At 48.8% G+C, this 1,093,051-nt stretch overlaps 17 protein-coding genes, 7 long non-coding RNA genes and 2 pseudogenes across 84 annotated transcripts; 11 read left to right on the top strand and 15 right to left on the bottom strand.

The window, feature by feature from the left end:
- Window positions 1-34,120: 34,120 nt before the first annotated feature.
- Window positions 34,121-36,936, top strand: LOC309655677 (ras-related protein Rap-2a pseudogene; annotated as a pseudogene). The gene has a single exon. The product of its transcript is annotated as a ras-related protein Rap-2a pseudogene (transcript).
- A 720-nt stretch (window positions 36,937-37,656) lies between these two features.
- Window positions 37,657-102,488, top strand: LOC309655689. 2 transcript variants are annotated; one of them, XR_014260939.1, is made up of 3 exons: window positions 37,657-39,319; window positions 74,240-74,566; window positions 102,241-102,488. It is a non-coding gene; the product is annotated as an uncharacterized lncRNA (long non-coding RNA). The 2 variants fall into 2 exon arrangements; XR_014260940.1 differs by lacking the exon at window positions 37,657-39,319 and adding an exon at window positions 62,245-62,305.
- Window positions 42,332-54,052, bottom strand: LOC309655692. The gene is made up of 2 exons (XR_014260943.1): window positions 47,473-54,052; window positions 42,332-43,427 (listed from the first exon to the last, which is right to left on the bottom strand). It is a non-coding gene; the product is annotated as an uncharacterized lncRNA (long non-coding RNA).
- A 2,727-nt stretch (window positions 102,489-105,215) lies between the features above and the next one.
- Window positions 105,216-118,750, bottom strand: TNFAIP2 (TNF alpha induced protein 2). The gene is made up of 12 exons (XM_082449148.1): window positions 118,665-118,750; window positions 115,501-115,864; window positions 114,550-115,192; window positions 112,249-112,363; window positions 111,966-112,088; window positions 111,687-111,787; window positions 110,977-111,075; window positions 110,260-110,383; window positions 109,167-109,289; window positions 108,815-108,970; window positions 108,505-108,626; window positions 105,216-107,029 (listed from the first exon to the last, which is right to left on the bottom strand). The coding sequence occupies exons 2-12, from the start codon at window positions 115,847-115,849 to the stop codon at window positions 106,888-106,890; spliced, it is 2,097 nt and encodes a 698-aa protein (XP_082305274.1). The 5' UTR covers window positions 115,850-115,864; window positions 118,665-118,750; the 3' UTR covers window positions 105,216-106,887.
- Window positions 118,751-128,370: 9,620 nt separating this feature from the next.
- On the bottom strand, window positions 128,371-142,832 carry EXOC3L4 (exocyst complex component 3 like 4). 5 transcript variants are annotated; one of them, XM_082451008.1, is made up of 13 exons: window positions 142,806-142,832; window positions 142,357-142,429; window positions 136,741-137,162; window positions 135,197-135,848; window positions 134,114-134,225; window positions 133,781-133,903; window positions 133,334-133,434; window positions 133,051-133,131; window positions 131,809-131,923; window positions 131,120-131,239; window positions 130,884-131,036; window positions 130,087-130,208; window positions 128,371-128,869 (listed from the first exon to the last, which is right to left on the bottom strand). In XM_082451008.1, the coding sequence occupies exons 3-13, from the start codon at window positions 137,144-137,146 to the stop codon at window positions 128,677-128,679; spliced, it is 2,178 nt and encodes a 725-aa protein (XP_082307134.1). In that variant the 5' UTR covers window positions 137,147-137,162; window positions 142,357-142,429; window positions 142,806-142,832; the 3' UTR covers window positions 128,371-128,676. The 5 variants fall into 5 exon arrangements, with proteins under 5 accessions (XP_082307134.1, XP_082307132.1, XP_082307131.1 ...); XM_082451006.1 differs by lacking the exons at window positions 142,357-142,429; window positions 142,806-142,832 and adding exons at window positions 141,348-141,537; window positions 142,071-142,118; XM_082451005.1 differs by lacking the exons at window positions 142,357-142,429; window positions 142,806-142,832 and adding an exon at window positions 141,348-142,062.
- Window positions 142,833-146,542: 3,710 nt separating this feature from the next.
- Window positions 146,543-163,606, bottom strand: LBHD2 (LBH domain containing 2). Of its 5 annotated transcripts, XM_082451120.1 has the most exons (6): window positions 156,900-157,002; window positions 156,282-156,361; window positions 155,014-155,161; window positions 149,687-149,773; window positions 147,945-148,101; window positions 146,543-146,904 (listed from the first exon to the last, which is right to left on the bottom strand). In XM_082451120.1, the coding sequence occupies exons 3-6, from the start codon at window positions 155,104-155,106 to the stop codon at window positions 146,807-146,809; spliced, it is 435 nt and encodes a 144-aa protein (XP_082307246.1). In that variant the 5' UTR covers window positions 155,107-155,161; window positions 156,282-156,361; window positions 156,900-157,002; the 3' UTR covers window positions 146,543-146,806. The 5 variants fall into 5 exon arrangements, with proteins under 5 accessions (XP_082307246.1, XP_082307242.1, XP_082307243.1 ...); XM_082451116.1 differs by having other exon boundaries at window positions 156,282-159,321; XM_082451117.1 differs by having other exon boundaries at window positions 151,255-155,161; window positions 156,282-159,321.
- A 9,246-nt stretch (window positions 163,607-172,852) lies between these two features.
- CDC42BPB (CDC42 binding protein kinase beta) lies at window positions 172,853-285,267 on the top strand. Of its 4 annotated transcripts, XM_082450970.1 has the most exons (38): window positions 172,854-173,410; window positions 214,991-215,082; window positions 221,067-221,150; window positions 224,969-225,064; window positions 232,303-232,451; window positions 240,703-240,796; window positions 242,637-242,837; window positions 244,572-244,820; window positions 245,850-245,912; window positions 246,225-246,304; window positions 248,250-248,416; window positions 248,496-248,615; window positions 249,495-249,628; window positions 250,827-251,069; window positions 252,947-253,057; window positions 254,297-254,541; window positions 254,646-254,751; window positions 255,122-255,246; window positions 255,700-255,805; window positions 258,349-258,497; window positions 258,821-258,915; window positions 260,777-260,856; window positions 264,412-264,501; window positions 264,800-264,877; window positions 267,030-267,135; window positions 267,792-267,928; window positions 268,485-268,624; window positions 269,841-269,922; window positions 271,128-271,344; window positions 271,472-271,534; window positions 272,518-273,114; window positions 275,929-276,026; window positions 276,114-276,198; window positions 276,321-276,438; window positions 276,519-276,636; window positions 277,062-277,167; window positions 277,274-277,344; window positions 283,872-285,267. In XM_082450970.1, the coding sequence occupies exons 1-38, from the start codon at window positions 173,236-173,238 to the stop codon at window positions 284,001-284,003; spliced, it is 5,202 nt and encodes a 1,733-aa protein (XP_082307096.1). In that variant the 5' UTR covers window positions 172,854-173,235; the 3' UTR covers window positions 284,004-285,267. The 4 variants fall into 4 exon arrangements, 3 of the variants coding, with proteins under 3 accessions (XP_082307096.1, XP_082307097.1, XP_082307098.1); XM_082450971.1 differs by lacking the exon at window positions 245,850-245,912; XR_014260910.1 differs by lacking the exons at window positions 276,519-276,636; window positions 277,062-277,167; window positions 277,274-277,344; window positions 283,872-285,267 and having other exon boundaries at window positions 172,853-173,410; window positions 272,518-272,930.
- Window positions 187,361-194,127, top strand: LOC309655690. The gene is made up of 2 exons (XR_014260941.1): window positions 187,361-192,726; window positions 193,726-194,127. It is a non-coding gene; the product is annotated as an uncharacterized lncRNA (long non-coding RNA).
- On the bottom strand, window positions 284,117-286,852 carry LOC309655670 (uncharacterized protein). The gene is made up of 2 exons (XM_082451108.1): window positions 285,930-286,852; window positions 284,117-285,489 (listed from the first exon to the last, which is right to left on the bottom strand). Exons 1-2 carry the CDS (start codon window positions 286,715-286,717, stop codon window positions 285,198-285,200), a joined length of 1,080 nt encoding a protein of 359 aa, XP_082307234.1. The 5' UTR covers window positions 286,718-286,852; the 3' UTR covers window positions 284,117-285,197.
- Window positions 286,853-287,368: 516 nt separating this feature from the next.
- AMN (amnion associated transmembrane protein) lies at window positions 287,369-297,111 on the bottom strand. 2 transcript variants are annotated; one of them, XM_082449912.1, is made up of 12 exons: window positions 297,024-297,111; window positions 296,096-296,214; window positions 295,948-295,992; window positions 289,642-289,729; window positions 289,283-289,500; window positions 288,982-289,119; window positions 288,681-288,789; window positions 288,476-288,558; window positions 288,095-288,272; window positions 287,817-288,006; window positions 287,649-287,742; window positions 287,369-287,578 (listed from the first exon to the last, which is right to left on the bottom strand). In XM_082449912.1, exons 1-12 carry the CDS (start codon window positions 297,064-297,066, stop codon window positions 287,492-287,494), a joined length of 1,392 nt encoding a protein of 463 aa, XP_082306038.1. In that variant the 5' UTR covers window positions 297,067-297,111; the 3' UTR covers window positions 287,369-287,491. The 2 variants fall into 2 exon arrangements, with proteins under 2 accessions (XP_082306038.1, XP_082306039.1); XM_082449913.1 differs by lacking the exon at window positions 287,817-288,006.
- Window positions 297,112-304,015: 6,904 nt separating this feature from the next.
- On the bottom strand, window positions 304,016-420,583 carry TRAF3 (TNF receptor associated factor 3). 3 transcript variants are annotated; one of them, XM_082451081.1, is made up of 12 exons: window positions 420,286-420,583; window positions 376,804-376,858; window positions 336,719-336,964; window positions 335,002-335,053; window positions 332,403-332,507; window positions 331,616-331,783; window positions 325,058-325,138; window positions 322,322-322,396; window positions 320,554-320,646; window positions 316,188-316,328; window positions 310,338-310,521; window positions 304,016-309,525 (listed from the first exon to the last, which is right to left on the bottom strand). In XM_082451081.1, exons 3-12 carry the CDS (start codon window positions 336,961-336,963, stop codon window positions 308,954-308,956), a joined length of 1,716 nt encoding a protein of 571 aa, XP_082307207.1. In that variant the 5' UTR covers window position 336,964; window positions 376,804-376,858; window positions 420,286-420,583; the 3' UTR covers window positions 304,016-308,953. The 3 variants fall into 3 exon arrangements, with proteins under 3 accessions (XP_082307207.1, XP_082307206.1, XP_082307208.1); XM_082451080.1 differs by lacking the exon at window positions 376,804-376,858 and adding an exon at window positions 358,552-358,675 and having other exon boundaries at window positions 310,338-310,512; window positions 420,286-420,577; XM_082451082.1 differs by lacking the exons at window positions 322,322-322,396; window positions 376,804-376,858 and adding an exon at window positions 358,552-358,675 and having other exon boundaries at window positions 310,338-310,512; window positions 420,286-420,578.
- Window positions 420,584-445,660: 25,077 nt separating this feature from the next.
- On the top strand, window positions 445,661-696,272 carry LOC309655694. Its single transcript, XR_014260945.1, has 2 exons — window positions 445,661-455,579; window positions 695,446-696,272. It is a non-coding gene; the product is annotated as an uncharacterized lncRNA (long non-coding RNA).
- On the bottom strand, window positions 464,785-582,239 carry RCOR1 (REST corepressor 1). 4 transcript variants are annotated; one of them, XR_014260919.1, is made up of 13 exons: window positions 581,679-582,238; window positions 581,536-581,595; window positions 507,123-507,206; window positions 488,880-488,932; window positions 487,244-487,405; window positions 486,104-486,222; window positions 483,706-483,784; window positions 479,995-480,189; window positions 473,833-473,910; window positions 473,551-473,608; window positions 472,692-472,921; window positions 468,594-468,974; window positions 464,785-468,287 (listed from the first exon to the last, which is right to left on the bottom strand). XR_014260919.1 is itself a non-coding variant. In XM_082451083.1 (12 exons), exons 1-12 carry the CDS (start codon window positions 581,974-581,976, stop codon window positions 468,933-468,935), a joined length of 1,458 nt encoding a protein of 485 aa, XP_082307209.1. In that variant the 5' UTR covers window positions 581,977-582,238; the 3' UTR covers window positions 464,785-468,932. The 4 variants fall into 4 exon arrangements, 3 of the variants coding, with proteins under 3 accessions (XP_082307209.1, XP_082307210.1, XP_082307211.1); XM_082451083.1 differs by having other exon boundaries at window positions 464,785-468,974; XM_082451084.1 differs by lacking the exon at window positions 507,123-507,206 and having other exon boundaries at window positions 464,785-468,974.
- Window positions 610,901-620,339, bottom strand: LOC309655685. Its single transcript, XR_014260933.1, has 4 exons — window positions 620,181-620,339; window positions 619,175-619,306; window positions 616,248-618,431; window positions 610,901-611,245 (listed from the first exon to the last, which is right to left on the bottom strand). It is a non-coding gene; the product is annotated as an uncharacterized lncRNA (long non-coding RNA).
- ANKRD9 (ankyrin repeat domain 9) lies at window positions 635,311-647,581 on the top strand. 4 transcript variants are annotated; one of them, XM_082451090.1, is made up of 3 exons: window positions 644,738-644,876; window positions 645,848-645,922; window positions 646,493-647,581. In XM_082451090.1, exon 3 carries the CDS (start codon window positions 646,540-646,542, stop codon window positions 647,482-647,484), a length of 945 nt encoding a protein of 314 aa, XP_082307216.1. In that variant the 5' UTR covers window positions 644,738-644,876; window positions 645,848-645,922; window positions 646,493-646,539; the 3' UTR covers window positions 647,485-647,581. The 4 variants fall into 4 exon arrangements, with proteins under 4 accessions (XP_082307217.1, XP_082307215.1, XP_082307216.1 ...); XM_082451092.1 differs by having other exon boundaries at window positions 645,848-645,900; XM_082451091.1 differs by lacking the exons at window positions 644,738-644,876; window positions 645,848-645,922 and adding an exon at window positions 635,311-635,434.
- Window positions 651,249-759,724, bottom strand: TECPR2 (tectonin beta-propeller repeat containing 2). 5 transcript variants are annotated; one of them, XM_082450973.1, is made up of 20 exons: window positions 759,583-759,723; window positions 736,914-737,203; window positions 727,369-727,497; window positions 726,856-726,987; window positions 722,618-722,775; window positions 713,970-714,282; window positions 711,360-711,492; window positions 708,155-708,472; window positions 705,939-706,912; window positions 703,734-703,917; window positions 701,388-701,561; window positions 697,866-698,046; window positions 696,519-696,660; window positions 693,008-693,272; window positions 692,240-692,329; window positions 690,440-690,673; window positions 679,555-679,703; window positions 655,802-655,943; window positions 655,291-655,440; window positions 651,249-654,970 (listed from the first exon to the last, which is right to left on the bottom strand). In XM_082450973.1, exons 2-20 carry the CDS (start codon window positions 737,130-737,132, stop codon window positions 654,819-654,821), a joined length of 4,239 nt encoding a protein of 1,412 aa, XP_082307099.1. In that variant the 5' UTR covers window positions 737,133-737,203; window positions 759,583-759,723; the 3' UTR covers window positions 651,249-654,818. The 5 variants fall into 5 exon arrangements, 4 of the variants coding, with proteins under 4 accessions (XP_082307099.1, XP_082307100.1, XP_082307101.1 ...); XM_082450974.1 differs by having other exon boundaries at window positions 693,008-693,248; window positions 759,583-759,722; XM_082450975.1 differs by lacking the exon at window positions 736,914-737,203 and having other exon boundaries at window positions 759,583-759,672.
- Window positions 714,302-716,366, bottom strand: LOC309655602 (mitochondrial import inner membrane translocase subunit TIM14 pseudogene; annotated as a pseudogene). The gene is made up of 2 exons: window positions 716,310-716,366; window positions 714,302-715,569 (listed from the first exon to the last, which is right to left on the bottom strand). The product of its transcript is annotated as a mitochondrial import inner membrane translocase subunit TIM14 pseudogene (transcript).
- A 31-nt stretch (window positions 759,725-759,755) lies between the features above and the next one.
- CINP (cyclin dependent kinase 2 interacting protein) lies at window positions 759,756-773,863 on the top strand. Of its 2 annotated transcripts, none has more exons than XM_082451122.1 (5): window positions 759,756-759,845; window positions 763,163-763,331; window positions 765,669-765,798; window positions 772,043-772,172; window positions 773,105-773,863. In XM_082451122.1, the coding sequence occupies exons 1-5, from the start codon at window positions 759,839-759,841 to the stop codon at window positions 773,305-773,307; spliced, it is 639 nt and encodes a 212-aa protein (XP_082307248.1). In that variant the 5' UTR covers window positions 759,756-759,838; the 3' UTR covers window positions 773,308-773,863. The 2 variants fall into 2 exon arrangements, with proteins under 2 accessions (XP_082307248.1, XP_082307247.1); XM_082451121.1 differs by lacking the exon at window positions 759,756-759,845 and adding an exon at window positions 760,552-760,685.
- Window positions 773,864-777,925: 4,062 nt separating this feature from the next.
- On the bottom strand, window positions 777,926-794,735 carry ZNF839 (zinc finger protein 839). 3 transcript variants are annotated; one of them, XM_082450982.1, is made up of 8 exons: window positions 793,618-794,735; window positions 788,251-789,135; window positions 785,216-785,449; window positions 782,966-783,058; window positions 782,128-782,268; window positions 780,021-780,161; window positions 779,734-779,863; window positions 777,926-778,915 (listed from the first exon to the last, which is right to left on the bottom strand). In XM_082450982.1, exons 1-8 carry the CDS (start codon window positions 793,906-793,908, stop codon window positions 778,059-778,061), a joined length of 2,772 nt encoding a protein of 923 aa, XP_082307108.1. In that variant the 5' UTR covers window positions 793,909-794,735; the 3' UTR covers window positions 777,926-778,058. The 3 variants fall into 3 exon arrangements, with proteins under 3 accessions (XP_082307108.1, XP_082307109.1, XP_082307110.1); XM_082450983.1 differs by having other exon boundaries at window positions 785,276-785,449; window positions 793,618-794,733; XM_082450984.1 differs by lacking the exon at window positions 785,216-785,449 and having other exon boundaries at window positions 793,618-794,733.
- A 7,660-nt stretch (window positions 794,736-802,395) lies between these two features.
- On the top strand, window positions 802,396-871,514 carry MOK (MOK protein kinase). 5 transcript variants are annotated; one of them, XM_082451095.1, is made up of 15 exons: window positions 802,396-809,136; window positions 834,831-834,945; window positions 845,375-845,464; window positions 846,873-846,943; window positions 850,809-850,887; window positions 851,017-851,065; window positions 853,030-853,208; window positions 854,699-854,800; window positions 855,589-855,762; window positions 856,335-856,458; window positions 857,950-858,150; window positions 858,232-859,004; window positions 860,413-860,553; window positions 860,702-862,345; window positions 863,554-871,514. In XM_082451095.1, the coding sequence occupies exons 1-12, from the start codon at window positions 809,127-809,129 to the stop codon at window positions 858,310-858,312; spliced, it is 1,275 nt and encodes a 424-aa protein (XP_082307221.1). In that variant the 5' UTR covers window positions 802,396-809,126; the 3' UTR covers window positions 858,313-859,004; window positions 860,413-860,553; window positions 860,702-862,345; window positions 863,554-871,514. The 5 variants fall into 5 exon arrangements, with proteins under 5 accessions (XP_082307221.1, XP_082307223.1, XP_082307225.1 ...); XM_082451099.1 differs by lacking the exons at window positions 834,831-834,945; window positions 863,554-871,514 and having other exon boundaries at window positions 808,964-809,136; window positions 860,702-861,232; XM_082451097.1 differs by lacking the exons at window positions 834,831-834,945; window positions 845,375-845,464; window positions 846,873-846,943; window positions 863,554-871,514 and having other exon boundaries at window positions 802,397-809,136; window positions 860,702-861,232.
- Window positions 862,292-925,194, bottom strand: WDR20 (WD repeat domain 20). 19 transcript variants are annotated; one of them, XM_082451046.1, is made up of 5 exons: window positions 924,885-925,190; window positions 885,669-885,851; window positions 882,935-883,027; window positions 872,369-873,628; window positions 862,339-862,428 (listed from the first exon to the last, which is right to left on the bottom strand). In XM_082451046.1, exons 1-5 carry the CDS (start codon window positions 925,131-925,133, stop codon window positions 862,375-862,377), a joined length of 1,839 nt encoding a protein of 612 aa, XP_082307172.1. In that variant the 5' UTR covers window positions 925,134-925,190; the 3' UTR covers window positions 862,339-862,374. The 19 variants fall into 19 exon arrangements, 18 of the variants coding, with proteins under 18 accessions (XP_082307168.1, XP_082307172.1, XP_082307173.1 ...); XM_082451047.1 differs by lacking the exon at window positions 882,935-883,027 and having other exon boundaries at window positions 924,885-925,189; XM_082451039.1 differs by lacking the exon at window positions 862,339-862,428 and having other exon boundaries at window positions 871,708-873,628; window positions 924,885-925,189.
- A 21,835-nt stretch (window positions 925,195-947,029) lies between these two features.
- On the top strand, window positions 947,030-956,866 carry LOC309655687. The gene is made up of 2 exons (XR_014260937.1): window positions 947,030-952,189; window positions 954,310-956,866. It is a non-coding gene; the product is annotated as an uncharacterized lncRNA (long non-coding RNA).
- Window positions 956,867-969,430: 12,564 nt separating this feature from the next.
- On the top strand, window positions 969,431-975,015 carry HSP90AA1 (heat shock protein 90 alpha family class A member 1). Its single transcript, XM_082451009.1, has 11 exons — window positions 969,431-969,595; window positions 970,054-970,215; window positions 970,308-970,674; window positions 970,998-971,131; window positions 971,429-971,749; window positions 971,970-972,135; window positions 972,310-972,500; window positions 972,610-972,757; window positions 972,982-973,250; window positions 973,568-973,901; window positions 974,209-975,015. Exons 2-11 carry the CDS (start codon window positions 970,054-970,056, stop codon window positions 974,316-974,318), a joined length of 2,202 nt encoding a protein of 733 aa, XP_082307135.1. The 5' UTR covers window positions 969,431-969,595; the 3' UTR covers window positions 974,319-975,015.
- A 9,510-nt stretch (window positions 975,016-984,525) lies between these two features.
- On the top strand, window positions 984,526-1,000,934 carry LOC309655680 (uncharacterized protein). 9 transcript variants are annotated; one of them, XM_082451137.1, is made up of 8 exons: window positions 984,526-984,655; window positions 985,774-985,840; window positions 987,680-987,786; window positions 994,761-994,821; window positions 994,965-995,605; window positions 996,416-996,465; window positions 996,815-997,952; window positions 998,793-1,000,934. In XM_082451137.1, exons 7-8 carry the CDS (start codon window positions 997,853-997,855, stop codon window positions 999,248-999,250), a joined length of 558 nt encoding a protein of 185 aa, XP_082307263.1. In that variant the 5' UTR covers window positions 984,526-984,655; window positions 985,774-985,840; window positions 987,680-987,786; window positions 994,761-994,821; window positions 994,965-995,605; window positions 996,416-996,465; window positions 996,815-997,852; the 3' UTR covers window positions 999,251-1,000,934. The 9 variants fall into 9 exon arrangements, 6 of the variants coding, with proteins under 6 accessions (XP_082307263.1, XP_082307261.1, XP_082307260.1 ...); XM_082451135.1 differs by lacking the exon at window positions 984,526-984,655 and having other exon boundaries at window positions 985,519-985,840; window positions 996,815-996,907; window positions 997,225-997,952; XM_082451138.1 differs by lacking the exon at window positions 984,526-984,655 and adding an exon at window positions 985,524-985,622.
- Window positions 1,000,935-1,001,272: 338 nt separating this feature from the next.
- Window positions 1,001,273-1,067,410, bottom strand: DYNC1H1 (dynein cytoplasmic 1 heavy chain 1). Its single transcript, XM_082450969.1, has 78 exons — window positions 1,067,019-1,067,410; window positions 1,059,419-1,059,506; window positions 1,057,266-1,057,439; window positions 1,056,773-1,057,028; window positions 1,056,105-1,056,291; window positions 1,054,347-1,054,618; window positions 1,054,028-1,054,255; window positions 1,049,603-1,050,679; window positions 1,048,705-1,048,884; window positions 1,047,161-1,047,310; window positions 1,045,346-1,045,492; window positions 1,042,672-1,042,812; window positions 1,042,145-1,042,321; window positions 1,041,901-1,042,011; window positions 1,041,698-1,041,817; window positions 1,041,046-1,041,285; window positions 1,039,250-1,039,405; window positions 1,039,004-1,039,117; window positions 1,038,416-1,038,526; window positions 1,038,128-1,038,337; window positions 1,037,813-1,037,959; window positions 1,037,294-1,037,460; window positions 1,037,018-1,037,191; window positions 1,036,153-1,036,318; window positions 1,035,882-1,036,070; window positions 1,035,594-1,035,788; window positions 1,034,639-1,034,921; window positions 1,034,022-1,034,122; window positions 1,033,269-1,033,428; window positions 1,031,989-1,032,232; window positions 1,031,631-1,031,814; window positions 1,031,138-1,031,350; window positions 1,030,143-1,030,381; window positions 1,029,801-1,029,957; window positions 1,027,935-1,028,162; window positions 1,027,210-1,027,440; window positions 1,026,920-1,027,060; window positions 1,026,503-1,026,736; window positions 1,026,210-1,026,416; window positions 1,025,999-1,026,120; window positions 1,025,366-1,025,531; window positions 1,024,095-1,024,258; window positions 1,021,536-1,021,665; window positions 1,019,978-1,020,111; window positions 1,019,417-1,019,531; window positions 1,019,160-1,019,321; window positions 1,018,865-1,019,079; window positions 1,018,576-1,018,780; window positions 1,017,108-1,017,281; window positions 1,016,877-1,016,996; window positions 1,016,462-1,016,582; window positions 1,015,083-1,015,278; window positions 1,014,486-1,014,603; window positions 1,014,188-1,014,403; window positions 1,013,238-1,013,450; window positions 1,012,982-1,013,109; window positions 1,010,704-1,010,857; window positions 1,009,908-1,010,054; window positions 1,009,666-1,009,816; window positions 1,009,258-1,009,511; window positions 1,009,047-1,009,181; window positions 1,008,832-1,008,926; window positions 1,008,481-1,008,655; window positions 1,008,220-1,008,295; window positions 1,007,358-1,007,518; window positions 1,007,117-1,007,228; window positions 1,006,954-1,007,014; window positions 1,006,735-1,006,858; window positions 1,006,494-1,006,607; window positions 1,005,889-1,006,059; window positions 1,005,558-1,005,775; window positions 1,005,366-1,005,469; window positions 1,003,652-1,003,863; window positions 1,003,111-1,003,264; window positions 1,002,427-1,002,569; window positions 1,002,136-1,002,304; window positions 1,001,800-1,001,927; window positions 1,001,273-1,001,631 (listed from the first exon to the last, which is right to left on the bottom strand). The coding sequence occupies exons 1-78, from the start codon at window positions 1,067,269-1,067,271 to the stop codon at window positions 1,001,503-1,001,505; spliced, it is 13,938 nt and encodes a 4,645-aa protein (XP_082307095.1). The 5' UTR covers window positions 1,067,272-1,067,410; the 3' UTR covers window positions 1,001,273-1,001,502.
- Window positions 1,067,411-1,081,453: 14,043 nt separating this feature from the next.
- LOC309650555 lies at window positions 1,081,454-1,087,427 on the bottom strand. Its single transcript, XR_014257615.1, has 2 exons — window positions 1,083,112-1,087,427; window positions 1,081,454-1,082,793 (listed from the first exon to the last, which is right to left on the bottom strand). It is a non-coding gene; the product is annotated as an uncharacterized lncRNA (long non-coding RNA).
- Between the last annotated feature and the right edge of the window lie 5,624 nt (window positions 1,087,428-1,093,051).

Genomic DNA, 1,093,051 nt, shown 5'->3' on the forward strand with positions numbered 1-1,093,051 from the left:
ATAGTAAAGTGAAAGCAGGTTTATTCAAGGAGATACACACTCCATAGACAGAGTGTGGGCCATCTCAGAAGGTGAGAGGCCCCAGGGTATGAGGTGGTCAGTTTTTATAAGAGTGGGTAATTTCATAGGCTAATGAGTGGGAGGATTTTTCCAACTATTTTGGGGAAGGGGACGGGGATTTCCAGGAATTGGGCAGTGGTCAGTTTTTATAAGAGTGGGTAATTTCATAGGCTAATGAGTGGGAGGATTTTTCCAACTATTTTGGGGAAGGGGACGGGGATTTCCAGGAATTGGGCACTGCCCACTTTTTGGCCTTTTATGGTCATCATTGGAACTGTTATGGCACCTGTGGGTGTGTCATTTAGCGTGCTGATGTGTTACAATGAGCGTATACTGAGGCTCAAGGTCTAGTGGAAGTCAGTCGTCCACTATCTTGGACCTAGTTAATTCTAACCAGTTTATGTCGTGTCCTCAACAACTATGTCATTCTTTTAAAGGTTGTGCCCTGCTCCCTTCCTGTCTTAGTGCCATCCAGCAAATCACTTCTTTCCTCCTCTTAGATAGTGCCCTGTGCCCCTTTCCTACTATAAATCCTAAGTATTTTACCTGCTGGAGGGAGATCCGGGCTTTTTCCTTTGAAACTTTATATCCTCTCTCAGCCAGATGATTTAAGGCGTTAACGGTATTATGGTCAGAAAGCTCTTTGGTGGGGCTGGTCATCAGAATGTCATCCACATATTGAAGTGTGGTTCCCTGTTCTAGCTCAAGGTCACCAAGATCCTCAGCTAAAACCTTTCCAAAAAGGGTGGGGGAATTTTTAAATCCCTGTGGCAGAACCTCCAGTACAATTATTTTCTTATGCTGTTGGGATCCTGCCATTCAAATGCAAAAATGTATAGAGATTCTGAGGCTAGGGGCACCCAAAACAAGGCTAAATCTAACACTAAGTACCAGATCCTCTCAGTTTACGGTGGAAAGCCAGGTGTAAGGGTCAGGCACCATTGGGTGAATCTCCTCAATTGCTTCATTTACAGCCCGAGGTCCTGAACTAGCAGGTGTGTCCCATTTGGTTTTTGTACCAGCAGAATAAGGGTGTTGCAAGGGGCCTGGGGGGTCTAAGGAGCCCTTGCTTGAGTAGGTTTTCTATTATAGGCTTAACGCCTGCCAGGGCTTCCTTGCTTGAGGGGCATTGCTTTTTATATGGGGGATTGTAGCCAGGTTGCAGCTTGACTATGACCAGTGGTGCCCTCCTGGCTCTGCCCGTACTAAGGGATTAACCCCCTCAGGGTTAATTAGGACATTATTCTCTGGAGACGGCAGTAGCGCTAGGACTACAGAATGGAAGGGAGTCTTAGGTATCTCAGTGGTAAGGTTTTTGTCTCTGAGATAAATTGTATCTCCCAATTCCTACTAGGGGACATGGGCATTCCGAGAAAGAGTGGGATAAGAAAGAGTGAGATAACATTCTCCCTTCCAAATTGCACCCAGGGGGCTCTATATAAAGTCATGCTCCTGGGGCTTCGCTTCCACTCCCATTATCCTAAATTTATCTTCAGTCATTCTGTCTTGTTGGGTGTTCAAGACCGAGTAGGTGGCCCCTGTGTTGACTAGAAAGTCAACCTTTTTCTCCGCTATGGTCAAGGTCAGCTGAGGCTCCTCCAAGGAGCCCCTGGGCTCTTCCGGTCCTCCTCTTCTTTCATGTGTATGACCAGCAAGCATGGGCCGAGAGACGGCAGTCCACTTAGCTTCCTTCCTAGATGTTCGGGGCGTTCCGCCTTCCAGGGGCCCTGCTCCAGGCAATGTGCACACTGATTGGCTTTGAGCCCTTCTCTCCACCGTGGGTGTGGTCTTCGAAGTCCAGGATGACTCACCGATGTTACAGGGTCCCTCGTGGGGGGAGCGGGGGGTGGCTTTCAACCCTGGGAGGCAGATTGACCCTGAATCGCTCAAGCTAGAATACTGGCAGCCCGTTCAGTTCACCTATCTTCCTTTGCATCCACCTCCAGATCCTGGGTTTGAACACCCCAAATGCTGATGAAAGCAGATGGGGCAAGGGGTCCCTGGACAAAGAGAACCAGACATGGCTTTCTTGACGTAAGAGAAGCCATTTTTGACATAAGCCATTTTGGGATCGAAGCCTGACCACAGTGCTTGCCCTTGAGCAGGTCTCAGTAATCAGTGATCTTAAGGGAAGTGAGGGAATGCAGGAACAAAGGAAAAGCAGTCAAGAAACAATAGTTCAATGTTAAAGCAGAGTCCTGGTTCTTCCTCAACGGATTTACATAACAATCTGATAAAGTCTTTTTAAAAAAAAATATTTTATTTATTTATTTGTTTGTTTATTTAGCTGCTGCGGGTCTTGGTTGCAACACTTGGGATATTCGTTATGGCATGTGGGATCTTTTAGTTGTGGCATGCGGGATCTAGCTCCCCGACCATGGATCGAACCCGGGCCCCCTGCATTGCGAGTCCGGAGTCTTTGCCACTGGACCACCAGGGAAGTCCCCGATACAGCCTTTGAGTTCTTCAGGGACTGAGGCCCCCACCCAGGTGGAGGATGGAATGGTGACGTTGACCCTCGTGAGTTCAATCAACTAAACCTTGGACTCTGTCGACCTTTGCCCCAATTCTTTTTTTGTTTTTTTGGCCATGCCACGTGGCTTGCAGGATCTTAGTTCCCCGACCAGAGATTGAACCCGTGCCCATGGAAATGAAAGCACTGAGTCCTAACCACTGGGCCACCAGGGAATTCCTGAACTTTGCCCCAATTCTATGTTGAATTCTCCGCTCCAATTTTGCTCTTCGGGAAGACACTGCTTTGGGAGAGATCCCTGGTGCTCTCCTTACTTGCTGCAAGTGATAAATCCTCCCTTCTCCCAATCTTTGCCTTGGCTGTGTCTTTTGGCTCGACACCCCCAAGAGGCGAATCCAGCTCTCGGGTAACACTGACTCCACTAGCCGGGAACTGGGTGTGATGGGCCCTGTCTCCAACTTCTGTAATTTTCTCCTAATGTCTGGGGTGCTCTGGGAAATGAAATGGGACTTCAGAACGGCCTGCCCTTCACTGACTTCAGTTCACATTTGTACACACCCAGAGGCATTCATTTAGGCACCCAAGAAAGGCCGAGGGATTTTCCTTCAGTGCCTGGCTGACTTCCTTCACCCTACTCCAATTTATGGGTTTCTTCCCTGCCGATTCAGTGTCCTTAAGAATCAAATCCCTGGGCTTCCCTGGTGGTGCAGTGGTTAAGAATCCACCTGCCAGTGCAGGGGACACGGGTCTGGGCCCTGGTCCGGGAAGATCCCACATGCCGTGGAGCAACTAAGCCCGTGCGCCACAACTACTGAGCCCTCGTGCCATAAACACTGAAGCCCACGCGCCTAGAGCCCGTGCACCGCGACAAAGACCCAACGCAGCCAGCCAAAAATAAATAATAATAAAAAAAGAATCAAATCCCTGAAATGTGTGAGGTGCTGCCAACTGTTTTCCTGTTGATGGTCCAACCCAGGGTCCTGTTGGGAATAGCTTGGATTCCAGGCTGGTAAACAGTGTGCCCTGCATTATTTTGATTAATTAACTTCCTCCCTCACATTAGGTATAATCATTGGCTTTTCTTCCCCAGAGAATAAAATGTTTCAGAGGGTTTGGACATCCGCCCAAGTGGGGAAATGGGTGTGGAAAATTCCCCGGACTAAATTAAGAACTCCCCTGGGGTCTTCCCTCAAACCCTTGAATTGATCCTTCCAGCTATATAGATCTGAGGAAGAGGAGGGTACGTACATGGTGGTCAGTCCACTTGCTCCACTGGGGACCTCCTGAAGGAGGAATAGCTTATTGATTCCAGAGGGCTTGTACTGAACCACACTGTGAGTGTGTGTTGGACTAGTCTCCAAGGGAGGACCGAGAGATGGAGGTGGGAGAATCGGGGGGGGGTGGCGGTGCCCACCAATTTTTCAGTTGAACCTCTAGAGCTGGTGGGGTTTTTTGTTTTGTTTTGTTTTTGGCCACACTGCATGGCTTGCGGGATCTTAGTTACCCTGACCAGGGATTGAACCTGAACCCTTGGCAGCAAAAGTGCAGAGTCCTAATCGCTGGACCACCAGGGAATTCCCCCAAAATGGTATTATAATTTAGAGAGCCATTAGTTGGACAACTTTCTCCATACACCAGTTTATATTGGGCTCACGTGGTATTGCAAAAGAAAATAAGCTGTTTCTTTGTTAGCAGGTGGTACTTGAAGAATTTCCAGTTATGAAGGATGTACTGTAGCGGTGATTTTGCTTGGATAGAGACTTGGTTACCCATACTGGGGAGTCCTTATTTCTAATCTGTTTTCAACTCTCCAATAGCCTCCTCTTGGCTTGGTAGCAGAGCGGATCCCATAAGATCTGGCCCACACCAACTGGTCTAGACGCTCTGACTGAAATCTTTCAGTGAGCAGTTCCTGGATAGGGTGAGGGGGGAGTGGGAAATAAGTGCTTTCTAATCAAATAAATTGCCCAGAGACCCTCTCCGGCAGTCAAGGAGGCTTGTTCAAAAAGGGCTTATCCTTGCTTGGTTAGAGGTAACTGGGAAGGGAGGCCGAATGCCCACTTGGTATACATCCAATTTTTTATATGTTCAGCTACTAGGACCCAAGGACTTTGAATGACTTTGGGGGTCCTCTTCTTCTTTCTCCAGCCAGGCAAACTGATTGCTCTGAAATCTGGCAAAAAGAAGATTTTTTAAAGGTCCGTGTTTCAGAGGAGGGAACCCTAGGGATTTGTGATGGAGAGTAGTGGGGAGATATCTACCCGACAGAGACATGTACCCTGCCCCAGGATGGCAAATTGGGGCAAGACCAAAAAACACAAAAGATGTGCACTTGGATTTTTGACTGTACCTTAGAGGTGGGAACGCTGCGAGGGTTGGGGCTGTGAGTGTTTTACAGTGTGCCTACTTACATGGGCATTTGCTTTCGGTCGGCAGCATGCCTAGTGTTCTTCTACCCTGGTCTGTGACCAACTTATCCTCTCATGGGAGTCTTCCAGTGGCAAGCACCCTAGTGGCCTTTAAGTGCCTGACCCGTGCCCACAGTTGTGGCGAGGATTTCCAAGAGCATTAGGACAGACAAGACCACATAGAACAGAGATTGGAGCTTCACTCGTATCAAGAACAGAGACTAGGGCTTATGTCATACCCACAGAACAAAGAGATGTTCTTACCTTGCAGTGGCCTCCAGAGGGCTTCCCATTCTGTCCAGTCCTCTTGCTGGGAACCAGTGCAACTAGATAGCCAACTGTTCAATCTCACCCCACCTATCAGAGGATTGGCTTAGTTCAGACAACCAACTGCCTAGTCCAGTCCTCTAGACAGAGGTCTGGTTCCAACCAGACAGCCAGGATCCTTTCCCTTAACCAGCAACCCTTACAACCAACCTCAACTTTATTGGCCGAAGAGAGGTCAGCGCCCCCTGTATTGGGCGTCCCCTGGACATTACCCCAATCTATAGCAAGCGTCCTTGTTGTAGATATGCTGGGCGGGTGAGGGGGAGCTCTTTACCTGGGGATCGCTCCACTTGACCCTTGGCTGCTTTTCGATCTCAGGCTGAATTCCAGTAGCTCTCACTGGCCCAGAGGTCAAGAATTGGGTCAGGGACTTCCCTGGTGGCGCAGTGGTTAAAAATCTGCCCGCCAATGCAGGGGACACAGGTTCGAGCCCTCGCCCGGGAAGATCCCACATGCCCCGGAGCAACTAAGCCCGTGAGCCACAACTACTGAGCCCATGTGCCACAACTACTGAAGCCCACGTGCCTAGAGCCCGTGCTCCGCAACAAGAGAAGCCACCGCAATGAAGAACCCATGCACCGCAATGAAGAGTAGCCCCTGCTCGCTGCAACTAGAGAAAGCCCGCGTGCAGCAACAGACCCGATGCAACCAAAAATAAATAATAAATAAATAATTTATATTAAAAAAAAAGAATTGGGTCAAAGCGCCCAGTTATTTAGCTAACTTTGTTAACCCTAAGTCAGCAAACAAGCCCTGAGTCACCAGACAGAATGGCGGGCCCAAGGCCACCACCATCCTGCTGCAGTTGCCAAAATTTGTTACAGAAATTAAGTCATATGGACCCTGCTTGGCTCTAGCCCAGCTGAGACCCTCTGTCTTGGTGGGAAAAGGTTCTTTTTCTGTTCCCATCTTTTTGGGTTCATGTAGCCAAATAATGAAACTGAAGCTGAGATCGACACAGCACAAACTTTATTCAGTGGCCAAAGAATGGAGAAGCAGGAGCTTAGTTCACAGATCAACTTCTCACCCATGTAGTGAGAGGGATTTGACTTTAAAGAGTAAGGACAAAGGGAGGAGTAGTGAGGCTAATGGTGGGGAGGCATATGCATTAGTCTACAGGGAAAGGGCAGCGCTATCTGGGGGAGTGGGGGACCACTGTCTTTTTATCCTTTTTTGGTCTTTAACTTCCAGTCATGGCTGCATAGATGTGTCATTTAATACGCTAATGTAGTAAAATCAGCATATAATGAGACTGAGGGTCAGTTGGAGGTCAGATTCATCGCCATCTAGGTTCCAGCTGGTTCCATCTGGTTTTTTTTTTTGTCTCTCCCTGTAGCTTCCTTTCTTATCTCGGGACAGTGTGACTTGAAGACTTATGTTAACTCCTGCTAATGGTGGGTGCTGGTGGGTTTTGAGCAAGGGCCTGGCACAGCTCTGGCAATAAAATGGTCCATCTTTTTAATTCCAGCCATTCTAATAAGTGTCTGGTAGTACCTCATTGTGGCCTTAATTTGCATTTCCTTAGTGACTAATGATGTTGTGCATCTTTTTATATGCTTATTTGCCGTTTGTGTGTCTTCTTTGGTGAAGTGTCAGTTCAAATCTGTTGGCCATTTTAAAAATTGTGATGTTAAATAAAATAAAAATCGTCGTGTTTGTTTTCTGAATTTCAAGAGTTCTTTATATATTTTGGATACAATTCATTTTATTTTATTTTATCTTACTTTTGTTTTGTGCCTTTCAGGACTTGGCTTATTCTTTCACCGTGAGAACTTGAGTCTCTTTTCTGCTCTGGAAACTTTTATTATTTCTTTCTTTCCCCTTTATTTTCTTCTTTTGAAAAATCCTAGGAGATGACAGTTTAAAGTCTATTAGCTTTTCTTTCCTCTGCTACATCGTCCCCGTGTTGAATGCAGGTACACTTCCTGGTTCCTGGGGCTTCGTTAGTGAGCAAAACGGATTACCAGCCCGCCCTTGTTCTCACCGCGAGGCAGAGTGAGTGATGCAGTAAATTGTTTCTTCTGTAACAAGGTGATCCTTCCCAAGGAGGAAACTGGAGCAGAGCGAGGGGGAGGGGAGCCTGAGCCAGGAGCAGCGTGGTCAGGGCCCATCTAACCCAAAGGAGGGGAGGCGTCTAGGAAGAGCTGCCGGTGGAGGGACCAGCAGTGCAAAGTAATGCGGGGCCAGTCTGGCCGGAGCAGAGGGAGAGACGGGGGCGTAGAGGATGTCAGGTCAGAGAGAAGGACCAGGCCACGGGATGGGGTCAGTCGGGTCGCTACGTGGAGGACAGACCGTGGGGTTGGGGGCTTGGCTAAGGAGGCGGTGGGGTGTGACAGCTGATCTCTGTGTTAATCTGGGTCTTCTGAGAAGCAACGGGACTAAACGTGTTAATGTGGGAAATGTCTGTGGGAGGGAAAGTCAGGAGAGGGGGCAGCTATACAGGTCTGACCCAGAGGGAGGGAGGGAGGGCCGGCGGCAACCTGAAGGACCTGTAGCCTAGGAAGGGTCCAGCCTGGCCATCAGAGGAGCCCTAGCTCCTAGACATGGGCCTGCCTTTGTAGCCTTGCTGCGCTAGATTCCTGGCTGGGAGCGGCCCTGGGAAGCACGAATTTCAGAGCTCAGCAGCTGGGACCCTGGGCTGGTTTCTGGTTTTGGATCTGGTGGGTCTTCAGGTCCACACGCCCTTGCCCATGACTGGCCTGGACCGGGCCCCTCACCCCCACCTCTGTGATCCCAGATGCGAAGGTCAAGGAGGACAGTGGCCCTAACCAACGCGTTTATCACCGGTTCCCGCCAGCTGCCTGATGTCTGCGTCCTTTGGTTCCCGCCAGCTGCCTGATGTCTGCGTCCTTTGGTTCCCGCCAGCTGCCTGATGTCTGCGTCCTTTGCTTAGGGGGTCAAGTCCCTATCTGATGGGTATTGGGGTTAAAATGGAATGTGATTCTATCGCTACCATGGAGGCCCCAGCGGAGAGAGAATGGAAAATCAGGTCACGAGATCTAGGAAAGAATGTAGGTTAATTAAAGTTTAAAACACAGATCTCTCCGCAGTGGTTCTGTGATTCAGCATGGAGCTTGGGGAAAGAGGCCCAAACCACATGAACCATGAGAGGGTCCTGCCTGGGGGCCTCGGCCTCTGTATGGTGCCAGCACCATTGTCCCCACTGGAGAGAGCGGCCCGAGTTTGCTTTTAAGCAACATTTAAATTCATCCCTGTATATCCTGGACTGCCTGGGAAACGTCCTAATTCAAGCTGAGAATCTGGGTCAGCTGCTTATAAGAACAGTATTTGCTGAATGAAGCTGGCAGCCCAGACAGCGGGTGACTTCTTGGGGGGCAAGAGGAGGTGGAAGGGGGAGGGATGTAGCCATGAGCTCACTCGCTCGTTTGACATCTGCCCTGTGCTGTGCTGCTATTTTTACTCTCCAGGTGTTGATCTGAGTGTTGAGGCTGCCAGGTAGCACCTGGAAAGATGGTGCAGCAGGGCTCCCGGAAAGGCTTCCCTGCAGACAGAGGCACGGTGGGAGCCGCAGGTACCTGTAGCACAGGTGACTTAGCGTCTGTGGCCTGGCCAACACACACACACACACACACACACACACACACACACACACACACACAGACAGACAGAGAGAGAGAGAGAGAGAGAGAGAGAGAGAGAGAGAGAGAGACTTGCACACAGGGTTTGCTTGGGCCAGGCTGGGGTTTCTTTGCAGCGGTTTTGGGTGAGGCGAGCCCCTGTGCCTCCTTCCTCTGGGCTCCTGCCTTCATGGTCCCGCCTGGGTTTGAGCTCTGCTCTGGGCTGGGCTGTAGTCATGTCTACCAGACTCTGAGGGGTCCCCGGACCGTGTCTCCGTCTTTTTTAAGCTCCAACATCCATGTTATGGGCTGAACTGTGTCCACCCAAAATTGGTAGGTTGAAGTCCTAACCCCAGTATCTCAGAATGTGACTGTATTTGGAGATGGGTCTTGACAGATGTAGTCAAGTTAAGAAGAGGTCACTGACCCATCAGGGTGGGTCCTGATCCAGTATGACTGGTGTCCTTATAAGGAGAGGAGATGAGGGAATTCCCTGGCGGTCCAGTGGTTAGGACTCGGAGATTTCACTGCCCGGGCCCAGGTTCGATCCCTGGTCAGGGAACTAAGGTCCTGCAAGCCATGGGTGCAGCCAAAAAAAAAAAAAAAGAAGAAGAGGAGATGAGGGCCCAGACACACAGAGGGATGACCACGTGAGGACACAGGGAGAAGACGGCCGTCTATAAGGCGAGGAGGGAGGCCTCAGGAGAAGCCAGCCTTGCCAACACCTCGATCTGGCACCTTCCAACCTCCAAGACTGTGAGAAACTAAGACCCCCAGTCTGTGGTATTTTATGGTGGTCCCAGGAAACAGTGTCTGGTGTATTTGGGTAACTTAACGTTTGTGGGATAAGTGAAGGTGGGAACAATCTTTTTTTTAAATGAAATATAGTTAAGGTAAAATGTGATGTTAGTGTCAGGTGTACTAATGATTTGACATTTGCACACATTATGAAATGATCACCAGGATAAGTCTAGTAACCATCTGTCCCCATACAGAGTTATGAGAATATTATTGACCATATTCCTTATGCTGTATACTACATCCCCATGACTGGAGGTTTGTACCTCTTAATCCCCTTCTCCCTCCACCTCCCCAGCAACCATCCATTTGTTCTCAGTATCTGTGAGTCTGTTTTAGTAAGGTGGGAGCTATCTTTAGAAAAATCCTTCTGTTATTCTGTAGAGGAGGCAGGTGAGGCCCTGGGGAAAACTGCTCACCCACGGCTGAACTTGACGTTCTGGCTGGAGCTCAAGTCCCAGGCCTTGTGTCCCAGGCTCCTCCCACCCGAGATTTCCTTCTTCCTGGGCAAGGAAAAGAGGGGCCCTGGTCCTTGCTTCCCACATTTCCTACCGACTTCAGGGCAGGGGGCCTGCTCAGCCTCCAGAAGGGGAGGCTGCACCAGGCCTTCCTCCCAGATAGGCTGCAGGGTGGGGGATGGGGGTGCCACACCTGGGCCTGGTCCTTTGAGCTCAGAGCCGTCTCTCTTGGTGTCGGCTCCAAAGGCCCAGTGTTGACACCTGCATGCGCTGGGTAATAATGGAAGTGTGTTTCTTTCCATGGGTCACAGTAAAAAGTGACAAGCTTGCAGAGGGGCTCTGCCTTGGACTCCATCTGTGTGTGTGTGGTCCCCCGCCTCCTTAAGGCGGAGAACCTTCCAGCAGTTCTCTAGGATGAGCAAAGTCAGGAGAATATTTGGGAAGACTCACATGTCTGTAAGGTCTCTGAGTCTCGAGCTGTCACCACCCCTCTCTTAGTTTAATGCTGTTGACATTTAAGAAGTTGTCCTGAAGTGTGTCCCACACTTTGAACCTGACGCCTCACTTGCTCGGGGGCGCCACGGACTTGCCCCAATTTTCCTGGCGACCGGCTTAGACCTAGGCTCAGACTCTGCCTTTGGCGGTGCTGGTGCTTAGATGGCAGCACGGTGGCCGGAGGCCCAGGGGAGGCCTCAGTCCACTGGGCCTTGATGGATTTGAGCACGGGTTTTTCTCTGGCTGGTGACTGGAGTTCTGTGGGATCAGCTCTGTGATCGGGGGTCAGGAGCTCTGCACCCCGGTCCTAGCGTGACTCCTTACTGGTTTGTGTTGGCCCTACTGGCCTTATGTATAGCCTGGGAATGATGTAATGAGTTCTTGTAGGGATGCAATGAGAACATGGACCTGAAAGGGCTTTGGAAGCTATAAGGTGGCATTTAGGGTGACGATGATTCTCCCCCTGCTGCCTGTGGTCAGGTCCCCCGCCGCTCCATCCCCCTCCCTGGGTGGCTCACCCCTGCATCTTGCCCTGCTGCCCTCTCCCCCCTGCAACAGCCCGACCTGCCCCTCTGGGCACTCTGTGCCTGGGCTCCGTCCTGGGCGGAACTCAGCCTTGCCCCCCACCCGCATGCTGTCCAGGGCCCACTGGAGGGTCCGGGGCCTGGGATGATGCCCGGCGGGAGAGCGGCTGGTTGACCCGAATACCAGAGCGACGAGTAAACGTCGGGGCACTTGCTGCTGGCATAAATTCATGCTTTGGGGTAAAACTCTTGGAAACCTATCGTATAAAAGGCTGCAGAGCAGTGAACTTTTGGCTTGGGTGTGGTATCCGGAAGAAGAGCCGCTCAACTGACTTTCAGAGCAACCTTTGGAGCTTGTTATTGAAGTATGATCTACATGCAGAGAAGCACACAGGTGTGAGAACGTGGCCCAGTGAACGTTCACAAACTGACCGCGTGCAGGAACGAGCACCCAGGTCGGGAGGCAGAACCTACACGCGCACTTGGAAGCCTCCCTCGTGCCCGGCTCCGTCACCCCAAAGGTGACATCCCGAGGTGCTTGAAAGGCTGCTTTTCTCTAACCGTAAAGATGGCGGAACTGTGCTCAAAGCAGACCAGTCCCGCCCGCACCTGCAGCTGAGAACGTGCCACCCTCTCCTTCCCGCTCAGCCCCACTGCCCCCCAAAGTGCTCAGCTTCCTCCGAAGGGAGCCGGGGATGCTTTATCCGGGAAGAGTTATTTTCTACTGAGAATCAAGAGGGGGACAAGTGGTCACTGATAAGAGGTCATTATGGCTGTGTTTCTGAAGAGGGTAGCGCTTGTCCCCCCTCTAGAACGTGGTTTGCTTCACGTGTGTGTGTGTGTGTGTGTGTGTGTGTGTGTGTGTGTGTCTGTCTGTCTGTCTGTCTCTTTCTCTCTCCACTACATGCATCTTCATAGCCAGTGGCTGTAAAGAAAGGACTCCTTCTGTGCCAGGACTGAAGACTCACCACATCACCAGGAAATGTTTTGTTAATTACTGAATTGAAGCATTTGAAGTAATTAAATACGTAGTTTTAAAGGTTTAACAGTTTTTACTTAAACTGGTTTGTCAGTGAGACTGAACATCAATCAGAGAAGGCCCCTTGTAAATGATTGTTAAAATTGACTGGGTTTATAAACAGCGTAAGATTTTTAAGTTGAACATCAACGCTTAAGGAAAAACTAGGGTTTTAAATGTAGTATTTTAAGAAATTGAATATCTATTTAAAAAACAAAGTGACTGCCACCAGTTGTTTATGTGCACAAAATTCATCTTAAAAAAAGACCGCAATCCTTTTACTGCGGGGTGTGCAGGCCTTTGTGAGGGTGGAGTATGGGGGCGTTGGGAGGGGAGGCGGGTTCTTCTGCAGCTGGAAGGAAGGGGGGGGTCTCAGCAGCAAGAGGTGGTGACTGCTGGTTTCAAATCTAATTCCCGCGCTTATTTTGGTTTCCCCTGTGGAAAGAAATGCTGTGGTCCTGTCACCTAAAGCAGTGTCTTCAAACTGGGGCCTGCAACTCATAGTAAGATCGGGTTAGGGGATTACAACCAGTCTTTTTAAAGGGTTGCCAGGTAAAATACAGGACATCCAGTTAAATTTGAATTTCAGATAATGAAAACTTTTTTTCAGTATAAATATATCCCCAATATTATATGGGGCTTACACATACTAAAAAATGTCTTTGCTGTTTACCTGCAAGTCAGATTTAACTGGGAGTCCTGTGTTCTTATCGCTAAATCTGGCAGCGCTGATTAGGGTAGAACAGAAAATATCAGGAGGGGCCTCACAGCACAGGAATAAATGTGGCTTCAGGTGTCTGTGTGGGCGTGCACGGGGTCACACCGGGGTCGCATCTCTTACTGAGGATCGGAGTGTGAAAGCCACTGTCACAGGTGGTTGGGTTAAGTGTCAGACAACCACAGAGGCGCTAACAGCGCCTGATGTGTAATAAGGGGCAACCCTGGTGCTACGACAATCATTGTTGCCCCATTCTCTGCCTTATTCCCTATTTTTATTTTGGAGAGAATTTTTCTTGAAAGAACTCCGAGCCTTCAAATGTTTACAGAAATATTACTCAGAAGATTTCCCCTGTTGATCAGACTCTCACCTTTCTTCTAAGGGAAAGAAGCCAGTTCCACTCTCTGGTCTCACCTGGGGGAGGGCAATGTGCCCTTCGCCATCGGACATTTCCATCCATGGCCACTAGGTGGCGGCACGCGGCTGCGGTCTCTGTGAAGCGGCACTGTCTGTGAGAGCTGATCAGGCGGTCCATACCGAGGGCAGATAACACGCTTCCGGTCGATCATCTCCTTTTTCCTCGCAGCAACCCCAGGCCGTGTCCTCTTCTAATCCAGATGCCACCCATATTGTGTTTTATTTATTTGTTTGTTTGTTTGTTTATTTATTTATTTAACTCTATTGAAATAACTAGTGGCCCCCACTACTCGACACTGCTGGAAGGGGATCCTTCTTGAGAAATTCATGTGCTTTGCCCTGGAAGGAGGCCACCTCCCCTTCCTCATCCGGGTCTGGGGTCCCAGGCTCCACACCCCATCCCTTCTCCCCCATCCTCTCCCCTGCCGGGCTGCTGGGAGTCAAGTCTGGGGGATGGAGGAGGGGAGGCAGTGGTTTTCCCAGGGGTGGGGGTGAGTCGGGGTGCCTTCAGACGCTGATGGGAGGTTGGGAGTAGATGCTGGAGGGACTGGCCACCCAGCGCTGCCACCCTGGGGGCCACAGCCTGTGCCCACGCTGGCCCTCACGTGGGCCCCGAGGACGTGGACAGCAAGCTCCTCTGCGGACACGAGGGTGGACGAAGGTTGGCGTGTCTGTCCCGATTCTCTGCGCCCTCCACCATGTTCTTTAGGGTCCGAGGAGGGAGAGAGGGTCCTTCCTGTAGCCTCTGGCCATGGGAGCTGAGCTGGATTCATCAGAGTCCTTTCTTGCCCAGGTTGGACAGACTGACCCTGGGCTCCCGAGGTCTGGGCTTATCTCGTGCTTTCCCACCTGTGCCCGACCTCCACTTCCCATGGCCTTGCTTGGTAGGCCCTGTGGGCCCGGTCCGGTGCCCTCCTGCTCGCAAGGCTCCCACCGACCACGACCAGCAGACCCAGGCTGGGGGTGGGGACAGATAGAGTCAGGTTTCAAAAAGGAAAGTGGGGGCTTCCCTGGTGGCGCAGTGGTTGAGAGTCTGCCTGCCAATGCGGGGGACACGGGTTCGAGCCCTGGTCTGGGAGGATCCCACATGCCGCGGAGCAACTGGGCCCGTGAGCCACAACTACTGAGCCTGCGCGTCTGGAGCCTGTGCTCCGCAACGGGAGAGGCCGCGACAGAGAGGCCCGCGCACCGCGATGAAGAGTGGCCCCCGCTTGCCGCAACTGGAGAAAGCCCTCGCACAGAAACGAAGACCCAACACAGCCAAAAATAAATAAATAAATAAATTTATAAAAAAAAAAAAAAAAAAGGAAAGTGGGTGTCAAGATGAACTTTGAGATTTGACAGTTTTGTGGCAGTCATGTTGTGCAATTTTACCTGTTTCACAGGAATTTAGGATGTGGGAGAGATTATCCCATCATGGTTCCATTTTGCCATTCCTAGAAAAGCCCATCTCTGTGTCCTGCTGGCTATTGTAACGGAGCAGGACCCTATGGGGCCTTCCCGGGACAGACCCTCCCCCATGTCCTCTGCTCTAGCTCCTCTCGGAAGTACCGAGATAACAGTATCTGATGCACATTTCCTGAGTTCTTTTACAGATGCCTAAACCCACCAAATGAAAGAACTTAACCACTTGATGATCATGAGCATGAAGCCCCCAGACCTCCTGGAGCCTGAGGATTGATAATGTAACCATAGTGACAGTGACACCGGCCTGTTACCGCCATCAACCAGTCAGAGAATTGTGCACAAGCTGATTACATACCCTGCGACGCCCCTCCCTCACCTGGCCTTTAAAAAGGCTTCCCTAAAACCCATCAGGGAGTTCGGGCTTTTTGAACACTAGCTCTCCTGGATTGCATGTCTAGCACCCTGCAGTAAACACTGTGCTTTCCTTCACCACAACTTGGGGTCAGTAGATTGGCTTTACTGCACATGGGCGAGGGGACCCAAGTTTGGTTCGGTAACAGTGGAACAAAGGGGGTCTGTGCAGCTGGGTTGAGAGCCAAGCCATTCTCCGACCTGCATGGGGTGCGGGTCTCCCTGACCAGCCTCTTCGAAGGGCAGGCGGAGCTCCAAGGGGCACCTGAGGGCGGGAAGACCCTTCTCTCCCAGCTCTAGCCCCACTCACCTCAAAGCCTCAGGCCTGTTTCTTCAGGGAAATACGATTGTCTGAGGGGGGCGGAGGGGACAGGCCCAGTCAGGGCCCCCTGCTCCTGAAATGACGGTGGAGTCTGAGGGAGTTGCTGAGTTTCATAATCAGAGGCCTTGGAGGCCACCTGGCCCAGCCCAGCCCCCAACCCAGCTGAAGGAGTTCACCGCAAACAGGGGCCCAGGGGTTTCTCAACCGCATGTTCATTCTATTCATTCATTCATTCATTCATTCATTCATTCCTTCAGCACATCTCCCGTGAACCCAGATCACACAAGGTGCTGCCAGGTCCTGGGATGCAGTGGTGAACCAGGGCCTGAGTTCACGCAGCTGATGGGCCTTTGGGAAGAGGGGTGCTAGGCAGTGATGAGGGAGAGAAGGTTGGTGCGTGGGGTGCACATCGGGCAGCTTTGTCCTTGGGGGTCCGGGGACAGCCTCGTGGAGAAAGTGACCTTCAGCTGAGGATGTAGAGGACTGGGAGCCTGAGGGAAGAGGGTGGACGGAGGCAGCTGTGCGTCCGCAGCACGGGGCGGGGGGGGGGGTCCAGCAGGGAGGGGCACGGGATGGGCCAGGAAGGTGTCAGGACTTCAAGCTCCCCTATTAACTGTAGCAGGAAGCCTCTGAGTGGGGGACACAGGATCAGGTTTGCATTCGAACACAATAATCTACTCCTTGGGAGAGCAGGAGTGAGCTTGGCCACTCCCTTCTCAGGATTCAGGGGGTAACAGTGCTTGGACGGGGCTGGCAGGGGGAACGGAGAAAAGTGGGCAGATCTGATCCACATTTCAGAGGAAGCTCCCTGGACCCTAAGCCGGCGGTCCTCAAATGTTTTGGCCGCGGGACCACTTTACTCTGAATAGTTATTGAACTAAAGAACTGTTGCTTATGTGGTTGTATCTACTGATAGTTACTATATTAGAAAATTAAACCCGAGAAATATTCATTAATTTGTTTACAATATATTTGTTAAAAATAATAGAAATTCATTAAAATAGAAAATTAGTATTCATGAAATAATTATAAAGTAAGTAATAATATACATGAATAATTTAGAAATAAACTAGTATTTGTATAAAATGATATTCATTTAGAAATATTAAATTATATTAAAATAATGATAATAAACCCATAACTTGTTAACATTAATAATGATTTTTAAATGAAAAAATAAGTATTCTCTGAAACAATAACAAATTTAATGATATGGGTGTCATTGTTTTACACTTTTGCAAGTATCTTTGGCTTGCTAGGAGACAGGTAGATTCTCATATCTGCTTCTTAGTTCAATCTGTTGTGATATGTTGTTTTGGCTGAAGTATGTAAGGGATATCCAGCCTCTCACAGATACACTTTTAGGAAAAAGAGAGGTTATTTTAATGCCTTTTTTAAAGTAATTATGGATAATCTTCTTTGATACCACACCAAAACTGAACAGGAAGTAGTTTATTAAAGATTATTTACAAAGTGGATTCTGAAATCATCTTGATGAATTTTACAAAATTTGCATACTCTGTTACAGTAAGCCATTGGTTTATCTTGTACTTTGAATGGCTCTTTTACCCACATGTGATTTTGTAACATCAGATGTTTGTCATCTGGCAAATACTGGTTCACAGACAGTGATGCAGATCTTCTAGATGTTGACCCATTTTGTTATACGTTATCCAAAAAGCACCTTTGTTAACATCACCACAACCTCATGAGGAAAATCTTTAGCTATTGGGAATCTCTGGTCACAGTGGTAGAAGTGAGTTTTCCAAAAACCTAATTTTTGCTTGAGAGCTCAAATTTTATCATCGGCAGCAGACACTGTCAGTTGTTTACCTGTAACTGGCCAGCTCCCATCATTCATTTTCAAGAAAATGCCTGCCAATAATTCAAGCCTGAACAGGCATAGTTTACTCATTAGTTCTTCTTTCAGGTGAAAGTGCTGTAAAACAAGTGACTAGTTCAGCTGGTAACTCACACAGTCAATTGCACAGGTGCTTTTCCTCAGGGCCGTGCCTGTCCTTCCCTTTGCATTTTATCATACAGACCATTAAAAAGAGGTATACCCAAGGGTTGAGATTTAATAAAAATAGCCATTTTTACTGCTTCAGCAGTACATTTTAAAGTGAAACTAGGTTTTTTTCTGTGAGTGCACCATGGTGCTGGATCCAGTGACTACTGGTAGAGTTTGGTGCTGCTGCCTTGATCTGTGCTGAGGTTCCAGCAGCTCTACCCACCACAGCTCTTGCACCATCAGGGTAAATGTCAGCCCAGTGTAAAGGATGAATAATGCTTTAGTGTTATGGAAAGAGTTTTGACCTCATGGGTCCCCGGAAAGATCTCAGGACCCTAGGATTCCATGGAACACACTTTAAAAACCACTGGCCTACCTGCACTGGGCTCCTCTCCCCATGTGCCTGCTTTAGATGGACTTCTATGAAATTGCTGTTATTGATCATTTTTTTTTGCCAGTAAACATGACAAACTCACTTGGTTCAGATTGTCTCCACGTCTTTGCATGTTCTGTTCCACCTACCTGGAATGCCCTTCCAGCTGCTGAAATTCTCCTCCTTCTAGGTCTGGCTCCTAGACACCCCAGTCTGGGTTGCTCGCTCCCTTTCCCAAGATGCACGTCACCATCTTCTTTGGCCAAGAGCTGTCCTGTCTGTTCCTTGGCAAATGCCATGATGGCGGAGGACCAGCCATGTTTGTCTTCATCGACACAGTCCCTGGTGGCACGCTGGCTGCCCCAGATGGAGGTGGACGTGAGCTCTAGTTTCAGGGAGACTCTGCCGCTGAGGGCTGTGGAAGTCATGTGGCTCCGGCGCCCGACTAAGGCAGAGGATCTGAGTGGCCCTGACCACTTCACAAATGGCAGCCTGAAATCCAGAAGGAAGCCAGTCCTTCTCGAATCTGGACTCTTCTACCAGAAGGAATCCTGATATCAGACAACAGGCAATGAAAGGCTGGCATACTCCGTGACCCACCCAAAAGAACAGGAAGGCAAAGGGATGGCCAGGGACAGAGCAAGGCACAGGTGCTTCCCACCATCCTGGTTGCGTCGTTGCTTTCTTGTGTGTACAACAGCTTTACTGAGGTACAATTCACATACCATGCAATTCACCCACTTAAGTTTAATGTACCATTCAGTGGTTTTTAGTATATTCACAAAGTTGTGCAACCATCACCACAGTCAATGTTAGAACATTTTCATCACCCTATAAAGAGACCCTGTACCCTTCAGATATTACCCCAAACCCCTCTTCCCTCCCTGCCCCCAGCCCTAGGCAATCACTGCTCTGCTTTCTAGCTGTATGGAGTGTCTGTTCTGGACATGTCACATAAAATGAATTATATAATATGTTGCCTTTTGTGATTGGCTCCTTTCACTTCGCACCATGTATTAAGGCTCATTGGTGTTGTGACTTGCCTCCATATTCCATTCATTTTTATAGCTGAATAATATTCTGTTTTACAGATATTCCACATTTTGTTTATTCATACATCTGTTGATGGGCATTTGAGTTGTTTCTACTTTGGGGCTCTTATGAATAATGCTGCTATGAACATCTGTGTGCAAGTTTTTGTGTGGACATGTTTTTAGTCCCCCTTTGTTCTACTTAGGAGTGGAATTCCTGGGTCAAATGGTAACTCCATGTATAACTTTTTGAGAAACTGTAGAGTATTTTTCCAAAGTGGCTGCACCAGTTTACATTCCCGCCAGTGATGTATGAGGGGTCCAGTTTCTCCACATCCTCATCAACATTTTTTATTTCTGACTTTCTAATGATAACCATCCTAGTGGGTGTGAAGTGGTATCTCGCAGTGTTTTTTTTTTTTAATAAATCTATTTATTTTATGTATTCATTTTTGGCTGTGTTGGGTCTTCATTGCTGCGTGCAGGCTTCCTCTAGTTGCGGCGAGCGGGGGCTACTCTTTGTTGTGGTGCGTGGGCTTCTCATTGCAGTGGCTTCTCTTGTTGCGGAGCGTGGGTTCTAGGCTCGTGTGCTTCAGTAGTTGTGGCATGCGGGCTCAGTAGTTGTGGCTGGCGGGCTCTAGAGCGCAGGCTCAGTAGTTGTGGCACTTGGGCTTAGTTGCTCTGTGGCATGTGGGATCTTCCTGGACCAGGGCTCAAACCTGTGTCCCCTGCAATGGCAGGCGGATTCTTAACCACTGCGCCACCAGGGAAGCCCTGTCCTTTTTCAAGACTGTTTTTGGCTATTCTGGGTCCCTTGAGTTTCCATATGAGTTTAGGATCAGCCTGTCAATTTCTACGAAGAAGCCAGCTGCAGTTCTGAAAGCAATTGTATTGAATCAGTGTCCTTTTTGCTGCAAGTTAGAGTGTAAACAAAACAATACAAGGAAGGTTTCTGTGAGCTGCAGCCTCAGGGAAAAAGGGCCCCTTCAAAGTGGATTCTGGAACGAACAGCCTTGGCTGGCTTTGGACAAAATGTTCTGGCCCAGCTGGAGCTGGGTGGGCACCGGGGCCTGCGGAAGCGGTGGGTGCAGGCGGCTGGTACTCTCCTGCCAGCTCTGCGAAGCGTATGGGGCAAGCGTATGGGGCACCCGTGGCTCACCTAGACCTGGCCCGCCCACGCCCGCGGCTTCAAAGGCTTGGACACCGCCCACGCCCACGCAGGCGTCCTCTTGGCGGCGGCTCCGCGGGGGGCGCCGAAGGGACTGCCCGCAAGTGACCCTGGGCTCCCCCTGCTCTCCGCCTGCTCACGGGCTGCCTCAGTTGGACGAAGGTTTCAACACCTGTGTACAGTCTCCCATTGTACGCCAGACCTCGCCTCGGCCCTGGCAAAAACCAAGACCTGGAGGATCTTGATCGGGGAGCCTGATTTTGGGGAAGACACACAAAGAAATGCAGCGTGGGGCGTGAGACAGTACAGGACCTTGTACATCAAGGAAGAAGGGACGAGCCCAGCAGGAGGGGACTGTGTTTGCGGCAGGGCTGTGGGCTGGGCTGGGCTGGAAGATGAGGTCCAGGAGGGCCTCTCAGAGGAGGGTCAAGATGCCCCACCCCCATCAGGGCTAGAAGGAGGGTAGGAGTTTGCCGGAGGACAAGGGGAGGGTGGGGAGGGAGCGAAGAGATGGGCTGGAGCTGGATGGGTTGGCACAGCCAAGGCAAGTAAAGGGGCAGCGGGAAACGGTGGCGGGGGCAGGGAGGGCAGGCAGATTAACCAGGGGCCCTTGTGCCAGGCCACAGCGCTCAGGCCCTGGGCCTGTGGGCAGCGGTAGCCGAAGGGCTTCCATCAGGGGGTGACCCCGTGGTGGGCCTGTTGCCCCCGCAGCTGCTGGCAGCGGATGGAGGGGCCTGGGCAGGGTGGCGTGACCCTCTGCCTGTGGGACTCAGCGCCTCGGCATGTCCCCCTGGCAGGTGAGGCGGGAGTGAGTGTTGCCGCGTCACTTGAACTCTTATCAGCACTGCCTCACCCCCGACAACATTTTGGAATAGATCTAACTGCCGCCACTCTACAGGTGAGAAGACCGAGGCTCAGAGGGGAGAGTGACATCTTCAGGGTCAGCCACCCCTCAGTGTGGGTGTGGGTACAAACCCAGGACTGCCAGCCCCTCATCTCCAAGGGTCCCGTGCCTTGAGAGTGGCCTGTAGCCCATCCCAACTCCCACCAGAGGGCGCCAAAGCCAGGCCTTTGTGAGGAACCCCCCCCTCCATTGACCGAGGGTCGCAGAGGCAGAACCCACGCCCAGGCCCTCCCAAAGGTTGGCCCCATTCCAGGCTTAGGTCCCAGGGGGCTGGGGGGCACCCTGTCAGCCCAAGACAACAGAGCGGACTGGAGTTAGGCCAGAGGAGGGGGCAGCGTGAGAACCTGAGGCAGCCACCAAGTAGCCCTGGGGCTCCTTCACTGTCCCTAAACATTTGGCAAACGCTTCAGGATCCTGGAGGGCCCTGCATCTTTGGTGAACCCCTGCAGGGGGCCGCTGTGGTCTAGCCCAGGGTTTCCCCCAGCAGTGGCTGGTCAGGAGGATTTCCACCTCTTCCCACACCCAGCCCCCAGGATGACCTGTGACGAGAGCGCTCAGGGCCACAGGCCTGGGACTAGCCTGCTGGTTCCTCCCTCCCTCCAGCCGGGGAGATGGTGCAGAGCTGGCCGCGGCCTGCTGCCTGCACCGGGACCTCGTGGCGTGCCAGGCTTGCGGGGAGAACAAGGCGACTGGAGGGCAGGATGGGAGGGCCAGGCTGAGCAGCCTCCCCCCGACCCCTTGGGGCCTCTCCCAGGCCGAGATGGGCGGCCAGGATGTGATAGGACATAGGCCAGAGAAAGAGACAGGAGGATGTCAAGGAAGGGGAGGTGGGGACATTTGGGGGCTACTTGACAGGGTGCCCAGAAGGGACGTGTGCTTTCCTGCCTCTGGATGCAGTTGCAGGATCATGGAGGGGTTGGTCAGCAGCCTTTCACTGTGAGGGCAAAGCTGAGAGAATCATGGAGGAGAGACCTGGAGCCTGGGCTCCACTGGTCCCCAAATTAACCAATCCCAGGACCAGTGGGTTAGTCAGCTGGAGCCCAAAGCATCCAGTAGAGGCATGTCATCACCCAGAGACAGTGCCCCTGCCCCACTGCTGACTCACCGTCCTTGTGGGGGAGGCTCGCCCCTCTGAAGGGATCTGGGTGACGGGAGTGCCACCTGCCCTTGGATGGTTTGATGATATCATGACAATATCACCCACGTAAGCTACAAGTCCAAAGTCATCCCAACCGAAACGCCACTTAGATCCTTGGAGGAGCTCAGTAAACATACTCTAAAAGTGAAGGAATACGTCACCAAATGGCCAAGTCACTGTAAAAATGGAGAATATCTGATGGGAAGGCACGGCAAGGTCAAGGTCAGAGAAGTTTCTTCTAGCCAGAGGGGAGGGTGGGGAGCTGGAGGTGGGGCCGGGTGAGAGGAGACCCTCACCACATACCCCTGGGGCCCCACCGTCAGCAGAAAGTAAAAACGGTCCTTACTTAACCCCACCTACAAAGATGGATCCTAGAGAGAATAAAGACCCAAATGTAAAAGATAAAAACATGAAGTTAGAAGAAAAATGCAGAAGACTCTTTCTAACATCTGGACAGGGAAGGACTTCTTACACAAAGATCCAAAAGCATAATCCATACGGCAAAAAACAATGATAAATTTGATTACGTCAAAACTCAGACTTTTTCTCAGTGGACACGCCAGACAAGTTAGAAAGAGATCAGAGAATGGGTAAAGATATTCACAATGTCTAAAATTAAGAGATGGAAATCTCTAGAATGGACAGGAATGCCTGTGAATCAACAAGGCTGATGGATGGGGCAGCAATGGAGGCAGGGGCTTCCTTGGGGTCTCAGGGTGTGTGTTGAGGGGTGAGGGGGCAGGAGGTGTTCCTGGGAACAGGAAGAGTATGTGTTCGTTATTAGTTTCCTGCAGCTGCTGTAACAAATTACCACAAAGCTGGTGTCTGCATAAAATTGGAGAATTGCTTGGTATAGAAAACCTACACATTTGGTGTCAGAAGTGTTGGGAGTAGAGGGATAGTTTTCCTTTCGCCACGTTTTCTTTTTTCTTTTTTTTAGTAAATTTATTTATTTATTTTTGGCTGCGTTGGGTCTTTGTTGCTGTGCACGGGCTTTCTCTAGTTGCGGCAAGTGGGGGCTACTCTTCGTTGCTATGTGTGGGCTTTACATTGCAGTGGCTTCTCTTGCTGTGGAGCATGGGTTCTAGGTGCACGGGCTTCAGTAGTTGTGGCACTTGGGCTCAGTGGTTGTGGCGTACAGGCTTAGTTGCTCTGTGGCATGTGGGATCTTCCCGGACCAGGGCTCGAACCCATGTCCCCTGCATTGGCAGGCGGATTTTTTTTTTTTTGTAAATTTATTTATTTTTTAAATTTTTGGCTGCACTGGGTCTTTGTTGCTGCCTGCGGGCTTTTCTCTAGTTGCAGCGAGCGGGAGCTGCTCTTCATTGCAGTGCGCGAGCTTCTTATTGGGTGGCTTCTCTTGTTGCAGAGCACGGGCTCTAGGCACGTGGGCTTCAGTAGTTGTGGTGTGCCGGCTCAGTAGTTGTGGTTTGCAGGCTCTAGAGCGCAGGCTCAGTAGTTGTGGCCCACAGGTTTACTTGCTCCATGGCATGTGGGATCTTCCCAGACCAGGGCTCGAACACGTGTCCCCTGCATTGGCAGGTGGATTCTTAACCACTGCACCACCAGGGAAGTCCCTATATAGTACTTTTATATATTTTGAAAGAAATTCTGGAGACTTGCCTGGTGGTCCAGTGGCTAAGACTCCATACTCCCAATGCAGGGGGCCCAGGTTTGATCCCTGGTCAGGGAACTAGATCTCTCATGCTGCAACTAAGAGTTTGCATGCTGCAACTAAGATCCCGCACAGCCAAATAAAATAAAGAAAGAAAAGAAATACTGCAGTTTGGGGCTATATTTCCGTTTGACCCTAGAGATGTCAAAGGGTTTTTAAATATAAATTTCCAGGTGGGAGGGTCTTTTTGTTTTCTGATTTGTTTTTATCTTCTGGTTTTATTGTGTGATATCATAGAATATTGTCTACATGATTTCTATTTCTTGGAACTTATTGTCATTTAGGGGAGAGGGCAGTACGTGAAGATGTTCATGGAGGTTCCCTGGGAAGGGCTGTGAGAAGCTTGGGCCAGAGCCACTGTGCTGGCCCAGCTTCTCCTCTGTCTTGGGTAGAAGGACAAGCCTGGCCTTCACATCATCCCCCTGTCCCCAAGGAACTGTCTTAGGCCTGGGGCCCCCAGCTTTACTGATACTGAAGATCCCTGGGAGCCCGGAGGCTGATGGGATGTGCCAGATCACCACCCCCACTCAAGTCTGGTCACTCAGCCACCCTCCCCTCCCTCCCCCATCAGCCTGTAACCCTGATTACCCCCTTCCCAGCAGGCTTTGTCTATAGACCACAACCTGGTCCCTCCCTGGGACCCTGCTCAGGGTCAGTCTGTGTCTTTCCCCCAGAAGGACCCTTAGCTGGGTGGGGAGGGCATTACTTTGGGGGCCCAAATACACAGGATCCCCCCTCCCACCACCCACCTTTTTTCCAACCTTGGCCCTACGTCCAGCAGAGGGCAGCCTGGCCCACCCCTGAGAGTCCCAGGAGTTCTCGACCCCCAGCGTCCAGACAGCTGGTCTAGCCTTGGGAGTCCTGCTCAGAGGCTGGGGAGGTGCTGCCGCTCAGGTGGGGAGGGCCAGGCGAGTCTGGGGCCTGTGTGAGGGGTGATTCTCCTCACAGGGTGAGATGGAAGTCCCTCTTCCTTTCTTTCGCTTCCTGATCCCTGCACTAGGAGGACGGCGTGTGGCTATGGGAGGCGGTGGGGCAGACACCTGGGGTCCAAAAGGAGGGCTTAATGTTCCTCTTGTTCATGAAAGAAGCGGTCTGTTCATTTCCCTCCTCCCCCCTCCCCTCCCCTCCCCTCCCTCCTCCCCCCTCCCCTCCCTTCCCCTCCCTCCACCCGCTGGGGAGAATGGGCAGGCGGGTCTCCTAGGAGTTCTGGTTGGTGTCTCAGCGCCCCCGCTTCCTCTCTACACCACTCTTTGCAGGGACCCAGGGCTCTGACCCCAGCCCAGGAAATCCCGCACTCCCCACCCCAAGCTCCTGTGTCCCTGGGGTCATTGCCTCCCGGCGGTGCAGGACCAAGACGGGCAGAGACCTGGAGACTCTGGTGAGCTTGGCCGAGTCCCAGGCGCGGCGGAGCCTGGGGCACAGCCAAGGGACCCGCGACATCGTCAGCCCCTTTGGAACCGGGCCTGGCGGGGAGAGGGCCCCGGGGCGGGGGCCGGGGCGGAGAGGGGTCATTTTGCGCGCCCTGGACACTGTCCTGCCCTCGGGCAGATAAGAAAATCGTGTAAACTCTGCTGGGCGCGCCCGTTCTCCGTCTAAGGATCTTGGAGCCAAGGCCTCAGCCCGGCCGGTCCACTACCCCGAGGGCATCGAGGGCCCGTCCCGGGAACGCTCCAGCGGTGACACAGGACCTCACCGCAGGTCTCACCCGGTGCTCAGAAGCCCGGGCCGCCTCCAGCTCCCTCCCACCTGGTCCGCGGGCCTGGCTCTCGGCCCTGACCTCCCGGGCCGGTCCCCGCCGCGCGACCCAGCCGAAGCCTCCCCGCCACATGATGCGCTCGCCATGGCCCGGGTGGCCTCGAACGAGACACCGGTGCCTGGGCCGGAACAGCCGAGGCCGTGGGCGGGCGCAGGGACCGCGCGCTGGGACCCGCCGGCCCTGCCACCTCCTGCCACGCGGCGCCGGCGCCTCGACGAGGGCTGGACCGCGGGGGGACAAGACCGCACCAAGTGGCGCCCACGTCGTCCTGCCGTCCACTGCCCGCGAGGGCTCCCCACCAGTGCCCCCTCCGGGCCCTCCCATCGGAGCCCCGCCGGGGGCACGCGGGTCACATGGGAGACTGGAGGCGGGGCACGCGGGGACGTGGCGGGGCGCCTCCCTTCCGGGGGCGAGGCGGAAGCGCGCACTGCGGGCTTTAGTCTTCGGTCCTGCAGGAAATGAAGGGGCCGGGGTTGGGGGGCCTGGGGACCTCAGAGGCTCCGCGGCCCCGCCCCCAACGCGGACTCAGCTCCGCCCCCGACAGCGCGCTCCCGGGCCGGGGTCCCTGGGCCTCGAAATGCCGAATCCTGTCTTCCCGGAGCTCCTACTGCGTCGCAGGCCCTGGACCACCTGGCGGGCACCGGGGGCGGGGGAAGGGTGTCGGGGAGGGCGACCCCGGCGGCAGGGTGAAGAAAGGAGACGCGCCGCTCTGGGCCCGGGGGGAGGGAGTGGCGAAAGAGTGTCTGCCCGAGGGGAGGGCAGGGGTCCCAGGCCTCTCCCGCACCCCCGCAGACGCCGCTCCTGTGGGACTCCTGAGGGGGGCGCAGGAGGAGCTGGAGGCGGGGTCGCGACTCCCCGCCCGTCCCCGCTCCAGCCTGGCTGTCCCGGAACGAGTCAGGATGGGCGGAAGGCTCCCGTGGGCATCCTGGCCTCTGGGTTTGGAACAGCGTCTGCGCCGCGGGAGGCGCTGAATTATTGTTAACGGATGGATTGAATTCAGGAAGCATTAGGAATCACTTCAGTCTCCCCGACTGGGGAACTGGATTTCAGCTCACGTATGTCTGTCTTCCCCCCTCCACACACACTTGCACACGTCTTCTCTAGCCGTCTTCACGCTGAGGTGTACCAGAACTTTCCAAGGACCGGCAGGTACATGCAGCTCTAAGGGAATCAGTTTCCCGTTTCTGGACTCCCACATGAACTCTTTCCTAAAACCTACCTCCCCGAGAAAGTCCTGGGGACACGGGGTCCTTCTGGCCCTCCTGTCCTCTCGCCATGCACGCTCTCCATTCAGAGAAGGGCTCACCTGGCACCATGGCTGAGGTCCAGTGCTCCTTGGTGAAAAACTGGTGAAGAAACTTCCAGGGAGACAGACAAAAGACAATTCACATTTGCTTTAGAATAGGTAAAGCTTCCTTTAAGCAAATCACCGCAAACCCAGGTAGCGCTTCTGTTCTCTCTTACGCATATTTATTTAAGAGCAAACTTAGTTAGAAACTGGATATTTTGGCTCTAGTTGACATGTTCTGAATACATATATACTGTAAAATGGGAGCGATGACAAATTTAACTGACTCTGTCAAGAAATGCCAGACTGCGGGGGCAGTGACGAAGGACAGAGCATCAGGAAAAGATGTTGCACCTTATTCCAGCTAGGGCCCCTCAAGGTCAGGCAGCTGCTTCGTCCAGGTCTTGTCTGAGAAGCAGAACTCCAGCGAGATGGCTCTAATAGGGGCACGTGTGGGGAGTCTCCAGGACTGATGCTGGCGTTTAATGTCCAAAGGGCAGGTTGGCAGGAAGGGAAATTCAGGAGCAGCCCGCAGCCTCCTGAATGGGAGCTGGCGCCCCATGAACACAGGCTGAAATCCAGATACAGGCTGAGATACCAAGGTCAGTTCTTGTTGCCTCTGACCTTGGCAACTCCGGTATTCTGCGAAAGCCAGTATTTTTACTTAGCATCACAATTTTCCTCATGTCTCTAATCTATCAATATTTTTTGTTTTTAAAACATATTTATCTTATGTCTTTGATCTGGTAATCCTACTGCCTGAAAATTAGACTGTTTGTGCTGGCTCTTGCTTGTGGTGACTTGTTCCCTTACCTGTTCTGTAACTTTGGACCATGAGCTTTATCTGAGAGATCCCCACTGAAGGTGCATTCCTCCAGACAAGTTGGCTTATATTGCTTCTGGGGTCTTGAAGGAACTACCAACCTGGGCTCCTTAATGTTAATTTCTCAGCTTGCTGTTTCCAGGACCTCAAAAGTGTGTTCAATTTAACCCCCCCCGTACCCCCCCCCAGGACTGAGCCCTCGTTACAAATTTTAGGGAAGATCTTTTATTTTTTGTCTTAGGAAGGGCCCTGGATAGGACATTTTCTTTCTCATGTCCTTTTGCTGATAGTTTGAAAATTTTTGAATTCATTCATACACTGAGGATATGGCCCTTCTAGGATGCAGACTTTTTGTGGGAGTCTCGGTTCTAACTGGGAACTTTATAAAGGCTCAAGATCTTGTCTCTCTTCTCCATCACACCCAAAGCTCTTGGTTACCAAGATTGCAAATACCACCCCCCACCCATCCCCATTTTCAGCAGCTTCTTTGTTTGGGACATTTCCTCTTCCCCACCGCTGCAGCTGTGCAAGGAAGGATTCTTTAACAGTTCATTCAGAATTTGTAGTCTCAGCAGATTTTTTCCAGTCACCTAAACTACTTAATTGCCAAAAAAGGGAGTAACCACTTCTGCTTTGCAATAGCTGCGTCCACGTTTGTCTTCACTAGTGGACCTGGTAACAGAGACGGCCCAGCGTGTTTGTGATAGTTCTAGCGGTCATCAGAGGGCTCCTTTGTTTGCTGCTCCCAGGAGGGTCATACAGTTGCTCCCCGCAGAGGCCAGCGGCAGCTGCTTCTTTCCCAGGAATGCTGTCCTTCTCTGTGCCGAGAGGTACTGAGACCACAGTTCCTCCCAACTGGGTGGAGACTTGGAGGTCAGAGTGATTCTCTCTGGCCTAGGGCCAAAGGCTCAGAGACAGTTTCCGGGCTCCCAGGCACAACAAGGCCTAGATGATAAGACCAGGTCAGAAGTTTGGGGAGTGGGCACCTGGAATATGGTGTGAAGTTTGCTACCTGTGATTCCCTGCCATGAATTTCAAGGGGCCACTCCCACCGGGGTGGCCTGTAGGTTTGCAGGGCTGCTCACCACTGGGCAGGTGAGTCCAAACGTGGGATTTAGGATTAGGAAGGCCACTGTGCAGTCTGCCAAAGCCAGATATGTGCTCCGACCCAGACATCATCTGTGACAAGGTATAATTTTATATATTATATAAAATGTATAAAATACTGAGTCTTCTTTATCCTATCTCTGGAGTGTTTGGGCCTTGAGCAAGAATAATGAGGTGGGGCTTCCCTGGTGGTGCAGTGGTTGAGAATCTGCCTGCCAATGCAGGGGACACGGGTTCGAGCCCTGGTCTGGGAAGATCCCACATGCCGCGGAGCGGCTGGGCCCGTGAGCCACAACTACTGAGCCTGCGCATCTGGAGCCTGTGCTCCGCAACAAGAGAGGCCGCGATAGTGAGAGGCCCGCGCACCGCGATGAAGGGTGGACCCCGCTTGCCACAACTAGAGAAAGCCCTCGCACAGAAACGAAGACCTAACACAGCCATAAATAAATAAATAAAGAAAGAAAGAAAGAAAAAAAGAATAATGAGGTGTCACTTACCGGGTTCTCTCACAGCCCTGCATTAACCACTAACTTATCCTATATGACTCTATGCAGCCTTTCGGATGCAAACAGCCTCAACAAGCGGTTAGCAAATTTATTTCATTAGTATACTGAAAATATATCAGGATAAATTGGGGTTTAATTCAGAAAGGCAAGCATTTATTCAATCACTCAACAAATAGCGTCGGTTTTGCTATGACGTATCGTAAGCATTCCTAAAATTCAGGGTGCCACGCAAAATTGCACAATGAAAAATATAGGGCTTATGGGGAAAATGGGGCTGAAGCAGAACACTCAAAATACTTCCTCAGTGACACAGTTTTTTAAAAGATGGGAACCTAATACAGAAGGTTAGCACAGTTGTACAAGTTAACTCGTTTTTAAAAATACATAAATACTACCAAAAAAATATGATTCTTTATCAGAAAAGGCCTGAACTTTGCTTGTGGAAGTAGGCATCGGAAGGGCTGCAGCTCAGGAGGTATTGTGAGGTGAATAGAACGTTGTAACCCCGGTGTGGACGGGGGTGGCTTATAACACAGAGGTTAGGAGGTAGCTGGGAGACATTTGAGGTGTGTGAGAGTGTGCGCTTCCTACGCACCTGAGCTCAGCTGGTGGAGTTTTCTGCGTCCACCCAGTATTTCTCGTAAACAAAATCACACGGAATGCAAAATTCACATTATGCTCCAACTGTCCCCTAACGGTTCAGTGGTGTTGGAACAAATTCACATTTTCAAAGCAAGCGTCATAGCAGAACTGTAGTTATGGAGTACCTACTCTGTGGGAGGTACTGCCTGACACACAGTAGGTTCAGCAATCTACTGTCTCTGCCCTCGTGGGAGGTACATTGTAATGAGGGAAACAATAAACAAATAAATAATCAATTTCATATAATACCATTTGCATATCACCCTCCCCCCAAATTCATATGTTGAAACCTAACCCCCAAGGTGATGGCTTTTGGAGGTGGGACCTTTGGGAGGTGATTAGGTCCTGAGAGTGGAGCTCTCATGGATGGGATTAGTGTTCTTATAAAAGAGACCCCACAGAGCTCCCTGCCCCTTCCACCATATGAGGACACAGCAAGAAGATGGCTACGTATGAAGCAGGAAGTTTCTCTCACCAGATACCAAGTCTGCTGGCGCTTTGACTTTAGACTTCCCAGACTCCAGAAATGTGAGCGATAAATACCCAGTCTATAGTATTCTGTTACAGCAGCCCAAATGAAGTAAGACAGTAGGACAGTAAGTTCTGGGTTTGTGGTAGGTGGAACTGTATCCCCCAAATTCCTATGTTGAAGTCCTAGCCCTCTTATAGGTTGATGTGTTAGTTCCTGGGGCTGCTGTTAACAAAGCCCCACGGACTGGTGACTTACACAGAAATTTAGTATCTCACAGTCTGGAGGCCAGAAGCCTGAGTGAGATCAAGGTGTGGGCAGGGTTCCTTCCTTCTGAGGGCTGTGAGGAAGAATTCATTCCATGCCTCTCCCTTAATTTCTAGTGATTTGCCAACAATCTTTGGCATTCCTTGGCTTGTAGAAACACCCCCCCAATCTCTGTCTTCCCCTTCGTGCGGCGCTGTCCCTGTGTGTGTGTGTGTGTGTGTGTGTGTGTGTGTGTGTGTGTCCAAATTTCCCCTTTTATAAGGGCATGAGTTATACTAGATTAGTGGCTCACCCTACTCCAGTGGAACCTTGTCTTAGCTGATTACATCTGAAACGACCCTATAGGGTCACATTCTGAGGTACTGAAGGCTAAAACTTCAACATATGATTTGGGGGGGGGAATACAACTCTACCCGTCACTTACTTCTTGCCCCCTTAAAGGGGCAAGGGAAGACCCCTTTAAGTAAGTGACATTTGACCAAGAGACTTGAAAAAAATGAGGGAGTGAGCCCTGAAGACATCTGAGAGAACAATTCCAGGAGGAGGGAACAGCAAATGTGAAGGTTCTGAGACAGGAAAACCGATTGGCCTGCCAAAGGAACAGGTCACTGTGTCTAGAAGGTAGCAAGGAGAAGAGTGGTATAAGAGATGAGGTGAGAAGCAGAATGATTCACCAATAGGAAATCCATCAACAAATTAACAAAATTAAAGGAGAAAAACCTTATGTATTTATCAGGGACCAAAACAAAACAAAACAAAACAAACAAAAAACAGCTGACGTTCCCAGTAAAAACTCTAAGGTATAAATAGACAAAAACTTCCTCTTGTGATAAAGAATATCGGTTAGAGAACAAAAGCATACATCATATTAATTGTGTGATATAAAGACATTTCTGTTATTCAGAAATGAGGAGGGGGACTTCCCTGGTGGCTCAGTGGTTAAGAATCCACCTGCCAATGCAGGGGACACGGGTTTGAGCACTGTTCTGGGAAGATCCCACATGCCGCGGAGCAACTAAGCCAGTGCGCCACAACTACTGAGCCCACGCTCTAGAGCCCGCGAGCCACAACTACTGAAGCCTGCGTGCCTAGAGCCCGTGCTCCGCAACAAGAGAAGCCACCGCAATGAGAAGCTCTTGTGCCACAATGAAGAGTAGCCCCTGCTCACTGCAACTAGAGAAAGCCCGCGTGCAGCAACGAAGACCCAACACAGCCAATAAATAAATAAAATTAATTAATTAATTAATTTTAAAAAAAAGAAATGAGGAGGGATGCCAGCAATTATGTTTTTGGTTCAGTACTGTTATTTTTGGAGAGTCTAGCTAAAGCAATAAGATAAGAAAAGGAAATAAGCAATATTCTCACCATTGTTTGCAGATAATATGCTCCTAAACACGCCCCCCTGCCCCAAATGAGGTATTTTCAAACTATTAGAACTGAGTCACACAGACATAAAGATCAGAATTGTCGTTGCCAAGGGGGAGGGGGGAGGGAGAGGGATGGACTGGGAGTTTGGGGTTGGTAGGTGCAAACTATTATGCATAGAATGGATAAACAACGAGGTCCTACTGTATTGCACAAGGAACTATATCCAATCTCCTGGGATAAACCATAATGGAGATGAATAAAAAAAGAAGAAGAATATATATATGTGTATAACTGAGTCACTCTGTTGTAGAGCAGAGATTGACACAACATTGTAAATCAACTACACTTCAATTAAAAAAAAAATAGAACTGAGTCAGTCATCTCTTATGCCCTAAACTCATGTACTCTGGGCCCACTTTCTTGCTCTAGTCATGGCTACAGCAACCAGCTGGTTGTGCAGATAGAGCCTGGCTGCTGCTTGCCTCAACTGCACTGCACAGCCCTTGCTCTCTACTGCTGCTGCTTGGAATGCTTCTGGAGCTCACTCAGCCTACCTGGCACGTGCGCACACATGGAAGAGGGAGTTTGCAGGGCAACCCTGGAGCAATGAGGAATGGGTGCCAGTGGACACATGCTCCCCTCGCTTCTGTGCATGAGTGGACAATTCTGATGTTCGTTCTATACTGCTCCTCAAGTATTCCCACAGCAGTGATAACTCAACAATGCACCTGGCATAAGATTCCCCCGTCCCTGTTTCTCTTTTCCAGGGCCCCCATTCCTGATCCCTGTGATCACTTCCAAAAATAAACTATTTGCCCACAAGACCATGTCCCATGTCATAGATTCTGCTTTTGGAGGGAACCTGAATTAAGAGAGTTAGTACCAGAAGAGGCTGTAGAAAGCAGAACATTGGGAAAGAATTCTAAGATACGTCACACACCTTTCAGACCCCGTTGTAGGAACCTTACTGCTGGTGGTAAGCGAGCTGGTGATGAGCTTTGGCCTGTGGCACAGTTACCGTGACTCACTAGGGGTGGATTAGGATGTCATGCTATGGAAGGTAAAGCATGGGCCTACACGTAGCAGCGGTCCTTTAATCGAACTGAGGCAAGGGTAAGAAGGACTGTGGGTCAGGCTGACTTTTGCTAAGGGCTTTAAAAGCCTCAAATAATAATGACAGGTTCAGACCAGCCAATTATCAATTTAAGGTGCTCTGTGACTGTCCAGCAGCCTCATGGCAACCTGAAGAAACCCTTATCTCCTGCAGGCACACGTCACTGTATGATGAAAATTGGTCCAGGATTATTCACATCTCTGAATACTGTTGGTTTTGTTTTCTCTTGAGCCATGTTTAATCTCCTGTTTAACCTATCAGTGGGTGTTTTGTGTTAATTAAAATAATAAATGATTATATTTTCCATTTCTAGGAGGTTTTTTTTTTTCTTTTTCGGGGAGGAGAATCTCTTTCAAACTACTTGGCCATAGTCTCTTGTTCCTTGCTCATATTTTTAATATTTTATTTCTTTAAACACATACATAATTATTTTGTGTGTCTGATAACACTAATATCTGCTGTTTTCTGGATGTGATTTTGTTGTCTGGTGTTTCCAATGGCTCTCACTCAGACTGACTTCTTTTTTCCTTGTGCATTTTGTGACTTTTTTTTGACAGTGAGTCCCCTATGTTCTCTCAAAAGTTATCCATGGGGAGTTGTTGAAACCTATATGGAACTTGCATTTCTCCAGAGAATGTTTGCAGTTTATCCTTTTCTAAAAATCGATTCTTAGTTTTGTTACTTTGCAGTCAGAGAATAAGTCTTGTAAGATTTCTCAATTTAGAAATCAACTTGTCTGTTGTAATAAGTATATAATTAACATTATACATTAAGGATGTTCCATGCACTGTTTATAGAAAAGCATGTTCTGTAGCTGACCGCAGACACCGAGGTGCAGGATGTCCTATTGTCACTTAACCTTTATCTCTGAGTCTGTGCTGCCAGGGAGCCAGGAAATTCCAGCTCGGTCAGTTTTGCGGCCCTGCTCCCTCAGGGCTGCACCGGAATGAGGGAGATTCAGTGGTACCCCAAGTCTAGAGACAGGGACAGTGCGGATATCTCATCTCCACTTCCAACCCTGGCCTGCAGGCCCCCTGAAGTCCTAAGGCACCTGTTAGTGCCTGAAACAGACAGTGGGCGGAGTTTACTCAGGTGGACAATCCCAGAATTTCTGTCCAGCCCCCTCTGTCCCTACACAGCCTTTCTGCTCCCACATCAAGGAATAGCAAGAAGGTTGTGTAGCTGGAGAATAGAAGCTGGAGAGAGACTGGGGCACGGGAGTCAGACCTGGCGGAGCCCCTTTATAAGTAGGGTGATAAGCCCTGTTTCCCGGGGTTTTTCGGTTTTTGCCTGCTGCTGGGTGAATGGGTTCATGCTTTCATTGTCAGGGTTGGGTTGGAGTTATGCGGTCACTCTACTCTTAGATCAGGAGGGCCCAATAGAAAGCCAGGGAGGGTTTAAGTGGGGGAGTGAAATGTGATGTACATTTTATCAAGTTCCCCTGTGCTCTGCTCAGTGACAAGAGGGCGCTGGCGGGGGGCCAGAGTGAAGGCAGGGGCACGAGGGGCACAGAATGGGTGCCAGGAGCGAGCAACTTGGGGCCCTCGGTTGAAGCTCCCTCACCGGTTCCCCCTTCCGTGGGGTCCTCCCGGCCAGGAGAGGGGCCCCGGCGGCGCAGCCCCACCAGGCCTGACCTTGAGCGAGGTCAGTCTGGCTTCCGGCCACGAGCCTGGATCTGAAATGGTGGAGAAATGCTGGTATTTCCCGGCTGACGTGGAAGGGATCAGGTTACCTTCTGGTCCCGCGGGCGGAGCGGGCTCTCCTAGGAACGGGTGGCAGGGAGTAGGGAGTGAGGGAGGGGCCCCAGCCGGCCGGCCGACGGGGTACTGGGGAAAGGCGGAGCGCGGCCCGGCAGCTCGGGACCGACGGGAGAGGGAGGCCGGGACGTGGAGCTGGTGGGTGGGAGGCCGGCGCCAGACCGCCCGGGCCGGGGGCGGGGCAGACGCTGCGCCAGGCGCTGGAACCAGGGGCCGGAGAGGGGGGCGCGGGGCCCCGTCCCGGAGGCGGGGCGGGTGACCTCTGAGCCGCAGGGAGCAGATCGGGGCCGGGCTGGGGCAGGTCTGGGCGCGACGGAGGACGCCCACCCCGGCCCCGACGCCGGAGCCAGCGCGCCAGGCCCCCCGGGGTCCCCACCCCTCCGCTCTCGTCCCCGCCCCTCTCCCCCCTGCTTCTCCCTCCCCGCCCCTGCCCCCACGCCCCCCGCGGCCCCGGCGGCCGGGCCCCCGCCTCCGCGCGCCATTCCTCCGGCTGCGCGTCCCGCCGGCCGCGCCTGGGCCATGGCGGGCCTGGGGCCGCGACCCGCCAAGGGCTACCGGGTGGTGCTGCTCGGCAGCGTGGCCGTGGGCAAGACGGCGCTCGCCACGCAGTTCGCCTGCGGCAGCTTCCCCGAGCAGTGTGAGCCGTCGGTGGAGGAGCTCTTCAGCAAGGTGATCGAGGTGAACGCGGCGCCCGCCCTGCTGGAGATCGTGGACACGGTGGGCGCCGAGCACCTGGTCACCCTCAAGGACCTGTACATCAAGAACAGCGACGGCTTCGTGGTGCTCTACAGCGTGTGCAGCGAGGCCTCGTTCGAGGCGGTGCGGCCGCTGCGGGAGCGCATGGGCCGGCTGCGGGGGCCCAAGGCCGTGCCGCTGGTGCTCGTGGGCACCAAGGCCGACCTGGACGCCCAGCGCCAGGTGCTGACGGCGCGGGGCCGCGCGCTGGCCCGCGAGTGGCGGTGCCCGTTCCTGGAGGTCACGGCTAAGAGCAAACTCATGGTGGACCAGGTGTTCACGCAGGTGGTGCGCGAGATGGAGGCCCTGGCCCCACCCGAGGAAGAGGTTCCGGCCATCCCCACCAACGCGCAGGAGACGTGGCCATCGGAAAGGTTCATCGGCTGATGTGCAAACGGTTCATGATTCCTGTATTCATCGCTTTTCTTGATTTCTGAAGCTCACTTTACTCCTCTGCCTTTTTGAAGAAAGTTATCCAGCTGTAAACAAGTGGTTGCTTCTATATATTGACTCAGATCGGTGCTTCAGACTGTCCAGAGCTTCTTAAATATTTTGTCGAAAACTTTGTTTACCTCTGACAGTACTGGAAGAAGAAATTAAAAATCGATTTTTTTTTTCCTGTATGGAGAGAGTATTACCCTTTTCTTCGAGTGGGATTTGTTGCAGGATTCTTTTTTTTTTTTTTTTTTTTGGTCATAATTAACACCTTCAAATGTCATCTGACATTTGACATTGATTGAGGAACATGACCTAAATCGAAGCTTTCCAATCCATGAGGCTTTCATGTGTTCCCCTCTCAATACAGCCTTGAATTGCAGTAGTAATATTTTCCTCTCTGCGTATTTCTAAATATAGTTATGACATACATAGCATTGGTTTGAAAGGGATATTGTATACCCTGGGAGGGGAAAAATCAACTGTGTACTCAGGCAGAGATAGTTCAGCTCTGCCTTCAGTTTTGTAATTGACATCTAGTCGATTTCTGCATCTGTAAATTAAGTGAAAATAAAATGACTCTAGAAGTTGATAGTTTTTAATATTTGTCTTTCTAGAACCTAAAGCTACAATTCCTAAAGTTTCCATACACCGTATCTTTGCTTTTCAGTTATTTTCCCAGACAAGTTAGTTGCTAGGGTGAAAATGGCACCACATCTGTTTGTGTTTTGGCAGAGGTGCTTTCTGCAGCTAGTGTTTTTTTCCTTGTCACTTGCCAGAGTTGGATATGTTGTCTGAATACCTGCCTAGTTTAACAGTGACAGGGGTACTGAAGTAGAAGCAAAACGTGAAGAATCTTTTTGCATAGTTTTCACGTAACGATAGAAGAGACTTTTCTTGTACTGGTTTAAAAATATTATTGTTTTATAATATTAAAAACTGGTCTTTGATATGAGTTACTTGTGTTTATTTGCACAAGTTAACAATTTTACCTCAGCTGTTGCAACAAAATTTTCAGATTTAGGAACCTAACTTAGCCATTTGAGCAAACTTCTAAAAATAATAAACAAGAAAGCTCCGTGCCTGTGATCTGAAATAATTTTGTTAAAGGAAAGTTATCTATAAAGTGATGGTTGTACAGGCTCTGGGAGTTTTATTTATATTGTATATGATGTTTGACTAGAAGAACGGATTTTAACACAAAAAATATATTTTAGAACCTAACAGTGCCTGAGAGCCAGTCCGCCCCACAGGAGAGGGCTAGGCTGGGACCTCCCCTGTCTTTTATCCCTTTCTCTTTCCCCTGGATGTTGGGGGCCGGGGCAGTTGGGGTGCTTACTTTTGAAGCCTTGAAACCCAGCTAAGTCACTACTCTCTGACCCTCTGTCTCCTGGGGTCACTCCTCCTGGCAGTATTACCTCACACCCTTTTCCGGAACCATCATTTCTCCAAGGGGACAGTTCAAACACAGGGAGGAGGGGAGGGGGCGGTGGGGTGGTGGGCAGGCAGGAAGCATCTCCTGGCCTCAGCTTTGTCCAAAGCTGCCCCCTCCTGCAGAAGCAGAGGTTATAGAGCCAAGACTGTTCCCTGACTGGGTGTGGGCGGTGTAGAGAAAGCAGGGGCTGGGGCTGGGGTGGGCGGGTGAACAGCAGCCCCTTCCCAGCCCTGAGAGCTGGGCCCCCAGGACTGCCAGCTGGCGACTCCCCTCGCCCTGCCTGCCCTGCCTTTCTGACTCTACCTGCCTATGCTGAGGCCTCCGGGAAGGTTTTGTGTCCCTGGATCCCAGGCCCTCTGGATGTCAGGCCTGATCCAGGAAAAAATACACAAATAGCCATTTCTTCCTTTAAATTACTAGAACCATCTTAGACTACCACTCAGATCCAAGTGTCGGCTTAGAGCCCAGGGGTGTTCCTGACTGACTGGTCAACTTAGGAATGATCAGCCTCACGTGATCAGCTCCTGTGACCTCAAGAATATGTATGAAGCAGCTTTCTGGGTGTAATATGCTCACACACACACACACACACACACACACACACACACACAAAATTAAAGACCCAGACACTAATTTTCTTTCTCTTCCTGCATTTCTAATTTCTAACTTACGCATGTTATTTACAAGTTTCCTGCAGTCCCTCTGGCCTCAACTGAGGCCTAAATAACTCTACGGTGAATTTGCAAGTGGCCAATATGAACAGTTGTCAGGGTACCATGTTACCCGGAAGCAGTGTGCCCAGGTGGAGGGACCCATGAAACTGTGGCAGCCAACCTGATAGCTTGAAAGTGGTGTTCAAATCACAAGCCCTTTGTTTAGCACTGGGGAATGTGAAACTGGTTTCCAAAGAGTGTGGAACATTCACTTACCCACAAGCAGGGTGAGTGCTTCTGATTCTCCAAATGCCCTGCAACTCAGGGCACGGACAGATCTTTTTCTTGCCAGTGTGTTATGGTTCAGTTTGTATTATTCAGATTGCTGGTGATGCTGAGAAATTTTTTTTTTGGCCTTGCCACGTGCCTTGCGGGATCTCAGTTCCCTGACCAGGGAACGAACCCAGGCCATGGCAGTGAAAGCGCCGAGTCCTAACCACTGGACCACCAGAGAACTGGTGACACTGAGAGTTCTTTTGGAGGTTTTTAAATGACATTTGAGTTCCTCTTCTGTAAAATGCCCGCTCTTTTTGCCCGCTTTTAAAATTGTGTGATCCGTCCTTTTCTTCTTGGTTCTTGGCCTCTGAGATGCCCCCAGTGATCCCCACCTCCTGGTACCCATGCCTTTGTGTGGTTCCCTCCCCTCAAGTCTGGGCAGGACCTAGTGACTCTCTTCTAAGGAATATAACATAACAAGAGTGATGGGGTGTCACTTCCAAGATTATGTTCCACCCCTGTGCAAGGATGACACACAAATTTGTGAAGCGTTCTATATGTTTTAGTCTTGGAAATATTAAATATGATAGGTAAAGTAAAACTTTTAAAAAACTCTAAAAAAAAAAAAGATTATGTTCCAGAAACACTGATTTCTATCTTGCTCACCCACTCTGTCTCTTTCTCAGAGCCCTCGTTCCGGGAAAAGCAAGCTGGCTCGTTGTGACTAGCTCAGTGGAGAGTGCCTTGTAGCAAGGAACTGACGTCTCCAGCCCGCAGCCAGAGAGGATGTGACACCCACCGACAGCCTCACGAGGGAGCTCGGGAGGGGGATGTTTTCCCAGTTGAGCCTTGAGATGACGGCCACCCAGCTGACCCTTTGCTGCGGCCTGCGGGAGACCTTGAGCCGAGGGCGCAGCTGAGCCACAGAAACTGAGATGATGAATGTTCATTGTTGTACACCACTGCGTTTTAAGGTAATTTGTTATGCAGCAATAGAGAACTAATATAGCTTTTTGGTACCTGGAAATGGGGTGCTGACACACAAATACCTAAAAGTGCAGGACTGGCTTTGGAACCAGGCGGGCAGAGGCCAGAAGGATTCTGAGGAGCATTAGATAAATGCTAAATAACCATGGACAGACCATCAGTGGAAAGCTGGACTTTGAGGAGGCTGTCAGCGAGTGTTCCAAAGGAGGCGAAGAACAGGGGTTCCTGTTATGTAATGGCACAAAGCTTAGCAGCTGTGTGTCAAATCTGTAGTTAAATGGAGAGCCCAAAAGGTGCCCATTGTTTTTTGTTTTTGCTTTTTTTTAATAGGGCTTTATTTATTATTTATTTATTTATTTTTAATCTTTGGCTGCGTTGGGTCTTTGTTGCTGCACGCGGGCTTTCTCTAGTTGCGGCGAGCGGGCTTCTCATTGTGGTGGCTTCTCTTGTTGTGGAGCATGGGCTCTAGGGACACAGGCTTCAGTAGCTGTGGCACATGGGTTCAGTAGTTGTGGCTCAGTAGCTGTGGCACATGGCTCAGTAGTTGTGGGCTCTAGAGCGCAGGCTCAGTAGTTGTGGCGCATGGGCTTTAGTTGCTCCACGGCATGTGGGATCTTCCCGGACCGGGGCTCGAACCCACGTCCCCTGCATTGGCAGGTGGATTCTTAACCACTGCGCCACCAGGGAAGTCCCTTGTTTGTTTGTTTGTTTGTTTTCTGGCTGCGCCACGTGGCTTGCAGGATCTTAGTTCCCTGACCGGGCTCTAGCAGTGAAAGTGCTGAGTCCTAACCACTCAACCACCATGGAATTTCCCAAAAGGTGCCCATTGAAATTCATGATCTAGATGGTAGATTTCCAAGCAAAGTGCAGAAGTTGCTGTCTGGTTTCTTCTTGCTGCTTATTGTAAAATGTGAGAAGAAAGAAATAAGAAAGAAAGAAATTGAGAGAACTGGTAAACAAAAAGGAACAAGTACTTGATGGTTTTGAGAATTACCAGTTTCTCCAAATGGCAAAAGGGGCTAAAATTAAGAAATGACTTCCAAGTGGATTTCAAATCCAGAAGAATTGGTCTAAAAATGAAGCCAACGGTGTGACTGTAAAAGCTTTTACTAAGACCTCAGAAAGATCAAAGTTGATACCTCAGAGTACTGTTCAGTCACACAATGGGTCTCTTAAGAAGACTGAGGTGAGCCCACAAATCCTCCCAGTCAAACAACAGGGCCTAGGTATTGTTCCTCAGACAAGTCAGTAGGAGCCCAAGTGGAGCAGGGCTTATCTCAAAGACTTTGGTGGGTTTATCTTTTCTCTAATGGAGTTAGCCTCAAATCATAGGTGATCCACAACATTTTTGAAAGAATTGTATCAGCAAAAGCACTACCAGCTTGGACTAAAAGACACTGAGCCAGTTCAAAATGAACGGAGATTTTGGAATCACCCCTCCCCATCCCTGGTCACCCAAAATTTTACTGGAAGGAAGCAGGCTGAGACAACTACTTGGTTTCAAACATGTGCTATCTTTCATTTAAAAAAAAATAGTAATGTTTTAAAAAAATAAAAGGATGACTCAGAGGGTAGAATAAAGAGCTCAGAGGACAAAGCCCGAAGCAATGGAGGATTATTTCCAGGATTAAGACCAAACCAAAGAATTTCTTGGCTGGGTTTCAGAATTGCTATGGACTGGTGACTCTTTTGTGTTTCCCATCTGCCCCCCTATTTGAACAGGAATGTCGACAGCAGCTCTCCTATGCCAGTTGCACCATTGTATATGTGGGGTATGTGTGGCAGGGGAGAGGCGGATAACCTTTCTCTTAGTTGCATGGATCTACAGGCCAAGAGAAATTATATTTGAGCAGCTGTTTACTTAAGGAACTACACCAGAGGGGCCTCATCCTGGCTAGACTTCGTTTAGATGACAAGGTTGTAAACTTTAAGCTTATCAAGCATGGATGATTACTAATCCGTTTTATAATGTTAAACCAACATTGCATTCCTGAGATAAACTCCAACTGGCTGTTATTTGGTATAAATTTGATACATTTGATAAATCGGTTTTCCTAAGATTTTGCTTCATATTTTTGCCTCTGTGTTTACGAATAGACTTGCCTACAGTTTTATTATACTGCCCTTGTTTGCATTTGGTATCAGTATTATGTTAACCTACACAAAAACGTAGTGGGGGACTATCCCCTCTTTTTCTAGTCTCTGTAGATTCTGTGTGAGACTGAAATGATCTGTTCTTTCAATATTTGGCAGGTATTGCTTGTAAATCCATTATTTTGAAAAGATTTCTAATGTCTTTCATTGTTACAGGCTTTACATTTTCTTCCTAATTTAGTTTCCTAGTTTGTATTTTTCCAGGAATCTATACATCTTATGTCTTTTCAAATGTGTTGGCATAAAATTGTTCATAACAACCTCTTACAAGATTTTGAGTAACCGTAGCATCTCTGGTTACATTCTCTGCTTTGTTCCTAATATTATTTATTTATGCCCTCTCTCTAGCTCCAGTTCTTTCTCTAGTTCCTTCTCTATCTATCTTTGGTTTACTCCAAAATTCACAAAAGAAAAAGTCGATACATTCTCAGAAGAGATTCTAAGATGAGTTTAGCATGCAGGACGCTCATTAAGAGATGCTTTTGGGAAGGACACCTATGGAAGGAAGGGAAGGGAAGTAGGAGGGCAGAGGGAGGAGTTGAGCAATGCAACCATGATAATGGCCCCAGCCAACCATGATAATGGCCCCAGCCAACTAGAATGGCTCTTCAGGTGTTCTGAGTTGGGTGAGAATGGCCAGGTCTTTATACTGCCCCGTCAGGTCAGTCACTGGATGTGTGATATTGAGCAAGCCTGCTCTATACGCTGAAGTAGTCCCTGATTGACAGCTGAAGTCTGTCAATCAACAGCCCTCCCAGCAGCTGAGGCAACAAGCCTGTTGAAGGAGAATCCGGGCAGCGCCTCTGCAGTCCTTCATGACAATGGTGGCGTAAATAAGTCAGATCTTTATTCTCCTTGGTTTGCTTCCAGTCTAGCTAACTCATGCCTCAAGTTTTTCTTTCTTATAACTTTGCTAGAGTTAGCCTGAAGCAGCCAACACATGCCACTTACTCGTTTTTTTCTAACTGCTTCCTTTACTACATGTACCAGTCAATTCAGAAGAAGGAAACTAGACTAATTATTTCAACAGAGAGAATTCAACATAAAGAATTATTCACCAGGTATCAGAAAACTGAAAAAGCAAAAAGGCGGCAATAATTTATCTCAGAGCTGGTATTTCAGGAAGCAGCGACCATGCCTAGTGCTGGGGGAACAAAGGTAAGAGGCTGAGATTATTAAAATTTAGAAGCTTAGAGAAGGGATCCTGTAGGAACTGAGAGCCAGACCTCTGAGGAAGGGTCATGCCTGATTTGTGCTGATGCCTCAGTAGCTGGATGGAGGGACCTCAGAGAGCTGAGATCCAACATCTCTGAGAAGAGGGCACCAGGGGACTGGTGCTGGTATTCCAGAGGAGGAATGCAGTGAGGCTGGTTCTAGAAATGTAGGAAAACTGCAGACCGGAATCCACTGCTGCTGTTGAAATCACCTGCTACACTCACAGTGAAGCACCATTTCTCTGGCAAACAGAGAAGAATGAGTGCTTTTTCCCTCTTCCAGCTTTCCGATCGACATCCATTACCTACTTTGGTGAGATGCTAACAGGCAGCTAGTTGGCAAAGGAGAAATGTGTTTGCAGAGACCCTGCCTTAGCATCAGAAAGCAGAGTGTAGAAGCGTGGGTTTGAAGGAGAGAGAATAGCAGTCGCCCTCTTTGACTGCTAAGCACCCACACATACACTTCTACACACACAACAACAGAAGCAACTTTATGCTTCTACTGAACAAGATGTAACTATTTATTCTAAATTGAAAATGCTCTCCCCCTCATCCCAAACCACGGGGGACAAAAAGTCCCAAGAGTCATTGCATCCATCACTGGGATACAGTTACAATATCCATCTCTGGACTGCGTTAATGACTCCATAAATTCAGGCCCAGTCCCATGTGAATATGCTGTTACCGAAAGACTAAATTTTAAGGTTCACCACCACTTGCAATCCTTCTATAAAATAATGGGAAGAAGGAGAGAAAGAAGCTATCAGTCATATGCATACACAGCCACATAACACGGAAAGAAGAAAATTTTCATGGCTACCATAGGCGTTGTTTCTGTAACCCATCATAAGGCCATAGTTGATTTTTAAATTGTGATAAAGTACACATAACACCAATTTTGCCATTTTAACCATTTTTAAGTGTACCGTTTTGTAGTGTTAAGTATATTCACGTTGTTGTGCAACCAATCCCCAGAATTTTTTCATTTGTAAACTGGAACTCTGGATCCATTAAACAACAATTGCTCTTTGCCATTTCCCCCTCCTCCCTGTGCCTAGCACCCACCATCCCACTTCCTGTCTCTGTGAATTTGACTACTCTAGTACCCCAAAGAAGTGGAGTCAAACAGTATTTGTCTTTCTGTGACTGTCTTATTTCACTTGGAGTGATGTCCTCAAGGTTCATAATGTTGTAGCCTATGTCAGAATTTTCTTTCTCTTTAAGGCTGAGTAACATTCCATTGTATTATGTACACATACACATGTGTATGTATAGACCACATTTTGTTTATTCATTCATCCATCAGTGGACACTCGGGTTGCTTCCACCTTTTGGCTATTGTGAACAGTGCTGCTAAGAACATGGGTGTGCAAATCTTCTCTTCTGCTTTCAGTTCTTTTGGAAATATACTCAGAAGTGGACTTGCCGGACCGTATGGTAATTCTAGGCTTAAGTTTTTAGGGATCACAATCCTCTTTTCCATAGCAGTACATCCTCACCAATGCCAGCAGCGCACACGTGCTCCAATTACTCCATATCCTCATGACCACTTGTAATTTGTCTTTTCTTTTTCCCCATAGAAGTCATTCTAATGGGTGTGAGGTGATATCTCATTGTAGTTTTGATTTGCATTTCCCTAAAGAGTAGTGATGTTGAGCATCTTCTCATGTGCTCACTATTTGTATTTCTTCTTTGGAGAAATGTCTGTTCAAATTCTTTGGCCATTTTTTTAATCAGGTTGTATTTTTGTTGTTAAATTGTAGGAATTCTCTTTAAATTCTGGATGTTAATCTCTTATGAGGTATGTGATTTGCAAATATTATTTCCCATTCTGTGGGTTGCCTTTTTACTCTCTTGATAATGTCTTTTTTTTTTTTTTTAATACATTTATTTATTTATTTTGGCTGCGTTGGGTCTTCGTTGCTGTGCGCGGGCTTTCTCTAGTTGCGGCGAGCCGGGGCTACTCTTCGTTGCGGTGCGCAGGCTTCTCATTGTGGTGGCTTCTCTTGTTGCAGAGCACAGGCCCTAGGCGTGCGGGCTTCAGTAGTTGTGGCTCGCGGGCTCTAGAGCGCAGGCTCAGTAGTTGTGGCGCACGGGCTTAGTTGCTCCGCGGCATGTGGGATCTTCCCGGACCAGGGCGCGAACCCGTGTCCCCTGCATTGGCAGGTGGATTCTTAACCACTGCACTACCAGGGAAGTCCCTTGATAATGTGTTTTGATGCACAAAATTTAAAATTTTTCACGAAATCCATTGTTCAGTTTTTCTTTTGTTGCCTGTGCCAAGAAATCACTGCCGAATCCAAGGCTGTGAAGACTCTGACCTACGGAAACACGGGGTGGGTCTATTCTGCTTGCTGGTCTGTGTTTGTCTTCATGCCAGCATTACACTGTTCTGGGCACCAAAGCACTGCAGCAGTTTTGAAATCAGGAAATGTGCCTTCCAGCTTTGTTTTTTTTCAAGGTTGCTTTGGCTGTTTGGGATCTCTTGACATTCCATATGAATTTTAGGATGTTTTTTGCTATTTCTGAAAAAATGCCATTGAAATTTTCATAGGGATTGCATTGAATCTATAGATTGTTTTGTGTAGTATTGACATGTTAACAGTATGAGGTCTTCCAATCCATGAACATGGAATGTGTTCCCATTTATTTGTGTCTTTAATTTTTTCAGCAATTTATTGTTGTCTTCATTGTACAAGTCTTTTTTTTTTCTCTAAAGGTCATTTTATTGTAAAACCATAAATACAACACTGACATGAAATCATTTAAGCAACTGATCCTCTCTAATCATTAAAAGGATGTCTTTTTGCCTTGGCATCAACCAACCGGGAAATAATGTTGCAAGAATTCGGTGGGTAGGGGGTGCTGAATTCTGGGCTGAGGCTTTTGGCGATTTAAGGAAACAAGTGCAACCTTCCTCTTCTCCTTGGGAATGTCCCACTTTGGGACAAGAACAGCCAGGTAAAAACAGCAACATTTAAACAGCTCAGTTTTAAATTTTATTATTATTTTGTAAAAATCTTTTCTTTCTGTTCCTTTCCTCCATTTGACACAAGTGGAGGAATTCCATGGGCATAGCCTATTATTTCATTTTTTTTGCTGTAAAATTAATCCCTTGATCAAAGAAATGTTCTGTGGGATAGCATGAAGGTCCATAAGGTGTACTGTAAATCTGTGGATGGGGGTGCTGGCAGAAGCATTACAGGCAGTGAAGGCAAATCCATATCCAGAATAAATGTCTACCCAGTGAGGGCCAATTGCTGCTCCTTCCACAGGGGAAGAGATCTAATGTAATTGACTTTTCACCAAGTGACTAGTTGGTCCCTTGGGAAATGACACCATATTAGGGGCTCAGTATTAGTCTCTGCTGTTACTCAACAGTGATGACAGCCAAATCAGACTTGGTGAGGCCAAGTCCGTGATGTTGAGCCCTTTCATAGCCTCTGTCCCTGCCTCCTTGGCTGTTCTGCACATGGGCCCATTGAACGAGCACTTGGATGGACGGCTAAAGAGGCTGAACCGCTATGCACAGGATGAACTGTCTTGCTCAAGTGATTTATTTAATTTTTTAATTTTTTGGCCATGCTGTGCGGCCTGTGGGATCTTAGGTCCCCGCCAGGGATCGAACCTGCACCCCCTGCAGTGGAAGCACAGAGTCTTAACCACTGGACCACCAGGGAAGTCCCTTGCCCAACTGATGCTTGAGAGCCTCCTCTGCAGTAGATGCCTTTGGGTGGGTATTCACATGTGGTCAATTTTCTTCACAGTCTATGCCTGTCCGGAGAGGTCCATCCTCATGTCTCCTCCCCAGATCACCTCTTCACCGATTTTTTTTTTTTTTAACATCTTTATCGGAGTATAATTGCTTTACAATGGTGTGTTAGTTTCTGCTTTATAACAAAGTGAATCAGCTATACATATACATATATCCCCATATCCCCTCCCTCTTGCCTCTCCCTCTCACCCTCCCCCGATCTTCCAGTCTTGTTTTTTCCAAGTCTCTGATGATCCAGCCAAGCTATTAGCAACTGTCCATGAGCAAATGTAGAGCCGCACTTCTAGCCATCTTTCAGTCCAAAGGAATGCTTGAAATAGAGACCACTGGGAGGATTTTCCTTCATCACTCTCCTTTTTTATTTTATTTTATTTTATTTATTTATTTTTGGCTGTGTTGGGTCTTCGTTGCTGGGTGCGGGCTTTCTCTAGTTGCGGCGAGCGGGGGCTACTCTCCGTTGCGGTGCGCGGGCTTCTCGTTGTGGTGTCTTCTCTTGTTGTGGAGCACGGGCTCTAGGCACGCGGGCTTCAGTAGTTGTGGCACGTGGGCTCAGTAGTTGTGGCTCACGGGCTCTAGAGCACAGGCTCAGTAGTTGTGGTGCACGGGCTTAGTTGCTCCACGGCACGTGGGATCTTCCCGGACCAGGGCTCGAACCCGTGTCCCCTGCATTGGCAGGCGGATTCTTAACCACTGCGCCACCAAGGAAGCCCTTTAGGGCCACCTCTGAGTGGGACTGTAGGGCTGCAGCCATCCACTCCTGGACCATCTGTAAACCAGGATCAAGGTTTTTCCTCCTCAATCTGCTAGTCATAAGGACCTCCCTGTGAGGCCATAGGTGTGGATTGTGGGTGAGGAGACACAGCCTATCAGCACATTTCCACAGACTCTTTAGGTACGTGGTCTACCTTCAAAGGCACTGGACAACAGTTTTACCAAATGTTTTGCCGTGGTAGCACAGGGCTCACCGGCTTCCCAGCCCACCTAGATGCATACTTACACCAAGGGCAAAGCAGCCCCTGCCATCTGGGAGCCGGCCTGGCGCTCACAGCTACACCACGGCATTCTCCTGTTGAACAAAAACAAGTTCACAGAACATGACCTAGACGGATCAAGACCAAAACAAGAGCGCCCTGTCATCAGGTCTAAACACAGACAAAAATGTGAATACTTTCAAACCACAAAAAATGACCAAACATTCCCCCTCTCTCAGCTACTGTGAGTGATGAATGCTTCTTTACCAAGTGCAGCCTTCCCTCCTTATAGATAAGAGTGATTATGATATTCAAGCATGTAATTTCCCCCACTACCTGACAGCATCTAATCCAGAGCAAAGCCCTGCTTCCTATTAAACTTTCACCAAAACCACCTCATACAAGCCCGTAACCAAGTGCCTTCTAACATCTTCTTACTGAGACACCCCATGGCTTCCAGGTGTGTGTTCCCCTCACTGCAGTGCGGAGTGAAGTCAACTTTTTCTTGGCCACAGTCCGCGGCTTGCGGGATCTTAGTTCCCCCACCAGGGATCAAATCCGTGCCCCCCGCAGGGGAAGCGTGGAGTCCTAACCACTGGACCGCCGGGGAAGCCCCCGGAGTAAAGTCAACTTGTTCAGTGACAGGTGTGCTCCTCTGGTCTTTACCTGGAGGGCAGCGACATGACCCACACCTCACCTGTTACCACAGGTGGTAAGGCCACATCATTTCTAGCAGCAAAACCTGGGGCAGTCAGGGTGCGGGGAGCAGAACCACGGGAGGTAATCTAAGCAAGGCTGACTTACTAGACAGGATCAGGAAGAGCTGGAGGAACAGGTTGTGGGCTTGGCCTCTGAGAACACTTCCAGAATAATAAAAGCTGCCTGGGGGTGGGGGTGGGGCTTCCGCCCTCCGGACCTGCCTCTAGAGTCAGGAGTTTGCAAAACATCCAGAGCTACCATCCCAGGTTCTGGCAGCCGAAATAGAGATGCTTCTGCTGCTACTCTCACTGCTGTCCCCGCCTGCCAGCACCCGGGCAGCTGGGAGGGGACACGGGAACCTGCTCAGAGAGTCCCCATCGCTTCACGACCTTGCTCGTCAGCAGAAAAGAGCAAAGAGCAGCGGGGGCATGGCCTCCACGCCCTTTCCCACTTCCAAAGCTCCTGGAAGATCATGCAGTTGGCGGACTCCAATTCCCATGCAGATCCGGGACGGAGGAAGTGCGGACACGCGGCTGTAGCAATTCCCCCAACGCGGCCTCGAGCAGCTGCACGACCCACTTCCAGATTTCTCTTTCTTTTTCTTTTTTTAACAAAACCAAACTTTTGGGTTTAACCCCACTGGGTTCGGACTTCTGACTGGCGCGGGGAAGAGCAGGGTCTCCCTGGGGGTCTGGGTCTGGGACTCTGGGCTCCGAAAGCAGGAGCCCAGGTATCGGCTGCGGCAGAAAGGGCTCCTGGGGCTCCCTCGGAAAGGCCTGCCCTGCCCTGCGCTGTCGGGGAGGGGGCTGCGTGGGCAGTGTGGGCGCAACTAGTCAACGGTGCTTTCAGGTGAAATGGGGACAGACGCTCAGTCCCAAAGGCATGAAGGCCCCGGAGCCGTCCGAAGGCATCTCGGGGAGGGCAGGCACTGGGGCGCTGAGGAAGTCCACAGGGGGATATCTCTCCAGATTCCATCTGTGCAGGCAGTGAACCCCCGGCCTCTCCCGGACGGGCCTCTAGCACTTTCCTTGAACCTCAACACAGGAGGTCAGGGCTTCCTGGGGTGCGGACACCAGAGCTCGAACTCTCAGACGTCCTGTTACACATGCGTGTTGTGAGGTCACACTCAGCTAGCGAGTGAGGCCCGCCCGCATTCCAGGGAGGACCGCAGGCCGCAGGGGAGACCTCGCACCCGGGTTGGCAGCCGTGGGCGGGGCAAGGAGGGGCTGCGCATTCCAGCGGGCAGAGGCGGGTCCCGTGGCCCGGCTGGCTGACCACGCCTCCCGCCGGCCTGGCCACGCCCCCCGCCCGGCCGCCAATGCGCCTGCGCCTGCGCCTGCGCGGGGCGGGGCTGCGGAGAATCCGCTTTTATGGAAAGTTGGTGCCTGTGTTGGCAACGCGGTCTGTTACGCAGGGAGGCCGGGACGCGGGAAGTCTGGGCTGCCGTGGGCCGGGAGGCAGGGGGCGGGCCGGGCCACGAAGGGCCCCCGACGCTGGCCCCCACGAGGTGTTTGTGCTGCGGCGGCGGCGGAGGGGCCATCTCTGGGACGAAGACGCACTCGGGTGGCGGGGAAGGAGCCTCTAAGGGCAGCGACTTCGGTGCCTCCTCGGTGACTTGGAGGGAGGGGCGTGTCCAGAGGAGGAAGTCCTTACTCAAGGTGTAAGGTGACACCGCCGGGGAGGGGATGGGAGGGGAGGCCCACCCAGCGCGGGAGCAGGGCGGTGAGCCTTTTGGTTTCCAAGGCTTCAAAACACAGTCCAACACCTCGGAGGGAGGGGACGCCGACCGAGCCCCAGAGCCCGCCCTGCCTCGGCTTGAGAATTGAGTTCTTTGGTTTTGTATTTGTTTTTGAGGTGGGTAGTAAGATAAAAGCCATCACCTTATTTAAATGTTATATGGAATATTAATAGAACTCCCCTTGACAAAGTTATTTAGTTGTTACAGATCAGAATACGGTTCTGAGGTTTGTTTGGGGTTTATTTTATTTGGAAGCGTGTGGCCGGCCGGTAGAGCTGATGAAGTAGAGAAGCCACAAATCAACACAAACTGCAGCTTTTCAAAACAAGCTAAAAAGATAATCCTTCCTAAAATTGCAAATGGTAAAACCTTTCAGAAAAGAGTTCCCCATACACCACTATCAAAAACCAGGATCTAAAAAAGGACTTAGGGGACTTCCCTGGTGGCGCAGTGATTAAGAATCTGCCTGCCAATGACACGGGTTCGAGCCCTGGTCTGGGAAGATCCCACATGCCGCGGAGCAACTAAGTCCGTGCGCCACAACTACTGAGCCTGCGCTCTACAGCCCGTGAGCCACAACTGCTGAGCCCATGTATCACAACTACTGAAGCCCACGCGCCTAGAGCCCGTGCTCCGCAGCAAGAGAAGCCACCGCAATGAGAAACTCACGCACCGCAACAGAGTAACCCCTGCTCACCGCAACTAGAGAAAGCCGTCACGCAGCAACAAAGACCCAATGCAGCCAAAAATAAATTAAAAGAAAAAAAAAACCTACTTTAAAAAAAAAGGACTTAGGCTTGATAGATTTTCTGTTTCAGTGCTGATGCTACCTTTAAAATATTCGAGAGGTCAGACTGAATAGCAGGATCTGCTAAACACCTTTTAAAATACATTTGCAAAACTCGGTGTTGTTTCTCATTATGCTGATTTTCCCTTCCTCTTAACAGAATTCTTGGGAGAGAAGTTAAAAAAGTAGATGTGCTATAGATGTGCTAACAGTTAACACAGCTTTAAAATAAAATTCATTCAGACAAATGTAAAATCACTTTATTTGTGCTCAATTTACTGATGCAAATGTCTACTAAAACTAAAATTTACAAAACTGGCAGAGCTGAGTTCTTGGGTCTGGATACACAATTAATACCCCAGCGATGCAGGCCTTCTCAAGGCATTCCTAGGGAGGTCACAACTATATTTAGAGCGATACAGAAAGGGCCACAGCTGCAGTTCAGGGCTGCAAGTAAGCTTTAAAATATGTGAAGCTTCATAGTATTCTGAGCTTACTCGTCAGCTAAATTGTCCAGTGAAAACATTAATTATAACTCTCAGAGCAGGTTCTGCATATTATCTCATCTATACAGCAGTGTCCTAGTGTGTCTCCCCTGCCAGGAAACAAAGTGTCAGAGCCTGAGTATGCCAGACAGGGAGAAAGTTTGCAACTAAGTAACCACTGGTTTGAGGCTCAATTCTTTTTTTCTTTCTTTAAAAGACACTGATTTGGTCATTCTGAGCTCAAATATTTACTCATTACAAGCACAGAATGTGATTAAGAAAATCAATTATATTTTTAAAAACCATCCCTTGCATTTCGGCCATTTTGAAGATCTTACAAAGCTAAAGGGCTGACTGATAAGGACCAGATTTCATACTGGTGGGAACATCTGAGCACTCCTGTTCTCCGCCCACGGATCTTGCCGGGCCAAGGCCGCGGCACAGGCGGGTCCTCTACCCAGCCAGCACCAAGGCCCCCATCTGGGGACACTGAAGTGGTGGCACAGGACCTCACTGTAGATTCCACCTCAGGCTAGTCTCCACCTCATGCTGGACCCGAGTGCACACCTGGTCCACCCGGGCCTCGCTCTCTGCTGGGACCTCCAGGCCCCAGCACCGCCCCTAGCAGGCCAGTGTGTGCCCTGTACTGTCAGCCCCTCAACTCACTTGCTGGAGCTTCCACCACCACCCGATGTGCTTGCCAAGGTCTGGGTGGCCCTCCAAGGCATGAAGAGCTTGTGGAATTTTATACCCCCCATTAAACTACCATTCAAGAGTGAGGATAAAGTGAAAATATTTTCAGAGAAACAAAAATGGAAAGTGTTAGTAACAGACTGTGATTAAAGTATGCACTTCAGGAAAAAGGAAATTGAACCCAGAACAAAGATTTGAGAAGAATGGTGAATGAAACAGATGAGGCAAGACCCAGAGAAGTCAGTGAACAAACTGAGTCTGGGTGATCCCATTATTTCGACCTATTAGACAACAAAAAAAGAACCTCCACATTCCAAGAAGTGACATGAGAACCCTTCTGCATACAACTCATTAAGAAGTGTCTGACTGATTCGGGGACCATATCACTCTCAACAGGCTACTGAAGAGGAAGTTTACGGTAATGGTGGCCTAGGTAGTCTAGAACTGCCTGCCAAAGACAAATGAACTGATGAACAAGATCTAGAAAACATATTCTTCAGGGCACCAGAGAGCTTACAAGATAACAACCCAGAGAAAACAACCCAGGCAGCATCACACAGTAGGAGTCCGGAGAAGTGAGTCTGGCGGTTGGGAAAGCTTTTTCCCTAGGGACAAATCCAGGAGAGATGGAAGGCTGTGCTGCATCTTTGAAAGCCTCAGTGGCTTCGAGGCGTGGAATTGAGGTTTGTCTGTAGAGATGACCACTGATGACTCCTGCACACACAGCTGCTCCTTCCGTAAGGAGGCGAGTCTGTTTCCTTTCCCTTAGAATCTGACTTCCTTTGACTAATAGAATGTGGCATTAGGTGATATTGTGTCAGGTCCAGGCCAAGGCCTTAAGAGGACCAGCAGCTCCTCTCTGGTCCTCTTGGGATGCAGTCACCAGATAAAGGAGTCAAGACTAGACTACTGGATGGTGGGAGATGATATGAAGAGAAAGAGAGAGCTGAAGCCATTGCAGCCTTCCCGGATGAGTGAATACATGCACCTTCCCTCCCCAGCTGAGCTGCACAAGTGACTTTAGCAGAAGAACTGTCCAGCTAAGCCCAGTCAATACTCAGAGTCATAAGAAATAATACATCTTTTAAATTTAAGCCACTGAGTCTCTGGGTTTTTGTTATGCAGCAACAAATAATCAACAGAGTCTGTGGCCCACCAAGATTGGGGCCCCAGGGAAAACACGTGCTACTTTGAGCTGGAATCTTAAAGGGTTGCACCCTAGAAGTGAGGGTTAACTGGAAGTAAATCAACCTTCAGAGAGACTGGAGCCCAGCTTTAGGAAAAACTTTCAGGGAAATCTCAAGCCCTGAAATTAGATTAAGCCTGAAAATTACATTAGATTAAGGCCTCTCTTATGGTTAGTGCTCCCAGGCACCTGGAAAAAAACAGTTAAAACTCTTCTGGAGAAAGAGAACAACCTAAGCTTCAAATTGTTTCAGTGATTTATCCAATATGTAAAAAAGATCATCAGGCCCACAATGAGAGATGAAGAAAAAAAAAAAGTAAAGATAAGAACAGACCGTAGAGACCCAAGATATTGGTTTAATCAGACACAAACTTTTACTCTGTTCAAAGAAAAAACAAAAAAGCTTGAAAAATTTAGCAGACAACTGGAAACTTGTAAAAATCACATAGCATATATGAAAAAGAATCAAATAGAAATTCTAGAACTAAAAAATTGAAAAACTTAAATCCCAGTTGACAAGTTAACTGCAGATTAGACACAGCTCAAGAGAAAAATCAGTGAACTCTGAGAGATTTCAAAATAAATTATTCAGAATAAATTTTTAAAAGGTAGTAAATAGAGAGGAGAGGTAAGAGAGTAGGTGAGGAAGTCCAACATAGGTGTAATTTGAGTCCCCAAAGAAGGCAGAGATTAGACCACAAAAAAGCATATTAAGAGCTAATGGCTGGGGACGCCCCTGGTGGCACAGTGGTTAAGAATCTGCCTGCCAAGGAAGGGGACATGGGTTTGAGCCCTGGTCCAGGAAGATCCCACATGCTGCGGAGCAACTAAGCCCATGCACCACAACTACTGAGCCTGCGCTCTGGAGCCTGTGAGCCACAACTACTGAGCCCGCGCGCCTAGACTCTGTGCTCTGCAACAAGAGAAGCCACCGCAATGAGAAGCCCACGCACCGCAACAAAGAGTAGCCCGTGCTCGCCGCAACTAGAGAAAGCCCATGCACAGCAATGAAGACCCAACGCAGCCAAAATTAAATAAATAAATATATTTTTTAAAAAAAGGAGCTAATGGCTGCAGACTTCCCTGGTGGTGCAGTGGTTAAGAATCCTGCTGCCAATGCAGGGGACACAGGTTTGAGCCCTGGTCCAGGAAGATCCCACATGCCAAGGAGCAACTAAGCCCGTGCGCCACAACTACTGAGCCTGTGCTCTAGAGCCTGTGAGCCACAACTACTGAGCCCGCACACCTAAAGCCCGTGCTCCGCAACAAGAGAAGCCACTGCAATGAGAAGCCCGCGCACCGCAATGAAGAGTAGCCCCTGCTCACTGCAACTAGAGAAAGCCCATGTGCAGCAACAAAGACCCAGTGCAGGCAAAAATAAAATAAATAAATTAAAAAAAAACAAAAAACATTCACTTAAAAAAAAAAAAAAGAAACACAGTTCAACTTAGGATTCATAAACACCCAATGTATTTCCAAGGAGAAGAGGCATCTTACCATCAAAAATGACAAAGCACACAGGAAGTGAAGCACCATGAGAGCACGCCAGCAGAATCATATAAACTGGATAGAATGGGATTATCAGACACAGAATTATACTTTATATTTTTAAAGAGATGAAATCAACTTCTAGTTACTATTGCACCACTATAATTTTCTATTCTTTGTTTCAAACCTTATGCATCTTTACATTTTAAATGTGTGTCTCATAACAACAGTAGTTTGATTTTTAAAATCTAATCTGATAATCTTTGTTTCATAAATTGAGAATTTATTCCATTTAGAGTTAATGTAATTAAATTATAATTGGGTTTAAATATAACATCTTTTTGTTGTTGTTGCTGTTTTTGTTTTTTTTTTTTGGCCACACGTCTTGCGGGATCTTAGTTCCCCCACCAGGGATTGAACCTGTGCCCCTGGAATTTACTTTATATTTTTCCTTAAAATGGTAAGGAAATGACCCTAAATAATGACCATGGAGATTTGTAAGAGATTCAAGTAGACCTTCTAGAAATGAAAGTTTTAAGAATTCAACTAAAATTAAACACTAACTAAATGGCTTAATAACCAGACACAGCAGCAGTATGAATAAAACTGGCATAACTCTGATATCCTTGTCCCTGGAGAAAATCTCAAAGGATCTACAGATAAGTGACAATTAATATGTGACTTTAGTAAAGTTGCTGGTTTATAAAAGTTTGCTTACAGAAAGGATTCTGGGAAGATGGCACAGTAGGAAGCCCCGAAATCTGTCTTACCACCTAGCCAACAATTGCCCTGGCAGAATCTGTCTGATGTTATTATCTGGGGACTCCAGAGTCTACTGAAGGCTTTCAGCATCCAGGCAAAGTCTAGGACAGTAAGTTGCATGTAACTTCAGTCATTTTCAGGTCTTAGCACAGCAGATGCCCGTCCTCCACCCTCAGCCCTGTGGCAGCCAGCTGTGCGCACCCTCCATACAGCCTGCAGGGTCCGGGTGGGCCCAAAGGACCCTGTCTTCCCAACAGTGGAGACGTGTGCTCCAGCTACTCTTGTGATCACAGGGGTCCAAAGAGGGAGGCAACCTTTGATGTTGCCCCTCCCCCATTGCAATCCGCTCCCCTCCAGCCGTAGTGACTTCCAGGGGATATAATAGGCCAATGCCCTTCCCACTTTCATTTTTCTTTTTCCTCTGTTGGGAGCCGGATATTGGAGACTAGGGCACTCAAAAACAATTACATATACAGTGACAGCCAGAAGATGACTGCACATGCCCAGGACAGATGCAGGCTCAGAAAAGAGCTGAGAAGACCTTAAGTTTACACTTTATGCTGATCCTTGGCATAAAGACAACCCTCAAGAGAACAAAAATAACCAAATCCCCCAGGAAACTCTGGGGAAGGGGGAGAATCTGATTTCCAGAGATAGCACAATAGATTCAAATGTCCAGTTTTCAACAACAGCAACACAAGGCAAAGAAAGAAAAGTATGGCCCGTTCAAAGGAAAAAGAAATCAACAAAACAGTTCCTGGAAAAGATCTGATGGCAGATCTCCGGACAAAGACTTTAACACAACTATCTTAAATATGCCCAAAGAAATAAGATGTGGAAAAAGTCAAGAAAATGATGTATAAACAAAATGGAAATGTCAAGAGGTAGAAAACCTGAAATGAAACCCAAAAACTTCTGGAGCTAAAAATGTATGATAACTGAAATGAAAAATTTGCCAGAGGGATTCAAAGGCAGATTTAAGTAGGCAAAAGAAAGTCAGTGAGCTGGAAGATAGGGCAATGGAAATTACCAAGTCTGAAGAACAGACAAAGATAGAGGAAAAGTGAACAGAATCCAAGGGATCAGTCAGAAACTATCAAGTGGACCAACACACACATTGTGAGAGTCACAAAATAAGAAAGGAAAAAGCATCAGAGAGAATATTTGAAGAAATAATGACTGAAATCTTCCCAAATATGATGAAACATGTGGATATAGATGTCCAAGAAGCTCAATGAACTCCAAATAAGATGAATGCAGAGAGCCACACCCACACCTGCTATAATTGCACGTTTGATAGAAAGACAAAGCATCTTGAAAGCAGCAAGAGAGAAGTGCCTCATCACATACAAGGGATCCTCAATAAGATCTAAAGCGGATTTCTTACCAGAAACTTTGGAGGCCAGAAGGCAGTGAGTTAATAGATTCAAAGTGCTAAAACAAAAACCTCTGTCAACCAAGAATCCTATATCCGGCAAAACTGTCCTTCAGATGTAAGGGAGAAAAAAGACGTTCCAGATAAACAAAAGCTGAGGGAGTTGGCTGCCACTAGACCAGCCCTGCAAGAAATGCTCAAGGAGTCCTGTGGGGTAAAGGGAAAGGACATTGGACACTAACTTTAAGCCAGGTGGAGAGACAAAGATCTCAGGATATACACGGGCTGTTATAAAAGATACTGATGTGACCTTGATTTGTAACTCCACGATTTGTTTTCTGTATAATTTAAGACTAGTGCATTTAGCTATTAGTTCATGTTTGGGGACACAAAGTGTCTAAAGATACAGTTTTGTGACAACAGCTAAAAGGAATGGAGCTGTAAAGGAGCAGAGTTTGATACTGAGGTTAAGCTGGTATAAATTGAAATTAGAGTGTTATAACTTTAAAATGTTAAATGTAATCCACATGGCAACCACAAAGAAAATAGCTATAAGTCTGCATGCCGCAACTAAGAAGTCCGCATGCCGCAACTAAGAGCCCACATGCCACAACGAAGATCCCATGTGCTGCAACTAAGACCCGGCACAACCAAAATAAATAAAATTTTAAAAAATTTAATTTTTTTAATTAAAAGGAAGTAAGGAATTTATGTTTCATGATAAAATTCAACTACACACACAAGATGACAGTAATGCAGGAAATGAGGACAAAATGTTATAAAGCATATAGAAAACAGCAAAATGACAAGAGTCCCTTTTATCAGTAATTACTTTAATCCATTTACTTTAATCCATTTACATTTAAACTGTCCAGTCAAGAGTATCCATTCTGTCAAACACACATGATCCAACTATATCTACAAGAGACTCACCTGAGATCTAAAGACACAAATAGATTGAAAGTAAAAAAGGTAGGAAAGATTCTGTGCCAAGAGTAGCCAGAAGAGAGCAGAGTTGGTTATACTAATGTTAGACAAATTAGATTTTAAGTAAAAAAATTGTTACAAGACAAAATAATAAACGGTTCAATACAGCAAGAAGATATAGTAATAGACATATATGTACCTAATGGCAGACCAGAGTATTCGAATAAAAAATAGAAAGGGTGAAACAGTTGGCTCCACAATAGTGGGAGACTTCACTACCCCCCTCCCAGTAATAGAACAACCAGACAGAAGACTGTAGCGGTCAATTCCTCTATAAATCAACTATACCTAACAGGCATGTACAGAACACTCTACCCAACAACAAGATACACATTCTTCAAGGGAACACGGGATGTTTTCTACCATAGACCATATGTTAGGCCACAAATTAAGTCTCCATAGATTTAGAGAGATGCATATCATATAGAATATCTTCTCTGACCACAAGGGGATAAGTTAGAGGTCAACAGAAGGAAACAAATTCAAAAACTGGAAGTTAAATATACTCTAAACAACCAATGGATCAAGAAGAAATCACAAGGGAAATAAGAAGTTACAGACAAGTGAAAACAAAAGACAACAAACCAAAATGTGTGGGATTCAGAGGAAGCAGCGCTAAGGGGAAATTTATAGCCACGAATGCTTACATTAAGCAAATAAAGATCTCAAATCAACCACCTAACTTCACAACTTAAGCAACTGGAAAAAAGAAAACTAAGCCCAAAGCTAGGAGAAGGAAGGAAATACAGGGCAGAGATAAATGAAACAGAGAATAGAAAAATGAGGGAAAAAACAGTCAGTGAAACCAAAAATTGGTTCTTTGAAAAGATCAAACAAGTTGACAAACATTCAGGTAGATGGACTAAGAGAGACTCAAATTACTGAAAGGAGAGATGGGAGGGCACGCTACTCCTGATCCAGCAGAAGTAAAGCCTGCGAGAGCTGTGAACAGCTATGCAGACAAGTTGTGCAACCTCGATGAAACGGACACAGGCAGCCAGTCGGACACAAAGCCGTTTGAAATGTTTTATTCCAGTTTCCAAGTGTCACCTGGTAAACCAAGGTTTAGCGGTTAACAGAAATGCTAGTCACAAACCCATAAAATAGAACACAGCTGAATCCATTTGGTCCACGTAGGCTTCGCTAGTTAACTGCTGTCTCATTGAGCAGTTTACTAACGTTTCTGGACTAAATCCCAGGATGTCATCCGTCAGTCGGCTTGTCTGTTTGTGGAAATTGTGGCAGGTGACCCTGGGAAGCCTGTGTCCCAAGTCCAGTCTCTACAGTGTCAGTGGGTCAGGGGACTGGTACGGTCACTGGAGGTGAAGTGTTTCCTTCCAGGGGATTCTGACTCTGATGTGTCGTTTGAAGCACAGGCCTTTCAGTAAGTGACAGAGAAGTGGAAACCACCTGTTGATGACAGTTGGCCAGAGTCACTAAGTTCTATCACAACCCACGTGTCAGACGGAAGAGATGAGTCTTCTCCTGAGAACAAGATCAGTTAAGCATCTAGCCAATGACTGTTGTGCAAATGGACATTGGAAGAACTTCCAGGTTGTTTTAGTTTATCCCACAAAACATGTTTGATTGTCACCATTGACAAGTATTTTAGACCTAGAAACTGCTTTTTTAAAAGTCCATTCAAGACTTCTTGTTTCCAAGGGAGAGGGATGGATGGCGTGTTTGGGATTAGCAGATGCAAACTATTATATACAGGATGGATAAATAACAAGGTCCTATGACAAGGTCCTACTGTATAGCACAGGGAACTATATCCAATATCCTGTGATAAACCATAATGGAAAAGACTATGAAAAAGAATGTATATATGTATAGCTGAATCACTTTGCTGTACAGTAGAAATGAACACATTGTAAATCAACTATACCTCTCTCTCTATATATACATATATATATATATTTTTTGACTTAACGGTGCTAGTATTTTTATTGGGATTAGGATGCACTGTTGAGTTTTTACGGCTTTGCATACGACATTCTGTACATTTTGAGTGGTCTGCCCCAATCTTGTTTTTCCATAAGTATGTTATTTTTACTGAGCAATTTTGCAGAAGGTAACTTTTTTAAGATGCATAAATGTTGTTAGAGTAGAAGTGCCTGCACACTATACAGTATACTAAAACTACACCTGGGAGCAGGATGTGTCAGGTGCCACAAAAGAGGGTCCTAGGGTACAGGGACATGGACAGTATTTTTTTTCCTGTACAATTACTTCTCCAGGATACACCACTAAGCTGCTTCACAGGAGGGTAAGTGCTCCCCCTTGAGGAACTTACAGTCTGGGGGCCAGCTCCTTCTCCACTCCAGGCAGCGTTTCTAGCACACAATACTCGTGCTGGTTGAGATTAAGCCCTGGCTACATATAAATAGAATGGTGTCTGCTTTCATTTCCGAGATTACATTTTACAGAAGAAAGCAAAGCATCACCTGGTCCTTTGCAGCTGTGATTGGTTTCGCCTGTGGAGCCATCCCCATTCCCAACCTCCCTCCTCTCAAGTTCAGTGGATACACAATAAAATATACTTTAAAAAAATAAGTTAAAAAAGTAAAAGTGAGAATTAAAAAATTATAAAAAATAAAATCAGCAACTTAAAAAAATAAATAAAAATAAAAAGTTCATTCAGTCCAGCCTTTGAACAGCAAGGTGAGGAAGCTTCTATTGGGAACGCACAATGGCTGAAATATTCTTATATGTTATTTGAATACACAGAACCAAGGGACGGTGAACACTTGATTTGCCAGATTCTCTTGTTGTTGTCATGATAAACAGGGCAGTTCTCAATAGTGCTGAACTAAATTAAAATCTGGACAATGCAAACCAAGTCAAGTTACTTATAAGATCTGTTTCCTGCAAGTGGAGGATAAACCTTTGATGTAGTCCAGCAGCCGTCTGGGGAAACTCAGGGGGAGACTGTTGTAGAGGGAGTTTGATGCCTTTTTGCTTTGAATTTGGGACAGGCAAGATCAGAGTCATGAGGGGAGGAGGTGCCAGCGCTGCTCTGACAGCCTGAGGCCAAGAAACGGTTCTTTTAATTCTAGACAGACTAAACACAGCAAATTAGCTACACAAGAGTTGTTTGGGTTTTGTTTTGTTTTGTTTTGTTTTTTGCCACACCCTGAGGCATGCAGGACCTTAGTTCCCCAAACAGGGATCAAACCCACGCCCCCTGCAGTGGAAGACAGAGTCTTAACCACTGGACCACCAGGGAAGTCCCAAGAGTTTTATCTTCGAAGAAGCTAAGACAAGAACATAGTATCTTCCCTCTTTTGTAAGGAGCAGACCATTTACTCAGGGATGAGTTTGGTGTGAGACCAGATACAGTAGGGGAGCTGAGGGTTTTCTGTCATCTAATGTTCTGTTTGGCCATAAAGCTTCATAAGCCTTTAACACCTTCCAAGTAACCCAACAACTTGGAGTCAACTCGATTTTAATCACTGTTTTGCTTTTTTCAAACTTCTTCCCAGGGTGTGAAGACCTTGGCCAACATGACCACTTCCCTTAGATCTTTTTCACTCGCCGAATCCCTCGGTGGGTCCCATCACCTCCCACGTTTGGGCCCAGGCTGGAAGCAGGTGGTCTCTCCCTTGATTTTTAAAGCACATATGTTATTTGTATTAACTTCTCCTAAAGGCACTTTTTTGTTTTTTCAAAAATGAATGAATATATTGACACAGAAGGTATGTGCACATCCTTTAGACTCCTGGGAAACCACAGCCACTCACAGTACATGAGGAGAGAGCAGGAGTGTCTTACCTCTTCTTGGTGCCTTGGTGTTTCCTGTTCTTACTAAAGTTGTCCAGGATCTGAAGAACTTGCTTAAATTGAGCTAGTTAAGCATCAGCCCAAAGCCCTAATGATACCAAGGCATGTGGACATTACTCTGGGGTCGACCTGCCCCCCATCATCTTCCTCCGTGTCACCCAGGGGAAGCTGGCTCTGTGCCCCCCACTCCTGGGTCTTGAACTGACCCGTGGGCCTGGGCTCTAGCGGGGCTGCTCTCCGCTTGGCCCCGGAGCCTCCCCTGTGAGGAAGGCTGGGCACCCCGCCTTGGGCTGTTGGGTCACAGGCTGGGTGGGGTCATTCGGCACAGCTGGGACCTGGTGGGACCCTGCAGGTGCTCCTACCTGACCGCGGAGCTCACAGCAGCCAGGGTGGCTCAGGAGGAGGCCTGTGTCAGGGGCAGTTCGGCCACACTGGAGAGGGTCCCGGGGGGGGCCTCCCAGGGGCCTCTGGAAGCGGAGCTCCGAGGGCCTCGGGCTACAGCGAGGCTGCTCACCCCCTCCACTGCCGCTGCCCCAGCTCCGGCCCAGCCCACTGCTACTCTGCAGGCCGCCTGGCATCCCTGGACCCTGGCGAAGGTCGTGCTCCACGCAGGGGTGAGAAGGTGCTGGCAGCATGAGGGGGCCATGATTTGACTCCAGACTCCGGCCTCCTGACTCCAGCCCCACCCCCGCCCCCGGACTGGCCAGGGCATCGGGATGGGGAGTCTGATGCAGAGGACCAGCACTGCCGCCAGGGGGGGCCAGAGGCCACCGCCCACTCCCCGCGCCTGCGCAGGGGAGGCAGATAGCTGAATGCAGAGACTCAGGACAGGCCCAGCGGAGGAGGGAACGGGACAGAAAGCGTGAACACAAGCGGGTGAGATGGCAGCGCTAACTTCTCTGGAGAGACTGGCGCAGGTGGAGGGAAAGACAAAGCAGAGGGCTTCGGAGGCGGCGGCGCTCAGTCTGAGGGGTGGGGGGAGGTGAAGGCAGACAGGGCGTCAGAGCAGGGGAAGGGCTGAGGTCCCGGCACTGCCCCAGAACGAGGCTGTGAGCAGGACACCAGGTCTCTGGGCCTCAATGTCCCACTCTTGGGTCGGGATGGGCCACGAGGCCCTCAGGTCAAGCTTAACCCTGACCTGCCTGGCCCAGCTCCCCCACCGGCCCCGCTCTCCTCCTGAGGGGAAGAGGAGCCCCAGGTGGCCCAGCCTCCCCGACCAGCGCCTGCAGTGCCCAGGGGACCCCTTCCCTCACCTGCCCATGGTGGCCAAACCCAGGCTCTGGGGACACACCTGCCTACATGACAGCACCTCAGGTCCCCAGCAACATGTGGCCCGGCCTCTCCCCCCACCAAGCCGGGTCACAGGTGTTCAGGGGGGGCCCCCGGGTCTCTCCCTCGAGGACTTGGTGTGGAGACCCAAAGCCTCCAGGCCGGAGGAAGGGGCCATGGCGAGCTCCGCCCTCACCTCAGCGCCTGGCACGAGATGCTGAACAGGCCCCCGGGCAGCTCTCAGGACGTGGGATTAGGGGCTCCCCTGGGGCCTGAGCAGGTCACCCCTCCCTGCCCCTCACCACCACTTCCCCATCCAGAGCCTACAACCACCCCCCAGACTCACCTGAAGGGCCCAGAGCACTGGAGGGGGGCCCTGGGGGCCTCCAGGTGGTGGCAGGAGGGGCTCAGCTGAGGACCTTGGAGGAGCCATCGGAGGACAAGTGCCCAGAGTTTGTGAGAAGAAGGCACCGGCTGGGGCCCTGTGGGAAGGGGAGGGGAGGGAAGCTTCTACAGGGCACAGGGGACGTGGCGGGGGACAGGCCACCCCACGGGCAGGGACATGGGATACAGAAGTGCTGTTTTGTGCGAAGTACGGCCAGTGACCTGTCAGGTGTTTCTGTGCAGCAGGCAGGGTGGAGAGGGCTGGAGAACTTCAGTCAGGGAGGGCGGGGCCAGCGCCCCAAGGTCTCTTCACGCTCGACGTTTGTGCTGAAACTCTGACCCCGAGCCTGTGGCGAAGCATCGCGGACAGTCACGGAGCAGAAAGGGGCGACGCTGGGGACCCAGGCACAGGCAGGTCAGGAAGGAGAGGCAGCTCCAGGCCTGACCCATCTGAGCCGCTGCCAGGAGGGGAGAGCAAGGGGTCCCCTACCCAGTCCACCCTGGGATTCGAGGTGGGGAAGCTGAGGGTCACAGACATCAGGAGGGGCCGGAGCTACTGAGACAGCTCACCGCTCAGGGAGCCCCCGAGAGCCCCGCTGCCACCGCAGCTCCACACCTGCTCCCAGCCCCCACCTATCAGAGCAGCATGCTGGTGGACCAGTCCCCTGGGGGTCCACGTCCCCTTGGGTGGAGGCCCAGAAAGAGCGGCTAGATGGCCCCTCGGGCCCCCTCCCACCTCTGAGCTGGCGGGAATCACAGCCATTGGCTCACCAGGTGGGAGAAAGTTGCACCCCAGGCAGGAGGGGAGGCACCTGGGGGTGGGGATCAGGAGGCAGGTGCTGGGCTGGGGCTGGAGTCCAGCCAGGTGTCTGGGTTCATGGGACAGGTCTGACCCTCCTCAGGGTCCCTGCAGGGTGAGACCAACTCACAGGACTTGTCTCTGGGGAGGGGGCCCAGGAAGGGGGCAGCAGAGAGCCATCGGGGCATGGAGCACTTTCCAGCAAACGTCACGGGTGGGGACTAGTGAGGGTGTCCCCGGAGCAGGGCCCAGGGCTGGGGAGGGAGGGAACCGAGGAGGGGGCAGCACTCAAGCCAAGACCGCCAGCAGCCAGATGGAGGCTCCAGAGAGCCCCCAGGACCAGTGGACACCAGTGCCTGATGCCAGAGGAGGGGCTGGAGGAGGGCCTCCAGCCCAGCCAGCGCCCAGCCGACCTGGCCCAGATGACAGAGGCAGGGCCGGGAGCCCACGTCCGCAGACTCAGTTCCCTGCAGGGCCAACCCCCCAGCAGACAACACAGCCGAGTGCAGGAACCCCCATTGTCCTGGACATTGTAGCCGAACCCCGGAACACAGGAGTCAACCAGAAATCGACCAAGTCAGAATGCTGCGTGCTCAGGCTCCGGAAAGTTAGACAGAAGAGACCTTGTGTGGTCAATGCCATTGAACTTGAGGAAGGAGGAGCCCCCAGGAGCCCGTCCCAGCACACCCCTGTAGAGCAGGATGTCTCAGCCCTCACCCCGTATTGTAATCATCCAGCTTTGAGCCGTCAACTGCAGAGATCCTGACGTATTTTGGTCCAGGTGGGACAGACAGAGCATCTGGCGCCAGACAGAGCTGCCCAGGTGATTGTAATGTGTGGCCACAATGGAGGACCGCTGGGGTCCCAGGGAATGAAGGGCCGAGCACAGGGACCTCCCAGCCTTGCAGGGGTCAGGGTCATGGTCAGGAGAGCTCACCCCAGCAGGGCGCTTGTGCCATGATGGAGGGGATTGGCTTCGGGAGATCAGCTCAACTCACCTGTTCAGCAGGTGCAGAACGTGAAGACGTGAAATTCACAGTAGGCGCTGGTTATGACCCACAGCCCCTGGCTGCCCCACGGTGAGCTGAGGGATCTAAGAAGTCAGAGTTGACCCCCAACCCAGGGGGGCAGAGCCCCTCCAAGCAGAGGGAGCTTCCCGCCCTCAGGAGCTGCCGCCTTCCCCCTTCGCCTGCGGTGCAGGGCACCCAGTACCAGGCTCGGCTTCTGGGAAGAAGATGGCCCCCAGACTCGAATCCCCCCTCTGCCCCCCGCTGGGCCCAGCGCGCCACTGCTGGCCTCAGGGGTGGGAGAGAGCAGGGTGGGGACAGAGGAGATGTCCTCCTTGGCCACCCAGTGGCTTCTCTAAAGGACAAGGACAGAGACCTGCTGGGATGGCTGCGGGAGAGTCAGAAATGGGTCCGGGGAGACATAACAGGCTTGTCCTGGGCTCGCAGATTGCTAGTGAGGCCTCCCGTGGGTCTCTGGGTGGGAGGGGGCTCCAGCCCCCATGCTCTGGGATGTCGAGGCTCAGGCTTCTTCAAACTTGAGACGAGGATTCCCCAGGAGGAGACTCCCGGGGCGACCCCAGCACAAAACCGAGCTGGGCCCACCAAGGCGTAGCCAGGGAGCCCGGCCGTCACCTGGTGAGCCCTGCGGCCCCACCCCAGGCTCCTTACATCCCCGGCCACGGGCCAGGACTGGGACCAGGCAGGGGCGGGGCTCCCCTCCTGGCCTGAGGGAGCCCAGCAGTGAGGCCTGGGGGCAGCTGGCATGGGGGGAGCCGGGGCAGCGTCTGTGCCGGGCCCCGGGGAGGAGCAGGTGATCTGCGGCCCCCTCACAGGGGCCAGACTTGGTGGGATCCTGGGACGGGGGCACCCAGGCTTTTCCCTCCAGCCTCCTACCAGAGTCGCCAGGACCCCGTGGCTTCCTTCTAGGGGACCCTGTGCTGACCAGGTGTCTGCCTGCGGCCGCACCTGTCCCCTCCCCCAGATTCAGGCTCAGGGAGGGGCTCCCCTGCCCTGCCTCCTGCTCTGCCTCTTCCTGACCCTGGGGCCCCAAGGTCCTGCCAGGGGGGCTCCTTCCTCCCCTCTGAGTGCTCAGGGCTGTGGAGGGTCCGTGCTGCCTGGGGTCACAAGCCCCCAGTGAGCTGCTGCCCGGGGTTCTGCAGCACCCAGGCCGGGTCCTGTCAGCCATCTTCTAATCGTAGACTAGATTGGATGTCGCGGGTGAACCAAAGGAAGATGTGAAACACCAGAATCCCTTCTTCCCTCTGAGAAAACATAACATAAGGCTTCTCTTTCTTTCTTTCTTTTTAATTGATTAATAAATAAATAAATAAATAAATAAATTTATTTATTTATTTATTTTTGTCTGTGTTGGGTCTTCATTGTGGTGCCCAGGCTTCTCATTGTGGTGGCTTTTCTTGTTGTGGAGCACGGACTCCCGGTGTGTGGGCTTCAGAAGTTGTGGCCCACAGGCTCTAGAGCACAGGCTCAGTGGTTGCGGCGCACGGGCTTAGTTGCTCCGCGGCATGTGGGGTCTTCCTGGATCAGGGCTCGAACTTGTGTCCCCTTCATTGGCAGGCTGACTCTTAACCACTGCGCCACCAGGGAAGCCCTAAGGCTTCTCTTTCTGCTCTTCATCTCTGTACACTTTCAAATATGTTCACAAAAGAAAATGACATTAACTAATGTTATTTGTCATTTGGTGACAGATCGTTTCCCCTCGGGAATATTCTTCCAGCTTTGGGAGTGGTCTCAAAGGTCAGGTGCCTCTGAGTTGCCTGGAAATCTCGTCAAATGGAGCTGAGGCCCTGTGCTTTGTTCTGTCTCCAGGTTACCTGATCTACCCCAGAGTTGGAGAAGCATCTTCTATAAGATAGTTTTTTTGTTTTTGTTTTTAACGTCTTTATTGGAGTATAATCGCTTTACAATGGTGTGTTAGTTTCTGCTGTATAACAAAGTGAATCAGCTGTACATATGCATACATCCCCATATCCCCTCCCTCTTGCGTCTCCCTCCCACCCTCCCTATCCCACCCCTCTAGGTGGTCACAAAGCACCGAGCTGATCTCCCTGTGCTATGCGGCTGCTTCCCACTAGCTATCTGTTTTACATTTGGTAGTGTATGTATGTCCATGCCACTCTCTCACTTCGTCCCAGCTTACCCTTCCCCCTCCCCGTGTCCTCAAGTCCATTCTCTACGTCTGTGTCTTTATTCCTGTCCTGCCCCTAGGTTCTTCAGAACCATTTTCTTTTTTTTTTTTAGATTCCAAATATATGTGTATAACATAGTTTTAAACTTATTTCACTCTACTTGATAGTTTAATATTTCCTTAGTCACTTTATGAATTCCACATCTAAGTGGTTTCCAATTTTGGGTTGTTTTTTGTTTTAGCAGTTTAAAATGACCATTGTGTTTTTTAGCCAGAGTCTGCGAGCATTCCTGTTACTAATTACTTCCATAGCCAAATTCCTTTTTGGAATTGCTGTGCTTTCCATAAATTGTCAAATTGGCCCCAGAAACGTGGTTCCATTGTAACCTTTGCAGCTGAGGATTTCCAGGAATCTGATGAGCTATCATTGATCCTTGTCTCCTATTCTCTGAGATGAAATTAAACTCATTTTCTGTGTTTATTTTATTCCTTGTCAGTCAACAAAAGGGGACAAATTAATGTGCTGTCACTGTAAAGCAAATTGCTAAGAACTCACATATACGTGATATCACATGGTATTTGTCTTTGACTTACTTCACTTAGTATGATAATCTGTAGGTCCATCCACATCACTGCAAATGGCATTATTTCATTCTTTTTTACGGCTGAGTAATATTCCATTGAATATATATACCATCTCTTCTTTGGAATCTAAAAAAATGATACAAAAGAACTTATTTACAAAAGAGCAATACACCCACAGACATAGAAAACAAACTTACGGTTACCAAAGGGGAAACGGGGAGAGAGAGATAAATTAGGAGTTTGGGATTAACACATACACACTACTATATATAAAATAGATAAACAACAAGGACCTACTGTATAGCACAGGGAACTATGTTCAACATCTTGTAATAACCTATAATGAAAAAGGGTCTAAATAAAAAATATATATATATATGTCTGAATCACTTTGCTGTACACCTGAAACTAACACAACATTGTAAATCAGCTATACTTCAATTAAAAACATTTTTTTAAATTTAGAATAAAGAACTCACAGGGCAGACCAGGATTGACTGAAGGCTTGTTTTCCAGTGATCTGATCAAGAAATAGTGCTGAGTTGATTTTTAGGGGTTGATCTGGACCGGGTGTTCCCATGAGGGAAGGCAGGGGAGATGGGAGCTTTTAAAAGAGGAGATGCCCCAGGTGTTGGTGGTGGCTTGCGTTTATTTCCCTGTTGTCAGTCCCAAGCACTTAGCAATTCCTGCTGTCAGGGTCTCACCTGCTGGCAGCTGTGCCACAGAAAACAGGGTCTTCAGCTGGATGGCGTGGCCTGTGCCTCAGGCCTTAACAGCCTGAGGATGGGGCAGTTTCTAAGGAGAACCAGTCCCTAAAAATGTTTAAGGAAAATTTTAAGTTGAAGCATAACATACATGTAGAGATATATACAAATCATAAATGTCCAGCTGGAAAGATTTTCATAAAGTCAGCCCCCTCCTGTAATTAGTACCCCAGGAACCCACTTTGGTACCACTCAGACCTCTCCGTTGGATTCTCAGCTTGCAGTTTCCAAGACAAAGCACATGGCTTAAGCTTGAGCTGCAAGCCGACTTGAAGGCTGGCCCTGGTTCCGAGTTACAGAGGAGACTTTCTATCTATCCAGAGCTCGGGCCAAGACAAACATCTTCTGTGACACCCTTAGATGGAACTTTCCCCCTTGGCCCACCCTTTCACTGAGAGTCTAGTCCTTGCCGGTCTTGGGGTCTCAGTGCTAACCTTGCCCAGGTCAAGGCCTGCTCTCCCATCTCTAGGGGCCATTGAAGTGGAAAGGTCTTGGCCACCTGGACTAGCAAGCGTCCCCAGGGCCTGTGGCATTAGTGTCGCCCAGCACGCTGGTTGTCAGTGCCTTTTTCACTTTTCGCCAATGGGCTTTTCTGTTTACTAGGGTCCTGACTAAGAATTAAAGGACTTTTGTTATATTTCATCCAAAAGTTCTAAGTTCCCTTAGGAAACTTTTATTTTTTTTAATTAATTTATTTTTGGCTGTGTTGGGTCTTCGTTGCTGTGCACGGGCTTTCTCTAGTTGTGGCGAGCGGGGTCTACTCTTCATTGCGGTGCGCAGGCTTCTCATTGAAGTGGTTTCTCTTGTTGCGGAGCACGGGCTCTAGGCGCGCAGGCTTCAGTAGTTGTGGCACGCAGGCTCTAGAGCACAGGCTCAGTAGTTGTGGCACACGGGCTTAGTTGCTCCGCGGCATGTGGGATCTTCCCGGACCAGGGCTCGAACCCACGTCCCCTGCATTGGCAGGCGGATTCTTAACCGCTGCGCCACCAGGGAAGCCCCCCCTTAGGAAACTTCTTAGGGACTCCAGTCCACCTGGCTTCTGGGATGGCACGTGGCATGGGTTTTGCAGTGGCGCCTGCACGCTGCACTCAGGACGGAGGCCCTTCGGCTCCCTCGGAAAGGCCTGCCCTGCCCTGCCCTGCGCTGTCGGGGAGGGGGCTGCGTGGGCAGTGTGGGTGCAACTAGTCAACGGTGGTTTCAGGTGAAATGGGGACAGACACTCAGTCCCAAAGGCATGAAGGCCCCGGAGCCGTCTGAAGGCATCTTGGGGAGGGCAGGCACTGGGGCGCTGAGGAAGCCCACGGGGGATATCTCTCCAGATTCATCTGTGCAGGCAGTGAACCCCCGGCCTCTCCTGGCCTCTCTAGCACTTTCCTTGAACCTCAACACAGGAGGTCAGGGCTTCCTGGGTCATCTGATTTAGGGGAGGGGGAGGGGTCTGAGGTAAGGATATACTGATTCCCGGGCAGTGGCGAATGGTTGGCCGCTGGTTAGGGGTAAGAAAGGGGCGAGACTGGAAGACCAGTGATGAGGAGGTCTGGGAAAGAGGCTGCGAATGTGAGGGGGCTGGGCAGAAAGTAGGCAGATCACCAGAGCCCACCCGAGACCCCCTCCCCGCCTTAAGGAAGTACTTGACAACCTGGTAGACAAGATGGCTTATCCAGTAGAAGTCAGCTGGCCTCTGTCCTCAGCCACCCTAGTACTTGCACAGTGGGACCGTGCCCAGATGGCAGTTGTGGCAGAGCTGGAGGCTGTGTGGGGACATCCTCTCCCCGAGACTTATCTCACCAGTGACGCCGCGGAATGCCTGACCTGTCAGGGCAAGAGATGGTAGCCCTCAGGGTGACTGTCCCTTGAGAAGACCAACCACTCAACTTGGCCAGTTTATTACATCAGACCTCCTCCAACCAGGAGAGGAAGAAATTCTTCCTCAACAGAATCAATACCTACCCTGGATATAGATTTTGTTTTTTCTATGCCCAGAGCTCCTCTGCCAGCTCTGCCCTCCAGAGGCTTACCTGATGCCTGATAGATCTTGCGTACCATCACTTCAGAGTGAGGACCACATGTTACAGCAAAAGAGGTGTGGCAATGGGTTATGACTGCAGGATCTTCTGTTCCTAATAGAGATCATATCACCCTGAAGCAGCTGGACAGATAGAAGATTGGAATTACCTTCAGCTAAGACATCAGATTGGGGACCTCACCCTACAGGGTTGAGGGTCTGTCCACCAGGGTGTAGAGTAAGAACGGAACCAATGGCCCATATATGATACTACATCCAAGTAGCTAGAAGACGCCAGGGGAGGTGGGAATGACCACTCTTCTCATCACTCCCGGAAACCCACGTGAAGGATTTGTGTTTCCTGTCCCTGAAGCAGTAGCTTCCACTACATTATTATCCAGCGGATGAATTCTTCCTCCGGGTACAGTAAGGGTTCCACTGAACCTGAAGCTATGACTACCATCTGGTCACTCTGAGCTCTGTATTCTGATGGACCAGCAAAGAAAGGAGTTACTGTCTTGGTGGGGGTAATTGACCCTGGTTATCATGAGAAGCCACGGTGCTGCTGTACATTGAAGACAGAGAGGAACATGTCTGGAACTCAGGGGATTCTCTGGGGCACCTCTGGGTGCTTATATCCTAAGTGAAAATGGTGACTGGCCTATTGCAGCAACCGTATTTTGACAAAAGCAAGGCAATTAAAGTCTCAGACTCCTTAAGTCTGAAAGTCTTGGTCACCCTACCAAGCAAGCAACCTAAGCCAATTTAAATGATTGTTGAAGGCGAGGAAAATCTAGCATGAGTGGTGGAGAAAAGAAGATGAATATCAATTGCCATCTTCAGTCCAGGTGCATCAGCAACTCTAGCTTCTCCCCCTAATTTTTGTGCATTTAGCCTTTTGTGGATATTGAAAGAAACTGAAAAATTGGACTTAAGTATGGCATGAGAGGGTCTGAGAGGTGCAAGAGGCTGACCGTGGCTGACGCCCCTGATGTCCCATGTTACCCGTCATCAGCCCACTCTGTCTTCAGCCACAACTGTAACGGGCAGTTCCATGTAAGCGCAGGCTGACAGCATCCCAAGTCAAGTGGGCACCATGCAACCTTTCTACTTCCTACAGCAAGGCTGCAGTCATTTTTTTTAAAGACCACAAGTTCTTTGATGCTCATCCCATCAAGAAGTGGAGTCTCTCTGCTTCTTGATTTCAGGCTTGGACATGTGACTTTCTTTGGCCAAGGTGACGTTAGCCAGCATATCATCAACAGAGACTTGCAAAGTGCTTGCTCTTTGTGACTTGACTTTTCAATACTTCTCTGACCTACGCAGTACAGGCCAACATGGTAGGAAGAGTCAAGTAAAAGCGCCGCCATCAAAGACTCAAAAGATGTAGGGATGGTGGTCCCTCCAAAGTATTCATTTGATTCATCTGTCCGGCATCTACATAACACATAACCTAGATGGATCATGGCAGATGGTGGTGGACTAATGTGAACTTAACCAGGTTAAACAGGTAGTAATTCTAATTATAGCTGATGTGCTGGATATGATATTTTTTTACTGGAGCAGATCAATCAACCCTCTGGAATATGATATACGGTTATTGATGTAGTGAGTGGTTTAGTCTCAACACCTATGAAGACAGAGGAGCAAAAGCCATTCAGCACTATGTGGTAAGGTAATCAGTACACCTCAGCTCCATGTTAACTCTGCTGCCCTCTGTTCCAGTACCGTCAGGAGAGACTTTGATCATCTTGATATTTTGCATGACGTCATGCTAGTTCACTATACTGATGACACCATGCTAATGGGATCTGTTAAGCAGGAAGAGGCAAGTACTTTGGATATACTAGTGGGTCTCATATATGCCAGATAATGGGAAATTAAAGACAATTCAGTGGACTGGCACAACTGTGAAATTTTTACAGGTCCAGTGGTCTGAGCCTGCTGAAACATCTTCTCTAAGAGAAGGGAAAGGAAGGGAAGATTGCTCCCTTTTGCATCTCCTACCACTAAAAAGGAGGTACAGCTATGTAAAGGGGCTCTTTGTATTTTAGAGGCAACAGATACTGCACCCACTTATCGAGTGATCCAGAGACTTCCAGCTTTGAATAGGACCCAGAGCAAAAGTGGGCTTTGCAGTGCGTTTGGGATGCTTTTTGAGCCACAAGATCCAGCACATCTAATGGAAATAAAAGTATCAGGATTGGATTTGAATGCTGTTTGGATTCTCTGGCGATCCCTGATAAAAGAGTTGCAGCAAAGCCCTCCAGAATATGGGGCAGGTCCACACTCTCCCCAGCACGTATAAAACAGCTCCTGGGAGCTATCAGCCCTGGTAGACATACAGCAGAGGGTCATGGCCACAAGTGACTATGCAGAAGAGCTTCCCGTCATGAGCTGTTATCTGACCCACTGAGTCATAAGAGAGTCAGTCACAGGGCAGGCATGCCCAGGAGCCATCTGTCATGTAATGGTAGTGGCACTTCTGAATCAGGCTCAAGCCAGTGCAGAAGACAGGAGTAAATTCCAACAGATCCACCACCTCTTCTCTCTCAAGCCTCACCCACGGCCCCTGGGGAGTTCCTGATGACCAACTGGTGGAAAAATGATGGGCTTGGGCCAGTGACCCACTTGTGGAATCTGTGCTTCTGGTCCCTAAAACTCTGTCAAGTTAGAGTTCCCAGGGATCTCTCCCAGGAGAGAACACTGAAACCTGGGACACAGCAGGTTTGGCTAATTACCACTTGGCTACTAATTATCACTGGTAAAGTTTCCACAAATTATCATTGACTCTGCATGCCAGTGGACCAAGGACAAAACGGTACCAGACCCTGATCACCACGAGAAGCTCCTGCACGACGGGGACAGGGAAGAGGTTGTGGGGACTTGGGGATTCCCTGGGACAGCTCACCTTAAGGCTTCCAAGAGACAGCTGCTGGCCGTCACCTTGAGAGGGAGTCTGTGATTGATTGGAATGACGCCATCTTGTTTTCATTGAAAAAGGGGAAAAAGTGAGCCCCCGCATTATAACATGCAAGGAAACTAATAGATCCAGGGCAGCAAGGGGAAGACAGTAATGGACACAAATGTTACGCATCCCCCTGGGTCCCCTCGGTGCTGCCCACCTCCTGAACCTCCCTGTGGCTTGTTCCTCCCCAGCTGTTTCTACTCCCAGTTGACTCAATTAGCGCCCAGATTGTTCTGGCACCTGGGACAGAATAGCCCTGTGCTCTGTGGATGCTGGACGCCTCTCCTTGGTTGCCACTACATCATCAGACCTACTTTACACACATCTGCAACGCCGGCCTTCTCCTCACTCCTCTGGATGAAGCGCCACATCCCAAGCTGCAGGATCTGCACCCTGACTGCCCACTGAAGGGCCAGATGACGTAACGTAGAAGGGTGAGAGAGTGACCTCCTTGGAGGGCAAACTTTGGCCAATGGAAAACTGAAGGCATCTAGGCAGACACATTTCCTCCCCTCTTCCCTCTCACGAAGTGCTGAGGAAATTCCCCCTCCCAGTCTATCCAAAGAAGTCCCACGGGCCAAGCGAACTCACCTGCCAAGCATCTGCTCGCCCCTCTGGGCTCGCTGGGAACTGGTGCCAGCGTGGCGACGCATCACTTCACACTGGGCCGCACTCTGCTTGCCTTTCTCTGTCTCGCCTCCTTGCTCCCTGGTTTGCATCTCCCCTGAAAAAGCATCGTGCCAACTTCACCTTTGCCTCAGGCTGTTTTCTAGAAAACCCAGGCTAAGCCGTACTTCACGTATTTACTTTCATTTTGAAATTTTTATTGGATAACATATTTAAAGCTGTGGTCTTTTCTTTCTGTAATTGTTTCCCCTCTCAGGGAGTCAGAACAAGGACTAACCCAGGCGGCCGGCAAAGGGCCTGAGAAGGGATGTGCTCGGGAGCGGTCCATCCCGCGTTGCCACCACGAGGGGGCGCAGCCAGCTCGGTGGAAGAGAAGCAGCGCGTCTGCCCGGAGCTTCCAGATCAGGGCATCAGGCCGGAGTCAGCAATCCCCAGAGAGCCTCCTGCAAAGCCGAGATGGGCTGGTGTCCTCTCCGCGAGGGAACCCTGCTCTCCAAAGGTTCCTCTGCACCAGGGGGTTCCCAACACCCCCCTCCCTTTCTCTCCAGTCCTGGTTCCCGTTGATTGACATACAGCGTCCAGGGTATGTGAAGCTGAGTGTCTGTGAAGCTGAGTGTCCCGCAGTCCTGAGCAGTCCCCGGGGCCACTGCCTGGCTGGGGCCCCCCCCCCCGGGCGCTGCCCTGCCCCAAGGCTGGCCCACCTTTTCAGGGATGTCACTGGGATCATTGGCCTTTGGAGGACCCAGGGCTGCCATCTGCCCCCGGGCAGCATATGGAACACAGGAAAGGCTGGGCAGCACGGACCTTGTGCGCTGATCCCCAGGGCCAGGGATCTGAAGGGTGAGTCATGGGAACAGAGTGGGCGTAGGGCTGACAGATGTCCTTGTGGTGACATCTGGAAGGGGGACTCAGAGTAACGACGGCCAGGGACTTATAGGCTGTTGCCACTGACCAGCGGGGAGCGTGCTGGGTCGTCAGTTCCCTCCCAAGCCTCATGGGGAAGGCACGTGGAGGAAACAACCAAAGGGAGGCCCAGCCGAGCTCCCCGCCCTGGTGTCCACTCTCCACGCTGTCCCCGTGGGTAACCCAGCCTGTTCTTTGTCCCCTGCCCACTGATTCCCCTCCTCACAGTGCAGAGGGGAGGGGCTGGCCCCCACCACGCAGCCCCCTCTCTCTGGGGACACCTCTGTCAGTCCACCTGGCTTCTCTCCTTCCAGCTCCGAGCGCCCTGTGTCCCTGGGAATCCCAGCACTGCTTCCTCTTTAAGTCTATCTGGAAGTTCACTAGCCAGCTCAGCCGCTGCTAAACAATTCTGGAACAGTCCTTGGATCGCCTTGGAAAAAATAAGAGTTCCCCTTCCTCTCCTGGCCTCCCAGATTCCACCTATTGATGACGTAGTACAGCCTGGGACGCTCGCTGCATTCAGGGGAAAGACTTGGCAGGCGGACGCCGCGGACAGAACTGCCCCCTTCCCCCCACAGGGCTGGGGCGAGCTGAGGCAGGGCCCCTCACAGCTAAAGTGGGACTCGTGTGCCCCTGGTCAGCCTGGGGAAGGGCCCAAGGGCTCCTGCACAGAGTGGGCCGGGGTCTCTAGCTCACAGGGAGCAGAGTGAAGGTCAGGGCAACTGGGGGGCATGGCGTGTTGACAGGGCTTATCCTGCGAGACAGTTCCTGACCTCCAAGTTCCGGACTTTGCCCACCCAGCCCTGAGAAACAGCCGCCCTCTGGGTCCAGGAGCGCCTCTGCTGACCAAGCTTGACCCAGCTCTCCTTTCACTCTGTGACCCCAATGACAGCTTCCTGGGCAAAGACCCCCTAGCCCCCCAGGTACTTGGCAGTGCTCAGCATGGGTTCCTCCCTCAGGGGGTGGCTCTGCCCCAAACCAAGACAAGCTGCTCTTAACCGCCCACCACAGGGCCCAGAGCAGGCAGTGAGGGTGACGAAATTTTACTGCCTGTCCCGGGGACCCCAACCTGGGTCCCCTCCACCACTCCTGGCTACACTTCAGGAAGCTGCAGCCCCGGGGTCTTGGCCAAGCTCTAGGTGGGCCCTGGCCCTCCAGGAGGGGACGATGTTGCCCTCCTTCCCCCCAGCCTAGGCCTAAGCCTCCCAGCCCCTCAGTCCTCCGCCTGGATCAACTCTTCACGGAATAACTGAGAGGAGGATTGGCCAGTCCCTTTGGGAGGAGCCCGGCCCCAGCTCAGGCCCCATCACATAATATACCAGTGTGACCAGTCTTGTTTTGAAGTAAAACCCTAGGCATCCTTCGCTCTATTATATAGACTTAAAAAAAGAAAAAACAAAACAAAATGATTTTCTAGTTTCAAAAGCACTTCACTGTAGAAAATGTCCAAATTAAATAAAATATCAAATAAGAAATTTAAAATTATTCATAATTCCAACAGACTCAAGCACTACAGACATGGGTACGTGTTAAAATCCTTTATCTACCATGTTTGTACAAAATACCATTTTGTTTTTAAAAATCTGAACAGGGAGTTCCCTGGTGGCACAAGACTCTGCGCTCCCAGTGCAGGGGGCCTGGGCTCAATCCTTGGTCAGAGAACTAGATCCCACCTGCGTGCCGCAACTAAGAGTTCGCCTGCCACAACTAAGGAGCCCGCCTGCCGCATCTAAGACCTGGCACAACCAAATAAATAAATACATAAACAATATTTTAAAAAATAATAATTATAAAAAATCTGAACAAAGAAAAGTCACCCACCATCCCACAGATTTTAAAGGATTATGTGAAGGACAGACTGGACGGGACCCCTCCGCCCTCAGCCTGTCTGTTCCTCTATCCCCTCCCCAGGCGGGCAAACACATCTATATTCACGCAGCGATCCTGCCATAGATACTCTACTGCAAGTTTGCATTTTTCACTTAATGTCATGTCACGGACATTTTCTCCAGTGAGTGAAAATGGACCTGGCTCATTTTGCGGCATGTGGGATCTTAGTTCCCTGACCAGGGATCAAATCCAGACCCTCAGCAGTTGAAGCTCAGAGTCCTAACCACTGGACTGCTCATTTTTTTTAAATGACCACATTGTCATGTAGTGTAATTATTTGCCTCTTTCCCTCTTGCTGGATATTTGGGGATTTTCCAGTTTCTCCTACAGCAAGAATCCTTGTATACATAACAACACGTGTCCATTTATTTCGGATACGTACATTCCCTAGAAGTATGATTGTTACCTCAAAGATCTTGTTTAAGGTGAGATAAGACTCTTTATCTCTTTTTTAAGTTAAGAAATCTAGCAGAGGACTTCCCTGGTGGCGCAGTGGTTAAGAATCCTCCTGCCAATGCAGGGGACACGGGTTCGAACCCTGGTCCAGGAAGATCCCACATGCCGCAGAGCAACTAAGCCTGTGTGCCCCAACTACTGAGCCTGCGCTCTAGAGCCCGCGAGCCACAACTACTGAGCCCATGTGCCACAACTACTGAAGCCTGCGCGCCTAGGGCCTGTGCTCTGCAACAAGAGAAGCCACCGCAATGAGAAACCCGTGCACCGCAACGAGGAGTAGCCCTTGCTCGCCACAACTAGAGAAAGCCCGCACGCAGCAACGAAGACCCAACGCAGCCAAAAATAAATAAATAAATAAATGTATAAAATAAAAAAGAGAAGTCTAGCAGAGAGGCAAACTGTCTACTGTTTGTCTGAGAAATCTCTTAGGTACTTACACTGTTTAGGAACCCAGAAATGTGATTACACATGGTTACCAGCAAGTAAGACCAGCAAGTAGAGTTCAGGTTTCTACTGGAAGTTGTTCTCATGAGTCATGGCAACAAATTCTAAAGTCTTAGAACCGTTGTAAGACCCTTCTGTTTAAATAACAGCTTCATTGTAACAGAAATGAGAAGTTGGTAACAGTATAAATGTTCAGACAAGTCCCAGTTTTGTACCAGAAAACAAGATTTGTACAGAGTAAGTGGTCTGAATTCAACACCTTATCAAATCAAATTCTTCCATCAAGTTTTATAATTCAGAATGATATCTTTCCCTCCATGATTTCAGGGGAAAGGAGACATCTTCAACTCTCGACTTCATTTTGTTAACTATGTAGTCTTTCGATTTTAAGGCCAGGTTCTGGAAATTCATTAGCTGGCCTTAGAAGCAAAAAACAGATGTGTGGAGCTCCATTTTACTGAGCCAAAAAGAGAAATAAATGAATAGGATCTTAATTAATAACAGCTGAATAAGGAGCACATATAATTTCTCTTCAGCAAAGAATAGAAACGCTTTTTAATGGATACTGCAGTAATTAATTCCCAAAAGACTTAGGCCAATTCATTCTTCTACCAATAGGGAGCCGGTTTCCTCACAATTTTGCCAGAACTGGCGGCAATTATCTTGTTTATTTTCGGACAGTCTGATAGGACACACACACACACAAAATTAGCATGTTTTCATGCTTTAAAAAAAGGGCTGGGGACTTCCCTGGTGGTCCAGTGGTTAAGACTGTACTTCAGTGCTTCCACTGCAGGGGGTGCAGTTGGGGAACTAAGGTCCCGTGTGCCACATGGCACGGCCAAAAAATTAAAAAAAAAATTTTTAAGGGCTTTATTGAAATGTAATTGACATGTAATAAACTGCACATATTTAAAGTATCCAGTTTAGTAAATTTTCATATGTATATATACTCATGAAACTATCACAGCGATGAAGATTAAAACATCCATCATCACCAAAAGTTTCTCATGCCCTTCGTAATCCCTCTCCTCGCCCTCCATGCTCACCACCCCCCAGGCAGGGACAGACCCGCTTTCTTAGTTAGATCAGCTACCATTTTCCATTGGCGAGGCTGACGGCCACCAGCCGCTCCTGCTCGCTGCTTTCGCAGTATAATTTTCACACCCCCTGTGGAGGGCCATTTGACAATATCGGTCAAGGTGACAAATGCACAAATGGAACCAGCCATCCTGCTTCTAGGAATGAATCTTATCAACCCTCTAACATCCATGCAAAATGACGCAAGGACCAGCTAGACACTTCGATTGTAGTAGCAAAATGTTGGAAACTCCCTAAATGTCCATCCGTAGACACCGGGGAAATAGCTGCGGTGCACCCAGACAATGGAGTACTATGCGGCCGTAAAGGAGAATGAGGAAGTTCTCTTGGTTCTGATACAGTAATTACCCCCAGATATGACGTTAAGGGGGAAGTGTGTGTGCAGAGCAGTGGGTGGTGTGCGTGCCTCTTCACTCTTCGGGGGCCATCAGGAGAGCCATGACCCTGACCTTGCCCCTCTTGCCCTTCCCCACCCCTCACCCCAGGAGAGAGAGGAAGCATTTACCTGGCTGGCAGTTGGGTGGTGTTATTAAGCCTTTCTCTGTCTTTTATTTGTTAACATTTGTTCCACTTGTCTCCTTCTGTCTCCAAGGGGGAGACGTGCCCGGGGGAAGCACTGCGGCTCACATCCAAGGGGGTCTGTGTGTCCAGCAGTGGTGCTCAGTGTTGGACAGCCCAGAGCCTGAAGTGAAAGCCACATTCTCCACGTAAGCTTTTTCAGTAATGACCAGGATATTTTGATCTTCACCTGCCTGCCAAACTCAGATTGTGCACTAGGTCATTTACTGGATCCCTAGCAATGAGATTGTATGCCAACAGTTTATACACATGCCATACATGCATTCTACAAGGTATCTGGGTACTTTGTGTGTGTGGTAAAATACACATAACATAAAACTTACCATCCTAACTATTTTAAAGTTGCAGTGATATTAAATACATATGTTCACATCATTGTGCAGACATCATCACCATCCATCCCCGTAATGCTTTTCATCTGTAAAACTGAAACTTCATAACTATCAAGTAATAACTGCCCATTCTCTCCCCCCGCCAGCCCCCTGCAACCACCATTACACTTTCTGTCTTTACGATTTTGAATACACTAAGTACTTCATCTAAGTGGAATCATACAATATGTGTCTTTTTGTGACTGGCTTATTTCATTTAGCGTGATGTCCTCAAGGTTCATCCATGTTGTAGTATGTGTCAGAATGTCCTTCCTTTTTAAGACTGAATAATTAATCCCATTTTAATTCAGTGGAACTCCATTTAATTCCATTTTAATTGCATCGTATGGATATACCACATTGTGCTTATCCATTCATCCATCCGTGGACACTTGGGTTGCTTCCGTGTTTTAGCTATTGTGCATAATGCTGCTATGAACATGGGTGTACAAATATCTCTTTGAGTTCCTCCTTTCACTTTTGAATATATACCCAGAAGTAGAATAAAGAATCATAGGGTATTCTTTTTAAAATTTTTTGAGGACCGCCGTATGTTTTCTCCAGCGGCTGTACTATTAGGTTGGTCAAAAAGTTCATTCTGGTTTTTCCATAAGATGGTACAGAAAACCCAAATGATCTTTTTGGCCAATCCAATATTTTTCACATTCCCACCAACAGTGCACAAGGGTTCCAATTTCTCTACATCCTCACCATCACTTGCTGTTTTCTGGTTTTTTGATAGTAGCCATCCTAATGGGTATGAGGTTGGTATCTCATCGTAGTTCTGATTTGCCTTATCACTAATGATTAGTGATATTGAGCATCTTTTCATGTGCTTGTTTATATATCTTCTTTGGAGAAATGTCTGTTCAAGCCTTGCCCATTTTTGAACCAGATAGTGTGGGGTTTTTTAAAATTACTATTATTGTTGAGGTTTAGAAGTTCCTTACATATTCTGGATATTAATCTCTTATCAGATATATGGTTTGCAAATATTTTCTCCCATTCTGTGGGTGGCATTTTTACTCTGTGGATAGTGTCTTTTGATGAACAAACTTTAAAATTGTAATGAAGTCTAACTTGTCTATTTTTAATTTTATTACCTATGCCTTTGGTGATATGCCAAGAAATCATTGCCAAATCCAATACTGTGAAGGTTTTGACCTGTGTTTTCTTTGAAGAGTTTTATAGTCTTAGGTCTACCATTTGGGTTCTTGATCCGTTTTTAGGTAATTTTTGTAAATGGTGTTAGGAAAGGGTACAATTTCATTCTTTTGCATGTGGATATCCAGTTTTCTGAGCACCGTTTGTTGAAAAGACTGTCCTTTCCCTATTGAATGGTCTTGGCACCCTTGTCCAAAATCATTTGACCATGTATGTGAGGGCTTATGTCTGGGCTCTCCATTTTACTCCATTGACCTATGTCAGTCTTTAGGCCAAAGCCACAACTGTTTATATTACTATTGCTTTGTAGGAAGCTTTGAAATCAGGACATGTGTGTTCTCAGCTTTGTTCTTTTTCAAGATTATTTTGGCTATTTGGGGTCCCTTGAGATTCCATGTGAATTTTAGAATGGGTTTTTCTACTTCTGCAAATAATGCCATTAGTTTGCAGAATTCGGGATTTTCTAGGGATTGCATTGAATCTGTAGATTGCTTTGGGTAGTATTGATATCTGACAATATTAAGTCTTCCAATCCCTGAGCATGGGATGTGTTTCCATTTATTTGTTTCTTCTTTAATTTCTTTCAGCAGTGTTTTATAGTTTACATTGTACAAGTCTTTCCACCTCCTAGGTTAGGTTAATCCTTAAGTATTTTATTCTTTTTGTTGCTATTGTGAATTTTTTAAAAATTCCTTTTCATATTGTTCATTGTTCACGTATAGAAATGCAAATGATTTTTGCATTTTACTTTGTATCCTGCTACTTTGCTGAATTCATTTATTAGTTCTAACAGCTTTGTGTGTGTGTGTGTGTGTGCGGTGTCTTTAGGATTTTCTACATATAAGATCATTTCATCTGCAAACAGAGATAATTTTACTTCTTCCTTTCCAATTTGGAAGGCTTTTATTTATTTTTCTTGCCTAATTGTTCTGGCTAGAACTTTCAGTTCTGTGTTGAATAGAAGTGGTGAAAGTAGGCATCCTTGCCTTATTCCTGATCTCAGAGGAAAAGCTTTCAGTCTTTCACCATCGAGTATGATGTTTGCTGTAGGTTTTTCATATATGACTTTTATTATGTTGAGGCAGTTTCCTTCTATTCCTATTTTTTGAGTGTTTTATCATGAAAGGGTGATGAATTTTGTCAAAATTTTTTTCTGTATAAAAGAAGTTGATAATGTGGATTTTTTACCTTCATTTTGTTGATGTGGTATATTACAATGATTGTTTTAATACGTTGAACCATCTTTGTATTCCAAGAATAAATCCCAATTGGTCATGATATATAATCCTTTTAATGCTGCTAAGTTTGGTTTGCTAGTATTTGTTGAGAATTTTTGCATCAATGTTCATAAAGGATATTGGCCTGCAGGTTTCTTTTCTTGTAGTACTTCTTTTTTTTTTAACATAACTTTTTTAAAAAAATAATTAATTTATTTTTGGCCGTTTTGGGTCTTCGTTGCTGCCCGCGGGCTTTCTCTAGTTGCGGCGAGCGGGGGCTACTCTTCGTTGCGGTGCGTGGGCTTCTCATTGCGGTGGCTTCTCTTGTTGCAGAGCACAGGCTCTAGGCATGCGGGCTCAGTAGTGTGGCTCACGGGCTCTAGAGTGCAGGCTCAGTAGTTGTGGCACATGGGCTTAGTTGCTCCGCGGCATGTGGGATCTTCCTGGACCAGGGATCGAACCTGTGTCCCCTGCACTGGCAGGCGGATTCTTAACCACTGCGCCACCAGGGAAGTCCCTCTTGTAGTGTCTTTATCTGGCTTTGGTATCAGGGTTATGCTGGCCTCATGAAGTGAGTTAGGTAGTGTTCCCTCCTCTTCAATTTTTTGGAAAAGTTTGAGAAGGATGTGTATTAATTCTTTAAATGTTTGGTAGAATTCACCATTGAAGCCATCAGGTCCAGGGCTTTTCTTTGTTGGGAGATTTTTGATTACTGATCCAATCTCCTTACTAGTTATAGGTCTTATTCAGATTTTCCGTTTCTTCGTCATTTAGTCTTGGTAGGTTTTGCATTTCATGTGGGTTATCTAATTATTTGGTGTACAGTTGTTCATACTACTCTCTTCTAATCCTTTTTATTTCTGTAGAATTGGTAGTAATATCCCCATTTCATTTCTGATTTTAGAAATTTGAGTCTTTTTTCTTTTTTTTCTTAGTTCAGCTAGCTAAAGATTTGTCAATTTTGTTGATCTTTTTGAAGAACAATCTTTTGGTTTCATTGATTTTCTCTACTGTTCTTCTATTCTCTATTTCATTTATCTCTGCTACAATCTTTAGTATTTCCTTCCATCTAGTAGCTTTGAGTTTAATTTGTTATTTTTCTAGTTCATTTAGTAAAGTTAGGTTGCTGATTTGAGATATTTCTTGGTTTTTAATGTAAGCATTTATAGCTATAAATTTCCCCTTAACACTCCTTTTCCTGTATCCCGTAAGTTTTGGTATGTTGTATTTTCAATTTCATTCATCTCTAAGTATTTTCTAATTTCTCATGTGATTTCTTCTTTGATTCATTTGTTGTTTAAAAGTGTATTGTTTAATTTCCACAATTTTGTCAATTTTCTAGTTTTACACTTGTTATTGATTTCTGTCACATTGTGCTCAGAGAAGAAACTTTGTATGATATTTGTCTTTTAAACTCAATTTTAACAAATCTAAATTTTTAGGTTTGTTAAATCTAAATCTAACTGAGATTTAATTTGTGACCTAACTTATGGTCCATCCTGGAAAATATCTTATGTGCACTTAAGAAGAATTTGTAGGCACTTCCCTGGGGGTCCAGTGGTTAAGACTCCGTGCTTCCAATGCAGGGGGCTCAGGTTCAATCCCTGGTTGGGGAACTAAGATCCCACATGCCATGCAGCAAAAAAAAAAAAAAAAGAAGAAGAAGAAGAATTTTCATGCTGTTGTTGTTGGGTAGAGTGTTCTGTATATGTCTGTTAGATCTAGTTGGTTTTCTGTGTTGTTTAAGGCCTCTGTTTCCTTACTTATCTTCTGTCTGGCAGTTTCATCCATTATTGTGAGTGGGGTATTGAAGTCTCCAACTATTATTGTAGAACTGTCTATGTCTCCCTTCGATGCTATCAATTGGTGCTTTGTATATTTTGATGGTCTGTCACTAGATGTGTAAATGTTTATAATTCTTATACCTTCTTGCTGTATTGAAACTTTATTAACATATACTGTCTTTCTTTGTCTCTAGTAAACTTTATTGATTTAAAATCTATTTTGTCTGACATTAGTATAGCCCCCCCCCACTCTCTTTTGGTTACTATTTGCATGGAATATCTCTTTCTATCCTTTCACTTTCAATCTGTTTGTGTCTTTGGATCTCAGGTGAGTCTCTTGTAGGTGATATATAGTTGGATCATGTGTTTTTATCCATTCTGATAGTCTCTGTCTTTTGATTGGACAGTTTAATCCATTTACATTTAAAGTAATTACTGATAAGGAGAGGCTTACATCTGTCAGTGTGCTGTTTATTTTCTATATGTCTCATAGCTTTTTTGTCCATCATTTCCTGCACTATTGTCTTCTTTTGTGATTAGTTGATTTTTTATAGTGAAATATTTACATTCTTTTCTCATTTCCTTTTGTGTATATTTTAAAGGTAGTTTCTTTGTGGTTACCATGGGGATTACATTTAACATCCTAAAGTTAAACAGCCAAATTTAATTAATTAATTTAATTAATTTTGATTTATTTTTGGCTGCATTGGGTCTTTGTTGCTGTGCGTGGGCTTTCTCTAGTTGCAGTGTGTGTGGGCTACTCTTTGTTGTGGTGCATGGGCTTCTCATTGTGGTGGCTTCTCTTGTTGCAGAGCAGGGGCTCTAGAAGCGCGGGCTTCAGTAGTTGTGGCACACAGACACAGTAGTTGTGGCTCGCGGGCTCTACAGCACAGGCTCAGTAGTTTGTGACCCACAGGCTTAGTTGCTCCGCAGCATGTGGGATCTTCCCAGACCAGGGATCAAACCCGTGTCCCCTGAACTGGCAGGCAGATTCTTTTTTTTTTTTTTTTTTAATTAATTAATTAATTTTATATTTATTTTTGGCTGCGTTGGGTCTTTGTTGCTTCGCACGGGCTTTCTCTAGTTGTGGCGAGAGAAGGCTACTCTTCGTTGCAGTGCGTGGGCTTCTCATTGTGGTGGCTTCTCTTGTCGCGGGGCACTGGCTCTAGGTGCGCGGGCTTCAGTAGTTGCAGCACGTGGGCTCAGTAGTTGTGGCTTGTGGGCTCTAGAGTGCAAGCTCAGTAGTTGTGGCGCACGGGCTTAGTTGCTCTGCGGCATGTGGGATCTTCCCGGACCAGGTCTCGAACCCGTGTCCCCTGCATTGGCAGGCGGATTCTTAACCACTGTGCCACCAGGGAAGTCCCTGGCAGGCGGATTCTTAACCACTGTGCCACCAGGGAAATCCCTATAACACCCAAATTTAAATTTCTTCCAGCTTAACTTCAATAACATATAAAACTCTGCTCCTTTACAGCTGTCCTCACCTCTTTCATGGTCAGTATCACAAAATTACATCTTTAAAGATCACTGTTGTGTCAGTCCCAGCCTATTGAGGGGAACGCTCTTGGCTAGGAATGTCTGAGGCACTGGCCTGGGCCTGTGTTACTCATAGTGAGCACCACAGGCATTTCTGCCATCAGGACCAATGTTGTGGCTGGGCTGATCTTGTGTTTCTTAGTATGATTGCAGGATGCATGCACTTCAGCAAAAACCCATCAGGGAAGTTTGAGGAACAAGCTTTATTACTCACAGGTCCTGGAGGGTGCACAGAACATCTGAGGGCCACACAGTGAGATTGTGGGAGAGAAAGAGAGACAGAGAAAGAGGACCTGCAGCTTTGCCCTTATTGGGGTCCAAAGATGGTGTCTGGGGTTTTGTGGGTCACTCATCATTGAAACATAAGAACAAGAGTTAGGGTGTAGTTTTCTACCAAGTTGTCAGTTTTCTAGGTTTCCCACAGTGTTCTGAAAGCGGAACTTCTTGAGTGCGGGTGGCCTAGTTCCTTAACTGTTTGTTTTGGTAGTAGCTTTTTCAAACAGATGGCAATATGTTTATTTGAAATGGATGTCTCAGCATTTACACTACAATCAAAAGCTTAATTTAGGTACTTACACTACACTTGTGTTTCCCAAAACATAAATCAATAATTCTTTTAAATTCATTATTCTCCTAAATTATGTACAAAACAAGATTTGGAGTTACAAACCAAAGTTACGGTGATACTAGCTTTATACTAGTAATTTTTTTTCTTTAAATGTGTTAATCTCTTAATCATGCAGAAAACAAGCAAAAGTACAGTTACAAACCATTGTTACAATAATACTAGCTTTTGTAATTGCCCATGTATTTACCTTTATCGAGATGTTTATTTCTCCATACGGCTTCAAGTTACTGTCCAATGCCTTTTCATTTCATCTTGGATAACTCTTTTGGTCATTTCTTGCAGGTCAGGTCTAGTGGTCATAGAGTCTCTCAATTTTTGTTTATCTGGGAACATGTTCATTTCTTTCTCACTTTTGAAGGACAGTTTTGCTGGATACAGGATTCTTGGTTCACAGGTTTTTTAATTTTAGTATTTGCATATATTGGCCCACTGTCTTCTGGCTTCCATAATTTCTGATGAGAAATCTGCTGACGATCTTACTGAAAATCCCTTGTATTCATTTCTCTCTTGCTACTTTCAGAATTCTTTCTTTGTCTTTGTCTTTTGAAAGTTTGATTATAATGTGCCATGGTGTGAGTCTCTGAGTTCATCTTACCTGGAGTTTGTTGAGCTTCTTGGATGTTTATAGTCATGACTTTCATCAAATTTGGGAAGTTCTCAGCCATCATTTCTTCAAGTATACTCTCTCTCTTCCCTCTGGGACTCTTATGATGTGTATGTTGGTCTATTCGATGGTGTCCCACAGGTCGCTTAGGCTCAGTTCACTTTGTTTTCAACCTGTTTTCTTTGTGGTCCTCAGCCTCAATAATCTCTATTGTCCTACCTTCAAGTTCACTGATTCTTTCTTCTGCCTGCTCAAATCTGACTTTGAATCCCTCTACTTTCTTTCTCATTTCATTTATTGTACTTTTCAGCTCCAGAATTTTGGGGGGAGATGATTCTTTTTAGGTTTTCTCTTTATTGATATTTTCAATTTGTTTACACATCATTTTCTTGACTTTCATTACATCTTCCTTTAGTTCTCTGTGCTTCTTTAAGACAATTATTTTAAAGTCTTTGTCTAGTTTATCTTCTATCAGGTATTTTTCAGGGACAGTTTCTGTTGGTTTATTTTTTCCTTTGAATGAGCCATACCTTCCTGTTTCTTTGTATGTCTTGTGATTATTTGGTTGAACACTGGACATTTCAATGTAGTAACTCTGGAAATCAGATTGTCCTACTTCCCCAGGGTTTGCTGTTTTTTGTTATTGTTTTTATTTTTTATTTTTATTGTTGTAGGCTGTCTCTGTGCTGAGGATTAGCTTGAGATGTAAACATAATGTCTTTCTGAGTCTTTCCTGGATATGCACTGTCACTTACTAATTTACCCCGTACGTGCAGTTGTTTTTGAATGCCCTACTCTGGTTCCCAAAAGGGGAAAAAGCAAAAATGAAGGGAGGGAAAGGGCAATGGCCCTTTAAGTCCCCTGCAAGTCACTTCAGCTAGTGGGAGAGGGTCTTCCAACAATGGGGAGGCGGGAGTGCAACAACAATAGCTGCCACCTCTTTGTCTGCACCTCTGTGATCAGACACAGCAGTCAGTGATGAGGGCACAAATTCCCAATATTTGGAGGGCAGAGTCCTTTTTTTCCACCCTAGCTCCCACATGCTATGTGCGGGCTGCTCCAAGAACATGTAAATAGCTGCCTGCCAGGCTTCCCAGCCTGGGGGTCTGGCAATGGGAGGAGGAGCCCCCAGAGAATATGGCTTTGAAGGCCAGCGTGGTTTGATCACAGGAATTACAGGACTGGGAGAAACAGAAACTCCACCCTTGGAGGGCACGCACAAGACCTGTGCACACCGGGCCCAGGGGAAAAAAGCAGTGCCCCATAAGAAAGTGGGCCAGACCACCTGCTGGTATTGGAGGGTCTCCTGTAGAGGTGGGGGGTGGCTATGGCTCACTGGAGGGGCAAAGACGCTGGCAGCAGCACTTCTGGGGAGTACCCACTGGCATGAGCCCTCCTGGAAGCTGCCATTAGCCCCACCCAACAGCCTGTAGGCTCCAGGGCTGGGAAGCCTCAGGCCAAACAATGAACAGGGTGGGAACACAGCCCCACCCATCAGCAGACAAGTGGCTTAAAGTCTTGCCCACCAGAGGGACAAGACCAAACTCCACTCACCACCAGTACCTCCCATCAGGAAGCCTGCACAAGCCTCTTAGACAGCCTCATCCACCAGAGGGCAGACAGCAGAAACAGGAAGAACTACAATCTTGCAGCCTGTGGAACAGAAACTGCAATCACAGAAAGTTAGACGAAATGAAACAGCAGAGGAATACATCCCAGATGAAGTAACAAGATAAAACCCCAGAAGAACAATTAAGTGGAGATAGGCAACCTTCCAGAAAAAGAATTCAGAATAATGACAGTGAAGATGATACAGGAACTTGGAAAAATAATGGGGGCAAGGATTAAGAAGATGCAAGAAATGTTTGACAAAGACCTGGAAGAACTAAAGAACAAACAAACAGAGATGAACAACACAATAACTGAAATGAAAAATACACTAGAAGGAATCAATAGCAGAATGAGTGGGGCAGAATGGAGAAGTGACCTGGAAGATGGAATGGTAGAAATCACTGCCACAGAATGGAATAAAGAAAAAAGAATGAAAAGAAATGAAGACAGTCTAAGAGACTTCTGGGACAACATTAAATGCATCAACATTCACATTATAGGGGTCCCAGAAGGAGAAGAGAGAGAGAAAGGACCTGAGAAAATATTTGAGGAGATAATAGCTGAAAAATTCCCTAATATGGGAAAGGAAACAATCACCGAAGTCCAGGAAGTGCAGGATAAACCCAAGGAGGAACATGCCAAGACACATAGTAATCAAATTGGCAAAAATTAAAAACAAAGAATATTAAAAGCAACAAGGGAAAAACAGCAAATAACATATCAGGGAACTCCCATAAGGTTATCAGCTGATTTCTCAGCAGAAACTCTTCTGGCCAGGAGGGAGTGACATGATATATTTAAAGTGATGAAAGGGAGGAAACTACAACCAAGAATACTCTACCCAGCAAGCTCTCATTCAGATTTGATGGAGAAATCAAAAGCTTTACAGGCAAGCAAAAGCTAAGGGAATTCAGCACCACCAGACCAGCTTTGCAACAAACGCTAAAGGAGCTTCTCTAAGTGGAAAAGAAAAGGCCACAACTAGAAACAAGAAAATTACAAATGGAAAATCTCAATGGTAAAGGCAAACACACAGTAAAGGTAGGAAATCATCCACACACAAATATAATATCAAAACCAGAAATTGTGCGAAGAGGAGAACACAAATGCGGGATACTGGAAATGCATTTGAAATTAAAAGACCGCAACTTAAAACAATCTTGTTTAAATATATTGCTATATTGAAACCTCATGGTATGTTCTTGGATTGGAAGAATCAACATTGTGAAAATGACTATACTACCCAAAGCAATCTACAGATTCAATGCAATCCCTATCAAACTACCAATGGCATTTTTCACAGAACTAGAACAAAAAATTTCACAATTTGTATGGAAACACAAAGACCACGAATAGCCAAAGCAATCTTGGGAAAGACAAACGGAGCTGGAGGAATCAGGCTCCCAGACTTCAGACTATATTACAAAACTACAGTAATCAAGACAATATGGTACTGGCACAAAAACAGAAATATAGATCAATGGAACAGGATAGAAAGCCCAGAGATAAACCCATGCACATATGGTCACCTTATTTTTGATAAAGAGGCAAGAATATACAATGGAGAAAAGACAGGCTCTTCAATAAGTGGTGCTGGGAAAACTGGACAGCTACATGTAAAAGAATGAAATTAGAAAACTCCCTAACACCATACAAAAAAATAAACTCAAAATGGATTAAAGACCTAAATGTAAGGCCAGACATTATAAAACTCTTAGAGGAAAACATAGGCAGAACACTCTATGACATAAATCACAGCAAGATCCTTTTTGACCCACTTCCTAGAGAAATGGAAATAAAAACAAAAAAAAATAATAAATGGGACCTAATGAAACTTAAAAGCTTTTGCACAGCAAAGGAAACCATAAACAAGATGAAAAGACAACCCTCAGAATGGGAGAAAATATTTGCAAACAAAGCAGCTGACAAAGGATTAATCTCCAAAATTTACAAGCAGGGAGGGTGGGAGGAAGATGTAAGAGGGAGGAGACATGGGGATATATGTATATGTATAGCTGACTCACTTTGTTATAAAGCAGAAACTAACACACCACTGTAAAGCAATTATACTCCAATAAAGATGTTAAAAAACAAAAACAAAAACCTCATGGTAACCACAAAACAAAAATCTACCATAGATACACACACAAAAGAGAAAAAGGAATCAAAACACAACACTAAAATTAGTCATCAGATCACAAGAGAAGAGAACAAAAGAGGAAGGGAAGAAAAAAGACCTACAAAAACAAATCCAAAACAACTAACAAAATGGCAATAAGAACATACATATCAATAATTACTTTAAATTTAAACGGATATGAACAGACCAATCACAAGTACTGAAATTGAAAGTGTGATTTAAAAACTCCCAACAAACAAAAGTCCAGGACCAGATGGCTTCACAGGAGAATTCTATCAAACATTTAGAGAAGAGTTAGCACCTATCCTTCTGAAAATATTCCAAAAAATTGCAGAGGAAGGAATACTCCCAAACTCATTCTATGAGTCCCCCATCACCCTCATATGAAAACCAGACAAAGATACCACACACAAAAAAAATCACAGACCAATATCACTGATGAACATAGACGCAAACATCCTCAACAAAATACTAGCAATCCGAAACCAACAATATATTAAAAGGATTATACACCATGATTAAGTGGGATTTATCTCAGGGATACAAGGATTTTTCGATATCTGCAAATCAATCAGCATGATACACCACATCAACAAATTGAAGAATAAAAACCATATGATCACTGACAAAGGATTAATCTCCAAAATATACAAGCAGCTCATGCAGCTCAATATCAAAAAAACAAACAACCCAATCCAAAAATGAGCACAAGACCTAAATAGACATTTCTCCCAAGAAGATATACAGATTGCCAACAAACACATGAAAGGATGCTCAACATCACTAATAATTAGAGAAATGCAAATCAAAACTACAATGAGGTATCACCTCACACTGGTCAGAATGGCCATCATCAAAAAATATAGAAACAATAAATGCTGGAGAGGGTGTGGAGAAAAGGGAACCCTCTTGCACTGTTGGTGGGAATGTAAGTTGATACAGCCACTATGGAGAACAGTATGGAGGTTCCTTAAAAAACTAAAAATAGAACTACCATATGACCCAGCAATCCCACTACTGGGCATATACCCTGAGAAAACCATAATTCAAAAAGAGTCGTGTACCACAATGTTCATTGCAGTTCTATTTACAATAGCCAGGACATGGAAGAAACCTAAGTGTCCATCGACAGATGAATGAATAAAGAAGATGTGGCCCATATATAATGGAATATTACTCAGCAATAAAAAGAAACGAAATTGAGTTATTTGTAGTGAGGTGGATGGACCTAGAGTCTGTCATACAGAGTGAAGTAAGTCAGAAAGAGAAAAACAAATACCGTATGCTAACACATATGTATGGAATCTTAAAAAAAAAAAAAGGTTATGAAGAACCTAGGGTCAGGACAGGAATAAAGACACAGACATAGAGAATGGACTTGAGGACATGGGGAGGGGGAAGGGTAAGCTGGGACAAAGTGAGAGAGTGGCATGGACATATATACACTACCAAATGTAAAATAGATAGCTAGTGGGAAGCAGCCACATAGCACAGGGAGATCAGCTCGGTGCTTTGCAACCACCTAGAGAGGTGGGGTAAGGAGGCTGGGAGGGAGACACAAGGGGGAGGGGATATGGGGATATACATATGCATCTAGCTGATTCAATTTGTTATGCAGCAGAGGCTAACACAACACTGTAAAGCAATTATACTCCAATAAAGATGTTGAAAAAAAAATATGATCATCTCAATAGATGCAGAAAAAGCTTTTGACAAAAATCAACACCCATTTATGATAAAAACTCTCCAGAAAGTGGGCATAGAAAGAACATACCTCAACATAATAAAGGCCATATATGACAAACCTACAGCTAACATCATACTGAAGGTGAAAAGCTGAAAGCATTTCCTCTAAGATCAGGAACAAGACAAGGATGTCCACTATGTTATTCGACATAGTTTTGGAAGTCCTAGCCACAGAAATCAGAGAAGAAAAAGAAATAAAAGGAATCCAAACTGGAAAAGAAGAAGTAAAACTGTCACTGTTTGCAGACCACTTTAGAAAATCCTGAAGATGCTACCAGAAAACTACCAGAGCTCATCAATGAATTCAGAAAAGTGGCAGGATACAAAATTAATACACAGAAATGTGTTGCATTTCTATACACTAACAACGAAAGATCAGAAAGAGGAATTAAAGAAACAATCCCATTTACCATTGCATCAAAAAGAATACAATACCTAGGAATAAGCCTACCTAAGGAGACAAAAGACCTGTACTCCAGAAACTATAAGACGCTGATGAAAGAAATCGAAGATGACACAAACAGATGGAAAGATATACCATGTTCTTGGATTAGAAGAATCAATATTGTCAAAATGACTATACTACCCAAGGCAATCTACAGATTCAATGCAACCCCTATCAAATTACCAATAGCATTTTTCACAGAACTAAAGCAAAAAAAAAAAACCTTAAAATTTGTATGAAGATACAAAAGACCCCGAATAGCCAAAGCAATCTTGAGAAAAAAAAACAGAGTTGGAGGAATCAAACGCCCTGACTTCAGACTATACTACAAAGCTGCAGTCATCAAAACAGTATGGTACTGGCACAAAAACAGAAATATAGATCAATGGAACAGGATAGAAAGCCCAGAAATGAAACGATACACCTATGTTCAATTAATCTATGACAAAGGAGGCATGACTGTAGAATAATGGAGACAGTCTCTTCAATAAATAGTGCTGGGTGGGGCTTCCCTCATGGCACAGTGGTTAAGAATCTGCCTGCCAATGCAGGGGACACGGGTTCGAGCCCCAGTCTGGGAAGATCCCACATGCCATGGAGCAACTAAGCCGTGCACCACAACTACTGAGCCCACACTCCTAGAGCCCATGCTCGGCAACAAGAGAAGCCACAACAGTGAGAAGCCCACACCACAATGAAGAGTAGCCCCCCTTGCTGCAACTAGAGAAAGCCTGTGTGCAATAGCAAAGACCCAACTCAGTCAATAAATAAATAAATAAATAAATTTTTAAAATAAATAAATAAATGGTGCTGGGAAAACTGGACAGCTACATGTAAAAAATTGAAATTAGAACACTCTTTAACACCACACATAAAAATAAACTCAAAATGGATTAAAGACGTATATTTGAGACCGGATACTGTAAAATCCCTAGAGGAAAACATAGGCAGAGCACTCTCTGACATAAATCGCAGCAAGATCTTTTTCAATCCATCTCCCAGAGCAATGGAAATAAAAACAAAAATAAAAAAACGGAACCTAATGAAACTCAAAAGCTTTTGCACAGCAAAGGAAACCATAAACAAAACAAAAAGAGAACCCACAGAATGGGAGAAACTATTTCCAAGTGACGCAACCAACAAAAGGTTAATCTCCAAAATTTACAAACAGCAGCAGCATAGCACACGGAGATCGGCTCGGTGCTTTGCAATGACCTAGAGGGGTGGGATAGGGAGGACGGGAGGGAGGCTCAAGAGGGAGGGGACATGGGGACATGTGTATGCATATGGCTGATTCGCTTTGTTGTGCAACAGAAACTAACACAGTATTGTGACGCAATTACACTCCAGTAAAGATCTATTTAAAAAAAAAATGGACAGAAGACCTAAATAGACATTTCTCCAAAGAGATAAACAGATGGCCAAGAGGCACATGAAAAAATGTTCAATATCGCTAATTATTAGAGAAATGCAAATCAAAGCTACAATGAGATATAACCTCACACCAGTCAGAATGGCCATCATCAAAAAATCTAAAAACAATAAATGCTGAAGAGGGTGTGGAGAAAAGGGAACTCTCCTACACTGTTGGTGGGAATGTAAATTGGTATGGGCACTGTGGAGAACAGTATGGAGGTTCCTTAAAAAATTAAAAATAGAGCTACCGTATGATCCAGCAATCCCACTCCTGGGCATATACCTGTAGAAAAACTTGGTTAGAAAGTATGCATGCTCCCCAATATTCACTGAAGCACTGTTTACAATAGCCAAGACATGGAAGCAACCTAAATGTCCGACAGATGAATGGATAAAGAAGATGTGGTACATATATATAATGGACTATTACTCAGCCATTAAAAGAATGAAATAATGCCATTTGCAGCAACATGGATGGACCTGGAGATTATCATACTAAGTGAAGTAAGACAGAGAAAGACAAATATCATATGATATCTCTTATATGCGGAATCTTAAAAAAAATGATGCAAATGAACTTCTTTACAAAACAAAGAAAAAAAAAAAACAAAGAGACTCACAGACTTAGAGAATGAACTTATGGTTACCAGTGGGTAAGTGGAGGGAGGGATAGATTGGGAGTTTGGGATTGACATGTGCACACTGCTATATTTAAAATAGATAACCAGGGCTTCCCTGGTGGTGCAGTGGTTAAGAATCCACCTGCCAAGGCAGGGGAAACGGGTTCGAACCCTGGTCCAGGAAGATCCCACATGCCACGGAGCAACTAAGCCCGTGTGTCATAACTGCTGAGCCTGCGCTCTGGAGCCCGCAAGCCACAACTACGGAGCCCGTGTGCCACAACTACTGAAACCTGCATGCCCTAGTGCCCGTGCTCTGCAACAAGAGAAGCCACCACAATGAGAAGCCCGCGCACCGCAACAAAGAGTAGCCCCCGCTCGCCAAAAGCCCACATGCAGCAACCAAGACCCAATGCAGCCAAAAATAAATAAAATAAAATAAAATAATTAAAAAAAAAGTAGATAACCAACAAGGACCTACTGTATAACACAGGGAACTTTGCTCAGTATTCTGTAATAACCTAAATGGGAAAAGAATTTGAAAAAGAATAAATACATGTGTATATATAACTGAATCACTTTGCTGTACATGTGAAACCAGCACAACATTGTTAATCAACTATACTCCAATATAAAAAAAAAAAAGCTGCCTGCCACATGGCTGGGGGTGGGGGATGGGTAGCTGCTACTGTGCTAGGAGCTGAAATTCACCAAAATTAATCAGCAATCAAAATTTATCATCCAAGTATTCCCCTACAATTAGCAAGCCTTCAACAGACTCCAGAGGCCCAAAATAGTTACATCAGACAGTCTCTGTCCATGTGATTGTTGTCTAGGTGGGGACATAGATCCCTGGTGCTTCCTCTTCTGCCATCCTCCCAGGATCCTCTCCAAGGTGTGTGTATTTTATACAGATATAAAACAATGCACATATACGTGTACAATGCCCCCAAATGATACTATTGTTCAGCCAGAAAATCAAAGAAACTAAAAGCCTTTTAGAACAAATAACACAATCTGGTAAGGTCACTGATTACAAGACAAATGTACAAAACTCAGTAGGTTAACACTTTATGCCCAGGACCTCATAAGATAATTTTTATGGGAAAAGGTCTGATTCACAATATTGGCTAAAACCATGAAAAGCCTAGTAATAAGTTTAAAAAGAATTGTTCAAGACCTATACGATAACAGCTCAATAGAGAACATTTAAAGCTAAAAATCAAGAAAGAGGACCAGGGAATTCCCTGGCAGTCAAGTGGTTAAGACTGCGCACTTCCACTGCAGGGGGCACGGGTTCCGGTGCGATCCCTGGTCAGAGAACTAAGATCCCTCATGCCATGCAGCGTGGCCACAAAAAAAAAAGTGTGTGGGGGGGCAGAATCCATGGGTAGAGTGCAAGGGGCTGCCTGGGGTGGTGCTGGTGGCAGGGGGCAGAGAATTGACTTTTTAATTATAAGCCTAGAACTGGTATTTGACTTTTTTGAACAATATTTACATTGTTAATCTGTAAATAAAAATATAAAATGAAATTTGAAAAAATTCACAAGACAGAACAAATTTATGAGAAGTTACAAGATAATTTTGAAACCTTGGAATTATATTTTTAAAAATAAATATTCAAATGCTCTCCAGAAATTTTGTACTAAGTTACAGTTCCACCAATGGTGAGTGCATGTATTAATTTCCAACACTTTGCTTGTATAACCCTGGGAGTGGGTGTTGCTTTAGGAGTGAGGCAACTAGGGCACAAGTTTTAAGTGAAGGCTTGGTATTTGCATGATCCTTAGAAGAGCACTTCCTTAAATTTTGTGCCCTGGTGCCTCACTGTTTCATCCTAGTCCTGGCCCCGATTGTGTCCCTGGGTAATTGCAGAGATTAATGCCACCACTGAAGACTTGAAAGAAGCAGGAATGGGAATGCCTAATACAGTCCGATACATCTAACTCGCCAGCTTAGCCGGTGCAGATGTTGCATGGATCTTGGAGAATGACTGTGAACTGCAATATGTGATTAGGTGGTGACTCCACTTGTATCTGCTGTCCCAGATGTAGTAAGTTTGCTGGGGCAAATCAAAATGGCTCTGGCACTAGGTATGTAGCTACTGGCCTAGCTAATAGCTTTTTCTCTGTACTAATTTTCAAGGACCACCAGAAACAGTTTGCTTTTACCTGGCAGGGTCAACAGTATACCTTAACAACGTTGCCTCATAACTATGTAAATTCTCCTGCTCTCTGCTATAATATATTCCACAGAGATACAATTGGTTTTCCACTATGTCTAGAGTGAGAGATGGCTAAAGGGCAGATCTACGCTCATTTAGACAGTTGCTAACAGTTTGACTGGATGGACCCCAAACAGAATTGGGAGTTTGGTGACAAGAAAATCTGGGGAAGAAATGTGTAGACAGACCATCTCTCAGAGTGGGTACAGACAGAGATTTGTGTGTGGTATGAATACCTATCAAAGGGCATTCACTTCGGAAGACACTTATTAATCAGGTGAAAGAATGAAGCACTGTAGTGGTGTCAGTCAGCGTCTGTAATAGTTTGTTAGGGTTTCCTTAACGAAGCACCACAAACTGGGTGGCTTGAACAACAGAAATGTATGTTTCACAGTTCTGGACGCTACAAGTCCAAGATCAAGTTGTTGGCTTCCTTCTGAGGGCTGTGAGAAGAAATCTGTTCCATGCTTCTCACCTAGCTTCTGGAGGTTCTCTGGGAATCTTTGGTGTTCCTTGGCTTGTAGAAGCATCACCCCAATCTCTGCTTTCATCTTCACATGGCATTTTGTGTGTGTGTGTGTGTGTGTGTGTCCAAATCTCCCCTTTCTATAAGGTCAGCAGTGATATTGCACTAGGATCCACCCTAATGATGTCATTTTAACTTGATTACTTCTGTAAAGATCCTGTCTTTAAATGAGGTCACTTTCTCAGGTATTGGGCACTAGGATTTCAATATGAAGGCAAGGGGGAAGAACACAATTCTACCCATAAGAGCCTCTTTCTCCAGCCACCCCAGTGCTTTCTCAATGGACCCACGAACAAAGCAGCTCTGGTAACAGGGATGGAGGCTATGCACGGGATCAACAACACAGACTTCCTCTTACCAGGCAGCTCTGGCTACTGCTGAGTGCCTTATCTGACAACGGCTGGAGGTCAGCACTTAGCTCTTGGTGGCACCATTCCCTGTGGACAGCGGCCAGCTGCCTGGTAGCAGGTTGATTACATTGGACCTCTTCCATCACGAAGGGGCCATGATTCAGCCTCCCTGGAATAGATGCATTCTGGACATGGATTTGGCTTTCTTGCCCACAGCGCTTCTGTCAGCACCATGACTGACAGACTCATGAAATGCCTTATTTACCATCATGGCTTCCACGCTGCATTGCTTCTGAAACCAAGGAACTCATTTCACAGCCGAGGAAATGCATCAGTGTGGGCTCCCGGCCATGGAATTCACTGGTCTTACTGCATACCTGATCACCTGGAAGTGGCTGGCCTGATTGAAAGGCTGAGCGACTTAGTAAAGTTTCAGTTATGGTGCCAGTTGGGAGACAACATCCAGGACGGATGAGGCTCTGTTTCACAGGCTTCTTTATATGTTTGGATCAGAGACAGTTACATGGGTCTGTTTCTGCCGTGGCCACAGTGCACTGGTCCAGGGACCAAGAAGTGTTGTGCCGAGCCCTCTCACTCTTATACCCAACATTGAGCTCTGCTGATTTGAGGGTCTCAGTCCCCAAGGTGGGGCATACTGCAGCCTGGGGACACACAGAGGCTTCATTAAATTGAAAGACAATACTACCACCTAGCCCTTTGGGGCTCGTTATGCATGGAAGCAAAAAGCCAGCAAGGGATTGCTCTGTGGCTGGAGTGACCAATTCTGATCACTGGGGGGAAACTGCATTGCTGCTTTGCAGTAAGCACAGGAGGGTGGGTCTGCAGAGCAGGGCATTCTCTGCAGCTCTTCTGACAATTTCCATGACCAACAGGAAGGGTTAACGGAAAACCACATCAACCATAGCAGGGCAGCATAGCTGGGGACTCAGACCCCTTGGGAATCTTCATTCAGGTCATTTCATCACGTAAACATCCCCGGCCAGCTGAGGTTCTGGCTGAGGGTGGGGAAAATCCGAGCTGGCTAAGGAAAGAAGGATGAGTAATGAGAGAAGGAAGCCACAGACACCGTAGGGCCTCTCCATAAGCTCTGCACAGCTCTTACAGAAACAAGGGCCGTGGTACCTTTGTCTGATTCTCTTTGCTTGTTTAATGCGTTTGTTTGCACATGCAAACCATTTCCCTCTTTTCTCCCCTTGACATTGTGATTGTACGTGCAATTTGTTGGAGGTTAACTTTACAATTCAGAGTTCAGGTAACAGACTATCCAGTGGGCCGTGACTAAATTTGAGGAACAATAAGCACAGCCAGCAAGGGATACGGTGACTCTTGGGACTGCATCTCCTCATTCTGGAGAAAGAGTGAGCACCTTCACTTGTAGGAAGGGTAGGTGTCTTGTGTTGAGTGGAAATGTTTATGGAAGGTTAAGTACGTGCAGAAGGTGTGTCTGGAAGCTGATTGACCATCAGCAATCTACTGCCCGCCCAGCCCCCAGCCCCAAACTCCTCTTTCATTGCCCTGCTTGGGGATTCTGGAATTTTCTCCCTTGCAGAGTGCTAAGCTTCGTCAGTAGAGGGCGCTGGAGGGACAGTGAAGTGCGAAGGGGTCTTCAGATTCAAACTGCTTGCTGGCTGCCACCTGGCACAGCTCTCCGTGGACTGCTTCCTCTGTCACCTCCTGAGGTGGCTTTGCAGCAAGCTCTGAGCACGGCACCTGCCGGTGCGTGGCTCACCTGGCATCTCAGGGAGTGACTTTCCAGCAAGTTCTGCAGGCAGAGCACCTCACCGGGGCTGCCTCCTCTCCACTGAGGCCTGAGTCCGGTCCCAGTGCCGGTGTGGAGGTGAGGGGACTCTTCCAGATTTGCTCCTTCCTCGGAACTGGGCCTCAGCCCTCAGCAGTGCCTGCTGCGCCTGCGCGGTGAGAGCTCTCCTTATCCTCAGTAGCCAATCTCTGTCACTCCAATGCTCTGCTGCCGTCCTGCTTTACATGTTCCCCGTCCCAATGACTGTGTGGTTTCCACCTCTTGATTGGACCCTGAATGATGCAATGACCAGAAAGGTGCTCAGCTACGAGCGTGGGCCGTTGTTATGGCCGAGGGGTGCTGAGAGGGCACAGCCACGAGCGGAGGAGAGGTGGTGGCGTCCAGAGCTGGGGGGAAGGATGGATGCTCAAGGGCACCCCAGGGAATAGCCACCCTCTCCCGGAAGAGGGGGTCGGGCAGCACACAGAGGCTGCCCTTCAGAGTTGCCTCCGGCCCCTCCTTTTGTGCATGGCGTTGCTAACTGACGTCATCCTCTCCTCTGTGTTGCGCGTAGGGCGTCTAACTAGTCTTTATAGTTCACAAGACTCTGGGTCAAGAGTTGCTCCACCCAAGGAGCTGTACTTGAGAAGCCCATCTGCGTTCACAGGATCACGGGATCTCAGACAGACAGCCTGATCCATGATAGTACGAGACTTCGGGAGATCTTGGGATGGGGGTGCGCATGTTTTTCATGAGGGAGGAATATAATAATTGTAGTCAGAGGGTAGATCGTAGGGGGAAATGGCCCCAACATTCAGCTTCTCCCATCAAAAGGGAGCCGGTTTCTCCAGCCCTTGAATCTGGACTTGATCATGTGACTGCCTTTGACCACTGGGACCTTAGCAAATGTGACACAAGCAGAAAAAGTGGGGCCTTCCCTGGCGGTCCAGTGGTTAAGACTCCGCGCTTCCACTGCAGGGGGCGCAGGTTCGATCCCTGGTTGGGGAGCTAAGATCCCGCATGCTGAGTGGTGCAGCCAAAAACATTTTTTAAAAAAGACAAAATAGAATTCATGGTTGAGAATTTCTATCTTTTGTATAACACAGGGAACTATACTCAATAACCTGCGGTAAACCATAATGGAAGAATATAAAAAAAGAATGTAAGTATATAGGTGTATAACTGAGTCACTCTGCTGTGCAGCAGACATCGGCCACACATTTTTCTTTTAATTAATTAATTTATTTTTTGGCTGCGTTGGGTCTTCGTTGCTGCGCGCGGGCTTTCTCTAGTTGTGGCGAGTGGGGTTGCTCTTCGTTGTGGTGCGCGGGCTTCTCATTGCGGTGGCTTCTCTTGTTGCGGAGCGCGGGCTCTAGGCTCGCGGGCTTCAGTAGTTGTGGCTCGCGGGCTCTAGAGCGCAGGCTCAGTAGTTGTGGCTCACAGGCTCAGTAGTTGTGGCTCGCGGGCTCTAGAGCGTAGGCTCAGTAGTTGTGGCGCATGGGCTTAGTGTCTCCGCGGCATGTGGGATCTTCCTGGACCAGGGCTCGAACCTGTGTCCCCTGAACTGGCAGGCGGACTCTTAACCACTGTGCCACCAGGGAAGTCCGGCACAACATTATAAATCAACTATATTTCAATTTTAAAAATAGTAATAAAAGAAAGAGGAAGTGCTTGTGCACCAGGCTGCCCTCTATTGCTGCAGGAGCCTTCCCACCATTGTGTAAACAAGCTCAGGACAGCCTCATGGGAGATGAGAGGCCCCAGCTGTCCCAGCCATCCTCCTCAACCCAGAAACTTCCACAGTTCAGGGCCCAGGGCCATCCGGACAAGAGAGGCTGTGGGTCCAGCCTCAGGGCCAGCCCTAAACCATCGGACCATCCCCCCATCCACCAGAAGCAGAGTCAGAGTAGTGGAGATCTTAGCTGACCATCCCTGCATCCTCCTGACCCTGTCACCCTGTCCCAGGCCCTCAGGGTGTCTCTGCAGGGAAATAACTGTCCGTACAGGAGCACAGGCCGCCTGATTCACCGCAGTCCTTAATGCAGGTTCGGCATCTGCGGCACCCACCTGGGAGGCTCAGAGGATTGGAGCACCACGGCTCCCTCCTTCCTGGGGTCACCCCCATGCAGCCCTCCCAGGGGAGGCTCCAGCACAAGCCTGATCCATCCACTAAATCCAAGGACTGTTTACCGCCCTACAATGATGGGCAGAAGCCAGGGGCTGAGGCTGGTCCGTGCCCACTCACGCGGCAGGCAAGCCGTCTCCACTTCCCTCGATGCTGCTGTGGTCTGTTCACCTCTGGGCCTCTCCCTGGCATTCTCAGGGGACGTCAGCCCCTCCCCGCTGCCCCTCCACCACGTGGTCAGCATCCACATCTGCCTCCCGGCTCCTGGAGCCCTCGGCTCCCCACAGCCTCAGCCACGCTATCTCAGAGCCTCACCCCCGCTGCGTCTTCACCGGTAACTGCAGCAGTAACACGACCTCAACTGTCCTCCTATCCCCACCCCACCCACTCACCCCTGCGACAGCACCCCAGCCCCCTGGGACCCCATCTTCTGACCCAGCACCATTTCACAGCCCCTCCCCATCTCACACGCCCACCAGCCTCCTGCCAGCTGAGACCCCAGGTCCACTGCTCTAACCTCTCCTGGGGGAACCCCTCACACCTCAGCTCTGCTCACCCCCTGGTGTGATCTCCTGACCCAAACCATGTTCTCGGTTAAACCCAACTCTGTGACTCCAGGCTGGCACCTGAGCACTGAACTTGGCTGGAGAAAATCTCAGGCTGCTGATGAGCCCACTTCAAGGGCACTCGGCTTCACTGGATGATCCCACACCAGAGAATCCCAAGTCTCCTCTCTCCTGGAACCTCCAGCATCTCAATGAAAGGTTAGATTATAACATGTATAACACGTTCACATGGCTCAATAATGAAAAAATTAAAACAGGACACACCGTGAAATATCTCCTCCCCAACTTCTGTCTCCCTCCCCTTCCCCTCCCCCTCCCCTCCTCTCCTTCCCCCCCACCAACCCGTGCACACGCACTTGTGTGCACGCGCTCACCAACAACCATTCTTAGTTCCTGGTGTGTTCTTCCAGGCTGCCTTAATGCACACACAGGCAGACACGAATGTCTATCTTTTCCTACTTTTGTTTTTTTCGATGGTGGAACACAACCAACTGTTCTGCATTGTGCTTTTTTTCCTCAACATTATATGTTGGGACAATTTTCATATCAGAACCAAGAGAACTTCCTCATTTTCTTTTCTGGCCGAATGGTACTCCATTGTCTGGGCGCGCTGCAGATATTTCCCCAGTGTCTATTGATGGACATGCAGGGAGTTTCCAACATTTTGCTGCTACAATGGAAGCAACTGTCCTGATCCCTGTGTCGTTTTGCATGGATGTTGGAGTGTTGATAAGATTCACTTCTAGAAGTGGGATGGCTGGTTCACAGGAATATTTGTGGGCTTCACTGATCTTGCTGAATGGCCCTCCACAGGGGCTGTGAAATCACACTCCCAGAGCAGTGAGGAGAACGCCTGGTGGCCATCAGCCTCGCCAGACACTGTTGTCACCCATACGCTTGAGGTTTGGACAGTCTAATAATGAGCCACCCTCGCTTTCTGCACATCTTTCAAACTTAACTCCCCAGATTTCTCCCCCAGGGAGCTCCTGTCTCCTCCCAGGCCTCCCCTGGCTGCGAAGAGGCCCCCAGGTCCCCGGCTGGGATGGGGATGGCTCTTCCCCCGCATCCTGCCCCTAGCCAGGCTCATCTCCCTCCAATCACAGCGCTCACAGACCAAGCTGTCTCTCCCCAGGCACCCCAGCACCCCTTAAGGGCTCTCCTGGCCTCTCCGCTGCCCCCCACTCTCCCTGCAGCAGCCAGCAAGGCCTTTCCAAGTCACACATCACAGCAAATTGCCTCTTCCAAGCCCTCCAGTACTTTCCCTTTACAGCTAGAGCAAACCCCAACTCCCAGCCCCAGTGAAGGCCCCCGGACCCCCTCCTGCTTCTCTGGGTGTGTCTCACTCCACTGCCAACTCTCGGCTACCCCAGCCCTTGAGCTCTTTCTTTCCCTAAAACCTGAGCCCCTCCCAGTTCCCACCTCCTGGCGTGGCCAGGCTGTCCCCGTCCCACACTGGCCCTTTCCCGTCTGTGCAAATGGGTCACCACGCGTGGTCCCCTCCTCAGTGAGCACTCCCCATGGCCGCAGCGAGAGCTGGCCCTCCGCCCTGTAACTGCGGCATCACTCCCTCCCCATCTCCCCCTGCACTTGGGCCTGGACTGTTTACTTACTTGCTCCCTGTTCTTTCCCGGCCTCGGCCAGCTCTCCCCCCAGCCCCCAGCAGGGGTGGGGCAAGGGCTGGAGGGTCCCACCCATGCTTGTCCCACCATCGACCGTGGCCTCCCTTCCAGTGCACAGGAGCCTGGATGGGGAGCCGGGTCTTCGGGCCCCCGTCCAGGCTCTGCCCTCTGCCCCCTCTGCCCAGTGACTCACTCCCCCACTCTGGGGCAAATCCTCCCCTGAAAGGAATTTTCCTGCGGCTACCGGGAAGTTACTGAAGTAGGCGGCCCGAGCTGGCGACCCTGGCGGGACCTCTTACATCTCTACGCCTCCTGCAGGAACAGCAATGTGTCCCTAACTGCGACTGCCACGTCCTCTTCTCGTTGCCCTTCGCCTGCCCCGCGGGGGGTGGCCCTTCCTGCGCTGGAGTTGACCTGGCCCCGCCCCCACCCACCCCAGGGTGCCTGCCTCGGGCTGCCTCTATTCTCCTCGGACCCCGGCCCACCCCGCTGCTGCGAGACTGGGGGGGTCTCAGCACCTCGGCACTTTTGGGCCCCAATCCATCCTCTTTGGTCCATTAATGTCTGCCCGGATTGATTTTAAACTTTCCATCTGGTCCTCAGATCCTTTCTCGTCTCCTTGTGCAACCCCCTTCCCTCCTGCTCCCTCACCCCGTACTCTTCGGGAGGAGCTGGGGGGACCCACGGCCACTCCCACCACGTGCTGCGAGGCTCAACACGCCCAGGACCCCGCAGGCACTCGGAGCCCAAACACAGGGCGTCCCCAGTCGCCACTGTCCCCTCCCCTCCCCTCCTTGCTCAACACCGCTTGGTGGGTCCACCCCACCCCCATCTCATCTGAAAGGACCTTCCCTCCCCATCCAGGCCTTTCCTGCCAGACTCCAGACTCCACCCACCCTTGGCTCCCTTGGGCCCCCCCCTCAGCTCTGTGGAATGTGTTCACCCAGCTTCCCCTTTCCCTCCCAGGGACTCTGCCCTTCCCCCAATCCTGGGCCAGGATGGGGATGCAGAGGACAGCTGGGGTCAGCTCTGTTCACAGCTGTAGCCTTCAAGGTCAATTCCAGAAATATGAGAGTCAGTTCCCACTGGGCCCTGTGCGTGGAGCTGAAATGATTGTCTGGAGGCTCCGCCTGCCCCCTCCTCAGTAAAGGACTGTGGGGAGGCTGGACAGGGTCTTGATCACCCTTTACAGGTGAGGGAACTGAAGGGTGAAGTGAGAGGCCTTGCCCCACAGCACACCCTCCCAAAGCTCACGCTCACAGGTAAGAAGGGGGCAGGAGGCACTGGAGGGGCCGGGCTCATTGGGGATTTGACACAGAACCTGGGGGCACAGGGTCTGCCAGACCCCAGGAGGCTGAGAAAGCCACTGATGGCCCGTCCTTGCTCCCCAAATAAATCACTCCACAGCCACTTTTGAAAGCAGCTTTATATCAAGCTATAAAAACCAAGATCATGTTATAAAAAAACACATACAAAAGCAGTACTATCAAAAATAATAATAATAACATCAAACATGCTAACTCCTACAAATGTACACAGGCCTTTGTGCACCATTTACACGGGCCAGTTTCTGGCCACAGTACCTGGAAAGAGGCAGCACAAACCCAAGAGAGCTGGTTGCAAACCCCGTCACGGCGTGCCCAGAGGTGCAGGCGAGGTGGAGTCGTGCCTAAGTCTGACTGCCGAGAGCCTCTGGGGTAAGCAGAGGCCAAGGAGGGTAACTGAACCCATGTTTGCCTGGGGTAGGACAAGGGGGATGGGTGGAGGCTGTGATAGGCAAAATAACGGCCCCCCCCGCAAAGATGCCCACGTCCTCATCCCTGGACCTGTGACTACGTCAGGTTCCAAGGCAAAGAGGAGTTAAGCGGTCAGGAGGAATTAAGGTTGCTAATCAGCTGAACTTAACATCAGAAGAGGATCCTGGATTGTCTGGGTAGGTCAAAGGTCATTGTCTGGGTGGGTCAAAGGTCATCACTGGGGTCCTTAAGGAAGGAAGATGGAGGCAGGAGAGGGGTACTGAGATGTGAAAAAGAGATCGACCGGCCATTGCTGGCTTTGGAGATGGAAGGGGGCCACTAGCCAAGAAATAGGGGAGGCCGGCCTCTAAAAACAGGAAAAGGCAAGGAAATGCCCCGCCAGAGCGTCCAGAAGGAACCAGCCCGGCTGACACCTTGGCTTAAGCCCACTAGACCCATGTCAGACTTCTGACCTCCACAACTGAAAAAGAGTTCTTGTTTTAAGCTACTAAGCTTGTGGAAGTTTGTTGAAGTGGCAATAGGAAACTAATCCAGAGGCCAAGGAGTCAGAGGTCAAGCTTGCCCTGCCCAGACCTCAGCCTGACTTCCAGGGGGGGACCCGTGGAGGCACCCCTGGGCCTGTCTCCGTGTGGGGGAAGGCGGAGGCCGAGAAAACCCAGGAGGTCCTTGCCCCTCCTGGACCCATCCTCAGGGGAAGCCCGTGGGGAAGCAGAGAAGGGTCAGGGGCTGAGCTGCAGGGGCTCTGATGCCAGCCCTGCCCCCAGCTTGCCATGTGACCCCACAGGCCCCTTTCCAGGTCCCAGATGAGAGCTCATCCTTCCCTTTTCTCGCCTCCAGTTCTGCCTTCCATTCCACGCCCTGGCTGAGCCCAGCTCAACACAGCCCTGGACCAGAGGAGGCAGGAGGGGTGAGGCTCAGGCCCCCACCCGGGAGCTGGGGAGGCGCCGAGACCCAGGCTGGAAGGACTCCACAGACAGGCGGTGACCCCGGAGCTCTGTCCCCTGGCCACTCCCCCTCCTGGCCCCCTCCTTCAGCGCGTGCAAGATCCACTGTCATCTACAGGGAGCTTCTCATGTGTGGCCTCCTTGGCTTCCCATAGCTGCCCCCCGCCACGGGAGGGGTAAACAAGCCAGGGCCTGTCCAGTTCCCGCGGCCCAGGGACCTGCGCCTAGGCCAGGGCTGGTCAGAAGCAGCAGCAGAAGGCAGGACGCCCGTGAGAGGCCGTGTGGGGCTGTGAAGCTGGTGCTGGTCTGAACGGCCCCCGAATGGGGCGGCATCCGATGCTCGCCAGGAGCTCACACGCAGGTCAGGCCGCAGAAACAGCTAACCAACCTTTATAAGTGAAAATAGGGACTTGGAGGGCTCGTGCGCCCCTGTGTTGATGTCCAGGATGCTCCGGATGCTCCTGACTTCACTGCTGGACAGAGTCCCCTTGACGGCCAGGATGGCACTCAGGTGGCCTTTGCTGGCAAAGAGAGTATCCTATCAGTCCAGCCCGCTCGCCAGCACCCCTGCTCACACCCCTGCCAGCTCCCCAGACTCTGGGCCGGAGCCACAGGGCACTGCAGCCAACCCCCTGCCCACGAGCAGCACCCCCCCCACACACTCTCCTTTGCCCACTGAGCTCCAGCGGCACTGGCCACCGTGCATCTCCAGAGAGTGCCAAGCTCCCGCCCAGCTGGGGCCTTTGCGCTGGCTGTCCCTTCTGGAATGCTCTTCCCCACGCTCTTGAGCTCACCAGCTTCTTCTCACCCTTTAGCTCTCAGCTAAAACGTCACCTCCCCTGAGAGGCTTTCCCATCTCTAAAGTCAGCACCTCCTGTCATTCACAACCCTGGTTAAACAATCTTTAAAACTTGCAATTGTACTCCTTTGCCTGATTACCTCATCATTGCTAACCTTAAACAGACTGTAAGTAACATGAGGGAGAACGAAGACCTGGTCTGTCTTGTACTTCATTGCATCCTGGTGCCTAAAACAGAGCCCAGTACCTAGTAGGAGACCACTCAATAACTGTTGGTGGGATGGGTGGATGGTTGGGTGGGTGGATAGATGGATGGATAGGTCAGTGGACGAATGGATAGATGGATGGATAGGTGGAAGGGTGGATGAATGGGGGGTGGATGGGTGGATGGATCAATGGATGGACAGATGAGTCGATGGGCAGGTGATCAGATGGACGGATAGAAGATGGGGTAGCAGATGGGTAACTAGGTGCTGGTATGAGTGGGGAGATGGATGGCTGAGTGTGTAAGTGAGGGGATGGGTAGGTGAGTAGGTGGAGTGGATCAGCCAGTGGCTGCACTAGGCTATGCTGGGACCGTCCAACTCGTATCTCATAACTGGAACAGTCTGACAGTATCAGGGGACTCAGCCCATAAAATCAACTTCCCTGACTCAGCAGATCCTCAGGCAGCCAGGGGCTAAGCCTCCGCTCCGGAACAGGGGTACTAGGACCCAGGGCACAGGTCACGTCCCTGAGGGCCTCTAGGCTGAGTGGTGGACCCCAGCTTCACTACTGACTCGCCATGGCCTCCAGCAGGTCCCTGGTCTCTCTGATCCCCCTCTGAGGGACAGTTTCATAAAGGCTAAGAATGTGGGCTGTGGAGCCAGAACCCCTGGCTTTGTCGTCTTAGCTCTACCACTGACTAGCTGTGTTACCCTGGACACATTCCTTAAGCTCCCCAGGTCTCATCTGTAAACGGGGATGAAGAGTGTCAGCCTCATAGGGTGGCAGTAAGGACTGAGTGAACAGCCACTGTAAAGATCTGGGCAGGGCGGCCGGCACACAGCACTCAGCAAAGGGACTGCATCACGGTGGCCGGTATCTGAGCTCTACCCACCCTGGAGGGACTCATTCCGGCTCCACCAGGCCCTGACCACAGTCGGGTACATCAGGGCCATGCTGCCTGCCCAGGTCCTCTGGTGCCCCTGTTCTCACCTGAAGTCAGGGTACCAGGTGGCATACGTGGCCACCTCGATCTTGATGGCACTGGGGTCTTGCAGACGAATAATCTCTGCGAGCGTGGGGAGGGCACGATGCAGCCAGGTTGCCGGGGAGCCCTGCAGGCACAGGCCTGGTTGGAGGGAGGCTGTCCGTGCCCCGGAGGCCACCCAGGGGCCCAGAGAGGCTCAGGTCCCACCTGATTGGGTTTGGAGGGGCCCAGAGGGGTGGTCCTGGCCCATGAGGAGCTTGGAGCAGGAGGGCAGCCTATGGAAGCGGGAGCTGGGAGGGGCGGGCGGGGGCTTACGTTCTGAGTGCAGAAGTGCTGGATGAGCTCGGCGTTGGCCCGGATGTGCCCCGCCAGCTGCTGCTGCTTCTCTGCCGTGTTGAGGACCAGGCGCCGCTTGCTGAGGCGGATGATGTACTCCTTCACCAGGTGCAGGTGTACAACCTCCATGAGCTCCTGGGTGGGCGAGTGGGCAGGGTCACGTGAGCCAACAGACAGGGAACTCACCACCTCCCTCGAAGCTTCGAAGCCAGGGTCCAGGGAGGGGCGGATGCCAGAGCAGAGGAGTGCATCCATGTGTGTGCGCGTGTCCAGACCACCCCCCCCCCCCCCCCCGCCACCGGCTCCCGCCACCAGCTCAGCAACCCCTTACCTCCCGGAAACAGTCCTGCAGTTCAGAGAACTCGGGCAGCCCCTCGCCCACCACGGAGATAATTTCCTCCAGGGTCTGCGCGGGGGCCGCCCAGCGGGTCTGCGTGAACCTCTTGAACAGCGGCTGCGAAAGGAGAGAAGCAGGATGTCTGGCCACGCCCTGCAGAGGAAGGGCCAGCCGCAGACACATGCACACACAGACACACACGGACACACGGGGCCCAGGACAGGGGCCGGGGATGCTAAGGACACCCGGGGAAGCCAGGGAGCGCTCGGGCCCTGCTCACAGGCAGGGACTGGAGGCGTGGTCTCCCTGCTCACAGGCAGGGACTGGAGGCGTGGTCTCCCTGCTCACAGGCAGGGACTGGAGGCGTGGTCTGCACACCCTTCTCAGAGGCCGACCAGCTGCCATCTGCCTGCCCTGAGGCCTTTTCCACTGGCCGCCCTCCTTAAATAAATAAATTCCTGCATAAACAAAGCCCTGTGCTTGGCTGGGCCTGTGAGGACCCGGCCAAGTCGTCCAGGGTCACCGCCTGGCCACCCACAGCTGCTGGGCATTGAGGCCAGGGCGGGTTCCCATGGAGGGCAGGCAGGGAGTCCCTCCTCTTCCTTTCCTGGGACCCCTGCCTCATCCTTTGCTAAAGGCGCTAAAGGGTTTCCGTGGATTTCTCGGCCCACAGCAGACGTGGTGATGGCTGCCAAAGGCTCTGAGCATCGCAGCTTGCAGTTAGGCACGGGGACAGGGTGTGGGCAGGAGGGTCTGGGGGAGTCGCAGGAAAAGTACATGCAAACTTGAGGACTGGATTGCGTCTAAGCCGGGGACGGGCACTGAAGCTTCCTGTCTGCACCCAAGGGCCCTGGGCGGCCCTCTGAGGCCAAGCCCCGGGCTGAAGCGCTGGGAGTGAGGCCAAGGGCCCGCCATGGCCCCATCACCTGGGCGCCACCAGCCTTGCTACAGCTGGCCTCACACCACGCCTTCCACATGCCAGCCCTTTGCTTCTGCCATCCTCCCTGCCCAGCTCCCTCCCAGGTCCTCCCTGCCCTCCCCCAGCACTAGACTCAGCATGTGACACGCGGCAGGAGGCTCCAGCTACCTTCAGGACCCCAAACAGGTTCTGGAGCAGGGTATCAACGCCATGACTCTTGAGCTCATTCAGGGGGCTCAGCAGGTGGCTCGGGAGGTCCTGTGGTATCTGCCACTTCTGGTCCACGAACATCCTGGAAGGACATGGGAGGCAGGGAGATCACACCAGTCCTGCTCAGAGAGCCCGTCAGCCTGAGGCAAATCTTCCTAAACCATTACTCTAGAACCCTCACTGGCTCCCCATTCCCCATGGGCGCAAGTCCAAGTCATCCCACCCATGCTGCCTAGGCAGGGCCCAGCCTTCCCACCCCCAGCACACACGTAACACCACATCCTCTTCTAACTGACGGTGTCTCCACAGCTCACTTTGCTCATCTGCTTAATGGACGTGATCACTGTACCTACCTAATAGTGTTGTCATAAGGATAAAATAAAATAAAGTAAATCAGTTGCGCGAGTGCTTGACCCACCAGCACTAGATAAACGTTCACTGCTGCTGCCGCCGCTGCCGCAGCCACAGGCCCCGGCATTTCCTTACGGACCTGCTCGTTTTAATTCAACATCTCTGCTGAAGCTGCTCCTCCCGCCCCCCTCCCCCATCCCAGGCACCTCCCGGCCGCCTTCCAGCTACCCTCTCTCTCTCTCACAGGCAGGCAGCCCCAGTGATTCTTGCTCCCACAAACCCCGCCCAGTGCCCTCACCCACAAACCCCACCCAGTGCCCTCACCGGAAGGAGAGGCAGTTGTTGATGTTGGCGATGACATTGGCCCTGTAATTTCTCAGCTGTTTGCACCTCTCCAGAAATTCATCAAAGGAACGCTGGTAGCTGGTGAAACCCGAAAGGAAACATGCGGGGCCAGCACGAACACCGGGAAAGGAGCAGCCCGCCTGGGTTTACATACCGGCTCCCCGCAGCACAGGGCGGGGCCCCTAGCCCCGAAGGAACCTGTAACTGGCTTCACGTGCTCGGGCCAGGGCCCCTGCACAGCTCCTGAAGAGGGTGTCCACCCCGCTCTGCTGCCTCTCTCCTTCCCCCAGGCCCCCTCTAGAGCTGGAAGACTGGAGGCGTGGGCCACGCAGGAGTCCTCAGAGGAGGAGGAGGGAGCCAGCCAAGAGAACCGTGAGGGTGCAGACTGGGGCGTCCCCTGATGGGGAGGCCAGTGTCTCAGTCCCTCACGGGGCATCTTCTTTGCAGCTGGGGGCTGCTCTGCTGGGAGCTTTGCTGAGAGCAGGTGGTCAGATTACCTGAGGCTCTGAGCACCCAGGGGGGTGGTACAGGGGGATGAGGACTCCTGCTCATAATGACAGACACCCTAGGGGCAGGGAGGGGGCACTGATCTAGCTTGGATCCCCACCTGGGGCACGAGGGAGGGGCGGGGGCACTGAGAGGGGTGGCCGCAGGGACCCCTTCCTGTGCGCGCACGGGCCGTCACCCACCTCTTGAGGAACGCAGCCAGCTCCACCAACAGCATGTGCTTTATCTGCGTGCCCAGGTCAAGCGTGATGCTCTCGGCCTTGGCCTGGCCCTGGGAGATGATCTGCAGGGGTGAGGTGAACTGAGCAGGAGCCCACCTGGTCTAGGGCTGGGGCGGGGCCGGGTGTGGGGGTCGGTGAGACATGGAAAAGGGGGGCTGTGCTCAGGGGCGAGCGTGTGTCTGCACGCGAGGATGTGGGCTCGGTACCCTGCACTAGCGCACGAGGGGCAGCCCGTGCTACCTGGATGATGTCAATGGCCAGCTCACTGTGGCAGTGGCCGTCCAGCCTCTGGGGAGCCACATCCTGGCTCCAGCGCTGCGACTCCAGCTCCAGGGCGCGGGCCATCAGCTCCTTCACGCTGTCCTTGGGGGAGGAGGGGCTGGTCAGGGGAGCGCGAAGCGAAGCCCACGTGGACGTGCCTGTCAGGCTCCCTGCCACGTCCTGTCTGCCCCGGCCCCCCCTCCGCTTCCTTCCCGCCCCTCCTTTGCCCCGGCCCTGGCTCTGGCGCTGGCGCTGGACTCACCACCTCATTGGAGAGGAACGTGGCCTCCAGCAGCCGGATCTGCTTGGGGGACAGGAGGCTCCCAAGCCTGACTCCTTGCAGCTCGCCGGCCAGCTTGGGGCTGTTGATGATGTCACTGTGGGCAGAGGGGGCTGGCATGAGGAAAACTCACGCCAGCCCTCAGGCAAGAGCGCTCCTCCTCGGCCTCAGCCTCCAGCAGGCCCAGAACTCAGCTGCCTTCCCTCCACCGGATCCCATCCCTGCTTCCCCACCTCATGTGATGGGTCTTGCATTTGCTCAGTTTCATTCAGGCCCCAAACCCTGGAATCATCGTGCCTCCTTTTACTCTCTCACCCCCATCTGCTCCTGCTCCAAAATACTGCCCCGAACCTGGTGAGCCTCAAGCTACCCCGCTAGAGGCACCCCACTGCCCAGCCACCACCCTCTCTCGCCTGGCTCGGCTCGCTGCAGGGCTCCCCTCCCTGGCTCCCCGCTTCTGCCCTCACCTCCAACAATCCCTCCTCCACCCAACAGGCAGTACCGCCTCTCAGGTCTGATCTCCCGGCTCTGAGGGCTCCCCGCTCTCACACAGATAGAATGCAACTCCCTACCCCCTGCCTCCTTCTCACCCGTCCCCCGCCACACTCCAGCCCTGCTGGCCTTGGGCACCCACTAGCCCTGTGGCCCCTTCCCCCCCCAGCCGGGTCTGCTGCCCCCAGAGGTGGGCCAGTCCAAGCAGGAAGGCTGTTCCCGCACCACCCTGAACTGCTCTGTGGAGGCAGATCCACCCATCCCCGTGGCACCTCTGTTGGGTCCCAGAGCCCCCTGGGGACTGCCCAGCCCTGGCACTTCCTCAGGGACCTTGGTCTGCCTGGAGGCTCAAGAATGGCCCTCTCTGCCCCTCCCCCAGCCTGGATGCGCTGTGTCCCTTTGCTCCCCGCACTTCTGGCCACACAGGCCTCCACGGAGCCACCCTGGACTCCCCGCCTCGGGGCTCCATGCCTGGCTGGCCTCAGTTTCCTGCTGCAGTGACCCCAGTGGGTCCCAGGCTAAAATCTCCTGGGGTCACTGGGACAGGAAGGCTGAGGGTGAGAGGTGCGAGTGCCTGGCATTTCCTGGTGAGTCAGGACAAGCAAGAAGGAACAGGTTCAGAGCCGCCCTGACCCTCCCGTAACCCCTGCCCTGTGCCAATTTCCCTATGCCCTGCCGACTCCTCACCCACCACTCCCCCCGGCCCTTCCTCCGGCCCCCGCGGGAGGCTGACCCACCAGCACCAACCGAGACCACTGGCCACCCAGATGTGTCCCCGAGATGCTCGGACATCGCTCACATGGGCTACACCTCCAGGCTTTCTGTGTGCTTTACACTAGGTGCCGGGGCCAGTCCCTATAGGAATCCCTGGCCTCTCGTGCCCTGGTCACTTCCACGCTGCAGTATAAGTTTCTCCCCACCCAGCTTGTGTGAACGACCAGCATGCCCAGAGATCCAGAGGTCTGGGGAAATGAGGGGATGCCTGAGGTGGTACCCAGCTGGTAACCAGGTATCCTCCACTGGCAGAGCGAGCCTCCCAAACTGAGGAGCTCCAGGCCTCGGTGGCCAGAACCCAGCTCTGCGTGGCCTCACTGAATGACCCTGCACAATGGGGATCTTTCCAGCAGGCCCAGCGGCCCCACCCTGCCCCTGCTCCCTGTCCTGCCTGGGGGTGCCCCCAAGGGCCTGCTGGATAATCCAAACACTGACGAGCTCCACACTGCTCCCAGAATGCTTCACAGCTCAGCCTCAGGCCCTGGAAGATGACTCCCTTTGCCGGGAACACCACCCTCCCTCTGCCTTCTTACTGGCCTGTCCTCCTCTTTCCTCCCCTGCCTGACTGCCTGACTTCTATTAGACTGTGAGCTGCCCCAGAGCAGCAAACTCCTGTGGCAGGCAGAAGTCTGCGCCGCCTCTTCCGAGCTGGCTGCCCGGGCTAACCCAGGCGAGGTCAGGGCCCCCTCCTCTGGCTCCCCTGCCACACCCCTTCCTGCTCTGGATGGGCGCTGCTTCATGCCCTCCCCAGACTGGGAACTCATGAATGAATGATGAAGTCCCTGCCATTCTCTGTGCCTCAGTTTCCCCAACTGTGGAATGGGGCCGAGGCCCAAGAGACTAAGGACTCCAAGGGCAAAGCAGACCCAGCCCAGGCCCTGCTCCCTTGAGTCCAAGCCCATCTGTGCCGTTCTCCCACCTGGGACTCCCTGCACGCGGTGACAGCCCCTGCAGAGCGGCCTCCCTGCCCCTGGGGCCCCGCCCAGCACCCGGGCGCCCGGCCGCCCAGCCGCTCACTTGGGGTAGAGGTTCTGCACCCAGAGCAGCAGCACGTAGGTGTCGCGTTCGCTCAGCTCGAACTGCGCCAAGTCCGCCAGGTGCGCCGCGAAGTGCTCGTGGTAGCTCTGGGCGTAGGCCGCCACCACGGCGAACTCGGCGGGGAACAGCGGCTTCAGCCGCTCCACCACGGCCTCTAGGTCCTCCTTCATGGTGCGGCCCATGTGCAGGAAGGCGCGCTCGGCCTCCGTGCGGCCCTCGGCAGCCGCGGCCGGCCGCTGGCCCAGGCGCTCCTCGGCCGCCTGCGCCACGCCGCGCCGCCACAGCTGCAGCCAGCGCCGGGGCCGCGTGGCCGCCAGCGCCGAGGGCGCGGGCCCCGCCGCCGCCGCCGCCGCCGCCGCGCGGTCCTCGCGCTCCTGCTCGGCCAGCACGGCCAGCGCCTGGCGCAGCCGCTCCGGCGCCGCCTCCAGCGGCCGGCGCAGCAGGCCGAGCACCTGGTCGCGCAGCAGCACGTACAGCGCCTCCACCTTGCTCTGGCGCCGCAGCAGCTCCTCGTCGCTCATGCCGCCCGCCGCCACCGCCGCCTGCAGCTCCCGCTCCAGCGCCAGCAGCGGCCCCGCCGCCTCCAGCCGCCCGTGCTCCAGGTCGGCCTTGAGCTCCTCCACTGCGGCCAGGACCCGACGTTAGCGCGGCCCGGGGCTCCGACACCCACCAGTCGCCTCCCGTGGGCCGAGACCTCAGAAGGTGAGGTGAGGCGCCCGAGGAGGCGAGTCGACGTCCCAGACAGGACCGAGGACCCCTCCGCCCACTCCCAGCCCCTGAGATCGGGGCGCGCAGGGGAAAGGCGGCAAGGGAGACACCTCCACGCCCACCTTCCCCGCCCTCTCTGTCCTGGCTGAGTGGGGCATCCACTACAGTGAGCCCCCATCCTGCCCAGACCCTGCCCGGCTGGGACCTGGGGCCCCTGCCTACCTGTGGGCGGCCGGCCAGCCGGCCGGGGCTGGGGCTCAGAGTCGCCCTCTGTCTCTGCTGAGCTGGGCTGACTCTTCTTCTTCCTCCCTTTGGTGAAGACGCTAAACATGTTGGCCAGGCCTTTCGACTTCTTCTTCTTCTTCTTCTTCTTCGCAGCCTCTTCTCCATCCCTGTCTGGGGCTTCCTCGGCCTCCAGGGGTGGCACCAGGTCCTCGGAGGAGGCCTCGGACATGGAGGCTTCTGACTCCGCCTCCGAGGCAAAGGGCAACTTCTGGGGGCTTCCGGGGAAGTCAAGGGCCCCTGGCGCAGGCTGCTGGCCCGGAAAGCCTTGGAAGGTCATCTTCAGCATCACGCCGGCTCAGGCCTGCAGGTTGGCAAGGGGAGGGAATGAAAGGGTCAGCGGTCACCAGGGGATGGGCCTGGCTCCCGGCTCCCCGGCCCAGGTACACAGCCAGGTTGATGTGTTTTCACCCGTATGACCACCAGGCTCTGGCCTTCTCCTGGCCCAGATGGGCACCAACAACTCAACTCTCTCCCTGGACACCAGTTCCTCAGTACCCACCGCCCCTCCGAGAACTGCCGAGGCAGGGAGGAAGCTGGGGTTGGGAGGCATTCCAGACGGAAGGGGGCTCTCACTTCATTTTGGCAAATCCTTCCTTGACAGCCCACCCTCTGGGCAGGGAGAAGGGACTGCGGGGCATGAGAAACACCCCGGATCCCACGAGACCCTGGGGGAGCAGGCAGAGCACGGGCCGCTGTCCCACGGCACAGAGCGAGAACCAAGGTCCAGAAAAGTCACAGAGCACGAGAAGCTGGGCCGAGGCGGGAATCCAGCCCCAGCCCCGTCCTCCATTTTGCCTGTTCTTCTCTTGACTCGTGCAGCTTTGGGGTCACGGAGGAACGCTCTGAGCGGAAACACGGCTGCTCCGGCTGGGACCACAAGGTAGGCAGGGCCTGACCCCTATCATGACCTTGGGGCTCAAGTCTACAGAAACCATAGTGCCCCTCAAACTTCAGGGGGTCTTTCCCATGTCAGTAGGGACAAGGGCCCCAATGAGGCACAGGGCTGTCTGAGGTCACACGGCAACTCAGACTGGAAACCCAAGCTTCCCGGCTCCATGCACCCTGCCTGCTCCCAAATGGGGTGACATCACCATCACAAAAGCGTCCACCTTCTGGGCGCTTCCTGAGTGCCCATCCCGTCACTTCCGCACTCCCTTCCAAGAGGCGTGTTATTTTCCTCATCTCACACAACTAGCTCAGAGAGGCTTAAAATGCCCCAATGGTCAACAGCTTGGGCTTGGAACTCAGATCCCCTGGCTCCGGGCACCCCTGCCTCGTGGCCCCCAACACCTCGTGAGCTGCATTCAGAGGGGCAACACCCTCCCCAGCGCCTTGACCATTGTGGGCCGGTGGAGGGGAACACGGCTGACCCCAAAGGAGGGAGCGGGGCAGGGCTGGGCCTCCCTGGTAACTGGGGTGACCCATAACCACAGTGCCTGCCCCACCACCCAACAGTAAACACACCAAGTCGTGACTCATACAAAACAATGACTTCAGTTCGCCCCTGCAACGGGCCTGCAAGGCAGATGGGGTGATCCAATCATCCAGGGAGAGAAATTGAGGCAGCAGGAGGCGGGGTGGGATTAGGCCTGTCAGACTTTCTACAACCCCTACTGCCTCCCCATCGGCCCAGCCTCCTCTCGCATCCGCCCAGGGACTCGTCCCACACCCCCGAGCCTGACCAGAGCCACTCAGTGGCCAGGAAGCCGGGCTTTCTCCCACTCCCACTGGTTTCACCAGGTGCCTGGGCAGAGTCCTACACTGCTGGATCTCCGCTACGTCCCCTGTGCCATTTGGCCTGAGAGTTCCACTCCAGAACCAAGCAGGGGGTACTCTGGGAAGCCCCAAAGCCAGGGTCCCCAGGTGCAAGGCCACTGGGCACTTCTGCCCTGCCGACACCTTGCCCCAGCTTCCCTCCCAATCCATCCCATTTTCATGCCAGGCACCCACAGGAGCTGGTCTGGCCGCCTGGCTGGGGCTGCTCAGCGCCACCCTGGGCCCCCAGGCCCCACCTCTGCCCCCCGCTGGGGTGAGGGAGAGGGCCATCTGACCCGTTGTGCTCCCGCCGGCCTCCCCTCTGCCCTCACTGCCCCCCACCTCCTCCGTCCCCACACGTGCTAGGCTCTACCCAACCTCCAGACCTGGCTCCTGCAGGTCCCCGCATGGCATCGCTGCCTCCTCGCCTCTGTGGCACAAACTCTCCTCACCCTTCAGGGTCCTGCAGCAACCCCCTTGGCCCACGTCCCAGGCCTTGACTCTGAGGCAGCTGGTGCAGTAGAAAGAGAACAACTGTGGGCTTAGCTGTACCACCCACTAGGGTGTGGACCAGACTCCACCCTTCCTTCATAGGCCTTAGTCTCCCCATCTGGGAAATGGGGATGAGGACCCCACCTCGTAGTGCTGCTGAAAGGATGTGAGGAAACCACTCAGACACATGCTGGCCCCTAGCCAGGCCTCAGTAAGGGTCTGCGTCATGTGTCCCAGTGTCTGTCAGGCTAACCCTGGCGCCCGGATACAGCAGAAGAGGGCAGGAGAGGGATCCTTTAAGGCCAGGCTCGCAGCTGGGCACACTGAGACAGGAAGGGGAGTGCTCCGAGTCATACCCTGTGGCCACAGCCTGTGGCCCAACAGTGGCACCCCTCAGGTCCTCCCAGCCCCCCCAGCTTCTCCTCAGGCACACACTCCTTCCCGGGTCCTCACTTCCTCACTCCTTCCCGGGTCAGGGCTGAGGTCCACCCAAGCCTCCCTGGCCCCTGTGCCTAGCTCCTCTGCGCCTATAGGTCCCGCTTCCTACCGCAAAAGGAAGGGACATCCGGCACCTTTCCCCAGAGCCCCTCCCTGATGCTTTTTGCAGGACGCAGTCCTCTGCTGGGAGCATCTAACCCGGACCCTCTGCACCCTGACGCAGCAGCTCAGGCCGGGGGCCTCAGTTTCCCTAGAAGAGGGGCTGCCAGAGACCTGCACTCCGTCCCGCCCCCTTGGTCCCCTCCGTCGCTCCGGCCGCTCCCTCGCGGGATCGGGCCGGAGACTCGGGGTCAGGGCGGGCGGGCAGCGGCGCGGAGAGGTTGGGGACGGACGCACCGCGGGCGGAGGTCACTTACTGTGTCCGGGCCGGGCCGCCGCTGTCTGGGCAGAGCCGGGCGCCGCCTGAAATAGACGCAGACTCCGCCCCCGCCCGCCCCGCCCGCCGCCTCCGCGGAAAACCCGCGGGCGAAGGCCAACGCAGAGCGTGGCGGGGGCTGCCTGTGTCCCCGTGTCCGGTGTCGCGCCCCCCCCCCCCAGGCGGTGCGGGGCCTGCCTAGCAGGGGAGCGGGGGAAGGGGTCACGACCTCCCACCAGCCCGGGCGGGGTGACTGGGCTGGCCAAGCGTCGCCAGGCTGTGTCGGGCGCGGGACCGGCACCCCGGGCGGACGGAGTGGGTCTGGCGCTGACCCGTTGTCCGACGACGGCTTCCGATTGGCTGGCTGGGAGGGGCCCCCGCGCTCAGGACCACTCTCGCGCGTCACAGAGCCAGCACCCACCCCAGCTGAGCCCAACTGTGGGGAGTCCCCTTCCCCCCGCGGCGTGCGGGGGACGGTCCCACCTGACTCCCTCGGAGGCTGGCCGCGCGGAGAATCACCCCCTCTGGAGAGAGTGTTCCCGCTCTGGGTATCACTGTGGCCGCAGAGAGCCATGGGAGGGGGCCTTCGTGGAGGAGCCTCCCTAAGGGATCGGGGGTTGGTCAGCCATGGACAAAGCACCTGTGCTGGTGCCTTGCATACGCTGTCACCATCGAGCCTTGCTTAAAGCGGGGGAAATGGCTCACAAAAGTGAGTGACTTGCCCGAGGGCACACAGGCGGTAAACGGTGGTCGGAACCCACACCCAGGCCTGTAGGACTCCCACTGAAGCACTTTCCCTTTCTGGGACCGGCGCTGGGCCAGGACAGGCTCCTAAAGGCACCAGATGGGGACCCCGACAGCTCAGGCTTGAGTCTCACTCAGCCCAGCTTTGTCCGCACTCAGCGTGGCCTTGAGCAGGTCACATCCCTTTCTGGGCCTCAGTTTCCCTATCTAAGCCCTGTTTCTCTGTCAAGGGGCCGGAGGGGTGCTGGTGAAGAGGACCCCTTCCCCGTTTCACATCTTAGGAATTCCTGCCCTCTGGAAAGGACCCTGTGGCTCAGGAATTTCCCGCCTGGGCACCAGCTTCCTTTTTGCTTCTTAATAGAGCCTCTGCTCCTCCCTCCCTTTTGTTTGCCACCCCTCCCCCTCCCCGCTGGTTCCCTGCTCCCCCTGGGAACTGGGCACAGACCTCTGCAGCCTGGGAGGCATGGCCAAGTGGGCAAGGCAGGGGGGAGATGGGGGTGCCCCTTGGAACTGAGAACTTCCTCTTCCTCCTTGGGAATGGTGGCCAAGGGCCAGTTTTGGGCTTGGACATCGATCCTGTCCCTGGGGGTGGGGGGGCGGCTGCAGTAAGAAGGGCTCCACCCCTTCTCTCCCTGTAGCCTCAGGGGTGACATTTTTCAGATCTGAACCAACGGTCACAGTGCCCCTTGACAGGGAGGGTCATCCCAGCGGCTCCCAGTGCATAGACGGGGAGACTAAAGGCCAGAACCCCCCTCTCCCCGAGTTCATCCAGCCAGACAGGGTGACAAGGACAAGAACCAAGGGGTCCTGGCCCAGTGCCTCCGTGGCTGCCTGCTGTGGCCTCATTGCGCAATCCCCACGCCTTCCCGCCAGGCTTCTTCTTCTAACCCCAAACAGATTGGGAAATCGCTGGAGAATCCAAAGTGCTCTGGGTAGTGGGGGGAGGGGACAGTGTCAGGCTCAAAGACCCCACCATCCCCTCAGAGCTCCAGACCCTGGTCTTCAGGAACAGGAAGGATGCTTCACCGGGCAGATGCTGGGCAGCCGCCCTCGTCCCCAGCTGCCATGACACCTGCGCTCCCTCTCCATGGCCTCACCGAGCTCCAGGCTGCGGCCAGGGGGTGGGAAAAGCTGCCCTCCCCTCCTGTGGCTGCGCCAGGCACTTCCCCTTTCCCTGAGTTCAAGCATGAGGGTCAAGCATCACATACACGAAACCCCCAACTCAAGGAGAATCCTCTGAAAATAGGGCTGCATAGAGGGCCAAGGGGTGTGACTGCCAGTGGGGCCCATAGGGCAGGAGCTATTCTAACCCCCTCTTGACAGATGAGGAAACTGTCCCCAGACCAGACACTTCCAGAAGGAGCCAAAGGCCAGCCAAGAATTCCACCCTCAGCAGGAAATGAGCATCAGATGCTGGTTGAGAGTGTCCCTGGCCAGCTGCTCTCCCATCCGCCACCTCCCCAGGGGATGGGGGGGGTGCTGCAGCCCAGTTCCACCTGGCAGAGAGGGCAGCACGCAGGAGCAGACTGGCAGTAGACCCTCCAGGCCAGCCCGGAAGTCAAGTGCACCAGCACCTGGCCAGGAGCTGTAGTCAGCTCCTTGCATGCAACCCAGGGCTTGGGAGGCCCAGGACACGTGCCTTCCCTCTGCTTGGAAATGACAGATGACTTTTTTTTTTAATTGTGGTAAAATACACATAACCAAATGTACCATTTTGACCATTTTAAATATATAGTTCAGTGGCATGATGTTATACATTGTTATGCAACCGTCACCACCATCCATCGCCAGAATTTTTTCACTTTGCAAAACTGAAGCTCCATACTCATTAAACACTAACTCCCCCTCCTCACCTTCCCACTAGCCTGGCACCCACCATTCTACTTTCCATCTCTATAAACTTGACGATTCTAAGTAGCTCATATAAGTGGAATCAAAAGGATGGTAATTGTCCTTTTGTAACTGGCTTATGTAACTTCGCATCATGTCATCAAGGTTCATCCATGTTGTGGCATGTGTCAGAATGTTCTTCCTTTTTAAGCTTGAATAATGTTTCATTGTTTATCTTTTCATCTGTCCATGGACCCTTGGGTTGCTGCCGCCTTTTGGCTGTTGTGAGTAATGCTGCTGTGAGCAGGGGAACTCAACTCTCTCTCCCAGACCCTGCTTCCAGTTCTTTTGGGTAGACAGCTGACATTTGTCGACAGGTGCCAAGCTCTGTCCTAAGTGCTTCGCATGCACTAACTGATTTCATCAGACAATCTTATGAAATGGGTACTCCTTAATTATCCCCTTTTCACAGATGAGGAAATTGAGGCACAGATAGTTCCAGTCGCGTGGTAGTCAGCGGTGGAGCTGGAAGCCACACACTAAGCCTTGTGCTATGTTACTTATCCCCTAATGTTGATCAACTGAAATACAGCTTGATGCATTTAAGTCTGACACAAGGAAGGACTGACTGCTGGGCTAGGAAGCTTCGATGCAGAAATGGGAGCTTTTACTGCCCTCCACTCCTTTTTCATCTTTGGAAAAAAAAAAAAAAAGATTTCCCAATCTCTTTCACGATCTTGTCCAGTCAATTAACTGAGTGTTCACCCTCACCCTGTGGGGCAGCAGGAGGGGCTGACCCAGTCCTGGCAGCCCAGCCAGAGGATAATGCAGGCGGTGTGTGTTTAACGTCCTCCCTCTATTCCCCCTCCCGAAGCTCCCCGGAAGAGAGGGAGTGGAAGGCAGAAGGGAGCCCATTCTGGCACAGGGCTCAGCAGGTGCAAAAGCCATCTGGGGGATGGGACTGGGATCAAGGGGCACCGGGAGGGCCTGGCTGGCAGGGCGGTGCTGACCGCGGGTGGGCTCCTCCTCACGGCCCTGCCAACTTCCCTCTGTGAGATGACTTGCACTTCCCACTGCCCCAACCCTGGCTCTCACGGCGCTGCTTCTCCCTTCACTTCTCAGGCGGTCACCTGACCTGGGACCCTTCCTGGAGCCTCTTGTTTCCTGGGGATGTCCCACTCACTAAGAGCACTAGGCAGAGCCATCGGATCCTCTGTTGACAGGTGAGGAAACTGAGTCTTGGAGGGGTAAGTGAATGCAAAAGCTGAGGCCTTCAGGCTGGGATCTCTGCTGCCACCCAGCCTTCCCCAAAGGGGAAGTCACTTGCTCAGGGTCATTGGCAGCTGCACCTGACCTCGGCCAGAGTCTCCTGACTCCCCTGAGGACCATGGAATGGCCAGGACAGCTGAGCAGGCACCACCCTCCCAGACCAGCCCCTCCCAGGAGGGCACGCATCAGAGCAGGCGTACCCCGACAGGCAGTGTCCCCCAGCCCACAGGCAGCCGTCTAGTTGTTAACAGCCCCTCCCTTCCTCCCAGGAGGAAGTCAGACCCCACACTCCCTTCTGTGTTTGGCAGATGGGGAAAATGAGGCCTGAGGAGAAATGGCTTCCACAGGTGCTCAATGAGCCTGGCCCACTTCCCGTGCTGGAGGTGGGACCGCTCGGGAGAAAGCAGGGCCCACTGGGCAGCAGGACCCTAATCCCAGTGTCCTTCTAAGGAGTGTAGTGCAGGAGGGCTCCCTGGAGGGATGCCCTTCCAGGGCATCAGGGAATCTCCGTGCCAGTCCCAGTGGCCTGGCCTCTTTCCTAAATGGGCCTGGCTTTTCACAGTGGCTTTCGGTGGTGATGCAAGATGTCCAACTTCAGCTCCTAGCCCTTCAGACCCGGGGCTGCCCTGGTCCAGCAACCTGCGGGCCCTTCTCCCAGACGGCATCATTTCCAGGAAAACAGCCTTACTCCACATAAAGTCCCACCCAGTGACAGAGGCAGGTCACGTGGCAGGAGCTCTGGTGGGAAGCCCAGTGCTGTGCAGAGCCGGCCAAGGCTGAAGGGGAGGGGGTGAGCCTGCCCCAAACCACCACAGGGCCTACCAGTTCCTCAAGTCCCGGTGTTGGAACGCCTCCTCATCCGACACTAGGGAGCTCTGCCCTTCTAGACTTTGGAGAAGGAAGGCACGATGGTGGGGCTCGGGCATGGGGCCACTTGGACCCTGGGGCACTCCACCACTTACATCTGTGTTTTTTGTTTTTGTTTTTTGGCCACGCCTCGGCTCGTGGGATCTTAGTTCCCCACCCAGGGATGGAACCCCGGCCCTTGGCAGTGAAACCACTGGACCACCAGGGAATTCCCACATCTGTGTTTTTAGGCGCGTTGCTTCACCCTTTGGGACCTCCCAATCCCTTCTGGAAATGGAGCAGACACTTGCTCAGGGGGTTGCCAGGGAAGGCTCCAAGGAGAGAGTGCATATAAATAACAATAACTGCTACTCGGAGGGAGTGCAAATGCCAGGCCAGGCCCTTATCCAGCACATCAGCATTTTCTTCTGTAATGCTCCCAATTTTACACCAGGAGCTAGAGCCCAGAGAGGTGGAGTAACTGCCCAAAGTCACACAGCTAGGAAGGTGCAGAGCTGGGATCCCAGCCCAGAGAGGTCTGAATCCAGAGGCTAATTCTTTTTCTTTTAATTGAAGTATAGTTGATTTACAGTATTATATTAGTTTTAGGTGTACAACATGGTGATTCGATATTTTTCTAGATTATACTCCATTTAAAGTTATTATAAAATAAGAGGTTAATTCTTAACCCCTGCACCGAATCCTTAGGAAGGAGGAAAGTCATAAATCACTGTGCAGAGCCAGCACAGAGTGTGCCCCAGAAACAGCGGGACTTTTCACAACATTCCTCTTTCCCACATACTAAGAGTCCAATACTTGGGGATCCTATCAATCTAAGAGCGTTAGGTTCTCTACCGTCTGCTTTCACAGGGCTCAGGAAAGACTGCCGCCCCCCCAACACAACTCCCTCCAACAAAAGCAGGTGCTTCACCAATGCCTGAAATGTCACTATCCCATGGATGTTCCGTGTATACAGCCCACTATCCGTGTATATATCCATGTGTATAGCCACATATATTGCTTCTTACAAGCTCAAGGGTCCTATAAGGAACCCTCATTGTTTCTGGGGAAGGACACAGGGAGATGGGAATAAGGAGACGTTCACTGTATATCCTTTTTGTACCTTTTTAATTTTGAACTATGTGAATGTATCACTAAAACATTAAGGTTAAAAATGAAAACATTTAACAAATGCATTTTATTATTTTTATTTTTTAAAACATTCATTTATTTATTAAACATTCGGTTGCGCCAGGTCGGGTCTTAGTTGTGGCACACGGGATCTTTAGTTGCGGCATGTGGACTCAGTTGCAGCATGCCTGTGGGATCTAGTTCCCTGACCAGGGATTGAACCCGGGCCCCCTGCATTGGGAGCGCAGAGTCTTAGCCACTGGACCATCAGGGAAGTCCCAACAAATGCATTTTAAAAGCCGCTAATGAGCGGGTGGGTGTATGTGCACCCAGAGGATGGGAATCCCTGGGAGGATGAAGGGTTTTGTAATGAGCCCATGGGTCCCAGGAGAGGAGTGGACCCAGAGGTGGGTGTGACCTGTCCAAGTATCAGTCCGCTCCAAGCATTTCACTAGAGCAGGGGCCCAGGGCGGCTGCCCCGAGTCCCTGGAGGCGCTTAGCCACGGGGGTGTGACGGCTCCCAGCAACTCCGCCAAAAAGGGCCCTGCGCTGTCACCCAGCGGGCCCTGATTCCCCCAGACCTGGAGCTCTGTGGCTCAGGCCTCGTCAGCAGCCCCCTCCGATCGTCTGATTGCAGTGCCTGGCAGAGGCCCACTGCCCAGTGCGCTGCACCAACTGGCTGGGGAAGGACCGTCCCATCTCCTCCCCCTGGGCCGAGGATGGACAGTGGCAGACACTGACCTTGGTGGGAGGGGCCTCTGACCTGCTGGAGTTGCCTGAGGGACTCGGAGGGAGCAAAGGAAGGGAGGGGACGGAGAGCGGCCCTGGGGACCCCGCAGCCTCCTCTCCCCGCCAGGGCAGTGCTGCGGGGCCCCGCCAGGACCACATCCTAGCCGCTGAGGGTGTTGCCCCTGCGTCTAGGGGCCCCATGAGGTCCAGGGCCTGGAAGGAAGGGGCCGGGCTCACCAGGCAAGGAAGGAAGAGGGAGAGGCCGTGCAGGCACGGAGGAGACGCGCTGACTGCCCCTCGCAGCAAGCCCCTGGTGCCGGGTCTCTGTGGCCGGTGCCATCTACCCCTGGGCTCCCTCATTTGCCAGGTGCTCCCTCCCGCGTCGCAGACAAGGAGACCGAGCCTCAGAGGGGAGGGGCCCAGGCCACCAGCTGTGGGAGGGCAGCGCTGAGACCTGAACACGCTCAAGCATGGGCGAAGGGCCACACAGGGCACAAGCCCAGGTGGAGCTAGGGTGGACACCCAGGTCCCTCCTGTCGCCGCAGGCTATCCCTGGGTAATCAGGCTAGGTTCATCCTGTCCTCGGACCCGAGCACCCTGCCTTGGGCAGGCGGCCCCCGCACCCTTTCACTGCCCTCCAGCCTCATCAAGGACCCACAGGCTCAGGGCCAGAGACCAGAGGTGACCCTCAGTCCACGAAGGAGCCCCAGGAAACATGGGCACTGGGGGAAGCCAAGCTGAGCCGAAGCGGGAAGAGTAGGGGGCCATGCGGGGGGAGGGAGTGGCCAGGCAGAGGTGCGACCAGGGGTCAGAGGTGGGGTCCAGGACCCGAGCTCTAGGGGCAGACAGGATGTCCTGCTGCACAGGGGAACACAGACACCGGGCAAGGCGCCCCCCATCCCCGGGCACTGACAGGGGCTGGCACATTCCAGGAATGCACACACATGTGAACACACACACACACATGCACACACGCACACACGTTTCCTTATCAGCCAGACAACATGGTTCACAAGTCTGGAAGCAGCTCTGAGAACCAGCCCCCTCCCCCCGTGCTTGGCCTGGACAACAGGATGGCCAAGGAAGCACTCTGGCTCTTCACAAGGCCTCATGGGACCTGGTGGGCAGGGGCTCCTGAGCACAGCCCCCAAGCCCGGGGCAGAACAGCCAAGGGCCAGAGCCCTGGACCTGAGCCAGCCCTGGGTCCCCTGGCCGCAGCCCTCCCTCCAGTCCGCAGCCTCCCTGGCTGCACCCTCATAGCAGCTGCCGTCTGGCTTCCTGCTCACCCCAACTTGGCCTTGGGAGGCTGACCCCAGCCCCCAGACTCTGCTGGGCTCACAGGACCATCCACAGGGCACACATAACCACCCGGGCACAGAGGTTCCTGCCAGGAAAACCCTGACTTTCTGTCTCTGGGCCTGGGTCTCAGCCTAAATCCTTCCCACTGCAACATGAAGAGGCTGCTGAGACCCACACCCCTCCGCAGCCTCCTCCTGGGGGCCTTCCCCACTCACTGACACCACCCACCTCAGGATTCACTGACAGAGTCCCCCACCCCTGCACCCAGGCTCTTCTCGGCTTTTTCTGGCAGATGGTGGCCTGGCCAGACACCTGCGAACATGGGGTCACAGGGGGGCCAGGGCCTGGCTTTACGGCAGGCTCTTAACTTCACTCTCCCCGGCCCGGGAGGCACAGACAGCACCCCTATTTCACAGCTGGAAAAACTGAGGCACAGAGAGGTGAAGAAACTTGCCTACAGTCTCCTGGCTGGAAAGTGGTAGAGCTGAATCCCCTCCCACCTCTGCAGCCTGGCTTAGAAACCCAGCCCCAGGACCCTCAGCCTGCAGCCAAGGGGCTCAGGCAAGGTCAGGCCTATCAGGGTCAGGGTGAGGACCGGGGGCTGCAGGAGGGGGCCTCCTTGAGGGCCCTGGGGCCTGGGACTCAAATGTGGGATGGGGTGGCAGGGGATCCCGGGGGAGAACCTGGCCAGGACCAAATCAGATCAAGGCTTCCTCTACTCCCACCCACCCGGCCTGAGACTCTCACCCAGACCACTGCCGGCCCCTGGGCTTACATGCGGGGTCAGGCTGATCTGGCAATCACCTGCCCCTCCCTAGGGAAAGAGGTGCCCCTCCGATACCTCCGCTCTCCCTGGCTGTGAGGACCCCAGGCCACCCGTGCTGGGGCCTGTTGTGAAGCAGTGCCAACCTCCATCCTCCGCTGGCCTCAGTTTCCCCACTGACACAAGGACCGCCTGTCAGCGTCAGCACTCACACACCCGGCCCCGCGCCTGTTCCCCCGGAGCCTGGGAACCCCATCCTCTCCTCTTCTTCCTTCCTGCCCTGCTCATCCCCACCCCCAGTGGAATCCCTACTTGAGAAGATCTGGACGCTCCCTCGGCCCCCTGCCTGCCCCACCCCTGGCCAGGTGCACCCATGGGACAGGCTGCCCTGACACCTGCTCCTGCTCCCCCCGGGACCCCGAAAGGGGACTGGGGGGAAAGGCACCTATCGCTGCCTCCTGCAGGATCCTGTCAGTCTCCCCGTCTCAGAGCTCAGCCTTCCTGGCAAGCCCGAGGCTATGGACGCAAATGGGTTCCACAGCAGCCTCAGCTGCAGGCTTGAGCCAAATTTCAGTGCCAACTTTTTGTGAGAGGAGAATGAGGAGGGGAGTGCGCAGGGGCACAGCGGGGTAATCTCCTTGCAGCGCCACGTCCGGAGCCGAGACCTGCAGGGTCAACCCCTCATACACACACTCCAGGTTGACACTTGCCCTGCAGCAGCCCCCAACTCTCACTGCTGGGAAGTCCCTCTCACAACTAACCCAAATACCTCAAGCTGCAGAACAAGGCTTGGCCTTTTCTTGTCTCCCAGGGCCCAGGCCTGCTTAGAGAGGGACAGAGCAGCGCCCACCCCGCTGGGCAAAGCTCACTAGGCACACGGCACCGGGGACCCGGGGTCAAAGCCTGTCTTGCTCTGCAGCCACAGGGGTGGGCCTTCCCAGTTCTAGACCTGCCTCAGTCTCCCCATTGGTACAGTGAGCAGGAAACAGCCATCACGAACGGAGTCACCACGGAACCTCTGGCTGGACCCTGGGTGTGCGGGAACCCAGACCTCCTGCCTGAAGTCAACTTGGCCTGCCCCTCCTTAGGGAGACACCATTTTAATTCATGTTTATTTTAAAAATAAATACTCTGTTCTTCACTTTCAGACTGGGGTGGTGCTGGACAGTTAGGCAGGGACGTCCTCCTGGGTGGGCAGTACTGATGGGAACTTCTGACACTCCCGAACCCTCCCCCGCAAATGCCTGAAATGCCTCTCTCATGGCTGTTCCTTCTGGTCACCAGACATGCATGGCTGAGGATGGAAATTCCATGGCCATGGGCTCCTGACTCGGGGCTCGGTGCCTGGGGGAAGGTGGCCAGCCCTCCACCTGGGGTCGGCCCCCTCTCAGGCCCAGGGGCGCTAGATGCAGGTGATTAGCACATCCATGGAGGGGGGCACCTCGATCTCCTCGAAGAGCACGTGGCCCCCAGCAGCGCCAGGGCCCCTTGCCTTGGCCGCGGCCCTCAGCAGGTCCTGGGCATGCGTCAGGAGGTGCTGGTTCCGATGGCGGCCCAGTCGGCGCAGCGCTAGAATGGCCAGCACGTGGTCCCGCCTGCAGAGACACGCGGACCCTCACTGCAGACCCAGCAGCTTCAATGACACCCCAGACCCCGAGGTGAGGAGAACCCCGGGGGCTTGGGCTGGAAGTACGAGTGCACCCAGCATTCCGGGAGCCTGGTCTCAGAGAGACTGAGAGTGGGCCAGGAGGAGCAGTGCTCCTGGAAGAGGTGGCTGGGCCTTGAAGGGTGTGAAGCCACGCGGAGCCGGGAGGGCAGGCCTCTGTGGCCTCCGCAGCGGTTCAAGAAACCGAGTGGATTGAAGGATGCAGCAATGCGGCCACACCGGGGCGGGGCCGGGGGGAGCTCAGGGCCTCCCGCTTCTAGCCCCGTGCAGGCAGGGAGCCAAGCCAGGCAGCAAGCAGAGAGGCAGCATGGGGGTGGGCGGCCTGCGCCCGGTGGCGTCAGGAGCTCCCCCTCCCCTCCCCAGCACCCCAAGAAGCTCGAAGCACCGCCCCACAAGCTAGGGAGGGCAGGCCAGCCCAGGGCAGGCAAACTGGGAGGGGCCAGAAGGGGAACCTCGGGCGCTTGGAGGGGAGGGGTGGCCACTGCGGGCTGGGGGCCGGGAATTCTCCCCGGGGGGGCGGGGCGCAGGGCAAGGCGGTGGGTCCAGGAAGGAGCTAGGCTGGGGGTTTTCTGCAGTCTCCCCACCCTGGAATCTCCAAGGCCATGGAGATATTCGGGCTGGGATTTCCATGGGTACCATGACTCACCACCCCCCCTCCCAACACACACCCGGGGATCAAAGCCTCCTTTCTACTGGCCAGGTCTGGGGCTTCCGGAAAGGTCCTTCTCCCAGGGGTAGGGGCCGCGGCCTCCCCTCAGCCTCCCGCGGGAGGGACGTGTCCCCACCGTCAGACGCGGGAGGGGCTCCCACTCCCTTCAGACTCCAGGGGTGGGGACGTGTCTCCCCATCTCACCACAGGACTGAATGAGGATGGCGAGAATAGACCACGAGGTAAGGGCAGCCCCGATCCCACGAGGCCTCCCCACAGCCTAAAGGCCGGGGTCCCGCAGCTCCTGCACCTGCACCTGCGCGCTCAGGCCGGCGCTAGTCCGAGCCCCGCCCGGGAGGCGCCCCTCCCCCGAACCAGCTCGCGCCGCCCTCAGGCTCCTCGCCCGCCCACCTGCAGCCGCAGGGACACTTCTGAAGGCACGAGTCCCCTGACCCCAGGGCCCCGCGGCGCCCGTCAGAATCTAGTGGGGAACGGACCTGATGTCGGGGTAGCTCCCGATGAGTGTCTCCAGGTGCCGCCGGATGTCGTCTTTGTAAGTCTCGCCCAGTATGTCCGCCACGCACGGGATAGCTCGGCCCAACCAAGTGGCCTCAGAGCCCTACGGACACAGGGAGACGCGTGCGGGGCGGGCCACTGCCCCCCCCGGAACCCCCTTGCCGCCCCTGCCTGCAGCCCCTCCATTAGAGCCCCGTAGAGCCCTCCTGAAGCCACCACCGCGGTCCCACTGGGTTGCCTCCTGCATCGCGGAAGGGGACGCGGGCCTCGGCACCGTGGACTCAGTCGCAGCTCAATAGTCATCTTCCCTCCCCCGCGATAGAGCCCGGAGGTGTCTTCCAGAATCTGCTCAGATGGGTAAACCGAGGCCCCGCGGGCAAGTCCTGCCTGGAGTCGTACAGCGGGTGGGGGACCCGCAGCCCAGAGAAGGGGTGTATGTGTAGGGAGGAGGTGCCTGAGCTCGAACTGCTCGGGGTCAGGGGCGCAGGAGAGGTCTTCCATAGTCCCCGCCCATCAGACGGGGCTGCGACCCTCATCCCTTCCCTACACACCCCACAAACTGCATGCAAATGAATGCAAACGTATGCAAAGTGTCGTCCCCACCGGGCCCCGCTCCAGCTGGGGGGCGAGTGCGCAGAATCACTTCCGCCAAAGCCGGCCCCGCGGGGGCTCTTACAGGGGCGGGCGGAAATGAGAATGGGGGGCGCTAGTGGAGGGTCCCCACGCTGGAGGCCCCCCGAGGAGGCCAACACTCCGGGCAGCCAGACAATGCTCCTACCAAGTCCTGGAAGGTGTTGCCAATGGCCTGGGCGTCCAGGCCCATCTTCTGGGAGCCACTCACGCGCTCCACACCCCGGAACCGCTCGCGTGGCCTCAGCGCCTGCGCCAGGTACTCGCGGACGACGTATCGGTGCACCTCCTGCAGAGTCTCCTGGGCGGCCCAAGCGGAGATCTGGGTCAGGGTCAACGGTAGGGGCCCTGGGCATGCCCCCACCACAGCTCGCCCCCCCATACCTGCGCCCGGGGCCGGACCACGTGCTCGAGGTGGCCGGCGAACGCCACCACCTTGTCCAGGAGGGGCTGCAGCACGTCCTGTGTCAGCCAGGCCTTGGTGCACAGGACCTTGAAGAGCGGCTGGGGGCAGAGGGGGTCAGGAGTCTTCTAGCCAGGTGTCCTCCCCATCCACTAGACCCTCCCCTGGGAGCCCCGTGCATGGCTCCTGACAGGGGTGTTTCAGGCCAAGGGACAATCTGTCAACAGGAGGAAATTCGGGGGAGCTATCTGACCCTCTTCTCTACGGTACCTTGGTGACATCCCCTCTCCTGCCACAAATTATGTCACTAGGCCTTTCCCAGGGGCTGCCTCCTCCAGGCCCGGAGCCCCAGTGGGCAGAGGTGGAGTTTGAGTTTGAGCCTCTAGCCAGGCCTTGCTTGGGGAGTCCTGGGGGGGCCTTGAGGGGCCGGATGAGGAGCAGCTCCTTGGACACACCCTGTCTGAGACGTGGCGACTGAAGAAGGTAGTTGTTTCCCAACTGTTCCTGCTCAGCTGGGAACTTGTCTGGGTCCCCTGCCCGCCCCCCGACACACCACCCCAGCACTGCCCCCACGGTACATGAATGCTGTGACTTGGGCTCCCAGGCTCCAGGACACAGGGGGCACCCGCTGGGCATGGAAAGTGGGGAGAGAAGGGCCCATCCCCCTCACCTGCACATCACCCTGCAAGCCCTGGAGCAGCCGCTTCTGAAAGGCGCAGGTGGCAGCCACCAGGGGCTTCTCCAGCTCTTCAAGGCTTCCTGGGAACCTGGCCAGAAGATGAGTTCTGGGGAGGGGCCAGGACAGGGGACAAAGTGAGCAAGGCGGAGCAAGCTGTGGTCAAGGCCTGGCATACAGCCATGAAGGCTGGTGCCACACCAACTTTGTTCACTTAGACTCTAATGTGAAGGGCAGCCCCCTTGGGGCTGCACAGTGTAGTAGCCCTGGGAGCAGAGTCAAGTGAGGGGACAGCACTATGCCCCAGACCATAGAGGGGCAGGGCAGTGGAGTGGTGGTGGTCCCACTGCATGGCAGAGCTCCCCTGTGGCAGCGCTGAGCCAAACCTCCATCCCTCTTGGTGACAGAACAGTGCAACGCAGCCATTCCTGACACAGGGGGCCCTCCTTTGAGCCTCATAACTGCCTCTCCAAATATTATAATGTCCCCATTTCACTGTTGAGTAAACCGAGGGCCAGGCTCTGCCCGGTCCCCAGCCCAGGGACACAGAAAGGCAGGCTAAATTTCCATCAGAGGCTTGGCCAGAGGCTGACTAGCAAGGAACAGAGAATGTTCCCTGGGACTGAACCCCAGGGTCCCCCGTGCCCAGGACCAGTATGGCACAGATTAGGGACAAGAGAGTGTTATAGAAGCAGTGCCTCCGCGTGGTCAGGCTTTGGGTTCACACAGACCTGGTTCACGTCCTAGATCCAGCACGTACTGTCTGTGTGACCGTGGACAAGTGGCATTTCCTTTCTGAGCCTCCACATTCCCATCTGTATATGGGGACCCCACCCTTGCGCTGCAGCAGCTGATGCATCTTAAGTGGGGGGACACTAACGCTTGGCACAGAAGGGGGACAGCCAGTGGCAGCTCACGGGGGGCCTCTGCCTTCTGGGGGTAGATAAACCCAGGCCCCAGCACGAGCAAGGCCCTGGGGGGAGTGTCAGGGAGGGCTTCCTGGCCTCTGCTCAGCCTTGGAACTCCCCGCATCCCTTCCAGGGCCTCAGCTCTGCGGGGCCGAGAGAGGACCCCACAGCGGGAACGGAGGCGGAGAGGGGGGCTATCCCTGGAGGCCTCCTGGGAAGGCCGCCTCAGGCGGCCGCGGTAGCCTTCAGGGTCCCGGTTCCCTGAGCTTGCGCGCCCCCTGCCGGCCGTGCTCGGCACCGCCCCTGCGGAGGGGCGAGAGAAACCCACCTGAACTCCTCGCAGGCATTGATGTTGGCGCACAGGTTAGGCTCGCTCACCGCCCCCGACTCCAGAAAAGCCTTTTCAAACCTGGGGGAGAGGTACGCAGAGGTCTTGGAGACTCTTTCTGGCTTCTATGACCTCGTGTCCGCCCTCCCATGGGCCTTATGATGAGGCTTGTCCAGGGGCATCTCGGACTCTGAGCAAACAGGATGGGCCCTCCCCAGGGACGACCACCGTCCACACCCTGGCCACTCCACCCACCACACCCCGGCCCAAGATGCGCCCCTACCTGGGCAGGAAGAGGCCAAGGGCCCGCGCACAGATCTGCAAGGTGGTGGCCTCCAGCTCCGCGGAGATGGCGCCGGCTGCCTTCACGTGCTCTGCCACGAGCTGAGAGCGACGCCACGCGTTGAAGGCGCTTCTGAGCCCTCAATCCCGATGCCCCCAGTCCCCCACCTCGTGGCCCAGGGATGTCTCCAGCCTGCCCTGCTCTTCCAGCAGCCCCAACCTCGAGGTCAGCCCTCCCAACTCCCCACACCCACGGGGCCACCTGCTAAGCTGGGAGCTATGGCCTGGTGCTCCCAGCTTGGCCAGGTGACCCGAGGGCCTCTGATCCGGCCCCACATGGGGCCTCAAGCTCCCGTCTAACGGAGAGAGGTGGTTATGACTGTATTTTACAGCTCTGGGTGTCTGTACCGCCTGAGGCCCAAACACATGTCCCTCCTTCTGGGCGCACCATGTGTACGTCGATGGACAGCGGCGTATGGTAGTGGCCCTGCAGCACGTCGGGGGCCTCGGCAGCCGCCCAGCGACTCTGTTCTAGCTGCAGGATGCCATCGAAGCAGCTCACGATCTTGGTCTGTGCGGGGTAAGGAAGGGGCCGCGGTGAGACCCTCCCAGGAAGGAGGTCCCCTACCTCCCGAGCCCCGTCGCGCGCCCTTGGAGACAAGGGCCACCCTGCTGGTGCACAGGCCCACGCCTGAGGGCACGGAGCCTCCCTGCAGCGGGGCGGGCGGCCACACTCAACCTGGACCCCGCCCCCTCCGGCCTGGCCCCTCGCCGCCCTTACCTCCAGGAAGCTGGTGTAGTCACTCTCGAGTCGGGCCCACACATCGGGTGCCAGGAGCGGGGGCAGTGGCTCCGAGGGCAGAGCCAGGTCCTGGGAGCCCAGGAAGTCAGGACTGGAAGGCAGGGTGGAGCCCGAAGGTCTGAGCGGAACTCTGATGGGGCAGCGGCTGCCCCTACTCCCCTCTGGACAGGCTCAAAGCCTAACGCCATCACCGTGAGGGCCCCGCATCTGGGCTGTTCACAGACTCAGCCCCGCACCACGCCCTCCATGTTTCCATGCCAGACATCCCTCCCCGCAGCTTCTGACTGCAGGATTTCCTGGCACCCTAAGCAATCAGCTGTGCGTGCACAGAATAGATAAAGATGGCCGTCCAGATGGACCTTGACCAGGTTGCCTCGGGTGTGACCTCTACCCTCACGGTCAGGGTACACCCAAGACTGAACTCTAAACGCCCCCAGGACCATGCAGCTCAGGGACCAGCCACTATCCTGTCCACACTAGGGAGGCCCAGACAGGGGCAGGTACTTGTCTGAGGCCACAGGGCATATTAAGGAGCCCAGAACTTTGGCGCCCTCCTCCAGCTTGCCTGTCTGCCCGTGGGGCTGGGGAGCGCTCAGCGGGAGAGGTGATCCACCCCATCACGTCCTGCAGAGCCCTGAACCCAGGTGTCCATCCAATGAGAGAGTGGGGCTGAGAGCCAACTCATGCCAAGCGCTGTGAGCCCACGGTTGTGTCCTGCCTGGAGGGGTGCCCTTTGCTAATTCACTCAGAGGCACCCTGTGCACTAGCTTGTGCCTAACTGGGCCCCCTGCCTCATAAGCAACCCCCGCCCCCCACCCGGATGCTTTCCAGCTTCAGGAACCGGCAGATGGATGGCCCCTCTCCCCTCTCGGGAGAGCACCATGGTCTAGAACGGGGAGAATGTCAAAGGCTCCCGGATCGGACGCCCAATCGCCAGCACTCTCCGGGGAGGAAAAGGAGAAGAAAGGTGCCCTGTGCTCTTTAGAGCAGGTTCCTGAAGGCCTCTCGTGTGGGCAGTTCCAGCCCTCCTTGCCCCTCACGGCGTCCTGGCTGGGGCCTCACCTGCCGTAGACATTGGAGGCCCAGTCCAGCAGGACGTAGAGCTGCTCGCAGCCACGGGCGTCGTGCGCCAGCTCCTGGAGGCGCTGGGCCACCGCGCCGTGGAAGGCGCGCAGGTAGGCCTCCCACGCGGGATAGCCGGCGGCCGCGTAAGCCGGGTGCACCTCCAGCTGCACCTTCTGCAGGTCGCGGCGAACCAAGCCTCCGAGCTCGGCCAGAAGCTGGGCCAAGCCGGCGGCACCCTCGACTGCCCCCGGGGCCTCGCCCGCGCTCGCCTGCTGCACGCGCTCCTGCGCGCTCCGCCGCACCGCGTCCTCCCAGCGCTGGCGCCAGTGGCGCGGCGTGCGCAGAAAGTCGCCGTCTGCAGGGGGCTCTGGGTGGGCCTCCTCTTCCGCGCGCACCACGCGGGCCAGCTCCGCGAGCACGGCCGCGTCCACGCCGTCAGGGCCCAGGGTCTCGAGCACGATGGCGCCGATCTCCGCAGCCAGCCCGTCGTAGTGCAGGCACACGTCCATGGCGCGCCGCGCAAAGCCCGTGGGGTCCTGCTCGAAGGTGCGCGAGGCTTTTTCGGCCACTAGCCGAGTCTCGAGGTCCCGCAGCTGCTCGAAGGCCGCCAGCAGTTTCCGCTCCGTGATGAGGTCGGCCACAGATTTGTCTTTTGCGAGGTCAGGTGAGAAGAGGGGCAATGAGGGGGACGCCCCAGCTAGGCCTGTCGGCCCCAATCCCACACATCCGGAGCCGGACTGCGGCGCCCCAGAGCTGCATCTGAAGGCCTGCTCCAGGAGCGACAGCCCCAGGTGCCCTATGTCCTTTGGAATCACCTTTGAAGAGGCAGAACCCCAGGTCCCAAGCTTGGCTCAAAACAGCAATTGGGATCAGTCCCTGCCTTCCCTGCTGTCAGCCCCTACCTTCCCCTTCGCCCCGCTCCCATTCCCACTCCCAGCTCTACAGAACTGGACCTGGTGGCTTCAAGTACAGTCCTGACTGCAGGTCCAGTGGGGTCAGAGCTCAGGCTGGGCATGCCCAGGCTCCTGCCCCAGGGTCCAGCTTCAGCACTTCTTGCTGTTCCCTGCTCTGGGCCAACCTCCAGCCCCTAGGAGCACTCTGCCTTCACCTGCATCCCCCCTTCAGGGCCCTACTCCAATGTGTCCTCTCCTGGGCAGCCCCCTGACCTCCCCTCTGCCCCACGGCTCACAGGCACCCTCTGTGACCCTGTGATCTGAGAGGGCCAGTGCCTTCTCCACCACTCTGGTTTGGCCAGGAGCCAGGCTGTGGAAGCCTGTGGAGTTCTGGGGTCCTGCAGATCTGGGTTCACATCCCATTTTTCCACTTCCCAGCTGTGAGACTTGGGGGAAGTCACTTAAGCTCTCTGAGCCTCACTTTTCTCAGCTGCCCTCGTTGGAATGTTGGAAGAATTTAACGTGAAATTGTGCAGGGGCAGGGGTTTGGGGTAGCTGGGGAGGAGAGCCTGTCAGGAAGCCTGGGCCCCACTACCCCCCTCTCTGGCCTCAGTTTCCTCCCCTGCTTAGTGCTGAGGAAGCCCTCACCTTCTAGTTCCGCAGGCCCCGCCCCAGTGGACGACTGCCGGCGGACACCGTCCATGGCCTTTGAGGGCACCTCCCGGCTGTGGGCCACCCCTGGCCCAGTGGTAGCCTGGGTCTGGTCAGCAGCCGGGCCATCGTCCAGAGCATGCCGTAAAGACCGGAAAAAGAAGCGGGAGCTGCGCCTGAGCAGGCCTGGGTCCTCCTGGGGGGCGCAGCCCAAGGCCCGCTGGCTTGCCTTTGAGAAGGCCCGCCGAAAGGTGCCCAGGCCAGGCCTCAAGCCCTCACGATGGGCGCTGGACGCATCCTCGCTGCTTGCCCTCCGAGTGCCCTGAGCTGGGATCTGGGGTGCCACAGGCTCCCTGGGGCTGTGCAGCTCCGGCCCGGAGGCCACTGTCTGAGGCGACGGCATCTTGGCAGCAGCAGAGCTGGGGGCGAAAAGGAGGCTCAGGAAGCCCTGCGGGGTGCCCAGCCCCCAGGAGCAGACACAGAAACCCATGAGAGCCCTGTGGGGTGTGCTGGGGCCCAGTGGCTTAGTCAGGGAAGCTTTCCCCAGGAGGTGACCCCAGGGCTGTCAAAAAGGAAATGTCACCAGGCAGCTCCCATGGCCAGAGCCGTCTTTGTGCCAGGCTGCAGCTACTTCTGCAGATACAGACAGCTGCCTCTATCAGGAAACCTTCCCTGACACCATTTTCCAGGAAGGTCTCCCCCAGGTACCCACCTCAGCGGCTTTGCCAGGCCAGACCCTCCCATCGGAGCTGGAGAGGGCACTGAACGCGCGGGTTCTGGGACACAGCCCGACCCACAGCCCACAGTCCCGGGGGCTGGGCCCAGAAACCACATCCAGGACTTCCTGGACCTTAGGTCCTGAGGCTAAAATGCCCACCCCCTCCACAAGGCACGCACCGCCCCCCCGACCCCGCCATCCTTAAGCTCACCCCCATTCAGCCATCAGGCCTAACTGCTTCTGCACAAAGCGGAGCTCAGGGACCCCCCTGGGAGGCCATGCCTTTTCCCTGGGTGTCTCAGAACTGGAGGGAGGTGGGGTCAGGCGGGAGGGGGCTGGCCCAGGCCACCAGGGGCTTATCGGGGCCTTGCAGCCTGCAGGGAAGGCTGTGGGAGGGGCCATGCTTCTATATTTAACCAGGGGCGGGAGGTTCCCAAGCTGTTTCTCACCCATTGCACCTCTTCCCCACCACCCAGACAGGTATGCTCTGGCCCCTCCCCGACAGAGGGTGGGGAGGGAGTCCCCAGGGCATGGGGGTGCAGAACAGGGGCTGCCCCTGACCCACGCCGAGCTCGGGGCCCTCACCACCCAGGCTCCCCTAGGCTCCGCCCACACCCCACCCCATTTCAGCCCAGCCTGGCTGTGTTTGACTTTCTGGCTTTAGGTTAAGCTAGGGGTGGGAGAAAGGAGAGAAACTTCTCGGCTCGCTGGAACCTCTCACCCACCCCATTGTGTTAAGAGGGGTTGGAGATGGGAGGGGGCCAGCAAGGTCTCACTTTAGCCTTGAAGAAACTGGGGCCCAAAGAAGGGCAGGACTGCTGAAGTCACTGACCAACCAGAGGCTGAGACCCCCCATTCCCAGATCACCCCCCACCATGGGGACAAAGGCCAGGCTGGAGTCAGCACCTGACTCTTGGGTGATAGTGGGCAGGAACGGCTTCTCCCCAGGCCTCAGTTTGACACCAGGATGGGCAGGACCCAGACCCCTACCCACCCCCTCATACCCTCCAGCGAGATGTCTGTGCAGGGGTCAGACATACAGGGGGTCCGCTGAGGCCTACCTTCCTCTCCCAGAGGCCGCTGAGCTGCTGGAAGGAGGCCCCACTGAGGGAGGGGCAGGCTCAGGTGATTGATGGGGGCCTTATCAGCCCCACCCTGGCCACAGGTCGTTGTCCTCCCCTGGTGCCAGGACTCGGGGACCCTGCCCACAGACCAGCCCAAACACGGCAGGGAGCATTGTCACAGGAGCCGGCCATCCCCTGCCCCCACTACCCCCGCACCCCACCCCTGGTGTCCCCCAGTGCCCAGCAGGGGCAGGTGTGGTGATGAAGAAAGCCATTCCAGCTGTGCCCAGCCTGCCGTGCTCCGGGCTCTGTCTCCAGGGAGTGTGGGGGAAGGACAAGCTGGCCTGCCTTGCTTGGGAAGAGCTCACACTTAGTAAGCACGCACTGCATGCTGAGCCCAATGCCCGGCACACGTCAGATCCCCATGACAACAAAGTGGCAGGGTGTCGTTCACCACATTTCATACATGAGGAAACAGGCTCAGAGAGGGACAGGGTCTTGTCTTAAGCCACACAGCTCCCGGGTGGGGAGCCTGGGCCAGCCCAGGTCTGTCTAGGACCCTGGGAGCAGAGGCTGGACTCCTGTGTCCCCCAGCATCAGCAAGCCCTGCTGCCTGAGGAACCCTTTCTCCTGGCAGAGGTTCCGAAGGGGGGGTCAGCTCCAGGTGCCCGGAGCGGGGTCGGGCTTGAAGTTCTCCCAGGAAGCCTAGAGGCAAATTCTGGGGGAGGAGGGGCAGCTGGCGGCTGGGTCTCATGGGAGGTGACAGAGGCAGAGACTTGGAGCCCACCTACCCTGCTCTACCACCCTCGTCCCAAATCGGAGCGGCACTGAAGGCCCATCGAGGCCCCCAGCTGGTCCCTCTGCCCCCTGCTCCCTGAATCCCACTTCTGCAGCTTCCCAAGTCATTCTTGACCTTCACAAGGCACAAGTCAACCCGGTCACTCTCCTGCTTTAAACCCTTCCGTGGCTCTCCGCAGCCCTCAGGCCAAGCCTGAGCCCCACAGCCTGGCATTCGAAGCCCCTCATCCTGGACCGAACTTTCTCCAGCCTGACTTCTGGGCCTTCTTGACCTGCACCCATCCAGCCTCACCAGCCGCCTCGTGCCTGTCCAGCCTCCCACCTTCTGCCCAGGCTGCTCCTTCTCCCAGCCTCCCCCTCTGCTCCCCAAATCCGACCTGCTCTTCAGAACCTTGGGTGCAGGTGCCTCCACCTCCGAGGAGTCCTCGGGCTGTGCTGTACCACCTGTCTGCTCATCAGGCCCTCGGACTGTCCCTGTGGTGATGGGGCCTCCTCACTGGCCTGGGGACCTCTGTTCACCTACCCCCTCCCCGTCACCCCAGAGCCAGCCTGGAGGAGGAGTGAACCATCAATGTAAGGGTCACCCCCTGCCTGGGCTGTCCTGGTCAGGCATCACGCTGGTGTCTTCTGGGCCGCAGACTCCTTGCTGACTCTACCTTGGCCCCTGCCCCGTGCCTGCCTCCCCACCCATGGGGCCTCTCTCTGGCTCTCTTTCTCTCTGTCCCATTGCCCTGAGTGTTCAGAGGCCCTGGCCCCTGTGCCTGGGACTTGGTGCTGGATGAGCTTCAAGGCCGAGGAGGCCCAGGCCCAGCCCGAGCCCCGGGCCCCATGTTCTCCAGGTCAGGCCAAGGCACCCACTGCAGGGCCAGTGGCAGGAGCAGGAATGCCACCCGGAAGACATGGTCACTGGAAGCTCCCATCTGGGGCCACCCTGTGACCAAGAAGTCAAGTCTGGGCTTCCCCCACCACTTGCTATCCCCAGCCCCAGCTTCCACCCCCTTTTCCTAGGCCTGCCCTCCTATAGCATCTCCTCCCAGGTATCCCTCAGCGCCCTTCCCACTCCCAACCTCTCCACCTCCCCTGGGCCTGGACCACCACCCCATCCTTCAAAGCTCCAAAGTAGCCACCTCGGGCAGAGGACTGTGTCTCCCTCATACCTCCCACCTGCCACCCCCCATCACCTGATCACAGGTCCTAACTGTACCCCTTCCTAGACCCCTTGGAACCCAACTCGTCAGAGCAATTGGGGGTCTTGCCAAAACATAAACCTCCCTTAAGGGCTTCCCTGGTGGCGCAGTGGTTGAGAGTCTGCCTGCCAATGCAGGGGACACGGGTTCGAGCCCTGGTCTGGGAAGATCCCACATGCCGCGGAGCGACTGGGCCCGTGAGCCACAATTACTGAGCCTGCGCGTCTGGAGCTTGTGCTCCGCAACAAGAGAGGCCGTGATAGTAAGAGGCCCGCGCACCGCGATGAAGAGTGGCCCCCACTTGCCACAATTAGAGAAAGCCCTCGCACAGAAACGAAGACCCAACAGAGCCATAAATAAATAAATAAAACTAAATTAAATTAAATTTAAAAAATTAAAAAAAAAAAAAACCTCCCTTAAAACCCTTCCTTGCAAGGTAAGATTCTTCTCCTGAAATAAGGAGGAAGACAAGCATGTGTTCTCACACTATTCAACATTTGCCTAGAAGAACTAGCGAAGGCAATAAGGCAAGAAAAATGAATAAGAAGTATAAATATTGGGAAGGACTTGATAAAAAATGGCATTATTTGTAGGTGATATGATCATCTGCTTAGAAATAGCTTTCCTATACTCCAGAAAAGCCTATTTTTAAAAGGCACTTAAAAGGCTTCCCTTTTTAATAGCAACAAAACATAACCCCTCTCCCCACCCTGGGCTGCCATCACCTTCGGGAGAAGCACAGACTCCTTAGCTGGGCATTCAAGACCCTTCCTAACTGGCCCCTCCAGTTTCACCTGCTCACTCACTCACCCACTCTGATCACGTGGGTGTACTCACCTCTCCTCCACACCTTTGTACAGACTGTTCCCTCTGCCAGCAGTGAGCTCACCCCCGCCTTCTCCAGCTGCTGACTCCTTCAAGGTTCAGCACGTGTGGCTCCTCCCCCAAGAAGCCTTCTCCGACCAGCTGAGCCCCACACCATGGTCAGCGCCTCCTGCTCTGGGCCTGGTTCCTGCCCTGGACACACCTTCTCCCATGACCGGGGGACAGTTACAGGGTTTGGGGCATCTGCCTCTCGACCAGGAGCCCCCCGGGGCAGAGAGTGGGCCTGACCCAGCCTCCAGCCAGGGCTGGTACATGGCAGGTGCCCAAGGGAAACAGATAAGCAATTTCATGGAGGTGCATCAGCCCATAGGTGTGCCACTACTTTGTGCATATGGGTTTTGCACAACTATGTGTTAACCTGAGTGTGTCTCCCGGTACCTGTGTGCCTCTGTTCCAGAATGTGTGTGCCTCAGAGTGTCTGTGAGTAGTTCTGTTCGGGAGTCCATGTAGGTCTGCATGTCTTCATGTTCATGTCTGTATGCTTTCTATCTCTGTGTGTTGTGTGTGCAAGTGTGTATCACTGTGATTTGAGCTGGCATTCTGGCCTGGGCTCCGAGCTGGGGCGCTCAGCCTGGAAGGCCACTAGCAGAACCAGAATTGTCCTCAGCCCCTTGAATCCCCGCCTACTCCCCACAGCACCCCGGTGGCCCTCCCGCTCCACCTGCACAGACATACCTGCGGGGTGAGTAGACACCGGGCCCCAAACAGAACGGGGCTGCCAGGAGAAGCCGGCCGAGCTGGGGCCTCAGAGCGGGGCCTAGGCGCTGGGGCCTCTGGAGCAGCCAGAGCGAGTGACCAACAGCTGGGACTCCCCAGCTACCGCCAAACTGGCCACGGCCCCCAGCCCCCCCCGAGCCCCACCCTCCACCACAGCCCCACCCCCAGCCCCACGCCCAGCCCCATGCTTTCACTTGTAGAAATGCTCCCACCCCCTTCCCACTCCAGAGGCAATCACTCCAACCTTTGACTCCTGGCAGCGCAGGGCTCAGGCTCAGGCCACGGGCCGTGGAGGGGAGGAACGAGGAAGCAGCACTCTGGCGGCGTGGAGGGGGTGGACGCTGCTGGGGACGGTGGGACGGCCTGTCCCTCCTGTGGTCAGCCTGAGGCCAGAGGGAGCAGGCGCCAGCTGGCTGGAAGGGGGGCACCCAGCCCACAGCGGCCAAGCCCAGAAGGACCCCCCCCTCCAGGGCAGAGTCGCCAGCGCCAGCCCTGTGCCCTGCCTGGCGCTGAGAGCCCCGAGGGCAGAAATGGGGGGGAGACAGCGACAGCAAAGGGAACATTGTAGGCCACCTGCCAGCAGCTGGAAGAAGGAGAGGGGCCCTCGAGGACAGATGGGATTACACTCAGGGACAGGAGCGATAGCAGGGGTCAGCCCATGAGGGAAGGTGAGGAGGTGGGCCCGAGCCTCACCGGCCAGGAGCACAGGTCCCACTCCTCCAAGGTGGCTCCAGCTGAAGACATTTTGTGGGGAGGGTCACTGAGGAGAGGCTGGCCCGACACCTTCCTGGGGGGATTCCGCTGCTGGCGTCCTAGGGAAAAAAACTTAGGGAAAATCCAAGGAGGACAGATCCAGGCCTGTTCACTCGGGCTGGAGCCACAGCGGCGTGGGGCAGAGCAGGGGAGGTGCTCTGGGCAGCATTCTGAAGAGAGCAGAAACAAGCCCCTGAGCTGTCCCAGGGCTGCCATAACGCAGTACCATGGGCTGGGGGGCTTAAACAGCAGACATTTATTTTCTCACAGTTCTGGAGGCTGCAAGGTCCCAGATCAAGGTGTTGACAGGGCCGATTTCTCCTGAGGCTTCTCTCCGTGGCTTGTGGATGGCCATCTTCTCCCTGTGTCTTCACATGGTCATCCCTCTGCGGGTCTGTGTCCTAATCTCCCCTTCTTATAAGGCCATGTTGGATTAGGACCCACCAAAATAGGCTCATTTTAACTTAGTCACTCTTTACAAAGACCCATCTCCAAATGCAGTCACATTCTGAGGTACTGGGAGTTAAGACTTCAACATAAGAATTTTTTGAGGACAAAATCCAGCCCATAACAGATTGCAAGGCACCTGAGATGCTGCAGTACCTTGCTGACATCTGCAGATGGACCAAGTTGTACCTGGGGATGCCAGCACCTCCTCCAGGAAGCCCTCTAGTTTTCTCTTGAGTCATTAGCTCCCAGAGCCCTGGGTTCCCCTCTGTGAAGTGGGGCCATAAGAGTCCCAGCTCAAGCCTATGAGGCACCCAGCTGGTTGGGTGGGCCTTTCCCCCCCACTCAGGCCGGCCTGCCCTCTGGCCTCCTGTCCCATGTGTCTCCAGCAGTCAGAGACTAAGAGATGAGAGGGGCAAGCACAACTCAAGAGAAAGAAGGGGGGGTCCTCGAGGTGATCACCCAGGGCTCTTCGGTGGAAGTCCTGGGACCCCATGGGGTAGCTGGTCTCCACCCATATTGCACTGGGACACCAACTCAGAAAGGCATAGGAACCTGCTCACGGCCACACAGCTGGCAAGAAAGAGGCTAGGCTTCCAGCCTAGATCTCTGCCTCTGAGGACTGGGTCTTCCCATGGGGCAGGGCCCTGGTAGACACTGGGGGCTCCTTGGTCTGCCCCTCCTGTTCTCCAGGTCACGGGGCACATCTGAGTGCTGGGACCTCCCAGTGTAGGTCACCTCCACTCAAAAGACAGGTCCCTAGAAAGTTGGTGGTGCCCAGGCCTAGGGGGTTGCCCCCAGACCTCTTCCCAACTCCTGGCTGCATCCCACCCCTGCCCAAACCTGTGCCCACTTTTCAGCATGAGGCTGTGATGTTTCTTTTATTCTACTTCCATGTTGTTTTCCCCCAACTTTCTCAGTAAAATCCCTTTGAAAAAGTCCCAGCCTTGTCTCAGAGGAGCCTTGGGCGCAGGGCCGGTCTGGTCTGGGTCAGGAGAAGGCCGAGCAGAGGGGGCAGTTGGGAAGGGGCGGCACAGCTGGGGGCCCCAAGAAGAGAACAATTCCTCTGCCCTATGTTGGGCTGCACAGCCCTGGGAGAGGCATTTCTGACTCAGCCTCAGGTTATTCCTCCATAAAATGGGGTTGTTGTTGGGATCCAGTGGGCTCACCTCGTCAGAGGACCTGGCACCCAGGGCAGGAAGGGAGGGAGAAGGACCACACCACCAGATGCTTGCCTGTCCTAGGGGTTCCTGGGGAGCCAGGCTACTACACGCTACAATTTCCCAAAGCGGCAAATTCCACTTACACTGCCGCCGGGTCCAGGGCAGAGACCAGCCTGGGTACAGGACACCAAGGCTCCAGCCTCTGCCCCTAACCGGCTGTGGGCCTGGGCAGGGGTCAGTGTCTGTCTCTGAGCCTCAATCTCTCCGAGAGGCCGAGGCCGATGTTGCAAAATTTAGGTTGGCCAGCTCCTGCGTGCTGGGGGCGGGGCCGCAGGAGGCGGGAGGGGGTTGTCGGTGGGCGGAGCATGTCTCTGGCACCGCCCCCTACAGTTACGCGCAAGCTCGCGGGTCAGTCGCTGTGTGCGTGGTCTCAGCCCGCTGGTCTTTAAGGGCCGGGGCCCTGCGGGCCGGGGGCCTGAGCTGTGCGGGACAGTAGACCCACAGGGTGAAGATCGCCCCCACTGGGCTGCCTCCCCGGGCCTGACACCCCCCTATTCCCCAGCTCACGGGGCACGTCGGGGACCCGGGACCTCCAGTTATGGGTCACCTCCACCCAAGACCTGCCCTGTTAGGGGGTGAGCTCCAGAGTGGCGTTGTGGGCACCGCTAGGGCTTAGGTCTCAGGCACACCTGGGATTCTGTCCCAGCCCGGCTCTTTGTCAGATGTGGGACCTTGAGAAAGTCGCGTTTAAATGGCTGCAACACTTTGCCTGGGAGAGGCGAGGATGAAATCTCAGTAAATGGCACCATCGTCCCGCCCCCCGCAGCATTCCACACCAGGAACCCGGAAATGACTCCTGCTTGCTCAGGCCCTCAACCCAATCCCATGTATCAGCAAGTCCTGGCAAGGCTTCCTGTGAAATGTCTGCCCCCTGCCCCCTTGTGGAGCCGACAGGAAGGGCCAGAGGAAGAGGGGCAGGACCTTGAAGGACAACCCAACCCCCTCCTAAGAGGAGCCATCCTGGGCCTGTGTACTGGCCACAGGTTTAAAATTAAAGCAGGCTGCCAGGCAAACTTCTGCACCTTGCCCCCCACCTCTCCTGCATTTGGGGGGTGGGCTATTTTTAGAAAGAAGGCGGGTAGGAGAAAGTGCCTTATTCATCCTGGAGGTTAGCAAGGCCTCCAGGAAAGAACAGAGGGGCCTGTGTCTCCCACCTCCTCCTCCAGGCTCACCAAGAACTCACGCTACCGCCCACCTGGGCCTGTGGATTTGTTGAGCTAACATTTATGCAGGGCTCCCCCTTGCCAGGCCCTGAGCTTCCTCAGGCCTGGGTCAGCCTGGCTGAGAGCAGGGGGCCATGTTGGGACGATGGGAGGGAGGGTGGCACAGCTGGGGAGTGGGTCCAGGCAGTGATCAGGTTTCTGCACCCCAGGCCCACCCCAACCGGTCAGCAGAGCCAAGAAACGATGTCGCTGGACCCCATGGAGGGATAGGGCCCTCGTGTGGCTCAGGAAGAGGTGCTACCCAATCTCCCACATGGGCACTCTGGCTGGATCAGTGGCTTCCCAACTTCAGGGATCCCGCCATAGCCGGGGCCAGCACTAGCTTTGGGCACCTCACTTCACGCCTCAGCTTCCTCATCTGTACAATGGGAATATGCAAGGATTTAATAAGATTCAAGCTGGAATAGTGCACCCCACCCGTGTACCATTCCTGTGCCCTACTGCACCCAGAGTGTGTAGGGGGTGACAGGAGAAGTCCTGCCTTGGGGTCCAGCCAGGGCTGGAGGCCCCAAGGAGCGGGGGAGGCCACAGAGAGGAAGCTGGTCTTGCCTTGGACAGCCTCAGCTGAGGCCGAGCAGAGCAGAGGGCCCTAGGCAGGGCGCCAGAGCAGCAAACACGACAGCCCTGCCAACCACCCTCACCCCCAGTGTGGAACACCCAGGGGTCACTCACTGGGCACTCTGGTCTGGTCAGCATGGGCTCTGGACAGAGGCCCTTGCCTGGAAGGCCACTGGCAGAACCAGAATTGTCCTTAGCTCCTCGAATCCCCACCAAGCACGCCCCCTGACCACCAGGAAGAGCCTTTATTTCTGCTTCCAACCAGAGAACAAGGAGGGGTGTGATCCGGACCCTGGGCTGTGGACGGGAGAGGGCAGGGGCTTGCAGTGCTGGCGGAGCTGGTGAGGCAGGAGGTGGTAGCTCGGCTCTGCCTACTGGGCGCCTGGGCAGGCCCAGGCCTCTCTCAGCATCAGCCCAGCCGCTCTGGGGCTGAGGCCCTCTCAGCTGTCAGAGCCCAGGGATAGCAGAATCTGGCCATGTCCTTGTCCCATCACTGGGTGCAGGGGCACTGGTCCTCAGAGCTGGCACACTTGTTGCCAGTGTCGTCTGGAACGTTCCCTGGTGCTCCCGGCAGACGCGGTGAGGAGGCTGCAGAAACACAAGGGCCTCCATGTTGGTGGGTGATGAATTTCTGACAGGTCTGCAAGGAAAGGTGCGAGGGCGGGGCAGGCACCCGCGGGTGAAGTGGGGGAGGAGGTGCTGGGTGCGCGGTTCTCCGCGAGAGAGGGAGGAGGAGGCCGGTCTCTGGGAGCGAGAGCACCCCAGCCCCTGGCGTGGCCACCAGAGATTGGGAGGAGGCCCGGGGACCTCCCCAGAGCCCGCGTGTCACCGCTTACCCAAGGGGTGGACCCTGGACAGACTCGACAGAGGTTGCGGGGAGTCTGGGGAGAGGTGGGCGTTATGGCATGGACAGGCTCCTTCTGGGCCCAAGCTGCAAGGGGCCTTCGGACCAGCGAGGGCCGCAGCGGGGGTTGGGGGGGGAGCTGACCTCTGGGGAGGAGGAACCGGCAGGCAGGGTGTCAAGCAGACCCGGCCGAGGCTGAATTCCCTGGGACAGACCCCCAGGGGTCTCCAGGGGACAAAGCTGCCCAGGGCACAACTCACCCCTCATGCACCCTCCACAGAGGCCCTCACTGCCCAGCCTGCAGACCTGGCTCCTGGCTGACCCCTCTCCTGCCCACATCCCCCTCCCAGAAGCTTCCCTGGCTCTGGCAGCCCCTCGGCCTTTAACCAGGGCACCCACGCCAAGACAGGCACCTCCCACCAGGCTGGCCCATCTCTCCCACCTCGCACCCATACCCTTACCCCGTCCAGGCCCTGGTGGGCAATGCACGCTTGTCCCAAAGGTAATGAATCGTGAGGGCGAGGGGAGAGGGGGCGGGACCGGGTGGTGAGGAGGGAGAACAGACGCGTACCTCTGTGCCAGGCCAGGGGCCACAACAGTGGATGAGGGGACCTCATGTGCCGATGGGAGGGGGATGGCGACAGGGAGAGGGGCAGGCCAGGCAGCGCCTGAGCGCCGAGCAGAAGCTCACAGGGCGGGCAGATGGACGGTGCGAGCAGGCTGGAGGGTGGAGGACCCGGCCCCTGACTCCTCTCGGGACCCCTACAGGCAGCGCCTCACTCACCGGCAGCAGCCTGGCTCTGGGCGGACCCCCTCTGGGCGCCCTCCGGAGGCCAACGCAGCTCCGCACTCTCCACGGCACCCGCCTCGCTGGGCTCCACCACGATTGAGGGCAGCCGCTGGCCCATCCGAGGGCCCTTCTCCCTGGCACCCACCATGGCCTGCAGGGAGGGTGGGCGGGGGTCAAGGCAACGCCAGGCCTGGGCTCCCCACTCCCTGCCACCCCTGTCCTGCACTGTCCACTGGGAGAGTCGGGGGCCCATCCCTCCCAGTCTTCAGGGCCAGGTGAGCACGTGCGCATACGTGCACATCCCCCAGAGGGTCCCGGCCCCTCCCCCATCCCACCGCTGGAGCTGGGGCACTCAGCACCTGGGATTGCGGGCTCTCCCTGGGGCAACACAGGACCCACCTGGGCTGAGCCCTTAGGCCCATTTCACAAACAGCAGCCTGGGACCAGAAGGCCAAGGTCACATGGTGAGTGAGCTCAGGGCTTTTGTGCATCCCCAGCTGTCTCGAGTATCCTGCAAAGCCCCTTCCTGGGGTCTTTCCTACTGGGCCCTTGGCCTCCTCGGAGGAGGAGCTGGGAAGCTGTTGCCATGGCAACCTGAGTGACTTGCTCCAGGCTCATTGTTCAGTGCCCACAGGAGCCATGCGGGGGCTGCCTCCCCAAGCTCTCCTGGTGCCCTCAGCATCTCCGCCTCCCATTCAAGGCCTTCCAAGGTAGAGGCCCCAGCCACCAGTGCCGCTGCACAGGCCTCCGGCCCGGCGCTGACGCCGTAGCAGCCCTGACTTCCCTGTACCAACCCACCTCCGTGCGTTTGCCTCGGCTGGTCCCCTTCCTGGAACTCCCCACCCGCCCCCCCCCACCTTTTACCCAGAAGGAGAGCTGCTTGGTGCGTGTCTGCCTTCCTCCAAAGGTGCATCGAGGAAGGGCAGGCACACAGCTGGCAGGACTTTGCTAAATGGCCCTGAGTCCCCCCAGCAGAACCATCTGAACATGTGTTTAAATGCACTAGCTGGGTGGGGGCCCAGGAAACAGCATTTTAACAAAGTACCACAGGTGACCCTTAAGTGTGAAAACAGGCGTCACTAGGCTGGGACATCTGCGGAATCGGAGTGACAACAGAGCAGGGACCCCAGCATGGCCCAACGACTGGACCTCCAGCTGGCCTTGCCAGCCCAGGGGCTCCTTCCCCCTCTGGCAATCCCTCTCTCCCCATCCCACCCCGCCATTCTCCTTCCTGCCCTCCTCCAGGAAACCCTGCTGGTCCCCGCCCAGGGGCGCTCCTCTGCCCAGGCAGTGGGGGAAGGCGATCCGGGCCCGGGGAGTTTGGTGTCCACCCTCCTCGTCCGCCCCACCAGGAGGGCAAGCCCAGGCTCCAGACTGGCCCTCGTGAAGCTCTGGCCTGGTCTGCCCACTCTGGTCCCACTGCCCCCAACAATGAGAGGAGCCCAACTCCAGCACTTAGGATATCAGGATGGCACCCCTTAGGCAGGGACCTCACTTTTCAGCTCCATCAATACCCCCCGGAAAAGTAGCGCTAAGGGCAGGGGACCCTGGCATGGCCTCACCTGGCGGAGAGCAGACTGTCTTGGGTGCAAGCCCTGGGGTCCCGAGGTCTGCTTTGTGGATCAGACCCCCGTAGAGGAGAACCGCTTCCCCCACCCAGATGGGTAAACTGAGGCATGCGCTGAGTCACAGGCCAGGGCTCCAGGGTGGCAGACCGCAGGGTCCCAACTGCATACCTTTCCTGCCAGGCCTCCAGCCTCCTCAGCTGGGCTCAGCTCTGGCACGGCGGGCTGGGGGGCACTCATGCTGCTGCCACTGTTGGGCTGCTCAGAGACAAGGAGCAGAAACGGGGTGTCTGCTGTGGGCCAGATGCTCGATCCCACCCTCCTCCCGGAAGCTTCAGACGACTCCAGCCCACACCCGCCCCACCCCAGGCCCAGCACCCACAGCCCAGGCTGGACCTCTCTCACTGCTGCTCCCTGCCTGAGCCCACCCTCAGAGGGGGCGCTGAGGGACAGGTCCCACACGGTGTGCCCAGGCTGCAGTGGGGCGGTGGCAGGAGTGCCCAGTTCCTCCCTGAGAACAGACACCCTACACACCCAAGGTGAAGGGAAACTGACCTCCTGCCTGCATGTGGCCACCCCACTTGGGCCAGGCACAAGGGCAAGGGAGCCCCGCCAGAGACCACACAGCAGGGGCTCTGGGAAGAGAGGTCCTGCCAGGACTCGTGGGCACCAGCCTCAGACTCTCCACCTGCACTAGGCCAGAGACAGAAATGGGGGCGGGCTCTGGCAGGCAGACACCTAGTTGGGCGCTGGCTGGGGGGACAGCAGGGGCCACGTGCAAGGGGCAGGAGTGCTGGGAGGGAGGGCACTGACCGGCAGGCTGGAATGCTTGTGATGCCCTGCTGGTTGTGGGGAGGGGATCCTGCGCCCACCCAGCAAAACGGGAAGGCTGCCTTTCTGGGAAACGAGGTTTCTTTCACCCAGCACCCAGCTTAGGTCAGCTGAAGTCCCACTGGGACCCAGGGAAGGCTGCGAGGGGACCACACACTGCAGTGGGCATTCCAGGGCATACCCACCTGAGCCTCCACCCAATCCCAGAGCTTGTGAAAGCCCCTCCCCCCGGGCTGATGCTCCCAGGTCAGTCCCTCCAGAGGAGCCCTTCACGGGGGATCCCATCCCAGGACCCCAGAACCTCAACTAGAGCCCGGGAGCCAGGTCAGAGACCAGGAAAGTGGACTCAGAGATTCAGACAGATGCGAGAAAGAGCCAGAGTGACAGGCAGGAAAAACCCACTGGCCACAGAGACAACACAGAGCTGATAGAACTGGAGAAAGAGAGATACAGAGAGAAGACAGACCCAGAGAGATTATGCGGATGGAGAAGGAGAGAGGAGGGGTGGTAGAGACAGGTGATAGAGCCAAGGGGGCAAGCAGGCAGCCAGCAAATGCCTGAGGGCTGCCACCCCGCGGCCCGGTGCCAGGGGCCAGTGCCAGTGGGGCATCCGCACATCTAAGGCTCCCGCCACCCACACCTCCCTCAGCTGCCAGGTGTGTAGGGCCAGGTATGGCCGCGCACAGCCCCCAGAGATACTGCTCTTGCCCAAAGCCCAGCGTCCAGCAGCCAAGGGCTGACTGTGGTCCCCACACCCTCCCCTTCTCCAGGGAGCTCCGACTCAAACCCCCCCACTCGCCCCTTCCTCCTCTCCCACCCACGCCGCGCCTGGCCGCCCGGGCTCCCCGCGGGGCCCGGCCCGGGACAAGGGTGAGGAGGGGCGCCCCTTGTGCCTCACTCACACTCACCCGCCCGCGCTGGATGCTCGCGCCGGGGCTGCCACGCCAGGCTTGGAGCTGCTCGCCCCGTTCGCCCTCCTTGGCTCGCTCCCTCCCTTCCTCCCCGGCGCTCTCCGCCCACAGGCTCTCCCTCGCCCGGCCCTTCATTCACACTCACGCCCCTCGGCTACCGGCTACCGCCCCTCCCAGCTCCAGCTCCCAGGTAGCACCCCGGCCTCATCCTCCCTTTGACGAGACCGCATCCCCCAGAACCCGATCCTGGTCACTTGAGGCTCCCAGCCTCAAGTTTGAGGTGCAGAAATTCAGGGGGCAGAATTCGGGGAGGCCAGATACACAGAGGACGCCGTCCAATTGGAAGGGGGAGTGAAGAGGACAAGGACTACACTCGAGTGTGAGGGCCAATGTGTGTGTGTGCGTGTGTGTGTGTGTGTGTGTGTGTGTGTGTGTCACTGCACCAGTCCCCTCTTCACCCCTGAGGCCATTCCCCGAAAGGAACAAAACAGCCTTGGGACAATCATCTCACTCAGCCTGGTGGATGGGCCTGACACCTGAGGCCAAGATGCCTAAGCTCTGATCCACATAATTCCCCACCCTTCCACCATCCGGCACCTAACGTCCACCATCATTTATCCAACATCCAACGTCCATCCAACATCCACAATCCACCACCATTCAGCATCCACTTATCCAACCACCATCATCTACCATGCACCATCTATTCACGTCTCTTCTACCACCCAATCACCATTCAACCACCACCCAACATCGACCATCTACCATCCATTACCCTCCATCAATAAACCAACATCTGTCCCATCCACAATCCACCACCTAACTTCCACCATCCAATTACCATCCATTCACTAGCCACCATTCAACCACCATCCAACCACCATGCATCCATCCATTCCCCACCACACCCACCATTTACCAAGCATCAGTGCACCATGAAAATACCTACCCTTCAGTTCAACATTAATTCACCATCCATCCATCCACCACCTACATATCCATCATTCACTATGCAACAGCTTTCCATCAATATTTAACAACTATCTATACATCTACTGATGATTTATCCATTCACCGCATATCTGGCTGTGAATCATCAATCTACCATCTACTGTCTATTTATCTGAATTTATTCACCACCCAACCATTAGCCTCCAGCCAGCCAGCCACAATTCACCCATTCACAATTCAGTCACCAGTCATGCCCCCTCCCTAATCCATTCATATTTCCATGAACCATAATCTACCATCCCCCACCCACTAGCCATCTACCATTCACCCACCTCTTATCCCTATTCACACATATCTATCCATTCATTGCCCATCTCACAATATCCTCTATCATCCATTCATCATCCATAATTCATTATTCATCCAAAACCCATTCAAGTATCATCTACCACCCATCCATATTCATCCATTCTAGAAAAACTTACTATGTGTCCTCTATGTACCAAGCATTATTTTAGGTGCTGGGGGTAGAGTAGAGAGACAGCAGTGAGCATTCATCCAGCGTAACTCCTCCACCATCACAATCCATTCACCAGCCAGCCAGTCATTATCAGGGCATCATCCCCCATCCATTATTCACTGTTCATTCAATATCCATATTCATTTATGATCCATTCACTATCCATTTGCCATCTTCCTCCGTCTATACATTAAACCCTCCATTTACAGTACACTGACCACCTACCATCCATCTACCATCTCTCTACCATCTTCCCATCCACCATTCACCTTTCATGCATCTATATTCCAAGATGTAGCCATTTATCATTTAACCATCATCCATTCATCACCTAATCATCATCTATCTATCCAGAATCCACCCATTCATTATCTGTCCACCATCCACCTTTCATCTACACTTCCACAGTACACAAACCATTATCTATTCACCTAGCAACCATCCATTTATTTGCCATTCATGCACCATCCAGCCACCATTTACTTGTTCACCACTGCTGATCCATCCATCAATCATATATCCATTCACATTCATCTACCATCTTGCCATCCATTCTCTACGGCTAGATCCTTCACAAGCGTCCACTTACTATTTATCCACCATCCATCCATACTCCCATGATTCATTCACCCAACAAGCATCCACCACCCACCACCTATCACCTGTAATGCATCCACTATCTATGGATATTTCAGTATCCATCAATGCATCAATTTAGTGTCCACATTCACCCACCCTCCATCGATCAATCTACAGTCTATTTATCTGTTCGTCGTCACTTAACTACCATTATGTAGGTGCGTCCGCCATCTTCCTACCGTATACCGTCTAGCGCCACTATCCACCATCCTTCCAGTACTTATCCAACCATTACCTATACACCATCCACCCAACCATACACATTCTGCCACTGCATCCATCACTCATCCATTAATTCACCTCCCATCCAGTCATTCATTCCCCACCAACCATCTATCCACTTAGTAACTTACCCATCCATCACTCTGAGATGCATTCATCTATTCCTTATATTCTTATGTTATCCATACACATAAACAGAAGTAAATCATTCTCACTTCTCTTTTTCCACCACCCATCTCCATCATTCACCCATCCACCCATCTTCTCACCATTCTTCTGCCCATTCATTCATAAACTAAGCATTTATTTTTTAATAAATCTTAATATTAAACATAAATAGTAAACACTTATTACTCAGTGCTAGCGCTGGGTTCTGGGATCATCAAAATGAATAAGATCTCATCTATATTCACAGTCTGATGAATTCAGTCTGATGGTTCAAAAAAGGGAAACATCACAATAGCCAAGACATGGAAACAGGGCTTCCCTGGTGGCATAGTGGTTAAGAATCCGCCTGCCAATGCAGGGGACATGGGTTCGTGCCCTGGTCCGGGAAGATCCCACATGCCACGGAGCAACTAAGCCCGTGTGCCACAACTACTGAGCTTGCGTTCTACAGCCCGTGAGCCACAGCTACTGAAGCCGGCATGCCTAGAGCCCGTGCTCCGCAACAAGATAAGCCACTGCAATGAGAAGCCCGCGAACTGCAACGAAGTGTAGCCCCCGCTCGCTGCAACTAGAGAAAGCCCGTGCACAGCAACAAAGACCCAACGCAGCCAAAACTAATAAATAAATAAATTTTAAAAATATATTTAAAAAAAAAAGACATGGAAACAACCTAAATGTCCATTGACAGATGTATGGATAAAGATATGGTACATAGTACTCAGCCATTAAAAAGAATGGAATAGTACTCAGCCATTAAAAAGAATGAAATAATGCCCTTTGTAGCAACATGGATGGACCTAGAGATTATCATACTAAGCGAAGTAAGTCAGACAGAGAAAGACAAATATCATATGATATCACTTATATTTGGAATCTACAATACAATACAAATCAACATATCTACAAAACAAAAATAGACTCACAGATATAGAGAACAGACTTGTGGCTGCCAAGAGGCGGGGAGGGAGGGAATGAGAGTTTGGGATTAGCAGAGGCAAGCTAGTATATATAGGATGGATAAACGACAAGGTCCTACTGTATAGCATAGGGAACTATTATATATTCAATATTCTGTGACAGACCATGATGGAAAAGAATATGAAAAAGAATTTATATATATGTATATATCTGGGTCACTTTGCTATACAGAAGAAATTAACACAACATTGTAAATCAACTATACTTCAGTAAAATTAAAATTTTAAAAAAAAGGGGAATCAGGCCAGACAGAGAAGTGTCAGTGTCAAAATGCATACTGCGTCCAAATCTTGGTGCCTCCATCTTCTGGCCATGGAATGGCTGTAGCTCTTTGCACAAGTTTCCAAGGAGGAGGACCAGGGAGGCGGCATCACATCAGGATCAGCAGAGGCCTGATCTGGGCAAGGTGGCTGCAGCGTGGGAGACCTGATGATGTGGGTGAGAAAAGAGGTGAGAATGGGAAAAGAGGTTGGCAGATATGAGGCAAGGCTGGGAGTACCCGGCTAAGGGACTGGTCCCTGATGATGGGTTCCTGGTGACAAGGGGGAGCTCTGGGGGGCAGCGTTTAGGCAGGCAAGTACCCCATTCAGCTAAGTTCTGAGAAGGGACCCCTCCCCCAATATACATACACTTCTTCATTGGACAGTACCCGGACCAGGACAGGGGCAATGCTGGGGCGGTCACTGTGGCTGCAACCGCACCCTCTCAACACCCAGGCACCCTTGTGTCAGGGAAGCGTGTGCGGGCACGCGCCCCTCCCACCACCCCATCCCCCCAAAGGCCATCCCACCTCCTTTCCACTTGGGCAGGATTTTCTCTCCCTACTTGTTAATGAGGGTGATAGCTGTCACGCAAGGTGCTGCCTTTCACCCAAGATGTTAGCTGACAAGGGCCTCACGGCTCCTGGGGTTCGCTCACTCCTAATAGGGCTCTCAGGAAGTGCTCAAGGCCCTTGAGGCTTAAAGCTCTGATGGTGGAGCTGCGGCTGGGGACGGGGCGTATCTTTAAGGACAGGCCTGGAGGCCTGTATCTGAGCCCACAGAGTCCAGTCTTGGGGCCCATCTTTGCCTTCAGCCTCCGATTCTGCTTTTCCTCCTCCCTTCTGCCCTCCACCATGCGCCCTTCTCCACAGGAGACGGACAGAACTGGAGGCAGGAGCTGTGTGTCCCGGCCGCTCCCAGCCTTTGCTGTGTGCCGTTGGGAAGCCCTGCCCCTCTCTGGGCTTTGGTGTTCCTGCCAATGCAGTAAGAGAATGGAGTACCAAATGAAGAGTAAGGACCAACCAACTCTGATGTTCCCTGGCCCCGGTGAGGCTGGAGTTATGCCCTTCCCAGCCCCCTCACCTACACGCACCCTCCAAAGCTTGAATGGAGGTGAGGGCAGCGCCCGGCTGGGGGTACTCAGAGCGGGTGGAATCCTGGCTCTGGGCCAGGAAGGTTTGCTCTTGGCGCCCTCTTGTGGCGATTCTAGAGTAAAACACCCCAGGCTCCCGCGAGGGCCACAGCAGAGCAAAGGGAAATTCAGGTGTTAATTTGAATGTGAGCACCTCGGTCCTATACTTTGTCCTCGCGTGCTGATCCTTTGTGAGAGGCAGGTCCAGAACGGAGTCCCTCTGCCCTTGGTGGGCTGCTGGGCGGAGGGTCCTAAGTAAATGACCCCAGGGGAGGAGTGGACGGGCCCGGGGGGTGGATTGACAGCGAGGGAAGAGGGAGGTCTGGCTGGAGAAAACATCCCACCCCTACCCCTCTAGAACGAAGGCCCTGAGGCAGGGATTTTCAACCTTTGCTCCAACACTAAATCCCCAGCCCCTAAAGATTGGTTGACTGCACAAAGTTTCTGGACATTTTTCTCTAATGTAAATAATCAGATTTCAGAGTTTTAAAAATGCCATAATAAGAGAATCACACCCAGAAAGCACGGGCGAGCAGGTGTGCAGAACACAGGTGCACGGCGCCCTTCCCAGCGTCTATAGGATCCCAAGAGCCGCCGGCGTTGCCATCAGCCCTTGAGACCTGTGATGTGCTCCGCCTACGCTGAGCGCCGCGCCGGGACAAGCGCGGGGACAAATCCCGGAGGTAGTGGGAATCTGTCCTCCCGGTGAGGCCGGAGTGGGGAGCGGAGAGGGACCCGGGCCTGCCCCCAGACCCGAACCGCCCTCCTTGACCCGCACTGCCGCTGCGCTGAGCCTGAAACGGGGACCGGGTGGACTGGGGTCCTGAGACAGGGCGTCAGCTGGGGTGGGCGGGCCGACGGCCGGGAGGCTCCAGGGGTCGGGACTGGGCGTTCACTGCTTCTCTCGAGCGCCCCCTCCTGGTCCGGGCGACGCCCGCCCGCTCGCCTTCCTCCAGCGCCCGCTGGCGACCAGGCGACCCTGCGCGGGCGGGAAGCTCGGGGGCGCCCAGGCCCTCCGCCCCACTCCTCGCTTCCCGCGAACCCCGACCCAGGAAAGGCAGATTGAGGGCGGCTGGCCTGGGAGCCTCGCCCCGCCTCCGACGGTGGGAGCGGGCGGTGGAGGAAGCGCCGCGCGCGGCCCGACACCCGCTCTCCCCTTGGACGTGGGCGGCCCGGAGTCCGTCTCTCGGTCTCCGTTTCTCCGGGTCTCCGGCCCTCCCTCGGGCGGGGATTCCGGTTGCAGGAGCCAGAGAAGGGGAATCCAGTTGACCTTCCTTCCTCGCTCAGCGCCGCCGCCTGCAGCCTCTACCCCAGGCACAGCCGGAGAAACTGGGGCCCGGAGAGAGCGGGCTCGCCCGAGAATGGGAGGCGGAGCCGGACGGGAACCGGCGCCAGGCGCCCCGCGCGGCGCAGACACCCTGCTCTCTGGGGGAGGAAGGGGCTTGCTCCCCATTTCAGAGGCCCGAGGCGCTCGCTCGCCACCCACCCCCACCCCCACCCCCACCCCACCCCCACTGCACCCCGCGCAGGGAGCTCAGCTCGGGCGGAGAGGGGAAGGGGCGGGGGGTCTGTTTCCGCCGGGCCCGGCCCTGGAGGACAGGTGGGGATGGAAGCGAGAGAGGCAGCCCAGGTGTAGGGAGAGCGCGGCGGGCAAGTGGGGCTGCTGCTGGGATCCAGCGCCGGTGCCACCGCAGAGCTAACCGAGGCAGCAGGGGGGGAAGGGAGCTGTCCAAGGCCACGGCCGCAGAGGCCACCCGGTCATTCCCGCCACAGCGCTCCGCCTACCATAGGGGACAGTGTTGTCGCTTGCCCTTCCCTGTGCCTCACCCCAGCCCTGCCCGATGTGCGCAGGGAGAGACTGGGGCTGGGCAGGGCTCATGGTCCTGAGTTTTTTTTTGTTGTTGTTGTTTTTCTATTTTTGATTGATTGGCTGCGTTGGGTCTTTGTTGCTCCTCGGTGGAGCTGCGGCTGGGGTACCGGGCGCGAAGGGGTAGGGAGGCAGACCTCTCACCGCACCTCCATTTAACACTGTCCTCGCGGGCTTTCTCTAGTTGTGGCGAGCAGGGGCTACTCTTCGTTGCGGTGCGCGGGCTTCTCACTGCGGTGGCTTCTCTTGTGGCGGAGCACCGGCTCTAGGTGCGCAGGCTTCAGTAGTTGTGGCACGTGGGCTCAGCAGTTGTGCCTGGCGGGTTCTAGAGCGCAGGCTCAGTAGTTGTGGCACAGGGGCTTAGTTGCTCCGCGGCACGTGGGATCTTCCCGGACCAGGGCTCGAACCCGTGTCCCCTGCATTGGCAGGCAGATTCTTAACCACTGCGCCACCAGCGACATCCCTCATGGTCCTGAGTTTTAATCTCTAAAGCCTCCTGAGGACGCGCCCACTGCCAGGAGCAGAGGGCAGAACCCAGCAGGCCAGCCTCGGAGACACCCCAGGTCTTGCCCCACGTGGCCGCCCCACTAAGCTGCAGTTCCTGTTCACAGAGGTGGGGACAGATTGTTCTCCAAGACGCGCTGGTAAATTAGCAATGCCTGTCCTGAGCCCCTTTGTGTAATAAACATAAAGTTTAAAATATGTGCCCTTTTATGCGTATATATGTTTGTATGGCATTGAAATGTTCTGGAAGTACACCAGTATTCTAGCTGAGCCTGCATTGCACTTCCTGTGTACAAGGCACTGTCCGGTGCTTTGCCAAGCTCACTTAATCTTGGAAACCTTGTGAGGATGGTATATTATTATCTCATTCTAAAGAGGAGGACACCAGCACAGAGAGGCTGAGGAACTTGCCCAGGGTCACAGAGCTGAGAGGCGGGGCTCGGGTTTGAGTGGGCACGTGAGACCTGCTGCAAACCACTGCGCTGGGCTGTCGTTTTCGGGGTACCGGGCGCGAAGGGGTAGGGAGGCAGACCTCTCACCGCACCTCCATTTAACACTGTCCAGCCACACCCCAGCTGGGGCCCGGCCAACCCCGCGGGTCCTCCATACCTCACAGCAGCCCTGGAATCAAGGGCGGTTAACTTCTGGTCCCGGATACGGGCTCAGACACTGAGACTCAGAGAGAGCTCCCAGCGCAGAAGTGAAGCTGGGACTCGAGTCTTCCCGGCCCCTCCTGCCTTCCAAGGGGCGCCCCGGAGTCCTCCCTCACCCCAGCCCCCCACCCCCGCCCCGGGGGCGTCGAGTCCCTGCCAGACGGACGGGGTGGATGTTAGGCCCTTGGACGGCGCAGAAACTGCCCGCTCCCCGGCGCCCTCGCGTTTAACCGATTCTCGGGAGCTGGGCTCTAAAAGCCCCCGCGTGACTCTCCTGCGCGCCTGGGGGCAAAGCCCTGACGGCCGGCGAGGCAAGGCCCGACCTGAGCAAACTCGAGGTGGGCGGCCGGTGGGGAGCAGGAGCGGGGTGTGGGCGGGACGCCCTTCCGGGCTGCAGCCCCGCCTGCGGGCGGGGCGGGGCGGGGTTCCCGGCCTGGAGGCCCGGCGGACGGTGACCCCGAGCGTCAGGGCTGAGCGGTGGGGCCTGGCATCCCAGCCCTGCACTGCTTCTGCGCCCGGGAGCCGCCGGGAGATCGCCAGCCCAGGGCTGGACAGCCCACGCCCGCCACACTCTGCCCCGGTCCCCGCAGCCCCGGTCTCCTGCGCTCCCACCCCACCCCTACCTCCGGCTGGTCCTTCAGCCGCGCGGCCACCATTTTCTCCCGCATCCGTTCACCAGGCCCCCAAGCGCGCAGTGCGACATCCGCCGTTCCAGGCGCACCTCGCCAGCGGGAGCAGAGGCCCCCAAACCCCGCGCCCCAGGGCCGGGCGCTCTGCGCCGCTCCCTAGTTGGGTGGGAGGGTGGGGAAAGGCCGGAAGAACTGCTGGAAGGGGCGACCCAGGCGGCAGGCCCTGCGGGCAGAGGCCAGGCCTCCAGACTACCTGACCCTGGAGAGTCAGTGGGGGGCCGGAGCCCTGGGTCTTGGAGGCCGATTTAGGGAGATTATCCTCTGAGCTCTGCGGGCGGCACCCGGGGGAGGTGTGGGGAGCGGGTACGGGGTGGTGGAATGGTGGGTTAGATCCATGGTAAGATTAGCAGTTCTAATGATGATGGAGACATGAGCTGTGAAGTGCCCTCGGTGCCCACCCTGCGCATTCTCTCACTTAATCCTCACAGCCTTGGGAGGTGGGGATCCTTATACCCTTGCAGCAGATGAGGGATAATTTGCTGACAGGTGTAATCATCCCTCGGGCTCAGTCAGGTGAAGCGGGGACTGGCCCGGCAGTCCGCCTCCCTCCCCTTCTCACTCAGCCCTGGGGGACTGAGGGGAGTAGGAGGGAGGTGAGTGCCCGCCACAGCCCAGAGCAGAGGCCCTGGAGGGAAAACAGCCACCAATGGTCCCCAGGCTTCAGTGTGCAGCAGAATGGCACGGAGGCCCCTGCCCCTGTGGGTCTGGGGTGCATTTGTAACAAGTCCCCAGGGGTTGTGCTGCTGGTCGGGTCCGGGGACCACACTTTGAGAACCACAAGGTGGAAGGGTGGCCACAGGGACAGGAGTGTCATCAGTCTGCCTCTTCCAGGCCTCCTCTGTCCACACACCAAACAGGACATGTCAGCCTTGCAGGCTGTGCTCAAGGTCAATGCTCAGACCTCGACTGGCCACACAAGCTTAGACGAAGCCCCAGCTCCTCCATCAGCTCCCTGTGTGCCCCTGGACAGTCTCTCACCCACTCTGAGCCTCAATTTCCTCATCTGCACAGGGGGTAGGAGGACAAGGCTGTGTGCAGACAAGCGAGGGGCCGTGTGGAAAGTGCTTGGCACGCAGAAGTCGCTGGGGTTGGTATTCCTTATGGAGTTACTCTTTCTTCCTGGGAAGAAGACACCAGCCTGGGTTAGAAGGAGGCCCCTGCTGCTTTGAGGGAAGGTGGCACAGTGGTGGGCCAGGGTGCCTAGGCTCGGAAGCAGGCCCTGCCTTTACCAGCAGTTACTTTGCTTCACCGAGCCTCAGTTTGCTCTTCTGAAAAAGGGGGCGATTCCTGTCCCTGCCTCGTTGGGTTCTCAGCAGATTAGTCTGTAAAGAGCACAGGGCGCTTAGAGTGTTTGCAGTCTTTGCTGCAAAGCCTTGATGTCCTCCCCGAAGCCCCCCATCCCCACCCTACGCCTCCTCCCTGACTTCCTGGTCCAGCCGCCACACCAGCAGCAAGTAATTCCCTCTGGCAGCAGCACTGTAGACTCTGGGAGGGGAAGTCCTAGGTCAAGGGCTCAAAAAGGGGACTTCCCTCGTGGTCCAGTGCCAAGACTCCTCGCTCCCAATGCAGGGGGCCGGGGTTCAATCCCTGGTCAGGGAACTAGGTCCCACATGCCACAACTAAAGATCCCGCAGGCTGCAACTAAGACCCGGCACGGCCAAATAAATTAATTAATTTTTTAAAAAAGGGCTCCAAAGGGTCCCCTTATCCCTGAGGCAGTGGGGAGCCAAGGAAGGCTTCCAAGCAAGAGAGAGATGTGATCAGAGCCAGGCTTTGGGAAGACGCGTCTGGCAGCCAGTGGAGGATGGGGGAGACTACCAGGTAGGGGAGGGCGGCCGGGTGGGGATGAGGCTGCATCGGCTGCATCGATCGCCGCCTCCAGTCTCTCATCTTCCATTTTAATCACTGTCAGCAGCTACTGTCTATTAGTGGGACTGGGACGACCTGCATTAATGTACCCAGTACGACTGCAGGTCACCCGTGACCTCGCTGAAGTCTCTCCGGGACCCTGCGATGGAGGGTCTCCATCTCTCTTTCAGAGGAGGAGCTGGGGGTCACAGAGATGGGCCTCGGTCTAGTCCTCTCATCCAGCCCTCAGAGCATCCCACGTGGGCAGCTGCTGGATACTGCTGGGTTCAGTGGTTTTGGATGCAGAGAACATTCCAGGCAGCCACGGGGCGTTTCGCACAGGGACATGAATGGGGCGGGGATCAGGAGTGCAGGGCTCACAAACTTGCAGCCAGGTCTATGCCAAGGTGCCAAGGTAACGAGAGGCCGCACACTCGAGACAGGACCGTCTGACCTCCCCTCGCCCGCTCCCCGCCGCTGCCCTCACTGTGGGCTCCCTGACTCCTTCCTTCCTGCGCACACGTCTGCGGGGGCACTTTCTTTGTGTCTGACCTTGGCAGAGTACCCGCTCGTGCCCCTGACCTTCAAAGTTCTCCACGTTGTCAGCTCGGAGGCTGAGAAAGCGGAAGAGAAACACCCCGCAGGAAGAACTGTGGCCTAGGGAGGCCGGCAGCAGGAAACCTCAGGAACCACTATCAGGGGCACAGCGGCCGCAGGACCCAGGCAGCGACTGTCAGGGAAGGTGGAGCCGCTTGGCCTATCAGCTGAGACCCGGCCACACACGTCTAGGCCTGCCCGCCTCTCCGCCATTCCACGCTGGCTGCCTTCTGTTCCCGCTCTGTGACGGGGTTTTCTCTACCTGGAAAGCCTCACAGAGCGCCTTCCTTTTTGTTCACTTCTCAGCTACAGTGTCCGCACTGTAGAGGCCTACCCGTGTCCCCCATCTGGAAGGCAGGCACCGCCCTATCTCATTATCGTGACCACTTTCTTCCAAGCCCTCATCACTCTCCAAAATTCTCTCTTTCTACTCCTCTGTAATCTGTTCCTGGACCAGAGTGGACGCTTGGGCAACCATCTTGGCCGCTGCTGTATCTTCGGCACCTAGAACAGTGCTGGACCTGTATCATTTTTTAATGGCTACATGGAACTCCATATTTTGAAGGTACCATCATGTATCTATCTGTCCATTGATGGACATTTAGGTTTTCATTATTTTAATTGGAGGTAACCGGTTCATGACTATTACTGTACACAGGACTGCATTGGGCAGGGTCCCAGCAGGGGCACACGAAAGCAGGGAGATCCAGGAGAGCATAAAATGGCTTATTTACTGACGTGTAAGCAGGATCCCGGGCACTTGGGGAGGGATGGGGGAGGGGGGTCCCAAGGCTGGCAGCGGCAGGGAGCTATTACCACCTATGGGGAGAGGGGCAGTGGGAGGGAGGGGTGGCCGGAACCTGGGGGCAGCTGTTTCAAGGAGAGGGGCCTGGAGCAGGCCGTGGCTGCAGTGATGGGAAGGGGGAGGTGGGGACAAGATACCCGTCTCGCTCTCCTGAGCTCCGCCTCCCATGGGTACAGCCCATCTGGGGCACAAAACAGGCAGAGAAGGACGGAGAGTGGACCGGGAGGGGCACCCACCCCTCGGCCTTCAGCATCCACCCCTGTTCAGTGGGGGACATGTGTCCTCAACACCCACGGCACACGATGCTGCATCAGCCTCTGATCGTCCTGGGTGATGGGCAACCGGGGAAGCAGCCGACCCGAAGCCGGAGGTGGGGGGCATCACAGCGCTCCCCACATAAGGTCGCGAGGGTGGAGCCGGGCAGGTGAGAAGGAAATAACCCCCAGGGGGCTTGCTGGGCCAGCGCCTGCTTGCAAAACGTCCTGCAACCACTGAACCCTGGGTCAGCCCAAGGGATGACCCCGGGCTCCACATGTAGTTCACCTGGGCCCAATGTGTAGACTCAATTCAACTTCCCTATGATGACTGAGATCAACATCCCCTTCTATGCCTGCTGGTTCAGTGGTATAAGGAACCAGAAATAGCCCGTCGGGGGAGGGGACAGCCTCGGCTTTAATTCATCGGAAGCATGACTGTGTTTCCTGATGGAGGCATTCCTTTCTTGGACACTAGCCCAAGGTCACAGGAAGGAAAGCAAAAATTCCTCCAGTGCATTCTTTCTTTGGTGTAATCGTGGGAGGGGCCACTCCCACCTCCATTGCTTGGTTCCTGGACCCATGCGTTTGGGCTGTGGGGGAATGACACCATATAATGCCTGCTGGGTCAAGGCATACACTACACCCTGGAGAATAGCACTTGAACCTTGCAGGGTGTTGGCTCTCAACCAGCACCATAACTAGTCTTCTACAGACCCTTCCACCATTCTCCCCAGCCAGCTGCTTCTGGGTGATGGGGCACATAGATGCTAAGTCCAGGGAATTTCATGGGCTTGAGCTCTCTGCCACACTTTCTTCATCAAAAAATGGGTCCCTTGGTGGTCCACTGGCAGCCCAGTGGTTAAGACTTCGCCTTCCAATGCAGGGAGTGCGGGTTCAATCCCTGGTCAGGGAGCTAAGATCCCACATGCCTCGTGGCCAAAAAACCAGAAAACATAAAACAGAAGCAATATTGTAACAAATTCAATAAAGACTTTAAAAATGGTCCACATCAAAAATCTTAAAAAAATAATAAAATATTAAAAAAAAAAAGTCCCTCAGTCCAAGGCAATGTTGCTTCAGTTGCCATGGTGATGGATAAATAAAGCATTCTCTGAGTCCACAAATGGCAGTGTCGGTAGAAGCAATGCGGCTGGAAAGGCAAGTCCTGACCTGAAATATACAAGGGCAAATCACTGTGCCTTCCATGATGAAAGAGGTCCTATATCTCCAGGCAACTACCTGGTCCCTCTGGGGAATGGCACCATATTAGGAGCTCAGCGTGGGTCCCTGCTGGTGACAAGGTGGGCTCTCAGCCATAATGGAAACCAAGTCAGCCAGGCTGAGGGAAGTTTGTGTGGCTGAGGCCCTGCGTAGCCTCCATTCCCACCTCCTCGGTCGCTTGTACATGGACCCGTTGAGCAAGCACTGGGGCAGGGGAGGAAAGAGGCTGACGTCCTCAGAATAGGTCATCTCGTCCACTTGACACGCAAGAGCTTCCTCCATGGTAGATGTCCTTTGGTGAGTATTTATTCTCACTCTGTGCCCATTCTGAGAGCTCCCTCTGCTTGCCTTTCCCCCAGATCTCCTAGTAAAAGTATTCTTTCCAAGTCTCTAATCAGCTGGCCAACCTGTTAGCCACTGCCCATGAGTCAACATAGAATCAACATTTTTGCCTTCTGGAAGAATTTCTCTTCACTATGGTCTTTCAGGGCTTCTTCTGAGTGTGTCTGTAAAGCCACAGCCATCCATCTCTGGCTGGAGTCACCACCCCAGGCAGACAAATCTTTAAATCAGGCACACACCTTTTCATCCTCTGTTGACTGATCACAACACTTCCCATGAGGGCATAGCTGTGGGTTTAAAAGAGTTGGTAATACAGTAGGAGCAGGTACCGTGGAGTCTAAGTCACCTACTCAGGAAGCTTCCTTGTTCCTTCCAGGTCTGTCAGGGACCAGTTTCACTTTACAATGGAATGCTGTGTGCATGTCCATGTTTAAGATTTAGTAGATAAGATAACATCTATTTTATGATGGACAGCTTGAGTCATAGTTTCTTGGTATCCATGGCCAGGCATTGTCTCCACTCAGATCCAGCAGCAAGCCAGGAGCTCCCTTTGAAATGGAGAAGAGTTGTTGGCAGAAGAAGACATGGCCTGACTCCAAAACTCTGGGTGCACACACAGTGATTTTCCTATTGGGACTTGCTCCACAGAGCACCTCTGTCTGCCACACACACTAAAAACAACAGGTTCTGCTGAATCATGGGGTTTAAGTGGCAAGGCAGCTTGCATCAAAGCCTAGACCTGGGGCTTCCCTGGTGGCGCAGTGGTTGGGAGTCTGCCTGCTAATGCGGGGGACACGGGTTCGAGCCCTGGTCTGGGAAGATCCCACATGCAGCGGAGCAACTAAGCCCGTGCGCCACAGCTGCTGAGCCTGCGCGTCTGGAGCCTGTGCTCCGCAGCAGGAGAGGCTGCGGTGGTGAGAGGCCTGCGCACCGCGATGAAGAGTGGCCCCCGCTTGCCGCAACTAGAGAAAGCCCTCGCACAGAAACGAAGACCCAACATAGCAATCAATCAATCAATCAATCAATAAATCTTAAAAAAAAAAACCCAATCAAAAAGTGGGCAGAAGACCTAAATAGACATTTAAAAAAAAAAAAAGCCTAGACCTGATGAAGAACCCATTTGTTCTCTGGGTTCCACTCAAAATTAGCAGTCTTAGTGGGTACCCAAGTAGTAAATGTGTCTATAAAATCCAAAGAAACCAATCAGGCAATGGACCTCTGTCTTCATGGTGGGCCTTTGTATGTCTGAAAATGTCTTTATTTCCACCTTCATTTTTTTTTTTTTTTTTTTTAAAGATTTATTTTTTTATTGATTGATTGATTGATGGATTGATTGCTATGTTGGGTCTTCGTTTCTGTGCTAGGGCCTTCTCCAGTTGCGGCAAGCGGGGGCCACTCTTCATCGCGGTGCGCAGGCCTCTCACCATCGCGGCCTCTCCCGCCGCGGAGCACAGGCTCCAGACGCGCAGGCTCAGCAACCGTGGCCCACGGGCCCAGCCGCTCCGCGGCATGTGGGATCCTCCCAGACCAGGGCGCGAACCCGCGTCCCCTGCATTAGCAGGCAGACCCCCAACCGCTGCGCCACCAGGGAAGCCCCTCCACCTTCATTTTTGAAAGATATTTTTGCTGGGTATAGAATTCTAGGCTGGCAGTTAATTTTTTTCTTTTGGTACTTTAAAGATGTTGCTCCAATGTCTTTTCATTCACATAATTTCCAATGAGAAATCTGTTGCTCTGCATGTAACGTGTCTTTTTTCACTCTCTGGCTATTTTTTTTCTCTTTATCACTGATTTTGATTATGATGTGCTTTAGTATAGTTGTTTGTTTTTTGGGTTTTTTGTTTGTTTGTTTTTTGATGTTTCTTGTGCTTGGGGTTTCATTGAACTTCTTGGATTTGTGATTTATGGCTTTCATTGAGTTTGGAAATTTTTCAGCCATTATTTCTTCAATTTTTTTTTTTTTTCTGTCCCTCCTCTTTCTTGCTCTTCTCCTTTGGGATTCCAATCCACATATTGGACCACTTGATATTGTCCTACAGTTCACTGATGTTCTGTTCATTTTTTAAATTCTTTTTTTCCTCACTGTTTTATTTTGGATAAGCTCTCTATTGCTATGCCTTCAAATTCAGTAACATTTTCTTGTGTAATGTCTAACCTGCCATTAATCCCATACAGTGTGTTTTTGATCTCAGAAAGTGTAGTTTTCATCTCTTAAAGTTCTCTTAGGTTTTTAAAAATGTCTTTTATGATTCTATTAACTTTTTTAAAAATTTATATACTTTATTATTTTCTTTTTTGGCTGCGTTGGGTCTTCGTTGCTGCGCGCAGGCTTCCTCTAGTTGCGGCAAGCAGAGGCTACTCTTCATTGCGGTGCATGGGCTTCTCATCGCAGTGGCTTCTCTTGTTAGGGAGCATGGGCTCTAGGCATGTGGGCTTCAGTAGTTGTGGTACTCAGGGTCAGTAGTTGTGGCTCACGGGCTTAGTTGCTCTGCGGCATGTGGGATCTTCCTGGACCAGGGCTCGAACCCACGTCCCCTGCATTGGCAGGCAGATTGTTAACCACTGCGTCAGCAGGGAAGTCCCTCTATTAACTTTTTGAACATGTGGAATACAGCTATAATAACTGCTTTCATGTCTTTCTCTGTTAATTCTAACATCTGTGTAAGTTCTGGGTTGATCTTGATTATTTGCTTATTCTCTTCATTATGGGTTGTGTTTTCTTGCCTGTTTGAATGTCTAGTAGTCTTTGATTAGATACCAGACATTGTGATTTTACCTTTTTGGGTGCTGGATATTTTTCTGTTCCTATAAATTTTCTGGAGCTTTGTTCTGGGATGCAGTTAAGTTAGTTGGAAACGGTTTGATACTTTTGGGTCTTGTTTTTATGATTTGTAAGTAGGCAGATCTGGAGCAATGCTCAGTCCAGGGCTAGTTCCCACTCCCAAGGTATAACCTTCTAGAGAATTCTGCCCAGTGCTGGTGAATTAACAAGTTTTTCTAGTCTGACTGCTGCAAAACAACACTATTTTCAATGTATGTGAGCACCAGGCACTATGCCTGGTTCTTTCCCCAGCCTTGGGTAGTTTCTTTCTACACAAGTGCTAGTCAGTATGCTGTTGGGTACTCGGCGGGACCCTCTGCTGATCTCCTGGGTTCTCTCTCTGTGCAGCTCACTCTTCTCTGGTACTTTGTCCTGAGCCTTCCAGCTGCCAGACTCTCAGCTCTGCTTCCTCATCTCAAGCAGCCCACGGGGCTCCACCCCAGTCCCCCCTCCCTGCATGGGCAGCCATAGGGATCACTTTTGTTATGGTGGCTGAGGGATCACAGTCCTTTGTCATCGGGCTTCTAGCATCATGAAAATCGTTGTTTCATGTATTTTGACTATTTTCTTCACTGTTTCAGGTAGGAGGGTAAATCTGATCCCCATTACTCCGTCTTGGTTGAAAGCAGAAGTTAATTTGCATTTTCCTGTCAATAAGATTGAGCATATTCTCATATATCTATTGATCCTTGGTGTTTCTTCTTCTGTACATACCCTTGTTCATATTACTTGCTTGTTTTTCTTTTGGATTACTTTCATTTGTTCTTAATGATTTGAAAGGGCACTTTTTAGTGTAAATGGCAGGACCCTTGCTCACACTGGTTTAAAGAAAAGAGGAAATTTTATTGTTTACGTAACAAAATACCCCCTGCTCCTTCTCTCTTTCTCTAACAGGAACTGTGGCTGTTGGGGTGACGTCCCACCATCACAACATGGGCTACGAAGCAAGGATCAGCCACCTGCAGCCTGTGGGCCAAGTTCCTTTTTTGTAAGTAAAGCTTTTCTGGGGCACATGCTCATTTGTTTACATATTGTCTATGGCTGTTTTCATGCCCTAACAGTAGAGGCGGAGACTAGGATATGAAAAACCTAAACTATTTACTATCTGGACCTTGGCTGAAAAAGCTCACCTGCCCCTGGTCAAAAGGAAAAGACGAGAAATTCTCTCTCCCAGTTTTTTTTTTATTTTTATTTTTTATTTGGCTGCACCGGGTCTTTGTTGCGGCACGTGGAATCTTAGTTGCCATGTGCGGGATATTTAGTTGCAGCATGAAGACTCTTAGTTGTGGCATGTGGGATCTGGTTCCCTGACCAGGAATCGAACCCGGGCCCCCTGCATTGGGCCTGTGGAGTCTTAACGGCTGGACCACCAGGGAAGTCCCTCTCCCAGTTTTAGTATACAACATCCTAAAGGAGTTCACCGATTGGCCTGGCGTGAATCATATGGTGCCCCTGATCTGGGGTCGCTGTGGGTTGGGGGGAGATGGAGAGCTGACCAGCCGCCTTGGGTGACATGTCCAACCCCTGTGGCGGCCCCTCTAGGATCTCATGAGCAGAGTGGAGCCAGAACAAAGACTTACGGGGAATGGGGTTCAGGGGACAGGGGGTGCCAGGCAGACAAACACCAGACTGTCCAGCAAAGGGACAATGACCTTTGTCTGGTGTCCATGTACAAGGGATTGCTCAGTGAGCTTCAAAAGCAGCCCTCCATTTGGGGGCACAGTGGACTGGGAATGGACTCCCAGCCCGGAGAGAAGGCTCACGAGTTGCTTTGGAGGCAGAGCCAGGAGTGTGCTGCTGCGCGGGGACCTGCCTGCTCTGGAACATGTCAGGGTGAGGGGTGCTTCCTGTGGACAGACGTGAGCTGTGTGGACAGATGTGAGTTGCATGGATGGGTCATCTTAGATCCTGTCCGGTGGTCTCCATGGAAGGGCAGAGGGTCCCCTGCAGGCACCAGATAAACACCCACCCAGAAAAGTGATACTGCTGCCCAGAAGAGAGAATATCAGGGAACTGTTGGGGAGCCTGTGAATGTTCCCAGGAGAGAGGGGTCAGCCTACACTTTGCCAGACCAGAGGTGAGGCCATAGCCCTCCCCAGTGCGTCTCCGTTCCTCCTCTCTGGCAGCCGCCCCGGGTGGGTGGAAGCAGGGCCAAGCTAGCTGAGTGGCTTGCGGAAGGAACGAGGGAGACTGCTGAGCACAGCCCCCTTTCCGCAGGGTTCATCCCAGGCCCTAAATGGCCCAAGGGTAAGATTTAAAGTTAAATCAGGTTCAAAGGTTTGACTCTGTAGACCTGGACACTCTAATTTCTGAACTGAGATATTGTTTGTGACTTGGTTACTGTATGTTGTACATGTTTCAGGGTCTGAGGCTAAAGCTAGGCTTAGTCTGGCTTGCAGTGTTGCAAAGACCAGAAACCCACCATACCAGCCTATGTAGGAGGAGTTTATTGTAAAGATACTGTTATGGACTGAATGTTTGTGTCCCCAAAATTCATATGCTGAAATCCTAACCCCCAATGTGATGTTTTTAGGAGGTGGAGCCTTTGGGAAGTGATTAGGTCATGAGGGTGGAGCCCTCATGAATGGATTAGTGCCTATTTATAAGAGGCCAGAGAGCTACCTCTTTCCTCATGTGAGAACACAGAAAGACAGACCTCTGTAACCAGGGATGGGGCAGTCACCCAGAACCAGACCATGCTGGCATCCTGACCTTGGACTTCCAGCCTCCAGAACTGTGAGAAGTAAGCTTCTGTTGTTTGTAAGGCACCCAGTCTATGGTACTTCGTTATAGCAGCCCAAAGTGATTAAGACAGACACAGAGGAACCTCATGCATGCCTGAGGACACTGGGATTCCCTGGTCTGGGGAACCCAAGACACTCTATCCATCAGCTGGCCACAGAGCCCCTAGTTTAGAAATAAAAACTCTAATGCACAATACCAGCTACCAATATGTGAGCATGTAAAGCAAGCCAGGCACTGTTCAAAGTACTCTCTGGGTATTAACCCATTTAATCCTTCCAGAAACTCACTGAAATACTGGGGTAGGTCCTATTATTATTCTCTTTTTACCTCCGAAGAAATTGAGGCACAGGAAGATTTCTAGTATTCAGACTAATGGGCAAGACTCACAGGTATCCACTTAGGCAAGTGCTAAGATAAACTACAGGGTGAGCTGGGGCCTGATCCAGCCCAGGCAGTTAGGCAAGGCTGCCCTGAAGGGACAATCCTGAAACAGATTGGGGCTGAGCACACAAAGTGAAGAAGGTGGTCAGGGAGGGGCATCCAACGTGAAGGGCTTGGCAAGTGCAAAGGCCCTGAGGCAGGAGGGAGCAGGAATAGTAGAGGAACAGCAAAGAGGCCAGTGAGACTGGAGTCAGAGACTGAGAAGAGAGTAGGGACAGGGCTAGAGGGCTGAACAGGGCCAGGCGACCCTGCTGGGTCTGAGCATGAGAGAATATACTGTGCAAATGCAGACACAGTGGGAATGAAGGACGTTGTTATACGTACACTGGGACAAGGGCAAAAAATGGGGACTGTCCCAGACAAATTCAGACGTTTGATCACCCTACTTAAAAGCTAACATTAAGAATTTGGTTTTAACTGTAAAACGGCCACGTGGGCTGCTCGGCCTTTTTTTTTTTAAATTGAGGTATCATACACATAAAGTGCATACATATTTAGAGTACGGTTTGATTAATTATGTACAGACCCATATACCAAGATGGGTCTGGTCAAGATAAAGAATGTTGCTAGCCCCTCAGTTCATAATCCCCCCAAAGTATCCTCTAGTCTGACCTCTAACACCAAAGACTGTTTTTGCCTGCTTTTAAAAAACTAAGGTATAATAGATATACAGTGATATGCACTACTCTTAAGTGTACAGCTTGAAGAATGTTCCTTTTATGTACTCCTGCATAACCATCACCAAAGTCAAATTACAGAACATTTCTAGAGGCCCAGAAGGCTCCCTCCTACCCTTTCCAGTCAATACCTCCCACAGAGGTAGACGCTATTGTGATTTTCTCTCCATGAGCCAGTTTTGCCACAGGTTCCTTTAGTGTTCCATCTTCGAACCTCTATCTGTCCCCTCATCTGCTCCACCTGGCTGCCCTGCTCCTACTGAAGCTCCCCCCGCCCCCGCCTCCCTTTCCCAGGTTGGGGATCCCGAACCCTGCATCCTGGCTCCCCAGCCCTCGCCCACCCCCATGGCCTCAGTGACCTCCCACGAGTTCTAGGCCGACCCTCCTCTCCCGACGCCAAGGGTTTATTTGGGTGGAAGACATTCTCCGTCACCCTCCTTCCCCCGGCACACGAATAAACCCGCAATCTTGGTATAAGCAGGGACTCGCTAGGCAAACCCAGCCTGGAGACAAACAGCAGGCCCCTTCCTACCAAACTGCCACCCCAAGGTATCTGTTTGCGGGGAGGGGAAGGTGGGCAGTAGAGTCCGAAGCGGCCACTGCGGGTGCATCACGAATTCACGGGGCGCTGGGTAGCCCGCGGGAGCGCCCCTCTCCAGCAGCCCCCGCCCTGTACGGGCCTCAGTCTCCCGCCCGTCAAGTTAGAAGAAGGCCGCCTTTTCCGTAAGGCCGCTCCCAGCCCAGATGAGACCCGGTTTTAAAAGAGACGGCCGAGGCTGCCAGCGCTGCGTCTGCGGGACGGCCCTCGACGCTCACGTCAGCCCACCGGCCACGAAGCCCCCAGGGACGCCAGGGCCCGCGGCTCTGCTCCGAGACCCCGGGTCCCCTTCGGGAGGCAAGACGTGCGCGCGCGGGAGCGCACGCCTCGCACACAGAGGCCCGGTCCCCGACGCGCTCGCGCACGCCGCCCGGCCGCCCTCTGCGCACGCGCCTGCGCCGCAATCTCGGCGGAGCACTGGCTGTTCGCTCGCCCCGCCCCCGCCGGGCGACGCTCCCCTTCGACCCCGCCCGCCCGACCTTCCCAGCATCCCGAACCCCCTACGGCAAGCGGCGAGGTCCGATCCCGCCGGGAGCCGGGAGCCGGGAGCGCAGGGGCGGGGCGGCGCGCTGAGGTCAGCGCGGCGGCGGCCGGCCACGCCGTGGTTGGCTGCGCCCGCGCTGGCCGCGCCCTGGTTGGCTGCGGGCCGCGGGGCTGGGCCGCCGGGTCGGGGCTGGGGTCGGGACTCGGGCGCCGGCCGGGCTTGCGCAGCGCTCGGCTCCGCGCCGCTGCAGGTCGACGGCGGGCGGCGAGGAGGGTGCGGCCGCGGGCGGGGCCGAGGAGCGCGAGGCGGGGGCGGGCGGCGGCGCCGAGGGGAGGAGACCAGCCCATGGACCCGCGGGGCCCGGCGCCCCAGACGCTGCGCCGCCGGGACCGAGCCCAAGATGTCGGCCTAGGCCGGGGCGCGACGACGCGGACGGGGCGGCGACGAGGGGCCGCGGCTGCCGAGGCTTGCGGCCGCCGGGACGCTGAGGGCTCGCCCTGACGGACTGGCCGAGCGGGCGGCGAGAGGCCGGCGCGTTGGGAGCGGGCCGCGCGGCACCATGTCGGCCAAGGTGCGGCTCAAGAAGCTGGAGCAGCTGCTCCTGGACGGGCCCTGGCGCAACGAGAGCGCCCTGAGCGTGGAGACGCTGCTCGACGTGCTCGTTTGCCTGTACACCGAGTGTAGCCACTCGGCCCTGCGCCGCGACAAGTATGTGGCCGAGTTCCTCGAGTGGGGTAAGTGTGCGCGGGCCTGACCCTCGGCTCTGCGACCCCCGCCCGGTCGCGCCCTCCCCCCACTCCGCCCGCCTCCTCCCTGTCCTCGGGCTTCCGCTCATCCCGCCTCGTCACCGCTCCCAGACCCGCCGCCCCATCCCTGTCCGGCCGCTCCTGGCGCCCTCACCGCTTCGCGGCTCTCCATCCCGCCCTGCCCTCCTCTTTGGCCTTCGCACATCCGCGTTCGGCCGACCCGCCCCCTCATCCTGCCCCTCGGAGCCACATCCTCCGTTCCCACCCCCACCCCCGCGCCCGGCCATCGCCCCGGCCGCTTCCTAGATCCACCCTCCGAGTCTGGATATCGTTTCCTGCAGCACTCCCTGGGATATCCGCCCCTCGCCCTTGGGGTCCGGAGTCCGCGTCGAGTTGCTCCCCCCTCCGCTCGCCCTGCTGGCTTGTAGGGGCAGCGGCGTGTGCTTTTTGCGTCTGCCCCCCCCGTATGTCTCCTGGGAGCCCCTCCTAGGTGACAGCCTGCCTGCATCCCTTGGTGTCCGGGGCCTGAACATCCCTTTGACTGTACCACTTCTAAGGGAATTTTAAGGTTAAAAGCCTTATTTTGAATACGCCATGCGAGAGCAAATTGATTTTTTTCATTGTAGTTTTGCCAGACCCTTGTAATATTTGGGGGCCAGCTGGAACTGTTAGTATATGGAAGTCACTTAAGAACTTTCTTCGTCTGATCTTTGCGTGCCTTAATCATTGGTCAACTAAGCTATTATGCTTTATTAGGACAAAAATTTGATTAAGCTACTTGATGGTTAGAATCTCAAGAACAGCTACACTTGTAAAGTGAAATCTTCTTACATTCTCTCTCTCTAACTTGGACATTTTGTCAAGATCCTCAGCCTCATAAAAAATACTGAGAAGGAAGACGCAATGTTTCTGTTCAGGGTTCAGGCCAGATCTATGAAAATCTTATTCTTGGGTCATGTGCGTCACTGGACTAGGGCTGTGCAGTTTGACCCAGTAATTTCTAACCTTTGGGGCTGATAAAGCTGATATTGACATGAAGAAACAAACAAATGTAGTCCATAGTGAGGCCACCTACTCTGCCAAAATGGTAATTAGGATTTGGAATTTTGTTTACAAAATAAAACTTAAGTTGCGATATTCTTTAGAGAGCTTCTGTTTTTCGCTCTTTAGTGGAATTTTGATGTCTTGTGAGAGCAGCAGTAGAAGGAGGCCCACAGCCCCAGGACAGCCTGTTGTGCTTTATTGTGGTGGGGTCCACCTTTCTTGATTATATACGATATCAGTAAAATAAGAGTACTATTCATTTCCTGGGGTCGTTTATCAGTGACATGATTTCCACCTGAATGATTAACTGGCTTCACGGTTGCTTTGAGAGTGAAGTCTTTGGCGCCTGTTACATCACAGCCTTCTGAGTATCCTCTTTGCTGTTCTTGCTGAGCGTTTGATCTTGAAATCCAGTTTCAAGATCAGGTTCAACTCAGTGCTTGGTATGTGAGTAAACGTGTGACTGAAAAGCGGAGGCAGAGGGAAGGTTGAGTTAGCAGGTAAGGTGTGGTCCAGCTAACCTCTGGCCTGGGGACCTGCAGTGCCTCGGAGGGGCTTATCCTGAAGGCTGGGTGCCCTGTGGAGCAGTGGTCCTTCCTTGTGTAGCCCCCTCACCACCAGACAGTACCAGCCACTCTGTGAACTGGTGGGCTTCACTGGAGGAAGCTCTTCTCTGCATGTGCGGAGGTCTTATGAGATTTGGGTTTTACAAGTCTAAGCTGTGTGTTGTAATACAGAAATATTTTGAAAATTGTGTGCTGGCTTTTTGGAAATTATGATTACAAATAAATTACATTATTCTAAAGAACTCAGTCTGCACAGAACTTTAAATTACAGAGAAGAATGTACTCTAAGGTGGCATTTTCATGGAATAGTAATATATTTTAGAAGCAGTATTTCATCTCATGTGTGTTAACATATGCACCGATGTAACTCCGCAGTGTGTATTACTAGTTAGGACGTGTGTGCAGTCATTATTTAGTGTTACTTGGAATGGCCAGTCATTGCGTTTGGAAAGCAAAGAATGGTCTTTCAAGTGGAATTGTTTGCGGAGCATTATTAGGTGCCCTGACTTCCAAGTGGAATCCCTTCTGCTCTGCTCAAGAAACACATACATAGGCTGTCAACCTGCGGATTGTTGAGTTTTTGGATTTACGCTCTGCCTGATGTGTGAGACCTCTGACGTGTTGAGTCCCTCTCATGCAGAGGGGCCAACCTTGCTAGGTGTCTGTTAACAGTTATGTAGAATTCTTGAAACTTAGTGAAGAAAAACAGCCGATTCAGCCCAGATTTGAGACTTACTGGGGAATCTTTGAGGAAATTTGGAAACTATAAGTAATAAAGATTTTACGTTTTAAAAGAAGATTTTCTTATTTCCACAGTGGTTGCTTGGGACAAGACTCATCCTAGGCTTCACTGTAGATTTTGCCTTTAATTTTCCCTTGATTGTGTTTATAGTTTGATTAGTTTTCTCTATGAAATACAGGACCTTAATTAAAAGTTGGAAATACCCTGCTTCGCATGTGTTATTTCTTTAAGCTATTTTTTAAATGCAAATTTGATACCGTTTGAAGCAGAGCATATGAAACACTTTGAAATTTCTACAAGTAAACAGCAACAAATATGGACAACTAAATGAGGTGAAATTGTTGTTTTTCATCTTCGTTATGTAAAAATACTTCTACATGTCTTAAAATTTTTTTTTCGTGACTTAAAAATGATGGCTCGTATTCTATTTGGACAGAGCTGATGTTTGAAATCCCAGCCCATTGGCATTGGGTGGACCACAGTGGCCCTCTGCTCTGACCCCCATGTGGCCTGCAGACCAGGTGTGGAAGGCCTGGAGCTCGCTGCTGGGGCAGACCTGAGCGTGGGTTTCCCGATTCCCACCCAGTCCAGGGCATCTTCTCTCGTCGTGCCACCATGCTTCCTCTATAAGGGCTAGAATTAATCTTTATAGCCCTCTGTTTAATTTCCTCATTGGTGATTTTTCTTATTATGAAGGAAGTGGTACCTTCTCAGAGTTCACCTTCATCTGTGTGAATTCCTGTAGCTCTTGGCCTGGGGATGCTCAGCCCTAGGTGTTAGTGGGATGACTACCAAATTTAATACGTTCAGGCTGAACTGATGGTGCTAAACATCTCAAGATACATTTTAATCTAATGGTTTCTCCAGATAGAATTTTTTTAAATTAATTAATTAATTAATTAATTAATTTATGGCTGTGTTGGGTCTTTGTTTCTGTGCGAGGGCTTTCTCTAGTTGCGGCAAGTGGGGACCACTCTTCATCGCGGTGCGCGGGCCTCTCACTATCGCGGCCTCTCTTGTTGCGGAGCACAGGATCCAGACGCGCAGGCTCAGTGATTGTGGCTCACGGGCCTAGTCGCTCCGCGGCATGTGGGATCCTCCCAGACCAGGGCTCGAACCCGTGTCCCCTGCATTGGCAGGCAGATTCTCAACCACTGCGCCACCAGGGAAGCCCCCAGATAGAATTTTTGCATAACATCGGAACACGTTTTTTAAGTAACAGATATAAGAAACAGATCTTTTGAATGATAAGATCCAATTTGTAGGGGAATACTGGGATTGTGTAATAAAATTTAGGTTAACATAATTTGGATTTGTAAATAGGTATTTGAAATGCGTGGTGATATTGACTACAAGGCAAGTGATGGAACAGCTGAAACCATTAAACATTAACCGGCCAGCCTTACTTTTTCTCTCTTAAAACCTCCTCCATTGACAGTTGGGCTTTTAAGTAAACACCAGTGTCTGTGTTAAATCTAGACTTGCAATAAGTAAAACTGGAGTTGGAGTGAGTTGTTCTCACTTCGAGATACCACTGTGTGAGCTACCTGAAAAAGCTTATGCTGTGTGGTGAATTGCTCTTCAATTGCAAATGCAGGTAAGGTAAAAACTCAGAAAGCGCCGCAGGCAGTGTTGACAGGAACGCCCCTTGCCTTTGCCCTGCCTCTTGTTGCAGCACCTGAAGCCCTTGGAAATCTTGTCCTGTCTGTGCTGACGTCTGTGATGCTGGATAAACATGCGAGCAAACAGGACTGTTAATTTCAAACTATATTAAGTACAGCAAAGCTATTGAATGCTTTTTTTGGTAAAGAGGCAAAATGTGTTTTTTGAGACTAGTAAAGTAAAAGGATCATGCTAGAAGAGACCACATATAGATTTTTTTACCCTTTTTTAAAAAATCGTAAGTGGTGAAATGGGGCTTCCCTGGTGACGCAGTGGTTAAGAATCTGCCTGCCAATACAAAGGACACGGGTTCGAGCCCTGGCTTGGGAAGATCCCACATGCCGCGGAGGAATATGGTAATTTTTGAAGGCTTTATTTAGACTTAAAATCTACCAAAGAACAATTAAACAATTAGTATCTATTTTATTTTATTTTTTTTAAATTTTATTTGTTTCAAATAAAACATACTATCTATGAGATGAAGGGCACACTTTATGGTATGATTTTAAATAATCTGTGTTTCATATTAGATTTTTGCCAGTAGGTAACTGGCAGCAAAATTGTTTTCAGATTAAAACTTTGCAAAAAGGATCAATTATATAATAGACTTGAAAAAAATTTTTTTTAAAATATTTAATTTATTTATTTTGGCTGTGCTGGGTCCTAGTCGCGGCACGCGGGATCTAGTTCCCAGACCAGGGATCGAACCTGGGCCCACTGCATTGGGAGTGCAGAGTCGTACCCACTGGACCACCAGGGAATTCCCCTATAATAGGAGGCTTTGGATTTTTGTTATCTTTAGGAAAGAATTAGAAATTTGAAGAGAAATTTGAATTGAATTATATAATTTCTGTTCTTATATTGGAGCTTCTTTGGAGACGTAAAGAATTTACTCTTCAGGCGGGAGTCCTAACATTTACTGGCATGATGATGATTCCTCTAGCCTCCAAAATCACAGAGTCATGGGTTTGAAAACGGTTAGGAGTTTGAGAGATCCCATGATCTGCCCTCCACCCCCATCTCCCCTCTCCTTTGGGTAAACCGGGCTCTGGACATTTTCCCTAATCATTTCTGAGCAAGTAGCCCTCTCACCAGGGTTCCTCTCCTTCACGGACCCATGGTCAGCCCTGGGCCTCCTTGCCGGCACCTGCTTTGAAGTATCTTAGTTTTATTGTAACCTTTCTTTTCCCCCCCATTCCCATTATCACTGGCCTAGCTGAAGCTCTCAAGCCCATAGACCTAAATTAAAGCCTTTTTCACTTGAAGATTTAAATATTTCTGCCAGATCAGTCTTCAACACTGCTTTTCATTTCATCACTCCCCCTTTTAAAACTTCTACAATGACTTTGTATTCTGTTGCCTTAAAAAAATCAGGTCTGAAATCCATGGTCCAACGCTGGAATTTAACATTGACCTAAGGGACTTCCCTGGTAGCACAGTGGTTAAGAATCCACCTGCCAATGCAGGGGATGAGGGTTCGAGCCCTGGTCTGGGAAGATCCCACATGCCATGGGGCAACTAAGCTAGGGTGCCGCAACTACTGAGCCTGTGCTCTAGAGCCCGCGAGCCACAACTACTGAGCCCATGTGCCACAACTGCTGAAGCCTGTGCGCCTAGAGCCCATGCTCTGCAACAAGAGAAGCCACCGCAATGAGAAGCCCACGCACCGCAACGAAGAGTAGCTCCTGCTCACTGCAACTAGAGAAAGCTCGCGGGCAGCAACGAAGACCCAACACAGCCAAAAATAAATAAATGAGTGAATGAATAAATAAATAAAACAAATAAACCTAAAAAGATACAACTAATCCTAGTTTTAGAGGTTGAGATTAACGGCACCTCTGACCATATCCTGTGGGGGTAATTTTCATTAAATACTTTTACTTTTATTAAAGTAATGCATTTACTCAGTTTTAAAAGTCCAGTAGTTCTACAGAGTTATTCAGTATAATGCAAAACAGTAGTCCCTCTACCAGCCAGCCCACTCTGGGTCTAACTTCTAAGCAACCACTTTTTTTTTGTTGTTGTGTTGGGTCTTTGTTGCTGCGCTTGGGCTTTTTCTAGTTGCGGCGAGCGGGGGCTACTGTTCGTTGCGGTGCGCGGGCTTCTCATTGCTGTGGCTTCTCTTGTTGTGGAGCACGGGCTCTAGGCGCACGGACTTAAGTAGCTGCAGCACGTGGGGCCAGTAGTTGTGGCTTGCGGGCCCTGGAGCACATGGGCTTCATAGTTGTGGCACGTGGGCTCAGTAGTTGTGGCACACAGGCTTAGTTGCTCCGCGGCACGTGGCATCTTCCCGGACCAGGGCTCGAACCCATGTCCCCTGCATTGGCAGGCGGATTCTTAACTACTGTGCCACCAGGGAAGTCCCTAAGCAACCTCTTTTAACCCTTCTGTTTCTCCTTATCATCAACTGTCTTATGATCCCATTGAACTGCCAGTAATAGAGAACCAAACAACAGTGACCTAAAATCAAGATTGAATTCTATTTCATGTGACACTGTTGGTAGTCAGTCCAAGGCTAGGAAGACAGTCTCATTCCAAGAAGTCTTCAGGGACCTGGGCCCTTTCCTGCTAAGTCCACTGTGTGGTCTGATGGGGGCCCTCCTGTCTACACTCCAGGCAGAGGGTGAAGGTGTTATGTGGATGGGGAGGATTCTTGGATGCTGATGGTCATCTGTTTAGCAGTTCCTGCCTCAAATTTCATGCATCTAAATAGCATGCTTGTACTGCTAATTTCTGATTTGCCATTTTATATATTATCTGTTAACTTCCTACTGTGGAAGAGAAGGCTGTGGAGCTTTACATGTCTTCTTTCCTGCACTGCCCGAAACACACACACCCTTTCTCTCCGCTTTTCCAAATCTGGCTATATAATAATTTTTGTTTAAATTGATACTCAGTGTTTGTTGTTATCATTGGGTAAACATTTTAACAGCTGAGCCACATAGGATACAGTTAATTCACAGTCTGCTAAGACAAGGAATTATTTTTGTGTTAATTGGAATGAATTATTTTTTCTCTCATTTAGCGTGGATGCCAGTGTATAGTCATGAATTTAGTCCAGGCTTCTAAATAGAACTCCCAGTGCAGTCAGACACCTCGAGTAATCTCTCACTTTTCATCCCTTGTAGAGCCCTTCATTTTCCTGTTCCATTCTAGGCTGTTTCTTCTCTAGGCCTGCTACTTAGCAGTCATCCTGGGATTTCTCTTCATTCCTTATGAGAATTCTTTTTGTGCCTCTCCTGTGTTGAATGGGAATTCCTGGATCCTGTGTCTTATATTCAAGTGGCTTCCTGAGGAAGAGTTCATCAGAGAGAAATTTTTTTGAGACCTAGCCTGTCTGAAAATGCCTTTTCTTCCCTCACAATTGAATGGCAGTTTACCTGGGTATTGAATTCTAGGTTACAGGTCATTTTTCCTCAGAAGTTTAGAAGCTTTACTCAGATGTCTACCTACTGTTGTTGCAAAGGGGAAGCCTGAGACCATTGTGATTCCCACGCCTTTGTGAGACTTGTTCCATCTCTGGGAGCTTTCAAGGTCTTTATTTATCCCTAGTGTTCCTTGGTGGGTCTTTTTGGTGGGGACACTTGGGTCCTTCAGCTCTCCAAAACTTTTCTGTATTATATCTTTATGATCTCTGCTTTCTTCATTTTTGCCTTTTTGGTTGCCTGTTATTCATATTTTGGACCTTCTGGAGTTTTCTGCTAGTTTCCTTTCTCCTACTTTTTTCCATTCGTTGATCTTTTGCCCTTATTTTTCTGGGAGAGAGCCTCAACTTTGTCTTCTAGTCTTTACATTGAGTTTTTATTTCTGCCATCATATCTTTCATTTCTAAGTGTTTTTGTCCTTAGTATTTCTTTTTTTTTTTTAATAACATCTTGTTTTTGTTTCATGAAGGCAATCATTTAAAACTTTTTCTCTTTATTTTTTTGTTGATTTATGTGCATACATTTATGTTATACAGACATTTTCTTTTGTTTCTTGTGCTGTCTCTGTTTCTTCCGAGTCCTTTTTATCCTGTTTCCTACTTTGGTCTTTGTCTTTGCTGTCAGAAGCTCTTCTTCAAATGTCTGGTGATTATTGGCTGTCTTCCATAATTATGCTGGACTGATTGGAACTCTCTGTGTGCACAAACTTCAAATGTTGAGTCTCAGCATTAGAAGTCAGATGGGGACGTGGCTCGTTTGAGGGGCGTTGCCGGAGTTGTTAAAGTAGTTCCTCCTCTGGGCTGTCAGTTTCCCCAGAGTGGGGTTTCTGGTCTCCTGCCTAGATGGTGGGGAGAGTGGTATATGCCCAGCTGCCAGCTTTCTGCGAAGGTGGGGTGAGGTGGAGGAGGGCCATTGGCGGGGATGGGGGTGGGAGGAGGTCTGGAGTATAACTTCTTCTTCTGCAGACTTAAAGCCAATTCTGTTTTCTGTCCATTATTGTTTAGCCTTCAAGATACTAGTGCTGCTTTATCCCTACTTCACTTTCACTTTTCTAGCTTTGCTAAATTAGATGCCACTTGTCCATTTGCTGTCCCCACTGTGCAAAATTGTGTTGACATTACTACAGTAGACAGTAGTCTACTGTCATCTACTGTCATTCATTCAACAAGCATTTTTTAAGGACTTAAGAAGTGCCAGGCACTGCAGTGATGACAAAACAAAATTACCGTTCTCTGGAGCTCATGTTATCCTTGAGGCTACATCCCACTGTAATCTATGCTATCATTTTATGAGATTTCCAGATGGTTCAGAGATAAGGGTGTCCATACACTGGAGGTAACTGAAAGGTACCCTAGTTTTCATCTCTAAATGAAGTCAGAGCGTACATTTGCTGTTTCATTTTTTTTTGGACGTATTCTGTTTGTTATATTTACTCACTTATTAGAAGGGTTCCTGCATAATTAGAAGGAAGAAATGGAGATACGGGAGGGCAAGTTTATTTCTAGTAATTGTACAACACTGGAAGAGAGGGAAAGGAGAAGGGGTAAAAGGATGTGAAGAAGGGGGACTTGGGTGTGTTGAAAGCAGAAGAGTGGGTGCCTGAAAAGTGGTTGGAAGGAGGGCTGGGGAGGCACCCTGGGTGAGCATAGGCGTGAAGCAGGAGTGTGCCTGTATGGATAGGTAACGTGGCGATGTTTGAATTGGGTGTTTGTGACTCAGGGACCCGGTGTATAAACTTTATCTTTTTTGAAGTGACACAGAGCTGATTCTGTTTAACTCTAAAGCTTTTGGTATGTAGGAAGAAATCACCAATTTAAAATAAAGAGCAGAATAAGAAATGTTCTTGCCAGTCATGATTTTATAAAAACATAAAAAACAGAAATGAAATCCAAAGGTAAATAGACCTCCCTCGTTCCTTAAAAAACTAAAAATAGAACCACCATATGACCCAGCAATCCCACTACGGGGCATATACCCTGAGAAAACCGTGATTCAGAAAGATACATGTACCACAGTGTTCGTTGCAGCACTGTTTACAATAGCCAGGGCATGGAAGCAACCTAAGTGTCCATTGACAGATGAATGGATAAAGAAGATGTGGCACATATATACAATGGAATATTACTCAGCCATAAAAAGGAATGAAATTGAGTTATTTGTAGTGAGGTGGATGGACCTAGAGACTGTCATACAGAGTGAAGTAAGTCAGAGAGAGAAAAACAAAATACCTTAGGCTAACGCATATATATGGAATTTTAAAAAGCGGTACTGATGAACCTAGTGGCAGGGCAGGAATAAAAACACAGACGTATAGAATGGACTTGAGGGCATGGGGGCGGGGGGGAAGGGGAAGCTGGGATGAAGTGAGAGAGTACCACTGACATATATACACTACCAAATGTAAAATAGCTAGCTAGTGGGAAGCTGCTGCAGAGCACTGGGAGATCAGCTCGGTGCTTTGTGACCACCTAGAGGGACAGGATAGGGAGGGTGGGAGGGAGGCTCAAGAGGGAGGGGATATGGGGATATATGTATACATATAGCTGATTCATTTTGCTGTACACTAGAAACTGACACAACATCGTAAAGCATTTATACTAAAAAAAAGTGAAGGAAACCTAAGCACTCAAAAAAAAAAACAAAAAAAACCCCAAAGGTAAATAGACCTCCCTTACCAGGACACCCAAACTACATTTTAAGGCTGTTGCTCTCTTGTACTTTACCCCTGTTCGTGTGAAAGAATTGAATTAGAAACATTGAGTTTCTCTGATTTTGTTTAAAAAATTTAAATCAGAGGGCTAAATTGATTTTTAACATATTATTTTAAACTTGAAATAGCATTTATATTGATTCTTCATTATTGAGAAAGATGTTGGTTTCATAATTAATGGGTTTGCAGCAATCCTTAAAAAATAATTTTGCAGCTCAGATTTCTTTCTTTTTTAACCCTAAGTATTTGGAGTCAGATTGTTGAAAACTCTTTAAGTATATTAACAAATTACCTTTTTGATGTACCTTTAAATGAATCTGAGAAAATGTGATGAAGCATTGCTTTCGAATATGTAGGATATATTGTCTAACTAGCAGCACTTTGGGAAGTTACTAAGAATGCTCTATTTCCAGTTTCACCAGTTAAGGTGTCAAGGGTAGCATTTATATTAGACTGTATTAGGACAAAAATGTTTCTCAAAACCTAAGGCATTATTATGGTTTTATGTAATCAAAGTGATAAGCCAGGATATATTTCTTGTACAAGTATATAATTATTTTTTAAAAAGCAAGATTTGTGTTTATGAAGTTTTGATAATCCTTGTGAAATATGTTAAGAGGGATATTGAACAGAAACTGGATGTCTATCAACAATGTGAGAGAAACTTAAATCGAATTACACAGCTAACTGATTAAGTTTAGTGAAAAAGAAAGGTTTCTCTGCCATTTACAATTACCAAATGATTTCTTTTCTTTTTTCTTTTCTTTCTTTTTTTTCTTTTTTTGTAACAGTTTTGAGATGTAATCCACATGCAATTTACCTATTTAAATTGTAGAGTTCAGTAGTTTTAGTATTTCATACAGTTGTGCAGCTATTTATTTCCACTTTCATCACCTTAAAAAGAAATCCTAAACCCTTTAGCTATCAGTCCCAACTCCTTCCTTCCCTCACCAGCCCCAAGCAGCCACTAATCTAGTTTCATTATATATTTGCATATTCTGGACATTTCCTATAAATGGAATTATGTAATATGTGGTCTTTTGTGATTGGGTTCTTTTCACTTAGCGTAATGTTTTCAAGGATATATCTGTATTTGATTCCTTTTTATTGCTGAATAATATTCTGTTACATGGATAGCCCATATTTTGTTTACCCGTTCATCAGTTGATGGACATTTGGGTTGTGTCTACCTTTGAGCTATTTTGAATAATGTTGCTATGAACGTTAATGTACAAGGTTTTATGTGGACATATGTTGTCATTTCTCTTGATTGTATACCTGGGAGTGGAATTGCCAGGTCATTTGGTAACTCTATGCTTAGCATTTTGAAGAACTGCCAGATTGTTTTCCATAACAACCATCCCAGTTCACATTCCCACCAGCAGCAGTAGGGTTCCAGTTTCTCCTCATCCTCACCAATGCTTGTTATTATTTGTCTTTTTTGTTCTAACCATCCTAGTGTGTGTGAAGTGGTATCTCATTGTGGTTTTGATTTGCTTTTGCCTAAAGGCTAATGATGAGCATCTTGTTTATTGTTTATTGGCCATTTTTATATGTTCTTTGGAGAAATGTCTATTCAAGTCCCTTGCTCGTTTTTTTTAATTGTGTTAAAAAATAAATAACAATTGTTTATTTTGTTGAGTTGTGAGAGTTCTTTATATATTCTGGATACAAATCCTTCATTAGACGTGTGATTTGCAGATATTTTCTCCTATACTGTAGGTTGTCATTTCGATTTCTTAATGGTTTCCTTTGAAGCACAAGTTACTAATTTTGATGAAATCCAATTGAACTTTTCTTTTGTTGCTTTTGGTGTCGTATGTAAGAATCCATTGCTAAATCCAGGGTCACAAAGATTTATATCTGTGTTTTCTTCTAAGAATTTTATAGTTTTAGCTTTTACATTTAGGTTGTTGATCCATTTTGAATCATTTTTTTATATAAGGTGTGAGATGGGCGTTCAAATTCATTCTTTTGCATGTGGCTATCCTGTTGTCCCAGCACCATTTGTTGAAGAGACTGTGTTTTTCCCATTGAATAGTTTTGGCACCCTTGTCAAAATCAACTTACCATAAACATATGGTCTTATTTCTGGGCTCTCAGTTCTCTTCTGTTGATGTATATGCCTATTTTTATGTCACTACCACACTCTCTTGATTACTGTTGCTTTGTAGTAAGTTTTGAAATCGGGAAGTTTGAGCCCTCCAACTTTGTTCTTTTTCAAGATTGTTTTGGCTATTCTGGGTTCCTTGAATTTCCATATGAATTTTAGGATCAATGTGTCAATTTCTATAAAGAAGCCCTCTGGGATTCTGATAGGGATTACGTTGAATCTGTAGATCAATTTGGGGAGTATTGCCATCTTAACAATATTAAGTCTGCCTATCTATAAACACAATATGTCTTTCCATTTATTTAGATCTCTGAATTTTGTTTTCAAAAATATTTTGTAGTTTTCAGAGTTTAACTTGTTTTTACTTTTTTACTGTGGTGAAGTACATATGACATAAAATGTGCCATTTTAACTTTTTGAGTGATCATTTAGTTGCATTAATTCCATTCACAATGCAAGGTGTAAGATTTTTACTTATTTTGTTAAATTATTTCCAAGTTTGTCTCTTTTTAAATGCTACTGCAAGTGGAATTGTTTTCTTAATCTCATTTTTGGATTGTTCATTGCAAATTTATACAAATACAATTTTTTTATAGTGATTCTGTATCCTGCAAAATTGTTTAATTTGTTTATTAGTTCTAATGGTTTTTTAGTGGATTTCTTAGGATTTTTGTGTACAAAATCATGTCACCCATGAATAGAGGTAGTTTTGTTTCTTCCTTTCCCATTTGGATGCCTTTTATTTATTTTTGTTGCCTAATTGTCCTGGCTAGAACCTCTAGTACAGTGTGGAATAGAAGTGGCAAGCGTGGGCATTTTGTCTTATTCCTGATCTTAGGGAGAAAGCGTCTAAATCTTTCACCATTAAGTATGCTGTTAGCTGTGAGTTTTCATAGATTCCCTTTATTAGGTTGAGGAAGTTCCCTTCTATTCCTAGTTTGTTGAGTATTTTTGTCATGAAAGTTTATTGGATTTTATCAGCTGCTTTTTTGCATCTGTGGAGATAATCTTGTGGCTTTTGTTTCTTATTCTGTTGCTATGGTGTATTACGTTTAATTGATTTTTGTATGTTGAATCAACCTTACATTCCTGGGATAAATCCCACTTGGTCACGGTGTACAATTCTTTTTCTGTGTTACTTCATTTGGTTTGCTAGTATTTTGTTGAAAATTTTTGCATCTGTATTCATAAGAGATAATTGGTCTGGAGTGTTTTTCTTTCCTCATATGTCTTTGTCAGGTTTTGGTGTCAGGATAATACTGGCCTTATAGAATGAGTTAGGAAGGGTTCTCTCTTACATTTTTTGAGAGTTTGTGAAAAATTAATATTTGATTCTTCCCATGTTTGATAAAAGTCACCTATGAAGCCATCTGGGCCTTTTAATTATTTTATTTTAGTTTTTGGCTTCTCTTTGTTGTGGAACATAGGCTCTAGGCATGCGGGCTCAGTCACTGTGGCTCGCGGGCCCTAGAGCGCAGGCTCAGTAGTTGTGGCGCATGGGCTTAGTTGCTCCATGGCATGTGGGATCTTCCCGGACCAGGGCTCAAATCCATGTCCCTGGCATTGGCAGGCGGATTCTTAATCACTGCGCCACCAGGGAAGTCCCTGGGCTTTCTTTGTGGTTAGTTTTTTTGTTGTTGTTGTTGTTCTTTTTATTTTTTAATTTTTATTTATTTATATTTTTTATTTTTGGCTCTGTTGGGTCTTCGTTTCTGTGCGAGGACTTTCTCTAGTCGCGGCAAGCGGGGGCCACTCTTCATCGCGGTGCGTGGGCCTCTCACTGTCGCGGCCTCTCTTGTTGCGGAGCAGAAGCCCCAGACGCGCAGGCTCAGTAGCTGTGGCTCGCGGGCTCTAGAGTGCAGGCTCAGTGGTTGTGGCTCACGGGCCCAGCTGCTCCGTGGCATGTGGGATCTTCCCAGACCAGGGCTCGAACCTGTGTCCCCTGCATTGGCAGGCAGATTCTCAACCGCTGCGCCACCAGGGAAGCCCTGTGGTTAGTTTTTTGATTACTAATTCAGTCTCTGTAGTTATTATAGATCTGTTCACATTTTCTGTTTCTTCTTGAGTTAATTTGGTAGTTTTTGTCTTTTTAGGAATTTGTCCATTTCATTGAGGTTAATTTGTTGGCATACAGTTGTTTGTAGTACTTCTTAATCCTTTTATTTCTGTAGGATCTGTAGTAGTGTCCCCTCTTTCATTTCAGTTCTAGCAATTTGAGTCTCTCTTTTTTTTTTTTTCTTGGCCAACTTTAAAATGGTTAAAATGGCAAATTTTATGTTATATATATTTTATCTCAACAAAAAAGTAATTGCAAGTAAAGGTAATTGAAATCCATCCATGTCGTTGAGTGTAAGTAACTATAGCTCATTCTTTCTGGTTGCTGTATAGTAGTCCACTGAATTCGTTTCCCACAGTTTATCCATTCATTCAGATGGACGTCTGGGTTGTCCAGTTTGGGGCTGTTAATGAAGAGTGATGCTGCCAGAAATTGTTTTGGTTTTTAAAATTCTCCAGAAAGAATGAATGATTTTTCTAAATCTAGTGCCTCTCTCCAAACGTTGAATTCTGTAATAGTTTGTGGAGGGTGGTCACAGATGGTCCAAGTCACAGTTCTTTGTAGCTTAGGATTGTCCCTCATACCAAGTATTAAAAATATCAGAACCTATATCACAGAAATTATATTTGGCTAGTGCTATTTTTATTTTAAATAATGTTAAAATTATAAGAATAATGTATGCTCGTGATTTAATGAATTCAGGCAGTATAGAAGGGTATGTCATAGAGGTTAAAAGCCTTCTTCCCCTTAGTTGTATTATAATTTTTTTACTTCTTTTTAAATTTTAGAGCATCTTCTAGAATTTCCATTAAAATTGAATATTGATTTGAAAGATTTTTTAACATCAAAATATATTTCTATTTATAGTCATTTAAAATTTTTCATAAGAAATTAATGTTAGAATATGGTTATTACATATATCAAGAGGATTGTGATTTTGTCTTTGATAGACTATTAATTTTTATTGTTTATATTAATATACATAATGCTGTTGAATCATTCATACATTGCCAGGATAAAGCACACTTAGCCATGGCATTTTATTCTCTAACTGCACAGTCAAACCTGTTGTATTCATGTTTTGTTTATTAATTGAAGGAAGAGTCTGTAGTTAGTGGTTTTAACTTTTATATGTTGTCTTTGGAATATTTTGGTATCAGAATTATGCTAAGAAATAAGATTTTTTATGAAAAATTATAAAGCTTTCAGTCTTGTGTTCAAGAATATTTTTACAGAGTGAAGAACTATCTGAATACAGTGGCTTTCAGTGGGGGATATTCTTAGACAACTTTCAAACTTAGTATTCTGTTGGGTTTTCTGTCTCTTTTGGTTGATTTTATAATTAATATTCCCTAAGAAACACCATTCATTTTATCATTAACCTTTGGTTTATTAACATGGAATTGTATATGAAATAATTTAACTACTTTTATTTCTTTTATGCCTGTGGCTACATCATTTTTAGTTTTCTCTCAGTAGTTAATTAGGGGGCATTACCAATGTTATGTTGTCAGAGTTTATAGCATTTATGTTATGTTGTGACTGACAGTGAAGTCTTTTTCATTCTGTCTAAGTTGGTTGTAAGAATTGGAAACTAATGAATAGAATGTGTAATAATTTTAGGTATGTGACTGTTACTCACTGTAAAACCCAGCGGTGTGACTGGACCCAGGGAGAAGGCGCCTGTCCCGCGCCTTGAGCAGGAGCGCCATCCAGACGTTAGCGTTGCAGAGCCCCTGGACTTTCTTCCTAACTTCCTGTGCTGCTTCTGGGCGTACTTAGCTGCCACCGTTTCTTATTGCTCACGTCACTGTTTCTTGGATTCTTTTATTTTGTCAACGAAATGGACAAATTCCTAAAAAGACAAAAACTACCAAATTGACTCAGTGATTTGCTAGAGTCTTTTCATGGTGGGGGGATATATATATATATATATTTTTTTTTTTTTTTTAATTTATTTTTTAAATTTATTATTTACTTTTGGCTGCGTTGGGTCTTCATTGCTGCGTGCAGGCTTTCTCTAGTTGCGGTAAGTGGGGGCTACTCTTCTTTGCGGTGCACGGGCTTCTCATTGAGGTGGCTTCTCTTGTTGCGGAGCACAGGCTCTAGGCATACGGGCCTCAGTAGTTGTGGCTCGCGGGCTCTAGAGCGCAGGCTCAGTAGTTGTGGCACACGGGCTTAGTTGCTTCGCGGCATGTGGGATCTTCCCGGACCAGGGATCGAACCCGTGTCCCCTGCATTGGCAGGCGGATTCTCAACCACTGTGCCACCCGGGAAACCCCGAAATGTCTCCCTCTTGAAAAAGATATTGCTTCATGATCATGGTGAGGTGCTGGGTAGAAGTTGGCTGTAATTTTCTCTTTCTGAGGATACTAATTAGAATTTTAAAAAGTGTTCTCCCTGATTTATGTTTCCTGTGGGGTCAGTTCTTTGTTCACCTTGGAACTTTTCCTCTTAATGATTTTCCTTCAAATACTGGTAATCTTGGTTGTTCTTTTTATCGTGGATTATTTAGAAAACTTCCCTAAAAATAATATAGAATTACTAGTTGTCCCTACTGAGTGGTGATGTTTTTGAGTACTGCTAGATCCTTCCTTAGTCCGTCAGATTTTATTATTTATTTATTTATTTTTATTTTTTAAATTGAGGTATAGGTGTTTTACAATGTTGTATTAGTTTCTACTGTACAGCGAAGTGGAGTTCCCTGTGCTATACAGCAGGTTCTTATTAGTTATTTTATACATATTAGTGTATATATGTCAATCCCAATCTCCCAATTCATCCTACCTCTCACCCCCTCCATCAGATGTTATAGTTTTTCCTCTCTGGTAGCATTTTCATAACGATTGGTTTGTAATATAAACAAAACTTCATTTTGTAAGGAAAAAAAAAAGCTTTAAAAATTCACACCATTCTTAATATCTATTTCACAGCACCACCCACATCCCTTTTCTTATGGCTTATTTCTTCCCTACTACAGTAATTATTGTGGATTGTATTGCAAGTTTAACAATGCTAAAAATATTACATTTATTATTTGCGAAAAATATTCTCCAGTAAAATGAACTTTAAATGTTTTTTTAAAATAAAGTTTGGTGTGGAGAAATTTAACTGTTGTTTTCCACTTTTCCCATGGTATTCTCTTTTCTTCAAAGTGAAAGAGAGTCCTCAGGTAAACATTTAGCAGTTAGAGCATCACCTAGACCTTCCGAAAGTAGAGTCCAGGGTACGCGCTGCTGCACCGGCATTAACCAGGACAGGGTCTGTAGAGATCTGTTACGCTGAATACTGAAGCCGTTAGTCATTGCAGCTTTGCAGAGTTTGTACGAAATGTTTACCAGCTCATAAAACTTTTATGACCCAGAAGGAATGCCAGCAATAAAACAAATGAATTCATAACAGATAAACTGGGCGTGTAGCTGATTTTCATGCCCAGATATGCTTCCAGTGAGGAAAACTGCCGTGTGGTTTGTGACAAGAGCTTGTGGAGATTGGATTCTTTCTGTTTGGATTTCAGTTGATTTGAGTATTTGTAAAAGGAAACTCATTTGTCAAAAACTTCTAGCCTAATATCCCTTGTCATGCCTTCACTGTCCATTTAGATATGAAATAGTCGAGGACCCCATGTTTGAAAATGTCATTGTTCCTTTTTTGGAATGGCTTGAATTTTTCACATGTTGATATTCTTTGTTTTCGTAATTAGTGTAATAAAAGTGATAGCAATTGGTATTATCTTCTAAGTCCATTAAAAAATTTATTATAGGAATCTCAATGAGAGAGTAGAATATTGAACCCCTCCTCCTTTCTGCGGAGCCCACGTGTCTGATTGAGCCCACCTGCCCGCTCCCGGCATTTTATGACAATTTGAAGAGTTGATTAATGTCTTGCTAGTATCCTTCCCTTTTCCCCACACTTCATATTGGTTTGTTCAGCTTTTTCTTATAAATTTCTTAGAACTTTGTATTTTAATATTCCCTACTATTTCCCTGTTATATTAGGGAAATTAGCATCTTTTCTATATTCTATGTTTGATAGTTTTTCTTAGTTTGTCTTTTGTCAGAACTCGCTGGTGTTTTGTTCTGAGTTTATTACTGCAAGTTGAAGTGGAGGGTGTCGGGGTCTGAGGTCTCCAGTGCCGTCCCCACTTCCGGTGCCAGGTGCCCCCCTTCCTGTGCCAGATTCCCCCCCTTCCTGTGCCGGATTCTGCCCCCTCTTCCTGTGCCGGGTGCCCCTCTTCCTGTGCGGGATGGCGGGTAGGCTAGGCTCTGTCACCAGCGCCCTTAGGCAGCCAGTGAGCACTGCCTGGCGTGGAGCTGGAGAAAATGCTGGGTGGCCAGAGTTCAGAGCGGCTTCCTCTGTCTGGAGAAATGAGAGGCCTCGGTGACGTGAGCCGGTCGGGCGCGTTTGATCTGGTCGCAGAGCGGGTGGAGGTTTGCTGGGTGGAGGGCGTGGCTGGACGGTGCTGAGGAGTTGCGTGGAGGGTGCGGGCTGGGAGTGGGGAGCCCGAGGCTGGGAAGGTGGGTCAGAGCCCGAAGAAGGGGCGAGGAGCATCCTCAGAGGGTAGAAGCCAGCCGGGGGGGAAGGAGGTGCAGACAGCTGTGCAGCCGTGTGACAGGCGGCCCACCCCCCGCCGGCCTTTCCTGAGTGACCGTTGGGGTTATGGAAGAGGCGGTGACACTGCACACCGTGGCACACAACTCCAGCCACCCCTTCGCCGGTCCTGTCTCCTAAAGACATGTTCTGGTAGCTGCTCTGGTGCCCACGCGGGCCTTCCCGGTCACCTTCTCGCACCTTCGCTTAACCCCCCACCCTTGGTCACGCCAGCCAGCGCAGGCCCCTCCGAGCGGCCCGCACCCGGGGGGCACCCGGGATTCCGGAGGGCTGTGTGGGGCAGGCCAGGGCCCGGCTGGAGATGATGGTGGGCGGGGCTCTGGGGTAGCCTGCTGTGCCCCCTGCCCGCCCTGCCGCTCAGCATCCTCCGTGCCGGTGAGGTGCTCCCCTTCCCCATCCCGCCGCAGAGTTCCAGGGCCTCTAGGTGTGAGAAGGCTGGTCCCATAGGGAAGCCACAGTGATTCTCAGCGTCTCCTCTTAAACTGGGGTTCGCACGGTCAGGGTCAGGGTGGGACGAGCCCTCGAGGCTGGTTGGGAGGTTGTGAGTGTCATCTGCACTGGAGGATGTGACGGCTCCCAGTGGGGGACGGGGACGGCATTCCGAGACCGAGCAGGGGGGCGAGGGAAGTGCGAGGTGCGGGGTTGCCTCTAGGGTCCTTCGAGTCAGAAACGGCCACGCTGCCCAGGACGTGGGGAAGGGGTCCTCGCTGACTTCAAGGCCAGAAGCTCACCTGGGTGCGCGTTCAGCTTGGATGACCAGCAGGGTGCTCCAGGAGACACGCTGGGCTCGTAGCGTCTATCGTAGATACTTTTTAAAGTATAAGGCAGGTCTTAAATATAACGTAACAGTTGTTTGCCGGAGACACTTTGGAATTGACATTGGTGAGGACTCACTTTTTAAAATATGATCTTAAGCTTTTGGTTTTTTAATCGGACTTCAGAAAAAGTAGTTTATGCTTGGCTGTGTCTGACAGTGAAGCCGTACCCTCTGGTGCATCCAGCTCTGAAAAGCCAACCTGCCGACAGGCCAAACAAAGGCTGTGCCCTTGAAATGTTAGGAGAGCCAAACAGCTTCCTGCTGAGAGCACTGGGGCGGGGGGGAGGGGTGTGTGTGTGCAGATTCAGTTCACTCAGAATCACCAGACATTCTGGAGAAGTGTGATTTTTTTTTTTTAATCAAATAACACTTGTAATATAAATCTTTCATTTCACTGAAGGATTGTTTAAGGAGAAAGCCATTTTGATTGGTTCTTACAGTGTGCAAAGGTAGACTTCACAAAGCTAGATGTCCTTTTTTGAAATGTTAACATTTGCCAACCTTTCAGTAAAATTGTATTGATTTACGGGAAGCTTTTGTCATTTGTTTGTTTTCAGCTTGTCTCATCTCTGGCCGTCTAGTGAGAAGAGGACCGGCTTACCAATGGCTAGATGAAACCGGAGTGACGCTTTAAAAAGTCTTATATACAAACGGCTTCCTTCCTACTTTTTAACTTATTTTGTGAACGGTGAGCCGAAGATAGAAGATACAGGAGGACATTTAACCTTCTCTAGTGTCTGGATTATTTTCCTTTGTGTTTCATTTCCTCTACGCTGACATTTTATTAGTGAAAAAATACAAAGCAGAGGGCTTGTTCGCTTACTTTTTAAAAAGTACCTCAGAAATGCATGGGTTCAGTTGGATAATGTGATGTACCACTTAATGTGGAGAGTGTGGCATCCAGCCTTGGACATATCTAATTGTTGATGTTCAAATAAACAGCATATACAATGAGTGAAGCCATTTTTGTCACATCTAAAGTGCTTCTCCAACAACTTTATAAGCTTCTTTAACAAAAAACAAAACCACACAACTCGGTTCTTCTATACACTTATGAGCGTTTTGAAAGGGCTTGGTTTCCACCTTAGTCTTGCAGGGCGAGGGCTTTGAAACTGCCCGAGCACCCAGAAGCGCAGGCCCATCTGGGGCTGAGGTGGGTGACAGCTGCTCAGAGGTCAAAGCCGCCCTCCTGTCAGGGCCGAGGCAGGCACAGAGGCCGGCTGCTCCTTATTTCCCCCTTTTGGAAGGGAAGTGAGTGCATCACTCTGAGGGCAGCTTGCTTGGTTCTTTTCTCTGGTTCAGAAGCAGTTGCCTTGAAAGTAGGTTAAATATTGGGGTTGCTCTGTGGCTTGCTGTTGCCGTTTTGAATATTCTTATTCTCCTTCACGTCTGGCCACGGGGGCTGCAGTCTAGCATTTCTTTGTAGCCTCAGAGGTCTGACATAGGAGTAGGTTCTAGAAGATTCATGTAATTTCGGTAGAAACACATCCTTCCAGAGACATTTATTCCTTGGGCAAAAATACAGAGCTAGTCACTGAATATGGTAAAGCCTGAGTGAATTTTGGATAAGAGAAGATCACCCATGAAAAGGGTTACTTTTAAACCCCCTCCCCCCCCCCTTTTTTAAACACCTTATATGTCAACCATCCAGTTCAGAGACATTGTCAGATCGGACTTGGGTCATTCAGTATTTGGCTCTGGGCAATCATTATGAGCACTGATGAAAATGGTTTACGTACAGAAGGTTTAGGAGCTTGAATAGGACTCTACTGGTCTCTGGACGTGTGCTAGAATTTTTTTTGCAGCCCTGACATAGGTTCGTTTTTCTCTTGTTTTCAGTTGAATGAGTTTAAAAGTAAATAACAATCCCATTAACCAAGAATTCCACGCACTTGTGTTCAGATAAAAGAGTCCGCTCCATATGTACGGGTCGTGAGCATGGAATATGATGAAGGTCATGAGATGATGCTGAAAAATGCTTCTTGGAAGCAATAGATTTTGTTTTATTCAAACCAGGTCAGTGTTGGAGTGCTCTCGGAGGGCGGGCCTGTGAGGTCAGCATCCTCAGGGCCTGGCAGGGAGTGGCCCTTCGCAAAGCGCTGTGGCGTGGCCGTGAGGAGCAGCCTGGGCGGTGCGGTAGGGGCCGGCCGGGGCCGGGCTCGAGGCAGCAAGGGAGGCAAGGCCTGTGTCCCCGGAGAGGGCCAGGTGCTGGCACCTGCCTGAGCACGGGCTGACCCTGGGAAAAGGAATCGAGGTGGGGGGAGCACAGTGAGTCTTCTGTGATGGGCATGTGATCACACACGATTATAATGGCTCCACGTCTGGATACAGGGAGCTCGTGGTTTACGTCCAGGTCTCATCTAATCTTCCCCATAACCCTCAGTGCTGGGATTATCCCTAATTTACCAGTGAGGAAACCAGGGCTCAGATCAGGGATCTTGCAACACCAGTGGGGCAGCTGGGTCTAACTCAAGTGCCTGCTCTCAGCCACTGTGTTTGCTGCATTTCAGTAACTTCTTTAAATATCCCTAATACCTGTTGAGTAAATGAATGAATGAGTCATGAACCCAAGCAGGCTCTGTTGTGACCCCCTTGTCCCCCCGTGTAGAACTCCTTCCCCACTAGTAAGCACTGCTGTGACCCCTATCACAGATTAGTTAATGCCTGTTTTTTTTAAGTTTGTTATTTTTTTAAGTGTATACAGTTCAGTGATTTTTAGTACATTCAGAGTTGTACAACCATCACCACTATCTAATTCTAGAGCATTTTCATCACCCCTAAAAAAAACCCTATCCCCGTTACTAGCCACTCCCCATTCCCCCCTGCCCCCAGCTCCCGGCAGCCACTAACCTACTTTCTGTCTCTATGGGTTTGCCTGTTCTGGGCATTTCATGTAAATGGAATCGTAAAATATGTGGTCTTTGTGACTGGCTTCTTTGACTTAGCATAATGTTTGTAAGATTCACCAGTGCCTTTTTATGGCTTAATAATAGTCCATTGTATGGATAGACCACATTTTGTTTATCCATTAATCCAGTTAAAGACATAGAAAAACAATTTTTTCCTTGTGATGAGATAAAGAGGTACATACTTTCAGTTACGAAATAAACGAGTCACAGCTTTGAAACGTGCAGTGTGGGGAATACAGTCAGTAATTATGTATCCTAAGAATTTTCATCACAAGGAAAAAGACATTTTTTAAAATTTCTTTAATGTTGTGTCTATAGGAGATGATGGAGGCTCACTAACCCTATTGTGGTCCTTGTTTCACAATATGTGTAAGTCAGGGCACTGTGCTGTGCACCTTAACACCTACATGGTGCTGTGTGTCAATTATAGCTCAGTAAACAGGAGAGATTTAGAAAAGGCTTTATTCTCCGAGCAACTTTCACTTCTACCATGCAGCAGTGTGCTGATATTATATGGGTCATGTTGTGCAGGACATCCCTGGTGCTTATTTGTCTCACAACTGGAAGCAAGCATTTTTAGTTTTGATGAAGTCTAACTTAATTAAAACGTTTTTTCTTGCTTATGCTTTTGGTTTCATATTTAAGAATTCATTGCCTAATCCAAGGTCATAAAGATTTATACCTGTGTTTTCTTCTACGAGGTTTATAGTTTTAGCGCTTACTTTTTGGTCTTTGATCCATTTTGAGTTCATCGTCGTCTGTGGTCTGAGGTTGGAGTCCAGTTGTTCTTTGGCTTGTGGTTGTCCCATTTGTCCCAGCACTGTTGGTTGAAGAGACTGTTCTTTCCCCTTTGAGTTTTCGTGGAGTTGTGTCTGGTTTTGAGTTTCATACAATGAAATCAAGAATATTTTGTGTCTGATTTCTTGAGCTCCCTGCTCTGTCCTTGAGGTGCATCACCGTTGTGTGTAGCACTGGGCCATTCTTTTTTTCTTGATGAGTAGAATCTCATTGCAGGAATACCACAGATTTTTCTCCATGCCCCTGTTAGTGAACATCTGGGTTGCTATCAGTTTTTGAGGGTTATAAGTAAAGCTGTTATGAACATTCTCCTGTCTTTTTGGTAGGTGTAACTGGGTTGTAGGGTATGTTAGCTTAAGAGATACAGATACAAATGGGGGCATGGAAGGGCGATAAATCAAATATTCTGTTTAGAGGATAGTGAAAGAATTGTTTGCTTGGATTACCAGTTTTCAAAGAATTTGAGTGATACAGTTCACCTTTAACTAAAATGATACTGGCTACCATTGACCGTTAGTTCCTCAGAAGGTGTACTAATCATGAAATTAAAAGCAGCTGTTATTTTCCTGTGCAGAAAGAAAACCAGGCTTTTCTGAATTCGCAGCAATGGCACACAAAATTTTGATAAAATATTGCCGACTTGATGATGAGTAAGAACAAGAAGAAGAATAAGTGGAGTTAATTTTTTCCCTTGTTTTTTAAAATTGAAATTTTTTAATTTTATGAGGAATGTGAAGTCACATATGTGGAAATAAAGATAAATAACAAGGGAATAAAAATACCAAGCAGTTATATGAACTTGGGCTTTGTGTTTTCTCAGTTTGCTTATGTATCAAAAGCAGAGAATATCTATCCTGTAGGTTTTAGAAACTTACATGACATTCCTGACACATATGTAGATGTTCAGCAAGTGGTGATAATTTTATCAAAGATTTGGGGTGGAAAAGAGAGTAAAAGACAAATTTAAAGTATTAAGTCAAGATCCTATCTTCTTAGGTTTCCTAAATTGAACCGTGGCACAAGTTTGATTTAATCATAACAGAATGTTGGTGAATATTTTCGCTTGCTAAAAATTCCTCCAAATTACTGACTACTGAAAATAAGTTGCCTTCCTTTGAATGTACTAATTTGCTGATGACTTGCAAACTTCTTACTTTCTTATTTTACTCTCCCCACTCCCTTCTCAGTTGCCATTTCCTTCCTAGATGCCGTTTTTATCAGTGTCCTTTGTTAAAAGCCTCGGGACCAGTGTCTTCTAGGAATGTGCCAGCAAGGTCAGACTTGCGAGTCAGGGGCCAGGAAGAGTAAATGAGGCCTCACTCTGTTACAGGATTCCAGGGGCGAAGCGTTGAGCTCCTTTTTGCCCCTCAGCCTCAGTCCAGCAGGCCTTGTGAATCTGAGGCATCCTCGGAGGAAGAGTTGTAGACATTCCCTTCCTTGCCGCTGCTCACGCCCTCCTTCTTGCCCCCGTGGGTCACAGCCCAGTTGTAAGTGTGTGGGAGGGGGTCCCCGGGTCTGGCTTTGTGCTGGGAAGGGGTGAGGAGCTCAGGGATTTCTCTTCCTGCTCTGCACCGCAGCTGAGCTCCTTTCCCGACCCCTCTGCCTGGTGACGGCCTCGTCCTCCAAGGGCGTCCCCGTCTCAGCGCTGGGTGTGTGCAGGGTCCTGCCCCGCTGACTTGCAGGGCGTCATCTGTAACCACGGAATGCGCTGTGTGCTGCTCTTTGTCTTTAAAGTAACTCAGAATGCTGAGGGTGAAACTGGTCATTTACTGAGTTTCCTAGATATCTATTTACTTAACAAGTAAGATTTGGAATTATAAAACCATCTCTAGATGGCTGTGTTACTGTATTGCTGAACTAGCAAAAAGCCATACTCTGAAATCGTAGATAGTTTTAAATACTTCAGTTTGGCATGTTGTAAAATCTGTGTATTATCAAAGTATATATGTGTATAATCCCAGTAGTTGACTTGATAAGGCAGTCTGTATGTTTATCAATATAGTCTATTTATCAGAGTTTTTACTCAAAATTCAGTAGAGAAAAATCTGGAAAAACTGAAGAAAAACCATTGAGTAAAATCACTAATTCCACCCCCCCCCAATAGTAATAAAGTGCTAGTGAGGGTGCATGGGGAGGGAGCCTGATGCAGGTGGGCAGGCCCTTCAGGGGAGTGACACCGCCAAGCAATGGGGCCTAGCCATAGAAGTGTCGAGTGCCATTACGTTCATTTTAATTTAGTTTATTTCATTTAATTTTTTGGCCTCGACACAGGGCACATGGGATCTTAGTTCTCCGACCAGGGATCGAACTGGCACCCGCTGCTTTGGAAGTGTGGAGTCTTAACCACTGGACCGCCAGGGAAGTGCGATGTTCATTTTAAAGAAAATAGCTGTATTCTGTGGATTGCTTATGGAAGCTTGAGACATTTATCTTTGTAACCCTAGAGTCATGATCTATTGTTAGCATCTAAGCCAGTGAAAGTGACCTTTTTATTTACAACCTCTGAGATGTCGGTAATACTCATCCCATCCCCATCCCCATCCCTATCCCCTATCCCCCCCTCCCGTCCCCCTCCCCCTCCCTGTGCTGTTGGGCTAGTTGATCAGTGTGATGTGAGCACCGGTTTGGAATAGATCGACTTCTCCTCCATTCCAAAATGAGTGGGGTTGCGGCTTGCGGGATCTCAGTTCCCCTCCCAAGGGACTGAACCCTCGCCCTTGGCAGTGGAAGCATGGAGTCCTAACCACTGGACCACCAGCGAAGTCCTGTTGTTTTTTTTTAACGAAACATTTGGTGAAAATGAATTCAAACATCTAATCCATGCTTTTTATTATTATATTTTAAAGCAGCAAAGCTCTTCAGAGTTGTCTGTTCTCACTGTCTTCACTCCCTCTCTCTCATTCTCAAACTCAGTCTAATCAGACTTTCGTCCCTCACCACTCCCTCAAAACTGCTTTTGTCAAGGCCACCTGTGGTCTCCACATGGCAGAAACTGCTTAATTCTCAGCGTCAGGACGGAAGTCCTGGCTTCCTGTGCACCGTGCTGGCTGTTCCCCCAGGCTCCCGGCTGCCTCCTTCTCTTCTCCCCATTCTCCTTGTACTGAAGCTCCCTAGGCTGTCCTCGGTCCCCTCCTCTACTCCGCTAACTCCCTGGGGGACCTCTTCCAGGCTCCTGACCCTAATGCAGTCGTGTACCGAAACCCCAGTTCACAGCCCCAGCCCGGGCTCCTCTCCAGAATCCAGACTCGTGCACTGGCTGCCGGCTGCCTCCTGGGCATCTGCTGGACGCCGGCAGCTCACCCCGCAGTCTGCCCGGTCCTGCTTTCCCCACCTCACTCATTGGCAGCTCCCTCCTCCCAAGTGCGTAGGCCAACGCCTTGGATAATTCTCACACTGCACATCCAGTCCAGCAGGAAATCCTGTTGGTTCCACCTTCAAAATATAGTCAGAATCTGACTGTTCAGACCACTGTCACCATATAAATTGTAATTCTCCTCCCTGCCCCACCACACTCCCAGTTTCCCTGCTTTTTTTCCCTTTTATCCAAAGGGCTTACTATTTTCTGTATAATCTACTTGTTCCTTATATGTATTGTTTCTTTTCTGTCTTATTCCACTAAAATGTAAGCTTGATGAAGTTGGGGATTTTTGTTTGTTCACAGATTTATTCCTACTGCCTAGAATAGTTCCTTGCAAACAGTGGGCGCGTAATAAGTATTTGTTTAATTGATTCTGATAATTTTGAAACGTGTATATAAAGCCCTTTGGGTCCTTATTGATTAGGTGGTAGTCATCGTATCATTGACAACAGCATTTATATACAGGATTGCAGTTTACAAAATGCTTTCTTTCACATATTCGTTTATTCAGCTAACACAAATGCCAGTCACTGTATCAGACCCCTGTACAAAATCCGTGGGTTCCTTGCTCTGGCCCCCAAAAGAGATAAAGATGCTATGTCTGTGTTCACGTTGGCTTGTCCCACTTTCACGGCCAGATCTTTCTCCACATCCCTACATGTAATTTATACTGGGTGTTCTTTCGGATGCTCTGTGGCTCCCTTCTCCCTGCCTCTGTTTGCTCAGGCTGCTCTTTCTAAATCACTCTGCTGATGGATGTGTGCATACACCTCTCTTCCTCCCTCCCTCTCTCCCTCTCCCTCTCCCTCTCCCTCTCCCTCCCTCTCCCTCTCCCTCTCTCCCTCTCTCCCTCTCTCTCTCTCTCTTTTTCCTGTCTAATACGGTAGCAGGACTTTAGGGTTGCTTTTAAAAGCTGTGTCCTCACAGAGCTTTTACTTGTTTTTCCCTCTACCTCTATCCTCACATCTCCCTTCAAAAAAAGCAAAAAAGATTGTAAGTTCCCTCCCTCATACCCTCACAGGTGGTTTCTTTTCTCTCTCTTTTAACAACTTTATTGGGATAAAATTCACAGACCATAAAATTCGCCCATACAGCTTTTTTCTTAAAATTCTTTATGGCTCTTACCTTGCTCACCCATGTGCTGTATTCAGTGTGTTTCTGTCCCTGCCCTCTGCCAAGCCAAGGGGACTCTGAACTGCAGGGAGTCGGCCTTGGTAGGGGTGCCCAGTTGGGCTTTCCTCGGTAAGTGAGGTTTGAATTGAACTTGGACTGGAGGCCTGCGTTCCTCAGATCTTGCAGGCCGTGTTAGAGATGGAGAAAAAGGCGGGGCCCTCCTGCAGGACAGACCAGAGGGTCGCGGTGAGATGAGACTGCTTACAGCAAGGGGAGCATGCCAGCCGGCAGGTGCTGCGCCCGGCAGCGGGCCAGGCGGATGTGGCGAGGACCAGCCAGCCTCACCTCTGCCTGCCCACGGAGATGGGCCTTTTCGGATTCACCCTTGTGGTGAATGATTCCAGATGTTAAAGTGAAATTTCTTCAGAACTGTTGCATTTGAAGACCAGTGTAGTAAAGAGGGTGTGGGAGACTTACGGTTTGAAGAAAAACTACAGAGATGGCTGAAAGGCCCTAGAAAATTGAACAGTGTTGAAAGGAACGAGAAGCTGTGATTGTTGCAGTCAGAAGGAGAAGCAATTTACCAGATCTTTTCACTCCATGATTGGGTTCTTCTTCGTTGGTAGAAAATTGAGTGAAAGACAAGCTGCCATATTAAATTATGAAAAAAATTTTTTTAAATTTATTTTTTATTGAAGTATAGTTGAATTACAGTGTTGTGTTAATTATTGCTGTACAGCAAAGTGACTCATTTATACATATATATACATTGTTTTTCATATTCTTTTCCATGATGGCTTATCACAGGATTTTGAATATAGTTCCCTGTGCTGTACAGTAGGACCTTGTTGTGTATCCATCCTATATGTACCGGTTTGCATCTGCGAATCCCACCTCCCAGTCCATCCCTCTCCCTCCCCCCTCCCCTTTCGTAACCACCAGTCTCTTCTCTATGTCCCTGATTCTGTTAAACGACGAAAATTTTTTGGGTTAAATTCTGGAATGGGGTACATTAGAGGGTAACAAAAACCTAAAACTTTTTCCCCCTTATATCTGTCTTGCTAGTGTAATGCCAAAGCAGCAAGGTAGCTTAGGTGACCTCTTACGGGAGGGTTACTAGAACTGGCCCTTCTGACAAGCCCTCAGCACTTTCTAAGTTGCTCGCCGGTGCCTCATTTTTCTCCCACTAGATTATCTAAGACGCGGAAAGGTGAGACAGCATTCCCCATCAGTCCCAGAAACCTGACCCAGTGCCCTGAGAAGACACAGGCCTGAGGCACCACGCCAGCTTTGGGTTCAAGAAGCTCTAAGGTCAGGGTGCAGCTCCAGTTTTCTCACTCTTGAGACGGGGGTGATGCCGCCGAGCTTGCAGGGCGGCTGGCGCTGGGGGTGGGTGGTGGCAGTAGTAGCTCACGTCTGGTGCAGACTCAGGGCCTGCTGTTGGTGGCCACTCCGATGCTGGGTTCAGCAGCAGACACACTAGGAAATGCTCTAAATCAGCGAGTTACTGTTCCACATTCACACTCTGCGTAGACTTTGCCCTCTACCTGTCATATTAAAATGAGGTCAAACAAAACAGAAAGAGAACTAAAACTCTTACATCAAAAATTCTACTTACTACAGAAAAAAGTATGAATCTCTTAAAAGGTTTTTGTCCCATTTTCTCCAGAAGCAATAGGGTGATATACCTGATGGTGGTCTTTCAGGCGTGTCTTCAGCTCATGTGTTTTGCCAGTCACTGTACTGTAATTAGTGACTTGCCTTTGGGCAAGTTGGGGAAGCAGAGGCAGCTTAAAGGCCTGACCCGAGGGGGCCTATCACAGTTTCTGCCTCAGACATAAATTTCACTTTAGTTGACCCTTTGTGTTTCACCTTTATAAAGAAGTTCTTAAGCGGGGCATCACTGAAGAAAAGTAGCCATGTGTGTGGAAACGTGACGGTCATCACAACAGTCAGAACGCCGTTCCACGCCTTCCACGAGTCACAGCTGCTCTCTGGTGCGTGAGGGGGAAGCAGTAGAAATGCTGGTTAAGGTGGAAGGTCAGTGATGGCTTATTCACCAGGGATGGGGCAGGCAGAATGGACACTGTGGGGTGGTCTGGACCTTGCAGGTAAAATTTCCCTCCCTCCGCTAATGTAGCAGGTCCAGGAGCAGCCCTGCTGTGGAAGGCGTGCTCGTGGGTTATGTTACACCCTCCTCAAAAGAGACCCTCCTCCCGGGCTGCACGGGGCCCTTTTTGGGGTACTTGGTTTACAGGGCTACTGAGTGGCAGTTACTAAGTGCTACCCAGGTGTCATCTATGTGTAACCTGCCTGGTAGAGCTTGGTTGTAACAAGTGTACCTTCTTGGTTGGTAATTTAGCTGGATGCTAGGATAATTTGGGGTGGTATAGTTTACGTATTAAATATGACTTAGAAATAGCTGATTAGAATACAGTGTCATCCAGTGATAATGACAGTAGCTGCCGTGTAATGAGAACTTACTGTATGCTGGGCACAGCGCTCAAAGCTTTGTGGGGATTATCTAATTTAATACTCGCGGTGACTTCTTGGAGGAGCGCTGTTACTCTCAGTCAGCGGGTGAGGAGACAGCCTTGGAGGTGCCAGGGAAATCTGCCAGGCTCGCGCAGTGGCCTGGTGGTGTTTGGGCTTAACACGGGGGACCCAGGGCGGTTGTGGTTGACCTGGCTGTGCGGGTGTGCTTTCTGCTGAGTAACGGGACGTGATCTTGGGGGAGCCTTACCCCTCCCCCGCCAGTTTGCTAACCAGTATTCATGCTGTACTTTTGATTTTTCTTTTTCTTAAATTTAGAATATACATATATAGGATGTCTCTATGATTCACAGAAGAAATGGCCTGGAGACTAGCTGTCTCATTGGTGTAAACATCAAAGCATAGTGCTGTCATCTGTTTGTACTTGTATTGCATTTTTGTGACTTGTATACAGGTATCCCCTACTCATCAAAAATTAGGTTTCTGCCACTTCGCTTTTATGAAAGACCTACCTGTTTTTGACAACCAAGAGAAATCCTAGGACGATTTCCACTTTTAGGAAAAAAGGCAAAGAGTGAAAATGCCGGTCAGTGTTTATTTTGCTGAGTGCCGTTACAGAGGCAGCACCCTCAGCAGTGACAGGGGCCCCCGCCAGGCTCCCTCCCCGGGAACCACACTCGGCATCTCCCCAGAGCTGTGCACTGTGTCTGAGAGCATCTCTGCTTTGTCTCTGTGCGTCAGTTAGCAAGATGTGTCTATCCTAAGGTGATTGCTTTGCTGCTTTACTCCAGTTTGGCTTAGGAAAGGTTTCCTTGGAGCACTCTACTTTGGGTAGCAGGAAATCGGGATGTGATGGTGTTGGCTCTTTCCTATTGTGCTGTTGTACACTGGGGTTTTTTTTTTTTTTTTAACGTATATTTGTATTCACATCAGCAAGGGAGTTGGCTTTCTTTTATTATTATTTATTATTATTATTATTTTGGCTGCATTGGGTCTTCGTTGCTGCGTGCGGGCTTTCTCTAGTTGTGGCGAGCGAGCTTCTCATTGCGGTGGCTTCTTTTGTTGTGGCTTGCGGGCTCTAGAGCTTAGGCTCAGTAGTTGTGGCGCACGGGCTTAGTTGCTCCGCGGCATGTGGGATCTTTCCGGACCAGGGATTGAACCCGTGTTCCCTGCACTGGCAGGCGGATTCGTAACCACTGCGCCACCAGGGAAGCCCCGGGAATTGGCTTTAGAAAATAGATGTGTGCTGTGAAGGTCACTCACTTTACACAGGTTCTTTGCTTTGACAAAGGAATCCCAAAGGGCAGCACCACGGCAGCTCGTGGGGGAGACCCGCTGTCTCTGGGTCACTACCTCCTTGATCGGAGGCTTCAAGTGGGATGTGCCGCTCTCAAGCAGGAAGGCAGACAGTTCTAACTGATACCCGGTAGTGAGGCAATAGGATTTTATTTCAGTAATGACAAAGCAAGATGGACCAAATGAAAAGGAATTGAGAAAAGCAATCGATCAACTATGGAGTGGAGGCAAAGATGCAGGAACACGTGACTGACTCCCGGGTCGGTCCCAAGCGGGGTCTAGGAAGGCTAACCGCCTTCACATGACGGCAGGCAGGCTGTTGGAATGAGATGTTTCCTGGTTTACTGTTGACTCGGTGCAGCTTCCTCACCCGTTCCCCACCCCAGCTTCTCAGATTTTCACTGACTCAACCTGAACCTCACTTGTCTTGTGAGTCACAGTATTAAAGGGCTTCCTTTCTTTTTTTTTTTAACATCTTTATTGGAGTATAATTGCTTTACAATGGTGTGTTAGTTTCTGCTTTATAACAAAGTGAATCAGCTATACAGATACATATAAGGGCTTCCTTTTCAATCCTCTAAAATCTTAAATTGCATTAAGTTAAAATCAGTGTTTGTTCACTTCACAGCATTGTAGTTCCTGATTATCAGCTTATGTGGAAGAGTTCGTACTTGGAGAACTTTATTTGGGAATTAATAGGGCTTCTTGGAAGATTCAGCTTTCTCAAACTGATTCATATAGTGAAGGATTTGTGACGGGCTCCCTATGAAGGCTCGTATTCTGTCATTTAACAAAAAATCTTAGTTATTAAAACAAGTAAAACCCATCTAATGTAATTTAAGCACATTTTTCAAAAACTTTATGGTGGGTGTTATTCTTCCATAGGTGTATCAGCGATCCGAACTGTGGGAACAGATTTTAAGCCGTTTTGGAACTATGAACGCCTTCAAAGCTGGGGCTGGAGGAAGAGTGTGTGCTTTTCCTGCCACGTGCTGGATCAAGACCTGGCTCTTACCCTGTATTCCTGGGCCGTGGGGAGTTCATGCCGTGCGTGCTCAGCAGGGGCTGAGTTCGTGTCTGTCTGCTTTATTGTCCTGCCTGTGGCCACACACCTGGGTCCTTGGGGTGCTGTGCCTGCCTCTCCTCCCCTGCACGAGACGCCTTGCAGAGCTGCCCGTCACTGTACCCAGCCAGCGGGGGGTGGGGGGTGGTTGCTACAGGCAGCAGAGGGTCTCCATCATGGGGGGGGGCGGGGGGAACCTCCCGGGATCGGAGCTGCTGTTCGCTCGGGAGGGAGGAGAGCGGCCCCTAGTGTCCTCTGCATGTCATTTGGCCTTTGGGCTCCCATTTCCTCATTAGTAAATGTACTGTTTGGACTGGATAATCTGAAAGACCGTTTCCAGTTCTCCATGTGTGATTGCCAAGGGGCTGAGGCCATGTCAGGAGAGAGGCTGGGTGATGCCCGGGTCCGGGGGGAGGGGGAGGCCACGCAGGGCACACGCGGAGGGGAGCGGGCTGAGCGGGCTTCCCGCTGCCCTCGGGCTGCTGCCCTGTGACACAGCCCTCTTTCCTGACACGGCCCCTCCCGGGCACTCCTTCCAGCCTGTCTGATCTTATTTCCTCTCTTGATAAACAAACCAAAGGTAGGGCGGGGGTGGGGGGGATGGGGGCAGTCAGTTTCTCATTTCACAACTGTTTTCAGTCAGTTTCAGCCGAAGATCCTCCCTCCACCCCCAGTGCTTCCTGGCAAAGCCTTTTCCTGTTTAAAGGGAACACCGGGCTCCCAGTTTTCCCTCGCAGTTGGGACCTCATATTTGCCGGTGGTTGCCCTTGATTGGTTGATTGATTCATTGCCTTTATGGAATCAAGAGAAGTTTTATAGGGGACAATCTTGGGTTGTAGAAGAATGAAGAGATTAGGAAAAATTTTCTAATTAAAGTTTAGCTATCTAAGGGCTAAAGCTTTATTCAGTCTTTTTTTGGTGGCAAATAACCCAAGTTTTTGAATATATTCTTACCTTAGAAAAAAGTAAAAGCCCTCCCAGTGGAGAGAGTAACCTTTCCTGATGACTGGTTGTTGAGTCAGCCGTGTTTACTGCGTTCCCTTTTGTGTTCCCTGTCTGTGTCGGGGCTTGCGAGGCAGCGGTTAACCAGGTGGAGGTAGACCGTGCCTTCCTGGGCCCTCCCGTCCAGCGGGGAAGATGGCAGTGAGCAGATACACGTGCGAGGCTCACTTATTAGAAGACTAGCAGGCTCCTGACCTAGTCACCTGGCTGGAGCCAGGGACCCCGAGGACAGTAGCAGCTGGTGGGGGAGATGGGGGCGGGGAGGGAGTATCCCACCCAGGGTTGAGCGAGGGCCTGAATAGCTGAAAGACGGGTGTGGTGGGATTGAGGGGAGCACAGGGGCGACGCGGGGCAGGGGGGAGGCAGGCAGGGCCCAGACCTGCAGCACGCTCTGTGAGCGTTTAGATGCTATTGAAGAGCCATGCAGAACTGTTGAGGAATCACCAGCAGGGGAGTGATGGGATTGCGTTGGTTTTGGAGGAGATGGTGCCGTGGGGCTAGAGGGCTGGAGAGGTGGCGAGTGGGTGCAGGAGACCAGCTGCAGGAGCAGGGGAGCGATGGTGGTCTGCATCCGAGGGACGGGGACGGGGATGGGGGCTCGGGGAATGGTCTGAGGCTGCGGCTGCAGGTCAGGGTGTGTGTGGTGCGGGACTCCGGGTGGGTGTCAGCCCCACAGTCGCTGGACTGCAGAGTCCCGCAGGGCCAGCCAGCGGGCCTGCGCCCGCTTCTCTGAGCCGGAGGGCGGCGGTGCCCGTCTGTCCGCAGCATGGTGTCCCGGTGCTGGCGCACTGTGGCGTCCCAGCCAGTGTCTGCTGACTCGGCAGCTTTTTGTTGAGGGCGTGGGAAGGAGAGGTCATTTTACTCTTTCTAAAATTTAGAATAGTGATGTTGTCTTACTTCAAACTCTACCAGTTCATTATCACCATGAAAAGCAGACATTATTTTAAGCATTACAGCCGATCTGTTTTCTTCAAGCTATCCATAATGTCTGTCTTCGAATCTTAATATAAATGATATTTAAAATGAATCCCTAATGGTGTTTTGGTTGTTGTGGTTTTGCTTTGCATCCTGAATGTTTTAAGAGTGTGTGACAAGCTGTGTCGCACCCCAGTGGATGTAATTCATAAAATTTTGCCGATAACATTTTGTATTCTGAGGAGCATTGCGAGCTCTAGGCTTACTGGAGGAGCATTTATGCTTTTCAAGTGCTGCTGCCCTGCTTCCTCCCAGTAAGCTCTAGCTCCAGTTTCCTAGCCATAGCCTGGTTCTCTCCTCCCACCCACCCCCAGGTCAGCTGGCTGTTCTGAAGGGATACTTTTTTGAAAACGTGAAAACAGCAGTAGAATCTTGTGAGAAAAATCAGTTTGGTCTGTTCACTGTCTCAGGCTCTGCAGCAGTAACTGTGAAGTGTCTCCATCACTGCTCCCTTCCCCACCCCACCCCATCATCCCTGGGTCTTTCCACATGAGTAAGTGGCACCCACTCATCAAGTTGCCCAGGCTCGAAACCCAGCAGTCACCCTGGAGTCTCCTCTTGCTTCACCCATGTCGCAGGTGACTGCGCCTCCAGAGGGAAACCGGATGCGGCCCCCTCGGGGCTCCAGGCCCGACACCACGAGCCCCGCTTACCTCCTGTGGGAAGCGGCGTCCCCCAGCTCTCCTTCCATGCTTGCCCTCATGGCCTGTTTTCCAAATGGCGACAGATGATCTTTAAAAAGAGGTTAAAAACTTTTTTGGCAACAGTTTCAAACTTACAGAAAAGTTGCAAATAACAGTATAAAGAAGTGCCTCAGGGAGTTGAGAGTAAGTTGCCTGCATGGTCCCCCTCCCCGCTGAAAGTTTGGCGTGTATTTCCTGCAGCCCCTGCAGCCCCGGCTGCTCTCTAGCCCCAGGTCGGGAGTATGACATTGACACAGAGCTAGCAAGGGATCACCCAGCCCCAGTCTGCTGTTCTCTTGTAGCAGAGGAGCCTGAGAACCAACGCTCACTTGACTTCCGTGCTGTCTTCCTCTCTCCCTTCTGTGGGGACTCTGGCCTCTCCTGACTTTCATGACTGAAACCGTTGCGGGCCAGTCATTTTGTAGAATATCTCTTCAATTTAGGTTTTCCTCTCGTTTCCTCATGATTAAATTCAGCTTTTATAACTTTGCCAGGAAAATCACAGAGGTGACACTGTGTTTTTCTCATTGCGTCCTTTGGGGTGGCACACACAGTCTCACCCTGATCGCATCACTCTGATCGCTTGGTTTAGGTAGTGTCTCCCAGACTGCACTGCGCAGGCACTGTTTCCTCTGTTTGATCAGCAAGTATTTCGTTTGGATGTACTTTGAAGCTATGTAAATATCCCATTTCTCATCAGATATTTTAACATTGATTTATTTAATATCAGTGTGTACTCCTGATTTTGTTTTATTTAGTGGGCTGGATAATCTGTGACTATCCGTATTTATTTTGATTCACTCCCATTCTTTGAGCGCTTTCTTATTTTCGGGCACGAGAAGATGTTCCAGGCTCACCTGCGCTTTCCTGACCCACCTCTGGACTTGATGGAGGTGTCCTGGTCCCTTAGCTGGAGAATGGTATTTAGAAACCAAGATCTGTCACTAGTGATGCCTCTTGCTGCTCGGGTGTTGCCGCCTCCTGGCCCTCTCCAGAGGCAGCGCTAGGGCTTCCGTATGTGTGTGCACACCCATTTATGTCTGCATCTTTTCTGCGTCCACATACTGAAAACCACGAGCTCACACCGATGCCTCCACTTCTAATCCAGTGCTGTAGGCTCTGTTCTCCCTTTTTCGTAACTCCCTCTTCTGACAGTGAGGAAGCTGGCCCCCGTTATCCTGAACCTGTTTACTGATGTGATCAATCCTTCTGTATGTACCAATCTCCTGTCCCCGCACGGACGTCCTCCTTACCCCAGCATCACCCAGTTTGGGCTCCGACCCCTGTTCCCGTTGGGCTCTGCCTAAAGGAGGTGCTAGAGGGAGACGGGGGTGGGGGTGGGCCTTGCAGCTTCCTGCCGGCTTCCCTCCTCTGTGGCACCTTAGCAGCCAGCCTCCTCCTGGCAGGAAGTGTCTTCTGGTAGTGGGCAGCTGGTCCCAGTTTGGGCATTTTCCCGCACTTGCAGAGACCCCAGCATCAGCTGGCGAGTGCCCCTCTCAGCTCCCTGGGTCCCAGCCCTTAGGGCCCGCCTTTGTGCTTAGAGACCCCAGTAAACGGCAGCAGCAGCCAAGCCTCAAGAGTTTCAGCTGGGCGGGGCCCTTGGCCCAGGTTTCACAAATCCCAGCTTCTGCCTTTGGTTCCCCAATCCTAAGCCTAGCATTTGCTTCCTGCACCTGCTGTCTCATGATAATCCAGTGCTCCCTTTTAACTTTTTTTTTTTTTAAGTCTTTATTGAATTTCTTACAGTATTGCTTCTGTTTTATGTTTTGGTCTTTTGGCCGCCGGGCATGTGGGATCCTAGCTCCCTGACCGGGGGTCGACCAGGGATCGAACCCTCACCCCCTGCATTGGAAGGCGAAGTCTTAATCACTGGACCACCAGGGAAATACCCCCCTTTCAACTTTTTTGGTTACCTAGTTAACAGTCCTTTCTGTTACATTTTCTTCAACTAACTGGTGTGGTTTTTGTCTGTTGACTCTACCCAGTCCGGATGGTGGGGTCACCTTGTATTTGTGTTGACACTGATTGACACCCCATTTGAAATGTCACTCTTTTTCCTTTTCACGGGTGTAAGTCCTTCCGTCTTTCTTTTTTTTTTTTTTTTAGAAATTCACGTTCTTTTTATTTTTTTATTTATTTATTTATGACTGTGTTGGGTCTTCGTTTCTGCGCGAGGGCTTTCTCTAGTTGCGGCAAGCGGGGGCCACTCTTCATCGCGGTGCGCCGGCCTCTCACCATCGCGGCCTCTCTTGTTGCGGAGCACAGGCTCCAGATGCGCAGGCTCAGTAATTGTGGCTCACGGGCCCAGTTGCTCCGCGGCATGTGGGATCTTCCCAGACCAGGGCTCGAACCCGTGTCCCCTGCATTGGCAGGCAGATTCTCAACCACTGTGCCACCAGGGAAGCCCCCGTCTTTCTTATTAGTCTTTCCTGTCAGAGTGATTTCATGGCCTCTCAGTACTTGTATGGTTCGTGGGGTGGTCTGCTGCTGTGATTTAATTTTCTATTCTGGTTCTAGCTAATGCAGTCTTAATGATTTTTATATAGCACTACAATATTTTTACTGTATCCTCAGAACTGTTTGAAAATATTTAATATTTTTCAAAAATAATGCTTTCCTTCTGGATCCTTTTTAGTGCTCTCTATTTTTAAACATTAGGTTTTGTTCACATAGTTGATTTCCTGTTGTTTGACTCTTAGTTTCTTTATCTTTCCAAGCTTTCATTTGGGGTGTTTCCATAGTTCTTCCCCCGTTTATCAGACTGGCCCAGATAAAGCCGTGTTCATGCATTTCAGGGAAATTGTACAGGGCTGTGTAAAATGCATAAGCAACAGAAACAGGTTCTATAAAAAGAATAAGAGAAAAACTTGTCGAGGAACATCAAGTAAGACAATTGATGTGGAAAGAAAAGATGAAGAGAAAGCTAGCCAGGTCTCATCCGCCACAAGGGACTTCACGCTTCTCTGCCTCAGCCCTCACTGAGGTGGGAGGAGGGACTTTTTGCCTATTTTAGGGATAAGAAAATTTAGTCACAGAGGAGCAGATGACTTTCCTAAGATGGCATGGCGACCAGGTGTCCCGCTTAGGACTTGACTCTCTTGAATGGAAGGAAGCCAGGGCTTTTCCCTGGGCCCCCTCCTGCCAAGTAGGGCAGGAGTAAACAGAACTGGATAGCGTATCGTTGGACCACTTACATACACACAGATCGCTACCACTAGAAATTAAGATAAACACTTCACACCGTGCTCCAACATACTCTAAACAGCAGATGAATAATGGGTTGACTATTTTAAAAAGCCATTTGGCCAGAAATAGGATTGACTGTCAGATTGTTAACGAGTCATAACTTTCTAAGCCTTAATAAGAAAATGACAAAGGAAAAATGAATTTGATTTTATTAAAAATGATACTTTTATTGGAAGTAATAATTGCTATAAAATAAAAATAGCATAGTTCAGATGAAAAGAGGCAACAGAATGGAGGAATAGTGTTTACAGCTGTTACGTGTGACAGAGCCAAAGTAAAGCGCTTACACAGTTGATTAAAAAACATCAAGATGTGATTAATGAGCAAGTGTCATGAATGGATAATTAACATCATGGGGCACAGCCGGATGTGGCAGAACACCGCCTCGCCAGGCATCAAAGAACTGCTGATTTCAAAGGAAGACGAGACGTCAGTGTGTGGCTGTGAGGGGGTTGTGACTCAGGAGATGCAGCTTGGAAGGCAGGTCAGGAACCAGATAGAATGTTAGCGCCCTTTGGAGAGTCCTGGAGTTTCATCCTCAAAATTAATTTAAAATAGTAAAAAATCTGTGTGCATGAAAAGTTCATTGCAGATTTATTCACCGTAAGAAAATAATATAAAAAAACATTTAACCTCTCCATTCAGTAGACACAATTATAAATTGTTGGTGTGTCAACTTAGTGAAATATTACACAACTGTTAAAATGTTAGTTGAGTGGTATAGAAACATGAAAAATGTAAGAAATGAGATAAAAGCAGAATACACAAAAATAGCTATATAAACATTGACCGTGTCTACGGTCAGGGGCTGGAATGGGAACATGTGAAGTTAAAGTGGTTCATGGCACAATTATGGGTGGAATTTTCTTTGATTTCCATGGAAATTGCTGTTTGATTTGCACGTTTAAAACAGTGGCCAGCAGGTTTTGTGAGTCTTTGGGATTTTTGTAGAAGAGTCCAGAACGCTGTGTTGAACCCCTGCCAGAGCGAGTGTTTCGGCAGTGTACACCAAGTGTCATCGTGACATGGGTCCTGCACAGGTGAGCGGAGCGGCATCATCTCCTTCCCAGACTCGCTGTCCTGGTGGTGGTTTGTTGGGATTGTTTTTCTTCACAGTAAAATGGAAGGTACCATTTTGCCTTCCATGGAAGGTTCCCCCAGAAGATGCCAAGAGAGGTTGTGATCTTCAGTGGCTGTTTAAAGTCTGTATTTCCATGAGGATTTTTGGGAATGGATATTTTAGGTGATATTTGAAAGAAAGATGAACCATAGGTGACCTTTAAGTTCTAGCTCAAGGGTTTTCTTTAGCCTGGCTTCCCAGCCCCCCGCCCTAAATAAGTCAGGGCCTGTGTGTTCTGTTCCCTAATCTCTGTGCCAATGGGTATTTACCGTTCTTGGTGCCTATTAATAGGCACCAAGAACCTTCTGGTGCTTTGGCTTTTGTTCCTTGGATCATTGAACCATGGTGGTCAAACCTTGGTGGTACTAAGCAACTATTTAAGGAGAAAAAAATTTGGAGTTAGATTCATAATATGGAGCTCAGTTAGAAGCCCAGAAAATACCGGATTGCAGGTTTGGGGGGAGATAATTGTAGATGCACGTGTAGTTACAAGAAACAACACAGAAAGAGCCCTGGTACATTTTGCCCATTCCCCCCACCATGGGAATGTTGCGAAGCTGTAATCGTGGAGGATTTGAAAAAGATCTGTAGAGAACAAATAAAAGTCTGCATAAATATAGGGATTTAGATCTGAAGGTGGAAAGAGGAGAAGGTGTAGCAGATGTCACGGAGCGGCTGCTAGACCGAGGGTGGGTGCTCAGCGCTTGGGTGCTGCTTCTGGAGTCTCACAGCGCGGGGCTTCTGGTCCTGGGGCTGCTGTGACTAATTACCACCAGCTGGGGGCGTAAGGTCGCAGAGATTTTTCTTCTCTCTCACAGTTCTGGAGGCCGGAAGTCCAGAGTCAAGGTGTCAGCAGAGCCATGCTCCTTCTGAAGGCTCTGGGGAGAGTCTGTCCCCGTCTCTTTCAGCCTTTGGTGGTGGCGGCAGTTTTTGGCATTCCTTGCTTGTAACTGAATCACTCGAATCTGTGCCTCCATCTTCACGTGACTTTTCCCCTCTCTGTGTCTCTGGTCCGGATCTCTTATTTTTATGCAGACGCCAGTCATGCTGGATTTAGAGCCCACCCCATTCCTGTTTGTGACTTCGTCCTAACTTGATTACATCTGCAGAGACCCCACTTCCAAATCAGGTCACGTTCACAGGTTTTGGGGAGACACTGTCCAACCCAGTCCCTTTCCACAGAAAGTTGGCTCGGTTTTCTTCTTCCTGAAATGTGGATGCTCATGGAATGAATCTCAAGAACGTGTGTGCGGACCTCGTGGGAGCGGTGTGGAGTGCTGCTCCCAGCCCTGCCCCCGTTACTGTCAGGGGCTCTGCGCGTCTCTCAAGGGTGGTTGCCCGTTGTCGTGGAAATGCCTTGTGTCCCCCCCCAGCTGCCCTGTGGCCCTGAGAGCTGGCAGGTGGTGCCCAGAGCTCACGGACCTGGTGAGCCGGTGCCTGTGCCGCCCTGCAGAGCAGACGGGTGCCCAGCGGGGAGAGCTCAGCTTTCATGATTTTTCCAGGGGATCTTTGTTGTGATGGTATTTGTTATAACAGATATTGAAGTACAGATGCCAGTATGAACATCCACGCTAATTTGGCATAAATACCGACTTCCCAAATGTTAATGACTTTACAGATATTAAGTGTCTTAAAAAGTATTCATTCATTTAAAAAGTAAAGTTTTTTCTAAAGAAAGTGTAACTTAATGGAATGCCCCAATCAATTAAATTTTTATCTGTTGTCAACTTATTAAAGTTGTTAATTTTACTTTTTTTAACTTGTAGCTAAACCATTTACACAACTGGTGAAGGAAATGCAACTTCATCGAGAAGACTTCGAAATAATTAAAGTAATCGGAAGAGGTGCTTTTGGTGAGGTAAGATAAACTTATTTTTGTTCATTTTGCCTAGCAGCTCCCATCAGCAGTTTTAGGGTCCTGTACATTGATTTTGGGACGAGGTAATTATTGGTATCATTTGGAGAGTTCTTGGTGGATAAAATCTGAAAGATAGAGTTAAGAAGAGAAAAAACAAAAGCTGGTGACTGGTGAATTGCCCTGAAAATTGTCTTGACCAAAATAGTTCTTTCTGACAGATAAGTTTTTAAAAACATCTGTTTGTCAATCAAAAAAAGTCTTGGCTGCGGTTTTCAAAAAAAATACAAGAAGCGTTGCATCGGAGTGCTGCTCACTGTTCGCAGCTTGCCCACCGTCCGTCAGTCCTCACGCGGTTGTGAGTCCCGCCCCCTGTGTCTGGAGGAGAACAGCTTGTGCACCGGGTCCTTGTGACCCGCCCTGCGCGGCCCCTGCTCTGCCTGGAGCTGCTGTCCCTCCTGCCGGCTCCGCGCCCAGCCCGCCCGGGTGTGTTTACAGTCAGGCGCTTGACTGAACTACAGTAACTCCTCTCCGTAGGTTTTGCCTGTGGCGCGCCCAGGCTGCGGAGCTGTGCGTGTGGGTTAATGAGAGGCTCTGTGTCACGTCCAGCAGCGCGTGTGCTCTGTCCAACACAGCCCTGCCGGACGTGACTCTAAAGTGCTGCAGAGTGGGAGACAGCATTTGTCGTGCACGGCGTACACTTCATATTGGGCAAAATATACGTGGAAGAAAACAAAGCAGGAATTTAACGAGATAGCTGCTTTGTTCTGAAGTAGCTCAGGAGTGGAAACCAGGCCTGTGATCTGTCTTAGAAAACATCTCAATATTTTTGGTGATTCTTCTGCTACCAGCACCTGATGACAGCCCTACTTTATTTGCAGGGCTTCAGTAGAATACACCAAAAGAAAACATTCCTACGAAAATGCTTTCAAAATACTCGAGTGAGAAAGCTCTGGCCTGGCTGAGTGAATGTGGGCAGTTGTGTGTTGTGCCCTCATTTCTTCCTTGGAAACTGCCCTGGCCTCAGATCAGACCCCAGCCCCACGCTCTGTGGCGAGCCCCGTCTCTCGTCCTCATACCCTCCTCTCCCTCACCCAGCCTGGTCTTCATACCCACCCCTTCCCCAGCCCACTGCTAAGAGCGAATCTCACCAAGGAGTGGGCAGAGGGGAAGTAGCGCCACCGGGGGGCTGCTTTGGTGGCAGCCTTGTCCTCTGGGACGGCATCTCCTCCCAGGCCGACCTCGGAACGACCCTGCATCCAGGACTCCCCGACGGAATTCAGCTCTGGGCTGGGACGGGACGGGAGGTTGTTGGGTTTTTGTTTTTAAATGTTAAGGTATACTTCCATGTAAAATGCACAGATCTAGGTGTATGGTTTGAGTTATGACAGATGTCTACACCTGTGTAAGCAGCACCCCAGTCTATACAGAGCATTTCTATTCCCTAGAAAGTTCCTTCCTGTTTCTTTCCAGGGCCTCCACCTCCTGTAAGCCCCACCCTTCCCCAGGTGGCCACTCTCCCGATGGCCACCAACAGGGAAAAATTGAATTCTGCATAGAAATAACAGATCTCTGAGCTCTAGGTAGGATGTGATGAGGTAAGGGAAGGTTTTTGTTGTTGCTCAGTGAGAAGAAAGAGAAAGCCTTTGAAAGCTAAACCCAATTCAATTCGCTGTATACTTTCACCGACCGGCTGCCTTGTACCAGGAGCTGTGCCGGGCTGCTGGACACAGCGCTGAGCAAGGCCCAGGCCCACGCGGAGCTCCGCAGTGACAGCGAGCCCGTTAGGGTGTTGGGGGCCAGGGGCAGGGAGAGACTCCAGGGCAGGAGCCGGGCGGCCTTTGGGAGGAAAAAAGGAAGCACAGGAGAGAGCACTGTTGTGTCAGAACAGCTGGCGGTTACTTTTAGTGCTCTTCTTTGCCAAAGGACTTGATGCGAAACTCAGTTCCTGAGTTTAAAGAAGATAACATTGATCACTTTTTAGCTCTTCCCAAATTAAGAGAACGTGTTCTCGGAGCCCCCCCTTTGCCTTTGCTCCCTCTCCAGGCTTTAGCAGCTACTTTGTGCATTCCCCACCCCCTCCCCCTCCATCGTCTCTCCCTGGGCCCTGTGGCCTGCGCTCAGCACGCCAGCCCTCCTTGCCCAACTGCTCCGGCCCCTTGGCCATTCTGGGTCCCCTGCACGCGAGCGCCAGCCTTCCTGCCACAACGAGAATTCCGGGCTCTGTGGCTTGTATTCCCGCCACCGCGCTGCCTCCCTGGGATAGTCTCGTAATCACGTACCTGAAATGCGGCCAACTGCAGCCTCTCTGTCTCTGACAGCACCACGTGGATCACAGGAGGGAGGATACCCTTAATCATTGTTGCATCCAGGGTGTTCTTCACGTACGGTTCTGATTGAATGACGGGCCAGGGAAGGGTGAGAGTCTGTGTGCGCACCTGCCTTGGTGCACAGGTGTGTGTACCTGTGCTGCTGAGACCACGGCACGGGCTGCTCAAGAGCCCTGCCCCTGAGAAAGAGCTCGCAGAGTCCAATTTGAGGGGAGCGTATGAAACGCTTACCTCAGCGGAGTTTAGCAAAACGTTTCTAGATGATTATTCAAACAAGGATTGGAGTCCTGGGGCATTGCCCTTTTTCTGGAGCACAGTGGTTTTGAGAACACCTTCATCCTCCCCTCAGCGTCTCGGGGACAGCGGCCCAGGAAGTTCCTGAGACGCCTGGTACTCTTCTGGAGGCTCGTTCCTCAGCTACCGGGGTGCGGTGCCCAGGACCGTGCTTTCGGCGTGACAGCAGCTCCCCGCAGATGACTGTGCGCCGGGCAGCCCAGGCCTCGCGTGCTCTCACGGACGTGAGCCCCTGGAAGCCTTGCGGCCGCTGGCTACGCCGCTGACCCACCGGCAAGACGAGAAGTCAAGGCCGGAGCGGGGGGCCTGGCCCCAGGGCGGGCTATGGGGGCGCCACTTCAACCCCACCTGCGTGACCCAAGGCCTGTGTGTCCAGACACTGTGCCCTGCCGTCTCTCTTGTTCCTAGAATGACTTAAAGAAACAAAGCTTTGAAAGCTTTGTTTAGAAACGGTTTCAAATTAACAGAACAGTTGTATGAATACAATGGTTCAAAAACAGTCTAACCCTTTACCCAAATTCTCTTTTGTTAGCATTTTATCTCATTTTCTTGATCGTATTATAGTGTGCTGCTCTCGCTTAAGCTTGCTCGCTCCCTTCCTCCCTGTGTGTGTGTGTGTGTGTGTAATTTTTACTCAACCACTGTGGATACGTTGCTTATGTCAAGCAAGGCCCTCTACCCCTAATACTTTAGTTCCTGATCTGATAGGGATGGTCTTTGACATAACCATAGTTCATAAACTTAAATTTAGAACTGATAGAACACTTTTTATCCAATCTGCTGTCTTATACCAGTTTGGCCCAGTGATGTTCTTTGTTTTACCTTTTCCCTCTTGTACTGGATCTGGGCTGGCATCAGGTATTATACTTAATGGTCGTGTTCCAGAATCACTTTTTAATGTTTTGTAAAATTATTTTGATTTGTATTTCTTTACTGAAGTGTCTAATTTTGGAGAGATTTGTAGGATTATCATCTCTCTTTGAAGGAATTCAGACTAAGTTTTTGGCTAGGAAGAAGCTTCTGGTAAACCAAACAAGGTTCTCTAAAAATTATTTCTTTTATAGGTCGTTGTACAATAAGAGAAGGTTTGTTGTTTTTGGTTTTTTTACATTAAATTTTACTTGTCTACTTATTCTTTTTTTTTTTTTGGCTGCGTTGGGTCTTGATTGTGGTACGTGGGCTTCTTGCGGTGGCTTCTCTTGTTGCGGAGCATGAGCTCTAGGCGCGTGGGCTTCAGTAGTTGTGGCGCACGGGCTTAGTTGCTCCGCGGCATGTGGGAACTTCCCGGACCAGGGATCGAAACCGTGTCCCCTGCATTGGCAGGCGGATTCTTAACCACTGCGCCACCAGAGAAGTCCTTGTCTACATATTCTTGGTTTGATACGTGTTTTCCATGGACAAATACGTTCTTTTTCCTTCTACGTATTTTATCAGAGCCATCTTGCATGTTTTCTGGAAATGGTCTGTGCCCTAATAGGCCTCTTGTAAAGAATCAAACTTCCTGTATTCTGCGTCTCATTTCCAGCAAGATCTGGATCATTCATGAGGCTCAACATTTTCAGAATTTCATTATTTTCCTCAAAGGTTAACAACTCTACCATTCTTGCCAAGTTAGACCTTTTGTGTAGTAACTACTATGTGATTTTTTTTTTTTTTTAACTCTAGTATCTCAGCTATCCAGATTAGAGCTAATTCCCAGGAAGAAACAGACACTTCTAACATGATGACAGAGTGTGTGCCCAGAATTCTTGTTCTTAGACATGTGGGAGAGCCCACAAAGCCTTTATTTACGCACCGTTTATTTTTAATTTATTCAGAGTCGTAGCGAGTTTGGTCAGTGGTTTCTAAGACCGTAGCGAATAGACAGCAGCTTAGGTGTGGTGTGACCGTAGCGAATAGACAGCAGCTTAGGTGTGGTGTATCATGGAGTGTCAGTGAGAGGGGTGACTGAGGGCGATGGCCGGAGGGCGATCTCGGTGCACTCGTGGGCAGGGGGCCCTGGCTGGGAGCCCTGCAGAGGAGGGCAGGTGCCTCTGGCCATCTGCAGGCTCTGGGGCCACATCAGGGCACGTTCGTGGTGGACCCCCAGCCCCGCCCGTTGTCATCAGGCTCCGGGAGGATTATATCTAATTATGACTGTCAGTATAATACAGTCCTAAAAGGCACACGCCTGAGGATGAGCCTCTGCCGCTTCTTAGGCGTGTTGTTTAACCCCTCTGGGCCTCTGATTTCACATCTGTAAAGTAAGGATATTAGAAATAGCCACCACCCAGGGCTCTGGAGACGATTAGCTGAGAGGGTGCAGGTCCGTTGCTCGGCACAGCTCCGGGCATGGGAAGTGTTCCGTGAGTGTCAGCTCTCACGGTCACTTCAACGATGTTGTTGTGTGGTGGTGTTGTTTAGAAAGCAAGGAAGTAGGTGATTCACTTTTGGAACTCTTTGTTCCAACCCTGCTGTGTGGCTGCCTGCCATTGGCAGCAGAAAGGCTCAGAAGTTATTATCACTGCTTATGGTTTTGTGAAGGGGACTGAGGTCAACGAATGACTGATTTATACAGGGTAGGATGTACCGTATGATGGTGCAGACATCACGTCTGGTGTTGGTAGTAATGGAAGAGCTCATTTGAAATTTGATGAAGACCAGGAGTCCCAAGAGGACTTCCTGGAAGAGGTGGCATTTGAGTTGTACCTTGAAGAATGTGGGTGACAGCCAGCACACTAAGGGCTAATAACTACGTGCCTAACCATTCTGAGCACATTAACTGTGTTGACTCATTTGATCTGCACAGCAATCTTAGGCCAGTCCTACTGTTATCCATTTCCTAGTTGTAGAAACTGAGGCACAAAGAAGTGAATTTGCCCAAGTTACACTCCAGAGCCCCCCCAGGTACTCACCAACCCAGTGAAGAAAAGATCCCGGAAGTAAGCCCAGGCACGTGCAAAGGCTGGCCATGGGCATGAGAGGTGGACATGGGCATCGGTGGAGGCAGGTAGGCGTGAGCGGGGATGGAGCCCTTGAATGCAGGAGGGGAGCTTGGGAGCCACTGACGAACTTCAAAAGCCATTACTGTGAAAATCCCCAGACACACCAGAGTAGAGGCCAGCAGACCGCCGTGTGCACCGGTGCTCAGCACTGAAGCGTTTTGGACTGAGCAGGTGAGATCATTCAAGCTGCAGTGTGGTTAAAATCAAGTTTTGATGCTTAAAAGGGCAAATCTTTATTCACATAGAAAACTTTACTTTCCTTAACAGGTCATTTTCCAGGGTTTCCAGGCAATTAAGATTTCCCTGTAGTTATATGAAATGTGCTGACCTTTTGTGTTCCGTTAACTAAATTTTTGTTAAACTCCCATTTGTGTGGCAGGTTGCTGTTGTCAAAATGAAGAACACTGAACGCATATATGCCATGAAAATCCTCAACAAGTGGGAGATGCTTAAAAGAGCAGAGGTAAGTGTGGAGCATTAAATAAATAAGTAAACAGGGGTTTATATGCAAGGAAAGGGGTGATGAAGCCCAGCTGGGTAAGACCACGTCTGGGCCTTCCTTCCTTGACAAGAGCAGGCCACCCTTTGTTAACAGGACCTCAGCCCCCTCCCAGCGCTGTCTGCCTTGGTGCTGACTCATTACCAGGTGCCCTGCTCGTGAGCTCCCCCTCAGGTGTGTCTGCAGCGGCAGTTTAAAACCTCCATGGAGGGACTTCCCTGGCGGTCCAGTGGTTAAGGCTCCACACTTCTACTGCAAGGGGCCCGGGTTCGATCCCTGGTTGGAGAACTAGAATCCTGCATGCCTGTGGCGTGGCCAAAAAACAAAACAAAACAAAACAAAACCCTTCAGGCATTTATCTCAATTCTACTCCCTCTGCAGAAGGAATTATTGAATTTGGAAATGTTTTGTATTCCCTCCTCGAGGGGAGTGAAGATTATAAATAAAAGTAGATGGCTGCTGCATGGCAGCCTCTGACCCGCTTTTTCTTCTTCGTCCATCCCTGTGGCGGCTGTTCCGTGCCCCCGACCCCGCTCTCCCCAGCCCCTCACCCAGCCCCCACTGAGACACAGGCTCTCCCTCTGGTCCTCGCCAGGCTCGCCTCCACTGCCTCCCAGTGTCTGTCTGTACCATCCGCCCTGTGTGTGCCTCCATTTAACATTCGCCTTGGGGCCAAGGGTCCTTCCTTTCCAAGGGCACGTTGCCATCAACCTCCTGGCTTTGTCCTTTCTGAGCCGCCCCATCACTGTCCTTTGTCCTCTGATTGGCTCAGTGCCCGCTCTGCACCCAGGCCGCTGTTCCCCTCCTCACGCCGCTGCTGCCCTTTGTTTGCCCGGGGCTCTCCCCTCCAGAGTCGGCCACCTCCTCCTTTGGACATTCCTTCTGTGGTTTCTGGCCTCTCCCATCCTGTCACTAAACCCTCCTTGTGATTCTGGGGGCCCTTTCCTCTTTTGTTCTGGATTTTTACCTGCCGATGATAGTCGCCACCTTGTGCGGACAGTACACACGCCTCTCACTGGGGCCGCGTGGCTCTCCTGAGCTCAGGTTTTCCCTCCCTCGCCGGGCACTTCCGCTTCAGCATCCCCCCCGGCGTCTCAGGTTCATCATGTTGAGCTGTGTGTGGCTTCTCCTCCTTCCCTGTCCACACCCGTTTCCTCTTTCCAGCTGTGGCACCCCGCACAAGGTCTTACACCTGTTCATCGCTCAGTAAATGCATGTTGGTTGACTGAGTCGTCACCAGTTTTGCAGCCACCAGGGCCCGAAATGTGGGTGGCCCATGACTCGGCCTCAGCCACCCCCTTCCGAGCCTCTGTCCCTTTTGGCTCCGCTGGTGTCCTCCCCACCATCCTCACCCATCGCCTTCCTCACCGCGTGCTGCAGCCTCGGCCCCGGCAGCCCTTCTTCGTGTCGTCGCTGGCATGTTGGCAAACACAGGAAAATCACTGAAGCAGTTCTCTTGTGGGGGAAAAAAGCAACTGTTGCATGCAAGTTTGGGAAAGGAATAAGTGTTTGGGGAAAGAAATACTAGTAGCAAATTCTATTGAAGTTTATATTTTTACAGGAGTGATTGATTTTTGAAAGGTGATAGCTGAGCCATATGTGATATGACTTGTTATGTTAACCTCTGGAGTGAAGTGTGTGTGAGGTCCTCAGGTTAAGGAGAGGTGATTCTCACCTTATCATACTAGTTAGTATTTACCCAGATGTCACCGTGAGTGAGTACATTTTTAAAAAGTAAATACTGCCTTTTAAATGTAAATCTGGTTACACAGAACCTATTTAATTGGCATACTCAGTACCAAGTCCAAGATTGTCTGCTAATCATGGTGATTATCCTAGAATGTGTACAATGGGCTGTAAGTATATGTGTGTGTGATACATACAAAAATGTAATATAGGTACAATGCGGGTTAAGGTAATTGATCTTTTTATTCACGTTTCATTTAGTAGGCTTATTGTATTGTTTTTTGTTTTTTGTTTATTTTTGGCTGCATTGGGTCTTCGTTGCTGCATGTGGGCTGGGTCTTCGTTGCTGCATGTGGGCTTTCTCTGGTTGCATCGAGTAGGGGCTACTCTTCGTTGTGGTGCGTGGACTTCTCATTGTGGTGGCTTCTCTTGTTGTGGAGCACGGGCTCTAGGCATGTGGGCTTCAGTAGTTGTGGCACATGGGCTCAGAACTTGTGTCTCACGGGCTCTAGAGCGCAGGCGCAGTAGTTGTGGCACACGGGCATAGTTGCTCCACGGCATGTGGGATCTTCCCGGACCAGGGCTCGAACCTGTGTTCCCTGCATTGGCAGGTGGATTCTTAACCACTATGCCACCAGGGAAGCCCTTAGTAGGCTTATTTTAAACATTTAATTTTATAATATTGACTTCAAAAACTCATCTTTAAAAGCATGAATTCAACAAGAGGTGGCAGTAGAAAAGTCACTAGGCAGTGGAAGTTCATAATTTGTAGACCAGGCTGGGCTTTTAGTTCTTTTTTTTTTTTGGTCATAAAAAAAAACATTAGAAAGTTTATCTGCTCTTAAAACTACTGAACAGTATGTATATTTCCTCTCTGTGGGTACCATACTGGCGATCGCGATTTAAGAACGGGCTTCATGCTGAATGTTGTTAGGTAGGCACTTGAGGGTGTGGATCAGAATCTGGCGGAAACAGTGTTGCGGACACTGGGGGTTCTGGGCTGGCCCCGGCCCCAGGACTCAGGTTTTTCTTTCTGCTGCCCCTTCCCCAGGCCTGTGGTCTGGGGGCCATGGTAGTTCCAGAACCACTTGTCTCTGCACATCTGGACGTTGTAAGCTGCTGATAGGCCCATGTAGTTCTCTCGTCTTCTTCAGTTAGGGGAACGGGACACATCTACCTCAGTCCCGTTTTAGAAAGAAAAAAACTCTTTTTAAAAGTTTAGAAAAGAAAAACTTGTAGAAAAACAAGTTCTAATGGTCACCAGGACTCCCTGAGAGAACCGGTGGAGCGCTTGCTGCGGTGCTGTGTGTGCAAACCCTCCCCTAGGGGTGCTGTTATTTTTCTTAAGCTTTGCAAGTTGGAAATACAAGGAGGAGTTAAAATCTTCTGTGGTCAAGAAAGAGGACATCTTATTATAATTATGCCAAAGACCTAGTTCCTTTTAAGTACAGATTCTACCTGTGTATTAAAGCTCTTAAAAAAAAAAAAACCCCACAGCAGCCTGAAAGACGGCCTTTTGCCCGTGTGCTACAGGCCATGGATCTTCATAGTAGAATCCTGTTAGGATCCTGTGCATCAGTATACTGTCAATAAATCACATTTCTTGAAAATAACTGACCCAGATCTGTAACTCAGATCAGTAAGCAGGTTTGTGTCCTGTCCCGCCAGCCGTGTGGCTCCTGAACTGTAGGCCTGCGATGGGGGTGGGGTGGAGGGGACGGGACATGAGAAGTCGGCGACGCTGGAATGGGGGGCAGCTCAGAAGCTGTAGCTGAAATGCACGCGTGAGCTGGGATGAACCTGGCGTGCTGGCCCTGGAAGGCGGCGTGTGTGGGAGGGTGGGTGCGAGCCCGAGGTGGGGAGGTGAGTTCTCAGCGGCCCTTGGTGCACTGGGGTGAGGGTCGGGCTGCAGGAGCAGGAGAGAGCAGGGGTTCAGCTGGTGCCAGGAGCCCCACTGGGAGGCGGCGGTGCGCCTGGGTCCCTGCATCCCAGAGGACAGGGGACACTGTCTCCGGAGCCTCTGTCTACTTGAGACTGTGCTCTGCAGGGCACTTTCTCGATGGACACAGACCGACTTTCTCCCCAATTCTTTACAGACGGCTTGTTTCCGGGAAGAGCGCGACGTGCTGGTGAATGGGGACTGCCAGTGGATCACCACGCTGCACTATGCCTTTCAGGATGAGAATTACCTGGTAGGTGTGGCTCGCCAAGAACTTAAGGGCTCTGGCAAACGGCATCTCACTGAAGTGTTTTGATTCCTTTGTGCTGCCATTAAAAAATGAGTGAGACACTTTGGAACTATCGTTGCTTAAATGTATATTTGACAGATAAAACTGAGGGTTTGTTTTCATGTAATCATCAGGTGGACTTTTTTCCTCTAATCACTAGATAAGGTGCTTATTTTATTCACTTGGTTTATTATAAACTGGGGGTTTAAAACATTTTCTATCTTGAATTACGTAAAAGAATAAGAAATTGCTGTGGGGATTTAAAATGTTTGACCCTTTAACTGAGTGGCTGTTTCTGCCACGTTTCCCTGACGGCCAGGTCGGGTGGCACGTGCTGGTTCGCAGCCCTCCCCACTGGAGCCGCTGACACAGGTTTTGGGGTGACTCTTGGTCCCCTTGTTCTTGTCACCTGTTTGTTCTGATTGGAGCTGGGGCTCACTTGCGGTGTAGGCTAATCAGCTTGTGATTCACGTGTGTGGGTAGAATTGAGCTCGAACGCCTAGTAGAACAGATGCAAGACAACCAGTTCGGAGTGAAAGGGAAACCAGACCTTTGGCTCAGGCCCTGAGTGACTCACGACTGCTTTGTTAGGACTTTCAACTCTGAGAATGACTTTCCAGGTTTGCCTAAACCTAAAAATGTCTGCACCGTGGAGCTCTGGGTAGACGGGGCCTGGGCAGACCTCAGGGAAGTCGGTCTCAGCCCAGCTCCTCCGGCTGGGGCACAGCTGGCACGTTTCCCCAGCAGTGGCCGCACGGGGCTTCGAAGGCAGGGGCCTCGGCTGTGTTCTCGAGAACAGCTGACTTGTAAGTTCACTCTCAGTAGTGGGCTCCATTTGCTTACAACAAGTGGAGTCATGGAGGATTTCTTTTATTGATCTTAAAATAATCCCTTGCAGACATCAGAGAAATCCCTTAGATTCAGTAGTCTAGGATTAGGTAAAATAGTTTGCTATACTCTTTATGTAGATTGAAAAGATACGTGTTTTGATGGAAGGGGCGGCTGGGGTCTGTTGAGCACAGCCTGTGGCTTGTCGCGGTCAGTCTTCCCGGTGGCCAAGTGAGTTAGGCATTCATGGTTTTTCACCATTTTATGAATGGGGTCTGGGGCAAGGAGGGAGGAAGTCATTTGTCCAAGCTTATCACACGGATACAGGGATTGTGCCAGGACCCAGCCCAGGCCCCTCTGGCAGGAGGTGGTGCCCGGCGCCCTCCCTCTGGCCGAGGGCAGAGTCTTCCTGCCCTGGGGCCATCTCTCCATAACCCATTGCTTCCGGGACCAGTGTCCCTGCGTTGAGTGGACTGTCTCCAGTTCACTTCCTATTTTGATAAGAACTGAATGAAGTCTCTAAGGAATGCTAGTCTGGGTCTGTACAGAAGGAAGACAACTTTTTTTGTTTCAAATATTTTTCCTGCAGTCAGCATAGCGTGTTGCCAGCTTATTCTGAGTTAGGACAGCCGGTAAGGAATTCCGGTGATGGAGCATCTTCTTGAGTTTGGGAGCTACCCAATCAGACGTATGGTGAAAACTGCAGAGAGGAGGGTGGCAGGGGCCCTGGCCCTTCCTAGTTCATGAACACAGGGCTGCAAGACCGGGTTTGGCTCCTGCCTCTGCCACCCACGAGTGGCGTTTTTAGGGGCAGTCACTGCCTTGCGGGGAGGAGGTGAGGAAGAACGAGGCGGGAAGTGGGCGGCCTGAGTGCCGCTGGGGCGCAAGGTGCAGTGGGGTGAGGGGTCTTTCGTGACACGGAGCCCACCCCACCGAGCCCGCTTGCGTTAGAGTTGCTACTGTGGGTATCTAGACTGGGCATTTCTTAAAAATTAAACTTGTTTCACCAGTAACTAAAAGGGTGTTGCCTTATTGACTTAAGTCAGGATTGTGTGTTATGTGACAGAGGACGTAATTGGTAGCGTTGTCTTATTCCAAAAATACGTTTCTACTTGCCTGCCTTATCAGCCTTTGCAGGTTACTCTTCTTGTAAACTTGTTTTCCAGGAGCCCATCAATCATATTTGGCACCGCTGTGATACACTTTTGTTTTTCTTTTCAGATTTCTAGGTGGTCAGGCAAACTGTTGAGGCTCAGCTAGATATGGCGCTTGCCTCACTCCCACTGTTTTCTTTAGCGGCTGAAGATCTTGGCCGCTCACCCACCTGCTCTCCCTCACCCGCGTGTCCGTCCGCAGGTGCTGTGGTCTCTTCCCCCAGATCACCTGCGCTCTGCGCAGCTGTCGTTCTCCCCACCGTCCCCAGCGCTGTCACCCTCACCTCCTGCCGGGCCCCTCTCTGGTCCTGCTCCCGTCCCTCCCCCTCGAGTCTGCCCTGCACAGGGCGGCCAGAGGGAGCTGTAAGCGTGGAGCAGGGTGCAGCTTCTCCTGGCTCTCAGAGGGGAGCCCGAAGTCCCCGCCGTGGCCCGCGGGGCCTGGCCTCACCCTGTCCGCACTCACCGTGCTCCGCCCCAGTCACTGGTTCCCGTGTCTCCAGGGCCCATGTTCCTGCTCCTCTCAGTCCCTTTGTCTGGAAGGCGACCCTTGGCCCAGCCGGCGCCCTCCTGCCCTTCAGACCCCCGGGCCTGGATCCTCGCGGTGGTCCGTGTGCGGGGGCCGCCAGTCGGGCCCTCCCACGCCTACAGTTGGGTTTTCTTCCTGGTCCCCGTCACTCTGAATTCCTGTGTTCACCTCCCCCCACGTGATGTCAGCCCCTCGGAGCAGGGACCCGTCGCCTGGCGGGGTGCCGACAAGTTTGTTATTGAGAGAGTGAGCGAGCAGACGTCCTTTGAGAGTCCTCTGCGTGACCGCAGTTGTGCCAGGTGCGGGAGAGACAGGACTCCCGCCCGTAGAAGCTGCTCTTGGATGGAAGGGATGGGCGACGGTGCCAGGAGGCCAGGGTGGGAGGCCCGGCCAAGGCTGCCGTCGGGCAGGAGGGGGCAGGGAGGTCAGGGAGGCTTCTCAGCGGAGGGGCCAAGTGAGGTGAGTCTTGAAAGCCGAGTTCCGAGGCAGGATGGGAGGGCTGTTGAGAACCGGGATCTGCAGGGAAGGCCTCCTCCTTAGACAGGCCCGGCCACAGGCTGACGGCTGCCCTCTCCCAGGAGACAGTGCGCCACGTTTAAGATCAAGGGCCTGCAGTCCAGTTGCCTGGGTTCACATCCTAGCTCTGCCACTCGCTAGCTGGGTGACTTAGGCCGCGTCATCAAGCCCCCTTTCCTTACCTGTAAACTGCGGTCATGACAGTAGCTGTGGCGAGGGCTGTTTTGAGGATTAACAGTGATGGTGGCCGTAAGTCGTAGAACCTGAAGGCACAGCACGTCATAGTTACACCACGAATGGTAGCTCTTAGTACTAGGGTCTCCATAATACTAAAGGATTGTCTCTCTGGCTGAGTCATCGGGGAGTGGGATTTCCTTTCTCTGTTCATTGGTTCAAAGTTAACTGCTCAGACCAGAGCATCCATCTCTTAAAAGCATCAAAGGGGGCGGTCCCTGTGAGGAACAGCTTCTCCAGCAGTAGGGGTGCTGGCTGCCGCCCTGACTCTGGCTATGCCAGTCTCTCTCTGACTGGTGGGATGACCCCATCGGGTCTCCACAGCCCCTGGGGCTCCTCCACCGTAGCCTTGGGTGCAGCCAGAGGGGCTGTCTTCCGGTGGAAGGCTGCCCAGCACTGCTGGCCCCGGGCCCGTGAGCGCTGAGTGAAGGGACGGCCCAGTGCTGTCGGTGGAGCGCACCCAGCGCCTCGGCCTTTGCCCTCTTGGGGCTCTGGTTTCCACTCCAGCAGTGCATTCTCTGACCCTTCCGTGGGGATGCACCCATAGGAACTTACCTTTCAGTTTGTTCATGAAACTGTTTTTCTAATAAGAGCCGCTGGTTTTGTGATTTTAGGTAATTCACCTCCCTTTTCTGGTCCTGTGTCCTCTTCGTGTGGCAGGAGAACCTGGAGAAATAGTTTTAAACCGCACAGAACTTGATGGAGTATTATTTGTGCTTCCATTTTGGGCCATTAGCTTTTAGAGCACCTCCTGCAGTATCGAACCCTTCAGTCATTTTTTCCACTGATTAAATATATGTACGTGTATATATGTATTTTCCCTATCTAGGCAGTTATTATCTTAGCATTTGCTCTGAAGAAGATGGTCTGTCATAATCAAGGATGTTTGTCATCTCCACATATTTTTTTTCCTAAAGGAGTTGGCGTCTTCTGCCTATGCTGGTTCGTGTGTGCCTCTTGACATGATTTATAAAGTCCTTCCAATTTTGGAGGGGGAGGATTTCTCTCAAAGGAAAAGAAAATGTTCCTGTCCAGGAAGTTTTCATTCTAGCATATCTTCAGAAGAAGATCATCTGTTTTTCATAATCAAGGATGTTTGTTATTTCCACATTTTTTTTTTAAGAAGTTGGCATCTTCTGCCTGTGCCAGTTTGTGGTCTAGACAAAGAGTATCCAAGTGTTGGGATGTCCTGCCCCCACGTCCCCCACACGCTTGATCCCTCCCTGGACCGATCGCAGACTCTTACCACCCATGGCCCTGGGGGAGTCGAGTCCCACACAGAGTCGGAATCAGGCAGGTCATCAGCTGCTGGAATCACTCAAATGAGGTGTGGCCATTCCCGAGGTTCCCGGGCAGAGAAAGCGGGTCAGGTGCAGGTGACACAGCTTTACTGACGACAGTGACAGCTCAGTTCACCAGGGAATGCAGCACGGACCCTGAGAACAGGTTATATAGTGTGTGCTGAGCCAGCAGAGATACCCGTCAGACCATAGCCCGAGATGCCCTTTCTCAAACATTAAATATCCTCCCTGCACTTGTAGAAACACCAGCCCTTCGGGGAGCAGACCCTTGGGGAGACTGAGGCTCAGCTGCCTATCCGTGGGCCGAGGTCTCCAGTGAGACACCGTGAATCTGCGTCTGCTCTTTCCTCTCCTGCCTTTACTGTAGATGAAATTTCCACATACATTTATTTTCCTTTTGAATTTTGTATTTCATTAGTCTCTCACTATATCCGTGAATCAACACAAAACTATTTTAATTTTCAATTCTTTATAATGTATGTTATGGGACTTCATTCTGTTTTTTTCTTCAGACATTTTGAAAATATTATTTGTTTATTCGTCTTTAACCTGATTAAAAAATGGGCGGAAGGGACTTCCCTGGTGGCGCAGTGGTTAGGAATCCACCTGCCAGTGCAGGGGACATGGGTTTGATCCCTGGTCCGGGAAGATCCCACATGCTGCGGAGCAACTAAGCCCGTGTGCCACAACTACTGAGCCTGCGCTCTAGAGCCCGCGCACCACAACTACTGAGCCCCTGTGCTGCAACTACTGAAGCCTGCACACCTAGAGCCCGTGCTGTGCAGCAAGAGAAGCCACCGCAATGAGAAGCCCACGCACCACAACTAAGAAAGCCCGCACGCAGCAATGAAGACCCAACACAGCCAAAATAAATAAATTAAAAAAATAAAAAAATGGACGGAAGAACTGATTAGACATTTTTCCAAAGAGGAAATGCAGATGGCCAACAGGCACATGAAAAGATGCACAACATCGCTAATCATCAGGGAAATGCAAATCAAAACCACAGTGAGATATCCTCTCACACCTGTTAGAATGGCTATCATCCAAAAGAACACAAATAACGAAACGTTGGCAAGGTTGTGGAGAAAAGGGAGCCCTCCTACACTGTTGGTGGGAATGTAAATTGGTGCAGCCAGTATGGAGAACAGTATGGCAGTTTCTCAAAAAGCTAAAAATAGAATTACTGTATGACCCAGCAATTCCACTCCTGGATATATATCCAAAAAAACTCCACCAAAAACACTAATTTGAAAAGATATATGCACCCCAATGTTCATAGCAGCATTTTTTTTTACAATTGCCAGCCTCGGCATCCATCAACAGATGAATGGATAAAGAAGATGTATATATGTATATAACATATATATAATGGAATACTACTCAGCCATAAAAAAGAATGAAATTTTGCCATTTGTAGTAACATGGTTGGATGGGAGGGTATTATGCCAAGTGAAATAAGTCAGAGAAAGACAAATATTGTATGATATCACTTATTTGTGGAATCTAAAAAATACAACAAACTAGTAAATATAACAAAAAAGAAGCAGACTCACAGATCTATAGAACAAACTAATGGTTACCATTGGGGAGAGGGAAGGGAGGGGGCAGTATAGGGGTAGGGAATTGAAAAGGGGGTTTCTGTGGGATTATGTGAGAACAAGTGTGTGAAACTTGAAAATTGTAAAGCACTATAGAGTTTAAAGAGTCTTTCATTCAGTAAAAATGAAGGGGATTGGGGTAAAATATTTCTGAAGAATGTGAAAAAATGATTTGTACAAATCAAAAATAATAGCACTGCTAGTTTACATAGGAAGATTTAACGATACCAAGAAATCAGCAGTCTTTTGGGGGGCTTCCCTGGTGGCCCAGTGGTTAAGACTCTGCGCCTCTATTGCAGAGGGTGCAGGTTCAATCCCTGGTCGAGGAGCTAAGATCCCATATGCCACCCGGTGTGGCAAAAAAACCCCACAACAATATCTTGTATATTATTCAGCCATAAAAAGGAACGAAATTTGGTCATTTGTAGAGACATGGATGGACCTAGAGACTGTCATACGAGTGAAGTAAGTCAGAAAGAGAAAAACAAGTATATTAACACATACATGTGGAATCTAGAAAAATGGTACAGATGAACCGGTTTGCAAGACAGAAATAGAGACACAGGTGTCCCCTTATATGGACACCAAGGGGAGAAAGTGGGGGTGGGTGGGTGGTGGGATGAACTGGGAGGTTGGGACTGACATACATACACTAATATGTATAAAGTACATAACTAATAAGAACCTGCTGTATAAAAATAAATAAAATAAAATCCAAAAAAAAAAGAGAAACCAGTGGTCCTTTCATCAGTTTATAAATAGAATGTGACTTCTGTATTGAGACCATCTGATTGTGTTGTACAGGTAGAAATTTTATTGACAAGAAGAATAAGTATTTACTGAAATCTGCTCTCAACTACAGCAGCATTATGGTCCATCAGGGTCCTGGTTCTGGGGGCAAGTCCTGGATGACAGGCACAACAGGAAGCCGTCCACCTGGACTTGAGGAGCCCAGAGCCCCTGCAGTGCGAGCTGACCTTTGGTGGTTAGGTTTCGTGGTGACTCAACGTTGTCTTCTCTGCCCTTCTCTTCCCAACTGTAGTACTTAGTCATGGATTATTACGTGGGTGGTGATTTACTGACCCTGCTCAGTAAATTTGAGGACAAGCTTCCAGAAGATATGGCAAGATTCTACATTGGTGAAATGGTGTTGGCTATTGATTCCATCCATCAGCTTCATTACGTGCACAGGTAATCACCTTGTTATATATTTCATGGAAATCACCTTTAATGTGTCAGGATATTCCCTTCAGAGTCCCCTGAGTTGTGGACCCCAGTCGCAGGCTATGCAGGGAAGGCGTGCGGTTAGTGGGTCCTCCCTTTGACTGCCATGGTGCAGGATGCCTTACCAGGTCGCTGCTTTGCACCCCAGCACCTGGCTCCCAGGAGACCCCAGCTTTATGTGGCTGTTGTGACGCTCTAATTGCTGTCAGCTGAAGTCACCTTGTCTTTTGATATTTACCTGCCATTGGCTCATGTTCTCCCCTGCCCACCCCCCAGAGCTCATGCCTCAGTCACCCATAAAACACTCAGGAAAGGGGGCTTGGGTTGAGGAGAGGGGCTCACATCACAGCATCGTAAAGGACTTGAATTGAGTGAGTGTAACTGCTCTTGCATGTCAGGCGGGGGTGGGGGGCCCCCCTCCTGCCCTTCCCCCCTCCCCCGCCAGGACAGCGGCCTTAGTGCCTCAGCCAGCCTGTGCCTCTGTGTCGGTCTCATTCTGCCATTTAAGACAGTGCGTTAGTCCTGTGGGGTTTGGGTGGGGTTTTGTTGGTTTTGTTCTGTTTTACTTATTTTATTTTTATCAAAAGTATTTCATGGCGGTAGCTTTAAAAAGTCAAATAGTTGTACAGGGCTTATAACAAAACGTGAGTCTCCAGCCATCCCCCACCCTGATGCCCCTTGCCATAGGTAATGATGGACAATTTTTACTTGTTTCTTCTGTTTACTTTCATATTTCTAAATAACGGGCTTCTGTTGCTCTTTCACCTTATGTGGGGGGTGGGGAGGTCTTAGACCACGTCTGTCGAAATGGAGATTTGACTCTTTGACACAGGTAAGTACATCTCTCTCTCATCCCTGTCTCCCACACAAACTCTCAAACTTCCTCCTCCCATCTGGCCCCAGTTAGTAAAATACAGTTGGCCCTTGAACAGCATGGGTTTGAACTACACGGGTCCGCTTATACTCAGATTTCTTTCACTAAATACATACTGCAGTCCTACACGGTCTGTGGGTGCAGACCCACGGGTATGGAGGGCTGACTGTGAAGTTTTACTCAGATTTTCGACTGCGCAGAGGTTGGCACCCCAGCCCCGGTGTTGTTCAGGGGTCAAATGTAATAACTTTTAGTTAGATCAGTGTTTGGTGTTTATAATATACTGTGTAAATATTACAGATGAACCTTGTGGTATAAATAGTTACACTTCCTATGTAAAGTTTTGTTTCCTCTGGAGTTAATAATTGCACTGTTTTTTCTTTGGCTACTTCTCTCTTCATGTAGCTGCCACTAACTATCCCCAAATATCATGACCAAAGTATAAAGCTCTGTACATTCAGACACACCAGCCGTCCTCGGTCTACCTTCCTGGATCCATCCCTTCTGTCTTTCCCACGCCTTCCTGCTCTGGTGGCTCTCATCCTGAGGTTTCTTTTTGAGTGGAGAGGTTCTCTTCCCATCTCCCTGGGATGGGCTCCCTTGTTTTCTGAGTCGTGCGTCTTTCTCTTTCTTGGTTTATTCTTTTGATTTGGTGGCACATATCCTCCAGCAGTTTCTGGAAAAGGAGGTGTGTGAAATAATTTTTTTGAGAGGAGCATCTTAATTCCATTCACATACATGACTGATAGATGATCCCGTGTGGAATTCAGTGTTGCCGTCGAGAGGTTTGCAGCTGTCATGAGTCCCCTGACCTTGCACTGTGGTCGGGCTGAGCCTCTGAGCCTGTCAGGGATTTTCCTAAGCAGACGCAGCTCCTGCTCTGAGGGTAGCAATGGCTCCCAGTGTCAAAGTAACAGCCCTTCAAGTCCTGCCAAGAGTGTGACCTCGTTGCCCTGGGAGGGGGGACAGCTTGCCTGGGGCCACACGCTCCTGCTCAGGGCGCTGTGCGTAGGTCTGCGTGTCATGGGCGAGCCCAGGGACCTGCCCCCCATAGCGGTTGCTGCTTTTAGGGCCATGAGGTTTGGGACAGGGCATTTCCTCTTTTTCCTGTTTTCTTTAATGTCGTTATGCCTGCTTTTATAACAGTTATTGTTGTTGTTTTCAACATTAGATTTTATACTCTTCTTGAGAGAACTTTGCCTAATTCACAACAGAGAGATGAATGTCTTTGTATTTGTCACAGAGCTCCAGGGAAATTAATTTGACTGCCTTTTGAATAGCTTATTCTTTCCTGTTTTTCCCTAATTAGAAAGCTTTCTCCTCATTTTCTTAATTGGTTGTGTAGAAGTTTTGCTCTATCTTTTAATCTCTGGGCGTGGTAGAAAACATTAAAATAATTCGAAAACTTTTTTTCCCTCAAAGTCAACTCCATATTCAGACTAAGTGCTTGAATGACCTAGTGAAAACAGTAAGCTTTGCGTTTTTTGCTAGGAAGTTCACAAAGTTTGGTAATACAGGAAGTCAGTCCTACCCAGTCTCGGGGATGTGTTGTAAGTTGAGGCTGCATTTGGCGGGGCCAGAAGTAAATGAGTTTCATCAGCACGGGAGTGTTATCACTGGTGGATTTGAGGAGCGTGGTTCAGACCGTAGCTTGGGGCCCTTTCCCGTGGGAGGATGTGGGCCTTGGCGACTTCAGGCTTCTGCATGCGGAACGGCTGCTCCCCGGCTTTGGACCCCTGCGAGGCTCACTGTGCAAGAAGCAATGGGGAGCTCGGACCTGGGAGCCCACCACCCTGGTGGGTGCTGCCGCTTCCTGAGAGGTCAGCCCCAGATACCAGCAAAGGCAGAGACCGAGAGCGACAGGCTCACAAAGGATTGCAGCTGGGAAGTCACATCCCCAGAGAGAACAGAATACGTACAGCTTACGATCGAAATAAGAACAGGTACACTTTTAAGAGAAGGAATATTCAGAAAACAAAAAGGCCTTAGAAAAGAAAAACTAGAAAGCCGAGTAGAAGAGGTGTAGAGTAGGAGTAGAGGAACTGGACGAAGACAGAGGTGGTCCGGGGCCTCCAGGAGCCGGGCTGGCACGGAAGCCCGTCCCTGGAGGCACGGGGACCAGCCCTGCGCCACCTCCACCGAGCCTGTGGGTTGGTTTTGCAGTAGGAAGCCTCACGGGCGCACTGTGTGTCGCTCAGAAATGGGGCAGCAGTGGGCGGGAGGGCCTCCCTTCTCAGCGCGTCACGGGCAGAACAGGAAAGGAAAATCAGACTGCAGTCTGTCCAGGGCTGTCATCCCTCCCAGCCACCTGGCCCCGCCCCAGCCAATTCCACCGTTTTAACCAGAGTCACAACAGCCAACAGAGAAAAGGCACTTGCGGGGGACTGGAGCTGCTTCTCAGCTGTGCGCCTGACTCTACTGGAAAAGCTGCCACCACCGGGTTTGGAGGGAGGATGGGCTGGGTTAGTCCCAAGCAGGGTGGTGGCCCATGGGGACGGTCAGCTCTTGGATTGGCTGCTCTCTCGGTTGGTGCTGTGGGGGCCAGCTGCCCAGCTCAGAAGCACTGCCCTCGGCCTCCCTGCGGGTTTGCTGAGAGGGCCTTTCCTGGTAACCTCCCTGCATGCAAATGGGCAATTCAGGGTTTTTTTAAATAATATTTATTGATGACATTATATTTTAAATAGAGAGTCATGCTGCCGAGATAATCCAACACCATTGAAAAAAAAGGTGCACGCAGATGGTTAGCATGTGAAGACCTCTGGAGGGTATAAAGGGAGAGGGGCAGCCTTTGTGAAGACCCTCCCCACCCGTCTTCTTAGACTCAAGTCGTGATTCACTGCTGCATAGTTAGGACTTTCCCCCCTTTGTATCTAAAAGCAATCTGTGGGGAGACACTTTAAGATCATGCATACATCCTCTTCAGAGTTCCCCCCTACATTTAGTATCTGTTGATGATTTTTGCCTGGGCCAGCCTTTACTGTGATGGTTGCAAAATGACGATTTCCGAACTCCAGGATCCCCTCCACGTTGAAGCACCTCCCTTCTCTCCCATTTGTCTGTTTATTATCAGTGTGGGTACATGGATCCTTTGTCGCCCCAACGGTTTATAATTTGTTATTGTCTGAATTCTTTTTATGCTTATATTGTCCCATATTTGGCCAGTGGAAGCCCCTTCTAGCTGACTCCCATGTTTCTGACATGCCCTCATCGTTTTTGAGAACTGCCTTAGTTTCTGGCTCATCTCGTACCTTCTCTGAGGAACCCTGGTTCCTTTAGTGGGGAATGGTTTTAAAGACCATATCTGGGTGCTGGGTGTGCTCAGAGTTACAGGGTGTCTGCTTTAGGCCCCTCAGTGGGCAGAGTAAAGTGCATGTCCGTACACGTCCGCATTTATACACACAGACCCATGTCTAATTTGGGAATCACGAGTTACCCTTCTGGCTTTCTCCCGTTCCATTTCCGTCTCCTCTGGCTCCCAGCAGCACCATCACGTCCAGTCATTTGCCCAGCCCTGCCATGTATCTGAAGTAGCTTCAGAATCGCTCTGCTTTATTACTATAATTTATAAATTTATTTATTTATTTACTTATTTTTGGCTGCGTTGGGTCTTCGTTGTGCGCAGGCTTTCTCTAGTTGCGCCGAGCGGGGGCTACTCTTCGTTGCGGTGTTTGGGCTTCTCATTGCGGTGGCTTCTCTTGTTGCGGAGCACGGGCTCTAGGCGCGCGGGCTTCAGTAGTTGTGGCTTGCAGGCTCTAGAGCGCAGGCTCAGTAGTTGTGGAGCACGGGCTTAGCTGTTCCGCGGCATGTGCGATCGTCCTGGACCAGGGATCGATCCCGCATCCCCTGCATTGGCAGGCGGATTCTTAACCACTGCACCACCAGGAAGTCTTGAGCTACCAGGGACCCTCGCTCTGCTTTTATCCTACTAAAAACAAACCTAACCCTAGCCCTAACCCCACCTCCGAACTGCAAGTGTCAGGTTCTCTGCCGTAAGTTACTTAGGTTTGGGGTTTTTTTCTACCCCATTTCCCTTCAGTGCTGTTGTGTTATTTGTTTGAAATACAGTTGGGTTCACTGGTTTCATCAGCTTTCCATTTCAGGCGCCCCTTCCCATCTTTGTTGATTTCATTTCATTTTTTAAGCATGTAGAACACAAGCATGCTTCGATAATACCAAAACTAAACAAGGTTATACTCAGAAATGTCACTCCCTTCCTTATCGCATCCACCTCATTCCCTGCCCCTTGTAAGTAACCAGTTCCTTGTTTTCTGTTTATCGAGTGTGTGTGTGTGTGTGTGTGTGTTTATATATGCAAGATGAGCAGATATGTTTCCTTATTTCTCCTTTTCTTAAACAAAAGGTAGCATGGTTAAATATGCACTTATGCATTTTGTTATTTTCACTTAACATATATCCTAGAAATCATTCTGTATCAGTTCATGGAGCTCTTCATTCTTTTTTACATTTGCATAGCACTCCACATATATTGGTACCATAGTTCATTCTCCTGTGGGTGGATATTTAGGTTGTTTCTAGTATTTTGCAATTATAAATAATGCAGTAATGAATAACCTTGTACATACATCTTTTTGTATTGTTGGTGTGTCTTTAGGGTGAATTCCTAGAAGTGAGATCACTGGATCGACAGAGAAATAAAATGCATATTAGATATATACTAACATTTTTTATTAGCTTTATCAGATGTTGCCAGTTTCCTTCCATAGAGATACACCTTTTTGTGTTCCTACCAGCAGTGTATGAAAGTGCCTGTTTGCTTGCAGCCTTGGCAACATAGTGTATTTTTATACTTTTGCCATCTGATGGATTAGAGATGGTATACAGTTCGGTTTTTTTTGGTTTTGTTTTTTTGTCTTTCTTGTGGAGTTGAATTTCATTTTTATATCTTTCTGTGTGTGTCTGTGTGAGTTGTTTATTTCATGTCATTTGCCCATTTTTCTGATTTCTAGCTTTTTCCCTTCAGTTGCTAAATATTTGCCCTTTATCTGTAATATATGTTGCAAATATTTTTTCCCAGTTTGCCATTTGCTTTTTGATTTTGCTTATTGTAGTCTTTTGCCATGCAGATTTTTTAATGTATTAAATTTATTGGTCTTTTATTACATTGGGATTTTGAGTCATAGTTAGAAGTACTTTTTTTTTTTAAACCCCAGAGAAAACGAGAACCCGTGTTTTCTCCTAATAGTTTTATTTTTTACGTATGGATCTCTGATCCATTTGGAGTTTATTCTTGTATAAAGAATGGATCTGATTTATCTTTAACTAAAAGGCTCTTCAGTTGTCCCAGCATGAAACTTATTTGTGTCTTTGCCCACTGATTTGAGATAACATCTTTATTATATACTCAGTTTCTTTATGAATTTGGTCTGTTTCTGGACATTCTATTCTGTTCCATTGTCGTCTTTCTCTCTGTGCTCTGGGACCACACTACTTTAATCATGGAGACTCGAAATCACGTAGGGCCAAGTCCCCGCCTCATACCTCTTTCTCTTCAGTGTTTTTCTAGCTATTCTTCCATGTTGGTTGTTCCATATCAACTTGTCTGGCTCCAAAAAACAGGACATTTTATTTATTTATTTTTAAATTTGATGGGCCCTTTAGTCTGTAGATTCAGGTCTTTTTTACTTCTGGAAAGTTCTCTTGGAGTATAGTTTCAAATGTTAGTTATGTTTTATTGTTTTGATTTCTTTAGGGACTCCTGTTATGTATATGTTGTGCCTTCTTTGCTTGTCTTCCATTTCAGTCTCCAGCTACTTTCTCTCTGACCCTTTTTAATTCTTTGTCTCATTTTTATTCTTCCAGACCTTTTCCTCCATTTCTTCAATGCCTTTCATTAGATTTTTATTTAAATTGATTCTCCTTTGGCATCTTATAATTTAGTCCTTATTTCTATTAAGATTTTGTCTTTTTCTTCTATTTCTTTCCTGGGTTAAATCAACTCTCTTTTCACTTCTCCCTATGTTTGTCTAGTTCCGTTTGTAGTTTTTTTTATTTGCTTTTTGTTTTGCCACCCTGCAGGGCATGTGGGATCTTAGTTCCCTGACCAGGGATTGAACCCACACCCCCTGCAGTGGAAGCGTGGAGTCTTAACCACTGGACCGCCAGGGAAGTCCCCTGTTCTTAGTTTTTATTTTTCTGACTCACTGAGAGATTATATTGTTTTGTTTTTCATATTCCTGAGTGTTTATTTAAGGAGATTTATTTCAGTTTGGAGTGCTAGAAGGGTTTTTTGCTTTGTTTATCTTTTTGGGTAAGAATTGTCATCATCTTTTGCTCACGTTTCTTTGTGAGACTCGTCGGTGGTGTTGGGAGTAGTTGGTGCTCCCGTGTGTTTTCACTGAGGTGCAGCATTCTGTCACGTGAGGACAGCCCACTGCTTTACCTGTCTCCTGCAGGCGGACGTTAGGTGGATCCCACTTTGTGGCTATGACGAGTCGTGCTGCTGGAAACCTCCTTGTACTCCTCTTGGTGAATGTCTTCCTCTGCTTTTAATGTTTATGTTCCTTTTCGTGCTTATGTGGCTTTTCCAGTCGCATAAGCTTATTCTGCCAGGAAGGAGGGCTAGTTCCTTAAAGTCCACCCCGCCGTCCCCGCATCCCTGCCCGGTGTTGGCAAGTGCACAGAACAGTCAGTAAGACCACGGGTTTAGTGGGACGGTTTACTTTCCTGCTGCTGTGTAACTGGGCAGACTACTCCGCTCTGGAGCTTCCCTGTCGTTGTCTATAAAATACAGTTTGGGGGTACGTGGTGCTTTGTTGGTCTGTAGGTGTTTTGCCCCAGTTGCTCAGGCGTCTCTTCTCAGTGGTAACCTTGACTCGCTTCACACTCTGTCCCTCGACCTCTTTTTATATCTCCTCCTGTTTCTTTGTAGCACTTGCCCCGTGGATTGTACTCAGGGGTGCCAAGACCGTGTGCATATCTGTGCATTTGCATGTTCATTTCCTGACACCCCAGCTGGTGTGAGGCTTCGTGAAGGCAGGGCAGCGCCATCTTGGTACTGTCTTAGGCCCGGGCTTGAGAGCAGCGCCTGGCACGAGGCAGGTGCTCTGGAAGCGTTGGTTCGCAGGCTGGGTGGGTGGGTGGGTGGGAACAGTAACGGTGTCTCAGCGTGTTAATGGGGGATTAACTGCTGTACAGGAATGAGCGCCGGTGGTGACTGCTGCTGCCATGCCCGACTGCATCATTGCGGGGACGTTTTCTTGGATTGTTACAGCTGTCATGACTGATGCTAGCATTTCCCCCGATGACCTGCTACCAGTTAAGGGCTTTGACCTACCTAATGTGTTGCATGGAAATGGTTAATTTATGTATTTATTTTACTAACAGAGACATTAAACCTGACAATGTCCTTTTGGATGTGAATGGTCATATCCGCCTGGCTGACTTTGGATCGTGTTTGAAGATGAATGATGATGGAACTGTAGGTATTTTTGTTGGAGATTTTCCATTTGGTTTTGGGGTTTGCTTGCAATTAGAAGGGGCTTATTTACATTTTCAATTTGAGATACAATTAAGAAACCAAGTTTATTAATGTAAATGAAGGCGAATGCACTTAGGAGGCAGTTGAAATTTTCTATTAAGTTTAAAACATCTTTATTGTTTTTTATGTTTACAAAAATAATACGTATGCCTTCTAAAAGGGGGGTTGTCAGGTTTCCTCAGATCCCTAGGCAGCTAAAAGCGTGCCAGCATGGCAGTGAAAGAGAGGCAGCCCTTGGGTCCTTGCTTAAGATGCCTGCCGGGTGGGCAGACCTTAACTGGTGACGGTGCATTCTCGCTTCTGTCTGGGGCGGGACTTCCTGTCAGCCAGGGGTGTTGCAGATGTAGAAATGGGGGCCTCGATGCCCCTGTTCCAAGGGCCAGCGGACACTCCCTGCACAGCAGGAGGACCTCCCCGGAGTGGCCGTTGCCGGGAGGCTGGGCTTGGGCCTCAGCTGGACCAGCACGCTGGCTGAGTGGCCTCAAGTGGGGCTGCCGCACCTCACTCAGCTGCTTCCAGCCAGCGGCTTCCACCGCGTTAGGGAATCGTCTGCGTTCTCCCTTGCGGCCCTTGTCGCAGTTTCAGTGTGAGGTGTTTGGGAGACTTTTCTTCTTTAGAACCTACACATATCATAAAGTCTGATGCATCTACTTCTCCAGAGGAGAGCAGACCCCCACCCCGCTTCTTACTGTGGGTTTTCAAGCAGCAGTAAAAGAACCTGTAAAACTGGCATCACTTGACAGTGTTTTCAAAAGAGTGAAGCGATTTACTCACTTTGTCTCTCCACAAAGCCAGTCTCTTATTTCTGGAAGTCTGACCACGCGTTGATTGATATATTGGTGCTGTCCCCGAAGCCAGTCTTGTAACGACGGGAGCAGTGGCCTTGGTCTGAGCCAGAGCGTTGGTCACCTTTCTTACCTGCATGGCACTCCCGTCCCGGTGGCACTCACCCTGCGATAGCTCCCGACAGCTGTCGCCCTGCTGCCCGGTCGGAGCTCCTGAGGACTCCCTGCTGAGTCATTCGGATGGCTCTGGGGCTGGCACCCAGGGAGAGCCTGGTCTGTGCAGACGGGCCTTCTTGCTTGTTGTCTCCATGTCCTGCCTGACCCTCAGGCCTGTGGACCCCACGTGCTCTGAGGCCGGTCTGTGACCTCTCAGCCTGCGCAGCCCCCTTGCCTCCTCCGGGATGGTTGCCACCTTGCCAGTTGTAGCTCGCCATAGAGGTGTCGCTACGTTCAGGTCCATTCCCAGTGCCCCATGTAAGGAGTGTCCAGGCACCCAGCTGGTCCCTGGACCTACTTCCAGACATTCCTGTTTGGGGGCCAGAGGGTAGGGTGTGGGTGAGCAGCCTGAACTTCCCCTGGGAGCATGTTAGAAATGCAGCATCTTAGAATCTCTGTCTCACAGGTGCATGGTGTCCCTGCATGAAAGTCTGAGAAGGGCTGGGCTGGATGCACGTGGTCCTTGGACCACACTTTGAGCCGCAGTGGAGAATGTGGGTCTGCAGTGCCATGTGGAGGCTTGGTGGGCATTTGGGCGTTGAAAGACCCAGTGTGCAAGAGTCTCGTGCATTCCGGACACTGCCTGATGTTTAGTGCTGTAGGAACACTTATTTGCATTGAATTTTGAATTCTTAGGTTTTTAAATCATGATCAGGTGCCAGTTTTATTCCATGATGATTTCATCATCTGCTGTCCCTGTTTTAGAGAAAGTAATTAGGAATTTGAAAGTAGAGATGCCCTAGGGTTTCCCTTCAACACCAACCGCCCTCTCCCCTAAGGTGCAGTCCTCTGTGGCCGTGGGCACCCCTGACTACATCTCCCCAGAGATCCTGCAGGCGATGGAGGACGGCATGGGCAAGTACGGCCCTGAGTGCGACTGGTGGTCTCTAGGCGTCTGCATGTACGAGATGCTTTATGGAGAAACACCGTTTTATGCAGAATCCCTTGTGGAGACCTATGGAAAGATCATGAACCATGAAGTAAGCTGTTGCATTTCCACACCCTGTTTGTTCTAGTCCCGAGGACTGGGGACTGGGGAAGAGGGGTGGGGTGGGGCAGGCTGGGCAGCCAGACGGGAGTCTGCACAGGCTGTTGGCACGGAACACGTGGGTGGGAGGGGAAGTTCCAGCGACGATCCTGTTTCCTGGCGGAGGGTGACGGGTTTATCCGGGCCAGGATCCCTGCAGGAGACGTGGGCTTCGGGAGGAGGACGCAGGTACCCGCGGTGCCGTGTGGGGTGGGAATTGCCAGAGAGGGTGGCCCACTGACCACTTTGACCTGTGCGTCTGGATCTGTCAGATGCCAGCTCAGACTCTCAAACCTGTTTGCCCAGAAGTCAGTTGTCATGAACAGATCACACATCTCAACATAGTAGCGTTCTTAGTCCTTTCTTGATCCTATTTCTTTTCCTCTTATTTTTCCCCTTTCCTTTTCCCAGCTGTTCATTTTTCACTTCAACATTGCTTCTGTTTCCTTCGTTTTTCTGTTTATTATTTCTTCTTCCATCTAATGTTTTTGTCATCTGTGTTTTTTCTTCATACTCCTTATCAAATGTCTTTCTAATGCCAGTTTCATCCTTTCTGCCTGTTGCTTACAGCATTCTTTTTTTCCCCACCTGCTCTGTCACTCACACACCCCAGCAAGGTTCCCACTTGTCTGCCATCTGTCCTGCAGCCCTGTCTCCCTTTATTTGCTCAAGTAGGGAGCAGATGAACACTAAAGTGGTAAAGGGTCTTCTGTTTAAATCAAAGCAAGTTATACTGTTTTTTTAAAAAAACACTTTTCCCAAAGTAGATATAATTTTTTATTTATAAATTAATATATACTTACTATAAAAACTTCAGATATGCAAAAGTGCATGCCGTAAATAGATGGTGAAAAACACCCCTTGCACTTCTCAGTGTTGAGCGTGGTGAAGGTAACAAGTAGGACTTGGTTAAATTCTAAGACCTGCTGTTTGCAAGCGCCTGCCGCCTGTGGGGCCTGGCCTAGTGGTCTCTTCGTTCTTTTATTCAGTCTCCACCGCAGCCCTGGACAGCAGGGGCGGCTCAGTGCTCAGGCCCACTGTGCCATGGTGGTGTGTGGCCTTGTGGACTTAAGCTGGCATGGGGGGGTGGCATTTAAATAAATGGCATCACATTGCATATGACCGGGGTTTTAGTCATCTTTCTGCTCAGCACGTGGAGGGGGACCTTACTCTCTGTGTATGCGTGCACCATCTCTTGTTTTAACAAGTCCCTTTTTGATGAGCATTTAGGTGATTTTCAGTTTTCTTGGTCAGAATAGAATGGCATCATGAACATGTTATGTTTTCTCTTTGGGACCGTTTCTCTAGGCTAAATTTTTAGAAGTGGAACTGCCACAGCTGTTGGTAAAATGCGTTCTGAAAGGCTGTGCCAGTTTCTCTCCCACCCACAGCCTGTTGTCAACATTCTTTGCCACCTCGATAGGTGAAAATTTATCACTATTTTAATTTATGTGCAATGTGGTAACAAGTCTGCCATGAATAAAACCAGCAGGACTTATGATTTTTATGTTTGCTTTTCTGGAATTCAGCTTCATTAGCTTTGGTTGCACTTAGTTACCACGAAATAAAAAGTAACTGTTGTTTTGGAGCTATTGTTTCTACTCTGTTCCCTGTGATGTCTGTGCACCTTAGATTTTTCTGAGTGCTTTCATCACATGTCCTCTGATTTGCCCCCCTCCCCCTCCAGGAGCGGTTTCAGTTCCCATCCCACGTCACGGACGTGTCCGAGGAGGCGAAAGACCTCATCCAGAGGCTGATCTGCAGCAGGGAGCGCCGGCTGGGGCAGAACGGGGTGGAGGACTTCAAGAAGCACGCATTTTTCCAAGGACTGAGCTGGGAAAATATACGAAACCTGGAAGCCCCTTACATCCCGGATGTGAGCAGTCCTTCCGACACGTCCAACTTCGACGTGGATGACGACATGCTGAGGAACGCTGTAAGTGCGGCGGCCCGCCCCGTGTCGCGCCCCAGGGGTCTGCGGCGCACAGGCTCGCTCGCCTTGCAGGTGGCGAATCTTAGAACTGTGCTGGGCTCCAGAAATTTTGGCAACTGTCGCAAGAAACGTACCTTTTATCCCAGCCTACGGCTTGGTCCTTAACATCCCTTTTTTAAAATGATGGGTTACTCAATTTGAGTAAAATGGAGTTATTAAATAGCTATTTTGTTTTAGAATTCATCAGAATTACTTTTATCTTCATGGCTTTGTACCTTTGCGAAACAGCGCCAGGTACGTTATCACATTAGAAGGTCACTTGCGTCGTCACCACTGCCAGGAGCCCGCCTGCGGCCCCACAGGTAGTACGTGGGCCTCGGGGTGTCCGGTCCTTCTCACTGCCCTGTGCGTGAGGATGTCCGGACTTGCTGCCGTCACGTGCGTTCAGCGTGCGCGTGAACGTCTCCTTACGCCTCAGGAGGTCGGGAGTGACAGTGGTGACGGGCCGATTTTGAGTTGCTGATGTTTCAGGTCGTGGGTTTTTCAAGGTGGGATGTGGCCCTGGGACCCGTCTGGTGTCTGACCTTTTCTGCCAGGGCCTCTGATGCACTTGTCAGTATACCTTTGGCCCCCAGAGAGTTTTGCTCATATGCTGTAAAACTATTTTGGCCTCATCAAACTCAGCTTTATCTTATTAGTCTATACGTGTGTCTTTGTTTGGGGATAGAGAAACTGAAGTTTCAACCAAATAAAAGAAAAATCTTGATTATTCCCTATAGACTTTTTCTTAGTAAAATAAGAGCTGACCTTTAGATGATGTGAGAAAGACTGAGAAAAGTATTGTCATTGTTGAAAGGATTTTTCCTGGACTTCAAAGAAACTGTTTCCACGCTGAAATTCTCCAGATCAATAACTTTGCTTTTATTTTTAATAGAGAAGGGCCCTCATATTGAAAAATAGAGTTGTAGTAAACCTATCTAAAATAGTCTACCTTTGGGTTCCAAACCCTGCTTCTGCCTTGGCCTGTTTCAGGCCAAGAACGCAGAGCCCAAGCCCCTGCCCCGTGTCCCCCACTCCTCCCTGCTCAGCGTCACGGTGAGTGGGGGTCTTGCCGCTTCAGGAGGTTCACAGTTGGCAGCCTGATCCAGGTTGGGCCCGTGCCATTATGATCATCAGAAGCAGTGGGTTTATCCCCTTAACTGCGTCACGCTTTGGCCCCTGCCAGGAGCGGGAAGTGGACCTGCCGGTACCCGGCCCCGTGCAGGTGGCACCATGGAGGCAACATTCCAGAAGCGCCCTCCGTTCTCCCCGCTGCACTCTTGAGTTCACCCTGGGGTAATATTTTCTCTCCCTGTTTGCCATTTGTTTGAACATAATTTCGTTTATGTTGTGTGTGTTCTTGCGCAGGAAATATTACCTCCTGGTTCTCATACGGGCTTTTCTGGATTACATTTGCCATTCATCGGTTTTACGTTCACCACGGAAAGGTATGTCAGCATTTATCGTTCAGCAGCAGAGCAGGAGCCTTCCCAGGCAGGGAGGTGGGGATGAGCAGTCCGAGGGTGAGCTTCTGTGTGAGGCCATGCCCGCGTCTGAGCGCTGAGAGGGCTGTGCTTACGGGAGCATAGGATGGGTTTGTCCTTTAAAAATGCACACCTGGTGCTGCACATGATGCCACATATAGCGGGGTCGGCAGACTTTCTCCATAAAGGGCCTGGTAGCACATACTTTAGGCTTTGTGATCTCTGTTATATACTTTTCTTTTTTAACAACCCATTAAAAACATAAAAACCATTTTCAGCTTATGGGAGGTACAAAAGCAGGCTCGAGAGGGTTTGGCCCTCGGGCCATAGTTTGCTGGCGCCTGATCTCTGTAGGCCATCGGCATGGGCAGGATTTGTGCTGATGGGACGTCAGTGGCCGCAGTTAGTGGCACGGTGTCCATTCACGCCCGGCTGAGCGCCGTCTTCATCAGGGCTCCCACTCACTTTTGCAGGGCTCTTTGGCGCGGCCCCGTCGCTCCCATGGGTGGGGCTGCAGCTCTGCAGTCCCCGCCAGAGCTGAGAGCATGAGCCCCACGTGTGGCTCCAGCTCCGGGAGCCCCTGGCTGGTGTTTGTCTGTGTCGGCCTCTGTCTCAGATGGGCCTCTGGCAGAGTTGTGTTGCCGGAGACGCTCTAATTTGCTTTTAAAAGGAAACTGGGCCAAGAAGAGAGGGGTTAGGAAGAAAGGCGAGTGAAATAAAACAAATGGAGCTGCCACAGTGCCTGAAGTGATACAGATTCCTTGCAGAAGAGGGTTACTTGTGCTCAAGCTTGTAGAAACTCTTTAGGTGTGGATGCCAGAGTTAAACAGCACGTAAGCCAAAGTTATGGCGCATACCTTCCAGCCAAGAAGAGGCGTTCCAGGGTGTGCTGGGCGTATTGATTTATTAGTCCCTCTGTAGAGGCTCTAGACCTTCCCACTGCATTCAGCTCACTGGCTGCTTCTCACACCTGTGGATCCCAGCCCCGCCCCCCAACCGAGGCTCAGGTGTGTCGGGTTGGGTCCAGGGACCTCCTCCGGGAACAGACCCCGGACCCCGGCAGTGCCAGCCGGCACAGCACCGTCGGGCCGCCTTTGAGAAGCACCAGCCGGCCTCTCCTGTGAGTGTGTGTGTGCGCGTGCGCGTGCTCGATGGGTGCCTCACTGCACGCACTGTAGGACTCAGAAGCGTCCCTGACATCGGTCACTGTCATGTTAAAAGCAGAGGAGCTAAGTAACCTGCCCCGAGTTAAGCTCTGATGGAGAGAACCCTCCTCGGCCTTCGTCTGTGTGTTGTGAGTCGGCTGGCCGTTGGTGAGGGGCTTAACTGTGCTGGTGAGAGTGCTGGAATTGAAGGAACCTTGCAGGGTGTTCAGTCTTCGGGGGAAGATGAGCCCCGGAGGGTTGAAGGAACCGTCTGCAGTCAGTGTGGAGCCAGCATGCCCTCACCAGCTCACTTCGCCGCAGGCCTCCGGGGTGAGCGTCCCGGGAAGCCTCTGCCTGAGCGCAGCCGGGCCCCGCCAGCCCAGCTCCTCATGCAGAAGGCCTTCTCTTTTCAGTGTCTAGTTGAGTGGACGCAATGATTTAGAAATTATGCTCTGTACTAACACAGCATTGTAAATCAACAGTACTTCAACAAGAAAGAAAGAAATTACTGTCCCCTCCCCTGCAGAGGCAATGTCTCTGACCAGCTCTGAGGGCGTCCCTCTTCGCTGCCCGTTGTCACCCAGTCATTTGCAGGAAGGAAGACTCTTGTCTAATTTTGGCTCCATAAACAGTAAAGTCTTTTCACAAGTGTTTTTGTTTGCCAATTTAAAAAGGCTTATCTTTTACCCCAGGAAGTTTTTAAATGCTAATGGAATCACTGTAAATTCTCAGTAGATCAGAAAACCCTGTTGCTTTATTTGCAGCTGTTTTTCTGACCGGGGCTCTCTGAAGAGCATAATGCAGTCCAGCACGTTAACCAAAGACGAGGGTGTGCAGCGGGATTTGGAGAACAGCTTGCAGGTTGAAGCCTATGAGAGGAGGATCCGGAGGCTGGAACAGGAGAGGCTGGAGCTGAGCCGGAAGCTGCAGGGTGAGTGGCAGCGGGGCCTGTGCCGCGGGGTCTGCTTGCCGCTGCCGCGGGCCGGCACTCACGCGTGTCTCCTCCCCAGAGTCCACCCAGACCGTCCAGTCCCTGCACGGCTCGGCCCGGGCGCTGGGCAGTTCGGCCCGGGATAAAGAGATCAAAAAACTGAACGAAGAAATCGAACGTTTGAAGAACAAAATAGCGGGTAAGTGTTCTAAAGTCAGACTGCTTAGTCTCTATTCTTGGGCATTCGTCTCTGCAAAGAAAATTTTCAGAGTCCTTTTCATTGGATGGAAAAGCAGGAAAAAAAGGTTAAACTTTAGCAAAGAGTTCTGGTGTATTGCCAGTTTATTTAAAATCATTTCTCCAACTTGCTTAACTCTAATACTATAATGTTATAGTGACAGCTAGAATCAGTTCTTAATATTTTATGCATAAACTCTCAGAATATTTTGCATTTCTCTATCTTAATTCTCCTCTTTGTCGCTCTAAGACAGAATTGCCATAACTTTCCTTTCTGAAGCTTCCCTCAGTGGCTGTACTTACTTTCCAGTGTTTGAGGTGCTGGTTCTATTGACACGACAGTGTGTGTTTTGTGGTTCCTAGGTTATCAGAGCTTCCTGAAGACTCAAATCACCTTTAAGTCCTAACCCTTTACCTGACACATGGGTTGGTGCTGCACTTGACTCATCTCAAATCAAACCTGAGTCAATTGCCTTCTCTCTGTTTCCTATCTGGGACCCACCATCCCGATCCAGAAAAGGGCTTCCATTGAGTCCATTGCTTACTAAGACCCTCCTGCACCACTCGGCTGCACTGTGCTGGCTCACACAGGGAGCAAGGGCGAGACAGAGAGGCGCATGCCGCCCTGGGGCTCACGGTCCCAGGGAAGGGTGCGTAGACAGAGGGGCAGAGCCAAGTCTGGTGGGTCTGCTCAGGTGTGCAGGTGGCCGTGTGCGTGCCTGAGAGAGAAGGTCAAAAAAGCCTCGAGGCCATTTGGGATTATTAAGTAATTCCCTGTCAGTAAGTCAGATCACAAAGTTTTGCATGTAAGGGAATACGCTTGCTTTTCTCTTTGGCTCAGATTCAAATAGGCTCGAGCGACAGCTTGAGGACACGGTGGCTCTTCGCCAGGAGCGCGAGGATTCCACGCATCGACTGAAAGGCCTGGAGAAGCAGTACCGCCTGGCGCGGCAGGAAAAGGAGGATTTCCACAAGGTAGTCAGAGGCCTCGTGTGTGAGAGAGGTTTACGTGATCTTGCAGGGTGTGAGGTTGAGTTCGTGCGTACGTTCGAAGATGTCCAGGCCCCTCGTCTGTGTGCGGGATCCTGGCCCCTGCTGCCCGAGGCTCACAAGCAGCGAAACTGGCGCCCGGTGACCGTGGGGCCGATCCCGGTCGTGGGTGCTCTTCAGCGCCTCGGCTGCACGGGCGCGCTTTCCGGTCGTCGTCTTTAACCTCGGGCACGAGCCTGCTGCGCGGGCGGTATCCCCGTGTGAGGACTCAGGGTTTTCCCCGCGCTGACCCAGCCGGCTTAGGGCGCTCGTCCTCGCCCGAGCCGGGGTCCCCGTCCTTCCTGCCCGGCCTGCGGCTGCCTGCAGTTCCGGCCAGGCTTTGCGAAAGAGGCCACGGCTCCTTTATAACATTGATTTTCGGTGAGACACGTCCGACTGTGTTCAGACAGCAGTGTGTCCACACCGGTGAGGACCGTGTTTCCTAAAGTACATTCGGTTGTTGACCCTGTGGTTGGGGTCTGTTTTCTGAATTCGAGCCGGATTTCCGTTCCCCGTGGTATCGTACCACCTGCAGGGCTTCGTCTCAGAGGCGCAGGTGGGCTGGAGAAACTTGCAGTGGGCGGGTCCACAGGGGCCTCTCCTCCCTGTGGCGGGAGCTGCCCTGCCGGCCTGCTCAGATCCTGCTGCTTCGAGCCGCAGGCCAGCAGGTGCCACGGTGACCGAGCAGCCCAGTTGTCGAGGGATCGGCTGCAGGGAGCAGATTGTTTTTATACACTTCTTTACTTTGATTGAAATCTTAAGCATTTTTGTATATAATATGTTCTTTTCTGATTCTGCTGGGTTTAAGTAACTAGATTGGTGACCAGATTCATGCTTCATCTGCTTTTGTGATTGTGTGGATGACACAGGGGAGAGGTCGAAATTCCCGAGCCAGACTTGCCTCTGCGAGCAAGCTGCTCACATCATAGGAGGGTCTCACTGGTCTCAGGTGGGCTTCTTCAGGCTGCGCTGGGACAAACAAAGGGCTCTTTCCAGGAAGGTCAGTTCTCGGGGCTGTGGCTACAACCTGTAACCAGATCTGCTGTCACTTTAACCCCTTCACACAGTGGAAGACAGCGCTTCTCGCCTTCCCGTCCTTGTCAGGCAAACGTAAACCATCTGCAATTTAACTCTTTGTGTTCAGCAATTGATTGAGGCTTCTGAGCGGTTGAAGTCCCAGGCCCGGGAACTGAAAGACGCCCACCAGCAGCGGAAGCTGGCCCTGCAGGAGTTCTCAGAGCTCAACGAGCGCATGGCCGAGCTCCGGTCCCAGAAGCAGAAGGTGTCCCGGCAGCTGCGGGACCGGGAGGAGGAGGTGGAGGCGGCCGTGCAGAAGATGGACGCGCTGAGGCAGGAGGCCCGCAGGGCCGACAAGAGCCGGAAGGAGGTAGCTTCTCGGGGCTTCGGGGGGTGCTGGTGGGGCGCCTGGGTGACCCCAGTAGAACAGCTTTGGGAGCTTAGGCTGCGTCACGTAAATCACTTGAACATACAATGGATCTTAAATTTCACGTGAAGCCAAGTAGCCGCTTTGCTAAGCGTTTATTTTGTAGCTTTCAGCCCTTGTTACCTATTTGTGAAGTTACTAAAAGAGGTTCCTGTAGTACTAAAATTTTAAAGCAGAATAGAGGGTATTCATGAACAAGAAATACCATAGAAACACGTCATGACGTGACGCAGCATGGCTTCAGGAGACACGAAGGCTTCTAGGTGCGCGACGCCGGCTGCCCCAGAGCAGCGGTCCTGAGACTGGCTTCGGGATCCTTGACACTCAAAAATCACTGAGGGCCCCAAAGGGCTTTTGTTTGTGTGGTTATAGGTCTTAATGTTTACCATGTTAGAAATTAAAACTGAAAAAATTTTCAGTGTAACAACAGACTCATTACATGTTAACATAAATAACATTTTTATGAAAAGTGACTAGTTTTTTAAAGTATAGTGAGAAGTGTGGCATTTTCAACGTGCTTATGCCTTTCTTTAATGTCTGACTTAATAGAGAACACCGGGTTCTCGTATCTGTTTCTGCATTGTCTGGAGTGACGCGCTTTTTTGTATAATGTACATGAAGAGAGCCCAGCTCCTAAGGTAGGGACTTAGAAGGGGAAGGGCCTTGCAGACCCTAAAAGGGCCTCAAGACCCCACTTTGAACTGCTGCCCGAGATGATTTCAAACATTCTACTACCAGCAGGCAACATATTTCCCACAACCCTTCCTTTAAAATTCTGTTAGGGTTTACTCGGTAAACTGAGTGGGAGGGCCCAGAAGTATATGCTCTTGTTCCTTTTGTGTTCAGGGCTCTTTGTCCTTTGGCCTCAAAATGCCTATTTGTTTTCTTCTTAGACAGTTGATTTTGCAACCCCAGTACATTTGTAGTTCTAGCCAACTGTAACTCTTTGTAGTGAACCCCTAATTAAGCATGACCGTTCCAGTTCTGGGTGAAATGATACTGTGTCTGGGGTTTGCTTTAAAATGACTGGGGAGTAGCCACGCAGCTGAAGCAGGCCCAGGGTGCTACCTCTTGACGCCGGGTCATGGCACATGGGCATCATTATACCACTCTATCTACTTTCATGTATGTTTCAAATCTTCCATGAAAAAAAAAATGAATCTGGGACTTCCGTGGTGGCGCAGTGGTTAAGAATCCGCCTGCCAATGCAGGGGACACGGGTTCAAGCCCTGGTCCGGGAAGATCCCACATGCCGCGGAGCAAATAAGCCCGTGCGCCACAACTACTGAGCCTGCGCTCTGGAGCCCGCGAGCCGCAACTACGGAGCCCGCATGCCACAACTACTGAAGCCCGCGCGCCTGGAGCCCGTGCTCCGCAACAAGAGAAGCCACCACAATGAGAAGCCCACGCACTGCAACAAAGAGTAGCCCCTGCTCACCACAACTAGAGAAAGCCCACACACAGCAACGAAGATCCAACACAGCCAAAAATAAATAAGTAAAATTAAAAAAAAAAAAAAAATCTGTATTCTACAGGTATCGGAGTATTTGTTTTCCCAAACTGGTATCTTTTCTTGAAATATAGTTTCAAAGTATCAATTTAAATTAGAATTTAAACTTGTTTTATTACTAACCAGCCATTCCAGTTAAGTCCTGAAGTGTTTTTCTCAGCCTTTACTTTGTGATCAAAATCTGATGAAGAGCAAAGAATTACAAAGGTCTGCCAGGGTTTCGTTCGCTTAGACTTCCTTCTGGGTAAAGGTCTAGCTGCCGCGGTGGAGCTGGTTTGTGCTGATAAAAAGCGCTGTTCTCCTTCCTTAGCTGGAAGCTCAGCTCGAGGACGCCGTGGCCGAGGCCTCCAAGGAGCGCAAGCTGCGTGAGCACAGCGAGAACTTCTCCAAGCAAATAGAAAGTGAGCTTGAGGCCCTCAAGGTAGTGCTCGGTTAGGTCTTTCTTCTTACTGAGAGAGCAGACTCTTATCCTTAGCGGCTGCTGGGCGGGAGCCACCTTCCGACAAGACCCGGCGTGGGGCGGGGGCGGGGCCGGCGGGGGCCGGAACGCGATGTGAAAGCTTATGGGAGCTTCTCACCTTTAAAAACCGGGTTCCTTCGTTTCTTGTGTAAATGTTTCCAGCAGTCTGGAGCCAGCCCTAGCAGACTGACGCCTCGTGCTTTCTCTGTGTCTGGGTTTCTAAACTCGGTGGAGCCCGCTTCTGGAGAAGCTTGCAGCCCATGTCCTGCTGCTGACACTGCAAGAGCCGGGCTGGTGGCCGGGGGCCTCGTCCAGGGCCAGAGGGCAGTGGGGTGGCTGGGGAGGGGCGGGGGAGCGGGGGAGGGCCCTAGTGGCTCCTCATGGGCTTGGCGAAACTTCAGCTCCGGGACTCCACTTTCTGAGCCTGGGTTTCCTCATCTGTGAAATGCAGACGATGGGTCTTCTCTCGCCCTCACACCTGGCCCGTCCCCCCAGCACACATCCCCGAGGTGTCAACTTCTCCCCGTCGTCTTTGCTTCCACGGGCAACACCTTTTGCCTGGACTCGGCGGCCTGTGACTGCGTCTCCCCGTCCCTTTCTGTGCCCCCTGCGGTCTGCTCTCCACACAGCAGCTCGTTACACCAGAGTCAGAGCTCGTCAGGTCATTAGTGCCCTCTGACGGCTTCCCGCAGCGCTCGAATAACCCTGACCTCCTCCCTTGTGCCCCCCGATTCCTCCTGTTCTTCAGACACTTGCAGCTTGTCCCCCCACCTCCCTCTCTCAGTGCCTCTGCCCTGGCTGAGCCCCCACCTCCCCCGTGATGAAGACCTTCCTAGCCTGATGGCTCACTTCCCACGTCACCACCCCGTGTGACCCTGTTAGCAGGAGGGTGCCTGGCACACGGTCAGCCCTCCAGAGAATACTGTTGCGTGAATGAACGGACAGCGTGAGGAGACCTTGAGGACCATTCGTGTCAGAGTGTGAGACGGGGCCTCTGGGTCCCAGGCAGATCCGGGCTCACCCCTCCCAGGACAGACGCCACTCCCCGCCCCAAAGCCTGCCCTGCAGCTGTTAGAAGGATCAGTGTCCTTTGGCAGGGCAGAGGAAGAAGTGCTTGCAAGTGTCTGCTGCGGTTGGGGTGATGCCTGAGCCTCGAGGAGGGCACAGAGATTTGTAATTTATTCCAACCTTTATCTTCAGATGAAGCAAGGAGGCCGTGGGCCAGGTGCCACCTTAGAACATCAGCAAGAGATTTCCAAGATAAAATCTGAGCTTGAGAAGAAGGTCCTGTTTTATGAAGAGGAATTGGTGAGACGCGAGGCCTCCCACGTGCTGGAGGTGAAGAATGTGAAGAAGGAGGTGCACGACTCTGAAAGCCAGCAGCTGGCCCTGCAGAAGGAGGTCCTGGTGCTGAAGGACAAGTTAGAGAAGTCCAAACGCGAGCGGTGAGTCCGCACAGCCCCGCGGCGTGGAGGCCTCGGGCTGAGCCGGGCCCGGGGAGGAGCGTTGGCAAAGTCAGGAACCCCTAAAACCTCTCCCGCCTTCTCAGGCACAGTGAGATGGAGGAGGCCGTGGGCACAGTCAAAGACAAGTATGAACGAGAAAGGGCGATGCTGCTTGAGGAAAACAAGAAATTAACTGCTGAAAACGAAAAGGTGATTTAAAGGATCTGAACTGTCACTTTGCGGATGCTGTAGTTTTTTCAATCTTGAGTCTTAGAAGTTTGGTATTTTAAGTATTTTAATTTTTAAATGAAATAATATGTTTGATCTTTTAAGTGGGATGTCTTCATTTGGTTACAAGCTGCTAATTACCTGAAACCAATAGCTCTAATCACTTTGATGTTAAGATTCATATTGAAACGTGACTTAAGTTAGATATGATCAGAAAGTCCACATTGGAAAATTCGTTTGGGAAACTCTCATAAGGATTAAAGAAAACTTTCAAAATTCAAAAGAACTTGTAGTTTTCATAACGCTAAGGATGCCCAGTAACGAGTTGTGTGTTACAATTGTTTAATTTCAGCTTTGTTCCTTTGTGGATAAACTCACAGCTCAGAACAGACAGCTGGAGGATGAACTGCAGGATCTGGCAGCCAAGAAGGAGTCGGTTGCCCACTGGGAAGCCCAGATCGCGGAAATCATCCAGTGGTACGTGCACGGCAAGCCCCGCGCTGCGGCCCAGCTGGCGCCCCCGTCGTGGCTTCCCCAGCTGCCACCTCCTCCTTCACACCTCACGCTGTGTCTCTGAGGTCTAACCCTACAGATCTCGCCTGTTTCCCCCAAATCGGTACCGTCTGGGGGCAGCATTTCTGTCCAGTGATCATGACATTGGACTGAAGGTGGAGAAACAGCACCACCAAGTCCCTGAGGGTGTGGGTCGCGCTGGGCCGCCCCGCGTGTCCTGGCTGAAACAGAGGCAGAGCTTCTGGGAAGCACGGCTGCACGAAGGCCCAGGAGCCCCAGAGAGCGAGCTGGGACTGGCCTCCCCTAACGGGGTGTGGGCTCGTCATGGGTGACGGGGGGTGACATGGCATTGGGCCGCCGTGTCCTGAGGAGGGGTGGTGGGCACCTCTCGCTCACGGGATGGCCGTCCCCCTCCAGGGTCAGCGACGAGAAGGATGCCCGGGGCTATCTTCAGGCCCTGGCTTCGAAGATGACTGAAGAGCTCGAGACGCTGAGGAGCTCCAGCCTGGGGTCAAGGACACTGGTAGGTCTGGGTCTGAAATGCGCACTTGTGTTGCTGGGGGGTCATCAGTGGCTCCAGATGTGAATGTGCAGGTAATTCAGTGACGTGGGAGGTTTCTGTGTGGCTAGCATCTTGTCAGGCATCAGGAGATCACAGATTACTTTGATACCATTCATTCATTTAGCAAATCACTGTTGAGTAGCAGGCTCTGTGCACAGTCTTAACTTATTAGCAGGACGGGATTCCGCCGTCAAGGAGGTTTGCTTTATTAGTGTGTAGATCTGTCCGTCTGTCCAGCAGTCTGTGTGACTCTTGAGCGCTGGGCTGGTGGTGCTGGTCCCCATGCAGCAGCTCGCACCCCCTTCTCTCCTCCACCATTTACCGTTGTTAAAATACGCATGTGTGAGTTACTTTGTGAATAATATACAGAGTAAGAGTAAAGGTGAAGAGGAACAACTTCATTAGGATTCTGGCTAGAATTAAACTTAGTGAACGCACAGTTTTATTCCATGTTTAACTGGTTTGAAGGTATATTTATCAAGGTGGGGGGGCCAGTACTTTCGGGTGGACTGAACTGCTGGCCCCTGTCCCACAGGGCCTGGAGCACGTGCGGCTTGTAGATGCCGAACCTCAGGAGTCCGTCTCTGATAGGTTCCAGCTCATCCTTGACCTCTCGCTCTTCTTGCGCTTCCATCACCAAAACACAATACATTTTTTGTTTTGTTTTTATATATTTATTTTTGGCTGTGTTGGGTCTTCGTTGCTGCGCACGGGCTTTCTCTAGTTGCGGCGAGCGGGGGCCACTCTTGGTTACAGTGCGCGGACTTTTCATTACGATGGCTTCTCTTGTGGAGCATGGGCTCTAGGCGCTCGGGCTTCAGTAGTTGTGGCTCTAGAGCGCAGGCTTAGTAGTTGTGGCACACGGGCTTAGTTGTTCTGCGACCTGTGGGATCTTCCCGGACCAGGGCTCGAACCAGTGTCCCCTGCATCAGCAGGTGGATTCTTAACCACTGCACCACCAGGGAAGTCCAGAACACAATACTTTTGAAAACATGGACAGCTCATAATTTTATTGAAGGAAAAAATACCGCTGTGTTCTTTGCTCCACAATTGGAAAACATTTTCATTTTTACATTTATAAACACCAAATAGAATGAGCAGTAAGTTTTTTTGTTTCTATTTTTTTCTTTTCTTCCAGTCATGTTTACAAGTACACTGGCATTTATAAACTGCATTAAATAAAGTTTGTGCACAAACCTCATAAAAGATGAAAGAATATGTCCTTTTAGCAAAATGGGATTGTTGAGATTCTTTTTTTTATTTTTTTTAAATTTATTTATTAATTTTTGTCTGCGTTGGGTCTTCGTTGCTGTGCGCGGGCTTTCTCTAGTTGGGGCGAGTGGGGGCTACTCTTCGTTGTGGTGTGGTGGCTTCTCGTGGCAGAGCATGGGCTCTAGGCGTGCAGGCTTCAGTAGTTGTGGCACGTGGGCTCCAGTAGTTGTGGCTCGCGGGCTCTAGAGCACAGGCTCAGTAATTGTGGCGCACGGGCTTAGTTGCTCCACGGCATGTGGGATCTTCCCGGACCAGGGATTGAACCCGTGTCCCCTGCATTGGCAGGCAGATTCTTAACCGCTGCACCACCAGGGAAGCCCCCGTTGAGATTCTTGTTGCAAAATACAGTGTGGATAGTTCTTCGTGTTGAAGGCCTAACTGGATGAGAATGTCCTTAGAAGTGTATTGTCCTTAGAAGTGTGTTGTCTGTTCACTTATCCATTCTTGAGAAAGTTCCTCTAGGATGTGGTCCCCTGAGCCTTCTCTCAGCTTATCGGTCCCGCTGTCACCGCTAGATGGAGCCCTGCTCTGCTCCTCCGTACCCTCTCTGATTGTCCACTAATTGTGAACCATCTCTCTCACTCCGTTTTCTCTCTTTCTTGTTATGGAGGAAAAATGAAAAATTCTTAACCGTATTCAGTGAAAGCCTAAAAAAAAGTCTACAAGATAATCTCTCCAGATTTCTCTTATGCTCTTGAAAGTTGGTGAGATACATCAGGTAGCTCAATAAGAAAATGGAAGAATGCTGTCCTCAAGCTGGTTTATTTCACTATGACTTCAACCTTCTAGGTCATTCCATCATTCCTCCTTTCTGTTATTATTTTAGTCTTTTATCATAGGTAGGAATAATTGATGAGTAAGGACATAGTTACTAAGATGATGAAATAGCAAAATGTTTCAAGACGTAGGAAAAATAAGATAACTGTGATCCTAGACTGTAACTTAAATTTGTAAAAGAATGTAGTGGAGCCATGTAGAAATTACACTATAGGATCAGTTTTATTCTTAAAAAAAAAAACCTGTAAATTTTATTCTTTAGAAGACCTCTAAGAAAGAAGTCACAAAACTAAAATTGGATCCCATGGACTTTAATAACATCTGAGAGTTGATACTTAAATATAATAAAAGCTTAAGATTCAAAGAAGATGAAGTACTTATTTGTTAGCATTAATTTTGTTAAACAAGTAAATACCTTAAGAATGTATTTTTAATATTTGAACCGATCTCTACAGGATCCCCTTTGGAAAGTTCGCCGTAGTCAGAAGCTGGACATGTCTGCACGCCTGGAACTGCAGTCAGCTCTAGAGGCGGAGATCCGGGCCAAACAGCTCGTCCAGGAGGAGCTGAGGAAGGTCAAGGACATGAATCTCTCCTTTGAAAGGTGCCTGCGGGGCCTTGGGCCACCGGGGGGGCTGGCGCTTATTCGGTGTTCAGTTAGACCTGGGTGCACGGGTATGCGTGAGCACTTCACCTCCTGGGGGCTGTGCTTATTAGTGTTTTCAGGAAAAAATGAGAGCATGAGAGTCTGCAGTTTTGAAGTGTATGAACAGGGGAACTTGTCGTGCCTGCCCTGCCGCTTTCCCAGGCACCTGGGTTAAACACCCTCCCTCCCCCCACCCCACCCCCAACATCTTGACACTCTCTGAGCCAGCACAGAGATGACTTGGGCTCTGGGCACTTAAAGCTGTTTATTTTTTATTTTAGCAAACTAAAGGATTCCGAAGCCAAGAATAGAGAATTATTAGAAGAAATGGAAATTTTGAAGAAGAAGATGGAAGAAAAGTTTAGAGCAGATACTGGTAAATTAGAATCAACGTGTCTGAATTTTCTTTTTTTTTAATTTATTTTTGGCTGCATTGGGTCTTCGTTGCTGTGCGCAGGCTTTTCTCTAGTTGCTGAGAGTGGGGGCTACTCTTCATTGCAGTGTGTGGGCTTCTCATCGCAGTGGCTTCTCACTGTTGCAGAGCATGGGTTCTAGGCACGCGGGCTTCAGTAGTTGTGGCTCGCGGGCTCTAGAGCGCAGGCTCAGTAGATGTGGCGCACGGGCTTAGTTGCTCCACGGCATGTGGAATCTTCCCAGACCAGGGCTCGAACCTGTGTTCCCTGCATTGGCAGGTGGATTCTTAACCACTGCGCCACCCAGAGAAGCCCCTGAATTATTTAAATATAAACCTTTTTTAATGAAATGGTTTTATTTTAGATTTCATTTCTTTTAGGTTTAATAGTTTTTAGTTACATAAAGAAAGCACTTAGCATAATTCCAAAGTCCAAATTCTGAAGTAGAGTTTGTTCAAGGATGCCTTCTCCAAAGGTAGCCACAGTTTTTGGTTTATTCTTCCTTTGTTTCACCTTGAAAATGTAAAGCAAATACCTGTACCTGTATAATTAGACAGTTGTGTCCCCCATGACTTCACAAAGGCCTGCCCTGCTCTGTTCTGTGCTCGGGCGAGGCCACAGCCCTCAGCTGGTCCCGGACCCTTCGCCCAGCACAGCACAGCACCCTGCTGGGTGTTGGGCTGTTCTGGTCTCTTGCTATCACAGAGTGCTGCAGTGAGTAGCTGTGTGCATATAGCGTTTCCTATTTCTGTCCGTGCATTTTGGGGATAGATTTCCAGAAGTGGGATTGCCAGTCAGAGGTCAAGCGTGCATACACTTAGCCTCGACAGTGCTGGATTCTGCTCCGATGCTTGTGCACTTGTGTCTCCACCGCAGTGCAGGCGAGAGTCCCTGCCCCAGAGCCTCGCCCACAAAGTGTGATCTTACTCTGAATGGGTGAGAAGTAGCACCACATTTGCATTTTTTCTTATTATGAGCAAGATTGTACATCTTTCCATATGTTGGAGGGCTATTTGTATTTCTTATTCTGGTGACTTATGTATCTGTGTTTTCTGCCCATTTTTTAAAATTCAAGTTGTGGCTTTTTCTTAATTTTTAGAAGCTTTTTATGTATTGAGGACTAGAACCTTTTGTTTGACAGAAGTTGCAAATATTTTTCCTAGTTTGTCTTTTGTCTTTGTTTATGATGGTTTTTTGCTGTTGTTGTGTTTTTTTGTTTTGCCAAGTGTAAGGTGTTTTTGTTGTTTTTTTAAATTTTTGTGTGTCAAATTTATCAGTTTTTTCCCTTTTTTGAGTCACAGGGCAATACCCCCACGTCCCCAGTTGCCCAAGTAACTCACCCATGTCTTCTTTTGACGCTTGCATAGTCTCACTTTTAACATTTAGATTACTGACCTATCTGGAATTTACTATGATGTACAGTTTGAGGGGCGGACCCCGTTTTATCTTTTTCCTGTGGCTAGTTAGTTGTGCAGTGCCAGTTATTAAAAAGTTCCCCTCGCTACTGATTTCAGATGTGAGTCTGATCATAGATGAGATTTAATTACCAAGGGCCCTGGGGGCTGTTCCTGGATTTTCTGCCCTGCTCATCGTCCATGGGCGAGACCCCCTGATTCTAATTAGAGAGGCTTTAATGAATCTGCTTTAGTATCTGGTAGGTCTCCTCCCCCCACCCACCCCCTCATTTTTAGAGATTTCCGGATAGTCTTCCTCGGTTACTCTCTCAGATTTATCATTTAACTGACAGAGAATTGATACCTCGATGATACTGAGTATTTGCGTCTTAAATTTTTTACCTTGACTAGTCTCGTTTTGTTCTTACAGGACTCAAACTTCCAGATTTTCAGGATTCTATTTTTGAGTACTTCAACACTGCACCTCTTGCGCACGATCTGACGTTTAGAGTAAGTAATTATTTTTTTAAAGTGACAGATGAATTGATGACAAGTTAGACATTGCTTACTGTGATTTGACTACCTACGGGGCCGCAAACCCACAGTACATTGGCCCCTGGCAGTTTAGCTCAGCTGTGCCGACCCTGCAGTTGACCAGGGGCTAAACATGTACGGTTGGAAGCAGTTAGGGTGTTTGAAACGTTCACAGAGAGGCCCCTCAAGTTAGGTGGAGGGTTAAGAGAGTGCTTGGCATCTTCCGGGAGGAAGTCCACACCGGCCTCTGCCTGTGTGCTGAATATTTCAGGCAGTTTTTAAACCACAAGTTCTCACGCTAAAGAATGAGCCGGTCGTGTTCCCGTTTCAGTACGGTGTAGCCTCGCCGGGGCGGAGGTGGGTGGCTTGGAAGAACAGTCCGGCCCGGGCCCCTGTTGCGGTCCTGGTGCTAGAGTTCATCGCCTCTGCTCAGGGAGACCCGACCCGCGCAGGAGGAACCCAGAGCAGCCCCTCCAGCTTGGGGAGCGGCTGCTGGTCTGAGTGGATCCCGCTTCCCTCCTCTTCCGTGGCGCATTCTTCACATCACTCCGTGGAGGCAGGACGGTCTCTGCAAAACTGCAGGGATGGGCCCTTCCCAGCAGCCCCTTGAAGCAAGCCGCAACGGGAAACTAGTGAAGGGAAATCTCATTAATGGGACTTCTGATGTGTTTGCTGTTGCTTTTGTTTTCTAACTTTTTATTAGAAAATTTTAAACCTGCAGGAAAGTTGAAAGAATAGTACAGTGAACATATGTATCTCTCACCTGGCCTGTTGCTGCACTTGCTTTCTCCCCCTCTCCCTCCACACGCACAGGGCCCTTTTTCCCCGGAGCTATTTGAGCGTGGGTTGCAGGCATCATGACCCCTAATACACTCAATACTCCAGCGTTACTTTCCTGAGTTGAAGACGTTCCCCTGCGTATCCACAGTGCCGTCACCGCGCGGGGACGGTTTGCACTGATGCCGCAGCGCACAGCTGCCTTCCCTCCTGCTCAGGAGCCAGAGCTCGTGTCTCTTTGGTCTCCTTTAATCTGGAGCCATGCCGCTGTCTCCCCCACCCCCACACTTTGTTTTTTATAGCATTGATATTTTTGTAGCGTCCAGACCAGTTGTCTTGTAGAAGGCCCTCCACTCTTCCTCTTGATTAGATGTGGGCTGAACGTCTTGATGTGAACTCTACGCGGGAGGTGGTGTGTTCTCCCCGTGAGCGGAGGCCCGTTTGCTCAGCGCTGGGGACGCTAAGCTTCTTGACCCTTCGGTGGAGGTGGTGTCTGCCAGGCCCCGCCCTGGGAAGGGCCCCGGGAGCAGTCAGCGGTCACCGTGGGTTAGCGGACGACCGTGATCCTTGCCTAGATCAGTTGTTAGAAAATCCAGGCGGATCTGTTGCCCCCACCATTCTGGGCACACACCTGTTTACATTCACCTGTCAAGAGGGTTTTTTTTTTTTTAAACCAGTGACATCTTATTGTTATTTATTTATTTATTTATTCATGGCTGTGTTGGGTCTTCGTTTCTGTCTGAGGGCTTTCTCCAGTTGCGGCGAGCGGGGGCCACTCTTCATCGCGGTGCGCGGGCCTCTCACTATCGCGGCCTCTCTTGTTGCGGAGCACAGGCTCCAGACGTGCAGGCTCAGTAGTTGTGGCTCACGGGCCCAGTTGCTCCGCGGCATGTGGGATCTTCCCAGACCAGGGCTCGAACCCGTGTGCCCTGCATTGGCAGGCAGATTCTCAACCACTGCGCCACCAGAGAAGCCCCCAAGAGTGTTTTTTGGGGCTTCCCTGGTGGCGCAGGGGTTGTGAATCTGCCTGCCAATGCAGGGAGGGGGGTGGCGGGCAGGACAGCAGTGGCTTTTCTGTAAAACTAGTGGACAGAGTAGCAATCCATGTGGTGGCAGGTGGTTTCTGGCTCGGGCCTTCCATCTCCGTGGGCGGCCGGCGGAGCGGTTTCAGTGGCGGCGGAGGTTATGATCTCTGAACCTTATCCTGTGTAGCCAGCACTCCTGCCATTTTCATGCTTTAGTCCCTCACTAGCCTGTGATTTAAGTAGGAAGGACATTTCCTGATGGAAAGAAGAAAATCCTTGGTCAGAGTCTGAGTGTGCTAGGAGGGTTTCCAGACATGAGAAATGTCTGATTGAAGCTTCTCTTCCGCTTTCCCCATATTAAGCTTGCTGTTTATACTAGAAATGTTTGCCGCAATGAGTGAATCAGTGTATTTTCACGCAAGTTTTTATTGGGTGGGAATGATGGTTTTGTTCCTCTCGTCTGTCGCAACCGAGGACTCTGTCTCCTCCTCCTCATCCTGTCTGCCAGCCTCTTGGGAAGAAGGAAGTCACTGCCGGCGCCGCTCCCCGCTCCCCGCACCCTCACTCACGTCAGCACAGCGGCACTGGATGTGCACCTCTCCTCCTCCTTCATTTGCATCCTTTTGATTAATTAACCAACTAAATGAAACTAGTGGGGCTGTTACACGGCTAAAATTAAATTACTTAATGTTCTTTTGCCCTTCATTTATCTAAAGATGGAACTGTAACTCATTTAACATATTTATGGGAGAAACTTGCTTATATTTGTAGCTAATTGATCTAGCCTTTCCCTTGTGAGTTTGCTTACAAATTCAAATATTGGAGTACACAGTTGTGCATGTGTTTTTTGTGTATGTGCTGCCTTCCCATCTGAATTTGGCTCCTTAGACAGCAGCCTAATTAATTCCAGCCATTGGAAAGTGTTTCTCTGATTTGGTTCAATGGGATTTCGATTCGGAACACAAGATAACAGCTGTATACTGCTCTTGTAGGCACCTACCCAGCTACTTCTGTGTCACATTTATGAAGCTTTGTAAACTGTGTATGTGCATCTGTGTGAATCGTAATTGCTGGTGATGAGGAAACGTTAGAATCAGGAACACTCATGAATGTGAAGTCATTTTTAGGTGGTTTTAGAATGCAGCTTGAGCTTCAAATTGTGGAAGTAAATTGGGAATCTTGAGTTATCAGAACAGAACATTGCTTCCCTGTGTCATAAAGCTTCCAGGGAAATTCCTACTTCTGGTCACAGGTCCATAGACCTTTTTTGACGTTAGTATTTTTTCTCAATCCCTGAGTTGAGGTTATGGAGCACGTGGCTACTTGATCTTAGGGCTCCTGGGTGCAGAGTAAAATCACTGCTGAGTGACCTCAGAGGGTTGGCAGCTCCCGTTCCTGCCCTTAAATGGCTGGGGCCGGAGGATGGGGGGGTCCGGGCTGCAGTTGGAGGGTGAGGCCTTTGGCGATCGTCGTGACTTGTCCGAGGCCACCCTCCCACGCGGTCGCCACCCCAGCCTTAGAACGCCGGGGGCAGAGGCCGCAGAGAAGGTAGGACAGCTGTGAGTGAGGTGGGGTCCGTGGCGGGACGTACCAGGACTAAGGACCGGTGCTGGGACCTTAGGTCCCCAATGAAATGCACTTTTTAAATAAAGAACATGTAGTTAGAGTCTGAATTCTGCAGAATAAGCTCTGTTATTCCCACACTATTTCTCTGCCTTTGTTTTCACAGACCAGCTCAACGAGTGAGCAAGAAACACAAGCTCCAAAGCCAGAGGCGTCCCCACCAGTCTCTGTGGCCGCAAGCACAGAACAGCAGGAGGTGAGAGTATTGCCCTGTTGACGCCCCGAGAGCCCTGGGGTCTGCCCCCTGCTCCCACATCCACGCGCCTCACGGGCCCTCGAACAGAAGCTGCCCTGGTGCCTCACAGCTTGTCACTCCAAGCCCGGCTTGTGTTTGAGAATTACTGTCAGTGCATCAGCCAGATGAGGGCTGCTTTGACAGGTGTCTCAACAATGTAGTAAATTAAAATGCAGGACTGTTCATTATTAATCAGTTCTGCTGTGTAAGAGGCGTGCTGAGCTATGACAGTGCTCACCTGTCTACTCTTGTCCCCCAGGACGTGGCTCGGGCCCCTCAGAGGCCACCCACCGTGCCGCTGCCCACCACACAGACCCTCGCTCTGACGGGACCAAAGGTAGGAGGGACCTTGCTCTTCCCCGGGGGACCTTCTCAGATTTAGACAACTTTTGTGTAAATAAGATGAACTTAGTATTTTCACATACACGGTAATGTTTTGTTCTGAGTAGTGTGTAATCCAGAAAGCATCAGGACCGTGTGTTTTCTATACTTCTTTTTTTCTTTTTAATATATTTAATTAATTAATTTGTTTATTTTTGGCTGCGTTGGGTCTTCGTTGCTGCGCGCGGGCTTCTCTCTAGTTGCAGCGAGCGGGGGCTGCTCTTCCTTGCAGTGCGCGGGCTTCGCATTGTGGTGGCTTCTCGTTGCAGAGCATGGGCTCTACGTTCACGGGCTTCAGTAGTCGTGACACGCGGGCTCAGTAGTTGTGGCTCGCGGGCTCTAGAGCGCAGGCTCAGTAGTTGTGGCGCATGGGCTTAGTTGCTCCGCAGCATGTGGGATCTTCCCGGACCAGGGCTCGAACCCATGTCCCCTACATTGGCAGGCAGATTCTTAACCACTGCGCCACCAGGGAAGCCCCCAGACTCATGGTTAATTTTTATGTTTAAATCTTTGATCCATCTGGAGCTTATTTGGGATTGAGGAAGGAATTAGGAATCCATATTTATTTTATTATAAATGACTAGTTGGTTGTTCCAGTACCTTTTATTAAATTAACCCTGCCAACTTTATTATATGTCTTTTTTTTTTTTTTTTTTTTTTGGCTGTGTTGGGTCTGCGTTGCTTCATGTGGGCTTTCTCTAGTTGCGGGAGCGGAGGCTACTCTTCGTTGTGGTGCGCGGGCTTCTTATTGCGGTGGCTTCTCTTGTTGCGGAGCACGGGCTCTAGGCACGTGGGCTTCAGTAGTTGTAGCATATGGGCTCAGTAGTTGTGGTTCTCGGGCACTAGAGCACAGGCGCAGTAGTTGTGGCGCACGGGCTTAGTTGCTCCGCGGCATGTGGGATCCTCCCGGACCAGGGCTTGAACCCGTGTCCCCTGCATTGGCAGGCGGATTCCTAACCACTGCGCCACCAGGGAAGCCTGGCAGGCGGACTCTTAACCGCGGCGCCACCAGCTGAAGCCCCCTGTGTTTTCTTGATTAAACCAATGAGACATGAATGCATTTTAATGGGCTGATTTCAGAGTCTAACCTCCCCGGCCCTCTGTCTTCACCCCCAGACCGCGTTTCCTCGTCCCCTGGTAACCACTCTGTGCTCAGTGTCCATTAAGTCCCTTCTCCACATTTGTTCCCATTCATCTGGCTGCACTTTGAGCCTCAGAGAACCACGTGGTCTATGGGAGGCACTTCTTCCTCAGCGTGAATGGAATTCTGCTCAGTGTGCAGCTTCGTAACTTGTCTTTTTCGTAAATGTATCTTGAAGAGCTGTGCCGTCAGTACGCACGGGTTCAGCGTAGGTCATGGCTTCGAGGTGTGACAAGGCCCTGGTTTCAAGCTTAGCAGGTGTCTGGCCTTACGTACTAGATGTTTTCTTTTCTTTAATGTAGACACGGTCTTTTTTAAGCCTTCAGTCACAGGCAGCCATGCCAGCTAGAGACAGGGGGCTTGATTTTGTTTGAGACCAGCTAACGGCTTAGCTTTTGGAGTACGATTCTCGTGGAGTCAGGGGTCAGACCGCTCTCTGGATTTTGTGTTGGTCACTCCCTTGCTTCCTGCACACGGTTCTGCGTCTTCACGGGCCCCTGAAAGGAATCCTTTCATTTGCCGTGTTAGGCTTCACAGACGCTGGCTGGGCTTCTCACTCCATTGTCCGTGGCGTCCTGTGTCTGTTCTCCCGACAAGGAGCACTGCGTCTTTCCAGACTCCTGCTGGGAGGAACAAGCTGCTGCGGGTGGCAGCCCACTCCAGAACATGGCCCAGGCCAGCCCCAGAGCCTCTGGCAGCCAAGGGGCTTGGGTCACCGTGGCGCCCCAGCCCGACCAGCCTCGCTGGTGTGGGCAGCGAGGGTCTTCACTGAAGGCCGCGCGTGTGGCCTCATTTTCTGGCTCAGGCCCCGTGCGTGGGGTCACGCCGGGAACCGCGCACGTCGTGGAGAAAGCGTGTGGCTCAGCTTTTCCAGGGCGCGCTCCAGTTGTTGGAACGCTTGGTTACAAGCAGGCATGTCCCCGGTCCCCACCGCCCGTGTCTCACCACCTTGACCTTCTTCCTGCAGCCGAAAGCGCACCAGTTCAGCATCAAGTCCTTCTCCAGCCCCACGCAGTGCAGCCACTGCACCTCCCTGATGGTGGGGCTGATCCGCCAGGGCTATGCCTGCGAGGGTGAGTGCGGCCTGCGAGCCGAGAGGGGCCGGGCGTGGGAGTCACGGCGAAGGCCGGCGAGGCCAAGGGCCGCCTAGCCGTGAGGGGCCCAGGGCACATGCTCCTTCTCTGGTTTTACAAGAGCTCGGTGCAGGTCTCTGAGTTGAGATCATGCTGCAGTGGACAGCGCGCTGCTCTGGGGCGACCAGGGTGTCTGTTGGTCCTTGTTTGTTACAAAACGTAGCATCCACGTCCCGTCCACGTCCATTCTCCAAGATGAGGAAGAGCAGAGAGTAAGAAGAACTCTACGATCTTCCACTGTCAGGTCATTTAGAGATGAGCACCACGGTCTGGTCTCTCTCCTGCTGGCGGGTCACTGTGAGCATCTTCGGCCTCTGCGTTGTGCTCTCGCCCTGGGCTGGGGCTGGGCGGTCATGCGTGGCCAGCCGAGGTCCCGCGGTGAGAAGCGGGACGAGCCTGGGGCCGGAGCCCCCGAGCACAGGCGCCAGCCCCCCAGCGAGTGCTAGCGAGCGTGTGGGAAAGTTGCTCGATGCCAGCCTAGCCTGAGCGTTGGTGGGAAGTGCTCTGAAGGCGGGTTCCTTCCTGGGGTGCCACGCACGTCCGAGGCGGCGGCGGCTCTGGGCGCAGGTCTGACAGGCTGCCCTGTGCTTTCGCAGGGTGCTCGCTCGCCTGCCACGCGTCTTGCAAGGACAGCGCGCCCCAGGTGTGCCCCATACCCCCCGAGCAGTCCAAGCGGCCTCTTGGTGTGGACGTGCAGAGAGGCATAGGAACGGCCTACAAGGGCTACGTGAAGGTAGGACGTCCCCCCCGCTGCCTGCCCAGGCAGGCAACCCAGCCTGGTGACCCACAGCCATGCCCAGCTGCCCTGGAAATCGGTCCCTTTGCTGCATGAAGCGACCCACGTGCCGGTCCTGGGAGCCCTCCCCTCCTGGGGTCCTGAGGACCCCCCCAGAAACACAGCATCAGCCGGGGCCTCTCGTCCCCACCTCCTGGGCTGATGCGCTTAAGGTTTCAAAGCCAAGTGCCATTTGAAGGCGCTGTGCCCGGCCCAGCATTCCACGATGCTCCACGTCTGCTGTGAACGCACCCATTCGTTGAGCTGTCTGCACTGTCCCCTGCGTCACCTTCTGTCGTGGGCAGAGCCCCTCCCCAGCACTGCCCGAGTCATCCTGGGCCCAGACACAGCTCTGCCGCCGGCCTGGACTGGCCGTGCAGCAGCTAGGAGGGCACCACCGCACAGCAGCCGCCTCCAGGAAGTCTCCCGGGCCTGCCACCGCCACTTCCCGCTGCCCGGACCTGTTGCGGCCGGCACCCCTGGCCCAGAGGAACATGGTTACTTTGATCCGCAGGTCCCCAAGCCGAGCGGGGTGAAGAAGGGGTGGCAGCGGGCCTACGCGGTCGTCTGTGACTGCAAGCTCTTTCTGTACGATCTGCCCGAGGGCAGGTCCACCCAGCCTGGCGTCGTGGCCAGCCAAGTCCTGGACCTCAGGTCGGTGTGGCGCAGTCTATCCTCGTTCTAGGAGGTTTACTTGACTTACATATCTGAGAATGAGAGTTTGTTGCTTGGTAGCCTTTAACCCCATTTCTACCTTCACGCCCTTAATTATTGGGCAGCTCCAAAAACAGGTGCCTGCTAGAAACTTTCCTGCTGTGAATGTTTTTGCCCTGAAAGATTTGCCAAATAGGCATCTAATAAGAAAAATACATACCCAAGAACAAGTAGAAAAGATCCCAGAGACACACTGCACAGCCTGAGGTAGTCTGTGCTCTTGTCTTCGTGAACCCTTGTCTTCATGTGGCCACAGCGTTTGCTGAGTGGCACCGTCTCTTAGGGCTTCCATCTCTAGTCAGATGCCTTCCTGCCATCAACATACAAAAAGGCACAGCACCCTTCCCTCCCCACCTTCTCTGTGGTTAACTCTCTGAAATGGACATAATAGCAACGTCATGAGGTACGAGGGTTGTTGGGAAGATGAAGCAAGTGAATAGACAGGGTGTGCTTAGCTCAGAGCCTGGCGGGCGGGGCTGTTGTTGCTGCTGCCACGTCCTCTCCTCACGAGGTGGAGCGCCCGTCCCTCTGTCACCACCCCCAGCGCCACACAGTATGGCACCTGTCCGGGGCTAGGGCCTGGCCTGGAGCTTCATTCTCCGGCATTGGTATTCGGGGGACCCGTGGGGCAGGGGTGAACAGCTGGGCACCTGTGATTTGGAAACGTCCCCGGGTGATCTTGCTCACCCCTCGCTGCACACAGGTGTGCCCCTGGCCCAGCAGTGACGAGACCACTGGCAGGTGTCCCGAGGCGTAGCGCTGCTCGTAGCCCAGGGTTTAGAGCGAACTGGAGGTGATTCCATGGTTATCTCGGCACATTTTATTCCCGTTTATAGCCAGGTACAGGCCAAAGCAAAGATGTGGTATGTTTGTACTTGTGGAACAGTCTGGCACAGTATAGAACAGTGTGACTCAGGAAGGTGGTTTTATTCTCAGTCATCCCTAATCATTGAAACGCATGCAAGATTCTCGTCTTTTGTTTGTTGGCTTTGTCATTATAAGCGTTTTCTTATCCTGGTGGAGGCAAGGAGCCTCCCTTGTATTCTAGAAAATAGTCCCCAAAGTATCCTTTCTCATAATGTTCCTAAAGGGTGGAGGACAGGGTCCTGTGTGTGTGTCTCTTTTCCGATATTCTGAGTGTGTTATTTCTTACCAGAGATGAAGAGTTCTCTGTGAGCTCAGTCCTGGCTTCAGACGTCATACACGCTTCACGCCGAGATATTCCGTGTATATTCAGGGTATGTTTTCTTTCCAGTTTTTTAGAGACGTTTCATTAACAATAAAACGTCCGTAGGGGGACTTCCCTGGCGGTCCAGTGGTTAAGACTCCGCAGTTCCCCTGCAGGGGGCACGGGTTCAATCCCTGGTTGGGGAACTAAGATCCCGAATGCCACGTGGTGCGGCCAAAAAAAAAAAGAAAAAATCCATGTGGTTAAAATAAAAGGACTGTTGTGAGCATTTCCTTGTCCTGTAGCAAGGGGCTCGCGCACATCCAGGGCGGACCTTCCATTTCTCCAGATTCCTTCACACCTGTCGATGTGTCCTGTGTCCCCCGTCCCCCTCCCCGTACTGGGTAACAGACCCTCTCTGCACACGGCAGAGCCCTGTCTCCCCAGCGTCAGGCCCTCCCACTCCGTCCTCCCTCCTCGGTCTGTGTCCCGGCTGCTCCAGTCCAGTGCACTAGGTGCTGGAGGCCGACTCGCGGTTGGCTATAGATGAAACGGACCCTTCAGCCTCCCTCCTGAGGACTTGTTGGCCATTAACTGGAGCAAAGCCGGGGAAAAATCAGTAGACATTGCTTATCAGCGGTCTTGTTGGCTGAGTCGGAGTGCCCCCTGCTGAGCTAGTGTTAGATGCTGTGGCGTCAGGAAGCTTCTGGAAGATTGTGGATCCCCCTCCACTGGGAATTTTTATAAGTACAGAGAAATTTGGTTGACCACAAAACCAAGTCTATGGATCACTTTCTGTTAAATCACATCTCTTCAGAAACTGTCTCTGTATACAATACAGAAAATTCCCATCATTGTGTGCCTAAAGGATGATTTGTAGCAACTAAGGCTGTCCCGTGCCCTGGTAAGTGTTTGGGGAGCGCCCACAGGGAAGTTGTTTGTTTGAGATCCTGTTGTCCCTTGACGTGTTCTGAGAGTGTGTTTCTCAGCTGTGATCAGAGCCTTCAAGAAGGCAGCTCTCGAGTGAACAGTGAACTGCAGTTCTGGCCAGAGCCGAGTCACCTGAGCTCTGGCGAGGCCGGGCTGCGGGCGCCGTGTGAGAGCCGGGCTGTCGCGGCCCGCGGGTGGCTGGACCAGGACCCCGGCGGCCCGCCCACGGAGGCGAGCTCTCCGGCAGCAGCCCCCGCCCTCACCCCTGCAGGCCGCGTGGCGTCGGTTCGGTGTGTCCGGTTGTCTTACGGCTCTTCTCTGTCTGTTTTGTTTTCCGTCGTGAAGGTGACGGCCTCTCTCTTAGGTACACCTTCTAAGACCAGCTCGCTGCTCATTCTGACGGAAAATGAGAACGAGAAGAGGAAGTGGGTGGGGATCCTGGAAGGCCTGCAGGCCATCCTGCACAAGAACCGCCTGAGGAACCTGGTGGTGCACGTCCCGCAGGAGGCCTACGACAGCTCGCTGCCCCTCATCAAGGCCGTCCTCACGGCCGCCATCCTGGGTGCGTTTCTCCACGTCCCGGCCGCGTGCGGGCTCAGCGGTGTGGCCCGTTTGAGCTGGTAGTTTCCCCGCCGCTTTGGAAGCAGACGGCCCGCGCGCCGGTACTGACCGCTTTACGTTGTTCGCAGACGGGGACAGGATCGCCGTCGGCCTCGAAGAAGGGCTCTACGTCATAGAGGTGACCCGGGACGGTGAGTGAGCCGGGCGCTCGGGCTGCCTGCTTAGCGCCACGCGCGCGGGGTCGGTGGTGGCAACGTGTCGGGTTAAGATGGATTCCCTGGGTGAGAGGAGTAAGTCACCGCGTCAGAGAGCTTTGTAAAGAAAGGGAAAGGCCAGCGGCTGAGGAGAAGGACGCACCACAGATAGGACAGATGGCCAGTAACTTTCTGCCTCGTGTCCCCCAGCCCCGAAGGCAGTGGGCGGGTCCAGTGAAACGCAGAGACCAGCCTCGAGGGCTGGTGGTGAGCTGACTGCCGTGTATATTAGGCCCTTCAGGGAGAGGACTGAGCAGGGAGTCGGGGCAGGGAGAGCTTCCCAGGAGGAGAAATGCTTCCTTAATTCCTGGGTGCACCGAGGCCTTACCAAAACTCTCCTTCCTTTGCTTCAAATTTTGACCTTTCATTCTTCCCAGAAGAAAAAGCAAAAGTACCCCCAAGTCTCCCCGCTTCACCGCCCTGGGCCCAGCTCTGGGTGCCTCCCCCAAGGAATAGGGAGTTGCCCCGAGGTGGCGGTGGCCCCTTCCTGACGAGCCTGGGGTCCCGACACAGTGGAAGAAGGGTGAACACACGTGGCCTTGGGATGGTGGCTGCTGCCGCGGGCTGTTTGTTCCTCGGGGTCCAGACCCCCGGCTCTCGCTCAGAGCCCGCGTGGAGGCCCTGCCCCAGTTAGGGTATTGAGGGTCCTGGGTTGGTCTGGGGGCCCAGTGAGCGGGTGGGAGCCTTCAGCGAGTTTCTCCAAGGATCCAGTGAGGTTTTTTTGTTTTCCAACCGTGGTTCCTGGGTTCGGGGATGAGCTGGCAGGGCGTCCAGACCTCCCCACGCAGGGCCTCACTGCCCTCGGCCCCTCCCAGCCAGGGCCCTGGCGCCAGGGGAGTGTGTGAGATGACGAGGAGGGGGCGCTCTGGGTGGGGCGCGAGTGGAGGCCCTGGCCTCACGCTGTCGCGCCCGTCCTGCAGTGATCGTCCGCGTGGCCGACTACAAGAAAGTGTACCAGATCGAGCTTGCCCCCAGAGAGAGAGTCGCCGTCCTCCTCTGCGGCCGGAACCACCACGTCCACCTGTGTCCATGGTCCTCCTTCGACGGCGTGGAGAGCAGCGTGGACATCAAGCTTCCGGAGACAAAAGGCTGCCAGCTCATGGCGACCGGGACGCTGAAGAAGAGCAGCCCCACCTGCCTGTTCGTGGCGGTGAAGCGGCTGGTCCTTTGCTATGAGATCCAGAGAACTAAGCCTTTCCACAGGAAGTTCAGCGAGCTTGTGGCCCCTGGCAATGTACAGTGGATGGCCGTGGTCAAGGACAGGCTCTGTGTTGGCTACCCTTCCGGGTTCTCTCTGTTGAGCACCCAGGGAGATGGGCAGGCTCTAAACCTGGTAAATCCCAATGACCCCTCGCTTACGTTCCTCTCACAACAGTCTTTTGATGCCCTTTGTGCTGTGGAGCTCAAAAGTGAGGAGTACCTGCTTTGCTTCAGCCACATGGGACTGTACGTGGACCCACAAGGTCGGAGGTCACGCACGCAGGAGCTCATGTGGCCTGCGGCGCCCGTTGCCTGTAGTATGTATATGTTTTCTGTTGCCATACCCCGTTGCCGCTGTCGCATCGCCGGTCAGCATGTGTCCTATTTGCCTTGGTTTGTCCTCTAGCTCCCTCAGCTGAGTAGTCGGGAGAGGCGGGCTCCGCAGCTTGCTGCGGGGGGCAGGGCGGTCCCACTGCCACACCCCGGGCCCGTTGGAGTGGGCTTGGCCTCCTCTCCCACGGGCCCTGCGGGGGCCCCTCAGCCCGGGAGCCCGACAGAGACGGCTGGCCTCCCTGGGGGAAGGCGAGGCCAAGGGAAGACAGGACCTGCACTGTTTTACGTTTTACAAGATGTTCTTCATGATGATGTATAAACTTACACGGTGATGAAAACAAGCTAAAGGTTTCCAGTGACCAGAAAATACCCAGTTCTGATGTCCAGGTCAGAGTTCCTCTTGGGACAGATATTGTTCCGAGGGGTAGGAGCTGTTCTGGAGAACAGTTGTTGCTTAACCGGCTCAGTTAGGTGTCCTTCTGCGTGGATGACAGCACTGGGCGCGAGGCCCTGGAGTCCGCACTCCACGGGGGGCACTTCCTGCTGGGCCTGCTGGCTGAGCACTTTCTAAAGACCCTAAACCTCAAATTCTGCCCACTCGATATAGGGAATAGCAGGTGGGCTGCGTCATGACGCCCGAAGGCCAGAGGGACGAGGAGTAAGTAGGCAGCCACAGGGCACACGTTGGTTTCAAGCTGGCGGGGATGGGGTCGTGGGGGCGGGAGGTGGGAGTTCGGTTTTTCCTTAATTACCTAAAGGTACAGTCTTGTGGCTGCCTCGTTGCTGGCTTCAGCAAGCTGGCAGAACAGCGAAGGCGCTGGGACCAGGAGCCCGGCCCGTGAGGGGAGCTGCCGGCCTTCAGCCGGCGGAGGCTCGCTGGACGTGTCCCGGCCTTGTTAGCCCCTGGTCAGGGCCTGGGGTGCGGTGCGGGCAGCCAGAGCCGGCAGGAAGGGCCGAGGCCTGGCCCTGGCGCTTCTCCTCCTGGTCTTTCCCTGCCGCACCCACTCGTCTTCATGGGCGGCCAGTGCAGGAATGGCCTCAAGACCACCCGGTGACGTCTGACAGGATGCAGGTCACTGAGTGCCGTGTTCTGTAATCTTGACCGTGAGTGACCTGGCAGGGACGCCCGCGCTTCCTGCGTTCTCCTCTGATTCCAGCTCTCTCTCCACCTTTGTGCTCTCTTGTTTCACCTCCATGCACAGTACAGATGCCAAGTCAGTTTTAGAGCTGGCAAAAAGTAATTCAGTAACTTTCAGGATGGAGAACTAAAAGTGTTGCCTGCTTGTCCCAAGCCCCATCCGAGCATGCATGTGTTCTCGCCCCCTCTCCTGTTACTCAGGGGGCAGGGGGGGGCGTTAATCGGTCCCATCCTACCGAGGAGGACCCTGAGGGCCACGAGGTGAGGGGACCTGCACAAACCACACAGCAGAGGCTGGCTTCAGACTCAGATCTGTCAGACTTCACGGCCTGTGTTCTTTCCACCGATTTAACTTTCTAGTTTAAATTTTTCTTTAGACTGGACATCTCCGTTTATCACTTTATCAGTAAGTCGTATGCACAGATCTCTCCTGGCTCCCTGCAGATGAAGCCCCACATGCTCACAAGTAAGAAGAGCTGCCCCAGAAGCCCCCATGTGGGGGAAGGTCCTCTGAGTTACTTCAGGGCCCTCTGATTTCTCTGACCATCTTTTTCGCATGTGGCACTCAAAAAGAAGGCCTCATGGTTTGTCTGAGATGTCACTTCTGGGACAGTTTGGTGACTGGTTCCAGCATCTTTTGTCTGTTTCCTAAACCCTGTTGTATTTTCTTTTTTGTATTCAAAAGAACAGGTGTGATCAGAGAGCCCATTTGGAATCTGTAATAACAGCATAGCAGAAGCTTTTTAGAAATTCATCTTCAGTTAAGCGTAACATGAGGAAGATTAACCCTGGAAGGGAGAAGGACCAGGAACCAGGGCTGAGCCAGAGCCACCTGCCAGCTCTGCGTGCCAGCCCGGGCGAGGCTGTGTGATGACAGCATGCTGGGACCCCAGCCTTGCGCCTCCCGTGGCAGGATGGCAGGATGCAGCCTCCACCGCTGCTTTCTCTCTCTCAGATAGTTCAGATATTTTTTACCGCTGTCCTAAACATGGGAAAGGCCCCTTGCACTTCGGGTGCCACAGGGCCACCAGTCCTCGGTCTCACACGCGTGGTTCGCTGGGAGGGTTTTCCGTCACGACCTGACGGTGTCCCATCCCTTAGCGGGGAAGGGGAAAGACAGCACCAACTCCCCAGCTCGTCGCAGGAGAGTGATTGTCGTTCTACTGCGTGTGTGTTCAGACCCGATTACAAGAGGGCTGCCTGAAAGCTCCAGAGTAAGCCAACGCCCTTGCCCAGAGCCCAGCAGGAGTCTCTGGGTGGAGATTTTAAATATTTACCCAGGAATCTGACCTTTTGGCATCTCTGAAAGAAGGGATTTGCCTTAAGAAACAGGACATTGGGCCCTTTCCTGGATTTCAGATGTGTTGAGCCTGAAGTGACAGGCTTCTGAGGTAGTTGTATAAGAAAGCTAAAGGGGAAGCCAGGTGTTTAAACAGGTCACCTTCGGCACCTATGCGATGGTATTGAAATGCTGTTTAGTTTCAGGAGTGGAGGTAAAGCGTTCAGACGTCAGTTGTGTTTGTCTGAACCTTGAAGTGAAGGTTCCCTCTAGAGTGAGGGGCAGGGCCCCTGCGGCCTGGGCCGTTGCACCCCACGCGGGGCAGGCGGCCCCCGGCACCGGGGGGGTCCCAGGCTCACCGCTCTGCTCCGTGTGCGCCAGGTTGCAGCCCCGCGCACGTCACGGTCTACAGCGAGTACGGCGTGGATGTCTTCGACGTACGCACCATGGAGTGGGTCCAGACGGTCGGCCTGCGCAGGGTAAGGCCTGGTGGTGCCCGGCCCCTCCCCCGGCCGCCGCCCCCCTCCTCCCCAGCAGCCAGCCTCCCTCTCTGGTTTCCAACGCAGATCCGGCCACTGAACTCGGAGGGCAGCCTCAACCTCCTCAACTGCGAGCCTCCCCGCCTGATCTACTTCAAGAGCAAGTTCTCAGGTGAGCCCTTCTCGGGGGGAGCAGAGGACGGGGGCTGGAGGGGGGGCCTGCCTGGGAGTCGGCGGCCGCGTGGCCCTCCCCCCGGCCCCACGGAGCCACAGCGGCCTTTCCTTGTCCTGCAGGAGCGGCTCTCAACGTGCCCGACACCTCTGACAACAGCAGGAAGCAGATGCTGCGGACCAGAAGCAAAAGGCGGTTTGTCTTCAAGGTGCCGGAGGAGGAGAGGCTGCAGCAGCGGCGGTAGGAACCTGGCTGGGGGCTGGGCTGGGCCCAGAGGACCCGGACGCCTTCCTGAACCTCACGGTGTTTCCTTCTCCTAGAGAGATGCTCAGAGACCCGGAGCTGAGATCCAAGATGATCTCCAACCCCACCAACTTCAACCACGTGGCCCACATGGGCCCGGGCGACGGGATGCAGGTGCTCATGGACCTGCCTCTGGTGAGCCCGCGGGTGCTGTCCCCTGCCCTCCCCACACCCAGCTCCCCTGTGGCTCCTGCCTGTATGCTCCTGAGGTGTCTGTCACCGTCTCAGTCCGTTAGGGGTTTGTGAGAAATAGCTGTCAACAGTGACTGCTGAAACATCTGAGTGTGGGCAGGTAGCATACTTGGTGGGGGTTTTTTTTTTTTACTTAAAAAATGTGTTTTCTGTAGAATTTGACTTGGCCTAAAGCCACTATTGCCAATTCTTAGCTCAAAACTGACCTGATGCCACTGTCCAGAGGTCCTTCCCAGCCCGTTTTGCTTGTCGAGGCCCAGGGCCCCGGCCTGCTCATGCTGCAGACTTTGCACTTGGCCTGCGCGCTCTGCCCAGGGCCCAGCTGTGCTCCCCCCGGGCGTGCTCACGTGCTGTTCTCCCTGCCCCAGAGCGCCGTGCCCCCCTCCCAGGAGGAGAGGCCCGGCCCTGCTCCCGCCAGCCTGTCCCGCCAGCCTCCGCCCAGGAACAAGCCCTACATCTCGTGGCCCTCATCAGGTACCAGGGGCGCCCGGGCCGGGGCCTGGAGGCTGGGGCTCCAGGCTTTCAGGTCGTCTCTGAACTGTTTGCCCCAAGATGATCGATGGCTGCCTGTGTTCCGTAGGTGGATCTGAGCCCGGCGTGGCTATGCCTCTAAGAAGTATGTCTGATCCTGACCAGGACTTTGACAAAGAGGTAAGACTTGCCCAATTACAAGGGACAAGGCCTGGGGTCTGCAGCTCCACACGTGCAGGAGACTCGAAGCAGCTGTTCTTTGGAGAAAGAGACTCCATCTCCCCTGGAGCGGCCACGTAGGGCCTCAGTGGTCACCAGTCCCCCGGAGCTCCCCACTCATGACTGCTCAGGCTGAGCCAAGGCCGGGAGGAGGGAGGACATGGACCCTGTGGCTGTGAGTGTGTTGGGAGAAAGATGTGGCTTCTCGCTTCCAGGTCATGGCCTCAGGGGGACCGAGGCCTCTGCAGCCTGGTGCCGGGCCTCCTTCCAGGCCCTGCTCCCGAGTCATCTGGTCCCTTGCCCCCAGCCGTGGCTGCCCGAGGCTGGGCCAGCCCTGGGAGGATGCTGCCGAGAGCTCAGGAGGCATCAGGAGGGGGGCCGAGGGAGCTGCTGGGGCCCGGCTCTGCTCCTGGGCACTGACCGCGGGTGCGCGTCACTGTGCACAACTGAGAGATGAAAGCCCTCCTGTGAAAAGTGCAGGAAGGCTTCTGTCTAGACTTTTCCGTGTAGTTTTATGCACGTGGCTGTAACACATCTGTAGGCACGTTCCTTTTAAAGCACAGGTGGCCTCATGTGTCTTGCCCTCTCTCTCCTCCTCTGACAGCCCCTTGGGATCGGAGTGGGGGGGGCCACGTGGGGGCGTCCCTGGCTCAAGTGTTCTTGGGCTTTCAGACCCCGCTCCTGGTTGCAGTGTCCTTGGTTCCCTGTGTGTGTGGTGGGGGAGGAGGATGGGAGGAATGGCAGCCTGAGGGCTGTGCCCCAGCAGCACTTTTGTGGGAAGGAGGAGAGGGGCTGGGTGCGCTGGCTGTTCTAACAGCCCCGGCACCCACAGCACGTACTCACGGGGGCTGCTGAGCTGACAGCGGAAACCAGAAGGGCTTTGCTTCACGTGGTCCTCACCTTCCTGGCTTGGCCGGCTTTTCAGGTGTGGATCGGCTGCTGCTTCCTCTGCGTCCACCTTTGCGCCCTTTACCCGTCTTCTCTTGAGTCACCATGCTTTCCTCTTACTCGTTTATAGAAACTCTTCATAGATTGTGGGTGTTAATCTGTTGCAGATACTTTTCCCCGTATCGCTGATTTTTAAATTTTGTCTTCAATTGTAAGAGCATTGTCATACAGAAATTTTTAATTCTCGTACAGTCCAGTCTTTATCTTTTTAATTAAGATAAACATTCTCTTGTAGTCTGAGAGCTTGGGGTTTTCTGTTAGTCATTACGTCGTGAAAGTGTCTGCGAGGGGGTGTGAGAGTGAGTGTGTAAGTGTGTCTTAGCGTGTGTGTGTGTGTGTGTGAGCAAGGACCTGAGCTGCTTTCTTTCTAAGGTACATGACACGCTGGCCCTGCACCACTTACTTCCAACTTGAAGTGTTACCCTTTATTATTTGTTAAATTCCTTTGTTTACGTGTCTGTATTCCTGGATCCTCTGCTGCACCACCTGTAACCTGAGAGCCGGTAGAGCACATCTCTTCATTCCCACTTTTCAAAACACTTTCTTAGCTTCTCCTTCAAATAAATTTTAAAATATTTTTAGGGGCTTCCCTGGTGGCACAGTGGTTAAGAATCCGCCTGCCAATGCAGGGGACACGGGTTTGAGCCCTGGTCCGGTAAGATCACATGTGCCATGGAGCAACTAAGCCTGTGCACCACAACTACTGAGCTTGTGCTCTAGAACCCGCGAGCCACAACTACCGAGCCCACACGCCACAACTACTGAAGCCTGTGCACCTAGAGCCCCTGCTCCGCAACAGAGAAGCCACCGACTGCAATGAGAAGCCCACACGCCGCAACTAGAGAAAGCCCACGTGCAGCAGCAGAGACCCAACGCAGCCAAAAATAAAATAAGTTAAAATTTTTGTTAGATTACGGAGCTTGTTGACTCCATCATAATCTAAAAAAAGTGAAAACTGTGTTGAGCTTTTCGCTGGGATTGTGTTGGATTTGTAGATTAATTTGGGGGCTGCTCACCGTCCTGACCTTCCCTGTGTAGGAACACTGCACGTCTCTCCCCTTGATGGGTTCCCTCTTGCAGGTTGCGCGTGTTGGTGGCTAAATAAGTTAATTCTTAAGCATTCCAAGGTTCTTGTTGCCATTGTGCATAAAATATAATCCTCTCAACGTGGGACAGTGAGAGATTCAGTTGGTGAACATTTTGATGCCAGTTTTTCCATCTGTGTTTATCAGTGAAGTTATCTGTGCCTTCTTTTCTGAGCTGCTCTCTTTCAGCTGTCTTTAGGGCTGCACCAGCCTCAACTCTGGCTTACGAAATCTGTATCTCTTAGTTGCCATCATATAGGGGTTTTCTTTCCTGGAAGGTTTCATAGGCCTCCCTTAAAAGGGCCTGAGGTTGATGGCTAGAGAGGTAGGTCTTCTGGGGGTTTTTTTCTTATTTTTTTCCCTGCAACTATCTGTTTTGAAAAATTTCAAACTTCCAGGAAAGTTGCAAGATTGGTAGAGCGAATAACCCACATAAGCTGTACCTAACCCATTTTCCCCATTTGGGTTTTTGGGGAGGAACCAGCAGAAAGTGAGTTGCAGTTTTACCCACCGCTAAGTACTTATCCCGCACCTCCCTCGGGAGGGCGTCTCCCCGCTGCCCGGCGACGTCCTGTTCCTAAACCTAGAATCCAGCCGGGGCCATGCGCTGCGTTTAGTAAGGCGCGTCTCTTTAGTCTTCAGTCTACTGTGCAGTTTGTTTACAAAAAGTGCAGTTTTTTTGCAAAACGTTCCTCAGTCAAGTCAAGGCTTGTCTGATTTTTTGAATTGGGTAAACCGTGAAAAGGCCCCGCACCTGTCTCCCAGCCGCCCGGTTCTCCCCAGGGACCAACAAACAAGTGTGTATGAGTGTGCGTGCACACATGCACACACTTTTTTCCTGACTGCACACATCGTGCCCTTTATCTGAGGGCGAGGCTGTTCCCTCACGTGACCACGGTACAGCTGCCACGCTGATGAAGCCACCTGCGTGTCCCCATAATGTCCTGAAGCACCTTTGCTGGCGCAGGACGCAGTCCCCAAGCACGCGTGGCCTTTAGCTGCCTCCTCTCTTTGGCCCCTTTACTCTGGGACGAGCCCTCAGCCTGTCTGGCAGAGGGCACATCTTTTATTCTCTAGAATGCTCCTCAGTTTGGGTGTTGGACGTTTCCTTGTCTTTTGAGATTTGGGTTGTGTGTCCCAGGGTGGAGTACGGCACACAGGACGTGGTGTCCTTGGGGTGTTGCGTCCTGAGGCACATGGCATCTGTTTGTCCTGTACTGACCTGTTTGTTCCTCTTTTTAAGTTTATTCAAGTGAAACTCACGTAACAGAAAATAACCATTTAAAAGTCAACAATTCGGACTTCCCTGGTGGTTCAGTGGTTAAGAATCCGCCTGCCAGTGCAGGGGACACGGGTTCAATCCCTGGTCCAGGAAGATCCCACATTCCGTGGGGCATCTAAGCCCGTGAGCCACAACTACTGAGCCTGTGCTCTGGTGCCCTGAGCCACAACTACTGAGCCTGTGCTCTGGAGCCCTGAGCCACAACTACTGAGCCTGTGCTCTGGAGCCCTGAGCCACAACTACTGAGCCCACGTGCCACAACTGCTGAAGCCCGTGTGCCTAGAGCCCATGCTCCGCAACAAGAGAAGCCACCGCAGTGAGAAGCCCGCGCACCGCAACGAAGAGTAGCCCCCGCTCGCTGCAACTAGAGAAAGCCTGCGCGCAGCAACAAAGACCCAAGGCAGCCGAAAATTAAAGAAGTCAACAATTCAGTGGCTGTTTAGTACATTCACAGTGTTGTACAACCACCAGCTCTGTCTACTCAGAACACTTCCATCACTGCAAGATAAAACCCCCACTCACTGAGCAGTTTCTCCTCAATTCCTGCCTTCCCCCAGCTCCTGGCTACCACCAGTCTTAACAATCTATGGATTTGCCTGTTCTGGGCATTTCATATAGTGGAATGAATTATACAGTACGTGGCCTTTTGTGTTTGGCTTCTTTCACTCAGCATCATGTTTTCAAGGTTCACCCATGTTGTAGCATGTATCAGAAAGTTGGTTCTTTCTATTGCTAAATAGTCCAGTGGATAGATGGACCACATCTTATGTACTCGTTGGTTGTTATGAATAGTGCACTAGGAACATCTGCATACGTGCATTTGTTTGAGTACATGTCATCACTTCTTTGGGGTGTGTACCTAGGAGTGGGATTGCTGGGTCATACGGTGGCTCTACTTTTAACTTTTTGAGGAACCACAGCAGCTGTACCATTTTACATTCCCACCAGCAATGTACAAGGGTTGAGTCCACATCTTTGCCAACACTTTTTTTTTTTTTTTAAAGATTTATTTATTTTATTGATTGCTATGTTGGGTCTTCGTTTCTATGCTAGGGCTTTCTCTAGTTGCGGCAAGCGGGGGCCACTCTTCGTCGCGGTGCGCGGGCCTCTCACTATCGCGGCCTCTCTTGTTGTGGAGCACAGGCTCCAGACGCACAGACTCAGTAGTTGTGGCTCATGGGCCTAGTTGCTCCGCGGCATGTGGGATCTTCCCAGACCAGGGCTCGAACCCGTGTCCCCTGCATTGGCAGGCAGATTCTCAACCACTGCGCCACCAGGGAAGCCCACTTATTTTTTTTCTTACAAGAAAATTTTTTTTCAATAGTCATCCTAGCAGGTGTGAAGTTGTATCTCATTGTGGTTTTGGTTTGCATTTCCCTAATGATTAGTGATGTTGAGCATCTTTTTCATGGGCTTATTGGCCATTTGTATACCTTCTTTGGAGAAATGTCTATTCAAGTCTTTTGCCCATTTTTTAATTGGATTATTTGTTGAGTTGTAAGAGATTTTTATATAATATGGATAGGGAATTCCCTGGCGGTCCAGTGGTTGGGACTTGGCATTTTCACTGCTGTGGCCCGGGTTCCATCCCTGGTCTGGGAACTAAGATCACATAAGTTGTGTGGTGTGGCACAGCCAAAAAAATAGGATACCAGACCCTTATCAGATATGTGATTTGCAAATATTTTTTTCGTTCTTTGGATTGTCCTTTCACAATTCTCTATGTCTTTCAGTGTACAAAAGTTTCTAATTTTGGTGAAGTCCAGTTTTTCTATTCTTTTCTTTTGTTGCTTGTGCTGCTTTTGATGTTATATCTAAGAATCCATTGCCAAATTCAAGGTTATGAAGATTTAGTCCTGTTTTCTTCTTAAGAGTTTTATGGTTTTAGCTTTCGTTTAGGTCTTTTTTACATTTTGAGCTAGTTTTTGTGTGGTGTGAGGTAGGGGTCTAGTTTAATTCTTTTGCAGGTGAATATCCAGCACCATTTGTTCCTTCCCCCATTGAATGGTCTTGGCACCCTTGTTAAAAATCCGTTGACCACAGGTTTATAGATGCATTTCTGGACTCTCAATTCTATTGCATTGGTCTTTATATTAATACTACCATGCTGTATTTGATTACTGTTGCTTTGTAGTACATTTTGAAGTAGTAAGTTTGGGAAGTGTGAGTCATCCCACTTTTTCTTAGTATTGTTTTCACTATTCTCAGTCCTTTGCAATTCTATATGAATTTGAGGATTGGCTTTTCCATTTCTGCCCCTCCCCCAAAAAATCCGTTGGAATTTCAGTAAAGATTGCATTGAACCTGTAGGTTGATCATTTTGGGGAATATTGCCATCTTTACAGTAGTCTTCCAATCCATGAACATAGGATGCTTTTCCATTTATTTAGGTGGTATTTCATTTCTTTCAGCAATGTTTTATAGTTTCAGTATACAAATCTTTCACCTTATTGGTTAAATTTATTCCTAGCTGTATTTTATCCTTTTGGATGCTATTGTAAATGGAATTGTTTTCTTAATTTCCTTTTCACATTGTTAATTGCTGGTGTATAGAAACACAACTGATTTTTGTGTGTTGATCTTGTACCCTGCAGCTTTACTGAATTTGTTCTTTGTGGAGTTCTTTAGGATTTTTCTATCTATACAGAGTCATGTCAGCTGTGAAGAGAGATGCTTTTACTTCTTCTTTTCCAACTTGGATGCCATCTTTTCTTGCCCTGGCTGGAACTTGTAGCACAGTATCAAATAGCGGCAGTGAAAGCAGCACCCTGGTCTTGTTCTTGCTCTGAGCGGGGAGCTTTGCCTTTCACCACTGAGTGTGAAGTTAACTGTGGGCTGCTCATGGACACCCTTTGTCATGTTGAGAAAGTTCCTCTCTGTTCCTCATGCTTTTATCATGAAAGAGCTTCACGTCTGTGACCTCTGACTGCTTGGTTGCCATGCTGTCTGGTTTCTTCACTGCAGAGTTACTCCTTTTTGTAATAGTTACTGAGTCATTTGTGGGGTTGGGCCTTGGTTTATGATCTCTCACCAGCAAGGACAACGTGACAAGCTTGCAGAGAGTGTGTTCTCATAACAAGAATGGAGCCAGCAGGGGCTAAACCTGCCCAGGCAGCATCGCCTCCACAGGCCCAGGGCGATGGTTCTCACGCTGTCCCTCTTTGTCTTCACAGCCTGATTCGGATTCCACCAAACACTCGACTCCATCGAACAGCTCCAACCCCAGCGGCCCACCAAGCCCCAACTCCCCCCACAGGAGCCAGCTCCCCCTTGAAGGCCTGGAGCAGCCGTCCTGCGATGCCTGAAGCTGCCGGCTCACCACAACAGGGCTGGGGGGCCCAGGTGGCCTCCAGTGTCAGTGCCAAGACTGAGCTGACCCTCCAGTGTTGTCCAAGGAAATGTAGAATCGATTTGTAGATACGGAGATGAAGAAAATACTTTATTATAATAATGATCGGTTTTATGCCGCACCGAGGCGGTAGGCCAGATCTGCTCATCTGCACAGCTGTTCCGTTTGCACACGAAGGACCGCCTGCGGCCCCTCCTGCCCAGAACCAGCTGAGGCAGCGCAGGGGGGCCTGTGACGCCAGCCTCCTGCAGACCCCAGTGGCGCCCGGGGGGCTCTGCAGGAAGCAGGCAGCTCGGGTTGGCCTCGGTGCCGCGTCTGTTCCCTGTTCCCTGAAACTGTTTCCTAGGACCTTAGGAGAATAGTAGGAATTTGTATATCATTCCCAGTGTCCCTAGAGTTTTGAAGACAGAGGAAAGTGGAGCTTAGTTTGTGGCCTTTTTATTCATTTAGCCATTACGTAGTCAGACGCAGAAGTCCTTCTGTCGACCTTGTAGCCATGGACAGAGGCCCATTTGAGTGAAGCCTGCCCTGTCCTGGTCCCTCGTGTGTGTCAGTCCGTTTCTGGTCACAACCACGAAGTGTCACCCGTATCTACTACTGTGAAGTCAGCTGTGCTCCGTTTCCCGCTCGCTTCCACAGCTCTGCCTCCTGCTGTAAAACCAGTGAGTGTCGTGCAGCCGGGCCCCGAGGCCTGCGGGCCGAGAGGAAGCCAGAGCCCCGGGTAGCCCTGCGGCAGGCGCCAGGACCCCTGCCCTGCATGGAGCCCCGTGACTAGTGCCCTTCTGGATCGTGTAGACTCACCGCCACACTCCGCCCGGTGGGCCGGCCCGCAGCGCCTGCGTGTATCTGCCTGCCTTCCCCGCGGCGTTTGTGAGTATCAGGCAGCTTCCTGTCTCTGTAAAGGCTTGCGATAAAGGCTCGCCCTGCTGGGCTTCTCCCTGTTCTCCCACCGGTCGATGTTCTCGGTGGCAACGCTGTTGAAGACGTGCACTTACCTTGAGTCGGCACTGAGTGACGTGGGCACTGTGGCCTGCCTGTGCGTGTCACACGCCCAGCACCCGCCTGCCCGCCCCCTGGGCCTTCTGCTGGGGCTGGCACCTGCTGGGGGTTCTGGTTTTTACTTTTTTAATGTAAGTCTGAGTCTTTGTAATTATTGAATCGTGAGAACATTTTTGAACAATTTACCTGTCAATAAAGCAGAAGACGGCAGTTTTAAAGTTCTCAGTGGTTTGTCTGAATGTGACCACGTGTCACCCGGTGTCTGGCCCCCCAGTAGCGCCCTGTGCTGGAAAGCACCGTCTTGCCTGTGGAAGCCATTCTTGGTCATTTGCTCAGGCGGGGTCCATGCTAAAAAGGTTCGTGTCCACGTGGCAGGAGCCAGCCGCCAGAGCTGGGACCTCTTGCCTGCCAATGTCACGATGGGGGGGCCTCCTGGGGACACCCTGCACCATGGTAGGCAGGGTCAGGGGTGGGCCACTGGCTGGAGAGGGGGGCCGTCTGGCCAAGTGTCCGTGCCAGGACAGGCAGATGGGCACTCAGCCTGAGAGCAGCAGGTGCCCTCCAGGGCCGGGGCAGGGTGGGGCCAGCTGCTGCACCGGGGACCCCAGTGCTGGGAAAGGGGGATGTGCCCATGAGCCCGCAAGGCAGAGCAGTGCCCCGGGAGGGAAGCTGCATGTGACAGACGCACGCTGGCCCTTCAGCAGCCCCGGGGGGTAGGGTGGGGCAGACCACCACCAGGAGGGGGGAGCTCACGGGGAGGCTGGGCTGGATGGGTGGCCACATTGGGGGCTCTGGCCCCCAGGGCGGGGGACAGCCTGTGGTGAGTTGGGTTTCATCATTTACTCCCAGTAAGCTCCTGGTAACGTGTGAGCAGTGACGGCACCTGCCGAAGAGGGTGATGTGAGGATACAGTAGAGCACAGAGAGCAGCCCCCGGGTGCCTGGCAGGTGATGCTTGGGGGGCGTCCTGGGCACCCTTGCAGCTCCGCCAGTTGGCACGGCCCGGGCTCCGCAGCCAAAACAGCCCCGCCAGGCGGCGGGGACCCAGGCCCGTCTCACTGTGGGCCTCCGTGGTCACAGCTGGGGAAGGAGCATGGCAAATTTTAGGAGCAGACACAATCCTCCCACCTGTACCTGAAAGGGGACCACCCAAAGCACAGGCAGAGACAATTGACTGAAATCGCAGCACCTGGAAAAGTGAAAAGCGAGCATAGGCCAGTGGTGAGCGGCCATGTGAGGTAGTGGGCAGCCGGGCCTCGGGGTCAGAGACGATGGCATTGGATACTGGCCCTCCCTCCGTTTGATGTCTGCCCCACGTGAGGTGAGCGCCTCTCACAGGTCTGAAACACGGGTGCTGAAGTGTCAGTCGTTCTTTAAATGCAATATTAGCTATTGCAACAGCTACACAACACCAAGAGGAACGACCACCCACAGCAACATGGGTGAGCTTCACAGGCAGGATAGTGGCCACAGAGCACAGCTTCCCAAGTGACGGAAACTTACCAGCAAATTCACTGTTAGAGGCTCGCAGGTGGTTACCCTTGGGGGGGGGGGGAGGGAGGGGGGATGTTTCCAGATGCTGCTTACACAGAAGTGTCCCTGACAGTTCAAGCTGGGCATTTGTCAGTACAACTTTACACACACACGATTCACCGTCCCACTGCTGCCCCATCAAGCACCTACCAAGTGAGTGTCCTACTCAGAGCGGCTCAGTCCCGACACCCACTCTCCAGGTCAGAGCTGCCCTCAGAAGGGGGAGGGCGAGGCCTGGCCCTGCAGCGATGGACACCAAACAGCCCGCACCCAGCAGGACACACCTGCCAGCTCTCTGACCTGCTCCACCACTGTGGCGGGCAGCTCTGCCCCTGCCCCCAGCAGAGGGGACAGATCTACTGTGTCCCTGGGACCGCTCCTCCGGGCAGCCCAGTCTGCCGCAAGTCCAGGTCCACCTGGCTGGCCCTGGGCCTGAGCAGCTTGGCATGAGGTAGGGGAGCACCTGGCAGCCCGCTTCTCCACGCTCCTTGGCGCCTCACTCAGATTTGCTGCTCCCCACCGTCCCCCCTGCTGCAGTCCCCTCCCTAGCCTTAGGGGCTTCTTGCACGGGCTCCTCCAGGACCGGGGCAGCCCCCTCCTAATTCTGGGTGGAACCTCGCAGACCAGAAGCCTCGGACCGCCCCAGCCTACAGGTAGTACCCAGGACTGCCCTGGGCGGGTGGCCAGGCGCCAGCCGGCACAGGCTCTGAGGACCACCCCTCACCATCCCACCAGGCAGGGGCAGAGGGGTGGCAACGCAGGAAGCAGTGTGTCCACGGCTGACCGCAGATGCAGGAAAGTCCTTTATTGAGCAAGGCCTCCCTGTCCTTGGCCAGCGGAGGGTGGGGTATCCCGCAGGGCCTACGACGCCGGCGGTGGGGGGGTGGGGGGGCCGGGCCGGTTCCGCGGCCGCTCAGGCCTCGGCCTCGGCTTCGCCAAAGAGCGGATTAACGAAGTAGCTGCGGCTGGAGCTCCCGACGTCCGGCTGCGGGGCGGGGAGCTGCGGGAGCGCGGAGTCAGGGATCCGGCCGCGGGAAGTCCCACACCCCCGCCCCCGGGCGCCCCCTCACCGCCTCCGCCGGGTCCGCCGCGTAGAACACAGGGTTGTGGAAGCCCAGGGGCGCCCCAGCCGGCGCGGGGTCCGCCTCGTCGCGCCTCCTCCACCTGGAGGTAGGGACGCGCGTGAGCCCCGCGTGCCTGAGCGCCGAGGCCCCGCCCCGAGGCCCCGCCCCGCGTACCTGAGCCTCCCCGCGCGGCGCAGCAGCAGCGCCCCCGCCAGCAGCGCCAGCAGTAAGAGGAGCAGCGCGGCCGCCAGGCCGCCCGCCAGCCCCGCGCGCGGCCCCGGCGCGTTCAGCCCCGCCGCCGAGCCGCCCCCAACGGGCGCGCCCGACTCTCGAGCGGTCGCCGATAGGACCCCGAGGGCTTCGCCTGCAATGGAGGGCGCCGGCTCAGTCGGCCCCGAGCAGGGCGGGGCGGGGCAGAGGTGCGGCGCTGGGAAGGGGGCGCCCGCGGTTACCGTGCTCCGCGATGTCCGCCAGGAGGGCCCGGGCTAGGCGCCCCGCGCCGCCGGTCTCGGGCCCGGTCTCCACCAGCACCACCTGGATCTCCGTGTCCGCCTTCGCGCCTGAGGCTTCGCGGAGCCGGGGCTGGCGCGGAACCTTGGACACGGCCATTTGCAGCCCCTGATACTGGGGCTGGAAAGGGGCACAGAGTTGGCCCGGGGACTCCGCCCCTCGGCCCTGCGGGAACGTTGGAGGCAGGGACAAACGGTGGACAGGCGGAGAGTGGACGCCTCAGGGAGGAGGCGGAGTGGGGCCCGGGGATCCCTGCGGAGAGGGTGGTCCCAGACCGCGGCTGCGGAAGGGCGGGGGCCCGGGTCGGGGTGCGGCCCCATTACCAGGGCCAGGAAGGCGTGCAGCAGCCGCGCCCGGTACCGCTGCAGGTCAAAGGCCGGGCCATGGGTCAGCGATACGATGGCTCCTGAAGAAGCAGGAAGGTGAGGGTCAGCACCGCGGGTCCGGGCCCGACAGGGAAACTGAGGCTGGGGGCGAGCCAGGGTGGCCAAGCCGTCCTAGCTAGCAGGGGCCGGGCGGGGCGCTCACCGCAGAGGTCGCAGCACTGCCCTTCGGGCCGGAGGGGGTCTCGGCAGGCAGCCTGGGGGCAGCGGCCACCCAGGGGCTGCAGCAGTGCTGCGCAGATCCACGGCTGCGCCTGGAAGCAGAGAAGCGGCGGTCAGCGCGGAGACGGCGAGGAGCAGACCGCAGTGAGAGGGCCACGCGCCCGGGGAGGCGAGCGGGCCAGAGACGGCGGGGCGCGGCGGCCCCTGGCACAGTCCCGACCTCCGGCGCAGAGCCGGGCCCAGCCGCGCGGTGCCCCAGCCACCCCGCTGCGGGCCGCCCTCACCTCGGCGTGGCCGCACACGCAGCCCGACTGGTCCGCGCAGGCCTCGGGGCCCACGCTCAGCGCGCCCGGCCCGTGGAAGCGCAGGCGGCCCGCGCGGGACGCCAGGAAAGCAGCCAGGTCCTCGTCGCGCGTGAACGTCTGCAGGTGGCCGGGTGACCACCGGAGCCAGCCCGAGGACGAGACAGCACCTGAATGCTCGGAAGCCACCGGGCTAGCAGGGTGGGAGGCGCTCCGGGGAGCGACACTGACGGGCAAAGGCGCGGAGCTGAGACCCCAGCCCCCGCCCGCGCGCCCGGCTCACCTGGCCCAGAGCCCGGACGCTGCGGACGCGCACGGTGCCGGCGCCCGGGCCGAGACCCACCCGGAAGGAGGCGTCGGACGGGAAGACGACGTCGTCGTGGCTGCAGGGCACGCGCTCGGCGTCCACGGAGAAGAGACCGTGCGCCGCGTCTCCGGAGCGCCACAGGCGCGGGTCGTGCCAGCAGAAGCGGTCGGGGTCGCGGAAGAGGGCGGGGCCGCCTGGGCGAGCGCTCGACCCTGAGCTCCGCCCAGAACGCGCCCTCCAACCCGGCCACGCTCCAACCTGGACCTCGCCGTCCCCTCCAGGCCCCACCCACGAACGCTCCCCTCGAAGCCCCGCCCCTGGCCCGGCCCCCTCACCTGTGCTACAGTCCAGGTGCGAGCCGGTGTCCAGGGCGCTGAATCCAGCTCCTGAGGCCAGGACCAATTCCCCGTCCAGCGGCAAGAGCTGTAGGAAGCGCAGGCCGAGGCGGCGCCGCGCGGTGGACTGGGGCATCAGAGGGTCCCACTCTGCACCCACCCCCGGTCCCCCTGTCCCTGGGGAGAAGAATCTAGACCACGGAGTGAGCAGGCGAGGTCAGCGCCTGGGGGCACCTCGCCCTGCCTGAAGGTCAGATAGGCCGCAAGGAGTAGGGCTGCAAGCCAAGGAGCGAGGAGCTAGCCTGAGACCTGGGAGTGTGGGGCGTTTGGGGCAGGGTGACTCTTGTCAGGGCCATTGCCCTCCCCTGTCACCCCTGAAAAACTACAATCCACGGGGCTCGTAAGTTCCAGGAAGCCAAGCTGCTGGGGACTCTGGAGTCAGCCCTGAGCCTGTGAGGGAGGGGAGGGGCTACAGTTGGGGAAGCGGGTGCCAGAGGCAGCAGGGAGGGTAGTGGGGCCTTGGAGCCACCCATCTCCCCCTCAGCCTGGGCAGCCCCTTCAGCACAGAAGCCCAGGCCTCAGGCATCAGAGGAAGTAGGGCAGCGGGGAAGGCCAGGAGAAGGAGGACTGACTGGCCCTCCCCCACCCGCCGCCACCGCTCCAAGCCCCAGGACCCTGTCCCTCCTCCTTGCCCCACCAGGGTTGGGGTTGAAGGTGAGGGTTGGACCAGGGGCGCTGCTCAGTGCAGGGGTCACGGGGGTTCAACATCTCAGGGGACAGCCACCCAGGGCCCAGCCTTGCGTCCCAGGTTGCTCGGTAGGGCCTGCTCTTCGGTCCCCCAAGCACTGGGGCTGACCAAGAGGCTGACACTGGGGAGATTCAAGGTCACAGGCCAACTACCTCCACAGCTGAGGGTGCAGCACTGTGACAGCAATAAGGCAAACCCACCTGCGGGCGCCGGGGACGAGCCACGGACAGACGGACGCGATACGCCTCAGGAGGCGGAGGTGGGTACCAGCAGTGTGAAGCATGAACAAGAACTCGGTTTTCAAAAGAACCAAAGCGGGAGATGTGTATACTATATGATAAATGTAATAGCTGAAAGACAGCAGGAAAGGGCTGCGCGGGAGAAACCAGGAGAGATGGGAGCCCGCCCAACACTGAAGCACCAACACTCAGATACAAGGGTGGGCGGGGGGAATATCTGAAAAACAATGAAGATGAATTTTCCATAGTTGAAGAAAGCTGGGAAACCTCGGATTGAAAGGTCTCATTGAATGCCAAATGAGGAAAATCACAGAACACTATGTTCATGAATATCAGAGACGAAGAGAACATTCTAAAAGCAGCAGAGGGAAAGAACAGATCACCCAGGAAGGAAAAAATTCAGGAATCGGGTTTCTCAGCAACAACAATGCATGCATATGACAGAACAGGCTGCCGGAAGACTTCTGGAGTCGCAGCCACCTCTAGACACACCCCTAGACACAGCCCTGCCCACCAGTGGGCAGGAACGGCCCTGCACTCCAGAATAGTATGTTACATATATTAAAAGATAATAAAAATACCTTTAAGCCTAAAAGACTTCAGAATGATTGCCACACAAAGACCTGCCCTGAAAACATGCTAGGAGAAAGTAAGAAAGAAAGAAATACAGAAGCTGAGAAGAGATATGGGGAGTAGGGTGATGAAATACTTTGATGAAGCTTATTGTTGTCTCTTGATAAATGTTTAAATCTAGGAATAAAATGTGATGGGGGACGGGGAGACCCCAAGGGCACGGACATACAGTAAAGAACTTACTTGTTCGAGGGAAGATACAGGTATTGAAAAGATTAAGAAATCAGGACTGCCAAACTTGAAAACCTGGATGAAATATACCAATTTCTAGAAAATTTTAAAATATTAAAATAGATGCAAGAAGCAATAGAGGGACTTCCCTGGTGGTCCAGTGGTAAAGAATCCGCCGTCCAATGCAGGGGATGTGGGTTCGATCCCTGGTCGGGGAACTAAGATCCCACATGCTGCAGAGCAGCTAAGCCCATGAGCCACAACTATTGAGTTCGCGTGCCTCAGCGAGAGAGAAAACCCTCACGCCACAACTAGAGAGAAGCCCACATGCTGCAACGAAGAGCCCACGTGCCACAACTAGGACCCAACGCAGCCAAAACAATAAAGAAAAATAAATATTTTTTAAAAAAAGAAGCAATAGAGAATTAGAATAGACAAGTAAGCATTAAAGGTTTGTTTGTTTGTTTGGCAACACTGTGTGGCATATGGGATCTTCGTTCCCTGACCAGGGATGAACCCGCGAACCTGAGAACCCGCGCCCCCTGCTGTGGAAGCACGGAGTCTTAACCCCACTGGACTGCCAGGGAAGTCCCTAAAGAGATTTTTTTGTTTTTGTTTTCAAATTTTATTTATTTATTTATTTATTTATGGCTGCACTGGGTCTTTGTTGCTGCGCGCAGGCTTTCTCTAGTTGCGAGCTGGGGCTACTCTTTGTTGCGGTGCACGGGCTTCTCATTGCGGTGGCTTCTCGTTGCAGAGCACGGGCTCTAGGCGCACGGGCTTCAGTAGTTGTGGCACGCAGGGTCAGTAGTTGTGGCTCGCGGGCTCTAGAGTGCAGGTTCAGTAGTTGTGGCGCACGGGCTTAGTTGCTCCGCGGCATGTGGGATCTTCCCAGACCAGGGCTCGAACCCGTGTCCCCTGCATTAAGCAGGTGGATTCTTAACCACTGCGCCACTAGGGAGGTCCAAAGAGTTTTAAATGTTAGTCAAAGACCTCCTGTTCCCTAAATTCCCAGTCCAAGTGTTTTTTATAGGTGAGGTATACTAAACCCTCAAGGAAAATTTAACTTCTTCTTACAGGAAGTTGTTCTGGAAAACAGAAAAAGAGTGAAAATTGCCAGCCCATTTTATGGGGCCAGTATAAGTGTGATTCCAAAGCCAAATGAAGGACAGTACAAAAGAAGAAAAATTATAGGCTCAGTTGAGTTATAAACGCAAATGCAAAGATCCTAAATAAAATATTAGCTGACTGGATCCAATAATGTGTTTTAAAAATACATGGCGATCATAGGGTTCATGTCCCAAGAATGAAGGAAGGATGGCATAGGGAACGCTCCCATCACGACGTCCCTGCAGTATGTATGATGGTGTCCCAGCAGACGGTAGTGGAGAGTCTTGTGCCAGCAAAATCAGTATGACAGAAGTCAAGTGTCTTGAAGAAGTAGCACACTTTGACCTGCACCTGAAGGAAGGTGCCAGGAGGACATCAGTCTTACCAGGATGGTTCAACCTCAGAAAACCTCACTAATAGGCTAAAGGAGGCAGGGGGAAACTACATCTCAATGGATGTAGGAAAAAAAACCTGAAAAGTTCAACAACATATTTATGATTTTTTTAAAGCTTCCAGCAAACTAGAAATAGATTAGAATTTCCACAATTAAATAAAGTTTATGTACAAAACCCTACAGCAAACATTACACTCAAGGGAGAAACCTGACATGACTTCTCTTCATGTTGGAACAGGACAAGGATGCCTAATTTTGTCACTTTTGTTTAACACAGGGGTAGAGGCCCTGGACATTGCTACAAGGAAAGAAAAAGAAATAAAGGAGTTAGGGGGGCTTCCCTGGTGGCACAGTGGTTAAGAATCTGCCTGCCAATGCAGGGGACACAGGTTTGAGCCCTGGTCCGGGAAGATCCCACATGCTGCAGAGCAACTAAGCCTGTGCACCACAACTACTGAAGCCCGCGCGCCTAGAGCCCATACTCCACAACAAGAGAAGCCACTGCGATGAGAAGCCCGCGCACCACCACGAAGAGTAGCCCCCACTCCCGCAACTAGAGAAAGCCCGCGCGCAGCAACGAACACCCAACGCAGCCAAAAATAAATAAATAAATAAATTTATATATATATTAAAAAAAAGGAGTTAGGACTGGAAGAGAGGAGGAACAACGGTCATTATTTACAAAGATAACCAAATAGAAAATATAATTCTTAAAAATAGGGCACCATTCGCAATAGAAACCAAACTATAAAGTATTTATAAATTAACCAATACTACACAAAACCTCATGTGGACCGTTTTAAGACTCTAGTAAAGTTTTATGACCAACGATCTGAAATATCTGGAGAGAAAATCCACGTTCTTGAATGGATGACTTGCTTGTATAAAGGTATCATTCATTCCCAATCAAATTCCAGGGTTTTGGTGCTGGTGCTGTTGTTACCTGATAAACCTACACTATAATCTCTCTGCAACAATCAGATCCACAAAGAACTAGTCAACCTTGTAACAGGGGGGTGAAGAAGGCAAGTTACCCAGTGGGATATTAAGACAACTGGCAGAGCCTCAGAGTGGGGACAGTGTGGTGCCGGCAGGAGAACGGGCAAAAAGATCAAAGGAACTGCACGAAAAGCTCAGAGAGAGCCCTCACTGGGTAGCTGATGAACAGTGACCGCAGTGCCACAAAGCCAGGGGGCAAGGCTGCTGGTTTGGAGGAGGACATTCATTGGAAACTGGGCTCATTCCAAGGAGGAAAAAATACGCCTGGTTCCCTAGTTAGTGCCCCACTCAGCTATGTGCCCCTGATGGCAAAGCCGTGACTTAATAGACAGAATATATAGTTGATTATGGTTGTGACTGAGAAGCAGGAAAAAGATGCTTAAACAAAACACGAAAAACACAGTTATAAGGCAACAGATTTTGCATTCGATAGATTAATAATGGGGGTTTCTGATCAGCAAAGGGAAACGCAGGCAAAGTCCACAGTGAGAAGATGCAGTATCTCAACAATCATTAACGGGTAGAAAACAGGAGATTCCCCCCAAACAAGAAACCTGGGCTAAGGGTAGAAATGGGAGGGGAGAAGGGTTCAGGAAGAGAAAAATCCCAGGGAGAGAAGTTCCAAACCAAGAGAAATGCAAATGAAATCACTGACAGTCGTGCCTGTTACTAGGGCGACATCTCAGCAGCCGACAACGCTGGGGACCCGCGTGCAGCGGGGGTGGGAGGGGCCTCAGGCAGCGCTGGGTCCGTTCGGCCCCCTGTCCCTGGGCCCCTGGTCATTTCCCACCCGGGTCCTCCGGGAGCTGACCCCACGGAGCGGAGGAGAGGCAGGGGAGGCGGGGGAGAGGCCCACGGGGCCGTGCGCAGGGGTACAGGCGCGCGGACGCCTCTGGCCGGGGGGAGGGCTCGCGTCTGGGCGGCGGGGCGTGGGAAGGAAGGGGCAGATGGAGGGACCCGATAAACGAGTGAACAATGAATGAACAAATGTTGTGTCTTTTAGGATCCCCAAGCTCTTCCAAAGGAGACCATCAAAGTAACGAAGTCAGCCAGGAGGAGCCCCCAGGTCCCGGCACCCTCCCCCGCAGCTGAGTCCTCTGCCCGCGGGTTCCTGCGAGTTCCAGGCACCCCTCCCTGCTCGCTCCTGGCCGCCGCCTGGTTGCCTTGGTTACCAGGACTGCGGAGGCGGGTCCCCTCGGTGAAGCTGCTGCACCCCTACCTCCCCGGCTCTGCTGTCACCTCCTCCTCCTCACTGCTCCCTCCGCGCCTTAGTCTTTGGGTTGGACAAATGTGGGAAAGACATCCCGACACCGGATCTGCGGGGACGGGGACATCCTGCCCCATGCCCCCTTCCCAGGCTGCAGGTGAGGGCGGGGCTCCACTGCGCCCACAGCCCTGCCCCACGTGGCGCCAGGCTCCCAGAATTAATGCCGCTTTTGAAAACAATCAATTAACCGAGCTGCCTCCAAGTGGAAATAAGGGGTCCCCAGATCCTGCATCTGGGCAAGAGATTGAGTCCCAGGCCTGGGCCCCCGGACTGCCCCTATTCACCCACAGAGTCCAGCGGCCTCCGGGTGAGGACCCCCACCCTGGAACTCACACTGTGAAGCAGTTTGAGAAAAAGGTCCCCTCGAATTCTGCTGGTGGAGTTTGAAGCACCAGGACAGGGAAAGGCTTTGGTGGGGCGGGAGCGGGGGCTTTCCCAGAGCAAACCTTGGAGAAGACAGACTACAGGGGGGCAGGGGCAGAGGGCAGTGGGGATAAGAGGCGCCCTCCACACCCCCCAACAAGGCTGGGGCATAGCCTGGGCTGGGATTGTAGGACCGGCGTCCCCCCCTCCCATGTGGGTCCCGGACCTTCCCGAAGCCCCTCCAGAGGCTGACGGCCAGTGGACTGCAGGGTCCCCCACGCGAGTGCAGGCCGTCAGGAGGCAAGAAAGGGGCATGGAATTGACCCCGGCGGGACCCACCAGCCCCCCACCGACCTGGGGCCCATTTGCCACCCGGCCTCACCATGTCCGAGACGCTGTGACCTTCTCGCACCAGGACTGACACCGTCTGCAGGCAGAAGCGGCATCAGCGAGCAGACCCCACCCTTGGGCTCCCAGTGGCCCGGACCACGCCGGTCCCCACCCCGGCCCCAGTAGTGGGGGCCAGGCACCTTGTCCGCGGGGAACTCGACGGCGGCGCCCGCGCACGGGGTCCGGTTCTGGCTCCAGTTGGCGGCGGCGTCGAAGTCGGTGTTGGGGACCCAGAATTTGTAGGCGGCCCGCGTCAGCGCTGGGGAGGGGGCGACTGAGTGCTTCCGGGCCCCCGGCATCCGGGGTTCCCGCCCGGACGCCCCAGTGGCCCAGGGAGGACGACCTCGCCCAGACAGGCCCTCACCACTCCCGCTCCCGGCGTCGGACCAGACCCTGCAGGAGCCTGGCCACGACGCTCCCTGACGAACTCCTACGGGATCTGCAGAGCCCGCTCAAACGTGCCCTCCTCCGGGACGCCCGCCAAGATCGCCTCCTAGCCCGCCTCCAGTTCGCCCCGCGCTGGAGCCGAGGACCGGGCCAGGCAAGGATGGCGACGACCAAGGGACGGAGGCGAATGGGGCAGCGGAGGCCTCTGCCAGGTAGAAGGGGCTGGGGGGGGGGGGGCCGCAGGACCCGTCCAGACGGGCTCTGAACTGGAGCTGCGTCCTGAGGGGGCCGCGAGGGGCTTAAGAGAGGGGAACAGGGACGGGGCTGCAGTTTTTAAAGTTCCCGGGGGTTGGGGGCCGGCCCCGAGGACGCGCGCCGGCCTGGGCGCGACGGGGAGGGTCCGCGGCGCCCTCGGGGCCAGGAGGACGGAGGCCGGCGGCGGAGCTTCGGGCGGGGACCGGGGCGGTGCCCACGTCGAAGGCGGACAAGCGCCCGAGGGCAGGCGCGGTCCGGGCGTAGGTCTGGCCCGGGCTCCTCGCCTCCCGCACCGCCCGGCGGGCGCTGAGCGCGGAGGGACCTGGAGGCCCGGCCGGGTTTCGCAGACCCTCAAGCTCTCGCCGCCCGCCCCTCGGGGGCCCTTGGCCTCCAGGTGTGTCGCGTCCCCCCCTCCCCACCTCTTACCGCAGAGCTGCAGCCACAGCAGGACCCGTCCCGGCGCGCCCATCTCGCCCGGGCTTCCGCGTCTCGGACCGGGAGACTTTGCCCCGCGGGGCCCACGTGACCGGGCGGGGAGGGGCGGGGGCGGCCGGGGAAGGTTACACAGTTACTTCCAGACCCGCCTGCAGCGACCCTTAGGCCCCTCGGAGGCGCCGGCCCCGCCCCCCTCCCTCCCACACACTCAGCCCTCCAGGACCTGAGGACCTCGGGCGCTTGTCGGACCGACTTGCCCAAAATAACGGGTCTGTTGGGGGCGCGGCGGGTAAACAACCTCTGCTCCCACACCCCCTCTGCCCCAGATGCAGCTGGAGCTGCACCCAGTCTGCCCACCTAGTGGGGCTGGGTGTCCACTCTCCCAAGCAGGCCCTCCTGCCTCCTGGGCTGGATGGACTGTGGATGGTGGCAGGTAGATGGCGCCTGGTGTCTCGCGTATGGAGGAATGGTGAGCGGGTGACAGTGGGTGCACGGTGAGTGGTGGAGCGTATTTGTGCTGGTTCGTGGATGGATGAGGATTGGATGGATGGGAGATGGTGAGTGAATAAACAAGTGGACAGTAAATGAGTGACAGTGGATGGAAAATGAGTAGTGTGTGATCGACGCGTGTTGGATGGTAGATGGATGCATGGATGGCGAGATAACGGATGGTGGATGGATAGAGGATCGATGGTTGACGGTGAGTAGACAGATGACGGGTGGCAGGTAAATGTAGATAGTTGTTAGTGGGTGGTGGATGGATAAATGGATGGATGATCACAGATGGTGGATGGATGGATAGAGGAGAGTAGATTGTGGAAAGATGGGCAATGGATGGTAGATGGTAGTTGGATGAAGAAGAATAGTGTAAGGGGTGGAAGGTGGAATGGTGACTGGATAAATGGATGGTTGGTGGGTGAAAGATAAATTGTGGATGTTAAATGGTCTACGGGTGGATGGCTCGTTGAGATGGATGGTGGGTGAAAAAAGCTTGTGGATTTTGGATGGAATGAATGGAAATGGGTGGTAAAGGAGCTGAATGGTGGATGAATGGATTAATGGCGGATAAATGAATGGCAAATGGGATTCAGATGAATTGTGAATGGATGGCTGGGAGAGGGGTGGTGGACAGATGGTTGAGAGTAGAGATGATGACTGGATATAAATGGATGGGTGGATGGACAGGTGGATAGACTGAATGAGTACAGGATGGGTGAATGGATGGAGGATGGGGGATGCTGGAGGGATGAGTCTGGGGTAGATGGCTGTGTTTAACTGGAGAGGTGGGTGCTTGGCTCTCTGTATGATGCACATAGGGATGGATGGTGGTGAGTGGGTGGAGGATGAATTTGTTGGAGATGGGACGGTAAAGAGTGAGTGGGAGGGCAGAGAGATTGGACTTGGTAACCTGGATGGTTATGGGTGGTGGGGTGGATGGTGAACTGATTATTAAGGGATGGGCTGTGAATCAATGGTGAGATGAATGGGGTGATCTGTGGATGGTGGGAGACCAACAGATGACGCCTTGTTGGTTATGGTTGCTGGAAGGGAGAGGAATAGTGGGTGGGCCATTGGGTTCAGGATGCCTTGGTGGTTGATGAGTGAATACAGAAGGATGGATGGAGGGGTAGATGATGGAGGCTGATGTATAGATGGAGGGCTGTGGGTGAAGGGGAACTACACAGCACCTTCTTCCCTCCCTCCAGCTCACCTGCCGTCTCCTGCATCCCCACCTACCTCTCACCTGCACACCTCCTGTCATGAGCACTCTTCTCTCTGCCTGGGTCTTTGCTTCTCCCCAACACAAGATATTTCATCCAAGGAGGACGGGGCCCACCGCTGGGAGCACTCAAAGCACTTTATGCCATGGGTAGGGACAGAGACTTCTCTGACTAGGAAGGAGGGAGTGAGCACACCAGCTTGTCCCACCCTTTCTCCTGGGTGGGATCGGGGCACCTGCTCTCAGTGGCTCAGCGGTGCCAGATCTGTGTGGAGGGGTTGGCTCCCAGCCCAGCCTGGGATGGGGAAGGTGGGTCTGAGTGGTCCTGCGTGGTCCTGAGTTTGGCTTTGGCCACCGGTAGGGCTGACAGGAAGCTCCATCCTCCACAGCAGTCAAGGAAGGCTTCCTGGAAGAGGTGGTGTTAAAGCTGAGACTGGAAGGATGAGGTCACAGCTGCAGCTACAGGTTGCGTTGAAAGTGGCAGAACAGGAGGAGCCGGGGTTTGTCGGCTGTGGGGTGTTGGCGTCCATCGCTGAAAGGGGCATCCTTGAGCAGAGGCTGGAGGTGGGTCCAGCTATCAGAGGGTGGCCCAAAGAGGCATCCACACCGAGGCAGGAGGCAGGCACCAGCCGTGGCCCAGAGCTGCCAAAGGGTCCCTGGAATGACTCAGAAGCAAAGACATGAGGTAAGGAATGGCTGGACTGAGATGCAGTCCTAACCCTAACCCTAACCTGTGTTCACAGAAGGCCTGCAACTGCACGCACAGGTGCCCGGACACGCAGGTACATGTATGTGCACACTCTTTCCAACTGGTCAGGACCCCAGTGAGAAGTAGGAGAAAATGCAAGTCTCAAAGAGAATTTCTTCCAGTAACTAGGAAATCCATGCAGCAGCTGCTTTAGGCAAGGTTGGATCCAGGGGCTTGGGCTGTCCGGTCTCTCAGTCTCTGTGTCTGTCTGTCTGGCTCTGTCTTGGCTTGACTGCCCTCTGTGGTCAGCCTTCTTCTGGGAGACCTGGACCTGCTACCTCCCCAACTAGGCCACTGTGCAGAGTCTCAGTGAGGTTCCTGTTTCCAACTGAGCACCAATCCTGTGGCCCAGAGTTGCTGTGCTCCAACTGGCCATTACAGCCCTCCCTTGGTTGAGGTCACTGTGAGTGAGTCCTGCTGCCCTGGGGGTGTGGGTGGTCCCCACCCTGCCTGCAGCCATGGTCCCTAGTCAGACCCCCCCCGTCCCCACAAGTCTGTGGGGACAGAGCCATGCCCCCCCAGGCCAATTCCCCAGCTCCTTCTCCCACACTTTTGTCCCTGACTGGCTGTGTGACCTTGGGCAGGTTCCTATACCTCTCTGGGCCTCAGTGTCGCTCTGGAGGGACTGAAGCTCCAGTACACACGGTTTTGTTCCTGGACACCAGGAGGAGGGGTGGGGATGGGGGGAGGATAGAGGGCAGCCCCCCTCAGCAGGGCTTCCCTTTACTCAGGTCTCTGCACATGGTCACCTCCCCAGAGAGGCCACCTTGGCCACAAACACCCCACTGTCAGCATCTGTCACCACGTGCCCCGTGGGGCCCACAGGGCTTTGCTCACCCTCCTCACGTACTGCCTGCAACACAGGAGATGCTCCAAAAATATTCGTGAGGGGAAGGGATGGCTGGCACTTCCCCAGGGCCGGCCGGTCACCTCCCAGGCCCTGCCGCCCCACGACCTACCAGCTCAGGGGCTCTGACCCCTGGAAAACTCCCCGCCCTCGGGCCTGTGGCCTCCCTGCAGCCTCCGGATTTCTCTTTGGGCCTTTTGTTCATCCACACGCTTGGCACCAGGCCTGCAGCGGGGCTGGGAGCGCAGCCTCCTGGGTTTGCCATTGGACGGGGAGACGGATGATGGGCTGGTCGGTGCTCTGAGGAAGCACGGAGCATCCGGGGAGGGCCGGAGTGTGCCGTGAGGCTGTGCGGGAGCCCTAAGGCCAGGTGGCCAGGGCAGGCCTCTGTGAGGAGGGGACATGCCAGCTGAGACCTGGGAGGAAGCGGCTGGTGCAAAGGCCCTGAGGCTCCAAGGAAGGCGAGAAGAGCACAGCAGGAGGTGAGGCCAGGGCAGTGTTGGGGGCTGGGTCTGATGTACATGGGGGGGGTGTGAACGGGGTCTCCGCCTGGCTTGGAAGGGGCTGAGCTGGCCACCTGTCCGCCAAGGGAGCCCAGGTGGGGCAGCTCTGTTGCCCAGCAGTGGGGCGCCAGGCTCGGATGCAGGCTGTCCTGGGTGTGGATGCAGGGCAAGGCCACACGATTCACTTAACCTGGTTCGTCCCTCACCTGCAAAGCCGGTGGCAGTGCCCGCCTCACAGGGCACCAGGAGATGCTCAGCCCTGGACACTCCATCCCTTGTCTGTCTGCGGACGCTGGGAAGAGGAGGACATCGGGGGAGACTGACCTGGGAGCTGCCCCCCACCTTGGGGAGGGGTCCCGCAAGGGTCCAGCCCGGGCCTGCGCTGTCCTGCCTGCCCCCTCTCCCTGGGGGGGGGGGACTTGTCACCGCCCCTACAGCCTTTGTATGGAGGGGAAGTTTGTCAGGGGAACTTCGCAGGCCTCTGGGCCCAGAGGAGCCACAGCTGGAGGTCAGAGACCTCCCGACCCCTCTCCCCCGCCCTGGGACTGGCTGGGCAAGGACAAGTGAGTGGACGAGACGGGCCACACGGGGCCGCGTCTGAGGGCCGCCACGAGGGGGCCGGACCCACGGAGGCTGCGTCAACTAGGCGTCCGCGCCCCAAACTCGGCAGGCGTTGGGAGAAGGGGGAGCCTCTAGAGCCCAGGGCCATGGCCACCGCGTGGTCCCTGACTCCCGGGGTGCCTGTCGGTGGCTGGAGACCTCGCAGCTGAATGACCGGAGGCCAAGTCCAGGGCCGGGCCACCCTGCCCAGCAGGCCGAGGTCACCTCAAGGTGCTCTGTCCAGGTGTGTCGGCACCACTGGCTGAGCACACGTTCCCCCCCAAGAGCGCCTTCCACCCGGCCTCACGCGGCCTCATGACTGCCTGCGAGCAGAGGCGCTGCTATCCCCATTTTACCCACAAGGAAACAGAGAGGTGCTGGGCGCGGCGGGGGGCTCTGCCTGCAGCCCTGCAGCCCCACCCCGGGGCCAGCCTTCTCCTGGTCCTCAGATCCCAGCCCACCCCCGGGGCCTGGCGGGGGCAGTGGCTGCCTGCGTCTCTGGGGTCTGCCCTCCGCACTCCGAGGCCTCCCCTGGGGTCCAGGGGTCACCCGGGAGCAAGGCCGGGGCCCGGGGCTTGGGTCACTCCAAGCTTCCTCTCAATCTCTGACTTCTGATCTTGTGACCGGGCTCGGGACGAAGCCTCCAGGCAGCCGACGCTGTGCAGGGACACGCGCCCTGGGCCTCTGCGGGGTCAGCGTTGGCGCCGCTTCCCCTGGGGGGTGGGGTTGGGGGGGTAAAGAGGCCGCCGACGCCAATTTCGATCCCACGGCTGGAAACGACCCCGTGAGGTCCCAGCGGCCCCCAAGCAGGCCGGCCACACAGGAGACAGCAAAGCGCAGGGTGGCTCCGGGGCCGCGCCCCCTCCTCTCCAGGCCTCGCTCTTCTTACCTAAAACAGACCCTGCAGAGCATGGGCGTCCGGGGCACGTGCGGGGGATCGGGGCTCCGGGCACACTTCCCGGGACGGCTCGGTCCCGGAAGCGTGGCGGCGTTTCTGCCCCGGCTGCAGAGGGGACAGCGGCAGCGAGTCCCCAGCTCCCCTGGAGCCCCCCTTCATCGCAGGGCTCAGAACAGGCAGCCCACCCCGCGCCCGGGGCTGAGGGAGGCGGCGAGGGTCCCTCCGCAGGCGGGGACCAGGCTGCCCCCGGGCCGACTGCGGGGACCGCGGTGGGGCGGGGCCAGGCGCCGGGGAGCCGCCGGGAGGCCCCGCCCTCAACAGCCCTGCGGCCGACCGGCGCCCGGGTCTGCGGCCTCGGCCTAGGGGCAACCGCGGGGCGGGCCCTTCATCCTGGGAGTTGTTGCCGATTCTTGCCCCGTAAGACGTAGGGGAAAAAACTCCAAAAGGGGGAAAGGATCCGGCTTCCGAAATTCCAGCTGAGCGGCCCCTCCGGTGGCGCTGGAAACCCCGCGGACACGGCTCCGCGCGCTGCCCGCCCGCGGCGCTGTCCACACTGCGCGCTGCCACCCGCCAGGCGCTCCAGCTTCAGGGCTGAGGGGCCCCCGGGGCCTCACTCAGCACCCGTGGTGGCATCAGGTCCGAGGTGGGGCGCCAGGCCTGAGCGCCCAGGGAGGAGGGTGGAGCGCAAGGGGTGCGTGGACCTGGGACCACTCCCCCCCAGACGGAGGGACTGAATGTGCCCCCCTCTCTGGCAGCTCCTGTGTGGGGGGACCCAATGTAGGAAGAGCTGGGGGCCACGGGCTCCCCTGCAGGGCTCCGGGTGCGGGGTGGGCAGGAACACTGAGCCCCTGGGGCCCGGGCAGCACCCCTGGGCCAGGCCCCGGGCCCCTGGGTGGGAGCAGCCTTGGGGGCTGGTTCCTGCGCTGCCCCTTCCTGCTGCCCGGTGGGTGCACGTGGAGGCCCGGGCCCCAGGCCGTGACTTAGAGAAGGGGTGAGGCTGAGCACGGGCTTCGGGGGCTGCGGCGGCGACACGTGGAGGACCAGGGCCAGTGGGGGAAGGGCTGAGCGGTCCCCAGGGCCTTCGCGCTGCCTCGCGGTGCTGGAAAGCAGCCCCCACACCTGGTGATTCGGGGGAACACCGTGGGAGACGCAGGGCTTCCTGCTCCGGGGCCTGACCGCCCCGGGGATACCGGCCCGCTGGTGCTGAGCCGGGCAGGCGCGTGCTGGCCCTGTGCCCCCAGTGCCCCTACTGCAGGTGGCGGCGTGGAAGGCGCCGCCCGGAGGCCCCACAACCACCCTCGGCGTCAGCACTGGCGGGGCCCACAGCCAGCCCCCTGGTTTCAGAAAGGAGGCAGACGCTGTCTTTCCCCTGACACGCGAGGAAACCGAGGCTCAAAGAGCCCGAAGTCCCACAGCTGATAAAGTGGCGGAAATGGGACGGGATCTCCGGGAGGGTGAGGGCCCCCTGGCTTGCTCTGGACCGAGCCATGGACTTGAGCACGGCTGCTGGGTGCACAGGCCCCGGGGACCCCCTCAAGGTAAAGCCACCGCCTGAAGGGAAGGCCGGGAAGCCACGGCAGGACCCGCGGCATCCTCTGCAGGGGCCCGACCGCGGGAGGGAGGGGCCCCTCACGGCCTGTGAGTCAGCGTGAGAGAGAAACCAAGACTCCCAGTAAGATTTATTTCCCTCTCATCAGACAGTTCAGCATCTCAAAGGTTTGCATTCTACACTCGTACAAACTTTAGTTATTAGCATCAGAAACACAAAAACGTTGCAAGACCTCAAAACACAAATAAATACCAAATAAAACCACACACAGTACAGAGTGAACAAAACTATCAAACATAATAATGCTACCAGGAAGTCAGCCGTGTTGCTAACCCACAGTAACAACATGATTATTGCTGGGCAATACCTTACACTGTCCTTTTGTGTCTTTTTCTTAGAAGAGCAGGAGCGCACGGGACGTGAATCACTGGTCACAATCCCTTGGACTGTCGAGATGGGTCCGCACGGCGAGCGGCTACACAGATGCAATTTTTAAAACAGGCAGGTTAAAAATACAGAGTCAAATGAGAGATTGGCCTTCTTTGGTCTTTGTTTTGGGTAAGAGACCTGAACACAGAGGGTGCCATCAGAGAAAGAATCGATTCTGGAAATGCGACACGATTGTCTGCGTGGATTTACACGCTTCCTTTACCACAGACGTTATTCTACAGAGGATTCTTACGGAAATCCTTGAAAATCATGCCAGCTTTTGTGTTTACCGATTAAGTCGTTGAGTTTGCTGTGGAAGTTAATCTCACTGGTCTAAGGGGACTGAGTTACGACCCGGATCACCACGAACTGCAGGAGTGGTGCAGCCGTCCTGGACTCCACCTCCCTTGTCGTGAGTTCACAAGACAGACTCTAGACACAGCAGCAGTGGCAGAAATGAAATGCGAGCACTGCTTGGTGCCACTCGGGCCTCCGCAAACGGCACCAACCACCTGTGGCCTGGGTCACCCGAGGCCAGCAGAAAACGCCCGGGACGCCTCCAGGTCTGCGCCCCGCCCCCGCTGCCCTGGGGCCCTGGTGACAACCAGCACCGCCCGACTGACAGCAGAGACGACCGACCGGGTCACCTGCCCTCACTGGAGCCTCACGCCGACCTTGTCTGACCTGACCCTAGTGGACACGTTCTACTTTGGAAAAAACACAACTATCAAGATTTGCAAACAGAAGGCAGAACCATGGTCTTGGGCTGAGAAGGAGATTGGGTGACAGATCCCCCCTTCATGTCACAGATGCAAAGGAACTCCCGGAATTCCCCCCAGCTCTCCTCGGCGGCCTGATCAGTAAAGATCTGGACTAGAAGTTAAAAAATAGTACTTTACAGCTCCGCCTGAGCCCTTTCCAGCACTGATAATCACCGCAAGCAGAGGGACACGTTTTGGAGAGCGGAGGTGTGGGCAAGAGGCCCCACGAGGAATCTCATCTCCTGCCCAACCTGTGAAGACAGGCAGCGATGCTGGGGCCGGAAAGGTCTGCATCCAGCACAGGATGATGGTCACTCCTCCACGTGCAGGCGGGAAGAAGGAGCGGGCCTGGACGGCTGGAGGGGCCAGCGCACCCCCCAGGGTGCACTCAGGGTCCCGCCTCTCTCCCCACCCCCTCGGGGCCCTGCTGTGCCTAAGGGTTCGTCCAGCCGCCCTTTCCTCTGCCTGATGTTGCCCAAGGGCTGCAGGATGCCGGGCCCACCGCGGGCGACCACCCCCATGACACTGAGAGCGCAGGGGGCGTCGACAGGGACGTGTGGCCCCGGGCGGCTGGGGACGCTGCAGGAGACGAGCTGCTGGGGAGAGGCTGCGCCGTCCTGGCCGGTGTCTGGGGGGCCTGGTGGAGTCCGCCACCGGGACAGGGAGGTGACAGGAGGGGGCAGGAGGGCCGCCTGGCCAAGAGCCTCGGCTCAGCTGGCAGCTGGGCTCCGGGGCGGGGCCGGGGTGGGGTGGACGGCAGCCCTCCTCATCGGCCACTCAGTGACGGCGCCTGACTCGCTCTCGGGGGCTGGCGCCACCCTCTCGTGTGACAGGTCTCGGAGCAATTTACCCGTCTCCTCTGCGTCACCACAAACCCGGGAAACTGAGAACCCCAACCTGTAAAGAGAGGCCCAGGTGAGCCGCCCGGGGTGCTCCAGCCCCAGAGCCAGAGCCTGGCACTCGCTGAGCCCGCCCGGCCGCCGGGCTCCGCGCTGGCCCCGCCGGCCCGACACCCTGGCCCCCCGCCCCTGACCAGAGGCCCGCAGGCAGGCGGACCCGGCCGGTCTTCACTTCCAGGACAGGCGGCGACGGGGAAGCAGGGGCGCTGACCCCGCACGGGACTCGGCGTCGGTTCCTCTGCGGCACTGGAGTGGTTTTGTTCTGTGCGGAATTTGTCACTTTTGGTAAACGGGAAAAGCGCACCCACGTGCCGTGTCCGGCACCCGTCACTTGTCGCTGGGGCCCTGGTGGCGGGAGGGCCCGCGGGCACCAGGGAGGCGTGCGACCCGCTACCACCAACCGTCACCGAGCCACGACCTGAAGCTCCCGCCGTGTCCCAGCCTCCCACCGGGGGACAGTGAAGCTGGGTCCCTTGGGCTCCTGGGTGGCGGCCAGGGGCCTGGTGTCTCCCACCGGGAGGAGCTGCTGGAAAAGTCCCCCCACCAAGGGACGGATGCTTCTGGGGCGCTGCCAGCGGCCCGCCCCCAACAGGATTCCAACCCAGGGGAGGGAAAGAATTTTTTTTTTTTACCAGACCGAGATGTTGCTTATCCTGAATTTGTTCACGTCGCCCATACTTTCCGTGAAGGGGGAGGAAGTCCGCTGGTGACCCCCAGCCTTGGGAGAGCCACCTGAGGCCGGGTGGGGCCCGCCGGGCAGACTCCCTCCCCCGGGTCTCCAGGGCAGAACCGGGCCCAGGCCTGGAGGAGGTCTGGGCACTTGGAGGGAACAGTGGTCCCACAGCACCTGCAGGAGGGCCCTCCTCTGAGCAGGGACACACGACTCCTTACTGGGCAGAACCGATGACACTGATTCGCCCTCAAAGCAATTCTGGGGTCAGGGGATGGGAAAGAAAAAGAGATGAAGATAACTGAGCATTTTAACTGCCGAAGGGCAGGGCAGGTGCTTGGAACCCATGAGGTCACTTATGGAAGCCTGGGACGGCGGTGGCCAGGAGGTGCTTCCAGCAGGCACTGGGGCGAAGGCACACCCAGGGCGGAGGGCAGCACCAGAGACACGGGGGCCACCGGGCACCACCCCGCCGTCCCCCGCGTGGCCACGGGGAGCCCGGAGGCAGGCAGTCTGAGGTGCGCGGCCCAGCTGGCCAATCGTGGGCGCGTCTTTTGGATGAGTGGCACAGATGCGGCGGTTCACACACACTGGTTTTGCCTAAGAAGCACCCGTCACGTGTAGCACCCGTCAGTGGTAAAAGCACCCATGGAGCGTGGTGCATAGCAGGGGGCACAGAAGCAGGGCCCCGCTCTGTCACAGTTGGACCATTGAGAGAAGGTAAACGGGGGTGGGAAATGCCGCCCGGACAGGCGCAGGCTGGGACCACAGACCCCAGGGCCACCCTTCCGGAGAGAGGGGCGGGCCCCGGGACGCCTGTGGCTCAGCCCGGGCGGCCCCCCAGGTAGCAGTCTCTGGAATGCTCAGAGGGCCCCACGGCGGGTGGTGTGGGAGCCCGCAGCCCGGGGACGCAGAGGCGCGGCTCCTGCCCTGTCCCTGCCTGCACGCGGACTGGACTGCTCGCTTTTGGGGCCTAGAGATTTGGAATCTGTGATAATGAAGCAGTGGAGGCTCCAGAAGCCGACGAGGGGGCCCGGCTTCCTCAGCAGGTACAGGGCTGTCTGAGGGCCCTCGAAGAGGCAAAAGGTCTAGTGATCAAGAGAAAAGTCTGGCTGAACTATCACCTTCTGGAATTACAGTGAACACAAAGCTGGGGTCGAGAAGCAGCATGTCACAGCTAAGGCACAGGTACAGTATGCCACCATCTCTACGCAAACGCTGTTAACAAATGCAGCAATATGACAGGATGAAGAAACACATCTGCTGTGGCCTCCTTCAAGCACAAGTCACCTGCCCACCCCCGGACACTGGACACGGAAGGTCGGTGCTGTCAGCAATAGAGAGCTCGTCTGAACACGTGGGGCAGAATTTTAAAAACCTACAGGATTTTGTTTAGAACTCCAAAGTTCAACTAATGCCCTATTTTAGGGTGAAAACAATTATAAATCTGAAAATGATGCACAGCATCCATGAGCAGTTTTCCTTTCGTAATAATTGTGAAGTAGTGTCAGCAACTACGACAGGCATTGAAGGTTTACATTTCTAACGAGAAATAACAACAGATTGGATATTCTCTTTCCTATCACAAGTGATAACCAGTGTTTGATATTTTACATTTTCTTCCAAGAAATATCAGTCTATCAACGTTTTAAAATGAAATGTTTGCAGTAACAATTATCTTAGAACTTTAAATTAAAAAACGATTCTGAATTTAGAGACTTTCAAAAAAGACCTAGGTGCACTTCAGGGTCTTCTGACAGAGTATTGAAGCAGAGACCAGATGAGGCCTTAAAACAGACAACGGGCTATGTTTGAAACAGGACTGCACTCTTGAATCTTAGAATGAATATAGCAGAACTGCATTATGATTTCATAAATTCTCCTTTTACTTAACATGCTGACATGTCCAGCTATCCCCAGGTGTGTGCGTGTGTGTGTGTGTGTGTGTGTTCTTTTTTTGGTGTTTAAGGAAGAAAATCATGGTTCTTTTCTTTAGCATATATGTTTTCCACCTTAATTAACTAGATCTTTAAAAATGAAAACGAAAACCTTCTCTGACAGCAGTATTTCTCTCGTCGAAGGATAAATAATTCTTCCGAGCGAAGTGTTGCTAGTCTATTAGAAAACATGGTGTGTGTGTCCTGATGCGTGGCTCCTCCCGCCGGCCCGCGGCCACCTTCTGCCGCTTCCTCCGCTCCACCAGGTCCTGTTCTGGGCGTGAGGACCTCGGGGGAGGCGGCCGGTTCAAACACCCCAGAGGAGCTGCCTTCTGCGCAATCCGCCTCCCCAGAGACTCGTCAGGGGTCAGGCAGGTCCGAAGTATCCACTATGACTTTGATGAAAATGGTGTCATCTTTAATGTACGTCCCGTTTTCCAGCACAGTCTGGGCCACGAAGACTGGGCAGCCGGAAGCGATGTTCATCTCACCGGTGGGCTTCTTGAAGCTGCTGCTGTTGGGGTCCGGCTTGAAAGCATCCCCCAAGTGTCGCCGGGAGGACCCCTGGTCCATCAGCATGAGCGTCACCTTCTGCTTGAACGGCCAGGGAAGCAGAGCGTCGTATTCTCCACGCATGATGACAAAAAACAGCGACAGGTGCGTCCCCTTGCCCATGCCATCCCCGTTCAGGTAGACCCTGGCGCACATCTTGTAGCCGAAATAGCCGGTGTAGAAGGGCTGGCTGTAGAGGGACAGGGTCTTCCCCATGACGGCCTCCTGCTTCCGCCGCTTGTAATCCCGGATCTTCCAGATCAGCACGCCGTTGTAGCTGGCGGTCTCCAGGACCTGGAACCGCAGGTCCATGTCGGCCAGGCGGATGTCGTGGACACTGAGCATCTGGTCGTGCCGGCTCAGCTGGGACTCCAGCAGGCCTGCGGCGGCGGGCGGGAGAGATGGGCGCGGAGACACGTGACTATCACCGGGGCTGGAGAAGCCGATCCCCACCCGCATCTGAGCAGAAGAGCCCAGGCTCGCTGTGGCTGCTGGGGGGTGGTGCCTGCCCCGCGGAGGACCTGAAACGCAGGCCTCGGGGTCCTCGGGATCCACAGCCTGCCGAGAGGCGACAGCCTGGGGCCGCCTGCCCTCTGGCTCACGGCCCCTGCCCTCCCACCCCCATGCGCAGGCTCACCTGCGCCCTATCAGGGCTTAAGCTGCTCCTCCCCCCACCCCACTCCACGTCCTTGGCTGGCTGAATCCAGCCCCACGTGCATCACAATAATCCTTGTTCTTTCCCCCATTAATCCTTCTCGTGCAGGTGCAGATATTCAGAATACTCGCTCGGCCCCTGAAGCAGCGGCCCCGGTGGCTTCTAGGTATTGGACACGCTGCTGGGCTTGCCGGGTCCCCTGCTGCCTCTGGTCACCTTCTGTCCCCCAGGCCTTCACGAGCAGGGCTGGAGCACCCCGACCCGCAGGCCGCCCCACACCCACTCTGCCACGCAGGCCTCACTGCACGGACGGGAGCGTTTGGGCCCCTGCTGCGGGCATCTCGGCGGGAAGCCAGCTGCCCCAGCAGGCGCCACCAGGAGCACCGTCCGAGACTGGACGGCGCTGTCCTGAGGCAGCACGCGCCTCGCTTACCTCACGAAGGCGGCCACAGCTCTGACCTGGGGCCCTGGGACCCGGCCAGGCTCCCCCGGCCCGGGGCCTCGCAGACCCGCACGGCTCCGCCCACCCGCCCTCACCTGTGTTCCGAGCCGCCTGCCCCGCGCTTTTGTCCACGCTCTCCAGCTCGGTCACCCGGTTCTGGAGGGACTCCACGCTGCTCTTCATGCTGCCTGCTTCCTCCCAGCTCTGCCGGAAGGGGCGGATCTCTTTGTCGAGCTCCTTCAGTTTCTCTGCTTGGCTGTCTATTACTCGCTTCCACATCAAAGGTGTCAAAAAGGCAAAATACGGTTAGAACTCGCTGCCAGCGCTGCGCCACTACCATCAGACACCCGCTGGTCAGGAACAGGGCGGCCCGCATCAGCCCTCACAGGGCCTCTTACCTTAGACCCACGGGCATCTCGGGGGACACAGGGACCCAGACCCCTAGTTCCAGGAGGGGACCGAGGCACAGAGAGGCCTCACCCACCAAGTGCAGGGCATGCGGCTCCCACATCCCTCTGTCCCAGCGTCTCAGCTCAGGACTTGGAGTCACACTCATCGGCCCCGTCTGAAGGCCTCCATCCCCTGCAGGGTCGAGCGACCAGCAGAGGCCAAACTATGTGAGCCTCCAGGGCCAGAGGGGCTGCCCTGTTTCTGAGGCTGCAAAGAGCGCTTAGAACCCGGCCTGGGTCCCAGAAGAGAGAGCTGCCACCACACTGCCACCTGGCTCCAGAGACCTGGCTGCCAGCACAGGGCTGGCAGCAGGACAGGGCCCTGGAGACAGGTCCTCGGGGCCCCGGGTGAAGCCAAGGGGCCAGTGCCGATGGGCGGGGTGGGTGGGGGTCTGTTCCCTGGACGCACTCCGCGACCAGCGCCCCCTGCCCACTGGGGCAGAGCAACCCTACTGACAAACACGTGGCTGTCGACAGCGAGGCTTGATTTAAATAATTCAGAAACCCCCTTTTCCAGAAGCACATGACCAGCACGTCTGTAACAGTAACTGGAGCGGTGAGCCTGGCGTGCCAGCCGTGGCGGCCCCGTTTGTCTGCAGGACTGGCCTGCCCACTTGTTAGATGAAGCCAGGGACCTAAAGGGTTTTCACTTCTAAAAAGAATTTGCATTTTTGAAATAAAGCTCCTGAAGGCTGGGTGGCTCAGCCCCTGAAGCTGGGGAGTGGCTGGGCCGCCCCTGAGGCTGAGGCCACACAGGGGAGAGCCCCGGGGACCTGCCGAGCTCACTTCTCCTTTTGGGAGACTATTTTTAAACATCGAGGTTTCAGCACCTTTGCTGGCTCTTAATAACCGTGAAGGAACAAACATGTAGGCTTGGGTTACTTTTTCTGGGTAAAAATACAGTGTTAATCTTCCTCTTCTTTCCAAGAAACCCTGATATTGGCTAACATTTAAAAAGTAAAGATGATTTCTCTAAAGAACACTTCTTTCTACACTGATACCACTTTATTTTAAAATATATATAGTGAGAAGCGTAGTTAGTTTACAAAGTCTATTTTCTGGGGACAATCCTACTGACATGAATGAACGCCCATGCCCATAATGCACAGCTGTAACTTGTCTCCCGTCCTCTACCTACTCAAGTGACAAAATGACAAACTAGGCTGATGTGGGTACTAGTGAGAATAAGAGGGGAGTTAATGGAAACCTAATCAATCAGTGGCAGTTCCTTGGTGGCCCTTGTTGTAAACCACGAGGACAAGCTGCTCATCACTTCCAAGCCCCCCTCCCCCGCCCCAGGACTCGTGACGCACACGGGACAGTGGCACGAAGGCACGAGGTGCTCTCAAGAGGGAGCAGAACCGTGGAGTCTGAAATGACAGCAAGGCCCCCAACCACAAGCCAGGAACACGGAGTCAGCAGGCGGGTGGCGGGCAGGAGGGAACATGGGAGCGAGCACACGCGTGCACACACACACACACACACACACACACACACACACACAGACAAGGCCCAACCACTATTTAAAAGGCACTCCTCATACAGCAAGGGAAAACGTGCTATTTTCAAACAGACCTTTCATTTGTATGAGGTCAAAGCAGAATGCTGACCTAAATCAAGCTTTCTCTGTAAGATGCAGCAAACATGATTTCATTCTTGAAGAGCGGTCTACACTCAGCCCCTGTAGTGTTTCTATAAAAAACAAATCTTAAATGCAGGTGAGGATTTTACTAGAAAAAAGGATTCAGGAGCTGAGAGAAACAGCACAGATCACACACTATGTGAATAAACCCTCATCAGGAGACCTGCTCACAGAGCATCAGTCTATCAGTCTCATGCTCGTGCACTTAGGGCTTAAATCACCGTCTGTCACTTGGCACCATCCGGTCACCGAGCCGATGCGGGTGGGACTCCCGGGCCCAGCGAGGGGCCCGTGGACAGAGCGCTCTGCCTCCCGCCCGGCAGAGCCACCGACTGCGGGAACGACCGGGTCATCCAGCTCCTGCTAACAATGCAGCACGGGAATGAAGCTCACATCTAGGCTGTCTTTATTTTTCTTTTTACATTTTTTTTTAAGTTTATTTATTTTTGGCTGCGTTGGGTCTTTGTTGCTGCGTGCGGGCTTTCTCTAGTTGTGGCGAGCGGGGGCTACTCTTTGTTGTGGTGCGCGGGCTTCTCATTGTGGTGTCTTCTTTTTTTTAAAATAAATTTATTTATTTTTGGCTGCGTTGGGTCTTCATTGCTGCGCGTGGGCTTTTCTCTAGTTGCGGCGAGCGGGGGCTACTCTTCATTGCAGCGCGTGGGCTTCTCATTGCGGTGGCTTCTCTTGTTGCGGAGCGCGGGCTCTAGGTGCGCGGGCTTCAGTAGTTGTGGCTCATGGGCTCAGTAGTTGTGGCTCACGGGCTTAGTTGCTCCGCGGCATGTGGGATCTTCCCGGACCAGGGCTTGAACCCGTGTCCCCTGCATTGGCAGGCGGATTCTTAACCACTGCACCACCAGGGAAACCCTAGGCTGTCTTTTTAAATTGAGAAAAAAGGGACTTCCCTGGTGGTCCAGTGGTTAAGACTCCGTGCTTCCACCGCAGGGGGCACAGGTTCGATCCCTGGTTAGGGAACTAAGATCCCACATGCTGGATGCGCGGCCAAAAAAAAAAAAAAGAGTTCTTTACAAAGTAAAATATTAAGAAACTACCCTTGCACGGCTGGCAAAAGCTAACCCACTCTTAAGTCCCACTTCCTCTGCGCAGCTCTGACGGCAGCCCACCCACCCTATCTGGGGCCGCCAGGAGCTCTGCACTCTGTGTGGACTCCTGTACAAGCCTGTCTTCAGGATTTAGGGTCGACTGGAGACTCAGACAAGGGAGGAGATGACACAGAGAGGGACAGGTCTGTCACCATCCAGGTGGTCCAATGCACAGGGTGGGGAAGGCTCCCTGGAGGAGGTGGCACTTACAGTGCCATCTGAGGTGCCTGAGGAAAGGAAGAGGGGAGGGAAGGTCCACTCTGCCGCGGAGAGAGTGGCAAAGGCGGCAGCGAGGAACAGCAGCCAGTCACGGCGGTGGTGTCCTGATCTACGGTACAGCGCTCAGGTAAACTGTCCTCTGGCAGTTGGAAGTTCTAGGGTGAGGACCGAGGGGCAGGTCTGAGCCAGGCTCTGCTGAAACGGGGGGTGGGGGGGGGGAGGTCGGGAGGGACGGGAGGGAGAGCCCCACCCAGGGCCGGCACCTCCAGCCCTAGCCTACAGGGCCGCCATCAATGTTCACTCAGAGGCGGATGGTCCAGGCCGCCTCTCAGCACTGGCAACCATGGTGACGAACATTACCGACCCTGAGATCATCCAGGAGACGTGGTTCCATGTAAACCATTGGGAAACGGTCAGCCGTCCGGAGGGGTTTCCAGCCCATCAGCCCCTGTTCCTGACCCCTGTCCCTCTCTTGAAATGCAGCCTATTTTCCTCCGTGCCTGCCTTCCAAGGAGGAGGAGAAGAGCGCTGGCGCGGGTCACCGCCACCTGCAGACATGGCACTGCTCAGCCTTCACCTCCCCGGGCTCCGCAGCTTGGAGCTGGATCTCTCTGACTTAGATCTCAGTGGTTTCTTCAATCGTGGAGGTTTTAAACATGAATCACACACAGTGGAATGATTAAAGTAAATTCAAACTTTTCATGCTGGAAGTGGGGAATGGAGGAGAGGAACGCATATAAAATCTCCGAGGTGTCGGGCGAGTGCATCCATGACCTCATTATGGACACTCTCGTTTTTTTTGGTTATAAATGAACCCACTACTACATATATACAATGGAATACTACTCAGCCATAAAAAAGAATGAAATAATGCCATGTGCAGCAACATGGATGCAACTAGAGATTATCATACTAAGTGAAGTCAGAAAGAGAAAGGCAAATACCGTATGATACCACTTATATGTGGAATCTGAAATATGACACAAACGAACATATCTACGAAACAGAAACAGACTCACAGACATAGAGAACAGACTGGTGGTTGCCAAGGGGGAGGGATGGAATGGCAGGTTGGGGTTAGTAGTTGCAAACCATTATATACAGAATGGATAAACAAGGTCCTACAGTATAGCACAGGGAACTATACTCAGTATCCTATGATAAACCATAATGGAAAAGAATATGAAGAAGAATGTGTGTGTGTATAACTGAGTCACTTTGCTGTACAGCAGTAGTTGACACAACACTGTAAATCAACTCTACTTCAATAAAAAAGAACTTTGGCAACCATTATCTTAAAATAAGAATTAAATATAAAAACAAAACCCAACCCACTCCTTACTCATTCTTCCTTCTGCTGTTGATATGCCTTAACAAGTGGTTCTCTAGCATAACGTAATTCCCTCGGCGTTTCCACGCACCCCTGAGCCCTGGCCACTCTGTGCACAGCTGGACCTGCCGACCGGATGGCAGCACAGGCCTCTGTCTGGACACGCTGACCAGCACCTCCGAGGCCTCGGCAAAACGCCACGGACTTCCTGCAGGAGGCTTGTGGTGTTCTACGTGACACTGTACTTTTCTGACTTGATTCAATACTTATGACTTGCATCTTTTCTACTACAATCTAATGGTGAATTGTGTTTTTCCTTGTCTCGGGACAACCACAGAGTTTAACACAAATGAAGTTAATTTAATAAATCCCTATGCAATTCAAGGCACGATAACTAATCCCAACATTAAAACGGGAGGAAAGAAAACCTCAAAGATGCCGTGACTCTGAGCTATTAGAAATATTTTCTCTTCCAGATAATTTAGGGAAACACACTGTAAGTACAAGCACTGAAAGACCATTTCGGCAACATGTGATTCTCCCACGGGTGTGTGTGATACACACCAGAATTACCATCACCAAGGTACGCTCTGAGTAAGCTGATGTGAAGACAGTGTCTAGAAGAATAATCTGTAACAAGCACCTAATGGAAGCCTGTGTTGGTAACAGAAATGAGGAGCCACATTTTAATCAGGCTTATTTATACACCACCTTTTTCGGGAGCAGCAAAGGTTTATGTGTTTATTTTGGAGGTACCTGTGGTTCACTGCGGTGAAATAAGGTGACAGTGTGTACGTGCATCGCTAGAAGATTCAGAACAAAATAGTTTGGCTTCAGTTCACTTTAGGAAGTGAAACTTTACACATAACTACTCATGAACAATATGAAATCTTAAATAATAATAATAAAACAGCTAATTTTTAAAAACACAGACTTTGAGTCTTATTTCGCCAACAATGAATCAAAGGCACAGAGGAGAGGTGACGGGGCTGGCCCCCAGGAAAAGGCGAGAGGAGCGGTGCTTACAGCCTCCCAGGTCGGCCCGCAAACCCAGGTCACCTTCCCTGAGTTTCACTTAGGCAAGAGAAACAAGTTGCCTTGTTCGACAAAGGTCAGGGCTTTTGCTCAAATATCTCCCTGAGAAAGTCCTGGAGGGGAACACAGATGTGTTCCCTTTTATCCAGCCATCATCTTAAACTTCTTACCTGTAAATGAAGTATTTTGGATTCATTATTTCGAAGCATTTCCTTTTGTCTCTCAATTTCAATTTCAAAGCTACATATCTGGTTGTGCAAACTCTGTATGCTCTTGTTTTTTTCTACACTTTCATTCTGCAGCAAGGAAACCTGAAAAAGAAAGTCTTCAATTAAGCAAACAAAAAGTGATTTTAATATCAACTTATAGCAATTATAATAATGGTAATTAAATGTTTACAATATAGGCCTTCTATCAGCTCACTGAAGGAGTTCCAGGAAAAAAAAATCCGTTCACACAGGAAATGGGGGTCCTGGTAGTTTAACAGGGATCCTACAACTGCATTTCTCAGAATCTCTCCCAGGAATCAAATAAGATGAGGCAAAGTGCAGCAATGACTGAATTTCAGAATGGATGCTTTTTAAAGTTTTTGCTAAAAACGAATAAATCTTTTACCAGAGTGGCTTTCAAACTTTGACAAGGAAACATAGTAGGAAACACATCCTTACACCTCACCCCTTCTGCACAGACACCTGTGTATGTGTGCATATCCCTAAAAACAGGGACCTCAAAACCAAATCTGCCCTGATCACACTGCGCCCGGATATTTTCTGTTTTACTCTATTCTTCTTTTGAAAATGCTAGTTGCAACCCACTAAATTACTTCACGTCCACCAGTGGGCCATACACGCCCTTTGAAAAGCTCTCTCAACACAATGAGGGAGCACGACGGGAACAGTCTCACATGCGCTGCAGTGAGTCCTGGGGCCAGCCTCCCAGCCCCCCCACCCCCCCACAGAGGAGCTGCCGACTGGGGGTGCCAGGAAGGGTCTGCTGGGGGGGGCGCCATTCCCAGCAGGGAAGCCACCTTTGAGTTTTTCAAAGTTCCTTTCTGAAAAATAATTGGCTCCCAAGAACCAATTTACACTGGTCTTACAAGCCCCCAGGGTGAGGAGTTCAAGGGCGATCCTACGAGGCTTCTTTCCCACAGTGTCTCTACGAGGGGCACTTTGGTCCCTGCAAAGGTTCCCTCCGCCAACAGCTGTGTGTGTCCACGCGCGGATGCGGCCGCCACCCTGGAAGACGCGGAGCTCCGAGACGGATCGGAACAGCTCTCCTCGCAGGTGCCTCTCTAACACCTCCAGCACCTGAGGATGGTCTGGCCGTGGGGACGGCCCACGGGCATCTCAGGACACATCTGGGTTCCTGACCTTGTCCCTCTGGAGAACAACCAGCCTCAAGTGAGGCGTCCTTACATTACACTCAGCCTGCTCGGCAGGCAGCACCTTTGGGTGCTGTCTCAGTCTATTTTATTTATAACAAATGTATTTATGAAGGAACACAGAACTTGCAAGATATACTTCACTCTCCTAGGATTTCACTCAGCACAAACAGACTTTCCTTCCTAAAATATGATGTCTCACAGGTCCATGACCTCCTCCAAGCGATCAGCCTGCAGCATCCAGGCTGGGGCACGGGTAGCAGGCAGTGGTGTTTTTGCTTTTTCTGAAATTACAGTTCACTCGCTCCCATCTGTCAAAGATGGACACAATTCCCAGGCTCCTTATTCTCACACCCAAAAAAAGAGACATGATGCACACAGGCCAATCCTTTTGATAAAAATCTCAGTAACATCTCCAAAACCAACAGCAATTTTTTCTGCAGCAAATCAAGCTACCTGAGGATGACAGAAATATCTCACACTGATGATCACACATCATGCCGCATCAAACCCTTAATTTCTTAATTTAGGGACTGCCCTTAAACTGATTTTTATTTATTTACATATTTTAATCAAGGATCCTAGCCCCTGGGTGCCTGCAGACCCCTGCTTTCACCAGTCTACCAGGTACAGGAAAGTCTACCTGGCAGGTGTGTTTCCAAGAAGCACAGTGTGACATCCACACAGCAGATGAAAACAGGGGCCCCTCGTCCTTCCCGAGACCCTCCTCGCCAGGAACATCCTTTACCCCAGCCTGTTTTGGTGGGCACTCCACACTTCCCTTTGATTTAAGCTTTCCTAAAACATAAGATGGGTGTTTTTAAGCCTGGATTTTACAAAACAGTTTTTCTTTAGTTTGACTGTGAATATAATAATCAGTCTTTCCGAATCAACTCAGACGTTCTATTTTCTATTATAGATGAACAAGATAACTCAGGAGATTGCAGCTGAATAATTCTATGATGAGAAATAAATTCCCATTTTGAGAAAATACAAGTATCTCCGTTCATTGTCCGGATTTTGCTCTTGGGCCCCGTGACGAGAAGCCAGCTTCTCATGGACACAAGCACGGATGCGCAGGGCGGAGGCCCGGCTGACCTGAGCAGGGGGCACGGAGGCAGGGAGCGGCTCAGCCTCCAGCAAAACCAAGAGGACAGACGGTTCAAACGTATCAGCAGCAACTCGGCCCCCTCTCGGCCGGTGTGCAGAGGGGGAAGCTCTGGGGAGGGGTGCTGGCTGTGCGGCTGTGTCCCGGGGCTTCCAACGATGCAAAGCAGATGCTCTGAGGGGGACAAGTGTGAAGGTGGCAGGGCAGGAGGACGCAAGTGACAGGATGACCCCCGCGCCCCCCATGGCGATGGCCCCGAGGACGACCGTCCTGAGGGGTGAGCACACCGCAGCCCAGCCCGGCTCAATGGTTACGTAACCAGCACAGCTGGAATAACCAATTCACTTTACATGAAAGGAAGAACCTTTTAGACAAATGAGAAGCCGTTATCTGTGAGAGACCAAAAGCCCTGAGATCTATGCCTACAATTTAAAAAGGCAGAAACAATGCATTCTTCAAAAAGAGGGGAAAAAAAGATTCACAGGTAAACCGTCACTGAACTCAGAGCAAATATGTGCTCCCAGGAAAGTCATAAATGATTCACGTAACGGATTTTATGCCGCTGATAAGCGGAAGGCCCCTCCTGCCCCCCGTGTGCACAGCGCGCAAGCCCTTTCACTGCTTCTCACCTCCAGCTTAAGCATTTATATTAAAAGAACTACTTTATGTCAGATTTAATAAACATCTTTTGATTTAAAACTTTAGACTCTTTTAAGTACATTTACATTTTAAATTGCTTGGATTTAATACTCAAAACAAGATACTCAAATCTTTACAAACCTTTAGAAAGCAAACGTCAACTCCCCAGCTGCTGTAACTCATCCTAGTGCCCTCCCACCGCAAGTTCTCAACACATGTTTGTTGAATATCAAATTAATTTCTTATTTGTGTACATAAGCCACAAGCCACAGTGGGAGATCCTATAACCTTCTCTATCAAGTCTTGGAGGTTTTCATCTTTTCCTCAGGTAAGAAGGCCCGGTGAGCTGAGCACCACGGGACAAACTCCCCAGGAAGGAGTGCTACGTGGGCGGGGCCTGCTGAGGAGTCCAGACCCCACAGCTGGGGCCCCTCGAGGAGACACCCAGGAGAGCAGGTGTGTCCGGGAAGGGGCTGCGTGGTCCCCCAACCCCCATGGTCAACAGTCACACTCGCGATGTGGAATTGTCCTCTCCTCGTCTCCGAGAAGACAGAGGATGGTAAAGCAGGTAACACTGGTGACCTTCCAGATCGGGGGTTGGCAGGCTTTTTCTGTAAGAGCCAGAGAACAGTTTTTGGGGCTGTGCGGGCTGTACAGTTTCTATCTCTGCTCATCCACGCTGCCGTCCTGGTGCAATGCAGCCATGGATAATACAGAAATGAGTGTGCGTGGCTGTGTTCCAATAAAGCTTTATTTACAAAAAGATGGGGCGGGGGGCGGACGGGGGTTGTAAGTGACATTCCCTGTCCTAGATCAATTCTGAGAGAAGCACAATGTGATTTTTTTTTTTTTTAAAAAAGCACTTCATACCTGCTTGGCAATTAAAAAACAAAGAGCAAGGACTTCCCTGGTGGCGCAGTGGTTAAGAGTCTGCCTGCCGATACAGGGAACACGGGTTTGAGCCCTGGTCCGGGAAGGTCTCACATGCCGCAGAGCAGCTAAGCCCGTGCGCCACAACTACTGAGCCTGCGCTCTAGAGACCACGAGCCACAACTACTGAGACCGCATGCCACAACTACTGAAGCCCGTGCACTTAGAGCCCGTGCTCCCCAACAAGATAAACCACCACAATGAGAAGCCCACGCACAGCAATGAAGACCCAATGCAGCCAAAAATAAAAATAAATAATAATTTATGAACAAACAAAAAAAAACGAAGAGCAAGCTAACAAAACCACACGCCTTCATTTACAAACTCAGGATCACTTGAAGAGAATTTACTTTTTTGACACTCTTGATGCTGTTTCTTTTATGCAAAATCCATTACTAACTATAAACAAGGTTTTCTTCTTTAAATAACTTGAAGAAAGTATTAAAAACCAACAAAAGCAGGAGGCGGTGCGTCGTACCTTTTTCTCTAGAGAGTTGCTCCATTCTTTGAGTAAGTTGACATGCTGCACCGCGGAGCTGGCCTCGTGGGCCTTAATCTGCTGGTTTGTCCCCTGCGAGAATAAAGAGGCAACGCGTTACCCAACCTCATTCCGTTGGAGTCAGAGAGACTCACAGCCGACCTCAATCCAGCACTACACGGGGCGGGGGGGTGGGGGGGCGGTGACTTATTCATGGACGGTTCACAGGGGATGCCCAGCCTCAGAAGGTGTGCGCTCAGTGGCCCCTGATCTACTGTGCACAGGTGAGGAGGCTGCTTCGAGGAGAACGGAGCAGCTCAAAGACGAGACACCGCGGATTCTACGACAACTACCTCGAGGCCGTGAGCTGCACTCCTCCAGCTTCTTACCAAGGGCCTTCTTACCTACGTTTCATGCTGGTAACATCAAGAAACTAAATTTTAGATATATCATTTTTGTTCCCTAAAAATTTTTTTGCATTAAAATATAAATGGAAAACGTTTAGACACCTGCAAGTCATAGCTAGATGCTGCTATAATAACCTAGTGAATATGTAATCAAAGTAGGATTCTAAATGATTTATTAAAGTATTAACTTACCAGTGAAATACACTGTATTACTGTTCCTAACTATCCTATGTATACTTAGAAAGTTACATACAGAACATAAACAATCTACAGAGTACATAAGATGTAGACCATCTCAGAGTCAGTAATAAGCATGGGAAACAGTACTTCATATATTTAACAAAGTAATTGGTATAAGAATATAATTTGTTTTGATACTGGAATATTTAAAAGCCACAGAAAGCATTTTAATGATCTCCAAAACATATACTCTGTACATAGAATATTCATATATATATGTTGATATAAGTATTGCTATATATAAACATATATATATACATACACAGAATGAATGATATATATGTACATACGACATAACAGTGGTGAGGGCTCAGTCTCATAAGAGACTGAAGCAAAGGGAAAGCTATAGTCATTCTTACTCTCAGGCTTCTTACTTTCTAAGAAAATACTGAGATGCCAATATCTCTGTATTGATTTCACAATAATGTATTGATAATACATAAAAATCAAATACAAAATACTTTAATTGGAGTATATACTGCCCTTTGATAGTTTTAAGATCAAGATATACATTTGAATGAAAACTAGTTCAAATTCACTAGCCATCTCAGATGTGTTAAAAAAACAAAACCAAAAAAAAAAAACAAACCAGGAACAGCTTTCTCACAGCCCAGGTGTGGCAGTGGCGGAGATCTCCTCTCTACATGGCCCCCGGGCACGTACATGTGGCAGGTACATGTGGCATGTGCACGGAATGCACTCTGGACACACGCACGTGCGATCCTCACAACCGTGCACTGACGCACACACTGCCGAAACCATGTCCAGTTTGCCAGTGCCTTACATTCAAGTAACAGCTCAAATTCCGTAAGAATCTACTGGAAACCCCGCCGAATGTCAGTCCTGTCTGTCCCATTCACTAACTGGTTTTGAATGTAATCGTCCTCCTAGTGCATTAACTCCCCCTCAGCACAGGTGTCTACCTCTAGTCTCACGACACCCCCGCCCTGGAAAGCGAGCACTCACATCTGCTGCACGTGGCTTTCGTCACCCACGCGGCAGGTGACTCAGTTCCATGGCAAAACTGAGAGCCCAGAGCCTGCATGTTAAAATGTTAATAGAATAACTTTCTCTCATGGTGGAATGTCAGTGACTGGGAAGGACAAATGTCGGATACTGACCTGAAAAACGCAGCCATAGCGCTTAAAACTACAGGTGCTGGGGGCATTGACACACTCTGACAAGTGTGCACTCAACTGCAACGGGAAAGAGACGTGAGTTGTGGCACGAACGTTTGCATGAAAATGTTCAAACATATCAAGGGCACAGATAGCATCTGGGTTGTACTATTACGAATGGTGTTTATCAGCTACAGGTGTGTATATAGCATCTGCTTCCTAGACTTATATGCAGTAAATATACAGTATCATCACGTGTATACACATATATACACCAATATACAGAAATACATTTACTATAACATTTCTTAAACTTGTAGTTTCTTTAGAACAAGTTGTTTTGCGACATGCTGTCTGCAGTGCCAGAATTTTAAAAAGAAAGGAAAAAAAACATAAACTGAAATGCACATTTAAAGACTATAAACAAAAATTGCATGAAACACAAAAAATAGAAAGCATTCAGGATGCAACTGGGTCACACACCTAATATACAGTACACAAAAATAAATATCTTTCCAAAGCAAGCGTACACAATGTACCATTACTCTCAGTACTTCTGAAAAGACTTTCTTCCCTCTGTAATGGCCAGAAATTCAAGTAGCTTTTCAAAGACCTCTAAGGTCATTCTAACAACATGAATCTTACGATGGTCACCTCCAGTTCATGGAGGACAATTAGCAGGGACTGGGAGGGGATAACTCCCCTTGCAAGGAAAAACCCCTGTGTTCAGCTTAAATGTCAGCAAATCATCAAATAAAAACCACCTACGGTGCTCCCTCAAGAGGAAAGGGAATTGAAATGTCTACATTTTAAAGGCACAGTGTTTTGTGTTAGGCTAATACAATTTAAGGATAATTTCTTTCTTTACTGAAGATAGTCTCATCAGGAAACTCTAGGGATAGATCTTCTTTATAGAAAGCAGTCAGACCCTGAATGGGGAGAGCAGTCAGTGAGCGTGGTGCACAGCGGCCCCGGGAACGTGTTTCCCCGCGAGCCAGTGCACACGCACTCCCGGAGGCTCGCGGGATGTGTCACTCTGGTGGGTGCAGGCGGTTTCTCCACCTTCTCCTCTTGTCCTCCAGGACAAAGACATTCCTCTCCCTTCAGGTCAGTACTGAGGACAAGAGGAGGCGGCTCACAGGACGGCCGTCCCGCCTGCCGCGACAGTTAAAGAGGACGGCCTGAGGGACCCACCTGACCACAGCCAAGGCCAACCCTGTGGAAGGTCTGAGCCAGGGCGGGGTCGTGGCCGCAGAGGCTCTGGCCTGCAACTGGAGGAAAGCACCCAAAGGGCACATTGCAGGTGACAGGCGTAGAAACCCAAAAGGACACCGTGTGCGTAGTAACATTAGTTTGAAAATTTTAAAACGTATTCTTTCAGTGCCATCAATACAATCGTGAATCTAACCAGCTAACACTCCTAATGTTAAAATCAGGATCATATCGAGTTTGACGTTATTTTCAGTGCACTAACTGAAAGGGCTGTACTTTTTTCTAAATTGGCTTTATCATCATTAATCTCAGAGCCCTACAGAATTTACCGGAGCTTGGGGATAAAAGCAAGAATCATCTGTAAACCAATAGCACCTTTCACCAGAAACCCAAGATAAACGCAGGTTTAAAGATTTTTAAAAATAAAAATAACTTAGAGGCAAAATGGAGGCAGCTTTTGCCCCGAATAGAGACAGCCTGAGTGAATAAAACTTCAGGAAGGCGTGTAATACCCAGGAAGTTATTCCAACCGTACAGACTCTTCATACATTCACTCTAACAGAGGGACTTTCCAGTTGTGGAAATAATCTACGTGCGCGTCCCTGCCGCTCCCAGAGGCATGTTCAGGGGCCCAGAGACCACCGTCGCCAGTCCAGACCCTGCCCTTGTCCAGCAGAGTCATCGTCTGGGGAGGGTGCACCTCGGTGAGAGTGGCCTTCGGCCACGCGGGTCCTCTCGCTGTCGCGGGCGTGAGAGACTGAGCTCCCCCTCCCCGTATCCAGGTGTACAATTCCAGGCTGTTGGGAAGGCTGAGGCGAGCAGGGTCCTCAGATCAGAGAACCCAGGACCGAGGGAACCGGGCGTGGGGACCGGGGGAGGCATGCACCCACCGAGCCCATAGGAGCCCCAGACGGTTCCCAGAACGCCAAGCAGAGGGGGTCCAGGCCAGGATCAGATGCGAAAACATTATGAATCTTTGGAATTGTTCCTTCTGGATATATCCTGATCAAAATGAGGTTACTGCAAAATCTACCTGCCTTAAAGCAAGTGTGCCCGAGGGCAGCGTGATGGGCACAGCCTCTGGGGGAGGCTGTCCAGGTGCCTTCCCAGCGGCCCCTGAAGTGTGGGCACCACCCCTGCACCCACTTGCCCCCTGGCACAGGCCCTGCACAGCATGTGTGGCCTAAGTGGGTCAGGAGTATCTCTAAGTTAACTGATTTCCTTGAGATAATCTTAGAGTAATTCCTAGTTTACAGATTTAAACCTAAAAAGTGTCACCTTTGCTTGCATTGTAAATATTCCCATTTTCTCAATTCTTAATATTTTGCTCTGAATTTACCACTTTGTAGCTTTTAATTGTTTGTTTCTGAAATATCTGACTTCCAAAAACAGCACGAGGGTTTTCATTGTTTTTCTACTGTAAGTATCACTATCACAATCTGTGAAAACCTCTGACCTCAGCTTTACGGGAAGAGTGGGGTCCTGAAGGATCCCCAACTCCTGCACAGGCCCGGCCACGCCCCTTACCTCGCTCCTCAGAAGGGTCTGGACACTGCACTTATGAGGGCAGGACACCACCACGCAGGGACACTCGGTGTCTTCGTGTTTCTGAAGGAGAAAGAGAGAGTGTTACCAACTCTGAAACACACAACCCACCTTCCCTCAGACCCCACCAGTGTTCCCAGCGTCCCCACGAGGGCCCAAGGGAAGCGCTCTGCTCATGGTCATGTCCTTGAGTCACAGGACTCACATCGCACCTGGATGGGTCGCTATGTTACAGACGTTTGAGTGCTGAGAAGAAGGCATCTCACAGGAGCTGCTCAGATCTGACTGGTCGGGGCCACCCATGGGAGCGCAGCCCACCGGAGGGGCGTCCTCACGGCGGCTTCCCTCTAGCTGTGCCCCCTCTGCCGATGCTGCCCTGACACCTGCGCCCAGGTAGGCTGGGCCTCGGCCTCCCTCACACAGCAGGTGGATGGCGGGGCCCAGCCTCTGCTGGCTGCAGAGAAGGACAGTTCTCCTCTGGCTTCTCAGTTTGGGGTCTGGAAATGATGCTTCTCAAGAGCCTGAAGACAACGTGATCTACTGGGTATTTAAATTACTGTCCTGAGATCCGATCTTTCTTTAGCACGTGGTAAACGTGGATAAATTTTGGTGTAGCCCTTCTCTGGATGGCAGAGATTTCAACACAGAGCCTGGATGACGGTGACTGTTCAACTCGGTGCCCCGGGCACCTGTCCGGTACACATGTCCACAAGTGAAGCATAGGCAAGAGCTCCCACGAGGAGAGCAAACCCAAGCCTCTGGAGAGCACCTCCAGACACGTGACAAAGGGCCGCTGGAGGGAGACTGATGCAGGCAGAGCCAGACCTGCCACGTAACGCAACCGTGGGAGGCCAGGCTCCCGGAGGTGGCATCCCTTGGCAAGAAGAGAATGTGGCGGGTTTTCCTCTGAGGCCCCGGGACACTCCCAGTTCTCCTGGCTGGGCCTCCAGTTAGGCCGCTGTTGAGGTGTATCTGGGGCAGCGCTGGCTGCGAGGCCGTCTGACCCGGCAGGTGCGCAGGTCAAGGACACGGCACCCGCGAGGACACTCCTCTCCTCCGGGGAGGCCTGGAGCCAGATGCAACACCATCTGAAGTCCCTTGTCTGGACCAGCGCCCTGGGGGTGCACAGCGCGGAGAGGACACCTGGACGCGGCCGCTCTGCTCCGGGGCCTGGTCCCCAGAGGCCTGCGGGGCCCACGGCGGGCGAGCCCACGGCTGCCCCGAGCTCAGCAGAAGTCACCTGACTGGACTGAGCCTGACCAGCACCTCCCGAGAGGGGACCCCCGACGGGTGCCTGGCCGCGCTCAGAATCCCTAAGAGCTCCCAGGTGCCGTCACGCCTTTCCGGGGGAAACCTCGGCCAAACAGCTCCACTCTGCCTCACCTGTAAGAGGTGGGGTGACCAGCCCTCCCTCAGAGGGCATCTGTGAGGACAGAATCCGTCACGGGCCTGGAGAGCTAACGTGGCCGACACTCCACGGACGCCACGCCTCCCTCCTGAGCCTGCCCTCGACCCCGCCTTCATTCACCAGGCCAGGCCTGCACTGGGTGTCGGGGGCAGCCTGACCAGGACAAACAGGTAATCACCACTGCGGCAGGGGGGCTGGGAGCGAGCAGCGGGTGGGGGGGGCCCGGGAGGGCACTCTGAGCAAGAACCAGGGGCGGGGGCAGTGTGCTGGGGAGGGCAGAGCAGGGGGTAGCAGGAGGTGAGGCTGGGGACCCGCAGGCCAGGCCCATCAATAGCTTTGTGTATCTTCGGAGATCTGTGCAAGGATGTCCAAATGATGAATTTCTAGAAATGGGCTTCTTTGGGTATCAAAGGGTAGAGCATTTAAAATGGGATTTGGAAGGGTATTGCCAGACTACCCTCCAATCAGCCTACACAAGCCCACCCTCAGTGCAGTGAGAACGCATGGCTCCAATCGAATTCTATCAAACTTTCCCACCTCTGACAGTGACAGGTGAAAAACAATGAGTGTGATTTGCAATTCTTTAATGATGTATAGTTATTAGTATGTTTTTTACGTTAACCATTTATATTTCCCGTGAAATGCCTTTCATAGCTTTTGTCCATTGCAGCGGGTTGAACAGTGACCCCCGAAGTTCATGTCCCCCCAGAACCTCAGAAAGTGACCCTGTTTGGAAAGAGGGTCTCTGCAGATGTAACGAGATAAGAGGCCACCCTGGATCAGGCTGGGCCCTGAACCTCGTGACAGTGTCCATGTAAGAGGAGAGGACGTACAGCAGGAAGACTGCCACGGGGACGTGCAGGCAGAGGTGGGAACGGTGCAGCCGCAAGTCTGGGAGCCCAAGGACCGCAGCCACCAGGAGCCGGGGAGGGCGAGGGAGGGGTCTCCTCTAGAGCCCCCAGAGGGGCATGGCCCTGAGGGAACCTTGGAGCCAGACTTCTGCCTCTAGGACTGTGAGGGAACAAACTTCTGTGGTTTTAGGCCACCAACTTTGTGGTACTTTGCTATGACAGCCAAAGGAAGATAATACAACCGTTTTCCAAAAAAAAAAACCTGTTAATCTGTCGATATGTTAAGAACTCTTCGCATATTCATGAAATTTGTCCTGCCTGTCAAAGCAAATGTGACTTTGACACGCACACAGAACGGATGTCACGCGTGTGTGGGCCATAAAGCATAAGTGCATGGTGAACACCCACGAGGGACAAGGATGCAACCGACGCCCATCACCCGCACGCTCCTCTTCTGCCTCGCCCCCGCTTTCTCCAACTAAAACCACAAGGCTGAATCTGCGCTTCTACTTCCTTTGCTTAAAAAAAAGTTTCATTACACATGTATGTGTAACAGGTAAGATACTGTTTCGTCTTGACTGCTTTTGAATTGTTAACATGGAATTCCGCCCTTCGACTCTCCTGCGACCTGGCTCAACATCTCGCTTCTCGGGCGAATCCGCGAGTCGTGTAAGTGGACTCGTGGATTCCACTGTCACTGCTGTCATACAACCTCCCCTCCTGTGCACACTGTCCAAGGGGTCCGCTACAAGTGATGTGTCCATTCTCCAACAGATGGACGTGTGGGTCGTTCCCAGATCTCTGCTCCTCTGGTTAGGCTTGACATACTCTCTGCAGTGCACGTGTGACAGTTTCTCTTAAACATCTAGGAGAGGGACTGCTAGTTGAGAACATGAGTTTTCAACCTAATAAAATATTGCCACGTGTTTTCCAAAGTGGCTGTACCTGTACGTTACAGTACACAGTTGGCCCTTGAACCTGGGTATGAACTGCGTGAGCCCACTTACACGGATTTTTTTCACTAGGTGTGTGTGCACTGCGGCACTACCCGACCCACAGTCGGCGGACGCTGTGGATGCAGGACCTCGGCTAGGAGGGCTGACTGTAAAGTTATACTCGTGTTCGAGACTGCTCGGAGAGTCTGCGCCCAACCCCTGTGTCATCCAAGGACCAACTGTATACATGTTCCCCTAAAACGAGATCTTTACAATTCTTGACTTTTCACAAATTAACAGAACTGTTTAAAAAGAATGATATTCGATAATTTCTGGGCTAAATGGAAAAGAAGAGATTTTTTTTCTGACACTTTAAATTATGCTAATAGATTAAAAAAAAAAACTTGAAATTAGCTGCCAATACCATGGCTTAAAGATAGAAAAGAAATGCTCACATGAACTGCAATGGTCCAGAGCGTCAGTGCATTTTTGGATTTTTTTGATGGGGACCATTTTTAAATCTGTGTTGAATTTTGTCACAGCACTGCCTCTGTCTTCTGCTCTGGCCCCTTGGCCGCGAGGCCTGCGGGATCCTAGCTCCCCGACCAGGGACTGAACCGCACCTCCAGCGCTGGAAGGCGAAGTCCCTGGAGTCTCGGCGCTTTATCAACCTATATTTTACCAACACTTGATATATCTGTCACACCACAAAACGCAGGACATGGAGGAAAGTCAGGAGGACCTGGGGCTTAAGACCTAAGTTAAGCAACGGCTCTTTTTAAAAATAATCTTAAGGCCTGAGAGGATGAGACTGTGAGGGCTGAAAGAACAAGACCTGGGAGCCAAGTCCCATCACCGCTGATGGGGCGGGGGCCTGGGGGGAGTCTCGGCCCCTTCCAGGTGTGTGAGCAAGGGCGGGTGGGCGTGGCCGCCTGCCGGCGCCGAGGGCCCCAGGAGCCGGCGGCCGGCGCACCAGCAGCGGGCCCACGCAGGGCGCCTCTCACGGTTATCACAGGTGGACCGAAGGTAACATCTGCCCCAAGACACGCTGCAGTGTCAACACCGACAAAACAGTTTAAAAAGTTTTCATCACAAAAGCGTAGTAAGATTTAATGAATCTTTATTTGCACAACTCAGGTCCCAAACTGGCAATTACCACTTGGTGCCTCTGCACCTGCTGTGACTCTCTCTCCTGTTTGCAGTCAACAGATTGAAGACCCAGATCAGAGCAAATGCCACCTCCTCTCCGAAGCCCTCCTGGACTCTATCAGGCCATGTTAACTGTCTCTTCCCATACTACCATGTACATAATTGTATATCTGACTGTCTCCCCTACCAGACCGTGAAACGAAGGGGAGAGACTGCAATCTACTCTCTTGTGTGTCCTGAGCAACTAGCTCAGGGTCTGGCGCCCAAGAGCAGTCAACAAACGTTTCATGACTCCATGTGCGATGCTGTTATTCCAAAACCAACCTCTTTAATCCTCGGCTGGAGCCCTGAGCTGGTTACTCATAGGCTGTTTAACTGACATGCTCTACAATTCTTTCTCAGATGAAAATTAATTCCTGGATTCTATTCTGCAAATAAAGGTAACTGATTTGGGGCAAGAAGCAAAGTGTAACTTTGATAGCAACATAGTAACATGTGTATGGTCGGGAGTATTGCTCATTAGGTACCCATCTGATTCACTTGAATTTAATTACTGAAGAAATTAGAAATACTACTGCTATTTTTCAAAGGGGAGGGCACAGTTGTTAAAGGTTATTAATAACTGGAAACGATAACAGAATCATACAGGAAACATTTCACGATGCAAGAGTCCCAAGCATAGGAAAGTTATACAAAGTAAGGTAAAATGGAGATTGTAGAATACATCTCATTTCATACAGAAAAACAAAGAAAACTGTTCCTAAATTTTGGTCAGGAAGTACTCCCGAATATCTGCCAGGAATTCGACTGTGGCCCTCACGCCGGGCTGCTCTTCCACGGTCCCCTCCCACCTGGTGACCCACCAGTCGCCATCCTGCCTCGGCCAGCAGCCAATTCCCAGCCCCTCCAAGCTCAGCCTCTCAGCAGCACCCGCGCCACACACCCTGCAGCTCCACCTGCCTCTGGGACGTCACTCTCCTGACCCTTCCACACAGGCCACGCCCTTGCTGGACGACCTCCCCCTCTTAGTAAGCTGTAAGCATCCTGTGCCCCAGGCCTCTGTCCTCCGACTCTGGCCCTTCTCTCTACTCGCTCCAGTCCCAGGGCTGCAAGTACCACCTATTTACACATACCTACGGCCCAGACCACTCCCTATCCCCGCCCCAAGCCTCCTCTCTTCCCCTGAGCCCCACTTCGGTAGAACACTCCGGGTGGTCCAGCTGCTCTAGTTACAAAGGCTGGGCGTCCTCCAAACTCATACCCCACACTCAAGCCATCGGCTAATCCCACTGGCTCTGTGTTAACTATGACCGCATCTGTCCCTTGCTCGAGGCTGTCCCCCATCAACTGTGCACCTCGCCTCTGCTCTGTGCAAGGGGAACTCTACCTGCTGAGTCTGTTCCACCTTGGAGCCTGAGCCCCCACCTGCTGCTCCCTCTGCCCCAGCGCTCTTCCTGCGTCGTCCTGACTGCCTCAGAAGGGCCCGCTCTGATCACCCCTCCTCCCCTGTTGCCAGTTTGTCTTCATAGTACTTATGATCTCTTCCCACTGGAAGATGAGGGTCACCACTGAACCTGCAGCTCCTAGAACAGTGCCCAGCACACAGCAGGTATGCAGTAAATACGTATTCAACAAACAAATATTTGAGGGTGTCTACACCACTGACTCTTTTTAAAGTTTGTCCTCCATCCCAACACCTGTTTCTCTTTGATTTACATATAAGTGATCTGATTCTAACATGCGCACAATATAAAACTGTGCCAAAATAATGGAGGCATGAAAACATTTTCAATTCTCATCTCTCTCCAGGAGAGACCGCTGCACTTCAATACTGCAGGATAAATTACCCTGTTGAAGTGATGGTTATGTCACGGAGCCGTAAAATGATTAAGCAATCCAACAAGATTTTAGAGGCTATTCCCTGGCACAAGTGAAAAATTCTACCTTTTTTGAATAATCGGTCTTCATTTTTTTGGCACCCCAAATGGCAGTCAATCTAGGCAATGGAAAATTAATTGCATAAACCAAAATGGGCAAAACAAATGAAGCTTAACTCTGAAATAAAGTCAGATGAAAATTGCTATTTACGCCTATCTTTTCTCTTTATTTCTGTTAGAATAGTCATTTAACAAGCTATTCTGCGGACAAACGACATCTGGATGGAGTAGAAGGTGGGTGAAACAAGAAAACACCGCACCTGCAACGTGATCATCGGGACCTGGCTTTTGCAGTGGCTGCACGTGGCCTCACGGTATTTACAGGCCTTGTCCACGTGGTCACGCAGGTCCTTCCTCAGTACCTTCTCTTTGCAGTCGGCACGGACACACAAGAGCTCCTCAAACTGGCAATCATTCTTCAAATGCACCTGTAAGACAGACAATTCAAAGTTCTTAATCGGCAAAACTCCAATCTGAAATACCAAATTCTAGCCTCTATGCAATTAAATCCCACAAAAATGTTTCTATCTGCTGCTAGATCAGCTTTTCACAGAGAAGAGTGACAAATGTATCAAGAGACACTGAATTTCATGTTCCATTTAATGATTACTCAAACTATATTGCTTTTGAAGAATTAAGTCAATTAACTCTTCTTCCTGGATAAATAAATGGTTATCTGCTAAGGACTTTGTTTTATTCCAATTCAAATATCTTTCCAGGATAAAATATGATACTAATCAAAAAAACATAAGAAGTTACGTGGAATTTCATGGTTATAAAAAGGAGAAGGTTTTAATGGGCCTTCTACAGTCAAAATTCAATTCAGATTTCTTTCTACTCTAAATAGGGTGGGGTGTTCAAAAACCAATTGACAGTTCTGCCTATGATGTCATTAAAAATAACATTTCACACCCAAATGGCTCTGACTGCTTTCAGAGTTGGTTGTGTCTGAAAGATTAATGCAAACATGATCTTAAGGGGCCACATCATACTGACCAGGGACTCGTATTTCTGGATGTAAAGCCGACACATCACATCCCCACTTACCAGCAGGTGCCCCAGTGCTAACTGCTCTACACAGCCTCTGCCTTCGTTCCTACAGTATATCTGAAGGGCCAGAATCTCTCTCTTGCAGCAATTATCCTTAAACACCTGAAATTGAAAGTTAGCTGTTTTAGAGGATTAATATTTCTTAATCTCCACATGCTGCTATTTTAGACAAGGCAAAACCACTGTAAAAAAAAACCATGAGAACATCCCTTAAGTGGGCCTCAGAAAGCATTAAGGACTATTTTAATCTCTCTAAGTAGAATGAAGGAGCCACCCCAACTAAGAGACACAATTTAAACAATAAAACCTTAACTACCACCTTTTATTAGATAAACCAAACGTAAACAAGTTATACTGAACAACTGAAGATCACTTTGGAGCAGCACACATTTTGGATTAACTCTGACACACTCAAGACGAGGACACACCAGGACCAAGTTCACATCTGGATCCTGGAGATTTCCAGGCGCCAGCACTGCCGCGGGTGGGACCTCCCATCAAGGGACCAGGGCAGAGCCTGCTACAACTTGATGCCTTTCTAGATCCTTGCCAGAGAAAGAGAGAAGCTACTGTAAAAGACAATATTTTGCAGATGGTTTGTAAAACATTTATTTTGGTTCTTGCTCCTAAGGTTATGTCACTAGTAACTCATTTTTCACCAAGAAGAAAGCATTAGCCTGCTATGTAAGAAACTTTTAAAAATATATGTTGCAAAGACTGGGGTTAATCCAATAATGAAAATGTTTCCCTTTGAAAATGAAAACCTCCCTTTAATTTCATTTTTCCCTTGGAAAACAAATACTCTCACTCCTTCTAACAACACAAGCTACACCGTCCTCATCCTCAGGCATTTCTAAGAAACGCCCACACGCTGACACCGTAACAGGGGGAACAGGGAGCTCAATATGCCTTTCTAGACTCCACAAGAAAAGAAACAGAATCAACAGCTGTTAAGAGTTAAAAATAAACTAATTTGGAGTCAAATCTAATCCTTTGTAAACATGACTTTTTAAAAAAGGTCATAATTTTAGATATTAAAGTAAACAGAACAGGTAGTTTTAACCAGTAATAAATAAGCTTCCTTTCTGTGCCATTAAGTTCCTTTTCTTTTTTTTTCTCCTTTGGCTATGCCTCACGGCTTGTGGGATCTTAGTTCCCCCACCAGGGATTGAACCTGGGTCCACGGCAGTGAAAGCACCAAGTCTTAACCAATGGACTGCCAGGGAATTCCCTAAGTTTCTTAAATCATTTACCTTTAGGGAGAAAAAATATAGAATGAAAATATCAGAATAATAAAAGTACAGAATTTTAGAGCTGAAAAAGATCTAGTATCGTTACTACAACTGTCCCATTTTACAGATGGGGAAGTGGAGGCCCCGGGGGTGGCCACCATCCTCAATGACCCGCCGAGGGGTTGATCTCCGTCTCCCAGGGCCCAACCAGCCCCACATTTTCCCACGAGGATCCATGGTTTCAGTCAGTCTCATTTATGATTCTTCAACAAATCTAGTAATTCTTCTTCAGCTATCAATGCCATTGAAAAATAAGGATAATAACTCCAAATAATGAAATGAGACACTGAAAAATTCATCTTAGCCCATTGTTTCAACCTTTTCTCCTGGTCACATTGGTTAGATACATGTTAAGACAAGAGGTAGAACTGAGTGATTTGTTTTTCTTAAAAACAATCCCTTCCATACTAAGTGAAGTCTTTAGTGGCAGGTAAATGCTAAGGAAGAACAGGTACATGGACGTTCGGCCAATTCTGTCTCTGAACCGCCCAGAGCAGGTGACATCGGATGCCCCGTCCGGGCAGCCCACAGGCACCCGTCACCAGCAACCCTCAAATCACCACACTCAGCTGTGCTGCTTAACAACAAAGCCATGGGAAAACCCCAGAGTGAGAATTTTACTGTACAATTTAATGACCTACATTTAAAAAATTGTTAGGTTCATTAATCAAAATATCAGAACCACATATTTTTATTGATATTTTAAGTACTTCAAGAACGAGTCGTTTCAAACTAGAAGTGTGCCTGGCAGGGCCTGGCAGGGCGTGGATGACCACAGGGATGGGTGAGAAGGGCCCAGGGCCCCTGTGCGCTGATCTGCAGGACACTCGTGAGCATTTGCTGGCATCCTCAACCACGTTGGGGAGGGAAGGGCTGAAATCTCACACGTGTCTTAATGACTTCGAGATGCTGCCTGGGGGCAGGGAGAGAGCAAATCCAATGGAACCCCTCAGACTAGCACTGCTTGAAGGTAGAGCGCAGGCAGGCATCTGGGATAAAGACCCGAGACGACAGTGCACATCTCTGCACTTTACTTACTCCTCACCCACCTGGGGGTCTTGGGAGGTGAACCCATTACTGACACAGGTGAGGAGACAGGCTCGGGGGTCACGCAGCTCGGGACATGCCCAGCGGATCTGCCCAGTCTGTCCCGGTGTTTACGTGACACAGTCCCCTGCCTCGACCCTGCTCCATCAGCTGTCAACTCAGAGAAACTCGGAGCCAGGGTACTGGATGCAAACTACGTGGGAGGCACTACCCAGAGCAAAACAGTGACAAAATAATTTATTAAACACCAAGAATACCTTGTCTTTGCTGATGCCTTCTCGACACGCAGTGCATTTCGGGCTAGAGGAGCTGAGGAGAAACACACAGTAAATGCGTTAGAGTGAAAGCCACCTTCTCATCTGAACCCACTGGATACGGTGAACCGTTCACTTTAGGGTCATGTCTGCCGTGCGAAGCTCAGAGCAACCACCAGAGCTTCAGGATGCCCCGGTGAATTTGGTTTTAATACGGTTTAAATAGGAGAAAAGGGCTAAATCCTTTTTTTAATAGTAATTTTTCATAAGGAAGTTTTTAAGCAGAACAGCTTAGATCAGTCCCTCTTGGAAAGTCCCTTTCAATTAAAAATGAAATTTTATTTCAGAAACCAAAAGCAGCTCTCTGTGAAGGCGCTCTTCAGCGTGAGTGTCCACAGCCATCAGGAAAGCCTCTGAACGTTTCTGCTTTATAAGCACAGGCTTATCCACTATTTCCTTCACAGTGTATTGAAAGGATGATGCAATTCCGTGGACTTGAACAGTGTGGGAATTTAAAGCTGACCCTGTCTAAAGAAACCACTGGTCTCCTACATTATTCTTGTCCCAAAACTCAGGATACCAGCCACTGCTCCCACGCTGCCCTTTTCTGGACTTGATCCTCACCCCATCCCGGGCCTGGAAACCACCTCCTAGAGATTAAGAATAAAAACTGATTTTAAGCGCTCCCTCCTTCCAGGGCCCCTGCCCTAGACAGCCCAAAGGCGCCCGGAGTCCAGGCCGGGAGTGGCAGCAGAGGCTTCAGGAGGAGGGTGCAGGGGGCACGGGTGCACGGGGGCCCTGCGGAGGGGCAGGAGGGCCGAGGGTCAGTGCGGCAGGAAATTAATGCGTTTTACAATAAAAGCTCGCTCATTCAGTCTGCGTTAATATGGAGCTCGTGCCAAACTGTTTTAATCACGGGGATCTTTTCACATCCTTAGACCCCGGGGCTGAGCGGCATCTGGGCGGGATCCCCTGACACCTGCAGAACACAGAGCAGGAGGAGCTCAAGTAGCAAAGGGCCGAAACCAGAAGAGCAACAGCCCCTGGCCCCTTCCGCGGGGCCAAAGTGCAGGGAAATCAGGTGCTCTGAGCCTACTCTGCCATCACTAAGCTCCAACCAAGAGTTATTTTACCCACAAGTTGGCAAAGCTGAGTTCACCGTTGGGGATGAGTGGATAAGAGCAAGGCGGGAAGTACCCAGAGGAGGGTGCCGGGAGGGAGGCTGCGCTCAGCGGCGGGTCTGGAGGAGCAGCGGGGCAGCCTTCCCGGCCCTTGTCCGCTGCTGGGGACCCAGGCTGAGCACAGTGCCCGGCACCCCGCCCAGGAAATAACTGTGGGATGAACGAAGATGCTCTCTCAGCCAGCGTTAGCTCTGCTGTAAAACTCCAGCCTCTCTGACGCCCGCTTCTAAATGGCAGCTGACAGGCCCGTGAGGGCTGCTGCGGGTTCCCTGAGACTCACTGGATTCCACTCAGCTTCGGCCTGGCCCATCCCTCCCCTGGCCCTGTCCCCCAATCCCAGCCCCCAGGCGCTCGCCCCAAAGGGCCCCACCGTCATTTGCAGACGGGATGTCTCCTCCCCATACCGTGGGCGCCTCCAGCAAAACTTGGCCACGCAGATGGAGACCCGGGCACCAGGGCCGAGACCTCGCTGGAGAAGCTGGGGAGGGGCTCCCTGAGTCTGCGGGCCGGGCCCCGGTCCCCTGCGTTGGGGCACCCACCTGAGCAGGGCGCCCATGCAGGTCTCGCAGAAGCGGTGTCCGCACTCGGTCTGCTTGGGGTTGCAGAGCACCAGGCGGCACTTCTCGCACTTGTACTTGTCCTCCACGGCCTTCACGAAGCGCTCCTTGTAGCCCCCCTGCTCGGGGACCAGGACGGCAGGCCCGGCGCCACGGTCAGGGTGCAGCTTCAGTGGGGGGTTGGCTGGCAGGGTGCCGGCTGCGTCCAGCTTTTTACTCGGCTCCATCCTGCGGGGGGCAGGTGGGGGGGTGTCCATCAGAGACACACGCCGGGAAGCACAGGGTGCCGACGGGAAGCCCGGGAGAGCCAGTGCGTGCGCTCTCCCTCAGCCTCGAGGACACACGGGTGCCCTTCCAGCCTCCAGCACCTGACGGAGCAGGACGCCGCCATCAGACACACCTCCTGCCCAAGGACCTGCTACAAGGTACAAACTGCATCATTAAGGCTCTTTAATTTAAAATACAGATGATACTCTGCCGTAACGTTAAATTCTACACATCATTCTGATGGCGTGGCTGGAGCTGCAGCTGCTCTCAGCCAATTTCATTTCCTTGTGAGACTCGCTGCGCTGCCAGGTGATACGACCAACCCAGGGCAGTGTCACCGTGGAGCCCAAGGCCGGACCCGCTCCTCTCACCAGCGACGGCACCTCCCTCGGGGTCCTTCGCACTCCGCCTGCCCACGGGGCGGCACCCGCCCAGCCCCCTGCACGGAGCCTGTGCCCTGCAGCCTTGGGAGGTGCGTCCTGGGTTTGCGGCGACCCTGTGCCTGGGGCGGGCCGGTGGAGGGGACCCCGGGCTGGGTCTCCGCGCCCTCTGCCTTCTGGGAGCGCACAGGTGGCTGGTCCCCCCCTGCGAGTCCCCGTCGCCAGGGAAAGTAGGAGGGGCCTGGAGACCAGCCACAAAGACCCCAGGCCCAGCAGCCTTGGCAGCAGTGCATCTGGCGGCCCCGCAGGGAAGGTGCTTGCACGGCTCGCTGGGCCTCTCAGGGCTGCGCTGCGCTCCTGCTCAATCCACCGATCTCTGCGGCTGACAACAAGGGCCAAATGCTTTCTCCGCACGAGGCTGTGGGCATCCGCCCGCATCCCCACCCTGCCCTCCTCAGCCTGAGGCTCCTCGCCAGCCGGGCTGCGGACTCAGGTTCTGCGGGAACCAGGGCGCACCCCACCCTAGACCCCAGGGTGCCCGGGTGGGCTGCGGGCAGAGCCCAGCTCTCCCAGCCTCATGCCTCACGCCGCCTCTTCCTGCCTCTCCATGGGGCTGAGGGAAGGAACATTTCGCAGCTGGGACGTGTAGGAACCACACAGGCAGCAGTACGTGTGACAGGTAAATGACCTGGTGTTTCAGCCACACTTGGGTTACTTTTAACAAAATAGCACATTATCGTGCAAAGCGTGGGAGCCTCCTATGAAATCTATTTGTGAAACCAAAACAAAGAAGATTTCAAAATGACCCCAAAAGGCCAGCAACCCTTTGCTCACCAACTTGTTGATTAGAATCCTGTTCATCAAGATGCTAAGTAGGAAGGTGCCCGTCAGGGAAAAGGGTCAACCAGGAGCCGACCTGCTACCACTGGCCGCCCCCCCCCCCAAAACCGCCCTTCTGCAGATGCTGAGCCCAGCCCCACTGCTCCCTGCCGGGAACACCCCTCCCACCTCCTCCTCCGGGAGGCTCACGCTGCTCAGCCCACCCACCCCACCCCTTGGTCAGTCCTCCCAAGACTGCTTGTTTATGGTTTATTTACTGCCTATCTCCCTGTGGCAGGATGCAAGCTCCCCAGCAACATGGGTTTGGGTATGTTCTGTTGACTGACAAACACCAGTCACCTAGAATCGCTAGTGTCTGATGGGTAGAAGGTTCTCATCTTATCTCAACTCAAAAACACACATTTGTTGAGTTAACAAATAGAGGGAAAGGTGAGGTCTGAGCCACTCATACCAAACTGTGTTCCTGTGAAACCAGAAAAAAGAAAAAAGAAAAAAAAAAAACAGGAAAAGAAAACTCTTCAGATTTCACATCTGATCTCATAGCTTCATACCTTGAAAACCCTTGCTTTGGTTTAGCATTTTATCCTATAGTGCGTAAAGAAGCCGTGTGTTCAATAAAGTTTTTAGTGAGAAATGTTTGATTCTTTGGAGGTCAATTCCTATTTCAAATATGAGAGACAATTAACTTAAGATCAAGTTAATGACAAATAATAAGTGTTCCTTTACCTATAACATGTCATACTCTGTATAGACAAATGAAGAATATAGTTTTAGATCCTTGGTTTTTATAGGCTGCTTAAGATAAGTGAATGGACGCAAGTATCCCAAGAACATAAGGAGAACGTCACAGCAGCCTGTCCTGAAAGGCAGAGCACAGTCTGCGGCCAGCAGGTGTGCCAGGACTCACCTGGAATGTGAGGTGCTGACGTGGGTATCTCTGCAGCGGGCCCCAGGGGCCTCTCACAGTCCTGCAAACTGGCCCACGCACGGCCCACTCCTGAGCTAAGCTGCTGGCTGGAGAACGAGCCTTTGGGGAAGGAGGGAAAGAGGCCCTGCAGTGCTTAGACAGCACGAACAAGGAAAATACCAGACCTCCTTTACCTAATATTCACAAGTAAGGAAGGAGAAAACTATCTAAACGTGAAATGTCCAGAATAGGCAAATCCATAGAGACACAAAGTAGATTCATGGTTGCCAGAGGCTGGGGGGAGTAGGTGCATCTACTAATGGGAACAGGGCTTTCTGGGGTGATCAAAGTGTTCCGGAATTGGATACTGGGGATGACGGCACATTCTGTGAATATACTAGAAACCACTGAACTGAATGCTTTAAAAAGGTGAATTTTATGGTACGTGAATTATACTTCAATTTAAAATCTAACCAAGAATATTACAAAGTAACTGTTTAAGATGGTTGGTTCCATTTGGGTTTGGTTAATTCGTGACACTTATACACAGTGTCATACGCTTTAAAATGTAAGACTAAAACCAAGAGTGGATATGCCTGACGCTGTGGGCAGTGCCTGACACCTGAGGGGACGGTAAGATTTCTTTGTAACAACAGTGCCTGCTCACAGAGGAAACAACAACAACTAGACACGGGGTCACGTGTAAAGAGTCAGTGCCAGATCCCCGGACGGCAACTACTCAGAGGCAGCGCGCCCCTGGGTGTTCAGTGCGACTGTTCAGACGTCCAAACACAGCAAATGCACACAGAGGAAAACGTGTTACACAAGCTGTGCTGTGCGTGCAAACTAACCTACAGCTTTTCTTCCGTCACCTACAATGTGTCCTGGGCGCTTTTCCACATCAGCATGCAAAGACTCACTTCGTTATTGTGAAGGGCCGCATGGCACTCCCCTGCATGGTTTACCAGTCCCACTCATGGCGAGCTAGGCTGGTTTTGGCTTATATTATAAACAAACTGCCGTGAGCACTCCTGAATGCATCTTTGTACATTTAGGCAAGCACACAGCAACACAACTGCTGGGTCAAAGATGATGTGCGTTTTAAAATACATAATCACTGCTCGGGATTTCCCTGGTGGTGCAGTGGTTAAGAATCCGCCTGCCAATGCAGGGGACATGGGTTCGAGCCCTGGTCCGGGAAGATCCCACATGCCACAGAGCAACTAAGCCCGTGCGCCACAACTACTGAGCCTGCGCTCTAGAGCCCGCGAACCACAACTACTGAGCCTGCATGCTGCAACTACTGAGCCCGCGTGCCTAGAGCCCGTGCTCCGCAACAAGAGAAGCCACCGCAATGAGAAGCCCGTTCGCCGCAACTAGAGAAAGCCCGCGCACAGCAACAAAGACCCAACGCAGCCAAAAATAAATTTAAAAAAAAAATGTATAGATATATAATCACTACCAAACATCTTTCTAAAAAGGTTGTCCATTGTATACTTCCTCCAATGGTTAGTAAACTAATAAACATTATTTTAGAGGACAGCAGCTCATTTCACTCAAACACTGATGCTCCCGACTTTGTTTCGGCCACAGCCGGGTTTTCTGGAGGGCACTGCTGGCCTTGTTGGTGAGCACATCTCAGGTTCTTCTGCAGAGCTGTCGGCAGGCACCGCCACGCAATGCTGGAGGGCACACCCGCCGGCCTCCTCCACGAGTGGGAGAACCCTTCCCTCAGGTGAGCGACTCTGCAGAGGTTTGCCAAACCAACCACATTTTATTTCAACAGATAGCTGGGCACCTACAACGTACACAGCTCTGTGCCTCGCGTGTCAGGGCACGGGGATGAAGGAGACTGTCCCACCCTTAGGGGCCTCTGCGGGAGTTGTGAGGCAGGTGAGCACTCCAGGGTTAAAAGGTACAAGCGGCGGCAGATGCTGAGAAACGTCACCTGAGAGGTTACAAAGGGCTGCGGACCTTCAGAACAGGAGGCTAGCACCTCTGTTTGGGGGAGATGGGGGGTTTCCTGAGTGGCATTTGTGGTATGATTCCAATTCTAGCAGAGGAGGAAAGAAGGAGGGCAGGCAGACACAGCACCGTTAGGTGGTTGTGGAGGGGAACCGGGAACGGGGGGCTCTGGGGGAGGAGCCGGACAGGCAGGGCATCCGGCCCTGAGGGGTCTGGGTGGGAAGGACGGCCTGGTGCCCCTTCCCTGAGGCAGATCCTTGGGCACAGCTTTTATCCTCTGGGCCTCAGGTTTTCTGTTCCCGTGAAAAAGTGAAAAAGAATTACTACCCCTAATTCTCATGGCATTACCAGGAGTCACTGATGTATGATACAGAGGGTCCCTCTGCAAACTCTGCAGCACTATACAGAGAAGATACACTCTCCTCCAGCTGGGGTCAGGAAGTCTGTCGGGATCGCGCTGTTTCCTCATCTTAGACAGCTCAAAGCCTCTTTGAAAAGCCCTTCTCAGCAATTAGGCAAGAAAAAAAAGAAATAAATGACATCCAGATTGGAAAGGAAGAAGTAAAACTATTTCTGTTTTCAGATGACATAACCTTGTGTATAGAACATACTAAGGAATCAACTAAAAACAAGCCAAACTAATAAACTTGTTCAGCAAGGTTGCAGAATACAGCATCAATATATAAAAACCAGCTATATTGCTATACACTAGCAATGAACAATCCAAAAATAAAATTAAGAAAACAATCCATTTAAAAGAGCACCAAAAAGAATAAAATATCTAGGAATAAATGTGACCAAAGAAGGGCACGATGCGTATTCTGGAAATCATAAAACGTTGTTGAAGACATTAAAGATGTAAATAATGGAAAGATACCCCATGTTTATGGACTGGAAGACAACATACTACTCACACTGATCTACAGATTCATCTCAATCCCTATCAAAACCCTAGCTGGTTTTCTTTTTCTTGCAGAAATTAATAAGCTAAACCTAAAATTCACATGGAAGTACAAGAGACCCAGAACAGAAAAAACAGTCTTGAAAAAGAAGAACAAAGTTGGAGGACTCACACTTCCTTATTTCAAAACTTACTACAAATTAATCAGGATACTATAGTACTGGCAGTAAGGACAGATATATGGCCAATGAAACAGAACTGAGAGTCTAGAGAGAAACGCTTACATTTATGGTCAACTCATTTCTGACCACGGTGCCGAGACCATCGATGGGGAAGGAACAGGATGCACTCCGGGTCGGAGATCTCACTACTGTCACAGAACAAAGCAGGCTCCGCTCCTAGCCGTCCTCCTCACAGCTCCTTCAGTCTGTGCTGGTGGCCACCGCCCATCAGCTGCCGAGACACCTCCCTCCTCCCTCCCAGGTGCTCAACTCAGCAGAGCTCTGGGACAGAAAGTACCGCTTCATGGAGAACAGGTTGGGGGGGGTCCAAGACCTCCCTGGCTGATATCCTTCCCTGCCTTTCAAAAAATGTACTATGTGATATTTGACACATAAAAAAGATTATGTGCAATATACACGCAAGGTAAGAACACAAAAACAAAACCCCAGAACCCACTGCCCATTTAACAGTCACCGTCTACCTGTGTGCTCCTTCCTCAGCTATCCTCCTGCCTCTCTCCAAAAGTAAATATCAGCCTGAACTTCGTATTTATAATTTTCTTACTATCATATATTTTTCTTCTTAAACAATATATACTTTTGCCCGTTTTTAACCTCATAAAAATGATATACCATATGTAGTCCTCTGCCATCAGTATTACATCTACCCATGTTTGCTGTGTATAGTAGACATACTTCATTCATTTTCACTGCAGTATAATATTCCATGATGTACTTATCTATTTTCTTACCACACTGCTTCCAGTTTTTGCTATTATGGACAGTCCGTTCTGAACATTCTGGCACATCTGTTCTGGGGCTCTCATCTCATATAAGTTTCTCTAGGGTACATACTCTAGACCAGGGGATTGGGGTTCAGCAAACTATAACCTATGGGTCAAAGATAGTCAGTAGCCTATTTTTGTTAGGCCCTTGAGCTTGAAATGCTTTTTAGATTTTTAAAGAGTCGAACAAACAAATGAAACAAAGGCGGCTGTGTGACAAGACTGTGCGCTGCCCACAAAGCCTAGAACATTTACCACCCTGCCCTTCACAGAAAGAATCTGCCAGCCCCTGCCCCGAACTCTACGTCTAGAGGGCAGAGGAACGGCTGGCTAGCAGGGTGCAGGCGCGGCCAATTTACAAGCTTCTCTTAACCCACACCCTCCCTCACCAACACTGGGTATCATCAGACATCTTAATTTCTGCCAACCTAGCAGGTACGATGGTCCCTTTTCTTCCTTACTCTGATTAATTAAACAGGTTTAGCATCTTTTTGTACACTCATGGGCCACTTGTCATTCTCCTTCTGTTGAAATGCCTGATTGCGTCTCCTTTGCACTGTATAATTGGGTTATTGGTCTTTTAAAATATTGATTTGTAGGTGTTATTCATATGTTCTGACTGCTAATCTTTTGTTAGTTAATATGTATATGTTTTTCCCCTAGGTTGTGTCTTGACTTTAACTTTATTTATGTATTTTAATGAAGAGAAGTTCTTAATTTTAATGTAGTCAAATGTATCCTTTTAAAGGATAACCTTTATCTGTATCTTGGCCTTTTAAAAATATTCCGATTAGCTCATGGGTGATGCTGATGAAAAAGGGACGACCTAGTATATAGGAAACCAAAATAGAAAACAGCTCTGATTCTATCACAGAATTATTTTCAAAAGAAGGATATTCTGCTCAAATAAAACTAGCAAATGTGCCACCAACTATGTCAAATAGACTCATATCGCTCAAGGAAAATATTCTTCCTAAACAAAAGATTATTCAAGACAGAGATGGACCCCGCGCAGGGCCCAGTGGGCAGGCCTGGGACCGCGGCCTTCTGTATCAGTGAGACAGCTGATGTGGGCCTTAGCTGGACCAAGGAAAGCAAGAGCTTGACTCCTTGGCAGGTGCCAGGACTGGTGGACGAATGAACACTCTCAGGTTTACTGACGATCTCAGACTCTGCCAGCGACCAAGGTCACGACAAGAAGTCCGTCCTGATTTGAAGTGTAAGAATCACCTAATCACCTCCTAAAACAACTACAGCGACAGGAACGATGTCTTTAAGTTTTTTTTTTTTTTTTTTTAAAGAAGATTTTACTTTTTATTTTTATAAATTTATTTATTTATTTATTTATTTTTGGCTGTGTTGGGTCTTCGTTTCTGTGTGAGGGCTTTCTCCAGTTGCGGTGAGCGGGGGCTACTCTTCATCGCGGTGTGCGGGCCTCTCAGTATCGCGGCCTCTCTTGTTGCGGGGCACAGGCTCTAGACGCGCAGGCTCAGTAGTTGTGGCTCACGGGCCTAGTTGCTCCGCGGCATGTGGGATCTTCCCAGACCAGGGCTCGAACCCGTGTCCCCTGCATTGGCAGGCAGATTCTCAACCACTGCGCCACCAGGGAAGCCCTTTAAGTCTTAAAATAAGACAATTACCCACCTATTGTGTCCTGAGGAAAAGGGAGCTCTGGATTTAGGAAAACCACCTTTGGAGGCAAATTTTTCACAATCAGCTCAGAGGCAGACAACAGTGAGCACTGCTATAGTTGGATGTGATGGGGTGTATCACCTTAAGACCACATACAAAGTCATGCAGAAGGAGAACCACTGAGGTGAATCTGCTTCGGATGTCCTCCCATCTATGTAACAGGGAGGGTGAAAACCTCAAGATCAGCAAAGGAAAACAAAATTTCTATCTGCAGGACCAAAGTTTTCAACATCAACAAGGGAGGACACAATTTTTACTAGAATGCCCTCCAACCAACAGGCACACAAACATTAATAATAATTTATCTTTCGTACTGTTTACCTTTGTAAGCCATCATAATTCCTTTTAGAAATCAGGTGGGGTGTACATAAATTAGGCAAACTCAAAATTGGTCACAACGTTAAGAACAGACTAGTGGACTTCCCTGGTGGCGCAGTGGTTAAGAATCTGCCTGCCAATGCAGGGGACATGGGTTCAAGCCCTAGTCTGGGAAGATCCCACATGCCAGGGAGCAACTAAGCCCGTGTGCCACAACTACTGAGCTTGCGCTCTAGAGCCCGTGAGCCACAGCTACTGAGCCCACGTGCCACAACTACTGAAGCCTGTGCGCCTAGAGCCCGCGCTCCGCAACAAGAGAAGCCACCGCAATGAGAAGCCCGTGCACTGCAACAAAGAGTAGCCCCCGCTCGCCACAACTAGAGAAAGCCCGCGTGCAGCAATGAAGACCCAATGCAGCCAAAAAATAAATAAAAAAAAAAGAACAGACTAGTGAGTGATGTCAGTGAAAAGGGCTCAGTAAGGAATTCCAAAAGTCTATCCTTCAATAAAAGCAAGAAAAAAGCTGGCAAAGTCTGTCAGAAACAACTTTTGTGGAACTCTAAAGACTAACCAAAAGCTTGCAACATTCAGAGGAACACTTAATCAAGTGAGACCTTGGCAAGAACAAGTGAGCTCTGTGGCATTTTACCTTACCCTGGTCCCATCCCCCAAGAGGTAGTGGCCTGGAAGATAAAAGCCTGCAATCCCAGTACAGGTACTTGGTGAGGGCTTGGGGTGGGTGGGTGGAGCAGAACAGATCTCATTTGCAAAGGATTTCAGTAGTAGGTTATGACCTATCTGGTGGCTCACAAGAAGACCAGCTCAGATGGCTTGCCTTTACTTCACTAAACTCAGGACTCTCCCAGCGCTGAGGCAGCTACTGGTAGCGGGCAGGGGGTGTATACTGAAAACGTCTACAGACAAATGTATTAGTTGCTGATGCCTGGGACAACCAGTCACAGCTGAGGCAAATGACAGACAAACCAAGAGGCTGACAGGAAATGCTGGGAAGTAAGGGCTTTGAGAAGCACCAGCATGTTCCTGGGATTCTAGAAGGCCAAGCACATGCCCAGGGCTGTGTGCACACTCAGGAAAGACCTGAGAAGACTCTAAGGTCTCACCCCTGGCTGACCTTCAGGTTCCGCATAAGCAGGATGTGAATGCTAAGGCAAAGCTGTCAACTGCCTGGCCGAGTGCTGAAAACATAACCCAATACTCATACAGACCCTGTCCAAAAAGACTCAGAGATAATTCTGGTTCCAGGCACTTAAGGAAATCTCTGTCTGATTACTAGCTGACTACTATACTAATGGAACAGAGACTTCAGTGACCACACATGATAAAGAATATGGACTTTACAAAATTAGCTCAAAGAAGTTATTATGCAAACAATAACTATAACAAGCAGCAACAAATACTGGGGAGAATCTAATTTCCAGATTTGCCACATTATACTATTCAACATGTCCATTTTCAACAAGAAAATTACAAGTCAGGCAAAGAAATAAGGGAGTGTGGCCCATACACAGGATAAAAAGCAAGTAACAGAAACTGTCTAGGAGGAAACCCAGACATTAGACTTACAAAGACTTTGAATCATTGATTGTATGTGAGTTCAAAGAGATAAAGGAAACTTTGCCCAAAGAAGTAAAACAAACCATCAGGGACTTCCCTGGTGGTGCAATGGATAAGACTCTGCGCTCCCAATGCAGGGGGCCCAGGTTTGATCCCTGGTCAGGGAACTGGACCCCACATGCATGCTGCAACTAAGAGTTCGCATGCCACAACTAAGAAGCCCACAAGCCGCAACTAAGGAGCTGGTGAGCTGCAACTAAGGGGCCCACCTGCCACTAGGAAGACCTGGCACAACCAAATAAATAAATAAATAAATAAATATTTTTTAGAAATTAAAAAAAAAAAAAAAAAAGAAACCCATCAGAACAATGTCTCATGAAATAGAAAATATCAATAAAGAGAAAATTTTAAAAGGAACCAAATGGAGATTCTAGAGTTGAAAAGCACAATAACAGAAATGAAAAATTCAATAAAGGGGCTCAACAGGAGAACCAAGCAGGCAGAAGAAGGAATTAGAGAGCCTGAAGGCAGGTCAATTGAGATTTGAAGATAAGACAGTTGAGTTTATCCAGTCTAAGTAACAGAAGGAAAAAATAATAAAGAAAAATGAAAGGAGCTTTAAAGACCTGTGGGGCAACATCAATCATACCAACATATACATTATGGTAGTCCCAGAAAGGAGAGGAGGGAGAGAAAAAGGTGGAAAGACTACTTTAAAAGGTAATGGACAAAAATTTCCCATATTTGATGAAAAATATTAATCTGCACATCCAGGAAGCTCAACAAACTCCACGCAGGATAAACTCAAAGAGATCTACACTAATACACATTATAATTGAATGGCTGGAAGACAGAAAGAATTCTGAAAGCAGCAAGAGAAGTGACTCCTTACATAAAAGAATTTCCTCAATAAGATTAACACTTGATACCTTATCAGAAACCATGGAGGACAGAAGACAATGGGATGACATATTTGAAGGGCTGAAAGAAAAAAATATCAATTAAGGATATCCAACAAAACTATGTTTCAAAAATGAAGAAGACTCTCAACAAAATACTAGAAAACTAAACCCCAAAGCATATTAAATGTATTATACACCACAACCAAGTGAGATTTGTCCAGGGAAGCAAGAGTGGTTCAATATAAGAAAAATCAATGTAATATACCACAGTAATAGAACAAGGGGAAAAAACTACATGATCATCTCAACTGGTGTAGAAAAAACATTTGACAAAACCAAACTCCCTTTCACTATAAAACCCCTTAGAAAACTAAGAATAAAAAGGAACTTCCTTGACATGGTAAAGGATATCTATGAAAAACCCACATTTAATGGTGAAAGACTGAAGGCTTCTGCACTAATATCAGGAAGAAGGGAAGGATGCATGCTTTCACCACTGCTATTTAGTATTATACTGAAAGTTCTATCCAGAGCAATTAGGCAAGAAAAATAAATAAAAGGCATCCAAATTAGAAAGAAAGAAATAAAACCATCTCTGTTCATGGATGACATGATCCTATATTTAGAAAATCCCAAAGAATTCTCAAGAAAAGCAACTAGAACTAATAAATGAATTCATCAAAGTTGCAGGGTACAAAGACCAACAAAGAAACATCATTTGTGTTTCTATACAACGGGAACAAACAATCTGAAAAGTAAAGTTAAAAAGCAATTCCATTTACAATAGCATCCAAACGAATAAATTACCTAGGAATAAATTTAACCAACAAGGGGAAATATTTGTTCACAATTGCTGAAAGAAATTAAAGAACACACCATTAAATGGCAAGATATTTGTTTGTTCCAAAACAAATCTATGTACATGGATTGGAAGATAATATTATTATGATGGCAATACTACTCTACTTGTGATGGTTAATTTTATATGTCAACTTCTCTGGGCCACAGGGTGCCTAGATATTTGGTCAAACATTATTCTGGATGTTTCTGTGAGAGTGTTGGATGAGATTAACATTTAAATTGGTAGACTAAGTAAAGCAGATTGCCCTCCCTAATGTAGGTGAGCCTCCTATTCAGTCAAAGGCCTGAATAGGAACAGAACAAAAAGGCTGACCCTCTCTCAAGTAAGGAAGATTCTTTCTGCCTGTCTTCAAACTGAGACACTGGCTTTTTTCCTGCCTTCAAACTCAAACTGATGTCAGCTCTTCCTGGATCTTGAGCCTGGCTTTTGGATAGGAACTATGCCTTTGTCTCGCTTGGTTTCAGGCCTTCAGACTCAGACTGGAACTAAGCCACTGGGTCTCCTGGTTGCCAACTTACTCTGCATATCTTGGGACTTGCCTGTCTCCGTAATTGTGTGAGACCCAATTCCTTATAATAAATATCTCTACACACACACACACACACACACACACACACAAACACCCCTTATTGGTTCTGTTTCTCTGGAGAACGCTAACTAATACAGTACACAAAGCAATCTACAGATTCAGTGCAATCCCTATTAAAATTCCAGTGGCCTTCCTTTTACAGAAATGAAAAACCTGATCCTAAAATTCACAAGGAACTGCAAAAGGGACCCCAAAGAGCAAAACAGTATTGAAAAAGAAAAACAAAGTTGAACGACTCACACTTCTCAAACTTACTACTTCAAAACTGCCTACAAAATGACAGTAATCAAAACAGTGTAATATTGGCATAAGGACAGGCATGTGGACCAATGGAATAGAACTGAGAGTCCAGAAATAAACCCATACATCTATGGCCAAATGATTTTTGACAAGGATGTCAAGACCATTTAGTTGGGAAAAAATAGTCTCTGAAACAACTGGGTAACCGGGCAGAAGAATGAACTTGGACCCCTACCTCACTCCATACACACAAACTATCTCAAAATGGATGAACAACTAAAATGTAAGAGCTAACACCATAAAACTCTTAGAAGAAAGCATAGGGGTAAATTTCAATGATGCTGAATTTGGCGAAGGCTTCTTAGATATGACACCAAAAGCACAAGCAACAGAGAAAAATAAGATAAAGTGGCCTCACCAAATTTGAAAACTTATGCACATAAAAGGACACTATCAAGAATGAGAAAAGGGGCTTCCCTCATGGTGCAGTGGTTAAGAATCCGCCTGCCAATGCAGGGGACACGGGTTCGATCCTTGGTCTGGGAAGACCCCACATGCCATGGAGCAGCTAAGCCCGAGCGCCACAACTACTGAGCCTGCGCTCTAGAGACCATGAGCCACAACTACTGAAACCGAGCCACAGCTACTGAAGCCTGCGTGCCTAGAGCCCGTGCTCCGCAAGAAGAGAAGCCACGACAATGAGAAGCCCGCACACCAAAACGAAGAGTAGCCCCCGCTCACTGCAACTGGAGAAAGCCCATGCGCAGCAACGAAGACCCAATGCAGCCAAAAATAAATAAATAAATAAAATTAATTTAAAAAAATTTTTAAGAATGAGAAAAGACAACAAAAAAATGGGAGAAAATATCTGCAAATTACATATCTGATAGGGGTCTAGTAGCCAGAATACACAAAGAACTCTTACAGCTCAACAACAAAAAGACAAACAACCCAAATAAAAAATGGGCAAATGATGTGAATAAACATTTCTCCAAGGAAAACACAGAAATAGCCAATAAGCACACGAAAAGATGTTTAACATCATCAGTCACTAGGGAAATACAAATCAAAACCACAATGAGTTACCACTTCAAACCCACCAGGATGGCTATAATTTTTTTAAAAAAAGGTAAAATAACAAGAATTGGTGAGGTTGTGGAGAAACTGGAACCTTATATATTGCTGGTGGAAACAAAATGGTTCCGTTTTTGTGGAAAACATTTTCCCAGTTCCTCAAAAGGTTAAACATGAAATTACCATATGACCCAGCAATTCCACTCTTAGGAATATACCCCAAAGAACTGAAAACAGGTACTCAAACCATACCCACACACATGGTTACAGTAGCACCATTCACAATACTCAAAAGACAGAAACAACCCAAATATCCATCAACAGATGAATGGGTAAACAAAATATGAGATAAATATTACTCAGCCATAAAAAGAAATGATGATAGAGGCTATAACATGGATGAACCTGGAAAACATTATGCTAAGTGAAAGATGTCAGAAACAAAAGGACACATACTGTATGATTCCATTTATATGAAATATATAGAATAGGCAAATCCACAGAGACAGAAAGCAGCTTGCTGGCTGCCAAGGGATAAGGAGAAGGATAAGGAGGACGACCTGCTTGACGGGTCAGGGGTTCCCTTTTGGGAACGAGAACGCTTGGGACCACAGAGAGGTTGTGATTGTTCGACACTGTGAATGTACTATATGCCACTGAATCGTTCACTTTGAAATGGTTAATTTGGGACTTCCCTGGCGGTCCAGTGGTTAAGACTTCGCCTTCCAATGCAGGGGGTGAGGGTTCGATCCCTGGTCAGGGAGCTTAGATCCCACATCCCTCATGGCCAAAAAACCAAAATGTAAGACACAAGTAATATTGTAACAAATTCAACAGACTTTTAAAAAATGGTTCACATCAAAAAATCTTTAAAATGGTTAATTTTATTTTCTGTCAATTTTATGTCAATTTAAAAAATTACTATTAAAAAAACTGACCATCATGAGATACTACTTCACAGCTATCAGGATGGCTGTGATTTTAAAAAATGGAAAATTACGTGTTGGTGAGGATATGAAGAAACTGGAACCCTCATACATTTCTGAACATAAAAGGGTTCGTCATCCATAGAAAACAATTCGGCAGTTCCTCAAAAAGTTAAACACAGAGTTACCATATGACCCAGAAACTCTCCTCTTGTGTATATACCCAAGAGAAGTGAAAACATATGTTTACACAAAGACTTGTACATGAATGTTCATAGCAGCAATATTCACAATAGACAAAAAATATTAACATTCCAAATGTCCATCAAGAGATAACTGGATAAACAAAATTTATAAGTATCTATACAATGTACTATTTTTTTGTTTTGTTTTGTTTTAAATTTTATTTATTTATATATTTATTTATGGCTGTGTTGGGTCTTAGTTCCTGTGCGAGGGCCTTCTCCAGTTGCAGCAAGTGGGGACCACTCTTCATTGCGGTGCGCGGGCCTCTCACCATCGCGGCCTCTCTTGTTGTGGAGCACAGGCTCCAGACGCGCAGGCTCAGTAATCGTGGCTCACGGGCCCAGCTGCTCTGCGGCATGTGGGATCTTCCCAGACCAGGGCTCGAACCCGTGTCCCCTGCATTGGCAGGCAGATTCTCAACCACTGCGCCACCAGGGAAGCCCTGTACTATTATTTAGCCATAAAAAAATGAAGTCCTGACACATGTTACAACATGGATGAATCTTGAAAACTGTTATGCTAAGTAACAGAAGTCAGAAACAAAAGGCCACAGATCATATAATTCCATATGTGTGAAATGTCCAGAACAAGCAAATCCACAGAGACGAAAAGTCAATTAGTGGTTGTCAGAGGCTGAGGCAAGGGGAGAATAATGAAGAGTGACTGTATGGAGGTTCTTCTGGCGTGATGAAAATGTTCTAGAATTAGACAGTGGTGATGGTTGTATAACACTGTGAATATATACTAAACAAAAACCATTGAACTGTACATTTTGAATGGTTTAAATAATGAATTTTTTCAAAATAAAAAATTGTAAAAAATTTTTAATAAAAAATAAAAAGTCTAAGGAGCTTAGACACTCCAATCTCTTTCTTCATCACAGAGCCTGATAACCACTCCTCACCAACCCCAGCAAAAAAATAATAATAGCAGTAACAACATAAAAAAATGGCTAGCACATTTAAACTTGATGTAATATAATTCTGTTCATATTTAGATCCAAAGAATTTGACATCATTGCACGTATTTTAATAGAAAAATTAAAAGTGGAAAGGAGGAAAACTATTAGAAGGCAATGAAAAGCTAATCAGTGGCCAAAGGGAAACTGCAAACACCAAACATGGACCCCACTGAATGCCAGTGCAGACGGTCAATGAGTGTCCACTGGAGCCAGCCGTCTCTTGATCCTCAGCTGGAACAACAGTATCTGCTATATGTGCAGTGACAAGAGCTAATACCATGTTCAAAGACCCCCAAACTAAAAACCACTGTTAAAAAAAAAAAAAAAAGTTCCTTGGTTCTTATTATAATTCTCTAAAACAAACATATAAAATTAAAATGCTAATTTTTCCTAAAATACCTGTCATGGTTATTTCTAATCTACAACTGCATCTGGTCATTCACGCCAACCTGGAGGTGGGCCAGGAATCACACGTGTGCCCCACACGGAGGCCGATCGCCAGAAGGGGCGGTAAATAAGCAAAGCCGCATCTTTGGAAGCTTCCAAAATGGGGGATTGTGGAAACCTTTGACTAGATTGCTTGATTAAAATATAAATACCTTTATTTCACTTATTTATATGTGGGTATAAAAACAGTTAAATTCTACCTTAATCCTAAAGTTTAGATGTAACAATTATAGGTTAATGAAATTCTATAATATTTATAATAATGATTGTGTTGATGAAGAAAAACTATGTGAACTCAGTCCAATGCCTTAAGGAGATGGTGGAGGGTGAAACTTTTAGGGACCTACAGACTAAATGTTTAACAGCCTGATTGGGGAAGCGGCTCAGAGGTTATGGCACCCCCAGACTGGACACACATGCCTCTGGTTAGCACCCTGGGCCACTGCCAACACCTCACTTTCCCACCCTCATTCTAGCATCAGGTTTGGAAAGAGGATGTCTGCTTCCACACGCATAAAGAAATACAACAGACACACTAGGCAAAGAGAGTGCAAAGGAAGCTACAGTGAAGGGAAAGTATGCGACCAAGGAACAGCACCCGAGTCAGTGCGCTCTGAGGAACCCAACAGGAGGTAAGACCAGAAGCCCCAGGAAGAGGCGGCCCCGGAGCTGGTGTCCTGGGCCTGCACCACGAACCAGGGCCTGTCACAGAGTCTAGCGTACCCATTTCTAGAATTCTGATTCTGCAGCTTCCAGTAGAGTTATTACTCTATTATTATATTATTTACTCTTTGCTACATGTTTAGGTATGGATTTATTGTATTTTGAGGCCATATTTTTACCCAAATGAAAAAAGTCTCTATTTGAGAAATTCATTTCATAAAATCCTAGTTTCTAGCCAGCTACTCAGGAAGCCCTTCTCTCACAGTTGAGGCATATCTGTACTTAGAAATACAGCAAAGAATTGGACTGGATTCCTTTCACTTTCCTCTATGCCTTCATTACCCTAATGATTTATTTTATGTTCCCTACTTTTGTGATTTAAGTTGAGCTACATTTTACTTGGAGATTAGAAACTGGAAACAAATGTACATCTGCTGACAAAAGGGTGTTCCAAGAACTGGAAAGCCCGGGGAAAACCAAAAAAGGGAAGCATCAGATAAACAAAGAAAATGGCTCCTGCCAGCACGAAAGTACTAAACACAACAAAGATGCAGAAGAACAAGCTCAACATCAAGCCCAGGAGGGAAATTAAAAACATCATCCAAGCGATGCCAATAAAGGGAGAAGGGAGAAAACCACAGACAGACAGGTGTGCCCTGTTGATAAAAAAAGTGTTCTGGCAATCCATATTCACGCAAACATTTCAGCACACTGGCTCTTCTCATGATACCCGATGCCAAACACTCTGCCGAGGGAGCGAGCGCGTGGCTCACTCGCTGGGAAAGCAAAGACAAGAGACTAGATTCTTATCCAAACAAACAGGCAGCTTATAATCACAAATGAAAAGCCCCACATAGGAGAGAGAGAAAGGGAGAGAGACAGACTGGCACAGGCATGCAGCTGGAAACGCAGCTGATTAAAACCATAGTATAAAACTTGGTCTTCCCTTTAGGAAAACAATAGCTATTTGAGGCCCAACACTGCCAATAGCGCTTGGTTCAAATGACTTAGGATTTTCAGAAAAGCATTCATTCAACTCTGACTATGTGCAAAAAGGTTGTGCCTCTCCTGGCCAAGGGCCAGAGTCCTGCCATCTGGACAGGAAGGAGGGAGAAGAGCTGAGGGCTCCGTCCACCTGACAAGCAACTAGGAGGGGGCCGCACCTTTCCGAGTGGATGCTGCCCTGAGGCCCTGCCCGGCCTGGAGGCTCCTGGGCTGCAGGTTGGGTGATAAGGTTCATTTTCCTGGAGCATCGACTTTACTGGGAAATATGAGTGAAAAGCATAAAACATGGCCATATTTAGCAGTGGATTACCATATTTAAATCACTTTTAGAATACAACATGGGAATTAAAAAATCAGTGGCTCTTGGCTCTGTGCTCCTTCTCCATCTCTTTCACAGACTCCCCCATTTCTACCTGTGGCTGAAAGGTAGGAGCTGTTCAGGTGCTGATCTAGGTCCCCTTCTTTCTCCTGCTGGGCAATCAGACCTGCACAGTCGAGCCTCTGGCTCTGATCCCCACACTCACTGAGCTCCGAGACGACCCCTCTAACTTTGTCGTACTGCACAGGAGGCTCACGGTTAACACAGCCCAGATGGAATTTGTCATCTTCAGTGCTTCCCATTCCTGTCCGACTCACCTCTCTACCTACTCAGAAACAACCTGCTCCCATCTCAGGGAGCGACACCATCACCTGGTCAGCTGCCTAAGGCAGAACTGTCCCCATCTCCCTGATTCTGACACTCAATCATTCATCAAGACCTGTCGATTCCATGGCCTCCAACCTAATTCCCCATCACCACCGTGGCCTTGGTTACGGGGTGGTCATTCTGTCGCCAGTGAGATGCTCTCAGGTTCACTTTACTCATCTGCAGTCTCTGCCAGCTAAAACAGCCCATCTTGAGCTTCTAGTCCAAGTCTCTCATTTTACACATAAGGAAAACCAGGCCAAGACAAGTGATGCACTTGCAAGGAAGGTCCCAAAATTACTGAGAAATCTGCAATTGGATAAAGAGCAAAATTGATGACATTTATATGCAGGAGAAACATATACTGATTAATGCCAACACATTTTTTAAAGTTAATTTTTTTCTATAGTATAGCCAACATGATGGAATACTATACAGCTGTAAAAAAGGATGAGGAGAATCTCTATATACTGCTATGGTGTGAGCTCATGATACGTTGTTAAATTAAAAAAAAAAAAAAAAAAAGATGGAGAGGGACTTCCCTGGTGGTCCAGTGGGTAAGACTCCACACTCCCAATGCAGGGGCCCTGGGTCCAACCCCTGGTCAGGAACTAGATCCCGCACGCATGGCGCAACTAAGAGTTTGCATACCACAACTAAGAAGTCCGCGTGCCGCAACTAAAGATCCCACATGCCGCAACTAAGACCTGGCGCAGCCTAAATAAATAAATAAAAATTTTTTTTAAAGGTGGAGAAGAGCTTGTACTGTATACTACCATTTTCTAAGAAAGAGGGCCGTAGGTACACACACACACACACACACACACACACACACACACACACATTTATATTACAAATAGACAGATAAACCAAAAACTAAGAAAAAAAAAGTTAACTGTGGAGGAGGGAAGAAACAGGGTATAAAGATCAGGAATGAAAGCTACATTTCTGAAAATACTTTATTTTGACTTGTAACCATGAAAATATTTTTTATAAACGTCTAACCCAAAATTTAGAAAGAAGCTATTCCTTAAAATAAAAATAAAATAAATGAATCTAACTGTGTAGCAAGTTGGTGGCACACTAAGGAACTGGCTCAGGTGACGCTAAAACTTAATAATTCGGCAGAACATCCCTAGGGATCTACCCTGAGGACAAAAAGAACTGCAGAAAATCTCAAACAGTTTTCAGTAATCATAAAAATCTCAAACAGTTTTCAGTAATCATACACTGGTTGGTAATATGTTGGTATTATTATTCTAAAACTATCACGTTTATTTTATAGGTTAAAACAAGTAAGTAATGATGTGAATGTTGTTAGGAACCAAGATTTTCAGCATAAGAGAAAAGACATCAATTCAGAATCAAAGAAGTAAAAACCATATAATCCTGAATTTTAAACAAAAGTATCAGTATGAACTCATGATTAAAAAGTGTATTTCCTGGCTGCCCACCAAAAAGGCCCAAGACAATAACCAGCCTTATAGCAACGAGTATCCCTAGTGCCCAGTCTGTGGTCTCAAGGTACCGTTTTCTGTAAGAGGGAACCAGAGCTGCTTAGAGAAATAGCCAATTCCAGGCCTGGGGTGAAAAAGTACAAAACGAATCCGAAACATCTTACCATTTCAGAGACCAAAGAAAGGAAGGCTACGGGTCACGTCAAAGGACAAGAAGTCAACTTAAAGAGGCTCCACTGGCAAAAGTGGCACAATCCTAGCATCCATGAGAGTAATAACTGCAATGGATTAAAACACACCACGTATATTTAAATTCATGAGTTTACACTGATACTTAATCCCTGGTCACTTTTGGAGCGGCTATGAGACCATCTCATTATTTTGAGAACCCATAAAGAGAAAGAATCAGGCATTTGTCCTACCTTTCCTATTTGAACTGTCCCTTAGGGTAACCAAACAGTTAGTATTTCGGTGAATCAAGGCAGGGAATTCCCTGGTGGCGCAGTGGTTAAGAATCCGCTTGCCAATGCAGGGGACACAGGTTCGAGCCCTGGTCCGGGAAGATCCCACATGCCGCGGAGCAACTAAGCCCATGCGCCACAACTACTGAGCCTGCGCTCTAGAGCCCATGAGTGAGCCACAACTACTGAAGCCCGTGCGCTCTAGGGCCCGCGGGCCGCTACTACTGAGCCCACATGCTGCAACTACTGAGCCCGAGCTCCTGGAGCCTGCGCACCACAACGAAGAGTAGCCCCCACTTGCCGCAACTAGAGAAAGCCCACGTGCAGCAACAAAGACCCAACACAGCCAAATTTAAAAAAAAAAAAAAAAAAAAAGGCAGAGTAAAGGATGAAACTTATCACCATTTACAACCCCTAATGACTGTGAGTCCAAGTGCCTCCTGGTGAAGGGACACACCACCGCCTCCGAGTGCACGTGCTCAAAGGCTGAGCCAGTCGAACTTCTAGATCTACCTACCACCTCCCAGGAAATAACGGGATAGAAGAATGTGTTCAATGGAAACGGCAGAAGTCAAAACAGGGACACCCTTGACTACAGAACAACCAGCCTGGATTTTACAAAAAAGAAAATGCACGGAAGAAAAGGGATAGGGTGGAGCAATCAATTGATTTACAGAGACTTAAGAGCCGGATCAGCTAAATGCAACTGTTTGGACCCTGCTTCAAACAAACTAAAACAAATTGAGACTACTGGGGAAAATTGAATGGTACTGTGATTATGAATAAAATTTTAAATACCAGTTTTCTGGATCCTTATGAATTTATGAAAAATAGCTATGTATTAAATCTTACTTTGGATGCAAACATTTCAAACCCGTTTCATATTCATTTTTATGTTCTAACATATTAAAGAGTTCTTAATTTCAAGTATAAAATGCCACTCAATCACAAATTAGAGATTAAAACACAGGGTATTTTGTTTCCTTTCAAACTCCTAGAGAAAGACGGTTAAGGAGCAAGCAGTTCCTGTATCAAAAGATGCAATACTCAGGGGGGCAGGCCTCCAGCCTCAAGCCACTGGCACCTTTACTGCAGAGGCATCCTCCGAGGGAAGGCTGGGTCTCAGGGCTTTCAGAGGGCAGGCAGAGATGCATGCTGCTATCCTTGGTTTTCAAACTCATTATCGTTACTAAGCCATCAGGTGTAATGTCTATCACTTGCAAAGTTTAATGCTGGTTTTAAAAAAAAAAGTCAGATGCACACCAAAATACAGTGCCATGTAAGCAGAAGACAGTCCAATACACCTGTTACAGAATGAAATTGCTAAAGCCAAAAGTGAGTAAGTTCAGGGTGTTTTTGAATTTAATTACTTCACTGTCATGCAAAGCAAACAAGTAACAGCTGAAGAAGGAAATCCACACAAATTAAAATTTTCTAGTGACATACCTGTGTGTCATATGCTGTAAGAAGATGTATCTAAGCTTGATCAGGCAGGAAGAGATTTCAATAAAGAAAAAGCAAAGCAGCGTCAACCTTTTCCTTCTTCAGATAATGTAGTGGAGTCCCTTACCTAGGAAGTAACATATGTGGTTAACTCACATGTGGAAAATTTTAAAAACAGAATTTCAAAAATGGAAATTTCTAAAAAATGACAAAGTAAGAAGTTTAAGAGAAAACTTTTTTAACCATTCTATATAAACATGTGCTTTGGATTTTCTGCATTTTTTGAGTTGAACATAAATTACAAAGTCTGGATAACTTCGGATTATTTACACATAGAAAAGCACAGGAAACATGTATGGGCAGTTTCACAAGGTTATTATGCAAACACTAGTCCAACTACCACCAGACCAAGGAATGGTACACTGTTGCAACCAAAAAAAAGCTGGGTGCCTCTCCCTGATCCCAAACCCTTTCCTCCGCTCTAAGTAACAACTACCCTAACTATGGTTATCATTTCCTTGCTTTTCTTTAGATTTATCACCTAGGCACGTAGCTCCAACTGATAGTTTATTTTTGCCAGCTTCTGAATTTTACATAAACACAATCATACAGTGCGTCTTCTTCTGTCTTGCTTTGTTTTTGCTCCATTGTTTTTGCTGGCTCTGTTGTTAGTTTTCATTGCTTATAATATTCCATCATGCAATATACCACAATTTACTTATCCATTCCCCTGTCCCCTGGGTAATTTCTGCTTTGGAGCAAATATTAGCACTACTGAGATCTTTCTGGCACAACTATCTTAACCATATAGGCATATATTCCTCTAGTGTATACACCTACAAGTGTGACTGCTAGATTACTGGGTAAGTGTATATACAACTTTGCTACATAAGGCCAAACAAACTACTTCCCCAGGAGAGTGTAACAATTTACACTCCCACAAGAAGGTATGAGAGAGTTTCTGCTGCTCAACGTTTCCAAAATTTGTCAGACTATTTTTAATTCTTGCTAACTGAATGGCTATGTAGTGGTGTCCTAAGAATCCTTTATTATGTAAAATTTTATAATTATTTAGGAGAAAAACTCATGAAATTTTACATCTGACAATTGCTGCAATGGAGATTTAATTTTGCAACCAAGCATTCGTTCACTTTTGCGATGGTTACTGCACTCCAATTTCTCACCAGGTGTAACCCCCCAACTCTCAGTCCACCAGCTTCCAGAGACACTGGTTCCAACACCCAGGCACAAGGGGACGGGTGTCAGGGTGGGGTGGGGGCTGGCCGGTAAGAGCACCCTATTCCCGGCCAGAGTTTTTCATCTCTGTGAGCACACAACCAAAGTCAAAATGAATCGAGTCTTTTCTTCCTTCTCTGGGACTTAAAGAGATTTTCACTCTTTCCCAAAGAACCTGAACATGAGCACATGGGAGTGAAGAGGCTCTTTGAGAACAGAGCAAAAATGGAGGAAGATGCTGGGGAAGAAACTGACTCAACTGCAGCCAGCCCTGAGGCTTTTTAATTAGGTGATCAATAAATGCCCCTTTGCTTGTAACAGCTAAGGTCCAGTTACATCAGAAAGAGCCCTCACTGATATGACCACTCATTATAAAACATGTGTTTTAATTTACTCAGTAAGCCGCAGAGATCAATTAAGGTAACACACGATAATACATCCACATCCACACACACACACACACACACACACACACAGCCTCCATATTATTTCAATCACATTTTGTAAGTCAAATCAGTTTATCACCCAAACCTGAACTACAGTTCTTGCCAAATGGCAAGTTAACTCTGAATGCTTCTTTGGCAAGAGAATGAAAAATCAATAGCTGTAATTTATTTGTCCTTGTCTGCTATAAACACTTCACTAATTATACTATCCCTATTGGGTTTTAGTAACAAAGTTATGATAACCTCATAAAATAAATTAGGAGGTGTTCCCTGGTTTATTCTGAGGAAGTTATGTGGGTAAGATTGGAATTATTTCTTCCTTGAAAGTCTGGTGGAATTTAACAATGAAGCCATCTGTGCCTAAAAAATTTTAATTACTGATTCTATTTTTTTAATGGTTATAGGACTAGTGAAGGTTTCTATTTTTTCTGCAGCTACTTTTAGAAAGTTACATTTTTCAAGAAATTTGTTTATTTCATCTAAATTTCCATATTTACTGACATGATGCTATTTCCAATAATGTTTTATGATTTTTTATAGTCTACTGAATCCAAAGTAGCTTCTCTTTTTTTCCTTTCTTTTCATTGATTGTGCCTCCTCTTTTTTCTCCCTTATCTCACCAGAGGTTTGTCAATTTTACTAGACTATTCAAAGAACCAATCTGGGTGCTTTGTTGTTCTTTTCTACTGTAAAATTTCCATTTGCTTAATTCTGCTCTGATTTTCTTCCTTTGGGCTTTTTGGGTTTTTTTGGCTATTCTTTTTCAAATTTTTAATTAGAATGATACTTAGCCTACTAATTTTCAGCTTTTCTACCTTTCTAAAGCTATAAAATCTCTCTCCACGGACAGAGAGATTTGGCTGCATTCTACAAGTTTTGATGTATAGTATTTTCATTTTCAGCCAGTTAAAAGCATGTTCTAACTTCCATTATGTCATCTTCTTAGAATATTTTTAAACTATTCCTTTATTTTTAAGCTCTTAGGGATTTTATAATTATCTTTTTGTGACTGATTTACAGCTCAATTCCACTGAGGTCAGAGATTATAATCTGTATTATTATAATCTTTGAAACGTATTGCACTATGGCCTAGTATTGGTCAATTTTTAGAAATGTCTTCTGTGTGCCTGAAAATAAAGTATACGTTGCAGGTTTTGGATGGAATGTTATTTATACGTATATCAGACCAAGGGTATTGATCCTATGTAAAACATCTGTGCTTACAGAATTTTTTAAATTTTTGGCCTGCTTATTCTATCAGTTACTGAGACTTGTGTTGGAATCTCCACGATAACTGTAAATTTCTCAATTTTTTCCTTGTACTTATGCAAATTCTAGTTTGGATACTCTGAAGTCATATTATTAGGCTTCTCCACATTGAGAATTATTACGACTCTCTTTTGAATTGAACCTTTTACCATTACAACCCATGACAGAGACTACAGGTTGACCAAACTTGCTTCTTTTACTTCCTGGGCACAAAGCTAGATTGTATTTCCCAACCTCCCCTGCAGTTAAGTTTGGTTATACGACCTGGGCTCCCCCTAACGGAATGTGATCGTAACGTACCCCCCCCCTCAGGCCTAGCCCGTGAATACTGGTGTGAGTCTCCATACTCCCCCAAATGCAGAGGCTCCTGCAGAGTATTCCAAGTCCTAAGAGATGGCACAGTCACAGGTAGAAGAAGCTGAATCCCCAAATGACCATCTGGAAAGCAATCTGCCAACCAGGACTATCTGTACTGGACTTTGTGTAAGAAACGAATTTGCTTATAATAAACTACTGAATGTTTTGTTATAGGAACTAGTTGCCAACTCTATTAAGTGAAATGACACTCATTATCTCTAGTACTGTTTTTTTTGCCTTAAACTGTATTTTTTCTGACACTATACAACCTTGCTTTTGGCTAGTGTTTGCATAGTTTATTTTTTTCATCATTTTTCTTTCAACATCTCTTAATCCTCATGTTCTAGGTGGGTCTCTATAAACAGTATACAGTTGGATTTTTAAAATATCTTACTTGATATCTTTGTCTTTTAATTGGAACACTTACGCTATTTACACTGGAAATAATTACTGACATTTAGATTTAACTCTATTATGTTACCAGGGGCTTTCTATTTGCTTCTTTTGGATTACTTGTTATCATTCTAGTCCCTGCTCCCCAGTCATCTGGAAATTACATATTGTTTCTATTCTTTTAGTAATTGCTTTAGAAATTATAATGTACAGGTTCTTACCAAAGTCCAATCTTAATCAATATATTTACCCTTCCCTTGGACAGCAAGGGCCTTAAAATATTAACTCCATTCATCATCTTTCCAACTTATATTCTACTGTTGTGTGTGTATGCATGTGTATATCTGTCATTATTAATGTTTTATACAATATTCATTCATTTTTTTAAAAAAGATACAGAATTCTTTCTTCTAGTGTACTGAAGCTATTACCTCAAGTCTTTTTGGCTTTCATTGCCTGTGTTGAGAAGTCTATTACTGTTCCTTTATAGGTAATCATGTGTTTCACTATGTGTTTGGGTGGATTTCTTTTTACTTAACCTGCCAGTCATTTGTTGAACATCTTGGATCTGTGGTTTGGCTTCTTTCATTATCTGTGGAAAATTTTCAGCCATTATCTCTTCCAATACTGCTTCTGCACCATCCTCTCTCCTCTCTCCTCAGAACCAATTATACATGTGTCAGAGCTCACTATTTCCAGTCTCCTGCCTTCCCTTTGTGTTTTCCACATTCCCATCTCTGTGTTTCACTCTCGTTTTTCTTCTTTTGATCTATTACTGTGGTGGATTACATTGATTGATTTTCCAATGTTAAGCCATTTTTCATTCCTGAGATAAATTAGATCATTATGTAACATCCTTTTTATATGCTGCCTAGTGGATTCTATTTGCTAAAATTTATGGAGGATGCTGTATATATGACAAATACTGCTTGGTGGTTTTTCCTTTATTATAATGTCTTTGTCTGGTTTTGCTTTCAGGATAAGGCTGGCCTTACAGAATGAGACAGGAAGCATTCGCTCGTCTTCTATTTTCTGAAAAAGTTTTTGTCAGATTTAGTATTCTTTCTTCTTTAAGTGTTTAATACTTATCAGTGAAGCTATCTGCGCCTGAAGATTTCTTTGAGGTAAGGATTTTAACTACAAATTCTTTAATAAATATATAGTTATGCTATACATTTGTTCTTGAGTGAGCTTTGGTGGTTTATGTTTTTCAAGGGGTTTGTTCATTTTATTTAGGTTGTCAAATTTATTGGCATAAAATTATTCACAATATTCCTTATTACCCATTCAACATCTGTAGGATCTGTAATAATATCCTCTTTTACATCCCTGATACTGGCAATTAATGTTTCTTTATTCCCCACTGATGAGAGATTTTTCTAGATATAATATACATCTTCAACTCATCACAGTTTACCTTCAAATAATATTATACCACTTGAGATACAGTAACACTGTACTTCCATTTCTCCCCTCCCAACCTTTGTGCTATTGTTATTTATTTACCTCTACAAGTATTATAAATCCCAAAATACATTGTTATTTTTGCTTTAAATAATCAATTAAAAAAAGATTAAAAGTGTGAATATCTGCCAATTATTGACCATTTTTGGTTCTTTTCATTCCTTTGTGTAAAAATTTCCATCTGGTATCATATTGCTTCTACTTGAGCTTCCTTTAAAATTTCTTGTAGTTGTAGTTCTGCTGGCAATAAATTCTGTCAGCACTTCTTGGCCTAGAAATTTTGATTTCACTTTCACTTCTGAAAGATATTTTCACTGGGTACAGAATTCTAAATTAACAGGTTTCTTCCTTTCACTACTTTAAAAACAGCACTGTTGTCTCCTGGCTTACACAAGTTCTGGACAGAAGTCTTCTGACGTTATTTTTGTTCCTCTGTAACATGTCTTCTTTTCTTCTTGCTGCTTTTTATGATTTTTTTCTCTTCATCACTGGTTTTTCAGCAATTGGATTACGTGGCACGTTGGTATGATTTTCTCTCTTTGCTCTATTTGGGGTTTGTGAGCATCATGGTTTGCAGTCTTCAAAAAATCTGGACATTTTTCAAGCACTATTTCTTCAAATACCATTTCCATTCTCTCCTCTTCTTCTAGAACTCCAGTTACACATATCTTGAAACAGTTGATTTTGTCTCACAGGTCACTAATGCTCTGTTATTTTGTTCAATCTTCTTTATTCTTTCTACCATATTTTGGATAGCTTCTACTGCTATGTCTTTTTTTAAAAATAAATTTATTTATTTATCTTATTTATTTTTGGCTGCACTGGGTCTTCGTTGCTGTTAATGGGCTTTCTCTAGTTGCAGCGAGTGGGGGCTACTCTTCGCTGCGGTGCACGGCCTTCTCATTGCGGTGGCTTCTCTTGTTGCGGAGCACGGGCTCTAGGCGCATGGGCTTCAGTAGTTGTGGCTTGCGGGCTCTAGAGCGCAGGCTCAGTAGTTGTGGTGCACGGGCTTAGCTGCTCTGCAGCACATGGGATCTTCTCGGACCAGGGATCAAACCCATGTCCCCTGCGTTGGCAGGAGTATTCTTAACCACTGTGCCACCAGGGAAGTCCTCTATTGCTATGTCTTGAAGTTCACTGATCTTTCCTTCTGTACAGCCAATTTGCTGTTAATCTATTGTATTTTTCACTTCTCTATTATATTTTTCATCTCTAGAAGTCCTAGTTCAGTCTTTTTCATATCACTCACTCATTATGCTCATTTTCCTCATGAATATGTAGAACTTATTTATAATAGTTATTTTAATGCCCCTGTCTGCTAATTTCATCATCTGTTATTTCTGGGTTTCTATTGATTGATTTTCCTCCTGGTTAATATCATATTTTCTTGCTTCTTTGCATACCTGGTAATTTTTATTAGATGCTGGACACAAACTTTTTTACATTGTTGGGTGCTGGATTTTATCATAATATCCTTTTAAATATAGTTGGGGCTTTGTTCTGGGAATGCAGTTAAGTTACCTGCAATCAGTTAGGGCAAGTCTGCAGCAGTCTTTTAGTCCAGGGCTGATTCAGTCCCGTTACTAAGGTGATACCCTTCTGAGGAATCTACTTGATGCCCTAAATGAAAAAGCTGCTCTGAACCCACCCTCACAAAGATTAAAAAACAAGCTTTAAAAGGACCTAACTGATACCACCCTGGGTGGTGGGAACACAAACTATCTCAGCTCTGTGTGATGTCCAAAAAGTGTTGAGTCCACTCCTTTCTGGTGCTTCTTTTCCTTGCTTTGAGGTGTTTCCCCTGATGTACGTGTAGATCAGCACTCGGCCCAAATCTCAGGGGGTCCTTCTGCAGATCTCTGGAGTTCTCTAAGTAGCTCCCTACTCCCTATACTTCGCCCCTCAAATCCTAGCTGCCTTGTGCTCTCCAAACTCTGATCTCTGTTTTGCTACTTCAGTAAGGCTAGTGGACTCTGGTTTCGCTCTCCCTGTCCTGTAATGTAGAAACTGTCTCTAGACCAGGACTGGCAAACTATGGCCTGAGGACCAAATCCAACTTGCTACTATTTTATAAATAAAGTTTTATTGGAACACGTCCACGGCCATTCATTTACATACTTAGTATGAAAGCAGCCACAGACAAGCCATGGTTAAAAGTCATAATTTTTATGAAGAAATAGTCTAGAACTCATGAAACTCAAATTAATTTAACAATCCAACACATTCAAATTCACGAAGCACCCTCACACACTTCCCTCCCCACTCTGTCCTTCTGACCCGGCCTTGGGTGTGAGTCTACCTCCCCCAGCTTGGCTCAGCAGGCCCTGCTCTGCCGAGAGCCAGCCTCCCTCAACACCAGGGTGGGCTTGCAAGCTCTGCTCCACTGGTGCCCTTTCTGCTCTTGTGTTCATGCTCCTTCTCTCCAATCCCCTCCACTGTCCTGTCAGACACTTCATCCCCAAGACTACATTCACATGTCTTGAAATCTACTATTCACACTAACTCTTGGCACTTGACGAGGTGCCAGGCACACACGGCAAGCACTTGCTTTCTGGGGAATTAAACTCCTTTTAATTAAAGTGGACTTAAACTCGCATATTCCTGTGAACCTTCCCTTCCCAGGGAAAGTGACCCTCCTCAAACCCTGGTCTGTACTGTACGAGGACGCCCATCACAACACGTACAAGCCTGTACCAGCCTTGCTTCCTTCTCCCTCCCACCTGACTGTGAGCCTCCTGAAGACACAACTGTGTCTCCGTCAGGTTTGTATCCTCAGCACTTAGAAAGTGCCTACCACACAGGAAGCACTGAATACACGTTAGTCACAGTTTTTATTAGTTAGTATTAATTTAATCTTGTAGTTATTCATTTATTCCTCACAACTCGACAAATACCTTTCTCCTTTTTCCACTCCATTGTAGAGATGAGGAAACTGAAACACAAAGATTCAGCAACTTCGCAACATTACACATTAGCAAGTCAGGGATCGGTCTGCCCCTCGAACCCATGTGCTTAACAACCGTGTCTGTTACCAGATAGAGTGCACCAACAAAGGCGTGCTCACTGACTCAGGATGTCGTGGGAATCAATACAGATTTATGCTGCAAAATCGGATTTGCCATTTGCACACTCAAATTATCTTTAAAATGTTATCCAGGAGACAGCAGAAGCAAGAAGAACTACAATCTTGCAGTCTGTGGAACAAAAACCACATTCACAGAAAGATAGACAAGATGAAAAGGCAGAGGGCTATGTACCAGATGAAGGAACCAGATAAAACCCCAGAAAAACAACTAAATGAAGTGGAGATAGGCAACCTTCCAGAAAAAGAATTCAGAATAATGATAGTGAAGATGATCCAGGACCTCGGAATAAGAATGGAGGCAAAGATTGAGAAGATGCAAGAAATGTTTAACAAAGACCTAGAAGAATTAAAGAACAAACAAACAGAGAGGACCAATACAATAACTGAAATGAAAACTACACTAGAAGGAATCAATAGCAGAATAACTGAGGCAGAAGAACAGATAAGTGACCTGGAAGGCAGAATGGTGGAAGTCACTGCTGCAGAACAGAATAAAGAAAAAAGAATGAAAAGAAATGAAACAGCCTAAGAGACCTCTGGGACAACATTAAACGCAACAACATTTGCATTATAGGGGTCCCAGAAGGAGAAGAGAGAGAGAAAGGACCTGAGAAAATATTTGAAGAGATTATAGTCAAAAACTTCCCTAACATGGGAAAGGAAATAGCCACCCAAGTCCAGGAAGTGCACAGAGTCCCATACAGGATAAACCCAAGGAGAAACACGCCGAGACACAAAGCAATCAAATTGGCAAAAATTAAAGACAAAGAAAAATTATTGAAAGCAGCAAGGGAAAAACGACAAATAACATACAAGGGAACTCCCCTAAGGTTAACAGCTGATTTCTCAGCAGAAACTCTACAGGCCAGAAGGGAGTGGCATGATATACTTAAAGTGATGAAAGGGAAGAACCTACAACCAAGATTACTCTACCCAGCAAGGATCTCATTCAGATTCGTTGGAGAAATCAAAAGTTTTACAGACAAGCAAAAGCTAATAGAATTCAGCACCACCAAACCAGCTCTACAACAAATGCTAAAGGAACTTCTCTAAGTGGGAAACACAAGAGAAGAAAAGGACCTACAAGAACAAACCAAAAACAATTAAGAAAATGGTCATAGGAACATACATATCGATAATTACCTTAAACGTGAATGCATTAAATGCTCCAACCAAAAGACACAGGCCCTCTGAATGGATACAAAAACAAGACCCATCTAGATGCTGTCTACAAGAGACCCACTTCAGATCTAGGGACACATACAGAATGAAAGTGAGGGGATGGAAAAAGATATTCCAGGCAAATGGAAATCAAAAGAAAGCTGGAGTAGCAATACTCTTATCAGATAAAATAGACTTTAAAATAAAGAATGTTACAAGAGACAAGGAAGGACACTACATAATGATCAAGGGATCAATCCAAGAAGAAGATATAACAATTATAAATATATATGCACCCAACATAGGAGCACCTCAATACATAAGGCAACTGCTAACAGCTATAAAAGAGGAAATCGACAGTAACACAGTAATAGTGGGGGACTTTAACACTTCACTTACACCAATGGACAGATCATCCAAAATGAAAATAAATAAGGAAACAGAAGCTTTAAATGACACAATAGACCAGATAGATTTAATTGATATTTATAGGACATTCCATGCAAAAACAACAGATTACACGTTCTTCTCAAGTGCGCATGGAACATTCTCCAGGATAGATCACATCTTGGGTCATAAATCAAGCCACAGTAAATTTAAGAACATTGAAATCATATCAAGCAACTTTTCTGACCACAACGCTATGAGATTAGAAATGAATTACAGGGAAAAAAACGTAAAAAACACAAACACATGGAGGCTAAACAATACGTTACTAAATAACCAAGAGATCACTGAAGAAATCAAAGAGGAAATCAAAAAATACCTGGAGACAAATGACAATGAGAACACGATGATCCAAAACCTATGGGATGCAGCAAAAGCAGTTCTAAGAGGGAAGTTTATAGCTATACAAACCTACCTCAAGAAACAAGAAAAATCTCAAATAAACAATCTAACCTTACACCTAAAGGAACTAGAGAAAGAAGAACAAACAAAACCCAAAGTTAGCAGAAGGAAAGAAATCATAAAGATCAGAGCAGAAATAAATGAAACAGAAACAAAGAAAACAGTAGCAAAGATCAATAAAACTAAAAGCTGGTTCTTTGAGAAGATAAACAAAATTGATAAACCATTAGCCAGACTCATCAAGAAAAAGAGGGAGAGGACTCAAATCAATAAAATTAGAAATGAAAAAGGAGAAGTTACAACGGACACCGCAGAAATACAAAGCATCCTAAGAGACTACTACAAGCAACTCTATGCCAATAAAATGGACAACCTGGAAGAAATGGACAAATTCTTAGAAAGGTGTAACCTTCCAAGAATGAACCAGGAAGAAATAGAAAATATGAACAGACTACTCACAAGTAATGAAATTGAAACTGTGATTAAAAATCTTCCAACAAACAAAAGCCCAGGACCAGATGGCTTCACAGGTGAATTCTATCAAACATTTAGAGAAGAGCTAACACACATCCTTCTCAAACTCTTCCAAAAAATTGCGGAGGACGAAACACTCCCAAACTCATTCTATGAGGCCACCATCACCCTGATACCAAAACCAGACGAAGATACTACAAAAAAAGAAAATTACAGACCAATATCACTGATGAATATAGACGCAAAAATCCTCAACAAAATATTAGCAAACAGAATCCAACAACACATTAAAAGGATCATACACCATGATCAAATGGGATTTATCCAGGGATGCAAGGATTCTTCAATATACGTAAATCAATCAATGTGATAAACCATATTAACAAATTGAAGAATAAAAACCATATGATCATCTCAATAGATGCAGAAAAAGCTTTTGACAAAATTCAACACCCATTTATGATAAAAACTCTCCAGAAAGTGGGCATAGAGGGAACCTACCTCAACATAATAAAGGCCATTAAAAAAAAAAATGTTATCCAGTAGTCCAAATTCCTCCCTGGTCTCTTGAGGAACTAAAATAATGACATTCAGCAACTTGTCCAAAGTCAGAGTCACCAGGACTGAAACCCAGGTCTCACAGACCAGCACTGCCTCCGTGGTAGCTTGTCACGATGGCTCTGACACCTGTAAGCTCACATCCTGGGCAATCACCTAATACCTTAGCAATAAGCAAAATACACATCTCAGAATTCCCAAGACATCAGTAATGCCTAGCAGATGCATTTGTCCCTTTTTTTAAACCAAGCACCTTTTTTCATTGCTTTGAATTTCAGCATTGACATCCCTGGGTTTATGTATTCCCTTAGGACTAACAAATGGCACTCACAACCAGATGCACCAAAAAAAAGCACCTTTAGCTGAACCAAGTAAGGCCATTTCAGACTTCAAGGAAGGTACTGAGACCTTGGCTAGGCTAAAATGAATTTTCTCACATCATTTAAATAATCATTTGCTTAGTTTCTAGCCACTTTAATATGAGAATTGACCAGCATTACTTTGCTTACTTTTGAAAAGCATTATCCAAATGGATTTGAACAAGGAGGAGGCAAGGAGCTACTCAAGAATAAAATGACTACCCCATGCCACTGGGTAATAGGGTTAAAACTACCCGTGGGTAAAATACGCCACGGTTTGGAACTACAAGGCAATGGTGAGTTTGGTTTCGTTTCTGGCCTTGTGATAGGTTTCTCTGAAGTCCTCCTCACCTGAAGTCATGACCAAACATCCATTACCACTGCATACCTACCTTAGTCTTAAAATACAAAATGTCAGAAATATTTTGACAGAGTCAAGTTGAAAATTTAAGATATCCAGTGAAATCTTAAATATCACTACGATCTCTTTGAATTTAATATTCTTCATGCTACATAAACCCTCTAGAATAAATCTACTTCCTAATCAAATGTGACCCCTGCTGCTAAGATTGCTAGACCCACCAGTACAAAGTTTCCTATGTGGCATCCGACTGATCATATTATTTTAACTTAGAGTTATACAAAAGCGTGAAACCTTTCCAGGTCACCCTGAAATTTTCATCTAATTGTTCTTTCAAATAAACTCTATTCTGCAGTGTTGGCTTTGGCTTAATATAGTTATGATTCACTGCAGTTTACTCAGTGAATTTAAATAGAGATTTGTTATGCAACATCAAATCCCTTAGGTTTCCCCCAAAATGAATCAATATTTTGAACACAAAATATTCTACTGTCAACACCTTTTATACGAATAAAATGCCTACATTAATAAAATCTTCCATCAGAATAATATGAAAATAAATCTTTATTTGTAGGTTAAAGCAGTGCTGCTAAGCGACGCCAGCACAGACCCAGCAAGTTGAGAGCGCCCTGACGAAGCGCAGGGAGCGAGCACCTCCGCGCTGGGGCTCCGCGGCGCCCGGCACCACACCCTGCACACAGCACCCGGCTGAGTCCCAGGTGGTCCCGGGCAGTTGGGACAAAAGCTAGGCCTGTCTGACCCCAGGGGCCATAAGTGCCTGATAAATATTTTTGAATGGTAGGTCCCTTCTCACAGTCTAGCACCTGTCATGAGGAAAACGAAAGAGAATTTCCTATAAAGTATCCACAGCACCAGGGCAGGTTTTACTAGTTTCTCAAAACTTCCTCATTCTCCTCAAAAATCTCTATCCTTAAATTAGAAGGATCCATTTGAATCTGCTATCCCGACAATATATTTGTCCACTTACATGAAAAAGAACTTGAGGGAAGAGCAGAGGAAGGAAGGACCCATACAAAGTCATCTGTTCTTAGTAGTTTCCAACTCCTTGGAGGAGAGAGAAAACAGAAGTATTCAATCATTTGAAAAAATAGGAAGTTAGTCATGGAAGAAAGATTTCTTGGTTGAATGGGAAAACACTTGAAAACTTCCAAGACTGCCCTACAAAGGAAAGGTCAGTGCAGAGCACGACAACCCCCTCAGAGGAAAACTCTGGTGCCCAGTCTCACTCGGAACCCAGCATGTAGCCTAGTGCCGGGGTGGCGCAGGCACCGTGCCAGGAGCAGGGGACAAGGAGGGCAGGGCGCTGCCCCCCAGAGCTGCCGCCTGGGGGAGGGACACAAGTAACTGTGGGTGGGTGTGCGTGCACGAGACGTGAAAACTGCTGAAGGGAAGCACATGATGAATGCGCCAGTGACCCCCTGCGTGGGTGCAGGGAAGGCCTCCCTGAGGAGAGGGTGTCTAAGCGATAAACTGAAGGATGGGTAGGAATTAACTACTTCTGAAATTCTCAGATTAAAAAGTGGCTCCTACTGAACATCAACTCAATAGCTCATTTTATAGGTTTTACAGGGAAAAAAAATCCCATATAATTCTAGGGTATCGAACTTTTTGCTATACTTCTGCTTGATTTTAATGAGTGTGTACACATATGTATATATAATTAGTGTGTATACATTTATGTATATAGTAAGTGTATAACATATACATAAACACACTAACATATTTAGCACAAGGATGTAAATACATATACAAATATAATAATATACTATACTGATAAATATTAGTGCTTGATAAATATTAATAAATATTAATTGAATGAGAGGGTTGCTGGCCAGAGCTTAGAAAATGCGTTTGTTAAAAAGATACTTTTCGGACTTCCCTGGTGGTGCAGGGGTTAAGAATCCGCCTACCAACGCAGGGTACATGGGTTCGAGCCCTGGTCCAGGAAGATCCCACATGCCGCAGAGCAACTAAGCCCGTGCACCACAACTACTGAGCCTGCGCTCTAGAGCCCGCAAGCCACAACTACTGAGCCCGTGTGCCACAACTATTGAAGCCCACGCGCCTAGAGCCCGTGCGCCGCAGCAAGAGAAGCCCCCGCACCTCAACGAAGAGCAGTCCTGGCTCGCGGCAACTAGAGAAGAGCCCACGCGCAGCAACGAAGATCCAATGCGGACAAAAATAAAAAATATTTTAAAAAATAAAAATAAAAAGAGATACTTTTCAGGAATTCCCTGGTGGTCCAGTGGTTAGGACCCTGCGCTCTCATTGCCGAGGGCCCGGGTTCAATCCCTGGTTGGGGAACTAAGATCCCACAAGCTGTGAGGTGCGGCCAAAAAACAAGAAAAGAAAATTAAAAAGATGCTTTTCTTCTCACACTTTTTTCCAAGCAACAAACTAAAACCTGAACAGTAATTCACTTCCACGCATTAAATTACATTTCAAAAGTATCTTTATTAAAGGGGAAACAGGAGCTGTTTTTCCACAACTCATAACAGAAGCCTTGTTCTAAATTAATATTATAAACAGAGTTTTTAGATGAGCAAATCTGAACGTAGAAAATGAATTTGCTCTCCAAGATCTGTAGCTGCAAGCTGTAATAAGCCACGCTACTCATGATGATGAATGATAAAACTGTCCAGCGTTATTAGACGTTCTGAAAACCCCAGGCAGAATAAAAAAGGAAGCAACGTTCTTGTGGGTTTGGACTTAAGGTTCCAAGCTAAGAAAGATTCCTATACTCTGGCCAACAAGACCCATGGCTGGGGTTGGAGGATGAAGGTCACCCCGGGAGGCTGGACAGGAGCCCAGAGGCCAGGGCTCAGACACTCCCCTCTGGGGTGGGTTTCAGTGAAACAGAGGGCTGGCAGGGAGGGACTGAACGAAATAATTTCTTGAGGTTTTAACATTTCACAATCCATGTCTTCCATCATCGAGAGTATCAAGGAGGCGTGTCTTCACGGTGCGGCAAACCCAAGCCCCATCCTAACCCTTTCTCTGTGAGCTGAGCATTCAGGAACAAAAGTGGTCACTCAGAAGACAGAAGTCACCTCGTTACGCAGATGTCCTACGGCCGAGCACAAGCCGCAACGGAAGCACGTGAAAGGGGGGCTTACTCCGATCTGAGGGTCTGAAGACCCTTGCAAAATAACCCTAATTAATGAATCTGCCTGTGAAATGCCATTCTGTAACATATGCAGGGCTGTGAAATTGTCATTTTTAATTGAATATCATTTTTTTGACAAGTCAAGATACTTTCCTTCTTCAATTAAAGTAATTTTTATTCTTCTAAGCCAAAGAACAATTTAAATGAGATTATACTGTTGAATTCATTGTTAGTTGATCACAGGCTTCCAACACCAGTGCCTGATGCACGTACCGTAAATGAGCGGCTACTCCTCATCTGGACGTGAACAGGGGTCAACAGTTCGAGAGTGTGTCGGCTTTCCCTCTGGGGCTTTAGCGCCTCTAAACTCCCTGGGGAACTGAGCACCCTGCTGTTTGCGGAGGCGCTGGCTTTAGAGAGCTGATTATTAGGCTCTTAGGTAAGGCACCTAGCTTGCAGGAGTCCTCATTAAAAAAACAAAAAAACCCACAGTGTTTCCCAAGATTTAAAAGCAGGAATGTCCTCCACCTGAAAGGTTACTTCTAAGGCTCCCGATGCAGCTCTCTTGAAAGGTAATTTAATCTCACTTAAGTGGAATGATGCCTTGGGTCCTGGGCTCTTCATGCAGGGCCAAACCGTTCCAGATTTCCCCACATTCTACAACATGCCTCTAAGCAATGGGGTCCAGAAACTACTGGACCTATCCACTGGCCTTATTCCTTCTGTCCTCTTGGCTCACCACCTCCCCCCCCAAAACCTGCGACAGCCCTATCACTTTTCAGGGGCTTCGGACACTGCTGAGTTCCTGCTGTGTACCGAGCCAGCGATCCAACGCTGAGGGAGGGGCGGGCTGCCCTGCTGAAGCTCTCCATGCCGGGGCAGCAGCCAGGGGCCGAGAACTAGTTGTCCGATGGCCTCGAAGCCTGAGCAGGAGATGGGCAGCACAAGCCACGTCTGCGTCGGGACCACTGACCAGGCAGGTGGCTCGGATGGATTCGTGTAGGCCAGAGGCAGGCAAACTTGGGTCCACCGTCTTGTAACTAGTTTTACTGGAACACAGCCATGCTCAGTGGTTTACGTATGTCCTACAACAGCAGAGACCCAGGACTGGCCCACAAAGACTAAAACATTTACTATCTGGCCCACTACAGAAAAACTGTGCTGACCCCTGGTCTAGGCTGTCAGCAGCCCTTTCCTCTTTGGGCCATGCCTCGGCTTCCTTCCGCCCAGGAGGTCAGCTTCCGCGTGTGCACGCATGAAAGGGAACAGCGCACACCCACGGGAGGGCAGGCAGGAGCGCGAGTATGTGTGCGGTACGCGCGGTGGGGGAGGAACGCGCAGGCACAGCACGCGTCTGAACCTGCCCCCGCCCAGCAGACACCCCGTGCTCCATTCTCCTCCGACAGGGACCCAGCCAGAGATGTATTTCCCACTGTAGCACAGTCTCTGCCCCTCACATACTTTCCTTACTTCCCCTCCATGAAAACCCCGTTCAAGGCTCACCTCTGACCAAACACCCAGGGTGAACTCCCGTGCACATAACAGATGCTCCAAGCACTGCAGCCAAACCCAATTCAACCCGTCAGGTTATCACCTTCACGCTTCAATTTGAGTTCATGTATCAGCAAACATGGCCTGAGCGCCTACTAGGTCCTAGACACCCAGCACCACAGTTTAACATAATGCACAGGAATCCTAATCTTTCATTTGTACTTGTCTGTTGAATAAATTAGATTAAGAGTCTGATTATCATTTTGAGGTGATAAAAACTGTTCTGGATGAACAACTGGGAATATACTAAAAACTACTGAACTGTACACTATAACAGGGTAGAGTTTATGTTATGCAAATTATCTCCAAAAAGCTGTTATTAAAATTTTTTTCTAAGGTTAATCATTTTTTAAAAAACAGTAATTTCTTAAGCTTTCTACACCTAGCATGTAATAAAATGCCACGTCTAATACTGGTGAATGGAAACACTACAGACTGCAGTAAGTAGGCTTCGTAACAAGTCACCCCAACACGGAGCGGCCTAACCACCACTCGTCACGTTCACAGGCTCTGCGGGCTGGGGCTCTGCTGGACCGGGTACAGTGCCGACAGCACGCCTCAGCTGGGAAGCGAGAAAAGCGGAACCCAGAGTCGCCTGCCCAGCCATTCACTCGCCCGTCCCGGGGGGCTGCTGATTGGGGCCTTGCCATGTGCCCTTCCTGCCCGGGCTAGCTGGGCTTCACAGCATGGCTTTCCCCACAGCAAGTGTCCCCAGAAGAGAAGCCAGGCAAAAACTGAACCTTTTTTTTAAGACCTAGCTTGGAAGTCACACAGCATCACTTCTGCCCTACTACTGGGTGAGGCAGGTCACACACCTGGCCCAGGTTCATAGAGAAGGAACAGAGAGAGACCCACCTCCCGGCCAAAGTCCCACTGTGAGACAGTCCACAGGATGGGAGGTGCCACTGAGGCCATTTAGGAAAATACAGGCTGTAATACAAGCCCAATCTTCTTGAAGACTGGCAAATTAAAAATCTGGGTGAACCGGCATCTTGCACATCAAGCTGTATTTCAAGCCCTGTGAGCTGAACCTCTTATTACTTGCAATAAGCTGTGACTCGTAAGCTGCACCTAATATTGCTATGTTGTTCTGCCTTAGTAAATACAGTATCATGACCTTGATTCGATAGGTGATGATTCAAGTTCAACCCTGGAGACCGCTGGGCACTTAGCTTCGCTGGAAAATACCGTAGGCAGGCGGAAGTGCAGCTGTGGAGGAAGAATTCATCTCGACACCCAGGCTGTGTGCTCCGGTGCACCCGCTGCCCATCACTCAGCACAGCACGCGGCCTGGGGGTACAGGGTGCGCCCTCCCCCACCCCCATCCCTGAAGTCTGCAGCACAGTGAGCAGGAGCTGCTCAATGGCTGATGGAGGAAAGAAGGAAGGGAAGGTAGGAGTTTTTAAAATTACAAATTAGAGAGTGCTATTCCAGTTATCATGATAGGCCTCTTTTCCGTCAGAGGAAAGCAAAAAACAGTGAACTGAGAGCAAACCTCTTCTGTCAGGAAAGCGATCCTGAGGAGGATAGAGAGCCAGGTTTCTGATCCCAGATCTGGTTCTCACCTGCTTTGGGACCTTAACCAAGTGGCATAACTTCTCTGGGCCTCAGTTTCCTCATCTGTAAAATAAAGGGAGTGAATTAGATGAAGATTCCTAACTTCCTCATTCCCAACAGGTGAGTCACTGCAACACACCCACTGACGTGAGCCTGAGAGGTCAACTCTCCTTCAAGTTGAAAGTTCAAACGATATGATCTGAATGTTTGTTAACAACAAAAATGAGCTCTCTGCAAGGGTGAACTGTCCTCCCGAACCGGTGGGGCTAAGCTCAGGAACGAGGGCCTCAGCAGCCATCCTCGTCCCCAGGGCTGCCTCAGACCTCAGCCCCCCAGGCAGCAGGCTGTCTGGGCGCCTTTTACAAAATATTAGCAAACAGATACTTCAGTCCCACGCAATCAAGATATCAATACAGTTTAAATGCACAGGGCAACTGGTTTTCAAACAAACTATGCTACACATATTTCTAACAACCAGCAAACGATCCTTTGGTAATGAAGAGAATAGGCCTTCGTCTATTATTTTCACAAGTTTGGCACTTTGAGTGTGGGTCTTTCTAACTTGGGCCTCCCCCTCCAAAGCCAACCATCCTGATATCCTGGAAGCAGAAATAGGCAGGGCCCCCTCTCTGGAAGTCAGGCTCTTCTGGCGCCCTGGGGTGTGTTGCTGGAAAGAAGCCCTGCAGATGGAGAGAGCTCTGCCAGAACCTCACCAGCACACAGGGCTGCAGCCATGCTTTGGGTATGTCAAGGACTGCCAGCCCCCAGGAGGCATGGACGTGCCAGTCCGTTCTACGCTGCCCGCACACGGAGGGCTGGGATACTGCATGCACACAGGCTAGTCCCCAACCTCAAGCAGAAAACCATCTCTCAGCCACAGTCTGTTGCCAGGAACCAAGAGACCAAGGCAGATGTCACCAGAGGAAGAACTGGGCCAAAAGGACAACTCTGGTAAACGAAGAGAAAGGATGTGCTGCTCAAGGGAAGCTGAATTTATTTACACTGATCATGAATGTAGGCTCTCAGCTGGAACATCTCACTTAAAATGCCAGAAGGTTCAGAACCCATTCATAAGCTTTTCAGAATGCATGCAGTCGCCATGGTAACCATGACATTATATTTCTAGGCGTTGCACATGTAACGCACACATGTAACATGCATTACCACCCGTAATGCATTTAATACTGTTTGGGGCCACCAATTCATAGCAAAATAAATCTGAGTTCTGACTCTCAGCCTGCCTCTTAGACAAACAAAGCAGAACAGCTGGAGGTAGCATCCAACTCACCCCAGGATGAGGACAGGGCTGCACACGCTGAAAAGGCTCATCTGAAGGCAGATGAGAACCAAGGAGAGCAGACTGCATCAGCCTCCACCACATGGTTGAGATTTTATAAAACAAAATGTTCCATGCCAGATTCATGAAACTGTCGTTGCTTAAGTTAAAGAAACCAACATACTACATCCATAGCTACATCTCTGGAATTCGACCATGTTTAGCAAGTCAAAGAAAAAGCAGATCTCTTTAAAGAACATCTTTAATTTATTTAGAGGGCATTTGTCAACACAAATAAGGTAGTTGTTCAAATGTCCAGACTGTCTTTAATACAAAATCAAAGTTTTATTTCTCAGGTTCAGAAGAGATCTACTCAGTCATAATTCTTTACCTTCATCAGGGACATTGATAAACATTTAAAATACACATCATGCATGGTTTTTAAAGTCCCTTACCTTCTCATAATCCACCATGAACACAGAGGAGAAAACAAAATTACCGTGCACAACCTGCAAAGGCATCTTCAGCCTCACATCCCCAGGCAGCCCACTGCATCGGGAACTTATCAGAGCCGCTGCAGGACATGCCTGTGCTGGCACAGTGTCCACAAAACTGCCTCTGTCCTCCTCACTAAACGGCTAAGTCCAGGGGAGCGTCACCTTCATTACCCCTCCTTCAGACTGCAGGCCACAGGTAGCAGCTGTGAAGGGGAGCAAAAGACCTCCCCGCCGGTTGTTGCCATATTAACAGAGACTTTGGCAACCGCTGCATTGCAGTCTTTCTGCAAGCTACCAACCTCAGAAGCAAGAGCGCTGGAGAGAGACTCTCCAGCACAGGAAGCTGCCTTTTGCATCACAAAGATTTTGTAAAGATCTTTTTTAAAAACGTTGCAAAAACCTTGGGGGGAGCATTTCTAGATTTCCAACCTGTTTCCAAAAGGCTGACTAGTTTGTGGTGTTCACTGGAGGATGGCTTTGACAGTGAACTGTGCTGGGTGAAAATGCAGAAATCAATGAAACGTGCGTGACGACACACCATCTTTAATGCTCAGGTAGTCCCGGTGAGAGTCCTGCACACCTGCTGCCTACCACCAGCTTCAGAGCCCGACGGAGGAGCTCCTGGGAACCAGCCAGGACTTTCACTCCAGAAGATGCAAGCGCAGCAAGCACTTCTAGTGCCTCAGTGGCAGCAATCACCTTGAACACTCAGCTACCTTCACAGACAGCGCACTTGAAATATTAAACCATTGCCCGTACAACCAAACTCAGAAAAAGACACTTAAGATAGTGGCATGCTTACTAAGTGACCTTTCATCTTCGTTGCTTCATTCAGTTTACTTAGTGAGCATTAACCACATGCTATCTGTGAAAGGACATGAGTAAGGCCGAGCTCGCTGTCCTGATGGCGAGGGGCTCTCCAGTGGGGTGACACATGGAGGACAAGTCATTCCAGGCTGGAGGACTGGGATGCGGGGGAGGGCAGCGCAGCCGGGGAGACAGAACTGGAGCTGGTGTGGGGTTCCAGGGCAAGGTTCTATGAGGAAGAACATCTAACAGGAGCTAAAGGATGGGCCCCCCGCTGAGAAAACGGGGAGACGACAGGAGAACACCCTCAAAATGGTGCAGCGTTCCTCGGCACGTGCCAGTGAGTCCCCAGCAAAAGCACGTGCCGGCTCCGTCCTGAAGCCCGTCAGACCCTCACGGCCGCCCGGACAGACATCCGAGCACCCGGTCCCTGAAGCACACACTCGTCCTGGGCGCACGGCCACCAAGCGGAGGTGGCCGGTTCTGAACGGAACAGGGCGGCCCTGCACCAGGCCCCCCGGTACACAGCAGCTGTCCCCCCGCGGCTCCAGCCACCACCTCCCGGCGGGGTTACCGTGGAAGCTGCCGAGCCCGCCGCTGACCAGGTAACGGACCAGGTAAGGGAACCAGCAAATCAAGGACCCTATTACTGGCCACTCCCCCCTCGAGCGGCAGGACCGGCCCGTGGCTTCCCCGCAAGCAGCCCGCCCTTCTCTCGGGGGAGAGCCCTGCTCTGCCTTCCCTCTGCCCCCGACTCCCCTCACTCCTCAGGCTCCGGAATCTTCTCCCCCAGGAAGTCCTCACCAGCGCCCTTCCCACCCCCAGCAGCCAGGACCCTTCCGCTGGGCTCCATCGGCCCCAGTGGTGACCACACTATAAGGAAGTGACACTGCATATCTGCAGGGCCCAGCACGTCACCGGTGTGGCCGGCGTTCGCGGAGGGGCCCCACGGGGCAGCCCCCTGCTCCACGCCGTGAGGAGCTCCCGCGTCACCTCCCCCTGAGGCGCAGAGGATCTCAGCTACAGGCCAGGTGGGAGGCCCAGGAGTCACGCCGTCCCGGCTTCCACAGGCTACAGCCTCACCACAGGCACCGGCCCAGGCCCAGCTGCACCCCCTGGAGAAGAGGGTGCCTCCCTGGGGCTTCACTCAGGGGAGCAGGAGGGAGCACATTTATGGAAATGCTGCAGCCTTCCCACCCCGATCTCTCCCCAGAAAGGCACCATGTGAATAAATGAATATCTCAGACCAAACCAGAGGCACCTCACGAGTGAATTCCTGACTGGCCGGATCATCTCACAGCACGAGGTGGATGATCAGAAGGGAAGGTAGAAAGAGACAGCGTGAGGACGTTTCTCGTCGCTTTATAGAGACCCACTAGAGTGGTTTAGGACGCAGAGGAACTTCCATGAAATGCCTCCCGGCACGCTTAGGCGCCGGCCAGGCACTCCCCCCAGATGCTCCCCCATATGCGGCCTTTCAAATCGGGGATCAAGGCGGCTCTGTGCGGCCGCACCACTGTCAAACAATTCCTCAGCACCTCGGAAACCTGAGCCTGGGTCGCCAGAACCCGGGGCTCTGGCCCGAGCGGGCTCTCCCAGGAGGGTCTGGAGGAGCCGGCAGGGGTCTTACCTCAAGACTCTGCGCTTCCTAGACAAGCAATCCTCGAGGTGTGGGAGGGGTGACAGCGGCCAGGGCAGAGACCCCAGGCCCAGCACTGAGAGCTGCGTGGGGGTGGGGTCTCGAGGGCCAGCGGCGGCGGGCTGGGGGGGCCGCTACGGGGCCACACAGCACCCGCCTCCCAGGTCCGCCATCTGAAAGCCAAGGGCAGCGAGCCAGGCCCAGCAGTGCACAGAGCCAGGCCCCGCCGGCCTGCCCACCCGGCAGCGGCTTCCTACCGTCTCCACTGCACGCTGAGGCGGCCGGACTCAAACACGAGAAGGAATTTTTCAGGTGCACCGCCGGGCGGGCGCTCAAGCAGGGCCGCCTGGCTGTGGGCTCTGGACTTCGCACAGCCCTCCTGGTGAGGGCAGGGCCCGCTCTCGCACACCCTGCTCCCTCTGACACCGGCTCCCAACAGATCGCTCTCTCCTTCCGAATCTGGAATCTCTTGTCTGTAGGAAAGGAGTAACACTTATCCTACAAACCTTACAGAGTTGAACTGATTAACTGCTTTAATGCATGCGTAAGGTTCCTGAAAGCATAAGCTTCTCAAAATGTAAGGCACAACTGTCACAAAATAAAGCCGGTATCCACAAAGCACTCAATAATTATTTTTCCAAGTTTAACTCAGTTTAAATACATGATAAGAGACCTGAAGGGCTCTCCCCATTAACTGGAATGACCACGGCACAACCTGCTCCTTTATTAAAGAGCAGTAATGGAATTCATAACTAACTCAGGCAATTCGCTAACATTGCTAACGTACATTTACATGAATTTGATACAAATTATGGAAACATCCCTGTAGGTCTCATTTGGATACTTAACAAAATGCTCAAGAGTATCACTACTATCTTAAGGTGTTTACTACTTCAAAAATAGACAACCCAGTTACCAAAATTACCGTAAAAAAAGCCAAAGGAGTGAGTGTATACTGCCTGAAGGGAAAATACACAGACAGACAAATCACTCAGTCACTCCTTGTGCTGCTGGGGCCGAAGAACAAAGGGTGTCCCCAAGAAGAAGCAGGGAGAAGAATACAAGAAAAATATCAATATAAAATACAGACAAGAGTTAGCTGGCTTGGATGCAGAACAGGCTTAATTAGCTGCAAAAAAATCTAATGGGACACTTATTTGATAAGACCCTGTGATGACTGTCAGATGGGATCTGATCTTAGGAAAGAAGGATACTGTAAATTCTGGCTGCTTCTCCAGCCAACAGGGCCCAGGGGCTTCAAACATGAAACAGGAGCTACCAGGTCACCAATAAAGGCCCCAGTTACAAGAAGTAAAGCCTCTTTACAAATTTAAACGGGAACCTGAACAGTAAGTCAAAGCTGATGCAAACCCCTCTAGGTCTACACCCAAGAGAAATGAAAACATCTGTCCCATAAACACCTGTACATGAATGTTCCGAGCTGCATTATTCATAAGAGCCCAAAAGGGGAAACAACACAAATGTCTATCAATGGACTTAACGAATACATAAAATGTGGTGCATCCACACAAAGGAATATTATTCAGCCACAAAAGGGAACAGCCCGCTGACACATGCTACAACACGGATGAATCTTGAAAGCATGATGCTAAGTGAAAGAAGCCAGACACAGAAGACCACAGACTGCATGATCCAGTTCATATGTAATGTCCAAAATAGGCAATGGTTGCACAATACTCTGTGAATGTACTAAACACCACCGAACTGGACGCTTAGAAGAGGTGAACTCCATGGTATGTGACTATCTCAATTAAGGTGTCTTTTAAAAAGAAGACACAGTCAAGCAAAAGGCCAAACATCTGATAGTTAATTAACATCTCTTAATGAGATGCAGCTCACCATCTCAATTAAAGAAATAAACAAAAAAGGGAACACGTTATAACAAGTCTTCATTTTGCCCTCCCAAAATGCATTATTTTGGGGGTGCCCCTTCCAAATAATTGTAAATAAGCTTCTCATTGTTCAAAACAACTCATAACCATTTTTGGTAACTCTTTCTCTCCCCCAAATCTCACAGTTCACCCATTCTGTAACAAAAAAATTCATTTTAGATTTAATGTAAAATATAAATTACACCTACATACAAATGTAGCACTTTGAAACACGAGAGAGGATGATCACTAGGGAAACTGCCAACCCCACCACCACTGCCAAAAAGTGCTCGTTAGTTCTTTCTACTGTGGAATAAACATGAGCACTTGGGTTTTTAAGACCCAGAAATATTTACAAGACTTGAAGTCAATACAGTCAAAGAAAACACACGCAGTGACTGAACATAAAACTCATAAAAACAAAAACAAGCCTATGTATAAAATAACAGATTTATAAAAAGACTACATCCTCTACACCCAGCAAAAGAGCTCCCAACTCACTCCCGTTGCTGTGTGTCCATCTCAAAGTTTTCAACAACCCAACCAACAGAAGGCAACATAGCCACCTGAGCACAATTCTGTAATTGGCTAAAATCGTCATTACAATAATGTGTGTTTCTATTTTCCGCAGGAAGAGAATCATGTCTACTCACAATTCACAATGAGTCAACCAGTGTGTAAAATATTTTACATAATGGGAAAATTTATTGTGACCCAAAAGTTCAGTGTGTTCTCATTAAGTTACCAGAAATTACAGATGTGAAGATACTTCTGTTAGCTTAACCAAAATCAAGAAAAGAAACTTCTTTAGATATGCACACATTTTCGGTTTGGTAGATCTAATTCTTTTTATGCTACTGTATTTCAAACTACTCAGATTGGTAAATCCGTAGTTTAAATACTGAATATAGAAAATCTGCATGTTGACAATATAGGTAATTTTAAACTGGTTTTGACACTGCGTCTCTTGCTACCTAAATAGCTAAGCGATGTCAAAACCTGGCAGAGATGGCTTCGGTTTTTGCAAACACCCCTACGGTGAAATGGTTTTTCCAGAATTATGATATCATCTAATGTGTTAATTAATGGAGCCTTCCCATTATGCCTCACTGTGAATAAAAACTTCTGTGGAAAATCTTACATGCAGTGTTGCATCCATTTAACATTTTCTCATATGTTACATTCAGTGTTTTTTTTTGTTTTGTGTTGTTTTTTTTAACAACCCCAGGAGGAAAAAACACTTAAGTAATTAAAACACACACAACTTTTCTATTATGACCTTTTAAAAAACCCTTAGTTCTCCTATGATACTCTAAAGGCTACACTGGGAAACTGATGTGTTTATACATGAAATACAGATGCAAACATTTTAAACTACATAATCTATTGATATACACACTCTAAGAAATCAAATATTTCCAATTCTATAAACATAATACATCTGTAGCAAAGATAATACCACTGGATACTTTTTATGTTATACATTGGTCCCCCCAAAAGGGTAACTATAAAACACAAGGAGTCTCTTTTAAACCCTGTTAAATAAATTATTTGCAAATATTAACCACAAAACTCTGGGTGATGCCACCATTAATCACTCATAAAACCCCAGATGTGTCTTGAAGGAAGTTTTTACAATACAAACGCTGTTCTTAACTATCTTAAAATATATCGCAAAAGACCATTCTCACAAATCTTTTTGAAAACTATAATATCTCATAAAATCTGAAAGACTGAAAGTGTGTTTCTGATTCAGTGGCATGGCTCATTAAATCTTAAGTCCAGTACCTTGGACAAAACTAATTCTAAATCTTTTGAAAGAATAATCTTTAATGTACATGCTCAGATAAGAGTTAATACAATCTACATAATTTATCAAAGATCACATAAAAACTTCAGATACAAAGTGACACCTGCTTCAGGTACAAAGTACTTCACCCTATATCCTTTTCAAATGCCTGAAATACACATTTTTTGACTTATTTCAGTATTGGCTCTTTGTTTTCTACTTTAAAAAGGCAAGCTTTCCTGCAGTCTGGCAATTAAACATTTTTTCAAAATGCAAGCACCATCTCAGAAAGCAGGTAAAGCTTTTTAAATTAAAGATTTCTATTTACGTCAAAAACGCATCCTAAAAACATTAAAATAAAACTATACTCACATTTTAAAAGTCAGAAAACATATATTAAATCCACCCAATGTTGAAAACTTTTGGCTCAAGAGGGCAGAGTGTGAGAGTGCAGACAGGTCACCCCAGAGCTGAGGGCCTCAAAGTTCTCCTCCCAGCCGTGAGGCTTGATTCGCAACCGTGGAGGGGACAGAGGTACACAGGGTCTGGAACGGAAGACCACGTGCCGTGCAGCACCTCGTCCGAGCCCCCCTCTTCCGCCCTGAACCCGTGGCCAGGCGGCCAGGCTCGAGGTAAGGAACCCAGGATGACGCAGGACAGCCACTGCCTACACGCCCCGCACCGCGGCACGGCGACCCGCAGCCAGCGCCTGGGGGGCACGCTTCTCGAAAGCAAGGGCGGGGGATGACAGCAAAGCTGGTGACAGGCAGCAGTGCCCGCCCCATGTGTGCTCCTCACAGCACCCCAAGGGAGCAGAGGCACTGTGTTTTCCTCTTTTCCAGCCCACTCGGCACAAATGCCTGAAAAGCAGACGTGCACCCAAACAGGTCCACGGTCCCTTATCTGTGATTCCGAAATCCCAAAAGCTCGGAAAACATGCTCATAACACGCCCTGGCGTGGTGTGGGGCTCCCACAGCCTCTGTCCCACTGGCCGCGAATGGTCACACACCTGCTGCGAAGATCTTAGTGTCTGATTACACGGTGCTGCCTAGGATGTTCCACGATGTGTGGTCCATGCATGCATTCCATTCTAAAATCTCCAAAATTCCAAACTCCAAAACACCCCAGCCCCCAAGAGTAGCAAAGGATTGTTAAATGACAACAGGACAAGCCCTGGCGGAAACAGGGACACATGAGCCCTCTCGAATGGCCAGGAGACAACAGCAATCCGGATTAAAAGTCTAGATTTACATACACATTTGTTTGTTTTGCAAACTTTCTGGGCACGAGTGTGCCAGACCCCTCAGCAGAGGCTGGATATAGCAGGTTGAAAACAAGGCTGCAGTCCCTGCCTTCATGGAACTCGGTGAGTACCGAGAGAATGCTCCCCGTCACACGTGGCAAACACTGCCGCGGTCAGAAGCTGAAGGCCAGAAGGTGCCCGTGCAGACCCTCCAGCGGAGCCACGCGGAGGGCGGTCAGGGAAGGCCTCTCCTCCGAGTGCCCGCAGGAAGCCAGCCTCAGGAATGCGAGCGCTGCTCTGGAATGCAAGACAGGGCGAGGGAAGGAGCAGCTCCACGCGACTGTCCAGGAGGTCGTGGGAGAACTGGGAAGCAAGGGACATGGGACCTAGTCATGCAAATAAACCTCCAGTTACAAATCAAGCCCCCTCTAAGCCTCAGCCATCTCATCTGTCAACAAAAAGAGGGACCAGAACCCGGATGTTCCACACGCTCCCACCCCATGAAGTGAATCTGACTGTTCACAGCACTTTCTACTAAGGAGACTGAAGAACCTAAATGGGGAAGGGGGACTTAATTATACTAAAACTGTATAGAAAGAGAAGAAGGCAGGCAATGCGATAACTAGGAAAGAAGATGAATAACTTTTCATCAGTGCTGATTAAGTCCCGTAAAAGGCTGGCTAACAGCACTACACTCCCGCAAACCACGCTGCCAGAATGAAAAGATGCACAGCATAGCTGTTAATCACTTTGTGAAAACAGGAAAAAGTTCACTAAAATGTCCTTGGAAGGTGTGGCACTTCAGGGGCCCTGCCTTCCTCCACATCCTTACCTGGGAAAGGGGTGGAATCGAGGGCCGCATTCCACCTACAGACACCCCGTGGCTTCCCGCGTGGCCTTCCCCATGCAGAATGCAGTGCTTGCCAAGCAACTATTAAGATGCACCAACGGAGGGATATTTGGAGCAGCTGCAAAAGCTCTATTAAGGATAACAAAATGTGTAACTGAATCCCAAACTCTTTAAGGTTAAATACTCACTTGGGTGAGATTTAACAACGTAACAATAGAATACAATAATGAAGTGGCTTCTCAAACTTTTCCACCAAAATACACCCAAAGGCACAGAAGAGAGAACCCCGAGGGTAAGCATTCTGAGGCAACTCAACTTACGTGAAGTCTTAGGTTTCACATTAAAAATTCATACAAATTTTACATTTAACCCCACAACAAATCCTACAACACCCCTTCCCTCCTTGTCACTCTTAGCTTTTGGAAACAGAGGCAATCTGAGCTTTTCTCATCCTCCCACGGCCAAGCGAAAGGCCTGCCAGCCTCCTCTGCCTTCTCTCCTGATCCTGTGGGCAAGGCCTCCCCCTCCACCCTGGCCCTGGACCCCAGCCCCTGCCACCTCAGCCTCTCTCCAGGACCACTCCCACCAGCGCCCGAGGAAGAGGCAGTCTATCCCAGCTCCCCACCCCTATCTTTCTGTTCACCTAGAGCAAACTCTTTCTAGGAGTTGTCAATACACACATCCCATCCTCCCTTAACTTGTACCCGCCACGCTACAGCAGCCTCCCAACACCACTCTTGCCGAAGTCCTCAAAGACCTCCACATTCCCCAATCCAACGGTCAACTCTCACTCGACCTGCTTGATGTCCAAGTAGCTTTTCCTGACTCCAAAAATGTCTCTCCAGCCCCACCTCCCCTGTGATTTCCAGGCGGGTACATCTCATTACCAACTCAACATCTCCACATGACTACCCGAAAGGCACTTCTGAACTCTTGGTGCCCCCTCCCCTCTGACCCACCTCTAGCAATCCCCGGCTCCATAAACGGCACCATACAATTGCTTAGGTCATAAAAGCCTCCCCTTCCTCACGTGCCCCACACCCAGTCACCAGCAAAGACTGTCAGCTCCATCTTCAAAACATATCCCAAATCCAACCACACTTCTCACCAAGCTCCAGCCACACTGGCCTCCTTGCTGTTTCTAAAACACACATATTCCCACTTCAAGGTGTTTGAACTTCCTGACCCCTCTACCTAAAAACCTTCTTCTCCCAGATCTTCACATGGCTCCCTTCCTTCCTTCTGTTTCAGTCCCTACGTAAATGCTGCCTGCTCAGAAAGGCCTTCCCTGAGCCTGCTACTACACGCTAGCCCATAAGCCTGCTTCTCTGGCCTCCTCACATCACTCTTTAGCATCCACTGATACAGGTATCGGTTTGTTGACTATCCCTCTCCCCCATTAGAATATAAACTTCGAGAGGGCTAGAATCTGGACTCATTCACCACTGTTTTCCCAACTCTTGGATCAGAACCCAACTTAAAGCAGGGGGCTCAATCAATATCTGTTGAATCTGTTTGCAGCCTTACTGTGAAAGATTTTTTCGTTAATATGAAACATTCACTCACTCACTCAACACTATAACACAAGAGTTTGCATACCCTTGACTTAGAAGTACAGCAAACACACTTCTCAAGTCCTCCGTATGAACTCTGTCCTGGCAGCGTCACAGGGGGGCAGGAAGACCCGGCTACGAGGTTACCCTTCACAAACGCTGTAAATGGAGAAAACTGGAAACAACCCAAGAGTCCAACAACAGAGAACTGAATCAAGAAGCTCTGACACAATCATACAACCACCACATAATCAACCAAATTGGATGCCATTCTATTAAAAAGTACTTCTAACATAAATATGAGAATCACATAATTTTAAATCTACTAGTAGCCACATTAAAAAGGTAAAAAGAAATAATGTATATTATTTAACCCAATATAAAATTTTATAACTTCAATATGTAATCAATACAAAAAATTATTAATGAGATATTTTGTGTTCTTTTTTCCCACACTAACTCTTGGAAATCTGTTGTCAGTTTACACTCACAGCACACCTCAATCTGGACTGGCCACATTTCATGTGCTCACTAGCCACACATGACTCAGGGCTACTGTGTTATAGTACAATTATAGACTAAGAAAAAGGAAAATGTTCATGATATAATAAGTGAAACAAAGAAAGTTATATGTTGCAGACATTGATCCTAAAATGCATATGGGAATGCAAGGGACTCAGGACAGACAAAACAATCTTGAAAAAGAACAAATTTGGAGGCTTCATGATCCCCAATTTTAACCGACATATAGATCAACAGCATAGAATTTAGAGTCCAGAAATAAGCCCTTACATTTGTGGTCAATTCATTTTTTAAATCCTTTTTAAAATTATTTATTTATTTATTTTTAATCTTTATTTTTTCAGGGGGCAGTGCTGCGTTGCATGTGGGATCCTAGTTCCCTGACCAGGGATTGAACCTGTGCCCCCTTGAAGTGCAAGCACCGAGTCTTAACCACTGGACTGCCAGAGAAGTCCCCTGTGGTCAATCAATTTTTGACAAGGGTACTGAGACTGTTCGATGGGGGAAAGAATACTCTTTTCAACTAATAGACAACTGGATATCTACATGCAAAAGAATGAAACCAGACCCCTACCTCACACCATACACAAAAACTAACTCAAAATGGATCCTAGGCTAAAGGTAAGAGCTAAAACTATATAACTCTTAGAAGAAAACAGGAATAAATCTTCCTGATCTTGGATTAGGCAATGGTTTCTTAGATATAACACCAAAGGCACAAGCAACCAAAGAAAAAATAGATAAACTGGATGTCATCAAAATTAAAAACTTTTGTGCATCAAAGGACACCATCAAGAAAGTGAGAAGACACATCACAGAATGGAAAAAATAGTTAAAAGTCATATATCTGATAAAAGAATTGTACTCAGAATATGTAAAGAACTCTTATACTCAATAACAAAAAGACAACCCAACTTTAAAAATGGGCAAAGAATATGAATAAACATTTTTCCAAGGTAGATATCTAAATGGTCAATAAGCACACAAAAGGATGCTTAACATAATTAGTCATTAGGGAAATGCAAACCAAAAACCACAATGAGATACCATTTCACACCCACTAGGATGTCTAAAATAAAAAAGATGAACAATAACAGTGTTTAGTGAAGATGTGGAGAAACTAGAACTTTCATACACTGCTGATGGTAATGGAAAATGTCCCCGCTGCTTTGAAAAACCGTCTTGCAGTCTTTCAAAATGTTAAACATAGAGTTACCACATGATCCAGCTTTGTTTACAACAGATACAAAAACTTAGGTTCTCACAAAAACTTTACAGGATTGTTCATAGCAGCGTTATTTATAATATCCAAAAAGGGGAAACAACCCAATGTCCATCAACTGATGAATGTATAAACAAAATGTGGTCTATCCATACAATGGAATATTATTTGCCTATAAACATGAACTACTGTTATGTGCTGCAACATGGATGAACCTTGAAAACATTATGCTCCACGAACGAAATCAGGCGCAAAGAACACATACTGTATGATCTCGTTTGGATGAAATTTCCAGAAATGGCAAATCAGTAGAGGCAGAAAATAGATTAATGACTGCCTAGGGTTGGGGGAGGGGGAGAATGAGAAGTGACAGCAAACAGGCACAAGGTTTCTTTTGGGGATGATGAAAATGGTCTAAAATTAGAAAGTGGTGATCATTGCAAATTACTGAATATACTAAAAATGACAGAATTGTACACTTTAAAATGGTGAATGTTATACCTGAATTACATCTCAATAAAGTTATTATTTTAAAAGGCATATTATAAAATGGTATTATATAGAATAATTCTATCTTTATAAAAAGAAAATATATGTATGCCACAAAGATGGCTTAGAAAAACATACACAGTAGTGATCTGAGTGGGCAGAATGATATTTATATTTTTCATCTTTTGGTTTTAATAAATGATTTTCCTATAACTGAATGGGCATTGCTTTTTGAATAAACAGGGGTGTTTTTTAATTTTAAAAGAGTATTTTTAAAAACTAAAAACTATTTAACTATATTTGTATTTCTGTAAAAATGTGTAAGATTATGCCCCCAAAGGAGGCATGAATGATATATACCAAAATATTAACAGTGGTGAGGCAATGGAAAATATCTACTTTTTCTAAATATTCTACCATGACTACATTGGCTTTTTTCTTAAAACAAAGACACACACGCACACGCACACCTCTTTCAGGATGCTAAAATTCCAGTATGGGGGCAGTGTGGCTCTTGGGAAGCTCAGCAAGAGAGAGAGGGTGTAAGCGGATGCTGGTCACGTGGATGAACCCCTTCTGAAGCGAAGTCCACAGGGACCCGTGTATTTGTTGCTAACTCCAAGGGGGCCAATTTCCCAGACAAGGTGTCCTGGGGAAGGGCAGAGTCACACAGCCCCCCTAAGGGTGGTGGCTGCATCCCAAGACCATGGCAAATCTCAGGGGCACGGTGTGGAGGGAGGCTCTGGGTAGACAAGCCCAGGTGGGGGTGGAGCCTTGACCTCCCAGGACTGGTCAGGACTCTTCAGGGATGACCCTGGTGCAAACAAGACCTTTCTGAAGGGCTTGGTTCGGAAAAGCAACTGCTATCTGGCTGGAGCAGCATATTCTTTACACTGTTAGCCCATCTGAGCAACTTTGGACAAAGCCAAGAATCCAGTCAAGAGGTTAGAAGGAAGGCCTTCATCAACTTCGCACTCTGAGACCAGGGCTCTGATATCTGTAAAAAAACAGTCCACATGCCAATGGTTCCCTGTTGGTGAGGGCTCAGAATCAGTCAAGAGCGCCCCTCCTTTGCTCAGAAGAGAACCAACAGAGAGCAAGCATGAAGGAGGCACCAGGGAGAACCACAGAAACACAGCAATTCTAATAAGAACCTGCTGTATAAAAAAAAGAAAAAAAGAAACACGGCAATTCAGCATCGCCCTTAACTATCAGGCCACACTGCACTCTACTGCAGGGAACAAAGTACAAGGTACAGGACGTGATTCTCACAAAATTATCTAAGTGCATACATACTGAAAAGGGAGTCAAAGACTGTACACCTATATGTTAATAGTGGGGGATAATGAGAAAATTTATTTTCTTTATTTTTATCTTCACGTATTTTCTCTGGGTACACACACTTATAAAGTTAGGATACCTCTACCCAGCTTTCTCCTGGGAGATCCCCTTCTGGAAACAGATGACTGTAAAGGCTCTGCCTTCAGAGAAGGTCCACCACTGGGAATCCAGACGTCCACCCTCATCAGGGCACCTTTTCTACTTTTCACCTCTCAGAGAATACAACCACACCTGCGCAGGCTGACAGAGCACACAAAATTGAAATCCTCCATGCAGAAGTTTAACAGTGGAAATAAACTTATCAACTTCAGCAAGAATTTTTCCACCTTTCTAGAGATTCTTTCAAGTTCCTCAATTTACATGATCACTGACACTTCACCAAGGTCTGCTGCTGATCAGGAAATGTAAACAAGTATGAAAAGCACATCAACCAATCTTCAGCCTTAAACCAGGAATTCTGGACCCAAGTGCACATCAACTACCATAGAGTCAGTGGCCTATTAAGCAATACAATCACTTCTAAAGAACTGTTTTACAGTTTAGGAGAGCATGACTCAGAAAAAAAAAGGACTACTATTTCAATTTCTCACAATTAACTCTAATTACAACACTGACATTCTCTTACTCAAAAGCTTTTGAGGGCTCACAACTCACTTCAGAATTGAGTTCAAGCTTGTTGGTATTTAAGATAAGCCATGCCCTTTGCCCCCGCCCCCCCTTCCCCAGGTCCCAAGACATACTTCGCCCACCCTAAGCTCCAACCACAGCCCACAGCACCGTGTGTGATTTACGGTCCCTGTGCTCCCCACCCTGTCTTTTCTCTCACCTTTGGCCCTCTTGCAGCACAACATCCTGCTGCCCTGAAAATCAAGGTATTATTTATCCTGTAAAACACCTGCTCAAATTTTAGTCTTTATAAAGCATTTCCTGACCCTTAAACCAAGAGTCAGCAAACTCTTTTCTGTAAAGGGCCAGAAAATAAATATTTTAGGGCCTTCCCTGGTGGCACAGTGGTTAAGAATCCGCCTGCCAATACAGGGGACATGGGTTCGAGCCCTGGTCCGGGAAGATCCCACATGCCGTGGAGCAACTAAGCCCGTGCGCCACAGCTACTGAGCCTGCGCTCTAGAGCCCATGAGCCACAACTACTGAGCCCACGAGCCGCAATTACTGGAGCCCACGAGCCGCAATTACTGGAGCCCACGAGCCACAACTACTGAAGCCCACGCGCCTAGAGCCCGTGCTCCGCAACAAGAGAAGCTACTGCAATGAGAAGCCCGCACACTGCAACGAAGAGTAGCCCCCGCTCGCCGCAACTAGAGAAAGTCCGCGCGCAGCAACAAAGACCCAACGCAGCCAAAAATAAATAAATCAATAAATAAAATTATTAAAAATAAATAAATAAATAAATATTTTAGGCTTTGTGGGCCACTGATGGTCTCTGTCACATACATATTCTTCTTGCTTATTTTTACAACCTTTTAAAAACCTAAAAACCATTTTCAAACGTATAGTTTTCCAACCATGGTTCTAAGCACCATCACTCCCACGCTGTGCTCTGACGTCCCACACCGTGATGCCTCTGCCTCTGTCACTACCATGATTACTAATACTATCCCTCCATCACACCCTGTGCACTGTTCTGCCTTGTCTAACTGTTCACACCATCTGCGTGTCTGCCCCTCCTCAGACTACATGTTCTTTGAAGGCAAGAAAACTCTATTTCTATCCCCCACAGCACCTACTATAAAATACTAATACATATAAAGTGCTCTGTCCATGAATCTTTGAAAATGATCGCTTTTGAACAGAGTATGCTGAATTTTAAATTGCTTATTTAAGCATTTTCCATCACAAGTAGCTGAAGAACTTGTCTTTGGTAAAGCAGATTTCTAATGAGCTTCTTGAACACATGAAGATTGCCTGGGGTTAGATGTGAACCTCCTCAGTGTAATTTCAACTAGATGAACTTCTAAGCCAAACTGAGGTTTACCTTCAAAGAGCTGCTCCTGTCCACAAAGGTCTTTAAAATTCTATGCTGTGAAAGATTTTATTATAAAACATAAAAATAATCCTCACGTGCTATACATTCGGTTTCCAGGAGATATGTAATCCTCAATCTTATTAACAAGCTCAAGGGCTTCCCTGGTGGCGCAGTGGTTGAGAATCTGCCTGCCAATGCAGGGGACACGGGTTCGAGCCCTGGTCTGGGAAGATCCCACATGCCGTGGAGCAACTAGGCCCGTGAGCCACAACTACTGAGCCTGCGCGTCTGGAGCTTGTGCTCCACAACAAGAGAGGCCGCAACACTGAGAGGCCCGCGCACCGCGATGAAGAGTGGCCCCCGCTTGCCACAACTAGAGAAAGCCCTCGCACAGAAACGAAGACCCAACACAGCCAAAAATAAATAAATAAATAAATAAATAATAAAATGTTTAAAAAAAAAAACAACAAGCTCAAAACAATGCAAATTGAGACCAGGACTCAAATTTTTCTAGAAACAACAATCAGTTGTTAGAGGATGTATTTCTCCCTCAAGAGGACAATGTACCTTCAGTATTTCCAGCTTATTACTTCTTGTGAAATAGCTCCATGTCTGGGATCCACCTGCTTCACAGATTCAGAAGTTTCTCTGTGACCAACAAATCATTTCACGTAACTTCTCAGACATTTTCTTTTCTCAGAGGCCACCTGGGAATCCCTCTAACTCCTGACTAGTATGGGCCTTCTTTCACACTCATTTTCCATTTGGGAACTTCGGAATTCTCCAGCAGCAGCCTGTGGCACAGAAGGGACAAGGCCAACTGGCCCCTCTGTGCCCACTTCCCGCATCCTGCTCATCCAAAAACCTGAGCCAATCAAATACACTATTACTCGGTTAGGGACACCTGCAGCATGCATTGTTTCATATCTAACAAAACAAGACTTCATCTACCTCACACACGTCTTAAGGACCAGTAGAGCATATACGTATACTACCTCAACTTCCTTCCAGCACCGATTTGCATGCTGGAGCAATTATGCCAAAACCGTGGCACTACTTTTCCATTTCCTTTTTTTGTAATAAGAAAGGCTTACTAACTCACAATGCTTTACTTCAAAAGCTTACCAACAGAGTCAATACATGGCTATCTTTCTGTGCTGTGTGAACACAGGGTGGAAGGTAAGCCGGCTGCAGGGATCAGGGAACCCCCAGGAGATGCGGGCACTGCCACCCCACACACCACTGCCTCGGCTCTTTTAAAACTCCAGAAGGTGAGGAAAAAATAACTGACAGAAAAATCCCCTATGCAAAAACCCCAGCTCTGCGGGAAGGAGGGTGGGTACCTGTGAATCATCCACTCCTCCTCCGAGAGAACGCCACCAGGTGAGTGATTTCTCATCTAAATATGGCCAACGTGAAGGACACAGCCCTGCCAGCGGCACCTGCAGGACACAGGGCAACAGGAATCCAGGAGGCGGGGCAGGAAGATGGGCTCCGAGCCCCCTGGAGGAAGGGGGATGAAGACACGGGCCAGGCAGGCAGAGTCCAGAGGAGAATGGATGGGGCCTCTGGCCAGGCAGGGAAGAGGCCTCTTTTGGGAAGAGGTCCACGGGAGGCCAGACTGTCCAGACTCGGTCAGGAAGGATGGTACAGGGCCTGGTGAGGAGGACACTGAATTTCCGGAGAGCAGTGGGAAGCCATTGGAGGGTTTTCAGCGAAGGGCAGGAGGCAACATGTGTTTCTAAATGACCTCTCTGGCCACTGCACAGAGAAGGGCCCGGAGTGACCCAGCAGAACTAATCAGGGGCCATCAGCCAGAGGTCTGGACCAGGCTAGGGACCAGGGAGGTGGAGAAAAGCAGGATGTAGGACTGAATGCCATGGACCAAATGGAAGGAAAGAGAGGGATCAAGGAATGCTCCCCAGTCTCCTGGCTTGAGCAGGTGGTGGGTAGGAAGGACTTAAGAGTTCTGTTGAGGACAGGTTAAGTGACATCCAAGTGAAAACACTAGGTAGCCTCAGGTGTGTCTGGTCACCCCCTCTCAGGGCTCACGGACAACATGCCTCCTCCTCCTGTAGGTGCTGGTCATCCAGCTCCCCCCAGACCAGCCACGTGAAGTGCCCTGCTCTTGACCTACCCCGTCCCACCAATGCCACGCTCCTCTGGAAGCAGCATGTGGACGTCCCTCTCCGTCCTCCAGCCCTGCCTTATAGCACAGGCTTCACGACAACGGGGTGCTGCCTGCACTCACGACGGTGCCTGGCACACACCGAGGACTCAGTCAACAGTTGTTAACTAAATACTTGGGGCCAAATCTAAAGCTCAAAGAGAGCTATGGGTTAAAGACACAAATTTGGGGAACCTGGGAACCACAGCTGGAAAATTATTTTATTTTTCTAATGGTACCTACAAAAAAATTCCCATTCGGCTGACCAAAGTTTCAATGCAAATTATGTTACCTTAAAAAGGGTTTCCAAACTGACCTGATGGACATCTGGGCTTCTGTTCCCTCTGCTAAGTATAATACACGCTTCTAGTAGAACCTCACTATATTAAAAAGGTTTGTTTGTACAACACAGGCAATATAGCCAATATTTTATAATAACTATAAATGGAGTATAACCCTTAAAAATTTTGAATCACTATGTTGTACACCTGAAACTTATCTATAATACTGTACATCAAATATACCTCAATGAAATAAATAAATAAGGTTGTTTTAATTCTTAAGATCTCATTTAATGGTTAAAGACTGAATTTTTGTAGAAAGCACCTCACCTTACAAAAATATTAAATCTTAACAGTCATACATCACTGGAAATCAAGAAAAGAACATCTCTGAAGAACTTCTACACCAGAGTTTCTCAGCCCTGGCACTACGGATAATTCTTTGCTGCAGGAGACATCCCGGGCACCGTAGGACGTCCATGGGCCCCTACCCTGTACTCACTAGATACCAGTAGCACTCCCCAACCACCCCCAGAAAATTTCCAGACACTGCCAAGTGTCCCCTGGGGGACAAAACTGCCATTCCCCTCCCCCAGTTGAGAATGACTATCCTAGCCCAAATGGTCTTTTCATATTATTGACATAGCCAAGGAAACAGGGATAAAATTCTATTAAGTTTGAACTGCTCACTTAAAAACTGACCCAAATTACATCCTCTAGGGAAACTGAAAGCAAAACAGATGCTTACACACACACACACACACACACACACACACACACACACACACACAGGTGAGGTTTTGAACCATGACATCAAGAAATGCTGACATTTCCTTTGGAGAGTCTGAATCTAAATGCAAGAATCTTTGGAAGGGCTGCTCACGCTCCGGGTGAGGGAACTCATCATCAAGCCTCTCTTTTTCTACAGGATGAAGATTCCCCCTGTGTCGGCCAAGGCCCTTTGAGGCACACATGAGAACATGGGCTTGTGGAGCTGTTCTCACACATGTACAACTGGGCGGAAGCACGGAGGCGGCTGAATGCAGGCAGCTCCCTGGCACCTCTTCGGCCCTCCCTGCTCATCAGCCAGGAGCAGCCAGCAGACGACTAGGCAGTACTGGCTCCAGGCCCCCGCGCATCGCATCCCCGAGGAGGGCTGTCTGCAGCCCAGGGGTGAGTCCCTCCTCAAGGGGCTTCCAGCACCCCGGAATCCATGGACCAGCGGCAGTGACAGTCTCACGTGGGCTTTCTCTCTACCTGTCATTGCTTTTACGCTCACTGCTCTCTATAAAAAAGTTAATAAGTCTTACACACTTTAAATCACTGGAGACATTGTAGTATCAGATTCCCACATCAGTTCACCACAGAGTTTTGAGGTTTTAACTTTTTCCTCCCATCTTAAAAGAGCATTCACACACACAGCAAGCACCCAGTGAGTCTCTCAACCTTCCAAATGAACCCCGGGTGTGACTGGTGATGGTGGTACCTAGCTCAAAGTTTTTAATAAGCTCAAAAGTGGTTGCCAATTACCTAAATTATCTAAATCAAAAGGCACCAAATACACATGGAGAACAAATAGTCCCTTAAGGGCCAAAAGAAAAGAAAACTGAAGATAAGTAGTTAAGGGATTAAAGAGGTGTCAATCTCAACACAGACTCTGCTCTGCCCAAGGAAGGTCAAAATCTCTCCTCGTGCCTCTCAAAGTGCAGAGGTATGTAAGGGGGCCTTGGGAACACTGGCACATTTTCTTGTCCCAGAGGGTCAGTTTTGATACACAGGAGGATTTTTTAGTGGTCTGTAACATTAGAACACATATTATATAGGAAAATGCGAAATTCACATGAATTTCAGATGAAACAGACCATGAAAACTCCACGTGGAGAACAGGCTGCTCTAGAATGCTGCACCTCGGCCCTCTTGTGACGCGTGCTACGTGTCGCAGGTCCACTCTTCTGTCACTGAGGGGCCTCACGGTGCAGATTCTGGGACACGCTGTTACACATCATCCACCACCGTGCACCGAAAACAGCCCAAGTGTTTTCCTAGCCTGGGTCAGTCATGGATCAAAGGAATCCCGATGAACACGCCAGAGAACCCAAGGTTCTAAATCTCCAGAGAGAAAAATCAGTAAAATGGGGAGGGGGAGCTGTTTATAAAGGCACATAAGTTAACATACTGTTTCTCTGAATGTTTAGCCAATTGTTTTAGCCAATTTCATAGGGTCACCTCCTCCAAGTCAAGAATTATATTTGGGGCTTCCCTGGTGGCGCAGTGGTGAAGAATCCGCCTGCCAGTGCAGGAGACACGGGTTCGAGCCCTGGTCCACGAAGATCCCACATGTTGCACAGCAACTAGCCTGCACTCTAGAGCCCGTGAGCCACAACTACTGAGACTGCGTGCTACAACTACTGAAGCCCATGCACCTAGAGGCCATACTCCGCAACAAGAGAAGCTACTGCGATGAGAAGCCTGTGTACCGCAACGAAGAGTAGCCCCCGCTCGCAGCAACTAGAGAAGCCCGCGCGCAGCAACAAAGACCCAACGCAGACAATAAATAAATAAATTAATTTAATTAATTTTTTTTAAAAAAGGATTATATTTGTGCATGTTTCTGTGGTACATGCAGTGGTCATCAGACACTTCCCAAATGACAGGACAGGCTGAGAGAGATGGAGGCCAGCCAGCTCCAGGGCTCAGGCCCTTCACCACCACAGGGCCTGGCCCCAGGGGTCTCCCCAGGAACACAACACCTGCGGGAGACTCCATTAGTCAGAAGCGCACGGGTTTCTCGTGCCCAACAAGAATCCCCCTCCTCTAGAGAGGCTGCCTTCTGACACACCTTCTCCTCTTGGCTTGAAATGTTATTAAATAGGTGCTTTAAAAAAAAACTTCCATGTTTTCTATTTCCGGGACTAATTCCTAAGCTTTCTGCCAGCAGGGACCACGTTATATGCAGATTTTTACTCTGCTGTGATATCTAGCCCAGATACATGCACAGAGTAAGCGATGGGTACCCAGCTGCAGATTCAATTTACTTCTGATTTGTAGAGGATATTGAATTATCTGAAGAATAAAGTCTGGCATACCAAATGTAAAGGTGCTGGGAAAACAAAGGAACCAAATGGGGGAAAGTATAAACCCATAAACGGCAGAATTACAAGAGCATTAATAGCTGTATCTGTTGGATGCCTGCTAACTGCCAGGAGTTTTATATACATACTCACATATTAATATGATACATACTGACTCCCTATAACCACCTGTAAGCTGAGTCCCTGCAGCTCCACGATCCCTTACCCCAACCAAAGCTAGATGTGTTTCAGAGTTCAGAACTGTTTGGATTTTAGAAAGGAAATATTGCATATATTATATATTACATAACACTCCTAGTGAAGTCTGGGACAGCAGCCATAAGAAAACACATTAACTAATAGCTTGCAGTGAAATACAGGAATATTCATACCAAGTGGAATAAAGATTATGAAAAGCATCAAAACAGTTCAGGCCAGGTTTTGGCACCAAACCTATGACAAAACCATTCCATTTTCAGAGGCTCTGTGGCTTCAGAATTGTGGCTGAGAAACTAGGCGCCCGCATTATCGTCCTCGCTGTATGTGCAGGGGCCCGACGCTCAGGAAGGTCAAGTGACTTGCTCAAGTGCACTCTCTGCACCAAAGCCTGTCCATCACCTGAACACCCTGCGGAGAAGCACCCTGGGACTCAGCAGGTGTGAGGGAGGGCCTGTGCTCCTGCATTTCTAAGGACAGGAACCATCCTTTGGGGAGAGAGAAGCGTGCTCCTTCTACTAAACCACAGGCTCTCAGCCCTGCTGAGGGCACATCAGCATGACATCCAGGAAATCTGATTTCTGGAGTCTTAACTGACTGAAATAGTCTGAAGTGAGGCCCCAGCTTTTGTGGCTCTTTCTAATAATTCTAATGTACAGCTGGGATTCAGAGTCGCTGACATGAAACCATTAAGCGAAAAGAAGAGAAAGCGCTAACAGGAGAAGCCTCTGAGAAGGCCGCCTGCAGCGCAGTCAGGAGTTCCACTTCAGAGTGCCCACAGTCCGTCAGAGGGGCCCGAGAGGCTTCCAGTGACGACCAGGAAATGTTACTAAATTCCTCAACCACTCCGGGCTCTGTGGGTCACAAGCATTCTTCCCTCCTTTGAAACCAATGAAATCCGACACATACCACACTAAAGGCCTAGTCCTATGGGGCAACCACACATCAATTCAGAATCAAGAAGTACTGCTGCCCGCCTGCCAGCAGGAACAGTTGGCAGAAGAGGATGAGAAAAGAAGCTGTCACGCTTAGGCTGCCGCTACACTATGGGTATGAACTCGTGAACTGAGCGCACACACCAGTCAAACAGTGGACTTTAAATTACATTCACGAACCCTCAGACTGAAAGGGACATCAGTGGTCCTGCAGCCTGCTTCTCCCATGGACAGGTGTCTGCCAGCTTCTTCTGAACACACCCGTCACGAGGAGGACCCTGAACAGCGTTCCACGACGCTAGGCTGCCCCCTAAAGCCGCCTCAGACTGAACTCCACTTCCCAAATGCCAAGTTAGCCGTGTCTTCCACACCCAGGCTTGGGGCACTTCCGGTGTAGCATGTACATATGCCAGCCCGCTCACCACCCTCATGTTAGGTCTCTTGAGAGGCTCATTTGGTAAAAGTCCTCGTGAAACTAAACAAGACTCCTATTCTGATCCAAGTATTAGCTTACTAACTTACTGATTCATCCTGTAATTTGCCCCCTTTTATTTTTGTTCTACTGCTTTTCAGGCCATACAGAGAGCATCAGGGATGCCTCCTCAGTTTCAAAGAGGGGCGGCCATCACCCACGTTTCAACAGGTCAGGCGGCAGCTGCCCAGTGCCTTGGGGGCACAGCCCCCCTCCAGCAGAGGTGGGACCTCCACGCTAGTGAGTCCAGAAGGCAGAGCATCAAACCAAAGAGGATTATTCTCAAGTCTTAAGATCGAATGGAATTTGCCTTGCTACACTTGGACATGCTTGGGGCCTGTCACACTTCCTTCTTTCCTATTCCTCTCTTTTCAAAGGGGAATATCTATCCTATGCCTGTCCCAACATTATATGGTGGAAGCACATAACCTACCTGGTTTCACAGGTTCACAGGTGGAGAGGAATTCTGCCTCAAGATGGATCACACTGCCAGTCTCACCCACATGTTATTTAGATGATATGTAGATGAGACCTTGGACTTTACTTCAGAGGTGATACTGTAGTTAAGATTTTTGTGGCTGTTGGAATGGAATGACTGTATTTTGCATGTGAGAAGGACATGAACTATGGGGTCATGTCCCTATAACTGAATTGTGCCCCCTCAAAATTCGTATGTTGCAACTCTTAACTCCTAATGTGATAGTATTTGGAGATGGGCCTTTGGGAAATAATTAGGGGCCTAATAAGAGAAGAAACCAGAGGGACTTCCCTGGTGGCACAGTGGTTAAGAATCCACCTGCTAATGCAGGCGACACGGGTTCAAGTCCTGGTCTGGGAAGATCCCACATGCCATGGAGCAACTAAGCCTGTGCACCACAACTACTGAGCCTGCGCTCTAGAGCCTGCGAGCCACAACTACTGAAGCCCACACACCTAGAGCCCGTGCTCTGCAATAAGAGAAGCCACCACAATGAGAAGCCCGCACACCACAATGAAGAGTAGCCCCTGCTCGCTGCAACTAGAGAAAGCGCACGTGCAGCAACGAACACCCAACTCAGCCAAAAATAAATAAATAAATAAAGTTTATTAAAAAAAAAGGGGGGGGGAACCAGAGAGCTTGCTTCCTGTCTCTCTCTCCCTCTACCATGTGAGGACACAGTGAAAAGGTGACAACCTACAAGCCAGGAACAAAATCTTCAACTGGAAACTGAACTGCTTGGCACCTTAATCTTGGACCTTCAGCCTCCAGAACTGTGAGAAATAAGTTCCTGTTGCTTAAGCCACACAATCTATGATATTTTGTTAGGACAGCCTGAGCTGATACATGCCTCTTTCATAAAGCGTAACGTTCCAGGTTGAAATAAGCAGTCTGAGTTTCTAGAGAACACAGAGTGTATCTCAGTATTTATACACACACACATACACATATACACACTTACACACACACACACCCCTAGCATGTAACAGCATGACTGGCATCCATGAAGTGCTTTATAAAAGTTTGCTGACTCCAGAGAGTAGGCAGAGAGGGAACCTACCTCAAAACAATAAAGGCCATATATGACAAACCCACAGCCACCACTATACACAATGGTGAAAAGCTGAAAGCATTTCTTCTAAGATCAGGAACAAGACAAGGATGCCCACTCTCACCAGTTTTATTTAACATAGTTTTGGAAGTCCTAGCCACAGCAATCAGAGATGAAAAAGAAATAAAAGGAATCCAAATTGGAAAAGAAGAAGTAAAACTGTCACTGTTTGCAAATGACATGATACTATACATAGAAAATCGTAAAGGCACCACCAAAAAAACACTAGAGCTCATGAATGAATTTAGTAAAGTTGCAGGACACAAAATGAACATACAGAAATCTGTTGCATTTCTATACATTAACAACGAAAGATCAGAAAGAGAAAGGAAACAACCCCATTTACCATCGCATCAAAAAGAATAGAAGGGGCTTCCCTGGTGGCGCAGTGGTTGAGAATCTGCCTGCCAATGCAGGCGACGCGGGTTCGAGCCCTGGTCTGGGAGGATCCCACATGCCGCGGAGCAACTAAGCCCGTGAGCCACAATTACTGAGCCTGCGCGTCTGGAGCCTGTGCTCCGCAACAGGAGAGGCCGCGATAGTGAGAGGCCCGCGCACCGCGATGAAGAGTGGCCACCACTTGCCGCAACTGGAGAAAGCCCTCGCACAGAAACGAAGACCCAACACAGCCAAAAATAAATATAAATAAATAAATAAAAATAAATTAAAAAAATGTAATGCCCACATTTCAACAAACTGCCAGCTTTAAAAAAAAAAAAAAAAAAAAAGAATAGAATACCTAGAAATAAACCTACCTAAGGAGGCGAAAGACCTTTACTCTGAAAACTATAAGATACTGATGAAAAAACTTGAAGACGACACAACAGATGGAAAGATATATCGTGTTCTTGGATTGGAAGAATCAATATTGATAAAATGACTGTACTACCCAAGGCAATCTATGGATTCAATGCAATCTCTATCAAATTACCAATGGCGTTTTTCACAGAACTAGAACAAAAGATTTTCTTTTAATTTGTATGGAAACACGAAAGACCCCGAATAGCCAAAGTAATCTTGAGAAAGAAAAATGGAACTGGAGGAACCAGGCTCCCTGACTTCAGACTATACTACAAAGCTACAGTAATCAAAACAGTATGATACTGGCACAAAAAGAGATCTATAGATCAACTGAACAGGATATAAAGCCCAGAAATAAACCCATGCACCTATGGTCAATTAATCTACAACAAAGGAGGCAAGGATATACAATGGAAAAAAGAGAGTCTCTTCAATAAGGGGTGCTGGGAAGACTGGACAGCTACATGTAAAAGGATGAAATTAGAACACTTCCTAACACCACACACAAAAATAAACTCAAAATGGATTAAAGACCTAAATGTAAGACCAGATACTATAAAACTCCTATAGGAAAACATACGTAGAACACTCTGACATAAATCACAGCAATATCTTTTTAGATCTGTCTCCTAGAGTAATGGAAATAAAAACAAAAAGTGGTACCTAATTAAACTTAAAAGCTTTTTCACAGCAAAGGAAACCATAAACAAAATGAAAAGACAACCTACAGAATGGGAGAAAATATTTGCAAACAATGTGACCGACAATAGATTAATTTCCAAAATATACAAACAGCTCATACAGCTCAGTATCAAAAAAACAAACAACTCAATCAAAAAATGGGCAGATGACCTAGACATTTCTCCAAAGAAGACATACAGATGGCCAACAGGCATGAGAAAAAATGCTCAGCATTGCTAATTGAGAAATGAAAATCAAAACTACAATGAGGTACCACCTCACACGAGTCAGAATGGCCATCATCAAAAAGTCTACAAATAATAAATGCTGGAGAGGGTGTGGAGTAAAAGGAACCCTTCTGCACTGTTGGTGGGAATGTAAATTGGTGCAGCCACTATGGAGAACAGTATGGAGGGTTCTTAAAAAATTAAAAATAGAGTTGCCATATGATCCTGCAATCCCATTCCTGGGCATATATCCAGAGAAAACTATAATTCGAAAAGATACATGCGGGACTTCCCTGGTGGTCCAGTGGTTAAGAATCTGCCTTCCAATGCAGAGTAGGTGGGTTCAATCCCTGCTTGGGGAGCTAAGATCCCACATGCTGTGGGGCAACTAAGCCTGCACACCACAACTACTGAGCCTGCATGCCACAACTAGAAAGGCTGCATGCTGCAACTACAGAGCCCATGCACTGCGGAGCCTGCGTGCCACAACTAGAAAGAAGCCTGTGTGCCGCAACAAAGAGCCTGCCCACTGCAACGAGAGATCCTGCATGCCACAGCTAAGACCCAACACAGCCTAAATAAATAAATAAATAAATGAAAAGATACATGCACCGCAATATTTGTAGCAGCACTATTTACAACAGCCAAGACATGGAAGCAACCTAAATGTCCATCAAGAGATGAATGGATAAAGAAGATGTGCCATATATATATATATATATATATATATATATATATATATACACACACACACACACATACATACACACAATGGAATACTACTCAGCCATAAAAAAGAATGAAATAGTGCCATTTGCAGCAACATGGATGGACCTAGAGATTATCATACTAAGTGAAGTAAGCAAGACAGAGAAAGATAAATATATGATATCGTTTATCTGTGGAATCTAAAAAAAAAAAAGATACAAATGAACTTATTTACAAAACAGAAACAGACCCACAGACACAGAAAACAAACTTATGGTTACCAAAGGGAAAAGGAGGAGGGAGGGATAAATTAGGAGGTTGGGATTGACACATACACACTACTATATATAAAATAGATAGGACTTCCCTGGTGGCACAATGGTTAAGAATCCGCCTGCCAATGCAGGAGACATGGGGTCCATCCCTGGCCTGGGAAGATCCCACATGCCACGGAGCAACTAAGCCTGTGTGCCACAACTTCTGAGCCTGCACTCTAGAGCCCGAGAGCCACAACTACTGAGCCCGTGTGCCACAACTACTGAAGCCCGAGCACCTAGAGCCCATGCTCCGCAACAAGGGTAGCCCCTGCTCGCCGCAACTAGAGAAAGCCCACGCATAGCAGCAAAGACCCAATGCAGCCAAAAATTAATTAATTAACTAATTAATTTAAAAAATAAATTAAAAAACCAACAAGAACCTACTGTATAGCACAGGGAACTATACTCAATATTTTGTAATAACCTATAAGGGAAAAATATACATATGTATATATAAATAACTGAATCACTGTGCTATACACCTGAAACTAACATGACGTAAATCAACTATACTTCAATAAATTTTTTAAAAAAAAGTTTGCTGAACTAAACAAAATTTGGTCAGTGTTCACTTAAATGTTGTTTTTCCTTATACACTTCACACGCGTGCACACACACACACACACACACACAACTGAGCACTAAACTCAGCCAGGCACCCAGTAGATAAACGTGCTGAAATGCTGAATGTTTGCTGGACATATCCTCTACTTTCTCTTCCCTGGGCTAAAAAATGCATGTTCCTTTAGCCTTAAATACCATATTTCATTTTTCTGGTGAATTCATTTTTTAAGGCTTACTATTTTATTTTCACAACAACCACGACACTACTATTCCCGTCTACCATGAAAGGAGACAGAGGTTTCAAAGGTTAAATAAGTTGCCGGAGGCCGCAAAGACTGGTGGGTCTAGCTCGCTGGTCCCTACGCCTACTTGAATCTTGTCCCGCCACGTCAGGGCTTCTACTGGCGGGAGGCCGCTATCCCCCCACCTCCAACAATCCAGCCCCTGACTCGCCAACAGTGGTCTCCATGTAATTTAGAAACTTTTATGTCTGCAGTGTTATACTTAGAAGAATACAATGCCAAAGCTTTAAGAGCCCTTATCTTTCATTGTGAGAGCCACTGCCCTCCTGACCCCCATCCTCCCTGCCTTGGTTATCAGCCTTCCCAGTCCTCAAGTCTCATTACCCTTCTTTAGCCCCTGTGCTAGTCACCCCTGGGCCACAGTCACCACATTCTGGTAGAGAAAATCCTGAAGGTGATAGTGAATGAAAAAGGTAAGTAGTATCAAAAGAAGCATCCCCCAAAACCTGCAGAGAGCAATTACTTTCTCCCTGATGAAATGGCAAAGGCCAGCAAATTTTTGGAATTCATAGAAAGGACAGAATAAGAAATGGGCACCCCATACCAAAAAAAAAAAAAATTATGTGTGTGTGTGTGTGTGTATACACACAAAGTTTCACGTAAAACTTTACTATAAGAGACCTCAGACCATCTAGACCAGAGGTTCTTACAACAGGCACGAAGGGAGGGGGTCCAGGAGCTCCCAGGACTCCCTGAAATTCCATGCATCAGTCAGTCACTCCAGCATATCAACCATGTAAAGTGGCTGACTCTCTTCATTCACACCTACTTCGGACAGAAGGTTAGATGCCCAGGGGTGATGGGTATCTGGGAACAAAGGCAAGCCACGCTTGGGAAACACAGAGATGGGCAGCTCCTGCTGTGCGCCTCTGGGCCCGGAGGCCTCAGGGCAGCACCGTGTGAGTGGGGCTCTCTGCACAGGGCGCAAGCAAAGGGCACACGTGGGACACAGCTCCGCCCCCTCCACCATATGAATCCCGATACCTTGTGGCTCCACTGGAACAAAGATGCAGATTCCTTGTTCATTATTTAATTCCACACCCTCAGTCCCCTCTGACCTCATCACATTTGCTCCCACTCAAATAGTGTTGCAACAATCCGCTGAGATAGGCAGAGAAGGCAGATTTACATAAAATGAGATTTCCAGTTGAACCAGTGCATACACACGTCTGCACATGCTGTCAAATTATCCTACCCTTTTATACACAAACAGCTCCAACTTTATTGTATTACATCTGTAGGGGATTTACTAGAATGATCTAGGGTGAAAAAAGGAAATTTAGGATATATAAGCTTACCTATATATTCTCAATGAAACTTTAAGAACAGAGAGAATTACAATACTCTTCAAAATGAAAGTGAAGTTTTCAAATAATTTTTTAAATGAACTAATAGGAAGGGAAAATTTATGGACTCAAAGTTACACTTGAAAAACTCCTGGCAAATAGATGATCAAGGATGCCTGATTAAATAAAGCACACATTTTATACAGGCAATTACCATTTTATGAATGGGTATATTCCAAAAGTTTATTCATGAATTCTTGGTTCAGAATACAGAATGCACTTTCTCACAGAAAATGGGTAACACACAACAGTTGGGGATTCCATTTTAGCCCACAACAGCTTCTCTTAAAAAGTATATACAGGGCTTCCCTGGTGGCGCAGTGGTGGAGAATCTGCCTGCTAATGCAGGGGACACGGGTTCGAGCCCTGGTCTGGGAAGATCCCACATGCCGCGGAGCAACTAGGCCCGTGAGCCACAACTACTGAGCCTGCGCGTCTGGAGCCTGTGCTCTGCAGCAAGAGAGGCCGCGACAGTGAGAGGCCCGCGCACCGCGATGAAGAGCGGCCCCCGCTCGCCACAACTAGAGAAAGCTCGCGCACAGAAACGAAGACCTAACACAGCCAAAAATAAATAAATAAATGAATTAATTAAAAAAAAAAAATAAGTGTGAGCTACTAATAATAACTACCATCCTGTAGGAAAATCCAAATGAATGTCTCCATTAAAAAAAAAGTATATACAATATGTATATTGCTGACAGCACTGTGGAATCTAACCACCATACATGTAGTGGATTAAAGACAGTCACAGATTCCTTGACACTCCTCTTATCAAGAGGTAGGCTCTATGTCCCCTCTGCTTAATCTGGGAGTACTCTGTGAGTTCTTCGATTAACAGAACACAGCAAGAGTAATGCTACACTGGGACTTCCCTTGGTGGTGTAGTGGATAAGACTCTGTGCTCCCAATGCAGGGGGCCCGGGTTCGATCCCTGGTCGGGAACTAGATCCCACATGCATGCCACAACTAAGGAGCCTGCCTGCCGCAACTAAGACCCAGCACAACCAAATAAATAAATATTAAAGAAAAAAAAAGAGTAATGCTACACCGATTTGTCAGCCCCACTTCCTCTCCTAGAGCAATCACTCTAGGAGTCTTCAGCTGACATGTAAGAAGTCCAACCACCCGAGCAGAGAGGCCACATGATGAGGTCCTGACACTATGTGGAAAGTTAGGAACCACTAAGCCTGGCCTTCCAACCATCCAAGCATGTGAGTATAGCCATTTTGGATCCTCCAGACCAGACCAGAGGCCAGATAAATACCAGTGAGTGCCCTCAGTTAATGCCACACAGAGCAGAAGAATCACCCAGCTGAGCCCTGCCTGACCAACCCACAGAACCATACTATCTAATAACAAATTACTGTTTTAGATCACAGATGCTTAGGATGGTTTGTTACTCAGCACTCATTATCTGGAACAATCTGTGGCTTTTTCAGGAAATGACAGAAGCTCCAGCACTGGCATCAGGAATAGAACCCCTTCCTCCATTCTCCACTGGTGGACACAGAGTTATGGTGGTAATGTCAGCCAGGATTTTCCTAGCTATTAGCCACTGGGGCAGCCTCGTGTAAGAAAGAAAGGAGGTATGTGGTATGTTCATCACTGAAGAGTTGTCCTGTCTGCTTCAAAACCCTCCTAGAATTTTCTATACACTGCTGAGGACAGGTTTCAAAATTCTGAAGAAACACAATGTATAGTCAAAATGCAGTTGGTACCTTGATACCAAAGCCAGACAAAGATACAAGAAAGGAAAACTAAAGACCAATATCCCATATGAACACAGATGCAAAAATTCTCAACAAAATAGCAAACCAAATCCAACAACACATTAAAAGGACTCTGCGCCATGACGAAGTGAGATATAACCCAGGAAAGCAAGGGAGGTTCAACATACAAAAATCAATTAATGAAACACACCACATTAATAGAAGGGGGAAAAAAAACACATGATCATATCAATAGACACACAGAAAGCATTTGACAAAATTCAACAACTTTTCATCACAAAACAATCAGTAAACCAGGAATTTAAGGGAACTTCCTTAACGTGACAAAGGTCATTTATTTTTTTAAAGCCACACATAACTTCATAATCACACTGAAAAGTTTTCCCCTAAGATTAGGAACAAGACAAAGATGTCTGCTTTCACCACTGCTATTCAACACTGCAGTAGAAGCCCTAGCCAGAGCAATTAGGCAAGAAAAAGAAATAAAAGGCACCAACATTGGAAAGAAAGAAACATACTATCTCTATTTGCCGATGACATGATTCTATATATAGAAAATCCCAGGGAAAACTAATAGAGGTAATAACTAAATTTGGCAAGATTGCAGGGTATATGATCAACACACAAAAATCAGTTTTGTTTTTATACACCAGCAATGAACAATTCAAAAAGAAAATTAAGGAAACAATTCCCTTTAAAATAGCATCCAAAAGAATAAAATACCGAGGTATAATTTTAACCAAGGAGATAAAAAATTTATATACTGAACCTAAAAAATCTTGCTGAAAGAAATTAAAGGTGTTGGACTTCCCTGGCGGCACAGCGGTTTAGAATACGCCTGCCAATGCAGGGGACATGGGTTCGAGCCCTGGTCTGGGAAGATCCCACATGCCTCAGAGCAACTAAACCCATGTGCCACAACTACTGAGCCTGCGCTCTAGAGCCCGCGAGCCACAACTACTGAGCCTGTGAACCACAACTACTAAAGCCCGCGTGCCTAGAGCCTGTGCTCCACAAGAGAAGCCACCGCAATGAGAAGCCCATGCACCACAACAAAGAGTAGCTCCCACTTGCCGCAACTAGAAAAAGCCCACGCGCAGCAATGAAGACCCAACGCAGCCAAAAATTAATTAATTAATTTAAAAAAAGAAATTAAAGGTGTAAATAAATAGAAACACATCCCATAGTCATGAATTGGAAGACTTAGTACTACGTGGCAATTCCCCAAAGCAGAGTCAATGCAATCCCTGTCAAAATTCCAATGACCTTTTTACAGAAAGAGAAAAACTGATCCTCAAATTAATATGGAGCTACAAGCGGTGCCAAGTAGCCAAAGCAATACTGAAAAAGAAAAATAAAGCTGGAAGACTCACACTTCTCAAACTTACTATGGCAAAACTTTCTACAAAGCTACGATAATCAAAACAGTGTGCTACTGGCAGAAGGACAGGCATATAGACCAATGGAATAGAATTGAGAGTCCAGAAATAAATTCAAACATCCACGGCTAATTTATTTCCAACAAAGGTGCCAATACCATCCAACGGGGAAAGAAAAGTCTCTTCAACAAATGGTGCTGGGACAAATGAATAACCAAATGCAAAAGAATGAAGTGGGACTCCTACCTCATTCCAAATACAAAAATTAACTCAAAATGGACCAAAGATCTAAATGTAAGAGCTGAAACTATAAAATATAGGGATAAATCTTCATGACCTTGGGTTTGGCAATGGATTCTCAGGTTTGATACCAAAAGCACAAGGAACAAAAACAACAACAAAATTAAAAACTTTTGTGCATCAAAGGACACTATCAAGAATGTGAAAAAACAACCTACAGAATGCGAAAAAGTATTTGTCAGTCATATATCTATTAAGGGTTTAATACCCAAAATATATAGAGAACTCTTACAACTCAACACCAAAAAGACAAACAACCCAACTAAAACATGGGCAAAGGACTTGAAGGGACATTGTTCCAAAAAAGACGTACAACGAAACGATGTTCAATATCATTGGTTGGTCGCTAAGGAAATACCAAACGACAATGAGATACCATTTTATATCCACTAAAATAGCTTTAATCAAGACAAAACAAAACAAAATAAATGTTGGAAAAGATGTGCAGAAATTGGAACCCTAGTACATTGCAGGTGGGAACAAGTTAGACACAGAATGACCATATGACCCAGCAATTCCACTCCTACGTATATCACCCAAGAGAAATGAAAACACTGTGTCTACATACAAACTTGTAAACATTATTCATAATAGCCAAAAGGTAAAAACGATCCAAATGTCCAACAGTGGATGAACGGATAAATAAATTGTGATATATACGAACAATGGAATATTATTCGGCCACAAAAAGGAACAAACTACTGATACATGCTACAACTTGGATGTACCTCAAAAACATTATGCTAAGTGAAAGAAGCTAGACACAAAAGGTCACGGACTGTATGATCCCTTTTATATGATATACTCAGAACAAGCAAATCTATAGCAACAGAATGCAGATTAGAGATTATCAGATTAGAAGAAAGGGGGGATGGGGAATGATTACTTAATGGGTACAGATTTTTTTACAGGGTGATGAAAAAGTTTTGAAACTAGAGCGAGCTGGTGGTTGCACAAAATTTTGAATACACTACATACCACTGAACTATACACTTTAAAATAGTTAACTGAACATTATGTGAATTTTGCCTCAATAAAAGAAAATCTGGTTGGACTGTAGTTTATTGATTGATTGATTCATATGAATGCCTGAGTATCCAACATACTCCAGGCAGTCTCCTGGGTTAAGCTGTTGAAAAAAAATTTTCTGCTATGAATTAAGAAAGCAAGGTTAAGAGACTAGAGAGTGACAGCATGGGCTATTTTAACTAGGGTGTTCAGGGAAAACCTCCTGGAAGAGGTGACATTTGAACAGAGATTGGAATGAATTTAAGAATATTATTCTGCTAAATAATGGAAAAAATGTATTAAAATGTAATTTTTAATTTATCAAAAATCATCATATGTAAAATCTGTTTTTCTAAAAAAGTGAGGGTCTATCTATAGACATTTATTCCTTTTTTTGCAAATATACAGTGATTTTTAGTTTCCAGATATTTTATTCTTTGTTACAAATAATTTCTTGACAGTCCAATAATGCACTTCTTCTACCCCTACTTGTCATCCAGGGCCAGGCCATACTCCCAAGAGAGCCCATCATTCACTTTGCTAACAAGGCATGTTCTCCCTTTAGGGAATCGCTCAGGAAAGGAAAGAGGGAAAGGAATTACCACTCATGCTATGCTAGGTTCTCACATTCACTCACATTCTCGCTTTCGGTCCTCACAACTACCTTTTCATAGATGAGGAAACTGAGGCTCAGAAAGGATAAAGAACTTACTATCATAGTTAGCTAAAGGGAGGACCAGAATTCAAATCGGGTCTGACTTCAGACCCATACTCTTTTCATACATAAATTCGTCTAATCTAAGATGGCCTAAGCACATCTTAAGCCAGACTGTGAAAATACGATGAAGTGACCCTGTCCTTAAGAAGCTCGTCATCTCAACACTAGAGACACACCGAAGATGCACCAGAACATCCCTCAACCTGGAGAAGGCAGGGCAGGCTTCTCCAGAAACTTGAGGCCCTTGCTCTCTCTCCCATGCCACTGCCTTGACCCCAAAAGGTCTAACCGGGTGTAAGAACAAAGAAAATCTATCCTCTATCACTCTAGGAACCTGACCTTGAGGCCTCAGTGTCCAGCTGTGTCCCCTTACTCACAGCCCTCCCTGGAGCAGGTACAGATGGCTATGAAACAAGCCCCCTCACCTCAGTCCAGCCATCACGACCCTTCATGGTTCCGTGTTCAGAACTTTACAGTGGTTCTAGCAGAAGAGCCATGTAAAATCTTCTCCAAAATAGCCAATGACATCATTTCCCTGCTAACTGTGGAGAAGGCTTCATTGCCTTTAACTCGTATCCCCATAAGCAATCCGCAGTTATAATTAAATTCCAGATGAATGGGTGGAAAGCTGCCTATGCTGGTTGTAACCAGCTCTCTACAGAGTGACCAGGCCTCCGGGACTTGTTCACCACTAACGAGCTAATATTTGTAAAACCCTGTAAAAATATAATGACTAAATTCTATCATTATTACTAGACTACCGGTTTAAATGTAAATTAAGAGAGAGAAAGGGGAAAGAAAACACATTAGTAAATCAAGTTTGGGACCTTTCCTCGGCGAGAACCACAGGGTAAAGAACGCCTTAACTGAACTTATTAAAGGATGTGGAATGCAATGTTGCTGCTCTAAGAAAATAACTCAAAACAGAGAAGGAATGGAGTCCCACCTGGAAAAGTAAGTCGATACAGGCAAAACAGATGTTGGAGGAAAGGAAAGGCCGCATGAAAAATATATGCTGGAAAAATACACAGTGTCTTTTAAAAAGCACTACATAGCAGCAAAACTAAAACATCTAGAATCTGAAAGCAAAACTAAAAAGTCTAGGATAAGAACAAAATCTAAAACCGGATTGTAATTCAGCTTAAACTGACCGCAGAGCACAGTGATGAAAACACGAACTCTGTAAAAGAGTCCAACAGGCTCGATGCTCTTCTTTTTCCTCATCTGTAAAATGGGGATGATTCTTCCCTCGAAAGTTAGGCTGGCACAAAGGCGGCACCCAAAGGCAGCCAGGCTGTTCCCGTCTCCTGAGCCCTGTCCCCTGAACGGCAGCCACAGGCAGCCTCTGCAGGCCCACGGGCAGCCTCTGCAGGCCCACAGGCCCTCTGACGTGCTCCTTCCTTCTGCTCACGCGCACCCTCCCTTGGAAAACACCTCCGCGCTCCCACAGCGCCTCTGTCCTACCATCATGGCACCCACCACGCTGTGCTGTAACCAAATGGTTCTTCTGGCTTACTCATCTCACAGAAGCTCCTTGAGGATAGTGATCATACAGCATCTTACTTTACTTTTTAGCTTTGGCAACTGGCATAGCTCCTGGGTAAGTTCTCAAAAAAAATGTGTGTTGATTAAATAATTTTCAATTATCCCAAGTTGGAATTAGAGGCCAAGCAGCTTCCCTGGGGCCAATCTTGGAAAAATGAAGGCTGCGAGGGGGAAAAAAAAAAACCCCAAAAAAACACTACTCTGGGCGAATAGTCCCTGCTTTGCCAGATAATGATCTGACTTGGGAGAGTTACTTACACAAACACTCTGAGCCTCAGCTGTCTCCCATATAAAATGAGGGAACTCAACTAGAAAATCTCTACAGTCCCCACCGAGGTCTGACACGTTACGTTTATATTCTAAGATCTTAACGCTCTTACTCCATTACATCTCAACCCTCTATTACTACGAAAATTGACATCAGTAGAAGGCTTTCTTGTCCATTTCATTCATAAGAAGCAAGTCTGTGCATGGTGCTATTCATCCCATATTACAGATGGATAAACCAACTCAGAGAGGCCCAGCAGCCTGCCCAGGGTTGTTCTGCTGGTGTGTACAGAGGGCAGGACTGGGATTCAGATCTTTAAAGCTGGTGCCTTCCACCATGCCCACACTCCTCAAGTGAGGGGGTGGACATCCCCAAGGACACATGGTAGGAATGCCAGGGGACCCCTCACAGATCCTAGGGAAGCCAAGGACGAACACAATGCATCTCTTGCAGAATCGAATGTACTCAAAAACTGGGGGGGACATATTACCGAGTACAATGTAAAAGTCCTATTCAATTTTAAGATAGAACTTTAATGGGCTTAGACTCCTATCAAGGGTTTGAGACATACTGTACTAAAACCATGCCATGCCCTTTCTCACACAGAAAAGCCTTCCGAAACCAAAACACTTAATTTACCCTATAATAACATTTCAAACATCAGGCTATGCACCCAGGAAAGTTAAAATGTCAAATGAAGCCTCCCATCTTACAAGCCCCCTAACGCAACAAACCACGGAGCTAAGCACCATCACAACAGGGCATGGGGAGTGGGGGGAGCGGAGGCACAGTCAAGGGAGGGCAGCTCCAGGGCACACCCACCTGCAGACACATATGCCAAACCGCATGGAGCCACCGTGTGGGCATCTGTCACACCCCTCTTCCTTCCCACACTTGCAGATTCTGAACACAAACACTGATGGACGGTCAGTCCTCCGTGTGCCAGGCCCTGGCGGGGGAGTGGGGGCCTGACCAGCACCTCATCACCTCAAGTGTATGCAGGCCTCCTACTGGACATTAACCTTCCAGGGTACGAAGTTAGTCTGTGAAAACCTTCACTATAATTATGACTCCCGGAAACTAATGTTTTAGTATTTTGATGCTACTGTTGTCCTAAAGGTGACATTATCCCAATCAGTTAGTCAATTTAGCTTTTCTCTCCACTTAAAGAAATGAAGTTTCCAACAAATATGCTTTTGGGTTTTGCCATAGAATCAGTGTTTTAATTGGAAAGGAAATCAGGATATCAGAACAGCAGGCATGATATCTTTCTTGGTAGAATGGCCTCATAAAAGTTACCAAATAACCTCCATTAAAAAAACACGGAGTTGGGAATTCCCTGGCGGTCCAGTGGTTAGGGCTCTGCGCTTTCACTGTCTAGGGCCCAGGGTTCAATCCCTGGTCAGGGAACTAAGATCCCACAAGCCTCGCGTCGAGGCCAAAAAAAAACATGGTCAAAAACCAGCATGGAGCAAACGCTAGGAAAAAGTAAACCATGAAATGAAATTACAGGGCACTTTTTTATTTCTTGCGAATGAAAGAGATTTAGGTCATTTCAGCATGACACAGCAGCAGATTTGGGGGGAAGGGGCTTTCTAACATTTACACCCCTCCCCTCGCCACCACCTTTTGAGACTTTCTACCTACAAGGAGAAACCTCAGGGACAGCAAAGTGCTGCCGCCCAGGTTGGGGCCCACTGCTCTGTTCCCCACCGCAGACCAGGCCCATCGCGGGGCAGACCGCCCGACCCGCTTGAGCTCCCGGTCACAAAGGGCCTGGCAGGACCCAGAGGACAGCACGGGAAACATCACAACCGGAAACCCACTGACCAGTCGCAGCACCAGGACTGTATCTACTGGCAAGAAGCAACAGGACTGCACACCGTCAGATGCCACGCTACCACAACAAAGCCAGGAGGGGAGAAATCCTCTTCTCGCCATTCTCAGGGCCCTGCAAGAGGCCCCGGGTGGGCCCATGGCACCTGCCTTCCCGACACTGGGTCTCAACGCCCACTTCCCAGAAGCCTTCCCTGGCGAACCCCGCCAGCCAGGAGCTGTCCTTCCCTTTTCTGAACCTCCATCATACTTCCAGTCCTCTGCACAATCCACTAATTCACTTCAGCCTACACTGTATGACTTTTCTAGCTTCTTCCTAGTGGGTCTTCACTCTCTAGCTGCGCAGCCAGCTCCCTGAGGGAAGGGTGGTGAAATCTTCATTTTTCCTCACCCTCCCTGGCACAGGCTTCAGTCCTGGTGCTACCTCAGTCAAATACCCACTGGTTTCTGGCATCTCCTTCACCATGCACAGGGGCCAAGATGCCCCGGACTTCTGCAGACCATGCCCTCAAAGGCAGGTGCGGTATCTCCCTCAACTTAGCACGATAACTAGAACATTATGGGAACTCAAGGCACATTCAACATCAAATTAAATGAGAAAAAGACTCCCAAATCCCAGTTAACGATCTACTTATCTCGAAGAATACAGAATTCAGCAAGAGATTCCCACCTGATTTCCGGAGTTGACAAAAACCAACACAGTCACCTGCATTTATGACATCTCACCACCCGCCAGCCTCACCCCAGTGAGTCTGCACAGGGAGACAAGCAATTCTGGCCCCCAAAAGGTTTTGATGCTTAATGATAAAAATCTCACCTTCTCCTTCCTAGACTGGTCAGTCCCCCACCCCTCACTATGTGTAGAATAGTGCTGTGCAGACCACAGTTAGTAAAGGCCCTCCAAAATGAGAAAGTCATTTTGTATTTTTTAGTTAATTATGAATAATAGATATTACACAAGCACATATGATGTTTTCTGTTTAAAATCGCATTGTCTTCTACCTCCATGAGCTCCTTTGGACCCAAAGCCTGCTGCTATGGCACAAGATGCCCCATCCCCATTCACCTCTCTCTACTGCCCTCCTGCCCGCAGGCATCCGGCCCTCTCTCACACTGGCTTCGTTCCTTCTGCCCAGAACTAGTCTAAGCATCATCTCCACATTTAGGCCTCGGCTGCCTCTCCCTGGTCGTCTTCCAAATCCACTGGCCTCACCTCCTTCTTTCTCACTTTGTAGCTCTCTTCCCAGTTTCTCTCTGTATCTGAAGTCAATATTATGACTCTCCTCCCCCAGCAAAAAATAATAATAATTTTTCTTCCTCTATAAACACTTGTAAAGAAGCATGTAGGGAGGGTCCTGATTCCATGGAACTGATGCAGAGGCCTTGGCCATAAGAGGTCTCCTCTGCTAAGTTAACAGTTCTTAAATTGACCATTACAAGGAAACTCAGCTATTGCATAACATTTAATAGGTTAGATCACTTGCTGTTTGGACAGTCTTGCTCTACAAAGATGAGAAAATAGAGATGGGCAAATTTAACGCAATTTCCTTTGTTTGCTTGCGCTAGCCTAGACTTGCAACACCACAGTGACAGTTTTTCTTGAAGTACAGCTTTAACATCATAAAAAGGACTTTAAGAGACTGATAAATCATTCTCATCCTTCAGCTTATTAGCACATCTATCCTGACACCGCCCACCCACCCCCACCCCCCAAGGCCCTTCTTGCTTTGCACAGTGAACAATTAAAGGGATTCTAGCAGGGCTGTTTACAGAATCAAAATCCCAAACACAGGGGAAAACAGCAAGCAGCAGCTCAGATGTTTCAGTTAAACGAAGGACTCTCTTCAAGGCACGAACAAGAGTAGGAATATTTTGATAGTATTAACAGAAACAACTGGCCGCTGCTATTGCCTGTTTCCAGTGGAATGTCTTTACACCCTTCTTTACAAGGAGTGAAGCCATCTTATTAATTCCAAAATTAATGGATAGCATCCAAGGAAAATAATTGGTCTTCTTCCCCTCACAGAAAAATTCACATGAACGTCTTAAAAAAAAAAAAAAAAAAAAAGCTGGAATTCTCCCTGCCAGCTCTCTGCTTTCCCGGCTTCTGCACTGTGACAGCTGGAACAGATGGCATCTGGGTGAGACACCTTACATCTTAAACCTCATCCCTGATAAGGTCTGATTTTAACTAGTGATGTGGGAATCCCAGGTCTGTCAGGGTTTCTGTCCTGAGCACCTACTCACCGGATTTCCAATCTCATGTATTTTACAGTTTTCACACTGATAAGGCTTATTTTTGTTTTGGCCAAAGAATTTTTCACCTTGGACTAATTCTCAGTATACATATTGTCACCACACGGTGAAAACACAAGTATTTCCCTTCATTTGAAAAACGAACGTACACTATTTTGCCAGACATCCTACATAGGATGCAGTCTTTTAAACAGGCCATTTTCAAAGACGTGAAAGGAGAAGATTTTAGCACCAACTGATGGTCCACATGGTCATTTCTTTACATAAGGATTTTATAGACATATACAAGATTACAGAACACAACATTTCCAAAAGCTTCACCAGCAAACGCTAGGGGAAAAAAAAAATTATGGCTCCTCCTCAGTTGTATGCTGTGAATGTAAATTAAGAAGCGGTGACAACGCTACTCAATACAGCCTTTATGACTCCACAAAAAATAAATGAATAAATAACACACACACACACATACACACACACACACACACACTCCCCATCTCATTCTGAAAACTGATTCACGGCTTAATACGAAAAACATGAAATAAAATTGCTTCCTTCAGACAGGAATAAAGACGCAGACGTAGAGAATGGACTTGACACGGGGAGGGGGAAGGGTAAGCTGGGACAAAGTGAGAGAGTGGCATGGACATATATACACTACCAAACGTAAAACAGATAGCTAGTGGGAAGCAGCCGCATAGCACAGGGAGATCAGCTCGGTGCTTGGTGACCACCTAGAGGGGTGGGATAGGGAGGGTGGGAGGGAGACGCAAGAGGGAGGGGTTATGGGGACATATGTATACGTATAGCTGATTCACTTTGTTATAAAGCAGAAACACAACAATGTAAAGCAATTATACTCCAATACAGATGTTAAAAAAAAATTGCTTCCTTCAAATGGACAATTATATGAAGGCTTCTTAAATTTCAAAGCACGTCCACAACACACCATCCATTTCCATTTTGCTGCTATGTTTTCAAGTGAAAGGTAAAGAATTTTTTTCCACACGGAATTCTTTCTACAGGCCTAAATATTAAATAGATGTCCCCAACGGGGTGACAGTGAAAACGTGGCAAAGTGTGCAGGAGCAATTAACCAAAGGCGGAATGTGTGCATTTCGCCCCAAACTGGATCCCAGTACCCGCCTGCCTCCGAGGCCACTGCAGCTCTCCGATTATGAATCAGTCAGAGGTTCATCTGCAGAGGAATGACTCAGTATAAACTTTTAAATAATGGCTTAAAAAAAAAAAAAAAAAAAAAAACTAAGCCAGCCCAGGGTGAACACGTTCGGCTATGTAGACACCCGAATCGGTCCGCTCCTCACCCCGCAACACACAGCCTCGCAGGAGATGCTGATTTCTCGCCACCCCGAGGGGGGGTCACGTTTCCAAGAGGCCTCGGCGCCCCGTTTCCTGAAAAGCTGCGGCAGCCCCGGCCCGCGGGCCCGGCCGGGCCGGAGGACAAAGTTTCCCGAAGTTGAGGCGTCCGGGGGGCGGGCGGGCCCGGGCTGGGGCGAGGCGGCGCCGTACCGGGCACTCGCCGCCGGGCGCCGGGCCTGCGCCGCCCCGGCCCCGCGCCGACCGGCCCCGGGCCCGCCCGCCGCCGAGGGCGCGGGATGGAGCCGCCGGGGATGGAGCCGCCCGCCGCCCACCACCCGCCGGGCCCCTTACCCGCGTCCGCGCCGCTCGGCCGGCTCAGGGGCGCCGGGCGCGTCCTCCGCCGCGGTCCGCAGCGTCCTGCTCCCCGGGCAGCCCCATGTCGGGGGGCGGGGAAGGGCCGGCGGCCGCCGCCGCCGCCGGCTGGAAAGTCCCTGCTGGGCTGCAACCCGGCTCGCGCACGCGGCGGCCGCGCCGCGCCGCGCTCCCTCGCCCTCACGCACCCTCTCACAGGCACTTCCTCTCGCGCGCTGGAAATCCCCGCCGGCCGCTGGAGCGCGCCCCGGCGCGCGCCCGCCCCGCCCCCGTCGCCAGGCCCCGCGCGCGCGCGCGTGGGAGCTGCGGGAGCCCGCGAGCGCGGCCGGCCCCACGCGCCGCGGCTCCGCGCGCCCCCGCCCGGCCCGCGCGCGCCCGCCGCCCGTTGCTAAGCCCTCCCGCCCGGCGCCAGTCGGCCGGCCTTAGCAACGGCGCCACGGCGCGGGCGGGGGCGGCCTCGGGCGCCCGCCGCACCTCCCCGCCGCCGCGCGCTCTCCCGCCCCCCGGCTCCGCGCGGCCCTCGTCCCGGGCCTCCACCCCTTTCCGGGTCGAAAAGCCACGCGAGCCTCGTGGGGGCCCGAGAGGTGCAGGTCCCCTCGCAGTCGGGAGCGATGGCGTCACCCGGTTCAGCAGGGAGCCACCCTCGCTCACACGCACATGGACACACATTCAACACAGTCTCACACAACTACTCACAGACACAGGCTCAGACACACTCAGCCAACATGCGTTCTTACACACTGTCCCTCACACTCAGACACACATGCTCACAAGACATGAATACTCTCACAGACACGTTCACACGCACTCGGAGACACACTTGGTCACAGACACGATCACGTGCTCTCACACTTGTACACGCATTCACACACCCATGCTCCCTCACAGCCATGCACACGGCACACTCTCACACATACACACTCGCTCCTACACTCGTTCCCTCTCGTCCGCACGAGCAGGTGGTGGAGCTGAAGGAGACTCGAGACTTCTGGGCCCTGATCTCCTTCACTAAGGGGGGAGCTGTCTCAGCGTTGGTTTGGTTGGCATTTCCTTGCTCCCTGGGGTCCTCCCACACCCAGGAAGTTGTGTCTTGGTCAAATGTGAAGAGTATGGCCAGTTTGCCATAAGCTCCCAGAGCTCCCCGCTGGCCTGGGGCCCCAGGACAGAGATCCTGCTGCCCCGTGCACCCCTCTCCTCCCTGGACCCCACGCCTTCAGGGGCTTGTGCAGCCTCCAGAGCCAGGGCACTCACTTCTCCAGGGGCCTCGGCCCTCTGCCCCACAAATCATGAAGGATTCCCCATGGTCCTCTAAGACGGTGTCCAGTCCGGCTGGGCCTGGCAAGATGGGGCGCAATGGATGGCCTGTCTCTGCGAGGCTCCAGGCCAGCCAAAGAGCAAGGCCACCTCTGCACGAGTTTACAAGCTAACACTGAGGAGACGAATGGATGTTTCCTTTTTCTCTGCTCAAGAAGGCTCATAAAGATCCCTAGACCAGCGCTGAGACCTGTGTGACCAGCTTAAGCCAGCCTCCCTTCTTATATTTCTCCAATGACTTGTTGAATAGAGGCAGGAAGTCCAGCATCTCCTCTGGAGGCTTCCTCTGTGGAACATTCCAGAACCCTCGACAGTCCACGGCTCTGGCCCCATCAGACCGACTGGTACTTGTTCTCCAGCCACAGAGGTGGGGATTCGCCCAGGCTACAGCAGCGCCCCTGCTTGGGCCACTGAAAGGACACAGCTGAGTTCAGACAGAGAACCCAAGATGGCTGTTGTTCCCCCAGCACCCATGTCAGGGCGACAGGCCAGCCCCAGCCAACCCTCTCACACAGACCCCTGGGCTCCGACCCGAACCTAGGTCACCAGATGAGCGCCTCCTTCCTTCCCTCTCTGTGGCTTCCGCTCCAGAGCCTTGGGTGTCCTTTGCTGCCTGTCAGAAGCCGTAAAGACCCTGCCCTCAAAGGCCAGGGTCCACACTGCTTCCCACGCCCCCGGCTCCCAGGCCTCTGTGTATCTGCCCATCTCCTCCCAGGTCCCCAGGCCTGCTCAGGCCACAGTCCTGGGACACTGTCAGCCGGGTCCCACTCCCACCTCCTGCCTCACACTATATTGGGATCTTTTTAAGACTTTGCCAAAATCAGAGTTTGCCAAAAATTCTCTAGGCTGGACTATTCTTGGTTCTTTTAAAATAAGCAACAAGGTAGAAGTTTCAAAGACCCGTCAGAGGGGTTTTCTACAGCTCGTTTTATCCTCTACCAAAGCAGTATCAAGCAGCATTCAGAATGAATAGATTCAGGTACAAGCCGTGGCTGAGCCCTCTGCCGGGGAGTGAGGACCTGCTCCTTCTCTTCTTCCCCTTCCTCCCCCTTCTTTCTCTTCTCCAACCGTCAGCGCAGTTCTGGATCCCCTGCCTTGGGGAATTGGAGGGGGAGCAGCACAAAGAAGTTTGCCCCAAACAGGGCAACGGCTTTGGGGGCGGGCGTTCTGTCCTCTGCAGTTTCGGCCGCTGGGCAGCCGTGATGGGCAGCGAGGAGAGCCAATCACAGCTCTCCTCGCTGCATTTCAAAGGCAGAGCTCTCTGTTCCCTATGGCAACGTGTAACAACAAGCTGACACCATTTCTGGACAAAGAAATTTCTCGCAGGAATTTATGTAGCATTACGTGTTCTGTTTGCTGCATTTCTGGGAGAAGTGCACACAGATATTAGAGTGACTCAAGTACAAAGGCTCAGAAGCCATTCCTGTCTGTCTTCCAGAGAGGAGGAGAAAGTATTCACTGTTTAGTGTAAGGGGTCTTCAGGCCTACGAGAGGGGTTTCATCAGACCTCTCCCCGAGTGTGACGATCAGACACACAAGTGACACCTCCCCACTCTGAGACCATCAGCCCCCGTGGGTCTGACTTGGGCTGAAAAGTGCTAGCAACTTCTCCCACTGAAACGTATGAAATACCACCTCAGGTGGGGCCTTGGCACCTGGCAAAATCAAAAAGAGTTCCACTAATTGTTCAGACAGGTGGCTTCCAAACTTTTTGAATACATTTTACGTTACAAACACCTTGTGTATAACACATGTGCATTTATACACACACATACATAACAGTACTTAATCTCAAACATGTGATGTCCTCTGTTAGTTTCTATTCCATTCCTTTTATTTTTTAAATGCTGCTTGTGACTCTCTCCACTCACTGTTGGTTCATGACCTGAAGTTTGAAAACACTATCATAAACTAAAACAGCTGCTGAAGATGGTGGAAGTGGCCTGGCGTTTGGGGGTGGTCATCGTGGGAAAGTACCCCTCTCCCTCCTGCTCCATCATGAGTGTGCACGGCGGTGCTGGGCTGCAAAGCCAAGGACTCCAGTCCCCCCTCCCCTGCCCAGCCCAGTCCTTCAAGGAGACCCTGGCTAAGAGCAGAGGTGCCCCTTCTCCGGACAGGGATGGCCAAAAACAAATGCAGAGGAAATGGGGCCTGGAGAGGCCCAGGAGGCCTAAGGGCGGGTATGCAAACACAGCCACGGGTTTCGTGCAAGTGATGAGAGAAGGGAAGGCAAGGTGGGAGATTTGTGTAACTGGCCACAGAAAGTTTTAATTTTCTCTCATTTCTGTGGGCCTCTTGGGAAGATGAAGGTATCCTCATTTTAGGGAAACCTGGTTTGGGATTTGTGTGCACCCTCACACAACACACACACACCCCACCACCACCACCAGCAGCTCTGGCACTTTCCCCCAGTCCTTCAGGAGTACATGAGTCCCAGGTAAAGGCCAGCTTCCCACAGGCAGCCTTGACTAGAACCCCACACCCACACTTCACTTCCGAAAAATAAATTCAACTCCACCAAGAAAGGGGGATATTTTACTGCAGACCGCATGGGAGACAGGGGAGAGGGTTTGCATCAAGCTCACACAGCAAACTCATGAAACCCGTGAGAAGCTGAGTGCCTGCCTTACGATCCCATTCAGAGGCTCCACCTGTCTTTGCGGTCACCGTCCCTCTCCCCCAGCCGTTGGGCTCCTCATAGCCTCTTTGTCCCCCCCGCAACTCAGCTCCGGCCTTAGCTGGCAGACCCTGCTGGGCAAACGAAAGCCAGTGGCTGGTGGAGCAGTCCCCTCGGGAGACCCAGCTCATCCCACCCCGGCAGCATCCAAAGTGAGCTCTGCTCCTCCCCACACGTTAGAAACAAGGGAGAAGGTTATCAGGTCCAAATCAAGTCTCAGATTAACGAGACAAACTGTTTGAAAAGAACAAGAGTTCTAAATCGTCAAAATTGCAATATGCCATCTCACTACGAATACAGGCCACTGTGGTGCCCTTCCTCCTCTCTCAAGGCTGGTGAGGACAAGCCTGCAATGTCACATGATGCTGGATCAAAACAGCTAATTCCACCTTCCCCTGGCCCCTCAGTTCATTTGGTCAAGACCTGCTTGCTGAGCATGACCCCTGCCCAGCTCTCTTCTAGCATGAAACCAATGAAACGCTTGTCCTTTGGGAGTTCACCTTCTAGCAGGTGTAGACCAAATAAACAAATCACAAGTGAATCTATAACAAGAGCTGTGACCAAAGCTAGAGAAGAGGAGGGGAAGGAGGGAGGCCTGGAGCAAGTGGCCGAGGGCTGGCGGATCAGGTGCAATCTGAGTGTAGGCCCGAAGGAGGAGAGGAGGGTGCCATGCGAACATCCGTGGGCAAAGCATCCGGGCAGCGGGAACAGCGTGGGTAGACACCCTGAGGTCAGTGAGCATTGGGGAGGCCAGCGTGGCTAGAGCCAGTGAGCAGGGGAAAGTCACAGAGGATGGAGGTGATGTGGGGCTTTGGGGAGGGGTGGAGACGCAGGGCCTTGTGGGTCATCACCAGGACTTTGATTTTGCTCCGAGGTAGGGGCCATTGTAAAGTTTGATTGATAGCTTGCGTTCTACCCAAACTAACCCTGCGTTTGATCATACTTCATTGTCCTTCAGCCAATAAACATGTGCCGGGCACTGGGCAAATCCAAAGGGCGGGGCGTGACTTTGCGGCGTGGTGAACGCGATCACAGCCAAGGACGCCCGGCGCTGGCAAATGGGCACACACACAGGTGTGAGCCATCAACCAGAAACACAGACCTCCTGGGCGCCGGGGTGGGCGTGTGGTGTGAGCTCTCGGGCCCAGTGACCCACATCCGGGACTCTTCCAAAGAAATAAGACCAAACGCCAGGAAACCATTAGGTACCTCCCACCTTCAAAGCCAGAGAAAGGGAGTGGGTATCACCCTTTATCTGGTGGCCGTCAGGGTGGTGTTCTAAACCCAGCCAACGCTCAGAGAGCCGCGTTTGCTATCGGATGGGGGCGAGAACCCAGAGCACACTGCCTGGGCCAAGCACCGCTGTCCCGGAGGCCAGGGCTCTGGCCACAGCACCGCTGTCCCCACAGAGTGGCCTCTGCTGAGCTGCTCTCAGTGGCCGAGGCCCTGGGAGGAACCGAGGGGCCGTCCTTATCACCTCAGACCCCACGGCTGCCCCTGGCTCACCTGCTCCACCCACACTGGTCTCCAGGGAGCCTCCGTGGACCCAGGTTGACTCACCCTCGGGGCCTTTGCCCACGCTGTTCCCTCAGCCCAGAATGCTCTTCCCCCCAGCTACTTACATGATTTACTCTCTCTTCCTTTGGGTCATAGACAGTTGAGGCGATTCCAGATCAAAGATTCGTGTCCAGGACTCACCGCAGTGCACCTCCAAATGGGCCCCTGGCCTGACACGATGCGAGGGACAAGCTCCCCAAAAGATCCCAGTGATGAGTTCCCTTGGAAAGGTGAACAGGAGGAATTCACTCGAGCAGGAGAATTCTAGAGCAGGAATCGAAAAAGCAGAACTCAACTCATGACTAACTAACTGTATGATCTTAGGAAGGCACTTTACCTCCCTGGCCCCGGGTTTCCCCTTTTGCAGAACGGAAATATGACTGCCTGCCCTACCCCAAGGGGGCTTTGAGAAGGCGGCTGAGGCCAGTGGGGACCATGCAGCCAGTGTGTCCCTGAGAGGTGTCATGGTACACAGAAGGCGGGCACAGGGCTGTATTTCTGATGCTGTTCCCTTTATTACATATAAAGGATTCACCCAGCTTCCCGGGGAGGGAGGGATTGTTTTAATTTCAGGTGTCCGTGATCAACTGCCATGAGTAAAAGTCACATCTGCCCCACTGTTTTTCAGGGATGTTACCTAATGCTTTCTCATCACACTGTCAGGGATGTTAAATTGACGACAAACTTGATGATCAATTCCCTGAAAAGTATTTTCTGAGGGATTGGTCCCCAGACCTACACTGGATACGACAAGCTGTCGGAATTGTGCCAGCCCCTTTACCTGGGATGTGGTGCTTTTCAAACTGCAGTTTGTAGTCTACTAATTGGTTGAAAAATCAGTTCAGTGGGTATGACCGGCATCTTTTTAAAAAATGAAATGAAATAAAATAAGAAATAGCAAAATGCTTCTTACTGACTAGGTCAGTGTAGTTTTGTGAAACTTTTGTTTTAGTTCTGCATGGGTATACACAACTAAGTTTGTCTGTCTTGAGGTAAAATGTATTTCTTGTTGTAGGTTCTGGTGCAGACGTTCGAAAAGCCACTATGCTAATGGAAACATGAATCAAGTGTATGTAGTTTAAAAGTTATTTTCCTCACGTGTGCTGACACATCTGTCTCGTGTGTCCTGCCCGTTGGAATTTCCACCCACTCTGAGGTGAAATACTCAAAATTAGTAGCATCTGGGTTAATGAGGTTTGTTATATTCAAAAAATAAACGATGGTGCGGTTCAACTTGCATGCGTCCTCCTGAAGAGTCCTGAGCGGAGGACCCTGGGCCCGCTTCTCTGTCCACTTCACTGCCAGAGGCTTTGGTCCACTTGGCCAGTTCCCTCAATCTCTCCTTGGTGGAAAGCCCTGGGCAGCCCTTAAAACATGTGGCTAAGTGAATCAAGGCAGGAGGGAAGGGAGGGAGGGAGGGAGGAACGAGTGGACCATCTGCCCCAGGCCAAATCTTTCCCAGACACTTCATGTACCTCCAGTTTTGCTTCATCAGTAAGCGGCCCCCCACTCAGGACTCTGGCCTGGGGGTGGGTTCATGGCTGGGGCCACCTCCAAGTCTCCGCACAAGAGAGGTTTACCGTGCGGTCGTCTGTCTAGAAGAGTGTCCGAGGGCTCGTCTTGAATCCTCATTGCCAGCACAAGTGCAAGTCCTCTGTTTAATGTGTGGATTTGGGGCGGATCTGGGGTTGTTGAAGATTGGGGATCTTTGGCCACTCCTTGGGCTCACCACTGAGGGCGGATTCAGAGGAAACCCGGGGCCTGGCATGTGCCCGCCCCAGGCCGATCAGGAACCCGCTCTAGAACCCTGCGGATTTCACGTCTGGGGAGCTGCCACCCTAACCAGGTCTTTGTTCTTTCTCCCCAGGTTGTGTCTGGGGCAGCCCAGTTGTACTTGTGTCTTGTGATTCACTTGAAACGTGTGATTAGAAAGCCTGCTGCAACCAAACTTGGGAGTATTTTAAGGCCTCGAGCATAAGCTGAGGCCGCTGGGGGGTGAGCTGGTGTGAAGGAACACAGGCCAGCCCATCCTTCCACAGTTGGGATGGAGTTTCCAATCTGGAGGCCCAAAGGGATCTAATTAGCCCTGCAATGGCCATACCTCCTTTGTCCTGGGTGACAAGGATAAAACATCAGCAGATTTACAAATTCAGGCTCTCCTTACAGCTCTGGCTAATGTATTGTTCTAAGACGTTAATTTCCGTGGATGATTTGCAACGTGGGTGATTTTTCAAACTACCAAGTCTGAATTTCCCTCTACTGTTTTTCAACATGGACCCAAATAAGCTCATTTCACAGGGCAGAAGCTAACATTGTTACGTGCTGATGCCTAAAATGACAGTCTTGGGGCTTCTTTAAGTAAATAATTATTTTCTTTGTAATTAGCAGGCTACCTCAATAACCTGCTTTATCAGGCTAACAAGAGCTTGCTAAACACCAGCTGTATGGTACTTCCTAAAGCTGGGGGGGGGGCAGAGCTGGCGTTAGGAGCCTTGAGGACACGACTAAAGGGACAGGACTGGCGCGGGTGTCCACCTGGGCTCTCTCCTGACCCTCTGGCCCAGGGCTCGGGTGTCTTGGGCCCATCCCTGCACCTCTTAGGTGGTGTTCTGGCGGATAATAATAGGCACCAGCCAGTTTAAGTCAGTGGGCCAGAGCTCACGTGAGACCTCCCTGTGAAGCCGCCCCGCGGAGGTGAGGCCTGCGGGGGTAGGGGACACTCGGGCGCTTGGGCCATGAGGCGGGGTGGCTCTGTTGACAGGAAACGGCCTTTCCTCCCTTGCTGTTTCTTTTTGAGTATGAGGCAAACTAAAAAATTTCCCCACAGATGGTTAAGGAACCAAAATCGGACGCTCTAACTTTGGTTTGGGGATTTTATTCTTCTGACAGAGCACTTCATTCTGCGACTCCAAATGCAGAAACTGCACAGCCAGGGCCCCAGAATCAAGGCTTTTCTGGGCAGCGGCTTCCAGGTTGCTCCCCGGAAAGGGTACCATTGGGCCCTGGGCTTCCCTTTGACCCTGTCCTCTCCGGGAAACAATTTGAATAGGCCTGCGTCTGTCTGAAGTCACCTGGGTCATTAGGAAATGGGACTCGGGTAAATATGACATCTCTGGATTCCTCAAAGAAAACAGAAAGTTAGAAAAGGATTAAGGAAAAGTTCCCCAGTTTGTCCAGAGCCTTGATTCCATTTTTTCTCCCACCATTTTTAAGGATAAATAGCATGGATTTTGCCCCAGGATCAGTAAAAAAATAACATCCACTTATGTATCTCTGAAATAGTCATTCATTCATTCATTCATACACTTAACAATGTTCACTGGACACTTGAGGAATGGGATCTATCCCAAGCCTGTTCCACTTGTAAACCCCCAAAAGCTGCCCAGCCCGGCAGGGGGTGGGGGAGTGCAGTGCCCCACCCTGTGAGCCCAACTAATGCTGCTAGTAACTGCCTTTGAAGGCACCTCCCCGAACCCCTCTTTAACCTCACTCTGCGCGAGCTTCGAGCTTCATGACCCCTGGGATGGATTTGGAAGCGAGGCAGCCGTGAACTCGCTGAACATGATTCCAGAATTGTGTATTGTGAGGTTTTTGCCCCTGGACAAGGGTCCAGCTGTCACCATATTGTCAGAAGACCTGAAACCCTAATAATGCAATAGAACCTCTGACATTTGCCCAGAAAACAAGACATCCTAAACGTACAACTCCTAATACCTTTTATAATTAGGCCAAATCCAGTAGCATCGTTCAGCTACACACGTAGAAGCTAGGATCTTTCAAAAATGCTGGGATTTCCTCCAAGCCATTCCCTGCCACTCACAACCCCTCGCCACACCTTCCTATCATCGGCCTGCCCCTCACCAACCCCGCCACCCTCCCCTGTTCTTCCCCCCACCCCATCCCTCCCACGCCCGCCGCTCACCATTCCTCCCCCATCACTCCTCTGCCAGCCACTCTCCCCGTACCCTTCCCCCACCCACCACTTCCAGCCTCCTGGGTGATGAAGGGTGTCACTCATCCCCCAGACCCAGCTGTTAAGCAAAGGCTGATGAGTGGGCAGCCTTTGTGGCTGGGAACCAAAGCCAACGCCTCTAAACCTCATCGTAACCCTGAAAGCTCTGACCCCAGGAACCAGCTTTCCTGGCCCTTGCCCGCTCTCCTAGTCCTTGAAAACTCTAGGTCCTCTTGTCTTGCAGAGTTGCACTCCCAGGATTACAGATCTGCTCCAACAGGCTGGAGAGGCACACAGCAGGCGGAGAGCAAGTCCAGACAAATTTCGGTTCCTTTGGAAATGGGCGTGCTTCCAGAGTTTCCAACAGAGAAGACCTTTAACCGACCCCAGCACCGTCCCTTCTGCTGGGCAACCACAGAGGCACCTACTGTTTTGGAAGTTTCTCTCCTGCATCCTCTAGTGGAAAGGAGGTTAGAGGGGCAGAATGGCTTGCCGGAGACATGGAAGATCTGTCTGGCTAAAGACATGAGGGACCTGAGGTGTAGGAACTTCCACGAACATTCGTGGACACCACTGTGAGCCAAGCACTTTGAGAGGCTCTGGGGGTGGAAAGACAAATGACACTAAAAGGCCACACACACACACACACGGTAACCTGTGCAGGAGTGAGAGTGGAGGACCAGCAGTTTGGACACAGTATCCCAAGTCCTGGGGAAGTCCCATCTTATTGGTGTTCCTCATGATAATAGGGCGATGGACACGGTCTAAGAAGATCAGTGCACAAAAAATTAGATAAAAACGTAGGGGCTTAGACAACAACAATCATTTTATTATCTCTCACTGTTTCTGTGGGTAGGAATTCGGGAAAGGTTTAGCTGGGCAGGGTCTCTGTCGGGCGCAGTCAGACGATGGCAAAGCATGAACAGTGCGGGGCTGGCCGGGCATCACTCCAGGCGGGGCATCTGGGCTTCCTCATGACTCGGGCAGCCTCAGGGTCGACGGGCAGGCTGAGGGCTGCAAGAGCAGGCTTCCAGTCAGCAAGGCAGGACCTGGATCGCCTTTGATAACCTTCCACTGGAAGTCACGTAGTGTCCCTTTCGCCATTCCCTGGTGGTTACAAGCTAGTCACCAGCCCGCCCAGATTCAAGGGGAGGGGACATAGACCCCACCTCTCAACAGGAAGAGTGTCCAGGGCACACTGTGGGGAAACATGTACCCATTGGCTGCGAGCCCCGCCCCCCAGGCAGAGAGGAAGAATATAAACTGGGGTGCGTGGCTCTCATGAGCTGAGGCCACTCTCTGGAGGAGAAGGCAGCTTGGCTCGAGGCCAGCACGCACAGCAGCTTGGGATGGATACACCAGCCCTGTAAACGTGGTCTGGAAGGACTCTGTGGTCGATTGCAGAACAGGCACAAATCCCACCTATCCCTGCATCCATGCCCTTTCGCACTTGACTTTGTTACTCTTTCCATCAAGAGGAGTCTATTCCCCACTCAGGTCTGGGCTTGGCCATGTGACTTTCTTTGGCCAATGGGACATGAGCAAACATGATGCACGCAGAGGCTTGAAAAGTGCTTGTGTATTGGTTTATGCTCTCCTGTGGCACTTGGAACCCTGAGACCATGGGAACAAAAAGCAAGCTAACTCCCAAGGGGCCACATGGAAGGGAACCAAGGCATTCTGGCCAATAGCTTTCACCTGCCTTCACCTGCCAGAAATGTGTGTCAGGCCATCCTGAATCATCCAACCTCAGCTGAGCCACATGAGTGAGCCCAGGCAAGAAGAGTAGAACCACCCGGCTGAGCCCAGCCCAAATTGCCAACACACATAATCAAAGGCCAATAAGTGCTTGTTATTTTAAGTCACTAAGTTTCTGGGTTGTTTGTTACACATCAAAGCTAACTAATACAGGCACCAATAGTGTCCACTACCACAAAAAAATTTTAAAAAGGAAAAGAAACACAAGGAAAAGAGACTTCCCTGGCAGTCTAGTGGTTCAGACTCTGCGCTTCCATTGCTGGGGGCATGGGTTTGATCCCTGGCTGGGGAACTAATATCCCGCATGCTGCATGGCACACCAAAAACATTTTAAAAATTAAAAAAAAAAAAGAAACACAGTGTCCACTACAGAAATCTAGCTGCCCTAAAGGCCTGCTAACCCCCTATAACTGCAGGGATGGAGAAAAAGAGGGACTTTCTCCTAGGTCTGGTCCTTGGCCTTCTGAACCTCTGACCCTCCGGCATGCAACTCACACTGACCTGCAGAGACATCAACCAGGACTGTTCCCCGAAGAGTCAGAGCCCCCCACTCCATAAATGAGGCCTGTGGCCCAGTTAGAGACTCTGGAGCTCCTGAGGGTCCTGGAGGCAAATAGGAACTGGCCCTTGAGGAATTCCCAGAGCAATGCCTCCAAGCCCATGCTTTTTGCCCTTAGGTCTCTGACCTCTGGGGCCCCAAACTTCAGATTTGGGTAAAAGTCAGGGTCACTGGGTCATCTTTCCAGCTGCCACGGCTTCAAATTAGATCCAGGGAGCTATGTCAGCAGGTTTGGAAAATGCCAAGCTACCCCTTGCAAAACATGTTTTGGGTTTCTTGGATAAAGATGTCAATATTAAACATTAAGATTTTGCTATGATTAAATTCTCACTGGGCACAAGGAAAGAGCTGTAACTACATTTCAATGTAGCATTGGAAGGGATTTCGTGATTTTCCATTAATTTTTTTTAAATGTCAAGGGTATCTGTCTTTCTTCGAGGACTCAGCCTATGGCAAAGTTCAGGTTTAAAAAGACCCAGCGATGGACTTATGAGACCAAGAAGGAGAGGCAAAAATCTACACTTCAAAAATTATGAAACTGCTAAGTTTTCAGTTAATTCAAAAATCATCTCAGTGGAAAATTTTGTAAGGTTTCCATGCATAATCAAGGAGATCTGGTTTGGAATTGCAACTGAAATGAACCCCTGTAAGAGCTTGCTTTCTGAATAAAATGACCAACCTCAGATCAAAGGCTCTGGTGAGTGATCAGATCTCAGTACAGAGAACCCAAACGAAGGACCACACTTACGCTATAACACGGAGACAGGTCAAACCCTCCCCCTCCCCTTCCCAGCCCTGTCTCCCTCTCTCCCCCAGCCCTGCTTCTCAGCCAAGAAAGCAGACAGAAGGTGCAGTCTTCAATTTTATGGAACAATGAGATTTGCAGGAAATATTTACTAGCTATTTGGTAAATACAATTAAATTTCTGGCAGAGCTTTGCACGGCTGATTTATTAGAATTAGCTAAGGCTTACTTGCAAGTCTAAGTGGACACCACAGAGTAAAGCAGTGTAGACGTTAAAGTGCAAATGAAAAACTGGTGCTGATCACAGCAGGAGGGCAGTGTCTTCCCATCTCTGGGAGAAAAGGGCCTGGTCAGGGAGCCAAAGCCAGAGCAGATGCCCATACCAAGTGCCTTCTATGCCCTCTGTGGGTGGGCACCATCATCTCTCCCCAGCACAGTGGCGGGGAGGAAGTGGGCCTGCAGGTACCCTCCCAGGGCAGGGCTGGGAGCACCTACTCCAGGACCCTTGTCGCTGTGATCTACCCAAGGTCCCAGAGCCTCTAGACAGCACAGCCAGAGCCACGACCTCCTACCCCCCACTCCAGGGCTCGGAACACTCTGACCCCCCCGCAAACCCTTGCTTTCACCTCGTAAAAAGGACTTTCGCTCAGTGATGCCGCTCCTGGGTATCTACTCTAGAGGAATGAAAACTTCCGTCCATGCAAAAACCTGTCCATGACTGCTCCCTGCGGTATTAGTCACAGCAGCCAAAAGCTGGAGGCAGCCCAACACCCAACAGCTGAGGACTGGATAAACACAGCGTGGTGTGCCCACGCCACGGGGTACTGTTTGGCAGTAAAAGGAACAAAGCACTGACACTTGCTACACATGGATGAACCTCGAAATCACGATGTTAAGTGGAAGATGCCAGACACAAAGATCTACATACTGTAGGATTCCAGTATATAAAATGTCCAGAATCAGCAAATCTACAAGATGGAAAGTAAACCCGTGGTTGCCTGGGGCGGGAGGGAGGGAAACAGGGGGTGACCACTAAGGGTTGAGTGGTTTCTTTTGGTTGTAATGAACTTGTTCTAAAATTGATTGTGGTGATGGTTGCACAACCTTGTGAATATACCAACAACCACTGAATCGTACACTTCAAAAGAGTAGATTGTATGGTATGCAAATTACATTCAATTTTTTAAAAAGGCTTTCGCTGGCCGGGTGTGGGTGACAGTATGAGCTCTGGGTCCGATCCCAGCTCCCCCACTTACCAGATGTGGAGCTTTGGGTGACCTGCCTCGGCCTCTGCCCTCCTGTCTCCCCAGCTCCGGAGCTGCCACGGGGATTAAGTGAGCGACTCTGGGAGCTGCGTTTGGGTCGCACACAGCTTCTAGGCGAGGCGGCCTCAGGCAACATGCAATGGAGGTCCTTCCAGTTTCCAGAAAGTTCTAGAAAGAGCCTTCTCCTCCCACAGGGACCTCAGACTGACCCAGACCCAGGCAGAGCACAGCGCCATCTGAGGGTTTTGCCACAACAAGTACAAGTGGCTTTTATGACAGCCTTTGGCAGAACAAGCACGGGGACCTGAGTGACACACAGAGGGGGCCGTCCATGCTGACAGAGCCCACTTTTGTTCTGGGGACCAGGCCCTGCCCCGTGTGCCTCAGATGTAAACTCTGATTGGCTAAGCCAATGGTTCTCCTAGCCAATGACTGGCTTGGCGTAGGGCATGTGACCCAATTCTAGCCAATGAGATGTGGGGGGCTGGCTTCTGAGGGATGCTGGGAAAGGTTTCTTGGCTGATAAAAGACAGAGAGCAAAGACGACTTTTTTTCTTCTGTTGATTGGGTCTGCACGTGACACCCAGAATCGTGTCAGCTGCATCGCAACCGTTTGGGGACTCACCTGAGCACGGCAGGGCAAAAGGGTCAGAGAATGGCCCTCCAAGATGCCACTGAGGGGTGAACTGCTCAGCCCAGAGCTGCCCTTCCTGGGAAAGGACACATGGCTTTCCTTATCGTTTAATCCAGTGGGATCTGTTACTTGCAGTAAAGTGTCCTAGCTGACAGTGGGTGAGGTGCAGAGGATCCCAATCTGTAATGATGAGGGGGGTTTCGCTGATGCACGGTGTCTGATGTCAGCAGAGGGATGGCAGGTAGGCATATTTTCCAAATAGGTTTCTAACTAAGCCACTGAGTTGTTTTCTCCTGGAGACACAAGCTTTTCTTTCCAGGGCGTAGCTGCAGAGAGTATATGTCTTCTCCTGCTGTGATTGATACCTGTGCTGGGCTCTAGGACTAGTTGCTAGAAAAGAAAAAAGATGCCTTGCTTACGTGGGAACTTTGCCATTCGCTTGAAGTTTTCTTGGTGTGCCTGATCCTTGACACCAAACAAGGGAGGATGTCAATCCACTGACACTGTGACCTTGGACTCTTCTCAGAGGCACCTGAGAGGTCTCCCTGGCTGGTCCCTCAGGGAGGAGCTGCCAGGGAGAAGCTTCCGATGAAGCCTGCGAGAGATGTTTGCTCTGGCCTGCAGCTCAGGGTGGTCCCATTTAGGAGACTGTGGTCTTGCAGACCCTGGTCTGTCCTGGAAGTCAGGAGGCTGGGGCCAGTTCTACCTCTGCCTCAGTGTTTCCTTGTTTACGAAGAGGACTGGAGGATTTCCACCTCCCTCCTATCACAGACGTGCTGTGATTCCACGATGACGGTGGCAGGTGAGGAACAAAGGGCCACTTCTCCTTCTTTCGGAGAAGAATCCATTCATTCATTCCTTCATTTATTCTATGACATTAGGTGGGTTTCTTAGGCTCCACAAAGGCAGCAGTGGTTAAACTGCTTCTCAGGACCAGCGGGGGCCGTCCCGACTGAGGAGGCAGTGAACCGGAGATGGGCTGGGGCAGAGGGACACCAGGGTGTCGTGCATTCAGGACACAGAGGAGCAGCAGGGACCCCCTGGGGTCGTCGCTAGCTGTGGTGGGAAGGTTGGGAGCAGGTCTGAATCCTGTCTGTGGGCTGCAGGCAAAGATGGCTGAGAGAGGAGTGACAGAATGCTCACATCCCTTTTGGGAAGGGAACCCCGGGCAGAATGTGGACCGAGGCAGCCACGGGCAGAGTGGCCGGTGCTGTGACCAACCAGGCCTGGGGACAGCAGTGCTGAGGGCCTGCAGGTGGGAGGCTGGGATTGATCTGAGGTGGGCTAGTCTCTGTCATCAACAGGATTTGGTGACCAGCTGGCCACTGGAGGGAGAAGTCGCGGAGGATGTCGAGGCTCCAAGGGCTCCAGCCCAGGCGCCTGGGGCAGGAGGCGCGGGGAGGGTGGGTCTGGGGAGGAAGGGCTGTCACAGGCTTGGACGTGTGCAGTCTGAGGCTCCTGTCCCCCGTCCGGGGAGACACGAGGGAGCTGCGGGGATGCGGGGGTGGTGGGGCTCAGGGCTGGGAGCCTTTGAAGTGAGGACAGGGGACCCAAAGAGAAGGAAATGCACCCACAGGGCCCTGGCCGGGCATCCCTTCTCAGCAGGAAGCAGCGTTGTGGCCAGAGGCCTGGTGAGTCCCTGGGGCCCTGAGCCTCTGTAACACCTCAGAGGAGGGAGGAGACAATCAGGGGAGAAGAAATAGGTCCCGGTGATGCACACAGCCAGTGGACATGCATCCTTTCATTTGGGGCAGTAAAAATAACTCAGGCTCAGTGTCTTCCCTGGGTGCTGAAACTCCCCAATTCCAGAGTGGGGGAACTTCAGCAAGAGTGAGGTGAAGCCAGCTCGCTGGGCGAGCGTCCAGGTGCCCTCGGGCGGCCTCCTGGGTTCTGGCAGCTGGCTCCACCCCGGCCTCAGTTTTCCCATTATCGACTGTTATTGTCAGAACTGCTCCCTCCCACGATGCCACCCAGGGAGCGGCCCTCACCTTTGACCTTGAGGCCCCAGGTGGGAAAATGAGCCTCGGCCACTTTCAAGCCCCCGCTTCCCTCTCACTACTGCCTCCGAAACCCGGCCTCCTCTCCAAGCTTCCAGCAGAGATTTATAAAGATTTAATAGCTGAGGGGCGTAACGAGAGCTTAGATTATTAAGATCTCATTTCTCTTTGAAAATATCTCATGAACTATTCTCTTAAATAATTAAAACTAAATTCCACCTATCAAAACAAATGAAAAGGCGCGTTTGGCTCTGGGGTGTCCTCAAGTGACTTCTCGGGCCACCAGCCCTCTTCTGTGCACTCTATCCCCAGAGGAATTGGCTTAAAGTCCTGTCCTGGGCTTTGTAAATCCATTTTCCCCTTCTCTCAGGCCAGTGTTGTTCACGATGACACTGGCCAAGTTACTGACCTTCCCAACATACCACCGTCCTGAATATACACAGACAGGCCCAAAAAAATCATGCCGACATCAGATGTTGACACCAATTGGCCAGTCCTAAAATAAGGATTTATACATATTCTGAGAATGCGATTCTGTCTGTACTTAGGAGGTGGAATTCAGCCTCGCTGGTTGACAGTGAGCTCATCACCTCCAAAAGCCAAGAGCTTGGAGAACCCAGACCCTAACCCCTGGGGCAAGCAACGCCCGGCCGAGTCCCGTTCTGGTAAAGCAGGGGCGGCCGCTTCTGTGCGCAGCCTGCCGGCCTGGGACCCTCCCAGCACCCCGATGGCCACGCAACTCAGTCCTTCCAAACCTGCCGCCCGCGTGTCACTCTGCCGCAGAACACGCAGAGCGGGTCCAAATGCCTGTGGAGATAACTAAAGAGTGCCGGGGGGCTGTGTCTGCCAGCCGGAGGAGGGACGTCTGAGGGTGAATAAGACAAGGTCCCTCCCCTTAAAGGGCTTCACTTTAGTGGGGAAACAGCCAACGTCCACAGTGTGGTCAGGGACACACAGGTGGGGACCCGGTGCTTGGGGCCTGGGGCCATCACAGGGGCTCCCCGTGGGGGGATACCTGAGTGGAATCAGCTGGCCGGGGATGTCCAGGCAGAGGGGAGGGCGTGGCAGGAGCAAGGGCTGGAGGGGGCGCTGGAGAATGTCAGGGAGCAAAGGCGTGGAAGCTGGGGTTGATCCTGAGGGCCCGGGGGAGCCGCAGAAGGGGAGGCATCTGGGCAGACGGACACTGCTGTGCATCCCGGAGAGGGTCCCTTGGTGGCCGGCATGGAGGATGGGCGGGTGGGAAGGGCGCGGAGGGCGGGGGCAGCTTTGGGGGAGGCGTCTGGGGACCTGCCCTGGGGCGACCGCACGTGGCAGCAAGCACAAGGCCCGGGCCTGGGGAGGTGACGGAGGAAAACTAGGAGGGGCTGATGGGCGAGGGGCTGGCGAGCCCGGTGACGCTCGGGGCTGGGGCCTGCTGAGATGGGGCCCAGGAGAAGTCGAGGACTGTGGGAGAAGGGCCAGGCGGGGGCAGGTGCCGGGAAACAGCAGAAGAGCGAGTTTCCAGGACAGCGTGCTTAGTCATTCAACCGTTTCCCTCTCAGGGCCTCCAGGGACCAGGCTGTGTGTAGGGGGGGGCCACATGGGCCATCAGCACCCAACGTGTCCCTGTAGCGCATCCAGACAGGAGACCTTCACTAAAGTATCCCACGAGCGAACATAAAACCACAAATGGGACAGGGTCAGGGCCCTCCAGGGAAGTCCAGGGGCCTGGCAGGGCTTTGCTGAGGCGAGCCCTGGCTGAGCCAGGAGGAGGGGGCGTCCTGGAGGAGGGGATGGCGCCCGAAGACTGTGGGTAGGAATCTGGGGGTTATCCAAGGGTAATGGGGAGCCCCAGAAGGAACCCCATCAGGGCGCCGACGGATCCAAACTTTGCACTGTGAAGAGAGCACCTACATTAGATGCGTCTGAGAAAGAGCAGGACGAGGGCTGCAGAGCGCTTTCCAGGGCAGCCCCGTGACGTTGCACAGGCTGTGCACCACACGATGTCAGACATCTAAGAAGGTACTGTTCTCCATGCAGACACCTTAGCCCTGGGTACAGCAAAGGGACGCGTTCTAACTAAGCAGAATTATGACCACTTTCCATTAGATGGAGCGAAGGGTCTTGAGGAGGGGGTGCCCCTTTCTAAATCGTGCCTAGGGGTCACCAGGGGGCAGCACAACCACAGCTGCACTTGCCAAATGGGAGAGTCCAGAAGACCTTGGACAAAACCAGTTCTCTGGAGTGCGGGGGCCAGAACCTGCAGGGCAGGCAGCCAGCTCCTGGGAAGTGGGGAGGCGGGGGCCGGGGCGGAGGATCCAGGACGGGCAGGGGCCTCGCCAGCATGGGGGTCTGTCTGGGGCGCGGAGGCCGTGGGCCTGGGCCCGGGTTGGCGGGGAGAACATGAAGGAGACGGCTCTGCCGAGAGCGAGAGGTCCAAGCGGGGTGAACGTCTGGGTATGGGACCGAGTGTCGGCTCCAGAGGGTCCCCAGGTGGCCTTGACCTCCAGCCCACACATGACCCGGGAAGCAGGCCACATGGACGGCCCTCAGCCCCAGGGAACAGCTTAGGGCCCACCAAACTCTCAGTCATGAGAACGTTCCAGTGATGAAGCAGGCAGGCCAGTTTTTCTGGGAAATAATCTAGAGGTATTGACTGTGAGGGTACAGGCACACCTCGTTTTATCGCCCTTTGCAGATACTGCGCTCTTTTTACAAGTTGAAGGTTTGTGGCGACCCTGCGTCAGTCAAGTCTATAGGCACCATTTTTCCAACTGCATTTGCTCACTTCATGTCTGTGTCACATTTTGCTAATTCTCACAATATATCGCACTTTTTCATTATTATTTGTCATGGTGACCTGTGATCAGTGATCTTTGATGTGACTACCATGACTCCCTAAAGGCTCAGATGATGGTGGTTAGCATTTTTTTAGCAATAAAGTATTTTTAAATTAAGGTATGTACTTCTTTGAGACAAATGCTATTTATTGCACGGTATTAATAGACTATAGTATAGTGTAAACATAACTTTTAGATGCACTGGGGAACCAAGAAATTCATGTGACTCACTTTATTGTGGTATTTGCGTTACGGTGGTGGTCTGGAACGGAACCCGCAGTATCTCTGAGGTCTGCCTGTATAATTTTTGTCTATGAGTCTCGATAAAGTTATCTTCATTTTGAATTGGGAGAAAAACCATGAACACTCATTTTTCCTGTGTTGTCTCTGGGTGAAAAGAACGCTCCCTGAGCCCTGGGTGTGCACTGGATGCTCACCCCTGCCCCCAACCCCTGCGACCCCTTGGGGCACCCCAACTCCCCTCCCACCTCAGCCTGTACCCCACCCTCCAGACCTGTCCCCAACCTCTGGACAAGGAAGGCGTGGCCCTCGGTTGTGGCCCCAGCCTCGGCCCAGCTGGCCCTTCCCGATTCAGACCCTTGTAGGGATAGAGGGAGGGAGGTCGTGAGGGACCAGGAGGGGACACGGGAGCCCCTGAGTGTGGGTCATAAGAGAAGCCATAGAGTGCATCTGAAAAGGAAGAGCATCTGTCCACTTGACACAGCTAATAATAATAATAATGATGATGATGATGGTGGTGGTAGCCCCTCCCCCAGCTCACTCTGCCCAGCTCTCTGAGTGCACCTCATAATCATCTCACTTGATCCTCACTACTGCCCCGTGGGAGGTTCCATCATCTCTGTTTTAGAGATGAGAACAGTGAGGCCCAGAGAGGGGAAGTAACCCACCCAGGGTCACACAGCCCCTGAGTGGTGGAGCTGAGATCTGAGCACAGCTGCGGGAGCCTGGGCCTCCCGCTCCCACATCACAAGCAGCTCCACTAGTGAGCCCAGTTCTAGGACAGACTCACGACTTAGCATACACACGGCGCCAAAGCAGACACTTTCAGACAGGCTTGTCTGTGTTCTCGGACCGACAACCCTGTGACGGCTCCTGGGGCCCCAGGGATGGAACTTAAGAGCCCCACCATGAGCCCCGGACTCCTCTCCCCCATCCGGGCCCTGATGGAGCTGCACTGGGTTGTCTGTCCTCCTCCATGTAGGTCTCCCGGTGACCACTTCCTTGTTCCTGATCACGGGAGACCTGGTCTCGGGGTCTCTGAGCCCTGGGCAGGTGGCTCCCTGCAGAGTCCGTTCTGTGGGGTCCTGGACCGAATTGCTGCGGCTGAAAAGCAAAGGGTTTTGTGGATCTTTAAGTCTCTGGGTGTTTTGTAGGAGCAGATGTCTTTGTCAACATCATCACCTTCTTTTCCAGGCCACCTGGTTGAAGCTTGCACCTGGCCAGGCCCCAAGGCCCAGATCTGATGCGCTCTCTGGGTGTCCCTGTCCCGAACCCCAGTTTCTGCACAGCCGTGCTGAACAGTGCTGGACGAGGCCAGGTCCTGTGTCAGGCCCGACCCAGCTGAGCAGTCTTTCTGGCCCCAGGGATCACGGGTTTCTCTGCCCCCGCCCAGCCCTCCCAGCAGAAAGTGCCAGTGTTATCATCACCCCCGGGGGCAACCCCCCACCCAACTGGATCAGGAGCCACTGGATAAGTACCAGCTTCCCCTCCTTCTGATGGGCCATCCCGAGGTGTGTGGCACACGATTTCTCAGCGTCCCCAGCAGACTGAGCCCGGGAGCCTGCACGGGTGACCAGCTCCATCACTGTGCCTGCGCCGGCTCCGTCCAGGCTCCTCCTTGCCTCCCGGGATCCGCTCAGACGAACTGCTGGGACCCAAGTCCTTATTCACTCTCTGCTTTCCGGGCACTTGACGGGCCGTGGTACCTCTCTGAGCCCCAACTTCCCCACCCGCAGGGGGGCATAAGAGACCTCGCGGCCACCTCAGGAGGTTTGGGAACTGACCCCAGCGTGGCCTGGGCTGTGACCGCAGGGCTCCGGGCCCTGCAGACTCCAGGGAGAGGGACTTCCCGGACACAGGCCCGTCGCGTCCGCTTCTGCTGGGCACGGTGCGGGGCGGGGCCGTGGCAACGGTGGCAGCTCGGGGACGCGGGCAGCTGGCGCACAGGGCCCTGCTTTTCTCACGGCGACTCCGGGTTAGGAAGGACCTGTGGCACTTGCAGCCCCGCGGTGCGGCCTGGTCCAGACGTTGGCTCGGCCCTGACGCCCAGCTCTGGGGAGAAGTCGCTCACCCGGGGAGCCGAGGGATGCAGGCCCGAGTCTGCGAGGAGGAGAGTTCTGCAGGAAATCTCACAGGCTTTCCCCCAGGCCCTGCAGGGACCTGCAGTCCTGGCCGTGCCGCCAGGGAGGGGAGCTCTCTGGGGCCCAGAGAGGCTGGGACACAGTGCTGTACAGCAGCCTTGGAGCCGAAGGCACTAAAAATAGCTGGGGCCTTGCCCCTGAACCCGCTCCCCCTGGCCACCCGGCAGGTGGGGGGTCGGGAATAGGCCCCAGCGTGGCGGGCGGGGGAGCCTCCACCTCCCAGGGGATGACCCTCCAGCTGCAGCCAAGGATGAGCCCGGCGGTGGCACCCTAGGTCCTGGAGCTGAGCTGCCGGGGGAGCGAGGGAGGGGGCATCCGCCACCCTCAGGGACCCTTGTCCGGCAGGGCCTGGGAAGCAGGCCCCATATAATGAAGGGACAGGCCACCCCAGCTTGAGGGCCAACCACAGCCCCTGCAGCCCCAAGGCAACGCCCTGGACTTCAGAGCCAGAGCTGGGGTCCTGGTGCCTGTGTGACCGGGGTGTCCCTTAACTCTCGGGGTGCAGTGTCCTCTCCTGCACTCAGGGACCATGAGTCTGCCCTCACAGGGGGACGGGAATGGGGGGGGGGCACAGGGAGCGGGCGGCCGAGCCTGGCACCCGGCTCAGGGGGGCCAGGGAGGACCCAGTCCCGTGTGGGCTACATTTCCGGGGCCAGGGCGGGGAAGGTGGACGTGAGCTGGGCCAGTGGATGGGCGAGCTGGGCATGAGCATCTCGGTCGCCCGCACAGAGGGGACAGAGGCCGGGCCCCCAGCCCCGGGCCGCCAGCCCTGGGCCGCCAGGCCCGCCCTGTGTTCCCGCACGGCTGATAAGAATAAGCTGCTGCCGGATGGTATTTCAATCCCAAATTTCTCAGAAGCAACATGTTCTGCAGGCTAAAATGGTTCGGTAACCAAAATACAGCAGCCGGGGCGCCAGACGTCCGGGGTAGAAGGCCGGCCTACAGTCTTTGCCGTCCAGCTCATGTCTTCAAAATATCGCAACTTGTGAACTATTCCTGGCGTGGCCAGAGGGCACAGGGTTTGCGGTCAGCTTCCTTTCTGTTAGTAAGTGTGGGCACCCTGCTCCCAGGCCTGGGCTCGGGGCACTGCAGCGCCGGGCGCCTGGGAGCAGGGTGCCGGTGCTGCCCCCGTGCCCCCTCGAGAAGCTGGTGGCTTGCAAGGCTAATCTGGCGTTGGAGAGACTGACCACAGCCCAACCCTGTCCCTGACAAGACTGCTGCCCTCCCTCCAGGGTGGAGAATCCACTGCGCACCCACCACGGGCACCCCCCTCGGCAGGTCCCCTGCCGGGGCTGCAGCATGCCACCTGCCACACAGGAAGCTCCCTGCCCGGCACAGCTGCCTGCCGGTGGGAGCACAGTCCCCAGGCTGCAGCCAGCAGGGGTGGGCACCTGGCTGGGCATCTGGCTGGGCGTGGAGGGACGGACGGGCTGGAGGGGAGGGCCGGGGAGGGGGCGGGAGAGCCAGCGTTCCCCTGCCCACGGAGCCTCCCTGAAGGCCCTATCCCCCCCTGATGGCATCCTGCCAGCTGGGCAGGACAGGGGATAGAGCTGGCTCACCTTGATCCTGGGCAGACTGTCGCCCCGCAGCCCCAAGCCGGCCAAGCAAACAGCCCCGCCCGCCTTCCCTGCCCCGGCGGAGGCCTTCTGAGCAGACCGGGGCCAGCTCTGCCCTCCAGGCGCGGCACGTATGCTTGGTCGCCGTCATGAAGCACCAGTCTGGGGTAAAGGGCCCAGGGATGGGCAGGCGCCCCTTCTCTCGGGGCTCTTGGCGCAAGACTGCCGTCACCGCTCACCTCCTCGCCTGGTGCACAGGACGCCCGAAGAGGCAGTGGCCCTGCCTTGCTGGTGACTGAGCGCGCTCCCTGCGGTGGTCCAGCCAACCTGCTGGGACCCCTGCCCTCTCCCCGCCTCCTGCCCGGCTTGGTCCCCAGCTACCCAGCTCTGCAGGCACGGCAGGGGCCAGCCTCCGGGGCTTCCACCACCTCAGACCCGGCTGAAGAGCCGGCTCCCTCCTCGGGACACCCTCCCTTTGTGGGAAGCACAAACCGCCCTCACTCCTGGGGCGGGCTCACTCCCCAGCGGCTCTCCCAGGGAGCCTGCTTCCCAGGGCCGGTCCCGATGGAGGGAGGGCGTGTGGAGCAGCCCCCTGTGTGCTGCGCGCCCTCTTCCGCTGAAGCCTCCCCTGCCCCGGGGACCTGGCCCCACTAGTGAGTCACTGCCTGCTGGCCCAGGATCCAGGCTGTAAACGCTGCCGGTCCAAGCGGGACGGAGGGTCCTCGGGGTCACCAAGGGCACGGCGGCCCGCTGGAGGGGGGCACAGGGCGGGAGGGGCCGCTTGGGCTTCACCAGTGGCTCTTCTCCTCGGCTTCCGGGGCCGCCACCTGCACCTGATGTCCCTCAAGAGTGGACTGAGGGCCAGGACAGGGATTTGCCCCCAGAATTCTCCTGGAATCCCTGTGCCCGCCCCCGAGAGCCACCACAATGGCTCCTTGGGGACTTTGTACCCCAAGCCTGCTAGGGGGTCCTGGGAATGGCAATGGCCCCAAAGGCACTGTGCCCCCTTTCCACTCCCCCTACATGCACGCAGGCCCTGGATACCTCCAAGGTTGCTTCTGGAAGTTCCTGGAGCCCAGGGCCTCAATGAGTTCACCCGCCAGCCAGGCACCTCCCTGGAAGGCCATGTTCACTGCGTGGGCCTCGCTTCACCTCCCCAGGGAACAGGCTGGGGCTGGCATCTCTGCTGAAACCATGCTTGACTGAGGGGCCTGAGCTGCCCCACTGCTGCCTGGTCCAACAGGGAGGGCCCTTCCACAGCTGGCCTCCCCACCCGAGGAGGAGAAGCCTGACGGCCCCTCATCCCGGCAACTCTTTCCCCCAGACCTGGAGTCCCAGCTGGGCTCGCGGTGGCCCAGGCGCCTCTGGCCACGTGGACGGGACCTGAGTGCCGGGACCACGCCTGCTGCTACTGTCCAAGCCCTCAGCCAGGCCATCGCTCCTCCGTCCCACAGACGCTCTCCGCTCCAACCCGGGCCCGCCTTGGAGACCCAGCAGGCTTCTGCCCCATCCACACTGCATCCACCCTGCCCCACGGCACTGACGGTTCCAGGGATGGGGGACCTCAGAGGCCCGGAGAGGCACGCGTCCTGATGGGTGTTGGCAGGGAGGGAGGCCTGGTGGGAGAGCCTCCAGATCACAGGCCCTGAAGTGACCCAGGGCTGGGCTGAAATCCTGCCTCGGCACTTCCTGCTGCAGGATTCTCCAAACCCCCGTCTCATAGACAAATGGGAGAAATGACCGCTGTTGGGAGGAGGAAGCCACGTGAGGTGACTTACCAGTCACCGCGCAGGCTCAGAGGATGGGCTCAGGAGATGGACCGGACGCGGGTGGCAGGAAGAGCCGGGGCCGTGCAGCCGTGCTGTTGAGGTGTCAGGGCCCAGGTGGCCGTGGCTCCAGCCCCAGTGTCCAGCCTCAGGGGCAGGGGTGGGTGCAGCCTGCGGCGCCTGTGGCCAGGAGCCAAGGCAGCGGGGTTCTCGTGGAAGTGCTTCTAGGTTGCAATGTGGGGGGCTGTTCCCAGCAGCGGGGCCTCGGGCCTGCTTCTCATCCCTCCTCAGAGATTCTGTGGGCTTCCCCATCTTCCTTCCGGAGTCCTACATCATTTAGTTATCTAGCTGCTCCATCGGTATTGTGAGGATTTGTGTCCTCCCTCTAGCTGTCAGACTGCGTCATGCGTTTCGAAGCTGTTATTAGGTGCATACCCACTTATAACTTTATGTCTTCCTGATGAACTGACCCTTTTATCATTACGAATTGTCCCTCTTTGCCTCTAATAATATGCTTTGCCTTAAAGTCTATTTTGTGCGATATTAATATAATCTCTCCAGGTTTCCTAGGTTGTTTGCAAGGAATACCCATGTAATCGTGCTTCTCAGATATTGGAATTTTTACAAAATAAAGGTTTGTGGCAACCCAGTGTTGTCAGATGATGGTTAGCAGTTTTTTGGCAATAAGGCATTTTAAAATTAAAGTATGTGCATTGTTTTCTAGACAATGCTATTGCACACTTAATAGACTGTCGTATAGTGTGAATATAACTTTTATGTGCACTGGAAAACCAAAAAACTCCTGTGACTTGCTTTATTGCAATATTAGTTTTATTGCAGTTGGTCTGGAACTGAACCTGCAGTATCTCCGAGGTTGGTCTGTATCTCTTTTTCCACACTTTTACTTGCAAACTATCTGTGCCTTTGTGTATAAAGTGTGTCTCTTGTAGATGGCATAGAGCTGGATCTTGCTTTTTCATCTAGTACGATAACATTTACCTTGTAATTGGAGTTTTTATTCCATCTATATAGAATTTCGGTTGCAACTAGGTTAGATTTAGATCTGCCATTTTGCTATTTGTTCTGTCTTATCTCTTTTGGTTCCTTTTTCCCTGCCTTCTTTTGTGTTCATACAGTATTTCTTAGAATCCCATAATTTTCCCATTGGATTTCCAGCTATATGTCTTTTCATATATTATTTTTCAGTGGTTGCTCTAGAGATTAAAGTATGCATTTTAACGTATCCCAATCTACATGGAATTAGTATTGGATTCCTTCAGGTAAAATACAGCCACGTACATCTCCATTCACTCTGCCATCTATATTACATCTTTGTTATAAACACAACAATACAGTGTTAGTACTTTTGCTTTAAATAGTAATGTCTTTTAAAGGAATTAAGAAAGCAGAAGTAATACAGCGTGCGAGTTAGTTTACTGCCTCTTAGCTCCAAATCTACCCTTCTTTGTCCTGCATTGTGGAACTGGAGCTGGACCATGGAAATACCTTTTGCCTGCTGGACGATCCTCCAGCATCGTCAATAGAGGGCACTAGAGGGCCACTGCAAGGCCATAGTCAAGCCACAGCTTCTCTTCCTGGTTCCCAGGTGCTTTTCATCCACCTGTGGCACAGCCGCCAGCAGCTGGCAGGAGGCCCACCAATGCTCACTCTCCAACGAGTTTCCTGGCTAACCAGTGGGTCACTTCCTATGAACCAGCTTCAGCCAGCACTGTTCTGTCCTGTTTCTTCACCACTGCTAGGCTGCATATTCCATGGGGGGGGGGGTGTCTGAATTTCAGCCTTGTGGCGGGAGACATTCCACCTTCTCACTTTATCCCCCTGAGCACTAGACAAAGCAGCTGTTTTCTGCATTTGGTATTCCTGTAATCCTTAAAGTTCTCTTTTACCCACTTTAGTAGTTAACCATCTCTTACCAATTTATAATTGTTAACATTTCCCTGTTCACATTATGAGTGGTTCCTGTCTTCTGGCTGGACATTGAGTGATACATCTAGTCTTTTACCCACATGTTTACCACTTCCACTGCCATCCATTCCTACCCATAGATCACAGGTGTCATCTGAGTTCATTTCCCTTTACCCTAAACAACTTGCTTCAGCATTTCTTATGGTGGAGATCTGCTTGCGACACATTTTCTCGATTTTTGTTTACAGAAAATGTCCTTATTTTGCCTTCACTTAGAAGATTTTGCTGGATATAGAGTTCTTGTTTGATAGTTTTTAACTTTAGCACTTTGAATGACATTCCAAAATTTTCTGACTTCTATTGTTTCTGTTGAGAAGTCAGCTGTCAGTCGTAGAATTGTTCCCTGTCCATATAACCTGTTGTTTTCCTCTCACTGCTTTCACGACTTTCTCCTTATCTTTGGCTTTCAGCAGTTGGACTACAATGTTCTGGGGAGTGGTTTCCATTGTCTTTATCCTGCTTTAGGTTCACCAAGATTCTTGGATTTTTAATTTAATGTTTTCCACAAAATTGGGGGTGGTTTTGGCTTTATTTCTTCAAAAATGTCACCTGTCCCTTTCTCCATTTCCTCTCCCACTGAGACAATTACATATATATCGGCTCCTTTATATTGTCCCCCATATCTGAGGCTCTGTTCGTTTTTCTTCAATCTTTTTTCTCTCCATTTTTGGGGTTAATTCCTATTGATCTATCTTGAAGTTCACTAATTCTTCTGCCATCTCTAATCTGCTATTCAAACCATCTAAAAGAACCCCACAAATTTTTCATTTTGGTTTTCATACTGTTCAGCTCTAGAGATTCATTTTTAACAGTTTTTTAACTTTTGAGTTTCCCTATCTGTTCACTAATTAAGATAATTATACTTTAATTATCGATACGTATTTATTTTAAATTTTATTTATTTATTTATTTTTGGCTGTGTTGGGTCTTTGTTGCTGCACACAGGCTTTCTCTAGTTGCGGTGAGCAGGGTCTACTCTTCGTTGTGGCGCACAGGCTTCTCATTGCAGTGGCTTCTCTTGTTGTGGAGCACGGGCTCTAGGCATACGGGCTTCAGTAGCTGTGGCTCACGGGCTCTAGAGCACAGGCTCAGCAGTTGTGGCGCGCAGGCTTCATTGCTCCACGGCATGTGGGATCTTCCCGGACCAGGGCTCGAACCTGTGTCCCTTGCAATGGCAGGCGGATTCTTAACCACTGCACCACCAGGGAAGTTCCTTGATACATATTTACAACAGGTGTTTTGAAGTCTTTGCTAAATTGAACATCCGGATCCACGTGGAGTCAATTTCTATTGACTGTTTTTTCCTGACCATGAATCATATCTTCCCAATTCTTTGCATGTCCTAATTTTTGGTTGAAAATTGGATATTTCAGACAACATAGTGTAGTGTCTCTGGATTCTGTTGTGTTCTTACAATGATTGTTTTGTTGTTGTTATTGTTTTAGAGGGACGTTAACTTGCCTGTATTCAAACTACGAACTCTGTCTCCCACGGCTGGGTGCAGCAGCTGCTATCCTTAGCTTGTAGCCCCAGCTTTTGTTCCTCTGCTCTGCCGGGGATACTCCCCTCTGCCTGCATAGTTTGGCTGGCAGTCAATCAAGGATCTCAGTAAACTTTATACTCAGCGGCTCATCCTCTCCGTGGTTTCCTTGTTTCTGAGATTCCCTCCTAAATTCACAGCTTCTCCACCATCATCAAGTTATATCCTCTGATACCTCAAGCCAGTAAGGCTACAGCTTTCTACCACCCATGCTGTACACAGTTGGGGAATGCACTCAGATAAAAAGCAGTAAACTCACAAATCTCATCTAGTGTAACTGCCTCTCAAGAGTAGATCCCTGTCTGTTCTTCACTGAGTCCGTAGCACATGCATAGATCTGTGGTCAGCCAGGGATTTGAGCAAAAGGTTGACGCAGATTCTGAGTGTCATCCCTTCTGTGGTTCTCTCACTTCCAGAGGTTTGCACGGGTTTTTGTTTTTTTTTTTAAAATTTATTTATTTTTGGCTGCGTTGGGTCTTCGGTGCTGCACACGGGCTTCCTCTAGTTGCAGAGAGTGGGGACTACCCTTTGCTGTGGTGTGTGGGCTTCTCATTGTGGAGCACGGGCTCTAGGTGCGCGGGCTTAGTAGTTGTGGCGCACTGGCTTAGTTGCTCTGTGGCGTGTGCGATCTTTCCGGACCAGGGATTGAAGCTGTGTCCCCTGCATTGGCAGGCGGATTCTTAACTACTGCGCCACCAGGGAAGTCCCTGCCCGGGTTTTCTTTCAGCTCTGAACTCTGTTCTCTGCTACTTCAAGATGATAGCGATGTGGTGCCCTGCTGCTGTTTTTCTCCACTATGGCAAAGGGCATCATTGGGCGGCATCATCGGGGAGAAACACAAACTCACAATTCTTATCCCTTTTAGTTGCAATTTTTCAAGAAGAATACTTTTCTAGTTTCTCTCTGCTTAGGGGTGCTTTCCAGTTCTTTTAAATAGTTGGGATGCATTTGTTTCAGTATTTTGCTCAAGTTTTATCATTGTTATCTGCCGATGGGGTGGCTTGACCACTTCATTCCACCATCAGTACTGGAAGTGTTCATTCAGTACCTCCAGTGGTAAAATACATATGACATAAAATTTACCATCTTAACCACTTTTAAGTGTACAGTTCAGTGGTATTAAGTGTATTCACATTAACCATCACTGCCAACCATCTCCAGAACTCTTTTCATCTTGCAAAACTGAAACATGGTACCCATGAAACAATAACTACCCCTCCCCCAGCCCCTGGCAGCCACCGTTCTACCTTCTGTCTCTGAATTTGCCTACTCTCGACACTTCATATAAGTGGAATCCTACAGTATTTGTCACTTTGTGGCTTATTTCACTTAGCATAGTGTCCTTGCTATAGACTGAATGTTTGTGTCCCTGTAAACTCATATTTTGAAACTTAACCCCTCCAGTGTGATGGTATTTGGAGGTGGGGCCTTTGGGAGGTAATTATGTCATGAGGGTAGAACCCTCATGAATGAGATTAGAGCTCTTATAAAAGACATTTCAGGACTTCCCTGGTGGTGCAGTGGTTAAGAATCTGCCTGCCAATGCAGGGGACATGGGTTTGAGCCCTGGTCCAGGAAGATCCCATATGCCGCGGAACAACTAAGCCTGTGAGCCACAAATACTGAGCCTGCGCTCTAGAGCTTGCGAGTCACAACTACTGAGCCCACGTGCCACAACTACTGAAGCCTGCGCGCCTAGAGCCCGTGCTCTGCAACAAGAGAAGCCACCGCAGTGAGAAGCCCGTGCACCACGAGGAAGAGTAGCCCTTGCTTGCCACAACTAGAGAAAGCCCGCGCGCAGCAACGAAGACCTGATGCAGCCAAAAATAAATAAATAAATTTATATATATATAAAAAAAGACATTTCAGAGAGGTCCCTTGCTCCTTTTGTGAGGACACAGAAAAGACAGCCATCTGGAAACCAGGAAACAGGCCTTCATCAAACACCAAACCTGTTGATGCCTGGATCTTGGACTTCCCAGCCTCCAGAGCCGTGAGAAATAAATTTCTTTTGTTTATAAGCTACCCAGTTTATGGTATTTTGCTATAGCAAGCCAAGTGGACTAAGACAGCCGTCAAGATACAACCATGTTGTAGTATATACCAGATTCCCTTTCTTTTGAGACTGAATAATATTCATTATACACATATGCCACATTTTGTTTATCCATTCATCTGTCGGTGGACATTTGGGTTGTTTCCACCTTTTGGCTATTGTGAATAATGCTATTATAAACATGGGTGTACAAATATTTCTTCAAGACCTTGCTTTCAATTCTTTGGATATACACCCAGAAGTAGAATTACTGGGTCATACGATAATTCTATTTTTAACTTTTTGAGGAAACTAACGCCTTTCTAAGAAGTCCCTTCTTTTGCTTAAATTGGCCAGAGTTTGTTTCTGTCACTAGCAAGCTGAGTCCTGCAGACACTCACCCTCACCCCCAGATTGTAGCATCCTCACCCCCAGACTGTAGCATGCTCACTAGAACGGCAAGTCAGAGGACTGCGGGCTGCCAGCCTCCCTGGAAAACAGAGCCAGAGGAAAAAGCTCTTTATCAGCAAGTGCGATGCAAGGAAGAAGTGAGGAATAAAGGAAGCAGCAAGAGCAACTAAAAGAGGGCGCATCGCTGAGCCAGCCATAGCTTCTGGCCAAGCGATTTGTTCAGTCTCGTGGTCGACCTTCAGAGAGGCTGTGTGGAGCTACTCCATCTCTGCAGAGTCCAGGATGTGAGAGAGAAGAATTAATAGGCTGAGTCCCACCTCCGAAGGCTGGAGTCCACGGAGGGCATCAACACCTGTTGCAGTGCCATGTGGCACACTTGTGGGTACTGAGAAGATCCTGCTGTGTCTTGCACTTCAGCAGTGGCAGGGAAGTCCCAGGCCTGGAGGCGAGGGGTACAGAGTCTGGGTGTGAGGTGAAGCACTGATGCAGTGTGCCTTGAGCACCAGTAGTCCAGGGGCAGTTGCTGCTGCAGCACACCTGGACCCACGATCACGGTAACAAACAAGCCAATGCAAGGATGCAAGGACCAGAGAGCAGGGCATGTGGGCAGGTCTAGGGTGATGTGTGAAGTGAATGTAGTATGGGGGTGGAGGAAGTGGGGAGATGTTGGTGAAAGGGTACAAATATTCAGTTACAAGATTAATAAATTCTGAGGATCTAATGTACAGCATGGTGACTGTACTATAACAATTCTGTATTGTATACTTGAAATTTGTTGAGAGTAGATCTTAAATGTTCTCACCACACATCTTAACAATATTAAGCCTTCCAATCCACGAACATGGGATATCTTTCCGTTTATTTGTCTTCTTTAATTTCTTGCAGCAATGTTCTGTAGTTGCTGGTGTACAAACCTATTCCTTCCTTGGTTAAGTTTATTCCTAAGTATTTTATTCTTTTTGATGCCAATGTTAATGGAATTGTTTTCTTAATTTCAACTTTTCAGATTGTTCATTGTTAGTATATAAAAATTAAACTGATGTTTGTGTGCTGACTTTGTATCCTGCTACTTTGCTGAACTTATTAGCTTTAAGTTTCTTTGTGGAATCTTTAGGATTTTCTATATATAAGATCATATCCATGAACAGAGATAATTTTACTTCTTCCTTTCCAATCTGGATGCCTTTTATTTCTTTTTCTTGCCTAATTGCTCTGGGTAGGGCGTCCAGTACTATACTGATAGGAGTAGTGAAAGCAGGCATCCTTGCCTTCTTCCTGATCTTAAAGGAAAAGCTTTCATTCTTTCACCATTGAATATGATGTTCACTGTGGGTTTTTCATGTATGGTTTTTATTATGTTCATTTAGATTCCTTCTAGTCCTAGTTTGTTGAGTGTTTTATCATGAAAGGATGTTGAATTTTGTCAAATGCATCTTCTGCATCAGTGAAGATGATCATGTGTTTTTTTCCTTCATTCTGCTAATGTGATATGTTGATTGATTTTTATATGTTGAACCACCCTTGCATTTCAGGAATTAATTCTCCTTGGTCATGTGTATAATCCTTTTAACATGCTGCTGAATTGTTTGCTAATATTTTGTTGAGGATTTTTGCATTAACGCTCATAAAAGATATTGGTCCATAGTTTTCTTTTCTCATAGTGTCTTTCTCTAGCTTTGGTATCAGGGTTACCGTGGTCTCATAAAGTGAATCAGGAAGTGTTCCCTCCTCAATTTTTTTGGAAAAGTTTGAGAAATACTGATGTTAACTCTTTAAATGTTTGATAGAATTCACTAGAGAAGCCATTGGGTCCAGGATTTTTCTTTGTTGGAAGATTTTTTTATTACTGATTCAATCTCCTTACTAGTTGCAGCTCTATTTAGATTTTCTACTTCTTCATGATTTAGTCTTGGTAGGTTTTGTGGCTGTAGCAATTTGTCCATTTCATCCAAATTGTTGGTGTACAATTATTCATAGTCCTCTTACAATCCTTTTTATTTCTGAAGAATCAGTAGTAATGACCCTACTTTCATTTCTAACTTTAGCAATTTGGGTCTTCCTTTCCTCTTAGTTCATCTAACTAAAGGCTTGTCAACTCTGTTGATCTTTCTGACAAACCAACTTTTGGGTCATTGATTTTCCATTCTCTATTTCATTTACCTCTGCTCTCATCTTTACTATTTCCCTCTTTCTGCTACCTTTGGGTTTGGTTTGTTCTTTTTCTAGTTCCTTAATTTGTAAAGTTCACTTGTTGATTTGAGATCTTTGTTTTTTAAAGTAAGCATTTATTGCTATAAATTTTCCCCACTGCACTGTTTTTGATGCAATCCCTAATTTTGTTATGTTGTGTTTGTATTTTCATTCACCTCTAAGTATTTTCTAATTTCCTTTGTGATTTCTTCTTTGAGCCATTGGTTAAGAATGTGTTAATTTCCACAAATTTGTGAATTTTCCAGTTTTCCTTGTGTTATTGATTCCCACCTTTATCCTGTTGTGGTTGGAGAAGATACTTTGTATGATAGCTATCTTCTTAAATCTACTAAGACTTAATTTATGGCCTAACATAAGTCTATCCTGGAAAATGCCCCATGTGCACTTGAGAAGAATGTGTATGCTGTTATTGGGTAGAGTGTTCTGAATATGTCTGTTAGACATACTTTACTGTGTTGTTCAAGTCCTCTATATTCTTACTTATCTTTTGCATGGTTGATCTATCCATTAAGATTGGGGAATGAAGTCTTCAGCTATTATCACAGAACTATCTATTTTTGCTTCATATATATTAATGGTCTGTTGTTAGGTGTATAAATGCTTATAATTGTTTTATCTTCTTGCTGTATTTGAATGTTTTATTACTGTATGTCCTTTTTTGTCTTTCATAACCTGTTTTTAATTTAAAGTCTACCTTATCTGATATTAGTATAGCCACCCCTGCTTTCCTTTGACGATTATTTGCATGAAATATGTTTCCATCCTTTCACTTCCAACCTATTTATGTCCTTGGATCTAAAGTGATTCTCTTGTAGACAGCATATAGTTGGACCATTTTTTAAAAAAGAAATTCATTCTGCCCATCTCTGTCTTTTGATTGTAGAGTTTAATCCTTTTATGCTTAAATACTGATAAGGAGGGGCTTACTTCTGTCATCTTTCTATCTGTTTTCTATATTTCTTATTGGTATTGTCATCTCTCATTTCCCACATTACTGTCTTCTTTTGTGTTTAGTTGATTTTTCATAGTGAAATGCATCCCCTTCTTGTTTCCTTTAGCATATATTCTACCACTATTTTCTTTGTGGTTACCATGGGGATTACATTTAACATTCTAAAGTTGTAACACTCTAATTTGAATTTACACCAGCCTAACTTCAATAACATACAAAAACTCTGCTCCTTTACAGCTCCATCTCCACATCTTTTAGTTCTTGATGTCACAAAATTACATCTTTATATGTTTTGTGTCCAGAAGCTTAAACTAACAATGGTTTTTCTTTTAATGCATTAGTCTTTGAAATTATGTAGAAAACAAAATATGGAGTTATAAATCAAGGCCAAAATATTATTATCTTTTAGATTACAATTGACACTTGAACAACAGGTCAAAAATCCGTGTATAACTTTACAGTTGGCCCTCTGTATCCAAGGTTCTGCATCTGTGGATTCAATCAACTGCGGATTGTGTAGTACTGTAGTACATATTTACTGAACAGAATTTGCGTATCAGTGGACCCACACAGTTCAAAAACCAAGTCGGTGGAGGGTCAACTGTAATTTGCTTTAAATATACTACTCTAAGAAAATAAAAGTGGAGTTATAAGCCATTGTTACAATAATAGTAGCTTTTACAGTTGCCCCATGTTTACCTTTACTGAGGTCTTTATTTCTCCATACGACTTCAGGTTACTGTCTAACGTCCTTCCAGATCAGTCTGCAGGACTCTCTTGAGCATTTCTTGCAGAATGGGTCTGGTGGTAACAAACTCCCTCAGCTTTTGTTTATCTTCTCTTAACTTCTCCCTCACTTCCGAAGGGCAGTTTTGCCAGATATGGGATTCTTTTTTTAAAAATTTATTTATTTAATTTATTTATTTTTGGCTGTGCTGGGTCTTCGTAGCTGCGCGGTCTTTCTCTAGTTTCGGCGAGCGAGGGCTACTCTTCATTGCAGTGCACGGTCTTCTCATTGCAGTGGTTTCTCTTGTTGCAGAGCACAGGCTCTAGGCGTGCAGGCTTCAGTAGTTGTGGCACGTGGGCTCAGTAGTTGTGGCGCACGGGCTTAGTTGCTCCACGGCATGTGGGACCTTCCTGGACCAGGGCACGAACCTGTGTCCCCTGCACTGGCAGGTAGATTCTTAACCACTGTGCCACCAGGGAAGCCCCAGATATGGGATTCTTGATTGTGGGTTTTTTTTTAGCTTATCAACCCACTGCCTTCTGGATGCCAATGTTTCTGATGAGAAGTCTGCTCATTATCTTATTGAGGACCCCTTATATGTGCTGAGTTGCTTCTCTCTTGCTGCTTTCCAGATTTTCTTAGGCTTTTGATGGTTTCATTATCATGTGTCTTTGTGTGGGTCTCTGAGTTAATCTTACTTGGAGTTCGTTCAGTTTCTTGGATGTTTATATTTATGTCTTTCATAAAACTTGGGAAGTTTTTGGCCATTATTTCTTCAAATATTCTCTCTGCCCCTTTCTCTCTCTTTCGTCTGGGAATCTCACAGTGTGTACATTGATCTGCTTGATGGTGTCCCACTGGTCCCTTGGGCTCTGTTCACTTTTCATCAATCTCTTTTCTTTCCGTTCCTCAGACTCGATAATTTCAAGTGTTCTGCCTTCAAGATTTGAGCATTCTTCTGCCTGCTCAAATCTGCTGTTTGGTGAATTATTCATTTCCATTAATATCGTTTCCAACTTTAGAATTTTTTTGAGTTTCCTTTTAGGTTTTCTAGCTCTATATCGTTATTTCCATTTGATTCACATATCGTTTTCTTGACTTTTCCCTCATCTTCCTTTAGTTCTTTGAGCATCTTTATAACAGTTGTTTTTAAACTCTTTGTCTAGTAGGTCTGCCATCTGGTCTTTCTCAGGGAAAGTTTCTGTTGGTTTTTTTCCCTTTGAATAGGCCATTTCTTTGTATGCCTTGTGATTTTTGTTGTTGTTGAAACCAACATTTGAGTCTAATAATGTGGTAATTCTGAAAATCAGATTCTCCCCCTTCCCCAGCGTTTGCTGTTTGATTGTTACAGGCTATGTGTGTGTGAAGGATCAGCGTGAGGTGTAAATTTAAGGTTTTCTCAGGCATTTTCCAAGTCTGTGCCTTCCCCTGGCTTATCTTCTCTGCAGTTGCTCTTGAATGCCCTTGTCTTCAATGTCTGGCTCCCAAAAGGGGAAAAAGAAAATGAGGGGATGGGGGGGGGGTGAATAAAAAAAAAAATCGTTGGCCCTTTAAATCCCCCAGTGTTGCTTCTGTAGAGGGGAAGGGGCTTGCAACGATGGTGGGGGTGTGCGATCATGACTGCGTGCCTGTCTGCACCTCCACGATCAGAAGCAGTAACCAGGGTTCAGAACACAGATCCAAGTGTTCAGAAAATAGGATCCTTGTTCCCACAAGCTGTGTGCAAGCTGCTCTAGGAACAGGCACCTGGCCGCCTGCCATGGGACTGGGTAACTGCTATTATGGTATCAGCTGAAATTGATGGAAAGTACAGTTGACCCTTGAACAACATGGATTTCACTGCACGAGTCACTTATATCTAGATCTTTTTCAATAAATATGTACTACATTACCACACAATCTGCAGTTGGTTGAATCCACAGATGCAAAACCGTGGGTATGGAGGGCCAACTGTAAAGTTACACGCAAATTTCCGACTTCACGGGAGGTCGGTGCCCCTAACCCCCGCGTTGTTCAAGGGTCACCTGCCATTACAACTTATTGTCCAAGACTTGCCCTGGAAGTTGCAAGGCTTCAACAGACTCCAGAATGCTGGGGGATGAAGAGGCTCACTTGAGGTCACAGTGACTCAGGGACAGAATCCAAGCCCCCGATTCCTAGCCAGGCATGATTTGGCTTCACAGAGCTGGGAAGTGCTCCAGCCAAACGTAGGCTGGAGCAGGAAGGCAAGGAGAATGTGGGTTGAGGGAATGAGGAAAGGGAAAAGTAGGGAAAGCATTTCAATTCTGAATCTCCATCATGAAAAAAGCAGTCAGCCAATAGGACCCAGAGTAAACTAGCTTAGAAGGCTGTTTAGAGCAGGTGCCAAGAAAGCCCCAGCAGCAACCCCCCTACAAAATGTGCCCAATCCATTCTGTGCTGAAGTCCCGGGGCCTGTCTCAGGGATCTCAGGGGAACAGGCCCAAGGGGCTGCAAGTGCTTCTCTGCAGTGAGTGTCCCACGGGGACCACATACCACCAGCCCCCCTGAGCCAGAAAAGGTGGCCTCCCAGGCAGGCAGGGAGCCTGCAGCTTCCTCCAAGCAGAGGCACGCAGCCTTGCCTCTGAGAGCCGTGGACACCCGCAGACCCCAGGCACCAGAGCCGAGTGCTGCAGCCTGAGCCTTCACGAGTTCCCTGGTCGCACTCCTCTCCAGGTGTCTGTTTTCAGCTCCTGTGTGGAAAATCGCTCCAAACCTCAGTGCCCGGAACACAGCCGTCCTTTTCTTTGCTCACAATCCCGGGGGTCAGCGATTTGGACTGGGTTCATCCGAGTAGTTCTCCTGCTGTTCTCTGGGTGGCTCCACCAGGGGTGTATAGGTTTACTCGCAGGTCTGGTGGTCTGTGCTGGCTCTCACCTGGACCACCCGTGTCCAGAAGGTGGTCCCAAGCTTCTCCATCAGGTGGCAGAGTTCTCAGCAACGAGAGAAAGCCAGCCCAGATGCTCATGCCACGCTTGCTAAGGTTCCACAGGGCAAAGCAAGTCCATGAGAAGCCCAGAGTCAGGGCGAGTGACGGCACGTGGCAGGCACACTCGCAAGTGTCCCTCACTGGGCCACTCCTCTAACAGCTCTCCTACCAGAGGTGTCAGAGAGAGGGGGTCAGCAGGGCCACCTCCGTGGTCAGGGCCAGACGGGGCAGAATTATGTCCTAGCCCTGCTGTGAAGGCACAGAGGCCGGATGGAGGCTCGGGCCTCACGGTGCTGACGGACAGGATTCACTGGGCACCGCCAAGTACTGGGCTCAGTGTCCCGGGGCAGCAGAGGAGCTGGAGATTACCCTCTGGGGAGGAAGGGGCCTGTGGGACTGACGCCAGTGGCTGGGTGGCATTTCAACACAGGCCCGAAAAGTGACATAGTGGGAAAATTCCAGAGTCCTCTCTGCACAGCTCGGCGGCAGGGGTGGAGAGGCCGGGGACGCGGGGGAGGAGTGGCCGGGCCTTAGCTGATGAGGAGGGCTGATGCCAGGTCGTGCCAGCCCGGGGCACCATCCAGGTTTGCGGGCAGGTGTTCTGCTACCGGCAGGGCAGCTGAACCCCATCTGTTGTGACGGGTGCAATGAGGAAACCGAGGCCTGTACGAGGGACCGCGCAGGCCCTGGAGACGCGAGTCCCCTTGCAGGAAGAGGGCACGCTCCCAGCCGGTGCTCGGCGGAGGCCGCGGGCAGGGAAGGACACCCCAGCGGGGGCCCTGGGGCCTGGATCCGAGGCGGGGACCTGGGCCGTGCTTGCCGCAGCCGGCGATGGGGAGGCTCGGAAGGGGCCCGGCCGTGGGCCATGGCCAAACCGAAGAGGCCCCACCCCGTCCTCCCCACGGCCGCTCAGCCACTTGCCAGCAGCCGCGGCAGGCGGCCCGGAGAGGAGCCATCTCAAGGCCAGCTGACCGGGGTCTCCAGCCCAAGCCACCACCCGCCAGCTGACTGACCTCCAACGAGTCACTTCGGCGCTCCGGCCTCAGCTCCCTCGGACGGGTGGGGGACCCCGATTTCACAGAGCAGTATTCCCAAGCCTCAGAGCAGTAACGGCAAGGGACTGTCAGTGTTAGTTGTCTAGAAGAGTGGGAATAGGAAGAAAACGGCTTCTTGGATTTTTCTAATTTTGAACATACTAATTACAGGTACTGCCTGTAAGTGCATTATAAATCACTACACGAACACTGAGGTGCCTGGTCAGTAAACTCCTTCCGGAGAGAGTGTGCCGCCAAGGCCACCTGAGTATCATTGGTCTGGGGGTGAGACTGGAGGTGGGGTTCTGCCAGAGAAGCGGGGATTCTGCCGGAAGGCCCGTGAGCTGTGAACAGCTTGGCTCTTCCCCTGCCCACAGGAGATGCGGCGACACACTCTGATCTCTGTCGAAGGGAAGGATGAGCCACTTGTCAAGCATCTCTTCTCCGCATGGCACCTGGGCCGGACGGAGGCGTTTCCAGGCACTACCTCCGTTAGGCTAAATCGCTACCATCCTTGCTTTACAGATGAGGAAGCAGGCCAAGGGGGGCTCAGGGAGTGACCAAGATCCTAGCAGCTTTCATCACCGAGCGAGGCCTGAGTCCGTGTCCTGGGGCCTAAGCGGGGAGGCCGCACAGCGGAGTGGAGCCTCCGGCACATCCAGCCCTGACTCGGGCGCTTTCTCCTTGTCCCACTTGGGCAAGACGTTCTTCTCTTAGTCTTGGTTTCCTCTTCTATTAAAACGGGATGACAGTCCCTACTCGTAAGGCTGCTATGAGCATTACATCAAATAAGGTATGTTTGGTCCTTAGGGGCCAAGGCAGTCTTCAACAAATTAAGCAATTAATACTAAAACCCACAAATAATTTGCTATACACAATTATCTGGAGTATAAGACTTAATTGTTGGGCTTCCCTGGTGGCGCAGTGGTTAACAATCTGCCTGCCAACGCAGGGGACACGGGTTCGAGCCCTGGTCCAGGAAGATCCCACATGCCGCGAAGCAACTAAGCCCGTGCGCCACAACTACTGAGCCTGCGCTCGAGAGCCCGTGAGCCACAACTACTGAGCCCACGTGCCACAACTACTGAAGCCCGCACGCCTAAAGCCCGTGCTCCGCAACAAGAGAAGCCACCGCAATGAGAAGCCCGCTCACCGCAACTAGAGAAAGCCTGCGCGCAGCAATGACGACCCAACGCAGCCAAAAAAGAAAAAAAAAAAAAAAGACTTAATTGTTGCTGAATTTACTTTTCAATCAATTAAGTGCCATGAGCCACCATACGCAAACTAACTTTGTTACACAAACAGTCTTTGAAGGAGGACTAGGAGGCCCCTCTAGCAAAGCTTTTCCTCAGGCCGAATGCTGGCCAGAGGTTAGGGGACACCAGCGACTGCCCTGACCTGAGGCCGGGGGGTTCCTAACATACACCCCAGCTGGAGAGTCACGTGGGAGTGTTCAGCCCGCCTCCTGTCCTCGGACTCCCACCCAAACCCTCTGTCCCCGACTGCGAACAGGGGCGGCCTAGAGAAGGGAGCCTTCGGAGGGGAACTTAGCTTCTCTAAATTTCTGAGCAGCAGTGAACATTCACCAGGCCTTGGCCATGGGTGGGAAACCAGGTTGATGCAAGGATCACCATGGAACCCCATGAAATTCCAACACCCTCCGGTGGGTGGTGAGGAAAAAACAGAGCCTCAACTTGACTGAAGGGGGCCTGGCCCGTCCCACGTAAACCACAGGGTCCGCTGCGGTACCTGGAGTAGCTGTCGCTCCCTCTTCAACCGTCACCTCCTCGGGGACACCTTCCCCAAGAGCGCCCCAGGCAAGATGATCCCTCCCCCCAGATCCCTCAGAGCTGAGAAGCACTGCCCAGCAAAGGGCGTCTGAGCTGCAAGGTGTCTGTGCAGCGTCTCCAGGCCAGAACCCCCAAACTCCTGTCTGCTGACACCTCAGTCACCCAGCTCACATGCTGGGGCAGGGGCTGGCGAGGAGCAGGCAGAAACGGAGGACCAGAAAACCAGAATCCAGAGTGCTCTTCAACCTCATTTCAAATGTACAAGCACCAGATCTTTAGTTTGAATTCATTTTCCCCCCAGTACTTAGGCAATAAAAAATAGCAAATAGTTCAAGAAATAAGCCAAGAGCCCAGAAAACCCCAAACCTCAGCGCATCCATCTCTGGATGCCCAGGAATTGGCAGCTGCAAATCCCTCCCACGCCCCCCTCCCCCAGGTGTCCATCGTAAGCCATCACGGGGTCTTTTATCCTCAAGCACAAGGGCCAGCAGGCATTCATTTCTCTTCCTCAGTGCACCCGACCTCCCCATTTCTTTATTCTGTGTGGCTATTATCGCCAGTCGTGGGGACCGAGATGACTATGACAGTCCTGATCTCATGAAAAGCTTATAAAACACCTCAGATCAAAATGTTTAATTATCACAGTACTGGCAAGGGCACAGGGCAACAAGTTGCCTCATTCATGGCGGATGAAAGGAGAAATTGGTACGATGCCTCTGGAAGACAAAGAACAGTATGTGACAAGTGTAAAAGCGAACAGACTTTTGGACCCAAATTCTAATCCTATATATTTATTCTACAGCTACACTTGCATGTAGGCAAAATGACACAGTCTGCTCATATTACAAATGGTACTTCAGTGACTATCAACCGAGGATGGTTTAAATAAACTGTATCTAGTCATAACTAGATACCCATAACTAGAATACCATGGAACCAATGCAAAGGAATGAAGCAACTTCGTATCCATGTGCTGATGCAGAAAGACTAAGATACTGGCATGTGAAGTAGAAAAACAAGGTAAGAACGGTAAGGTAAGAAGGGCATACATAGTACAGTCAGCCCCCGTACCTGTAGACTTGGAACGCAAGGATACAGAGGGCTGTTTCATTTTATGTAAGTGACTTGAGCAGCCTTGGATTCTGGTATCTGCAGGGGTCCTAGAACCAACCCCCCACACTACCGAGGGACGAGGGGCGGCTGTATGTTATCTGTATGGAAAAATGAGTATCTGCACACGTGCAAGTGAGTGTGCATGCTTGTACATGTACTGACCCTCTCTCGAAGGATGCGCCAGAGCAGCAACTGCCTGTGGAGGGAGCCGGGTGGCCGGAGGACACGGGTGGGGAACTTAGGTCTCACTGTTTGCCTTTTATACCAAGTACAACGGTTACCTATTTAAAAGGATAGAAAACTTAAATCGTTTCTTTATAGTCCAGTATGAAAAGGGAAGTGCAGAGAGGTGTAGGTGGCAGAAGCCCTGAGACCCATTCCCTCTGCTGAAGGTGGAGGCGTGAGGCCAGGACTTCAGAGAAGCAGCAGTGGCTGAGCCGCAGGGGGCAGGGCCACGTGGAAGGGGGAAGGCGTAGCGGCCCAGAAAAGCCCAGAGAATGGCCCTGCAGTAGGAATGTCACATGGCTTAAGACAGAATGAAGGGTTGTGTGTTTTTCTAGAAGGCAAATGGAGCGTTTTAAGCAGGAAAGGGCCCGGATTACGGTTGGGAGGTGACGAGTGGGTGAGAGAAGGAAAAAGGAATGTCGGGGACAAGATGAATTCGGAGCTAGAGCATCAGCCCGGGAGACTGGGAGGAGGCTGAGCGGTCACTGGACGTAGTAATGGAGAAAGAGGCTCGAGGGGACTCTCAGAGGCAGGGGACACCCGGGTTTCTCGTCTGATGAGCTAAGGTATAGCAGTGCCACACAGCAGGGAAGAGAACGCAGAAACAGGAGCGGGAGAGGGAACTTAGTCTCAGACCTGTCATCTTGAGGTACTGACGGACACAGGGGTGAGCTCCGAGGGGCGGGGGGCTCACAGTGTGACAGCTATCGGGCCACAGGCGAAGCAGAGGCCCCCGTGGGGGATGAGATGGTCCGGGGAGGGAGAGCTGAAAGAGGGGGAAGGCCAGGGGTTGCTTTAAGGCCTGCAACTGCAGGAAAGCAGACTTGGCAGGCTGCCCTGGGAGACTGGCTCCATCCCGCCCGGGGCCGAAGAGTAAGTCAGGATCTCCCGTGAGCTTGTCTAGACTCTGATGATGCCCCAAGCACGAAGCAGCTGCAAGGGAGGAACAAGCACGGTCTTCACTCTGCCGAGAAGGAAAGGAATTCGATCACCTGGAATGCTTCATGCAGCTCTCACTTCCGAGAGTCAGCAGCTAGCATGGCCCTGGAAACACGGAAGCACGGAGAACAGGAAGTGCAGCGTTTTCAGTACGTGCACTCGCCGGGTGGAGTCAGAGGGAGGCGCCAGGGAAGAGCCGGAGTCCCCACCCGGGGCTGCCGCCCCTCTCCTGCCGCGTAGGTAGGTTGGGATGTGCGCTGTGCTCAGGGTCGGGATGACGAGAGAGGTGGCACAGCAGGCGACCTGGATGCACCTGTCCGTGGGAGTCCTTTCCCTCCTACTCGCCGGAAGGGGGCCTGGACCCCCGCTCCTCATGCACCCTCGATTCAGGACCCATGAGCCGACTCCCGCCCGGTCCTAATCTCCGCTCATACACGCGGGGCGGGCCACGCTGCCCTCTGGGAGCCTTCCCCACAGCCCCTCCGTAACCCCTCATTTTACCCTGAGCTCACTGTTCTTCTACGTCAAGAAAGACCAAGCCCAGCCCCCCCACCACCACCGGGGCCCATCCCAGCGGACGTCCAGTAGCGGACAGTGGCCACCTCCTGAGCCCCGCCCCTCCTGAACCCCGCCCCTCCTCCTGAGCCCTTTCGGCTTCCCTTCTTCCTCCATCTCCTGGAGCAAAGCCCAGGGTTCTGGTCTTGGCACTTGCTCCCCCTTGTTCCGTACCAGGAGTCACCTCCACAAGGCACATTCTGAGGTCTCTGAGCCTTTGACCTCTTCTCCCAGGGGCCACCCTCAGGTCTCACCCCCTCTTCCACGCAGACCCTCTGGCAGCACGGGGCACACTCTCCTGGGACACCTAGCGCCACGACCAAGTCTGCCAGGCGAGGGCCTCTGAGAAGTGCCACGTAAAGCCCTCCTATGCTATGCAAAGTCACACACACGGAGCGACCGGATCTGCGTATTTTAAATGTTGTACTGGGCAAGGCTGGATCTGGAAGTCAGGTTTTTACATGGTAGTCATCTAACCAAATCCTACATTCCAGCTAAAAAAGGCCCCAGAGATGTCCAACGGATGCTCAAGGCCTTCTTCACGTTACTCAGAGACGTGCCGAGATTTGGGCCGTGTCCACTGGGCTGACCAGAGGCAACAAAGGTGGTGGTCTCGCCTCTTCTCTGCCAGTTCTGAGGCTGTGCTGAGGCCAGCATCCACGTGCCCAAGCCCGGTCGGCCAGAAAAGAGAAAAATCGCTAACGGGGGAAAAAATTCCTCTCATCCAACCTATAAATTTAAGCCCTCAACTATCACAAACGTTACAAACTCATGTACCTTGATTTGATCCCAACCATAAGCTTATCATATATTATAAAATAAAAATGTAGTTCAGGTAGAGATAAAGGCTAAGAACAAAAGCACCCCTGGCTCTGTGCTCCCACAGGGCGCAGCTCTGGGGAATTTACACTTTCAGAAATCCCAAGGCCCAGTGCAAAAAGGCAGGGAAAAACCCACTTTGTATCAGGGTGGGGTATTGCTTTGATAGAGGGTGGAGGGTCAGAAAATTCTTTTGTTTCCTATTTTATTACATCAATGGCTTGAAAATTTTTATTTAACTTCAGCAAATATTGGAAATAGAAAAATGAATTCTGCAGAATTTCACAAATAAAATTTTCAGTCTCTACTAACAAATGTTATCATTCGATGGCTAAGCAATTATAATGCTATGAACATTCACCACGATGAATGTGCTGAAATAGAAAACAGGCAAAAAGAGACATTAAAATATTACTTACAACAGCATTATTACAACATATTTTCTTTAAAATTCCAACATGGATTTTTATCACTTCAAAAGATATACAGCATTTCCATTATATTTGCAAACTTAACCTTATACATCTTTTAAAATCTTGAAAAATTCTTAAGCAGTCTAAAAAGCACTTAGCAAAGTTGGTAAGTCTACGTAATGGAATACTGTCCGCTCCAGTATCAACTTGAGTTTCGGAGAGGGGCTGTAAACACGCAGTATCATACAACATGCATAGGCTATACTGACCTTCCTTCTGCTGCACTGCAACGTTACTGCAGTTGTGCTTTACTGTAAGTAGGGAAAGCTGCAGAGATCCAGGGAGTGGCAGAAAGAGTATTTGTTTTTGAGCATCGCACAAGATCACTAGATTCAAATTAGCTAATCACCTTGAGTCAACTTGAGGCAAAGTTTCACTTGGTATTAAAAGCTTGAATCCTGGGTCACTTGATTTAGATCAGGCGAGACAAGAGAAATGAGGCTCTCGCGTGAGCTGGCGCCATCCGTCCTTTGCTCATACAAGAAGGGATCCAGTTAGTGTAATGCACTATTTGGCTTATTTTTGGTCTGCAATTATACCAATAGTACATCTGATATTCAGAGAGACAAAAACAGGGCAGAGTTGAAATTTAAAGTGACAACGAGCACTCTTAGAGTGGTGTGTGATGGTCGAGAAAACCTTATATACGCACAGAAAACTACTGCTTTATTAGTCCACCACAGCAAGCTTTTAAAACTCAACTATTTTTTCTCTTTCATCTTTTGATTAGAGGTTTATGACCATCAAAGGTTAAAAACTATCAAAAGCCATCTTGAGGAACTGGTGTCTGGTAGGCACGAATGTACCAAGACGACACGGGGGAAGTGGGGGCGCGGAGGCGGTTACACTAACCTCAGGCTCCTGCTGACACCAGCACCGACCCGCACCACTGCTCACCTTATAAGCACAACTGAGGCAGGGTTGCTTCCTGGTTAAAAGACCTATATTACAGAATCCATCACTGCTTATGACCAGTCAACACAATATTCAAGTAACAAGGTGTTTAAATGAATACGTGAAAAAAACTTTTTACCTAACACTTTACACATCTACATAAAATTAAATAAAACAAACTTTTAATGCATATGCAATACAATTTATATCTTTTAGGATTTCTAAACTAAAAGTTAAACTATCATTTGCTTCAATGGTACTATGTTTTGCACAATAACTTATACTTAGCTGAAATTTTCCACAAAAAAATATATATAATTATGACATTCACATTGATAAATTTTTAAGAAGACAAAGCTTAAGTGAACATTGCACCCGAAGCAGTTGTCACTGTGTACCCCTTACACATCCAAACACAACCTGCTGATGCACCGAAGTCTTGATATGTTAAAAAGGGTCTTCGCATAAAATAAGACCAAATCACTTGGCTTCTAAAGCTAAGTGATTTCTTGCATTTACAACATCGTTGCAAAGACAGTGTAATGAAACAGTTTAAAACACAGTGCTATCCTATGCATGAGACTACAATGAAGGCAGTCAGGGAAAGACAACTGTCTGTTTTCCTTCTGGCAAATGAAAACGACATGCCCCTCCCCCTCGGAGAGAAAGCCGAAATTCAGCTGCTGTGATAGCAAGTACTCCAGCACATGACTCTTCAGGACCGGGGACCACGTGGTGCCAGGAACCAGGTAAGGGGATGTCTGAGCACAGACAGAGGCCTGGCACTGCCGGGATGCCTGCCGCACCACACAGGACCCAGCACCAAACCTTCAAGCGCTGCCAAAGGGGATCGATTCTTAAGGAAAATAGCCTGGGGGTGAAGAGAGGAACAGCTCTACTGGCTGGGAAACCACTGCAGCAAATTGCCTACCGCTTCCGTTAAGAGGAAGGAGGTCTCGAGAAGAAGCAAGGAGAAGCGAAATCTTCTTTCAGGCCTAGTGTCCCCTTCAAGCGACGTGCAAAACTTATGCCGCCTCTTACCCACGTTTTTCCTGCCACTTTCCAATTACGCAGCAGGCTCATGATAAAACCAAAATGAGCCCTACATTGTGACTAGTGTTACCGTGCCGCCGCATGTAGGTAGGACGGTGAGCCTGATGCCCCGCAGCCCCCCTCATGCTCTTCCTCCCCAGCTCCTGATGAACAGACACCTCTCACAGGGACAAGTGTCGAAAACCGGCAAAGTCCCATTTCACTCCCCTTTTGAAGGACCTTTCTCCAGATTTCAAAAAAAGAAGTACAATTCCAAACAATCTAGGTTTCTTGCTGACCCTCTTCCTAAAGAGAAAACCAGCTGACTTAAAAAAAAAAAAAAAAAAAAAAAGCCAAGGTGCTTGGGAGTCAAAACACATCAAATTTTAATTGCATATTTCAAATTCTTAAGAATTCTGTTTATGCCTTAAAGCAGCTGCAATTATTTTTCTTTTTGGTATTGAAAGCACGAAAAATATTTAAATGACGCAAAAACCAACAACAAAAAAAGCTCCTCCAACATATTTAGTGCAGGCTGAACCGACCGTGGGATGGGGAACGGGTCACATTACAGCACACCTCGCAGTCTACCCTCAACCCCTCAGCAGCCCACGGGCTGGCAAGAGAATAAAAGTGATTATGGAAGTTTTAAACATTTATTAAACATTTGTACTTGTTCCCAGCGCAACCAAAGGCATTACACACCACTTCGCAGACTGTTTCTTTCCATCTCGGTCTCACTAGAGCCAATAACTGATCACGTCTCTGTCCTGTACTATCGATATAATATTGAGAGAGGACGGTGCTCATGTGGTCACATCAGTAGATGACGGACACAGAGGCTATGTGCAGTGACATGTGAAAGGCCAGGCATACCAACAGGATGGGGAACAAACAGCACGTAGCTTTTATAAAACCATCACCAGCTATTCCAATACCCTTTATTATTGCCCTAACGTGACATTTAAAATCTGCACTCTGTCAAGAACCTGCAGCAAGTTCTCCCCTGTCTCCTAATCTCAGTGATGTCATCTTTGGCAAGCAATAAACGTTAAAGAAGAAATAAGACACCGAAACAGAAAAAGGGTTGAAAACATGGTTGCCAAAAGGAGAAGGCACCAATTCCAAATGTACAAGCACCAGGTACAGTGGTATGGACCAAATCTCTTGGAGTTGGGCGGTGGTACGGGTGGGGGGTCAGGAACAGACAGGGTGACGCCCATCCTGGGGTGACGATCTGAAAGTTGACGGCACGAAGTGTTGAGTCCACGTTCCCTCTGAGCGACAGTGTCCAAGGACAGTTGCTGCGAATGAGCTTTCTACCTCGCGGGAAGGGAGAAGGGAGAGACTGAAGCCAACTAAATTTATAAACCATAATTATACCGACATTTAGGGAAATGTGAGTTGTGTCAGGCTGTTTGGCACGATAAAGGTTATAATGCAGTCTGCCAATATATTGTGATTTCCAAAGAAGCATGATATCACTTAGGTGGATGCCTCAGAAAAGAACAAAGAAAACTTCCTAGAAGGCCAATGGGGTCACAGTTACTCTGAAAATTACATTATGCACAAAGTAGAGCTTGCACGCCATGCAGGAACAGAGTCACGCCGTCCGAGTCGACTACCTGTTCCGAAGCCGCCGACGGGGAAGAGCTGCTGTTGGTGGGCCGGGGCTCCGACTGAGGCGGTGGTCCCCAGGGTCGCAGGAGGCGGGCAGGCCACGGGACCCCCCTCGCTTATTAGGCAGAGCATGAGACGCAAAGAGCTCTCCGGGAAGTGGCGCCAACACGGAGGAACGAGCAGAGAATTAAGGCAGATGTAGCACAGGACTGGAGTGTATGCCTTTTTGGTAACAGCTGCTTGCCCACAGAGGTGTGATGCAGATGGCTGGGTGATGCCTTGTAATACCTGAATCCTGGATAACACAGTCGTCCATACCAAGTGCTCAGAGCCACCAGAGTTTCTCATGAGGCAGATGCGTATCTGACGTCAAGAACAGAAGCAGCCTGAGCAGAGGAGAAAGAGCAGAATCAAAGACAGGTAAACAATATAAACTGCTAACTCTGGTCTGGTGCAGCCCAACCCACCCTGCCCCGCAAACGCTGTCCCTAAGGGCAGGGCCCTGAGGCAATGCCTGTGCCGAGGCCAGGCGGGCGGACGGAGGGCGAGAGTGTGGCCCCTGCGGCCACGTGTCTTGGGTTCAAATCCTGGCTCTGTCCTTTCTAGCTGTGTGTCCTTGGACGAGGTATCATTTCTCTTTGAGCTTCAGTTTCCTCATCAGCAGAATATACACAATAACGATGTCTACTTCGCAGGATTAAATAAGAATCCCTGCAAAGGGCGTATCAGCACAGTGCCTGGCAAACAGCAACACTCAGGTGTCCTAGGACCGGCCGGAGGGGACACCATCGTGCCTACCCCGTTCAGCAAATAGCCACCAGAACATGCTGGGGTACAGACGATACCAAAGATCGCAGCATCTTCTTAGAAGCTTCAAAGGCAATTTTTTTTTTCCCCCCAAAGGAATTCCTTTATTTTTATTATTTATTTATTTATTTTATTTATTTATTTTTGGCTGTGTTGGGTCTTCGTTTCTGTGCTAGGGCTCTCTCTAGTTGCGGCGAGCGGGGGCCACTCTTCATCGCGGTGCGCGGGCCTCTCACTATCACGGCCTCTCTTATTGCGGAGCACAAGCTCCAGACGCGCAGGCTCAGTAGTTGTGGTGCACGGGCCTAGTTGCTCCGTGGCATGTGGGATCTTCCCAGACCAGGGCTCGAACCCGTGTCCCCTGCATTGGCAGGCGGATTCTCAACCACTGCGCCACCAGGGAAGCCCCAAAGGCATTTCTTAACTCTCTACTCTCATTTTTTAAGACTAACTTCCAGACCCAAGCCTAAAAGTCATAGAGCTTACTGCTATCCCAGTGGTGTCTTACTTCTAAGGAAACAGCTGAGCTAAGAGTCCAAAATCTGAAAACAGCTGTGCCTTCAGGTGAAATCCCAATTTATGAGAACTGTTGCTAGTCAAATCAGATTTCTCCTCACTAGTAATACACTCAGTCATTCTATAATTTTAAGTGAGAATGTGTATCTCCAATGCAGTCGCTTTTAGCATCCCTCTGTGCTTTTCTGACACGTCCCCGTACTCTATCCTTGGCCACCCCAGAGAACTCTGAGTCTCAAAAGCTCAACCCTCTTGGGCTGCTCTCCCTCCTTAGCTCTGAAGGAAAAAAGCCCGCAGCTGACAGACCGCTATGTTTCCAGAACTTCTCAAATCTGATGGACTCTTCCCTGTTTGTGCTGCATAAATACATAAAACCCGAGGGCAGGCAGGACACCAGCAGACATCTTTCTTAGCAGCTGGATTCCAAAGGATAAACAAGAATGGGAAATTACAAGGACACTAAGTTCTGAGCACTGATTAGACAGACAACTAACCAGTTCCCTGAGGCCCTTGGTGGACACAGAGAAGCAGCTGGTCCTTACAGGTTAATTTCCTTCTGCAAACTAACGTATGGAGAACGGAAAACCAGGCTGGTGAAGCAGGAGGGCTGGTGCCATAAGAAACATAAGAAGAAAGGGAGGGACTTCCCTGGTGGCGCAGTGGTTGAGAATCCACCTGCCAGTGCAGGGAACACGGGTTCGAGCCCTGGTCCAGGAAGATCCCACGTGCTGCGGAGCAACGAAGCCCGTGCACCACAACTACTGAGTCTGCGCTCTGGAGCCCGCGAGCCACAACTACTGAGCCCACGTGCCACAACTACTGAAGCCTGCGTGCCTAGAGCCCGTGCTCCGCAGCAAGAGAAGCCGCCGCACTGAGAGGCCCACGCACCACAGGAAGAGTGGCCCCTGCTCGCCACAACTAGAGAAAGCCTGCACGTAGCAACAAAGACCCAACGCAGCCAAAAATAAAAATAAAATAAAATAAATGTATAAAATAAATAAATAAATAAAAAGAAAGGGATAAAGAAAAGGAAATATAGGCATGCACGTGCGTGCACGTCTGTGTGTGTGTGTGAGAGAGAGAGAGAGAGTGAGTTAGTTTTAAATGACTAAAGAAGTGAAAAAATTTTACAGGAGCTGCAAAGAGTAGATATTCGGGTTGAGTTAGATAACCCCATTCCTTCTGAAGAGAAGGCTGGGTAAACAGACACAGGGAACATCAACCTTCAGAGAGAGAGAAGACGTGCTGCGGGCGGGGGAGGTCAGCTCTGGGCGAGCCAGGCAGACGGGCTGAGGGGACTCTGCTGTGCCACCGGCACGGCAAGTGGACCGTGAAGGATGCAACTTCTGGGCTAACAAGACACGAGAAAAAGTTAGCTGACTTACCTAAGCTAGTCAGTCAAAGAGCCAGGCCTAAGAAAATGATGACCCTGGGTCCTAAATCTACGATCTCATTTTTCATGCTAACCCTGCTGAAGCTGGCTTTGATTAAATTTGAGAGGCAGGAGATCTGAGTTTCCTATTATTTCTGCTTCCTGGGACTTAAGTCAGAAAACAGACTTGGAAGAAAGCTTTCACTCTCGCAAATTCTGACGTTCCTTCCCCAGTAATCCTCATCTTTTCAGTGCTTCCTAAATTGAGTCCAGGACTTCAGGGAAGTTTATTTGTTGCTAAAGGGGAAATCAGCACACAGACAAAAATCACTGCCAACAGAGAAAAACACCTTTGTTGTGCTCATATGCTATCCTGTTCCATGGGCAGGCCATGCCTGGGTGTGACTCAAGGACCCCACTCACATTGTCAGTACTATAGGTTCTGCACACTTACTACAAAGATTTTCTGGTAGAAGGTTCTACAGAGTCTAATTCTAACAAAACTAGTGTTTGTCTCCTGACAGGCCTCAGTGTCCTCTTCACAAGGCTCTCCGCCCGCCCGGGGGCAAAGGGCAGCAGGGGCAATACAAAAGAGGTAACTTCAGATCACTCCTGCCTCATTTGGGGAAGACTGATGAGAAAGTGATAAGCAAATTAACCCTTAAATTGCCATGTCAGTGAGCAAATGCAAATGTTAAGGGCAGCAGCAGTGAACTCTTGGCTCCCAGCCCTGCCTCACCATCCGTGGGCAGGGGGAGGGGGGAGGGGGAGGTAAACGTGCAGAGGGAGGGGCCGGCCACCCTGACCGGAAGCAGCAAGGCAGCCTCCACGATCTCCCCCACCCCGACCTCCGCTGCCCGGGCTGATGAAATCCGTGCCACCACCCAGGAGACGACCAGGATGCCAGCCTCCACGCAACCCAGGACCTGCAAGTGTCCCCATCAGTAGTACTCCAGCAGGTCAGCCCCGAAGAGCAGCAAGGCAAGCGGTCGTGGAAGCAGACAGACCAGGAACCTGCAGACTCCCCGGTACGTTCGTAAACCTCACAGGAGATGACAGCACATTCCACACGACTGAGCTTTACTGATACTCAAGGCACTTCTAACTTACTGTTTTAGGGCAAAGCTGTCATTGTATTTAAGGAAACAATGGTAATGTGGAATATTTTGTGGCCGGAGGAAACCAGGATGGAATTAAGAATTGGTCCAGAAATTAAAATGTGAATAATATACGTAGTGACCAAAAAGTGACTGAAGTCAACACATGTATTATGGCATTTACAGGTAAGTCAAGTTACTGACATAGCTGAAACCCAGAAGTATTTCTACAGCTGGAAAAGGTCATCAATGAAGAAACTAACTGGAGAACTGAGCATGAATCTGGCAGAGATCAACTGTTTCAGACTCACCTCGTCCTCCTCTTCAGGCATCTTGACAGAATTATCCGGGGACGTTACAGGTTTCTGGTTACTGGGACCATTGGTTTCTTCTTTCCCATGTTCTGCCTCCCATTCTTGTAAAACTTCATCTATGTTGAAGCGGCGTCGATAATTTACAAAAAAGTTTTTCACTTGTACCACTGATTTGTTCCCAATCACATCTGAGATTGCCTGAAAATCTCGGCCATATTTCCTGATGGCTAAGGATGTAAGAAAGCATTTTTTTCAACACGAGAAAAATAAACACACACACGATTGAGACTTACCCCTTATCCAGATAAGGAAACATAGAGGCTTTCAACAGCAGGCGCTATCTTAGCGTACTATACCAATGGAAAAGAGTAGTATAGAGTCCAGTGTGGGTGACTGGCAGAGACACTCCGTGTGACCCTGTCACGCAGGGTCTGTACCTCCCTGTCATATGTCGCATGGTAACTGAAGTCACCCAGCAATTACCCTATGCCACGGACATCCTACACTGGCCTCTTCAGCGTCCCCAGGACTAGAACACCTCCAACCAAACAACCCCAACACGCGAGCTGTACTTCCTGACTACTCAGAACCCAATGAGGAGCTGCTGAAGTGAAATACACCTTTAAACACGGAGGCGTCCAGATTAATTTTTACATCTTGTGAGACATGGGAAAGGAAAAAAGTAAAGCCCAAAGAGAATGCGGTAATTTAGCTAAAATGATGCCCGCTAGAAGGACATAATCCTCCAAGAATTTGTCTCAACATGAATGATGTGCTGGGAGCAGGATGGGGTATAATTTTTTCCTGAAAGCGACTGCTGTTCCTAACCCTTTATTTTATAAGAATTTCCTCCTACCTTGCACGGCAAGCAGCTGCTCCTCTGTGGTCCAGCGCGCGTTGCATTTCTGAATGACCTGGGTACCCAAAGGAGCCCTGTTAGCATACTACCTTCAGAGATGGGCGTGCCCTTATAAGCATTAATGAATCTTTTTCTCGTGTCAGAATTTTAACATCAACTAGGCTTATAAAATTATGTCTACACCTTTCCTCCTAAGAGACATGTACTGGAGACAGACAGTAGATTCTTAAACACATAAACTCAGGTGTGACTTCAAAGATGACAGTAACATAATCCTACCTCTGGAAGTCGATACGGTTCTATTCCACCATCAAGTTTTTCTTTCAGAGCACTGTTCGTCTGTTTAATATTCTGAATCTAAGGGAAAGAAGATTTTCATTTTAAAAATGAAACACTTTTATAAAGGTAAGAAAAGAAAAGAGAACTGAGAAAGCTAAAAGAAACAAAAAACCAAGAGGAAAGAAGTTCCTGACCTGTAAGGTGGCCCAAATTTGAGGCGCCTATAGTATCCTTTGAGAGCAGCTAACTAAGTTCTTTAATTGACTTGCTTAGGGCACCGGACAAGAGACAGCCAAGAGGGAAGGGATGGTGGTAAAGAGGTGCCTGCGCACAAAATCCTAATGCACCAGCTCGGAACAGGCGACCTGGGCCGCAGAATGCACAACTGCGGTCTGACACAGAAGACAAGGCCTGGGCTGCCGCCACACAGAGCTGAGCTGAAGGAAGAGAGCAGGCAGAGTGAAGGCAGGAGAGCCTCGCGGCCCCAAGCACCGCACGGACGCTGCAAAGGGCAGAAGCCCCACCTGCAGACTGCTTTAACGGGGAGGAGAAAAGAAAGCAGTAGGTCAGTTTTCCACAAGTCTAATTCTGAGCAACGGTAACTTCATTTTCTCACAAATTATCTTTCCCACATTCTTGCTTTGATTCAGTGGACCTTTCACTGTCCTTGCCTAATCAAAGGAAAGACACAAACAATAAATACAAGCCACTCAGTCACTCCACGGCTGCTCTCTAGTTCTGCACGCGCTCCTGAACAAGCGGGGTCACGGGAGGGGGCCCTTCTCTCTCAACACTAAGCACAGGGGCATTTCTGTGCCTAGCACCAGGGGAACTCTGGCCCTATCATTTTTCACTCTTGAATAATCACTTGAGCAAATAAGAAAGCAAGCAGAGGAACAGGTTCATTTTCCCAAGTAAAACATCAAAAACATTCATGAGTAGAAGGTGCCCTTGAAAGCAGAAATCTTATTAAGGCAAAGGAAGAAAAGCAGAAATTTTAGAGATAGGGAAGGGGTGGGAGACGAGTGGAGATGGTGGTTCACTTTTTAGTAAATCTCTCTCTTCTTTAAAAAAAACTTTTTATACTTATACAATTTTTAAAAACCCCACTTTCGACGACTTACATTTCATAGATTTCCAGTTTCACAGATCCTTTCCTCCTTTGTTTTACTTCTTCTAAAAGGTTTAAGGGGTCGGGGGGGTGGTACAGGAAAAATTTTCCATGCTATGGGACCAGTGGGCAAGTAAATAAGACCGGCACTTGTAAGGACCAGAAACTGACCCTGTCTGCCCTTACCAAGGGCCTCAAAGTCTGCCAGAAATACAGTCCACTTCAAATCTTTTGTAACGATGCCACATCAGAACATAAAAACAACTGAAAAGAAAAATACTGGAAACATGCACAAAATTCACTCTACAGTAAAACCAAAAACCAGGACCTTGTTTTACTGAAATTTGTTTTAGTTTATTTTGAAAAGGTACAAAATCAGAAGAAAATACTTGAAATTTACTCACAGTAAGTAATTCCAAGCTCTCAGACCGGCATAAGCTGACAGAACTCTCTCTGATAATGAAAATATTCTAAACTTGGGCTGCCCGACATGGCGGCCACCTGCCACCGCTGCTACTAAGCACCTGAAAAGTGGCTTATCCAACCGAGGAGTCACATTTTTAATTTTTCCAATTTTAATTAATCCGAACTAAAATCTAAAGACCACACGTGGCTACCACACTGAACAGCACAATCTTAGACTCTTCTCAGAGCTCACAGTTACCAACAGCCCACAAAACACCCACAAAATACTGCAAGGCACTCAGATTATGTTCCCTGAATTCCGAAAACTAGGCCTAGAAACTTCTGACAGGGAATGAGCAAATTCTCAAAAGTCAGGGGTCTAGACATAACTGAGCTTCATAATTATTAATCATGGTAAACCTTGTTTCATTTATAGCAGGGGTTGGGAAACTATGACCTACATACCAAATCCAGCCTACTGGCTATTTTTATAAATAAAGTTTTATTAGAACACACACACAAAAAAGTCAGGGGTATAGACCACTACATGTCCCCCCCACCCCATCCCCTCCCCCCTGGCATTCCAGTTACTCTATTCCTTCTAGCTAGTTATTGATATATATATATGTTACAAAGCTGGGCGTGTGTGTGTGTGTGTGTGTGTGTGTGTGTGTGTGTGTGTGTGTGTGTGTGTGTGTGTGTGTGTGTGTGTGTGTGTGTATCGCATTGTGATTAAGTAACATGCATTTTCCAAGGACACCAACCTGTTTAACACAGGCGTTTTCCCTCTAAAATCAACGGATAAAGAAGCATAGAGATTAAATGAGCGGCTACAAGGCAAAACATCCACAAGTCCTGAACTAAAAGTTAGCTCTATATTCTCAGTTACCTACATGTCTGCTCCTAATCATTTTCCAAATTAGCAGTGTCCAGAGTTTACTAATCAGAGTAAGAATAGGGATTACTTGCCAGCGTCATGCCAATTGGAAAGGAAGCCAGAGTGGCAACAAGCTGGATAAGAAACAGGATACAAAAAGTAACCAGCATTTAAAGAAAAAACAAAAAAAGCAGTTGACTTGGCCTGGTGCCTTACCTAGAGCTCCTGGCTGAACACAACTTTCTTTTTTCTATTTTATTGGGTATTTAGTGATTCTTCTCTAAGGTCAGACCATTTCATTCTCTCCACCCGGAAAGACCTGATGCAACCAGCAGTGTCTGCTGGCTAACCCGACAGCCGTTCCCAGCCCCCTTCTCACTTGTATCTTTGACAGCGGCTGACGATTGCCTCAGCGCTAGGAGGAGCTGGGCTGCAAAGCCCTGCCACACAGCAAGTCCAGGAGGTTCTGGGAAGGCAAAAGCTTTTCCTCCACCCCCTCTTCTTACTGCCCTGAATGCAGACACGAAGGTGACAAAATGGCTTCTGCAGCTTCCAGTGTGAGGCAACAAGCAAGATGAAAAGCCTAAAAGCTAAGAATGGTGGAGCAGGAGAATCTGAAAGAACCTGGGTCCCCGAGAGCACCACTGAACAGAGGAACGAACGCCGGCAATCACGGATGTTGGAATTTCTTGCTATTTGATAAAAATAAATCCTTCGCTGTCTGAGCTGCTGTTGGTCAGGTTTCCTGTCCTCATCGGATGACTGTTTCCCTGGCACACAACCAGACATGGGGGCATCCAGGATAAAATGCCCACTGTGTGACTGACCGCCACGTGCATCTCAAGTGCAGCTGGCAGAAGTCCTGAAGGCTGTGGAAAGTAAACAACTGACCTCACCTCTTAGTAAGTCAGCCTCTGAGCCCTCTCTCTTCGACAATGTCAACTCTGAGCAGCTACCTTCAAATAAAAATTCCTGCTCTTGACCCTGGCTCTGAAAGCCAAAGACTCTTCATCTATCATACTACAAAGTAACACCTCTGTAGAAGAGAGGGTCTCTTTCCTTCTTCGACATATTGACACCGAACAGCAAGCGTCAGGAACTCACTAAGCAGAGGGGACTGAGGCCCCTCAGAGAGGAAGGTGAAATGCACAGAGGAGCTCCCAGCCCCAGCCCCAGAGCTCTCCCAGCGCAGATGCAGCTTACTGTGACGCCCTCACACATCCTGTAAGATCAGGCAGGCAAGGATTCATCTCCTCATTTGAAAAGAGGCCCAGGAAGACTAAGTGATTCTCCTAAGATTGGAATGCAGCTGTGGCAGCCGCAAGCCCGCAACTCCGAGGGGCGCGCCGGGTCCTGGTCTGTGTGGCCTCCTTCACCAGGGGACAGCCGGGGCCACAGACCCCACCCTTCTCTTCTCAGCCCTGCCAAGGCAGCCATCAAGATTGACAAACCAAAGGCAGCAAGAACTAAAAGTGAACCACCAGTCCATAATATATTGAGTTTGGGGTCGGAGGGAGGTGACTAACGGAAGGGCGGCACTGAGCTGCTCGGCTAACTTTTGGGTTTGACTTTTACGCAGAATCAGACGAAAGAACAAGGAGGAGCCATTTCTCACACGAAGCACAAATAATCAGGAAAGGATGCATTATAAGAACAATATTCTCTACAAGAGCACCAAAAATGTACCAAACATGTAGGAATAACACTAATAAAGGAAATACAAGACTTGTTCAGAGAGAATGACAAAATACTGGAAGAAACTGAACATCTACAGAAGTGCAGGGATATATCATATTCATGGATCATAAGATGTTAATTCTCTATACTGATCTATACATTCAACACAATCCCAATCAAAATTCTAGCAGAATTACTTTTCTGGAAATTGAGAAGGTGATTCTAAACTTTATATGGAAATACAAGGGCCAGGAAGAGCCACGACCATCCTGGAGGACTTCTCCTACCGCACATATCCATTCATGATCTATGTGTTATTAAGACCATACAGTACTGGTGAAGAATGGACAAACAGAACTCCAAACCTGACCGATACACACAATGGACACCGGATTTAAGACACAGGTCCCACAGCATTACAACAGGGAAAGCGTAGTCTTTTTTAATGAATAGTACTGGGTAAACTAGATATCCATATGAAAAAAAAAAAATTGACCCTACATGTAACAACATACAAACAAAAACACTGCCAGGTAGACTGAAGATCAAAATGTAAAAGGCAAAACAACACTTTTAAGATAGTGTGTAAGAGTATCTTCATGACCTCAGGAAAGGTTCTTAACAGAACTCAAAGAGCACTAACCGTAAAAGACAAGAATGAGAAACTGAACTACCTTAAAACTAAGAATTTCTGTTCATCAAAAGAGACCACTAAGAGGGCTTCCCTGGTGGTGCAGTGGTTAGGAATCCACCTGCCACCGCAGGGGACGAAGGTTCGAGCCCTGGTCCGGGAAGATCCCACATGCCGCGAAGAAGCTAAGCCCGTGCGCCACAACTATTGAGCCTGCGCTCTAGAGCCACAACTACCGAGCCTGCACGCCTAGAGCCCGTGCTCTGCAACAAAGACAAGCCACTGCAATGACAAGCCCGCGCACCGCAACAAAGACTAGCCCCCCGCTCGCCGCAACTAGAGAAAGCCCGCATGCAGCAACGAAGACCCAACGCAGCCATAAATAAATAAATAAATGATAGATAGATAGATACCACTAAGAGCGTGAAAAAGAAGTCCTCAGAATGGGAAACAGGAGACAATTCCCCCGCCGCCCCCATAACTCCACAATGTGGTCACAACAGCATGGTGGAGGGGAGGGTGCCACTGGCATCCAGTGGGTCGAGGCCAGAGATGCTGCCAAGCACCCGACAAGGGGCAGAACAAGCCCCAGGACACAGAAGCTATCCAGCCCAAAACGCCAACAGCGCTACAACTCGGAAATCCTGACGTGGTGCAGCCAAAACTCACGTAAAGTGACACGACCACTTTGGGAAGCTGTCTGGCATTGTTTTCTAATGTTGGACATATGCACACTCGATAACCCAGCAACTGCACTCTTAGGTGTTATCTCCAACAAAGATGCACACACAACACACCAAGAGGCACATGAAACAACGTTCCTATCAGTATCACGTGTAAGAGCCAAAAACGGGAAACCACCCAAATGTCCACTCAAAGTAAAATGGATCAGTTGTTGGGTATTCACACAGCAATGAGAAAGAACTCAAGAAGTATGGCTCTCTGTTACTTGGATAGATCTCACATGTTGAGTAAGAGCCAGACACACACACACACACACACACACACACACCTACTTTATCATTCTGTTTATATAAAATCCAAAAAAAGATAAAAATAACATATGGTTTTAAGTCAGAACAGCGGCCACCCACCGGGAGAAGGTGGGTGATGAACAGGGGGCACGAGTGAGGCTCCAGAGGCAACGACGCATTTCTCAAGGGGAGAGAAAGGGGCCGTGGAGGCGACGCTCCACGTCTTCATCCACACAGGGGTTACTCGGGTGTGTTCACGCTATGAGAAGTCACTGAGATCTGTATCTATATCGGTATCTGTATAAAATTTCAACTTCACGGTTAATTTAAGGGAAAAAATATCAATGGGCCTAAGATCTTCTGTCCAATTCCTTAGAAACAAAATGCGCTTTTGAGATTTGCGGAAAGAGAACATCCGAGTGAGTGAGAAGTAAGAACACGTCTAAAGTGCAGTTAACTCTTCACCCAGGACGGGGCTCACGGGTACCTGTCGTTTGATTGACACCAGCTCCATGTCCAGTTGTCTCAGCACCGTGGTAGCAGCAGTGGCATTGGCAGAAACAGCCTCCACGTCTTCTTGAGAAAGAAACATTCCTTTCGGAGGTTTCCTTTTTGCTCTATTTTTAGCTTGTGTACTATGTTTTTCTTTTTTGATCTGAGGAATTGTCTCAGTAGGGGGCACCTGCATGATACACATATTTGATAAATGAGAAACTAAGAAAATTAAAATGCCAAATGAACAGTAATAAGCAGATTTTCTTAACATGGCTCCAAACAATCTAAGACAAATACCATGCCATCTCATAATTACCATCTACAAGTTCTAATACATAGTTAACAGACAAAAACATTGGCTATTGAACTTTGGCTAAATAAACACTTCAAAGTGGACTCCATTTCCTTCCTATACAGATACATCCTTATTCTATAAACCTCTGACAAGAAGCATTCCCAGCTTCCTGCAGGAACACAGGAAGAAAAAGTAACCTGTATTCCCTTCTGGTGAGCTTTGTATTATGAATAAGGAGTTATTTTATCCAAACAGTCCCTAGCAATTGTAGATGGACATTCGGCCACAGAAAGAAAAAAGAAAAAAGAAAAAAAATGATTCAGCACATGTGTAAGGATCCACTTAAATTCTTTAAATCTTTACAGATGGTTATAAGAAAAAAAACTTCAATATGAAACTTGTTTATACACCTTTTCGGGTTTTTTTTTTTAGATGACACAACTTTTAGGGCAACTGTGTAACTTGCTTCAAAAACTATATGCTGTCATTTAAAAATGGATGACTGCTGCTTATGTTTTTAAATGCTTCCTCTAAAACCAAAACCTTTGGAAATGAAATGCACTAATATCTTGGCAAGGAAAGGATAACATCCTAGTGGTAACCATTTTAAGAACAAGAAGTTTTGGTTAACTGTTTATAATTTCATCTTGTTAGTGTATTAACATTGGCTGGTAAAGCTGAAAATACATTCAGCTTTTTGCTTCATATTTTAAAAGACTGAGATAAAAAGGCAAAGCAAACCATGATGGTAGCAATAAGCTCTCGAACAAGTGGTAATAAACAACACATAAAAATATAAGTAGACAATAAACTATGTTCTACAATAGCACTATGCTATTCAGTAAAGATCACCTATTGACCATGTGTCTGTTTTAATAACATTTTAGTAGGTAAAGAAACTGAGATTTAACCATTTTTCTTTTTAAATTAGAAACAATTACAGAAATTAATATAAAACCAAGCCTATTTCATTTAAAATGTTCCATTGAAGAACCTAATAAATAACAATGCATCAAAACAAAGCTTACTAAAAATTGCAAGTACAATTTGATTTCCCAAGCAATGTAATTTAGCTAATCCTTAAAATGATCTTGTTATTTGGGCACTCATATAAATCACTGGTAAGAGTGCTATCCAGAAAGAATTACCAGTTTCCTATTTGATAATATATACCATACCAAAAGAAGCCTTAAGAATATATCTAGAACACTTTGACTCAATAATTCAACTTCCAGAAATTAATTCTAATGGAAAAAATTAAGTGCACAAATATGTAGTCATGAGATCGGCATTTCAGCATTACTTACAGGGAAAAAGACTGTAAAAACCCGTATAAGATTAATTAACTCAATTATAAAAGATCTGTAACGATGGAATAACATACAGCTATGCATACAAATATATCTGACATAAAAATATGTTCAAGGTTCAGTATTGACGTTCCTCAAGAAACTAAAAATAGAGTTGCTATAAGATCCAGCAATCCCACTCCTGGGCATATATCTGGACAAAACTATTATTCGAAAAGATACAGGCAGTACCCCTATGTTCACAGCAGCACTATTTACAATAGCCAAGACATGGAAACAACTTGAATGTCCATTGACAGATGAATGGATAAAGAAGATGTGGTACATATATAATATGGAATATTACTCAGCCATAAAAAAGAATGAAATAATGCCATCTGCAGCTACATGGATGGACCTAGAGATTATCATACTAAGTGAAGTAAGTCAGAAAGAGAAAGACAAATACCATGTGATACCACTTACATGTGGAATCTAAAATAGAACACAAATGAACTTATCTACAAAACAGAAATAGACTCAGACACAGAGATCAGACTCGTGGTTGCCAAGGGGGAGAGGGCTGGGGGAGGGAAGGATTGGGAGTTTGCGGTTAGCAGACGCAAACTATTATATACAGAATGGATAAACAACAAGGTCCTCCTGTACAGCACAGGGAACTATATTCAATATCCTGTGATAAAGCATAATGGAAAAGAAGATATACATAAAACTGAATCACTCTGCCGTATGTACACTAGAAACTAACACAACATTGTAAATCAACTATACTTCAATTAAAAAAAAATGTTCAAACCGCGGTGGGGTGGGGATGGTGGTGTGCTGAACTGGGTGATTGGGATTGACATGTATACACTGCTGTGTATAAAATTGATGCCTGATTAAAAAAAAAAATGTTCAAGGCAGAGTAAATTTAAAAGGTTATAAAATTATATATTAAGATCCGATTTTACATTTTTTCAGCATACAGATTCAGAATTATGTATAGGCATATATATTTTACAGAGGAGGTCATCTGGAAAGAGTCACCAAAATGTTAATAGTGATTATCGGTGGTGAAATGATAAATCATTTTCATCGTTCCCTTTTGTTTAGCTGTATTTCCTACATGTCTATAAAATCATACATTATTGGTGTAATTTTAAAGTTTAGGTATGTCTAGACCCTTTCGTTTTTCTCATACTTTAGTACCTTTTGAGATAGAAAACCTTTTCAGATTTTACTGAAACTACAGACTCTGTCTTTAGAAAAACACTATGTGAACACATGTAAAAGTCATGCCCACGCTGGGATTCCATACTCCACCCTGAATGAGGGGCTGACGGGCACCAATGGGCTGAGGCCCTCTTTCCTCAGCTGTGGTGGTGGCACCCATCAGGGACCTGCTGCAGGCAGCTGTGTACCGTGGGGGTCCCCAACTAGGCCACAGAGCCCTGGTCTCCCCGGAGGGCCCTCGGGGACCCCACATATGCTTTATTCAATTTTTATGAATGGGCAAAATAATGCAAGACTCTAACCACCATTTCAAAAGGCTAAGACCATCCAGACACCCCACTGTTCTCAGTGGACAGTTTACAGTAAGTAAATGTTATAGATATACCCCCCAAAAGTCATGTATAATTGTAGGGATCTGTGGACCTCTTGGATCCAGAGACTGTAAACCTCTGGCGTAATGATTTTTAAAACGTGAGAGATTAAAGCTTCACCATGACCCAGAGGGTGCAGGCCCCGGGCAGATGCAGAAGGAAGGAGGCCACCAGAGCCGAGAGGAGGAGCCGAGCTCGAGCCTGGTCCTCATGAGGCCCCTTTCCAACCTGCTGAGCGAACGGCCCAGGAGAGAAGGCAGTGAGAACTGTCACCCTACATAAAACCTTTCCTCGTTGATGCCATTTTTTCCTTTAAGGCTTCCTTTCTCATATTTCTTGGCAAACAAAATTCTAAGTTCTACAAAGCAAAGTTAGTATTGTTTAAAAAGCCATACCATGATGCCTTGTACACAGCACTTAATATATTAAGTAGAATGAGAAAAAGGAATGTTTTACTTATGAAACTAGTAATGAAATTTATTTGCCTTAACAGTACTGGGGGAAAAAAATACCTCCTTTTTGCTTTCCTTGTTTGGATCAATCTCAATGTCAATGGGGTTATTTCCATTTGTTTCTTCCAGCTCATCCTCACTGGAAGACAAAAACAAGTTACTGAAAGATTATTTTGTACTAATTCTATTTAATACACAAATTTAAGCAATATATTGATTTAAATGACAGATGTAATACAAAATTAGTATATGTTTTCAGAATGCTGAGATAAATACATTTTTACAATTCAAATAAAATACCAACTCCATAGTTCTTTTAGTCTAAATGATTAAAAAAGCTATTAAAATGGGTTTCTAACTCCCAAACCAGGCCTAGAACATTGTCGCTTTATTATTTGTAAAGTGTTTTCTCTCAACTAAAAATGTCAAATTTAAGACATTTACTTTAATTCTCCATAAGTATCTAACGGAGGACCAGGATATGATCATTAGATATAGCTGAGAAATTATTCAGGAATAAAGCCTATTGTATTGGGAATAAATTTACCAACAAGTAAAAATCCATGTTCAAGTCCCACCTGTCTTCTCACAACTACACAAGTCTGAGAATGGGAGAGGCTTTTTGGTGGCTCGAATAACTGGTATTTTAAGTTAATTTTAGAAAGAATGCTCACATTGATATGGTGCATGCTTTTGTTTATATCCTTCCATGCAGTATTTCTTACTTAAAAAAAAAAAAAAAGCTCTGTGGTAGGCCTTTTGCTTAAAAAAAAAGTGAAAGTGAAGGCTCACAGAAGCCAGGCAGCCTGCCCCCGTCTGCCTGCAGCTAAAGCCAGCTGAGCAGTGGTGGCAGCAGAACACTCAGGGTTTCAAATGTCAACACCCGCTTTGTCTCAGGAACCCAGCCCAGGTGACGCACCCACTGTGCTCTCCTTCTCCCCCAACCCACCCCCAAGGTCCACAGTGGTAAGTTCTGGCTGAGGAAAGCATGTCTGAGAGGAGAAAGAGCCGGGGGTGGAGGGAATTTTCCCAGGCCCTGCCGCTCCTTTCACAGGCAGGTCCCGGTAGAAAGACAACAATCTCTTGGGTGCTTCTGCCGTGGCCAGGGTGCCCTTCCTCTGTTTGCATCCTGACGGTGTGAAGGTGCACCGGGAAGGTAGGGGCACCCTTGGGCAGATGCAAAGTGAGAACAATGCCCTTATCGCTTCATCCTCAAGGATAACAAATCCCAATCTTCTTTTTTTTAATTCTGATTTCAGCTTAGTAAACCGCACTTGTTTGTAGTAACAGACTTAGTTTATAAACAGTAAACTAGACCTAACATATAAAGGAAACAAGAAATTTTAATCAAAAATTGCTATAACACTAAAAACAAATTCAGTAGAGTTTGCTACTTTTCTTTGGTTACAAAGAGTACTGATCCATAAATAGACCCACTAGTTATGTATGTTGCAAACTAAAAAATATGCAGATGTGTCAAGGTCAACAATTTTATAGAATCTTATGGTTGGAAAGAGCTTTGCAGGTGTCTCCAAAAGTGATAATTCTCAATCTGTCCCCACAGGTTATTCTTTTTCATTTGAAATCGTAAGATACTCTCCTAAGACAGGGCCACAGAGATCATGTAGTTTATACTCCTTCATTTTATTTTGTATTGGTAATTTATAAAAATAATATATTATAGAAAATATAATTTTTAAAAGCCACCTAGATTCCCACTACCATAATACCCACTATGTTTGTGCCCTGCCTTCTAGACTTGAAGCATCTTCATTTTAGAGCTGAGGAGATAGAGGCCTGGAAAGGAGTGCATTGACCCAACCCGCCTGTGAGACCATCAGCAGACCCTTCAGTTGAGACCAGAACCCACTTCTGCGGGTGAGCAAAGGCCGCTTCCATGACTCTGCTGTATGTAAGGCTGAGGGCGTGATGGTCAAGGTGCGTCCTATCCACTAAGCTGTCCTTAAAACTAACCTCCTTATTAAGAAGTCATAAAATGTTCCCCTCTCTCTCACTCACATACACAAAACGGATGGTCAAAAAAGGGAAGAAGGAAATCTAAACTGTAGATTTTAACATACCAAACATAAAAACGTCAACTGAATCCTGCAGAAGCACACCAAGTAAATTTCAACATAAGAAGTAAGAGATTCCTTTTTACTAAAAGAAGACACCCTTAAGGGGCACACAAAGGAATGTGTTGGAAAGGTCACTCATTCAGAACAAAGTGTGCTGACGGCAGAGTGGTGAGAAAAGACACCTTTAGAAGGTAGCACTCATGCATTCACACAGCTCATGAGCATGGAGCTGAAGAATATTGTGTACCTTCTGGTTCCACCAGGAAGGAACTGGGGGAAATCCGGTCCCTCTACCTTTCCTTTGTGTACCCACCAGCTCTTAGAAATGCTGGTGCAAAGATCTCCGAAGGGGTGAGACGCCACCCCGCGTGCGTACTGACCTTTCCTCCCGCTCCCGCTTCTGTTTCCGAGCGTGGCGATCCATCACGCTGGTCTTAGTTCTCGTCTTCTTCCAGGAGTAGTAAAATTTCACCAGACTTGCTATAGATTTATCAGGAAGCTAAACACAAAAAATGAGTTGGTTTAGATTTAAAGCTAATCTTTAAAAATCAAATGTGTGTAGATATATTTCGTAAGGATCACTCTCACGTATTCAGAAATGTCCTAAGTCACAGCCATTTTTCTCTGAATTCACAAAAGAACTCTCGTCGATACATTTTCAAATTACTGAAGTTTGACTGTAAGTGAAACTTAGCCCATGAAAGACTGCAGTCAGCTTAAGATGAATCAGAGTTTTCACACGACTACAGCTTCTAACATAACTTCTAGGTTATTTTTAAAAAATTCATTTTAGCACTAATGTAACCGTCAGTAAGCTTTCACAGTAAGAGCCCACCAAATACCTTTCTGGAAGTGACAGGTCGGCAAAGCTCCCCAGGGAGACAGGGGCCCCATGACGTTTGGCCTCACCCACCATCAGAGACCCTTTCTATCAGAACACTCTGGGGGGACTTCCCTGGTGGCGCAGTGGTTAAGAATCCACCTGCCAATGCAGGGGACATGGGTTCGAGCCCTGGTCCAGGAAGATCCCACATGCCACGGAGCAACTAAGCCCGCGCACTGCAACTACTGAGGCCACGCGCTGCAACTACTGAGCTCACGTGCTGCAACTACTGAAGCCCGCGCACCTAGAGCCCGTGCTCCACAACAAGAGAAGCCACTGCAAAATGAGAAGCCCGCGCACCGCAACGAAGAGTAGCCCCTGCTCGCCGCAACTAGAGAGAAAGCCCGCGCGCAGCAATGAAGACCCAATGCAGCCAAAAAAAAAAGAACACTCTGGGTCGTCCCGACAAGAGGGGTGGGGTGGGGGTGGCTGAGGCACAACTATTAAGCTGGGAGGTGCTGGGGGATATTTCGCTCTTGCAGTGTGAAGCCTCTCACCCACCCAGCAGCTCGCAGTGAGCCGCTGTATTAATAACGGGAACACTCGTGCTCGAGGATGACAGCCCTACCGCTCAGGTGCACTGCGGGGCGGGGCGGGGGGCGGGGCGGGCACACAGTGAACGGTCTCACCTACTCACCATTTGTTGGATTCTATGAAAAGTTTTCCCGTGAAAACTAAAGGCTTGCTCAAATAAGACTTTATCTTCCACAGTCCACTCATCTGGGAAGGGGGTAAAGTTGGGCAAATCAGCCAAAGATTTTTCAATATTATGCTTATGCCAAAAGAGCATCCCAAGAGCCTAGAAAAACAGTATCAGTGAAATTTTTAGACCAACAACATGACTGACATGACTGAAACATTAAAGTGGAAATGAGGCTGGCACAAGAAGAGCAAGTATTTCTTCATACCCAGACAAATTCACAAATGGCGAACTCACATACACTGCTAAGTGGCAGACGCTGATCGTGCCCTTTTGTACACTAACTCATTTGTCTCAAGCCCTATGAGATAAGTTCCATTATTCTCAATTCTCAAGTTGGAATATGGAGGCCCTGAGAAATTCAGTAACTTGCCAATGGTCACAGCTAGTAAACAGCAGAAGCAGTGGGGCTCTGGAATCTGTGCTCGTACAGGGTCACACTCTAAAGCCACTGGATATGAAGGAGAAAGTAACTCAAAAAGCACACAATTGTTTGTTATTCTTTTGCCAAAAAATTTCAAATATAAAGAGTTTTTTTCCAGCTCAGAAAGGAAAAAAAATACAAATGGGTAAGGAACAAATTAGAAACAAGAGAATTCAGGAATACTTTCCAAAGAAAACTCCCTGTATGTCAATTTTAAAGTGGAAATGATCATACTTTTGAAGACCAAAATCCTTAAAAATTCATACAAGTGTAATCAGCAATCACCCAATAATAATTACACGTTCTAAATAGAAAAAAAATCGATGATTTTCTGAGCAGCTTTGTGACGTTCCTAAGTAGGGTTTGGAGAAAGAGAAGCATACACTTCTTGCTTTGAAAGATTCTCAAACTACCTTATTGTAACTGGCTTTCCTGACAGTTCTACCAGGGTAGAATAACTAAAAGTAAGGCCAAGGCTAAAAGAAAGCGTCCAAGTCTATATAACCAAAATCAGTGGTATCCTCAGGCATTAGGGTAAATGAAAAATTTTGGTAATTTACAGGCTGTAAAATCTAGATCAATATAAAGGAAAGCACTAACCCAACTTAATGTGATTACCTAAAAGAATCGTAATTAGAAATAAGGCTGAAATAAGATATCATCACACTTAGGGAGAAAAATTAATCTTGTGGATTTCTCATTAATTGGCTCCAAACAATTTTTAAAAAACCTTAGTCAAATTTTACAATCAGAAAGTGATTCAAAGCAATTGATATTAAAAGAGTTTTGAGTAGGTTTGAGTGTGACACCATGAGTCAGGAAAAAAACCATCACACAACCACACGAATGACAAACAAATCACGTATTCAAATACGAAAGCGTTATGCCCAAGTATCCAGCACCTAAGAGCCACTGCTGCCCTAAACAGTGCAGACTGGCAGGAACACACACACGCTCTTCCAATCAAAGGGTCTTCTACCACTCATCGCAAGCAGTAAAAAAGGGGACCAGAGCCTTGTATAATACTGTTAGTGACTACACAAAAATGGCTAATGAGGAAACAACGCTACCCAACACATAGAACAAAACAAAATTAACAGGTCAGCTATAAACCCCATTTTTAACAACAGAAGAAAACCATGCCATTACCTGTTCCATGTTGTACCCATGCTTCTCTTTGGCAATGGCAATGTATTCATCCACTGAAAAACAAGACAAGAGGCCGGTGAACAAACTGAGGGACCGGGCACAGTCTATGGGCACCAGAATTGATACTGATGTATATATATTTCAGGCCGGCCATGCACAAGCATAAAAACAAAGACTAGACAGGAACAAAATAGAGCTGTATAATATGATCTCATTATGGATCTTACATATATAAATCCCACAGAGAAATGGCTGAAAAAATATTCACAGTACTTATTTCTGGATGGTGAGATTACGATTCTGTTTTTGTTTTTTTTTAAACAAGGTTCTACTTAAATTTTCTATGATAAATATTACTTTGGTACTTTGAAAAATAATTATTTAGAAATAAAAATAAATATTAAATGGGGGTTTGCTTTTAAGTCTCAGCTGAGGTTGAAGAACAAGCAGCCCACTTTTATGTTAAAAAAAAATCTAAGAGATAAATTACATGCACCAACGCCTAGTATTTGCTCTCAAACTCGAAAACAAGGTGGCTAATGCCAGCTTTCAAGCACTAAGGAAACACCAAGGAAAACTAACAGACTCGAACTTCAGAAGCTGCCACCCCCAGTGACAAATCTACTTCCTCTCTACACTTTCTAGTCTCTCTTCCAGAAAAATAAGAGACTACTAATCAATAGCACTTCTTTATTCATGTATGACTTTTCTTTATAAACTACAAAAATAATACAAGCTCAAAAAGGGAAAATCAAGTAGCACAGAATTGTATGAAACAAACACTAAATCCTATTAGCCCCTATTGCCCTTCCCTCAAAACTCACTCTCCAGGTGCAATGACCAAACTTAGAGTTGAGAAAATAGGCTGAGTGTTACAGCAGACATCTAATAAAAGTCAGTGCTTCTGGGCTTCCCTGGTGGTGCAGTGGTTGAGAATCTGCCTGCCAATGCAGGGGACACGGGTTCGAGCCCTGATCTGGGAAGATCCCACATGCCGCGGAGCAACGAGACCCGTGAGCCACAACTACTGAGCCTGCGCGTCTGGAGCCTGTGCTCCGCAACAAGAGAGGCCGCGATAGTGAGAGGCCCGCGCACCGCGATGAAGAGTGGCCCCCGCTCACCTCAACTAGAGAAAGCCCTCACACAGAAACGAAGACCCAACACAGCCATAAAAATAAATAAATAATAAATAAATTAAAAAAAAATTAAACTTAGAATATTAATTAAAAAAAAAAAAAGTCAGTGCTTCTAAGTTTCAGAATGCTATTCAATTCTATCACAACCATCCTTCCTAATTTTGGTATAACTGACAACTAATTAGGAAAAAGAAATCAATTTTGAAAAAGAATTCAAACTCATTAGCATATATTCTAATATAAGGGGAAAATTTTTTCCACTGACAAGAGTCAATTTAATTCAAACAGTAACTACATATAGTGAGTGCATTTCAATATTAAGGCACTAATTTTCTATTTTCTTTTTTACATCTAAAATACTCACAAACTGACTGGTTACTCCACTCAGAAGAGAGTAAAATTCCAATTTACCTGAGAGTCAGTGAATGGTAAAGGCCCTTGTTTGTCCCAAAAGGTGATTTTTATTTTTTTAAAATATTCATTCATTCATTTATTTATTTATTTTGTTATGCCGGGTCTTAGGCACGTGGGCTCCTTAGTTGCAGCTGGTGGGATCTAGTTCCCTTAGCTGCTGCCAGTGTGCTCCTTAGTTGTGGCATGCAAACTCTTAGTTGCGGCATGCATGTAGGATCTAGTTCCCTGACCAGGGATTGAACCTGGACCCCCTGCATGGGGAATGCGGAGTCTTAACCTCTGCGCCACCAGGGAAGTCCCAAAACTGGTGATTTTTAAAACGCGGGCGGAAATATTCCGAAGTGTGTCCCTTGCTTTACTTCACAATAGGGTAGATTATGCCAAATAAGAGAAGAATGCTCAAAGGTTCTTAAAAAAAAGAAAAAAAGCCAACAAAAAGTAAGGCTGCAGAGCAGGTGGCTGTGTACACCTAGCCGGAGAGGACTCTTCCGAGAGGTGCCTGGATGCTGCCAGCGGCACCTAGCGCCCGGGGCTGGACCGCAGGTCAGAGGACAAAGACCAGGTCATGAGATGTGTGCAAGTCAAGAACACGTGACAGGAAGAGAGAAAAACAATGTACAGGGAACTGAGGGTCAACCCTGGAGGTCTGCTTTAAGGGTTCCTTCTTTTAATAAATACTTAGTGAACAAACAATAAACGAACCTCAAACTTCTGCTATATAATCTCAACTCTGCGAGCATACAGGTTTCCAGACGCTGTTATTTACCTTAGCTGAGTAAGGAATGTGTGATGTGTGCACACATTCAGTCATGTGATCACCAGTCAGTCACATGATCTTTAAGCAAATAACGCACAGGCTGGACGCGATGCAGGAGGCCCTTGAGAGCCTGTCCTGCCCACAGCTCTCGCTCTCGGGGCAGAACCAGAATCTGCTACATCAGTAACAGGGTCCACTAAACCTGTCCCCATTGTCTCTTACCAGATTTACCTTAAAAATTACAAGGGAAACAAAAGCATTCTTTAGATGCTTTTTCTATTTTCATCTGTTCTTTTGTTTTAACACAAAAATTAGCTGGTGGTAGGGCCAGGAAAACAGACTAACACAGTGGATTCCAGCTGCTGCAGCTAAGGGTAAATGTAACATTTGCCACGCTGTAAACAGCAAGGTGCTCTTATACGGTGGCTTTTCAAGTCACACATCTTTTAGGTTTTCTTGGAGACCACTCTGCGGACTCAAATCTAAAGCAAAGGAAGAACGCTATCATAGCTGCTTAAGTAAAGTCACCTGGTATGTCTACCAGGCGCCTTGAAGGTGCGATGAAATAAGTTAATATATGGGGAGCCTTGCAACTTGTAAAAGAATTACCATCTGATACCCACTAGCAAAAATACAATTTTTCATTCTTTTCATTGCTCTATGTCCAATAAAGGTTAGACAAACATTTGCTGAATGAATGCTGGGGGATCTGCGATATGTACAATGTCAACATTTTCGGTTCTTTTCCTAGCAAGTTGAAAGGCAGCACGTATCATTAAAAAGCCTACAGATAACAAATGCTGGAGAGGGTGTGGAGAAAAGGGGACCCTCCTACACTGCTGGTGGGAATGTAAACTGGTGCAGCCACTGTGGAAAACAGTATGGAGGTTCCTCAGAAAACTAAAAATAGAGCTACCATATGATCCAGCAATCCCACTCCTGGGCATATATCTGGAAAAGATGCATGCACCCCAATGTTCACAGCAGCACTATTTACAATAGCCAGGACATGGGAACAACCCAAGTGCTCATCAACAGATGACTGGCTTAAGAAGATGGGGTGTACTTATACAATGGAGTATTATTCAGCCATAAAAAAGAATGAAATATTGCCATTTGCAGCAACATGGATGGACCTAGAGATTATCATACTAAGTGAAGTAAGTTGGACAGAGAAAGACCAATATCTGACATCATGTATACATGGAATCTAAAAAATAATACAAATCAATTTATATACAAAACAGAAACAGACTCATGGTTATGGTTATTACCAAAGTGAAAGGGGGAGGGGCAGATAAATTAGGGGTATGGGAGTAACGGATCCAAACTACTATACATAAAATAGGCAACAAAGATTTACTGAATAGCACAGGGAACCACAGTCAGTATCTTGTAATAACCTTGTGATGGAAAATAATCTAAAAAAATAGATATGTAAAACACTGAATCACTTTGCTGTTCACCTGAAACCAACACAATATTGTACATCAACTATACCTCAATTTAGAAAGAAAGGAAGGGAGGGAGGGAGGGAGAGAGAGAGAGAGAGAGAGAAAGGAAGGAAGGAAGGGAGGGAGGGAGAGAGAGAGAAAGAAAGGAGAGAGAAAGAGAAATAAAGAAAGAAAGAAAGAAAGAAAAGAGAGAGAAAGAAAGAAAGAAAGAAAGAAAGGAAGAAAGAAAGAAAGAAAGAAAGAAAGAAAGAAAGAAAGAAGGAAGGAAGGAAGGAAGGAAGGAAGGAAGGAAGGAAGGAAGGAAGGAAGGAAAGAAAGAAAGAAAGAAAAGGAAGGAAGGAAGGAGGAAAGGCAGCACAGGTTAGGTATGGGGTAAGAAAGACTCAGTTCAAATCTTGGCTCTGTCTCTTGATAAAATGAGTTCACAGCTAGTGGTGCCTGACGCATAGTAAGCACCATATTTGAGACTGCGTTACCCTTAGCAACTTCCTAAACCTTAGTAGGAAGTTGCTCTCACCCGTAAAGCTGGGTTATCACCTGACTGAAAACTACACCACAGCAGCAACTCCTCCTCTCCCCTCCTCCTCACAGAATGTTTCGGACTAGAGTTAATTCAGAATACAGCCATTGGCACAAACAATGCTGCGGACAGGGCTTGTCTCTTACTACCTTCCCACCCTGTAGAGCCCCCAGCCCTCGTTCCCTTTCGTCATCACAGGGCATGGCCACCCACCACAGTTTCTGGGCTCCCGATGCCCTCCCCGCCACCTGCCTGACACAGCCTGCCAGGAACTATGGGTAGGTCATGAAGAAAATGGAAAGTGTACATTTTTCAAAACCTCCCGTGTGCTTTCCTTAAGCAAAAATGAGCTTTCAACCTAAGAAAACAAAATCCACTCCCAACTGCCCTGTCTGTGGACAAAAGATGAAACAGGAAGGGAAGCAAGAGAAGTACAAGCTGCCTGAGACAAAGAAAGCCGGGGTCCATGGGGTCATTTCCAACACTTTCTTTTATCTGGCAACAATAATCTTGACTTTGCCTCTAGAAGATTGAAGGTTAACCAGAGTCCATCCCAATCTGGGGCGAGGAGCCACTGCGGGCAGAGTCACTGAGTGAGCTGTGATCAGGACATTCCAAGGTCCCTGGCCCGGGCATCTGCACCCACCAGCCTTCCCCAAGGCACATGGGCCAGCACAGGCCAGAAGCACGTGTTTCTTGTGCAGCTTAGCTAACAGTCTAATCCGTCGTCAGCGGCAGAAGAATCAGACACAGAGTTAAGTGTACTCTGCTTTAAAAACAATTTTAAAAGAAATAATGCAATGTTTTTAAAAACTTGAAAGTTCCTAAAGGAACCACCAGGGAGAACTGTCTCATCTTAAATCGTGATGGATAAAGACGCACGCACCACTCTGACCCTTTAAGAAGCACACGGACTACACAAACCGCGGCTTTTTGTGACAAGACCTTACCATTATGGAACGCACAGGTGAATGGATTATGTTTTGGGGGTAACATCACTTAAAGGTAGAAGGTGTGAGGGACTTCCCTGGTTGTGCAGTGGTTGAGAATCCGCCTGCCAATGCAGGGGACATGGGTTCGAGCCCTGGTCTGGGAAGATCCCACATGCCGCGGAGCAACTAAGCCCGCGAGCCACAACTACTGAGCCTGCACTCTAGAGCCTGTGAGCCACAACTACTGAGCCCGCGCACCACACTACTGAAGCCCGCGTGCCTAGAGCCCGTGCTCCACAACAAGAGAAGCCACCGCAAGGAGAAGCCCGCGCACCTCAATAAAGAGCAGCCCCCGCTCGCTACAACTAGAGAAAGCCCACGCATAGCAATGAAGACCCAATAAGGCCATAAATAAATAAATAAATAAATAAATAAACAAATAAACGTATTTATTTTTAAAAAGGTAGAATGTGTGAGATTCATCAAAAAAATTTACAAAATTCGTAAAGCTTAGTCAAACATTTATTGAACTACCCTTACTATGTACTGAACACTGTACTAAAAATAGGCCAAAATACAAAAGAAAAATGATTTATTGCAGTAGCTTGAAACCACGCAGGTGACAGAGGAGAACATAAATACATAAAGTAACAGTGTAGATGTAGGATAATGTGAGAATGCAAAATAATCAGTCAATAGTGATGGTGATGATGATAAATGAAGAAAAGCTTCCTAAAGATTCAACAGCTATACTGACTAATAAGAGTCACTAGCATTTGAGAATTTACTATGTTCGGGCCACTGTTCTGAGCTCTTTACCAGGATTATCTTTTTAATCCTCTCCGATAATTCTATTATCACTCCCATTCACAAACGAAGAAACTGAGGCGCAGAGAAGTTAGATCATTTGGGCAGGGTCACACAGCTGGTAAGTAGCAGTGCTAGGACTCGTGTACACCAAGTGTCTGGCCCCAGGACCCATGGCGTTACACCTCCGTTCACTATCCCATCTCTCGAGTAAGGGAGACAGGGGGAAGGGCACGTCAGATAAGAACAGTCTCCACGGTAGAGAGAACTGAGCAAGGCACATCAACACGGTCTATTCAGTTTGAATGAAGTTAAGAAAATAGAACTGTGGCTGATGAAGGAAGGGACAGAAACTGAGGGTAACGGGCAAATGGCTGCCTCCTGCGAGGCTTCATTGGTTTCTATGTTCATGTTTTAACCCAATGACCTAAATGCTCCCAGTACCATTAGTAAGAGTCTCAAATTCAACTGCAAAAAGGGGAAGAATGCAGATGAAAACTGCCCCCTTAACCTTAACTCACCCTTCCCTCCCCCAGATACTGCAGCGATTCGGAATACCTTGTTTTCTTGCATAGTCTATGCAGAGCAAGAGGCTGACACCATAAGGTGTGCTGAGGACAAAGCTACAGCCTTAATACAGCTTTTAAAAATTTTTACCATCATAACATTTACAGTAGCTTTAGGTGCTGCAAAGGAAATACGGTACCAATTTCTCTCTCATAACTCAAAATGAGCATGCTAAGTTTTCTTCAAGAATATGATAACAAATATCGTGGCACCTCTTTTTACTATTAAATAAGAAATGAGTTATCACTGTAACTCGCTGAGAATCAAAATGAGCTTAAATCATTTAGGTAGAGCAACTATGCCACCAGGTGGGCACAGACATTACTACAGCTAATATTTCAGTGATCCCTCTGAATATCTTGAGGTGGGGATAGAGGGCTTAAGAAATAAGATAAGCCACAGAGTCTCAGCCAGAGCACAATGTAATGTAATGAACCAGTCCCTCCTAGTCAATAATGAAACACATCTTCTTCATGACAATGCTATTTCGTACTGTAGTTTTGTTAAAATCCCACTCTATAGAAAAAGCTCCTCCCACCCTCCAGCACCCCAGTAAATACTACAAAATCCAGCCCAGTCTCATAGACAATCTGATCAAGTGGAAATAAGAAATATGAATACTCTACTAAGCCATACACATTGAAATTCAGCTTCTGGCGTCCGTTCCTACCTAATCCACCCAGAATCAACGTACACGACTCTGAACAAGTCCTACCTCTGCCTCTGTGGCACAGTTTCCTCATCACGTAAGAATGGATTGACCGTTATGTCTTCCAGGGCTAACATTTTATGAGTAATTTTTAAAACATCTAAACGTTAAATTTAAACTTTTTTTGTGTGCTGCATTAAACATTTTTTCCAAGAAAAGGATAAGAGCATCCCTCCCCCTTTACTCTAATATTCATACATTTGTGTATTCTCCAGAAAGGCATATGCAGAATCTCCCATATTTTAAAAACTGATCATCACTAGAATGAATGACATATAGTTGTGACTAATCAAAACAATAACCACCTTTCTCCTTAAAGATGCCCAAAGTCTACGGTAAACAGTAAGATCAACGCAGTGACACACCATCCTCTTGCATCTCTTTCACACCAAGTCAACTTACTTGATGACTGAGTCCCTCAGAGCAGGCAATTGTGCACTCAAAATAATCCTGTTTGCTCTCCTGTGCTTTGCTTTGTGCACATGAGCTGAAGGAAGGAACCACGCTCACAACAAGGTCTGCGTCTCCCTCAATTAAGGCAACACTCCCTGACATTAAAAGAGGGGGAAAAAAAGACTAACACTTGTTTCACCTATAACCTCACAGCGAACTCTAGTGGAAAGAGCCCTGGACCGTGAGTCAAAGTCCTTAGTTTCCATCAGGAACTTGCAGGCTAAGCCCATTTCATCACTTGTAAAATAATAAGTATTCTATAAATACTTTGTATAAAAATACACATGTATAAATATATATACACATATAAATGCTTTGTATACTTTGTATAAAAATAAAAAATAGAAGAGTTGAAATATACAAATGAAAAGTATTAAAATTAATTCCTTCATAAACATTTGTGAGATTCAACCAGAAGGAAGGGATGCAGCAGTTTACAACCACAGAACTAGTTTAGCAAGAGAACCTGCCCAGTCCTTGAACTCCATCCATCAGAGTTGTGCTCCAATTCAACAGTTCCTAATCCTTTCTGCTAAGAATCATCTGACAAACGTCTTTAAAATACTGACTCTTGGGCTCCACCCTGTTTTGTAAATGTATGTGTATACGTGTGTATGTGTGTTCATGTTTGTCTGTATATATGTGTGTACATGGATGTGTACGTATACTTTATGCATAGAGTTTTTAGTAAAGTATGATGTGCGTAGAGAGGAGCACTTATATAAGGGTACAGCGAGGTGAATTCTCAGAAAATGAATACACTCAGATCACGGAAAGAATCTAACACACTCTTGATGTTTTTGGTTTGTTTTTACAATGCTCCCAGGTGATTATGATGGGCCAGTTTTGAGAATCAATGAATTAGAGCATAAAGTTAATGTGTAAAGACCATTCCCTATTTTAATGTGATAAAAACCATCTCAATGAATACAAAATTTTAAGGTTTTGGCATTTAAAAGAATACGACAATATCAGAACCACAGAAATGAGAAGAAATGTTCCTGCTATATAAAATGAGGTTTTTGAATTTGTGAGTTGTGAATTTCAATCATGCAAAAAAACCCCTCCTGCTTGTGGGGTTCTGAGCAGGGGAGGAAGGAGGTGGTCAGAAGAAGGGTTTTAAAGTCTGCAAATCCTAGTGACTCCTTATAACTTGTATACAAACCTCACTTCATAGGGACATTTGTCCTTTAACCCTGCCTCTTCCAACCTCTATATACAACGCTCCTCCCTCCAGTACAATCCATCTGTATACAAGACACCGGAAAGAGGGGTCCTAAAAGAGACTCAAGTGGCCAAGGGAAACTCAGAGGGAGGCTAGGTTACAGGAAGGTGACAAAAGGCTCTGCCCACCACAAACTTTAGACAAGTCCCTTCTCTGTGGGCCTGGTTTCTTCAGCTCTAAAAACAAAAGCTAGACTGCACAGCGGGATAGTGAGATCATGGGGGGCATGTCTGTTGGGAGGCGGAAGGTATTCCCACTGCCGATGCTTGAATCTTGTTGGGGAGGGGGAGCTTCTTTATCCACTAAAGAAATCTAAGCTTTCAAAGTAGGTTGCAGAAGAGTGATATTTTATAATAAACTAATCTGTTTTACATTTAATTATTCCCCACTGATTCAATACATCTTTTAGGCCTACTGTGTGCCCGGTACTGCTTATATATCCATGATTAAAAAAAGAGAGTCTCTGCCTTCATAGAACTCACAGTCTGGCCAGAGAGAGAAATAATTACACAAGTAATTAACTCCAATTGTCATAAGTGTCAGAGAAAAAGAACTATGAATGCACTTAACTGGGAAACCTGATCTGCAGAACCCAGGATGGCTTTCTTTTCTGCTGGAAAAGGACATTATAAATTCCTGCTTACTCATATGTTATTTATAGTAGGGAAAAAATTGAAAAAATATAAATGTCCAAGAATAGGGACATGGTTAAGTAAATTAAGCTATTTGATGGTATATTATTCAGGACCAAACCTCAGTGTAACTTTTAATCATAGGAAAACTAAAATTGGAAAACTATTATATTAGTATGATCCATTTGTGCTTAAAATCAGAGTATACACAAGCTCAGAGAAAAGACATGAAAGCAAAATTTTAGTAGTGGTTATAGCCAATGTGACGAGATGAAGAAATTATAGGCTATTTTTAATAATAAAAACAAGCTTGTACGTACACTCGTGATTACTTTTCTGAACCACTTGAGAGTGTCATACAATATATGCTGAGTATTACTCTTAAATACTCAGCATATATTTTCTAAGAGTAGTGCTCTTATGTAACGACAGAACAGTAAATTTAACACTGAAACAATACTTTAATCTGTATTCCGATCTGGCCAACCGACCCAAAATGTGCTTTACATTTGCTAAAGAATTTTAAAGTAAATCCCAGTTATTTCATCTATATATATATATATATATATATATATATATATATATATATCAGTATTCATCTTTTTAAAAATGTGGATATATTTTTTGCAGAACCATAATGTCATTACCACACCTAACAAAAATAGCAAAATTCCCTGGTATGAGAAACAAAGCCATACTCATTGGATAGTCTAAAATGCAGAAGTCCAACAATAACAAATATGGGAGAGAACACTGAGCAAATACATTGTGTGTTTCACTGGTAGCAGTATAAACCAGCTTGACCACTTTGGAAAATAAATTGGCATTGATCTAAATATCTGTATTCCAAATAGATATCAGAAATAAGTTAAAGAATGTTCCCAGTAGCAATAGTTGCAGTAATAAAAAACTGAGATGTCCACTGTGAACAGAAAGGATAAATAAATTACAACTTAACAAACTGAAAATTTTTAAGTTTAAAAGGGTGAAGATGGACACACTGATATGATTGAAGGGTAAAGGAGGACTAACGGGGGGCTTCCACTATCATTTATAAATTCAGCTCTTTGTCTCTTCTAGTAAGTTTTACACATTTTAGTTAACTCTAGAGCACTTAAAATAATAAAAATGATTTTTAAAAAGTAGTTTTCACGCCCTGAAAAACATCATTTTCATCACAAACTTCAAGCCCCCTGATAGCCATTTATTTATAAATGGCTGAAAACCAAGGCCAGTATTAGCTTACCTGACCCCTCCCTGCCTCACTCCGGTCCCAGACCTAACAGATGAGAATTCTAAGTACTCTCTTCCCTCTTGTCAACGCACTCATACCTTCCCAGGGCAGTTTCCCATCAGACTGTAAGCTACACGTGGGCAGACTTGTCAGATCGTTCGTTCTTGTATTCCTCCAGGACCTGACACATAAACAGTCACTCGAATATTTACTGAGTAAATAAATGGACACCACAAGGTGAGTGGCAAAGAAGAAAATGTTAGAGGGCTCCAAGTGACCCAAGTTACAGAACAAATAGCCAAAAAGCCTATTTTCGCAACTCTCCATACAAAGGAGTGTCCACACCCCATCACTTTCTCATTGGACAAGTATTTATCCACCACTTGCCAATAGAGGATTGACAGAGAGCTGAACAAACATACCAAGTTCCTCTGCTCGTTCATTTTGGTATCGAGGAGGGACATAAAGTAAGTAATACTACGCCAGGTGATGACAAATGGAATGAAGGACACGAAGATAAGGCAGTAGTGGTCTCTGTCTCTACTTTGTAGTGTAGTCAAGAAGGGCCCCCTCCTAGTGACCAGGAGAAACTGAGGGAGACAGCGCCATGTGGCCACTTGGGAGAAGAGTGATCCAGACAGAGGGAACGGAAGAGGCTCCGGACAGCGTGCTCGGGATGAGGTCCAGAGGGCAGAAGTGGGGTCAGACTACAGAGAGCCTTGTGGCAACTGTCAGGTCTTTTGACGTCAACCTGCAGTGAGTTAGAAAGTCCTGAATGTAGACTCCCGACATTTACTATAGATTTCTATGGAAGTTTAGACATTCACCACATACCTGTGAAGATCTCACTCACCATATAATCTTGAAAATGTGTACTGAAGTCAAATGACTTAATGCAGAAACAACTTTTGCAAATACTGCAGGTCTAAGGAGGGTTCTCATTCCAAGAAAGCTAAAACTTATTTTAAAATCTCTAATTCGACTTGCCTTTTGACACAATTTTAAATTCTATATGTCTATCATGTTATATGTGTTAATTTTTTTTCTTTGAAGTGAATAGTTCGGCCAGCCTAAAAAAAAAAAAAAAAGCCTTCCAGCGTGGTTGTGTCTGGCAGAGCTAATGGTTTCCATCTTTGTCTACTTTAACACTGAGACCAGTGCTTCTTCCCATTGTACCAGTTTCTCCTCATTTTTATAAAATAAAAACAAAGCACAATCACTTAAATAACTGCAAAAGCACTGATTATATATAACCTATACAATATGTAATGTATAAATGAGCAAAACCATCTGTTTTACTGATTCCCAATAGCCAAAAGCGACCTTGCTAACTTCTACGCCCAAGGCAACCGCAGCCGAGCCTAGGGTACCTGCTTCTTCAGGAAACTATCAACAGTGTGCAGGGCTGTGTACTGGCGTCCCCCCTCCAGCTCCAATTCACCTCTTTCAAGCCCTAACTTAAAAAAGAATCAAACAATAAAAAAATTATCCTCAGATTACTCCCTTTCTTAACCTGTCCTCTCTTCTAAAACTCCCTTCTAAGAATTCTCCCAGGCCACAGTTTTGTATTACATTTGACCATACATGCTTTGATAAACTTTTTTGTTTTCCTAAAAACAGTAAAGTGAAACAGACTGGGAATAAGATCTGGCCTAACTCTCTACATACTTCAAAGAAGACAAGACTACCTACTAAAATAACCTCTTGAAATTTCTTGCAACTAACGTGTCCACTTTGTTCTGCTAACCTTCAAGTGCTTCTGTACACAAAGCCCAAACCTTGGGTGGGTCTACGCATACGGGTAGGGACCAGAGGGGAACGTGAAGAGTGCACGGCACTGCACCCAGGGCAGCAGCATCCCACTGAAAGGAGACTGCCCTAAAGCCATTAGGGGCAAGCAAGGCGGATATCTAGGGTGCAGACCAAGATATCTAGGGACGAGGAGGGAGGACAGCCTGGAATAGGGTGGGGAGGGTGTCCACAGGTGAGAGGAGAGGAAGGCATCCAGGTAGGAGGGCAGCAGGACACATCTCAACGGGGACTTGGGGAGCAGACCATCCAGGAGATGATATCCTATCACAGAAACAGAGTGCCTAGTAGGTACTGTCAATGAAAATGTGGGGAATAAACGGTGAAACAATGCAGATGACCTAGATGTAAGAAGTATGCTGTTTTAAAGGCACGTGAAGGCCACCTGGACCACCCACCTAACCCCACACTCCTCTCATCTCATTCCCTTTGAGCACTCCCAACATTGATGTTTTGAATTCCTAAGTCTCCATCAAGCCTCCCTTTAACAGCAATGGCCCAGAGAGGCATCAACATCTCTCCCTTGCAAGTGCACCAGCCGGTACCGCCTCTAGCCCCAGCTCTCCTCTAAACCGCAGTGCCGTCAGGAGCTTTCTCATGTGCACAATACTGCTTCTAGCTAAAAATCCCTCCAAAATCCTCATCCCTTTAAGAACTGGGCCTGTCTTTCCAGCTTCATTGCTTCTCACTTCCCCAGGGACGACGTGCGTCACAGCCCGGCAGGTGTCTAAATGCTGTGCAAACGCAAACGCTATCCCCTCTTCTTAGAGCACGTGTGTGCCCCTCATCCAGCCGGTGCACCTACTCCTTCCTCAGCGTCCTACCCAAATGCCATCTGTTTCCATTGCTTGTTTCTACCTAGGAAAACAGAGTGCTTTCTGCTGGGTCCCAAGGGGCGCGTCCAAATACTAAGAGTACACAGGAGATGCCTGATGCGAAAATAATGTAAGAATCAGCTGCCCTCTCTTCCAATTAGTGAGCGTTTTTCAGTCTCTCTCACTGTCTGTCCAACCTCCAGATTCCACCACATGATTTAACCTTCATTCACACCTTTGTGCCCTAAATATCATGTCATCATTTAATCATGTAATTTCCCACAATAATTTTTATAATACTATCTAAATCCTATTGTTCTCATCTATGCTACTTGGAATTATTTACATTTCCTCTACATGAAATGTGTCTCTACAAGGCACATTTTTTCTAGGCATACTCCAAAGGTCGTATCTCTCCTTAAGGAAGTTTTACTTAGACACAGCCCAGAGCAACTTATGTAGTACCAGTAATGCTTTAAGTATTTTGGTTTATTAAATCAAACAGTACACCAAGGCAGATGTGTGTAATAAATGCAGTCTGGAGACCAGAGATCTAGCCCAAACTTGGCTACCAACTAGCTGAGGGACCTTGAGCATCTGACCTAACTTCTCTAGACCTCAGTTTTTCACAACTAAGAAGAAACAGTTGGACTAAAGGAAATACATATAAATTATCTGTTTACATGTTCATTTCCTCCCTCTTTCTCCATTAGAATATAAACTTCCTGAATCCCTCACTCCTGGTACACTACCAGGCACACAAAACTGCTCAATAAAAATGTGAATGAAACCAATTCTCACTAAATAAACCCAAATTCAATATAACCCTAATTGAGATACTTTTGGAGGAAAATTTGTTTAAAAATAAATAAATAAATAAAAAGAAAAGACTAAACTATGGTGGACCCATACTTGGTAGTTTAAAACTAGATAATTGTATTGGGTTGGCCAAAAAGTTCGTTTGGGGTTTTCCATAACATGGTACAGAAAAATCCGAATGATCTTTTTGGCCAGCCCAATAAATGTTTTCAAACAGAACAAATTCCCACACATGTTGTTAACAGCAAATTGCTAAACAGCTCATATATGTGATTTAAAAGTCATATACTTATTAAGATATATAAAAATATTAGGAAAAGTATATACATTGTAAATAGTGACTATAAGAGGGCTTTTCTTAAAAGAAGGTTATTTATTTATTCATTCATTCATTCATCATTCAATCATTTATTTATGGCTGCGTTGGGTCTTTGTTGCTGCAAGCAGGCTTTCTCTACTTGCGTCGAGCGGGGGCTACTCTTCGTTGAGTTGCAGGGCACGGGCTCTAAGCATGCGGGCTTCAGTAGTTGTGGCACGTGGGCTCAGTAGTTGTGGCTCATGGGCTCAGCAGTTGTGGCTCACGGGCTCAGTAGTTGTGGCTCATGGGCTTAGTTGCTCCGTGGCATGTGGGATCTTCCCGGACCAGGGCTCAAACCCGTGTCCCCCGCGTTGGCAGGCGGATTCTTAACCACTGCGCCACCAGGGATGTCCCAAGAGGGCTTTCTTTAATTGTCTACATTATACATTCTATATCATTTGAAATTTCTACAACAGTATTTATTTCTATAATCACAAAATAATTTTGTAAACTTGCAGTAACCCTAAGAGGCAGAACTCTAAACAGTTACTTGAGAAGAAAGAAACCAACCCAGGAAAAGCCAGGGATCCACAGACATCCTTACACATGGGGACATCTACTAGAAGTCTACAGATGTCCCGAATCTCCTATTTCTACATCAAGTCAGAATCAATCGTTGGAAAACCAAGACTTCCACATTCTTTCAAAATAAATTAGAAAGGCAAGTAGAAAATACTTCTTTTTTGTCTATGTACTGGGAGGGAGAGAAGCCGAGGGGAAATGACAGACGGCACAGAGAACAAATTATGTGTACTTCTCCCCGGTGACACTACGGTTACGTTTCAAGGCATAACTACGATTAGACTACTCGTCAAAGAGTATGATTCCCAAAGCTCCACAAATGGAACCTAACTCACACCAACGACCGTGTTCACAGCCTCACGCTGGAGCAGTTAAGCAAACTCTCATCGATCCACAATTCCATTCCTAGGGATGCATATTAAGAAAATACTAAAACACAACAATAACAACAAAAGAGAACAAAGCTCTGATTCAGTTTTTCACCACCGCCTTCTTTTACGATAGCAACAATTAGAAACAACCTAAATTTTCAATAGAAGAATGCTTAAATACACTGATACATCCATATGATAAAATATTAAACGTTATTTTAAACATTTACAAGGGATTTATTAGCAAGGTAACGGATGCTTAGGTCATTGTTCAGGAAGACAATACACACTCACATACATAGAAATACCAACATCTCACTTATAAAAATATGCACAGAGAAAAAAAGGGATTGGGAAAACATCCCAAAATGTTTAACAACAGTTATCTCTGGGTAATGAAATAATGGGTGAACTGTTTCTTCTCTATATTTTTCTGTGCCTTCTGAATTTTCAACAATATATAAATGTTACTTTTAGATTGGTTTAAGAGTTTAAAGTTTTAATCAATACTGTCAGGACTTACATTAAAACTGCAAATTTATTTTAGGCAATACCATTGCTTAAAAATCTATTAACTTTTCATATTCTGTTCTTTTCTTGCAGGTCTAGGAAAAATAAGATAATATTAAAATTAAATTCTGACTCCCAAGATTCCAAAGGTAACACAATAACAGCAAGAGGTACTAATACAATCTTCACTGTAATAACAGCAGGAAGTGACTGAAATGAAGACGGGACTGAGACCTGACGAACTCGACCTGAGGGACACGTTTAGAGCATAAGCCAGGGTGAAGAGTCAGCAAACCTGGACACTACTGGCCCCACCACTGACTCTGTGTGCTAGTTTCACAACCTCCTTGAATTGTGGACTCTGCCACCTGAAAAATGGGGACAAAAACGTCCTCTTGGTTTATAGTAAAGATTGAATGATACAGGAACACGGAAAGCATTTTAGTACAGTGCTCAACAAATGCTCACTATTTTTAATATTCAGTTCCAGGCACCATAATTGAAGATGGGCACCATGACCAAACGGGGTCTACCCAGGAGTAAAACAGAGACGAAGAAGACCCCAAAACCAGACCATCTGAAAACACTTGAGGCAACCAGGCAGGATTAACTTGAACTGGGACAGCAAAGAAGGTAGGAGAACTGAACACCTAAAAGACTCATAAGGAAGCAGACTTACTTAACAGAGTTCAGGAAAACAAAGCTTTAAAAATTACACAGATGCAGATTTTCAGCTGTTAGAAGGAACAGCATGTTCAAAAATGGAATAGATTGCTTTTTTAAGTGCAAATGCTCAAAGGGAAAAAACAAACAGGAAATACTTAAAAGGTCTTCCCCTGCACAGTAAAGGCATCAGAATTGCCAATACACTTCCTTTAGCTATTCTGTTCTCCATTATAAACTCATCAAGCAGCAGGCTGGCAAAATGAAGACACTCTGAAAATCAGATTAGACTGAGATTATTTTATTCTTGCTAAATTAAGCATTACTAAGAGTAGTTGAATTTCCTGTGTTCCATGGAGGGTACTGTATTTTTAAAAAGGGTCTTTCTTGGTCAAAATCAAACGTTTCTTCACCATCCGAGCTCTTTGCACCTTAATGCGAACATGAATGCTAAACATACAAGAGGAGGATATTTAATATGCATCATCTCTAACACTTACTTGACAGTGGAAACCTGTTAACACCTACTTTAATACTGCAAAACACAATCTGGAAAACCGTGATCAAAGCCTGAGAGTTCCAGCCTTTATTCACAACTTACGTTTCCTGACCAACATTTACCACTGAGGGCTTTCTAAGCCCTACCACGTTTTAGAGCATTGATTCTTATCCTATTTTTGTCAAAGAGCCCTTTAAAAATCCAATTTTCTGCAGGAAAACGTACATACACCAAAAAAATTTTGCATGTGATTTACGAGTTCACAAATCCCTGTAAATTCCATCCATGGACCACCCACCCCCACCACTGAAAAACTCTCAAAAGGGAGAATTTATTTTTTCTTCTCTCTTTAAAGTTATGAAGAAAACAAAAACTTTGAAAATGGCAAAGACTTACGGCAATATATCAAATATAAAGTTATTCTTGCATGGTATCATCTGAGCAGAGGGCACAGAAAACTGAAAAAGCAAACTCTGGAAATACAATTAATCTTTCTAATAGCTCTAGGACCCCTACCCGCCCCCCCAAAAGAAAACCCAAAATAGCCCAGAATATTCATTCTAACAAAAATATAAACACAAAACAAAGAGCCAATTCAAAAGTTCCACTTCTAGCTAGGATGAAGTCTTAAATTATAGAACCTGTTTCCAGTAACATACATTTGCCCTTTGTAATCCTTCCAATTAGAAATTTGTTAAACTCTTCATCTTTATATCAATAAATCTATAAATTCCCAGCTGAAGGAGTTACACACTACATTATAATTTTCTTTCCACTCTGAACCCTTCCTCCAAGTTACTTCAGAATATTAGCTGGTACAGCATTTTGAATAAAAAGTAGATTATGAAACCACAGCTTAAGAATCTTTAAATCACTATGACAGGCCACAATAAAGAACACACTTTCAAATTCTTCAAAATTTTACTTTAAAAATGTAAAATAAATGTAATATATATAGAGATTTTTACCTACAAAGGTAACTTTAAAAGTCTGCAGTAAATAAGAAAGGTGGAAAATAAAAGTGCTCTAAAACTTACATTTTGCTTCTGATAGATTCTGATTAGGTGACCAGACCAGCATGCCAAGATTGTCTCGTTCTTGACTGCGTCTTGCTAGTTTGGCTTGGTAGAAATAAAGAAAGAAAATTCTTATTATAATTTAACAGACATAACAAGCGACAATTAACACCACCACTCTGCAGGGATCGAACCCATGTCCCCCGCATTGGAAGGCGGATGCTTTACCACTGAACCACCAGGGAAGTCCCACAAATTAAGTTTTTCAACACATTAACATGGTATCTCTCTCCATTTATTTAGATTCTCTTTAATTTAGCACCATCAACACAATGTTGAATAGGAGTGGTGAGAGCAGACCCATTCCTGTATTGTTTTGAGTCAAACAAAAGATATTGTATAATTTCACCTGTAACTATGACTGTGTATATTTGTAAAAGGAAAAGGATAAAAACCCACAAACTATTCATAATACATCTAAATTAATGTCTTTAATTATAATAAAAGATTCATTCATGTATAAATTTTCAAAAAAACCACACCACTCTGGTCTTCTTTAGACCTCGGAAGATGACGACATCACCCCCACCCCCCCGACTGAAGTCGGCCCCAATGGACCCGCCCATTTAACACAGGGTGACGGTGGGGAGGCTCTGAATTTGCTGAAATATTTCTACTTTTAAGTCTTTTTCTACCTAACTTTTTACTTATTTAACAAACAGGTCATATGAGGTAGGTATGATTACTATTCTCACTTGCTAGGTGAGGAAACTAAACAGGTCATTAGTAGCCACTAGGAGGCAGACCTGGACTGACCTTAGGCAGGATGGCTACAGGGCCCGAGGGTTTAGGCACCATACACTCTGCTGCTCTGCTCCCAGATGGGGACACACAAAAAGGAACCTGCATGTGGCAAGCTGCTCAAATATTCTTTTAAACTATGAATTCTTCATGTGTGCTTTGAATAACCTTACCCTTCACTGCCATTAGTGACTGGGTGTTTTAGTGACTTGACAGCAGGAATCCAAAGATTCTTTTAACAACTTTAATAAAGAGTACCATTAAAAAGATTTAACCTGAAAGGAAACGTCTGAAGCGCATTCAAATTCTTAAAAATCTGTGATACAAAACAGTAGGTCAAAAGGTTTACAAGTGCCGGGTGTTGAGTTGACTGTACTACTGGATTAACCACCAACAAGTCACCTATTACAACAGAGCCAATTAAAACATTATCTTCCAAAGGTACAACAGACTGAAGAGAGAGGCTCACTAACCAGCCTTTAGACTGCTTAGACCCAAACTCATTCATTCTAAAGGCATTCTCTTTCTTGACCTTTTTTTTTTCCTTTAAACAAATTCCTCTGAAACATGATGAAAGTTATGGAATCTACTTCCAGAAAAAAAAAAAATTCAACTAAACATAAACACACAAACACACACACACACACACACACCAATATAAACATACTTTTATAAAATTCATAAAGCCTGGTTTAAGAATCCCTGCTTTTATGAAATTGCCAGATCTTTTATTTAATGTTACCTTTTATTTAATTTTGTATATCAATGTGTTCTAGATTTTATAAGGAAAGAATTTCTACACTTTTGCTCAAATCTGTGGGGCAGCTACTTTAAAGAAAAATGATGGAATGGCGGGAGGGAAAGACCCAAAGTGCGAACACTATGAATTAGGCAAGACTGAAGGTGGAATTTACATGCTGGGTGGGAACAAGGTGCAATGAACAGGAGGGAGACAGGAATATGATGAAAAGATGGCAGTGACTACCTTTGAGTACACACCTTTTAATACCGTTCTGACTTTTAGAACAATGTTAATGCCACACATAGTCTAAAAGTAAAATAAAGTCAACAAATACGTGTGTGGGGAGGGACCGCACATGGAATACAGGCTTGCTGTATTTCAAATAAAAATCAAAAGTCAAAACAGAAATAAAAGAATCTACATTGGGAAAGTAGAATTAAAACTGTCTTTATTCACAGATGACATGATTATCTGTGTAGAAAAATCTACACTACCTACAAAAAGTTGCTAGAATAAATGAATTTCAGCACAGTTGCAGGAAACAAGATCAACAGTAAAAAATCAATTCAATTTCTATATATAAGCAATCAATCAAAACTTAAAATGAAAGAATACCCCTATTAAGGGATAGATGTGATAAGACATATACACTGAAAAACTGTAAAACATTTGAGAGAAACTAAAGATCTAAGTAAATGAAGAGATATACCATGTATATGGATCAAAAGACTTAAATATTATTAAGATAGCATTCTCCCCCCAAATTGCTCTACAGAGTCAACACAATCCCAATCAAAACCCCAGTATACTTTTTTGTAGGAATTGACAAACATTCTAAAATTCATACAGGAACGCAAAGTACCTAAAATAGCCAAAACAACTTTGAAAAAAACAAAGTTGGAAAACATATACTGCCTGAATCAAAACTAATTAATTACAAAGATCCAGTAATCAAGACAGTGTGGTACTGGCTGGCACACAGAGAAAGAAATGGAATAGAATGGAGTTCAAAAACAGAACCACACATATAGGATCAACTGATTTTTCCACAAAGGTGCAAAGGTAAAATTCAGTGGAGATAATCTTTTCAACAAATGATGCCTGAACAAATGGATATTCATATTTTTTTACAATTAATGTAGATCTATACTTCATACCACATACAAAAATTTATTCAAGATTAATGACAGGACTAAATATAAAACCCCAAATTATGAAACTTGTAAAAGAAAACATGAGAAAATTCTTTTTGATCTTAGGTTTAGAAAGATCGTATTAGATGTAACACCAAAAGCACAATCCATAAAAGAAAAAACTTCATAAATTGGACTTCATCAAAGGTAAGAGTTTCTTTTCAAATAACACTACTCTAGAGATGAAAAGCTGAGCCAAAGACTGAGAGAAAATAATTATAAACCACAGATCTGATAAAGACTTGTATCCAGAATATATAAAGAACTCTCAGAACTCAACAATAAGAAACAACCCAATTGTTAACAAATGGGCAAAAGATTTGAATAAATACCAAAGATGGTATATGGATAGCAAATAAACACATAGAAAGATATTAAAAATCAACAGTCATTAGGGAAAGCCAAATTAAAACAAGAGATATCACCACATACCTATTACAAAGTATAAAATTAAAAAGACTGACAATACCCACAGTTTGGCGATAATGTGGAGAAACCAGAACTTTCTTAAGCTGCTGGTGGGAATGTAAAATTGTACTATCACTTTGGGGGGAAAGCCTGGCAATTTCCTAAAATTGTGGTATATCCATTTAATGGAATAAAACTCAACAATAAAAAGGAATGAACTACTTAGGCACACAATATGAATGAATCTCAAAATAATTATGCTGAGTGAAAGAGTTACAGATACAGAAGGGGGAGGATAGAAAGAATTCTGAGGTGCTAGACAGAAATAGATGGTTACAGTAAGAGCTCATTATTTTCAGTATAAATAGAAATACAGATGTGTGTATACCTGTATATACTTGCACACATAAATACATTTATTTATCCCAGCTTTGTCCACTGCAAGGGTCTAGATACAATGACAACCCAGCAAAAAATGAGCACATTTAGCTCCCAGACGTTGGTCTCTGAATGCCATTCTACAATAAAAGAAACTAGGTCTCCCTGGAAAAATGGCTGATTCCAGGGCTAGGACAGGAAAAGTGCAAGAGACCCTGGAATATTTTGTTATGCCAGGAGGTAGGAAAGTGTTCAAAGAACGATGGAATCTATCTCCCATTGGTCAGATCTGCGATAACCTGAGCAACAAAATAAATGACAGTAATAAAATAATAATCCATAAAGCCATGAAGTAATAAAATAATAATCTGTGAGTCCATACTGACACAGACAAAAGGATAATGTAAAAGGGGAAGGCAAATGAGCCCAGAATAGCCAGGTCAAAGTTGGAAAACTTACACCACTCTAAAGACTTACTATAGAAAAGTACAGTATTCAAGACAGTGTGGTACTGGTAAAAGAACAGACACAAAGATCAATGGAACAGATGGCAGTCCAGAAATAAACCCATATAAATATGGTCAACTGATCTGCAACAAAGATGCAAAACTAACTCAATGGAGAAAGGATATTCTTCTCAACAAGGCAGTGGTCCCCAACCTTTTTGGCACCAGGGACCGGTTTCATGGAAGACAATGTTTTCCCCAGACGGGGGTGGGGGATGGTTCAGGAGGTACGGCGCTGGGGGGCTGGGGGACCCCTGCAACAAAGGGTATTTTAACAATTGGAGGGACTTCCCTGGCAGTCCAGTGGTTAAGACTCTGCACTTGCACTGCAGGAGGCGCAGGTTCAATCCCTGGTTGGGGAACTAAGATCCTGCATGCCCTGTGGTGCAGCCAAAAAGTAAAACAAACAAATAAACAAACAAAAAATTGGATCTCCATATGCAAAAGAAGTGAAACTCAACCTATACTTCATACCTTACAAAAATTCAACTCAAAATGGATCTTAAATATAAATGTAAAACCTAAAACTACAAAATCTTTTAGGAAAAAACATGAGAAAATCTTCATGAACTTGGTTGAGGAAAGAGTTCTTAGATATAACACCAAAAGTACAATCCATAAAAGTTAAAAAATGGTAAATTGAGCTTAATAAAATTTAGACTGTGAGAAAACATCTGCAAATCACTGTATCTGACAAAGGACTTGTATCCAGAATATATAAAAGACGTTGAAAGTACAATAAGAAAATAACTCAATTTTTTTAAAAGTGGGCAAAAGATGTGAATAACTATTTCACCAAAGATGGCATATAAGCACATGAGAAGCAACATCATTAGCCATTAGGGAAATGCAAATTAAAGCCACAGTGAGAAACCAATGTATACCTATTAGAACTCCTAAGATAAAAGGAATAGATAATACCAAGTACTGACAAGAGTAAGGGGCACCTGAAGCTTTCACGCAGTGCTGGATCAATGGATAATGATAAAGTCACTCAAGAAACGTTTTACAGTTTTAATTAAAGATATAATTATATTTAACAAATGACTGAATCGACAATCCCACTTAGCTATATACGCTATAGAGTTAACATATGTTCACAATAAAACTTGCACATAATTATATATAGCAGCTTTATTCACAATCGTCAAAACCTTGGGAAAAAAACCCAAATGTCCTTCAAGGAGTAAAAGGTTAAACTGGGAAGATTAATACACTGCAATACTACCCAGCATTCAAAATAAATGAACAAAATAAATGAACGATTGATATATGCAGCAACATGGCCATATCTCAAAAGAATATACTCAGTGCCAGTCTCAAAAGGTTACATACTGTATGATTCCATTTATATGACATTCTGGAACAGGTGAAACTGTAATGGTAGGGAACAGATCAATGGGGTTAGGAGTGGGAGGAAGGCAACGAGTTGTATGAGGTACTTGTTTGAGGAGATGGAACTGTTCTGTATCCCAGTTGCGCGTGGTGGTTATATGAAACTGCACATGCCTTAACACTCACAAATACGGACAACAAAAACCTGTCCATTCTGCTGTATGCAAATTGAAGAACACAAATACAATGAAAACAAAGCAATGTCATTCATTTCTGGACAGACACTGGTGTCTGCTGAAGGTGTCGATAACTCTGCAGCTGCTCTCCTTGTTTAATATAGTTTTTATTGAGGTGTCATTGATGTACAATATTATATAAGTTACAGTTGTACAACATAGTGATTCACAACACTCTCCTTGTTTAAAGTTGATTACCAAGTGTTCAAAACCTTCCCTACCTGGAAGGAAGCAGAAGAATGACAAAGAAATTGAAATTACCAATTGCCATCAAGGGCAAAATGAAAGAGAATTCGCACTACCAGTGGGAATGTACATCCGTACAACTACTTTAGACAACGCTGGCAGTGTATAAGAAAGTTGAAGTACGGATACCCTGCAACCCAGCAATCCATTTCTAGATATAATACACATACCAATAGCAATGCTTTTCAAATTGCAAGTCAGGCCAATTTAAATTAATTTACTGGGTCCTAACCAGCATTAAAAAAAAAAAAAAAGAATAAGAATAGAAAACACCAGCATATTGTTTCATTAAGTATGTGTATAAATCACCGGGGGAGACATTTTTAAAGTTCGTAAGTACCTGCCCTAGAGATTCCTTAAGATAGGTGTCAACTTGGCTAGGTCACAGCACCCAGTCATTTAATCAAACACTAATCTAGGTGTTGAAGGTGTTTAGTAGTTGTGGTTAACATCTACATCAGCTGACTTAAAGTAAAGAAGATAACCCTCCATCTTGTGGGTGGGTTGCGTCCACTCAATTAAAAGGCCTTAGGAAAACTTGAGATTTCCCAAAAGAAATTGTGTGTGCCTCAAGACTGAAGCCCCAGCTTCTCCTTGTAGGACCTGACCTACAAATTTCACACTGGCTGGGCACCCAGTCACATAAGCCAACAGCTTAAAATAAACGTCTGCACACATACCCCTACATCCCTGGCTCTGTTTCTCTGGAGAACTCTAGGATGGGCGCTCACTACAGCACTGTTTACGGTACTGATACAGCGAATCTTCAAAGTCCATCAACAGGAATCCGCTAAATCACAGTATGGATATTCAAAGAAATCAAATACAGAAAATACAACAGTCTAGGGACTTCCCTGGTGGGCCAGTGGCTAAGACTCTGTGCTCCCAATGCAGGGGGCCCGGGTTCGATCCCTGGTGAGGGGATGCCGCAACTAAGAGTTTGAATGCTGCAACTAAAAAATGATCCCGCATGTGGCAATGAAGATCCTGCGTTCTGCAGCTAGCAGCTAAGACCCGGCACAGCCAAATAAATAAATATTTGAAAAAAGAAAAAGAAAGAGAGAAAGAAAGGAAGGAAGGAAGGAAGGAAGGAAGAAAGAAGAAAGAAAGAAAGAAAGAAAGAAAGAAAGAAAGAAAGAGAGAAAATACAACAGTCTAGCAGTTCATCAAAAGGTTAAACACAGTTACCATAACTCAGTAACTCCATTCCTATGTATATAGCCCAGAGAAATGAAAACATATGTCCACATAAAAACTTGTATATAAGGATTTCCCTGGTGGCACAGTGGTTAAGAATCTGCCTGCCAATGCAGGGACATGGGTTCGAGCCCTGGTCTGGGAAGATCCCACATGCCATGCAGCAACTAAGCCCATGCTCACAACTACTGAGCCCATGCGCCACAACTACTGAAGCCCACGCACCTAGAGCCCGTGCTCCACAACAAGAGACGCCCCCACAATGAGAAGCCCGCACACCACAACCAAGAGTAGCCCCCGCTCGCTGCAACTAGAGAAAGCCCGTGGGCAGCCACGAAGACCCAACGTGGCCAATAAAAAAATAAATAAACAGATAAATAAATAAATGAAACTTGTATACAAATGTTCATAGTACTACTCATAAGCGCCAAAAGGTGGAAACAATCCAAATGTACATCAACTGAAGAATGAATAAGCAAAATTTAGTATATCCATGTAATGAATTATATTGCCATAAAAAGGAATGAAGTATTAACCCATGCTCAGTACGGATAAAACCTGAAATCATCATGTTAAGTGAAAGCAGCCCTGTCACACACACAAAAAGACATATTATACAATTCCATTTATATGAAATGTCCAGAATAGGCAATTCTATAGACACAGAAAGTAAATTAGTGGTCGCTAGAGGGTGTGGGGTGTTTGGGCGAAATGGAGAGTGACTGTTAATGGGTAGAGAATTTCTTTATGGGATGACAAGAATGGCCTAAAATTGATTGTAGTGACAGTTGCACAACTCTGTGAATACACTGAAAACAACTGAATTGTACATTTTAAACAAGTGAACTGTACACCTTGTGAATTATATCTCAGTAAAGCCATTATTTAAAAAGTGAGAACACCTGTTTTGTTTCTAGCATGTGTATTTCTTTATGAGTAAATGAATTAAAAAGCGAAAATATCCAACTGTAGGTAAGAAAAACCACCCAGTAAATTTAAATAGTGGATAAATCCTAGGAAAGAAGTGGGAGCACTGAATTGAGAGGAAAAAATGAAATTTGTGCTTTTTGCTCCACATACTTCCTTATTGTTTGGATTTTCTTCATAAGAATGCATTCAAATACTACTTACACGATTAAATTCTCTTTTAAAGAAAAACAGTAAGGTAATTTATTTAAAACTTGTGAAGAATTATTTCATGATTATAATTTTATATCTCTTATGCTCATTTCCTAAAAAAGTGGAAAACCTGCACAGATTACTTACAAAGAGTAAACTAAATATATCTTCAGAATTAAAGAACTCTGAGCTCTTACAGTGACATCCACTATAATGGAAATAAAGGAAAGCAAAAATCACACTCAGTTTCAGTAAATTTGATCTCACTCTTACAATTTCATAGTATTGGGTTAGACAAAAAGTTCGTTCTGTGTATTCCGTTAAGATGGCTCTAGTAGCGCTTACTTGTCTTTAACTTCATTCGAAACAATTTTGTTAGATTGTACTGGGACAGCTATCATATCAGTGTGCATTTAAAAAGAAAAACCAAAATTGGTGACTTTTTGTGTAGCCATTTTAATATTGAAGATGGAAGAAAAAAAACGTTTTCGGCATATTATGTTTTACTATTTCAAGAAAGGTAAAAACACAACTGAAATGCAAAAAAAGATTTGTTCAGTGTATGGAGAAGGTGCTGTGACTGATCAAACATGTCAGAAGTGGTTTGCGAAGTTTCGTGCTGGAGATTTCTCCCTATATGATGCTCCACGGTCGGTAGACCAGTTGAAGTTGATAGCGATCAAATCAAGACATTAACTGAGAACAGTCAACATTATACCATGCGGGAGATAGCCGCCATACTCAAAATATCCAAATCAAGCACTGAAAATCATTTGCACCAGCTTGGTTATGTTCATCACTTTGATGTTTGGGTTCCACATAAGTTAAGCGAAAAAAACCTTCTTGAGCATATTTCTGCATGCGATTCTCTACTTAAATGTAATGAAAACGTTCCGTTTTTAGAACAAATTGTGACGGGCAATGAAAAGTGGATACTGTACAACAATGTGGAATGGAAGACATCGTGGGGCAAGTGAAATGAACCACCACCAACCACGCCAAAGGCCAGTCTTCATCCGAAGAAGGTGATGTTCTGTATATGGTGGGATTGGAAGAGAGTCCTCTACTATGAGCTCTTTCCGGAAAACCAAATGATTAATTCCAACAAGTACTGCTCCCAATTAGACCAACTGAAAGCAGCACTCAACGAAAATCATCCAGAAACAGTCAACAGAAAACACATAATCTTCCATCAGGATACCGTAAGACTGCATGTTTCTTTGATGACCAGGCAAAAACTGTTACAGCTTGGCCAGGAAGTTCTGATTCATCTGCGGTATTCACCAGACATTGCAACTTTGGAGTTCCATCTATTTTGGTCTTTACAAAGGTCTCTTAATGGAAAAAATTTTAAATCCCTGGAAGACTGTAAAAGTGACCTGGAACAGTTCTTTGCTCAAACAGATAAAAAGTTTTGGGAAGATGGAATTATGAAGATGCCTCAAAAACGGCAGAAGGTAGTGGAACAAAACGGTGAATACGCTGTTCAATAAAGTTCTTGGTGAAAATGAAAAATGTGTCTTTTATTTTTACTTAAAAACCAAAGGAATTTTTTGGCTAACCCAATATAATTACAGTGAGGCACATCACCACAGATCTAATGCCTAAAAACACTTGGGCAACAAACAAGCAACTTAAAAAACCCATAACTGGGACTTCCCTGGTGGTGCAGTGGTTAAGAATCCGCCTGCCAATGCAGGGGACACGGGTTCAAGCCCTGGTCCGGGAAGATCCCACATGCTCTGGAGCAACTAAGCCCGTGCGCCACAACTACTGAGCCTGTGCTCTGGAGCCCGCGAGCCACAACTACTGAAGCCCACACGCCTAGAGCTCGTGCTCCGCAACAAGAGAAGCCACCGCAATAAGCCTGCGCACCGCAACGAAGAGTAGCCCCCGCTCGCCGCAACTAGAGAAAGCCCACGTGCAGCAACGAAGACCCAACACAGCCAAAAATAAATAAATAAATAAACTTTAAAAACGAAACAATGGGGGAAAGACAGCCTCTTCAATAAATGGTGTTGGGGACTTCCCTGGTGGCGCAGTGGTTAAGAATCCGCCTGCCAAGGCAGGGGACACGGGTTCGAGCCCTGGTCCGGGAGGATCCCACATGCCATGGAGCAACCAAGCCTGTGCAACACAACTACTGAGCCTGTGCTCTAGAGCCCGCAAGCCACAACTACTGAGCCCATGTGCCACAACTACTGAAGCCCGTGCGCGCCTGGAGCCTGTGCTCCGCAATAAGAGAAGCCACCACAATGTGAAGCCCACGCACCGCAATGAAGACCCAACACAGCCATAAATAAATAAAAAAATAAACGGTGTTGGAAATATTGGACAGCTGTATGCAAAAGGATCAAACTGGACTACTCTCTCAAACCATGCACAAAAATAAATTCAAAATGGATTAAAGACTTAAATGTAAGACCTGAAACCATAAAAATCCTAGAAGAAAACACAGGCAGTAAGCTCTCTGACATCAATTGAACTTAGTAATTTTTTTGATATGTCTCCTCAGGCAACGGAAACAAAAACAAAAATAAATGGGACTTCACTCAACTAAAAAGCTTTTGCACAGCAAAGGAAACTATCAACAATTTTTTTAAAAGGCCACCTGCTAAATGGGAGAATATATTTGCAAATGATCTATCTGATGAGGAATTAATATCCAAAATATACAAAGAACTCATACAACTCAACATCCAAAAAACAGGGGACTTCCCTGGTGGTGCAGTGGTTAAGACTCCGCACTCCCAATGCAGGGGGCCCGGGTTCAATCCCTGGTCAGGGAACTAGATCCCACATGCGTGCCACAACTAAGAGTTCACATGCCACAACTAAGGAGCCAGCAAGCCACAACTAAGGAGCCCACGTGCTGCAACTTAGACTCAGTGGAACCAAATAAAAATAAATAAATAAATAAATAAAAATAAAGACCTTTTAAAAAAAATCCAGAAAACAAACAACCCAATCAAAAGATGGGCAGAGGATCTGAATAGACACTTTTCCAAAGAAAACATAGATGGCCAACAGGCACATGAAAAGATGATCAACATCACTAATCATCAGGGAAATGTAAATCAAAATCACAATGAGATATCACCTCACACCTATCAGAATTGCTATTATCAAAAAGACAACAAATAAAAACTGCTGGCGAGGATGTGGAGAAAAGGGAACACTCATGCACTGTTGCTGGGAATGTAAATTGGTGCAGCTGCTATGGAACAGTATGGAAATTCCTCAAAAACTTAAAAATAGAACTACCATATGATCTAGCAACTCCACTTCTGGGTATTTATCCAAAGAAAATAAACACACTAATCAGAAAAGATATACGCACCTCTATGTTCACTGCAGCAGTATTTACAATAGCCAAGATATGGAAGTACCTAAGTGCCCATGAATAGATGAAAGCATAAAGAAGATGTGGTGTATATACACAATGGAGTACTGTTCAGTCATAAAAAAAGAATTAAATCTTGCCAGTTGCAACAACATGGATGGACCTAGGGGATATTATGCTAAATTAAATAAGTCAGACAGAGAAGGACAAATACTGTATGATTTCACTTATACGTGGAATCTAAAAAACAAAACAAATGAACAAACAGAACAAAACAGAACAGAGTTATAGATTCAGAGAACAAACAGGCGGTTGCAAGAGGTGGGCTGAGGAGGAAAGAAATAGATGATGGAGAATAAGGTACAAACTTCCAGTTGCAAAGTGAGTCAGTCACGGGTATGAAATGTACAGTGTGGGGAATACAGTCAGTAATTATGTAATATCTTTGTATGGTGACACACTGTAATTACTAGACTTACTGTGGTGATCATTTTGAAATGTATAGAAATATTGAGTCACTATGCTGTGTAACAGGAACTAATATAGTATTGTAGGTCAATTATTCAAAAACAAACTTAGAGAAAAAGAGATCAGATTTGGGGTTATGGGGTTGCGGGGGAGGGAGGGACTGGATGCAGGCAGTCAAAAGGTTACAACTTCCATCTGTAAGACAAGTAAGTGCCAGGGATGTGCTGCACAACATGACCCAGATAATGCACGCTGCTGCACAGTGGAAGTGGAAGGTGCTCAGAGAGGAAAGCCTAGTTCTCATCACAAGGAAAAAGGTTTTTCTATTTCATTAATTTTGTATCTATATGAGATAATGGATGTTCACTAAACTTACTGTGTAAGTCAAATCATTATGCAGTACACCTTAAACTTATACTGTGCTGCATGTCAATTGTATCTCAATAACACTGGAAGAAACCAAACAAAAAAGCAACCAAAAAACCTCAAGAATAGGACAAGATAAAGTAAAATGACATCACAATTATAATTTTATATGTACCTAAATAAAGAAGTTTCAAAATAAAAATTGATGGAAAAATGGAAATATGACAAATACATCATCATACTGGGAGAGTAAAACATTTCTGTTGACAGTCCAAACAAAAAAGATATATAAGATCTAAAAACAAAGAACAAGTTTTATTTATTGGACATACTTTGAAGGATACATCTAATAATTAGGGTATAAACATTCTTCATAAGCAAATTCACAAAATATTTACAAAAATGACCATGTATGTACAAGGCTATAAAGCAACTCCAAGCACATTTCAAAGAATAGGTAACATATAGATTATACTTTCTAACCACAATGCAATTAAAAGTCAATAATTTAAAAATAAACCAAAAATCTTCATACATTCAAAAATGATAAAATACTCTTCAATAACCCTGGGTCAAAAATCTTCATACATTCAAAAATGATAAAATACTCTTCAATAACCCTGGGTCAAAGATGAAATCTTCACAAAAAATAAATAAAATTACTTAAAATTCAACAGTAAAAGACTACAAACTTATGCAAAACAATGAAAGAGGTAGCTTACAAAAAAATGTATACCTGTAAATGCATAAAATCAGAGAGGCTAAAAATTACTTCGCTAAGCATACAACTTGAGAACATGGAAGGAACAACAGAATAAATCCAAGGAAAGCAGAAGGCAGGCAATGAACAGCAGAAATGAGTGAAACAGGAAACAAAGATATAAAAAGGGGATTAACAAAGCCAAAAAAATACCCCAAAGAGACTAATCTCTGCAGAATCTGATAAAGAAAAATAAGAGAAGGTATAAATAATTTTAGGAATCAAAAAAGTGGACACAGGACTTCCCCGGCGGTCCAGTGGTTAGGACTCGGTGCTCTCACTGCCGAGGGCCCAGGTTCAATCCCTGCCTGGGGAACTAAGATCCCAAAGCCGCACGGCATGGCCAAAAAAAAAAAAGAAAGAAAATGGCAGTAATGTCATAATAAGCTATGAATCAAATGCTACCTTCTTGCTCAAGTTCCTGACAAGAAAACTGAAGTTAAAAAATTATAATTCTGGGGGCTTCCCTGGTGGCGCAGCGGTTGAGAATCTGCCTGCCAATGCAGGGGACACGGGTTCCAGCCCTGGTCTGGGAAGATCCCACATGCCGCGGAGCAACTAGGCCCGTGCACCACAACTACTGAGCCTGCGCGTCTGGAGCCTGTGCTCCGCAACAAGAGAGGCCGCGACAGTGAGAGGCCCGCGCACCGTGATGAAGAGTGGCTCCTGCTCGCCACAACTAGAGAAAGCCCTCGCGCAGCAACGAAGACCCAACACAGCATAAATAAATAAATAAATAAATAAATTTATTTAAAAAAAAAATTATAATCCTGGGACTTCCCTGGCAGTCCAGTGGTTAAGACTCCGTGCTTCCATGGCAAGGGGTGTGGGTTCATCCCCAGTCGGGGAACTAAGATCCCGAATGCCACGTGGTGTGGGGAAATAAAAAAGACTCCCCCAAAACCATCGGGGAGTTCAGGGTTTAAAAAAAAAAATTATAATCCTGTATAGAGTGCTATAGGGTCATTATAGCCACACTAATATCTCCATATTATCAAACCACCTTAATCTCAAATTAGTTCTCATAAATAAGATGGCTGCTTTGTTTGCTTTAAAAGTTAAATTCGGGAATTCCCTAGCGGTCCAGCAGTTAGGACTCTATGCTTTCACTGCCATGGCCTGGGTTCGATCCCTGGTCGGGGAACTAAAATCCCACAGGCCACACGGCGCAGCCAAAAAAAAAAGTTAAATTCTATCTCCCTATGGCTGTCACTGTTGTACCCGAATACCTAAAAAGTCACATGGAACCCAAATACACAGTAGGACAGATTACTCATCAGTGGAAGGAAGAAAGTAACAAAGGAATAAAGCTTTAAATACTGGTAGTTCTTATTCCTAAAGGTACTAATTTGTCATCCATACTTTCACTATATCCTGAGAAGCTAAGCATCCACAAATTTAACCTTATGTTAAATTTAGGTTAGGGACCAAAAATAATTTTGTGAGCCCAAAATTTTTGGCTTCTGATTTGGGGCATTCAGAAAGAAATGTAATCAATCTGAAAAGCAACAGTATAATATTATCACTGTTGTTATAACTGACATGTATGCTTACTATGTACCAGGCACTGTGCACTTTTACATGCATTAGCTCGTTTAATCTTCCTAACAACCTTCTGAGGTAGGTACTATCACTATTCCCATTTTACAGATGAGAAAATTAAGGCGGAGAAAGATGAAGTAACTTGCCCAAGATCACACCTGTGACCAGTGGAGCTGAGAGTCAAACCTGAGCAAGAGATTCCAGGGCCATGATGTGAACCCTTATGGACACTGCCCAGATTTTAGAGACACCATAAATTACCAGAAGTATAAAGACAGATCAAAAGCTAGAGTAAAAAGTACATTTTTCCGCGAGTTCCCTGCTGGCCTAGTGGTTAGGATTCTAGGCTTTCACTGCTGTGGCCCGGGTTCAATCCCTGGTTGCGGAACTGAGATACCACAAGCCAAAAAAAAACAGGAACATTTTTCCTCCTCATAATATTCTCCCATTAAGTATTTTAACGCTTAAGTTAAAGGCTTGAGAATTCTCAAATGACAACGGTTTGTCCTATATAAAACAAAGAAGTCAGAAACAATTTTGGTATTTAAATACTTGTATCTTTCTCCCATTGAAGTATATACTTCTTTGTCTGGCTCTCTCTCCCCTGGGCTCTTCCTTTTTAAATGCTAAAAGTTTAAACTGGAATAAATAAATACATAATTTTCACTCAGCTCTCTGGAATTAAAATCTACAATAAGCATAGGAACGTAATAAACCCCTTAAAAACTCAAACTTCGCACAAGTTCTCCTAAATTTGATGAGAAACCTGACAAACCTTCTTCAGCCAGGTGATGAAAGTCAACTTCAACAAGTATAAGTCATGTAGACAGTGTGTGCCCTTGATGAGTCGCCAACCCCCAGCCAGATCCCTGCACGCCCATCCCCTCTACCAGTTCCCCACTGAACCTCCTCAACTTTTCTCAAATCAATCACTCCCTCTCCAACCCCACTGCCACTGCCATAAGTTCAGACCTTCATCTTTTCTCGTCTTGTCTTGTCTTGTCTTAAGGGTTCCAGCTAACCAAGACCCAACACACAGACCTATCCTCAAATTCAGTCTCTCCACTCTGGCTAGAGCAATCTTTCTACATCAAATCAGAGCAAATTACTCCAGTGTTTAAAATCCTTCCACAGAGATGGATCACAGCTCTCCAGTCACTAAGTGTGGACTGCACACAGTGCCTTCCTTCCAAAGAGGACAGTATGGAAGGGGTGGGGAGGGTGACGAGCGTCACAGTGGAGAACGCTGGCAAGCACTACCTCAGCCGGGGACAAAGGCAACAGCAACAGCAACTAGGTCGTGTTCACAGTGTGTGCCCTATATGATGTGAGGTGATGAGAATGGCCTTTTACCTCTGGGTCTTCCTCCCAAAATCATTAGAAAAACATCAGGCAAATCCCAATTGAGGAACATTTTACCAAAATCCTGACTAGTACTCCTCAAAACTGCCAGTCACCGAAAACAAGAAAGTCTTAAGAAGCCATCACAAATGAACTTATTTACAAAACAGAAACAGACTTAGAGATGTCAAAAACAAACCTATGATTACCAAAGGGGAAACAAGGCGGGGGGTTGGGGGGGGGGAGTGTAGGAATAAATCAGGAGCTTGGGATTAACATACACACACTACTATATACAAGATAGATAACCAACCAGGACCTACTGTATAATAGCACAGGGAACTCTACTCAATATTCTGTGATAACCTATATGAGAAAAGAATCTGAAAAAAAATGAGTATCTGTAAATGTATAACAATCACTGTGCTGTACACCTGAAACTAACACAACATTGGAAATCAACTATACTCCAATAAAATTTAAAAAAGAAAAAGAAACCATCACAGCCAAGGGGACTCTAAGGAGACATGGCAACTAGATGTAATGTGGTATCTTGGATGGGATCTTGGAACAGAAAAAGTAAAATTAAGGAAGTAAAAACAAGGAAATCTGAATAAATGACGGACTTCAGGTAATAATAATGAATCAGTATTGGTTCATTAATTGTAACAAATGTACCATACTAATGTAAAACAGTAACAGTGGAAATGTGGTGTTGGGTATGTGGGAACTCTCTGTACTATCTTTGTAACTTCTGTAAATCTGAAACTATTCTAAAGTAAAAACTGTACTTTGAAAAAAAAATCCTTCCACAGCTTCCCCATTGTCTTTAGGATAAAACGCATGGCATTCCAAGGCCCTGCACAATCTGGCCAGCCTATCTTTCTAACCCCATGTCCCATTCTCACGATTCATCATCGCCCACGTGGTAATTGCATTACTGTGCCTTTCTACTTTCCCACGTCTTTCCTCTTACCACTTCCTTCTCACTGCCATGTCCCTCCCTATCTCTTCCCACCAGCTAACTGCTACTAATCCTGTAAGACAGCCCCAGGGTCACCATCTTCGGAAAGTCTGCTCTAACTCTCCCAGGCCGGTTAGCGGTCACCCCCTCACCACTCCCGTTAACTTTGGGGACAGCCTCTATCACAGCTTAGACTCTTACTAATGGTTTGCATAAAGATGCATGCTACTGTAGACTTTGTAAGTAAAACTCAATTATTACTGGTAGTAATTATTACTAGTGGCTTTGGGATCAGTAAGATCTAATTATTACCTATTACTATGTGCCAGAAATAGGGCTAAAGTGCTTTACATGTCTGTGTCATATAATGCACAAAACAACCCTATGAGGTAAGAACTGTTTTACCTTATATTTGAATCTTTTCATACGAGGGCCATTATCTGAGCTCCCATCTGAGACTGAATCCCCACTTAGCCACTGTGCTGCCGGGTGATGATGAACTCAGCTTCACGGAGCCGTGTGGAAAACGGAGAGGATGTGCATACCTAGAGCCTGGGCTTCTCTGAGGATTAGGAAGGGCACATGTTAAGTACCCGGTACACACTTAATAATAATAAATAATAGCAGTTATTCTCTTTGGTCTCCCCTGTTACACTGAGGCCCTTGAGACCTCTGTGTCTTCACTGTCTGGCACATGATTGGTGCTTCATAAAAGCTGAATAAACTAGTATGCATAAAGTAACAAGTTAGGTGGCCAACTAATGGAAAGTTTTAGAAGGGAGTGGTACGTTGACCTCTGACCTCTAGAGCGCAGGCCTCCCCTCCCCCGCCTGTACCTCTCCTCAGAACAGAGAGGACGAGAATATAGCCCGACAGGAAGGCCATTTCAAAACACACAACGATGTCCAATGTTCCAAGCTGACGGCGCTGGGTGAATACTTTCCTCAGAACTGGCTGCCTCACACCGTCCAGTAACCTGAGTCCGGCCTATCCTGATCTCTGGCCCTCTCCTGACTCCTCAAGGAATTTAGGTTCTTATCAATGCTACTGAAGGAAACTCTACACTAGAAACTACACTTGTGCACTTGGTTCCTTTCTGATTAAAAACATCATGTTTTCTCTCATTCTCTCTGACCTACCTGTGTCTTGAACTCAGAATTAGTCTCTAGAGAAAACAGACTTTCCTTCCATGCTGTCAACCTAACAAACACATTATTTAACACCAATGTCACTATATATAATCCTTAATCCGAAACAGAGAGAGACAAAACACTGCAAACACCAATTAATTTCACAGTGAAAAGTTTTGTGCTCTGGGTCCCCCTATTTCTCTTAAACTCAATGTCACAAAGGCGCACTCATTAGAATGGGCAGGACTACTGATGTTGTACCACTAAGCACTCCAAGAAGGAAAAAAACCCTCTAGCCACAGTCTGACTAATGGTGATACACCACCATCATGAGAAATACACAGCGACGGTTTATCCTACAACACGATGTTCCCAGCACCATCCCCGCTTCCCCACGGCCCAGGGAAAACTTCAATCACTGAACCACTAGCTGAGCCCATATCTTTAACATTATACCCATGGTTTGTTTTTTTTTCCCCAATAACATGGATGAATCTATTTATTTATTTATAAATATTTATTTTATTTATTGCCCGCCCACAGCAACAAAGACCCAATGCAGCCAAAAATAAACAAATAAATAACTTTATAAAAATAAAAAAAAGAAGTTTTTTAAAAAGTACATTTAATGACATGGGGAAACAATACATCAAGTAAAACAGAGCAGACTACAAGAAGCACTGCATGTTACTGAATCATCCAATACAAAACAACGCATGTCCAATTGAAATTATGTTTCCATAAACATTGCTACGTATATACTAAAACCCTGATACAGCTGATTATCTCCTTCCGCCCTACCTGCCTCTCCTGTGCGTACTTCTAACAAAAGCACCCTCTGTCCTTGGAGGTGCCCTCTCCCCAGTGCTTTTCCCACAGCTTAACACTTAATAAATGATTAAATCGTTGGCTAAATTTTTCTTAGTGAGAAATTATTTCCTTCCATCTGATGTCTTATGAGGTTAGGGGATGCTGAGAGTATAAAGCCACTGACGTAGTTTAATGAAAGAAACAGGAATGAATATCCAATCTTTTGGTGGAACTGAGAAACAGCACTATGGGTCAAATTTTTTAAAGCCTTTAAAATTATTACCAACTATTCCATAACTAATCCAGATTTGTGAGGACTTTATTAGATTCCTGCCCCCGCAATCTCTCTTTACAGTGCTTTATCCCTTTGAAAAAAATCTGGACATCCCTGGTCCCACAGACAGTCTAAAAAAAAAAGCACTGCTAGAAATATAACATATGTAAAGTAGACATAATTTCTATGACTATAATGTCATTAACCTAATTGGAGGACCAAGAGCAGGGCAAAAGCACTTTGCACCTGAAAGGTTAAATGTCTACACTTAAAACAAGCTAGGTTCCAGAATGCATGAAACCAAATTAAAAATAAGACTTTTCACTGTGATTTTATTTTATTATTTTTTAAAATTTATTATTATTATTTTTTTATTGTTGGCTGCGTTGGGTCTTTGTTGCTGCGCACGAGCTTACTCTAGTTGCGGCGAGCGGGGGCTACTCTTCGTTGCAGTGCGCGGGCTTCTCATTGCGGTGGCTTCTCTTGTTGCGGAGCACGGACTCTAGGAAAGCAGGCTTCAGTAGTTGTGGTCCTCGGGCTCAGGAGTTGTGGCTCGTGGGCTTAGTTGCTCCGTGGCATGTGGGATCTTCCCGGACCAGGGCTCAAACCCGTGTCTCCTGCATTGGCAGGCGGATTCTTAATCACTGCGCCACCAGGGATGTCCTTCACTGTGGTTTTAAATAGAAATTAGAGAATTCCTCTCTTTTTGATATACAATGATATGCAAACAACTTAATAACAAACTTTTCGGGGGTACCATCTCATTCCTGTAAGCAATGATCTTACATTGGACATACAGTCTGAAGCTATAACTATTACTATTCTAATTCAAATAGTAACATATACATACAAAAATAAACCACATCATATCCCAGAAGAGTTTAGCAATACCACAATATACAATTTTACTGGCTGTTTTCTTTTAAAAACAAATCTAAGCCAATATTATACAAGTCACACCATATTAAGGAAACCTCTATCCTTAATATTATAGTTGAAACTGAAAACTGTCATACAATCTTCATTAGCATACTAATCTGGTAATATCACACACTTTAACAATGTTGGAAAACCAGATGCCCTCAATTTCTTAACTCTAGTCATAGAAAAGGTGTATCTTAATTTAGAACAGATTGAAAAGTTAATTTTACTATACAAGATATGAAAAGAAACTTATTTTTGCCCAAAAAAGTAACCTTTGCAAAAGTATCTGTTCAGATTTTCATATTTGTTAGGAAAATCACAAATCACAACAAATATCACTTACACTGTATACCAAATTCATAGAACTATCTTACTAAAAAGCAGCAAAATGTTAACGTTCACCAGAACACATGAACCACACAAACTCTGGTTCACATCCACAGAGAAAACACTAAGATGAACTGGTTAAACAGATGGGCTCGAACCTCAAATTACCATAGGTTAGAATTCCAGGTCTGCCACCTACAAAGTTAAGACACTGGAAAAGTTCCTCAGAAGGAAGCCTTTATTTTCTCAACTGAAAAATGGACAATTCTTACTATGAAAGCCAGTGTTTGGAGCAAGACAAGCAAAAAGAACCACCTGAAAATAACTGAACATAACTTCCTTCATGCTTCTCAGCTATGGCTCTCTTCTCCAACATTCCAGACCACTGGTCTAGGCCCTCAGTGGCTTGTTCAGGTCCCAATAACAAGAGGCAAACTTTCTGCCTCTTCCCCTTGCCTCCAAATCCAAATCTACTCCATAAACAGCAGCAAGAAATATCTGTCCTGTACGGTCTGTGTAATACTACTTCACATCACCTTGCAAGAATTTCTCCAAAATTCATGCCAGCTCAGAAACTGACTCATAATATTACAGCTACAAAGAGCTTCAGAGTTTGCCTAATTTACAAGTGAGGAAACCATACTCTAGACATGAAATGTCTTGCCCAAGGTGATACAGTGCCAAGGCTAATAAGTCTTTAATGCAGGCTCCCAGCCGTTTCAGCCCACGGCTCTCAACCATACTTGATCGCATCCCGTCCAGACTTTCGTGTTTAAGAAAGGAGCGTGGTTCCTTGTGTCCTGGTATTCTGCGGCACTTCACAGGAATTTCTGGTAAAACTAGGTAATTTTTGTTGTTGTTGTTGTTAATATTATGTTCCCTGTCACCAGAATAGCCAAAATAAAAATAGAAGACTTATGGGCTGTGATGATTCTGGTACCTAGCTGCCTGTTTATAAATGCTGATGAGAAGAAGATATATTTGTTTTGATAATAGAGATCTCATAACTTTCTATCAACAAAACAAACCAACTTGTTTATATGGAAACAGCTAAGTTCAATAATTTATCCAAATATTTATGAAGATCCTATGTAAAGCACTTCTTTTAAAAGTCAAATAAAAAACCCAATAAGCCAACAGAAAAATGGGCAAAGAAGCTATTTCCTAGAAAAAGTGGCTTCCCTGCAGAATTTCAAATAATTTACGTAAATACTCCCTTTCTCCAGGAGGTGGAGCTTGATTCCCCACCACTTGCATGTGGGCTGGACTTAGTAACTTGATTCCAAAGAATAGAGCAGGAAAGAGGGTGGGAGTAACTTCACAGGAGAGATAGCTGGTTAACATTACCTTGGCCAGGCAATCAAGGTTAACTTTGCATGTTTCATCGCATGATTCTAGCATGTACACCACCACCCCCCTCTCCAATATGATGAGATATGAAGGGCACTTTGCCTCTGCAGATCCTTCCCCAAACCCATAACCCCAGCCTAATCGTAGAAAAAGGTCAGGTATATTCTATGAAACTCCTCAAAACTCTCAAGATCATGAATAACAAGGAAAGCCTGAGAAACTGCCACAGACCAGAGGAGACTGGGGAGGCAGGACAATTCAATGCAACGTGGAGACCTGGACTAGATGCTGAAACAGAAAAGCACATTAATGGGAAAACGTGTGAAATCTGAATAAAGGCTACAGCTTAGTTAACAGTAATATACCAATGCTGGCTTTTTAGTTTTGATACTGTGATATAATGTAACGATAATGTAAGAGGTTAACACTAAGGAAAACTGGGTGAGGGATCTGATAATCTATAGTGTACAGGAAGGGGAGAAGGATTGGTAGCCACTCTGTTTCTGAGAAAGTAACACCCTAAAAACTCCCAGAATTAGTGCAATAAACATAAGAAAACGTCAAAACTACAGTTTGCAGCTCATTTTTAAAAAGATCACTCATCAGAAAGAAAAACCTTGCATTTGTTTCAGAGAAGCAATGCAATGGGAAACCGCCTAGTTAAAATTTTATCCTTGGGACTTCCCTGGTGGTCCAGCGGTTAAGACTCTGCGCTCCCAATGCAGGGGGCCCGGGTCTGATCCCTGGTCAGGGAACTAGATCCCGTATCCTGCAACTAAAGATCCCATGTGCCAGGCTTCCCTGGTGGTGCAGTGGTTAAGAATCCGCCTGCAAATGCAGGGGACACGGGTTTAATCCCTGGGCCGGGAAGATCCCACATGCTGAGGAGCAATTAAGCCTGTGTGCCACAACTACTGAAGCCCACGTGCCTAGGCCCGTGCTCCGCAACAAGAGAAGCCACTGCAATGAGAAGCCCGCGCACAGCAACGAAGAGTGGCCCCCGCTCACCGCAACTAGAGAAAGCCCACGCACAGCAACGAAGACCCAAGGCAGCCAAAAATAAAATAAATAAAATAAAATAAATAAATTTATATTAAAAGAAAAAGATCCTGTGTGCCGCAACAAAGATCCCGCGCAGCCAAATAAATAAATAAATAAATGTTTTTAAAAAATTTTTACCCTTAATAACAGATCTTATGGGCAAACATGTAATGTTTAAAATCCCACTAGATAAATAAATCAAATTTTCTAATATCAAAAAGGATGGGTAAGATTGAAAGTTTTGTTTTATACTCCAGATAGCTTTTCCAGGGTGATGACAGACATTTTAATTATATACCAACTACGAAAATTCTTTTCATCTTCAGAAGCCGTTAACTAACTAATCCTCACAACACCTCTGTGTTATACAATCTTATTCTGAAGCAAAGACAATCTCCCTAGGAAGGTTAATATAAATTAGCTGCAAGTGGAAGTAAACCAGTCCTAGATTAGGATTGAAATACTTGGGTTTTAATGCACCTAACAAAAAGCCACTATGTCTGTATGCCTTAACCACGAGGACATGAAGTCACCTAAGAGGACTCGCTGTAAGAACAGCGCAGGTGAGCAATCCTAAGTCCAGACCCAGGGCACACATCAGTATCCACCACGGCGATGAGCAACATTCTGCAAAGGTATGTTCAAAAAGCTTTCTTACAAGTTTCTACCCTGTATGTGTTTGGGTTTACATAGTCAACCTATCAAAACTACATTAGGGAAAAAGCCAAGTCTAGACTTGAAGAATTTTTTTTTAATAGCTGAGGCAAGGTGAATTAAAAGAATGAAAATAATTTATTTCTACTCAAATGAATGGGTTCACCAAGAAATATTACAACTCACACAAGCTTAATCTTAAATTTTGGAATCCACTGCATTTGTCTGGTTCACAAATTTTTATTCGTCTTATTTTTTGTTTTATACACACCAAGCGGGAGGGAGAGAAGGGACAAGATAAAAGGAAATATTTATTGACCGACTATTATGTGCCAGACACTTTCACAAACATTAGCTTGTAATCATCTCTAAAACAGATACCAAAGCCAGTTCTTAAAAATTGAAAGACCATAAAAACATAGGAAAATGTCATGATAAAGTAAAAAAAGCAAATTATGAGACGTGCCATAGCAAAGGTCCTGAGAAGATGGAATGCCAATGAGCTTCACGAAAGGAAAAAAGAAATGTCTGAAAGTGAGTCATTCAGCTTCCTGCCATTCTAAAGTACGACAGATACTCCTTTGGAAGCCAGTGTCAACACACACAGAAGAAACTAATAAAAATGGTTGTCTCCAGCGAGGGGAAATGGAAGCTACGAAGGCAGGAGAACTCTCCTTTTTATACTACATACCCTTTTGCATCTTTTAATGTTGTACCACATGCCTATATTACCTATCCAAACATTCAATAGAATTTTACTTCAGAAGAAAAAAAGTTAACTACAGGAAAGAGGTGTGGCCATGACCACCAATTCTAAATCACAGAGATTAGCCTCGATCACCTCCCTCTGCCAGGGAACACCGTGGTTCCAACAAACATCCTTCTCTCCAGGCCTTCCACATCACAGAAAGGGGGTATGTTGTCAGAACCCCACAGCCGTTGTAAGGCATCACTCAATTACTAAATGACTAGCTCAAATCAGAACTAAATCTTATCTTTACTTACTCCTCAGCTTTACGCAAGTGCCCAACTCAAAATGGAATCCACATTTTACTTGACGGTTATAAACATGTAACAGGAACCTTTTAAGAATTATTAAGGGGGACTTCCCTGGCAGTCCAGTGGTTAAGACTCCTCACTTCAAATGCACGGGGTGCGCATTCGATCCCTGGTCAGGGAACTAAGATCCCTGCAAGGGGCGGCCAAAAAAAAAGAAAAAAGAAAAAATTAAAAATAAAAAAGAATTATTAAGGAATAACACTATAAAATTCAACAGTTGGTATACTCAAATAGACACACACCCTTCCCATTTTATGTGTATAGTTATACATTCTAAGTACATTCATTATTTATCAATAGTAATATTTTTGTCAACTGGAAGAAAATGTTAGAAGTAGATGGTTGTTATGTTTCTAAGCAAAAAATCTCAGCTGGGAGCCTGGTTCTAGGTTGATAAAAATAGAATATGCTAGAAAGAAATGCAGTTTGGAGAATTTTCACCCAAATTAGGGTCTCAATGAAAGGACACAATAAAATACTTAAATACTAATATGGGTGGATGGTACAATACTTGAAGGGAAATGTTCAGAGGAAGAAGCAGATAGGCAAGCTTACTATGAGGAAGAAACAAATAATATCACATAAAGCACTTGGTTTGAGGACACAAGAATTAGGCAAAGGTCTGAGAAATCTGATCACTGCCAGAGGAAGACAGAGGAGGCAAGAGGTGCCCACAGGGCACTTGTCAGCACCCTGCTTCCATCCCCGTCAGTCATTCTCTGATGCAGCATTTATGTGGTTTAGTGGAACAGTTCTGGAATGGAACCCAACTCTGCCTGGATTGAAGGAGAGCTGCCTAATATCTCTGAGCCTCAGTTTTCTCTTCTGTAAAAATGGAAGAAGCAATTTATTCCTCAGAGAGATTAAATAAGATAGCATTTTAAAACAAGCAGCAAAGGTTTTAGCGCATGAGGGACTTAAAATAATCGATCCAGACATCAGAACTAGATTCAACAATAAAGATGTTTCTAAGAGACTTGGTTACAATGCTCTCACCTAAAGCAGACCTAACAGTTCCTACTTATTCCAGCCAACTCAGCATAAAGATCCTCTAGTATAAATTTCCTTTTATTTAAAAGGCCTACTGATAACTCAGACAACTCTCAGCCACAAGATATCAGAGACATGCAATTATCTAAAATAATTAGAGAATCCATTTATTTTGCAAGTACGCTTACTCATATCAAGCATTCCTACTCCAGTCTCTTAAACTATTTTTAATTCTATAACCCTCATAAATGGCAATACTCAAAACTTACTGTCAAATTATTCTACCCAATCACAGTCAACAACATGCAGTGCAACAATGAGAGTTCTATCAGCTGCCAGTAAATTAGGAGTTAACTTTAAAAATGAGAACATTCTCATTAAGATATGTTGATTCTACTATGAGTCCAAGTCTTGCTGCCTATACAGCAGTTATTAGTGAGAAAACAAACTATTCAGTATCCGGCAAGCCATCCAACATTTAGTAACTAAGATTAAGTACTCTCAAATGAGTCCCATGTTTAAAATATCTCAGGGAAATCAGTTCCAAACTCAGCTGTAAAGAACAACCACAATACCAATGAGAAGAAACAGAGTCCAATAACCCCAGGGTTCATTCCTTCATATACAACAATTGCAGAATGACCAAACTCCTGAAAAAATAGAGAAATTTCAGAAAGTATCTGGGATTGTTTCCCTATCAGTAAAATAAGAGAACTCGACTTGACCTCTAGACTTCACTTAACAGACAAAAGAAATGGCAGCATCCTGTCTGCTACACTTTGAAGTCTGACCGCCTCTTCCCATTATCCAAGGAAATCCTGTTTTGTTTTATTTTGGTTTGTTTTACTGATGGGTGTGGTGAGGTTTGTAAAGTTTGTGTGTTTTTCACTCACTTCCTCCTGAAATTTTATTAACGCACTGACTTCATAATAATCTCAGTCATTACCATTGCTGATCACTACGATTCTTCCAGCTCTCTCCTTGCTTCACTGCCTTCGTATACAGCCAGGATAGAGAACCAATCCATTTTCTTGTAGATCCTACTCCGAACGCCAGTTTCTCCATCAGTCAGACTTTTTTACTGTAGACAGAACTCATTCTACAGTTCTCATTCTTCTTTTTTCTTTTTAATATTTATTTATTTATTTATTTATTTGGTTGCACCTGGTCTTAGTTGCAGCAGGCGGGCTCCTTAGTTGCGGCCTGTGTGTGGGATCTAGTTCCCAGACTAGGGATCGAACCGGGGCCCCCTGCATTGGGAGCACGGAGTCTTATCCACTGCGCCACCAGGGAAGTCTCTACAGTTCTCATTCTAACCCTAACCCCAGACTGGATGGTGGATGTAGACAGAACTCATTCTACAGTTCTCATTCTAAGCCAGCAGCTCAGTGGCTCACACAGTCTCTAGGAGGGTCAGAGAATCAGCCTTAGAGGGCATACAGCCAGTGTAACACCAAAATCATCCCACAGAACTGCTTCAGGGGAGATCTTACTACCACAGCTGCTGCACACGACAAGGTCACCGGCAGCGAACACCAGCCCTAGAACCTGCTGCCTAGAGGCTGGTATCCTTCAGCCCTCCTGGCTCCCTCACATCACTTGCTTCCCAATCTCAGTCTTGCCCTGGTTCATGGAGCAGAAGTCACATGCCTATAGCTAACTACAAGGAACGGTGGGAAAGCATAGTAACAGTTTCTATTTTAGGATGAACAGTGTGGGAAATTCCCCCCAAAGACAGTGTTCAAAAGGTGCTGGTGGGATGTCCCTGGTGGTGCAGTGATTAAGCATCCGCCTGCCAATGCAGGGGACAGAGGTTGGATCCCTGGTCCGGGAAGATCCCACATGCCGCGGAGCAACAACTACTGAGCCTGAGCCTAGAGCCCGTGCTCCGCAACAAGAGAAACCACCACAATGAGGAGCCCGTGCGCAGCAACGGAGACCCAACGCAACCAAAAAGAAAAAAAGTGCCGGTGGCCAAAAAGCATAACATATACCCACAAATGACACCATTCTAGCCGTTTACCTCCCAAGGCCTGGGCCCATTTTTTTCTCAGCTTATTCCCTAAATTGCTCCCTGGAGTTCAGTGTGATGGCTCCTCCCACCTCGCTCTGTAGAGTGGAATCATTCTCAACTCTATTAGCTGTTTCCAGTATTTCTAAACAATATACTTAAGCTGCTATTGACCCCCCCACCCCCCGTTTCAATACTGTCTATTCACTACCTTATATTAAAGAAGAGGATTTGGCTTTCTTTCACAAACAACCTTTCCCTTCCTCCAATCATCCTACAATATGCTTAACATGTTTTGATTAAATCAATATTTTTATTTTTCACAGCTATGTAAATACTATTCATAGCTGAATCATTAATAATTGTCTTTTTTTGTTTGCTCAGTTTTCTGTATACTTTTCATTATCCCTCCCACCCCAACTTCCACTAGAAGTACAAATCTCAACACATGGGTAATTATCAGTTGTCTATTTCTTGAAGCCATTCCTTTGGAGCCCTGTCTGCACTCACCAGTCTGGACTGTTCGGTTGATGCCTCCACAGCTATTATCCCAAAATTTCTCTTTACCATCACTCTAGAAATTCCCTTCAGCTTACCCCCTTGTTGAATTCCCCATTTCCTGGATCCCATGTCTGAGCGAAGCTTTCAGGGAGATTAAGCAAATGGTTAAATATATTGAGAATAATGAGAACCAGGACTCTCACTGTCAAAGAAGGGAGTTCAGAAAAAGGAAACGAGGAAGGCCAGAATGGATCCTACAGTGCTGGATCCAAAATGGTGGCGTTGGTATGAATTCACGGTTTCTAATACAAATACATGTATAGATATAGAAATAGATACTAGACATGTGTAGTAAACACATGGATCTACTTCCTAGTTCTGCCCACTGAGAGGCCTAGAAGCAATGATACCCTGGCAGCAATGAGCAGATCTACCACCCAGACCTTGGTTTCTACAATACTATTCCCTCTACTAAAAGAAACCAGTGCTCCTTGAAGAAAGAGTTCACTCCAGCATGGCGCAGGGAAAATACAAGATGAACTTGGAATATTTTGATATATCAGCTAGCAAAGAAGTACTTAAAGAATGATGGAAATTTGTCAAAAGGACACAGAAACTCACCTGAAGGGGCTCCCACTGGCCAAATCTGGAATAATTTGAGCATCAAACAAATAATGATAGCTATGAATTGTAACTTTGAATAAAATGGAAAACCATGAGTCCACACTGATTGTAAATAAATAAATAAATGGCAGAGAAGTAGAAGCCACACACTATTTCCTCACAAAATACTTATTACACATTAGTAAGTACAAAAATACTTCTTAAATAATTTTACAGTGGAAGATCCTGGCAGACACCAACTTATATCAAGAGATAAAGGACAAACCTCTATCGTGCACCTCCTGCATGATATGCTAAGAAGGGCACAGTACCCTTCTGTGGGATCCCCGCCCGAAACTCAAAACTGGAATCTAATCACGAAAACATCAGACAAACTTGATTTATTGCGCATTCTGTAAAGTAACTAGCTGTACTATCCAAAAATATCAAGGTCATGAGAGACAAGGAAAGACCAAGGAACAATTATGGACAGAAGGAAACTAAAGGGACATGACAACTAAATACAACACATAATCCAGGACTGTATTCCAGACCCTTAAAGAACATTATTGGGACAAATGATGAAATTTAAATGGGTCTGTGGATGAGAGCTATTACAGGATCAATGTTCCAATTTCCTGATTTTGATACGTGGTTATAAAGGAGAATGTCTTTATTTATAGGAAATACACAGTGACATATTGAAAAATAAAGGAGGACTGCCCTGGTGGCACAGTGGTTAAGAATCTGCCTGCCAATGCAGGGGACAGGGGTTCGATCCCTGGTCCAGAAAGATCCCACATGCCGCGGAGCAACTAAGCCCGTGCACCACAACTACTGAGCCTGCGCTCTAGAGCCTGACTGCCACAACTACTGTGCCCACACACTGCAAATACTGAGCCCACTCGCCACAACTACTGAGCCCACGTGCTGCAACTACTGAAGCCCGTGCGCCTAAAGCCCATGCTCCACAACAAGAGAGGCCACCGCAGTGAGAAGCCCGCGCACTGCAACAAAGAGTAGCCTCCACTTGCCACAGCTAGAGAAAGCCCACGAGCAGCAACGAAGACCCAACGCAGCCAAAAATAATAATAATAATGGAGTCAACAACTCGATAATAAAAAAGACAAATAACCCAATTAAAATAAAAAGACATTTGTCCACAGAAGCACATGAAAAGGTACTCAACATCATCAGCTATCAGGGAAATGCAAATCAAAACCACAATGAGGGGAACTCCCTGGCTGTCCAGTGGTTAGGACTCGATGCTTTCACTGCGGTGGCCCAGGTTCCATCCCTGGTCGGGCAACTAAGATCCCGCAAGCTGCGTGGCGTGGCCAAAAAAGAGAAAAAAAAAGAAAAAAGGAAAGAAGAACAAAAAACAACATAATGAGATATCACTTCACACCACTAGAATGGTTATAATTTAAAAGACAGGCAATAACAAGTATAGACAAAAATGTGGAAAAATTGCAACCCTCATTATACTGCCGGGGGGAACGTGAAATGATGCAGCCACTTTGGAATGGAAAACAGCTTGGTGTAGAATCCTAGATTGGAAGCAATACTCCTAGAACCTGAGGACGCTATTCCACTGCCACTGAGATTCCAGAGTCACGCAGATTCTCAATCCATTCTTGTAACTTGATTTGTTCCCTCTGGAAGATTTTGGGATCCTCTCTAGTCTCAATGTTCTGAAATCTCATTAACTTATTTTTTTTTTTATTCACTGTGCTGGGCACTTGGTGGATCTGTTCAATCTAGAGATTTATGACCTTCAGTTCTGGAAAAATTTTAAGTGCTAATTTAATCATTGTACCCTTTCAATTTTCTTTTTTCCCCTCTCTCTAGTAATTCAGATGTTGGCTCTCCTGAACTGATCCATTAAGTGTGATATACTCCTTTGTTTTGTTTCTGTATTTATCATTATTATTATTTTTTTTATACTGCAGGTTCTTATTAGTCATCAATTTTATACACATCGGTGTATACACGTCAATCCCAACAGCCCAATTCAGCACACCACCATCCCCACCCCACTGCAGTTTTCCCCCCTCGGTGTCCATATGTCTGTTCTCTACATCTGTGTCTCAACTTCTGCCCTGCAAACCGGCTCATCTGTACCATTTTTCTAGGTTCCACATACATGCGTTAATATACGATATTTGTTTTTCTCTTTCTGACTTACTTCACTCTGTGTGACAGTCTCTAGATCCATCCACGTCTCAACAAATGACTCAATTTCGTTCCTTTTTACAGCTGAGTAATATTTATCATTAATTATTAACATTAATTATTAATGTTAATTAATTATAACATTAATTATTAATTGTATTTATCATTAATTATTAACATAATGTCACACCTGCTTTAATTATCCCTTTCTCTTGGTGTTGCCTCTCTCTCCTCTACACACACGCACACACCCGATAAATGCAGGCATCATAACGCATCCTTCGGTATGCTTCTCCTAGGAATAAGATGTTCTCCTACATAACCTCAGTACCATTATCACACTTAAAGAAAATTAACACTAATTCATTACCACTTAATATACAGTCCATATTAACATTTTCACACTTCTTCCTCTCACCTCAAACAATATTTTTCAATCAATGACCCAATCAAGGCTCAGGCACTGTCCATTCTCTTTTTCATCTGTCTCTGCCTAATACTTCCTGGAAGATTTTTTCAGTTTCCTATTGAAAATTTTCCAAGAGCTCTTTCTTACTCTCTGAATGGTTCCCTATTTTGTATAATCCCTTTTTTGTGGGGGGGGGGGGCTGCGCAGTATGCAGGATCTCAGTTCCCCGACCAGGGATCAAACCCACATCCCCTGCAGTGGAAGTGTGGAGTCCTAACCACTGGACCGCCAGGGAAGTCCCTGTATAATCCTATTTTTGCATCATGAATTTAACGTTTTCTTTTAGTTCTTTAAGCCTTCTGTTTTTGAAGTTTGAACTTTCCTTCTGCAACTTACATTTTCTTTCTTCATTCAGTTTCTTTTTATCTGTTTGCATGAGACTGTTAGAGACTTTCTTCATGTTTACGATGATCCTTGACTGTTCGGTCATAGTTAGGAAGTCCTAACTAAAAAGTAAGCTTTAATTTCATGTGCACAGATGAGGCTTCTTAAGTAGCAAGGCTTGCCTGCAGGGTGATCAGACAGGTCTAACTGTTTCACTAAGACCCATGGTGGACTGTATTTTCTAAAGCTGACCACATTATCTCCTACCTCGTGTGATCTTCTTACGTTGTGACCAACTGCAACTCTTGCCTTCAAGAGGTGAGGTCTATGCTCCCTCCCCCTTGAACTTGGGCAAGTTTGTAACTACAGCAGAAATGACATGAAATGCCTTCCAAGACTATGTCATAGAGATGAAACAGACTCTGCCTGTTTCTCCTGAGACACATACCTTTGGAAAGTATGTGTCTCTGTAAGTGATCTGAGTGATTGAAGCAGGGGCACAGACTAGTCCACACGCAGAGACCTCGTGGAGAGGCCGTGAGACTACATCAGAGACAGGCGCCCAGCCACGGCCCTGCCACACACCCAGACTCGCCTGCCTGTGCCCACGACTCTTCCAGCTCCACCGACTGACTGCAGCCACATAAATTACCTGAGCCAGAATCAGAATCGGCCAGCAAAGCTCCCCCAGATTCCTGACCCATAGAAACCCAGTCAAGTATTCAGTCATTTAATTTGGGGGCATCATTTTTTAGGCAGGAAAAGTAAGTGAAACAGATTTTGGCACCTGGAAGTGAGATGCCACTGCAACCAAAAGCTAGAACATGTGGTAGTGGCTTTGGGACGGGGTGGCAGGCGGAGGCTGGGAGGCCTTGGGGAGACTGCTACTGAAAGCCTGAAGGGCCTCGACCAGGAGGCTATTGGTAAAGGCTTAGTGGAAAGTAAGAAAAATATTACTATACACTGGAGAAAAGGGGACCTTTGTTATGCAGTGGTGGGAAATGCGGCCTGTAGTCATGTGGAATCTTTTATCTGATCAGCTCAGTGACCTATCAAAGGAGATTCCCAGGCATAACACGTGACAGCGCCACCCCACTGCTTCACGGTGCCTGTGATAACATGAGGGGTGGGGATGCTGAGGAAAACGAACTGTTAAAAGTAAGGGGTCAGGACTTGCTGGGTTCAAAAACAAAGCTAATGGGAGTTCCCTGGGGGCCTAATGGTTAGGATCCAGCACTTCAACTGCGGAGGCCGGGGTTCGAGCCCTGGTTGGGGAACCATCCCGCAGCCCGCGGAGTGCAGCCAAAATGCAAAAAAATTAAAAAATAAAAAATAAGGCCACTGCTCATCCCCAGCCTCTCCTGAAAGCAAAATGATTCTCAAAATAGGAAATGGCTACAGCAGGGAAGACTGAATCCAGGCTATGGTTGAAAAACTTTTTTAAATACCTCAGAAAGATCCAAGAAGGTTCCAAATTGGCATTTTAAACAGACCAAGGGTCTTCTAAAAATCTTAAGGGCTGCCTCTAAAGAGCCTCTCCATTAAAACAGTGGAGCTCCTCAGGCTGCTAGCAGAGGCCGTCCCGCAGCAGACTCGCAAGGAGTCGGAGGAAGTGAAGGACCTAAGAGTGTGGCTGGGGAGATGGGCTGTGGGAATGCGGAGTTAGTGTCTACCGGTTATGGAGTTTCAGTTTTACTCTATAGATGAAAAGCATTCTGGAGGTGGATTTCTGCTGATGGCTACACAACATTATGAATGTATTTAATACCACTGAACTGTTCACTTGAAAATGGTTAAGATGGAACAACAAGGTCCTACTGTACAGCACAGGGAACTATATCCAATCTCCTGGGATAATCCATAATGGAAAAGAATATGAGGAGCTTCCCTGGTGGCGCAGTGGTTAAGAATCCGCCTGCAAATGCAGGGGACACGGGTTCGAGCCCTGGTCCGGGAAGATCCCACATGTCGCGGAGCAACTAAGCCCGTGCGCCACAGCTACTGAGCCTGTGCTCTAGAGGCCGCGAGCCACAACTACTGAGCCTGTGCGCCACAACTACTGAAGCCCGCACGCCTAGAGCCTGTGCTCCACAACAAGAGAAGCCACCGCAGTGAGAAGCTCGCGCACTGCAACGAAGAGTAGCCCCCGCTCACCACAACTAGAGAAAGCCCATGCACAGCAACGAAGACCTGATGCAGCCAAAAATTTTAAAAATAAAAGAATATTAAAAAAAGAATGTATGTGTATAAAACTGAGTCACTGTGCTGTACAGCAGAGATTGCCACAACACTGTAAATCAACTATACTTCAACTAAAAAAATGGTTATGATGGTAAATTTTATGTTATGTGTATTTTAACACAGGTTTAAAAACTCAGACATGACTTATGGAAAAGGATAACTCAGAAAGCAAAACAAAATTCTCAGCGTAGAGCCAAGAGCCTTGGAGAATCATTCCCAGATAAGAGAACTGAGTCCTAATCAAGGACTGGCAACCTGTGCCTGGCTGGATTTCAGAAAAGCTTTGGACCAGTGACTGTTATGCCTGTTTTCTCCTTTTCTAAACAGATGCGTCTACAGCAATTATCCTAAGCCTGACCCACCATTTTAAGTTGGAGAGAATGGCAGTTTACTTGTCTTTTAAGTTCACATGTGTCCAGATCCAGAACCATGCCTGAGGAAACTCATCTGGCCACAGCTGGGCCTGATTTAGATGACAAGATCCTGAACTTGGGGCTAATGCCACAACTGGAAGAGACTTGGGGGAGGGCATGAATATAATTTGCATGTAATAGGAACATCTTATAACTAAAGGGTGAACTGTGTGGTAAATCATCTTTTCCAAAGATGACCACAACATCATCCTACACGTTCTCCTCATAATCAGACTTTGACTCAACTTCTCTCAAGAGGTGGAATCTATGCTGCCTGCCTTTGAAGCTGAACCGACGTGTGACTATGGCAGAAATGACGCTGTGTGGCTCCCGAGGCTAGGTCGTAAAGGCCGTACGACTTACACTCGGTTCTTCCGGTACGCACCCATGCTAAGAGCACGTGAAGAAAGGTGCCCGGCCAGGCCAAGCTGCTTCAGCACCCCTGCAGATCTGTGTGCAGCCACCGTGCGGCCACAACCTAAAGAGACATCCAAGCCAAAACTGCCCGCCTGCGCCCTTCCTAAATCCTGACCACCAGGAACTGTGAGAGTTATTAATAAAATGACTGTTGTTGTTTTCAGGCAATAGTCATGAAAACAGTCATGCAAATAGTTAACTGGAATACAGACAGTGTGACAACTGTCAGATGTCGCAGACCTTTACATCTGGGCCAGTTTCTCTCCAAGAAGAATCTTCTAATCTGCTGCAAGAGCTCCGGGATGTTCTGAGGTTCTCACCATTCAGTAGGCAAACTTTCATTTAACCTACGCACCTACCACCCTCCCGTGTCTAGGCATCCATCCTCCGCCCCTCAAATCCAGCGTCCCTTTGGTTCAAACTCTACGAAGAGTAAATCTGTCCTCTGCTGGAATAGGAAAGGGGCAGTTGCTGGGCTGCGGGAGTGAAGCCAGACTCTAGAGGGCTTCCTGCAGACTTCTGGTCAGCCCTGCGGTTGAGCCCGGCCCACACCGCACTTCAGCCTTTGGAGACACCTGGTACTTCTAACTCCCCAGGCCTTTCGGAGGTGCTGCAGCAGCAATCTGCTTGCTTCCTACTGGCGTCACCACCTCTCCCTCTGGTTCAGCTTTCTCAGTTCTGCCAAGGTAATTATTTTACATTAACCTATTTTTCAGTTTCCAAAACATTAGTGATATCTCCATACTGCTCTACTGTTTATAGTATCCCATTACTCAAGGCATCAAAACTCAGTCTTTTTACCTCCCTGCCTTTCTGCCAGCCCTATATGCTTTCTTCACATCCCCTCAAATCTAATCTCTTTTCCATTTCTAATGCTTAGTTCAGCCTTCACTCTCACTTCACTACCACTATAAAATCTTTTAAATGGCCTTCCTGACTCTCTTCTCCATACTCCAACCAGTCCTTCCTACAATGTCTCAGAATACTTTCCTGGCTCATATTATGCTAGCACATACAAAGTGTTCAGCAAGCTTAACAATTAGTATTATCATTAAATAATCAATCCAAGACTTTTATAAGGATTATCTCTTAATCCTCATATCAACCCTATGAGATAAATATCCTAACTTAACAAAGAAAGTAGTTCAACAATTACCTATGGAATTGAACTGTGCCTCATTTTCCTCTTGCCAAATAATCTCAAGCTCTAAAATTTTATTCTCTACAATTCAAAAGTAAGAAACTGGAGGCACTACATACAACTTACACTAAACACAGATATTCAAGATCACAGACACTTGTTAATATTGGCATTTAACACAGGAGTCTATTCCTTCTAGTTGACTCCTTCTATTCCTACTTATTCCTTCTCTTAGACCATGAAACTAAAAGGACACTGGGCCAAGATATAGCTGGGGCAGGAGTGGAGGAAAGGGGGTAAAAAACTAAACACACCCAAAAGGAATGGAGTCACAATTATATTAATCCCTATGTTAACCACCCTCATCCCCAAATACTGGACCTTATCCAATCACAAGGGACGTTCTCCCAAATGTTCCCAGCATGAAATCCAGAAATATAAGGCTCCCTTCATAAATATTCAGAGGCGATGCTGCTCCAGTCCTCAATGTGGCTTCTCTACAAAGAGAAGTCTGAGTCACAGCTACACAAATTCAAAGCCAATAAATGAGGATACAACCACCTTTGTAAACCAGCCTTCATACTACGTTTGACACACTAGCAAATCCCATAGGAACTATATTTGATACAGAGGGATAAAGCAGAAATAAAACATGGCCCCCACTTTCTTGGAGCACATAATCTAGTGGGCAAGAAATATTAAACCTTGTGCAAGTTATTTAACTTCTCTAAGCCTTAGAGAAGGTTTCCATATCTGTAAAATGGAATGAATAGTAACTACTTCCTAGGTTATCCTGTAATGCACTGATCACAGGGGCTGGCACACAAAACGTATAAATATTATCTATTATCTATTACTCCTGAATAACTACTCAAATAATTCTTTAAATTATAATCAGACAAGGAGCTAGTAAGTATGGTGGCCTCTGGGGAACTGTGTGACTTAAGAGGACATAGGTAAGAAACCTATTACATTGCACTCTATACCTTTTTCAAATTTAGTTGTTTTATACCAATGACACATTACCTATTAAAAATTTTTAATTAAAAAAAATGAAAAATTCAGCCAAAATAAGAGACAGGTATCTTTATCTCCACAAGGCCTCCTTCATTAGTCCGCCGAGTCTGAGAGTCAGAAGGACCACCTAAAATACCTGTGGTCATTCTGGGACTTGATATACATTCTAGGATGGATCGGATGGTCCACATCTAGCCCCTACACATCTGAATACTGACCTTTTAAACCTAAAAGGCCAAGCTTATAGCACACAGTTATCTCATCTTATTCTCTCCAATTTCAAACATTCAGCTAATTAAAAACATGACCTGTCCTTTCCACTCTAAAAGGTTTATACAATTTCACAGTTTTAATTCCAGACTATTCTGTTTCATTACCTTCCCCCACAGAAGGTAAAACATCCAAACACTTTTTAATGAGGAAATTTTATTACATTTCGAGCTACATCTGCCTAGCAACAAGTTATAAACTTATGTCATCCTACTTATGTTCCCATGGATACAGTCATGAACAGTACAGTGGCAGCTCTACAAATCAAGAAAAGAATCCCAAGAGAATCATATTTAAAACTTGGATAGAAAACAATACTATAAAGTTAGGAATAATGTCTAGTACCCTTCCCATTAAAATTCATCTCTCCATTACCTGCAAGTCCCAAACAGCCTTCTATTAGAATCTCCCTCCTTAAACCTACCCCCAACCAGTATTTCTAAAAACAACTGTTGGACTTCCCTGGCAGTCCAGTGCTTAAGACTCTGTGCTTCCAATGCAGGGGGCGCAGGTTCGATCCCTGGTTGGGGAACTAAGATCCCACATGCTACGTGGCACAATAAAAAAAATAAATAAATAAAAAATTTAAAACAAAAACAACTGTTAATAAGAATTCAGCTCGGACTTTCCTGGTGGTTAAGCAGTGGGTAAGAATCCGCCTGCCAAAGCAGGGTATATGTGTTCGATCCCTGGTCTGGGAAGATCCCAGATGCCACGCAGCAACTAAGCCCATGCGTCACAACTACTGAGCCTGTGCTCTAGAGCCCATGAGCCACAACTACTGAGCCTATGTGCCACAACTACTGAAGCCTGTGCGCCTAGAGCCCGTGCTCCGCAACAAGAGAAGCCACTGCAATGAGAAGCCTGCACACCGCAACGAAGAGTAGCCCCGTTCTCCACAACCAGAGAAAGCCCGCGCACAGCAACGAAGACCCAACGCAGCCAAAAATAAATAAGTAAATAAATTTATTTTTTTAAAAAAAGGCAAGTTCCTTTAACATACAGAGAGTCCTCATAAATCAATAAGAAAGTAAAATGGGCAAAGGTCACAAACAGCACACAGAAAGAAAAAAACGAATGGTCTATAAATATATGAACAGTTAAGTTCACTAGTTAAAAGGATAATTACGCTTAAAATAAGGACACTTTCAAAATCTACAGGGAAAACAGCCTTTGCAGAAGGTAATGTGGAAGTTTAGATCTAAATTTTGATCCAACTGTTCCACTTCTAGGAATTTACTGTACAGAAAAGTTAACCCAAGTGAACAGAGATTATATGTAGCAAGAAAATCATGCAGAATTTGCTGTAATAGAGAATATTAGAAACAAGAAAATGTGGTACATATATATGGTGGAATATTACTCAACCATAAAAAGGAACAAAATTGGGTCATTTGTAGTAATGTGGATGAACCTAGAGTCTGTCATACAGAGTGAAGTAAGTCAGAAAGAGAAAAACAAATATCGCACATTAACGCATATATATGTAATCTAGAAAAATTGTACAAATGAACCTATTTGCAGGGCAGGAAGAGAGACGGAGACATAGAGAATGGACTTGTGGACACAGTGGGGGAAGGGGAGGGTGGGCGAATCGAGAGAGTAGCACAGACATATACACACTACCATGTGTAAAACAGATCGCCAGTGGGAAGCTGCTGCCTAGCACAGGGAGCTCAGCTCAGCGCTCTGTGACGACCTAGAAGGGTGGGATGGGGGCGGGGGGGTGAGGGTGGGAGGGAGGCTCAGGAGGGAGGGGCATTAAATCCATACAAACACTCTACACAATCATTATGAAGAAAAATAGCTGCTCATTTTTACATATGAATATATACAGTCTAATAAATATATGTTGCTTCAGTATTTCTCCATATAGGATATTTTAGAAGTTTATATGGAGGAAAATTTTAAAGTTTGCATGAGAAAAACCAGGAGAAATGGGAAAGGGAAGGAGGACCTAGAAATTATAAACAATAGAAGCACATGCAAAAAACCCCACAGATTTTACTAAAAAAAACAAAAAAAAAAGAAAAAAAACCTCTAAATGTTTCAAAGGCAAGCAATCTGAGAACACAGATTTGCAGCAGGCGACTAAGTGTTAGCATCTCAAATTGGTAAGAAAACCATAAAAGCCCTATTTAATGAGAAAAGGACATAAAGACAATCCATAAAAGAGTACGCAGAAAATGCTCCACCTCTGGAAGCTGGAAAAATTTTTATTAAACAAGGCAATCTTTTGCGTATTAATTAATATGCAATTAATTTCATCTATTTGTCTAGTGCAAGCAAGAGTATATATAGCAAAACAGACTGCAGTATACTGCTGCTATGCACTAGTATGTGCCTTCTGGAAAGCAATCTGCAATATGTCTAAAGATCTTCAAAATGTTCATACATTTTGACCTAGTAATTTCGTTTTGGGGAATCCACGGAAATAATCCAAAATACAGGGAACCATTTTAAATACATGGAGATTCATCTCAAACTGCTTGTAAGAAAAAAACAATTGTTTAAGCCCAAATATTGCCAACAATAAGCAGTGGTATTCTACTCCATGGACTGTTATCCAATCATTAAAAGTTTTGAGGGCTTCCCTGGTGGCGCAGTGGTTGAGAGTCTGCCTGCCGGTGCAGGGGACACGGGTTCGAGCTCTGATCTGGGAGGATCCCACATGCCGCGGAGAAACTGGGCCCGTGAGCCGCAATTGCTGAGCCTGCGCTTCTGGAGCCTGTGCTCCACAACGGGAGAGGCTGCGATGGTGAGAGGCCCGCGCATCGCAATGAAGAGTGGCCCCCGCTTGCCGCAACTAGAGAAGGCCCTCGCACAGAAACGAAGACCCAACACAGCCATAAATAAATAAAAATAAATTTAAAAAAATAATAATTGTTATTCTTAGAAAAAAAAAAGTTTTGAAGGCCATGCACATAAAAACTGTTAACGTCATAACAACACTAACAGTGAACTTACTTCTTGTCAGGCACTGTTCTAAGCACTTTATGTATATTAATTCATTTAACAATAGTGTTGGGAAAATACTAATGGCATAAAGCCATGGTTCTTGGAGTTGGTTTTTTCTTTTGAGTCAGAAACCACTGAGAATGTCACGAGAGCTATCGATGCTGACATTCTCCGCAAAAAAGCACAACATTTTGCACACAACTTCAGAGGGTTCCTAGGTCCCAGGTTAAAAACCCTGTATGGTCAGCATGTTTACAACAGTGTAAGAAACAAGCGTATGGAAGATGCGAGGCAATATAGCCCAATGGAACCACTTTTCCTAGGGGTGTGGATCTATGAAAGTACGGACAGTGTCTAGCTGGGAAGGATCTTTGTGTAAGTAACCAAAATGGTGGGGGGGGGGCAGGTAGGTGAGGGGGTGAGCCACGAGAATTCTTAAGTCAAACAAACCTGAGCTCAAATCCAAGCTTTGACAATTACTAACTATGTAACACTGGCAGGTCAGTCTTAGTTCCCTCCTGTGTAAAAGGTCAGTGTTCTTCACAAGACTGCTATAAATGTACATATAAAAGGTGTCCTATAAATGATAATCCTCTCCCTACATGATTACTTAATGATTTGAAAAATTAACATTACCTACGCCAGTCATCTTAAAAGTAAACAAACTAACATTTTCCCTGAATCTCAATATATATGAGCCTGTCAAACAAATACAAAGTTCACTAGTCATCCTAGTTACCAACATACCTTCCTCCCCTTCCTAGAAGTAGACAATAGACAAACAGCAACATATAAAGTTAGCCTTTATCCTTAATATAAACATAACTAGTGTTACAGCTGCTGCATCATTAAAAATGTAATACGAAATATGCTGTGGAAAAGATGTTATAAATATACAGATTATTTATGTGGTACACACTTCCTGAAACCAATGTTAGTGGGAACCCTCTGCCCCCAGTGGCAGAAAGCATAGTGCTTCACTTGACTGCAGTCACATTAGCAACTTGTTAAGCGAAAAAGAGATCTCCCAACTATTCAAACCTGCAGAAACCCAGTTTGGAGAGGTTTGTTTTGTTTGTTTTTTTATACAGTAGTCAGGGTTAATAAAGAGGCTATCACACCACATTCAAGCCTAGAATTTTCACTGACCCTACCTCTCACCAGCTGGGGCAAGATACCAAAGGGCCTCAGGCAAGCATCCCATAGGAACTGCATCCTCTCCCGCACACTGAGCTGCAGGAAAGGCAAAATGGACCCTCATCTCATATTCCTGAAGCACAATTACGTGGGGCGCACAAACATGTAGGTGTGAGACACTCTGGAGGCACTTCACCTCAAAATGGGATCTTAAAGGTCATGCCTCAGAAGTCTACCTTCTATTATATAGAAAAAAAAGGATTTTTAATTTTAGAATTTTGTTTTAGTCAACTTTTCAAGACTTAATATTCAACTGAGAACAAATTCCATTTTGGATTGCAAACTAACATTCCTTCAAAGTGTAGAGTAAAAAGGACTCTACCCCATAAAGATTTCTGGATCCCACCTGGCCCCATTTCACACAGGAGCTGTGAAAGCCTTTATTATAGCTTTCCAGTTGTCCTGTGGCCACCTGTAACAACTTTCTACGAGATTAGAGAGAATTTTAGAGCTGGAAGGGACCTTCTGAGATCATCTGATTAACTGCAGAATGGAGCTATATCTTACAAGGGGATTAGGTTCCAAGTTATCAGGTAATGTGAAAATGGCACACAGTCAAAATCAATCTTGAAAAATACCTCAGGAAAGCTCCCCGCCGGAGGCCAACAAACAAAATCATTTCAGGAAGCTCAAATCCTCCACGGCCAAAATAATTAACTCCTGTACTCACTGAGCACCCAAATAAAGTTGTTGGGTTGTTATTTAAACGTCACGGGCTTCCCTGGTGGCGCAGCGGTTAGGAATCCGCCTGCCAGTGCAGGGGACACGGGTTCCAGCCCTGGTCTGGGAAGATCCCACATGCTGCGGAGCAACTGGGCCCGTGAGCCACAACTACTGAGCCTGCGCTCTAGAGCCCGCAAGCCACAACTACTGAGCCTGCGCTCTAGAGCCCACGAGCCACCACTACTGAAGCCCGCATGCTGCAACTACAGAAGCCTGTGTGCCTAGAGCCTGTGCTCCGCAACAAGGGAAGCCACCGCAGTGAGAAGCCCGCACACCGCAACGAAGAGTGGCCCCTGCTCGCCGCAATCAGAGAAAGCCTGTGCGCTGCAACGAAGACCCAACACAGCCAAAAATAAATAAATTAAATAAATTTATACGAAAAAAAAGTCACGTTCAATTTAAAACATGAGACCCATACTTAACATGGTCATAGCTTCACAATGAGAGAATCACAAGAAAAGACTCAAGGTAATACCTAGCTCTTGCTTGCTCCAGGGCACAAGTATAACTACGATGACCACTGTCCACGTGGGTCCTGGACAGCTCCAGTTCATACCCGCCAACGCAGCCTACTTTTTAACAGGCCCCTGTTCACTTTCAGAAGCAGCTTGGACTAGTCTACTACCAACGAACCTGCTCCACGCCTAGTTACCAACACACCTCACAACACATCTGTGTAGTAAAACTCACAACACATCTGGGCTGGTCTGTGACTCGTGTTAACCCAAGAAACGTGACAGGAGTGATAATGTGCCAGTTCTGGGCCTACACTTTAAAAGGACTAGCAATTTCTGGGACTTCTCTGGCGGTCCAGGGGTTAAGACTCCGTGCTCCCAATGCATTTTTTTTATAATGTTAAAAAAAAAAAAAAAAAAAAAAAAGACTAGCAGTTTCTGCTTCCTCCTTCTTGGAATGCTTGCTTAGGGGAGCCGTGAGCTACTACGTAAGAAATCTGACTATCCCCATGGACACCTTGCCCACTGGAAAAAGGATAGGTCCTGAGACTACACAGAGAAGAAAATGGGTCCAGCTGTCCGAGCATCTCAGTGAGGCCACCAGATGACACCAACCCCTGCTACTCCCAGAAAGCCACCACATGAGACACCCCAAGAAAGCCCAGCAGAACAGCTATCCAGCTTAGCGAGAACCATAAAATAAGAGTTGTTATCTAAGGCCATGAAGTTTGCGTGGTTTGTTAACACTTTCCTTTGAGGGAAAAGGGGACTCCTATAATTCCTCATGGAACACTCCAGTGGTAGGTAGAGCTGGTTTGATAACCTGAGCCAGAAAGGGCAAGCTCTTTCGTGACGGCAGTCACCATTACCCTTCTAATCTCCTGGACAAGCTATGGACCTCAGATCCAGGAACCTAACAGGTAGACTGACCCAAGAAGATCTGGGGAGGCTAAAGCTGAGAAAAGCTTGAGGTTCAGTTATTGCTGCACTGATATTAGAGAGGATTCCTAACTTGGAATGGCTGCTTTGTATTCTAAGCACCTTGAATATTTATCACCATTATGGCTGAAAGGCGACAAATAGCCTGCCCAAGATTTCCAAGTTCCTGCATGCCACAAAACAAGATGACATCTCTATATCTAGAAGGTGGCATATAATGTACTAACAGTCAAGAATATAGGATCTAGATCAAGTTACCCCAAGTTGGGTTCTGCCACTCACCAACTGAGACCTCAGGCAAGTTGCTTAAGCTCTCTAAATCTCAGTTTCATCGTCTGTACAATGGGGGTGATACAACTTGTGTTGCAGGACTGTTTTAAGGATTGAATAAGATCATGTTTGTAGGGCTTCCCTGGTGGCGCAGTGATTGAGAGTCCGCCTGCCAATGCAGGGGACACGGGTTCGAGCCCTGGTCTGGGAAGATCCCACATGCCATGAAGCAACTGGGCCCGTGAGCCACAATTACTGAGCCTGCGCGTCTGGAGCCTGTGCTCCGCAACAAGAGAGGCCGTGATGGTGAGAGGTCCGCGCACCGCGATGAAGCGTGGCCCCCACTTGCCGCAACTAGAGAAAGCCCTCACGCAGAAACAAAGACCCAACGCAGCCATAAATAAATAAATAAATAAATTTAAAAAATAAAAAATTAAAAAATTAAAAAAAAAAGATCATGTTTGTAAAGGGCTTCAAGAGTGCTGGTTCTTTTTTCTTTTTCTTTTTTTTTTTTGATGTGGGCCCTTTTTTTATTTATTTATTTATTTATTTTTTTGGCTGTGTTGGGTCTTCGTTTCTGTGCGAGGGCTTTCTCTAGTTGCGGCGAGCGGGGGCCACTCTTCATCGCGGTGCGCGGGCCTCTCACTATCGCGGCCTCTCTTGTTGCGGAGCACAGGCTTCAGACGCGCAGGCTCAGCAATTGTGGCGCACGGGCCTAGTCGCTCCGCGGCATGTGGGATCTTCCCAGACCAGGGCTCGAACCCGTGTCCCCTGCGTTGGCAGGCGGATTCTCAACCACTGCGCCACCAGGGAAGCCCAATGTGGGCCATTTTTAAAGTCTTCATTGAACTTGTTACAATATTGCTTCTGCTTTATGTTTTGGTTTTTTGACCCTGAGGCGTGTGGGATCTTAGCTCCCTGACCAGGGATGGAACCCAAACCCCCTGCATTGGAAGGCGAAGTCTTAACCACTGGACCGCCAGGGAAGTCCCGCAGCAGTGCTGGTTCTTACACACACACACACACACACACACACACACACACACACACACACAGAGCTAGAAAGAAAGGAGGTGAGAAAGCTGGTAATGTGCCTTCAGAGTTACGTCAGCTCATCCATAGTTAGACTATCGAAGACATACCTAAGGAAAGACATATACAAAAGGCATCTATAAGCCAATAAAGGTATTCACTGCTGAGAACTGCAGGCTAGAAACCTGTATTCTGTACACTTCCGGGGAAGAGTTTCTGTCCATGTTTTTAAACAAAAGGAAAGCTGTTACCGAGAGACAAATTTGTACCAGGCACTATCTCCGAAGCTGGGGGTATGAAAGGCAACAAGATTGAAAAGCCCTCACCTCACAAAGCTTACCTTCTAGTTGGAGGAGTCAGACAACAGACAAAATAAATAAGCAAGTACGTTGGATTGATGAGCGTGAATAAGAAAAGAAAAATAAAGCAAGGAAAGGGAACAGGAAGCACCAGGGATGCAGCTGAAATTCTTAGACAGCAGAGACCCTAAGGCAGGAGCACGTCTGACAGTGGTCAAGAAAGAGCAAGGAGGCATCTGTGACTAGAGTGCAGAAAAGTGGGAGCTAAGGTCAGGGGTGACAGGGACCAGATCCTGTAGGGACTAAATAGGCATCTTGTTCTAGATGTCACGAGAAGAAAGGGTTTGTGATGGTTAATTTTATGTGTCAACTTGACCAGGCCAGAGGGTGCCCAGATATTGGTCAAACATTATTCTGGGTTTGTCATTGAGGGTGTTTTTGAATGAGACTAACATTTGAATTGGTAGCCTGAGTGAAGCAGATTGCCCTTCACAAAGTAAGTGGCCCTCATCCAATCAGTTGAAGGCCGGAATTGAACAAAAAGGCCGAGTAAGAGGGAACTTCTCCAACCTGACAACTTGAGCTGGTTCTCAGGCCTTTGAACTCAAACTAGAACTTATACCATCATCTCTCCAGGTTGCTGACGGCAGATCTTGGAACTTCCAAGCCCCCAGAGTCTCATGAGCTAATTCCTTATAGTAAATCACACAGATATATAGACATAGACACAGATGTATCTCCTATTGATTCTGTTTCTCTGGAGAACCCTGCCTAATCAGGCTTCAAAGAGGAGTAATCTAAAGGGTCTCTTGGGGTAAACAGGTCAAATAAGGTGAGGACTGCAAAGTGACCACTGCATTTAGCAACATGGAAGTCACTAGTGATGTTGTGAGCAATTTTAGAGGAGCGGGGCCTAAATGGAATGTGTTCAAGAAAGAATAAGGGAATAGGAAAGAAGATAATACAGACAATTAATTAACTCTGAGAGGAATTTTTTTAAAAAACAAGGGAGAAATAACAGCGTTTTATATGCTACTGAGAATGATACAATAGAGAAGAAAAATTTGATGATGCAAATAAAGGATGAATTACTGGAGTGATGTCTTTGAGCAGGTAGAAGGTGACGGGGTCGAGTGCACATGAAAAGACGGTGGCCTCAGCCAGGAGCATAAACACAGAAGATGAGGCAGAGGGTCAGGCACAGAAGTGGGAAGGTGCCATATGCCAGTGGGAGCCTGTGGAAGTTTTCTTCCAATTGCTTCAGTTTTTTTCCCAGTGAAATAAATGAAGGATGGGGAAGGAAGAAGTGAAGGTTTAAAGTGAGATATTTAAATACTGTCCAGGAGAGTAACTGGAGTGAGAAAACAGAATATAACCGATAACAGGCCTACTTGATTTTGGTGATCATGACTCCAGAGTGAGACTAGTCAGTAGGGTTTCTCCAGCCACATTTCAGCTATACTGACCCAAGCAAAAAATAAGCAAGGGGCTGGATTAAACAGGCCAGAACAGATGCAGTTCATGCCCCTCCTCCAAATCCACCCAGACTCGCCTGCTGCTCTACCTCCCAGCTAGAGCTGCCCCACCAGGCCTAGCTAAAGCTCGCAAGCTTCACATGATCACAGAGCCCCAGCCCATGACCCGTGTGCCCTTTCCTAACACCGCCAGCTGTCCCTTCCCCCCCTAGGGGTGAGGGTTGGGCTTTGGCGGGCTTTGTTTTGCCCACTGTGGCAGAAGCCACAGCAGCTCCAATACCCAAATTCAGCTGCTTCTCCAGCAGGTACCTGGAGAGCCCAAGTAACAAACCCAAAAGCACAGAATAGTTAAGACCCTGTGGGGCAACTCTGACCATTAAGAGACAGGAAATGGGAAGAAGCCAACACATTTCTCAGCTGTCCTCCCCACACACCTGCCCCCTGGGAGTGTTCTGACAGGTGCCATGATTCTCTGGAGGTTTCCAGCATTGCCTAGCAACCAGCTAAGGTTCTTGTGAAACTGTGGCCAGCTTGATAACATACCACTCACTTTGTATATGCTTTCTCTCCTTCTCTGCCTAACTTTCTTCTTTCCCCCCTCACTCTAACTTCACATAAAGTATTAGCATATGAGCTTTGTCTTACGCTCTTTTCTGGAGAATCCAGGCTAAGACACAGGTGGTGGCTTAGCCAAGACTGTAGATGAAACTAGAGGTAAAACAAGGGAATAGGAGCAGAGGATGTATTATAACGACTGACTGTGGAACTTAAAGTGAAAAAAACATGAGAATGCTCAGGGAAAAAGGTGGTAGGATCAATGAACTGAAGGTCATGATGGGGCCGAAGACTGCAGGAAATGGGATGGTGGAAGGCGTGAGCTAAAAAGTTCAGGAAGACGCAGTCAGAGTGCTAAGTTTGAAATTAAGATGACAGGGGTGTTTCAGATAATGGTAATTCAAGGGAATGGGTATACAAGGTAGGGTAGAGAACAGGATACCTGGGAGAGAGGTCAAGGAACTAAGAAGTCAAGGTATTTAAGGACTGGGGTCACTGTTGTTTAACTGTTGTCCAGTCATTCACAGTTGCTCTGGGATCAACTATCTTCAGGGATACTGAAATCATAAAAGACTACAGACACTGTACTGTACTAAGTGACAGAAAGGTAGAGGCCACTTCTATTCTAGTAATAGACTAGTAACTCAGACCCCTCCCTGAGAACCTGAACAAAATATTTAAAACATCTGCTTGAAGGAATCAGACAACTGACAAGATAAGGGCAGAATGCAGGAGAGACTGAAGCTTAGGAAGGGACGTCCAGCTACTACTGAGGTCACTCTTCCCCTCAAGGATGTTTGCCAATTTCATAGGGGACCATTAAGAGATTGAGTAATGTATCTGACAGGCTTCTGGAGTTAGGGCAAAGACACTGGACTCCACAAGTACTGCCACTGGGGAGAGGAGAAAAGGACAGCAGCTAGTGAATGCCCGTTTCTTGGTTGACACTCCAAAAGACTATACCCTAGGAGTTAAGGATGAAACTGAAGTAAACAGACCCTCAAAGGGACTGCAGTTCAGCTTTGAATCATTTCAACTGGGTCATCTGAAATTTGATTAAGGTGATTCCAGAGTGCTAGTGTAAATAAATCCTCTCTAGAAGAAGATATTATCCTGGGCCTCCAAAATTTTTTATAACCAATTTTGCAAATTGCAAGTTTGATATAAAACATGTGATAAAAATGACCAGGCATATGAGGAAACAATACAACATGAACAAAAGTCAGAAGAAATACAAAATGGAAACAGATCCACAAGCATTCCACATATTAAGAGTTACCAGATTTTAAAACAACTATACTTACAATGTTCCAGGAGATAAAAGACAAGATATACAATTTTAGCAGAGAACTAGGAACTATAAAAAAAGAACCAAATGAAAGCTCTGAAACTAAAAAAAGACTATACAAACTAAAACTAGGAACTCAATGGATGGATTTAAAAGCAGATAGAGAAAGACAACTTAGAATAAAATAAGTCAAATGGGGCTTCCCTGGTGGCGCAGTGGTTAAGAATCCGCCTGCCAATGCAGGGGACACGGGTTCGAGCCCTGGTCCCGGAAGATCCCACATGCCGCGGAGCAGCTGGGCCCGTGAGCCACAATTACTGAGCCTGCACATCTGGAGCCTGTGCTCTGCAACAAGAGAGGCTGCGATAGTGAGAGGCCCGCGCACTGCGATGAAGAGTGGCCCCCACTTGCCACACCTGGAGAAAGCCCTCGCACAGAAACGAAGACCCAACACAGCCATAAATAAAAAAAAAAAAAAAAAAAAAAAATAAGTCAAATGAAGCCCAAAGATACTAAAATTTGAAAAACACAGACTAGAGGCTAAGAGACAGAGATACAGAACATATATGAAATTGAAGTTTCAAAAAGGAACGGAACAGAAGCAATAACTGAACAATGACTGAGAAGTTCCTAAAATTAATGAAAGACAGCAAGCCACAGGTTCAAGAAGCCCTAAGAATCCTAAACAAACTTAAAAAAAAAAAAAATTCACACCTAGGGACATCACAATAAAATAGTTGAAACAAAGACAAAGAGAAAAAAATTTTAAACCACCTGAAAAAAAAAAAACAGGCAGGTTACAATAATACTACTTTACTAAAAAGGAAAAGAAGACAATATATGTATATGTATAGCTGATTCACTTTGTTATAAAGCAGAAACTAACACACCACTGTAAAGCAATTATACTCCAATAAAGATATTTAAAAAAAAAGAAGACAAAACACAATGAAATACTTCTGAAGTGCTCAAAGAACTGTGGCCTAGAATTCTATACCCAGTAAAAATAACCTTCAAGAATAAACCTGACATAAAAACATTTTCAGATAGATTTATCAATAGCAGGCCTACCCCAAAAGAAATATCACAGGATATTCTGCAAGCAGAAGAAAAATAAACCCAGATAGAAAATTATGAGGGGCACAAAGGAACGAAGGGCAACAAAAAGGGTAAACATGCAAATAAATCCAAATGAAATAACTGTGTAAGATAATTGTTTCTTATAGGAATTAAAACATGTAAGACTTAAAATATAAAACAACAAGGCACACAGGGAGTACAAGGGGTAACTGAAGGGTTCTATGGTCCTTGCACTGCCCTTTAAGAGGATAAAAGCACCTAGTTTACATCAGATTGATAAATCAAGGATGTAAATTATAATCTCTAAGGGAGAAGATTCTGGGAAAATGGTGGAATAAGAAACACCCGAAATCTGTCTCCCCACCTAAACAACAACTGCACTGGCAGAATCTGCTGATGTAACTACTGAGTAACTCTGGGGTCTACTGAAGGCTTGCAACTTCCAGAAAAAGGGTTGGAAGGTAAATTGTGTTAATTTCAACTTCAGCTTTTATACATGCACCCCTATGTTCATAGCAGCATATTCATAGTAGCCAAGACATGGAAACAAACTAAATGTCTATCGACAAATGAATGGATAAAAAAGATGTAGTATATGTATAAGTGGAATATTACTCAGCCATAAAAAAGAATGAAATAATGCCATTTGCAGCAACATAGACGGACCTACAGATTATCATACCAAGCAAAGTCAGTCAGAAAGAGAAAGACAAATACCATATGATATCACTTATATGTGGAATCTAAAGTACTACACATATGTATAACATATCTACAAACATAAACAGACTCACAGACCTAGAGAACAGACTTGTGGTTGCAGGGGTGGGGGGTGTTGGATGGACTGGGAGTTTGGGGTTAGCAGACGCAAACTATTATACACAGAATGGATAAACAATGAAGTCCTACTGTACAGCACAGGGAACTATATTGGATATCCTGTGATAAATCATAATGGAAAACAATATGAAAAAGAATGTATACGTATAACTGAATCACTCTGCTGTACAGAAGAAACAATAAACTCTGTGAAAGTCAAAGACAGAATCTTGAAAGCAACAGAGAAATGACTCGTCGCATTCTAAGGATCCTCAGTAAGATTATAAGCAGATTTCTCATCAGAAACTTTGGAGGCCAGAAGGCAGTGGGTCAATACATTCAAAGTGCTAAAAGGAAAAAACCATCAGCCAAAAAATCTTGTATCTGGCAAAACTGTTCTTTAAACAGCCCTAAAAAGGAAGGAAATTCTGACATATACTACAACATGGATGAATCTTGAGGACATTATGCCAAAGGAATTAAAAAAAAAAACAAAACTGTACGATTCCATTTATATGAGGTACTTAGAGCAGTCAAATTCAGAGAGACAGAAAGTAGAAGGGTGGGTGCCAGGGGCTGGGAGAGGAGGGAATGAAGCGTATTTAATGGGTATAGAGTTTCAGTTTTACAAGATGAAAAGAGTTCTGGAGATGGAGGGCGGTGATGGTTGCACAACATCATGAATGTATTTAATACCCCGAACTGTGCACTTAAAAATGATTAAAGATGGTAAATTTTCTGTGTATTTTACAATAAAAAAAATTTGGAAACCATTAAGAGAATAGTATTTTGAAAAAGAGCATATAACTACCAAGCTAAGGAGACAGGGTAGAATAATAATAAACAATAAATGCAAAAGAAGATCAAAGGAACAAGAAAGAAACAGAACAGGTGGGTCAAATAAATAGAAAGCTTTCAATCAGTAGATCTAACTACAAATATATGAGCAAATACTTAAAAGAAACTGTAAACGGTACTAAATGTCCTACATAAAAGCAAAAATTTCCTTTTAAGATTTGGATAAAAATGTGTACAGACATACCTAAAACATAAGAATAAAGAAAGACTGAAAGCACAAAGATGAAAAGTCACTACGCAAACACTAACAAAAAGAAACTGGCGTAACTATATTGATATGAGGTAAGAAGCATTACAAGAGATACAGAGTGACTCCATAATAAGGGGTTCACTCCTCCATAGCGACCTTTGGAGAGGCAGCAAAAAGCAGTAGTGAGTGGTATAACCTGATGACATCATATTCACTGTGGGTGTTTCTATGGAAGAGAAAAAAATGGTACAAAAGTGACAATACAGAACAAGGAAGACATCCCACTTCCAGGCACAGTGATATGAGGAATGTAGGGGAAAAGGCAAGTACCACGTGAAAGGGCTGCAGGGAAAATAGTGCCAGCAGGAGACAACGAATTTGCAGTAAGAACAAGAATGTGAGGGACATTCACAAAAGAAATTGAGGATTAGGGGGATTCTGCTGATGTACCCTGAGTTTCAGAAGGCTCAGTATAAAAGCGTCAAGAGAAGGTCAGGGGTGCGAGATGCGATCAGAAAAAAAATGTACAGTGTCTTAGAGATTAAAGATTATAGAACGAGGGGATGACCTAGGAATCCTGGCCTTCTTGGTGACTGATCACCAAGAAAAAAGCACATATGGGACTCCCCTGGTGGCCTAGTGGTTAGGATTCCAGGCTTTCACACCATGGCCCAGGTTCGATCCCTGGTCGGGGAACTGAGATCCCACAAGCCACGCTGCGCGGCCAAAAAGAAAAAGAAAAGAAAAAAGCACATAATGAGATCAATACCAACGGCAGAGAGCAACAGAGAAGCTAGGAGTGCTGAGGGAGGGGAAGGTGGGGTGAGGATCTCGCTAGGAACATCTGAAGTTCTGGGGCTTCCTCTCAACTTCTGTTGAAGCCGCTAGGCTGGCAGAGTAGCAGTCTCACTCTGAGCAGAGGAACACTTTCTTGATCCCCTGAAAAAGGCTGCGACTCTGAGCTCGGATTTTAAAGAGCCAATAAATCTCTGGTAGCTACCAAAAGGAGGGTTATTCTCAGAGGAAGAAGTAGAGCTGGTTACACAGCCCTCCTCTAAAATCCACCTCTGGAGTTCCTAACTGCCCGAGTTCCAGAAGATTTTACATTGTCTTTAATAGTGTTGTTAAGCACAATTATTCTAACAAAAGAAAATGCTACTTTTCTATGAGTGGTAATGAGGGTAATGAGAGTTCACCAGTTCTGTGCCTTTGTATTTCATTCATTTATTTGTTCAAAAGATTTTTACTTTGTGCCAACTATGTGCTGAACAATGTTCTAGACTCTGGGAATACAGCATAAACAAAAACCTGTGCCTTTACAGAGTTTAAGTTTTAGAACAGATATTAAACAAATATGTACATTTATATAACGTTAGTAGGTGCTATGAAAATAAGAAACAGTATACCAGGATAAGGGGGACGGGAGTGCAATGGAGGTTTTCATTTAAATAGGACGGTCAAAATATCTCCTCTGAATTATTCTTGCCCAAAATAATCTTAATCAGAAATTGATCAATCCTCTAAATTTAACCACCAGTTTATAGAAAATATAAAGGATAAAGGAACATGTTAAAAACAGTACAGGGATGCAATCAGAAAATCCAGAATGAGGGAAACTCAACCAGACAATCTAGTGGTTTTCTACAACTAAATTACGAGGGAAATCAAAAACAAAGACAGGAAAATCTATATATTAAGATTTATGTGTGTGCTTTTGGCCAAGATGGGAGTAGCAGAGACCAGATTTACCCTCCTCCCTGAAAAATCCAGACAAACAAAGTATAAGAAACAATGGTCTTCCAGACAACGCACATCACTGATCCTTGAAAGATGGGAAACAAGGGACTTCCCTGGTGGTCCAGTGGTTAAGAATCCACCTTCCAATGCAGGGGACGCGGGTTCGATCCCTGGTGGGAGAACTAAGATCCCACATGCTGCGGGGCAACTAAACCTGTGCACCACAACGAGAGCGAAGCCGAGAAGCCCACTTGCCGTAACTAGAGAGAAGCCCGCAATGAAGAGCCCACACAGCCCAAAAAAAAAAAAAGAAAAAAGGGAAACAAAGGAGATGAGCCCTAACTGCTGTCCCAGCTTCTTGCGTTGAGAGAGCTTCCAGGCCATGGAGCCAGGAGAGTGACGTGAACCTTTATAAGCAGCTATGGGGATGACAAATAAGCATATTTTTAAAGTGTTCAATATCATTTGTCAGTAGGCAAATGTAAGTTAAAACCACAATATGATACCACTACACACATATTAGAATGTCTAAAATTGAAAAGGCTGACCATACCACGTGTTAGTAAGGTTGTGGAGCAACTGGAACTCTCATACACTGCTGGTAAGAATGTAAAATTGTAAAACCACTTCGGGAAAGTCTGCAGTTTCTTTAAAAAATTAAGTATACAACTACTATATGATTCCATTCCTGAGCATTTACCCACAAGAGAAGGAAATATATGTTCACACACAGACTTGTACACAAATATTATTCACAGCAGCTTTATTTGTCATAGCCAAACAATGGAAATAACTCAAATGTCCATCAAGAGGTGAATGAATAAAAAAAATTCTGTTGTATCCATACAAGGTAATTCTACTGAGCAATAAAAAAGAAGAATCAAACGATACATGCAACAATGTGGATGAGTCTCAAATTAATTATGCTGAAAGAAGCCAGACAAGATAGTACATAATTTAATATTCCATTTATATAAAACTCTAGAAAATGCAAACTAATCTACAGTGACAGAACGCAAATCAGTGGTTGCCTGGGGGAGGAGGGGAAGGTAGGAGGAATCACAAAGAGGCATGAGGAAATCATGGGGGGTGATGAATATATTCAGTATCTTGATTGTGGTGATAATTTCACAGGTGTATACATACGTCAAAACTAATCAAACTGGGACTTCCCTGGTGGTGCAGTGGTTAAGAATCCACCTGCCAATGCAGGGGACACAGGTTCGAGCCCTGGTCCGGGAAGATCCCACATGCCGCGGAGCAACTAAGCCCGTGCGCCACAACTACTGAGCCTGCATGCCACAACTACTGAAGTCCGCGCGCCTAGAGCCCATGTGCCGCAACAAGAGAAGCTACTGCAATGAGAAGCCCGCACACCACAATGAAGAGTAGCCCCCGCTCACCGCAACTAGAGAAAGCCTGCACGCAGCAACGAAGACCCAATGCAGTCAAAAATAAATAAATAAATTTTTTTTAAAAAAACGAATCAAACTGTACACTTTAAATGACAGTTTATTAAATGTCAATTATACCTCAATAAAGCTATTTTTTAATATTTTATTTATCAATTTATTTTGGCTGTACTAGGTCTTAGTTGCAGCACATGGGATCTTAGTTACAGCGTGCAGGGTCTTAGTTGTGGCATGTGGACTTCTCAGTTGCGGCATGCATGTGGGATCTAGTTCCCCGACCAGGGATCGAACCCGGGCCCCCTGCATTGGGAACTCGGAGTCTTAACCACTGGACCACGAGGGAAGTCCCAATAAAGCATTTTTTAAAAAATAAATTTATTTATTTATTTATTTTTGGCTGTGTTGGGTCTTCATTGCTGCAAGCAGGGGCTACTCTTCGTTGCGGTGCGCAGGCTTCTCATTGCGGCGGCTTCTCTTGTTGTAGAGCACAGGCTCTAGGCACTCGGGCTTCAATAGTTGTGGCACGTGGGCTTCAGTAGTTGTGGCTCGCAGGCGCATGGGCTTGATTGCTCCGTGGCATGTGGGATCTTCCCAGGCCAGGGCTCGATCCCGTGTCCCCTGCATTGGCAGGCGGATTCCTAACCACTGCGCCACCAGGGAAGTCCCAATAAACCTATTTTTTTAATGCAATGTGCATCATGTTTGAATGCTGATCTAAACAACTATTTAATAAGAGATGACTGGAAATTTAATTATACTAAGGAACAAATATTAATTTTATTTAATTGTGCTATCTGTGGTTAGATTTTTTGTTGTTATTGTTATTGTTGTTTTTTATATTTAAAGACTTAATTGTTTTAGAGCAGTTCTAAGTTTATAGCAAAATCAAGAGGAAGATACAGAGATTTCCCATATACTTTCTGCCCCTACATATGAATAGCTTCTCCCATTATCAACATCCCCACCAGAGTGGGGCATTTGTTACCGCTGACGAACCTATGTTGACACATCATAATCACACAAAGTCCATAGCACACTAGGGTTCACTTTTGGTGGTGTACATTCTATGAGTTTGGACAAACGTATAATGACGTGTATCCATTACTATGGTATCCTAGAGTATTTTCCCTGCCCTAAAAATCCTCTGTGTTCAGCCTAATCATTCCTCCTCCTCCTCTAACCTCTGGCAACCGCTGATCTTTTTACTGTCTATGTAGTTTTGCTTTCTCCAGAATATCACATAGTTGAAAGAATACACTATGACGCTAGACTATCTGTATTTTAGGGATAACATACTTACAGATAGATGGATAGGTAGGTAGGTCAAGACACGCCTCACTGAGAAGGTAACATTTAAGCAAAGATTTGTAAGAAGCAAAGGAGATAAAATCATAAAAGTAATACAAGAACCAGACTAAGTAGGTCTTGTAAGGCCGTTGTGAAGTCTTTCACTTTTACCCTAAGTCAAACACGGGCCACTGTTAGGTTCTGAGCAGTAGAGAAACATACTGACTTACATTTTAACATGTGGAAGCAGAAGGCTTACTAGAAGGCAATCTCAGTAATTAAAGTTATAGATGATGATGGCTTATAGGAGGACAGCTGCAGTGGAGGCAAATAAGGAGCAATCATATTCTCCAAGCTAGCAGAGATGGTCTGTAGGCAGGGATACGAAAATGATATAGGCAGTTCCCACCCTCAATGGGCAGTGGCAAAGACAGAGAAGCTAATACTTACCTAAAGATAGAGAAGTGCTATGACAGAAGTAAGTAACAAGGTACAACAGGAAGACAGACAAGGTGGACGCAACTTAGAGGAGAGATGGGAGAAGAGTCCATGATAATTCTCCATAAATGTTGCCTGAATTATTATGTGTGGGTATCTCAACCTCAAAACTGCTACATCCCCTATTCAGCGGATGGCACCACCAATCACCAAGTCACTTAAGCCAAAATCCTAGGAGTTGTCGTCGCCTCCTTGTGCCCCACATTAAATCTATCATTGCAGTCTGTCTACTGTAACCACTTAAGAGCTTTCCAACACATCCTCATTTCCCTCCTACCCTCACGGCATCCCCTCACCAGAACTTGACTCCATGAGGGCCGGGATGCCTAGTCTGTTCACAGTGCCCACAACAGTGTCTGGCACATAGTACGTGCTCATTTACAAGTTTCTAAATAAATAAGTGGTCTTCTCTACCTTCCGTTAATTCATTCCCACAAGCTCTCCTCATCACAACAACCAGTGATCTTTCCAAACTGCACATTCACAGCACTCTGTGGCTTCGAACTCTCCAGCCTTGCTCAATGAAGAGCAATGACTCTCCTAAGTGGGGCAGTGTAGCTTTAAAACACATGGTCAGTATGACAGGTAGTATTTCACAAAAATATTACACTATTGCTTCCATAACACAAACATTAATGTGTTATTTTTAAGAGACATAAGTCTTAAATGGTTAATAAAGCTCGTTTAATTTTGCACAACAATGGGAACCACTGACAAATGGTTATTAAAAATCACTTAATTTTGCAGAGCAAAGGGAACCATTGAAAAAACGAAACAAGAACCTACAGAATGGGAGAAAATATCTGCAAGTGATGCGACCAACAAGGGGTTAATATCCAAAATATACAAACATCTCATACAACTCGGTATCAAAAAAAACAAACCCAATCAAAAAATGGGCAGAAGACCTGAATAGACATTTTTCCAAAGAAGACATACAGATGGCCAACAGGCACACGAAAAGATGCTCAACATCACTAATTATTAAAGAAATGCAAATCAAAACCACAGTGAGGTAACTCCTCACACCAGTCAGAATGATCATCAACAAAAAGTCTACAAACAACAAATGCTGGAGAGGGTGCAGAGAAAAGGGAACCCTGGTGCACTGTTGGTGGGAATGTAAATTGGTGCAGCCACTATGGAGAACAGTATGGAGGGTCCTTAAAAAACTAAAAATAGAACCACCACATGATTTAGCAATTCCACTCCAGGGTATATCTCCAAAAGCACAGAAAACACTAATTCAAAAAGATACATGAAAAAAAAAAAAAAAAAGCATCCAGTGTTCCTAGAAGCACTATTTACAATAGTCAAGACTTGGAAGCAACCCAACTGCCCATCAACCGACAATATGATTAAGAAGATGTCACACACACACACACACACACACACACACACACACACAAAGGAATATTACTCAGCCATAAAGAATGAAATACTGCCATTTGCGGCAACATGGTGAACCTAGATAATATTATGCTTAGTGAAATAAATCAGACAGAGAAAGACAAACACTATAACATCACCTACATAAGGAATCAAAAAAATAATACAAATGAATGTATACGAAAAACAGAAACAGACTCACAGATATAGAAAACAAACTCATGGTTACCAAAGGGGAGAGGGAAAGGGAGAGGGAAGCGGGGAGGGAAAAATTAGAGGTATGCAATTAACAGATACAAAATACTATACATAAAATAGATAAGCAACAGGAGTTACTGTATAGCACAAGGCATTATACCCATTATCTTCTAACAACTTACAATGTAGTATAATGTGTAAAAATACTGAATCACTATGCTGTGCACCTGAAACTAACACAATATTGTAAATCAACTATACTTTAATTAAGATAAAATAAGGGGCTTCCCTGGTGGCGCAGTGGTTAAGAATCCGCTTGCCAATGCATGGGACACGGGTTCGAGCCCTGGTCCAGGAAGACCCCACATGCCACGGAGCAACTAAGCCCGTGTGCCACAACTACTGAGCCTGTGCTCTAGACCCCACGAGCCACAACTACTAAAGCCCATGTACCTGGAGCCCATGCTCTGCAACAAGAGAAGCCACCTCAATGAGAAGCCCGCGCACCGCAACAAAGAGTAGCCCCCCGCTCGCCACAACTAGAGAAAGCCCGCGTGCAGCAACAAAGGCCCAACGCAGCCAAAAAATAAATAAAATTAAAAAAAATTAAAAAAAAAAATAGGGAGTCCCCTGGTGGCCTAGCGGTTAGGACTCCGCACTTTCACTGCTGTGGCCCAGGTTCAATCCCTGGTCAGGGAACTGAGATCCCACAAGCCACACGGCATGGCCAAAAAATAAATAAAATAAAATAAATAAAAACATTTAAACGACATTTAAAATAAATTCCAAATAGAGGATGACTGCTAGTAAGTAGAGGGTTTCTTTGGGGGTAATGAAAACGAAATTAGACAGTGGTAACGGTTGTACAACTCTGAATATACTAAAAACTGCCAAACTGTACATTTAAGAGAGTGAATTTTATGGTGTGAATTGTATCTTAGTAAAGCTATTATTTAAAAATAAAATAAGCTCCTTAGCTTGACACACAAGACCCTTGTGATCTGTCATGTGCCTACCTCTATAGTCTCACCTTCCACCACTTTCCTGATTACCTCCCCAAGCCTCAATTATATCAAACTTCCTCAAAAATGTCACATCCTCTCTACCCACAGGATCTAAACATATGGATCCCTCAGCCTGGAGAGCTTCCCTTCATATGCCCTTCAAGACCTACCTAAGGGTCACCTCGGGAAAGCCCTCCCTTCCACATCCAATTTCAACCACCTCACCTCATCCCGCCATGCCCCCAGGCTGTCAGAGCACAGGCATACTTTATCACACGGCACTCACATAACACCAGACGAGGCATTTTATGACTACTGGATATAGTAAGTATTCAATAAATAAGTCTAATACACAACTTCATTTTCTGTAATGTGGAAAAGCAAATTTACTAAACTTTAGCCAAAAAAGTTTTTTTTTGCTAAAGCAAAGATGACAAAAACCTTACAATTACAGGGACTTTCCTGGTGGCACACTGGTTAAGAATCTGCCTGCCAATGCAGGGGACACGGGTTCGAGCCCTGGTCCAGGAAGATCCCACATGCCGTGGAGCAACTAAGCCCGTGCGCCACAACTACTGAGCCCACGTGCCACAACTACTGAAGCCCGCGCGCCTAGAGCCCGTGCTCCGCAACAAGAGAAGCCACCACAATGAGAAGCCTGCACACCGCAACAAAGAGTAGCCCCCGTTCGATGCAGCTAGAGAAAGCCCGCATGCAGCAACGAAGACCCAATGCAGCCAAAAATTTAAAAATGCAATAAGTAATTTAAAAAAAACTTAGGATTATTAAATCTGGTTGCCAGACATACAGGACTCATTAATATTTCTATTGTTTTCCACATGTTCAAATTCTTCATAAGCAAAAAAGCAAACTCATTAATGTTTAGGAAAACTGCATAAGTGCAAAATCCTGTAACAGAGAGAAAAATTAGTGTTCTTAGACCACCAGAAGTAAAAGGAGTCCATCGTTTTCTCACACGAGTTCCTAAAAGTATGTACAAAAGTGCAATGTGTAGAAAGCAAGACAATAGATGTGTCACAGGGGAATTACATTCCTGAAAAGCTAAAACTAAAAAACACCTAATTACATCTCATCTTACTTTTTCCAGAGCATAATTCCAATTTCATACATGTTCTTAAATTGGTTTTTTCCTTCACAGTTAAACACAGTCCACCAATGAATGTGTCTAATTGAGGCAAAAGTTGCATGCTTTTAGAATGCCTAATGATTATTAGCTTTGTCTTAACTGCATTAAAGTCTGTAGAACTTAAACTTCAAATCCTTGGTATCAACACTTTCACTTTGCTACCGCTACTTGATCTTAATAAGATAGAAAGTGTGGTTTCAAAACTTTTTTACAGCAATACAACTCTTACTTTAAAAATTATCTAGAAACTTAAAACGCAAAACTAAATAAAAGCTCAGCTACTCCAGCTTCTACCCTGCTTTAGCAGGGTGAGGGGCCTGCATGCCCACCCCCAACCTCTCTGCTCCACTAACAATACTGTACAAAAATGGCAATGCCATGGAAACTGACCCGTTGCCAAGAAAGCAGAACACCAGCAAGGACTCAAAATGATAGTTCATCAGTTATATAAAACCCTCATTCAGTTTAGGAGGATCAATATATGGCATATGAAAGCGCCAGATGTTCAAAATCTAAAAGGCATCGAGCCGAAAATGACTAGGAAACAATAAAAATTCTGTAAGAAGTGCTTCAAAAGGAACACACACACACAAATACTTATTAAATCTCAGCAAGATGGAAGTCTAAGACAGTCCAAGAATGAGATATTTCCTAAATTATACTTTTCTCTGAAAAAGTATTAGTTCTTAATTAGAACGAATAATTTTTAAATAATATATTTTATAAAGAATAGTGAACTCAAAAAAAAAAATCCTGCTTTGGAAAATTCTGGCTAGAATCATCAGATTTCAATGAGTAGGCAGACTAAGCACGCTATCATGAACACTGAAATGAATAGTGGCTATATGAAAACATAAAATTTGATATTCTGGTTTCTAAAAGCATTATTATTATTCTATTTACAGAATGCTTCCATGAACATAAAACCCAAACTTAAAAGTTTAAAAGCCACAACAAGCCAAAGCAACTTGCAGAAAAAACAACAAACCTGAGGGTTATCATGTTCCCTGATTTCAAACTACATTACAAAGCTACAGTAATCAAAAGAGTATGGTACTGGCCCCAAAACAGGGACATGGATAAATGGAACAGAATAGAGAACCCAGAAATAAGCCTACATTTATACAATCAATTAATCCACAACAAAGGAGACAAGAATATGCAATAGGGAAAAGACAGCCTCTTCAATAAATGGTGCTGGAAAAATCAGACAGCTACATGCAAAAGAATAAAACTGGACCACTTTCTCACACCATATACAAAAATAAACTCAAAATGGATTAAAGACTTAAATGTAAGACCTGAAACCATACAACTCCTAGAAGAAAACACAGGCAGTACACTCTGGTTGCCAGAAGGGATGGGGTGGGGGGCGGGTGGGTGAAACAGGTGACAGGGATTAAGAGGTACAAACCTCCAGTCATGGGGATGTAATATATAGCATAAGGAATATGGTCAATAATATTGTAATAACTTTGTATGGGGACAGATGGTTACTAGACTTATCCTGGTGGTCATTTCATAATGTGTGCAAACGTCAAATCATTATGTAGTATACCTGAAACTAACATAACATTGTACATTAACGATATTTCAATTAAAAAAAAAAAAGGCCCTAACAGCTTCAAGAAGAAACTAAACAGATTAGGGGTAAAAGACAACATGTAAATGTGTACTAATGTTTTCTTTAAAAAAGGAAATATAACCAATTCCTCTACTTTTCTTTTTTAAAAAATCTAGACTTCTGCTTCCAGCCAAGGTGGGGTGACATGAACCAGATTTACCCTGTCATTATGAACTAAAAACGAATGTACAAAGCAATAGTCTTCAAGACACTGGACACCAAGCAACAGAGTACAACGATCCCTGAGAGATAGGAAACGAACGAAGTAAATCCTACAACTGCCCCGGTTTTTTGCCTGGAGAGAGTTTCCAACTGGCAGCACAGGGAGAGAGAACCCAGGGAAAGTCAGGCAATCTCCCCAAGTTTAGGAGGCAAGCTTAGGCCAAGGAAGCCAGGGCAGCTAGAGTTTGTAGGGCAGGATACCAGAAAAGAGAGAGCTGCACAGAAAGAGAACTCCAGAGATCTCCTCCTTGAGTATTCAGCATAGTACTGATCAGCACATGCCTGTGAAGAAAATACTTGAGGTTTCTGGATAAAGAACTACTCAAAAGAATAAAAAGAATAATCCATGAGGCTCACACAGGGCCAAGAAGAGTGCCTATACCCAACAGCCAGAGTGGAAAACCTCAGAATTAAAGGACTATTGGGTAGAGTAAGTACTCAGAAGGGTTTTGGCTCAGTAGTGGGAAATTATTAGCCCTAGACTAAATGCTGCTCTGATCCCACCTAACAAAGCTTAAAAGCAAGATCTGAAATGAACAAACCATGTCTAAGGAACTTAACCATGTTCCAGAACAAAGCGCAAGAATACTTATAGGAATATAAAGATACCCAGCATCCAAAGTAAAATTCATAATGTCTGGCATCCAAACAAAAATTACCAAACAAGTAAAGAAACAGGAAAAGACAACCCATAAAGAGGAAAAAAATCAATCAGTTGACACCAACTCAGAAATGAGATGGATGGGAGAATTAGTAGACCAGGGCATTAAAACAATTACAACTGTATTGCAAAGTGTTTGAGAAGTTTGAGGCAAGGCTGAGTATGCTCGGGAGACCTGAGATACATTAAAAAAGCCCAAATCACACCTGAAACTATCACAACACTGTTAGTCAACTATACTTCAATAAAAAAATGAAAAATTTTTTAAAAGACCCAAATCAAACTTCTAGATATGAAACCTGGAAGATGAAAAAAATACATGTATTAACAGCACATTAGATGCTGCAAAAGAAAAGACTGGCAAACTTAAAGATATAGCAATAGAAAGCAGTCAAAATGAAAGAGAGGGGCTTCCCTGGCAGTGCAGTGGTTAAGAATCTGCCTGCCAATGCAGGCGACACGTGTTCGAGCCCTGGCCCGGGAAGATCCCTCATGCTGCGGAGCAACTAAGCCTGTGCGCCACAACTACTGAGCCCGCGCGCCGCAACTACTGAAGCCCTCATGCCTAGAGCCTGTGCTCCGCAACAAGAGAAGCCACCACAATGAGAAGCCTGCACACTGCAGCGAAGAGTAGCCCCCGCTCGCTGCAACTAGAGAAAGCCCATGTACAGCAACAAAGACCCTATGCAACCAAAAATAAATAAAATAAATAAATTTATTTAAAAAAAAGAAAGAAAAAGACTGACCAGAGCATCAGTAAGCAGTGGGACTTCAAACAGCCTAATATATGCACACCTGTGTATGTGTAAATATGTATAGTTTACTTTACGTCAATTAAACCTCAATAAAGCTATTTTAAAAACCTAACCTTTTCTGGGCTTCCCTGGTGGCAAAGTAGCTAAGAATCCACCTGCCAATGCAGGGGACACAGGTTCGAGCCCCGGTCCAGGAGGATCCCACATGCCGCAGAGCAACTAAGCCCATGCGCCACAACTGCTGAGCCTGCGCTATAGAGCCCAAGAGCCACAATTACTGAGCCCTCATACCACAACTACTGAAGCCCATGTACCACAACTACTGAGCTCACATGCCGCAACTACTGAAGCCTGCGTGCCTAGAGCCTGTGCTCCTCAACAAGAGAAGCCACCACAATGAGAAGCCCGCGCACCGCAATGAAGAGTAGCCCCCACTCGCCACAACTAAAGAAAGCCCACGCAGCAAGGAAGACCCAACACAGCCATAAATAAATAAAAAAAAATAAAGATCCCTTAAAAAAAAAAAAAAAGGCTGAGCCTTCATATTGTTAATTTTTTAAGTCCTACATTTATCTTCAATATAGCCATATATCTTAATCATCCTTTTGGTTTTAATTAGGTACTAAATAACCACCTCAAAAAACAAACCTCTCCAAGCTTTCAATTTTTACTTGCTTTCTCAAGAAGTCTATTTTGAATACCTTAATAGCAATATTTTAACAAATACTCCACTAGAGGAATTCAGTACACAGCCATCATAATATTTATCGGCTGTTCCAATATCACATTTCATCATGCACCTTGATTAAAGAGGCAAAACTACTGAACTAATTATAAAAATTAAAAAGAACAAAGATTTCATCAGAACCTCTAGATCAGTGCTGTCCAACAGCACTTTCTGGGATAATGGAAATGTCCTACTTGGCGCCATCCAATACAGCAGCCAATAGCTACATACTTGAAATGTAGCTAGTGTGACAGAACTGAATTTTTAATTTTATTTGATTTTAATAAATTTAAATTTAAATAATTATAGATCACTAGTGGCTATATTACTGGACAGCACAGCTCAAGACAATTTAAAAGAAAATCTAGATTGAAATTCTTAAGAAAGATTAGCATTTTCAAAATAAGTTTTTAACATTTACAGCTTATATATATTATTAATTTTTAAATTAATGAACATCATAAAATCAAACACAGAAAAACCCCTATTTTTAAGGCTTGGCTCAAAGGACCACTTCACCTAAAACTTCTTCCTGGTTTCTTCAATGCCCCTCCTCCACCCCAGGGTCAGGTGACCCCGCGACACCATGCCTCACAGCACCCTCTGCGTGCTTGCTGCCATCAGTGACGGGGGGAGGGGGAGAGTGGGAAAGGGGAAGTAGATGCTTAAGGGAGATGAAGTTTTCTCTTGGGGTGATGAAAACACTTTGGAACTAGATGGTGTGGGTGGTGGGTGCACACAATGCAAATGTACTAAATGCCACTGAATTCTTCACTTTAAAATGGTTAATTTTATGTCATATGAAATTCACCTTGATAAAAATAAATTTTTAAGAATGCATCTAAGATGTGTATCTCTAATTCATACAAATTCATTACTAAAAAGGCACAGAAAACAGGGAAAACCAGCTTTTAAATGCAACTTTAAAGCTCATTTTTTTTCCCTTGGGTTTCCATTTTTTAACTAAACTTGGTGCTTAATTATCAACTGTCCATTACAAAATGCCTATTCAAGGTAAGTCAGTCAGTGCACACAAATGTTCTTATTAAATGCAGAATCACATTCAGCTACATCAAGTGAGAAGAGAAACCTTTAGATATTTAAACCGAATTGGTGGCTCAAAAAACTAAGAAAGCAAAAAGCACATGACACCATGAAGACTTTATGGAACCGAGTAAGACCAGACTAGCCAAGTACTTACCCTACTCTTCTTACCATCCTGATCGCCCTATATCCACACTAAGTCTGAAAGCAGAACTAGCCCAAGCCCAGAAGCTTCTATGTCAGTAAAGCAGGATCTGCAATCTTCAGTAAGAGTATGTATGTGTGTAAAACAGCACAGTTTAAGTGAATAGAATGTTTAACCGATGCCCAAAATTTTAATTAACCTTTTCAGGCATAAATAGGGCCATCAGGTAGTATTTCTTGGTCACTAGATGAAACTGCTGAAAAGGATAACCACAGCCAAACTTCAGGAGCAGAGACTCACCCAAGTACCCTCGGTATAAGTACAAGGCAAACCTTGGGGTTCTGGGCAGACAAAAACTAGTCCTTAGTTAACTTACACTATGATCAAATCAAACATGGCAAACTTCACAAACAGAATAAAGCTTACAATTTTCTTTAAGTATACTCTGGTCTTTGAAAAATAGAATACAATTCACTAATAACACCAAGAAATATATACTTTGGGGATTTTTTGGGAGGCAGGACAGGGTTAGTTTGGTTTTTGTTTTTTTGATGGGGGAGGAAGGATGGGAATAATATGCAAGGGAGGAAAATTAGTTGTTGAACAATACTAACCAGATAGCTGTACAGGTGAAACCAAGGGGTTTTTTTAAAATGCTCTCTTAGATATTTTAATTTGTGTATCTTTTCACACTTTATTAAGACCTGGTTCTTAAATTCATTCCACAGCTCAAGTTCAGTGCGAATCTGTAGAAAAACATATGGGGGGGATAGATATTTAAATGTTATACTCAACTGTTAAACTAAAGGGCAACCAACATAACAGGGTCCATTGTAACCTTATGTCATCCAATCGCAAGAAATCACTCCCCTCAAAAAACAATTGTATTTTACACTCTGAAAATGACTATTTCGACATACATGGAGTAAAGCAACTCATTCCAATTTGCCCTAGTCAACCAAGCCAGATACCTCCCATTTCATTTGTGTTTTCACTGCCAGGAAGCAGAGGAATGTAATTGGACATGAAGCAGGCTCTGGCAACCCTAAACATAAAACTCCACAATACCTGGTACCACATGGAAACGACTAAGCAATTGATCCAATAAAGTATTGCTCCTAAGTGTTTTTTCTTAAAGAGGATTTCTGGCTGGCTCTCCCTGAAATACACTAGATTGAAATCTGACAGCAACGTACACTTAATGGGATGTTGGTGTTTTTCCTTTCTTAGTGACATATAAAATAATGGTGCTTCCGACAACGGCTGGCATCTTAGAATGGGTTACCTTGGGCAAGTTACCAGGTTGAACCATAACAATAAGCCTCTCCATGCCTCTGTTTCCTCATATGGAAAACGGTGATAACAACTTTATCTGGTATGACTGCTGTGATTGTTGTGTTAAATCATTAATAGGTATAAAGTGTTCAAACCAGTCTGGCACACAGCCAGCACTACACTAACCTGGCACTGACAGATCGTTCCTTCAAGGATCTTCTATGAGTGATGATAAGCTGCACCCCCCTAGCCACACACTCGCCCACTCCCTTATAATCAGTGACAAACCCATAAGACAGCGGAATTTGGTTTTACTCCACAGCACGTTAACCCGTTATAGGAAACTGACCATCATGGAAACTAAAGCTGTAACTTTAACCTCTAACTAGTATGCTGTTATAACTAGATGCTGGACAGAAATTAAATCAGAGCTTTTCAAGTCATCTGGTACTGAAATTTAGGTCAATCGGTTAATAATTGGTACACCAAATGAACTGAAAGTTGAAACATAACAAAGAAAGATGTGTCAATTCTCAGTGACGTTCATCTTAGAAACCAGGAGTCCTAGTGACAATTATTATAAGAGCTATGTACCAAGTCCAGTCTCTGAGCAGAAACATATCCAACCAGGGATATATTTTTATTCCTTCCTGAAAAGAAACTCAATCAACCCCCATACTAGAGAGAAAACAAAAAACTCTACATATGTAACCCTAATAAAGGATCAGTATCCAAATATATAAAGAACTCCCACAAATCAGTAAGAAAAAGTACACCCTACAGAAAAAGAGCAAAAGATATATTCATAGAAGGAAACCAATTAGCCAAAAAAAATATAAAAGCACACTTAACCTCACCAGTAATTTAGAAAAATGCCAACATAAACCACAAAAAGACAGTACTGCAAAAAGTTAATAAACCTAACACCTTAGTGAAAATTGGGTGAAGGAAAGGAATTTTCTGTGCCTGTTAGTGGCAATGTACTTGTCTGGAAAACACCAAAGCAAATGAATATGCACAAATAAGTCCATTTACAAAAAGACTTTGACAATGACAAAACATATTGCTTTTCACACATAAGTACGTATTGAAGTACAAAAACACACATGGGCATTCTGCCGGCCTTGAGAGTGTGCCACTCAGATCTCCCTTCAAGAGAGAAAGAGCTGCGAGAAGTGTAATTAGCTGACAGCCCCAGCTGCCCAGCACCTTTGGGGTCCACTGCAGCATTCATACCAACGCCAGGCCGATGACTGAACACAGCCGGCATTCTAGGGCAGGCCCTTTCCTGCCCAATGCGCTCTAACAGACAACCTGTGCTCTGGCTGCACTGCAGCCTTCGGCTCCTGGATCCAATCATCAATCATCCTTCCTTCTGTTTTCCTTCACAGGTGTCACACCTGCACCCATTCTGAAGGCTTTGCCACCTAACCTTCTTCCTCTCCTCTCTATCATCCCAGGCATTTACCACTATGACACTTTTTTTTTTAAATAAATTTATTTATTTTTATTTTATTTATTTTATTTTTGGCTGTGTTGGGTCTTCATTGCTACGCGCAGGCTTTTCTCTGGTTGTGGCAAGCTTCCTTGCGGTGCGCAGGCTTTTCATTGCAGTGGCTTCTCTTTGTTTCAGAGCATGGGCTCTAGGCACGTGCGCTTCAGTAGTTGTGGCACTTGGGCTCAGTAGTTGTGGCTCGTGGGCTCTAGGGCACAGGCTCAGTAGTTGAGGCGCCCGGGCTTAGTTGCTCCATGGCATGTAGGATCTTCCCAGACAAGGGCTCGAACCTGTGTCCCGTGCACTGGCAGGCGGATTCTTAACCACTGCACCACCAGGGAAGCCCCACTATGACACTCTTGCACGCCTAATTCTATCTTGGCATCTGCTTCATAGAGGATGCAAACTATCACAGGGATAACAAAAATCAACTTCCAATTAGTGAAGGCAGGAGCGGAAGAATTAGCCTCTACCTGCACCTGAAGCAAATATGTCCTAATATCAACAGTGTTTAATCACAGTGGTGGGCAGGTAACTGTAGATATTATTTTCTTTTTTATTTGAATGGGTTTTTAAAATAACTCTATCTTTACAATTCTATCCTACCTTATGATAATTTGCAAAGACATTCCAACATCTAATCACTATCTAATCACTTCAATTTTAGAAATTTAACTCTTACTCCTGGTTCTAAAATCATGCACCCGTATTACCGTTCCCAATTATTGTATGCAGTAACAATGCTCTAAAACAGTAAGAGTTTTAAGTTTGGCTTCATTGGCCTCAAGTCTACCTGGATATACGTTTAATGACTGAAAGACAAATACAAGTCACTTTGTCTCGGCAGGCCTTACTTTCCTCATCTAGAACACAGGAAGGCTGCACTGGGCAGACACTACAATTCTCTCTCGTTTCTCCAAGGAAGGGAAAATCCAGAAATTTCAAAGAATTATGTCTAACTGTGTGATTTTTACTAAGATCACCATCTTTAAAGAATTTGACTAATTTGAAAAAAATAGGAGTTTTAGGGTTTACTGTCAACATTTCATTTAAATGACATTTTAATGTTATTTTAAAATATTTGTCTCAAACATTTTAGCAAAACACCTTTTGTCACCTTACACCATTCTATTTTTTAAATACTTTTTTTTTAAATCAACAACAGAAAACAGAAAACTCAACCAGAAGACAGATATGTGTATTAGAAGAATTTCCATAACACAAAACAGAAGAAATTGTTAAATTACAACTATTATCCCTTATCATTTCTAGGGTCACAAATATTTTCCATAATTGCTATTTAAAGCTGTAGGAATTAACTCACTCCAAATCACTGAATCAGCATTCAATCCCCAATTCCTACCTTATTCAGACTTTTACTGTGCTGCTACAGAGATTCCCTCCACAAAAGGGATTTCCAGTTCTGTTTTAAATATAAAAACCAATACAAGCCTTATTTCTTACTTTTACATTATGCATGGAACCTCTAAAGAAAAGCTCAGAAGAAAGTGAGGGCTAAATTACAAATTAACTACAACAATCTATATAGCAGAGAGTAAAATATAAAAAGTAAAATAAACTGGGGGAGAATACAGTAACTTGGATAGACTTTAATGTTTCATCTCCAAAGACTAAGAAGTTGGTTGCAACTAAATTGCCCCACAGAACTTTATAACACCAAGGAAAATAGCTTTTCAAGAGTAAGCCTAAATTTCTTCAGTACCAATGACTTTCAACACTGCTTTTAAAACAACTCTGCTCTGATCAGCCTCAACCAGCTAACCTTTGAATCACACTCATCACCCACGGAAGGGAACATTGTGGCAGAAGAACCTCACCTCAAAAACATTAACTCTCAAAGACAAGAACTTGAAAGTTTAGAGCAAAAACTCCCTAACTCAGAACACAGTTAATGTGTACTTCACTTTGGCCCAGGGATGGATTCAAGGTTTCTTTTGTACTATCCAGAAACTTGATCTGAGCAGGTTTACCTATTCTCTCTGGATCTCAGTGTACTTTTCTGCTATATAAATGTATTGGACTAGTTCTCCCTCTTCCAGGAAAGAATATTTACCTAAATTGCAGCAGGTAACTTAAAAGTAATCATCTTCAAATATCTCAATGCATGATTCACATTCAAATCTACAGCTTCATTATAATTCAGTCTTACCTCTGCAGTAAAGCAGGCAATGCGGGGACCACTGCTTGGCAACTGAAGTCCCACAAATGATAATTAGAATAAGATAGCAGACAACGTTTACTTAACACTCACTGTGTGTCAAGCACTGTGCTGGACATTTTACATGTATTAGCTCAGTTAATTTCTTCTCTTGAGGAAGAAGTTCCACTACCTCTACTTCACAGATGAAAGCAAAAATAAAGTAACTTGCCCAGGGGCAACACACAGTTGTCAAGAGGCACTGCCAAGATCTGAACTTGGGTTTGACGATTCTCACAGCCTAAGCTCTCACAGTCTACTCTATGCTCCTTCTGAAAGAAGCCGGAAATTAAAAAGATGACTGTAACTGACATAATCACACGCCACAAGTGAGGGGAAGAACCCTGATTCATAATGGAGGAAACCGAGGCTCCTGAGATAAAATGACCAGTTCGACCTTAAACCACCTTCTTAACCACAGAGACAGGGCATTCAACCTCCCGACAACCAGCTCAAGTGTCTCCTACTTCACTACATCATGAAGGTGATCACTCGCAGGATTCAGCATCGCCCTGACCTCTCATTTGGGTAAACACTACCTCAAAGCACGTCTACATCACAAAGCATTCACTGTAACTTATGAATTCTGCGGTATGTTTAAACTTGATTTTTACAATGAAACTAAAGCATAGCAAATAATGTGTTCAAAGAGGAACATAGAACCACCCGTAAGAAGAAATGAAAAGCAGGTCAAGACACCCTGTTCAGAAAAATTATTCCACATTAAAGCATAACACATTTTATTAATACAAGTCAACTCTGAAGTGACAGTTGAGCCAATGACAACCACAAATTTTCTAATCTGATTAAATATACTGGATTCAATGTTCCAAATACAGGGTGCATGTTTAAAGGGCTATTACCTCAAAAATATTTACCATTAACATTTCCTCTTCTGTAAGAGTCTTAGTTTTACTATTAGTGAACTGTGATACTGAAAACCAGCACAGATAGAAGTTGACAGTAATAACACATGCTGGGACTTCCCTGGTGGCACAGTGGTTAAGAATCCACCTGCCAATGCAGGGGACACGGGTTCGAGCCCTGGTCCAGGAAGATCTCACACGCCGTGGGGCAACTAAACCCGTGCGCCACAACTACTGAGCCCGCATGCTGCAACTACTGAAGCCTGTGCGCCTAGACGTAGCCCGTGCTCCACAACAAGAGAAGCCACCGCAATGAATAGCCCCCACTCACCGCAACTGAAGAAAGCCTGCATGCAGCAACGAAGACCCAACACAGCCAAAAATAAATAAATTTTTTAAAAAATAAAAAATAAAAATAAATAAAAGAAACCAAAGGCAACTCAGCATACACTACGGCACTGAGTATGGAAAGATAGTCTGGACCCCACATGAGAACAAAGACTAAGTTAAAGATATGGAACTGCATTCTGGTCTTGTTTTTAAATCTAACTGATAAAACTTGTTCCATCATTATAAACACAGATGTTATTTTAACTACCAAGTTCTGATCCAGTGGTCCAGTTTAGGTCTTAATTAGATAATAAGAACTGAATCAGCATTTTAGGACAGCAGTGCTCTACCCACTTCACTCACTACTTGTGAGGGATGACAGAAAGGACTCTTCCTTGGGCTACACAGGGAGTATCAGGTGGATCTAGTTTCAACCATTCGCGTTTAAAGCTAAATAGGGTCAAGTTGGGATACTGTGGGTAAATAAAATCTGACCTTAAAACAAATTAAAATCAATTTCTTCCACTCACACATCTTTACAGAGATAGTTTTTTGAAAAAGCAGTTTCCTGATGAATTTCACACTTACCGGTCTGTTCAAATTTGTAAAAATAAATAAATAAATAAACAAACAAATATTCAAAACTCAGGTAGGGGAAAAAAAAAACCAGTAACAATCACAATCTCAATTCCATATTATTCCTAACTTGTACTCATGGAAGGAAACTGTCTTAAATCTAAAGACCGAAAAAAAATTTTTTTGCCATGAAACAAAATTGGTGTATCATTTCTATTCCAAAATGGAAGTCTCCCCGTCTCTTAGATTTTTTTAAATTAATTAATTAATTAATTAATTATATTTTTGGCTGCATTGGGTCTTCGTTGCAGTGCACCGGCTTCTCATTGCAGCGGCTTCTCTTGTTGCATAGCACGGGCTCTAGGCGCGAGGGCTTCAGTAGTTGTGGCTCACAGGCTCTAGACTGCAGGCTCAGTAGTTGCGGCGCACGGGCTTAGCTACTCCACAGCATGTGGGATCTTCCCGGACCAGGGCTCGAACCCACGTCCCCTGCATTGGCAGGCGGATTCTTAACCACCGCGCCACCAGGGAAGCCCCATCCCTTAGGTTTTAAGTTAAATGAAAACACACCTAAAAAAATAAATCACTAGGAAACAGTAAAGTCCTACAATTTCCAGCCATACCTAGGAATTCGTCCCACTGCTCAGATTGGCAAAACAGGGTTTCAAATTATTTCATACCAGTTAGATTCCTTTCCAGATTAAAACAAACACAAAACAGGAAATGTTAATGCCAAGACCCAATCAACTGGCAGTAAGACCATGCAGCAAAACATTTATAGTGTTTTACTTTTTAGAATGGCAGGTCTCTAGCAAATTTATGCTTGCATCTATTCCATGAAAACTGCAAGGACAGCTCAAAATATGATCCTATTACATGTGCTGTTTCAAAGAGAACAACTCCAAAGAAATCAGGCTCATTCCTAACAATGCTGAGCTAGACATCAATATTTAGAAGAATGCCAGAATTCTAATTCTTGCTATCGCCATCAAATATGCCCTTTTCTTTAGTCACATCCAACATATTTAAATAAAGCTTTCAAAACGAATATAAACAAAATGTTCCAAAAACTGACCAACTTACTAAAACTAAAAGATATATACAAGTTGATTTTTTTTAATATGTGGGGGAAACTTGGTGACAAGCTTTGCTTTATGTTCTGTGTATTAAAACAAAGATGGACTTGACCTACAAAATGAAGATAGGGTCAACTGTAACCAAAAAACAGTATGCTTCCCCTGGTGGCCAACCATGGAATGGAGAAGGCATGCACAGAAGAGAAAAAGCCTTGTCTCGGAGTTCCATCCTGCCACTCTTATAAATGAGAAGTGACTACCAAAAAAGGAAGGCGCGGGGGAAGGGGAAACTATCAAAAAGACTAACATAAGTTAAAAGGAATACAAACCTGGGCGGTAGACTACATATACTTTAAGAGATTTAAATCATCAACAGACCAAAATGTAGAAGACAAATACGGGAAAGGTCATTTATTTCCAGAGTGCCCAAGAGCTCACTCAGGGATCCCTATGTATTTTCACTTCAAACAACACCCAGAGTTTCATACCTAAATAACAGCTTAAGAGCAATCGCCTTTTTCAAGGGCTAGATCCTTGCAATTTTCTGCAGTCTTGTTTCCAAGGAAAAGCATTTATGCATTTATCTTCTCAAACTCGTGGTATAACCTACATAGAGAACCTTCAGTTCTAAAGCCCTCCAACCAGGCGGACTGTTAACTCCAGTTCCACAAGGTTCTCTTTTGAGTTTTATTTCTGAAAGAAAACCCACGTCCTTTCAAACATTTTCCATGCCAACAACCTTTTAAAGATAATCTTATACGGAGACAGGCTAGAATCTCACTGACGAATTCCTTTGTCTGAATGGATTTTTCTGGTACTTTAAATCTGCTTCCACACAGAAGAGCAGCAAGAGTAGCAAATGTTCCAAGCTAGGGGGTAGGGATTTCTTGGAGGCGGACATCATTTGTTAGGCTAAAGCTTCTGAAGGTTCTAATCTTTCACAACCCGTTCCTTAAAAAAAAAAAAAAAAGTGGGGGGGCGGGGCGGGAGGAAATACACACACATTTACAAATAGGTCCTAAAATCAAACTGCCACCAGCCAGTCTCTCCTCCCCGGGCAGGCGCCCTCTGGGAAGCACGCTTCTTTTATTAACTGGTTTTGGGAGATCTCAGGACGGGAGGGGAGTCGGGGGCAGGCAGGAGCCCAGGGGCCGGCAGGACGAGGAAAGGGCACGCGGGGCAACCTTCCGCAGGGGAGAAACGGGTCCGAGGACGTCCCAAGCCCGGGCGCTCGCAGGACGCTAACTCGCCGGCGCGGCCGCCCCTGCCCGGCCCCGGCGCGGCTCGTGCGGACCCGGGGACGCCGGAGCCCCCGGCCCAGGTGGCCAGGTGTGGCCGCGCGCCGCCGCCTCCAATCCGACCCGCCGCGGCGACCGGGGCCTCCCCGGGGGCAGGCACGCCGGCAGGACACCCTTGCGCGGGTGTCTCCCCGCGGACAGCAGGACCCACACAGGCAAAAAGAAAGTTGTCCGAGGCCGTCCGCCCCCTCGGGTTGCCGGCCGGCCGGGCCGGGGCACCACTCACCGGGGTCGAAGTCGGGCACCACCGCCTGGTACTGGGGTCCGACCCGCATGCCGCCGCCACCTGCGGGGAAGCAGAGAGGAGGTCAGCGGGCGGGCGGACGAGCGGGCGAGCGGGCGGGGGCGGCGCGGGCGGCTGCCACCTACCGTGCTCCTCGTCGCTGGACGAGCCCGAGCTGCCTTCCTCCCAGGAGTTGCTGCTGCTGTTGCCATTGGGCGCCGCCGCCGCCAAACTTTTATTCTGCCCATTATTGGGGGCGGCGGCGGCCGAGGCGGAGGCGGCGGTGGCCGAGGAGGTGGCGGCGGCCGAGGAGGCGGCGGCGGCGGCGGAGGCGGCCGAGGCGGCGGCCGAGGCGGCGGCGGCCGAGGCAGCCGCGTTGGCCGCGTTGTTCCTCCCTCTCCGCTTCCCTGAGACCTCGGGGCCCTTCTCCACCATGGCCGGCATCGGCGGGGGCCCGGGCCGGGCGAAAGTGGCGGGGACCCGCGGCTCCTGAGGAGGGGGCGCCGGGCCGGGGGAGGGGGTGAGAGCGGGCGCGGAGGCGGGCGGGCGCGGCCGGAGCTCGCGGGCGCGAGTTGGGGCTGGGGCGGCCCTAGCGGGCGGAGAGCGGAGCCGCTTCAAGCCCCCAGCGCCGAGCCGAGCGCAACTTTCGCTCTCATCGCCGCCCGCACTTCACTGGCACTAACTACTCCAGGAGCAGCGAGCGGGAGGGGAGGGGGGCGGGGCCTGGGCGAGCGGGGGAAGCCGCGCGCAGCCCAACCCGGCGCGGGGTGGCCCCGCCCCCGGCGTGCTCCCATTGGCTCTTGTGGGATTTGGACGGCGAGCGGCAGCCAGGTTGGCTCCGCGTACCCGTCTGTCCAAGGGGCCGGGGCGGGAGAGCGGGGAGGGGGAGGCTCCGGGCTTCCGTTGGTCAGGTTCGGTTGACGCGTATCGCCCGCTGTACGTGGTTTGAGGTTTGCAATCTCTCTACGCCCCATGATCCATCTCTCTAGGCAATAGCGAGGAGTTAGCTGTCCTCCCCGCCCCCTCCTTCTGCCGGCCCCCCCCTTCACCTGCGCGCACCCCCCGCGGCCTCTGCCCCCACGTTCCCCGAAGGGCTCCACTGAGGATCCCATCGGTTTCAAAAAGTAAAATATACGCGACACGAGAACAGAAATTGAATGCAAGGTTGGGACTACTTTCCCCCTCGCGCGGAGGATTACATTTCACAGTTTGAATGGGTTCTATACAAAGAGGGGAAACTAATTGGAAGAAACTAATTGAGCCCCCACCTTTCCCAAGGGATTTGGGGGTTACTCAGCGCCGGGGGAACCCTGGTGCAGGGGACAGGGTTCCCAGGTGACAGTCACCCCCGGAGTAGAAGAAAGCAGTGTAGGAGCTCAGGGGGGTTAGTGGAGCTTTCTGCTAATTTGGTGGAGGGAGGTTGGAAGTCGCCGCGATTGCCCGAGTTTCGGGGCGCGCCGCGCCTGCGAGGCCGGAGGAGAGGGTCCTCTGCCCCTTCCCGGTCGCAGAGTCGGGGCGCGGGGTCCCTGCCGTCCCGGATGGCTGTTTGGAGAGCTGTGAAGGAGCCGAATTGTCCCAGGGGGAGGGGAGCACTTAAAAATGGGGTGGGGGACTTACAGAAATGGGCTGGGGTCCGGGAAGGGTAAAGAGGAAGAAGCTATTTTCATCCCCAGCCTTTGGTAGGGGAGGAGGGTCAACTTCCTCCGAGGCAAGAGCCACTTTTCCGGATCTGCTGCCTGCCCTGCCTCCCCCACTCCACCCCGGGCACCCAGTGAGGGAGAGCTCGAGCCAGCCCGAAATATCCTTGCCCCGGAGAGTGACCACCGGCCGACACGGGGCTGCTTTTATAGCTGAGGGGGGGGGGGGGAATGGGAGAGTGTGTGACTCCCCTGGAGGACTGTATCTGCCCCACCCCCACCGATCCCCCCAAACAACACGCTCTTCGTACATAATCAGGAATAATCAGGAGGCGAGAGAAGGTCTATAAATGAAAAATATATATATATATTTTTTTTTTTTTAATGCAGCGGATGGCTATTTTTCTTTTAAGTTACTTCAAACCTGAGCTTAATATGGGGACAGTTTACACCAGCTCTGGTTATAAATAGCTACAGGGCGAAATCTGAAGTTTTACGGTTTTAAAGCCTGAATAAATAAGCAGGATGTTCTCCACGTTTTTTGCAGCATGAGCCATCATTATTACTTAAGTGAAGTGACCATGTTCAATTCTGCCTGAATAAACTGTAAGAAAAAGCGCTGGGAGCCCTCCGCATGGTGGAGACCTGCCCCCGCCAAGTTCAGGGTCGCAGCTCCTGGATTCCCCTTAAAAGGACACTCATCTCCTAGGAGAGCCCAGGTAGTGCAGGTGTGTGCCCCGGGATACTCCCCAACAGCTGGCCTGGGTAGGATGCAGACAGCAAAGCCAAGGGTTAGGAACCAGAGGTGGCATTCCCCGGGCTGAACTACCTGGCCGAGGGCTGTGACTCACCTAGAGGTGAGCACCGTGTGAGGAATGAGGTTAAGAGCACTCTGCCCTGCTCGCTTAGTGTCTGTGAAGTTACACCACAAGACTCTGGATAGATTAGCCTACAAGGGCACAAAGGTGATATTGAGTCATTTCTTAGAGCAGCAGGAATGGCACAGCACATGGGGTCACCAGCACCACCTACCAAACCCCAAGGTTGGAGCTACTTCCTGGCTGGGTTATAACAATGGGTGCATCACTGGACCTTCCAGCCATTCACTTTTTTCAACAAATATTAACACCTAACATGTGCCAGGCCCCGTTCTAGTTTGACGCCAAAGCCACACAGATGCCTTGACCCTGACACAGATACTGGCCTTGACCCTCTCAGCTTCCTTGTCTGTAAAACACAGATAATAGTAACTACCTCCTGGCCTGGTGGATTTTTTACAGATTCCATCTCTCCAGCCCCTCTTCTTCCACCATAGGGAACCCCTCAACCTGAAGGAAACCCCCTTTCCTGCCCCCGCCTATTGTTTGGGGTGGGGGAAGGTGGCCCACACACAACCCTTCTGATTGGGAATTTGTGAGCTCACAACTTCAGACTGGCACTCCATAGAGTCAGCAGCCCCACCAGGTTTTTCGGTGACACTCTCTCCCACCCTCTGAGACTAAGAGTTCACACCTTCTCTCCTCTCCTCGCACTTCCCACAGCCCCTTCTGCCCTCACTCCCAGCCAGTGACCTCACCTCATTCTTCAGTGGGAAAAACTGAATCCATCAGACGGGCTCTCATCTTCCAGTCCCCAAACTGACACATCTGCCTGCCTGGCACCCCCCTCCCCCTCGGTCTCTCCCACCCCAATCTTGATCTCAGGCACCCACCTCCGGCTGCCCTCCCCTTGCTGCTCTCCTGTACCATCAGCCTCTCTCTCTCTTTCCCCTTGGCTAGCATTTTCCCAAGAAAAGGGGAAAAACTCTTCCTTGCTCGCAAGCCCCTTTCCGCCTCCTCCCCATTTCTCTACTCCCAAGACAGAAGACCGAAAACTCCAAAGACGTGTCCATACCTGCCTTCCCCACTCCCTCCCTTCCCAGTCTCTCCTCACCCCACCCCAGCAGGGCTGTGTGCCTACTCCTACCTATTGCTAAGGTCACCCACAAGCTCCCGGCTGCCCGATCCAGCGGTCACTTCCGGGAACACTGCCCTTCTCAGCAGCACCTGAGTCTGCCACTCCTCCCTCTGGAAATTCCCTCTCTTGTCTGGGCCTTGGTTCCCCTCCTACTTCACAGACTGCTCCCCCTCAGTCAGTCCCCTGTGCAGCTTCCAGCCTCTCCTTCCAACCTGTAGTCGTTGGGGTGCCTCCCGGGCCCCCTTCTCTGTGCCTGACGCATAGTAGGCACTCATTAACCGCAGAGTGAGAAATAATGAAAGGGAACACAGGCTGCCGTGGGTGCACAGAGCAGGAGCCAGTCCTGGTGGGGGGAAGGTTCCTGGCACAGCTGAGGACTGACCAAGACAACACGAAATATGCCCTATAAGGGGGACCTTTGCTTTTGTCAGCCCAGCGTCTCCCAAGTGGTAACCCATCCGCAACATCCTCCTCCCGGTGGTTGGCTTGGGGCTTCCCCATCTCTAACCGGCACGTGACCCAGGCCTGGCCAATCAGAGCACCCCAGACCTCTGGCTACAGTGATTGGCTCCACAAGGGCACATGACCTAGCCAGGCCAATCAAGGGTCTTTCTGGAACTTTTTCCTGGAACTCTCAGGAAGGAAGGGACCTCTCTCTCTCTCTCTCTCTCTGAAATCAGGACCTAAGGATCTAAAAAGCCTAGAACCTCCAAAGCAGGGCCAGGGATGGGGCAGGCAGGACAGGCCCCACCGGGGCTGGAAGCTGGAGGAGGCGTTTGCGCCCCGGGGGCTCGCTTACCCACAAGTGCAGGGCCTGTTCCAGGGAGCCCTTCTTACCCACCGGTCTGTGGAGAAAGGCCGGTTGAGTCCTGATAGGATCTTTTGACCTCTCCCCACCGTCCAAACCGCATAAGCCAGGCCTGAAATCCTGGCTTTTTAAGTAGAGCGATTGGACTTTCTGTTACAACTCAAAGAATCCTGGATGTTACGAATAATTAGGCATTAATCCTGTGCAGAACGAGAGAAAGGAGACGCTGGCAGAGAAATAGCACCTTCCTGTCCCCTGTGAAAGGCTTAAAGATAATAGCTAATATCTTCAGGGTGTAACTGTGCCTGGTCGTGCTCTCTGTGTAGAAATCGTCAGCGCTTTTAATCCGCCCAGTACTCCCACTGGGTGTACACGGTTCTGACCGGCTCATCCGCGCCTTGTAGGTAGGGAAACTGAGGCACCACGAGGTGAAGTTTCCGCCTGAACCGTGCGATCCCACTCGCCGGCAGGTCTCAGCCACGTAGCCGTGCGGCCGCGGGCCTCACCAGAGACCTAAAGATGTTGGGAGGACCAGGGATGAGGATGTGGGCAGAATGCCTTGTCTGATTCTACACGTAGTGTTTATAATTCTTATTGCTGCTTTTTTTTTTTTTTTTTTTTTTTAGTATTATTGTTAAATGGCTTGTTAGAAAATTCTGCCAGGCAAGGAATAGCTTCCCCAAAGCTGGACCAGGCAGAAGGCAGGGTGTGGGCTGATCTGTGGGGTGGCAGGAAAACAGCCAGAAGCCAGTCCTGGGAGGGTTCATTTCCCCCCCAAGGCTCTCCAGAAACTGAGACAGGGCAGGAATTTTAGCCATCCTAGGAGTTCTTTTCCTTTTTTTTTTTTTGTGGCTGCGTTGGGTCTTCGTTGCAGTGCGTGGGCTTCTCATCGCGGTGGCTTCTCTTGTTGTGGAGCTCGGGCTCTAGGCGCACGGGCTTCAATAGTTGTGGCTCACAGACTTAGTTGCTCTGCGGCATGTGGGATCTTCCCGGACCAGGGCTCAAATCCGTGTCCCCTGCACTGGCAAGTGGATTCTTAACCACTGTGCCACCAGGGAAGTCCCATCCTAGGAGTTCTTAACCTGCAGTCTGGTTAGATTTCAGGGGTACCATGAACCTGGGAGGGTAGTTACAGGTTTATTTAAATGAAACTTTAACTGAAATCTAGTATTTTCTTCAATTATGAATGTAGGTGGTATTAGCAATGGCTGGGACTATGGCACCCCTAGAAATCATGATACTGTCTCATCACATTACATGTTGGAGAGATCTCAGAACAGTGTGTACACTCATCTCCAAAATTACAGAAGATACTAGACCTGCTGCCAGATCTTGTTACTTAATGTGTTAATAACCAAAGAAAAAAACTCAAAATGGATTGTGTACCTAACTGTAAGAGCTAAAACTATAAAACTCTTAGGAGAAAACACAGGAGTAAATCTTCACTTCACAAGGAGTGACCTCGAGTAAGCAAAGCCTTCTTAAATACAATTCCAAGAGCATAAGGAACAAAAGAAAAAAACATAAATTGGACTTCATCAAAATTTTAATTTGGGGTTTGTTTTTTTTTTTGCAAATGAAACCATCAATAAAGTTAAAAACAGTCCACACAGTGGGAGACAGTATTTGCAAAACATGCCTGGTAAAGGACTTTATCTAGACCATGTAAAGAATTCTCACAACTCAGTAATAAAAGATGAATAAAATGGGTAAAGTATCTGAATAAACATTTCTCCAAAGAAAGTATACAAATTGCTAATAAGCACATGAAAAGTTGCCCAACATTAGCCACCAGGGAAATGAAAATCAAAACTGCAGTGAGATACCACTAGGTATCCTAGCCCACTATGATAGCTATAATAAAAAAGAGTGGTAATAACAAGTATTGGGGAGGATGTGGAAACGTTGAAACCTTCATACACTGCTGGTGTGAAATGATGCAGCTGCTTTGAAAAACAGTCTGGCAGTTCCTCAAAAAGTTAAAAATATAATAACCATATGACCCAGCAATCCAACTTTTAGATATATAACCAAAAGAATGAAAACATATGCCCACACAAAAACTTGGGCACAAATGCTCGTAGTGGTGTTATACACAATAGCCAAAAAGCGGAAAAAACTTAATGTCCATCAACTGGTGAATGAATAAACAAAATGTGGTCTATCCATAAGATGGAATATTTTTTTAACTTCATTTTTTAATTAATTTATTTTTTTGGCCGTGTCGCGACTTGCAGGATCTTACTTCCCCAACCGGGGATTGAACCTGTGCCCCCTGCGGTAGAAGCGCAGCGTCCTAACCACGGGACGGCCAGGGAATTCCCCCATAAGATGGAATATTATTCAACCATAAAAAGGAAAAGAATACTGACATGTGCTACAACATGGATGAGCCTTGAAAACATTATGTTAAATGAAAGAAGCCAGTCACGAAAGAGCACATACTATATAATTCCACTTATATAAAATGTCCAGAGTTGGCAAATGAATAGAGACAGAAAGAAAATTTTTGGTAGCCAGGGGCTGCGAGAGGAGGGCACTAGGCAGTGACTGCTGATGGGAATGGGGTTTCTTTTTGATGTGAGGAAATGTTCTAAAATTGATGGTAGTGCTGGTTGTACAACTCTGTGAATATACTAAAAACCGTTGAATTACACACTTTAAATGGGTACATTGTATGGTATATGAATTCTGTTTCAATAAAACTGTTTTCAATAAAGCCTCCCTGCTGGGCCTGGAGATCTCAGGTCCAGCTCTCCACACTGGCCGCCTCGGGTGCTGCGGATGAAGTTCTGACTTGGCCCGGTTGCCAGGGCCAGCAATGGTGACTGCAGGAAGGCCACCTGAGGCTCCTGTCTCACAGGTCCCTGCTCGGTCAGGTCCCCGTTGTGCATTAAGGCAGCCCCAAGTCAAGTCTTGCAGCCTCGACCTCCATGTTACAATGAGCATCAGAGGCCAAGCCACAGCCTGTCTTCAGGGTGGGATTTGGGAGTGGAAGTATCAGGCCCAGGCCCTTCCTGCCCAGTTCCCCCAGCTCTTTCTTTAAGTACCTTCAGGAATGTTTCACTCTTTATGTAAGAGCCCTCCCCAAGGGAATTTGGGAGATGGCCACAGGCCTGGGATAAGCGTGGGGCCTCTGAGGGTGACCCCCTCAAGGGGCTACAGGCTTGTGAGAGGACCAGCTGAGACAGACCTTAGCCTCAGGCCTACAGGTGGCTGAGGGCGGTCTCCTCTCTAGAGCCCAGTGACCCTCCAGCCCTAGGTCTGTCTCAAGTTTCCACACTTTGGGGACCCCTCCTTTCCCGGGGTTGCCCAAAGCATGCTGCTCCCACCAGGCCACGTGGCCCACTCCTTCATGTCTCAGCTCACAGGTCACCTCCTCCAGGGAGCCCTTCTGACTTCCCTGACCGCCTGAGGCCCCTGTCCCAGCCCAGGTCCCTGTGATCCTCCTTCCTGGGACCGATCACAATTATAATGGTCTATGTGTGGCACTGCCTTTCTCTCCCTCTGGAGAGTAAGCTCCATGAGGCTACTCTGTGGTCTGTGAGCCTCTCGCACAGCAGGGCTCATTAAATCACCACTGCTGACTGTCGTGGGGTCAGGCTGGGACATTTAAACAAGACCTGAGTCAGAGCGTAAACATCGCTGGGCAATAAATGCTGAGCATAGCACTGGCTTCCCAGGTAGCCCCGTGGCTGGCAGATGCCGGCTTTCAGGCTGCCGCCTGGCTGCACCCAGACATTCAGACCCTCAGAGAGAGGAGCGCTCCTTCTCTCATCTAGAAACTGCCTTCCGGCATGTGGTTTCCTGTCCGAGGACCCACCCCTTATCTACAGGAGCGACAGTGGGAGTAGGACCCCCTTCTCCCCTCACCCCACAGGATGCTGTGTCCGAAAAAGGCAAACCTGCTAAAGCCCCCCTGAGACAGACAGACACACAGACAGGGGAGACAGATGGCCCTGGCAGTTGGCGTGGGAGCGCTTAGTCCTGGAGCCAGGTCACCGCCACAGGAGCTGCAGGGGGCCTTCTCCTGGGCAGGGTAGGGGGTACCTGGGCTGTTCCTCCTCCCCTCCCTGCTTGAATGTCGGACACCATCCCTTCGCCCCAGAACAACCAAGGATATCCTTGAAACGGGGACTGGATCCTGCCCTCCCCGGCTCACAACCCCCGGGGCTTCCTGCTGAGGATAAAATTCAAAGCCCCCCTCAGAGAGCTCCAGGCCCCCAGGGGTGGCGTCTCCCTCCCTGCCACTCCCGGCCTCTCCCTCACCTCCTCGGGGACTTTGCACAGGCTGTTCCTGGCCTGGAGCACCGCTCCCCACCTGACTCGGCCATCACCTCCTCGGGGAGCCTTCCCGCCTCCAGCGCCCCCTGGCCTCCCCCTGCAGCGCCCTCTCAGCCTCATCTCAACGACAGTTGTGGCTCTTTGTTCTTGTTGGCTGTTGCTCACTCACGTGGGGTAGGGGGGTGCTGGGGGTGATGGAGGCGAAGGGGAGGCCCGGGGAAGGCCACCTGGCCGCTTGCGAGAAGGACTGCCGTGGCCCAAGGGCAGGGCTCAGCCAAAGCCCCTCCTCGGTCCTCCCACCATCTCACCAGCCTTCCTCCCTACGGCCTGAGCATCTGTCTTTTTTTTTTTTTAATTTTTTAATTATTTTTTTTTCCAGCCATGCCACGCGGCTTGTGGGATCTTAGTTCTCCAACCAGGGATGGAACCCGGGCCCTCGGCAATGAGAGCACGGAGTCCCAACCACTTGACTGCCAGGGAATTCCCCCGAACATCTGTCTTGCCGACATCTGTCATCTCACTGGCCTAGAACACGTGGGCCTCAGTAAAGGTGAGGGGTTCTGATGAGTGGCCCAAGAGGATGGCATCCTTTTAGGTGGGGGCACAACACGAATAACATCAGGGCCCTTTTACCAAATGCCTGACATTTGCAGAGCCAGTGGAGGAATCAGGCAGACCTGGGCCAGCCCTGCTCCATCTCCCGGGTGTGGCCTCTGCCCATTCAGCCTCCGTGCCCCTGCTTCTGCTCTGAGGAGCGGTGAAACCTGTCCCCAGGGGCTGCTTCAAAAATCTCAGAAATCCTTAGAAGGAATGGAAAGATGGTTGGAGGAGCCCATTTGTTCACCTTCGGTCCTGCCCCAAACCCCACCAAAAGGAAAACAAAGGGACAAAAACAACAGCAAAATCTTGGAAGCTGAAAATCAGGTGGGAGAGTGGTCACCGACTTCACCCACCAGATAGAGCTGGTACCAAATCCAGCTGTGGGGAAATCTGAGAGTCACCCCAGACTATGCAAACCCCCAAAACCTTCCCGTCCACACTGTGGGCACCAGGCGCGCCCCCTCTGCCCAGTGGGAAGTGGGCTCACTATTTCCTGGTGTATTTAAGGGTCCTCCTGACAACCTGATGATGTAGGGTGGGAGACTGTGCAACTCAAGTTCGCAGAGCTGGCCAAGGATGGAGGGACCCAGCCAAAGAAAGGGATGAACTGTGTATGGACCCAGCCACAAAGTGGATGAGCCTGAAAACAACATGCTAAGTGAAAGAAACCGGCCCCCAAAGGTCACACGGTGTCTGATTCCATTTCTATGAAATACAGAATAGTCCATAGAGACAGAGAGCAGATTTGGGTTGTCAGGTGCTGGGGGAGGAGGGAACAGGAGTGGCTGTTTATGGGGACGGGTTTTCCTGTCGGTTCTGCAACAGATACTAGAGATGGTTGCACAACACGGTGAATGTACTTAACAGCCACTCAGCTATACAAGCCAAAATGGCAAAAGTGATACATTTTATGTTATGTGTATTTTCACACACACACACACACACACACACACACACAGGAGAACTGAGGGACCAAAGTTGGAGCCCAGGACTTCCCTGGCAGTCCAGTGGTTAAGACTTCGCACTCCCAAGGCAGGAGGCACGGGTTTGATCCCTGGTCGGGGAACCAAGATCCCACATGCCGTGGAGCAACTAAGCCCGTGAGCCACAACTACTGAGCCCACGCGCCACAACTACTGAGCCTGCACTTCAGAGCCCGTGAGCCACAACTACTGAGCCCACGCACCTAGAGTCCGTGCTCTGCAACAAGAGAAACCACCGCAATAAGAAGCCCGCGCACCACAACGAAGAGTAGCTCCCGCTCACCACGACTAGAGAAAGCCCGTGTGCAGCAACGAACACCCAACACAGCCAAAAATAAATAAATAAAATAAACTTTAAAAAAATACTTAAAAAAAAATTTTTAAAAAGCAGAAACCACATCACATCATTCCCCTGCTTTAAACCCTCCATTGGCTCCCATCTTACTCGGAAAGGAAACAAAGGCTTTCCAGTGGTTCCTAAGGCCCTACCCAAGCAGGCCCCCAGTGACCTCTTGGACCCTGTCTTGTCATCTGGCCTCCTCTGTGTCACCAGCTGGCTCTAGCCCCACTACCCTTCCTGCTGATCCTCGAACAAACCAAGCACACCCAGACCTCAGGCCCTTTGCACCTGCTGTTCTCTGTGCCAGGAATGCTCTTCACCTAAAGACCCCCTCGGCTCACTTCTCACCTCCTTCAGATCTGACCACTCGTTTGAAACAGGCCACACTCCACCCAACACACTTTTTCGTTTGCACGTGTCACCAGCTCGCATATTTTACGGATTTGTACTGTCTGTCTCTTGAGGACAAGGATTTCTGTGTGCTTTGTTCACTCTTGTTTCTCCAGAACCTAGAGCAGTGCATGGCACACGGTGGGCTTCCATAAACATCTGATAAATGAATGAGCCGTTTTAGGGTGAGGACACAGGGCCCAGAGGGGCAGAGCGAAGCAGCTGTGACCGGCAGCTCCAGGGTTTCCTCCAGGCCTCTCTCTGGAGCTCCTCTATCCTTCCAGCTCTTGGTGCTTGTTATCTTTGTTAGTATCCACTCGTATTCAAGACGCAGTGTTCTCACAACATCTTCTTGCTGAGAAGGCAAATATTCAAAAATACTTTGACAATGACATTCTCCACTTCCCCAAGGCTGTGTGAGATGCCAGAAATGATGGGACTAATTAGCGGCACTGACTCCCCACACATCCTGGCATCTGTGTCTCCCGGGGAGAGGGCACGGTGGCCAAGACTCTCTGGGCACTGCACATGGACCAGGGCAGAGGGCAGTGGGGCCTTGAACCTGGGCTAGGACTGGCTCCACCTCTGGCAGCCCGAGGGCCCCTGAGCCTATCCTGGGCCTCTCTGGCCTCAGTTTCCCCATCTGTAAAATGAGAGGGCTTTTGCCTCAGGTTCAGGTCCAGATGCTACCTGCTGCAGGAAGCTGCACTGCCCGCATCCTAGAGCGCAGGGCCCACGTGCCACGTGCCAGTGCCAGTGAGGTCTGAGCGGTTCTTTCTGAACAATCTCAGAGACCTGAGCCCCTCTCACTCAAGCCCACTCTCAGCCTCTTTCACTCTTTGGCCATGCCACACGGCTTGCAGGATCTTAGTTCCCTGACCAGGGATTGAACCCGGGCCCCAGCAGTGAAAGTGCTGAGTCCTAACCACTAGGCTGACAGGGAATTCCCATCAGCCTCCTTCCCTCTTCAGGTTAGCTCCACACATCGTGAGTGTCCCGCCATGCCGGCTGCTAGGGACACAGCGACAGGTTCCCGCATCAAGGTCAGCTCTATCCTGGTCCCAGTCCCCTTGAGACCAGCTTTATTTGACGCTTGCAGCAACCCCAGGAGGCCTCCAGCACAGGGGCTATTGCTCCCATTTGACAGATGTGCAAAATGAGGCCCTGAGAGAGCAAGTGACTTGTTCCAGACCCCACAGGAAGCTGGGTGGGCAGAGCCACAACTTGAACATGGGCCTTCTGACTGCTGGTTCAGGACTCTCATCTGGACACCTCTGAGAAGTGTCAAGAGGGAGTCTCAAAAGCTGGGAAGGGCCCCCTATTCTCAATCACAGACAGATGGACCCAAGCTCAGCTCACAGACTCCACTAGGCTCCAGGGCCGCAGAGAATGGCCAGAGGGGCTGGAACTGGCCAGAACCTAGGTGAGAGCTAGGCCACCCCAAACATCAATTTCATCAAGCCACTCCTCTGCTAAAGAACCTTCCATGGCTCCCACTGCTGAGCCGCACCAAGCCTATCTCCCTAGTATCACCCTAAAGCCCCACACGTGTCCCTTGTCACCCCCCACCCAGCTGCAGCAGACTGGTCTTCAGGTTCCTCCTGGTCCCAAACTCATCCCCACCTCGGCACCTTTGCTGGGGCGGGGATCCCCACGTGGAGCTCCCCACACCAACCTGGTCCCATTTCCTTCCCTCCTCAGCAGCCCTTACTCCATGCCAGCTCTCCCTCCCGTGGTCCTGGAGATCAGAATTCAGGAGGACAAGGTCCCCACCCTCCAGAAGCTCATGGCCTAGTTGGGGAAGCAAACATGTCTATGAAAAATCAGAATACAACGAGGCGACGGCATCTTGGGAGTGAAGGGGCCAGCAGGGATGGCAGCTCCTGATTCTACACGGGGCCAAGAGAGGCCGCAGGATTCACAAACCGAGAATAGCTGGAAGGACACTCCCAGCAGGAGGAACAGCCTGTGCAAAGGCCCCTGGGAGTGAAAGAATATGATTTTTTCCTGGAAAACAACCCGCCATTTCCCAAGCCCAGGTTCTGCATGGAGATGTGACAGCAGACGAGGCCTGGGAACGTGAGGGAGCTTGAATGCCAGGCGAAGGTGTCCGGCTTTATCCTCTAGGATAGGAGTGAGCAAACTACCACCTACGGGCCACATCTAACCCACCACTGGTTTTTGTACAGCCCGTGAGCTGAGAATGCTTTTACTTTTTTAAATGGTTGAAAAAAATCAAAAGAAAAAGACTATACTGTGTGTGACACAGAAAGTTATATGAAATTCAAGGTTCAGTGTCTATAAATAACATTTTATTGGAACACAGCCACACCCACTTGTTTACATATTACCTGTGGCTGCTTTTCACTACAACAGCGGCGTCGAGCAGTTGGTTCACAGGGCCTGCCAAACCTAAACTATTTTCTATCTGATGCTTTCCAAAAAGTCTGCCCACCTCTGCTCTAGGAAGTGGCAGTGGTTCCCAAAGGGGATTCCAGGGAACACTCATCCCATGAGATGCTCTGGGGGAATAGGGTTCCCCAGGTGAGTAAATCTGGCCTACTCTGCCTGCTGCATCCCACTCCCTCCAGAGAGGGACCGTGAGCAAGAGTACAGCAAAGGCACTGAGAAGTCCTGCAGGGAAGAACCTTATTTAACTGCGATCAGTCGTTAGAGCTGTTCACAGAGATTTGAGTCCTCTCCTTCCACGCCCATGGGAAGACTGCATATCTCCTTGGAGGTACGCATGGCTGGGTGGCTCACTTTGCCACTGAGATGCAAGTGGAAGTGACATGCATTCTCTCTGAGTGGAAGCTTTATGAGCCCGTGGGTGACTTAACACTTCCACCTCTTCTTCCCCCTGCCATGGCGATCAGTGTAACTCCATCAGCCTGGGCCCTAGAGTGAGAAGACTTGGAACGGAGACCCTGCCAGCCCATGATGGCCATGAAACAAGAGCAAGAAAATGTCCCTTGCTGTGTTGTGCCACTAACAAATGGACAGGGGTGGAGGGGCATATGGGAAAGCTCTACCTTCCACTTAGCTGGGTTGTGAACCTAAACAACAAAGTCTAATTTAAAACAAATGGGCAGAGCATATGATCCAGCAATCCCACTCCTGGGCATATATCTGGAGAAAACTCTAAGTCGAAAAGATACATGCACCCCAATATTCACAGCAGCACTATTCACAGTAGCCAGGACATGGAAGCAACCTAAATGTTCATCAACAGATGAATGGATAAAGAAGATGTGGTACATGTATACAATGGAATACTACTCAGCCATAAAAAAGAACAAAATAATGCCATTTGCAGCAACATGGATGGACCTAGAGATTATCATACTAAGTGAAGTAAGCCAGACAGAGAAAGACAAATAGTATACGCTATCACTTATATGTGGAATCTAAAATATGATACAAATGAACTTATTCACAAAACAGAAACAGACTCACAGACATAGAAAACAAACGTATGGTTACCAAAGGGGAAAGGGGGGGAGGGATAAACTAGGAGTTTGGGATTAGCAGATACAAACTACTGTATATAAAATAAACACTCTTTTGCCGAGGACCTGCCAACATGGGCCATGTTTGCACCAAAACCATGAAGAAGGCGGCCCGGGTCATCATTGAGAAGTACTACACTCATCTGGGCAACGACTTCCATACCAACAAGCACGTGTGCTTTATTCCCAGCAAGACGCTCTGCAACAAGATAGCAGGCTATGTCTGATGAAGCAGATTCAGAGGGGCCCAGTGAGAGGTATCTCCATCAAGCTGCAGGAGGAGAGAGAGAGAAGAGATAATTACGTGCCTGAGGTCTCAGCCCTGGATCAGGAGATCATTGAAGTAGATCCTGACACTAAGGAAATGCTGAAGCTGTTGGACTTTGGCAGTCTGTCCAAACTGCAGGTCACTCAGCCTCCAGCTGGGGTGAATTTCAAAGCGCTGTGTGGAGCCATTTGACTCTTCCTGCTGTGCTGTGATACCTTCAATACACCTCAGACAACAACAACAACAAGAAAAAGATAAACAGCAAGGTCCTTCTGTACAGCACAGGGAACTATATTTAATATCCTGTAATAAACCATAATGGAAAAGAATATGAAAAATAATATATATACATATATATCTGAATCACTTTGCTGTACACCAGAAGCTAACACAACATTGTAAATCAACTATGCTTCAATAAAACTTTTTAAAAATTTAAAATGGGACAGAGGACCTGAATAGACATTTCTCCAAAGAAGACACGTAAATGGCCAATAAACACATCAAAAAATGCTCACCACCATTAGTCAGGAGAGGAATGCAAATCAAAACCACAGTGAGGGGCTTCCCTGGTGGTGCAGTGGTTGAGAATCTGCCTGCTAATTCAGGGGACACAGGTTCAAGCCCTGGTCTGGGAAGATCCCACATGTCGCGGAGCAACTAGGCCCGTGAGCCACAACTACTGAGCCTGCGCGTCTGGAGCCTGTGCTCCGCAACAAGAGAGGCCGCGACAGTGAGAGGCCCACGCACCGCGATGAAGAGTGGCCCCCGCTTGCCGCAACTAGAGAAAGCCCTCGCACAGAAACGAAGACCCAACATAGCAATCAATCAATCAATAAATCTTTAAAAAAAAAAAAAAAAAAAAAAAAACCACAGTAAGATCCCACACCCAGAAGGTAGACAATCACAAGTGTTGGTGAGGATGTGTGGAAACTGGAACCCTCATGCCCTGCTGGTGGGAATGTGAAATGGTGCAGTCACTGTGAAAAGCATTCTGGCAGTTCCTCAAAATGTTAAACATAGAGTTACCATAAGACCCAGAAATCCCATTTCTAGGTCTACGCCCCAGAGAAATGAAAACTTACGTCCACGCAAAAACTTGTACACAAATGCTCATAACAGCATTACTGTATTCATCATAGCTAAAAAGTAGAATCAACTTAATGTCCATCAACTGATGAATGGATGAACAAAATGTGGTCTATCCAGGGACTTCCCTGGTGGCTCAGTGGTTAAGGATCCGCCTGCCAATGCAGGGGACACGGGTTCGAGCCCTGGTCTGGGAGGATCCCACAGGCTGTGGAGCAACTAAGCCCATGAGCCACAACTACTGAAGCCCGTGCGCCTAGAGCCCCTGCTCCGCAGCAAGAGAAGCCACCGCAATGAGAAGCCCGCACACTGCAGCAAAGAGTAGCCCCCGCTCGCCGCAACTAGAAAAAAGCCCGCGTGCAGCAATGAAGACCCAACGCAGCCATAAATAAATAAATTTATTTAAAAAAAAAAAAAAGAATCCACACTCCAAGGCAGGAGACGTGGGTTCGATCCCTGGTGGGGGAACTAAGATCCCACGGGGCAACTAAGCCCGTGCGCCACAACTAGAGAAAAGCCTGCACGCCGCAATGAAAGATCCCGTGTGCCACAACTAAGACCTGACGCGGCCAAATAAATAAATAATTTTTTTTTAAGTGTGATCTATCCATATGATGGAATAGTATTCAACCATTAAAAGAAATTAAGTACACCATGGATTAACCTTGAAAACATTATGGTAAGTAAATTAGTCACAAAATGCCACATATAAGATTCCATTTATATGAAACATCCAGAATAGATAATGCTATAGAGGCAGAAGGATTAGTGGTTGCCAGGAGCTGGGGGGACGTGGGTTAATGGAGATGGATTTCTAATGAGTGCAAGGTTTCTTTTGGGGGTGATGAAAATGTTCTAAAATTGTTTGTGGTTATGGTTATACAACTCTGTGAATACACTAACTGAATTGTACATTTCAGATGGGGAATTTTATGGCATCTCAATAAACCTTTTATTTTAAAAAAAATCTGTAGGCAAATTAAAAAAAAACAAAAGATTCTGGGGTCGTTTGTTACTATCACATACTCTAGCCCTTCCCTTATGATATAACTCAGAAAGAGGAAGTGACTTGCCCAGACCTCATGGCTAGTGGGCAGCAGGGCTGGCCACTCACCACCTGCCTCAGTCCCCTGGCTATGGAATGGGAACTGTGATCTTGGTGGGTCCCAGGTCCTGGGTCGCCTGGTGGCCTGAGAGAGCTCCAGGGTGACTACAGGGGCAGCCCCCCTCTATTCCACCTGTCCCACCCTGCAGGACAGCTGTGGCTTCCTAGAGAGAATGCCTGGCAGGTGCTATGTGGGGGGCGGCTGGATCCCCAAATATAATTGCAGCCAAGATGGAACCCGGTGATTTCCCATTTCTGGACACAGAGGCACTCTTCTCTCAGGCCCAGTGTGGGGCTGAGTGAATCACAGCCACGTGCAGAGCCCCTTCGCAGGCAGTTTCCCTAGGGCTGCAGTACTCACGGGACAGGCGGGCCCACCTCTTAGGCGGCTCCAATCCCGAGTACACGCCTCATGCGTTCATTCATTCACGGAGGGTCTGCTCTGTGCCGTCCTGAGCTGGGTACTGGGGCCAGCGCTGCAGCAGCCCAACAGCCCCCTTGTCCTGGAGGCCATTACACCACTCACATGGTCCCCACCAGACGCTCCAGTCCAGCCCCCAGTTACATGACCTCGGCCCACCCCAGCTCCAAACGTGTGACGACTCCCAGCCACTTCCAAGCAAAAGGCAAGCTCCTCAGCCTGGCATTTGAGGCCCTTCGTGGTCTGGTCGCTTCCAGCCTCTCCCATCACCTGAGTGCCCGGGGCTGCTGAAAAAGGAACCTGGTCCCAAATTGTTCCCAGAATGGCCCCTGCCTGATCCCATCCCTCCTTCTGGTTCATTGCGTTCCCTCGCCTGGAGTGCCCTTCCCTAGCCTGTCCGGTTGGTCCAAGTCTCTGCTGCTGGATGATGGGTAGGAGGGGAAAGGGCAGCAGAGCGGCCGCTGGCTCTGCCTCTGGCTGGGGGAGGGTGTATGGAGGCCGAGGAGGTGGTACCCAAGGCTCCCCTCATCGGGGTCAGCCCAGCTGAGCTCTTGCCTCCACGGATTAACCCGTTGGCTCCCGTGAAGCTATCCTCTGTCATTGTCCTCTTTGTGCACAGGAGTAGTCTGAAGCCCAGAGGGAGAAGTGACCTGCTCCGTGTCACGTGGGTGAGAAAGTGGCAGAGCAGGGACTTGAACCCAAGGAGCCAGACCCTCTGAATCTCAGTGCCACTCTCCCCCACCTAAGGGAGCCACCCTGGCTGTGGCCCCAGCTCTGGCACCATGGGCAGCCTGGGGTCCCATCCCTGACTATCTCAGGGCCTCAGTTTCCCCATCTGCACCGAGGGGAGGCCGATCCTGTCTTTTCCTACCCAGAGGACACGCTCTATCAGATGGCTCCACAGATACACCAGGCCCAGCTCTCCCGATGCCAGCCCGGCATGACCACTGGGACCTGGAGGGACAGAGACGTCATGCCCACACAGAGCGGTGTCCTTTCCCTGGCTGTCGGGGGAGACAGACCAGTAAAGGGACTGTGCGACCGGGGTGGGGAAGAGTGCTGTCTGGGTCAGTGCAGGGGCTGGAGGAGGGGACATGTGAACTGAGTGAAGGGTGAAGAACAATTAGAGGTTTGCCAGGCAGACAAGGGTGGGAAGGGCATTCCAGGCACTGGGAAGCGCATGTGCAAAGGCAGGGGAGGAACCAGTGTGAGCAGAGCCTCTGCCCTCAGGCGCCCTGCAGTGTGGAGAGGGAGGGCAGGGCGGTGCCACGGTGGGAGCCCGGGTGAGGCTCCAGGGCAGCATTCCTGATGACCTGCCCCTGGGCCCCTAAGGTCCTGAGACCCAGAGCAGCAGGGTTGGGTTAGCCTTGGCCCAGAGGCCCAGAGAAGACAGGACACCCTCGTACCACACAGCAGGCAGGGCCCTAAGGGCGCCTACCCAGCTCACAGCTATTTCTGGTCTGTTCCCACAGGCCCTCCCACAAAAAAAAACATCTGCTGCCTGAGGTTTGGGGTATATGTTCACTGGAGAGCTTCTTTCTGGGAATAAGTGTGGGTCTCCTAATTCCTGGTGTAATTCCCTTGATCAAATAATGAAGCTCCTACTCCCATTCTCATTCCCTTTATGCTTTGCCTGCCAGGAAACTCATAGCTGCATTTGATGCCCAATTACTGATCAATAATGCCCTGGTATTGGAAAATGCATGTCTCTCCACATTCTTCATTGTTCAATATTATCTGTTCCTATTGTTATGAGTTCATTGTTTCTGACTTTCTGTAGGCTGTTGCTAATTCTTTCTGGAAGACAGAGTGGTATAAATCACAGATTATACATAAGGAAAACCCAGCATATACATTTGACCCCGTGCACAAATTCTGGGACCACATGGCTGAGCAGGGAGGAGGGGCTGCTGGAGACCCCGCAGAACCTGCCTTCGTCCTGCGCTGCACCCATTGAAAAGCTTCTGTTTCAGGCAGGCCTGTCTTCCTGCTGCTGCCAACGCGTCAAGGCACCCTTGCCCAGACTGTGCCGCCTGCCTGAATACCCTTCCCGCTCCTTCTAATCTATCCTGGTCTAGGCTTCAGGCTCAGCTGGAGGGCACTCTCCACCGCACAGCCCACCCCGACCACAGCCCAGGTAACCCAGGCTGGTCCCTGCATTACAGGGTGAGGGGGGTGGGCAGGGCCACATCATGGACATTTTCTGAGTCTCCACAGAAGTGAGGCCAAGATGAGATCTTCATCTTTGCCGATGGGACCTGAGCACATAGGGATGTTAGCCCAGGTGTGCGCAGGAAGGCTGGCCTTTGTCATGGGGCAGGGTTTGGGGGTCCATGGCTGCCCTGATGGGGATGGGAACTCCCCATCCCAGGGAGGTTGGGCTGAGGATCTCTGAACTTCGGGAAGTACTCGGCTGGAGGACATGGCAGGGCCCTCCCTGCCTCCCCACACCCACCCCGTGGGCTGGGTGATGCTGCAGTTTGTTGATTGGCTGAGTGATTCCTGGCAGGGCTGCCACCAAAGTGCCCCCCCTCCCCCACCAAGTCTCCTGCTCCCAGTTGTGCAGGGGTGCTGGGCTCCTTGGGGCGCCCCCACAGTATCACAGGCAGCTCCTCAGACACATGAGCAGGGTTCAAGGGGCCGGGGTGGGAAGGACAAAGAGGACAGCAGCCCCGGGGCTCAGGATCCAGGGGGCCTGAGGGCTGCAGGGGGGGTTTGCAGGGCAGGAGGACATTTAAACTGACACAGTTTATCTACATCTCATGCTGCTGCAGGCACTGCTGCACTTAGCCAGGTCCTGCTTCCCAGTGGGAGAACACGGGTGGGGCTTGCCTTAGGTCACCTGCAGGGAGGATGTCACACCTGCAGGGAGTCCTGGTGTCCTCACCGAGCCCCCTGAGGGTGGGCTAGAGCAGCAGGAGTGGCTGAGCCTCTCTGATGACCTCCCAGCGTGACCTATCACTTTTCTCTGCCCATTAGGAATGGCCTCTCCACTCCATCCCCATCCCCACTGGTCAGAATCACCACACACTGAGAGGAACTGGGATCAACCCCAAGTGTCAGGTGAGGAATCAAGCTCAGGGCCCCACCTGGCCTCCTCTGCTGGGTCCTGGGTCTGTGGGCTCTGGAAGGCAGGGACCAGACCCAACCCTCACTGTGGCTGGGCCCCTGGCTTGGAGTCTAGCCCAAGGGGGCTGGGCATAGAAGGAGACCACCTGCTACCTGCAGACACTCCTCACGCACCTGGGGTGGCACACACAGCCCAGAGGGCCCCTGGGCCCTACCACACCTCAGACCAGTCCATGGTGACTGGAACAGGCCTTGGGGAGCCTAGGGCTGCAAGAGGCCAGAATCTAAACCTCTGCTCATCCCATTTTACAGATGGGGAAACTGAGGCCCAGCTTGGGGTAAAGGGGAGGACCAGTGTCCCCCAGCCTGTAGACTAACAGTGCTCTCAGGAAGGAGCTGGGGAGCCAGGCAGGGCCTGGCCTACCCACCAAGAGGGCACAAGTGTCCCGGAAGTGGAGTGACGTGGGCCTCCGCCACCAGGGGAATAGGGCTTGGTCCTGTGGGACCCTTGGCTTGTGGCAGATGCTGAGGAAGGGCCAGGCGAAGAGAGGGGATCACGCGGGTCACCCCATAGCTCCCCACAGCCTGACCCCACGCTGGGAGGGGCTGCCCGGGGCCTCAACAGGTGCTAGGGGACCCTCCCCTCGCCCCTGCCAGGCCTGTCTCCTCTTATGATGGAGGGAGGAGTCTGCCCCCGCCCCCGCCCCCCGCAGAACTCAGCACTCCCTCTCCAGGTCCCCCGTGCGAGGACCTTCCAGAATGATTTATTTTTCCGAGGGAGGAGGAGGCGAAAGGAAAGAAAAGAACCGCCAAACCCAGCGAGAGTTTGGAGGAGCTACTGGGTCCCGACCCCGTTGTCCAGATAAGGAAACTGAGGCCCAGAGGGCGCGAGACTGGCCCAAGGCCACCCGGAGGCCAGGGCTTGGCGGCGGCTGGGCCGCGGGGCCTCCGTGGGGGTCTCCGCGAGGCCGGCGCCTCCCCCGCAGCCCGCATCGCCGGCGCCGCCGGTTCTTTGTCTCCCGCGGTCACCATGACTACGGTTCCCGGCAGCTCCCGGCCGCGCCTCCTCCACCCGCTGCCTGCGAGGGCCCGGCCGGGGGTGGCGGGGAAGCGGCCGGCGGTGGCCTCGGCGGCCCCGCCGTCACTTCCAGGCCGGGCCTCGGTCTCCTGACCCGGCAAATGGGCTGGCACGCCGCCAGGGACAAGCCTGGGAACCTGCCCGAAAGGCGGAGACCCTGCCTTTTCCCCTTGGGGCGGGGGCTGAGTGTCCTGGGGCGGGCGGGCCCCTCCTCTTTCTGCGCCCCTTCCCGCCCTTGTCACATGGGTGAGACTCATGTGGCGGGAAGGCCACAGGAGCCTTGGGACACGGCAGTTACCCACTACTTGAAAGCCACTGTCATTATTCTGAATAAAACATGATGACTTGGGTTGAGTTGCTTCAGTCATCTAATGGCCAGCGAGCTGGGGCCTGGACAGGCCCGGGGTTGGTGCTGGGCTGCGGCAGGACGAGACCCAGGTGTCCCCACCCTCACTGAGCAGACAACACAGTCTACCCCGTTTGCTATTAAGAGGAGCTGAGCCTGGATCTCAAGATGCAGGAAACTGCCGGGGAAGGGCATTTCACGCTGAGGGAACAGCATAGACAAAGTCCCAGAGGCTAGAAGTCAGGGGCCCTTCCCCAAGCTGAAAGAAAGCCCGGTCACAGGAGGACCCCAGGGGGCGGCGTGGGGGGAGGCCAGCCCCTTGGGCTCTGACATGTGCAATCCCAAGGGGGTCCTCTGCCCAGAAGAGCCCACGTTTGGTTTAATGCTCTGCTGTTGCCAATGTGAAATTCTTAATCTTTGAGCAGGGTCCCCGCAGTTTCATTTTACACTGGGCCCTGCAAATTATGTAGCTGGTCTGCCATGAGGCAATGCAGAGCCAAGGGAGGATTTCTTGTTTAATTATTATTTTTTAATTGTGGTAAAAATATACATAAAATTTACCATTTTAAAGTGTGCAGTTCACAGGGAACTTTATTCAATATCCTGTAATAAACCATAATGGAGGGATATGAAAAAGAATATATATATATATATATTTATACATATGTATAACTGAATCAGTTTGCTGTACACCAGAAACTAAACACAACGTTGTAAATCAACTATACTTCAACTAAAATAATAATAATAATAAAGTGTGCAGTTCAGTGGCATTAAGTAATACACATCGTTGTGTAACCATCACCACTGTCCATCCACAGATCTCTTTTCATCTTGCAAAACTAAAGGTCTATACTCATAAACAACTCCCCATTTCCCCCTCTCCCAGCCCCTGGAAACCACCATTCTATTTTCTATCTCTAAGATTTTGGCTACTCTAGGTACCCTCCCATAAGAGGGATCATGGGGGATTGCCCTTTCGTGACTGGCTTATTTCACTCAGCATAACGTTCTCAAGGTTCATCCATGTTGTAGCATCTGTCAGAATTTCCTTCCTTTCTAAGGCCTGAATATAGTCCACTGGATGGATAAACCCCGTTATTTATCCATTCATCCTTCTATGGGGATAAAGCCAGTAGGCTCCCCGTGGCCTCGAGCCCCTCACAGTCTCGCCAGCTGAGCCCCAGCCTCACCTGACACTACCCTCCCTTGCTCCCAGCATTCATTCTTCTATCGTTCATCATTTAATAAAAATCTACTACATATCAGGCGCTGGGGATACATCACAGAACAAAGTGGACAAAGATCTGACCTCCAGAGGCACTCAGGCCACAAGGGCCACCAGTTCTCCCCAGTGCTTCGTGACCCTCCCACCTCAGGGTCTTCAGTCCTCCGACTCCCCTGCATGTACCGATCCCTCCCGCTTAGCTGCTCTCATGCTCCCCCTCAAATTTCCTTTCCCAAAACAATCTCCCCACCTCGCCACCATGGTCGGGTTTCCCTTGTACACATCTATGCTTCCCTGTCCCTCTTTTCCACAGATGTTAGCACAGCCCAGTGGCGGACCACTGATTTATTAGTGGGTCATGAAATCAATTTATGGAACAACTAGCATTTTCTTTCTTTTATGCAAAATTGTCATACAGTGCAATGCACCCATTTTAAGCATCTAGTTCTTTACGTTTTAGCCAATGTATGCATCAATTATGATATAGAGCATTTCCATCACCCCAAGATGTCCCTCAGTGCCCCTTCCCCATCAATCCTCGGGGCCCCAGCAACCCCAGATCCACTTTCTGTCACCACAGATTAACTTGGCCTGTTTTAGAATTTCACATAAATGGAATCACACAGTACGTAGCCGTTGTACAAGGATTTTTTTCACTCACTGTAATGTCTGTGAAATTCACGCATGGTGTTGTGTGTATTAGTAGTTTGTTTATTTTCACTGTAAAGCAGCATTCCTTTTTACAAATATACCACATTTGCTTATCCATTCATGGTTGATGGGAAATTGGGTTGTTTCCAGTTTGGGACAACTATGAATTAAGCGTTAAAAAAAATTAAATAAGATAGGCTAGACATGGTACTTTGTAAGGGTAAGCTCTGTTCCATAAGCTTTTCTTTCCTTTCTGTAATTGAACATGAGTGCACAGGGCATGGGATAGAATATAATCCTTCCCGCAGCCATGGTGGAGCAGCCAGCTCTGGAGGCCACGTGTCCCTGGTCAGGGGCAAGTGGGGGTCTGCGTCAGAACTCTGCAGGCCTTGCTCTGAGCAAGGGTAGGAGTGGGGAGGATGGTCTGTGCCCGGAAAGAGACCTCCACGTGACCTGGAGATCTGGGACCAGGCACTGGGACCCCCAATAGTCCCTGGGAGAGTGTTTGGGCCATTACTGCTCTCAGGCCCCTGCACTTGGGCTGGTCCCCACTGTGCTTCTAGAGTGAGGGAAAGTCTGGTGGTCAGCCCCACTTCTGCTGTTCAGCAGCCCTTCCTCTGGGACCCCATCCCCATGGTCAGGACTTCCTCCACTGCTAGGTCCCAAGCCATGATTGTGGGAGGCCAGGGAGCTCAGGGAAGGAGCCCAGACACCCCCAGGGCCTCGGACTCGGTGACACTCCTTGTCTCTGGAAATGTGCCTGTTCCAAACTCGGGCTCCCCAGCAGAACAGCAAGTGGGACTTGGCCAAACTGTCCCCAGGAAGAGCAAAGGGGAGGCTGGGCTTGGCGCATCCCAGGGCTGCAGGGGCCCCTGGGCACGTGGGCTGGAAATGAAGTAGGGTTATTCATTCACAGCCACGTCTCTCCAGGGTGGGGCTGCCGTGCCCATTATTAGGTTGAGGAAGCTGAGGCTAGGAGGGCCGGGGTGCTGGCCCTGCCGCAAGAGGGGCTGGAGCCACAGGGGCAGGCCGTTAAGACCAAAATTCTGACACACACCCACTTCCGATGCAACTCAGGAGGATTTTCTTGCCTTCACAGCCCAGTCCCATCGGGGAGGGTCCCCTGACTCCTCTCTCTGCCCTCCCCGCTGTCTCCTGCCTCGCCTCCCACGACAGCTGTGCTGGTGTCACCCGAATTTTGCAGATGAGGAACCCGAGGCCGAGAGAGGTTAAGCAAGTTGTCAAGGCCACTTTAAAGTAGGTGCAGGGGGACTTCCCTCCCTGGTGGCGCAGTGGTTAAGAATCCGCCTGCCAGCGCAGGGGACACGGGTTCGAGCCCTGGTCTGGGAAGATCCCATGTGCCGCGGAGCAACTAAGCCCGTGCGCCACAACTACTGAGCCTGCGCTCTAGAGCCCACGAGCCACGACTACTGAGCCCACGAGCCACAACTACTGAATGCCGTGCGCCTAGGGCCCATGCTCCGCAACAAGAGAAGCCACCGCAATGAGAAGCCCGCGCACCGCAACGAAGAGCAGCCCCCGCTCTCCGCAACTAGAGAAAAGCCCGTGCGCAGCAACGAAGACCCAAGGCAGCCAGAAATTAATTAATTAATTAATTTAAAAAAATAAAGTATGTGCAGGGAGGGAGTGGCGAAGCCAGAGTTGCCCTCCAACCACTATGCTCCAGGCAGGGGTGTCTCCGCTAGTCCCAGCCCCCTCCCCGCCCCCCGCCGGCAGGTGGGCAGCCCAGCACGGCCCTGTGCCCTGAGGGGTTGCCAGACACCCCCAGAAACCCCTTTCTCCTCCCACCCCTCACACCGTTCCTCTCTTCCCAGCTCCTGTGCACCAGGCCCTCCTCAGATGTTCAGGCCTCACTGTTGTGAGGGCCTGAACTCCAGCCCGTGACCGGTGTTCCCAGCCAGACTCCCAGGGCCTTGGGGGCAAGAAAGCCTGGCAGGCCGCGTGGAGGTGTCCCAGCTGCAGCTGAGTTACTAAGAGCAAAACCCTACGCTCGACCTGAACACCCCCCCCCACTGGGGTCTGGGCGCTCCCGGCACAGGGGCCTGGAAAAGGAGCAAGGTGGCCCTCTTTGGAGGTCTTGTCGTGGAAAGAGCGCCTGGACGCGTGGCTAAGTGAATAAAGCGGGCGCAGACCGTGGGTGCGGAGAGAGAGACCACTGCGTGCCTGGGAGAGAGAGACTGACATCGACAGGAACCGGAGGACACCTGGAAACCCAGACAGCCTGACGGCGGTCACCCTGCCGGGCACCAGAGCTGGGCTGTGCTTTTCCAAGTCATCCTGTGCTTCCCAGGGTTTTTACCAGAAACATTTGTTACTTAGATAAAAACAAATTATACAAAATCTACGGAACGAAAAACAAAGCGAAACCTCATTGGAGCCTTCAGAGTTTTCCCAAGAAATGTCTACGGAGAGGGGGACTACTAGGGTGGGGGGAACCTCAGGCCCAGGGTGATATACCCCCACCCTGGGGGAGGGATCCCCATTCCCCCCTCCCCGCTTCCTTCCCAAACCCTCCCAGCACCGCAACTTCCCCGGCCCCAGGCTGTTACCGTATTCTCCCTGTGGAAGCTCCGGTTACCATATTCCCTCGTGTATGTGCCAATCGGGTGCTCCCCTGGATCTGTGGAGCCCCTTCCCCCAGGCAGGGTAAGGAGAAGCGCGGATCGCTCAGGACCCCTGGAGACTTCACTGTTCACACCAGGGAATGTTCCTCCTCCTCCTTATCTCTTTCTCTATTAATTAATGTGTATTTTTATCGAAGTAATGCAACAGTTTAAAGTATATGCACATGACATGTAAAGAATTTTAAAAGATAAATAGGCCTAGAATGTAAAGCAGCAGCCCCGCCCCAACTGCCCCACCCCCATCCCTCCCCGGAAACAACCCCAGTCAAAGCTTTTGGCTTCTTCTGGATTTTATCTCCATGTTTATAAACAACATGCTTGTGCTGCTGTTACTTGATTTACCAATTTGAGCCATTATCTAGTGACTTCCTCTTACAGAAGACAAGGGTTGAGCTTTCTCACATATCCCCCCACAACACACCCATACAACACACTCTCCCTGTGTCACTTCCCATTACCAATGTGTAACAATTTTTGGTTCAACCAATATTCAGTTGTTTCATCATAATGATTATATAAGCATTGTTTGCTACTGAGTCAAGTAATGCACTTTGGTTGAATTTCCTTTCCGGTTTAACTTTTAGTTTTTCATGAAGTTAATAATTAGCTTTGTTTAGGCTGCTTTAAAAGTGGCTCCCAAAGATCCCCACCACCTGGTGTTCACACCCTTTTGTAGCCCCTGTCCTTGAGTGCAGGCGTGACCGGTGACTCACTCTAACCAATGGAACATGGCAAAGGCAGTAGGATATACATGATTATGTGATACAGTATAAGATTGCAGAGCCCATCATGCTGGCGTCTCTTGCGCCCTTGCTGGCTTAGAGAAGCAAGCTGCCGTGTTGTGTGGCCACGGTAACTATATGTGGCCTCTAGGAGCTGAAGGCAGCTGCTGGCCAACTGTCAGCAAGAAACTGAAGCCCTCAGTCCTACGCAGCAAGGAAACGAATTCCAGCCACAACTTCAGTGAGCTTGGAAGTGGATCCTTCCCCAGTCGAGCCTCTGATGAGTCTGCAGTCCCAGCAAGCACCTTGAGTGTAGCTTTGTGAGGCCCTGAGCAGAGGACCCAGCTAAATTATGCCCAGACTTCCACAGAAATTTTAAGATAAATTTGTGGCAATTTGTTATGCAGCAATAGATTACTAATAGTTTACTTTGTATCCATTGCTGAATCTTCCCAATGCTTGGATAATCTCTCAATACTATCTCCTAATACTATCTCCTACCTATCACAAAATCTGTCCTCCCCACCACCCCACAACTTCCCTCCCAGAAGCTCCCCTCCTGCAACAATCCATGCTAGCTGCTCTCTGGGCCTTCAGCACAGCTACTGTTGACCTGGGATCCCCCTTTGCCTCTCTCTAGGGTTGGATCCCTGTTTCCCGGATCCCACGTCTTTCTTGTTCTTGGTTTCCTTGTCTCCAACAGCTTCCTGAGAAAAGGTGCATGGAAGATTGATTAGTATAATCCTTGCACATCTGAAAAGGTCTTCATCCAACAGCATGCTTGGTGATAGCTTGGCTAGGTATAGAATTTCAAATTGAAAATCATTTTTACCAGCATTTTGAAAGCATTTCTCCATTGTCTTCTTAGTTCCCAGGGCTGCTGTTGAGAAGCCCATAGCCTCTCGGACCCTCAATCCTTTCATGACACTTGCTTTTCCTCTCTGGAACTGTTTAGGATCTTTGATTTAGCCCTGGTGCTCTGGAACCCCTCCACCTGGGGGGCAGGGTGGGGTGGTCTTTGTGCAACTATTGCGCAGGGCAGGCCTCTGCACTCTGGGAACTCATACCCTGCAGACCTCTCCTTCTGGGACTCCTGTACTTGGACTTAGCACTCCTGAGTTCATCCTCTAATTTTGTTGTTTTTCTCTTTTCCTATTTTCTATTTCTTTGTCATTTAGGTCTACTCTTTAGGGGATTTCCCTAACTTTTGCCTCCACCCTTTATTTTGACTATTGTCTTTTAAACTACTACAAGCTCTTTGCTCCACTAAAACAAATAACATCGTTCTGGTTTAATGTCCTCTCTAAGGAATTAGGATTTGTTTTGACATTTTCTTCTGCCCCCTGAATCCTCTCTTTTCACCCTACTTCCTTTTCTCTCTTCGTTTTGGTCTCTGTTCTTCCATTGGAGGGTTTCCTCTAATGCCTGGTGATCCTCGGCTGCCACTCACACTACCGTAGAGCACGGACAGGCCAGTTGGAATCTCTGTGTGTGGAAGGACTCCCTGTTGGATTTTCAGGCATCCAGACAGCTTCCTTGGGTGCATCAGTCAGCTTTGCTGAGTTATGCTACAGTAACAAACAACCCCCCAAATCTCAGGGACACACAACAGCAAAGGTTTCTTTCTCCTTCATGTTATGTGGTGTCTGCAGGTTGCTGCAGCTCTGCTCCATGTGTCCTTTTCATCCTGGGACCTAGGCTGAAGGAGCTGCCCCCTTCTAGGACACGCTCTTCTATGGCAGAGGGAAAAGAGCAATGGCAGGACCACAGGATCACTCTTCAAGTTTTCAGAAAGTGCAACATGGTACTTCCACTCTCTCTTCATTCACCAAAGCAGGTCACATGGCCTTTACAGCAAGGGGCGGTGAGTGATCAGGAATCTTCCCGTGCTGGTGCTTTTGGGTCTCCACAGAAGACCCCTCCAATCTCCCACCTGGGGAGATGCTTGGTTCCTGGCATTCCAGGAGCAGGACAGGGAAAGATTGGGAAGCTGTGGTCACTCAAGCATCTTTTTCACCTCCACACTCATTCCTGCCTCTGCCATTCCTGATGCCCTGATTTTGGAATCTCTCTCCAGAGATGATGCATCTTGTCTTCTGCAGGGGGGGAGGGTGGGGTGGGTGGAAACAGGGAAGTAGATGGTGAGCAGCTGTGGGAGGGCTTGGGAGTGTACACATGTTCTATGCTGTGTAACAAATGACCACAGACTGAACAACTGAAAACAACACACATTTATTCTTTCACATTTCCCAGGGGTTGGAGGTCTGGGTGAGCTGGTCCTCTGCTCAGGGTCTCACTTGGCTGCAATCAAGGTGCCACTCACTGTGTGTTCATCTGGAGAGTCGGCTGGGGGAAAAAAAATCTGCTTCCAAGCTCATTCTGTCGGTTGCCGGCAGGATTTCTGTCCTTGTGGCTGTGGGACTGAGGGCCCTGGCTTCTTGCCGGCTGGTGGCTGGAAGCCACACACGGTCCCTTGCCTCTTGGGCTTCCTCTACATGGCTGCTTACCTCATGCAGCCCGCCAGGAGAGTCTCTCCCTCATCTGCGTAGACGGAGGCGGGACGTCCCATCACCTGTGCCATGTTCTATCGGTTAGAAGCAAGTCACAGGTCCTGCCTGCACTCCGGGGAAGGGATTACACAGGGGTGGGAACATCAGGGGACAGGAAATCATCGGGGTCACAGTAGGGTCTGTCCACCACGAGGGCTGTCATCAGACCCGCCCCCACCTTCCACAGTGCCCAGCCTAGTCCCCCCAGTCTCTGCTGGTTTATGCGTGCTGGTCTATGGTATATACCACCTCAGGGAGGCACATAGGTAGCTGTCCCCCTTCTCTGCTGAGTCCTGTCAGTTTCTATCTTCCTCAAATGTGCTGGACCTCTCATCTGCAGTCTTCTCCTCTCTCGTGATTATACCTTTTTAAACTTTTTTGCCATCGTTTTTATAAAGTTTCCAGAGGAAGCGGAGATAAGCATGAGATTTATTCTCCAGGTTTAACCTCCCCCCTCTATCCACCAGCTAACCCTCCCCCATCTGACAGCCTTGGTTTTGATGTGGTCTTCCCTGCCCCCTCTGTCCATCCTCCACCACCCACCTCCTGCAACCACCAGCCCACCCAATTCAGAGGCCACTTGCTGCCCCTTGCCTGCACCTTCGCAGCCTCCGAGAGAGGCACTGACACCTGCGCAAACACACTCCAAATTCTTTGCACTCAAGTTCTAATTCAGGGGTTTTCTGGGCGCACTGTGCCCTTTCCTGCCACTGTGCCTTTGCACATGCTGTTCCTTCTCTGGTACTCCTCCACCCCCACCCTGCCTCTTGGCATATCTTCCTGTGATTCCTACTCATCTGCAGGCTAGGGCCCCTCTCCTGGGAAGCCTTCTCTAAGTGGTCCAGGATCTTGCATCGACAAACATCTGCAATATGGGCATCCCATCCATTTCCCTTATCCTCCCACAAAGCCGACCAGGGTGAGGAGGTTGCAGGGTTGCCTGATGGAGCAAGAAATTCTTTTCTTCCCAAGCTGGCAGAGCCCTGAGAAGGCACCAAGGCCAGAGGGATCTATTAAAACCCTAATTGGCTGCACTACGCCCCTGCTTTCAACCCATCCGTGGCCCTCCTGTGCTGTTAGGCCAAAATCCAAAGGCCTGCGAGTGGCCCACAGTGCTCTGCGGGGCCGTCTCTGTGCCCTGCCCCCGGCTCGTTGTTCTCTCAAGGGAGATCAGGAGTCCTCCCCAGTCTCAGGGCCAGCTGTTTAGAGCCCTTTCTATCTCTCCAACTCCAGACCTTTCCCTAGTCATTTCCAAAGTCACGCTGCAGTTCTCTCAGTGTCTCTTCCTCAGGGACTCTCTGGGCCCCTGCCCCTCTGACATCCCCCTCCCTGTAGTTCTGGGGCACAGACCACCTTGTACCATCCCCAGGCTGTAAGACCCGTGGGGGGCATGGCTGTGTCTGTGTCACTCAGGACATGTCCCGAGGCTATCTCAGAGAGTAGGTGTTGAATGCAGGAATATGGAACTCGGGACAGCAAAACCCACTTTGCAGCTTAGAGTGCAGAGATAACCAAGCCCAGAGAGTGCTCAGGGCCAGGGGGACGTGCTGTAAGCAGCCTGGAGCCACAAAGCCAAACGGACAAGGGCAGTGTGGACCCAGCCTCAGCCTCAGCTGAGCCCAGGGTTCTGTGACGCCAGAACTATGCTCTCTGCCCCTCACCCTCCCTCAGATGGGGTCCCTGCCTGAGGTAGCCCTGGCAGCATCAGGTCACCAGCCCCCTCCCCACCTGCAGGGCTGGGTGCCCTTCTCCAAACCAAAGGGGGGAATGCTGGTTGCCAGGCCCAGAACTAGGAGGGTGGGGTGCCACCCACCATACCATATGCCTGCAGGTTGGCTGGGTACGGTTCCCCCTGGAACCCCGGGGTGCTCTTATCTGAAGAAGGAGGCATTGGAAGCTGGCCAGAGGACCCCTCAGGGTGAGCCCAGAGGAGTGGGAGCAGCCCTGGGGCCCCAGGAGACTCAGCCCTGGAGAGCTGTCACAGGTCACGGAGCCCAGCGCCTGGAGTGCAAGGCTGCAGGATGACTTTGCTCCAGACCCCATAGTGGTCCAGCCCAGACAGCAGGGCTGGCGAGTTGGAGGAAGAAGCAGTCACATGTGTGCCCTCCCCAGCAGGCACCCAGGGCACTGAACAAAGGACCCATCCCGGGCGGGCGGGGTGGGGGTGGGGGGTGAGTCACTAAGTGGAGAGAAGGCTTCCGGGATAAGGTGGGCCTCCAGCGGGGCGAGGGAGGCGTCCACACGCACAGGAAAGAGCGCTGGAAGACTCAAATCCCTGGTCAAGTCACTGCCCTGCCCCATTTGCCGCCTGTAAAATGGGTCACCGATCCCCTCCGTACAAGACCAGGGAGCACTGCAGACCAGCCCGAGAGAGGGGACGGGCAGCCCCTGGACGGGGGAGTTTGCAAGGCCAGGGCTTGAAAACAATTGGATTAATGCTCCCCATCAGGGCTTGGGGACAGGGTTCAAAGTTCCAACTTAATCTCCTCGGGCGTGACGCGGAGGGGTGCATGCGCACTGGGCGGGGGGAGCCGCTCCCCCGCGGGTCCCCGGAGGCGCGGAGCCCCAAGTCCACAGACGGCGCGTCCGCGCACGACACCCCCGTCCGCAAGCCCTGCGGGTGTCGAAGCGGGCTGCTCGGTCCCCGGGCCGTGTGGTGGCGCGCGGTGCTGTCCCCCAGGCTGAGCTGGAGGAGGTGACCCGGCACTGGCGCGTCCTTACCAAGGAAAACCGTGCAGCCCTTGATGGGGTGGGGGCGGGAGTTCAAATCTCGACGACACCCCACCCTCCTGAGACCTTGGAGGCCACCTTGCCCCTTTTGTGCCTCCCTCTCCTCACCCGAAACGTGGGATAATAATAAAAGCTGCCTCGTGAAGTCGAGCGCTCTAGTGGCTCCCGGCAGCTGCGAGGGTATTTCTGGGGGTGGAGCCCGGGTCACAAATATTTTGGGGGTTTTTTTTGGGGGGGGGAGGGGGAGTTATTTTCTGAGTTTTTTGGGTTTTTTTTCCAGTGACTGTGCATTACTGTTGGCCTTGGACAATAAACTGTCCTCCGAGAGGCCCGCAGTTAGGGGCACGGCTTAGAGGCGGTGCCATCGCCCCATTTTACAGTCGCAGAAGCCGAGGCGCACGGCTGGGGGCGGGGCCGGGTGCTCCCTGAGCTCAGCCGGGGCTGAGCGGTCAGAAACAGTCACACACGCACACCCACACGCACACACACACCCAGCCCCCCCAGCCCCCGTCAGGCTGTGCGCCCGCGGTTGTGGCGCGGCCGGGAGGGGAGCCCTGGGCTCTCGGATTTCATCCTGCCGCCCGTTCCCAGCAGCTCCGCACAGATGTTCTCCCGTTGGGCCTCCTGGGCCGCGTTTTAGGGGCCCTTCGCTGGTTCTTGGGGGATGGGGATGGGCCGCCCGTGCTTTCGTCACCGACTGGCAAGGCTTAGCGAGCACCTGGCCGGGATGAGGAGAACAGCGGGCTGGGCGGATGTGCCCAGAAGGCCGCGAGGCTCGGGGGCCCCTCCTGTACACCAGGCCCCATGCAGGCCGAGCTTTCTTCCCTCCTCCCAGCTCCCCAAGGGAGGGGCCGCTTTGCTTCCTGTTACGGCCGGGGAAACTGAGGCCCAGAGAAGTTAGGTAGCTTTTTCAAGCTCAGCAGGCAAGCTTTGAGCCGAGCCTTGAAGGATGGGACAGATCTGTTCATCTGGAGAAGGGAGGGTTGGTGTTAGGCAGCGGAACCACTTGGGCAAAGGCATGGAGGTGGGCCAGGATGCAGGGGGCTACAAAGAGGGGTGGAAGCCAGCCGTGAGCGAGGTCGGGCCAGATGGCGAGGGCCCAGCACGCTGGATGGCATCCGCCCCGCGTGCACCGAGGCTTAGCTGGGCCTCACTGAGGAGCCGGGCGGTCAGATGGAATCAGGGGAGCAGCCAGGAGGTTGTCCAGCGTTTGCTGGAGAGATTTTGCCTCTGATCAGGAGGGGGGCAGGGAGGGCCACTGGGAAGGAGGACAGGGCTTGTGGGGCCTGTCACACCTGGTGAGTGCCGGGAAGCTGGTTCTGGGGAGAAACCACCAAATATCTGCGTTTGTTGCTGGGGGAGGGTAATCCTTGCAGCTCTCTCTGCACAAATCCCTCCTCTGCCCCCTCCAAAGGTCTGGGAATGGTTAGGAGGCCTAACCATTCCCAGAGGAGGAGGGCTCCCTGGAGGAGGAGGCACTTGGCACTGTGACAGCCTGGTCTGAGGTGGTGGGTTCCTCCATGAAAAGTGGTAGGGGCAGCAGGGGATGAGGGCAGAGGACAGCCAACAGGGTGCCCAGCAAGCTGGTTGGACCGGCTGGGGAGGGGGCACAGCCTCTGGGTGGGGCACTCGTGACACACTCCTGCCTGGAGGCCGGTGACCTCAGAGGCCGCATCCGGGGGTGTCACCCTGCTTGGGGTCTGGGGCAGCACCGCGCTGTAGAGAGCGCAGAGGGCGTGGCCCCAGCCCCACACCTGGCCACCCCGAGCAGAAACCTTAACCCCTCAGCCCTTGACCGTACACCTCCTCAGCAGCTGTCCAGCCCTCTGTGCCTTTCCACAGCCAGGCTGCTCCTAGACGCACCCACCCCTCCTGCCCGCCGCCTCCCTCACGGCCTCCCTCACCCTCGCTCTGCCTTCGGCTCCCCTACGGCGTCCACCTCCCTGGCCGCCCTGGGACACAGAGCCCTCTTCTGCCCGGTCTGTACCCACTCTTCCTGGGGGGAGCTCCCCTCCCTGGGATTCATCAACCTCCACCCCCCACCCCCGCTAAGGGCGCCCACCCCGTGCCAGTTCCAACCTGCCTCTTCCTGAACTTCAGACCCAAATAACGGCTGCCCTGGGGGAACTTAGAGCCCACGTTCTGCAGGCTCCTCAGACACCCCATGCCCAGCCCAACTTCCTCCTTGGGCTGAAACCCGTGTGGATTCGAATTCCAGCCTGCTCCAGCTCTTACAGGCTGTGGGATTTGAGAACAAGCTACTTGCCTCCCTGTGCCCCCGAAAATGGGGGTAATAATAGTGCTGACCTCATAGTGTGGGAGAGAGGGGTCCGCGTAAAGTTCCCGGCACAATAAGGGTTCCGTTCCGAGGGTGTTAAGAGTCTAAGAAGACCCCTCATCCCACTCAAAAGGGACATCTTCTCCGGGAGGTTGTGGTGGACAGCCTTCAAGAAGACCCCAAATGATCCCGCGTCTGGCATTTACAGCTGGGCATAATCTCCGCCCCTTTCCGTGTGGGCGGAAAGTCATGACCTATCCCAGGGACTAGAAAAGAGCAGACTTGATGGCATCGTCACTTCTGAGATTAGTTTATAGAAAGACTAACTTCTGTTTTGGGTGCTCACTCCCCCTCTCTTGCTGGGGGCGTGGGGTGCCATGCCCTGAGCAGCCCTGTGGCCAGGCCCCCTTCGCCAGGACCTGAAGCCACCAGCCTCCCATTGGGGAGCTTGGGAGCAGATCTATGCTCAGGGTCCTTCTGAGAGTTTACATTTTCCCCTGGTCTTTACAACTGTCTCATCTATACCTAATTCAATAGCAGTTTTAAAAATTAAATTGCTATGAACAGGTCTTTCCAACTTGCCAACTTAGTTTTCATAGGCCCAGTGACTCTCTTTTCACACTTGTATTTCAGCAGTTTGTGTATTACTCCAAGGACTCACAGTAACGTGTTTCAGGATATAAAGAGGTTGGGGAACAAGGCAGTGATCTCAATGAGTAGGGCAGAAGCTTAGGGTAGGCATGGAGCAGCCTCTCTCGGGGGCTTCTACCCTGGCTGGGGTGGGAGGATGGCTTAAAGGTTCCAGGAGCTCCTAGAAAGTGTACCCACTTTATTGTCATGGATGGGTGTGTGTGAGTTTTGGAAAGGGTCAGTAGCAAACGTCAGTTTTTGCCCATGTGCTTTACAGAGGGTGTGGAGTGGCTCCATGTAGTGAGCTGGTTAAGTGCAGCTGGGTTAAGAAAGCTTCTGCTGCATTGTTATGGTTTAATTACCTACCGTGCTATGGCCTTTACAGCTTCTGGGGCTTCTAAGTGCTTAAATCTGGGGAGCATCTCTGTCGACCCCCACATTTACCTCTGTACCCCATCAGTCACCAAGGCTCAGTGGTTGTGCCTCCCAGATATCCCCGTGGTCCCCTTCGCTTCCTCCCGGTAATCACACTGCCCCCCTCAGTTCAGCTCCTTCCAGAAAGCTGCACTGGGCTCTTCCTGCTCCCATGGGCAGCCAGAAGCTACCTCTCACTCCCCTGCTTACACCTTCCTGCTCCTCCCCTTCAGCCATCCCTCTGCCCCACCTGCCCGCCCCTCCTTTCATTGCTCCCCCTCCTGCACTTTGACGTCCAACCTTCCCACCTCACCCAGGCATGTTTCCGAGGCCCCTCCTCGCCACCTGCTCACCCAAACTGCAGATAGAGGGTGTGCAAAGATCCTGGGGCTCTGGTCCTACCAGCTGGGACCACTTATCTGTCCTCCGTGTCCTAGTTGTCCCAGCTATAAAACAGAAGTAACGGTGGCTGTCCTTGCTCTTCCCTAGATTGTTGGGGGGATCAGATGACAGAGATGAAAGGGCTTGAAAAGTGTCAAGGGCTTTGTGAAGGACTAGCATTATTATTATTGTTGTTGTTATTTTATTTTTTTATTTTTTATTTTGTTTTAGATTACAGCTAACATTGTATTTATTTTATTTTATTTTTTTATTGGAGTATAGTTGCTTTACGATGTTGTGTTAGCTTCTGCTGTACAGCAAAGTGAATCAGTTATACATATACATATATCCACTCTTTTTTTGGATTTTCTTTACCATTTAGGTCACCAGAGAGCATTGAGTAGAGTTCCGTGTGCTATACAGTAGGTTCTCATTAGTTATCTATTTTATATATAGTAGTGTATATATGTCAATCCCAATCTCCCAATTCATCCCACCCTATTATTATTATTAATTATCGTTGTTGTTATAAGCACTCAGAAACAAGACGTTCAAAGCCATAAGATGGCTCGTAAGAAATGCCAAAAAGCAGCAAAAATCCACCAGGACCTTCCCCAAGTGGCAGGCGGTGGGGAGAAGAGGTTGGGGGTGCAGAAGACCTGGTTCAAGACCTGGGTTCAAGTCAGCTTCCAATGGGAGGAGGCTGCCAGGCCAACTCCCCTCCCTCAGATACAGCGACACAGTGCCTGAGGCCACAGTCCTTTAGGGGCCCATGAATTGTTTCAATTCTGTTTAAAATCAGAAAGGAGAAAAAAAAGGAACTTTTAGGGTGAAGAAAATGTTCTAATATATATTATTAATATATTCTTTATTCTAATGCAGTCATAAAATAGAACTTTTGTTTTTTGATTTTTGTTATTTGTTTTGTGTGGAGGAAGGAGCCCAGGAAGGCCAAGTCCCTCGGGTGTCTGAGAGTCAGGCGTGGCCCTGGGCCCTGGGCAAGGTTTTCACATCGTGAGCCTCAGTTTGCTGGCCTCCAGCACGGGTGTGGTTGTATGAGCCGCGGAATGAGTGAGCTATGCAGCCTGGGTGCTGGGCTGGGGGCTCCTCCATCCACCCATCCAGCGGGGTCTCTGATCACTGCTCTGGCACTTGGGACGCAGTTTAAGAGAGGCCAACAAGGTCCAGGCCTCATGGGGCTTAAAGGGATTAAGATGAAGAAAGTGTGAAAGGAAAGAAAGGAAGAGGGAGTAGAGTGAACCAGATACAAGGAAACCTTTGGAGAGGACAGACCCTTTCCTCCTTCTCCAGCCGGTGAAACACAGGCGGGGGAACTAGAGCCGGTGGACAGAGCTCCACCGCCCTTGCTGGGTCCCCTCCCGAGGAAGGAGCCGAGCAGGGTGAGCGACAGGAGCCCTCCACATCCTATCCACATTCCCAGCGTCCTGGGCATGTCGTCTGAGCGCTTCTCATGCGTCAGCATGTGCCACGCTTGCACTGAACCCCTGCGAGGTGGGAGCAGGTAACTCACCTGCCTTACGGGTGAGGAAGCTGCCACTCAGGCAGGTTAAGCCTTGTCTGTTTTCCAGGCTTGGGCGCGGCCCCTCCATCTTAGGGAACGTGTGCTCTACTTACAAGATGCTCAGGAGGAATTCCAGACAAGCTGATGGAGGGACAGAGGTGTGTTTGGAACAGGAAGTCTGCCCTGGATGTCCCAGTACCCAAGTGTGTGTGTGTGTGTGTGTGTGTGTGTGTGTGTGTGTGTGTGTGTGTGTGTGTGTGTGTGTGTGTGTGTGTGTGTGTGTGTGTGTGTGTGTGTGTGTGCGAGACAGAGATTTATCACCTACGGGCACATCCCAGCCCACAGCCCCACCACATACACACAAAAAGGCCCCTATGCAGTTGTCACCCAACATGCTCAACCGCGTGCAGGCAGAACTTCCATCCTGGGAGGTGACACAGCAGGCGGAAGAAAATGTTTGGCCGCCTTCATCCTGAATTCAGACACCACCCTGTCAAGCACCCCAGGACAAACTGCAGGGGCGACGTGTACCCTTCCTAAGAGGACGTGCATGGCCAGCTGCCCCAGCCCTGGGTCCCATCAGGACCCTCCTCTGTGCCGCCTGGGAGTGTGTGTGGTGGAGAGGGCCTCCCAGCGCAGCCCTGTAGCCCCTCTGGGCCCCGGGGCCCCTCCTAGCCTGCTGGGCAGCCTGCTGGGAGGATGAGGGCTATGGAAGGGGGGCTGAGGAGGGGGTGGGGCAGGCGTCAGGAGGGAGCACCAAGAGGGGCCCTGGTCTCTCTCCCTGCCGGCCTCCTGCCAGGACCCCTGCCAACTCCCCATTCCACCCCCCTCACCCCCGCCCTGGCTCCAGGCCTGGCAGCCTGCCCTTTATCACTCTCATGGTTCAAAAGAGGGGGTGGGGAGACCCCACTGAAGCACAGCCTCCAAAGTGTGTCTGGAAACTCCTGTGGAGCCTGGGTGGGGGCTGGGGGGCCCTGACTCCCCCTGGGCCTCAGTTTCTCCCAGGAAGACCCACCTAGAGCCTAGAGGAGCCCTGAGGACGGGGTGGGGACGGGCACGCGTGTGCTCCCCACCCGGCCTGGCAGGCTGTGGGCGTTCTTGGCGGGAGCCAGCCAATCCCGGGCTCTGGAGGAGGGGACCGGATGGGGGTGGGAGGCTGCCAGCTCTGGCGGAAGGAGCAGCACAGACTCCGGGCTCCCTAGGAAGGGCCTCCATCCTCCCCACCCACAGAGGCCGGACCCCAAAGGGCAGTGGCCTCCTGCTGATGGAGGCGGGGACCCGGGTGTTGTCTTGGGTCATGGGTGGCCACACCCCCCACCCCCAAGATCCCTGGCTCAAAAGCGCTCTGGGACAGATCCCTGACCGTCTCCGAAGACCCAGGCCTCAGTCTCCACTTCTGTGCAACGAGGGGCTTCCGATTCAGCTGCCTGGGCGGGGCAGGGCTCTGAGCACGTGGACCTCGTGGACTTCGGGAGCTGCCCTCTCCACCCCACTACGCTCACCTCCCTCCCAGATCACTAGAGGGGCTGTGGACCCCAGAGGCTAGAACCCAGTTCCCGGGATCCCAGACTCCAGAACCCCAGCACAGTTGAATGCTGGGCCAGGAACGTGCTCCAGAGCTCGGGCTGCTGGGGGTAGAGTGTAAAATCGTCACTGTCCTCCATGCAGCTTAGTGCTTTTCATTCAGGCTCCCAGGTCCAGGGCCGGGCAGAATGGAGCTCTTCCTGCAGAATCTTGGGGCTCTTCTCCGGAATCTCCCAGTCTCCGAGCCTGGGTGAGTGCATCCTGCCACTGGGGCTCAACCCCATCCTGGAGGCGCCTGTCATTGCCCTGCAGGGTCACCGGGAGGGAGCAATGCCCACGTCTGTGGAGGAGGAAACCAGGGCCCCGCGGAGCTCACCCACCAACCCACCCATCCTTCTCAGAACAGGACTGCAGTGTACTCAGGATGCCTTGCTGGCCCTGGCCCCAGCGGCTGCTCAGGATGGGGCGGGGCTCCGGGAGACCCGGGGGCGGGGCCTCCGGAGCCTCCGGCGGCTCAGTTCCCAGCGTGCTCTCTGCTCAGTGGCTTCGGGGGCTGATGTAACGAGGCATCCCCCCCTCCCCCGCTTGGGGCCGTGTGAGAAACCTAGCCAGGGAGCCTGTACGCCCCTGCTTGGGCGGCCGGGGAGCTGGCACGTGCCCAGCCTCGGGAGCAGCATGGTCATGGGTGCAGAGGGCATGCCCGGAGCCCACCCCGGGCTGGGGTGAGGGCACACCCCGAGTGTCTCTGGAGGCCCTGGGAGGAGCTTCTTTGACTAGAGCGTCAAGTGATGTCCTAATCGGACCTTGGACCTCCACAGAGCCTCAGTGAGCCCCAAATCGTGGCGGAGGCCAGGCCTAGAGGAGGGGATCTGAGCCCCCAGGGGTCCACGTAAAGCTCCGGCATTTCACGCTTCCCTGCTCTCAGTCTCCAGTCTGTGGAACGGTAATAACCCCATCTCAGGGGCTGTGGTGAGGGCCAGATAACACCGGGGAAGGGCCAGCCTGGCACACGGCCTGCCCCGGGCCGGGCTGCCTGTCCCCCGCCCCACCCCATTAACCTGGAAGTAGTGCCAAGAACTTCGGAGGGGCGGGGCTGGAGGCTGGTTTTTAAACACCTGGAACCTTCTACAAGATCCAGGTCCACTTTGGGGCAGGGCTTTGGGGCCCAACCCCCGCCCCCCGAGTCCTGGAAGGCCAGGCGGGCAGTGCAGGCCCCGGAGGGTGGCAGCTGGGCTCAATCGCAGATTCTGTCTGTGGCCTATCTCTCGGTAGGCACCCCGGGGCGTGCGGTGGGCAGTGCACTGGCCCGGACGGCCTGGAGCTCCCCTCGGCCCCTCCCCGCAGCTCATCCCTACAGATGGCACCTCCCTGCCTGCCCAGGCATCCCCGCCTGCCCCCACCATGCTGCACACTGCTTAGTCACCCTGCCTGCAGCCCTAAGTGTCCACACCTCAGGCCTTCGCTCATGCCGTGGCCCTGCCGGCCAGGCTCTGCCTTCCCTCGCCATCCGTCCGTCCTCAGAACTAATTCCCCCCTCCCACGTTATCACAGCTCCTGCTATTTACATCAGCCAGCGTGGTGGGCCCTGACCTCCTATCCTCCACTGAAGTGGGCACCCCCCAGGGCAGGCGCCTGCATCTCCCACCCTGGGAGCCAAGGACACAGCACCAAGGGCTGCTGAGCAAATGTCTGTGGAAAGTAGGAAAGTCTGAATGACAGAAACACACAGATGAACAGATGCTATTCACAGCCTCACAAGAATCTCACGTTTCCCCCATTTTACGGACGAAGTGGGCTCAGAGAGGTTAAATGGCTTGCCTGAAGCCACACAGCCTGGAAGTGGCAGAGCTGATCTGAAGCCAAGTCAGTGAGCCTTCAGCACTGGCCTCTTGGGCCCCTGACAAGATGCAGGCGGAGACACCGTGGCCCTCAGAGTCGGGCTGACAGACACAGGAACAGAGACTCCAGGTCTTGCCCTGGGAGGAGGGGAAACTGCCTGAGGAAGCTTCCTGCCTGAGGAAGGAAGTTTTCCACATCAGGGACCCAAGGAGAGAGGGGCTCAGATACCAAGAGAGCAGGTTTGCCCCGGCCTGGGGCCTCCGCGAGCACGCAGGCCCCTGAGGGCCTTGGTCGGGGGCTCGGCTGAGGGCGTGACTGGGCAGCTGGCCCCAGGCCTTGCAGGCCCAGGGAAGGACTGTGTTGGGCATCCCTGGTGGTCGAGGTGCCCACTGCTTACTCCGGGCCCCCTTGGAGGTCCCCTCGCCACAGCAATCGAGGTCTGAGGGCTTGGGGGACCCCAGAAGCCCTCTGCCAGCCCTGTTGCCCTCAGAGTGTCTGTGTGGGAATTGCCCAGGAGCGAATTACAGCGGAGAGTCCAGACAGGGATGGGGGGGGAGCAGGAGGCTGGCGTCTGCCTTTTAAACAAGCCTCACCTCCACGCCCCCTCCTGTCTGCCTCGCCAGGGGAAGCAGGCCGGCCAGTATGAATTTGGCTTATCTGCAAGGCTGTGGTGTGGCCAGTGCCCTCAACGTTCGTCAGGGGCAGGTCAGTCCCCTACGTTTCCCGTCATTGTCACTGACCGTACTCAATCATACTATTAGCTTTCACTAAGCACTTACCTAGGCTGCTCTGAGGGCTGCTATAGGGGATCTCACTTAACCTCACAACTCCTGATTTTGCAGGTGAGGAAAGTAAGGCACAGAGAGCTATGTAACTTGTCTGGGGTCACACAGCTGGTATATGTAGGGCTCAGGACTTGAACCCAGGTTGTCTGGCCCAGAATCCCTGCTCTTAACCACCAAGGTCACGAGGCTTTTGTATTTAAGAGCTTGAGCACCCATCTTGAAACAGGGAGAATGTCCTTCTTGCCCCTCTGGACCTCTCACCCCATCCCACAGTAAGTCCAGGCACTCCTGGGCCTTGCTCAGGCCTGGAGAAAGACTAGGAAATCTGCTCTGTCACAGGGACATGCTTCCCGGCTGCCTGACTGCTGGGGCCACCCCACAGAGATGGGGGTCAAGGGACAGGAAGGGAGGAGGGAGGGGCCGCTCCCAGGGCCTGGCTGCCCGGAATCGCCCTTTGATTACACACATGTCGCAAGCCACCCCCAGGCCTGGGTCATAGCAGACCCCTGCAGTTCCCCAGGGCCCTACCCCTTCCTGCCAGCCCCTCAGGGGCCTGAGAACAGCAAGTGGAGTGTCCCGGAGCCCTGGCTCCCCAGCAGGCCAGATGGCTTTTCCTTACTTAAATTTTTTTAGAGTTTCTTTTTTTTTTTTTTTTTTTTTTGCTTGTGAGATCTTAGTTCCCCAACCAGGGATTGAACATGGGGCCCGGCAGTGAAAGCACAGAGTCCTAACCACTGGACCAGCAGGGAATTCCCTAGAGCTCTTTAATATTTGTTATCACAGCAGTACAAGGGGTGAGGTTAGGAGAAAAGGGAGCCATAGAAAGGCTTGGGAGGAAAAGCGCCTATGATTTCTTTCCTACCCGCCCGCCCCCAGAGAGCCATGTCAGCTCCGGGTGGTGACCTCCTCCCTCCCCCGTCCCTCTTCACCAGCCCCCGAGTCCCTCCCCCATGGCACCCATCCCCAGTCTTGGTCCTCTCTTCCCCTGCCACCTCTGTGACCCTAAGAGATATGATGTCCAGCCGTCCTCTGTCCCCTCAGATCCCTCCTGTCTCAGGATGACCCTGGGGGGCCTTCCCTCCCCCCACCCCCCAACGGTCTCCCTGTCTGTGTTAATCAGGTTGCAGGTTGAAAATCAATAATCAAGTTTTAGGCTGCTGCGAATCTGTAAGTGTTGGAACAGGCACCTTTTAAACAGGAGCTGTTTTACCCTTGGTCTTGGCCTCCGTGGGCTCTCTGCTGCAGGGTCACGAAATGTCAGGGCAGGGAAGGGCCTTGGAGACAGTCTTCCTACACCCCCATTTCACAGAGACACGCAGGAGCTCAGAGAGGTGGAGGGACTTGCCCAAGGGCACACAGCTTGCCAGTGGTTGGGGCAGAGACCTCTCACCGCCCCTCAGGTTCCTGTTCCCACCCCACCACCTCCAGTGTCCAAGGAAATAGAACCTCTGAAGGTTTATCTGGGCATTTGCTGCCTGGAATTAAGATACTTCCCAGCCTCTCTTACACCTAGGTGTGGCCATATGACTAAGTTTTGGCCTGGATGTAAATAGTGTTTAATTTCAGGAAGGGTCCTTAAAGGGCAAGGCACACCCTGCTCCCCTTCCTCCTTCCTGCTGCCTGTAATGCAGATATAATGGCAGGAGCTTCAGGAGCCATCTTGGAGCACAAGGTGATCTTTGGAATGAAAACTGTGCATGGCAGAGCCACGTATAGAAGGAGCCCAGGCTCCTGAGGAGAGAAAACTAAACTTCCATCTTATGGTAGCCACTGGTATTTTGGGTTTCCAGCTGGGTCTGTTTCCTCTCCCAGGGTGTCTTCTCTAAGGAGGCCCCACAGGGAAAAAGCAGGTCTTGGTGCAGAGCAGACCCTGGGGCTTGTGACTTGAGGCCTCATGGGAGTGCAGAGGCCCCTAATGTTGTTTTAGTAGCTTAACCCCCAAGGAAGGAAATCTTACTCAGAGGCCCAAGAACAACAACAAAATCCCTTCTTAAAGTCGAGAAGCTCCAGTTGAAAGGAATGGGGTGGGAGCTCCCTTGCTCAGCCTCCCCTCACGGGCCCCAAAGCCCCTGAGCCCACCCAGAACCTGCCCAGGCTCTGTTCTCAGAAGCACCTGCCTGCTCCCCCTTATTGACACAGGTTGTAATGACTTAGCCTGGAAGTGCAAACAACCACTTCCCCCTGGGGCCAGGCGCGGGCTCCAGGAATTCAGGGTGTAGCTGCATCCCTCCCTGAGCCCTCCTCATCCTGCCGAGACAGGTGAGAGAAGCAGCAGCCCCCTCGCCCCCTCCAGGATACTGCCTGGCAATGGCTGGGCAGCTGGAATCAGGGTCAAGCCCAGAGGAGCACGAGGGGCTGGGGCCACAGTCCTCCCACCAGACCCCTTCAGCACCTCTCCACCTCTCCTCCTGCGTGTATGGGCCCCTGGCCTCTCTGGGCGTCAGTGCTGCCTTCTGTCAAGTGGGCACATTGCACCTTGCCCTGCCTGCCTCTCTCTGTGACTCAGAGAGAAGAGATGAGCAGGACTCTGGGGTGAGGGGCTGGCGTGCACGTTGCCAACCTAGCGGGCCTGGGAGGCAGCCGCAAACGACACCCTTGCTGACCCTTGCGTTCCAGGGGACCCATCCTTCTGTTTGATGAGTCATCACGAAGCGCGTCATGAAACAGGGTGGTGCTTTCTCCGCCAAGTGGCAGATGGAACACAAGCTTCTCGAACTTCTCCACCAATATTTCCTTAATTGTGGAGGCCAGTGAGCTCAGAGGATGGGACCTGCTGCTAGCACAGAATCCCTTGGTTTATCGAAACATTCATGTGGGTGTTGGGCTCTGTCCCTTTAAGATGGGAATGCTCCAGTAACAAGAGTTAGGTTTTATGCCGTCACTCAATTTCCCACTTCTCACCCCAAATGCCTGACTAAACCTGATGCTCTGGAAGCTGATCTGTGTCTATCCCGTGGCTATTCCCCCACACCCCACACCACACACACACACTCACACTCCTAGTTGAGAAGCAAAGTTTTAGGAGGGCGTGAGTTTTGCAGTCAGAGTGACTGGTTTCCAGTTGTGGCTCTGATGCTGTCAGCTGTGTGACCCTGGCCTTGTCACCTAACCTCTCTGAGCCTCCATTTCCTCTCTGCTTTCACTCCCCAGCGAGGCCAGTGTGGGGATGGAGGTAGGCGGGGTGGTAGTCAGGATGCTGTTTTCTTTTCTGGCACAGAGCAGGCCCCCAAGAACTTTAAAGAGGCTCTGTGGAGGGCTTCACTCTGTACAGGGAGACCGGGTCCATCAGAAGCTGTGTTGGGCAGACTCAGGAGACTGAAGATGCAGAGTGACTGAGGCCGCAGTGAGCAGTGCCTGTCCTCCATTCACCGCTTCCAGGAAGAGGAGCTTCATGAGGGTTTCCTGCCTTGCTGTGAGGCTTCTCTCCAGGGGGGCCACCTGGAGCAGATCCAGCTGACCCCCGTAACTGACTCCCCTGACTCCAGGCTCCTAAGTCCACTTAGGACTGATGGTCCAGCAGGAGAGCCTGCCCGGCCACTTGGATCCGAGTTTTCCCACTGGCAACTGTGATGTCTCCTTGCAGGTGAGTGAAATGCCCAGATTTCACTCTTCAGTCTCAAGGCCTGGCTGGGTGAGGGCGTTCTGGCTTGGCTGCTCTGCCCTGGCCGGGACCACAGCAAGTCCACCCGGGAGACGAATACTTCTGGTTGTACAGCATAGAGGCCCTCCACGTTCGCTCAGTGGGTGGATCCGAGGGTAGGATGAGCTCTTGGGTGCCTGGAGAAATTTCATTTTTAAAAATCGAGATAAAATACAAATTACGTAAAATGGACCACCTTAACCATTTTTAAGTGTAGCATTCAGTGGTATTACATACATTCACATTGTTATGCAACTCTCACCCCCATCCATCCCCAGAACTTTTTTCATCTTGCAAAATCGAAACTGTTTCCATTAAACAAGAATTCCCCTCTCCTCTTCTCTCCAGTCCCTGGCAACCACCCGTTTCTACTTTCTGTCTCTACGAATTTGACTTCTCCTGGTACCTCATCTGAGTAGGATCACACAGCATTTGTCCTTTTTGACTCTGCATAATGTCCTCAAGGTTCATCCATGTTGTCGCATGTGCCAGAATTTCCTTCCTTTTTATGGCTGACTAATACTCCATTGTCTGTATAGGTTCCATTTTTTTTATCCATTCATCCATCCATCCATGGACACTTGGTTTTTTCCTACCTTTCGGCTACTGTGAAGAATGCAGCTCTGAACATGGGTGTGCAAATGAGGTAGTTTTTTTGATGGTGGTGAATTCACTTGAACACATATTGGAGCAAATGACAAGTACATCACACTTCACAGACATGAATGCTTAGGGCGCTGCCAAAGTGATGGTGATTTAAGGATAAACATCCAAGAATGATGGTGGAGGAGTGAAAGGCCCCGCATGCCTTGGGTACCACTAGGTTTTGAGAAAGTCGGAGCACCGTCAAGCGGAGGCCAAGCCCAGGCCTCTCTCCTTGTCTTTCCCTCTCCAAGGCCCTCCTCTTTCTCTTCAGCTCTACCCAGACCAAGCCCGGAGACCAGCCACCGCCCAGCGTGTCCCTCTGGGTCTCTTTTGGCTCCAAATCCCGGAAGGCACCTGATTAGCTGTACTCTCACCAGGCCACCCTGATAGGTCACTGGTCAGCCAATGGATGGGCTCTCTGCGGTCAGGTGCTCTGCCTGGTCCAATCAGTGGTGGGGAGAGCGGGCTCACGTGGGGCTGCGTGGGGACCTGTGGTTCTCCCGTGGCCCGCACTGCCCTCAGATTCCCAGCTCCCGTGTCTCCTCCGAGGTGGGCCCCGGAGGATCCCCTGCAGGCGGGAGGCTGAGGGTCAGGGTCTGAGCTGACTGCCCCTGAACGCCAAGCCTGCCGATAAACAAGGGCGGGAGGAGTGATGGGGAGTCCTGCTGCTGGTTGAGACCCGCCGGCGCCCCTTCTCCTAACGAGGCACCCGGGTCCTGGTGTTTGGACAGTTGCTGTGGCTGTGTGCGTGGAGGAGGGGGTCCTAGGGGCTCCCCAGACGCCGCTTTGCTCTCCTGGGCAGCCGTGCCTTCCTGCCAGCGCCCCTTTTCTCACTCAGGGAGCCCGACAGTGAGGACTTCAGCTCCTGTGCTTTGTCGGCCTTGCCTAGATCAGAAAAACCCAGGTCCTAGGGTGTCCTGCTGGGAGGTGGGACCCTCTGCACCGGCTCTTCAGCGAGTCTCTGCGCACAGGGTCTGTGGGTTCCAGACCACGGGGCTCGGGGGAGGAGTGGTGTGTGTGTGCTGCTCTCCGCCAGGCTCTACTTCTCCCAGCGGATCTCCCCTCCCCGAAGTGTCCCCCCCCCATTCCAAGAGAGGAGCATCCCTAATTGCCCGGTACTAATTGCCACGTCACCTGTGCAGCTGGGCGGGGCCTCCGCTGGGCCTGGAGCTTGTTACTGGGAGGAAACGCATTTCTCCAGACTGGGAGAATTCAGACTTGGGGGGGGTAACTTCTTCTGGTTTGTAGCATTTATCATTCAAAACAGGCCTCATTCCCTTATGGAGGGTTTTCTGTAAACAACTTAGAAGGTATCCCCTCATCATCTGGGCTCCTACCCGGCTGGGGTTCCTGGCCTAAGGGACAAGGGGTGGCACCCCAGGGGACTGCAACACTACACAGGCCCCCAAGGGTTTGGGATCTGAAACCTGGAAGGCTCAGGGCTGTCTCCAGCACTGATGGGCCCTCAGCTGAGCCCCAGCCCACTCTGAAGGCCTAGCCCTGGTTTCTCTCTTGTTCTCTCAAGAGCTTTATTGATGTATAACTTATATGCGATGAAATTTCTGGAGTTGAAAGGTCATAATTCAATGATTTTTAGTACATTTATAGAATTGTGCAACCATCACCACAATCTAGTTTTAGATCATTTCCACCCTCCAACAAAATTCTCTGCGCCTCTTTGAAGTTAATCCCTGCTCCCACCCCCAGCCCCAGGCAAGCACCGACCTGCTCCCATATCTGTATATTGTACTTGCCTTTTCTGTACACTTCATGAAAATGGAGTCATACAATACACAGTCTTTTGTGTTTGCTTACTTTCTCTTTTTTTTAAGTTTTTTTTTTTTTACATATATCCCCATATCCCCTCCCTCTTGTGTCTCCCTCCCACCCTCCCTATCCCACCCCTCTAGGTGGTCACAAAGCACCGAGCTGATCTCCCTGTGCTATGCGGCTGCTTCCCACTAGCTATCTATTTCACATTTGGTAGTGTGTATATGTCCATGCCACTCTCTCACTTCGTCCCAGCTTACCCTTCCCCCTCCCCGTGTCCTCAAGTCCATTCTCTACGTCTGTGTCTTTATTCCCGTCCTGCCCCTAGGTTTGTCAGAACTAATTTTTTTTTTTAGATTCCATATATATGTGTTAGCATTCAGTATTTGTTTTTCTGACTTACTTCACTCTGTATGACAGGCTCTAGGCCCATCCACCTCACTACAAATAACTCAATTTCGTTTCTTTTTATGGCTGAGTACTATTCCATTGTATATATGTGCCACATCTTCTTTAGCCATCCATCTGTCGATGGACACTTAGGTTGCTTCCACGTCCTGGCTATTGTAAATAGCGCTGTTAAGTTGTATTTTATTGTGATAAGATCTACCGTCCTAACACAATTTTAAGTGTGCAATACATTCTTGTTGACCATTGGTGTGTTTGATTTCTTTTACTTAGCATCATGTTTTTGAGGTTCCTCCCTGTTGTGGCATTTATCAGAGTTTGTTCCTTTTTATTGCTGAATAATTTCCCGTTGTATGGTAGACCACAATTCCTTGATCTATTCACCAGTTAATGGCATGTGGACACGTGCTTCCACCTTTTGGCTATTACGAACAATGCTGCTGTGAATGTTCATGTACAAGTCTTTGTGGGGACATAGATTTTCATTTCTCTTGGATGGTTACCTGGGAGTGGAATTGCTGGGTCATACGGTAAGTTTAAGAAATTGCCAAATTGTTTTCCAAAGTGGCTGCACCCCACTCCCAATGTATGAGAATTCCAGTTAGCTCCACACCCTTGTCAACAGTTGATATGGTCCATCTTTTTCATTTTAGACATTCTAATAGGTGTGTAGTGGTATTTCATTGTGCTTTACCTTGCATTTCCTTAACGACTAATGATGGTGAACATGTTTTCATATGCTCAGTGGCCATCTGTATATATCTTCCTTGGTGAAGTGTCTGTTCAAATTTTTTGCCCCCTTTAAAAACTGGGTTGTGGGGGACTTCCCTGGTGGTCCAGTGGGTAAGACTCTGTGCTCCCAGCACAGGGGGCCCAGGTTCGATCCCTGGTCGGGGAACTAGATCCTGCATGCATGCTGCAACTAAGAGTTCACATGGTGCAACTAAGACGTCCACTTGCTGCAACTAAAAGATCCCGCACGCCGCAACTAAGACCTAGCGCAGCCTAAATAAATAAATAAATAAATAAATAAATAAACTACAGCACATTTAAAAAAAAAAACAACTGAGTTGTGGGAATTCCCTGGCAGTCCAGTGGTTAGGACTCCACGCTTTCACTGCTGAGGGCTGCGCAGCACAGCCAAAACCAGCCCCCCAAAAAAACTGGGTTGTGTCTCATTATTAGTTCAAAGAATTATTGATATAGTCTGGATATGTGATTTGCAAATATTTTACCTCAGTCTGTGGCTTATCTTGTCATTTTATCAATGGTATCTTTTGAAGTGCAAATGTTTTCAATTTTGATAAGGTCCAATTTATCATTTTTGTTTGTTTGTTTTATAGGAAAAAATCTAAGACCTCTTTGTCTAACCCAAGGTCATGAAGACGATCTCCCAAGCTCATTCTTGAATTATCTTCTTATCCCTCACCCCCCACTTCCTAGGCCTGACGGTTCCACCTCCTCCGTTTTTTCTCCTTGCACTCAGCCACCTCCTTTTGTTTCCTTTCAGCAGTGATTTTTTTTAAAAATCCCCAAATCAGATCACACTCCACAAGGGCAGGGATGTTCCTCTGTTTTGTTCACCAGTGAGTCCCATGTGCCTAGAACAATACCTGGCATACAGTAGGTGCTCAGTAGATGCACTTTGGGTTGAGTCATATTGTTCCTCGGGAGGCACTGCATTGCACTTGGAGAAAAGGCCAGCCTCACTGTCCAGGCCTACAAGATCCAACACAATCCAACCGTACCCATCCTGCCCCCTTGCCCACTCCCCTCCTACCACCCCGATCTTCCCTCTAATCCTCAAAGGTGTCAAGCTCATTCCCATCTCAGGGCCTTTGCTTCAGCTGTTCCCTCTGCCTGCAGTTCACTTCCCTCTGCGTTCCCCAAGCCTGGCTCCTTTTGTCAGTATGAACTCAGCCTAAACATCACCTCTTCTGAGAAGCCTTCCCTGACCACCTCATCTAAAACAGCTGTCCCACCTGCCCATCACACTATCACCACCCTATTTTCATTGTCCACAGAGCACTTTTCTCCAGATATTTTCCCAGTTTATATATTTACTTAGTGAATGATTATCCTCCGTCCTCCATGGGCCCCAAGATGGGAGCAGGGAGGAAAACAGAGCTCCCAGGCCCTCTTTAGCCAAGCCCTTCCTCCTTCAGGAGGCTTCCTTGGTTATTCCGGCCACTAAAGCTTTCCTGTCTCCTGTCTGTCTTCCTTCCTTTCCCACTGCAGTAAGCTGTAAAGTTGGTGCCCCACAATGGACCATGCTTCCTAGTATTCATGTCCTGGGGAGGTCTCATTCCACATTGTTGCTGAGCTCGGCCATGTCACTTGTTCTGGCCAATGAAATATTAGCAAATATGATGGAAGTAGAAGTTTGATGCTCTCTTGCATATTGAGGATTGTTCTCAGTGGAACGTAGCTGCCATGCTGTGAAGAAGCCCAAGTTAGCCCTGTGTAGAGGCCAAGTAGAGGAGAACCAAAGTACAGTCATCCCTCGGTATCCACAGGGGATTGGTTCCAAGACCCCCACAAATACCAATATCCAAGGATGCTCAAATACCTTATATAAAATGCCATAGTATTTGCATATAACCTAGGCACACCCTCCTCTGTATTTTTAATCATCTCCAGACTGCATATAATACCTAAGACAATGTAAATGCTGTGTAAATCCTTGCTGGCACCAGGCAAATTCACGTTTTGCTTTTTGAAATATTTTCCCCAAATATTTTCGATCCTTGGTTGGTTAAATCCAGGAATGTGGAATCTGTGGATACAGAGGGCCACTGTACCTGAGATGACAGCCCACGCTGGCAGCCAGCTGAGTTCTCAAACTGACAGTTAACATCAACTGCAGCCATGTGTGTGAAGCCACCTTGGACATTTCACCCCAGTTGAGCCCTCAGCTAATTGCAGCTGTATAAATGATCCCAGAGGACAAAATATGAAGCAGAAGAACTGTCCAGTCAATCCAGAGGATGGTGAGAAATAAAAAGTCATTGTTGTTTCAAGCCACAGTTGTGGGGTTGTTTGTTACACAGCAGTAGGTAACTGATACACCTGTGGAAGTCTCTTTTGTCTCTCAGGGCTCATTGGCATAATAACTGCAGCCCACCTACCCATCCAACCCTCCTTCCCACTTTCCTGTTCATTGCTCTTGGAGTTTGGCAGTTTGCCTAATCCTCCTCCTCCTTGGAGCTGGGAAGCCCCTCCCAGGCCTTACTGACTGTCTCCTCACCTGCCCAGTTCTGTGCACCCTCCACAGTAGTCATCAGGAAAGCTTAGGACCTTAGTGACACCTGGTAAGGCCCTTCCTGCCCCTCTAGGACCTCATCGCCCCATTGGACAGGGGGTGGCAGAGTGAGGGGGCCACACCCCGAGGATCCCTGACCCTCCCATCCAGACTGCACTGGACCCTCAGTGGGCTCCGCTAGGCATGTCCCGTCCATTGCTCCCTGGAGTGGGAGCAGAGGACAGGCTTGGGATGCAGTGACATGGGGGTGGGTGGCCCAGGAGTGGGTCACAACCGACAGCTAGTTTCCCTCCAAGCCACCTCCCAGCTGGGCCCCTTGTGGCCGGCTTCTCTGAACACTCTGGTCTCAGTGTCAGCCTTCTGTAAAATGGGCCGGGGTACGATGAACCCTCCCCTGGAGAGGAGCGGTTAGGCCGCTTGCAGAAGCAGCAGGCTCAGCTGGGTGGACAGCATTCCAAGCGAAGGAACAGCTAGCAGGAAGTTCCGTTCCCTGGGGGAGAGGTAGGGCTGGGCGAAGCGCTCGGGCAGAGCGGGTCCCCGGGGGCCACTGTGGTCCGTAGGCCGCTGCAGGCGCTGGAGGGCAGAGGCGGGGTTGGGGGCCTTGTGGCTGTCTACCTACGGGGACCAGGGGGGCAGCGATCGTCCTCGCTTCGAAGACGGGAAACAGAAGCACCCCTCGGCCTCTTCCACTCCCGGAGAGCTGCCCTCCGCACCCTGCGCCCTGCCGGGGTTCGAGGACTCCCTGGAAGGGGGCGCCCCAGGAAAGGATGCGAGGGGAGGGGGAAACGCAGAGCGGGCCCCCCCCTCGCTTTTCGCGCCCTCCCCATCGGACAACCACCCCCGCCACGCCCCCGGACTTCGGATTGGCCTATCGGGGCAGTGATCCCGCCCACGAGGAAAGGGAGGGACCGCTAACCCCAGGGGACCAGGCGTGGGTAAGGAAAGCGGCGCTCGAGGAGCCCGAGGGGGCGGCCGAGTGGCCACAGGCGTGGGGTGGGCACGATTGTCGCTCTTTCACGGCGGAGACTGAGACCCAGAATGGGAAGGGGCCTGCAGCGGCCACGTGGCGAGTGGAGAGCGGGGTGGGCTGCTCGTGGGTGGAGACCCAAACCCGCGAATCCCGCCGCTGGGGCAAGGCGCTCAGTTGTCCCCTGTCCGCTAGTGACCTGGGGCGCCCCGGCCCCGCTCCCTCGCTGAGCCCCGTGCCGGGCTGAGGGCCGCGACGACGCGCGCGGCCGCCAGGGGGCGGTGTCGGCCCGCGCCGGGCGGTGGGACAGGACACCGCTTCCAGTTCTGAGCGGATGGAGAAACTGAGGCCCGGCCCACAGTGGCTCCAGCCAGGGCCTCGCCCCCTCCTCCGTGGGGCCGCACGGCGGGATCCGATAAGGGGACCTCCCTCCCCAAGCCCCGGACCCGATGAGTCCCATAAGCCTAGATGACGTCCCCGTCCCCCCACACCCGCTCCAGCCCCTTGCTGAGTGGCTCCGCCTCCCCGGACCTCAGTTTCCCCTCGTGTCACCTGAGAGAAAGTGATAGACGCGGGGATCCAGGCCCGACTGCTCGGGGGTCTTGGGAAGCGGGAGGTTCCTGTGCGCGGCTGGCAGGAGGGACCTCTGTTATCCTTAGGACTCATCTGAGCTGTGTGACCAGGGCCAGGCCTTAGTTTCCCCTGCTGACTCTCTTCACTGCAAACCACAACTATTTACCGAAGGGGACAGTGGAAAAGAAAGCGGGAGGTGCAACGAAGTGGGGGGCTGCCCTTGGCCCGGCCCACCTTGGCTGTGCCCCCTCAGCACCCAGGGACGGCGTGCTGCCCGCTCTCCCAGGGAAGCCCGAGGCCTGGGCGTGGAGCCCCGAGGGGGCAGCGATGCGCTCAAGGTGGCACAGGCAGGCCGGCGTCCAGCCCCTCCGTGCTGGGAGGCTCAGGGAGGGGGCCAGCCGGCCTGCCCCGCCAGCGTCCTGCCCCTGCCAGAGCTCGCCTCCCCCAGGAGAAGCCAGGTCTGCGCTCTGCGGGCTCCTGCCTGGGTGGGCCGGAACCTGGGCTGGGCCACGGCCGAGTCCGCCTTGTGCTCAGGGCTCCTGGTGCCCGGGACGCTGGTGCAGAAGAGATGAATCGTGTACTGCCTGCTCCCCGCCCTCCAGGGACTGGCCCACACTCCCCATAGGGTGACTGGGCTGGCCAGACTCCTACCCATCCTGCTCCCCCCGTTCCCGGTCGGCCCTGACCCCACCCCCAGCCTGATCAACTCCTGCACTTAGTCATCAGTATTTATGGGGCACCTACTACCCTCCCGCAGGGACAGGCTGTGGGCAGAGGAGAAACTCCCAGGAGTGCAGGACGCTGTGGTGGAGCCCAGAGAGGCTGGGCGAGCTCCTTCAGCCGGGTGGCACCTGCGGTGAGTCTGTGTGGACTTCTGGGCATGGGCAGTCCAGGCGGAGGCAACGGCGTGCGCAGGGGCTCGAGGCCCTGAGGCCCGAAGGCCAAGGTTCTCGTGGAATGTGAAGGGGTCTGGTCCTGAGGCAGAGCAGGGGTTTTCAACTCGGGTGGGTGGCATCTTCGAGCAGGGAGGGCTCCTAGCAGAAGGGCTGAGTTGATTTGGATGTGACGGGATCCCCTCAGGCTCCAAGAGGCTGGGGCTGAAGCTGGAGCCTGGAGAGTCCAGGGCAGCCTGGCCCTGGGAGGTGGGATGGAGTAGCGAGGGGGGCGGGGTGGGGTGTTTGGACACAGGGTCCAGGGGATGATGTGAGGGGTGCAGGTGACTCCTCTTCATCTCAGGTAGCCTCCTCCTCCAGGAAGCCTCTCCTGCCCACTCACCTCTGGTCCTCAGGGCAGGCTGCAGGGGCTTATTCGTTGAATTACTGAGTTAAGCTGCTCAAAAGGGCTGGCTGACCATCTGAGTCCCCTGGCGAGGGATGGAGGGGCCCCAGCCCACCATCCCAACCTGCATCTGAGGCCCCTCCATCCTGTGAGTGGGAGAGATTTCTAGCAGAACTTTCCTCAGCTTTCACAAGGGGTTGGGAACTCACGAAACCAAAGCCTTCCCTTCCTAGGCCCGGACAAGGCTTATATGCTCCAGCCCTGTGGGCAAAGCCCTGTCCCTTCTCTGAGCTTGTTTCCCTACCTGTAAAGTGGGCTGACATCCAGCCTACCTCCCCTGCGAGCCCATGAGATGACCGGCTGAGAGAGCATTTTGCCCGCGGGACCTGCCTCTTTAAAAACTTACCTTAATTATGCAAATAATATTTGAATATGTGCCCCTTGTGAATGACTCAAACCATAAAGAAGGTACAGAGAGTAAAAGCTAAGAGCTCCTTCCTCCTCCTCCTCCCCCTCCTCCCTTCCTTTCCTCCTCCCACTCCACCCCCGCCTCCCTGATGTTCTCCCCAGGAGGCCCTGCAGTCCACAGACCAGTGTGTGGCTTCCAGTATTTTTCAAACAATAGGGGGACTTCCCAGGCGGTCCAGTGGTTACGACACTGCGCTCCTGACGCAAGGGGCACGGGTCTTTTAACATTTTTATGTTGAAATATTGAAAATTAATCCTAGGAGCTCTGTTACTGCCGTGTCCTGCAAGAACTCAGTGACTTCTCAGGAAGGCCCTCTTATCTCCTCTTGACAGATGAGGAAACTCAGGCTCTTTATTGCCGCCTGTGGCTGCATGATACCCGGGCTGTGCGTTAGTTAGTCACGTGGCAGCTGTAGGTCTTACCTCCTAAAGCAGGACCTGTTGAGAGTGAGGGGGACACTATTATAATTATGCTGGGATGACAAGGACTGTCCTGAGCCAATACTCTAAGGAGTCAGGACTTTTTCAAGTGATAAACCCCCGTCTCCAACTGGCCTAACCCCAAAACTGGATTATTTAAATATTAAATAAAATATTAAATAAAATTATTAAAGACTAAATATACTTTAATATAAATATTAAATTAAACATTTATTTAATTAATTAAATACTAAATTAAAAAATAAAAAACTCAACTAGCTCATTTAATGAGGAAGCCTGAGTCCTCAGGCACAGCTGTTTCCAGGGATCCTACATGGACCCAGAGACACCAGCGAGAGTCTCACATTGGGTTGGTGGTGGGGGCGGATTTGAGGGAGATGCTCCCTAGGCTTCAGGCCGACACAAGGCCCTCTCCAAGAGCCAGGAGAGGAGCAGTGCCCAGCTGGGAAGGATGCAAAAATCCCAGCTGAGACGGATGCATCATGATTATTTTTGGTGTTCCCCTTTGGATGGTCACCTAGGAGGTTTCCGGTTTTGTTTTGTTTTTTTAAGATTTTATTTTATTATTTATTTATTTTATTATTACTTTTTGGCTGCATCGGGTCTTAGTTGCGGCACGCGGGATCTTTCATTACAGCGCATGGGCTCTTCGTTGCGGTGCGTGGGCTTCTCTCTACTTGTGGAGTGTGGGTTTTCTCTTCTCTAGTTGCGGCGCGCAGGCTCGAGCGCGTGGGCCCTGTAGTTTGCGGCACACGGGCTCTCTAGTTGAGGTGCGCGAGCTCAGTAATTGTGGCGCACGGGCTTAGTTGCTCCGTGGCATGTGGGATCTTAGTTCCCTAACCAGGGATCGAACGCATGTCCCCTGCATTGGCAGGCGGATTCTTTTTTTTTTTAAATTTTTTTTTAAATTTATTTATTTATTTTTGGCTGTGTTGGGTCTTCGTTTCTGTGCGAGGGCTTTCTCTAGCTGCGGCAAGCAGGGGCCACTCCTCATCGCGGTGCGCGGGCCTCTCACTATCGCGGCCTCTCTTGTTGCGGAGCACAGGCTCCAGACGCGCAGGCTCAGTAATCGTGGCTCACAGGCCCAGTTGCTCCGCGGCATGTGGGATCTTCCCAGACCAGGGCTCGAACCCGTGTGCCCCGCATCGGCAGGAGGATTCTCAACCACTGCGCCACCAGGGAAGTCCCGGCAGGCGGATTCTTTACCACTGGACCACCAGGGAAGTCCCAGGTTTCCAGTTTTTTATTATTAAAAACACAGCAGGGACTGTACCTGCTTAACAGTTGGTAGTTAACCTGTATTCTCTTAAAAGGTTTTACTCTGAAATAGTTAGAAATAAAATATGCAGGCAGACCTCATTTTATTGCACTTTACTGTGCTCCACAGATATTATGTTTTTCTCAAATTGAAGGTTTGTGGCAACCCTACGTCGAGCAAGTCTGTTACCGCCATATTTCCAACTGCATTTGCTCACTTCCTGTCTCTGTGTCACGTTCTGGTAATTCTTACAATATTTCAAATCTTTTCATTGTTATTATATTTGTTATGATGATGTATGATCAGTGATCTTTGATGTTACCACGACAACTCACTGAAGGCCCAGATAATACTTAGTATTTTTACCAATAAAGTTTTTTTTTTTTTTTTACATTTTATTTATTTATTTATGGCTGTGTTGGGTCTTCGTTTCTGTGCGAGGGCTTTCTCTAGTTGCGGCAAGCGGGGGCCACTCTTCATCGCGGTGCGCGGGCCTCTCACTGTCGCGGCCTCTCTTGTTGCAGAGCACAGGCTCCAGACGCGCAGGCTCAGCAATTGTGGCTCACGGGCCTAGTCGCTCCACAGCATGTGGGATCTTCCCAGACCAGGGCTCGAACCTGTGTCCCCTGCATTGGCAGGCGGATTCTCAACCACTGTGCCACCAGGGAAGCCCCAAGTTTTTTTTTAAATTAAGGTATGTGCCTTGTTTTTTTAGACATAGTGCTATTGCACACTTAATAGACTACAGTATAGAATGAATATAACTTTTATATGCTCAGGGAAACCACAAAATTTGTGTGACTCACTTTATTACAATATTTGCTTTATTGTGGTGGTCTGGAACAGAACCTGCAATACCTCTGAGGTCTGCCTGTAAAATTAAGGTTGAATTCTTTCATAAAACTGTAAAGAATTAAACAAGCGAACAAAACCAAAGCAGTGAGCATCGTACATGGAATTTGGCACCTGGGCCAGTATTTATCTGGGATAAGATACCTACAAAAGAAATTGGTGGACCCGAGAGCACGAGCATTTTCACTGCTGGTGGCGCCTTCCAAGGTGCCCTCCCCTCCTCTGCATGAGAGTGAGGGCTTGATTCCTGACCTTGTCAGTACAGGCTGTTTTCGGTATCCTCAGTTTTTGCCAATAGGCAAAACAAGAGCTTGTACGTTTACCCATTTCTTACAGAGCTGAACATCTTCATGGGTTTATTGGCCAACCTGTGAATTGCCTATTCATACCCCTCGCCCGTTTTCCTGGGTTAATCTTTCTAACAGGTTGCAGGAGCTCCTTATACATTCTGAATGCAGACCCTTGGAGGCCAGGTGGGCTTTGGCCCAGTCCAGCCAGGTAGTGGTAGTACAGGACCCAGGAGAGGTGGGGGTTGGGTGAGGGATACCCCTCCCCCCTCCCCTGGTCCTGGCCACTTCCCATACTGGCCTTGGCCAATCCTGTCCCCTGGAACAACTTCCTTTTTTTTTTTTAAGGGTATTAGTCATTTTATTTTTATTTATTTATTTACTTATTTTATTTTTGGCTGTGTTGGGTCTTCGTTTCTGTGCGAGGGCTTTCTCTAATTGCGGCAAGCGGGGGCCACTCTTCATCGTGGTGCGCGGGCCTCTCACTATCGCGGGCCTCTCACTATCGCGGCCTCTCTTGTTGCGGAGCACAGGCTCCAGACGCGCAGGCTCAGTAATTGTGGTTCATGGGCCCAGTTGCTCTGCGTCATGTGGGATCTTTCCAGACCAGGGCTCGAACCCATGTCCCCTGCATTGGCAGGCAGACTCTCAACCACTGCGCCACCAGGGAAGCCCCAACTTCCTTTTGAGATCGAAAATCCACCTGACTCATGTCACAGATAGAGACTGGCACTCAGACGGGTGCAGTTACGCAGCCCAAGTCCCACAGCTGGTGAGTAGTGATTAGAACCCAGCTTGTCTGGCACCAGCTTCCTCCCCCAGGAAGCTGCCCGCCCTCCTCCCTACCTGCAGCGCAAACCCCGAGCTGTGCTCCCAGCCCTGGGCCACCTGCCAGATCCCCCCTGCTCTGATGACAGGCTCTGCTGGGCTTGCTGGGGGCAGCTGGGGCTCAGGTCAGGGAGGATCTCCCTGTGGTCAATGAACCCCTCTCCTCAAGCGCCGCCCTTCACCCCTTGGCACTCTCAGCGAATGACCTGGAAAATAGAAGCTATCTGAGTAGACTTCTCTGACTCACCTTTACCTGTGCTCTCACTGGCATCCATGCCCAACCCTCTGCCCCTCAGGAAACACTGTCCATGCCCGTAGCAGGGGCCTTCCTTCCACTCGTGGCAGCCCGGTCCCTGCTGGCCTCCAGGTCATGGCTCCATAGGTCTTCCCTGCATCAGTGTTTAGGCGCATCAGTGTGCTGCACGTGAGCACACATGTGCACATGTGCAAGGTGCAGCACACTGCACATGGACACGTGTGTACACACATGCAGGCACAGCATGCCAGGCATGTGCACAGATGCACACGTGCCTGCATGCACACACACACGTGGCTCCAGGTTTTTTTGTTTTAATTATTTAAAATATTTATTTATTGAGGTTGCACGGGGTCTTAGTTGCAGCATGCGGAATCTAGTTTCCTGACCAGGGATCAAACGCGGGCCCTCTACATTGGGAGCCCGGAGTCTTATCCACTGGACCACCAGGGGAGTCTCTCTGCTCTTTTATTCTTTAACCCACTTACCTCCAGCCCCCTTTCCTCCCTACACATCTTTCCCGGTCCCTCCCCCCACTCTCCTCTCCACATAGGCTTCTCCTGCAGTCCCATGACCTTCTGTAAAGGGCACCATGACCTCCATGCAGCCAAATCCTCCTGACCCGCTGGTGGCACTTGTCCCAGGTGGCCACTCCCTCCTCCTCCGGACACCTGGGCCCTTTTGACTTCCAAGGGCCTCTCCCCATCCCTACATGCTAGACGTTCCACCCTGGCCTCCGAGCCTTCACTCCGTTTTTTTGCTTTTTTTTTTTAATGTTTTATTTAATTAATTTATTTATTTGGCTGCACTGGGTCTTAGTTGCGGCATGTGGGATCTTAGTTCCCTGACCAAGGATCGAACCTGGGCCCCCTGCATTGGGAGTGCGGAGTCTTAGCCACTGGACCGCCAGGGAAGTCCCCGAGCCTTCACTCCTGGTGTCATGCTTTCAGTGCCTTCTCTCTCCTGTGACCCCCAGCTGTATGTCACCAGCGGGGCTTCTCCCTCCACCTCCCGTTACCATGGACACACCAAGGTGGCTGACAGGCATCTTCAGGGACGCCCCACCCCCTGCTCCTCCCCGACCCGGGCGGCATTCTAGACTGTTCTCTCCCTCTCACACCCACCCCAGTTGGTCAGAGCCCACACAGAATTCGCTGCTTGCCCCAGTGCCCTCCATGCCGCTCGCCCTGCCACCCCTTCCCAGGCCAGTCGGCTACTGGGGCTTCCACCCTCTCCTCCTGGGGTTTGCTCCCCGCGGTGAGAGGGAGCCTGAGAAAACCCGAGGCAGCCCCTGCTCGGAGCCCTGGCTCCCCCGAAGTCCTCCCACTGACCTCGGGGTCCGTCTGTGTTTGCAGCCTCGCCCACTACCCCTCCGACCTGGCCGCACACGGACGCCGCCGCCTGCCTGCGGGGGGGCGGGACAAGCTCTCCCAGGAGAGAGGGGAGCATGACAGGGTCAAAGGTCAAAGCCATACTTAGAAGGCTGTGCTGGTGAGCCAGGCCTGAGCCGGGCAGTCCGCCCGCCCCCAGGCCGCCTTAGTCTCTCCGGGAATTGAGCCCTCTGCCCCTCCTCCGCCCACTCCCCACCCCCGTTGGCAGCCTCAGAGGGCAGCAACCCGACACAGGACGCTGCTTCCTTTGGGGGAGCACTTCCCCCCATCGCCGCCCCAGACTCTGCCACAGCCCCACGGAGGCGCGGGCAGGGTGTTCACCGCAGCACTGGGGGACCACACGCGTGCTGGGCACAGGGGGCAGCTTTCACCAGCAGAAGACTCAACAGAGATGACGTGCGCCCCAGAGCGGCGCGTCCCCCAGAGGGTGAGTCTAAAAGCGACCGTGGGAGAAAAAGGCAAGCTGCTGAGAGGGAGCGCTGACAGCGTGATGGAGAGGGTTACAGTGTCAGCTGCCACCGTGGGAAAGCGCCGGCGCTGGGACTGGGCCGCAGGACAGGCACGCAGACCTTCAGGTTTCCCCACATGTTAGTTCTTAAACCGGCTCATGGGCTCCCAGGCATTTCAAAGTTATATTATCATTTTGTACGCCTGAAATAATCCACTAACTTCCAAACCTCCAGGTCCTTGGACAAACCCAAGCTCCTTGTCTAGCCATTCAAGGCCCTATGCTTCCCGGCCCCTCCCAACTGACCTCTGGAGCCTCCCTCTGCCACTTCCAGACCTTTGCTCCAGCTGTGTCCGGGCCAGGAATGCCTTTCCTCTGCCCCACTTGGTCTTTCTGGCTAAGTCCATGTCCATGGGAAGCTTTCTAAGTAGTGGAGAAATGGGGTTGAAACCGTGCAACTGAGATTGGGACTTGGACCCACAGGCTGGGACTCAAACCCAGCCAAACCCAGGTTGGGATTTGAAGCCATGGTCTTTTAACCGAGATCACACACCTGGTCTCAGGACTTAATGAAGCTCGGGTTCTTGACGTCTCATTGCAGAAAGAATTCAGTGAGAGGCAAAGTGATAGGTTAAGAAGTGGATTTATTTAGAGAGAAACACACACTCCACAGACAGAGTGTGGGCCGTCTCAGAAGGTGAGAGTGGCCCCACGGTACAGGGTTGCCAGTTCTTGTAGGGGTGGGTAGTTTCACAGGCTAATGAGTGGGAGGAGTATTCCAGCTATTTTAGGGAGGGGGTGAGGATTTCCAGGAATTGGGCCACGGCCCACCCTTTAGACCTTTATGGTTGGCCTTGGAACTGTCATGGCGCTTGTGGGTGTGTCATTTAGCATATGCTAATATATTACAAGGAGCGTATACTGAGGCTCAAGGTCTAGTGGAAGTTGACTCGTTCACCATCTTGGACCTCTTTGGTCCTATTCAGTTTGTGTCGTGTCCTCGGGCTGTGTCATTCTTTTAAAGGTTGTGCCCTGCCCCCTTCCCTCCTGTTTCAGGGTCGGACTTGATTTTCAGAGAGGCCTTCGGGAAACCCAGCGAAGAGTGAGGAGGGCAAGTCAAAGGGGGAGGCGAGGAGGGTTCGAGGGGTGGAGAGAGACCTGCCCCGAGGCCAGCTGCACACCAGGCACCTACAGCCGATGCCCTGTCACCCTCATTCCACCGGTAGCCATGGAGACGGTGTGAGGTCTCACCTCCAGCCTTTGAAGAATAGAATGGGGACATGGGAGCAGGGCAGCTAGCGTCTTGAGCCACAGGTAGTTCACCTGGGACACCACCTCCCTACGTTGTCTCCCAGGGTCTGGGGACTCCAGAAGGCCAGTGTCAACCGTGCAACCCCAGGATTTCCATTCATTTTGCCCCACCCATCTGAGAGGTCTGGAACAGGACAGCTGGGAGAAATTGTAGGGAGACTGAGGACTAAAGCAGGGAGGAGAGGACAGGTGAGGTGGGGCAGCGGTAGAGCCTGGACTCCCAGCCCAGTGTTCCCTGTACCCCCCACCCCTGGCCCATGATCGTTTTCTGTAAATCTGGTGGTGATCATGGACCCCCTGAGAAGTATGGTAGGGCCTGCAGGGCCATGTTGCACTGAGGTGGGTGGCATTTTGGGTGGGGCTATCTGGTGGGTCTCCGCCACGTGTGTGCTCCACACTTTGGCCCCCTTGTGGAGAGGCCGGGGTGGTCAGGGCCCCGTCCACCACACATGTCTGAAGGAAAGAAGGGGAAGCGCCCAGCTTCCCTTCTGGCTGCTCCTCACTTGGAGGTCACCTCCCAGTGAGCCCCGATTTCCTGGCCGGTGAATTAGGGGTCATAATTCCCACTGCTACCGGTTGCAAAACTGAATTGAAATCAAGTATGTTTAGCACAGAGATTGGTACACACTAGGCCCTCATAAATGGCTGTCTGCATTCGTTCATCCATTCGTTCCCTGGGAAAGTCAGCTTGGAGCAGGGGCTCGAGACGCCCCGACCCTCCCGGGCAGAAAGCGGCCGGGGCCCTTAGGGGTCACAGTTCCTACGCCCTGACCCCTCCACGTACAGTCCCGGAAAACAGTCCCGGAGGAGGTCATCCCCAAGGTCACAGAGGGTCAGCGTAAAGGGGACATGGAATAGGACTCGTGGGGTGCCGAAGAAAGTCACGCTCGGCGGAGCCGGGGTGCCTAAGTGCGCGCCCAGTCTCTCACTGAGCCGGGGCACAGCGGGCGGGACCCAGGGGCCCTTCCCGGCGCGGGTCTCCCGCCGCCGGGAGCTCGAAGCCTGGACCCTTTCCTCGCCGGCCACTCGGGTTTCCGGGAGCCCCGCCCCGCTCACTCCCCATCCCGGCCCCGCCCCCCGCGCGCCCTCAAGTTTCTCCCAACTTTTCCGCGGGTCCCCCTGGGCGCCCCGCCCGCCGACCGGTGACGTAACAATGGTGCAGCGCGGCGGCCAATGGGCGGCGGCGGGGGCCGGCAGCGCGGGCCAATGGCGGCGGCGGGCGGCCCCGCGGTCCTGCCCGGCCGGGGCCGCACTGCGCCGCCCGCCGCCCGCCCGCCCGCCGCCGGCGCCGGCACCGCCGCCCAGCGATCTGGCCGCGGCGGCTCAGAGCGCGGCTGCGGCGGGCGCGGGCGGCGGCGGCACCCTCCCGTCCGTCTGTCCTGGGAGCTTCGCCTGCGCGCCGACCCGCGGGGGGACAGCAAGCTTTCCGGCCCGCAGCGGGGGCGGGGACGCCAGGCCAGCGGCCCCTCCGACCCCCAAGGTGAGTCCCCCTTCCTCGGCCGGCTCGGCGTGTAGCCGCCGCCCCCCTCATCCCCTCCAGACACACGCGCACGCAGGTGCAGCCCTCGCTGCGCCGGCCACCGGCCCGCAGACACTCTGGCCTCGACCCGCGACCCGCGGCCACCCGGGGTCCCGCCGTGCCGCCGGTGGGAGACGGGGAGGAGCTGGCGGGCGGCCCTGGGCTCGCGGCCTTGCCCTCGGTGGCCCAACCCCCCATTCACTGAGCCGCGACCGTGACTCGCTGCCCAGTGACGTGGGGCGGCTCAACTTTACGTAACCTGCCCCGCTCCCAGTGCCCACACAGGGTACACCCGGGGCGCGGAGACCCAGGGGTGGGGGGTTACTCCAGTCACGGTGTCCCCAAAAGGGTGCTGTGGCTCCAGCCCCCAACCCCTGTGCCCGTCTCTGTAACTTAGTTACCCAGTGTGTGTGGACGCAGTTTATCCGCTGACCCAGGTCCCTTGTGACCAAGGGCTTACCCTTGAGGAAACGCAGTGGGGAGCTTGGGCCAGGGCCAGGGGTTGGAGGTCAGGGCTCAGGTTGGCGCAGGGGGCTCAGAGGGCAAGGTTAGGGCTCAAGCTGGGTTCCCTGTAGGTTGGGGGTCCCCCCACTTCTGGAATGAGCCCGAAATAGGAGTTAGGAGATCTGGGTTCCAGGCCTATCTCTACCATGACTTGCCAACTGACCTTGGACAAGTTTGTCCCTTACTGGAAAATGGGATGACAGTACCTGCTTCTTCTAGTCGTTGGGAAGACTCAGGGAGCTAGCAGACCTGGAGGGGATTTACAGACTGTGAAGAGTGTACACGCCAGTTTCTAGATTGATTTCATCCTCTTGCCTCCTCCCAGGAGCTGGGGGCGGTGACATCCAGTAAACACCATGTTCAGGTGGAAGGCTAGAGGCCCCCACTTCCTGCTGTGGCTCACAGACTGCCTTCCCTCTTTCTTACAGATGAGAAAGCTGAGGCTCAGGGAACAGTAATACACCCACCTACACAGAACTAGGTAATCGCGGTGCACTAGGCAGGTAGGTCTGAGTCTAGAGCTCTGACCCTGCCTGGCCTGGGGTAGGGACCCCGACCGCAGTCGGGGGTCAGACAACAGGGTCAAGGTTAGATGGGGTTGGGGATAGGGAGCTTGGGCTACAGAAAAGATTTGGCTCAGCTTGAGATGTGGGATGCAGCTTTCCTAGTCCCCTACCTGGCTTTTCCCTTGATTGGAGTTGGATGCAGCTACCACAGGTGGGAGCAGGAACTCTTCCAGTGGGTCCCTGCGCTGGACGGGGTGTGGGGTTTCTGTGTGGCCTTGACGGTAGGTGGGGCTGTGAGGGCAGGGACAGGGAAGGGCATCTTTAGCAGAGGTACCGGAGAACAAGACAGTTTCGGGGAGGGCGATCAGGCGCAGCTAGATCAAGGATGTGGGAGGTGGTTCAGGGCCTAGGAGAAAAGGGAAGGTGTGAGGAGTGACTGGGAGGGCCGGTCGGAGGCTGGGGGCAGGTACGAGAGAGGCCCGGACAGGTGGGGCTGTGTGAGGATTGGACGGGAGACCCCTCTCCGCCCGGATCCTCAACCCTCACTGCGCTTCCCTCTGCCCGCAGGTGGTCGGCCCCAGGCCCATGCCCTGAGACCGGGAGGCGCCGCCAGCATGCCGTGGGACGCGCGGCGGCCCGGGGGCGGCGCGGACGGCGGGCCCGAGGGCGCAGGCGCGGCGCGCTCGCAGGCGCAGAAGCAGTGCCGCAAGTCGTCGTTCGCTTTCTACCAGGCCGTGCGCGACCTGCTGCCCGTGTGGCTGCTGGAGGACATGCGCGCCAGCGAGGCCTTCCACTGGGACGAGCGCGGGCGCGCCGCCGCCTACTCACCGTCTGAGGCGCTGCTCTACGCACTCGTGCACGACCACCAGGCATACGCGCACTACCTGCTGGCTACGTTCCCGCGGCGCGCACTCGCGCCGCCCAGCGCCGGCTTCCGCTGCTGCGCGGCGCCCGGGCCGCACGTGGCGCTGGCCGTGCGCTACAACCGCGTGGGCATCCTGCGCCGCATCCTGCGCACCGTGCGCGACTTCCCGGCCGAGGAGCGCGCGCGCCTGCTCGACCGGCGAGGCTGTAGCCGCGTGGAGGGCGGCGGCACGTCGCTGCACGTGGCCTGCGAGCTGGCGCGCCCCGAGTGTCTCTTCTTGCTGCTCGGCCACGGCGCTTCGCCCGGCCTGCGCGACGGCGGCGGCCTCACGCCGCTCGAGCTGCTGCTGCGTCACCTGGGCCGTGATGCCGGCGCCGCCCCCGCCGTCGGGGCGCCTGCGCCCGGGGAGCCGCGCCAGCGCCGCCTGCTGCTGCTCGACTTACTGGCGCTGTACACGCCCGCGGACGCCGCCGGCCCGGCCCGCCGCGAGCTTCTGGGCGACCGGCCGCGCTGGCAGCGGCTGCTGGGCGAGGACAAGTTCCAGTGGTTGGCGGGCCTGGCGCCACCCTCGCTCTTCGCGCGCGCCATGCAGGTGCTGGTCACCGCCATCTCGCCTGGCCGCTTCCCCGAGGCCCTGGACGAGCTGCCACTGCCGCCCTTCCTGCAGCCGCTGGACCTCACGGGCAAGGGCTAGACCGCGGGGGCACCCCGGGTGCTGGATTTTTGGAGAATACTATTTTTCAGAGCGTTGTACCCGGCACTTTACATATATTGTTCTCTGGACAGCAGAATCTCTGCTTTGTCTGTAGTGTGCTTTGGGGGCTGGGCCAGGACGGGCAGGCGGACCCGGAGCTGCAGGTCTTCTGGATCCGGCCGTGCTCAGCTCCCCCCCTCCCTGCGTGGAGCTGAGCTGCGGGGTCAGGCGACGCCTGAGAGCCGGGCCCTGCCCTCAGCTCACTACCCAGACCCTGAGGAGCGGCCTCCCATCTTGATTTAGAGCCTCTGGGAAGGTGTCCCAGAGGGAGAGACAGCTGAGCTGGGCAGGTGCAGGGGGGTGGACTGACGTGTCCAGGCAGGGGGACGGCGTGTGCAAAAGGCCTGGAGGCCGAGGGAACCGCCCGTGGGCTCTGGGCGGAGGTTCTCTGCCCCGTCAGGTGGGGCCTCGACCACTCCCCTGTGGGGCTGGGCCTCAGGTCCCGAGCTGTGGAGGGCAGGACCCAGGCTGTGCCTCCTGTTTGCCCACGTCCCGTACTGGCCACCTGCCTCCTCCTTGGCTGTCACTGGGACCGCCCCCTCCCCAAAGAAGCCCAGGCCTGGACTTGTCGCGGTCGCCCCTTTGGCTCTCTCCTCTGGCGACTAGCAGGTACCTAGTCCTGGGGCTCCTGACGGGGGTGGCTGCGTCACCCCGTGGGCGGGCCCTCCAGCCTCAGCCAGTAGAGCTGGTTTCCGCAGGAAGGGTTTGAAGATGGAGACTGGTTGACCCTTCAGGACAGAGGGACCCTGGCTGAGAAGCTGGGTCCGTGCCCCGAGGAGCCTTGGGATCGGGGATGGCCAGGCTGTCCTGCCCGGGAATTCTGCTGGGCCGTGAAATTCAACCCGTGCCGGCATGGGCTGGAGGGCCACGATGTTCTGCCAGGAGCAGAGGACTAACGATCTGCCCGATGAACAGTGACCGCCTGGCTGGGGGCACCCACTGCCCACCCTGCCCCCAGTGTCCCCGAGGGGGGCATGCCTGGGGGCCGAAGGGGCTTTGGGTGGTGGTGGCAGAGTCCAGGGTGGTGGGCCGTCGGAAGGGGGCTGTGGAAGGGGCCTGGGCAGCGGGAAGCTCTGCCAGGGGGCCTGGTTCTGGTCTGCACCTGCCACCCACTCTGAGGGTGACCTTGGATAAACCCCTGCCTTGGGCTTCAGTGTCCCCAGCTGTTTACAAAGGGGTTTTGGAGCATCTCCAAGCTCCCTACCTGCCCTGGAAAGGATGTGACCCCCGTTCTTGGGAAGCGTAGGGTGGGTGGGCACACGGCCGTGGTGGGGAGGAGGGGGGGATGGAGGGGTGTACGGCCCAGTGCTGATCCTAGATTCTGGGTGGGAGTGAGGGCTTCTCCCCTCCTGCTGTGTGTCCTGGCCCAGTTAAATAGCCTTTCTGAACCTTGACACTTGGGGGCAGTGGATACTAGCATCTCTTCTAGCTTTAAACTTGGGACATCAGGAGTCCCCTGGTTCTTACCGGGATGCGTTGCTGGGGGAGGGTGCATTCCTTTGGAGGAAGTGGAAAGCACAGACCAGAGCAGCAGGTCGCCGTGGCTTCTGGGCTTTGGGCTTAGGGAGATGTTGGGAACTCTTGGCGCCCTCGTGCCCGAGCAGCTTCTGCCTGGAAAGAGCCTGGGCACCGGATGGGGGACCTGGGTGTGCGGACTTCCCCTCATGTCTCCCCGGTCCCAGCTCTGTCCTCTGTGGGGTTAGCTCTCCTGGCCCAAGGCTCAGGGCTAGGCCCCCATCCGCTTCCCTGCTAGACCTACAGCTGCCCCTTTGGTGACGAACTCCTTTGAGCCCCCTGGGCTGGGGATGGAGTGATGCAAGGTTGGGGGGGGCTCCCTGGCGGGGACCCCACAGAACCCATTGTCCGGGGAGCAGGAGGCGGCCCCTGGGCTGGTCCTGGCACGCAGGGCAGTATCCGGGCAGGAGTTGTTGTGGGCACCACAGCAGGGGGCCCAGCCGGAGCACAGCTTCATAGCTTGGAGGGGTGCAGGGCAGGAGGGCAGCGGAGGCGTCAGCCCCGGGTGTCCTGGCTGCGGCTGGGTGGGACAGGGAGCCACAGGGAAGGCTGAGGAAGCCCTGTGGCAGCAGAGCGGGGCCTGATTCCTGGCACAGCTCCCACTGAGTCCCACTGGGGACGCCTGGCTCAGGGCACCCCAGGGGTCCGTGGGAGCAGAGAACCCAGAGCAGCAGTGCAGGGCGGAGAAGCCTCAGGGTTATCTGGCCGCTGCTGCCGGCCGAGTGAGGGCGGGCGGGCGGGCCTCAGCACTGGCCTTATCGCTCCTTGGGCCCTCCGGCACCCCCAGTCACCACTACCACCCTGGCGATGAGCAGGGAGGCCTGGGGAGGGCCAGAGTCAGCCAGGAGACTCAGCTCTTGGCTGTTGGCAGGTGGCCTTGATGGCTTCTCAAAGGCAATGGCTCTGCCTGGGACAAGGCCCACGTGTCTGGGGCAAAGCGCCTTGGTTCGTTTGTTCACTTCCTTCATTCCATGAACCTTGTCTAAGGAAAACCCCACTCCTGCCAGTACGGGCCCCACCATGCCCACCCAGGGGCCCAGGGAACTTCCAACTCCGGAGAGCTCAGGGGCCAGAATCTCTGCACCCCAGACACCTGTCGTGGAGGACAGAGAAGGCTGGGCTGCTGCTCCCCGAAGTACTGTGACCCTGTGCCTGGAGCCCGAAAGGGACACACAGCCCTGTGATGGCCTGTGGCCACAAGGCCCCCGCTGTGCCCCCACTTTGGCCATGGTGACATGACTGTGCCTCCTTTGTGTGCTAACTTATCCCGTTACTACCTCGATATTCCCACTGATTTCCTTTCCTGTCAATTTCTTCAACTTTAAAATACTGTATTGAGAGCAGTTTCCTAAGTTACCCGGAGTCCTGTTCAGAACAAGGATGCTTCCTGAAGTCGGGATGGAGGGGAAACAGGCGCAGGTGGGGAAGGCTTCTGCTCCAGAGTGTGTGGTCGTGAAGCAGCCCTGCTCCACGGTGGCTGGTTTTGTCCTGCTACAGTTTAAAATCGAGGCATACTTGACATAATAAATGCACAGACTTTAACTGCGTGGTTTGAGGGGTCATGACCAATGTCAACACACGTGTAACCATCCCAACCAAGGCAGAGGTTGAAGAGAAGAGATTTCTATCCTCAGTGATTTTTTTTTTTTTAGCCACACTGCGGCTTGCGGGATCTTAGTTCCCCGACCAGGGATTGAATCCGGGACCCAGGCAGTGAAAGCGAGGAGTCCTAACCTCTGGACCGCCAGGGAATTCTCATATCTTCAGTGACTTTTATAAAGAATTTCTGCTGATAGAATGCATGCTCATGGTAGAACACTCGGTTGTGCAGAGAAATCCCGGGCAGGATGTGGCAGGGCCCCTCCATGCGGCTCCCAGATAAAGAGGCTGCCCGCCTGCCTGGCGGCATCCCACCACCCAGACAACCACTGCTACTAGCATTTCGGTGTATTTTTTTCTGTTTTTCTCTATGCACATATATACATATGTTCAAATTTTTTTTCTATGCATACTTTTTCACATGACATCAGATCAAATCTAGTATTTAAAAACTTACTGTAGAGTAAGCATTTCCATACACTGTAAAACATTGTGTAAATACGATTTTTGAGAAGCCTTTGGTGTTTACTTTGTGATATTTGATTCAGCTAGCGCTGATACGATAAAGAGTTGATGTTAGAGAGAACTGAGTCTTTAAAATGTGAATTTTATTTATTTTTGGAATAAATAACACATTTACATGGCTCAAATTCAAAAGATACAAAAAGGTACACACTACAGGTGACCACCGTGACCAGCTGCTTGTGTAGTGTCTTTCTGCCCCTCCTCTGCCCCCTGGAATTATGAAAAAGATTTCAAACCCACCAAAAGTTAGAAGAGTACAACGTGTCCATTGGCATTATCTACCTCTCCCTGTATGTATGATCTCCTACAAACTCACATGATCATTACCACGCCCAAGAGATTTAACGCTGCTATGGTAAAACTGCATGACAGACTGCTCAGAACACATTTCCCCCAGGAACACACCTGCTTTATAACAGCTGCGTACTGTTTCATGAGAGGAATGCTCCCGAACGTCAGTTGTTTTTAGTGTTTCACAATCACAAACGATGCTGCGCTGTACGTTTAACCCTGACTTAGGATTTGTTCTTGAGGACAGGCTTCCAGAAGTAGGAGTTCTGGGGCTTGAGGGCTTTAAGGCTGCTGCTGGACACTCGGTGGCTTTCCCAGAAGGGCCGTGCCAACAGGGGGCTCCCCGCTTGCTCCATGTGCACCCCTGCCCCGGGTGCTCGCTAAGCAGTGCCCTTTCATCTCCTTTGTCCACACGTGTGTCTTCGGTGTTCCTCCGACTTGTTGCAATTATTTCCCCTTTTAATTTTATGGGGGGTTTTTAATTCACAGCATCTTTATATTTTGAAGAAATCAAATCTATACAGTATTTTCCTCTGACTTTTCCCACTACTCTTGAGTTTAGAAAGTGCCTGCCATCCAGAAATCAGATACTGTTTTTTGCCCCCTAGTTTTAAGATTCTTTAATCCACTTAATGTTTATTTTGTCTGAATGGTTAAGTAGCGGGCCACATCAGTTAACCGTCCTCTCACCTGCGTGCCGCCTTCACCTTGTTAACTCCCCGGGGGCCTCGCTGGGCTGCCCGACGTCACTGGCCCTTCCATCCACGTCCTACTTCATTTGCTGGCCCGTCATCACTCCTGGCAATCCTCATCTGTTTCTTCTTCTCAAGACGGTGCGGTGGCGTCAGACAGCACAGGTCTGGAGTCCCACAGAGCTAGGCTCCAATCCCAGCGCTCCTTGTGTCGACTTGAGCAAGTTACTTCGCCTCTCTGAGTCTCACTGGGGCTGACGGTGTTGACCTCTCAGGGCCCTACTGAGGACGTGAAGCTGCGCACACGAGACCCTCGCAGCATATCTGGCACAGTCGGTGGGGGGGGGCGTCTGCGGGTACGAACGTTATTTTATGGATTCTTCTCTGCCTCTCCCCAACTAAAAAAATCCCAGTGGGGACTTTGACAAATGGAGTGAAAGCCATAAATGCCTCTGGAAAGGATTGGTGTCTTTTTCTTTGCACAATGGTTGTGGTCGTCCACCAGGAATGTCGACTGCCTTCCCAATTCAGGCTTTCTTGGAAGTCTTCAGTAAAGCTTGGCCAGCCCTCGACTCAGTCTGACACTTCTTGTTCAGGTTGTTTCCTGGCACGTGACGCATCCCGCTGCTGTCATGGACGTGATCTTTTTCCATGTGCTGGTTTCCACTAGGGCACTTCTGGTATCTGGTTTTGTGTCCTGGATGGAGACTCAGGCCCAGGGTCTTGAGCCCCCAGAGCCTGCCCACAGCGGCCCTGCGCTCTGCCTCACGGTAGGGTGTCCTCCCCAGGGCCACCTCTGCAGTGGCACTCCCCCAGGACAGCCCCCGGGCAAACTGGTCACGAAATGACGTCTGCCCACACCCTCCTGGCTGTGGGGCTGGGCTGGCAACACCAGCAGCAGATTCTTTGCGGCACCAGTGGGAACAGCCTTCCTGAGTGCCCGCTCAGGGCACCTTCTCACCACTCAGACATCAGACTCGACTAGGCTCGGAAAAGTCTAGTTTATTGCACTGTCTCAAAGCACAACTAAAAAAAAAAAAAAGGCTACAAGTAGTTTAAAAGTATCAAACTAACTAGACTGGGGTTTAATTGCACTGAAGTCCCGTGGGTTCAGGAGAGCTCTGCCATCTGAGGAGCCGGGCAAGGCACAACATACGCAGAAGAGGGGCCTCAGCCAGCCTGGGCTCCCTCTGCTGTCACCAGACTTTTGAGAAAAAGGGTTCTATAAAAGTGAAGAAGTAAGGTCTGGGATTTCAGCATCTTGTCCTCATTTAGACCTGGAAAGCCTCCATCCTCGTGGCTGGCTGGGTCCTGTCAGAGAACAAATCTTATCGCTCTTCACCTGTGGCCTGGGGGCTCCGGGACACACTTGCTTAGTAGAAAACAGGCATTGAGTAACTGGGCCCCGGGCCAAGGGCAGGCTAAAAAAAGCAGCCAGGCTGGAGTCCTTCCGTGGGGCTGCCTCCAAGAGGGGGGGGGGGGGGTGGCGGGCTCAGGGCGGATGCCTGGCTGGGCTGCCGAGTCCTACAGCTCAGATGCCAGCGACGAGCGTGGGCACTGCAGGCCGAGCCCAGGGACCGAAGCCTGACGTGGCCACAGCAGGCCCCAGTTTCAACCTCGCTGGGCACCCACCCAGATGCCCGCTGACACTGCCTGGCTGCCACCCGCAGCCAGCAGGCAGGTCCCGTGGCGGCCCCGCACATCGAGGGCACGCGGGGCGGTGCCCACCCTCTGAGGCTGCAGCCGAGAACGGTGCAGGCTCAGGATAAACCAGGCGAAGGAATCAAAGGCCTTCCCCTGGTTTCAGAAAATACATTTCTCTTCTAAATTTGTAAGATCTGATTTCAAGTGAGGTATCTCATGTAGGTTTGTAATACAACAAACAAAAAAGGCAAGAATTAGTAGATTCATCCTCTGAAGGTGCTTCTGGTTTTCATGACGTCACCAGCAGCACGGCTGAGTGTCACCCTAAGACATTCCTATGTCACTAACATGGCTAAGGTTCCCACATCCCACCACACCTGCCTCGGATACACACGCACACTTCCGTATTCCGGGTCACCCACTGGCCTTTATTGTTCTGCTGGAGGCGAGCCTGGCCCCCTGGGAGCGGGCAGGGAGGGCGTGCGTGGCGTGTGCATGTCGCTACGCGTGTGTTCCTGTCCTGGCACAGCTGGCTTCCCATCTAGTGTGTCCAGCAGGGAACGGGTGCTGGGACCTGCGTCTCAGAGAGGAGGTGGAGGGACCCTGTGATGGAGACAAAGCCATCCCAGGAACATATTCAGCAGGTGGACGGCACGGACCTTGGGCTCCACAGGCCCGGGAGCGGTCAGTGATGGGAAGGTGACCGCGGCAGACGGCGGTAACCGTAGTGCATGCAACTGGAGCGGCCACCGTCCCACTCGGGGACGGCCTCAGCGGGAGTTCAGAGGCACTGCTGCTACAGCCACGGCTCCGGACCTCTCGGCCGAGGCTGTGGGTTCTGGAACGAGATGGAAACAAACACGGAGGAAAGCAAGAGTGGGGCGTCCAACCTGGCTAGACGTGTCTGACGAGAGCGGGCGAGGCATGTCCGCATGTCCAAGGGCGAGTGACTCAAAACCGCCCGTGTCCACCACACGAGTCTCGGCGGCCTGCCCGCCGAGAGCTCCCTCAGATGACCTCCCACTCGTCGTCCAGGTCCTCAGGGTGGGGGGCGGTGGCCGGGCTGCTCTGGGCGCCGTGGGAGCGGCTGCAAGTCCTCGTCAGCCGCTGCAGGAGGGAGCCGGGGGGGCCCACTGCCCACAGCTCGTCTGACAAGGTCACTGCGGGGACAAGAGCCAGTCGCACGCCCGTCACTCCCCAGCCCGGCTCCCCGTCTGCACGCACAATGCCTAGCGGTGGGGCCCCAGGCACCCCCCGACCGGCGCCTCGGCTTCCTCAGCCTTCAAGGGGGCGGCCCAGCGCCCCGTCCTGTTCCCGGGAGACCCTGGCAGAGTCCGGGCGCTGCGTGGCCCCTGCCAGGTGTGACCCTGGGATGGGCTCTCGTTGGGGTGAACCAGCCCCGGGGGAGCAGCACCGCCCCGGCCCCCCGCCAGAGCCCCACCGACGCCGTCCACGGGAGCCCCGGCGCCCCGGCACCTGCCTGTGAAACACGTCACGTGCCCGGGAATCTTCTTCCAGTAGTCTCCGGCAGGGTTTCTGTCGGTGACGCCGTACCGTCGGGCGAGATCCCCGTTGGGGCAGCGGGCCCACACGGTCCTGGCGCTCAGGGCCAGCTGGCAGGCCTGCAACCCTGCAGGCAAACGGAGCGTCCGTCTGCCCTCGGCCCCGGCCGCGGAAGGGACGGACCAACCCTCCCCGCAAGCCTGCTCTCCCCCTGGCTGGGCACCAAGTGGGAGCCCAGGGAAAGGACGCCCTGTCTGCAGGGCCAGCGAGGCCGCAAGAGCCCAAGACCCGAGGACCAGAGCCCAGGCGGTCCGGAAACGGTCGTCCCACAAGGAACCCAAGGACACGGGGCTGGCGCTCTGCTTGCGGGGTCCCCATGCTGGGGAACACTGAGGTAGACGCTTGCTGTCACCTGCCTCAGCAGAGCCTCGGAAACAAACCAGGCCCCAGTGTGGCCGCAGTGGCCACCGCCCACCCAGCGCCTCTACCTGGCACGTGCTCCCAGTCGGTCCCCACCGGCATCTCCTCGGTGATCCCAACGCGGACGTGCACGTTCCACCTGCTGTCCAGGGCCCACAGCATCTGGTCGCTGGGGCTGGAGTGGACGCTGACCAGGGCGACCCCGGCGGGCTGGAAGCAGGAAGGGCCTTTCCTCAGGGAAGGAGGTGGGCGCACATGATTGGGGAGGGCAGTTCCCGCACCGCCCAGGGCAGCCCGGCACGGCAGGAGCAGCGGGCAAGGGGGTGGGGGGACCAGGCCTGTCCCCAGAGCGCAGCCTCCCAGGGACAGAAACGCCCCGAAGACCCAGGCCGAGGGACCTCCCACCAAGCAGGGAGCCCCAACTCTTCCGTGCTGCATGTCCTGGGGAACAAAGACGGGCCAGGTGGCAGGAGAAGGACACGGGAGAAGACCTGCGGGATGCCGGGCCAGGAGGGGCGGGCTGCGTTAACGGGCAGCGACAGACGGCAGGTGCCGCAGGGGAAGGGGAGGTGGCCGGGGGCCTGGCCCCTGAGGGTCCTCACAAGCCCGTTCACAGCCTCACGCTCGGAGACAAAGCACACGTGGCCCAGTGCTGGCAGTGGGTGACTCTGGGTAGGCCTGAGGCTACGGGAGGTACTGAAATCTGCCTGCAAGTTTTCCGTTGGTCTAAAGTTTTTCAAAATGAAAAGTTAAATTTTATAAATTATAAAGGTAAAAGACACCAAAAAATGCAGTTGCCATTGAGAGTGTTGGGACAGAGAGTCCACGGGGAGAAGGTGTGTGGACCGGCCCGGGAGCTCGATCAAGGGTGGCTGGGCAGCCTGGGGAGGGGGTCAAGGCGGGTGTCTGTGGAGATGGGTCTCCCCACTCATGCCCCGAGCCCCCCTCTTCGGCTCTGCTCGTCACGCAGACAGAGCCAGGCCGAGAGCCAGGCCGACCGCGCAGCTGCCGCGAGCTTCGCAGGAACCGGGAACCGTCAGGCGAGGAGGCCAGTGGCCCTGCTCAGCCCTGCCTTCGGGGAGGGGCGCCCGAGGCCCAGCATCCAACCCCTCCCCACACCGTTCCAGAGAGGACGAGGGGCTGCAGGGAGCGGGTGGAGGGTGGAGGGCCCTGCGGTCGGTCGGCGCACCACGCTGGGCACAGACGCGCCGGCGGCGCCCCGTGCGCCTGTGAGAGACGCAGCCAGAACCCACGGGCCCTCTCAGCTGAGCAGCCTCCTAAGTCCTCTTCAGGCAAGAACATAAACACTGAGAGCGTTCCTTGCCTTCCCACGCCTGCTGTGGCTGTGACTTCTTCGGCTCTACAGAGACGGGGTCTGAGCCCCTCCCCTGGAATCCGGCCTCGCACTCCTCTGACCAAAGCAACATGGCGGAAGCATCCCGCTGGCAGGGCCGAGCCTGGTCTCGAGGAGCAGGCAGCGTCAGCTTCTCCTCTCAGAGCTCGGCCGGCGTGGAGAGGTGTGCGGTGCGCAGGCCCCGCGGAGGGGAGAGAGGTGTGCGCGGCCCACAGAGGCCCCGCCGCGGTGAAGCGGAGAAGGGCCGTCCATGCTGCACTCTGCCCGCACCCCAGCCCCAGAGTCCTGAGAGGCTCGAGCAGTAAAGCGCTGATCGAAGCCACGAACTTCCAGGCAGCGGAGCAGTGGGAAGACAGAGAAGACGGCTGTGACGTGGAGGCAGGGAAGAGCCGGCGGGGGGCAGGCGGGGGAGAAGCCCTCGGAGAAGGAGGGCCGGGAGGAGAGCCGGCGCCCCTTCTCTCTCCTCTCCCTCCTCGGGCTCCCGCCATCTCCTGGACAGCTCTGAACCTGGACCCCCTTGGCCCCCCGGCCCCACTGCCCGGTTTGGGCCCGGTCCCGCCCATCACCAGGCTGCCCAGACACTGTGGGACCCCTGCTGCCTGCCTGCCTGCCTCGCTGCCACGTCTCCCGACTGCCCAGAGTAGAGCGGGAACTCCTCGCTTGCCGTCCCTGCCTCCTCGGGGCCTCGGCCGGCCTGCCCTTCCCCCACACGCCCTCGTGCCCAGGGCAGGCTGCAGCCCACCCCGCACAACCCCACACAGCTCCTGGCCGGGGGAGCTGCACCTGCCCGGGCTGAGCTCCCTGGATCCTGGAAGTGCTGGGGGCACGGACACGAGGCTCCCTGCTTCCCTCTGAGCCGGTGCCTGAGCCCAGCCCTTCACTTGTTCTCATCCAATAAAAGACAGCTCTTTGCTGAAGGGTCACATACCTTTAAAAAACAACACAAATCCTAAGTGTACAGCTCAGCGGGTTTTCAGGGCATGAGCAGCAGCTGCTCCCCCCGCCCCCAAACTCGATGACATCAGGACGGGACTTGAACCGCACTCCCAGGGGAGGCGGCGGCAGGGGCAAGGACGTCAGCCAGTTCTCAAAGGACAGGAGAGCAGACGCAGCTGGAGTAAAAGCAGGGACGGTGCTGACTGCACGTCACGAGGATGAGCAAGGCACCCGTAGGGACACATCCTACGAGGGGGGTCATCCTGCAGCATTTCCCGGGCTGGGTTCCGCGGAACACCATGCCACCCCCCCAGCTCTCGGATCGGCTGCTTCCTGGACACACACCTCCCCGTGGAGCCACGCGGCCACTTGCTCAGCAAACGCTGAGCCCCTTAGATGCTGGGCGCCGGGGAAACCTCCCCTGCAGACAGACCACGCGCCTCTGTCCTCACGGAGCCTCCATTCCACTGGGGGTGGGCCAGGCAAACACACCAGGGCTGCGCCGTGTAACGGGGAGAGAGGGGCCAGGGGAACACCATGGCAATGGGGGGGGGGTCCTTGACCCTGTCCCCCCAGCAGGGGCACGCCAGCGTGGAGGCCGGTGAGTGAGGAGGGAGAGGTGAGAAGGCAGCAGATTCCGTGCCAAGGGAGGTGTGGAGAGAGGAGTGACGTGAACGGACACCGCTGCTGCGAGGACCGACCTCAGGGAAGCGGGAAGGCGCGGAGCCCCGTGCTGGAAGCTGGCGGAACAATCCAGCTGAGAGACAGCTCGGCTGGGGGCGCTGGGGGGACCCAGGAGACGCTGTCCGCGCTCTGATTCTCCACACGGGCTGCTCACGCCAACCACCCTGAGGGCCCAGGCCTCGGCATTTGAAATGCCCCACTGGTCACTCTGGTGTCCAGCGGTGGTGGGCAGGCGGGGGCGGGGCTCTTTGAAAACACTTTAACTAATAGGATAATAAAGAAGCGGCGGGAAGGGCTGGGCAGTGGTAGCAAGTGTTACTCAGAGGTCAGGAGGAACACAAAATGAGCCCATTAGCAGCCCCTGGAGGCCTGCAGAGGGGCGGTGGAGGGCACAGCCGGGGCCGTTGAACCAGACTGCAAACGGTTAAGAGGAGAAGAGGCCACAGGGCAGAACGAGGCTGCTGGGGGGCTACCTGGACAAGTCAGCTCCTGGGAGAGGGACAGGGACGCAGGGAGGCGGGCTGTTAGGGTTCCAGGAGGGGAGGAGGGGCAGGTGCAGTCCTGGGGTCGCTGGGGGGTGGGAGGCGGGGAGAGGAGCAGCGGACTTCTGCCTCAGAGACAGGTCTTGTCCCGGGAGGGGAGGCGGCGGCACTAAAGAGTTGTCAGGCACCCCCACCGGCCCCACACGCTGCCACCATCCTCTGGGACACTGGGTCACGGCCCTGGCGATGTTCTGTGTCTCTTCCAGGTGTCTCAGTCACCTGTGTGTCCTGAAGGACAGTCAAACAGCAGGTCCCCAAGGAGTGTTGTTTGATAAAGTGGAGAGGAAGGAGGTTCTGGAAACTCACTGACTGGTGCTTCCCAGCCAGCCAGCCACTCAGCCACCTACCCACCCACTCACCCATCATCTACCTGTCACTGCTCACCCCGCCCACCCATCACCACACCCACCCACTCGTGCCTCCACCGACCTCCCACCAACCCCAAACATCCAGCAGGTGTTTGCCTGAGCGCCTGCCCCGTGCCAGGCACTGTGCTAGGTGCTGGGGATCAATCTTCTTGACTCCTGGATTTTCAAGTCTGGTGAGAGACATGTCGTTAATCAAACAGTCACATGAGGACATGTAAGGCTGCAAAACAGGTAAGGGGAGCTACAGAGGTGAAGAACGTGGTGCTCTGAGAGCACGTACCTGGGGTCAGACAGGCGCTCAGGCAGGGCTGCCCTAGGAGCTGTCGGCCGAAGTGAAACTGAAGGACAGCCAGGAAAGAACCAGGAGAAAAGGGCAGGGAGGAGTGTGCCGGGGAGCAAGAGCATGTGCAAAGGAGGGAGCACGGCCTGCGGGGCCGAGGCTGGGGCGGGAAGCGAAGGGCAGGGCACCACCTACAAGGTTTGTCTCCTCAGTAGATCCCAGCAAGGTCTGCTGGGCCCCAGGGCTCTGAGATCAGAGGTGTTCAGACAGAGAGAGGTTTGGAAATGTATCCGAGGTCTGATGGCAAGAAACAAGACGCAGTGAACAAGAGGACCTCCCAGCCGAATCGAGGACTCAGTTCAGGTCAGACAGGCACACCACGCTGGCCTCTGGGAGAAAAGGGGTTAAAGCGGAGGCAGTACGGAAAAGACAGGGAGATTCCATGAATGTCACCCACCCTCTGCCACTCCGAGAGCTCCTGAACTCGGCCCAAGAAATGCTGCTTCACAAAAGTCAACTGGAACAAATTCCAATGACCTTACTCCCAGAGGTCACGCAGGGCCAGAATGCCAAGAGCAGGCTGAACAGGAAGTAGCTGTGAAGACTACTCCTGCCCACGAACTGGCCATTTTCAAACTAGGAAACTCGCTCTTGCTGAACCCCAGACCCCTCCCTAGGGAAGATGGGTAAGGCCAGAGTGGTTCTCAAACCTTGGAGTCCCTGGGACCCGTGGGGGACCTTGTTAAACTGGTACATTCCTGGGCTTGGGGCCAGACCTTCCACATCAGACTTCGGGGCTGGAGCCCAGAAGTGACTAAACAAGCCCTCCTTCTGTGCGCTACCTTCTGTAAGACAGCGCTCTACACTGTGAAGTAGACAAGGCAATACTACCCAAAGCGATCTACAGATTTCAATGAAATCCCTACCAAAATCCCAGCTGGTATTCTTACAGAAATGGAAGAGCTGATCCTAAAATTCGTATGGAATTACAAGGGCCCCTGAACAGCCAAAACAATCTTGAAATAAAAAACACAGTTGGAAGACTCACACTATCTGATTTCAAAACTATTATAAAGCTACAATAATCAAACAGTGTGATACTGACATAAGGATAAACATGTAAGTCAGTGGAATAGAATTGAGAGTTCAGAAATAAATCTATACAGCCAAGTAATTTTTGACAAGGTTGCCAAGATCATTCAATGAGAAAAGAGTAATCTTCAACAAATGGTGCTGGGAAAACTGGACAGCACACACGTAAGGGAATGAGGCTGGACCCTTAACTCACACGGTATATAAAATTAACTTGAAATGGATCAAAAATAAATGTAAGGGCTTCCCTGGTGCCACAGTGGTTAAGAATCTGCCTGCCAATGCAGGGGACACGGGTTTGAGCCCTGGTCCGGGAAGATCCCACATGCTGCGGAGCAACTAAGCCCGTGCGCCACAACTACTGAAGCCCAAGTGCCTAGAGCCCGTGCTCTGCAACGAGAGAAGCCACCACAATGAGAAACCCACACACCGCAACGAAGAGTAGCTCCCGCTCGCCACAACTAGAGAAAGCTCACGCGCAGCAACGAAAACCAAAAACGCAGCCAATAAATAAATAAATAAAAAATAAATAAATGTAAGAGCTAAATCTGGCAATGGTTTCTTAGATATGGCACCAATAACAAAAAAGATAAACTGGACCTCATCAAAATTAAAAACTTTTGTACATCAAAGGACACCATAAAGAAAGTGAAAAAACCCATAGAATAGGAGAAAATCTCTCCAAATCATATATCTGATAAAGGTCCAGTATCCAGAATTAAAAACTCTTTAAAAATCCAACAACAAAAATAAAATAAAATCCAATAACAAAAAGACAACTGAATTTTAATAAGGTCAAAGAACTTGAATGGACATTTCTCTGAAGACATACACATGGCCAACAAACATATGAAAAGAGGTTCAACGTCATTAGCCATTAGGGAAATATAAATGAAAACCACAGTGAGGTATCATTTCACACCCACTAGGATGGCTAAAAAAAGAAAATGGAGAACAAGTATTGGTAAGGATATGGAGAAATAGGAATTCTCATATATGCTGCTGGGGATGTCAAATGGTGCAGCTGTTGTGGAAAACAGTTTGGCAGTTCCTCCAAGGTTAAACATAGAATTACCACACGACCCAGAAATCCCACTCTTAGATATATACCTAAGGAATTGGAACAGATGTTCAAACAGAAGCTACACGAATGTTCATGACAACACTCTTAACAGTAGCCAAAAAGTGGAAACAACCCAAATGTCCACCAACTGATGAGTGGGTAAACAAAATATGGTCTTATCCATACAATGGAATAGCATTCAGCAATAAAAAGGAATGAAGTACTGATACTGATACAACATGGATGAACCTCAAAAACATGATGCTCAGGGCTCCCCTGGTGGTCTAGTGGTTAAGAATCTGTCCTGCAATACAGGGGACGCCGGTTCAATCCCTGGTTGGGGAACTAAGATCCCACATGCCGTGGGGCAACTAAGCCCGCGCCTCAACTAGACAGCCAACGAAAGATCCCATGTGCCACAACTAAGACCTGACGCAGCCAATAAATAAATAAATACTTTTTAAAAAAATGATGCTCAATGAACAAAGCCAATCACAAAAGGCCACATACTGTATGACTCCATTTATATGAAACATCCAGGAGAGAAAAATCCATACAGAGAGAAGGCAGATTAGTGGTTGCCAGGGGTTGGGGGGCGGGAGGAACGGAGAGGGACTGCTGCTGGTTGCAGGGCTTCCTTCTGGGATGATGCAACTGCTCTGCAGTCACACAGAGCCACTGTGTGACTGTGTCACACTGCAGTCACACAGTTATCTGCAGTGATAAAAGTCACACAACGCTGTGAACGCACTGAATGCCACTGATGGTAAATTTTATGTATGTGTATTTTACCACAATTTTTTTTCTTTTTTCTTTTTTCTTTTTTTAAATATTTGTGTTAATTTGCATTTCTGATCATGTAGGTTTTTTTTGTTTTTTTTTTTTTTATAAAGGGAACGCTATTTGTTTATTGATTTATTTTGGCTGTGTTGGGTCTTCGTTTCTGTGCGAGGGCTTTCTCTAGTTGTGGCAAGCGGGGGCCACTCTTCATCGCAGTGCGCGGGCCCCTCACTGTCGCGGCCTCTCTCGTTGCGGAGCACAAGCTCCAGACGCGCAGGCTCAGTAGTTGTGGCTCACGGGCCTAGTTGCTCCGCGGCATGTGGGATCTTCCCAGACCGGGGCTCAAACCCGTGTCCCCTGCATTGGGGGACAGTGGTCCCCAGATTCTCAACCACTGCGTCACCAGGGAAGCCCCTTTTTTTCTTTTAAATAAATTTATTTACTTATTTATTTTTGGCTGCATTGGGTCTTCATTGCTATGCTGGACTTTCTCTAGTTGCTGCGAGCGGGGACTACTCTTTGTTGTGGTGTGCGGACTTCTCACTGCGGTGGCTTCTCTTATTGCGTAGCACGGGCTCTAGGTGCGCGGGCTCAGTAGTTGTGGCATGCAGGCTCAGTAGTTGTGGCTCGTGGGCTCTAGAGCGCAGGCTCAGTAGTTGTGGCACACGGGCTTAGTTGCTCCGCAGCATGTGGGATCTTCCCGGACCAGGGCTCGAACCCGTGTCCCCAGCATTGGCAAGTGGATTCTTAACCACTGCGCCACCAGGGAAGTCCCTACCACAATTTTTTAAAAAACAAAAAGTAGACAGGCCTTGGTTGTGACAATGTACTATCGTTTTGCAAGATGTCATCATTGGGGGAGACTGGGTAAAAGGTACACAGGGTCTCTATTATTTCCTACAAATGCATGTGAATCTGCAGTTTTCACAATAAAAATCTCAATAAGAAAAAAAAGCAGACAGCCTAGAATTCTGGTTTATTCTTATTCAAAACTTCATAAAAATGAAAAAAAGAAAGAAGGATGCAATTTGTAAAATGGATAAATAAGGAATTTAAGATGTAAAATCATTTGGAAATGCTAAAAAATTATGTATAATCTTGGTGTGCTTCCAAAGTCTGTGAGACAGTATGTGTGTGTGTGTGTGTACGTGTGCAAGTGTGTGAGTGTGTGTGGGTGTGCGCCTGTTCCTGCTTATTTTTAAGTGTCCTTTCAAGATGAGCTGCAGTGCGGGTGATGGGGAGGGAGCCACACCCCCTTTCTGGAAGCACCCAGATCACAGCCACCAACCTGCTTTGATATTTACAAATCAAAGGGGCTGCTCGTGACTGTAAACACCCCATGTTCTCAAAAGATAAGCACTCGTTACTCATTATTATGAACAAGTAACACCAGTGTTACAGGATACACCATTACTCTCTCCCATTAACTGAGAGACTCTCCACAATTTATAAACTGAGATCTTGACTAGACATGATGTTGAAGTTAAGGGGTGAAGTTTTCACGTGATGGACTGTTCCCAAACTGGGACTCCAAAGGCTCTGCTGCTGTGTGCACCGGCCTGGGGGCCCAGAGTGACCGTTCTCAGGTTAAGGGATTCATCTTAGCTGCCAGATGCAGCGAAAATACAGCTGAGTTTAGATAACATGAACTGGAAATGTGACAGGTTCTGTGTTTCCTGGAATCAAGACAAGCTTGTTTTCGAGTTACAGACAGTACTTGTTAAGTCTGACTCCAAGCTTCTCGTCTCGTATATCCCCCCAAGAATTCGGACTACAGTCACTAGGTTAGTTGTGGTAAGACCACACACTCTGAAGGCCACACATACAGATGGCCAAAAAGCACATGAAAAGATGCTCAAAATCACTAATTATTAGAGAAATGCAAATCAAAACGACAATTAGGTATCACCTCACACCGGTCAGAATGGCCATCATCAAAAAGTCTACAAACAATAAATGCTGGAGAAGGTGTGGAGAAAAGGGACCCCTCCTACACTGTTGGTGGGAATGTAAGTTGGTGCAGCCACTATGGAGAACATTATGGAGGTTCCTCAGAAAACTAAAAACAGAACTACCATATGACCCGGCAATCCCACTCCCGGGCATATCTGGAGAAAACCATAATTTGAAAGGACGCATGCACCCCGGTGTTCACTGCATCACTATTTACAATAGCCAGGACATGGAAGCAACCTAAGTGTCCATTGACAGAGGAATGGATAAAGAAGATGTGGTACATATATACAATGGAATGTTACTCAGCCATAAAAAAAGGACAAAATAATGCCATTTGCAGCAACATGGATGGACCTAGAGATTGTCATACTGAGTGAAGTATGTCAGACACAGAAAGACAAATATCATATGATATCGCTTACATGTGGAATCTAAAAAAAGGATGCAAATGAACTTAATTACAAAACAGAAATAGAGTCACAGATGTAGAAAACAAACTTGTGGGTACCAGGGGATGGGGGGGAGGGATAAATTGGGAGATTGGGATGGACATATACACACTACTATATATAAAATAGATAACTAATAAGAACCTACTGTATAGCCCAGGGAACTCTACTCAGTACTCTGTAATGGCCTATATGGGAATAGAATCTAAAACAAGAGTGGATATATGTATATGTGTAACTGATTCACTTTGCTGTACAGCAGAAACTAACACAGCATTGTAAATCAACTATACTCCAATAATAAAAAAAAAAAAAACACCACACACTCATAGGATAAGACTCTGGTAATCACAGACAATGGAGAGATACAGCTGATGGCCCTGGTCACCGGTCACCCGTCCCTCCGCTGGTGGCAGCTGAGGCAGGCAGAAGTGTGCAACCCAGAGGTCATCCACCCCTCCCTCAGCTATTTTCACTAACATTGGTTTTCTACCCAATTTCGTGAGACTGCAAGCTTGGACCCTGTGGTGTGTGGCCTCAATTGCTTCAGGGGCCTCCGAACTAGTCTCCATCCTACCTGGGGCTGAAGGATAATCTGCACTGGGCATGTAACTGTCTTGCACCATTGGCCATGGTCCCTGCTACCTGCAGGGTAACCCCTGACCCCCATAGCCCTGCACTCTCTCCCAGCAGCACCCCCTTTCTGGCCTCACGGTTGGCCAGGCCCAACAGCGCTGGGCTTTGGCTCTAAGCAAACAGGACTTTGCACCCCACCTCTGGATTCCCCTTTGCAAGTCTGCTGCTAAAACCCTCCCTGCTCTGCAAGGCCCAGCTCACAAACCACCTGCTTCACTGGCCTCCTGAAGGACCCCCTGCCCCATCTCCCAGCCCGAAGGGGCCCCATCCAGGCTCATCCCACCAGGCCTTCCCCAGTGTGCCCCCCATACCCCAATCCCCTCGGGGCTGGGCAGACTCGGAATCCGTCACGCTTTTCCATTTTCACAGCCCGCAGAGCTCCAAGCGTGGCTGGTCTCACAGAGCCTCTGCTCAAGAAACCCTCATGCAACTGGCATATAGGGGGGCAGCAAGGCTCAGGAATCCCACGTGAGGAGAGGGAGGGCAGCACAACCAACTCCAGCTCAAGAGAAAACACAGCCTCTTACTAAAAAGCTCTGGCTTTTCTGAATCAAGGGCTCACCAAAACCAATTTGGGGCTGGAAGGGATGCAGGAGACCGGCTAAGCCCAACCCCCTCGTATCCCGGGTGAGAAAACTGACAAAACTCAGGCTGAGGAGTGAGGGTCCTGCCCATGGCTCTGGGGCTCAGACCAGAGTTCTCCAGACTTGTAGCAGACTGAGCCTTTGTCCCAAGGAACACACACACACACACACACACACACACACACACACACACACACACACACTTCCCTCAGCCAGAATGTGAATAAATCCAGGAGAAAAGAAAAAAAATTGTAAATTTTGCAGCCAAAGGTAATGTTTATCTAGACAGATCCTTCTGGTAGGGACTTCATGTGACCTTGGATAAAACTCAGCAGGAATGGTTCAGGAGCACCAAGGTGGATGAATCGGAGAGCCTGCAGAGCAGCACAGACCCCACCGCGGAAGACGCCTTCTGGAGAGAAACCCTAACCCCTCGTGGCGGCCAGTCGCGCTTTCTCGATCCCCTTCCTTCCCCTCCAAGTTGTGTCCTCCCTCTGTCCTAATGAACCCTGCATCCACCTAACATCTGTGACACGCGGTGAACCGTGCCTTCCCTTGAGGATTTGGGGTCTGGACCGAGCACCCCGAGGCTGCCGTAGGGAAGCCCTCCGGCCGTCCCTGGGCACGTGGCCCCAGAGTGGCTGCGCTTCCTGAGGTCTGTCTGGTCGTTTTAGTTCCTCCGCGCTTTTTCTCCTGCAGCAGAGCCTCGTGCTGCCTCGGCTCTATTCCTTCTCGTTTCACAGAAGCTTGAGACCTGGATACCAGTGGTAACAGCCTGTATTTAAAGTACCAGCAGGCTCTCAGACACTTTGGCCTTCAACTCAGCGTGTGACCCGGGGCAGATCCCCTCCTCCTCGGGCTCTGTGTCCTCAGCTGCAGGATGAGCAGGTGACCTGTGAGGCTCCCCTACCAGGTGTTCACGCTCTGAGTCTGGGACGTGGCGGTTCTGGCTGCCCTGGGCCGGCCGTGCCGCCCAGTGGTCTCCCCCGAGGCCTGCGAGCCCCGCTCTGCGAGCTGCCTTGGACCCCTGCGGCAGGCACCCAGGGCAGGTGCACGGGAGCAGCTCTGCCAGCACTGGTGGAACACGTTTGGCTGAAGCACAGGATTTTATTTGGAGAAAGAGCTGCACTGCTAAAACTGCTGACCCAGCTGAGCAAGGCACCCAGATGCCGGACTCTGGATGGGAGCAAAGTTCCTCTGCTTCTTTCTTCCTCTAGTTGGCCGACTGCAAAGCCAGAGGACCTCCCTCCTGGGGATTCCTGCGCCGGCTCCTGCAATCTCCTCGGCCCCCGCAGCTGGCCTGAATCCAGCAAGACACAGCATCTGCTAACTGCAGGGGGATGTGCTAAAGAAAAACACTCAGAAACAGGTTTCCTGGGCAGCTGTTACATTCCGTTCTTCCTGAGCAGGGGCTGGTGAGGTCGGCCGTGACCGCTCTTTCTGTTCACCACTGGGGCACGGACCCCAGCCCGGGTGACTGTGCCCGTGGTCAGCAGCAGGGCTCCAGCGTTGCTGTGATACGAGGTCTGAAGAAACTCTATTCCAGGGTGCCGGTCCCAGGTGCCTCCAAGAGCTTCTCACATTCAGCTGCTCAACTGAATGCCTGGTGCTGAGGCCCTGCTCACCGGCTGCTGTCCAGGCGGCCTGGGGCTGGCCGTCCAGAGCACCAAAGCCCAGGAGGGAAAGGTCCCTGGAGGTGACCCTGTGGTTTGCTCCCCTGGGACCACATGCAGACCCTTCCTGGTGCTCGCACACACCTGTCAGCTGGGACAGATCCCTGGGTGTTTGTTTTAACCTCTGGGTCATCGGGTGTTAGACTGGTGAGGGGACTGCTGCAGGGCTGGGGAGGTCCATCCGTACCCTGGCGGCCCTGGACTGGGGGTCACAGCCTTCCGGAACGAGAAGAAAGGCTTAGGGTCAAATCCCCCAGGGAAGGCTAATGTTTCTTAGGAACAGGGCTTGAGGGGATGAAAGCTCAAAACAACAGGTGTTCAAATGGAGCCATGGGGAAAAAGGCGACGTGGGGAAAAAAATAAAGAAGTGGCAGAAAACCAATTGCCCTCAAAGTGGGGCCGCTCCGTCCAACAGCGTCAGACTCCATTTTTGGAGGTCTTCTCCCTCACCCGCAGGCAGCACCACTGTGCTCGTCAGCGACTCAGTGTGTAACAGACAGCTCCACCGACACCTCGACACCACTCAGAGACGCTCAGAGGATTCAAGGAAAACGCGCAGGAGGGAGGGGGCACCCTCTGAGAAGCCCTGCCACCACGAGTGTGGAGTTGGAAGGGAGGACCTACACCATGGCTCTCAGCACTGGGTGTGTGTCCGCATCACCCGCAGGGCTTTGAAAAGCCCACAGCCTCCTGGGCAATGATAACAGAAGGAACCCACGCATCCATCCCTGCAGTCCCTTCTGAAAGAAACAACCCTACAGCGACAGTGGAAGAGGTTTTTTTTTGTTGTTTAAGTTCAAATCTCACAAGGATAATGACAAGAGGAGAAAACTGCCACACAACTTTGGAGGCTGGAAAGTAGAGAATGAGCAGGAAAGGACTCAGCAGCTGAGAGCAGGGACCCCCCAGCAAACCACGCAGCCCGATCGCCACGCAGAGACCGCAGCCAGCAAGTCTCACGCACGCTCAGGGTCCCCAGCCAGGCTTGTGGGCCCCCCGCTTACACCAAGGTCACCAATGTCTACAGAAAGCCTCTGCGTGGAGAAGACAGCGGAGAGACAGAAAGCAGGCAACTCAAGGGACACGGAGACCACGCATGGGAAGAAACTTCAAAAACGTCCTTGAGGGCAAGAGAAGACTCGACCACTGTGAAACAGCAAAAGGAGCGTCCAGAAATTTAAAATATAATCACAGAGGAATTCCCTGGCGGTCCAGTGATTAGGACTCCATGCTCTCACTCCCGAGGGCCTGGGTTCAACCCCTGGTCAGGGAACTAAGATCCCACAAGCCTCACAGTGTGGCCCAAAAAAAAAAAAAAAAGTATATGTTTGTGTGTGTGTGTGTGTGTATGTGTGTGTGTGTGTGTGTGTGTGTGCATTTTTATAGAAATAACCCAATAGGGGGATTGCAGGATAAAGAAGAAAGATAAAAACATAAAGAAAAAGAAAATAGGAGAGAAAAGGTAAGAAAAGTAGAGGCCACTTTAGGAAGTCCACAGTACGAAAGCAGGACGCCCAGAAGGAGCACACAGAAGTGGGAGGGGCAGAGGCCAGAAGGTGACTGCCAACAGGGGAACAGGACACATCCCAGAACAGACGCCACGAGCTCCAGGCTGAAAGGGCTCCTGGCACGAAGGATAAAACAGGCTCCCCCAGGCACACATCACTCTCTGCTCTCAGAACGCTGGGAACAAACAGATCTTACAAACTTCCAGAGAGAAAAAGCAGGTCAAATATCAAGGATCAGGTATCAGAATGGCTTCAAACTTCTCAACAGCAATACTGGACACCAGGAGATGACAGAAGAAGACCTTAAAATTCTAAAGGAAGTCTATTTCCAACCTAGACTGCTATACTCATACAAGGTCAAGGATGAATGTGGGCGAAGACTTTCAGACACACAATACCTCCAAAAGTTACCTCTACAAACCCTTCTCAGGAACCGACCGGAGGATAAACTCCACCAAAAAAGAGACAGAAAGAGGAAGACACAGGATTCAGGAGAGAAGGGATCCAAAGCACGAGCAAGGCAAAGGGGGCCCAGGAAGACAGAGTGACCAGGCCAGAGGGCCGGCCAAAGCATCCAGGACCGATGACTCCAAGAAGAATGGGATGGAGCCCACATGTCCAAGTGTACAGAAGGCAAACGGACACAGCTGGCAGGGAGAGTCTGGGGTTGAATATGTAAAACACAGAAAACCAGATGGGAAAAAAAGACAACGATCGAGCCCAGGGAAAACAGAGAGTCGTGCAGACAAGCAAACGGAGTGCAGTTTACTGCCCGGCTCAGCTCTGGAAGGCGTGCGCCCCATCACAGCACCGCAGCTCCCGAGGATGAAAGCAGGGAGACAGGCGCACGGCTGGGGGGACAGGCACCCTTCCCTTCCAGCAGGAGTCAACCGAAAACCCCTAGAGCTAGAAGGATAGAGATGCAGCTCCCTACGAAGTTATCCAGGGAGATGACGCCAAAAGAAAGGAGTTCTCTAGACGGGGGACGATGAGCGGGGAGACGCGTTTCCTGCAGCACACCTGTAGAACCAGCTGACGTGTAACCTGTGTAGTTACGTGTGTGACTCTGATTAAAGTAAGAACCAACCAACCAAGATGCCTGAGCCCCATCCCGCTGAGCTGATCTCCAGGGGAGGGACCCAGGCCTGGACATTCTCAGCAAGTACCTCAGCCGGTCCCCAGGTGGATGTAATTCTTCACTTTCCTGGTCAGGAGATGAAGGGCCAGTGAGTTCGGACAACTTGCCCAAGGTCATTTGGTCTCATATGGAAAAAAATAACTTTTAGTTCAGGTTCTTTTGACTTCAAATAGCAGACTCTGCCACTGGAGGTCCTGGCTGGCAGAGCCCCAGGGGCCGCTGTGTCCCCGAGCACTGTCCCCTGCTGCTGAGGGGGAAATGCCGCCACGCCTTCCCGCCACGTCAGCGAGACCTGACGGGTCGGCAACAGAGCTGGCAGGCACAGCGGGGGCAGCCGGTCTCGTCACCGAGAGGCCTGGACCCCAACACACACTGGCTTCCTGTGCCCCAAACATTCGGCGTCAGGGTCCCCACGCACCTGCCACCCCAGCGCTGCGCCTCACAGACGTGCACTCTGGATCCAGGGAACCAGGCCGAACAGTTTCACGGCTCACTGCAGGCCTTCCTCGCCTAGAGTCTGTTGCGCCCCAGCCGTCGGGGACACCCACTGCCCCTGGAGTCAACGGCAAACTCTCCAGGCCAAGAGCCAACTGCCCCAGAGCCTGAGCCCGAGGACCTCTTGAGTCTCCCCTGTCACATGATGCCCTTCCTGCACCCTACCCTCCCAGAGGGTCTTGCTGGGTACGACTAGGATTTAGAGTCGAGAGGCACAGGAAACTGACGTCTCACCAGGCTCGGGATGGTCCCCAAGAATGGACTGTCCCCAACAACGAACCGTCCTGCCCAAAGCACCACAAAGCAGCACTTTTCCCTACTCAGCAACACTGGGCCAAATGCATTACTTGCTGGTCACTGGAAGTGCCCACTGGGTCTGCCAGGCCCAGTTCAAGGACTACGTCGTCCACAGGAGCCAGAGCTGGCAACCCTTGGTGACCTGGGTTTCCTTCCTGGCTGCTACCCTGACCTACTGCCCCCTCTGCCTTTGGTCACTTAACCTTTACCTCCCTTCAGGGGCGGCCTCCCTCACTCCTGCTCCCCTGCAGCGCCCAGCACAGCCCCGTACACTCTCGCATTCCTTTCGACATTTTTACTGTTTGATACATTTTAAACAGCTCTACAGGGGTGTGACTGACATCTAATAAAACGCACACATTTAAAGCGTATGATTTGTGGGAATTCCCTGGTGGTCCAGTGGTTAGGACTCAGCATTTTTCACTGCTGGGACCTGGGTTCACTCCCTGGTTGGGGAACTAAGATCCCACAAAACGAGTGGCGCAACCAAAAAAAAAAAAAAAAGGTACAATTTGATCATTGTTGCCACATGCCTACACTGCTGACACCCCGCACCCCTCCTCCGTAACCCCCCCAATCCTGCTGCCCCCACAGGTCCCCAAGCAACCACTGCTCTCTGTAGCTACAGATGAGTCAGCGTTCTCTAAATCTCATGTAAATTAATCATTATAATATGTATTATTTTTCCACCTGACTTCTTCACTCAACATAATTAGTTCATCAAGTTCGGGATATTTTCAGCCATATTTCCTCAAGTATTTTTCCTGTCACCTCCCCCTCTCTCTTCTCCTTTGGAACTCTGACTACATTTACATTAGGCCACGTGAAGTTGTCCTGTGCTCACTCATGCCCTGCATTTTTTTTTTCCAGTCTCTTTTCTCTCTGTTTCAGTTTGGAAGCTTTTTATCACTGTGTCTTCGAGCTCACCTTTTCTCCTGCGATGTCTACACTGCCGCTGATCTCAGCCAGGGGATTTGCATCTCAGGGATTACAATTTTTATCCCTGAAAGTTTGATTTGGGTCTTTTTTATGGCTCCCATTTTTCTACCTAACGTGTGCAATCTTTCCCCAGCTTCTAGAACATAAAGGATAAAGCCATAACAACTGTTGTAATGCCCTGCCTATGCATTTTATTTATTTATTTATTTTTTGGCCGCGCTGCGTGGCTTGCAGGATCTTAGCTCCCCAACCAGGGATTGAATCCGGGCCCTCGGCAATGAAAGCACCAAGTCTTAACCCCTGGACCGCCAGCGAAGTCCCCATCCGTAATTATTATAATAACTGTCATTGTGATAATCCGCTAAGCAGACTCTTTACAAGGGCGGGTGCCACCCCTGCTTCACTCCCTTATGTGGCCTCGCTGTCTGCACTGGACACAGTCAAGCTTCCACTGGCATAAACAGCATAAAAACAAAGAGCTTTGCGAACATTTCTGATTATTTCCCAAGACTGATTCTTATTAGGTTATTCAGTTATGAACTTACTCCATATGTAATATAAGTTCATTGCAAGATATTCACAAAATAGAAGTGAATTAAAGGAAGAAAAACAATCAGCCACAACAGGACCACACAGCTATAACCACTGCTATCATTTGCTGTATATCTTTATAGATTTTTTCAATGTACACACAATTTTTAAAAAATATTTATTTACTTATTTATTTTTGGCTGTGTCGGGTCTTACTTGAGGCACATGGGATCTTCTGTTGTGGAGCGTGGGCTCTTTGTTGCGGCACGCAGGATCCAGAGCGCGTGGGCTCTGTAGTTGCAGCACATGGGCTCTCTAGTTGTGGCCCGCAGGCTCCACAGTTGTGGCACACAGGCCCAGTTGCCCCGCGGCACGTGGGATCTTAGTTCCCTGGTCAGGGAACTAACCCACGTCCCCTGCACTGGAAGGCGGATTCTTAACCATTGGACCACCACGGAAGTCCCGCACATAATTGTATTTTTCTTTTAAACAAAAACAGAATCATCAGACATACTTGGTAACTGACATTTTTATTCTCCATGGGAAGAAAACCTCCTCTGGGAAGCATCGTGCAGGGGATATCGCTGCCCATGCGGCACGCACCCTGCAGAACTCAACTTGGGCCTCAGCATGAACCCCTGGCAACATCCTCAGGAGCAGGGACCTCCTAGACACTAAGCATGTAACTAGCAACGCTGTTCTCTTTCTCTTATTAAAAAAGTGGGACTGTCAGATGCGACTGTGTCTCATGTTTGGCACGTGGAGCTCTGAGCTCCCTGTCCGAGGATGCCGTGTCGTGTCTCTTGTGTGGTATCGCTCACTGGGATGTGAGGAGGGATTTAACCCATGGTGCCCCAAATGCAGTGAGAGGAATCTGGTTTAATTACCCCCAAGGTCTTGTACTTTTATGTCAGGAGGGAACATGAGTCTTCAGAACACCCCAAAACTCTTAGAAGCAGGCGGCTGGTTGTACCTGCAGAGCTGGGCTTTGGGGTGTGGGTGCCCCGCTCCTTCTGCCATCTCCATCCCCTGTGTTTGTGGCCTATGCCAGCTGCGGAGGAAGTATGAGCAGCATCCAGGGTTGCCCAGAGCCGCCCTGGACGGGAGCAGAGAGTGAGGGCCGCTCTCCCTGCGCCCTGCGCGCTCCCGGTGCCCCGAGACGAGTCAATGGAAGGCCCAACAGGGGTGGGGGACTTCTCTAACCCTAACGCCTCTCCAACACAAGCCTTCCTGACGCTAGCTGTGAACTTCTCTAAAGATCTGGATGTGTAAAGCAGCATCAAGTTCTGTGCCCGCCGGCAGCATCTGCAAGCATGGCATTCTCATGGGATTACCTGTTATCATGTTTGCATATTTATTTTGGTTTTTTTCTGTTCATAGAGCTAAAATTACCCAAAGCAGTTGAGTTTAAAGTAAGTTTTTAAGTGTTCGTTTGGCCATTTACCAGTCATATTAGTCTTAGTTGTCCTAGTTTCTCTCTTTTCCAGGAAAAGCTATAATCCAGGCAGAGTAAACGACCCCGGAGACCAGATGGGCCAGTCCACACAGGAAGAGTCGGCTGGAGCCTCTCCTACGGGAGGGCAGGACACTGGGCGGGCTAGGGAAGAGCAGGGACTGCTCTGGAGGCGGAGGGGGCAAGGGGAGGGCAGACAGAATGCTCTGAAGGAAGCGGGGGGGCCGGTGCGGGAGGGGCAGCTGGACGAGCCTCTTCCACTCGGGCGCTCAGTGCCCCCGGGCAGCGGAATCCCAGCATCAACTGGGCTCGCTTTGCACACACCTCTACTAGGGACAGAAAAGTCTCCCACTGAAGCAGCAAACTCCAGAGAAAAGATGCTAAACACAACTATAAATATTTTCTCCACATCCTTCCAAATGTTAGCAAGTCTGAAAACTGAGTCATTCGTTTTGAGTACTTTGTTAAAACTTCACCCCAAAACTCCTACAGGAGGGATGTTTTACCAGAGAAGAGAAAGGGACACAGAAATAGAGAAACCGCTGCTAATTTCGGAAGATCCCTGTGGCTTCACTCCTCTGTGCCCTTTAGCATCTGTTACCGCGCCCGTTTGCTTCAGCTGCACACATCCTACCTGTAGACCAGGACGTGCACATCCAAGAAGAAATAAAACAAACCAGAAAGAGGTCGAGGACTTCCCTGGTGGCGCAGTGGTGAAGAATCCACCTGCCAATGCAGCAGACACGGGTTCGAGCCCTGGTCCGGGAAGATCCCACATGCCGCGGAGCAACTAAGCCCGTGCGCCACAACTACTGAGTCCGTGCGCCACAACTACTGAAGCCCGCGCTCTGCAACGAGAAGCCAGCGCAATGAGAAACCTGCACACCGCAACGAAGAGTAGCCCCCCTCGCCGCAACTAGAGAAAGCCCGTGCATAGCAACGAAGACCTGAAGCAGCCAAAAATAATTAATAAATAATTTTTTTTTAAAAAGAGGTCTATTATGATCAAAACATGGAAACCCCATTTACATTCTGATACTTGAATTCAACCAAATTGTCCTGATTTTCTAAATCTTTTTTTTAGATAAATTTATTTACTTTTGGCTGCGTCGGGTCTTCGTTGTTGCGCGTGGGCTTTCTCTAGTTGCGGCTAGCAGGGGCTACTCTTTGTTGTGGTGCATGGGCTTCCCATTGCGGTGGCTTCCCTTGTTGCGGAGCACGGGCTCTAGGCATGTGGACTCAGTAGTTGTGGCTCGCGGGCTCTAGAGCGCAGGCTCAGTAGTTGTGGCGCACGGGCTTAGTTGCTCCGTGGCATGTGGGATCTTCCCGGACCAGGGCTCAAACCCGTGTCCCCTGCGTTGGCAGGCAGATTCTTAACCACTGCGTCACCAGGGAAGCCCCTTTCTAAACCTTTTAACAAGGCCTCATCCCACCCCACCCCCACCCCGCCCCTGGACTAGTCTTCTCAGGACCCTCTGCAACTTTAAGATGAATTTGAAATTCAATTTAAAGGTAGGCTTTGTCCTAAAACACTGAGTGTGAGGCCGCCGAGCATGTGACACGCTGCCTGGACACAGCGTTCCATCGCAGCTCCGGCAGGCAGTGGCTGGCCCAGGCCTTGGTCCTCAGCAGGGCTTGGAAAAGCGCAGCAAAGGGCCTGTGCAAATGTAAAGCCTGTTTTTTGTCCCCACAGGAACCAACTCTCTATCTACAAATTCCACGGCCAAGTGCATTTCTTCTACAGCACACTGAAGCTACTGAATAAGAAAATGTGGTCTCATTTAGCGGAACTACTTGAAATAGTTAATGTTTAACAGCCTATTTAGCAATCACTACTTTATTCAAAGCACAGCTTTGAGGCCCTTTCATGTGAATTTGTTCTATTTTGGCCATTTTCCTGGGCAAAGCTGTAGATCACCACAGTCAATAGAGCACTCCAAGTAAAGCTTTCTTCCCCCAGTTTTAGCTTTGCTTCCTAGAGGTTATTCTAGAATCTAAATGTTGAAAGGAAGAGGAATTCGCAGTTTCATGCAGTCCTTGATGTGACACCAAAAGCACAAGCAACTAAAGGAAAACGTAGATAAAATGGACTTCATCAAAATAAAAAACTTTTGTGCATCAAAGGACACCATAAAGAAAGTGAAAAGACAATCCAGAGAATGGGAGAAAACATTTGTAAATCATAATTCTTAAAAGGGTCTACTATCCAGAATATATAAAGAAGTCTTACAACTCAATAATAAAAAGACAACCCAATTACAAAATGAGCAAAGTATTTGAATATTTTAGTTCTCCAAATAAGATATACAAATGACCAATAAGCACATGAAAAGATGCTCATTAGTCGTTAGGGAAAAGCAAATCAAAATCACAAGGACATGGGGATGTAATGGACAGTATGACTATAGTTAATACTTATTGCATATTTGAAAGCTGCTAAGAGAGTAGATCTTCAAAGTTCTCATCACAAGAAAAAAAAATTTGTAACTACGTATCATGACAGATGTTTACTAGACTTACTGTGGTGATTATTTTGCAAGATATACAAATACTGAATCATTATGTTGTACATGTGAAACTAATACAATGCCATACGTCAATTATATCTAAATTTTTAAAAACCCTATTGAGGGTCTTCCCTGGCGGTCCAATGGTTAAGAATCCTCCTTCCAATGCAGGGGATGCGGGTTCGAGCCCTGGTCAGGGACCTAAGATCCCACATCCCTCGTGGCCAAAAAACCAAAAAATAAAACAGAAGCAGCACTGTAACAAATTCAATAAAGACTTTAAAAATGGTCCACATCAAAAAAATCTTAAAAAAACAAACAATAAAAACCAAATGAATTACAGCAAAAAGTGCCAAGTTGGATCAGATCAGCTTTCCTTTCTCTACAGGTCTGTTCTAATATAAATCAGAACATTCAGTAACCCACACAATATAAAAATTAATTTTTCCTGTTTCAATAAACTTTTTTACCCTGTTTTTTAAAAGAAACCCACAATGAGATACCATTTTACAACTATTAAGATGGGTAGAATTTAAAAACTGGGCAAGAAAAATTTTGCAGTGAGGATGTAGAGAAATTGGAATCCTCATACATTGCTGGCAGAATGTAGAATGGTGCAGCCACTGTGGCAAACAGTCTGGCGGTTCCTTAAAAAGTTAAACATACAATCACCATATGACCCCACAATTCCACTTAAAGTTATACACCCAGCAGAACTGAAAACGCATGTCCACACAGTCTTGTACACGAATGCTCACAGCAGCATTATTCATAGTAGCCAAAAAGTAGGAACAACCCAAATGTCAATCAACTGATGAATGGATAAGCAAAATGTGGTTTATGCATACAGTGGAATATTATTCAGTCATAAAAAGGAATAAAGTACTGACACACGTTACAACGTGGATGAACTTTGGAAACGTGAAGCCAAGTGAAAGATGGCAGATACAAAGGCCACATATTATATGATTCCATTTATATGGAAAAGGAAAATCCAGAATAGGCAAGTGCATAGAAATACAAAGTAGATTAGTGGCTGCCAGGGGCTGAGGAGACAGGGGTTCCGGAAGAAAAGGGAGTGTCTACCAATGGGTAGGGGGCTTCTTTTCGGGGTGGTGAAAAAGTTCTAGAATTGGATAGCAGTGATGGTTGCACAACTTTGCGAATACACTAAAAAACACTGAGTTGTATGCTGTAGAAGGGTGAATTGTAACTGTTTAAGAAATAACATAAAGCTGTCGGGTTGACAACGACATACCACGGGAGCAGGCAACAAGAGGGTGCCTCGTCTAAGGGGGCTCCAGACCAGCAATGAAACCAGCTAGAGGTCGGCTTGCCTTCACCCTCACTGCGCGCCAGCAGAGCCCACAGTGCCGGCGACAACGCCTTCCCCTGTCGCCCGACCGTGGCTGTCAGCGCACCGCCGTGTGCAGACGAACGCGGAGCGGGCGTCCGCACAGCGCTTTCTAATTCACAGACGCGATCCTACTCGCTCTTCGCAGGATCCTGTGAGGACAAAGGTCCACGTGGAGCCCGCCTCCCCGCGGCCTTGAGCGCTGACCAGGGCCTGAAAGAACTCGGGACCTGACTCCTGTCCAACTGTAGGGGCTCCCAGCACAGGCCCCGTGTCCCACGGGCAGGACTGGTGGTCCTCATGACCAGCCCTGCACCTTGACCTCGGCTGCCCCATCCCTGAGGGTTCATGATGCCCAAAATGTAGACAGTCATGAACACAGGCATTCACCCAAACACCTGATTTCCTTCTTGTCCCCGTTTAAGCACTTTTTGTTCAAGGACTAACCACTCCTGCCACACTGCCACCTCTGCATATGGCAACTTCATTTTTTTCCCCAACAAAGTCACAAAGTGGGGACTAGCAACAGTTAGAGCAAATAACTCTCATTAAATCACAGCCCCCCACTTATAAATTTTAGCAGAACTATACTTAACATAGCAACCAGGCCCATCAGGTATTTAAGGGTAACTAAACAGTACACTAAAATCAGACTCCCGCTTCTGATTCCAGTGGTGGAACAGTCAAAAGAAAAGGAAAAACATTTAGGATACATGGTAAACTGAAATATGGCCGGGGTCGGGGGAGGGGATGGGGCGCACGAGAAGAAGAATTTCTTCAACAAACCAGGAAAGGCACTCACAAAATAATGATAATATATTATCTCCATGACAAGATTTTAAAATGACTTTTACTTTCTTCTCTATACTTTTGGATATTGTTTGATGTTTTCAAAAATAATGTTCATTCTGTAAAAAGTCAGAAATGAAACACTTTTATTTTGAGAAAGAAAAAAAGCAGCATTGGCTCAGATAATCGTTAATCTGTTCGGCCCTGAACTTCACAAATATCAAACTCCAGGTGTGGGATGCCAGTGAATGAGCGTGTGTTGACCTGGGGCACACCTTAGCCCCCAGGCTCCCTGACACGCCCCTCCTCCCCCAGTGCCGGGAGGCCACACTCGCAGGTGTGGTCCTCTCCCCGACACCAGCACCCGAGCAGCTTACTGACGAGCAAGTTAGTATCAGTTAACTTTTGCTTACCTGGACAGGCGGTTCAATCATTATCCAGGCTGGAAGCATCAGACTGGGATTTAGAGGCTGGGTACCCACGCGGAAGTAAACTCCACCCCTGGAATCACAGGCCCAGACGTGCTGATTTCCACATGCCAGGCTCATCAGTTTTACAGCTCCTATAGACAAACAGAGAAAAAGTACACACATTAATTACTCTTGTAAGATGACTCATGTTTCATTTAATCTATGAACTTTGATTTTACACTTCAAAGAAAGAGATGCTGCTGCCTTTGCACGTGAACTCTGTTGCTCGAGAACATTACAGCGCACGGGAGTCACCAAGGCCTCTGGCTGCCCTGGCACCTGCCCCGCGCCACAGAGCAGCCCTTGCATGCCACGGGCAGAGTAATCAAGATGCCACCCGGACAGTGCCCTGAGCCACCAAGCCCGGGAATTAATATCTCAATGTGGGCCCCATCATTAGCTTCATCAGATATGTGACTATTACCAGCAAATTCTGGATTTGGGGCAAGGGAATTCATCCTTTAGGTAATCTTTTTTTTTTGGCTGCGTAGGGTCTTAGTGGCAGCACGCGGGATCTTCGTTGTGGTGCGCGGGCTTCTCTCTAGTTGCAGCGTGTGGGTTTTCTCTCTTTGGCTGTGGCGTGCAGGCTCCAGGGCATGCGGGCTCTCTCGCTGAGGCGCGAGAGATCAAGATCCCACATGCCGCGGGGGCTTAGTTGCCCCGTGGCACGTGGGATCTTAGTTCTCCAACCAGGGATCGAACCCGTGTCCCCTGCAGTGGCAGGCGGATTCTTCACCTCTGGACAACCAGGGAAGTCCCTCTTTCAGGTAATCTTGATCCTAATTAGAATTAAAATTAACTAAGCCTCCCAGGATCCTCATTTTTCTTTTTACATTTCTCCTTGTTTATTACACCAATTTTAAGAGGAAAGGAAATGGGAGGAGTCTTCAAAGAGAAATTTGATTAATAGTTTATCTGGCAGAAAGAGCAACAGCCCATAGTTACTGACCTGGGCGACAATGAGGCGTGGCTACTGCCGCCCCAGCTCACGCGTGAGGCCGTCAGGACGCAGACCCCGGGAGAGAACGCCGAGAAGCCGGGAGGCAAAGGGCAGGCCGCGGCTTGAACCCAGGCCAGCCTGACCCTCCCCGCCAGCCACCTCTGACCTCCGGGGCCCCACATCCCGTGAACACGCAGATCTTACACGGTCAGCTCCCTCGCTTTTGACAGATGAACATGCCTGGGTAACCCATGGCTTATCAAGTTATGGAATGTTTTCATCGCCCCAGAAAGTTCCCTCAAGTCCCTTTCTCAAGAAAGTTCTGCCCCTCTGCCCCGAGGCAGCCACTCCTCTGATTTCTATCGCCACGTATCTGTTCAGTCTGGTCTAGATGACTGTAAAAGCAGAATCACAGGTGTGCACTCCCTGGGCCTGGCTTCTTTCACTCAGTGTGATGTTCTGTTCATGACATTCATCCAGTCACTCCTTTTTACTGCTGAGTATGAGTCCACTGCATATAAACGCCACAGTCAGTGGTGTATCCTACTGATGCGCATTCGGGCCATTTCCACTTTTTGCTATTAGGAGTAAAGCTGCTATCATCATTCCTGCAGAAGACTTTTTTTTGTGAACATGTGTTGTTTTTCTTGAATAACACCTAGGAGTGGAGCTCCGGGCTATAGGGTAGATATCTGTTTAACGTGGAAAGAGAGCGCCAGTCTTCCCATTTTACACGCCCACCAGCGGTGTGTGCTGGTGGCCCACACCCTCACCAGCATCCACTTCTGGCACCTCTGTCAGCCATTCTAGCAGGTGTAAAGTGGCATCCTGTCATGGTTTTAATTTGCATTTCCCTGGTAACTAGTGAGGTTGAGAATCTTTTAATGTGCTTATGGGGGGTATCTGTGTATCTTCTTTTGTGAAGCGTCTGTCAAGTCTTTTGCCTGTTTTATCAGGTTGAATGGTTTGTCTTCTGATGGCTAAGTCAGAGGATGACCCGTTTTGACTGTGAAGCAGGGAAAAGGCGGCGCAGCGACATGCACCGGGATTGCTGCTCCTGGCCGCCTCGCACAGTCGTCACCGCTATCAGATGACAACCCAGGTGCCTACACCACAACGCACCGGCACGGATCCTGCTATGGGGAAATCTCGTCACATGTGTTTAGCTTAAAAGTGTCAACCCACTACTACTGAAAAAATTCTTAGTATCCCTTTGTACATTTCCTGAAGATGATGATTTCTCTTATACTGAAATTGCTGCATTTTTAAAATCTTTTATAGAATGTCTTACCGGGGAGTTAAAATAGACATCCCAGAGCTCTAACATTACCCATGAAAAGATTTGTAGCGATCCAAATAAAGTACTTTCAGCAGTAAAGTCGAGAAACGAATTCTAATTTTAAAATGCTAATTAAAAAATAATTTTATGTTGGAGTCGTCAACCTGCCCTAACAGGAACTACAGGTGGTAGCTGCTCATGTGAAGAGAGTTATGTGGTGACAAAAACACACTGGGTCAGCACCTCAGAATTAGCAGCGAATACCACCACCACCAGTGAAACACGGAGTTCATATTACAAGGCAAGCGTTCTTTTAGAACAAACATAAAAGGTTGCTAGAATATACACTTCAGTGTATAAATCAGCTTATTCTGAATTGAAGAGACAGGTCAAAGAAGAAAGCGTTTAATCGAGGGCTTTTCCGTAGTCTCCGACTTCGCAGAGGGTCTCCCAGGCTGCCTGGGTGCAGGTGCATGAGGTCAGGGCAGGTGGCAGAGAACACTGGCCCCCCCAGCACTCCCTGGCTCGTCAGTGTCCCTTGGAGTTAAGCGGGGCCCCATCACTGGTTCTGGACAATGGGCTGCGAGCAGAAGGGATCTGTCACTTCTGAACTGAACCATAAAAGAGCTGGCAAGAGGGCCTTGCCTTTCAGCTGTCCCCTGCCGCAGGGACACAGGGGCAGAGCCACAGAGCACCGCAGGGGGCCAGTGAGCCACCACCTGGGAACCACTACTACCACAACCATCGGAAGACTGACAGGCCGAGAGCCAACTTCGCGGGAGCAGAAAGCAACCTTCACTGTGTTACATCGCTGGTATTTGGGACTCGTTACTATAACAATGTTAGTCCGACTAACACAGACATGCTGCGATTTTCCTGTCTTCCCCTTATTTTGTTTTTCCCTCCCATTAAAAAAAAAAAAGTTTTAATTACTTTATTCAACAGATGAGACATTTTCCCTTTAGGATTACTTTTTAAACATATATTTTAGAACAAAAAGTGGCATTTATTTGGTGTTTTACTATTTACAAGACACTTTTTTGCATAAATTACTATATAATATAATCCTATTTGTTACCTAAAGGCACGAACCGACACTGAATATTTCTTCATTAAATGCTGTGACCAGATGTATTCAATTACAAATTGCATTAGTTTGCTAAACATTCCAGTGCCTGACATATGCATATTTATGTGTACTGGGAAATCAAACGTTATGAGCATCTTAAATATCTGCTAAATGATACAAATTTTCTTCCAAAAACTAGGACTGTCATAAATCATAGAATTCCATGTTCAGTCTCTATAACTGGGTTCAGTAGCCAGACATTTAATTGAAGAATTCTCTTTATCTAAGAAATGGAAATCAAAACTACAATGAGGTACCACCTCACACCAGTCAGAATGGCCATCATTAAAAAAAATCTACAAAAAAAAATCCACAAATAACAAATGCTGGAAAGGATGTGGAGAAAAGGGAACCCTCCTACACTGCTGGTGGGAATGTACGTTGGTGCAGCCACTATGGAGAACAGTATGGAGGTTCCTCAGAAAACTAAAAATAGAGCTACCATATGATCCAGCAATCCCACTCCTGGGCATATATCCAGACAAAATTGTAATTCAAAAAGATACATGCAGAATAAAACAACAACAACAACAACAAAATAACAACAAAAAGATACATGCACCTCTATGTTCACAGCAGCACTATTCACAATAGCCAAGACATGGAAACAACCTAAATGTCCATTGACAGATGAATGGATAAAGAAGATGTGGCACATATATATAATGGAATATTACTCAGCCATAAAAAGACGAAATAATGCCATTTGCAGCAACATGGATGCAACTAGAGATTATCATACTAAGTGAAGTAAGACAGAGAAAGACAAATACCATATGATACCACTTATACGTGGAATCTAAAATATGACACAAATGAACCTATCTATGAAACAGAAACAGAAACACGGACATAGAGAACAGACTGATGGTTGCCAAGGTCAGGGGGCGGGGTTGGGGGAGGGATGGAGTGGGAGGTTGGGGATAGCAGATGTAAACTATTATATATAGATGGACAGACAACAAGGTCCTCCTGTACAACACAGGGAACTATATTAGGTATCCTATGATAAACCGTAATGGAAAAGAATATTAAAAAAAAAAGAATGTAGGGCTTCCCTGGTGGCGCAGTGGTTAAGAATCCGCCTGCCAGTGCAGGGGACACGGGTTCGAGCCCTGGTCCGGGAAGATCCCACATGCCGCGGAGCAACTAAGCCCGTGCGCCACAACTACTGAGCCTGCGCTCTAGAGCCCGCGAGCCACAACTACTGAAGCCCGCACGCCTAGAGCCCGTGCTCTGCAACAATGAGAAGCCACAGCAATGAGAAGCCCTTACACCGCAACAAAGAGCAGCCCCCGCTCGCCACAACTAGAGAAGCCCACGTGCGGCAACAAAGACCCAACGCAGCCAAAAGCAGATAAATAAATAAAATAAATAAATTAAAAAGAAAAATTAAAATGCTAAAAAAAAAGAATGTATATATAACTGAATCACTTTGCTGTACAGCAGTAATTAACACAACACTGTAAGTCAACTATACTCCAATTAAAAGAAAAAAGAGAGAGAGAAAAAGAATTCTCCTAATCTAATCCCAAAGTAGCAACTGACTTGGTAATTTGTATAGGAGCAGAAAAGAGAGATGCTACCTCTTAAAAAAAAGAAATTAAAGGCAGAAATCATGTTCATGACTTGATACTTTGCTAAAGTCATGCTTGAAATTGAAATGTCTGCTTGCAATGTAAAGACTGGTGACATTCCAGACTTTACAATGACCTGGAGCTGCCCAAGGTCAGTGCCAGCATGAGGTAGTCCGGATCACGTTTTCGGCACTGGGAAGATGGGCTTTTGTTTCTTGTTTTCAGTGTCAGAACGCTTGTAGAGGCCAGGACTGAAAGGGAACCAGGTGAAGCACATCTCTGAACAGCTCTGATAAAGCCAGCATCTCCTACCTCATGCCCTGGGCAGGCGGATGGCAACCTGGAGCTGGACTGATGAACTACAGGTGAAGACATCTTGTACCTGCTGTTAAGACAGTTTTATCTGTGATTATCAGTAACAAGGAATCGAAACTCATATCCCAGAATCAGCTAGAAATGGAGTTACAAACGACGATGGATCGCCCTGACAGTCCGATTTCCCACTGCGTGTGGATGTGGCCGTGCACAAGGTCCCTGCCGGCAGAGCCCCTCCGCCTCCACGTGGAAACTCCTCGCAGGTCAGACCAAAGTGACTGTTGGGACAGAGTAGGAGCAGGAAGCTCAGGGAGAAGCCCCGGGGTGGGGGTGCTGACTGAAGTAGGCGAGAGCAGGGAGGACATTCTAGGCCACGGGAAGAGAGGCGACCCCAGGGGCCCAGTCGGGCCTGGCACACAGGGAAGAGCGATGGCGGGTGGCCGGAGCCCCGCTGCACGAGGCCCTCGAAAGGCAGGCTGGGTCAGGCTGCCAGGGCACCAGGTGCTACCCCGAAGACTGGAACTTGATTGCAGGGCGTCGAGGGCATAGCCCGGGAGCCATGTTTTAGGAGAGATCGGGCAACCATGGCAGGAGGTGGGCACACCTGGAGCCATGAGGCGGCTACGGCAGTGCAGGTGTGGAGGGGGAGCTCTAACCCTGGCAGTGGCGGGAGGGAAGCAGAGGGTAAGACAGCCCAGGAGATCTTCTGGGGTAGGTGGAAGAGACACTGCCAACCACACTGGCTGGCAGAGAAGCAAAAACAGCCAGAGAGAATTCTGCCCTTTCCAGCAGAATTTAATGGAACAGAGGAGTGAAGTCAGGAAAAAGAGTACATTTTGGACCATCAACAAAATGAAAAGGCAGCCTACTGAATGGGAAAAGATGTTTGCAAATAGTATGTCTGATAAAGGGTTAATATCCAAACTCTGTAAAGAACTCAGACAAATCAATATCAAATAAACAAACCGTCCAATTAAAATATGGGCAGAGGGCCTGAATAGGCATTTTTCCAAAGAAGACATACAGATGGTCAACAGGCACATGAAAAGACGCTCAACATCACTAATGATCAGGGAAACGCAAATCAAAACCACAATGAGATAGCACCTCACACCCATCAGGATGGCCATCATCAAAAAGACAACAAGGGACTTCCCTGGTGGTCCAGTGTCTAAGAGTCCGAGCTCCCAATGCTGGGGGCCCAGGTTCGATCCTGGTCAGGGAACTAGATCCCACATGCATTGCACCAACTAAAGATCCTGCATGCCACAACGAAGATCCCGCACGTGGCAACAAAGATCCTGCGTGCTGCAACTAAAACCTGGTGCAGCCAAAAAAAAAAAGATTTAAAAAGACAACAAATAACAAGTGTTGACAAGAATGTGGAGGAAAGGGAACCCTGTTGGTGGGAATGTAAACTGGTGTAGCCACTATGGAAAACATTATGGAGGTTCCTCAAAAAATTAAAAATAGGACTATCATATGATCCAGCAATTCCACTCTTGGGTATTCATCTGAAAAAAACGAAAACACTAATTTGGAAAGATATATGCACCCCAGCATGCTGTTCACTGCAGCATTATTTACAATAGCCAAGATGTGGAAGCAACGTAAGTGTCCACCAACAGATGAATGGATAAAGAAGATGTGTGTGGTGTGTGTGTGTGTATATACACACACACACACACACACACACACACAATGGAATATCACTCAGCCTTAAAAAAGAATGAAATCCTGCCATCTGCAACAATGTGGATTGATCTGGAGAGTGTTATATCTAGTGAAATGTCAGACAGTGAAAGACAAATGCTGCATGTTTCACTTATATGTGGAATCTAAAAAAACAAAATAAATGAACAAATACAACAAAACAGAAATAGACTCACAGATTCAGAAAACAAACTAGGGGTTACCAGAGGGGACTAGGAAGGGGGGAGGGGCAAAACAGGTGAAGGGGATTAAGGGATACAAACTACCATTTAAAAAGCAAATTAAGGGGCTTCCCTGGTGGCGCAGTGGTTGAGAATCTGCCTGCCAATGCAGGGGACACAGGTTCGAGCCCTGGTCTGGGAAGATCCCACATGCCACGGAGCAACTGGGCCCGTGAGCCACAATTACTGAGCCTGCGCGTCTGGAGCCTGTGCTCCGCAACAAGAGAGGCCGCGATGGTGAGAGGCCCGCGCACCGCGATGAAGAGTGGTCCCCACTTGCCGCAACTAGAGAAAGCCCTCGCGCAGAAACGAAGACTCAACACAGTCATAAATAAATAAATAAATAAATAAAAAAGAACGTGAATTTCTAAAAAAAAAAGCAAATTAAGGACTTCCCTGGTGGCGCAGTGGTTAAGAATCCACCTGCCATTGCAGGGGACATGGGTTCAAGCCCCGGTCCAGGAAGATCCCACATGCTGTGGAGCAACTAAGCCCTTGCGCCACAGCTACTGAGCCTGTGTTCTAGAGCCCGCGAGCCACAACTCCTGAGCCCGTGTGCCACAACTACTGAAGCTCGCGTGCCTAGAGCCCATGCTCCGTAACAAGAGAAGCCACTGCAATGAGAAGCCCGCACACCGCAATGAAGAGTAGACCCCGCTCGCCGCAACTAGAGAGAGCCCACACGCAGCAACGAAGACCCAACACAGCCAAAAATAAATAAATTTATAAAAAATAAAAAAAAATTTTAATTAAAAAAATAAAAAGCAAATTAATTACAAAGATGTAACATACAGCACAGGGACTACAAACAATAATAATAACTTTGTATGGTGTGTAATCTATAAAAATATCGAGTCACTGTATTGTACACCTGAAGCTAATATAATATTGTATGTCAACTATACTTCCAAAAACAAAAAAAAGAGTGCATCTGGGAAAGAGAAGCTTGCTACTGAACAGAATCCTCACATGTAGAACCACAGTCTTGAAAAGGCGGTGCTTCCTTTCACTGCTGTGAGCACCACCATGGCCGACTTTTAAAACAATGAAGCGTCCCAGGTAAGCCCAGGCAAGTAAGCAAGGCAGCATTAACGTTACCTGCGTTACCACACTCTCTGTTCACTACTCTCCAATGAGTGCTGCCGGATGACAGCCTGCCACGGACACTGGCAGGGAGCACACACCTGAACTCAAAGTCTGCATCCCCTAATATAAATAATACTTTTTTTAGAAACCCTGATTCACCGGTTTGTCCCACAGGCTACACAGACCATCCCTGGAAAGAGCCAAACAACAGAGCAGCTGGTGGCCCTGACCTGCCTTTCGCTGCCCCCCACCCTGGCACGTGGAAGGCCAGCACCCCTCCTGCTGTTCCCTGCACGCCTCCCCTGCCTACCAACTCTGGACTTGCTTCGTTCTCCCAGGACGTTCAGAAAATGGTAAAAGAAGTCTTTACCCATCCTCTCAGTATCGGCCAGTAACCCAGATAAACAAAATCCAGAGCTCAGGGCAGGAAAGACTAAGAAAGGCAGAGCTTCCTGGACTCGGCCCCTGTCACGCACAGCGCCAGACGCGAGCGAGCACCGCCCCTCCCCCAGCAGCTTGAGGAGTTGGGCAGCTTTTAGGCCGTCACACCCGCCTGAGACAGGTTGTGTTTGCACACGATGCTTACTTGCACCATCCTTCTGGGGCGGGGATTGCTGTCACCCTCAGAAAGGTGAGGACTGAGGTTTGAAGGTGACCCGGCAGCTCACCCGGGGCCCAGGGCCCGGCTCTGCGCGCGGCTAGCACCGCTCCCGCTGCCGCTCTGCCTCCGCCGGGAGCCCCGCTCCTGGGCCCAATCACCTCACCTGCGGTCTGTGTGACCCACTCTGGCTGGACTCCGGACGATTCTGCAGGCAAGAGGCAGGGCGGCTCTGCGAAAGCCTGCCGTTCTCGGCTCCCGCACCCCTGCCCCCAGCACGCAGGGAAAGCCAAAGCACATCCTGAACCCAGGGTGGCCCTGTCTGGCCCCTCCCACTCTGAAAATGAGACTCAATCCCACCAAAGCCGAGTCACTCCCCTTGAAAGAACGGCCACCGACCCCAGGGAAACCCAGCCAGCCACCTCAGAGGCTGTAACACTCTGGCCAGCACGCCAGTGCGGGAGGACGGGACCGAACGGGAAGGGAGGCGTGAGCCGGGGGCCAGAGCCCGGAGGCCAAGCCGCGCTCGAGGCCGTTCTCTCGGCACGTGCTGCGGCACAGCGGCCTCCTCTGAGCGGGGGTGTCAGGCAGCAAGCTCCGCTTCTGCTCCAGAGGGGGGCAAGGGCAGGGCCCCCAGCGCTCCCAGGACCCTGCAGCGAGGAGGACACCAACCTCGCCCTGGCCTTTTTACCTCCAGAAACTCCCAACCTGGTCTGCTTGGGGGCCAAAGGAGGGTGGCTCAGGCCCACAGGACCTCTGAACCGAGGAAAGGCTCCCCGGGGCCGGCAGGAGGGCTGCCCCGCACTGGCAGGCAGAGGCACGGCCAGCTGCAGCCTCGCTGGTCCATCACCATCGACGATGGCGGCTGGCAGGCGCTCTCAGAAGCTGGACGGGGACCGGCCATGGTGCTGGGATTAGGTTCAAAACACAGGGTGCGAGTGAGGCCAAAAGCATAATCAAAACGACCCTGGAAAATTCCTAGCCTTGGAACAAAGCTTGCTTCTTTAGTGGAGAACCAACCTGCTTCTTTAGCTAAGCTGGGCTGTATTTGGGGGCCTTGTGGGACGAAAGAATGACGATCCCTCTGCGCATCACGGGACGGTGAGAGGCCCGTCAGCTGGAGACGCAGCCGGGGGCTGCCAGGGCGGGAGGTGGACAAGGCGTCCTCCCTTCCCTTCTTGCCTTCTTTGTCCTTTTTTTTTTTTTTTTTTTTCCAAACGAGTACATGTGGTTGAATTCTCTAACGTTAAATGCTTGTAAAATTCAATTCTACCACCTAACAAACAAAATACTGGTTGTCAGTTCACCAAAACGGGAACCCGTTGGGCAGGGAAGTATCCCTAAGGCTCGCGTGCACTCTGGAGCTGCCTGGCGCAGCCTGCACCTTCTCACAGCCACAGCTGCCCCTCTGCCCAGGGGATAACCTCAGGGTGTGGGCTCGTTCTATCACCGTACTCCTCGGAACAGGAATGAATGATTTATAAACGGCCTCACGCTGCACGGCTGCCCTGCAGCCCTGCGGGGGGCACTCAGGGAAGGGCGGCAGCGGGAGCGGCACACGCCCCTCCCGCGGAGGGAGGCCTGGGCGCTCTCCTGGCTGCGGGCCGCGGACCCCGGGTCCCCCAGACGGAAAGCGCACAAAGCAGCCGCCACATTCAGACAGATCAGCAGAGGCAGTTGCACCCACTGCATCATCTCGAGCGTGTCTCACAGCAGCTTTCTCTGAGTTCGTGCTCCTCCTGGGTTCTGAAAACCCTGCGACCCGTAAATCGTGGGAAAGAAAAGCTCCTCACGCAATTCTTAAGAGGCCCGTTACCCTGCAGGAGCGGCTAATCGACCTCCTGAAATCCAGCAACCGACCAGGCAGCCTACAGGAATTCACGAGAGTTGAACACAGGGCCCCGGGAAGCGGGCGGGCACCCCTCCCGATGAGGCCGGAAGGCAGGGCCTGGCGGCGGGGGCGGGCATACCTAGCTGCGAGAGGTCCAGCCTCGTCCAGTGCATGCCCGTGGGGCAGCTCGCGGACAGCGTCCGGATGAACACCTGGCCGAGGCTGTCCAGGGCCCACAGGGCGTCTTGGCAGGCGGCGTAGGCCCTCATCTCGGCGTCGGGGGGCAGCTGCACGGTGGACGGGCGTGACTGGGCGTGCTGGGCGCTGACGCGGCACAGGTCCTTGCTGCTCTGGCAGAGCCACAGGGAGCTTCCTGCGGAGAGGTCACGGCGTCACCGGCAAGGCTCTCGGGGCAGCCTTTGCCTGCAGAGTCTGGCTGCCCAGCTCCCACCCTCACTCCCCACCTCGGGGAAGGAGCAGCCAGGACTCAGGGGGACGCTCCGGGACCAGCCAGTTCACAGGAAACAAGTCCGACACACTTGAAAGAAATGAAAGGAAGCTGGGCTAACGAGACCTCAGGGGGCCCACAACGTTGCCTCAGAGGCCCGGACCTTGGACGTTGTATAATGGACCGGGAAGCGTTCAACTTGCTGTGTTAACCAGCGTCCTAGAGGGAGCAAGGTCGGCAATGCCTCGGAAGGACGGCACCGAGGAACCTCCCCTGTCCTGGTGGCGGGTGAGGGGAGGGCTGGCGGGGCGGAGGCTGCTGGAAAAGGCCCGGAAAGCTGCAAAGCCTTTTCTTCCCATCCTCACCTCAAAATTACATGCTTTCATTCTCTCCCCCGTTTTTAGAGTCCTTCAGATTTAATTCACTTTAAAATGCAAACCACACTTGGGGAAGTTAAAACCTCAGTCAGAATATATTATCTAAAGTATATCGAAAACTTGGGACCAGTTATGGTCTGGAATTCAAAATTACCTTGGATCTTGAAAACATAAGGTAACGGGTATGCCATACGTTTACGGAACAGCCCAGGAGCCAGCTGTACCCCCCACCCCCCCCACGACGTGCAGCAACGTTCCTGCAACAAAACGCGTCACCGTCACAGTCAGCAGGACAGACGGAGGCTCTAAGGAGCCTCCCATCAGCTCAGGTCAGGCTTTGCTGCCGAATGACCTGTGCCAAGCTTGGGAAAGAACCTGTGGTTTGCAGAGCTTACTCACTGCACGACTGTGGTCAGAACAATCTGGGGAGGAAGCACTTTGTTGTACTGACCAAGCTCTGCACATCCTAGTGGGACTACGGGCTCGAACTCACCAACTGCTCCCTCTGAACCAGAGACGCCCGACATCTTCTCATCTGACCCTCAGCGCGATCCTGGGAGGAGGCTTCGGCCTCCGCTGGGGCCGCCTGACTGCCCCAGCTCCCAGCTCCTGGGGTAGCTGCACTGCCTCTCCTGGCTCCAAACCCCGAGCTGTGGTCAGGGCTTTGGGAGGTCTGCCCTACCAGGGGCATGACAGTGGGACTTAGGCCAGCCAGAGGCTGTAAACCAGCCTGTGAGGAGGTGACAGAATTCACAGGGGAAATGGCCAGGTACCCAGAGAAGCCTGGTGCCTACTGGCCCTGAGACATGTCGCTGAAGTCAACAGCGGCCGGCCTCAGCGGTCACACTGTACGCTCCCCTCCTTCGGAAGGGCAGCTCGCCTCCAGACCCACTCAGGTCACCACACCAGGTCGTTCTCTCCTGGGCAGGCCTATCCAGCTTCGGGGGCCCTCGGCTCAGCCAACGAGGGCTGCGGGCCTGTGACACCAGCACATCCAGTTCCTGAGGGCCCCACGGCCATGCTCCCGCCCCAACTAGGCCACGTCAGACCATGGCTGTAACTGTCAGACTGCTGTAACATGGTTGTAACCCGTGCACTGCACTCCCCAACCAACCTTCCTTTGTGGGAGCAGTGGAAGCCAACACAAAGGCCCACTTCGTGGCAGAAGCTGTCCCCCGGGGAACAACGTTATTCCAGTAAGTGCCTAGAAAGAATAATGGGAAGAGTATGTTAAAGAAAGAAGAAAGAAAAACCATACATACTTCAGAACTTTAGTTCTAGACTACAGCTGGTCTTCAAAACCCCTTACAGCTGGTTCTAGAGTGTCCTCCAAGTAGGAGACCCAAGCCAGCACTGCAAGAGCCAGCCCGACAAGCAGAGCACCGTACAGCCCAGGGTCGGGGGCGGCCACGTTGGGGGAGGAGAGCTGGGAAAAAATTCACAAAGCAGGGTTCACTCACAGAAATGAAGCCCCAGTGGGTAAATGTGGATTTACACCTACATTTACAGATCTGGCCAGAGCCTTGCATGTTCAACAGTGCGATCATTTTTTCTACTAGGCTCTTCAGGAATGGGAGGATTTTTTCATTTAGCTGGAAATTATTAACATAAAAATGAGCTCCACGTGCTCTTCTTAGAGCCTAATAGGTTCCTAATGGGAAGTGATCGCACACCATCCAGACGCTGGTATCCAAGCCGTAGGAATGACAGACTGAAAGGAGGGAACTGATAGAAAGCAGAGGGAATGCCTCCATTCCAGACACTTCATACCACTGGCACTAAATTATCTTTTCCACTTGAGATCATAAAGCTTTTCCTTAAATGCTGGCTCTAAAGAGGAGCTGCCTATCAAGCTGGCGTGGAAATGAAGTGATTCACCCACCGATGAGACTTCCTCTAGAGACGTGGATTTCATTCTTGCCCGAGGAGATCCAGACGCCGCTGCTGTTGACCCCTAGAAGGCTCGGCTGGCACTGGAGCTGCTGAGACCACAACGCCATGCGCAGTTTATCCGCCACCTTCTCAACAGGCACCTGGGCCACTGTGGCCACCGAGTGTGTGGCATGGATTATGGTCTGGAACAAGCTGCACTGGTCAAACACCACATAGTCTGTGATGCTCACCTGGAGGGGAGATGGGCAGACACCCTGCTCTCAGTGCAGGTACAAGCGCCTTCTGTATGCTCGCTGCCTGAGAGCTAAGGGCCCGGCCCCCACCCATCAAACACCCAAATACCCACGTGCACGTGCACATTTGTGTGAGGACTGGAGAGGAGTGTGGCAGGACACCCCCCACTGCTGGCTGTGATTACTTCCGAGGGGTGGATTCAGAGGGATGGAAGAAAACGTTCACCATTTTATACACTTTTCTATTGCATGGACCTGTTACAAAGAGCATGTATTATTTTTATGACTATCACCCCCTTGCACCCTATAAGTCTTTTATTCTAATTCTTACAGCAGCTTTCTCTGAGTTCATGCTCCTCCTGGGTTCTGAAAACCCTGCGACCCGGGTAAGAAAGGATTATTTTGTTTTTAAAATTTAGGAATTTGTAATGGACAACAGTGTACAATACTTAGGATCATAATATGGGTTTAAAAAGGTAGTGTAAGTAGGGTGATGAAGCAATTCATGACCTAACTGGGACTGTTAGTAATCACGCCAGAACAGTAGCACAGACCAGACCTGTCCTGGATGTGTAGAATGCACCCGGGCTCAGATTCAAGACACGCTTCTCTCGCATTCCTGAAAGAGATCTTTCTCCAGGGTGCTGCCCTCTAAGGAACCCTGTCCCCTGCCGGCCAGCTCTGGCTCTTAGAAAGCTCTCTGACTCTGCGTGACTTTCCACGTACTTCTGCCCTGCTGGGTTGGGTTACAGAGAACATCACCGCCCTACGCCTAGGACAGCCTCGTGCAGGCCACACTCCCAGGTCACACACAGCGAAGTGCTGAGTGAAAGTGACATCACTTAGGATAGGGAACTTAACATATAATAAACAAAACACACAAAAAGGAAACTATTACAAAAACCAGTAGTGTAGTACATGTGCGATTGTGGCCCTTCTTATCTGTGAAAGGGCTCGCACTGACTGTGAGCTGCTGCCTGCACTGAGGTATAAGCAAACGGTGTCAGCACGCCAGCCCCAAGGCCCTGCTGCAGAGCCCGCGGCCCTGCTTCTCTTGAAGAGCAGAGCACGTGCCAGCCTGGCTAGGCAGACTCCATCAGAGCCCACAGGACGCTGGGCAGGTACCTGGGGACCAGTGCCACGCTGCCGTGTGATGGCCCGGGAGCTCTGCCCTTCCTCGGGGCACATGACGCCAGGCCACACAGAAAGTCTGTGACAGGCTCAGTCCCAGCACCCAGGATTGGCACATAAGCAGGATGCAAATTAACAAAAAGAAAAGAAAGGTTTAACAGCCAAACATAATGCTGGCTCTAGCACTACAGAGAAATCAATCTTATAGTAATTAAAATAACTCTGTTTCCAAACACCTCAGAGATGATTCTATCAAATTTCTCTGAAGACCATGTTCTGAATATTATGATAAAATTATAACTAGTTTTCTTTAGGCTACTTAAAGACAGAATTTAGTACATCTACTACACTTGAGTGTGTGTGTGTGTGTGTGTGTGTGTGTATAAAACCATATAATATGGTTACAAATACAGGGAGGGTAATTTTCAATCAATTGTGTAACTTTTCAAATAGTACCTGGCGTATTAAATTAGAGACTGTGTATATACACACATACTCATCAAAGAGCAAACACAGCTTACTTTTCCACATCCTCATCTGAAAGACTTGAGAGCAGCCACTGGAAGACCTGCCCTCGACGAGGCAAGTCTAAGGCGACAATAACATCTGAACCAATCAATGGAGACAGAACACTCAAGAGCTGCTGTGTATCCCACAGCCGCCGATGCCAGCACAGCCTTACCTGCCATGCTGGGGGACCACGGGCGCTACGTTTACACTGAATGGTGCCAAAAGGGCAAAAGTTAGCTTGATTATACCTTACTACTTCTTTCTTTTTTTTTTTAAATTTCTTTTTGTTTATTTTATTTATTTATTTTCGGCTGCGTTGGGTCTTTGTTGCTGCGCATGGGCTTCTCTAGTAGCGGCGAGCGGGGCTACTCTTGGTTGCAGTGCGCGGGCTTGTCACTGCGGTGGCTTCTCTTGTTGTGGAACACGGGCTCTAGGCGTGCGGGCTTCAGTAGTTGTGGGTTGCAGGCTCTAGAGTGCAGGCTCAGTAGTTGTGGCACATGGGCTTAGTTGTTCCGCGGCATGTGGGATCTTCCTGGACCAGGGCTCAAACCAGTGTCCCCTGCATTGTCAGGCGGATTCTTAACCACTGTGCCACCAGGGAAGCCCCTACCTTACTATTTCTCAAAGTGTTTACTTTTCTGGGGGCATGTGGGAAAACTCCCCTTTCTTCATTGAAATACCATTTACTTACGAGGCCTTTTGTACAAGCAGAGATAGTGAATTTTAATTGTGGGTTGGGTTTTTCACATCCATTGTCTAATCTCTTTTCTTCTTAGTACATTCCTCCACAATTAATCATTATTATTATCTAGGTCTTCAAATGGCTGTCACTGGATTTATTTGGCATATAATGACAAATTTCTAAATAACATCAAAATTAAAAAATAAATAAATAGGGACTTCCCTGGTGGCACAGTGGTTAAGAATCCGTCTGCCAATGCAGTGAACACGGGTTCAACCCCTGGTCCGGGAAGATCCCACATGCCGCGGAGCAACAAAGCCCGTGCGCCACAACTACTGAGCCTGCGCTCTAGAGCCCATGCATCACAACAAGAGAAGCCACTGCAATGAGAAGCCCGTGTACTGCAACAAAGAGTAGCCCCCGCTCGCCACAACTAGAGAAAGCCCGCGTACAGCAACGAAGACCTAACGCAGCCAAAAATAAATAAAATAAATAAATAAATAAATAAATAAATAAATAAATAAATAAATAAACAAAGCCTACATATTTAAGCAAAGAGAGCTTCACAAGTTATGTCCTGTGATGAAATCCCTGATACTTCTTTTTTTTTAAATTGAAGTATAGTTGATTTACAATGTTGTGTTAGTTACTGCTGTACAGCAAAGTGATTCAGGTATACATATGTATACATTCTTTTTTTTTATATTCTTTTCCATTATGGTTTATCATAGGATACTGAATACAGCAGAGCCTTGTTGTGCCCTGATATTTCTAGTGTGCTCAAATACAGCAAAGTCTAACTCATCCAATAGTAAAAGCGAACACTGTTTATTTACTCCAAGCCCCCGATCTCTTTAGGGAAAAGAGAGGGGCTGTAAGAGGGAGACCGGAGCCCCCGACTCAGGGAGGCACCCAGGCACGTGGCCCGGGAGCTCAACACCTACTTGCCACCAGTGGTCGTCGTCCCCTTGGGGCTTCTTGGAGACGACGCCAGTTCTGAACCACAGGTGTCCTCGGATGTCCAGGGCCCACAGGGTCTGTTGGTCCCCGAGAGTGATACAGACAGGTTCCAAAGCCTGCCTTTCACTGGAAACGAGGAAGAGAGGGCGGAGTCAGCACTCACATTCACGGCCCCCAGCGCGTCTAGGATGCCGGCATCAAGCGTCCTGGGGGGCTCAGTGTGGGACAAGAGACAAGTTCCGAGGAAGGAAGCTTGAGTTTCGAGTTAAACGACTGTGCGATATATACTGTTCCGAAGCGAGGGGGCGTCTGAAAGACTCCATGAAGGCCCAGGACAGTAGGGGGAGCTCTTAAGGGAAACTAACCCAGGGAAGAAGAGAGCAGGCGCATGAGGGATTCCAGGCCCCGAGTGGCCCATCTCCCCACCTCTGCCTTCACCAATTAAGTGAACAGAAACTCCACAGCGTGCCAGGCTGTGTTGGGCAGCTGCAGCCTGGCAGACGCTGCCCACTCTGCGGGCAATGCCCTCCTCCCACCCAGCTGGTGACGTCCCCGCCAGCTTCGAGGCTGAGCCGCGGGTCCACTCTGCACGGTGCCTGCCTGACCTCTGCAGGGGGAGCCGAGGCGTCCTCGGTGCTGCGCGTCCCTCTCCGGGTCAGGACCATCTACGCTAACTGGCGTTGGTTGCCCCGGATGGGGAGCTCTTCGAGGGCAGGGCAGGGTCACGCTCACTCAGCCCAGCACGGTCCTGGCTCACAACAGGTGCTCACTCAAGTTTACCGGGTTGCTCAATTCAAACCGAGAGTATCCTAATCTAATTTTCCTAAAGACTACTGATAATTTCACAAAATGATCTGACAGTAATTCTTTATATTAAAATTTTGACTGGTAGAAAGTAACGAAATAAATTGCAATTCAGAGATTAATTTCAACTGACTAGGAGGATAATAAAGAAAAATATTTGGCCCTAAGTCATCTGAGACTCTAAACGGAAACTATCTGACACTGGGCAGTTCTATAGAAAGACCATCACGAGAGACTCGTGACCGTGTGGGGCTTGAGATTACACAGGAGGGCAGTAGCATTTATAAAACTGAGCTCTGACACAATGTCCAGTCTGCCAGTCAGAAAGCGGCACAGAGTGTCTTCAAGGTCAGGCTGCTGAAATTGGCTCTGGCAATCCCAGAGAACACCACGACCTTGGAAACCTCCAGGGAACCAGCTCTGCCCAGGAGAGGCTCACATGGGTCCCTTAAGAAGAGTCAAGTTGACAAAGAACAGACAGTGGGACAAACAGGACGCTGAAAATGTGTCTGCTCCTCCCCCGATACCTGACGATGTCGCATTTCCAGAGCTCCCCTTCAGGACAGAAGCTGCTCACACCCTCCCGGTACAGGAGGACTCTCTGCTCCGTCAGCGCCCACACCACGCTGTTCCGGGCTGCGACCTGGGACAGTGGGTACGGACAGTCAACCTTTACGGCTCTAGCACAGGGGCGATCCACGCTGAGACCTGCCGGGGAGAAGGACAGGAAGCCCCCAAAGACACACAATCAGGACTTCACACCTCATTTTCATTCTGTTTGCTTACTTTTCTTTTTTGGTATTTTGCTATATCCTTTCATAATAAGTACTTTCTCCTTTTAAGGTCTACTCAACATAAAATAGTTAGATTGTGCTTAAATATAATATCCACCTGAACTGTTTTCAGATGCTCTTTGAAAACTGGAGGAATAACAATTCCGAATCCTCTGGTGTCCCAGAGTAGCTAAAAATGTTCCAAAAGAACGTGAAAGCCCAGTGCAGGAGAGCAGCCAGCTCCGGAGCCAGGAGGGCCCAGGCCAAGAGACGTCTTCTGTGGCCACGCCCCTCGGAGCCTCAGCTGCCCCTGGGCCCACAGGGATCTGAGGGCTCCAGGCATCCTCTGCAGAGCACCTCCAACAGGTGGTTCCCCTCCCCCTGCTTTGTACGTGGCATGCGGGGCTTCCACTGCTAAAATGAAAACCCCGAATTTCCTAGATGGAAGGTGAGGGCCAGAGCTCAGCGTCCCCGACTCCCCACCCAGGGCTCTTCCCCCGCCTCTTTGCAACCTCTGTCTAACGAGCTTCAAGGCCACTCCTAAGGGAGCTGGCACAGCAGCTGTCACCTAAAGCCCCGTATCACTCCACAGCCTCAGCCTGCAGTCAGGCCTCGGAACTCAGCGCGCTCCCTGCCTGACCACAACAGCACCCTACGGTATCACAGTCCTTGGGCTGCATTTCCTCAAACTCAACTAGGTAGGAATCACCTCCTGGACTTCTTACACTGCAAACCCTCAGGACAACCCTGGAGACTCCAACCCAGTAGCTCTGGGTGGTTTGAGTTTGTCTGCAACCACTGCCCAGGTGACTCCTAAGGCCCTCCTCACCCCCAGGCCAGAAGTACCCTGTTTCCCCAGCAGGAACGAAACTCAGATGCCACTGGAAGTTGGACGAGCATATGCCTTTCCAGATATTTTTCACTTTCAAGGGAGACATGGGAACCAGGCTGGAGAGACCAGGGCCGGCATGTGGCCCAGAGCTGGCAAGGCTGCCCTCTGGGCTCAAGCAGGAGCTGCTAGGATGCCGGCTCTCCCACATCTGAGAGCGAGCCAGATGTTCAAGGGCTTTCAATCTCAGAGAATCGAATATTTGCAAACGAAGCAACTGACAAAGGATTAATCTCCAAAATTTACAAGCAGCCCATGCAGCTCAATACCAAAAAAACAAACAACCCAATCCAAAAATGGGCAGAACACCTAAATAGACATTTCTCCGAAGAAGATATACAGATTGCCAACAAACACATGAAAGGATGCTCAACATCACTAATCATTAGAGAAATGCAAATCAAAACTACAATGAGATAGCACCTCACACCGGTCAGAATGGCCATCATCAAAAAATCTACAAACAATAAATGCTGGAGAGGGTGTGGAGAAAAGGGAACACTCTTGCACCGTTGGTGGGAACGTAAATTGATACAGCCATTATGGAGAACAGTATGGAGGTTCCTCAGAAAACTAAAAATAGAACTACCATACGACCCAGCAATCCCACTACTGGGCATATACCCTGAGAAAACCATAATTCAAAAAGAGTCATGTACCACAATGTTCACTGCCGCTCTATTTACAATAGCCAGGACATGGAAGCAACCTAAGTGTCCATCAACAGATTAATGGATAAAGACGATGTGGCACATATATACAATGGAATATTACTCAGCCATAAAAAGAAACGAAATTGAGTTATCTGTAGTGAGGTGGATGGACCTAGAGTCTGTCATACAGAGTGAGGTAAGTCAGAAGGAGAAAAACAAATACCGCATGCTAACACATATATATGGAATCTAAAAAAAAATGGTTCTAACGAACCTAGGGGCAGGACAGGAATAAAGACGCAGATGTAGAGAATGGACCTGAGGACACGGGGAGGGGGAAGCGTAAGCTGGGACGAAGTGAGAGAGTGGCATGGACATATATACACTAACAAAGGTAAAACAGATAGCTAGTGGGAAGCAGCCGCATAGCACAGGGAGATCAGCTCGGTGCTTGGTGACCACCTAGAGGGGTGGGATAGGGAGAGTGAGAGGGAGACGCAAGAGGGAGGAGATATGGGGATGTATGTATATGTATAGCTGATTCACTTTGTTATAAAGCAGAAATTAACACACCATTGTAAAGCAATTATACTCTAATAAAAGATGTTAAAAAAAAAAATCTCAGAGAATCGTCCCTGGCTGACAGTTCATAACAGAGATTAAAACCTTCTCTTGGGGGACTTCCCTGGTGGTGCAGTGGTTAAGAATCCACCTTCCAATGCAGGGGACACGCGTTCGAGCCCTGGTCTGGGAAGATCCCACATGCCACGGAGCAACTAAGCCCGTGCGCCACAACTACTGAGCCTGCACTCTAGAGCCCGTGAGCCACAACTACTGAAGCCTGCACGCCTAGAGCCTGTACTCTGCAACAATGAGAAGCCCTCACACCCCAACCAAGAGTAGACCCTGCTCGCCACAACTAGAGAAAGCCTGCGCACAGCAATGAAGACCCAACGCAGCCAATAAATAAATAAATAAATAAATAAAATAAATCTATTTAAAAAAAAAAACCCTTCTCTTGGAATCAGCAATATTAAATGGTTAAAAGATTGACATTTACATAAATCCAGTACGGCCTCCTGACATCCGAAAAAGAGCTCCTACCCCGTAATTGTTTCCAGGCACTGGTGAATCACATTGCTTTTGGAAACTCGTATCTCATTTTGCTGACAGTACGTAAACACTGACTCTCATTACAGTTTATTTTTAATAAACAAGTCCCACTTTGTCTCTTCCAACTGCTAAAGGTCCCCCTCAGGGCAGTTTCCTAGGATGAGATAAACTGCTATTTAGAGCAAATTATTTCTCATTGTTTTTTCCTGACCCACGTGTAAAGTAAGCGTATAGAAGCAGGGCTTTGACCTAGCTGAAAAAATCCAGCCATAAGTTGAAGGGAAAAATGATTCTAATGCCATTTCTCTGTTATTCTTTCCTCTTCAGATCTGACATTGCAGGATAAGTAAGGGATACGCAATGGTTAGCTGTAAGGAGAATAAGATTCTGTTTCTGTGCCTCGCTAAATAATTCTATTAATTCCTGCCCTAAATTTGTCCTGGGTTGAATGTGAGTCAGTAGCAGAAAACTGCTAATAGATTCCAATGGCAAATACTCTCTTTCCAGAAGTGCTTTCATTTAAATTGACTTCTAGCTTCTTGGTCCCTGTCTCTAAGCACGTCGCTACCAAAGCGCAATCACACCAGACCCGACGGGCGCTGGGGCGCCGCCTGCAGCTACCTGTCTGCAGGTACAGGTCCCCATTTGTCCTGATGATCCAGGCCGTGTCATCGCTCAGGGCCACAAACACCGCCTGGGGCAGAGCTTCGTACCAGTGACGCTTCCCCTTGATGGTCACTTTGCCACAAGCAAAGGCTCGGTTAGATTTCTGTTCAATCTTCCAGAGAAGGGCTCCTGTGGAAATAAAAATTATATTCACTGTCCAATAAATACTGAGAATTTTCACCCCCAGAAGTCCATTCTGGGTGCTGTGGGGAAGAGAGATTTCTACAACACACCCCCCTTTGCTTCCACCCCGACTGGGGAAAGAGCCTGCGGCGCCGAGGTCTGAACCCCTGCCACCACCCCACACCGTGTGGCTTGGGCGTCATGTCACTCAGTGTCTCCAAGCCTCATTTCCTCATCTGTGAAACGGGATCGTCTGCCCTGTACAGGCTGCTAGGAAGGCTGCAGGTGAGACTGTATCAGGGACACAGCACACAGAGCTGGCGCATCAGAGGCACTCATCACACGGAAGAGAGGCAGCACCAGCACTGCTAGGTGTGCCAGGTGAGGACCCAAGCGACCTTCAGGAGGCGCAGTCAGTGTCCTGAGAAAGGCCGAAAGTCCTACAGGGATTCAAAGGGAGTGGGTCAATTCTGGACCAGCCACATGGACAAGGTGCAGATGGAAAGGAAGCACTTGAGCTGGGCTGTCCCTTTTTTCACTTAGAAAGGGACTGTGATACACAGAAGAAGGGGAGGGAAGGAGAAGGGCAGACAGGAAGGCCGTCTATGGAGGTGCAGGTGGCATCTAAGAAACCACCGGAGTCACCGAGAGCACGGAGGGCTGGACGAGAGGGTCTGGCACGAGGCGCCGAGGGAGGTGTGGGAAGCGAGGCAGCTGGCCAAGCCCGCGGCCGCCGGGGTGCCCATGCTGGACGGGGCCCTGCAGGACCGCTCGGCCCGAGCACCAACCCTGGTGGAGACAGGGCTCCTGCTAGAGCAGCGCGGGGCTGAACGGTTTGGAAACACACAGTAATTCACATAATCAGGAAAAAACCAAAGTTTATACATGGCTGGGGAGACGGACCCAAAGGTAACTGAGAGGAAAAGAATTAAAACCCGTAATTATATAAAGCCAGCTAATGGGACAGGCTATTATCTTAGTCTCTAAGGAAAAATATTTTTCAAAGAGGTAAAGAGATAGAACAAAACAACCCTGAACAAACTGGTATTTTACACAGTGACAAAGACCAGGAGAGTCAGAGGAAAGCCATCTCAAAGCACAGAGGGCGAGGGGAGGTCACAGGCTCAGTGTCGTCTGCCTTGCATTCCAACGTCCTAACGGTAAACCAGCTACGATACACATACACACTTCTGTTCCACTCGCCATCCCCCAAATAGGTAAAGCGGCCAACGTTGTGACAAACAAGCAAATTATTCTGTATAGATGAGGGGGTAGAACCTCATCCAGGAAGCGTCTGCTCCAGCTCACTGAAAATGGCCTGATCATGGCATGAAGGAAGGAAGGCATTTTCTTTTCACAGTCAGGGAGTAGATTATTCACCCAAAGCATATATATATAGCTCATTACCGAATAATTTCTAAGAAAGAAACCAAACAATCCAAACTTATCCAACACAACCACGGGCCCATCTTCATTAGTTCAGTTGCTTTAATGCAACACTAAGGGACTTCCCTGGTGGCGCAGTGGTTCAGAATCCGCCTGCCAGTGCAGGGGACACGGGTTCGAGCCCTGGTCCGGGAAGATCCCACATGCCGCCGAGCAACTAAGCCTGTGCGCCACAACTACTAAGCCTGCGCTCTAGAGCCCACGAGCCACAACGACTGAGCCCACATGCCACAACTACTGAGCCCACGTGCCACAACTACTGAGGCCCGCGCACCTAGAGCTCGTACTCCACAACAAGAGAAGCCCGCACACCGCAACGAAGAGTAGCCCCCGCTCGCTGCAACTAGAGAAAGCCCGTGCACAGCAACGAAGACCCAATGCAGCCAAAAATAAATAAATAAATAAGTTTTAAAACAACAACACTAAGAAACAGAAACAGATTTATTTTTATAAGGCATTTGTATGTTAATATTTCTAAAAAAAAAAAACTCAAAAATGCAAGCTATTTGTATAACTTACAAAACATGTTCATGTGTTACCACTGCAATTAATAAAAAACCAAAAACTGAACTGCAATTACACTATTTTCAGTTGATGTCAAATGCAGCAATCCGCGTTCTTTGGAGAAAACCCCTCAAACCTGCGGGAAAAGGCAAGTCTGCTGAATGGACTGGTCCCTGTGTGCTCGGGCGTCTACACCTGGGGCAAGAAGCAGGGAGCTGGGAGGCGAACCTGAGGGCGAGACTGCCACCTGCTGGACGGCATCTTCAAACTTCTGCCAGCGCAGCCCAGCGCCCGGCAACGCGCTGCAGAACAGGCCGCCTTTGTAGTCCAGGCACCAAATGTACTTCTCGGAGACCGCCAAGCTGAGAATGCCGTAGCCCGGCCCGGAGTAACCCATCCAGCTTTCTGCAAACTAACAAGGACAGAGCCTGCTGAGTTCTGCGGCAGAGGACACAGCTGCATGTGTCGTACTGTCGTCAATAAGAAAAGTGTGCAGTCACTTAAGTCGGCCCTCTATCTCTGGACCAGCTCTAACAGAAACATTGTGAAGTGGGAGCGGCTGTCCCCTACGAAGACCCCATAACGTTCCTGGATAACACTCTGTCACAGATACTACAACCTCTTCCCTCACCTAGTGCTACATTCAAAGGATCTGGTTTTATTCTACAGGTATACCTCACTTCCCACTTGTATGCAAATTGATTTTTTGTACAGCTAATCATTACAGATGTATTAGGAGAAATGGCACTACCACTATCTTTGTTTTTTTCACCATATTTTTTTAAGTGCTGATCCAATCATCGGATATGTGGCATGTCATGTGGTTGATGGAAATCTGGCCAAGACACTGCCTGACTGAATCTTGTAGACTAAGGTTTAGGTGTTAGGGTTCTTTTAAAAATCAAAGCTAAATAAAGTGTGCACTTTAACAGCTTTCCAAAACTGAAAAAGAAACCCACGTATCTGCACAATCACCCACACATGGACGTTCACTGCTTCACAGAGTATGGCACCCAACCCCTCTCGATCTGGCCCTGGCTCACCAGGACACGCCTTACCCACCCCCCAACCCAACACAATGTGGCTTTCCAGCTCTCTGGAGGGGGACAAGGGGGGGAGCGGTGAAGGCTGGGGGAGGTCCTCAAAGTACCAGGTGCCCCCCTCACCTAGGACTTTTCTAAAGTTCTGGCCTAGAATGCCAACTGCCCACGCCCTCGGCCTCAGCTGCTCGGCTCCTGCCATGGTTGGTGGGCACCGCACCCCGCCTGCACTTTGTTCATCACCATCGCCCGAGTCCCACTCAACTGGGAGGATCTGCACACGTGTCCAGGACTCTGAGATCCACGACTGCCTGTCACGGGCACTGCAGTGTCCCCAGCACCTGACGCAGAGTCTGGCAGCCGAAGGCACTCACGAAAGAGTGAATGTGCGGAAGACTGAGTGAAAGTGCATTTTGTCTTACAACAAATAAGCAGGACATTTCACTTTCGAGGCAGGACAGACAGCACAGAGGTTTGAGAGAGAGGGCCCTGGGCCACCCTGGCCCCACTTGCCATGCGACCTGGTGAAAGCCATTTAACTGTCTGAGTCTCCACTTCCTCCTGTGAAACGGGAGCACCTAGTTTGTGGATTTTGTTTTTAGAGAAGTATATGAGTTAAACTTGTAAAGTGTTTAGCATGGCACCTGGCACGTGGTGAGAGCTGCCCCAATGCCACACATCATTAGGACGGAGAGAATCCAGAGGCACATCTGGGGAAAGCACACATGGCTATAAGTTCACACGCGTAATCCACACCTCACATCCACTTAGCAGGAGGGGTTACAATACACAGGTTTGAAACCAAATACAGCTAAATAATAATTACTTGCTAAGGAAAACAAGCACTTTTTAAAAGCCACTTTTTTATATAAAATGATCAAGAATAGCTAATAATCGTCTCTTAATTGCACAGGCTAGGTAGAACCCGACCCAGGAAAGTGGACACTCGAAACCTGGTTTCTCCACAGCCTGCAGGGGAGCCCTGGCGCCACTGTTTGGAGGTCAGGGAGACACGGCTCCTCGAGACGCGTGTCTGAGGGGCAGCGCCTTCCCCTCCACAGGTGGACGGGCCTCTCGCCACTGGTTTCTGGGAGCGGCCCCCAGGCCAATCCAGCCGTCCTCTGGGATGACTAGCACTAGCTGCCCGTGCTGGGCCGGCCCCGCCGGAATCAACAAGGAGAGGCTGCTTTTGTTGGTAAAGTGGGTAACTGAGCAGGGGTGACAGGTCAGCAGGAGTCCACGCCATTCTAGATCCCTGCGCTGGAAATCCCCCAAAGCCAGACTTCCAAACACCTGGCATACAGGTTTTACAGTAGGAATATAATTTCTTTGCATAAACAGAAAAATATAATCAGTTTGCCAATGATTTCCCTTAAGAAAGGAGCGCACCTACCTCCTCTGACTTCAGCAGCCCGGGCTCGTCTGTGCCCGGCGGGCGCAGGTCCTGCAGGGAGCGGCTCCCTGCCAGCTCTGTCACGCTCGTCTCCGAGGACGAAGAGGGCAGCCCGTGGGCATAGATGTCCTCCTCGTCACTGGACGTCAACGCCTGGTCCCGTGAGGGCTGCTCACGGGCGCTGGCCACCGAGGCAGAGACCCAGCGAGGCCGTCGTCCTCCTGCGCTCCCCAAGTCACATTCGGACGCAGCCACTGCTTGCTGGCCTGTGTCATCGTCAGTAACAGCGTGCCGGGGACTCGAGCCGAGGTGGCCTGGGGCCCCCAGGTGCCTCAGGAAGCCCTGCTCTTCACTGGGCTCCTCAGCTCTGGTCCCTGGAAGCCACCGCTCAGCGCCGGGAGCCCAGCTGAGGCTGCAAGGCACCGGGGGTGAGCCCGGGAGGGGGGCTTCCGGAAGAGTGCTCTGGGGCTCAGCAGGCTCCATGCCCCCCGCCTCCCGGGCCTCCGCTGAGCTGCCCTGCTCTCGGCAGGGTGACTGTGCGCTCCCTGGCCCACCGCTCACGGGACAGGGCTCCTCTTCGAGTTCCGCGATGACATCACCCCCTTCCGCGTCCTCCCTTGGATGCCAGGGCGAACTCAACACCCCGCTAGGCGGCTGCGTCTCGCCTGCGCCGTCACATGGTGGGATTTCGGTTCTTCCGTCACCTTCTTCCTTCAATGAGTCAGGGGCGGGGAGGGGCACCTCCAAGACACTAAATGTTTCGGGGTCGCTGTATTCTGGCAGGACACTGTTGGCCTCACCGCTGAGACTGCACTCCTGGTCAGGAGACCCTGTGCTGGACTGATCCACGATGCTGCCCAAACTCGAGGTGGTGGACAGCAGGTCCGTGTTCAGGGACTGGGGGCTATCGCCAGGACACTCCCAGCAGGGAGTCGATTCAAGGGAACTGGGGCAGGTAGTCCCGCTTCCACCTTCTGTTTAAAAGAAGAACGTTTAAGATTATGCATGAATCTAGTAAGACACTAACTAAAAAACAAAATTTTGGCTTAAGATAAAAGCATTTTAAATGAAGGATATCTAATTGGTGAAGAATAAATCTCTTAAGTACAAATTATCCCAGTGCAGGGATGTTTTAAATGGATGCAAATACTGTACACAATGATGGGCTCTGAGGCCTCCTTCAAGAAATGTTAACTGGGGCTTCCCTGGTGGCGCAGTGGTTGAGAATCTGCCTGCCAATGCAGGGGACACGGTTCGATTGCTGGTCCAGGAAGATCCCACATGCCGCTGAGCAGCTGGGCCCATGAGCCACAACTACTGAGCCTGCGCGTCTGGAGCCTGTGCTCCGCAACAAGAGAGGCCGCGATAGTGAAGAGGCCCGCGCACCGCGATGAAGAGTGGCCCCCGCTTGCCACAACTAGAGAAAGCCCTCGCATAGAAACGAAGACCCAACACAGCCAAAAATAAACATAAAAATAAAATAAATAAATAAAAGATTACTATTAAAAAAAATGTTAACTAAGAAAAACAAAGGAACAAATGGATCACAGACCAATTTCTTTTAATGATTGAAATGCTAAGGGATCTGATAACATCTTCCTTCAATATCGCAGTGATCTTTAGCTAGAGAGGCTCAATAGGCACCAAGGAGTAAAAAAATTTTTTAAATTCAGTGTTAAATCCCATATCTGGGAATTCCCTGGTGGTCCAGTGGTTAGGACTCCATGCTTCCACTGCCAAGGGCCCAGGTTCAATCCCTGGTTGCGGAACTAAGATCCTGCAAGCCGTGCAGTGCGGCCTAAAAAAAAAAAAGAGAAAAGAGAAAAAAACGCCCATATCTGATGACATACCTTACACTAAACATAAATTGATCCATCTAAAGATTTCCATGACCTTCCTTCCAGGTTCACAGAATCTCTGGTCTAATAAATGATGTACGTGAATAAACTGAAATTTTTACTTAAATATTGAAAAGTATAACACCCAGCCCTGTTAAGCAGGGTGGTATGTTACATATAGTTTAATGCTTTACGTGTGTGTGTATAATGTATAAATATTTCACAGTAAAACTCCTTCGAGGAGGAAAGACATCTGCTTTCTGTGCTTTCCAGCGAACGGGCAGTGCTCACTCGGCAAGCAGCAGCCTTCCCAGAGAGTGTGGTACAAGGCCCCACGGGGGCGGAAGGAGGTCGTGTGTGCTCGGCCGTGGATGGTACCTGTCTTCTTCTTCCTCTTCTTCTTCTTCACTTTGAGAGGCTTCACAATGAGCTCTTGGTCGAAGTCCTCCGAGCTGATCACGCTGAATCTCTTCGAGGTGAGCTGGCTGCTCTTGCCCAGCTCGGGAGCTGCCTGCGGCCCGGAGCCGCTGTCGGTGGAGTTGAGCGAGCTGCTCCGGCTCCTGGGCTCGCTGGCCACGGAGCTGGCCACGGAAGAGCCTCTGAGCCTCGTCTCGGAAGGCGTGGCCCCCGGCGGCTTCTCCGCACGCTGCCCGTGGACTTGCTCCGGGCATCCCGACGTCTCCAGACCGTCCCGCACTGAGAAAGAAGAGTCAGTTTTACCATGGTTACTGGAGGGAAAGATGGAGTGCTCTTATTAAGGTTTGCCAGCCCTAAATACCAGCCTGCTAAATTCAGAGAAACCAGCGAAACTAAAAGAATTGTACAACAGGTTCCAACACATGGTTTTTGTTCTCCAGGAAGTTCATGTATCAAAATCAGTAAAATAACTCACAGCAGCTGTCTTTTGTAAATAACTCAAAGTAAGGGACTATCATAAGGTAGAGCATTTCTCACTTCAACTCACAAATAATATATAAAGGTGAGATGCCTATTAAAAAAGGGCTTAGAAAAAAAAATAATAATAAGGAAGTAAAAAGGGCTTAGAGGGAATTCCCTGGTGGTGCAGTGGTTAGGACTCCGTGCTTTCACTGCCGGGGCCCCCGGGGTGCAGCCAAGAAACAGCTACTCCAGGGGCCTTTGAAAAACACACACGTACCTATAATGAAAATTCTCGAAGTTCAAGGAGGGAAAGGTAATTTTTCACTAGCGCAAACTCAAAACAGAGGAGTTCATTACAGGGGTCCGTGTGCGAAGAGAGAGAGCAGAGCAGGACTGGCAGTGGGATGGTGGGTCCTGGCGCTCTGTCCCCACCTCCATGGACACGTCCTCCTCTCAACACGACACCAGGAGGTTCCAGCCACAGGACCCTCAGCACAGGACTGGGGCCCATTTTGATCCATCCAGCCATCCTTTTGTTACCGAGTACCTACTGCGTGCCAGACGCGTTCTAGGCATGGAGACACGGCCCTCACCCAGACGGGCGGGCATTCCTGCCTCGACCGGGGGCCACGAGGGCCGCCTGCAGGCTCCGGAGCGCACAGTGGGGACGAGCAGGGCAAGGAAGGGACTCGCAGAAGGTCACACAAGATCACACAGGCAGATCTTGGTCTGGAGCTGCACCGGCCAGGACAGTAGCCACCAGCCGTGTAGCTATTTAAATTCAAATTCACAGACATGAAACAAAACTTAAAATCCAGTTCCTCAGCTGCACTCAGCACATTTCGAGTACTCGGCAGCCACGTGTGGGCAGTGCAGTTACAGAGCATCTTCACGCCTGCAGGAAGTCTACTGGCCTCGTGGCTCCTGGTCACTTCTCCCCTGTAAGCGGCACTGCCCCTTGGTGACACTGTTAAGGCCCCCAGCTCACAGGCTCAAGAGTAGAGCTCACTCCCTTTCTATGACAGTTACGACCCTGGAATGATGTTCGCCCCAACTTGCCCTCTGTGACTTAAGAGGTAATTCACTCTCTTCTTGCCATCTCTTGGGAGATTATAAATTCAGGACAGAGACAGCTAGTACTTCATTTTCGTCTTTTTGAGGCTAAATATCTGGCTAAAGTGAGGCTGTTTTTTATATTCTCCGAGCAGCCAAACCTCGTATTCTAACGTTTAAAAGACAAACGCTATAGCCGTGTCCCAGGCAGGCCGCTCCCTCCAGCGCTGGAGAAAGGGAGCCCCACTTCCTGCCCAGGATCCCCGCTGCCTCTCTTGCGGTCACTCAGACATTAGCTGACGCTGGTCAGAGTAGAAACACCGAGGATGGTCCTGTGGCCAAGAGACCCGAGGGACGCAGTGGCGTGCCCACAGCCATGGCACAGGGCGGGCCCTCCTGACTAACCTGGCGAGGCAGGGGAAACAGCGGCTGAAGCGGAAATCTGGACGGTGACTTGGGGCCTGTCACGCACTACCCCAATCCTCAATCTTCTAATCTGTGGAAGGAGGACACCACTGACTAACATGCTAGGGTCTTCTTCAAACCAGGTGCTGTGTTAGGGCCACAAGGTGAGTCACGAGAGCCCTGCAATCAAAAATCTAATCTTTTGTACGGTAAGTGGTAAGTCAATGACTGTGAAGTCAAGGAGCAGCAGGAAAGGGGCCCCCAGGAACGCGGTGAGGAGAGACTGACTCAACTACGGCAACTGGAAGAAGTTATCAAAAGCGCAGCGATACCGACCGAGTCTTGAATGATGAGGGGGAGGGGTGCAGAGGGCAGCACCCGAGGAGGGCAGGCCTCGTCGGGGAGACCCAGGCAGCAGTGTCAGGACAGGGGCACAGCGAGCGAGGGAGGGCCAAGGCCACTCCAGCCCCAGGGAGGAAGGCGGCCTGGTTAGGGAAAGGCGGGGGCAGGACGCCTGTGCAACTGCCTGGTGAACTTCAGAGGCCCCATGAGGCACTGGCATCTGTGGGCACCGCCCTCACCTCGGGCATCGGGCCCTCCCCCACGGGGCTGTTGGAGGACTGGACGAGATCATGAATGTTAAGCGCTTAAGGGCCACACAGCTGTTGTTGCAACCACCAGGAACAGATACATAAAGTACCATGGCCGTGTGCACGCACGGCAACACAGAGTAAGGTTCTCTGCTCATTAGAATTTGGGCTTAAATATGAATTACCAAAAAAAAAGTCAAAAGCACAGAGAATAATCAATACTACAAGGAAGAACTATGTTAAAGGTAAAAAAACGTGTTCCAGGTGACAGATTGAAATGTTCTAAAATCTTAGGCATCAATCCCACAGGCTGTCTCAGAGTGTCGGACGGAGATCAGTCAGGTGGGTGTCGAGTTCTCCTTCCTACTCACCCAACCTCCCCAACCTCCAGACCCACAGAAGCAACTCCACCAAATGTGAGACCCTGGCTGATGTAAGCCTGAAAGCAGGTAACCTTCAAGAAAAGTATCACAAACCATCTTTTCAGAATCAAAGGAAACCCTCTGAACACCTCCTTGTTTCGAAAAAGCTACAATCATTTAACGAGCAAAAAAATGGTATGTTTTATACATCACAAACTGTAATTACATACATTTTATAACAAATTTTGTAACAAATATATCTTATAACAAACACATTTTATAACAAATACAAACCTATTGATGCTAGTCCTTCAGGCCTGCTTGAAATTCTTATAATGTTCCTGTCTCCCTTTAAGAAAAATATTTCATTTTCTGTGCAGGAAACAGACACGATATCACCTGATCCTTCCAAACCAGCAATTGTGGCCTGTCCAAAAAAAAAAAAAAAAAAAAAATCACAAAACCAGGCAATAGTAATAGTTCAAATCGTACAAGCATGTGTAGGAATCCAAATAAGTCAAACAACTGCTCTTCGTTATCATGACTTCTGAAACAGGGTAATTCAATCCAAAGTTAGGTAATATCTGACGGATGTGTGACCGAGTCGTACCCCCTTGCCAGTAAATTTATGAGACTGAGCGAGCAGTCTCTCCCCGCCTCTCGGCCACCCTCTGAACTGGTCCCCGCCTTGCTCCCCGCTCCCTCACTGCCCTCATCTGGCTTCAGGTGCATCAACTGGCCAGTCCAAACCCCAGCCCTGTTCCTCCACGACGTCCCGCGCTCTGCTTGAATTCTTTTCCTGACCCTTGCTCACTGGGAGAGTTCCAACTTGATTCAGAGGCCGCCTCCTTGGGAAGCGTCCCTGACAAGCTCACCCTCCTCAGCAATGCCCAGGACTCTTCAGAGCTCGCAGCACTTTACACAAACCCCCACCTGGCACGTCTCTCCTGGGCTGGAATGTGTGCTGGCAGGTCTAGGTCCCCTACCGTGCGGAGTCCTGTGGGAGAAACTAGTAGGCACTGCAACCCTTGGTTTTGAATGAATAAGTGAGGGAGGGAGGATTCCCCTAGCGTCACCTGAAAGCAGACAGCAAACAAAACACAGGACATCCCTGACTTAACAAAAAATTCTTGCTTCTCAGTCAACAGTGCAAATAAGAGACTAGCTCATTATAGAAGAGAAAATGAGTCTAAGTCCTTTGTAAATTCTTAACAATCCTGACAGTAGTTTGAAAGCTTTCAATCATGTTGCCATGTTCAGTCTGTCTGCTCATGACCAGGTCCTCTGTCTCCACTTCTCCATCTATAAGATGAAGTTAATTATACCTACTGGGGAAAGCCCTGGGTAAGTGCTCAGAAGAGAGGAACTGATGTCCAATTACACCGCATCTTGACCCCGCCAATTAACAAGTGCACATTAAGTTCAAAGAGTACCCAGAAAAAGAAAAAAAGCTGTGTTCTCTACACCTGGGGAAGAATACAAAAATGTCTTTCAAAACGTTCCTTAAGAAAAGAAACAAACTCAGGGCTAAAAGGCACCTTGGTGATTCCCTAACCCAACTCACCAGTCCCCTCCCCATGTTCCAGGTAGGGAAACCAAGCCAGGCAGATGAGAGACTCCTGGTTATAGGTAGAACCAGACCAGAATCTCCCAGGAAGAAGAAAAAGGTCAGTTTTTCTTTCTACTAAACCAGTAGTACCAGGCATGGCTGACAACAATCATTAAGAAGCCTTGTAGACGAATTTCATTTTCTGTTCACACAAATAAGAAAACCCTTTGATTTCTACAGTGAAGCGCTGCTTATAAAGAAAAGGGCGTCTGTTAGAGGCCTGCTGACTTCAAGAAGGAAGAACGTGAGCAGGATGGGGGTGGGGCGTGGGGTGAGGAGATGACTTACAAAACAGCAAAAGCTCTGCTCTTAAGAATAAACTGAAACTACACAGTCTTGTTTTTTTTTAATTCCTAATTCCACCCCTGTTGGCAATAACCTCTTATCATCCTGATTTAAACAGAAATTGTTTCCTACCATGATTTAATAATGCTGGAAAAAAAATAACGCTGGAAAGTTGTCCAAATACATCATTAAGTGGGGAAAAAAATGGCAAAACAATGTGGCTCCATTTGGGTAGGAGAAATAAGGGTAAAAGAACAGGGTGGAAAGAAAGCTAGAGAAAGAGCCCCCTGCCCAACTCAGCGCTGCCCTGCAGAGGCCTTGGGGAACGAGTCCCTATCTTACTGTTTCCGTCATGTTTGAGTTTTCATTTAATACACTCACAGTGGGCTTCCCTGGTGGCGCAGTGGTTGAGAATATGCCTGCCAGTGCAGGGGACACGGGTTCGAGCCCTGGTCTGGGAAGATCCCACATGTCACGGAGCAACTAGGCCCGCGAGCCACAGTTACTGAGCCTGCGCGTCTGGAGCTTGTGCTCCGCAACAAGAGAGGCCGCGACAGTGAGAGGCCCGCGCACCGCGATGAAGAGTGGCCCCCGCTTGCCACAACTAGAGAAAGCCCTCGCACAGAAACGAAGACCCAACACAGCCATAAATTAATTAATTAATTAATTTTTTTAAAAAATGTACTTTAAAAAAAAATACGCTCACAGTAATTTGGTAGTCAGAAAACACGTGATCCAAAGAAATTATAAAGAACAAGTTTAATTTTGTGCTTAAATAAAACACACACTTTCTTAGCAGGGGACAGGACTATGAATATTTAAACCAAATATTTTTTCAAATCTACAAAAACAACCAAACTTTCATTTGGATTCCTTGACTGGCCCCATGGAAAAAGCAAAGCATCAGAATCAACACTGTTCCTCCTATCATCTGAGAAATGAAGCAGAATAGTCTATAAACATTCTCTTGCCTCTAGACACCAAAGATGTGGTACAATCACTTTACTTACCTGGTTGACAGTGTCTAGAAGATAAATACTATATTCATTCCAACTCAACACCCAGCCTTCTTGAAAGAAACATGAAACAATCCCCAGGTGTTTCTCGGGAGAGCTGCAACTTCCCTTTTCAGAGGATTCCAGGCGCGGGTAAAGCTCGAAAGGCTTGACTCCTCCAGCAAAGACATCTTTTAAGATAAACGTGGCCTGAACGGTCCCATGGATGTCAGCCTTCCACAGCCGGAGCCCAGGCCGTGATGCGTACAAGGTTAGATCGCTTTGCTTACAAAGTCCTGGTATAAAACAAGCACCAAATTTCCCAGTGCTGAAATTAGAAGAAAAAAAAGGAGGAAAGAAAGAAAGAGAATGGACTGATTTAAAGTGCTAGCTGTCAACCCCTGATATTAACTCTAACAAGAATTTCTGGACTAAGCCAAAACAAGATTGATTCTTTTTCGAACCCTTTTCTACAGTGTGTTTTTTGGTTAACTGAACCGCCTGGCCAGCCCTGAGGCCACAGAGGAGCCGGTCTCTGTCGTGCGCCCCCTGCAGCGTCCTCAGAAGCGTGCGCCCGCTGAGCACACACTCCGGTTACTGCACACAGTGTATTTTTTTTTAATCATGCTGTTACAGTTTTTAATGTATGAAATCTGAAACAATTTAGATTTATCACTGACAAAGTGATAAATACATACCTAGATCAATTTCTTAGGTTAAGTTGTGGCTAAATTCACTTTTAAGTTCAAGGTTCTAAGTGACTGGGGTGGGGGAGTCCTCTGTACCTTGAACAGCCTTCTGTCCCGATGACATGAGCCCCCTACTATAACAACCTGTGCTAATTCCATCATATTTATCACATTGTACTTTAATTACCACTTTATCAGTCTCCCATCAGATTGGGGATTCCTTCAGGGAGAGACTATGTTGTTCACTTTGTCTTGAAATAGGTACCAAATTATTTGACAAATGAGTAATGAACAACATTTCAAATGGCATGCATTTATCCATAATTATTGAGTATTAACCTACAAATATTCTATAATCCGATTTTAAATCCTCAAATTTATACCAAGGCTTTGATTTAGCTTATGCTAATTTTTTAAATGTGTAGCTTTGAGGCATTTTATTATAATATGTACCAGCGGTACTCATATACATAAATGAGTAAGAACTTAACATTCATCATACATTTACTTCATTTTTTAGCTTGACCTTCTAGTAAATCTTTAGCTTCATTGATTTTGGCTGCTATATAAGGAGATCCTCCCTTGTCTGAGTGATTTAAAAGCATAAGTCGTCGATGAGCATCTCTTATGTTTCCCTTATTGGCAGTAGGGCTTACACCTAGTATTAATGCTGCTTCCCGTTTTGTCATTTTGGGTTCAAACCCACCTCTGTAATAGCCACCACTGAAGGCAGATTTCGGTAGACTTTGAACAACTTGTTTTACCTGAGGCTCCGTATGCTTCACGGCTTGCAAAGCGTAACCCCCTGCAAATCCGGCAGCAGCAATGGCCAGTCCAACCGCTACCACTGTACTGGCCGCGATTCCCGCTCGGCTCCCCGGCTCCACCTGGAGCGCGGCGCATCCCACCCCGCCAACTCTACGCCTCTACCCTGCACACAGGGCTTTATCTCCACTCTCCTTTAATCCTCAACACAGCCCTGTGAGGCAAGTATCACGACTCCCGTTTCAGAGAAGAGGAAACGGAGGCAGAGGTGACAGAGCCAGGACTGACCATCCTCTCCTGCTCTGAAATTCTGTTCCTTCTAACATCTGACTGCTGTGCTCATCCCAACATCCCAGTGAATGAGCTTCAGGTCCAGAATTGGGGCAGCGCTTTCAGAATTTCTCTTAAACCCATCAGAGGGACCAATCTCCATTCTAATCCTCCAGCTTGGGTTTTTTTTTTTTTTCTTCTATTTTTAATATCATGAAATATCTAACACGAACAAAAGAATATATATGCTTGGAAGCCTAATAATGAAATATACACCCAGAAACCCATCCCTCAACTCTGGAAATAAATCGGTAGTCACATCGCTGATGCTCTCTGGCTCCAAGAGTCCCTGCCCACTCCGCTCCCCGTGTGTGAGCCCTGAATTTTGTGTTCATTATTCCCTCGCTTTTATCGATAGTTTAACCACATACCTACGTGCTCCTAAACGCTACATAATTTAGTATTGTTTGCCTTTCATTTGTATAAAAATAATAGTATGATGCTATTTGCATCCTTTTTCAACTTGCTTTTAACTTAACATAATATTTCTAAGATTTATCCTTGTGGATAAAAAAAAAAAGCTGTAGCTTATTCATTTCCACTGCTATAAAGTGTTCCACAATTTATTCACCCTCTTGTTGAAGGGTATTTGAATTATCTCCACTTCGTCGTTTTGAATAGTGCTCATTATGAGCATTCTGCAAATAACCTCCTAGTACACAGGTGTAAGAGTTTGTCAAGGATATTTCAGAAGTGGAACTGTTGGATTGTTGGGTAACTGCTGGGCTGTTGAGTAAAAGCAGATTCAAGTTTGGAAGACAACTTCAAACTTTTTCCAATGTGTTTACACCAGCCTATACTCTCCATCAGCAATCTGAGTTCTCATTGCTCCACATCTTTGCCAAATCTCAGACGTCCACCAGAGTTCAAATATTAAAAGAGTTTCAGTTTGGGGGCTTCCCTGGTGGCACAATGGTTAAGAATCTGCCTGCCAATGCAAGGGACACGGGTTTGAGCCCTGGTCCAGGAAGATCCCACACGCCGTGGAGCAACCAAGCCCGTGCGCCACAACTACTGAGCCTGCGCTCTAGAGCCCGTGAGCCACAACTACTGAGCCCGTGTGCCACAACTACTGAGCCTGTGTGCCACAACTACTGAGCCTGTGCTCTAGAGCCCATGCTCTGCATCAAGAGAAGCCACAACAATGAGAAGCCCGCACACCACAACGAAGAGTGCCCCCCGCTCGCCGCAACTAGAGAAAGCCCACACAGCAACGAAGAAGACCCAACGCAGCCAAAAATAAATAAATAAATAAATTGATTGATTTAAAATAGAGTTTCAGTTTAACCCTGAGTCCTGCTGATTCTCTCTCCAAAGTATTTCCCTGATTTTGAACGGTAGAAAGAGGACTGGGTTTAGGTCGACACCTGGGCTCAATTTCCAGCCCTGACATTTAATGGTTACGTGGTACGGGTCTCAGTTTCCTAGTCTGTAAACCAGGGATAATAATTCCCATCTCAAAGGTTGATGTGAGGCCTGAATGACAATCTATGAAGACACAAAAAAGCAATGCTTGTGACACTGTAAGTCCCGACAAACGCTCAACTGCCTCAAATTCTACCCCTGTTACCATCGTGTGCTCCTGTGGGTGGGTGCCGGGCCCTCTCCTCACCCTCACTGCACACACAGCACACCCGACCCCCAGGGAGGCATCCACAGGGCCCATCTCACAAAGGCACGCAGATAAAGTTATCTGGATGTTTCTCTGCACTTCAGCATCTCACTACACCCCTTTGGCACCTCAGTAACTAATCCTTCCAGACAGGGTCCAAGGAGGACACTGAATATCGAATTCAGCTTTGAACTGAAGATCGTTAGACTAACCTAACACTGTAGATCGTTCATGGACAGCTCCATAATCAGCATCATGTTCTGATTATTACCTCTAGTGATTTGTTCTGCAAATCTTGTCTAAATAGAGACACCCAAAGGAACTCTGGCACGGTAGCCTATAACCTCTTCCTCCTGCCTTTCCTGTCAAATCAATTTCTATTTGGTAATCCAATTTTCAAATCTATTTTCCTTCTACTAATAAGTCCTCTTAAAAATCTCTTGTCGGACTTCCCTGGTGGCGCAGTGGTTAAGAATTCACCTGCTGGACTTCCCTGGTGGCGCAGTGGTAAAGAATCCGCCTGCCACACAGGGGACACGGGTTCGAGCTCCGGTCTGGGAAGATCCCACATGCCATGAAGCAACTAAGCCCGTGCACCACAACTACTGAGCCTGCACTCTAGAGCCCGCAAGCCACAACTACTGAAGTCCGCGCGCCTAGAGCCCGCGCTCTACAACAAGAGAAGCCCCTGCAATGAGAAGCCCGCGCACTGCAACGAAGAGTAGCCCCCGCTCGCCGCAACTAGAGAAAGCCCGCGCGCAGCAACGAAGACCCAACACAGCCAAAAATAAATACACAAATTTATTTAAAAAAAAAATCTCCTGTCACTTCACCTTAGGTGACTAAAGCGTTCATTTTAACAAACATTTAGTGAGCTCCTGCACCACGTAAGAGACTGTGCGCTGCAGGCAACGTGGAAGATGAATAAAAGGTCTCGGCCCTGTCTTAGAACGTACTGCAGCAGACGTACGTCTGCGAGGTGCCATCTCTGAGGCTCAGAGGGCTGCTCGAGGACTACAGACAAAGGGGGCACGTTTGACTGCGGCATCAAAGGCTACACCTTGGTCACGGAGTGGACAATGCCCAGGCTGAGAAAGGGGAGCGGGCACCCTCGGGAAGGACAGGCTGAGCAGGGGCCTGGCGTGGGGCTGGCTCTGAGGAGCTGCTGAAATGGTCGGGAGCGGGTTGGGAGAAGGCAGTTAAGTTGGGGATAACTAGCTACAGCCGGGTGCAAACTGTCCTCCGCCCCAGACTCGGCCACCACCTGACTGCAGGGTGATTCTGCAGCACTTGCTGATGTCATTCTGAATCAGACACAAAAACTCCAACTTTTAAGGTCTAAGCACTGCAGGATTCTAAAATCATAAACACATTAACTTAGCTTCTTAATTTTGGTGGAGATGATTTCTAGAAAAACCATTGATGACTTTAAAAGACACCTTAATTCCCTTTATGAGCCACATTAATATGAAAGAAGTGTTGCTGGTGATCAAATTCTAACCAGCAAATGGTGTGTTCTAACTTATGTACAATAATGCTGAGCACAGACAGAGAGCTTGAAACAGGAGAACGAGCCAAAGCCGGGACAGTCGTCTCCACAGCCAAATGCCCAAAGGCCACCAGACGGGCACAATGTGGCTCTGGCGGGGGCACAGGCTCCACACCCCACACCCGGCCCGGACTGCAACACGCAGGTGCTGCCGACCCGGGACGGTCCTCCCGACTGGACCACAGGACACAGCGACAGGCACGGGGAGGGCGCCAACACAAACACAGAGGAGAACCGAGACGCAACACACGTCTGGGGATGGCTGGGGACTTTGAGATTTTCTGGGAGAAGCATACACGCTGTCCTGTCCAGCCTGAGGAGGTTCGCAGACTGGGTCAGGAGAGGACGACCTTGTCTTCCGGCACTCCCTGCGCGTCCCCGAGCCCGCTTCCCCGCCGGCCCACAGCAGCCGCCCAACGCGCCGCCACACGCTCCATCCAACCTCTCGCCAGCCTGCGGTCCCCTCAGGCAGCCCCTAGTTCTGCGTTCCCGTCTACAAAGAGTCCTGTCTACGCTCGCTGCCCACTCCCCCTCCCTCAGCCCCTCCAATGCCACGGCCTGTGCCCCACGAAGGCGGGCACGCGCGGCCGCCACGTTGCCAGAGCCAAAGGTCCGGCTCAGCCCACCTCTCGGGGCCGATCAGCGGCTCCGACACGGCTCTCCCTGACATGCAAGCAATGGAGTGCCCCAGAATGCGAGGCCTCCCCACTCCCTAGTGACACTCACTCCCCAGGTGAGCTCCTCCGTCCCAGAGCTTTGAACACTGTCTAACGGCTAACGGCCCCCGCGTGCACAGCTGCGGCCCCACCTGCTTCCCGAGATCGGCCGTGGCTCCTCCGCCAGCCTTCTCGACACCAGGAGCCGGCAGCCCCGCCTGGCCAAGCGCTCAGGCCACCGTCTCTGAGGGAGCCTCTCTCTCACACCCCGGAGCCGACACAGCCGTCGGCTCTGCCTTCAAAGCGTCCCCACCACCCCGGCCCGGTGTGAGGCCCTGAATCGCCCGGGAGCCCCTGCCAGCCTCCCTGAGCAGCTGCCCTCGCCCCCCTCACGCAGCAGCAAGACTGACTCCCCGGGTCAAGGCCGCTCCTGACTCCTGATGGCACTGGCATAAAGCAGCCCCTGAGCAGGGCCCACAGGATGGGCCGCCCCCAGCCCCCCCCGCCCCCCAGCACCTGGCCTGCGCTCCTCAACCCTTGGTACAGGCAGTGCTTCTGCCACGAGGGCTTCTCTGAGGCGGTTCTCGCCGCCCCTCCCATCCTCCCTCAGGAATCTGCTCAGGCTCCCCCCGCCTGCCTACCCTAAACACACACCCGCTGAGGCAGGCATCCTCGCTAGCTCCATACCCGTTTATTACTACGGAACATTCTAGAACATATTTAACATCTGCCTCCCTCACAGGAACGTGAGCTCCTTAAGATCAGAGCTCTTGTCCCCCTTGTTCACAGCTGTCTCCCCAGACTGAGAAGGGCGCCTGGCACAGAGCAGAGACTCAGAAAGGATCTTCCAAGGTTGAATGAATAAACACTCTCCCTGGGTGACCTCATCTGAGGCCAGCGGTCTCAATGTCACCTGCATCTGGTGACCTCATTTCCACTTCTGGCCGAAACCCCTTCCCTGAGTTTCCGACCTGTGTGTGTTACGCTGGACCGTGATTGCTGCTTAGTTACCTAACAGGCGTCTCAGATGCAGCACCCCCAAGACAGAACTCCTGAAGCCCAGACCTTAACCCTGGTCTTCCCAGCTCAGTCAAATGGCTTCACCAGCTGTCTAGCTGCTTTAGCCAAGGGCACGGAAACCCTTTCTTGTTCCTTTCTCCCCGTCGCCCCCTACGTCCGATTCACCCCATTACCCCTCCATCCCCCTCCCCTCTCCTCTCCATGCCGGGTACCCAGGCGAGGCCTCCGTGCCACTCCTGGGCTCCTGCAGCAGCCGCCTCACTGTTCCCTGCCTGCCCGTCTCCAAGTAGGTCTCCAGGCAGATCCAGGGTAGCTCAGACAGTCCTTCTCCTGCCTGAAGCCCCCCACTGGCTTTCCGTCTCGCCTAGAATAACTCGGGTGACAGCATCCCTCGCCCCGGGCTGGCTCAGGCCCTCCTTTCCAGCACCCGGCCCACCACTCCGCAGCCACCCCAGCCCCCTTCTGGCTCCTCGAACGTTCCAGGCCCTGGCCCGATCCAGGGCCTTGGCATCTGCTGTTCCCCGAGACCAGAACGCTCTTCCCATGCTTTAGGCTTCAGCCCACAGATCTCTTCCCCAGAGGCCTCTCCTGACCATTCTGTCTAAGAGAGGCCCTGTCCCCAGCCGACACCTCACCCTGACGTTGCCTCTATAGCACTGACCGCAGCCTAGACCTTTACCTTACTTGAGGGCAGAGGCCCGTCCCCTGGCTCACTGCTGTCCCACCATGTGCCACCCAGAGGGACACTGTTGCATGGCGCACCACTTCCAGGAGGCAGACATGGCTGACGTCCTTCTCTAACCACAATCTAACACGGCACACGACAGACACAAGCCCTCAGGACACAGAGGTTAAAAACGTTTCCGTTCATTCTGTCATCCCTCACTTCTCTAATACAGCTCCCTAGGAGAAACGGGCCCCATTTATCTGTTTCTGCATCCTGAAACGGTGCCTGGCAAGAGCATGCTTCCAATGCAAGCTGCCGAAAACCCTGGCTACACAAACGCACCAGGAGAGGTTCACGCAAGGTCGCTCAGGTTTCACACAGGAGGTTAGAAAGCCAGGTTTGAAGAGAAAGACTGTTGGGTATACGATCCACGTGGAGGTAACTGGTTTTTAAATCTCTCTTTTTACACTCCACCTTCCTTCCAAAAAGACACAAGGCAGTAAGACACCGACAGACAAGCCAGGACGAGACGTCAAGCAGAAGAGTGGGACCCTGGCAGAGGGAAAGTCACGACCAAGTTCTGCACAACCACTAAGCCCAAGCTACAAATTCCGCTGAGTGTTCCAGGGGCCAATAGGGAGATTACTGTTATAAAAACACCAAATTGTTGGTGGAATTAAGGGGGTATTCAGCATGGAAAGCAGAAGCCAAAGGGGAAGCGCGAGTGTCTTTTAATAGCCACGGACCGCCAGGCAGAAAAAGAATAAACTTGCTCTGTGCTGCTGCAAAGCCCGGGACACAGCACAACGCACGCTGAGAGGACCGGAGGCTGGCACCCCCAGCACCACCAGCCGGCCCTCACTGACGCCCGCCCACCCGCCTCCCAGCCGCCGGCTCCCCACTCTCCCCCGCCGCGCCACCCAGCCCCCCACGCCCCCCCGGCCCGCGTGCCGTCCTGCCCCTCCGCCTCTCCCCCGGGCGGGCTGGGACTGGACCCGCTGTTCGTCCAGGGAGGTCAAGCGAGGGGCCCTCTCCCAGCCAGCAGCCCTGACCTCTTCCAGACCCGTCCCGGCCCCAGGCCGGGCTAGAGCCCATGTGAACTCTCCCCGCGCCCCCCACTCGGCTCCACAGCAGCTGACACAACCGGAAGCACCTCCCCTGCTGAGGTCACTCCGTGTTCACGACGGCCGGCGCGGAGGGATTGAGGAGCGAGCTCCCACCCGACCCTGAGCCTGACCCCTGACCCCTGACCCCTGACCTGGGCCGTGGAGGAGGGGGCCCGCCGGGAGCGGACTGGAGCAGCCACACGTGGCGGGCAGGCTGGGGACCTGCCTGGAGCCCCGTCACCACGAGCCTCGACAGCAGTGCTGCTCACCTTTTCCGTGGCTGCGCTCCGATCTGCCGGACAGACTTCTCCTCGGTGTGGAAGAGCAGACTCCTCTGCGCAGTCGAGACGAGCAGCACCTTCTGGCTGTAGTCCAGCTGCACGATGGAAGCCGGCTCCTCCAGCACCAGGCGGGAGTGGCAGACGCCCTGCGGAGAGACGCCAGGTGAGGCCGGCCGCGCGGCGCGCTCCAGTGACCCACGCCAGCCTCACAGCACTGGCCCACGTCCCTCCTGAGCCCGCGTTTCGGTCAATGTCTACCTTAAAACGAATGCTCTAATTCTCACCGGATTCCGTGTTAACCCACTGCAATGAAATTATTTGCAGAAGTCCTCACTAATGAGAAAACAGTCAGGGTTACCATCTATGTCAGGCTACATCAAGCTGGCCAAGAAACATTTAAAAATTCTGTATAATTTTTTTAAAATGTTCTCAGTACACGGTTCAAAGAAGAATCCATAAAGATTAAGCAGAAATATGTTGCACGATGTGTATTATTAATTCCGACAGAACACAATGGGACTTCCTATAATATTATTGTGACAACGGTCAAAGTCCACATCGCCCTCCTCCCCCACAAAGAGTTCAAAGCAATCGTGGGGACGTCATATCCTTGCCTACTGAAAGGGTCAGAAGAAACAGGTTAGAAAGAAATTAAAATGGTATTAAGTATATTGAAGAACAAAGTAAAGTTCTAGAAGGCATTTTACTGCTAACACAAACTATATTTCTTGGTGTCAAATATCTGCTCCTATAAGCCACTCTTCTGAACCCGTTTCTTTAATTGTTTAGAAATACTGATGCAATGTCATAGACCTTTGCAGGGAAAGAGGAAGCAGCAATCAGAGCCATTGGTAAGATTTACATACAGTAAAATTCACCCTTTTTAGATATACAATTCTACGCATTTTGACCAATGCATTCAGTTATGTAACCACCAGCACAATCAAGACAGGGAAATCCCCACTACCCCGCAAACACCAAGGACATCAAGCCAGATTTCCCTCCCACCTTTGCAGTTATGCAGACTGTAGCTTTTCAGTTTTTGACTTAGCTTGTAATGGAATTAAATTTATTGTACCGTATTGTGCAAAAACACACGTCTTTTTTGCAAATCTCATGAAATACCTGTGTCTTCAAAAAAAAAAAGATCAGAACCTCAATAGAGCTGGGAAAAAATGATCTGTATGCTAAGGACAGTGCTTTCTGCACGTGGTTTTTCTCTCCATTTCCCAACATCACGCATGAGCAGTGTCCCCTCTGTGCAACTCAGGCTGGGGGAGTGACAGCAGGAAAGTACAAATATGGGGACCCTTAAAACCGTAACAAAATGTTTTCCTGGAGAGTAGCAGTTCTCAAAGTGTGGTCCACGGTCCCTGAGGGTCCCTAGGACCTCTCGAGGTCAAAACCATTTTCATTATAATACTAGGTTTTATCTGCCTTTTCCACCAAGCTGTGGTTTGTATTGATGGTTGGTAGAGCTACTGAAAGCTCAAATGGGCCCAAGATGAGCAGGGCACCAAAATCCGGTAGCTGCCACGGTGCCTCAGCCACTGTGCACTTGCAGCAAAAACATGAATTTCACTTCAGAAGGTCTTTGATGCAGGAAAATGATAATTCCATCTTATCCTGACCCTTGTGTATGCCTATCTTTGTAGTCTGTGTGACAAAACAGGGCATGCACGCAGCCCTCCTGCTGATGCTGAAGTACTTCGGTTCTCTCAAGGAGGAAGCACTTGTGCGATTGTATGAGCTGGGAGCTCAACCAGCTGCTTTTTTTCACAAAATACATTTTTACTTGAAATACTATAATTATTCAAACTTGGGTATTTGGCAGGCATTTTCTCAGAAAGAACAAAGTGAGCCCGTCAATTCAGGGAAAATAAGTGATGGTATTTGTTGCTGATAATAAAATGCAAGTTTACAAGTGAAGATTAGAATTTGAAAACTTGTATCCACCCTTGTGAACCTGACAGATTCCCAACAGCTAAAGACTTTTCTCATCAGAATGATGGCGACATTAACAAAGGTGCTTTCTTTGATATTATATAATTAAATGTTTCAACATTTGGAAGATGTGCATCACTCAGTAGATCAATATTTTCCAAGTGATCAACGCACGATGTTACAAAATCACACGTGGGTCAAGGAGCCATTCTAAGTGCAAGACAGACCAATGGACTTCACTGTAACAGAGTGAGAAAAATTCATCTGTATGCTTTCAGATTTCATGTTGTAACCAACCTTTAAAGAAACCACCATTAGTCAATTTGGGGATGTGATTAAAGAATATCCACAATTCTCTGGAAGGGCTATTAAAATACTCCTCCTGTTTCCCACTACATGTCTGTGTGAGGCCAGATTTTCTTTACGTACTCCAACCAAAACAATATATTGTGACAGACTAAAGGCAGAATCCAGCTGTCTTCTACTAAGGCAGACATTAAAGAGATTTGCAAAAATGTAAAGCCATGCTCTCTTGCAAACAGCAGTAGAAGTTTTGTTTTGCTTTGTTTTTTTTCAGCCACACCGTATGGCTTGTGGGATCTTAGTTCCCCGACCAGGGACTGAACCCAGGCCCTCGGCAGTAAGAGTGCGGAGTCCTAACCACTGGACCACCAGGGAATTCTCAGCAGTAGTTTTGAAAATAGTTATTTTCACAAAAGTATGTTATTTATGTTAACATATAATGAGTTCATTATTTCAAAATAAAATTAATAAAAATTTTTTAATTTCTCAGTTTTAATTTCTAACATAGTGCACTCAGTAGATATAAAACCCATACAAACAAAACCTCTTTGGAATCCTCTTTTTAAGAGTGTAAAGTGCAAAGGCGTCTTGGGACCAAAATGTTTGAGAACTACTGCTAGAGAACATTTGTAGAAGACAGGCCAGTCTCGGATCAGAGGGACTAAAAGTCATCCAGCTAGTAACTGCTGAATTCCTAGACGCACTAGGAATGACGGCTACAAATAAGAAAACGAAAGGACTGCGCCACCAAGGAGTTCATTCTAACTGAGCAGAGGTGTGACAAAACAAAGCACAGGCAGGCATAAAGCCACATGCGCAATGGGAGCACACCCTTGGTTTGAAGTTGAGCTCTGTCAGGCATCAGCTCATGACTGGGATCCCTTGGAGCCTGGGTTTCTTATCTACTGACTGAAGATCAGCACACACAGCTTAGGGCTCTGTTGTGAGGCTTAAATAAAATGACAAATATGAGGGTGGGGCTAGGTTCCCTGCTGCCACCAACCCTCCTCCTTTCCCACCACTCTCTCCCACACAACCAGAGCTTGGCTGGGGCGAGCTCACCACCCACTGGAAGCACTGACCTCCGTCCACAATGTGGACAGAGAATACTGCCCGCCACACGGATGAACAAAGGATGCTGCAGCTATCAGCCACTGCGGCCGCCCCCAACAGTGCAGCTGAAGGGGTTCAGGACGCAAGAGAACAGGATACTTACTGGCCCTAGACAGTTAAGGTGTGTATCAAAGGAATGATTTCAATGAGCCCAGACTCTGGTATCTTCCCATACATAGAAAAGCGCTGAAGTCATTAACTTGAGATGTTTGTTTTTTCTTTAATTAGCAGAAATCTTGATGTTCAACTACCTGGTTTGTTTTTGCAAAACTCCTATATATCCTGGCTCTTCCCTCATCTCTTTGGAGCAGTCCCTCAGAGTCACGTGAGAGACTGTCTATCGGGCTTAAGTCCTCAGTAAGTCCAATGAATAAAACTTCTCGACTTTCAGGTTGTATTTTTTTTTTCAGTCAACAATAGTCATGACTGTGAAACGCTTCACATCCTCCTACAAACTCTTCAAGGAATTAGGTTTGATAGTGGCTACTTTTCTAACTGGTAGCAATAGAAAACAGGAGAATGAAAAAAGTGTATGTTCCAGAAGAAACAAAGGCCAATTCTTTAGATACAGAAGTAGAAGCTTATAAAGCATTAGAAAAGCCCTTGAAAGAAAATGTTACAAACAACAGTTGAGATTAGAAAGGGACAATGGGGAGTTCCTGGTGCCCTAGAGGTTAGGATTCCACACTTTCACTGCTGTGGCCTGGGTTCAATCCCTGGTTGGGGAACTGAGATCCCACAAGCCAACTGGCACGGCAGACAAAAAAAAAAAAAAAAAATAGGGACAATAATCAAGAATTCAAGTTGACCAACTACTATAATTTCTCCAAATATAAGACAAGCAATATTTCGGAAAATAATTTTACCTGATCTAGATCCAGAGAAGAATAGACAATTTTCCCTTTGTCATCTCCAGAGAACAATTTCATTCCATTGGGGCTCCAAGCCAGAGCTGTTATGCTATTCTTGTGAATACCAGTGACGTCAAATCTCCGAAGCTATGAATAAACGATGAAAATACACACAAGAAAAAGACAAGGATGAACACTGTGAGATGTGAACAAGGTGGTACGCAATCCCTCCTGTTTATGGAAAAGCTGGTGTTCCCAAGTTGTTTCCATGCAAAAACCTGCACAAGGGTCCACCTGACTATTTACCTTTAAAATTTACAGAGAAGAGCCAGAGAATATTAAGCAAAATTACCCATATATGCTTTTTGCCAAGTGTCGTACCAGGAACAAAAAAGTCATCTAATTATAAAGAGCACAGAGTGAGGCTTTTCTGAGCAAGTATTTTCTTGGCAGAAGAGGACTCCTCATTTTAAAAGACATGAGGAATTTGCCAAGAAGTCAAGAAATGCTAAAATGATTAGTACTTACCTGTTTATTTCTCCCTGGCAACGAGGATACAAGTTGAAAGACTGCAACCCTCCCAGAGGCTGTGCCTGCAGCCACCAGGTCATCGAAGCAGCTCAGCAGTTTCACCACCGTGATGGATTCCGTTTTCCCCTGAAAGAGGAAACATTCAAAAACAAATGGGCCATAATTCAAAGAGTCATGTACCACAATGTTCATTGCAGCGCTATTTACAATAGCCAGGACATGGAAGCAACCTAAGTGTCCATCAACAGATGAATGGATAAAGAAGATGTGGCACGGGCTTCCCTGGTGGCACAGTGGTTAAGAATCCGCCTGCCAGTGCACGGGACACGGGTTCGAGCTCTGGTCCGGGAAGATCCCACATGCCGCGGAGCAACTAAGCCCATGCACCACAACTACTGAGCCTGCGTTCTAGAGCCCGCGAGCCACAACTACTGAAGCCCATGCGCCTAGAACCCGTGTTCCGCAACAAGAGAAGCCACCACAATGAGAAGCCCACACACCGCAACGAAGAGCAACCCCCACTTGCCACAACTAGAGAAAGCCCACGTGCAGCAATGAAGACCCAACACAGCCAAAAATAAATAAATAAATTTAAAAAAAAAAGAAGATGTAAACAAGATGTGGCACGTATATACAATGGACTATTACTCAGCCATAAAAAGAAACGAAACTGAGTTATTTGTAGTGAGGTAGATGAACCTAGAGTCTGTCATGCAGAGTGAAGTAAGTTAGAAAGAGAAAAACAAATACCGTATGCTAACACATATATATGGAATCTAAAAAAAAAAAAAAGGTTCTGAAGAACCTAGGGGCAGGACAGGAATAAAGATGCAGACGTAGAGAATCGACTTGAGGACACAGGGAGGGGGAAGGGTAAGCTGGGACGAAGTGAGAGAGTGGCATGGACATATATACACTACCAAACGTAAAACAGATAGCTAGTGGGAAGCAACCGCGTAGCACAGGGAGATCAGCTCAGTGCCTTGTGTCCACCTATAGGGGTGGGATAGGGAGGGTGGGAGGGAGATGCAAGAGGGAGGGGATATGGGGATATATGTGTACGCATAGCTGATTCACTTTGTTATACAGCAGAAACTAACACAACATTGTAAAGCAATTATACTCCAATAAAGATGTTAAAAAAAAACAAACAAAACAAATGGGCCTGTCACCAGGCCAGCTTTCAGACTATGAAACATTACCTACCAATGGAATGTAAAACCTCATTGGACTGCAGCCTATATATATTCCTGATTGAAAATGTATACAATTCAGAAAGATAATTAATCTCTTTTTCTTTCCAGGTTTTTTATCTTCGAAATGACAATTGTTTTTTTTTGGCTGTGCCACACAGCATGTGGGATCTTAGTTCCCCGACCAGGATTTGAACCTGCCTCCCCTGCACTGGAAGTGCAGAGTCTTAACCACTGGACCACCAAGGAAGTCCCTGAAATGACTAAATTTTAAAACTGCACTTCTGAGAAAGGAAATACTGATCAATCAAGTATGAATACACTGAGCTCTTATCAAGAAAGTACTAAGGAACTTGGATAAGAGAGGTAGTTCCCCTCAAAACTGGAGTCTGGCGTCAGAAGAGCTATCCCAGACCCAGGCTCTCCTTTCTTCTCTCTCAACGTGGACAAGTCATCCACCGACTGTAGTCCACGGTGTGTACCTGCCACACAGGCTTGCTTGAGGATCAATGAGACAATACATTTGAGAGTGCTTTATAAACTGATTCCTGGCGTGTTTTGGTTCTCAGATCAATAATCACATTAAATAACACTAACTCAAGCTTAATACATTGGTTTATTAAAAAGCACATGTCAAGCACTGAATACAGATATTCGGGCTTCCAGAGCATCTGAATGATCATTTTTCATTTTGAAACCACTCATTCAGAAAAATTACACAACCATTTCGACCTTGCTAAGACATATGGCAAGATCTTCAGTAAGCCATTTTGATCCCTGATGCAGTAATTTAGATGGTAATCAATCTGTCAAATACGCAAGCATCCCCTCTGCATTCAGGGTACTGAGTCAGCTGCTATGGTAATACACAGTAGGGCGCAGGCCTGCCCTCTCAAAGCTGTAGCAATGAGACATGCACATGGAGAGCTGCCCCCCGCAAGTGGGGGTGGCAGTGACTGAGCTCACTTTCATCTGCCACTTTACAGCTTGCAGCGTATGTTCATGGTCTATAAATACACTTGGTGCCACATCGTGATACAGGGTAAGGGACCTGGATCTTAAGCTACAGGAAGGAAAAGGGGGACCCCTGAAGATGCCTGCTTTTGCAGGTCTATCAGTCAGAGGTGTTTCTGGTAACCCCATTAGGAACAGGATGGAAGGAGGAAGGCGTGGGACCAGGCATGAGGACCAGCTGGGAGCCTCCTGCAATAGTTCAGGTGGAGGTAGTATGCGCCCGGTCAAGGGAAGTGGCAAACTGAACAGGTGCAAGGGCAGTAAACCCTGACAAGGAAAGAAGAGTATGAAGACCCGGTCAGAAGGAGGGCAGCGGTGATGAACAGAGCACATCGGCTCTCTCTGTAAGGGACGCTCTCTCAGTCACGCGTGTCCTGTGCTGGGCAACCTGTTCAGCGCTTCACAGGCGTTATCTCCTGGGGTCCTCAAACCACCAAGAGGGCAGGTGCTGGAGTTATCCTCATTTTACAAAGGTGAAGTGATTTGTCTCAGGTCATAAAGCTAGAGAGAATCAAAAGTCAGGACTCACGCCCAAGTGTGACCCTACAGGGGCCCTGCTCTGCCTCGCTGCCCTATGCCTTCTGAGCAGATCCATGGCTGTGGAGATGGAAGGTGTGGTCGGCTCTGGACAAGAAGGAGAATGAAAGGACTGCGGGAATGTGAGTGATGGTTCCATCTCTGCTTTGAGGGAAGAAAGGGACATAACATGCTTTAGATGTGTATCGTCTGACATGGCAACAGAATGTTAAAAAGAGAATATTTTTCCTGGGAATTTGTAATTATAAAAACTGCTACTACATCAGGAATCAAAATCTCTTATTGGAGATCTTGCCACATCATAGCACAAAATCAAAACGGTTGTGTAATTTTTCTGAATGAATGGTTTCAAAATAAAAATCATTGCTCAGATGGGCTGGAAGCCTGAATATCTACATGCAATGCTTGTACACGTGCTTTTAATAAACCAATGTACTAAACTTGACTTAACGTTATTTAATATGATTATTAAATAGATTTGGTTCTTGACTTAAGAACCAAAACATCCGAAGAATCAGATTATCAATATCTAACTATACTTCAGACAGAAAGAAAATATGAAGTTTCAACTTCTCACAGTATAACACTCTAGCTATTCTGAAAAACATTCCTCTCCAAACACCTAGAAATGTTGAATAAGACACATAAAACATTCTTTTAAATGCATAGCTGATCTCTAGAAAGTAAAGAAAATCTACAAGAGCCAAAAACAAAAAGACTACTGTCAAATTAGAACAGAAGCCAGCCCCGAAGCTACAGGCTGCGTAGGGCAATCCGGCCGACACCCAGACCCCTGACTCTCTGAGGTGAGCATGGTTAATGGGGACAAGGCTTCAGGCCAGGCGAGGTGGGGAGCTGGAACCGACAGCCCCTGCTGAAGCCAGAATCCCTGAAGACCTAACTCTCAGTGAAAGTGTAAATGGGGGAAAAATCCATTTGCTGGGAAATGAGGCTGACAAGGACCTTTGTCTTATCTCAGGCGTTGACTGGAGTGAATAAAAAAGAATGGTTCCTAAGACTGTAATCACAAAGCTGCCGTATCCGGCACCAGAGTTTGAATTTATTCTCCCTTCCCACTGAAAAGAACCTTCATGCCAGGCACTTTACCTGACATGCTTCCGTGTTTGTAGCACTCCAAGGTGGCTGGCAGAGTGACCATCAACCCCATCTGTGGAACACAGGGCCCTCAGCGCTCCCACATATTAGGATCAGCCACATAGCTCACAATTAGACATGACCACAGGGAAATAGGTCCCCTCAAGAAGAATCAACTAAAGAAAGCAATAACAGAATTGGACAACTCCTCATCCTGACTCAAGTATTTCATTTAGAGTGAGGAGACCCAGAACATAAAAGAAATATGCTTAACGGGAGGGATAGATTGGGAATTGGGGATTAACAGATACACACTACTATATATAAAATAAACAACAAAGACCTACTGTATAGCACAGGGAACTATATTCAATATCTTGTAATAACCCATGATGGAAAAGAATCTGAAAAAGAATATATAACTGAATCACTTTGCTATACACCTGAAACATTGTAAATCAACTATGCTTCAGTAATAAAAAAGAAATATGCTTAAAAATGTTAAAGAAATGTAAAAAGAAATCGAAACATAAGACCAAACTATTATCAGAAATAACAGAAATGAAAAAGAATCAAAAGGATGTAACATCTCAGGGGCAGACTAAACAGCAGCCTAGTCACAGGTGAAGGAAAAGTACTGAACTAGATGACAGATCTGTGCGGCAAAGAAAAGATAAAAAAATACGACAGATAAGAGTCATAGAGAATAGAATATGAAGGTCCAACCTACATCTAATTGGGATTCCAGAAGGAAAGAAAACAGAGGATAAGAGAAGGAACGTCTTCAGAGATAAGGGCTAAAAATTATCCAAAACTGATGAAAGACCTATATCCTCAGGAGCACGAGCCTTGAACAAGACTCATGAAAAGAAATACACACATACACATCTTGTAGTGAAACAGTAAAACCTCAAAGGCAGTGAGAAGATATTAATATGTCAGAGAAAAAAGGGAAATAACTAAATATGAACAATTATTAACAAAAGACATCTCAACAATGGATGTTGAGATTATCATCCTCAAAGTGCTAAGAGGAAAATACTGTTAGCCTTGAATAGTATACCTCTAAACAATTCAAAGACAGAGAGACATTCAGACAAACAAAAAAATCAAGAGTACTTACCACCAAAAGACTTCAACACAAGAACTACTAAAGGATGTACTCCAGGGCTTCCCTGGTGGCGCAGTGGTTAAGAATCCGCCTGCCAATGCAGGGGACACGGGTTCAAGCCCTGGTCCGGGAAGATCCCACATACCGTGGAGCAGCTAAGCCCGTGCGCCACAGCTACTGAGCCTGTGCTCTAGAGCCCACGAGCCACAACTACTGAAAGCCCGCGCACCTAGAGCCCGTGCTCCGCAACAAGAGAAGCCACCGCAATGAGAAGCCTGCGCACCGCAATGAAGAGTAGCCCCTGCTCGCCGCAACTAGAGAAAGCCCGCACGCAGCAACGAAGACCCAACGCAGCCAAAAATAAATAAATTTTTAAAAAAAGGATGTACTCCAGCAAGAAGGAAAATGGCTGCAAAGGGAAGAACTGAGATGTAACAAGGGATGGTGAGTAAAGCCATTGGCAAAACTGTGAGGGAATCTAAACAGTGACTATAAAATATAATAATAATAATGTCCAACTTGAGTAGTTAAATATAGAATGAAAACACTAGATAGTTATGTGTATAATAAGAAAGACCAGACAGAAACATCGTAAGAAAGCTACAGACCAATATTCCTCCATGAATACAGAGACAAAAAATCTGAACAAAATATTACTAAAAGGAATACAGCAAGATTGAAAAAAAAAAAAAAAAGGATAATATGGAATTCCCTGGTGGTCCAGTGGTTAGGACTTGGTGCTTTCACTGCCAGGGCCTGGGTTCAATCCCTGTTCAGGGAACTAAGATCCCACAAGCCGTGCCATGAGGCCAAAAACAAAAGGATAATATATCATGACAAAATGGGGTTTAAAAGAGTAATGCACGGTTGGAATAATAACCAAAACTCAATTCATGTAACATAACATATAAATAAAGAAGGAAATCATATCATCACAACAGATTCAAGTGAATATCTGACAAACTTCAATACTCATTCATGATAAAAACTCTCAGAAAACTAGGATAGAAATAAACAGAAATAAAAAGCGTCCGTGAGGAATCTATAGCTAATGTAATGGTGAAGACCAAGGATAAGGCCCAAGGATAAGGCCAAGACATCTATTCTCACTGCAGACACCATACTGAGGTCTTGGCCAGCACAGTAAGTCAAGTAAAAAATTAAAGGCATACAGACTGGAAAAGATGAGGTAAAACTCTCTCTTCAGAAGCAAGCAGGATCATCTACGTAGAAAACCCAGGCTTCCCTGGTGGCCCAGGGGTTAAGAATCCGCCTGCCGGGCTTCCCTGGTGGCGCAGTGGTTGAGAATCTGCCTGCCAATGCAGGGGACACGTGTTCGAGCCCTGGTCCAGGAAGATCCCACATGCCGCGGAGCAACTAGGCCCGTGCGCCACAACTACTGAGCCTGCGCTCCACAATGAAAGGCCGCGATAGTAAGAGGCCCACGCACCATGATGAAGAGTGGCCCCCGCTTGTCACGACTAAAGAAAGCCCTCACACAGAAACGAAGACCCAACACAGCCAAAAAATAAATAAATAAATAAATAAATAGCACTCCTACATTCTTTAAAAAAAAAAGAATCCGCCTGCCAACACAGGGGACACGGGTTCGTGCCCTGGTCCGGGAAGATCCCACATGCCATGGAGCAACTAAGCCTGTGCGCCACAACTACTGAGTCTGCGCTCTAGAGCCCGCAAGCCACAACTACTGAGCCTACGTGCCACAATTACTGAAGCCTACGCACCTAGAGCCCATGCTCTGCAACAAGAGAAGCCACAGCAATGAGAAGCCCACGCACCGCAACGAAGAGTAGCCCCCGCTCACTGCAACTAGAGAAAGCCCATGCACAGCAATGAAGACCCAACACAGCCATAAATAAAATTATATATATATTAAAAAAAAATGTAGAAACCTTACTACCATATAGGTCCCTTACTCTCCCCTCTTACATTATAGTTATCTTATATATTACTACATGTATACACACTGAAAACTCGATCAGTGTTATAATTTTTGCTGTCAAGTATATTTTAAAGAACTCAAGGGCTTCCCTGGTGGCACAGTGGTTAAGAATCCGCCTGCCAATGCAGGCGACACGGGTTCAAGCCCTGGTCAGGGAAGATCCCACATGCCGTGGAGCAACTAAGCCCGTGTGCCACAACTACTGAGACTGCGCTCTAGAGCCCGCGAGCCACAACTACTGAGCCCACGTGCCACAACTACTGAAGCCCACGCGCCTAGAGCCCGTGCTCCGCAACAAGAGAAGCCACCACAATGAGAAGCCCGCGCACTGCAACGAAGAGTAGCCCCCTCTCACCGCAACTAGAGAAAGTCTGCGCGCAGCAACGGAGACCCAATACAGCCAAAAATAAATAAATAAAATAAATAAATTTATTTAAAAAAAAAAAAGAACTCATGAGGAGAGAAACAGTCTACTGTATTTACTATTATTCTTCCTTCATTACTGATGTTCCAAGTTTCCTTCTGGTATCGTTTCTCGTTTGCCTAAAGAACTTCCTGAAGCAATTATTTAGAGCAGGTCTGCTGGCAATGAATCCCCCTAGTTTTCCTTCACCTGAGAATATTTTTATTTCACTTTCTTTCCTAATAGATATTTTTATTGGGTAAAAATTCTGAGCTGACCATTCTTTTCTTTCAACACTTTATAAATGTTGTACCACTGTCTTCTAGCCTCCATAGTTCCTGATGAGAAATTTGTGGTCATTCAAATCATTGTCCCTTACAGGTAATGTGTCATTCTCTGGCTACTTTTAAGATTTCTCTTTGTCTTTAGTTTTTAGAAGTCTGATTAGGATATGTCTGGGTATGGATTTCTTTGGTCTATCCTGTTAGGGGTTCACTGCTGGATTCATAAGTCTTTTTTGTTAAGTGCTGAAGTATTTGAGAGATCTCAGATATATTAATCCATAACCATAGTTTTAAAGATTAACTATGTAATGGTTTTAAATGTGTGGGGAATTTGAGCAGTCAAATCCATAAGCTATTAAATAAAGGAAAGAAATAGCAAGAGTTTTAATTTTCATACAAAAAATACAAATATAAACTCTAGAGCCAATCTGCCCAAGTTCAGACAATGGTGCCACCACTTCCTAACCACCTCACAAGTCACTCAACCTCTCTGTACCTCAGCTGTCTCCCTGGTAAAACGGGGATGAGAAAACATCATCTACCTCACAGAGTCTTGTGAGGATGAAATGCGTTAATATATGTAAAGATTTACAATAATGTCTGGCACATAGTAAGTGCTATATGCATGCTAACCATTTGTGTTATTTTAAATTGAGTACAGAGGCTTAACAAAAACTAACTTTTTAAGTTAAACTTTAATTTAAGTTGAATACTGATTAAAATATAGATATTTGTAAATACTTCTCTTAAACACAAAAGCCTTGTCTTAGGCTGTAAAAGCCCACTAACCACAGGCAGAGTAGAACCCCATGAGGCTGTGAGGCAGGAGCCACAACTCAGTCACCCTTGAGTCTCTCACAAAACCCGAGCACTCATAAATCACAGGTATCAACTCAGCGGGTGAATTCAGTCCACCTCCCCAACAACTACAATACACAGAGATGCCTGAGTCAACCAGCACAGAACAGAGGTCGGTCAAGACCCCAGTGGCAGTGCTCTACAGAAGTGACCTCATTTAAGATGCACGTGTTCTGGCAGCTAGCTAACATTGATCCTAATCCTGTTTTCACAATAATTTCACCAGAATAGCTAGTGATTATTTGAGTAAGTCAGGTACGGTATTTTGAGAAACAAAACACGTAGAAAACACGTAGAGGGACTTCCCTGGTGGTCCGGTGGCTAAGAGTCCACGCTCCCACTGTAGGGGGCACAGGTTTGATCCCTGGTCGATGAACTAAGATCCTGCATATCGCATGGTGCAGCCAAAAAAAAAAAACAAACCAAAACAAAAAAGAAAACACTTAGAAAAACATGCCTACTTTCAAAGTTTTCTATTAAGTGTTAAACACTATAATGTTCTCTCTTTTTTTTTTAATTTTACTTATTTAGTTATTTAGTTATTTATTTATTTATTTATTTATTTATTTATTTATTTATTTTTGGCTGTGTTGGGTCTTCGTTTCTGTGCGAGGGCTTTCCCCAGTTGTGGCAAGCGGGGGTCACTCCTCATCACAGTGCGCGGGCCTCTGACCATCGCGGCCTCTCTTGTTGTGGAGCACAGGCTCCAGACGCGCAGGCTCAGTAATTGTGGCTCACGGGCCCAGTTGCTCCGCAGCATGTGGGATCTTCCCAGACCAGGGCTCGAACCCGCGTCCCCCGCACTAGCGGGCAGACTCTCAACCACTGCGCCACCAGGGAAGCCCCTATAATGTTCTCTCTTAAAGTAACTCTGGATTTTTGGAGGCAGGAAAAAAAGTTAAAACATCAACATTTTTAGCTGTACTCCACCTCAATTAAAAATGGTCGTAAAGTATTGTTTGGCAAGGGCACTCAGGCCATATTCTAGCAAATCAGAAGTCAATTACCCCGTCCTGGAGCTCACAAGCATGTTAAACGTTAGCCAGGGCTCACACATGCTTAGGTGAGGACGAGCACGACTCACCTCAAAGTTGTACTTCTTCATCTGGTTCAAGTGCCGGCAGTACAGGTAGAGCATGCCAATGCTACTGCCCACGGCAATGTAGTCCCCGTTGGCGTCCAGGGCCGTGAGGTAGACCACTATGGAGCGGAACCCCTTCTGGATCTTTGTGGGAATGGCATTGAGGAGATGGTACAAAGGGCAGAACTCTCTGAATGTAATAGACTCTGACACGGATGCCATGGCCAACGTTTCCACAGATGATCTTCAAGCAGGACAAGCAATTTTAACTGGCATCTAGGGAAACCTGGGGGCTAAAGAACAAGGCATTATAATGCTTTCAACATCTAGTCATGCAAAGAGAAGTCAGGTATAATAGTGGGAACGAGGAACTTTCAGGTGGGTATGAATTATACTCAGAGCTGAATTAAACAGAGAAAGTAAAACAAGTGTCATTAAGATCACTTTTCAGCATTTTAATTCAAAACTCACTTCAGTATGTGCTGGCCCCTGTAATTTATATTGTGATAAATGCTATGGAGGAGAAGAGGTGGAAAAAATATTAAAAATAATTCTTAATCTCAAGTAGCTTATGATCTAGTTAGGGAGGCAAAAGAAACTGTGAAGAGACATAAAACCAGATGTGATTAGGTGCTAATCTGTGGGTCTTAATGAGAAGAGCGAGAGAGCAGTGTGGACTGGAGTGTGGAGAAAGCTTCACCAGAAACATCCAGAATTCTGAAGCCCACCAGGAAGGACAGAATGTGGAAAAGAGGAATTCCCTGGCAGTCCGCACTTCCACTGCAGAGGGCACAGATTCGATCCCTGGTTGGGGAACTAAGATTCCGCAAGCCACATGGCCAAAAAAAAAAAAGCATGTGGAAAAGAAACAGTAAAGACACTGCACTAGGAGAACAGTGGACCAATCCAGACGTAGGAATAAGCTCACTGTGTCGAGGTGGTGGAGAAACATGTCCCCCGGCTGGATAGCCACAGCCTCCACAGCACTCAGAACCTCAGCTACACAACACCTCCTATCTGTTCTGCACTGACACCCACACCTCCGGAAAATTTGGATTCAAAGCTTCCCTCAATAAAGGGAAGCATGTTATATATCATCACACAGCGTGTTATACTTTATGAAGTGTTCATTCACCCATTTAATCCTTACCCTAAAAACTTTTACATGGTTTTGGAAGTCCCAGCCACGGCAATCAGAGAAGAAAAAGAAATAAAAGGAATACAAATTGGAAAAGAAGTAAAACTGTCACCGTTTGCAGATGACATGAGACTATACATAGAAAATCCTAAAGATGACACCAGAAAACTACTAGAACTAATCAATGAATTTGGTAAGGTTGCAGGATACAAAATTAATGCACAGAAATCTCTTTCATTCCTATGCACTAACAATGAAAGATCAGAAAGAGAAATTGAGGGAAGAATCCCATTTACCATCGCAACAAAAAGAATAATATACCTGGGAATAAACCTACCTAAGGAGGCAAAAGACCTGTACTCAGAAAACTATAAAACACTGATGAAAGAAATCAAAGATGACGTAAACAGATGGAGAAATACACCATGTTCTTGGGTTGGGAAAATCAATATTGTGATAACAACTATACTACCCAAAGCAATCTACAGATTCAGTGCAATCCCTATCAAATTACCAATGGCATTCTTCACAGAATTAGAACAAAAAATTTTACAATTTGTATGGAAACACAAAAGACCCTGAATAGCAAAGCAATCTTGAGAAAGAAAAGCAGAGCTGGAGGAATCAGGCTCTCCAACTTCAAACTATACTACAAAGCTACAGTAACCAAGACAAGTATGGTACTGTCACAAAAACAGAAATATAGATCAACAGTACAGGATAGAAAGCCCAGAGATAAACCCACACACATATGGTCACCTAATTTAGGACAAAGGACGCAAGAACATACAGTGGAGAAAAGACAGCCTCTTCAATAAGTGGTGCTGGGAAAACTGCACAGCTACATGTAAAAGAATGAAACTAGAACACTACTTAACACCATACACAAAAATAAACTCAAAATGGATTAAAGACCTAAATGTAAGACCAGACACTATAAAACTCTTAGAGGAAAACATAGGAAAAACACACTTTGATATAAACCACAGCAAGATCTTCTTTGACCCACCTCCTAGAGTAAAGGAAATAAAAACAAAAATAAACAAATGGGACTTAATTAAATTTAAAAGCTTTTGCCCAGCAAAGGAAACCATAAAAAAGACGAAAAAACAACCCTCAGAATGGGAGAAAATATTTGCAAACAAAGGAACAGACAAAGGATTAATCTCCAAAATATACGAACAGCTCATGGAGCTCAATATCAAAAAAACAAACAACCCAATTGAAAAATGGGCAGAACTAAATAGACATCTCTCCAAGGAGGACATACAGATGGCCAAGAGGCACATGAAAGGATGCTCAGCATCACTAATTATTAGTGAAATGCAAATCAAAACTACAATGAGGGGACTTCCCCGGTGGCACAGTGGTTAAGAATCCACCTGCCAGGCTTCCCTGGTGGCGCAGTGGTTGAGAATCTGCCTGCCAATGCAGGGGACACGGGTTCGAGCCCTGGTCTGGGAAGATCTCACATGCCGCGGAGCGACTAGGCCCGTGAGCCACAATTACTGAGCCTGCGCGTCTGGAGCCTGTGCTCCGCAACAAGAGAGGCCGCGACAGTGAGAGGCCCGCGCACCGCGATGAAGAGTGGCTCCTGCTCGCCACAACTAGAGAAAGCCCTCGCACAGAAACGAAGACCCAACACAGCCATAAATAAATTAATTAATTAATTAATTTTTTAAAAAATATTAAAAAAAAAAAAAAGAATCCACCTGCCAATGCAGGGGACACAGGCTCGATCCTTGGTCCTGGAAGATCCCACATGCCACAGAGCAACTAATCCCGTGTGCTTAGTTGAGCACTGCACTCTAGAGCCCACGCACCACAACTACTGAAGCCTGCATGCCCTAGAGCCCACGCACTGCAACTACTGAGCTGGTGTGCCTAGAGCCCATGCTCCACAACAAGAGAAACCACCGCAATGAGGAATCCGCACACTGCAACAAAGAGCAGCCCCCGCTCGGCAACTAGAGAAAGCCCGTTAGCAGCAACGAAGACCCAACTCAGCCAAAAAAAAAACAAACAAACAAAAAACAACTACTATGAGGTATCACCTCACACGGGTCAGAATGGCCATCATCAAAAAATCTACAGGGGGCTTCCCTGGTGGCGCAGTGGTTGAGAATCTGCCTGCTAATGCAGGGGACACGGGTTCGAGCCCTGGTCTGGGAAGATCCCACATGCCGCAGAGCAACTAGGCCCGTGAGCCACAGCTACTGAGCTTGCGCGTCTGGAGCCTGTGTCCCGCAACAAGAGAGGCCGTGACAGTGAAAGGCCTGCACACCGCGATGAAGAGTGGCCCCCGCTTGCCACAACTAGAGAAAGCCCTCACACAGAAATGAAGACCCAACACAGCCATTAAATAAATAAATAAATAAATAAATAAATAAATAAATAAATAAATAAATTTATTTAAAAAAAAAAATCTACAGGGGGCTTCACTGGCGGCGCAGTGGTAAGAGTCCGCCTGCCAATGCAGGGGACAGGGGTTCAATCCTTGGTCCAGGAAGATCTCACATGCCGCAGAGCAACTAAGCCCATGCGCCACAACTACTGAGCTTGCGCTCTAGAGCCTGCAAGCCACAACTACTGAAGCCCGCGCACCTAGAGCCCATGCTCCACAAGAGAAGCCACCACAATGAGAAGGCCGCGCACCGCAACAAAGAGCAGCCCAGCTCGCCGCAACCAGAGAGAGCCCACATGCAGCAGCAAAGACCCAACTCAGCCAAAAATAAATAAATAAAATAAATAAATGTATTTTTAAAAAGTCTACAAACAATAAATGCTGGAGAGGGTGTGGAGCAAAGGGAACCATCTTGCACTGTTGGCGGGAATGTAAATTGATACAGCCACTATGGAGAACAGTATGGAGATTCCCTAAAAAACTAGAAATAGAACTACATATGACCCAGCAATCCCACTACTGAGCATATACCCTGAGAAAACCATAACTCAAAAGGACACATGTACCCCAACTGGTTCATTGCAGCACTGTTTACAATAGCCAGGACATGGAAACAACCTAAATGTCCAAAGACAGATGAATGAATAAAGAAGATGTGGTACATATATACAATGGAATATCACTCAGCCATAAAAAGGAATGAAGTAGGGTCATTTGTAGAGATGTGGATGGACCTAGAGTCTGTTATACAGAGTGAAGCAAGCCAGAAAGAGAAAAACAAATATTGTATATTAACGCATATATGTGGAATCTAGAAAAATGGTACAGATGAACCTATGTGCAGGGCAGGAATAGAGACGCAGACATAGAGAATGGACATGTGGACACAGGAGGGGAAGGGGTGGGTGGGACAAAATGGGAGATTAGAATTGACATAAATACACTAACATGCGTAAAATAGATAGCTTGCGGGAACTTGCTATAAAGCACAGGAAGCTCAGCTCGGTGCTCTGTGATGACCTAGATGGGTGGGTTGGGAGGGGGTGGGAGGGAGGTCCAAGAGGGAGGGGATATATGTATGCATATAGCTGATTCACTTCATTGTACAGCAGAAACCAACACAACGTTGTAAAGCAATTATACTCTAATTTTTTTAAAAAAAGCTTTTACATAAGCTACTGAGAGCCAGAGGGTCACAAGACTTGCTCAAGACCACACGGGCAAGACCTGAATCTAGGCCTTTGCCCTTCAAGGCCTCAGCCCTTTCCAAAGGACTCTCTATCACATCCCCACCCCCTGCTTCTCCTTCTCCACACATCCTCTTCCTCTGCTGCTGATGGCCATCGCTGCCTGGCCCCTCCACCACTGGTCTGTAAGCCCAAGAGCAGAGGCCACATTCACCTCACTTACCCCTCTAGCCCCTGGAACCTAGAAAAGGGTCAGGCACATCGGAGGCACTAAGTATTAATTAATTTATTTTTTTATAAATTTATTTATTTTATTTATTTATGTATTTTCGGCTACATTGGGACTTCGTTGCTGTGCGCGGGCTTTCTCTAACTGCAGCGAGCGGGGGCTACTCTTCGTTGCGGTGCGCGGGCTTCTCACTGAGGTGGCTTCTTTTGTTGTGGAGCACGGGCTCCAGGTGCGCGGGCTTCAGTAGGTGCAATATGCGGGCTCAGTAGTTGTGCCTCGCAGGTTCTAGAGCGCAGGCTCAGCAGTTGTGGCGCATGGGCCTAGTTGCTCCGCAGCATGTGGGATCCTCCCGGACCAGGGCTCGAACCCGTGTCCCCTACATTGGCAGGCGGACTCTCAACCACTGCGCCACCAGGGAAGTCCCACACTAAGTATTTATTGAATAAATGAATGAGTTATAAAAAAGGAAAATCTGCAAGGAAGGAGTGAGCTCAAGAATGGAAAAGAAACAAAATATCATCTTTTCTCCAATATGGCCCCAGTTCAATGCTGGAATAAAAATCCTCTAGATCATTTTCAGACTCCTATTTCATTTGACAGCCACAATAGACAATACATACAGTGAAGCAGGCAGGGTAACTTACAAGCACCTTTCCTAAAGGTAAGCAAACAGTAATAAGTCCCTCTGCGATGGTTAAGAACATTAATATACCCTCTTTTAGCAGAAGTTGAAGCTCTGGGAGGTTCAGAAATTTGCCCAGGGTCATATAATTTTAAGTGGAATTTTGACGGTGAACGTTGATCCTGTCCATACAGCAGCATACTTCATAAATTTACAACTTTGTAAGGTCAAGACTGCCTTGGCTAAAAGATATCCGTGCTCCCCAATCTTTGGTTTGTACAAGTACTCCAGAGAGGTGGGCAAAACCCACATGACCCCGAAATCAAATGAAAATGAAACGGCTGTCAGGCAAACACAAGCGAGAAGAGCCGCAGTCAGACACCTCGGGAAAGCACGTAGATCACTGCAAGGAGGACACTACCGCCAAACTAACAATGAAAATAGCAACGATGGTAACAGTGAATGAACACTACTACTTAACGGAAACTGTTTTAGCGCACGAACTCATTAAATCCTCACAAAAAACCTCAGGAGGTTGGCACCACTGTTATCTCCACCTTACAGGCGAGAAACGTTCTCATTTCAACAGTTCCTCTCCAGCTTCAAGCAGAAGGGCGTCACAGGAGCAGGAAAAGATGTATTTCCTTGATGGGTGTGTGCACACAAACCCTGATGCGCCATGATTTACGTGATGTTTTTAAAAATAAAATTTCATTTTTATAAAAGTTATAAATGTTCACTATCAAAAATGTAGCAATATAGAAAAGTACAAAGAATGAAATAAATGCCACTCATAATCCCATCATAGAGACATGTTACATATATAGATAGGGTATAGCTACATGTGTGTAAACACACACAGTTTTTCACTTAATAAATCATGAGCATTTGCCATGTCATTAAATACTTCCCTAGAATAAGATTTTTAGTGACCATATAAAAAAACTGCAGAGAACACGCTATATTCATAAACCAAGAGAACATGCTATATTCATAAACCAAGATTTTCTCAAAGTGTTTTAATTTCCACTTTAGCTGATGAGATCTCCTAGGAAGCAAGCAGAGGTACTAAGCACTTCACAAATGTCAGCTGATATTAATTCCTCCTTTAAAAGTCTTTTTCCTCAAAGTAGCTCTGTCAAAGTATGACATTTAGATTTCAAAAACTCATTCCCTTGAACTGATACTATTCACTGAGAGTTCCATAATCTCTACACAGAAGGGGCTTTGAGGTTGCAGTCTGGTTAGAAGGGGGCAGAGGACTTGCCTCGAAACTGCACTTGTAAAGCAGGCACACTAGTCTCACTTAGAAAATATGTTTATTTGAGGTGGCTTAGGCAGTATTAGAGGATAATATGGAAGGTCAGAGTCTCTGGAACCATCTCCTTGGCACAATCAGTGATCATACAATCAAAAGCAACTTCAAATGTGTAAGAAGGGAGCGCAGGACTCGCTGGCCAAACTCCATTAAAAACTATCATAATTCTGTAGCAGGTAACAGACAGCACAATCAAATTTTGGATCAAAATTATTTAAGCTGAGGGCTTCCCTGGTGGCGCAGTGGTTGAGAATCTGCCTGTCAATGCAGGGAACACGGGTTCGAGCCCTGGTCTGGGAAGATCCCACATGCCGCGGAGCAACTAGGCCCGTGAGCCACAACTACTGAGCCTGCGCGTCTGGAGCCTGTGTCCCGCAACAAGAGAGGCCGCGATAGTGAAAGGCCCGCGCACCGCGATGAAGAGTGGCCCCCGCTTGCCGCAACTAGAGAAAGCCCTCGCACGAAACGAAGACCCAACACAGCCAAAAATAAATAACTTAATTAATTTAAAAATCCTTCCCTCTAAAAAAAGAAAAAAAAATTATTTAAGCTGAAACCCTAGCATTCATCCATGATTTCTCCCTCTCCCTCACCCCTACAGTAATCCCTCACCTTGTTCCATCAGCTCTATGTTCTAACCTACCTCACAGCTGGCCCCTTCTCACCAACTCTGTGCCCATGCCTGAGATAAAGCCAGTACACCTCTCACTTGGACCACTGCATTGTTCTTGTAACAACTGCTCTCCTGCTTCCACACCTGTCCCTGGAATCCAGATTCATACAGAGCAGTCAGAATAAGCTCTCTGACTTCAACAAAACTAAAAACTTTTGTACTCCGAAGGACACCATCAAGAAAAGTAAAAAGACAACCCACAGAATGAGAGAAAATACTTGTTAATCATACATCTGACAAAGGACTCGTATCCAGAATATATGAGAAACGCTTAAAACTTAATAATTAAAAGGTAATTTTTAAGTGGGCAACAGATCTGAATAGACATTTCTCCCCGGAAGACATACAAATAGCCAATAAGCACATGAAAAGATGCTCAATATCATTAATCATCAGGGAAAATGCAAAACAAAACCACGAGATATCACTTCACACTCACTAGGATGGCTATACTCAAAAAGACAGATAAGTGTTAACAAGGATGTAGAGAAACTGGAACCCTCATACATTGTTGGTAGAAAATAAAATGCGGCAGTCACTGGCAGTTCCTCAAAAGGTTAAACATACAGTTACCATATGACCCAGTAATTCTACTCCTAGTTATATACCTAAGAGAAATGAAAACATATGTCTACACAAAAACTTGTACACAGAATTTCATATTACTATTCATAAAAGCCAAAAAGTAAAACAACCCAACTGTCCATCGACTGATGAATGGATAAACAAAACATGGTATATCCATGCAACTGACTATTATTCAGCAATAAAAAGGAATGAAGTACTGATATATGCTACAATATGATGAACCTTGAAAACATTATGCTAAGTGAAAGAAACCAGACGTGAAAGACCACACATTTGCATGATTCCATTTATATGAAACAGCAAATGGCCAGAATAAGCAAATCTATAGACAGAAAGTACAGCAATGATTGCCTGAAGCCGAGAGAAGAGAGTGGGGGTGGGGATGACTGCTAAAGAGTATGGTGTTTCTTTTTAGGGTGGTATGTCCTAAAACTGATTGTTGCATAACTCTGTGAATATACTAAAAAACACTGAATTGTACACCTTGAATGGTTAATATATATGGTATGTGAAATCTCAATGAAGCTATTACCCCAAAAAAACAAACAAAAAAAAACCCAAAAAACAAAACAAAACAAAAAAAAGCAGAATCAGCTCTCCAACATGCATTCATGACAAAAACTTCAGTAAACCAGAAACAGAGGGGAACTTCCTCAACCTGATAAGGAATATCTACAAAAAAAACCCAACAACTAACATCATACTTAATGTTGAGAAACTCAGAGCTTCTCCAACTGGGCTTCCCTGGTGGCACAGTGGTTAAGAATCCACCTCCAATGCAGGGGACACGGGTTCGATCCCTGGTCCGGGAAGATCCCACATGCCGCGGAGCAACTAAGCCCGTGCGCCAAAACTGCTGAGCCTGCGCTCTAGAGCCCATATGCCACAACTACTGAAGCCCATGTGCCTAGAGCCCGTGCTCCACAACGAGAAGGCACCGCAATGAGAAGCCCGCGCACCAAAACAAAGAGTAGCCCCCGCTCAACACAACTAGAGAAAGCCCACACGCAGCAATGAAGACCCAATGCAGCCAAAAATAAAAAATAAGTAAGTAAATAAAAAAATGAAAAAAAAAAAGCTTCCCCAACTAAGATCAGGTACAAAGCAAGGATGTCCCCCTCTCACCACTCCTTTTCAACACTGGAAGTTCCAGTTAATGCAATAAGACAAGGAAATAAAAGGTATACAGATTGGGAAGGAAGAAATAAAACTATGTTTGTGGATGACATGTTCATCTATGTAGAAAATCTGAAAGAATCAATAAAAAAACTTCTGAAACTAATAGGCAATTATAGCAAGGTTTCAGGATACAAGATTAATATACAAAAGTCAATCACTTTCCTATATACCAGCTATGAACAAGTGGAATTTTAAATTAAAAACACAGTATCGGTCTGGGCAAGATGGCGGAAGAGTAAGACGCGGAGATCACCTTCCTTCCCACAGATACAGTAGAAATACATCTACACGTGGAACTGCTCCTACAGAACACCCACTGAACGCTGGCAGAAGACGTCAGACCTCCCAAAAGGCAAGAAAATCCCCACGTACTTGGGTAGGGCAAAAGAAAAAAGAAACAACAGAGACAAAAGAATAGGGACCGGACCTGCACCAGTGGGAGGGAGCTGTGAAGGAGGAAAGGTTTCCACACACTAGGAGCCCCTTCGCGGGCGGAGTCTGCGGGTGGCAGAGGGGGGGAGCTTCAGAGCCACGGAGGAGAGCGCAGCCACAGGGGTGCGGAGGGCAAAGCAGAGAGATTCCCGCACGGAGGATCGGTGCCGAGCAGCACTCACCAGCCCGAGAGGCTTGACTGCTCAGCTGCCGGGGCGGGCGGGGGCTGGGAGCTGAGGCTCGGGCTTTGGTGCTAGCCGGGAGGGAGTCCGGGAAAAAGTCTGCAGCTGCCGAAGAGGCAAGAGACTTTTTCTTGCCTCTTTGTTTCGCGGCGCGCAAGGAGAGGGGATTCAGAGCACCGCCTAAACGAGCTCCAGAGACGGGCGTGAGCCGCGGCTATCAGCGCGGCCCCCAGAGACAGGCGCGAGCCGCGGCTATCAGCGCGGACCCCAGAGACGGGCAGGAGATGCTAAGGCTGCTGCAGCCGCCACCAAGAAGCCTGTGTGCGAGCACAGGTCACTCTCCACACCGCCCCTCCCGGGAGCCGGTGCAGCCCGCCACTGCCAGGCTCCCGTGATCTGGGAACAACTTCCCCGGGAGAACGCACGGCACTCCGTACCCCTCCCTCCCACTGTCCTGAGTGAGCCAGAGCCCCCGAAGCAGCTGCTCCTTTAACCTCGTTCTGTCTGGGCGGGGGAACAGACGCCCTCAGGCGACCTACACGCAGAGGCGGGGCCAAATCCAAAGCTGAACCCTGGGAGCTGTACGAACAAAGAAGGGAAAGGGAAATCTCTCCCAGCAGCCTCAGAAGCAGCGGATTAAAGCTCCACAAACAACTTGATGTGCCTGCATCTGTTGAATACCTGAATAGACAACGAATCATCCCAAATTGAGGAGGTGGATTTTGGGAGCAGGATATATTAATTTTTCCCCTTTTCCTTTTTTTGTGAGTGTATATGTGTATGCTTCTGGGTGAGATTTTGTCTGTATAGCTTTGCTTTCACCATTAATCCTAGGGTTAGGTCCGTCCGTTTTTTTTTGGTTTTTTTTGTTTTTTGTTTTGTTTTTTTAGTTAAAAAATTTTTTCCTAATAAATGTTTTCTTAATAATTTTTTCCTTATTTTCTATTTTTAGAAATTAAAAAAATTTTTTAATAAGTTTTTTCATATTTTTTATTTTAAAAAATTAAAATTTTTTTCTTAATAAATTTTTTCTTAATAATTTTTTTCTTATAAAAAATTAATAAATCTATTTTTAAAAATTAAAAAAAATTTTTTCCTTAATAAAGTTTTTCTTAATAATTTTTTTCTTATTTTTTATTATAATAGCTTTATTTTATTTTATTTTATCCTCTTTCTTTCTTTCTTTCTATTTTTTTCTCCCTTTTATTCTGAGCCATGTGGATGAAAGGCTCTTGGTGCTCCAGCCAGGCATCAGGGCTGTGCCTCTGAGGCGGGAGAGCCAAATTCAGGACACTGGTCCACAGGAGACCTCCCAGCTCCACGTAATACCAAATGGCGAAAATCTCTCAGAGATCTCCATCTCAACATCAAGACCCAGCTTCACTCAACGACCAGCAAGCTACAGTGCTGGACACCCTATGCCAAACAACTAGCAAGACAGGAACACAGCCCCATCCATCAGCAGAGAGGCTGCCTAAAATCATAATAAGGCCACAGACACCCCAAAACACACCACCAGACGTGGACGTGCCCACCAGAAAGACAAGATCCAACCTCATCCACCAGAACACAGGCACTAGTTCCCTCCACCAGGAAGCCTACACAACCCACTGAACGAACCTTAGCCACTGGGAACAGATACCAAAAACAACGGGAACTACGAACCTGCAGCCTGTGAAAAGGAGACCCCAAACACAGTAAGATAAGCAAAATGAGAAGACAAAAAAACACACAGCAGGTGAAGGAGCAGGGTCAAAACACACCAGATCTAACAAATGAAGAGGAAATAGGCAGTCTACCTGAAAAAGAATTCAGAATAATGATAGTAAAGATGATCCAAAATCTTGGAAATAGAATAGACAAAATGCAAGAAACATTTAACAAGGACGTAGAAGAACTAAAGAGGAACCAAGCAATGATGAAAAACACAATAAATGAAATTAAAAATACTCTAGACTGGATCAATAGCAGAATAACTGAGGCAGAAGAACGGATAAGTGACCTGGAAGATAAAATAGTGGAAATAACTACTGCAGAGCAGAATAAAGAAAAAAGAATGAAAAGAACTGAGGACAGTCTCAGAGACCTCTGGGACAACATTAAACGCACCAACATTCAAATTATAGGGGTCCCAGAAGAAGAAGAGAAAAAGAAAGGGACTGAGAAAATATTTGAAGAGATTATAGTTGAAAACTTCCCTAATATGGGAAAGGAAATAGTTAATCAAGTCCTGGAAGCACAGAGAGTCCCATACAGGATAAATCCAAGGAGAAACACGCCAAGACACATATTAATCAAACTATCAAAAATTAAGTATAAAGAAAACATATTAAAAGCAGCAAGGGAAAAACAACAAATAACACACAAGGGAATCCCCATAAGGTTAACAGCTGATCTTTCAGCAGAAACTCTGCAAACCAGAAGGGAGTGGCAGGATATACCTAAAGTGATGAAGGAGAAAAACCTACAACCAAGGTTACTCTACCCAGCAAGGATCTCATTCAGATTTGATGGAGAAATTAAAACCTTTACAGACAAGCAAAAACTGAGAGAGTTCAGCACCACCAAACCAGCTTTACAACAAATGCTAAAGGAACTTCTCTAGGCAAGAAACACAAGAGAAGGAAAACACCTACAATAACAAACCCAAAATATTTAAGAAAATGGGAAAGGAACATACATATCAATAATTACCTTAAATGTAAATGGATTAAATGCTCCCACCAAAAGACACAGGCTGGCTGAATGGATACAAAAACAAGACCCGTATATATGCTGTCTACAAGAGACCCACTTCAGACCTAGAGACACATACAGACTGAAAGTGAGGGGATGGAAAAAGATATTCCATGCAAATGGAAATCAAAAGAAAGCTGGAGTAGGAATTCTCATATCAGACAAAATAGACTTTAAAATAAAGACTATTACAAGAGGCAAAGAAGGACACTATATAATGATCAAGGGATCGATCCAAGAGGAAGGTATAACAATTGTAAATATTTATGCACCCAACATAGGAGCACCTCAATACATAAGGCAAATACTAACAGCCATAAAAGGGGAAATCGACAGTAACACAATCATAGTAGGGGACTTTAACACCCCACTTTCACTAATGGACAGATCATCCAAAATGAAAATAAATAAGGAAACACAAGCTTTAAATGATACATTAAACAAGATGGACTTAATTGATATTTATAGGACATTCCACCCAAAAACAACAGAATACACATTTTTCTCAAGTGCTCATGGAACATTCTCCAGGATAGATCATATCTTGGGTCACAAATCAAGCCTTGGTAAATTTAAGAAAATTGAAATCGTATCAAGTATCTTTTCCGACCACAACGCTATGAGACTAGATATCAATTACAGGAAAAGATCTGTAAAAAATACAAACACATGGAGGCTACACAATACACTACTTAATAACGAAGTGATCACTGAAGAAATCAAAGGGGAAATCAAAAAATACCTAGAAACAAATGACAATGGAGACACGACGACCCAAAACCTATGGGATGCAGCAAAAGCAGTTCTAAGAGGGAAGTTTATAGCAATACAAGCCTACATGAAGAAACAGGAAACATCTCGAATAAACAACCTAACCTTGCACCTAGGCAATTAGAGAAAGAAGAGCAAAAAAACCCCAAAGCTAGCAGAAGGAAAGAAATCATAAAGATCAGATCAGAAATAAATGAAAAAGAAATGAAGGAAACAATAGCAAAAATCAATGAAACTAAAAGCTGGTTCTTTGAGAAGATAAACAAAATTGATAAACCATTAGCCAGACTCATCAAGAGAAAAAGGGAGAAGACTCAAATCAATAGAATTAGAAATGAAAAAGGAGAAGTAACCACTGACACTGCAGAAATACAAACGATCATGAGCGATTACTACAAGCAACTCTATGCCAATAAAATGGACAACCTGGAAGAAATGGACAGATTCTTAGAAATGCACAACCTACCGAGACTGAACCAGGAAGAAATAGAAAATATGAACAGACCAATCACAAGCACTGAAATTGAAACTGTGATTAAAAACCTTCCAACAAACAAAAGCCCAGGACCAGATGGCTTCACAGGTGAATTCTATCAAACATTTAGAGAAGAGCTAACACCTATCCTTCTCAAACTCTTCCAAAATATTGCAGAGGGAGGAACACTCCCCAACTCATTCTACGAGGCCACCATCACCCTGATACCAAAACCAGACAAAGATGTCACAAAGAAAGAAAACTACAGGCCAATATCACTGATGAACATAGAGGCAAAAATCCTCAACAAAATACTAGCAAACAGAATCCAACAGCACATTAAAAGGATCATACACCATGATCAAGTGGGGTTCATTCCAGGAAGCAAGGATTCTTCAATATACGCAAATCAATCAACGTGATACATCATATTAACAAACTGAAGGAAAAAACCATATGATCATCTCAATAGATGCAGAGAAAGCTTTCGACAAAATTCAACACCCATTTATGATAAAAGCCCTGAAGAAAGTAGGCATAGAGGGAACTTTCCTCAACATAATAAAGGCCATATATGACAAACCCACAGCCAACATTGTCCTCAATGGTGAAAAACTGAAACCATTTCCACTAAGATCAGGAACAAGACAAGGTTGCCCACTCTCACCACTATTATTCAACATAGTTTTGGAAGTGTTAGCCACAGCAATCAGAGAAGAAAAAGAAATAAAAGGAATCCAAATAGGAAAAGAAGAAGTAAAGCTGTCACTGTTTGCAGATGACATGATACTATACATAGAGAATCCTAAAGATGCTACCAGAAAACTACTAGAGCTAATCAATGAATTTGGTAAAGTAGCATGATACAAAATTAATGCACAGAAATCTCTTGCATTCCTATATACTAATGATGAAAAATCTGAAAGTGAAATTAAGAAAACACTCCCGTTTACCATTGCAACAAAAAGAATAAAATACCTAGGAATAAACCTACCTAAGGAGACAAAAGACCTGTACGCAGAAAATTATAGGACACTGATGAAAGAAATTAAAGATGATACAAATAGATGGAGAGATATACCATGTTCTTGGATTGGAAGAATCAACATTGTGAAAATGACTCTACTACCCAAAGCAATCTACAGATTCAATGCAATCCCTATCAAACTACCACTGGCATTTTTCACAGAACTAGAACAAAAAATTTCACAATTTGTATGGAGACACAAAAGACCCCGAATAGCCAAAGCAATCTTGAGAACGAAAAATGGAGCTGGAGGAATCAGGCTCCCTGACTTCAGACTATATTACAAAGCTACAGTAATCAAGACAGTTTGGTACTGGCACAAAAACAGAAATATAGATCAATGGAAGAGGATAGAAAGCCCAGAGATAAACCCACGCACATATGGTCACCTTATCTTCGATAAAGGAGGCAAGAATATACAATGGAGAAAAGACAGCCTCTTCAATAAGTGGTGCTGGGAAAATTGGACAGGTACATGTAAAAGTATGAAATTAGAACACTCCCTGACATCATACACAAAAATAAACTCAAAATGGATTAAAGACCTAAGTGTAAGGCCAGACACTATCAAACTCTTAGAGGAAAACATAGGCAGAACACTCTATGACATAAATCACAGCAAGATCCTTTTTGACCCAGCCCCTAGAGAAATGGAAATAAAAACACAAATAAACAAATGGGACCTAATGAAACTTAAAAGCTTTTGCACAGCAAAGGAAACCATAAACAAGACCAAAAGACAACCCTCAGAATGGGAGAAAATATTTGCAAATGAAGCAACTGACAAAGGATTAATCTCCAAGATTTACAAGCAGCTCATGCAGCTCAATAACAAAAAAACAAACAACCCAATCCAAAAATGGGCAGAAGACCTAAATAGACATTTCTCCAAAGAAGATATACAGATGGCCAACAGACACATGAAAGAATGCTCAACATCATTAATCATTAGAGAAATGCAAATGAAAACTACAATGAGGTATCATCTCACACCGGTCAGAATGGCCATCATCAAAAAATCTAGAAACAATAAATGCTGGAGAGGGTGTGGAGAAAAGGGAACCCTCTTGCACTGTTGGTGGGAATGTAAATTGATACAGCCACTATGGAGAACAGTATGGAGGTTCCTTAAAAAACTAAAAATAGAAAAAAAAAAAACTAAAAATAGAACTACCATATGACCCAGCAATTCCACTACTGGGCATATACCCTGAGAAAACCATAATTCAAAAAGAGTCATGTACCAAAATGTTCATTGCAGCTCTATTTACAATAGCCAGGACATGGAAGCAACCTAAGTGTCCATCATCGGATGAATGGATAAAGAAGATGTGGCACATATATACAATGGAATATTACTCAGCCATAAAAAGAAATGAAATGGAGGTATTTGTAATGAGGTGGATGGAGTTAGAGTCTGTCATACAGAGTGAAGTAAGTCAGAAAGAGAAAAACAAATACAGTATGCTAACACATATATATATGGAATCTAAGGAAAAAAAAAAAAAGGTCATGAAGAACCTAGTGGCAAGACGGGAATAAAGACACAGACCTACTAGAGAATGGACTTGAGGATATGGGGAGTGGGAGGGGTGCGATGTGACAGGGTGAGAGAGTGTCATGGACATATATACACTACCAAATGTAAAATAGATAGCTAGTGGGAAGCAGCCGCATAGCACAGGGAGATCAGCTCGGTGCTTTGTGACCACCTAGAGGGGTGGGATAGGGAGGGTGGGAGGGAGGGAGATGCAAGAGGGAAGAGATATGGGAACATATGTATATGTATAACTGATTCACTTTGTTATAAAGCAGAAACTAACACACCATTGTAAAGCAATTATACTTCAATAAAGATGTTTAAAAAAAAAAGAAAAAAAAAAACACAGTATCATTTACATTTGCATCCCCCCAAACAAAATACTTAGGTATAAATCTAACAAAATATGTAAAGAGCTATACAAGGAAAAGTATAAAACTCACATGAACAAAATCAAAGAACAACTAAATAAACAGAGATATCCCATGTTCACAGATAAGAAAATTCAATATTGTTAAGATGTCAATTCCTCCCAACTGGATGTACAGATTCAGTGTAATCCCAATGAGTTATTTTGTGGATACCAACAAAATAATTCTAAAGTTTGTATAGAGAGAAAAAAGACCCAAAATAGCCAACACAATATTGAAGGAGAAAAACAAAGTTAGAGGACTGATACTATCCAACTGCAAAACTTATTATAAAGCATCAGTTATCAAGACAGTGTGGTACTGGCAAAAGAACAAATGGATCAACAGAACAGAAGAGAAAGCCCAGATATAGACCCACATAAATACAGCCAGCTGATCTCTGACAAAGGAGCAAAGGCAAAACAATGGAGCAAAGACAGCCTTTTCAACAAATGGTGCTGGAACAACTGGACATCCACATATAAAAAAGTGAATATAGGCAAAGACTTTTCACAAAAATTAACTCAAAATGTATCACAGGGACTTCCCTAGTGGTGCAGTGGTTAAGAATCCACCAGCCAATGCAGGGGACATGGGCTCCATCCCTGGTCCGGGAAGATGCCACATGTCACGGAGTAACTAAGCCCGTGAGCCACAACTACTAAAGCCCGAGCGCCTAGAGCCCGTCCTCCGCAACAAGAGAAGCCACCGCAATGAGAAGTCTAAGCACCGCAATGAAGAGTAGGCCCCACTCGGCAACTAGAGAAAGCCCACGCGCAGCAACGAAGACCAAACGCAGCCAAAAAAAAAGGATCACAGACCTAAATGTACAGCACAAAAGCTATAAAACTTCTAGAAGGCAATATAGGAGAAAACCCAGATGACCTTGGGTATGGTGATGACATTTTAAATAATATCACCAAAGGCATGATCCATGAAAGAAGTAACTGATAAGCTAGACTTCATTAAAACTTAAAACTTCTGCTCTGCAAAATACAATGTCAAATGAAGGAGAAGACAAGCCACAGATGGGGAGAAAAACTGCAAAACTTACCTATCTGATAAAGGGCTGTTATCCAAAATATACAAAGAACTTTTAAAACTCAACAACCCAATTAAAATAGGGGCCAAAGATCTTAATAAACACCTCACCAAAGAAGACATACAGATGTCAAATAAGTCTATGAAAAGATGCTCCACATAATATGTCATCAGGAGAATGAAAATTAAAACGAGATACCACCACACACCTAGTAGAATGGCCAAAATCTGGAACACTGACAACACCAAATGCTGGTGAGAATGTGGAGCAACAGGAACTCTCATTCATTGCTGGTGGGGATGCAAAATGGTACAGCCGCTTAGGAAGAAAATTTGAAGGTTTCTTACAAAACCAAACATAATCTTACCATATGATCCAGCAGTTGCAGCCCTTGGTACTTATCTAAAGGAGTTCAAAACTTATGCCCACACAAAACCTTCACCAGGATGTTTACAACATCTTTATTCATTATTGTAAAAATCTGGAAGCAACTAGCACTTTAGTAAGTGAATGAATAAATAAACTTTGGTACATCCAGACACTAGAATATTATTCAGCACTACAAAGAAATGGGCTATCAAACCACGAAAAGACATGGAGGAACTTGAAGTGCACATTACTAAGTGAAAGAAGGCAATCTGAAAAGGCTGCATGCTGTATAATTCCAACTCTGTAACCTGGAAAAGGCAAAGCTATGGAGACAGTAAAACGATCAGTGGTTGCCAGGGTTTGTGTGGGGGAGGGGAAGGGATAAGTAGGCAGAGCACAGAGGATTTTTAGGGCAATAAAAATACTAACACTATAAAGATGGATACATGTCACTACACATTTGCCGAATCCTACAGAACGCACAACACCAACCCTAAAGTGAACGATGGACTCTGGGTGATTATGCTGTATCAGTGCAGGTTCATCAGTTGTAACAAATGCCCCACTCTGGTGGGAGATGCTGATAAGGGGGAGGCCATGCATGCGGGTGGGGCAGGGAGTATACGGGAAATCTCTGTAGCTTCCCCTCAGTTTTGCTGTGAACCTAAAACTGCTCTGAAAAAAAGTGTTTAAAAAAAAAAAGTTCTTTGAAAGAGAAATGGCTGGATCTCATACCACTCACCCTATTCAACATTCTACAGTGGTTCCCCAGTGCTCTGAGAATAACCAAATACCTTTCTGTGGCCTACAGGCCGTGTGATCTGACCCCTTCCTGGCTCCCCCATCACATCTCCACCTCTCTCCACTCATCCCCCAAGCTCTAGCTCCACTGGCCCACTCTTCCCTCCTCAGGCTTCAGAACTGATCCCCCTACGATCGTTCATCTCTCTCCACACACCAGGCTTCAGAAAGGCCTTCCCTGATCAGCTCACTTACAGTCTCCATCAGTCCCCTCTTCCTTCTAACATATCATCCTGTTTATGTCCTTCATAATTCTCATCACAACCTTTAATTACTTTATTTGATAAACAGTTTAATGATCATCTCTCTCATGAGAATGTAAGCAACAGAAATTCTCTCGTTTACCAATGAAAAGGCTCGTACGTAATACTATCTTTGGCACGGAGTAGATGTTCAATAAAGATTTGTTGAATGAATAAATAAAATGTTAACTTCAGGTCTTACTGCAAAAGAATATTCTCAATCCAATCTTTAAAATCAATAATGCTTCCCTGGTCCTGAATATTTCCATTAAAAATATAAAACATCAAAACACTCTTCTTTGAGGCAGGATAATTCTCTCCCCCATTAGCACCACAATCCCATACACCTGGAAGGCGGGAGCTGACCTTCACGCTGACTGATAGCACCCAAATGCCTGATGGGCAGTTTTTAAAAACTGGAGCTAGGACTAATAACACATAGTCCAAATCATACACTTAGTACAGAGATCGGAAGTTGCCAGAGCACCGTGACAACTCTAATGGTTTAAGGGTTCTCTCCAAAATCTCTAGGAAGTGACAGTCAGTCACTCCCTGTTGTACAGTCTTTTTTTTTTTAACATCTTTATTGGTATACAATTGCTTTACAATGGTGTGTTAGTTTCTGCTTTATAACAAAGTGAATCAGCTATACGTATACACATGTCCCCATATCTCCTCCCTCTTGCATCTCCCTCGCATACAGTCTATTTTTGAAGTCTGGCTACAACATCCACTGTTCTTTTAAATGTTAAAATCTTATGGCTGAACATAATGAGATGGAGGCAGTCATTTATCTTCCAGATGAAGTTCTGTCACTTTTCTGATCCCAAGCCCGCCGGCTAGCCAGTGCTCAGTCTAAAGCCTGACGACAGCGTGAAGTTGAGCAGTTCAGCAAACCGGTCTGCATCCAGCTTCATCTCAGGCCACTCTTCCCTCCACATACTCCACACTGCAGCCACCACAGTCCCGGAACACACCACGACCTGTGTGTCTTTGCAAAGTCCCTTTTGTTCCTTCCCCATCCCCCACACACATCTTGTAAGAACAAGTTCTCCACAGGAAGCCTTCAGCCTCCCTCGGACACTCAGTTGGTCTTTCTCTGCTTTCACGGAACGCTTTGCGGGCAGTTATCACACAGCACCATCATGATTTGTTCTCTGTCTCCCTCAATGGCTTCTTTCTACTCTTCATCTACAGCCTGTTCATCCACAAATTTGCAGCGCTTCAAAAGACCAATGGGGAGTGTGGTACAATCAACGCTCAACACATATTTGTTGAATTAATCTCCCTCAAAACACTGTGCCAGAATTCCCCAAGTATGACAGAACAAAATATAAATAGCCACTCTACCTCAGTTACGTCCATCATTATGCAAAACTTCACTGGTCTCTTATGTCTGGATCCAAAGAATACGTTCACTTAAAATTGACACACACTTTGAACAACAGCTCACTTCCACCTCAGCAGTTCACAGAGCCATCAACTACTCCCTCTGGATTCTATCAAGCTCCTTGAGCTCCACTGTATCTAGAAATCTCTCCTTGCTTGACTCCGAAGCTTGTCTTCATTATGTGTGTAACTGTTTCCTCATCTGTTCTTCACTTATTCTAAGTTTAATCAACTGCTCTGCCTGACGCCTGTTTCCTTCCCTTTTTCCTCATTAAGTTCCAGGAGCCATTTTGTTCAAACTACATAGAAGCTAGTATGAAGTGAGACCTTCCTCAAACTTGAAGTGTAATTTCTCTAAGAGAAAACTGAAAACAAATCCAGTAGGAGCCAGTCTTCTATTGAAAAAGACAATGTGACAACAAAATAACTTAAACCTAACAAAAGCTACTTACTAGTCACTCCTTCCGAAGGGGACTTTCCTTGTCCCACCACCAGTCTCCAAGCCAGTCCTGAAAACTCAAACAGAGCATCCCCTGTATCTATGCCTGCTGGTTCTCAAGTGTGAAAGTTCCCTGAGGGCAGGGACTGGGTCTGTCTGGTCCACCACAGCATTCCTAGAAGCTGGTACTATGGCTGGCATACAACAGGCCCCAAATAACTATCTGCTGAATGAACCAACGAGATGTTGGGGAAAAAAAAAAAAAAAAAAAACAAGCAAGGTCAGAGCTTTATCAAGGTACATTGTAGCTGGGTGAGAGAAAGTACAAAATGCCTTGCAGCTCCTTGCAGGAGTCACTGGTGACCAAAAGGGCTACAATGGCTTTATTCCCAGATTCTGCCCATGCTGGGATCTGGGTTTGGGGATTTCCAGAACTCCTTTCCTTAAAGTTCTCAAGACCTTGGCTACAAGGAGGAAGTCAACCCCAAGGGCAACTGATCACTCCAGCAGATAAGGCAAAGGTGCATCCATGCTGGTACCCCCCACTTTGCCTACAAATGTTAACAGAAGCAACAGAACAGAATAAAATTCCTGAATCTCAGCGAGAGAGTGAGGAAGAACAAAGAGCAGGGAAGAGAAAAGGAAGTAGGGTATGCGGGTACGGAGAGCAGGGGCTAGCCTTTACTGAAATGGACCGCGTGCCAGGCACGGTGCTGAGCAATTCACACGCACTAACCCGTTTAGTCCTTCCACCAAGCCAGAGCTAGAAACTTTTACCATCCCTACGTTACTGATGATGAACCTGAAGTTTAGTGAGACATCACTTGCCCTGAGCACACAGCTAGGAAGCGGCAGCGCTGTGAGCCGCGTCTGACTCCAGGGTACCCCACTCTTCAACCTGCACTCACTATTCTGCCTCTGAGGCCTTAAGGCAGGACTGGGAGACGAGTCGTTCACTTGTCCATTTAACGAACACTTACTGAGCACCTACTGGGTACATGCCAAGGCGTGGTGCCAGGCGCTGGTGGGTGGATGAAGGGACGGGGACTGAGAGGGTCGGGGGATAGGACGCAGCGCCAATCATAAGACCACGGAGCTCGGCGCCTCGGGCCGGCGGCGCAAAGGGGATGCGAGGGTGCGGCACAGGGGAGGGAAGGCGCGGAAGGGGAGGGGCGAGCGAGCCGGGTCGCGTGGGGCGGAGGGCCCGCGGGAGGCGTCGGCAGACCCGCGGCGCCCGGGAGGGGTGGGCGACGACTACTCCCTCGGCGGACTGCCGGCTTCTGCCGGGCAGGCAGCGTGGCGCTTCGTGTGCCAGGGCATTCGGCCTCGGCCATCCGGCGCGGGCGAGACGGAGTCCGGGAAAGGGGGCGAAACGGGCAGTGAGACCCCGAGGCGAGGGAGGGTGGCCCGGGGGCTGCGTGAGCGGCGGCGAGAAGGCCGAGGGAGGGGCGCGGGGCCGGGCGGCGTCGCGGGACTCACCTCCCGCTGCAGCCCCTCCAGACTCTTCGGCCCCGCCGGGCCGGAGGAGGCGGGGATGAACTCCGAACCGCGGGGGCTGCCGGGAGCCCGTTCCCTGGGCAACGGGGCCGGCACCGACGAGCAGCAGCTGGCTCCGCCGGCGGCTAGAGCGGCAGAGCCTCAGGAGGGGGCGGGCGGGATCGGAAGTGACGTAGACTGACTTCCGGCGTGCGTGGGCGGGGCTCCGGGTCTCTTTCCCGGGATCTCTGCGGCCAGCATGGAAGGTGCGTGAGAAGGGCAAGTTCCCCCAGGCAGGGAGGGTACCATTGTTATAGTTTGATCTTCGGGCTGGCCTGAGGCCGGAGGCCTCCCGGGTTGAATGGCGGTCCGTCCCTTGCCCCAGCCCAGCCCGCTGGCCCCGATCAGGCTCTGCGGTCGGCCCGGGAGTCAGTTTTGCCGAGCCTCGATTTTTTCATGTGTAGAACGAGATGATGCAAAGGAGTGTCAGCAGATCCTGACACTCAAATTGTAATTGTCGTTATAAATTAGGACCAGCGGAGCACTTTCCCTGAACTCCCCTCAGAATTCCCGGCCACAGAGCTTTCTGCTTGTAATAAAAGCTATCATTCAGCGAGTGCTCGCTGTGCGCCAAATCGTGTTCTAAGTACTTTCAGTGGATCAGCTCGTTTGAGGCGCACAGCGATCCCATGAAGTAACGTCAACAGGTGGGGAGTCGAGGCTCGGAGGGGATAAGTAACGTAGCCACTGTGCTACTGCCCTGCCCTGCCCTGTGATTGATAACTGATCTCTTTCCCAGCTAGACTGTGAGTTTCTTGAAGTCAGAACATTGTTTTTGGTTCCTAAATATGTGCTGGGTATGGGTCAGACACGATGAATCACATGTGGTCCTCGCCCGCAAGGAGCCCCTACTGGAGGAGGGAAACCCTTAGAAGATTATAGTACAGGTGGTAAGAGCTTTTTCTCCATTTAACACATTCTAGTCAGCACCTACTACGTGCTGAGATTATGAGAGGGACCAAGACAGTCTTAGTCCCTACTCTGGTGGAACTTAACAGTCTATCAAGGAATGTACTGGACATTAAACAAGCAAATACACTACACTGGTGAGTGTCATGAATGAAGCTGAATGAAGTACAGGGTGTTCCAGATATATAGTGCAGTGAGTCCTTACCCAACCTGCGGATCCAGGAGGACTTCTTTGTGGAAGTGACTTTCTAAAAACCTACATCAGATCATGTCACTTCCCAACTCAAAGCTTACTGCTTGCTTTCCATTGACTTGGAATAAACCCAAACTTCTTATCTTGGCCTATAAGTTTCTAGCTGTCTGACTGTCTCCTCTCTCTCCATTTCATTCTAGCCACACTGGTCTTGTTCTTTTCTCACACTCACCAAGCTCATTCTCACCTTAGGGCCCCTGCTGTTGACTTCTCATCATTCAGGTTTCAGCCTAAATGACAACGTCTCAGGGGTTCATGCTAACACAAGACCCTGTTTTATTTTGTGGCACTTATGATCTAAACTGATGATCATCTAATTGTCTGTTATCCACCTCATCTTTGGAAAGTAAGTTCCATGAAAATGGTCCTGGTCTATCTAATTCAGTCACTTCAGCCCCCACAGCTGGCATAATGTAGGCACTTGGCGAATATTGGTTAGTTGTATAAGTAAAGAGTGAATGAAAAATCAATATGATATTTAAAAGTGGAGCTCCTAGGTAACCTAAGGATGGGGGCTGGTTGTCAGGGGAACCAATCATGTGATTAGAGAGCTGGAACTTTCAGTCCCACTCCCACCCCCCAAACCCCCATCTCCAACAAGGCAAGAGAGGCTGGAGGTTAAATCAGTCACCAATGGTCAGTCATTTAATCAATCCTGCCCATGTAATGAAGCCTCCATAAAAAAACAAAAGCAAAGGGTTGTGAGAGATTCCAGGTTGGTGAACAGGTGGAGACGCAGGGAGAGTGGCACTTGGAGAGAGCTTGGCAGCTCTGTACCCCTGCCCACGTACGTTACCCTATGCATCTCTTCCACCTGGCTCTTCCTAGTAATCTAGTAAGTAAAATGTTTTCCTGAGTTTTCTGTGAGCCACTCCAGCAAATTAATCAAATCCTAGGGAGGGGGGTCTTTGGAACCTCCAACCTATAGCGGGTAGGTCAGAAGCACAGGTGACAACCTGGTCTTGAGACAGGTGTCTAAAGTGGAGGCGGGGGAGAGTGTTACAGGACTGAGCCATTAACTTGTGGAATCTGATGCCACCTCCAGACAGATAGTGTCAGGATTGAGTTTATTGCTTGGTGGTAGTGGGAAAAACACGTTGGAGAGGCCCTTGTGGTAATACATCCTATGCTGGATACTTACCACGTGCCAGGCCCTCACACCCTCACAGCTTTACATATATGTATATGTTTTTTGGGGGTTTTTTTTGGCCACGCTGCGTGGCGTGTGGGATCTTAGTTCCCCGACCAAGGATCGAACCCACGCCCCCTGCAGTGGAAGCGTGGAGTCCTAACCACTGGACTGCCAAGGAATTCCCAGCTTTATCTATATTATCTGATCTTCACATCAACTCTTTGTAGTAGATATATTTTATCCCCATTTTACAGATAGGCACTTTGAGGCTCTGAGAGGTTAACTAACTTACCCAAGATTGTACAACTGGCAGTGACAGAGCTGGGATTCAAACCCAGTCGTTCTGGTCTTCAGAGTCTAGACTCCAAACTATACCGCCATTGTGTGTCCTGGATTGCTTAAGGGGCCTCTCTCAGAATTTGGACCTTATCCTGTGGGCCATGAGACGCCTTTGAAGGATTCTTAGAGAAGAAGAGAGGGCACGGGAGGGCTGGGAGGGCCCAAACAGCCTGAGTGGTCTGGGTGTTGCTTCCCACAGGAGCTGGGATCTGGGTGAGTCCTGGGGTATGGGCAGAGTTAGCCCGAGGAAGGAAAGAGCTTTCTAGCAGAGAGAACTGCACATGCAAAGGACTTTTCAAGAGCTGCCAGTAGTTGATTTTAGCTAGAGATCGAGGGGCTTCAAGGTCGGGGTTGAGGTGAGTGTTGAGGCAGAGAAGGAGCCAGGTCCTGAAGGCCTTTGGACCTCCTCCTGCATTCCTAGCGTGGAGATCATCACTGCATCTCTGGGGTTCAGCCTTGTCAGTGTGTTGGAGTGATGAGCTCTGCTGACCCACAAAGCTCCGAGCAAACGTCAGGTATCAAAGTTCCAGAGACTGGAGAGTGGGCGCGGTAAGGCAGGGGCATCGGAGCCCCGTAGCAGAAAGTCACAGCTCCACCTCCTTCCCAACCTTTGAAAGTGGTCAAAGTGCTCGGGGTAAAACTTTGTGGAGCCATTAAGCTTCGAGAGGATTCATATATCTGGTGAGACCTAAAATTGTAAAAATAATTGTGTTTTGTCTTGTTCCAGGGACTTTCACATTCATCCACACGTCTTCATTTCCACAACGTGATTTGTCCAGTGGATGTAGTGTTTCTGATAGTTTTACTGTTGCAAATTAGAACAGTTTGGGTTTTCCCCCCAACCGTGATCATGAATTTCATAATATTATGTTTCTTTTGCTCCCTATCAGCAAAGACTCTTGGAAGTGCAACGCCCAGAAAACCTGTCTTATCTGTCAGTGCAAGGAAAATTAAGGACAATGCAGCCGATTGGCATAATTTAATCCTGAAATGGGAAACCCTCAATGATGGAGGTTTTGCCACTGCAAATAACATTGCCAACCTGAAAGTGAGTTTATTGTAAGTACCTACAAAGTGTGCTCTGTGCGCTTCACCCTTAATGATGGGGCAGAAATTTCATGGCAGTCTTGTAGAATGGGAAGGGTAGTCTCTAGGAACATGGATAAATTATATAAAGTGAAAAAGCAAGTGATAAAATGGTGCATGCAAGTATGAACTGTGTGTGTACACTTTAAATGCAAAATTATACTACAAATTGTTCATGGTTATATCTGTATATAAAATTATAAAAATGGATTGGAAGGATACAGACTCAATTCATGACGGTGGTATCTTCTAGGAAGAAGTATCACTTCATAATGCTGCATTTTATTTCTGTGGTGTTATGATTTATAGTAAAAAAATATATATGTTTGGTCTTTGTCCCTGTTCCTGACACACGGCTCTTAAAACGCTTATAATTTCCTTAGGGATATGAGCAGTGGGAGAATCTTTAGTTACGCTAAGATTTGTTCTTTTGTTCTCCAGTTCCTGGAATAGCTCCAGAGTGATAAAGGGGAAAGGAGTCTCCTGTCATCATAACGAGCCCCTTTCTACACACCTGAGTTCGTGTTAATGAGGGGGCTTCTGGAAAACCCTAAGGAGGGAGGCAGTAACCACGTGATTAGAGTTGGCACTATCAGCCCCACCCCCTTACCTCACCTCTAGGGAGGTGAGAAGGGCTGGAAGTTGAATTAATCACCGATGGCCAATCATTTAATCAATCATGCCTTCATAATGAAGCCTCCGTAAAAACCCAAAAGGACGGGGGTTTGGAGAGCTTCCGGGTTGGGGAACCAGAACGCTTCCATGTGCCTGAAGGGAAATGTACCCCAGACTCCTCAGGGACAGAAGCTCCTTTGCTCGACCTTCCAGACCTTGCCTTGAGTACCTCTTGTCTACAGGTATATGAATAAAGGATATGAATAAAGGATATGAATAAAGGATATTTGTATCCTTTAATATCCTTTGTAATAAACCAGTAATCTAGAAAGTAAACTGTTTTCCTGAGTCCTGTGAGCTGGTCTAGCAAATTAATTGAACCCAAGGAGGGGGTCGTGGGAACTTCCAATTGACAGCTGGTCGGTCCTAAGCACAGGTAACAACCTGAACTTGTGATTGGTGTCTGAAGTTGATACGGGGACAGTCTTGTGGGACAGAGCCCTTAACCTGCGGGATCTGATGCTGTCTCTGGTAGACAGTATCAGGATTGAGTTACACTGTAAGACACCCAGCTGGTGTCCGGAGAACCTGAGAATTGCTTGGTGTGGAGAACCGCCCCCCTCCCTTTGATGACCAGGTGTCAGAAGTAGAGAGGGGTATTCAGAGCAGAGGAGACACACAGGGGCATGTTCTCCCTTAGCAAGTTCTTCTAAAAAGACAAAGGAGTTGTGAAAAAAAACTGTTGGCAGTTGCCAATTCTAATTGGAAGATTTGCTTTACTGTTCTTGCACTTTCCTATATTTATGTTTTTGTTTTTTTTAATCAGCTTTGCTTATGCAAGGCCTCCAAAAATGTAAGCAAGACTCAAGCTTGTTCCTACCCACGAGCATCTTTAGTAAAATGAGAAAGATTTATATGATCTGAAGAGAAACATGAGTATGGATCTATATATGTGTAGTTTTAATTTCTCAATATTGTAATTATATATTTGTATATCTTTGTCTACTGGCCTAGGTCTAGAGTCTTAACTTTCTGGCCTGGGCCCCTGGCTCTTTCCAGTTCTTTCAAACACATCACACACGTCGGCCCTCTGCTGCCTTTTCCTGCTCAGCCAGTTCCATGAAACAGTTCTTACCTTACTGCATAAGATGCTCTCTGATATTTTCTATTCTAATGTTTAATTTTTTTCCTTAAATTTTTTTTTTTTTTTTTTTTTTTTGGCCGTGCCGCACGGCATGTGGGATCTTAGTTCCCCGACCAGGGATCCAACCCATGTTCCCTGCAGTGGAAGCGCAGAGTTTTAACCACTGGACCACCAGGGAAGTCCCTAATTTTGTTCCTTAATTGTTGATCGTGGCCCCACTAGATTAATTTCAGGCGCTGTGGGTCACAGCCTTCCGTTTACAAAACGCATTCCTAGCTGTTGGACCCTGAGGAAATGATCCGTGTCTTGCCCCCTGAGGATGCCACAGGGCTGGATTGAGCTGACTTGTTCTGGGGCAGAATTGAGTAGCGGATGGACACTTTCGTTGTATATATAAATAACACGTAAACGTGATGACGTGAAACGACGCCAATGGAAGAAGTCGATGATGACGTAAGTACGTGGATATTGAGTTTTCGAGGGTTCATCACAACGAAATGAGGCAAGCCTGTGGAGTGTATCTTGTTGCCACGCTTTTCCGTCTTGTCCAGGAGCAAAGACACGATAGGATTAGAGAGCAGCAGCCTGGCTTCTGATGAAAATGCAGGAAAGGAGCACCCGGAATACAGCAGGGAGCTCGAGATGCTGTGCGAGGGGCTGCAGACCACCCTGGACGCTCTGGTAGGTGCAGGGATCCCCGGGTGTCGCGTTTGCACAGGCGCCTCGCAGCGTTCCACGTGGTGGGTCGTGCTTGCCTTCACCAGGCTTTCGTTTTTCCTTCCTCAGCCTCCTCCGTTGGTCTCTCTCGCTCTACGTGTCCCATAAATCTTGTTTCCCAAGATGCTGTCCTAGACCTTGGTTCTTTTGGTCCTGCGTGTTGCCAGGGCAATTTCACCCACTCCCAGGCTCCACAGGAAGTGTGTCAGGCTTTGGGGACCCCGCAGGCACTCTCACCTCTACTCAGCGACAGTACGGAGGCGAGTGGGTGCAGCTGTGTTCCCATAAAACTCTATTTATGGATGCTGAACTTTGCATTTCAGATAATTTTCATGTGTCACAAAATATTCTGCTTTTGATTTTTTTTTTTTTTCCAACCACTTAAAAATGTAAAACCCATTCTTAGCTCAAGGGACGCACAGAAATAGGCTTTGAGCTGGATTGGACCTGTGAGGCTTGATCTCGCACGTAAGAGATGCTGTTATATGTTGTTGAACTAAAGTCTGGGTGTCAGTACCCACCATGCTGGCCGCCACGTGTGCACGAAGCACCTCATCTCGGCCAGACACAGGGATAAGGTGTTGCACACCTTTGAACTAACTAACTAAAGCTCCCCACAAACATAGAAAGTCTGTATAGTTTAACCTTTCTTGATGGAAATGTTTCTAATGTTTTACATGCTTCCTTGCCTTTTTAAACAGAATATGTCAAATATAATTGTATTTCTTCAAGATACCACTTATTCAAAGTTAGGGTTCCACGTATTATGAGGCAGACTATAGGTTTAAGAGTTTTTCAGGAAAGAAGCACTGCCCTTTTAAACATCATATCCATTGTAAGATGTAATGGTTTCTGAAACATTAAAATGAGAAAAATAAATAGTGCATTGAGAACATTTTGGTGATTTAGCCTTTTCTATGATTGAAATGCAATACTGTCTTCAGGATATTTTGCCGTGTATGGGGCTATTTGTCTCCTCTAAATAAATGATTAGGTTTTTGTAGTTGTCCCGTCTGTTTTGTGATGCTGCCTTCGGGTTGTGCTGTGATAAGAAACATTTGCCCCCCTGCCCAGGCTCTCCACCTGGTGCTCAAGCAGGAACAAGACAGGCCTGGGTCATCAGTCACTTTGTTTTAAGCCCCACTCACAGGAAGCCTGGAGGATAAGGTGTGTGGGCTTGGTGTTTTCTTTGTTTTATCTCCAGGTTCACAGCTGTGTCTCCAGTAGTTGAGTTCTAGACCTAGACTTCTGGACCAGTAGAGAATTAACACAGGCAGAGTAATCAATCGAAATTTCCTGAACAACCTAACTGAAAACTGACCACGTGTATGTTTTTTTCCCCAAATTAACCCATTTGATTATGGCAAGTGGTTTTGTTTGGACCAAGCATGGGCACACATATTGCTTGAAAGAGAAGAAACTGAATGGCTAAGTTCCTATATTGAAATATTTTATTTATTTATTTCCTGGTCACACTTAGCTTTTTTTTTAATTAATTAATTAATCTATTTATTTATTTATTTATTTTTGGCTGCTTTGGGTCTTCGTTGCTGCGCGCGGGCTTTCTCTAGTTGCGGTGAGTGGGGGCTACTCTTCCTTGTGGTGCGCGGGCCTCTCATTGCGGTGGCTTCTCTTGTTGCAGAGCATGGGCTCTAGGCGCGTGGGCTTCAGTAGTTGGGGCACGCGGGCTCAGTAGTTGTGGCATGTGGGCTCAGTAGTTGTGGCTCGCGGGTTCTGGAGCGCAGGCTCAGTAGTTGTGGCACACGGGCTTAGTTGCTCCCTGGCATGTGGGATCTTCCTGGACCAGGGCTCAACCCGTGTCCCCTGCATTGGCAGGCGAATTCTTAACCACTGCGCCACCAGGGAAGTCCCACACTTAGCTTTTAATTGTCAGTTTTTGTTGTTGTTGTTTCATTGAAGTATAGTTGATTTCCAATGTTGTGTTAGTTTCTGGTGTACAGCAAAGTGATTCAGTTAGACATATAAATACATACTCTTTCTCATGTCCTTTTCCATTATGGTTTATTACGGGATATTGAATACAGTTCCCTGTGTATACTGAAATACTTTAAACAGCCAACAAAGTTACACACACGATGCTGGGCTTGGTCGTTTGTCGTTCGTTAGATGTGGCAACACTCCCACCAGAACCTCTTCATCCCTGACCTTCCATCTTCCTTTCTGGCATAAAACGTTTCACAGACTCCCCAAACTGGGTTAAAACGAGAAACACTTCTGACGTATACTAATGTGACTTTTATAAAATGTGAAAACCCTGGGAAGGATTTTGTTTCTAAATGCCATTTGGCTTTCTTTAGTTCACAAGTCCTCATTTATAACTCTATACATATGCACACCTCGTTAGGGAAGAGCGTCTGCGCGGGACAAGGGGGAAGAGGCATTTTGCCTTCCATTTCAGGCATGTCAGGAATGACTGACGGGTTTTACTTGTCCATCCTTGGTTCTCCCCATTAAGTGGCTGTCTGGTACCACGGGACCCGTTCCTCAGTCCCACTGACCCGCACGGAGGAGGGACGGCCTGGGAGGATGTTAGGAGGTAGAGTCAAGGTCCAGAACATCCAGCCAGCGGCTTGAGGGACTGAGCAGTAACAGGTGACACGTCCTGTCCCTGGTCCCTCTACCCACAGCACGGGTCCAGGGTGAGGGGGCGTGGCCTGGCAGGGCAGCTGAAAGTGGCTGCAAGGTTTTAGGTGACTGCGTGCCCATAGTGACTTGAGTTCCCAAGGTCTTCAGACAAAGCCTGGGCTGACCACGGTGCTAGCTGTCAGGCCCCAAAGTTCTGCTCCAGTGAATTTACTCTGTTTTAAAGTGGTTTGAGGGACTTCCCTGGCGGTCCAGTGGTTAAGACTCTGCACTGTCACTGCTGGGGGTCTGCGTTCGATCCCTGGTCGGGGAACTAAGATCCCGCAAGCTGTACAGTGTGGCCAAAATATAAAGTAAAATAAAGTGATTTGAAAATGAGTTCTCATTCTTAGGTTCAAAACCAATGTTGATGTTATAAGGATATTGATATTATTTTTCCTATTTTCCTCCATCCTTTAGAGAGAATGGTTTCCCAGACTTGACTTTGTCTTGAATCTGACATTGGTAGAGGGTGGAGGCACCCTTGTCCCTAAGCTGGACGAACATCTCGAGGTGTGGGCTGTTAGCTTTGGGAGGGGACGTGGAGCTGAGAGCGTGTCCAGCTGCTGTCACTTTAGGGCTGCACGTGCGTGAGACTTTGGTATTGTCATTGATGAATGAGCCCCAGAATGGGGCTGGCACCTCTGGCCTGGCGGTGTCAAGCCTCCAGGATTTTCTTGGCTCTCCTGACCTTTATCAGCTTTTCTTAGCATTAGGTGGAGCTGCTGCAGGACGCAGAGGAGAGAGTTTAGGATTGGATGTCAAGAGACTTGGGGTCGGAAAGCGTGGTATCAAGTCTTGGCCTCGTCTTTCCCTAGCTCAGCAACCTTGAGCATTTTCCCACCTGTGGTATGGAAATGATGAGTCTTGCCTCTTGGGGTTGGGTCAAGTGAAATATCGAACCTGGAAAGATTTGGGAAAGGAGTCTAGTCCTTTAAAAATTAATGTTCGCTAAATTTAGTGCATGCCTCTTCAGATGTAATTGGAGGGTGGTTGAAGGACTAAGTGCAAGGAATTAAGATTTTTTTTTTAAAGGAATTCCTTTATTTTTATTATTTATTTATTTATTTATTTATTTATGGCTGTGTTGGGTCTTCGTTTCTGTGCGAGGGCTTTCTCTAGTTACAGCAAGCGGGGGCCACTCTTCATCGCGGTGCGCGGGCCTCTCACTATCACGGCCTCTCTTGTTGCGGAGCACAAGCTCCAGACGCGCTGGCTCAGTAGTTGTGGCTCACGGGCCTAGCTGCCCTGTGGCATGTGGCATCTTCCCAGACCAGGGCTTGAACCCGTGTCCCCTGCATTGGCAGGCAGATTCTCAACCACTGCGCCACTAGGGAAGCCCAGGAATTAAGATTTTGACGATTTATATATCTTTGCTTATACCCCCTGTGTACATAAAGCTAAGTCCATACTTAGGACCTAGACTTGTGGTCTTAGTAGACCCATGCTGCTGATATCTGGAATCTTTGTTACTTCACCCATTTGTTTTACTTAACAAACCCTTACATAGCTCCGACCAGGTGCTCCACAAGTACTAACTTAGTCCCCCGACCCCCTGTGGAAGCAGGCACTTTGTCTGTGCCGCAGCACAGAGCCTGGTGTACACTGAGGTACCGTCCATGTCACGTCCTCACCATTTCCTTCCTGTGTGAAGTGTGTAGGGCTGCCTTTCATTATTATCATTTTATAAAGAAGGAAACAAGCCTCAAAGAGGTTTCAGTAAACTGGAAACAGAGCAGGACCCTGTGGGGCTCCTGGGCATGGAAGCCTTTCCATCCCCCGTTTCTTGTTTGTAGACAAGACTCCAGCCTCCATGACCTTCCCTGAGTTCCAAAGGGCAGGTTCCAACAGTTGCTGAGCAAAGGAAGAGCAGCCAAGAAACCACCTGAGGCGAGATTCAAGGGACCAGGGGCTTCCCTGGTGGCGCAGTGGTTGAGAATCTGCCTGCCAATGCAGCAGACACGGGCTCGAGCCCTGGTTTGGGAAGATCCCACATGCCGCAGAGCAACTGGGCCTGTGAGCCACAACTACAGAGCCCTGGTCTGGGAAGATCCCACGTGCCGCGGAGCAACTGGGCCCGTGAGCCACAACTAGTGAGCCTGCGCGTCTGGAGCCTGTGCTCCGCAACAAGAGAGGCCGCGATGGTGAGAGGCCCGTGCCCCACGATGAAGAGTGGCCCCCGCTCGCGGCAACTAGAGAAAGCCCTCGCCCAGAAATGAAGACCCAACACAGCCATAAATAAATAGATAGATAGATAGATAGATAGATAGATAGATAGATAGATAGATAGATAGATGGATGGATGGAGGGAGGGAGGGAGGGAGGGAGGGAGGGAGGGAGGCAGAGAGAAAGAAAAGAGAAAAGAAAGAAAGAAAGAGAGAGAGGGAGGGAGGGAGAGAGAGAGAAAGAAAGGAAAGAAAGGAAAGAAAGAAGGAAGGGAGGGAGGGAGGGAGGGAGGGAGGGAGGGAGGAAGGAAGGAAGGAAGGAAGGAAGGAAGGAAGGAAGGAAGGAAGGAAGGAAGGAAGAAAAGAAAGAAAGAAAGATTAAAGGGACCAGAGAAGCTCATCAAGATTAGGAGACGACCACGTGAGACCAGATTAAAGGAGTGCAGGCCCCACACACACTCTAATCTTACCAGCAACCCCACCCTTGAACTGTTGCTATAAAACCCCTCATCAAATCCTCCCGGATTGGGGACACATAGTTTTCCAGGGCAGGAGCCCGCTGTGTCCCCCCTTTGCCTGGCAAAGCAATAAAGCTATTCTTTTCTACTTCACCCAAAACTCTGTCTCCGAGATTTGACTCGACACTGGTGCACAGAGGCCGAGCTTTTGGCATTAAACTCAAAGGCAGTTCATAAGAGTCAGAAATGAGGGAGGGACTTCCCTGGTTGGTGCAGTGGTTAAGAATCCGCCTGCCAAGGCAGGGGACACGGGTTTGATCCCTGGGGTCCAGGAAGATCCCACATGCCATGGAGCAACTAAGCCCGTGCGCCACAACTACTGAGCCTGTGCTCTAGAGCCCGCGAGCCACAACTACTGAGCCGGCGTGCCTAGATCCTGTGCTCCGCGACAAGAGAAGCCACCGCAATGAGAAGTCCACGCACGGCAATGAAGAGTAGCCCCCGTGTGCAGCAACGAAGACCCAACGCAGCGAAAGATAAATTAATTAAGTTTTAAAAAAAGAGTCAGAAATGAGCTCATTTAATGCCTCTTCTCCTTTCATTCTGTAAAAGCGAGAGCCTGCCTTGCCACCCCTCCAGGTCTTTGGTGCTAAAAAATTAGTGATGTTCGGAAATCTTAATGAAGCGGGACCCAGCAAGCTTCCTCTTCTCCAGCACTGGAGATGTGGGCTTTATTACTGAAGTAATCCAAATTAGTGAAGTCGTAGCAACTGTCAGTCTCCTTCTCCCTGGAAATTTGCTGCACATGGAGTTAATGGTGTTGGATCATTGGACTTACGATCTCAACAGACTTAGATTTCTTAGCTTTGAAATATTAGAGTTATTGAATCTAAGACAGGATTTTAAATAGTAATCTCATATTCTAAATTAATATCTTTTCAGACCAAAATACAGATGAAAATGGAAAAGCTGTCTTCCACTACCAAGGGGATTTGTGAACTAGAAGATTACCATTACAGGGAGGAGGGAAAACGGCCCCTCCTGTTCCACACGTGGCCCACAGCCTATTTTTGTAAGTAGTTCTTTCTGCATTGATTTTTCAGGGGTAGGTTATGAGAGCATTTGGTGTCATTTAGATCTGGCCCTCTAAGAAGCTGACAGGCTTTGAAATTCAATTAAAGAGGATCCATTGGGAAGGAAGGAGATGAGGACATCTTAGAGGAGCGTTTCTTCTTGCCTTTAATTACCTACTAATCAGCAAGGAATATTAAATGTAATTAGAGACCCATGAAGCAAGTTGCCATTATTAGCCCTTTAAGGCCAACGGGTAGAATGCACTTTGCCTCCTCTGTAGAGGCAGCAATCTCGTTTTTGTTTTTCAAGAAGGATGGGTTTTTGCTTTTTGTTTTGTTTTATTTAAAAAGTACATGTTGGGGGGGGGTCACTTCAGCCAGCCCCATGGAAGAAGACTGCTGGGAAAACAAACTCCATTACTTAAATAAGCTGTGAGGTAAGGGCTGTTTTTTTGCTTTATTAGTTTAAAAGAAGGACTAAGCTATTTGATGTTGCTTTGAGACTTAAATAAGGGAGAAAATCACCTAATGTAACGTGTTTATTGAACATTGTCAGTTTGAGGTCAGTCTGCTACGTATAATGATTGCCAGTTCCTAAGAGTCGAGTGGAAAAGGTAACAGGTACTTTTTGATTTCATGACGCTTATTTACCATGTTATCTGATTCTAATCTGCACCGGCTGGAGCCCTTCTTCCTCTTGTGCTGTCGCTGACTCTAGCTTTTAAGGAGGAGCTTTGCGAAGTCCCTGGCTGTCCAGTGGTTAAGACTCAGTGCTTTCACTTCGGAAGGTGCGGGTTCCATCCCTGGTCTGGGAATTAAGGTCCCGCAAGCTGCACAGCGTGGCCAAAAAAAAAAAACAGTGGCAGGTCGTCCCTAGTCAAGGGTACCCCCTTGAACGCCACTGTTCAAGGACGGCTCGCGTTCCTTTCAGACGAGGTCTCCCGCAAGCTCTCCGACATGTACGGCCGGGAGCTCCGCCTGAAGCGCACCGTCGTGGAGCAGCTGGCGCACACGGCCGACCGCGACCTGGCGCTGAGCTTCCTCTCCATGTGGCTGCACCAGCCCTACCTGGAGGCCGACAGCACGCTGCTTCTGGAAAGCATGCTGCTTGAAACGGGCCACCGAGCGCTGTGACCTCCCAGCGCGGCTTCGCGCACCTCTGGGCTCTGGACCTCAGCTTCTGCAGCTCCCACGGCCGACGCTCCTTCGGGTGGGCCCGTGCCGCAACCCGAGATCATGGCCCCTGCCGCACCCCGAGATCACGGCCCCTGCCGCACCCCGGGATCACGGCCCCTGTCGCACCCCGGCATCACGCCCCTGCCGCACCCCGGGATCACGGCCCCTGCCGCACCCCCGGGATCACGCCGCTGCCGCACCCCCGGGATCACGCCCCTGCCGCACCCCCGGGATCACGGCCCCTGCCGCACCCCGGGATCACGGCCCCTGCCGCACCCCGGGATCACGGCCCCTGCCGCACCCCGGGATCACGGCCCCTGTCGCACCCCGGGATCACGCCCCGTGCTCTGGCGCAGCCACCCACTGACCTTAGGATCTTCCAAACCTGATCATTTCACCATCTCTCTGCGGTTATCACTGCTGCCTGCCGTCCACCACTCAGTGTCATCTGCACCTATTGTGAATGTGTCACTATGAAGACTTCTGCCCGAAATAAATGAGTTCCTCAACAGAATGACTAAGTGATCTTGTTTTTGTAAATTAGGTGTATTTTACATAGATTACATTTATGTAGAAAATCCCTGGTTTAATATTTTTGCGTATTGTTTAAACTGTGGGACCGTATTAGTTTTGTAATCACAACTAATCTTTAAAGTACCGTAGAGTCACTGAGCAAAGACCAGCATCATGGAAATGAAAACTGGCTCCCAAAATATTACCCCTATTTTTGTACTGAGGCTGTGACAGGCCAAGTGAAGTGTCTTCCATGTCATTCTCCAGGCATAAATCCTATAGTTTGGCAATATTTGCAACCAGATATCAGGGGTCAGTCCTGCCATTGCTCCCCAGAAACAGAAATCTAAGAAACTTCATGCTGTGTGATACAGGATGTAGCCTCATGAAACTGAACTTCTAGCATCCCAGGCAAAGAACAAGTGCTTCCCAGACAAAGAAAGAAAATATTCCCAAAATAAAAGACTTTATATATGATGGGAATGTATTTTGAGCGAAAGGATATCTCACTGTGTAAGCTGGCGTAGCCAAAGCATTTAAAGGCAACATGTCTTAGAATTTCTCTTTCCTTTGCAGTATTTATTAAAATCTAACCCTCAGAAAAGCAGCCTGTCAGATGTCCTGCAGTCTGGAAACCGCCTGGTCAGCATTCGGCACAAGTGGCAGCCTGCCCCCTGCTTCCTGCAGCTTAGACAGCAGGCTGCAGTCCCGAGCCAGACAGGCGGGACGGGCCCTCCGAGGCACAAGGTCAGTTTTATGTTTGGGGTGGGGCGTGGTATTTAAAGAACAAATGCTCTTCAGAGGAGACCCTGAAGAATTTCTAGCCCTTTCTAGGACATTTCCTGTGTTCGTGATGCCTCGTCCCCGGACACCCAGGTTGCCCAGGAGAACTAATGGAAACGATCAATGCTGCTGATGCCAAAACCCCCCCTCTGTGCACTAGCACTGAATTGAATCTCGCAGACGGAGTTTGCGGTGAAGTAGAAAAGAATAGCTTTATTGCTTTGCCAGGCAAAGGGGGCCACAGCGGGCTAATGCCCTCAAAACTGTGTGTCCCACCCTGGGGTGGGGTTGCTGATAAGGATGAGGGTGTGTGCAGGGCCCTTCCTTCAGTCCAAATATCACCTGGCATCAGGCGGTATCATCGAACTGTGGCCTCTCTGGAATAAAGAGTGCTTCATCAAGTCGTTAACGTCTTCTGTTGGTTGGGGGTTTTAGTTCTGCAGAAGAGCTCAAAGGTATTGTTACATGTACCCCTTGAGGAGGAAGCAGGACCCTGCCCCAAGGCTGCACTCTTGTTTCCTGACTGCTCCTCCCTTGTCTCTGCATCCCCTCCGTTCCCTGATTAGCGACTGTTTGAACCTGCCCTTTGGAACTCAGGGAAGGCCATGGAAGCTGAATGAAACCAATTTCCTACAAACAAGAAATGGGTGACATGGAAAGACTTGTGCCCGGGGGTCCCACAGGGTCCTGCTCCGTTTCACTGCAAAGGACAAACGAGTGAATGAGCCAAGTGTCCCGTGGCATTAGCCCAGGGGTCCCTCACACACGGAAGAGGCATCAAATTGACGGAAGAGCTCTCGGCTGTTGAGTTTGCTGAGTTCCAAAGTCATTACACAACTTATAGGACAGTTTCTATCTGAAAGGAACAATGAAGCCATTGGAGAACCCATATTGGACTTCTAAGCATAGTGGATTGATCACCAGATATCTGCTCTGCCTCTGGAAATCTTGCGAAATAGACAGTAAAGAAGTATTAACAGGTAGAATCCACAAAAACAGAACTGGGTTGGGGAAGCAGTTCAAGATGAATTCACGATAAGTACATTTAATGAAAACTAAAAAAAAAATTCCCTTTCTCTCTTTCCAGGAAACACAAAAGCTTAGACAAACCATGAAAGTAATCACAAGGTACCGAACACAGCACAGCTGTGAACAACAGTGCATGTCATCAGTGATAATGTGACCTCTCTTGATCAACCACTCGTGCTATTCACTAAATACTCCCAGACTCCTGCCTTCCCGGCCCATGGAAAGCCTGCACTTCAGTGCCCTTGGGGTTGGGTGGGACCATGTGGCACTGACGTGCCTCTCGTGGTGGGTCTAACCTCTCGCGGAGCTCTCTCCCTCTGGGGGTGCCGCCGGCAGTGCTTGAGTTCTGGCTGCCCCTGCTGGGTCCCCCACCGACCTCTGAGTGACACGACTTGGGAGCAGGAGACACACGCCCCTCTGTTGTTTCAAGCTGCTGAGGTTTTTCAGAGCTGTTACTACCACTCTCCAGACTGACCCAAAGCAGTTTTAACCCCTCTGGGGGAGGGGTTTGGCTGCTCGTCCTTTGGTATCGACTCTGTTTCATTTAGGTGTTACCTGGTGTGTGGCTACCAGTGGAGGAGGAGGTCTCAGAGCCTTCTGTGCAGCAAGGTGTGGCCACAGGACTAGCGAGACGTGAGCAGAGGCCCTGTGTGCGTCTTCCAGATCGCGGCCCTGGCAGGCCGTGCGCTCCTCCTGCCCCTCCTCACTTCCCGGGCGATGGAGCAGACACACGAGGCAGCGAGCCTTCCGAGACCTCTGGGAAGAGGGCACCCCAGGTGCGGAAGCGACCTGGGTCTGGACCACCTCTGGAGCAGAGCCACTCAGCTCCCTGAATGCCCAGCAGCTCACATTTGTACTTGAGAGGTGCCATGCTCTGGCTACGTCCCCCCAAGGTCGTGTGTTGAAGTCCTAACCCCCACGCTCCAGGACCCCAGGACTGGACCCCCAGTGGTTTCACGCGGCTCTGGATTCCCGAGAAGTGCCCCTGAGTCCACAGGATATGCTGAAACCGAGCGGGGCCCAGTGGGGCTCCTGGGCATGGAGGTCTTTTTGTCCCCCGTTTCTCGTAGGCAGGACTGCAGCCTCCATGACCTCCCCTAGGTTCCAAAGGGCAGGTTCGAACAGTTGCTAATCAAGGGAGGAGCAGCTAAGAAACCACCGGAGGCGAGATTAAAGGGATCAGAGAAGCTCATCAAGACTAGGAGACCCGGCCACCCGAGACCCTGCACACCCCCTTATCTTGTCAGCAACCCACCCTTGGGAGGTATTGTTATAAAACTCCTTATCAAATCCTCCTGGGTTGGGACACATGGTCTTTCCAAGGCAGGAGCCCACTGTGTCCCCCTTTGTCTGGCAGAGTAATAAAGCTGTCCTTTTCTACTTCACCCAAAACTCTGTCTCCGAGATTGGACTGGGCACCAGTGTACAGAGAAGCTGAGCTCTCGGCACCAGTGCCGCGGCCTGACCCTCGAGCCCGACGCTCCTGAGCAGCTGTGGTTTACTCATTCCGTCCTGCAGGGACGCCCGCCCTTCTCTTCCTGTTGGACCCGCTTTGCTATCAAGTCAGAGGACCGGAAAACGCCCCCAGTCACTGAGAGGGCTGTAGGCAATGCGGCCCCCCAAGAATAAAGCCCGCCCCTCCACAGCGGGCCTGGCGGGAGCACAGCACCAGGGGGGTGCGGCCCACGACCCCCAGCTCCGCCTGCCCGGGGTCTCTCCTGACAGTCTCTGCCACTGGGGGCAGAGGACAGCTGTGCCCTCTTGATGCTCTCGTCTGAGTGTGGGCAAGTGGCCCTCCCTTTCTCTCCCCGTAATAGAGCCAAGGAACACATTCCAAAAAAAAAGAGATCTTGATAAGTGACTTTACATGTGGGACATCAAAGGACTGGGGGTCCCATCCCTATGCCTCACTTTCCTCATCCATAAAGTGTCAGTAGAAACAACTTTCTTTCCTACTTCCCAATAAAATGCTGCCCAGATGGCAAGCTTACATATTTATTTTTTTATTGAGCCCAAAAGAAGCTTCTAGTATGGACCAAGTCTGGTGAAAGAGCAGCATATCACCGAGGAGAAAGGGGGCATAGTTTTTTGGAACTGGGGAGCAGGGGAGACTCAAGAAATAGTGTAGTGGTATTAACTGCAATAGTTGTCAAAAGCTCCTAGGAGTTAGATGTTATCAGGAATTTGTTATCAGGTAACGTATCTGCCATTATTACAATGAGCAAGATGTAGAAAAAGGTAGACAGTGGGGTAGAAAGACATTATTCTTTATAAATAAAATGTTCACTTGTGTGTCAGTATTCACATTAGAAAAACAAACATTCCCTGAAGTAGACCTCCGGGTAAAATACATACAAATCTAGGACTGCGGCTCTGGCTCCATTTCACTGAGGGGGCTCCGTCTCCACGGTTTCCAGAGGAACCCCTTCCGGGGGGCCCGCCTGCAGGGCAGGCCCCTCTGTGTCGGTCACTATGACAACGTCCCCCTCCCCAGACACTACGGAGCCTGGATGGGACAAGATACGCCCATCAGAAGTCTGGATAAATATCTGCTCCTGTCGCTGGGACAGCAACGTGGGGCCCCCACTGGCATTTTCAAAAGCCATGGCTTCCCTGACGGCAGTGATGCCCTCCAGCTCCCTCCGGTCAGCGGGTGTCTCGGTCCCGCAGGGCAACTGGTCCAAGTCCCCCGCGTGGCCTGTGAAGCCCCCTTCAGGACCCAGCAATCCGCCCCGGCTGGGCTGAGGCCCTGGCTCGGACGTGGTGCCGTGGGCATAGCCGGCTGGCATGACATCCACGGACCATGCTTTCTCCTGCGGCGGGGCCGCGGCCTCCGGAAGCAGGACCTCGCCGGGGCTACACACCTCGCGGAGGCTTCCCGCCTCTGCATTTCCAGGCCGGCCAGGTGGCAGGGCCATCGAGGTGCCGCAGAGAGCCCGGCTTCCCGGGCCATCCCCAGCGTCCTGTTCTGACGAGTGTTCCTGGGCCTTCTCCCCAGAGGACGTTGCCACCTGGTCCTGGGCCAGCGATCCTGGTTTTCCTAACTGAGTATAAACCCCCGGCCCACGGGCTTCTCGAAACAAGAGAGCAGGGTCTGCAGACCCACTCCCAGCGGCTGAGTCAGCAAACGCTTTCAGCTGCTGGCCCGCCTGTGCTGTGCTGCTGTCGAGCTCAGAAACCGGCATCGTGGGACTTTCTTCAGGTGGGTGAGAGGCGCCCCCATTTACTCCAGGGGCAAAACCTAAACAGTTGGGAAAAACAGACAATCATTTGTGTACTGCTATGGCCGGTCACTGTACTCACTATCCAAAACAAGCTAGTCCAAAGTAATTTTCTTGCCCCAAAAATGAAAACATAAACCCTCCTTGTTACTTGGTAGCTTCCAAGAATGGATGAAATTAAAAGAGGAAACCCAGACTAGTTAGGGGAGCGGAGCTGTGTTCCAAGCAGGTGCCAGAGGGTCTTCATCGTCCTCAATGAACAAATCGGCCCTCCCCTCCGGAAGAATTAAGTAGTAAGTTCTAGAATGGAGAATGCCTCTTTAAATTAGAGACTTTAGGATCAAGGCAAGGTATCAGGCAGCCCTGATAAGATTTTAGAAAGTTATATAATCATTCTCAGTATGCCTGCTGTACGTTCCAACTGTCTCATTGATCAGTTCTGGCTAGAGCCGAAATAAAAGCTAGAACATGTCTCATTTTCGAATGTTAACTCTCAGCTGGCACTTAGAGCCAAGTCTCACGAAAGCCAAGCCATGGACTTGGTGTGTCCGTGGGACCTGTCCCTGGTCTCAGGTCTGCCTAACTTCTTGGGACCCGCCCCCCCGCCAGGTACAACTGACTCAGTACCACGAGGCAGCTCTTCATTTCAATAAGGGACCCAAGAAAACCCCAAAGACCCCCAAGACTCACGGAGAATAAACATGGAACCACAGAACACTGGGAGGCTGGGGTAAAACTCTTGAGAAAGCAGAGGGTTCTCTGAGACGTGGCCACAGGGGCACCCACCCGAGCAGCAGGCCTCTGAGCCCCAGGGTGCACCCCGCAGAGAGCGTTTTACCCGCACTGGCCGCTGGGGCGCACGAGGCCGGCCCCTGCAGGCCTCCACCATCGGCAGAATACTCTGTGGTGTCCCGGGGCACAGGTTCTCTTCTGGTCCTTTTCACCGAAGCCAGCCTCTCCTCTGCGGTCTAGGAAGAGAAGATGCAACCAGCTAAGACTAGGGAGAAACAGACCACCTTGCACCTTTTCTTCCTGGAAAACAGTGTTGTAAGTTGAAGAGATCCAACCCCAATAATCCAATGTTGAACAGACAGTAGCCGGGCGCCCCCGCACGGCCATGCCCACCTCGTTCTCCCTCTTCTGTGGGCCAGCGTCCTCCAGCGCCTCCCGGTCCTCCTCTCGGTGGGTGCACTTGGGAGGAGTGCAGTCCGTGTGTATTTCTTTTTTCCTCAGGAATTCTTCTGTGATTCCTAAGGACTCGGCAACCTGAGCAGAAAGGGGCCCATAGAGACGCTCCACTCAAAACACAAGATTCGGAATCATGTCAACACTTAAGAACAAAGGGCTGAGCTTAAATCTATGAAGTCCCTTTGTACAGCAAGGTGCCACCTAAACAGTGGGAAAAATGAAGATAAATTGTCGTCACAAGCTTCATAATGTTAGTCTCACACCATGGTAACTTTCTTGCCCGTTATTCCTCCTTTTTTGAATTCTCACTGGTATCTTCAGAAAGATAATCCTGCCTATTCTGGGACCAGATCTCCTTTCCCAGTTGGTGGAAAGGATGTGGGTTTGAGAGCCAGAGCTGGACCCCAGCACCTCTGCTCAGAGCCTGGGTGACCTTGGCAGCCACCTACCTGCTAAGTCTCCTTATCTTATGAGGGAGACCACAGTTGCCCTGAAGGGACTTTGTAAAGATTAGATTAGACTCCCTATGCAAAACCTATGTAAAGCACTGGATGTTAAGGTAATAACCAACAGCCATCATCACTGATACCTGGACAGCATAAAGAGAACACCACAGAGCAGGCAAGGGGTGGGGCAGGAAGGAAGGGCAGCAGGTCACAGTTAAGCTAGAGAACAGGGGTCGGCAAGCTTAGTGCCCAACAACCTGACAGTGTCCCCTGCCAACAGAGCCACTGTCTTCGCTCCAGAGAGGCTGCGTCACATCCCGAACTGCCCACAAAGGAGGGTCCCAGTGAGCATGCACAGCGTTCGTGCACGTCCTGTCTGCTCCATAACAGGATGGTACCCACACCGGCTTAACCGACGGTTTATAAACAGGTAGGTGACCACTGCCAACCGGGGCATCTATGGGAGGCTTAGCAAAGAATCCATTGCATTTTTAAAATATATGATTTAAGAAAATAAAACACAAGAGTTTATTAGGTTATATTAAATATTGAATTTGTATAAAACTAATGATCATGACCCAAAAAAACAAAACCCAAAAAACCCATGTATTATATTACCGTGTAGATTAAGACTTCTTGCTACAGAAGTACCTGCTCTGTACTGAGAAAACACTCACCTTTCCAATCACAGACAGGCAGCTCCATCGTCGGTGTAATCAAATGGTAGGAGCAGTCAAAGTCAACATGGCCTAAGCAGTCTTCATTGTTGTGTGAGTGATTTTTTAGTAAACCTGACACCACGTATTTACCTTCTGACCTACTTATGTACCTGTATTCACTAGCTGGTTGTATTTCTTAGATCCCGCATATAATTGATGTCATACCACATTTGTCTTCCTCTGACTTACCTCCCTCAGCATAATGCCCTCCAAGCCCATCCATGTTGTTCAATTGTCTGGCGAAACCAGACTATTACAGCCCCGGCACGTGAGAGCCGGAAAAGCTCGTGAACTCAGTGCTGCCCTTTGGCAGAGGGGTGGAGGGTGCAGGGACTTGCCGGGAGTCAGTGAGCTGCTCGGTGGGGGCACAGACCTGAGTCTCCGTGCTGGACACAGCGAGAGGCCCCTGGGTGACCTGACCACGGGCCACGCTCTGCCCAGCAAAGGGTTTGATCCAAGACAAGTATATCCGTATCAGTTCACGACATATTTTTGTCAAGGACCCAATATAGCTAAAGGCAATGACACTGAAATGAGAATTCTGTCAACGCAACCACAAACAATAACTACTGGTCCCTGTGTAACTCAGCCCTTTGCAAACACCTACACACTGAAGACACAGTCTATTAATAACTGTGATCATCGGTGAGTGGGAGGATTATGGGTGTTTGCAATTTTCTTTTAGCTTATCTGCATTTCCGAGTTTTCTGAAAAAAGCATGTATCGCTTTTATATTAAGAAAAAAACCCTGCACTTGACGGAAGAAAAAGCTAGAAGAACTTGACTGTGAAGATGTCACTACTAAAATAAACATCCTCCTTTTTTAATGGACGGCCTTCTTTCAGCTATAAGAGCGAGTCTCTCTTGTGAGCTTGTTACCTTACTGTTGTTTATTTCCAGAGAACAGGGAGCAGAGCTACGGAGGTAATCTTGACACATTTTCTTAACCATTTTATGCAACTCTTCAAATTCCTTGTACACAGCTGGGAAGAAAGGTTTTGCTAGATGACCTTTTTCAACCTTAGTGAAGATAAAGATGACAAAAAAAAATGTTTAAACCCAAGGCAATGAAATGGAAAATACAGAGAGAAATCTGAAAGAGGGAAGGACTCAAGCTCCTCAGCCCTCAGCAGCCATCAACACAGGCGCTGCCTTCGCTCCCCAGCGAGAGCCTCTGTGTGCCCAGCTTTGTGCTCGGGGGCACCAGAATGGGCCTGGGAGAAGCGGCCCAGGAAACAAACCAGCCCAGAAGAGGGCCACCAGAGGATGGTGGCCAGGGGAGCGGTACCGGAAGGCAGAAAGACCCTGAGGACGAAAACGGGCACATTCCGGGGCCTGCAGGCCAGGGAGGGCCAGGCCTCTGCCCCTCGGGGCGCCTCCAGGAAGCGTGGGTGCCGGCGGTGAGGCCGCATCTCAGAGCGGGCTCACCGGGGGCAGAGCTGCAGTGGAGGAGGCTGGCAGGGTGGGTGGGTGCCAGGAGAAAGGTGACTGTCGCTCCTCCCACACAAAGTGAAAACAGCCACGGAGTCCACGCACGGCCTGCCTGAGAGCCGTGTGCCGGGCATCCGGGCAGGGCCGGCAGGCTCACTTCAGCTCTGTCCTGGGGGAGGGAGAGGATTCCCAAAGGCCTGGCTCCTTCTAAGGAAATATGAAGGACGCCTTTCTAAATAGCTTCAAATCATCCCCTCAATCACTTAGAAACACTACGGAGACTCACCTTCATCAGAAGAAATTCAGAGACGGTCACGACCTGAGCCAGCAGAGGCAGAGCCAACTCCACTAGATCCTCCTGGTCACACTGGTGGAGAAACTACCAGAAGAAAGCGTTTGACATCTCTGAAAGCATGGAAAGAATTTCCCAGCAGCCAATGAGTTGTTGTAGCAAAGAACACAGAAGGCAGAAAGTTCCCTAAATTCTCAGTGATCACGCGCCTCTCGACTGTAAACGTTCTGCCTTGTTAAGTATCGCACTTGCTCGCCCACTGACAAAGCCCCGTGGTCGACGCTGGGTTCAGAGCCTGGCTCCCGCACGACAGCATTGAGCGAGTGGTGGGCGCCTGGAGAAGGACACAGCGGTGGGGAAACGTGCTTCCTGCTCTCCAGGGCTCACCAACTAGTGCCCGAGACGAAAATGCAAGCAAATCCCGGGGCAGCCCGCTGCCAGGAGACCACCACCAAAGTACACATACAGGCAGGACAGACGAGGAGACTAGGACCAAGGTGAGGGGGAGAGGATGCAGGGAGGGCACCATCCTCAGTCCTCAAGATGGGGGAGGGGTGAGTGAAGGGGGAAAAGAGGGGTCATGGGTGCCTCTGGGCTCCCAGCTGAGCACCTGGGCAGCCCCCTGATAACAGGGGGTGGGGCAGGAAGCCAGCCTGTGGGCTCTGGCAGGATGTGGACGGGTCTACAGGACAGCAGGTGGGGATGCCTGAAATCAGCTCTGAAGCTCGGGAGTGGTCTGGACAGAAGTACAGGCGTGAGGGTCAGCAGACGGAAGGTGGTTTGAGAAACCAGGAGGATGGGTGAGATCACCCAGGGAGGCAAGAATGTCAGGGCAAAACCGACAAGTCCTAGAAACAGTCATACAAGGCTCAGGGAGGTCACTGGCTCAGGGCTTAGGAAGGGCCATCAGTTGGGAGCTGCAAACTGGCAGGGGTTCCGAGGAAGCCACAGATGGTCATAAAACAGTCAAAAAGCAAAAGGAAAACCTTTTCATTTGCAAGATAAAAATGTCTAATCGTGACTTTCAAGAGCGCTTAGAGCAAAACGAGCAGCTGGTTTCCAGCGCTCGGGAGGCGTGAGAAGGCGGGCGTGCGGGGCGCGGCCCCTCTGCGGCCTGGCCCACGTCCGGACGTCCAGGACGCGCGTCACGGCAGCAGCGGGGGCGCCTCCTCGGCCCCCCGCTCCCCAGCCACGCGCACCTGGCAGTGCTGCCGCTGGCTGCTCTGGCCGCCACCTCTCCCCCTGCACAGCGTCCCCGCCCAGCCAGGACAGGGCCCGATAGTGGACGGACACCCAGTTCCTGTGTAGATGAATGCCCGTTTCTGGGGGGACTCCCGTCTGTGAGATCAAGAGCGGTGCTGTTCGGAGCACTCCTTGACTCTGTGTGTGACAGGTGCGGCACTGCGAGTCAAGGTGACGTGTTAGGGTCGCCTCACTGGTCTCAGATCCAAATTCTGGATCCGCCACCGACCTGCGGGGTGACCTGGTACAAGTTAACAGCCTCTGTGAGGTTCAGGTTTCTCACCTAAGTGGAGCTGCTAAGGGTCAGGGCATCAGAGAAACGAGGCACAGCTGGAACCGAGCAGGAGGCACGGCAGCCGGCGCCGCCGAGGGGCCAGTGGGAAGCTCGTGTGTAGGAGCCGGGAGGCCAGGCCCCTGACGGCGACCACTCTTTCTGGGGCCAGTTGTCTCACTAACTTATCTCGTGCTCTCTCTTGCTGTTTTTCACTTCTTTTCTTTAAGATACTCATCCAGCCATTAGCAGGCAAATAAATACATCCTAGTCAAAGGCAATTTGGGTAAGTTTGGGTTTCCGCTTTTCTAAGCCAATCCAACTAAATTCGATAAACTTACTTTCAAGGGGGTGGAATGGAGATTCTAGAGTTCAAAACCCGAAACATGCTTTTATACCTTGAAACTTTTTACAAAAAAATAGAAAACCATTTCTGTTGTTTTCTAAACTGCTTCCATGAAAACACAGCTTATAATTATTCTAAAACTGAAAAAGGCAAGCAGCTCTATATTTAAGGCCCTCTGGTCATTTCAAACAGGTACACCTAGGAGTTATTTCAGATAATGCTGTCTTTGAACTTATTACACACTTCATCTGATTACACATCAGGTGAACTGTTTAGTGGACCTAAACTGGGTATTTTACTTCTAAATTCAGAAACCTAATAGTGAACTGCCACGTACCATGCCAGAGACACAGGTTTCAAGAACAGGGTTCTAAGAGCGACGCACCTCCAGGAGCCTGGCTCTGCTCCTTGCTGGGCCCTGTGCACAAACTGCCCCAACGCCCACCTGCGGGCGAACCGCTCCGCTCTGCTCCAGGATGGCGGCGCTGGGCTCTGGGAGGGCCACGGAGTAGCCGCTTCTTCTAGGTCCGGGGTGTCTCTCTGATCCCAAAAGGGCTGAAAAACTTCCATTTTTTGGTTCAGACACCAGCGCCTCTTCAACGTCTACAGAGTGACCATTCTAGATAGGGTTGCACACCCAAACAAAAATAAAATAATCATGCTTTATACACCATGATGAAAACCTTAAAGCAGAACAATGTCAAGTCAAAAGCAAGGAACTTGCTAACTTCTTCTTCTTTGCATAATTAAGACACATTAACTATAATCAATGCATCTTACACGTAAACCAAGTATCCCTTTAAGACACCAGACGAATACTACACTGCAAGTCAGGGCTGACAAACCCTAACCCTGGGGTGTTGCCCAAAATGAAACAAAAGACTTTTCTGATGTCACTACCATCTTAAAAATTGACCTGAATTTTGTTAATTCACAATTTACCCATGACTTTTAGGTTTTTTTTTTTTTTTTTTTTTAGAAATTCACGTTCTTTTATTTATTTATGACTGTGTTGGGTCTTCGTTTCTGTGCGAGGGCTTTCTCTAGTTGTGGCAAGTGGGGACCACTCTTCATCGCGGTGCGCGGGCCTCTCACCATCGCGGCCTCTCTTGTTGCGGAGCACAGGCTCCAGACGCGCAGGCTCAGTAATTGTGGCTCACGGGCCCAGTTGCTCCGCGGCATGTGGGATCTTCCCAGACCAGGGCTCGAACCCGTGTCCCCGGCATTGGCAGGCAGATTCTCAACCACTGCGCCACCAGGGAAGCCCTTAGATTTTTAAAATTACTTTTTATTGGATATATTTCAAATACCATAAAATTCATCCTTTGGAAACATACAATTAGGTGGATTTTAGGATATTCACAAGCTTGTGTAACCATCACCACTATCTAATCCCAGAACAGTTTCATCATCCCCCAAAGAAACCCTACACATTATCACACATTCCTCCCTCCCCCCAGACCCAGCAGCCACTAATCTACTTTCTGTCTCCATGGATTTGCACAGCTTTGGGAAGAGAATCGGGATCTAACACTAGCTAGCTATTTCCTCATTCTGTGCCAATTCCCTCTTCCTCTGAAAAGAGGAATAATACACCTACATCTCCCAGGACTGGTGGAAGGTTAAATACAAGGAAAGCTAGCACAAAGTGTGTCCTCTTAAAGAATCTTCCCTCCAAATCTTCATTAAAATGGAGCCTCAGGAGGAACGCCAGGTCTGCCTGTGGCTTTAAGCACCACGTGGCCATCCACGGCCGACTCAGGAGAGGAGAGGAGACATAGTTCTGGTTGGAGGGAGCCGCTCTGGGACCACGGCCTCAAAGCCGTCTGGAGCAAGGCTAGGTGCCTAAATTCCAGAAGTCAGATATCCAGAAGCTGCTTTTGCTGTGGTGTAAGATTTCATTACTGAAGGAAATGGAAGGTGCCAGCCGGCCTGGTCATCCAGTTTGTCTGAGGCAGTCCTGGCTGCGCCTGCTGTCTCTTGGAATGATTAATAGTGCCCCTTTCATTCTCAGAATGTCTGGGTTTGGGTGACAAACTACATGGGCATCCTGGTCCTACTACAATTTAAGAAAAGTTAGAGGTCTCTCGAAAGTCGGGCTCTTGCCAGCCGTGAGAGGCGTAGAACCTCCTAGCAGAGGCAGCCGGGCCTAGAGTGCAGGCTTTGAGGTCAAAAGACCTGGGTCTAACCCCAGCCCGGACAGAGTCCTAGGCGTGCCTCGACGGGGAGCCCGTCATCCCCGCTGAGCCCCACGCGCCTCGTCTCCAGTAGGGACCCCTGCACCTGCCTGTAGGGCTCTCACAGGATTGAGCGAATGTACACGATGCTCCCGCCCAAAGCAGGCGTGCAACAAACGCTATGACTGTTGTTGCTATTATTACTGAGGCTGCAAGGTGAGACAATGTTTTTGAATCCTAACACAGGGCTGTCCCATGGTTCTACCACTAGGCCTCACTCTGTACAGATCTCCTGGGCCCAGGAGGTGTCTGTCTGTTCAGGTCCCAAGGAGCGGATGTGAAAGCGGAAGCAGCCACCGGCCTCGGCCCTCCTGCAGGAACCCCGTCCGCTGCTGGGAATGAGGTCGCCACGAGCAGGCAAACACGCATTTTCAACAGCTTCCAGGTCCCTAAAGTCACAAACTCCCATCAAGTAGTCACATCAATTCCAACGCCGGTTTCTCTATTTAACGTCTGAAAACTACAAATAACGAACAACAGCTAACACAAGTCAAAGGAAAAGGAAGGAAGCTTAAGACAAAGTGGGATGAGGGTGACCACAGAGGCCCGCCATTTGTTAAAGTGATTCACCTGCTGTTTTTTAAATAACTGACCTATTGTACATGGCACACAAATGCTCACCACACATGTTGGGTAAGTTAAAATTTCAGTAAATAAACGTTGACGTGGTGATGCAAACTCACGGTGACTCGTATCTGCTTTGTCTGATTGAGTCTCGGAAGGGGCAAAGCAAGGAGAGAACGCGGCAAGCAGACGTCTTACTGCGGACGCCCCAGGAAGCAGCCCTGTGGACTGGCGCCCCCCACTTGGACCTTTCCCAGGACCACAGTCATGTCAGCATCAGCCAAGAGTGCTTGCGATTAGTTTTACTGACCGGATCTACAGGACTGGTGCCTGCGTTCCCATCAGTAAACCGTCTGCGCTAGACGGAAGACACACTTCTCCTTGATTATCTGGCAGCAGTGCAGACAACATAAAGTTAACTTAAGGATGATGGGCAGGGGACTTCCCTGGCGGTCCAGTGGTTAAGGCTCCGTGCTGCCAATGCAGGGGGCGCGGGTTCGATCCCTGGTCGGGGAACTAAGATCCCACATGCCACGTGGCGTGGCCAAAAAAAGATTAAAAAAAAAAAAAAAAAAGGATGGGCAGGAATCAGGACGCTATCACCAGACAGAAACGTTACCTGCAGGCCACCCCGTGCTGAGCGGGCCCCTTCCTCACTTAGAAGAGCTCGCGTGGACAGCTCCGGGGATGCCAGGCTGGCGGTCCTGCCCTCCGTGGGGCCCGGGATCATGCTCCCATTGGCTTTCTTAGACAGCAGCGGCTCAGGCTCCAGGTGGCCATGGCCTGGATTCAGTTTAAAGTGCCGGGCGAGCCCCCCCTTTCCTATATATGACTTTTCACAGGTCTGACACTTAAAAGTTTTGGGCCTCAGAGAGCAGCTCGATAAATCAAAGAGCGCCTGCCTTCCCCTGTGGTCTTCATCTTCCTCCACGCTCAGTTCTGAGTAGTCGTCAGAGTCTGAGGGGTGACCGTCGGCCAAATCCTCTGTTTTTATGAATTTATAATCTTTAGCTTTATACTTGGGAGGTCGAGATATCCGTCCAGAACGTGTTTTCACTTTTAAAGATTTTTTTAGTTTCTTGGTGCATTTTGTTTGCGAGCTGGAAATAAATACATTTGCTGAACTGGATGAAGCAGATGTTCCTGCCGGCGGGTCAGAGGCTGGCAGAGGGGGCGGCGTGGTGCCTTGTCCACTCAGGGCCTCAGAGGCCAAGACTCTCCGCGCAGGGACTGGTCGGAGGGCGAGCGGCGGCCTCTGGACGAACACCTGAACGGGAGGCTGAGGTGGGTGACTCGGGAAACGCGGCTGTGGCCCGGGGCTCAGGAGGGGCTGCGGCCCGGGCAGCCGAGAGCTGGCGACGCTGAGCCCCAGCGCGCTGCAGTGCCTCCCGAGCGGCTGGCTCGGCCTGGCTGTCTTGGGCGGGATGGTGGCCAGTGCAGGCATCGGCTTTCCCTGAGCTTTCGTCTCTCCAGATGTAACCTTGACACAAATGGCTTCCAATTGCTTAAACACGGAAAGAGAAAAGAAGCACCATGCTTATCAACATTTCTGCAATTTTACTCTCATCTTAAATCTACTGTTGAGATTTTTTTCTAACTTATGCATCTTACATAGAAAAACGTCTATATAATGTATCTGTACTGTTTACAGTGGTGTTTCTCAGCCTTTCTGCCCAGTCCACAGTAATCTATTTTACGTCACACCCCCCGTGCTTGCAGAAACATTTGCATATATAAACAAAATAAAAAGTTCATGCACTTACCATTCCTACATAAATGCCTTCTGATAGTATCTATTCTACATCACTTAAAAAAAAAAATACCAGTCATGACCCCCTAATGAGCTCATGAATATCCTTCTTGATAGTTTTACCACAGGTGTATTAACTTGGAGTTCTTAGTACTCTAAATTGGACTCAATTCAATGTGTGGCCTCTTTTTTAAAAGTTTTCAGTGAAATTCTGGAAACCAAAAAAGCCATGAAGAACTATGTAATTCAGGTCGCTACCACCTACCTTACAACATGCAACATTACTACCCGGGGAAAGCCCTCTGCTATGCCCCCAACCCGCATGCCTTTTTCTGAGTCCTATCTTGAATTTGCTCTTTACCATTCTCATGCATTCTTTATATTACACTTGTAGATATCCCTAAAAATATGCAGTTCCGTTTTGATGTGTTTTTAAGTTTTAGGTCAGTGAATATCATCTCCGGTACCTTGTCCAGAGATGATAAGTCCGGGGCTTTCTCCTCGCTATCTTGCCTGTGAAATTCTCCATATTGAGGTGTGCAGCTCTCAGGCGTTCACTTGCCCTGCAGCACGAGAACAACGTTCTCCTGTCAGAGGACAGGTGGTCGCCAGCCCTGCGCTCTGGTCTGCTCTGCGTTGTGACGTATGTGTGTGTGTACACGTGTGAGTTTCTCCAGGGCACACACCTAGGAGTGAGGCTGCATTTCTTCACCAACTTTTTTTTTTTGACATCCAACAAAGTTTTAAATGCATGTGCTTTTTGATCCCCAGCAATCCTGCTTCTTGGATCCCAGAGGAAACACTGGCACAGGCACAAAGACGTATGTCTGGGAGGTTCAAGGCAGCACTGTCTGTAACAGCAAAGCACCCACCAAAGGGAAGGGCTGCTGCCAACAAGGTTCCACAAATACTGAGCAGTGCCCGGGTGCCCGACACAGCGCTGCGGGTGTTACGGAGACAGCTGTCATGGGCTCGGGGGAGGGGCAGCAAAACAAGGCCCCTGCCCTCACCGAGCAGAAACAATGAGCATCTTTCTCCAGGGAGAAAAGACAGACAAACCTCATCACTCAGAGCCGGCTTTCTCAACCACAGCACAACTGACATTTCGGACCAGTAAGTGAGTCGTGGCAGGCGTGCTGTGCACTGTTGAGCGCCATCTCAGCCTCCACCCGCCAGATGCCAGTAGCACTCCCCAGACTGTGACAATCAAAAATGTCTCCAGACAGTGCCAAACGCCCCCCCGTGGGGCAAAACTGCCCCCAGTTGAGAACCACCAACTTGGGGTCACCAACAGGCCCTCTTTGGACTCAACCCTCTACCAAGTAGAGGGTCAATAAAAATATCACACAGGACAGAATGGAAACCCTCACTGACATCAAGCTGGAGTGTATCTGTCTGAGAGCATGTTATACACTTACTACAAACAGCAAAGACAAGTCAACGTATTGGTTTTTGAGGAAGGGTACAGAGCTGGTCCTGGGCTACTGTGAATCCAATGACAACTAGATTTACTTGCACATCTTTTAAGAATCACATTCGTTTCACTTTACTACCAATTACTTAGAATGTGTCTCTAAGCTCTTGGGGTATTACCAGATAATGCCATTAAAGACAGACAGACAGATAGAACCCCCCCCCACACAACCCACATGCCAAATCCTATTGCTTTAGAATTACCACAAGTGGCCAAGCTGGTGTAATCCTTTCATCTGCTTTCCAGACCAGTTTACCAAGTGGGTACTATACTTGATACTTTGTTATATGTCTATTTCATTCAACAAAGTTTTACTAAGTATCTCTGGGTGCCAATACACAAACAAAAGTTAAGTCCCAGCCTCACCCTTGGGGAGGGGGTGTTTCCCCTGCCCCACCTCAGTCAGCTACAGACCTGCTGACTCAGGATATCCTGCCTCAAAATCTGTACCTTCAAAGCTCCACTGATGATTCTGAAGGCAGACTAGGTTTCCTAAGGAACACCGATAGGAAAACGACATCATGGTGCAAGGGGTGCAGTAAGAGGGGCAGGAAGAGTTCAGGCCTGGTAGGCTTCCCAGAAGCGGTGACCTCCACGGGGGGCCTTGAAGGCTGAGTAGAATTTTTGCCAGATGGAACACATATTCTAGGTGTAAGGAAAAACGTGTGAACGCAGGGATGCATGAGAAAGGGCACGTCGTGTGGTAGGAAACTGGAAATGTTTCTGTGGGGCAGGAACGGGAATGATGGGAGGGATAGGGGCTGACCTGTGGGAGTGTGTCCACTTGGTCTGTGCCTTCTAATCCACACCACCCCCGACAGAGAACCACGGGGCCGGGGATCTCCAAAGGCACACCCTGCCCCACCTCCAGCACTGCCTCTCCTCTCCTGTATTTTCAACTTGGACCCACCCTTGCAGATCTAGTTCAGATGCCACCTGTTCTGATTCCCTCAGCCAGAAATAACCTCTCCCTTTCTCTCAATGCATTTAGTTCTTTATCGTACCTCTAGCTTTCTGACCTTGATCAGAAGTTATCCTGAGTCATGTTCTACCTCCCTGGTACCATCATAACCTCCCTAGGGGCAAGGTACACATCTGATTTGTCTTTGTGGCCTCTATGGCACAGCTTGCGGGGGGGGGGGGCGGGCAAAGAATATTAGCTGAACAGACTGCAAAATTACATTGTCGTGAATGCAGGTAGAATTTATATCATTCCAACTAGATTAGCTACCGAACACAATCATGCTACCTAAGTTTGCTTTCGTTTTCTGGAACACGTCATTTTTGGACTCTTTCCTAAGCTACCAAACCCAAAAAGCTGTAGCCACATTCAACAGGCCCTGGAGAGTAGCCACACAGGGGGGACCCTGGGCAAAAATCACTCAACCCCTCTAAGCTAGTTCCTCATCTGTAAAACGCTGATAAAAGCACTTTTGCGTGTCTGCTGAGAGCCAAGCGGCTCAGCACAGCACCAGGCACGGAGCAGAGGCCAGCAAACAAGCCACTGGCACCCTTCTGACTCCACAGACCTGCTGTGCAGGGCTTATGGGAGAAGCATCTGTTTCTCCAGCAGAGTACGAGCTGGAAAGCTCACCCAAGGAGCCAAACCTCCTGCAAGTAAGGAAACTAAAGCCCAAAGAGGTCGCGTTACCCAAGGTCCCACCTCTCTGAAGTATGGCATTTGGGCAGAATCATACTTGTCTTCCCAAACTTTAGTGAGACAACCTTTCCAGTCTTGATGACCAACTGGGTATGACTCTAAACTGTCAAAATCACCCAGTCAAAAACAAAACCGTAAGTGAAACCCTGTGAAGACTGCTGATTCTATTCTCTGCCTATTTATTCTAGTGCAAGAACAATCTATGGCAATTCTGGAGTGAGAAGCATTGTCCTTTACAAGCCCAGTGCTGAAAGGGGATGTGACTTTACACGTGATGGGAAGGACCTCAGGCTTCAGGTGCTACACCGGACCCTCTGGGCTCGGAAGACCATATTCTAGATCCAGCTTCCCTAGCAGCCAAGAGCTGTGTGACGGGGAAATAGCACCGCTGAGAAAGTATGTTGGCCAGTATACAGAGTGCTTTCACGTATCTCATTCATTAAGCGAATGTCGGGCACGTGCTGGGCCATTTGTCACTGGGGTTACAAACACAGGCACTGCCACAAGCCCTGCACCAAGTTACTGTAATGTACTTATTCTGTCCCGAGTCTCGGCCACTTGCAGCACCTTCCACCTGGAAAATTCTCCTCTTAATGTCCTTCTAACCCATTCAGGTCTCCGCTCCGGTGTCAGGCCTAAGGACTACTCCCTCTACAGCAGCCCCCACGTCAGGCCCACAACGTGCCTCACGTTCTTCAGGGCTGCGGTCGACGCTGCGCCTCGGGCAGGGCCCGGAACACCGTGAGTGCTCAAGGAAGGCGGAATGAACGGACGAAGGCCTGCGAGAGGAGCCAGGCGGCACGGAGCAGCCCTGAGCAGGGCTGGGTCCCAGGCAGGGGCCGCCATGGGCACAGGCTCTGAGGGCCCGGCGCGGCGGAGGAGCTGAACACGCTGGGGCGGTGACAGGTGCGGGTGGCCTGCGGTCCCCATGGAGCTGAGTGTGGGGACGCCCTGAATTGTAACGCGGGCGGACACCGGTCTCTCGGGCTGGGCAGCTCTAAGGCCTGAGAGGAAGCGCGGGCGCGAGCTCCGGCCTGCCCGCCGCGAGGCCTCGGCCCCCTCCGGGCCTCAGTTTCCCCGGAGGTCCCTCCCGGCGCCTCACCTGCGGCGGTAGCAGGCGCGGCGGGCGCGGGGGCTCGGCCCCGGGACCCCGCTGCAGGGCGGCCTGCTGGGCCGCGTCCCGCAACCGCAGCGCCGCGTCCTGCAGCATGAAGGGCGGCGGCGGCGGCTTCGCGGGTGGCTGCGCCTTCGTCACCTGCTCCAGGACCCGCCGCAGCTGCTCGGGGCCCAGCGGGGCCACGCGCGCGGCGCTGCCGCTCTGGCCTGCGGGAGCCCGGCCGCCGCCGCCGCCATCCTCACTGCCGTCCTCAGCCTCCGGCTCCGCGTCCGCCATGACGGCCGAGGCGGGGACTCGAACCCGGGTCGCCGAGCGCCGGCCGCTCAAATGTGCGTCACCTGGGAAAGGGGGGCAGCTACGAGTGCCCCGCAGGCCAAGACACCTCGGAAGGCGAACGCACCTGACCGAGCAGATCGGTAGGCGGGGCCTGAGCTGTCCCGGCTCTGCCACCGCGTCGCCAACAACAGGACCCGGCCGTATTTTCTTAGGGCTTGTCGTGGACGTATTTATCGTTCACATATCACCTCCTCCAGGAGCTGTCCGGGAACTCTCAGGCAACGGTCCTCGAGGTTCCAGAGCCCCGGCCCTAACATCACCCTGGCCAAATGTTCTCAACGTCACGTGAAGACCCTGCCTGGATGTAGACTCCTAGGCCCCACCTCCACACCTTCCGATTTGATATATCCGAGAGGGGGTTCAAAGTGTGAATTTTTTTTAATAAATTTATTTTATTTTATTTATTTATTTTTGACTGCGTTTCGTCTTCTTTGCTGCACGCGGGCTTCCTCTAGTTGCGGCGAGCGGGGGCTACTCTTCGTTGCGGTGTGCGGGCTTCTCATTGCGGTGGCTTCTCTTGTTGCGCAGCACAGGCTCTAGGCGCGCGGGCTTCAGTAGTTGCAGCATGCGGGCTTCAGTAGTTGTGGCGCACGGGCTTAGTTGCCCCACGGCATGTGGGATCTTCCCGGACCAGAGCTGGAACCCGTGTCCCCTGCCTTGGCAGGAGGATTCTTAACCACTGCGCCACCAGGGAAGTCCCTCAAAGTGTGCATTTTTAACAAGTGTGCTCCCCAACCCCGAAATTGTTTCCATGCCGGCCCCCTCCTCCCTACCCACTCACCCAGACGGGGCGCACCTCGAGGGTGTAGTTTTACTCATTCAGTGGCCAGCGGTGCACGCTCAGGGAATGAATGATGGACGAATATGAATGAATGAACAAACGAGCGAATGAACCGCCCCACCCCTCTTCACAGCTCAGTCCGCAGCTCTACCGCCCCCACTTCTTCGGCCCATCCTTTCCCAGTCTCGCCTCCTTTTACTCTCCTGATTCCGCGTGTCTTGTAGCCGATAGTGCGTGCACCTGTCTCAAGGGGGCAGTAGAGCCATTGATCAACAAACACTAAGCGCTTGTTGGGTGAGTCATCATCGCTGCCCTCTGTATAGAGTCTAGGCTGGAAGAAGGAAGACAAAACCAGCATTTGCAGTATAATATGGTGAATGCCATGATGCTCATGGTGGGGGCAGCTGGGGGCCAGGCTGGTGTCTGAGAAGTTTCCAGTGAACTTTCTGATCATTTTTCTCTCCACAGGACCAACATCGTCATCATCATCATGGTCAATACTCTCGCATTCGCTATGCTCCCTGCAGCGTCTATCATTAGTAGCCTCACTAAGGACTGGCCAGAGGGGAGATTAGATTTGTGGAATTTGTTTCAATTTCTTTATTTCTTTTTTTTTTCCCCTCAATATTTATGTATTTGGCTGCGCCGGGTCTTAGTTGCGGCACTCAGGATCTGGGATCTTTGTTGCAGCGTGCAGGATCTTCCTTGAGGCATGCGGGATCTTTAAGTTGCAGCATGTGGGATCTATTTCCCCGACCAGGGATCGAACCGGGGGCCCCCTGCATTGGGAGCGCAGAGTCTTAGCCCCTGGACCACCAGGGAAGTCCCTGTTTCAATTTCTTAATCCTTTTTCTTTTTCTTTCTTTCTTTCTTTTTCTTTCTTTCTTTCTGTCTGTCTGTCTGTCTTTCTCTTTTCTTTTCTTTTCTTTTCTTCCTTCCTTACTTCCTTTCTTTCTTCTTTTTTTTTTTTTAAACTTTTGAAAGAAAGACCTTCTCATCCTTCCATCCTCAGATATCAGAAAGATCCTCTCTGATCCCTAAGCCAAGAACTGCCCCTCATCTAGAACACAGTATCCCATTTATCTTTTTGAGCCTGTCAGGGAGGAAAAACTTTTCCTCTATCCTCTCAGGTTCAGTCTCTGGGGGAGTGTGAATTAAACCGACAAAAGACAGATTAACAAGAAAAAAGGCCATTTTTAATAATGTATTTTTATTCATGTACCTACAGGAATTCACAGAAAAATGTGACTCAAAGAGGCAGTTAGAATGTGGGGCTTATATAGTATTATCTTAACAGGGGAGGGGATGGGTGGAGAGGGCACTTACCGGAAAACAAACAACTTAGGAAAGATAAATAGGCTCTTACCTAGAGTAGATGGGAGATAAGATAGTTTTATGACAATGCCTGTTTAGGTGTGATGCCAGCTTCTCCTCTCCAGTGATAAAAGTCAGTCTTGCCTGATTGTTCCCTGGGGATTTATGACAAATGAATTCTTTTGAGTTCTTTTGGAAGGCTCTACTTTAGGCAGATGAGGCTTTTCAGGAACTCAAATGGCTTCTGCTCAAAATAATCTTTATGCCACAGAGGTATATTCTGGACCCCTTCAAGCCCTTGTTCAGGAAAGTATGGGCTCTGAGGGCAGCGACCTCGGCTGACTTCTCCTCTGCAAGTTCCCCACATCTAACAAGGTGCCTGTAACACACATCCAAGGTGTGAAATGCAACCAGTGTACAGGTGTCTATTCTAGAGGTCAGCAGCCCTAGGTTCTCCTTCTAACTGTTCATAATAACAACGGTCCCATCGCTGGCATTTAGTGGGCACTTTTAGTACACACTGAGCACTTGCCAACGGCTTTAAGCCTGTGGTCTGTGGCTTTAAGCCTTGAGCCGTTACAGATTTAAGTCAGAGCTTAAGACCTATTTGAGAAAGAATGAATGATTGCCCCCATGGCCCCGTGACAAGCTGAGAACAGCGCCCTCAGGGTCCAGTGGTTAGGACTCGGTGCTCTCACTGCCGGGCGGGGTTCAATCCCTGGTCTGAGAACTAAGATCGAGAAAGCTGCAGGGCTTGGGGAAAAAAAAAAAAAAAAATGAATGAATGATCTAGTAGATGTTCTCACTGGAGATTTTTCAAGCATGGTTGTGAAATGGAGCCGGACTGTATGGTCTTTCCCCGCCATGTCCTCCGCCTGCCTTTTGTCTGTAGAAAAACTTTAGCCAAAGAATAAGTGTAACCAGAGAAGTGAGAAAATACAGAAGCAAAGGAAGACAGTCAAACAGGACAAAACAATAATAGTTTAGTTAGAAACCAAAGTCAAGGACCTTTAGTTCCTCCTCAAGGGCTATACATAGTATTCTGAGCCGTATCCTGGGAGCTGTCTTGTAGGTACTGAAATCCCCACCAGGTGGAAGAAAGTAACTACATGATGACCAGACCATAGCCATGACATAAGCTGCCACAATTCCGAGAATTGGCCTCAAGGAAATGGGAACAAACCGACCCTGGAACTGAAGATTAACTGTACTGAAAACAATCAAGATGACACTGATCAGAGCACCGCATGACAAATTTCAAGATGACCGTCAGAGCTGACTGTGCTGTTTCTGCATGTAGCCCCCTCCCTCTGTCTATAAAAGCTCTTGCCCACTGGTTGTCAGTGGTGGGGAGTTGGCCTTTGGACAGGAGTCCGGCCTCACTCCCCGCCACCCCCCTCCCCTCACTGTCGGCATCTGAAATAAAGCAAACTTTCCTTTCCACCAACCTTGCCTCTTTATTGGCTTTTGAGCAGCGAGCAGCCAGAACCCACTTTCGGTTACAGTTGGACCCTGATATAATATGGCATTCACCCTAAAAAGCTAGACTTTGTTAAACTAAAAATGCCTGACTTGGGCTATGAGTGAGAAATTCATCCAGCTGCCCTCTGGCTACACACTGCAGAACCAGGAGGAAGAAACGTGAAGTCTAAGAGCTCTCTGAAAAACAAAAAAGTAGCAAGAGGTTTCCAGATGCTTCTGTTACCCAAAAACTAGGTTCGCCTCTTGGTGGGTGCGGAGCCAAAAGACAACCTAGCCAAAAATTGAGAGAAGGAAGGATGTATTACTTGCAGAGAGTAAGGAGAACACCAGGGATCTCTCTCAAAGAGGTGTCAATCCAAACAGCAAAACTGTGGAAAGGGCTTGGGTGGTATATGTATATTCATGAAGGGGCTTGGGTGGTATATGCATATTCATAAAGGGGCTTGAGCAGAGGAGAATTCAGCCTAGAATTGGGGCAGAGTTGTTGATTGAAATCACGAGGGTCAGAAAAGGTCAACATCATCAATCTTTAGGTTCCAGTAGATCTGGTGAAGAAAGTTTAAATTCTGCAAAACAGCTCAAGAAAGTGCTTCTAGCTAATCTTTACCACTGAAACAGAACTGGGAGTCTTTACAACTGATTTATTATCTTTGGTATTGTTACTTCTCTAGCTCAATAACAGTTTGTTCTTTCGTTCCCTTAAGATCATTGTTACTGAGACCTGTTCAAGGGCAAGCATTGTGGCCAGGCTTAGATCACAAAATGACTTAGGCCTGAAAGGGCTTCTCTCATGTCAAGAAAGCCATGCCTGGTTCTCTTTCTCCTGCCTGCTGCCCAATCTGCTTACACTTCCACAACCAGAAGGGCCTCACTAAAAACATGGCAGTCATTGGCTGGTCACTGTTTCCATGTGGGTTGGAATTTGTGTCTCTCATTTACTGCTCCCTGCCTAGACTAGGATGCCGGGCATGCAGTAGGCTCTCCATTAACATGTGTGGAATGGTGCTCTCCTTGGCAGCACATATACTAAAATAGGAAGGATACGGAGAAGATTAGCATGGCCCTCGCGCAAGGATGACACTCAAATTCTTGAAGCGTTCCATATTCAAAAAACAAAAAACAAAACAACAGCAAAAACAAAAAACAAAAAAAGGGGGGAATGAATGAATTCCAAGCCTGGATTTTCAATTCTAAGAACTCCAGAAAACTGAGGTCTCCCCCCGAGGGCCCTCAGAAGCTCTGCATTAGGTAGCAACCGGCGGCGGCAACTGAGAGCATTCTAAAAAAAGACCCTAAGTGGGCTGCAGGCTTGCAACGCGCCGGGACTTGGGGTAACCAGTCACAGCGCGAGCCCGCGCGGGATGCTGCCCTCCCTCCCCACTGGCAGCCTGCCCCAACTTCCGGGCCGAGTCCAGAATGATTCCGCGACTCCCTCCTGTTTGCACGCGGCGCACAGCACTCAAAAGGCATATTTTTCAAAGACAGTTACAGTTGTAAAAGAAACCCATAACGTGGGGGAGGGAAACGAAAAAAAGCGGTACTCGTGGCCCGTACGGGGATCGAACCCGCGACCTTGGCGTTATTAGCACCACGCTCTAACCAACTGAGCTAACCGGCCACTCGGCGCGTTACTGCCGCCGGCGCACCTACGAGGTTTCTCCGCCTGCTCCGGACCGTGAGCTGGCCAAGCGCCTCTAGGCGGAGTCACCTCACTGACTCCCAGCCGGCTCCCGCGGAGGGCTGTTGTCGTCCCCATTGGCCAGATGAAACAACTGAGACCCTGGGGCCTTTAAGGAGAAGGGAGGTGACTTCTTACAGCGAATCGGAGGCTTTCGCAGGGGAAATGCAAGCTGCTCTTAAAACTTAACTCGGGAGTAGGATTTTCCAATATTGCAACTCAGTGCAATTTTTATTCATCTCTGAAAATCCTTGCAGCATGGAAATTTCGTGTATTAAGAGCATTTGGCGAGGCTAAATACAGCTTGGAAAATGAAGAAAACCAGATAAAGGACAAAAGAACCACCGAATTCCCCACCGCCCCGAAACAACGGCTACTGGAGACTTGGCATCCTTCTGGCCAATCTTTTTTCACTGTACGGTGTATTAAAAAGTATATATCTATATCTATATCTATATATAGATATAGATATATATATATAGATATATATATAGATTCAATTCAACCTTGTTAAAAAGAATATAATTTTTGTTACTTTTTGTACTTAATATTCTATTATAAGCATATCCTTCAGTAATTGAAGATGTCATTTAAAATGGTTCCTCAGTGTTTCTTCAAGTAGGTAAGGCATAGTTTTTCCTTCCCCCTCCTTCTGGAATGTCTGGAAATTGTTGTCATTTTGCCCTCTCTTGCTATTTAGCACATGAATAAATCATAAAATAGGGGCAGAATGGGCAATATGACAGCCACTGCAAAGGCATAGGGTCTGTATGCAAAAAAAGGAGAAAAAATGCTAGAAAGACAAAACTCAAAGATGTCCATTCCCCCACCTGTATGTCCCAGGGGTCTCTTGGTCTCCGAGAGGCCCTAGCCACCTGTGCTTCTGGGGCAGACGCTCCAGGAGTACAGGAGGGGAGCACCAGCTTTTCACACTGTCCACGGCTCTGGTCTGATTACTCCAAAAAGCGGTAACCATCTCCCACGGCAGATGTCTCATCAAGGTTCCCTGTTGCGAGCAGCAGAAGCCAACTCTAGCTAATCTTAACAGAAGAGATTTAACTGAAAAGATGTGAAGTAGCTCACCCCACCACCAGGAAGGCTGGAGAACCAAGTGCGGACAAAAAGCCACTCGGTCAAAACATTTTCATTCACCCTGGCAATGCCCTAACCCCAGGGAATCAGCTGCGAGCAAAACAGACCGAATCCTGTCCTCACGGAGCTCAGTTTAGCAAAGACAGGTGTTAGAGTGAGTGGAAAGGTTTAGGTGCTGTGCTGTAAGTAAACTGTGCTGGTGGTGGAGGGTTGAGCAAGTTCCTGGAGACTGGGACACTTGATTAGGACAGATAAATGTAGGCCAAGGGGGTAGAGTGAGCTGCCCGTGACGGCAGGCATCCTGTCCATTTTGCTTACAGCTGAATGCCCAGAGCCTAGCACTCTGTCTGCAATAATATGTGTTTAATAAATAGGAATCGGATTGTTACCGAACCAAACTTGGCTCCCCTCGCCCATTCACTGTAAAGCCCATCTACTGACCCCGAGTTGTGGTGAAGGAAAGCACAGCGTTTATTGTAGGGCACCAAGCAAGGAGTTCAGGAGTGCGAGTGCTCAAAATACCCCAACTCCCCGATGGGAGTCAGCAAAGCATTTTTAAAGGCCAGGTGAGGGAGGGGCGTCGCAGGGTACGTGATCAGCTTGTGCACAATTCTCTGATTGGTTGATGGCGGTAACAAGATGGTGTCACAGGGCTTAACATTATCAATCCTTAGGCACCAGTAGGTCTGGGGGCTTCATGCTCATGGTCATCAAGTAGTTAATTTCTTCCCCTTGGTGGTGGTTTTTAGCATCTGTAAAACAACTCAGGAAATGTGCATCAGATACTATTATCTAGGTACTTCCGAGAGGACCTAGAGCAGAAGATATGGGGGAGGGGTCTGTCCCGGGAAGGTCCCATAGGGTTGTGCTCAGTTACAAGATGGATGAACGAGCTAATTCCAAAATTATCTTACACTTTAAAGCAAGGTCAGATGGGGACTTCCCCTGGCGGTTCAGTGGTTAAGACTTCACCTTCCAGTGCAGTGGGTGCAGGTTCAGGGAACTAAGATCCCACATGCCTTGGGGCCAAAAAGCAAAACATAAAACAGAAGCAATATTGTAACAAATTCAATAAAGACTTCTAAAATGGTCCACATCAAAAACAAACAACAACAACAACAAAAAAGCAAGTCAGATAAAGTTATTTCTTTCTGTTCACACTGTCCCCTTCTGGCCCAGCCCTGATAGGGTTGCCAGATTTAGCAACTAATTTAGCATAATAAGTATGTCCCATGCAATATTTGGGACATGCTTGTACTCAACCAGTATTAGTTGTTGATCTGGAATTCAACTTCAACTGGGCATCCTGTACCGTATCTGGCCATCCCGCAGCCAGAGTAACAGCCGTTTGAAAGGCCTCACCTAACCAGCTCCTTTCCCGCATTGCCTTTGCCACTATCACCTTCCTTCCTGGTGTTCCAGCCGCGTGTCCTGAGTGGGCGGGGCGCTCCTGGCCAAGTCTATTCCAAGGCCAGGACCCGAGGCTGGGGAGACGCAGTGACTGAATATAGACGGCAGGGGGCACCCTAGATCTACGTAGTCCGCTTCGCACTTGGGCGCCTGGGCTCCTCGGAGCCCGGTGCTGACGGAGGGCTTGGGCCTTTACCCACTGCTATTCTCCAAAAGTCTCTGAACTTCTCCGGCCATTCTCACTCCATCTTACAGGGCTTCCAAGACAAACAAGCCCTAATTTTCATTCTTTGAGTTAGGAAAACGCAAACATACGTGATCAGAATTAAACGGTATTGAGTATTATTACTCGGGTTTTTTTTTTTTTTTAATTTTATTTATTTATTTATTTTTATTTATTTTTGGCTGTGTTGGGTCTTCGTTTCTGTGCGAGGGCTTTCTCCAGCTGTGGAGAGCGGGGGCCACTCCTCATCGCGGTGCGCGGGCCTCTCACTGTCGCGGCCTCTCCCGTTGCGGAGCACAGGCTCCAGACGCGCAGGCTCAGTAGTTGTGGCTCACGGGCTTAGTTGCTCCGCAGCATGTGGGATCCTCCCAGACCAGGGCTCGAACCCGTGTCCCCTGCATTGGCAGGCAGATTCTTAACCACTGCACCACCAGGGAAGCCCTCGGGTTTTTAAATGTCCGAGGGGCGGACTTTGGCTCATGCCGCTACCTTGGATTTTAAATAGTCATTTGCTTTAAATTCAACTTATAAAACTTGTCATTCTGCTTATAAGTTGGATCCTTTGGTATGAAAATAAAGGCACACTCTAGTCGTTTCCTAGAGCTACCATAGTAAAATACCACGAACTGGGCGACTTAAACAACAGAATTATTCTCTCACAGTTTTGGAGGCCAGAAGTCCAAGATCAAGGTGTCCTTGGGGTTGGTTCCTTCTGAAGGTTCTGAGGAAGAATCTGGTCCATGCCCCTCCCCCAGCTTCTGGTGGTTTGCTGGCAATCTTTGATGTCCCTGGGCTTGTAGAAGCATCACTCTGATCTCTGCCTCCATTCATGGATCCCAACTTCCTAGAACAGTGCCAGGCACGTAGCACGTGTTCAATAAGTATTTGTTGAATGAATGGTAAATTCATTGTGCTGGGCATCCCACAAGACTTTTCAAGTTGGAAACATGTCCTTTCATCCTGATGAAACATTTCTGATGAATGTTCCTGAAGGAGATTTGACCACCTCCTTCACTTCATATGCTCTCTTTTCTTTTTCTGGAACACCATTCTTCAGAGGTCAGACCTTCTGGGTTGATTCTCTAATTTTCTTCTCTCTTTTGTCTGTCTCCTGGACAATTTCCTTGAACTTTTTTCCAACCTTCTTTTTACATTTTTATTTTGCCTCGGGGCCCTGGTACACAGACAAGGAGAGAGCAAAACACTTTCAGTATTGAAGCTGACTTCTTGCCAGTTGATTCTGGAAAAAAAGGAAAGAAAGGGGGGGAAGAGAAATGAAATCCTTCATTGTACGATATGTACTATGTCAAAGCTGTTAGACAATACAAAAGAAAAATAGACAAATAGAAGGGTTTTTCAGATGTTGCTTCTAATTTGCTACAACAAATCAGTTGGTTCCGGGGACTTTAAAAAATACACTTCTGGGACTTCTCTGGTGGCACAGTGGTTAGGAACCCACCTGCCAATGCAGGGAACACCAGTTCAATCGCTGGTTTGGGAAGATCCCACACCCTGTGGAGCAACTAAGCCCGTGCGCCACAACTACTGAACCAGCACGCTGCAACTACTGAAGTCCGCACGCCTAGAGCCTGTGCCCCGCAATAAGAGAAGCCACCGCAATGAGAAGCCCGTACACTACAACAAAGAGTAGCCCCTGCTCACCTCAACTAGAGAAAGCCCGCGTGCAGCAATGGCCAACGTAGCCAAAAAAAAAGGATAAATAAAATAAATTAATTTAAAAAAATGTACTTCCTTAGAGTATGTACAATCATTGCAAAGCTTTTACAAAGGTCTCTTTTAGACACAAGAGACAGCTATAGAGGCACAGGGAGCTGGAAGCCGCAGACTCGGGTCAGAGCCCTGGGTGGCCACCAGCAAATGGGTGATCTTGGCAAAGCCCTTCCCCTCTCTGGGTCCCCAACAACAGGCCACATGGCTTCTACACCCTGTCAGTCTGCCTGTTTCATTCTTCCCTATCAATGATTAAAGTTTGTCCTAGATGCTCAATAATCAGTGAAAATCATTGCCTTGCCCCTGTCATAGAGGAATGACAGAGCAGGTGACAGCTGATGATGTTTCTTGATTAGTCAACAACATCTATTGAACATTTGCTCTGTGCCAGGCCTGTGTTAGACTTGCTGTTGAATCTGGCATCTGTACACCGATACCAAATTAAATCTCGTAGACAGAGTTTTGGGTGAAGTAGAAAAGAATAGCTTTATTGCTTTGCCAGGCAAAGGGAGCCACAGCAGGCTAATGCCCTCAAAACTGTTGTGTCCCAACCTGGAGAGGGTAGTGAGGAGTTTTCTAGTAATGGTTCACAGAGGGCGTGATCAGCTAGTGGACAATCTTCTGATTGGTTGGTGGTGAGGTAAGTGGGAGTCGGCATCATCAACCTTCTGGTTCCAACTGGTCTGGGGTCTCCGTGCTTGTGGGCAGCAGACAGTTAACTTCTCCCACCTGGTGGGAGCTTCAGTATCTGCAAAACGGCTCAAGATATTGTTATGTGTATCCCTTGAGGGGGAACCAGGACTCCGCCCCAAGGCTGCACTATTGTTCCTTTTTTTTAATTTATTTTTTATTGATGTATAGTTGAATTACAATGTTGTGTTAATTACTGCTGTACAGCAAAGTGACTCAGTTATACACATATACACATTATTTTTCATATTCTTTTCCATTATGGCTTATCACAGGATATTGAATATAGTTCCCTGTGCTGTACAGTAGGACCTTGTTGTTTATCCATTCTATATGTACCGGTTTGCATCTGCTAATCCCAACTCCCAATCCACCCCCGCCATCTCCCCCTTGGCTTGACTGCTCCCCCCTTGTCTCCGAGTCCCCTCCCTTCCTGATTAGCAACTGTTTGAACCTCCCCTTTGTAATTCAGGGAAGGTCGTGGAGGCTGAATGAAGCGTATTTCTTGCAAACAAGAAATGGGGTACACAGAAAGGCTTTTGTGCCCTGGAGCCCCACAGGGTCCTGGTCAGTTTCAGACTCTGGGCAAAAATCAAACAGTATTGTATAGTGCACCACGGACATGGTATTTAATCTTCACCACCACTCTTTGGAGAGTGTATTTTTATCCTCATTGTACATGAAATGAGGAAACAGTGGTCCTGTAACTTGGCTGGGGTCACCCGGTGTGACCCTCACTCCCCTAGCACTTTAAGAACTTTTTTTTCTTTTAGCTCCACCCCACAGCATGCAGAACTTCCCCTCCCAGGGATAGAACCTGCGCCCCAGCAGTGGAAGGGCGGAGTCTTAACCACTGTACCACTAGGGAAGTCCACATTTTAAGAATTTTTCTATACTCCTTCTAGGAAAACTTTTCTTGCATTAAAAAAAAAAAAAGTCTATTGTTCCATGTGCCTTTTTGTAAGAAAAATGCATAGACGTCTCTCCAGCCTGACATTGGACCTCTTTTGCATCCACACTAGACCACAATCTCATTCATAGTGTTTGGTTAACCACCATTCTTCGTGTTAATTTGAATGTCTAATGTTCTTCTTGCTCTTATTTCATATTCCTGCTCATGCTTAGTTTCCTCTGAGATACATTTATTATTACATTATTATTACTATTATTTTGGCCGTGCGGCGCGGCTTGTGGGATCTCAGTTCCCCGACCAGGGATTGAACCCAGGCCTCATCAGTGAAAGCCCAGAATCCTAACCAGTAGGCCACCAGGGAACCCCTTATTATTTTCTAAAATGAATCTAATTTCTAATATCTGTAGGTAGATTTGCATTTTACCCACCTTACCAAGGTTAACATGTTTGAAATTTCTGTCCTTCCTAATTTTTCTTTCTAACTTCTGCCCATTTCCTGGTTTGAACGTTAATTAAGATGGTCAGCAGAAACAGATTGTCTGCTAAACATAGCCTAACGGCTGAATCTCTTGACATTGGAAATTAGGGAAAAGCTAATGCTAGGATACAGGATGGACTGTCTGAGGAACAGTTTTAGAATGAGTCAAAAGTGCAAGTGGCTATAATTAGGTAGCGTTCCGGCAGAGTTTTAAAAGCAGAGCTCCTGGGATGCAGGCTGGCTCCATTCACAAGCATCTTCTGAGCACGTAATATACGCCTGGCTGCTGGCACTGTGTACGCTGGGCGGGCAAGGGGCTCAGGGCGGGGCCCTCCCTGGAGGAGCTCACAGCCTGTTATTTCTCATCTGCCAATTCCTCTTTTGTCATTTAGGGCATGAGTGGTCTAAGGAAGCAGGTTAACCAGGCCACACAGCTGAAACCCGAGAAGGCTGACCCCTCTGTCTATAAACTATAGGGAGAGACCTTCCTCAGCAATTGCTTTTCGAAGTAGCATTTCCTAGTCTATTTAGAATTAAAGAAAGAATAAGGCTGGGAATTCCCTGGTGGTCCAGGGATTAGGACTCAGCGCTTTCACTGCCGTGACCCAGGTTCAATCCAGGTCAAGGAACTAAGATCCCGCAAGCCACTCAGTGCGGCAAAAAAAAAAAAAAGTGCAGCAGCAGCATTACCTGGGATTCTGTTAGAGACGTGAAATTTCAAACCCCACCTCAGAAACTTTGGGGGTGTGGCCCTGCAGAATCCAGAGTCACCTGAAGGCAGGTGATTTCGGTGCAGGCTGAAGATCGAAAACCACTGCTCTGGGCAAAATCTCGCACCAATTCCCTTTTTGTCTTCCTGCTAAGGTCCCTGTTTGTATCCTTTGATCTTCCATTCCGGAGACCCTTCCACGCTCCCTCTCCCAGGGCCTCCAGGTACGAAGTGCAGGTTGTGGACCAGGGTGCAGGCTGCGTGGCTCTTGAGAGCTGAAGTCCACTAGCCCCTGCTCACCTGGGGAGGCACACCAATGCTGCGTCTACCTACAGGGGGCGCCTTGCTCTAACGCTTCCTCAGGATCAGGACCCACCTGGTCTCCTTTAGGATTTCACTACTACTTGTCCACAGTGAAGGTGAACAGAAAATGCACATCGGAATCGATGAGGCAGGGGCTCACCTGCTAACTGCATTCGCCTGTTTAACAGGTATTCAATGAATATCCAGAAACTCGCTCTGCCTCCAGAAGAGATGAAAGACAGGTGGGTGGGCTGCCCAAGGAGCTTAGAACCCACCTGCGTGGCAGAAAGGAACATGAAAGAGACAGTGAGAGAAAGATAAATGTGACTTAAAGACAAGTCCCCATATAAGGGGAAAGACCACAAAGAAAGAAGAGAGAAAATCAAATTCCAGTGATCTGGAGAGATTAGATGTGGCTTTTCAGAGCCAACAAAGACAGTACCATCAACAATAATAATACCAGCAATAACCACCCTTTGTTTTTTCAATTGATAAAATTCACATAACATACCATTCTAACTATTTGACATGTACAATTCAGCGGCTTTTAGTAGACTTACAAAGGTGTGCAACCATCACCACTATCTAATTCCAGAACGTTGTCAACACCACAAAAAGAAACCCAGTACCTGTTAGCATTCACAGCCGTTCCCCCAGCCCCTGGCAGCCATTAATCTATTTTCTGTCTCTATGGATTTGTCTAGTCTGGGAATATCCTGTAAATGAAATCGTACAATAGGGTGGCCGTTAGTGTCTGGCTTCTTTCACTTAGCATCATGATTTTGAGACTGATTAATGGGTTTAGGGTTTCCTTTTGGGGTGATGAAAATGTTTTGGAGCTAGATAAAGGTGATGGTTCCACAACATTGTGGACGTACTAAATGTCACACTTTAAAATGATTGATTCTACATTATGTGAATTTTGACTCACATTTTTAAACAGAAGTAAAAAAAAAAAATCAAGGCAGATATGCTTTGACTCAGCAGTTCCACTTTAGGAATTTCTCCTATAGGTACACATAAACATATAGGAAATGATATATATTCAGGGCTGGTCACTGCAGCAGTGTTTGAAAGATCAGGCTATTAGAAACAACCTAGGGCTTCCCTGGTGGCACAGTGGTTAAGAATCCGCCTACAGGGGACACGGGTTCGAGCCCTGGTCAGAGAGGATCCCACATGCCGTGGAGCAACTAAGCCAGAGAGCCACAACTACTGAGCCTGAACGCCACATCTACTGAAGCCCGCGCGACTAGAGCCCATGCTCCGCAACCAGAGAAGCCACCGGAATGAGAAGCCCGTGCACCACAAGGAAGAGTAGCCCCCATTCTCCGCAACTAGAGAAAGCCCGCGCGCAGCAACAAAGACGCAACACATCCAAAGATAAATAAAATTAAAATAAATACATTTTTTAAAAAAAGAAGCAATCTAGATGACCATCAGTAGAGGACAAGTCAAATAAGGGATGGTACAACCATGAACTAGTATAGCCATTAAATAAAATAATAAAGCTCTTTGGGTACTGGTAGGGGAAAATCTCCAAGTTAAAGAGTCAAGTAAAAAATACAAAACACAGAGCAGAGTCTATACTATGCTACCGTTGGTGCAACAAAAAGGGAATAAAAGAATAAAAGATCTCATATAACATGAGATCTTTGGGGAGATCTACCCTATGGGGAGAGGAACTGCGGACGGAGGGGTAGGAGGGAGGACTTCCACTTTGTTAGCTCTGTTTTCGTTATTTTTGAATCTTGAATCATGTTAATGTATTATCTATTTTATATTAATATATTAATATTAATATATTAAAGTTAGTGGATGTTCAATTGTAAGATGAGAACAATACCTGCAAAGAACAGGTATCAACTGACAATTATTTAGTGTGTCCCAGGCCAGTTAAAGCTCAAGGCTGTTGTCCAGGCATTAGGTCCCAAATCGCTAAATTCTCAGGACCGCTGGGGAGAGAGATCCCGGGGAAGGCCGCCTACACAATAATTTAGGCAGGGAACTGCCTGAGGCTGCCGGAGATTGCTTAGCAACTAGAGCGAGGTGGCGGGCCGCAGTGCGCATGCGTACACTTAGGGCTGGCGGGCGCGGACAGGGCGTTTTGCGCACGCGGACAGGGCGTTTTGCGCACGCGCGGGCTACGGCCTCGAGGCGTTCAGGGCCAGACGGTTGCTAGGGTGACACGAATACAACATGGCGGCCGGATCCTAACGCTCTCCATCTAGGGACCACCGCGGAGGTCCTAGTTCGGGACCCTGCCTCAAAGGAGTGGAAGCCAGGGGCCACCCTTTCTGTCCCTTTCTTCTCCTTCCACTATCGGCAAGGGGTTGTCGCCGGCTTCCGCATCCATGATGAAGAGTTGAGTGGGGCCGGGGAGGGGCGGGACGAGAGGGAGAGTGGCGGCGGGAAGGGGGCCGGCCTCCGCAGCCGCTCAGAGGGCGGTGGGAGGCACCGAGGGTGGGGACCCCAAACCTCCCTGGGCTGTTCGAAACCCGCGCCTGCTGGGGTAGCCCGAGGGGTTCGGGGCTTCTCTGGGGGCCGTGAGGGGTCCCACAGCGCCGACCCGAGTCCATATGAGGCTTATTTTGATGCGAGGTTATGTTAGAGTTTGGGGAGTTGACTGAAAAAAAATTTTTTTTTAAATTTTTTAAAAGGCTGGATTGAACCTGAGATTCTTTTCTTGAACATTCGGCAGTAATGTAGTGAGCGGTTACTGTGTGGCTTCCTGCCTTTTATTGACATTGGTTTAGTGGACAATTGAGAGGAAAGCTGGGCTGTGTATTTTCTTTTATTATTATTTTTGGGTCAAGCAGTAGTGTTTTTATCGGAACTTCCTTATAGAAATTTTGAAACAACTTTTTAGTGAAAGAGTGTACTGGGAAGTTGTGAAATGAGGTAAGGGTAAGACATTTACCTGTGCTTCGATTTGTGGATTATGGACAATCCAAGTGTAACAACTAGAATGGTCTTCTTTTTTTTTTTTTACGTTACTTTACAGATATAATTGTCATTTATGCTTGTGAGCCAGAAGTGCAGAAAAATTCCGACCTCTTTTGCTTAAAGAGAGGATTAGATTAAATTAATTATAAGATTAAATTACGTTAGGTGTAGTTATAATGTTTAATTTGCATTGTATTCTAATTGTCAGTTGGTAGTTGGTATATGGCATATACCAACGTAAAGTGTGGACTTATATACACATATTTTACGTGTAGTGTGGACTAATATACACATACGGTATTCCTTTTTTCCTTCCCAACTATTTATTTTGAAAAATTTCGAATCTACAGAAAAGTTGCAAGAAGAGTACCGTGAATATTCATACACCCTTCACCTAGGTGCACCATTTTGCCTTATGTTTGTGTGCCGTCTCACTTGTGCTCTGGCATTTTCTCTCTCTCTCTCAATTATGTATTTATTTATTTTCAGTGAACCTTTTGAGAGTAGTTGTAGACATCATTACATTTCACCACTAATAATTCAGCAGGTATCCCCTAAGAAGAAGAACACTCTCCTACATAATCACAGTACAAATAAAATGTTGATACAATGCTGTTATGTAATATGCAGTCTATATCTCACATTTTCCCAGTTATCCCAATAATATCCATTACAGGTGTTTTTATTTTTTCCAGGATCCCAGTCAAAAATCACAAATTGCATTTTGTTGCCATATCTTTTTGGTGTCCTTTAGCTGGCACAGTGTCTTGCCTTTTGTGTCTTTGATGACAACATTTTTCCAGAATCCAGGCCATGTGTTTTGCAGAATGGCCCACAATTTGGATTTGTCTGATAGTTTCCTCATGATTAGCTTTATTTTTTTTTTCTTTTTTCCTTTAACATCTTTATTGGAGTATAATTGCTTCACAGTGGTGTGTTAGTTTCTGCTTTATAACAAAGTGAATCAGCTATACATATACACGTATCCCATATCTCCTCCCTCTTGCGTCTCCCTCCCACCCTCCTTATCCCACCCCTCTAGGTGGTCACAAAGCACCGAGCTGATCTCCCTGTGCTATGCGGCTGCTTCCCACTAACTATCTATTTTACATTTGGTAGTGTATATATGTCCATGCCACTCTCTCACTTCGTCCCAGCTTACCCTTCCCCCTCCCCGTGTCCTCAAGTCCATTCTCTGGTAGGTCTGCGTCTTTATTCCTGTCCTGCCCCTAGTGCCCCTAGGTTCTTCAGAACCATTTTTTTTTTTTTTTTTTAGATTCCATATGTATGTGTTAGCATACGGTATTTGTTTTTCTCTTTCTGACTTACTTCACTCTGTATAACAGACTCTAGGTCCATCCACCTCACTACAAATAACTCAATTTCGTTTCCTTTTATGGCTGAGTAATATTCCATTGTATATAAGTGCCACATCGTCTTTAGACATTCATCTGTCGATGGACACTTAGGTTGTTTCCATATCCTGGCTATTGTAAATAGTGCTGCAATGAACATTGTGGTACATGACTCTTTTTGAATTATGGTTTTCTCAGGGTATATGTCCAGTAGTGGGATTGCTGGGTCATATGGTAGTTCTATTTTTAGTTTTTTAAAGAACCTCCATACTATTCTCCATAGTGGCTGTATAAATTTACATTCCCACCAACAGTGCAGGAGGGTTCCCTTTTCTCCACACCCTCTCCAGCATTTATTGTTTGTAGATTTTTTGATGATGGCCATTCTGACTGGTGTGAGGTGATACCTCATTGTAGTTTTGATTTGCATTTCTCTAATGATTAGTGATGTTGAGCATCTTTTCATGTGTTTGTTGGCAATCCGTATATCTTCTTTGGAGAAATGTCTATTTAAGTCTTCTGCCCATTTTTGGATTGGGTTGTTTGTTTGTTTTTATAAATTTATTTATTTATTTTTGGCTATGTTGGGTCTTTGTTTCTGTGCGAGGGCTTTCTCTAGTTGTGGCAAGCGGGGGCCATTCTTCATCGCAGTGCACGGGCCTCTCACTATCGCGGCCTCTCTTGTTGCCGAACACAGGCTCCAGACGTGCAGGCTCAGTAGTTGTGGCTCACGGGCCCAGTTGCTCCGCGGCATGTGGGATCTTCCCAGACTAGGGCTCGAACCCATGTCCCCTGCATTGGCAGGCAGATTCTCAACCACTGTGCCACCAGGGAAGCCCCTGTTTGTTTGTTTTTTGTTGTTTGTTTTTTTTGATATTGACCTGCATGAGCTGCTTGATTTTGGAGATTAATCCTTTGTCAGTTGCTTCATCTGCAAATATTTTCTCCCATTCTGAGGTTGTCTTTTTGTCTTGTTTATGGTTTCCTTTGCTGTGCAAAAGCTTTTAAGTTTCATTAGGTCCCATTTGTTTGTTTTTATTTCCATTTCTCTAGGAGGTGGGTCAAAAAGGATCGTGCTGTGATTTATGTCATAGAGTGTGCTGCCTATGTTTTCCTCTAAGACTTTTATAGTGTCTGACCCTACATTTAGGTCTTTAATCCATTTTGAGTTTATTTTTGTGTATGGTGTTAGGAAGTGTTCTAATTTCATTCATTTACATGTAGCTGTCCAGTTTTCCCAGCACCACTTATTGAAGAGGCAGTCTTTCCTCCATTGTATACTCTTGCCTCCTTTATCAAAGATAAGGTGACCATATGTGTGTGGGTTTATCTCTGGGCTTTCTTTCCTGTTCCACTGATCTATATTTCTGTTTTTGTGCCAGTACCATACTGTCTTGATTACTGTAGCTTTGTAGTGTAGTCTGAAGTCCAGGAGCCTGAATCCTCCAGCTCCGTCTTTCTTTCTCAATATTGCTTTGGCTATTCGGGGTCTTTTGTGTTTCCATACAAATTGTGAAATTTTTTGTTCTAGTTCTGTGAAAAATGCCATTGGTAGTTTGATAGGGATTGTGTAGATTGCTTTGGGTAGTATAGTCATTTTCACCATGTTGATTCTTCCAATCCAAAAAGATGGTATATCTCTCCATCTGTTTGTATCATCTTTAATTTCTTTCATCAGTGTCTTACAGTTTTCTGCATACAGGTCTTTTATCTCCTTAGGTAGGTTTATTCCTAGGTATTTTATTCTTTTTGTTGCAGTGGTAAATGGGAGTGTTTCCTTAATTTCTCATTCAGATTTTTCATCGTTAGTGTATAGGAATGCAAGAGATTTCTGTGCATTAATTTTGTATCCTGCTACTCTAACAGATTCATTGATTAGCTCTAGTAGTTTTCTGGTAGCATCTTTAAGATTCTCTATGTATAGTATCATACCATTTGCAAACAGTGACAGTTTTATTTCTTTTCTGATTTGGATTCCTTTTATTCCTTTTTCTTCTCTGATTGCTGTGGCTAAAACTTCGAAAACTATGTTGAGTAATAGTGGTGAGAGTGAGCAACCTTGTCTTGTTCCTGATCTTAGAGGAAATGGTTTCAGTTTTTCACCATTGAGAACGATGTTGGTTGTGGGTTTGTCATATATGGCCTTTATTATGTTGAAGTAGTTTCCCTATATGCCTACTTTCTGGAGAGTTTTTTTTTTTAATACATTTATTTAGTTATTTATTTTTGGCTGCATTGAGTCTTCGTTGCTGTGCACAGGCTTTCTCTAGTTGTGGCAGGTGGGGGTGACTCTTCATTGCGGTGCACGGGCGTCTCACTGCAGTGGCTTCTCTTGTTGTGGAGCACAGGATCTAGGTGCACAGGCTTCAGTAGTTGTGGCACACAGGCTCAGTAGTTTAGCTCACGGGCTCTAGAGTGCAGGCTCAATAGTTGTGGCACACGGGCTTAGTTGCTCCGCGGCATGTGGGATCTTCCCGGACCAGGGCTCGAACCTGTGTCCCGTGTGTTGGCAGGCAGATTCTTAACCACTGTGCCACCAGGGAAGTCCCTGGAGAGTTTTTTTTTTTATCATAAATGGGTGTTGAATTTTGTCAAAAGCTTTCTCTGCATCTATTGAGATGATGATATGGTTTTTATCCTTCATTTTGTTAATATGGTGTATCACATTGATTGATTTGCGTATATTGAAGAATCCTTGCATTCCTGGGATAAACCCCACTTGATCATGGTGTATGATCCTTGTAATGTGCTGTTGGATTCTGTTTGCTAGTATTTTGTTGAGGATTTTTGCATCTGTGTTCATCAGAGATATTGGCCTGTAGTTTTCTTTTTTTGTGACATCTTTGTCTGGTTTTGGTATCAGGGTGATGGTGGGTATCAGGTTTGGTATCAGAATGAGTTTGGGAGTGTTCCTCCCTCTGCTATATTTTGGAAGAGTTTGAGAAGGATAGGTGTTAGCTCTTCTCTAAATGTTTGATAGAATTCGCCTGTGAAGCCATCTGGTCTTGGGCTTTTGTTTGTTGGAAGATTTTTTTTTTTTTTAATTGAAAGCAAGCTCTTTTTTTTTTTTTTAAATTAATTTATTTATTTATGGCCATGTTGGGTCTTCGTTTCTGTGTGAGGGCCTTCTTCCAGCTGTGGCAAGCGGGGGCCACTCCCCATCGCGGTGCGTGGGCCTCTGACTATCGCGGCCTCTCCCGCTGCGGAGCACAGGCTCCAGACGCGCAGGCTCAGTAATTGTGGCTCACGGGCCCAGTTGCTCCGCGGCATGTGGGATCTTCCCAGACCAGGGCTTGAACCCGTGTCCCCTGCATTGGCAGGCAGATTCTCAACCACTGTGCCACCAGGGAAGCCCCTGTTGGAAGATTTTTAATCACATTTTCAATTTCAGTGCTTGTGATTGGTCTGTTTATATTTTCTATTTCTTCCTGGTTCAGTCTCAGAAGGTTGTACTTTTCTAAGAATTTGTCCATTTCTTCCAGGTTGTCCACTTTATTGGCATATAGTTGCTTGTAGTAATCTCTCATGATCCTTTGTATTTCTTCAGTGTCAGTTGTTACTTCTCCTTTTTCATTTCTAATTCTGTTGATTTGAGTCTTCTCCTCTTTTTTTCTTGATGAGTCTGGCTAATGGTTTATCAATTTTGTTTATCTTCTCAAAGAACCAGCTTTTTGTTTTATTGATCTTTGCTATTTTTCCTTCATTTCTTTTTCATTTATTTCTGATCTGATCTTTATGATTATGATTTCTTTCCTTCTGCTAACCTTGGGTATTTTTGGTCTTCTTTCTCTAATTGCTTTAGGTGTTCTAGGTGCTTTAGGTGTTGTTTATTTGAGATTTTTCTTGTTTCTTGAGGTAGGATTGTATTGCTATAAACTTCCCTCTTAGAACTGCTTTTGCTGCATCCCGTAGGTTTTGGGTTGTTGTGGTTTCACTGTCATTTGTTTCTAGGTATTTTTTTATTTCCTCTTTGATTTCTTCAGTGACCTCTTGATTATTTAGTAGCATATTGTTTAGCCTCCATGTGTTTGTATTTTTTACAGTTTTTTTCCTGTAAGTGATATCTAGTGTCATAGCGTTGTGGTCAGAAAAGATGCTTGATATGATTTCAATTTTCTTAAATTTACTAAGGCTTGGTTTGTGACCCAAAATATGGTCTATCCTGGAGAATGTTCCATGAGCACTTGAGAAGAAAGTGTACTCTGTTGTTTTTGGATGGATGTCCTATAAATATCAATTAAGTCCATCTTGTTTAATGTATCATTTAAAGCTTGTGTTTCCTTATTTATTTTCATTTTGGATGATCCATTGGTGAAAGTGAGGTGTTAAAGTCCCCTACTATTATTGTGTTACTGTTGCTTTCTCCTTTTATGGCTGTTAGCATTTTCTTTATGTGTTGAGGTGCTCCTGTGTTGGGTGCATAAATATTTACAATTGTTATATCTTCTTCTTGGATTGATCCCTTGATCATTATGTAGTATTCTTCTTTGTTTCTTGTAATAGTCTTTGTTTTAAAGTCTATTTTGTCTGATACGAGGCTTGCTACTCCAGCTTTCTTTTGGTTTCCATTTGCATGGAATATCTTTTTCCATCCCCTCACTTTCAGTCTGTATGTGTCCTAGGTCTGAAGTGAGTCTCTTGTAGACAGCATATGTACGGGTCTTGTTTTTGTATCCATTCAGCCAGTCTATGTCTTTTGGTTGGAGCATTTACATTTAAGGTAATTATCAATATGTATGTTCCTATTACCATTTTCTTAATTGTTTTGGGTTTGTTATTGTAGGTCTTTTCCTTCTCTTGTGTTTCCTGCCTAGAGAAGTTCCTTTTGCATTTGTTGTAAAGCTGGTTTGGTGGTGCTAAATTCTCTTAACTTTTGCTTATCTGTAAAGGTTTTAATTTCTCCATCGAATCTGAATAAGATCCTTGCTGGGTAGAGTAATCTTGGTTGTAGGTTTTTCCCTTTCATCACTTTAAATATGTCCTGCCACTCCCTTCTGGCTTGCAGAGTTTCTGCTGAAAAATCAGCTGTTAACCTTATGGGGATTCCCTTGTATGTTATTTTTTGCTTTTCCCTTGCTGCTTTTAATATTTGTTCTTTGCATTTAATTTTTGATAGTTTTATTAATATGTGTCTCGGTGTGTTTTTCTTTGGGCTTATCCTGTATGGTACTCTCTGTGCATCCTGGACTTGATTGACTATTTCCTTTCCCATGTTAGGGAAGTTTTTGACTATAATCTCTTCAAATGTTTTCTCAGCCCCTTTCTTTTTCTGTTCTTCTTCTGGGACCCCTATAATTCGAATGTTAGTGTGTTTAATGTTGTCCCGGAGGTCTTTGAGATTGTCCTCAATTCTTTTCATTCTTTTTTCTTTATTCTGCTCTCTGGCAGTTATTTCCACCATTTTATCTTCCACCTCACTTATCCATTCTTCTGCCTCAGTTATTCTGCTATTCATTCCTTCTAGAGTATTTTTAATTTCAGTAATTGTGTTGTTCATCACTGTTTGTTTGCTCTTTAGTTCTTCTGGATCCTTGTTAAATCTTGTATTTTCTTCATTCTGTTTCTGAGATTTTGGATCATCTTTACTGTCAGTACTCTTAATTCTTTTTCAGGTAGGTTGCCTATTTCATTTTCATTTATTTGGTCTTGTAGGTTTTTACCTTTCTCCTTCGTTTGTAACATATTTTTTTGTCGTTTCATTTTTTTTTTCTTCTCTTTTTGTTGGGTGGTGCTCTCTTCCTGTCTTACTGGTTGTTTGCCCTGAGACGTCCAGCACTGGAGTTTGCAGGCAGTTGGTTAGAGCCAGGTCTTGGTGCTGAGATGAGGACCTCTGGGAGACCTCACTCTGATTAATAGTCCCTGGGGTCTGAGGTTCTCTGTTAGTCCAGCGGTTTGGACTTGGAAGTCCCACCACAGGAGCTCAGGCCTGACCTCCGGCCTGGGAACCAAGATCTCACAAGCATGTTAATAAGGCAGACGTTTGACGGTAGCAGCGACGGTCCTCGTGCCCTAGGAAGCAAACAGCTAGTGGTTATGACTCGTGCTAGGCTCGGAGGACAAGGTTTGCATGACAGCCATGGGCACTTCCGGTTTTCTAAACCTCATGATTAGCTTTAGCTTAAATATTTTCCTCAGGAATACGTCAGAGATGAAGTCGTGTCCCTGTCACTGTGTCCCATCTAGAGTGTCCGATGTCAGCATGTCTTAGTTTTGTTGAAGCTAGGTTTGACCATTTGATCGTTCCGTTTATTCACCTTTGCCTCTTAGACCCTTCGTGCTTCTCTTCCTGGAGTCAACCACTCTTACCAGTTTCCTGTGCGTCTATATGTATGTATGTATGCGTAAATTATTGTGTATCTATCCTCTTTTAAAAATACTAACGTTAGCATTTATATATATACACACACGTATATATATATGCATTGATATATATGTTAACATTTGCATTTTATGATTTATATCCTTTAAACTCCTGGGATTTTAAAAGTATATATTAGGTATTATTTGATATGTTCTTTTAGATGGCCATTTTGGTAGTTTTAATTACTTGGTTTAGTGGTGCATCTTTATTCTCCCTTCCTTCTACCTTAAAATCCAGTCTGAGAACTGGCGTAACCTATTGTCCTTCAGGTTTAAGTCCTGATCATTAATTAAATGCTTAACAAATAGTTAACAGTGGAGAGAATATTCCAGAACAGGAAGTCACAGACACAGAGTCATGGAATTAGAATGAACAGGAAGAGTGTGTAATGGTGAAATTGGACTTGTAGCTTGAGGTCATTGAGTGGGGCTGGGAATGCTAGATTATCATGCTGGTCTTTATTTTATGGTTTTCTAGATGTATTTTCTTTTTTTTTTATTTTAATTTTAATTTTATTTATTTTTTTAGCTGTGTTGGGTCTTTGTTGCTGCGTGCGGGTTTTTCTCTAGTTGCGGAGAGCGGGGGCTACTCTTCGTTGTGTTGCGCGGGCTTCTCGTTGCAGTGGCTTCTCTTGTTGTGGAGTGTGGGCTCTAGGTGCACGGTCTTCAGTAGTTGTGGCACATGGGCTCAGTAGTTGGGGCTCGCGGGCTCTAGAGCGCAGGCTCAGTAGTTGTGCTGCACGGGCTTAGTTGCCCCATGGCATGTGGGATCTTCCTGGACCAGGGCTCGAACCCGTGTGCCCTGCATTGGCAGGTGGATTCTTAACCACTGCGCCACCAGGGAAGCCCCTAGATGTATTTTCTTATTTGTTTTCCAGGCAACGCCCAAGGGCTTGGGGATATATTGATCATTCTGTGGATTATTCCTGATCACCTCCTTTTTGCTTTGCATCATTTGCAGTAGTAGGGAGCAAGGAGTAACACATCTTAGTTGCTAAGAGTGTGGGCTTTGGAGCCAGGCAGACAAGGTATCCTCTGGCAGGTTACCGACCTTTCTTTTCTTATGCTGGTTTTCTTCATCATTCTGGTTTTCTATTGCTGTGTAACAAATTACCCCAACTTAGTGGCTTACAATAACAATCATTATTCTCTCCCATGGTTCTGTGAGTTGCCTGGACCCAACTAGGCAGGTTTCACTTGGAGTCTCTCATGTGGTTGCAGTTAGATGGTGGCTGGAGCTGGAGTCATCTCAAAAGTTTCCTCACACAAGTGTCTGGTGGTTGATGCTGGATATCAGCTGGGACCTCAGCATGGGCTGTCAGCCAGAACATAGCACTCAGAACCTCCATGTATCTTGGGCCTCCTCACAGTATGGCAGCTGGGTTCTGAGAAGGAGCATCCCGAGAGTTTGGTGGAAGCAGCATTACATTCTCTGATCTAGCCGCAGAAATGGCATAATGTTACTTCTGCATCCCTCAGATTTGAGAGGAGAGAACATAGATCCCATCTCTTGGTGGAGGAGTGACAAAGACACACAGTAAGACGAGCCTGTGGGGTGGGATATCTAGAGGCTGCCGTCTTTGGAAAATAAAACCTTCCACACTCATCTTTAAACAGGCATAATAATACCTATTTTATAGGATTGTTTCAAAGTTAAATGAGATAATCTACATAAAACTTACAGCGTAGTGTCTGGTACATGGTAAAATGTGAATGAGTTATCATTTGCTATCCCAGTGGATGGAAGGCAGGGATGTAAAAGGGGAAAGAACGGCAAACATCAGTCAGATCCTTACTTTGAAAAAATTTACCCTTAACCTAATCTAATGGGAGTATCAATTTTTTTTCCTGTCTGTACTTTTTAATGGATTATTCAAAACGTGTCTATAAAAAGAGAAAAAACTACATGTTCTGAAGGCAGTAACAGTTTGCTATTATATCACAGAGAGAGTTTTAAAAATTATCTGTTGTAATTGCAGTGAGGTTTCAGCTTTCTGTCCCTCATAATGTAACTGAGCAGGACCCTATGGAGCCTTCCCGGGACAGATCCCTCCCCCATGTCCCTCCCCCATGTCCTCTGTAAACTCCTGAGTTTACAGGTGCTAGAACCACCACCAAATGGGAGAAATTAACTACTTGGTGACCATAAACAAATAGCTCCCAGACCTACTGGTACTTAAGGATTGATAACGTTAACCCCTGTGACGTCACCCTGTTACCTCACCATCAACCAATCAGAGAATTGTGCATGAGCTGATCACATACCCTGGGACGCCTCTCCCTCACTGGGCCTTTAAAAATGCTTTGCTGAGGGACTTCCCTGGTGGTCCAGTGGTTGGGACTCCATGCTCCCAATGCAGGGGGTTCGGGTTTGATCCCTGAAGGGAACTAGATCCCACATGCTGCAACTAAGAGCCTGCATGCCACAACTAAAAATACCACACATGGCAAGAAAGATCCCGCATGCTGCAACTAAGACCCGGTGCAGACAAATCAAAATAAATAAATAAAAATTAAAAAAAAATTTTTTTTAAATGCTTTGCTGAAACCCATTGGGGAGTTTGGGTATTTTAAGCACTAGCTCTCCTGGACTCCTTATCTAGCGCCCTACAATAAATGCTGTGCTTTCCTTCACCACAACCTGGTGTCAGTAGACTGGCTTTACTGCGAAATGGCGAGGGGACCCAAGTTTGGTTTGGTAACAATTTATGTCAGTATTTTTATAGAATCAGAGTTGCAAAGTACTTCACATAATGTTGTTCCATGCTCTCCTTCCTAGTGTGCATATCACCTTCTGTTTTATAAATAGATGCATCAACTAGCAACTTTTCTCCTTTAAATAAAACAAAATTCAGTAAAAATAATTGTAGCTTTGTGATAAATTCAAGCAGTGAAAGGTTTTACATTAGTCTCAGGACCCTTCCCTAGTGGGCAGAGTCCATCCTGGTTAACATTTTCTTAGATGTACGTCCATAAATTTTCTGTGCATATTGTGTGTGGGTGTGTGTGTGTATATGTATGTATTTGTTCTAAAATTATATGTGATTATATTAAATATGTTGTACTGTAGTCTGTTAGGATGATGCTTCAATGAAGATGTTTGAACATAGATCTTTGAGTAATTCTTCATGTTTATCAGTGGCATACATTGATTGGGTTAATGGGTACAGTTTAAATTTTAAAGTCTAAGTGTTTTTTTTTTAAAGTATAATTGACCTACAACACTATGCTAGTTCCAGATGCACAGCATAGTGATTCAGTGTTTCTGCACATTACAAAATGATCACCATTTTTATGAGTTTATGAATACTTTTACGTCCTTTTGTGTTTTCACTATGTTTGGTAATTCAGGTCACAATTTTCCACACTACAGCAAGTCATTAATTGGGTACAGCCTTCTTTATTGAAGGTTCCTGATCTTGTTTTAGTGATTTGTTTTGAATTACTTAATCTCTCACGGAGAGTGGGAATTACAAGCTGAATCCTCTTCCTTTTAAGCTCTAGTTGAGGGTTATACTCACTAATTAGCCTCCCTCAATTCTTTTCACCCCTCCACTAGTGAAGCCCCATCATTCTGATGCTTATCACCTGCCTTGATTAAAATCTTTAGAAGCAGTGTTTGAATACAAATATTTGGATTTGGGTGTGACGGGTTTAGAATTTCACAAAAAATGAATTTGAACTCCATTTTCACGCTTTAAATAAGGCTTAAAGTCCACTTAAACAAGCCTTGGTTTGGTAAAAATGAATAGAATCTTAATTAATATGAATGGACTTATTTATCCTCCTTGTTCTATCTACCCTTTTTTAAAAAATATTAATTTTATTAAGTCTTCACCCTTGAGTTTGTCTTTTATTATTACTTTTTTAATATTTATTTGTTTGGCCACGCTGGGTCTTAGTTGCGGCATGCGGGATCTAGTTCCCTGACCAGGGATTGAACCTGGGCCCCTTGCATTGGGAGCATGGAGTCTTAACCACTGGACCACCAGGGAAGTCCCTATCTACCCTTTTCATATAGCTATGTTATTTAAACTTTTCTTTGTCCTTGAGTCTGGGTGATATTTTGGTCGGTTTTGTTTTTAGTGATTGTTTACTCTCTCTATTCCCATTAATGTGGGGCAGGATTTTTTTTACTAGCATAGCTCTATATCCTTCATAGCTTTGTGTTGTGCTTTGTGTTCATCTTAATGTTTCTTATCTAACAGTAAAGGCCTGTAAAAATATGCCACATCCTGTTGGAGAGAATAGGAAGATACTTTTCCTAAGTAAGTGTTTTCTCATAGGGGTGTTTCTCTTTTTCTCTCCCCTGCCTTTCATCCTTGTTACACCCAGACCCTTTGTCTATTGGAAGAGCCATGGAGGAAACAAGTAATTCTTTATCCCTGTGGCCATCTCCAGGGCCATGGGTTCCATTTATTGCTGGCTGGTCATGATGGTCTGGAGCCAGCTTGGATTGCTGGCGCACACTTGGAGTTTGTACTTAAACTACTTTTTTTTTTTCTTTTTTTAATTTTTATTTATTTATTTATTTTTGGCTGGGTTGGATCTTTGTTGCTGCCCGCGGGCTTTCTCTAGTTGTGGTGAGCGGGGGCTACTCTTTGTTGCGGTGTGCGGGCTTCTCATTGCAGTGGCTTCTCTCGTTGCGGAGCATGGGCTCTAGGCGTGCGGGCTTCAGTAGTTGTGGCTCGTGGGCTCAGTAGTTGTGGCTCGCAGGCTCTAGAGTGCAGGCTCAGTAGTTGTGGCGCACATGCTGAGTTGCCCCGTGGCATGTGGGATCTTCCCGGACCAGGGCTTGAACCCGTGTCCCCTGCATTGGCAGGCGGATTCTTAACCACTGCGCCACCAGGGAAGCCCTAAACTACTTTAAAATGCAGAGTTGGGAATTCCCTGGTGGTCCAGTGGTCAGGACTTGGCAATTTCACTGCTGTGGCCCGGGTTCAATCCCTGGTCGGTGACTAAGATCCTGCAAGCTGTGGGGCTTGGCCTAAATAAATAAATAAAGTGCAGAGCTAACTTTTTTTTTTAAAGCAAGTCTGCATGTGTATGTATTCGTATGATCACTACCATCCTTTTTTCACTTAGTATTAAATTATGGCTGAACAGTTTCTTATATTGTTAAATGTTATTTGAAAGCATCATTTAAAAAAAAAATTTATTTTATTGAAGTATAGTTGATTTACAATGTTGTGTTAATTTCTACTGTACAGCAAAGTGATTCAGTTATACATGTATATTGTTCTTCATATTCTTTTCCATTATGGTTTATCACAGGATATTGAATATAGTTCCCTGTGCTATACAGTAGGACCTTGTTGTTTATCCATTCTATATTTAATAGTTTGCATCTGCTAATCCCAAATTCCCCATCCATCTCTCCCCCACCCCCTCCCCTTGGTAACCCCAAGTCTGTTTCCTATGTCTGTGAGTCTGGTTTTTTTTTTCATAGATAATTTCATTGTGTCATATTTTAGATTCCACATATAAGTGAAATCATATAGTATTTGTATTTCCCTTTCTGACTTACTTCACTCAGTATGACAATCTCTAGGTCCATCCATGTTGCTGCAAATGACATTATTTCATTCTTTTTTATGGCTGAGTAGTATTCCATTGTTTATAGGTACCACGTCTTCTTTATCCATTCATCTGTCGATGGACATTTAGGTTGTTTCCATGTCTTGGCTATTGTGAATAGTGCTGCTATGAACATAGGGGTGCATGTATCTTTTCGAGTTAGCGTTTTCCCCAGATATATGCATGGGAGTGGGATTGCTGGATCATATGGTAACTCTATTTTTAGTCTTTTGAGGAACCTCCATACTGTTCTCCATAGTGGCTGCACCACTTTACATTCCCACCAGCAGTGTAGGAGGGTTCCCTTTTCTCCACACCCTGTCCAGCATTTATTATTATTATTATTATTTTAAATATTTATTTATTTAGTTTATTTATTTGGCTGCTCCGGGTCTTAGTTGCGGCATGCGGGATCTTTTAGTTGCGGCAGGCAGCATCCCTGACAAGGGATCGAACCTGGGCCCCCTGCATTGGGAGCATGGAGTCTTAACCACTGGACCACCAGGGAATTCTCATTTACCAATTTTTAAGTGTATTGTGGAATAAGGCTCTAACTTGAATTTTTTAATGTGAAATCTCCCAGATTAATCAGCTTTATTGAGGTATAATTTGCACACAATAAAATTCACCTATTTTAAGAGTATAGTTTGATGAGTTTTGGCAAATATAGACAGTAGTGTCTCCACAGTCAAGATACAGAACCTTTGGGAATTCCCTGGCCGTCCAGCGGTTAAGGCTGTGTGCTTTCACTGCCGAGGCCCAGGTTCAAATCCTGATCAGGGAACTGAGATCTAGCAAGCTGCATCACGTGGCCAAAAAAAAAAAACCCCAGAAAAACAAAAACAAGATACAGAACCTTTCTGTCACCCCCAGAAGTTGTCTTGTGCTCCTTTGCAGTCAGTCCCCTCTCCCTACTCCTGACTCCAGAGATCACTATTCCACTCTCAACTGGAGCTGTGCTTTCACTGCTCCTCACACCGAAGAACGTGTCCCTGTATCACTGGCAGTGGGCTTCCCAGATTCTGCTCTTGTCATGGACCTTGTGAGCTGAGCCAGTTACTTTGGAAAGGATCTGGTACCATGGTCACTGCTCTTCTAAGTACATGTGTGTGACTTTATCTGTGTCTCCTGGGCAGTGTTCTGCTCAGGGAAGACAGCAGTGGCAGCGTGCTTGGGAAATGCTTCTGGGGTCAGACTCCCTGTGTTTAAAGCCTGCTGCTTATGGATGTAACCTTGGGCAGGGTACCTAACCTCTCAGTGCCTTAGTTCCGCATTTGTAAGATGGGTTAATGGGATGCCTACTGCATGGGACTTTTGAGATGATTAAGTGAAAAATGGTGCCTGGCACCTAGTGTTCAGATCTTGGTGTTTAATAAATATCTTTTTCCGGTAGAAGGAGCCAGGGCTCCTTGGTGAAGTGGTTTATCCTAGGACTGAAGCAGGAAATGCATAAGATTTTGTAGTGCCAGAAAGTAAGAAAGTACTGAAAAAGAAACAAACCCCTTATTGACGGGAGCATGTCAAAGGGACAAAGGAGCCAACTGAAAGAGCTCCCTAAGGCCAAAGCTGGAACAATTTGAAGCAACAAGATAAAGTAGTATTAGATTATCCCGAAGTATAAAATAAATATCCATGGATCCATACTAATATTAATGAAAACATATTCTAAAAGACAGTTTGGGGACTTCCCTAGTGGTGCAGTGGTTAAGAATCCGCCTGCCAGTGCAGGGGACACGGGTTCGAGCCCTGGTCCGGGAAGATCCCACATGCCGCGGAGCAACTAAGCCCGTGCGCCACAACTACTGAGCCTGCGCTCTAGAGCCCGCGAACCACAAGTACTGAAGCCCGTGCACCTAGAGCCTGTGCTCCGCAGCAAGAGAAGCCACCGCAATGAGAAGCCCGTGCACTGCAACAAAGAGTAGCCCCCGCTCGCCGCAACTAGAGAAAGCCCGCGCGCAGCAACAAAGATCCAATGCAGCCAAAAATAAATAAATAGATTTATAAAAGACAGTTTGATTGCAGGGCTATGAAGTTAATTTAAATAGCACCCTTCCAGTCATTTTATTCTTCTTACCCTTCCAATCTCACTGTTGCATTTATGCGGATGGTCTGACCTGGGAAAGGAGGTAACCTAAGGGACAAGAGTTCTCTCTCACTGTGATTGGAAATACCCAGTATTTAAAGACAGATGAATAAAAAAGTGTTGGTTGCCAATTAGTCAATAGTAATAATTTTGTGATTCAGTTGTCAGCAAAGTTCCCCCTGCAGTGTATGTCCGGGGTATTATAGGAATATTAGATTATGGGGCATGTGACCTGACATTTCCTCTTTGATTCATTTGTTGAGTATGTACAGGGCACGAAAGAGAATAGATAGTAGACTTTGCCTTTAAGAGGCTTATGGCCCTATGGAGAGAAGGTGCAAAGTGGACCACGGGCAGGTCTGTGGCAGAGGACAGGGTACGTACAGAAGGTGGAAAAACATCTGCTCTAACGCCTACCTACCGGGTTGGTCCTGGGGGATTAGAATCTACAGCGTCATGTACTCAATTTTGGACACCATGTACTCATTCATTTGGCCTTTAATATTATCTAAACACGAGCGTGGCTCTCTCCCCCTGCCTCTCTTTTTAAGTAAAGGACCTAAAACTGGGGGCACAGGAACACACACTAAGTCCTCAATGTGAGAGATTGTGGAGATTGTGTCTTACTGATCTTTGTCTTCAGTGCATGGCACAGTGGATAGCTGATGCTAATAAATCTTTATTGACACCCACAATGATGTAGTCATACCACCAGGGATGTTTAATTCATTTAGGCTGAAGTACAGCATAAATTGCTTTGGGGGGGCGGGTCCCAAGACGACCCCTTGGTTCCATGATTTGCTCGGAGGACTCACAGGACTCAGGATATGCTCGTACTCGTGGCTGCGACGCACTCCAGTGAGAGGGTGCAGAGCGAGATGAGCAGAGAAAGGGACGTGGGGCAAAGTCTGGAGGAAACGAGACGCAAGCTGCCAAGAGTCCTCTCCCAGTGGAGTCACACAGGACGGACGCGCTTAGTTCTTGCAGCAGCAAACTGGGACAACACGTGTGGGATATTTTCTATAAGGGAAGCTCATTAGAGCCCCAGTGCCCAGGATTTCTACTGGGCGCTGATAACACAGGCACCCTCTGCCCAGAACATAGCAAATCCCAGCTCCCAGGAGGAAAGCAGATTCAGCGTCAACCCCATTGCTCGCTCCGACAGTGTGGGCACCGTGAGTCACTCTTATTGTGCAGGGGCTGGTGGAAACCCTCCCCAAGGGCCGACCTTGCAAGCAGACCTTTCTAAGGAGAGCGGTCTTAGGCCTGCCATGTGAACTCTTTTCTGCACAGTAATAGACTGTGTGTCCTTTCAGGGAAATTTCTGGACATTCCAGTCTAGTCCATCCAAGAGAAGGGAAAGGGTTGGTGTTGTTTTAACAAGCAGCAGTTATTCCCTGGCTATTGCTTGACGAGTGAGAGTGGGGTTAGGCAGGTCAGGGTGGGTCTTCTTGAGGGCAGGAGGATGTATCACTCAGTAAAAGGGTCCGGCTGGTTGAATTTTCCCACAGAATTTCAAGTTTGGAGGCTCCTTGAGAAATTGGTCAAAGTTGTTTTATAAAGTTCCAAACTGGACAGATTAGTGGTAAGCCACAGGGCCTGTATTTTGGTCAGTTTGTTTTGAAGAAGCTTTTCGGGAGATTCACCCAAGAATCTTACGTGTCTTGTTTCCAGGACTTACTGCGCAGGTTACCTGTTTTAGAGAGGCTCTGGGATTCAGTTTAAGCTGTGGTTGTCAAGCAAGTTACAGCTTCTGGGTTTTATCAGAAGGGATCTGACACTTCAGTCCTGAAGACTCCACCAGGGCTGAGCCCTGCCTTGCTCTAGCCAACTTCTCTTAGAGGGCGAGAGGGAAGGACTGTAAAACTGGCAGAATAGCTTTGAAATCCTGCCTTGCTGGGAACTAGATCAGTTAATTTTTTATTCAGGGAAGACGTGGTTAAGAGGGATTCTGCTAGCTTAGTTTAAAGGTCTTCAGTTTGGGGGTGCAGAGCAGCCCTGGGGTGTTGACTGGTATTCTTGGGAGACATGTCTGCTTACACACAGCACACCCCTCCTGTGTCCTCCTCGGTGCCCTAGAGACACACTGCCTTTTCAGGGAGAAGCACTGAGGAATTCTGTAGTCAAACGTGTTTCTCTTTATTTAGCCCTGCATTTCCTAGGTTTATTTGCTCATAGAACCCCCTTTTGTGGAATACCCGTTAGTGTTTGGGGGGTACTAGTGTTTTGAGAAACTCAATTCGGAAGATGCTAGTCTAGCGATTCAGCACCCTCAGGTGGCTTTCCCTGCTGCTGATGTGCAGGGAGGCCCCTCCCGGTGTGATGGCCCCCCCTCTTCTCACACAAAGCACAGGCGATCGCGAGGCTTGGCTTCCATCGCAGTGTTTGCTGAGGACTGTGGCTTGTAGTGTACAGATTTCCTTACTTATGAATGGAATGGTCTTAGTACTAAAATCATATTCCATTGCCCCAAGCATTCTTTGTTTGTGCTGTTGTTTTTATGTGTTTCTTTGTCTTGGTGTAATGTAGTTTGTCTCCAACTCTTGTTAGTTGCCAGGACTAAGAAATGTTAGTGCTGGGGCTGGCAGTCCTTCCCAGTGGGTTTTCACTTAGGACAAAGGAGCCATCTGGGAAATAGGATGGAGGCCTGTTGCAGGGAACCAGAAGAGGCTCTCTGGGGCTAACCATGGCAGAGGACATCCAGTCTCCCTGTTTGGGGGGGGGGGGTCTGTTGAAGAATATAAGTGGCCCCTAAACTTTGTTCTCATTCAAGAGGTTGTTTTAGTCTGTTTCAGTTGTGAAGACCAGTAAGTCTGACTACAGCTCACAATATGGAAACGTATTATAATTATAACAATCAATTAAGGGTGAGCTTGAGAACAGGAAAACTCTAGAGCAGGAAGGCCTGGCCCTCCTGGGAACTAGAACCATGGTTAAAGCAGCTCCTTGTTGGGTCTCAGCAGTGGGAATTTGTGGATGTGATTATCCCGACATTAATATGATCTGAATCTGTTTTTCTTTGTGCCTTTCCTTGAATATACTCTTTACTGTATATCTTTTCTGTTCCTCATACTTTCTGCTTATTCCTAACTTTGGCTTGCTTTTTTTCTTCCAATTTTTAAATATTGGAGTATAACATACATCCAGAAAACTGCACGAATTACAAGTACAGGTTGCTGAATTTTGAGAAAGTGAACATGCTTGTGTAACCTGCTCCAAGATCAAGGAACAGAGTGTTACCCGTGTCCTGGAAGTCCCCAGGGTAACCGCTGCTCTGACTCAGGCATCACAGATTTGTTTGTTTTAACAGCTTTATTGAGATACAATTTACATACTATATAGTTCACCCAGTTAAAGTATACAATTCAGTGATTTTAGGTATTTTTAGTGAGTGGTGCAACCATCATCATCATCTGTTAAAACACTTTCATCATCCCCAAAAGAAATTAGCATTGATTCCCCGTTTCCCCCAGACCCCACCCACCCTAGGCAACCACTAATCTACTTTCGTGTCCATGGATTTGCCTATTCTGGACATTTCATGTAAATGGCCTTTTGTGCTTGGCTTCTTTTACTTAGCGTAACGTTTTCAGGGTTCATCCACGTTGCAGCACGTGTCTGTGGCTGAATAACAGTCCATTGTATGGATAGACTATATTTTGTTTATCCATTCATTAGCTGATGGACATTTGTGTTGTTTCCACCTTTGGCTATTATGAGTAATGCTTCCATGAACATATGTGTACAGGTTATTGTTTGGACATATGTTTTCATTTTTCTTGAGTATATACCTAGGAGTGGAATTCTGAGTCATGTGGGACTCCATTTAATATCTTGAGCTGCTAAACTGTTTTCCACAGTGGCTGCACCATTTTGCATTTCCACCAGCAATGTATGAGAGTTCTCACTTATCCACATCCTCAGCAATACTTGTTGTTATCTATCTTTTTGAGTCTAGCCATTCTAGTGGGTGTGAAGTGGTGTCTTATGTTTTTGTTATTTTTAATTTTCTTGTCAATTATTTATATTTCATAAATTGCCACTTTCTTTACGATGATATTATATAAAAATAAATATACTTACCTTTTAATCTCAAATGCCATTTTCCTTAAAGGAATCATAAAGAAAATGTCTCTCACCCCTTAAAAATTGTTTTTAATTACTTTAAAAAATTAATACATATACAAAGTGTAACACAAAAAGAAGCACAGATGGATATATAGTGAAAAGTGAGTCTCTCTTCCGTTCCTGCCCTCCCACCCATCTAAACCGTCCCCCGCAAAGTAACCACTGTGGCACTTTCTTGTGTTCCTTCTGTGTATAGGTTAGCATAAATGTGTGAGTGTTGTGTGTATTCGTTTTTTGTTTTTGTTTTTTTAATTTTTTTATATATTTATTTTTGGCTGTGTTGGGTCTTCGTTTCTGTGTGAGGGCTTTCTCTAGTTGCGGCAAGCGGGGGCCACTCTTCATCGCGGTGCGCGGGCCTCTCACTATCGCAGCCTCTCTTGTTGCAGAGCACAGGCTCCAGATGCGCAGGCTCAGTAGTTGTGGCTCACGGGCCCAGCTGCTCCGTGGCATGCGGGATCTTCCCAGACCAGGGCTCGAATCCGTGTCGCCTGCATTGGCAGGCGGATTCTCAACCACTGCGCCACCAGGGAAGCCCTGTGTTCGTTTTTTATTGCTGCTATAGCAAATTGTCACAAACTCAGTGGCTTAAAACCACACAACGTAAACGAATCTCCCTGGACTAAGGTCAAGTTGCTGGCAGGGTGGCATCCCTCCTGGAGGCTCCGGGGGAGAATCTGTCTCCCGGTCTTGTCCAGCTTCCAGAGGCCACCTGTGCTCCTTGACTTGTAGCCTCTCCTCCGTCTGCAAAGCGTCACATCTTCCCGTCTGTCCTCCGTCTGCAAAGCGTCACATCTTCCCGTCTGTCTCTGATTCTGTTTCCTCTGCCTCCTTCTGCCACTGGTGAGCTCCCTGTGGCTGACGCACTGCGCCCACCCAGTAAATCCGAGATCACGCCCTTGTTTTAAGGCCGGCTCGTTAGCAGTCGTAGCCGTTAAGTCCCTCCTGCTGTGCAGCCTGACATTCGAAGGCTCCAGGGATTAGAGCATGGACATTGTTGGGGGCCGTTATCCTGCCTGACACAGTGTGGAAACTTTTTTGAAAGCAATGTTAACACGGTTTACACACCATTCTTTCGTTTGTCTTTTTCATTTTTTTTTTAAATTATGTCTTTATTTATTTAAATATTTATTTATTTATTTATGGCTGTGTTGGGTCTTCATTGCTGCACGCAGGCTTTAGCTGCGGCGAGCAGAGGCTACTCTTTGTTGCGGTGCGCGGGTTTCTCATTGCTGTGGCTTCTCTTGTTGCGAAGCACGGGTTCTAGGCGCGCGGGCTTCAGGAGTCGTGGCTCGTGGGCTCTAGAGCGCAGGCTCAGTAGCTGTGGCGCACGGGCTTAGTTGCCCCGCGGCATGTGGGATCTTCGCGGACCAGGGCTCAAACCTGTGTCCCCTGCACTGGCAGGCGGATTCTTAACCACTGTGCCACAAGGAAGGCCTCTGTCTTTTTCATTTAATACTGTATCTTGAAAGGATATTCCCTGTCAGAAGCTAAAGAGCTGCCTTACCCCTCTTTATCTGCCGTATAATAGTCCTTTGTATGGCTTTTTCATAATTTATTTAACCATTTTTCGGGTGTTTCTTGAGGTGCTAGACTTTTCAATTTTACGTAGTCAAATAAACCAGCCTCTTCTGAGTGACTTCTTACCTTGTTATGCTTAGAAAGTCTTTTTCCTTTAGTGAAAAAAATGAATGTTTTCCTTAGATTAAAAAAGATATCAGTTACATTCTATGTTAAATTTCTGGGGCTGCTGCAACAATTTGTCACAAATTTGGTAGCTTAATACAACAGAAATTTCTTCTCTCCAGTTCTGGAGGCAGAAGCCTGAAATCAAGGTGTGGGCAGGGCCGCGCTCCCTCCGAGGCCGCCAGGGCAGGACCCCTCCTCCTCCTCCCGCCTCTGGTGGCTCCGGGCGTCCCTTGGCTTGTGGCCGCGTCCCTCCAGTCTCTGCCCCTGTGTTCACACGGGCTCCTCTTCTACGTCTGTTATGTGTGTGTCTCTCTTTTCTTGTTGTCGTAAAAATCACATAACATGAGATCTACCCTCTTAATAAATTTTTAAGTGTATAGTATTGTTAACTGTGTGCACATTGTGTACTACAAATCTCTAGAACTTTATCTTGCATGACTGAAACTCAGTACCCATTCAGCAACACCTCCCCATTTCCCCCTCCCACCAGCCCCTGGAACCACCATTCTACTTTCTCTGTGTGTCTCTTATAAGGACACTTGTCACCGGACTTAGGGCCCACCCAGATAGTCCAGGACGTTCTCATTTCAAGCTCCTTAACTTAATCACACCTGCAAAGACCGTATTTCCAAATAAGGTCACATTCACAGGTTCCAGGGCTTAGGACGAGGACATGTCTTTTTGGGGACCACCATTCAACTCACTTCACACTCAGTGCTTTTATCTTCCTCTCTAGAAATCATCTTTGGAAAATAAATTTTTGTGAAAAGCTTTAAGAATTATTTTCTTCAACCCTTCTCTTCAGGAGCTGTTGAGCATCTACCATATGCACAGCAGTTACAGGTTCTCCTTTCTTCCTGTGACAGTTACTACAGTCTGGTAGTGGTATACGGTATTTTGAATGGTAATAACATGGTTAGATGCTGTTTTGGGGGAAAAGTAGTTTTTCCAATTTCTACAAATATGTGATTACAAATAGGATTTTCTTATTTTGCATGGCCTGAAGCTAGTATATATGAAAATGTACACTGAAATTGTTATTTTTTAGTAAGATTAAAAAGCGGCATTAGGGACTTCCCTGGTGGCTCAGTGGTTAAGAATCCGCCTGCCAATGCAGGGGACACAGGTTTGAGCCCTGGTCCGGGAAGATCCCACATGCCGCCGAGCAACTAAGCCCGTGCGCCACAACTACTGAGCCTGCGCTCTAGAGCCCGTGAGCCACAACTACTGAGCCCTCGTGCCACAACTACTGAAGCCTGCGCACCTAGAACCTGTCCTCCGCAACAAGAGAAGCCACCTCAATGAGAAGCCCGTGCACTGCAACAAAGAGTAGCCCCTGCTCGCCGCAACTAGAGAAAAGCCCGCGCGCAGCAACGAAGACCCAACACAGCCAAAAAAGAAAAAAGAAAAAAAGCATCATTAAAATCATATTACCGATATATGAATTTTTATAAGTAGGAGTAATACCATACCAAGTACTCTGTATCAGCAAAACTGGTTAATGTATGTATTAAACTGTAATGAACCATTGGGAAAACAATTTGCCTCAGGCCCTGAGCTTCCCTGCATGTTCTTGCTGAGTGTGCCAGATGGCAAGGCTTATCCATCTTGTTTACTGCTTGTTGAAAAGTGCTGGGCCGTTGGCCCTAGATTCCTCTCCTGTAAAGCAATCCACTGCGTGTGCAGGTGTCACCTGGGCCCATCCTGTCACCCCCGTGGGACTTCGGGGCAAGGGGAACCAATGCTAATATGCTGATGCTCATATGCCTTGCTGTACCATGAGAAATGAAGTCCTTTGTCTCTGATCCAAGAGGCTGTGTCTTCTGCCAGCATCCATGAAACAGTGGCAGGCTAAGATAGTAACTTACAAGTGGGATAAAATCTCAGACAAATATAAACATGTGAAATCTTACAAATACAAAGTCTGAAAAGTCTATTCTATTTGTTTTATAAATTATGATATTTATTTATATATTAGTATGTTAGGATAATGCTTACTAGGTGCTGTAATGGTTAAACCCCCAATTCTCATGGCCTTTATACCAGAAGGTATTTTTCTTGTTCGTGTAAATGTCCTACGTGGGTATTCCTGGTTGAGAGTCTTTCCGGGTGGCTTTTCCACCATCTTTATGTCATGGCTCCCAAGGTCTCCTGGAGGTCATTTCTATTCTGGCTAGTCACAAGGGGGCATGGGCAGGGAGGATCCTGGAGGAGGTTTTGCCCTTTTGTTTTAACTTTTCATCATGGCAATTTTTAAGCATGCCAGAAGTAGAGAAATTAGTAGAGTGAATGCTCTTGTGTATCTGTGACCTAGTTTCAACAATGATCAACATTTTGTCATTTTTACCCCCATCACTTTTTTTTCCTGGAGTCTTTTTTTATTGTTGTTTTTTAAATAAAATAGTACTTTTCTTATGGGATATACCTGACTTAGATAGTGAGATACCTGCAACCTTATCCCTCAGAGCAGCCACAAACTGTGGTGTGTGTGTGTGTGTGTGTGTGTGTGTGTGTGTATTGTCTTTAGGGACATTATTTTTAAGGATCTGTGTATCTGTGTCATTCTTTCAAATATATTCAATACATCCCATTGTATAGATAAACCGCATTTAATTTATACCGTTTTCTGTTTGGGGGCGTTAGTTTTCCCCTATTAAGTAATGTTATGCTGACATTCTCACCTCACATGTACTTGAGCAAGTATGCTTTGCAGGATAAGTTGTAGAATTGGAATTGCTGGGTCAAAGGATATACACATCTAAAATATTTAATAGATATTGTCAAATTGCCCTCCAACATGACTTACCAGTTTATACTTCCGGCAGAAGTGAATGGGAATGTATAGGCTTTTAAAGCAAATCTAAACATAGTATCATTTCATCCGGAAACAGTTTAGTACTTCTTGCTAACAGATAAGGACTTTTAAAATCTTTAAACATATCATTTCTAAAAAACATTATTCTAAAAACAGTTGTGCCTTTTTTCTGTTGGTTTGTTCAAATCAGAATTCACACAAGGTGTTACAATTGTGCTCTGTCTAAAAGAGGTGTTGAAGGGGAGGGCCTCCTTTGGAGCGGGGACAGTTTTAAAAGCCTGCTCTGTGTTGATGTCGGTTTGGGACCCAAAGGTGATGGGCTCCTTTTGGTCCAAGTTTGTTTAATAGGTTTCTGATCTGTTTGCTTCTGGTCAGTTCCACACTCAAGGTTCTTTTCTAAGCATTCTTCTCAAGCCTGTCGTATTTCTTTGGGGCCTTGCTGTTTTGCTTCTGTCTCAATTTGCAGGAGCCTCCCTCCTCTCTGAGGTAAGCGCCTGGGTTGGGTGGGGAGTGGCTGCCTTCCCGTGACCTTGGTGCAAGGCTGACTAGCTTGTTTGTCTGTCAAGTCTCACAGCTGCTTTCTGTCAAGATTTTTTTGGTTTTATCCTCCTATTATTTGTGCTGTGGAAGCTTTTCCAACCCAAAGAGACTTTTGCTTTCTGGGCTTCTCTCATTGCTTCCATTTCTGCTTGGAAAGTAGCTGTTCTCTCCTGAGCTCACTTTTGTCCTGAGATCGCTTGCCCAGGCAGTCAGTAGTGTTCAACACACTGTCATTCTGACGCTTCCCGCCACTTTCCCTGGGCCGACAGGCTCAGTGGATGCTTGGTCTGCGAGCGTCTCGTAGGCGAGCTGAGCCTTTCCTCGCTGGTCAGGATTCAGGTCATGTGGTTCCCCGCTGCACGAGGGGCAGCAGAGACTGCGTGTTGCCAACATACAACCCAGTTTCTCTTGAAATGAGGGCAACACTGAACCTTAGAAAACATAGGCGAAGTATCCTCAATATATTGCCGTTGGATTGTTTTACAGATAAAGACGTCTGCTATCTGGAACTGAGTACAAAACAGATGCATAAGTAAACTTTTATTTTTATAATTGTTTTCATTTATAGACTACAAAGCAATTGGCAAAATAGGAGAGGGAACGTTTTCTGAAGTCATGAAGATGCAGAACCTGAGAGATGGAAACTATTATGCATGTAAACAAATGAAACAGCACTTTGAAAGGTAGGCAACGTGAGACCTATTTGAGACTAAATACAGACACAGGTTTTTGTTTTCATTTTTTTTTGAATTTTTGAATTTTATTTTATTTATTTTTTTATACAGCACGTTCTTATTAGTTATCCATTTTATACATATTAGTGTATACGTGTCAATCCCAATCTCCCAGTTCATCCCACCACCACCACCACCCCCCGCCACTTTCCCCCCTTGGTGTCCATACGTTTGTTCTCTACATCTGCAGACACAGGTTTAAATCGATGAGAGCAACTTAATGGGAAAATTGTATTCATGTGATAACATGTCATAACAGAGTTCTTTGGGCAGTGAGGATTATAGGCTAATTTTATATTATCGTACTGGAGTTTATTCATGTCCAAGTTTACTACAATATCAATGATTGATGGTCACAAAGAATTTAAGTGGTAGAAGTATGCCTCACTTTAAACAGTCTATATGTTCCTAAGAGTTGTGTGTATGTTGGATTTTTATAATTGAAACCTTAGATTTAAGATATTGGAGGTCCAGGGACTTCCCTGGTAGCCCAGTGGTTAGGACTCTGCGCTTCCAATGCAGGGGGCGTGGGTTCGATCCCTGGTCGGGGAACTAGGATCCCACATGCCATGCGGTCAAAAAAAAAAAAAAGAAAAAAGTTAAAAAAAAAAAGATATTAGAGGTCCTTGTGATTTAATTAGTTGTAAATCAGTTACTATTGAATATACTGAAAAATGAGTTTCAGATAGGATTAGAGAAATATATTCCCTGGGAGTGATCAGTTGCAGTTTGTGGAGAGGGAACTCTGTCGGGTTCAGGGGTAGATGTACTTGCAGACAACAGGACTTGCCAGGTGTTATTTTATTTTATTTTTTTTTAAATTTTTTTCTGCCTTTATTTTTAAAATTTTTTTTTATTTTTAAATTTATTTATGGCTGTGTTGGGTCTTCATTTCTGTGCGAGGGCTTTCTCTAGTTGTGGCAAGTGGCGGCCACTCTTCATCGTGGTGCGCGGGCCTCTCACTGTCGCGGCCTCTCCTGTTGCGGAGCACAGGCTCCAGACGCGCAGGCTCAGTAGTTGTGGCTCACGGGCCCAGTTGCTCCACGGCATGTGGGATCTTCCCAGACCAGGGCTCGAACCCGTGTCTCCTGCATTAGCAGGCAGATTCTCAACCACTGCGCCACCAGGGAAGCCCCGCCAGGTCTTATTTTAGTGAAGAGATAAATACAAAAGTGGACCGGACAAACAGCCTGCAGACTTTAGGCGCTCCTGGGGTTGTTGCTGTGTCAGAACGATGCACAGTCGAGTTCGCTCTGTTGAGCCAGCCGTCAAGGAGAGGTCATACTGGGTCACCGATGTGCCTTCAGGAAGGTAGAGGGATCTGTAACATTTTAGAAATATTCCCATGAAAGAAGATTAGAATGCTTTGAGGGCAATCCCCTGGGGAGGCGGAAACAGTTTATCTGGAAAAGTACCTTCGGGTAACCTGAGTCCCTGGGGAGAATGTGGAGTTACCTGAGGGCCGTGGTTTCCTAGCAGTGAAGCGTGTCCTGGACCCATCAGGCCCCCGATGCTGGAAGTGCCTCGTCCCCCCGAGCCTTGGCTTCCTGTCGTGAGGCGCTGGAGGACTGACCAAGGCAGCGAGGAGACAGGAGCTGGCGACGCGGGGCGCATGATAGACACTCACTAGATGGTGGCCTGCATTATAGGACGTGTGATTGTCACATTTCAGGAACAATTCATTGTCTTAATTTTAAAAGTGGTTGATTAGAACACATATTTTTCTTTTAAAATCCCATAATAAGTAAAGATATTTTAAAATAAAATACCACTGATGGAGGGGGGGAGTTATTGTCAGCCATTGTCACATATTTCCTTTACTTAAAAGGAAATGCACTTTGAGCTGGTGGTGTTTTGTGGCCCTTTGATGTCCAGAATCAGTGACAGAGTCTCCAACTTAGTTCTGATAGGTGTCTCCTAGCCTGTGTAATCTAAACCCACAGGGAGTTGGATTTTGGGTTTTCTCTTGTGAGTTCTCATTTGCTCTTGATACATATGTCCAAAACTATAGGCGATTATAATCCAGTGCTATCATTATTTATTTGATAATTGTTCCAGCTAAAATTGAGCCCGCTCTGGCCATGGGGAGCACTTTCAAGTTGGCTCCTATGTTCCTTTGAAATCACCCATCATTTTCTTTTTTTTTTTTTTTTTAATTTATTTATGGCTGTGTTGGGTCTTCGTTTCTGTGCGAGGACTTTCTCTAGTTGCGGCAAGTGGGGGCCACTCTTCATCGCGGTGCGCGAGCCTCTCATTATCGCGGCCTCCCTTGTTGCGGAGCACAGGCTGCAGATGCGCAGGCTCAGCAATCGTGGCTCACGGGCCTAGTTGCTCCGCGGCATGTGGGATCTTCCCAGACCAGGGCTTGAACCCGTGTCCCCTGCATTGGCAGGCAGACTCTCAACCACTGCGCCAACAGGGAAGCCCTTCTTTTTTTTTTTTTAACACTTCTTTACTTTTTGGTACTACAAGATTCTCTAAGCTCATCTTGTATTTTCCCTGCCCCTAGAATCTTCCATTTCTCAAAGGAGTTTTGGTCCCTTTTATTGGAGAAAGGTATTTAGAAAATAAGACCTTGGCATCAGGTGTGCTCATTGCTCCTGGGATGTCAGCACGTCTGGGTCCTCTGAACAGACGGAGCTAGTGTGTATGTATACTAACCCATGTGTGCACGTCTCTCTCTCCCTCTTCATTCAAATAACCATGTGTGCGTACTGATGTAAATAAATGGCTGAATGAATAAACAAATTAGGATGAGGGGAAAATTCTTCCTTATAGAAGAATTCTAATTCATAAATACAGAGGAATGAAGGAATGGAAAATCATCATTAGAATACATAGTAATAATTTCTGCAGGCAAGATAAACTGATGAATGCTAAAATTAGTAAGGTGAAACTTTAAAGAGAACAGAATTTCTGGGACTTCCCTGGTGGTCCGGTGGCTAAGACTCCGAGCTTCCACTGCAGGGGCCACGGGTTCGATCCCTGGTTGGGGAGCTGAGATCCTGCATGCCCTGTGGTATGGCCAAAAAGAGTTTAAATAAATAAATAAATAAATGGAACAGAATTTCTGCACAGCCTCAAGTGATCGCCTCCCAAATATTTATTAATTACTGTGGTGGTTTTAACTTATATCCACAAATTGTTTGATATTCCTTCCTCCAGGAGGTGGGGCTTATTTTCCTTCCGTTTGACTGTGGGCTGGACTTGCTGACTTGCTGATAAAGAATAGAAAATAGAAAGGGAAAGATAGTAACTTTACAATGAGAAACCTGGTAGATACCAGCTTAACTAAATGATTAAGATTAACATCATCAGTAATAAGACATATTGATATCATGTACCTTCTGATAAAGTGTCATGGGAAGAGCATGTCACCTCCATGGTATTCTTTCCCAAAGATCTATAATCTCAGTTGAATTATGAGAATACATCAGAAGAGACCAAATTGAGGGGCATTCTACAAAATACATGCCCAGTACTCCTCAAAACTGTGAAGATAAGGAAAAACAAAGACAGACTGTGGAGCTGTCACAGAGTGGAGGTGACTGAGGGGACATGACGTCTTAATTGCAGTGTGGTCTCCTGGATCCTGGAAGAGAAAAAGACATTAGTGGAAGAACCGGCAAATCCAAATAAAGTGTCTAGTGTAGTTAATAGATTTGTACCAATGTTAATTTTTAGTTTTGATAAATGTTATGTAAGATGTTAACATTAGGGGAAGCCAGGTGAAGGGGACTTTCTTTACTATCGTTGCAACTCTTCTGTTAGTCTAAAATAATTTCAGAATTAAAAGTAAAAAACAAATCAAAACAGGACTTCCCTGGTGGCACAGTGGTTAAGAATCCGCCTGCTAATTCAGGGGACACGGGTACGAGCCCTGGTCTGGGAAGATCCCACATGCCGTGGAGCAACTAAGCCCGTGCGCCACAACTACTGAGCCTGCGCTCTTGAGCCCGTGAGCCACAACTGCTGAGCCCGCACGCCTGGAGCCCGTGCTCTGCAACAAGAGAAGCCACCATAATGACAAGCCCGCGCACCGCAACGAAGAGTAGCCCCCGCTCGCCACAACTAGAGAAAGCCTGCGCACAGCAACGAAGACCCAACGCAGCCAAAAACAAACAAATAAATAAATAAATAAACTTATATAAAAAAAATCAAAACAAACAGAAGATGACCATAGAGGATCTGGAATGAGTCATATTGCACATAGCTTCTAACATGAAAAGGGTATTGCTATTATTTCTGATTTACAGGAAGAAATGACTTTATAGTTTCTGGAAGAAAGTTCTAGAAGAAAGACAACTGCTTTTGGTGTCATTTCTAGGAATACTATTGCTAATAATTTATTGGATGGTCCAGTGTCACTGATCCTTGATCCACAAGTTTTATGCTGTTCTTTGGTTTTATTTTTGTTTTTCAACTGTGAAAATAATCTCTTTAGCTTATAGAGTTCCGGAATATCTATCATCATTATAAAACAGTTTAATGTTATTCACTTGAAGAATGATTTTAGGTTCCTTTAAAAATCCATTTCTGCCCTGCTTATCGTTGCCTAACGGAACCCTCACAGTCACCTCGCCCAGTTGTGTGGGTGATGTGAGAAACGAGAGTCAGTAACAGAGGAAAAGCACGCTGAGTCACACAGGCAGGAGGCGCTTGGTTTTGGGGCCTCTGACCCCACCTCCTCCCAGAAATTGATGGCTTTTGCAGTAATCTTTGCTCATAGCAAGTCCGGGTAAGGTGTAATACGCCAGTTCATTAGTACTGTGTCAGGAGGGGTGCTTTCGGCTCCCGAGGATCGCTTTCCTCAGTGGCTCAAAGTCTCAGTTTGGAGATAACGAAGTTAGTTACTTGTGTAAGGCCTGCAACATGACCAAGTTGTTTGTTTTTTAAATAAATTTCTTTTTTTCTTTATTTTTTGGCTGCGTTGGGTCTTCATTGCTATGTGCAGGCTTTCTCTAGTTACAGCGAGCGGGGGCTACTCTTCGTTGCGGTGTGCGGGCTTCTCATTGCGGTGGCTTCTCTTGTTGCGGAGCATGGGCTCTAGGCGCATGGGCTTCAGTAGTTGTGGCATGTGGGCTCAGTAGCTGTGGCTTGCGGGCTCTAGAGGCTTAGTAGTTGTGGCACACGGGCTTAGTTGCTCCGTGGCAGGTGGGGTCTTCCTGGACCAGGGACCGAACCTGTGTCCCCTGCATTGGCAGGCGGATTCTTAACCACTGCGCCACCAAGGAAGCCCCTGTGATTTTTATTTAATCTATACCTCCACCCAGTCTCCTTCCCCACTTGGTTATTATTATACAATTCTTTGTTTTTTAATATTTATTTATGTATTTGGCTGCACCGGGTCTTTGTTGCGGCACACGGGATCTTCATTGCAACATGCAGACTCTTAGTTGCTGCATGCATGCGGGATCTAGTTCCCTGACCAGGATCGAACCCAGGCCACTTGCATTGGGAGCGTGGGGTCTTACCCACTGTACCACCAGGGAAGTCCCTAGAAATTCATATTAAATGGAATCTCACAGTCTGTGCTCTTGTGTCCAGCTCCTTTAGCACAGCATAAAGTCCTTGAGGTTCATCCATACTGTCATACCAGTAGTTCATACCTTTTTGCTCCTGAGTAGTATTCTTTCCAATCTATGACTACAAAACAACTTGTTTATCTGGTCTCCTGTTGAGGAACTTTTGGGTTGTTGCTGGTTTTGGACTGCTCTGAATAAAACTGCTATAAAACTTTATACAAGACTTCTTGTGGTTATATGTTTTCATTTTTTTAAAATTAATTAATTAATTTTATTTATTTTTGGTTGCATTGGGTCTTTGTTGCTGCGCATGGGCTTTCTCTAGTTGTGGCAAGCGGGGGCTGCTCTTCATTGTGGTGCACGGGCTTCTCATTGCGGTGGCTTCTCTCGTTGCGGAGCACGGGCTGTAGGCGCGTGGCTTCAGTAGTTGTGGCGCACAGGCTCTAGAGCGCAGGCTCAGTAGTTGTGGCGCACGGACTTAGTTGCTCCACGGCATGTGGGATCTTCCCGGACCAGGGCTCGAACCCGTGTCCCCTGCATTGACAGGTGGATTCCTAACCACTGCGCCACCAGGGAAGCCCGAGTGTTTCTTTCTTAAATGTTTAAAATAATTCACCGGGCCTAGAAGTTTTCTTTGTGGGAAGCTTTCACTCCCATCCCCCTACAGTGTTTGTTACAGTAAGCTGGAAACAAAATGAAGTAGTGGAATGGGTGATAATATGGTACATTGCACCATGGAACAGTCAACAATCAAATAGAACAACACCAAATAATTTGGATTTTTGTAAGATTTTTTAAAGCTTTATTGAGATATAATTTGCATATCATAAAATCCACCCATTGTGAATTTTAGGAAATTTGTGCAGTTGTGCAACTATCACCATAATACCATTTTCGAACACTTCTGTCACCTGTGCAGAGACTTTCAGTAACAAATTCAGCTTCTTTGATAAACATAGGGCTATTTTGATTTTCAATTTTATTTCATGTCAGATTTGGTAATTATGTTTTTCAAGGAATTTGTCCATTTAACCTAAATTGTCCTATTTATTGACATACAGTTCATAATACTCCCTTCTCTTTTCAATATCTATCTGTTGTGATATCCCCTCTTTCATTCCTGATATCAGTTGGTTGTATTGTGTTTTTTGTCTTTTTTTCCTCCATTGGTCTTGCTGGGAGTTTATCAGTTTTACTAATCTTTTCAAAGAACCAACTTTGGGCTTTGTCAATTTTCTCTATTGTTTGTTTTGTATTTCATTGATTTCTGCTCTTAATTATTGCTTTTCTTTTTTTTAAATTAACTTATTTAATTTTGGCTGTGTTGGGTCTTTGTTGCTGCGCGTGGGCTTTCTCTAGTTGCGGCGAGCGGGGACTGCTCTTCATTGTGGTGCCCGGGCTTCTCGTTGTGGTGGCTTCTCTTGTTGCAGAGCACGGGCTCTAGGCGCGTGGGCTTCAGTAGTTGTGGCACACAGGCTTTAGTAGTTGTGGCACGCAGGCTCAGTAGTTGTGGTTCACGAGCTCTAGAGCGCAGGCTCAGTAGTTGTGGCGTATGGGCTTAGTTGCTCCGCAGCATGTGGGATCTTCCTGGACCAGGGCTCCAACCCGTGTCCCCTGCGTTGGCAGGCAAATTCCCAACCACTGCGCTGCCAGGGAAGCCCTATTATTGCTTTTCTTCAACTTACTTTGGATTTAATTTGCTCTTCTTATTCTACCTTCTTAAGGCAAAAATTTAGACCATTGATTTTAACCATTTCTTCCTTTCTAACATAAGCGTTTAAAGCCATAAGTATTCTTCTAAGCGTTGTTTTACCTGCCTCCTATACATTTTGAAAAGTGCTTTCTTTATTACTTGCTTGGAAATGTTTTCTAATTTCCCTTGTGATTTCTTCTTTACCAATGGGTTATTTACAAGTGTGTTATGTAATTTGCAAATATTTAGGAATTTTCTAGATTGCTTACTGTTCGTGATTTCTAATTTAATTCCACTGTGGTCAGAGAACCTGTTCCATAAGTCTTCAGCATTTTGAAATTTATTGAGATTTATCTTTTGGTCCAGCATCTTGTTCCTCTGAGTGAGTGTTCCATATATACTTGAAAAACATATTTTATCTGTAGGTGTTGAATATACTGTTATATAAATGTCAGTTAGGTCAAGGTGGTTAATAATGCTGTTAGGATCTTCTGTATCTTTACTGATTTTTTGAATGATTATTCTATCAGTTATGGTAGAGGGGTGTTGAAATCTCCAACTCTCTTACTTTAGTTCTGTCAGTTTTTACATCTTGTATATTGAACCTCTATTATTTAGAAATACACATTTATAATTGTCATGTCTTCCTGATGTACTGCCCTTTATATCATCATGAAATCATACCTGGTAACAATCCTTATTGTGAAATCTATTTTATCTAATAGGAATAAAACCACTTCTTTTCCCCCTTTACCTTGAGGACTTTCTTCCTACAGATTCGATTGGTTAGAAAAACTTACTTTCTAAGAATTCCCCAGTGGTCCAGTGGTTAGGACTCGGTGCTTTCATTGCTGTGGGCCCGGGTTCGATCCCTGGTCAGGGAACTAAGTCTCTGGTGGATGGAGTCATTCGACTGGGTATGACCCCATGGGCCCAGCCGTGGGGAAGGGGGTCTCTTGTAAGAGTCAGTCTGGAGGGTGGTGACAGCCAGCCTCAGGCCGTCAGCCTCTATTACTTGTATTGTAATTTGGGATGTGAACATGGTGGCAGGCAGAGCAGTCTTCATAAAGAAAAGCCCGCAGTAAGACACACCTGCCAAGAGAACACCTCTCCCCAGGTGAATGACATTGAAAAAATGTACAGCCTTCATTAAAGATAAGAAAGAAGGGCTTCCCTGGTGGCGCAGTGGTTGAGAGTCTGCCTGCCAATGCAGGGGACATGGGTTCGAGTCCTGGTCTAGGAAGATCCCACATGCCACAGAGCAGCTGGGCCCATGAGCCACAACTACTGAGCCTGCGCGTCTGGAGCCTATGCTCCGCAACAAGAGAGGCCACGATAGTGAGAGGCCCGCGCACCGCGATGAAGAGTGGCCCCCGCTTGCCGCAACTAGAGAAAGCGCTAGCACAGAAACAAAGACCCAACATAGCAATCAATCAATCAATAAATAAATCTTTAAAAAAAAATAAAAAAGTTGTAAAGAGAAAAAAAAAAGATAAGAAAGAAGACTGGGTCTGCCACCTCCTAGAGAAATGGAAATAAAAACAAAAATAAACAAATGGGACTTAATGAAACTTAAAAGCTTTTGCACAGCAAAGGAAACCATAAACAGGACGAAAAGACAACCCTCAGAATGGGAGAAAATATTTGCAAACGAAGCAACTGACAAAGGATTAATCTCCAAAGTATACAAGCAGCTCATGCAGCTCAATATCAAAAAAACAAACAACCCAGTACAAAAATGGGCATAAGACCTATTACACATTTCTCCGAAGAAGATATACGGATCGCCAACAAACACATGAAAGGATGTTCAACATCACTAATCATTAGAGAATCGCAAATCAAAACTACAATGAGGTATCACCTCACACCAGTCAGAATGACCATCATCAGAAAATCTACAAACAATAAATGCTGGAGAGGGTGTGGAGAAAAGGGAACCCTCCTGCACTGTTGGTGGGAATGTAAATTGATACAGCCACTATGCAGAAAAGTATGGAGGTTCCTCAAAAAACTAAAAATAGAACTACCATACGACCCAGCAATCCCACTACTGGACATATACCCTGAGAAAACCATAATTCAAAAAGAGTCATGTACCACAATGTTCATTGCAGCTGTATTTACAATAGCCAGGACATGGAAGCAACCTAAGTGTCCATCGACAGATGAATGGATAAAGACGATGTGGCACATATATACAATGGAATATTACTCAGCCATAAAAAGAAACGAAATTGAGTTATTTGTAGTGAGGTGGATGGACCTAGAGACTGTCATACAGAGTGAAGTAAGTCAGAAAGAGAAAAACAAATACCGTATGCTAACACATATATATGGAATCTAAAAAAAAAAAAAAAAAAAGGTTCTGAAGAACCTAGGGGCAGGACAGGAATAAAGACATGGACCTACCAGAGAATGGACTTGAGGACATGGGGAGGGGGAAGAGTAAGCTGGGACGAAGTGAGAGAGCGTCATGGACATATATACACTACCAAATGTAAAACAGATAGCTAGTGGGAAGCAGCCGCGTAGCACAGGGAGATCAGCTCGGTGCTTTGTGTCCACCTAGAGGGGTGGGATAGGGAGGGTGGCAGGGAGACACAAGAGGGAGGAGTTATGGGGATGTATGTATATGTATAGCTGATTCACTTTGTTATAAAGCAGAAACTAACACAACATTGTAAAGCAATTATACTCCAATAAAGATGTTAAAAAAATAATTTAAAAAAATATTGAATTAAAATATTTATCTCAAAAAAAAAATAAAAGACTGGGTCTGAATGTGAAATGTTTATTTTCAGATGGTATTTACATTGCTCAGTTAGTTCCTATAAACTGATTAATAGGAAATTTTAGTATCTGTTTCTATATTTATTAATTGTAAGAGAAACTACCAAGGTATTCTTTCAGGAACTTAGATGGGAAAAGTTTGAATATATGTCCAAAGCTATAAGAACCTTGAGTTTTATAAGATAATGTAGAAACGAGGTATGCTTAAGATCAGTTGCTAATGGGAGAAATAAAATCTGATTAACTTGCTTGAAATATTTTTGAGTTTTTCAGTTGTGATTGTAGACAATAAATAATGATTTGATAACCCTGATTTTAAAGTTGACCTGAATTATAAATTAGTTATTTATTTTTACCTACACAATAGTATTGAGCAAGTGAACAATCTACGAGAGATACAAGCACTGAGGCACCTGAATCCTCACCCAAACATTCTTACGTTGCACGAAGTGGTTTTGTAAGTATATTCGGGGCTTTAAACATTATCTAAATTTGATGATAATTATTAAATCTCTTTTTAAGAAAGCAAACCATGGTAGACATTTTAAATATTTGCTTTGTAGCTCAGAGAATAATAATTTTTGTTTTATCTTAAGTCACTTACTTATTTGGACCAGTGTCTGTATCTGAGTCCTAATGTGGAAAGGCCTTCATTTCAGTGTCTCCACCTCATAAAAGCAAACAACATTCAAACGGTTCCTCTCCTGTAGCAGCTGGGCTTCTGTGTAGACGGTGGTGGCCCTGGGCATCCGAGTGTGAGTTGTGACCTACTGCGAAAGCCCCTGTTGTCCTCTTTCAGGGACTGCACTTTATTGCTGCCACTTGCCATCTCTCATGTGTGGTCTCATGCAGCCTTTCTTACTACAATTGACATAATTTCAGGGGATTTTTAATTTCTGTTCTAATTATAGAGTAGCTTCCGTAAGGTTTACCTGTTGATCAAGAAGGCAGAGCACAGCTTGTCTGGAGGGGCTTGTCTGCCAGGGGCTGGGGCTGGGGTCCTGGCCTGGAGCTCTGAGACTGCGCCCCTCAGCAGGAAGCCTGGCCTGTACAACCAGCCGAGAAACCGCAGCCTCTGACCGTTAAAGTGCAGGAGATTTTAACCAGGAGGCTGAACAGTTCTAAGCTCAAAGTGCAATGTCTTGTCATGGCTGTGTGGCGTCCTGGCCCGCGTGCTCTGAGCCATTAGTTGGGGCCAGGTCCAGAGACCGCAGTCTGCGTGTGACGCTCACAGCCCTGCCTGTGCCGAGGGTGCTTTATGTGCACTCTGCAAAGCACTTCTGCGCACAGTTGCACGTGGGCCTCCTGACAGTCCTGAGTGACAGCGGGGACCCGTTCCAGCCCCACCAGGGGCGCCTGGAGCAGGGCCCGGGGGTGACACTGCAGGGGCGTGATGTGACTCACCTTCCTCCCTTTTGTCTCGGCTGGATTTGGGGTTTTGCTCCCTGCACTGATGTATCCCAATCACATGGAAGTCATTTAGGTAAATTAAAACTAAACTTGCAGCCACAGAGCGTGAATCAAATCCTACTTTGTTTTGCTTCTGCAGCTCCTCAAACCTCATTTCTTCTTTCTGCTGATAGTTACTTTTCTATTTTCAAGACTCTTCTCTTTAAAAATTGTGGGGAGGGGGGCTTTTATAATTTTTGCCTGAAGTAGGGTTTTACTATTATTTAAAATTACTTTTGCCTGAAACGTTGATTAAAAATCAAAACTTCTGCTGTTTCAATCATTACACTTTGGACTTTGTCTGATGTAGGAGTGCTTTGTGTTTATCAGAAGTGTTTACAAATGAATTAAATATTTGATTATTTTTTCTGATGAAGACAAGAAAAAAAAACATTTTAAAAACCTTTCTTCTTCAGTGACAGAAAATCTGGTTCTCTTGCACTAATATGTGAACTTATGGACATGAATATTTATGAACTAATACGAGGTACGTAGAATAATTTCAAAGCTAATCTAAGATCTTTTAAAGCTTGTAGTTCCCATATATTTGTTTTCGTTCTCAAAATCATTCGTGCAGTAGTTGCATCTAAATATATGGTACTGGGCTGTAAACGTACAGTACTCACGGGAGGTGTTTCTCTGGCAGTCTTGTCTGCTCAGAACTCAGCTGCGAACGAGCAGAGCCACGAGGCGTTCAGGCCGGCTGGGTGACGCGGTGAGGAGGGCGCAGAGGGTGGCGGCAGCTCAGCCCTTCCTCAAGCCTGTCCCCTTCTAGCACCTTTCCCGGCTCTGCTGCTGCTGGACATTCTACTCTGTGCTTCAGCATGAGGCAGGGCTCGCTGCTCAGATAATCCCTCTGAGAGGGAACCTCCTCCTGTTTGCATTCTTATGAAGCCCCCTGTATTGCAGAATGCTCATTCATTTCCTTTCTTTTTTTAATAAATTTATTTTATTTATTTATGTTTGGCTGTGTTGGGTCTTCGTTGCTGCACGCAGGCTTTCTCTAGTTGCGGTGAGCGGGGGCTACTCTTCGTTGCGGTGTGTGGGCTTCTCATTGCGGTGGCTTCTCTTGTTGCGGAGCACGAGCTCTAGGCGTGCGGGCTTCAGTAGTTGCAACGCGCAGGCTCAGTAGTTGTGGCTCACGGGCTTAGTTGCTCCGCGGCATGTGGGATCTTCCCAGACCAGGGCTCTAACCCGTGTTCCCTGCCTTGGCAGGCGGATTCTTAACCGCTGCACCACCAGGGAAGCCCATCCTGTTACTTTTCATGCTGGTGCTTCTGGGAAGCGCCGTTCCAGTTTGGCTGTGTTGACGCAGCTTGGATGTCCCACGTCAACACACTGGGTAGAGCGTGCCCAGTGCCGTGTGCATTTCATGATGGTAGGTCCTGGTTAGGCTCTTTGAGCCTTAGTCCTTGTCTAGAAAGTGGGGATAATCATAGTGTCTGACCCTTAGGGTTGTTGTGAGGAGTAATAATATGTGTGAGGTGTTTGGAGCAGTGCTGGCTCGCGTGGCCTTCAGTCGAGGTCAACTGCTGTCATCACCACCGTCATCACTGTTACTTTACAGTTCAGAGTGTGCTTGCTCTGTGTTCCTGCATTTGCTCTTCCTGGTTCTGTGAGCTCAGCTCCATTACAGAGGGGAGGCAGTTGAACTTCCAAGGAGTTAGAGCCCTTGCCTGAGACGAGCCAGCTTCAAAGAGCAGAGCTGGGAGGACCCCCCCCTCGAGTTGTGTCCTGTTGCGAGAGGGGTGCTGGCGATGGCTCCAGCTCCATGCTGAGTCTGACACCCCACCTGCCCCCTGTAACTCCTCTCAGAACCGGGTGCCATCAGGCAAGGCTCTCCTTTGGAAAACACCGATGGCAGACACGTGCTCACACGGTGCCGCCGGGCATAGCCTCCGGGCCCAAGTGTAGACTGTGGGCATTAGGCTGTGCCGTGGTGGACCCAGAATGCACCCCCAAGCCTGACCAGGAAAGCCAGGCGCAGGCCTGGGTACAGGGTCTCTTGTGGGAAGGCAGAGTGCTGGATATTCTATTACAATGCTGGCTACACAGGAGGCCCTTTTCCTTCTGTTAGTACTGACAGCCAATGCCATAGTTAATCATTGTGTTCACTTCAGATTTTTTACATTGCTGGTATTGTATATGACGTTTTTTAGTACCTTCTTAATGAGAATATCGGGTAAAAATTAACTTGGGAAAATTAATTTGGTCGGGAGAGCCAAAAGAGAGAAATACTGTTTGCAGTCTGCTGGCATTCAGTAAAGGGTCATACAAGGAACTGCAGAGTGGTTTATTAATTGTACTATGTGTATTTGTTTCAAGATGTTTCTGAACAAGAATCTGGTGGGAACCAGATGCAGTCTTGGGCCTGGCGAGTTAGGATCTTGTTTTGGGAAAATAGTGTGAACGTGAGTGGTCAGTCCCCTCCTTGTCAAGGGTGTGGACTCCTGTTGTTCTGACCAGTGGCCCACGTGGTTCATGAGGGCACCTCTGTCCACTAGGAGCCCCCGTGTGCAGGCAGGACTCTCACGGAGGACAGGGGAGGGCGTCATGGCCTTGCCCCACGGCTGTGAACGGGTGGAGCGGGGGAGGCCCAGGAGGAAAGGAAGGGCAGGCATCCAAAGAGCCCTCCGCCGCTGGGGACTGAAGGCAGCCGAAAATGCAGATTCCTGGCCCACCCGCCTGGATTTGTGGTTCACTGGGTCTAGGTTTGGGCCTTGGAATCTACTTTTTAAAAGATACCTAGGTGCTTATGAAGATTGGATGGATTAGACTTTTCCTAAAAGAGTCCACCTTTTCTGAGTTCAAGTTCAGATGACTGTAATGGCAGTTTTATGCTATAAGATGTGGACGTGTGGACATGGCTGGGAAGGGTGCGTCTAGGAACAGAGCAGCATGAGTACAACATGCAGCAGGAGAGCTTTGGGGGCGCGTGCAGAAACGTCCCCAAGTGAATGTGGCTGGAGCCTTCGATAAACAAGCGGGATATGATGGGGCACAGTTCCCAAGGTGAGGGACCAGGCCTGGTGGCCCATTCTGAGAACTTGCTGGAAAGGCAGCTTTTGGGGCCCCGCCGCAGACCTACTGAACCAGGAATGCCGGGGGTGAGGATGGGGAGCATTCTGTATCTTCACAAGCCCCCAGGGGACTCGGGTGCTCCTGGGTCCTGAGAGCCCTGTGCTGGGAGGGAGTCTGCCCAGGGGGGTCTGGAGAGCCGGGCTAGTCAGTGGGCAGCGAGACCCCCTGCCCGATGAGGGCCGAACCTCACGAAGCTTCGTCCAGCCTCGCGTGTGACAGAGAATAGAAATTTTACTTTCTTTTCACCTTTATATAGATAATAATTTGATAAAATTCCTCAAGCGGGGGGAAGCTGACAAAGTCTTAGTTTTAATTCTTTCAATTTAAATTCTGGAAAACTGATGATAAATTATGTGAAACAGAATAAAAAGATTATAGTATGCCATGGAAAAAATTCATTGCACTTAGACATTCTGTAATTTAAATTACTTTCTATTATTAACATAAACAGTCTTGTTATGCGAGAAAAAGAATACATTAATTTTTCGACAGAAATCACAAACTTAGGATGAAAAATGTCTAGTGGGATATGTGCTCACGGAGGGGAAAGTGGTTTTCTGAGTTGTTAGGTGAGAGTGGATATTTTGCAGATTTAAAACCTAATGACTTAAAAACACATACCTCTGATATTAAAATCAAGTAAAATGGGACACCTTCGAGAACAAGGGCAGCTCTGATGCTGGAGTGTAGTATTAAGAGTTTCGGAGCATCCTGAAAGCTGCAGGAGGGGAGAAGGTGTAGATTACAGGCTGCTGCAGGGCGCTGTCAGCCGGCGCCCAGTGACTGCTTCCTTCTGTGAGAGAGGAACGTGTAGCTGTGCAAGTGAGAGCAGCCATTGGTCTTCTTGGGTTAAGAAAACGTGATCCATCCCCTTAAAGACGGAGATCTCCGTGTAGCCAGGAAGCCGAGGAAAACCCTAGATTTGAGCTCATAATCAGCGTGAAGGAGGGTGCCCTGGAGGCCCACCCGAGGCTGTGTTAGGACCTGCGGCCCGAGCTGCCCTTGCAGTGATCGCTCAGCACTGTTCTACTGCCATCAGAAGGCCTTGCGCTCTGTGATTTTAAATGAAATCATGCCAGTATGTAGAATCTTAAATGGCATATTTTGTAGATAGACTCCATATTTCCTAGAACTACTCCAGGTTATTTTTCACTGAAGAAGTTAGATTTTCGCACATTGCTAAATAAAAATGGATTCCATCTTTTGTTTCAAAAACGGGGATATGGACCATTCATTGGTAACCATATTTGCCTATTTCCTTGATGGCACAGGGAGAAGACACCCATTATCAGAAAAAAAGATTATGCACTATATGTACCAGTTGTGTAAATCCCTTGATCACATGCACAGGTAGGCACTTGGAGACCTGGCAGCTTTCAAATTCATAAAATGTATTACCGTTCATTAAGAATATAGTATAAGAGAATTTGAATGAATGAGGTACAATTAATTCTATCCTTCCTTTTATATTGAATGCAGAAATGGAATATTTCACAGAGATGTAAAACCAGAAAATATATTAATAAAGGTAAGAACTTTTATATGAAAAATTGATATCAAAATAAAGGTAGAATATAAAAACTTTTCACTGGATATGTTTTCAATCCCAATGGATACCATGTTTGTTATAACATGTTTGTTTTTTTCCTTCCAGTTTGGAAAAAAGTGGTTAATTTAATAAATGCCATCAACATAACTGTACATCTGGAAAAAGGCACCCTTCTTATACTATATACAAAAAATAAACTCTATTTAAATTATCATTCTAAACACTCTAAATATAAAAGTGGAAGAGGCAGGATTTGAGCTCTGATATGTCTCACTTGAAAGCCCTTAAACTATACCTGTGTAAAGTGTACAATTTGCTCAGTTTGGGCATATGTATACACCCATGAAACCATCATCGCAATCAACTTCACAAACAAATCCAAACCCCCGAAAGCCTCCTCTTGCCCTTTGGTAGTCCTTGCTCCCTGTCCCTTGTCCCCAGGCAAAGACGAGCTAGAATGTTCTATAAATGGAATTACATAGCATGTACTCTTTTTTGGTCTGGCTTTCACTCAGCGTCATTATTTTGAGGTTCATCCACATTGTAGTGTGTGTACCACGCCTTTCGAAATTGTCCCACAGTTCTTGGATGTTCGGTTTTGTTTCTGACGTTCTTCTATTGCTTTGCATTTCAGTTTGGGAAGTTTCTATTGGCATATCTTCAAGCTCACTGATTCTTTCCTTGGCTGTGTTGAGTCTATCAAAGTCTTTTAAAATTTTTGTTACAGTGCTTTTTGTTTGTTTGTTTTTAATTTCTTTTATTTTTGGCTGCATTGGGTCTTTGTTGCTGCATGCCGGCTTTTTCCAGTTGTGGCGAGCGGGGGCTACTCTTCGTGTGGTGCACGGGCTTCTCATTGCGGTGGCTTCTCTTGTTGCGGAGCCCGGGCTCTAGGCACGCATGGGCTCAGTAGTTGTGGCTCACGGGCTCAGTAGTTGTGGCGCACGGGCTTAGTTGCTCCGCGGCATATGAGATCTTCCTGGACCAGGGCTTGAACCCGTGTCCCCTGCTTTGGCAGGTGGATTCTTAACCGCTGTCCCACCAGGCAAGTCCCTGTTACTGTGTTTTTTATTTCTAGTGTTTCCTTTTGAGGTTTTCTTAGGGTTTCCATCTCTCTGCTTACATTTCCCATCTGAACTTGCATGCTGTCTTCTTTTTCCATTAGAGCCCTTAACAATTAATCATAGTTATTTTAAATTTCCTGTCTGGGAATTCTAAAATTCTAAAACCTGCGCCATATCTGAGTCTGGTTTTGATGCATGCTTTGTCTCTTCAGACTATTTTTTCTTGCCTTTTAATATGCCTTGTAATTTTTGTTGAATGTATTGGGGAATGGGAACAGAGGTAAAAGGCTGTCAGCGTACGTTTCTTGATAATCTGGCTAAGAGGACTGCTATTTAATGTTTGCTCTAGCTGTAGGTGCCAGAGGCTTCAAATTTATTGACAGCATGAATTTTATTACTTGAATGTGAGAGGTAGAGAGGATGGAAGAAACACTTTGAAACCTGTTTCCCTGGGCTGTCTGACTTCCTTCAAGGATCCCATGTGGTGTAGGCCAGGCCCCCAGCCTGCCCCGAATGCGAACCAAGCTGCCAGAAGCGCTGGACGCGGTGGGGAGTTTGAGGCATAACAGGGCATGTGACCAGGGTGTATAGTTCATCTGTAGACTTACACTGCAACTTAAAAATTTCCAAAACCTGTAGACATTTTGAAATGTCGGTTAAAAATAGCCAGAATATTCGTAAATGTGTTCCACTGAAGAGAAATACTGCTTCCTCACCTGCTAGAGGCAATTTCAGGTGCTTATAAAGCCAGTACCTTATGTTCTACAAGCTAGTTTAGGTGCTAGGAATTTTCCTGTTGGTGCATAAATATTTGAAATGGTTTGTATTACAATCGCTGCTTGACAAGATGTTATTTGTCCCTGCTTCTCTCCCCCCTTGCAGCAGGATGTCCTGAAATTAGGGGACTTCGGGTCCTGCCGGAGTATCTATTCTAAGCAGCCGTACACGGAATACATCTCCACCCGCTGGTACCGGGCCCCAGAGTGTCTCCTCACTGATGGCTTCTACACCTACAAGATGGACCTGTGGAGCGCGGGCTGCGTGCTCTACGAGATGGCCAGGTGGCGCCAGAGTCGCAGCTGCTGCTGGGCTAGCGGGGGGCGGGGGCTGTGTCAGGGTCCTGAGGCCGGTCCACGCAGGGCTCGGCTGTCCAGTGGCTTCGCGCCAGTCCCTCCCTCTACGGTGCAGAGTTTACAGTCCTTCTGGTGTCGTGGTGGTTTTTTAACTCGACAGGAAATGTGTCAAATGCTTTTCCTTGCTTTCTGGGTATGGAGGAAAGAACACTATCAGTTACTTCTTTCCCACTGGCCCGGCCCGGCCCTGGCTCGGTGGGCCTCTCCATTTGGCCTCACCAGCGATAGGACTGATGAAGCCAGATGAAGGAACAGAGTCGAGGCGTGCTTCCTGCCGCCCCGTGGGGCCTGCCATGGGGGTGGCGTGCGAGCGGTGCCCCCCATCTACCCTCAGAGTGCAGTCCTTCGGGTGGGGTGCTCTGGCCCCGGGAGTGAGGGCGAGCTGGATGGAGGCCAGGAAGCCCCAGCCCTAACCGTCCTCCCCTCCCCCAGCCTTTGGGCTTCACCGCTGGGCGCAGCAGGGCCAGGGCAGAGGCCCGGGAAGGGCGGAGGGCCTGTCCCGTCCACCGGCGGCGGGGGCACCGGGTGGAAGAAGCCCCGGGAGGAGGTGGGGCGGCACCTGCTCGTAGTGGGTCACGCAGGACGGGTGGGTGGATTTAACGTCGGGGTGACGCACATCAGGGTGGTACAGCCCAGCGCGGGCAGGACCCGGGTCGTCCAGTCCCGCCTGCTCAACTGACCCCTTGATAAATACAGACGTTGGGCCCTTTGGGACACGCCTTCTGATTCTAGATCATTCGTATTGATAAGTGACTGTTATTTTTGGAAAGGAGAGTGGTGACTTCACTGATGCTAAAGTACCAACAAATGATCTTTTCTCCTGTGCTAAAATCCCTGAGTCAGTTTGGAGGGATGTCAGAGGCGCTGGTGCCGGCGGCATCCACTCAGGGCGTGGGGCAGCCCACGCTGAGCCTCGCTCACTGCACTCTGTGCCCGGCCTGCCCCACCTCAGAGCCGTCCAGCTCCCCTGCGTTTCCTCTTCTCCCCTGCGGCCTGAGCTCCTGCCGTTTTCCCTGAATAGAAGTCATCTTACCATCAGAGCTACGTTTTTAAAGTCCTCTTTGTGGCCTGTAATGTGTTATGGGTCTAAAATCTTTTATCCACAACTCCCAAATCCGTGACTGCTCCAAAACCTAAACGCTCCTCCGACCTCATTTGTCTACACAACCCGACCTGACCCAGCCTGAATTTTTGTCAACAAAACTCCCCGGGCCGGGCCGTGAGGAGGCTCTGGGGGCTTTCATCTCTCAGCCGGCAGAGACACCTGCTGTGCAGATACGGGAGTGTGGCTGTGTTCCTTAGAAAGACACCGACCCGTGGGGACATAGGAGGGGAAAGGCCCAAGCATGGGCGGGGGGGCTGGAGGTCCCTCTGCTGGGAGGCCGCCGCCCTGACCACAGCCCTGGCCGCCCGCCCAGCCTGCAGCCCCTCTTCCCCGGAGCCAACGAGCTGGACCAGATCTCGAGGATCCACGACGTCATTGGCACGCCTGCTGGGAAGACCCTCACCAAGTTCAAACGGTAAGTGCAGCCCCCCGGGCCGCCCCACCACCGCGGACTCGCCCTGCCTCTGTCGCCCCCAGGGGCCTCCTCACAGCCCCGTGAGCCCGGCAGTCGGGTTTTGTCCCCGGAATGTTCACTCCGGCCACAGAGGTCTTTGGGTGGGAAAGGCTCCCCAGCACAGGCTGCACGCACGGACTGTGGGGAGCCGCCACCCGCACCTTGGCCACACTGACCCCTGGAGGTGGGGGGTCTCGGGGGGGTGGGCAGCACCCAGCAGCTCCCAGAACCCTAGGGAGGTAAGGAGATGACAACCATGCTGGATTCTTTTTCTTTTTTAAAACTGTATTTCATTCTTTTCTGGTGGGAATGTGTTATTAGTCTTCTCAAGAAAAAGTTTTCTTACACTTAGAGCATAACAGATTTCACGACCTCCCACCCTTTTTAAAAAAACAGACTTAAATTTTTTAGAGCGGTTTTAGGTTCACAGAAGAACTGAGCGGAAGGTACAAAGATTTCCCATCTACCGCCTGGCCCCACGCAGCACACAGCCTCCCGGCCACCAGCACCGGCCCCGGGGTGGCACGTCTGCTATCATCGAACCTACGCTGACACATCATTCTCACCCAAAGTCCACGGTCTCCACGAGGATCTTGTGTTCTATGGGCTTTATGCCCCCCTGCCCCCTGCCCTTTTTAGATTGTAAACTGTTACCTTCAGTGCAGGTCCCTGTAGGGTCGTGATGCTGGACCGGCCACGTGCTCTAAATGACGGTGTGATCGTTTATTATCATTGGGCTTTTAATACAGGTCGAGAGCTATGAGTTTTGATTTTACTTTTAAAAAGGGATCAGGAATACCTCTCCTGACAGCCAGTTTGTCCCCGCAATGCCTCTCCCTCCTGCACGCAATGGTGGCCTATGACCCCGATGAGAGAATCACCGCCCACCAGGCCCTGCAGCACCCCTACTTCCAAGCGCAGAGGTAGGCGCCCTGCCGGGTTCCCGTGGGGCACGCGGATGGGTGGCTGGTCCCCGGGAACGGTGCCGGACCCTCTGGGAACCCGCACCTCGCTCCTTCCTGGTATCCTCCCCCAGAAGGAGGCGATTAGTCATCACGGCAGGGTGGAAGGAGGGTCTGTGGCTGCTTTGCGGTTGATGCCAAGGCTGTGGTGTTAAGCCCCGGAGGGTCACGTGGCACACGGCAGGGGGAGCGTGCTGAGCTCGCTCGCTGTGAGGTTCCAGGGCGCATGCGTTGGGCGACACCTGCCATTGGAGGTACCTGCCCTGAGGGCTTCGGACTCCACCCCTCTGTCCCCTTGTGCGTGTGTGACGTGGGTGACGTCTGACCCGAAACTCGAGTCACTGGGCAGGGGTGGGCCCACGGCTCCGGAGCCCAAAGGCTGTCAGGCTAAGACAGGAAAGGAAAAGCTCCTTGGGATATGGCCCACATGGATGAGAGGAGGGGCGACAGGCACAAGCCCACGCTGGAGACAGAGGAGGCCTGTGGCGGCCGTGTTCTCAGCAGAGGCGCCCCTTGTCCCTTCCGTCCTGTAGGGCAGCTGAGAAGCAGACTCCGGCCAGGGCCAGGAGGAAGGCCTCTGCTCTCTGCCCCAAGCGGCCGGTGGCACCGGAACTACTCAGTAACAACTGGCAGCCGGCACAGGAGGGCAGCAAGCAGGTACTGAGCGATCAGGCCGTCCGAGCTGGGACCGGGCACCCACAGGGGCCCGTGTCTCTCTGACGCAGATGCCACCTGTGGAGGTGCCACATCTGCCTGGAAAGGGCGCCCGTCAGCGACCTGCCACCGCGCCAGACGGCACCTCTGCGCTCCCGGCCTTTCTGCGCCACCAGCTAAGGTCCACGGCGTCGCGGGCTGGGATCCTCCCAGCCGCAGGGCCAGGCCGGTGCCCAAGCACCGGGCAGACGTCACCGCGTTGTGCCCGCAGAGGACCCTAGCCGGGGCACCGGGAAGCCAGCACTGGCCCAGGTGACCATCCCCACTCGGCCGCAGAGCCCCTGCGAGAGCCGCAGGCCCCAGAGGAGCACTCCGCCTGGCACAGAGGTGGTCTCGCACGCTTTTTGGTGTAGAAACCGTAGCTGCATCCCGCGATAGCTTCGCCTTTCTCTCACGTGCCGCGGGGCCCCCCTTTGCTCGGCTCCTCCAGTTTTACGGTTGTGGGCTGGCACCAAGCCCTGTGGTAGCCGTGGCCTTCCATCATTTTCACTCAGCCCAGCATCTGTTGAGTGTCACTCTGCGCTGGGAGCCGAGGACGCAGGTGTACCTGCAGCCGGGCTGCTTTCCAGAAATCCGGACCCCCGTGTCCAGCCACCTGCTTGATGGCTCCAGCTGCATGTCCAAAAGGCAGACTTGTTCAAACCCGATCTCCTGTCTCTCCCCCCAGACCTGCCTCTCTCCCCGTGCCTTCCCTCCAACGGCGGATGAAGGCAGCTCCCTTTCAGCTGCTCAGGCCGCCAACCGGGGACGAAGCCCACCTGCGCCCCCCTGGCTGAGCCTCCCTCCCTTTGCCCCTAACTGCCCTCCCTGCCGGGCCTCCTCTCCCTCTTGTTGGGGTCTCTCCTGCTGGCACCCGCTGCGGGCGCCCCTGTGGCAGAGCCGAGGTGCACGCTGTCTGCCAGGGCCCCCAAGTGAGGGTTCAGGCTGTGCCAGCCATCACGTCTGGCGCGACTGCCCACTCTTCAGGCCGGCGGCGCCGCGGACCATACGTAAACGAATGGTGGGGATGGATTTCAGTACAACTGTGGACCCTGAAACTGGAGTCTCATAATCACATGCCGTGAAATTTTCTCCAACTATTAGAAAATGTGAAATCCATTCTTAGCGCACTGGCCACACAGAAGCAGGCTGCAGGCCGCTTTGGCCGACCTCAGGGTGTCCGAGCGGGCAGCGTCACCGTGGCCTCGGCCCTCGGAGCCGGGCGCGCGTTAGCGCGGCCTCTCCCGCTGTCAGCCCCGGCCCCGGCCCAGGGTGCGGCCACCGCACTCCCGGGGGGCTGGGACGCGGTGCGTCTTGTCCAGTCACCACACTGTCACGCCTCATGGTCAACAAATTGTATGAGGCAAAAGTAGTACAAAAGAGCCCCTTTTGCTTTTCCTATTCCCACAAAGGGGAAAGCATCATATGTTCATGTGACCTTTGCTTTGTTTCTAGAAACAGCCCCTAAAGCAAGAGAAGGACCATCCCAGGAGACACGGACCAGCCCGCGTGACGGAACTGCCCGAGCTCAAGCTGTCGGGAGTGACCAAGCTGTCCTCGTACTCCAGCCCAGCGCTGCAGCCCGTGTTTGCCCCCGGAGCGACCCGGAAGGTCCCGGTGCTGAGACCCCTCAAGTGTGTTGGCCCAAACCAGAAGGTGGGCGTCCAACTGGTTCCCCTGGCGCCGCGCTCGCGCCCATCCCAGCCTCTGCTGAGTGTCTGTCACTTTCTTTAACAGACAGACACACAGAAGGACGTCAAGCCTAGCCTGAAACAGCACCGCCTGCCCACGGTAGCGCGGAGAGGTGGCGGCTGCTGAGCGGCGCTGCGGCTCCCCTGCGCGGGGCGGCTCCGCCCGGCCGGGCACCAGCGAGCGGGGCGGGGGCTCCGGGGGCGGCCCGGCGGCCCGGGAGAGCTGCCCCCAGACCAGCACCAGCGCCTCGGCCTGCAGCCCGCCGGCCCGAGGCTGCTTGCATCCTAAAGGCGGCTGTACTGTATGTTCCGGTCTAATACCTTTGTAAAATCACCTCATTCTAGGGTTTCGTTTCATTTCCGTAACGTAAGAATTTGGGGCAGGGAATATTTTGTAATTTTTTGTATGAATCAAAACAGAAATTATGCTCTGTTAGGATTATTTAGGCCTGGTTCCGCCGAGGGCTCTGCACACGGTGCCTTCTTCAGTCCATCCATCACCAGTAGTGTCGTAGCACGTTTGGCTTCCAGATTATACCACTGGAGACCCCTGATTTTTATTAAACAATAAGCTATCATTACAGTGTTGCATCTTAATATATTTTGAGTTAAACGTGTGTCCTGATTATCCATTCCTTTATTTTGACTTTTGTGAGTGTATCAGGGGCATTGATTTTGTTGGGGAGACTTCGGTGCAGCTTCACTGTTTCACTTGACCGTCCACTGAGGAACGACACAGGCTGGTGCTCAGCCCTCGGAGCCCCCGGGTGCGGGCCGCGGGCAGGTCGCCGGTCCAGCTCCCAAGGCCCAGCTTTCTCCGTGAGTAGAGGCCGCTGCTTCCCGATGGCCTGCGGGCGTGCCCAGCTTCGTTTCTGGGGTGCCAGCGATAAGCGGGCACAAGAAGAAACCTGTTTCCCGTGGGGGAGGGAGGGGAGGTGGCAGAGCAGCGGTGGCGCCGGAGGGGGCAGGGCAAGGGGCCAGGAGGGACGGGAAGCAGGGCTGGGGGAGGTGGACGTGGCCCCCGTGGTGGGGGGTGACCAGGCCGTGGCCAGCATTTCCCGGTGCCCGGGGGAGGGGGAGCCATGGGCACGGGCGCGGGCGGGCCCAGGGCGGGCAGAGCCGGTGCACGTGGGGAGACCTGGGGGGCTTTGGGGACGCCACGGGTGGAAGTGGCGTCGGGGCGCTGCGGGCTCGGCGGAGTCGGAAGAGGCCAGGGACGGCCCGCACTCTGAGCCCGGCTCCGGGTGAGGGCACGTGCAAGGACAATTTAGGGAAATCGTCACCCCCTTTAAGTATATAAACGCGAAGGGCCTCTCTACAGTTCTTCGGCGCTGTACCTTCTTGAGAAGGAACCCTCCTCCCTGCGGGCGCGGTGCCCTGGGCCCCGTGGGGCTCCGCCTCGGCTGCAGGGGGCGGGTCCGCTTTCCCCGGGGGCCCCTGCGTCCACCAGGTCTCTGTGCTCCATGGGCCTGGCGACGGGCAGGCGCTGGCCAGGCTTTGGTGGCACAGGAGGCCGCCAGGCCCTGCTGCCGGAGCGCTGGTGGGTCTCCATGCACCCCAAACCTGACCGGTTGCGAGGCCGGGCAGCTGGGCCAGCTCAGCCTCCCCGGGGCCACTGGAGGGCCCGTCTCCGCAGACCCGAGCAAGGGAGCTCCCTCATCACCACCCCGACCAACTCCCTCGTCCACATTTCAGACGCGGCTGGGGCCGAGGTTGGGGGCAGAGGCCGCGGGCGGACACGCCAGTCCAAGGGGCCCGGCCCTGCCGGCTGTCGAGGTAAACCTGCCCCCAAGGAGACAGAGCAGGGGCGACGCTGCCGAGGGATGAGAGCGCGCCAGGCGAGCAGTAAGGGCCGACGAAGTGTACCAGGTGCGCCGAGCCGACCCTCCGTGGCTTCCGAGAGGAGGGGTGGGGGCCGGCCTGGGGACCCTCTGCCCTGGGCCTGCGGCCGCGGGGCGCGTGCCGGCGGGGCCGGCGGGGGCGGGTAGGAGGCCGGCCGATTTTGGAAGCCACCTTGGACCACTTGGCCGGGGACCAGCCAAAAAAAGAAAGATGCGTTCCCAGCACGGATGCATCTCGCAAACTGCAGCGCAGAGTCGGACGGAGGGCGGTGGGCGGAGCTAGTAGGGCTGACCGCCCTGAGCGACGTCAGCCTCGGGGCGCTGAGAGCTAGGCCGCACCCTGGGCCCTCGGACTTTTCACACTGCTGTTGTCCTGGGGCCACCAGGTACCCACCCGTCACTTCCTACAAACACGCGGGAAGTTCACAGGAAAAGGAGTCGACCCAGGAGGACCGCACGGCTCAGGATTCTGGACTCGAGTTCCGAGGCGGCCTTTTCTGATCTCCGGAAATACGTGCGGCTTCCTCGTAGGTCTCCTGTGTGACGGACAGTACTTAGAGACCAGTGCTTTGACTAAGATGACGAATACCAAACTATCTAAAATGTGCTGATGTTTTCATAGGAAGGGCATTCTGAATGTGTACAGCATATAAATCCTGATTTTTTCACTTACAGCGAGAGGGTGTCCTGGTGTGCGGTGGTTTCCACCTTTCGCGAAGGCTCCCCTGCCGTGTGACGGAGGCTCGGCGGTGGCGGAGGTCCCCGTGGAGCAGCACCCCCGGCCCGGCGGCCGGTGAAGAACTGGCTGCCTGACCCTCCTCCTCTCCTCTGAGAAGGAAGCCAAGACCCAGGCTGATGAGGAGTTTTCTGCAACAGTAACGTTATCCTGTTGCTACGTTCACAGAAATGATGGAAATGGAGCGTGGACACATCTTTTCTAGCCTAAAATCACTTAGACGCGCCCCCAGTTTAATGGGATCACTTAAGAGAAATGTGTTTTAGGCACTTCATGGTTTAGAATCTGACCACATAAAAAGGCCTTCAAAGGGTTCAACTGTGTATGATTTTTTTCAATTGAGAAAAGTTCCTGTACTTGGCAGCTACACTGTAATGATTCTAGTTCCCTGTAGCGTCTACAAGTAGGCGTGGGCATGACCAAGCTGCTCACCAGCTGGCTTCAGCCAAATAAAAATCCCATGTAATTGTCATCAGCCTTTTCTCTGCATCCTTAACAAAGCACTTTCACACTCACCGTACAGAGTCGTGTGTGATCTTCCAACAACAGAAGGTGGACTCGTGGACTTGAAGCTGTACTCGTGGACTTGAAGCTGTAAGGAGAAAGCTGTTCCCTGAGACCGCAGTCCGCACGCATGGGCAGCTGCCCACAAAGGCCAAAGATGGGGAGACGGCAAGAAGGGGCCAGAGAACCGAAGGGCTCTCCGGATGAGCCACGGTCTTGAAGAGCCTGCCTCACATCAGGGCTGCAAGGGACGTGGTGTAAACATTTAATTCAGCAAAAACAATACAGTAAAAGTTGAGCCAATTTAACAGAAGATAAACAAATGGTATATTCAAGAAAGTTTTAATATTAATTTTTTTGTGAATTAGAAATATCACTCTTAGAAGATGAAAAGTACTCCTGAAGCGACCATTTCCCCAATTGCAGAATGACATTATTTATACGTATAATACAGAGCCGATTGCATTGGAACAAGAGTGTTAAATGTTAACAGATTAAAAAGGGCATCTTCACGCCACACCTTGGAGGCCCATTACACCCATACTCAAAGTTATTTTTTAACAGCATTAAACTATTTCAAGTGCAAACAATTTTTAAAAACCTATGTGCGCAGCATCCGTCTTCCTGAATTACATATTTAAGCCAGAAAGTAACAACTTTCTTGATGAGTGCATTCCAGGTTGTCTTCTGACACCTAAGGTGTTAAAAAGAAAATCAGCGCAAAAACAGAGTGAAGTACTATTTTTAACAGTTGGATTTAAGGGGATTTCTTGTCCAAGAAACATTTTATTTCACACTATGTATATATGTATATATTACATAAATATATATAACATTTTTATTACATTGAGTTTTAGAGTAAAAAGCAAGAAAATCTCATTTCTTATTTTTTACTGCAGCCCCAAGAGAACGATTTAAAAATGGAACAAGCTTCTTTGGGTGAGCGGCGCCGAGCCCCGTGTTCCTCTTCCGTGCTGCCCTCCATGCGGGCGACGCCTGCCTGCGGCCGGGGCCTGATGTCCACGCGGCTCACGTGCGGCCCTGGGCTCCGTCGTCGCCCCCGCAAGACCCAGTCCGGGGTGAGAACCTCCGAGCGGGAGCGGGCTCGCTACACTACAGTCCCACCTGGAGAACTGGCCTGGTTGGGGGCTGACATTAAACCCTGCAAACAAAGCAGTTTACATTAATCCAGCAAAACACGGGGCCGCGGAGAAAGTCACAGTCACTCATCCTTTCCAGCAGTTTCACAGGAGCACAATTAGCTTTCTGTTGGTCTGGAAGCCAGGGTTTTAACAGCCCCTCCGTGTCCATCTACTTAATTCCTAACTCATTGGAATCCTGAGCCTGGTCCCCCCGCCCCCGCCTCGGGTGTCACGCTTTGGGCAGGGCCGGCCTGGGGGAGAGAGTGGTCTCTCGGGGCCAGGGTTCTTTGGAGTATCACCGCCCAAAGGCGAGGGGCACCTCCCAGGGGGGCCGTTCACTGCCCTCCCCAAGGGCTGCAGCTCCGGGCCACAGACGGGTCCCCCCGGCTCCGAGGCCAGCTCGCCCAGTGAGGCCAGAGAGCCGCACGTCCAGTCCCCCAAGGGCCGGGGTGGCCGCCAAGGACAGAGTCTAGTGGCATTTTTGAAAAGGCGTTTCCTTTGCTCTCTCTGATGGGTGGCGTGATGGTGGTGCCCCTCTGGCATTAGCACCAGCCCACAGGGCCCAGCAGGTCGAGAAAGCAGGATCCAGTCGTGGGGGTGGGGAGGCTCAGGACCAAGGCTGCCACTTGGCTGCGGTGGGTCTGGGGACTCTCCGCACCAGTGAGGGGTGGTGTCTGTCCCTTCAGGCTGGCTCCTGTGGAGAGGCAGGAGGCTGGCACAGATTTCTTGCAATACAGGCGTGAGCTTAGGTAACCCTGAGAGTTTTACCTCTTGTACAGCAAAGAGCACTTATATTTCCCTGCATTTGCTGGGATTCACGTAGTTCCAGCACAGTTTGGCATTCATTTATTAAGAATAATTTTAAGGTTGCAATATTGCAACACTGAAGCTACAAATTTTCAGTTCTGTGAACACAAAGATCCTTAAGCTGGCCCCCAAAATGCTGCACACAGGACACGCCTTTACGCAAACATGGCTGCGCTTTCACACCTGGCCTTGGGCTGACGCAGATGAGGGGTGACGATCTGAAACTGACCCTCAGCTTCGCCCACGCCCTGTTGGAGGGAAGCTGGGAAGCACGCGGTCCCGCTCCAAGTCACTTTATCTCCAGTTTCTCACCTTAAACCCGAAATCCGTTCATCTAGGCAAGATCAGGAAGCAGGGGCGAATGGAACTTAGCAACTCACCCCTGCTCAGAATCTACAGGAGCGCTTTTCCTTGACCTCGGAGTTACTGCTGGAAAGGCACACAGCCCTGTCTGATCTCCACGGCGATGGGCAGCTTCTCACTCAAACCCCTCAAGACGGTGTGGATGGAGCCTGACAGAGGAGGTAAAGCTCTGGCCGGCCCGACGGGAGAGAGGAGCTCTTTTGGACGCTGTGCCCATCCCGGCCCAGTCCACAGAGGGGAGGACGGCTGGTTTACCGCCTTGGTGATGAAGGGAACCTTTGGCCAAGTGAGGAGAAACACTCCCCCCGAGTCTGAACTGAGCTGCAGTGAGGCCGCCGGGCCCGAATCCCTGTCCATCGCGGACAGTCTGGGGGGAAGAAGCCTGTGACATCACAGATGACCGCATCTGGTCTAAGGTGTCTGAAGCAAGGGGACTCTGACCTTCGCGGGTCAGCCACCGGCAAGGAGAGGGCGGCCCGGGACTAAGCTCCCCGGGGTGAGCAGAGCAAGGCCTCAGGATCTGCTCGGTGCCCAGCACGCAGGCCAGGAGCCTGTCGGGGGGGAGGCCTGACCCCTGTCCTCTTCCCAGAGATGGAATTGTTCTGCAGGACAGACACACCGTGGAGGCATCAGGGGAAACACCACTATTCAAAAGAAAATGTGAAAAGTAACCTTATTTCTGTAAGCCTGTGCTTTAGTTTAGAAGTTGCTGGGTGATGATGAGAAAGATGGAAGACACACTTGCGGGCCTCCATCGAAGACTCCAGAACACTCTTAGGGGGAAGCCTGGCTGGATGTGTTAAACTAAGGGCACAGTTTGGGGCAGGCTTTTCAGCGAGGAGGACCCGCCGCCCTCTGCCCCGTTCTGGCTGCTCGTGAGGGCAGCCTGCCCTCTGACTGCGTCCTCCCTGATGACTTTCTCGGGGAGGATCAAGCGCCTGGCCTCAGAGGCCCTGCTGGCTTCCAGCTGTCCGGGCAGCATGGTAGCTGCTGGTCTCTCCACGTGATGCCGGACAGCTGGCAAACGAGGGCTTTACATACATCACTCAAGCAAAAGATTTCTCCAGACAAGAACCTGCTTAATGTCCTATTACCCACCCCCAGGAAGGAAGCCTATTACAGAAATAGTGGCAGCTCTTGAATCTAATATTTAATAGGTTGTTCTGTTCTCACCAGAGTTGCCATTTTATTCCTGCTAGAGATTTCATGTGAAAATTGATAAAATACCCCAGCTCTTAGTTTGGGTTTGATTATAATTTATAATACTAAGCTAACAGAATTAAACCTTGTTTCATAAAAACGTATATATAGAAAAAGTAATATTTCGGCTAAAAAACAATTTACAGCAAAGGAACATGTCTTTGTTCATGGATGCTGCCGAGATCAGAGACCCTGACATCAAGAAAAGACCGTGAGGGTCTCAGAGGCCCTCGTCAGAGAACCGCCTCGTCCTGAAGTCCCGCTGGGCCCACGGCAGGCCTCCCCATCCGACCCCGGCTGCCATGGGCTTGTCTGTAAACGCGTGAGACCGCAGACCCTCGAGGGAGTGGTCGTGGGATGGGCGTCCGGCGCTGTTCAAAGCCTGGCCAGTCGACTCTCAGGATCGCCCTCCTCACCCCAGACGAAAGTGACGTGCACGCTGGCCCCGGGACAGGCCTTGCTGCAGACTGGCAGCCTCTCGAGACGGCAGAGAAGTGCTACAGGAGGAGCTCAGCGCTGCTGCGGGGCCGAGGGCCGGACAGGTCAGCGGGGTCCGCCTCACCTGCAGGGGTGGCCCTGCGCCTGCCACAGAGCACTGAACCCTTGCGGCTCCGGTTCTAGGCAACCTGCCAGGAGCTCCCCCAGATTCTCTCACTTCCCTCGGAGACTAAGAGGTCAATATTGCGAAGTGAGGCCCTTTTAGAGATGGTACACCAACGATGAGCGCCGTCACCTGGCTGACTTCCTCAGGGCCGCTTCTAGCCGTGGATACATTCTCCTTATTTCATCCACCAGCATCCCGCCACCCATGCTGCCCAGGCCGCTGCGTAAAAGAACCACAGAAAAGCTGGGCAGAGGAGCTCCCATTTCATTCCAAGGCGCGTGAGGCCCGGACTCAGTGAGCCAGGTTTAGGAAGTGGGTGCGGGCTGGGAGGGGCCCACTCCACCGGCGCGTCCTCTGGGCCCTTCTCTGAGCATCTGGACCCCCTCCCTGCCCCAGACCCACTGTTCACCGTGGCCTGGGACCTTGGTTCCACTGGGCAGCTGCCCCTTTGCCAGCCCTGACCTGCCCGGTGACTGGCCACACTGGTGGTGACACATTTCCCCAAAGAGGCCACTCAACCTGGGAAAAGTCACCCAGGGAAAATGATCGTGGTGTTCTCAGACATCTGCGAAAAGGCTTTTTCCTAGGGCACAACCAGTCAAGGGCTCCTGCAAGAACCGTGCTGGGGAAGAGAGCCTCGCCCACGGCCTGCAGGCCCTCCCGCCCGGGTGACCCGCTGTGGCTCTGCCATCCTCTCTGCAGGAGGCCGGGACCTCGAGCGTCTCCTAGCTTGAGTCCCGTCACGGGGCATCCATGTGAAGGCTACCGACACTAGAGGGCGCGGGCCTGAGCACCCCTAGATGTTCTGGCCCTTTCAAGAGATCTGCTGGTCCAGAATCGACTGTTTCAAAAGGCAGCCACACGTGGGAGAATGGACTTATGTTTTCAAGGTGTACGAACTAGTTATCTTTAAAAGATCAAAATGCTGTGCATGTGTGCGTCTTTTTAGACTTCCTGTCAACCTACTAGCATTCAGGGCTTAAAATCCCCTCGAGCGCTAAGGAGAAAACGTGCAGCTTCTGTGGTAGTAAAGTCCAAGTAGGTCCCTCTGAGGGCGGAGTATCGGACCGTCTCTTCTGCTCTGGCAGCTTCGAGTCAAAGGCAAGAGCCCACACACCCTGCAGCACGGGCGGCTCAGGAGGATAGCACGGCCAGGAAGATTCTGGAGTCCACCGAGAAGGACAGGCGGCCAGGAGGGGCTTCCAGAGGCTTTGCCAGCCCCGAGCTCCAGGCCCAGGCGTCTCACGAAACAGCAGGGACGCGGCGGCTGAGTGGGAGCCCTGGGGCCTGACGAGGCCTCCGTCCAGGGCAGCTCGCCGCTGCCCCCATGAGCCCCGGGCGGAGCGTGCAGGCCCAGGCCTGGAACTCTTGCCGTGAAGGTTCTTTCGGAGCCGGAGGCGCCCGGTGCTGCCGAGAGCGAGGGGCGGTCCAGAGCAGGACAGCGCACATCGCTCCTGCTTCCCGCCCCTGGAGGACCGGCTCCCACTGCCCCGCTCGCGGGGCTTGTTCTGCACCGGAGCCTTGGGGCCCGGGCGCGGGGCAGGACCACCTCCACGGCGATGACAACGCCTCTGGCAAACAGAAAATGACAAACCCTCCCCAGGAGAAGAGCTGCTACAGCGTCGCCTGCCCGCCACCTGGGAACTCAGCGCAGCCCCCGCCCGGCCACCGCAAAGCATCCGCGCGCGCTCCGCACAGAACCGGCACCACCAGTTCGGCTGCAAAGCCAACCCACGGTCCTTGCCCACATGGGACCTGGCTCAGAGGAAGGTCACAGAAAACAGTGAATACCTCCCATGCTCAGAACAAACATCTCCCTTAGAAAGCTTCTAATTCGGAAAAACTCAGAATCAGAAATAAGAGGTAGCAATTCCTGGGGCTATTTCTTCTATAAACATTAACAAGGCCCTTAATTTTACAGCACTTAGAAGCTTTTCTTTTTTGGTTCACTGAGATTTTTTTAAAGCTCAGATGTGAAAGTGACTACTGAAAATTTATCTACATTTACAATTCATTCACACGTTTATTTAATGTCATTATACAGAGGACAACCCCAAAGTTCTTCAGAATATCAAGTATGTAGTAAGTCTCTAGCTGTGACAGTGACAAGGGAACAGCTAAAAACCAAGGCAGTGAAACAGAAACACGATTTTCTTAAAATTATAAAGTAACAATACTGATATTAAAGCTTCATTAATTATTGCAACAGTTAAGAACTTAATTTACCAACATTTCATGTTAGGAAGGCTCTTTATGAAATTTATTCAAGTTTTCAAGAAATTAGATGAGAATGTAAAAAAGGAAATACATATGAGTTTTGATTTTCACTAAAGGTAAATATTCATACAATTTTATACAGTGTCACCTAATACAGTAACCTTTAATAAACTTAGGTATACAGAAATCAAAAATGCAGAAAAGTTTTCTTTTACATATTTAACTCGAGCGGCAGCGATGTGACCACGACACAAAGTCCACGTAACAGACGCAGCAACGAATAAAAAGTCAGTACCAGTGGAACAGCTTCCCCTCTCCCGGAGGGGCTTCTACATACAGGTTTGAACTTGGCTCTGAGTTTCAAAGGGAACAGCTGGATACAAGTGCCTTGCAAGCAGAGCCCTGGACTCCACCCTCCCAGACCGCCCCTCTCGCTGGCCAGCACTGGGGTGGTGGGGCTGAGCCCCCTGACTACCTGAACAGGTGACGGTCCCAAGCAGCCCAGCGCGACAGGTGTGCCAGGACAAGGAGAGGGCCTTTGCCGATTGTTCCCTGCTGTGGTGCCCGAGGCGGACATCTCCTCTGGGTCACTTATCAGGCCTACACGCGAATGCGGAGGAAGGAAACCCCAGGAGTGGACACGCCCGGCACAGCGGGACGACCTGCACAGGAGGCCAACTGCCCCCCCTCGTTCCCCTAAGCGCGCGGGGGCCACGGCCGGTCACCCTGGGCCAAGCCCTCCCGCACGGAACGGGACGCGGCGCGCCGTGCGTTTTTCCTGGGAAACCCACGGTCGACCTCTGCTTCTAGTTCCTCCTCGGACAGACAAGTCCACAAATGTGGCCTTTGGGTTTTCAAAGGATTCCTTCCGCGGGGCTCCCCCGCCCTTTGGCTCTCGCCTCACACTTTCAGCTTCCTCAACCAAGAAATCAAAGCTCTCCCTCCCAAGCAAGAGGTAACGAGAACCTCGTACACGGGTGTGGACGCTGATAAAGCTGCTTCACCAACTTCAGCGCAAGTTCAATACTGGACAATTTCTTAAAAATTCAGGATGTACCACAGGAAGTGGAGGAATCGGGGAGAAACGGCTGCCGGGCCACCTGCCAGCCTGGACTTGGCTGTGGAGCCCGGCGGTGGAAGAGAATACTGGGGGCACGCGTGTCACACGCCCGTAAAAACTGAGAAAGCTTCAGGGCCTTTTGTCCCTCATCGTTTCTGGATGTCTGAGACAATAATCACTGTCATAGCTTATCCCTGTATTTCCACTCCTCTCTTTTTCTTTCATTAAGGCATTTATCTTTAGTCCCAAGTCAACGGCTCACAGGAGAACCCTTCAAAAATGTTAGAAGGTCCAGTCAGCACAAAAAACAAAATTAAGATTCTTTACCACTATTTAAATCAATTTAGAACCCAAAGCTACTGGTTATTTTTAAAGAGTCTGCCTACTCCCTCTTACACATTTGCCTTTAAAAGAAGGCCAGGTTTTCCAAAGGCTTCCCACCCCAGCTCTCCCAGCAGAGGAGAAACAGAGAAGGGCTGGGGCTGGGGCGGCCGGTGGGTTCAGCCTGCATCGCCCAGGTCTCAACACACACCCAGCTCTGGAATTCCCAGAAGCTTCAAGGGGCGAGCCAGGGCAGGGCAGGCAGGGAAGACCCCACAGCCTGGCTAGTGCCCTCTGAGGGGTCCTGTCGCCCCAGGCGGGCAGAGCCACCTCTTGTTGGGGGGGGGGGAGCAGCTCGGCTCACGTGCTACCCTGAGCACTTTATTTCTCTGCTTTTCATCGACGCGTCTCAGTGCACGGTGGAAAAATCGTGCTGGGCGAGTAGGAATAACCTCTTCTGGCCAAAAGCTGTTTTATGCCAGAGGTTAGGTTAGAAAAGATATTCTCGCTTAGGATAATGTTTAAGCTAAAAAACTGAAAAGTTTCAATGAGGAAGCTCAAAATTTGGGGAGAAAACTACAAAAAAACACTCCCCAGATTTCCCTTAGTGGCCACGGTGCCTTATATACCTGCGACTGGAACCCCTCGAAGCAACCCCCCTCCTGACCCAGGTCTGCAGGAGCCGTGGCGGCCCCGAGACAAATCAGAGGGAGGAGAGGAGGAGCCCGCCCGCCCCCCTCCCTCTCCTGTGCCCCCTCCCCTCAAGCTGCCGGCAACTTTAGTCCTGGTCTTGGCGAGCACCTCGCACTCTGTCCTCCTAAGGGCAGGAGAAGGGCGCCGCTGGCTGTCGCAGAAAGGCGGAGGCATCAGAGGGTCAGAGTGGGCGGAAGCAGCTGGGCAGAGCCGGGCCGGGCCAAGCGGCCCCTCCCTGGCACCTGACACCCAGCCAGGGGACCCCAGCCAGACATCAAGGATACACCGACCAGCAGAAGCTGGAAGACAGAGACTGTGACCGAGCCCCAAACCCCAAACTGCGCAGGGACCAGCGGCTGCTTCATCGCAGGCGGGGCGGAGGAGGTGGGGCCCGGCTTCCATGAGCACCTTCAGAGCTTGCTCTTAAGGGGCCAGTAACGTCCCCCTCTCGCCTCTCCTGGCCCCGCTCCCATCCAAAGACCGCCCCCTGGGTGAGCCGCCCCAGCAGACGCTGAAGGACAGAAGGGCCAGGAAGAGCCCCGTCGCGGAGCATCAGCCGCACAGCCCGCCCACGGCTCTCCTGCCCGCGCTGCGAGGAGCACGGCGCTCAGAACGGGAAGGTCACGGCGGCCCGCTGCCCTGTAAAGGCTGCTTACCTGGGATTCGGCCACTTGGGCCAAAGACAAAGTCCTGAATTTTGAAACTGCATACTCAATGCCTCAGAAGCATTTGAAACCGAATTTCTAGAACTAGGCAGGTACATACAATTGCCAGGGAGTGTCGGTTCCTGCTCTCCATCCGACAGCCCAATTTCCTAGCCTCCGAAGCGGAAACAGTCCACAAGGATGGCTGTCTTTGCCACCTCAGATCAGTTAACATTTAGGAACAAAGGACCACATCTTAAAGGCAGACAGGACATTAACATTCCCACAGGCCGTGATGCATGAACGGGGAAGGCCACCGAGGCTCTCACGTGGAGAACACTGCCACCGCTGTCACAGGTCACAGAAACCAGCACACGAAGGAGCCCGGGGGACACAGAGTGAACGGCTCCGGCCCTGACACACGTGGAGCGCGGAGCCGGCGGGGCGCCGGCCTGGCCTTCCGGGGGGGGGGGGGGGGGCGCGGCTGTAAGAGCGCAGAGCTACTGTTGCATCAGCCAGAGGCTCGCGCCGCAGAGAAACTGAAGTCTCCAGGTCGGCACTTTGCTGAATCGCATTCACTACTCAAACCAGTATAAATTATCAGTATCTCTATATTTAATTACAAAGGCGTGCACAACAGAAAAACAAACCTAAGTGACCAAAGTAAGTTAACAGATGAGATCATTATCATCTTGACACGAAACATACGGGTCAAAGAGCCCTCTCATCCACTGTGAAAACTAGAATTTGAAAAGCAACTCCTCCCACAGCGGATAAGGATCTGAAGGAATTAAGAGTCGAGCACAACAGCTTCCCCTGGAAGTGGAAGCAGCCGTCTGGGCAGAGGGAGAGCCAGCCCTGCCCCCAGCAGCCACAGGCCCCCCCGGGGCAGGCGCTGGGGTAGGGGGTGGGGTCCCTGAGACAGAGGCCAAGGGCATCCCGAGAATGATCCGGGACCACGACTGCCCTCCAAGGAGAAGAGGAGCAACCTGCACCTGCCCTTGCCCTCTGGTGGGAACACAAAACCCAAACGAGGGAAAAGTTTCAAGTTCTCTGAACCTTGGGGGCCTATCAGTCTTCTCAAAACAAAGCTGAGGAGTCTGCCTAGGGCCTACGGTCATGTGCCTTTTTGACCAAAAAACAAAAAACCAAAACCCACACCAAAAAAAAAAAAAAAAAAAGGAAAAGAGAAGAAAAGCTCCTTCCCCTTGTTGGATAAAACGTAAGCAAGTCACATCCACCATAAGAGATCTCGGCTTGTGTGGCAAGAGGCACTTCTGACAACACTGCTGGCGCCCTCAGCCCGCAGTTCGCGGTAACTGTCCAGGCTCTGAGAAACGTGGGTATTTTATTTAGTGCACAGAGTCTCAATCAAAGTGCTACAAACTGCTTCTTTGAAAAAAGATGTTTATTAAACAATTTTAATTGTCATAAAATGACTAAAATGGGTTTTAAAAATTAAGGCTCTTCTCTTTCTGTGGATTGCCAGAACAATGTAAAAATAATATCAATCAACCCTGCTGAACGCTTTGTTCCTAAAGTTAAATTTCATAGATTCCTAAACATTTTATGATTAAGATAAAAAGTTGGACTATAAATGACAATTAATGGCCGTTCGTATTGAACACACACTCTGATCAGGTGTACAATATTCTAATTGAGTAGTTAAGCAAAAATATTCCAGTTAAAGCAGAAATTTTAATTTTAGCATTTTAAAGTCATTGTTTCCCCACACTGTCATGATTTTCCTAAAATCGAAAGAGTCTAATACAGGAACGCTAACCTTGGGACTCTATATACTCCCAGGAGGGTGACTGACTTGGCTGGCAATTAGTTTGATTATATTTTTTAAACGTTCTAAGGTGAATTATCAAATGATTCAGAATTACATGGCATGCAGTATCCAAAATTATGGCTCTGATGCATTTAGATTTACATTAAGAATAAGAAGTGTCATTCACATTCATTGTACACCCCGCCCCTCCCGCAAGAAAAAAATCACTACCTATTCAAGTTCTAGATCTGGTGCAGCATTAAGGATTAAAACTTACCACTTTACCAGGCCTTCCCCATGTGCAAATAAATCCCTCCTGACAAGCAGTGACTATACAGTCTTCAAGAAAAATTAATACAGTCAGTCTTTCATGTGCTATCTTTTTACAGATGAGCGGCTCTAACAAGGGAACGTCTTCCATCCGAGGACACAGGGGCGTCCCCAAAGTTTTAGCTGGGTCCGTTTTGGTTTTAGTAACTAGGTTCAGTTTGTCGCTGCTCTTGCTAGAGATGTGTCCCATGCTATGGTTTCGCTTGTGATCTTTCTCATGGTGCCTGTCCTTCCGGTCGTGTAGTGAGAGCGTCGCGAATTTGCTGACCCCGGAAGCGATGGCCCCGTCCGCGATGCTGCCCTTGCTGCCGGTGCTGGAGACGGCGGAGTGCGGGAGGCTGTTGGACCGTGGCAGGGGAGGGGGCGCCGAGTTGCCGGGGGTCGTGACGCTGTTGCCAGTGCTTCCGGCAGGAGGACTCGTGGCGTTCATGACGTTCGTGTGCGTCCTTGCTCTGGAGAGGGGCTGGTGGGGGAAAAGGATGTCTTCCGTGAGGTCCCATAAGCAGAGCTGCGTGTCCTGGCCCACGGAGCCGAACCGATACGTGACACTGACGGGGCGGCTCTCGGTCGAGTTCCGCTTGGACAGCCGGGACTGGGTACTGTTTGCTCGGTCTCTCCCGAAGTGAAGAAGGTCCTGGAAGTCCTCATCGCTGCCACTGAACTCCATAGGGTCGCTCTCTTCCACGCTAGTGGTGTAGGGGTCAAATGCCACCACGCTGACCCAGGATTTGTGCCCGTGGCCCCGCGCGATCACGCGGCAGTCTCCAAAGGACCAGACGGTCACAAGGTCGTCCTCTCCGCCCGTCACGATGTACTTGCCGTCCGGGCTCCAGCACACGCACAGCAAGCCTCCAAAGTAGCTTTTCATGGTGCCGTGCAGCTCCACCGAGTCAAAGTTGAACACCCGCAGGAAGCCGTCCTGGCTCACGCACGCCAAGAATTTGCCATCTGGGGAGAAAGCAAACTCGTTGAGGGCCCCCTCGCCCACCGTCCACTTGAGGAGAGGGTTCCTCGTGGATTTGCTCTTGCAAGTGTGCACGGCAAAGCTCTCTCCCTGCTTCAGAAGCTGGTAGTGGGGGGCTGTGGTGCCACAAGCGTGCTCCACATTATACAAGTACATGTTCCCACTTGAATGGGCTACTAGGAAAAGGCTTTCCGAACCAGGAACCCATTTGACACAGGTTACTCGTGACTTGTCTATTAGTCTCTGTGAAGACAAAGGAGAACAAGTTATCACAATGGAGAAGTTTTAAAGGTCGACTTTTCCAGCAAGAAACCTTGTCTGCTCCTCGGTGAGAAGGGACGCGTCCATCCAGGCACTCCACGCCCTGTCCCGCGGTCAGGCCAGCGAAGGCATTTTGGCCCCTTGCGGAATTACCTTCTAGAACTGCACCTGGGTGTCAGGCCACTGGGTTTCACCGAGAGAGTCAGTCATTCAGCAAACACGGCTGAGAGCCTAGTATGTGCCCGACAGATACCATACCAGGCGCCGGGACCCACCGGGGAGAGGGACAGCCCGGGCACTTCGCACGTCGCGCGCCAGGAGCGGCGGGCCTGTGACTCCTGCACCTGCACGGGGTCCTCACTGCGAGGCCCCCGGCAGAGTCTCGCAGTCCCCACGGCCGGGAGCCCTGGGCCCGCGGGGGCTCTCTGCACTGCATCGCCCCGCGCGCCCCGCGCTGACTACCGCTGCCTCTTCCGGCGGCTGGGGCAGGGTGGCGGGGGGGGGGGGTAGTCCACGTGCAGCCGGCAGCACCCAGGGCGGCCCCGCCACCTCCCTGGGCTCTGCCTCGGCCCTGGTTCACTGCAACTTCCTCACTCAAAGCCGCTGTCATGTGTGTATCTTTAGAAGCCATTCCTCCATCTTCTTTGGAACAAGGTGGTGTTTAAAAAAATAAACAGATGATTAACACTCAGGAGTATGTGCCTAATCACTGCCACTCTACTCCACGCTTATTTTTGATCCACTGACCAACTGTTTCTTTAACAGGCACAGGTCAGGAGTCTTGCCTTTAACACCAAAAGAACAAAAGGCAAAAGTAGAAACCCCCAAAGGGACGACCACCCCCCGAGTACGCTTCCCTGCTTGCAGACCTTTCGTGGGGCTCACTGGCACAGCGGCTTCCACGAGGCTGCCTGGTCCCCAAATCACAGCACCAGAAACCATCTGGGAGTTCCCAAGACCCCTGAGTTCTCAGCAAGTCCTGCAGCCAGACGCTCTCCACTGCCAGCCCGGTAACCGGGTGCCTCGGGAGCCCGGCGGGCTTCGGGTGAGCTACACGCTCCCACTTCCCTCACGTGCTTGGGATTCCCCGACTCGAGCCTCAGAGGGCCACGGGCCACAGGGACGGGAAGCCCACTGGGACACGGGGCCTCCTGCCTCGTCGGCCTTGCGCTGTGTGTCTGCTGTGTGTGCTGCATCTTTCCAGAAAGTCACAGAAAATGAAAACACTTGGTTTCTTCAAAGAAACTAATGAACCATGCAAACTGCTGCAGAAAATCAGGCCCTGGAAGGGAGGTGGCCAACAATGGTCCCAGCCAGGGAGGAGTGGAGAGGCGTGACCCTGCCCGGCACGAGGGCCCAGGGCTAGCAGGCCGGGCAAGGGTTCCTGAGCAGCAGGTGTCACTGCTGTCGCTCTGCAGTGTCACAGCCGCACTGTCACCCCCTGCCTCTTTCCTCTCCTGCCCGGTGACCCTCCTGTATAAGGCAGCTGACCTATGCTAACGCCAACAACCTGGAAGCCCAGCGCTGCTTTGTCAGGGTTTCCACGAGACCTTCACCATTTCTTCCACAGAGGTCAGAGGCACCTTACGAGGCCACGTCAGGGCTTTGGTCTTGGGGGAGCCTCCCCCCACCCACCAGACCTTGCTGTACCCACTGGGCTCAGGCTGCCCCGGCACTCCTGATCCCTTAACCGTGACTGGTCTGCTGGCCTAGTGTCCAAGGGTGGTGCCGGTTCACCGCCATCGGTGGCCTCGCTGGGCGGCTACAGAGCGACCTCAGGCTGAGGAGCCAGGCTGCGGGCCGTGCCCGGCACTGTGTGTGGCTCTCAACTCCTGCACCTCGCATTTCACCACAACCAAATCTAATCTCAGTTTTCCTAACAGCTCTCCACTGTTACTCTATCACGTGTGGAAAATTTTAAGGATGGACATAAAAACTTCTAGCACTATGGTTAGGAGAAAAATTTTATTTTTGGCTTAAAAAGGCACAACGAAAATAATTCCATTAGAACTCAAAACTGGAATACTGTCAAGTAAAAACAGTATTTCCCTGCAACTGTGAGGAATGGAGATAAATAATCATAGCACCATTATTAAAATACATGTTACTGGGGTGACGAGACACATTTAAAGACTTCACTCCATGTTAAAAAGGTGCACTGAGATTGCTGTAAGTAGACACGTGGATGTAACTTATGGACAAAAACCTGAGCCCACCTTCTGTGCCCCTGCTGGGGCACCCACGCAGACATGTCACACCTCAGCACTTGGGAAGCAGGCACAGCAGCTTAAGCAACTGCAAACCAAAAAAATTAATAGACCACAGATCCAACTCTAATGTGGGAAGGGTTTCTCAGTTGTTCTACACCTTCAGTTTTCCCTACCAGATTGTGTGCTCAAACGCAGGGAAAACGTCTGCTTCGTCTTGGGGTACGTGGCAGGCATATCAGGACAGCCGTGCTAACTTCCAACCTGAGGATCTACTCTGCGGCCAGGCACTGAGCAGTGGCTCTGCACACACGCTGTTTCATCCTCAAAATAACCCCACAACGTAAGCTTTCATTTTTTTAATAGGTAATACAGTCATAATTCATATATATTAATAAAAGTATCCAGTAGAAAGCCTCACTCACACCCCTTTCCTCCATCCCAGATCCCTTGCCCCCAGAATTACTGTCATTAGCTTCTTGTTTATCTCTGCGAGTGTCTTCCTGTGTGGACACGGCAAACACAGATACAAGTTTATCCACACTCCTTTTTTTCACTGTCTGCACCTCTGCTTTCTCATGCAGTCACACACGTGCGTCTCTCTGTACTGGTACGAAGACAGCTTCCTCATTCTTTTCTACAGCAGCAGAGTACTCAATTATATGGATATACTGTGGTTTACTTGAAAAGTCCCCCACTGAAGGACATTTGTATAGCAAAGAATAACCTGCACATATGGCAATTTTCACATGTATAAATATAGCTGCAGGATAAATTCCCACTGGAATAGCTGGGTCAGGAGGTACATACATTTATAATTTTTTATAGATATTGCCAAATTACCTCCCATAGAGAATGTAACAATTTAAATTCCCACCAGCAGTGTAAGTATGACTGCCCATTTCCCCATAGGAAGGTAGGTGTTATTGCCGTGTTACCCATCAAGAAACAGGATCAGAGAGGTCCGCAAACTCGCCTGCGGTCCCTCCCGCTCACCACTCACTCACGTTTCATTCATTCCTTCTTCCATCCTTTACCGAATGTACACTATATGCCAGGCACTGACAGCACCAACAGACAGACCTCCCTTCCTGAGTGGAAGTGATGTTCAAGTGGGATGAAAAGACAGTGAAACTGACAGGATCTGACGGTAAGGAGCGCTGTGCTGTGAGCAAAAACCAACCAGGGAAAGAAGACAAAGGGCAGGAGGAGTAGAGGGATTCCAATCTCAAGCAGGAAGGCCTAGAAAGGCCTCTGTCTCTGGGATGAGGGCGCGCTGAGCAAAGAGGTAAAGGGGCAGCAGAAGAAGCGGGCTGGGCAGTGCGTCCTCACACACGGGACAACTGTGGGGGCGCTGATGGGGGAGCAAACCAAGCACTCTTCATCCTAGAGACACGGAAGGCGCTGGAGCAAGCGGGATGGACCGGGCAAGACGACACCCAGCACAGGCCCGTCAGCCCCAAAGTGGGGCTGGCACCTTCTGTGCCACCGACAAACGTCAATAAACCAGGGCGCCCCTCCCGCAGACCCCGGGCAGTGGGAGGCACGACTCCAGGGCTAGCTCAGAGTCACTGAAGTGAACTGCCCTGGGCTATCACTTGGTTTGGGTTTAGCAAAAAAGTTAGAGAACAGAAATTAAAAAACAAATACCCAGAACATCTTATTCAATAAATATAAAGAATGCAGCGCACTTTCTGCACCATAAGGGTATATTTTTGTTCCAGAAAATGTCTAATAAAAAAAGTAAGGAATCTTCGTCAGTTCTCAGTGTTAACTAACAGGATTTCCCTGCTGGGCTTGAATTCTCCAGTTTCAGTGGGGCCTTGATCTCGATGAGCATACGTTTGAGTATGCTGAGAAAACACCCTTGGCCAAACCCCAGGTCCCCTGAGGAGCTCCTGAGTACAGGTGGGGCAGGGGCTGGGAGAGGCAGGGGCCTGTGCTGGGGGGCGGGCAGCCTAGTCCAGGCTCAGCACACTGCAGGTGGGTCTGCGGATGTGCATGCTCACCGTTTTGGCTGGAGCACCTGAGCAGCGGCAGGAAATCAGGTCTGGAATCGTGAGCTGGGACTCGAGGACATGGAGCCCCAGGCTAAGGGGCCTGGGCTGTGACCCTGAATCCCTGTGCTGACCAATCCCACAGCCCCAAGCACTTGAAAGTGGCTGGTCCAAAGTGAGACATGCTGTGAGTGTAAATTACACACTAGATCCTGAAGACCTGAAAAATTATGGAAAGTATCTCATTCATAATTTTATATTGATTATACGTTGAAATAATGTTTGGATGTATTAGACAAAGTAAAACTTTTTTTTTTTTTTTTGGCTGCGTTGGGTCTTCGTTGCTGCGCGTGGGCTCTGTCTAGATGCGGCGAGCGGGGGCTACTCTTCATTGCGGTGCGCGGGCTTCTCATTGCGGTGGTTTCTCTTGCTGCGGAGCATCGGCTCTAGGCACGCAGGCTTCAGCAGTTACAGCGCATGGGCTCAGTAGTTGCGGTGCGTGGGCTTCAGTAGTTGTGGCACGAGGGCTCAGTAGTTGTGGCGCACGGGCTTAGTTACTCCGCGGCATGTGGGATCTTCCTGGACCAGGGATTGAACCCGTGTCCCCTGCACTGGCAGGCGGATTCTTAACCACTGCGCCACCAGGGAAGTCCCAAGATAAAGTATCTTAACTTCATCTATTTTTAAATTGATGTAATGTGGCTATTAGACATTTTAAATTGAATTTGTGGCTCACACTGTATTTCTACTGGCTGTACTGCTGCAGACAGTAGGGGCACCGAAGATTTCTGAGAAGGGAAGCGACAGAATGAAGTGAAGTCTCCCGTCAGTAGGTACAGAATGGTGCGGGTGAAGAGAGACTGGTTAGGAAGCTATGACAATTGTCCGTGGACAAACAGGTCTTAAACTTGACCAGCGGTGGTGTGGCAGGATGGACTGTTTAACAGTGGGCTAGGCTGGATGGAGTAGGAGGTGGGGTGGGGGTGAAGGAGGCGCGTGAACAGACTCCTAGGTTTTGAGCTTGAGTGACTGGGAAGGGGGGTGACAGAAAAGAGAGGAGGGGTGACTATGCTGGGGAGAAGTTCAAGGGTCCTCATCGAGTAGGCAGCTGATGCACATGACTGTGGAAGACGAGGAAATGGGCTGCGAACAGTAAGAGCCGGGTCTGTGACATCCTGAGCTTTCCAAGGCAGAAGGTGTACAAGGAAGAGGAGGAGAGTGTGAAACTCTGGAGAAAGACTACTTATAGGGAGCAGGACAAAAGTCAGGAAAGCAGAAGGAAAGCCGAGAAAACCAGTCAGAAGTCCCACGAGGAGAGGAAGGAGCTGACGCCGAGTGAATGTCCGACAGGCCAGGGACTCTGCTCCCTGCATCACGCTCCCCTCCATCCCGTCACAGGGTCTCTGGGGGCGGCTCTGTGCTACAGGCCAGGAAGCGAGGCTGGAGGGGGAGCTGGGCGGGGGTCCAGGAGAAGAAAGCCCCCTGCTCCGAGGCTGAGGTGAGGCCGCCCCGGCAGGAAGGGCAAGGAGAGGAGAGCGGGGCGGGTCTCAGGGAAAGACCGGTGCTCAGGTCATCTGGCATGACCACTGAGCTCTCCATTAAAGAGGGAAATTCCACAATGCTCAAAGGCCTACTTTTAAAATCACTTCCATAAAAACCAAAACCAAAATCTGGGTATTACTATGCCAGGTCTGTACGTCAAGCCACCTACCCAGGAAGTGGGCTCCCACACCCACTTCTCTCCCTGGTAATCACCCACGGCTCCCACATTCCCCATTCTGAATGCAGAAGACACTGCCTCATTTCTAACATCAATCCAGTGAAAGTCCAACAAACACCAAAACTACCGTCCTTAATGGCATTCACAAACAAGATTTTCTAACTATACTAAACTAGTTTAGAGGAAGCAAGAATAAAAATAAATCTATAACCACATTAAAGCACCACTGCTAAAATGAAGCTTTCCAAGCACATACTTTTTAATTTTCTTTTTTTCACTGCTATCAACATGATAAACAGGAAAAAATTCTTGGGGTGTTGCTGGGCATGCATTTTACAATGCGGATATTAATTTATAACAGAAGTACTAAAAACAAACAATTCCAAAACCACAGCAGCTGCTGGAAAAGCCATAATGTAGCCACAAGCAAAAACGGTGACTAAGGGCTTTGGTTCGGTAAAGGCATTTAAAGACAGCTGCTTCTTCCCTCAGGAGGTATTAGGAAAGGGTATTTCAAAGCCCTGTGAAAGAGGATCAGATGTCATTTTTATCAATGTCAAAACTTTAAGGAGTAGATCAGTAAGCGCTCATTTCCTTCCTTTGATTAAAAAAAGCAAAAACAAAAACAAAACTAACAAAATGCCCAGAACCACTCTCTTGTTAGAGGACTAGACAGAATATTGCCAAGCTGGGCCTCCTCTCCTCCCCACTCCTGGGGGCGCTGGGTGCAGAGGGAGCCTGCAGCCTGGGATGAAAGAGCAGACACAGCCTCAGGGAGCGGCAGGGCCAGGCGTCCACAGGGAGCCTACAGCCCACCCAGCGCGCTGCCCGGGCCGCACAACCTTCGAGAGAGGAGAAAGTCAAGAACAGGAGGTCTCATCACATGCCAGGGATCAAAGAAGCCGAAATGACACGTTCTTTCTAGATTTTACATCCACCCAATAACCAAACATACTTAAAAATCCTTTGAAGTTACTGTTCTATGGATACAACCCAGATATAATCAGAATTTTTACAAAGGCAAACAAGGCTGAGTTCATTACCACACAGAAACTGCCCCTTTATGACTCTCTGTCCTCAATACATCGTAACCGTTAGTAATGAAAAGTGGACTCCTCCCCCCTTCCGGGCGCTGACCAGGGCACCTCTCCTTCCCTGATGACCCTTACCATGAAGGTAGGCTCCACGGTCTGGGAGCTCATCAGATGGGCCATTAGATACCATCAAGGGCATAAAACATACAGAACACTACACACAGAAACCTAAAGTCTACTCTAAGGCTTGAGAGAAAGCAGTGTCTCAGGGGATCTAGGCTATTATTCCCCAAGGGAGGCTAGAAAGGACCAGCCTTCCTCCTGGGCTGAACTGGTACAGCGGCCAGGGTCTCAGCATGACTGGGACGGCCCGGGGAGCAGGGCTCGCCTCTGCTATCTGACATAACTGGATGGACTGAGGGCCAGACCAGGAGGTGAAGGTTGCCAGCAGCTCAAATGGAAGCTGCGAATCTGACAGTTCTGCCTCATTAAAAACATAAAAAATTACAAAGACAATAAAGTTAACAGTGAGCAATGGGATTTCTAGGTGATGTTTTCCCATCTTCTTTGTACTTCTCTATGTCCCAATTTTTTCTATAAACAAGTATTTTAAGTTTTTTAATCAATGGGAGAAAAAAATCACCTTTTAAGATACACTCTATTCCCAGATAGAAAATTTCCACTCTATTCCCAGATAGAAATTTTCACCTATCTTTGGTCTAGTGTGGATTTCTGGAACTTATAAGTTCTTTTCCATTCAACCACCCACCTATACATCCATCCAAACATTTACTACACTTTCATGTACCAGACACTTCCAGAAAGGAGCAAAGGTCAGAGTAATCAATACTGGAGTGTGTGTACGCACGTGTGCATGTGTATAATGGGAGGCTGAGGAGCTCTCTGGTGAGTAAGACAGACAGACACCCAACAGTCATGAGAAACAGTCCCCATCGTCTGCCTTACTCGTGTTGCTTCTCTGTCTGGGTTGCCCTGCTCTTACCTTCTTGTCCTGGAAAATCATTTGTGCTTCTCCTTCAAAACTGCTGGTATCTCACCTCCCAAGAAGCCTTTCCTCCAACCCCTAGTGAAAGAAACCCTCTGAGTTTCCCCTCCACCTGGAACTTTTCTCCCCAGGGCTTGCTCTCCAGGCTCTCTGCTAACATCTCATCCTCACCACGCCTCCAGGTGGGGACCGCTCTTACCCACTTTCCGGCTGAGGAGAAGAGATGAAGTAAAGACCCACATCCTGCAGGCAGTAAGCGGCAGAGGGTGTCTGAGCTCTAGGCATTTGGGTTCAAGGGTCTATGTTCTTAGCCACTGGGCTGTGAGTCTGTAAATTTCATGGTAATACACTGACTGTTGTAAGTGCTCCTTTGCAGGCCATGAGCAGATGACCAGAATCTTGGAGTATAAACAGGGCTCGGCCCCAGACACGTCTAGGACTTAGCAAAGACTCGTCTTTGCTCTTACTGTGCCTTCTCCACAGACCTGCCATCTAATCTCAGGGACATGATTACTATTTATATGCTGACAACTCCCAAAATTCACCTCTAGTTTTGCGCTCCATATCCACGTATCCAACCACCTACGGGCCTCTCAAGCTTACCAAGTACAGAACGGAACTCTGATCTCTACCTCTGTTCCCAGCACCTGCTCCTTCCCCCCCCCTACCCAGTGCAGTAAGTGAGCCAGAAACCCAAGATTTTTTCCCTCGCCTCTCCAATTTCGTCTCCAAGAAGCAGCCAGGGTTACTTTCAAAAACATCTATCTAACCACCTCTTCATCTTGTTCCCTTCTGTGAGATCCCACAGCTCAAAGAAGCAAAGCCGGGTCAGGCCCTGAGTGGCAGGGCCTCCAAACTCATGCCCTCTCACTTCACAACACCCTCCCAGGTCCACCGTCCTCTCTCAGGTCTCTTGGTCCCAAGCTCGTTCCTCCAGGGGCCTTCACCGGCTCTCCCTCTGCAGGGGCGCTCTATCTCCAGCTCCTTACCTGGGGGCCTCCTCAGTCGAGGCTCAGCTCAAAGCACTTCGCTTCCTCCGAGAGACGGACGCTCCCCACGTCCCCGTAAAGCAGGCCTCCATGTCTGTCTCTCCTTCAGGCCCCCTATCTCCTCTGACATCACAACAAGTCACCACCATTTGCCGTAATTGTGTGTATGTGTGTGTGGTGCTGTTCACACTTCTCTCCCCTCTCTCTGGAGGGGAGGCACAGGGCGGCTGTTATCTGCCGCTGCAGACCCAGTGCCGGGCACGTGGTAGGCTATCAAGGTCTGTCGAATGGATGAGAAAATGGCCACAACTCTAGTTCAAGTCCTCAGCTCTCACCTGGACAGGTACTAGAGCCTCCTCACTGGTCTTGCTACCTTCATTCTCTCTTTCTTCATTCCAATCCACCTTCCACAAGTGCTGACAAGAGTTCTAAAAAAACACATTTGATCCTGTCACTCCCTTGATTAAATAAAAGCCCAAAGGTCCCCCACAGCCTCCAGTGTCAGATCCAAATTTCCCAGCATGTCATCAAAGGGCTTTTACAATCTGGTTCCAGCTCATCTGTCCGGCTTTAACTTCTGCCACTCCAAGGCCCACGTGCTGTGGTTTGGCCACCTTTGGCCTCCACATGCTAAGCTGTTTTCTCCAGCTTTGAAGGCCTTTCTCATCCTCCTCCAACTCCTATGCATCTTTCAAACCCAGGTCAAATGTCACCTTCTGGAAGCTTTCTCGAACTGTCCCCGCTGAACTTAACTTTTGTTTTTATCTTATGATATCTGATACATACTGAGGAATGCGATTAATACATTATCCCTTGGTACTTTGTTCATAACACTGGGATAAACACACGTTCCAATACCCTTTCGGTCCATCTCACTAAACTGTGAGCTCCTGGGGAGACAAGAGCCCATCTGGCAACCACACATGGTGGGGCTTACAATCTATGACCAATAAGAGCTCGTGGAGTTAATTTCTGGATCCAGCTCCATCATCAAATTGCTACCTGATGTGGACAATTCACTTACCTTCTCTTTGACTATTTCCTCATCTGCGCATGATGGAGACAGCAGCCCACCCTCTCAAGCCGAGGAAACAGACAAAACACTCTGAAACCTCCACGTCTCATACCAATGCAAATCACAGCCTAATGACAGCTTCGACCACCATCCCTGGAACTCTCTGAGAAACACACCCCTGATGGCCCTTTCTCTTAGACATCCTGACCCAAATCTGACGAGAAGGTTACCCACACAAGCTGAAGAATGTCCTTACTGTGAAGGGCGACCAATTTCTGCCTCCAGCTGTCAGTGCCAAGTTGGCATTCAACCACACACAATCTTAGCACTCTGAACAGCCATTTTTCAAATAAAATGTAAAAGGAGTAGGAGGTAGCTCATGCGTCACTCATTAGGAGTGAGGAGGTGCTTTCCAGCCTGCGACCCCCAGCTGTCCTGAGTGAGGAATGGGTCTAGCTGACGCGTCCGAGCGCTCTCAGGGCCCTGTGGTCTCTGCCCCACCCTCCCCCAGCGATGACACACACACCCTCTTGTTCTCTAAGTGGCACTCTGTGCCATCCTCGGCCGAGCAGCCTCCCGACCTTGTGTACCAACAGCCCTTTACATGGCTCCACTCCCTTCCCCCTCAAAAACACGTCCCCTACCTAAACACAAATAAAACCCCACAATGACGCCAAATTCACAATTTCTATTAAGAATGCAGAGAAGTCTAGTTTTGTGCCCTCACTCTCCCCACCACCCCCCCGCAAAAAGATCATCCAGCTACTTAGAAATCACTCCCTCAAATGATGTTAATAAAATGTTTAGGTAAATAGAATAATTTTCTGCTTAAGATTTTTTTTTTTTAACAGAAAATGGGTTTAAATACTTTTGTCAATCCAGACGGCAAGTTTTGTTTCCAGTCAACCCAGATGAAACTAGAAGAGGAGATGGTGTGGCTCAAAAGGTTTCACCAAATCCACTGGCAATGTCAACCAGGAGCGCCGCGGATGGACGCTGGAAATGCACGGACAGCATATACCATGGGGACTGCAAAAGGAGTCAGCATCTTAACTGCAGTTTGTGGAGTGGAGTGTTCTTCCCCAAACAAAATTATTTCTTAAAAATCAGAATTTATAATGCACTTCTGTTCCAAGTTAATGACTTTAAAACCATGCAACAATCAAAACCACTTGCCCTTCCTGAAAGGAATCCAAGTGACCTGGCCCTTGTCACACCAGGGTTGAGGTCACAAGCAGACTGCAACCCAGGGCTTCTAACTCAGCAAGACTGCCTCATCTTTTCCATTTACTAGGAAAGTCATACTGACACAGAGGAGGAAGTACGTCAAATATGTAATGGCAATACTTGGGGCTGAAAAGCCACTCCAATCGCTTATAAAAATATAATCTATTTGCCAACTTACATCTACCATGTTTAATGGTTGACATGTTCCTGAACGGACAGCTCAGATATCTCAGGCTCCTGCCAGAATGAAACTGAAGACACTAGAAACCCCAGCACATGCTACAACACTGGCAAAAGCTATGTCATAGGATCCAATTTTAAGTGCCAGGATTTCTAACCATGTCAAAGGTGATTTAATAGCAAACATTTACAAGAGCAAGAGAACAAATTCTCAGTCAAACGCCTGTCAAACATACACACCAAATTTTAGCTACAATTTAAGCAACCTAAGGAAATATTATCAAGTTCTTTGATCTGCATGAAATTTTCTGGTGATGTGAATAAAATAAATTCTTTATTTTCTTATTTAAATTATAAATATCAAGCTACAAGTCTCATCCCTATCTCCATTATAAAAAAATTTTTAAAGCACCTGCTATAGACACCTGAGCATCTCCATAAAAAATGCACAGGACGGTTAGCCCAAGGAAGAACAGGTAAAAGTCAACAAGTTAACGCACCACATTTAAACTTGGGTAATACTAGGTAGGACATCTGAGAATGGAAAATGGGCTTCGCTCACGGTGTAAAATAAGGCCCACTACCCTCAGTAAGAACGTATACATTCTTAAAGGGATCCTTAACAGCTAAGACAGGGTGCTACTTACTTCCTCATTAAATAGTTTGCTAGTTTCTTTTTTGATTGGGTCTATAAGCTGGACTTGGCCTGCGGAAAAGCCCACTAGGAGAGAGACACTTTCTGCTGTGGCTGTCAGGTGGCTGAAGTCATGACAAGTAGGCTGTGTTCCTTTGTATATCCTTTTATCTATCGGTTTACTCAGGTCAGCAGCCTGGAGGAGAAAGAGAGAAATACACACGGTAAACAGCACATTGAGATGAGAAATCTAAGTCACACTATTTTATACTCCATTATGATGTTCAATCTTAAAAAGTATTAAAATATTTTTGCGGTTTTTAGCATTTTATAAAAGCACTTTCACATACCTCAGCCAATCTGATATCGTTAGACTATCCATAATATGTTTGTAACTGTTACTCTCGTAACTTATTCTTCTTCAAGTATATTTAACAAAGACTCCTGGACTTCAGGAGGAAAAATCCTTGAGATACCAAATTCAGTATTTGCAAAATGCATTCCAAGCACTTTCTAACAAAGTGAACTTTAACCACATAAAGCTCGGCTTTCAAATGCAGCCGCAGCACCTCAGTGCTCATCGGAGAGTTCACCTGCAGCCCAGTCATGCTCAGAGCGGGGTCCCCAGACCAGTGGCGGCAGCAGCAGCAGAGCACCTGGAAACTCAGAGGTGCAAATTCTCAAGGCCCACACCACACCAAATGAACCAAACCACAGGGGGCAGGCGGGGTGGACCCAGCAAGCTGTAGTTAAAACGGTCTTCCAGGTGACTCTGACACCTACTCAGGCTGAGAACCACTACCATGGCCAGTTATACACAGGCAGTGACTCCTGTACTGGGTCACACTCTCTCTTCTGCATTAGCTTCCAAGTAACTTTCACTCGTCGAGCCCACACTCCAAGTCTGGTACATGCATCATCTTTAATCTTTACAATGACCCTTCAAAATAGATAGTATTTTCCCCATTTTACAGATGAGAAAACAAGTTTAGGGAAGTTAAATAACTCAGCCAAGGTCACCATACCTACCTAGTAAGTGGAAGGGCTGGATTTGGAACCAAGGTCAGTTTTACCATAAAGGGGATAGGGAGAAAACACACCGCATACACTCCAAACTCTGACTCCTGACTTGGGCTAAATGTGATTTTTCAAAGTGCCTCACCCCTTTTAAAGCAGGATCTTCTCTTCATGAGAAGCCTTCTGTGTAATCCAAAATGCTGGGCTGTTACTGCTGAAATAAAGGAAACCCAACCCCTCCCACTGTCATTTGAAAATCACAGGTGGAGACAACTGAACACGTCCTTTAAAACACCCACTTTGGCCCTGTGTGCAGTTCCGGGGCTCACAGCTCTGGTTCTCTATGGACCATCTCCAGGGTTAGGTTCTGAAGATTTCTTTCTTCCAAAGAGGCCTGTGACACTGTACTGAGAATTCTAGATTTTTCAGATAACAAATACAGTGTAAAAAAAGAGGACCTCAAAATGACACGCTCAAAACCTGAGCATTTGGCAGTCTGGACCTGAGTGGCACAAGTGACCCCGGGAGCCCCAGGGCAAAGGAATGGAGATTCATGCCACGTGGACACTCTCCCTGCCTCACCTCAGTTAAAATGGGGCTGAGAATCCGTTCTCGCAACCTCACGGTACTGTCTGGAGGATGAAATCAGAGAACACATACACGAAAGAGCCTTGAGAAGTGTAATACATAGTACGATGCAAAACAAAAGGAAGTCCTGACTCCGGAGCAAGGACAAAAGGGACGGTGGGCAAGGAAGCAGGTGCTCAGCACAAGTCGGACGCCAGAGACAGGAGCCCCTTCACTGCGGACAGTCCGCCTGGAGGGAAGCAGCTCCTGGGCTGGGCCCTGAGGGCAGGGAAAGAGAAGTCTAGGCTAAGGGAACAACTCAGCAAATGATCTCAGTGCAAGGGAACAGCAGCGAAAGTAGAAATGCTCAAAATATAAGACAGAGTCAAAAATCAAATTTGAAATATGAACAATTATTATATGATCTCTATATCAGCATATGTTAACTTGAGACTTTTTTTTTTTTAGTTTGCTTAAGCAACTACCCCGTGGACTCCCCTGGTGGTGCAGTGGTTAAGAATCTACCTGCCAATGCAGGGGACAAGGGTTCGAACCCTGGTCCGGGAAGATCCCACATGCGGCGGAGCAACTAAGCCCATGCACCACAACTACTGAGCCCGTGAGCCACAACTACTGAGCCCGTGTGCCACAACTGCTGAAGCCAGCGCGCCTAGAGCCCGTGCTCCACAAGAGAAGCCACTGCTATGAAAAGCCCGTGCACCGCAACAAAGAGCAGCCCCTGCTCGCCGCAACTAGAGAAAAACCGCACGCAGCAACGAAGACCCAACGCAGCCAAAAAATAAATAAATTTATATTAAAAAAAGAAACTACTCCGTGAAAGAATATACATAAAATTATGCACCAAAATATAAAAATCAATTCAAAGGCAAACCAAACATTAACAGAGAGAACAAATATAACTTAAATGAGCAAAAGAAATACAATGATTCTCAGAACAACAGAGAAAGTTTAAAGCACCAATTTTTCCAAGTATTGCTACTAGTTTTAAACTTATGGATCCCTTACAATAACAATGTTAGCCTCAGTTCTTGGTATATTTCTTTCACATTCCTGCCCCCTAATATGGAACTTTACTGAAAAGCGTCATTTGTCACAGATGTCACTAGATCACACAGGAACACACATCTAAAGTATTTTAAATGCCAACTGAAAGACAATTTTTACTCTCGAATCATGTATCTATTCCAAAAACATCCTGTTTACTAATTTGTTTAACAAAATGCCAACTGAAAGACAATTTTTACTCTCGAATCATGTATCTATTCCAAAAACGTCCTGTTACTAATTTGCTTAACAAAGTTTCTCCTTAGATCATTGCTCTCAAGGTGTACCAAACCATGAACAGTCTGCTAGCCTGCAGTCAAAATTAAGTACACAGATTGAGAATAAGCATTTAGAAACTTTTACGGCAATGTGACAGAGTGATTTTATACCTGTTGAATCTAATAATAAAAAATTCAAGTTTGCATTCTGCATGTCTTTTTCAGGTTTTCTAGTAATCCTTCTTTTATTCTACAGAAGTATCAGCCCAGATAGACTGGAAATTTTAAGAACTGGTCTTTCAGTACTGGTGGGAGAAGCACTGTCCTAGAAGGCGTAAAAGTAGACCTAGGCCCAAGGAACACAAAAATGTCTCTTATCGAAGGTCACTCCTTCCCCCGCAAACCCCCAATGGCCCTGATGGCACTAGAACAGCAGAACGTTAGCCAAGCAACGTGCCACTTACGCCCAGCAAGACCTACTGTGAGCCCTGTAGTGACTGCGAGGGGTGTACCCATAGGAAGTTATTCTTCCGAGGAGACTGGGGACTCCCCCAGCGGTGCCTGGGCTTTTTGGAGCCCGATCCCAGGTGCAGGGAAAGGTGGGTCCACCAGTGCCTGCCTTCCTTTCCAACAGCACCACCATCTCCAGCTCATCTCGTCCTCTTTCCTCTTACAGCCAATCACCGAGTTCTGTCTCTTTTTCCATTGCTGTGCTGCTGTCTTCTTTCCTCTTCCTCCTCCTCCTTTTTTCCTAGGAGGTGGGGTGGGGGTGTGCCAATGGGAATCCTGAACCCACCCCCCTTTCAGTAGCAATAACAACTACCTGAGCTAGCCACTCCTTCCCCATGGGGTCGTCAGCCCCTGACAGACGGCTTCCCAGGTCAAGGCAGTCTGGTAGAAGGAGAAAGAGCTCAGACTTTGGAACCAGGCAGGCTTGGGTTCAAACCTCGCCTTCCCTCTTGGTAGCTAGGTGGCCTTGGGCAAGGTGCTTGTCACCTCTCCCAGAGCCGCAGAGAACAAAGTCCCCTAGCTCCACTGCAGGGTAATGGAAAGGCCCGCAGGTAACGGATATAAAGCACAGAGCACATATCAGCACTCAAATGGTAGCTACCATTATTAATTATCCTTGTCACATCCTACCTGGGGGCAAATGTCTCAGTGGCTTCCTAATTTCCATCACATCAGAATACAACAACTCCCAAGCAGTCCTGCCCTTTGTGGTTGGGCCCCATCCATCTCCCCTAACAGCAAAAGCAACTTCTGTCCATTGAACACTTTCTATGCACCAGGACGTTCACACTTATCATCTCGTTTAATCTCACAGTCCTCACCTCAGAGTCGGCACTAATACCATCCATGTTTTACGGCTGAGGAACCTGGGAAGGAATTAAGGGGTCGAGGGCCGTGTCCCACCACTCCACCTCGTTCTGCTGTCCCACCCGTCCTCGCCCCCCACCAGGTGTGCTGAGTCTGGTGCAGGCAGACGTCCCCTCTTCCTGGCTTCATTAAGTTGCCCCCTTGGTTGGGATAGTCTCCTCTGCCCCTGTTCCCAGGAGTATTACCCATCAGTTCAAGTCCCGTCACCTCCAGCAAGCATTTTCCCAACTACCGTTTCCTGAGCTGGCTCCTTTATCACAATTCTCAAGTACTTAGTTCGTTCCACAAAATTTAGTATTTAATCACTTATGTGATCACAGTATTGTTTTATGTCTGTTATCATCAATTAGAATTACAACTAAAATTACAACAAAAACTTCCTTAAAAAGCAGAACTTCTAAAAAAAAAAAAAAAAGCAGAACTTCTTTATTAAACAGTTACCATTGTATTATTCCATAAAATTACTTCTGTATTTCAGCTTTCTGGTAAATCCTGCATAGACAGGCTACAGATACTTTGGTTTTTTTTTAGTGCTTTTGCATCCTAATTATTGCCAATTATCTAAATTCTTAACTGTGAATTTATAGCAGAACCAATTTATGTAAAAGTCTTACCAATTTTAAGAATTGACAAGAATTTTAAGAACTGGTAAGAATATTTGGTTACTCAGCCCCAACAGAGTATCCAGTTTGTCATAAATGCTCAATATCTGTTTAACAAATGAAATTGCGATTGTTCCAAATTTTTCAATTTTTCAATTAAATTTCATCATTATGCTCATTAGTTTCTGCATAAGGAGTTATGATTACAATTAATTTGTCAGTGTCTCATTCTCAACAGAAAAAATTTAAATGATGGTTTAAAAATTCCTACTACAGAAACAGAGCTGGTTAACCAAAATCCTCAGTCAATAAGTACAAACTTCAAAATGTCATGTTTCTTTTTCCCTTGGACTTTTGATCCTTAAAATCCCTGCAATTCTCTTCATGACGAATACTGTCAAGACATGAAGTCAGCTGGGGGGGTTTAGCATGGAACTACGAACATTTATCACAAAGGCCTGCAGAAGAAACCAATCTGCTGCAGCTCACACCTTCACCCCAGATCCCTGCCCGGTCCCAGGGAATGCTGGGGAGCCGACAGGAACGTGGAGGGGGGACTGAACCGGTAGGGAATGGGCTCCCACGGGCGCCCCGTCACAGCCATTCCAGGAGCTCAGAGAAGGTGCTCGGTGGGCCCGGGCCGAGCCCTTGTCATGGGAACCTGCTACTTGATACTCGAGTGCCCAGAAGCATTTGATGTGATATGGAAAATAATCTCAGAAAGACCTCTTCTGAAAAATGTATGCCAGATGATGGTATGTGGGAGGCATGTAGGTACTAAAGGTGGGCTTTATTTTCCCTAAATGTCACATTCTCCCTCCCCTTTAGAGAATGACCTCAGGGAGAACTCGTCTCACAGAACTTGCCAGAAGAGACTCCTTTTACTGGCCTATCTAAAAGCTGCCAAATGCCCACCCAGACAAGAAGCTCACCCTGTCTACACCAGAAATCACTCTCTTCCCTCCTAAGCCCCTCTCCCGAGCTTTAAGCCTGTCGCCTCGGCTGGGTCCCCCACCCGGCACCCCCATGCCAGCTCAGAGCCCTTCTAGCAGCCTGTCCTCCTCCAGGCCCCCTCCTAGCCTAGGGGCAGCTTACGGGCTTAGCAGCAGGCTCCTTCCACCCATTTCTACGCACCTCCCATTCTTCCCCCACACTTGCCAGATTAATCCTCATGAAGACCTGGGTCGCTCTCCCACTCCCAACCTCCTCGGCTCTGCCCGGCCGTGCCAACGGCTAAACTCCTTAGCTGGCATCCACAGGCCTTCCTCTTACAGGCCTCACCATCCCCTGCCCCTTCACGCACACTACCCGCAAGGGCAGCACGTGTCCACACGCTGCCTGCGCTCTTTGCACCTTCCTGCCTTCCCTTACGTTTCTCCTTTCACTTACAATACTCCCCTCCCCCTCCCCCCTCCATCACACAAATGCTGCTCACCGCAGCGCCAGTGTCATTTCCTCCTGATCTCACCCCGGGAGGCAGGCTTTCACTGGGCCTCCACTGAGTGCCTATCCCCATGTGCCACATTTATTAGCGGTAATATGTGAACTGTACTCCATATATTGTGGAAGTCCTTTCAAAAACAACAAAAAAGTCAGGAGGCTGCTCAGTCACTGACGGCCTGAATGGATTAACCCAAAATAGCAGGAGCAGCTCCAGTGGCATCAAAGGTCTCCATTATGCCATTTGAAAATCAAAAGAGAACTGCTGTAGTGCTTTCTATTACCGTTCCTTTTGATCACATCTCAGACAACCAAAATAGGAGCCAAAAGTGGACAGGGGATTACTTCCCAGTGCCCCAGAAGATCACCGAGTTAGAAAGACGAGGAACAATTGGAGTCCTATCTCAAGACCTGGTATCCAAAATAAACTACATTATAAAGACTGTTCCACAGTTTTTCCTGGGGGAGACTTTTAACCTAGTCAGGCTTGGGGTTTCTAATGTCTGCGAGGGATTTGTCCACAGTCTGGGGCTGGACCACACCTAGCTGGTCATCCTGGGGAAACGCCTCCCGGTCACAAGAGTGAATGAAATGAGACTCAGACCACTCCGAGCTGTTATATTTGCTTTGTGAACAAAAATCAATGTACTATTTAATACAAATCTTCTTCAGCACGGTGGAAAATAACCTGGGGCTCTAATGACAAAAATACCAAACAGTGATTTTCAAATATCTTCACTGCCCAGGTGAGCAGTTTAACACTCAGGTAACAGTCAGTTGTAAGGTACTGCACAGATGCTGATTCCACAGTCCAAGCCACCTGCCCTTGAAGTAGACACAAAACCAGGCTAATCTTGTGAAATAGCCCCACAACTCATCTTTCGCATAGTTTCTTCAGTTCAATAGTTACATTCAAAATATCTGCATAATTGGCATTAATGGTATTTAGAGTCTAACACATTAAAAAAAGAGATATCAGGGGTATTAGGAAGTCAGGTTTGGGATAACTTATCCCAGTAGGAAAAAAAAAAAGGTCACTCAACTGTACCGTTCCAGCGTTTCAAAAAGGCCGAAGCATGTCTGTCTTACTCGCCACTCTACCTCCAATGCCTAATAAAGCGGCTGGCACACAGAAGACGTTGTTAAGTATCTGCCGTAGAAATGAAACAATTCCGAAAATGGGAAAGAAAAGTAAAGTGATGGGAACCAGAAGAAACTCAGAGCCAGACATATATATAAAAGCAAATATATCATCTTTCTGCTGACCAAAAGCCTAACTAACAACCAATGCATTCTTGGGCGCCCATCTGTGAAAGCAAACAACCTCCATCAGCGAACACCGGGAAGCCACTTGACGGTTTACAGCGCACCCTCAAGAGGGTGCCCCCTCAAGCATCATCCTTCTGACCGTCATTACGAACCCGTGCACAGAAGAACTACGGCCACTCCCATTTTATAAACAGAGAAACAGAATCAGCTGTCAAGCCACAGCAAATGGTGGCGTTGAGGCCTTCTAAATTCCAGCCCCCGTGCTCCTTCTACTGCATCACGTTGCTATGACAGGAAGTTGACAAGATAACATCAGGGGTAGCACTTACTCTAAAATCCTATTACTGTGTGACTCCATGCTCCTATGCTTGCTGAAGTGGCAATCAAATATTCCAGCCTTGCTCAGTTTGGCCCAGATTCCAGACCCACCTTCTCAACGCATTTGCCTTGCAGGGCTGTTTTCTTAAAATGGAGATAATCCCAAGCATAATACCTGACACTTAAAAGGCACTTTAGAAAAGTTAGTGAAAACTCATATTTCTCTTTTTGAATACATAAGGACTTGCTGCTTATCAGAGAGGCTTTGAAAATTCTCGTCATTCGTTAACACTTTCAAAGAAATCTAAATAAGGAAAAACAGGGATATTTCTTTCTGCCCTAAATTTCCTGGAGAAAAACAGCAGAAGCCAAGTTTAGAGCATGTTTTCCTTCCAATATAATTTTCCAAAACAAGACAGTACCTTCCCTTCCTTAGTCTCCATTCCTCCTTCATTGTCAGACATGCTAGCACACGCCCACACTTGCACTGGCACACCAGACCCACTCCCTTTACTGAAAACAACTGTCACGTCGTCTGCAGCAGGCTTCTGCCAGTCCTGACCCCGGAATGAGCGCCCAGCGCTCACATTCCAGAGCTCCTCTCCTGTGCACGACAGCAGCAGCGAGGCCATGAGAAGTGGGGCAGGGAACTCCATGGAAGGAGAGAGAAGGGAAGAACAATGCCATCCACCATCAGAATACAGGCAAATAACAAGATGTAAAATGCGAGGGGGCGCCACCTTTAGGTCATTCCAAAATGGGAAGAGATGCATAGTCACAAAATGCATAAAATGTGTTCAGTGAAATCTTCACAGCAACGATCTGTGGAACTGCATACTGTTCACCAAAGAAATACTTCTCACAGGAGCCAGAGAAGGCTCCTCCTTTGGAACTCTGCTTTGGGCGGGGTGGGAGCAGCCGCCCAGAGGAAGCAGGGCTGAGACTATGTGAAGCGTCTTCGTCTCCCCTGGCCCAGCACTGTCAGTCAAGTGTCTGCTGAAATAATACACTTCCGTTGTTATCACATATGCCATTTTCTCCCAAGGCAGTCTGTCACTTAAAAACTGTTAGCTATGTAAACTCGACTCCTCTTCCCCCAGAGTGATTTTTCAAAAATGAACTTGATAAGCTACTAAACTGCAACATCTTCGCCATCTCTTCGTTCCCTTATGCTGCACTCCACGTTCAGGTCAAGTCTCTTATCACAATGCGAAACGCTACAAATGGTTGTCCTGGTGCTTCGTTTAGGCTAATGAAATACTGATTTCTTCATTAAAGAAAAACTATGAATAAACATTAGATAAAATCAATTTGCACACATTTCTAACACCAGATCTCACCCCATTAAAATGCTGACATATTCAAATGACCTATTTTTATTAAACCCTTCTGTTAAATATGCAGACATATGCATTCCTATTCCCAAGGGAACACCAACATCTCAAGTGGAAGAAAAGGCAAGAGGCTTTCATTTCTGCAAAAGATACTCATTTCAAATTCTTAGAAAACAGGTATTTTTAAAGTTTCCCCTAGAAGGGGTGGGAGCGGGGAGAAATTCTGTGACCTTCTACAAGTGCTGTAACAACACTGGTAAAGACCACTCCACGGCAGTGAGCAGTTCCTGTCTGCTGCCTAGCTGCTGCCCCACCGCCTTCCCGGCATCTACATGCCCGTGAGCTTGTTACGTCTGGCCCGGCACACAGGTGACTCTTCCGCTTTCCCCTTCACGGTGCTGAGCAGCACAAGCAGTGCCCTGCAGAGGGGAGCCCGTTCGAAGCGAGACGTGCCCTGAGTCTCCAGTTGTGGGGAGGCCCTGCAACTTTCTGACGCTCACTTCCTTATCCTGCATTGAAACTGAGGCCCAGGGAGGGGTGGTGATCTGCCCAAGGCTGCACAGACCTTAGAACTGTGCTTTCAATCACATCACGCTGCTACCTTTTCAATCACCCAACTTCAGGTGGAACAATGAACTACTGAATCTGTAACATATGAAATTTCAAAAAATGGCACTGACGTGTACCAGTAATTTTACACCAAATGACAGTACTTTGGAGCCAGTACATTGCTGGGTTTTCAAATAGGAAGCAAGAGAGCCAGAGAGCACATTAAACTTATCTTACAATGAAAGGAGATCAGCCACTAAAATCGACGGCCAAAACACTGGATTTGGCCTCTGTACTTCAAATAGTTATTCTCTGATCCAGCCAAGCCTCAGGTGAAGAAAGCAGACTCAATTCAATGACAGTTACAGAGAGCCGACCGATTTCTAAATACTACTATGAAGAAAAGCTTTGCTCTCTCTCTCCTTCATCTAAAGTTTTATAGTATCACTGGAACTACCATTCACTTGGCACTTCTGCCGTTTGTCATTTTGTCATATGTCTTATCTCCTCAACTAAGTCAAATTTTGGGGGGACATAACTGTCTTATAGGCTACCTCAATGACAGCCACTCAGACATTTCTGATGTTTTTTCCCCTACCAGATTAAAAACGCCTTTTTAGGTACTTGAAATGTACCGTGCACTGGTACAGCACTAGTAACGCAATAGCAGCCAGTTTCAAAATGTGGACCAGTAAGACTAGCACAGACACGAACGTGGAGGGGCAGGCCTCGCCTAACTCTGACGGGAGTGTAAACTGGCCAGCCTTCATGCAGAGCAATTTCGCAACACGGAGCAAAAGCCTCCTTTCCTTTAAACACAAATTCAACTCCTAGGACTCTGTCCTTAGAAAACATTTTCCAAGTGTGTAATCTGTCTGCAACAGCCCCGAGCTGGCCCGACACAAATGCCCATCCGCAGCAGGCTAGGTGAACAGCAGACTGTACGCGGACTACTGCCCATGGAAGACACGCACTGAGAAAAAACACGGACACACCTCAGAAAATAGTCTTGAGTGAAAGAAGCCAGATATAAAAGAAGCACAGCAGATACTAAATAGTTCTATTTATATAAAGTTCAAAATCAGGAAAACTCATGTGATGCCGGAAGTGCGGACGGTGGCTGCCCCTTCAGGAGTGAGGGAAGGGGCCACAGGGAGGCGCCAGGTGGCTAGGAATGCTGTTTCTTAATCTGGGGTTGGTTCTACTTTGTGAAAAACTAATAGAACTTTACATTTATACACATTTCTGTTTGGATGCTATCCTTAAATTAAAAAATAATTTTAATGATCAAACACACAAAGACAGTCAACTCAGCTTTGTTTCTAACAAAACATTATGAACATCTTATGTGTTTGAAAAATGAAATGGGTAAATATATCATGCAGCCATTTAAAATGAAGACAGTTACTTACCAGCAAAGAAGGATGTTATATGGTATATCATTAAGTGAAAAATGCAACAATAAAAAAATAGGATTCAAAAGATTAAAAGAATTATAAAGAAATCTGAAAATTGTATTCATACTGTAATCATATTGTTAGCAATAATAGTACATTGTTACTTTTTTTTTTTTTGGCCGTGCCATGCGGCATGCGGGATCTCAGTTCCCTGCCCAGGGATCGAACCCGTGCCCGCTGCACTGGGAGCACAGAGTCTTAACCACTGCACCATCAGGTAAGTCCCAGTATATTGTCATTCTCAATGTCTTGTAGAATAAAACAAAAAATTAATTATGTGAATGTCATTAGGAATTCAGATTTTCCACATAAGACGTATTAAATGTATAGAAGCAATGACCAAATGGCAATAGGAAATCCTAGTGCCCAGACTGTGTCACAAATGCTATTTGTCACTTAAACTCAACAAAGGCTCCTATATACTTGATACCAGGTATGGGGCAGGAAGTGCACAAGATGAATCTGGAACATCTTTCTGTACCGCTGAGCAAGAAAGCTATCAAAGACTACTGAAGTTGTGTCCAAAAGATTCAAGGGCTGGACTTCCCTGGCGGTGCAGTGGTTAAGGCTCTGCGCTTCTACTGCAGAGGGTGCGAGTTCGATCCCTGGTCGGGGAAGATCCCACATGCTGCACAGTGTGGCCCAAAAAAAAGACTCAGGGGGCAAAGCAGAGGGACTATCATTGGTCAATGATAGGATAATTTACACATAAAAACAATACTACAGAATTTTCATGGAATAAAATAAGAATCTGAGTTCACACTAATATCAATAAATGGGGAGAAAAAAAAAGCTTTCCCCTACAGTAGACTAACACCTAATAAATGCAGAAGGAAAAAATAATGGAGTTTGAAAATCACCATTTTATAACCATCACAGTAATACTGTAATAACCAATTCAGCCAAAAATCATCAATGGATGCTAAAACTAGTGGATAAAGGTCTGATGAGAAAAAGGGTATTTATGTAGTCCCAAAGTATCCTTTCACAAATTACATATCAATTACAAAGAGAAAAGTGGAACTTGACCATGGATTAATTTAGCAAACACAACCTTAGTCAATGTTCACATCACCACTGTGACCAGAACAAAGCAGCGTCCTGTGTCTCCTGACCTGCTGCTCCAAGAAAGACACGACAGTGGTTCTGTGGTGCCCCCCACCCCGCAACTGCAGACTGTGAACCTAATCACAAAAATATCAGACAAATCTAAACTGAGAGATTCTACAAAATAACTGGTCTGAACTCTTCAAGACGTCAAGGTCGTGAAAACAAAGAAGCAGCTACGGAACACTGAATGAGACTAAAGAGCCTGCAACTACCTGTAGTCTGTGAACCTGGACTGTTTCCCAAACCAGGGGAAAATGGCTCTTAAAGGACAGCATGGGGGTAACTAGTGAAACGTTAACGTGAACTGCAGATTAGATCAGTTATATTTAGATTCTGATAAATGTACAGTACTGGGGTTATGTAAGAGAAAATCTTGTTCTTGGGAAACAGAAACTGAGGTTTATACGAATAAATGGACATGATGTCTACAAATTACTCTCAAATGATTTATATTATATATGTACATACATACACATGGAGGGAAGGGAGGAGGAATGGAGAAGAAGGGGGGAGGGGAAACACAAATGATAAAACAAATAGGCAAATTTTAAATAATTAGTCCATCTGAGGGTTCTTTGTACTATTACTGTCATTTTCTGTAAGTGAAATTACAACCAAATTTTTTATTAAAAAGAGATTTAAGAGGCATGGACACTAATCGCAATGTGTGGTCCTTGTTTGGAAACAAATTTAAATAAACCAATTACAAAATTAATTTGAATAAACTGATTATGAAACAACACTTATCTGTGGTAGTGGTTACATGAATCTACACGTGGGATAACACCACATGGAATATACACACACACACACACACACACACACACACACACACACACACACACGAACCTACTGAAATCCAAATGCGCTCTGCAGACTTCACCAATGCCAATTTCCTGGTTTTGATATTATACTATAGTTATGCAAAACATTACCATTTGGGGGAAACTAGGTGAAGGGTACATGGGACCTCCTTGCACATTTTTTGCCAGTTCCCATGAATCTATATTTCAAATTAAAAAATAAATAATTAAAAGATCTTTATGTATCAAGAAACCAACTGTAAAAAATATTTATGAATCTGTCAAAGAACAGACTTTGATCAAATGTAAATTTTTTACATGTGAAAATATGGTTTTATTTCTCCAGTCTATGTATTGTAGAAAAAGTACAGAAGAAAACAGATGATGTTTGGGGTTTGCTTTAATATAACGCAGTAAGGGTGAGATAATAGATGAAATGAGACTAGCCATATGTAGACAACTGGCAGAGCCGGGAGACATTCTCTCTACTTCTGTGTAAGTTGTAAATTTTCCGTAATTAAAAAAGTTTCATTCTGTTTGAGATGTATATGTTTGCAAAGAGAACAATTTGAAAAGATATTCAGTAAAGTATTAAAAGTGGTTATTAAAGGGGGGGGTAGTACTTAGATGACAATTTTTTGCCTATCTTTATTTCTAGCTTTTCCTCAATAATTATGTATTACTTGTGTAATTTTTTAAATAGAAAAAGAAGAAAACACAGGCCAAAAAACCAACTGAAACTATTTGAAAATTATTCTGGTAGTTTAAAAGCATGTCATGGCCTAGCAGAGACTCACAGGAAAATATATGCCTTGTGAACAAACAGTAAAATTCACCATAACAGGAAGCCTACGGTTACACGAAGTAAATGTATGAGCAGGGATGATATATCACCAAGAGGTGATGATATATTCTGAACTGGCCAAATCATAAGTTTCACACCAATTACGACCGCTGGTGTCTGTTATTAATGTTTCTGTGGCACCAGTGATGTCACTCAATGAGATGAGACAGGACAGGAAAATTCTTTAAAGAAGCCAACCATTCAGGGGACAGATAAGGAGGCCGCGGCTGGTTCTATTGTTTCACTCCTCAAATAGTGCTACAGTGTGAGAAGCATTCACTGCGTGCTCCTAATTTGCTACAGTGGCAAATACAGATAACTTTTCCCAGAGTCCTCTTTGGGAAATTCAATCTGTTCCAAGTTTACTTCCCAATTTTGCCTCTAATGTAGGTCTAAAATTGAATCCCCATCTTTCTCACAAGAACTGAACTGCGAATTTATCATCAATCCCATGCTTTTCTAGAGATTCTAGGCCCTAAATTATCCTCAATCCAGAAGAAATAGCTAAAAGGGTTACACAGTAGAATTTCTCCTTTGGTATTCGGCAATATTTTAACATTTAAAATCTGGAGGCCTGAAATAAAAATATTAGGCTCAAGAGGGACAGTATTGTATTTGTAGTCTCCATGGGGACAGTACTGCATTTTAAAGGTAGGTTAGCAGGCCAACCAGCTGAATAAGCAGTTTCAAACTGAAGCCTGAAATCAACCATAATCCAAAGGCAGCACTTGGCGACAATCGCACATTTGCTTCACTCTAAGCACTTATCATTCATCATCTCACATAATAAAACATACATAATTAAAAAATTGCAACTACTAGCTTAAAAAGTTAAATATGAAGCTATTCACAAAGAAGTGGACTGAAGAAGCAACTCATTTCCCAGCATGAATAATTCTGTAACATATCTCTATAGACAATGGTCTTCTGAGAACATAGGTAACCTAAGTCTCACATTCACGGAATCAGAAGACAGACAAACAGAGCTGGAGCGGAGCTTTAAAAAGTCACATTTGCTCTCAAGATGTTACAACTTAAGACCGAGGAAGCAAATTGTCTAAAATCACAAAATCAATTCATACCGCAGCTGAACTGGAGCTCTATACCCAGTAAACTCAGGAAAGGCACTAGAGTAGCCTAACCCAAAGCCCTCATTTCCGTCTCCTTTCCTTTCACCTGTGGTCTTCTTGCTTCTACATCAGACGTAACAACTAGCTGTCAGAACTTGAAATTATATTATTTATAACACAGAGTGAAGAAATACACAAGACTTCGCAAAACTCATTAAGCTTAGCATACACCAAATGACACTCATTTAGTTGGCACCAAGTTCCAACTGCTGCGAGCCTCCTCCAGGCTGAGAAGGGAGGAGGGAGAAAGGGAGCTGCTCGCCTCTTGATAAGTCAAAGCTCTGGAGCTGCTGTGTCCTGAACAACTAAGGCCGATACCCACTCCCACAGCTCTTTCCAAAGCCCCTGACTGTCTTCCAGAAAATCTTCCCTCTGCAGCCAAGCCAAATGCCCACTAATAAAATTCTGGCCAGCAGGGATGTACCCAAATTTTATATGCAAATACAAGAAGGATGGCAGAAATAGGCAGTGATTTTAAGCTAGGCTGCATAGACACTGAAAGCTAAGAAATGCAGGCCAGGAGCTCAGCTTGGTGGTACACATGGTTATGACAAAGGCTGAGGCTCCAAATACCAGCAGGTCCCATAAGCAGCATTTATAAGTTTATAAGTGGCCATAAACTAAAATGCAGTCTTCAGGGTGGTATGGAAAGATCTCATCTCTCCTCCATGTAGAGTACTGCTGCTAGATTTGTCTTTAAATTAGAAGAGACACACAATAACACAACATCCCCAAATTTTCTTGTTGTCCACAGCAAGTCTGAGTACTTGTGCTGTTCTCACAAACTTCTCAGACCTCAAGCACATACATGCTCGTCGGGCGGCGAGAAACCACGGCACACTCAAGACCCCAAAGGAGGGAGAGCATGGCAAAGCACAGAGAGCCAGCCAGGGCCTGTCCTGGTGCAGGACGAGGCTGAGAAAGGCACTGTGAGACTGTTTTCAAGCCTGGTGTGTCCCATTCCAGAAGGCCACCTGCCTTCATCACAGGTCTTCTGCCTGTGTCCCTAGCAAACACCTCAATTATTTGACATTTTTGAAGGGCCTAAATTATTTCTCTGTGGAAGCTCACATATCAATCCCATCCTCCACAAAGGTCCTAACGCAGGAAAACAAAAACACTGAATAGGGTACCATTTCAAAAATGTAAAGTGACATTTTACAGAGAAAGCTCTGGCTGAAAACCTATACTACACTTTGAGGAGTGATTAGGAGTGCAGACTGTGGAGATAGGATGCCTGAGTTTGATTTGGGTTCTGCCATTCCTAGCGCTGTGAGCTTGGACAAGTTATTTAGCTTTCCACACTACTGTTTCCACAAAATGGGGAAATGGGGATAATACAATAGTTCCTACTATATACAATGTTTGAGGATTAGGGAGTTAAAATATGTAAAGCGACTGGAATAGTGCTCACTCAACAAGCTACCTAAGTATTAGCTATTATCATTATTAAGTAAATAATATCAATTCACATTTGATACATGCATTCAAACCAAGAAGTACAGTGAGTAAGCTTGGAAATAAGCACTTAATTCCTTGTAAAAATAAATGTATTTTTCTATTTAATTGCCTGTCCAAAAATGTGTTTGGAGGGGTGGGGGTTTGGAAGTGAGGGAGCGAAGGTCAAAGAGGTGAGAGGAGCAAACAGAGCCTAAATAACAAGGCCTCTCCCCTCACCAGAGACGGCAGCTGTCCCCTGGGTCAAAGCGGCGCTCAATCTGCTAACACGTGTTCACTTCACTTTCGTAACACAGATGGACTAAAGCAAAGCCAGCAAAATTACTTTTCCCAACCAATTAAAATTTTTCTAAATTCAATGTAACATATTTTTTTAAGTTGCAAAAATAATACAGGTGCACAGGCCAGAGTTGTGTCGTATACCAATTTACACCTCAGCGAAAATACAAGTTGATTTCTGAGACAAAAATACTGAGTAGCACGTATAATGCAATGACTAGATGTGTGAAAATACAGAGGCTGGGCTATGATCTCAAAGTCTCTTTTACCCCCCAGTTCTCTGATACACTGTTAAGTAAATGAATATTAAGAAAAGGAAATAAAACAGTCTGTGTTTCTATTAAAAAAAAAAAAAAGCTAGAAGGTTGTTGCTTAGTAGATGGGGTTAAGAATGTGAGGGGAGAAGTCCAGAAACACGGGCATTACAACCATTTGTTATATGACCACATGACAGCCACAGACTCACATGTACTCTCTGGGAACAAGGTTTTATATGAAAGGCAGTGTGATGTGCCAGAAAGGACACAGGCTTAGGAGTCTGACAGACCCACTGAAATCTCACGCTGCCACTTACCAGCTGTGTAGCCAGCCGCCTTGGCAAGTGACTTCATTCCTCAGAGCCTCCCCTTTCTCATCTATATATCAAGTGGGAAACACCACTCCCTATTTTGCAAAGTGTTTGTGAAGATGAGACAATGTATGTGAAAGCACCTAGTTTAGTGCCCAGCACCGAGTAGGTGTTCAATAAATGATAACCGTGATGATAAAGAAATTAATCAATGGCTATTAATATAATCCACAAATTAAATGGCCAATAAGCTTTAACTGAGTGTTAAAGCTATGAGGAGAGCCCTGAATTAGATCCCAAAAGGCAGTGGTTCTCAAACTTTAGTGCATCAGGGACTTCCCTGGCGGTCCAGTGGTTAAGAATCTACCTTCCAATGCAGGGGATGCGGGTTCGATCCCAGGTCGGGGAACTAAGATCCCACATGCCCTGGGGCAACTAAGCCCACGCACCACAACTACTGAGCCTGCGCACCTCAACTAGAGAGGAGCCGCGCGCCACAACGAAGTTTCCGCGTGCTGCAACTAAGACCCGATGCAGCCAAATTAATTAATTAATTATTTTTAAAAAACACAAAAAACAAAACTTTAGCACATCAGAATCGCCTGCTAGTTAAACAGCATGCTGGGCCCCACCCCTAGAGTTTCTGACTCAGCTGGTCAAGGCGGAGGGCAGAGATCTGCATTTCCACAAGCTCTCAGGAGATGCTGATGCTGCTAGTTGAGGGCCACGTGTAAGAGAACCTCTGCTGCAAGGGAAGCGAGAAGGGAAGAGAGAAGGGAAGAGAGAAGGGAAGCGAGAAGGGAAGAGAGAAGGGAAGCGAGAAGGGAAGAGAGAAGGGAAGCGAGAAGGGAAGCGAGAAGGGAAGCGAGAAGGGAAGCAGAGAAGGGAAGCGAGAAGGGAAGCGAGAAGGGAAGCGAGAAGGGAAGCGAGAAGGGAAGCAGAGAAGGGGAGAGAGAAGGGGAGAGAGAAGGGAAGCAGAGAAGGGAAGAGAGAAGGGAAGAGAGAAGGGAAGAGAGAAGGGAAGAGAGAAGGGAAGAGAGAAGGGAAGAGAGAAGGGAAGCAGAGAAGGGAAGAGAGAAGGGAAGCAGAGAAGGGAAGCGAGAAGGGAAGCGAGAAGGGAAGCGAGAAGGGAAGCGAGAAGGGAAGCGAGAAGGGAAGCGAGAAGGGAAGCGAGAAGGGAAGCGAGAAGGGAAGAGAGAAGGGAAGAGAGAAGGGAAGCAGAGAAGGGAAGAGAGAAGGGAAGAGAGAAGGGAAGCAGAGAAGGGAAGAGAGAAGGGAAGAGAGAAGGGAAGAGAGAAGGGAAGCAGAGAAGGGAAGCAGAGAAGGGAAGCAGAGAAGGGAAGAGAGAAGGGAAGCAGAGAAGGGAAGAGAGAAGGGAAGAGAGAGGGAAGAGAGAAGGGAAGCAGAGAAGGGAAGCAGAGAAGGGAAGAGAGAAGGGAAGCAGAGAAGGGAAGCAGAGAAGGGAAGAGAGAAGGGAAGAGAGAAGGGAAGAGAGAAGGGAAGAGAGAAGGGAAGAGAGAAGGGAAGAGAGAAGGGAAGCAGAGAAGGGAAGAGAGAAGGGAAGCAGAGAAGGGAAGCGAGAAGGGAAGAGAGAAGGGAAGAGAGAAGGGAAGCGAGAAGGGAAGCGAGAAGGGAAGAGATAAGGGAAGCAGAGAAGGGAAGAGAGAAGGGAAGCAGAGAAGGGAAGAGAGAAGGGAAGAGAGAAGGGAAGAGAGAAGGGAAGCATAGAATGGAAGAGAGAAGGGAAGAGAGAAGGGAAGAGAGAAGGGAAGAGAGAAGGGAAGAGAGAAGAGGAACCCTTCTGCTTTTGAAAATGTGACACGTCAAATATTTAGGCAATGGTATAGTTGAGCAAAAAGGTGTGGGATGGCACTTGAGAAAAGATCAAGACAGACAGACAGACAAAACAAGTGTACAGGGGCAACAAGGTGTCAGCTTGGCCAGTTAAGTATCTCATTACGAGAACTGTCAGAAAGATTTTGAAGAGGCCATTGGTAGGCTAACTTTCTTACTAGGCTCAGCTTGGATTTTTGATACTTTAGTAAAGTGAGCCACTACAAACCTTGAAAAAGTTAACCACATGGTGAAAATGGCAACTTCAAGCAGAGATGCAACAATAGGTAAGGCCAGGCAAGGTGGCACAGAAACAGGAAGAAAAGAGCAAAAGTAGTGAAGGACCACCACTGAGTCTAGGCAGGTGATCCCAAAGCATCCTCCATCACTTACAGCCAGGACCTGCAGAGCCTTCCGTCTGCGAGATGATCACCCATAAGGGGAGCTTTTACTAGGCGTGAGAATCAAGCCCCGGTAAACCCTGTTTATTAACGTGGCACAGCCATGCATTAATCAAGGGAGCGAAGAGACCTCAAACACGATTCACTCAAATGAGAGGGTAAAATCTCTAATTTCTTTAGTTTTATACCATTTACTAAACATGTTCCTTTAGTGTAGTACATAATATTAATTAGCTATCATTATACCTATTATTACTAATCTTTTTTTTTAACATCTTTATTGGAGTATAACTGCTTTACAATGGTGTGTTAGTTTCTGCTGTATAAGAAAGTGAATCAGCTATACGTATACATATGTCCCCATAACCCCTCCCTCTTGCGTCTCCCTCCCACCCTCTAGGTGGACACAAAGCACAGAGCTGATCTCCCTGTGCTATGCGGCTGCTTCCCACTAGCTATCTATTTTACATTTGGTAGTGTATATATGTCCAACTAATCTTAATCTTTATATACCAACTGAAAATCCTACAAAATTTATCTCAAAACAATGCTCACCGATAGACTACACTTCAATCATTATTTTTAAGTCAACATTGGTAAGATAAAGATAACTATAACTTGGGAATTCCCTGGTGGTCCAGTGCTTAGGACTTGGTGCTTTCACTGCCGTGGCCCAGGTTCAATCCCTGGTTGGGGAACTAAGATCCTGCAAGTCACGCAGTGCCGCAAAAAAAAAAAAAAAAAAGATAACTACAACTTATAATGAAAAAATACACAGGACATCATGATCTACTCAGAGTTCAGCAGAAAACTGCTGACAGATTATTTTCCACGTAAGACATAAGAAGTAAAAAAATGCTAAGATTGTTGTAAAAAAAAAATAATAATAAGGGGGGGTTAAACTCCATCTCACATCTTATTCCAGAATAAATCTCAGCAGTATCAAAGAGATGTCAAATGTAACTAATGAAACTTCAGAAGTACAAGAAGAAACCATGAGGATTTTAAAAAATAAAATTAGAAGGGCTAATAAGTATGACCCTAAACCCATAGCCAAAAGGGAAAAGACTAATACGTTTTCCTCTAAAAAATAAAATTTCTACCTAGGAAAAACCACCACAAGCAAAATCAGAAAACAAATGACAAATGGAACCAAATGTCTGCAACTCAGATCACAAATTAAGGGCTAATTTACATAAAGGAGAGCTCCTACAAGTAAAAAAAAAAAAAAAAAAAGAAAGACCAAAATCCTAGTAGAAAAATGTGCACAGGATATTGACAACTCACAGAAAATATAAATGGCTCCTAAATATATGAAATGATGTTTATATCACTTTTCATTTATCAAACTGGCAAAGATCAAATAATAGCACACTGTGCCAGAAGTATAAATTGGTACAACCTATGTAAGATAATCTGTGCCTATCAAAAGTACAAATGCACATTCCTTTGACGCAGCAGTTCCACTCACAGGAATTTATTCCTCAGATATACTAGCAACAGGTCAAAGTGATATATGTACAAGGTTCTTTACTGCAGCATAGCCTGTAACAGCTAAAGACTGGAAACAACTTCAATGTTCATCAAAGAAGGAACTATCTTACAGTCATACAATGGGATATTGTGCAGCTATTCACAAAATAAAGAGCTCTTTACATACTGATAAAGAATAATCTCCAAAATATATTTCATAAAACAAAACAGAAATAAGGTACAAAACAGTACAGATGCTAAAACTTACCTTTTTTTTTAAAGGAGGGAGGAATATATCTGTGATTTTATGTGTAAAACCATAGCCTGTCTCTGGAAATATACACATGAACATAACCCTGGTTACAAGGTGGCTAGGGGACAGGGTATGAGAGACGTTTCATTGCATGCCATTTGAACTTTGAACCACATGCATGTATTACCTATTTAAAAAATACAATATGCCTATGAGAAGTCAGAATACCTATGTTCTTTTTTAAATTTTTACTTTATAGTGGAGTATAGCTGATTTACAATGTTGTGTTAGTTTCAGGTGTACAGCAAAGAGATTCAGTTTATATGTATATGCATATATCTACTCTTTTTCAGATTCTCTGCCCATTTAGGTTATTACAGAGTACTGAATAGAGTTCCCTGTGCCATACAGTAGGTCCTTGTTGATTATCTATTTTATATATAGTAGTGTGTATATGTTAACCCCCAACTCCTAATTTATCCACCCCCCCCTCCCCCCTTGGTAAGCATAACTTTGTTTTCTAAGTCTGTGAGTCTGTTTCTGGTTTGTAAATAAGTTGATTTGTATCATTTTTTTAGATTCCACATATAAATGATATCATAATATGATACTTGTCTTTCTCTTTCTGACTTACTTCACTTAGTACGATAATCTCTCGGTCCATCCATGTTGCTGTAAATGGCATTATTTCATTCTTTTTTATGGCTGAGTACTATTCCATTGTATATATGTACCACATCTCCTTTACCCATTCATCTGTCGACGGACATCTAGGTTGCTTCCATGTCTTGGCTATTGTGAATAGTGTTGCTATGAACTTTGGGGTGATAATACCTATGTTCTAAATGAAGATTTCCTCACTAGGTTACCTGAGATAATAAGTTCCTTTCACTACGCACTCAATACTTACTGAGTTGTACGTGTGCCAAGCACTGTTGTAGGCACTGCATCCCAGCAGGGAAGACAGATAAACCCTCCTCTCGTGGACTTAGGAGGGATGCAGCCAGTAAACAAATAATCAAATGAGCATCAGAGTGGAAAGGGCTATGAAGAAAATTCAGTCAGGAAAAGGGAGTTGTGGGACTGAGGTGGAAGGGTGATTATAGAGCCTTTCTGGGGAGAGGTATCGGAAAGCTTCTTTGAGAGGGACACACTTGGGCAGAAATATGAAGCAGTGAGGGAGCCAGCCTTGTTGGCTGCCCAGGGAAAGGATTCTTGTCAGAAGGAATGCATAATGCACGCAACAGCACGCATAATGGCTCTGAGGGTGGGACGTACTCCCCTTCAAGGAGGAGAACGGAGGGAGTGAGAGAGAGTGTGGCAGAAAATCTCACGGCGGGGGAGGGGGGACGTACCAGATCATAATAAGGAATTTAGGTCTTATTCTAAGTGATATGGAAAAGCATTAGAAATTTTTAAAACAGTATTTATTTGGTTGCACCGGGTCTTAGTTGCAGCAGACCGACTCCTTCAGTTGCGGCACGTGGGCTCCTTAGTTGTGGCATGCAAACTCTTAGTTGTGGCATGCATGTGGGATCTAGCTCCCTGGCCAAGGACTGAACCCGTGTCCCCTGCATTGGGAGTGCGGAGTCTTAACCACTGCGCCACCAGGGAAGTCCCTAGAAATTTTTAAACAGTGGAGAAACGTGTTGTGACCTGTATTGTTTAAAAGATCCCTCTGGCTGCCATCAGGAGAAGAAACCGGAAGAGGCGAGGGTAGACACAGGGAGCCCATGGAGCTCACTGTAACAATCCAAGTGAGAGACGGTGCTTCCTCAAACTAGCAAGGCGGTGGGGTGGAGGTGGGACGTGACCAGGTTCTGGATATAATTTAAGGCAGCGCCAACAGGCTTCACTGAACGGTTGCAAGTAGACTAAGAAAAAGAAAGAAGTCACAGGTGACTCCAAAGTATTTAGCCCAAGCAACTTTTTACAATGATCTAATAGGTTCATTTAAAAAAAAAAAGTCACACCTTCATACAAAGCTCAGCTACTCTAAAATGGGTTATAAATACCATCAACAGGGCTTCCCTGGTGGCGCAGTGGTTAAGAATCCGCCTGCCAATGCAGGGGACATGGGTTCGAGCCCTGGTCCGGGAAGATCCCACATGCCATGGCGCAACTAAGCCCGTGTGCCACAACTACTGAGCCTGCGCTCTGGAGCCCACGAGCCACAACTACTGAGCCCACGTGCCACAACTACTGAGCCTGAGCACCTAGAGGCCGTGCTCTGCAACGAGAAGCCACTGCAATGAGAACCCTGTGCACCACAACAAAGAGTAGCCCCTGCTCACCGCAAGTAGAAAAGTCCATGCACAGCAGCGAAGACCCAATGCAACTAAAAAAATAATAAATTAATTAATTAATTTTAAAAAAATTTAAAAAAAAAAGATCCCACGAGCCTCAATGAAGATCTCCCGTGGCTCAACTAAAGACCTGGTGCAGCCAAATAAATAAATAAATATTTTAAAAAATAATAATAACATGGAACAGGGACTTCCCTGGCTGTCCAGTGGTTAAGACTGCGCTCTTCCAATGCAGGGAGCACAGATTTGATCCCTGGTCGGGGAACTAAGATCCCACATGCCACGCGGCCAAAAAATAAATAAATAGGACTTCCCTGGTGGCGCATTGGTTAGGAATCTGCCTGCCAATACAGGGAACACCGGTTCGAGCCCTGGCCCAGGAAGATTCCACATACCATGGAGCAACTAAGCCCGTGCACCACAACTACTAAGCCTGCGTGCCACAACTACTGAGCCTGCATGCCACAGCTACTGAAGCCCGTGTGCCTAGAGCCCGTGCTCCGCAACAAGAGAAGCCACCGCAATGAGAAGCCCGCGCACTCAGTGAAGAGTAGCCCCCTACTCGCAGCACCTAGAGAAAGCCCGCACTCAGCAATGAAGACCCAATGTGGCCAAAAATTAATTAATTAATTAAAATAAATAAATAAATGAAAGTGTGGCTCAAAAAATAAATAAATAATAAATAATTTTTTTTAAAAACACATGGAACATTTTAACTAGGTTACAAGGAAAAATATCATTATGTTTCAAGTAACTGGTATCAAAAAAACATATTCTATGACCATACCATGTGAATAAGTTAATCAATAACAAAACTAAACACCATGAATAGAAACAAAAAAAATGCTTGTTCAAAAATTCAGGGTTAAAGAGGAAAATAAAATGGAAATTACAAAATATTTAGATCTTAATGACAATGATATTACCACATGTGTAACATACGGGTGACTGTTAAGGCAATACGTAAGAGGGATTTCTACAGCTTTGAGCACATCATTAAAAAGCAAGAAAGGCTAACAACCTATGTTTTCAATTCAGAAAGCTAGAAAAAGAATAGAGTAAATCTAAAGAAAACAAAGGAAGTAAAGATAACAGATATTACAAAACAGAAAACAAAGAAACAGCTGATTCTGTGAAACAAAATTTTAATTGACAAACCTTACAAGTCTGCTCAAGAAAAAATTAAAATATGAATGAGGGGTGAAGCTCAAGCTGGTGACTGAGGCCAGTAGCTGCCTAAGAAGGGCAGAAACCTGAGTGTCCCAGTGACTCCACAGCAGGTCCCTCTGCAGAGGGGGCCACAGTTCCAACCCAGAGATGGCCACATACATGATGGCAGACAGATGGTCCAGAAAGCAAAAGACAACAGGAGCAGAAGAAGGAACTGGCAAAAGTCACTATCAAGAAGGAAGCTCTAGAGCTGACAGTGACAGAGACGGAGCTTTGCTGGAGCGCATGCAGTGTGAGCTTTAATTGCCCTAACAAACGGATGTGTGCTTTCAGGGGAATACCCACTGGATTAATTTGTTGCAATAAATACTTTTTCCTTTGGGGCGGTGAGAAAAGGCACAAACAAACAATTTTAGGTACAAAAGATAGAGATACAGAGGAGTATCTGTACTCCATATAATGGGAGTAAGAAAAGAAAAGGGAACAGGACTGAGCCACAGGGAAATCCAGTTAAAGACTAGGTAGCGCAGAAGGAACGGACGAAGGTGAAGTAGAGGGCGGCCAAAGGCATGCGGACCAGAGAGGGAGAAAGGACGTCAAGGTGAAAATGTCAGGACAAGGAGGGTTTCAATGAAGAGAAGATGATCAGCTGTGTCAAATGCTGCTGAGAGGTCAAGGAAGCTGCGGGCTGCATGGTGTCCAATGGATCTGGCAGCCTGACGCTGAGCGACCTGTATCCTGAAGAAATTAGAGCAGTGGGAGCCAGGGACACACTGGAGTGGGGGGACAACTGCTGCCATCTGAATTAGTAATCGTGGAGCTGAAGCCGTTTCAGCTGATGACAAGACCCAGAGTGTCACTAGAGAAGAGAGCGCCAGAGGTGGACTTCAGGAGGTCACCGGGGGTGGACATGGAAGACGAGAAATCGAGGTGCCAAGGTGTTTGATGGGTTATGCAGTGGATAGGAAACCACCCAGGATGGAGGCAGGAACTGGAGTGGAAAGGAAGGCTGTGAGGCAGGTACCAAGGTGTTCAATGAGCAGAGGCGGCTAGGAAGTCGGCTCATGGCCATGAGGAAGGAAGAGGAAGGCGGCATGAGTCTCAGGGCAGAGGCTGCACAGGGGCGCCAGGAGCGGTGGCAAATGGACCTATGCCTAGTCTAGTGCTGCTCACCGTGCAGCGCGGCAGTCAGGACTTGGTGGAGCCGTTCCAGCTCAGCCCGCACCCCACCCTCTGAGCTCTCTGGGACTGCAAACTGCGGCCACACCAAGGGAAGTCCTGAGCATAACAACCACCAATTTTTAACTAGCTGAGCTAATATCGCCCTCAGTCTTGCTAGCTACATATACACCTATTCCAAAATCCAGAGGGGGAAAAAAATGTAAGGAGCTGTACAATTCCTAGAATAAAGTGGGAAGTAAGAAGGGACTGGAAGGGAAAGTTTGAGCACTTTTTTCCAGGACACCAGGATAAGGAAGATGTCGCTTCTGAACAAAGCTGGCACCAGGCAATCAAGACACCAGACGAAGCTGCCTCCCGGGTTAGCCCAGAAGAACTCTAACAGCACAAGATTCGAGGCTGTGACTAATTTCTAAGAGCCTCTCAACCAATGAAAAGGGGCTGGCAAGCCTAGCTCTGTGAGCTTTAGTAACAAACACTAACCATGTTTGTCTTGTGACAGGGATATTGAGAGATTACTGAATTTACTCCAGTAAGTCCTTAGGGGACTCTAAGTTCAACCAACTCATTCATTTACAATCAAACACAATATGCCTACTATGTACAGGCACTGCAATGGATATAAGATGAATAAGATGATTTCTGCCCTCAAGATTCACTGTTTTGTGGAGGAGACAAAGATTCAAACAAAAAATTCCAACACTGTGAAAAGGTGGGAGGACATTCATAATAGTCCAACAGCAAGAGCAAGGGAAAGGGAGGTTTCTAAAGCACGCAGAAGCACCACGCAGCCCAAGCTGTGCTCAGCGTGCAACTGCAGTGTGCTGTATTCCTTGCTTTACTGATTCATCTCACCATGAGCTCTCCTCTTGAGGAAAGAGCTGTGTCGACTATGTCTGGGTTCCCAATACCTAACGCAGTGTAAGACCTTCAGTGTAGTTTGCATCTCTTGGTTGCCCACCCAGTACTGATCTACAGATCTACTCTCCTGTCTGGTATCTACCCACACTGCAGCTCCAGCATGAGCTCCAGAGCAATCAGGATATCAGATAGTCCAATCCCCACGCTAAAGGTGTGGGTTAGTCAAGACCCCCGGTCAAACACTGCAAATTTCCTTGGCCACAAGAATGGGCTGGTAATCTAGTTTGGGGCAATGAGTCAAAGGAGGTTTGTTGGGGGCTTCTATGAAACAATCTTCTTTATTCTTCTGAGAAAGTGATTAGAAGAACTGTTCATTCTCATCCTGGGTACTGGCTCTCAATGTGGTCCACGTGGCACAGAAATGTGAAGCCTAGCACCCCAGCACTATTCTGCCATCGAAGACAGGTTGATACACAGCAGAAAGCAAAACCCGGAGACTCTCAGCAAAACAGAGCTGGTGTCCCAATCAATCCACATGTGAAGCCCACCTTACCTCCGGAATTTTCAATATCATAAGCCAACGCATCCCCTATAAAGTTTAAACTTGTTTGAGTTGGGTTTCCTGTTACTTGCAAACCAAAACATACCTAACATTATAATATATTCAAGGTATGCTAAATTCCCAAACCGCTAGCGAATCGCTGTCCCCCAGCTGCTGTACAGCACATTCTAATGTTCTTCTCTTGCTTCCAGAAAAGTCTTTGTTAAGCCTAAATTTTAAAATGTAAATCTTTTCCCTCTTATTTAAACCTTGGAGAAGGGTAACTGGTTAACACTTAAATAATAAAACTGTGGCTCAAAATTATAAAAAAATTATAAAAGGAAATTTACAAATTTATAAACTTAACTATAAAAATATGAAACTTCTTCATAGCAAAAACAAGCAAGCACAAACACACATACACATGCACACCCCTAAGCAAAGTTACAAGACAGGGGACAAACTGAGAAGAAAAAAAATCTGTTAATTCATTACCACAAAGGACTCATCGCCCTAATGTATAAAGAGCTCCTTAACAACAAAAAAAGCCACCCAAGATGTCCAAAAACCCAACAGAAAAATGGGTAAGGGATAGAAACGATTCATAGAAAAAGAAATACATTTCACTCTTAATATATAGAAAGATGCGCAACCTCACTTGGTACAAGGAAAAAACAAACTTATACTAATTTCTCACCTATCAGATCAAATGCAAAAGTTGGTGACACACTGTTGGTGAGGCGGTGGCTGTGATGCAACACAAATTAGTACAACCCCTCCCTGTGGAGGGCAGTTTGATGACATCTATTGAAAACATATATGCATTTACCCTTTGACTCAGCAGTATCTCCTCTGGAAATACGTACTACAGATATACCTGCCGCTGTGCAAAATAATATATACGCAAAGTTATTCACTGCAGCATTATTTGTAATTTAAAAAATATTAACAGTCGAGAGTCATCTGGTTAAATAAATTACGGTACATCCACAGCATGGAGTATAAAGCAATTACAAGAAAGAGGGAAGAAGCTCTCTATTTACTAATATGGAAAGGTCTTCAGTATATACCATTAAGCAGAAGAAAGCAAGATGCAAAATACCATACACAGTATGCTCCTTCAATTCCTTCAAATCTCTGCTCAAATATCATCTTATTCTTACAATAAGAGAAGGATGAGTCAGAAACAAATAAAATGACTATAGGGAGAGGAAGGAAACTGAGTGAGGGGTCGGACAGAAACGGAAACTAGAGGTCTCTGAATATTACCTTGTTTTATAGTTCCGATGTTAGAGCCACATAAATGTTTTACATAATTAAAACACACAAAAAATGCATTTCTGACAGCTTTGTAAAGGTATAATGAGATACAAAGAACTGCACATGTTAAACGTGTACGATGTGGTGAGCCTGGACACACGCAGGCACCTGTGACACCTTGGCCGCAACCGCGGTGACAGACGTGCCTGACACCTCTCAAAGCTCCCTGTGTCCCTTCATTTTTGTCTTTGTTTTTTGTAGTAAGAACACTTAACACGAGATCTACCCTCTTAACACATTTTGACGTACACATCCTGTACTGCCAACTACAGGCACCATGCTATACCGCAGATCTCTAGAACTCATGCATCCAGCGTAACTGAAACTTACACAAAATTAAACTCTAGAAAGATCTCTCACATACTAAAACTGGATTACAGTAACAGTTGCACGACTCGGTAAATCTACTAAAAAAAAAAAAAAATGAATTGGACACTTACAATAGAGGGCAGGAAGGTACAATAATTTGACTGGATTAAAGTCTGAAGAGGCGGTAAAAGAGAGAAAGCTGTAAAGACCACCGCCTCTCCAACTTTAGTGAGCACATGAGTCAGCTGGGGACCCTCCTAGAAGGTGGATTTGGATTCAGTAAGTCTGGAGTGGGGCCCCATTCTGAACTTCCAACAAGCTCCCAGGTGACGACGTTGATGGTGCTTGTCTGTGGACCACACTTCGAAGGGTCCAGACAACTAGAGGAGCTTTGCTCTAAGCAGCTGCTGAGAAATGGGGCAGTAGCTGCCCCAGGCAAAGGACCTGTAGGGAGTGGGTGGGGGCCAGAAAAGGGTTCTCCCCTTCTTTCTTAAGATGGAGGGAATAACAACATGATTGCTGTAAAATTTGATTCAGTCAGGGCTAGAACAGAGAGTGTGTGCAAAGGAAGTTAAAGCGATTAGCCACAGCATTTAAGACAGCAGTGTGCTGGAGAGAGCAGTGGGTGGCAGGAGAACTGAAGGAAAGTGATGAGGGTCCAATGACAGGTGGTGGTGACGCAATCTGATAGCTTGAGTCCTGAAAGAGGATAATACACTAGGAATCTTGAAGGAGGATAATACACTAACATAGTACATCACCTCAGAAGTAGTACCAAAAGAAAGAAAATACATTAAAAAATATCTTTAAAAAAATCATACTGAAAGTTTTAGAAGCTAGGATATAGCCAACAGTTAAACGATCACCACTAAGGAAGATAATCTTATCCTCCCAAGACTTGCACAAGCTTCAACCCTCACAGAGCGGCTCTCGACTTTCAGGAGGAGCCACCAAATGCCACAGCCTTGGGCCTTGGGCTTCTAGCTCCCTGCTTCAGAATCCTCTCCCCCTCAGTGCACCCACCCATAAGAATTCAGTTCAAATGTCACCTTGTTAAAACCTAAGTTCCCACTGCGTTTGAGACAAACAAACATTACAATGTAATCAATCTTCTGAACCAAAAGGAACACAGAGTCAATCTGGTAGAGTAGTTCTTGTATTTCTCCCTCTATTTAGCACAGCAAGGGCAAAGAATGATGAGGAGGAAAACGAAAGGAAGCACATGGCACAACCAACTCAGAATTCTACATATTCAACTGCTTTGGAAAATATTACACCACCACAAGCACCACAAAGACCTCTCCACGGAGCTAAAAGTTTCACCTGACAGAAGAAACCAGCTACCCTCCTCGCATTCCATCACACACATGACACTAAAGAAGGTAAGCCAAAACATCTAATCAGGGTGCTGAAACTTTCTGTGCATGGACTCCTTCTCAAAATAATGTTTTTAAATACAAAAGATTACAAAGGAGATCAATTACATTAAAATACAGTTGTACTACATTAAACAAATTTAGGATTGTTTAAAGTTTATTTCACATTGAATAACAGGCTCTAGCAGCAGATCCACTAACTACTGTAATTTCAAAGCAGTGATGAGTACAAATGATATTTGATATGTCTGCAACAACCATAATGTGATATGCAAACATCTGTGATTTTCACTGGTAATAAAGTCACAGGCCTGTTACTACTGTGATTTGTTGCCTATATTCATAATTGAAGAACATGTTAAAATTCAGTTAGAAGTTCAGTTAAAAATAAGGATGTAAAATACTTCTTTCCATCTAGGTTGACGTACCTCCTAAATTCCAATCAGATTAAGAAGTCCTAGGGAATTCCCCGGCGGTCCAGTGGTTAGGACTCGGTGCTCTCACTGTGGAGGGCCCGGGTTCAATCCCTGGTCAGGGAACTAAGATCCCACAAGCCGCATGGTGTGGCAAAAAAAAAAGCCCTAAGAAGTGAATACTGTCTAAAATAGCAGACACCGTACATCTCACCACTATTTACTCATCCATCTTACCACTAGATTGTAGTCACCTTAGGCCAGGGACTGTCTTATTTGTCTTTGGGCCTATAGGTCCAATAAATGTTAGGTGGATGGACAAGCCATTTGTTATTCTACTGGACTGTGAACTCCTTGATGGCAGAGATTCTGTCTCAACAACAATATAGAGCAGGCACTCGAATCTTGATAGAATAAATGAGTGTGTGGATATCTTGTCTCCTTGGTTAGAAGATAATCCTCTTAAGGTCAGGGATAATGTCTTATACTTCTTTGATTTCCCATAGTCTAGTATACTGCTTTTCACATAAAACCACTCAAATATCTATTAAATGAAGCATTAAGACATGTCAGAGCCTCTGAAACAAAGCTCAAAGTAAGCAGAGAATGAGCACCTGTACCAGTTTTGCTGTAGCAGGAAAACAAAAAACACACACAGCCCAACAGTGAGCCGGCTGTGAACCAACCAAAGGAGAAACAGCTTAAGGTCACAGGGATAACCTACAATGTGGTTACTTGAAAATACATTAAAATATTCCTATTCTTACTTTAAAATACAAAAACCTTAAAAATTCCTTCCTCGTGAATGGTTCTTGCTTCTTTCTCATAAAATCTACAGTTTCAAGTACATTTTCCTACTGCTACAAAACAAGATAAAATGTAGCACAGACTGACTTGGCCTGTTTTTAGTACAATGTATCCTACTTTTAAAAATTCCATATTACAAAATAGAATTGACAATGCAAAACATTACTCAGTTTACAAATTACCAATTGGAAGAGAAGCTGTGAAGTTGAGAAAAATGCTAAAAGAGTTGGGGGGGAATAAATTGGAAGATTGGGACTGACATATACACACTACTATACATAAAATAGGACTTCCCTGGTAGTGCAGTGGTTAAGAATCCACCTGCCAATGCAGGGGACACGGGTTCGAGCCCTGGTCCAGGAAGATACCACATGCTGTGGAGCAACTAAGCCCGTGTGCCACAACTACTTAGCCTGAGCTCTAGAGCCTGTGATCCACAACTACTGAGCCCACGCGCTGCAACTATTGAAGCCCGCGTGCCTAGAGCCCGTGCTGCGCAACAAGAGAGGCCACCGCAGTGAGAAGCCCGCACACCGCAACGAAGAGCAGCCCCCGCTCGCTGCAACTAGAGAAAGCCCGCGTGCAGCAACGAAGACCCAACACAGCCATAAATCAATCAATCAATCAATCAATCAATCAATATTTAAAAAAAAAAAAAAGAAATACAAGGCTACCCATTTTGAAATTTACAAAAATGTGATCTGTACACAACATTTCGGGAAAAATCATCTATTTGAAATCCAACCCCAAATTCTTCCACTAAGCAGAGAAATACCTCTTCATTTCACCTTTACTCCTTAATTCCACCTGATGCCTATACTGCTTATGCCATGCGCTGAGCACACACCTTCTACTTTACCTTACAATTATCAAGACAAAAATACAAGCTCCTTACAGACAGGGAGTGTCTTAATTTACCCTCACATCACCCATAGCAGACAGTAGTAACTTGTATGTAACAATTCAGCAATAAACACTTGATGAATGAGGATTACTTTTTTCAAAGCAATATGCATCCTGCACTCTATTATGAAAAATAGATGCCAAATGTTCAGAGGATAACTTGTCATTGATATTCTGAATTATTAATGTCCTGAAAATTAAAACTGAGAATGTCTGCCAATTTATTTCTATTTTTGATATCTATTCCTAAATAAACAAATAGGACATTTCCTATTTCTGCACAAAGTAACCTAGCTGAAATATAAATAAAACTGTTCTCTAAGACATCAAATATCAGACTACAAAAATCTTTACATTTATTTTTATTAAAAAATTTTTTTTTAATTTATTTATTTTATTTATATATTTTTGGCCACACTGGGTCTTCGTTGCTGCTCACGGGCTTTCCCTAGTTGCAGCGAGTGGGGGCTACTCTTCATTGCAGTGCATGGGCTTCTCTTGTTGCAGAGCACGGGTTCTAGGCACGCGGGCTTCGGTAGTTGTGGCACACAGGCTCAGTAGTTGTGGCTCGCGGGCTCTAGAGCGCAGGCTCAGTAGCTGTGGCGCAAGGGCTTAGTTGCTCCGTGGCATGTGGGATCTTCCCGGACCAGGGCTTGAACCCGTGTCCCCTGCATTGGGAGGCGGGTTCTTAACCACTGCACCACCAGGGAAGCCCTACATTTATTTTTAAAATAAGGTTCTTTAGGCATATAGCCAAACTAGTCAGTGACAAAATCCACTATGTTTTGATTCTTGCTCAAGTTTTCTACCAGAGCACAATAAACAAATAAAGGCACCAGATGATTAACTCAATGTTAATAAATATAGGTGACAAGCTGCTTGAGGGCAAGACTTTTGTCTATACCCAGCATCTAAAACATATCTAGTACCTCATATCTGGTAGGTGTGCCCCACAAATATTTGCTGAAAGAATGACACTCATGACTAGCTCATGGATCTCACTGACACACTCTGGGAGCTTCTTACCATTGCTTACATCCACCCATGGAGTCTCTCAAAATCTCATCACCATCCTCCTCTTCAAGGTCAAGAGAACCAAGGTATCATATGAAAGTTTCTCAAGCCTGCTTTAAGGGATAAATTAACATGCTTTTCCCTCAGTATAGAAGATGCTATAGTCAAATAACTAAATCTTTATAACAATACTTCAGAAGTCATTAAGTGGCCTTTAATGGGGAAAAACAATAACAAAACACAACAGATTCCCATCCAATTCCACAAATGCCCTACTAAATTAAGTACAAAATTTCTTAAAGTAAATTTGATATAAAAAATTCTAGACTTCTAAGCCTTTTTCTAAATAGTAAATGGAGAGCAGAGAGATGTGAAAATAACAAATGGGGAGAAGGGTGCGAACATGATCCTCTCTGGAGCAATCCAGTATCTAAAACTAGTCTGTGGATAAAAACCTTTAAAAGGCATCTAGTTCCCCCTCCCACACAAAGCATGAATCCCTCAGTCACCAACAGGTAGTCCTGCAGTCTTTGATAAAGAGACAGAATATTTCCTATATGGAATGCTCATTCTCTCTCAAGTCAACCCATTACCCTCCTGGATAACTTCAGCTCTAAAAATATTCTAGCTGCTATTTCTTTTTTTAATTTTTATTTATTTACTTCTTGGCCGCATCTTGCGGCATGTGGGATCTTAGCTCCTGGACCAGGGATTGAACCCGCACCCCCTGCAGTGGAAGCGCGGAGTCTGCTTCCACTGGACCGCCAGGGAAGGCCCTTTAGCTGTTACTCTTAACTGAACTTCTGGCTCCAGCTTCATCTCAGCCTGGTGAGTACCCACGCTTTTTCTAGCATAAAGACCTAGAGTCACTATGTGTTCAACTTGCTTTCAAAAGACACCTCACTCTTCCCAATTCCCATTCAGAGAAGCAGGCAAAGAATCCAAGACATGAAGACATCTCCCCAGTACAAAGATGAATTTTCATTTAAAAATTATTGAGCACAGAATTATACAACCTTAAGAGTTGAAAAGGCCTTGGACACCATCCAATTCTACCTTTCATCTATTGTAGGAATTGCTTCAATCTCTGGACATTTGTACAGAACATTTGTGGCCTAGAATGTTAAGATGGCGGGAAAAAAGTAAAAGCTCTTTGATTTGAATGTTAAGTAATTCTGAGTATAGCTTTAAAAAGTTGCTTGATTCAATTAAAAAAAAGGTGGGGTCATGGAGGGTTAAGTTAGGAGTTTGGGATTAGCAGATACAAACTACTATATATACAATAGATAAACAACAAGGTCCTACTGTATAGCACAAGGAACCATATTCAGTATCCTGTAATAAACCATAATGGGAAAGAATATGAAAAGGATATGTATATATACGTGTAACTGAATTACTTTGCTGTACACCAGAAACTAATGCATTATAAATCAACTATACTTCAATAAAACAATTTTTTTTAATTTGAAAAGTTGTTTGACAGTACATAGATCTGGTAGGTAACATGGTTTGATAGAAGTAGATCAAAAGTAATCCACACCATTTGTCTACTTTCCACTACTTCACTGTCTCTTGCTACATAATTTCCCAGTTGTAAGAAGCTAAATTTGTTACCAATAATTTTAAATGTCTTTTGGGAATTCCCTGGCAGTCCAGTGGTTAGGACTTTGTGCTTTCACTGCCAGGGGCCTGGGTTCAATCCCTGGTTGGGGAACTAAGATCCCACAAACCATGCAGCGCAGCCAAAAAAAAAAAATATTTTTTTAAATTAAATAAAAATGTCTTTTAAAAGATGTGAGCTACTAAAAATACCTGTTACTTTTGGGCCCAAAATTGAACAGATTTTTAGCTCCTAAAGATCTTTTTAAAGTAAGACATAGATGGACAGAGACGCTTTATCCAGTCATTCACTCAACAAATTAACAGTAGGGGTCTACTCTATGCTGGATGCTGTGCTGGGCACTAGGAAGACAGAGAAAGCAGAAAAGACATCCTATTCTAAGGGAGCTTTGTTTACAGAAGAGACAGAGAATTACAAATTGAGAAAAGTGCTAGAAACGCAAAGTACAGGATGCTATAAAAACGTGTAACAGGGAAAACTGATCTAGCCTGCGAATTCAAAGGACATGCTGAGGAAGCGATGTTTAAGCTTAGATCTGAATGGTGGCCATTTGCATTTATGTAAAAACAGATCTCCATAAAATGAAAGGGTTGGTACAATAAGCCCAGTACCTTTGGCATCTTTATCCTAAAACCACCTCTTTTTTAAAAAGAGGAAAGCAAAATATGCTATAAAGAGATCTGAAAGCTAGTAGCTGAAAGTTCTTTGGGAGGCGGGGCAGTGTCTCACTCATCTTTGGTTACCCCACATCCCCTTGCCTAGTATAATTATTACCATAGTAGTCACTCAAATCTTTGCTGAAATGCTGAGTTCACCCTCCGTATTAAATCAATGTTCATATTATTTTTAGCTCAGCAAAACAAATTCACAAAACTAGATGTCCTCACACAAGAAACTCTACTCCGAACTTCAGTTTTGAAAAGAAGATGCGTGATGAATTGGGAGAGTGGGATTGACATATATACACTAATATGTATAAAATGGATAACTAATAAGAACCTGCTGTATAAAAAAATAAAATAAAATTCAAAAATTCAAAAAAAAAAGAAAAAGAAAAAGAAAAGAAGATGCTTTCATCTACCTCACAGGATTGCAAGATTCAATGAGATAACACAGGGTAAAACGCTGGGGTAAATTCTGAAGTGCTTGGAGTATTCGGTTATCTGTGTAACCAAAAAGCTAGATCAGTCTCCTCTCACTAAGACAGTTCTTTAGATTCAGTTGTGCTTCTTTACCATGAATTCTTTACCATGAGAAAGAAACTGCATCACAGGTTTGCACACGCTCTCTAGCCTTGGCTTTCTCTGAAGGGTGAGACTCCAAAAACTGAAGGTGCCTTCTAGCTCTAGAAACTGACCTGTAAGTGTTTTAAAGGGACGAAGATTACACTCCTTAGCTTAGATTTTAAACTACCTCCTAAATCTGGGATTAAGAGATACAAATTATTATGTATAAGATAGATAAGCAACAAGGATATATTGCATAAAATGGGGAATTACAGCCATTATCTTATACATTTAATGGAGTATAATCTGTAAAAATACTGAATCATCATGCTGTACACCTGAAACTAATATCATATTGTAAATCAACTATACTTGAATAAAGTAATAAAAAGACTTAGTTTCCACTCATTTCACATGCAGATTTAAGTTGAATGTATTCATCCAATTTAAACCTTCTGAATGTTCTAAATAATCTGATTAATTGTTGTAAAACTTTATATGCCCCAAAGAAAAAAAAGTTTTAAAGAGTCAAAACGACCAAATGTCAAAAACAGATTTATAACTCCTAACCCCAAAAAGTAAAATTTGGTTTTTCGATTAAGGAAAAGTATCTGCTCTGTTTTAAAATCAGAAAAAAAGTCACAAAAACAATCAGTTGTATTCAGAAATAACAAAAAATAAATGCAAACTCATTCATGGAAACCGAATTTTTAAAAAAATTACAGTGGCTAGGAGACAGTTGAAACGTCCACCATATAATGCAAATGTATCTACAAGATACTACCACATGAAAATGAAACTTTACAAAAAAGTTAATGTGCTCAAGTAAATTATGCAGCTGAAGGCAAATCTACATGTTTAAGATTTGTCTTGTTTAAAATAATTTTTTGCTGTAGCTTTGAAAAGCTCTCCTAGTTTATCCTTCATTCAATAGTATCCCACTAAAAGAGGACACTATTATGATACTTCCAAGCAAGAGACATGTTTTTATGATGCAAACCAGAGCTACCAGATCCAGATAAGGTTTGCCACTAGAATGCTTCAGAAATAATATACTTTAATAGGAAACTTGTTTAAAAAGGTAACATCTACACTAGTAATCGTTAATATATTTAGCTTTTATGCACTTTTAAATTTTTATGTAACTCCATTTAATAACTTAAAATTCTAAACTTGTTACCAGAGAAAAAGCTGATCCTTTCAGTCCTTGTATCAATGTCAAGATAGCAGCTCCTGTTTGACAGATGCTCTTAATGACTATTTTAACTATATTTTACATCTACTGAGTGTTTCGGGGCTTTAAAGTTCATTACAGTCATTATGCTATTAATCACAACGGGTGTACCACAATATTCTCTTTCTAAAGAGCTGCAGATAGAAGTTAAGTAACTCTTACAAGGTCACGGAACAAGTCAGTGACAAAGTTGGGGATAGGACTAAAACTTCAGCTCCTAGACTACTAACTACTTCACACTTTTCCAATTCCGAAAAAGTAAAGTCAAGCGATTTACTTTCAGTAATTTATAACAAGATACCTCAAACACAGTAGTACACTTATCATAAACGCTAACAAAAAGACTCCCCTCGAACAAATGAGACAACTTGTTACATTTAGATACCACCGTCACATCCCTAGTTCTTGTAACTAAGCAAAAACCTACCGCTTATGGATATAGTAAATCCTGGAAAATGTCCACCCTTCAATATATACAATTTATTTTCACACTAACTGACTATTTATAAATTAATCTGTTATCACCTTCTCCCACGCCCAGGTACTGTGGAGGGCAGTAATTTCCTCACTCTTCCAAGAGTCAACTCAAAGACCACATATCTTAGAAGTAAGCAGTTCTCAATGAGAACAAAGTTACGTAGCCAATGAAAGAACAGCTCTAATAAGTTGCTTCTTTTTAAGAGATATTTTTAAAGGATGATTACATGCTTGACAGCATTACTGTTAAATCGCCCGCCAAGAATAATGGTTCTTGTGATGTAGCTTTTGAGGCATATCCCTCCCTGTTTCGGACACAGTCTGACTTGTTGGACAAGACTGATCTGGGCACGCTCACACACAACCCCTATGAACCAGCCCAGTCCACTGGAAACATCTTCTGGACCTCTTAACTGTAGTAGTGCTCAGCCCTTCCCATACCTATAAGGGACAGGAGGACCCTCTTTAACATTCTCTCAGGAGAAGGTTCCCTTCGAGGAGGCAGTGACAGCCGTCCTCCCTCGGATGTTTTTGGAAACAAAGTGTTAACACCAGAAGGAGAGGCTCCTAGGAAGTGTCAGTGTGGCAGCAGGTGGAGTAGCCCTTCGTGCCGAGCAGGTCCTTTCTGACCTAGTCTCAAGTCCTCCGCTTCCCAGCCCCGGTTCCGCCTTACAGATCTTAGCAAGCCGCCCCGCGTCCCTGGTCTCTAACCCAGAGCGAGACTCTCCACCCTCCTGGAAGGCGAGGCGGCCTCAGCAGACCAGACGGCCACCCCACCTCTTCCGGGGACTCGCAGGCCCGCTCCCGGGCCGTGTCAGAGGCTGACGGACCCGCAGGGGCGGCAGCCGGCCCTTTCTGGGGCCTCCCAGCCGGAGCCCCGCACCCCGCGGTCCCGTTCCACCGCCCCCCCCCCGAAACACCACCGCCACCACCCTCCTCACTCCCGAATCCCCCTTCCTCAGGAGCACTCCAGTGGAGTTACCGGCCCACTCAAAAGTAAGAGCGACGGCCAGCCCATCGGTCACCCTGGCCCCCGCTGTCACCGCCCTGCTCCTGGCCTCTGCCCACGCCGCTGGCGAGCCCCGGTGACGCCCGGGTCGGTACCTTGCGGACCCCCTTGTAGATATAGAAGTAGAGCTCCCGGCCCACATTGAAGCAGAGGCGGTCGCCGTTGCCAGACTGGTCGTTGAGGTTTACGAAGGAGACGCGGACAGGGTTGGATCCCTGCGAGTTGAAGGGCACCCGGTTGGGCCGGCTGTACTCCGAGTGCGGCAGCAGCTTGTACAGACCTTCCCGGGTGGTGAATTGGGTCTTAATCTCGTTCATCTCCTTCCCTCCTCCCTCCGTCGCCATCTTGGAAAGCAGCGTTCATCCTGCCCTAAGTGCCCGGATCACGCCCACCGCGCAGGCGCCGTCCTGGGCTCTCGCCCTCCCCCCGCCCCTTCCTCCTGGCCCCTCCCACCCGCGAGCCGGCCCCAAGGAGGCCGGCGAGGGGAAGGGGCGGGCTTGTTTACGGCCCGACTGCGCAGGCGTGCTCACCTGGCGCGCTCCACGCTGCAGGGCGTCCGCAGGCTCCTCCCGCGGGCGGGGCCTCCGGGCCACCCCGTTGTGGCGCAGGTGTTGCTGTCCGGGGTCCGAGGGCGGCCTAGCGGTGCCGCCTACTCCGCCGCCCCGGCCGGGCTGAGCCGGCAAGGGGAAGCCGCGGCGGTGCTGCGGTCGGCGCCGCTGAAGGGAGCTCGCGGCGGCCTCCTCGGCTGCCTCGGGCCCTGTCCTGAGAGGTGCCGGGACCCCGAGGAGCGGAGGAGAGAGCCGTCTCTGCCGCCGCAGATTCGGGGTCAGCACGTGGGGTGCCGTGAACCGAGCGCTCAAGCCCCAGTGTTCCACCCGCAGGAGGGTGCGGGGGAGCCCCGAGTCCGGGAGAGGGCCGGTCCCCCTGTTCTGGGGTCTCCCCTCGGCCACCCCGCGCAGTCGTCTGGATGCCCGGGTCAGGAAACCCCTGTGCACCTCCCCGAGTCAGTTTCCGAGAAGGTACTGAAGGACCTCAGTTTTCCGCTTCACCATGTTTTGTTTTGGTTTTTTTTTAAGGTGGGGTGGAGGGGAGAGGAGCGTATAGATACACAGCATCTGTGTTTGCAAGTCAAATATCTGAATACCTATCTGTAGTGAGCATTGGCTAATTTTAAGGAAAGCAGGTTGTGTTGGCGCTTCTGTTTCTTAAATTTGTCTCCACCAGGTGTTTAGAGAAGGGAGGGTCGGGTCAGGTCGGGAAATGGCTTTGGGAACCAGAGACTGAATCTAAGCATGATTCACTTCTCTTGCTCAACATTTTATGACGAGCTCTTAGTAAAGTTGGAGGCTGTTGATTTTTTTTTTTTTTTTTTTTTTTAAGGCTCAAGTGGAATCTGCAGAATTGTTCACTAGGCATAGTTGTGTGGATATACTGTACTAGGTCTAGATTGTAAGGCAGAAAAACAAATTGTAAGGCCGGCACACGTGTTGCAGATTAAACAATCACCGTTTTGTAGCTGGGTTTCTTGGCATGTTGCAGTAGAATACGAAAGTTTCTAAAGTGACAGAAACATCCTGATAGAATTTCAGGTAGGGGTGGTGGGGAGCCGACATCTGTTACACCAAGAATGATTTATCCCTTTAAGTACAAATCATAGCTGGAGTGTCACAAAAGAAGTAGAGGGCGGTAGGTTCTAAAGAGGAGTCTGAATTCTAAACATCTTACATACATAAGCAGGTAATGACAGTGGAAACTGTGCCAATGATGTAATAATGCATTTGACAGTAACATCCTGTATCCTTTGTACATGCTGGCAAAAAAGCACTGGAGTAAATCCTACTTAAAGAATAGATACCTATGGGCTTCCCTGGTGGTGCAGTTGTTAAGAATCCATCTGCCAATGCAGGGGATACGAGTTTGAGCCCTGCTCTGGGAAGATCCCACATGCCGCAGAGCAACTAAGCCCGTGCACCACAACTACTGAGCCCACGTGCCACAACTACTGAGCCCGCGTGCCTAGAGCCCGTGCTCCGCAACAAGGAAACCACCACAATGACCAGCCTGCGCACCGCAACGAAGAGGAGCCCCGCCCGCAACTAGAGAAAGCCTGCGTGCATCAACGAAGACCCAATGCAGCCAAAATTAATACATAAATAAATTTTAAAAAAAGAATAGATACCTAAAACACCTAAAATTTTGTGTTACAATTGTTTTGATGTTATCTGTCTTCTGCTAAAGGTTAAAAAGATATCAGAAGCCTTTTAACATGGCCAGGATGTATTCTGCGGTCCCACGGATTTATTCCAATTTCCTATAACCATGTTATTTTACATTGAAAATGTGTATACTCTCCTCGAGGGATAGTGACATCCTGAATCATCTAAAAATAAGTCAGCTGTGTTCCCTAGTTATCAAGGGGAAAAAAGCGTAATACATTTTGGAGGGAAAAAAAAAAACTCAGCAAGCAAAAATTAAAACATAAAAATTATATTAGCAGCCCTCAAATTAACTACCAACTTTCAATTACCCATAATACCTGTATACCTTAGTCTTCTATTAAGGTTTTATTCTACATAAATTTAACATTTTATTGAGATCACAGTAATAATAGACTGTTTACTTTGTCCCATCCAAAGCCTTTGAATAATCTCTATTCTTAATACTTTTTCTCTTGTCATTTTTCCCCCCACACTCATAGATTCAATAAATAACACCAAATTTATATAACTGGGCCTGACCTAAAGTTATTTCTGATTTTCAGTTTCAAACCAGGCATTTCTACATGGATTCGTGCCTCAAATTCATCCACCTCTAAACCTTATCAGTTCCCTTTCCACATCTTCAAAGTTGAATCATTATAGCTTCATGAGTATTTCCTTAATTTCACTTTTTTCTCTCAACTTTCGTCCTATAAACTACCAAATTAATTTTCTTAAAACAATGCTTTAGACGTTACATTCTTTTTTCCAAACACTCTCAAAGACTTTGAATATCCATGTTATTTAAGTCATACACCAAGCAATTCTCAGCCTGTCCTTACATTTTGCATGAATCCTCCATTCCAGTCAGACTGTTCTGCCATCACCCTTAGCCCTTTCTCTTGCTTGGAAAGACCTTCCTCTTGTTTGCTCTTCATAGCCTATTCTTTAAGAACTAGTTTGAGTCCCATCTTCACCAAGCCTTTCCCAAGCCCTGGGTGATAAAACAATCCTTGAAACCAAGGATTCTCCATTCAGGATTCATAGCCGGCATCAGGGAGTGTTTGAACATCTTGTAATAGTATTCAAAATTTTGTGTACATGTTCATTATATCATCGGAGTCTATAGCTTTCATCAGATTTTCAAAGAGGTGTGACCACCTTCCCCCCAAATTTAAAAATTACCACTCTAAACTTCTTTGGCACTTCTCTGAGCTTTCATTTGTCCTGTGTACTATACTAAAATGTTATCTTCTTTTGGTATTTATCAGCATATGCTAATTGTATTGATGTTTATCTTTTAGGATGCACTGCTGCCTTTCAGTAAGATTGTTACGCACACTCCAACATATGAGAGACCTTGTTAAAATTCTTTGCCTCCTCGAATATGTATTTGAGCGCCCACATATGCCACTCTGTTGTAGCCTTTGGGATACATCAGAAAACATAAATCCCTCACTCATGGAGTTTATATTCTTGTAAGGAGAAGACAGAAGATAAACAATCAACATGAATAAGTAAATCATGCCATGATTGTGCTAGGAAAAAGAAGTAGAGCGAGATAAGGGGGGTTGGGAGCGTGCTGAGTAGCTCGCAGTTTAAAATGTGGTGGCCAAGATAAGTCTCCTTGAGAGGTGACATTTCAGCAAAGACTTGAAAGGGGTGACGGAGTGGGCCATGGGAAGATCTGGGGAAAGAGCTGACCAAGCAGAGGAAAAAGCCCCCCAGGGCCCCCAAGGCAGGAGTGTGCATAGCATGTTAAGGAATAGTGGGACAGCCAGTGTGGCTGGAGCAGAGTGAGCGGGGAAGCCATTGCAGGGTTTAAGAATCCATTTGTGGACTTCCCTGGTGGCGCAGTGGTTAAGAATCCACCTGCCAATCCAGGGAATACGGGTTCGAGCCCTGATCCGGGAAGATCCCACATGCCGCGGAGCAACTAAGCCCGTGCACCACAGCTACTGAGCCCGCGTGCCACAGCTACTGAGGCCTGTGCACCCAGAACCCGTGCTCCACAACAAGAGAAGCAACAGCAATGAGAAGCCCGCGCATTGCAACGAAGAGTAGCCCCCACTCGCCGCAACTAGAGAAAGCCTGCGCGCAGCAACAAAGACCCAACGAAGCCAAAAATAAAAGGATAAAAAAGAAAGAATCCATTTGTTTGCTGGCTTGAGTGTAGAGTAAAGGAGACAAGAGTGGACGGGGAGTCCACTTCAGAGGTTAGCGGTGTTCATCCAGGCCAAGGGCGATGGAGGCTTGCTCAGGGAGTGGTAGCAGTTGAGGTTAAGAAAGTGTAAAGAAGGAATTCCCCGGCCGTCCAGTGGTTAGGACTCCAAGCTTCACTGCCGGGTTCGATCCCTGGTCGGGGAACTAAAATCCCACAAGCCACACAGTGCAGGCCCCCCGCCCCCAGAAAAAGAGCTAGAGAATCGTAGTTGTTTTCTGAAGGTAAAGCCAAAGCCAGTGGAATTTCCCAGCAGACCTCGTGGGAGAAATGGGGGAGTCAAGAATGACTCCGCAATACGCATAAGCAGCCGGAGGATGGAAGTGCCATGAACTGAGATGAAAAGGCTGGAGAAGAGCAGGTCTTGAAAGGAGGACCAGGAGTTCAGTTTTGAGCATGTTGGGTGTGGGGTGTCTATTAGGCATTTACAGGAAATGTCTGGGAGGCAGTTGAATAATCAGGTCTGGAGAGAAGTCTGGCCCACCAGCATGTATTTGGCAGTCCTTAGCTGATGGTCTCTAAAGCCTGGATCCGGTCACCAAGGGAGCGAGTGGGAACAGTGGGACAATCCAGGAGGTGGAGGAGAAGAGGAGGAATATTTGTTAATGAAAAAATACCATTTTTTTACCAGCTTAGTACATATGGAATATTCACTTAGTACATACGGAATATTCATTTAGTACATATGGAATACCATCTTAGTACGTATGGAATATTCACTTTAGACCAAACTTACTGTTTTTCTGATTCAGAGATTAATTCATTAAGATGCTGAAAAGCTTTTTTTGTTTTTAGCCTTGAAGAGAAATAATGTTTGCCACAGTGACCTTATAAAGAGAAATGGGCATAGACGGGTGTCTTTAGGAACCACATTCGACCTCTTTACTGACTCACTATGTACAGTAACCAATCTCCCAGATTTATCTTGTTGGATGAGTTTATTCTATTAGTACATCATGACTTGGTGCTTCCTTATAACACCGTTGTGAGACTTGAAAACAAATTTGGAAAACATCGCATAACATAGTGTCCTTAATAGAGCGCTCCAGCTTTCTGCTTCAGATTTGCAGAATGGTTAAACTGACACACCACTGGGATTGTTCAGTTATGATATGTACAAATTGATCTTGTATAAAGCATCTTATTCTTTCTTAATCATTATTAAGTGGATGCAATACTTAATATTTCACACGTCTAGCAATAAAAGTGCTTTTTAAAGAGCTCTTTTAGGGTTTTCCGATACAACTCGTTTGGGGAGCGCCTACTATATGGGCATCATGCTGAGTGCTCACACAGCCTCTGGTCTTCATGCACAAGCTGGTGAAGGAGGTACCCTTATCTCCTGTCCACACGTGAGAAAAGAGAGTGATGAAGTGACTTGTCCAAGTTACTACCCTAGAGTTAGCTACTAGCAGAAACAAAATTCGAATTCAGGTCTCAAAAGAGAAACTTCTTGGAGTAAAGTAACAAAATATACTCTCTTTTTTAAAATTAATTAATTAATTAATTAATTTGGCTGCATTGGGTCTTCGTTGCTGTGCGCGGGCATTCTCTAGTTGCAGCGAGCGGGGGCTACTCTTTGTTGCGGTGCGCGGGCTTCTCACTGCGGTGGCTTCTCTTGTTGCGGAGCACGGGCTGTAGGCGTGAGGGCTTCAGTAGTTGTGGCGTGAGGTCTCAGTAATTGTGGCTCGTGGGCTCTAGAGCTCAGGCTCAGTAGTTGTGGTGCACAGGCTTAGTTGCTCCGCAGCATGTGGGATCTTCCCGGATCAGGGCTCAAACCTGTGTCCCCTGCATTGGCAGGCAGATTCTTAACCACTGTGCCACCAGGGAAGTCCCAATATGCTCATTTTTAAACTATACATTACTAAAAGGGGAAGAATAGCAATTCAGATGGAGCAAACATGTATTTTTAAATTAAAAAAATTTTTTTGAAGTATAGTTGATTTACAATGTGTTAATTTCTGCGGTACAGCAAAGTGATTCAGTTATACATCTATGTGCATTCTTTTTTATATTCTTTCCCATTATGGTTTATCACAGGATATTGAATACAGTTCCCTGTGCTATACAGTAGGACGTTGTTGTATATCCCTTCTATATATAGTAGCTTACATCTGCTAACCCTAACCTCCCACTCCATCTCTCCCCCACCCCCCTCCCCCTTGGCAACCACAAGTCTGTTCTCTAGCAAACATTTTTTTTAATTCAAAGTTTTTTTTAAAAAATTCAAAACTAGAAAACACAACCCAGAGAATGGGAGAAAATGTTTGCAAATCATGTATCTGATAAGATACTTGTATGTAGAATGTATAGACAACTCCTACAACTTGAAAAACAACCTAGCTTTTAAACGGGCAAAGGACTTGAGTAAACATTTCTGCAAGAAGATATACAAATGGCCAGTAAGCACATGAAAAGATGCTCAGCATCATTGTCATGAGAGAAATGCAAATCAAAGCCACAATGAGATCCCACTTCACACCCACTAGGATGTCTGTAATCAAAAAGACAGTTAATACCAAGTGATGAGTATGTGGGGAAATTCAAACCCTCATATCCTGCTGGTAGGAATGTAACACAGTGCAGCCACTTTGGAAAATAGTCTGGTATTCCTCAAAAGTTTAAACAGTTACCAATGACCTAGCAATTCCACTGTTAGGTATATTATACCCAAGAGAAGTAAAAACATGTCCACACAAAAACTTGTACATGAATGTTCATAGCAGCATTAGTCATAATAGCCAAAAAGTAGAAACAATCCAGATGTCCATTGACTGATAAATGAATAAACAAAATGTGGTCTATCCACAGAGTCGAATATTATTCACCCATAAAAAGGAATGAAGTACCAATGCATGTTATGACATGGATAAACCTTGAAAACATGCCGAGTGAAAGAAGGCTGACACCAAAGGCCGCATATCATGTGATTCCATTTATATGAAATGTCAGGAACAGGCAAATCTACAGAGACAGAAAATAGGTTAGTGGTTGCCTAGAGCTGGAAGGGTGAGGGGGAAGGAGGACTGACTGTTAATGGGTACGGGCTTTCTTTTTAAAGAGACAGAAATGTTCTAACATTGATTGCAATCGTTGCACAATTCTTTTTTTTTAAATTTATTTGGCTGCATCGGGTCTTGGTTGCTGCACGTGGGATCTTCATTGCAGCGCGTGGGCTCTCTAGTTGTGACACACGGGCTCATTAGTTATGGCTCATGGGCTTAGTTGCCCCAGGGCATGTGGGATCTTAGTTCCCCGACCAGGGATCAAACCTGCGTCCCCTGCATCGGAAGGTGGATTCTTAACCACAGGACCAGCATGGAAGTCCCATACAATTCTGAATATACTAAAAACCACTGAATTTTATACACTTTATTTATTTTATTTTTTTATTTTTGTCTGCGTTGGATCTTCATTGCTGTGTGCGGGCTTTCTCCAGTTGCAGCGAGTGGGGGCTACTCTTCGCTGTGGTGTGCAGGCTTCTCATTGTGGTGGCTTCTCTTGTTGCGGAGCACAGGCTCCAGACGCGCAGGCTCAGTAGTTGTGGTGCACGGGCTTAGTTGCTCCGTGGCATGTGGGATCTTCCCGGACCAGGGCTCGAACCCGTGTCCCCTGCATTGGCGGGCAGATTCTTAACCACTGCACCACCAGGGAAGTCCCTATACACTTTAAATGAGTGAGTTGTATGTGCTATTAAATCAAAACTAGAGCAAACTACACAGGGCCCAGTTTATTTTTCAAACAGCCACTAAATTATTAGGAATAAATACGTATTGGGTTGTTTGGACTCACCTAATAAACAATAAACAGAACTGTTAGGTGTTCTTTTGGTCTAGGGGTGACGTGAAGAAATTACTGAGACGCTAAGGACTCTGAGAAACAAGAAAGTTTGGGACTCTGCCATGAGGCATGAACCTCCCTCAATTTCCAAGTTGTACCTGCATTTTTTTTTTTTTTTTTTTTTTTTGGCTGTATTGGGTCTTCGTTTCTGCGCAAGGGCTTTCTCTAGTTGTGGCGAGCGGGGGCCCCTCTTCATCGCGGTGCGCGGGCCTCTCACTATCGCGGCCTCTGTTGTTGCGGAGCACAGGCTCCAGACGCGCAAGCTCAGTAATTGTGGCTCACAGGCCCAGTTGCTCCGTGGCATGTGGGATCTTCCCAGACCAGGGCTCGAACCCGTGCCCCCTGCATTAGCAGGCAGATTCTCAACCACTGCGCCACCAGGAAAGCCCCCTGTACCTGCATTTTTCTCTCTCTCTGAACCCATTCTTACTCTTTTCTTCCAGAATCAAAGGAAGAGGCATCTCTTCTTTTCAGAACAAATTTCCCCACCATGCTCTGGTAGTGAGTCCCTCTTGTGCGCTCCAGGACAGCATGCTTCAGCGGTGATGTTCCCTGTCTCCTAGGCAAATTCCCACACTGCTGCTCGACTGCTTCCTTCCATGCAGTGCGAATGTGCTGAGCAAGGAATACTAGTCAACAGAAGTGCTCTTTTTCTCCACTTAAAAACAAAACACCTCTATCTATTGCCCAGTCTCTCCACTCCCAGCCTTAAAAGACTCACAGCTGTCTCCCCCACCTCATATAAATACAATTCCATGTGTGCTGTTTTAATTGTCTTAGACTCTAGAGATAAGACAGAAATGTGGGCTCCAAACCATAGTAATGAAGGAAAAAATATAGGAAGAGAATGAGAGAATCAGTCATCACAAGGCTGTGACATTCTGTCTGTCACTCACAGGCACAGAACCAGTTGAATTATTTCTTAGAGTATTCTTAGAACTGCACCCAAATTAGGACATCGCTTTTCGTGGCTAGAACTTGTGCTAGCTTTGTTTTTCATTGTGAACCTCCTCCAGTTACAGATCCAATGACAGCCTGTCCAAGCAGCCCAGTGAACTTTGTGGGTTTTATCTCTTTAGAGATTAGAGCAAGGACCTTCAAGCTTAATAGCCTCAGTAACAATTTCTAACTTTCTGAGAACCTTAAACAGGAAAGAGAGAGAAGGAGGTTGAAAAAGAAAGAGTTGGTATGCTGTATGTAAAGAAAAAATTTACATGCTGCTTATACATGATTAGACGAACTTCTCAGCTACTCTCTGGGGTAACATTACTGGGCTGTTGAGAAGCAGCCAGTAAAGTTGAGTGATTTCTAGCCATAGGCTTCTGTAGAGTAGTGGTTGGGGGCCTGTGATAGGAAGTAAGATGCATTTGTTAAGCTAAAAATCTGTTTCGGGGCTTACCCTGGTGGCGCAGTGGTTAAGAATCCGCCTGCCAATGCAAGGGACACCGGTTCGAGCCCTGGTCCGGGAAGATCCCACATGCTGCAGAGCAACTAAGCCAGTGCGCCACAACTACTGAGCCTGTTCTCTAGAGCCCACGAGCCACAGCTACTGAGCCCGCGTGCTACAACTACTGAGCCCACGTGCCACATCTACTGAAGCCCGCACAAGTAGAGCCCGTGCTTCGCAACAAGAGAAGCCACCGCAATGAAAAGCCCGCGCACCACAACGAAGAGTAGCCCCCGCTCCCGCAACTAGAGAAAGCCCGCGTGAAGCAACGCAGACCCAACGCAGCCAAAAAGAAAAAAAAAGACATATAATAAAGTTGGCAGAGTTAATTTAATAAAAGGTACTGGAACAACCAACTAGCCATTTATAATAAAATAAATATGGATTCCTAATTCCTTCCTCAATCCAAAATAAGCTCCAGATGGATCAAAGATTTAAACATAAAAATTAACCATGAGTCTGGGGGCTTCCCTGGTGGCGCAGTGGTTAAGAATCTGCCTGCCAATGTAGGCGACACGGGTTCGAGCCCTGGTCTGGGAGGATCCCACATGCCGCGGAGCAACTAAGCCCGTGAGCCACAACTACTGAGCCTGCGCATCTGGAGCCTGTGCTCCACAACGGGAGAGGCCGCAAGAGTGAGAGGCCCGCGCACCACGATGAAGAGTGGCCCCCCCTCGCCACAACTGGAGAAAGCCCTCGCACAGAAACGAAGACCCAACACAGTCAAAAATAAATAAATTAAAAAAAAAAATTAACCATGAGTCCGAAAAGAAACTACTTCAATAAATATATTGGTAATCTTGAAATAGGGAAGTCTTGTCTAAACATAACCCAAACCTCACAAGTCTTAGTCTCTTTTTATTCTATATTTTGCATGGCGCAAAACACCACTTAAAAAGATAACAAACTTGGGAAAAATATTTGTAACACATATGGCAAGGGGATAATATCCCTAAAAATAAAAATGCTTCTTTAAGTCAATGAGAAAGGAAAAATAACACAGTTTAAAAAATAGGCAAAGGACATAAGTAAGCAGTTCACAAAAGTTGCATTTATCAGACTTTTTGTTTATGACTTCTGAGTTTCCTGGCATGCCTAGAAAGAACTTCCCTGTTCCAAGATGCTCAACTTTTCTAATAATGAAAGAAATGCAAATTAAAACAAAAATTTTTTTACTGTCACATTGGAAAATATAAATTATCAATAAAAACTTGATAATAGTGTTGCCACAGTTTTTTGTGTTGGCAAAAGTATTAAGAAACAGGCACTTTTAGTCCCCGTTGGTAGGAATGTAGATTGCTATTATTTGGAGGACAATTTGATAATCACTATCAAAATACCTGTTGTAGTTATGTGATTTGACTCAACAACTCCAATTTTAGGAATTTACCTGCACAAATGTACAAAGTTTATATTAGGGTTTTCACTGAAGCATTGTTCTTAATAGTGAAAAATTGGAAATTCCCTAAATAGCCATCAGTAAGGAATTAGATAAATAAAATATGGGAATGCCATACATTGCAGCTGTTAAAAAACAAATATGTAGGACTTCCCTGGTGGTGCAGTGGCTAAGAATCCGCCTGCCAATTCAGGGGACACGTGTTTGAGCCCTGGTCCGGGAAGATCCCACGTGCTGCAGAGCAACTAAGCCCTTGCACCACAACTACTGAGCCCACATGCCACAACTACTGAAGCCCGTGCGCCTAGAGCCTGTGCTCCGCAACAAGAGAAGCCACCACAATGAGAAGCCAGCGCACTGCAACAAAGAGTAGCCCCACTCGCCGCAACTAGAGGAAGCCCAACGCAGCCAAAAATAAATAAGATAAATAAATGTATAAAAAAAAAAAAGAGGAAAACATTTCGATGCTGTTATGGGTTGACTCGTGTCCCCCCTAAAGAGATGTTAAAGTTCTAGCCCTCGGTGCTTGTGGATGTGATCTTTCTTGGAAATGCAGCCTTTGCAAATGTACTTAAATTAAGATGACACTGTTAGGGTGGGCCCAGATCCAAAATGACTGCTGTCCTCATGAGAAGAAGAGACAGAGACTCACGGGGGGAGAACATCGCGTGAGACAGACAGTGAGCAAAGTGCCGCAGCTGCAATTCAAGGAACCCCAGGATTGCCAGCAAACCCCAAAAGGTTGGAAGAGGCAGGAAGGATTCTCCCCTGCAAGTTTCAGAGAGAGCATGGCCCTGCCTGTACCTTGATTTGAAACTTCTAGCTTCCACAACTGTGAGACAATAAATGGTTTAAGTCACCCAGTTTGTGGTACTTTGTTGCAGCAGCCCTAAGAGACGAATCAGGATATCTAAAAACAAGTGAATTTCAGATATGAAAAACTCACAAGTTAGAGAAAAAGGTAAAGTTATCATTATTTACAAATGATATTTGTTTGGAAAATGCAAGAAAATGAATGGAGAAACCATTACAAACAGCGATTTCAGTAAGGTAGCTAGGTACAAAATTACTGTACAGAAGTCATTATGTACACAAGCCACACCAGTTAGCAGAGATATAAACGGCTTTATTTACAATAGTTATGAATAAGATAAAACACCTAGAAATATACTTAATAAGAACTGCAAGATCTTTATGGTGGAAACTTTAAAACGCTACAAAGGACTCCAAAGCACAACTGAACAAGTGGAAAGGCACACAATGTTCTTGAACAGAAAGACTCAACATGATAAAGGTATTCGTTCTTCCTAAATTAATCTATAAACTTAATGTGATTCCAAAATTCCAAACTACATTTGGAAGACAAGATGATTTCACCGTTCAAGTGGAAAAAGTAAAAAAACAAACAAGGAGACCCATGAAAGTTCTAAAAAGAAGAATAAATGGGGAATCATCCTTATCAAATATTAAAAGTTTGATAAAACTATAATAAAATAATGTAGCAAGGCACATGATCAACGGAACAGAACAAGAATTCCAGAAATAAACACAAATACACGAAAAAAATTTTTATTTTTTTAAAAAAATATTTAAAATCTGTAAGTAAAAGATGAATGTTTGATAAAGAGAATTAGGACAACTGGGTAGCCATCTGGGAGAAAAAAGTCCAAATGGATGAAAAATTAAAATATAAAAAAGAAAAAATAGGGACTTCCCTCGAGGTCCAGGGGTTAAGACTCCATGCTTCCAACGCAGGGGGTGCAGGTTCGATCCCTGGTTGGAGAACTAAGATCCCACATGCCGTGGGTGTGGCCAAAAGAAAGAAAAAATAATAGAAGCAATGAGGGGAGGCATTTTTAATAATCTCAGAAGTAGAAGATCTTTCTCAATATGACACAAGACTTGGAAGCCATAGAAGAAACTTGACCACATTAAAAAATGCTTTTCCCCCTCAGTACAGTTGACCCTTAAACAATTCAGGGGTTTGCTGACCCTCTGCACAGTCAAAAATTCAGTATAGCTTTACAGTTGGCCCTCTGTATTGCCAGATCTGCATCCTTGGATTCAACCAACCACGGATTGTGTAGTACTGTAGTAGGTATTTATTGAAAAAAAATCTTATAAGTGGACCGGCCCAGTTCAGACCTGCGTTCTTTAAAGGTCATCTCTGGTGGACGCTGTCATCCCTACTGCTATTATGGCATTTTGGTCCCTTCCCAGCCCAGGAAGGGGACTTGCAGGGACCTTTCCCTCCAAAACAAAACAAACGAAAAAAACAAAAAAACAAGGGAAGACATGATTCAGCACAGGCAGTTTTCTTCTGCTCCCCCTGTATCTGACACCCCCAAACTCAGATGTGATAGATAGAGCTCAGGCTAGGCCCAAAGCCCCGCTAACTGGGCACCTAGGGAAGGGCAGGCACGGTGGAGGCTGAGGTTGCCCATCCAGTCGACCACTCGCATCAGGGAAAGCAGAGGGCCCAGCAGGCGTGCCTGATCCCACGGCTGTGTCACGCAAGCTACACTGGCAATTTCCCGCTCAGCTGCCCCTCTCCTGCCTTTATATGAATTCTCTGAATCACCTTTGCAGAGAAAAGAAAAGTGTTTGCTTTATTTTTTTAAAAAAAGTTTTCCTTTTGATAAACCACTGTAAGCAAAATCAACAAACAAGAAACTGGAAAAAGTAAAGACCTCCTAGAAATCAAAGAAAGGCTAACAATCCAGTGGGCAAAAGGATATGAGCAAACATTTAAGAGGAAACAAAATGGAAGTACGTCTCAAGCATGAAAAGATACTCAATCTCAGACTTAAGAAGAATGTAAATTAAAATAGCATAGATAAAATATTTTCCATCTGTTTTCAAAGTGAAAAAGTTTGCTGTTTACAAGGTCTGAAGAAACAGATACTCTCATAGCTTGCTGGTCGTGGTGTAAATTGGTACAAGCTCAATAGAGAATAATTTGGCAATGACTAATACAAATCTAAAACGTATGTACTCTTCAATCCAGCAATCCCACTTCTTGGAGTTTATCCTGCATATACCCTTGCAAATCTAGATTCCCCATCCTAGCAGAAATCTGAAAGTTTATTCTCTGGAAAAGGCAAAACAAAGAGTTTCTGTACAGGGGATTCTAAGCCAAATTAAGGTCACAAGTAGTGTCTTGAATATGAGGATTAAGTGCGCATGTGACTACTGAACCCTCTTTCTCCCCACGAGGCTCCCAGGATATTGACAACCAAGCCTTTACTCTCAATACAGAAATTTTAGAAGATTCTTTTCTGGAGAATCTGGCAGTTCCCGAGATAACAGGCATAAAAGCTTCCCCCAAGAAATGGCCCATGCCGATTATCCTGCAGTGAACCCCAAACTCTGAAAGTCCTAAAGACCATGTGCTCAGATCTACCAAACAGCTTTTTAATCTCCGTCTCTTAATCATAAGCAGACCACCAAGGAGTATCCATATAACCGAGAAAAGCCTCTAAACGTGAGTTTTAGAGATCAAAACAAATGAACAAAAAGAAGCATTGTTGGAGAAAACAGGTCATGCAAAGAGATGAAATTTTAAAACAAATGCTAGTATTCTCAGGTAAGTAGATACTGTATCCATGAATCAAAACCAGGATGACCGTTTTTGCAAGAAACTTCAGAAAATAAGGGACTTCCCTGGCGGTCCAGTGGTAAAGAATCTGCCTTGCAATGCAGGGCAGGAGGGTTAGATGCTTCGTCAGGGAACTAAGATCCCACATGCTGCGGGGCAACTAAGCCCGCGCGCCACAACTACTGAGCTCACACGCCTCAACTAGAGCCCGCGTGCCTCAAACTACAGAGCCCACGCACCCTGGAGCCTGTTCACCACAACTAGAGAAGAGAAAACCTGAACGCCACAACAGAGAGAAGCCCGTGCACCACACATGAAGATCCCGCGTGCCTCAACAAAGATCCTGCGTGCCGCAACTAAGACCCGACGTGGCCAAATATAAATAAAATTAATTAATTCATTTAAAAAAATAGAAACCTCAGAAAATAAAAGAAGACCTTTGGAATATTAAAACTTTGATAGCAGAAATAGTAACGCTAGAAGGGTTGGAAATTAAAACTGAGAAAATCTCCCAGAAAGAGCAGCAAGACAAACGGGAATCCTCAGAAAGTAAGAGACAGGAAAGAGGGCCACCCTAAGAGGTCCAACGTCCAAACACCACAGGAGGAAACCATCCACAGAAGATCCAAGAAAAATGTCCAGAACTGAAGGACACGCGTTTACGGAGTAAATGAGCCCAACAGCTACCCAGCAAAATGGATAAAAATAAATCCATACCAAGGCACATCATTGCGGAATTTTAGACCACTCGGAATAAAGAGAAAATCCTGCAAGCTTGCAGAGAGAGGAAAAGTCACAACCGAAGGGTCAGAAATCAGGATGGCTTCAGACTTCTCAGCAGCTACAGCAAAAGCCATAACACAAGCTCCAATGTAAGCTCTTTGACTTGTCTCTGTGTATCTTAATCTCTGTTCACTGATGTATCCCAACGGCTCAGAGGCAGTGCCGGCTGTGAATTAGGTTCTCAATAAAAATGTGTTGGGGGCTCCCCTGGTGGTGCAGTGGTTAAGAATCCACCTGCCAATGCAGGGGATACGGGTTCGAGCCCTGGTCTGGGAAGATCCCACATGTCGTGGAGCAACTAAGCCCTTGCGCCACAACGACTGAGCCTGCGCTCTAGAGCCCGCAAGCCACAATTACTGAACCCTCGTGCCACAACTACTAAAGCTCACGCGCCTAGAGCCTATGCTCCGCAACAAGAGAAGCCACCATGATGAGAAGCCCACGCACCACAGCGAAGAGTAGCCCCTGCTTGCTGCAACTAGAGAAAGCCTTCAGTGAAGCCTGAAATGAAGACCCAACGCAGCCAAAAATAAAATAAATAAAATAAGTAAATTTATTTTAAAAAAATGTTTTGGTACTTCCCTGGTGGTCCAGTGGTTAAGACTCCACGCTCCCCAGGCAGGGGGCCTGGGTTCATCCCTGGTTGGGGAACTAGATCATGCATGCATGCCACAACTAAGAGTCTGCATGCCACAACTAAAAGATCCTGCATGCCGCAACTAAGACCCAGTGCAGCCTAAATAAATAAATAAATATTTGTGAAAATAAATGTGTTGAATGAAAGAGAACAGTGGAGAAATACTTTCAAAATTCTGAGGAAATACTTCTTCCAGCCTGTAACTAAACCCATGCCAAATATCAATCAAGTATGAGAGCAGAATAAAGACATTTTTGGACATGGGATTTACCCTCCCTGTGCCCTCTCTCAGGAAGCAATGAGAGGATATGTCCACCAAAAGAAGAGAGTAACCATAGAAAGGCAAACAGTACAGGAAATAGGAGACCTAACACTGGGGGAGAGACATGGGAACCCCCTAGGAAGACGTGAAAAGAGATCCCAGGATGAATAGTTCTGCATCAGATGTAAAGGACAACCAGTTCAGATGGGAGCAGCCTCCGAGATGCCCACCACCATTGTAGTACCTGAGAACAAAGTGCTCTGGTTATCTTGACCCAGATTCTTATCTGTACTTAGTTGCCTGGACCATGCACTGATGAAGTTCCCACCCTCCCTCCCATCCCCTGCCACCTGAATGAACTGAGAGCATTCATTTCACTCCATAGAAATACTCTTCTCGGAACTACTCCTGAGAGTTGGAGGTCGGCCAAGACGAACTAAGAAGCAGAAAATACAGCAAATCCCATTCATCTTGACATCAGTCCCGAGAGACATCCTGAACCTGACCCACCCTATAGTCCAGTCAGATGCTCCAACCTCGGTGACACTTAGGTTTCCCAGCATACTTTCATAACCCTGCTGCGTCAGGTTCCCCAAGACCACCCCCACGTTTGGAGGTTCACTAGGAGGACTCACAGGGCTCAGCATAGTGTCGTACTGGAGGCTGTGATTTGTTACAGCAAAAGGATACAAAGCAGAATCAGCAAAAGAAAAAAGGAATGGGCATAGTCTAGAGGAAGCCAGGCATGAGCCGAGAGCCCTCTCCAGGTGGAGTCACACAGGCTGCCTTCATTCCTCCAGCATCGAATTGTGACAGCGCATGTGAAGCATGCCAACCATGGCAGCTCGTCAGAGACTTAGTACCCAGACTCTTGACTGGAGTCACCCTTCACCTGGCACACACCAAACTTCCAGAGTCCCAGAAGGAAAGCTGGTGTTCAACACAAGCCACATTGTTTGCATAAATAGTTTATGCACAAGGAACCACACGTATCACTTAGGGACTGGTGGAAGCCCTCCTGAAATCCAAGTTCCCAGATGCCAGCCAAGGGCCAACGTTGCAAGGGCCAACCTTTCTAAGGAAAGCAGTCTCAGGCCTGCTCTGTGAACTCTTTTCTGCATAATTGCCCACTGATCTTACCCAAAAGGGGCTCCTGTAAACAATTCCGGAAGCTGAAGCCAGGCTATGACCTAGAACCTCTCTTTAGTTTATATTTTCCTGGAACCTTCCATCAGATCATAGTAACATTGTCCTTTCTTTACACAGCTAGGTGTCTTCTTGCCATTTAGTTTTCTCTTTGTTTTATTTACTGAAAGATATTGTTGCAAGGTATACCCCAAGGTGATAAAATCACAAAACCTATTCTCCCCTTCTCCCCTGGTAACAGAGTCGTGATTGGGCACAGGGCTGTCCAGAGGGACTGCATTTCTGAGGTGCTAAGTATGTGACTACGGTCTTGCTTATGGGGCCTAGTAAAAGTGACGTGCTGCTTCTGGGTCTGGGTCTAAGACTTTCGGGTGCCCCTCCATCTTTTTTTTTTACCATTCCTGCCGGCTGGCACCTACAAGTGCCGGTGACAGCTTCAACCATACAGATGTTGAAATGCCCTAGTGACAGCGGAAAACAAAGTTGTAAGGAATCAGGTTCCCAGAATGACCACATAGAATAAGAGCTGCCCCACCAACCTGAACTGTTCACATCGGACTGGCGTGGGAAAAACTTTTTTTAAAAAAATATTTACTTATTTATTTATTTAGGCTGCGCCAGGTCTTAGTTGCGGGCTGCGGAATCTTCATTGCGACCTGCGGGATCTTTCTTTTTTTTTTTTTTAGTTGCGGCTTCTTAGTTGCGGCTTACGTGCAGGATCTAGTTCCCCGACCAGGGATCGAACCTGGGCCCCCTGCATTGGGAGCACGGAGTCTTACCCACTGCACCACCAGGGAAGTCCCCAGAACTTCTTTATTTCTTAATGCAGTGTTGAATATCTTTATTTCAGCACTTTATCCTCTCCATCCCCCAACTAATACAAAATGATAACACAAAAGACAAGGTGGTAGCTACCTCAGGGAGAGGCACACAGGGAGCTTCTAAGATCCAAAAATATTCGGTTTTTAACCTGAGTGATGGGTACAGTGGTATTGATTGGTTTTATTCTTATTCTTTTAAACACACACACACACTCTTGTACGTATATGTGCATGTATGAATCATCCCACAATTTTAAAAAGTTAAAAATAGAGCAATAATGAAATACCATTTGACCCTTGCCATATTGGCAAACATTAAAAACTTTGACAATATCCAACATTGGAGAGTGTGTGGCAAAACTAGCATCTTCATAAATTTCGATAGGAATGTAAATTGATCTAAACTTTTTGGAGTATAATTTTACATTATCTATGAAAAATTTAAATCTACAGAGCAAATCAACAAGAGAAAGACAACTCAATTTTTTAAATGAGCTAAAGACTTGAACAGACACTTCACAAAAGATAACATTCCAATGACCAATAATCATATGAAAAGGTGCTAAAAGTCATCAGTCATCAGGGAAATATGAAATAAAGGCACAGTAATACCCTTGCACTCGCAACAGAATGGCTAAAATTAAAAGGACTGAAAAACCAACTGTTGGTGAGGAAATGGAACAACTGAAAGTGTAAATTGGTTACAACCACTTTGGAAGATGGTTCTGCAACATCTACTAAACTAAGCGCAAACATGAGCTAAAACACATATGTCCTATGACCTAGCAATTCCTCTCCTGGGTTTAGACCTAATTGAGATGCATACTATGTTCATCAAAAAAATGTATACAAACATTTTTAAAGTAGCTTTATTTATAATAGCCCAAACTGGAAATAACCCAAAGTCTATCAGCAGTAGAATGGTTAAACGGGTTGTGGTATATTCATATATTTCTATGGAATACCACGCACAAATGAAAAAATAACTACTGTTACACACACAACATGGGTGAATCCCACAGACATAATGTTGAGTGGAAGTACCCAACATAAGAGTACATACTACATAATTCCATTTATATGAAGTTCAAAAACAAACCAAACTCGGGACTTCCCTAGTGGCACAGTGGTTAAGAATCCGCCTTCCAATGCAGGGGATGCGGGTTCGATCCCTGGTCAGGGAACTGGATCCCACATGCATGCTGCAACTAAGAGTTCGCATGCCATAACTAGGGAGCACATGTGCCACAACTAAGGAGTGCACATGCCGTAACTAAAGGAGCCAGTGAGCCGCAACTAGGGAGCCTGCCTTCCGCAGCTAAGAGCCGGCACAACCAAAACAAATAAGATAAAATTTAAAACAAACAAAACAGACAAAACTCATCAATGGTATCAGAATAGTGGTTATCTTTGAGGGAGATAATGATTGAGAGAGGATACAGGGACCCTTCTGAGGTGCTGGAAATTTTATGTTTTTATCTGGGTATGTACATTTGAAAAACTTTATCAAGCTCTACACTTAGGATTTGAGCCCTTTATGTAAGTTTACTTTAATACAAAAAAGTAAAGAAATCCAATTGTCTAATAAAAATAAATAAAACATATTAAAGTCAGGACAAGACAAGAATGGCCATCGACTCTACTACCATTTACCATTGTACTAAAGGTATTAACCAAAGCAATCAGACAAGAGGAAGAAATTAGATGTATAAAAATTAGAAAAGAGGAAGTAAAACATTTACTCTTTGTTGATAATATGATCAAATACTTAGAAAACCCAAGAGAATCAGCTAAAAAACTGCTATTAAGTGAATTCAGTGAAGTGATAGGGTATAAATTACCTACAGAAGTCAGAACACTTCATACGCACAAATACACAAAGGCATTACAGTGAGCATCCTCACGTGTATCCTCTTAGGGGCCCACGTGACCATTTCCCTCGGAGGAGTGCTCGGGAGCAAGATTGCTGGGTCACAGGGTTCACATATTCTTCCTTTGATTGACACCTCCAGATGGCCGTCCAGAACAGCTGCGCCAGCTGACACACCCACCAGCATCCTCACTCGTGTTTGCCACGTCCCTGGAGAATGTGCTTCTGCAAAACTAGAGGCTAAACCAAGAAAGAGGAAGACACGGGATCTAGGAAGCAAGGATTCTAGCCCAGGAAAGTGGGGAAAGGAATTCCCAGAATGTGTGGCAGGGCTAGGTTGGAGCAGAAGGATAGGAGGTTGTGGGAAGGAGGATGCCAGGAAATTAATAGTTGACCCACTGCATTTAAGTGGTTTGAAAATACTATATTGATAGGTATTTGAAGGATCTGTTGGAGAATTTAGGAAAATTTTTTTTTAAAAAACCAAAACAGTGTAAACGTAAATACAAGGCAATCATTAGCAGAATAACTAGAAGTTATCAAAAAGGGGAGGGAGGGGACTTCCCTGGTGGTCCAGTGGTTAAGGCTGCACACTCTCAGTGCAGGGGGCACACGTTCGATTCCTGGTCGGGGACCGAGATCCTGCACGCTGCGTGGCGAGGCCAAAAAAATAAAGGGGGGGGGGAGGGAGGCATGTAATGATACCCTTTTGGCTCACCGTTGAACTATTTTTACATATCCTTAAAAATATAAACACTGATTATTGATTTAACCAAAATTTATCGTAAACTATAATGGGAAGATGGGGAAGCAGAAGCAAGGGTTAGTGGTAGTAAAAGAGCTAAATCTTCATCTATCATAACAGAAAAGTCAGTAGTATCTATTGGTAATTTTTTAAATAGCTGCAGTAGGCCTATTTGGAACCTGCTAAAAGAGTTGAAAGTGGTTGCCTGTGTGTAGCAGGGTAGAGGAAAGAGGAGTGGTAGAACAGGGGGCTGCTCTTTTTCATTATGAGCTTTCTAGAACAATTTTACCTTATTTTAAAAAATATTTTAATGTTATTGGAGTATAGTTGATTTACAATGTTGTGTTAGTTTCATGTGTACAGCAAAGTGATTCAGTTATACATATACATATATTCATTCTTTTTTAGATTCTTTTCTCATATAGGTTATCACAGAATATTGGGTAGAGTTCCCTATGCTATGTAGTAGTTCCCTGTTGGTCATCTAGCTTATATATAGTAGTGTGCGTGTGTTCATCCCAAGCTCCTGATTTATCCCTCCCCCCGACATTTCCCCTTTGGTAACCATAAGTTTGTTTTCAGTATCTATAAATCTGCTTCTGTTTTGTAAATAAGTTCACAATTTTATATTTATTTATTTATTTATTTATTTTTGGCTGCATTGGGTCTTTGTTGCTGTGCGAGGGCTTTCTCTAGTTGCGGCGAGCGGGGGCTACTCTTTGTTGCAGTGCGCAGGCTTCTCATTATGGTGGCTTCTCTTGTTGCAGAGCACGGGCTCTAGGTGCGCAGGCTTCACTAGTTGTGGTGCACGGGCTCAGTAGTTGTGGCTCACGGGCTCTAGAGTGCAGGCTCAGTAGTTGTGGCGCATGGGCTTAGTTGCTCCACGGCATGTGGGATCTTCCTAGACCAGGGCTCAAACCCGTGCCCCCTGCATTGGCAGGCAGATTCTTAACCACTGCGCCACCAGGGACGTCCCCACAATTTTATTTTTTAACTATATATTACTTTGAAAAAATTAAAAATAATTTTAGGTTGTAATAAGAACTATGAAAGCAGTAACAAGTTCTGAGAATTCTGCTATATTCTAATAACCCTATTCCGTAAAGTTGGAAATCAAGGATTCAAGATAGGTGTTTGTGACCTGTGCAGGAGATCAGATTCAGGAACATCAGAAGATGAGAGCTTAGAGGTCTACATTTTCATACTGACAGTAGATCAAGCCTACCATCAACATCCTGAAACAAACATCAAGTTGTACCCGTTCAACAAGTACAGCATTCTCTACGTCAAACATACCTCAGTAATGTGGTTTAAGTACACACACACACACCCCCTCATTTTACTGAGCTTTGCTTTATTGTGCTTCACAGATACAGCATTTTTTTACAAATCGAAGGTTTGTGGCAACCCTGCATCCAGCAAGTCTATCCATGCCATTTTTCCAACAACATTTGCTCACTTTGTGTCTCTGTGTCACATTTTGCTAATCCTCACAATATTTCAAACTTTTTCATTATTTGTTATGGTGACCTGTGATCAGTGATCTTTGATGTGACTACCATGACTCCCTAAAGGCTCAGATGATGGTTAGCATTTTTTAGAAATATTTTTAAATTAAGGTATGTACATTTCTTAGACATAATGCTATTTATTGCACACTTAATAGACTACAAGATAGTGTAAATATAACTTTTATATGCACTAGGAAATTAAAAAATTCGTGTGACTCACTTTATTGCAATAGTTGCTTTATTGCGGTGGTCTGTAACCAAACCCACAATATCTCTGAGGTCTGCCTATACATATATATTCCTGAAAGAGCTACTTAACAGCAAGACAGATTCACAGTATATATTCCACCAAGCATGTTAATCGGAGTTCAGTGAACCAAGAAGCATTCTCAATCTTTATATGACATTGGTAATAAAGAAGCATTAGATTTTGCCTTTGCACATTCAGAAAGCCATTTTAATCTGAATAGTCTTCAGGACTCCCCCAGAAATCCTCAGTTATCCTTAAAGCCGAGAAAACCCTGCAAGTGAGCACTAACAGTCTTACAGAAAGGCTGTGTAACCTGGAAGTATGAGCTGACTATGTATGGTTATGTCAAGTCTTATACTGACTTGATATGACTATTATTGGCAGTAGGTGAATTATTGGTCTTCTGGAGGAGGAGGAGTATACATCCAAACCCTCTGCCGTGACCTCAGGGGGGTCAAGTTTTTCTTTACCCCTTCATTTTGGATTTGGCCATGTGACCTAGCTTTGGTCAATGCTAGTGAACGTGATGTGAGCAAAGGCATGAAATGTGCTTGTGCATGGGCATTTGGGCTTGCTCTCTTACACTCTGGTATTCTGCCATGAAAAGAGCTTCCCTGTTATAATTTCAGCCCAGATCCCAGAATGAGACACGTGAAGCAGAGCTGCCCTAGCTAACTCTCACATGTGTAGGCAAGAAATAAATGCTTGTTGTTTATACTGCCGAGCTTCTGTGGTTGTTTGTTACACAGCATTATTGTGTCAGTATCTGACTAATACATACTCCAAGTTAACCTTTCATGTGGTATTCCTAATACATGGCACACAGCTGAAAACTGAGACTGTATTTTGTCTCAAATAGTGTTACAGGTTGGGTTCTCCAAGAAGCAGATGCTAAGATGGAGTTAGGAGTACAGATTTACTGAAGAATAACACCGGTGAGGGGTTCTTCCCTGGTGGTGCAGTGGTTAAGACTCAGCTCCCAATGCAGGGCACTGGGGTTCGATCCCTGGTCAGGGGACTAGATCCCACATGCATGCCGCAACTCAGAGTTCACATGCCACAACTAAGGAGCCCGCTGGCCTCAACTAAGACCTGGCACAACCAAATAAATAAATACATAAATAAAATATTTTTAAAAAAGAAAAAAAAGAATAACACATGTGAGGGGGCAGCCATCAGACAACAGGGCAGAAGTGCAGACCTGGCAAAATATCTGCTGGCCCAGCAGGGAGCTCCAGAGCAAAGACTGCTTCATAAAGAAGCCCTGCGCCAGGGGAAATGGCTAGGCCCTCGTGCTGCCCCCTGGCCCAGTCATTGACTAGGGACTGCCCAGGAAAGAGAGTGTCCTGGTCAGTCATTGGCTGGGAGATGCCCTGAAGAGAGCATGACCTCAGCTGGAAAGCTGAGATGGACCCTGAAGGAGAAAAAGCTGGAGCTGGTCAGCTCGGCACACTCCTTGCATCTGGGCAGCTAGTCCTTTCTTGAAGGGGGATCTGAGCTGCACATGGCCATGCCTTCCAGAGGTAGCTTTAAGACAGAAGGAGCATTGGACTTGCCTGGTGGTCCAGTGGTTAAGACTCCGTGCTTCCACTGCAGTGGGTACTTGTTCGATCCCTGGTCAGGGAACTAAAGATCCCGCGTGGCGTGACCCAAAAGGAAAAAGAAAAAAAAAAAAAAAAAGACAGGAGGAGCATAAAAGATCATGAAAGCCACAGAAAGCTAGTGCGCTAGTTGACAACCTAGTAGTGGATGAATGACCTATAATTCAATAGTGCTACCTATTCCTTTTCCAGATGTCAAACAATACAGAACTCTTGATTTTACCCCTAAACTTACTCTTCCCCAGTCTTTTGCACCTCCATAAACAGCAGCACAACCACCCACAAAATCGCTCAGGTCAAAAACCTAGGTGGAACGAAAAGACAACCCTCAGAATGGGAGAAAATATTTGCAAACAAATCAACAGAAAAAGGATTAATCTCCAAAATATATAAACAGCTCATGCAGCTCAATATTTTAAAAAACCCAATCAAAAAATGGGCAGAAGACCTAAATAGACATTTCTCCAAAGAATGGTACAGATGAACCCGTTTGCAAGGCGGAAATAGAGACACAGATGTAGAGAACAAACGTATGGAGACCAAGCAGGGAGAGCAGGGCAGGGGTGGTGGTGGGATGAATTGGGAGATTGGGATTGACATATATACACTAATATGTGTAAAATAAATAACTAGTAAGAACCTGCTGTATAAAAAATAATAATAAAATAAAATTTAAAAAAACACTAGGTGTAAAAAAAGAGCTTTTGAAAATTAAGAAGTATAATTGCCAAATTAAAAAGTATGGTTGCTCATTGTAATAGACCACAATGAAAGATTATGGTATTTATTGAAGTCAACAAATTCATCTAAAGAAAGCTGCTGCTGATCTTCAATCAAACGTACAAACGTTTTCTTTATTAGTCCATCTTTCTTCTGCTTTTTAATTTCCTATCTGGGAATGTCCTGATTCTCATAATCTTCCTCATCTCTACTGCTTTAAGGTTCATTATCTATTTCTCTTGGCTGTCATGATTCTTCTCCTTATCTTCATGATTTTGACCATAAGAATTTTTAGTTGTTGTGATATAATGACACTTTTTAATGTTTCAAACTTTCTGTTCATCTTCTTTCATTTTGTGTTTCACGTCCACTAGTTTACCTCTTTCTCGTCATATCTGAATTTTGGTGTGATCAATAATTCAGAAAGAATATACAAAATTCATCTGACATTAACACATACGAATAACAGTTCAAATGGGCTTCCACTTCTGTGTTGTATGGCCCCCCATTGTCATAATCAAAGGTTCTTATACTTCATACGTTGACTTATTGATGAAAATGTGTGGGAGCCTTGTCACAGGGACACTTGTTTCTGCGCTGTGTTGCTGCTTCTGGTACAGTTTTGCGTGACAAACTTCACTAGGATAAGATACATCAGATAACGGCAGTTTGCATTCCAATTGACTGGGATGTAGAAAACACATGACGTCACACATGGGTGTAGTTGGCTATTTGAGGTATTGCTACTGCTTCTTGGAGAGGACACAGGATTTTGGATCAAGTCTATTTCGTGTATTTCTTATCAAAACAGAAAAAAAAATGTGTGATGTGTTTATAATCGTGTCCACTGCATTCCAGAGTATATCCCTAATCAGTGCCTGGTCTCTTCTGACCAGGCACTGATGAGAACTGAATCCTCCTTTTACATCTCACACCTCTGGTAACTGGAAGAATTTTCACCAGCTAACTCCTGGCTTCATGTATTTCAAACCTTGCTTCTCTCCCACTTCGCACGCACTTCCGTTGCCAGGCACCGTAGGATACCTTCCCATCTCCTTGAAACTGCTGGTCCTGCACCCTTGACTTGCTGGGCAAGCTAGTGACAGCTGACTGCACAGAGAAGAGACCCAGTCACATCCGCCCCACCCAGGAACCCAAACCAAGTGTAGCTCTCCAGCAGGGGGAGGAGGGTGTCAGTGGAAATGGAGCAGGAAGAGTGGTCTGAACCATTTGCGGTGAAGTAGCTTAATTTTTCAAGACTTACAAAAATGTGAGCACATTGCTAGGCCCGTCCAAGGGGGCCCGTGCAAGTGAGGGACCCTTCGTGGTAGGTCCACCTCCCCTGTTAATGGTAACTGTTCCCCAAAACATGCCAAACTCCCCATTCGACTCCCAATCAAGAACGCACTCTCACATCTAGACCAGGGGACTTCTCTTTCGTTTTTTTTTTTTTTCTAATTTATTTTATTTTATTTATTTTTAGTTTTGGCTGCGTTGGGACTTCGTTGCTGCGCGCGGGCTCTCTCTAGTTGCAGCAAGCGGGGGCTACTCCTGGCTGTGGTACGTGGGGCTTTTCATTGTGGTGGCCTCTCCTGTTGTGGAGCACAGGCTCGGTAGTTGTGGCGTGTGGGCTCAGTAGTTGTGGCTCGCGGGTTCTAGAGCGCAGGCTCAGTAGTTGTGGCGCACGGGCCTAGTTGCTCCGCGGCATGGGGGATCTTACCGGACCAGGGCTCGAACCCGTGTCCCCTGCATTGGCAGGCAGATTCTTAACCACTGAGCCACCAGGGAAGCCCGGGACTTCTCTTTCGACTGCCTCCCCTTCTTTCCTCTCTGTTCCTTCTTCTTTCCCACGGGTACCGCTAGGTGCTTCCCCAGGCAGCCCTTGCTTCCCCAGGAGGGAGCCTCTGCGTCGCCCTGATCAGGCCTCCAGGATCCAAGCTGGGCATGCAGCAGCAGCAGCGAAGGCTCTGAACATCTATCCTTTTCATAATTTTTGTCACCATCACATTATTTTGCTTCTCTTCAACTTCTGCTCATCGTCCTGTCCTCCAGCTTCAGATGAGAGCCCTTCAAATAGTTCCCACCCGTCCCATCGGGCAGTCTGGGTTCAGCCATCCCGGCTTTGCCAGTGGTTGGTTACATCAGTACTGGTCTACGAGAAGAGCTTGCACCAGAATGCAAACCGTCTTCATTCCTGCGCACACGGCTGAGTTCAGCTGACTTCCTTTTGTAGCCAGCTTTATCAAGGGAGCGGCGTGCTGAGTCCGTCCTGGGGCGAGCAGTCAGGGAAGAGCTTGTGGTCTGGTAGCCAGTCCACAGATCACACTTGGAGCAGCCCTGTCTTTTAGGGGGTGAGTTACAGTCTCAGGAGCTTTGTGAAGAACCTCTCACTTCCCTGCCTGAGTTCAGAACTACTTGAGAGACACAAGAGTTGGACAGGTGGCGATTAAGCTATTAGCTTTATTACTGAAAAGCTGATTAGAAAGAAGGGTTATACATCTGTGGCCAAAGACACTTCCCTTTGAGTTCAAATTGCTTTTGAATTCATTTTACCCGCCCTGCCCCAGTCTGGTGGGACCGTGGCAGACCCCTCCCTGGGGCGTAGAGCCGGCCAGGATACGTGCGATCTGCAGATAGGTGATCAGAAGAGGATTGATTTGAGAGTGTTCAGTTCTCCTCCAAAACATCACCAGTCATGTCCTCTAAGAGAGGAGGAAAAGGTGCAGGATGGGATGAGAGACCAGAAGTGTTAGGTGAGCAGTCAGGGGTCCTAAACCTGCAGGCCATGGCTTCTGAGGATCTGTGAAGTCCCTGAAATGGAACAGGGTGTGTGTGTGTGTGTGTGTGTGTGTGTGTGTGTGTGTGATATTTTTCTAGAGAGTCTATAGTAGGTGTTGTGGTACTTTGACCAGATCCCTTTAACCCACGACCCGGGGCTGCTATAAGTATTGGCTGTTAGTCACAGCTTCCCCCTTCTTTGACGAATGTTCCTTGACCAAAAGGGAGCCCCAAGCCAGAGGGGCTATACCTGCCCCCACCAGGGGAAACTGACTGCCTTGGGGGGTCAAAGGCCACCCCCTGGCCTCAAGGTGGGAACACCTGTGTAGTGCAGCTCATGCTCCTGGGCGTCTCCTGAGGTCAGGCTGAGCTCACCTCCCGCTGAGACCACCTTCTGGCTTAGCCCTTCTCCCCTGCCCTAGCCTGCGTCCCTCACTCTCTTTCTCCTTGGAGCACTCCCTCCAAAAATCACTTGTACAAGAACCCCTGACTCAGGCTCTGCTTCCAGGAACCTGACCCAGTTCAGGGCTCATTAGCTCTCATCAGGTTCTGACAGTGGCTTATGATCCTGAAGTGGGTTGTATAGTGACCCCCAAAAGATATATGTCCACAGCCTAATCCCTGAAACCTGTGAATGTCACCTCATTTGGAAAAAAGGTCGCTGTAGATTAAGTTAAGGATTTTAAGATGAGATCATCTGGGATTATCCTAAATCCAATGACAAGTGTCCTTAAGGAGACACACAGAGGAGAGCCACTCAGACGCAGAGGAGAAGCCACTTGCAGTTGGAGGCAGAGATTGGAGTGATGCGGTCACAAGCCAAGGACACCTGGAGCCACCAAAGTCTGGAAGAGGCAGGGGGATCCTCCCCTAGAGCTTTTTTTTTTTTTTTAATTTATTATTATTATTATTTTTGGCTGCGTTTGGTCTTTGTTGCTGCGCACAGGCTTTCTGTAGTTGCGGCGAGCGGGGGCTACTCTTTGTTGCGGTGCGCGGGCTTCTCATTGCGGTGGCTCCTCTTGTTGCGGAGCACGGGCTCTAGGCGCGTGGGCTTCAGTAGTTGTGGCACGCGGGCTCAGCAGTTGTGGCTCGCGGGCTCTAGAGCGCAGGCTCAGTAGTTGTGGCGCACGGGCTTTGTTGCTCCGTGGCATGTGGGATCTTCCCGGACCAGGGCTCGAACCCGTGTCCCCTGCATTGGCAGGAGGATTCTTAACCACTGCGCCACCAGGGAAGCCCCTCCCCTAGAGCTTCAGGAGGGAGTGAGGTCCTGCCAACACCTTGGTATCGGACTCCTGGCCTCCATAAATTTCTGTTCATGCCACCCAGTTGTGATCATTTGTGACAGCAGCCACAAACACCTCCCAAAGGTTAGGAATTCCTTACAGTTCTTGAAGCTGGAGTCCTTCCCCATGGAACTACGAGAGCCTGAACTACTGTCCCCACCCCCGCCTGCGGCACTGGAGCTGCCAGAGTCCTCACCCCCAGGCCCTCTTAAAGGGCTGAGCTCATCAGGGGAAATGGCCTATGCTTTGCCGAAATCACTGCATAAGGCAGCAGCTTTTCTGTCCCTGAAGCTGTTTCTGCCTTCTCTCAGCATCACTCTACTTGGTATCATCCCCTCATCAGTGGATCTATCCCTTCTTTGTTCTTCTTGCTCTAAGAATAACCTTAAAGACCTTTTTGTTTTCCTCAGGGTTTCTGGCAAACCGCTGCACTTCCTGACACTGTTTCTGGGGATTGTGTCATTTCCCAGGATCCATCTCTGGTGATGCTCTCCTTCATTTGTATTTTGTCCGTCCTCTCAAAACATGAGCTCAGCAGGGAGCTGGGGCTGGCGCGCTGATCTCCACTACTGCTTCCCTCTCCTCGCCTTCATCATGATTATTCATGATTTATAATCAGGATGTCTTTTTAAAGAAGCTCCCTACTTGATAGTAGGTGACAGAATAAAAGGTTCTTGATTAAATGGTGGCTCTTTTCTGCTCCCTGAAGGTCAAAAGCTAATGAAATACTTTGATCGAAATGAATTTTGCTATTCTTTGCTATAAAAATAGCAAAAATCTTCCAGGAGGGGTTGAACAGTTGTTCGGGTGGAGGCTTTTAGAGGTCAGGAATCATTGATCCGAGGGCTGCTTCTGAGCAGGGAACTGGAGAAGGCAGACTCGGCGCGGCCTGCGCACGGATGTGATGTAATGCCTCGCATGCCAGGCGCCTAGTTCACGGAACTCTCCCTTCTCTGCTTGGACCCTTGTTACAGCTTTCTAGTTGTCTCCGTGCGCCCAGGCTTGGGACCCTTGAATCCCAATCCCACCAAGCCGCCAAGAACACAAATCTCCAAATGGCCTGCTGTTTCCTGCAGGCTGGAGACCACTTCCCTCCGTTCAGCCCCGGGCCTTCCAGATCTGGGCCTGCCTCTTCCACGGGCCCGCCTCCCCACGTGGCTCCCTGCCTCCCAGCTGCTCTTGCCACACTGCTTCTCCCCTCACGCCTTTGCACACGTGGTCCCCTCCACCTGGCGTGCCCTTCCTCCGCCCTAATCCCTCTCTTCCTTGTGACTCAGCTCAGGTGTCATTAGCCATCGGGAAGCCTCCTCTGGCCCTCACTGTGCTCCCATCACACCCTGAGCCTAGTTTTATCATTACACTTACGTCGGGGAGTACAATTACCTCTTCTCATGTCTGTCTCCCCAACAGTGAGTTCCCAAAACCAAGAAATGAGTCTTGTGGACCCTGGACTCTCCAGATCTAGATCAGTGTGTGTTGAATGAAGGTTGAATGAAATCTCTTGTCTCTTGGAAGGAACATCAGGCATTTAGCAATGCCTATTCTCTATTCATCTACCTTATAAATAAATTATTTTAAAATGTTTAAAATACTTTCTTATCCAGAAAGAAAAAAAACTAGAAAATTTTATAATAGAAAATCCATTTAGCTTTTTCATTATTTTTATACTTCTGCCAACTGCCAAAAATTATCTGAGGCAACTTATAATGAAAGGGAAAATATCAAGCCATTAAACCACAGCCCTCCACCACCACCCTCACCAGTAACAGACTTCTGCTTACATCTTATTGGCTGGGACCGGGTCACATGACCCCTCTAACTGCTTAGGGGCAGGGAAAGCAAGTACAGCTTTCCAGCCTTCATAGTGAGAGCTGTCAAGGGAGAGGCGGTTGGAAATAACTGATTAGACAACCAAGAGTGTCTGCCAGTGAATGTAAGTAGCATTTAACAGTCATTAATTTAGGTTCTTATGTGACCCAGGAGTCCTGCTCATGAGCAGATATGTTTCCATCTCTTCAATTTGGAAGACACTCTGGGCTCTACCTAAGAAAGGAAATGCACTCTTCTTCTGAGGTCTTCCTTCCTGAGAATGCTGGAAGATGCTTACATGATGTACCAGTCAAACTCTTTGGGTGCAACTAACAGGATCCCAACTCTCAGGGGCCTAAATGAAAAAGCCGAACCATGGGAGGTGCAGGGGGGGGGGAGCTTGATTCCACGCCTGGATCTTGAGATCTTCTCCCCATCCTGGTGACATTCACTCCCCATGATGCCAGACTTATGGCCTCAACATCCCAGACTCACATCCATCCGTATAACCTTGAATCTGAATGGAAAATAAGCTTCTTCCCAGCAATTCTAGTTAGAAAGGTCTGATTGGTCCGATTTTAATTGAATCCTGTCCTGAACCAATCAGTGCGTCCAGAGTCACAGGTTAGGATGGGATAGGAGCATGCCCCAAAGGAACAAAGGTACTGACACCAGAGGAAGGGGATGGAAGAAACACCCAGGGGACAGAAACAGCGTCCACCACGCTGGTGGGTGACCATCTTCCAGGCTGCTGTGCCGCTGGTCTCTAGTTCTAGCGCTGCTGCTGAGACACGATGACAAGTCAAAATCATCTCCCACTTCCTGAGCACTTACTATGTACCAGGCATTTCCCATGGTTAATAATCCGCCTGCCAATGCATGGGACAGGGGTTCGAGCCTTGTCCGGGAAGATCCCATATGCCACTGAGCAACTAAGTCCGTGCGCCACAACTACTGAGCCTGCGCTCTAGAGCCTGCGAGCCACAACTACTGAGCCCACGTGCCAAGAGCCCGTGCTCTGCAACAAGAGAAGCCACCGCAATGAGAAGCCCACGCACTGCAACGAAGGGTAGCCCCCGCTCGCCGCAACTAGAGAAAGCCCGCGCACAGCAACAAAGACCCAACACAGCCAAAAATAAATAAATTAATTTTTAAAAATTATACAAAATAATCACAGGAAGTAGGTATTATCATTCCCATTTGGCTGATGAGGAGAAACCATCACAAGGCAAGTATGTGATAGAGCCTGAATGTGAACCCAGGTTTTTGGTTCCAGGGCCTGTCAATACAGAGGACAGAAGTTAGTGATTTACAGAAGTCATGTCATTCATGCGTTTAGCTTAAACACACACACACACAGCCATGTAACCAGTGCAGGAATCGTGCCCACCGCTGTGTCAATATGCCCTGGTCACCATTGCCTGTGCCCTCACATGGTTCCAGTGAGCAAACAGCCTTGTTTTTCATACAACTTGGCCCCTAAAATCAAATTAACCACCCCATCTGGTGCTCAAGGAGGAACCATCACCAGTTCCAGGCTGGAGGAAAACCCACTGCACACATCTACAAACAGACGCCCTCCCAGGGGGGGTTTCCAGGGGGACTGCCCCCCGAGCCACCAACTGTGCAACCCAACCAGAGCTTCAGACGCTCCAGTTCAGCTCGCCTGCATCGTCAGAACGGTGCTGCTGGGTGGAGCCTGGAAAAATAAGCACCAAGTTCCGGTTTTGCTGCAGGCCCTCTAGCCTGTCCAGCACCAACGGCAGACGTGCCGCCTTCCTCGGGAACGGGAGTTGGGGATGAGGTGAACGTCCTCGAGGTCACCCAGCTCCCTTTCCTCTGACTCTGTCCACCTTTCTGGTCCCCAAGTTGGCTTTCGAAGCAGGACGAGAACATGCCACATATGTCAATCCCCTTGACAGTGACAGGACAAGTCTAAGGAAGACGGGCGTGTCCTACTGGGGCAGGTCCAAGTTCATCCTGTGCCCCCCTCAGGTCCTGGCAGGTAGCAGGTGCTCGGCACGTGTGTGTTCGAGGTATCTGTCCTCATTCGGGGGTTCCCTCTCGCAGAGCCTCTCTCACCGGCTTCGTTGCCCCCCAACCCGTGTCGTGGTGACTTGCTGGCCGATCACCGGGTCTGCTTCCAGGTGTTAATGTTGCGGCTGCTGCTGTCGTGGCTTGAACACTTCTCCTCCTGACACCTGGCAAAACCCTGGCTCCGCCCCCGCTGGGCTCTGCCTTTACCAGGAGCTGGCTGCTCGTCTCTGCCGTGTTTGGTTTGGAAGTCCGGAAGACGGTGTTCGTGCCGCCCGTGGGGTGCTTGTTCACTCGGACCCAAAAGAGGCCGAAGTGCCCCCTGGGCGTCGGGCGTGTGTCTGGACCCGCCGCCCAGTCTGTCTCTGGGAGCACACCCCCGTCCCACTCTCTGGGTCACCAGGCTCCCGTGGGAGAGATCCCCACCTCAAGGGAGCCAGCCACGTGTACTGTTTGTATTGTTCAGGGTAAGGGGACTAAGGTTTAAAATTCCTGCCCTCAACACTTCCAGGTAGCTCACCAGCCATCCACGCCACCCTTGGTGAGGGGTGAGGGCCACAGAATGGCAAACGTCGCTATCATCGCTGTTCATTCCCTTGTCTGCCCATTCTTCCTTCGCTGCACTAGCGTCACCTCAGGGCCTGCTAGGGTCCAAGCGGTGCCCAAGAGCGTGCCAGGTCCCTGCCTGAGTGCACCTGACATGCAGTACAGGGCTAGAGTGCACGCGAGAAAAGTACTGGGAAGGAGCAGAAAGGCATCCAATTCCCTGGGCTCCCAGAAGAGGTGGCTCTGGAGCACCTGCCCACGGAGGGAAAGCGCTGGGGCGTGGGGGGTGCGGGGCGGGGAGGTGGTTGGAGTGACGGATCCTGAGAGGAGAGTGCTGCTGGCCGGAGGTGGGTGGCGGAATGAAGGCAGGGCCTGGCAGGCTGTGCCGAGGAGTTTGGACTTGACCCCGAGGTCAAAATGAGCCATGGAGCAGGGATTCAAATCCGTGGCCAGTAAAGACATGAAAAGATATGATTACTAATCTAGGAAATGCAAATTAAGATCACAGTGAGAGGCCACTGCACACCCACCAGGTTGGAAAACAATCTTTACTATGTCACAGCAAGTGATACTGATGATGCAGAGCAACGGGAACTCTGCTGGGAGTGTCGACTGACAACATTGTTTTGAAAACAATTTGGCTATATTGACTAAAACTGAAGAGTTCAATACCCAATGAAACATGGAAATGTTACTGGAATATCCACAGCAGCACTGCTTGTAATAGCAAAAATCTGGAAATAACCCAAATGTTTACCAACAGAACAGATTCACAAACTGTAGTGCAGTCGTGCGGTGGAATATTATACAACAGGAAAAACAAATAACTACAGTTATTTGAGTCAATATGAACAAACAGTGTTGAGCAAAAAAAAAAAGTCACAGAATACATGTGATAACCATTTATTTATGTTCAAACACATCCATCTTTTAAGGACACACACACACACACACACACACGGTAAAACAGAGCACTTCAACATGATTGGTGGGGAATTCCCTGGCGGTCCAGTGGTTAGGACTTGGCGCTCTCACTGCCGAGGGTGTGTGTTCAATCCCCGGTCAGGGAAGTAAGATCCCACAAGCTGCGTGGCACAGCCAAAAAAAAAATTAAAAAATAAAGCTCATTAAAAAAATTAAAAACATGATCGGTGATGTCGAATAACATTCAGCAGGGTGGCCCTACATGGCTGCTAATACTATACTCTCTCTAGCTGATATATATATATATACACGATAGATCAGCATCCTGAGAGAATTCACTGAGTTTAATGCCCCTCACTGCTGCCATCCTCCCTAAAGGAAAAACGTTGGGAGGCTTGCCAACCCTTCTGGTTTTAAAGGGGGAATTTTAAAATAATAATTTTATTTATAGATTTTTTTAAAAAAAGAGATTAGATGAGATAGCATTAATGACAGGAACACCAAGGCCTCTGAGAACACAGGGGCAGGTTGCTAATCCACGGCGGGGTGGTGGGCGCAGCAGTGATCACGACCGGCCGGCTTCCCGCCCCTAAGAACACCCTGGGGTTTCTAGAGCACGAAATTCTTCACCAGCCCCTTCATACACTTGTCAGCTTTAATTCCCTAGTTATTTTAATTTGGATAATGAGATTGAACGTTGACTGAAATGTCGTGTTGGGTGGATTAACTTCTCCTGTATTTTTAAATGAAATGCCAAGTTGTTGGAAGGGTTCGGAATTTACAGGCAGCATGTTGTCGGCGTGCTGCTCAGAATACTGCATTGTGACGTAGCTTAGAAATTAAAAGGTTCTTATTATACATCCAGTAGCAACTTGAACTGTGAACTCAGCACAGTATTTGTCATAACATATTCATTGGGACACAGTTGTTCAGTAACACATTTACACACGCTTGTCTGCCCTAACTTCAGAGAAGGTAGAGGGTGTTTGCAAAGTGTGGAATTTTCCAGTAGCTCATTCACTGCTCGGTTCTATGTAGTAACACACTTGTGCCCCAGTTGATCTGCTTTGAGTGAAAGAATTTAGAACCATATGAGGACAGATGGAACCTGCTCTAACTGTCCCATCCCTGCCCCCCTTTTCCAGATGAGGAAACTGAGACTTAAAGAGACTTGCCCCAAAGTCAGCACAGGAGGAAAAAAAGAGGGACAGAGAGGCAGACACCACCTCTCACTGGGCAGGGAAGAGGTAACGATGAGGAGTGGGCATTTTCCAGGCAGGACTAGGAGAGAGAGGCAGGAGCAACGGCACAGGTGCAGAGGTGCAAACTGGCAGGAGTCTGGGGTGGGGAGGGGAACCCTTCATTGCAGGGTTTTGAGGTGAGTGGGGAGCAGAGGGGAGAAGCAACAGGATCACCTCGTTGTGGAGCGCCTGGTAGGGATCCCCTCATGGGGAGTCAGTGCCAAAAACGGCGACACCATTCGTGGCCAGACCAAGCTGCCCACCACCTGGGCCACATGGGGAGAGTCCTAACTGACAGCCAGGTGACCCCGGGCTCAGTGCAGCTGGAAAGGAACTGTCAGCTCTTAGGCCAGCCAGGGACATCACACCTGCTCGTTCCCCCACCCCGTCTCAGCTTCTGACCCACCTCACCTCACCCCGGGGCGTCTGAAGATCATCAGCCCCTCTGGGCACCTGTCAGGGCAGCTGGGTTTGCTCTTCCACCGGCTGAACAAGAGGCTGCCCTTGGGTGGGTCTCAGCCTAACGCCTCTGCCCTTGTGTTGGCCGAGACGGAGAAGGGAACGGGGAGGGCAGAGCTGCCCCCGCCGGCCCCGCTTTAGGGCCACCACCCGGGGATCCCAGGAGATGTCAGGGAGGCTGAGAGGCCCAGGGAGGGCTGGACACACCCCTAACTCCATCTTAAGACTCAGAAGATTCGATCTGAAGTTGGCATTTTTCTATCCTCCGGTCTTTCTTCATGTATGTGGGGTTTTAGTAGTGAAATACATATATATACAAATTATATATAATTTAATACAATATATATGCGTGTATATATATAATTTTTTTTAGTTTAAAAAAGTTGCCTCCTCTTTTCTCACAGTTAGTTTCATTCCTACTCAGTGGAAGACTGGAAGCTTTGCCACGAACTCTCCAGGGTGAGACATTAATGATGGTGATCTAGGGAATTCCCTGGTTGTCCAGTGGTTAGGACTCGGCATTTTCCCTGCCGAGGACCCAGGTTCAATCCCTGGTCGGGGAACTAAGATCCCGCAAGACGCGTGGCATGGCCAGAAAAAAAAGAAATTATGGTGATCTAGACTGCAACTCACATAATTCTCTTTCCTAACTCTCCAGTTCATGAGAAATAAAGAAAAATGAAATTCCTAAACATCAAATCCATCTCCAGTTGGAGGCCCCAAACACAACCAATCACCTGGCCGGTAGATGGCACCAAAGGCTAATCTGCCTATGGACGGAGGGTTCCTACCCGGTTCCTTGCAACACTCAGTTACCCCTTCTGCACAAAGATGGTAGATAGCCACCTGCTCTGTGCCCGGTTGTGAGCTGGGTTTGGGGGATAAAGAGATGAGAAAGACAGAGTCTAATTTCAGGTCGTCCCCATGGGCTAGAGCTGTGGAAGAGGCACCCAGACAGAAGGAGGGCTGGAGGAGGTGATTGCCAAGCTGCGCTGAGCTCCTACAAGTGTTGCCTGGAAGAGAGAAGGGTGTCCCGGAGGAGGAACTGCCCTGAGGTTCCAGGTGTGTTTGGGAAACAGCTGACAGTGGACAGCAGGGTCGGGGACAGTAGATCAGCGCCAGACCTTAAAGTCTGTGATAACCTCTGTCCAGCGAATGAACGAAAGGGTGACGGGCCCTGCCATCACCATCACCCACACCAGGGTGTGTTGGATCCCCGGCTCTGGGGCCATTCTGCTGCCCGGGAGGCTGGGAGGGGCCAGAGAAGGGAGGAGGGAGGCTGGAACAAAGCCAGAAACCACCACCACGCTTTCACGTTCTGTCCTTCCTCCCTCTGTATCTGACTCTCTTCCATATTCTTCTTAAATTCCAGCTCACCTGATCAGGGTTGGCGGTGGCGGTGCCCCAGCCTCCGACAGTCGGCGGGGTCTGGGTGACGGGTGCGTGTCTGCAGCCAGCGTTCTGGGTCTCAGAGCTGAGAGCACCAAGATCAGGATGTGGGCTGACGTGACAGAGTGAGTGGCTGGAGGAGTGAGGGGCCCAGGAGTAGGATGAGCTGGGCAGCTGGGCCTGGTGTTTGAACACCTAGACAGGACTCTGGCTCAGTGTCTAGGGAGCCCAGGGACATTTCTGCACCGGGAGGTGGGCGGGTGAAACAGGAATGCAGACCAGATAAACCCAGGGAGAGGCAGCTGAAGGTGGCCAGGTGACGAGGAGGTGGGGAAGAGCTCCCGCAGACTTGGCAGCTGTCAGAACGTGGGGCTGAGGGATGAGCCAACGATGACTCAGAAGGTTGGAAGGTGAATTCAAAGGAAGGGGGCAGTGCTTCCGGGAAGCAGTCTGCGTTCCTGCCCAGGACCGCTGGTTCCTTTAGGACCCGAGGACAGGCGTGCCTATGGTCCATCTCCCCGCCCCCCACTAGAATGTAAGCTCCTGAAGGTGCAGCCCGGGATTCTCCAGCTCCGAGTGCCTTGCCTGGGGGCGCAGCACACACCTGTCCTCTGCCTGACCCGGGGCGGGGCAGGCTCGGGAGGGAGACCATGAGGGCTGGGCGTGGGACAGGGAGGGAGAGGCCCCCACCCCTCTCCCTCGGCCACACCCCTCTCCCTCGGCCACACCCCACACCGCAGGCATGCGCACGCGCACACACACCCACACGCCTCCGCAGGTGCAGCCCCTGACCCCAGACCCCTCTCTCACCCCCTCCCAGCTCCACGGCTGCACTGAGACTGTGGTCTTCAGGAAGTCCTGCTGCTGTCCACACACGTCCACTTCCGTTCCTGCCTGGCCGGCCCTTCCACCGTGTTCTTGCTCACATCCCCAGCGTCCCGTTTACTGGACACCCATCCTCTTGGATGCCTCATAAATGTTTGCGCCCAACATGGTGACACTGAGCCGGTCACCTGCTGCCCCATGCTGACTGCAGCCCCCCCACACACACACAGGACGCCGCGGGGCTCCTTCACGTCACCCAGGCTGTCACCTCGCGCTCCTGGTCTCTCCCACGCCTGCCCCTTCTCCACCCACCAGGTCTGCAGGTGCAGGCCTTCCTTGGGGCTCACTGGTCCAGACCTTCACCTGCACCGTGGTCGGAGTGGACACAGGTCTGACTGGGCCCCTGGGAAGGCCTCTGATACCTGCCATGGTCCTCGAGCCACATTTCGAGTCCCCTGGCTCAGTGCACTGCACGATATGCCATCCCCTGCCTCACGCTGTTGTGTCCCCCTCCCCCCATCACACGGAAGGGCTCTTCCCACCTCCACTTGCTCTTCCGCCTTGCCCTCTCCCTCTTCCCCACTGACTCCTAGTAATCCTTCTAGATTTCGCTTTTGCAAGCACTGTTCCTTCTCCTTCTCCTGGGTGCCCCCCTAGCCCAGGGGCTAACGCCCGCCCTCCTCAGCTTTCAGGGAAGCCTCCGGCGGGGCCCGCACCGTGCCAGCCCGCGGCAGCTTATAAATCCACGGGTCAACGTGGTGCTGGAGGCACGCGTGCCTCCACCACGAGGGCAGCGACCCGATTCCCGCCCCGTGCGTCCCAGGGCCTGCACACGGGCTGTCAGTAAACAGGCATTAAATGAATGGTGCTCATTAAACAAGACACCATTTCCTCTATCGAAATTGGCAGTTTCTTCCGGCCACACTCAGTGCTGACAACGGTGAGACAGCAGGGGGAGGAAGTGTTCGCTGTCCCCTCTTCTGGTGACAGCATGTGGCGAGCTGATCAGGAAGCAACCTGCCCCCTCCCAAACTTCCAGGAGAGGCTGCCCAACGTGGGCTTTGAAGGATGGGATAAAATTTGCCAGAAGAAATAAAATTTTGGTACCAAAGTATCCCCAATTTTATAGACAACAGGAAAACCGGTTTGCTCTGTGGAAATCTACCTTAGAGCTGGCTCTAAAACACATATGGCCAGAAACAGAGGGCTGGCCCCCTTCCCCTGCTCGCAGCATTCATCACCGCCTTTGGGGCTCTACTCTCAGCCCTCCCTTCCCTCTCAAGCTTGAGCCCAAGCCCAGCAGATGGTCATGAGCGCAGGACACCATCCTGGTGCTTCTGTGGCTGCCAGTACGGTCACCCTGTCTCCCTGCTCTCCGTCAAGGGAACAACAGTGCCCCCATCCTCTGAGCACTCACTGCGTGCCAGGCGCTAAGGTTTCCTGGGGATTAGCTCGGGGCATCCTCCCACATCCCTGTTGTAGAGATGAGACAACCTAAGCACAGAGAGGTTGCATAGCTTGCTCAAAGTCACACAGCCAACTGCAGACTGTGCTATAACAGACATCCTGCTCCCAGTCAACTGTACCTCCTTCCAAAGTATGGATTTTCCAATATAGTTATAATTTGATTGTAAACACTTCTCCAAGGTCATTGCTACACATCAATTTTTTAAAAAACAGCTTTATGAGATATAATTGACATGGAATAAAATGCACATGTTTAAAGTACAATTTGATATGTTTTGAGATAGGCAAACACCTGCGAAATCACTCCTGCAATCGAGATAGTGATCAGATTCATCACCTAAAGTTTGCTCATACCAAGGGACTTCCCCGGTGGTCCAGTTGCTAAGACTCCGCGCTCCAGATGCAGGGCACCTGGGTTCGATCCCTGGTCAGGGAACTAGATCCCACATGCCGCAACTAAAAGTTTCCTCGTGCCAAATCCCTCCCTCCTGCTCCTGTCGGCCCCACTCGCCCAGGCAACCACTGATCCGCTGTCACTACAGTTTGCGTTTCCTAAAATTTATGTAAACGACTGGCATCTTTCCCTCAGCATAATTATTTTGCGTAGAGAACATTTACCAAGATAGACCATAATCTGGGCCATAAACCAATAAATTAAAAGGATTCAAATCATGCAAACTATGTTCTCTGACCACAGTGGAATTAAATATTAGAAATCAATAACAAGGGCTTCCCTGGTGGCGCAGTGGTTAAGAATCCGCCTGCCAATGCAGGGGACACGGGTTCGAGCCCTGGTCTGGGAAGATCCCACATGCCGTGGAGCAACTAAACCCGTGCACCACGACTACTGAGCCTGCGTTCTAGAGCCCACGAGCCACAACTACTGAGCCCGCGTGCCTAGAGCCCGTGTGCCTAGAGCCCATGCTCCACAACAAGGGAAGCCACCACAATGAGCAGCCCTCGCAGCACAACGAAAAGTAGCCCCCGCTTGCCGCAATTAGAGAAAGCCCATGTGCAGAAACAAAGACCCAACACAGCCAAAAAAAAAAAAAAAAAACAATAACAAAAAAGATATCTGGAAAACCTCCAAATATTTGGAAACTAACACATTTATAAATTACCCATGTGTCAAAGAAGAAATCAAAAGGAAAATCAGAAAATTTTACTTTAATAAACATGCATACAGCAGTTACTGTGTGCCAGGCCCTGTCTTGGGCCATTTCCAAAAACAGAATGTGCTAATTTAGGCCTCATAACAACCCTATGAGGAAGACACTTTCATACCCATTTTTCGGACGCTGAACCTAAGGCACAGAGGGAGTAGGTGACTTGCCTGTGTCACGCAGATAGGCAGTGGCAGAGTTGGGATTTGAATCTGGGACACCTGCATCCAGGGTCCGTGCCTTGTGTCCCACTTTATCAATGGAGAGACACTGAAAGGTTTCAGATGGTAGAGAAAAATGGTCAGATTCCTGACAGCAAGATCACTTTGGGATGAGTTCAACAAATATTTAGGAGCTACATCTGCAGGACTTGGAGATGTATTAGAAGAGCGTTGAGGAAGCAGGAGATGGCTGGGTGCAAAAGGAAGAAGTGAGAGTGGAGGGCAGGGTTGGAGGGCTCAAGCAGTGCCCACGCCTGGAGGGAAGGGGCCCCACATCCTGAGGACCTATTTACATCAGGGGATGGGCGGGGCCTGGTAGAAAGGTGAGATGGCGGTGCGCAGGGGTCCCTAAGGAAATTCTTGCGGAAGGTCCACTAGAACACTGAGAGGCAACGGTGTTTCAGGTGGAAGGAAGGGTGTATGCACGGCCCTGTGGGGGCAGCTTGTGGAGTGAGGTTTAAAAGGAGAGCGATGGGGAGCACAGTGGGAACTGAGCACCGGTGGGCCGGCAGGGGCACCCTGCAAGGCCCGGCAGGCCTGGGTGAGGAGCTTTCTCCCTGGAATGACGGGGTGTCAGCCAGTGTCTGGGGAGTGTGTGCAGGAGGGGACTGACGGGGCCGGATCTGGGCTCTCACAGCTCGCCCCAGCTACAGAGTGGAGACACACCAGAGCGGAGGCAGGAAGCAGTCTGGTGGCTACAGAGGGCTTCCAGGTGAGCGGTGGAGACACACCAGAGCGGAGGCAGGAAGCAGTCTGGTGGCTACAGAGGGCTTCCAGGTGAGCGGTGGAGACACACCAGAGCGGAGGCAGGAAGCAGTCTGGTGGCTACAGAGGGCTTCCAGGTGAGCGGCTTCCAGGCACTGGGGGAGGGGTGGGGGACGAGGATGGAGGAAAGTGGACGGACTCAAGAGCTATCTAGGAGATAGAAGTGGCAGGGACCACGCCAGGTCCCCTGCGGGGATGCCTGGGGTTCTAGAAGGTGGTGGGATAGTCATCTGGCTAGTGAGCCCTGGAAGAAAGCCAGGTAGGTGGGGGAAGTGAGGTCAGCACCCAGGTCTGGAGCTGGAAGAGGGCCAGCAAAAGGCCAGGGGCAGGGGACGAGTCTGAAGAGGGGACTGAGGAGCAGCGGGGGAGAGGGAAACCCCAGCGTGCTGCTGGTGTAACCAAGCAGAGGGGTCGGGAGGGCACCGGCGGTTGGTGTGGAACCGGTCCCAGGCGTCAGGAGGCACAAGACAAAAACGATCCTTGTACTCAGAGACTGAGGTCGGCAGGCAGGCAGGCAGGCAGGGGAGAGCCGGAGCGCAAGAGGATTTGGAGGAAGGGTGTTAAGGCCGGAGCTTGCTGGGAAACCCTGGCTCCCCAAGCGGCCTCTGGAGGAGGGGAGAAAGCTCCAGAAACCGAGAATTTCACAGCCGGGGCTTTGAACGGCTCATCTACAAGAACGCTTACACCTCCCGGGCAGTGGCCCGAGTGGAGTGGAAAGAAGCGGGCCGGGCCTCCGAGTCAGGACGGCGGCTGCCGGGCTTCAGGAGGGGAGCCCTTGCGCGGCTGCCAGTGGCAGTGGCGACAACGAAACTTCAGCGCTACCACCCCATCTCCCCTCCCCCGCTCCCTCTCCTCTTCCTCCCCCCCGCCCGCCCCCAGCCCAGGCCGCAGGGAAAACCCGGGCCGCCGGGAGCTTCCACACACAGCTGGGGCCAGAAACACGTTTTACAACGCACCCCAGCGAATGCTAACAACCCCCATCTACCCTCACCACGTGGCTGGTAGTTCCCAGTCTATTTTGCCTGTTTTAACGCTAGTCAGGACGCCCTGCGTCGATTTCAGTGCCTCCTGAAGGGTCTCCGGCCCCAGTGGAGAACCCTGTTGCTGGAAAAGCTGGGTTTCTCTGGAGACTAGGAAGTGGAGGGAGTTGTCAGTCAAGTTTGCTTACAACCTAAGGAGCTTCCAGATTGTTCCGGGGGGGTGGGGGTGGGGCAATGGTGGGAGGAGCTAGAGACAAAGGAGTCGGGAGGAGGGGGATGGTTTACCGGGAGAGGCCTGGGCGGGGCAGGGGTGCGCCGCCGGGCGAGCCTCGGTTTCCTCAACGGTGAACAACCCCCCGCCCCCGCTTATTGACCTGGGTGAAGCCCAAAGACGCCACCCCGCCTCCAAAATTCTTCCAGCTGTGATCTGACACTATTCTAAACACGTTTGGAATTCCCATTTAGGAATTGGCTTTTAAAGCAAGTTGACCACCCAAACCATGAATTACATACTTCGTATGGAAACCTCAAACTACACAAAAGAGTAAGTAAAAGAGATGAGCTCCTCTGTCCCCTCTTCATGATGCCTGTAGCTGGGTCAGCTTGCATGGTCACCACGTCCCGGAATTCTAGACTAGGGCCCGCAACGCGTTGAAGGATACGGTTTTAAAACAAACCCAAAGTAGGTACAAATCCCCAAGGGACTGAGCAAGAGCTGGGAGAATTCCATGTTTTGTGTCCGTTTCAACATTTCCTCCTGGGCACAGCAGGGCCTAAGGACAGGACCAGTCCCCAAATCCGAGCGGTGGCCTGCCTTGTGGTGGGGTCTATAGCGATAAGTGGGGAAGCCCTCGTTCCCCATCCCACCTCAGCTTCAGAAACAGCCGCACGGGAGCCCCACGAGGCCCAGGGGTCCCCTTTGCTCCCCATGCACATACGCGGGTCACCCCTCGCTCACACACCTCTGCACCCCACACCCAGGCCGGAGCCCCGGGTCTCTGCATAACGAGGCTCTGGCAAGCACCTGTTGCCAGAATTCCTGTACCCTGAACCCATAATCGCTGCCCCCGGCAAAAAAGTGCGCCCCGTACCTCCCGACCCGGCCCTGGACGCCCAATCGCTGCCCCGGGCCCCCAAACCCCTAACCGTGGCTTTGAGCCTCTGATCAGTACGCCGGGCGTATACATGTGACACGGGACCGGAACCCTCACCCCTGCTTCGATTTCCTACATGCGGCCTCAAGGCCCCAAACCTGGCCCCGGGCCCCCCAGTCTCGGGCCCTGACGGTGGAGGACCCGAAGCTTCCACAAGCTGGGGACACGTTTTAACCACCGAGAGTTTACTTTTCTGCACTTCACACAGCCGCGAGCACGCGCACTCAATCCCCGGTCGCACTCCCCGCGGCCTGGACAGGGGTGGCGGTTCACCAGGGCGGCCGTTGGGCCAACGCGCGCCGAGCAGGGGTCGTGGGGCCGCGTCCGACGGCGCGTAGAACGCAGCGGGCGCGGGGGTGGGGCTGGGGGGGGGGGTGACGGCCCCGGAAGGCGCGAGACCTTCCCGAGAGTTTCGGGCCGCTCAGGCGCGCAGGCGCCCTGCGGTCCGCGCGGGAGCGCGCGGCGCGGCCGTGGGGGGCGGGGCGCGAGGTCGCGCAGGCCCGGGGTAGGGGCGGGCAGCGTCCAGGGCGCAGGCGCAGGCGCGCGGCCGCGGCGGCGGTTGGAGAGGGTTCTTCCGGAAGGTTCGGGAGGCTTCTGGAAAAGGCGCCGCGCGCTGGGCGGGCACGCCTCTATATAAGGGAGGCGCGGGGACGGCGCGCCAGTTGCTTCTGCGTCCTGCTGCTGCGTCGCTGCGGAACGTTTGCGGTCCTTTAACCGAGGTGAGGGGGCGGCTGGGCTCCGCCGGGATCCGGGGCCCGGCGGGGGAAGGCGGCGGGTGCAACCCCCTCCCCTCGGGGCCCGTCGGCCGGCGGCGCCGGCGCGGCCGTGGCGTCTCGCAGGCCTCGGGCCTGCAGCGGCCTCTCCTCCCCTCCCCCCCGCGGGAGCGGGCGGGCCTGGGGGCTCCGGGGAAGCGGGGGCGGGGGCCGCGGGGGCCTGGGTTCTGCGCCTCGGGAGGAGTCCCCGGGCCCGGTTCCCGGCCGGGGGGGTGGGGGGTTCATGGCGGAGGCGCGCGGGAGCGGCGCCCGTGCGGCCGGCGTGGGCTGCGGCGGCTCTGGGGCCCCGGAATGAGGTCATCCTTTTGTCAGCCGGCGCCTCGTGCGCGCACCGGCCTCCGAAGAGGGCGCGGGACGTGGCGGGACCCCGTCCGGCGGTCTCACTGGCTCCGTGTTCTCTCCAGATGCCCGAGGAAACCCAGACCCAAGACCAGCCGATGGAGGAGGAGGAGGTGGAGACGTTCGCCTTCCAGGCGGAAATTGCCCAGTTGATGTCGCTGATCATCAACACGTTCTACTCGAATAAAGAGATCTTTTTGAGGGAGCTTATTTCAAATTCGTCCGATGTAAGTCTTTCAATGCAGAATTTGGATTTAGTTTCGGTATAAAATTCACCATTTAGGAGCCTTGTGCGTAATCTTCTGTGTTTTTATAATAGGCTCTGGACAAGATAAGGTATGAAAGCTTGACAGATCCCAGTAAACTAGATTCTGGGAAAGAGCTGCATATTAACCTCATTCCGAACAAGCATGATCGAACGCTCACTATTGTGGACACTGGGATTGGAATGACCAAGGCCGATTTGATCAACAATCTTGGTACCATCGCCAAGTCTGGGACCAAGGCGTTCATGGAGGCTTTACAGGCTGGTGCAGATATTTCTATGATTGGCCAGTTTGGTGTCGGGTTTTATTCGGCCTATTTGGTGGCCGAGAAGGTGACCGTTATCACCAAGCACAACGACGACGAGCAGTACGCCTGGGAGTCTTCTGCAGGAGGATCCTTCACAGTCAGGACTGACACGGGTAGGCAGCTGACGGAACACCTTGCGGCGTCAGTCGTTTGTGGAGGGTGGGGTGCTGTAGGCAGTGGACCCCTGAAGGTGCTGTGAAGTTTGTGTTTAAAAATAAACAAACTTGTGTTTTCCTGAAGTGGGACAGCCTGCCCTTGTGGTGGTTTATCTTGGCTGTTAACTGCTCTGGGAGTCTTTTCATTTGCAGTAAGGGTAAACCCCTGCTTCATAGGCTGTTAAAATAACTACTAGGAGAGCTAAATTGATAGTATATTTGTTAACCTTGATTAAGCCATTGAGATTGAAATTGAGCTCGTTTTTCCATTTCCTTTTCAGGGGAGCCTATGGGTCGTGGAACAAAAGTTATTCTGCATCTTAAAGAAGACCAAACTGAGTACTTAGAGGAACGGAGAATAAAAGAGATTGTGAAGAAGCACTCTCAGTTTATTGGCTATCCCATCACTCTTTTTGTGAGTTTCTGTATATTTTTCATGTAGGTAACCAAAGTGACTGAATTGAAATCTTTAGTTCTTAGAGTCCTTGATAAAAGAAGAGTTCTGAATTTACAGTATTTACTGGGCTGGTGGGTGGAGCTCTGTCTTACTCTGTCCAGGCACCCAGGGCTATTGAGATATATCAGAAACTGATGAGTAGCTTTCTGGCTACTTAATGTTTTCAGTTGGTTTTGGGTGTAAGTGCCTCAGTGCTGTTTAGCTTATTTTTTTATTTCTGGGATGGAGAGGTGACGTGATTTACGTCTTTTGAAGGTGGAGAAGGAACGTGATAAAGAAGTCAGTGACGATGAGGCAGAAGAAAAGGAAGACAAAGAAGAAGAAAAGGAAAAAGAAGAAAAGGAGTCTGAGGACAAACCTGAGATAGAAGACGTTGGCTCTGATGAAGAGGAAGAAGAAAAGAAGGATGGTGACAAGAAGAAAAAGAAAAAGATCAAGGAGAAATACATTGATCAAGAAGAACTGAACAAAACAAAGCCTATTTGGACCAGAAATCCTGATGACATTAGCAACGAAGAGTACGGAGAGTTCTACAAGAGCTTGACCAATGACTGGGAAGATCACTTGGCAGTGAAGGTGAGTGCTGAGAGCTTCAAAGCTAGTGTCTCTCCAGGTGGTCTGCCTCAAACCGTTAAATTTGAGGGTGGTTTCTGGCAGCTTTCTCTTGCCCACTGCCCCATCCTTCTCCCAAAGTCTTCAACTTATGTAACTGCAAGTGTTTGGCTGTGGGGTTTAAGAGGTACCTGTTAGTGAAAGTTGATTGCACTATCTTGATCTTGGCTGTGTTTTATTACAGCATTTTTCAGTTGAAGGACAGTTGGAATTCAGAGCTCTTCTTTTTGTCCCAAGACGTGCTCCCTTTGACCTGTTCGAAAACAGAAAGAAAAAGAACAACATTAAGTTGTACGTTCGCAGAGTTTTCATCATGGATAACTGTGAGGAGCTCATCCCTGAGTATCTGAGTAAGTAGAGTTGGGTGTAAAGAACGGTCACTGTCACTGGTCAAAGAAATTCATCCTATCAATTCCCGAGCTTTAAAGGGGAAAAAGTCGTTCATCTGTGGTATTTCGGGTTTACGTTTCTGTCGGTTTTTGTCTTTGGAGTGACCATGAGTGCATTTGGTCTGTTTTTTTCAGATTTCATTAGAGGTGTGGTGGACTCTGAGGATCTCCCTCTCAACATTTCCCGTGAGATGTTGCAACAAAGCAAAATTTTGAAAGTTATTAGGAAGAATTTGGTCAAAAAATGCTTAGAACTCTTCACTGAACTGGCAGAAGACAAAGAGAACTACAAGAAGTTTTATGAACAGTTCTCTAAAAACATCAAGGTTAGTTATAAACACACTGGACCAGTAGGACTAGGAATCAAACTGGCTTCTCGTTTTAAATGATTTTTTAATGCAGAGAAAGTCATCCTAAAGCTAACCTGTTTTTCAGCTTGGAATACATGAAGATTCTCAAAATCGAAAGAAACTTTCGGAGCTGTTGCGGTACTACACTTCTGCTTCTGGTGATGAGATGGTCTCTCTCAAGGACTATTGCACAAGGATGAAGGAAAACCAGAAACACATCTATTACATCACAGGTAATGGGCGGTAAATGTTAGTGGTATCTTTGTGCTTGTCTTTCCATAGGAACCGTTGGGTGTGCTTTCTACCCATGTGGTGTTACATATAAATTAGTAGGGGTTGATCTAGGCAACATAGTGTGAGCTAGCTTTTGTTTGTGGTTAGATCAAACTACATAGGAAAAAACAAAAGGAAATGAAACTGCTTCCTGTTAAGGATCTAAAACTTTTTCATGTATCAGGTGAGACTAAGGACCAGGTAGCTAACTCTGCCTTTGTGGAACGTCTGCGGAAGCATGGCTTGGAAGTGATCTACATGATCGAGCCTATTGATGAGTATTGTGTGCAACAGCTGAAGGAGTTTGAGGGGAAGACCTTAGTGTCAGTCACCAAAGAGGGCCTGGAACTTCCAGAGGACGAAGAAGAGAAAAAGAAGCAGGAAGAAAAAAAGACAAAGTTTGAAAACCTCTGCAAAATCATGAAGGACATCTTGGAGAAGAAAGTTGAAAAGGTGTGTGAATACAGTCTTCTCACCTACATTTAAAAGGAGTGTCAGGTGTTTTTCAAACTGAAGTTTTCTTAACTTACTAATAGAAAACTTTAGCATTTCCGTTTAGTGATGGATATAGATCTCAAGATCCTTAAAGACTTTTCAAGCGTAAGAGAACTCACAGAAAGAAAGCGTTAGGTATCTGAGCTTGCAAATAGTATTTCTGATTCGTCAGTGCTGAAGTTCCTTAAATGTTCATAATAAAGCTGACGACAAGTACTTACAAGTTAGAATATGAAATCCTCTTGGGCCTAGTTATCGCTGTGTTTTGATTACAGGTGGTCGTGTCTAACCGATTGGTGACGTCCCCGTGCTGCATTGTCACAAGCACATACGGCTGGACCGCAAACATGGAAAGGATCATGAAGGCGCAGGCGCTGAGGGATAACTCCACAATGGGCTACATGGCCGCCAAGAAGCACCTGGAGATAAACCCTGACCATTCCATCATTGAGACCTTGAGGCAGAAGGCAGAGGCTGACAAGAATGACAAGTCTGTGAAGGACCTGGTCATCCTGCTGTACGAGACGGCTCTCCTGTCTTCTGGCTTCAGTCTGGAGGATCCCCAGACACATGCTAACAGGATCTATAGGATGATCAAACTTGGTCTTGGTAAGCCTTGTGCAAATACCACCTGTCAGTACTATTGGGGGAAAAGCTTAAACACATGACTGTTGAAAAGGGTAACGTAACTTTCAGCAATTTGAACAAAGTTGGGCTGTCCCATTCAGTTTGGGAAACCCTAAGTCACATGAGTTCAAGGGGTGTGAAACAGGCCTTTTGATTGTACAGGATAAAAAATGAAACAGGGTCATATACCCTGTAATTGCTCAGCCTTGGGGAGTGGGTATGAACCGGCAGTGTTGGGATAGTTAGGTGGCTTTAGGAAATCTCATCCACGGTGTTCATTTCCAAAAAGGTATTGATGAAGATGACCCCACTGCTGACGACAGCAGTGCCGCTGTAACTGAGGAGATGCCGCCCCTCGAAGGAGACGACGACACGTCCCGCATGGAAGAAGTAGACTGAGCTCTGCCTGAGGATTACGTGGCCGTGTGTTCAACACTCTTGTCCTTCATTTCTTCTGATAATATGTTTTCAAGTATTTCTTTATTTTTGTTAACATTTAAAAACCTGTATGGCATGACAACTACTTAAGGGGAAGATAAGATTTCTTTCTACTAAGTGTGATACTGTGATACTTTAGGCACTAAAAGCAGAGCTAGTTTTTTTTCTAGTTTGTTTCATGTTGGCTCATTTTAACAGACGGAAGTAGCGTTTGTTGTAAGGTGTATGTAACCTATGGTAACTTCATGGTCTGAAGTGTTTAGCTATCAAGCGGATTCTTTAGTAGACCAAATCTTCTGTCACTGAAGTGTTTTGAAGTATATACCTTGATGTTTAAAAGAAAATATTTCTTAAAGCAACTTTCATCTTCTGGGATTTACTTTTCAAACCTTCCGCCGCCTGTACTGACTGCATGTGCCAGGCCCCTAGCAATTAGTATATGTTCAACTGAACCAACTTGACGGGCGTCACTGTCCGTACAGAGGGCTTGTTTTCCAAAGAAAAGTGTTGTTGAGAGTAGCAAAATTACAAGCCTATCTAGGCATGTTGTAAAGCTGTTTGAGAAGTGACTCTGAGCAAGTTTTGTGAATGGAGACATAGTGCTCAAGTCACATTCTGCTTTAAAAGTTGTAACAAATACAGATAAATTAAAAAGAAACTTATTTGAAAATGTCTTATTTTGGGGGGGTGGTATAAATGACGGGATGGTCCCAGAATGTAAAAAGTTAGGTGTGTACATCTTGCCTACGAGGAGTCAAGGAAGTAGATGATTGGTGTTGACTGCCAGAGTCTTACTACTGTGACCTGCCCAGCGTGCCCTCAGGTGGCAGGTGGGGGATGAGCATATGTTCTCGTGATGTGTCTTTTGGGGATTTTTGGTTTTGGTTTTTTTTTGGCTGTGCAGCATGCAGGATCTTAGGTGGTATCTTAGTTCCCTGACCAGGGATTGAATCCATGCCCCCTGCAGTGGAAGCATGGAGTCTTAACTACTGGACGACCAGGGAATTCCCAGAGCATATATCCTTAAAAGACACAGATGAGAACAGGTGAATCTGACACTGTGTGTTAAATTTCCTAATAACAGCCATTCTCCCGTAGGATTTTCATGTCCAAGCTGCGCTTTGACGGTATTTGTGAAACGTATCTGATGCTCTAAATATCGTCCCTGAACTACCCTGGCCTTATGCATGTCGGAAAGTTCTTTACCACACCTACATAATGAGTGCTACCTGACACCACCTCTGCTCCTGGGTCTCTGGTTCTTTACTGAGCGTCAGGCGAGGTGGGTGTAGAGAAGGTTGCTGGTAGCTGTGAGCAGCAAGTTGGAGAGGTGGTAAGCTTTGGGAAAGTTGGTGGTAGCAGGTCTATACAGGATTTGGATGCTAAGCCTAAGTCCACATAAAGAGTGACAGTGATTAATGGGCAGGGAGAGGACTTGAGTCTTTATACTGTGGAAGGTCTGTCATCTAGTGGTTAGTGGGTACCAAGTGCCTGGTAAAGTAATCGCCTTTAATCCTTATAATCTTCAGCAGAAGTTCTTACCTCCCGTTTGTCTAAGGAGAGAATTGAGGTGTCCACGCTGTTCTGGAATTAGGAATTGGAAGGCCAGGGAAAAGGGGAAGTTTTCTTCCATGTTTCCCATGTCTAGTAGGAATATAGAGGATTCCACTTAAAAGGAGCATTTCAGGGAAACAAACTGAGAGCCTCTATAAATAGTCTCCCACTTAAAAAATCTCCCACTGAGCATGTTTTCCAAGTTACTGGAAAGCATATATGGCAGATACGTGTACTTTGGAACCGTACTACCCCCAGAACTCGTACGCCAGTGACTGGACCATGGAGACCGTGGATGCCCAGCCCCGGGAGGTGGGGTGGTGGTGAGGAGTGGAGCTGAGGGACACATGAACACGACCTGGAGGTGACGCTCCTCAGGCTGGCGGGGTCTCGAGCCAGCTGCTGCCAAGTCCAGGGTTAGGTCCCACCCTGCCTAGGAGAGTAGCGAGTGCTGAAAAGCAGAGATAAAGGTGTGGTGCGAGGTGTAAAAGCATTCCTTATTCACAGATGATGTGGCTGTGAGGACAGTGAGAAAGGGATCTACAAAATTGGTACAAGAATAAATACAGCGAAATCCTAAGAGATGAGATCAAATTGAAATTTTGTTAGCAACAAAGAACAGTCATTAATATTTTAAAATTCATAATACCATATAGGAATAAATTCTTTACAAGAAGTTTTGCAAGACCTGTATGCTGAGAACTGAGAAAACAAGAGACCTAGGTAAACAAAGTGGAAGAAGCCAGACAGAGCTACCTACTGTGATCGCATTTTCATAAAATTCTAGAAGAGGCACAACTATGACAACAAAAAGCAACTCGGTGGGTTGCCTGGCGCCAGGAGTCCTAGTAGGGACATAACTGCAGAGGGACAAGATTCCGTGCCCCAAAACTTGAGGCGATGGCTGCCCAGCTGTATATGTTTATTAAAATTCACACAAAATGGGTGAATTTTAACGGTGTGTTGTACATGAGCGTGCATGATTAGCAAATGAAAAAAGCAATGCAAAGGTACAGAAAGCAGTCTACTGGGGTTCAAAAGTGACTGAGCCGGCCATGTCCCTGCACCTCATTACTTGTAAATTGGAGCCAATAATACCTTAAAAGCCTGTTCTGGCACTTACTAGGTAGTGGGCTTAGCAGGTGCCTGGTCAGGTAGGACCTTTCCTCCTGTTCTGTGAATCCTGTGAGGTTGCCTTACTTACTTGGGCTCAGGTCCGCAAGTGCCAGCCCCCTCTAGCTTACTGTGCCCTCGCTGTCTCTCGGGCCTCAGAACTTTCAGTAGTTCCTACCAAGCACGGATTTGTCATGTTTTGATTGAATGCCACCGAAGGACCAGCCCTGCACACAGATGAGAGGTGCATCACTGGGGAAGGTGGCCACGGTGAAGGCCATGGAGCCCCAACTGAGGTGGAAGCCCAGAGCTAGGAGGGGTCAGCTGGTGGGGCAGGGCTGGGGAGGGGGGGTGCTTCAGGAAGGGGGTGGCAGCTGATAAAAAGCTGACCCCACTTCAACAAAGAAGTGGGGGGCTTCCCAGCATAATAAGCAAGGCTTGAGAGGCTGGATGTGTGAGATTTGGGGAACACATGGGCGTCTGAGGAGAGAAAGCTGGAGGGTGAAACTGATTAACTGTGTGTGCCTTGAACGTGAACCATTAGCCTTGGGCCTGGATTGGAGACTGTCCAGCAACTTAGCCAATGGGAAGGCAGTTGCTATGGTCTGCCATGGGGCTGCTTTTTTAGGACAGGGGGCCCCATGCCCACCCCTTGAGAAACGTCCTCAATACCAGGAATACTGAGGGGATTTGGTAAGTCAGCTCCACCAACTCTGAAGTTGTTTCATCTTCATGAGGTGCCCCTTATTCCATTTTATCCTACAGGTGGGAAGAATCCCACTGATGGTACCAGGGCGCAAGCACGCCAGCTCCCACTGGGTTCTCTATCCCGCAGCCCCCGAGCTAGGGTCTGACGACCTTGCCTCTAAAGATTGAGGTTTAGGAAGAGCCAACAGGACCAGTCCTGACTTCCAAGAATAGAGATGTTTGTTTTGTTCTCTTATGTATCCCAAATACTTAGTGTTTGGCACATGGCAGGCACTCAAATATTTGTTAACAAATTAGTGTAAGCACTTCACAGTTTACAGACACTTTAGTTTCTAATTGTTTTCTTAACTTTTATTTTGGAGATTTCCAAAACACATGCAAAAAGCAGAGAGGGACAAATAAGTGTTGACAAGGACGTGGAGAAATTGGAACCCTCAACACACTGCTGATGGGAATGGAAAATGGTGCCCTTTTGGAAAACAGCCTGGCAATTCCTGGAAAAGTGAAACAGAATTACCATATGATCTAGCAATTACACTCTTAGGTATCTACCCAGGAAAAATGGAAAACGTGTCCACAGAAACACATACAGTCCTCCCTGGGTATCTGTCCCTCAGGGGCTTGGTTCCGGGACCCCCGAGGATATCAAAATCTGAGGATGCTGAAGTCCCTTATATAAATGACGTAGTCAGCCCTCCGTATCCTCAGGATATGTGTACACACATTTTCATAGCAGCGTTATTCATAAAGCCAAAAGGTGGAAACAAACCAAATGTCCATCAATGGATGGATGAATGGATAAATAAATGTGGTATAACGGTGCATTGGAATATTGTTGCCATAGAAAGAATGAACCTTGAAAACCATGCCAAGTGAAAGAAGCCAGTCACAAAAGGCCACGTATTTACTGTATGATCTTATTCATATGAAATGTCCGGAATAGGCAGATCCGTAGAGACAGAACGTAGTAGCTGGATGGTCGGCCAGGGACTTTGGGGAAGAGCCATGGAGAGTGACCACTTAACGAGTATAGAGTTTCTTTCTGGGGTGATCATAGTGTTGAAAAATTGATTGTGATGGCTATGCAATACTGTGAATATAGTAAAAGTCACGGAACTGTGCACTTTAAAGTGGATGAATTATATAGTATATGAGTATCTCAAACTGTTATTGAAAAAATGTAAAAGGAGTTTGGTGGTCCCTCAAAAAATGAACAATCACCATATGATCCAGCAATTCACTTCTGGGTATATACTCAGAAAGCAGTGACTCAGAAAGGTACTTGTACACCCGTGTTCATAGCAGCGTCGTTCACATCAGCCAAAAGGCAGAAACAATCCAGACACACGCATCAGTGAATCGATGGAGAAACAACATGTGGTACAGACACACAATGGAATATTATTCAGCCTTAAAAAGGAAAGAGATTCTGGCACATGCTGTGACATGGATAAATCTTGAGGACAGGAAGCTACATGAAATAAGCCAGACACGGAAGGACAAATACTGTATTTACGATTCCACTTACTTCTTTAAGTTTTTTTTTTTTTTTTTTTTTTTTTGGCTCTGGGGCATGCAAGATCTTAGTTCCCTGACCAGGGATCAAACCTGTGCCCCCTGCAGTGGAAGCTTGGAGTCTTAACCATTGGACTGCCAGGGAAGTCCCCTGTATGATTCCACTTAATATGAGGTTCCTGGAGCAGTCAAATTCATAGAGACACAGTGGAATAGTGGTTGCCAGGGGCTGGAGGAGGGGGAGTTGGTATTTAATGGGGACAGAGTTCCAGTTGGAGATGATGAAAAAGTTCTGGAGAGGGATGGTAGTGACGGTTGCACAACAATGTAATTGTATTTGATTCCACTGACCTATACACTTAAAAAAGGTTAAAATGGTAAATTTTATGTTATGTATGTTTACACACACACACACACACGCACAAAGTAGAGGGAACTGTTTCATGAGCCACTACATACCCATCAGCCAGCTTCAACAATTATCATTCTGGGTTCTCACTTGAGTTTGGAATCTTCTAAGTATCATTACTGATTCCTTTTGATAGATGAGGAAACTGCAGCTCCAAGTGGTCACAGGTAAGAGGTGAGGCCATGAATGGACTGTGTTTTCCCCCACTCACTTCCGCAGAGGGTTGTCCACAGACCTTGGCTTTTTCCCACACCAGCTTTTCCATTCAAAGACCCATTCAAAGCGTGTGATTGATGAAGCCTGTCCTTGGGCTGTGTCCTAGATGCCTGGTCTCTCAAGGCCTTCACACACCACATCACAGCTCCTCCACCTGGGACGGTAAAATATACATAACCTAACATTTACCGTTGTAAGTGTACGGTTCAATGGCATTAACTATATTCAAAATGTGCAACCATCAACACTATTTCCCAAACTTTTTCATACCCCAAACAGAAACTCTGTACCCATGAAGCAATATCTTACCTGGGATGGTCTTCGTGCCCGTCTGTCCCAGGCTAACTCCTCCCACTGCCTGGCCTCAGTTTGCCTGTGGCTACACTCCCTGCATCCTCTCCCTTTCTTGGTGGCATTTCTCACAATTGTCCTGCAATTAGTCTACAGTCCGTCTTGCTGCCTGTCAACCACGAAGGTAACCACATATATAGTTTGTTAACTGCCAGCCCGGTGCACCTGATATATATTTGTGGATTGAATGAATACCTGGTACACACAACTGATATGTCCCCTCTTCCTGTGGGGATGGCAAATTGTTTAAACAATTTTGTATAATTTGGGAAGATGTCCTTCCTTTTTCTAAGACTTCAAGATCTGCTCAAACCTTTGAAACTGTGATAAGAGATTACACTTCTATAGGAAGGAACGTCACTTTTCCTCCTAGGAGGAACATTCCAGGAAGCAGGGCTCTTCGTGAGTCATGGTGTATTAATAGCACCATCAAAATCTGAACAAAGATCCTGTGTTGCTGTTGCCTCTCCGAGGAGCTGAGCATATTATCTGCCAAGTGTATCTCTCTGCTCAGAACATACATCATCTTTTTTCTTTTTCTTTTTTATAATGTTTATTTATTTATTTTTGGCTGCGTCAGGTCTTAGTTGCGGTGCGCGGGCTCAGTAGCCCTGCAGCATGTGGGATTTTAGTTCCCCAACCAGGGATCAAACCTGCACCCCCTGCATTGGAAGGCGGATTCTTAACCACTGGACCACCAGGGAAGTCCCAAACATACATCATCTTCTCATGAAAGTACTGTGAAGTCCTCAACACTAGACCAATGAAAGTTCTAGAGCTTTAAATGTGGTCCAAAAAGCACTGTGTTTTTTTTTTTAATTCCAAGTTAAAAAAAAAATCAGAGTGAAAAAAATTGATAAATCAGCTACCCACTTTTCAAAAAGTTGAATGGATGAAGCCAATAAAATATTTAACATTTGAACTCCGTTCATTGTACGTGGAACCTCATGTGCCGTTGTTCCGATTCAGCCAGCTGGTCATGGCCAGTCAGGCTGATCCACACCCCATGCAACCTCCCTCCGTCCCCTCAGCTTTCTGAAGCAATTTCTGAATTTCATCGTATCAATTCATCTGCAAGTACTTCATCTTTTCCTTAACTTATCTTTGTAACTCAAACAGACTGAAGGTACTTGGCACTACAATTAAATGCACAATTAAAAACAAGACAGGAGGGCTTCCCTGGTGGTGCAGTGGTTGAGAATCTGCCTGTCAATGCAGGGGACACGGGTTCGAGCCCTGGTCTGGGAAGATCCCACATACCGCGGAGCAACTAGGCCCGTGAGCCACAACTACTGCGCCTGCGCGTCTGGAGCCTGTGCTCCGCAGCAAGAGAGGCCGCGATAGTGAGAGGCCCGCGCACCGCGATGAAGAGAGGCCCCCACTCGCTGCAACTGGAGAAAGCCCTCGCACAGAAACGAAGACCCAACACAGCCAAAAATAAATAAATAAATAAATTAATTAAAACAAACAAACAAAAAAACAAGACAGAATGTTCGTTTTCACCACTTGAATTCAACACCATACTGGAGGTTCCAGCTAGGGCAGTTAGTCCCGATAAATAAAAGGCACCCTGATCGGACAGGAAGGAGTAAAAATTATCTCTACTTGTAGATGACATGATCTTGTATATAGAAAACTGTTAGGAAGGGACTTCCCTGGCGGTCCAGTGGTTAAGACTCCGAGCTGTCAATGCAGGGGGCACAGGTTCGATCCCTGGTTGGGGAACTAAGTTCCTGCATGCCACACGGCGTGGCCAAAACAAAAACAAAAACAAAAAACAAACTGTAAGGAATACACACACACACACTTATTAGAACAACAAGTTCATCAAGGTTTCAGGGTACAAGATCAATATACAAAAATCAGTGGTATTTTTATACACTAACAATGAACAATTAAAAATAAAATTAAGAAAACAGTTTTATTTACAATAGCAACAAAAAGAATAAAATACTTAAAAATTTTAACAACAAAAAAAATACAAGACTTGCATACTGAAAAAAACTACAAAACATTGTTGAAAAAAGTTAGAGGAGACCTAAGAAATGAAAAGACATCCCATGCTCACATATTGGAAGATGTAGTACTGTTAAGATGGCAGTATTATCCAAACTGATCTACAGACTCAACACAATCCCTCAAAATCCCAGCTGGCATTTTTGCAGAAATTGACAAGCCTATCCTAAAATTCATATGGAAATACAAGGGACTCAGAAGAGTCAAACAATTTTTTTTTTAATTAATTTTTATTATTTTTGGCTGTGTTGGGTCTTCGTTTCTGTGCGAGGGCTTTCTCTAGTTGCGGCGAGCAGGGGTCACTCTTCATCGTGGTGCGCGGGCCTCTCACTATCGCGGCCTCTCTCGCTGCGGAGCACAAGCTCCAGACGCACAGGCTCAGTAGTTGTGGCTCACGGGCCTAGTTGCTCCGCGGCATGTGGGATCTTCCCAGACCTGGGCTCGAACCCGTGTCCCCTGCATTGGCAGGCAGATTCTCAACCACTGCGCCACCAGGGAAGCCCCAAGTCAAACAATTTTGAAAAGGAAGGACAAAGTTGGGGGTCCACACTTCCTGACTTCAAAAATTACTAAGAAAATTAGTGCAAATCAAAACCACAATGAGGTATCACCTCACACCTGTCAAAATGGCTATCATCAAAAAGTCTACAAATAACAAATGCTGGAGAGAATGGTGTAGAGAAAAGGGAACCCTCCTACACTGTTGGTGGGAATGTAAATCAGTGCAGCCACCATGGAAAACAGTATGGAGTTTCCTTAAAAAAATAAAAATAGTGTTACCATATGATCCAGCAATCCCACTCCTGTGCATGTATCTGGAAAAAACAAAAACACTAATTTGAAAAGATACATGCACCTCAATGCTCACAGCAGTGCTACTGACAATAGCCAAGATATGGAAGCAACCTAAGAGCCCATCAACAGAAAACTGGGTTAAGAAGATGTGGTGTATACACACACACACTCACACACACAAACACATACACACACACAATGGAATATTACTCAACCATAAAAAAGAGTGAAATACTGCAATTTGCAACAATGTGGAATATTATGCTTAATGAAGTAAGTCAGACAGACAAAGACAAATACTATATGATATCACGTGTGGAATCTAAAAAATAATACAAATGAACGTATATACAAAACAGAAACAGACTCACAGGCATAGAAAACAGACTAGCAGTTACCAAAGGGGAGAGGGAAGGGGGGAAAGACAAATTAGGGGTATAGGATTAACAAACAACTATGTATAAAATTAAGCAACAAGGATTTCCTGTATAGCACAGGTAACTATACCCATTATCTTGTAATAACTTACAATGGAATATAACCTGCAAAAATACTGAATCACTATACACCTGAAACTAACACAATATTGTAAATCACTATAATTCAATTTTAAAAAATTAGTGACTGTGCAGCTAATATGATTTGTGACATATTCATTTGGTAATTCCTTTCACCATTCATTGAAAAAAAATATTTTTGAGCAGTTATTGTGCTGTGCACATGAGGGAGTTTAGGATTGAAAGTTCCTTGGCTCACAGGGTGACAGTCTAGTGAGCCACATAGAAATCAACAGGCAGGGGCTTCCCTGGTGGTTCCAGTGGTTAAGACTCTGCGCTCCCAATGTAGGGGGCCCGGGTGGGTTCGATCCCTGGTTGGGGAACTAGATCCCGCATGCCTCAACTAAGAGTTTTCGCATGCCACAACTCAAGATCCTGCATGCCGCAACTAAGACCTGGTGCAGCCAAATAAATAAATAAATAAATAAATTTAAAAAAGAAATCAATAGGCAGCTTCTACACAGGCTGGTCTGGCCTGCTGTGGGAGTGCAGAGGAGCGGCTCTTAACCAAGACTTCGAGGTCAAGGAAGGCTTCCTGGAGGAGGTGCCAAACTAAGCCGCGGAGATTAAGAAAGTCGGGGTGGGGGCGGGGTGAGGGAAGCCTTTCCAGCAGAAGTCAGAGCTGTGGATGGTTGGGAGGGAGGGGGCTTGGTACCTTCCGGAATCGGGAAGGAGACGTGGGAGGGGCTGCAGCCCTGGGGCAGGCGCAGTGCTCCGGTCAGGATGCCGCCAGGGAGGAGCGCGGGGTTAAAGAGTTTGAAGGTCATCCCAGGGCACAGGGGAGTCACTCAAAGTTTTGTGGCAAAATTGTGTCCTTAAAAAGGCCTCTCTGGCCGCGAGTGGAGCACGGACGGGGGGCCTAGCGCGGCGGAAAGGATCAGAGGAGTTTCGCGAAGGGGCAGCAGGAGTCCACCGCCTGAACGTTGGGGCGCGGCGGGCAGGGAGCCCCAAGATTCGTTGCCATGGAGATGCCTGTGACATCACACAGATCCGGACCGCAAGACCCTTCCTTCTCGACTCGGTGATGGTGACTGTGGGAACAAAATGGACATGCCATTCGGAAGGTAAGTCTGCAGTGACCGTCCTGTGCCCTGCGCACCCGACGTTCGCATTCCCACCCCAGCTGCTCTGCGTTAGCATCAACCCCGGCGCCAACTTCACCTGCCCAGGGGTCCCGCCGGCCCCGACTTGAGTAACAACACGGCCCCCCGGAGTCGCCCTCAGGGGCCAGTTCCTTGCTACGTCTGGAGGCTGCAGGGGGCGCTGCGGGTCTCGGGCAGGTGGGCGCAGGTGCGCCCCGGGGCGCCTTTCCCCGCAGCTGCTGCCTGGCGCGGCGGCGGTTAAAGCCGCGCAGGCGGACCAGGACGCGGGTGGGCCTCCTCCGGCGAGGAGTGGCCCCAGCGTCCGGGAGGGGCCCGAGGCGGCCGAGCCCACACCCTGAGGGGGTCCCCGCCCCGTGGGAGGAGGACCGCGCAGCCCCGTGGTGGCCTTGCAGGAGTGAAGACCGCGTTCCCCTCGTGGTGCGGGTCGCTTCCCCGCGGGGCTGAGGACGTGGGCCCCAGCCCCGGGGGGGGGTCACTCGTGGGAGGCACGAGCCTCCACCGTGCGGGTGGGCCCTGCGGGAGCGAAGCACCCTGGGGCCCCTCTGACGTGAGGAGTGAGGATGGGGCCCCACTCCCTGGGGCTGGGGCTCTTTCCCCCTTAAGGAGGAACACCTGTTGTCCCCTCCCCCCCCCGCTCCGGGAGGCGGGCCTGAAGGGTGGAGCGTCCCCGGCACGAGGTGAGGGCTGGCGGGGGAGGGAGGGATTGAGAAGCGGCCCCGCAGCTCCCCTCCGCGGGGCGCCCCGGGCCGGTTCTGACCGGGCTGAGGGCGGGGGGGCGGCCCTCCGGCTGACCCCGCCCCCTCCTGGGCCGGCCCGCCGCCTGTTCCTGGGAAGTCCGGAAGCTCCCCGTCCCCAGGCCCACGGGAGAGTTCTAGGACGCCCCGGAATTTACCTGGGGTCAATTAACGTCTGCACGCAAAGCTACACAGTATTTTTCCAAACTAAAACATTATTTTAACCTGTGGTTTCCTCTAGACAAACTGACGTAAAATAAGAAATAAAATCCCGGACGGTCTTGTTCTCTAGGTTTTCTGCGGGTTCCTTCAGCCTGAACGGGAATTCTTCTGTTTTGGTTGCAGAACTTTGTGATCTGATGGATTCCGAGGGGAGCCCAGGAGCTTTGGAGAGGCTTACCTACCACACAAGGTAAAATGAGATGTGGCCACCTCTGAAATGGCTTTTCCCTTTAAAGCTTGGTCAACTTTGTCTTAAACTGGAGTTGTAAGGTTTTTTAAAAGAATTATTTATTTATTTTGGCTGCGCCGGGTGTAAGCTGCAGCATGCGGGATCTTTAGTTGTGTCATGTGGACTTCTTAGTTGTGGCATGCATGCGAGATCTAGTTCCCTGACCAGGGATTGAACCCAGGCCCCCTGCATTGGGAGCTCGGAGTCTTACCCAATGGACCACCAGGGAAGTCCCCAGGAGTGTTAACTTTTGACCTGATTTTCACATGGCATTAAGGGACAAGAGATTGCAAAATGGAAAAAAAAAATCCGCTGTCCTTCCTTTTTTTTTTTAATATTTATTTATTTTATTTATTTATTTCCCTTATTTTTTTGACTGTGTCAGGTCTTAGTTGTGGCACGTGGGGTCTTCGTTGAGGCATGCAGGATCTTTAGTTATGGCGTGCAGGCTCTTCATTGCGGCGCGCGGGCTTCTCTCTAGTTGTGGCGCGCAGGCTCCAGGGCACATGGGCTCTGTAGTTTGCGGCACGTGGGCTCTCTTGTTGAGGCACACGGGCTCAGTGGTTGTGGTGCGCGGGCTAAGTTGCCCTGCGGCATGTGGGATCTTAGTTCCCTGACCAGGGATCAAACCCGCATCTCCTGCATTGGAAGGCGGATTCTCTACCACTGGACCACCAGGGAAGTCCCTGTCATTCCTTTTTAATTTATATCTCAGAATAATTGTACCCAAAAGTGTCTGGTCAAAATAATAGCAAGTATGTATGAAGGTGTCCGTCTTAAAAATTAACACTGGAGAAAAAAAAAGAAGAAAGAAATACCCCCTGTGACTTGTGCACGAAAATACAGACCTAATGTCCCCCACCCTTCCCAAGAACCTGACCACGTACCCGGCAGAACGTATTTATTTGGAGCGTCCATTCTTTTTTTTTTTTTTTTTTTTTTGGCCAGGGATCGAACCCTGTGCCCCCTGCAGTGAAAGCGCGGAGTCCTAACCACTGGACCACCAGGGATGTCCTGGAGTGTTCCTTCTTGTTCTGTGTGCAATTAGGAAAGGGGGATAATGTTCAGTCTCCTGACTTCCCTTTAGACTATTACACTTGAATAATATTTGCTGAGAACCTACCCTGGCGAGTTGAGCCGATGAAGGTGTCCTTGGAAGATGTTCACATCCAGGATTGTTTCTTGTTAGAGTGTGGGTGTGTGTGTATGTGTGTGTGTGTGTGTGTGTGCACACAGGGGTTTATCTTTAGAAATTCGACCTTCGAAGACTTCTTACTCTCTCAGGTTCCTGGTCCAGGAAAGGTGCTCAGATATTTGAAGCTTGGCCCAGATCTTAGTTTCACGTGGGTAGAAAAATAAAGACCTAGCATCCTGTGAAACGACAGACTGTTTCCAGGCTGCCTATCTGCACTCGAATAAAGCTAATTGTCTTAGAAACCACTTTTGGGGAAGAGGAGTTTGAGAAATCTTTCAGGACAAATTTTATTGCAAGGAAAGGATGCCCATTTTGAACTGTTGGTTAGTTTTTGAATATTGTTAAGTGAGAACTTTTTGAGTGTGTTTTTCCTTTGAAGTGGAAATGCAAAATTGAGTTAAGCACTGGGGCCAACTTCAAGGTGCCCCGTTCGTTCGGCATCCTGAATCCCTTCGTCCCTAGCGTGCCTCTTCCATGTGGTCATATGGAGGGTGGGGGCCAGGAGGCTCACGATATTTTTTCTCCTTTGCAGATCTTGAGAGTAGATTGGCTAAGCTCCTCTTTGTCAAAAGACCATTTTGCATCTGCTCTGTTCTTTTCTCCAGACCAGCGTCTCTCTCTCCCAACTCCTCTGCTCTCAGAAGCTGGCTCTCCGGACTTCACCTCCACCTTCTGTTTGCGGCCCCTGTTCCTGGTTGCTCCTGGACTCCAGGTAGGAGCCTTCAGAAGTGGCTCCAGTTTGGGAGCTGGCGTGTCCCTCAGGGGTGTTCCTCCCGGGCATGGCTCCAGGGGTGGGGTGACCTGGGCTGCAGAGCCTCTGGGGTTTTGGACTGTTTTGGGAAGGCCCATTATCTTTTCCCTCTTTCTGCCTTGTAACAGCAGGCTTTTTTTTTTTTAAATTGGAGTATAGTTGATTTACAAACAATGTTGTGATAGTTCCAGGTGTACGGCAAAGTGATTCAGTTTTACGTATATATACATATGTATTCTTTTTCAGATTCTTTTCCATTATAGGTTATTATAAGGTATTGACTATAGTTCCCTATGCTGTACAGTAGGCCCTTGTTTATTTTATATTTAGTAGTTATATCTGTTAATCCCAAATTCCTAATTTATTCCTCCCCCGTCCTTTCCCCTTTGCTAACCATAAGTTTGTTTTCTATGTTTGTGAGTCTATTTCTGTTTTTTTTAAAAATTAATTTATTTTTGGCTGCATTGGGTTTTCGTTGCTGCGTGTGGGCTTTCTCTAATTGCAGCGAGCAGGGGCTACTCTTTGTGGTGGTGTGCAAGCTTCTCATTGTGGTGGCTTCTCCTGTTGCGGAGCACAGGCTCTAGGTGTGCAGGCTTCAGTAATTGTGGCTCGCGGCCTTCAGTAGTTGTGGCTCGCGGGCTCTGGAGCACAGGCTCAGTAGTTGTGGCGCACGGGCTTAGTTGCTCCACGGCATGTGGGAGCTTCCCAGACCAGGGATCGAACACGTGTCCCCTGCGTAGGCAGGCAGATTCTTAACCACTGTGCCACCAGGGAAGCCCTATTTCTGTTTTGTAAATGAGTTCATTTGTATCATTTTTTAGATTCCATGTATAAGTGATATCATGTGATATTTGTCTTTTTCTTACTTCACTTAGTATGATAATCTCTAGGTCCATCCATGTTGCTGCAAATGGCATTATTTCATTCTTTTTTATGGATGAGGAATATTCCATCGTATATGTTAGCAGGCATTTAATTTTTTTTTTTTTTTGGCCGTGTCTTGCAGCTTGAGGGATCTTAGTTCCCTGAGCAGGGATTGAACCCATGCCCTCTGCAGTGAAAAACGCAGAGTCCTAACCACTGGACCGCCAGGGAACTCCCAGCAGGCATTTAATTTTTATTATTAATTTTTTTTGCTATTATCCAGTATTTTACTAATGCATTAAAGCATTCTATTTACAAAGTGAATTTTTTAAAGCTTCAGTAGGAAAATTTGCCAAGTGTTCAACCTGCAACAAATGTCTAATTACCACATTGACCCTTTGCCAGTTAGTACACGAAACCAGCAAAAGATGCCAGAAGAGGCTGAGAGACAAACGCACCCTCTCATCTTCCATTTCTGTCTTCCTGTTGGGCTTTTACTCCTCTGGCTTAATAACCACAATTGTGCAAAGTTGAGGGCCCGATGGGCAAGGGGATGGGGCTAGGACAGGTCAGGGGCAGACCAAGGACTGGCCAGCAGTTGGTTTGCTGGTCCCTAATTTTTCCATTTTAAAACCCCAGGTTAGGGACTTCCCTGGCGGTCCAGTGGTTAAGACTCCGCGCTTCCACTGCAGGGGGTGCACGTTCGATTGCTGGTCAGGGAACTAAGATCCTGCATGCTGTGTGGTCTGGCCAAAAAAAGAAAAAAACAAAAACCCAGGTTACCAGGTTATGACTTCTTGACGCCTGTGAAGTCAGTCTGTGAAAAAGACCTTTTCCCAGGTGGGCCCTGGGATTGTTTCTGGGTTTTTTTTTTTTTTTTTTTTTTTGTGGCCATGCTGCATGCCTTGCGGGATTGGGACTTGAACCCACATGCCAGGTATTTCTCCCCACGTATTGGGAATATCACTTTAAATGATTGAAATTCTGGCGACCAAAGTTGAATTCAGGATGATTTCATGTCTAACCTGGTCTTTTGCCATCCTTGGTGCTTTCGTGTTTGACTACAGATGCCTCCAGCCCAGGTTGGGGGCTGTCCCATCCCTCACAAACTAAACAGCGCCGTGATCTGCCCTTGTTCTTTTGAAGTTCAAGTGAAAAGAACAGAGTTCTTTAAGATCATGTGATTTTTCTCTGAGTACAACACTTGTACTAACAGGGCTTGTTAGTTTCCTGTGGCTGCCATAACAAATCACCACCAACCAGGTAGCTTGACAAAACAAGAGATTTATTCTCTCGCAGGCCTGGAGGCCAGAAATCTGAGATCCAGGTGATGGTTGGTTCCCCTGGAGACTCTGAGGGATAGATACCCTGTTCTAGGCCTCTCTCCAGCTTCTGGAGAAGCTGGGAGGGGGTACCATTCATTCCACTCATTTTACGGGGCCTCCTGAGAGAATTTTGGACAGCACCCTCCCATCAAAGAAGAAACACCATATGGCATGCAGACTTCCACCACCCGGTGGATGGGTGACACTCTGATTTAAAACGTACTTTGGGACTTCCTTGGTGGTCCAGTGGTTAAGGTGCGACTAGCGTTCAATCCCTAGTCGGGGAGCTAAGATCCCACATGCCTTGTGGCCAAAAAACCAAAACATAAAACAGAAGCAGTGTTGTAACAAATTCAAGAAAGACTTTAAAAAATAAATAAATAAAATAAAATGTACTTTTTCAGCGGCTGGGTGCCCTTTGAGCCTGATTCCCTTGGGTGGTGCTTTGCATGGAGTTGGATGTTTCAGTGACATGTTCATCTCGGAGCAGCCAGTGAAATAATAAACCAGCACAGAGAGCAGCGTGCTAACCCCTGTCACATCCACGATGGGCTCCTCAACGGCTCACCCATTTTACTGATAGGGAGACTGAGGCTGGAGAAGCTACTTTATTTTTTCAATTATTTATCTATTTATTTATATGAAGTATAGTTAATTTTGAAGTATAGCTGATTTACAATGTTCTGTTAGTTTCAGGTGTACAGCAAAGTGCTTCAGTTATACATACATATATATCAGATTCTTTTCCCTTGTAGGTTATTACAAAATATTGAGTATAGTTCCCTGTGTTATACAGGAGGTCCTTGTTTATCTATTTTATATATAGTAGTGTGTATCTGTTATATTCTAAACTCCTAATTTATCTCTCCCTGCTTCCCCTTTGATAACCATAAGTTTGTTTTCTATGTCTGTGGGTCTGTTTCTGTTTTGTATGTAAGTCAGGAGAAGCTACTTTATTTATTTATTGGCCTCGCTGTGCGGCTTGTGAGATCTTAGTTCCCAGACCAGGGATTGAACCCCGGGCCCCGGCAGTGAGAGCGCTGAGTCCTAACCACTGGACAGCCAGGGGATTTCCTGGAAAAGCTACTTTAGACGTCTGAAGTCGTGCAGCTGGGTTAGTAGCAGGCATGGGTTTTGGACCCAGGAGGTCTGGTCCCAGGGCCATCAGCTGTTCAGCCTCCAGGAGAATCTTTGTGGTTTCTGGCTTGGAGGTCTTACAGGATGGTGGAGCCGCTCTAGCCACAGTGAAAGGAGGGGTGTGTCATGGGGGGAGAGCATTTGGTTTGGCACATGCAGAGTGAGAGGTCTCTGTGGAGCACACGTGCGTGATTCATCCAGGAAGCATTCACTGAGCACCGCTGCGTGCTCCGCACCGGGCCAGGCCTGGGGGGCACAGCTGTGGATACAGCAGCAAAAAGCCCAGGCGATGGAGTGAGCTGGCTGAAGGGGCTTCGGATCCCGGGGACAGAGGAGGAGGATACAGAGAACGTTAGAGAGAGACGAGAACCAGGGAGAAAGCGCAGCCTGTGTGTGTGAGAGAGAGGAATGGCAGCTGAGCGTGGGGGAGGTTAGCCCATGGGAGACACGGGGACTCTAGGACGGCCTCACGCACACTCTGGTGTGTGTACTGGGCAGACGCTGGGCGGGCAGGGGCACTCAGGGGTAGAGCTTAACGGACACGACTGGCAGGTAGCAGTTTGGTGGCTCTCGGGACAGAGTGGTGACTTCTAAACTCTTCCATAGGAGATGTGCAAACAAACAACAGATCTCTGTAGACACATGGGCAGCCCACCTGGAATTGTCACCTGGGTTAGGCTGTGGCCTCGGCAGAGGGCCCCGAACTGCGGAGGGTGGTGGACGGGGAGAGAGCAGCTCAGCCCCATGGGGTAAAGGAGCGGGGACAGGGCGCTGCAAAGAGGCCAGAGGAGAGAAGGTCAACCAGTCCAGAAGGAGAGGCCAGGAAGGATTACTGGGCTTGTGTAACCTGGTGGCTTTGATAATAATAGGCTTGGTTTCAAAGAATTCTCCAGTAAATCTGCATGATAATGGCTTTTAAAAGTAACCTGTGAGGGTGGAGAGGGTGGGTTGTCTGTTATGCGCTCTGCCTGAGAAGCTGCTGGGCCGGGTGGGCGGGGCTTTAAGGGGGGGTCCTGAGACCTGGCACCTTGGGGCCCAGGACATCCCAGGGTGGCGTTGTGTGTGTCTGTGTGTCTCTGTGTGTCTGTGTCTGTGTGTGTGTGTCTTTGTGTGTCTGTGTGTGTGTCTGTGTCTGTGTATGTGTGTGTCTCTGTGTGTTTGTGTGTGTGTGTGTTCCGTGTGTGTCTCTGTGTGTGTGTGTCTGTGTCTGCCTGTGTGTGTCTGTGTGTTTGTCTGTGTCTGCCTGTGTGTGTCTCTGTGTGTATTTGTGTGTGTGTCTATGTGTGTGTCTCTGTGTCTGTGTGTGCATGTGTGTGTCTCTGTGTATGTGTGTCTGTGTGTGTCTGTGTGTTTGTGTGTGTGTCTGTGTTCCATGTGTGTGTCTGTGTGTGTGTGTCTCTGTGTGTCTGTCTGCTTGTGTGTCTGTGTGTGTGTCTCTGTGTGTGTGTCTGTGTGTGTCTGTGTCTGCGTGTGTGTCTCTGTGTCTGTGTATGTGTGTCTCTGCGTGTGTGTCTGTGTGTGTGTCTCCGTGTGTGTGTCTGTGTGTGTGTGTCTGTGTCTGCGTGTGTGTCTCTGTGTCTCTGTGTGTCTCTGTGTGTGTGTGTGTCTTTCTGTGTTTGTGTGCGTGTCTGTGTGTGTCTTTGTGTCCGTGTGTTTGTCTGTGTCTGCCTGTGTGTGTGTCTCTGTGTATTTGTGTGTGTTGTCTGTGTGTCTCCGTGTGTGTTTGTGTGTCTCTGTATGTGTGTGTGTGTGTGTGTGTGTGTGTGTAGGGGAACAGAGTGCAGTCACATGGCAGGAATTAGGACCGGCTTCTGGCCTTAGCTCTGTACCTCAGGGCGAATCAGATGTTCTTGGCCTCAGTTTCCCCAGCTGTAAACTGGTGGACACCCTCAGACCATCTGCAAGCTTCCATCTATTAACTGAATTCCTCCTGGCATCAAAGAAATGATACAAGACCTACGCAGAGGGACTTCACTTACTTAACTTCATTTACTTATTGTATATCGTGTAATGTTTTTTTTGCCTCACTGCGGGGTATGAGGGATCTTAGTTCCCCCACCAGGGATCAAACCCGCGCCCCCTGCAGTGGAAGTGCGGAGTCTTAACCACTGGATCAACAAGGAAGCCCTAATAGCTTTTTTTTTTTTTTTAAGAGATTATTATTTTTTTAAGAGATTATCAAAGTAACAGTGCTACCTTTTAAATTTTTATTTATTTATTTATTTTATTTTTGGCTGTGTCGGGTCTTCGTTTCTGTGTGAGGGCTTTCTCTAGTTGCGGCGAGCGGGGACCACTCTTCATCGCGGTGCGCGGCCCTCTCACTATCGCGGCCTCTCTTGTTGCGGAGCACAGGCTCCAGACGCGCAGGCTCAGTAGTTGTGGCTCACGGGCCCAGTTGCTCCGCGGCATGTGGGATCTTCCCAGACCAGGGCTCAAACCCATGTCCCCTGCATTGGCAGGCAGATTCTCAACCACTGCGCCACCAGGGAAGCCCCCTAATAGCTTTTTTTAACCATGTGTATGAAATGCCTTTTCATGAAAAGGTCTCTAAGAAATACTTTACCCTGGTGCCCATCAGCCAGTCCCTGGCCTGCACCCCAGGCAGGGGGGCGGGGAATGGGGAGAAAGGGGGGTCAGCTTCCTCTACTTGTTATAATTTCACTTTTTGGCACTTTTATCTAACCTAGGCCTAGAGAGAGTACTAAGTAACTCCCAGGGTGTGTTCCTTTGGAAATCAAAATTAATTCGGTTTGGGCCTGTCAGAAGGACACGGGAGCCAACTGAACAAGTTCCAGCCAAAGTCGGAACGATATAAATGATGTAGTATTTATTATAACCCAGGTATAAAGTAAATGAGTCTGTACTGATATGAATGAATGACTGAATAAGTCAATAAATGGGAGGAAAATCACCCAGGCCGAGGAATTTATGGAACTTCTCCCTCCGGGGGCGTCATCCTAACTCCCCACACCTGAGTGGAGGCCGCGCGGAGAGGCTTCTTCCCAGAGAGGACGGGGTGGAGGGGGAGGCGAGGGAAGGTCACCGCACGGTGGAGGAGGCTGCGGGGCGTGGCCGCAGCCCGGCGACGGACACGTCGGGGTGACAGCACCTGCTGTGATGCCCTCGTGATGAGAAGGCGCCTCACCTCTGTCATCGTCCCCGCACCCGTCACCCAGTGCGTTCACGAGGAGAGCATCAGTAAGTCCCAACCGAGGGACAGGCTCGCAAAGCTGTCAAGGCCGTCAGAAGCAGGGGAGGTCTGAGACACAGCCAAGAGGAGCGTAAGGAGACGTGAACTAAATGCGACGTGGCGTCCTGGGTGGGATCCTGGGACAGAAAAACGATTTGGGGGGAAAATTAGTGATATCTGAATATATGGATTTCAGTTAATACTAAAAAAAAAAAGTAGATTTTTGGGTTTTGCTGGGAACTTTTCTAGCCTTTAAAATGCTAATGCATATGGTGCTTTAGGGTCTGGTTTGTAGCATTTCCTGTTTCTGCCTCAGAACTGGTGTTCCAAGGAGCCCGGTTTGGGGAAGCCTGAGTCGACCATGTGTGGCGCACACAGTTGCGGGTGGTGCGTGTTTGTAACAGACATGTTTCCCACAGAGCCTAGGGCACCAACCCCTGGGATTCCGGAGGAAAGCAAGTGACATGAAACAGCAAGGAGGTGTATAGTCTCTTTTTTCATGAATTCGCGTTGTGATCTGTCATGTTTTGTTTTCAGTGGATGTTCTCTCTCTGCTCTTCTTGGGGTGCGTGGTTTTTAAAAAAAAAATTGTCAAATGTTTTTAACGACCTTGTGCTTCTCAGGGAAAGTTCTCTGAGTTTGTCAACTTGGGCAAATCCGTCCCCAGTCTGGGCTTACATTTCTCATCTGCTGAAAAACCAAAGCAGGAAGGACAGGTGAACTGGATGAGTGGCCCCCCACTCTGCTCCAACGTTCTAGAACTTTCTGTGTCAATGAATGTGTGACTTTCCCCGTGAGCTTCTATAAGACCAGGCATCCGGGTGCGAAGGGGCTTTCCCCAAATCGAGGCATTGGTTGTGTGCTGCCTCCCCATGCCGCCAGCTGCTGGTGGGTTTCCTTTTAGTGAAAAACATTTTTTTAGAAAACGCCCTAGATTTGTCTTACTGAGCTATAACTCACAGAGCAAATAGCTCTGACTTTTGACAACCGTACCAGGGCACTGGAGACAGAACAGCTCCGTGGCTCCAGGAAGCTCCCGCTGCCCTACTGTGGTCAGCCCTCCCCCACCCCTGGCAACCACTGACCTGTGCTTTGTCCCCGTGAGCTTGACATTTTGCAGTTAAGTGAAAGGTCCATCACCGGCCCCCGAGCCATGGCTGGTCTGTGGAGCGGCCAACCCAGCTGCATCCAGGCAGCGTTCCGCGAGGCCAGCACCAGGGCCGGATTCCAGAAGAGGCAGAGAAACATGCTCTGTCGCCTCAGGGTACTCCCTCCCCCCTTGGCGGGGTGGGGACACAGTGGGGAGGGGTGGAGGCCCAGAGCAGACCCTGTGTCGGGTCCCCGAGAGCAGGAACCCTTGCCCAGGACCCCACCCCTCCTTGGAATCCTTGGAATTAGTCTTCTCAGCGGTTCTTCTCAGCGGTGTCACCTTTTCAGGCCTTTTCATTCTTCCCCAACTAGAGATGTTCAATTTCCTGTCCTTTGAGAGTCTGTCTTTTGATTAAGAACAAGAGTTGCTTTTCCTGGCAGCCTGGTGTTAGAGGGGAAGGTTCTAGAATATCGGATGCGAGCCCTGGGTTCTTCCCAGGGATCCTGAGCAAGGCCTGGCCCCTGTGTGGGCCTCAGCTGCTGCATCTGTAAAGGAAGGGTTTGGGGTGGATGATCTAGAATCTTCCACCATCTCCTGGCTTTGGGTCCAGAACACGTGCCACGTGCTGTGTAGAATGGGTGGGTCCTTCCTGGTCCTTCCTGGTGCAGTGGTGGGTGGTTGAATCCAGCTGCCGAGTCTGTCTCCTCTCCGCATTCCTGGTTCCAGTTTCCCCGCTTGCAGTGGCCCAGGTTTGCATTTTAGTCCCACAAGCCACGCCTGCGAAGGGGTGCCCCACCTGTGTGCAAGCTCCCGGGAGATGCCTCTCCTTGTCACCACCCACCCCGCAGGGCCACCGTCCACAAGTGTCCGCATGGCAGGAACTGCTGGCCTGGGCGGTGGGCCCCTCGTTCCTTGCCTTTGAACATGAATCTGCTGTCTGCCCCCCTTCGTAGAAAGGATTGTTCAAACCTTTTATTTTTCCAGGCCAATCACAAGAGGAATCACCTGGACTTTGCTGAAGTATCTGGAGATCGGTATGTCGCCGAACGAGCCGGCAGCTGCTCCTGTCTTTAGGGAAAGTTGGGAACCCCCTGAAGTCCAAGTTCCCAGAGGCCAGCCAAGGGCAACCTTGCAGGCAGACCTTTGTAAGGACAGTGGTCTCGGGCCTGTGCTGTGAACTCCTCTCTGGCCAGGGGTGTTGCTATATTTTAGAAAAAACTTCACTTGGATATTTAAGTTGATTGTTTTTTTCCCCTTTCCAATTTTTTTTTAAGAATAAAAAGACTCAAAGCAGTTTGCCTGAAGATTGACAAGAACAATAGGTTTGCAATTAGTCAACCTCAAAATGAATCTCAGTCAAATTCACTCCCGCTAATCTCGCAGGTGCAGTTAACCCTGGCCTCGTGGTGGTTTAAGACACCAGGTGTCGCTGAAGAACAGGGCTGGCGTGCTGCTACGTTGTTCTACCCCAAAGCAGTGAGTAGAGGACCTGGCCAGGTGTTTCTCGGTTTGTGAGAACTGATGCTGTCAGTTTATTTCAGTGTGAGACAGCCCCCCGCCCCCCCCACCCTCCAGCAGCCAACATACACCCAATCTGGGCCCTGGGGCCTCGGGGCCTGGCGGGGACACTCACTGCTCTGCTGGGGGGTGGGTGTCACTAGAACGGGTGTCCACTTTGTGAATTCCAACAATTCTGACCAGTGTCTTTTCTTTCTTTTTTTTTTTTTTTTTAATTAATTAATTTATTTATTGGCTGTGTTGGTTCTTCTTGCTGCGCGTGGGCTTTTCTCTAGTTGCAGAGAGTGGGGGCTACTCTTTGTTGCGGTGCGTGGGCTTCTCACCGCGGTGGCTTCTCTTGTTGCAGAGCACGGACTCGAGGCACACAGGCTTCAATAGTTGCGGTACGTGGGCTCAGTAGTTGTGGCGCACGGGCTTAGTTGCTCCACAGCATGTGGGATCTTCCCGGACCAGGGCTCGAACCCATGTCCCCTGCGTTGGCAGGTGGATTCTTAACCACTGCGCCACCAAGGAAGCCCCTCTTTTTTTTTTTTAATAATTTTTATTGGAGTATGGTTGCTTTACAATGTTGTGTTCTGACCAGTTTCTGAATCTGGAATGATTTCGGCTGCCTCTAGATTAAGGTGTTTGTATTCATTTTTGCCTTCTGGAATAAGTAACAGTGTCGGCTCTCCAAAGGGGAAATGAGCCCTCTTGGGAGTTTTCACTACCCAAAGGAAAGGACTCCACGGGGTCCCTGCTGACTCGGGCCTCGGGTCCCTCTGTGGGTGACTGAGGCCGCGGGTCAGCGGGGAGGGAGGTGCGCACACGTCTGGCCGTGTGGATGGACCTGATTGTTTGCCGGTCCTCACGGCCGGGCTGTCTGGAAGGAGGCCTCAGCACCGCACGGGGTCGCCCACGGTGATGAGCCGCGGGCACTTGGGCCTGCTCTCTGCAGGCCTTTCCAGCCAGAGCCCCTCAGGCCAGAGCACTGGCACGGGAGGAAAAGAAAGAAGAGCAACAGGTAGGAAAGTCTGGTGCGAGGTGGCGGGTGAGGAGGGTCGGAAAGCTCCGAAGCCCCCTTGGCCGGCGGTGGTAGAGGTGGGGACATTTGGCTGCCCTGGGGGGTCTCCTGCCCCTGCTGTTCAGACCCGCTGCGCACGCGGCCGGCCTTTGAGAACCACCTCGGACACCTTGCAAACAGTGAGTGTTTGGACTTAGAGACTCATTTCCGCCTCCGTCGGCCGCCTGGGACGGCTCTGTGTGCCGGGGACCGAGGCTCCACGGCCCGGCCGCGGCCTGTTTGTGCAGGCCGGTCAGGGAGCTGGGGCGGCCTGAGTGTGGCCCCCACCAGGGTCATGGCGCCTGCTCTTTGGAGGAGCCGCTGGGGGGAAATGAGCTCCGACCCCTGGTGGTGGGCAGGGTGGAGGCAACGCTGGGATGAGGGCTTTAAATGATGGCGCTCAGGCTGAGCCCCCGGCAGTGGTGAACGCTTGGGCTTTCTGGGGGCTGTGGGGATACTTATCGAATGCATTAAAAAAATATATTTATTTATTTGGCTGCACCGGCTCTTAGTTGCGGCACGCGGGATGTTTAGTTGCGGCATGCGTGAGGGATCTAGTTCCCTGACCAGGGGTCGAACCTGGGCCCCCTGCACTGGGAGTGCAGAGTTTTAACTGCTGGACCACCAGGGAAGTCCCTATCGAATGCATTTTTAACGATTTATTTGCAGGGCAGATCATGCAAAATTTGCCAAGGTCAGTGATGGAAGAAATAATTTAGGCATGTAAGGGGTGTGCTCTACTTGAGTCCACTGCTAGAAATTGCTAACTGGCTCCGAAATCCTTTTGTCATCGGTTTTTAGATCTTTATGATGCCGATTCAGAAGACCTCCCCGGTCACTCCTCCTGTAGTTTCAATGACTGCTCTCTGGGCAGTGTGAACTGTGACGTGCCTTTGCACACGCTCAAGTCCACGAGTCCAGGGGAGGTGAGCTTAGAAGACCCCCTCTCGACGAACATTCCAGTCCTGGTCCTGACGGCCGCCAGCTGGGCCCCTGCATCCCCGGAGGCCAGCAGCCTGGAGGTGCAGGGGCGGACGGCCAGGCTCCCAGGACCCCTGGAGGACTTGGGGATGGCGGAGGAGGACTGGGGACCCCACGACGTCGGCAGACACCAGGGCAGAGCCAGAGCATCATGGCCGCCACCTAGACTCGGGACCGAGAGGGACAGGGGGCCCAAGCTCTCACTCTCCAAGAGGAAACTGGAACTTTTACTTGCAGAGCCTGAGAAAAATAAGAGAAAGAAGCAGTATGTGGCCTAGACCAAGGTGAGCGAGGTGGGCGGGGTCACCTGGGAGCGGGTGTGATGCGTGACAGGCCAGGGCCTCAGCGGTCAGAGCGACGCTGACTAACATAAAGAAAGAGGTTCCGTGAAACCTGTGGCCCCTTTATGTCTTTTTTTAAGGTTTAAACAATAGAAATGTATTGTCACAGTTTCGGGATCTAATAGTCCGAGAGGAAGGTGTTTGTTAGTAGTTTACATCCTAAATAATGTCTCTGGGCCCCACTACTTCGCCTACAAATGGGTTTCCAGTTCAGGAAAGGCCCCGCCTCCCCTGAATCCCAGAGAATTTCCTTACTTTTGCTGAACATTTATGTATTTTTTAAGCCTTGACTCGGGGCGGTAGGGGCCCACTGCTCTCTGGCTGACCTGTCTCCCGTTGGGCCCTTACGCCCCCAGAGCTCTTCACACGCAGCCGTCCCCGGGGGGCTCGGGCTTTCGGGATTGATGAGAGTTTCGTCAAGATAGTGAAAACAGATGGGCCGCTGACCCTGGCCTGAGAAGACTCCCTCTGCCCTGTCCCGTCCTTTCTCTGTCCCGTCTCCTCTCCTGAGCAGGGTGTCCTGATGGGGTAACATCTGAAAGAACGGGTGGCGGAGGCTCTTTCCTTTTTCTGTCTCACTGAGCCTTTTTTTTTTTGGTTTGTTTGTTTTTATTATTATTTTGGCTGCATTGGGTCTTCGTTGCTGCGCGCGGGCTTTCTCTAGTTGCGGCGAGTGGGGGCTACTCTTCGTTGCGGTGCGCGGGTTTCTCATTGCAGTGGCTTCTCTTGTTGCAGAGCATGGGCTCTAGGTGCGTGGGCTTCAGTAGTTGTGGCTCGTAGGCTCAGTAGCTGTGGCTCGCGGGCTCTAGAGCGCAGGCTCAGTAGTTGTGGCGCATGGGCTTAGTTGCTCTGCAGCATGTGGGATCTTCCCGGACCAGGGATGGACCCCGTGTCCCCTGCGTTGGCAGGCGGATTCTTAACCACTGCGCCACCAGGGAAGCCCCCTGGTCCCCCTTTCTGCCGGCTCTGCCCACTGTCTAGCCTGAACCCCCGATGGCAGGTGAGGGGTGGTCTGATGTGGGGTCCCTCCTCGGGCCCCACGGACAGAACTTCCGTGGTGGTGAGGCTGGGGGGCAGGAAGTAGGGCCCCGGGGAACCCCGATGGGGAGCCTCTGTCCTGGGCCTGCAGTGCCCTGCCCCCACCCCCCGGACACACGGGGACGAGGGTCTGGCAGTTGGAGGGGCTCTTGCCCTGCCCTGCGTTCCCCCCCCTGCCAGGCCTTCAGGGTTTCTAGGATGGCATTCCTTCCCCTGTGCCCTGGAATCCCTGCCCGGCACCACCCAGCACCTGCGCTCGAGACCCTTCCCCGTAATTGGGGTGGGGGGTGCGTGGAAGGGTCAGGCGGGGCCAGGCACCCACGGTGGGCCTCCCGGGGCTCTCCCGGGCATTAGCGGCGCTCGGGCGAGAGTCTGCGGAACCATTAAATACTCCCAGTGACTGAAGCAAAGCTAAAAGGCCTCATTTATTGGTTCAGAGAAAAACATGTAAAATGGGCCCCAATCTTCAGTCCGATATTGCTCTGGACTCCCTCAGGCCACCCAGGGACCCCAGAGGGCCTGTCCGGAGCCGGGTGGGAGGCGGCTCCGGCTCTGAGGCTCCAGGCCGCTCCGCGGAGGCCGCTGGGGCGTCCAGTCGGGCCGAGCTTGGCTCACAGGCAGCCCGCGGCAGGACGGCCGGGGTCACGGCAGGGCCTGCGCCGGCGACCCAGCGCCCCAGGAGCTCTCGCGAGGCCCTCACCCGTCCCTTCCAGCCGCCACCCCATGGTCGTGGGAACGAAGGCGCCAGGGAGGAGGCGGGACGAGGGCGTCCACCTGGGCCACGGGGTCCCGGTGACGGGACACGGCACCAGCCCCATGCCCCGGGAGCGCCCACGCTCTCCTAGGAACGGGGCTGCCTCTGTTGTGAAGGGTCCAGGGTGTCCACAGGAGCCGGAGCTGAGACAAGAGGCCGGAGCCGGCTCATGCTTAGTGTTTTATTTCATAAAACAAGCCACGCTTTGGCCCTCAAAACCACGTCCCTGTGTCCCTCCCGTTTCCGCCTCCCAGCCGTCTGGCTTCTTTCGGCTTCTTCCGGCCTCACACCAACAACTTTCCTTTGACAAGTCCGTACCTTGCACACATCCTAATAATGAATAAACGTTAAATATTAATTTTACTGTTACAGAAAGGGGCGCTAGAAAAGGCGAGTCTCACTCGGTGCAGAGAACGGCGACGCCGCGCTCGTAGAAGCTGCGCGGGTCCTCCTTGGTCGCGATCTCGAAGTCCACGGTGAAGATGAGGTCTGCTCGGGTGAAGTTCAGGTAGACGGGAAGGGTCACCTGCGAGGAAAGGGGGCTCTGGGTCAGGGGCTCCACGCGAGAGGGAAGGGACGGTTCCTCCTGCGAGGCAGGGACTCGCGGCCGGAAGAGGGCGGGGACGTCGCCCTGGCGCCCGGTGGGCGTCCTCAGAGTCTCCCTGACCACAGAGGACGGGAAGGAGCCACTCACCACGTTAGCCTTTTTCTCTGCGTTTGTCTGCTTGAGCCAGCGCAGCTGCGTCAGGGGGAGGACGGTGGAGATGGCGTTGGAGAGCGAGAGCTTGTTGTTGCTGCACATGGCCCCCTGGAGCTTCAACCCTGGGGTGGGAGGGGCGGGCGGTCAGGACCCCCCGAGGGGAGCACGAGCTGCGCGGCCACGGGCCTGGGCTCTAACTTAACACGTTCGGGTGCGAACCACCAGCGGGCGGCCCGTGAGGGGGCGATGGCCGAGCGGCAGGCCTGGGGACGGGGGAGGGGAACCTGAGCGAGAAGAGAAGCCCGGCCGGCCGGAGCGGCCCCCACTCACCCGTGACCCCAAAGCTGCAGGCGTCCAGCGTGGTGCTCTGCGAGGTGGTGACGTTCACCTCCAGGCAGAGCTCCTCCAGGGACCAGCTGTTGGCCTGGGCCACGTACTGCCTGGTGGCAGTGATGTACGCCTCGGGTACAAACAGGCCGCCCAGGCACACGTGGATGTTCTGTGGGAAGAAGCAGCCCCAGCTGAGAGCCAGCACCTGGGCCAGCTCCCGACCCTCCCCGGGGACCCTCCCTGGGACCCTCCCCAGGGACCCTCCCCCGGCTCCTCAGGAGCGGCCGCCACCTTGAGCTCCTTGGCGCCACCAGAGGCCGCCGCCAGCGAGATGCCTTGCAGCTGTTTGATCCTCTCACTGAAGTCGGAGACCCACTGGATGACGCTCATGCCGGCGGGCACCGTGTAGTGGGACCAACTCCGGGGCAGAATTCCTGCAAGCGAGGGGCCCCAGCCTGGCATCAGTGCCGGCAGTTCCCGCGGCGCGGGTGGGCGCACAGCTGAGCGCTGGCAGGTCTGCCCCCACGCGCAGGCTCTGCTGCGTCCCCTCCCTGGTGCACCTCACGCCCTGCTCGGGCCACCGTCCCCGCCGCGCCTGCCCTGCGCCCAGTCCGGGTGACCCACGGGACGCGTCTGGAGGAGCTCGACCGCCCCGAGGAACCACAGCTGCAAACCCCGCCGCGGGCGGCTCGGCGGTACTGCCAGTCGAGGCTCTCGGGGCCCATGGAAACCCTGGGGGGTCCCTGTGCCTTTGGACCCCAGCACCCCGCCCTGCTTTCCCCCCGTCCTAGTCCTCCCTAAAGACTGCAGAAGTGAGTAAAGGTTTTGTTCAGTGTTCAGTGAACCAGCATAAAAGGAAAACAAATTCTCGGGCGTTTCTAAGTCTGCTCCCAGGTGCAGGCATCGAGCTGCCCTGAGGGAAGTCTGGGCGAGGCCCGCCGGGAGCACCTGCACCCAGGGGCACCGCAGGCGCACCTTTCACCAGCTCGTTGATGAGTGTGCGCAGGTAGTTGGTCTGCTTCTTCTTGCCCTCGCACACCTGCACGACATCAGCAAGATCCTGGCGGACGTCCTGGAGTAGCTTAGCGCCCATCTTCACCTCTCTCTCAAAGAATCTGAACAGAGGATCCTAAGGGCGTTGGAAAAGAAGGCCAGAGTGAAGGAGGGGAGGGAGTCTGGGAAGAGGTCTTTTCTCCAGCAGAAAACAGAACCAGAAGTAACTCAGCCTCAGGGAGCCCCGGTTTCATAGCCCTCCCCGTGTTACTCACAGCGTCACCCCAGCTCGACCCTGCACTAGACCTCACGTGAAGCTGTGGGCCTGCCTGACGGCAGCTCTGGACGATCCCGTGAAGAAGGAGAACGGCTGCCGCCGCTTCCTCGGCAGCCATTTGCCTCCTCGCGGAAGGCGGACCACCGTCACCCTAGGGTGCTCCCTCCGGCCCGGCCCGACCCGCCCGGCCCCGCTTGCTGGGACCACCCCAAGCCCAGGGACGCGGCGGGGGGAAGGCCCGGCCACCTTGATGTTCTCCACCGTGCGCTTGAGGTGGCTCAGCGTCTGCGGGATGAGGTGCAGCCAGTTGGACGCGGTGGTGTGCAGCGTCCGCATCCAGGCCGGGCGCCCGTCGGACGTGGCGTCCGGCCTCGTCTTCTTCTCCGTCTCCGCGTAGGCCAGGTCGTCCTCGTCCTCCAGCATCTGCATCTTCAGCATTTTGCTGATCATGTCCACGCCTGGGCCGCGGGGAGAGGGTGCACAGCAGGAGAGCAGAGAGAAAGGGACTTGAAGGTAAAGGCCGCACACTGCGTTTGTTTACACAGCCGTAACTGTGCGCCCTGCAAGGTACCACGTGGGCACCTGTCCTGAAGCGCGGAGGACGGCCTGGCCAGAAAGGTAAGGCGGCAACGACAGAAGAAACAGCACCACCAGGTCAAGTCCCGACTGCTGGGGCTGCTCCAGTGGCCGAGTGCAAACACCAGAGGCCTCTCCCAGGCTCGCGCATCCACTGTCGTCAGGGGGTGGGCTCGGGGGCGCGCCGGCGCCAGGCGGGGAGGCCACCTGGGCTGCTGACGCGCGACCACTTCCGGCTGGGACTGCGCTGAGCCATGTGGCGGCCTCCCGCGGGCTCTGGACTCCGCCTCTGCCTGCGGGTCCCTGACCCGAGCGGGGCGCTCCAGGTCCAGTTCCTGGGCGGCGCCATCACCTGGAGGCTGGGCTGGAGGACAGGGCTCAGCTTCCCCAAGCCAGGCCCCTGTGGCTCACACCTCACGGCCTCCACGTGGGCCACACCACCTGGGGCACCGTCAGCTCTGGCGTGACACGGGGCTCAGATAACAGTCACTGCAGTGTTGAGGGTGACCCAGCGCTGGTCCCAGCAGGCAGCACCGGTGTTAACTCGCTAAGTGATCTCAGTACACGCTGCCGTACGAGACAAGGCCCAGCCCCACCCCGCCCGAGACCTGCCCAGCACCCAGGCCTCAAGCCCTCCTCTGCTTCCCTGCTGGCCAGCCCGGCCTCCCTCTTGGTCACCTGTGGGGCCTGCCGCCCCCCGCCTCCCCCAGCGAGAGGCACACGTTCGGGGTCGTCATCAGTCAGAAAGCAGGCCCCATGGCTAGGAGTTCTCATTACAGAGCTGAATCGCGGGCCTGAGGTGAACTGTTGGGGTCTGTCCTATCAGCCAGGGTGTGAGTTTGGGCAAATCACCCGTCTTCTGGGCCTGTTTCCCATAAAGAGAAGCCTGGCTCAGATGAGCAGTTCTCAAACCTGAGTGTCTCAGCGACCGGGGGGCTTATCAAAACAGATGCCTTGCCCCAGCAAGCCCAGTTCTGATTCCCCGGCGTGGGGCCCGAGGACCTGCATGTCTAAATTTGCAGGGGAGGCTTAAGTTGTTGGTCTGGGGATCACACTTTGAGAACCACTGGGTTAGATGATTTCTTGAATAGTCTTGAAGTTCTAAAAAAGTGTATTCTAAAAAGAGACTAAAAGATTTAAAATGTCACTTAATGCCAAGAGTTTAAAAAAACTGAACAGGAGAAAAAATGAAATTACTTCTGAATCTAAGACAAAAACCTAAATGCAATTTCCCGACTCCATGTACGCAGCTATCGAGCCTTTTCCCCGGAACGGAGCCCGTACTGCAGGAAAGACACCGGCGGGAGCAGATGATTTTCCCTGCCTCCCCGGGAGTGGAGGAAGGGAGGTGTGGTCTGGGGGAGGAGGAGAGCTGGGTACCCACCCTGGGTGGTGAGGAGGACCTTCTCAGCGTTGTTGGGCAGGCCCAGCCAGGAGGGGGTCTGGGTGTCGGGGAGCAGCTCCACCCACTGCACGAACTCCTCTCGCCTGGAAAAGCAGCGCGCCGTTAGCACCGGTACACGCGGGCCGGACACGCCCGGTGCCTCCCCTGTGGGTCCCGGGGGCGGGCGCCCACCTGATGCCGTCTGGCATCTGGATGTCTTTGTGCCCGTCGACCTTGCAGGCCAGCTTAAATTCACTGTCGAAGCTCCTGGTGGTGAACAGACGCTCCAGGAAAGTGTTGAGCAGCCGCTGGTCGAATTCGTTGTCCACCCGCCCGCCGTAGATGGACTGCGCCATCAGGGTCTTGAGCGCCGACCAGGGGATCTTGTCTGGAGAGATGTTCTGCCTTCCCTGGGGGGCGGGGAGGGGCTGGTCACGGCGGTGGAGGCTCCTCCTCCCTCACGCTCACGGCAGGCAGCCGCCTGTACACGAGCCCCCCCTCTCACCGCACAGCCCACGCTTGCCTTGGCCGTGTCGTCCAGCCACGTGTCCACCGTGTCGCAGGCCGACCGCAGGTCAGACTCCCCGAATTCATACTTCTTCGACCACCCCAGGGGTGCGTATCGTAAGCGTTCTTGGATGATGGCGTGGAACCAGGCCAGCAGGAAGTACAAGCGAGCACGCTCGTTGGGAGACTAGGCGGGGAAGTTAGCAAGGAGAGGATCACCAGAACGCAGCCCCCTCTCTATCTAAGAAAATAGTGCCGATCCTGTCGGAATCAAAGTCTTAAAAAGAGCTTTCCACGTACTAACGTTGGAACCACTGTGGTCTTAGTAATTAACACGAACGTTGTTAGGAGAAAACTACGCCAATTTTTCTATTAATAAAGATGTACTCCCAACTATGCTATTTAGCCAACAGAAAATTACATAGGAGAGAACAAGTTTCTAAAAATGGTAGAAAAGGTGGATTAAGGCACAAAAGGAAACAGCACTTAAGAAACACAGAACCGAAGCACCACTCCTGCCACAGTGCTCTCCTGCCCGCGAGCCGAGCCCCGGTCTCCCTCGGTGCCCAGACGTCTGTGCGGCCACTACAGCCCAGCTGGCCTCCAAGCCCCCGCGCTCACCTTGCATATCCGAGACACGGGGATGCTGCTGAACGTCCTCAGCATGTTGGCCTTCACGCCCGGCGGCGGCTCGAACACGAAGATGCGGCCCGCTCGGAGCAGGTTCACGGGCACCTGCGCAAGACACGGCACCCGTGACCGCGGCTTCCACGTGCGTTTCAGCTCACACACACGTGCACACCGACACAGAGGTGCCAAACCAGCGCCTCGCACACCGCCTCGCACCCTCCGTGCCGCCCACCTTGGGGTTGATCTCCATGGTGAGGAAGAGCCTGAAGCAGGCGTGCGGCTGCAGCGAGTGCAGCTTCTTCTCCAGCTGCATCAGCCAGCCCGGGGCCAGGTGCACGTTCTTCAGCATCACCCACCTGCAGGGCAGGGAGAAGGCCGCAGCCACACCTCACCTTTCCGGCCTGAATTCTTGGGCACTCGGGCCTTGTAAAGCAAAACCAAACAAGCCTACCTGCCCGACTTCACGGCTGTATTTATCGCCTTATCTGCTTGGTTAAAGCCTTCTGCCGAGCCTGGTACCAGAAAGCTTAGTGTCAGCACACGGACTTGGACTTCAACGCCCACTCACCTTGAAGTCTGGGGTGCCCCCCGTGGAACTGACCAAGCACCCTTACCAATGGCAATGGATGTGATCTGTGTGTTCTGCTCAGCCGCGAGGTCCTCCACGTGCCCGCTGGCATCGTAACCAGGCACAGAGCACATTAGGACAGGGGTGTTTGGCTTTACCTGCAGATCAGGAAGTCGGAATTGGGTGAGAGAGCATCCCACCCGACAGCGCACCTGTCGAGGGAGGAGAGCCCTGTGGAGGGGCTCGTGAAAACGGGCTGGTTCAGAGTCCGCGGGGCCAGAGCATACCTCCGTGTCCACGATGTGGGTCAGGTCGAGCGGCTGCTCCATGATGGACATGAAGGAATCCCCGAGGTTTGTGGAGACAAACACGTGAGCCATGGCCAGCAGGCGGTCGGGGCGGAAGGCCTGAATCAAGAGCAGCCGGTGGATGGCTTGCCCGATGGGAGCTGGAACGAGGCCGTGAGAAGGGCTGGGGGCTGGTGGCAGCACAGATTGGTGATGTTCTGCTGCCTGGATGCTCCTGCCCCCAGCTCTTGCTCTGCAAACACTCAGCGTCCGAGACTCAGCTCAGACACCCCAGACGCCACGATGCCCGCTCTGTCCTCCCTGCCTGAGAACTGCCACCACCGCCACGCTGTCACTGAGCCCTCTGGGAAGAGCCGTGACAGGACCTGCGCCCGGGTCTGTGGGTGATGAACGGTTACTGATTCTAAATGCCTGACTACATCGCACCCATCTGTGGAGAACCCTGAGGATTCTCAGGAACGTCTAAGATCACAGACACCCCACAGCCCACGACTGGGCTGCAGCCACGCTGGACGCCACCCTTTTCTTCCTCCCCATCGTGGGGCCTGTCTGGTCCAGAGCCTCGCATAACATGCTCAAAAGCAGCCGCTTTCCCCCCGATGCTGGGCAAGGACCTTCTGATCTATTTCTCTTTTGGTCTTTAAGCATGAGTTGCAGCAGGAATTGGGAGTTTTTTGCTTTCTCACGCCTCAGCCGTCTCCTAAGTTTTAACATTGAAATACTTATCTCAGGAATCAATGGCTTTTTATCTTTGGGGAGTGTCCCTGCATTCGAGCAGCAAAGCCCAGTTTTACACTCCGGTCCGGAATGAAAACAACGGGGGAGGCCTCGTGGGGCTTACTTGCGGGGCTCTCCTCGCTCCAGAGGTATGGCACCGTCTGCTCTGGGGAGCTGCTGTCCAGCCAGATGCCAAATTGCTGTGGGGACAACAGTGGAAGTGTCGCCATGGAGCAGAGCCCACCTCTGGGCAGAGAGGTTGGGACCAACGTGTCAGATGTTTGACGTGAGTAAACACCACACAACGTTCTGGGTTTTACACGACACGCGCGACTCCCTGGGAGTAAGGCCAGCTTCCCCCTGGGAACGTTCACAAGACACTTACCTCGTCTGCCTGAATCTTCGCAATCAGATCCTTAAACGCGGGCAGGCAGCTCAGCCTCACCACCGCCTCGGCCTGCTCCACCGTCAGACCCTGGATCTTGGGCGTCGAGCCAGCGTTCAGGACGATCTCCTTCCCCCTCAGGAAGTGCTGGAATTCGGCATCGTAGGTGGGCTCCCTGGGAAGGGGGCAACAGTCAGCTGGGGTCTCTCAGATTCACTTCTACTGTCACTAAAAGAGTAATAATGGCTTAAAGAAGAAAAAAAAAAACTCATCCCATCAGAAAATGCTAGTAGGCAGGCTGCAAAATGACGACGTTCTCTGGTGGAAAGTGAGGCGGGGCAGCCGACTTACCCGATGGTGCCCTTCAGTTTGATTCTCGCCAGCAGCATGGCGAAGGTGATGTGGTCCTGGTGCAGCATGCCTCGAGCTACCCGGTTAAATGCCACCTGGAACCGAATGCAGGAAGCACTGCCAATCCTGGAGAACTACTCCCGAGCTCCCCACTACACGCACGCACACGCACGCACGCATGCACGCACCCCGGGACCGCCGGGCGCGCGCCGTACCTGGAAGAGGTCCTTGGTGATGATGGAGAGGCGCTGCGTGTGGTCGGTGACGCCCTTCAGGTTCGGGTTCTCGTACAGGACGTTGTGGTAGATGTCCAGGAAGAACTGCAGGGAGTACTGGTACAGGAAGTGTATCTGGAAGTGGTGGAGGCGGCTGTTAGCGCCTGTGCACGCGGGGCGGGAGTCCCCAGCCGGGCGCGGCGCCGCTCACCTGCTTCAGCGACTCCATGGTGAAGTAGATGCTGCTGCAGGCGGTGGACAGCGGCAGGTACTGCTGGGACACGGTCTCCACCTCCTGCATCACAATGTCTGTCTCCTCGACTTTCCTCGTCACCTCGGCGGCCTCTTTCTTGAGGTTCTCCAGGGTCGTTATGATCGTGTCGTCATCCAAAATGCGCCCTTTCACCTCATTCAGAGCTTGTAGCAGAGACTTTTCTAGCTGACGTAAGCGCAGCTGAAATTCCCCTTAAATGATGAGAACATCAGGAGCTCACTAGAGGACTTAACGTTCTTTCCGAGGAGCGCTCTGCGATGCGTCCGACACAAGCCTGGCGCGCCCTCGTCCTCTGAAAGTTCAGGCCCCCGACCTGCACCGAGAACTATGGATCCAGAGACATACCTTGGAGTTTAAGAAGATCGGAACGTTTCTCATCCACGTCAGGTCTTTCCGCCTTGAGAACTTCATTGAGACACTGGCTCTGCAAACTGCTACGGGTGACGGTGAAGTTGACGAAAGTAACCCGGGAACAGAGATCAGGTGGGAACTCGACCTGCCAAAAGGGGCGACAGAGCAGGCAGCTGTGCTACACACCCGTGGCCTCGCCTAAGGCCGCCCGTCTGCACGGAGGGCCCGCCCCTTACCGTGGGGTCGCGGGTAGACAGGAAGATGACGAAGGACGGCGACAGGTCTATGTCCTGGTCGCCGAGGGTGATCAGCACTCTGCCCCCCGTTCGCCGGACTTCACGGTTCAAAACGGGGTTCAGGACTGGGTCGTAGCTCTCCACGTCCTACGTGTGTGGATGTGACGTGTTATGGACACAGAGAGTTTTACAGTGTTTATTTTCACCCATATAACTGACTTCCTACTCCAGATAAACGCATCTCCCCAGAAGCCACCCAGCTATTTAGACCCGTGCTGCCCAATACACGGCCACTAGGCACGTGTGGCTACTTAAACAAAATTAAAAGTTCAGTTCCTCGTCACGCTGGCCCGTGAAGCGCTCCACAGTGGGGCCGCCATGCAGTTCAGCACAGGCTAAAGAACGTTTCCGTCACTGTCCCAGTGGATGTTGACGATCTAGACCAACTAGAATTTTAAGTGCAAACACTGCTTCTGCTGGATTTTTTATAGATCTCAGAGCTTTAGCCTTGGTTTTTTGTTTTTTTTTTTTTTGGCTACGCTGCTCGGCTTGTGAGATCTTAGTTCCCTGACCAGATGTTGAACCCGGACCCTCGGCAGTGAAAGTGCCGAGTCCTAACCACTGGACCATCGGGTAATCCCCTAACCTTGCTTTCATATCAAATGACGTCTTGCAAAGTTCAAAAAGTAGCACGTATTATGTGATTCACATCAACTGCATTTGCAAAAACCTAAATGCAGCCCTAAGGGCCTTCCCTCTGGGAAGCCGGGTCTGCAGAGCCGAGATGCACACGAACCTGGACCAGAAGGGGGTTGCCGAACCTCAGCGCGCTCTCCAGGTTCTTCCTGAAGGCGTCGTCCAGGAAGCTGGTCCGTGTGATCTTCCGGTCCTTATACTCATTCATGATGAACTCTGTGGCCTGTCCTGAGGGGTCGATGATCAGCGGATACCTGAGGACAGGCCCCAGAGAAGTAGGTTAGAGGTCCAGAGGAAGCACGAGGACGTGGTAGGCAGAGCCTGACAAGGTGGCGGGAAGGCTGTCCCCCACTCAGCTGTGGGTTCCAGGTTATCAGCAGAGACCGACGTGACCTAAGGCTTAATACTAAAATCATCTTTTTGAAGAACTTCTATGATGGGGAGGTAACTAAACCACAGACTCTGCTAAGAAGGGCTGTAGTTAAAGCTTCTTTTCTTTCTGGGACAGATGCTTCTCTAAGAAGTCCGAGCGTACTGCACTAGGATGACTGTTTTCTGTAGAATTCACTGCTGCCCCTCTCAGGGCCAGCTCCTGGAGGGCAGGGATCAACACCACCGCTGCTGCAGCCCCACGAGCTGCCGGCTGTGAAGAGTTCACGCTGCCCAGGACCCTCTTCACTCAATGCTCACGGTAACCCTACAAGGTAGGTGTTATCCTCACATCCATTTCACAAAGGAGGAAAAAGGGGCACAGAGAGGCGAACATCATTTGTCCAGGGTCACACAGCTGCTTAACAAAAAAATTTTAAAAACATAATACACACACGTGATTGTACAAAATTCAGAAGCTACGGAAGGGCAAGTGGTGAGAACCGCCCCTCCCCCCTCCTCCCTGGTCACTGGTTTCTGGTCCATGTACACAAAGGAGGTTTACGTGTTTACAGACACACGTGTGTCCCTGGGGGAGCACACCACCCCACACTTGTCGCCTGCCGGAAGCACCCTCACACGCCGGCTCTGGATGAAGGGCCGGATCTGCAAGGGCCCCTGGCCTCCCAACGGGGGGGACGCACGGTGACCTGTTCACTGGCCCCAACGAGGGGCGTCAGAGGCATTTCCGGGCCTCTGGTAGGACACACTCTGTCCTGTGAATGTTCTGAGATGCGTCATTCTTCACGAGTGCCGGGCTTTGGGACACCCGGAAGCATGCATTTCCATGTAAGACAAATGCAGCCCCCGCACAGACCCTTCGTAGACGCCACAACGGATGGACATTCCCGCCAGCGCCCCCTGGCGAGACCCCGCGCCACTTGTGAGACCTGAGGGTTGGTTCCTCTTTGTGTCCTGGGGACAGTGGCGTACAGAAAGGGCTCAAAGGTTCCAAGATGTGCAGACATGGTTAAACAGGACTCTGGGAATCAGTTTTTTGAAAGAGAAAGAAAACCCAGGGTGGCTGGGTTTGGGAGCTGCCACGGAGGAGGGTCAGTCCTTGAACTGCACTGTTAGCCCCCCTCGGCTGCAGGCCCGTTCCTCCTCCTACTCTGGCCCCCTCCTTAAACCAAAATCAGGGAGCAGCTTCCCTTAACTCTCTCCCTAGCTAAACACTTCCAATTCTTGTAATATTTTAAGAGACAGTCTGTTTTTTGTTTTTGTTTTTTGGCCGCACCGCATGGCTTGGGGGATCTTAGTTCCCCAACCAGGGATTGAACCCGCACCCCTGGCGGTGAAAGCACCGAGTCCCAGCCACTGGACTGCCGGGGAATTCCCGAGAGGGTCTGTTTTGATTTTCGCCCAATACACAGCCATGCCCATTAATTTCAAAAGATTACATGAAGCTTCCCTAGTGGTTAAGAATCCGCCTGCCAATGCAGGGGAGACACAGGTTCGAGCCCTGGTCCGGGAAGATCCCACATGCCGTGGAGCAACTAAGCCCGTGCGCCACAACTACTGAGCCTGCGCTCTAGAGCCCGCGAGCCACAACTACTGAGGCCTGTATGCCTAGAGCCTGTGCTCCGCAACAAGAGAAGCCACCTCAATGAGAAGCCCTCACGCCACAACAAAGAGTAGCCCCTGCTCACCGCAACTAGAGAAAGCCCACGGGCAGCAACGAACACCCCATGCAGCCAAATATAAATAAATAAATAAATTATAAAAAAAAAAAAAAAAGGTTACACGAGAACCACTCATTGTAGGACAGTTTGGACAGTCACAACATAAGAAAAAGGGAACCGTGCACAGCCCACCATCAGAGGTGAGCATGCGGACCCTCCCAATGTCCTCTTCACCTCTCCTAAAGGTGTGTTTTGAAAAGAAATGAGAAGGGGAGCACTGCACACGAAGACTTGTCGCCCGCGCCCTCGCTGCGCACAAGCACGTACCTATTGAAGCGCTTCAGCATGATGGCATTCTCCGTGCACAGGTCGTCTGCAGGTAGGGAGCTGGCCTGCCAGCGGAGACGCTCGTCAGCGTTGGACAGATACTCCGTCCTCGCGATATCTGTGCGGAACTGAGAGGGACAGCAGTTACGGACCCTTTTCTTCAGGACGCAGACAGGCACGGCTTCCCAGTGGAGATGGTGACAGCTTACCGACCCTCATTTTGGCTCCCTTTTTGAAATTCCCTGCGGACGGTTACCTGGATGTTGGCTTGCTGTAAGTGATGGGACCAGGTGGTAAACAAGTTCTGGCGCATCTGCTGGTCAAAGTAACCCGCATAAGCAATAAACGCAGCCGACAGGAGACAGTCCCCGGCGATGGTGGACATCTGGTTCTTGAAAGTCTCACTTGTTTTTTCCCATCGTTCCCGTTCAGCTGACAAGCTCTTGAGAAGAGCAGTGCTCCGGTTTACCTAAAAAGAAAACCAAACAGGCTTTATGCTGAGAAGTGCAACTCTGTTCCTGCCCACTGTGGGCAGGGCCTGGGACGGCAGGAGAGACAAGCACACTCGTGGTTCAGATCCCGAAGGAGGTTGGGACCCAGATCACCCACAACTGAGGACGACACAAGCCTCAGAATCTGAGGGCATACGATGAGTGTAGAGAATTAAGTGTCAGCTTTGAGACTTGTGTGTGAGCAGATATGCGGGCAGGAAGCAGGTGGAAGGAACCTCCAGGGGAAGGTTGACCTGGAGGGAAGAGGCGCCAGAGGCAGGAGGCTAAAGCGCCTATTTTGAGGACCCAGGAGGAGTGTGGGCGAGAGCGATGGGGACCACAGCAGAAGGGACAAGCAGAGGGACGGGAGACCCTGACAAGGAGGCCCTCGTTGATGCCACTTATGAAGCCCAAGGCGGGAGAACAAACGGGTTCGGAGCTGGCCGCGGGGGAGAGGGATCCCCTGGCTTCAGACTGCCCGGCTGGTATCCACCTAACGCCACTCAGTAAACGCACAGGAAACAGTCACCAGGACCCCCGTGGACGTGAAAGAGCTAATTCCCCGGGATGACCGCAGTACGTGCGGCCCGTGCTGTCGTCTGTTACTCTCAGCGCTTCCCCCGGCGAGGCCGGCGAGGACGGCATGGTGAAGGACGCTGAACGGCAGCGTTTCAGGGGGGCGGCAGAAAGCGCGCGCTCGTGACGACCACCTTACTTTGGCTTCGACGGCCGCCAGGTCGGCTTTGATGGCCTGGGCCTCAGAGATGAGGACGGCGTACTCCTCCTTGTAGCGGGCGATGCTGGCCTCCAGGTCGCGGATCATCTGCTCCACTTCGTTGGCTTTCTGCTGGTTGTCCTTGGCGTCGTCCTCCAGCTTCTGCAGCTCGTTGCGCAGCGGCTCCACTCGCTTTAACATGTCGGCGTAGTTAAGCTGCGGAGGGCAGATCGATTGTCTTTAAAAGGGACCGGACACAAGGCCCCCTCACACAGGGGTTCCCAGCCAGGCTGATTACCTGTGCGATGGCCCACTTAACCATAGGCCCGCAGGCCAGGGAGGCCCGATTGACGATTTCGTAATTGTAACTAGGATTGGACATGTAGTTCTTCTTCATCTTCTCCCTTATGGCGTCACTGCAAAAGAGGAATTGTATTCCTAAGCATGCGCAGGGCAAAAAGTAAAGAAGAGTTTTTAGGAAATGGAAATGTAGAGACTAGAGCCAGCTCCCATCTGTCGCTCGTGACCACGGAGGAGGAGCCAGCCCGACCCTAGTTCTCCGGTGACGAGGACACTGCTGCCGAGAAGGACTCTCACCTTCCCGCCGCTTGCCTGTTCCCCGACAGGAGACAGGCTCAGGGCCAGCTCCGCGCTCGCGGCCACTCGTGGGGATGGAACAGTATTCGGCTCACAGAGCTGAAGGGGTCAGGGAACTACTGTCAGGAACGGGGGGAGGAAATCTGACTGGTCTGAGTGGACATGGCCTGGAAGGGTGTTTGTGCAACTGAGGAGCTGACATTACCTTCTGTGTGCGCTAAGCCAGGGACACGAGGCCACAAGCAAACACGAGAACCTCACGCCACCAGAACGGTCTCCCCCAGCGGGCGCCACCCACCTGATCTCCTCGGCGGAGAAGTTCACGATGGTGGGGATGAAGTTCTCCCTCATGATGATGGAGCGAATCTGCTTCCAGTCCGTCGTGCTCTCCCCCAGCAACAGGCAGATGGACTCGAGCGCCAGCTTCACGGCGGCAGGGGGGTTGGCCATGGACCGCACCTCCACCAGGTGCTGCTTCTTTATGGACTTCACGGCTGGGCGTGGCGGGAGCACAAGAGGGTGGGGTGGAAAGGACGCGGTGAGGAGGGGACCAGAGCACAGCCAGACCTTTGACTCTCACCAGGAAAGGGACAAGTGCGCAGAAGACCCAAGTGAACGTGGGATGTTCTGTCTTAAAACCCTCTGGAATAGCTGAAGTGGCCGAAATAACGACAGAGATCTTACTGTACTAAGCCTAAATCGCAACATTCTGTAAAAAGGACAGCATCTTTAAAAATGTCTCACAAATCCTCATTAATTCCTTTACCTCTATAAAGATTTAAGTATTAAAAAAAAAAGCAAAATGGTTCATTTATTTTACACCAATTGAACAAAGACCTTTTCAGTCTGCCACAATTCAGAAGTTGTCTTCACCGGCTGGGGTGAAGATGTGGAATTAACAGTTCTAAAAAAAATGACCAACGCTTTCCATAAACTGAAATGCACATTTTCCTAACCTGAACTTTTATTAAAACACTTTTTTAAAGTAATTCTTCGGCAGGTGAGAGCTAAATTAAATTCTCATCTAAGTACAACTCTCAATGAAAATCTATGGTGCATTTTAATTCCTCTTGTGGTGTAATGTGAAAACTACAAGCAACTGGGTTATTTGAAATAAGTTAAAGGCTGATGGGCAGGAAGGGGCCCAGGGTTAAGGCCACGCCTAGGTACCGGGCAGACTGCAGACTAAGATGGGACGCCGGGTCACTGCGCTCCTCCTGCAGCGTTTCCCAGGTACATGGGGTGGAAAAGGAAGGACGGGGGACTGCTACCAATAATTAGTCATCGCTGGCCACGACCAGGACGCTCTAATAATTATACACAAGACAGCAACACTGCCTACTTTACGCTATTTCTGGATGAGATTCAACCCAGAGACTTGCAAATAGCATATTTATGAAATTATCGCCAGATTTTAAAAAACGTACTGACAAAAAGCTTATTTTGTCAATTTTCTCTTATGAAAAGGGTTTTTTCCCTATGGTGAAAGCAGACTAGCTTTACGGAAACTCTGCTTTAAGAGATGAAGACAGTCTTAAGTATTCAGAAAAGGCTTCAGAGACTCATCAATGACGCTTTTGGAAACGTACATCACCGGGACCTCTGGGGGAAGGCCACGCTGCCCCCTAACCTGTCCACCCTTCCCAGAGAGCCAGCCCTCTGACAGGGTGCACACACCATTCTGGGCCTCGATGACGGCCGGCTCCACCTTGTCGAGGTCTTCCTTGACGCTCATCTGCTTGTCTGCGATGACCTCCTGCTGCTTATGCAGCTGTTCCTGAATTTCCTGGCTCATGACCTGGAGAGGAAGGACGGCTCAGCTCCGGGGTTAGCACCGGTTCATCTGCTGAGTCCTAAAATGGCACTCCTCATGCCGCCCGGGACAGACAGACAGACAGACACACACACACACCCTGCCCCCACCACAGAGAGACACACACACACACACAGACACAGACACACACACACCCTGCCCCCACCACAGACCCGTTCAACCCTAAAACCCGTCTCAGACTAAACTCCCTACTCCCTCATGAGAGACGGAGAACGCCCGGCCCACATAGGCCACGGTTCCCAAAACACAAAGAAGCACCTTTTTCTTCTCAGCCTCTTGCTGGTCCTTCACCATCTTTTTCAGCTTGTCATTGGCCGCTGCATTCTTCACCTCCAGCTCTTGGCTCTTTATCCTGAGGTCCCGACGCAGCTCTTCTACCTGAGGAACAAAAACCACGTCAGGGAAATGGAAACCACACGGCGATTACCTTCAAATTAAGAGGCCCTCCCTAGCCCAGCCCCAGAAAATGCCGCTCAGGCCACGATGTACCTGGTCGACCGTCTCTTTGATTTTCCTGAGCCCGACGTTCAGGTGCATCTGCTGCTCCTCCAGCTCACTCCGCTTCTCGTGGAACAGGTCGGCGTAGTGGTTGATGAAGTCTAGGTAGTGGCGAGGCGTGATGGCCATGGTTCTGCCTCCTCGCTTCGCTAGCCGAGCATTAGCCTGTTGGAAAAAAGTCAAATCTCTTCGCTCTCCGGGACGTTCGTCCTCTGCGATTTAACCTCAGAGAATAACTGTTGTGCTGGTGCGGCACGACGGCACGGCCCCAGCCCCGGGAGTCCCATCACTCGAGATGGAGTCTAGCTCAGGCTCCCACGGGACTGCAAGGCGCCCTCACACCTCTGAGCTCCTCCGACCTCTAGGGCTAGGGCAGGGCCGGCAGGACACCCACAGGCTCACAGTGGTCTTCACAGAGCCTTCCAGAGGGGAGCAGACTGGACTCGTCTAACAAAAAGAGTCTAAAGGAGGGGCAGCAAACCACAGCCAGCAGGTCAAACCCTGCAGCGCAGCCTCTGCACGCGGAGTGTCATCGCCACGGCCACGCTCGCTCATGGCAACGCTGCTCTCGCGCCACAGCGGCAGAGCTGGGCAGCCGTGCAGGGGCCCAGCTGGCACCTGGCCCTTTGCAGAGACAGTGCGTGACCCCTGCTCTGGGGGAAGAACACAGGCCTGGCCAGAGAGGCAGCGAGAGAAGCAAATGGAATCAGTGTGGGCAGGGAAAGGGCCAGACGGCTCCGGAACACACAGCCGGGCGACAGGCGGGGTGAGACGTCATTGACAGAGGTAGGAAAACAGGTGAGAAACAGGCATCTCTTTTGTGGGTGATGGTGTCAAACTGACATTTGCAGTGTCAAATCCAAAGCACCTGGGGGTCTACTTTTACATCGGTTTAGCTTTACGTTAGTACGGCAGTTAGTTTTTCTCATGATCTCAAAACTGAACCCACACTCAGCCGTAAAAAGAAACGAAACTGAGTTATTTGTAGTGAGGTGGATGGACCTAGAGTCTGTCATACAGAGTGAGGTAAGTCAGAAAAAGAAAAAAAAATACCGTATCCTAACACATATATATGGAATCTAAAAAAAAATGGTTCTGATGAACCTAGGGGCAGGACAGGAATAAAGACGCAGATGTAGAAAATGGACTTGAGGACACGGGGAGAGGGAGGGAGAAGGGTAAGCTGGGACGAAGTGAGAGAGTGGCATGGACATATATACACTAGCAAATGTAAAATAGATAGCTAGTGGGAAGCAGCCGCATAGCACAGCACAGGGAGATCAGCTCGGTGCTTTGTGACCACCTAGAGGGGTGGGATAGGGAGGGCATATGGGGATATATGTATACGTATAGCTGATTCACTTTGTTGTACAGCAGAAACTAACACACCGTTGTAAAGCAATTATACTCAAGATGTTAAAAAAACAAAAAACAAACCCCCCCAAAAAACTGAACCCACCTGGTGAAGAGTCTGATGAACGAACACACAGCTGTTTACGATGGCTTCCCGGTGCGACGGTGGCTGCGGCAGTTTGTCATACACGACTGGCATGTAATCAGGCACGATGTAATTGGGCTTCTCCAGGTCCATCTTACTCGTGAATTCTTTGCCAACCTGATACAGAGCTTCAGTGGACCAGTCCCCAAACCAGTTCAACACACACCTGAAAAAGATGCCCACATCTCGAAACAGCTCCTGAGAGCAGGGCCTGCCCCTCGGAAAGCAGAGCCGAGAGGGACCGGCGTACCTGTTGAACAGGGCAGGGGAGGTGGCCGCGCGGTCCTTGAGGCCCTCTGAGGACGGGTTCATGGTGAAGACGACGTGGAGGTTGCGGATGACCTGGCTGGTGAACCACTTGTAGAGCTCCTCGTGCGAGTCCAGCATCAGGCCCTCCTTCTGGGCCCCCTCCTTACACTGGGTCATCAGGGTGGCGTACTCATCTCCTTCGAAGAGGCCGGGAACCTACGAAGTAAACGGCACTGTGGCTGGCCGGTCCTCAGAACCTGGTGCCATGTAACACGGTGCGGCGTGTCACTGATTACCTCTCCATTGGCCAGAAGGGTGTTCATCCGCTCCAGGAATCCAGAATCTAACACGTTGGATTCGTCCATTATAAAAGCTATCTTTTCATTTTTACAGCCAGAACGTCTCAACACCGTGCGGAGATCTTCATCGAAGTCCTCCCCCGTGTACTTCCTGTGGACCTACAGAAGCGGGGCAGGTCAGCTCCGTTCTTGCTCAAGGAGCTGCGTGTATGCACAGGGTTTGCTGTGGGCCGAGAGGCTGTGGCCAGACCCACCTTAATCTGGTACACGCTCAAACCGTTCATCCAGGCCACGAAACGGGACAGAGTGGTCTTGCCCGCTCCGCTGACCCCGATCAGAAGCAGGTGGCCTTGAGGCTGGCGGAATATTCTGAAACATTATCAGACAGAAGAAAGAGTTAGGCTTTTATGCTCCATTCCCCTTTTGACACTCAAGTCCTAAACCTTCTCAGGATTAGTCTACATTTGGAACGTGTTTTAACTTGAATTTGTACACTAAACATTCGTACAGCAATTGTTATTTGCCAGGTCCGGTGAGGTGGCAAAGGTCAAAGAGACATGGCGCCGCCCCTGGACACCCTGATGACTCGAGGGAGACAGGCCGATGCTAGCAGGAGGGTGAAGGGCTGTAGTCGCAGCCGGTGGGAAGCTCGGCTCAGCAGAGCTGGACTAAGAAGCGGGAGTCACTTGACAGAGGAAGGCAGGGGCGTGGGAGGCCCGTCAAGAGGACAGCACGAGGCCTGGCCTGACCCCCGCCCCCCATCAAATCGAGAGCAGCTCGGGTGAGTGGTGAGGCTGCAGCAACAAAAAGCCCACCGGTCAATCCTGAGCACGTGGTCCAACACCTCATTAAACAGGACCAGAGGAACATCGAGCTCTTCTTCGTAGAAGACTTTCAGCCTGGCTTTGACATAATCTCTTAACTCTTCTTGGTCTACTGGGATGTAATCCTGTAGGAAAAAAGGTAAGATCCAATTACGAAGAAGAAATCATTTTAGTTCTTACAGCAAAGTGGATTATATTTCCATATACCAAGAAACTGTCAAAAAATGAGACGAAAGCAGGTATTTATAACATAGGAACAAAAATATAAGTAAACTAGGATGAGAGTAAAGACACGGAAAATCTTTACAGAGAAAACTGAACTTCACTGAAAGACATCACAGAACATCTAAATAAATGAAGAGATACACCATGATCATGGAGAGAAAAACACACAACTAAAAATGTCAGTTCCACCCAAATCACACACAGATTCAATGTAATCCCAGTCAAAATCTCAGTGGTGGATGGTGGATGTTGTTTTGGTGCAACTTGACAAGCCAATTCTAAATCTCGTTTGGAAGGGGAAAAGCCTGAGAATGGCAGGATGACCCACCCCTTTAAGAACCAGGTGTTCTGGACAGGGACTGTCCTGTCAGGTGGGCTTGTAATTGTGGTCAGGACCACGTGGTTTCAGCACAGGAAGCAGCAAGCGGGCCAGTGGACAGGACAGAGCTCTGTACCAGACTCTCGCGCACAGGGAAGCCCACGTGACAGTGCGACACTGCAGAGTCCCAGTGGACATGCAAAACGGAAAATGAACGCACAGCTCACCCCATACACTAACTAATTCAGATGGATTAAGGGTTTAAACGATATTCCATTACGAATGTTTGTTCTTCAAAAGATGCTATAAAGAGAGTGAAAAGACAAGCCACTGGGAGAAGATGTTGCCCATAAGTGAAACAGGATTAGTAGCTAGAGTCTAGAAATAAATAGGAAATTCTAGAAACGCTGAGCAAACCTCTCTTGTTCTTCTTGCTTCTGTGCATTTGCTTCTATCAGGCCCTGTGCCTGCCATGCCCTTGCTGACACTCAGATGAAGGCCTATGAACACTTGCCTAAGCCCCTATGTCAGGGTCAGCTCTCCCAAGATGGAGCCATCCACCCTATGAGACTGAGCTCCTAAAGGAAGGCTGTCCTCATTCCTAAATCAGCATCGCCTACCGAAGGAAATGCATATCAAGACTGTCACTTCCTACGATGTCGGCTCTCCTTTTCAGAGAAAATGGCAGCTCACAGCTGTTCTGGAAATGTCACTCTGTTTAGCATCCTAGTATACGAAACATCTTCACACAAGTTATCCCTAACTGCCCTGATTTCACTGAAGCCCCGTCTCCTGCTGGCTGGATCCACAGCTCTTGGAGCGGCCACAGCCCTGGGATTCTCTGCCCTAAATTATCAGCGGCTGCAAATACGTGGCCCATCATGCCTATAGCCGTAGCTTCCTTCATAGTGCGCTTCAAGGCAAAGACGTTTCTGATGAGAAGGTAATGCTGACTAGAAGGACAGGAGCAAAGAAAGTGTTCCTAACATGATGTAGACGCGTTACCTTTGACAACCAGTTGCTGTACAGGATGGGCCGGCTCATTGCCTTCTCCTTGTCTATGTTGGGAAAATGCTTCAGAGCAACCAGATCGATATTTTCGTCGGTCCAACGCCTCTCCTCGTCTTCTACAAGTCTGTCGGGAGAGAAGACAGAGGCCGTGGTGAGAAAACACCGGGTTTTGTGGGTGCTGTGGGCTCCTCCAAGGGCTGGCGTTAGTCTTCTACCAGAAATTTTCATTTTCTACAAATGGAAGAACCTAAGACTGAACTCGAGACGACTTAAGTAATCCGAAACCTAGATATTAAATATGAAAATCTTAAAAAAAAACCTCTAAAAATGTTTAATTACATTGATTTACAAAATGAAAACTTCATTTTAGTTTCTAAGCTTGCTTAATATAAATGTTTTAACTATTAAGGGGCATTATGGGAACAGAAATAGGGAACTACAAGGTGTACAGTTTTGGAAACACAAGGCTTACAGAGAAAACCACAGAGCAAGCAGGTGAGACTCTAACTGTCCCTATAGGTGTGGGAGGTACATTTTGAGCAGCTGAATACATGATAACTTAGGCTACCAGGTGAAGGTCCAGTGAGCATGTCACGTACTTACTGTAGCCAACCAGAATTTAGAAGCACAACTGCTACTGCGAAATTTCAATCTAAACAAAATTATATCTCTGGTATGTTAAGAAATGTAAAAATGATTCTGTAGCCCAATTATTTTTTTAATTAAAGAAGGGAGAATGAAGGTAGCTCACATAACATAAGAAGGACTGCCTTTTAAAGTGGTAGAGCCCCAATACGAGAGAGAAAAGCTGGGCTGCCAGGGCTCGTGTGCCCCGCTCTGCCTTGGTCAGCTCATCTCTCTCCCTGGCTCTCTGCAGGGCAGCTCTGTGGGAAATGAGAACTCCATGGAGGCTGGCGTGGAACCGAGTCATCTACAACGCAATATTCCAAGACTCCTCGAAAGCATGGGTGAGAAAAGCTGCCTGAAGGCAAGAATAACTGGTCCAGACATGTAACTGCCAAAGGCTTAAGTATTTCTTAGTCTGGAGGGAACCATCTGCCTTGGGTTCTGCCAGGGGAGTAACTATTAACCAACTCCTATGACTACCCACAGCTGAGGCCACGAGTGGTCAGAGGAGCTTGTCCTGCTGGGACCGTGTCCTCTACAGGTGGGCCACCTAGGGCAACCTCACACTTACTCCGGGACCGAGGGGACCTGCCCTGCCATCAAGTTCCTGCCCTCCTGCTCCTACTCTGCAGCCCCTCTTGCTCTGTTCCGAGTAACCTGTTCATAGGCAGAACGTTTCCCCAAATAGTTTGCAACAGGAAATCGTGGTGCTGCACTAAATAGTAAATCAGTTAAGATTTGTTGTTTGTTAGAAGTTTAGAGTTAAAGCAACAAAAGTCTAACTTTTTCTCACTAATCAAAAATGAGCCTAAAAGGCTATGAAGGACTGCAGTGCTAAAATACATAAAATTAACAATATAAGAAAAATCAATAAAAATGACAGAGCAGGAACTAGGAAAACTAAGAATTTACTATAAAACAAAGATTACACAGAACTATAAGCAAAGAATACAAGAAAAAGATTCTGATTTAAAAAGGTCAATAGGGACGTCCCTGGTGTCGCAGTGGTTAAGAATCCACCTGCCAATGCAGGGGACACGGGTTTGAGCCCTGGTCCAGGAAGATCCCACATGCCGCAGAGCAACAAAGCCCGTGCACCACAACTACTGAGCCTGTGCTCTAGAGCCCATGAGCCACAGCTACTGAGGCCTCGTGCCACAACTGCTGAGCCCTCGTGCCTAGAGCCCGTGCTCCACAACAAGAGAAGCCACCGCAATGAAAAGCGGCCCCCGCTCGCCCAAACTAGAGAAAGCCCGCGAGGAGCAATGAAGACCCAACGCAGCAAAAAATAAATGGGAAAAAAAAAAAAAAAAAAAGGTCAATAATTTTCAAGATGCCTTGAGACAGAAAACGACTGAACTTTTTACTGAGACTTACAACGGTTCAAACCACAAAACCTTCCACGATCCAAGCTGACCACTACAGCCACTAACAAGTCTCTCCCTTCAGTACTGGTCACTTAACTAGAAAATGTCAAAACTTGCAAGACTTGAAATAAGTGGCCAACAGGTAAAAAGAGAAAACTAAAGTCCCAGAGATACAGCTGCAAATCCTCTGATGAGAGCAAAGACTGAGGGTGAGGAAGGGGTGGTGGTTACAGAACTGCACCCCAGGCTGCTGTTAGAAGGCACTGAAATTCACCTGTGACCTCTGTGCCCTGACCTTGTGTGGGGCCCACCCAACAGTGAAAGAGGTGAGTTAAAGTGCCTTGCCCGAGGTTACACGGTAACCAGCAGGGCCGTCGGGGTCTCGTACGTGGGGGCGGCCGTGATCAACTCCAGATGCAAGGCTGCCCTCGCCACCTCACTCCTGTCCCTCACCAGCTCAGCCTGCCTCAGGGCAGGCCAGCCTCATGCAGACCCTAACTCGGGGGGTCGGAAGGGTCAACGTAGGGGAGCATGGAGCTACCCGGAGCCTTGGCTTTACCTGTCCTGGAAGAGACGGAGGGCTTCATGTGCCCAAATCCGAATGAGGCCTTCCACCGGCAGAGTCTCCAGGGGTCTCAGTGCCTCGAAGATACCTCGCACCCACCGGGTCATTTCACGGGGTGAGTAGATATAGTGGGGCTGTGTGTCCTGAGTGAATCTCTCCTGCAGGAATCGAAAAGATGCAAGTTACATGTAAATGTCCTAAGACATGAAAAGTAGTTAAAAAGTCAAATGCAGTATAACATTTTTATATTAAGAATAAAGACTCTAGACCCTGGAATATTTGAGAATGAATTGGTAAATAATGTTGGGACTACTGTTCAGAACAAAGCAAGATCCAACTTGCTCACTCTATGTTGCAATTAATTATATTTAAAGATTTATATGTAAAAAAAAAAATAAAACTACAAAAAAAATTCTTCTAAAAATACTTAAAAAAATGTAATTCCTAAGTTGAGGGAAAGCTTTTCTAAGCATTATTTCAGAAGCAGAAACAATTAAAGAAAAAAGTCTACATTTAATAACATTTAAAATGCTGTAGGAAAAAAACTGCAATCCTACAAAATTTAAAACATTTGTGATACGTGACAAGCAAACGCTCAGAAGGGACTCTAAGTGAGACGGCTGTCTCAGTGGAAAGTCGGCAGTTCTCTCGCACGAGCCCTTGTCAGAGGCTAACAAAGAAACGCAAACCAAAACCGTGAGAGCCACTTGTGCTCATCCAGCGGGCAGAGATCTTTTTTTTTTTTTGGCACTGCCCCGCAGCATGTGGGATCTTAGCTCCCCAACCAGGGATCGAACCCCCACCCCCTGCATTGGAGGGGCGGAGTCTTAATCACCGGACTGCCAGGGGAAGTCCCAGTGGGCAAAGACCTTTTCAATAAATATTTTTTCAAGGCTGAAAGAGGCATTGTGGTGGAACTGTAACCGGTCCAGCCCCCTGACAGGTTTGGCCACGTGCAGTCACCACAAACGCTGCAGAAGAACAAGTACAGACAGGCACATGTTGGTGCTGTTAAAACAGAAGTGTCCACATCCTTTTAGAAATGGCACAGCACGGTCCCGGTTTCATAAGGGGAATGAACACATGTACACATGCCAGACGAGGACGGCAAGAACAAGCTAGAGGATATCCGCGGTTGCAGCACCGGCCGGAAGCACGATCTGTTGAGACCCTGGAGCAAGTCTCCCGGCTCAGCCAGAGCTCCAAGTGAAGCTCTGTCTCTCAACAGAGCCCTTCGGTCACGACGGGGCAAAGACGCCGCGCACCTGGGACATGGTGTAGAATTCCACCATCGCCGCGGTGAGGGGCTCCGCGTATGTGCGCAGGGACGGGATGAGGCGCAGCATGGCCCGGTTGAAGGTGCCGTAGATCTGCGTCAGGGAGGCGGGTCCCGGGTAGTCCACATACACCACAGGCACGTGACGCAGGAACCTGCACAAAGACAGCCGGCTCAGCCTCGTATGGGGTGAGGAGAAGCGTGCCTGAGAGGGCTGCTTCCCTGTCCCAGGCCGACCGGGGGCTTCCTGACCCGCCCCCATGGCTTCACGCCACAGCTGACTGAGGTCCCACACAAACTACTCGGGCCTGGGTCTGACAAATAACTGTAGATGCAAAAAACCGGAAAAGAACCGAGCAAAGGTGGGAAAATGACTCAGGCTTATTTCAGCCTCATCCTGGCCCTACAGGCAGGTCTGGGGCAGCTCACTACTGCCCAGCACGTCGTCGCTTTCATTTTGAGTGTGTTCCCAGCACAGTGACGTAACCCCGGAGGAACCCCATGACGAGCAGTATTTTGTTACCTTTTCATAATTAAAACCACAGTTTCGTCATGCTACGTTTAAAGCAAACCCGGAACTGGTGAGTGTGAGATCAGGGAAGTGTGCGGGGCTGTGTGCTACCTGTGCGAGAGGGGCTTTCTCCCAGGATCAGTGGGCGGGTTACAAGCCCCGACAAACTGGATCCTCTCCAGCTTCACCCAGGTTTGATCTGAGCTTCGGTAAAAGCCTCCGTGCTCCACCATCTGAGGGAAGGGGGGAGTGAGACACGTTAGGGGCAAATGTGAACACGACACGGTGTGGAGGAGAGGGCACCTCGTGGACATAAACACACCTGCCTGATGAAGGATATGACCCTCTGCGTCCCGTATTTATCCATGTCTGGCAGGTTGATTTCATCACAGAACAACACCAGCCACTTTCCAAGCTGAACAGGGGCCAGAACGACCCCGTTAGGTGTGCGTCTGTACTCGCAGTAGTGGTCAAAAGTCTTCAGCAGGAGCTCTGGAGTAGTAGCACTGGAGAAGTTAAGACCCACGACCTGGAGAAGGGGGGAACCGAGTGAGGTGCTGGAAGGCCGACCCCGGGCTTGAGCCCCGGGCCCGCTGCCCACTCCAGCCTCTTTACCTCCATGTCGGGCAGGGCCCGGAGGGCGCTGAACAGCGTCATGGTCTTGCCAGACCCAGGAGGGCCGCACAAGACCAGCGGCTTGTGCTCGGCCAGCCAGGTGTACAAGAGGGCCTCGTGGCGGACGGTGTCCAGCGTTGGCACGACGACGTCAGGGGCGGCCACCTTGTGCGTCTCCACTTCAATCTGAGGCACCTTGGCCTGCCACGGCGACCATTCTCCGCTGATGGACACCTGCACACACGGGCGGGCGCTGGTCACCCCGGGACCCCCGTACCTGCTCACCTACAAGACTTGCTCACTTGCATGCAAGTCAGAACCTCCAAGTCAACCTGCATCCCTTGTGCCACAGAAAACTAAACGGACAAAACCTTCCTACGAAAGAAAAAACGTCGTCCAGTCGAGGCGCGCACTCACTTCGTAGTCGATGATGGGGATGTTGGGAGCAGAGGGCAGTGGCACCGTCGTGATCCTTCTGATGTATTCACCCAGCTCTGCTCTCATTTTCAGCCGACTATCTCCAGACAAGGACCAAAGGATGGCGTAAACCAGATAGCGCTATTGGAATAGGAAGTGGGTCCCGTTTTAAATGGAATTTCAACAATAAAGGAAAGACATTTACAACGATGTTACCCTGCAGCAGTGGTGCCCAGAGATGCTGCCGGCACCGCCCCCAGCCCCTGGCTGCAGCTGGAGCCCGCCCTGACCTGGATGTAGCGCTCCAGCTGCTCGATCTGCATGGGGAAGTCGGGGTGGTTGGCGTTGTACTGGGCCACGTTGCGGCAGGCCTGGTGCAGCATGGAGAAGAGCGAGCCCAGGCAGCGCAGGCGCGTCAGGTCCATGATGTGCTCCAGCTTGAAGGCGTGCTCCAGGGCCTTGGTGACCAGGCCGTTGGACGTGAAGTACGGCTGCATGATCGTTGCTGCGTCCCTCTGGATCTACAGGAGGGAGTGAACGATGCTTAGCTACCATCTCAAAAAGCGGGGAGGTTTTCATCTGCTCTAACCTAGGCCCAGGAGAGGGTCACGCAACTGCGAAACACAGTTTTATGGGTTGAAAAAACGAGGAATGAAGCTTCAACGACCAACCCTTATTCCTTCATCTTGGTGGTTCTCAAAAAAAAATCACGCTTCCTAGGAACATTGGTCTTCACCATCGAAATGCACACGGTCCACCTTTCACCAATTTGCAGAGAAAACCAAAAGAATTCTTTAAATTTTCCGTGCACGGCTACGCTTTTGCAGCTGCGATTGCACTGATTATGCAAACCTCCAGCGAGTGGCTGGCCTCAGCGGAGGCGCAGTGACCATCGTGAAAAGCACCCCGACGTCCAGATGCTCGGGGCGGGACGCCTGGCCTCGCTCTGCGCCGCGGCCCAGCACCCTCAGCTGCCCGCTGGCCGCACTCGGCGGAGCGGCGCCGGCCCGCGTACCTGCAGCATCGGGGAGGCGGCCTCCTCGCCCTCGTCCTCCTTGCCCTTGCGCCGGCGCTGGGCCTCGTCCTCGCCCTCGTCCAGGGGGATGCTGCGCAGCCTGGCCAGGAAGTTGTTGAAGATCATGTCCGTGCCGAGCACGTCCTCGCTGAACCAGACCATGCCGCAGCGTGACACCGTGGCCAGCGTGGCGTACTTCAGGTCCTGCACTTCAAACATGATGCGCACCTGGAGGGGAGAGAACACTGAGCACGCTTAATGAATGACACGGGTTTGGTAGAGACCCGGATGCTAAGATTATTTTACCTATATGCCCACTGAAAGAGCAACTTAAACCAATCCTGCTGCACTTGGTTTAGAAGTAAAGATGTCTACCGTTTGCATCATCACAACATCCACCAAGCTCTCCCCCTGAGAATCTGGGCAGGAAAAAACCTGTGTGTGGCGGGGAGGAGAGGAGAGGAGCTCTGGTGGGACAGAGCCAACGGCTCCCTGGGCGGCAGGGTCGGCAGTGAGGCGCTGTGGCCAGGTTCCTGGCCTCAAACCCGCCGGCAGGCCGGCCAGCAGGGCCTCCTTTCGCACGTGGGGTTGGCAGCCTCGCCAGGTCCCACTGCTAGTCACCCGTGGGGCTGAGATTCAAACCGGACGGTCTGATCCCAGAGCCTTAACCTCACTGCTAACACGCCTCACAAGGAGATCAATCTTTCTGACAACATTTAGAATCTACTGGGTAATGAGCTGTAAGAAAAGAACCCAACAAGTCAAATCAAGATACGAGTCTGCATAAGCGCACGTTCCCAGACCCGCGGCTTGGTTTCCGAAGCGGTGATAACCACCGATGCTGACCCGTCGTCACGATAAAGGCTCCTGCTCACCAGCGGCTCCGGAGTGCTACTGGACTCCTTTCCCTCCTGCCCACCTCCAGCCCGTCAGCCGATCCCACTGGTGCAAGCTTGAACTTGCACCCACAGCTCAGATACTTCTCAGCACCTCCACGGCTGTGCCTGGGGTGCCGTGGCCTCCCAGCTCACCTAGCGGGCAAGCTCCAGTCCTCAGTGACCCCGGGCCTGACCTCATCTCGCCCGTTTCCCCTTGGGGCCTGCCCCAACTTCTCTCCGCATCAGCCAACCGCCCCACTCTCCTCGCACACACTGGGCACGGCCAGACGCTCCTGCCGCCACCCGCCCCTCCACCTGGAGCGCCCGGAAGCCACAGGAGCTGCTCCCTTGTGCCCTCAGCTTCCCCGGGGAGCCTCAGCGCCGCCCCTTCTGACAGTGCAAGCTCCACCCCTCGGCACCGGCGGCTGCTCCCCTCCAGTTTACTTTCTCTGTAGCCCCATCACCACTTATCCTGTCTGTCTCCCACCTCAGACTGTGAGCCCCAGGAGAGCAGGGGTTTTGTCTATGTTGTTTACAGCTACATTTTCAGCATCTAGAACAAGGCCCGGCACACGACGGAACTCCAGAAAAGTGTGGTCAAAGTATGAACGCGCACCCAGGCCAGGCCTGCCCATGTTTACCGCTCTATCAGGTGGTGTGGTCAGGACCTGGATCAAGTGCTCATTTCCAAGGGATGACCCTGAAAGCGTCCATATCTAAATCCCTCGTTCTGCCACTTCCCAGAAATCCTCACTATAACCCCACCTTACGGAGTTGTAGGAAAGGCTACCTGGGAATTGCGGAGTATGCTTAATTTTCAGCAAGCAGTGGAAAGTTATGAATGAACCCTTTGAAAACATTTCTCACTAGCCACAGGAATGGAAAGAACCCAGCGCAGAGAGGCTCCGGCACCGACTGCCGCCACAGAGGCTGAGCCGCTCTCCGGGCTGCGCGCCAGGCAGTCAGGGCAGAATACTTAGGCTCGTACGTTGGGCGGAAGGCTGAGGCGCTCTCCGTTGGGCAGAGTCAGCAGCTTGTTGTCATCCAGCACCGAGTTCAAGTTCTCCACCCACTCGGGATCCACATCGCCATCAAAGACGATCCACTGGCGCTTCTGCAGCTCACCCCTCACGTTGTCTATGATCCTGGTGTGGGAGGATTTTACAGCAGCGGGTGACTGAGGTTGAAAATGCTCAGCCTGTAACGGTTTCTAAAGTGACTTTAATTTGTCCAGAGCGTGGTAAGAAGAATAACGTACGCTGTTACCACGAGGACAGAGTGCCTAGGTTCCAATTCTCCGGAGGGCAGACACCCACCCAAGTGCACTTACTTTCTCAGAACGTGTGTGAACAGCCCATCGGTCCACTCCCTGGTGTTGGGGTCCAGGGTTCCGTACAGGTGGTCTTTGCTGATGGCTTTAGGGTCGATGATATGGGCCACGCCCTCCACACCCTCGAGCCTCTCCAGAGCCTTCAGAAGAACGCGCCAGGCCATGCTCTTTCCGCTGCCCGAGGGCCCCACCATCATCAAGCCGTGGTTGATCTGGGTGATCTGATAGAGCTGGAGAACCTGAGGGCCAAACCGACCAGCACCGTGACCACTCCAGAGAAAGAACGTGGGAGGTTCCTCACCACTTCTCCCACCCCCAAGCAAGAAACGCGTGCTGTGACTCTTTCAAGGCAAGTACTGGGACTTTCTAACCAGAGAGACCTTCAACCGGCCACAAGCACAGCAAATACAGAGGGTTTTTACTGAACTGTGGAGCTGTTGGACTGAGTCAGGAGACGCTCACTGAGCTGCCTCAGAAGAGACCCCTGAGATGCCCTGCCGGGAGGACAGAGGCCAGATAAACAAGCCGCCTGTCTAACCCAGGACCGCAGCTCAGAGTCAGCACACACAGCTTGTGCACGTGACATGCTTTTTCTTAAGTGAGTCTCACAGAGGAGAGAAAGGATAGAAGTCGATACAGAATGTAAACTCTATTGATTAGCACATTTATGTTGTTAATCGTGGTACTGCAAAGTCTTGTAAGCAGATCTTTTACTGCCATAGACGTTTTTCATCATGATCCCCTTTTAGCCAGCATTTTCAGAGAACAAACTATACCACATAATTGAAAATTTCAGGTAAGTTTCCCTGTCACTACTCTCAAGTTAAGAAAAAATCCTAACAGGACTTGGGGCAAATCTTCACAAACCAGACGACGCGCCTCGTGGACAAAGCCTGATAAGACGTGGCTTCTCCCCCAAGTCCACGGCCGTCGTTACTGCTCACGGCCGCCTGCGGGGTCTGTGAGGCGCCAGCCAACACCACGATCCCAGCTACCTTTTCAACCCACATCCCGCCGACTTCTTCTCCGTCTCCGTATGTCAGGTACATCTCCTGGCACACTTTCTTGAGCTCCTCCCTCAGCGCCGTCATCTCGCCCCGGTGATACTGGACCCCAGGGAACACGTCCGACAAGAGGCTGAAAAGCAGCGGGATGTCTTCTGCCACCAGCTTTGGCACCATCGTCTCACAGACGCTCTGGATCAGGATCTGTGTGGGGAGAAGGGGATGAGCTCTTGTGGGGGGGGGGGGTGCCGGCTCCACATTTACTGCCCTGTCCCTGGAGGACCCATGGCACAGCTGTCCTGTGAACAAGCAGTGAGGTCCAACGCCCCACCCCCACCCCCAGGCTTCCCGTCAAACGCGGGTCCCCTCCGTTCACCCCGGGGCACGTGAGTCGCAATGAGAGCCCTCAAGGCACGACTTCAGGGTGGCAAAGGGAAACACAACCAGAGTCTGGGTCTGAGTGCTTAAAGGATGTCCCGCACACCTCTTGCTCAGGGAGATTTTCCGCAATTTCTCCTTCGTCGACCACCTCGCCGCGCTCCTCCTTCTCCCTCTTGATCTTCTGAATCCGCTCCCGCTTCACGTTTCCTGCACTCACCAGCACGCTCTTCAAGGCTCGGAGACCGAAGTCATAGTGGCTTTGAGAAGAGAGCTGCTCGTCACATAGTCTAAAAGAGAAAGGGTTTTCTTAAAAAACAGTACACTTAGAGCACCAGGAGCATCAAACGTCAAGAAATAAGATGGACACGCGCAACGTAGTGTCGTAATTTCACAGGCAAACTTTAAACGGCACACCTAACGCATGCTAGAAACACGATTCGGAATAACTCTAAGTGACTCACTTGAAGAACGGGACGATCTTGTTGGCAAGGACCTCGGCGGTGCGGAAGCCCTGTGAGTACAGCATGACCTGGGCGATGAGCTGCCGGTCGGGCTTGGTCATGGCCAAGCTCCGGAACAGCTTCTTCAAGTTGTCTGGAAGGTTCGATCGGCCCGCGTAGCCGGGGTTCATGGTGATGAAGATGGCCATGTCTGGGCTCACCTTGACTTGTTTGTTCAGCAGCTCACAAGTAATGGGGGCAGAAGCTGAAAATCGAGGATGGTGTTAAGACTCATGATAGTCAAAAAACTCCTCCAAAATCTCTCTAAAATTGCAGAGCAAGCACCCATCTCCCTGCCGGCCCAGGACTCCAGGGGAGCTGCCGTCTGGCCTTTCCGCAGGCTCTCACCAGACACAACGCCCACCGGCCCAGGCAGGCCCATCTTCACCCACCTCACCGACACAAAAGCCGTCCAAATGTGTAACGGATCAAGTCACCAGAGGCAGGAAACCCACTATTTGTGCATTACTGAGCGTCACAAGGTCAATGCAAGAATAGAAATGCAGCCCAACAATAGTTGCAAAAATAAAAACCAATCCATGTTGTGACAAAACTGACCGGCTGAGGTCACGAGAATGACCCTCTCCTAGGGTCATCAAAGGAAAACACAAAATAAACAGCCCCCCCGCTCCCCATCCCTGGACTACTTAGGCATCAGACTTCCTCCATAGGAGAACATGGAACATGGAGTACACAGGTACTGATTTCTTTGACACTCCTTTTGTTTTATTTAGGAGGTCTGGTAAGATGAGTTACCGTTACTATGGAAAAAAAGGGAACTTTAAAAGGTAAACTCGCCAAGGTGATGTATTTATTTACGTCCTCCAGCTCACGCGCCCAGGCTGTGTGCGCAACAAGCCCCGGGGCCCTCTGAGCAGGCACTCCCACCGTGACGAGGGCTCATTCCCAACACTCTGGCCAGGAGGCCTGGCTCTGTGGGATGCAGGGAGGAGGAGGGGGACGCGGAGGGCCCAGAGCGGCTCAAACCTGTGCTGTGCGCAGGCGCCGGGGGAGGGAGCACGGGGACTCTGCTACAGGAGAAGGACTGACGGCTCCGCGGGGCTGCTTGGGGACGAGGGGTGCAGCATTACCCTGGGCCCTCCCGCCTGTCTTCCGTCAGGACGCACTGCCCCGCCTGCAGCAGCGCGTCCTGGGGCTACATTAAATTCTCGCTTATTTCTCATCAAAGAGGGGGCCCCCTCTGCGCCCTCCGGGTAACTGTAAGGAGAAGCCAGTCTCACTCTTATCGTAGCTGGGGCTGGAGTGCTCGCGCAGCGCCTCCTGGATGCACTGCACCTGCTGGGACACGGCCGACAGCATCCGCTCCTCCAGGCGGTTGAACTCGTCAAAGCAGCCCCACGCGCCCACCTGGCAAAGCCCCACAAAGATCCGTCCCATCGCCTGAAACGAGAAGAAGGGAAGGGAGCTAAGACCGCGGCCGCGGTGCTGGCTGTACGGGGCTCCGCTTCTGGCTTGGATGACTGGTCCCACCCTGGGCAGATCACGTCTTGAAACCCTTGTCTGCTCATCTTTGAAATGGGAACAATATCGCCTTCCTCCCGGGGTGGGGGGGTGGGTGGGAGGGGCTGTGAAGGTGGAATCAGCTTCACACGTGAGGCAAGGAGCCCAGCCCCACACATCAAGTGCCTCATAAACAGTGGTACAGATGTAACGTGTCATTTTTCCTCCTGTGCCAATAAAATCCCAATGACAAAGTTAACACGTTGTTTAAAAAACCTTTCCCATAATATCTGTTTATTCCCAGACATAGACACCAGAAAGATATGTTACACTGAGGAGTTTGAAGAATCTGAAGACGTGAAGCTCAAGTCGGTGTCAAGCACGTGTTGGGAACCTCAAACAGCTCAAGTAACCCCGCCCCCAAAGGACCATGCTGTGCTGTAAGGCTAACAGCTTCGAGAGGTGCCGCCTGCTATTCCCCACCCAGCCCTCTCAGGCCCTTAACTCTAGGTGGTTCCCACAGAGCTTCTCACCTGGAAATCAAAGGTTTCATCACAGTTGAAAACTAAAACAAAGCGTCCAAGCTGATGGCCGAGAGCTTTGACAGACTCGGTCTTCCCAGTCCCAGCAGGCCCTATTATTTGAAGAAAAGGAACTGAGAACTCAAATAAGAACACACCTTTAGTTTTAAGAACTGTAAAAAGCAATTCATTTTAAAAATCCAAAGTACAGTCATCCCTCGGTCTCCATGCGGACTGGTCCAGGACCCGTGTGTCTACCCAAATCCATGGACCCTCGAGTCCAATAGTTGGCCTTCCGTATCCACAGGCTCTGCATCCATGGATTCAACCAACCTTGGATGGAAACTTCAATCCATGGTTGGTTCAATCTGAGGATGTGAAACCGGTGAACGTGAAGGGCCGACTGCCTATCTATTAAGAAAACTCTGTGTCTAAGAGGACTCACACAGTTCAAACCAGTGTTGTTCGAGGGTCGACTATAAATGCGATCACCGCCAACAGATTTCAAGTTTTAGAAGGTACCAGCCACGCAGTTAAGAAATACATGTAGATCGTTTGCTTAATCTTCGAAAAGTACGTTTCCTACCTGACTCCACCTGCCCAGGTGTCGGGGGTGGGGGGGCACTCACCGAAGGGGGACCCGCCCAACCTGGCCTCCAAGGCCTGGGTCATCGTCAAGTAGCAGCGGTCGGTGAGGGGGGTCTGGACCAGCTTGTCCTGGACACCCAGGTACTCAAAGCCATAGTTAAACTTGGCATTTGCCATTTGAATCGACAATTGCTGCAACACGTCAGTTTGCTTAGGGTCAAAGTAAAATCGCATTTGGCTGAGCCACTCAAAAGATTTGGCGTTGTCGATCTTGCTCTTGATCAAGGACCTGGTGACGTCTCTCTGGTGAACCAACTCTGTAATCTGAAGAAAGAGTCACTTTAAAGCGTTTATCAGAAAGTACATTTCATGAACTAAAGTACATAAGCGTATCCTCGGGGTGTGGGGGTTATTTAGTAGACTTTTAAATTGAGATTCTAGGTCCAGTTACAGTGTAAATATTCACTTTTAGAAACAACAGAACTGTTGTTCACTTTTAAAAACCATAAAACTGTTATTCACACAATGGAATTACACAGAATCAAGAGCTGCAACAAAAACAAAGAAACAACAAACAAGAACTCTGCTAGTTGCAACTAGCATGAAACGTGATGGGAGCACAGCTGTCTCTGCCCTAACAGTGCATCTGCTGCACACGGGGGCGCAAAGCCCAGCAGCAGCAAGCAGCTTGGGCTCAGAGACGCGCTGGGCTGGTCTGCCACGGGACACGTTCTTTGGGAAGGAGAGGACGAGAGTGTGAAAGACCCAGAGGGACGAGTGTCACCCCTTTGTGTCAGGAGGTCGTGTGTGTTAACTCCTGTCCCCTAAGACTGCCTTTCAACGGGACCAGCGAGCCAAGGACACACCCCAGCCTTTGTCAACAGGGCATCCACTTGTTTTTCTCCCTGACACCAATTAGGATCTTTCTCAAGCGTGAGTTCTTTCGGCTGTCCGAGGCGAAGGCCCAGGAACCTGAGTGGGAGGAATGGGACTAACCAAGTGCTCCAGCTTGCGTCTCCGGAGCGGGGGCTGCTCCATGAGGACCGAGTCGGCCAGCACGTTGAGGGTGACCTCCACGTTGCTGAGCACGGAGTGCAGGGGGGCTGTGTCGCCGCCCCCGCCGATGCCGCTCAGCGCCGTCTCCACGTTCTCAGACCAGGCGATCTGGGCTGACAGGACCACGAGCTGGGCCTGCGAGGCACGGCACACAAGACCCAAAAGGATGGTTTTAAAGATCAGCCAGTGCCCTCACCTTCAGACTGTCCCCCTTCTACTGGACAGTACCTGGTATTTGTCAATCCAGGTGATGTAGGTATTTGGGTCAATTGAAGTTGCTTTACCAAAAATCTCAACTTCTGTAACAGACTCGGCAAGGAGTTTGGCCAGCGTGACTCTCATCTCCTTCTCTACTAGGGTGAGCCACTCGTTGATTTTGGGATGTTCAGTAATTGACACGGGAGTTTTAAACATAACCTGAAATAAAGAAAATCTAAGAATTAAAGTGCGCAAAGATGGGAGTGAAGTTTTCTAAGTTACAATCAATAAATGTAACTACCTCCTCTCCTTCACGGGACGAAATGCCCAGAACGACAGAGTTATCTTCATTCAGGATGATGCTGGAAACACCAGCAAACATTTTCTTGAAATGCTTCTGTAACTTGGCTACATTCTTACTGTTTCCAATGATTTCAAGCAAATCTTCATCACCCACAAAATAAAACCTAAAATGAAAACAGCATTTAAGTTGCTGAAACATCACATATACACACAGAAGGGGAATCGCGGCAAAACCTCAAACCGTGAAGGAAAGTGGGTGTGGATGGTGGCGGGCCCCCTCCAGCCTGAGTTCAGATCACATCCAAATGTCTTCCAGCCTCAGCAAGAGATGTACACTCACCTAGCAAGATCCTGAAGGGAAATTCCATGGATTTCATATAATTCACCTCACCTTATGAATTTTTTAAAAACCTGCTCTATTTATACTAAGTAAACTATTCAGAAAGAAAAGAATGCCACTTAGAAAATAAAATACAACTTCCCTGGTGGTCCAGTGGTTAAGACTCCCTGCTTCCACCACAGGGGGCACGGGTTCGATCCCTGGTCGGGGAAGTTCCGCACGCCACACGGTGCGGCCAAAAAAAAAAAAGAATCACAGCTAAATTTTTAAGAGATGCTAGCTGCCTGGGAGGGTGAATAATAGTTTAAATGAAGCTTAATAAATGAACCCACGGTAGAAAATTAAGGATTATTTGTTATAATTAGCAATCAATGGATGAAGGAGAAACGGTATTCACTAAATCGGTTATTGGTAACAAAACCCTTGACGTCAGAGTGACCAACACACAGGCCAGGAGGGAGGGGCGGGAAGGAGGCGCCGGAGCTGACCTTCCCTTCAGTCCCCGTAAAAACCACCCTCTCACCTGGGGAAAGATGAGCGCTCTCTTTCCAGGTACTCTCCCAGGGCTTTCTGGATCTTTCCTAGCAGGTCTGCTAATCTCTCCAGAGACCTCTGTACCCCCTGGATGTTCAGAACGTCCATGACCAGGGGAGACTTGGATACTTTTTTCATGAGAGCCAAGAATTCCGTGCTGATACTACAAATCAAATTAAAAGCGAGGTTAACGTCAGCCTTCGTGCAAAGGGTGGTTAGCAGCCAAGCCTGCCCTTCAGCCCCCCGTCCCGGCTCGAGGCTGTACCTCTGGAACCGCTGGGTTTCCACCGGCAGCAGGTGTTTGATGTCCGCGCTGCCCGTGAAGATGCCCTCCAGGTAGACCCAGCGCCTCTGCACGTCGATCCACACGTCGAAGAGAGCCATGATCCGGTTCAGTTTGTCTTCCCAGCTCAGGGCATCCTCTTCAAACACCTAGCGGGTGGATGGATGGCAGAGCTCAACTGCTAAACTCTCCACTCTCAGATACACCAGAACTTACCCCAATATGCAGGTAAAGATCCTGTCCAGTTATGTGACTCACATTTTCTACCAGGCACCTGGTAACTGTGAGTCTGGCCATTTTAGTTTTTTAATTATTTTTAAAAAATCTATTTATTTTGGCCGCACAGCATGCTGGATCTTAGTTCCCCTACAGGGATCGAACCCGTGCCCCCTGCAGTGGAAGCGTGGAGTCTTAATCACTGGACCGCCAGGGAAGGCCCTGACTCTAAGTCTGAAGGTAAAACAGTGGATGTGCGGGAGGGACATCTCCCCACAGCGGTACCTTATAATACGGAGAGAGCTTCATGGCGGACACACTGTTGATGTGCTCTTTGACCTTGTTGAAGAGGTCGTCCCAGCCTCGGATCAGGCGACACTTGTTCTGATAGTTAACCAAGTCTAATTCGTAAGTATTCCACACTTCTCGTATCTGAATTGAAACCGAAAGAGGCACGTCATCAGTATGTGGGCGTTCGCCAGTCACATGAGTGACCGAGTGTAATGGAGACAAAAGGGACCACATATGAGGCTCAAATCTACGTCAGTCTATGTCACAGCCTGAAACATGATATGGAATGCCCATCAGCCTATTACTTACCTGCTTCAAAAATTCCTCCAAAGCCATCTCCCCCTGTGCTACAAGCAGCACATCCTTGACAACCGCTTCATTTTTCTGCAAGTCAACATCCCAGATCTGGCCGAGGGTCAGCTCAGAAACAACCCAGTTTACATGAAGCCGTTTCATCAGCTGTTTCCAGTGGCGATCTTTAAGTGCTTCAGATTTCAGTTCAATCACCAGCATGTTTATCTGTGGAGAGAGTGAGCCATGTTACCCGTGCAGCGTGTTTCTAGCGGACATCTGTGACCACAGCTCTGAGTCACTGACCTTGAGGTAACCTTTCAGAAGCCTCTGGACAAACTCATAGGACGCGTACTGCCGTAATCGTGCGGGGAAGTTTTTCAGCTGGTTCAAGAGGCCATCTAAATTTTGCCGAAGCTGTCAAGAGAAACACAAGATGGTATTTAGTTTGCCAACATTCCTTTAAACGATGAAATATTTTAAAAATGGTTTTAGAAGAAATTTTATATTAATCTGGATGAATAATGTAAACGACCATTAAGTGACATTTTGTGAACTCACAATACAGCTCCTTGCTTGTCAGGTTTCTGAGTAAAGTCTACACCTGTCAATACGTGCAGGTGCACATAGCATCTATCTTTAACGACATCTACCTTTCAGTACGTGAAGGTGCACACAGCACCTGTCTTTAACGACACCTACCTGTCAGTATGTGCAGGTGCACACAGCACCTGTCTTTCGCGACACCTGTCAGTGAGTGCAGGTGCACACAGCACCTGTCTTTCGCGACACCTACCTGTCAGTGCGTGCAGGTGCACACAGCATCTGTCTTTAGCGACATCTACCTGTCAGTACGTGCAGGTGCACACAGCACCTGTCTTTAGCGACACCTACCTTTCGAGGCTGCACGGAAACCCACGGCTGCTCCTTCATCTGATCAATCTGCTCCCAGACCTTAGAAAGCTCCGACCAAACGCCTTTGAGGTCCTGCAACTCCTCTAAGGCCACCTGCGATGAAGCACAGTAAAGCAGCTGAACTTGGAAGCAGAACCACCCCAGGGCTCCTGAGACACTCCGGGCCAGAGGCAGCGTGAGCAAGAGCAGCCCGGCCCCACCCCCCGCCCGCTGGAGCCGCCGTACCTGGACGCGCTCTTCGCTGCCACTGAGAAGTCCCGTATCTGTCAATTCCAGCGCCTCCTTGGCCTTCGCACATTTCTCCCTGTCGTCCTTCAGCCTGCCGAACTTTCCTTCGTATATGGTGAGAGCCTGAAGCGCCTCCTCCGGGCGAAGATTGCCCTGAAGCAGTCAAGGCCAGAGAATCAGAGCCGGGGCTCAGCACAGACGAGCTCTGGCTCTGAGATGGTGGAGGGGGCCTGCTGGGCTTCTAGGATTTGTGATTCCTTGAACACGTCTACGCACGTAAACATTCAAAAGCTGTACCCTGGTGATGCGCGTCCATTACTGGGTGAACTTTTGCTTCCAGACTTGACACAGGAGAGGTGGAGCACCTCCCGACTCAGCCACCCCCTCACTAAGTGCCGTGGGAGACGCACGAGAAGAGTCAGGACAGACCTGGGCCTGGAGCAGGACACTCCTGACCGAGGGGACAGGGCGCTTGGGGCTGCCAGCCACGCCCTCCCTGAGGTGCACAGTCGTCATATCAGTTACCGAGAGAAGAAGGAAAAGGAAAGCACTGTTCTCACTGGAGGAGACTCTGCTTCAGCCTTAACACTGTTTACACACTTCCTCTCCATTCTGATAAGCTTTGAGAATGACTACACAAAATATCGAAGTTTTCACTGTAACACGTTCATTACTAGCAAGGTGAGGCAACAAAAGATATTCAAATTCAGGTGATCACACTCCTGTCTAGTGATCAGTACTCACGCCCCTGCACAGCCTGGAAGCACTGGCGTTAGCAAAAGCACAAGCCTGCTTAACACCGGGGCCCCTCAGCCAAAATGAAACACTAGGCAGGACCTTGGGCCCAGCAGCACAGACAGGGCTGCGGGCAGGACAGAGGCCAACCCAGTAGATGTGGGGCGGCCAAATCAGCCCCCAGGACTGGTGCGGAGAACCTACATCCTCACTACAAAACCAGACTGACGTTCAGAGCATTTCAAAACCCTTCCCCTTCTGTGCGTACGTGTATGTCTAAGTTTGAAATCCACCCAGTGAGCCAGGCAGGCCGTGACCTACGTGCCTGAGCCCCACACTGGCCATCCCCCTGCCTGGACGCCCCCTCGGCCACGGCACGCTTGCCAGCCCCTCCCTCAGCCTCCACATGTCAACCCCCTGCAGAGCAGGAAAGCACCAACACCCCTTTCCCGCGGCACATATCACCATCTGACTTAAAACACATGTTCTTCTCGTTCACTCTTTACCCTCCGTGCCCCATTGGAGCGTAACTCCATGCAGGTAGGGCTCCTTTCAGGTCACCGCTGTATCTCTGCTGCCCAGAATGTAGTCGGTGCTCAATAAATACTTGAATTAACCCAGAGACCAGGGTGTGGCAGGTCCCGGTACAGAAAGCATTAACAACCGCGACAATGACGTCACAGCTCAGGGCTGCCCCCCACCGCACAGACCTAGCAGTGACGGCAGCGGGGATGCTTGGCCTGTGTCCACGAGAAAGGAAATTCTAACTTCTGACTATGCCTAAGTAAGAGGATAACTTACAAACAGAAAAACGTTAGTCTTTAAAACAATTCCCTGACTTAAGTGACTGTCATGAGGAGTTCCGGGTAAAAAGAGGTCTAGGTCGGCTTTCGTGTTTTCAAATCCACTACCTGCAAGTACTGCTCCTTTTAATTACAAAGGAAAGTCTTCATTCTGGAAAGCTAAGCCATGGCAGGGCCTTTTAAGTCTGAAAGCGGAGACGCCAGGTCACCTGCTGCCGGCTCGGGAGAAGCTGCGGCGCCGGGGGCGAGACTCACCGTGACAGGCTTGGTCTTCTCCCAGTCGGTCAGCAGGTCGGTGGTGCGGCTCTCCACGGCCCGGTCCTCCTGGACGATCTTCATCTGCAGGTTCGCCACCTGCTGCTGGATGGCAGAGTCCTTCCGCCGCATGATGTCGTTGAAGGCCCCCCACTCGCCCTCGATGTTGTCAATGTAAAGCCAGGAAGGCGGGAACTGGAACCTTTGCTTTTCCAGCAAGCGCTGGCCGTTGCGGTAGAGCTTTGAGGGTTATAGAATACACTGAGCACTTTCCTTCACAAGGGCAGCAGAGACTGCTGTCAGATTCCCATGAACGGGAAGGCACCCTGCGGCTACGGAACACACGTGCTCCCCTCCCGACGGCGCCGTGGCCAGGCCCGTGACTGCTCCTGGCGGCACCGGGTGGCCCTGAGCAGCGTCTAAGCGTGCTGGAGCTGGGCGTCCCACCCTCCTTCCAAATTATGAGAAGGTAATTCAAGTTTGAGGACCTGAAGGTCCACAACTACAGCAAAAGACTTTAAAAGACAGGAGCCTGTGGTTCTCAAACCCTGAAGCGCCTAAGAATCACCTGTCCACCCTTACGAGCACGGCAGGGGCGCGACAGAGACGCCCCGTGGACCCCACCTGAGACACAGCGAGGGACAGGGCTCACCTCGACTTGCTTTTCAAACTGCTTGATCTTCCGTTTCAGAGACTGCACGTAGGTGATGAAGGTCACGGCGTCCGAGGTGCTGGCTGTGTCCACTGAGTGTTGTTCCAGCTCCTGGCGGGACTGTCCGGAGAGAGCGCAGCGTTTAGCAGAGGGCCGAGGGGCGCCGGGGGGTCCACCACACTGGCAGGGTCCTGCCGCCTCACCTTGGAGATCTGGGAGTGGAACTCTGTCATGTTGGAGCCGAGCATCTGCCCGAATTTGCTGAGGACCTCCTTATGCCAAGAGTCGTACTTCAGGTTCACCTTAGATTGGACCTGCAGGGGAAGGAGCGCGCGACAACGGATCAGCGAGTCTTTCGCGCTGGAGCGTTTATGCTTCAGCTTCATTTCAGTCGGACGCTGCCGTCCCAGCTCCCCGGACGCCTTTCAGTGAGACAGCAGAGCTCACCTTGCCGTAGTCTATGACTACTGGTCCAAACTCTTTCTTGGTCTCTGCATTGTCAAAGGTTCCTCGGGCCTTCCTTATCTGCACCAAGAGCGCCTGCCACTTGTTGAGATCTTCCCCGAGTCTGTTATAGATGTTCTCAGCTTGCATGTCCCACAAACACTGATACTGAAGCCAAACCTGCAAATGAAGAAGAACACAGTTAAATACTACAGTTTGACTCTTCATTTTGTAAAATATTAACATATATTTTCATATTCTGTTAAAAGGCTCATGTTCTTTCATCGCCATTAGGAAAACTCTCACTTCAAATTCTCAGAATTTTCCTATCAAAAGAGAATAGTTTCCTGTTCTCCAAAATGATTAATATCCCACAAGGTTTGCCCTATTGTTCACTCCTTGTTTTAAGATAGCAAATATTACCTCATCATTCACATTACATATAGTCAAGAACTTTTAGCTCCATATTCATTAAATCTCATACTCCTAAGTGTATAAGACAACATATTTGAATGAAATTAGCTTCTCACCTTGACATACTGCTCGACTTCAGTTACGATGCCCATGACTGCAGAATAGGATTCCTCCAGGGCAACGGGGCCATCTGGCATCCGTGTTAGAGCATTCCGGTAGAATTTCTCTTCTTCGGTCAGTTCGTAGTGGACACCCACCTAACCAAACAAAGCCGGAAATGAACGCAGGTAGTGCGCACAAAAACGTGAATCTCAGAGTCACTTTCACTTAAAATAAACCGAAAGAAACTGTATTTAAGGGATAACATTCACTTATCCCAGTCACAGGTAACCAGAAGCCTACTTACAATATAACTCCTCAAACCAATGAAAGGCACGTCAACCACAAGCCAGAAGATGCGGCGTCACGATTGGCACAAGGCAAAAACAGTTAGAGAGCAGGCGAGCCCTAGAAGCAGAGAGCCCGGCGCCCCAGAGCGGGGCCCTGCAAGACCGGAGCCTCTCATCCAAGAAGGCAGGACTGAAGGTGGCGCCTAACAGAGCGTGATTTGACCACGACCAAGTGTTTACACCAACGTGGATGCTGGAACCTGCGACACAGTCATTCGTTTGTTTCAACCATTTGTGGGCTGTCACGTGCCAGGCACTGTTGTAGGTACAACAAACAGACAAAAACCTCTGCTCACATAGATTTACATTCTGTGGGAGGAGAGAGACAACTAAGGGAAAAGCAAAGTACACAGCATGTCCCAGGGTGAGCAGTGCCATGAGGAAAGCAGGGAGGAGGGGGCGAGGGGATGCGGGTGCAGGGAGGAGGGGGCGAGGGGATGCGGGTGCAGGGAGGATGTCTTCTGAGCAGGGGAGTCAGGGAAGGCCTCACCGAGGAGGTAACGCGTGGGCAGAGGCCAGGAGGTGGAGGGAGGGAGCCTTGTGAGTATTTGCTCCCAGGGCTTCCGAGCAAGGGGGTCAGCAAGCGCAAAGGCTCAGGGGCAGGAGCCCGCCTGGCGCACGTGAGGATGAGCAAGAGCCCAGCGTGGCTGCAGCAGAGCCACGAGGGGAGAAGCAGATCAGGGAGGCGGTGTGCCACGTGGGGCCCAGCAAGGCACCGTGGTGGGTGAGACAGGAAGCCGTTAACGGGCTCCGAAAAGAGAAGCGTCAGGGCTAACACACAGTTTTAAGACGCACTCTGGCTGCTGTGTTGACAACAGATTGTAGGGGGCAAAAGCAGACACAGAGAGACCAGTCAGGAGGGGGCTTAAATAATCCGACGGAGGGATTATGGTACCTTGGACGGTGGTAGCGCTGGATGTGGTAAGAAACAGATTAGGGTTAATTTTTTTTTAATTTTTAAATTAATTAATTAACTTATTTATTTTTGGCTGCGTCGGGTCTTCGTTGCTGCACGCGGGCTTCCTCTAGTTGCAGCGAGCAGGGGCTACTCTTTGTTGCGGTGCACGGGCTTCTCATTGCTGTGGCTTCTCTTGTTATGGAGCACGGGCTCTAGGCGCATAGGCTTCAGTAGTTGTGGCTCGCGGGCTCAGTAGTTGTGGCTCGCGGGCTCTAGAGCACAGGCTCAGTAGTTGTGGCGCACGGGCTTAGTTGCTCCGTGGCACGTAGGATCTTCCCTGACCAGGGATCAAACCCGTGTCCCCTGCATTGGCAGTTGGATTCTTCACCACTGCGCCACCAGGGAAGTCCCCGATTAGGGTTAATTTTGAAGATAGTGACAGTGGGCGTCCAGGAGCAGGTTGGAGGATGGGAAAGAAAAGACTGGGGGAGGAGCAAATATGAGGGAGGAGACTGAGAGATAAGTCCAGTTTGACACATCCATCAGGTGGTCACATGGAGACAACAAGGAGGCAAAGGGACAGGCAGTCTGGAGTTCAGGAAAAGGCCTGGCTGGAGACAGGAACACGGAGTTGTGCGCACCCGGCTGGTATTTAAAGCCAACAGGCTGGATGAGACACAGAGAGAGTGGGATGGAGACGGCGCTGAACACGTAGAGCCAGTGAAGCAGGTGGGCCAGGGAGGTCGAGGAAAGCCAGGAGAGCCCGGTAAAAAGAGTGTGGCAAGGAGGGGGCAGGAAAAAGAGAACTGAGCTTACGTTCACAGTTAAGAAAAGAGACACGCTTCCAGATAGGATCGCTGTTTTTAGAAAAGTCGGTTACAGCAGAGGTTGTGGAATATGTTTATTTGAAAACCACTAGTCCTATTTAGAAGTAATATTGCCTAGAGACCAGGGACTAAATGCAACGGTCTCTTGAGTTTTCCTTTTGCTCTAGGAGTGTCCTAATAAGAGCGTACTATATCTGGGATTTGCTTTAAAATAATCTGCTGCTGGGGGGTGGGAAGGGAATATAATGAAACAAAATTGGCCACATGTTGATAAATAAAGCGGAGTGGTGTGAGCTCATATGATTCCCTCTGCTTTTGTGTATGTTTGCAAATTCCCATAATAAAATGCAAGTGGGAGGGTGGGCAGGGAAAAGCAGGAATTAAAATTCCCAAAGAAGTTCACAGAGGGAATTTCTAAGACACCACTGACACCAGAGCTCCAAACCCGACTGTGTGGAAAAGTAACTACTGGGAAAAACGTCAGGTCACACAGAGCTTCCTCCAGCTTTCCCTCAGAGCGCCGAGCTGAGGTCTGGAGTTTGAAAGGACGCGTCAAGAGCTCTTTAAAGAGGCGCGTGGAGGTGGAGCCCCAGAGCGAGGGGGGCGCGGAGCTCACCTGGTACCTCTGACTCTGGATCCTGGGGAGAGACAGTACCACCATCTTCCAGGCGAACATCTCCTGGTACAGCTTGTACCTGCACTCCTCGATTGGCGGGTTCAAATAGATGACCTGGTTGGTTATTCTCAGCTCATGCACGACATTCTATGAAGCAAAGATTTCATTTTTACTCAGCAGTCTATTTCAGTAAAATGGCTTTGATATAGAGCATTTTCTCTCTCTAATTATTAAACTACTTTGGTCTGAACCACAAAGTCTGTTACTTTATTAACAGACCCGGTCTTCCCTGACTTCATGTTTGTGGCCTGTGCCCTCCCCAAAGGAAGAGAAGGTCAGAGGGCAGGCCCCGCTTGGGTCCTTCCTGGGTCCCCCAATGCCTGGGTGTCATACACACAACAGGTGCTCAGTGAAGCACCATCAGATCTGACGCGCGTGATGATATCTGGACACGAGGACCTCGCGACCTGAGAAACCAGTGACACGAGCCCGATTTTACTGATGTATGTTTACAAGTCGGGGTCAGTCTGTGCCACCTGCCAGTGCTTTAAGCTAATGGAGAATTCCAGCTCAGTCTCCACTAGATACTGTATCCACTCAGACACACTCACTGGCTTTTCTGCATCTCAGTTATTTAAAAAAGCACTCTGGGGATGAATATCTGTAATATTCCAAAGTGAAAACATTTTTCAAGCATAAAAGCGGAAAAAAAAAAGAAAAGGTATAAAGTCTGCATAGAAAAAAAAAAAGCCAATTGTTTCTCCCAGATCAAAGTTTTTACTTGCCCAGTTCTTCCAGGCTTCTGTTTTGTGAGACCTTTTTATTGGTAAATATAACACACATACTGTAAACTACATAAAACTAACACATGACCCAGGAAGGCTTAATGAATTAGTGTAAGGTGGACAGCTTTATAACTACCACCCACGACAGGAGACAGGGACCTACTTGCAGAGTCTGAACAGAACTTTCTGGAAAGCTTGCTAGGCCCCAGTTGACCACTCCTTCACACGAATGGGAAATAGCTGGCTTGGAGACAAAGACTGCTGTCCAGCGTGCTGATCAGTGTGCTACTGCATTCTCCCACAAGAATTCGATTCAGATTTTTGTGAAAACAGTGACATTTTAGGGTCATAGTCTGAACATCTGCTTGTAGCAGATAATCATATTCAGTTCTGGAAATGATTTCTTACATATCATATATGCTTGGAAAGCAGAGATTTTTTTCCCATTGTAAATTTATTTCTAAATATTATTTTCTATTAAAAAAAACTTCTGTTTTTGAAACTACTTTAGACTTATAGGAGAGTTCTAAGGCAAGTATGAAGAGTTTCCATACACCCTCACCCGCTTCCTCTAATGTGGTGTAATTTCCAAAACGAAGACGCCAGCACTGATACGATACTAGGAACTGAAACACTGACTTCAGCCCGATTCCCCAGGATCTAATGAGGACACACATCACAGTTACTTGTCGCAGCTCCTCACTCCCTTCCAGTCTGTGACATTTTCTCAGTTTTTCCTGTCTCTCTCTCATGACCTTGGCATTCTGGTGTCCTGCAGGACGGCCCTCCACCTGGGTTAGCCTGACGTTTTCCTCATGGTTACTGGGGGGAAGACCATAGGGGTGAAGAGCCCTTCTCATCACACCACAGGTGACACCACACATCTCCCCTGGGATGCTGACTTGGGTCTGCTGGGCGTGGTGGCACCTGTCAGGTTTCTCCACTGTAAAGTGACCTCTTCCCTGGTAGTTTTTAAGGGGAGAACCTTGTTTAATTTACTATCGAATCGGCTGCCCTGGGAAATACTGACCTTGATCTTCGGCTCTCCTCCAGGTTTGTGACTAACTTGAGGTGCGTCCGTATCCATGTCAACCTCTGCTTTATCCTCAGCTTGTCCAAGGAGCACCTGGGTCCAAGCTCTCAGGCCAGCTTGCAGGCGGACGCCCAGTATTCTTTCAATCTACAGAGAAAACATGTCCAAGAACAGTGTTTCTTTCAAAAGTTAGCTCACAGAGCACGTTAACAGAAAGCCGATGTTTTAGGTCCAGGACGAACTGTTTCTCACTACAAGCCTTCACCCCTGCTTCTCAGCCTCATTTCCTCACCTTCCAGCCTCAGATCACCGTCTACTAGGCTGACTGTGCTTTCCACTTGCAGGATCCCCACTTATAAGTGATAAAGATACTAACACAAACGCAGCAGATGAGCGAAGGTCTTGATATTTGTTCGGTGTGATAGACAATTTACAAAACAAAAGCATTTTCCTGGTAGCCTCAGAGATAAAACTAGAAAACTATAATTTGGAGATTAAACAATTTTTTTTCTTTTCAAAATTGAGGCATAATTGACATGTAACATTATTATTACTTTTAGATATACAACATAATGATTCAATATTGGTATATATTGCAAAATGATCACCACAATAAGTCTAGTTAACATCCGTCACCAAACAGTGACCATTTTCTTTCAACAAGTAAAGAAGCCAGAATTCTCTTCTGATCTGTAACGAGACAAACAGATTTCCTATGACTAGGATGTCTGTATGTCTTGTTTAGCGTCTGGCCACACAACCATCCTGGGAATGCTGCGAGGGCGGCTTGAGATAAACTGGGACTTGCAGTCGATTCAGAAGAGGGGGGCCTGTGAACTTTCACTCTGTTTGGGTCCCACTGGTAGATACACTGCGACTTCTGTATCCATTTTAAAGGAGAAAATCTGTGACCCACACACAACAACTTAAGAACTGACCAACTACCATCTGTCCCCTGAGTGACCTCTGCCATAAAACATCCTCCTTCTAGACACTTCACAGCTGCACTCTGACATCCACCGACGAGAAAGCCACAGGGGGTGGTAAGTATGCTTCACACACACACACACACATACACACACACACACACACACACCCCTCCCGCCCCCCCCACACCCCTACACGGGTGAGCCAAGATCCTCTCCACCAGGAATAAGAGGTTCTTGGATGCTGGGTGGGACGGTGGAGGGGGACAAGGTGGTCAGAGAAGGGTGCCAGGAGAAGAGGGCCAGGAAGAACCACCTAAATTATCAGCAGAGCAGGGAAGGGCAAGTAGGAGGTTGTCAAATATCCAGAAAATAGAACTCTTTCTCCTCCCCCATAGCTCCCTGCTTCCAACGCACGAAGGTGACTACGGCCAACACCACCGTTCAGCTCTGTCATTAGCTACACGGGGTTTCTGGAGAGAGCTGGACCGTCACTGGTAACGTCTAGGGAAACACGTGCTTCTTGGCGACAGGCTCATCGGCTATGGCACAGGGCCCAGCCCACGCAGACAGCAGACAAGTGGGCAGCACTGTGTGTGACAGCCCCGTACCCACCTCCATGTCCAGCTTGTTGACCCAGATGGGCAGGTTGGAGTAGGAGTGCAGGTTGAGGTCGTCCACGGCCTTCTGCACTCTGTTCAGGATCTCGGAGAAAGTCTTATGATCATACATGCAAGTCTCCAGGGACCGGACTTCCAGGTCTATTTTTTCCTCAATAATCAGCAGATCATCCACCTAAGGAAGGTATATTTAGTATTTAAAACACCCACTCACTCTATTCCTTTATCTTACGTATATTCTTCTCAATTAATAAATGTCCGAGGCAGAGAAGTTCTTCCACAACTAGCTAATCCTATGTGTTGGCATGAGAACACACCTGTGTCTCTGTGGAGGAAGGGAAACGTATGGAAACGAGCAGCCTCCCCCCTTGCCCGCTCCTGCTCCCGGGAGGGGTGACCTCTGACCGTCAGTTTGGGAGCAGGACACCGACGCGCTCCGCTCAGCGCTCTCCCTCGCTGGGAGCCGGCCGCGCACCAGACCAGTGGACTCTGTCCTGCCCGCAGTGGCAGGCGCAGGGCCAGGAGGTGGCAGCGGGGCAGCTGGGCGAGGGTCTGGGGAGGAAGTCCAGGTCTGGGGCAGACTGACCGCAAGCACCACGACTGCAGATCGAGAGGCCATTCTCCACGCAGCTTTACCAGTAATAAAGCTCTCGTGCCCTTCACCTCTCTACTGGTTTCCTACCTGAACTCGGGCTGTCACCTGACGGCTTCCCTAAAGCCGCGACAGCATCCAGCAGCCCGGAGAGTGAAAGGCTGCTTTCTCCCTCTCAGGGACTCGGCCCTAAGCTGTAGGGATCACGCGTGCCCCCTGCGGGGGAGCTAATGCGTTAACTGATCAGCCACCGCTGGGTTCAGCTCGTTCCCCGGACGTGGAGGATGAAAGCAGCACACACCTTTTCTTGGAAGTTGAAGACAGTCTCCGCTAAGCGCTGCACGTAGGGGTCGAGCTTGTAGGACTCCCACACCAAGGCGATGCCCTCCGCGATCAGAGCCTGCACCTCCTTTTTCAAGCCCGCGACCAGCAGGGAGATGGTGTTGCGCTCCTCCACCTTCTCGCACGTGCGTTCGTAGGTCCGAACGCTCTCGATCAGCGAGATGGCAAACGGGTAGAGCTGGTTTGCTTGGTGAGCCTTGTTCACAATCGCCAGTGGGACTCGGAAACCGAGCCACTTGAGGTTTCGAACTTCTTTGGAGAGCGTGATAATCTCGGGGAGGAAGTTAACCTTCAGCTTGAGGACGTTTCCGGACCGGCCCCGGACGCGCGTGCTCTCGATGGTGAAGATGCGGCCCGAGACACCCAGGTTGCGCTGCTGCACCTTGCGGGCCCAGTCGTCGAAGATCTCCTGCGTGTTGAGCTTCATGCGGAAGCTGTCTCCGTCCTGCTTCAGCTTCTGCCCCTCCACGTGGTTCTCCCAGCCCTTGCCCAGCACGTCCTCCACGCGCTTCATGTAGGCCGTCAGCTGTCGGTCGATCTGCTTCGCCCAGATGATGGAGCCCGACACCGGCGGCAGGTCGCGCACATGGCTCATCTTACACGCCTGGCTCTGCGGGTACTGGACCTTGAACTTGTCGTGCAGAGACTCGATGTCGTCCTTCACACGCTGGATCAGCTGGGTCTGGTACTCGCGGATGGCCCCACGGATGTGAGGCCTGACAAACAGCGCGTTGAACCTGGAGAAAATCCTGAACATCTCATTGGCGTTCTTGGCCGTGCCGAGCTGATCTCGAAGGCGAGCGGTGATCCGGGTCTCCACCCTGTCGATCCTCTCGTCGTATCTCTTCATCGCAGCCTCCCAGGCCTCCGTGCCCTCTTTGGAGACGTCGAGCCCGTCCACTTCCTTGACGTTCTCGTAAGCGAGGTTGACCTCCTCTATGGCATTCGCGTCAGCAGCATCAAAGAGAACCTCGGCTACTTTCATGTCTTGGGGTTCGGGCACCTCTCCTTGGTTCTGCTGTGCAACTGCTGTGACCTGGAAGGAGAGGATTCGTAACAAAAAAGGTCTGCCAAATGAAGACTCATCCTGTCGCGCACAAGCAGCACACACCACACAAAATGACCCGTCCACCACGTAGGTTCAACGTTTAGTCAAACATTTTACAACTACAACTCAACAAGACCACGTAAGACACCATATGGTATGTTTTAACTGGGTGCTGGAAAGATCTTCTGACAATGTAGTTTCGATGCTTAAGCTAAAAGAACATGTCTTAAAACCTGGGTTTGGGGTTCTTCCCTCTTCAATGTTTACACTATGATTAAAACTGCATTGGAAAGCTCAGGAATTCACAGGAGTGCTACGTACAAACTCAGTATCCAACACGCTTTTCCTTTTTTTTTTTTAAACTTTAAATTATAATCCATCGGTCCATGCCACAGCAGAGGGACAGATAAAGTGCTACAGTAACTGAGAAGAGTCCGTTCAGTTCCCTTCATGCTACTGGAGAGACAGCAGAGTACACACAGGATCTTTGCCTCAGGAAATGTTAAGACTTCCAGGCCTATCTCAGGCCCACACTCTCACAGAATTATAACGCTAGGCAGGGGTCTTGATCTGGGGTCCACAGATGCCTCGGATGAAACTCAGTCTGTGAATTTGTCTGGGGAAAATCATTATTTTCACTAACTCCCTAATTAAATTTAACATTTCCTTCAATTATGAATGTGGGCTACAGCCACAGCTGTTCACAGTTCCGACTCTGTCATCAATAAATCCTGCCTCATCACATTACAGTTGTACACATCCTAAGATCTTGTTTATGTTCACTACTTCAAAATTATGGTATTAGGCCTGTCACTAGGTCTTGTTCTTTTACGTGTTCATGGAGAAGCACACAGATTACTAGATCACAACTTCAAAACTGTTGACAACCGTTTATTTGTAAACCTGTGCGTTTTAGTTTATATATTTAAAACCATTCTGAGGACTCCGGGTGATGACACTGTAGGAGCAAAAACTGGGCACAGTGATTAAGCAGCCGTTTCAGGACAATGGAAAACAAGCCATGGCAGCCAGCACCCTGAGCTGTGTTTGTATCAGGTAAGAGCAGTGAGCTGACGGCCGTCCTGCCTGGAGGGGCTCCCATCCGCCAGCTCAGGCAGGAAAACCCGCAGCTTTGCAGGTGGGAGCACAACAGCAATACGCATAAACGGGAGATTCTGGAAAAGACAGCCTGACAAGGGCCGAGGTACTAAATTACACGGACACACAGGAGACCCTGGGGAGTCCTGCAAGAATGAAAAGTCTGGGCAGATTTACAACTTGCTGTCAACCAAGAATTCTATAACCGGTGAAACTATCCTTCAAATATGAGAGTGAAATGTTTTTCCCAATAAACAAGAAATGAGGGAAACTGTTGCCAGCAAACCTATGGAACAAGAAATACTAAAGGAAGTCCTTTAGGCTAAAGAGATAAGACAGCAGAGAGTAACTTAGGCCATAGGAAGGAATGAAGAGAACTGGAAAATATAAATCGGGGACAAACGTAAAAGATTGTATTATTATTTTTCTTTTCTTCTCCTGATTTTTCTAAGATATATATGACTGTTTAAAACAAAACTTGTAACACTGTATTGCTGGGTTTACAATATATGTACTAGGTATGTAATATATATGTATGGGAAGAACAGTGTTATTTCCACTGTTATAAATATGACAAGCAGGAGGAGACAGAGCTATACTGGTTATGAGGTTCAGTCAGTATTGAGTATATTATGATAAATTAAAGATCTATAGTAATCCCTAGAGAAATCACTAAAAAAGAAAATTCAAAGAAATACAGCTACAAGTCTATAGAGGAATTAAAATGATATACTAGGGGCTACCCTGGTCGCGCAGTGGTTGGGAATCTGCCTGCCAATGGAGGGGACACAGGTTCGAGCCCTGGTCTGGGAAGATCCCATATGCCGCGGAGCAACTAGGCCCGTGAGCCACAATTACTGAGCCTGCACATCTGGAGCCTGTGCTCCACAACAAGAGAGGCCGCGATGGTGAGAGGCCCGCGCACCGCGATGAAGAGTGGCCCCGCTTGCCGCAGCTAGAGGGGGCCCTCGCACAGAAACGAAGACCCGACACAGCCAAAAAACAAACTAAATAATATACTGATGTAGTGTTATAGCTTTAAAAAAAAAAAAGATATACTAAAAATAACACAAAAGAAGGCAGTACAGGAACAGAGAAACAACAAAAATGAGACGAATGGAAAACAAATAACAAATGGCAGGTCTAAATCCAACCATATCAATAATTATCTTAAATGTGAACAGACTAAGTCGTCCAAGAGCGTTCTGAGAATGTATGCCTGCACACGTGAGTTTATTATACATTTTACAAATATAAAGGACGTACATATACCATACGGTTTACAAACAAAAAGAAAGCAGACAATGATCTTTTAAAACAATGATATCTGAGAAGAGGGACGTGGCAAAAAAGGGTCGAGACACCCTAGGCCAGAACGAATCAGCCCCAGTCTCAAGTCTCTCATGGACACACTAAAGGGTTAACATTTAGACCAACACACGCACGTGTGTACACATAAATTAGTACCGCACTGAGTAAAAAGATGCCGAGGATGCGTTATTAAGAATCTGCTCCACCCTGAATAGAAGGCACTCCTAATCGGAGAACGAACCTTTCTAGATGGCGTAATTTCTAGACTGGATCCCCCCCATCCCAACTAACAGCTTATTACAAAATTTTCAAACTACAGGAGGGTAGAAAGAATTCTTGACTGAATACCCATATACCGCCACCTAGAGCCTATAATTAACATCAACCAATTAACATTGGCTCTATATTGGCTTTATCCTGTATCTATCCATTTACCAACTCCTCTACCTGTAAGTATTTCTGGACTGGGTTTTTTAAAGGGAGAAAAGCATTGGTGAAGAAGAGTGGTGAACTGAGAAGAGATAAAAAAGCACGAACAAAGAAAAGGAGTCATTTAATTCTTTTAATAAATCTGAGGCAAATGCAATTATTATCCACATTTTAGAGATAAGGGGTCTGGGGAAAAGGTTAAATAATGTGCCCCAGGCACATGGCTAGTTCAACGGTGGGATTAGGATTTAAACCCACGAAGTCTGGCTCTGAGGTCCATGCAATTTGGGGATGTGGATGAATCAATGGAGAATGTTAAAGATTTGAACTGAAACACTATGATTCAGAATCACTAGATCCTAAAGATTACAGTGACGGGTGAAAACGGAGCTAAAGAAGTACTTCACAGCATAAAACAGAAACAAGTAGTTAAATCTAAAAAAAAAAAGAGGGTCATTCAAACAATGCACATACGAATTTTTAGAACGTGAATCACACCTGTGGCCTCAGGACCCTGACAATGACAGCTCTCAGCTGCTCGTGCTGGCGTCTAAACTTCCTCATCTGGTCAAGGCGAGCCTGAAGCTTCCTGTGAGCAGGGTTGATTCGCCACACCATCTTCAGGTTTTCTTCCCTTTTCCTTTTGACAATGTCTCTCAACAACACCTGGAGTTTCTCATATTCATCATCCCAAGTCTGAAAGACTTCAAAGCACGCGACCATAACCTGGTAAGTAATTTAAGAAAGGAAGTTTATTATTAAAGCATATTTTCATCTCAGTGCCCTCAGGTTGGTTTTCTGATATATTACAACTCACTTTTTCAAATTCTTCATAAGCAACATGCATCAGTTTTCTAGTGCCCAGCACTTTGAGTAATTGAGAACTCAAGTCTCTTGAAATCGCCTCCACCAAACGCAGTGCCCTCTGAATGGGGTATTTTGTGTTTCGGATCTTTCTCAGATGGGTGAAAATTGCAACAAGTGCCTGCCTTATCTTGTCCAGCTCAGTGGCAGACAGCAAGTCATTCAGAGGAAAATCTTTCATCAGAGGATTGTAGTCATTCACAGTTTCCAAAGCCTGCTTCAGACCTAGATTAACAGAGAAACAGTTAATGGTTTTCACATGAAGTGATACAACTATAATGTTGTTATATGTCAGTGATACCACAATGAAAAAAAAAGCAGAAAGATATTTCTTTTAGGTTTAAATACTGGTTAAGTAAACTAAAGTATATCCTCACAACAGAACATTTTGATGTTGCAAAAGATTCAGTGACACAGAAATTGTGCTATTTGAAAGAAAAGAATGTTATTAACAAGATAATCTCAGTGTGGTCTCATTTTTGCTTTTTTAAGAATATCAGTCAACTCATATGCACTCCAAAGGCTATGAGTGGTAGCCCCAAAGATTTCATCTTTTTTTGCTTTCTATATTATCTAAACATTCTAGTAACACCACTTTAGTTTTTTTTTTTAACATCTTTATTGGAGTATAGTTGCTTTACAATGGTGTGTTGGTTTCTGCTGTATAACAAAGTGAATCAGCTATACACATACATATATCCCCATATCCCCTCCCTCTTGCGTCTCCCACCACTTTAGTTTTAAAAAACTAGAATTTTATCATCCTTAAGAACAGTAAAATTTAAATTTTATACCCATGGCTCAAGTTAGGGGAAGGTATTATGGACACGGAATCACAGAAAAACCTGGCTCCTGGTCTATTTTTTTTTTTTACTTCCTCTGGCATAAGATTTACAAAACAAATGTATTAGGAAAGAAATAAAGGTTTCAGAGGTATTAAAAAATTCAAGGTATACATTTCAGTACGAGTGAGTGCCCATATCCTAGTGAATGTATGCAGTATGACCAAAGCACCTGGAAGGTTTCCACCCGGAATTCCCTCTAACATTTAAAATGTGAGAACCACAACCTTTTTTGGAGGGGAAGGAAAAGAACATGACAACTACTGCAGTCCTGATGACTTGTTCTAACACGTCTCTGGTGGGCACAGAGTGGTAGAGCAACGTCCACCCATGGCCGGTCATTCCACATTTGTGTGCCTGGTACATGCTCATTCAACATCACTCCCCCTGCTGCCCGTTCAGAAAATAACTTTATCTTGACCACTTTTCAGAACAGGGAGGAGGGCACAGAACAGAGGAAAGGGGCAGGTAAATAGCGGAAGAGAAAGTACTGACCACCTCTCCTTCCACAGACCTGTGGGCAGAGTACTTCTGCTTAACATAAACCATGTTTCTGCTTGGATTGTCAAAAGCACACTTGACTTTACACTATAAAAGTACAGCCTACTCAAGGAACCAAGTAACTGAGAAACAGGAGGGAAGTTCCCAGGGTCCCCTGTACTCATGCCTAGAAACTGGCTTATGTTCTTAAAACCCCGGAAGGGAAAGGGAGGTATGTGGGAAAATCATTTTCATTACCTAGAGCTGGGGAAAAGATGACATAAGATGCAAAGGAGTAAATAGTCAGGAAAGATGGTACATCTATTAATTTTCATCACAAAACCCAGGTCAACAGCTTATTGATCAGACTATCAGCTCTAGTTTTTTACCTGTGTCAGTGTCGAAGCTGACGGTGGCATGGAAACGCTTGCCGTGTTTCAAGATATCCAGAGTCAGGAGAACTTCTGGGCTCTCTCGTTTCTCCTGGATGCGGTATAACGCACGTTCCAAGTTTAGCCAAAAACTAATTTCCTGTAAGGCAGTTCCTGAGGCAGGATCTCGATCAAGTTTGGTCACCTTAAATATAAAATAACATTCAAGAGTATTCAGCATTTAAACAAAGGTAGAAAACGTACCGTTAACTAAAAACATGCATTATTATTTAGTTTTTATATTTCAAGTAGATTTCTTTCCTTGTATTATAAGCGGTTTAGTTTGAAATCAAAGGTCTGGACTTCCCTGGAGGTCCAGTGGTTAAGACTCCACGTTCCCACTGCAGGGGGTGTGGGTTCGATCCCTGGTTGGGAATCAAAGGTCTGAGACAGCTGAGATTAGCGTTCTCCCAGGGATGGTATTTAAACCATGTCACACGGTACCCTGACCACTCCACTCCACCTGGGCTGACATTAATCCTCCACTGAGCATTCCCAGGACCAGTGGGAGGTACTGCTAACAGTCATCACAGAATTCACCTCATTGACAAGAACTCGGACCAGTTTTCTCACAGATATTGAAGAGTAAAGCATTTTACATGATATTTTCAATACTGTGATCTTACTTTTTGAATTTCTCGGATCCAGCGGTTAACTCCAGATTGTAACTGATTGAGAAAAGTTGGGTCTTCAACCTTATCTCCAAAGTCTGTAACTTTTGGCTTTTCTCCACGCTCATAACACTGTTTTGCAACATTTGTAATAATTGGATGAATGGGCAGGCTGATCTCTGGAATTTCAATATTCTGCTGCAGGTGAAGGAGTCCCATTTCAAGTTCTGCAATCTTTTTTTCAACTGAAGGAGCCATTTTATCACCATCCCTAAAAAGACGGGAAATACCTCAAACTTTAGTGCGCTATTGGTCTCCAAAGAGATTCTATTATTTCAGGTCTGTCAAATATTAATAATATACATTTTATTAATGCAACAGATTTACATCCTCTTGGTTTACTAGCTTTTCCCTCCCGATTTCTGAATTTTACATCATCTTCCACAGTGTGTTGTGAACATTAAGTAAAATACGGCATTCAAACTAACGAAGGAGAAATGGTTTTTACCTGTCTGCCTTGCCAGACTCTCTGATATAGGACTTAAAAAAAGGAGCCACCGCATTGCTAATGAAAGAGTGCAAGGTTTCATAGGGCGAGTCTTCACTGAGTGTGAGGACTCGGAGCTGGGAAGACACTGGCTTGTCTGCATCAATCACTGGAGCTCGTTTAATGAATGCCAAGCTGAAAGAACGGAAAAGGAAAAATTAGAACAAAGAGTCTCATTCTTCATCAGTTTTAAAACTGCAGCCTTCTTTGTGTGGCATGCAAACTAAGAATTCATTTGAATGTTTTAATTTAAAAATCATATTAGGAATAGACTAAACTGTTGCTTTTCTAATAGTGAAATACATTGCTTCTCTTTCTTTACTCACCTATGTGAGAACTAGCAAATCAAGGTTAAGGTCATAACATGTTACCATGAAAGCAGGCCAAGTTAGTTTATCTCATATGGGGGTTGAGTTCATAACCTTGCCCTCAGGAAAACTAATCTCCCTAGCAATTGAAAGTTACGAGCCCCGATTAACTTAAATCCGATCTCATAATAATTTGTCCCATTCATTTATGGCACTGAATCACATGTCAACTTGACTAAACAAGAGTCACTTGCAGGTTGAAGTGACGAGAGAACATTCCGGGCCCCTACAGCCTGGCCTAAACCAACCCTTCCAGTTTCATCTCCTGCTACGCACCCCCTACCCAACCTGAGACACCCTTTAAACTACATGGTCCATTCTCTAAACTTCATATGCTTTTGTGTAGTTGCTTAAGAAACCTATATTCATCTGCTGAAATTCCAAGTAACCCCCAAAACCCAACTCCAGCATCACTTCTCCCATGGGGCCATCCCTAAGCAGAAGCAATCTCCCCAGTCTTCATGTTTCATGGTATTCTACACCTCTACGATTTTGCCAAGTATTACAGCTAGTTGTGTATGTGCCATCCTTTCTCCCAAAAGACCATAAACTTCTTGGGAAAAGGAACTATGTTTTATTCCTTTGCACACCTACTGCTGTATCTTACACATAACAGGTGCTCAAAGGTGGTTGAATTAACAGCTTCAACAGAAGCAATATTTGAATTTTCCAGTTCTCATATTATGTATATGTACTTTACACATAATACTTCACATTATTCTAAAAAGTCAGTGAAGCTTCCTGATGTGACACGTTGAGAAGGAACACAGCACAGTAGTATTCCTGCTGAAAATGTGCACCTTGACTGTGACCATGGAGAAACATCAGACAGATCCAATGGAGGGGCGGTCCATCAAACTACTGGCCTGCACTTATCAACAATGTCAATGTCATCAGAGACACAGAAAGAAAGACACAGAATTGGATTCTGGATCATGGGAGAAATACTGTAGGGGACATTATTGAGAAAATATGAATATGTACTATACCTAGAGTAATGCTGTACCAAAATTTCTGGAATTTGAAAATTGTACTGAGGCTATGAACACGAATGTTCTTGTTCTTAGGAAATGCTGCGAAGTATTTAGGGATAAAGAGGCAGGTTGTCTATAACCCTCAAATGGTTCAGGAAAAAAAATGATGATGCAAAACGTGGCAAATGTTAACTGACATCTGGGAGTTCTACACGCTATCCATGCAACTCTCGTAAGCTTGAAATTATTCAAAATAAAAAGTTTTAAAAAGCCAATGCAAAATAAACATTTACGCATTTGAATTTGAATATGTCTACTGGAGTATAAACTGGCACAACCTTCTTAAAAGGTGGGAAATCTGGTAACACACATTAAAGACTTCAACGATGCATTGCATCTGAACCAGTAATGCTATCTTTAGGGATTTATCCTAAAAAGAATCAGACCGGTACCTATGAATGTTTACTGCTTACTTATAATAATGAAAACTCAGGTATACTCTGAGAGCATTATTAGATATGCTAAGTACATTATGGCTCAAATCTACAATGGATGATGCCATGATATGGCAATTAAAATAAAAATATTTTAGATTTTATACTGACTTGGAGATCCTCTTAATTTGAATAAATAAAATCAAAGATAAGAAACTGAATTAAAGAGCAGAAATCTTTTGAGTGTTTTCTTAGTATCTCTGTCTGACTCGATTAGGATTTACATTTAATCCTCACAAGTTTATAGTCCAAAATAATGGTATATTCATACTACTCACCTATTGGACTTAACTCCATAATGAATGTCTATGTTGATGTTATAGGAAATAAATTCTTTTTCTTCTTCTCCTTCATCACCAACATCCTCTACAAATCATAATAAACATTCTATCAAATTCATGTCAGTATTCCAATTTTTAATTCATCAACTGTTCAGAGCACGATTAGACTCACCCCAACCCCAGCCTGACGTTTAAACCCCTACGTGACTTGGCTCTACTTAATTCTCCCTTCCACCCATTTTTTCTGACTGCTGACCCAGGCACTTATTTGCTGTGTGATCTTGGGCAAGGTTCTTAACTTCTTGGCACCTCCATTTCCTTGTTTGTAAACCGGGTACGCACTGGCATGCCTGGGTCGTTGAATGACTGACTGAGCCGCTGCCTAGAGCGGGCCCTGGCCCCAGGGCGGCGGTGCTAGGTGGTGTCCGATAAGCCCAAGTTCTCCCCCACCGCATCCCAGCAGTCTCGTCCCCTGTGCTCCAGTCACAGAGGTCGCTTCCCACCCCCAGCCCCAGTGTATTCTGCTCAGGTGTCTACTCAGCACTTTCTATGCAACAGGCATTACTTTAGGCGCATTACACATCTACCCCTCACGGCAACACTGTGGGGCGTGGCATGACTATTATTCTTATTTTCCAAGCAAGGAATGTAAGTAAATTGCCCTCAGACATGTGACTGGAAAGGGACAGCGTGAAAATTCAGAAGTCTGATTCCAAACCCCGGATCCTCACCAGTACACAGCCTGCCCTCTTCCCTCTTTAAGGCCCCTACAGGGAAACCCCCATCGAGAAAACTGCTATCAAGAAACATCCCCAGGTCACCAAGGGGGCATTCACCTGGCTGTCCTCTCTGCTCTTATAGCGCTTTCAGAGCCTGCTCTGGGGTCAATTTGTGAATACAGCAGTAATTTGAAAAAGCTTACTGGAATTTAATACTAAGATAACTCAAGATGCATGTGAATACAATTTCTAGATAGTTAAAAATGAAAATTGAAAAATTAATATAAAAATCATAAAAATAGGAAGTAATACAAACCTCTAGGTCTAGTACTAATCAGCTAGATGCGTACACCCTCTAGCTGAATTATCTTTGGTACGACATACTGTATGGAATAACTGCATTAGCAAAAATTAATATCGAAGGATTAATCTAACTTGATATGTACGATTTGCCTTCACTTCTAAGTCATGGTGTAATAACAAAGGCAGTAGACTTAACTAAGTGATCTCGGGAAAGTCATTTTTCTTCCTCTCAGCTTCAAATTCGTAAAACGTAAAAGGAGCAACAGAGGAGGGGGTGGGATATTAAATTAGGTGGCCTATAAGGTTTCTATGAATGCTAAAAACTATGAGCAAAAGCTACTTGCTTCTTTCATTTTAAAATGAGACAAATACAAAATTCACACTAAAAGAATATAAAATATTAGTATATTTATTTATATATATATAAATATATTTATCAAGACAATAACTCTTCCAAAATGTTGTTTTTAGTGTAACTTCAGGAAGGAGAGGAGGAGTGAGGGGCAGAACATTTTTGCATGCCAGTGACTTCCTAGCTGTTTTTTAAAATTACTAACTACCTCAAAAAAAAACCCCAAACCAACCAACCGAGTTTTCTAACTACTGAAATGTGGACACACCACAAGATAAGATAAATCATACTACGTGAAACCAACCAAACATATAATTGCAATCTGTAAAACACAAAGACAAAGAGCATAAGGAAATACCCCCAAACTAAAATAGTTGTCAGGGTGGTGGGATTATGAAATATTTTTTCCCTTGATTTTTGGAACTTTCAGTAATGCTGTTCTATGATTTATATAAAATATATGTCATTAATATAACACCCAAACAATAAATAGACAATAAAAGTAACATTCTATAATCACCAAAGGAAATTACTAAGTAAAAATATGTTGTAACTTTGAATCATCTCTTCCTCCCGGACAGAGCAGAGCGGCATCCTCTATACAAATAAAATCATACAGAAAACATGCCGACTGGACACAACATCTAACCACATCCCCAGCACATCCTAATGCAAACAGGGTTAAAGGAACCGGGCGGCAGGCCAGGCGATGAGTCACGGCTGTCTCCGGACCACTGTGGACGCCCAGCCCAGCCCGCACTAGGAATAACACTGCAATGCAGCAGGAGATGGCTGGGGCTCGGGAATGCACACACGATGACATAATCCTCAGACATGGGTATGCAAAATAGGTGTCCTCTACTGCTCTGTAAAATTCTAACTTCCTCTGATGACAGTAATTTATGCAAGTCATTATTAGTATCAGCCACAGACTACATTTTGGATTAATTTTTTAACGCTATTCCCCACAAATACGAAGATCATATGAAGTCTGAGGATGTCTGATTCCCATCATAAAGAACACATGACATTGTTTTATAAACTGCCGAACAATTTAAACTTTCCTGCCTCTTCATAAATTATATTTTCCAAATAACAATAATTCTATTTCTGCAGAAACTTTTTAAAAAAATTGTTTAATGGAGAGAAAGACACTTAATAGTTGATTCCTAACAAAGAGGGTACCTGCTATATTAGAGGCTTATATACGAACACAATCTGCATGTTTATCAGGAAATACCACTTTGGGTAAAGTTTGAACCAGTTTCCTAATGATGCTAAAGTTACTGGTTAATACACAACAGACTGATACTGTGCTGCCTATTAACACATTCAGGGAACTAAAATACCAGCACAGAAAGTGCTGCGCCCGACTCTCGAGTTCCTGTGCTGCAAGCCATACTGATACACATTACAGCGCCCTGTGGACATTTCTTTGGTTAACTTCTGGGAGTTTATCAAATTTCTAGAGATGTTCAAAATGTCATTTAGCACTATTCTGCATATGCTTCTATTGAAAGATGAATGTATTTCAAAGAACGAGTGATTTGTATCATTGCATTGTGAATTAGGTGAGCAATATGCCTCATTTAATGAAATACAAACAGATGCACATTCAGTTACCTTAAGGCTCATACCACCTCTCCTAGGTAGATGGGTACGTGTCCACAGACTGGTGAACAGGCAACTGCAACAGGGCGAGGGGAGGCTGTCGGCTCCCCTGCCCTTGGTCACCCCCTCCTTCACTCTCCCCTCCCAACGTTCTCCAGCCACAGGGCAAGCCTCTTCTCAAGCAAGTGAAGCCGGTCATTTTCTTCGGCCAGATTATGTGTTACATGTTTCTGGCTCTCTTTATCTTTCCTCTTCTTTTCCCTTTAAAATCCAAACAGACTTCTAATACCACATTATTTTGGCCGATCACTATCATACACACCCTCCCCTTTTTTCTCCAGTGGTCGCTCTAGCTTTCCCCTTTCCCATCCCTGGTACTTTCTCCGGCCACCTCAATGCCCACCCACCCTTCTGTCCTCCCGCTGAGGCTATGACTTCTTCGCAACCACTCCCTGCCCTGCACGAGGCTAAGGGCGTGGTGAGAGCCTTGAGTCTTCTCTTCCATCCATAACTTTGCTGGGAATTTGAAAGGAGGGTTGAACCCCATGTAATCCTTGTACACAAGGTAAAACTGGGGCTCCTTTTGACATTTCCAGAAAAAAAGAGAAGGAAGTGAAAACAACTAAGTCAGTAATGCCTAAAGGATTTAAGACTTCATGCTTTTTAAGGCTAACACTAATTCAAAAGAAATAATTGCTATGAAGTAAATGAAAACAAACACTCCCATTTAATGGATACCAAGGAATTCAACAGAGAAATTAGTTCTTAGGTTTCAGAATCCTTCTTAAAACATCCTTTTCCTAACTGGGTCTTAAAATCCTGTGGTTTTGGTTTCCTCACTCGTGAGAGAGGTGCTGGACTAAATCTCTCCCGCCGTTCCCAGCCTGATACTCCACGATGCTGAGACGAAATTTCCATCTGTCTTTCCTTTTTAAAAAGAAGTAATGACTGCTTTCCCTTTCCTGTACATGAATTTCACTCACTACGAAACACCTCACTTTGAAACGCATCTCGCTGCAGACTGCTTTGTCCTCCAGAGGGTGGAGGGCCCACCTACAGCGCGAGAGCACAGGACAGCAAGAACCCAGGCTGATGGACTCCTGGCCCAGTGCTCCAAGACAGTGCCGGGTCACAGTAAATGCTTCCTATTAATTTACTAATCATTTTATTAACCATTTTGGGGTCTAAGCCAGAAATGAATACTTTTTTTTTTTCAGAAATGAATACTTTTTAATCATCAATCTACTACATTTCTTCTCTTCTTAGGGAAATTAAGTCCTCAGAAAAATAATGTTTAAAACTCCGCAGAAACATTCCCCACGCATCTCCCTATGCCACCACGTCTCTAGGAAGCCGAGTCCTGTAAGGAGCACCGGCTTTCTTCCAGTCAGGAGTCTTCCAACTCCAGTGATCTCCGCGCTAATGAAGAGAGGGTAAAACCCCCTGAGCTATGTACGTCAGGAACAACTAAAAGCCCAAGCTTCGGGGGGAAGCACCGACTAAAGGCAGCCACTACTTCCCAGTCTTAAAGACAAAGCTCCAAGGGTAACACATCTGAGTGGAACAAAACCGAACCAAAACCCCACAGCACCCGTTCCCAGCCTGGTCCCAGACAAGCCCTGGAACCACCACTCCAGCAGCTGCACACCGCAACATCCCTACCGGTCCCTACCTTCACCACCCAACCTTTCACGGGACGGAACACACCCCAAAATGCACTTCAGGTAAAAAGCGCTACAAAAGTGTCATTAACATCGTAATATGCCTATCATGTAGGGATCACCTACCTGGTCATACTTTTAGAAGTACGCTATGAGGAAAACAATTTTCCATAGGCCAGGAATTACAGGAAGGAGATTTCTCTTTTTAAAATGGGGAGCTACAATTTAACGTTCCCTTTCACCAACTCTTCACTATCAAAATTAACTGTTAGGGGGACTTCCCTGGTGGTCCAGTGGTTAAGACTCCGCGCTTCCACTGCAGGGGGCATAGGTTAGATTCGATCACTGGATGGGGGACTGAGATCTCGCATGCCTCGCGGTGTGGCCAAAAAAAGAAAATAATGATAAACTGTTATAGTCACAACCTTTACTCTACACTTTAAAGAAGGCTCTACTTTAACAAAAAAAGTGTAAAGCTAGCTGGAGTACTTAAAAAAACATATAGAGATAGACCTTCATATAAAAAAAAGCTTCTATATTCAATGACATGTGTTTGGAAAATTCTTTCCATAAAAAAGGGGGGAAGTGGGGGGAAGATAAAGTAAAAGTAACTTCTCCTGTTCATTAAATAAATTATATGACTTCATTGGTGGTGGCGGTCTTTATTCAGTTTAAACCATTCTGATTTATTCTCCGTATCATAATGCAAGCCTGCCTTTTCACTGTAAATAACTACCGGATGTTCGAATTTGATTAAATGTGCAAATGGCAATGCTAACTCCTAAAAACCAGCCCTCCTTCTAAGTGACCTGGGTTAACACTTATACCTAAATTATGCTAGTGTAGCCAGGATGTTAATAAGACTTGATGGGACCACATAGTTTTTCCTCAGATTTTCGTAAGTGAAAAATAAGTTAAGACAGGTTGAATTACTAGCAATACTTCCAGGACTTTTATAAATCCAGGAATGAGATAGGATTTCAACTGTAGACAGTCTCATTACCTAGTCAACATTCAAAAGTGCAAGTCATTATGGAGCCAAGATTTGGATGCGTGAATGGATACTCGCTTTGCTGAAGGGAGAAAATGTACCCATCAAGAAAACAGAGGTGATCTGCGCCAGAAAGCATTCAACAGAAATCGGGTCCCCCTCCAATAATTTTAGCCAAGTTCAATTCTAAGGTGTTTGAGAAAAGTGAATCACTGAGGAGCGCTCTAGAAGCAAAGAACAAAACCTACAATTTTTTTCTGTAAAAAAGAAACTGAGACCTAAGGTAGGAATCACTGATTTCAAAACAAAAACCGTGCAATGAAAATATGATCAAGAATTAGCCAAGGTAAAGCTACTCAAAATACAATAACAATGCAGATTAAAATGTATTTTAATAAAATAATGTATATTCATTAAAAAACGACCAGAAAGACAGATACCAAAATGCTGACAGTGGTCATATCTAGGTCGAAGGATTCCAGGTGACTTTAATTTTATCTGTACACTTTAATTTTCTATCGTGACTATATATTTTTTTTGAAAGAAAATAGATGAGTTAAAAAAAATTTTTTTTAAACAGTAGTGGTTTCCATGCGGGAAAACAACCCCAAACATAAAAGAAAACCCTAAACAACTTAAATACTCTAAATATGCCTGGATGGCTTATTTGCTTTGAACATTCCTTGTGGATCTAAGAAAAATACTCTTTCACACTCGCTGACCCTCCTGCAGAGGCCAATGCTACAATGAAGCATCTCCTGAGTAGGAAAAACCTTTGAAAGAAACAAACTATCTGCAAGAAACGAAGTGTGTGTAGCGGTGAGAGGGGGGTGGTGAGGCAGATAGCTGAGCTTCTCTTACTGACAGAACCATACAGCTTTTGAGATTGTAAGAAGCTTGTCTCCGAACACTTTCAGACAATGCCCAATCCTTGGTGCTAAGCTAGCATTTACCTGGACATCATCCTTGGCTTCCCGGATGGACGGTGCCACACCCATACATGTGCTGTCAAATAAGCTCGACACTGGCTACAAAATGGTCTTAAAGCATCAAGGGGAAACCCTCCCTGAAGGCAAGCTCCACTCTCAAGAGGAACCTAGGCTTGCTTTTGGGAGGTCACTATTTGAGGAGACTGCTGGAATATGCAAATCTTTTGTCCCGTCCCTCCACTAGGTGCCTAACCTAAGTCTCTCTCCTTTTAAGATCTGTAAAGTAGACTCAAAGACCATGGGGTCAGCATTAGGCTCATCTAAGCATCACACAAACACAAGGCATGATGAAGGAAAACAAGCAATGGCCTGCAAACTGAGATGTTGAGTCTAGCCTAGGGAGTAGGATTAGCCGGTGTGACCTTGGGGCAGTCACTTCGACTGAGCCTCAGTTTTCTCGCGTCTGAAGTGGGCAGATGCACCCTCTCAGCAGGGACAGCATGAAGTCCAAGAGGGAGACCTGCGTGCGCTATCCACCCAGAACAGTGATGCCCCGCTCGCAGCCGGGGCTGTCACTGTCACTCCTCGGGCCTCGGCATCTGGGTCCGCACAAGGCAGAGGCCGGGATGCCCGCCGGCCAGGGCTCCGCCAGCTCCGGCTCGCCAGGATCTCCCCCTACACCCGGACGACCGAAGGACCACGATCCAGGCTGCCCCCGGCGCCGCCCCTGACACATCCCTCCCGAGGCCGGCCTGGCCTGGACACAAATCGAAACCGAAAAGCCCATGTGACATTGGAGGCCGGGATGCGGCCTCCGCCCGCTCTCAGCCCGGGAGACGCTGTCTCCACCCAACTCGGCCATCTTGAGGCCGAGCAGACAAAGCGATCCCATTGTTGCGGGTGACGGCGAGGCTGGGCGCCCTCCTCCGTCCCCGCGACCCGGAAGGGGGCACCCTGGGGCCCCGGCGGCAAGGGGTGTGGCGGGAGCGAGGCGGGGCGCCGGGGGACCCACCGCAGCCCCGGCCCCGCACCTTTGAGCGTGGAGCGCTCCACCAGGACCGTGTGCACCTGCGGGTCCGAGAGGAACTTGCGCATCTGCTCCAGGGCGCTCTTCTCCTCCAGCGCCGCCTCGAGCGCGGCCGGGGCCTCGCCGCCATCCTCCAGCAGCAGCGGCACCAGCTTCCGCAGGTGCTTCTGCAGCACCGACACGTCAGCCACGTTCTGCACTGCCGACACCTCCAGGCCGGCCGAGCCGTCCTCGCCGCCGCCCCCGGGCTCCGACATGGCGCCGCGCTCGGGACCCGCAGGCAGCGCTGAGAAGGCGGCCGCGACTCGGCGCGAGAGCGAGCGGGCGGGCGCACGAGAGAAACGGGCAGCACAAGCCGACCGCCCGCTAGCCCGCTGCTGACTGAAGAGAGTGAGCGCCGGCTCCTCCCTAAAGGCCGCCGCCCGCCGGCCCCGCCCCGCCGCCGCCGCCCGCCTCCCGCCGCCCGCGGCCGGCGCCCGCCGCAGCCACTGGGCCCCCTCACGGTACCGACGTCACGACGTCGCGCTCAGGCGGCCCGGGTGACTCCGCCGCGCAGCCTTCTGGGACTCGTAGTTCCAGTGCTGGGCGGGGCTCCGCAATACCCACACCTCAAGCCCTAAAGGTGGGAACCTGCGGGGGGCGGTGAGAGGTGGTCAGGGACTACGTCTGTCCTGTTCACTGCTGTGGACTCAGCGAACAGCACAGAGCCTGAGACACTGCACTAATACTGAATGAATGAATAGTGTTAACGAGCTAACGTGTTTTGAGCACTTAGCCTGTGCCTGACATTGTTCTAAGCACTTAACCCGTGTAGTTTCTTTGAACGAATGAATGACTACGATGTGTTGAGCTAGAATATAGTCCTCTGTGTTACTAAATATACATAGGGAGACTGAGGATCTTTTTCAGAGGGGGAGGAGATTAGGGAAGTGTCACATTGCTAGGAAAGAGGGAGGCTGGGAGGGGACATTCCCAGAGCAGGAAGCAGCTTCTGCAAAAGCAGAGAGGCCTGACTGCAGGAGCGATGTACGGGAAAGCCAGGAGGTGACACCTGAACGGTGGGGTGAAGCCTGGCTGTTGTGGGTCCTGGTTGCTAATGGCAAATAATTCCCCCCAGATTGCCGTGAGGACCACGGGGGAGACCTACAAGCATCCACCCAGAATAGCAGCCGGGGCTGACGCTGTCATTCCTATGGCCTCAGCATCTGGGTCCACACAAGGCAGGGACTGCCGTGCCTGCCCAATAAGTTTCCCCCCAGCTCCCATTTGCCTGGACCTCCTCCAGTACACCGACATGACATAAGGGCCAGAATTCAGGCTGCCCACATTCTTGGTTTAGAAATGACAGTTATTATAAGGAGCATTAATTGGCTTTTGAAAGTTCAAACTCATCACTCGCTTCTTAAGTTGGGCGGAGGAAGGGAAGCCAAAGGTGCTATTTTTATATCAAAGTGCACAGTCAGAGAGCTGAATCCTGATTGGTAGAATGATGATGGGATGATCTGATTTCCCCAAATCATCTTTGGAAAACTGCAAAACATGCAGTATGCCTATTCTTGCTCAGTTACCCAGTGCCAAGCCCCAGAAACTGCTGGAACATGAAGACTAATCAGATGATTCTTATCTTTAAGAAGCTCATGGCAGAGGGGACAGATTAATATCCCATCCTCCTCCTGCCTTCCATCAGTCCACTCTTTTTTTTGTGTGGAATTTTTAAAATTGAAGTATAGTTAATGTACAATGTTGTGTTAGTTTCAAGTGTACAGCAAAGTGATATATATATATCCGTTTCAGACTCTTTTCCGTTATAGGTTATTATAAGATTTTTAAAAATTAATTAATTTATTTATTTTTAGTTGCATTGGGTCTTCGTTGCGGTGCGCAGGCTTCTCATTGCGGTGGCTTCTCTTGTTGCGGAGCAGGAGCTCTAGGTGCGCAGGCTTCAGTAGTTGTGGCACATGGGCTCAGTAGTTGTGGCTTGCAGGCTCTAGAGTGCAGGCTCAGCAGTTGTGGCGCATGGGCTTAGTTGCTCTGCGGCATGTGGGATCTTCCCCGACCAGGGCTCAAACCTGTGTCCCCTGCATTGGCAGGCGGATTCTTAACCACTGCACCACCAGGGAAATCCCTATTATAAGATATTGAGTGTAGTTCCCTGTGCTATACAATAGGTCCTTGTTGTTTACCATTAATTTGTTTTCTGTCTGTGAGTCTATTTCTGTTTTGTAAATAAGTTCATTTGTATCATTTTTGAAGATTCCACATGTAAATGATATCATATGATATTTGTCTTTCTCTGTCTGACTTATTTCACACTAGTCCAGTCTTATATCATATGCCCGAGCAGATCTAAATAAACTTCCTGGAAAAATATAAAGCACTGCAATGAGTTTGTGCTATGATCATAATGGTAATGAATAATAGTAACGCCACCAACAACTAACACTGAGAGCTCACTCAATACCAGGAACTCTGCTAAGGGCTGCCCCCTGCCTCATGTCCTTTGGGGTAGGAACAGGGATGGAAGAAAATCTGTTAGGTGCAGGTTAGTGAACTCCGAATTGACCACACACCATTGGAGCCCCAGAAACCCAGCAGCAAACTGGCAGATGGAGAGAGGCTGCTTGCAGCCTGCACCGTGAGTCAGCACCACCCAGGAGACGCAGCCATTTGGGCATCCAAGGGACTCAGACATCTGCAATCTGGCTCCGAGCCAGGGCAGCAGAGCAGCGGGCTCCGGATGTGCAGCCCTACATGTGTGATAGGCTCAGAATTAAAAGTGTCTGTTGTTTCTAAGGGAATGGAAATCAGAGGAACCTGAGCAATCTGTCGACAAGGATCCACACATTGATCAGATGTGCTTGCATTTCTGTTTTCTAAAGACGATTGCTGTGTTGAATAAATACATCTTAGGAAGAATGGTCAATGCTGATTGACTGCTTACAGAGAGTGCCCAGCACTCTAAATTCCTTACCCTGGGGGCTGGCTAGACTGTCCCCGGCTGACAGGGAAGGGGATATTTTTGTGAGATGCTTCCTTGGCCTCCTGGGGCAGAACTCTGCCCCAAGCTGACTCTGTGTGTGTTGTGGGGGGGGGGGGGGGGCGGGCCCTCCACCCAAACCTGGCCTCTCCCACCGCAAACTCCGTTTGGCATCTCCGCTTTCTCATGTCCATAGGAGAGTCTGCTTTCCGTTGGCAGTAGGCAGGGGGTGCTGGCGAGAGAGAGTTCTTTCTAAGTTGATGGGGGATGGTAGTGGCTGCTGGGCCACATGTATTTTATCAGAAGTTGGTGATGAACGGTCCCCACCCTTCTCCTTCAAGTACTGCACCGGACAGCTCCTCAAATCCAAGTTGGGGGCTCCTTCTCATCCCCATCTTCCCTCTCCCTCTCCCTCTCGCAACCCTGGGCCACACTGAGCCCTCAGCGGAAGTCCGGCTGGCCCAGCACCTTCAGGCTCTGCGTCTGGCATTCCCCTCTTCCCCCTTGAAATTCCACATTGGGCTCGCCCATTCATTCATTCATTCATTCATTCATTCCATGGGCTCATTCCCAGCACCAGCAGGGCCTGGCGCAACGTGGGTGCTTGGTTAATGGCTGTGAAAGCAACGCCTCACGCCCCGGGAACGCGGTGCCGGGTGGCAGCGGCGGCCGGTCCACAGGGCATAGTTTGGATTTTGACCTTCCCAGCTGCTCGAAACCAGGCAGCGTCATTCCGTCGCCAGCGCGGGACTCCACCCACCTATCGCTCACCGGGCTACAGGACACTTTCTGATGAAGCTCGTCCTGGCATCCCCCCCCTTTTCTGTCTCGGTTCCTTGTCTAATGAGCCTCTGGGTGAGTCTGGAACCACCCCGGGCTCCTGGCAACTTTGAGCCGGGCTGGACGCGGCTGGGGGGCGGGGGGGGTGGGAAGCGCCCCTAAGGAACAGAGCGGTCGCTTGGCGCCCTCTAGTGGCGCAGCGGAGGACGCGCACCCCGGAATCTTTTCCTGTCGCTCCTACGCCTCCTCCCAGCCTGCTGCCCCATCCGTCCCGGGGACGCCTCCAGGCTCACCTTCCCAAGGTCACCCGGATGACTCGTCCAGGGTCGCAAAGCGAGGAATGGCGGTGACCAGAGGGGAATGCCAGCCCGTGGTCCAGCCTGCATCCCACCGCACATTGATAAAGTTAGAGGAGATTGCCTCTAACGCAGACAGTTCAGTCTCTCTCCTGCGCGCAAGCCCTCCGGGACGCCTGCCGCTGCCCTGGCCGCTCGTCTGGAGGTACCCAGCCTCTTCTCTTACCTGAGAACGGTCTGTGTCCCCAGCCAAGGCCACCGCTCCCTGGGGACGCTGGACCCCGCCACCTCTCATGGACGTCGTCTCTGAAATCCTCCCCTCGCCCTCAGACGTTCCCTCTCTCCCTCCTGGGTTCTTCCCGGCCGCGTCCAAGCTGCTCCAACCCATCCCTTCTTTGAGAACCCCTGCCACAGCTTCCTGCCAGCACTTCTCATGCTTTGCATAGGTGGGGACTGCCTCTCACCCAGCCCAACCCCACACTCCCCCCCCGCCCCGCCCCGCAAGTGCTGTTGTCAAGGTCACCAATGGCCTCCACGTGGCCAAATCCAGTGACCAGTTCTGGGCCCTTCTCTTGCTCGACCTTTGGACGCCATTGACACCGCGCGGCTTGTGTGTGCTGTCAACACTCCCTCCCAGCCCTGTGACACTCAGTACGTCTGCACACCGATGAGTCCCAACCTTAGAAGTCACATCTGCTGTTGTTGGGTGCAGTGTTCTAGAAAATGCCAATCAGGCCAACTTGGCTGAAAGTGTTAAGACCTATATCCGTGCTACTCGTTCTACCTATTGAAAGAGGTGTTGAACTTTTGGCTTATAGCTGTGCAATTGTCTCTCTCCACGCAGTTCAGTCTGTTTTTGCTTCCTGTATTTTGAAGCTCTGTTATTAGATACATAAAGCATTGTTGTGTCCTTTTCATGAATCGACCCCTTGATCACCGTGAAACGCCCCACTTTATTCCTAGTAGCATTATTTGCTCTGAAATTTACTTCATCTGATATGAGCATGGTCTCTCTGGCTGGCTTTCTCTGGATCAGTGTTAGTGTGATGTCTTTTCCATCCTTCGCTTTTACCCCATCTGTGCCTTTATACTGGGTTGCCCAAAATGTTCGTTCGGTTTTTTCCGTAAGATGGCTCTAGTAGCACTTAGTTGTCTTTAACTTCATTCGAAACAATTTTGTTAGATTGTACGTGACAGCTGTCACATCAGCGTGCATTTAAAAAAAACTTATCAAAATTGGTGAATTTTTGTGCAGCCATTTTAATATGGAAGATGGAAGAAAAAAAGCAACATTTTCAGCATATTATGCTTTATTATTTCAGGAAAGGTAAAAACGCAACTGAAATGCAAAAAAAGATTTGCGCAGTGTATGGAGAAGTTGCTGTGACTGATCCAATGTGTCAAAAGTGGTTTTTGAAGGTTCATGCCGGAGATTTCTCACTGGACGATGCTCCACGGTCGGGTAGACCAGTTGAAGTTGATAGCGATCAAATCAAGACATTAATTGAGAACAGTCAATGTTATACCATGTGGGAGATAGCCACCATACTCAAAATATCCGAATCAAGCTATGAAAATCATTTGCACCAGCTTGGTTATATTCATCGCTTTGACGTTTGGGTTCCACATAAGTTAAGCGAAAAAAACCTTCTTGACCGTATTTCCCCATGCGATTCTCTACTGAAACGTAAGGAAAATGTCCCGTTTTTAAAACAAATTGTGACGGGCAATGAAAAGTGGATACTGTAAAACAATATGGAATGGAAAAGATCGTGGGGCAAGCGAAATGAACCACCACCAACCACACCAAAGGCCAGTCTTCATCCAAAGAAGGTGATGTTCTGTATATGGTGGGATTGGAAGGGAGTCCTCTACTATGAGCTTCTTCCAGAAAACCAAACGATTAATTCCAACAAGTACTTCTCCCAGTTAGACCAACTGAAAGCGGCACTTGACGAGAAACGTCCAGAATTAGTCAACAGAAAACGCATAATCTTCCATCAGGATACCGCAAGACCACATGTTTTTGATGACCAGGCAAAAACTGTTACAGCTTGGCTGGGAAGCTCTGATTCATCTGCCGTATTCACCAGACACTGCACCTTTGGATTTCCATTTATTTCGGTCTTTACAAAATTCTCTTAATGGAAAAAAAATTTCAATTCCCTGGAAGACTGTAAAAGGTACTCAGAACAGTACCTTTTATCAAAAAGATAAAAAGTTTGGGGAAGATGGAATTATGAAGTTGCCTGAAAAATGGCAGAAGGTAGTGGAACAAAAGTGTGACTACTTTGTTCAATAAAGTTCTTGGTGAAAATGAAAAATGTGCCTTTTATTTTTCCTTAAAAACCGAAGGCACTTTTTGGCCAACCCAATATTTAAAGTGGGTTTCTTATAGTTGGCTCTTGCTTTTAGAAAATCCTATCTGACAATCTCTGCCCTTTATTTGCGGGGTGGTGTGGGGTTAGAGATATGGCTGGGTGAAGTCACCATCTTGCTATTTGTTTTCGATTTGTCCCACCTGTTCTCTGTCCAGAAGTGAGCCCGTGATTCCGCTCCCCGACACCCCCAGAGCTCCCCGTCTCAGTAAACACTGCCTGCCTCAGCCAGGTGCTCGGGTGTTCCTTGGTGTCTCTGAAAACACTCCCAGCCCCTCACATCTCCATCTGGTCCAGCAGCAAAGCCTGCCACTCTCCCCGGACGCCTCCCAAATCGGACGTCTCTTCCCCACCTGCACTGCCAGCCCCAGCCTGAGGGTCTTCCCCTCTTTCTAAAATGCTCTTCCTAACAGAAAGACTCACAGACATAGAAAACAAACGTATGGTTACCAGGAGGGAAAGGGGGGTGGGGGGAGGGATAAGATAGGAGTTTGGGATTAACCGATACACACTACATTATATAAGATAGATAAACAACAAGGTCTTACTGTATAACATGAGAAACTATATTCAATATCTTGTAATAACCTATAATGGAAAAGAATCTGAAAAAAATATATATATATGAATCACTTTGCTGTACACCTGAAACTAACACAACACTGTAAATCAGCTATATTTCAATTAAAAATTTTAAAAAATAAAAAATAAAAAGGCTGCTCTTCCTCCAGGGTCCTAAAGAACTCGCTCCTTCTCTTCACCAGACCTCTGCTCAAGCGTGACCCCCTTTAGCGGGGCCCTCAAAACAACACCACCACTGCTCACCCCTTTATCTATCGCTTCGTTTTCCTCCAGAGCCTGTTTCCCTGCACGACACATACTTGTGCTTCTTGCTTAGGGTCTGAGCCCCCAACTAGAATGTGATTCCATGAGGTCCAGGGCTTGCTCTGGTTAACACTGAATCTTAGAGTGGGCCAGTGGCTGGAACTGCGTCTTGCTCACTGTGGGTGAGGAGGGAATCTTTGAGGCTGAGGAAATAAACAGATAATTCTGTTCCCTCCAGGTGAATTACAGGGTGATTCTAAAAGAACAGAAGTTAAAAAAAAAAAAAAAAAAAAAGTGGGACTTCTCTGGCAGTCCAGCGGTTAAGACTCCACACTTCCAATGCAGGGGGCACGGGTTCCATCCCTGGTCGGGGAACGAAGATCCTGCATGCCACGCGGTGCAGCAAAAAAAAAAAAAAAAAACCAGTATTACTCAGCAAGTGTTAGCTACAAACACTTTTCCCATAGAGGGATTCTTTTCCCATATAGGTTATTACAGAATACTGAGTAGAGTTCCCTGTGCCTTACAGTAGGTCCCTATTGATTATCTATTTTATATATAGTAGTGTGTATGTGTTAATCTCAAACTCCTAATTTATCCCTCCCGCTACCCCCCTTTCCCCTCTGGTAACCGTAAGTTTGTTTCCTATGTCTGTGAGTCTGTTTCCATTTTGTAAATAAGTTCATTTGTATCAATTTTTAAATTCCACATATAAGTGATATCATATGATATTTATCTTCCCCTGTCTGACTTACTTCACTTAATATGATATTCTCTAGGTCCATCCATGTTGCTGCAAATGGCATTATATCATTCCTTTTTATGGTTGAATAGTATTCCATTGTATATATGTACCACATCTTCTTTATCCATTCACCTGTCGATGGACATTTAGGTTGCTTCCATGTCTTGGCTCTTGTGAATAGTGTTGCTATGAACATAGGGGGTGCATGTATCTTTTCAAAGGATGGTTTTCTCTGGATATATGCCCAGGAGTGGGATTGCTGGATCATACAGCAGCTCTATTTTTAGTTTTTTTTTAGAGAACCCGGGGGAAGGTTTTTGAAGTGATCTCCGCACTTGTAGTCACAGAACCCAGTAGAGCCAACTCCAACACACAACCTCAGGGAAAGTAAGGGTAACTGTATCAATCATGAGAGGCTGGGTTATACTGCAGGCACAAATGACAGTCAAATCTCAGTGGCTAGAACATTTCTTGCCCCAGCTACATGTCCATCCGGGGTTGGCTGTGACTTTGCCGCACCTGCTCTTATTCTGAGACCCGGGCTGATGGAACAGCTTCTATCTGGAGCACTGTCTGTTGCTTGGTCAGTTCTGGCTGCTATAACAGAATACCATCGACTGGGGGTACCTAAACAACAAACACTTATTGCTCACAGTTCTGGAGGCTGGGAGCCTGGGCTGGGGGGGCAGCATGGTCCAGTTCTGGCAAAGACTCTCTTCCTGCCTTACAGATGGCTCCCTTCTTGCTGTGTCCTCGCATGGCAGAGAGAGAAATCACCTCTCCAGTGTTTCTTTTCACAAGGGCACGAATCCCATTCATGAGGAATTCACCCTCATGAACTAATTCCCTGCCAAAGGCCTCATCTCCAGATACCATCATATTGGGGACTGGGGCTTTAGCATGTGAATTTTGGGGGCAGGGGACACATTCAGGCCATAGCACCTGTTCTGTGGCAGAAGGAAATGAGCTGTGGAGAGAACTACATGCTGGCTCTTCGGTTTCTGCTCAGAAATGACACATGTCACATCCTCTCATATTCCATTGGTTGAAGCAAGTCACATGGCCAAGCGTGATGTTAATGGACCAGGATGTATAAACTCACAGGGAGGGGAAATGAAATGCTACAGTAAGTCAGTGAAATATGAGGGCAAAAGGAGTTGTTGTTTCTTTTCTTTTCTTTTTTCTTTGGCTACACCACATGGTATGTGGGATCTTAGTTCCCCAACCAGGCATCAAACCTGCGCCCCCTGCATTGGAGGGCAGAGTCTTAACCAATGGACCACCGGGGAATCCCCAGAGCTGTTGTTTCTAAGAAAACTAAGTTGAATTCTTATCTGGGAAGACTGGATAAAGGCAAGTCCCTAAAAATACTGTTGAATTACATTCGAGTCAGACAGGTGAAGACATTGGGGGAAATCATAAACATCTAGAAGGATTCTGTGTGTCAGCCGCTAACGTAGTGCCTTTCAGTCCTCACTCCACTTTAAAGAAACCAAGACTGGAAATTATACACAGTCTATCACTGGTGTATGGATTGTGCATGAAAGATGGTGTGGCATTTGAATCGGTGGACTCTTCCCCAAACAAAAGGCTTTGGGCTTTACATGAAAGCCACTGTTGATTCATTCAGCGTTCAGGGCGGGAAACAAACCACTCCAGGTATTTCAAGTAGAAAGGGATTTCATAGAGGGAGTTAAGTGCTTACAAAAAGGCACAGACATCAAGGGCTGCCCCAGACCTGTGCTTTATGTCTCTGTTGCCACAGCTGTCACCCAGAATTCAGGGGCTTGCTCCTGTCTGGTCACCCACACCATGAAGCAGGTGACCAGGCAGTGGGACGTGGGTCCAGCTACTGCCAACACACATGCCTGCCATAGCCTGCTTGCCACCCATTGTGCTAATCTCTTTGGAAAGATTACCTCCCAAGGCTTGCATGGGTGTGTTTAATTGGTAAAACCATATCTCCAACAGAATCCTAGCTGCAAGAGAGTCTGGGAAATATAGATTTTTTTTTTAAGTTTTCCTGCCTCTGCAATAGATAATGGGTTAAATATGGTTTGAAAGAAGCTGTGTATCCAGTAAAATTGGCAAATACAGGAATGTTCTTTTATTTATAAAGATATTTTGGGGGGACTTCCCTGGTGGCGCAGTGGATAAGACTCCACGATCCCAAGGCAGGGGGCCCGGGTTCGATCCCTGGTCAGGGAACTAGATCCCACATGCATGCCACAACCAAGGAGCCTCAACAAAGTAGCCTGCCTGCTGAAACTAAGATCCGGTACAACCAAATAAATAAATAAGTATTTTAAAAATATATATATATATTTTATTTTAGACAGTTTAAGTTAAAATAAGTTGTTTAGGGACTTCCCTGGGGGCACAGTGGTTAAGAATCCGCCTTCCAATGCAGGGGACATGGGTTTGAGCCCTGGTCTGGGAAGATCCCACATGCCGTGGAGCAACTAAGCCCGTGAGCCACAACTACTGAGCCTGTGCTCTAGAGCCCAAGAGCCACAACTACTGAGCCCACGTGCCACAACTACTGAGCCTGCGCTCTAGAGCCTGCGAGCCACAAGTACTGAAGCCTGCGCACCTAGAGCCCGTGTTCTGCAACAAGAGAAGCCACCGCAACGAGAAGCCCGCACACCGCAACGAAGAGTAGCCCCCACTCACCGCAACTAGAGAAAGCCCACGTGCAGCAACGAAGACCCAATGCAGCCAAAAATAAATAAATTTATTTAAAAAAAAATTGGAAGGATACAGAGAAGGTGAGCGTGATCCTGCACAAGGGGGACACAAATTCATGAAGTGTTCTGAATTTTTCCAACAGTGTGAGTGTACTTAATACCACAGAACCGTACACTTGGAAGTGGACGGGGTGGTAGATTTTACAGTATGTGTATTTAACCACAATTTTAAGAAAAAAACTTATCAGGAGTAGTTTGAACAGTGCTCGCCTTCTTTTCTTTGTATAACTTAGGATATGGAATGAGCATCTTTTCTCTGCCGTGGTGAACCATCATCGTCTTTTCTAGGTCTGGACCAGCCTCCAACGTGACCTTTGCACGCTCAGTGATTTGAAGCGTCTCTGAGTTCCTTTACCGCCAAGGTTTTTGCCGGCACCACTTCCTCGGCGTCTTCCTCCTTCTCGTCCCTCCCCAGGTCCCTCAGCCACACACCTCCAGCCCTGGCGCAGCGGCAGAGCCGCAACCCCACCCTCCCCTGTCCTCCTTTCCTTCTAGGACCGTCACCCTTCACTCCAATTGCACTGCCAGCTCTATTAGTGTTTTTGGTACCTTTCCTGCACTTCCATCTTTTGGCCAATTCCCTGTGTCAGTGATGCATTTTTGTAACACATTAAGTGGGTTTATCACAGAAGGCAACACAACTACACATTCTGCTGGCTGTGTAGGAACTGAGTAGCAGGTGTGCGGTGACCAACGACTTTTTTTTTTTTTTTTTAATTTTTGGCCTTGTTGGGTCTTCGTTGTTGTGTGCAGGCTTTCTGTAGTTGCGGCAAGCGGGGGCCTACTCTTCATTGCGGTGTGCGGGCTTCTTATTGCAGTGGCTTCTCTTGTTGCAGAGCACGGGCTCTAGGCTTGCGGGCTTCAGTAGTTGTGGCCCGCAGGCTCTAGAGCGCAGGCTCAGTAGTTGTGGCGCACAGGCTTAGTTGCTCCACAGCATGTGTGATCTTCCCAGACCAGGGCTCGAACCCGTGTCCCCTGCATTGGCAGGCGGATTCTTAACCACTGCACCACCAGGGAAGCCCTGACCAATGACTTTGAAAGCAGCGCCATGATGGGTTGTGGGTCTGAGGCGCACCTGCAGGTGATTTGCAGACTGACTAGCTTGCAGCACAGTTTGTACTTGACGCAGTTACTCACGTAACACATCGAGGTAACTGATATTTGAACCGCGTTGGGGACTGGTGTTATTTAACTAGACCACAGTAATTAAAATCTGTGCACATCGGAACTGTGCAAAGCAGGGACCACCTACATTGCCACTTTCCCTCCGTCTTCCTGCTCCTTCTCCCCTTGCAAGCAGGAGCCGGCCTGGGTCCCTTGTCCTAGGGTTGAAAGCAGAAGGTGTCTGGGGGTCTTTCAGATTTTGGCTTTTCCCAGGAGTCCTAGCCCTTAGGAAAACAAGGATGTAAGGAAAAGGAAGGAAAAACTGGAGTCTCCCTTGTGGGCAAACTGTCCTGGAGAAGCAGCGGGCGATGAGGTATCCTGGGCTGTGAAGATTCCCTGGGCTGTGGTGGGAAGGCAGGTGACAAGGTCCCGGGCCTGCTGCCCGCCAGCCCCCAGAGAGCAATGCAGGTTGTGCACCCAGGTGGTAGGACTCCAGGCAGGCTGGCCAAAGCGGCCCTCGAGGCTGGGGACAGCACTGTGGCATGGGACCCGGAGCCTGCAGTACCGGTGTGGATAAACGATGAGTGGCCAGCAGGTCCCCACTCTCCCCTCCCCGGGCCCTGTCCCTGTGGGAGTCCTGACTTAGGAAGGGGCAGAACTCTGGAACTGACTCCTGTGATGTGCCAGCCCGTGGAATCGTGGAATGGGAACTGGGGTCAGAAATTAGGCTGTTATAGAAAACAGAGCCAGTGGAACTTCCCGCACACACGTTTGTGGCTGGAGAGTCATGCTTGTGATAATCACGGCTGTGCTACCGCCATGAGCTGGCCCGATGTAACGGCTTTATCCGACATCCACAATGTTAACGAGGTAGCTTATTATCGCCGCAGTTTGAAGATGGGGTAATAGAGCTGAAGGCAGAAGTAACCTGCTTAAGGTCTCACAGGTAGCAAGAGGCAGAGGAGGAGTTCAGACTCAGAGACTGCCTGTGTCTAGAGGCTTCTAACCACCAGGAGGGTGTGGACTGTCTTTTTCCCAGTCTCCACCGTGGCACCAAGCACAGGGGGGCTGCCGGTGCACCCTCTATCTCCAAAACGTCCCCTGGCGCCCACCTCCACTTTCCGTCTGTAAAGCAGTGATCACTGGCCCAGAGCAACTGCACAGCCACCCAAAACTCTGCTCACAGGGTTAAGCATCCGAGTGTTCACTTTGAAGAAAGAATCTCCTTTACTCCAAAGGATGGAAACATTTGACAGGGGCGCTCCCACATTTCCAGTGGAATTCCCTGTCCGGTGAGGTGTAAAGCACGGGGCACAGTGTCCTGCTAGGCTGGGACTTTGCTGAACCTCAGTGCAATGATCCCTTTTCACCGTGGGGGCAGAGGGGGGACACTTCCACGATTTCACTGACAAGACAAAACCCCCATTTTGCCCTGAAAGTGGTAGGATCTAAAGGGTTTCATCAGAAAACATGTACTATTTCCTTGATCCCAGCATTTGCTGGAATCCCCCTGTACTGCCAGCCAGCCTTCTTGTAAGTTTGACAACTGCTGTTTCTGTAACCTAAACAATTTCATATTGACTTTGTAAGTTGAGCCAGGAGGGGCCGTGGTTAAGCCATTTAACCTCTTTGCACGTCTGCGCCTCATCCACGAAGCGAAGACGTGAGACCCCTTGTTTACAAGCAGCACGTTTCCCAGTATCGCCCAGGCAGCTGTGCACGGCAACCTGGAGGCTGGGGGCTGGTCGTGCATTGAAAATGGGCCTCTGGGGTCAAATAAGGTTAGGAGTCACTACGTTAGACAAAGCTTAACGAGTTTCTTCTGGACAGGACTTTTCAGAGCCTCTAGAAGGCCTTGTGAATCTCTGCGGGGCAGGGGAGGTGTAGTTTCTTAAATTCCTTGGCTATGGAACTCTTTTAGTGCAACATCAAAATCCAGCCAGTGTGGGGCTGGAGATTTACAGGTGATACCTGGAGAACACTGCTGTAGAACAGATCCGTGTGTTTAATAACCACGGGCCACTACTGCAGCTTTCTGAAAAAGCAGGCAACCAGTGCTTCCCACCAATAGTTAGTCCTCACTTTGACCAGAAAGAGGATTCCACAGTCACCCACCAGCCTCACTTGCAGGCCTGTTGAGGGACACCTTTCTCCTGTTACTAAGCTGGCTTTGGAGGGGTTTGGAATGCTTGGCTGGCACGGCAGTGGGTGGTGAGAAAGTCCTGGTTCTGGTAGGAACCTGGCGCTGCCACTGCCAGCTGTGTGACCTTGGGTGAGTCTCTTAACCTCTCTGTGCCAAGTTCCCCTTCTTTAAATGAGGCTAATGAGTGTAACTGCCCCTGGAGCTATGAGAGGAATACATGAGACAAAGTGGCCTGCACAGCTGGCCACTCACGGGCAGCTCTTTTTAATGTTACTGTTATTAGTAATAGTGATGGCGGTGCTGGAGCCCGGTCTGCACTGAGCCCTCATCCCAGGTCTGTGGAGGAACCTTATTCTAGGAATGCAGGGCCTCCAAAGAACAGTTCTGTTTAGTTTTGAAATATATACATATAGGTTTTCTTTACTGAAAAGCTAAGAATGGATGTCTTGTTTAAATTGCATATTTATTTCTTCAGCTTTAAAAAAACTGTGGTAAAATATACATGAAACTTAAGCATTTTAAAGTGTACAATCAGTGGTATTAAGTAAATTTGTGTAACCATCACCACTATCCATGTCCAGAATGTTTTCATCACGCCAAACTGAAATTTTCTGTCCTCCAAACATAACCTCCCATCACCCCAACCCGAGGGGCCGCTCTGAGAAGGGTCGCTCTGGAGGGAAGCCCCTCCTCAGGGCCCCGCCCTTCCCCAGGACCCAGTGCCCCACTCGGCTGGCACCCACCAGACACAACACCAAAACGCAGCCCCCAGCAGCAGCCTCTTCCCTAGCATTTTCTCAGACTTAAAGCCAAGAACAAGTTAAGCAATTACGTGCTTCTTTAACCTCCTCTCTCAATACTGCACCTTCAGAATGAGAAAGTGAGGTGGACAATTACATGTGATGCAGTATCCTTGATGGGATCCTGACACAGAAGAAACACACAGGGGAAAAACTAAGAAACTCTGAACAAACTATGGACTCTAGTTAATAATAATGTATCAATATCATCTCATCAAATGTAGCAAATGTACAACTAATGCAAGATGTTAACAATAAAGGAAATGGTGTGTGTGCCCGTATATGTGTGTATGTGGGGGGCTGTAATAAGGGCACTCCCAACTCTTAACTTTTCAGTAAATCTAAAACTGATTGATTGATTGCCACGTTGCGGGGCATGCGGGATCTTCGTTCCCCGACCAGGGATCAAACCCGTGCCCCTGCAGTGGAAGCTCGGAGTCTTAATCACTGGACTGCTAGGGAAGTCCCTTTTTTTTCTTAATATAGTCTAATAACAAAGAAAGTGAGGCAGGGTCCGTTGTGATGATCTCATGTGTCAGAGAGCCCCTCCTCTTGAGGGCCAGACATCCTAAGGGGCGGTGGGTGCCTTTGGTTCTGGGGAAAAGGATCCCGACGTGGCCATGCCTAGACTGCTCAGGGGCAGGCCCCATCCTGTACGGTGAAACTCGCAAATCTGGGCCGTGGTTCCAGCATCCTAATTATGCTCCTAGAACACCACGGGCCTGTAAAGGTTTTCCAGACACTGGGGCTGATGATGGAAACAGAGGGGACACGAGTGACAGGTGGGTCTCATGGACGAGGGGCGAGTCCCCTCTGGAGGCGCAGCACAGGCCCCCCTCGGGGTACAGGAGCCACCTGCTAGAAGGCCTGCGCGTTGAGCAGGTTGATGCCTGGGTCCAACCCTGGCTCCTTCACTCCAGGCTGTGCGGCCTCAGCAAAGTCTCCCCGTCTACGACAATGACCCCGCACCGCTGTTGGAAAGATCTAGTTAAGACAACAAAATTCAAGTGGTTCGCACCTAGAGGGTGCAGGCCCGCCACATACCCACTGTCTACGACTGGTCCCTGAAGTCATTCGAGGACAGGGGGCGCTGCTCGGCTCAACACGGGATCCACGGCCAGCTTTCTGGGCAGATGAACAGGGTGCCCGTTTCCCCGGGCCGCTGCGTCCCGCCAGGCCTTCGCCCCGCTTCTTACTTGGCAGGCATTCCACGCACCCTGGCTCACCTAGACCTGAGGCAACCCTGTTCTCCCGGCAACACTGTACCCATGTCACAGGCGAGGTAACTGAGGGCCAGATCACCTTTTAGGCGGGCTCTTTATTCAGCAAGTGTTAGAACTCGACTTGCCCACGGCCGCGTGCGGAGGCCGAGACCGGCCGGCAGCCCGCGAGCTTCTGAGTCTAGGTCTCTCCGGCCCTTCGCTGCTGTGCAAAAATACCATCACCGCCTCGGTCAAGCGCCCGGGAGTCGGCTCGGTCCAAGGCCCCATGGCCCGCTTAACCATGTGAGCCCTCGGACCAATCCCCAGGGCCAGGGCCGGGAGGCCTTGGGATTGGCCCATCCCGGCCGGGGGGCGGGACTCTTGCTCGGAGAGTAGAAGCCTTGCCTTTCCCTCCCCACCCAATCTCTGTCATCCGCGTGAATCTCGCTCGCTCGCGAGACCGGTATCCGGTTGGTGCCTTTAAACACCCACAATGCACCGGCGGGGGCGGGGCAGTTGTATTTTGGCAAGGCGTCGCGCGCTGCTTGCGTCACTTTTCCGAACCTGTCTGTAGATTAGGGTCCTTCTGGGCGCGGGAAGTTTGCCCGGCTCCCTGTTTCTGGAGACTAGGATAAGTTTCTTAAAATGGGTCCAAGGGCCTCCCATCGCCGTTCCTTCCCTGGCCCTAAGGCCTTGTCCCCGCAACCGTCTCCGAAGCGCTGGGTTCCGCCCTCACTGCTGTCTTGGCGTGGCTAGCGCTCCAAGCACTCATTTGATTTTTCTCGTTCCACCTAGAGGAGGGATACTTAAGCTGTGGTCCTTGACTGGACTTCTGGGGGCTGTGATCCGCTTCAAGGTTTATGCAGAATAGGCTGTGTAGGAGCACCTGGGGATTGGTGGGGGCGGAGGGGCTTTCATCAGACTTAGGTGCTGAGAACCCTCACAGGACTGACAGGGCCCCACTTGGTCCGTCTGTGGGCTCTTTGTCAGCACGGGGCCTGGCACAGATGTCCTCAGATGCTTATTAGAGGGAAGAGAATATTCTAACTTTATTTCTCCCAATTACCCTCTGCACACTCCTCAGTCTGCTTCACAGGAACACTTGGTATTACCGCACACAGCTTTTGATTGCACACCTCCCCTCCCTGGTGGGGTCAGGCTCTTCCCTCTGCCGGATCGTTCATTCATTCATCCTTCCATCAAACCGTGATGGAGCCTATGAACTAGCGAGTGGAGGGGTGGAGCACAGCGCCAGACACTGGAGACACAGTGGTGAACAAGACAGGCCCAGGCGCTGTTCCCTCTGAGCTCATGGTCTCCAGGAGACACAGGGAGGTTGGAGCTGAGGGAAAAGCCGTGAGCGCCTCTGGATTGGTCACCAGGGAGTTCTGAGACTGAAGGATAAATAGCTAATAACCGAGTCAGGGTGAGGGGGGAACGGCATGGGTAAGATTCCGGCCTGTCACAGGAGGAGAGGAGAGAAGAGAAGGTGCAAGGCCAGCGTTTTGACCCTTGGAGCGTTGCGAGGAAGGTGTGGACTGATGAGATGAGTTTTTTGGAAGATGCAAAACCAGGGGTGCTCTCACATGAAGAGCTGGCTGGCTGTTTACGTGAGGGATGCAAGAGCAAGAGGGAGTTGGGCAGACAGAGGCGGGAAAGGGAACGGCTGAGCAAGGGCTGGTTGTAGAAATCCGACGTGTGCAGGAGCCTTCCTGGGCCTTAGTTTGCCCATCTGTAAAGTGTGAGGGCTGGACTCCACCTTTAAGGTCCTCCCACCTGTGATTCGAATTTAGCAACACTCCAGGGAGGTGAGGGTTTATAAGTGATTACAGCAGGGAGAGAGAAGGAAGGGAGGCGGGAGAGAGTGACACAAACACAAAAGGGACACTGGGAAGAGCAGGACCCAGGGGCCTGCCCAGGTCAGAACCATCCTTAGATTCAGACCCTCAGTTGTCCTGCTGTGGGACCTTGGGCAGTTCACTCCAGCTCCCAAGGGCTCAGGTTTTGTCTTTGTGATATGGGGATAGTTAGTAATAATAATGCTAGGTGACACTGTCTCTGGGTTTTTGGGGATACCGTAGCCAGGGAACTGCAACTCAGAAAAAAACAACTACAGTGTTGATTTGCATACATATAAAATAATCTCTGGAAAAATAAGCAAGTTTGCCTCCAGGGAGTGGAACTGGGTGAGTGGATGGTAGAGGGCAGAGAGGGCAGAGAGGAGAGGAAGGAAAGTTGTTTTCTTTTTTTTTTTTACTGTTTTTCTTTTTGAATTTTGAACCACATGGCAAGTCAGAGAGCAATGCCAGGCCTTCGTGTTTCTGCACTGGTCACAGCCAGGGGCATACCAGACTTGAAGGCAGAGGGCACATTAAGGGCACGTTCTGGGTATCTGGACACCTGAATTCTGATTGAGGTCTCCCACCAACACACCCTGGATTTATTTTCTTCACTCATAAATTTGGAGACAAGTGGGGGCTTTATAGAGGGTAAAGCAAAATCTTAGGACCCTGCTGGCTTGCAGGGATTCGGATTCTACCAGTGACTAGCTGGTGAGCTTGGGTAAATCACTTAATCCCTCAGAATCTCAGTGTTCTCATCTGAAAAATGGGGATTAATGCCACCAACCTAATTGTTGTGAGAATTTGATAAGATGCTGTGTGCAGGGGGACAGTCCAGCACGTGGTAGGTGCTCAGAAAGAATTACTTCCGGGTGGGGGAGGGAAGGACTGGGAGTTTGGGATTCGCAAATGCAAACTATTACATACAGAATGGAGAAACAACAAGGTCCTACTGTATAGCACAGGGAACTGTATTCAATATCCTGAGATAAACCATAATGGAAAAGAATATAAAAAAGAAGGTATGTATATGTATAACCGAATCCCTTTGCTGTAGAGCAGAAATGAACACAACATTGTAAATCAACTACACTTCAATCAAAAAAAATTACTTTCATTCTTTCTCCTATTCTAGCTTTGAAGAACCCATGACTGTTAGGCTGGAGAAACATAACCAAGTTAATGTTTGTTTTTAACATTTAAAGGCTTTCAGAATGTGTGATGCAGGGAGAACGCGTCAAGAGGCACAGAGTGTCCAGTTGACAGTACAATCTGACCAGCGATTATGTAAAAATACCTGAGCATGAGGAGGCTCAAGGCAGGCATCCCATGTGCTGGGAGGCGGTGGCGCGACCCGGCGGGTACTCCTGGCGGCCCTCTGGTGGTGAGGAGGGAGACTGCGTGTCAGCGGAACGGCCTGAGCCTCTCGCATCAGGGCCTGGCTGATTCCAAGTGTTGCAACCTGGAACAGGAATGTACACTTGTAAAATGTAAAACGTACACTTGTAAAATTAGTGCACGTATTCCAGAAATATATAAGCTCTTGAAATATTTATTTTTGGCACATACTGACGTTATATATAGTATATGATATATATATTCTGTTTGGGGATATTATATATGTGTATGCATATAATATGATTCTGTTAAGCAAACTGTTTTGGAACTTGCTTGTTTCATCTAAACATATATTTTGAATAACGTTCCATGTAAGAACATATAGTTTTAACACAGTCTCCATTTTTAAAAACTTTTATGGAACAGTTGAAAGCATAAAATATACTAATCTTAAGTCTGCGGCTCAATACATTTTTATATATGTATACACCCATAATGCATTCTTTTTTCCAACAGATGAAAAATGTTAATCTCCATAATCATAATAGTTAATACATTTAATGTGTTCCAGGTACTACTCTTAAGTGCTTCTCCACATAGAACCTTCTTTTTTTAAAAAAAATATTTATTTATTTATTTGGCTGCCCCGGGTCTTAGTTGCAGCACTTGGGATCTTCACTGATGCGTGCAGGATCTTTAGTTGCGGCATGCGGGATCTAGTTCCCGGGCCCCCTGCATTGGGAGCGCGGAGTCTTAACCACTGGACCACTAGGGAAGTCCCCACGTAGAACCTTCTTTAAAGTTTATATACTATTCCATTCTATGGATGGTCGAAGATAAATACAGCTGACATTAGTTAAAGTGGTGAAAATAGATATTATTCAGTCATTACAGACAGGAGGGGAAGAGCTGAGTTCTGTTCTGACTTGTGCAGAGGTGACCGGGGTTTAATGTATTAGAGTATAGTTGATTTATGCCCATTTTTATTAAAAATTTTTTTTTATTGCGTTTATTTTTTTTGGCCATGCTGCGTGGCTTACAGGATCTTAGTTCCCTGACCAGGGATCTAACCCGGGCCCCTGGCAGTGAGACCGCTGCGTCCTAACCACTGGACCGCCAGGGAAGTCCCTCAGAGGTGACTGGTGTTTTAAAGGGAGGATGAGGGAGTGGGGGGGGGGGTGTGGGCAGTGGCGCTCAAGTGAAAAATCACCAAGGGTGGGTCAGTGTAGATGAGACCGGGCTGTCAGAATTCTACCCTCCATAAAAGCCCTATCCTTCCTGATGAGTCCGTTTCAAGGGAGTGGCTTTCAGGTCGTTGGGAAAGACCCCTGAGCTGTGGACGGTACACATACACCTCAAAGGGACCGAGGAAGGTTCATAATTGTAAGCCCTTCTTAGTAAATGCTCTGAGGAAGGCAGGTCAAGGCCTGTGGTCAGGGGTTGGCTGGAACAAATGGGAAATTCTCCTGGCAGCCTTGGGCTTTCTCAGGCAGGCATTTTAATGGGGGGCTGGGGTCATCCTAGGGACACAGCCTCCTGCTGCTAGAACCGGGCTAGAGTTCAGTCTTCTCAGTGCCAGGGTTTGGATGGAGCCATTATGTGCCAGGAGCTCTAAGTTTTCAGGATGCACCTGTATTTATTTAATACATTCTCTGTGGCTTCTACCACTTTTCACTATGGAGAATAAGGGCTACCATGAACATTCTCAGGCTTACAGCCATCATTCTCTTGTGCGAGTGTTACTGGTGGCTAAATTCCTAGAAGCAGGTTTGCAGTGTCAAAGGCATGACATTTAAAATAGTTTTAATATTTAATATTTTAAACATTACCCAACTGCCCTTCCAAGGAGTTGTACAAGTTTGCATATCCATCACAATAAACATAAATGCTATTTCCTCCCAGCCTCCCCGCTGTGGTGGGAATTTCCTTCTCGGGTCCATGGTGACCAGCTCCTCCCACCAGCGTGGCTGACTTTTCCGTGGATGAGCCCCCGCTTCCCTCGCGGAGCCCTTGTTTTCTCACTGCGGAACGGGGCGAGGACACGTAACGGTTACAGCAGGGGCCGTCTGCTGCGCTTCCTCTGCCCACTTCAAATGATCATTTCTTTAATCCTCCCAAACACCTACAAGGACTGAATCATGATCTGCATTTCACAGATGAGAGCACGGAGGGGGATGGAGCTGGAATCGCAGCCCAGTGTGAAGGCTGCAAGTCGCCTTCCTCCCTGGAGCCCAGCTTCGGAGGGTGAGCTAGAAAGCTGCCATGAGTGGGTGGGGCCCTCTGGCATCTGTCCCAGCTGCCCCTCGGGGGGCATTCCGGGGTAATCACCTGTTTGATGGCAATTCATTCTCTTCTGCACACGGGGAGGTGCTCGAGGATAGCGCCATCCTGCTCAGAATAAAACGAAGACGTGTGTGGAGGGAATGGACCAAATGCGTGAGGTCGAATGGCATCACCATTCAGCGCCACCCAGCTGAGCTCGGGGTCGCCTCGCTGCTTCTCCTTCCTGTGTGCCTCCCGCGTCTGGCCGGGGTCTGGGCGGGCAGGGGCGGGTGGAGGATGAGAGCGCTGTTAGGATCCCCGCCACCCGGGTGAGGGAGGCACCAGCTTCGCTCCTGCTAAGAACAGGGCGGGCCACGCACCCTCCGAGCCTCCGTCCCCGGGCTGTCCCCGGGCTGCCCCCTGGCTTGGCGCTGGGGTGGTGGGAGAGCGCGTGGACACCCCGTCCACCCTCTGTGCAAGGGGACCCTGCACAGCCTTCTCCGGCCACCAGCCTTCCTTCCCTTGCCATCGCGGCCCGACTCCTTGACACGCGGGCATTGGGAACGCAGGGGCTTCACGCCTGGTCCCCACGGCCAGACGCCCCGAGTCCCAGCGGTAGCAGAGGCTTCGCACCCCGAGGCGGCTCTGGCTCCTCCCGGCCGGTCCTCGCTCTCCTGCACGGGGCCCCCACTCTCCCCAGCTCATTCAATTTGAGGGGCTTAGGTGTCTCTTCCCCCCGCCGCCTATCGGCTAAGGTCCACATTCCGCAGGGAGCTGGCCCTTGCCGACGTCTGCAGCCTCATTCCTCGGCCACTTTCCCTGGTCCCTCTGGTGACGGTGTAGCCCCAGCAAAACTTCATGCCTCCCCCATCCCTGGGTCTTTGTACACATCCTTTTGCTTGGAACATTTTCCACCCTCACTGAGCGGAGCCCAGTGAGACGTCCCCTGCAGCGCCCCGCCCTCTCCCTGTCGTGATCCTGACTTGTTGGGCATCTCTCCGTAGAAGCAGGATGTCTGTGAAGCTCATCACCACCATTACTGTCTGGCACATCCCATAAACCCCGGGATGGGATGAGCAGTGAGCGAGACTCCCTTCCCCACGGCCTGCCTCCTTCAGGGGCCCAGCCCCTCCCTGGTGGGCATCCCAGCATTTTGCACCTTCATTCGCCTGACAAAGTGAGCAAAGTCTGCACCAGGGGCAGAGCTGGGCACTGCGGACACACGATGAAAAAGCAGATGAGGTCCCTGTCTGATGGTGGAGGCGCTTAACTAAGAAACAAATATAATTACAAATTGTATCAGGGCTCTGAAGAAAAGGGGGTGGGCTGAGGGTAACGGGGGTGTCCAACTCGATAGGGTGGTCAGAGAAGGACTCTTTCAGAGAAAACATTGCTGTTTAGACTGGCGGGATAAAAAGAAGTCAGCCAGGCCACTTTGGGGGATGGGATGGGCATGACAGCCTGTGCAAAGGCCCTGCGGTGGGAAAGAGGTCATCGGGTGAGACGTGGAGGCCACTGATGGAAAACATTGAACACGGGTTGCAGAGGTCAGCAGGAGTCAGATCAGAGATTCTTATCTCCATGGCAAGGAGTTCAGGCTTTATTTAAGTGCCATGTGAAGCCACTCAAGGGTTTTAAGCAAGAGGGTGACGTGATCACCGTTTAAGATGCTCTGGAGAGAAAGCTGTCACACTGTCTAGGGGATGATGGAAGCTGGGGCAAGGCAGTTGGACAGAGATGCACCTGGGAGGCGCGGTCTCTGGGATTTAAGAATCCCTAGTTGGGGGAGAATCCAGGCTGTGTTCCGGGTTTGACCAGCAGTGGTGATAGCACCAATTCCTGGGATGAAGACGAGTGCAGGGTCGTGGCTGGGAGGTGGCAGGCGGGTGTGGCCCATCCTGCCAGCACCGGCCCCTCTGTGTGTGGGTGTCAAGACCGTCCCAGGCACCCTGAGGGCCCAGCGCCCACACGCGCACAGACATCTGTTGATTGGAAGTCTCTCCACTATCTTCACTTGGGTCAAGTCTTCACCCTAGGGGGCCTGTGTTTGATTTTAATTTTTTTATACTCAAGTTTTGCAAGATCAACGGGTGAAAAATATGGGTACCTTTTTTTTTTTAAAAATAGAAAATATGTGGTTATAAATGACTGAGCATTTCTAGTACATCCTGTACAATGCACGGATGATTCCAAAAAGCTTTCCTCAAATGTTCTGAGAAACTTGGATTTTAATATGGCATTTTTTTCTATTCAGGAAATACCTAAATTTTTACTTGTTAAAAACATTTCCATATGAAGCTTGTTGTCTATCTCAAGTAAATCTTACATTTTCCTAGAGATATTTAAAAAATTCACAACCTAGAAAGAATGCAAGTGGCAGGCAACATAAAGGACGACCCACAAGCACACAACTCTGAGATCCCATTAAATATGTACGATGGGCCGGGTGCCAGCGTCCACTAGTTCTGGGCTTTCCTGTCTCTGGGTCTATTTCATTTTCTGTAAAACAAGGGTTTTTTTTTTTTTTTTAAATATTTTATTTATTTAATTTAATTTATTTATTTATGGCTGTGTTGGGTCTTTGTTGCTGTGCGAGGGCCCTCTCTAGTTGCGGCGAGCGGGGGCCACTCTTCATCGCGGTGCGCGGGCCTCTCACTATCGCGGCCTCTCTTGTTGCGGAGCACAGGCTCCAGACGCGCAGGCGCAGTAGTTGTGGCTCACGGGCCTAGTTGCTCCGCGGCATGCGGGATCCTCCCAGACCAGGGCTCGAACCCGTGTGCCCTGCATTGGCAGGCAGATTCTCAACCACTGCGCCACCAGGGAAGCCCAAAAGAAGGGTTTTGAACTAGACCAGGGGTTCCCAGAATTCCAGATTCCACAGGTCAGGAGGCTGATCTGCCCTGTTGCCATATTATTTTTTCCGGGTGGTGGAGGGTGGCACACGGTATTGCCAACTGTTTTCAAGTAGGGAATTACTAAGAAACTGCTATTTATGTTTGCCATTTAAAATTTTTTTTTAATTTTTAAATAAATAAATAAATACATTTTATTTATTTATTTTTGGCTGCGTTGGGGCTTCGTTCCTGCGCATGCGCTTTCTCTAGTTGCAGCGAGCGGGGGCTACTCTTCATTGCGGTGCGCGGGCTTCTCATTGCGGTGGCCTCTCTTGCTGTGGAGCACGGGCTCTAGGCGTGCGGGCTTCAGTAACTGTGGCTCACGGGCTCTAGAGCGCAGGCTCAGTAGTTGTGGCGCACGGGCTTAGTTGCTCCGTGGCACGTGGGATCTTCCTGGACCAGGGATCGAACCCGTGTCCCCGGTGTTGGCAGGAGGATTCTTAACCACTGGGCCAGCAGGGAAGTCCTGTTTGCCATTTCCTGAAGGTTTAATGCCAAGAGTGGAGGAAAAGCATGTCAGTTAAAGGATAGATAGGGCTTTAATGGAAGGGAACCGGCTCGTTGCCCTTTTGTCTTGAGTACGGGGGAGCCCTTTATCATGCCCAGCACTGGTGTGTGCAGACTGGTGGTGGGAACCCGTGCACAGCCATCAGAGATGCGACACGGTCCCAGCATCACCTTAGGTGGAGAAGATCTGGGGTCTCAAATCATGTCGGCACGAGCAAGGGGCCAGGAATTGGGAGACGTGGCTTTTACGCTCACTGAGCCTCCAGGGACCTGGGTCTCCTCACCCACGAAGCAACTTGCTATGGGATGAAGTCATGCCAGTCTCCAGGCTGGAGAAGAAAGCTCGTGAGGGATGTTGATGTAAGTTACGGTTACTGGATTGCTTCTTGGTTTGGGCAGTGGGCCTGTTCATCATGTTTTGAATGAGTAAGTGAAGTCAGGAAGTCTCTTGCCAGAGATTCCCACCCTGGAGACTTTGCCTGGGCCCTTACCTTGCCAGACTGATAACCGAGACGACTGGTTACCTAGACACCTCCCCTTCCACTACTCATTACCAGCATGTCCTTTGCCAAATGGCCTATTCTAGATGCCTAGGGAGCAATGAACACATTTCCCCCACATTCAGACTCTGAGTTGAAGGGGAGAAAAATAAAGCAAGGCGTGGTTCCATGTTTATTTGATGTTGATATTAAATGCAAGTCATTCCTCAGCCATTTCAAGGTTTGGAGCTACTGCCTCTTAGGACGATGGAGACCTGCCCCGACTCTTTAGGTTCTGTCCTTCCTCCGGGCAGCTGACGAATCTCGTCTCTGGAAGCGTCTACTTCTCACAGTTTAGCCGCAGCCCCTTCCTTTCTGTTTGTAAGTGGCTGTGCGGCGGGAAGAACTTTGAGTCAGAGGCCGTGCATGCATGAGCCCCCGGCCCCCTTCTCTCCCCGTGCTCGCCGTGGCCGGACCGGTTAATGAACCTCTCTGTGCTTCCAGCTCCTCGATGGCCAGGCAGCTGTGCCCCGAAGGGCTCTCCTTGCCCAAACAGGGGTCTGCCCTTTGCTCCCGGCAGGTCACCTCTAAGCCCTGGGAAGGTCCTGCCTGATGATGGTGTCCGTGTTGGCCCGGGGGCCTTGGGCTTCGCTGGATAGTCTGTGCTAACAGTGGGATTTGGGCTGGGGGGCTCGGACCGCACGGAACCAGCTCCACCT

The sequence above is a fragment of the Balaenoptera physalus genome, assembly GCF_965194825.1.
Source record: "Balaenoptera physalus genome assembly, chromosome: 2".
Lineage (NCBI taxonomy): Eukaryota > Metazoa > Chordata > Mammalia > Artiodactyla > Balaenopteridae > Balaenoptera > Balaenoptera physalus.

Bases quoted from the DNA above. Each gene is read 5' to 3' on its own strand.
- LOC309655680 (XM_082451137.1), top strand. From the start codon at position 997,853: ATGAGCCGCGGGCACTTGGGCCTGCTCTCTGCAGGCCTTTCCAGCCAG. The intron at 997,953-998,792 runs GTAGGAAAGTCT...ATCGGTTTTTAG, and splicing joins AAAAGAAAGAAGAGCAACAG to ATCTTTATGATGCCGATTCA.
- MOK (XM_082451095.1), top strand. The intron at 853,209-854,698 runs GTGGCGCCAGAG...CCGCCCGCCCAG, and splicing joins GTGCTCTACGAGATGGCCAG to CCTGCAGCCCCTCTTCCCCG. The intron at 858,151-858,231 runs GTGGGCGTCCAA...TTTCTTTAACAG, and splicing joins GTGTTGGCCCAAACCAGAAG to ACAGACACACAGAAGGACGT.
- TECPR2 (XM_082450973.1), bottom strand. From the start codon at position 737,132: ATGGCATCCGTGTCAGAGTCTATTACATTCAGAGAGTTCTGCCCTTTG. The intron at 690,674-692,239 runs GTTGGTTGGGGA...ACCTCTCCGCAG, and splicing joins CACTGCTCCCACAAAGGAAG to GAAGCTCCCTGTGGCTCTGC. The intron at 679,704-690,439 runs GTATGCCCGCCC...GTTTGTCTATAG, and splicing joins GCTGGACCTCTCGCAGCTAG to GAGCTGTAAAACTGATGAGC.
- DYNC1H1 (XM_082450969.1), bottom strand. From the start codon at position 1,067,271: ATGTCGGAGCCCGGGGGCGGCGGCGAGGACGGCTCGGCCGGCCTGGAG. The intron at 1,013,451-1,014,187 runs GTAAGGTGGTCG...TTTTCTTTTTAG, and splicing joins TGGCGGCCGTCGAAGCCAAA to GTAAACCGGAGCACTGCTCT. The intron at 1,008,927-1,009,046 runs GTACGGCGCGCG...ATTCGGTTCCAG, and splicing joins TCACCAAGGACCTCTTCCAG to GTGGCATTTAACCGGGTAGC.
- ANKRD9 (XM_082451091.1), top strand. From the start codon at position 646,540: ATGCCGTGGGACGCGCGGCGGCCCGGGGGCGGCGCGGACGGCGGGCCC.
- LBHD2 (XM_082451116.1), bottom strand. From the start codon at position 156,466: ATGTTTTCTCCAGCCAGACCTCCCTCTTCCCTCGCTGTCAATCCACCC. The intron at 155,162-156,281 runs GTGCTCACATTC...CCACATCATCAG, and splicing joins GGACAAAGTATAGGACCGAG to GTCTCCCACGCTGCAGCCAC. The intron at 146,905-147,944 runs GTGAGTGAGGCG...GTGTTTCTGCAG, and splicing joins CCAGAGCCAGGCTGCTGCCG to CCTCCTCACCGCGTCTGCCG.
- LOC309655670 (XM_082451108.1), bottom strand. From the start codon at position 286,717: ATGGGGCAGCAGTGGGACGGTGAATCGTGTGTGTGTAAAGTTGTACTG. The intron at 285,490-285,929 runs GTGCCGTCACTG...ACCATGGTGCAG, and splicing joins CACATCACCCTCTTCGGCAG to GGTGTCCCCAGGAGGCCCCC.
- AMN (XM_082449912.1), bottom strand. From the start codon at position 297,066: ATGGGCGCGCCGGGACGGGTCCTGCTGTGGCTGCAGCTCTGCG. The intron at 289,730-295,947 runs GTGAGGCCGGGT...CGCTTCCTACAG, and splicing joins GTCACAGCGTCTCGGACATG to CTCTTGCCGCTGGACGGGGA. The intron at 288,790-288,981 runs GTGAGGGCGGCC...CTCTGCTTCCAG, and splicing joins GCGTGTGCGGCCACGCCGAG to GCGCAGCCGTGGATCTGCGC.
- CDC42BPB (XM_082450970.1), top strand. From the start codon at position 173,236: ATGTCGGCCAAGGTGCGGCTCAAGAAGCTGGAGCAGCTGCTCCTGGAC. The intron at 269,923-271,127 runs GTATGTTTTCTT...TCCGTCGTGAAG, and splicing joins ATATTCCGTGTATATTCAGG to GTGACGGCCTCTCTCTTAGG. The intron at 276,637-277,061 runs GTGAGCCCGCGG...TCCCTGCCCCAG, and splicing joins TGCTCATGGACCTGCCTCTG to AGCGCCGTGCCCCCCTCCCA.
- ZNF839 (XM_082450982.1), bottom strand. From the start codon at position 793,908: ATGGCGGACGCGGAGCCGGAGGCTGAGGACGGCAGTGAGGATGGCGGC. The intron at 783,059-785,215 runs GTGCGTCGCTCT...TTCTTCTGGTAG, and splicing joins GCAGAGCCAGGCTCCTGGAG to TTTCTCCACCAGTGTGACCA. The intron at 780,162-782,127 runs GTAACAAGCTCA...CTTTCTGCTCAG, and splicing joins TGGAAATAAACAACAGTAAG to GTTGCCGAGTCCTTAGGAAT.
- WDR20 (XM_082451046.1), bottom strand. From the start codon at position 925,133: ATGGCGACGGAGGGAGGAGGGAAGGAGATGAACGAGATTAAGACCCAA. The intron at 883,028-885,668 runs GTAAGTAGCACC...GTGTTTTTTTAG, and splicing joins GCAAACTATTTAATGAGGAA to AACTCTTGTCAGCACTTGTG. The intron at 862,429-872,368 runs GTAAGTTTTAAT...CTTTGTTTGCAG, and splicing joins GGGGAAGGCCTGGTAAAGTG to GGTTTAATGTCAGCCCCCAA.
- HSP90AA1 (XM_082451009.1), top strand. From the start codon at position 970,054: ATGCCCGAGGAAACCCAGACCCAAGACCAGCCGATGGAGGAGGAGGAG. The intron at 971,132-971,428 runs GTGAGTTTCTGT...CGTCTTTTGAAG, and splicing joins GCTATCCCATCACTCTTTTT to GTGGAGAAGGAACGTGATAA. The intron at 973,251-973,567 runs GTGTGTGAATAC...TTTTGATTACAG, and splicing joins TGGAGAAGAAAGTTGAAAAG to GTGGTCGTGTCTAACCGATT.
- CINP (XM_082451121.1), top strand. From the start codon at position 760,649: ATGTACTGGACATTAAACAAGCAAATACACTACACTG. The intron at 760,686-763,162 runs GTGAGTGTCATG...GCTCCCTATCAG, and splicing joins CAAGCAAATACACTACACTG to CAAAGACTCTTGGAAGTGCA. The intron at 772,173-773,104 runs GTAAGTAGTTCT...CGTTCCTTTCAG, and splicing joins GTGGCCCACAGCCTATTTTT to ACGAGGTCTCCCGCAAGCTC.
- EXOC3L4 (XM_082451004.1), bottom strand. From the start codon at position 137,233: ATGGGTTTCTGTGTCTGCTCCTGGGGGCTGGGCACCCCGCAGGGCTTC. The intron at 133,132-133,333 runs GTAGGGGCGCAT...CCTCTCCCCCAG, and splicing joins CTTGGCCTCTTCCTGCCCAG to GTTTGAAAAGGCTTTTCTGG. The intron at 130,209-130,883 runs GTAGGAGCATTG...CTGTGTCCGTAG, and splicing joins GCAACACCTTCCAGGACTTG to GGCTCTGAGGCCACTTGGTT.
- TNFAIP2 (XM_082449148.1), bottom strand. From the start codon at position 115,849: ATGCTGAAGATGACCTTCCAAGGCTTTCCGGGCCAGCAGCCTGCGCCA. The intron at 112,364-114,549 runs GTGAGCGGCTGG...CTCTGCCCACAG, and splicing joins GTGCAGAACCTCTACCCCAA to TGACATCATCAACAGCCCCA. The intron at 111,788-111,965 runs GTAGCACGGGCT...TCACCCCTGCAG, and splicing joins TGGCCATTGACATCATCCAG to ATCATCTCCCAGGGCCAGGC.
- TRAF3 (XM_082451080.1), bottom strand. The intron at 331,784-332,402 runs GTAAGTGGGGAT...TCTGTCTTACAG, and splicing joins TAGCACTGGGGCACCTGCTG to GTGCATTTGAAGAATGATTG. The intron at 320,647-322,321 runs GTCAGTATCCGA...TTATTCTCGCAG, and splicing joins GCTATGGCTGCGTTTTTCAG to GGGACAAACCAGCAGATTAA.
- RCOR1 (XM_082451083.1), bottom strand. From the start codon at position 581,976: ATGCCGGCCATGGTGGAGAAGGGCCCCGAGGTCTCAGGGAAGCGGAGA. The intron at 507,207-581,535 runs GTGAGTGGTGCC...ATTTCTACCAAG, and splicing joins GGTGCCCGACTTCGACCCCG to CCAAACTAGCAAGACGCAGT. The intron at 480,190-483,705 runs GTATTTTTTTCC...TGTATCATGCAG, and splicing joins ACAAGGAAAGCAAAAAGGAG to GTGCCCCCTACTGAGACAAT.